The following is a 1092137-nucleotide window of genomic DNA, read 5'->3' as shown; positions in this document are numbered from 1 at the left end:
CTTCGACTCTGGGAAACTTGGTTCAAGCAAACATCCTCAGCAGTAGACCTAGGTTCTTGGAGATTGTGGTCTTATCGGCTTGCATGACAAAACCACTACTAAAACGTAGAGACAGAGATGGAAAACAACCTCCTCGAAGCAGGGGCGGCCTTAGGCATGTGCAAGCTGTGCACCCGCACAGGGCCACCAAACCCCAGGGGCCGCCAAGCCAATATATATCCTTAATATAATAATCCTCTGAGGATGGATACTTATTTGCGTGGCGGCCCCTGGCAGGGATTTGGCGGCCTGCGGCTCTGTTCCACTTCCAAACACCCTGACCCCTTTCTTCACTCCGCCCGGACCCCCTTTTCCGGTGCCCCCTACCTACGCTCCCTGCCCAGGGCCGCCATGAGCCTAGAGCCATCCCTGCTCGAAGTACAGAACAACAGAGCAGGCTAAGATATGTGGGCTGGAGGCCACTTCCAGAAACTCAGACAAGCACCTCTGGCGCAAAGGCAGCGTAGCCAGGGGCTAGAAGCAAGTCTTTGGTGAAACAGAGACTGATTCTGATTCAATTTAATGAACATAAAAAATACCATCACAATGTTGAAATTCTTTTAACATTGTGCTTAATATTTGCATTTATTGACATTTGTTTTGTTTGTTCTCATGGTTACATTTTTTTTTTTTTTAAATAATTTTTATTGTAGTCATACCTGTACAGGCCCATACATATTCAAGTAGCTTCATAAAATTGAGCAGGTATACAATACGACTTGTTGGTCAGTACACAGCCGTTATGCCCACAACCCGGGGGTTGGGCGGCGATGATGTCTCTGCTCTTCCATGCCCGACGTTCAAAATAAAGGAGTAATCAGTGTCCGGATCGTGTGCATGACTACTTTTACAGTCCTACTCAACTATGCGCTATCTCCCAACTCCCACCCCCTGCGCAAAACCTAAAACTCCCCCCCCCCCTATCCCACCCCATTCACCACCACCCGTCTAAGGCTCTCATGGCGGTCGTTCCTGGAGTACTGGTGTCTGCCCCCCTGTATATCTGATGCTCCCAGGGCCTCAGCTAGCCTCTGTCGCCCTTCCTGCCTCGGGGGCCTCTTCTTCCTCATCAGCCTTGCTATCCCTGAGTGCCTGTACCATTACTTCCCATGAGGTCGCTGTATCAGCCGCTGTCTGGCTAGGGGACCTGCGCGCAAGCTGATACCTGTATGTGCTGTCAGCCGCCGCCCACTTCAGGAGTTCCTGCCGCCATCTCCGTGGAGTTGGCCCCATCCTCGCCTTCCAGTTCCTAGTGATCTCCCTCTTAGCCACAATCAATCCCATATCAATAAACTTGCTCGTGAGTTTGTTTTTGGGGGTATGGGGAAACCAGTGCAGGATGCATTCCGCTGGTCCATAGTCTATGGTCCTTTCAGTCACCTCGTTCAACACCACCCCTATTTCCTGCCAATAACCCCGCAGGGCCGGGCACGCCCACAGCATGTGCACCAATTCGGCCCCCTCTTCCGGGCACCGGGGACAGGACGCTGTTACCGTGCCAAAATACTGCCTGATCCTTCCCGGGGTCATGTACGCTCTATGCAATACGTAGTAGTGGATTAGTTGGAATCTAGCGTTTCTCGTGCTGTTGCGAGCCCATCGGATCAGTTGTGCCCACGTTGTATCAGGTATGTCCTTACCCAGGTCCGCCTCCCACTTGGCTTTCAGTGATGCGAGAGGAGGGATATTCTCTCTACTCATCCGATTGTAAAGGCATGTTACCGCCTTGAGCGTTCCCGCCGCCATCATAGTGTACTGGCACGCTGCCGCCGTCTCAGGTTCCTCAAGTCCCGTACCCCAGTGGGCCTGCATTGCCCTGGTTACTGCCGCATGAAGCAAGAATCCCCCTCTTGGGATGTCAAAGCGCTCCATTAAGTCCTGGAACGGGAGCAGCGCGCCATTTTCGTAGAGGTCCCCAACAACTTGCACTCCCGCTTCTTCCCACCCTTGCAGATGCGACCAGTCGCCGCCATGCGGTAGGGCTGTTAGCATGCCCAGAGGGATCTCCGGTGCATATGGGCGCCGAATTCCGGCTCTCCTCTGTGCCCGGTTCCAGCATTGACGGTACGTGCGCTGTTCCAGCGACAGATCCCGACTGTCCAGCCGCTGTTGGAGAGTGACATACGCCAGGACGTGCCTGGGCGTTCCCCGCAAGTTGTCGTCCTCTGGGCCCCGAAACACCCTCGCTACCTCCTGCGTGAAGATCTGCAGTTGGGCCGCTAGATAATAAAGCTCAAAGTCTGGCACCGCCAATCCCCCTTCATCTTTCGGGCGAGAGAGCGTGGCCAGCGCCACTCTGCACCGTCCCGCTCCCCAAATGAACGTCGTGATCAGAGATTTAAGCAGTCTAAAGAAGGAGCTAGGTAGCCAGATCGGGAGCGTCCGGAAGTAATATAATAATCTTGGCAGTGCAACCATCTTCAGCAAAGAGATCCGGCCAGCCACCGATAGCGGTAATGTGGCCCAGAAGGTCATGCAGCCCCTCAGTCCTCGCACACACCGCCCCAGGTTGCCCTCAAGCAAGTCTTCCGCCTTATGGTAAATTTGGACCCCCAGGTACTTAATACAGGCAGGCTCCCAGGCCGCCTCCGATCGGTGTTGTGGCTGGACGGCGCCCTCCAGCAGCGGGAACAAACTTGTCTTGGGCCAGTTAACTTTCAGGCCCGACATCTCTCCGAAGCTCTCTAGTAGTGCTTCCGCTCCCTGCAAGTCCTCAACACCGTCATGGAGGAATAGCAGTAAATCATCGGCGTATAGCGAGATGAAATTTTGCCCGTCTCGGGCTCGCACTCCGCGGAAGTGCCGCCCCATCCGGGCCTGAGCCGCCAGCGGTTCTATAGCCAGTGCAAATAGCAGCGGCGAGAGAGAGCAACCCTGTCGAGTGCCTCGTTCAACCGGGTAGCCGAGGGACACCGATGATCCCACCCTCACTCTCGCTATCGCCTCCGCATAAAGGACCTTCGTCCAATGAATATAGCCAGCTCCCAGCCCAAACCGTTCCATTACTGCATAGAGGTAGTCCCACTCTAGACTGTCGAAGGCTTTTTCAATGTCGACCGAGAGGACCAGTTCCGTCCCAGCCCCGCCGTCCAGCCCGTCCATGAGACGGACAAGCCTTCTGATGTTTATTGTGGTGTTGCGCGTTGGTATAAAACCGTTCTGGTCCTCGTGCACGAGGCCCGTCATGTGTGGCAGGAGCCTTGCTGCTAGTATGGAGCTCAGGATCTTATAATCTACGGTGAGCATAGAGAGTGGTCGATAGGACGCCGGGTCACTACTCTCTCTACCGGGCTTCAGCAGTGGAACCACCAATGCCTCCCGCATTGACTGCGGTAACCGGCCTGCTGCCTTGGCCTCTTTATAAACGGTCAACAGTCTTGGCGCCAGGATATCTAGATACTTGCCATAAAATTCTACGGGGAGCCCGTCTATTCCCGGCGATTTGTTCCGTGCCATGCGCCGCACCGCCGACCTGATCTCCCCCAGCTCAATGTCCGAGCCCAGGTCTTTCGCCTGCTCTTCCTCCAGCCGTTGCAGTGGTAGACCTGTCAAGAAGGGTTCTGCTAGTCCCGTCCGGTTTCCCGGGGCACTCCTGTATAGGCCCTCGTAATACTTCTGGAAACCGGCAACTATGCCCAACTGAGTGTGTTGCACCACGCCCGACGTATCCCTCAGTTGGAGTATGGGAGCGCACCGTCTAGTGGGGTTCGAAAGCCACGCCAGGAGGGTGCCCGTCTTATCGCCGTCCACATGGGAGCGCAGCACATATCGCTTGTAGTCGAAGGCTCGGAGCCTCTCTACTTCAATGGCTACCGCCTCTCTAGCCGCGCAGAGTGTCTCCTGGAGTTCAGGGTGTATGGGCCGCTCCCTTTCCGCGTCCCTCAGCTTGGCATCCGCCTTAGCCAAATCGCCCAGCAACACCTTCCGCACGCCTACATAATCCTTGATACAAATACCCCTCACCACTACCTTAAAGGCGTCCCATTCCATCGCCCTGGTGGTCGCCGTCCCTTCATTCTCCGTGAAATATGAGGCCACCCCCTCCGCCAGGGCCGCCTCGAATAGGGGGTCTTCCAAGGTCTCAGGCCGTAGTTTCCAGATCGGGATCCTGGGTTTCTCCGCCACCCACGCTAGCCGGATCAGGAGTGGATTATGGTCAGAGATCGTTCTCGACAGGTACTCCGATCCAGTGACGTATGGCAGCACCCCCCGGGAGCAGAGTATCGTGTCCAATCGGACATGCAAGTCATGCAGCCCGGAGAAAAATGAGTAATCTCGGTCAGTCGGGTGTTGCCCTCTCTAGACATCCGTCAGTTCCCAGCTCTCCTGATACTCCCTTCTACCTCTAGATAGCCTGTGTACTGGGGAATCATGTAGGGGGGATGGGACCTATCCAACGAGGGGTCCGCAATGGAATTGAAGTCACCCCCCAGCAGGACCGGGCCCGCCAGGGAGTGAGCCAGCGTTCCTGATAATGTCGCGAGGAAAGCCAGCTGGTCCGAATTCGGGGCATAAATGCTAGCTAAGACAACATCTCTACCTTCCAGCTTCCCCTCCGCCACCACATACCTCCCTTCCTGGTGCACCCATTGGCGCGTGAGCTGGAAAGGTGTGCCTGCTCTAATCCAAATTAGCACCCCCCTAGCATAGGCTGAGTAGCTGGTGTGAAAAACCTGTCCCCGCCATCCCCTCTGTAGCGCCGCCCCCTCCTGCCGTGTAAGATGCGTCTCCTGTAGCATGGCGATGTGCACTCCCCGCCGCACTAAATAGGCATGTACTTTGTGTCTGCGCTGCATAGTATGTAGGCCCCGCACATTCCAGGTAATACAGTTCAGCTTATTCACATTAGCCATTGTCCCAGTGATCCGGTCGAAACACCCCCTCCAGTTCCCGCCCTTCGATGGTGGTGGTGCCCCCCCTTAACATAACAAAGCATCTCAACAGTCCTACCCGTGGTGTACCCAGGGTCAATAACTTCAAAAAGGGTAAACAATCCCCAACTGTGGAACCCCCCCTCCCCCAGAACAGGCCCCAATACCGAGATATCAGTCCCCATCCAAACTCCCACACCTGATTGACCCAGGTCTTAACTACACAGCCGTAGCCGTGGGTGCCTTAAGGGCCTACGGAGCGCGGCCTTGACCAGAGGGGGGCTGCGCCGCCTAGCTCCTCGCTCCCTCCCCAATCTCCCATGGCCTCCCTGCTCTGAGCACCCCGGTGTGCCCCGACCCCCGCTATGTACGCAGGCATGGGTCTCCCTCCCAGCTTTCCAAACATTACCCACAGTCTTCTGTCAGCAGTTCAGATATTCAGGATCTCATCCGCCGTTTGCGGCGTCACCAGCGGCCCTCCAGTCCGATGAATCCCAGAAAGGTCCGACTCTGAACCTGAGGCCGAGATATGAGTGTCCGAGTCCGTTGCCCCCCTAGAGCCGGGGCCCTCCGCTCGACCCAGCTTCCCCACTTCCAGTAACGCGGCCTGCCGTTCTGCTTCAGTCTGGGAGGCCGTCGGTCCCATCTTCCCCCGCCCTCGCTTCCTCAGCCTCTTCGATTTCCGCAGCTGTGGGGGCGAGCGTTCCCGCTCCTTCTCCCGCTCCTCCTGTGCCCTGGCACCATCTGTCCCAGCTTTGTATGTCTCCCACCAGTCCCAGGCCTCCGCAGATGTGCTAAAGAAGATCGCCTTGTCGTCCACCACCACTCGGAGCCTGGCTGGGAAAAGCAACGAGTAGGCAATTCCCTCATTCCGCAATTCCTTTTTGATTGTGAGGAAGGAGGCCCGCTGCTTCTGTGTCTCGAAGGTGAAATCTGGGAAAAGTGTGACCCTGCTGTTCGCAATCTGGAAGGGGCCATCCTCTCAAGCTTTCCGCAGGAGCAGATCCCTGTCCTTATGATGAAGCAACTTGGCTATGATCGGTCTGGGCGGAAGCCCGGGCTTGGGAGGCCCTGAGGGGATTCTATGAGCACGCTCCAGTGTGAAGAATGGCGAAAGCCCTTCCGGCGCCACCACTGTTTTCAGCCATTCCTCCATGTAGGCAATCATGTCCCTCGTCCCCTCCGTCTCCGGCACGCCTACGATCCGCACATTGCTGCGCCGGCTTCTCATGGTTACATCTATTCACATTAACTGCACTAGATTGGGAGTTGGTTTTCATAAAGATTTAAAATACATCTATAGTGAGGATTCCCTTTCGCATGCGCTCACTAAGAAACAAATAATCCTGTAGTCTCACAGGACTGGTCATTGCCCAGAGCGGATGATTCTCATGTAATGCACAAGTAGTTTATAGGTTACAGTCCAGCATGTTTCCTCTCTCCATTTGGTAAGCTGACTGAGCCTTCACTTTGCCAGAGGGACTAGGTAGCCTAATCCTAGGCCCTAGTTAACATAAATGGCAAAAAACACATGTTGGTGTTATGTTAAGCCCAGCAAGTAGTAGAAAGAATGTAATGATACAGATACAACGGGTTAATCATGACGTAGCAGAAATCCTAGTTAAAGAAAGGGCATCATACAGAAAGAATGTCACCGAGAGGAAGCAACCTCCAAAATACCATATGGCAGATTTACAAGCCCCTTACGCCACTTTTGCGTCACTTTTCCCATGTTAAATATAACACATAGGTAGCGCAAGGGCCTTGTAAATAAGCCCCCATGTTAGAAATTTGTGGGAGTTAGTACAAAGGATGTGTCTATTTCTGTCTCTCATGAGAAGTTTCAGCTTTGATTCCAAAGGTTTTTGGACAGCGGCATTATAGGTGGGCCCCAGAGCCACAGTTTAGTGCAAATTTAATTAATTATGCTGCTATCAATATATTTAATTACCTTTAATTAAACTCTGATTGTAGCCTTAGTCCTAAATCAAATTAGATTGAATTACATGTAATTACAAAACTTTACTTAACACCAGTACTAATCCTAACCCTTAATTTAAATAACATAAAATAATTAGCCTTCACTTCACCATGCTAACCCTAACCGTGTCCATAAACTATTTTTTCAATACACTTTAAAAATATGTAAGTAAAAGTAGATACATTAACTAAAAATTATCCTCAACATGAACATTGGCAACTGCAACCCTTAGTTAATTTAAATGTAATGCAATTAATCTGAATGAAAAACTTAACCTTTGCCTAATTCTCACACTAACCTAGTTCTAAATTATTTTTAAATTAAACTAAAAATAACCTTAACATAACTGTAAAATAGTCAAATAAATGAGTAATTCTAACCCTGATACTATTTGCAAATGAGTTTTATTTGAGTTAATTAAACTAGAACTCAACTTAATATAGCCCTAAACCCCAAACTTACATTTAAATTGAATTAAAATATTACTGTAACCCAGGCCTGATGCTAATCTTAACAAACAAATTATTTTTATTTAATAAAATATAATCATCAGTTAATTCAACTGCACTCTTAACCCTTAATTAATGTGCAATATTTTGAATTAAATGTAACTTGTATTAAATTAAATGGTCTAACCTTTTACTGAAATTAAATCAATTTGTAATTAAATTAGATTAGGTGAATGCTATTGACCTTATCCTTTTTGATTTGGTGGCTTTCCCAATACTAGTATTTCTAGTGTCTCCTGAAAGTGAGGTAGTCGTTCCAAGGTGTTTTATATTCTGAGAAGTTAGTGCAGGTGCAATGCTTTCGGCGACAAAGAGAATGATGGATCCGGATACTTAGACCTTCAAGTTCATTTACACGTTGGCGTCCAAACAAATGAATTGTAACATGACAATATGTATGTATCTTTGGCTCTCAATGTCGAAAGTCACTACTTTGGCATCTTTAACCATGGACATGCAAGCTCCAAACAGAGTGGGTAGACTGGCTGATGGCATATGAGAAACTTCTAAAGCGGCACCACAAACCTCAGCCTATCTTTCTCTGTGAATCAGTATCACATAAGAATTATTCATTGATTTAGTTGTCCCCCTTCCGAACTTTCGGCCATTGCAAGGCTACAAGCGGTTTCACCCTAACTTAGGTGAAGATATACATGTTCTAAATCAGTGGTTCTTAACCTTTTGACCTCTGTAGACCTTTACAAAATCATGACTGGAATCCTCTGACCCCCACCGAGTCCTTATTATTAGCTGGGACCCCTGGCGTAAGCAATTCTTTGATTTGAATCTCATAACAATACACAAACATACAAAAACAATTAAACACTAAATAAAATACTCAAATATTGAAATATTTAGTTTGATTCACAATCAAATATAGAAAAAGATTTCCCCTTTTCAATTTTCCTTCTTTATTTGTATGTAATTTGTTCATTTTAACATATTTATGTGAACATTATTTAATTTTGTAACATAGTCGCGGACCCCCTTAGGTGGCCTCAGGGACCTCCAGGGGTCCTCTGACCGGAGGTTAAAATCCACTGCCCTAAGTGATTCATGCTTATCTTATCAATATAACTCTCCATATAAATAAAAATGTTATGTACACATCCTTTTGTCAATGCTACAACCATGAATCAGCATAACTCTTTGTATCATATTACTGTGCTAAATTAAATGATTGTGAGTCCTACCAAAATGGTACATGTAAGGGAGTCTTTTGTTCAGAAAGATGGCTGCAATCTTGGAATGATGCTTTCTGGACTTACTATGGCTTCAAATGCAAAAATGGCCTAAAGCACCTTCCCAAAGACATTCACATTGTCTTTCCATTTGGCCACATATCATTGGTTTAGTTTAAGTCAAGACCCTCATCTTAGGCCCAAGAATTATTTTTTATTTTTAAAGAGTTGTCTCAGGAGTTCTTTGTGAGTTTAGGTGGTTTCTCATGTATGGATCAACCCGTGCCTGCATATTAATGGGGATGTATATTACTACACTGAACCCCATTAGAAAATGGGTCAGTACATCAGAGGCAGATTATCCACTCCAATGATATAGCCAACGTAGGTGTACATGTGATGTTTGTTTTATATCAACACTACCCTATACCCTAACTCCAAATTGTTTTTTAATTGTTTCATTTAATGCAATAAATGTACCCCCATTTTTTAGATTATTTTATAATACATTTTATTTCATAACGTTATGCTTCTTCATGTCCTATAGTGACCAACCCATACAACATAGGACCAGCTTTTATTTTAATTTTAAAATTAGGTATTTATATTTACCCTTTAACATGACCCTATCCTTTAACTAGTGTTTGTTAATGTAATATTAATCACATTTGTTTCCCTACACTTTATCACCAAATGTATTAAATTGTTTATGCATGCATGTATTTATTTTATTTAACTTAACCCTAAAATGTAGTTGTTGTGTTGTTATATTATTTTATTAAAGTAAGCCTAACCTTTTCATATGTGTATATTTTTTGCTATCATGTGATTTTAATAATCTAAACTAAAACTTTACTACATTTGTAGAATTTCATTATTGATATTTAAGTTTAAAGTACATAGGTGTGGCCTATAAGTGATTTCATATTCTTACTGAAAGATCTGTAACATTTTATTTTTCATTTGTAAGTATATATATATATTTGTAAGTATATATACATATATTGTAAGTATATATATATTTTTCATTTGTAAGTATATATATATTTGTAAGTATATATATATATATATATATATATCACTGAAAAAAACATAGGTTTCACACCAGTTATAGTTAGCATGAAGTTTTACTCGCATAAAACCATTGAAATTCCCACGTTATAGTTAGTTGGACTCACTATAACTTGCGCGTGCAATGCACTGCTGATGACGTCACATATTACTTCACTCATGACATCACTGATGACACCATCCAGTGAATGTGTGTCTTTTTGAAAAATAAATATGTTTTATATTTGTATTTGTAAAGGTCGATGGAAGAATAAATGTTTAAATAAGTGTGTAAATGGATGTTTTTTTAATAAAATATTGATTGGTTAACTGGCTTATAAAGTGTATCTTAGTGAATACATATATTAGCGAGTAATTTTTAAATATTTAAATATATGTATCAGTGTTTCACTTTGTGTATAAGTGGCTGCATGAATTGGTGACTGACTCACTGTTTGTATGTGTTTTGAAGACAGCATATGTGTAGGACTGTATGGGTGGATGAGTGTGTATATGTGTGTGTTAGTAAGTGAATGCCTGCCTCATTAGTGTCTTTATGAGTAACTACATATGTTTTAATCTAGTATATGTGAGTATTGATGTATATAAGTGAGTTTATGTGAGAGTGAGAGATTGAAAGAGTTCCTGTTTAAATAAGTATGTGTTTCTAGAAGTGATTGTTTAAGAGAGTAAGTATGTGTAAGTTTCCTTAGAAGTAATGTGCTAGTGTGTGTATAGCTGTATATGCAAATAAATCGATGTTCAATAGTTTATTTGCATGTGTGAGTAATTTTTGGATGACTATCGTGTGTAACAGGATGTATATGTGTATCACTACATATCATAAGTGAGTATATGTATGAGTGACTATATAGAACTGTTGCTGAATGAGAGGGTGTGTATATAGATGGTGGAATTACTGAATTGATGGTTGTAACTGGTATGAGTATCTCCATTTTTTTGAAAATGTTAGTTTCTATTTTTGAAAATGTGTTTCAAGGGTTACATTACACTGAAAGGAGGTCTGTCAGTCTGTCACAAGGATGGTGTCAACAGTGATGTCATGAGTGATGTCACTGACCATGTCATGAGTGATGTAATATGTGACGTCATCAGCAGTGCATTGCACGCGCAAGTTATAGTGAGTCCAACTAACTATAACGTGGGAATTTCAATGGTTTTATGTGAGTAAAACTTCATGCTAACTATAACTGGTGTGAAACCTATGTTTTTTTCAGTGAATTTAATAGGTTTTTTAAATGCTAATTCCTAACTATAACTGGTGTGAAACCTATGGTTTTTTCATTGAATTTCATAGGTTTTTTAAATGCTAATTCCTAACTATAACTGGTCAGAAACCTATGGTTTTTTCAGTGAATTTCAAAGGTTTTTAAAAAGCTAATTCCTAACTATAACTGGTGTGAAACCTATGGTTTTTTCAGTGAATTTAATAGGTTTTTTAAATGCTAATTCCTAACTATAACTGGTGTGAAACCTATGGTTTTTTCAGTGAATTTCATCGTTTTTTAAAATGCTAACTCCTAACTATATATAGGGCCTCAAACCTCTGAAATTTAATATTTTTTTATAATGAATTCTATATTGTATACTTATATAAGAATATTTTCTTTTAAAAAAATTTTTTGCCTTGGTGCGCTCCCGGTGCGCGCCCCGGTGTGCGCACCGGAAAGCGCAGTCTTTCGGCGCGCCCCGGGGCGCGCACCGGTTAGCGTCCCGTTAGCGCTATTGCCGCGAACGAAAACATCATTGTGACGTATCGCGTAGCCGCGTCCGCGTGATACGCACGGCGTAAGCTCACCCGGAAGCACTCGAGCGAATACGATCGCGCAACGTAAACATCCGTCGGGCTTATGCGACGCGACCCGGGGCACGCCCGGGGACGCGTCGCGTAAGCGCGTCGGGTCATGTGACCTGAAAATAACACTTTTTATTGGTGCAGAACAGTTTTGGTTTCCAAATTATGAAAGCCCGGGTCATGTGACATGAAAATAACACTTTTCATTGGTTCAGGACAGTTTTTTTTTCAAATGATGAAAGACCACACCTTTTTTCCTTATTCTGACTTTGTCCTTTGACTGAGGAAGACCTGTTTGAACATCTTTGAGAAATATTTTCTACTTTAAAATGGCTACAGTAGCAGCAGCAGCTGGAGCATCTGCACCACCACCACCACCACCAAGAGGACCACCACAACATTACATTGGTGGTCAAGAAGAAGAGGAGGAGGAGGAAGAGGAGGAGTAGGGGAGAAGGTGGCTGCAAGAAGACAATACCCCATACAAGCCAAGGCAGCACATTGTATGGGAGTTTTTTTCTATACCAGAGGGCAAGAAGAAAGTCAAAGCGCCCAAGGTGACTTGCCTAATCTGTGGCATGGAACTTTCAAGGGGGAACCCTAACAAAAAATATTCTTTTGTTAATAATACCATGATTAGACACATGCAGCGCATGCATCCGAACAACTATTCTGCTGCAGAGATGAGAGAACTGGCCAGTAACCCTTCCCAATCTTCAACCACCACCTCCAAAAGAAAGCAACCCACTCCATCAGGAGCAGAGACAAGGGAGACGATCCCTTTTGGGGAATTCAGAATTACATGTATTTTTTGTGATAAGACCATCTCCTATGGTGAACAGAGCATAAAGCTCATCCTCCTTGCTGGTGACAACCACAATTGCCCCAAAAAACCCTAATTTTTTCCTGATTTTTTTTGTTGCTCCAGTTGAGCCATTTTGAATTCCCTGTTTTTTGTTTCTCCCCATAAAAATAACAAAAAAAATATAAAATAGTTCATAAAAGCCAAAAAAAGTACAAAATGTTCAAAAAACATTAAAAAAATATAAAACAACAAAAAGAAGAAGAAAAACAGTTCTTTTTAGAACTACCTCCAATTTATAAAGAAAGGCTAAATTTTTTTAAAACTCTGTCATTCTTTTTCCCCATGGTACGCTCCACGGTCCGCTCCCCGGTGCGCGTACAGGGCGCTCCCCCCGCGCAAATCGGGAAACATTTTTATTTTTTTTGCCCCACGTGGCCCTTTTATGGCCCCCACATCAAACCCAGGGAATCAGGGGGGTCTACTCTGCCCCCTTATGGTCATTTCCCCCTTTGTTTTTGCCTCCTCTTTTGTCTCGATCTTACCGAGACACAAGATGGCGGCCGCTCCGGACTGTTTCGAATGTTTACAGACACCCAAGAGCCAATCAGCTTTCCGCGCGCAAGTCGCGTAGCGTGCCCGGAGCGCTCCCCGGTGCGCGTACCGGAGCGCGGCCATAGATATATATATATTTTTTAACCTAAATTACTCAAAATCCACTGGAGCACATATCTTGAGACATAGCAAAGGCACATTGGGCTACCAGTCCCTACAATTTTGCCAAGTTTGGTGGAAATCCATTCAGCCGTTCGGGCTAAAAGTGAGGTCGACCGCCCTATGGAAATTAACATGGGGAAAACACGTTTTGGGACCCCCCTTTTATCTTGTCCCTCGCTTGACGAATCCCCCCCAAACTTTCAGGGAAGGACCGAAGCGCCGCAAGGCAAATTTGAGGAAAGTTTCAGGCAGATTCCTCAACCGGCGCCAAAGTTAGTCCCAATAGAATGTTGAGATTTTGCATTGAAAAAAATCCTAACTATAACTACCTACTGGCGACCGCCAGTAGGTAATATATATATATATATATATATATATATATATATATATATATGTAAATGTAAATGTAGTTGAGCTTATATAGCGCACAGCTACCCGCAGTGGGTGTCCCGGCGCTTGCTTAGGGAACCCGTCCTGGTATTCCCCTGTGAGATAACCCCGGCAGGGTATCCACAAGGTGAAAGCCAGGCATCCCGCCGCGAGGGGCCATTGTGGAGATTAAGCAAGCTATTGCCCAGAGTCGCAGAGTGTGAACCCGTGAGTCGAGAAGGCACCGGAGCGAGAATTATCGAGTCCGTGGAATTTTTGAGCCCAAGACCCGCCGAGGCGGGGAATTGAACCCTGGTCCAGGGCCGATCTCAGATTCCGGGTCTGCCGCCTCTAACCCCTGAGCCACACTTCTCCACATATATATATATATATACATACATACATATATATTATAAAGTACTATGGTTAGGGTTGAGTTATGGATTGGTGACCTAACAATAGCATGTGAATTTCACCATAACTGCACGTTAACTGTGAATTTCTGTTCTTTTAAAAAAAATGTCTTTGAAGTGTTCAGTGAATTTTTGTTTTTTATCATATACAATAGTTACCTGTGTCTAACACCCTGTGGGCTATCAACCCCCGCAGCTTATGGCCTTCAGCCGTACTCTGTTGCTGGATGGCTGCCAGACCAGGCTCTGTACCCTGCACTCTAGCCACCTCTGGCCCTCCAACCCCCAATGTGCATGGCCTTTGGGACCACGGGGGTTGACCAAGTGTAATGGACAGCACCAAGAGCCACATGTATGAAAGTTTGAAATGGCGAGCTCCTAATTGCGATTTCCTGCAAATCGCAATTAGGAAATCACTATTTCAAATGTGTGAAACTCATTTGAGTTCATTTTGCAATTTCCAGTGGGTCACAAATAAACCTACCTCATGAATATTAATAGGATTGTTCCTGGTTTGCGACCCATTGGGAATAGTTAAAATTAAAGGGATTGTGGCCTGCTGCGTTCAGCAAACCACCATGTCTGTGATTGCTTTTAAGCAAAGCATTTTTTTTAAATGCAGTCGTTTTGTGGGATGCAAATCAAAACCAAAAATTAAAAGTTCCCTGTTACTTAAGGGCAGGCAGTGGCCGTGGAACAACAGCCTGCTCTTTAAAATATGTTTTCCCAGGCTTTCTGAAAAGGCAAGGGACTCTTCTCATGGACCCTTCCTATTTGCTGATGGGTTGCTACCACTTCTCAAATGGTGGTGGAATGTGAATGTTTTGCGAGCGCATTTCGATTGCAAAACATTCCCACATACCAATTCCATCCGGTATTAGAAAGAGATGCCCTAACCACACCCCTTCCTAATACCGAATAGCAAAACCCAAATTGTGAATCCGTAACAAGTTACAGAATGTCTATTTGGGCTTTGTACATGTCAAAAAGCATTTTTGCAGTCGTAATGGCCCGGTTCTGCGAATTGGGCACAAAAATGGTTCATAGCTGTGGTCCCAAATTCTTTCCTCAAGTGCAATTTCAGAACTTGCAAATCTTGTGTTGAAATCAGGCACCCTGACAATCCGGGAAGGTATGCAGGAGCCAAGTATGTTGGAGAATTCTCTAATCTGGCACAGAAAAAAAATCCTATTTATTATTAACTATAATCCTAGAGATATCGCTTTGGACCTCTCCCAAATGGGCCTGTGGGTGAGGGTAGGCTCATGCCAGTGGTTTTTTTTCCTGACACAGTGCTCAGCACTTACCCACAGTGATGGGTAAGGGTGGCAGCAACACAATGTTTCTGCGATGGTCAGCCACTCAGAGCATGCCAGAAGCATGACAGATTTGCGACTAGATCAGCGGTATGTCTTCATGTTTTTTTTATTGGATTTTTGAATCCTCCATGGATTTGCTAATCATAGCTTCAGAAATAGAACCTCTTCATGCCCAGACCGTAACAGTTTTTAAATGCAAATTTCTTGAAACCTACTGAAATGATTTACACCAAAGTAAGCAAAGGTACTTCCTTGAGTAAAGTTCTACTTTCTTTCTAAGCTTGATGTAATTCTGTTTGGACTCTTTTTTCGGTGTTGAGGAGCAAAAAATCCTATAGGAGTTGAAATGTCACTTTTAGGACCCTCCATGTTTTTGGTTGTCACTTGACAGCTTGTATGAAACTTGCTATGAAGAAACCAAAGTGAATGTACTTTTTTGTTGGAAAATTCTGATTTGTTGAACAGTCCCAAAGTTATCAAAACAGTAAGTGCCTTTTCAGTGAAAAGTCCGACCTAACCATAACTACACATCTGCTACAATCCACCTGTAATATGTGTTTGTGTGATTTACGTTGAAATATTTAATGACCAACTTAAGTTCAGTGTAAGTTTAGGTTTCTTCCACTCTGAAATCTCTTAAAAAGCTGCAGTTAAACTGAAGTTATAGTTATAAAGTAAGTCAGAAAACCCATAGAAATTGGCTAGTTATGGTTAGCTACACAAACTATCACGTGATCATCACATGCACGACTCAAGCGCTCATATAAGATCGCAACCGAGATCTTACACAACTCAGCGATTGTCGCACAGATTATTTACGCAAAGGTATGTCTTTGCTTTGATCTCACTTCGTGAAAGCACATTCTTTTCCACTCACATTAGGGCACTCATCGCTCATTGTGTCGTTTTTTGTTGTTACAGTGGCTTGCAGCAATCATTCAGACCTCTCCAGTAAGTTTTTGCTACCAGTGTAGCTGTTTTTTTACTCTTTGGTGATGGTTAAAAACACTGTGTGGAGTATGTCCTCGGCAGTCATTGTTCGTTTTACTAACATATTTCAGATAGGTATTTTGTGCAAAAAATTTAATTTGTTTCTTTTTCACTTTCTTGTTGTTACAGATTACCCCTGACGAAGGGACGAAGGTCCCGAAATGCATAGGGTTGGATTGTCTAAAATATTTTGAATTGTTTATTATATTTTCAATGTATTACCATTGGTTTCATTATAATAATCAGATGTATGATTAGAAACCTGACCTCAATGGAAAAGCTTATGGTTTAACTAGACGGGCACAGAGTTTCTCATTAATTTGCATGTACTCTTTTTAGGTCTCGCCTTTTCCATTCCGAAGGAATGGAAAATGGAGAGAATTCAAGTGCTCAAAATACTCGTCAAACCAAGGTTTTTTTGGTGCGGTTTTCTTCAAGTTCACGTGAATCACGTGACCAAACAAGCACGCGCATCAGCCTCCCTCCCTTCCTCCTAATTGCATTTTTTCACGGCCGCCACCACATCAAAGGGCTTCTCCCAGCGTGCGCTCTGCGACTTCTCCTCCCCTAATTATTCATGGCTGGCCGGCCGTACTTTCAGTTTCCCGGCCGCTCATCTTCTCGCTTGCTCCCTTTACTAACAAGCATACAAGAAATAAAAGTCTTGAAAGTCTGCTTTAACAGCGTGCGCATCAAATACGGCTTTATTTGTGTTTTCTTTTACCAAGTGTCAAGAGACAAAATAAAAAGTGGCGTCTTTCTGGTGCCATAGCTTGAGTAAGCAACGTATGCACGGAGCTATGCCATTTCAGAAATGTAAGTGTGCTTTAAGGGAGTGTGCTTCAAATACAGCTTTAGTTGTTTTTTTTTTTTTACTAGGTTTCAGAGCAGCATCCCCAATTTGTCAAACGCAGTCTACTCGCTCATAGGCAATGTCCACTAATTCTCTCAATTCTCTTTTCGTGGGTCACACACAATTCTTCCCTGCGCTTGCTTTTTGCCATGCGTACTTTTAACACTCCCCCCTCCAAACACATCTTTAAAAAAAAAGCACACTCTAATATTACCACCTTCAGTGGCTAATATCATCGCGGACAACACCATATTGCTCCTAATTCTCCACACCGCAATGAAACAAAGCGCCAAAGGTAAAAACACTAAGCCTTAACATGCAGAGTAAAAAACGTTATTAGCGTCCTGTAGCGTTAACGCCATATTGTCCCTGCGCTTGCTTCTTCCCATGCGTATTTTTAACAATCCCCCCCCCCCCCCCCCCAACCCTCCTAAAATCACATTCTAAACTGACCACCTTCAGTGGCCAATATCATCCCGGTCAACACCATATTGCTGCTGATTCTTCAGACCGCACTAAAACAAAACAGCTTTGTTTGTGTTTTCTTTTCCCGCCTGTCAAAAGACTAAATAAGTGGCGTCTTTCTGGCCCCATAGCTAGCAAGGCGTGCACTAAGCAATATTTGCAAATGCCCTTTCAATGCTGCTTTATTTGTGTAAATTACTAACAAGCACACTAGAAATGGAAGTGTGCGGTCAACGTGCGCTTCAAATTTGGCTTTATTAGTGTTTTCTTTTTCCAACTGTCAGGAGCGCCAAAAGCAAAAACAAAACGCTTTAACATGCAAACTACAATGCTTTATCAGCGAACTGTACAAACATCGCCTCGGACATTTGCGCTTCAAATCCGCCTTTATTTCTAAGAAATGGAAGTGTGCTTTAACAAAGTGCACTTAATAAAGTACATTCTTTGTATTTGTGACACAGCAGTAACAAATAGTGTAAGAGAGCATCTGTGGGGGATTTGCTGTTCAAAGAAAGTTAGTGCCTTATTTGCAGTGAATTAGCTGATAAAACCAGTGATTTTCTGCTTCTCAGCATCTACTGAGAGTGACTTTGTATGTCCATAAGGGAGAAATCTGCACGTTTACAGCTGGCGCCTGGCACGTGTTGGTGCCTTAATTGTGGTGGATTAGCTGGTAAAAGCAAGTTATTTACTGCTTTTCAGTTTACTGTGAGCCGTTACTTTACCTCCTGGGGGGGGGGGATAGGCATGTGTATAGCTGGTGCTGCGTTTATGAGCTTCCTGCTTTGTTGTTTCACCTTTAAGCCTCTGCTTTGTAGTGCGGAACCTTTCAGTTGTGGGAAAAGGTGTCCAGCTAACTGGCGCCTTATGTGGTTCAGTAACAAGCACATACAAAATTTGAGCGTGCTTTAACATTGTCCTATTATTATCTGGCATATTAAGTATTCACTTTACATACCCATATATGTGAGCAAGTGTGCTAAATTACTACTAAAAAACTATTATTGTCGACCAAACTTAAACACCTACAAGCAACCCTTCTAATAGTGCAATGGTATCACCAATGTTCTGCGCAAGCGAAGGCACTGTAAGTATTAACCTAAAACTAATGCCTTTCTAAGCAAATAACAAAGTGCCAAACTTGCTGTATACCACAAAAAACCTGGGGCCATTCGATAAAAGTGCCTACCGTCAAACAGTACATTTCTAAATTCGCCAACCATGACAAACGCCTGAGCCAAAAATGTATAAAAATACCAAAACCTCCGGTGCAACCACTCACCCTCCAATAACATACTGCATAAACAGCAAAACTAGCATTTTTTTTAAAAAGCCCTCAGTCACCATATTTGTGCAAATTGTTGCATACCAAATCGTAAAGTAAGGAAATACATGCTTCAGTAAGCAAGGCCTGCACGGAGTAATCAATGATCGCATTTTAACATGCCGTAGCGTTTGCCGTTTACTATATTGCAAATGCCTTTACTTGTATGTTAAACACATATAAACTAACAAATAGTGAATAATACTACACTGTTTTATGAGTCATGTTCGCCTTTTATACTGAATCCTATTCACAAACAACACCATTTCTGCACAGACAACAATCCTACAATTCTTGTCATCGAAATACTTCAATTGCCGTAAAGCAACCCTTCCAATAGCGTCATACCAATTGTTAAAATCTGGCACAATCAAAGTCACTTTCAAATAGCAGTACCACTATATTTCCCAACTGCTCTTAAACTCCTTCTTCTAGAGCCCTGCCAATATACATGCAAAGCGTCTGCGGAGCAATATTACAGCACTAGTCGTTACACCAGCGTTAAAAGCGGCACACAGCACTCACTCAGTGCACACAGCACTCACTCACTCGCACTGCACACAGTGATCACTCACACTGCACACAGGTGTTACTCACTGCAAACAGCCCTCACTAGGTGCACACAGCCCTCACTCACACTCCACACAGGCCTCACTCACAGTGCACACAGCCCTCACTCACACTGCACACAGGCCTCACTCACACTGCACACAGGCCTCACTCACACTGCACAAAGTCTTTGATCGCACTGCATACAGGCCTCACTCAGTGCATACAGCCGTCACTCAGTGCACACAGCCCTAACTCACACTGCACACAGGCTTCACTCACACTGCACACAGGCCTCACTCAAGGCACACAGCCCTCAATCACACTGCATACAGTCCGCACTTAGTGCACACAGCACTCACTCAGTGCACACAGCTCTCACTCGCACTGCACACAGGGATCACTCACACTGCACGCAGGCCCCACTCACACTGCACACAGGCCTCACTCAGTGCACACAGCCTTCAATCACACTGCATACAGTCCTCACTCAGTGCATACTGCACACGCTCAGTGCACACTGCCCTAACTCACAGTGCACACAGCACTCACTCAGTGCACACAGCACTCACTCAGTGCACACAGCTCTCACTCGCCCTGCACACAGGACTCACTCACACTGCACCCAGGCCTCACTCACACTGCACACAGGCCTCACTCACATTGCACACAGGCCTCACTCACACTGCACACAGGCCTCACTCACATTGCACACAGGCCTCACTCACACTGCACACAGGCCTCACTCAGTGCACACAGCCCTCTTCACTCCGCGCAACCACAGCATCCCTCAGCACCACCACAGCATCACTCAGCACCACCACAGCATCACTGGTTCAAATATGTTCTCTCAATGTTTCAAGCTTTATTACAAATGTCACAAAAAAATGTTAATATTTCACTTCTGTTCTTGGATTTTCGTCAATGAACATAATCTTCACAAAAGTTATTTACAAAAGTTTAAGCTTTTGCCATTAGAAATTACAATCACTTTTATTTAAGTATTAATTATTTAGAAAAATTAAAAGCCATTGTTAATTGTAATATCAATACATCTAAGTCACGTCAATAGAAAACATGTGACATTACAAATACTAAAAGTGTCACATATGCTAAAGTTAAAAGTATTGGCATTGTAAATCACAAAACATAAATATAAAATGTCATTTACAAAACCAATAGCTCCAACTTTCCTACTGCGAGACCTATTGGCAACGCCAGTGGTTGTTAAATTAAAGTTGTTGTTGCGTGTTAGAGTCCCAGCTGCCTGCTCAGGGGCTAGGCCACTTACATCCCTCTTATAAGATGTGACATATGCCATAAAATATTGCATCAATGATATCACGTGTGAGATTTTGTAGCACCTCCTTATTGACATTATCAATTATTTAATTTGTTTTTATATAGCGCTTTGATGGCCATAGAGCTTCAGAGTACTTTACAAAGGCAGGAATTAAAAATATGAGATTTAGATCACTCAGCAAGAAAGTACTGCATCTAGTAAAGTTAGTGAAAATACAAACAATGAGAGAGCAGTGGATGAAGCAAGAGCAGATACTGTCAAATAAAATGAAATTCTTTAAGGATCTAACAAGCACAGTGAAAACTAATAAATAGAGACAGGTGACGAGATGGAGAGAAAGAGAAAATGCTGATCAAGGAGAATGAAGTTAAGTTCTTCTTTGAAGGTCGATATGAAGGCAATGGTACGAATAGATGATGGAATAGCACTCAAAATTATTAGAGCACATCTAGAACAAGACTGGTTCAAGGTGATTTTTTATTGCATGCTGGGGTTTCCAGTAAGAGAGTTTGAGCTTTGAGACGTCAGCTGGTTTGTCAGGTAGTGAGGGATGTCTCCATTTAAGGGGTTGTGGACAAGGTCTGCAAATTTGAAAGCCGATCTGTGCCGTTGGCAGGGAGCGAGCATAGTGAATGTGTTTCAGGGGTGATGTGATCGGACCAACTAAACCCAGAGATTAAATGTGCTGCAGTATGCAGAGAGGCTTTTAGAGGAGCAAGGTGATGGGTTTTACAGACAGGATAGGGTTGCCATAGTTACTTCTCAACAGAACTAGTGTTTGGGTCAAGACTTTGAGATCTGAGCAGGTGTTTGATGTCTCGATTTAAACAAATCTTGGTATTGGCACTGCTGGCCAAGGTGCGCAGGTGATTCTGGAGATTTTATCAAGTGTTGGCATTGCCTGGGATGTTGGCAGAGATGACTGATTCCTGTAGAGGGGGGAAGCAGGGCTGTAATGAGAAGAGGATGAGTACTGTTTTGTTGGCACTGTGATTAAGGGGATGGTTGGTCAGCTGAGTTTGACCATTCTCAACAGTTGTTGATTCCTGGGTAATAGTCCCTGGAGTTGTCAAGTACGGCTACATATTTCTGCATACTGAAGGTATAATAGGACTGACCCTCTGATAATAAGTGAAGCACTTCGAGGTAGAGGTTGGGTTTGTGCCAAATTTGCCAGTCTGAAATACCTTCTTTGATCTGTCTTTAGCTAAATCAATTTGGGATACCATGACTGAGGATTTACATTCTAAGATGTGTTTTTTATAAATTCTTCTGGCTGCCAGTAAGATATCCACATTGTTGGCAGAGAGTTTGGTGTCATGACTGTTGAAACAATCGGAGTATCTTTTTTCATTGTTGACTTTTGTGTTGTATTCCAGGGTGCAGATCACCTGTTTTGATTCTTTTTTCTGGGTAGAAATTCGACATCAACACAGCTTTATCATTGATGATCCCAGATAAAGCATCATCAAATAAGTTGTGAGCAACATTATATGCACATAATCAGATAACAATGGAAGAAAGTTCACTGCCAATCTTGAGGTTAGTTCAAGTGAGATTAACATTCCTAAAATCTCAAATCGATCTCTCGAAATTTGTGGGTTGTCAAACTGTGTTAGATTCAGTGGAGGTCATATAGAAAGAGGGTTGGCAGTGATTGGACCACTGCAATGTGCTAGGGTCATCAAGTGAGATGAGCTCTTCTCTGGCCATAACAATATCTAGATTTGCCCTTTATTATGTAGGTGGGTTTTAGGCAGTGTTGATTCAACCTGTTTTGAATATAGCACCTTACATCGCATGCAGTTGTTACATCGCAGTACATTACATTGTAAGTCCTTACATCAACATGCTGTAGGGGGCGCGCAGGACTTAGGAATAGTATAATTTACTATTCCAACTCCAGTTTGCGCAACAGTAGGGAAGGTGTTGGAATAGTAAATTATATTATTCCTTAGGTTAGCGCGCCCCTACAGCAAGTCGATGTAAGAACTTGCGTTGTAATGCACTGTGATGTAACAATGCGGTTGTTGCAACAATCGCGTTGTAACGCATGCAATATAATGGCTGTATCCCCCTGTTTTCCTGCAGAGCGGAGGTGAAGAATGAGGATGTGCTCTTGCTACAGTAAGCATAGAGAGTGGTCTCCCCTCCCAGCAAAGCTATCCTGACAATGGTCCTAACCCAAGCTGATCTACTCTATACCACACTTTCCCATCTCAAGGCCGCTGTGGAAAAGGAGCTCCCTCTGACCGCTGCCTCCTCCAGCTCGAGTAAAGAGAAAGCCAGGAGAGTACATGGTCAACTAATGAAGTAGTACTCTGCAGAGTTGAGAGATGGAGAAATAAGTGAATGGCACACATATCCTCAAGGTTCACTGGCAGTAGAAGGGCAGCAGCGTGGGTGAGCTTGTATTGACCCTAGCAGAGAGGCCACATTTGAGGTGATCCAGCGCTCTTACTAAAATTCTGCATAAATGATGTCACCATCTACCACCAAACTTACCAATAAATACCTGGCCCATAAGAATAACAGAGCAGCTGAATCATGAGGCGAATGGATCTAATATGTATTTGTTTTTGAACTATAAACTATCTACAATAACAAGACCAGCTTGTCATTTTAAAAGTTTATTAAAACCTATTTAAGAAAACTTAGGTTTGGAACTTTATTAAGCAAGCATTAGAAAAAGTCATAAGAAAGTTTTATTCAGCATTTATAAAGAGAGCTTAATTCAAGAAAATATTATTCATTAGCAGAAATAAGTGAAAAGAGCATTTCCAAATCCTAACTAACTCTCTGTCTCTACCCTCATCGCCTGAAAACAAAGTCTTAAAAAGTTACTTTCCTTACGTGTAATCATCGGACAGCAGAACACCTCCCTCTGGAATCAAGAAGCGTAAGCCAAAAAATCTGCAGCTAAAGCCTATTCTTATACCCTAAATTAAGCTGAGCTAACTATTTTTCACATTCCATTAGCTGAATTCTGGCTCCCCATTGGCTGAATCACCTCACGCCACAGTAAACTGTGACATCTTCCTCCACGAGACCATGCTTTTACACAGAGCCATTGTTCATGCACAGAATCCTGGCGACAGTTCCTTAGTCTGCTAAATTTTGTAGCAAAGATGTTCAAGCAATACAAAATCTGTCACGTCTCTTCCTTTCAACCTTGAGCCTGTCCGTTCTGAGCTTTCCGTGGCACAACCAAACCACTCCACAGAGTCGTCTTTAGCAGTTCCTTTTCAAAGCTTTCATAATAAGAGTTCATAAGCTTGTCATCCTTTTTCAAAATATATGTTCTCCTGTGGCTTAACATCAGCAGGCTTTTTCTGCGTCACTTCTGCTTGCGTCACTGCGCCACTTTTAGCTCGCGTCACTTTCCAGAAAAACTATTATTTAAACAAACACAAAACAATAATTAATTCAGGTAATGAAAGTCATTCTGTTTCCAACCTACATAGCTAATGTTAACCCATTAGTATAAGTCACCTAGCAGAAGCACACAGAAAAGCAGCACATTTAAAATCTACCATTCTTCGTCGTGTCCAGCTTTAAGTTTCTGAAAGAGTAAAAAGATGATTAAATAATACACAGACAGACAAACACAACATAGGACAAACATGTAAGCACATATAAAAAGCACATGCCATGAATGATCAGCCGCATATTAATAGTGACAAAGACAATAGGACAGACATAACAGACAAAACAATATTAATCATGTGTTACAAAACAGACTTGCAAATGCAACAAGAGCACATTAGTTCTGTATAATGATGTGGAATCTTACTCTAAATTGGTTTAATTATAACAAATCATGCAAACACTCATTAATATATTATTTCAAGTTATGAGAGTATGACATCACGAGCTAGAATAAAATTATTTCTGAAGCTCGCTCCATCAACTCCCTCATCTGGTGATTTCAAAATCACCAAACAACACCCAAAAAATGTAACTTAAAATTTTTATCTATTGAACATGTTTCAGGCTTACTCTGGATTAGTATTTAAACTCTAATTTCATCTATATTTCTGTAACTCTCATAATGAGTATTGAGTCTTACATCCTACCAATTCTATATCCTTTGCCCTTTCTTTATTCAGCTAAGTTGGATCCTTTCCACCTTTGAATCCCCAACCCCCAATGAATTTAAATTGCATAACTAAATTTTGAATTGCACCAACAAAACAAATATCAATCTGAGTATTATAAAACAAAACAAAAAAAAAGTACATTTTTGAAAAATTAGTACATAGTATATACCCCCTCTTTTTTTTTTTTTTTTTTTAATTCTAAAACATGTTTTCTTCGACCTGCGTCTTACATAAAAGTGTTTTCAGCTAACACAATTTCTTCGACCTTGTGTCACCCTAACACAATTTCTTCAGCCTTATGCCAAAAATAAACCTCAATTTAAAGAACCTTAAACCTAGTCATTGTCAACCATTTTGACTGTTACTGCGCTCCTCAACTATTGGAAGGATAGTTATGTAGGCCCATTCTGGAGACTTGCATTTTACATTTGGTCTCAATGGTCTTTTGCTCTTCCTGGTAATCATTTCAATTTTCTCTTCAGCTTGCTCTTTTTTGTCTGAATCACTCTTCTGACTTGACACTTCGAATTTGAACTTTAAATCTTTAGGCCAGACATCACCTTTTCTCAAAAGTTTCTTCTTAGGCTTGCTTTCTTTATATTCAGCATTCCAAGCCCTTTTTCTGAATTTTCTTATCTCAGACTCTTCATCACTCCCGACTGAAACATTTTCTGAGACTTTAAATCTGTACCGAGGAACTTCTTTACTCGGCAGCTTCACTCCGTTAGGAACATTACCCTTACAGCTGGTACTTGGTCATTCTTCCTCTTCTTCAGGGATCACCTTTAGCTTCCCAGTTTCAGGATTCTTGTTCCCGCACACAGAGCTACTCCTTTGCCTTTCAATCTCCTGGATTAGATTTACGTCTTGCTCAGAATTTTCTGCTTCTGAATCTTCTTTTTTTTCTTAAGATTCTTTTTCCATCAGATTTTCATCCTTTTCTGAATCTAGAATCACAATCTCTAGATCTTCTTCAATAAATGTTTCATTCACATTGACATCATCATCCAGATGTCGACCATCTTGTCGATCTTCAAGATCTGGATTTTCTTGAGAACTTTTTTCTGAGTCTGAATCAGTTGCAGTGTCTTCACTGTCTTCATCAGTGTTATCAGGTGCAGGTACACAAAGGGTATGACTGATATGCATCCATCCAGTATCTGTTGTGACTAATATCACCTGACTTGCTTTCTGCCACCTGGGTACTAGACAGTTTCTCCTCCGATGAACCTTTGTTCTGACCAAGGCAATAGATCATGAGCCTGCTCCTTTTCTTTTGCAAACACATTTGTTCCCAATTGATGGAATACAGAAATTGTCATTTTTTCTTGTTGGAAAAGCTTCGTCCCATTTTGAAAATAAACAAATGATGACTAGGACATATCTCAGTTTGTTATGTTGGGGCATTTCAAAGAAATCTATTTGATTTTTTGCAAATGAACCACCCTCCCGGCCTATGGTTTCCAAATTCTCAATTGTCTTTTGATCTGGATTGTTTTTCTGGCATGTCAGACATGTTTCCCTGAACAGTTGAATCATTGTGTCTCTTCCTAAATGACCTGGACCATGACACATCCGTGCCATGTCAGCAATCATGCAATTGGGCATAATAGGTCCGCCATCTTTGTAAACTTCTTGAACCATGTGTTTTTCTCCTCATCATGTGCCTCATCTTGTAATTGTTTTAATTTTTGCCATGTCTGAATTGCAAAGATTAGTATTAGGATGCTTGAAACATGTTCATTGAATTTTTCCCCATTGATTGCAACCCTCTCCTGAGCACAGAACTTAACAATGGTACCTGCGTGCTCATTGCCTTTTGCGACATAATTATTTTTCTCTCCATTTTCAGCACATTTTATCCCTGCTGTTTTGTCAAGAAGCTCAATTTCTTTGTTGAAGTCTGGCATGCCCTGAACAGGAGTTTCACACAAACTCTTTTTAAATTGCTCAAAGGCCTCAAGTTTAATTTCTGTCAGGACAATGTGGTCTTTTATATCTGCTTTTGTCGGTCTCTGCAATGGTTTTGCAAATACTGAGAAAGCACTAATCCATTGGCAAAAGTAACCAACCATGCCTAGGAGCATTCTTACCTGTGGGAATTCCATTGCCTGAATCATTTTAATTCTCTCAATAGTTACCTGTCTGGGAATTCTCTCTTGGAACCTGAAAGCAAAAATTATTTGACTCTCTGGGTGCATTGGGACCCAATACCACTCAGTATCATGTGGTATCTGACAAAAGATCTCTGCTAGTTTGCGCACAATAGGACAACAAGGGTTTTCAATAACAGGAATAACTCCTTTATTTGTTTCTGACTTCATCTTGTACTGTGAAATATTAGGAAATGAGTTTCCCTGCTTGTTTGCAATTTTAACTGGATCAGGTCTGTTTTCCTTATCTCCACTGAATCCTGTATCTGTATTGTATTTCTGCTCATTAACATAATTTGGAAATGGCGGCGAAGGTATCTCATTCTGCTGAATCACCACCTGTCGCTGTATTTGTAGCTGTTCATTCAGTAACTGTTGCTGCTGATTTATCTCATTCTGCATCTGTGAATTTTTACACTCTCCTTCAAAAGCTAAAGTCGCTTTTTCCTTCTCTTTTTTCTTCGTCCATTTTGTCTTCGATTTTTTCAGACTACCCCTTTTTCTCAAAGCCCAAATTAAATCTTTTATATGGACAGAGGCAATCCTACCTGTATTGTTCAAGCCTTCAATGTCCTCATCATCCTGTAATCTTTTTAATCTGTCTGTACTGATTGTATTATCCAGTAATTTGTACTCACCAGACTGTGTCAGGTCAATCAGGTCAACGTCAAAGTTTTCACTAGGTAAAGCAAGAGTCATCACTTTCTCTTGCTGAGTTGGAATAATTATTTCTTATGACGCTGCGGCGTTTTTAACCAACCAGAGCACAGCTCTTTTCTGCAACAACAAACAAACCTCAACCAAGCCCTCCTAATCAAACATAAGATTCAGCAAGTGTAGCGCGATTCCACTATCGCTCCAGAGCCAGCGCCCAACACTCCTTCTAAGAGAAGTAGAAGTCCAACAACACGAAGCTCTGACCAATCAGGTCGCGGCTCCTCTTGTGACACCACGCGTCACCGTGACACTCAGGACCAAGCAATACTCAATGGGAGAGCCTCGCCCAATCAGAGCGCGGCTCACGGAGCCTCGCCCAATCAGAGACTGTGACATCTTCCACCACGAGACCATGCTTTTACACAGAGCCATTGTTCATGCACAGAATCCTGGCGACAGTTCCTTAGTCTGCTAAATTTTGTAGCAAAGATGTTCAAGCAATACAAAATCTGTCACGTCTCTTCCTTTCAACCTTGAGCCTGTCCGTTCTGAGCTTTCCGTGGCACAACCAAACCACTCCACAGAGTCGTCTTTAGCAGTTCCTTTTCAAAGCTTTCATAATAAGAGTTCATAAGCTTGTCATCCTTTTTCAAAATATATGTTCTCCTGTGGCTTAACATCAGCAGGCTTTTTCTGCGTCACTTCTGCTTGCGTCACTGCGCCACTTTTAGCTCGCGTCACTTTCCAGAAAAACTAATATTTAAACAAACACAAAACAATAATTAATTCAGGTAATGAAAGTCATTCTGTTTCCAACCTACATAGCTAATGTTAACCCATTAGTATAAGTCACCTAGCAGAAGCACACAGAAAAGCAGCACATTTAAAATCTACCATTCTTCGTCGTGTCCAGCTTTAAGTTTCTGAAAGAGTAAAAAGATGATTAAATAATACACAGACAGACAAACACAACATAGGACAAACATGTAAGCACATATAAAAAGCACATGCCATGAATGATCAGCCGCATATTAATAGTGACAAAGACAATAGGACAGACATAACAGACAAAACAATATTAATCATGTGTTACAAAACAGACTTGCAAATGCAACAAGAGCACATTAGTTCTGTATAATGATGTGGAATCTTACTCTAAATTGGTTTAATTATAACAAATCATGCAAACACTCATTAATATATTATTTCAAGTTATGAGAGTATGACATCACGAGCTAGAATAAAATTATTTCTGAAGCTCGCTCCATCAACTCCCTCATCTGGTGATTTCAAAATCACCAAACAACACCCAAAAAATGTAACTTACATTTTTTATCTATTGAACATGTTTCAGGCTTACTCTGGATTAGTATTTAAACTCTAATTTCATCTATATTTCTGTAACTCTCATAATGAGTATTGAGTCTTACATCCTACCAATTCTATATCCTTTGCCCTTTCTTTATTCAGCTAAGTTGGATCCTTTCCACCTTTGAGTCCCCAACCCCCAATGAATTTAAATTGCATAACTAAATTTTGAATTGCACCAACAAAACAAATATCAATCTGAGTATTATAAAACAAAACAAAAAAAAAGTACATTTTTGAAAAATTAGTACATAGTATATACCCCCTCTTTTTTTTTTTTTTTATTTCTAAAACATGTTTTCTTCGACCTGCGTCTTACATAAAAGTGTTTTCAGCTAACACAATTTCTTCGACCTTGTGTCACCCTAACACAATTTCTTCAGCCTTATGCCAAAAATAAACCTCAATTTAAAGAACCTTAAACCTAGTCATTGTCAACCATTTTGACTGTTACTGCGCTCCTCAACTATTGGAAGGATAGTTATGTAGGCCCATTCTGGAGACTTGCATTTTACATTTGGTCTCAATGGTCTTTTGCTCTTCCTGGTAATCATTTCAATTTTCTCTTCAGCTTGCTCTTTTTTGTCTGAATCACTCTTCTGACTTGACACTTCGAATTTGAACTTTAAATCTTTAGGCCAGACATCACCTTTTCTCAAAAGTTTCTTCTTAGGCTTGCTTTCTTTATATTCAGCATTCCAAGCCCTTTTTCTGAATTTTCTTATCTCAGACTCTTCATCACTCCCGACTGAAACATTTTCTGAGACTTTAAATCTGTACCTAGGAACTTCTTTACTCGGCAGCTTCACTCCGTTAGGAACATTACCCTTACAGCTGGTACTTGGTCATTCTTCCTCTTCTTCAGGGATCACCTTTAGCTTCCCAGTTTCAGGATTCTTGTTCCCGCACACAGAGCTACTCCTTTGCCTTTCAATCTCCTGGATTAGATTTACGTCTTGCTCAGAATTTTCTGCTTCTGAATCTTCTTTTTTTTCTTAAGATTCTTTTTCCATCAGATTTTCACCCTTTTCTGAATCTAGAATCACAATCTCTAGATCTTCTTCAATAAATGTTTCATTCACATTGACATCATCATCCAGATGTCGACCATCTTGTCGATCTTCAAGATCTGGATTTTCTTGAGAACTTTTTTCTGAGTCTGAATCAGTTGCAGTGTCTTCACTGTCTTCATCAGTGTTATCAGGTGCAGGTACACAAAGGGTATGACTGATATGCATCCATCCAGTATCTGTTGTGACTAATATCACCTGACTTGCTTTCTGCCACCTGGGTACTAGACAGTTTCTCCTCCGATGAACCTTTGTTCTGACCAAGGCAATAGATCATGAGCCTGCTCCTTTTCTTTTGCAAACACATTTGTTCCCAATTGATGGAATACAGAAATTGTCATTTTTTCTTGTTGGAAAAGCTTCGTCCCATTTTGAAAATAAACAAATGATGACTAGGACATATCTCAGTTTGTTATGTTGGGGCATTTCAAAGAAATCTATTTGATTTTTTGCAAATGAACCACCCTCCCGGCCTATGGTTTCCAAATTCTCAATTGTCTTTTGATCTGGATTGTTTTTCTGGCATGTCAGACGTGTTTCCCTGAACAGTTGAATCATTGTGTCTCTTCCTAAATGACCTGGACCATGACACATCCGTGCCATGTCAGCAATCATGCAATTGGGCATAATAGGTCCGCCATCTTTGTAAACTTCTTGAACCATGTGTTTTTCTCCTCATCATGTGCCTCATCTTGTAATTGTTTTAATTTTTGCCATGTCTGAATTGCAAAGATTAGTATTAGGATGCTTGAAACATGTTCATTGAATTTTTCCCCATTGATTGCAACCCTCTCCTGAGCACAGAACTTAACAATGGTACCTGCGTGCTCATTGCCTTTTGCGACATAATTATTTTTCTCTCCATTTTCAGCACATTTTATCCCTGCTGTTTTGTCAAGAAGCTCAATTTCTTTGTTGAAGTCTGGCATGCCCTGAACAGGAGTTTCACACAAACTCTTTTTAAATTGCTCAAAGGCCTCAAGTTTAATTTCTGTCAGGACAATGTGGTCTTTTATATCTGCTTTTGTCGGTCTCTGCAATGGTTTTGCAAATACTGAGAAAGCACTAATCCATTGGCAAAAGTAACCAACCATGCCTAGGAGCATTCTTACCTGTGGGAATTCCATTGCCTGAATCATTTTAATTCTCTCAATAGTTACCTGTCTGGGAATTCTCTCTTGGAACCTGAAAGCAAAAATTATTTGACTCTCTGGGTGCATTGGGACCCAATACCACTCAGTATCATGTGGTATCTGACAAAAGATCTCTGCTAGTTTGCGCACAATAGGACAACAAGGGTTTTCAATAACAGGAATAACTCCTTTATTTGTTTCTGACTTCATCTTGTACTGTGAAATATTAGGAAATGAGTTTCCCTGCTTGTTTGCAATTTTAACTGGATCAGGTCTGTTTTCCTTATCTCCACTGAATCCTGTATCTGTATTGTATTTCTGCTCATTAACATAATTTGGAAATGGCGGCGAAGGTATCTCATTCTGCTGAATCACCACCTGTCGCTGTATTTGTAGCTGTTCATTCAGTAACTGTTGCTGCTGATTTATCTCATTCTGCATCTGTGAATTTTTACACTCGCCTACAAAAGCTAAAGTCGCTTTTTCCTTCTCTTTTTTCTTCGTCCATTTTGTCTTCGATTTTTTCAGACTACCCCTTTTTCTCAAAGCCCAAATTAAATCTTTTATATGGACAGAGGCAATCCTACCTGTATTGTTCAAGCCTTCAATGTCCTCATCATCCTGTAATCTTTTTAATCTGTCTGTACTGATTGTATTATCCAGTAATTTGTACTCACCAGACTGTGTCAGGTCAATCAGGTCAACGTCAAAGTTTTCACTAGGTAAAGCAAGAGTCATCACTTTCTCTTGCTGAGTTGGAATAATTATTTCTTATGACGCTGCGGCGTTTTTAACCAACCAGAGCACAGCTCTTTTCTGCAACAACAAACAAACCTCAACCAAGCCCTCCTAATCAAACATAAGATTCAGCAAGTGTAGCGCGATTCCACTATCGCTCCAGAGCCAGCGCCCAACACTCCTTCTAAGAGAAGTAGAAGTCCAACAACACGAAGCTCTGACCAATCAGGTCGCGGCTCCTCTTGTGACACCACGCGTCACCGTGACACTCAGGACCAAGCAATACTCAATGGGAGAGCCTCGCCCAATCAGAGCGCGGCTCACGGAGCCTCGCCCAATCAGAGCGCGGCTCTGCCTATGATGCGTCGGCGTTTGCACCAACCAGAGCGCGGCTCTGCCTATGACGCGTCGGCGTTTGCACCAATGGGAGCGCGGCGGCTGACGTAGACAGTCGCTGCAGGCAGCTCTCCCCTTACGCCCCCCTCCTTTACAAAATGCTCGGTTAACAAAATGCTCAGCACACAGATTAGCTAGCTATACGCTTTAAAACATTAGTGAATTTAAAACGGGGATGTTCACAAGTGCAACTGAACGAGCCCCACAATGCTACGCTCGCCAGCATACATCAGCTGTGATGTGACATGAAATGAAGCCAGTATTTTTCTTAAAATAGCGCGATCTGCGAGAGAAAGAACAGGAACACTTATAAAATAAACAATTTCGAGCATTAATCGCGCCTCAGCCAATGAGAGCGCTGCTTTGCTCTGACACTCTAGGGCACATCAACCAATCAGAGCGCGGCGGGCTCTGACGTATACAGCAGCTGCAGCTCCAGGCTCTCCTCACACGCTCTCACTCCTAAATCAGCCCCTCCTTCACAATTTTCGATCGGGGCACTTTTTAATGAGTTTAAATAGCGTGTAATGCTTTAAAATGAATTTAAATAACGCGCAACGCCTTACAATATTTCAAAATAGCGCATTCTTTACCCTGAAGGCTCCAGAAACGCTTTCCTATTACTTTTTTTAAACACAATTAATAACTACATAAAGGAAACCACTTGTCTGCTTCTCTAAACAAAGAGATAGTTTTACACATTCATTCAAGTATTCTCAGTGTGGAATAGACAACGCTATTCTCACAGAATAGTTTCAATTGTCAATAGAGTAATTCTTACCCTACCCTTTAGGTTACCAATCATTCACACACTTTCAAACAAGAAAACCCTGATCATACACACACGAATTCTTGGCAGGACTTGAACCAACCACAGAAAACGTCAAGCGTTGATAAGAATAGACGACGCTATCTTACCCTTCTCTCAAGCTTGGATAAATCCTACTACTCTTTTCACAGAAAGTTTTAAAACAGGCTCACCAGGTCCCTCTGCTTAATGCTATAATTTCATAGGCAATCCTCACTATACATTCAACCATGCAATCTAAGGTCCCTAAACTTGTGTTGTACGTCCACAACACGTGATATATTCTATACCACAATTTTGAAACAGACAAATGCACTGTGTAACTCTTCTAGTCACACTACTCTTGCCATGGCAACCAGGAATTTTTCACACTGCTGGAAAAACCCTCAAAGATTACATACTACATATAACAATCTGACAAAATCAAAAAACTCAAAAACTCAACATATGTTTAACATTGATCCTATGACTATACCAACATATATGTAACATGCATGTCAAAAACAACATATAACCGTCTGAAGCTACCAAAATTGATCCAGCGCTCTTACTAAAAACTCCTTAGAGCCGGCGTCTTTCGGTCAGCAAAGTAAGTGGAAAGCTGGATAGTTGATGATTTAAAATAGCCCGGGCACATACAGGTCCCTAATACGTATTTGCCTGTTTTTCAGAATTGTGGGCGGCCGCCAGATGTAAGTTACAGCATATGCATGCTCATTTTCACAGCGACTTTTTAACTCACACAGCGCCCTTGACCTAGTCATTTATTGGTTTACAGAACGACCTGTGAGGCGTTTTTGGTTGTTGGCTTTGCAAATACTACATAGTACACAGGTATAGTTTGTCAGTGTTTGCACTCACAGTGGTTAACGCTCTGAACCTTTCTGGCTTGGTAGTAATAAGGTCTTTTAGGCACTGGTCAATTGGTCTTGTTTCTGGCATTTTTCCCCCTTTTTTGGCACTCTTGTATTAGTTTTGCGTACACTTGGTGGTTGTCCAAAGGTGCATGCCACACCTAGTTAAATGTATTGTCACTAGTGCATTGTCACTTTGTTCTTTATTTTGAGCTGAAAAATAATCTCTGTGTACCCTAGGGTTTCACTGATTATATTTTTTGATGTTGTTATGTTTGTATTAGATACCCCTGTGCAACCTTTTTGTCCTGAAGATGGTCCTCCGGATCTTTTTGGCCTACATGGACCGAAACGTCGACGCCTAACACCTTTTACACAATCATATTGTATAATTCACGTGAAATAATAATTTGTGAATTAGGCTGCATATATAATAACGTGCATGTGGTCCTTCATTGTGTCCACACTATGTGGTAAAGGTGTTTATATGCCACCATATGATTTGTGAGATATGGTTTTGGTGGTTTAATGTTGCCGGACTTCTGATTCTTGGATCAAGTTGTAATATATAAAAAGGTTCATAATTGAAAACCAAAAAAAGAATAAATATATTTTTGATACTATTCAATGTTGGCTGTTACTGAAACCCTTCGGTCACTTTCCTCAATTTAGTGATCATAGCTATGACACTGTTGAATGTTAAATTTACATTATAAATGATTCTTACCTGGACACTTAGCTTATACGACTTACTAAAATTCTGCATAAATGATGTCACCATCTACCACCAAACTTACCAATCAATACCAGGCCCATAAGAATAACAGAGCAGCTGAATCATGAGGCGAATGGATCTAATATGTATTTGTTTTTGAACTATAAACTATCTACAATAAACAAGACCAGCTTGTCATTTTAAAAGTTTATTAAAACCTATTTAAGAAAACTTAGGTTTGGAACTTAATTAAGCAAGCATTAGAAAAAGTCATAAGAAAGTTTTATTCAGCATTTATAAAGAGAGCTTAATTCAAGAAAATGTTATTCATTAGCCGAAATAAGTGAAAAGAGCATTTCCAAATCCTAACTAACTCTCTGTCTCTACCCTCATCGCCTGAAAACAAAGTCTTAAAAAGTTACTTTCCTTACGTGTAATCATCGGACAGCAGAACACGTCCCTCTGGAATCAAGAAGCGTAAGCCAAAAAATCTGCAGCTAAAGCCTATTCTTATACCCTAAATTAAGCTGAGCTAACTATTTTTCACATTCCATTAGCTGAATTCTGGCTCCCCATTGGCTGAATCACCTCACGCCACAGTAAACTGTGACATCTTCCACCACATACCAGGCTTTTACACAGAGCCATTGTTCATGCACAGAATCCTGGCGACAGTTCCTTAGTCTGCTACATTTTGTAGCAAAGATGTTCAAGCAATACAAAATCTGTCACGTCTCTTACTTTCAACCTTGAGCCTGTCCGTTCTGAGCTTTCCGTGGCACAACCAAACCACTCCACAGAGTCGTCTTTAGCAGTTCCTTTTCAAAGCTTTCATAATAAGAGTTCATAAGCTTGTCATCCTTTTTCAAAATATATGTTCTCCTGTGGCTTAACATCAGCAGGCTTTTTCTGCGCCACTTCTGCTTGCATCACTGCGCCACTTTTAGCTCGCGTCACTTTCCAGAAAAACTATTATTTAAACAAACACAAAACAATAATTAATTCAGGTAATGAAAGTCATTCTGTTTCCAACCTACATAGCTAATGTTAACCCATTAGTATAAGTCACCTAGCAGAAGCACACAGAAAAGCAGCACATTTAAAATCTACCATTCTTCGTCGTGTCCAGCTTTAAGTTTCTGAAAGAGTAAAAAGATGATTAAATAATACACAGACAGACAAACACAACATAGGACAAACATGTAAGCACATATAAAAAGCACATGCCATGAATGATCAGCCGCATATTAATAGTGACAAAGACAATAGGACAGACATAACAGACAAAACAATATTAATCATGTGTTACAAAACAGACTTGCAAATGCAACAAGAGCACATTAGTTCTGTATAATGATGTGGAATCTTACTCTAAATTGGTTTAATTATAACAAATCATGCAAACACTCATTAATATATTATTTCAAGTTATGAGAGTATGACATCACGAGCTAGAATAAAATTATTTCTGAAGCTCGCTCCATCAGAGGTCAGCAAATACCTTCACAGATCTACATGGAGAGTGGAGAGCAGACCATCCATGACCTCCCCTAACTCCACTAAATCTTCAGAAAGCCAGTGGGAACAAGAGGAAATCTCCATTACAGACAAGAACGCTGCAGTTGTCTAAGGAATTCACAAAGCCGGCTCCAGCAGCTTGTCTCTACTGTCACATATGCACTGTGCTATGAAAATGTATTAGGGGGAAGACAACAATGATGAGTACATCCTGTTAGTCCTAGGTCAGTGAGCTCACATAGGAGAATCCATTTTGATGGCAATCATGCTTAGTGGAGAGATTTGAGTGGTTTCCATCATATACTGGCAACTCGCATGCTGCATCTGGTCTTTGGATGGTCTTCCATCATACACTGGTACCTCTCCTTTTGGTAGTGGGGTTGAACATATCATACACCAGCACTTCTCCTGCTGGTCCTTTCAATGGCCTCTGTCATACCACCACACCTCTCCTGCAGGCAACAGTCCTTGGGTTGGCTGTAGTCAACCAGTGCATGCTTCTTTGACTGGTGTCATCTTTAATGCCATTACAATGGATACTATATCATTTGGGTATGTGCAGTTATTTAATGATGTATTGTTATATCCTAATATTTATTGGTATAACTAGCATGAGGTCATGAGCAGACCATAGGCCACAAGGCAAAAGAAACAAAGTGAGATCAGGTCATCTACTATTTGTGGTTCAGTTACTTCCAGTCTCCTTCCTTCAATCCCTTCTCATGTGCTTCAAGGGCTTGGAACCCACAGGTGTTCTAAAATAACCCTCGCTCGCCTGCCTAGTAGGTCATGAGCAGACCATAGACCACAAGGTCCTGCTCTTGGAACCCACATTGCATGGCCAAAGACTGAATGCAGCTGGTTCAGAGGCTCAGAAGCTGTCATAGGGCTTGGGTAAGGGCAGGCGTTAAGGCATATGCTATTTGCCAGGCATACTCTGCCAGTTTGTTTTGTGTATGGGCTGATACAGAGCTTGTCCCCTAAGACCATTAATAAAAGCTAAACATAGAGTGATCAATTTGTAAAACAATAAGTGCCAGGGCCCTGGTCAGGAGGCCACTGTAGCTTGCACTACACTTTGCCCCTGCCATGCTTCTAGTGACAAATGATGGGTGGTCTACCCACTCCTATTTAAAAGTTTTTTTCTTTAGTTCAACTCAATAATTTGATCAGTGTGCTGTGTCCGAAGGTGTGTACCTAATCACACTCAAGGTAAACTAAAAATGGTGGCTAGCTTGCTGCACTGCCTGCTAGACTCGGCACGCACTCCTATAAATAATTTACAATCTATTAATTATAATTTAAACATAATCTTTATTCACAATTAACATTCAGTATTCATTTATTATTTTGGTAATGGATTTTACATATTCAGTACTCAATTGAGGAAACATCCTTTCCTTGATGTATACAAAAAAAGATTTACAAGCATAATATTCAATCAAACATGATAACAAAAACAGTTTTCATATTTAAACAATGCAGATGTTAATAGCCCAATGCATTTCAGGACATGTCCTTGTCCCTTCGTCAGGGGCAACACTGTGGATGACAAAAATAATGGAAATCAATCAATAATGCAACACATTAGTAGATTACACGTACTATTTTACAAATCGACAACTCAATGCAGGGTCATCACATCAATATCTGACAATGTGTGCTTGCTATGCACTAGAAATAGTATCTGTTCATGACTGTGGAAAAAACGTGTAAAAGAACCATCACCTGTGCACACACCATGAAAGAAACCTACATAAATTCGACTTACTCAAAGTTATGGGTCAAAGACACTCGTCGGATATTGAAATTCAGGAGTGCATCAATAAATTAGTTCACCGCTGTTCTGTATAATAAAAGTAATCTCATATTAGCCAACCATAGCCAATACTTACAAAAAGACGTCAATTAAACAAAAGAATAATTGCACTTACTGCAAAGACTTTATTCCAATGTCGCACCACCTAAGGGTACCAAACCAAAATACTAGCTATAAAACCATAATTTAATTGACCCAGTCCTCTATTTTAGCTATTGGTAAACATGTCCTCACGTACCGTGAGTAATAGAGACGAGCTCTCACGTAGAAATCTCAGCCCGTTGTTTGGAAAACTTTAATTCGGTATCGTATCACCTGAAGGGCAAAGAAACCGAAGTTCAGACACAAACTCTTTGAGTTGGTACGTCATATTAGCTCGCGTAACTCTCAATCAGCGGTAGCCCTCACATACCGTAGATCGTGGATACTAATTTCCGCGTCTAGTCCTCAGTACGCCGCCATGAACGCCTACCTCTTCGTTGGTCTCACGATCATGTGACAACGTAACGTGTTTGTCACCATGACGAAACTGGGCTTATAAACAACATCATACCATTTGTTACTTCCCACTTCCTCAAATCACATCACCGTGCGGTGGTCATGGTAACCACTCATCACCGAAAGTTAAACGCGGGCAAGACTTTATAGAGACAAACCACGACGCAATTCCATTGTTTCCCTCCAACTTCCTCAAAGTCACGTCACTGCGTGGTGGTCATGATAACCACTCAACGCTGGAGTTTCACGAGAGTGAAACTATATGACAATAAACCGTGACAAAATACAACGAATTGCCTACCGATATCAGAATACAGTAAATAAAGCAACAATGACTCCACAATTGCCTTAACAATGAAAAACTTTCTAGCTAACGCGACAAAGAATTTTCAATTCTATTAAGGACACGGAGGTGAGAATTATGCTTCTCAATCTTTACTACACAAACAGCAGCAAAGGGTTCAACTTTAAACAGCATATCCCGGAAGGAGAACCCCCTCCAGGTCTGCACCAATCAGTATACACTATCATGAATAAATGCCCACAAAGTTTTTGTCACTTCCTCTTTCTTTGCAAATGTCTATAAACTGTAACAGGACTGAACCCAAACTTGACGCAGAACCGCGTCAGTGACCATCCTCTTCGAAACGTAGAAGGCCGGTCCAAAGCCTCGTCAGAACAGCTCACACTTCAGGTTTGTTTTCCTTGGTCGCCTGAAACAAGAAACACAGCCATAATACCCATGTCAGACTGAAATAACAGTCACAAGTTGACAAATTGGGTGGGAAAAATAAGAAGTCAAACATTAGCATTGAAATATGCAATCAAATATCAGTATAACAATCATGAAAGAACATGTAATACATAAAGTAATCCATCCTGGGTGGGATAATTCTCGCCTTTGTGTCCTTAATAGAATTGAAAATTCTTTGTCGCGTTAGCTAGCAAATTTTTCATTCTATGTCAGTCCACGGAGGCTCAAATTATGCTACTTTAAAGTTGCTCCACTACAACAGACCCAACATCCACAATAGGTTTGTGGTAAAAGGTCTTAAAAGTGGACTCAGAGGACCAGTCCGCCGCAGTCATAATATCTTGCAATCTGGACCCAGTCGCTAAGGCTTTTGAGGCCATGAACCCTCTCACAGAGTGAGCACCAAAAAGGGAGGAATCAATTCCCGCTTGAGCCAATAACCAGATAATCCACATTGGCTAGAGTAGCGGAAGATACTGGGCGGAAAGGTCTCTGAAGCGAAATCAACAGTTGACCTGCCACATCATTCCTGAACTCTCTGGTACAATCTTCATAGACCTTTAAACATTGCACAACACACAGTTTGCTATGATGAGGAAAGGCAGGATAAGAAATGCATTTAGAATGAGTCTTAGTACGACAGGAAATTGTGAAAGAAACTCCAGACGGAGTAAACACTCTACCTGCTAAATCCAGAGCACGTACGTCAGACACACGTCTGCATGAAATAAGGCATAACAAAAGCGTCAATTTGGCAAACAATTGTTTGAGCGACAGCCCTTCATTGGCTGGCCAAGTTTTCAAGTACCTCAGAACTATGGAAACATCCCATAACGACTGATATCTAGGTTGAGGAAGATTCACCAATCTGATACCCCGTACTACCTTAAAGACCAGAGGATGTTCCCCCACTGGTCTACCATCTACATGTGGATGTCCTGCCGAAAAGGCCGATCTAAAATTGTTTACCGTCCTATAAGCCATACCAGACTTAGCCAAGTCGGATAAAAAATTCACAATCACAGAGATACCGGATCCCAAGGGATCACTCTGTCGTTCACCACTCCAACGCACCCATCGTCGCCAAGCGGACTCGTATCGTTTGGCCGTGGAAGTGCCCAAGACTAGGAGAGAAAAAAAGAGTGTCCTGTGAAACTCCCGGCACTTGCCAGCGTCGCCGGAAAGTCTCCACGCCATGAGAGGCATATGACCTTGTAGGACTAAGGGATGATGAAGGCCCACTGGATCCGTCAATAACTCTGGGAATGACCTGATCGGAACCGGTGGAGCACATGATAAGCTCATTGCCACCGGAAACCAAGCTTGCCCCTTCCAACATCGGGATACTAAGAGTATTTCTGCCCCCTGCCTGCTTGTCTGTGCTAACAACCTCGGAATCATGACGAAGGGGGGGCAGGCATATAGAATGCCCGTCGTCCATGATTGAAGAAATGCTTCCGAGCTGATCGCCAATGGATCCAACTGTAAAACAAGGGAAGCTGTCTGTTGAGTCGGGGTGCAAACAGATCCAGCGCACACGGTCCCCATTTGGAATACAATGCCTGAAACACGCTGGGATGAAGTCTGCAATCGCTTGAGTCCCTCAGAAATCTGGAATTACAATCTGCCACCACATTGGACGAACCCGGAATGTATTCCGCCGTCACTGAAATGTGGTGAGCCAGGCAGTAGTGCCAAAAATCCTTGGCTATTTCCGCTAGAAGTCGGGATCTGGTACCGCCCAGACGGTTGATATAACGAACCGCGGACACATTGTCGAGACGCAGAAGAATACAACAACTCGCTCGCTAAGGAGACAGAGTTCGAATTGCAAAAGACCCTGCCAATAGTTCCAGGCAGTTGATATGGAGTCGCAGCTCCTCTTGGGACCACCGACCCCCGGTCTCCATGGTCCCACAACAAGCACCCCAGCCCCACCGGCTGGCATCGGATTCTATGATGACATCCGGACTCGCCGCAAAAATGGCCCTGCCATTCCAAGCGTCCATGTGCTCTAACCACCAATTTATCCCCAAGCGCGCCTCCCATGAGATCGTTATCTGCTCTGCATAGTGAAGACCTCTGAGAAAATGCAGAATCTTCAACCTCTGTAAGGCCCTGCAATGTAACGGGCCGGGAAAAATCGCCTGTATGGACGCCGCCAACAAACCCACGAGGCGGGCTAACGTCCGCAATGATATAGTCTGAGAGGCAAGCGTCTGTTGCGGGTCGGGTAGAAATTTGATCTTTGGGAACCTCCTCTGCCCCGTTGTTCTGCACCTCTAGAGGTCTGATTACCACCTCGGCCGGACCCTCGACCTCTGTAACGGCTGGCCCTATTAAAAATACCTGAGTGAAAAACGCATTTGATGTTGGACTGTGCCTTATCCAAGCCAGAAAAAGTGGCCACATATTTGCCCATCTTTTTGACGCCAAACAACATGCCATTTGCCATGGAACCCGGTTCCGTAGTTGCCATCTCCACCAGTTGGGGATCAATTCGCATAAGAAAAGACCTTCTTCTCTCCGTGGATAAAGCCACGTTGGCATTGCCTAGAAAACACATGGCGCGTTGTGCCCATTCCATGACGTCGGAAGCATCCAGGGGAACACCCTTATCCTTAGCTGTAACAGCAGCATCTAATATCTTAGTCAGCAGACCCGAGATATCTAACATTTTGTCTTGGCACCCTTTCCAAGCCCTATCCAAACCTTTTTTGGGATCTTTGGCGAATTTTCGCATGAATGTCGCCATGTTAGGGTCCAATTCTGGCGTATCCGCCACTTTCCCCAACAGCGAAGGTCGGGGACATTCCGAGCGCAAGGTGGCCCTGACCTGGTTCTCAAAACTCTGCCGCAAATTATTTTGCACATAGTGTGCCACCTCAACACAGGGAACCCATTCAGTGGATCTAGGATGAATCAAGTTTTGTGGATTAAAAAGCAAGTTCTTTGGTGTCACATCCTCCTGTGCATCATAAAACATATGTTTTGTCTTTTTGACCTTCTTGGGTTTCACTGAGTGGTCAGAATCTGTCGTATCCAGGGTAGCCGGAGAAGACTCCTCTTGCGTATCCCTGCTTGCCAAGGAGCCGTGGTCCTTAAGAACATTCTTTGCCATATTAATCAGTACTTCAGCCGAAGCCTGTGGGGCAGAAGTGTCCTTACTAGAAGACCTAGACTTTCTTTTACCGAAAGATTTAAGGGGTTTCGCTAGGGGCTTCAAGGCCTTGATAAGTGCCTTATTCACCAAACCCCGGACGTGGGTATCCTGGACTTCTACAGGGTTCTCCTCCAAGTCATCCTCATAAGGCTCCTGATATTCCTCATATTCATTGTACTCAACCCACTTGTCTTCCTCCTCAGCGTAGTACGCCATTATACAGTATAGTATAGGAGGTCTGAAGGAGATTCTGGGGGGTGGGGGGGTAACCCAAGGGAAAAGAAGACCTCCTGAAGGCTTTTCTGAGTAGAAAGAACCTGGGTCTCAAAAAGATAAAAATTAAATCAAAATAATAACTATGTAACAAAAAATATAAAGTTCTATATGAATTTTTTATATAAATATCCAAATATTTATATTAGTGGCAGGAGCTTGACGTAAAACTCCCCTAATGCAAAGCACTGATCCGGAAAATTGCTCCGGTAAGCGTTAAATGAGCAGGGAATTTGTGACAGGCAACACTGATGCTGATGCGCGAAGAGCCAATGACAGAAAATGAAACCGGCTCTTCGCGCATGCGCACAATGTCAGGAATGTGAGGCTGTAACGAGCCTGCTTCCATTGCGCACCGAAGTGCGCAGCTCCGCTCCCTCGCCACTGCCCACAAAGCGAAAACACTGCGGAGGGGCACCGAAGCCTCAAACTCCGTGAAAGAAGTTGCACGTGCACAATAGAGGAGACAGAGAGCAGCGCGACGTCAGACCAATAAAATATATAAAATAAAATAACTAGCGCGCATGACGGAAGGGCATTAAAGCCCCCAAACCTTCTGAAAAATGAACGCAAGTAGTAGGTATAAGAAATGCAATACAGCGCGCTATACACAATAAACTTAAACAGTCAATTTAACACCACAATAAAATACAAGAAATAAAGAGTCACTTATCTCACTGCTGCAGCAGCAAAGAAAGAGGAAGTGACAACAACTTCGTGGACATTTATTCATGATAGTGTGTACTGATTGGTGCAGACCTGGAGGGGGTCGTCCTTCCGGGGTATGCTGTTTAAAGTTTAACCCTTTGCTGCTGTTTGTGTATTAAAGATTGAGAAGCATAATTTGAGCCTCAGTGGACTGACATAGAATCCTAATACAAAACTTAATGAAAAGTGATGCAATCTTATCAAGCTAATAAAGTTTGTAGAAATGACGTATAGAATCGACGTCCATTCAGTGACACTAAAACAAAATATCAGCATCTGCTTGGGATATACAAAATAGTAACTAGGTCATATTATGTTTAGTTCTTAAAGCGCTGTACCAAAACAGTGTAGTGACAGCACCAACACAACCACTAACCATCACACTTGTACAAGTGGTACAGTTGAGACTATTTCAGGCCCCCAACACTATAAGAATGGCTTGGTCGGCAGGTAATAGTCATTTTTAATGTATATTGAATTAATAATTAACTGTTGTGTGGTCATCTCTAAATTAACCAGACAGTGCCACCTTGTGGCAAACTGTCACAAGTGCCCATGTTGACAATTAAGTGCCGGTGTTGAACACTGGAAACCTTCTGCTCAAATTAAGCACTGATATACACACTTCTGTTACGGAGCTGGAGTGAGGAGCGTGGGAGGCTGTGCATGCTGCCTGTGGTCAAATGCTGCTGTGCACGGCTGTTGGTGTTCAGCGAGACTGGGCATGCAGAAGACTGGATGCCAGCCATGGACAGAGCCCGATCCTTGCAGCCACACTAATGTGCGAGCTGATCTCTGTGGACATCGGGGGCAGGGGCATAAGACAGGCCCTCGCAGCCCCCTGCGGTGCGGGGGTCCCTGAAGCTCCAGGGAGCCCCTTCGGGAGAACAGACACCACACCAGGCTGTACCTTGTGTTGCTTATAAACTCCGCCACTGGCGCTACCCAGCACCATCATCAGTTTGTGTTGGTTTCATTATAGTCTAAAAATAAGTGGAGACAAATTCAACTTTCGCTTTCATATTCCGCAGCAGATTGAGGGCGCGTGCAAGGCTCAGATTCACGTGACATGAAATTGTCAATGCCCTCTGTGTGCACTCGAGCCTTTAGAGCAGGGGTCCCCAAACCGGTCCTGGAGGGCCGGATCCATGCAAGATTTTTTGGATATCCCCATTGAGATACATGTAGTTGTTTTAAAACTCTGGCATGGATCCGGCCCTCCAGGACCGGTTTGGAGACCCCTGCTTTAGAGGGTTGTTGGCGTGCGTGACTGGCGCCCCCTGATTTGCTATCCAGCCTGCTTCAATACTGCTTGGCCTGCCGGAAAAGAACATTCCAGTGGCCCCTAATCACTAAAAACTACCGCCAGCCAGAGCGAGATAGTGTTTAGAGCTGCCTCTGTGTGACTCGCCGTGTGCTCTGAGACAGACTGTGGAATGGCAGCACTCGGGTGAGTCATGGCCTCTGTGTGACTCGCCGTGTGCTCTGAGACAGACTGTGGAATGGCAGCACTCGGGTGAGTCATGCATTTCTGTTTAATGTTAACATCTTTCTGAGAGAAAATTACCAGCCATTAGTTGTATTTTCAAGTCTGCAAAGGCCTGGATCCTGAACATGACTTATACTAATTGGAAACAAAATCCTATGTATTCATTTGCAAATTCTGTGTTTGTTTACTTTAAGTATTAGTCCCTACAACACATTTAAACGTGCTTTCCATTTATATATTTTCCATGAAGTATTTCCATGTATATATTTTCTATGAAGTATACAGATAAATGGTAAAAATATGTACCAGCTGTGTGTGATTTAGATTTTCTTGTACTAGCTGGAACATCAGAATATCCACCCTGTGTTTATTTGATCTCTGCAGCAGGTACCTAACTGTATTATTAGGACGTAACGAAGTGCAATCAATCAATCAATCAGAGTACTTGTAGAGCGCGCAACTTACCGTGAGGGTCCCAAGGAGCTGAGGGGAGGGGGAGGGCTGCTGCTACTGCTCGAAGAGCCAGGTCTTGAGGAGTCTTCTGAAGGCGAGTAGGTCTTGGGTCTGTCGTATGTTGGTAGGGAGTGTGTTCCAGGTCTTGGCGGCGAGGTAGGAGAAGGATCTGCCGCCGGAGGTCGTTCGTTGGATGCGGGGGACAGCGGCGAGAGTGAGGCTGGTGGAGTGGAACTGGCGGGTAGGGGTGTGGAAGCTGTGTCTGCTGTTCAGGTAGGCTGGTCCGCTGTTGTGGAGTGCTTTGTGTGCGTGGGTGAGGAGCTTGAAGGTGATCCTCTTGTCGACAGGGAGCCAGTGTAGGTCTCTCAGGTGGCTGGTGATGTGGCTGGTGCGGGGGACGTTGACGATCAGTCGGGCGAAGGTGTTCTGGATGCGTTGTAGTCATCGTAGGTGTTTGGCTGGGATTCCTGCGTAGAGTGCGTTGCCGTAGTCTAGTCTGCTGCTGACGAGGGCCTGTGTTACCGTTCTTGTTTCGGTGGGGATCCACTTGTAGATCCTGCGAAGCATGCGGAGGGTGTTGTAGCAGGAGGAGGAGACGGCGTTGACCTGCTTGGACATGGAGAGGGAGGAGTTGAGGACGAACCCTAGGTTGCGTGCATGGTCGGTGGGTGTTGGTGCTGTTCCCAGTGTGGTTGGCCACCAGGAGTCGTCCCATGCTAAGGGGGTGGGTCCGAGGATGAGGACCTCCGTCTTGTCCGAGTTCAGCTTCAGACGGCCGCTCCTCATCCAGTCGGCGATGGCTTTCATTCCCTCGTGGAGGTTGGTTTTGGTGGTGTGTGGGTCCTTGGTGAGGGAGAGGATGAGCTGGGTATTGTCGGCGTAGGAGATGATGTTGAGGTTGTGGTGGCGGGCCATGTAGATGTTGAACAGCGTCGGGCTGAGGGATGAGCCCTGGGGGTACCCCGCAGATGATGTTGGTGGCTTCGGATCGGAAGGGTGGGAGGCAGACTCTCTGGGTTCTGCCTGAGAGGAAGGACATGGTCCAGTCAAGGGCCTTCTCTTGGATTCCGGCTTTTAGGAGGAGTGTCAGTAGAGTGCGATGGCAGAGCGTGTTGATGGCGGCTGACAGGTCCAGGAGGATGAGGGCTGATGTTTTGCCGTTGTCTAGTTGACAATGACATCGGGGGGGCGATGTCAGATGTTTTATGATGATTGCTTTACTTTTATATTTTTTTAGTATACCAAGCTTTGTATCAGTATTTTAACCTTCCATTTCAGGGGTTTTTGCTGCCGTTCAAAGATATTTTAGGGCTTCTCATTGATCAAAAAAGTGTAATTTCTAATATTTATCTTTTATCAACCACTTTATTGCTTGGTTTTGCTCGCAGGAAAATGTTACACAAAGTGACATACATTTGGCAGTTGAGTGGCAGCAATGTGTATGAAGCTTTCTCACACCCCTCTGCTTCCCTCAAAACCCCTGAAACTGGGGCCTTGCTGCAGCAAAAACAGTCTCCAGACAGCACCCCCATGTATGGAACCTTCTCCAACCTCCTTTCCTCAGACCCCTGAACCTGGGGACTGACTGCAGCGACCTACAATCACCAGGAAGCAAACCCATGTATCCTTCTCACACCTCTTCCTTCCCTCAAAACCCCTGAATCTGGAGCCTGGCTGCAGCGATGACCACCCTCTGTGCAGCACCCCCTATGTAAGGGCACTAGGTTAGTGCCCTTAAATTTATGGTGCTATGTAGCAGTTTTAAGCTCTTCATAGAGTTTCTCATTGCTTCATTGAGTGTAATTGCTGACATTTATATGTTTCTCTCGTCTTCCTTGTTGGATTTGCTTGCGACAAAGTGTCACTCATAGTCGCTGAATGTCACTCTTGATTACACTGAAGTTATGAAAACGTCATACATAAGCAATCTGAAACCTTGGCAGCTACGATTTAAACGTTAGTTATCAGAGTCGTAGTTATCGATAGTGCTGCAGGTGCACAATTAGTTATCGATAGTGCTGCAGGTGCACAATTCTACCTGCACGCATCTCTCACCCTCCTGAGGCGGAAGCCGGGAGGTCTCTAGCTCTTTTAAAATCGTAAATTGTTTTTATCGATCTGAAACTGTGGAAATTGTATTTTTTGTGCACCTGACTGTAATAGGTGCTTGCGACCCCCCTGTTGAGCCCCCTTGCGCTTCATAGCAACAGAACCCCTGATTTTCGAACCGGACCTGCTCTCGGCCGAGTATTGACGCCGAGAGCAGAGCACCGGTTTTGGCGGCCATCTTAGGTCAGGCAGCTAATTGTGACGCGATTTCTGGCGCCATAAAAGGGACGCGGAGGAAGGAGCTGGTAATTCTACCTGCACGCATCTCTCACCCTCCTGAGGCGGAAGCCGGGAGGTCTCTAGCTCTTTTAAAATCGTAAATTGTTTTTATCGATCTGAAACTGTGGAAATTGTATTTTTTGTGCACCTGACTGTAATAGGTGCTTGCGACCCCCCTGTTGAGCCCCCTTGCGCTTCATAGCAACAGAACCCCTGATTTTCGAACCGGACCTGCTCTCGGCCGAGTATTGACGCCGAGAGCAGAGCACCGGTTTTGGCGGCCATCTTAGGTCAGGCAGCTAATTGTGACGCGATTTCTGGCGCCATAAAAGGGACGCGGAGGAAGGAGCTGGTAATTCTACCTGCACGCATCTCTCACCCTCCTGAGGCGGAAGCCGGGAGGTCTCTAGCTCTTTTAAAATCGTAAATTGTTTTTATCGATCTGAAACTGTGGAAATTGTATTTTTTGTGCACCTGACTGTAATAGGTGCTTGCGACCCCCCTGTTGAGCCCCCTTGCGCTTCATAGCAACAGAACCCCTGATTTTCGAACCGGACCTGCTCTCGGCCGAGTATTGACGCCGAGAGCAGAGCACCGGTTTTGGCGGCCATCTTAGGTCAGGCAGCTAATTGTGACGCGATTTCTGGCGCCATAAAAACGGGCAGTGATGACTCCGCGCAGCGGACGCGATCAGCGGGAGCGCCGGATCTGCGCCGGAGTCGTGCCAGAGTCCTGCCCGTCTGCGCCCGTCCGCGCTGAGGACGCGCTGCTGGACGGGCTGGACTCTGGATCTCCCGGCGACTACACGCCCATATCCCGGGAGGATTTATTTGCCACCCTTCAATCCCTTAGACCCCCGGCGCTTGGCTGCCATCATCAGCTTAGACCCGAGGTACTGTGTTGCGCCCACAAGTGTCCCTCTTGCAGCGTCTCTATTGCCGGTCCCACTCAGGACCACAGCTTCTCTACTCTTCCTTTGCCGGCCAGTCATACTTCCCAATCTAAACATGGTTTTTTGATCAATGCGCGTTCACTGATCAAACATGGGATTGAATTCCACGATTTCGTTAGTTCAAGGAGTCCTGATTGGATCTTTGTTACTGAAACGTGGGCCACTGAGTCCTCGGGCCATGATTTGCTTCTGGCCATACCTGAAGGATATACCTGTCTAAGGTTAGACCGAGAACGCTGTAGAGGGGGTGGAATTGCCATTCTTTTTAAATCTACTCTCACATGTACCATTAAACCCCTATCGGTCTCTACGGATCCTTTTGAGGCGCTTTACTTCTGTATTGTCCACACTCCAGTAAGCTCCTTTTCGGGCATACTACTTTATAGGCCCCCGGGGTCCAGAGCTAACTTTTGCTCAGAACTCTTCAGAATTTTGGAACCCTATTTTGGTAGACCCCATCTTACTATTCTGGGCGACATTAACTTTCATCTAGAGGATCTTACTTCTAAAGAGACCTGCTCCCTGCTCAACTCTCTGGAGGCATGTGACTTTGTCCAACGAGTTCTCCTCCCGACTCATAAGGCGGGACACATCCTTGACGGGATCTTTTCCAACGACCCCAGATTAGGTGTTGGCACCCCGGTCCCGATTACCTGGTCTGATCACTCAGCAGTCCCGCTGTCCTTAGACATCCCTTGCCCCGTTGTCACTGCGGTCCCGGGTAAAAAACAATTCAAAAGGAACTTCAAAAACTGTACTCCGGAGGCTGTGGCCCCTTTTTTCCTCAATGCCCATATCTCATCTCAGCGGAATGTAGATGAGACGGCCCAAGAACTCGCTGATACCATCACCAGAGCCGTCGACGAACTAGCCCCCCCCTCCCTGAAACCTGCGGCTAGACAGAAGCCAACTGCCCCCTGGTTTTCCGTCGATCTGAGGCTTCTCAGACAATCTTGTAGACAGAAGGAACGTAAGTGGCGTAAATCCTGGGATCTCAAAGATAGGGAAGACTACAAGAGCCTACTGCGAGAGTATAAAAACAGAATCATTAAGGAGAAACAGGACTACTTTTCCGATCTAACCTGTTCCCTAACATCTTCCAAAGAGCTCTTTAAAATAGTGGACTCTCTCTGTTCTCTTCAGGTCCCCGATCCTGTAGTCGCTTCCCAGGAGCTATGCAATGACATATCTGACTTTTTTTACAAAAAGATAGATGATATCTACATAGCTCTAAAGTCGCAGGGGAACTCGCTTAGTGCGGATGACCTCTCCCAAATTACACGCCTGGAAGCCTTGACTACTGAATCCTCTCACTCCCTTGATCATTTCCCTGCCCTTTCGTTAGAGGATCTTAATAGCCTGTTGGACAGAACTAAATCGTCATCTCCTCTTGATCCAGTTCCTCTGAAAGTTCTGAAGAACTGCAGAGAGACTATTCTCCCTTCAATGCTGGAAGTTACGAATGGAGCATTGGAGCAGGGTATCTTCCCGTCACTTTGGAAGAAAGCCATTGTAAAACCGCTGCTGAAAAAGGCCACCTTGGACCCTGGAGTACTGAAGAATTTTAGACCCATCTCTCTTCTGCCGGCCCCGGCTAAGATGTTGGAGACCCATTTGAATCTCCATCTTTCAAACTTCCTCGAGACCTCTGGTTTCCTGGATGGGTCCCAACATGGCTTCAGAAAGCTGCATAGCACGGAGTCGGCGCTGACGAAAGTCATGGATAACATCCGCAGAAAAGTAGATTCGGGTCTAACCACTGTACTGGTGCTGCTAGATCTCTCAGCAGCATTCGACACCCTGTCTCCCCTTACTTTAACAACTAGGTTAAGGGAGGCTGGGGTTGAAGGACCGGCACTCAGTCTCCTGAGCTCCTTTCTTCAACAAAGAGAGCAACGTGTCATGCTAGGTGAATACCTCTCCCCTGCTAAATCTTTGCAATGTGGGGTGCCACAAGGGTCGGCATTGAGTCCGACCCTGTTTAACATCTACGTGGCCCCACTTGCAAGACTAGTAAGATCTCAGGGGATGGAGGTAGTGTCGTATGCCGACGACACGCAGATTATGGTATCCCTGACTCACTCTGTTGGTGAAACTGCTTCTAACTTTAGATCCTGCATGCAACTTGTTGCAGAGTGGATGATTGCCAACTCTCTAAAGTTGAACGGGGACAAAACAGAGGTCCTGGTCTTTGGCAAGGACCAGGGCATATGGTCAGATGACTGGTGGCCCCCTTCTTTAGGTAGCTGCCCAACACCGACACAATCTGCCAGGAACCTAGGCGTCATCTTTGACACCCAGCTCTCTATGGAGCTCCAGGTCAACAGAACGGTGGCCACCTGTTGGGGAGTCATCAAGACCCTGAAGAGAATCGTACACTACCTGTCCCCACAAGCACGGAAACAGGTGGTAATCGCCCTTGTTGGTTCAAGGCTTGATTACTGTAACTCAGTGTACGCAGGGGCCAACAAGGGTCTGCTCTTGCGCCTGCAGGTCATACAAAACGCGGCAGCACGGTTTGCTCTCGCTCTGCCCTGGCTAGCCTCTATGACCGCAGCGAGGAAGAACCTTCATTGGCTCCCCATCCCCTCAAGGATTACTTTTAAACTCCTTTGCCTTACTTACAAGGCCTTAACTGCAGGTTCAGCTGATGCCCTTGGATCATTACTCTCTAGATATGTTCCAAGTAGATGTCTTCGTTCCAGTGAGCTTAATCAACTGGTCATCCCGAGAGCCAAGAAGGCTAGATGGGGGAGCAAAGCTTTTTCCATACTGGCTCCTCGGATATGGAACTCACTCCCCCTGGAAATCAAATTACTGCCCTCCCTGGACCTCTTTAGGAAGTCATTGAAAACGTGGCTCTTTGTCAAAGCATACAATTAGGCCCTGTCTCTTTCTGCGTACAGTGTTTATTTGGACTAGGCGCCTTGACGCCCACTGGGCATAGCTGCGCAATATAAATAAAGTTTCATTCATTCATTCACTGGTGCCAGAGCACAAGAGTGTAACGGAGTAGTTGCACCCTAGTACTCAAGCACACATCCCTTGCTGGCATTGTGTCCTGTTGTGCCCTGGGCGCGCCACAGTTTGTAGCCATTGAGCTTGCGCAGGCGACGCAGTGACAACGTGTTTGCTTGAAGCAAAACTGGTGCGTGGCGCTTGCCCTGTGTGAATCCCCCACCTGCTTCCACACACAAACTGCCACAACAACAAAACAGGCAGGTACATTAGAAAGTTAGCACCATCTGCGACGCATTAGCAATGCATGTTGTCTTTTTTTACATTAATGCAGGGAAGTGCTTCTTTTTTTTTGTCAGTTTGAGTTTTATTGGCTTACTCCTGTTGCACTGTGCTTCCCCCCCTCTAACGTCCTAAGGGCACCACTAGGAGCCTGGCGACGGCCAAATGACTCTCCTGTGCAGAGAGCCGGCATTCCGTTGCTCGAGAGGCCCCTCTGCGACCCCCTCGCTCCTCCTATTTAGTTCTCTATGTGCCAAGGACCCAGGATGCACTCTTGGAATGGAGGTGAAGGAGGTGGAGGCAACCTCAAGTGAAGAGGGCGCTGAGCTGAGATTGGGGTGGAGGTGAACATCTGAAGAAGAGGTGTTGAGATGAAACTTTATTGTGGTTTACATTAAGGGTATACAGTATGTCTGGGGCATGATGCTTAGCCAGCCTCATAATAAACAAGAGGCCATGTGCCCGTGGGTTCACACGTGTTGCCTGGTGAACCAATATGCTTTTGTGCAAAATGTGTACTCTGAAATGTGCTGCTGACTTTAACCTCTTCTCTGCCCAGGGTAATGAATATTGAGCCAGGCCAGCTTTCAGTGAGCATAGTACTAAGGACTGAAAAACAAGCCAGCATGAGCTATGGTTCGAAAAAACAAATACTGTTTAAAGCAGCAGTGTTATGCTCCCACATTCAACAAAATGTTGGGTTTTGGCTTACTATGTATTTTCTGGCCAATGTAGCTTTCCAGGACTTCAAGATAATTAAAATCATACGATTGACATAGCTGGATGTTCATGTATTTATGCAGTTCTTTAAATATTAAGTTGTGATTAGGGGGTGGGGCTTGGGTGGGGGCTACGGGGAGTGCTAAGGGACCCGGCCAGGGGCACACATTTGATTTGATTGAGATTTAATTGGTGTCCAAAACTAGTAACACACTTGCTTATGTACATAAAATACAAATCTGGGATCAGCATGTTGTGTTTTGCAGGCAGCGCATGAACCCTTTGTGCGACCTTATGATGAGTCAAAACTGTTATCAGATAAAGCACAGATGTTTATGGCAAGTACTTTTGTTGGTGTTTGGAAAACGGAACATGTGCAGGTAACCTAATTATTGAAATTGGGGTCAAGCTTAAAATGTCCCAATGGCGCTAACACCACACCTGGCCTCCCAGCGAGGCCTCAGCGCCTTTTCACACTCCCACACCCACCATTGCCTGAATGTGATGGCATGGCAGAGAGGTCAGCTGAAACAAATTGCTTCTGCACTGGGCTAGCCCCTTAGGGCTAACTTGGGAACCGCCCAAAAGGTAGAGCCAAACCTGGCCTTTCAGGAAGGCCTCTGAATAGTACCTGCACTCCCCGCCTACCACGGGATGAATGTGAAGTGCCTGCCTGGGAGGGAACATGGGAAAAACACAACCGCCTCACACTCTCTTCTCCCCGCCTGCCATTGCCTCAGTGCAAGGAGTGCTTGGCAGAGGAGCACTGCAAAGACACTGCTTTTGTGTTTAGCTGTTCCGCCTACCGAGCACCTTGTCCCACATTGGCTGAGTTGTGAATGGCCTAATGACCAGAGGAACACCTGCCCCCCCCCGACCACATCTATTAAGGCACAGTGCGACGTACTGGCAGGAAGGAATGTGGAATAGCACTCCTTGTGGGGTCGGGGATAAGGTGAGGATGGCCCAAAACTACAGCCACAAAACTGGCCTCTCACTTGTCTCAGCTCCCCACCTCTAAGCACAGCCTTTTGTGCTGCGACCCGTCTACACAATCCATAGTGGCAGGGCCGTCTCTAGGGCGGTGCGATCGGTGCGACTGCACCGGACGTTGACTTGGGGTGGGGGCGTCATTTAAAAAAAATGTATACTATCATTTTAAAAGCACCTGTTGCCGTGTTCCTGGCCTCCAGCAATTTTCAGACATCACTTAAAACGTCAATATAACTCAGGTGATTTATCATCTTCCTGGAAAGAGACGGGAAGTTTGTCTAGTGGAAGTTTTGACTCATCCTAAGGTAGCGCAGAGGGTTAAGATGCCTGCTGCTAAAAACGTGTACCATGCAGATAACGAAGTGCATATAATGTAAATAGGTCAGTGGGTAACTGCTTCTCTTAGAAAGCTCATTTTGTTACTTGTCGTTTCTAAGGCAAAATCCTAATATAGAACATTGAGCTATTAACTGTCATCCCAGAGCTGCATGCAAATTGCAAGATATATGTTAGAGCTATAGGTTTTTTGCCCAGTCTTTCAACATCCTAATCTTACAAAAAGGGTTCATTTGGGGAAAAAACAATTCTTATCATGAAAGAGAACCCCTAAAAATGATGTTACGTTTTAAATTCTGAATTTTTGCTTTTCCAGAATAAGGACTCAAAGTATACAACCTACCAGTATCGATGACATGTCACTTCTACCCTACACCTTGTAGTCCTATCTGATGTAACATTTCCTATACACTTATTTACACACATATGATTGTCTCTGTGCAATGTGTGTGGTGTAAAGTGCTCTGACATCTTACACTGGTATGAGTGGTGCTATAAAACTAAATGACACTGTTAAAGGGTGCTAGTGAGGGAATCCAATGCAGAGGTGGTCATTGCGGGGGGCAACAGACATTGTCGCACAGAGCGCCACCAGCACTAAAGCCGGCCCTGCATAGTGGCCTAGTCAGGTAGCCATTGTGGGGGCTGGGTGGCCGATAGGATATTGTGGTTGGTTGTCCTCCATGAAAACAGCCCACAGGTGACACTAAGGCAGGGCCCATGCGCTGTGCTAATCCATCCCTGGCTGCTGCCCACATTACTAACCTTGATTCCCATCGGCTGTGCTACAATTTCACTATCAGCACCTTCCTCCTCAATTTTAAAGTTTAAGTTTATTTGATTTAGTTCTCTGCTAAGAACAACACCTTCCTCCTCAAACAAGTGCATCCGTACTCTGCTATGCCAGCAGGAATCCTTTCTTAGATTTCCCACAGTGACAATATGCCTATTAACAGGGCCTGCTCGCACACCTACAGTGCTATTGATGCCACAGAGTCTGAGTGTCAAATATCACAGTGTGACGCGGTCTCCTGCTAGCTCTAAATAAATGCATATGTGCCGTCCCGCAGTTAGCACACTGAGGGCAGATTAGCACTCGATTATCAGAGTGCTTCACGAAAATGGACTGACTAGTCAAGTCTGTCGCGCTTATTTTTTTTACATGCCAAATTGCACTGAGCTTAGCATGCTACCCCATGAGTACCAGTACTCTCTTTGTACACAGAGAAGTGCAGGTATACTCAAGAGCAGAAAATGTAGAAGTGCCGGTACTTAGTAACAGTGAGTACCGGCCCATTTAAAGCACTATGTATATGTATAAGTATATTAACAATATTATATCAGGACATGCTATATAGAGTATTGGTGTTTCAGATTCAGCACCTAAAATGCTTAGTTGTAGATTCCTCTTTTCCCCAAGTTATTCAAACCAAATAACCTTCTTTATACTCTAGAAACTTGGAATAATTAAGCTGAGTTTCTACACGAGGCTACCTCTTCCTCGAATGATTACTCAAATGATTAAGCGTAGTCCCTGGCCGAACTCTACGTGCAGATACAGATCTTCTATATTAAGGCACATCTGGGTTCCAAATGCAGCATTCTACTTGGAGTAAACAGAACCGCTATCACCCAAAGATGAGAAGAGGGAGGCAATCAATTGGAGTCAGTGCTTTCAATGGAAAATGAGAAGTGCTGGTACTCACTATTTGGACTAGGTGGGCCGTTAGGATGCGTGGCTATGAGCAAGGAATTTAACACATAAGTAAGCTTTAAGGCTAATGTTCTGATTGTCTTATAAAGCACTTGAATGCCCATGGGCCAAATTTGCACAATATCAAACTGCCTCCTTACATAGGAGACATGGCAAGCATCAGCTCCAATGTCATAGGGGCAGGGCCCAATTTTTGGCAGTTTGATATTGCGCAAATATGGGCCATGGAAATTTAAGCGCTTTACATGACAGTTAGAACATTTGCATTAAAGCTTACTTTTTTTTAAGCACCACTGGTTAAGGGAGTTGTCTAGAATCACAGGATGATGAGCCGTCATCGGGATTCGCACCTTGTTCTCCAGTTCCACTGTCGGCAGCTCTGGCCACATCCTCATTCTTGTTGCGATGCCAATTAGAACCTAACACTGCAGGAGCACCCCAGGGCAGGAATACACTGCCCGTTGCCTGCCAGAGCGGCACATAAACATGCTCCATCTGAAAGGGTCATTTTCAGTAGTTTTTTTTTTTTTTTTTTGGAAAACCTTTATTTATAGTCCAAGGCACACAGCTATTCAGCCTTATATCCCTGAGGCTAGGCAGCATTGTAGAGAACGGATGAATGGTGCGCACAAATCAGATCAAAGAAACATATCAGGTTTAATTTTATAATATGAGAACAATAAACCTTTAAAAAGACTAACGAGAAGGAAACATCAAGAGAAAGGAACTGGCAAGGAAAAAACACAAAAGCGACAACACAAAGTCTCGGGAGGTAGGTAGGGCCAAACGGCTTCTTAGAGTAACTATACTGTGGAAAGCAAACGAACATGGGGGGGGAAGAAAGCCAGGATGCCAGCTAATTGAGAAGATGGTTGGAAGGGAGGGCTAGGGAGAAAGACAAACCTCTATCGGATCAGCATCGGGAGGTAAACAAATGTCGCCCCTATATTCGTTCCAGGCCCCCCAAACCACTCTCCACCTCCTGGGTTTACCCCGGGCTACTTACACTGTCTTCTCACGGAGCATGCACCAATCCATATTGGTCTTCCATAGATCCACGGAGGGGGGAGAAGGGGCCCCCCACTTCTGGGCGATATCCCGCTTGGCCACCATGTTTCCCAGCGTGACGCATTGAGTTTGGGCATTATTGTAATCCGTAGGACCCCACACATTTAACAAGCAGCGCCGGGCCTCCGCTGGCAAGTCTACCCCCGTCACCTCACGCATCACTGCATGCACACGCCCCCAGTAAGAGGCTATAGCACGGCACTCCCAGATGGTGTGTAAGAATGTGGCCAGTTCTCCACAGCCACGCCTACAGAGACCGTCCACTGAGAGTCCCATATGAATCAACCTGGGGTCAGTCACATAGACCCTGTGGAGAATCTTCAGCTGAACCAGATGTAGTCTAGCCGAAATTGCCACCTCTTTAGGGGAAGACACCGCACACTGCCAGTCCTCCTCGTCCAGCTCAATTCCATCACGTACCCACCGGTCTCTCACACCCAGCAAAAGATCCGTGCGAACGTTGATCAATTTTTTAGGGAAATGGCACTGTCTGGCATATGGCCGTCCAGTACCCTATCCTCCAACGGGGACGATTCGGGGACCTTCTCTCCAGCCGGCAGTGCTGCCGCAAGGGCGTGTCGCAATTGAGCGTATCTAAAATACTCTGTGGCTCCCAATGGAAATTCAGATTGCAGCGCGTCAAAAGACTTTATCTCACCCCTGGCCATCATGTCATCGACTTTGGAGATTCCAATGAGGTCCCACCGGTCAAACCCCTTCGTATGCCACATCCTACCTAACAAGTCAGAGTCATAGAGTGGAGTGGCCATAGTAAGCCTACCCTGCCACCCCTGTGCTTTCGTAATGGCCCTCCAGATGTGCACAGCAGTCTTAGTGGGGCCAGTCATACTTCCATCCAGAGATCTTGAATATAGTGCTCGGTAGTACTTCCCATCGTCCAGGAGCCACCGATCCATGGCATACCCCGGACTAGCGGCCGGTCCATAAAAACCGTGGTTAAGAGCAGCCAGTTGAGAGGCCCAGTAGTACCTCCGGATATCAGGCAAAGCGATTCCGCCGTCGTACCAAGGGATCGTCAGCTTGGCAACAGCAATACGCGGCCTGCCCTCCCATAAGAGGGTCCGCTGCAAACCTTCAACCTTCTTAAAATATTTGGAAGGGACGGGGTCCTGAGTGTTTTGGAGCGCATACAAGAATCTCGGCAGGGACATCATCTTAAACAATGCCGCACGTCCGAGCAAGGACAGCGGCAACTTTCTCCAACCCTCCACGTCGCGCCAAAGGCGCGCAAGAGGGGGAAGCAGATTATTAGAGTATCGTGTCCGGGCATCAGTTGATATATAAATACCCAGGTACTTGAAGCCCTGCAGCGCGATCTGTATAGCACAGCCCCTAGGAAGAGGAGGGGTCTCTCCACTAAGCACATAAAGGTAGGATTTCGACCAGTTAATAACTAGACCCGAGTATCTTCCGAAAGTGCCCAGCACGTCGAAGGCAACAATCAAAGACTTACAAGGGGAGGTAAGGTAAAGCAGGATATCGTCCGCGTACAGCGACACGCGGTCCTCGAAGCCCGGCGACCAGTTAATCCCACAGATGTCTGGGTGGGTGCGTATCCAAGCAGCGAGCGGCTCAAGCGCTACAGCAAAAAGAAGTGGTGACAGAGGACAGCCCTGTCTAGTGCCTCTGCGCAAGGCAAAGGAAGCTGATACACGGCCGTTGACCGTCACATTGGCCAGTGGGGAGGCGTACAAAAGTTTAACCCAACTGATAAAGTCGGGGCCGAACTCAAACTTAGTCAACACTGCCCACAGGTAATTCCATTCGAGGGAATCAAACGCCATTGTTGCGTCCAATGATGCCAGGACAGTCGACTCACAAAGTTTGTCAACCCGCGCCATAACCGCGTGGAGCCCCCTAAGGTTGAGGGCGGTGTTGCGATGGGGTATGAATCCTGATTGGTCCGGGTTGACCAGATCAGCGATCACACCCACCAACCGGTTGGCCAATAGCTTAGCCAGAATTTTAGGCTCGGCGTTCAGCAGGGAAATCGGGCGGTATGACCTACAAAGGTCCCTGGGCTTCCCCTCCTTGTGAATAACCACAATAGTAGCCAATCTCTGATCCAACGGGAGCTCACCGGCCTCGCGCGCCTCCAGGAACATACATCGCAAGGGTACAGCAATAGTAACAGCCTTAATCTTATAGAGCTCTACCGGAAGACCGTTGGGGCCGGGAGCTTTGCCAGAACGTAAGGAGCGTATCGCAAGCGCTACTTCATCCGCCGTAATGCCTCTGTCCATGTCGTCACGCTCGGCGTCCGACAGGCAAGGAAGCTCAATCCCGTCAAGGAAAGAAGCCGATTCCGATTCAGTCATGGTAGAAACCGACGTATAGACGGACTCGAAGTAGTCGGCAAAGGCCGTGACTATAGCGTCGGGGTCAGTAACAACCACCCCGTCGTCACCTAACACCTCGGGCACCACACGGGAAGCCATCTCCTTCCTATCCAGCCAAGCAATAAGCTTGCCCGCCTTATCCCCTACGTCGTAAATCCTCCCTTGTTGTTCTCTGCCCATCACCTTGGCTGCGTCAGTAGCAGTGGCCCGGTACTCCGCCTGCTTAGAGAGAGAGCATGTAACAGGGCAGGTGTCGGATCAGTTTCCAGTTGAGAATCTAAATCCTCAATCTCTGATTCCAACCGCACCACATCCTCATCCCTGCATCTGCGCACCTCGGCTATTAAGGAGAACGCTTCTCCTCTCAGGACAGTTTTGAAGGCCTCCCATAGGGACAGGGCCGACGCCACCGAGCCCGTATTCTCGGAGAAATATAAATCAATGGCTTTAGCCAGGAGGTCACGAGTTTTAGGGTTACGAAAGTACCATGGATTAACCGGCGCTACCCTGGAGGCTGCCACGATACCAAAATCAAATGACACCCAGACCGGGGAATGGTCCGATATACCTCTGGCCATCAGGCGGGCCCCCGAGACGGCCCGAAGCCTGGGCAGCTGGAGCTAAAACGTAATCGATCCTGGAGAGGCTACCGTGTGCACCCGAATGAAAGGAATACTGCCGCTGGGCGGGATGAAGAAGCCTCCAACAATCAATAAGTCCCATGGTACTCAGGAAGTCAGGGAGCCAAGATTGTGCACCACGAAGATCTCTGGATGGAAAGCGGTCAAGGGTCCCCGACACAACTGCATTGAAATCTCCACCAACTATGAGCAGTCCCTCAGGCAGGCCCAAAATGGCGTTCCCGAGATCCTGAAAGGTCGTCGATTGTAAGCCAGGGGGACATAAACAGAAACCAAAACCAGGGTACGCCCCTCCCACCTACCAGTGACGGCAACGTAACGGCCTCTATCATCAATTACGCTAGTCTCCACCTCCAGCGGGAGAGACATGCGCACCGTAATCCCCACCCCTCGAGACCCCGAAGAGAACCCCGAGTGTGCCACCATTTTGAACCCTTTCCTATTGAGTGTGTGGCACGTATTACCAATAAGATGCATTTCCTGTAACAATATGACATCGGGTACACACCTTTTAAACATTTGCAAAACCACCCCACGCTTAATGCGATCCCCCAGCCCATTCACATTCCAACTCAGTACATTTAATGTCTTACCCCCCATCATCAAAGCACGGGCCCCCCCCCCCCCAGAGAACAGTCACCGCTACATAGTATTCAGAAGAATGGTTACCTTGCCATAAGAAAAAGAAAGAAGGAAAAACACAAAGAGAACAATGAAACCAACCACCCCCACCCTGCACCCCTGCATTAGACTAAAAAGCCCCCCCAACTAGCAGTGTGCCTGTCGCCCTAAAAAACTACTCTACGAAAAGCCCCCGGAGGAGAAAGGAGACAACCTATCCCCCCCCGTATCCCCCGATCCTGAAAAAAACAATAATAGAAGACAATAGTCCGCGACTGATTGCATGTGCAGGCCCATCCACCGAAGGCAGTCCGAGAAAATCCACTCACTCCTGAAGATCAGGTCCGCCCGACGCCCCCTCCGATTGATCCTCGGGGGCACTCCGTCGGTGAGGCAAAGTGTCCAGCCAGTCCCCGGCCGCCTCCGGCATGTCGAAGAACATTGCCCGGCCGTCGTGTTCTATTCGATGTTTTGCCGGGAAAAACATAGAGTACTTCATTCCCAGCTCCCTCAACCTACGCTTGACTCCCATGAAACTTTGCCGACGTTTCTGCACAGCTTGAGTGAAGTCTGGGAAAAAGTTTATGTCGGCATTTTGGAAGTTTAATGGTCCACCTTTCCTCGAGGCCTGCAGGATAGCGTCCCGGTCCCTAAAGTTGAAGACTCTGGCAATAATGGGGCGTGGAGAGGCTCCCAGTTTCGGCTGGCCTCCAGGTAGTCTATGCGCCCACTCCACCGAGAAGAACTTGCTCAGCCCACCGGGAGCTAGGTGATTCAGTACAAGGTTCTCAACAAAAAGGTCGGTGGCATCTTCCTCAGCGCCCTCCGGCACACCTATGATACGGACGTTCTGGCGCCTGGCCCTTCCTTCGAAATTGTCGAGCCTACGGGTAAACAACGTGTTCGTGGCCTTCAGGTCCCGAATCTCCGACTGCAGGTCGGTCACGTCAGAAGTTAGACTCGACGTCTTTGTCGAGTGACTTAACTCTGTCATTAGTTTTGCCGAGATCGGCTCTGATGAGGTTGACTTCAATCGCCAACGTGTCGACCTTTTGCGTTAACACTGCTTATCCATTTCGGCCTTGATGCCCGCAATGGCTCCCATGACATCCCGGAGGGTGGGTTCCGAGTCATCCGGTGACACATCTCGCTGCGTCTCCTTAGTGCGACCTGAAGCCCCAGGCGATCCCTTCAGGAGGGTGAAGCGCTCAGAAATAGTGGGCTGCGAAAGGGAGGGTTTTCTACTGACCCTAGGTTTCCCTTTGTCCGGATCACCCCCGCCCACCATGTTGGGTGACGGGGTTCGCACAGTCCGGAGAAGGACCCAGTCGTCCCTGCAGCCTCCAGTCGGTAGAAAGCAGTACTCGCCTCCACCGCCGCTCCAGCACTTCAGTCCGCTGGGTAATCTGGGCCAGCCTCTATCGCGGAACGGGGCAGTGTCCACCTCATCAGACAGCCACCGCGTAGAAGCACCGCCGTCGCCCACGTAATGCCAGGCTATTATGGCGTCGTCGTCCCCAATTTCAACACGGTTTAACTCCGCGTAGGAAACTCGGATCTTCGATCAGAGAACGGGTCCCGCATCAGCAACAGTTCAGCAGCAGATTCCCACCAATGTGGGACAGGATAGATAGCAGGATGAATTCGGAGGATCGGAGGGTCTTCGGAGCTCCAAGCTCACGCGGCCATCTTGGTTGCCCGCGAAGCTCCTCCTCTTCAGTAGTTTTTTAATTGCACCTACCCGTACTTCAGGGCATGAGCCCAGCTGCTTCTCGGCATACCAGTGCATTCCTTGCCCAAAAACAAGTTCCAGTACTCACGGGGAGAAAACTGAGAAGTGCCGGTACTCAGTACCGGTGAGTACCAGCCCATTTAAAGCACTGTACCCTAATGCTGATTTTTTCACATAGGTGAGCACGTATCATGTGGGTGCGCCATGACACAGATCTGTCTCACGGTATGCTGTCTTGTTGGACCAGGAGGGGCACCCAAAGTGCTATCCTTATAGTGGTGGAAGGCTACAGCCTTCATAGGTGTTAAAGCAGCATACTGTGTAGTGAACAAGTCCTTTTTACCCTGTCACTGGAGGGAAGCCTACAGGCTCACTTTTTAAAAAAGTTCAGCTGCTCTGTGCTTGACTCGCCATTGGCCTACTTCAGGTAAAGGGGCAGTGCTGCGCCGGAGTAGTGACTCTGCGCTAGATGTGTGTGTGCCTGGGAAGGGTACTGTACAGGATTTTTTTTATGCTGCTGCCTGCTGTACTTATTATTGTTTTAACAGTGACTTTGAAATATCTGCACCTTCATGCACAAACCAAAGGGGTATTGGTTGACTAAACTGGTTTGATTTGTTTATGCTGCTGCCTGCTGTACTTGTTATTGTTTAAAAAGTCATTGTGAAATATGTGTGCCTTCATTCACAAACCAAAGGGCCATAGTCTGATTAAACTGGTTAGATTTGATTTTTGTATTGCTGTTGTGCATGTTATTGTTTGACCAGTCACTTATTTTTATCACACACTTTGAAAGTGTGTTTACTTTGTTGCAAGAAGAAAAGGGGATTGCTTTACAAAACACGCTTGAGTTTTGTATATTGCTGGATTGCTGATTCTTTTATTATGCACTTGGAAAGTATTTGCACTTTTTCCTTTGCTTCACCAGCTACAGTTAGTATTGATTCTGTTATTAGGTACTTGCTAATATGGTTTGTTTTTATCCTACATGATGCGGTATTGATGGTGTTGTTTGCACTTGTCTATAATATGTGCACCTGAAATTGTGGAATTAGCTTTGTTTACAATACAGAAATGATAAATACAGACACACATCTGCATCGATGTTCTGAAGCATCCAAGCAGTTTTCATCCTCAGCCTTGTGTGCCTGCCTGTTTATGCCCTGCTTACTAATAAAGCCCTGATGGAAGATATTGAAATTGCATCCTCAGTTCATTTGAAATACTATTGAGTTGTTAATATTGTACAAAATCCCTGACAGACGCAAGTGTGTGTCATGCAGATAATTCACACCAGTTTATTTCTCTTGGTGCTGGCAGGATACTGGGTTATATATTGTGTACTGCTCATGTATATTGTCAGTCGAGTCTGTTAAATTGCAGATTTGGTTTTGTCTTTCAAAGTTTCTAGTTATTTTCCATCAATGTCCATTCTAATTCAGACCCTATGTAGTTCCTTGTTCTTCAGTAATAGGCAGTTTCTCAAACAATACAACCGCTCCTTGGCATTGCTCTGATTCCTGTCTCAGTTAAATATTCTGCTCTTGACAATAATATTACAAATGGTCTAGCTTATATCGTAAGAAAGTTTCTTACTTTCTTATTCGAATTTTGAGAACGCAAATATAGAGGCATTTCATTAAATGTTGGAGGTTTAATTTCAAAATATACCAGATTTGTGTGTGGTGGGCGGTGGGTCAGGGGGGCCCCCTCAATGTACTTTGCAGGGGGGCCCCCTCAGGTTTCGTTACGCCACTGATCGGGGGTTGCGAGTGTCGAAGCTATGCACAGACTCTGTGCACAACCCCTGCTACACACCACTGAAGGCTGTGCACAGCTGGAGTTGTGTGTGTGAGAGGTAGGGTATGGGTCTGGTTTACATGTACAGTAGAGATGAGGGCATGTGACTTTGGGTACAGGGTTCCTGTGGCCAACCCTTTAGCAATGTGCAGAGAACGAATACATTTAGGCAAGTGCAGTGAGGGGGTTGTTTGCAAAAAGGTGGACCGAAGTACATCATTAAAAAACTTTATTAGTGGTTGTTTAGGTTTTTTTGAGCTCATAAGTCATGAACATATGTTTAAAAAATTCAGAAATTCAGTGTTAAAGCAAATGTATGGTTTTTAAACTAAGCGGAGGAAACAATAAGTCGCCCACTGGTATTCAAACCGTAACTTGAATGGTAATGTGTAATGTGTTTCTGCTGAAAATGTTCTACTTCCTAACCTGCTATTAGTAGTAAAACTTCTTATATTCCCTTAATAACCGAAAGTAAGTCTGTAGGCAGCCTGGTTTTGTCATTGATTTGGTAGAGACTTGTTCTCGTAGTAGGAAAGAGTTCTCGTCTGTCTGGATTGATACTCGCTCGTAGAATTAACTGAGAGGTTTCCTGTGATGTGTCCCTGAGAGCTCATAGGACTCATCTGGCGTACCGCCAGACTTTGTTCCCTCAGCACATTATGAAAAATATGTTCTGTAAAGAAGTAAGCACAAGTAATATTGATGCTATTCTAGAAAGTTAAAAAAAGAATGCTCTAGAATTTTCCTAGACAGCTCCATTTTTGTATTAAGATTAATTTATTTTGCTGTTGGTCAGATTTTGTCGCAGCTACAGCTTTTGAAGGTTTTGAAAGCATATGATGTTTTTTACCTTAGCTATTATAGTTTGCTGAAAAATATGGCATTGCCTCTGTAGGGGAAAAGGACATAGACTTTCACGTTGCTGCTACATGATAAAAAATCAATACCAGAACCAGAGTCCCTACTTAGATTGTTCATTCTCTCATATCACTAACAGCCGTTTCAGGGTCCTTCACTCTGAAGACCACCATAATCATGACTTATCTCTAATATCCATTAATAAAAGCTGCACTCTAATGGTAAGGCCCAAATGGTCCACAACTGGTCTGGGGTGCGTGTGTTCCCATTCAACCGGGACAAGGTTGGTAAGTTAAGGATGGACTGTTTCTATGGGCTCAGGACCACATCCGATTTGGATAAGGTTGCTTCCCGTCTGAGGTGGCATAGTGGGCAAAAATATGATGGACTGGATTGCGGCTCACCGTAATTAACAGTGATTGAAATTAATTCATGCAATTCCTTTTTTAGGTCGAACCTAGCTGCGCGTGCGCCGCTCTGCGAGGCATGATGTATTAGAGTATGGACTTGAAGCCCGCCCACTCTCTGCCCATTAGTTTCATTGGCGCGTGTCACGGTCCTTCGTAAACGCTGGCTTTTGATTCGTTAATAGGCTTGTTAGTCCCTCCTTAGTACTGCCTTGTCTTCATTTGTAACCTCCCATGAGGACTGGCCCTTTTACTTCTGTTGTTGCACCGTATGTCTTATATAGTCTGTAAGCACTATTGTCTTTAATGTGTTTCTCCTACTGGAGGCATAACTTGCTTTTCCTGCAACCTTCAGCATGCCATGCGTGCTTACACTTTCCAAGCAGCCCGGGACAATGGCCGCCGCTTCTTTGAAATGAAATAGGTCCCACATTTACACAAGAGTGAGTTATTGATAATGTAAAAGACAATGCCTTTTATTTATGTGTTAATTATCAAAACAGATTAAAAAAGGCATTGTCATTTGCAATGTCAATAGCTTAAACTCTCGCAAATGTGAGACCTATTCCATTGCAAATGCTTGTTTTAATCTCTAACAGCAAAAAATAACTAGTGGATAAGAATATCGGGAAAGCGCTCCGGGGTGCGGCGTGCCTGCCTGCCTGCCTTGCTTTTGGCCTGTGGCGGTGCCGTAGGGAGCCGTTGCGGAGCCACTGCAGGGAGCCGCGGGTCACAGCTGTGTCGGGAGCCTCCTGGTGCGTGTACTCTGATTGAGGTGGCCCGGTCTCCGGGGTTGTGCCTGCGGAGACGTGGAGAGCGGGCCTCATTGTGACCCCCTGCATGTGCTGAGACCGTCGCGCCTGGAATCTAGTAAGCGGGTGGAGCTGTGATACCCGAGCTGACTTCCCACTGCATGAGAGACTGTTGGGCTACACCGATAGCGACGCTTGGTGGTGGATTCCCCCCTCCCCCTTCTGGGTGTGCTTGCTTTTACTGTGTCACCAAACGGAGCCCCTGGGACAGCTAATAAGGAGCTGGCGGGTGAAGCGGGGACTTCAAGGCGTAATCCACCAGGCCTTTGAAATACTGGGACGCTAGATCCAAGGATCCAAGGATGTTGTCATTTTTTTTTGTTTTGTTTTTTGAACTCACAACTTTATTGAGCGCATTTCTAACAGGACACTCCTGAATGAACCAGTGCTAGCTATCTTTTCTAAAGCACCAATTTGAACGCCCCAAAGGCAGATGCATGCTTCAGATTAATCTGTTTAGGTGCATCAAACGCTCTGCTAATTGATAGTGCAGTTTTATATTTCTTCATTTGTTTGAAAGAGACTTCTTGTTGACGCCCGTCTTGTTGGGGAACTCTGTGCCTGCCTGCTGATTCTCGGGGTTGAGGAGCCCGGGCCAGCGGCAGGCAGAGGCGGGGCGGGGCCAGCTTCTTTAGGCCATGGACGTTTACACATTTCTGCTCTCTCGGCAGTCTCTATACAGTCTCTATATAAGTAATAGCATTTAATCTTATAGAGTAACATGCCGTCAATCCCGAAATCACTGGGGGGTGGGGAGGCTGCTACGCCTAGAACTGTCTAATTCTACACTGGACTGTTTTTTATTGCGAACAAAAAAGGCAATTGACATGGAGATTGACGTTGCTGAGCGGCGTTTATCATTGGGAGGTTGCCCAGTTGGATTGGTCAACGACCCAGACCCAGACTCGATGGAAGTTCAGACCGCTGAAATTGTGGAACTTAGTCAAACAAACCCTGCTAATTTGAGCAGTCCTGTGGCCCAATCTCCACCCCCTGTTAAGCAGCCCCGTACAAAAGGTCTAAAATCACCAGTGCATGAAACTGTGGGCAAAAGGAAGAAAAAAGTAAAACGTACGAGCCCACAAGGTGCACACGGTCTAGGTCTCAGACTACACGCACAGAAGCCCTGATGTCACCCTTACAAAGATCAGCCACTGCGAACAGCACAAATTTGCTAAATCCAATCCAGCCGGCAGCAGTCTCCCAACAGCTGACTGTGGCATTAGTTTCCTTGTTAGAAGAGTCGATCTTTAGAAATCGTTCTCCGATCTTAACTAGATTAGACAAGTTAGAGTCTACTGTGACACTTATGTATACTATGGTTAGGGATATAAGAACAGGGGTAAAATCTAATTCATTGGCTGGAGGTCCTGCTCAAAGGGGGATCTTAAACCAACATGAAGGGTCAGTTGTTAGGCGCAACACTCAACCATCTTGTCTTGCGGATAATGCTGTCCCTAGAAACCCAACCAATGCAGTAGAGCAGAAGCAAAGAGGACCTGCAAATGTAAATCAAGCAGTAAATATATGTAAATCCCCAAATCAAAGTAAGCGAGGCTCTCCATCCACAGTTACAAACAGGAACAATGTATGCTCGGATCAATCAACACGTCCATTATTGCCCCACAAATATGGTCAAATCAATTGAGATGATAAAGTGACACTACATCTCCCTCCAATGTGTTTTCCCTACGTTGTTATTCTTACTAATGTTCCCACTTTGCAGGAAAATCAAACTGAATCACAATCTCAATTAAAAAATAAAACCTGCCACTGGCTACAACAGAACACAAGTGAGTGTACTCTATAACCTTAGAGGGCCCTCCCTTATGAATCCTCACTAAAGAGGAGGGGTGGTTGACTGTGGAATGTTGTGTCACTGAGCATCACCACATTTCTTGGCCAATGTTATAAGAGTGTTTTTGCAAACTGCTTCTTTATGTATTAATCTGCTAAAGCTGTAACTGAGCCGATTAGGACCACAAGCTCCAACATCCCAGCGGTGGGGAAAGCTGCAACAACATACCCATATTTCCAGCGTGCCAACTTGGCACTTTTGAGGAATGATCGAGAACGGCGGTGTGGGAAAGGCAGCACTAGAACCCAGTACTACAGGCTCCAACATCTCTAGCTGTGGGGGAGGCCGCAACGACACCCCCTGCATTTCCTGCTCACCAACACGTGCATTTCAGGATCTCTCGAGCCTGGCTGTACGCGAAAGGCAGTGCCAGAGCCCAGGAATACGGGCTCCAACACCTCTAGCAGCGGGGGAGGCTGCAACGGCATGCCTGCATTTCCAGCTCACCAACTCTGTGCATTTTTGGAGTGCTCGTGCCCCACAGTGCGAGAAAGGCATCACCAAAGCCCAGGACTAAAGGCTCCAAAATTCCTAGCAGTGGGGGAGGCCCCCACGACATGTCTGAATTTCCAACGTCCCAACTCAGTGCATTGTAGGAGTGCTCGAGCCCTGCAGTGCAGGAAACTCGCAGAACGTGACCAGGCAAAGACCGGGTTAAGAGCGGGCCCATCTGTGTCCATCAGAGCCCGGAAGAGGCTGGGTCTGGCCACCCCTCTATGTCCCTCAAAGAGACTTTTAGCCAATCCGCTGAGTGTTTTTCATATTGGGTATCACCTTCTGTTTATCTTTGGGCTCTGTGATAGCTGGGTCTCATTACTGTTGCTATCACCCAAGTAAAGGTAGTCGGGGGGAAGACAGGATACCAAGGACTGGTAAATATATACTGTCTTTTCTTTACAATGCAGTGGGGATGCTCTTGGAAGAAATCTCATGTGTTGAAGACCAGTTGGCTCCGAACTGCCATGCTGTCACTCCGCCTACGGGTTTTCCCATGGGCCCAAGTGTGGGTGTGGCACCATCCATTGCTGTACTTTCTGAGACTTTAACTAGTAGTTGCCATTTATCTCGAAGTTCTACAAATTTGGTGGCACACCTAAAGTCTCCAGAGCCTATTACTACTGCTGGTAGAGATAGAACCCACCCGGTAGGTGCCAGTGCACAAACAAGAAGTACAGCTCAATTGAATCCTCCCAAACCGGCCAGTAAACCATGAAAGGTGACAAAGAAGGGTCTTTCTGCACAATCTCTCGAGCCTGATAAGACCAATAAGGACATGTGTAACTGTTATATGTGATCTATGTCCATTTTCCCCTGGTTGGGATTTCCCTGATTTCCCTGTGGCTCACATGATGTCACTGTTAGAATTGTTGGTGACATCGTAGAATGTTGGGGGCTTGGCCTGTGGTTGACTGGCAGTTGGTGGAAGGCAGGCTGAGTGACAGGGAGGTCACTCCTGGTGGGGTTCTTTATATTACCATCTTATGATCTGGACCAGCAACTCAACTTGAATAAAAGAAACCTGATTATATTCCTGACTCAAGGACATCTTTTATGTATAACAGTAACCTTCAAGACTTCCTCCTTAGTTTGGATTTGAAAGTTTTGTCTGCTTTTAACGCTTTTGGCTCATATATTGCTACCTTTGAGAAGAAAGTTGAATGCGTATTTGGACCTTATTCAGACAAGTAATCTGTAGGCCCTGCGCTTTTGTTGGTAAAGATGATGTTTTCACCCAGAGTCTGTCTAGTTACTCTCAGCCCTCTGATTATCCCGCAATTATTAAGGCGACAGAGCCCTTGCCAGCTAAGCCAGGTAATTCGAATTCTGATTTTGCTTACATTTGCAGTAGTCAATCAGCTTCCCAGATGGGCCCTCGGCATGATAAGGCAAATAGCAATTCACATACTATTGCCCCAAGGGATTAAATGATGGTGACACAGCTGTTGTCTCCTGGCTTTCTCATGTGGCTACCCCTGAAGAGTATCCCTGTACTAATGTTATTCAGCTACCCCTGGCTGCCACCCTATATGTTCTCATTATGACGAATGCTGCCCCCTCAAGAGTGGGGACCATGAGAGCTTCTCAAAGCTCTAAAACAAAGATGCTCACTGGTTTACATCCAAAGCCAACCCATCCCAGCACTATATGATGAGATTATTATGGGTCATAAAGTTGGTTGGGTAGGACCCTCCAAGAAAATGTATGCGGGGGACTGCATGATAATTAATGTCCATACTGTCTCGTGGGTGAATCACATCCTCCCCACAGTCCGGTTGAATGGCTCCACTTGTGACAGAATTTCAGTATTCCTGCTGTTTTTTTTTAATCAGCCCCATTGTGTTAGATCTGCGCGACGGGGGACATACTCTGGGCTGCCTGGGCCAACTAGTGGCCTTGTTACCTCCTTACACCCAAGTGAGCCTATGAGCATACCGCTCTACAATCACTTTCACCCCTGATACAGCTTGATGACCCTGACTGACTGACCCCAGCACCCAATGAGGCAATTTTGGAGGAGCATGGGGGGTAAGTAAATCTGTTGATCTAAGGGTATTAAGCTGGAATATAGATGTGGTTCGGGGTAAGCTTTCTGTTGATGGTTGGTTTAAAATGTTGTCCTCTTTTTATGTTATTTGTCTCCAAGAGACCTGGGATGCTCAGGGATGTATATATTTGGATGGATTTGCTAGTACACTGGTACGTAAGTATTCTTTATGATTGTTCATTGTTTTTGTACAGAAATTTATATATTTTGCCTTGAAGTTCAATAATAACTTTCAGACAAGAAAAATCCTGGTTTCTCGTTTTATTGAGTATTCGTGCTTAATTTTGATGTTAGTGTGGTAACATCTTGTGTTCCTTGTTTCCTTTGAATTGAATTTAACAGCCATTGATCAAACTCAAGCTTAGGTACTGTGATTAATCTTAAACAAGTCCTAACGGTGCTGTAAAAATCTTAGAATAAACAAAACCCCTTGCTGGCCATTCTCTATTACAAACTTTGCCCGAGCCCGCAAGGGTATATTGGGTTGCTCACCTTTTTGTATATAGTACACTGGTACAGCAATTCTTTCATCTGGGGGCATGCCGGAGGGGGTCTTATAACGCTCAATAATTTGGGCCTCAATTGTAAAGCTGAACTGATAACGTCCAAATCGCCAAACATCCTTGGTATACTTTTCATTTATCCAAATAATTACAGAATGTCAGTTATTGCTTTTTGTAATGATGTCCAAGCTAGGCATGACTTAGATGCTGTGTCTAGTCTAAGAGCTTTTATAGATGATTAATTTAGCTCATTGTCTATGTTAACAATGATCTTGTCACTGTGGGACTTTAATCTGCACCCTTGTTTATTTAGCTTGCTATGGTAATGAGGATCCCGGGAATAAATCTCCTTTTCTTGACTATGTTGTGTGGCGTTTTAGGCTCCGATTACATTTTCCCGATACATGCCCTTATATAGGTACACTTCACATTCCCCTTATATAGGCATAGATATCAAGCCCTTATTTAGGCAAAGCCCATGAAACCCAAATACAGGCATGGCTACTTACATCAGTTCACCAAACGTCACAACGATTTCTTGGAAAACCAGCTTAAGCCGTTAGGGAACTTCCCCTTGCTTGAATATTGGATCCTCCAAGAACTCAGTTACTTTACAATGAACAACTATTCCACAGGGGTTTATTTATGATGTTCATATGCCCGAATTTACGTCAAACATGGCATTCCTAAACACCTTCCAGGTATAAATATGCCTTCACTTGCTATAGCAAGATACAGTGGTTCTGAGTAGTTCGAAGGCCTACTTGCCCGACGCAGCTCGCTACAGCAAGTGCCGAAGGAAGCCAACTCTCCAGCTGATGCACTGATCAGGAAGCTGCCTGTCTCCTAATGAGAATCCAGCTTCAGTGTTTCCGGCTCCCCTTGCGGGTTGTTGAGAAATCTAGTCCCGAGACAGAGATACCATACCTACTTCTTTCTAAGGTATGGAGCTGATTAGAACCTAGAGAAACCTTTGGTAGATTATTGGCAAAAACTAAACCTATGCTAAACAATACTTGCTTCTTCCCTCGTACCAGACTTAGGTTAGGTACCTTGGGGTAGGCGTATTTTAGAAGCACCAGTTGAGTATTTTAGTCTGTTATTTATGTATGTATTTTTATATGGCTTAGAAACCATACAGTGCTCTTACAGTATTATTTCATGTTACTGTTTACGCTGTACGCATTATACTTTGCAGTCTGCCTAACAATTGTAGCAGTTCACTTCTCTTGCATGAGAAAGAAGACTGTTCAATAAACCTTTTTATTGAAAACGCCGGTCTCACTATTTCTCTGCATCTCTGTAGAAACGAAGCATGCACGATTAACTGAGTGAACTAGTTATCTATTTCCGCGACTCTGAGAGATATATTCTTATTTTGGGAAACAAAGTTGTCATGTTCATGCGGTTGTCAGAAACTAATCCCTTCTTGTGTATTCGAGAAAGTTTCTAGTGACTTCTAAGTTAGCTGGCACACACACAATTAAGTTTAGTATATTCGATAGAGACCTATTGACATAAGTTCTACATCAAATCTATAGGATATATTATTCCAATGCGCAGAGCCTATTAGGAATATAGGAACTACACTACATGGCGCCCAACATTTGGTAAGGCACTAATTTAACGCTATATACTAAAGTAACTCGATCGTGCTTTTCTTAGAGACCCCTTTTTTCCGTAAAATACTCAAATAGACGCCTGGAGTGGGTAAAAGGATAATATCCGCTATAGCTGGGTAGGACGAAAAATCCTATGTATAAGTTTTTGGTTTATTCAACGTTGAAGGATACAGTTTTCCAAAATAATGGGCACCTTATCTTTGTTTCCTTAAAACTTCCTCTCCAAACTTTCAGTCAACAAGAATGTCCCTCGATAATAATACCGAGACCGGTGGAGCTACAGGCGGCAACGCCGTACAAACCTTAAACTTTACAGGTCTCCAAGAGACCGGCAAGGATGCTATAAGCATTCCAGAAAATTTAAGGAAAGCCATCACTATAAAACTCATACGAAATGGCCTATCAGCGGGGGGATGGCAGGGTGGTTTTTGTGATAGGGGCACATGAATATCACTAGACAGAGGTATTATTTTCATGGATAGTCTTCCCTGATGCAGATCCAAGAACAAAAGTGTTTCAATTCTACAGAGAAGATGAACCACCAGAGGAATATATTCCTTTCGAGGATATAGAAATTCTACTATCATACCAGGAGCATGCGCTCTGGTTTAAAGGTGCCCTAAAACATAAATCACATTACCAGGCTCGGTCCACTAGGTAGACCAGGAGCAACATGGCTAGCTTTAGCCAACTACAGACCTGACCCTGACATTAAAGGATTGTCCCATAATGAATTACCAACTAATATACAAAGATTAGTAGAATTACACAGTTAAAGGTCTTTAATAAAAACACTCCTGCTTCTCCCAAAAAGAAGTGGATGAACACTAAACAAACTTCTAAAGAGAAGCGTTGTCAATCCCGAGGTAGGTCTCCTCAAAAAGAGCTCTCTGAAAGGAGTTATAACCTCAGGAATAGGGATAATTCGAGAAAACCTGATAGATATCAAAGTTCCTCTCGTACCTTTCAGACTTCGTCACAGAAATCCGAAAGAAGAGGACGGTCAGAAGACAAGGAAGAACGCGTGAAGTCCAAAGACGATCAACACGTTCAGAAAAATAAGAAAGCTCAATTCACCAAAAAGAAAGTAGCAGGCTTAAAAATCAGACATGCCGAGGATCTTGAGGATACAACTCAAGAATGGGGAATGGGCTCAAAGGATGTTGGACAGCGCAGCAGAAGCCACCATAGCTCGCAAGAACTTGAAGGATCATCTGGAGACAGTGGACTTGAATGAGTTCATTCAAGTTGAGACTGCAGATACCAGGGTTAGTGTCCCTCATAAGTTGTATGAAGTAACACTCTGGATGGAGGGGGACATAACAAGAAAAATAAGAGCACTCTTTTGGAGCGACTTTCTAAGGGTTATGACATTCTTCTAGCTGAACAAGACTGGCCAGCACAATTTGTCAAGGAGTGCCCACATGGCGAAGAAATCATTATGCCAGCTTTCTCCAACCACATTCCAATTCATTTAAAATATACTTATGCCAGGGAATGGGCAGTATCCTAGGCCCCTGCATTATATAAAAATCATGTAGGATGGGATGAGGATTCTCCTCACCATAAAATCCAGTTAAAAAATCAACCAACTGCACAAAGGCAGTATCCAGTTAAGCAAGAAGCTAAAAAACACGTCAGGGAGATATTAGATCAACTTGAAACATGCACCTTGTCAATTAACAATCCTTTGTTTCCTGTCTCCAAACCAGACAATACATATCCTCTAGTATTGGATTACAGACATTTAAACTCTTGTTGTAAAACCTTTGCAGTACAAAATGCACATAGTGCAGCACTAATGAATAACATTGTGCGTAAAAAGTATAAAACCACATTAGATATTTCTAACGGTTTCTTCTGTCTAAACATTGCACCAGACAGTAGGTATTTTTGACCGCTTTCTCAATTATGGGGACACAGCGTCACTTCTGTCGTCTCCCAGAGGGATTCAAGAATAGTCCCGGATTATTTTCAGCCAGAGTAACAGAGTTACTACAAACCTATGTTGATGAGGCATTATCATATGTCGATGACATCTATCTAACAAACGATGACTTGGATAGGCACTTGAACAGGGTGAACACCATCATACTTGGCTTCGCCTCTGAAGGGTATAAATTCAAGTTTAAGAAATCGAGAATTGCCAATTTAAACGTCCTCTTTCTGGGATATGAATTATCAAGTGAAGGCAAAAGCCTGGCAGCAAACTTTCTAGAGAAATGTGCGCTGCTCCAACCCCCAAAAACGCTGAAGAACACAGTCGATTCTAGGTTTCCTAAATTTCGGAAGAACTTACATTCTAAACTAGGCAGAAAAGGTTAAACCTCTCTACGAACTAATCAAACCAGATTTCAAAACAGTTAATTGGACACAAAAACACACAGAAATTTTGCATTCAGTCCAAACAGAAATGTTAACAACAAAACATTTGCAAACACGCGTAAACGTACGCAATTTAGTGATCCGAATCATTCCAGGACAATGAGGATTCACGTACTTAACTTTTAACGAAGGTGAAAAAGTACCAATAGCTTACAAATCACACTTGTACACACAAGCAGAAATTAAATTTACTTCAACAGAAAAAATTCTGAGAGCGGTTCAAACTGCAGTAGCAAAAGAGAGAGCCCTCGCACAGGTCGTTAAACCTGTACCTGCCTTAGAGACAGTGACAAAAGCCAGCATTCCGATTGCTAAAGCTTTAAATCCAAGATAGATACAATGGGTTAATTCTCTTGCTGCAACAGACGTTGAATATGTTTTGATCCATATTTGAAAACACAATCTTTTCGACAATACGAACAATAATGTCCTCTACCTACTGAAATTCTGCCTCTAGAGCAGTATGACAGATCAGCCCAACCCGCTACGGGGGGGGTAAACAAGCCTATAGTGCTGCGCGCGCGATCGTTAAAGGTCGCTGGTGTGATGGTAAATGCCGACCAATGGTCACTAAAACACGATCTTGAGGAGATTTTACAGCAAAGCGAGCTGAACTACAAGCATTCAAGATGGCACTTGAAAATACAGATCGCAAATTCCCCACACTCATAGTGTGCGATTCGTATTATTGTGTTCAATCCTACAATGAATACTTGCAGAACTGGAATCAAAACGGTTACAAAGATGCAAAAGGTGGCACCATAAAGCATAAATTCCTTTGGGAACAAGTAGTTCAGTTACGACAAGGACTACAACACGCTCACGTGATATATACACTCAGTCATCAACTTGATGGCGTTCATGTTGCAGGGAATTCATTGACTGATGAACTTCACCTGCCACTTGTCTTCGCCCCAGCTCGGCCGGGCTTGGCTCCGCTGAGCTCTCCTGTGGCAGCACCTGTGGGCCGGGCCTTGCTCCGCTCGTTCCTTCGGCCGGGCTTGGCTCCGCCGGGCCCCTTGCATTCCCTGAGACTACTACTCCCAGCAGCCCCACCAGTGGCCAGGACATCACATGCAAGCGCCAGGAGGTGCATAAAGGCTGACTCAGTGCAGAGTCCGGGGGGAACTTCACCTGCTACTTGTCTTCACTCCTGAGGGCCGGGCATTGCTCCGTTCCAACAGCTCGGCTGGGCTTGGCTCCGCCGAGCTCTCCTGTGGCAGCACCTGTGGGCTGGGCCTTGCTCCGCTCGTTCCTTCGGCCGGGCTTGGCTCCGCCGGGCCCCTTGCGCGGGCCCCTTGCATTCCCTGAGACTACTACTCCCAGCAGCCCCACCAGTGGCCAGGATGTCGCATGCAAGCGCCAGGAGGCGCATAAAAGCTGACTCGGTGCAGAGTCCGGGGGGAACTTCACCTGCTACTTGTCTTCGCTCCTGAGGGCCGGGCATTGCTCCGTTCCAACAGCTCGGCCGGGCTTGGCTCCGCCGAGCTCTCCTGTGGCAGCAAATGTGGGCCGGGCCTTGCTCCGCTCGTTCCTTCGGCCGGGCTTGGCTCCGCCGGGCCCCTTGCATTCCCTGAGACTACTACTCCCAGCAGCCCCACCAGTGGCCCAGATGTCACATGCAAGCGCCAGGAGGCGCATAAAGGCTGACTCGAACCCTCGTCCCGCGGGACGCGCAAGGGTGCGCGTCGGGAGAAGCCCGGGACAAGGGCAGGACCATCTGTGGCCATCAGGGGCCAGAGGAGGCCGGGCTAGGCCACCCCCTTTGACTCTTCTAAAAGGTACTTTACATCGAGCAGTTCCTCTTGGCACAATAACATGACGCCTATACATTGTTGAATTGCTTGTTTAGGACGGCATAAACAGCGGACTACAGACCATTGTGTATTTGTGGAAAGAGGAGGAGATAATTTAATTTTATATTGTGACCCACAATAGGGAGAACTTATTTACTAGCTTCTTGAGGAAGTACAGCGTTAGGCGATAGTGTAAGCTCTAGCATCCTCCTCCCAGTTTGGCTATGTCTAACCAAGCGAAAACGCGCTCGGCCACAAGCAAAGCACACTTATCCTGCACACCAAACCCTTCAGGTCCAGAGCCAAATGGAGTGTTGTCCCACAAAGTAAAACCCACCGCGATTGACCTGATATTGAGGAAAGTTATAGGGGAGATTGAGCCTACGGAGAGGAGCTTGTCTATTTTACCCATACCTATCCCAGTCACACCCATACAACCTAGGGATTTAACTAGATCAGCTACTTCTCATATTGATATACTGGAAAATTCAACTGAAGGTATTCCCTGCTCGCAGCTGGTAGTAGAGGTAGCAGACACTACTAGGGAAAGTAACATAGTCACAAGCAAAAAAACTAAACAACGGGGCTGCAGGATCGGCCAACCTCGAAAAAACAAATCAAGCACAATGGTACACGAACTGAAAGACAGAGATGAGGTGGTCACAGAAGTAGTAGCGTCATGCCACCCAGGCCCACCAGGATGGATGGACGTGTTATAGGAGACCTACAAAAATGCCTGGAAGTCTTTATCACAAGCCAGCTAAAACCAATATTTAGCAGGCTAGACAAAATAGCAAATGAACTGACTAAACAGGGAAAGTCAAAGGGCCCCACAAGTAGTAACTTTACTTTAGACCCTATCCAAGCAACTATTACGCCAATCGGGCAAATAGCGGGTAATAACAACTGTGTTAGTAACGTGCAATGTACCATCGCACAGGTACATGATTCACCCAAACCTACAGCCCAGGTAGAGAGGGGAAACATCCAGAAGGGGGGAAATAAGAATACAGATAAGGTTCAACAGCGAACAAATACGCCAATGGGGCAAATATGGAATCCCATAACCGATGGTCCGACTCAAATAAACCAAACAGGCCATGCGCTGAATAATAGAGCAGACAACTCTCCACCACATATAAACTTGCCCCCCGAAGCATGCTCTTACGTCATTGTTTTTGCTGGGGCAACCGAACTTAGGGCAGCGGAGAAAGAATCACATACAGAGCTGAAAACCAAGATAATCAAGTGGCTGAATATACATAGGCCCCTGAAAGGTGGGGAATGTGGGGAGAACCTTCACGTAAGACGAGTAAATTGGTTAGGTGGCAGGAGGAAAGACATCACAGGGAACTGTATTGTGGTGAATTTTAGGGACACCAATCTAGTGGAATATATACTAGGTAACCCTAATAGAAACCAGACCAGTACTATATGTACTTTACCATTAGGATATTTTTACCCAAGGAGACGGGTTACTTACACTCCAACCAATTCCAACTGTAGTACAGGAAGGGCACCAGCTAGACATTGGGCCAGAATGCACGAACAAATAGGCCAGTTAATACCAAACCAGGACTACCCCCAGTGGGCAAACAGATTCAGTCCGCTACTGTCCCTTGATGAAATTGATTGACTACCCCAAATAGAGAATCGGCCAGAGAAGTTGGGAAAAAGGATGGGCAATGAACATAGTGAAAAGGGGGCCTGGAAAGTTATGAAGTAAAGAGGGAGGAAGAACCCCTAATAATGGGAGGAGAGGGAGATCAAGGGGTTAAGTTGCTTAGGAAGGATGAGCCCAGGTCAAATAACCAGGAACCAAAGGGTGGAAAAGTTACCAGGGAAGGACTGGTTCTATTGTCCTGGAATATAGCAGGCCTGGGGGGGGAATTTGAAAATGAGGATTGGAGGAAGTATATTCGTGGCTCCCACATAATTGCGTTTCAGGAGACGTGGGCGATTGAATCCTCTCCCTACCAGTTAGATGGTTATAAATGTTTTTAAGCCAGCCCAAGAAGGCAGATCGGCCAGGGCAAAGGGGGGGCTAGCACTGTACGTTGACCTTGATTTAAAAGGCACATGGACACAACCTTCTTGGACATCACATACTCTCCAGGCAGCTGTATTCCAAGGGCAAGGGCTGAGGTTACTGATATTTAATTTCTATAACTCAGGGCCTGTAGATGGGAATAACGCAGTAATTCAGGAACTAGATAGTAGACTTAATCAAGAGACCGAACAAAGGAAAGGGGGTGGGGAACCTATTGTCCTGGTTATGGGTGATTTTAATTGTCACCTATGCCCAAAGCTGTTACCTGTAAGTCCTGATTGGTCATCCTGCCCGATAGAAAGTGGGCCACATTTTGAGCATAACAAGGAGGGAACATCACTAATGAAGCTATTAGACACTTATGCTCTCACACATACAATAGATCTGGCGGTCCCGGGAAAAGAGGGTACTCTTATACCAACATTCAAAGGCAGAGGATGTTCCTCCATTATAGATTATATGATGATATCTATTTTTGCTAAAGATCAGGTCAAAGAGGTGAGAACGGACTGGAGTCCCTTTAGTGACCACAATCCCCTAATTATGGAATTTATATATAACTGTCTCTCAATAATGAGTGAACTGGCAGACATTGAGGTGCGGCCAACAGATCAGGGGCGACGACTAAGGTGGTCAAAAATTAATGCCCAGGAATTCTATAGAACCCTAATAGAAATAGGTAAAAAAACAGATACAAGATTGTTTAGAACCCATAGTAGAGGGTAGTGAGTTGATCTCAGCGTTCGAGTCCTTAACCAATTTGTTTGATGGACTATTGAAAACAAAAGGTCCTAAAAAGAATATAACACAACCACAATGGTTTGACACTAATTGCTCTCGGGCACTGAGAGATTTAAAATCCTGTCTCAAAACTTTCCCGAGGGACAAGCAGAAAGTAGCCCTCTGTAGACATATATACAAAACCAAGGTCAAACAGAGGAAGATTACGCTGCAAACGGAAGTCTGGGCCGACCTGAGGGAGGCAGGTGAAAATAGGGATTATAATGAATTTTGGAAAATTATCAACAGGCCATGTTTCCAAGACAGTAGTGCCCCAGTGATTAGTACTAATATACTCCCCGAACAGTGGGTGACTCATTTCAAGGGCCTTTACAATCACCCCTGCGATACAGTCCCGGTAGAGGGTTGGGTCGGGGCCCGGCCTATGGAACTAGAATTCTCACTACGAGAAATCACTAAAGCCATCCAAGGTCTGACTCGAAATAAGGCTCCAGGGCCCGACGGTACGCCACCAGACCTTTACCTAAGCAACATCGACCTCTGGGCTCCGATTATGACAAGGGTGCTAAATGCAGCTATAAAATCTGGGGTCTTGTGATCTTGGTCTACCGCATTAATTGTCCCTATCTTCAAGAAGGGGAGAAGGGACAATCCTCAATGCTATAGACCAATATCGCTGATAGACGTGTCAGCTAAATTACTGGGTAGAACGGTTTTAAATCGCCTCACAGCCTGGACAGAAGAGCACCACACCTTAGCAGACACCAACATGGATTTAGATCGGGCAAATCAACCAGCGATCAATGTCTTAACCTCTATCTATTAGTTGCTAAATACACAAAAGCTAGCAACGGAACAGTCTACATGGGTTTTATGGATCTGGCTGCGGCCTTTGATAATGTAAATAGGAATAAACTCTGGGCTTTGATGAGTAATCTGGGAGTTGATCCTTGACTTATAAATATCCTAAAAGAACTACATTGGAACACTATTGCTAAGGTCCGCTATAGCACGGGGGGGGGGGGGAGTACTGATCCGTTCTAGCGGAATGAGGCAGGGGTGTATCCTCGCACCCTTTTTATTCTCATTGTATATAAATGACCTAGAAAGAACATTGGTTGCTCTGAAAATGGATTGCCCCAAAGCAGGAACGCGTCACATTCCGGTACTGCTGTACGCGGATGACGTGGTCCTGCTTGCACGAACAGCACTGAGTCTGCAACACCTTGTTGATGGATTTGTGAAGTTCATGGACAATTTAGACCTGTCCGTGAACTTGAGCAAATCCTTTGTGATGGTGGCGGGCAAAAAACCCCTTAGGAAATTTGCATTTAAAATAGGGGCCCACACACTAGAAACCGTAAGCACCTTCTCCTACTTGGGTCTTCTATTCGATGGAGAGATTAAGTTTGATTCCTTAATCGAGGAAAGGTGCAGAAAACTGGTTTCTGCAAACGGTGCGATATTAAACTTCGCCCGTAGGCTGGGCCGCTGGTCACCAGAGCAAGTAATGAATTTATATGGAGCTGTAAGCACCGCAAAGGCTCTGTACGGTGCAGAGGTCTGGGGTTTTAGGGAAGTAAGACAATTACAACTAGGGGAAGACAAATTCCTACGCAGGATCTTAAAGATACCGCAGAGTACCCCAGCAGAAATTGCACACACTGAGCTTGGGATCCCATATATTACTGACCAGGCAAAGGTGAGACCCCTTATGACATGGCTCCGAATCTGGGTAAACCCGGAAGCGGAATTAAGCAGGATAATAGTTGGAGATTGTTTACAAAAAGATAAGTGCCTCCAAATCCCATGGTTGAACTATGTTAAGGATACACTAGGGATCATAGTTCAGCAGATACTTTTTAGGGACCCGACTTTGATTGCCACCTAAATTAGGTGGCAAAATACCGTATAAAAAAATTGCTATTAGAAAAATTTGAACTGGGCAGATCAAATCCTGACTTACCAAAAAGATCAGTTGTGGCACATTGCTTAGTAAGTAATGGGGAGGGTATGGAACCTTATTTATTCCTGATGCACAATCAGCAGGATAGATTTTTAATGTGCCGTTTTAGGCTCAATTTGTTACCCAATATTTTAGCTTATCCTTCAGGTTTTACCTTAACAATTGAGCAGAAGGGTGCCTGCGGCTGCGACAATAGGACTCCGCAGGACACCCTTCATTTTGTACTTTTGTGTTCTTTTTATCGAATTCCTCGTCGAAGATTTCTTGTGGATATTTTAAAAGAGGCAAAATTCCATCATGCTAAAACTGCATTACTTTTTCTGCAAAGAGCAAATGATATGCGTATCCTATGCTTTATTATGAGTTTTCTAAAAGTTGCAGTAAGATTAAGAAATACAAGAGGCTGAGCAATGATGTACATAATACCACATGTTTTAATTGTATAAAGTTTGTTTTTAATGTAACACGGTTCAGAAATTAAATTAATGAATTTTGTATAATGTATTTTTATGATGGTTTTTAATCATCGAAATAAAGATGTACTGAACTGAACTGACTGATGAAGCCGCAAAGGCAGCTGTGCAAACAGCTTCCGTAGCTGCAATCATTTGTTCAAAAACAAAAATAGACGGAAAAATAATGCTAGCTGTCAATGCAACAAGCAAAGGCAGCAGTGCAGCGTTACCTCAAAACTATCCACTCAAATCCATACTAATATAATAAAGAGAGAGCTCAAACCTTTGAGGCGGGTAATCTCAGGAACCACAGCACCAATCACAACACCCAATACAGCGTTGGAAAGGGCAGTTGCAGCAGAAGGACATAGGCTATGCAGACGCCCACCATATACATTTAAAAGGTAAAAGAACCGTGCCAGCAAAGTAGTCCCTTGTGGGCGTGTCTGCGTTGTGCTATGGGCGTGTGCTGGGGGCGTGACAAACGCTGGGGGCGTGTGGTACGTTCCGCCCTTCATGCCATGTCTCATATCGTGTGCTAATCCCACCCTGCTCCCTTTAAATACCCCAACACCCTTAAACACTAACCCATCTTAACCCAATAAATATGCCCTGTACCCCAAAACCCAAACCTATCCCTAAACCCTAATAATACCCTTGTACCCCCAAACCCAAACCTAGCCCTGAACCCTAAAAATACCCCTGTACCCCAAAACCCAAACCTACTCCTGAACCCTAAAAATACCCCTGTACCCCAAAACCCAAACCTAGCCCTGAACCCTAAAAATAACCCCGTACCCCAAAACCCAAACCTACCCCTGAACCCTAAAATACCCCTGTACCCCAAAACCCAAACCTAGCCCTGATCCCTAAAAATACCCCTGTACCCCAAAACCCAAACCTACCCCTGAACCCTTAAAATACCCCTGTACCCCAAAACCCAAACCTACCCCATAACCCTAAAAATACCCCTGTACCCCATAACCCAAAACTATATTTGAACCCTTAAAATACCCAAAACATGCACCTCAGTACCCCAAAACATATATCCCTATACCCATACTTACCTTATCCAAACATAAAAAAACATGCTATTACCAGTCATGCATTTACAACGAATTTCGTTGTAAATGTATGCATGGTAAAAGCATATAAAATGTAATGCCATGCGTTATAATGGCATTGCAGAGTCATGGTACTTTTGTAATGAAAGTATGCGGAGTGATAGTATGCGGAAAGAAAGTTGCAGAATAATGGGTGTTTACCCTCCTCCGGTAAGTACATTGGTGGCACGGCGGCCCACATCTCCAGCAACATACTCATATTTTTTCACCACCCATTTGAAAAATGCACAGGTCTCTCTCATTGATGGCCAGCACCGACATAAACTTTTAGACACACCTCCCGCCACAAGTTCTAGAATTGTGAACTTTAGAGCTGGGGAGCTACGTTCGAATCTCGGCATCAGCTCAACATCCTGTGATTCCAGGCAAATCGCTTTGTCTCCCCGTGCGTACCAAAAATGAATGTGTTCTTCTGTAATGTAAATTGTGCTCATGCCATGTTGTCGAATTCGCGCTATAAAATATTGCAAGGAAAAATAAAGTAGGGAAACTCGAGTTCACACACTACTGAACGCTCACTCTTAAGTGCATCAGCAGTGCACTGTGAATCGGAGCGTGTCACAGGCCTGTCACACATGAGAAATGCTATCAAAACGAAATCATACAAAACAGTATACTACTGGCCGGCAGCAATTCATACCCGGACAACGTCGGGACGGGCTGCTAGTACTCATATATAATTGATGCAAACTCTGTTCCTTTTGATCGAATCCCTGGAGTGGGGGATAGAGTAATTCCAAACAGAAAACGTAGAGTAGCTTTGAAACACGAAGCACATTTGGGAGAGGGTCTGATACATCAAGGGATCTCTAAATCTATACTAGAATTAAAGGAGACTTACTGGTGGCTAGGGATGAATGCCCACATTCACACATTTGCAATTAATTGCCATGACTGCAACAGTGATCGCAGCAGGGAACGCCGCCAGATACCTGACTACAGTGTAGCCAGCCCATTACATACACCATTGTTAGACAGCATTAGACTATCTACACGCAGACGTCCATATGGACAGATGCGGTCCCACAAATATTAGGACAGATTCATTTGGATGTGGCCTTAGCGCTCAGCTGACGCACAAACTGTTATAAAAGATTTGCAAGTCTTTATCTGCACATACGCAGTCGGCACGCTACATTGATTTGATTTGATTTGATTTGATTTTGGACTTGTAGAGCGCATGGCTGCCCTGGAGCGTCCCAGCGCTAATCCTAATCTGAACCTGGTGAACTCAAGCGATAAGCAAGGTTAGGGGATGGTAGGGAACAAAAAGGTTTTAAGAGCTCTTCTGAATTTCAGGTGATCCGGTTCCAAACGAAGTTCTCTAGGAAGAGCATTCCATTTGTTTGACACATTCAGTGAGAACCGTCGGCCTCCTGTTCGAGCTTTCCTCACTCGTGGGATAATGGCCAGATTTTCTCCATCCGAGCGAAGGGCCCTGGTCGACTTGTAGGGTCGGATCAATCCTCTCAAGGCTGGAGGGCCTTTACCCTGCAGGGTCTTATGTGCGATACAGAGAGACTTAAAAGAGACCCGCTCTTGGATGGGGAGCCAGTGCAGGGCTTTCAGCAATGGTTTGGCTGAGGCCCGTCTCGGCGCCCCCATCAGCAGCCTGGCTGCGGCATTCTGAGCTCGCTGAAGAGTCTTGATGGTAGCATGAGGGGCTGCGAGGAAGAGAGAGTTACCATAATCCAGTTTGGACAGAATCAAACCCTGGATTAGCAGCTTTCTAGATTGAAACGGAAGGAGAGGAAGGACCTTCCGGGCTGCCCGAAGCAAGCCGAAGCAGCCTCCAACCACTTTCTGCGCATGGGTCTTGAAGGTCAGTTGGGGTTCGAACCAAATCCCTAGGCTTTTTATTTGCTGCTTGGGGGGTGGAAGATCTCCCATACAGGCAGGCCACATCTCAGGGGGCAGAGAGGTGAATTGATTGCCTAAGAGCATGATCTCCGTCTTAGATCCATTTAGTTTAAGTTTCGAACTGGACATCCAGGAGGAAATGGCTGTAAGACAGTCTGGGAGATCAACCGGGCTGCCCTCATGTTGCGACAGCGAGACAACAAGCTGAGTGTCGTCAGCATAGCTTATGGCTTTCACCCCGAATGGGGCTATCACCTTCTCCAACGGGGCCATGTAGACATTAAACAGTGTGGGGCTGAGGGAGGAGCCCTGCGGCACCCCACACTGAAGAGGGAAGGCCTCTGACATGGACCCATTTTCCCAGATCCTGAAGGATCTCTCCTCCAGGTAGGACTGCAACCATTTGAGGGCTGATCCTGTAATGCCCAGCAGGGCCAGACGTTGGGCCAGGACAGCATGATCCACAGTATCGAATGCAGCACTCAGATCCAGGAGGATCAGAGCTACTGATCCCCCTGAATCCAAGATGCATCTTACCTCTTCAGTCACCGCCAAAAGGGCGGTGTCTGTGCCCTGACCCGGGCGAAAACCGGTCTGAGAGTCACCGAGGAGATGGTTAACCTCTAGGTACTCGGAGATCTGCTTATTCACAACTTTTTCGGCCACTTTGCTCAGTCCAGGCAGGAGCGAGATCGGGCGGAAATTGGCCAGATCGGAGATGTCAAGTCCTGGTTTCTTTAAAAGCGTTTTGACTCTGGCCTGTTTCCAGCTCGGGGGCACTATGCCCGAGGATAGCGACGAGTTGAGTAACTCCGTGGCTACCGGGGCTATGATGTTTAAAGTTTGCTTTAGAATGTGCATCGGGACTGGGTCTGAGGGAGAGCCGCTTTTAATAGTGGAAAAGATATTACAGAAGTCTTCTTTGGATATGAGACTGAAAGCCTCGAGTTGAGGACAGGTAGGGTCAGGAGAGGGGATCTCGACGAGTTCAGTGGTGGAGGTTTGAGGGAGGCTATCTAGAATTTTCCGAATTTTAGTATCGAAAAATTCTGCTAACTGATTGCATCTCAGTACTGGGTCATTCTGGACCAAAGAGGGAGCTGGGACTTTAAGAAGCATGTTCACAATTTTGAATGTTTCTCTGGAAGAATTAGAAGAGAGACGAATTTTTTCTTCAAAAAAGGCAGCTTTAGATTTTTGTCGTCCTAGTTTGTAAAGTTTAAGGGCTGCTTTATATGCAGTTTTGTGAATAGGTGCCCAGTCTTTGCGCCAAGCGCGCTCGGCTCTTTTGCACTCTTTCCTGAGTTCTCTTAGTTCAGGCGAGAACCAGGGGGATTTGAACGTATTGCTCTTTTTAGTGCAGAGCTTAAGAGGCAGAACCGAATCCAGGGAATTAGTGAGCCAGTCTCGAAAATTTGTATCTGCCTGTAAAACATCGGATTCTGTAGGGGGTGCAGATTTTTCGAGAACAGTTGACAGATTGTCTACTGACAGCTTTGGCCATGGCCTTTGAAGCGTCCGAGAACAGGGGGCCTTGGTTCCTCCTTGGTAAAACTCCCATGAAAAAGGAACTAGGAAGTGGTCTGACCATAGTAGGGGCAGGGGTGGTTTGGCTGTAATCTGGGGGATGTTGGAAAAGATCGGGTCTAACAAGTGACCTTTATTGTGGGTGGCTTCCTTATTTGTCAGTTCAAGATCGAAGGAGCTAAGGTTGGTAATCAGTTCAGCCCCAGAATTGTCCTTGGGGTCGTCGAAGTGTATATTCAAGTCGCCCCGGATCAAAAAATTCGGGGCCTGAGAGGCAGCTGATAAGGAGATTTCTAAAAGAGAGTCAGGGAAGTGTTTTAGACTCCCCGGGGGTCTGTAGATGAGGAGACCTGACAGGGAGTGGGTGGGTGAGAGCTGAATGTTAAAACTAGCACTTTCTGCGTCTAAAATTCCACCCTCCTTCAATCTACAGGTCAGAGATTCCCGATGAATTATGGCAATTCCCCCCCCCCATACCTTTATCTCTGTTCAAACATTGGATATTGAAACCACTGGGGAGCGCCGATACAATATCGAAGTCTGAGTGAGGGGATAACCATGTCTCCGTCAAGAAGAGCAGGTCGAACTTGCTATCTTCTAACAGCAGGTGGATCTCGACCGCATGCTTCGGTAGCGATCTGCAGTTCAAGAGAGCCATCTGCAGGGTTCTACCCACCTTCTTACCAATCGACTCCCCCCTGTAAGGGGCCGGACAGGCAGGGCATCGGCAGAGAGGAGGGCTAGAACCAACCCAATGCGGGCATCCAGGATTGCCTGTGAGTCGAAATGACAGTAGATCCTCCTTAGAGTACCTTGTGGGTCCAGGGGGAAACACGGGCATAGTGGATGGCCCTAGGCCCGGTCTGGCCCGGACGGGCCCAGACGGGCTTGCCTCTGGCGCGCCTCCGGCGCGCCATCGGCGCGCCCGCTGCGCCCGCCCGCTGCGCGGACGGAAGACAGGCTGCATAAGTAACGCCCGGGCTGTGATTCGCCCGACCGCTAGAGCGCTGACCGCGTTATTTCAGTTGCAATGGCGGCCAAAGTCGTCGCCCTTTGCAAGACAGTACTTCTACCGAAAAGGCCCTAAAATCGGCCCCCGGTTTGTACAAATAGGGTGGGAGGAAGCGCCCTGCTGTGACAAACAGCGGGAAAGCGTGACACAATTACACAAATAAATTTTGGAGCTAACACAATTTCCGATTAAAATGCAGTAGTATTTTCCATAAAAGAATAAAAGCAGAGTAGAGTGCCTAACTCCCGGCTTTCCGCCTCAGGAGCGCTAGTGTTCACAGGTGCAAATTAGCAAGAAGAGTTGCTGACAGCCTGCTACTCTTATACGCCCGGGCTGTGATTCGCCCGACCGCTAGAGCGCTGACCGCGTTATTTCAGTTGCAATGGCGGCCAAAGTCATCGCCCTTTGCAAGACAGTACTTCTACCGAAAAGGCCCTAAAATCGGCCCCCGGTTTGTACAAATAGGGTGGGAGGAAGCGCCCTGCTGTGACAAACAGCGGGAAAGCGTGACACAATTACACAAATAAATTTTGGAGCTAACACAATTTCCGATTAAAATGCAGTAGTATTTTCCATAAAAGAATAAAAGCAGAGTAGAGTGCCTAACTCCCGGCTTTCCGCCTCAGGAGCGCTAGTGTTCACAGGTGCAAATTAGCAAAAACATTCTGGCCAGGGTCCTGCGTTTAGGTCTTGAGCTTACAAAGAGGCCATGGCCAAATTGGGCGTTGCATTGCGGTACTTTAGTCCATTCCATCCTGAGGGAGATTCGTTAGTGGACAGAAAAAAACGGGACATAAAGCGATGTATAACAGCTAGGGTATTAGGCTCAGGTGACAGGTGGGTCAAACATCTAAAAAGTGTCAACGTAGTCTTAACAATCTGCCAAGAAGTTCTCTAGGGGGTATCACTCCATATGAAGTCCTTTTTGGAACCAGAATGATAATTTTGGATCTCGATTGTCACACTTTAGCGGTGGAACAAAAACCCTTTTCATATCAAAGCTGTTTGGCTGTTTTGCAGGACTTAAATGAAATAAGAACGAAACAAAGTAACGTGTTCCTGAAGTCAACAGCCACTGAAGAGAACCCGACCATCCCAGCACGGCCTGTCTCGATTCCTAAGCTTGGGGATCTAGTCAGAGAAAAGATCGCGGACAAGAAGGAATTTGGGCCTTCTTACAGACAACCAGTACCTGCCCTAGCAATCCACGGTTCAAGAACAGTATTACTGCCGCACCTTGCTGATAAAAAGAAGAACAGGTTCGTGTCCATCGACCTGGTTAAACCACATCATGTGGCCGATCATAAGCAGTAGGCCAAGTGGACTCCAAAGATGTAGCAGATGCCCGAATATGGCTACTATCCAATAGGTTCAAACTGAAAGACTCGTCACTTTTGAAGAATCTGCAGTGCGAAATGAAGGACTAAGCAACGAAGCTATGGAACTTGTACCTCTTGAAACCCAAATAACAGTTCGGCAGGAAACACCTGTCTACAATGAAATAGCATCTGACTATACAAATGTAACAAGTGATCAAGTGGTTCCAGCGATTTCAACGACTCCTGATGCAATCCCTACAATTGACAGAACTGCCTCTGGCTAATTCATAAATTTTCCGAGGATCCCAGCAAACCTGATACAATGCCAGTAAAAAGAACCTTTAAAGAACAAGCAACAGAACTTTTTCATCACCTGGAAAAGACTTATCTGGTTTCCCCATGGATTGAACTTTGGATTGTGTTGGGTGTACTTTTTCTTCTACTTTGGTTGACTCTGGTAATAACTTTGCGAATGCTGATAAATGGAAGATATGTAAAAAAGGACACAGCAAGTAAGAACATCAACTTACTCCTCAAGCCACATAAATCATCTCATCGTGAACAAAGAGACTTGTCAGCAGGGAACATCACAGCCGTACCTATACCTGGTGGTATAGCTTGGGACAGAACTGATTATGACATTTTTGGCCCTGCTGAGCTGTTGAAGATTCCACACTAGTTCAAGATTTCCTTGAATGACTTTGTTTCATCTAGTACCTTTTCTGATGATTGGGACTTCGAGACTGTTAATAATATGATGTCAGATTTAGAAATGTCTGCTGTATTTACAAATCATGAATACATGGAAGGTTCATCAGAATATGAACAAATGTATTGTTATAATCACTATGGTCATCATTTCTTGCACAAATCTGCAAATCCTAAAAATGTACTGATGTATAACCAATTGGAACATTGTCCTACGCCACCAAAGGGTAGCTCAAAAACATTTTATGGCAAATTTCCATACTTTTCAGGTTTTAATGTATCTAATCCAGAATCCTTTTACTTTTAGAAATGTTAATAGGACAGGAATGAAAAGTATGTTGACAAATACCAAAAAAATGTATTCTGCGGCCTTTTATGCTCAGCTGTCTTCGTTAGGTTTTGACTTTTGGAAAGACAACATTGAGACAAAAACTGCCTGAGGCACAAAAGACTGGCAAGTGCAGGAATTGGAAGCCTTATTTAGAGCCTGCACCATCCCAGAGCAAATAATGTTTTTGAATGACACTGTCCAACAGACATCTTGGGTTAACCAAGATCAAAGAGTTAAACCGTCCATACCTACACCTGATAGCAATAACACTTCAGAGGGGGAGGTCGACGTACATACTATTTTGCTTCACAATAGAACTGAACCAGATTGGAAAAAATGGTTAATCTGGCCCACAGACACAAACAACTGTCAAGATAGATTCCTGAATAAAACACAAGGGTTCACATTCACTAGGCCAGACCCAAGATATGTTCAGAGACAGCATTCAGGAATAGTAACAGCTTGCAGTGTAGGGAAACTGTGCCTTGAATGGTTACATAGATCTACACCCAAGGATGTTAAACAACACTTATCTTTATTTAAAGATGGCGCTGAACTAAGGGACTTCTTACAAGGCCCTACTAAACCGCGTCATAAATGTTTTATATACACCGGTATCTATGCATTGTATAATGAAGCATGGAAGATTATGCAAGCAGAGACTGCAGAACGAATACGAGAAATTGATCGTATTAACTTGGAGAAATCTCTCTCATTAGTTGACAATGGGTTAACGACTCTGTCATCCAGGATATATTCTTTGGACAGCATATTATCCTCTGCCATAGACATCATGGAACAGGACTTGGTCATGCTGCAACATGGTCAGTCGAATTACGCTCTATCATGCTATTAGGCTGGACGTTACAAAACCTACGTTCAGGCTATGTGCCTTGGCGTTTAATCAATACTACGTCACTGTTTTCAGAATTCAAGATCACTGAAAAACAGATCAAACTGGCACAGAGGGGAGCAGACTATACGGTTCTGTGCATTGAAAGACTGGAAAGATTGCCATTTACAGTCGCTGAAAAGCCAGCAATTGTATGGATAATAGACAGAACAATCACTCTGCCTGTTACAATTTTCCATTTTCAGTATTGCCTAAACATATACCAGCAGGCATGTATGAAAGGTTGGGTAAAGAATCCCTCAAGACATCCTGGGAATTACCATACACACACAGATGTTGGAGTGGGGGGAAAGAAGTGTTTCTTAGTGGTAAAAATTGTGAAAACGCACTAAGAGGTTCAGGGTATTAATTTATACCGGGCCTGCGATAATTTCTCTAACAACTTATCCTGCCACCTGCAAGGTTCACCAGCTGCGGTGATTGATCCAATTTCTGGACAACTTTCGAATGGAAGTTACCTCATGTTGAACGATCACAGCTGCTGTGGCATGTTGCTAGGTTTACCCTATTTCCTAACTGTGTCAGCCAGGGTCACTTGCTGTATGCATGTATTGTTTCCTAAAACCAAGACAGACCGGGAGTCGCTGAACATCTCTTCTATACGAATTGGTACTTTAAGTAGAATTAAACCATTCTTTTACAGAAAACTGTGCCACTGACCTCGGCTAAAGAGACCTATGATCTGCAAGTCGCAAGGACTTCTGCAGAGATACATGCCCTCTTAACTACAAACTGCCCTATACATTTCTCAGAAATGTTAAGTCGTATCTTAAACATGTCTGATACGAATGTTATTGTACACGTATTTAAGACAGTTTTTTCGGGACTGTTAGCACCCTTTGAAGCAGTCCTAGGAATATTTCCAAACTTCGTGCTCTCTGTTTGGCGGATTGCCTCTCATTTTGGGACTCGCTGCAGGGATACTATTTTTGCTCCTACTGCTTCGATATGGCAAGCCAATTCACAAGGGACACCCAGTTCACCGTGGAGGTCACTCTACTGGCGATGAAGTGTCGTGAGCACATCGTCCAAGTTTTGGGACTACCTTGTCTAAGAGAATTGATTACCACATGGTTTCTATCATTCAGACCAATTTGGCAAGATTGCATCTTACCTGTTCTACGATGCCTGCTATGCGGCAAAAAATGCGTGTTAGACACCTGTCTCACACTCCCATCAGTCATGCCAACGGATGTTGATACTTTGCTGGACCCTGTAAAGGCCCATGCGCAGTGTTGTCCCCAGCGGCTACCAATTCTGATGACGGCATTCATTGAGATCTCACAGACGCAAAATGCTGACAGTGAGGTACGAGAGGAAACAGGCACACAAGTACCTTCCAATTCGAACATTGCTAATGCGACCAACGCTGACGGCGATGCTTCACATCTATGTGCGGTTGATCTTCTTAACCCCTTGCATGCTCATGACAAGCTCAGCTCGTCATGAGCTACAGTGCTCCGGTGCTCATGATGAGCTGAGCTCGTCATGGCCTTTAGAACGCTCGCACGCTGGGCTAATTCCCCTGCTGTGCTGAGCGTTCTTAAGAAACGGGTGTGGTCATGACGAGCTGAGGTCGTCATGAGCACACGAGCACTGTAGCTCATGACGAACTGAGCTCGTCATGAGCACCTGGGCGCTGTGCGCGCTCCCCCCAGCACAGCAGGGGAATGTGCCCTGCAGGGAAGGGGTTAACAAGGTAATCCAACTTTCACCTACAATGGTAGACAAATTCTTTACAGACTTAGAAGATTTGATGTTTACTCCAAACAATAACACTGACTTATGAATTTGGCAGGCAGTGTTCTGAGAGACTCTGAATTCGACCTTCATTTCTTCAAAACAAAGTTCTAACTTTGGGACTCTTTTCTTCTATGATTAACTTTTTATTTTTCCAAATTTGTATTTTTCGGCCCAAAGTAATCTGCTTAAAGTAGAACTATTCATAGAGAACTAGAATTCTTTGAAAACTTCCAGAGACAATATTTGACCTTGTCCACATTCAAACAGTTTATATAATCTGCCATGAAATGGTCTCAACTTTTTTCTTCTATATTTAAGAGCCATTTCATAAATGTATTTTTTCATGATTCATTTGGTTAGCATTTTAAAATGTCAAACTTTATGCTTTGAATGAAACATTGCTTTAAATGCGTACAGCACAAATGCTCTTTTCATGTACAACCAGTACCAATGCATTTTTAATGTATTTTGGGTGGGTTTTTAATACATCATGTTTAGATATGTTTAACGTGTTTAAAACTTAGTAATGTCGTACATAAGAAAGTGGAGTGGGTGTTGTTTGGAGTTTTAGGCTCCTATTACATTTTCCAGATACATGCCCTTTTATAGGTACAATTCACATTGCCCTTATATAGGCATAGAAATACACCTTATTTAGATATAGCCCATGCTACCCAAATACAGGTATGGCTACTTCCATCCGTTCACCAAACGTCACAACGAATTTTTTGGAAAACCAGCTTAAGCCGTTGTTGAACTTCCCCTTGCTTGAATATTGATTTCTCCAAGAACTCAGTTACTTTACAACAAACAACTATTCCCCAGGGGTGAATTTATGATGTTCATATGCCCAACTTTAAGTCAAACATTGCATACCTAAACACCTTCAAGGTATAAATATACCTTCACTTGCTATAGCAAGATAGGGTGGATCGGAGCAGTTCGAAGACCTACTTGCTCGACGCAACTTGCTACAGCAAGTGCCGAAGGGAAGACAACTTTCCAGCTGACGCACTGATCAGGAACCTGCCTTTCTCCTGCCGAGAATCCAGCTCCAGTGTTAACGGCTCCCCTTGCGGGGTGTTGGGAAATCGAGTCCCAAGACTGAGATACCTACTTCATTCTAAGGTATGGAGCTTATTAGAACCTAGAGAAACCTTTGGTAGATTCTTGGCAAAAACTAAACCTGTGCTAAACAATACTTACTTCTTCCCTCGTACTAGATTTATGTTAGGTACAGTGGGGTAGGTGTATTTTAGAAGCACCAGTTGAGTATTTAATCTATGTTATTTATGTATGTATTTTTATATGGCTTAGAAACCATACAATTCTCTTACAGTATTGTTTCATATGACTGTTTACGCTGTACGCGTTTTACTTTGCAGTCTGCCTAACGATTGTAGCAGTTCACTTCTCTTGCATGAGAAAGAAGATTGTTCAATAAACCTTTTTATTGAAAATGCCCGTCTCACTATTTCTCTGCAACTTTGTAGAAACAAAGCATGCACAATTGACTGAGTGAACTAGTTATCTATTGTTTTCGCGACTCTGAGAATATATTCTTATTCTTGGGAAACAAAGTTCTCATGTTTATGCAGTTGTCAGAAACTAATCCCTTCTTGTGTATTCGGGAACGTTTCTAGTGACCTCTGAGTTAGCTGGCACACGGATGTACCATGTTACAACGCATACCGTTACAACTACCTACTGTTACAACGCGACCATTACAACGCATACCATTACAACGCATAGCGCTTTGAGGTGCTGGATAGTGGTAAGTATAATTTACTATTCTAACTCCAGTCCCCGTGGACCCTAGGGAAGGTGTTGGATAGTAAATTATACTTATTCCCTATCCTAGAGCGCCCCCCAGCGCAATGCGTTGTAATGGTATGCGTTGTAAAAGTCGCGTTGTAATGGTAGTGCGGAGTAAAAAATGCGTTGTAACAGATGTATACCCTGGCACACACACAATTAAGTTTAGTATATTCTATAGAGACCTATTGACATAAGTCCTACGTCAAATCTATAGGATATATTCTTCCAATGCGCAGAGCCTATTGGGAATATAGGAGCTACACTACCACCAGGTTCATCTTACCCAGCAAGGGGATATAAGAAACAGTCAGATTACTGCTTACAACCTAGTAAACCTTATGGAATTGAGACCGGGTTGGCTAGTTGAGAGGATACCTACGTTCAAGGAGAGGAACTCCAGCACCACCATTGATTATATTGTTGCCTCATGTTTATTTTCTGCCCTTGCAAAATTTAAAGTAGTGTGGGTCGTTATGAGCAACCACAATCCCCAGATGGCTATTTTTTCATAGGATAAGAAGACTGTTGATGCTATTTATTTATTCAAAGAACCAGTACTAACTACTGACTAGGGGCGTAGGGACAGGTGGGCATGGATCATACCTATGGATTTTATTTCCACCCTGGTTACCACCAATTCCACAGATTTTGCAACATTTTGAGAAATGATGCCTTAGATCGGTGAATTCTGACGTTCTTCTCTAACATCTGCAGTTCCATCAAGTCAGCCCTTTCTAAGATGGGTGTATCCTCTTTTCCTCCTCCAGATAAGTGGTTTGATCAAAATGTCTTGCAAGCGCATAAGGATATGTTAGCGGCTTTGCATAAGAAACCCCAGTGCCAGGATGAGGGCAGCCAGGCAAGTATACCGTTCAGCTTGTTAAGATTGCAAGAGTGGGGGCGTTGCCACGGAGGTGACCAAGATGGCCGCATATGCTTGAAGCTCCGCCGGTCGGGTGTTTAAGCTTCCTTTCAGCCCGATGTAGGGGATATCAACCTCACCCAGAATTCATCCTCCAGTGCCCGGGAACATGCAGGACGTGGACGGAGGTCCGGGAAGCCGATGCGACCTGTCCAGGAGAAGTACCGAGGCCATTGAGCTGGTGACGGAGCAGCAGCCTACATCCGGAGTTCGCGGCGCAGCCGAGAGTGCGGTGAGTCTGCTCCCTTAGCTGCCCTTTGGCAGCCTCGTCTCACGTCTCTGCCTGGCCTATTCCCTCCGGGGCCTAGATTGCTGGGGCTGGCGGGCGGTGGAGGGTGGGCCTGCGGGGGGACCCGGGTCTAGGGTGGGGGACGGGCACGGGGGCTGCATTGTGGCGGTTGGGCTGCCTTGACTTTTCCCCTGGATGCCTCAGGGGTGCCCCGCTGCCATTGGAGTGCTGGGGCCCACACTGGTGATTACCCCCCGGTGTGTGTGGCTCCGCCTCAGGCTGCTCAGTGGCCTTCCTGGGGGTGCTGGCTGCAGTGCTGCCTACATCAGCACCCTCACCCCTAGCTCTTGGCTGCTCACTCCGAACATGCGGCCCTGCACTGGCTAGATCTTGCAGCCACTATCCTGGACCGCTGCCTTTGCGCCCTACCATACGCCCCTGCTGCCGTGACCTGGCCTGGACGTCGCCTAGACTACTGATTTCCCTGCTGCCACCGAAGCCCATACTAGCCTTCACTGCCGGACTCCTGCTCTGTGCCCGGGCTTGGCGCGCTGCGCCCGGCCTTGACCTCCTGTGCCGCCGGCACTATATGGGAGCCTGCTAGCGGATGATATCCCGCGCCACCCACACTCCCTACATGGTCCTGTGGCGGATGCCTTCATCGCTCCTTGCTGTTCTCTTTTTTGAACTGCCACTAACACCGTCATCGCCAGGCTGTCCCTTGTTTTGCTCTACAACTTCCTGCCACCTTCCATCCTCTGGGGTCCTGCGTCTCTCCTTGACACACACCCTGTCCTTGCTGGGTGCTCCACCGCTGGCTGAGTTGGCTTACCATTTTTCCATCCGCTTGGCGGCTCCCTTCTCGCGGTCTAGCCTGTGCTGCAGTGCTGTGATTGATCCGTTCGCAGCTGGTCCCCACTCTACACTCTGCGACAATGATGAAGAAGGACCCTAAACAAAGCAAGCTCCAGTTCGATAAAGCGATGAGCACTGTGACGAAAGCCCCTGCTGACCAATCCATAGAACCCTCACTTCCTCAGGACGCTGAATGCTCGCCCCCCCCTCGCCACAGCCATGCTGGCTGAAATGAGAGCTGGCTTTAAGGCTCTGGACGGCCGGTTCGATGATCTGGACAAAAAATTGTCGACTGGGCATGGTGGAGTCCCGAGTGTCGGACATAGAGGACGGCGCTGCCTCATATTTTAAATGGCTGGAAAGGGTTGAGAAGGTACTTAAAGATATTGCCATCAAGAACGAGGATTTGGAGGCCGGGAGTCGCCAAAGCAACATTCGCATCCTTGGTGTCCCGGAGACGACAGCCACTGGCCGTATGGACAAGTTTGTGAAACAACTACTATCAGGCTTGTTTGGCAGGGAATCTTTTACACAAGGGTTCGTGGTCGAGCGGGCCCATAGGTCGTTGGGCCCTCGTCCTAGACCTGGTTTGCCTCCGAGACCCATCATCGCCATGCTCATGAACTTCCGAGACAGAGACACTGCACTGCACGCTGCTCGCGAATTGGGAGATGTCCAGTGGCAGGGGAGCAAGCTGTCTTTCTTTCCTGATTTCACCATTGTAGTGCAGGAAGCCAGGTGCAAATTTCAGGGGGTCAAGGCCACGTTGAAGAACTTGGGTCTCTGCTATGGCATGCTTTATCCATCTCGACTTAAAGTAGACATAAACAGCAGGTCACGGGTGTTCGACACCCCAACTGAGGCGCAGGAGTTCTGCTGTGACTACAGGAAGGAACATACGGCAGCGCCCGGAGGGTCCAGATCTGCTTCCCCACTGTTAGACGTCACAGTCAAGGGTGGATCTCTTTTCGCAACCCGGGACTGGTTGACCGCTTTTTCTGTCTCCTTTCTCCTTTAAGGTGCCCTATTGTATTCTCTCTCCTCAACCCTGTACACCTTCTTTCAATTTATTGATTGCTGTGTTGCCCGACCAGCGGGGCGTTGCCATGCACTATGGTAAATACCACTATGTTCTATCTCAGTGTTTGCTTGTTGCATTGTGCTTCGTCTGCTCCTTTTTGATAGCTTCAGACTTCCAACGCACAAATGCAGGGTTATCTGTTCTGGGGCCTGCCTCTCTAGGATTTACAGGAGGCTGGGTGGGGGAGGGGGTGTTTGTTGTATTTTCATTAATGGTTTTTGCAGAATCCCGATGGCTATGGTCCAGATGTGGTTTGGTGCAGCTACACATAACGCTTGGATTGTATTGTTACTGTTTCGATGGTGCAGTTAGGTAATGTACCCGGTCCTTCCGAACTGTCACTGATGACATGGAATGTGCGGGGACTGAATAACACCAGAAAACGTAGGCAAGTTCTCAATTATGTTACTCGTCACAAAATTGATATAGTCTTTATGCAAGAAACTCACTTGTCTTGGTCAGACCAGACCCCATAGGTTCTTCTCCAATTACAGCAGCTACGCGAGAGGGGTTTCCATCTTTATCCACAAGAGGGTCCAATTTTTACTCCACACCATGAGCCAGGATCCCAATGGCCGCACTTTGATAGTTACTGGCTGGAAGATGGGACATAGGGTTACCTTGATTGGGATCTATGGCCCTAACACCGACTCCCCGTCCTTTTTTCAGGCTTTACAGGTTTGCCTCCTTGCGATTGACACTGGGCTTTTGATAATGGGAGGGGACTTTAATCTTCTGATGGACCCTTCTAGAGACAGCACTGCTACTTCCCCGGACACCAAGCCCCGTTCCCGTCAGGCCCTCAGAGACATATGCGCTCAGCATTCTTTAGTCGACGTTGAACTTCAGAGGCATGCACAACACCCCGCATTCACTCATTACTCTGTATCCACAACACTTGGACCAGGATTGACTACTGGTTGGTTTCCCCTGGGTGGCGGGCAGGCTCGATGCTGTTTTCACCCTCCCTCGCACGCTTTCAGACCATTCTCCGGTGGTCCTCCAGTTGAATATTCCCAGGGCTGGGGGTTACGAGAGGCAATCGTGGTTTCCTGGCCGGGCCTTATTGGACACTGTTTTTAAGGAAGAGGTCAGACAGGCTATCGAGGACTACTTTGACTTAAACACCGGGTCAGTTGACAGGTGGGCGGTTTTATGGGAGGGCTTTAAGGCTTACATAAGGGGAGTATGCATTGCAAAACATGCCAGGGTCCTGCGAGACCTCCGCTCCACATCAAATCGTGTTGAACAAGATATTGCCGCTTTAGATCGTGATGCACTTGTTTCGCCTTCTGCGTCCACTGAGGCGAGGCGGTTGGAGCTGTTATTGGAATTTAGAGAGGCCGCGGAAAGAGAGCTTTCATTCCTTAGCAAGCATCATGTTGCACAGTGATACAGTGAGGGTGAGCGTCCTGGTAGGCTACTGGCCAACACTCTTCGCCCCCCAAGTGGCTCTGCCTACATCACTGTAATGGCCAGCAACGATGGCACCCCTTTGCACTCCACTTCGGATATTTGCGATCACTTTCTATACTATTATAAAAATCACTCTATACATCTCATCTCTCCGGGGACTTAAGTGGCCAAGGTGATTATTTATCTGAGATCGCTTTGGTATACCTGGAACGATGCATGCAGGATTTTCTCTTGTCCCCCATTACTTCTGATAGCATTGTTGAGGCCATTGATGCCCTGCGTGCCTCTTCGGCGCCAGGCCTCGACGGTTTTTCAGCCTATTTCTACAAGGAATATAAGGATATCCTGGTGCCGCGTTTAGTGGAGGTCTATGCTGAGGCGCTTGAAATCGGTATTCTTCCCCCTACATTTCGGGAGGCTGTGATCATTCTCTTGTCCAAGCCGGCGAAAGAGCCCAAGCTGTGCGGTTCCTATAGGCCTTTATCACCATTGAACCTGGACTATAAAATTGTGGCCAAAGTTGTAGCGATCAGATTGTCCTTACTGATGGAATTTATTATATTACCGGCGCAGTCGGGATTCGTTCTGCACAGATCTACTTCTCTGAACCTAAGAACCTTATTTACAGTGTTGCACAGAATTGAGCCCTCCACTCCCGCCGCTGCTATTCTCTTAGATGCTAAGAAGGCGTTCGATTCTCTCAAATGGCCCTTCTTCCTGTCGGTCATGCGCCGCATGGACATGCCTGAATGCTTTGTCGCCACGGTGGCGCTGTTATACACTAAACCAACTGCCAGGCTGTGCCTTAATGGTACTCTTTCCGATCCTTTCCCCCTGTCTCGCGGGATTAGACAGGGATGCCCTTTATCTCCGCTCCTTTTCACTCTTGCCATGGACCCTTCAGTTCGACAATTCCAAGAGAAACATTTGCACCGCGGCTTGCAGTTTCGTACGGGCCCTCTTCTGATCTCCTTGTATGCGGATTACACAGTTCTCTATGTCAGGATGCCTCATAAAAACCTTGAGCCGCTGATTTTAGAAATTGTGAGGTTCGGAAGGTTCTCTGGGCTCAGTATTAATTGGCATAAATTCATTATTTTCCCTCTTACAGCTGGCACCACAGCCTGGCCATGTGAGCTTCCGCTTGAAAGGTGCACCGAGGCGGTTAAATATCTCGGAGTTTACACTCACCTTGACACTGCCACGATTATTAGACTTAACTATGGCAGAACTGTTAGCTCGTTAGAATCACAGGTGACAAAATGGTTAAGTCTCCCGCTGGCCAAGGCTGGCAGGGTTGCCATGATTAAGATGGTCATTCTTCCCCGGTTTCTGTACCTTTTTAACAACATTCCCATCCCTCTCACCAAGACATTCTTTTTACAGTTGCGCTCACTGTTGCTGCGGTTAACATGGGGGGAGAAGACTCCCCAAGTCAGTTGGAAAATTCTTACTCTGCCATATGACAGAGGTGGGTTTGGAGTGCCGGACTTTCATCTCTACTACCTGGTGACAGAGTGTTGCTACGCCTATGCCTGGTTCCACCCAGACGCTTGCATTCCATATCTGAAACCAGAGGCTAATCTGGTTCTCCCGCACCAGCTCCTAACCATTTTGCCCTCGGGCTACCCTCGGGACCCGCGAGATGTCCAAACGGTCTCCACCACGTGAGGGCCTGGGACAGACTACGTTGATTGTTTGGGTTTGATTTATTGTACTCGTCCGACCTACCCCTGCCTAATTCTTCCTTGCTCCCGATCACTGGGGAGGCCCTAGTACAGCGCACCTTGGAGAAATTTCAAATTCGTACGTTCGGGGATTTATTTCCCGACGGGCATGCTTTTTCAATGTCGGAGGAGGCCCGTTTCAGCGAGCATACTTTTATGGATTCCTATGTCCTGTCCCGGGTGCGGTCCGCTCTTCGTGCTACTTTCCCGTCTTTTCCCTCTGCCCCTGAGCCTGTCCCTCCCCTGTCGCTGCTGATACAGAGCCCAGCTGGGGCCCATTTAATTTCCAAACTTTATAGGCAATGTGGCGCAATCCGGCCAGTTGACGATTCCAAGGTGCGGGCTGCCTGGGAGGTCGATTTGGGCAAACCTATCTCCGACGACCAATGGGAGCAGTGTTGCAGGGCCACCGGTGAGATTTCCCTGAACAGTAGACACAAATAACTCCATTGTAAGTTTCTCTGAAGGATGTACTTCACTCCCGCCCACTCCCATAGAATAGACAATTCCAGGCTACACCACTGTCAGAAATGTTTATCACCCTTTGCCGACTTTGCCCACCTTGCCTGGACATGTCCTACAATTCATCAATACTGGACGAGCGTTCACTCTACGTTAGGGGACATACTGACCATTCAACTTCTGCCCACTCCGGAGATTGCACTTCTGGGTTATGTTGTTAATTTCCCTCGAAGGTTCGAAAATTGGCTGCCCTGGGATTCCTTGTGGCTAAACGTGAGATTGCACTGTTATGGGGTAGCAGGCATACTCCCACTCTTAAATCCTGGCTGAGAAGCTTGGCATTTTGTAATGTCCAGTGTGAGGAGTTCTGTAACTTGCTCCCCAGTTCATCCCGGCCGGTGGACATTTGGGGCCCCTACAACGAATACATAATCAGGTGCAAGACATCACAAGACACGCAGGTAGTGGCTAGCTTTGCCCCGGAGGGGGTGGGGTGAAAGTCTTTCTATATATGTATGAAGGCCTCCGCACGGGGTTCTTATGTTAACCTGCTCTCTCCCGTTGTCTGGCATTACCCCTTGCACTGTAGTCTTGGTGCTTCATCTTCAATTTTTGTTTAGTAACTGTGCTATAGTGCGTTGATGTATTTTGTGTATTTTTATTGCTGCCTACATCACATTCCCCATTGATATTATTGTATGCGCATGTGTTTTGCCTGCTCTACCACGTTGACGCGCTATCATCGGTGTTTACACTATCTGCACTGTATCATGATTGTTGTATCTCTGTGTAAAAACCAGAAAAATAAAGTAAAACATTTTTTTTTTAAAGAGTGCAAGAGTCAATTGACAAAGGAGTCCTGGGAAAATCTACTTGCTGCCAACTCAAAGCGTGACAGTGGTACCTTTTAGTGTTTAGTTAATCACCCTCTGTTCTGCTGTGAGCAACTCTCCAATCAGGCCTTAACCATCATGGCGCAGTCTTGGATTGATCACTTTGTGGCCAATTACAATTAGGTGGCCCCAAATACCCAGCTGACCTGTTGTTGGGTGGATCAAAAAATTGCATTTTATTTGCAGGGAGGGAGTTTAGCCATCTGCTGCATCTCCTCCAGCAAGGCCTCCGGTCCAGACGGAGTTCCTGGTGATCTTTATAAGGCTTTGGCGATCTGTGGGCATCTGTACTGACCTTGAATTAAACGCCAGAGGCCCTTTACCACTGCCATGGCACCATTCGATCATTGTTCCAATATTTAGAAAAGGAAACCGAGCAGACCTTGCCTGTTACATGCTCATATCTCTTATTGATTCAGAGGTTAAAAGTATTGACCGGCTTTTCCTGGATCAACTTTCATCTTGGGCGGAAGAACACCGCATTCTGTCTGATCTACAATATGGATTTAGGCCTGGCTGGTGTACAATAGAGCAAAGCTTAAACCTTTACTTGCTCGTGTATAAATGCACTATAGCCAGGAGGGGGTGCAATCCATCTGGCCTTTATGGACCTCAGCTCAGCCTTTGATAGAGTCAACCACACCAAGCTGTGGTCCATGATGGCGCTGATGGGGATAGAGTCACTTTCCTGCGTGAGTTGCATGATGGCTTTCGGCTTCAGTTGGATGCTGGCCCAATGGGGAATGCACATCGCACTTTAATTTGAAGCGTGGGGTTCCATAGGGTTGCATTCTTGTGCCTTTTCTGTTCATTTATTATATTAATCATTTGAAATCAGTTTTGACAGAACTACCCCTGGATGTCCCATAGGATAGGAGGTTGTCAGATCTCTGCTCTGCTTTATGCAAATGACATTGTTTAAATTGTGTGCACTGCTAGGAGTCGAAAGCGCTTTTAAATTTTTTTTATTGGGTTCATGGACAGCATTGATCTTCCCCCAAATGTTTCAAAATCTCACATTGATGGTGTTTGACCCAAATAAAAACCCAGAAAAATGTAGCGAAGGGTCATCTTGTCAGCAAGATTGATAACTTTTGATACCTGGGCATCCCCTTGGATTCCCGTCTTAATTGGAATTTGCTGATTAATTACAACAAAATGTCCTTTCTCTCGCAAATCTGAAGACAGTCCTGGAAAGTTTTAAAGCCAAATGTATTCCCATTGTCAGTTATGGCTGAGGTATCTGGGCCTATGGACCGATTGTGCCCATTCAAATAGCAAAAAATATGTTTTTAGGGGGCTTTTAGAGATACCCCAAAGTAAACGCACTGAGGTAGCCAATGAAGAACTGGGCATGGGTTACATTTCTAATTTTATTTGTCTCCCACCCTTGCTTCTTTGGCTCTCATGTTGGATGACGGACGAGCTGGAGTTCAACAGATCAACTGTTCACGACTACATGGGACTGGACAATTTTTTACAGATCCCCTGTCTACATTATGTTTAATCTACCCTGGAAAGCCTTAGGGAGAGCTAAGCTTTTCGTAGAACCGGGTTGTATTGTCAAAACTGATTCTACTTGAATTAAATGGGCCTTTAGTTACAAAGCGATAGCAGATCATGAGGCATTTGATTTGATCAAGCACTCAGTAAGTCACTTTATACTGGTCACAAATGTGAGTGGCATGGAACCTTATCTAAACATAGACATGTCCTGTTACCATTGAAAGCTGTTGACCTTTTTTAGGATCAATCTATTTCCACAGCTTATGTAACCCAGTCGCAGGGGTTATGAAGATTCTGACTTATCTGTATCTATATGTGACAAATTCTCCATTACTGATACTTTGCATAAAGTCATGATTTGCCCTAGGTACAGCAAGGTGCGCCACAAATTCATAAGGCCCCTTTTGTAACCTATAATTTTGACCAAGTGAGACTGGCGCTTTTGTTTTTACAGTTTTTCTCACTTCTCACAGTGTGTTATTTTTTGTCTTGGTGAAGCATGACACCTGAAAGGGTGTGTGAGGGCATTACAATCTAACAAATGGATTCCCAACTATAAACCCAGCAGGATATAGTGGGACGCAGCCTCTTGCTGTACCTGTGACTCTTACACGAGAGGAACGGCATAAACAATTCTTTTGGACATTGTGAGGGGGGCGCCCGTTTATGCTGGACCTCCTAGTTGAGTAGAAGAAGCCCCATTATCCCTCTCTTTGTATACATTCACAAACCTCTCTTATGCTTGGACTCCACTCAAACCTTACAAAGATTCTTTTTTTAATGATTTCTATTCATGAATTACTTAATGCGTCTTGCAACAACAAAGTAGCTAATGGCAATGCCATTCAAGGCAGCAATCAACATCTCAACAAATACCTAAATCTAAACAAAACATTACAGCTAAAAAAAGGGTAAGGTATGAAGTAGAACAGGTGAAAAACCTTTTACTTTGGCACCCTCTTGCCTTATATAATTCTATTATATAGAGTTCTCGAATTCGTTCGGCATATCATGAAATTAATCCATCTATCTTATTACTAAATGTATTGTACATCCCTTCTATTGCCGCCAGCCTTCAGAGTTTCTGTAATTATGAATTGACACCCATTTTTTGGGGGTGGGGAGAAGGATTTCAAAACTTTCACTATCACGTCTTTGCAGGATACAAGATTTGTAAAACGCATCTTGTTGCATTTCAGCTCCACATATTGGAACAGTTGCCTCAGCCATTCGAACAATGTTTCACTTTTCTCCCTCATTACCAATGCCAGGTCTCACTCAGAGCTTTATCATCAGCACAAGGACTTGCCCTCGTAGTGCACTGGATGATTTTAAGCTCTGTTAGTGCTGTAATTTGATAGCCAACTTTAGTACGTCATGAGGAGTGTATAGCGTCCATGGATCTGCTTCCGTTGGCTGCATCCTCTTTCATTTTGGCTCCTCTTCCTGACCTTGACAGTTTTTCTAGGTGTGCACTTTAGCCTGTAGAGGCCAGAGACTGTGAATCCTGACATCAAAAGATATCGCCGCTCGCATCCTATAACCTCACATCCGGCTCCAGCTCTTTCCAGTCTGGGTCATGCTGCTCCTACCTAGCATATGGTCCTAGCTGCCCTGTCACCATTGTTCCATTAAAAGGCCCAATCGTGACACATAGCAGTTTTTCAGACTTTTTAACTGTTGCATAGAATTATATTAGAACTTGTTAACTGCTTACAAAATATATATGCCTCCAAATCTAATTTCAACCTTTTCTATTTTACTTTTGCAACTTTTCAATGGTAATTACTCAATAAGTACATAGTGCCCTTGTTTAAAACGTGAATTCTCTTAACTGTGCTACTTTTTGAATTGTGTCCTTGTAGCCGTTGTTATAATGATAATTCCACTCAATACTTAAGGGAAACTCTACAATGTAGAAAGCTATAAATGCCCCATGTTGGTGTCAAACATCTAAAATATTGTCTCAAATGCAGTATTAGCATTTAAACCTTATTTGGTTTTGCAAATAGTTTAAACCTATCTGTTTGACTTTACTTTGCTAAAGTTCTAAACTACTTACTTTAGTATACCAGCAGTGAGAGGTTGATCATACTCATTGTTACATTTTCCAATAGATCAAATAAACATGCAAAAAGCAACAAAAGCAGCCACTGTGTTTTGGTTATAGCTTTTTATTAACATTAGAAGAACTTTGCTATACACAATAAATAAGCGAAAGGAGAATAAATACATAGATATTTTCAAGCATGAAATGGCGATGAGACATCACTTTGACATATGTTAGCCTATAGATAAATTTGTGCCATATTCAGGAAAAGCAAAAAGCTTATATTTCAGTAGAAACATTTTGGATTAAGATCATTGTTATTGGTTAATTTCCAGTCATACCGCATAAGATGTAAATTAGATGAGGTGCTAAATAAATCTTTTCAATGTTAGGACTTAATAGTGATTAAAAACATTTTGATAGCAATCATTTGATATCAATCACATGCTTTCATAAAAGGAGGTGTAAAACTGTAATTGTAGGATTAAAAGATTTTCATGATGTTGTACTTGCGAGGAAGCATGGTTTAGATCACTTTTGGTGCTATTGTTTGACATAGGAATGCCTCTTTTATACGAAGACTTTGTACAGATAAATAACAAGGGTACTTTTAAGGAATTGATTTTCAAACACCAAATGATCAATGAGAAACAAGTTCTTGATCATATCAATCCTCTTTGGTATGCTGTGAACACTTACTATCCTTTATACCACTTAAGAGATACATTTGGTCCTCATTTAGGTTTAGTTAAATCTTAATGATTTACAATGCTTTCACGTTTTTACTTAGACTTTGCCATAGCATGGGTGTAGTGCATTTGTAAAAGATAGATGGGGAATAATGGGTCTTTGATGTTTTTTGTTGGTTGTGGTTTTATCAATCATTTTTTTAAATGTTGAGGTCCCATTTTCAGTTGTAATCTCAAGTTATGGTCACACAGTATGTATATGATATTTCTGTAAGGCAAGCCTAGCCAAATGGTATTTGTGCCACTGTGTGATAAAACTAGGAAGTTGGATGATATACCAGATCATTGTGTCTCACTAGGAAAATAGTTGTTCAGTGTACTTACATTAATTTGAAACAAAAATTGGACAATTCAGGTTTGGTATGTATAGTCCACATAAAAGTAAACAAAAACATATGAAATAGTTGCAGTTGATATGTTATAAAATGATGGAAGTTCTATTAAGTGGTGCACTTTTGCAGTTTTTATCTGAGTTTGTTGTTGTTTCCTTTTGATTCATAAAGATGCTGCCATGAATGTGGAGTGGTGGTGTCTATAGTTTACTACCCAACAGCTTTACCAACCCAAAAGGGCCTTTGCTAATAAGAATACAGATAGAGTTACAAAAACGTTGTTTAATTTAACTAAATGCCTATACAGCCATGATAACATAATTCAGGACTGCAATACATCATCAAACTAGAAAAATTAAAATAAATTTCGCAGGATTATTGAAATGTAGAGAATTTACAACTTTCTTGAAAATGTAAACAGGGCAAGAGTGTAAAATTGCGATGGCACAAAAATAGCTATAAACTACGATAAGGACTAAATTTAAGTGAGGCTCAAAGAGTCATAGTTTTCTTGCTGGAAACTGCACTTGGGGATTTTTGGATACTGTACCACGAGGCCTCCACACAGATCTACTAACCAAAGATTTACATGTGTCGGCCTCATTTTAAAACAGCAGATTCTTTTCTATTGTTTGGTTACCTTCAAGGACCTTTTTTGCTCCACATGGAACAAATGTTTCCAGGTGGTGCACCCACTTCCACTAGAACCCCTTAAAACTTTGGGTGTTTTTACCTTACAGACATACCATTTGTAAGAGTAGATTTATGTGTGCTTCCAGATGAAAATGGTCATGCTAAATGTTTGTGAGTACTGACCAGGTTTAGTCTTTGTGAGTGTTCCAAACATTTGGCGTGGTCAATTTGCCCCTCAACCTTCTCTTCTCCCAACACTAGCCATAAATGTAAAGCTGCACAGAAGTCCATATTAATCTTACATTAAATGTGCCCAGAGTAAACATTAAAAATCCTGATCCAGTGATCCATCATTTGACAATTACTGGAGCAAAATTAACTTTTGTTTTCAAAAGGAGTCATTCCTAATTCAAACCAATAAACATCAGAAGATGATCATAACCAATTAATTTTAAGATGCAGTTGGAATAAAATATAAAAAAATGTATATGTGCTGAAATCCTATTTTGTTGATCAGTATCAATGTGACTTACATCAGCTTGACTCATACTTAAGAGCTGGTGAGAATCCATCTATGTTGTCCATTATACAGTTTCTAATCCACAGTCACATGCTACCCTTCAAGCTTATTGTAGTATGGCTAGTACTAACCATAATCAGCAAAATTGCTAATGCATCTACCAGCAGGTAATCCTGTTCTGTAGACAACATTGCTTTGCACACCGGGATGTCATATTTTCATGTTTTAATATTAAGTCCCACCTTTCAAATGCTGCAGGCTAAAAGACCTAAGCTGATTGTGAGGTCTCGCTTCAAATAGGACTACTTAGCAACTAAGATCACATTTTTAATGCAAGTCCATTGTCTATACTCTTGGTTTGAAATTAACATTCATATGGCATATGGTAATCCTTAATTGCTTTACCTGTTTTGTACCTTTAATGTACTTAATGCTAACCTGGTGTACAAAAGTCCATCTATTGCAATGTACAATTTGAAAACATATTAAACAAGAAATGTGGGACCTCATATGCCAAATAAAGCTCAATGTCTGATGCTTTTGGAATTTGGGCAAACTACCTGCACTGCAAACAATTCCAGGTAACTGAGTTGCCCCCATTGCTACTTACATGGGTAAGGGATGTGAGTCAGAACGGCCACTAAAGGAGTTCGAAGAATAGGATTGGTGAGAAAAAGAAGGCGAGGTGGCAAAATGAAACATATCAAACAGACCTGATGCATAGGTGTGGCATTTGGTGGCTGCAAGCCTAGTTAATCAGTGATAAGAGCCTTTGTTATTAACTTGGTGATATTTTGCTACTCCTATAATGGCATAAAAGCACAATGTCATTAAGGGAAATGTATTTCTGTTACTGCTGCTCAAACTGCTGGCTACCCCACAAAGTTACTAGGTCTGACGTTGTTCAACCATAGCTTGGATAAGGATATTATGCAGAATGCAGGAAATCTAAGCACATTTATATCTTATATCTTCCATGATATAACATAATGCAGATGTGGGCTTATTCCATTTTCTGCTGTGACCCTGTGCTAGAAGGATATTCAAAAGGCACCACCTTCCTCTCCCATTTCAGATTGGAGTAGTATATCTCACTTGCTTCATAGAGGGCATATAGTAGACCGATGACTATAGGAACCACAGTCTTCAAACCCCAAAATACTGTATTTGCTTATTGAAGCCAAATTCTTGAAGGTGCTATACACACCAACATTTTTACCGGTGCAAAACGCCATTATTTTATTTTATTTTAAGAGTTTTATATAGCGATGGCTGGACCCAGGGGTATCAGAGCGCTTCGCAACATATACTTTTACGTGCAAATATACGGTACAGGAAATTGGGAGAACAAGAGGGATAACGTCTGGAAGGTAACAAATACCTGGGCGAAGGGGCAGAGGGGAGCAGGATTGCCTTGCTATCCTCTGAGCGTAGTCATTGTTCGGTTAGCTCGTACGGATAACGTTTTCTTAGTCTGAGTCAGTGTAGTTGGTCCCAGATAAAGGTCAGGAGGGGCGTTAGCAAGGAACTTCCTTGACTCTTATAGTTTCGTTCGAGAGCGGTCGAGGAAGAGGGCTTTGAGTAATGCCTTGAATTTAGGTAACAAGGGGGTTGTTCTGATGTGTGGGGGTATGGAGTGCCAGATTTTTGGTGCGTTTCCAGCAAATGATTTGATTGTGGTTTTCTGTTTGCGAGTTTTTAGCGGGATGAGAAAAAGAGAATTGGAGCTCCTGAGGTTTCTGGACTGTGTTAGGCTGACAGGGTTTAGGGTCAGGGGTGTGAAAGAAACAACTGTATGTGAATGAGGACATTACCAAGTGTGCCTCCTCTAAGAGTAGATTCTGCCACTCATTGAGATGATGATCAATGACCAGCATTTTGGAAGAAGTAGCTTGTGTAGACTCTTCATAGGTTGGGCCTCCAGGCCACTGGGATTCTTCTCTCCTAATGGTGTAATGACTCTCTTTGATATTCCTCCAAGCGGGAAGTATACAAAAGAGAAACAAGGGTGCCTCTAAATATCACCATAATTAATAACCTACTGTATGTATGAAAATGTAAAAGATGATTTATTTTATCCTAGAAATGAGTTGTTAATGTGTCTAAAGATGTAGTCAGTGGTAACTTCAATCCATTTTGCTTCTGGGTAATTTATTAAGAGAGCTTCTTGGCATGCCCACCACCCTGTTATTGCCTTTCTTAGAATTAATCTAAGTTTAAGTCTTACAACGTATGGATATGGGGTTAGATTTCAGTGTTAGATCACAGCCATCAATTCAGATCAGAGGAGTGCTATGCATATCGAACCACACATGCAACTTCATTGACAAAACAGGCAAAAATGACTAACAATGCCATGGATTAATTAAAATATTTGTCTTAAAAGTATGCAAAAAATAATTGTGCTCGCTGTTATTAAACACGTTAGGGAGTGCCTTAACTGTATTCCAAATCAGCACAAAATTGTATAGGTTCGTAAACAGATTTAGGTTTTGGTAGCCGCACATTGGTCCGTGAAATTGTTAAAAACGAAAATTGTTAAAGTGCTGCTCATTATACATATTTAGCTAATCATTTGGATAAATTTGACTCGGAAAACATTGTGATCGAATTGAGAGGAGAAAGGGCAATCAATACATTTACATAAATTCCGACCTAGTTATTCCATCAATGCAGGAGCAACTTTGAAAATTCAAGTTTAGAATATTGATATGTTTATGTGCTCAGTTGGGTGTGCCAGCACTTTCTACTTGTGGCATGTTCTCTTTTCTGTGGTTCAGGAAACGTTTGTGGAACATCTCTGACAGAAAGATTTATCTTTGCTTGAACAAATAAATATACAAATGACAGACTAAAAAAGAGATTACAATTAGCTTCTGCAGACTCAAAATTCTTCCTTGGTGTTTGCTGTGGCATCCTGGGCTTAAGCGGTCGTAGTTACAGGGCTAAATTCAGTTGTAAACATACATTTACGACCAGCATTACTTTTGTATACATTCCAGCAAATCACAAAGAGATTCTTGGCAGCCATAACTATATGTGCAAAGATCTCCACCACAAACGTATAGTGCTTCGTGCCCATACATCCTATTGAAGGAGTGGGTGAAATGGTCGTTACTGCTTTGTTAAACTTGAACATTAGTAAATGCCCACACATATCTACGTTTGTGTCTATTCACAACCCCTCACCTTGCCCTTTTCACCACGGAAACAGTAGGATTTGTATTACAGACAAGGGCTGGCATAAATCACTTTCTAGGCTGGGAAGTGAAATGAAAAAAAATATTTGTAGAAAAACACCCAAAAATGTGCATTCACCTAGAAGATCATCTTCTGATTGTGTGAAGTTATTCGCTTTGGAGAATGCCGTACATGGTGAATAGGACCCTGCATGAAGAGTCTCATGAAAGAGTGCATTAGAGGCCACTGCCAACAATTACAGCTTAACCCCTTCCCCGCGGGGCTAATTCCCCAGTGGTGCGGGGGGATGGGGGCCGCGCGCGGTGCCGCGGTGCTCGTAACAAGCTCAGTTCGTCATGCTGCACAGTGGAGCTGTGCTCATGACGAGCTGAGCTCGTCATGACTCCGCCCACTCAATGGAACGCCCCGCACAGGAGGGGAATTATCCCTGCGTGGGCGTTCCGCGGCGGTTATGACAAGCTCAGCTCGTCATGAGCACAGCTCCACTGTCCCTCATGACGAGCTGAGCTCGTCATGAGCGTCGAACGAGATAAAGGAGGTGCACATGGCCCTAAAAAATATTCAACAATGTGCTTTCAAATAGAAATGCTGGGGTAGTCATACTGATTAGCACACACTGAAATCATGATTCTGGTCACTGTGGTCGAAAACTAATATTGAAATGATTTGGATTATTCAGGATAAGTGATAATATATGTATCTAGGCGAAGAATTAGAAGCAAATCCAATTGATTGAACATTGCCTGTTTGCAACCCAAGGCTTTTTTGATTATGAGAGGCGAGTTCTGCTTTGAACTGGGATATCTTGTACACTGTACGGATAAAATGTATTAATGGGTCAGGTTGATGGATTATTAGTGACAAAGCCATAAAGTATATGCTCTTTTAAATGTGCTAGAAACTATCAATCAACATAGTTGTTTAGTTTGTACGGTTATTTGCAGTTGGATCCGATCAAGTGATAAATTATTTTTTTGTTGTTGTATCATTTGATCCCCCTGCCTGTCCTACTATTATTTGGTAGTGTGAGGAAGACAGTAAGGAACATGGTCAAATAGTGACAAGGGGAAATATTAACACTGTAGACAAGCTCCTCTGTACAAACAAAGACTTTCACATGGTCTTTGTATATGAAACTCTTGTACATGGCTATTTCTCAATTGAACCTAAAAAAATTGTTAGAATGGATATCAAGATTGTAAACCTGCAATGTTTTGGATAGAGCTATGGCCAAATTTGTGAAACAGAGATTCACGCTTGTTTTATACTTATTTACTCAAATTATTAACCATCTATGTAGAGCAGACTGGCTGATTCTTTCTTGTTGCCAACAGCACATACTACTGTTGTCCAACCATGTGCTGTCTTTACTCAAATCAGCGATGCTGAAGAAGATGAGTTGAGTGGCCCCACTGGGATTGAAACTTGTGCTCTTAAGGTAACACGATGATTCAGAAATAGGTGCATAACTCACCAAATGCCTCAGACATATATAAGCAAGTTTATAACGGTCGGCGCAAATTGGGCACCAACATTTTGCAACCTAGTTTTTGCAATCCAACCGTTTTAATAATAGGTCTCATCTCAAAATGAATAACACAAAGAGGTACATGTGGTGAACAAACCTTGCTGCACTTGCCCAGAGGGAGACCCCAGCGGACCACAGTGGCCATCATAGGTTTGTTCTAAATAAGGCTGAGTTGAAGTCCTACACCCAACGACTGTGGGAAACTATGACGATGGATCCTTTCGTTAACTATTGTGGGTCACTGTTTGTATCAGTCCTTCCACACTTATTACACTACTTATCTACAATATATTGCAGAGTGATATACATTTATGGTCCTGATGAATGCCTAGAACCTCTTTGGAAGATCAGAAGTCTGGCAGAAACAAGTTGACCCCTCACAGATGAGGTTAAAGTTTCACTCCCCTCTTATTTTTCAGTGTATCCCTTCGAGGCAACTGAATAAAATTCTGAATCTGCCTAGCAAGAGGCAGTTTTAATTTACATATCCACCACTCTGCCCCCCTCACCCAGACCAAATACGTCCTCAAGGGCCCATATCATTTTAAAACATATCAGGAGTTCCTCCCGATCACAGGAAGTTGTAGCCCAAACCAGGTGCCTTTGGTTCTGGTGTGAGGATGGACCCGAGGATGAAGCATGCCACCAAAAGGTGGGTGAGGGTTACCGTCCTTAACAAAACACTTGTTTTCAGTACAGAGACACGTGCCAACATTCACCACATGTACTTCTTTGTGCTTCATGGAGCGTTACATGTTTGATTGGTCAAGACCTCCCCACGGACACCCTTTTTTGTGTTGTGCTCATCTCAGAAATACCATTCATAGCGGGTCGCAAAATAACTTGATTAATGAATAGTGACTTTGATTGGCAATGAATGCAGGATTTGTGGTCTGCAAAGGAGAGCAGACCTCTATCCCCACTTTTGCATTCCCAAACTGTAAACATCTAAAAAAAAAAAAAAGTATCTTGTCTCTTGAACGAACTGGTGGTGCTTAATAACACTTCGGGAAGACATTGGGGAAACTCCTCTGGACCACTGTCTGTTCCCTCCAACGCCGCCCTGTACAATTCCCAATGGGACAGCTTCCCCTTTGCAAATTAGATATTGTCCTAACCTGTGTCTTGGAGACTGGTCAACGGTTTGTGATCATAACAGCTGTCACAATCTATTAATACAAGTCATTGCAATTCACAATTTTAGGGGGTGTCCCTTTCATTCCCCTTCCCAATCTGCGATTCATAAAAAGCTTAGGAACCCATTTTGAATGAGAGAAAGACTTTTCGCACAGCAAAAAGATTGTTTTGCTCATCACAAAATACTGTTTCAAGGTTGTGAACTCTGTGAATCTGAGAATCGCAGGGATTGCGTCTGCAAAAGTATTTTGTACATCAGACCCCTAGTTATTTAACTGGCTATTACATGTCTAATATTTTAAGTAGTCTGATGTTTCTTCCTAATTTCTTCTTAGGTTCTAATGGGAGAGTTCTTGGCAATAAAACCAACAATGCTCTGCAGTATATTCTTTGATGTTCTATGAATTGTTCGCTGGCCCTCTCCTAAAACACTGAGACAATCTGTAAAAGAATCCCACAAAATTACATACATACAGGCACATGCATCAACCATTTTTGCGAGCGCAAACGGTGCGATTCGCAAAAATCGGCCGTTTGCGCCCGCAAAAAGGGCATTTGCGATGCATCAAGGTTCAAGGCACTCGCAATTTGAGAATTCGCAATTAATTGCGATTTCTCAAATTGCACTTGCATTTAAGGAATCGCATTTGTGATTCCTTAAATGCAATGCAAGAACCACTTAGGAATAGCGCTTTCGCTACTAGGGGGCGCAAATTACCATCAAGTTGAACTTGATGGTAATTTGCAAAAACTTTTAAAAATGCACTTTAGGGCATTTTCCAAAGTTGTAGGTAACACACCGCAGCACTGCTTTAAATCTCCGCAGGGTGCATGGCGTGTTGGCGCGAGTTCCACTACTGCAAGAACCGGCTGCCATCCTCTCCTTGGACGCCAAGATGGCGTTTGATATGGTGGAATGGAGCTACCTCTTTGCAGTACTCACGCGTATGGGTTTTGGCCCCGTGTTCCTTTCCTGGATACGAATGCTGTACAAGGACCCGGTGGCGCAGGTGACGGCCAACGGCCATATTTCAAACACCTTCCCCCTAGGCAGAGGCACTCGACAAGGCTGCCCGCTTTCACCCCTGCTCTTCGCCTTAGTTTTAGAACCACTGGCGGTTACAATTCGTACCACCCAGCTCCTGAAAGGGATACAATGGACCCCGTTGTGGGAGGACAGAGTGTCCCTCTACGCAGACGACATGCTGATCTATCTCACAGATCTGGAAGAGAGTCTCCCTAACCTCCTGGCTCTTTGTACGGCTCATGGGCGACTCTCGGGTTACACCATCAACTGGGCTAAGTCCACCATTTTTGAACTGCGAGGCCCACTCCCGCCTCTCCCGGATTCCTGCCCACTGGAACTGGCCCACACGTCATTTAAATACCTGGGGATCCATATCACCCGTAACGAGGCAGATTTCTCACGCCTCAACCTACTACCCCCCTTAGCTCGTCTCCGAGGAGACGTGCGGCATTGGAAGGATCTCCCCCTAACACTCCTTGGCCGTGCAGCACTATTTAAAATGATGGCTCTGCCGCGCTTCCTATATGTGCTGGAGAACGCCCCATATCTGGTGCCGGATGGCTACCTCCAGAAAATAACGGCACAAATCTCGGGCCTGTTATGGGGCAACCAGCCAGCCCGCATCTCCCACACTAAACTGAACAGGGGGTGGTACGACGGGGGCATCGCCCTCCCGAATGTACAGTTGTACTACTGGGCGGCCCAACTCAAAATCCTTAACCAATGGATACATGCCCCGCAGGAAGACCCAGCGTACAAGGCCGACAGGGCACAACTGGGTGCCAACACCTTATTGGCCCCACTGTATCACCGTGGAGTGGCGGCAAAACTCACGGGGCCTACGAAACACACGGTCCGTATATGGTACAAGGCGCAGGTGAAGTTGAAGTGGGATGGCGTCATAACGAAACTTACCCCCCTGTGGGACACAAAGGCGTTGGGCCATTTGCGGCGCTCCAAGGGCTTCGCACAATGGGACAGCATCGGCATCTCCACGGTGGGGGACATGTGGACGAGGGAAGGAGTGATCTCATTTGCCACTTTGCAGGACCAATATGAGTTGGGGAACACAGAGCTCTACAGATACATCCAGGTCCGACACGCACTACAGGCAGCGATCTCACCAGACGCACCCCTACCCGAATCCTCCCCTCTGGAGGATCGGCTACTTACTGACTTCATGCAAGAAGGGGCGACATCGCTGACATATCGCAAGCTGATTAACAATATGCCTGATCCACTGGGGAAACTGAAGGACAAATGGATGGCGGAAGTGGGTGACTTGGATGACAATGACTGGAACGCAGCCATGGCATCCCCCCGTGAAGCAGGCATATCATCTAAATTTCGCCTAGTGCAGCTAAAATTTCTTCACAGAATCTACTACACCCGTACATTACTTCACAAACTGCACAGGGCGGATCATCCATATTGCCTTAGGGGCTGCGGGGCAGAGGGGACCTTCATACACACGGTGTGGGAATGTCCATTGTTAGTCGGCTACTGGCAACGGGTAATACGCACGATGGCCCAAGCTCTTCATACCACCCTCACCCTAGACTCACGGCTCTGTCTGCTAAACATCTGGGAGCCGACTGACCTCACCTTTCATGCAAGAACCTGGGTCACAGTGGGGATGGTGACAGCGAAACGGGACATAGCACAGAAGTGGGGGTCGGCCGATCTCCCCTCGCTACCCCAATGGCTCCGCAACATGGACATGCTCATGTTGACTGAAAGGGCGGTGTACAAATTGAGGGGTAACCCACGTAAATGGAACGGGGTGTGGCAATCCTGGAACGCATACAGGGGGGATATCTGCGAACCATTGGAGGAAGATGATGACGGAGGGTCAGAGAGTGACGAGGAGCGTTGATTGGGTTGTAACTAGATGAATAGGGCGAGCGCAACGGAGGTGGGTGGGTGCAGCCGTGGGAGGTGGCATGGGAGGGAGTGGGAACTAGGGGGCTATGCAACAATACACTGCTCTCTTTACAGATGGACCGTGCTGCGAGTGCTGAAAGCTACTACTTCAAGTACGTGCCGGACTAAAGTGTGCTGTTTTTTACTGTTTTATGTTTATTGCAAGGTGCGAACGGCAAGACTCAGACGGATAGTAGCCAACAAAACACAAAATTGCAAACTGTATTTTTTCGACACAAGTATTTTCCTATTCATCGCATCGTCGACGAAACTCGCAATGCTATATACTACTGTGGATGTTATAAGTTTTGCCTTTGTGGATACTGTCTCACCTCATTCACCTAGTAACTTATGTATGGAAATGCGATGGATGACAATGTACCTATTATCTTTGCTTTGCACCAAAAATAAAAATTAAAAAAAAAAAGTTGTAGGTAACACACACACATGCCCTTGGGGCATGTGTGTATGCAACATGTGCGCACAGAGCAATTTCAGGGGTGCAACAGGGTGTCCTTTTGACACCCTTGAAATTTCCGCATGCAATGAATGGGAAGGCATTCCTTAATTGCGACTCGCAATTTGCAAGTCGTAATTAAGGAATGTTTGGGAATTGCTAATTTTATAGCGATACCTACGTGCAAACTGCGATTCCTTAATAATCGCAATTAAGGAATCGCTAAATCTTACATTGATGCATGTACCTGATAGTTTTTGATGAAGGTCATATGCAAATGTTGAGAGTTAGACCCTCTATGTGAAAAGCCTGTTTTACCTTGTGGTAATTTCATCCCTGGTATGTTCTATTACCAAGCTTTGTGATTTTCCTGCCTGATTCTGAGTTTTCTTTCTCAGGTTCAGAGTCCACTTGCAGAATCTGAATGATCACACCTAAATTCTGCACATTTTTCCTCCGTCCTTCCGAGTAGTTTCCCCTGTGTATATTTCACCAGGTATTAATTACACAGTGAAATGTACATAGCGATAAACTGCCAGTGTGCAATATAGCCACACAATTTGGAATAACAGCATCAAGGCATTTTTATATAATGGGTTTTCCATATATAATTGACTAACTTTCATCAGTGGCCTGAAATTAAGCTTAAGGTAATTATTATAACCCACAATGAAAAATAAGTAACGAGGAGTAGTGTCACTGCACTTGGAGTCTTAGGAATTTAACAATCGCAGAGCTGATCACCTGTCCTTATAACAGCATCCCCAAGAACTAGAGGTCATCGTGTAAGACAGAGAGGGGTGGGTCATGTGTACTGCTTTCCCTGCTGCTTCAAAGAACAAGGATTGGATGCTGAAAACATTCCCATAGCAGGACTAGACTGAGCAAAAACTGCCAGCATCATTTAGACAGCCTTGATATTGATACACGCGAGCAAGACTGACAGGAAAGAAATACTAAGGCTTGAGTCATCCCAAGGTCTAGACAGGGAAATGGGCATGTCCCGGCTGTCCACTTATGTGTTTCTCCGTTACCAGCGTAAACACTACTGCTAGACAGGGCGGCTCCGTAGCCGAAGCAGCATTTGGTATCAGAAATAATACAGAGGGCCTATTTTTAAGTAAGCAGTGATGTACAGTGGGAGAGGGTGGCACACTGTAGTGATTGAAAAGTGTCAAAGAAGCATAACTTACAAGTAAAAGCAACACCAAACTCCTGATAGTCCAAATTAGTTGAAACTGACCTAATCCTTTGCTCAAAATTAGACAAAAATATACTTACGTTTCTGAAAAATTAAATGGGATGTTTCTTTCTAGATATATTCTTATGCGAAAATCGTGTCAGGACTGGTTTGTAGGCAGCTCACATCCGCTCGCTTTAGCCCTTCCTCTCTTTCCTACAATACATTAGTAAAAGCCGCACTATTTCTGCTGTCAATATATTGCAGCGTTTTGGACAATTTTCTGTTTTGGTTCAAAAGGGATAAGGGTGAGGGAATAAGGAAAAATGACAAAACATGTCTGGTTTTGAGACAGGCGGTGTATTTCTGTTTAAGGAGAAGCAACCACCACAGGAAAGAAACTGACAGCCAAATCAGGCCTTGTGGATTTAGTATTGTAGATTATTTTCCAGTAAAATGAATTCATATCCATACACTTACATTCTAGCACTGAAACCTCCTAAGAAGATATCGTGTTGGTGTGTTGTGTGGCATCAGACAAAGGTAAACTTCTGCGTGAATGGAGTATCTCAGATGAGCCAACATAGAGATATGCATGTCACACCGACTAACACAACAGATGGTTTGTAGTTGTTGAACTGTAAATTGTAGCGCAATCTCACTGTGTCTTGAGAAGCTGTATTAGCATAGTGACGGTCGAAAGAAGGGGAAAAAGGTGCTTTCATATTTTCAGGACCAGTCTAGTGATCTCACCTTGGGAGTGACCTGGAACTTAACACCATGCAAGAGTTACAAATTGACAGAGTTCAAGACTCTATTAGGGAAATGTATTTTAATCGGGCTGCAGAGGGCACTGCTGAACTATGCGGTTTGCACTGTCAAGTGGTCGCTGTTTATTGCACTCGGAAATTACCAAGTGCGATGAAGATTGCACCCTTACTTAAAATGCGCCAGGTCAAACGTGCCAGAACTTAACAAGAAGTACAGGCCCGGTGCTTGCTGGTAGACAGGTATTTTGGTTCGGTAAGCGCCAACACCCACGTTACTACCGGTTAATTTGAAATAGGCGATAATTATCGTGACTGATAAATTCCTAACACATGGGTATGTAATATGGTGTTGCTGGATGTGATAACTCGTATCCAGCAAAGGGAACTTATAATCAGGCCCTAAATAGATAATGACATCTCTCTGGGAGCCAGGGACCTTGTTGTGCCTATCGGTGGCATGCCATATTTTCGATGTACCAATATCTGGCTGGTACTTTCAAGCCTCTGCAGCTGGTGCTGGCTTAGCACTGATGCCGCCGGGAGCTGACAGCTGCTTCCGCCCCACTGCTGCCTGAGCACGGGGCTCGACTGAGGCTTTGGAAAAGGGCTTGTAATCCACAATCTGTGTGAGTGGACGGTCCTGTCCGTCGGCCTGCACAACTTTAGAGACACATTTCTTCAGAAGGTAATTAGTGTCGCAGGTCACTTTGGGGCCAATACTTAGTCACGACAACATGCATTTTCTTTGGCAGCCCTGCTGATCATTTTAATCTGTAGAATATGGACGTGCGCACAGATTCCTGTAGGCGTGGATGTGGACGCATTGCTTTTTTAGCGCCAGGATCTGTTCATATAATCCCTTAGTTAGTAAAAAGGGAAGAAGTCTGCAGTGGACTATCATCACTGCGAAGTATATTGTGATAGAAAGAAGCTCAATTTCGCTGATTTGATCACGCCTACCACGCCCACCGTGGAACTGTCTGTTTCGTGAGCAGTTGATGAAGTTTTTTTCGCCCACTCTTCATCCTGATAATACATGTTTTGGAAGTTTTGAAGTTGTTTACGTTTCTGTCTTCCCTTCCTGGAAATATCATACAAGGATCCTGGTTTGTTTGTTTTGGAAGAGCGTGGAACAGAAGTATATTCAATCAAATGTTCAGAATGCAAGTTTTTGTAGTCCTGATTTTAAAATGGATTTTATAATGTACTTTAGAATAGAACAAACAAACAGTAACTAGTCCCAGAATGCAAAGCAAAAACCTGGCGGGATGAGCTATTCACGCATTGACCTGGGAAGCATGAGAGCTCTGGCATCATTAATCTCAACTGTATGGCCAAAGAAGAATGATAATTGGTAATCCCCAGGCAGTAACACGTATCCACCACTCAAACCACCTTTAAGCAGCCCTGCGAAGCCCCCTCAGTAACCATCCCATTAGATGACCTCCTCATCATCTCCCTGCATGGCCAGAGCTGTAGTCCGGTGCATCATCGGTGGCCTTCGCAGCAGCTGGAAGGGTGGACGGTGTGCTGCTGGGGCCCCCAGCTGGTCTAGCATGGGGCCTAGGAGATTCCAACCTCCTAGAGAAGTCGATTTTCTGTGCGGGGACCGCAATACTGCAAGCTTATTTTGATTTATTCTGCCCTGGCCAGATACTTGAATTTCCTTTGTATGGAGCCTGGCGATCAACTGGTGAAAAGTTTGGGGAGAACAAACTCCTCCACTGAACTTCTTCAGGAAGCTTATGGTATTGCGATGGATAGGAAGCCATGCAGCACCCATGCGCCACTCCCTGGTACAAATCACTACACTGCGCAAAGGACAGGGTGGCGCCACTAGCCTCGTCTCCAGGGAATGGGGAGTTATGGCAGAGTGAGTGAGGGCAGAGAATGCTGGGTCTGCATGATACCGCACTGTACCAGAACATACCTCACCTGCAGTCGCCTGCAAGCAGCACAGCCAGACACACAGTCATCTTTAGTTTCTATTAGCTGAAGCCTCCAAGTGTCATCCGTTTGTGTGATAATCTCCAATCCTTCCATGGATGCAGAGACAATACTAATATACATTAGTCTAACACGAGATGTGTGGCGCTGGCAGGCTGCATTGTTTAAAGGACCACAGTCTCATAACCACCCACTAAGGGACAAACTCAAAGCTCAAACCCAGTTGCACGTGTCATTGATTATACATTCTTTCATAGTAAACGAACGATCTATGCTGTTCACCTATGTCATCTTTGTTGTTTCATGCCAGAACAACTTTTCCGTTTGAAATGTCTCTGCTATGACCTCTTTGTTAACCCTACTACTGCATCATCGTCCCTATTAAGAAGAATTTGAACCTTAATCTCAGATTTTTGCATTCAACAGCAAGATTTTCGCCTGTCTTGTGTCTACTCCACAGGTGTAAGAACGATAGTCAAATGTATACTAGTCTGATGTATCCACTTTACTTTAATGAGAGAGTGGAACTAGATAAATGACTGAGACCACAAAGATATGTAAAGCCCATCTTTGTGGTGCTGTAGATCATTGGTATATAGACCAATAGTAACCTGTCCTCTTGGTTACGGCTCCAATGCTTGTAGAATCATGGATAACCTTTCGGTACCTCCGTCAGCTTATTTATTTATCCCACATGGATTCCATGTACATATCAAGACACAGAAGGGTGGATTAAGAAAATTCACAAGTACTGCTAGTTTTTGTGAGACATCTGCAATCCGATAATACTTTTGCAAAAGAGGGGTTACTATTAGCACACATTAGCCCTCAATATGGGTCAGACGGAGCAGAATTACCTAATGGATTTTCCTACATCTTATTCCAAGTGGGGCAATTTTTCCAAACCCTGTTTTCTGGGAGAAACTAGACCCGATTTTCCCATAAGATAATTCTGCACAATAAAATCTCATGAGGCTTTGGCTACAGTAGCAACCAAGCCTCCTTCCTAACAGGCTCCTCTGCCAGATTCCACCTTCCTCTTCCCTACCAAACTCCCCTACCCCCTTCCCTTACATCCTAGCCAGAGGTGTTCAGAACTCGTGGTAAATGTGTGCAATAAACCCACAGATTTGAATTACATGTTATTATACAACTGGAAAAACCATTCCCACATTGCAATTCCCCATTCGATTGGCTTTAACTTGTAACTGCTTGGGACTGGAGTAGATTTTGCTCTACAATAATGGTTAAATTATCTGAAATCGTACAGTTGTCCCCAGAACCATGCAACTCAGAATGAAGGCCATTAGGTGTTGCTTTAAATTAACCTCTTATGTAACAGTAAACACCCGTTTAACTTTGGGTAACTTTAGAACAGCAAAAACGTTTATTTAACAATGATTAATGAGCACAAATCAAACTCAAGCCAATAAAAGGGGACGACCAGTGAACAAAACTTGAAAATAAAAGTGATGCTTCTAACTGGAACAGCAATCCCAGGTGAACCGCTTAGTCCACTGCCGATTAAAATTATGAAAGGTTTGAAATCTTTTAACCACAATTGCTTTTCTGTGTGTTTCGTCTGTCTTATTTTAGCCACCTAAAACCCTTGAGATGCATACCAACATTTGAAGGTTAAAAAATTTGATTTTTGTTTCTGGACTACAAGGCTGAGGTGGCCCATTCAATGAATAAAGTGTGCAGGGGTATGTATATATGGTATGCTGCACATTACAGTGTCTACTGTTGCATAAAGTTTGGAGAAAATAGTCAATGAGAAATGGCTGAGTTATGGCGAGTAGTCAACGCCTTGGTGTTCTTATACCAAAACAAAATGTCCGCCTTTATGACCACTGACTGATTACTTTCCCTCAAACATGCACAGTTCATATCGGTAATTGTAAGAAACTATCCCATTCAAATATTGAATTTAAGTATTACATTTAAATGAAAGGGGTTGCAACGCCTGTATTTGTTTACTTGTAGTTTTCAAGGAGATGTTGAAGAAATGGATTTCTTGTACTTTCTAGATGCTGCACCTGGGCTTTAGAAACTTGGGAAATGCAGCAATCCCAAAAATATCAGAACTTGAATGGAGGTCTCTAACCTTAGTAGTTATAGACCAAGGACCATGATGGGTTGTTATAAAAAATAATCTATGTTGAGATACAGTAAAGATTAATCTGGTTCCACTGAAATACCTCAAATCAAGTAGTTGGACCATTCCATAGTTATGAAGCTTGCTAAATGACCACTAATGCTACCTCTGTTTTACCGATGGATTTAGGCATGGGTTTACTTCCTAATACCCTTTCATGACTCACCTTTTAGAAGGTATCTTTCCAAATGTTTTGCGTTCCTCCACTATGAAGACCAACCTGGTTAGGGCAGTACTCTTTGGGTAAAGCAACTGGATGTACCTAATTTGCAAAACAGGCTTGCAGTGGCTCTTTTCCATACTAAAAGCTGCATGGGGTTTCAGCAATTGCTTGACCAAGAATTCCGCCTGTGCAGAGTGATTAGAAAGGAAGGCACCTGATTCCAGCAAGACAAACTATAAAGTGAATTTACAACATACACCTAGTTGTTAGGAGAGTGTGCTCTGTGAATGTGGTTTAACCAATTTGGTGCTTAGATAAGCCATTTTATTTTGAACACCAGAATTCTGGTTGAGTGGTCACTAGGTGCTGGTGAAGGATGGTTACCCCGGGTTTGCTGCACCATACACCCTTACCATTTCGACCACACTTTCTCTGGTGGTGGTGCCTTTGGAGGCCACTTATTATTCAATTGTTACAGAACCATCTCTAATCACTAAAGCAACTTTCACAACCATATTTCAGATCATTTTCAAATTATGGCTTTTCTTGGATTTCTGGGGATAAAATATCAAAACAGACTATACATTGTTAACAAAGAAATGACTGAATCTGTGATTTTGCACATGAACTCCGAGTTTTGCAATCATGTATAAAATGGTAGACGCTTAATCTGAAATTCTGTATGGCTTCTCTGTGAAATGGTCAGCTTCAGAGTTCCATCTACGACAGTGTTCTCAGAGTTTTCCCAAAGTGTTAGCTCTTAAAGTTCATGTTGCACATGGCTGACCACAACACATGCACGTGTCTCCCTTATCAAGCTTCCTCGTTGGCCTTGCTGGCATATACTGTGTAAATCATTCCAGTTTCCTTATTGTATTAGCTGGGAAATGTATCTGTCACCTGCCATTGGTAATTATTACGGATGTCCCGATATAGTGGGGCAATGCTGGCTCCCTGTGGGCATTGGGTGGGGAAAGTGATGCCGGGCTTTGGTTCTTGTAGATATAGGTGTTCACCTCCTCAGACCCATAGCCATAGTTTTCTGCCACGTGTCCAGTGGCCGTGCACGATGAGGTCTGGAAGGTACTATGCTTGGCTAGAATATTATGGTAATTGAGAGGTACAAATGGGATTTGCCCTGCAGGTCTAACATCCATAAAGTGCTCATTTCCAGAGTCAAAATGCACAAGCTTGGGGGTGCCCCTGCTCAAAGAGTCTGGTTCGTTCCCACCAAGGTGGTGATGGTTAGCATGCCCGTATCTTGTGTCCTTCATGCAAATTCTTCGTGTTTGTTCATACACCACTGGAACAGGAAGGAGGTGGCTTAAAGGGCCAATCGTTTTTGGCTGGAAACAATCTGATTTTGGCAGCACGGAGTGAGTGAGGGGGGTTGAAAAAGGTTTATCATGAGGACTCATCTTGCCATGCATGCTTCTGGTGAAATCCAGTTTGCTTTCCTCTTTAATTGGGTGCTGTGGTGCCTGCGGCCTGATTTCCATCTTACTGGGTTTCATGATGCTTGAACTGTATCCATCCTCCCTGTACCCGCTGTGGGGGCGCGATGCTGAGCAGCTGCTGAAGCTCTCAGATGTGCTGTCATCACTGAATCTTCTAGCTGGCATTGGCATAGTTGAGAGAAAGATAGATAGCATTACTCACTAAAGGGCCACGCTTTTCACACTTATTTTTTAACAAACTTTAGCAAGAAAAATTACCATCAGAAAAAACAAAACAAATTGCAAAAGCACAACATTTTCAGCAATACAATTCATGAACAGGAATGGTTTATTTGCATAACAATAATGTTTGTAAAACATTTGAATTAAACGGGTCACAATTAATCTGACTTCCAAAGAATATTCTAATCTTAAAAAAGATAAAAATGTCTCGAAGACAAGGGGGTGTGTTAAGGAAGAGTAAACTAAAAGAACAATATTAGATTTTTCTCTCTGAATGCAAAGAGAGGTAGTCTCGCAAGTATTTGGAATAGAAGTGATTTATCTATAGATTGTTGCTAAAATGACAGTAATAACTTTAATTTTCATGCCTCTTCTAAATAACAACTATTTTTAGCATTCAGTAGGTCTATATGTGAGGTCATTATCATGAAAGAAAAACAGTTTTGTACCCTATGAATTAGATCTATATTTTACATACTGTCGACTTTTGGCATCACCTCTTACAACATGTGATATACCAATCGCATTATTTGTCGTAATTAACATATACAACTCTTTTTCATTTGATTACAACTATGTTTATCAATAAATATTAAACTTCCCTCCATTCAAGCCAATAGATTCTAAATTAAAGGGAATATAACTTCTTCTAAATAGAATATGTAATTTAACATATTCAGCATGAGTGCATCTATTTTGGGATTCCGTCGCCATGAGCAGAGGAAAGTTCAACTGTAATAGGATAATTTAGAGATCCGATTTCTATTGATGGAGTAGGGGAGTTGGCCTGTAGAGTTATATAAACGTGTGTATACATGTAATTATCTATGAGTTTCTTATACAATCACTGAAAAGTGGCTTCCATTGAACCTTCTACCTCAAGGGGGTGGAGCGCTCGAATGGAGGAGCACGCCAGTCACTCACAAAGTAGTCCATCCGCAAAGAAATCTGACCAGCGCTCCCTCTGGGTAGCTTCCATTCCAAGTGTAGTTTATTCGGTATACTTGGAGTCTCAACTGCCCGAGGCAAAGTGGCTCATATTTGTTTGTGGTCCAAGATTGTGCCCATTAATACTATTAGTAATGGGTAGATGGAGAAACAGGAAGGAGTGTGAGTCACTTCTGGTTTAGATATTTTTAGTTTACGTTTCTGTAAGTTATGAAAAGACGGTAGAAAAATGGTCCCGCCTCTTTCCTCTTTACAGTGTGAATGCAACACCACAGGAAGCAAGCCCAGGTTCTCTCAATTCAAAAAAATGTTATGCTAAGAGATGACTATCATATTGACCTCTCCAACATTATAATGTACAGTTGAATATGATTCTGTTTCCGATTCATTAGATGTGAAAGATTCAGTATAAAGATATAAAAATTCCCAATCAACTTTGCGGTGGTTTGTAATCAATCACAAGGTCAGGTCACCAGAAGAGGTCTACAATAGTTTGCATGTGGAGGAGACAGAGAACAGGACAATGGAAACTACAAGCACTATGGACGAATGCTTCACAGGGATTAAGTATGCTGCACCAGACCAGACACTGAAGGGATGGCCATATCAAACAGCCTTTCCGGGACATTTAGGCAGAGTAGTATAAAGACCTCCCACATGGGTAAGAAGATGTCTGACAACAGCTGTTGTTATAACTCCTTTGTTTCTGCAACAGTTCATTACAAGTCTTTCATCCCTGCACCTGATCATCAGTTCCCGTCCCTTCCTTTATTTTATTGCTGCTTGCATTCCATACAAACGGGCTCGTTTAGAGATTGGCAGACGGGTTATACTCCATCAGGGCGAGGGAGCAGGATACGCTATTGCCTAGACGGAGTACCTGTCTGTCAAAATTAGAGATGTCCGTCGGCCCAGTAGCCTCAGTTCAAATGACTCATGCTAATATGAACGTCTGCTTTGGTTTGCTGTGTTCTTTCTCTCGTTTCAGGAGGCAATCTGTAGTAGTTTGAGCTAATTAAAATGTTAACATTGATTTGGTTTCTCTGAAAATTAGTTGTGTTTAAGTTTAAAAATTTGCATAGCACACTACTCACCCAGAGGGTCTCAAGGCGCTTGAGGGAGGGGGTACTTTACTTATCGAATATCCAAGTTTTTAGTTGTTTTCTGAAGGAGAGGTGGTCCTGTGTAAGGCGGAGGTGGGTGGGGAGAGAATTCCAGGTCTTGGCCGCTAAGTAGGAGAAGGATCTTCCCCCCCATGGTGGATCTTTGGATGCGTGGAATTGCGGCAAGGGCCTGATTGGACGATCGCAGTTGGCGGGTGGGGGTGTAAAAGGACAGGCGCGTGTTGAGGAATTCGGGTCCTAGGTCGTATAGGGCTTTGTGTGCGTGGGTGAGGAGGCGGAACGTTATTCTCTTGTTGACGGGGAGCCAGTGGAGAGCCAGGTGACCGGAAATGTGAGCTTGGCGGGGGATGTCTAGGATGAGTCTGGCCGAGGCGTTTTGGATGCGTTGGAGTTTTTTCTGTAGTTTGGCTGTGGTTCCGGCGTAAAGGGTGTTTCCGTAGTCCAGTCGGCTTGTGACCAGTGCATGGGTGACCGTCTTTCTTGTTTCGATGGGGATCCAACGGAAGATTTTTTTGAGCATACGTAGGATGTTGAAGCAATATGATGAGACGGCGTTGACTTGTCTGGTCATCGAGAGGGAGGAGTCCAGGATGAAGCCCAGGTTACGTGCGTGGTCCGTCGGTATGGGAGCGGTTCCCAGGGCCGGTAGCCACCATGAGTCGTCCCAGGCGGAGGGGGATGATCCTAGGATGTGGACTTCCGTTTTGTCCGAGTTCAGTTTTAAACGGCTATTCTTCATCCATTCGGCTACTTCTTTCATCCCTTCGTGTAGGTTGGTTTTGGCGGTGTTTGGGTCTTTGGTGAGGGAGAGGATCAACTGGGTGTCGTCTGCGTAGGAGATGATGTTGAGGTTGTGTTGGCGCGCGATGGATGCGAGGGGACTCATGTATACGTTGAAGAGGGTGGGACTCAGTGATGATCCTTGTGGTACGCCGCAGATGACTTCGGTGGCCTCTGATCTAAAAGGGGGGAGGCGGACTCTCTGCATTCTTCCGGTGAGGAATGAGATGATCCAGTCTAGTACTTTTCCTTGAATTCCGACGTTGCTGAGGCGTTGTATAAGGGTGCTATGACAGACTGTGTCGAAGGCTGCGGAGAGGTCAAGTAGGATGAGGGCAGCTGTTTCTCCGTTGTCCAGTAGAGTTCAAATGTCGTCAGTTGCTGCGATGAGGGCGGTCTCGGTGCTGTGTTTGGCTCTGAAGCCGGACTGTGAAGGGTCGAGGGCTTTGTTGGATTCGAGGAAGGTGGCGAGCTGATTGTTGACGGCGTTTTCGATGACTTTTGCAGGGAATGGGAGGAGCGAAATGGGGCGGTAGTTCTTAAGTTCAGTAGGGTCTGCTGTGGGTTTCTTCAGGAGGGCGCTGAGTTTGGCATGTTTCCAGCTTTCCGGGAAGGTAGCGGAGTTGAGGGAGCAGTTGATGACGTCTCGGAGATGGGGTGCGATAATGGAGTCTGCTTTGTTGAAAATGTGGTGGGGGCAAGGGTCGGTTGGCGATCCTGAGTGGATGGTGTTCATCAGGCGGATGGTGTCTTCAGTGGTGATTGGGTTCCAGGTGCAAAGGTTGTTGGAGGGGGGTTTTAGTTCGGAGGTGGGTGGGGTGGACTGGTCTCCAAAGCTGTTATGTATGTCCGCGATTTTGCTGTGGAAGAACGAGGCTAGAGAGTCGCAGAGGTCTTGGGAGGGAGTGATGTCGTTGGTGCCGGCGGTGGGGTTGGTAAACTCTTTGACGATGTTGAATAGTTCCTTGCTGTTGTGGGCGTTGTTGTTGAGTCGATCCTTGAATGCTGATTTCTTGGTGGATCGGATCAGTTGGTGGTGTTTTCGGGTGGCGTTCTTGAGGGTGGCTAGGTTGTCAGTGGTTGGGTTTTTTCGCCAGGCTTTTTCGAGGGTGCGACAGATCTTCTTGGATTTCTTAAGGTCATCATTGAACCAGGGGGCTTCTTTGCTACTTTGCTTGGTTTGATTGTTTTTCAAGGGTGCTAATTCGTAAGCGCTGTGGGTGATCCATTGTGTGAGGTTAGTGGCTGCTTGGTTTGGGTCCGATGAATTGGCAGGGGGGGTTTTGGTGGAGCGATGTGAAGAGCTGGTCAGTGGTGATTTTGTTCCAGTTTCTGTGGGGAATTGGTTGTGGGTGGTTGTAGGTCGTAGTCTTTTTGTAGTTGAAGTGAACGCAGCTGTGGTCCGTCCAATGGAGAGCTGTGGTGTGATTGAAGGAGATGTGTTTGCTGGAGGTGAAGATTGGGTCGAGCGTGTGCCCGGCATAGTGGGTGGGGGTGGCAACAAGTTGTTTGAGTACGAGATTGGCGAGGTTGTCCAGAAGGGTGGTGGTGTTGCTGTCATTGTTCTTTTCCAGGTGGAAGTTGAAGTCTCCCAGTAGAATGTAGTCCTCGGAGGGGAGGGTGTGTGGGCTGATGAAGTCAGTGATGTCTTCGCTGAAATGTGAGCGGGGCCCTGGTGGCCTGTAGATGAGGGTGCCTCTGAGTGTGGTCTTGGGGTCGGTGTGGATCTGGAAGTGAAGGTGTTCGGCGGCTGCGAGGTTATCGTCGGAACTGGTCGTGATGCGGATGGTGTTCTTGTGGACGATGGCTATGCCTCCTCCTGTTTGGTTGGTGCGGTCTTTTCGGATGATCTTGTAGCCGTCCGGGATTCCATTGAGGTGTGAATAGTGCATTCCATTGAGGTGTGAATAGTGAATTTTCACACCCCTGCCTGGGACAAACTGATTGCGATGTATCACCCTGCTACTAGATCTCTCTTGAAGGTCGTGCAGCTGAAACCTTCCATTGTGGGATGGATTAGAACAAGGCTGAAGCTATTTTATCGAGAAATGCTGGATCCTGATTGGTCCCCTCTCCCTGAGAACCATAGGAAGTATTACATCTAGTCAATAATTCTATGTTTCAATTTTGCATTGCTGAGCAAGTTGAATTCAGATGTCCCTTTCCACTCTCTTGAGACTAGGGGGCGTATTACCAAGGAGGGCGATAGGCAAATATTGCCGCGTTAGCGGCCGTTTTCGGCCGCTAAGCGGCGATAATTCTATCACCCTATTCACAAGCCGTCGCTAACAGCAGTTAGCGACAGCTTGTATGCGATAGCGAGCGGTTTGGGCCCCGCTTCGCATGTCAGCGATATTTATCGCTAATGACATGCAAAAGTGGGCATGCCCAAACCGTTAGCGACTGAAAGCAGTCGATAACGATGCTATCGCCTATTAGCAAGGCAGGCGTAGCGATGGAAATATTCACGCTAAGCGCGAATATCTCCAAATACTAACACCTGCCCAGACCAGTTCTTAGCCATGTTATCCAATGGGAGGTGGATAACATGGCTAAGAGCATTTTGTCGCTAATGCGTGAATATCGATGTATTCTCAGCGATATTCACGCATTCCGCTACTATCGCCTGGATTTTTATCGCTTTTGAGATAAACCTTGCTAATAGCAAGTTATCTCAGCGATAAAAAACGGTGATGCGCGGCGATAAAAATATTGCCACTTAGCCTACTTAGCGATAAATAGCGCTATTTGTTGCTAATATGCCCCTCGATGTCTTACTTTGCTCCTGCTCAAATAGTTAGATTCCTGAGAAAATCCGTTCTCACTTTACTGAATCTTCATTTGATACTGCTTTTTAGAGCCTTTACTTGCTGACACCTTCTGCGTGACATCGCCTACTTATTTCCTGATTTATATTTAGCTTAGAACATTAGATAAGTTCCCTTCGGGGGTAACTGAAATCTGCTTGATGTGCTTATGACACCTTCAGTTTGTCGTTGTATTTGCTACACTGTACTCCCTGCAGCAGTGCTCTCAGCGACTTGATACCCTCACAGGTGATTAGCCATGCTATACAACTCCAGAATGATTGACTTATTGAAGTGCTTTGAATTATACTGATCAACACATATATTTGATGATTCATTTATGACTAATTTTGAAAGATTTGAATTTGTAACTTTACTAATCTGTTAATATACCCTCATGGTTTGCAAATCTACTACTCTCTGTCATCCTCATGAGGCCTAATGTGCTTCACTGTCATTTATGTATTGCTGATTTGTTGTTAAACTTCTGCCGAGGGCTAAAGGTCCATCCGCTCGAATGCAATCTGGGGATTTCAACCTTTAAAGAATTTATTAAAGCAAAAATGCAACCCTCGCAATTCAGTATGCTGTTGGCTGAAAAGCGAGGAATGACTGATATGTCATAATCAGGGACACTGGAAATATGCGATTAGCAGGCTGCAGTGTTTCTCACATAATTATTGATTTGCTGCACTGCCCACATAATCCATTATCTCCTAGCTTGTGTGTAGCGCTAGACTGCCGCGACCTTCCAGCATTTGTTTAGAATTCCGCCGAGGCCATTAACATATTGAAGCCCCCAAAGTGCGCTTGTGTGACAGCAGCTCCTGCACCGTGCTGCCTGAATAGATAAGATTGCCTGCTATTGCACTGTGTATTAGCGCCGCCGCCTCTGACATCGCGCTCGCCTCCATTGTGCCCCAGTGTTGTTGTAAGTTTGCCTGTTTTGCTGCTGCCATTTTGTTTATTGTTGCCCTGCCTCCTTCCCCTGATCTCCACCCCGCCTCCCTGCTGACCCTCCCTCGCCCCTCCCCTCCACTATCCGCATATGATAGATGAACTCTAGCGCAGCGGTCTCGCGCAGCGGTCTCGCCGAAGGTGCGCCAAAGGTAAGCCCGTCTACGCCCGTCCGCGCCTGGACCGCGCCCAGTGCCAGACCCCCTGGCCCCCGTAATGCCCAGCCCACTTGCATCACTTACGATGCCACCACCCTCCTAGCCCTTAACCCCGGCCGCTCCCCCAACTGCATCCAAGCCGCTCCTGGACACACCCATGGACCTTTCTCATGCTACTCCTGCAAATTCATCGGCACCGTCACCAACTCCGCAACGATCACACCTCAGATTCCCGACCCCAACCACCTACAATGCATCTTGCTCAACACCCGATCGGTCCACAGGCACGCCATTGACCTATGGAACCTACTAGACACCATCTCTCCGGACGTCGCCTTCCTGACAGAAACATGGATGAACGCCTCCTCCGCCCCAGACATCACCATTGCCATCCCAGAAGATTATAAGATCATACGCAAGGACCGTTCCGGCCACACAGGAGGAGGAATCGCTATCGTCCATAAAAAATCCATCCACATCTCAACCAGCTCTGACGTCAATCTCGCCAACTCCGAACACCTTCACTTCCAGATCCACATCGACCCCAAGACCACACTCAGAGGCACCCTCCTCTACAGACCACCAGGACCACGCGCAAAATTCAGTGAAGACATCACGGACTTCATCACCCCTCACGCGCTCCCCTCCAAAGATTACATCCTTCTGGGAGACCTCAACTTCCACCTTGAAAAGATCAACGACCGCAACACCGCCACCCTCTTGGACAACCTCGCCAACCTCGGACTTAAACAACTGGTCACTTCCCCCACCCACATCGCAGGTCACACTCTCGACCCCATCTTCACCTCCAGCAACCATGTCTCCTTCAGCCACACTACGGATCTCCTCTGGACTGACCACAGCTGCGTTCACTTCACCTACAACAAGCCGAAACCCATCATCCACCTCCAACCAACTCTACAAAGAAACTGGAACAAAATCACCACAGATCAGATCTCCACATCGCTCCTTCTAACCTCCCCAGCCCTCTCTTCTAACGCCAACGAAGCCGCCTCCAACCTCACCCTTTGGTTATCCAACACCGCCGACACCTTAGCACCACTGAAAAAACGTCAACACAAACTTGGCATCAAGAAGGCCTCATGGTTCAACGACGACCTCAAGAAGTCCAAAAAACTGTGCCGCTCCCTTGAAAAAGCCTGGAAAAAAGACCCATCCACCAGCAACAAGGACGCCTTCAAAAGCGCCATCCGTACTCACCACCAACTGATCCGAAAAGCCAAGAAAACAGCATTCAAAGATCGACTTGACAACAACGCCCACAACAGCAAGGAACTTTTCAACATCGTCAAGGAATTTTCCAACCCCTCGGCCAACTCCAACGACATCACCCCCTCTCAAACCCTCTGCGATTCCTTAGCCTCTTTTTTCCACAACAAGATTGCTGACATCCACAACAGCTTTGACAACCAACCCGGAAGCCAACCCACCCTACCATCAGCTGACCATCTTCCCCCCGTTAACACCCTTAACGCCTGGAACCCAATCTCCACTGAGGACACCATCCGCCTGATGAATTCCATCCACTCTGGATCCCCCACAGACCCATGCCCTCACCACATCTTCAACAAAGCAGACTCCGTCATAGCTCCGCACCTCCGAGACGTCATCAACTGCTCCTTCAACTCCGCTACCTTCCCAGAAGACTGGAAACACGCTGAACTCACCGCCCTTCTGAAAAAACCAACAGCAGACCCCACCGAACTCAAAAACTACCGCCCCATCTCGCTTCTTCCATTCCCGGCCAAAGTCATCGAGAAAGCTGTCAACAACCAACTCGCCGCCTTCCTCGAAGCCAACAAATCACTCGACCCCTCACAATCTGGCTTCCGAGCCAAACACAGCACTGAGACCGCCCTCATCGCAGCAACAGACGACATTCGAACTCTACTGGACAATGGAGACACAGTCGCCCTCATCCTCCTCGACCTCTCTGCAGCCTTCGACACAGTCTGCCACAGCACCCTTTTACAACGCCTCAGAAACATCGGAATCCAAGGAAAGGCACTGGAATGGATCACCTCGTTCCTCTCCGGAAGAACCCAGAGAGTCCGCCTTCCTCCATTCAAGTCCGAGGCCTCTGAAATCATCTGCGGCGTACCACAAGGATCCTCACTCAGTCCCACCCTCTTCAACGTATACATGAGCCCCCTCGCGGCCATAGCCCGCCAACACAACCTCAACATCATCTCTTACGCGGATGACACTCAACTGATCCTATCTCTCACCAAGGACCCCAGCACCGCCAAAACTAACCTACACGAAGGAATGAAAGAAGTCGCCGAATGGATGAAACAAAGCCGTCTGAAACTGAACTCAGACAAAACAGAAGTTCTCATCTTAGGTAAATCCCCCTCTGCATGGGACGACTCCTGGTGGCCGGAAGCCCTCGGAAATGCACCCATCCCGACAGACCACGCACGGAACCTTGGCGTCATCCTGGATTCTTCACTCTCAATGAACAGACAAGTCAGCGCCGTATCCTCTTCCTGCTTTAACATTCTTCGCATGCTCAGAAAAACATTTCGCTGGATCCCCTCCGAAACAAGGAAAACAGTCACCCACGCTCTAGTCACGAGCCGACTGGACTACGGAAACACCCTCTACGCAGGTACCACCGCTAAACCCCAGAAGAAACTACAACGAATCCAAAACGCCTCAGCCAGGCTCATATTAGACATCCCACGCAACGAACACATCTCTGGTCACCTTAAAGACCTCCACTGGCTACCCATCAATAAGAGGATTACTTTCCGACTGCTTACCCACGCACACAAATCACTCTACGACATCGGACCAGATTGCCTCAACTCTCGTCTGTCCTTCTACACCCCCGCCCGCCAACTTCGCTCTTCCAGCCAAGCCTTCGCCACTGTACCTCGCATCAACAAGACCACCATGGGAGGCAGATCCTTCTCATACCTGGCTGCCAAAACATGGAACTCACTCCCCGCTTACCTTCGCCTCACCCAGAATCACCTAGCGTTCAGAAAGCAGCTTAAAACGTGGATATTTGACAAATAATCCTCTTCCCCTTCCTAAGCGCCTTGAAACCCTCTGGGTATGTAGTGCGCTATATAAATGTTATGACTTGACTTGACTTGACTGTATAATTTACAGAATAAAACAAAAGTGCTTACGGATCAAAGGTTATTGAAAATGCTTGCACACGTGGCAGAGTTTTTGTAATGCACAAGAAAGTCACCTTTCAGTTGTTGATTGCTGTATTTAGGTGTTAAAATTATATTAACCCCTTCTGCGCTGCGTGAATTTTCGCGTTGTGTGTGGGTTTTATTGAGTGGGCGGGATTCGGACGGCACCCGGCCATCATCAGCACGCGCCCACCGTGACGTCAGACGGCTGGAGCCGCCTGAAGCATACAAGGGGTTAATGAGGTGAAACCTTTGCCCATACAGTGTTTACCAGTGTTTTAAGCATTGGCAAAGCCCGAAGGAATAACCTATGCAATAACTATTGGCTTTGTCAATATTTTTTAGCTGTGTTGTACAGCAGCATGGCTATGCAGCATGGATAAAATAAAGTTACAAAAAAAGCGATCTGATGCAGCCAGCGCAGGTGCTGCATCATAGCGCCTTGTTTGATACTGGGCAAACGTGGGCGAGGAAATGGGGTTAGGGTACAAGCAAGCAATGCTGACCGGGAGGGGTGAATAGGGAAAAAGCGAACAGTGGACAGACACTAATCAAGTTGAAGCAATCAGTGCTTGTTATAAGATGTACTCTGTCCTGTCCCATCAGAGGTAGGGCTCTGAGTGATGACTAGAACTTGGCAGAAAACCTTCTGCTATTAAGCTTAGGCTGGGCAAAGATTTGCTGCAGGGCTCCAGCTCCTTCAAACCATGTCTGCGTAGTGCTCTTAGCACGCCTGGTCTTCCCTTCCCACATTCCACCAGTGATCCAACCATCTTTTCCTTCATATAAAGCTATTTAATTCGAAGGAAAGGTTTGTGCAGAGGCACTCCACTGGTATTATAAACAAAGAAATTACATAGCAAGGCAATGTCGAAGAATAGTAGCAAAGTAACGTAAACCTCAATTTGGAAAAAATAGATTGATGCAGGAGCGCTGAGGTACACAAAGACGGTGATCTAAAAGCTCCTCTCAGTTTTAATTTCTTAGACCTTTCTGGTTCTAGTGACAGAACTACCACAAATAACTAGAGAAAATGTGGTCTTGTGGTTAAGTAGGTTGGCTCTCGAAGCATAAACCTGAGTTTGCTTGAGTAAACTGTGTGATCCTGGGCAACTCTTGTTACCTGCCTATGCCTGAATTTTTCATTGTTTGAAATTTGAAGTGCTTAGAAACAAGCTAACTCCATAACTCGATGCTGAATAAACTGTACCCACATACAACTGGACATTTAAAACTGAAAAAGTGGATTGAGCATCTTGGTCAAAAGTGTAGGGCTTTAAGGCTGTGCGTAGCACGTTTGAATCTTACACGCACAAGGAGCCAGGATTTGGACGGTGTTGGGTCTCACAACCTCAAGTGCTCACAAGAATGGTGTTGTTCCTAAAGCTCCAGCTGGCTCATTTTGTGGTTGTGCTCTATTGAATGTCTAAGGCCTGGGAGAGGGACTAATAGGAAATGTTTCTGACTCTCTATTTACTTCTAGAGAGCCAGAAACGGGTTTAAGCATTTACACATGTGCTTTTAGGACATAATTAATCTCAACATTGCTCAAGGATATCTTTCCGTTTACTAAATGCTTAAATTACTTTTCGGTCCACTGCTGATGGCTTTCATTCATATCCAGCAGGGCAGGGTGGGCAAGCAAGGGAGGGGCAAGCAAGGACAGGGGAAGAGAGTGGAGGTATGGACATGCAACAATGACAGGGAGGATTGAGAGGAAAGAAGCATTATTACCTCAATCACTATGTGAGCAGAGGATGGATACTAAGAAAACAAGTTACTTACCTGTAACTTTGTTTCCCCAGTATTGGTAACTTTCATAGATTCCCATGCTTTGTATTATTCCCCGTCGTCGGAATGGGAGGCTCGGTAAATAAAAAATATCAGAACCATAGGTACAAAAGAGAAAATCAGGCCTTGGCCTCATCTCATTTGTAGCATATCACCCTCTTTGTGTAAAAGAGCCCAAATTTCCGCAAGAACCAATCAGAATAGCCTCACCCCATAGAACCTTCCTGAGAGAGCCTCAGAGTCTCAGATTTTCGTAGCCGTTGTGCAAACAGCCACTATCTCAGTAAAAAAGGTCGAGCTTTCCCAGGGGAGGAGGGTGAGCGCATGGGAATCTATGAAAGTTACCAATACTGGGGAACCAAAGTTACAGGTAAGTAACTTATTTTCTTACCCAAGTATTGGAACTTTCATAGATTCCCATGCTTTGTATCAGAATAGCTAGCAGTAAGGCACCAAAGCACATTTTGTCACATAAATATTATTGCAAGACACCATAGCAATGCTCAAAGTAACAATGAAAAACTGTTATCATAGAAAAAGAAGCTTCACCGATACAAAATGTGCTACACAGGAAGGCGGGATTGTAGGGAAAGCTCACCTCTTATTGAAAAAGATTCCTGAGGACTGCTTGTCCAACAGCAGCGTCGTCCTGTCCTGTAGACTCCAGGCAGTAATGCTTCGTGAAGGTATGTGCACTGCTCCACGTCGCTGCCCTGCAGATGTCTTTGATAGGGACTCCAGAAAAAAGAGCCACCGAAGATGCCATCGATCTTGTGGAATGTGCACGGGCTTTTCTTTCAAGGGGCTTGCCCGCTCCTTGATGGCAGAACTGAATAGCGCTGGAGATCCAGCGGGAAATGCTGGTTTTGGTAAGAGGAAATCGCTTCCGCGGTGCACTGTAAGACACAAACAGTTGTGACGATTTCCTAAAGGACTTCGTGCGCTCTAAATAAAATTTCAAACACCTCTGAACGTCCAAAGAATGCAATGATCTTTCTGCCGGAGTAGTAGGCCGTTGAAAGAATGATTTCAAAATCAAAGGTTCATTCAGATGGAATTCAGAGGGAACCTTAGGGATGAACTTAGGATTCGTCTGAATAAAAGGTTCCACTATTGCCAGCGCCTGAAGTTCACTAACTCTCCTAGCAGATGTCAGTCCTAAAAGGAGGGCTAGCTTCCAAGAAAGGAATTTAAGATCCGTTCTGCGAATGGGTTCAAACAGAGCTTTCATTAGCTGAGCCAACACCAGATTAAGTTGCCAAATTGGCGGTGGAGGACAGACTGGAGGATACATCCGAAACAGGCCCTTTAAGAACTGCTTGACAATTCTAGCAGACCTGAAGATGTCCGCGGGAATCTTGAGATGGCTGCTAGATGAACTTTTACCAAAGAATGAGCCAATCCAGATTGAGCCAGAGATAGGATATATGGTAAAATTTGATGTGGAGCTGACTTGTAAGGGTGGAGATGTTGTCTCTGACACCATAGGCAGAATCTCTTCCATTTCGCTTTATACGTCTTGTTAGTGCTTGGTGTTCGAGTCTGAGACAAAACCTCCCTACACTCCTTGGGGAGATTCAGATGGTGGAATTCCCTGTATTCATGAGCCATGCTGTCAAGTGAAGCGAAGTCGGATCCGGATGCAGCACCTGACCCTGAGACTTCGATAACAGGGACGAAACTAGTCGCAGGCGAATGGGATGATCCTGGGAGAGCAGGAGGAGTTCCGTGTACCAGAACTGCCGGGGCCACGCCGGTGCAATCAGAATCATTTTGCACGATTCCGCTTTGATCTTTCTGAGTAACCTCGGTATTAGGGGTATTGGTGGAAAAGCGTAAAAGAATTCGCCGTACCAGGCAATCGAAAGTGCGTTCCCCAAGGATCCCGGATGGTGATCCTTGCTTGCGTAGAACCGGCATTTGGTGTTCTCCGGAGACGCAAATAGATCTACGGTCGGGGTCCCCCAGACCGAGAACACCTCCTCTAGAATGGACTGATCTAACTCCCATTCGTGATTGGCTGCTTTTTGACGACTTAGTGCATCCGCTGTGACATTGAGCGAACCTGCCAGGTGTTCTGCTGTCAGAGTGACCTTGTGAAGAATTGTCCAATCCCAAATTCATTGAGCTTCTTTTGAAAGGGTTAGGGACCTCGTCCCACCCCTGCTTGTTGATATAGTGCATGGCCGTTGTATTGTCCGTCTGGACCAGCACTAAATGATTTTGAATCCTCGGGAGAAAAGCTTGCAAAGCTAATCGGATGGCAGTCCGCTCCAACAGATTGATGTGGTACTGGCGTTGCTGTGGATCCCAGTGTCCACTGACTTGCAGCTCCTGGAGCACTGCTCCCCAGCCTTCTAACGAGGCATCCGTGGTTAGGACCATAGGAGACGGAGGAAGCCTGAAAGTCAGACCCTCTGCGATGTTGCTTCTCACTATCCACCATTCGCATGCCTCCTTCATCTCTGGTGTTACCAAAATCTTGTCATTGAAAGAGCCTTCTGCTTGGCGCCACTGTTTGTCGAGTTGCTCTTGTAGAGGACGCATTTGCAGCTTGCAATGCGGAATCAATGGTACACAAGATGAAATCGATCCGAGCAGAGACTTGTAGAGCCGTACTGACAGGGATCTCCTCTTTAGCACTTGGCAAGCCGAGAGCATTAACTTGTTCTGACGTTCGTCTGAAGGATAAGCTTTGCACTGTTCTGAGTCCAGAATGGCCCCTAGGAACTTTGTTGACCTGGACGGTTGCAGAACTGACTTGCTCTTGTTGAGTTGAAGGCCCAGGTGATCGAACAATTGAATGCAAGTTGCAATGGCCTTGGAAGTAAGCATGAGCGGATTTTGCGGATTGGCAATCCGCGAATTTGCGGATTTGCGAACTCGCAATCCGCAAAATCCGCGAATTCCCGCGAATTTGCGGATTTTTTTTTTTTTGTGTTCGCCCGTGTTTCTGCCAGTTCGCGAGGGTTTTTACAATTTCGCAATTTGCGAACTTACCTGTCGGGTCGCAAGTTTTGCGAACTTGTTGTTTCTACGTGTCCAACCTGTTTGGGACACTCTTCTTCATCACTGCCACTCTCTGTCACCACTGCCACTCTCTGACTACTCATGCCACCCTCTGGCCCACCCATGCCACCCTCTGTTTCATCACCACACCCTCTGGTTGTCCAGTGTACATTATTTTCGGCAAAGCAAAGCACACCTTCCCTGCCTCAAGTGACCTGAATTAATTTGGGGCTGATTAATGTGTCACAGAATATTTTTTTAGCTGGCACCTGCTTCCTTAGTGCGCCCTGATTAGTGATCTTTTGCACTTGCTAAGTGCTTTCATTGTTGCAAAATTAGTTACAACACCTGCCCTGCCCCAACTGACAATAATGAATTAGGGGCTGATTAATGGATTTTAACTTCCAGCCTGGCTCCTGCTTGTCTCCCTTAGCTGTAATTCATGACCTTTGTGGCATATGTGTAACTATTCTGAGGTTCAGAGCAGGGTCACATAATAGTTTCAACTGGCAACTGAACTCTGGAGGGGCCCCTCAGGAAGCACTACAGGAAATGGCTACTAATGATGTGCCTGAACTTTTGAACCTGGTAAGTAGTTACTTTCAGTTTTGCTTAAATCGTATTTCTGCAATTTCGCACTTATTCGCTGGGCGCGAACTCACGCGAACAGTGCGAGCAGTGCGAGCAAAATCCGCTGCTCGCGGATTTGCGGATTTTGCAGGAAATTCGCAAATCTCGCGGATTGCGGATTTCCCGAAAATCCGCAAAATCCGCGAGCGGAACGGATTTTCCGCCCATGCCTACTTGGAAGTTCCCTGGAAAGAAGGAGCTTTGACTAGCCAGTCGTCCAGGTAAGGGAAAACTTCCAGAGATTGCTTTCTGAGGAAAGCTGCCACCGGGGCCAACACCTTTGTAAATATTCTTGGTGCAGATCGAAGACCAAACGGAAGTACTTTGAATTGGAAATGGCTCTTGCCTACTGTGAAGGGCAAATATTGCCTGTGGGCTGGGTGGATCGGTACGTGGAAGTACGCATCTTCTAAATCCAGAGTCGCCATGAAGTTCCCTGGATTCAGTAGACGAAGAATATCCTGGAGAGTGACCATCCTGAAGGACAGTTTGATGAGATAGGTGTTGAGTTCCCGTAGATCTAATATGGGGCGCCAAGTCTCTGTAGTCTTGCGAACCAGGAAGAACCTGGAATAAAAACCTTTTCCTCTCTGCGAGAGAGGTACCGGTTCTATTGCCCCCTTGATGAAAAGTTGGTGGGCTTCGAGACGTAGCAGTCCCAGATGTTGTGATCGACTGGCGCGTGGAGCTCTGGTTGGAGGAAGATCTTGAAATTCCAACGTATGGCCACTCTGAACAATATTCAGGACCCACTGGTCTGATGTTATAATTCTCCAGCTGTCTAGACAAAGAGATATACTGCCCCCACTGATGTCTTCGGGGAGGAAGGAGCAGTATTAAGAGCCAGGAGGCTGCGATTGCCTCTTGGAAGTGGCGCGTCCTTGACGATTCTGACGTCCTCTCTGAGATTGACGAGAGAAAGAAGCCGACTGGCCCTGGCGTTGGTTAGAATACTGCGGTTTGTATGATTGTGAGGATTGCGAAGAATATCTCTGTTGGTTGCCACCCCTATAAGAGGAGAAGCCTTTTCCTCTTGCACCTCTGAATGGGACCTTACGGTAATTTAAAGACCCCAAGGACTTTGCTGTGTATGTGTCCTTTTTAATACTTTGAAGGGCTTCATCAACGTGCTTCCCAAAAAGCATTTCTCCATCAAATGGAAGGTCCAGGACCTTGTTTTGGACTTCTTGGCGAAACCAGGTCGCCCGCAACCAGCCTTGTCTTCGTAAGACAGCTGAACCAGCCAGAGCACGAAAGGCCGTAGAAGCTATGTCCATAACACAATCTATGACCTCTGACGATGATCTTTCTCCCTCCACAAGAACCTTTCTGGCTTCCTCTTTTGATGATTCTGGCAGCTGTTCTATAAATGGGGCCAAATCACACCACATCTGGCGATCGTACCTGCCCAAGATTGCCAGAACATTAGCCGCTCGAACGAGGAGACTGGCCATAGAGGAGAATCTCTTGCCCACATTGTCCAAGTACCTCCCTTCCTTGTCCGGGGGTGTAGTAACTGGCGTGGATGGATTCTTGGATTTGCTCTGTGCCGCTTGTGATATTACAGAATCCGGCTTAGGTTGTCCAAATAGGCACGCTGGTCTGCCTTCAGGGGCCTTATATTTCTTCTCCAGCCGGGGAAGAACAGGAATGACAGTGGCCGGATTCTGCATGACCTTGATCCCTTCTGACCATACGTGTTGTATTATAGGAATCGATCTGACTGACTTTTTGTATGGCTCTTTAAAGTCATAAAGAAAACAGTCTGACTGCACTGTTGTGATTGGCAGACCAAACCTTTTAGATGCCCTCTCCATGAGGTTATGGAAACCCCCAATGTCAGCAGGAGAAGTAGCAGTGTCCTGTCCTGTGGCATCTGGACCTTGAAGGCCACTATCATCATAATCCAAGTCAGGGTCATTTATAGGATCTTCTTGAACGTCATCATCTGAAGACACATCATGCTCAACTTCTCTGGATTCCTCTCTGGGTTCAGGGTCCACATCCCGTGGGACCACCGTTGTCACGATGATTGTAGATGTCGGGGGTACAGTTGGAGAAGGAGGGTGTTCCGATTGTACTGCTGGTTGAGTCGGAAATCTATTTCTATAGTCTTGCAACATCAATTGCAAATCTGAAACCAGAGAGGCTGGCATGGCCACCATGTCCTGACCCAAGCCTCGAGGAGGTTGTTCCTGCTGAACATACTGGTGTTCGTAGTACTCCTCAGTATCACTATCTTGACACTTCACATTCAAATCTGAGGGACTGTAGGCATCCCCGTAATGGATATCGTCACCCTCTTCATCAGACTCGTCATCCAGCAGCATATTAGGAGGCAAAGGTGTAACTCGCCTTGGAGAAGTCATCTCCTGTGTTATCTGCCGTTTCCGTGTGGAAATCTGCATTTTTTCAATCGTCGACGTCGTCGTCGACGGAGCCGCAGTCATCATGCTTCTCTTCCACAAAAAGCCTCTTTTTCGCACAGGTAGCACAAGCCCTGAATAAAGCCTTCTTCTCCTTGTCAGACATTGTAGATTTTGAAGAAAAAAGTTGAAGAATAAAGTTGAATAGAAAGAAAAACTGAGCAGAGCTCAGTGGAGACTCCCTTGCACAACGTGTGGTAGAAAATCTGAGGCTCTGAGGCTCTCTCAGGAAGGTTCTATGGGGTGAGGCTATTCTGATTGGTTCTTGCGGAAATTTGGGCTCTTTTACACAAAGAGGGTGATATGCTACAAAATGAGATGAGGCCTGGGCCTGATTTTCTCTTTTGTACCTATGGTTCTGATATTTTTTATTTACCGAGGCCCCCATTCCGACGACGGGGAATGATACAAAGCATGGGAATCTATGAAAGTTCCTATACTGGGGTAATCAAGTTGAATTAGTCTGTGCTTGGTCCATACACCACAGAAAGAAAAGGAAGTGACACCCGGCTCACACTTGCTAATAAGGAGGAAGGAAAGAAGAGTGACGGTAATGCCAGTGAATGGTAAGCAATGGGTGCACTCAAAGCCCTTTATAGGAAACAATACCCTTCCCAGTAGACAGCGTATGAGCTGTCAGCAGCTAGACCTAACAATAAGAAAATGGTGAAGTAATGCTGCTTCAAAATATGCCGTACTAGATCACCTAATTTGCCTATTCTTGCAAGGTAATTAGGTAAACCTTGCCACATAATTTGATCTCCTAGGCCCCATAATTCCAGTTACCCTGGTCATAGTGCACTTTACAGACTAGTGAAATAGAAAATAACATTTTGTTGATGACTTTCTGCCTTACATCTTGAGGGTTAAACAGCCCATAGGGTGAGACAGCAGAGACAGCCTTTCTAATACGAAAAGGAACATCTCACTGGTAATGGGCTAACGGCATGCTTTCAGAGCTCCTGCCTGGGACCTTGTCATCAAGGTGCTGGCTCGAGAGGGCTGCCACCATATACTTTGTGCTGGTCATTTTATTCATCTCAGACAGAAATGAATTAAAGTCTTTTTTGGAAGAGGACAGAGCAGTCACCTGTCTTAGATCATATGGCCGTGAGTTTCAAAGGATGCTGGCCTACAGAGAGAAGGTTTTGCCTCCCAGCACTTGGAGTGTGATATGGGAATTGGCTACAATGCGCTGTTCCTCGCTTCTTGGCACTCATATTGGCCGGTATGGGAGAATTGTCCCCCAGGTAAATGAGTGGCCTCAGCATGATCCCAGTTGCCGGAATGGCCTGTGTGCACTGCCTAATGTATTTAACCACATATGTAAACAATTAGACACAACATTATATATTCTTTTTAGAGATGTGTTTAACAGAGATATGTTTAACATCAAAAACAGTTTTCAAACCAACTATTTATGGCAGAATCAAAAAAGTAAAATTAGTCAGTGCTCATAACATAAAATATAGCTTTTTGAAAAACACTGTTAATATCTTTATCTGTGTGATCCACAAGAGAAATTGATCAGTGCCCTATACATTTCGGGACCCACGGTCCCTTCTTCATGGGCCAGGAAGAAATGCGGACCAGAGTTCCTCAAGAGTAATCCAACCTGATCAGTCGTGCTGAACTTGTAGTAGAAAACAAATCCAAATTTCGATCGAACAACTCCACTGTGAAGGATCTTTTACAGTGGAGCCGTTCTATCAAAATTTGTATTTTGTAGCTGAGCGCGAGTACTAAGACATTACCAGACTGACGTTTTCTTCGAGAAGTCGAGAGTGTTTTCTACTACAAGATTGGCAAGACTGATCGGGTTGGATTACTCTTGTGGAACTCTGGTCCACATTTCTTCCTGGCCCCTGAAGAAGGAACTGTGGGTCCCGAAATGCACAGGGCACCGATCAATTTCTCTTGTGGATCACACAGATGAAGATATTAACAGTGTTTTTCAACAAGCTATATGTTATGTAATGAACACGGTCTACTTTTATTTTTTTGATTCTTTCATAATAGTTTATTATGATGTTGAGATACACACATGTACAAATTTATTAAACACATTTTTGGTTTGAAAACTGATTTTGATGTTGAACATAACTCTGTTGAACACATCTCTGGAAAAGAATATATAATGTTGTGTCTAATTGTTTACATATGAGGTTAAATACATTAAGTATTGCACACAGGCCATTTCGGCAACTGGTGTCTGGAATTTGCCGCTCACATATTAGAGTAGGGAAATAGGCAGTTCCCTCAACCTGCATTACACTAACTAAAGCATCAGAAAAGGAAAGATTGGTGCGCTCCACCCATCACTCAAGAGGGGATTCTGCTCTTGAGCAGCAGCCATTTTAACGCACACCAGGGACGCTCCTTTGACCTGCAGTCAACCTCATTGGTGTGTTCTGTGCTCTTTGCAAGCGCTAGTTCTTGAAAGTAGCGAGGGCAGCGTACATACTGCTGTTGTAACCTAGACGGAAATGTAATGCTCAGCCGTCATCCTTGTTTTATGTTTGTGTGCGTGAAAAGGGAGAGCAGGATTTGGCTTCCTCAGCTAGTGAAAGCAACTGCCAGTAGCGGCTCCAGTTTGTACTTTCAGGGACATGCTGGTATCCAAAGAAAGCCACGGTCCCCTCCTTTCCTCCATAAAGAAAGAGATTGTGGGCAGCACGTCCCTTAGTGGCAAAAACAATAAGCTCACTTTGTGGCTTTTTCGCAGTAGAAAGCTGTTTGCATTCTGAGTGCCACTATGCGGGAATGCGAATATTCTGAGTCCTGCCGAATGCAATTGCTTGGGTAAAGATTACTCCAAAGTGAATGAGCCGGAGTTAAGCCTGAGTAGCAGCACCATAGACTGCCACATGTGTTTATAGACGGAAACTAAATCAAGCATGGAGATATGGTATCAATATAAGCAAGATGTTATTAGAGTAAATGGAATGACAAGGTGTGTCCAAATAAAAATATTTTTTCAAAGAAAATATTCTACTCTAGGTGGGAAACGAAGTGTATTCAGTCCATCCAAAAGGTCTTGTCAACGGGTCAATTGAGCGCACTTTTGTGAAGAACTCCATTTGGTGTTTCAGTCCACAGAGCGAACATCCATCTATCCACTCATCCATCCATTCACTCATCCATTCATTCATTCATCCATTCATTCATTCATCCATCCTTGGGTTATCTTTATACACAATATCACTACACATTCCCCGAGACTTAATTAGGGACCTAACAGGCCTGCCAATTCACACAGTGCAACTGTGTGTCACACCATTTTGAGTCCCTACACACGGTCTCCCGGTGAGGAGTCGAAATCACACAGTGACAGGGAAAACGAGCTCGTTTTCGGAGGCAGTAAGCAACTGATGTCCATGAAGAAGTGTGAAAACACTCAAAGACATCAGAAACCGCCTCAACGACCCTTTGTTTTTTTTTTGGGGAGGGGGTGAAGGGCTTGGTGAGGGGTAGAGTGGCTCCTAGGTCGCTCTCGCCATGAAGCCCCTCCCCCTCCTCACTCTGTGAAATTAATTTGTAAGTTGGCAGGTATGACCTACCTTCATAGCTCTGCCCTGCATCGTGCCGTGCTGGATGCATCGCTTGCTCCTGAAGATGCTTGGATTGGTGTTGACTGTTGGGCACCATGGAGTTGGGGTAATGCCAGGGACACTCGCCACTTGTCTGCAGGGTGCTCAGAAAAAACCGAGCTACTTCACAAGGCGCTCCTTGAGCCTGTCCAAACCTTGAGGGCAGCATTTGCTTTTTGCCGCTGAGCGCATGGGAGTCCACGGGGAAATGTCCATAGTGGTAAGGGAACGGTAACCCGTACGAAGGAGTATACACCAGGTCGCTGTTCTCTGAGTGGAAGCTCTGTTCTTGGGTTGGGGTAGTGCTCGCTGTGGGGCTGGATCTCCAGTTTTCGGCCTGGCCACTTTCCAATTTGTCTCCGTGAAATGAGCTGTATTGCTGAATAAAAAATGGGAGAGTCAAATGCGGGAAGTATTTAGTAGAAAAGTTGCATTTATCCGCTTTTAAAGGCAGTCGAAAAGCTTTAGTTGAGTAACAGACAATTAACTAATCAATAGGGAACCGTGTTTGTACAATGACAGAAGTGATATCCTGAAGCGAAACGAATTGACACATTAAAATACTTATCCTTTCCTGTGACCAGTCGGAATCATGGAATATGCTGATGTCCTGCATTAGTTGTAAGTCAACAAATCGGAATTGCCCCGCAACCCTCCAGAAAAAAACAGGGCCATGCGTTGCCACATAAGCCAGTCATAGTTCTGTAAACTGGAAAAAATGTTCATGGTGTGAGAGATAAGATGTGGCCTCTGAAGGGGATGGGGGCCCTGGACATGGGGGTGTGGCGTTGAGGTGTAGCTTCCATGCAGGGATATTGGAGGGACTGGGCCTAGAGAGGATGGTAGCCGTTCCTAACCTGGCCAAAAACACAGAAGGGTTTGAAGCTGCCTCCCTCCCGTGTGTCACTTGGAGGCTGTGAAATCAGAAATGGATTGCAAATATGGAAAGCCTCCACGCACGACTTGAAAACACATTCAGAGTAGGGATTTCCAGCTCACCAGACGCTCGCCATCGACTCTTCACTGGGGGACTGTGTAAAGAGACCCAATATCATGTGACACAAGGTGGCACTTTGTGATTTTGTATGTGTGCAGTCAGGAGTTTTGGATGGGTATTGCATTTGTAATATAAATCCAGATAAGATGACATATGTCAAGCACCCTTAAGAAGTGTCTGGACAGGAGGAAGGCAGTCCTTGATGCTGGCTAAAGCGCCTGTTGTCTAAATGTGGCTTCTCTTAAACAAGAAACACTGTAACCACCATGAAACTACCAATATCACTGCCCTCTTAGACTTGATGATTGTGACTACATCAATAGCCCTTTGGCTTGATCCACACAAAATCTATTCACCACATTCCTTGCACCTGTTTGTGTAAAGTATCTGACCCTCTCTGCTGTCATCATTGTGATGATTAGCAGTAGTTGGTGGTTTGAGCGCCGATGGGAGAGGCGGTGTGAGCTGAGAGCTCCGTGCCCAATCCCGATAATTATCCTGAAAACCCTCCTGTAATCTGACCAAATTGGAGGAGCGTGCATCGGAACCACTGGGGAACCCTGCCTGACCGACACTGCCACGTCCGGAGGCTCCAGTGAGATCCTGACGCGAGTTGAGTGTTCGGAGGGCCGGAGGTGAAGCGGCAAAATGGCGGCGGCGATCGGCTGATGGGAGCGGGCTGAGCTGTGGCATGCACCCTCCGAAGGAACGAGTGTCCCCGACTGAGAGAGCCGGATGAGCACAGCGCAGTGTAGCCTGCTGCCTCTACACAGAGAACTGCGGTAATAAGGTGTGAAGAGGCTCGAGGCTCCACGTAGACGGAGGATAATAAACCAAATCGGAGCTTTTAAAATGGCGACCAGAGGGCAGGCTGATCGCGGTGTAACACGTCTGTCACGCCGCGCGTAGAAGAAAATTACGGCTGGCTGGTGGTGCGGGGACACCCGTGCGGCTCCTGAGCGAAAGCAGAACTTCGGACAATTGAGAACTGCGGGGGCGCTAAAACGCAGGGGTAAATGATGCGGACAGCGCGCACCTTCTGTAGAGGCTAGCAAGCGACCTTGAAACTCTGCGCGATGTTGTGCAGCTGAACGAGCACTGAGGGAACAACAAGAAGGACCAACAGGCGAGCGGGCACCGGAGGCGTCTTCCTGCGGTCCCTGGTGAGTGTGGTGGTACGGGCCTGAACCCGGTGCTACGGAGGTGGGGGCAGGGGCAGGTCCGCGGCGCTGCGCTGTGCTGAAGGGGAGCGGGGGTGCGCGGCCAGCGACACTGGAAAGCAGGATTAAATCTGGGAATGGAAGGTGACGGGTCACGGTAGAGTGAAAGACGGAGCCTGTTCTGCCCTGACAACGAATGGGAAGGACTTGGTTGGGACATGTGAGCGCTGAACAGGGCATAGCCACCCACTGATCTACGGCAGCACTCTGGCCTTGAGCGCACGTGACATATAGGGAGCGCGATCAGGGATCTGGACTTACACGAGGCAATACCATCAGACCCGCGGCAAGAGTAGCGCAACGGCTGGCGGAGAACGTGTGAGCCAGACAGTAACCAAGGCCCACGAAGGCAACACGGGGAACGGTGTCAAACCTGGCTGACTAGCGCTGACCTGCAACTGATTGCGGATTGTGGCGGGAGGAGAGCTTGTGCTCCCCGCTGTAGATGCAGACATTGAAGGGTCGAGGGCTTGCGGAAATAGGGGTCCTGCGATATAGTAATACACTCGGTGGCGCGCTCATCGGCCGATCGCCCATACAGTCATTAGTTGAAGGTAATTGCGCGGAGAAGTGTAAGTCGGCTGAGCAGTGGCACGCATAAGGATTCAAGATGAAGCCAAAGAATAGGAAAGAGTTGGCTGCGGGGCAGGACGACCACTGTGATGAGGGTGGTGCAATGGAGGCCACGACTTCGGAACAGAGGCTAAATAAACGCTTAGATAAAATCCTGGAGGCTATAGCGGCGACGAAGGACTCCCTACACCAGGACATAGCGCAAGTCGCAACGGGACTGGGACTCCTGAGAGCAGACCACTCAAAGTTGGCGGACAGGGTAAAAGAGAATGAATTGGTCATTCAAGATTTGAAACCTGCACTGGTGACGGTGGAACGCAAGTTGGGTGATGCGCTGGAACGCTTAGCAACTCTAGAAAAACGGGCCGAAGATTCTGAAAGTCGAAATCGGTGCAACAACGTACGGGTGGTAGGCCTGCCCGAAAAAACAGAGGGAGTTGACATGATTGCCTATTTAGAGAACTGGTTCAAATCAGTGGTGGCCCCGGAGGGACTATCTTCCTTCTTTACACTTGAGAGAGCACACAGGGTCCCAGCCAAGCCGCCTTTGCCTGGCCGCCCTCCCCGACCTATAGTGGCCAGAGTCCTTCATTACAAAGATAGAGATCTGCTAATCCAGAGGGCACGGTCAACAGGGCCTTTTAAAGTGGGGATTGGCACAGTCACGATATTCCCAGACTACACCCAAGAGATACAAAAGCGCAGGGCCTCATACTTGTCAGTTAAAAAAGAGCTCAGAGATGAAGGAATCCAATATTCGCTGATTTTCCCAGCAAAACTGAGAGTGATTATGGATGGCTCGACGCAGTTTTTCATGACGCCCGAGGAAGCTTGGACGAGGCTCGAATCATATAGAGCGAGCACGGATCATAAAGGTAAAGGGGTCTGCAGACCGCCTAAACCGATACAGGTGCACAAATCGCAACATCTCCTTAAACGAAATAAACCTTGGCAAGCACAACAGATCACTCAAATGGCTGCAGATAAACGAGGAGCTCTGGCGGCGACGGCGGAGATAACAGGCTCACAGAGAGAGGATTCGGCGATGGGGACGGACTCTGACGAGGACAAGAGAAAATCGGGCACTGAGTTCTCGGACACAGACAGCACTAAGGACCCAGAGGTCACGCCCGGAACAGCAGAGGGAATGCTAGATGAATAACCCCTCGTGCAGGACTCCTCTTACAAACTGTTCCTGGAGGCGCTGATGCACCTGATGACATCTGGGAACACTATAACTATGACATACTATCGTATGGGATCAAGGGGCTAGGGGTGAAGGCGAGGGCTGCCACCTGTTGAGGCTGAACCACCCTCCCATTGCCCTTAAGGCAACCTGTATGGCTACTGCAGGATAGAATTGTGTGATTTGTTGTGGAAGATGGGGGCTAATAGTCTGTTATTGGGTCCTGTTCTGGGGGGGAGGGCGATGGGTGTTTTGCGGGAAGTTGAGAATTGGGATTTAAGCAGCTTCGGTGTGGGCAGGCGAGACATGAAGGAGGTGAAGTTGGGGAACAATGACAATGGGGACGTTACCTGAATTGAAATGTATTACATGGAACGTACGTGGACTGCATACAATGTCCAGACGCCATAAGGTGCATGCGTTTTTGGTGCGACGTGGGATCCAGATAGCGCTGCTTCAGGAGACCCATCTCATCAAACTGGAGTGCATTGCCTTACAGCGGCAATGGCGGGGACAGGTCTTTGGCACGGCCTATTCTGCGTTTGCCAGGGGAGCCTTGGTATGGGTGAGGGCGGGGGTCCCTTTCCAGGCGATGAATCATGTTGTTGACCCAGAGGGCAGATATGTAGCAGTAGAGGGGAGATTGTATGGACGAGATGTGGTGCTCTGTAGTGTTTATGCTCCGAATGCAGATCAAGCCCGCTTCCTAGATAAAATATCAGGGACATTAGCACACTATCTGGCGGGCCAGGTGATATTGGGGGGGGGGATTTCAATTCAATTACAGATGCAACATTAGATAGGTCACATCCTCCACTGGTTGATTCCCCGGTTCGTAGGCTTGCTACGCTGAGGTCGAACTGGCAAGAAAGATGGGGACTCGCTGATGTGTGGCGAGGGCACCACCCTGGTGATAGGGATTATTCCTTCTTTTCGGCACTCCATGAACTACATGTTAGAATTGACACCATTTTATGCAGCCACTCGATAGCTTCCCTGGCAACACACTCCGAATATTTGGCTAGGACCATTTCCGGTCACAACCCCCAATTGGTGTCCCTTAAATGGCAACGCATGAGGGCGGCGGTCCCCACTTGGCGATTGTGCCCGGAGACCCTTGAAGATCAAGCATTTTGCGCAGAAATTCAGTAGGGCATTGAACATTACTTCGCCGAGAATAGAGGGACGGCTTCTACCAGGGCAGTAGAATGGGATGCATTTAAGGTAGTGGTGAGAGGGCTATGCATTAGCAAATACTCAGGTGAAAGAACGGTGGTACTTGCAGATGTACAAAAAGCAGAGGGAGTACTGTGGGACATAGAGAAGCAGAGACCAGAGCAGCGGGCGCTGCAAACGCAGCTACTGGAGGCTAAGGACCGAGTAGCTGCGGAAACAGAGAGATTGAGGAGCTATGACTATAGACAATATGTGGCAAAGGTTCATGCTGAAGGGGATAAGGTGGACACACTCCTAGCGAGGCTAGCTAGCCCGATTTCAAGAGGCTGCCCAATTATGAGCGTGAGTGCGGCGACGGGAGAAATGGTCTACTCCCAAACTGCAGTCCTCTCGCGCTTCTTGGATTACTAAACAGCCCTTTATCAAAGTAACCTGGAGGCTGAAGAATCAGACATGGAGGGCTATTTGGCGGTGATTCAGCTCCCGCGACTGGATGAGGAGAGCGCTAAGACACTGGGTCAAAACGTAACACTGACGGAGATTAGGGGTGCGATCAAGCAGATGGACCGGAATAAGACACCGGGAGTAGATGGCCTGGGAATAGAATTTTATGCAAAATATATAGATGTTTTGGCACCTCACTTATTGGAGATCTATGCGGAAGCGGCGGAGCTGGGTCACCTGCCTAGATCGATGAGAGAGGGGTTGATCGTTCCCCTTTTAAAGCCTGGGAAAGAGAAAAGTGATGTGACTTCCTACAGACCGCTGTCAATGTTGACGGTGGACTATAAAATCCTGAGACGTATATTGGCCACCAGACTGCTACCGTACATGACCACATTGGTCCATGAGGATCAAGCTGGATTTATCCCAACCAGGAATACCTCGACTAATATCCGTCGCCTGCTATGGGTACTGGGGAGCGACCTGGGGACAGAACAGACGTCAGCCGTGCTATCAATAGATATAGAAAAGGATTTTGATAGCCTGGAATGGGAGTACCTTCATAAGGTGCTGGAGAAGTTTGGTTTAGGCACTCAATTTGGGCGTTGGACGAAAGTGTTATACTCCTCAGCAACTGCGAGGGTGCGACTGGGTGCAGTGATATCTTCCGATTATCCTGTATGGAGAGGAACGAGGCAGGGATGTTCACTTTCCCCGTTGCTGTTTGCTTTGGCGATTGAGCCTTTGGCGGCCCAGGCTAGGACAGGGATGGAATTTAGGGGCCTGGACTGCTGTGGAACTCCGCAATACATATCATTATATGCGGACGACCTGTTGTTGTTCTTAGAGGACACGGAAGTGGCATTGCAGGGGGCGATAAGTACGTTGTCGAGGTTTGGAAAATTATCAGGCCTTAGGGTTAATTGGAGTAAAACGTGCCTTTTCCCGATACGAGCAGAGATGCCCCAACCGCGGCCAGCTGGGGACATTATCGGGAAACGATCATGTTTCACCTATCTGGGAGTCCGTATTTATCACGGAGTTGCCGACATGCTAGAAGGGAACATAGGACGCTGTATAAGAACCCTGAGAGGTTGTATGGCATTCTGGGCAACTCTTCCCCGTTCGTTAGTGGGGAGAGTGGCACTGCTCAAAATGGTGGCTTTGCCTCGGCTGCTCTACTACTTCCGTACGCTGCCGATATGGATCCCTCAGCGGATATTTCGGAAATGAAACACGCTAACCACGGAAATTTTATGGGGGCACGGAAGGCGACGGGTAGCATTAACCACGCTGATGAGGCCTAAAACGGAAGGGGGAATGGCAGTTCCTAATTTTGAACTTTATTATTTGGCAGCGCAACTGCAGATCCTTACCCAAAATGTCGCAGTAGAGTTCAGGGGCCCTGATCTGGCCCGAGGGGCCAGAATACAGGGACACGTTCTCTCGTATATAATAATGCAGCAGAAATTGGACGTACGGGATTTGACATTGGAGGAGAAGGCTCTGCGATTATGTTGGAACAGAAGCCAAAGGAGAGCAGGGGTAGCACATCCGTATGCCCCAGAAATTCCTCTGGGTATGTTGACAGCGTTGCCGCATGGAGGGGACTGGTCCTCGCTCATGGACTGGGAAGAGTTAGGAATTCAGATGATAGGCGACCTCTACACAGATGGCGAGTTATTGCCATTTCGGGTGTTGCAGGATCAATTTGGCCTTCCTGATGGGAGTTTCCTATTGCATGCGGCTATCACAACGGCGATACGGAAACACTGGAAGACCGGGCAGATGGAACCACTGACCACCATGGCTTGCCAGTACGTAGTAATGGCGGCGGGAACATTCAAAGCGGTTACTTGCCTGCATTCTAGAATGTAAAACGAGGGCATAGCACAACTGACAGCACTGAAATTAAAGTGGGAGGCGAGTGTGGGGCGACTCATACCGGACATAGCATGGGGCCATGTCCTGAAGAGGACATGGAAAGGGTGTAGAAATGCTAGGTTCCAGCAGGTACACTTCTTTATAGTGCACAGAGCAAACCTCACTCCAGGGAAGATTCGGAAGTATTTTCACACACAGGGCGCAGCGTGCCCTAGATGCTTGACGCCTGATCATATGCTGTGGGATTGTCGAGGCTGGGGCATTACTGGTCTCAGGTGGGGGCGCTTCTTAATGAAGTTACTGACAGGCAGGTGGAGTATGACATGGCGACGTGTCTGTTGCTCTGGTTTCCTCACACGATTAAAACGAAAATTACTAGCAAGTTCATTGATTTAGGCCTAATCGTAGCCCAGAGGGAAATAACCTGGCACTGGAAGTCAAGGGAGGGTCCATCTAGTAGGAGATGGGCAACTGAATTATATAAATGGGCCCGCAGTGAGAGTACTGTCAGATTAAGGCAGGCCACCCGAACAGCAAATGAAAAGAGTTTAGAGATGGCAAGGGCATGGGAGGCGTTTGTGCAGGCTCTAAGGAATTCTCAGGTGGAAGATGAAGACTAGGGGGGATGAGTGTTGTATTGAGTTCCATAGGTTGCAGCTGCAGATGAGTATTGATCCATTAGGTTTCTCCTGACTATTATAATATGTGCTTGAAATATGCCCACACCAACAGCAGCGGGGGGGGGTTGCTTGAGGGGTTAGTTGGGGGTGGTAATGAGGACATATGGGATGATTGAATGTATAACGTGTCATATGTTGACCCATGTGCTGTTTACCCAATAAAATGTGTTTAAAAAAAAAAAATGATTAGCAGCAGTTCCATAATAGTTGGTCAAACACACACTATCTTGAAGATTATCAAATTGAATGCCATGAGAATCAGCCCTTTCTCAAGGATGGAATACATTTGAACTGAGCTACACTTCGATTTAGCACTATTAAAGAATTTAATCAGAGGCTTGGAGAGCTCTAGTGGTCTAGTCTCAAGCCCTGTCGATTCATGCTAGCGTTAACTGGTAAACTTAGGGTTGTCTGTAGAGACTAAAACTCTAAAAGGTTGTATAGCCAAATGGTGCTATTCCTGGCCCCCAGTTGGTTTTGAAGGTTAATGTGATCCTTCACCAGGTGTTACTAATTCTTCCGCTCTGTTTTATCCTGTAAGATGGAAGCCCATGTATGGTCAGATTCTCTACAAAATTTGCGAATCTGCAACTACATTTACATCTATGCTATAACATGCACATTTTTGCAAACTCGCCAACAATTCGAGTAGGATTGAGCTGCAACTGCAAAATTGGCTGCTTTTCATATGCGTACATTTTCACACAAGCGTAAATGCACGTGGTGTATATTTATGGATGTGTAAATGCTTTGCATAACTGCATTTGCAAAGGCTAGCTTTTTTTCCTCTTCTGACTGGCATAATCCCTTCTTATATACTCCCACTAACTCTGTGAGTGTCCCCCCATTCCTTCCACAGAAAGGGATTTACTTCTCACAGTGACAAGATTAAAGCTCTGATAAAATCCAGGGTGAGATTGGGTTTTGCAAATGTTTGTATCAACAAATTCGTTAGTTTGGAGGTGTAACATAGGCATTTTCACCATGGACACCCATTCTCTAACTATGTGAGCGGATTTACACCAGTGTAATATTACACCAAACTAATGTATGTGTACATTGGTTTACGGTTGCAAAAGACCAATTTACATTTACAAGCAACCATGACAATAGTAGTGCTGTAATACATGCAGCCTGATTCATCATTCTCCCGTTTTGCGAGCCCCTAATAGCGATTCATAGCGAATCACTATTAAGGACTCGCAAAACTGGATTCATGTAGAAATTGCATAAAGAAATGAGATTCCTACATATTCCTTATTTGCGATTAGCAAATTGCTAATCGCAAATAAGGAATAACTCGCCATTCATTCCAATGGGCCAAAAGGCCCATAGGAATGAATAGGGAGTATTCCTTATTTGCGATTAGCAATTTGCTAATCGCAAATAAGATAGCGATTTGAAGGGTGCCAGGGGTGTCCAAAGGACACCCTGTAGCACCCCTCAAATGAAATTGTACACAGGTGTTGCACACACACATGTCCAAAGGACATGTGTGTGTGTAACATGCAACTCAGAAAAATGCATTTAAATGCATTTTTCTGAATTTTTGCAATTTACCACGAGGTCTGACCTCGCTGTAAATTGCGGCCAGAAATTGCGAATTCGCAAAATAACATTGGATGATGAATTGCATTTAAGGAATCTCAAATAGAGATTCCTTAAATGTAATTCCTCGCAAAATTGCGAGATCGCAATTAGCGATTTTTACATTTGGGATGCTGAATCCCAAAAGCAAAAATCGCACTCGCAAAGGGCCAGATTCTCAGAGTCTGGCCCTTTGCGAGCGCAATTTTGTTTGATGGATCGGGCGGTTAGAAACATTGCCCATTTCCTTCATAATACACATTGCCTATTGCGTGACTCAAGATCCCTATTGCACTTGAGAACGGTTAAAGCTGCTTATAATGTGCTAAAAAACTGAAGCTAACTCTGAGGAAAGATTCTGAGTTCGGTTGATATCTCTGTCCATTACCTGCTCCCACCTCCTGCTTCATGCTGAATAATCCACTGCAGTAAAACATGAGGCGGAAGGCTACCATTACCTGCGGGTATGGCGTTGTCCTTGGCTTCGTTTTCCCTTTGCTGCTTTTGGGTTTCATTGGCTTTCGTGTTTCTTGTGAGGTAGGAAGTGAGGATCTGCATAAAAACTGACTCTTGGAGCCAGTGACCTGGTCCAACGAGAGCTGAAGTTCCTTGTACTCAATATCTCTGTGAAGAGAAGGACAACATGATGCACCATTTTAGGTCCTACATAAGCCAAGATGTTTTAAAAAAAAAAAACACATGAGATACATATATATACTAGGATTGTGACTGCCCTATTTCAGCCATTGGCTTCTTAAACTTAGGACTCTTTAGCCATTGTTATGTTATGTTACTTTAGTTTGTATAGCGCCAACTCACCCACAGGTCTCAAGACGCTTTAGACCAAGGAAAACACAACAATTCTACCAACCAGAACATTGTTCATCACCTGGTCATCCAGGGGGAGTATTTTAGTCTCACCGTCTTTCTATTTGCTCCGTAGGTTGCCTTCACTGGGATGCATGATGAACTATTTTAAATCCAAAAAGTATGGTTGGTCAATGACCAAACATTCACTGCAAAGCAGTCCTCTCCCCTACCACGTCAGGATGATAAGACCAGCTGGGATTTAAACCTATGACTATGATGTCAAACACAGATCCCTGCAGTGGGTTCCTTAATCCACGGAGGTGTTGCATTTGGCAGGGGAAAACCTCCAAGCACAAAAAATGCTTCTTTTTGAAGAAAAAGATTTTATGAGCTTGGAGAATACAGTGACTAAAGACCGTGGCTCAAGTGGGATAACAATGAACGTAGATGGGTATAAAAGAGAGTAGATTGCATCATGGGAGGAAAGACAGCATCTTGTGCAGGTCTATTGTTGCAGGCCTCATAACTGCCATGGAACACGAGGTTATGCACAACAAACGCTTTGGAAATCAAAACTACAAGTCCCAGAATGCAAACTGTTGACACAATACACAGAGATTGGCTGAAGGTGTCGCATAATAAATCACTTTCTAAATCTTAAAGGGGCGGAGGCAGTATGGGAGGTGCTGCTTTTGTGACGTTCATATACCAGGCCTACGCCATGTTTAAAGTTAAATGATCTTTAACTTGAAAGATATTTGGGAGCTGGAGGAGAATTTCATAGTATGTGACACATAAAGCACATGAATATGGTTCCACATTAACATCTGTGGGAAAGCAACATGGCGCCTTCAGGTACGTCATACTTACGTTAGGACATAATTGACACTCACAATGCAGTGAGGCCTGGAGGAGCGGCTGTTGTGCACGATGGTGGCGTAGCTCTGCACCCACACCCAGCCGCCGTGCTTGGACAGCAGCCTGTAGTACTTGGTGGTGACTTGACCTTTCACCAACACTGGAAACAGAGTTCAAAATACACCGGAAACGGTTACCCTTCCAAGAGAAATACATTGTTTTCCAAAACACATTTATAATCTATATTATCTATTAATATATTTGCTGAAGACACATTGCGCCTATAGGTATGCAATGAGACCATATTTTATCACAATATTCAATTATATTTACCTTTAGGGTGATACCTTTCTAAAATTGTAATTTTTATTAAAATGGCTTCACCAGATACAAATGCACAATCATAACCTTTTCACTTCACTTCAAGCCAAATGCTCAACTAGATGATGTGTTACAATGACGGTTCCTATGAGCCACCTGTGTTTGAGGAGCAGACCACCTTATAGTTAGTTTTTTTTACCATTTAATAGAGTGAAGCACAACGAAAACATTAAACGAAATCACCCTATTCCTCAAGTCAATAAGGACTCGGGGTCCGATATAGAGTGTGGGGTTGTTAAGTGGTCTTCTGCCACAATATGGCTGATTTTCCATCTGCACCTTCGATGGTCCACCCACCGAGCTTGGAATTCCCTTTATGTTGGAGACTGCCATTGTTCCCCCATTGTGTCCTCCATGTATCGGAGGGACCTCCTCTTAAGAGGTGGCAGATCAGCAGGCTGCTAGCAAGACACTGCTCTGCCACCATGTAATCGAAGAGAATCTATGAAAAGACCACCATAGAAAGAACTGCAAAGCCAAAGTGTTTCACCTAGTGTAAGAAATTGGCTCTATATATACTGGACCAACGTAAGGTACAGTGTGTATAGAGTCCCCAATCCACAGAGGTATAACAGGTTAAAGTCAGATATGACCTTACTCTCTAAAGTGGTAGCTTGGTCGAGCAGTAAGGCAGTATCAGAGGACAGTGTAAAGCATTTGTTGTACCCACTCAGTCAGCAAAAGGCCAATTGTTTTTATATCAAAAGATATAGTTGTTTTATTTTAGAACCAACAGGTATCAAAATATACTTTTCTCAATATGAGTGACTTAAGGTAATTACTTTGCAGAAAGGCAATAGACTTTGTAAGTACAATAGCTACAGTGGTTGCAATAGGCAACACAATTCTACAGAGAATTTAACATTGAGCTCAATGGGGTTTTCTACATAAATGCAGTTGATTACTTTAAGGATTACTTTTCTAACCACAGAACTGGATCCTGGATTCAGTCCCTAGACATAAGCTGTAAACAGTTAAGTAAGAGCGTATTGGGTACAATTGTGATTTTTAAAGAATATAGATGTATTTTCAAAGTTGACACTTAGAAACTTTTTAGTGAAAAACTAGCAATGTTACCCTACGGAAGGAAATTCAAGTCACAGATAAAGTCGGTTCTCATTACTTTTGTAAACCAGTACTGGACCCCTAGGTTCAGCACTGGGACCTCTACCTAAGACAGGCAAGAAATTACGTTTTAGTATCTGGTATGAGGTTTAAGGAATATTTCTAGTTTGCAAAAATCGACACTTGGAAGAAAGTTTAGAGAAAAACAGTCAATGGTTTCCTATGGAAGAAAATTCAAGTTACTGATAAGTACAGTTAAGATTACTTTTGTGGTTCAGCACTGAGCTAAAGGGTACAGTACTGGCTTCTCTCCTGACCACAGGTGAGTATTTCGGAATTCGTTATTCGGCTGATTTTAGATGAATATTTTAATGTTTTAAAACTCCACAATGGGAAAAAATGTCATTGAAAACCAGTCAATGTTAGCCTATGGAAGGAAAGTGAGTTATCAGCTTTCAGGTGAGTACTCGACTGATGGAGTTAAGTTTCTGGGCATAGATTCGGGGGTGTTCAGAAAGGAACACCTTCAGCGGCACAGGGGCAGCAGGGTGTAGAGAGAGTAGGCCCAACGCAATCCAATGGAGGGTAGGGGGCCTTTGGTTGGTGGCTGCAAGCAGGCAGGCCACGAGGGTGTGGGAGCTGAGCTCCTGGTCACTTACTCAGGGCAAGTGGGGAAGTAGAGTCGGGTAGTAGTTGCACTTCCAGCGGCACTCGGGCGGCTGTGAGCAGGGTGCTTTTGAGCCATCGGGCGCTCAATGTTATCCAAGGGGAAAGTTAAAAAGTGAACAAAGGCTGCAGGCTCGGGACGGAGATTCTTCAGGTGCGACCACCACTTCGAGAGGTAAGTTGGGATCTTGGCGAAGAGGTCGGTACCCCAAATGAGGGCACAGGGAGCCGTTGGGCGCTGGGTGCAGGGGTGCCTTTTGGTGTTGCGAAATCTTACCCTCAGCTGGTCGCGGTTGGAGGAGTCCCTGGTTCTGAGGCTGCAGGCGTCGTCTGGGTCATTGAAAAGGGTCTTTGGGCACTGGACTTCGGGTCCCAGTCACCGGGTGGACGTCCTCGTGGTCTTGGAACACTTAGGCACAGGCCAGGTTTGGCGGGTGTAGAGTGGGCTGAATTTGCGGTTCCTGGCTGGCACCAGGGGTATTGCTGTTGGAGCAGAACCACTACTCATAGGAGTCCCAGTATTTTGGAAGGTTCAAGGCAGGCAGGTCCTCCGGGGTTGTCGAGGTTGCTGTCCGCCGGAGACGTTGGAGTTTCGCAGGAGCAGGTTCAAGGATCAATAGGTCTGTAGTGTTCTGGGGCCAAGTCAGTGAGCGTCGTCCTTTTGTTAGCAGCTGCACGGCAGGTCTTTGTGTTTCTTGGTCTTCTTGTTGTTGCAAATCGGGATCTGAGGAAGGAAAGTTCAGGGTGCCCCTAAATACTAAATTTAGGGGCGTTACAGGTAGGGCAAGGGCAGGGACCAATGGGTCACTCTCCTGGGGTGGGTACACCCCCTAGCCTGCTCCTCTCCTGTGGGATGGGGGCAGGAGCCTAGCTGTGATTGGGCAGGGCTCCCCATCTTCGAGATGGCCGGAGCCTGGGGTCGTGCTTCACCTCGCCTCCTCACCTGAGGTGGAGTTGCCACAGGCTGGCACACCCCCTTCCTGATGTTGGGTTTCCCGACAGTCTTCACGCCAGAGTGGGGGTCAGAACCGGTGGGGTCCAGTTGCTGAGTACAGCAAATGGTCTGGAGAAGCTCCCAAGTGCGGAATGCCTTTGAAGCTTACCCTGCCCATCCTGGGGGAGGAGGCTTGGCACCTCGTCTCAGGATGTGCATTGTTGCAGGCCCAGGAGAGCGGGGGCTCTCCACCCAGGGGTCCAGCAACATGTCTGCTGTGTGGCAGCCTAGGCAGCCCTTCAGACAAGACGTGGATTGTAGGTTAGGTTTCAGGGGGCATCGCTAAGATGCCCTCTGTAGTGCATTTTACATTAAATCCCACACTGGCATCAGTGTGGGTTTAATGTGCTGAGAAGTTTGATATCAAACTTGTCAGTCTTCAGTGTAGCCATTATGGTGCTGTGGAGTTTATAATGATAACCTCCCAGCACCATATACTCTTTATGGCATCACTGCACTCACAGTGCCTAGGAATGGCCCTGGGTACTGTAGGGGCACAGGGTTCATGCACCTGTGCCCATACCACTGGCATAGGGCACCCAGCCAGAGGGGTGGTTGATGTATGCCAGTGCAGTGGGTTTTGTGAGCATGGCACACAGGGATGTGTGCCAGGTTGACTCTTTGTTTAGTTCTGTACCTAGATACTCACCCTGCAAAGGCAGTGTGTGAGTGTCAGGGTACAGGGCCCATAAGGGTGGCACAATAAGTGCTGCAGCCCTTAGGGGTCTTCTCTGGTCACCATGCCCTGGGTACCTAGGGTACCATTTACTGAGTGGCTGACAGGTGGCCAGAAATGCCAATTGGGTTATACTTTCAACACAGTTTTAGGGAAGGAACACAGTCCCTGGGCACCTCGTTGGCAGAAGCCCAGGGCACACTCAGTCAAAGCACATCAGCAGTTCAGCAAAAATTGGAGGCATACCAACGCAAGAAAGATGGCACTTTTTCACACCTAGTTAGAGCTATTGGCTCTTCTGATGTCTTTTTCGCCATGTTGTACAGTGGCCTGGAGTGGAGTGAAGTGGAATGGCACAGCTTGGAGTAGCATATAGTGGAGTAGTGTAGAGTTGCTTGGAGTGGCATAGAGTGGCTTGGAATGGGTTAAAGTGGAGTGGTGTGAAAGAAGAGTGGAGTGAAATGGCTTAGAGTAGCGTAAAGTTGGTTTGCATAGAGTAGAGTAAAGTAGTGTCGTGTAGAATGGCTTAGACTAGAGTGGCATAGAGCAGAGTGCTGTGGAGTGTAGTGGAATTGCAGAGCGAAGAGTTGTGTGGAGTGGTGTGGAGTAGAGTGGCGTAGAGCAGAGTGGGATAGAGTGAAGTGTGGTAGAGTAGAGTGGCATAGAGTACAGTGGCATTGTGTGGAGTGGCTGACGTGGCGTGGCATAGGATAGAGTGGCTTAGGGTGGAGTGGCATGGAGTACGCACTGGTGTGACAGAGTGCACTGGCATATACTAGAGGTGTACAGTGCAGTGGCATGGAGTGCAGTGACAGAGTAGAGTGGTGCAAGGTGGAGTAGATTGGCATAGAGTGCAGTGGCTAGAGTGGTGCACACAGTGGTGGCAGAGTACAGTGGCATCGAGGGGAGACACGTTGCGTGCAGTAGCATAGAGTATAGTGGAGTAGAGTGCAGTGGTGTAGAGTAGAGTGCAGTGGTGCAGATAAGAGCACATTGGTGTAGAGTACAGTGGCATAAAGTGGTGTAGAGTAGAGTGGCATAGAGTGAAGTGGTGTGCAGAAAGCAGTGGGACAAAATAGAGTGGCTTAGAGTGGTACAGAGTAGAGTGCAGTGGTGCAGAGTAGAGCTCAGTGGCATAGAGTACAGTGGCATAGAGTGGTGCAGAGTAGACTATAGTGGCACAGAGTGGCGTGATGTGGAGTAGAGTGGCATAGAGTGGTGCAGTGACAGAGTGGTGCAGAGAAGAGTGCTGTGGCTCAGAGTAGAGTGGCATAGAGTGCAGTGGTGTGTGCAGTGTTGCAAAGTAAATCGCATTGCAGTGTACAGTGCAGTGGTGTGCAGTGGCGCAGAAATGGAGTGCAATCACGTAAGGTGCAGTGGCTTCGAGTGGAGAGCCATAGAGTAAAGTGCAGTGGCGCAAAGTAGATTGGTGAGTGTAGGGTGCAGAGTAGAGTACATTGGCATAGAGTACAGTGGAATAAAGTGGTGTAGAGTATAGTGGCAGTGACATAGAGTGGTGCAGAGTAGAGTGCAGTGGTGTTGAGTGGCATAGCGTCCAGTAACATACAGAAGGAGGGTTCAGAACACAGTAGTGTGGTGCATAGTAGAGTGCAGTGGAGTAGAGAGCAGTGGCATCGAATGTTGCAGAGTAGAGTGCAGTGGCACAGAATAGAGTGGTGCAGAGTAGGATAGAGTGGCATAGAGTGCAGTGGTGCAGAGTAGAGTACATTAGCATGAAGTGCTTGGCATACATTGCAGTGGAGCATAGTGGAGTGCAGTGAAGTGGAGTGCAGTGGTGTAGAGTGGTGCAGAGTACAGTGGGATAGAGTAGAGTGGTATAAAGTGCAGTGCAGAGTGGCCTAGAGCAGAGTGCAGTGGGGTAGAGTGTCATAGAGTGCAGTGGCATAAAGTGCAGTGGCATGGAGTGGTGCAGAGTAGTGTGGCGTAGTGTAGAGTGGCTTAGAGTGCAGTGACGTAGAATGCTGTGGCCTAGAGTAGAGTGGTTCAGAGTAGAGTTGCTGTGGCATATAGTGGTGCAGAGTATAGTGCAATGGCTTAGAGTAGAAGGTTCATACCTGCCAGTACTCATGGGTGTAAGAGAATATGAGAGAATAAACATTGTTGTGCATGGGTTTACCTACTGGCTTCGGAGTGCTAACTTTTCTACAGTTTAAACTATATCGAGAATGGAAATGTGAAAAACTGCTGAGAGGAGAAAGGTGCCACCCTTGTTCAATTTTCCGTCAAATATATCATGCGCTATGAAGAGTTCATCAAGGGGATGCTGAGGAGGAACCCCAAATGAATGAGCATTGGGCGGGCAGTCACAGTATATTCGCTGAGGAGGTCACCCAGGAGTGGGAAGGAGGGACCCATAGGAAAGGATGTTATCCAACCAGACATAGTATATGCTGTGAGGTCTCTAGCCATAGCAGCCTCTGCTGGCCTGGATAATGGCACAGTGCTGAGGCAGCTCCCTTCTCACTCAACTCAGCTGAGCGCGGACTTTGGTTGTGCGCAGTATGTTGTGAGCCTGGCCTGTCCAAGTGATAAGTAGAGCGCCTGGCCACTGTCCCACCCAACTCAACTGTGTACAGCCTTTAGCTAGCCTCAGCATCCTCCGGCTGCCAAACTTAGACTCCCTCCTTACCCCCAAGAAGCTCCATATGTTACTGGCTTATTCTGCACACATCCAACTCCTTTGATGGGATTTACTGTAGAGGATTTCTCTTCCAGGGGATACTCATCAATAGTCATAAGCAGTGAATTATCCTGGCCCATGTGCGGGACCCCGGAGCTTATAACAATATATATATATACTAGCAGCCCGTCCCGACCTTGTCCGGGAGCAACAGGCAGCTTCCCCGACCTCCGCCCGCCCCTTCAGTGTCCATTATGCCGGGCCCCCGCCCTGCCCGTCCCCCGCCCGGCCCGTCCCCCGCCTTCCCCGACCCGAACCACTTCTCAATGGACTTGGGGGTCCCCTTACCTTCGTCGGCGCTCCTCCATCTAAAACCCCTGTGGCTACACGTCACTTTTTCCTCCTTTTCCTCCTGTAATGCACCGTTTGTCTTTACGCCGCCCGCCCGTCCCGTCCCCCGCCCGGCCCGCCTGCCCCGACCCCCGCCTGCCCCGACCCCCGCCTGCCCCTACATGAGTGCCCTTACCTCCGCCGGCGCTGCTCCTGCCTGTCCGCTCGCACCACCGCTCCTCCCCTGCCCCATGTCCGCCGCTTCTCCTCCGCCACCGGTCCTCTGCTCCTGACGTCACCGCTCCTCCCCCGCGCCATGTCCGCCGCTCCTCCCCGTGCTCCTAATGTGACCACGCAGGTCGCGGCCGGCACTACTTTTGAGGGACTACTTTTTTTTAACCCCTTCTATGCTCATGACGGAGCCGCTCCGTCATGAGCCTCGGTTGAGCTGTGCTCATGACGGAGCGGTTCCGTCATGGCCCGCTCTGTGCGCCTGCCCGGCACGAATTCCGCGCCTGCGCTGGACGTTCCATTGAGCGGGGCGGGCCAACCGCTCCGTCATGAGGACAGCTCAACCACGGCTCGTGACGGAGCAGCTCCGTCACGAGCATGCGAGCGCCGCTCGGCCCCCCCACCCCCTTAGAGCTGCGGCGGAATTCCCGCCGCAGCGAAGGGGTTAATCTAAAATTTTAAATAATGTTTATTTTTTTAATTTATGTAGCCTATAACCATCTACACACCCTGCCGATTTCAACGGTGTATCGGGTGTGTAGATTGGCGCAGTGGTTCCCGAGTTTACCCGCCTCAAAGCCTGAAAGTTTCTGCTTTATTATAGTAGTGTATATATATCTATCTATATATATATATATATATATATATATATATATATATATAAAATATATATATATAAAATATATATACATATTATATATAACTATGCAGCCCTATAAAATCCAAACTGAAAAAGGGGCAAACAGCCAGAAAACAATTCAGCCATACTTGCATAGTAATACATTACTTAAGAAAACTTGTACTAAAGACCATACACCCAAAGGGCTTCATACAAGAATGTCTTTATTTTCCAGAACCCGGAAAAAAACACGTGTATTTGAAGGAAGTTTGGCCCATAGGCTGCATATGAATTACTGTCCTGAGACAGAAAAGAAAACTGGCACCTCGCCTTTAAGACTTACAAGAATCTAGGTACTTTGCCTTTAAGAACCTCAGAGAGCCCTATGCTCCCAGCATGCACCACAGGTGACAGTTAGGTCAGTTCTTTTTTTCGGCTCCTTCTGTGAGGATCCTGGAGCTTGAGCTCGACAGTTTTTTGACTTTTTAGTCAGAAATTGTTATTTTTCTTGCTGTTTAGCATTTCTCCTGTGCTGGAAGAAGTTTTACCTTCTTTTTCTGACAGAAACTTGTCATCTTTTTCTGTCAAAATGCCAGCTCTCTTCAGAAATTGTCCATCTTGGGGAAAAAAGATGGCTAGGTCAGATCCACACTCCGTGTGTATCGCCTGTCTTCCTTCTTCTCATAAGATAGACGCCTGTTATCACTGCCAAAGGTTTTCCTCAAGAACACTCCGTGATAGAGAGAGGATTCGGCTTCAGGCGGTGATGAAGAGAGGAAAAACACATCCAGAAAGTGCCCTTGTCGATGAAGAGCCCTCCTCTCATCAGAAGCATCGACACCTTCTACAGTCTGCCTCTACGTCAAGAAATAGGAAAATTCCTGATAGTTCGCCGTTGGTGTCGCAGCCACCGTCGAAGAAAAGGCCTGACAGTCTCCGACGTCAAGACGGCGTAAGTCTCCGTCGTCGAGAAAGACCTCGACGTCGAAGCGCCTTGCTTCTGAACCGAGGTATGGCCAAGATGCGGGTCTATCGATGTTGAAACATGTATCGTCGTCTAGACCCCCATCGACATCGAGACACTCTCCGTCGACTCACCGTAGGTCGACGTCGAGAAGCTTGCCGACGTCGAAGAGACCTGAAGACCAGTCGACGGCGAAAGTAAGGCACCGTTCGACGTCGAGATCACCACGGTGTCGACGTCATTCGAAGTCGCCTCGGCGGCGACATCATTCGAGGTCAAGATCTCCACGACATCATGCCAGGTCGACGCCAAGGTCTCCTGTGAAGACGTAGAAATCTGCACAGCCCTTGAGTCCTACAGGACATCACCATGGTTCAACGTCAAGGGAGGGACAGTTGTCGACGTCGAGGGCATCGACGTCGAAGGACAAGGAACATGCTGGGGCCTCGGAGGAGGTTGCCGGTGCATCTTATTCTCCCTCAAGATCTTCGTCACCTGAACTTAATATTGTACAGGTTTCACCAGAGGGCTCTCCAGAAGTTGGTGAAGAACCTAGGCGGAAGAAAGCTAGGTCTATCAGCAGTCCTGGTTCGGACTATTCCCGTACCTAATCTCCTTCCCGCCTGTCAAGATCTCCAATTCAAGCACCTCAGAGATCTCCACGAAGATCAAGGACACCCACTGTGGTATCTTCAAGAAGAAGAACTCCGACTAGATCACGCTCTCCGCGATCCCGTTACAGACATTCAAGGGACAGATCTAGGTCTTTTCATTCTTCATCAAGGAGAAGTCCTCGAAGACCTCGCACTTGGTCTACCTCATCTACCAAGTCCTCTAGGAGAGATTACTCTCCTACTTGTACTTCTACACCTCCATCACGATCTTACTACCTTCAATGAGGTATTATGTTGAGGAGCAAGCAAATTAAATATTACAGTGTTGGTTCCTACTGTGTCCACCACTGTAATCTTTGAAACCCTACATCACCGTTCCTCAGCCAGACCATTGCTTCCACTTGTTCCTGGCATTATTGACCTTGCCACTCCGACCTTTCTAACTCCTGCAACAGTGGGGTCTGTGCCTTCACGAATAGCTAAGAAATATAAGGCCCCTGATCAGGATCCATTATTTCTTCGCTCAGATCCGCCTCCAGATTCTATCATTGTGGCAGCGGCTAGGAAAACTCAGTCATCGATGTCTTTATCCTCTGCTCCTCCAGATAGAGACAGCGAAGTGATGGATTCCATGGGCAGAAAAATGTGCAACACATCGGCCTCTTTCATGAAGGTTTCCAGTGCCTCTGCTCTATTGGGAAGATATGACAGGTCCTTATGGGATTCCCTGGGTCGTTTTGTAGACAAGCTTCCTAAAGAAGATCAGCAAGATTTTAGAGAAATCTTACAGGAAGGAGGTCTTGTCGCTAACCACGTTATTAGCGCCTCAGTGGATGGGGCTGATTTAGCTGCTCATGGGATCTGTTCAAGGCGTGCTGCATGGCTGCAATTAACAGGCCTTAAACCGGTAGTACAGCGAAAGATCACTAACTTACCGCTTAATGGATCTTCTCTCTTCGGTCCTCATGCAGACGAAAAGATGACATAAATGAAAGCGGAACTGGACACAGTTAAGGCGGTAGGTCTGGAGAAGAAGAAAGACTTTCGTAAGCGTTTTCGTTCCAATGAGAAACGCCAGTTCCAACAAAAAGGTCAATCGAACCAGTGGTCGTCGCAAGGTCAACAGCAGCAGCAAAGGTCTCATTTCCAACAAAGGCGTCCAGGGAAGGGAAGAGGCAACAATAAACAACAGGCCTCTACCTCAAAACAGCCAGCAAAACAATGAGCAGTTACTTCCTCTAAACGTGTTGTCCACTCCCATAGGAGGAAGTATTGTTGGTTTTCTGGAGGAGTGGCGCAATATAACAAGCGACAAATGGGTGCTAAATATTGTCGAAAATGGATATCTACTACGTTTCAAGACTCCACCTCCTTCCATTCCTCTGAGGGAACTCGGTTCGTGTCATCCCATCCTTCAAAAGGAGGTACGCAGTCTTCTGGTAAAAGAAGCCATAGAACATGCCGCAATGCATCAGAATATAGAATATACTCTCCTTATTTCCTGGTCAAGAAAAAGGGTCCTTCTGTGGAGTACAGGCCTATTCTGGATCTTCGCATCTTAAACAGATACATACGAAAAGAAAAGTTCCGGTGCTGGCTCTACACCAGATCTTCCCCCATTTACATCAATGAGACTGGATGTGCTCCAAAGATTTGCGGGAAGCTTATTTCCACATTCCAGTGTCCAGAAAGCATCAAAAGTTTCTCCGTTTTCAAGTGGCTCAGCATCATTACCAGTTTCGAGTTCTGCCATTTGGACTCAAGTCAGCACCAAGAACATTGATGCATGGCAGTGGTGGCGGCCTTTCTGCGCAAACGAGGAATTTTCATTTACCCATACCTCGCCGACTGGCTTCTGAAGAGTTCCACTCCATCTCTACTTCAGTCGCATCTGTCTTACAGTCTTCACATTCTGAACAACCTGGGTCTACGAGTCAATTTCAAGAAATCGATTCTCAACGCCACTCAGAGCATTCACTACCTGGGATCGTCGCTGGACACCGTGGAAGGAAGCGTGTCCTTTGGAGGAGAGGTTCATATCTATCAAGAAGAAGTCTCAGGAGCTTCTTCAGACTCTCCTCCCTACGGTCAGACAAGTGTCTTCTCTCCTGGGGTCCATGGCTTGGTGCATCTTCATTGTCCTCAATGCTCGATTGCACATGCGTCATATATATTGTTATAAGCCCTGGGGTCCCGCACATGGGTGGAAATAATTCACTGATTCACTGCTTATGACTTTGATGAGTATACCCCTGGAAGAGAACCAGGATTACAGGTAAGTAACTTATCCTTCTCCGCACTTATGATGGAGCAATCCTGATTAGTAAACCCATTTACGCCTGCCAGAAATCCTATTATGAACTCCTGCAGGTGTAAATGTAGGCATGTTCGGCAACACACTTAGTTAGCAGTAAAAGAATGTCACTTTAAATTGGGCCCACAACCTTTTGATGTTTGGGTCCTTATAATATAAAATGGCGCACTACTGTTGTCTGAGACAGTCATGGATGCACAGGGACGCTGTGTTCATAAGAATCAAGCTGTACCTCAATGATGTCTAAGTAGGCCTAAACCAGTCCCGGGTTCCTTGTGTTCCCTTTTGGAATGAACCTGGAATGGCTGTTGGCGCCGAAGTGTTCCTATCTGAACAGGACTAACGTTGATTTACAATGGCTGGCATCTGTCTAGAGAGTCATATTAGCCAAAAAATGATGGACTGGGATGGGGCCCGGAATAATTAATAGTGGTTAAGGTTAATCCACATGTTGCAGCAATCCCATCACATTTTTGGTTTCCTCAGCCCATCTTTCAAAGCAGAAGGAGTGCCACCACTTAGAGATTGGACAGGGTCCCCACTGCAGGTGGGTGTGCCATGCAACTATGCCCACCTGTGCTTAGATTCTAGGGGCTTCCTGACCCCAGTGCGCTTCTCCCATGGGGCACCATTTGGAGCACACTCATTGTTATGTTATATTTATAAAGCGCACGTTCACCAAAAAAGTTTCATGGCGCTGAAATACATAACCACCCCAACTATCAGCGTGTGATGGTCCAACACGATGAATGTGAATCCTTCAAACGAAATAAATGAAGACTGTTATTTCAAAGTAGTGATGACTGTATGAATATTAATTACTTTAAGGAATTACAATAATACACTAATCAGGATTGCAAAGTGGGGACGTTGTTCTTGTTTAAGACAACGCTATTTTTGTGATATTTGTGGGGGTATTTCTAAAGCGCAGCGTTCGCTCCGGAAGGAGCATCTTGGCGCTGAAATTCCTGATAGGTCAGTCCTGGTGGTAATATGAGTTTAGATGGCTGCTTTGGTGTAGTCATCAGGAAGGTTAAAGATCCAAGTCTTTAGAAGTTTTCTGAAGGGTTTTTCGTGAATCTGTTTTCTCAGATTTTTGGGCAAGTTGTTCCAGGCTTTGGTGGCCAGGAAGCTTAAGGTTTTTCCACCCTTGGTCTTCAAGTTGTACCTAGCGGGGACTATGAGGTTGTCCTGGGACGAACGGAGGGATCGACTAGGGTTGTAGTGGGGGAAGCGTCTGGTGAGATATTTTGGGCCGGATTTGTTAAAGGCTCGAAAGGCAACAATCAATATTTTAAAAAGTATTCTCTTATGGAGGGGGAGCCAATGCAAGGATTTTAGAGCTGCGGAGATAGATGATTTTCGGGGAAGCTTTAGGACCAGTCGGGCAGCTGTGTGAAGAACACTTTGAAGCTTGATGAGCGTAGTCTTTTTTGTCCCCGCAAGGAGACCGTTACAGTAATCTAAGCGTGAGATTATAAGGGCTACGGTTACTGTTTTTCTGGCGTCCAGAGGAAGGAAGTCGAAGAACTTTTTCAGCGATTTTATTATTCCAAAGCATCGGCCAGCTACAGTCCTGGCATGCTGGTCGAATGATAGGTCAGAGTCGAAAAGGACACCGAGATTCCTGGCTGTTGTTACAGTCTGGGGAGGTGCGACTGAATCATCAGGCCACCAGAGGGCCGGGCAGAAGGAGGTGTTCTTTCCGATAGGGAGGATCTCCGTTTTGCTGGAGTTACATTTGAGATGGTTAGGGTCCATCCATTGGAAGACCGCTGTTAAACAGTTTTTGAGGTTGAGCTCAGCCTTGGTTGAGTTAGCCTCTAGAGGTACAATGAGTTGTGTATCATCGGCATACGATGTTACCGGTATGCCGAATGATTCAATCAGGGATAAGAGTGGGATGAGGTAGATATTAAAGAGAAGGGGACTCAAGATAGACCCCTGAGGTACCCCGGAGGAGACCTTCTTCTCTTGGGAGTGGAAAGGGCCAAGAGCGACAGTTTGGGACCTGTCAGTAAGAAATGATTTTATCCAGGATAGGGCGATATCTGAAATCCCCATGTCCGTCAGTCTGCTGATTAGGATGGAGTGGGAGATGGTATCGAACGCCGCAGTGAGGTCGAGAAGAATGAGAATTGCATTCTTCCTCTGGTCTTGTAGCGTCTTAATTGTGTCTGATAATTCAATCAGTGCTGTTTCGGTCGAGTGTTTGGGGCGAAAACCAGATTGTTGCGGATGGAGTATATTATGAGCTTCCAGGTAACGTTTAAGTTCTCTGTAGACCATCTGTTCGGTTATTTTTCCCAGAGCCGGGAGGAGTGAAATCGGGCGAAGATTGGTCAGGTCCGACGGGGATTTGTTGACCTTCTTCATGAGGGGCTTGACTATACTCTTTTTCCACAGGCGGGGGACCGATCCGGTGCGAAGAGTTAACTATATCGTTAATGATTGGGTTAACTACATCGATGAGTTGGTGGAGGATTTTGGGAGGGCAGGGGTCAGACGGAGATCCAGACTTGCACGTCAGGATGACTTCTCTGGTTTGAGCCAGGGAGATAGGGGAGAAATTCTTAAGGCTACCAGCGAGGGATTCAAGTTGAGAGGGAGTAAGGGCACCTGTAGTAGTTTGCGGAGGGGGGAAATTTTTTGGGATTGAGACGATTTTGTCCTCAAAGTAGTCTGCTATTTTGTCGCAAAGGTCTTGGGATGGGGGGATTTCAGGTTGAAGTGCTTTGGGCTGGGTGAACGATTTTACTATTGAGAACAATGTTTTTTGTTTTTGACTGGACTCCTTGATGGCATTGACGTAGAAGATTTTTTTTGCAGATTTAATGCTGGAGAGGTAATTTTTTCTTAGTTGGATGTAGGAAAGACGGTCGACATTGTCATATGTTCGGCGCCATTTTCGCTCTGCTTTTCGACACAGTAGATGAGAAGTAGCTAGATCAGAGGTGAACCAAGGGGAGTTGTCTTAGTTTTTTTACGAGTTGTGCAGAGACGTTTGGGAGGGTTCCGAGTTTTAATTTCTTGTGAAACCCAGTTATGAAAGAGGTTAGCGTCAAGTTCGACGTTACCAGATAAAGTGGGGGACTGAGATAGGAGGATAGGGTTGAGGGTAAGATTTTCTTGAACCTTTTTCCAGTTGACAGGGTTGTCACAATGAGGGTTCGTTTTACTGAAGGTTGGGGGGCGTACATTTTTGATATGGAACGGGATCAGGCTATGATCTGTCCATATTTGGGGAACAGGGGGTAGGGTAGTTAGGGGGGGGAAATTAGTGCAGACACCGTCGAGGGTGTGACCTCGCGAATGAGTAGGCAGTAGGATCCTTTGCTGGAGGTTTAATATTTCGAGGGTCTGAAGAAAGTTGTTGGTTTGAGAGTCAGATTTGGACTCAAGGTGAAGGTTGAAATCCACAAGAGGGGTGAAATGTGGGTATCTGAGTAAGAAGTGTCCCAGAGAGTCGCACAGTGAATCTAGGAACTCGGAAGCATTGCCAGGTGGGCGGTAAATCAGACCCCCTGAGAAGGAGGAGGATTCATTGAGTTTAATTGAGAAACCTAGGCCTTCGGTGTCTTTTAAGGGGTCTAAATTGAACGTGTGACAAGTGAAAGTGTTTCTCAGTATAATGGCAACTCCTCCGCCTCTCCCTTTCAATCTGTCTTGTCTAAAAAATGAAAAACCCTGGGGGAGGGCGATGGCTATGTCCGGATTGCTGTAATTTGTTAGCCAGGTTTCTGTTATCATGAGACAGTCAAGATCCGAGTCAAGGATGGGGTTGTGTAAGTCTTGGCTGTGCTTACAAATAGAACGGGCATTAATCAGACCGCCTTTAAAGGGCGGCAGGGAACCCTTGGGGGGATAGGAGAGTGAGTACATGGACTGGGTCTATGATGGAGGACCAGCGGCAATGTTTGCAGCTGAAACAGCCGGAGAGGTTTGGTAAGTCGAGTTTGCAGGAGCAATAGTTAGTACCCCATAATAGGTGAAGGTTGCTAGGAAGGTATCTGATGCACGAGGAGGTTTGGGCAGAGTTTCCTGCACCTGGCGCGATCTTGGCGCGGACGGGCGCAGATGGGCTTGCCTTAGGCGCGCCTTAGGCGCGCCTTTGGCGTGCAAACGGCGCTCCCGCTGCGCTCGTCCGCTGCGCTTCCTGTGCATGCACATATCTAGGTTGGGGGGCGTGGCCTATAGTGGGCGTGGTCGGCGAGCACGCCTGTGCTGATGGCGGCTGCTCAATCAAAGAGAATAGCGCGACAGCGTTTAGATCGGCTGTGTGCTAGATCAGGAATTGCTGTTTGGCACAGATTGGTTTTTAAAAACACAGTAATTATCAGCTGAGTGACACCACACAAATGTTAAAAAAAAACACAAGATAGCGAAGGATTTTCGTACTTCCAGCTCCCGGCTTCCGCCTCAGGACTGGGTCAAGGAATTTATGCAGGACGCTAGTGATCAGCGTTTAAGTAGGCGGGTGAGGGGGCGTGGCCTATAGTGGGCGTGGTCGGCGAGCACGCCTGTGCTGATGGCGGCCGCTCAATCAAAGAGAATAGCGCAACAGCGTTTAGATCGGCTGTGTGCTAGATCAGGAATTGTTGTTTGGCACAGATTGGTTTTTAAAAACACAGTAATTATCAGCTGAGTGACACCACACAAATGTTAAAAAAAAACACAAGATAGCGAAGGATTTTCGTACCTCCAGCTCCCGGCTTCCGCCTCAGGACTGGGTCAAGGAATTTATGCAGGACGCTAGTGATCAGCGTTTAAGTAGGCGGGTGGGGGGCGTGGCCTATAGTGGGCGTGGTCGGCGAGCACGCCTGTGCTGATGGCGGCCGCTCAATCAAAGAGAATAGCGCGACAGCGTTTAGATCGGCTGTGTGCTAGATCAGGAATTGCTGTTTGGCACAGATTTTTTTTTAAAAACACAGTAATTATCAGCTGAGTGACACCACACAAATGTTAAAAAAAACACAAGATAGCGAAGGATTTTCGTACCTCCAGCTCCCGGCTTCCGCCTCAGGACTGGGTCAAGGAATTTATGCAGGACGCTAGAGATCAGCGTTTAAGTAGGCGGGTGGGGGGGCGTGGCCTATAGTGGGCGTGGTCGGCGAGCACGCCTGTGCTGATGGCGGCCGCTCAATCAAAGAGAATAGCGCGACAGCGTTTAGATCGGCTGTGTGCTAGATCAGGAATTGCTGTTTGGCACAGATTGGTTTTTAAAAACACAGTAATTATCAGCTGAGTGACACCACACAAATGTTAAAAAAACACAAGATAGCGAAGGATTTTCGTACCTCCAGCTCCCAGCTTCCGCCTCAGGACTGGGTCAACGAATTTATGCAGGACGCTAGTGATCAGCGTTTAAGTAGGCGGGTGGGGGGCGTGGCCTATAGTGGGCGTGGTCGGCGAGCACGCCTGTGCTGATGGCGGCCGCTCAATCAAAGAGAATAGCGCGACAGCGTTTAGATCGGCTGTGTGCTAGATCAGGAATTGCTGTTTGGCACAGATTGGTTTTTAAAAACACAGTAATTATCAGCTGAGTGACACCACACAAATGTTAAAAAAAACACAAGATAGCGAAGGATTTTCGTACCTCCAGCTCCCGGCTTCCGCCTCAGGACTGGGTCAAGGAATTGGGGTGGTTTTGACAGTGTTGCTCTACATCAGAGGGCGGTACCCACCTGCACCCAAAAATACTTCTACAGAAGAAAAGTACTACGTTTCTCAGTACTTAAACAGGAGTGCCACAACTTACGTCTTACTCAATGATTTATTGTTGCTGAAATGCAGAGGCATGAGACACCAATCCTAACCATATGCCTGTCTAATGGGCAGGTTTTTAACTATGTCCTAAAGCTCATGTAAGAAGTTGTGGCTCTGATATAAGGAGTTCCAAACGCCAGGAGAAAGCACGGCAAACCTGGTTCCACCCAATCTCTTCCTGTTAAATTTGGGCACCACAAGTAGGTTTTGAAACGCTGATCTAAGACTGCGCCTAGGAATGTAGTTCTGGATTCTGGAGGTCACAATATTTGGGCTTTTACCATTTCGAGATTTGAAAATTATGCATCCAGTTTGAAACAGTGTTCTCTGAACAACTGAAAGCCAGTGTAATTTTGCCAGCAGAGGTTTGGTGTGACAGAATCAAGGCTGACACCAGACTAGTCTAGCAGCTTGGTTTTGGACCAGCTAAAGCCTCCGACTCAGGCCCTTTGGGAAAGGCCCAGATAGAGAGAGTTAGCATGATCAATTCGGGACAGGACTAGAGCAATTATGATCCGGATGATGGCCTCGATGGAGAAGTAAATCCAGATTTTTAACATTTTTCGAAGGAGGATTAAGTCACTGCGCCTATCTGGGGCTTTAGAGTTTGCTATGAAATATATGCTGCACTGCCAGCGACCTCCCTAAGTCCTGTTTGCCTCTGCGTGCATGCCTATATTATCATTCACAGGGCCAGTGCCTAATTTGTATTAAAAAAATAAAACTGCTAGGGCACAAGGTTTTGTTTATAAGTCCTAGGCTGGTGCTATTGAACTTCGTGGTGCTGCATAGCAAGGCAGCTTAGTCTTGATTCTACCTCCTGCCGCCTACAGCCACCACCAGACACTCCCTGGCTCTTTATCTCACTTTTGCAAGTTGTTTTCATCCCTGCTTTCTATTTTTGTCATTGTTTTTCATCCTTCTCTTCCTCCTCCTTTCCTCCTTTTTTGCTTTTCTCGCTCTTGCTCTGGATTACATTTTGTTGAGGAAAAATAAGTGGTGTTCCCCAAAAATGAGTGCCTGAGGCCCCACCAGCCACCACTGGCTCAGATTAATCACTGGCAGGGGCAAAGGTGTTTCCTTATTTGCATGCGGTGGAAAGATGGTGCACGTCACATCTGTTTTGTGAATTTCAAACACTTGATATTCCCACTCTTCAGGATTTGACTGCCCCAGCGTTTCTCAATGCGCCTTGGCTTCTTAAAAATAGTAGCCGTCCTAGTTCACAGAGACTTTTAAATCATTCACATGCTTTTCCCATTTGTGATGTGCCGTCATTATGGAGTCTCTCCTTCTCCATTTCTTATTTATTTCTCATTGCGGGTTTTCACTGGGTTTCAGAGCCCAGATGGAGCCATCAGAGAAATAAAATAAAATATATTCCACTGTAAAAGCCTGGTTCACTTATTCAGGAGTGGCTCAGAGGATTATTTCCAGGACAATAATAAAGCTATTTTGTGTTTTCTCTGCAAGGCTGTAGAAATAGATTTAACATTTGGCGCTGATACACGGATCATTTTAGGTCTGACTTGCATGCAAAAGTGCTTCGATTTGTAAGTGCCAGGTAGTCACAACAGGCGACCTTCCACCTATAAGGCTTTCTACTTATTTGCCTTTTTATTGCATAATGCTGCACTGAGGCATGTGTGTAAATTCCACTCAGTCACTAGGGAGTGAGCGTTCCAGCATGGAGTTTCCCCAGGGCAATTTGGCATCCCCAGTCAACTCCTCCTCGACCCCTTCCCACCCTGGAAAGGCAGCAGAATTACTCCGGCAAATGGCAGATGTAAATTCCATTCCTGCCTGAGTTGGATCCAAGGTCTGCCTGCAACAAATGTTGAGAGCTCCTCGTTAAGCACGCTTTCCACAAGCCTGGCATGAAATGGCGGGAGTGATGCGGGCTGCAGTGAGATCAAGAGATTTGCTGTATTGTTTTGTGAATGAATGAATGTGTATTTATAGAGCGCGGCAGTGACCTGAGTGAGGTATCCCAGCACTAACAAGAGAAGGCTACAGCCAACCGGATCCCAAGTTAAAGTGCTCTTCGGAAAGTCAATTGTCAAGGTTTGCCTAAATGAATAAGTATGGGACATTACTAATGCCAGCTTCCAGTTAGGCCGGAGTCAGGCTGAATCTTTAAATTGGCTGCACAAAGCAGCCAGAGAAGATATCACTGTTTCAGTGGCATTTCTGTGTTACCCACAGAACAGTGGCCCATGGTGAAACCTGAGATAATGGCCATCAGCTTAGAACGGTTGGTGGTTTCAGATATAGCATCAGTTAGTAAAGAATAAGAGAATCTACCTTCTGAATGGTCCATAGTGCACTGAGATGAGACCATAGGATGATTGTGCAAGGTAAATGATTGCCTGAAAAGATATATTTTATCGACGATTTCTGAGAGTTCTGAGAAGAGTACCTTTGAGGGGTGGAGCAGCATGCAGGATTGGAGAGGTTTTTAGCAATGTCGAAAACCCTGTCAGAAAGGTTGGACATGTTGCCAAAATGACCACAATTGGATGGAACATGAATAGTGTACTGTGCTGTTTAAACAATCATTTATACAAATCTTTGGAGACTTAAATAATGCGTTGGAGATGTTTGACATTATTGCAAACATTTTTGTCCACTGCTTTTTCTGAAAGGTACCGCAGTGCCGAGGTTTGAGTGTGGCTCCTAGGATGGGCAATTCTGTCCAAGGAGGGTAGAAACCTGTTATTGAAGTTTTCAGAACTAGATACTAGAGCCCGCGGCAGAGCGTATTGATTAAATGGTTTCTGAGTTCTTGAGAATGATTTCATAAATAGTGAGGGAGATTTCTAAATTGTTTTAAAAAAAATTACAGCTTGTGCAACAGCTATCAGTGATTGCCATGTAAGCTAATAACTTTGGAAATCTTAATCAAGCATACTTCAACATTTATCTTGGTCCCACTTTTTAAGAAAGAAATGAGATTAAGCGAATCACTTCAGTTGGTTGTCAATTTACCATGAAACTGTGATGTCTGCATAAGCTACTGCCAGAAAGGGCCTTCTCCTGTGAGACCATATTCTCAACTAGGTAAGGCCGGAATCATAATTTTAGTCAATTATAAACAGATATAATCGTAGTTTCCAAAAACGTATAAAGAAAATTTGACGGTCCAAATACTGTTTCTATGCTTTTCTCCTCTTGAGTTTTTCCTTCTAAAAGCCCTTCTCATAAAATCCATTAAAGGCTTGAATGATCTCTTCTATTTGATAAAGCAGAAACTCTATTTATTAGTAGTAGACATTGATTGTCATTTCTATGAATAGATGGCTAGTTCTTTGGCTAATGTTTCACTACCCCATAGCCGGCTCTCAGTTGCTTGTAGGTTTCTGCATCAAACTTTAAGTGAGATCTTAATATCTCCCCTTTTATTTGCCCTCAATAGGTGCCTGCTACTCTTCTATGTAACTCCCCAATATCCTTGGCATGTTGGTTCTTCAATTCAAATCATCATGTTTTGTCTCTCCTCTGTGTGATAGGAAGGATTCTGCATTCTTAGGTAGCTCAAAATGCCAAATATTTATTTGCATCACCAAAGATCTCAATTTAAGCTGTAGAAATTTGAGATTTATTTCATTACCTCATACCGACCAAATAATTGTCTTGCTTGTTTTAGACAGAGTGGTGGCCAGTAAACATAATAGGGACGTGTTCTGAAATGCACATATGAGTAGCTTCTAAAATAGAAAAAACATATTTGTCCCTGAATATAGACGATGAGGAACAGAATAATGTAAATCCCTGTGATCACCATGATTAAATAGCAGCCACCCAAAACACTCCAACCATCCTCAATCATTTTTGAGCAGCTGCAGGTAAAGCCCTTTTGTGGCATCATGATGTTCTATGGCATACCCAGCAAAATACATTTTTTTAAACCTTATTTATATATTTATGCAGAAAAACCAAGAAATATGCGACCTAGCAAAAAGAATAATTAACCGGCATGCTGATAGAGTTAACTCTGCCTTTACAAACGTTTCGCTTTGAGATGAATTGGCACCAATTTCATTGGACACATTCACCCCATGGAAAACCACTATATTTTGCCGTACTGGGAGACGTTTCACGTTTGCAGTGGTTAGCATGTACAAGGACCAAGAAATAGCGAGAGTTCTGCTGGTTCATGAGTATGCATTCTTTCTATACCTCTTATCATTTTTCCCTTCTCGCCACACCACCCTTTTTCACTAATTTGCATCCCTCTACACTACTTTCAGTACCTCACCTCTCTACTTATCTATCTCTGCAGCCCTCTCTCTACTTCTCTGCAACCCACTTCTCTTGAATTCAGCTCTTTCTTTAATCCGATTCCACTCTTTATCTCATCATTTCCTACTCCCTTTTTCTAGTTTTCTCTACTTCAGTCTAAAACCATATCTATCTCCCTTCCTCTCTTTCTCTGCCCATCTCTTCCTGTTTATTCCTACCTGTATCTTTCTTTCTAGCTACCTCTCCCCTTTTGTACTTCATCTTTATACCCCTTTTTTCTCTCTTCTTCACCTCTCCACATTGCTTTCGGTTCTGAGCCTAAACTACAATCAAATGGTCTTTGCGTTGGTAACAAAGTGAACAGTAGCCCTCTGTAGTGTTTAACAACACAAGCGCCTGAGCTATGTTGTTGTGTCAGCATTTCAGATGGAAGTGGTGTATTGTTCTCATAACAATAACCTGAACAATTTTGTGAAACTACATATATCTACCTTCCCAATTGATTGTGGATTCTGTTTAGTAAGCTAAGGAATACCTACAGTGATCTTAAACTGGGGTGCATGAATCCAGTTGAAAGGATTACTTTCTGATTGACCATCCAAAGTTATCCTTGACAAAGTAACAGTACTATGAGTGATGGAGCCTGATGTTAGCACTGAGCCATTCCAAGAACATTTGCTGTCAGATTGCACTTTCTTAATAACTGGAAGGTTTACATCTCTGGCAAATTGTATATCCACAATTCCCTGTAGCTCCAGGGTCTTAAAAAATGGCAGACTCCCCACCTCTGAGATGTGATGCACAAGTGGTAAAGAATGTGTCTATGCCTTTCTCTTTCCATTGAGGATATGGCACATCTTACCACACCAACTTGCATAGGTTCTGTAGTATCATCATCATTCGAAACCACAGTTGTTGATTCCCTGGATCTATCTATTCTTGCACACCATGTTTTGATTTCCTCTATCTCACGTACAGACCAATGATAATCTGTAATATAAGATCAAATATATCATATGTTTTGGGATGAGGACAAATATGTAATAACAAATATTTCAAGTCCTACTTCAACCTCTAAACAAATAGCAAATATTTTTTCCTGAGCGCTTTGGGATTCAAGCACTAATCTATTTAATTAACCAAAAAAAGCCACTAGGGGCCAGATGTACAAAGCATTTTTTCGGTCGCAAACGGCTAAATTCACAGAATCAGGCTGTTTATGACCAGAAAAATGCGTTTTCAAATGTACAAAATGCAAAATCGGATTTGGTAACTTGTTACCAAATCGCATTTTCCATTTGCGATTCGGTATTAGGAAGGGGTGTGTTTAGGGCTTCCCTTCCAAATATCCAATCAGTGCTACATGTATTACTGTTTTGCAACCGAATTCCTGTTACACAACAGTAATACTTTACCACTAGTTTAAAACTGGTGGTAACCCATTGACAAAGGGGAAGGGTCTCCTAGGGGACAGCCATGGTGATCTGCTGACCTCAGCAGGTCACTATTCCTGTGATGGCTCTGATTTCTAATGGGTGGCAAACTGCGTCTTACCTCCTTGTTATTCATAACCTACTCACAAGGAATCACTAAATGAAACTCAATGAGTTTCATACATTAGGAATACTGGTTTCCTAATTGGGATTCAGAGAGGATCGCTATTAGGAAATCGGCATACATAATGCTTGTACATCTAGCCCTAAATTCTTATTTTTTATTTTGTATTTATCAACTCACTGCCCACTGATAGCTAAATATGAGGATAATCAAAATTAAGTCTGAACTGAGTGAGAAACTCATTTCAATATGTAGTTTGGGGTTCTTATAGTTGACTAATGGTACTGCCCAAAATGCAGCATCTCCACCAAACTAAGAAGCCAATTAAGCTGTATGAGACCGGTCACCAGGAGACTTCACTGCGTAAGATAAATGGGTAGTTTACAAGATCCTCCAATGTATTGTTCAGATGGAGGTAAGTGAATGAAAGGGGTAGACACAGTAACTATTACTATTCCATCAGAGATAGACGTACCTGACCCAGTACCGACCGAACCGATGTCCGGAGTCTTGAAAGATGAAGCACCCTCAACCGCAAAGGTGTTTGTCTTTCCTGGGGGGCAGCAACTTTTAGACTAAGAGGATGTATCTGTCCTATTCCAGCCAACTCCTGTGACAATTTGCGTGTTTCTGACTTAAAGGCACCAATACCAATATCAATATGCAGCTGTTGCAATGAAGTATTCAAACTAGTCCATATCTGATTGAGTGTATCCATGCTGCAAGGAGAGGTCATCGAGAGCTGGTCACTCTATCCGACCTTCAATCCCAATCTGGTTAACAGGATTACCACGGATACCCATGGGGGCAGATTTATGTTGCCCTTGCGCCGCAATTGCGTCACTTAATGTGACGCAACGGCGGCGCAAACAATGCGCCCTATTTACAACGTGACGCATCTAGGAGATGCGTCACGTTGGAAAGCCCTGCGCCATAAAGAGGCGTTCCTGCGCAGGGGGGGCGTTCCTGCGCAGGAACGCCTCCTAAAAGTGGCTGAGTGAAATCTATGAGATTTCACTCAGTCACTTTCTACGTCAATTCCTTACGCCTGCTTGAAGCAGGCGTAAGGGTGACGCACCATGCACTTGCGACATGACTCCTGCAATGCGCCGCCCGTACGCCAAGAGATGCGTCACGCATCTTCACTGCCTTGCACCATGGTGCGCCGCATCATAAATGCGGCGCACCATGGGTGGCGGAGCAGTGGCGCACTGTGGCGCACGTTAACTGGCGCATCCCTGGGGATGCGCCAGTTAACATAAATCTGCCCCATGGTGTGGAATACAGATAGTGAAAGATTACACAATAATAATTTTGTGACACTATCTTCATCAAATGCAATTTTCAGGGCAATTTGCTAAGAAAGAGCATATACACCAGTAGAAAAGCACCAGGACAATCGATCTTATGAGAAAAATCTCACAGCAGAAGGGATTGAACGGCTTCTTACTTACGTAGGTGATGGGCATATCTGATGTGGAATACGTCACAGCCGTGCACATGATGGTAGAGGGTTTTTTCGATGAGGTCTTGTGGTTCGTAGCCAGTCAGTTCTGCAACCCTAGAATTGTATAACGGTACAATCAGTTACAACCAGTAACATCTCGAATAAACATTCTGTTTATTAACCCCTTGATATGGCATACCCTTTTGAACTGTGTCAATCCTTAAAGACTCTTTAAAGTGAAAGTCCATTTTTTTCAGCATGATTTTTAGGTCGCAGCTACCAGACAGTGCAGCTGTTCGGTTTGCTGAAGATATCTTGTGGATTTTCAGAAAGTTGACCTAGGAATGCATTCTGCCCGTTGGGTACCATTGGCTTTGTGGTTTGTAACTCACATTTACTGGCTTTCTAATCGCTGGCTTTATTTGATTTAGGCCCTCCAGGATCATGTCATCCCTCTAGGGAAGTGCCTCAGGAGGGCTTTACAATTTTTTTTTTCTAGCATACTTCAAAATTTAAATATCTGTAAATTAACTGTGCTGACGATCAAATCAATACAATAGGTGATAACATTTCCACACATTGTTTGTCTACTGTACATGTTTTATCAGTAAAACTGTATGTGAATGCAAATGTAATGGTCATTTCAATTGAAGATGTGTTGTCTGTGATGGCAGCACACTATCATACTGTCCATACTCCACATTACCCAACTCCACTCTGCACCACTCCATGTTACTGCACTCTACTCTTCACCACTCCACACTACACCACTCCACTATACACCACCGCACTCTACTCTGAAACAATCTACTCTACACCACTGCACTTGGCACCACTGCATTCAACACCACTCCACTCAAGTGTGCACCACTGCACTCTATGCCAATGCACTCTACATCACTTTACCCAAAATCAATGTAGTCTATGCCAAGATACTCTACTGCTCCCTATGCCACTCTACTCTGCACCACTACACTCTACGCCACTCTGATCTTTGCCACAGTACTCTACACAAATGCAGTCCACGCCACTCTACTATACACTACTGCACGCGATGATAGTATACTCTGCATCACTGCACTCTGCCACTCTACTTTATGCCACTCTATTTTGTGTCTCTCTACTCCACTGAATCTGCATCGCTCATCGCCACTGTACTCTACACCAATCAACTCTCAACCAGTCTAACCTACTCTACACCACTGTACTCTATGCCACTTCACTTTATTCTGGAACAATCTACTCTGAGCCTCTACAATACTCTATCCCACTCTGCACCATTCCACTCTATGCCACCTCACACCACTCCACTCTATGCTACTGCACTGTATGCCTCTGCGCACTTCACTCTACGCCAGTGCATCTACAGCACTTTACTCAAAACCAGGACACTCTAAGTCACTAGACTCTTTGCCAATCTACTCTCCACTACATCACTTTACTCTGAACCACTGTATGCCACTCACTCTACACCAATGTACTCTACGGCACTCTACTCTACACCACTGCACTCTGACACTCTACTCTGCACCACTGCGCTCTCTGCTACTGAACTCTGTGCCTCTCTACGCTGCACAACTCTACACTGTGCCACTCTACTCTGCACCACTCTACTCTATGCCAATGCACTCTACACCACGTTACCACTCTACGCCACTCTATGCCAATGCACACAATGCCATTCTAATCTACTGTGCACCAATGCACTCTATGCCACTTCACTCTACACCTATCTACTCTACTATGCACCACTCTACGTCAGTGCACTCTACCCCACTCTACTATGCACCACTGCACTCTACGCCACTCCACTCTGTAACACTGCACTCTACGCCTCTACTCTATACTACTTCACTCTACCCTGCACCTTTCCACTGCAATTTTCACTCTATGCTACTGCAATCTATTCTACTGCACTGTATGCCACTCTACTCCAATCTGCCCCACTTTACTTCACTCTGCACCACTCCACTCAATGCCATTGTAATCAATGCCACTGGACTTTACGTCACTACTCTATGCCACTGCACTCTACCCTGCACCAATATAATCTACCCTGCACCACTCCACTCTGAAACAATCTACTCTATGCCAATGCACTCTATGCCACTCTACTCCACTCTGCGCCACTTCAGTCTATGCCACTGCACTCTACGATGTGCCACTCGATGCCACCATACGAAATGCGTTACCTACCTGTGACTGCAGTTATCCAGTATTGGTGTCTTTCATAGATTCACATGCCTGAATCATTCCCCGTCGCCGGAATGGGAGTCCCCGGTGCATAAATAAAGTAATGTCCCATAGACATATGGATAAATAGGCCTAAAGGCCTTACATTAGTAACCTAACCATGTCCTTTTGTAGAAAGGACCAAACTCTAGAAAAGAGCCAATCAGCTGTCACCTCTCTCTAGAACCCTCCATGAAGGAGCCTCAGTCCCTCAGATTTCCGTACGCACAATGCTAAGTAGGCGTATTACTGAGAGAAGTATGTGAGCCCTTCCAGGGGAGGCGGGAGGGTTGCATGTGAATCTATGAAAGACACCAATACTGGATAACTGCAGTTACAGGTAATGCATTTCTTATCCAGTATTAGGGGTGTCTTTCATAGATTCACATGCCTGAATCAGAATAGCAAGCAATGAACAAAGCACATTTTGGATAGTATAGGATATACAAGTCATGCATATCAAACGACTAATCATGCATTTGCAAGCAGGAAATACCACCAAATTATACAATAGAGAAATGTGCACATATTAGAAGGATGGAGGGATGAAAAGAAGGCTCACATTTATTGAAACAGATGGCGAAGCACTGCTTGTCCCACTGCAGCATCTTTCATGAGTTCTGTATCCAGACAGTAACGCCTGGTGAGGGTATGTGGCGACTTCCATGTTGCCGCTCTGCAAATGTCTATGATAGGCACTCCTGCAAACAGCGCCATGGATGTAGACATCGCTCTCGTAGAGTAGGCTTGTACTTTAGAATACAGGGGTTGCCCTGCCTGATCGTGGCAGAATGCAATATCTGCAGAAATCCAGCGAGAAATATTTTGCTTAGTGAGTGGAAGACCCTTCCTGGGTCTGCTATAAGCCACGAAAAGCTGGTTGGATTTACAGAAGGATTTTGTCTTCTCAAATTAAAATCTCAGACCGCTTTTAAGGTCCAGAGAATGTAACGTTCTTTCTGCTGCAGTATGGCGATTCGGAAAGAAAGAGCGCAAGACAATCTGCTCGTTGAGATGGAAGGCCGACTGGACTTTTGGTACAAATTTTGGATTTGTTCGCAATATTACCCTGTCTTGCTTGAATTGTAGAAAAGGTTCCTGAATTGAGAAGGCCTGGAGCTCACTTACTCGTCTTGCCGAAGTAAGTGCGAGAAGGAGTGCTGTCTTCCAAGAGAGGTATTTCAGATCAGCCCTGTGTACTGGTTCAAAGTGATGTTTCATGAGTTGATTAGGGACTGTGTTAAGTTGCCAGGCAGGCGGTAAAGTCTCCACAGGTGGAACAATCCTGAAGAGACCTTTAAGAAACTGCTTGATCAATCTGTGAGACCATAGAGAAGGACCTGTAGTAGTTCTCCTGTAACTTTATATCGCCGCCAAGTGGACTCTGATGGAGGCATGAGCCAGGCCTGAGTTTGCCAGATGGAGAAGGTAAGGCAGTATCTGTTCTGGAGAAGAAGAAAAGAGATGTATCTTCTGAGCCTTACACCAAATGCAAAACCTCTTCCATTTTAAAGAGTATGTCTTATTGGTACTATCTGCCCTTGCTCGAGCCAGAATGGCTCTACAATCTGGTGGAATTTCCAAATTCTGAAATTCCTTGAACTCAGGAGCCAAGCGGATAATCTGAGTGATGCCAGATTCGGATGCTGGACTTGCCCGTTCATCGTGAGAAGGGATGAAAACTGCTTCAGCCGCATTGGCAGCTCCAGAGAAAGACAGTGGAGTTCTGTAAACCAATGTTGGCGTGGCCAATTTGGGGCTATTAGAATGAGCGTACAGGTCTCCACTTTCAATTTCCTGAGGACTCTGGGAATCATTGGAAATGGCGGAAAGGCGTACGCAAAGACGTTGCACCATAGGATCGAAAATGCATTCCCTAGAGATCTTTTTTTGGGGATGCCAGCTTGCATAGTGTTGGCATTTGGCGTTGTTCTTTGTGGCGAACAGGTCGGTTAGAGGAGTATCCCATTGAGAGAATACTTGATTGAGGGTCTCCCGATCCAGTTCCCACTCGTGAGACGTTGTTTGTTGTCTGCTTAGTGAATCGGCTAGAACGTTGTCCGGGCTTGGAACATATTCCACCCGAAGGGAGATATTGTGAAGGATCAACCAGTTCCAGATTTTCTGCAATTCTCGAGAGAGTGTCAGAGAGCGAGACCCTCCCTGTTTGTTGAGATAGTGCATCGTCGTGGTATTGTCCGTACGTACGAGCACTAGAGAATTCTCGATTCTTGGGAGAAAGGCTTGAAGGGCGAGGATGACTGCTCGCAGTTCAAGGAGATTTATATGAAGCCCTCTTTTGGAGAGGGACCACTTTCCGCTGATCTGCAGTTCTTGGAGGAAATCTCCCCAGCCTCTCAGTGAGGCGTCTGTTGTGATGACATGAGGTGATGCCGGAAGTATGAAGGGCAAGCCTTGAGAAAGATTTTGAATAAACGTCCACCATTGCGGAGCCTCAACAATTTGAGGAGTCATCTTTATGAGATCGTCGAATGACCCTTTGCATTGGACCCATTGTGCCGAGAGCGCCTCTTGGAGAGGGCGCATCTTCAGGCGGCAGTGAGGAACAAGTGGGATACATGATGACATCATCCCGAGTAGGGACTTGAAGAGGCAAACCGTGAAGGTTCTCTTTGAGGCTACGAGAACAGCCAGTGTCACAAGCTTTTCCTTTCTCTCTCGTGATGGAAAAACTTTTTTCAGTTTTGTGTCGAGAGTAGCGCCTAGGAAATTTATACGCTGAGAAGGCAGAAGGACTGACTTTCCCCAATTGAGCGTGAGTCTTAAACAATTAAAAAGTTGCAGACAAGCGTTTGAAGACCTGGACGCGTCTTCGCGGGATGGAGCCTTGATCAGCCAGTCGTCCTGATATGGAACAACTTGATGGTGATGCTGTCTGAGGTATGCAGCCAATGGAGAGAGGCATTTTGCTGGAAGTGTCTGCCCGCTACTACAAATCTTAGGAATTTTTTGTGATTTCTGTGAATTGGGATGTGAAAATAAGCATCCTGAAGGACCAGAGATACCATGTAATCCTCTACATCTAGGAGTTGTAAGACCTCCTGGATCGTTACCATACGAAACAACAGCTTTTTTAGGAATTTGTTGAGGTTTAAAATCGGCCTCCACTTCTTTTCCTTTTTCTGAATTAGGAAGAAGCGGGAGTAAAATCCTTTCCCTCGCTGGGGCAGAGGGACTTTTTCTATCGCCCCTTTCTGGAGCATAAGAGAGACCTCTCTAAGAAACAGACATAGATTTTTGTGAAGCATAGGTCGGGGAGCAGTTTGGGGAGGTATGTGAACGAACTCCAAAGAATGACCGAATTGAAGTAATTGTAGAGGCCACCGGTCCGTGGAAATTTGCTTCCAATTTTCTAGGAAATGTGAAATTCCTCCTCCAATTTTTGAGTGCAGAGATGAATTGGAGACTGGGGGAAGGGAAAGGTCATTTTCTCTGAGCGTTGCCTTTTCGATGGCCTTTACGCCGAAAGGACTGTGGCTGATGTTGCTGACCTGATGAGTAAGATGACCGATATCGATTATCCTCTTTATCAGCGGAATGTCCTCTCCCTCTTGATCCGCGAAAGGACAGACTTTTGTATTGGAGGGTACCCAATGATCTGGCCGTGTCCGTGTCCTTCTTTATACTCTGTACCGCCTCATCAATCTGAGGTCCGAAGAGAAATTGGCCATCATAAGGCATATCCAAGATGTTTGTTTGTATTTCGGGACGAAAAGAAATAGCCTTCAGACAACCCTGCCTCCTCAATACTGCCACTCCGGCAAGTTGGCGAAATCCAGTCATGCGATATCCATCGCACAGTCTATAATTTCCGACGATGAGCGCTCTCCTTCAAGTAATATTTTCTTCGCCTCCTCCTTCAATTCCTAGGGCATGGCCGTCGGATATGGGGCTATGTCTGCCCATAACTGTTGTTAGAAATGGGATCCCTGGCTGGCCAGGGCTAGCGCCAAAGTCAGTCAGAGACCACCACTCCTAGTCAGGGCAAGGGAGTTACACGCCAAGATAACCCCTGCTCACCCTCTAGGTAACGTGGCGCGAGCAGCAAGGCTAAACTTGGAGGCGATGCGAGTTAAGTATTTGCGCACGCACCCAAGCAACAACACCAAAGGCCCACCACAAAGGAAACTCCACACAAAGTTATATATCAAAATAGCCTTTGTATTATACCAAAACACATTAGATAAAACACACACTTTACAATGTGCCAACAGGCACGGGCAGAATTTACAGGAGATATGTACAAGACAGGGCCACATGGACCACTGTCAGGAATCAGCACTTTTAGAACTTAGCACTAGGTAGAATTAGCACTTAGAACATAGATTATAAATCACTGTAGCAAAAAATAGAACATAAAGCACACAACCAGTAACTACTGGTAAAGGTTAAGTCCCACCTACGCAATCATAACCACCTTAGGAACAGGTCACGCAGGAAACCAGGACCTCACTAGCACCCCCTGTACTAGCAAGAACAACCACCTAAGTATCACAATACCTGTAGGGGTATAAGCATAGGAACATAACACATGATGCATAAACATACATCCAGCGGTGTAAGGAAGGAAAACACATGATGTATCAACAACACATTCAGAGGTGTAACAAAAGAACAATTGCGCCACCTCGCATAAGTCACCACCTGTGACTGTCCCTAGGCCAACTGGCCTTGTGGGGGCTAGGACGCCCTGTGTCCCAAAGTCAGGGGCCTAAACGTAGCGCTGCCCACGAAGTGCTGGGCAGCTGTGAAGACAAGGATGGGCCAACGCTGGAGCCACGCAGGCTCTGCGCCACTGACTGGGCCCTCACGAGCCTCTCTGGACTCAGAACGCACAATGGAGGCTGTGAGCCTCTCAGGGCTCGTAACAACAACTGTGCCCTCAGGAGTGTTGGAGTCCCCCCTCTCTGGGGACTCGAAATGCAAAAATGCCCCCTGAGCCCTGTGGGCTTGAAACAAGCACTGCGGCCGCTGGTGGAGCCTCGGCCTCAAAAACAACTGGGCCCCGTCGTTGGAGCCTCTCTTTAGGCTCAAACACCAAGTAGTGCCCCCGGAGCCTTCTCAGGGCTCTAAGAAACAGATTGCCCCCGAGCCTCGCAGGCTGGTATTTACAAATGAGCGCCTCGAGCCTCTCATGGGCCTCGTGGGCTCAAAGGAAATGCCCTGAAGCATTGGAGCGGCCCTGGCAACTGGGGCCGCTCCGAGAACAAAGAGAAACTGCCCCCGCACTCAACGGGACCTCACTGGTGCTGCGGGGGACGGGAAACACTGCCGGCTTCTTCTCTCGGGCAGCGCGGGGCTGCTCTTCTTGCAACGGAGCCTCGTCGGGATCTTTGAGCAAGCAGCGCGGGGCTCTCCTTCAGGCACCGGAGCCCCGCCTGCACCTGCAGCCACTCTGCTTCTGGCTTCCGGGTGTCCCCAGGTCCCGCCCTCGGCCTGCCTGACTTCGGGTGCGGCCGGGCGGCGATGGGGACAACTTCTCAGGGCAATGCCGGGTGGGCACCGGCCTCAAAGATAAATAAAGCGCTCCCGAAGCGCTAGTGGCAGAGTACAGCGCAAGATCCTTGACAGGGTGGGCACCTGCCAGGGGACTGTAAAGTCGGCAAAAAGCGGCGTGGGCAGCCGCAAAAGGGAAAGTAAAGCGCTTCCAGCGCTCAAAGACGATTCACAGCGCTCTCAGCGCTAGGGGTGAAGGCACATCGCTCCCAAGCGCTATAATAGCAAATAAAGCGCTTCCAGGTGCTTAGAGGCCCACAAGTACAGCAAAAGTCCTCCAAGAATTACAGCAGGCAGGGAGGGGCAAGGCTGGGCCCAGAGCCAGCTCACTGGGCCCATAACTGTCTGTTGTAACGTCCCAAAAGCGCTAAGGCATTGGACGCCTTTACTGTCATAGCAGACATTGTTGAGAAACGCTTTCCAATATTGTCTAACTTTCGGCCTTCTGTATCTGGCAGAACAGTCAATGGTGCAGAAGGATTTTTGGACTTCTTCTGAGCCGCCTACGTAACCTAAACAACCTGGCGCAGTATCCGGCGCCCTATACTTTTTGTCCAAGCGAGGCAATACCGGAGATACTGAGGAAGGATTTTGCAACACCTTAACACCTTGTCCGTATTTTTGTGGGGCTCCTTAAATCGTATAAGAAGAAGTCCTGCTGAAGAGAGACCATGGGAATTTGGAAAAAAATTGAGCTGTCCTCTCAACGACATTATGGAACCCTCCGATGTCTCCAGGAGGAGAGTCTGCCTGTGCCGGCACTGGAGAAGCAGGACAGGGAATGACAGTCATCCCATTCATCATGGTTACATTGAAGCTCTCCTTCTTCATGTTGGTCTTCCTCCTCGTCCTCATCAGTAGGCTGAGGATGTGACAAGTTTACTGGATCCGGCTGTAAATTTAAAGGTGGATGTAGATATCGTCGTTGACACTGCCATCGTCCTCGAAACTGCCATCGTCCTCGACACTGTCATTGGACACTGCCATCGTCGTCGCCGCTGTCGCCAGACACTGCCATAGTTGTCGACGCTGTCATTGCCGACACTGCCATCGTCCTCGACGCTGTCGTCGTCGACACTGCCATCGTCATCGATGCTGTCGTCGTCGACACTGCCATCGTCGTCGACGCTGTCGTCGACGCTGTCGTCGACACTGCCATCGTCGTCGACACTGCCATCGTCGTCGACGCTATTGTCGTCGACGCTATCTTCGTCGACACTGCCATCGTCGTCGACGCTGTCGTCGTCAATGCTGCCATCGTCGTCGACGCTGCCGTCGTCAATGCTGCCATCGTCGACACTGCCATTGTCGTTGACGCTGTCGTCGTCAACGCTGCCATCGTCGTCGACGCTGTCATCCTCGTCGACGATGGAGACCTTTTTTGTCCTGTCGTTCCTCACAAGGAACAGAGGAGGTTTTAGCTAGACCCCCTCACAACAGTTTCTTCTGTTATAAGTCCCTTTCTCTCCTTTACACCTCTGTGAAGAGATTTTAAGTGGACTGCGCCTGTCAGACCCCCGGGAAGTCTTTTTAGAGGCTTTTTGAGGAATGTCCTTTGTAAGTCGCTTTCTCTCCTTTACACCTCAGTGAGGAGATTCAGTTGGACTGCGCCTGTCAGACCCAAGGGAGGTCTTTTGAAGGCGTTTTGAGTGCGCTGCTGGCAAGATGCAGGGTGAAATAGTATTCCTTCTCAGATCTTCAAGAAAAAACGCAGCAGATGAGGCCTCAACACTGTCATACTAGAGATTGGATCTGTTCTAGATTTTAGCCTCCAGAACCAGGTAAAAAGACGGCCCTCACAGACCCTTATGTTTTCTTACCTAGAACTTGTGGTCCGGATACAGGCAATAAATGCCATCTTATGAGGGTCATTCACATAATGCCTCCTTTTAGAGCAAGTAGCGCAAGCTCTAAAAAGGCCTTTTTTCTCCATGTCTGTGATGATGAAACAAGGGGAACAGCTTCCTGAAGAGAATACAGTTGAAATCCAAAAGTTGAAGAGAAATCTGAGCAGAGCTCAGAGGAGACTCCCTTAGCATGACCCACGGTAGAAAATCTGAGGGACTGAGGCTCCTGCCAGGAGGGTTCTAGAGAGAGGTGATAGCTGATTGGCTCTTCTCTAGAGTTCAGTCCTTTCTACAAAAGAACATGGATATGTTACTAAGGTGAGACCCATGGGCCTATTTCTCTATATGTCGTTTAGGACATTACTTTCTTTATGTACCGGGGACTCCCATCCCGACGACGGGGAATCATTCAGGCATATGAATCCATGAAAGACACCCCTAATACTGGATAAGCAGCCTTTTCTTTCCACAGGAACCACAGGATTAAAAAGACCCTTTTTTGGTGTGTCAGCCATGATGATATCAGCAATCACAGATGGAACAGAATAAAATACCAAAGAACACTGAAAACCAGTTGTGAAGAAAAAACTGAGCAGAGCTCAGAGGAGACTTCCTTAGCACAACATGTGGTAGAAAATCTGAGGGACTGAGGCTCCTTCCAGGAGGGTTCTAGAGGGAGGTGACAGCTGATTGGCTCTTTTTTAGAGTTTGGTCCTTTCTACAAAAGGACATGGTTAGGTTACTAATGTGAGGCCTTTAGGCCTATTTATCTATATGTCTATGGGACATTACTTTATTTATGTACCTGGGACTCCCATTCCGACGGGGAAAGATTCAGGCATGTGAATCTGTGAAAGACACCCTTAATACTGGATAATTTATACTTTACCACTCTACTCTAAACCACTGCAGTCTATGCCAATTCACTCTATACCAGTTTATTCAAAACCAATGCACCCTATATGCCACTGTACCTACGCTAACTACTTTGCACCACTGCACTTTATGACGATATACTCTACGGCATTCTGCTCTATACCACTGCAAACTACATCATTCTACAACATTGCATTGTATGTCACTCTATTCTACTCTGCTTCAGTGTACTCCACGTCACTGCCCGCTGCACCACTCTACGACCCAGCACTCTGACACTCTGCATGACTGCACTCTACTCTGCACCACTCAACTCTACGCCACTCTACTGCACTCTACACCTCTGCACTTTACCATGCACTACTCCACTCTACGACCCAGTACTCTGACACTCTGCATGACTGCACTCTACTCTGCACCACTCAACTCTCCACCACTCTACTGCACTCTCCGCCACTGCACTCTACACCTTTACACTCTACCATGCACTACTCCACTCTACCCTGCACCTATCCACTCTATGCCACTTCACTCTACGCCATACTAATCCACTCTATGCAATTGCACTTTACGCCACTGCAATCTACTCTGCACCGCTCTACTCTATGTCTCTGCACTCAATCTACTCTACACCGCTGTAGTTTAGACTTCACTCCAGGCCACTCTACAACCCTCCACTCCACATGATTCCTAGCTTTCCTAGGAGTGGGGATGCACCTGGTAAAACCTAATATTTTTCCATGTACATTTTCTTCCGACAGAAAGCTGAAGGAAAAATGCCCAGAGAAGGGCCTAGAATCTGAAATCTCATGCAGTAATGAACCCAATAACTTTGGGTCCAGCATGTTATTCCGCATTCTTGGCAAGATAATTCAGAATGGCTGGTAACTTGGTGAAAATGCCAGCAGGAATAAGTAGCCTGCGGTTAGTATTTGCCCCTACAGTTACTGGCCACATTAGAATGGACCCTTAAACATTTACATGTTATTATTACCCAGTTGGTGATACTCAATTTACCGAACTGCAAAAGGATTGAAGGCTAAGTCATCCGTGCCGAGATTTGAACTTGTGATCTGCTAATCACTGCCTTTTTCAGCAGGAGGTATTGGCATCACTAAGCTATCCTACTGCCTTACAGATTCCAAAACAGACCACTGAGGAGACTTCCTGATCTGGCTCTGTGCAGAATGAATGGATGTAATTACTATGTCTTCTGGGCTCCAGACTCATTTGTCACAAGTATTGACTTTCCAAGATATCCTGCCACTGGACCTCCACAGGGACATTGCATCCTAGTTGGTAATGAGTGCCATGACAGATAAAGATGACAAGAGTGATAAAATGCCAATCTCCAGTTCTCATCCATCTGGCCTTTAACCAGGAAATTTAAGGCAGCATTTAAGATGGCAACCTCTAATAAAGCACAAACCCTGTGTAAGTGGGGAGACTACCTTCTGCTTCTTCATGTAGGTCTCATCAGTGTCATCTAGAGTACCTCGGTGGAAACCAAAGGATGCGAAGCTGGGTTCTTGAGTGCCGTTATTTTCAGCCCGAGGTTGTTTCAGTTTGATCTGAGTCATCGTTGCAATACTCTGTAGCATCCCAACAGAGAGATCAGCCTCCTTTTTGAATGACATTACTGTGTTGGTTATCCTAGCCTCGCTACACTTCTGGGAGGACTGGCACCTTCACTTCCAACAGCACCTCGCCACCCCTAACCCTCAATTTTCTCTAAGGCTCACTCGTCCGGTGTAACCACCCGCTCTCTGCACTCTCTGATATTCCCTTAGGGACTAGCAAATACCCCCTCTGTTCTTCTCTCTGCTCCCCAAGGCATCCCTTTCCCCACACCTTCATGCACAGTAAACATCCTCTTGGACAGTGCCTGTTGCTTTGTAGCCAGACTTGTGCTTTAAAAACCTTACAAATACACATCTATATACATTTGTACCACATCTGGGACACTCTGTTTACAGACTGACCACTGCTTGCTAATTGTGGAAGTAAAGTTTGGGTTCACTGCATGAATTAACAAGGATTGGCATACATTTCCAGATCTAACTAGCGCGTTTGACAGCATTAACAGATCTAAGCTTTGGGACATTATGGCCAATATGGCAGCGGAGAAGTGGTTAGTGCAATTTTTGAGAGTGCTGTATTCTAATCTCTTTGCTTCAGCGAGATACAGGGATAATGGGGAATGCACAGGCTCCTTGATTCTTCAGTGAGGTGTCTGTCAGGGGTGTGTGCTGGCGCTGATCCTTTTTCTATTATATATTAATAAGATAGAGTCTGTTCTGCAGGGTGTAGGAGCGGATGTCCGGGTAAGGAAGAATAGATCAGTGCAGGGGCTCCTCTATGCCACTTATGCTGTTTTGTTAGGCAGAACCCCATAAATACTATAGGCCCCCGTGATGGTTTTGTGTCCTTTACGGAGAGGCTCAGCTTGGAAACCATTAGGATCAAAATATTTGTCATGGTCTGTGCTCCTAAGCAGGGGTGGCTCCTCCGCTATGGCGGAAGAGTGTAACCCCACTGCTGAAATGCCATCAGGCAGAAGACAAATGAAATTACAATAAAACTATTTAAGTTTTTATTTTATTTTTCACTTCCAGTTGCGCGAAGTGATGGTAGTCAATGAAAGTGGGCATATCAGTTTGGCTGACCATTCATGGCCGGCCGGCCAAACCAACATGCGCACTATGATATCTCAAGTCTGTTCCTCTGAGATATCAGCAGTGCTCAGGGGCACAGGCTCCCAGTGCCTGCTGGAGCATGAAACTGGCCCGCTCCGCCCAATCCTAGTGCTTCTCTCATGCTAGGAGTAATTGCATGAGAGAAGCTCTGAGATTGAATGGGGAGTTTGGGAGCCTGTGCTCCTGGGGATTGTAGTGTCAAGAGCAGCGAGGCGCGGCACGGCGACGGTGTAGCAGATATCCGCCCGGCAGCAAAAGGTAAGTGTGTAAACTATTTTTTAAATTATTTTTTCCATGCGCTGCCCCCGCTCCTCCCCAAGTCAGATTGGCAGCAGCCGCTGCTGGCCCTAAGAACGTAAAGACCCATACCTTGAGTATTAAGGGCAAGCGCATTGAGAGAGTACGAGCCTTCCCCTTCATAGGTGCTACTTTTGAGAAAAATCTTAGTTGGACCACATGTATGATGAATAGAAGTGTTAGTTTCTCATGTGTTATTGGTGCTATTTTTAATGTTTCCGCTAGTATAGGGAATAGGTTTATTTGTCCGCTCGTTTATATTTTTAGACGTAAGTGTGTCCCTATTTTAACACATGGTGCTGGGATTTGGTGTCATTGTAAAAAGGAAAGTCTGCAGATTGAAGAAAATAGGGTGCTTTGGAGATTTTGGGGGTAGCTCCCAGCAGCCACAACCTTATGGTGCACGAGGAGCTTGGCTTAGATTACGTGGAAGACTGTATAAAACTGGACCCTCTGTTACTCTGGTGTGCCATCTGGTGTAATGTCCAGGCCTCCTTTGATAGAGATTTAATTAAGGACTGTTTGGCGTGCTCCTTGGGATCTTCGATATCCTGGTTTAAATACATCCAGTCAAACTTCTCCAGCTGAGGGAGACCTAACCTCTTTACGTGGCCAGCCTCCAGTAAGAAGGAGGACAAGTTATAGGTAAAGGATAGTTTTTTTGAGGACATGCGCCTGGGATAGAGACTTGGCATTGTCCGCCTCAGATACCCTCAGACGTTATGTGATGATTGAAACCTGCCCTGGGATTGAGCCATATTTGAAATGGTGTTTATCACCGCTGGGAGACATCGCGTTATGTTATGCGATGATAACTTATATAGCACGCGATTACCCGGAGGTGTCCTGGCGCTTTTTACCTTTCGAATACACAGATCCCTACAAAAGGCGTAAGGAAAAAAGAGGGAGTGTGAGAGTTTACACCAGGCTATTTGTCAAACAGCCATGTTTTCAGGCTTTTCCTGAAAGATGTTAAATCTTAGTTGGATCACATGTATGATGAATAGAAGTGTTAGTTTCTCATGTGTTATTGGTGCTATTTTTAATGTTTCCGCTAGATTCCACCTGGGTTCAGTCAGATGGAAAGTATGCTTCCCTCTTGGTCAATATGATGTTACCACCATTAGCCGTTGCCTTTATGACAAAAAATCTGACCAAACCTTGATGTACTTTGTATGCTTTTGTAGATTTTATAAACACTTGTCTAAGGGCCTAGTGATCCCAGCGATGCAAAAGGCACGGTTAAAAAAATGTAGAGCCGCTTTATTTTATTTGCAACCTATTTGTACGCAGGAAATTTGTTTTAGAGAGGGAGTATTTTAAAAATCTGCCGTTAAACTTGGTAACTTTATGCTGTTTTAACACTATTTTCAATGCCATTTTCACCATTTTATATGCTTCCTTCCTTTGACTCATGCGAACGGTGGTTTTTAAATTATTGTTTTGTATAGGGTACTTTCTTCTTAATGTATTATGTTTTTGATTGTATCTGTGTGTGCTTTTATGGTAGTATTGACCGAAATAAAGAAACTTAAGAAGAAAGAGATCTAGCTAAAACATTGGAAAAAACACTGCATTGAAAAAACAAAACACGATTGCTTTCTGTAAACAGTGCATCTATGGGATAAAGCATTGTGATGATTGAGAGTACTTTTGAGATGTAAAATAGTCCGTAGACTCCATAGGAGGCAAAGTGATACAGCACACAGGTTATAGCGTGAGGTGAGGGGGGAATAGTCCTCTGGGTGGAACCAAAACCCCCTCTATGCATAATTTAAAGAACTGGTAATAATGGGTCATGCAGACATCTGCATTGCCAAGCCAAACCTAACAACGGCATCTCTCTCTTTAGCAAAGTGCTATGTGTTCGATTACATTTTCACTAAATTATTGGAATCAGACCTTCTGATAATGGGGACCTTAAATTTGACCAGGCATTGGTTTCTTTTCTACAGTCTGCGGTCTAGAAATTGACTGATTAGAGATAAGTTGATTTTTTTCCTCTGTTACCTTCTTTCCTATTAAGCTCTGAAAGACTTTAAGATAGAGTGCCTTTCTAACATAAAGGCAAGTCTGTATAGCCCACGGTACCCCCAGGGGGTGTCCCGGTACCATTGACGGATTAACATATGTTTATTGTTCTGCAACCTAATGCATCAACCTCAGAAGGATAAAAGGTTGAATGGAGCCACCATATGTTGAACTAGTGCCAATGAAAGAAGGTCAAGCACGGATCCCTGCAATGGATGCATTGGTTCACTGAGACACTAGACCCAGCATTTCTAGGCACCAATTCTCCACTCCATCTTAATATCTTCATATTATCTATTTTAATATGTAACTGTTATACATACAAATAAGATTACTCTAAAGTTTTGCGGAAAACATATTCTTTGAGTTTTTTTCGTAGGTAGACTGAGCATCTATTTCAGATCTAAGGACTTTTGACTCAATTTCTTTTCTCGTGAAAGACTGCAGGTCATCTGGACACTGTGAGCACCCACACTGCCCAGAGCTTTCATCTCCTTTTCTTTTTAATGACGTCTAGTTTGTTCATAATCTGAAGTATGTGAACAAAAAATGTTTCCAAGACTTTCCTTTAATTTATCAATCAACACAAACTTGGCATTGTCTCGCCCCTGGCTCTCTCCTCATGCATTTGTATATTGCACAGACTGGACAGCATGTGTATTGATAAAACTTCTGGATTTTTCCCATAGTTTTGACCAACATTCCAGTGATTGCATGCATATGTAAATTGCGTGTAATTGCTACCATCTTAGATACATAGTAATACAATATATACAGTGTCTGCTTGGCGAACCATGTTGTGGAGCTGTAATTGGATCTGACAGGCTGAGCTGTTCGCGCGGGTGGCTCTGAGGACTGAGCTGTTGAACAGCTTACCTGGAGTCCAGGAATATCAGCTTGAGGTCCAGGCTTGCACGGAACATGAACATGTTGCTATGCAGCTTGATCTCCGTGATAGCGCTTGGAGGCAGCGACTGACCCACCGCCACCAGTCCCACGATCTGGTAGCACGAATCGTACAAGGAGATGTCCAGCATGTACTGCCGGATCTTGAGGTATCCGCTGCAGTGAATCACCTGCAAGGAAAGAACATGGAGGTGAATGACCGTATAAGTGAGGAGAGAATTACCAACGTGTGAAAGTCACTGACCAAGCAGTGCAAATCTTGAGTAGGGGTCCCTGGGGAATAGCAGAAGAGCTATGCGAGTAGGAGAAGAGCCTGTGACTGGGCCACTGTGGATTTCACTGATGGGACGTGCCACCTGATTCTCAATGCCACAATGATAGAACATTGGGCCTCCAGAAGACGGTCAGCTGCTAGGTCCAATTGTGGTATAGTGCGCACTGTATGAGCATCGGTATCATTGTAGTATGGCTCTGGACAATGACAGAAAACTTTGTTTTATTTTTTAATGCATTGTTTTTATGACTCACTCCTATGGCCAGTGGTTGCTGCAGGTTGCCATTATGCTTCCCATTCAGGGATTGCAACAGTCTGCAGTGCATAACCACGTGGGAGTAGCACACTGGTTTTAATTCATGCAGGTTGTGGTTGTTTCTCTGTGGCTGGCTGTCAATCACTGCTCGACAGCATGTGGGGGTGTATACTGCGTAAAGCGAGTGCAAGACAACCAAGAGTCAAATGTAGCTGTGCAGCTTAGATTATGTCTTCTATGCCTATCCGTTCCGAAAATTGTTTTGGTCTGACGCCCTCAGAGTTCATGGGCGAGGGCCTCCCGTCCTCCGCGTTGCAGCCTCCAACAGAATTCAGTGGAGGCCAATCCTCCGCCTTGGAAACATTGACCATGAGCAATCTCCCTCTACAATGGCAACTGACAACTCTCAGGTTAGTTGGGGGTGGTTAGGGCTGGTAGGCAGGAGGAAGGGCTTCCCAGCAAAAGGAAAACAAGCAAGACAATCCGTTCCCTCAAATCTCCATAACATAAATTCTAAATGCTGTCCTAGAACATATCGTCTCACACTTTCATTTAACCAATATACTGTATGAATTGATTCAATGATTTTCTTAGTTGAATATGCACATACATTGTTGATGATGGTTATAACCTTTTGTATATTAAAAACAACCACAATGCGAGATTAAGGTAGAAACAACAATCCGTTTTTGCATCCTTGTTAAATGTGCCTCATGTCTTTGCCAGTTTGCACCGAAATTGAGAAATACACATTCCAGAACTCGGAACTTCGTCACACCAAATGTAGTTCAAACTAATCAAAGTTTAAACATTATAAAAGGGTCCTAAAAAATATATGTTTTTGATTTAGTCTGGCACCTGGTTTTGTTTTAGCTGTCTATCCATACTATTGCTTTCCAAACAATTCATACATAACTTACATAAGTCGAGTGGCTTTTGGTAAGCAGGCTTCATCCATTGGTCTGTTGAATTGTCATTCATATTTTATTTCCACACACCACAGCATACATCATGGGGCAAAGAGTCAGCTCAATTTACCCATTTGCTCCCTTAACTTTGAGTAACTTTGGAAGCTTGTGCATGTTGTTAACAGCCACTTCACAATAGTTTGTTTCACTTTAATAACAAATCTCTTTTTTAAAAAAAGTTTTAATTTTATTTTTGCATATTATTTTAGGAAATGGCTACTAACTTTGCCTGCAGTTTTTATGCCTACTCACACAGTGATTTACTTAATTTCTTCATTTTTTAAAGTTGCTGTTATCAGGTGTTTACTAGACATTGTAACATTGTTGTTGCTTGCATCCGAGTGCCTGATTGGGTTATGATTTCTTCTTGTCACCGTCATATCAAGTAATGGTAAAGTTCCTAGCACAACTAAAAGGCTTGATTTTTCTTTTGTATTAATCCATCCATACCAGTAAATGTGTTTTTAATAAATTGTCATAATTTGCTCCCTGCACTCTCATGCTGACCAACAGGGGTCTTTACTGTGGGACATTCCAGTGTTCTAACAAGCTTACGACACACCTACAATACCCACGTACTGAATCCCAGGCTCTTGGCGCGTTTTGGAAATTCCAGTTCATTTCTGATCCATGCCAGGTTTTGTGAAAGCCATTCTGCTTGCTCTAAAAACTCTGTTACACAGAATGCCCTGCTTACTGCTTCATCTCTACCTCTGAAGACCTAGGATGAGAGGAGGAATTCCGTACATTTGTGGGTGGCAGGTGCTAGCCTGCCTACATCTGATGCATGTGTTCACGATGAGCTCTTGTAAGCCCCAGTTTCCTTCAGTCCAGTGTTGGCCAGTGTAATAGTGTTCCTGTTTGGCTGACAACTTTTTAATGAGTTCCTGAACTTTTGCTACTCTTGTTACCTTGATATCTGATTCCTGTGCCGGCACTATTTTAGTTCTTCCTTGAAGCATGCACTGTTTCTGCCAGTAGTTCCCTTTATCCCAGTCCTTGCCTTTCTTCCCATTTACCTTAGTTCCATTTTCTAGTTTGCTACCTTCCTATCCCTGTTATTCTAGCTTCCAGTTTCCTTGTGTTGTTTGTTACTTGCATTATGCCAGCTGTGCCTTTTGTGTTACCTTCTTTCCTGTTAAGCACTACTCCTTGCTAGCTGCTTGTCTATTGTGGCTTATATTTAGTTCGACATCGTTACTGTTATCAGCTTGAATGTATCTGGCTGGTCTCCAGGATTCATGGGCACAGCTGACAACCGAGGTGGCGTTTCTTGGCAACTGTGAGTATTGTCTTTGAGTTACTTTTATAATATTATCATAGGCATTAGCTCCACAGACCCTCCCTTTGCATATATATCCAATATGCGCGTATTGGCAGTCAGTATCTGTAACAGCAATTGCGAGCGAGGAACTTAATGAGCATCAGTCTTACTGTGTGGAGCTTCTGAATACTTTTCCCTACATTCCTTTTATTGTTAATGTTGATATATATGTAGTCTTTGCTAAAATTATAAAATTATGGAGAAGCTGTGAATAACCAACTCACAAATTATATTAATTTAGTTTAGTTTAGCCATTTGTAGAGCGCATGGTTACACCACCGGTGCGTCCCCGTGCTAAAAAGGTCCCTCTTAAAGAATTTGGGAGGCAATTACATGTCATGCCCAGTAACTGTATTTAGTGTGTAGTTATAAATAGTCATTACTTTGAATGATTTGCTTCACCCCACTCAATCGGGTTTCAGGGCCTGTTACTTTACTGAGTCGGCCCTACTTCGCACGATCGAAACCTTGCGAAGGTGTGCGAATGAAGGACAAACATCCGCTTTGGTATTACTTGATCTAAGCGCAGCTTTCAACACTGTATCGCATAACCTACTTCTTCAGAGGTTAAGTCGCTGCGGGGTTAGGGTACAGCATTATGCTGGATGACCTCTTTCCTTCTAACGCAGAGCTTTCAAGTTGCCCAGCATACGCATATGTCAGATAGCATCCCTCTAACGCAAGTTGTCTCACAAGGCTCTAGATTGAGCTCTACTCTATTTAATCTGTATATTGTCCCCCTTGTGTAAATATGCAGTTCATAGTAACTATATCTCAGAATGCTGAGGCGGCTGCAACACAATTCTCTCTATGTTTAGAACAGCTAGCCTCCTGGATGACCAACAACTGCCTAAAACTTAATGGCAACAAAACGGAGGCAATGATAGTCGGGAAAACACCTTCTATCTGGTCATCTGCCTGGTGGCCTGAGGCCCTGGGTCAAACCCATGTCCCGAAAGCGGAAACCAAAAATCTGTGGGGTTGGTTTGATCCTAAACTCTCATTTGAGTGTCAAATTAGGAAGTGGGCACGTTTTTCTGGACCCTCAAAGTCCTAAGGAAGCTCCTGGACTTACTACCTATATTGGCTGGGAAAATAGTTGTTCATGTCCTGGTCATGTCCCAAATAGACTATGTTAACATCCTCTACTTGGAAGCCACTAAAGGAAGTCTAACTAAACTCCAATGCATTCAAAATGTTTCTGCACGATTAGTCCTTACTCTTTCGAGAGGAGCATCTACCTCCAAAGCTCTGAATAGTCTTCACTGGCTGCCAGTGGAGAAGAGGATTACCTATAAGGCCATGTGCTATTGCCACAGAATGTTGTGGAACAAAGGCCTGAGCTGCCTGCGATTTATGATAACACCCTTCACACCTTCACATAATATAAAATCTGTAGGGCCCACCTAATGAAGGTGCCAAGAGAGCAGAGAGCCAGAATGGGAGCCCGGTCCATCACTTATCTAGCAGCCAAAAGGTGGAATACCTTGCCCCTGAATCTGAGATAAGAACCGACAGAAAGGACTTTCCAAAAGGGATTAAAAACCTGGCTATTGCGTACTCAAATAGGGAGTGTTTAGTCTACCTCATCTTAGATTTAGGCATCGTTCCATCTTCCCTCTCTCATCCCTCCTTCCGTTGGGGGTTAGAATCCTCGAGTGGGGAAGAACCGGTGGGTGTAAACAGGCACTTTATAAATGGTAAATAAATAAATGTATATATTACCTAATAATTTTGGTGCCATTTGACGAATCCTCACAAAAAATTTTACATTAGTATGATGGTCACTTCAGTTGCTCTCTTTAAAGTTTCAGGGTGATCTGTCAAGAGGGGGCTGAGAAAAAGGGAGTCCCAAAACACGTTTTTCCCATGCAAATTGCCATAGGGATATATTAGCCATGACTACAGGTAAACTGCTGAACGGAATTACACCAAATTTGACAGAAAAGTCACTGTTTGTTCAGAAAGCAATCTTTTTGTGAATTGGTGTAAATCAGTTCAGTAGTTTTTAAGCTATTAAAATAAATCCAAATGTAGACATATAGGAATGCAGATCCAACTAGGATCCGACAATTCCAGTGCTCAAATCTGATTGGCTGCCAACACTTCAACCAGGAAGTGCTGGCAGCCATCTTGAAACTCAGCTTCAGCCAAATCCCTGACAAAAGTATTTAAAAAAAGAAAAGGGTCTAGGGTAGTTATACCCTTAGCCCCTAACAGTTGTCTTCGGGTCCCCCTTGGACCCCACAGTACAAAGAAAGAAAGACATTGTTTTATTTTTCATCAGAAGTCACGCTGGATCCACGGCGACCACCGAAAAACGCTCTCTACTTTAGCCCCTGGGTGGGCAAGCTTCCGGGGGCATGCGGAATTATAAAATGGAGAGGGTTTCATGAAGCTTCCCTCCTGAGGCACTTTTAAGCTCTCGAGACCATCACCTTCCCAGGCCGTTATAGTATAATGGAGAAGGGCCGCATGGACCCCCCCCTTCATGGGCTCTTTTGACACCTGGGGACCCCCACCTCCCCGGCCTTTAATTTCAATTTGGAGGGGGGGCCCTTACAGACCCCCCTCCTGGGACGTGTTCAAGCCTAGGGAAACACCCCTTCCCTGAGGAATGTACGCAGATCCCCTGGAGACCACCACCTCCCCAGGAGCTTTACTATAATTAAAACTGGGATGGAGATGATGCAGTCCCCCTCTCGGGCCATATACGGCTCCTGGGACCACCACCTCCTCAGGCTTGCCCATGCAGATCAAAGGAGGGGCCCGCGTGGCAAAATAGGGATCAGAAACTAGCAGAAAGAGGCAAAATAAAATTCAGAAATTAGTAGAAAGAGGCTAAATAAAGCTCGGAAATGAGCAGAAAGAGGCAATATAATGGTCAGAAATGAGTAGAAAGAAGCTAAATACAGATTAGAAACTAGCAGAAAGAGGAAAATGAAAGTCAGCAACAAGCAGAAAGAGGCAGAAAACAAGCAGAACCCACTCAGACACTATCACAGCCACTCACAGACCCATTCACTCATGCACCCCCTCATAGACCTAGTCAGACACTCATGCACCCACTTACAAAATCATTAATACTCCCTTACCCACACACTGATCTACTCAGAGACTCATGCACTGACTCACAGATCCTCTCAGACTTATAGACCCACTCAGACACTCATATACCCCCCACTCACTCTCTCACACCCAATTACAAACCTACTCAGATGCTCATACACCCACTGAGACACTCAGGTACTCACTCACACACAGTGTCAAAGGTTAGTAGCCACGGTTAGGAAATAACATTTTTTTAAAAACGTACAAATTCACTTTAAAAAAACAAAGGTACAGGCATGTTAAAGTTAGGGGATAGAATTTACAAAAATGTAGAAATTCACTGGAAAAACATTTACAGGGATGTTATAGTTAGGAAATAGAATTAAAAAAAACCTTAGATATTCACTGAAAAAAACAAAAGTTACCCAGACTTTATAGTTAGGCTCAGATTTTACTCGTACAAAACCAGTGTAATTCAGCAGTTATAGTTACCTGAGCTAATTATAACTTACGCCCCTGCCATGCACTGCTTATGACTTAGTGGTTGTGTGAGTGGCTGCATTGGTGGGTGACAACATCATCCACAGAACCACTCTCACAGGCATTAAAACCTCATACAACCTCTCATATGTCCACTCACACTTTCACACCACCACTCACATACTCATTCATAGACAGCACTTACCTTGCGCTCGCCGCATCGCCTATACAACCACTTATATACTGAGTTGCTCATCCATACAGCCACTCACACAACCACTCACTCATCCACCCACACAACAACTGATTCACCCACCCACTCACTCACCAATATAGCCACTCATGCAGCCACTAAGTCACCCATACAGCTACTCAGAAACCCACATATCCACCGATACACCCACTCCCACACCTGTACAGTCACCAAGACACCCACTCACAAATGGATAAACAGAGTGATTTGCATAAACTATGTTAAAAAAAGGAATCACTCATTAGTAGTACACAAGGTATACAAATTTAACGTTTGTGGTACCTTAGTATATACATTTAACACACAAAAACCTTTAGAAAACACTCATATTCAATGGATGATGTCATCAGTGATGTCACTGATCACATCACTAGTGATGTAATATGTGAGGTCATGAGCAGTGTATTGCAGGGGCATAGTTAGCTCAGGTAACCATAGCTGCTACATTTCATGGGTTTTGTATGAGCGAAATCTGAAGCAAACAATAACGTCATCCCGTATCCCGCACGTCTGCGAATAGCGCCGGATGGTGCTTACAAAATCTTCTCAAATCCCAAGGCTCCAATGGACCATGCAAAACAGCTGAAGCGCAGGCAGGGTGCGGTGCATGCGCCCCCAGATGGAGACGAGTGAACTCTGAAATTTTTAATTGATGTGCTCTTTATTGTATAAGTGACGTACTGCTACTCACTTAGGGATGCAAAATGTGGAGGTTAACGTATAATATTTGTTGATTGGTTAACTCTAATTCAGGTAGCTAATATGCCCTTGTATTAAGCCACAGTCGTGCTTTTTAGGGCAAGATTTTGACCTGCTCGGCCACCTCTCACTAGCTGGGAGGCCAGTTGCACTCTGCGACCCCCTATATGGGTGCCCCCCGAATGCACAGTTACTTCATATGTTTTTGTTGGGGAGGGGTTTTTCAGACCTGGGATAGCTTTGGCACTGTTGGGGACGCAGAAGTGGGTGGGTGGCTGGGTTTGGGGAGGCGGGATGAGTGGACAGGTGTGATATTCTTACATGCCCTCATTGGCATGATCATTGGTGGTATTTTTTATATGTTGGGCTAGATGCAAGTCGTTGGATACTTCTTCGCTGGTCAATGCATGGTATGAGTGGTGTGGTTACATTTGTTACTTGGAATGTGCGCGGACTGAACTAACTGAAAAAAATTCGCTCAGACTTTGCTCAATTGGACAGATTGGGATCTGGAACATTATCCGCCTAGATTTTTACCTCATCTTGCGATTGAATCTGATGCTGTCCGACCATTGCCTCTGCAGGCAGCGACCCTCTCTGTGGGATCAGGAGGTCCCAGAACTGAGATTAACCCAGTGTTATGCACTGCTTGGGCCTGGAAGATACTTGCCAAACGGGTGCGGCTTCCATATATATATATGCCAAGTGGTTACTACTATCCTCACACCCAGACATCTCTGCAGCAAGGGAGAAACCAGCTCTGAAGGAACTGGCGGCTGTAGGTATATCCCGAATAGAAGATCCTTATACATGGTCGCTTCAAATGTTTGCTCGATATCCAAGGATCTACAGGTCATGGGTTTATGCTAGGTTTTGCATACGTTAGGGTGCGGCAAGCTATTGAAACTATTTACCCAGATTACCCAGAGGAACCTGTTACTTTGCAAGCGCTGCAGGTTATGCTGGGGGGGGGGAGAGAGTGCGGAAAGGTCCTATCACTAAAATCTATAATGCCTCACTGCGCGAGCGGGAGATTGAGGAGCAACCTTCTTATCGTAGATGGCAAAATGAGCTAGGACCTGCACTTACACTGAATGGGTGGAGGGACTGTTGTGCGCTGACTGGTCGCCTCATGGCGAATTGCAATCTACGGCTGATCCACTTTAAATATTTGCACCAACTTTATTATACCTCATTACAACTCCATAAGTATGGTTTGCGTGAATCTGCTAATTGTGTGAGGTGTGGGCAAGCTGACGCTGATTTTTTACATATGTCTTGGAAATGTCCTGGAATTTTTGCTTTCTGGTCCAAGGTTACAAATATTCTCACGGATGTTGTGTTGGAACCTGTATATTGCACGCCAGAGCTTTGCCTGCTGGGTTATGTGAAAAAGTGAAAGCCATGCAATCGGCGGATCACGGCAATTTCCACTCTGTTTGCGAAGAGGTCTGTAGCACTTTTCTGGGGGGCCAAATCCACTCCCACAGTAAAAAACTGGATTTGAGACTTACTTTATTGCAAAGACAAATTAGAGATATATGCTGAGGAGTTACCTGAAACCTCACGTCCCAAAGATTTTTGGGTGTCCCTTATGGCATATTTACGCACTCAGACGGACTTGACGTGAGCAGTCTGTACTATACTCAGTGGTCGAAGTGGGGGAACAAAAATAAGGGAACTGTGGGCGGAGAATCAGAGGGCTGGAATAACCAGAGGATTGGATCAGTGGGCGGAGTTAGAGGTGTGGCCAGGATGCGCAAAACATTCAAATCTTTAGTATTTGTGTGGCATTTCACTGACCAGTTACAGCTTATTATGTTATATAATTCAACCAATGGATACACATGATTATTTAACGATTAATATGAGCTATTGACATTAGAAACATATTCCACTTTGTGAATTTATTTTAATCACAGAATGTCCCAAAAATGCTTAAAAGTGGAAGCACGAGCCATTTGTTTCCGAGCCATGGAGTTTCTGTCGTCAGCAATATACACAGAGATAATCAATTTTACGTGTGTAAATGACTGTATAGGAAATGTTACATAAGACAAAGGACCAGAAGGTGTAGGAGTCACATGATAACCATACTAGTGGACAGTATAGTTTAATAGTGATTGGCCTGGAGAAACACAAACTCAGAATTTAAAACTTAATACCATGATTGGGGGTTCTCTTTAAAAATCATTATTGATTTGTATCAAAAATAACACTTTTTGCAACATTAAGATAATCAAAGGCTTGGGGAAAAAACCATAACGCTTTAGTTTATGCCTTGCAGTTTGTATGCAGCTCTTAGATGAAAGTTAATAGCTCACTGTTCTTTGTTAAGATTTTAACTTATAAACTGCAAGTAGCAAAAGGATCTCACTGACAAAAGCAGTAACCCACTGACCTATTTACAATATGTGCACTTTGTGATTGGCCTGGTACATTTTCTTTGCAGCAGGCACATTAACCCTCTGTGCTATCTTTCCATGAGTCAAAACTTCCACTAGACAAATCTCAGATCTCGCTATAGGAAGAAGTTTATTCATCAGAGTTATCATGGCATTTTTATTATTGCCAAAAATAGCTGGTGGCCAGGAAGGAGGCAGCAAGTGCTTTTAAAACCATAATATACGACTCCCCCACTCAAATTCAGCGCCCGTTGCGGTCACACAAGTCGCACCGCCCTAGAGCCAGCTCTTCTCAGGGGTCCTGTGACCTCAGTGACAGTCACTGTTGCTCCAAGGTCTGCTACTTCGTAGGCCTGCCCGCAAGACTGGAGGTGAACTTCAGTATGGATTGTGGTGGGCACGCCTTCAAGGTGAAGCCACAGTTGCCACTGCTAGGGTCCATCTGCTGGTGCTAACACACCAGGGCTTTTCTGGTGCCTTCTAAGGTCTGGCATGGGAATGTGATCCCTCAGGAGAGTGGTCCGGGGGACTGTTCATGAAGGATGAACCTGGTTCCCCAGTTCTAAATTTAGCAGCTCTGCCCCCAGTGCTACAGCTGCTCCCTCACTGAACACCATACTGCCCCACTGAGAGAAACTCATACTGCCTTCAGCTACAATCCAATTTGACCTGCTATAAATAACTGGATGCGGCTCAATTCAAATTACACACTAGGCAAGAGCAATATGCTGCCTAAAAGAAAAGGTAACAACATCCTGGACAAAGCAAACACTCATAAGGAATGGAAGATTTAATACAAGCTGTACACATTTCGTTTTCCAATCCACCATCAACCAGGTATTGCAGTACTTCCAGGCAGGGCCGGTCCTAGGATTTTCGGGGCCCTGGGCAAAAGGGAATGTGGGAGGCCCCTGAAATCTACATAAGTGACACCTTCTGATCTCGGGGAAGCTGCTTTGTGCAGACTCCACTTGGGCCACAGCTCCTCTTCTCAGCCACCCCAAGCAACTCTTGTACAGCCCATTTCGAACTGAAGGTGTGAGAATTGCTTGGGGGCTGAGTTAAACCTGTGTGGGCTAAAGTGCTGACAATGGGCGCCCTGTGGAGTCTCTGAACTGGCTGCCTGAGAGGCGTACCGTCCCCTAGGCCTTACCACACCATTCCTTAGAGGCCCCAGGAGGGGGTACCCCACTCGCATGAGCCTGTTTCTGAAGCATTTCTTTCACTCTGATCGCCAGACATACACAAGGACTAGTGGGGTGTTAATTGCCATTGTGGGGGGCCCCATCCTGGCAGGGAGAGTGCCAGGCCCTGGGCGGCTGCTCACACTGCCCATGCCTAGCACCGGCCCTGCCTCCAGGTAGGAGGTACTGGAGGAAAACAATGCTGTTCAAAGAAAGACAAGAAAACAAAAGTAGCGCTTTGCTGGCAAACTCTGTAAAGTGGCGCTAATGTGTTGGGGTTTGAAAAAAATTATCTGGCCACTTTAAGAACACTCCATCTTGCTTTATTTAATTATTTTTCACAGTTTGAACATTTTATTTCCGAGGCTGCACTTTGGAATAGAAAAATGTCAAAACGGCATTTTCAGCAAAAGTGGTTTTCTCTTTTTGCATCCATTTCACAGGGGTACAAATGGACGACAGGAAGAGACGGTGAGAACCATTTCTTGATTCATGATTTTCGGAAAAGTGAGAAGAATTTAGGCAGAAAGAGCGGGAATAGGAGTAAGAAAGAGGGGGCAGCTGCCAGCGGCAGAGCAGAAGCGGACACCTTCCTTGTCTTGTCTGGGCAGGAAGTAAGAGACAGAGACCTTTTGCTTCTCTGCTCCCCGCCCGTCCACGAACAGAATATTTCTGACGTCCAGGGACGCATGTTCATAATAAAAAAGTAGGGGAACCGAAGCTACAGAATTAAAGAAGTAGGGGCACGCCGTGCCCTGCCGTTCCTGCCCACTTCGACCACTGACTGTACTCCTGCCAAGTGGTGGGGGGTTGTTCCTCATGATGTAGAGCCCCGCCATGAATGTTCACTGACCACCCACTCATGCCGGTATCCGATATCAAATGTAAGATGTACTGTAGTCCAAATTATTGGGGGGTGGGGGGAGGGGGGGAGGGGGGGTGTTGGGTGTTGGTGTTGGTTCAATTTTTTGCTCTCGATGGCATGATTACCCAAATTGCATATATAGGTATGTCTCTATGCCTTTTGATTCAATAAGCAAATATTTTTTTTTTTTTTTTGAAAACCTTTATTGATGTAAACGAAGTAGTACAAGCGTCGGCCCACAACCACAGGGGCTGGCCGCAAATTGGCAATTCAATTCAAAGTGCACACATTTGTAAGCAATCCCGGCGATTACGAAGATTTGCAGCAAGCGAGTAAATGCATCATCGATATAATAAACATATTAAAGGTTTAATTTTATCTTTTTGAAGAGTCAGTAGTGGCATTACTATGAAAGGCGTCACACCATACTTGAGAAGCAGTCAGAGACGAGGGGGGTGTTACGCACTACATTCAAAAAACAGGCCTCAAACCAATACAATGTTGATCACGCAACAGACTGGGAGTAAAAATATGTCCACTAGCAAGCGATAAAGTGCGAGCACCCTCCCGTACATCCACCCTCAAGAGACAATGAAATAAAAGCTGGTGTAGACTCCCCAAGAATCAAGCAAGGCAAAAGGAGAAACAGCCAACCCACTGGGAAGAAGAAAGAAAGGAAAAGGACCATAGAACAAAACAAACTAAAATAACAAAACCCCCCCTAACACCCGCCACCCTGCACCCCTGTAATGGCTATGGCCTAACCCACTAACAGCGTGCCTGTCGCCCCGGAACTACCCTAAAGAAAGGAAGAAAAGCGGAGGAGGGGAAGAACAAACACACTCCCGGTCTCCCTTGCCAGTGGTGACCCTCCCAGGACATCTCGTCCACTGCACGAAGCAAATATTACCCCGGAGCCTGTGGGGGGACAGCAACCAAACCACCCGCCCCCGTTACAATATGAGGTACAATCCCGGCTCAAAGCACAAGACGCAGCAAACCCCAGGAGACAAAATCAACCCTGACCAGTACATTCTTTACGGTAGTCCTCGCCGCCCGATCCAGAGTCTTCATACGGAAATCAAAGCGTTCAATGCAGTACTAGACAATGGGGTCAAATCGAAAATAGGACATCATCAAAATCAACCCTGACCAGTACGTATCTGTCCGAGAGTTCTCATTGCCCAGTCCAGAGTCTTCATGAGGAGTTCGGACCATTCAACACAGTACAAGAGAATGGAGTCAGATCGAAAACAGGATACAAGATGGCGGCATCCACAATTCCGTCCGGGAAGGATAAGAAAAAGCGACGAGCTTCTCAGACAGTCGATGAAGAGCCGGTCGTGGCGAGCAACACTTTTAGCACCGATGTTACGTCGAACGAGGATTGAGGAGGGAAAGCCAGCATTGATCTCAAGTGCGCCATCCACCAAGCCAGATTCATCCGAGTGGGCTGAGGCAGGCTTCCGCTCCGGGCTTTCAGAACAAGAAATAAAGGACTCCACTGGAACCACAGGTTGCTGATGGTATGTCGGGGCATCTTGCACCGGTCTGAAACAGGCCTTAGTCAGCGGTACAGACATTCGATCGTAAATGTCGACAATTTGAGAGTGGAGCGCCCCAATGGCGGCCATTACGGACCTCAGCGATATTGTGTCGTCCGCCTCCTCCATCTCCTCCCCCAAAGAGACGAAGCAGGACACGACCACCGAACACAAACTCCAAGGCACTGGGCACGCACAAAGCCGATGATGACAGCGGGCGCTCACCGAACTGACAGGATCGACACCTTTGCCGCCCGCGGGGCCAAGCCCGTCGACCCCGGCCCAGATAGGTCTTCGGGCGTCGGACCCCCGGTCGCGGCTGTCAGTCTTCAATTATCTCACTGTACCATGTACATCGCTCAAATCAGTCACTGAGATGCCAGTCGAAATTCCCCATAATGGTCCAAGTTTGGGAGACCGGGTGCAGCCCCGACCCCACAGCCGATGTTGTTAAGTTCCAACCCGGCTGGGCTAGAAATCGAGGTCCCGGCTTCAGCCACGGAGTAGGCCAAGAATAGTTCTCGATATAACTCCGCCACCCGGTAAGCTGGAAGGACCGGGATTGCACCGCAAGAGGCAGAAGCACTTCATACGCACGGGGGTCCGGTGAGAGAGAAGGATAGTCAGCAGGATATTCGAGCCGCCGGCGGAGGTTGGCGGAGCCGGGAGCTTATGCTGCCATCTTGGTTCGCGGCGTAGCTCCTCCCCCAAGCAAATATTTTTAAAAAATAATAATAATAACCACTGCACCAGCATTTCAAGGGCAGACCTATTGGCTTTGCTAATGTTTGTTTAGCATGGGGATCTTTGAAGTCAACATTATCCATGAAACACTAAAAACCTGCTGCTAGAAAGGGCACTCTGTGTCAATATCAGATAAAGGGGTCTTGTTATGTTTTGATGAAATAAAAATACCTCAAGGAAAGAAATATAGAATATAAAAGAACAGCCTTATATAACCCCATAGCTAATGGTTTGTTTGAGAGAGCAAATAGAGGGGTGAAGGATAATCTTCCATTTGCTAATGCCAACAATTTGCCATGGAAGGCAGTAGTATACCTGTTACGAGTTGCAAGGGTATATGTTTGGTCACTCTGGGAGGCGGAATCTTTGATGCTGGCCAGTATCTCCTCAGCTAAAACTGAAGATTAGACGCTATTTCCACTAGAATGGGAAATACCACACAAATCCAATAATAATAGGAAATAATTTGCTCAAATCCGTATTGATTATCTCTTACTTGGACCTGGTGGTAAATGGATACAGAGCCTTTAGGTTGATCTGTGTAGTAGTCGCTGTTAGTGCAGATGAGGGTGATCTGGGAGAAGCATTTGCAGCTCCTACCATTGTTAAGGAGCAGGAAGGGCTAGGCTGAGTTTAGCAGATGCTGCAGCTCTGCATCCAGATCCTTGTCCAGATTTTCTGGTCCTGAAAAAATTATGGCCCTGGAGTTTTGAATCCAGTAATCCAAGGCCTGGAAACACCATTATGTACTGATTAAAAGTCATTTAAAAGAGATTTGCATATTCCAGAAGAGAAGAGTGCTAAAATAAACAAATAAAATGGAATTTTAGAACAAGAAATCAATCGGTAAGTATGTTTTTCCCCCAACAAAATCTGTGTATTATAAAACAAATTTTACATATAACTGCTAACTGTAACTTTTTCCCTAATGTAACTATAACTTGCGTCCTCTCCATGCACTGCTTATTACATCATTCACAACATGTTCTATGATATAATTGATAAAATCACTGTAACATCTGAAATGGCATAATTGTTTGTGTGTGGCGGGTGCGAGATATAGTTACTTTAAGGCACGAATTACAGTTCCTTGAAATAACAAACTTGTGAATTTTAGTGGTTTTATTTGTTTAAAACAGCATGTTTTAACCGACGTGTTCACATAACTATAACATACATTTAACCTTTGTTTTCTTAATGTGAATATATATATACAAGTCATCGAGTTGTGGCATCTTCACTCTTTTGTGTGTTTTGGCTCGAAGCCGGTTACGGGATGCTCCATTCCCGTTTTGAATCCGCCCTGCAGGGATGGGGGCTCCCGACATGGAGAATGTGTTTTTGGATTACATTGGGGAGCATGTCCTGCTTCATCCTCGAGTGACACTGCATGGATTTCCAAAGGTATTTGTCCGCAAGGAAGAGGAAGGATATTTACTATTCCTGCCGACTCTGACTTAATTTGGCATTTTGGGAGGAAGCAAAGATTTGCAGCAAGGCAGCATGTACTGTGCAAAGCTGGCATTTTGTAATAAGAAAATGTGACTTTTAAATTTTGCACTTTGCACTTTATCCTAATGATACTGAGACTGTTGGAGATGAGCTATTAAGCAGATTGAACACTTTTTCACAAAGTTCAGGTTTACCTCGAACATTCAAGGTGCATGATGGGCACAGCGGTATTTTGCCTGAGTCACATGACCAGTGAGTCAAAAGCACTAGGAAATCAGCATTACAACGTTGCTCACCTGTGAACAAGGCTATCTTGAGCTGAAACGCGTAAGGATTGACATGCTGCCAAATTATTTTGAATAAATGTAAATAAGTCATTAAGTTGTGGCTTCTTCACACTTATGTGTGTTTTGGCGCAAAGCCGGTTACGGGATGCTCCATTCCCGTTTTGAAGCCGCCCTGCAGGTATGGGATGGGGGCTCCTGACATGGAGAATGTGTTTTTGTATTTTGTATATCTAGCCGAGCGCTGTTTCTCAGATCCCCTTATCCCTTATAGCAAATAATCCATATGGTCCACTTTAATTCAGGTTCTGGGAAAAATACACGTGGCAATGTTGAAATCCATATACAGTCTTTATTTTCAAAAGCTTCTTCGCTTAATATTCAAAATTCTCCGTTCAATTGCATTAATTCCACAACCAGCAACACATGTTTTGGGAGTTTCTTGCTTCTATAAATTGTGCATCAAGCAAATACTTTAAATGTTCGTTCCTTTCAATAATCTCGACCAATTCATGTGTAGTGTCAATTATTATTTTATATATATTTATGTTTATATAGTCATGTTATGAGTGACGTAATATGTAGAGTAATTAGATGTGCGTGGCGAGGGTAAGAGTTACAGTTAATTTAGTGCACAAGTTATAGTTACTTTGTATAACAACTATAACTGGTGAATTTCTGTGTTTTTTGTTTAGTTTAAAACATTACGCTGTCACTGAAATATTCGTCTAATTATAATGTCACTTCATCCTTTGATTTTTTTCTAGTGAATTTTTAGTTTGCTTTTTTAACATAAAGTAATATTTTATTGCCATATACAAAGCCTTACCCCTTCCGCTCACGATGTGGGGTTGGCTGCAGGGTCTAGCATAGGTCCAAGCGCTGCACCCAACCTTTCGGTGGCAAGCAACCACACCCTGATCACGGCCAAAGGCTTGTGGCCATGCCCTGTCTACAGGTCTGCAGGTCCTGTCTACACTTAGACTTACTTACTGAGTTTGTCAAAGGTTGTCAACACAAAAATTTAAAAATTGAGCCGATTGGCTTTTTCCACTGGTGAGCATAGCAATATATATAAAACAGATCTATCATCTTTCTCCAAATATCAAAAATATGTTTTAATATAATGTATATCTCTGTAATTCACACACTGCAATCTTTAATAAAGGTGATTATAAAAATGTTTAATAAACTTTTAATTAAAAAAAGTCTGAGTTTTTCTTTGAATATAGTTTTTAATATTGCATTTTGTGGGCTGACATTTTTTAAAAGAAAGGCTCATTGAAATATCTTGTTGAATGAAAAAAGTTAAGCCCAAAAAAATGCAATCATAAAAACAACCACAAAAGGGCCTTGCATTTTATCTGAAGAGCATAGAGCTCCAGCTAGGGGTGCTTTAAAAAGTATAGTAAGTTTGAATTAGGTCATGGATTTAATTAACCCGGAGACTTTCTGTATTATTAAATGTTGCAGGGGGTCTGCCTTGCAGGGAATTAGTGGGCGCCCCCTCACAGAACAGTGAATAATAAATGAGCTGCTTCTCATTTACTATTCATGTTTTTTTTAAAATACATTTTGTGTGGTAGTCTCGATGCCCACATCTTTTAATTTATTCAGGGGACGTGGGGGGAGCAGGACAGGAGTACAGTGTAGTTCCCTGCCCAGGACAGTGTGGTCAAGGTATGCCTGTACTCTCTGTGGCAGGAAACCACAGTGTTCCAGGGGTGGGATCCCAGGGACCCTGTAAAGCATTGCACCCCAATGGATAGGGGCCCCGGGGCCCAAATATGGTTGCGGCAGGGCTGCTGCGTGCCTCCTCCCCTTTTATAAAGAAATCGGCCCCTATTGAGCCCAACAGTTGCTTGGGGTGGGGGGGGGGGGAGCGGGGGCCCACTCATGGCACCCCTCCTCTAATATTTAATAGTAATGTTTTTTTTATGTCGCAATCACACAATTCTTTTGGGAGTGCGGCATTCCCATTTTTACATATTTTTATTTTGGCCCTAGAAGGGGTCCCTCTGAGATCCCTCTACAAGGGCTTGGACAGCAGTGTATCCCAACCTTGCCCTCTAATATCTTTTTTTTCTTTTTAACATATTAAGACTGAGCAAAAGTCCCTGTTGTCCTGTAATGGCTGCCTGCAACATGTTTCCCAATGTTGCAGGCAACCTATCAGAGCACTCGTTCCCGCGGGAGCTTTACTCCCATAAGAGAGAGTTGGCCCACGGGGAAAAAAGGCATCCCTGTAAAATCAGAATGCTCTTTTTTTCAGTGGGATCAAAAGACTCTGGTAAGAATCCCTGGAACCCAACTGTCCACATATACAACAACTTTTGATCCTTAATATCTGAAAAACTACTAATCAAATTTACATCAAATCATAAAAAGCACACTTTCTGTGTCAAGACCTAGCCTCCTACCAACTTTGATGTAATTCTATTCAGCAGTTTTTGTGGTAGTTCTGTCTAAAAACACCTATGGAAAATGCATGGAGATTTTGCGTTTTGGGACCCCCCACCGACCATTTGTCTCAGCCTCAGTTGACAGATCATCCTGAAACTTTCTACTGGAAAATTTTGTGAACATTTGTCAAAAATCACCAAAATTATTAGCAAACCAAAAAAGGCCCTTCCTATAGAAATGCAGGCATAATTATAAATACCCCGTGGCCACTGCCACTAGAAAAGATATATATAAAAATTACCAAATCAACAACAAATATGAACGTTGCCAGTTTCAGATCGATTACACCCTTCCATTTCTAATCCTATATTATCTGTATTCAAAAGAAATAGGCATCGCATTTCACATCTAAACATTATTGCATGCGCGGGATGAAGGAAAATCCCTAGATGAGTGAGCTGCTACTTAAAATACCTAAAGCTTTATGAAACGACTTGAGGTTTTCAGATCTTGCACACTCTTCCCTCAGCTCCTTTACTCCTCAAGGCAACGGAGCCTTTAAGAGGAGCGCCGCGCCTCACCGCCATAATGGCCGTAAAGACGTTGATCTCCTATTGAGTGAAATGGCCTTCTCAACCCTTCTGGTATTAGCAGAGTTGGCAACACCAACTGTGCTTGACACTCTGTGCTGCTAACACATCCACAGTAAAAGGGTTCAAGGAAGACTGGATAATTGGAGACACTTAAGTGTGAAATTGGGTTTTCACCCTAGCATCCATTATGGGCTTTTACATAAATCGGACTCCATGCTGGGCTTTCGAAGTGGTATTTCCTGCAGGTCTTACCCAGAGGACACTGCGTGGACCAAATAGCGCATAAAACGAAAGCACTGTGCTTTAGCATGTTATTCCATATTGCACAACACAGAAGAAGGACTTGAGGGGGGTAGAATTGTGATGCGATACTGTGCGCAGATGGTATTTCACTCAGGAGGTTTTGCATCACACTCTACCATGGCACCACTGAGAATAGGAAATTAATGGAACATGACAGTGGGAGCTACTCCCAAAGACCTCTAGTATGTAAAGTAGTGGTCCTGTAGTACTATTTACGTACTCAAACAGGGCATACAATGAAGATATTCAGGGTTGAACATCTAAAATAGGTATAAAATGGAGATATTGAGGAAATATTCATATGCAGCTAGTACTAATAGGAAGGGTCGTGCCCTCTTTTTACTTTTACTAATAGAGAGTTGGACAGTTCTGGCTGATAATGGCATGTAAGAGTGTGTACGACAGTATTAGTACATTACGTATACTTAAATGCATTTGTGAATGGGTCCCTGTCACCTCCAGACTGCACTTATCCAAAATTAACAGAGAGAGTATCTCACATTGGTCTTTTTTCTGTTTCCACAACATTACATAGACTATTGGGAAAAATACTCATCTGAAAAGAAGTTCCAGCGAATGAAGACAGACTCGAGGCGGTCATTACCACATGGTGCAGGCCCGTGCAGTCTTGATCCTGAGGGCTCAGTGCGCGCGCTAGGGCTTGCCTGACTTACTGCCATTGTACGAAATGATCTACCTTTCAATGCAGAGGAATAGATAAGGTGCCAGAGCATTTATGTGTGAGAATCAGACAGTAATTTCCCAGTAAGGAGGTAATTATTGTGCCCAACAAGACAGGCTGAATCCTCGATGACACATTTATGAGAGGCTTAGGAGCTCAAAGGGAGGCTGTGGACTAGATATAATGTAGCTCTTTCAAGGGCTTCCAGATGTGGGCACGCGGACTCAAACCTCTTTTTAAAGCCATGGAGCCACAGTTCTGTGATCACAAATAAAAGGTACAGAATGGAATTCAAATGGGCGGCAAAATGAGTGAGATATTTTTGGTCTTCTGAGATAGCACAATATAAGAATTCCAAACACAACAACCAAATAACTGAGTTTTCTACTCTTTACTAAACCCTGTCTGCAGAGCATCAGAGTGGACAAAGATTTCCTTTTAAGGCGGTGATCTTGTTAAACTTCCAATCCCTGCATACTCAGAATCTTGAGGCGATGCCAGGATCGGGCATAAGCAGGGCTTGCACTGCATTCCAACGGTTTCAAGATTTTTCCTTGTGCAGATCTCTACATGAAATTCTTAGCATCATTTGCATGGGGAGTACTGAGCACAAAGACGGAAAACATGGACTGATCGGGTGTACCAACGACCATAGCAGAAAAAGCAAATTCCAGTACAGCTGGCTATCACTCATTCCGAGCAGAAAAAGCAAACTTCAGTACAGATGGATATCCTTCATTCTCAGCAGAAAAAGCAAACTCCAGTACGGCTGGATATCTCTCATTCCGAGGAGAAAGAGCCAACTCCAGGACAGCTGAATATCCCTCATTCTGGGCAGAAAAGGCAAACTCTGATACATCTGGATTTCCCTCATACCAAGCAGAAAAACGTGGGGTCTGTGAAAGTAGTACCACACCTGGGAAATACCACACTGTGTGGTGTCAGTATTTGGCAAGGGGGATAACCACATCCAGATGCTGGGCCACTCAAATGAGAGCCTACAAGTGCATCTACTGCAAACAAGCACAAGGGAGCTCTCTTATGGTCACTGAAAAGGAGATGTTGTTCAGTCATCAGAACAGACAAAACAGAGTCCTACCTCAAAGAAAAACTAAAGGATAGGCCATGTTACTGCCAAAGCTGTAATACAGTCTCTGCTGCTTTAGTTCTCGAGCACTGGTCTGGCCCTTCAGGTATTCTACCTATGGAGACGGAGTACCTGCGTGCGGGTGAGACTGAGCTTCATGTCAGATACATTCAGGGAAACTGACCTTTCCAGAGGAGATGGAGAGTGTAGACAAGAGGGGTGATGATCACAAGAAATGAATAGACTGTAGGTTAGCTCCCCACTGTGTGGTCCTCGAGACTAAAGTCTTTCTCTGCAGGATGATGTAGCAGGATGCAGAGCAGAATCCTTTGAGACTGCGAGTCTGCTGGCATGGCCTTTGTCTCAGGCTGCCAAAGAAAGGCATGGGCCACTGGTGTGTGATCAGGGCGACCGGGTGTGTTCCTTGGTGATAGCAGATACACAGAGGAGAGACTGTCCCTGATGCCAATGGAGGACATTAACTTCATTCCATCATACTTTTTTTAAAAATAGATTTTTGAACATAATTACATACAATTCAGACAACAAAAAAAGTACAAAGCAAAAAACTAGTCACATCATGCGCAGTTGTACATCCAAGGATGTTACAGGGAGAACAATACAAAGAACAATCTGTAAATGACCAGTGAGATACATGTAATCTTTGTAGGATCACTAGTGTCGTAGAACTCCAGTCACATAAACCCAGGGGTATGGCAAAGGAACCAACTCCATTCCATCATACTTGCTACAAGTGCCCTCCCCTCCTCCCTGAACTGAAAGTGGTCTCTCCAGATGGAATATGCTGCCAATGCTGACACAGGCAGGGGTGGTTGTGGATGAGCATGTCTCCTTCACACAGCCCTACGTTTGTATGTCAATGACCTGCATCCACAGGTATTCCCCCGCCCAGCAGAGGAGCGTTCATCTGGTGAACATATTGACATGGACCTGGTGATCATCAACAAGGGTAGACAAAGGTGCCTTCTCGTTGTGTGCATTAACTAAATTACATGATCTAGGGTTACAATTTCGTGTGTGAATACGAATGGGGTCTTTTTTGTTGAAACGTGAGGGTTGAAATTGCTGACATCGGCAAGCCCCATCGCGAAGCCGCTGTGAATCAGGGGATCCAGACCATGAGAGAGCAGCGGGCGCGTGCCGGGTAGTCTGTTCAGTGTGACCGATCAGGCCACAAACGAGAGCGCAGCATTGGTGCTCGCTTGCTGCTTTTGCCACAGGCCGCAGACTGCGAATCAGGACACGAGGACAAAGATGGCGCTGCACAAATGCGAGCAATGGAGCAGCAACAATCTCAGAGTGGGGGTGCAGACCATCAACATCACTTCACTGTAAGGGTCCAACTGTTACTCAAAGAGTAGGTATAGCAAAGTGCCCAGACACATATAGCGCGGGGAGTGCGAAGGGTCAGATCTTTCAAGGGTATCTAGGACGCTGCAGCACCTTCGCACCTCTAGTTCCACTGCCAGCCACTGTATAATATGAGGTGCAGTCTCCCCTTCACATGTATACGGCCACAAATATACATACTTTTGTACCCCTTAATGGAACTGGCTTGACCTACATAATGCAGGTTAAACAGTAATATAGTGCAGTTCACATTATGGTTGCTATATGTTTTTCATGATATCGCTGAGTCGTGGCCTGTCTGTTCCAAGAATGGAAACCATTGATGTATATACGCTTGTAGATGCCAGCCTCTGGAGAGTGTTGGAAGCCAGCCTCTGGGAAGCGTTGGGTGCCCACCTCTGGGGAGCGTTGGATGCCAGCCTCTGGGGCGTATTAAGTGTCAGCCTGTGGGGAGCATTGGGTGCCAGCCTCTAGAGGGCGTTGGATGCCAGCCTCTGGAGAGCATTGGATGCCAGCCTTTCGAGAGCGTTGGATGCCAGTCTGGATGCCAGCCTCTAGAGAGCGTTGGATGCCCACCTCTGGGGAGCGTTGGATGCCAGCCTCTGGGGAGCGTTGGATGCCAGCCTCTGGGGCACATTAGGTGCCAGCCTGTGGGGAGCATTGGGTGCCAGCCTCGGGAGAGCATTTGATGCCAGCCTCGGGAGAGCATTGGATGCCAGCCTCTGGAGAGCATTGGATGCCAGCCTCTGGAGAGCGCTGGGTGCCAGCCTCTGGAGAGCGTTGGGTTCCAGCCTCTGGAGAGCGTTGGATGCCAGCCTCTAGGGAGCATTTGATGCCAGCCTCTGGAGAGCATTGGATAGCACCCTCTGAGGGCCTGGCACCCCTTTGACCATATTCCGAAGGGCCTGTAGTTTTTACCTGAAGTTACAGATACCAGGGACATCATTACCTTCCAAATGGGGTGTTACTGCGTATCAGGTGTGGAACCTATATAAATATTTTAGGGATTAATGAGGGAATCAATAACCCCCTGGTTATGCCCATCTCCCTGGTTAGTCTTCATCCTCACTTGGAATCTCACCCTAGGCTCCACCGCCTTAAAGCACCGGAAGTTCCTTATGAAAAACATCCACCCTGCAGACTTACCACAGAACTACTGGTCCGAATTCAACCGATAGCCGAATCCGGAGCACCTTGGCCATTGCTGGGAAGGCCCCTGGGAAGATTTGCAGTACCTGTCTTTGCTATTGTTCTCCTCACATGGGAAAGGGGCAGAAACATCTCATAGTTTGCAATGTAAGTGCATTCCTATGGATTAGATCTCAACAAATTATAAGCTAATTTTCCAATGGCCCTGTCTCCTATTAACCCTTTGCTGGCGTGTCCATCCTATCTGGAGAGCAGCCTTCTGCTTTTCAACAGCATTTACCCTACAATAAACCACACCCATCCGTGCCTTAGAATGCCAGTGTTTCTGCCCAGCCTTCCCAAAAAGAAGATGCGGCAGATTAAATGAATGCAACAATAAACTCTTCTGACCTTGTAGCCGCTGCAGGTCAGTCCTGCGTTCCTTTTAGCCAGCACGCATTTCATCCGCAAGAAGAAGGACCGCTCCATTTCGTACTCTGAAAGCACAAGGAAAATTACTGCAATTGAGAGTAGTTATTTTTAAGGTGTAGAACAAACACATTCAAGCAGTTGTTTTTACAAACATTTTTATACCAGGTGCTGTAGATCTTCTTTTCTACTTTCTGGATAATGGAAATAGCTTCAATGTTCTGGAGGGATGTATGACGTTACCACGCATACCATTACCACGCATACCATTACAACGCGGTATTTACAACGCATACCGTTACAACGCATAGCGCTTTGAGGTGCTGGATAGTGGTAAGTATAATTTTATATTCCAACTCCAGTCCCCGTGGACACTAGGGAAGGTGTTGGATATAAAATTAAACTTATTCCCTATCCTAGAGCGCCCCCCAGCGCAATGCGTTGTAATGGTATACGTGGTAATGCCTGCGTTGTAAGTGTAGTGCGTGGTAAAAAATGCGTGGTAAACGTTGTATACCGTTCTGGAGAGCAAAGAAGATGGTGGCGTTCTCTGAAAAATATTGACTATAGTAATATTGATAAAAATTATACCTACGTTGTCTATAGCTCTCTCTGCAATGACTGTGACTTCAGAAGACTGTAAGTTATAGGTGTAACTTGTCATCTAAACCCTTCTGCCAACCCTTCAGAACCCTTTATGAAGGGTTTCCACACAAGATGCAGCCACATGAGCTGTCAATGTGACATTTTTGCTAAGGAATCCCAAGTTTTCTATTCGAAATTACACATACATGTTCATGATATCACTGGAAAACGTTGTAAGAGTCATTTCAAATATTTATTTTTTCATTAAATACGATCACAAAGAGCACTAAACACGAGGAATGCATGTGTTTGTTGATCATCTTTGAGAGTTTTAAGATGGTTTGATACCGGTTAACGTTTTTTTAACACTTTTGCCAAATTCATGGTTTATGCAGTTATGCACATTAACAAATCTTTTGTCACTTGTCTTGAATTCTGCAATTTGTTTACCTACTTTTAAAATTAGTGAACATCTTTAAGAAGATGCCCGAGTCTTCCACTTTTCCAAGCATGATGGATTATTGTAGAATAAATGGTTGTGCAGGTCATAATTCTTCATTAAAGCAACAATAAAAGTAATTGGGTTATTGGTTGACGGAGGTACCGTGAACCCTACTCAATCAGAAGCCACAATCCGTGGTAGGGTGAAGTCACAAGCAAACCGTATATTTACCTGTGCTCCACCCTCTGGTAGCTAGGCGCAGAGCAGTCAGTCTTAATTTAGAGGCAATGTGTAAAGTATTTATGCAGCACTTCAAACAAGGATTATGTGAAACACAACACAAGAAAAGTCCTACACCAATTTAGAACAATAGAGTAAAATGTAATACATAATTTAAGACCAAAACAACAAAAATCCAATCAGCAGAACTGGAGATATGCAATTTTAAAGATTTAAAAGATTAAAGCATCAAAAAAGCACAAAGCACCAACCGTGGATCTCTGGTTGCACCGGACTGGGACAAAGTCACAAGTTCAGGCCAACTGTGATGGCGCGTGGCCGGCTACAGGGACCCAGTTAGGGGCGCTGAATAAAGTATCTTAAATCCTGTTTGTGGAGCGTTGTGAGGTCCTGCTTAGAGGATGCTTCATTCAGCTGAAGCAATGCGAAGTCCTGGTGTGGCAATGCTTCGCACAGCAGCAAATCGGGGAAGCTGCGTGACTTTGATGAGAGTTCCTATATCGTAGTCATGGGTGGATGAAGATGATGAGGGGCTTGTGATGCAAAGTCCTGTGTTGAGAATGCATTTCACACCAGGTGGTTCTGAAGAAGCTGCGGGGTTTGCGATACAGAGTCCTGCGGAGTCATCGTGGGTATTGTTGATGAGGGGCTTGCAATGAAAATTCCTGTGTCGGGGATGCGTCCCACAGCGGTTCTGATGCGAAGGTTCTGTAGGATGATACGTCGCACTGTTGGCCCGATGAGAAGTTTCGGGAGGAAATGCGTTTCATTCCGTCAGTTCTGCTGGGACCACAGCTGGGCTGGCAGAGCACCTTCAGGGTTAATTCCAAGGGTCCCAGACTTCAGGACTAGGGTGGCAGTACTTGAGAGGGTAGGACTCACAGCAGACGGAGTCCAGGTGCTGGGATTAAGGTGGTTGGAACCTAAGGCTCTGGTTAGAAGGCCAGCCAACTAGCCCCTGGAGTCACTCTGGTGGTCCTCGGTTCAAGAAGCAGATTCAGCCCTTCATTCAGGCAGCAGTCATCAGGGCAGCAGAGTGGCAGTCCTTACTGATGAGCAGCACAGCAGTCCTACTTCTGAGGGTCCCCACAGGTCCTGATGTGCATTGCAAAGTTTGGTCTAAGGGTACAACATTTATGCCTGTTGCCCACTTTGAAGTAGCAGAGGGTTGTACTCCCCCTGAGGTGCCTGGAATTTCCTTCCTCTTTGCCCTGGCCCCAGATTGTTGGGGTCACAAAAGACCAGTGCCAAAACCTTTGTGAGAGTGCTCAGGCAGAGCCTCTGTGATGTGAAATGTGGTAGGTGACAGCTCTCCACCTCATCAGCCCAGAAATCAGCTCAGTGGCCCATCCTGCCAACACATATTTTCCCTTTGTCTCACTGTCTGGGACCAATACACAAAGGCCAACTGCCAGCTACACCTAACCATGAAACCCAGGCCGGCTACAGGACAGACACAGGAACAGTACCTTGGATGGAGCAAAGCGTCGACCCCGAGGGCTCGATGCATCGATCTTTTCCACACAGTCGAGTCGCTGCTTCGCCGTTGAGCTTCGCTGAGTGAAGGCAATGCGAAATCGAGCAACGCAGAGCAATGACGTTGGGCTGCCCGGAATGTAGAACTGCTGTTGTCAAACAGCCTCTGCATTAGCATCGAGATGCATAGATTCTGATCATCACAGTGGTAAAGATGATGCATCGGTTTTGAACGAAACACCTGCAGAGCCCACTTCTGATGCCCAGAACTTGGAGAGGGCACCTCAGGCAAGGTTAGGACTCGCAGAAGGCAGAGTTCAGCAGCACCAGCAGGATTATAGCAAGTCCTTATATGGTTGTGAGTGTTGAATTAAGACCTGTACCTTTTGGCTCACACTTGATTGTTTTTTCCTTGTATGCGCTTACTTTCCCAGCGGGCTTGAGTTTTACCAAGGCACCGAAGGACAAGTGATCAGTTGACACGGGGTCCCATGTATGGTTGCCGGTACGTCCGGATGTGGCAATCATAAGGTAATTTCTTGGCCCTTATATCTATGGGTTATGTGTGAGTGACCGCCAATACAAAGCCGCAGGCGAGGGGTGTTTATGATTTCACCTCTGTGTTCTGTTTTATTCCTTGATACAGGTCCGAGACATATATATAAGTGTGATGATTAAGAACCCCAGACTGCCCTGATGAAATTGCTGAATGGAGAGTAATGAAACATGTCGGCACTTTGAACTAGTATGGTATATGAAAACCCATTTTTTATCTGGAAGGCTTGCAGCACCAAAATAAAGATAGAGAGCTAGCAACCCTTACCATCAACCTTTTTAGATTTTGGTTGCATTTAAAACATTACTTTATTTATTATAATTCTTTTTTTGGGGTCATATGTGCACTGGTACACTATTTACAAAGGTGCACTCTGGTATTGGTTATTTTCTTTACATACCACTATTAGTATTTATGTCATTTTTTCACACTGTACACAGAGAGAGTGACTGATGATGAGAAGTAGGTATACTGGGCATTGTTAACCAGGAACCCCCTCCGGAGTTACGACCGTGAGGCGCTCTCTCTGTGCTCACACATTTTCTGTGGCACTGGGACCTGTTTCTGTTTTGCTTTAAATTCACATCTTTGACCCATGAGTTTAGTGTTAATTAACACACTTGGGGGATCTAGATGACTCATCAGATTATCCCTGTTGGTCATTGAATTTTTGATGTAGTAGCAGTAGGTAAGGCGTATTTTGTTTACAGTTACTTAGGGCCAACCTTGGAGTGACATATGAAAGAAAAGGGATGATTAGGGCTTGGCAAGTAGTTTTAAATGTGAAGTTGAAGTGGTAGTAAACTGCACACACATGTACTGCAGTGGCAGGCCTGAGACAGGTTTGAAAGGCTACTTCTGTGGGTGGCACAATCAGTGATGCAGCACACCAGTAGCTTTTGAGGTATATCCTCTGGGTATTTGGTATACCAGTTTACAAGGGACTTACCAGTACATCAAATATGCCAATCAGGTAAACACCAATGTCATCCTGTTTAGGGGAGAAGTACATACACTTTAGCACTGATTAGCAGTGGTAAAGTGCCCACAATCCTAAGGCCAATAAAAAGAATCAGCAAAAATGAGAGGCATAAGGCAAAACGTCCATGGGAAGACTACCCTCAGGATACCAGGTCTAACATAACTGCTTTCTAAAAGTGGCTTTTTCAAGATTGCGACTGAAATCCAATTTTTATCATTTTAAAGAGGGCTTTTAATGACCATTCTTTAGACACCAAACTCAATACTCCTATCTACTCCCAATTGAAAGCGATCACTTATTACATGTAATAAGGTAACATAATGTTAGCCGATGGGAGAGGTCAACCTTGTAATAGTGAAAAGGGAATTTAGGAGTTTTTCACTACCAGGACATGGAAGGAAGTAACTTTAAAAATGTCACAAAATAGTTGCAGTCCAGTACCGGAACACCAGTAAGATATTATTATGGTGTTGAACTGCCACTGGACAGTCAACCTCTACCTACTTCTGTGAGAAATTAGGTTGTTAGTTGACTGGGGTGTGAGCCCTGGTCAAGCAACAGCCACAATACCAGCAGGGTGAACCACAAAAAGTCACTAAGTTAACCTTCTCTTAACCCTAGGTAGCTTGGAACAAAAAGCAGTCAGGCTTAACTTTGAGGCAATCTGTAAAGTATTTATGTAGCATACAAACTGTCATAAAGTGAAAACCCAAGTAAAATCCCATTCCAATTTAGAAAAATAGAAAAAAAGTTTAATAAATTATTGTACCCCAAAATGACAAAAATCCAATCATTACAACCGGAGTCATGAATTTTCAAAGTTTTTAGTAAAAACAACTGCCTAAAAGATCAAAGTGCCAACCGTGAATGTCTAGTTGCATGAGACTGGGTTAAATTTGAAAAATATGCCGACCGTGATGAAGCGCAGGTCGGAAACCAGAAGTGTATTGGGCCTGATCGGAGCTTGCCTTTGGCTTAGAAGAATACATAAAAAATAGTTCTGAGGTGGTAAAGTTCAGTGGGTAAAGGCTGCAGGGGGGTCCGAGGAAGAAGCAGCATAATCGAAGAGCCGCTGGGCAGAGTTACAGTGAAGATTTTCTTAGTCTTCTTTTTTAAGTAACACATCTCCAGCGGGACAAGGCTGCAGCCGAAAACAATTCCAGGAGGTCGGATGCCCTTTTGGTGAGGGACAGGTGAACAGGATATGCTGTAGCAGGAGCAGGTATGAGGTCAGGCCGACCAGCCATGTGCCTTGGCGGATCAACGAGTAGGTTGGTCCTGATCTTCCTTTGGTTCTCAGGACAGTTATTAGTATTAGACTTTGGCTATCTGGGCACCTTTAGCACCACAACCAAGGGTCCAGGTCTGGAGAGACACAACTTGAGGGATCAGGACTCACTCAGGTTGGTTCAGGTGCAGGTTCAAGAAGGTGGGAGCCTGTTTTGTCCCTTTAGCTCCGATCAGGAGGCCAGCAAACTAGCCCTTTGAGTCACTCTGGCAGTCCTGGGTTCAGGGGAACATGTAGAGCTCATTCATTCATGGCAGGCTCTAGGCATCAAAACAGTAATTCCAGGTGCAGCAAGCCAGTCTTGTGGAGTACACAGAAAGCCACAACAATAGTCAGTCATCTGAGAGTCCTTCCGTAGATCCAGAAAGTGAAGTTAAGAGTGGGTCTTCAGGCCCTAATTTTATAACTGGGGCCACATTAAACATGTGGCATTTTCCTTCATTGCACCGGGCGCATATTTATAAAGGTGCACCTGGTCCAATGAAGGAAAGTGTGCAGCATTTTTGACGAATGTGCTGCCCCCAGGGCAGCAGTGAACTCCTGCTGCCCTGGGGGCAGCGCATTCATGTGAAATACGGAACAATGCAGCGGTGACAAGACCTTTGTGTGAAGGCAGAGCACAGCCTATTCAGTTGCTAGTGGGGCTGTGCTCAGCTCCAGCACCCCATCCTGCCAGCAGATGGCCGATTCGGGCACACCTAATCCCTCTATTGTGTGACTGTCTGGGAGGAATTTACAAAGTCTAACTGCCAGTTACACCCAGACATGTGACCTTGGAAAGGATGCAGGCATCAAAAGGTATAGAGAAGGAAAATGCTAACATGCTAAAAAAAAGGCATTTTACAAATTGCTATTTAAAATCCAATTTTACTATTATATAGGATTTTTAATGACAATTTCACAGATACTAAATGTGAAATGCTTATTTGTCCCTAATCAAAAGTTTACTTATTAAATGTAATATGGCAACCCAATGTTATCCTATAGGACAGGTAGGCCTCACAGCAGCAAAACACAAATTTAGGAGTATTTCACTACCAGGACAGCTTAAAAAAGTACCTGCCCAACCTTTTCATTACAATGCATCCTGCCCTATAGGCTACCTAGGACCTTCCTTAGGGGTGAAGTATATGTAATAAAAGGGAAGTTTAAGGCTTTGAAATGGGATTATACTGTCAAGTCAAATTGACAGTTTAAAACTGCATTCAGGCTTCAATGGCAGCCCTGGGACATGTGGTGCACAATACATGCTCAAGACCCACTAGTAGCATTTAATTTATATGCTCTGGGTGTATGGTATACTGCTCTACAAGGGACTTATAAGTAAATTAAATATGCCAATTAGGTGTAAGTAAATTAAATATGCCAATCAGGTGCAAACCAATTTAACCAGGTTTAGGGGAGTGAGGACTAATATTTTAGCACTGGTTAGCAGTGGTAAAGTGCACACAGTCTTAAGGCCAGCAAAAACAAATTCAGAAAAAAATGGATGGTAAAGGCAAAACGTTTGAGGGTGACCCCGCAGAGAGGGCCATGTCAGACAACTTCCTGTATAGTTAACATGTCGAAAACTTGGGGCACTGTAGCAACTCTTCACACAATTACAGTAACCTAATTTCAAAGTGTTGCTTTTATGATTAACCAGAAAAGCAGCATAGAAAAAACAAATGCCTTAGTCAGCACAAACACACTCAACACAGATGGGGCCCCAAGTCCTATCTGTGCAAGTAGATGAAATAACATTAGGAAGGCTTATACACAAATCCTGAATCTGTTAATTGTAGTTTTGCAAAGGATTTTGTGATTCTGTTCCCATTAACTCATCAACATATTCAATGGATGTGTGGTTCTACCTGGACCTTTTGTGGCCCATATGTGAATAATCTCTAACTAGAACACTGCTGCCTCTTCATTACTAACCCTTTCATCAAAAGTACAAACACCTACAACAAAGCACTTTGAATTACTGTTGACACATACAGCACAGGAAACTGAGATATAAACTGGATGGGGCAGAAGAGAGAGAAGGCTGAACAACAGTCAGTACTGTTTGGGACTAACTACATGTGATAGAATCACTGCCTTATTAAAACCGTCAACGCACTAAGCTTGGAGATGTCCAAATTCATCAAGTCTACCTGCAGAAACTGATTTCATTAAATGCATCCTGTGTACAAAACTAGAGTTAGTGAAAATGTATATTTCTGTGAGGTAGCAGTTTATTTTCTGTTAGGTAGCAGTGGGTAATTAAGGGTCTGTTGGTTAGAATAGACAATGAATAAACAGACACCATGAACCTCACCCAAAATCTCTTGCAAGGTAAATACATTTCACACTCTTTCTCTAAAGAGTATTTATTTTCTTGCAAACCTTTAAACGTTTATCCCCATGCAAATTGTCCTGCAGAGATGGAAAAGGTCTTCATTCTTTAGTGAAAGATCTGCACCTTTATTGAAAATGGAGGAAATATAGGCATTTATTTCGAGTAAGGTTGGCTGGTGTGAATTCCGGTACGTCACTGGAGGCTCTTCAGCTGACCCTCAGTCACGACTGCGCCCTTGTAGGCACTTACCTCCAGATGCATCAACAACCCAATTTGCGATTCCTTAATTGCGAAAAATACTGATTCGCTATTATGGAATAGCAAAATGGAATGCATCAAGAAATCACTAAAAAAATAGCGATTTCGTAGAATTCCTTAATTGAGACTCGCAAATTGCGAGTCACAATTAAGGAATACCTCCCCATTCAGTCCTATGGTTCTAGAGGCCCATAGGAATGAATGGGAAGACAATCTCAATTTGCGAATCGCAATTAGCGAATCGCAAATTGAGATTGTGATTTCAAGGGTGCAGGGGTGTCCAAAGGACACCCTGTTGCACCCCTGAAATTGATCTGTGCACATATGTTGCGCACACACATGCCCTTAGGGCATGTGTGTGCGCAACATGAAACTTTGAAAAATGCACTTTAGTGCATTTTTCAAAGTTTTTGCAAATTACCATGAAGTTGTACTTTATGGTAATTTGCGTGGCCTATTAGCGAATTCGCTATTTTTAAAACTTTCATGCATTGTATTTAAGGAATCTCAATTTGAGATTCCTTAAATGCAAATAATCGCAATTTAGCGAATTCTCAATTTGCGATGTTTGCATTTGGGATGATGCAACCCAAATGCAAACATACCGGTCGCAAAGGGGCAGATTCTGAGAATCTGCCCCTTTGCGAGCGGATTTTTGTTTGATGCATCTAGCTGTAAATGTTTGCTAAGCAGCCGACATGTTTAATGGGTCCATACAGCAACATTTCAAAAGGAGGAGTTTCTTTATTGAAAAACAAAATATAAATGTCATTGACATGCAGGGATCATGATCGCTGAGCATGTGGCGGTTATTTCTTTGCTTCCCTGCTCAAAACCGCTTGCTTTCCTGGCAAACATAAACAGGAAAAAAGTATGTTGGAACCTCTGCCCAAAATAGGGCAAAAGATATAAAGTATTTAGACAGATGACCCAATATCCGAAGGTCTGTTGGTCAAAGATTTGTACTGGCAGATAAGAAAATAGAATGGTGAAACTGCAAATTTGGTGGATCGAGTATAGGGCAGGTTTTTGAGGGAGTATCTATGCCCCTTCAAACCCTAAATGAGATCCACAGTCATTTTAACAAGAAATTTGGAATACCACAGATCAAAGTGATAGTCCTAGTTAAAGGTTACTCTTTATAAAGACCAATGGCTAGAGTAAGTTTGACATGGAATTATTCAGTTGTTGTGATGTACAGTGTATCACAAAAGAGGTAGCGAAAGGTTTATTTCGCCAGGTAGAAATGGCACTTTAAAATGGCACACAAATGCTGCAATGGCAGGCCTGAGGTATGCATGTTTAAGGGGCTACCTAAGTGGGTGGCACAGTCAGTGCTGCATGCCCTCTAGTAGCATTTAATTTACAGTCCCTGCGTGCAGGTAGTATCATTTTACTATGGACTTACAAGTAAATTAAATATGCCAATTTAGAGGTAAGCCAATGTTACCATGTTTTAAGGAGTGAGCACATGCACTTTAACACTGGTCAGCTGTGGTGAACTGCACAGCATTCGAAGGCCAACAAAACCGAGATCAGCAAAAATGGAGGAGTAAGCGGAATAATGTGTGGGAAGATCAACCTAAGGCTGACAACTCCTCTTACTTGCAGTAGCTTTCTCCAGGATCTTTTAACATAAGCTTTTAGGAGTCGTCACTGTCAATTGTCCACTTCCTCAGAAATTTACAGTTGGACTCCCAACCACACACTCTAGTGAAGAAAGCTCTCTATAGGTGACAGGAACAATCCAGCAGGGAATGTTGCAATCACAAAAGAAGAACATCAGATTGATAGAAATGGCTGAATGAAGAGTACCATTAAGATATGAAAAAACAACTACCCCTGTTTTTGTTGGGTGCACGGGTGGAATTTCTATGCCTGGAAAAATCTCAGGTGTGTTTCCATTTTGACCTTAATATTAACTATAACTAAGCAGATTTTCCACGAGCCACAAATCACTAGCTTTGGGTTAGGCAAACTCTCTGAAACATATGATATTTATGTGCTTAAGCAAAATAACCTTTCAGAAATATGTTATCTGTTGGAGAATGCTTTTCTTAGGGCGAGAACCCTCACTCAGACATGAGTGACATGCTTTATCATAGGATTCCCTCTTCACACCTGCACCTCAAGGTGCTTGGTGTGGGCTACAACTCTCTAAAAGGGAGGCGCAGAGGTGTTTTGGGTTAGAAGAGTAAAGATGTTTAGGTGAGGTGCCGAGTGATTAAGAAAAAAACTCTCTCCTGGTAGGTGAAAACTAAATGTTATTCTGGTGCATCTAGTGCGCAGGATTAAAGAATGACAGGAAGTTTGGAAAAAATACTCCATATAGTACTTTTAGGATGTGAGATTATCAACCTCAGATTATCCCAGATGGGAAATGATTCTAAGGTTTTTGTAGACAATTCAGAGTTTAAAATAATATGGGTTTACAGAAAGAATACATTTTTCTGTGGTTAGAAAAACCATGGGGCATATTATCAAGCCTGTGCGCTAAAATTATCGCCGCTTTATCGGCCGAAAACGGCCGATAAAGCGGCGATAATGGGCTTGATAATATGCTCTATCGAATTCCAATCGAAGCACATGTTAGATGTGAAGACATCTAACATGGGCTTCGATTGGAATTCCACAGAGCATATTATCAAGCCCATTATCGCCGCTTTATCGGCCGTTTTCGGCCGATAAAGCGGCGATAATTTTAGCGCACAGGCTTGATAATATGCCCCCATATTATAGAAATAGGAGAAGCTGCAGTGGTCATCCAATCAAGGAAATTAGAGACAGAAGAAAAATCTTAATGGAGCGCTAGGCGATGTTTGAAAGAATTTAATCTTGAGATTCAAGAATTCAAAGAGTACACCTTTAGCTCAATAAATCAGAAGTTGGAAAATAGATGTTAGACAATTGTAACAAGAAAATGGTATTTGTACATCTTAAAGAAGATTATTATTCAAAAAATCATAATCAGTGAAAACCAAGGATATGTTGTCATCGTAAGTTGTAAAACTTTGACATACTGGCTCATGTTGCTCTGGCAATGATGCAAATGATCCAACCTACATCTCTTCTCAAAGCGAGATAAGATGAGGTAGTAGGGAAAAAAGCTTTTTCTGCAAACGAGGCCAATGAACCCATGGTGGTATCAGAATCAAAAGTCCCAATGGGAGAGTTTGCAGACACACAGGAGTTGATATACGCAAAGCTGTGCTGTTGAATTCATCATCATATTCACTGTTGACCCTCAAAACAACTTTCATAAACAAAAGCCCAAGTTTTGTACTAATGACTATTCCAGATTATAGAACTGCTCAAGCTACTTTTGCCATGACTATTCCAGAATATAGAACTGCTCAAACTATTTTTTGCCAAAAGCACACCTGTGCCCAAATTATTTAACTGGCTTATGTGGGCAAACCATATCTATTTTTGGCTCTAACGGTACTAACACACAGATGTCTACCTGTCATTTATTCTAAATTGATTTGCTTAAATATAGACATAACGCTCTAGATTTGCTAGTCATCTTATTAATTAACTCTGTGTAATAAGACTTAAGTCAATGAAGCTTCGGGATAAGGAGCGAGAAGTAGTTATCTACAATGCTGTGTATTATAAAGAGGCTGTTCTTGTCCAGGTTCACAACAAAGTGCATCACAGAACGATCAATTAGAACCTGAATCATGAAATCTGTTCTTTTTTTATTAAATAATTTCTTTATTAAAGTTTTACAATATACAGCCATAACCCTATGACATACATGTTGTACAATAGCCGACAGCAAAGTGTTAGAAACAATATGTATCATGATTATCAATCCACCCTTACTGAACACAAACCTTGTAAGCCCAAGTCATCTGACCATTCCCCCTCCGATACAACTTCATCACATCCCAAGTTCTGATGAAGTACAATAATACCAATCCTCAACTGCTCTAGGGAGTAATGTTCATGTCTGCCTCCGAGTCTTCTCCCTCTATGAAGCTATCCAGCAACTCCCCAATACAATTGAGTGATAGTGTGTTGGGTTGTTCCTGGTTGTAGGATGGCTTGTAGGGTATGTGTCGGGACAGGAGTGGATGGAAACTCCGCCCATATTTCCCTAGCCGTTTTTGCTAATTTGGCATAACGGAGGAACTGCCCCAGTCCCACCTCAAATACTTCCTGAGCTTCTTGAAAGGTAATAAATGTGTCCCCTGAATAAAGATCGCCCAAAGTATTGAAGCCTCCATCATACCATTGATTCATGACCATCATCATAATTATTTGGTGGCCTATATTCTAAGCTCTTTTGCAAATGGGGGTCTGCCTTTTATCACGCATGAATTCCTGATAGATGAGAATGCTATTCTCACAAAGTTCCAGGCAGGTTTCAGGAACAACATAAGTACAATTGACCAAGTTTTCAGATTTTGTTGCCTTATTTATGTAGCTTTTGTTGACCGTAGGGCAGCTTTTGATTTAGTTTTACGTGATCGTTTATGGGATTGTTTGCATATGTTGGGGTTACCGTCTTGTCTACTTCAACAGATCAAAAGACTGCATGATAACAACTATGCCAGAGTGCGTTGGGCTCTAAACGGGGAGTTAACTAAACCAGTCCCAATTAAGCGGGGAGTCCGCCAAGGGTGTGTGCTGGCTCCCACACTTTTCTCTTTATTTGTTAACGACATCCCAGCTCACGTAGAAGAGTGTAATAACGATTCACCTAAACTGAATGGAGAGAGGGTACCCACACTCCTATTTGCGGACGATACACTCCTGATCTCGCAAACGCCCATTGGTCTGCAAACCCTTTTAAATTGTTTTCAACATTATTGTAATAAGAAAGGTCTACAAATAAACTCAAAGAAGACCAAATGTATGGCCCTTAATCCCCACAAATCCTTTAAGGGTAATTTCTTTCTAAACAGCCAAAAACCGGAACTTGTGTCTAATTTTTCTTATTTGGGAGTTTCCTTAGGTTCCAAAAACTCATGGAAAACCCAAATTGAAAAAAGCAAAACCATTTTTACTCAGAAGACCTTACCTATTTTAAAGAGACATGGGGCGAGTCTTAGGAAATCAATATCACCAGCACTTGAAGTGTTCAAATTTAAGGCCCAGTCTGCTGCTCTACATGGCGCAGAAATCTGGGGCCCGAATGCTCGGAATCTTTTTGTGAAAAATGAAAATAATTTTTACAGAAGTAAATCCACACTGATCATCCTGTATTCTGGTTCTGATTATCCAAACAAATCTGAATGTTGGTGCTTTACACAAGATTTTCAAGTCCCAGTTGATCGTAGTAACATGACGGTATGCGGAGGGGTCCAAAGGATCCCCGGGGCATTCAAAGCAAATGCACAATACTCTCTCACATTGTGGGGGCATGATCACTCCCTTAATGTATCACACAGCTTCATCATACGGTAAGGGGAAAAGTTTGATAAAGCTCAATTGGGAACCCATCATTTCCAGGTATTTTAGCGCTTGGCAATTCTCTCGAGCCTTCTATAATTTCTTCCAAAATCAGGTCACCCTCTAGTTTTACCCTGTGGGAGTCAGTGAGTCTCGGTATCTGTATAGCATCTAAGTAAGTCGATAAGCAGGTGGTTGGCACCAGAGGACCCCTGTTTTAAAGGCGTTGTATATACTCAGAGAACGTATTGTTAATCGTGATCTGCGTTGTGTCGTATAAACCTGCGGGTGTTCGTAGAGTGAGAATCAGGACTTGTAGCTGCTCATTCCTAAGTAATCTAGCCAATAACCAGCTCAGTTTATCGCTCTCTCTGTGGAGGCGTTGCCTGTAGTCTTGCAATGTGTAGCTATTCATCTTATCCCAAGCTCCCCCCAGCGCTTGTTCCGCTTTAGGGAAGGCCACATCATAGTCTGGATTATGCAGAAATTGTCCCTAAGCCGTGGTCAGTGCAGCTTCCAGTAATACATTATTTGGTCAACTGCTCTCTAACCCCTCTACGGAGGCCTATGCATTTCCCCTAAGGACTGCTTTCATGACCTGCCATTCATTACCTCTGGAAGCGTTGGTAGCCCAGTTATGTTCAAAATATTCCATCAGGGTAGACCCTATTTTCTCTAGTGATGCAGGGTCAGTAAGCATGCCAAGCAGAAATCTCCATCCGCTGGGAGTCCTAGGGGTTACGGCTACAGTGTAATCCACAAATAGGGGAGCATGATCTGATAGATACCTACTAACGTTAGCAGCTGTCTGAATCACTCATGCGTTGTGAATTGCAACTAGTATTTGGTCTAGTCTACTGTGTGTGTTATGAGAAGGGAACCTATAGGAGTTTTCTCTATTTAAGTGCATTGCAAGTTTTCCATGGCCTCCCTGAGTGACTGTGTGATAGAAATGGGGGTTCCTTATTGGCATGCACTTTTGTCCAAGTAGGGACCCTTGCTTCTAGTCAGGATAAGGGGATTACATATTTTAGATAACACCTGCTCACCCCCTTGGTAGCTTGGCATGAGAAGACAGGCTTATCCTAAAGGCAATGTGTAAAGTATTTGTTCCCAAACACACAGTAACACAGTGAAAACACCACAAACGGACAGTTTAGAAAAATAAAGTATCTTTATCTAAACCAAACAAGACCAGAATGACAAAAATCCACCATACATGTATCAAAATATGACTTTTAGAACAGTTATTTAAAAATAGCACTTGTAGAAACAAATCGGTCCACCTGGGCCTATTACAACGTTGTGACAGGCATGAATCCAAAGTACAGCGCCAACCACGAGGTGCGTGGAGTCGGGCATAGAGTCACACGGACCCTCGAACAATAGTAACTTGGAAACGAAGTCAGTAAATGATGCCTGGCATTGTGGAGGTGAGGCATCCGTGCTGAGGCGAGGCCAGTTCCCGGTTGCCACGGGAGAGGCGCGGTGTCGAGTCCATGAGGAGGCGAGTCATCGAATCCAGTAGAGGGCAAGTTAGGCGGCGGCGGAGAGGCATTGGTTCCGGTGAGGCGATTCGACATCGAAGAGTTTGTGAAGTCACCCTTTTTGGTTATTGGCTCCGCGATTAAGGGGATGCAGATGCTGGCGGTGACGCAGTCGGTGTGAGCACTAGCAGCTGGAAGGCCGATAACTGCAGGCATCGGCGTACGTCGAATGGTATCGGAGCTGTGGTGCAGGTGGGCGGTGAGTCGTGCACTTCCCGAGCGGTGCCCCCAGCCTCTGTGCAGGTAGTGGCGTCACTGGTGGCATTCCTGATGGCGTTGGAGTTGTTTTTATTGCTTTGCAGTACCAACCACACAATTCACAGGGCCCAGGAACTGGAATTGGCACCCTTTTGAATGCAGGAGTCCACAGTGGAGTCGAGGTGCTAGTCAGTGTGTTGCAGGTGAAGTCTTTGTGGCCCTGAGACTTCAGAACAGGAGGCAAGCACACACAAGCTCTTGAAAATTCTTCTTCAAGCGGGTTCATAGCAAAGTTCCAGTCTTAGTCCTCTCCTTGGCAGAAGCAGCAACTGCAGGCCAACCCAGCCAAGCGCATACAGCAAAGGGGCAGTACTCCTCCTTACAGTGCTCCAGCTCTTCTCCTTGGCAGAGGTTCCTCTTGAGTCCGGAAGTTATCTGATCCTCTGGGGTTTAAGTTCCAATACTTAAACCCCATTTTCCTGTTGTTCTCTTTGTGGCAAGGGGCTCTGAGCCCAGTCCAAACCAGTTCTGTTCTCTCTGGTAAAACATGAGCACAGGAGGTGGAGACAGCATTGTGCAAAGGAGACAGAACCTATTCAGATGCAAGTGGAACTCCTCCCATTACTTTAAATGCAGCCAAGGTCTATTCAGACCAGCTATGAGTCACCCAGGAAAGGCAGGACACGCCTCAACCCCCCTTGTGGCTGTCTACAGTGAATGCACACCCCCAGCTCCTTTCACTCAAACCAGATCATCAATACACAAACAGCAGAGACACACAGAATGGTTAAACAAGAACATTGCTACCTTCTAAAAGTGGCATTTTCAAACATACATTTTAAAAAAACATCTTCCTAAAAAGATGTGCTGGTAAATTTTGAGTTCACAGAGCCTAAAATCCAAATCCTCTATCTTGTCCGAATGCAAAGTTATACGTGTAAGATGTTACAAAGTAACTCCCATGTTAGCCTATGGGACAGATAGCCATTCAATAGTGAAAAATGAAATTAGCAGTATTTCACTTCAGGACATGTAAAACACACAAGCACATGTCCTACTTTTTACATACATTGCACCCTGCCTGCCATGGGGTACCTTGGGCCTACCTGAGTGGTGCCTTAAAGGTAAGAAAAGGGAAGGTTGGTGCCTGGCAAGTAGGTGCACTTGCAAGGTTGACATGGCAGTTTAAAACTGCACGTACAGACTCTGCAGTGGCAGTTCTGAGATACATTTACAGGGCTACTCTTGTGGGTGGCACAGTCAGGGTTGCAGGCCCACTAGTAGCATTTGATTTAAAGGATTACGCACACGCTGTACTCTTTACTAGGGACTTAACAGTAAATCACATAGGTCAATCCTAGATAACCAATCATAATAACAATTTACACAGGGAGCACCTGCACTCTGAAACTGATCAGCAGTGGCAAATTGGCCAAAGCATCTAAGCAAGCAAAAACGAAATCCATCACATAGTTAAACAAAAATGCAGGAGATAGAGGCAAAAAGTCTGGGGAAACCAGGGTAGGGATGCCATGCCTTACATTGTGTCATTCTGGGTTTCATATCCACCCATAGGGGGGGATCGATCTAGAGTGCCCTCAAGGACACAATTAAAGTCTCCCACCCATAAGAAAGGGGTATCAATGTATTCTGCCAGGAGATTTTGCAACTTGGGGTGAAATGCCAGTTCATCAGTATTTTGGGCCATACGCAATAAGGATGGTAATGTCCCTACCACATAGAGTGCCTGATATCAAAATTATACCTCCCTTCTATGTCTGCTTCCGAATACTATATTTTAAAAGGGACACTTGGTGCAACCAATATAGCCACTCCTCTAGAATAGGAGGAGTAAGGTTATGTAAAGAAATGCACCCTCCATTTCCTCGCCAGCTTGATTGCTTCCATGCCAGTGAGATAGATATCTTGGAGACAAGCTATCCCCAATTCACATCTCTTAAAAACAAGAGCATCCTATCTTGTTTTTGAAATGTGCCCAGGCTTCTGACACTTGTCAGTATGTCTGCCTGAGCGCCCTAAAGTGCTTGAAACTCAAGGCAAGTGCTCCGTATTCCGGTCGTGTTCGCATTGAAAATGGCCCATAGTGGACAGTGCATGGAGGCCTAACTATCAATAACTCCAAACTGTAACCCTCCCACCCCTCGCAGGTAGGCACTATTAAACATCAACAGGACAACTAAATAGTGTGTGCCCAATAAGTGTGGGCTTCTAACCAACAGTCGCAAGGACCGAAAGATAAAAAAAGTCACCAAATATGTAATACCCACTAACATAAACTACAATATATATGAATAATAAGCAGGAGCGTCGATATGCCTCCTCTGACCACACAGAAACAAAACCGGGGTCAAGAGAGAAGAATACTCTCTCCAGCTGCCCCATCTAACCCTAGAACAATAAAACATGAGAAACACACTCTCGCCCAGAGAGAAACTCTGATAGGTACTGGAAATCAACCGGAGCTCCCAGCGGACTGCGACATCACCTCAAGCAGCCCTCCATTTGCCGGGCACCATGAGTGCTGAAGGCCCAGCTCTGCCGTCTTCCCTCATGGCTTCTGTGCTCACTCGCCTCTGCCCCTGACCGGCGGCCAAGGGCAGGCCTGTGGGAGACGGCATAGCTTTCTTTCCTCAAGGAGCCCAGGGCACACCGCAGAAGTATCCAGCAGCTCTCCAAGTGGGTACAGCGGTGGCGGCACACAGCCAGATTGGCCGCAGCCGGAGAGGCGATCCGGCTGATGCATGAGGCCCACAACTCCTCCTCCCACCGAGTTTGCTCAAGCATCCGGGCGGCCATGAATGCAGTCCATTCCCTCGTCAATGAACGCTCCTCAACATGCCAGGAATGTATGTGCTACGTCATCCGAACCAGTACCATCTCCCTGAACAGGATTATGCAGGATATTTGGACTTAGAGACGGCGCTGAAAGCAACTATGTCTATACATGCCATCTTGCCAGATCACCATTACATCTGTTCTTGATACATCACATAATTCATGAGGTATGTAAACGTGGTAGAATACATGAAAAAAGCGATGCACATTCTGCTTATAACCCAGAAGCCCAAGTTACTGTTTAATGTTTATATCACCTGAGATCCCCATGTACATCCCAAATCTCAAAAATAGGCCAATTTACTGTGGAAGAGACACATTATTTTGAAAACATAAAAAGTTTCAGTTTTCTCCTCAGACCTTTCCAGGTCTAAATTTTTTCATACAAATGCACAATTAGAGGAGCACATCAACTTCGAGTATTAGAATCTTTTTCAACTAGGCATTTGGAGCCCGGGTCATTTCATACGCTGACGACACCCAGCTCCTGTTTACCTGCAGGAAGGGAGAGGTCTTTAATGGCGACAGAATCAGAGACTGCCTGAGTGCTGTTTTTGCATGGTTTCAGCACCAGAACCTGAAATGTAACTCGGATAAGTCCGAGTTGCTCTTTTTTGGCTGCGCTGAGGACCCTGGCTGGAAATCGTGGTGGCCTTCCGACATGTTCCCCCCTGAGAAACCATCTGCCCAAGTAAAAAATCTTGGTGTGGTATTTGACGACAGTCTATCTTTTCGTCCCCACATCACGGGCCTGGCGGGGAAATGTTTCGGTATCTTGAAGATGGTGAGGAAATTTCTCCCACTGCTTTCCCTTCAATATCGTAAGAACATCGTGCAAGCACTCGTGGGTTCGCGTTTAGATTACGCGAACGCACTTTTCTCTGGTCTGCCTAAATATCTGGTATCCAGATTACAAGTTGTCCAAAACTCGGCGGCCAGAGCCATTTTTGGCCTTCCACGGAGAGCCAGTGCTTCTCTACTGCGCGGCAGGCTGCATTGGCTGTCTATCCCCAGCAGAATTAGTTTTAAGGTCCTCACGTTGGCGTTTAAAGCCCTCCACTGCATTGGCCCAGCTTATCTCAGGAAGCGGATTGTTTTCTACGTTCCCCGGAGGAGTTTGAGATCTGCTGACCTGGCTAAAGTGGAGGTACCAGTGATCAAACGCGTGCGGATGGGAGGCCGGTCCTTCCAGTTTATGGCGGCCAGGTTGTGGAATGAGCTTCCTCTATCACTCCGCAAGGCTAATAATCTTCTGGCCTTTAGAAAGGAGCTTAAGACGCTCCTTTTCTCCGCCTAACCAGTGGGCCTACAGTGTGTCTGTCGCTGGGTTTTTCTTGGTTGTGTTCAGGACTCTCTGCCAAAGCGCCGGGACACCCGATCTGGGTAGCCGTGCGCTCAAGAAATACTGTTCTAACATAACATAACATAACATAACTATAACAGAAATCCATAAACAAATGGTCCCCACTACCATAGTGTATGTTATATATATGCCTGATAAGTTTGCCCTGAAGAAGTCCTGTGAAACAGGGACGAAATGCGCAGGCTGTGTTCTAGTTGTGTCAAGTTTTTTGTACTACGCTTTTGTGACTCATCATTAAAAAGGAAAAAGAAGAAAAGAATATGGAGAGCTCTTTCTCCTTTCAGTTACAAAATAATGTTCATGTTGTCTCACATGGAATATTGATTTTGATTATAAGTATATAACATACACTATGGTAGTGGGGACCATTTGCTAATGGATTTCTGTTATAGTTGAAAAAAGATCTAATACTCGAAGTCGATGTGCTCCTCTAATTGTGCATTTGTATAATCAAGTTTAGGGTTTTCATAACAGTTGACCCTGAGGTTAAGCTCTGTCTATGTAGCAGGACAAACAGTATGCAAGCGAGTTTAGGCCACAACCATTCTTGGAATTTTTGCACTCAATTGCTTTCTTATTTTAAGAATCTCTCTTGTAACCATCGATATGGAGGTTGCAACAGGCCTAGCTCAGAGCTTTGGAAAAACTGTGATAGCTTATTACTGAATTTCAGATAATTTCAATACTATCATATTGAAGATATTATTATATGATCCTAGGTTAAGGAACAGTTTTATTAAGCCTCAATGCACAATTATGGGGGTGACTTTTGTAGGAAGGTAGATACCTGACTATGGTTACCCCCAACTTTTTTCCTGGTGTTTTGCTGGTTTTCTGACTTAGTTGACCTGGGGCCCTGCCAATCAGGACCCCAGGCCTACTGCTCTCTCTCTAAAATGGATTCCATGTACCTTAGGTACATTTCCAATTGGTACTGGGCCACCTTATCAGACCCTGTAACTCAGGGCATAGGTGTACCCAGGGCCTACCAGGGGCTGAAGCATGTATTATGCCACCCCTGGATGGCCATCTAAATCTGACACAACTGGCTGCACGACAGCTGGGGCAAGGTGGTGTAATCACCCTTTGCTGTAGATATAGTATACCTATATCTGACCCTAAAAATGGACACACAGATTCCTATCAGTCACTCCTATGGCAGGCCTTGACAATCCTGAAGGCAGAGTGCTTGGAATCGTGTGAAATGGTGCTCTGGCATGAGCTGAGCCCGTTTGCAGCTTGCGGAACCAAGTCCTAATAGCTGTTCCATGATAACGCATACCATATACTCTTAAGTGCATTATAATCCTCGCGGTTAAATGCTATCTTTGGTATTGCTTTATCAAAACATGTCGAGTAAGGTGTCATACGAATTGGAATACTAACCCCTCGCCAATTCTGGCGACGGGGTTAGCATTCCACCCTTCTAGAGGGACACGACATGTATGTAACTGTGAACCCCGGTTAAAGTTAACTGAAGCCTCAGCTCCACAAAATGGATGCTGCCACCACAGACACGAGTCTGACCCCTTGCAGCTGGGAGTCCTTCCAGCGAGGGGAGCCTGGACAAAGGGTTTCCTGTCAGGGGCGGTGCTAGCACCATCCCAGACAGGGTTTTGTGTATCCTGGGTAGGCAGGGCTTTACAGGAAGGTGACTGCTGAGTGGCACCCCGGTGCTCACTACGCATCTGCCGGCTAGAACCAGTTCCAGGGGCACACCAGCCCCTGGCCTGGGGAAAGTCCGGCATGGGAGAGGGGTGTAACCACCCCCCTTCCTGGTCCCACCCCTAGGGCAGGACCTAGTCGCGTACCCACCCCTTTCTTTAGGATAAAGGCAGGAGCGGGGACCCTTCCAAATTAGATCATCTTTGGAATCAAGACACAACTTTCTACGAAAGGACTTCAAGATTTCTTCTTCAAGATTCTCCCTTGTGACTAAGGAGTAGTCACCCTGCATCCGCAGGCACCATCTTAAGAACACTGAGGTCTGCTGCAAGTCCTTCCTCCGGAATCCGACTGCCCAGCTCGACGAGAACCAGCTTCCCTGGCACCTCTGACCTCTAACCACCTCTACAGCAAAGCTGAGAACCGTGGGTGCGACAAGACCTCGAGGGACGGGCCATCTTCAAGACTGCACGACTTCTTTCCAGCACGACCGCCGAGGGATCCTCTGGTGAGTGCTTTGGGGTCCGAGAAGCCCCGACCCTGAGCAGCTCCAGCACCGAAGTTCAGCCTCCCAGCATCTCCACGATCTGCGTGGGGCCCTTCTGCTGTTTGCTGCTCACCGCGTTGTTTGGCTACTAGCCCGCTGGCTTGTGGCCTTCTTAACGACGCCCGACGACATCACTGCTGCTGGTCTGGTTGCTCCAGACTGGCCCTTGCTCCCTTCCAAAAGAGGAGCACCCCGGACCCTCCTGGTCCACTCCAGACGCCATTTTGAGTCCACCGCGTGGGCTTGAATTAGCCAAGACTTGTTGCCCCAATCCTGGGTCCAGCGACGTCGACAGCTTCATCCATCGTGGGACAGCTCGCTCCTCCATCCTGGTCGCCGACAACGCCTCCTGGTCCGTGAGATCTGCAAAGCACAGCGTCGCCCACTCACCTAGTCGAGGTGACTACCATCCGGTGCCCTCCTGGTGCCACCTGACTACTGGCTAGTAGTCACGAACTTGGTCCCCTCTGCTTTCAGGTGTCATCCATCTTCGATCCAGGCTTGGATCAACTCGAACTCTCTTCACTGGTCGCCTGCCAGCAACTTCTTTTCTTCAGGCTCCTGGTCCGTCTACGAGGATTCCCGACGTCTTTTGAGACCTATGCAGCTGCAGCCCCTGGGCTAGGTAACTTCGGCATTTCGGTGCCCCAGCATAGCCTCACTATCCAAGGGTCAGAATCCACTTTCGTTTTCCTCCTACCAGGTCGGGTTCGCCCGAGAACACTAACTTTGTGAAACCTAGCTACCATAGACTTTGTCCCGCATCACGCGTGGGAGTGCACACTCTGCACCCGAGTCCCCTAGGCCTCCTATTAGTAATCTGAAGGTTCAGTAGTCACGACCTAGCGATTCCAAAGCCTATTAGTACAGTACTTACCTGCTAGTAATTTCGCATTCCACTTTTGTAGTATATGGTTTTCCGTGCCCCTCGGGCATTTGTGTAAATTGTGCGAACTCAAGTATTTTCGTAAGAGTTTTGTTTTGTGCTTAGTACCCTGTCCTCATAAAGAGTACAGGGTTGTTGTGATTCTAATAAATACACTGTTTATTTTCATAACACTTGTGTGGTGTCCTTTCACTTGGTGTTCAAGGGGTATATGTGATGGTATAACAGCTGGCTTAACACGCCCTCTCGAGTCTTTAGCCTTAGACTGCTCGTATCCACGCTACTAGGATAGCTGGTCTATAAGGTTGACTTACAACCAATCATCAATAAGGGTTGTCTGGACTGATACATAGTGTTCACTAGAATAGTGAGCACTGCATATCAGGCCAACTTCTCACAACTTTCACCCTCAATTTTGCCAATTAAACATGGTAAATTTTGAGGACCTTTACGTTTGTGACCATACTTATCAATATTAACATTATTTTGTAACATCAGTAATCGTTTTGGATTTGGTTGGGTTTTACATTAACCACTTTCCTGTTCTCCCTATTATCTTAGGTCTCAATGGGTTTTCAGCTTCCCACCTGGGCCTCTGGTAGGGGGCGAGGGATGCCTTATTTGGGTTCCTTACAGATCTAAGTATTTGACTATACCCTCCCTAAAAACTCCCATGCAGCATGATGAAGCGAGCTTCAGAAATTATTTTATTCTGACTCGTGGATTAATTTCCCTATAAAATGAACTAATTAATTAATGAGCTGTTGCATGTTTTGTTTGATTAATCCAACCTAGATTAAGTTTGCACCACACATGAACACGCGGGAACTAATAACATGTGCTCTTGTTGCATTTGCGAGTCTGTTTTGTAACACATGATTAATAGTGTTTTGTTTGTCATGTTTGTCCTTTTGTCTTTGTCACTATTAATATGCGGCTGATTATTCATGGCATGTGCTTCATTATATGTGCTTACATGTTTGTCTTATGTTGTGATTGTCTGTCTGTGTATCATTTAATCATCTTTTTACTTTTTCAGAAACATAAAGCTGGACTATATGAAGAATGGTAGATATTTTATGTGCTGCTTTATTTGTTTATTTGATGTCATTTATTAAATGGGTTAATTATTAGCAATGGTCGGGTGGGTAACAGAAGGGTTTGTTTTACCTGAATTAATCACTTTTTTTGTGTTGGTTTAAATACTAGCCCGAGTGTGGTTTGAGGCCTAGCTTTGGTTCTGATTCTGAAGAAAAGTTGGTCGGCCTGTACGTGAGCATCGTTGGAGCCATATGCAGTCATCTTGGAAACTTTCCATGGAATTATGTTTTTGTGCTTCTCCTTTGAAAAGACTGTGGCTCATACAATGGAACTTGTTCACAAACTGCTCTGGATGTTCTTTTTACAAGGCCGAGGAAGTGACAGGGATGATTTTGCCGAGCTTTGGTGGAAGTCAGAAAGGCAACTTTTTAAAATGTTGCAATACGCTCGGAAGTCGTTGTCACTCCATGTGAATGAACAATAATGCAATGACGATTTTGGTGGTCTGACAGTCACCAACCAATCAGGATGCTGAAGTTTGTTTAAATAATTACATTTAGATAGATTAGCGAGCAAATAGGGTATAAAAATTGGGCCTCTTGAAGGGAACGGGGCTGACTGTTTCCTGAGGGCGAAGTGCTGTCCGATTTCCCATGGACTTGTAAGCATTCAACTGTTCATTGATTTTATTTTCCTTTTCAGGTCAGAAAGCTAACTTAGGGTTTAGGGTTATGTTTTCTTTGAATTCATTATTTCATACAATGTTGAACTACCAGATTTTGAGCCAATGATTAATGCATTAAACTGAATAAATAAAAATAATTGTTTGATATTAATAAAGAGCTAATAAAGTTTATGCAATTTTGAGAATTCTAAAATAAACTTTTAAAATGACAAGCTGGTCTTGTTTATTGTAAATGTTTAAAAACAATATATCAGATTCATTCGCCTCGTGATTCAGCTGCTCTGTTGTTTCTGTGGGCCTGGTATTGATTGGTAAGTCTGGTGGTAGATGTGACATCATTTATACAGAATTTTAGTAGGAGCGCTGGATCAGTTTTTGGTAGCATTCGTACGGTTATATGTTGTTTTTGACATGCATGTTACATATATGTTGGTATAGTCATAGGAGCAATGTTTAACAAATGTTGAGTTTTTGATTTTTGTCAGATTGTTATATGTAGTCTTAAGAGTTTTTCCAGAAGTGTGAAAAATTCTTGGTAATTGCCGGCAAAGGTAGTGTGGCTAGAAGAGTTGCACAGTGCATTTGTCTGTTTCAAAATTGTGGTATAGAATATATCACGTGTTGTGGACGTACAACACAAGTTTAGGGACCTTAGATTGATTGGTTAAATGTTTAGTGAGGATTGTCTATGAAATCGTAGCATTAAGCATAGGGAATTGCTTGCCCGTTTTAAAACTTTTTGTGAAAAGAGTAGTAGGATTTATCCAAGCTTGAGAGAAGGGTAAGATAGCGTCGTCTATTCTTATTAACGTTTGACGTTTTCTGCGGTTGGTTCAAGTCCTACCAAGAATTCGTGTGTGTATGATCAGGGTTTTCTGTTTGAAAGTGCGTGAATGATTTGTAATATCAATTGGGTTAAATTTTGAATTGCTAAATGTATCTGCATTCAATTGGAGACACGATTGGTTATTATCTGTTAGAAGGGTAGGGTAAGAATTGCTCTATTGGCGATTGAGACTATTCTGTGAGAATAGCGTCGTCTATTCCACTCTGAGAATACTTGAATGAATGTATAAAACTATCTCTTTGTTAGAGAAGCAGGCAAATGGTTTGTTTAATGTAGTTATTAATTGCGTTTAAAAAGTAATTGGAAAGCGTTTTTGGAGCCTTCAGGGTAAAGAATGCGCTATTTTAAAGTATTGTAAAGTGTTACGCGTTATTTTAATACACTTAAAAGTATTGCGCGCTATTTAAATTGTATTCAAAAGTGTCCCGATCGAAATTGTGAAGGAGGGGCTATTTTTAGGAGTGAGAGCGTGTGGGGAGAGCCTGGAGCTGCAGCGGCTGTGTGCGTCATAGCCGTCGTGCTCTGGTTGGTAGAACTGTCCGGCGCGTCATAGCAGAGCCGCGCCCTGATTGGTTCAGGCGTCTGGAGTGTCTCAGCAAAGCCGCTCTCGAATTGGTTCAGGCATTTAAAGCATCACAGCAAAGCTGCACAGTGATAGGCTGAGGTGTCCGTAGTGTTATAGGCAAAGCTGCGCTGTGATTTGGTGACAGCGTTTCTGTGTTTAGAGTGGTTGCGCAAAAATATAAGTATCCCCGCTTTGGTTCTCTACCTCGCCGCGCTATTGTGGTAAAGGGAGAGTGTCACAGCTGATGTGAGCATTCGAGTGTTTCGTAAATTTAATAAAGGAGGGGCTGTTTGCCGAGTGAGGAGCGAGTGGGAGAAGATAGAGGCCGCAGCTGCTGTGTACGTCACAGCCGCCGCCGCGCTCCCATTGGTGGAGACGCTGTCGCGTCATACTCAGAGCCGCGCTCCGATTGGCTGGGGCGTCCGGAGCATCACAGAAAAGTCACGCTGTGGTTGGCTGAGCGTTGTGGCAGCCGCGCTGATTGGCCCAGGCATTTGTTGTGCTGTAATAGACTGATGCCCATTGTTTACTTCTTCCGAGTGTTTGTGCTTTTGATTTCCTCAGCGCTAGTAGCGCCCAGAGCTTCGTTTTGATATTGACCACGACATTGGGAAGGTGGGACTTGCGGTAAAGTAGTGAAATATCACATCAGCCACCCTGGTTAGGACAACAGCAGCAGAGGTGACTAGAGCAAGGACTCTGGCAATATTGGCTATTACAATATTGGGTAAAAGCAGATAACTAGCAGCTGCCATTAGAGTTGCAAATAAAGTTATAGCAGCAACAAAAGTCATAGCACCAATGAGCACTGTACACTAGAAAGGCCACCAAAGTAGGAACAATAGTGACATCCTCAACAGCATTGTGTCACAAACATGAGTTATTGGAATGATTATGAGAAAAAGCCTTCATGGTTTCAGAAGGTGAAAAATTATTTTAAACCTGACAAGAAAATTGAAACGCGTGGTGGTAAATTACTTCATAAGTACAAAACACCCGCAGCCTATATGGAAGGCGAATATGGCTATCATACTGTAATTTGGTTTGATAATTGGATGCATTATACTCAAAAAGATGGTGTATTAGCATGGCCGGAGGATGGGTCATTTAATATGAAAGTTTTGAGAAATTTGAAAGAAAAAATGATGGATCTTGTGCCAAAACCAAGACCTACACAATTTGAGGCATTGGTTGAATGGGAGGTTGAGATGATGGAACTTGAACGCGAAAGCAAGTGTTCAGCACCTAAATATTCAAAATATGTTGTAAACGAAGAAACGCATGAGGAAAAGGTAAAACGCTGGAGAAAGGCAAACATGTATGATGGTCTGTATCCAGTGAGAATAATGATTACTGAGGATTTAGAAGAAATGACAGCTGGTAGGAGAATTGAGGAGGAATTAGATGATGCAGTTTTAGAAGACATTTATGCAACTAAACACAAACCGCCACCTTATCAAGCAGGTTCTCAATCTACCCGAGAGTTTCTACGGAAACTTCTCCAAGTGCACCTCCTAGAGAAGCTGAAGAAGGTTCTACCAGATTTTTAAAATTGCCTGAGAGGGTAGGGTCAGTAAATAACTGTAGTACACCTTGAGAAAATAGATTTCGGCAACAGGAAAGGAGAATGCCTGCTGACATTCCAGAAATATCTAGCTATAATAAAGCGAAGGAAGATTTAATTCAACAATTGACAAAAGGTATGGAAGCAGTGACAGTACCAGTAACTATTGGTCCTGTTATACCAGTTTTTGATCAAGGAGACAATAGACAGACAGCTTTAACAGTTCCATTAAATGCAGAAATTCAAAAGGTTGCTGAAAGATTTTATTCAGAACTTTCAGAGATTCATAGAGAAAAATCTATGATGCCAAATTTAACATTAAATGGAAGTTTGTCAAGTTCGCAAACACCAACTGTGGCAGATTCAGATTCAGGTTTGTCAGAGAAAAGTTTAAATAGAACAGAATTACAGAATGGGATATCCCCTGAAGCTCCTAATTATAAAAAACTTGATGTTGCTAAATTAAAAGCTGATCTGGAAGAATTAATCATTGGCACAATTGGTTCTGACAATTTGAAATTGTATCAAGATGATGAATTACTATTTATCTGCAAAAGTATTCAGTGGAAAACGAAAAACAGGTATGAACAACTGGAAGAAATGGCTGCTGCATTAGAAATTGACTTGAGTAAACTGAAACATTTATAGAAACATTACAGGGTGGATTTCTCTGAGAGGGACATTCACAATCTAAATGCTGCTGGAAGAATGACACACATAAGAGAATTAATACGTTTTCACAGAAAATTAGGTGAATTAGGTAAATGGAGAAGGAAATGGTCAAAGAAAGAACAGGATAAAAGACTAAGAAACGATGTAGTTTCTGAATTTCCAATGAGGGAAATAGCTGGAGGAGGGTATGTGCATGTTCCTTGGTCCAGACAGGATATTCTCCTGTTTACTAATGATTTTCCACGTTTGAGAGAAAAACCAGTTGAATGGTATCGACAGGTAGACAGATTTATAAAAGTCTCAAAAGTTTTGTGGATTGATCTAGACGGATTCTTTGACATTGTTGTCCCGTCAGATCTTTGGACAGAATGTAAAATTTCTGTGGATTGGCCAAAAGAAGAACCTCCTCGAGAACCGGTTACAGGTGCTCCAGCAAAAGATGTCATGGACATTTATAATAAAGTGATTTACTGGTTGAAAGGAAAAATTCCCCCGAAAGAAGTGGACTGGGTTAAAATAGACAGAACAAACCAGGAACCAAAGGAATCAGTACATTCATTTTATGAAAGGTTACTGTTAGTCTTTAAACAGTACAGTGGCTATGAAAAATTAAGTGAAAAGGACATGAGCCACTTTATATACAGATTTGTAAATGGCCTGAGACCTGAAATTGGTGACATGATTAGAAATGGAATTGTCTGCTGGCAAGCACTTTCAGTTGATGACATCCTGAGGAAGGCAAAATATTGCAGTGATGAGATTGACGCGAAGCAGAAAAATCTCAAGGAAAAGGCGATGTGGGCACAAGTGAAGGTAGCAGAGCAGCAACAACAACAGTTAGCTTCTATGCAGCAGCAGAATCAAGGGAAATTCAAAAACAATTTTAATAATAAGCCAAAATTTAATGTAAATGTTGAAGAGCTGAAACAAAAGCTCCCATGTTTTAATTGCGGCGAAATTGGGCACTGGAAACGCGAGTGTAAAAACCCACCCAGAAATTTGAAAAATAATTCATTGAATCCACAGGTGCAGTGTGAGCTAAATCCGCAGCAACAGCAACAGCTACAGCAGCAGTTAAATGAATTAAGTCAGCAGCGACAGCTACAGCAGCAACAGGTAGCGAATTAGCAGAGCCAGATACAGCAAAGCCAGTTTCAGGAGAACCAGGTACAGCAGAGTCAAATTCAGCAGAGTCAGGTACCACAAGCACCATTCCCCAAAAGTGCTAACACACAGAGATTTTCTCCCGAAACAGGTTTCTGTGGAGGTAATTTGGTAAATAATGTGTCAAAAATTAACATGTCAAATGCTTCTCAATTTTGGCTAAAAGACAAAGAAGAGAGTGATTCTTCAGAAGATTACTCATGACGGTGCCTGAGAGAGGAAGAAGAGTGTGTGCTTGGACCCACTCTTGAGGTAGATCAGTCTGGTCCATTTGTTAATGGTAAAGTGAATGACAAAGATATCACTTTTCTTGTGGACACAGGTGCTACCCGTTCTACTGTTAGATCAGCAGAAATAGAAAACCTTCCTCTCTCTGGTGAGTCCATCCAAGTTGTAGGTGTAGCTAATCAGCAAATTAAAACAAGTTTGACAGAACCAGTAAAAGTGGAAATAGGAAACTACAAAGATAAACACAGATTTCTAGTTTGTGACAGCAATCCTGTGAATCTGTTGGGTTGTGATATATTATGCAAAATGAATTGCAGAATATATTGCTCACCAGATGGCATTGAAATGCAAACAGCAGAAGAAGATGGGCGTTATACATTGACTATGCTAATGGTTGAAGAGGAGAAAACATCACTATTTCCTGTATTTGATAAAAATGATTTGCCAGAAGAGCTCAAAAAGCCAGTTAATCCAGCAATTTGGGACCTAACAGGAAATGATATGGGTCTTATGAAAAATATTGATCCAGTAAAAATCACTGTTAAGCAGGGAATTGATTTTCCAAACGTTCCTCAATACAAAATGAAAGCAGAGACAATTGAAGGTGTCATTCCTGTGATTGAAAAATTCATAAGTCAAGGTGTGCTAAAAGAAATTGAGAGCAGCCCATGTAATTCACCGATAATGGGTATTAAAAAGCCAAATACCAGATTCCTCATGATGCAGAATGGTACACGGTCATAGACCTGTGTAATGCCTTCTTTACTGTTCCATTACATCCAGAAAGCCAGCAATTTTTCGCTTTTAGGTTCCAAAATAGGATCCTAGCATGGTGTCGTATCCCTCAAGGGTATACTGAGAGTCCATCTATTTTTAATCAGTTGTTAAAGAAATCCCTGGAAGATCTGATATTGCCTGGTAATTCTACACTGGTACAGTACATTGACGATTTGCTTGTGGCAGCCAAAACACGAGAGAATTGTGTTACTGATACCATTACCCTGTTAAATCGTTTGGCAGATGAGGGACATAAAGTATCACCAGCGAAATTGCAGTTTTGTAAACAAGAAGTGAAATATCTTGGTCACAGAATTGCAAAGGGAACGAGAAAAGTGACAGTTGAAAGGATCAAAATGATTAGAGCAATACAACCACCGACAACACAGAGACAGGTGAGAATGTTTCTAGGAATGGTTGGTTACTGTCGACAGTGGATTAGTGGATTTTCAGTAATTGCAAAACCACTTCAGAGATTAACAAAAGCTGACATAAAAGATCCAATTAGTTTGTCAAAAATTGAATTAGAAGCTTTTGAGCAATTAAAAAAGAGCTTATGTGAAGCTCCTGCCCTGGGTATGCCAGACTATGAAAAAGAATTTGAACTTTACTGCAGTGAAAGAGAAGGTTGTGCATTGTCTGTATTGATTCAGAGACATGGTAAGTTGAGAAAACCAATTGCTTATTTCTCAGCTGTTTTGGATCCTGTTGCAAAAGCTTTGCCAGGTTGCTTAAAAGCAGTGGCTGCAACAAGTGTAAGTCTTGAACAAAGTGAGGGTATCATTATGGGATTTCCTGTAAAGGTATATGTACCTCATTCAGTTGAAATTCTGCTTACAAGAAGCAGGACACAACATTTGACAAGTAGCCGATTGACAAAATATGAAAAAACAATTCTGGGATTAGACAATGTGTCAATTGTTAGGTGCGTGAATTTAAACCCTTCCACACTATTACCAGGTAAAGTTATTACTGAGGTAAGTAATGAAAATGACATTGATCATGAATGCCTGGATGTTGTAGATTACTGCACAAAACCAAGACAGGACATAAAAGATGTTCCTTTACCTGAATCAGACATAGTCTATTTTGTAGATGGGTCTTGTTTGAGAAATGATGAAGGGATTCTGAGAGCAGCATACTCGGTGTGCACAGTTTCAGATGTTGTTGAAGGTTCACCTTTGAATGGAATTCGTTCCGCTCAAATTGCAGAGCTAATTGGTTTTATCAGAGCATGTGAAAAAGCAGCTGGCAAAAGAGTAACCATAGTGACTGATAGTCAATATGGTTATGGTGTTGTTCATGATTATGGACAACTGTGGTCCAAAAGAGGTTATTTAACGTCTGCAGGAACACCAATCAGAAATGCAAAATTGATCAAGAGATTGATTGATGGCATTCAGTTACCAGAACAAATTGCTGTAGTCAAATGTGCAGCTCATAAGAAAGGTGATGATTACATCACCAAAGGAAATGCGTACGCAGATGAGATTGTGAAGTACTGCGCCAAAAACAATTATTCAATCAATCGGGAAAAAGACGAAAGTCACACAATGAATTCTCTCATGCTAATTTCTGTAGTTGAAACATGGCAGGAAGTGAAGGAGCTACAAGATGAGCCAAGTGAGGAAGAGAAAAACACATGGTTAAAAAATGAATGTAGACAAAGAGAGGAAGATGGAATTTGGGTTCACAAAGATGGAAGGCCTGTAATGCCGGACTGCATGATTGCTGATATGGCACGGATGTACCATGGTCCAGGACATTTAGGTAGAGATTCCATGATTAGACTATTTAGAGAAACATGGTTTAACACGAAATTTAGAATAATTGCGGAGTCACTTTGCCAAAGATGTTTGACCTGCCAACAGATGAATCCTAACAGAAAAACTGTTGTAAGTTTGGGAACCATAGGACGGGAGGGTGGTCCTTTTACCAGATTACAAATGGATTTCATTGAGATGCCGATGCACAACAGACTGAGATATGTATTGGTATTTGTTTGTCTGTTTTCGAGATGGGTGGAAGCTTTCCCAACACGTCACAATGACTCAGTTACTGTGGCAAAATTGCTTCTTAGGGAGATCATACCTAGGTACGGATTTCCAGTTACCATTGAAAGTGATTGCGGAACTCATTTTGAAAACAGATTGATGAAACTGATTTGTGAGGCTTTGAATATTCAACAGAAGCTGCATTGTGCTTACAGACCAGAAGCATCAGGTGTTGTTGAACAAGTAAATGGAACTATTAAAAATAGAATCTCAAAAATGTGTAATGCCACAGGAGTGAAGTGGACAGATGCACTTCCACTTGTTCTAATGTCAATGAGAAGCACTCCAGAGAAAAAGACAGGTCTTAGCCCTCATGACATAGTGATGGGCAGAGTGATGAGGCAAGCATTTATTCCAGTTGGCAAATTAATGAGTATTAATGATAGTGCAATCATCGAATATTGCCAAAACTTGTCTGATGTAGTCAATTCTGTGTTTCATCAGGTGGGAACAGATGTAATCTCAAAGGAAAAAGTACAAGCTCATGATTTGTTACCTGGAGACTGGGTAAGGACCAAAGTTCATCGAAGAAGAAATTGTTTAGTCCCGAGGTGGCAGAAAGCAAGACAAGTTATTTTAGTTACAACAAATGCAGTAAAATGCAAAGGGCTAAAAAGGTGGATACATGCAAGCCATACAATTCGTGTACCACCTCCTGAAAATCCTGATGAAGACAGTGATACAACAGCTGATTCAGATTCAGAAGGAGATCCTGAGTCTGATGATCAACAAGAAAATCAACATCAAGAGAATCTAGATGAGAGTCAGAACTTGAATGAAGAAGATCTGAATATCGAAACTGGAGATCGAGGTGTTGATGATGATGATCTGCTTGAAAAAGAGTCTCTGAAAGAAAAGGGAGATTCAGAAGAAGCAGAAGATTCTGAGCGAGATGAAAATCTGAGCCAGAGTATTGAAAGGCGAAAAAGTAGCTCTGTGATTAAAAGCGAAAAGCCTGAGACTGGAAAGCTGAAAGTGATTCCTGAAGAAGAGGAAGAATTACCAAGTACCAGTAAAGGTATTGTTTCAAATGGAGTGAAGCTGCCGAGTAAAGAAGTTCCTAGGTACAGATTTGAAGTCTCTGATACTGACACTGATGAAAGTGATGAAGATTCTGAAATAAGAAAACTCAGAAAAAGAGCTTGGAAAGCTGAAAGTAACGAAAGTGTGCCAAAGAAAAAGGTCTTGAGAAAAGGAGACATTTGGCCTGAAGACAATTTGATGAAAAAATCAAAAGAGCAGATAAATGAAGTATCGAGTCAGGGAGGTGACTCTGATAAGAAAGGAGAGAAAAACAAGAAAATAGAAGTAATTACTCGTAAAACAAGAAGAGTAGTAAAGCAAAATCAGAAATATAAGTCCCCGGAATGGACGTATATAATTATTCCACCAAATGCTGAAGTGGAATCTAGTGGTCAGGAAGATTTGGAAATTGCAGAAATAAGTGATAAAGATTGAGGTCATTAAAATTAAATAAGGGTTTTTGATTTCTGGCGTAAGGCTGAAGAAAATTTGTTAGGTGACTTTAGGTCAAAGAAAAGCTGTTTAGTTGAAGAGCACATATTTATGTGACACAAGGTCGAAGAAAAGCTGTTTAGGGTTTTATTTCTAAAAAAAAAATATTTAAAAGGGGGGATATAGTTTGTAGTTTACTCACTTTTTTTTAAAATTCTTGTTAATTTTTAGAATGCCTGGATCAGATACTTCTAGGTGTTCGATTCTTAAGAGATGCTGTAAAATGACTTCAATTTGTGTGATATTATTAATTCTACTTTGGTTAATTTTAGCTGTGGTCTATCCTTTTGATGGTAATAAGCAAAAAGCTAGGACTAATATAACTAGTAAGGTAGAGCCTAAACATGAAAAACATGCTGGTAAGACTAGCAGGGTTATTAATCATGATCCAGAGTCTCATCAAGATAGATCTATTGGAGATTTTTCAAGCAATTCATTTTCAAGGCTTCTGTCTGAATATGTCAAAGTGATGAATGTCAAGGATTGCTATGTTTGTGTGAAATTGCCTGCTTCTGTTTCAGAGGGAGTTACATATAACATGTTACCTCTCACTTATGGCATTACTTGCAGTGTAATTGCTAGCTTGTTTTATCAAACTGGTCGTCTAGAATATTATTATTCGGACTTTGATGAGGTTTTTGCAAATCTCAAAGTTGTAAATAGCCTAAATAAAGTTAGGACTGGGAAACAGATGAGGGAATTCTTTTTAGTTACTAATGAACTCAATTACGAGTACGCTTATAGAAATAATTTAACATGCAAAATGAGAGTTGAAGAAAAGACTTTCCTGAACATGGTTGAGGAGAGAAGGGCTGTTTACAAAAGAAATGAAATGCTTAAACATGCTAAATCGAAGTATTGGCAGATGGAGGATGCAAAACTAAATGGTGTTAATACTAATGCTGCCATTCATATTGATGAACCAGTTAGTGGCAAATTTTGTATCAGAAGAGATAATACTTTATATGATTTTTGTGGGTGCTAGTCAATGTGAGGATACATATCGTATCATAGGGGGATGGGGATTTAAAGGTGGCAAGGATCCAATTTTTCCTGGGATTTATTTTATCTGTGGCAATAAAGCATATTTTAGCCTTCCAGACCACTTGTACGGGACATGTTATCTCGGCCTGGTCTTTCCAAAAATTTTTCATGTTGACAGAAATGAAAAGGGTACATTTGAATTTGGCCAACATTTGAATCTGAATAGGTACAAAAGAGAAAGTTTTTCAGAAATCTTGGGAGACATCTTTGGTGCTGTTATTCCTATGTTGGGAATTACAATGAATTCAATTAAAATCAGAAAAGTTTCTACAATTGTAGATAGGTTGTCAACTGATAGTGCAAGTGGTTTTCAATTGGTTAGTACAGAACTTGTTGCTACCAGAAGTATGGTTATGCAGAATCGTCTTGCTTTAGACATTCTGCTTGCAAAAGAGGGGGGAGTTTGTGGGGTCTTACATGTCCAGCATTGCTGTACTTATATACCTATGTATATGTGGTTGGGGGTATTGCACTCGATTATTCAAAATTTCAACGTTAGTTCGATATGTGTGCAGCACTAGATTAGTGCCTGCTAAACCCTTATGTATCAATGAACATGGCCTGGGATCGCTAGATCACCAGGACTCTAGTGCGCACAACGAGTAATTTATTCATACAAATGAAACCATTTTTCAAATTTTTCTTTATCGTTAAATCATCACGAGTTTAGTTAATAAAATCCATTTACATCATTTCTGGACAATATATCAAAAATCAATAGTCATTGTAAATAAATCATATACATTTTTCAAAACAGTTTTAGTACAACACAATTACACTTGTTACCCAATGCATTTCGGGGTTTACACCCCTTCGCAATATCACACAAATCCTGATACAATCATAAATAGCCGAGTTCTCAAAGGAGAAACTAACACAGTGTTACATAACAACAGGTTGCAATAACGTACATTACAAATTATTTTCACTAAGCTATGAAATTGCTAATTTCATTGTTTATTTTGAATGTTTTATGTGTCAATACAAATATTCACGACAAAACTTAATTAGCTTTCATATATATTTGCATTGATGATTAAGTAAGTAAGACATGGTAAAAGGACTCGTTACACGAACGCGCTATCGGCACAAAAATTTCGAGCAAGAACGCTATCACGGAGCCGGCTAACGTTCCTCTCGGTAAGCTAATCTATATAGACCTTCATAAAGTGGTAATATGTGAAGGCAGCTAATTTAGATGACCGTTTATTAAATTCGATATCCGTTTATTTTCCCTCCAGCATGAGAGAAAACGCTGGCACAAGCGAGACCCTAACACTAAATTCGAGGCTCGCAGGTAAATCCCCCCTTTCTTTAATAAACTGGAATAAATTCGCACTAATAGTGTTTGCAATAGGCTTATTGCAATTTTCACTCTGTTTGAACCCCAATAGAATCCATACACTCGGCTGCGCACACAAGACCAAACAGGTGAGCTTTGTGCCTTAAGTTAAAACGCATACAACAGGCATTATGAGGAGAGTTTTTTTGACGCATATATCTTTGATTATTTGCAGATAAGTTCGCTCAACTTAGAAATTCAGGTAATTTCTGTGCCCACTATTTTCAACCACATAATTTTTTCTAGATGAATCACGTGATTGATTCCTTTTTTCCTGTTCGTTTTTTTGACCCTTCAGATTCAATATTCCTTTCACAGATATATACATCTAAGACAACCAGTTATCTGGGTAAGACATTTGAGCAAACATTTAAGATTGCACAGCACATCTCTTCTAGAGCATCCAAATTAATAGAGCTTCCTTTTCTTTTCTTTTTCCTTTTCCCTATACCCCTGACGAAGGGGTGTAAACCCCGAAATGCATTGGGTTACAAGTGTAATTGTGTTGTACTAAAACTGTTTTGAAAAATGTATATGATTTATTTACAATGACTATTGATTTTTGATATATTGTCCAGAAATGATGTAAATGGATTTTATTAACTAAACTCGTGATGATTTAACGATAAAGAAAAATTTGAAAAATGGTTTCATTTGTATGAATAAATTACTCGTTGTGCGCACTAGAGTCCTGGTGATCTAGCGATCCCAGGCCATGTTCATTGGTACTTATATACCTGATAAAAGTCAGGATATAGAGTTACTTGTTAAAAACATTACACAATTTCATGAAGAAATAGAACCCATGGAGGAAGAAAGTTTTACCGAGAAAATTGGAAAGAGAATGGAGACTATCAAAGAATGGTTTTCTGAACTTGGTAGCTCAATCATTGGCAAAGTGCTCTATCCAGTAATTGTTATCATCATAGTGATAATGCTGCTAAAAATCTGTTGTTTGATTCACAAGAGAAGAAAGCATCAGAAGGAAAAGAGAAGGATTTATAAACTCAGAAAGGAACAGGAGAAGGAATATGAGTTAGAGGAAATGCGTAGGGTTCAGTTTGGAAGAGATGATCAGACAGCAGAAACTGGGGTTTAGGGAGACTAATATCGAGAGAATCCAATGTGTGTAGTCTCCAAATGTGGGTGAAAATTTCCTGAAATTTTTGGGTGTTGTTTGGTGATTTTAAAATCACCAGATGATGGAGTTGATGAAGCGAGCTTCAGAAATTATTTTATTCTGACTCGTGGATTAATTTCTCTATAACATGAACTAATTAATTAATGAGCTGTTGCATGTTTTGTTTGATTAATCCAACCTAGATTAAGTTTGCACCACACATGAACACGCGGGAACTAATAACATGTGCTCTTGTTGCATTTGCGAGTCTGTTTTGTAACACATGATTAATATTGTTTTGTTTGTCATGTTTGTCCTTTTGTCTTTGTCACTATTAATATGCGGCTGATTATTCATGGCATGTGCTTCATTATATGTGCTTACATGTTTGTCCTATGTTGTGATTGTCTGTCTGTGTATCATTTAATCATCTTTTACTTTTTCAGAAACATAAAGCTGGACTATATGAAGAATGGTAGATATTTTATGTGCTGCTTTATTTGTTTGCTACTGCTAGATGTCATTTATTAAATGGGTTAATTATTAGCAATGGTCGGGTGGGTAACAGAAGGGTTTGTTTTACCTGAATTAATCACTTTTTTGTGTTTGTTTAAATACTAGCCCGAGTGTGGTTTGAGCCCTAGCTTTGGTTCTGATTCTGAAGAAACGTTGGTCGGCCTGTACGTGAGCAGAGTTGGAGCCATATGCAGTCATCTTGGAAACTTTCCATGGAATTATGTTTTTGTGCTTCTCCTTTGAAAAGACTGTGGCTCATACAATGGAACTTGTTCACGAACTGCTCTGGATGTTCTTTTTACAAGGCCGAGGAAGTGACAGGGATGATTTTGCCGAGCTTTGGTGTAAGTCAGAAAGGCAACTTTTAAAAATGTTGCAATACGCTCGGAAGTCGTTGTCACTCCATGTGAATGAACAATAATGCAATGACGTTTTCTCCCTGGAAGGAGTGATTTTGGTGGTCTGACAGTCACCAACCAATCAGGGTGCTGAAGTTTGTTTAAATAATTACATTTAGATAGATTAGCGAGCAAATAGGGTATAAAAATTGGGCCTCTTGAAGGGAACGGGGCTGACTGTTTCCTGAGGGCGAAGTGCTGTCCGACTTCCCATGGACTTGTAAGCATTCAACTGTTCATTGATTTTATTTTCCTTTTCAGGTCAGAAAGCTAACTTAGGGTTTAGGGTTATGTTTTCTTTAAATTCATTATTTCATACAATGTTGAACTGACAGATTTTGAGCCAATGATTAATGCATTAAACTGAATAAATAAAAATAATTGTTTGATATTAATAAAGAGCTAATAAAGTTTATGCAATTTTGAGAATTCTAAAATAAACTTTTAAAATGACAAGCTGGTCTTGTTTATTGTAAATGTTTAAAAACAATATATCAGATTCATTCGCCTCATGATTCAGCTGCTCTGTTGTTTCTATGGGCCTGGTATTGATTGGTAAGTCTGGTGGTAGATGTGACATCATTTATACAGCATTTTAGTAGGAGCGCTGGATCAGCACTCAACTCATGTATGTATGGCCATATGCACTGGGCAACGCTCCAACAAATGTACAGATTTACCTATCTGTTACTTGGTTTCAGAACAATTGTAGGTTACCCTCTTGTTGCTCTTAATTCTCAGCATGTATCTTTTCCCTGTGGGGTTCTAGTGGATATCCTAGTTTGCTTCCCACTTGGAGCCGTGGGCTTCCTATGTTTAGTCTGCAGCATGCCTTTCCCAGGCTCAAGGAGGGTCACACTTGTTACAGTCATTATTTCAAAATATGTGTTGGCCTCCTTAGAGTCCTTACCAGACTGTCCTTCCTGCTTCTCTGTGGGGACTGTAGTGATGGCATGTATCTTTAAGACAGAACCTTGTTATGTAATGTGGAATGTTATCATATGAATACTGTGTGCAGATGACATAGCGGTTACTGGATACAGAGAGGACATTCTTGGATTGACCTCAGATCCAGCTGCATGTACTTTTCTTTTCCTGTAATTAAATACTACATTCTTCAACTCTACAAGAAGTCTCGTTCTTACTCAATCCCTTGGAAGTTACAACAATTTTTGGCGACATGGATGGTGATTTTTAAAACAACCGCAGATTTATTTACAAAGAAACTTCAAGGTGTGAACACGGACCGAGCGTTGTTTAAATATATATTGTGAAACTTGCCTCGTCAGTACCTTTAAACAACCGAGAAATTTTCTTCGTGAGTACTCCTTGAAAACTTAATTCATACTATTTATTCAGCATTTTTGTTTGACATTCATGAACGTTGGACTGAAAGATTTTGGTTTTAAAAGAATTTGAGTGGAGTCTGTTTAAACTTTGCCGTGAACTTCCTGCACTGGATTGTTTAGCTGCAAACAAGGGATTTCAGCATATTCAAAAACAAAGGTACGTTTCGCTCACAAGTGTTTACCTTCAAATCTTGGCATCTTAACGTTTGTGGCTTTAGAACGTCCTTTGTGCAGTGCGTGCAGCTCCATGATACTTTCATCCTCAGCACGCTTAGGATTCAGTGTAGAGTTCAAGTGACGTACCTACGTCCCAACGTGGAGGTTAACGTGATTACGTCGTCACGTTTCCGGCAGCCATCTTTAAACTTTCAGCTCCGGTTTCCATGGTAACTACTCTGAGGATTTCATTGCGCAAAGTTTCCTGTTTCTCCACGATCGAAACTTAAAAAGGACTGGCGGTATTTACAATTCTTATTATATTTTCTCGAGGCATACATGCATCTGTTGTTCCTAAAAGACACTTCACGAAGTTGTTATTTTGAACTTCTAACAAATGTGGAGTTAGATCACGTGTGTTTTTCTTGAAGACATCTTTCACGAAGTGGTTGTTTCAGTTAACTAACAATTCCTTCTTTCAGCTTTTTGTTCCAATAACCATTCAATTATGCCTTTGGAAGGTAGTGGCTCACAAGCAAATCCAACAGGGGACAAAAGTTCATTGAATTTACAAATCAATTCACCGAAGGAATTTTTATCAGTCCCTGGAGATCCTGTTGTATCATGGTTGGATTGGAAAGCATATTTTTTAAATTACATTGCGAATTTAGAAGATGTCAATGGTACATTTTCTTCTGAAAGGAAGAAAATGATGTTGCTGTATTCACTTGGTCCAGAGGGTTTGCGCATTTTTGAAGAAATGCATACTCATGAAAGAACTGAAGGAGACTTAGATGTTTTTAAAAGTGCTTTATTAGACTTGGATGACCACTTTTCTCCCTCTGTGTGTATTGCTGTTACTAGGCATGATTTTTCCCACAGGAAACAAGGTAAAAATGAGTCTGTTGTGGAATTTGTTTCGGCTTTGAAAAAGTTAGCAAGGAAGTGTGAATTTGCTCAACTGCACGATGATTTAATCCGTGACCAAGTAGTTACGTATACAAAAAACAAAACCTTGCAGGATAAATTATGGGTTGAGGGAGATAAATGTCTTAAGGATATAATTGTTCTTGTTAATAAGGCGGAATTATCTGATCGTTGCGCGAAAGCTACGTTATCGCACGATAACAAGATTCCAGATTCTCAACAGATAGTTAGGAAGGTTGTTGAAAAGAAGGCAACGTATAAAAGTTATAAGACTAACAAGTTTGAGAAAGGGAAAATTGATTTTCGTGATAGAAGGAAATTTGAGGGTAATGAGCAAAAGAAATTTAGTAACGTAATTTGTTACAGATGTGGCAGCTACTCACATGCAGCTACATTTGAAAAATGCCATGCTAGATCTGCCAAGTGTTTGGAATGTGGTTTGGTAGGTCATTTTTCGAGAGTGTGTAACAGGAAGAACAAGAAAATACCACAAAAAAAGTCACGTATGTTCAACACGAGGATGATACCTCTGTGTCAGAGTCGGATGATGATGACGATGTTCAGGTGAAATTGATTCAAAAAAAGAAGGTAGTCTTAAATATCAGTTGTGACATATCATCAAAACCTTTGTGCCACATTTCATTAGGTGGTATCACTGTTCAATTGGCTGCTGATTCGGGTTCACCGTTCACTATAGTGCCTCAAAAAATGTGGGAGAGCCAATTTGTGGACAAGATAGGAGAATGGTTGGAACCCAATGATGTTGCTGCAGAGGGTTATACAGGCGGGGAAATTGAAATGTTAGGGTTTAGAACTCTAATTTTTAAGTTTAAAGAAAGGTAGGCTACTGGGAAATTGTATGTGGCAAGGGTAGGCCCACCGGTTCTAGGGTGGAAAGACCAAAAGTTACTGGACATCATCCTCAATCCAAACAGTAAGGAACAAGTGTTAGTCTCATGTGAAAGCGTGGACACCAAGAAGTGGGTAATACAAGAGTTTCCTGAGGTGTTTGAGAATCGCATGGGGAAATTGAAAGGTTTCACTCATAAAATCCGTTTGAGGGAGGGTGCTATTCCCAAGATTCACAAAGCTAGACACATTCCATTTATCATCAGGGAGGAGGTCAAACAAGAGTTGGATAAAATGTTGGCAAACAAAGTTATAGAGCCCATTGAGGCTGCCGAATGGGTTTCACCATTGGTCGTAGCCCGAAAATCCAATGGTCGAGCCCGTTTGTGTGTGGACCTCAGATATCTTAACAATAACATAGTTGTTGACCAATTTCCTCTCCCTAGAATCGATGAAATGCTTTCTCTTACACGGAATGCCAAGTGGTTTTCCACCTTAGATCTCTCGTCTGCCTATCACCAGGTGGTGCTGGATAAGCAGAGCAGACAATTAACTTCATTCTGTACTCCATTCGGATGTTATAGATTTATTCGTATGCCGTTTGGGTTGGCATCAGCCGCTGCAGTTTTTCAGAGGCTGATGTCGAACCTATTCAACCACATTCCTGAGGTAGTTGTCTTCCAAGACGACATTCTGATTATGGGCAAAGACAAAATTCATCATGATACTTTATTGAGGGAAGTTTTGTCCATGCTCAGAAATAATGGTTTGATTGCTGAGGGCAGCAAATGTAAATTCTCAGAAAAACATGTTATTTACCTAGGCCATGAAATTGATGGGTCAGGAATAAAACCAAAAAGCTCTTTAGTGGAAGCAACTTCTCAAGCAAGACATATGACATGCGCATCTTAATGAAAAACAAAGTTCCTTTTTACTGGAGTGATAATTGTCAAAAATCTTTTGAGACCATTACGGAGTCTATTGCACGAGCTCCTGCATTACAGGGTTTTGATCCTGTAGCTGATTCCATTGTTACTACTGATGCAAGTGGTACAGGTTTGGGAGGTGTTTTATCACAGATAAATAAGGAAGGTAAAGAAGTGGTGGTTGCTTTTGCGTCTCGTTCGTTGTCCCCGACAGAAGAAAAATACTCTGTCATAGAAAGGGAAACACTAGCGTGTGTGTGGGCAATGGAGTATTTTAGAAAATGTATTTGGGGAAAGAAATTTCTCTTAAGGTCAGACCATAAACCTTTAACCAAATTACTGACTACAGAAGGTCTTTCCAGAGCATCGGCTAGAATAGCCAGGATGTCAATGAGAATCCAAGATTTTGTGTATAATGTACAGTGTGTGCCGGGGGCAAAAAATGTCATTGCTGATTTTCTCAGTAGGCATTCTTTGCCTCTCAAAGAAGTTGCTTCGGATCACTGGAGTGATTGGTGTGTTGCTTCAGTATTTGAAGCCACGCCTAGTCTTTCAAAGAGTATGTGGGAGCAGGAATACAAAAAAGACGAGGTGTTGCGTGATGTTTCTAACAGAGTCATTCAGGGATGGTGTAAGAATGACAAACTTGATCCGAAGTTTAGACCATTTTGGGAGGTGCGAGATGAATTGGCTTTGGATGGAGATTTTTTGTGTAGATCCGGAAGAATCATACCTCCTTTAGGCATGAGAGGGAGGATAATTGATTTGGGCCATGAAGGTCATCCAGGAATCTCTAGAACCAAGAAAAGTGTTAAAATGTTATATTGGTGGCCTGGAGTTGATTTAGGCATTGAGAGACATGTTCGCAAGTGTATTCAGTGTGAAACTTCGGATAAAACACAGAAAACTCTTAATCCACCCTCATCGTCATTAGAGTGTCCTAGTTTGCCGTGGCAAAGTGTTGCTTTGGACATCATGGGACCAATAACTTGGCAAGATGATGTGGTTAAGTAAATTTTAGTTCTTGTTGATTTATTTTCGAGATGGCTTGAGGTAGAGGTTGTAACTAAGGTGGATACACAAAGTGTAATTAGATTCTTAGAAATGTGCTTTTTAAGAGAAGGTTTTCCGGCATCCATTCTGACTGATAATGGTGTCCAGTTTAGATCAGACTTGATGAAGAGCTTTGTTACCAGTACAGGAATTGAGCAAAAATTAACTGCACTGTATCATCCCAGGGGTAATTCCGTCGTGGAGAGAGTGAATAGAATGCTCAAAGGTGTATTACAACTAGCAAGAAAAATTAACAAGAACTGGGATGATGAGTTATACAAATTAGTGTGGTCCTATAGAATTGTGGAGCACGACACTGTTGGTGAAAGTCCTTTTTGTTTGATGCGGGGGAGATTTCCTCAGTGCAAGATTAATCCAGGATGGATTGGTAGAAGTACGAAGGTGGATTGGGACTCTGATAAAATCAGACAATCTATTTTGAAATCGCAGAGTAAGAATAAAAAGTATTATGATGAAAAGCATGGTACTAAAGAAGTGAATATCAAAGTTGGGCAGTTAGTGCGTGTTACGTCTGCCAGGAAAACAGGGGAATTGCACTCTAAGTTCTCTGAGCCCAGAACGTTACTAAAGTTATGAGAAATACTGTTGAATTGGATGATGGCACGATTCACCATATGAGTCGTATTGCTTTTGCAGGGAACATCTGTAGGGAAGGATTAAACAGTAGTAGTTTAGAAAGAGATTATTGGTGGTTAGATGTTTTATCTCAGTTTGAAAAGGGGGATGGTGAGGTGTCCGGTCTGTTGTTAGGCGATCCTGTTCAGACACAAACACGGGATGGATCAGAAACTCATATTTCTGTGGACTCACACAGTGAGTTGGTTTGTGAAGGTCCAGACGTTTTTATTGGTGAAGGTAATCCTGACACTCTTGGTTTGCATGACTCACAACATCTTGAGCTGTCTGACCAGCCACCTGAAGAATGTTCCAACCCACAGGAGAATGTCAATGTAGATAAAAATTGTGTATCTGGAAAATATACCAGACACGGAAGGGAAATTGTTGCTCCTAAAAGATTTGAGGATTTTATTCGTTTTTAAGTATCTTATGTATGCTTACAAATATTTGTATTTTTCTAGTTTTTATTTCTCGTTTTTTTTGTTTAAGAAGGGGGATGTGTAGCGATGGCATGTATCTTTAAGACAGAACCTCGTTATGTAATGTGGAATGTTATCATATAAATACTGTGTGCAGATGAGTTAGCGGTTACTAGATACAGAGAGGGCATTCTTGGATTGACCTCAGATACAGCTGCATGTACTTTTCTTTTCCTGTAATTAAATACTACATTCTTCAACTCCACAAGAAGTCTCATTCTTACTCAATCCCTTGGAAGTTACAACAGGGGGACAGGTTACTGTCAGAATTGGCCCTAGATGTAATCAGTCAGGTTATTGTTTAGAAGGAGATGCTTCTCAACTGCTAAGGTAAGATATAACTATTCAAATTCAGTAGTACATTCCCTATACTAAATTTTGATACTGGGGTATGCTACTGCTCACTCCACATTCACCTGTCATTTATTCTACCTGCTTCCAGTTACCACTCTGTCATATGGCACCCATTAAAAGCATAGTGCCTTGAAGGATCTTGACGGTACACCCAAAACCTAGAGCTTCTTGAGTCCACCTCTCACCTGCAGGGGTTTACATCATCAAGTGGGTAGGTCATTTGGGGCCCACTAGCCTCCAAGAGCCAGGGGCACGATACTAAGTGTGAGATGTGTCCCAGGCAGTGTTTTTAACAAGATCTACCATGGGTAATTCTCGTCTTGAAGGAAAGAAAGTTCTTTATACTTCTGGCAGAACAATTGGTCCTTTATCTTCCTTAAACCAGCTCTAAATGTAACTCCCAATTCCCCTGTCAGGCACAAGTTATGACTCGCAAGGACATTCCATTGTGATGTCACAGGTACACCGGCCTGTAAGGTTACGTGACGTGCTACACTGTCAGCCTGAGAGCAGTACTGCTAACGTGACTCAAAGAGGCCACCCACTCCTTATACACACACAGAAAGAATAAAACCCAGAGGTTCCAGAACAGCATCAGCTTACACTAAACCCACAGTATTTAAAGGGGTTAAAGAAACAATGTGTGAAACTGGCTTGAAAAAACACTGGGATTATACCAGTGCTGATGGAGATTCCTACAATAGCTAACACATTTAAAGTAATCTTTCATAACCTTGGATGTGTATTTAAAATTACGTGGCAACTTCTAGCAGCCTCCTCTGCCAATCCTTATTCTGGTTTACGGGCACTGAATTACAATGTTCAAACCCAGATCCTTTCAAATGATGCAGACAATCAAACTGTTACTAACTACACTCACTGCACCATAGATATGACAAAAGATTATTAGGACCAAAAGAATATTTTCATGTAGTTTTTAGGGTATTACTTTAAATCTACTGCCTTATTCGTTCAGCTGGTAGCTGTACTTCAATGAAGTCCCAGAACCAGAAATGTACTACATTAAGTTACTAAAAATATCAAAGACTCAGTCTCCATCCAAGAACAGTACTGCAAGCACCTCCACAGAATTTCAACAAATTGGATCAGCTTATGTAAATAGTATTTCTACATTATATATATTTTCTGTATTTCCCTGATTTAGAGCGTAGGCAGGGAAATGTTTTGTGCTCCATCTGGCGGGAGCAGCTTTGTGTTCCCGCTGGGTGGGAGCACATTACACACGTTTCCCTGGCTGCGCTCTTGGGCAGGGATGTAGATGGTGTCCCAGGTGTGGGGTCACTGGGACAACGTCCCGGAGTCAGCCTTAGGGAATGGGGGCTCAGTTGTGGCCCAGTGGGATGGGGTCCAGTTGATTTTCAGGCTCCGGGAAGCGAGCAATGTGGCCCCGTCTGATTAATTAAAATGATGTCTGTAGGGCATGGGGGCGCCCAGAGCCTCTTAGAGGCTTGGAGAGGGGGGCCAACTCCCCTTTATAAATATGTCTGCCCCAGAGGATGGGGTTCCTGGGGCTTTTTTAGGCTTGGGGAGGAGGGCACCGTGCCCCCTCCCATTTATTAAAATTGCCTTGGGCGAATGGGTCCCCTAGCCCGTTAGACACTCTGGAGGGTGGGCCATGTGCCCCCTCCCCTAAATAATATATGTGCTTCCTCCCTCCAAGCCCTGCCCCCCCCCACCCCTGGGTGTGTTTATTAATATTGCCTGGGTTTGATCTTTTTTCAAATGTTACTGCAGATTCGCGGATCGTCATTGAATTTACAGCAAAGTTAAAGAAAAAAAGAAAATGCTGGCCCCAGGCGGCGCCCTACCACCAGACTAAAAGAGGTGTGAAGGTATCCCTACCCTGTTCCCTTATGTTATTTTAAAAACATTTTTCTAGGACTCAGGACTGAGTCCTGATTTTTAAGATGGCTGCCAACCCTTTATTATTGATGTGGTGGTAGCCAATCAGATCGTACCATGAGATCTGTTGGCTCAGTAGATCCTCTGTGGTGTAATATAAAATGTTTTTAGACTTGATTGCTCAAAAGCTACTGAACAGATTTACACCAAATCACAAAATGCACTCTTTCTGGACCAAGGTCTAGCTTTTTGCCAAAGTTCGTGTAAATCCGTTCATCTATTTGGACTGTAGCTATGTCTATAGTTTCTATAAAAAATGAATGGGGAAACCCCATTTTGGGACCCCCTTTTTGTTAGTTCCTGCGTGACGGCCCCCCCCCCCCCCCGAAACTTTCCAGTTATGAGCTGAGGTGAAAAAATATTTCTTTGCAATGTTTGAGAAGATTCGGCAAACAGCGTCAAAGATATAAGCAAACCAAAACATGCATTTCCTAAGGAACCACAATCCCAACTATCACTATACATGATAAAATAATGGAGGTAATTGAAGAGATCTTGGAACTATTCTACTCCAAGACGTCGTTTTGTTTTGGAGTGTGCCAATTTGGCACTAACTAGGAATTTCTTTGCATTTGAAGCTACTCTAGCAACAAATTCATGGGACAACCATGGGGAGTACATTTGCCCCTAGCATAGCTTGTCTGTATATATATATATGTGCCCCTGTCAGTTACAGTATGTTGGGAGTACCATCAATCCTGTTAAGTTGAGCATTTTGGAACACATGCGGGCCATTGTGAATAAGGACATCACTTATCCAGTGGCCCTTCATTTCTCCTTAAAACACAACAGTGATAGAAACCTTCTCAGGTATTTTTGCCTGGACCGAGTCGAGGAAAATCCTAGAGGAGGTAATAGATTACTTGCACTCAGGAGACTTGAGTCCCGGTATATCATCGACCTTGAGACGAAAGCACCTGGAGGCTTAAATATGGGAGAGGAACTGGCCTCTCACTTGGGTTGAAAACATGTGCAGTTTTGTGCTATGACTTTCCGTCAAGTTAAGTACTGAATTTCCAACATAGACTTGACATTCTGTTGATTTGTGCTAAGATTTACTGGAATTGTTCTGAGTGTTTTTTGTTTTTGTTCTTTGTTTCTGTTGTGTGATGGATGCTTTCATCACCACTGTGATTATACTGGAGGATGTGCTAAAATAGTTAACCACATTGTATGTTTTGCAGTCCACTCAGGGGCTGCAATTGCCGATCCACGGCAAGATTTATCCGACCTGTTTACATTGCAAACACGGTGTTCATGTCGTAGGTTGGTCAGTTTCCAACATCTTGTTATTGTCTTAGCCTTGTGATATACTATATAGGAATAGTATTGGGGTTTTTCTTTATGACAATAGGATAGCCGATACACGGCATTATTTTGTTTGTGGTTTTCTGATAAGCAAACACATGTCGAATTAGCACATTCTAAGATGGCGCCCCTTGCTGCGAAAAAGTATCAGTCCTTTGTTTGTTTTCATATGAGTTTGTAAACATTCATAATGGCGCTGCGCCCGTCTTGTAAGATGAAACCATTGAGAAAGGGAGGGCTCTCCCGAAACGCGTCTGTCTTTAATAAACTTGCCCTGTGAAAACGAGCTGAGCCGTGCTTGCGAGTGCTTTTTCTTTCCTGTGACCCGGCTGGGCATTCTCAGGATTTTTGGAGCTTCGATATATATATATATATATATATATATTTATATATAATTTGTAAAGAAAAAATATACCATATGGGAGAAACTCATTCAAAGATGAGATAAAGATAGGGAAACAATGCATTAATGATGTATTGATATTTTGGGATAGAGATGTAGAAACAACTGCCTTATTTGGTTTGTTAAACTCCCGAGATAAACACCTTAAATTTATGCATACTGTAGACAGCAAAGAACTCACATTCCTTTACACTGGGATCTTTCTGGAACAAGGGGGACTTAGTACAGAAAAATATGAAAAACCCATTGCCAGAAACAACCTGTTAAGATGTATTAGTTTCCATCCCAGGCCCCCGTAGAGTAATAAGGAGGAAATGCACTAACCCCCAAGACTATAGGAAACAAGCAGCGATCCTAGCTAATAAATTGAGAAACAGAAAATACCCTATAAATATTATGTACTGTGCACTGAAAAGGGCAAGAAATAACAATAGAGAAGCACTCCGAGAGAATACCAGACATGAAATCAAGGATGAGAGGCTAATTTGTATGACCACATACAAATTGGCAAATAATCAATACAGGTAGCCTTAAGCTTGAAAACCCCATGGTCTTCCCCGAAATTTCGGTTAACACAAGATCTAGAAGAGATTAATCAAAAACAGCACTATGAATGAGTATGGGTGTCTCCCAAGTGTGGTAGGCCATTTTCCTGTGGCAATTGTGGTGTGTGCTCCCTCACTGAACTCGAAAAGACACTGGACTTGGTTCTAGAAAAACCTTGGTTTCTGCAGAAACATACAAATTGTTACCCAGTCGTCATATATATGCAAACCTGCCAATGTGGACTGACATAAATTGGAATGACGGAGGAAAATAAACACTTGTGTATATGTGAACACAGCAGTAACCTAAGATGCAAGCGTAACACCACACAAATGCCATACACTATATTTCAGTGCAACACAGTGTACATGGGCTACATTGGGCAATCTTAAACAAGAATGATAATGTGGAACGTATCCTGTATGAGAAAGAAAACCAGTGGGCATACAGGCTGGCTACAATATGAATGGATTTAATGATGACGTACCATGGAACCATTTTTACAAATAAAAAGGTTCTCATTGTTAACTACCACACATAAAAAAACTATTTTGAGGGGAACCAACTTTATCACATGATGAGTCCATTCCATACAAACGAGTAATAATTTTGGGAGTGACACACGGGTGCTTGCACATCTCAGTACGCCCTCCTTTGTTGCAAACCAATGGGGTTGTCTTTTGACACCTAATATATGATAACATTCGATGGGATCAAGAAATATTTAAACCTCCATAATTCTTAGAAAACTGCACGAAAGCCCACATATTGAGATGGAAGGCTATAAGAGCTTACGGTACAAAGTGACACATTACGCATTACGTCATGCTGACGACGTCACACGTCACACAGAACAGCTCGGCAACACAAAAGGAACCCTTCTACATTTCTCTGATCATATTCCAGAAGCTGGAAACGATACCTAGGAGGACTAGAGGGTGGGGACCTTTGACAAAGTGAGTAAGGAACTATGCAACTAGCTTTTTATGAAGATACTGATGTCCTATGACAATGCACTAATTTATCTAATTGTACGCATCTTTCCAAATATCCCTACAGTTTGTGTTTACAATGCACAACTCCTTCAAGTCAACTAAAGGGCAAGTGACATATATCGATCATGTAGGCACATCCACATTGTATATAGTATGGCAGACCCATATCGCACTCACACTTTCTCCGAATATATCTATCTATATATATATATATATATATATATATATATATATATATATATATATATATATATATATGCAACAACGACTCCGGTCGTGAAAGAGGCCGTCTAACAGGGCGGTCCGTGAACAGGGCACCGGCAGCCCTGTACAATATTGCCCACAGTACTTCCCCACTCAGGAAGAATTTTCACGGGCACCTCGCATGGGTTTGCAGGTAATTTATTCACACATCAGACTGCACAGCAACGCGTTTCGACTTTCGTCTTGGTCACGCTAAGAAGCATTACAGTTTGCACATTCAAATACTTCTTAGTTACTAAACATAAACAAAGGACTTAACCACCGTGATAGATTTCAATAGTGAAGTAAAACAAATGGTGTGTAGTGGTGCCGCCATTTTGACCTAGTCAATATCGTCAATGAATTCAGTATGTGAAGTGCCACAGGTATCTGTAATACATCTCAATTAATCACCATAAAGTAAATGCGGCTGTTATGAGAATATACAAGGTGTACTTATGTCAATTGCAGTGTAAATTCAAAAACACACATCTCGCCCAAGTGGGCTAGCTCATGATGAAACATTGAGTCCAAAGCATCCAGCCCAAGTGGGCTAGCGTTTCCATTATGCAAACGATACATGATCAATGTAAGTTGTCAATATGCATAAGATAACACCTCATAAAGTGGTCATGTTAGTCCCAGTTCGGACTATTGAACTGAGTCAAAAAGAAGAATAACAGACAGTATCCAGTTGCCAGACACTTCTACGAACAACATTTCCAAGATGAGAAACTACTAAGAATGGTGGTCATTGATGATGTCCCTATCAGTACGCGCGGAGGTAATCGTAAACTTGCCCTGCGCAAACTAGAGTCAAAATACATCATCGACCTAGAAACTATGATCCCGCAGGGACTAAATTCCAATGAAGAGTTAGCCATACACTTGCACTAAGCCATCCCCTCTAATATGTAAATAGAGACCTCAAGCTGTAGTTATGATACACAAATTGTGTTATGTACATAGATTCCTGGGATGTAGTTTACATGTACATGTGTATATTTATAAGCTGTATATATATCTGCTGCCGGTTAAATTTTAAATTTATTAGTGTATCTGTGATACAATTAGTTGATTTTATTATTTTGTTTTATTTTTAGGTTGTGGCACATTATATGGTGAGGTTGGTCTTCGCCTTTGGACCTTACCTGAAACAAGACTGTTTGTCAATTCATTTCGTGGAGTACCTTTGATACATCATGCCCACTGGGGCAGGACTTTCCCCTTCTTCTTTTTGACTCAGTTCAATAGTCCGAACTGGGACTATATATATATGCTTTTAGACTCCAGAAGCGCCCCTTCCAAATCCTCCCAGGACCGGCGAAGCAAGGTAGGAGACGGACCACTGAATTTCACAGATCCTTTATTGCGTAGTCAGCTGGCAAAACAGGAGGGCAATACGCGTTTCGAGCTCCACAAGCCCTTGTTCACATGCAAAGATCTAGTCAAACTTTTTTGTTTTTATAATGCTAAGTGACTTGTTTAAGCCCCACCTTCAATGTCGTCACATGACTATAGACATAGAAAACATATCATGTTTTGAGATATTTCTTGTGCAAATAAGCAAAATAAGTTAGATACATGTATATAACTTAACAAGACAATTATAAATTCATAAATGAAATTCTTTTTTTTTTTAAAACATGTCTTGAAGCGAAATTGGTAAACATATAACTGGATAAATCCATTAAATACTATATCATAAAGTATATAGTGAAGGTCTTTAGCATTTACGGAGGCAAACAAGATATAAAAGTGCAAATAACAGTGCTGCTAGATCAGAGTCTAGTTGTGCAAAAAGCAGTAACACACGTGCTCCAGGGAGAAAGAGTGTGTAGTATACACATAGCATGATAAAGTGACCTGTGTATAAAAATGAAATAATGCTTATTTCAACAATTAGGATAAAATCACAATTTTGTCATTGGGAAAGCAATATTAAAACATTCCATACAGGTATAAAAATATTATCATGTTAAAAGTGAGAAGAACACCCCATAAAAAGTGCTAAAAATGTGTAAAATGTGATAAGTATAAATATACTTAAGGAAGTGAAGAACTCATGGAGTTTATTGCCGTAACTAACAAGGAACTTGACTAGCCACGGAAACTTTCATATATAGAAACAGATATAATTAGGATCAATACATCGGACAATCTATTTGATTGAGATCTTTTCTAGGTAACAGTGAACCTGACTACCTAGAGGGATGTGGAGGGCTGCACTGTGTAGTAAAGCACCAGGGCTGTGCATAGAATCAGAGAAAATTGCGTAGATCCTCAGTATTGTTAAGCCCGTTCAGCCATTTACTGTCGTATCCGAGGATCATACTGGATTCTAACTGTCTGAGTTTCAACTCTCGATTGCCTCCCCGCCTAAGTGTGGGGACGGAGGCTACAACATAATAGGTTAAACAATTAACATCTTTGTTATGTGTACTCTGAAAATGACGAGCCACCGGGTACGTTTGATCACAGTGTAGAATAGCCCTGATGCTGCAAGATCCTGACGTGCACCTGTTGTTTAGTGCTGCCGATATAGTTCAGGTCGCAGGTGCACGTCAGGACATAAACAGCATATTCAGTTTTGCAGGTATGGTAACCCACGATGGGGGTCTCAACTGGCTTGAATGGGGTACTGTAATGAGTTTTATTATTGCCAAATTGGCATGCTCTACAGTTGGAGCATTTGCGGAACCTCGAGCCCGGTTGTAGCCAGCTAGCTTTCTGCTTTAGTTCTGGACTGCTCTGGTCCAGAGCAGTTCCCATACTCTGTGCTCTACAAAAAGTTACCAAAGGTTTTTTTGGCAACATGCATCCCAAAACAGTGTCCGTGAGAACAGTAGGCCAGTTGCGGTTGATAATTTGTCTAATCTTTTTGTCTTGGCTGCTGAATGCTGTGATGAATCTAGGGCAGTCATTTGCTACTCCCTCTACTGGAGTGAATGCTTCCTGATCATCACTAGTGTGTTCTGGGAATAAGCTGGGTCTTGGTCGTTTGTCGGCTTTTGCCAAAGCCCGATCAAACACTAGATCTGAATACCCTCAAGCCTTTAATCGAGTTCTCAATTCCCTGACGCATTTAAGATAATCTTCTGGAGAACTACATATTCTTTTGATTCGTAGGATTTCTCCTAGTGGTATGCTTTCAATGGTGTGCATAGGGTGGAGACTGGAAGCATGGACGTGGCTTTTCTGTGTAGGGTCCTCTGTAACCTGTTGTTATCATCTACATAAACATTGACATCTAAAAATTCAATTTGTTTGGCACTGATGTGAGACGTGAATTTTAGGTTAAGGACATTGTTATTAATTTCATCAATAAATTGACAAGCTTCCTTTTCATCTCCCTGCCATACTTTAAAGATGTCGTCTATGTAGCGTAGATATTTCACAATTTTTTCTCTGACCCATACACGGTGTGTGACATTAAGAACCCGCTCCTCCCACCAGCCCACGTGTAAACACGCGTAGCTGGGGGAGAAGCAGATATCTTCTTGCTCGAATTTACAAAGTCCCTTTTTGAAGAACAAAACGAGCGTGGACCCAAAGTATTGCGCAGTCAATATCTTTTATTCAGCAACCTCTGCCACTACGCGTTTCGGGCGCTCCTGCCCTTTATCACATGATTGATATATATATATATATATGTCATGTGATCAAGCCACTCCGGTGGTGAAACGTGTTATGGCCGTCAACAAATAAACGCACACATTTTCGCACACAGCTTGGGTTTGTGTCTGCTTGTTTCCTGCTTATTGGATTTCCACGTGGGAAACGGTCTTTCTGAGCAGTTATTTGGATATATATCTATACTACTATTATAAAGGAAGAACTTTGAACCTTTGAGGCGGGTAAACTCGGGAACCACAGCGCCAATCCACACACCCGATACATCGTTGTAATCGTCAGGGTGTGCAGATGGACATAGGCTATATAAACGTAACAAATATGCGTTATTAAAAAAATTTACCGAGAAAAAAAAGTAGTCCCTTGGAAGAAGCGCCGGCCGTGACGTGCATGCCCGACGTGAGGAGCGCGGGGAGGAGCGGCGTCCAGGAGCGCGAGGAGGACCGGCGGACATGGCACGGAGAGGAGCGGCGGACAGGCGGTGAGGAGCGGTGGACAGGCGGGGAGGAGCGATGAGCGGCGGATGAGGTAGGTTATTTATTTATTTATTTAGGAGCGGTGAGCAGCGGAAAAATGAAGCAAAAATGAAAATCATGAGCAAGAGGAAGCAAACGGAGCATTACAAAAGTGAGCCAAACGGTGCATTACGGGAGGAAAAAGTTACGTGTGCAGGTTACAAAAGCGTACATCGTGAGCAAGACGAAGTAAACGGAGCATTACAAAAGTGAGCCAAACGGTGCATTACAGGAGGAAAAAGTAACGTGTGCAGGTTACAAAAGCGTAGAAAGTAAACATAGAGGTATAGGAGGAAAAAGTGACTTGTGCAGGTAGCAAGAGGAAGCAAACGGAGAATTAAAAAAGTGAGCCAAACGGTGCATTACAGGAGGAAAAAGTTACGTGTGCAGGTTACAAAAGCGTAGAAAGTAAACATAGAGGTATAGGAGGAAAAAGTGACGTGTGCAGGTAGCAAGAGGAAGCGAACGGAGCATTAAAAAAGTGAGCCAAACAGTGCATTACAGGAGGAAAAAGTTACGTGTGCAGGTTACAAAAGCGTACAAAGTAAACATAGAGGTATAATACTGCAATATATGGAGGAAGGCTCCGGGGGACCAACGGACAACGTCAGGGCAGGCGGGGGCCCTGAAGCCTAATTGCTCCCGGACAACGTCGGGACGGGCTGCTAGTATATATATATATATATAATACACGGAGAAAGTGTGAGTGCGATATGGGTCTGCCACACTATAAAAATTTTATTATTTGCATTTAGAGTGTGCATAAGAATTCCTACCATCATTTACAAGTATCACGAGTTACCATTATAAAGGTGTAGACAATGAGTGAAGTGGGATAGATGTGTGACACACTTCTCTGACATGCATAATTGCCTGGTTCTGACACATGAAAGGAGTGAACATTGCAAAAAGAAAAAAGAAGAGAATCATAACAAAAGTACAATTCATTGAAATATTCTCTTCCTTTTCTACCCCTCAGAAATTGAGAAGTCCTCTAGGATAGTTTTTATGAATGTGTATTGCATGTGTATGATTGGACTAGTCTTCTCGCACTGCAGGTTGCTGAAACATATAGAGCGCACCAGAGATGCTAAAGGGAAAATAACGAGAGTGTCACTTTCAGCATATAATCTTGGCACAAAAACACATATTAATATCAGAGACTTGGGTTACTGTATAGGCAATTTTAACCTTTAGTTCCCCCCATCATAACAGTGCTCCCTCAAGGGGCGAGGTCAGAAGCATGTCCCGATACTATGTGTGTCGGGGAGAACTCTATTATGAAGCATGCCACCATGAACAATAGTGGGTCGGACTTCTTTTATAAAAGGAAAACTTTTTCCTGGGTGGATTTAGGAAGCCTTCATTGATAGAGTAAGTGGGAGGACTCTCTCTTGACTTTCTATATATAAAACCATTAAAAGTGGCTGTTTGGCGCTCGACACTAAAATAAATACATGTGAGTGTATATATATATATATATATATATATATATATATATATATATATATATATATATTCTAGCAGCCCGTCCCGACGTTATCCGGGTATGAAATCAAATGTGTGTAATGTGTGTATTTGGCAAGGTCAATTTATTTTAAAATCTCGCGGTATCAACATTTTTTGTTTCATTTGAATCGGGAGGGAGAATAAATTGGTTTTGAACATTGCCGGACCTAGAGAGTGCAACATATAACTGTCCATGAGTGAAGCAGTCTTCTCGTAAGTCAATACCTATGACTTTGTATGTTTGACCTTGAGATTTGTTAATGGTGGATGCAAATGCAATGTTAATAGGGAACTGCCAGCGTTTAAATTGAAATGGCAGATCAGTAGGTATCATGGGTATGCGTGGAATGTGAGCTAACTGTCCAGCAGCTGGGCCTGAGAGAATTGTTGCTTTAATGATATATGGCAAAAGAGTTTGGACCTGTAGGCGCGTACCATTGCATAGATTGGGTGGATGTAGGTTCCGTAATAACATGATAGGTATTCCTACTTTAAGTTGTAGTAAATGAGGTGGAAGTCCTGAAAGGTTAAGGGAGTTTAGGAATTCTTGAGGATAATGCATGACGTCGTCAGTATCTAATACTGTATCAATGGATTTGTAGCATTTGGCCTCACCTGGGATTTGTAGTAGTATGTGTTCATTGATATGGTTGACACTGGAGTTTATGGCCGCAACTATAGCTCTTTCGCAAATCCATGTGTAGTCTTATTGATAATATGCACAATGTCAGGGTATACATGGTTGATGAGGTCATGTAAGGTAGAGAGAGGCGTACCTAAGTTGTGTATTTGAATGTTCCCATTTGTGTTAGTTACTTCTCCATTACCCACTTGTAGTAGAAGATCAGCAAATGTAGTATCTCCACCTCCCAAATGTGTCCGCATGTTAGTGCGTAACATGAGTGATTGTACGGAGTTCCGGAGGTGTGATCCTTTTAAGCATGCCTTTAGTATATCAGCGCGCGCCCCTCTTGGAACTACAGGAAGAGTTTGTCGGAAGTCACCAGCAAACATAAAAGTAACTCCACCCATAATGTTTGTTGAACTCCTAATGTCTTTTAGAGTTCTGTCGACGGCTTCGATATGTGAGCGGTGTGTCATAGTACATTCGTCCCACATGATAAGAGACACATTTTGAATCTGTGTGCCTAACGGTCCGTTTTTGCGTATAGAGCAGGTAGAATCTTTTTCTAGGGACACCGTTAAAGGTAGTTTAAAAGTTGAATGTGCGTTTTTACCTCCAGTGAGCAAAGGTGCAGCTATCCCTGAAGATGCAACAACAACAGCTAATAGTCCTACAGAGCGTATTTTTGCGAGTATAAGATTTATTAAGTACGTTTTTCCAGTCACTCCAGGGGCATCTAAGAAGAATAATTTCCCTTGTTTGTTTTGTACACTATGAACTATGCGGTTGTAGGCGAGTGCCTGATCAGGAACTAAGTTTGGCAAGTGCTGTGCAACGTATTCACGTAAGTTGTGTATACTTTGTTCGATTTCGGTTTGTTTGTACGGGGTATGGATTGTCGTGACCGCTGGTGGCAGTTTGAAATCTGCTAAGTGTCTTCTATTAGTATAAGTCCCTGGTTAAAGATGTCATTGCTCATTGTGATGGAGTTATTAAGTGTTTTCTGACTTATAGTATGCAGTATATCTTCACATAGATGTTCTTTATATTCGTCCCATAAAGCCATTGGATCAGATGGATTACAAAACAACAGAATAGTAACAAATAAGTCACGTAATTTTGACAGAGATTCTGAAATTGTAGCATCAGCTAATGTTTGTTTCCAATGTTTGTTGTCTTCAATAGGACCAAGTTTTTTTACATGCGGCTTGATATGTAGGCATTGTTACCCTATCAATGTTCAAAAGAGTCTCAAACCCTGTAGGACCACGAGCATGTTGTAAAAGAATGCGTAAGTGGAAGCACTCTGATTGGTTTGGGTGAATAGTGTACATCCTACCAAGAGCAGAGTGTTTCATTACCCCTGGGTGGCCTAATACCTTTTGTCCACGTTTCCTATGTGTAAAGATGTAATTAGCCCACGTATAGTATTGTGGTACTTCTTGGTATAGCAATGTTTTAGCAAAATGGTCGGATTGACACAATGTGAAAAACGCAGTAAGAGTTGTGTGTTTTGGGTTCTGTGCCACGTGTTGTAAGTTTTTTTGATGGAAATATACTCCTTGTCCATTGGGCAGATGTATGGCTAGATGTGTGACAGTGGGATGTCTTTCATGAATGTGAAACTCTAGAAGGCGCCACACCGCTTCAGAGGTGCTAATATAATGGCCATTGACATATGTTTCTAATTCATTGTGTTTGTTTTCGATAGTAGCAGTTGCTTGATCAGACCCTTTGTTAATATATTTGCAAATATATTTGATAGCTTTAACAGATTGGCAGTATTCGATGTTAATGTGAGCATAAAATATGCGGCACAGTAGAGGTGAATATGGAACTACCCACTGATTATTGGCAGTGACCTTTTGTCCTTTTACAGTGATGGTGACAGTATGTCCACCATGCTCCGGGCTTCTCCTACGGTAAATAGGATAACCATTAACACCTTTGCGGTCTCATTAGTCATAGCGGTGGGTATTTTTTTGTACAAATGCTGTTTTTCATACATGGTGAATGAATGTTGTGTTCACCACATGAGACATGTAACAATTTTTTTGAACGATCATAAACAGTAGTTGATCTGAGTTTGGATCAGGTAGCTCTGCGGATATAATGAGATCAACCTCATCGTGCTGTATTTTCTGTTTAAGCCACAATATGATGTGTACGTGAGGCAGCCCTCTCTTTTGCCATTCAACCGTAAATATGTAAGCCTTTGCAGCACCAAATATACCCTTTAGTGTGAGCAGTTTCATGAGTGCTTTAACTTTTAAATTGAATATACAGGCAACAATGTCATGTCGATCGCATGGCCTTTGTTTAGGGAATAATTGTGCTTTAATTTCAGGCCACTCTGGATTGCATGTAAATGTAATGAATAAATCTGGTCTCCCATACTGCCTGACGTATGTCATGGCATCTTGTGTTTTTTCGTGCATGTACCTTGGAGAGCCAGTGAAGGTAGCGGGTAATATAACGTGTTGCCCAATATCTTGTGCATTGACGTTGTGATCTTTATTACGGGCATCTTTCAAATGGATGTAGTTTTCAGCGCGTAGCTGTGTTTGATTTCGTCTGATAAAGTCCAGTCTTTCAGTGATAATTTTTGCCATCATATCTACAATGTATTGATTAAATAGATTGCGGAACCAATGCAAGGTATTTAAAGTTCCGTATCGAACCATAAGAGTATAGGCATAGTACTGCATGCATGTTATGGTTTTGTTCTTAATGGAACGGCCTTGTGGTATATTTAGACAATAGCCATCTTCCCCTGTAGGGAATAGAATTGGGTATTGTAAAGGATCATATGATCTATGCAATTCAGAAACTTAAAGTAATAGTCCGTCCCGGGTATGTAAGACAATGTCGTGTGGCCCTTTGTTTTCGTTGACTAAAAGAACAGCAACCTCATCCGTGGTGGGTGCATTATATCTGCCTTGATGGGCATTTTGAGGACGTTGATCTGCGTGGATAATTATTTTTAAGTCCTCATTATTGATATTCATTTCATAGTTGTACTTTAGGGACTGAATATATCTGTTATGAGTGTGCAATGTTTCCTGTAGTTCTTGAATAATCTGCATCTTTAAATGTGGCACCATGTGTGTCCGTGCGTGTAGTTGTTGCTGTTCAGATAGGAAATATATTTGTAGAAACTGGCGGATTGCATTCTTCTGGAGAAGACTACCAATTAAGTGGTATACTTGCCCATGTATTTTAAATGTAGGCTTGAAATTTCTTTCCCTTACTTCATTTGCCCCAAAGGATGTCATTTGGAAGAGAGTATTGTAATGGCGCGTGTTTGCCAAAAAATGAGTTGAAAGTGTATGACTTCCATCAAGTAGTTGCCTAATGAGTACAGGTGGATCTTGAATGTTGTTGATAATGACTTCCCTGAGGAGCAGCAAAGGCCTTGTGGTTCAGTCTTCTATTTAAGTGTGTTGCACTTGGTACACACCTTGTCCATGTTGCCAATGTTTACATGTGGATGGTTCATGTAGTCATTAAGTGGGTTGTAGTGGAAGGCAGATCTGAGAGTGTGTACATTGTGCTGCTGTTGTAGTGCATGGTGTTGTGATACATGTCTTTCAGATTGCAGTGTTGTCGGTACTACAGTTGTTGTGTCAGGTATGTTGTGTGTGTTGTGTTGTGCATCATTGAAAGTGTAAGTGATCTGTGTTTGAATGTAGTTAGTGTCTGTAGTAGTGGAAGTGTGTGCTTGTGTATTTAGGTGAGCAATAGGTTACGAAAGGCGTGTAGTTTGGTGAGTGTAAGCAGCAGAGGTTGATGGAGCAGACGTGTTTGTTAACATTTGTGCATGAGTGTCTTGGCTTTGGCGCATGCGCTTATTCTTTTGCGCCCGTGTTTTATATGTTGTCCTTCCAAGTTGTGTCTTTCTCTTTGCCATAGTTGGTTATCCGTGTATTTTAAGCTGTCTGTAGTGTGTATTTACTTCACAGAAGTTGTTATTGGTGTGTGAAAGTAGAGTCCTTTGAATTGTGGCTCGAATTTCCTTTGATGTGGTAGTTGCGATGTGAAATCGTTGATTTACAGAGTTTGGGAGATTTGGGAGGAGGAATTAGAAACCGGAGGAACATGGCGGCAGGCTGACGTCTGCGGCGAGAGCTCCGGAAGGTTTTTTCCCCGCATTTACGCTGAACCTATGGCGCTGAAACTGTGAGAATGAGCATGAGATCTCGCCCCCCCTAGTACCCCCACTTTAATTCTTTTTTACGTACTGTTATTGTTCCCGCAAGGCGAAATTCACCTCGCCCGCTACGCTGCCGATTCTGCACCCGAACCCTCACCCGCCTAGCAGACGCAGACGTAGCAGACGCCCGGACTATGGTCTGGAGTAGCGTCCAGGCAAGACACACTTCCTGGTTTGGTGCCTCGTCTCTCTGTGCTTCGGTGAACCGAGAGGTAGGTGAGGCGGAGGAGGCGCATGCTGCGGGTACCGCTGGACCAGCACCCCGGAAACCGGGCGAGTATCTGGCGGAGGTCGAGGCAACTGTTGGCAAGAGTCAGCCTCAGCTCACCTCTGAGCTGCAACCATTTCAACCTCATACGGTCAGTGAAGGGGGCACGGGGGTCTAACTGGATGTCAGATTGCCAAGCTGCAGAAGCCGCTGCAGGGGTGAAGTTCTTTTTGGGGGTGTCTGGGGCGGCCACTGTGGACTGTGTGGATTTTGTAGATATTGCCCCATTCACTCTGAGTCCCGTGCAGCGCGAGGGGATGGACCCAGGTGTAACTTTTGACCCAGCGCATTTGTACCCTCCCCGCTCCAGTACAGAAGCTGATATAATCCCTTTGACTGCAGCCTCCAGGTGTAACCAGGGAGGGGAGAAAGGCAACAACAAAGATAAGCCTAAGGATAAGGCTCTCCCACACGTACCCCCAGCAGCCCAGGTCAGGAACATATATCAGCTCAGGTCCAACCCAGAGCTACAAAAGACCGGGATAGGGTGCCTGGGTACCTCTAGGGTAGAGGTAACACCACTTACCCCTAAAGAGAAGAGGAGAGAGAGGAGGGGAAAAACCGGGAGATCAGGTGAGGCTAAGAAGCAAAAGCTGCCTAAGGCATGCATATCCTTGCCGAAGCCCACACCCTCCTTAAAATCTTACTTTAGAATCATGGAGCAAGTTGTAGATCCTTAGGTGGGGAAACCTTCCATGCCGACCCCTGCTTTTAACTCGGACACTGCGGTCAGCACTATAAGTGCCCCGCCAGTTGATCGTTCTAATGTGGCCGATGTGTCCTGTATCCCCGGGGTGTCTCAACCAGTGCCTCTTGAAAATAGATATACTGTCTTGGCGGACAGTGCGGACACAGAGGACATAGAGGACCAGACAGAAACGGAAGCAGTCTCCTTAAGTCAAAATCCCCCTCGGGGAGATCAAGCAAATCTATTGAATCTTGCAATTAAAGCTGTAGATGGGACAAGGAGCGATAAGGCCAGCAAGACAGCACTAACAATCTCAGATGGAGGCATTTCGCAGGTAAAGTCACTCCTTCTCAACCTTAGAGAAGACCTTCTGTCAAAACTAGATAAAAAGTTTGACACCTCTGAAGCGAATCAAAGAAGTATACATGAGCAGTGCTCCAACCTGGAAGCAAAGTTAGATGATGTCTGCAAACGAACTTGGAGGACGATGTCAGCTTGCTCATAGGGGCCTCAAAAAGGCACGACAGAGACATTGAAACCCTCAGAGTTCAGAACAGAGCCCTACAGATGGATGTCGAAAGACTCGAAATTCACTCCAGGAGAAACAACCTGAAGTTCTTAAAAATTCCTGAGGGAGTAGAAAATGGCGATGTCAAGGGCCTCATTTGCAAGCTTCTGAGGGAGGGTGTTCTTAAAGACAGCCCGGAGATCAATTTGGAGGCGGAGATTCAGAGAGCACACAGAGACCCCTTCAGGCAGCATGCGGGGAGGGCAGGCCTGGGAAAGATTTTGGTAAACTTTCACACTTTCACCGTGAAAGAACTGATCCTGAGCAGGGCATTGCCCGATAAAACACTCCAAATCGGCTCTGCTCACTATCTTATCCGCTCGGATGTGGGGAAGGTAAGGGCGCAACGGCAATGGGAATTGGGGAATCGGATGCCAGACTTAAAAGGTATGGGCGCACAGGTGCAGAAGAAGTTCCCAGCGTTCTTGAAAGTTGTGTGGAGAAACAAAACGCACAATTTTACTTCACCTCAAGAAGTTGACACGTTTCTTACCCTAATGCGAGATAGCTCCCACTAGTCATATCCGATCCTAACTACCAGGAGGTCACTTTACTGCCCACATAGCGCTTTCTTCCCAAAACAGCCTAGGAAACAGTATAAGACCCTCGAGGCAGAGCCCTCATGTTTACTTAAATAGCCGGCGGTGTCCCTGAGGGGGAGGGGGATAAATGAATAGTGTGAAAAACAAAGATAAAAAATGGGAAAAAATACTCCTCATGTACATAAAGAGATGCACCGTATTCTTGCTGAGAGCCGGTTAGTGAATCATTCTGTGGGTAGATCGCCTATCTGGCCAACATGACATGTAAGATAACATTTATCAGCTGGGATGTCAATGGGTTGAGGGATAGAAAGAAAGCACGTAGGATAATCACTTTCTTATATAACTCAGGAGCACATATTTGTCTCCTTGAGGAGACACATTTAGAGAAAGAGGAATGCAAGTTAGCATTTAAAAAATGCAGATGGATTCAGGATGTAATCTGCTCAGAACAAAGTAGCAGTACGAGAGGGGTGGCTATATTAATTCGAGCGAACGCAGGGATCAGGCTCACGAAATATGAGACAGACCATTCTGGGAGATGGCTGGTGACATCTCTAATAGCCGGGCATACTCCCCTCACATGTGCAGTGTATTACGGTCCTTATCAGGATGTTCAATGGGGCACTGACGAAACTCAAAAATACCTTAGTAGAGACAGAGGGTCCTATAATCCTTGGGGGCGATTTTAATCTCATTTTCGATAAAGATCTGGACCGTACTTCCAGAGTCAGATTCACTCCCCCCCAAAAATCCAGATTGGAGCTCAAGAACATCATGCGGGACTTCAACCTAACAGATATTTGGAGACTAAAAAATACAGGGAAAATGGACTATTCCTTCTACAGCAGAAGGTATGGCCATCACTCTAGAATTGATTTCTTCCTACTAGATAAAACTCTCTCTTCTGCAGTGGACTCCATAGCTTATATTCCGGCAATCCTGTCTGACCATTCAGTTGTTGAGATGGTGATTCATCTGAAGCAAAAAGCACAACAAAGGAGATGGACCTTAGACAAGACACTACTACTCGAAGAGGGGGTCAGGCAGGACCTTATGACTCGGTCTGAGGAGTTTTTCAGGATTAACAATGGGTCAGAAAGTAAACAAACGGTTTGGGAAACATACAAAGCCTGTATTAGAGGCCTGCTGACTACCCTGATGATTAGGAGGAATAAACTGAGAAGGGAGAAGAGGGAAGCACGTCTCCTGAAACTCAAATCAAAGGAACTGGAGCTTCAGAGAGCCTCAATGGAGCAGTTACACATCAGGCTCGCCCTCCAGAGGGAACTGGACATTCTGCGAGCAGAGTACCAAGCGGTGCTCGATAAAGACCTAAAGGATAAATGGGATGAAAGCAAGCTTCAACACTTTGAGTATGGGGAAAAATGTGGTCGCCTCTTTGCATGGAAAGCCCAAGCCGACAAAACCAGGAACCAGATTGACAGCCTATCACGGACAAGTACAGGGAAAACCACACATGATGACGATCTCATCAGAGAAGAGGCCAAAACCTACATGCAATCCCTGTACGGAACCAATACACCTCAGAACGGGCAGCGGGTGGAAAACTGGCTGAACAATATACAGCTCCCCGAACTATCAGAGATAGAAAGATCTTTCCTCAGCTCTGAGATAAGGGAAGGAGAGTTGAGGATTCAAATCTCGAAGATGGTTAAAGGCAAAGCCGCAGGCCCCGACGGGCTCCCGGTTGAACTTTATAAAATAGCAATCGATCAAATAGCCGTAGACTTGACATTACTATTTAATGAAATCTTACTCCGAGGGGGGCAGGCTCCAAGGTCATGGGCTGAGGCCACAGTTACTCTAATATTGGAGCTGAATAAAGATCCTGGTAAGATAGAGTCATATAGACTGATCTCGTTATTAAACGTCGACTATAAGGTCTTTGCGGGGGTACTATCGAAGAGACTGGCCAAGGTAGTAAAATCTATAGTCCATTGTGATCAAAGGGGGTTTATCCCAGATAGGCAACTCAACGAATTGACTTTTCAAGTGAATGCCGCAATAGACGTCGCCATAGAGAAAAAGCTGCCCCTGAACATCGTGGCAGTCGATGCCGCCAAGGCTTTCGATCAGGTAGAATGGGAGCATCTCTGGTCGGCCATAGCCAAATTTGGCCTCCCAAACAACTTTGTAACAGCTACCAAGTCCCTATACTGTGCACCAACAGCTAAAATCTTGGTAAACGGCTCTCTCACGGATCAGATACCTATTGCCCGAGGAACTCGACAGGGCTGCCCTCTATCACCCCTTTTGTTTAATTTATATATCGAGCCTCTTGTCTGCCTGCTTAGATCAGATCCCGTAATTAAACCAGTCAAGATCGCGGATTTAGAGCTGAAATTTGCGTTATACGCAGATGATTTGTTGATGTATACCTCAAACCCGGAAGAAGAACTGCCTAGAATAATACACCCTGCAGAAGGTTTCGGTGAGATCTCAGGGTATACAATCAACGCGGATAAAACAGAAATCATGGAATGGAACCAGCAGGCAGAGACAGCAGGAAGTAAAACCAAAATGAGGTATCTAGGAGTCCATCTAGCTAAAAAGATCGATGACATTCCAAAATTAAATCTAGATAGAGTCATTAAGGACACGAGTGCCCTGATGGTCCTCTCTCCCTTTAAACATCTATGGGAGGGTGAACCTACTTAAAATGATTATCCTCCCAAAAATTACGTTTCTATTCAATTCTATCCCCGTACCTTTACCGTTGCCATTAATTAAAAAGCTGCAAGGGAAATTGGGATCTTTCATCTGGAACTCTAGGGCTCCACGAATTACCTGGAAAAAACTCAGAAGAAGCCTAAAAACAGGAGGGCTGGCTTTTCCAGACCTACTGCTTTACTGCCAGGCGTTTCATTTCAAACACTTTAGATTAATGGCCGGCCAAATAGATCAATCATCTTTGGGTATATTATTTTCTGCCTTACTACAGGACGTCCCCCAGGGACCAGACTTTTTCCTCTTTAAGTTCGGGGACCCACATTTTTTAAAAAGTAAGGCTTAAGATCCTGGGGACAGCCCTGAGAAATTGGGTATTTGTCAGGAATAAGCTTAACATCCCTTATTATGCTATACAGGCCCCAATATGGGATTCACCAGGGTTATCAGCATGCCTGAATGACCAATTGTCCCTACCATTAAAGCTGGCAGGGTTGAACTGTTGGGGGGACCTGCAGGAGGGCGGACAGCTTTTGAGTTGGGACACACTTGCTATCCTGACAAGGGGCACACTCACCAGGTTTAAATATTACCAGTTATCCGGGTGGTGGTCAACCAGACCTGCAGGTAGCAAAATCCCAAATCCCAAATTTGATGCAGTGACGAGAAGGGGCAGGTGGAAGAGCCAAATTGCATTTTGGTATTTAGCGCTGCTCGAGGACGAGGAAGTGACAGAACTTGACCTAAGTAAACTGTGGAATAACGCCTTAACATCGGACAGCGGAACTTTCAGTGATCTGTGGCTTGACTCTTTTACCATCCTACAATCCATAGTCAAGCCAGCGGCACTAAAAAGAAACCACCTATATACTATGTACAGGGTATACATAACTCCAAAGAAACTGCCCAAATTTTCCAATCTAGTTTACTATTGCCCGAGGTGCAGCCACTCCAACGCGGATGATGTCCACATGTTCGCTGACTGTCCCGAACTAAAAGACTATTGGGGCAAGATTAGCGATTTTCTGGAAAAGGTCCTCTCAGCGCCCATCGCGATAACCACAACCACTATACTTTCAGGGCTACGTATGGGTTATAATGTAAATGATCTCCCCACTAAATTTGCTTTTTATGTCATTCTCCTCGCAAGGCTGCAGAGCCTGGAAGGATCCAACACCCCCCACCTTCCCGAGCTGTTTACGGCAAATTGTGACCACTAGTAAGTCTGACATGGCTTGTGATCCCTCGAGTTTGGTTAAAGTTTGGGCGGCCCTGGAGGCATGGCAACTTAGATGATTGGTTCTCCAATGATTTATCTGGAGCCCTGCCGGTTCCCTTGACTCTTAAGTAGCATGGTAGCCCACAAGACGGCGAAACAGAGTATTGATGGGAAGGCAGTGGCTACTTGAGGGTTCAGGCTTACCACCTAGCTATAGGCCGATAACAACAAGGGCCGGACTAGGACGACCAAATTGCATCGAGGTGCCAGTTTCCCATCAAGAGTTCCAATTATGGTATATGAGGATTACCCCCAAAAAAAGAACATAAAAAAAACAGAAATCGTTGATTTACAGAGTTCAGTGACTTGGAGAGTGGAGTGTGTGACAGTGCGCGGTATAGAGGCAGCGCGTGTGTTAAATTCCAGTCCGTGTTAAGTTTAGTGTGTGCTCAGTGCCGCTAAGTGTACTGATCCGCCGGCTAGAGCCGTGGTTGATGTTACCATCCGCGTGTAAATCCGTTTAATGAAAGAGTTGAGTGACAGCGAGTAGGAGAGGCTGCTGTAATTGTTCCCGCAGACACGGTCATTCCCATGTTCCCCCGCTTGAGGCCCAGCTGCAGCCCTGGTTGATGTTAGCAGGCGCGTGTCCCCCCGCTTGAGTCCCAGCTGCAGCCCTGGTTCCTGTTAGCAGGCGTATGCAATTAGTGTAGTGATCCGCCGCCTGAGCCTGGCTACAGGCCTGGTTGATGTTAGCAGTCGCATGTATTTTTGTTTAATGAGAGCGTTAGCAGGTGCGGGTAAATCTGTTTAATGAGAGAGTTGAGTGACAGCGAGTAGGAGAGGCTGCAGTAATTCTCCCCACAGATACGCTCATTCGCGTGTTCCCCCGCTTGAGTCCAAGCTGCAGCCCTGGTTGATGTTAGCAGTCGCATGTAATGAGTGTAGAGATCCGCCGCCTGAGCCCGGCTACAGCCCTGGCTGATGTTAGCAGGCACGTGTAATTTGGTTTAATGTGATAGTTCAGTAACAGCGCGCATGAGAGGCTGCAGTAATTGACCCCGCAGACACGCTCAGTCGTGTGCCCCCGCTTGAGGGCCAGCGGCGACCATCTAACAATTAGAATTGTGTGAGTCTTGAATGATTGTTTCCCACTGTTATGACCCACACCGACGGTCTTCGGCCCGAGAGCATTTCATACGCACCCAGGCCAAGCCACACACTGCGTTGGGCCCTTTTAGATGCACCCAGGCCAAGGCACACACTGCATTCGGCCCCCCCAGTATGTGTGAGACAACTGGCAGTCCCCCATGTGAGCCTAGCGAATGGTTACTTACCACGCTTCCTGGTGAACGCCTTTGTCACGCCCCCAGTACACGGCCACAGCAGACGATCTGATTAATGTAGGACCCAGTTGGCATGAAGTGCGGAACGTAGCACACGCCCCCAGCGTTTGTCACGTCCCCCAGCGTGCCCCTTACAGCGGCGCAATTGCGCAATTGGCGCTTCACATGGCATGAAGGGCGGATACACGCCTACTGTGTTTGTCACAGCCCCAGCGTGTCACGCCCCCAGCGTGCCCCTTGCAATTGCATAATTGGCGCTTGTATGTACGACTCACATGGCATAAAGGGCGGAGCGTACCACACGCCCCCAGCGTTTGTCACGCCCACAGCACACGCCCGCAACAGTTTGTCACACCCCCAGCACACGCCCACAGCAGAACGCAGACACGCCCACAAGAGACTACTTTACTGTCACGGTTCTTTTACCTTTAAATTTATATGGTGTCCGTCTGCATAGTCTATGTCCTTCTGCTGCAACTGCCCTTTCCAACGCTGTATTGGGTGTTGTGATTGGTGCTGTGGTTACTGAGATTACCCTCCTCAAAGGCGGCACAGCCACTCTGAAGGGCCGGCTCCTGCTACCTCCTGAGTTGGCCACCCTTGGGAGGTAGCTGTTTGCTTTTGCTTGGTGGGAGCAGAAAGACATAAAATACTGGCCAGAAATGAGCAGCAAGAGGCAGAATGAAGGTCAGCAACGAGCAGAAAGAGGCAAAATACAGGTCAACAATGAGCAGAAAGAGGAAAGGTAAAAGTCAGAAATGAGGAGAAAGAGACAGAAAGAAGGTCAGAAATGAGCACAAGAGGAAAAATAAAATTCAGCAATGGGCAGAATGAGGGAAAATAAAGCTCAGCAATGAGCTGATAGAGGTAGTAAACTAGAGGCCAGCAACAAGCCGAAAGAGATAAAGTAAAGGGTTGAAACAAGCAGAAAGAGGCAAAATAAAGGCCAGCAATGAGCAGAAAGAGGCAAAATAGAGATCAGAAGCGAGCAGAAAAAGGCAAAAGAGAGGTCAGAAATTAGCACGAAAGAGGCAAAATAAAGGTCATATATATATATATATTGCTTTCACACAAGTTATCCACCTGCTAGGACGCACTCAAGGCACAGACGAATCCCACTGTTTGTAGCAGAATTCTTTATTCACAGCAAACCGGCAGCAGTGTCCTGACAATTCTATAGCCCTACGCGTTTCGGAGCTGCTTGCTCCTTGTTCACGGGCAATTTGCAAGTCAATTAGGCAGAGGTGAGCAATCAGCAAGTTCTCATTCTCATTTCTTTTATGTCTTCCGGTAGACTTTTTACACCACAGCACTCTGGGACTCGTAGTGCCATTGCTCCTTAGTTAAACCCTTAGGTGGGTACTGCTGCATGACATTAAAATATTTGCATTTTAAAAGCTCTCCAGTGAGCCTCAGGGCAAAAAGCTCTGGTTTAATTATCTTTACACTGTACCTTCTGCCAGCTCCATTCCAGATAGTCTTTAGGAAGCAGCCCAAATTCTTTTCATGGCGGTTCATCCTCCTGACCGGGACTGGCCGGATTTATTGCTTTCACACAAGTTATCCCACCTGCGAGGACGCACTCAAAGCACAGACAAATCCCATTGTTTGTAGCAGAATTCTTTATTCACAGCAAACCGGCAGCAGTGTCCTGACAATTCTGTAGCCCTACGCTTTTCGGAGCTGCTTGCTCCTTGTCCATGGGCAATTTGCAAGTCAATTAGGCAGAGGTGAGCTATCGGCAAGTTCTCATTCTCATGATATATATATATATATATATATATATATATATATATATATATATATATATATATCCATCAAATCCAGGAACCCACCTTGGAATGGCCACTCAGAAGCTTCGTGAAAAGACGTCTCTTTATTGCAGCATGCCAGTGAGCAAATTCAGGGAAAACACTTCTAAATAAAGTTCACCAAACGCGTTTCGAGAGCCACAAGCTCTCTTCGTCAGTGGCTGAGTGTAATGAAACGAAGTTCACATAGTCAATCCTTTAAAACACCTGCCCCTCAATGGGCGTGGCTGCACACGGCATCCTGGGTGTTGTAGTGTTCGTGATAATGTCCAAGTGGATGCGCCCTTCGTGTCTTGTGCACATAGATAATCCCTTGTGGGTTGAAGTGAGATTCACCTTCTTTCATTCACCCTGCTCTGCTGCTGCAATGCCGTGGGACACGCTCGCATGCCTGGATAGCGTCGCTCCCCTTCTGCCTTTGATTACGCTGCACCTGCCAGGTGCCAAAGGTCGTAGTGTACGAAGGGCCAATTCCGCGACCGGGACGGCCGCTACAAATCCATCAAATCCAGGAACCCACCTTGGAATGGCCACTCAGAAGCTTCGTGAAAAGACGTCTCTTTATTGCAGCATGCCAGTGAGCAAATTCAGGGAAAACACTTCTAAATAAAGTTCACCAAACGCGTTTCGAGAGCCACAAGCTCTCTTCGTCAGTGGCTGAGTGTAATGAAACGAAGTTCACATAGTCAATCCTTTAAAACACCTGCCCCTCAATGGGCGTGGCTGCACACAGCATCCTGGGTGTTGTAGTGTTCGTGATAATGTCCAAGTGGATGCGCCCTTCGTGTCTTGTGCACATAGATAATCCCTTGTGGATAGAAGTGAGATTCACCTTCTTTCATTCACCCTGCTCTGCTGCTGCAATGCCGTGGGACACGCTCGCATGCCTGGATAGCGTCGCTCCCCTTCTGCCTTTGATTACGCTGCACCTGCCAGGTGCCAAAGGTCGTAGTGTACGAAGGGCCAATTCCGCGACCGGGACGGCCGCTACAAATCCATCAAATCCAGGAACCCACCTTGGAATGGCCACTCAGAAGCTTCGTGAAAAGACGTCTCTTTATTGCAGCATGCCAGTGAGCAAATTCAGGGAAAACACTTCTAAATAAAGTTCACCAAACGCGTTTCGAGAGCCACAAGCTCTCTTCGTCAGTGGCTGAGTGTAAAGTTCACATAGTCAATCCTTTAAAACACCTGCCCCTCAATGGGCGTGGCTGCACACGGCATCCTGGGTGTTGTAGTGTTCGTGATAATGTCCAAGTGGATGCGCCCTTCGTGTCTTGTGCACATAGATAATCCCTTGTGGGTTGAAGTGAGATTCACCTTCTTTCATTCACCCTGCTCTGCTGCTGTAATGCCGTGGGACACGCTCGCATGCCTGGATAGCGTCGCTCCCCTTCTGCCTTTGATTACGCTGCACCTGCCAGGTGCCAAAGGTCGTAGTGTACGAAGGGCCAATTCCGCGACCGGGACGGCCGCTACAAATCCATCAAATCCAGGAACCCACCTTGGAATGGCCACTCAGAAGCTTCGTGAAAAGACGTCTCTTTATTGCAGCATGCCAGTGAGCAAATTCAGGGAAAACACTTCTAAATAAAGTTCACCAAATGCGTTTCGAGAGCTCACTGGCATGCTGCAATAAAGAGACGTCTTTTCACGAAGCTTCTGAGTGGCCATTCCAAGGTGGGTTCCTGGATTTGATGGATTTGTAGCGGCCGTCCCGGTCGCGGAATTGGCCCATCGTATACTACGACCTTTGGCACCTGGCAGGTGCAGCGTAATCAAAGGCAGAAGGGGAGCGACGCTATCCAGGCATGCGAGCGTGTCCCACGGCATTGCAGCAGCAGAGCAGGGTGAATGAAAGAAGGTGAATCTCACTTCAACCCACAAGGGATTATCTATGTGCACAAGACACGAAGGGCGCATCCACTTGGACATTATCACGAACACTACAACACCCAGGATGCCGTGTGCAGCCACGCCCATTGAGGGGCAGGTGTTTTAAAGGATTGACTATGTGAACTTCGTTTCATTACACTCAGCCACTGACGAAGAGAGCTTGTGGCTCTCGAAACGCGTTTGGTGAACTTTATTTAGAAGTGTTTTCCCTGAATTTGCTCACTGGCATGCTGCAATAAAGAGACGTCTTTTCACGAAGCTTCTGAGTGGCCATTCCAAGGTGGGTTCCTGGATTTGATGGATATATATATATATATATATATATATATATATATATATATATATATATATATATATATATATATATATATATATACACACTATTTATTTATTTATTTACGGGTTTATAACGCGCTGGAATCAACTCCAACCGGAGTATCTCTGCGCCCTTAACACCAGAAGCACGATCAAGCAGTCAGTGGATAGCAAATTAGTTCTGAAAAAGGAAAGTTTTGAGCTTCTTTCTAAAGGTCAGATGTTCAGAACATTGCCTAAGCTCAAAGGGGAGCTTATTCAATAAAATAGGACCAACTACAGATAAGGCTTTACCACCCTATCTGGCCTTTCTTACTGCAGGCACTCTCAGGAGAAGCTGGTTGCTGGACCTGAGGGACCGACCCGGATTATATGGGATGAATTTATCTCTCCAGTGCGATGGCCCTAGTCCGTTTAGGCTTTTATGTATTAAACAGCAGGTCTTACATTTTACCCTATTACGGACTGAGAGCCAATGCAATTTATCCAAGAGAGGTTTAGACGGTGTTCTGGGGGGGGGGGGGGCATTTAATACCAGCCTGGCAGCGGTGTTTTGAATCTATATTATAATTCAAACATCCAACAAAATGGATGCCCAAAGGTGTCACATCTTCACCTCTGATCACGCCAGATACACACACTCCCTTCTCTAAGGAACAGTCCAGCACCCTACATTGTTGACCTATAATCGTTGGCATATGCCATGATTTTGACACCCAGCCCCTCTGCCAGGGCAACCAAAGGGGTCATATAGATATTAAAAAGTAGCGGGCTCAAAGTAGAGCCCTGCGGGACTCCCGTTGATAGCTTCCTGGCAGAGGAAGAAAAAGAAGGCATCCAGACCTGTTGGGAGCGCTCCTCCAGAAAGGATCCCAGCCAAGCCCACACTGCCCCAGAGATGCCGATGGCATATATATGTATAATATATATATATATATATATATATATATCACACATACGAACAGGAAACCCTTTGAAGAGACGTGCCACACGAAGGTTAATCAGCTCTCTTTATTTATGGTTGCCTGCCAGCAGGAACTCACAAGGAACAGCTTTTCCAAATAAAATGCCAGACGCGTTTCAGGTTAGGACCTTTCTTCAGTGGCATGTGGTTATGAGAGACTGCAAGCGCAAATGGAACTGCACAGTTTATAATTTCCAGCACCTGTCCTTGTGGGCGTGGTCATTCGCATGGCCTTGTGGGTGATGTAGTGCAATTCCAGTATTACCCCAGTGGGTTCGCTGTTTTGAAGTCTCTGAGTGAACTGATAAATCTTGCCATGTCCAATATAGTGCCTGCCGAGCTTTAAGCCTGCCAAATTGTAGCTTGCGAGCTGGCTCCTTCCCTGCAAAGGCTCCAGCTCACCTTCGTTCACAAGCGCTGCAGCATCCACGTGGTGCCGCAGCTGATCCGCCACAGCGGTGGGCTTCTCTTCGCGACCGGGTTGCAGCCGCCTTTAAATCACACACACGAACAGGAAACCCTTTGAAGAGACGTGCCACACGAAGGTTAATCAGCTCTCTTTATTTATGGTTGCCTGCCAGCAGGAACTCACAAGGAACAGCTTTTCCAAATAAAATGCCAGGCGTGTTTCAGGTTAGGACCTTTCTTCAGTGGCATGTGGTTATGAGAGACTGCAAGCGCAAATGGAACTGCACAGTTTATAATTTCCAGCACCTGTCCTTGTGGGCGTGGTCATTCGCATGGCCTTGTGGGTGATGTAGTGCAATTCCAGTATTACCCCAGTGGATTCGCTGTTTTGAAGTCTCTGAGTGAACTGATAAATCTTGCCATGTCCAAGATAGTGCCTGCCGAGCTTTAAGACTGCCAAATTGTAGCTTGCGAGCTGGCTCCTTCCCTGCAAAGGCTCCAGCTCACCTTCGTTCACAAGCGCTGCAGCATCCACGTGGTGCCGCAGCTGATCCGCCACAGCGGTGGGCTTCTCTTCGCGACCGGGTTGCAGCCGCCTTTAAATCACACACACGAACAGGAAACCCTTTGAAGAGACGTGCCACACGAAGGTTAATCAGCTCTCTTTATTTATGGTTGCCTGCCAGCAGGAACTCACAAGGAACAGCTTTTCCAAATAAAATGCCAGACGCGTTTCAGGTTAGGACCTTTCTTCAGTGGCATGTGGTTATGAGAGACTGCAAACGCAAATGGAACTGCACAGTTTATAATTTCCAGCACCTGTCCTTGTGGGCGTGGTCATTCGCATGGCCTTGTGGGTGATGTAGTGCAATTCCAGTATTACCCCAGTGGGTTCGCTGTTTTGAAGTCTCTGAGTGAACTGATAAATCTTGCCATGTCCAAGATAGTGCCTGCCGAGCTTTAAGACTGCCAAATTGTAGCTTGCGAGCTGGCTCCTTCCCTGCAAAGGCTCCAGCTCACCTTCGTTCACAAGCGCTGCAGCATCCACGTGGTCCCGCAGCTGATCCGCCACATCGGTGGGCTTCTCTTCGCGACCGGGTTGCAGCCGCCTTTAAATCACACACACGAACAGGAAACCCTTTGAAGAGACGTGCCACACGAAGGTTAATCAGCTCTCTTTATTTATGGTTGCCTGCCAGCAGGAACTCACAAGGAACAGCTTTTCCAAATAAAATGCCAGACGCGTTTCAGGTTAGGACCTTTCTTCAGTGGCATGTGGTTATGAGAGACTGCAAGCGCAAATGGAAATGCACAGTTTATAATTTCCAGCACCTGTCCTTGTGGGCGTGGTCATTCGCATGGCCTTGTGGGTGATGTAGTGCAATTCCAGTATTACCCCAGTGGGTTCGCTGTTTTGAAGTCTCTGAGTGAACTGATAAATCTTGCCATGTCCAAGATAGTGCCTGCCGAGCTTTAAGACTGCCAAATTGTAGCTTGCGAGCTGGCTCCTTCCCTGCAAAGGCTCCAGTTCACCTTCGTTCACAAGCGCTGCAGCATCCACGTGGTGCCGCAGCTGATCCGCCACAGCGGTGGGCTTCTCTTCGCGACCGGGTTGCAGCCGCCTTTAAATCACACACACGAACAGGAAACCCTTTGAAGAGACGTGCCACACGAAGGTTAATCAGCTCTCTTTATTTATGGTTGCCTGCCAGCAGGAACTCACAAGGAACAGCTTTTCCAAATAAAATGCCAGACGCGTTTCAGGTTAGGACCTTTCTTCAGTGGCATATGGTTATGAGAGACTGCAAGCGCAAATGGAACTGCACAGTTTATAATTTCCAGCACCTGTCCTTGTGGGCGTGGTCATTCGCATTGCCTTGTGGGTGATGTAGTGCAATTCCAGTATTACCCCAGTGGGTTCGCTGTTTTGAAGTCTCTGAGTGAACTGATAAATCTTGCCATGTCCAAGATAGTGCCTGCCGAGCTTTAAGACTGCCAAATTGTAGCTTGCGAGCTGGCTCCTTCCCTGCAAAGGCTCCAGCTCACCTTTGTTCACAAGCGCTGCAGCATCCACGTGGTGCCGCAGCTGATCCGCCACAGCGGTGGGCTTCTCTTCGCGACCGGGTTGCAGCCGCCTTTAAATCACACACACGAACAGGAAACCCTTTGAAGAGACGTGCCACACGAAGGTTAATCAGCTCTCTTTATTTATGGTTGCCTGCCAGCAGGAACTCACAAGGAACAGCTTTTCCAAATAAAATGCCAGACGCGTTTCAGGTTAGGACCTTTCTTCAGTGGCATGTGGTTATGAGAGACTGCAAGCGCAAATGGAACTGCACAGTTTATAATTTCCAGCACCTGTCCTTGTGGGCGTGGTCATTCGCATGGCCTTGTGGGTGATGTAGTGCAATTCCAGTATTACCCCAGTGGGTTCGCTGTTTTGAAGTCTCTGAGTGAACTGATAAATCTTGCCATGTCCAAGATAGTGCCTGCCAAGCTTTAAGACTGCCAAATTGTAGCATGCGAGCTGGCTCCTTCCCTGCAAAGGCTCCAGCTCACCTTCGTTCACAAGCGCTGCAGCATCCACGTGATGCCGCAGCTGATCCGCCACAGCGGTGGGCTTCTCTTCGCGACCGGGTTGCAGCCGCCTTTAAATCACACACACGAACAGGAAACCCTTTGAAGAGACGTGCCACACGAAGGTTAATCAGCTCTCTTTATTTATGGTTGACTGCCAGCAGGAACTCACAAGGAACAGCTTTTCCAAATAAAATACCAGATGCGTTTCAGGTTAGGACCTTTCTTCAGTGGCATGTGGTTATGAGAGACTGCAAGCGCAAATGGAACTGCACAGTTTATAATTTCCAGCACCTGTCCTTGTGGGCGTGGTCATTCGCATGGCCTTGTGGGTGATGTAGTGCAATTCCAGTATTACCCCAGTGGGTTCGCTGTTTTGAAGTCTCTGAGTGAACTGATAAATCTTGCCATGTCCAAGATAGTGCCTGCCGAGCTTTAAGACTGTCAAATTGTAGCTTGCGAGCTGGCTCCTTCCCTGCAAAGGCTCCAGCTCACCTTCGTTCACAAGCGCTGCAGCATCCACGTGGTGCCGCAGCTGATCCGCCACAGCGGTGGGCTTCTCTTCGCGACCGGGTTGCAGCCGCCTTTAAATCACACACACGAACAGGAAACGCTTTGAAGAGACGTGCCACACGAAGGTTAATCAGCTCTCTTTATTTATGGTTGCATGCCAGCAGGAACTCACAAGGAACAGCTTTTCCAAATAAAATGCCAGACGCGTTTCAGGTTAGGACCTTTCTTCAGTGGCATGTGGTTATGAGAGACTGCAAGCGCAAATGGAACTGCACAGTTTATAATTTCCAGCACCTGTCCTTGTGGGCGTGGTCATTCGCAAGGCCTTGTGAGTGATTTAGTGCAATTCCAGTATTACCCCAGTGGGTTCACTGTTTTGAAGTCTCTGAGTGAACTGATAAATCTTGCCATGTCCAAGATAGTGCCTGCCGAGCTTTAAGACTGCCAAATTGTAGCTTGCGAGCTGGCTCCTTCCCTGCAAAGGCTCCAGCTCACCTTCGTTCACAAGCGCTGCAGCATCCACGTGGTGCCGCAGCTGATCTGCCACAGCGGTGGGCTTCTCTTCGCGACCGGGTTGCAGCCGCCTTTAAATCACACACACGAACAGGAAACCCTTTGAAGAGACGTGCCACACGAAGGTTAATCAGCTCTCTTTATTTATGGTTGCCTGCCAGCAGGAACTCACAAGGAACAGCTTTTCCAAATAAAATGCCAGACGCGTTTCAGGTTAGGACCTTTCTTCAGTGGCATGTGGTTATGAGAGACTGCAAGCGCAAATGGAACTGCACAGTTTATAATTTCCAGCACCTGTCCTTGTGGGCGTGGTCATTCGCATGGCCTTGTGGGTGATGTAGTGCAATTCCAGTATTACCCCAGTGGGTTCGCTGTTTTGAAGTCTCTGAGTGAACTGATAAATCTTGCCATGTCCAAGATAGTGCCTGCCGAGCTTTAAGACTGCCAAATTGTAGCTTGCGAGCTGGCTCCTTCCCTGCAAAGGCTCCAGCTCACCTTCGTTCACAAGCGCTGCAGCATCCACGTGGTGCCGCAGCTGATCCGCCACAGCGGTGGGCTTCTCTTCGCGACCGGGTTGCAGCCGCCTTTAAATCACACACACAAACAGGAAACCCTTTGAAGAGACGTGCCACACGAAGGTTAATCAGCTCTCTTTATTTATGGTTGCCTGCCAGCAGGAACTCACAAGGAACAGCTTTTCCAAATAAAATGCCAGACGCGTTTCAGGTTAGGACCTTTCTTCAGTGCATGTGGTTATGAGAGACTGCAAGCGCAAATGGAACTGCACAGTTTATAATTTCCAGCACCTGTCCTTGTGGGCGTGGTCATTCGCATGGCCTTGTGGGTGATGTAGTGCAATTCCAGTATTACCCCAGTGGGTTCGCTGTTTTGAAGTCTCTGAGTGAACTGATAAATCTTGCCATGTCCAAGATAGTGCCTGCTGTATATATATATACACACACTAAGAAAACCGACACACTAAAATGGTCTTCAAACAGCTGTTTATTTGCTTATTTGCTGCTTCAAGTGGCACAGGGTCAAGACTGATTTGCATATGGCCATGTCTGAACTGGGGTGGCTTGTGAGCAAAATAACAATGGATTAAACCCAGATCTGTGACTAGGAATGAATGGTTTGCCATTGTGCAGCATTCAGTCCATCATCTTGTGTGTTTTGCTGACAAGTGGAAAGGCAACTTGCCAAATGCCAGCCAGAGCATTTCGACTTAACAGTCTTGTTCATGGTCGGTAGTCCATCATTACTTTTTACCATTTATACAAGCCATCACCCATAATTTACAATGCATTCTGGTAGTCGTAGTTCATGAAAAGGATATTTCTGTGTCAATCTTTACAAACATTGTAACTAACTGCTTAATAATGTCACTATTATTACGCTCCATTATGATTAACAATATTCCTTCTCTGTGTGAGGTGTCACCACCGCAATTATTGATCAGCGATTCCTGCTTCTAAATTCCCAATCAGCTACCTGTTCGCTCAGGTGATTCATATACATTGGGCCGTCAAAAAGAAAAGCATAAAAATATGAATTCCAACGTGTGAAACTCAATTAGAATTAGTGTTACATTCCAAAATTAAGACTGTCTTGTAGCGGTATCTAATTGCTAATACAATGTTATAGAATGACATCAGCAATCACACAAGTAAACCTCAAAATGAGGCATTGCTTTAGTCTCCCTTATAGCAGTGGGCAAAGGTCAATAACCACATCCTTGCCTCAAATCGTTTTCGATAGTGGGGCTTATCTTGTGATTCCCTGTTGTCAACCTTGATGTAAGTAAAGAATCAATCTCCCTGTTACTGTCACCTAATCAAGATGTACATGCAGTTCTTCATTGTTATTGAGGCCGTAGGGGCTTTTAGTTTTTAGTCCAATGATATATCGGGATTCTTTTTGTTGCAACAGGCGAACTCTGTCACCTCCTCTCCGTATCTTGACCACATGTTCTATTCTATAATATGCAATTGATCTCTAGGTTTCTCCCTCATGTTCTGTGTGTAGAAATATTTATGAGGAGATCTGACATCATGCAAGCACCGGCTGTTTGAGCACGGCGCTCACAAATGAAAATGTGTATACCCTGCACATTTGTTTATTTTGACATTCTATGTGCTGCGTTAATTGTGGAGACCTTGCAACATTAACCTTTATTTGGCTGGGTTTCAATTACTTGTTCATCTCACACGTCTATAACATGGAGCCTGTGTCCGGAGCTAGTAACTTGAATTTTCTTCCATAGGATATCATTGCCTGGTATATAAAATATATATAAATTAAAAAAAGATAAAATAAAAAAATTAAATATACAATTTCAATATATATATATTTTAATTCAAATTATATTAAAAATATGTAATGTAATTTAAAAATAAAATATCTAAAAATAAATACTTTAAAACAATGTAGTAAATCAGTATAAAAAATATAACAATTATTACATTTAAAAATTATCATTTACAAAACCTTTGAAATTCACTGAAAAAACCATAGGTTTCAGCCACGTTATAGTTGGGAATTAGCATTTAAAAAACCTTAGAAATTCACTGAAAAAAACCATAGGTTTCACACATGTTATAGTTAGCTGGACATTTCACTCATACAAAACCATTGAAATTCCCCCGTTATAGTTAGTTCAGCTAACTATAACTCTCGCGCCCGCAATGCACTGCTGATGACGTCACATACTACATCACTCATGACATGGTCAGTGACATCACTCATGACATCACTGATGATATCTCAAATGACATCACTGATGACATCATCCAGTGAATGTATGTTTTTCTGAAAGTTAAATATGTTTTATATATGTATATCTCAAGATCGATGGAAGAATAAATTGGTATATAAGTGTCTAAATGGATGATTTTTTGGTAAAATTGATTGTATAACTGACTGATTAAGTGTACCTTAGTGAATACATGGGTTAGTGACTAATGTCTATATATGTAAATATCTGTATCAGTCTCACACATTTTTTGAATAAGTGGCTGCATGGGTTGGTGAGTGTGAGCACTCTTGCTGCGCTAACAGCCAGGTGCCAGTGCTGCATGGGCCACTGACCCTGCCCTCCTCGACAAACCCTGTACACGGCAGTAGTGTGTTTCCTAAACCCCCACATATGCTTTACCCCATGAGCACACTTATGAACTAGCAGAAGCGCACCTATGATTTTGCTATGTTTCTTTTTTTTTCTTCTTTATTACCGCTTCCTTTTCTTGTTTTTTTTTATTTTGTGTCTCAACTTGAATTTAGTTCTAGCAATTGTTATAATGGTGCGAATATCGGATTATGTACGAATTGCTCTATACCTATTTACACGTGCCAATAGTAATGAGTCGGATTTTCCGTTATATGTCTGTTTAAAGTTGCAGGCCAATGGAGATGCAGGAAGTGGATCGAATCCTTTGTATTGCATTACTAGAGCTTATAATGCATGGTTACTATGGCCTAGAGACTATGTACTCTCTGCTGTTCATTTAGGATAGCGAACTCCTTAGGTTCTCTTGCGCCTTGGGCTTTGCTGTAGTTCACTGACCACCACCACATCCTCCTTTCTTACATGGCTTTACCGCTAAATGGATGCAGGTTTATCCAACGACACGCCCTCGAGCACATCTTTGATTAGTATACTATGAAACATGCGGGGTACTGTGGCAACCTGTTGTTTATACTGAATATTATTGTTTGGCTATTAGATGTAATGTTATACTTTCGAGACTCTTTCCATGCTGTACATTGTGCCTAAGGGAAAAATGATAAAAGCAATAAAATATATTTTTAAAAAAAATTGGTTGGTGAGTGTGAGAAGTTGGCCTGGTATATGATGTCCACTATTCTAGTAGGCACCTTGCACCAGTCCAAACAACCCTTGTGGTGATGGTTGTAAAGGCAACCTTATAGACCAGCTATCCTAGTGGTAGCATGGACAAAGCAGTCTCAGGCTAAAACTTCAGAGAGCATGTGAAGCCAGGTGTTTTACCAATAATAGTCCCTTGAATATCAAATGAAATGACACCACACAAGGTATATATCAAATATACATGTATTTATTACTAACACAACCCCTCTGCACTCTTTATGAGGTCAGAGTTCGAGATAGAGCACAAGTTACTCAAATACACACAAATACAATTCTGCCCTAGGGGCCTCACGAACCATATACTATGTAAGTGGTATAAGAACCACTTCAGGAAAGGTGAATAGGCCTAGGGCCTAGAGAATTGCTGGGGCTACACTGGGCAACTAAAGGTTAGGAAGTAGGAGTCCCACATGATGCGTGTGCAATGTCTAAACACGCACAGGAGTTACCATAGAGTCTCAATGGGAACGTAAAAGTTACAAAGTAGTAGATTTTGGACACTTCCGGGTGGACTACGGGAAAACCCTGTTAAACTAGGAAACTTGGAAAGTTATTACCCACCGGAGTACTCGAGTTACCTCACCCAGGGAAGCCTGGTGCATAGGTGTCTTTTCGTGTCGGGTTTCGTTCCTGAATCCTTTGAAGAGCTGCAAGAAAGTGCTGCAGGCGACCAGGAGGAAAGTATCCGGATGGATCCAATGGTGGATCGGAGCAGTGAAGAACCTGAAAGCAGAGGGGACAGAGTCTGGGTCACTAGCCAGTGACCAGGAAGGAACCAGGCGATGTTGAGATGCAATCAGATGAAGAGGTGATGCTTGTCTCTGCAGCCACGAGGTCCAGGAGGTGTCGACGACAACCAGGAGCTGGAGTCGATCTGTCCCACGATAAATCTAGCAGTTGGCGGTGTCGGTATCCGGATTGGACCCAACAAACATGTTTCAAAAGGATGTCTTCAGAGGGGCCACTAGCAAATGGGATAGCAACCGCGAAGACACATTGAGCTGAAATGCAGGAGGGCTGTGCTTCGGGGCAAATGCTGCTCGGGTCTGGGGCTTCTCAAACCCCAATGCACAGCTTCGAGGGTGACTCAGAAGCTGCACAGGTAGCAAGATGCAGGTAGTCCAGGATGTCCGGTCCCACGTCTCTCGGGTCCGCCACGGGTCTCAGCTTTGCTGTGGATGTGGGTCGGATTCAGAGAAGTCTGGTACTCCAGATTCTGCGTCGCTAAGTCTTCGGGTTCTGGCAGGAGCGTCGACAAAGCAAACCGGCAAGTTACTGTTGGTGCCTGTTTGCACAGGATGGTCACTCCTTGATCACAAGGGAGATTTCTTCAGTCTTCCAGTCGAAATGGAACATTGAAGGTCCAAGAGTTCATTTCACAGTTTCTTTCCAGGATACTCTAATGTCTCTAGACAAAGCTCTTAACTTTATACCAAACTAAGGGGCTGGATTACCTGCTAGGTCCCTCCTGTGGGTGGAACCTGAGAAGGGGGTGGTTACACCCCTTTCTCTTTGTCCAGTTTCGCGCCAGAGCTGGGGCTGGAGTGCCCAAGCAAACTGGTTTGAACCGGGCTATGCATGGAGCACCTTGTGTGCCCCAGGCAGTGTCTGGAAAAAGCAGTTTCCATTGAACCCACCCTGCCCCAATCCACTACAGGCTGTCTGGGGAGGTGCCAGCACCTCCCTTGACAGGAAACCTATTGTCCAGGCCTCCCCTGCCGGAGGTTCGTCCAGCAGCAGGAGGTCAGACTCGTGTCTGTGGGAGCAACATCCATTTTATGATGCTGATGCTCTGTTTAACTTTAACCGAGTAAAGAGGTAACTACATGTCTTCTTCCTCTAGAAGGGTGGAATGCTACCCCCGCCGCAAGGACTGGCGGGGGGGGGGGGTAGTTGACACCTTACACAACATGTTTTGATAAAGCCAAACCAAAGTTAACATTAACCGCGAGGATTATAATGCACTCAAGAGTATATGGTATGGCTATATCATAGAACAGCTGTAAGGACATTGTTCCGAAAGGTGCAGATAGGCTCAGCTCATGCTAGAGCACCATCTCACATAAAACCAAGCACTCTGCCTTCAGGATTGTCAAGGCCTGCCATAGGAGTGACTTATAGGTATATATGTGTCTATATATAAGGGTAGATATAGGAATACTATATCTAAGCAAGGGGTGATTACACCACCTTGTCCAAGCTGAGTGTTCAGCCTGTGGTGTCAGTTTGTCTGGCCAGTCAGGGGTGGCATAATTCATGCTGCAGCCCCTGGTAGGCCTTGGATGCACCTATGCCCTGGGTACCTGTGGTACACTATACAGGGGCTCACAAAGGTGACCCAATACCCAATTAGGTATGTACCTAAAGTACATGGTATGAATTTAGAGAGAGAGCAGATAGCCTGGGGCCCTGAAAAGCAGGATCCCAGGCCAACTAAGTCAAAAACCAGCTAAACACTAGGCAAAAATGTGGGGTAACCATATAGTCAGATATCCACTTTCCTACAGTGAGTAGCTACATGAGTGTCTATATAGGTTATTAGTTGGTTTTTTGAGTATCAGTATGAGTGTCTGGGTGTCTATATGGTTCAGTGGGGGATATTACTTAGTGCATAGATGCATGAATGAGTGACTCACTGTTTGTATGTGTTTTGAAGACAGCATGTGTGCAGGACTGTATGGGTGGATGAGTGCGTGTATAGGTGTGTTAGTGAGTAAATGACTGTCTCAATACTGTCTTTATGAGTAAGTACATATGTTTTAAACTACTATATGTGAGTATTGGTTTATATAAGTGAGTATATATGACAGTGAGAGATTGGAAGAGTTCCTGTATAACTAAGTATGTGTTTCTAAAAGTGATTGTTTAAGAGAGTAATTATGTGTACATTTGTGTACAAATAAGTGTAGTGGTGTGTGTATAGCTATATATGCAAGCAAATGGATGTTTGAAAGTTTTTTGCATGTGTGAGTATGTGTGTGAGTAACTCTATGTATGAGTGTAGGTGTGTAACAGGATGTATAGGTGTATGAGTACATATGATGAGTGAGAACATGTATGAGTGACTATATAGAACTGTTGGTGAATGAGTGGATGTGTATGTAGATTTTGGAATTATTGAATAGGTTTTTCTAACTAGTATTGCTATCTCCATTGTTTTGAAAATTTTAGTTTCTATTTTTCAATGTGTGTATCAAAGGGTATATTAGGGTGAGAGGAGGCCTGCCACTCTTTCACAAGGATGATGTCATCAGTGATGTCATTAGTGATTTTATTTGAGATGTCATCAGTGATGTCACTGACCATGTCATGAGTGATGTAGTATGTGACGTCATCAGCAGTGCATTGCAGGCCTGTGAGTTATAGTTAGCTGAACTAACTATAACGGGGGAATTTCAATGGTTTTGTATGAGTGAAATGTCCAGCTAACTATAACATGTGTGAAACCTATGTTTTTTTCAGTGAATTTCTAAGGTTTTTTTAAATGCTAATTCCTAACTATACCGTGGCTGAAACCTATGGTTTTTTCAGTGAATTTCAAAGGTTTTGTAAATGATAATTTTTAAATGTAATAATTGTTATATTTTTTATACTGATTTACTACATTGTTTTAAAGTATTTATTTTTAGATATTTTATTTTTTAAATTACATTACATATTTTTAATATAATTTGAATTAAAAAATATATATATTGAAATTGTAATATTTAATTTTTTTATTTTATCTTTTTTAAATTTATATATATTTTATATACCAGGCAATGATATCCTATGGAAGAAAATTCAAGTTACTAGTAAGTATGGTTAAAATTACTTTTCGGGGACTGTAGTGAGCTGAAAGATGCAGCACTGAGGTCTCTCATGATAACAGGTGAGTAAATCGGAATTCGTAGTTCGACTGATTTTAAAGGAATTTTTTTTAATTCCCAAACTCCACTCTTAGAAGAATTTCCAAGTGAAACCAGTCAATGTTAGCCTATGGAAGGAACTTCAAGTTACTGTAGGTATGGTTAGAAATACTTTTCAAGATCAGTAGTGGGCTGAAAGATGCAGCACTGACGTCTCTCCTGATAACAGGTGAGTAAATCGGAATTCGTAGTTCGGCTGATTTTAGAGGAATTTTGTAAAGTTCCAAAACTCCACACTTAGAAGAATTTCTAAGTGAAACCAGTCAATGTTAGCCTATGGAAGGACATTCAAGTTACTGTAAGTATGGTTAGAATTACTTTTCAGGATCAGTAGTGGGCTCAAAGATGCAGCACTGACGTCTCTCCTGATAACAGGTGAGTAAATCGGAATTCGTAGTTCTGCTGATTTTAGAGGAATATTGTGCTCAATAGTGAAGGAAGGGGGCGGGGCCTGAGGTGACATGTGTGCACACACTCCCTGTGGCACGTTTTAGATTGGGAAAATAATTACTCTTCAATCCTGAGGTCCCCTGTGAGCCATCTAGCCCACCAGGTACCTCCAGTATGCGCCAGGGAGCTGCGGTCCAGAGAGGTGTTCAGAGGGCACGCCCCCTTTTTACAACACTCTGCAACATAGCTCTGTGGCACTTACTGGAGGTACCTGTTGGAATAGCTGGCCCCTAGGGGACCTCTAGATTGAAGAGGAATTAATTCCCCAACTTAAAACGCGCCACAGGGAATGTTTGCACACATATCACCTCAAGCCCCGTCCCCTACCTCCACCACTGTGCAAACGCGCCCCGTAGCACGTTCTAAGTTAGGGGATTAAGTCCCCTTGCATACTGGGGGTCCATGGGGGCCAACTAGCCCACCAGGAACCTCCAGTATGTGCCAGGGGTCTGCGTTGCAGAGAGGTGTAAAAAGGGGCGTGGCCTCATTACAATTCTCTGCAACGCAGCCCCCTGGCACGTTTGCAGAGGGGAACTAATTCCCCTTGCATACTGGGGGTCCCTGGGTGCCAACTAGCCCACCAGGAACCTCCAGTATGCACCAGGGGGCTGCGTTGCAGAGAGGTGTAATGAGGCCACGCCCCTTTTTACACCTCTCTGCAACGCAGCCCCCTGGCACTTTGCAGAGGGGGAACTAATTCCCCTTGCATACTGGGGTCCCTGGGGACCAACTAGCCCACCAGGAACCTCCAGTATGCGCCAGGGGGCTGCGTAGGTGTAAAAAGGAGCCTGGCCTCTTTACACGTCTCTGCAAGGCAGCCCCCTGGCGCGTTTGCAGAGGGGGAACTAATTCTCCTTGAATACTGAATGAAATCCTTTTCTTCAGGGCTGCTGTTATAAACAACACATCAAGGGATCACAGTATTTCGGGGACTATGAGAACATTGCATTTAGCAAACGCCCACTATGGGAAAAATAGAAATAAATAATGCCCGAAATACTGTGATCCCTTGATGTGTTGTTTGTAACAGCAGCCCTGAAGAAAAGGATTTCATCCTTGAAACGCGCCAGCAATCGTTACAAATAGCGGAGCATTGAGACAAGCTGCAATGTAATGCCGGATGGCCAAGAGCGACGTGGAGTGACTGCTCAAATGCTTTCTGGCACCTTGTTTCCATATATACATATACATATACATATGTGTGTGTGTTTGTGTATATATATATATATATATATATATATATATATATATATATATATATATATATATATATATATATATATATATACTATTCAACATATGTTTTTCTATCAATATTAAGGATTAATGTGGTACTTTGCATTGATGTTGTGCACAGTATTTTTCCATGCCCATTACATCAGCTGACAGCGGGTCACATGGTACTCTGGTACTATTCAAAAATGTCTCATTCACCTAATCAGCGCTCATGTGATCAAGGCCACAGTGTTGGCCGAAAAGCGTTATGACCGCTTGCACTATTTAATTTAATAAAGCACGATATCCTGAACAGCAGAACAGCGCATTCCTGAGTCCGTTTTTCTCTGCATGGTGCCTGCATGCATCTTGGAGTGTAAACTGATATACATACATATATATATATACATATATATATATATATATATATATATATATATATATATATATATATATATATATATATATGTATTCGCTGAAAAAAACATAGGTTTCAGGGGCGTAATAATAAGTTGGACATTTCACTCGTACAAAACCATAGAAATTCCCCCGTTATAGTTAGTTCAGCTAACTATAACTCGTGCACCCGCAATGCACTGCTGATGACGTAACATATTACATCACTCATGACATGGTCAGTGACATCACTGATGACACCATCCTTTTGATAGAGTGGAAGACCTCCTCTCACCCTAATATAAACTTTGATACACACACGCAAAAATAGAAACTAACATTTTCAAAACAATGGACATACCAATACTCGTTACAACACACCTATTCAGTAATTCGTGCGTCAAAGTTATTGCGATTTTCCTATGGATAATAGGTCCTAACTAGAACTACCTACTGGCGACCGCCACTAGGTAATATATATATATTATATATATATATATATATATATATATATATATATATATATATATATATCCAACAAAGAGCACCCCACGGAGCGAACATCTTTAATTGCAGCTTGCCAGCAGGGATTTTAAACAGGCACACAGCAAAATTGATCAAGCCAGACGCGTTTCAGAACATAAGTGTCCTTTCTTCAGTGGCAAGTATAGAAACAACTGCAATGGCAAAAATCGGCATTTAAATATTCACAGTCCTGCCTCAATAGGCGTGGCCAAACATATGGCCTTTTGGATCTGGTAGTAATAACATTATTCCTCAAGTGAGTCCGTTCCTCGTTGCTTCCCCATAGCACAAATCATATTCCAAGTAGTACTGTGAGCAAAGTTCAAACCACCTGCCTCTGCTTTTTAGATGCAATTGCGAACATTGCGCTGAAAACGCCGTGTATCCTTTATGCAAACACCACCTGGTGCCTGCATGGACCCGCTTGAACGCGGTGAGCCTCTCTTTACAGCAGCTGGGCGTAGCTGCTACTTCAAATCCAACAAAGAGCACCCCACTGAGAGAGGCCACTACACGATAGTAGTTCGAACATCTTTAATTGCAGCTTGCCAGCAGGGATTTTAAACAGGCACACAGCAAAATTGATCAAGTCAGTCGCGTTTCAGAACATAAGTGTCCTTTCTTCAGTTGCAAGTATAGAAACAACTGCAATGGCAAAAATCGGCATTTAAATATTCACAGTCCTGCCTCAATAGGCGTGGCGAAACATATGGCCTTCTGGATCTGGTAGTTATAACATTATTCCTCAATTGAGTCCGCTCCTTGTTGTTTCCCCATAGCACAAATCATATTCCAAGTGGTACTGTGAGCGAAGTTCAAGCCACCTGCCTCTGCTTTTTAGGTGCAATTGCGAACATTGCGCTGAAAACGTCATGTATCCTTTATGCAAACACCACCTGGTGCCTGCATGGACCTGCTTGAACGCGGTGAGCCTTTCTCTACAGCAGCTGGGCTTTTTTTTGCGCTATGCAAACTTTATTGGTGTTCTGCGCGCTATGTGGAACTAGCGTGGCTACTCTTTTGGCTATGGGCTTGTGTTATGCACCTTTGGCTACACGGCTCCTATGATATAAATACATTGAGCTACATGGTTTCTGTATGGAAATCTGAATTTCAAGGTATACCACACTTCTTTGTCCATAAGTTACATGTGTTACAAATAGCAAGTGAATTCAACCCTTTCATTTAGACCGTTAGGCTTAAGAGAATTTAAATAATAAACCCAATGGTTTTCTCTCTTTAACAGGTTTTTCTTATTGTCCATTCCTTCTTTTTTCGGGACTTCCTCCAAAATGCAAGCTCTTAATTGGCTTATGTGGTGTTTGGCGTCTTGAAAATGAACCGCTACAGTTGATTTTAAGGCCTTTGTTCGGATGTTACTCTTATGTTCATTTAGTTGTATTTTCAGCTTTCTTTCTGTGTGTCCAACATATGCCGAGCCACATGGGCACTTCAACATGTAAACTATGTTTGTTGTATCACATGTTGGGTTGACTTTTAAATGAATGTTATGACCTTTCATTGGATGTGTAATCTGGTTAACTCTAATAATATTGTTGCAATTATTGCAATTTAAACACGGTGTGGTACCCTGGTATGTGGACTTTGCGATGTCTTCCTTTGGTTGCTTTAAGAGTGCACCTACGTTTTTGGCTCTGGTATAAGCGAACAAAGGTTCAGTAGTGAATATGCCCTTAAACTCCTGTTCCAATTTTAGTATTGGCCAATGTCTTTTGATGATTGACTTAATTGGGTGCTCATGTTGGAATATTTGCTGACACATGTTATTCGTTTCTCCGTTTGACGAGTTCTGACATTCAGTGACTCTTCTCTCGTTTTGGTGTTGGTCCTGTATAGTGCCTGTTCTATGATACGGTCTGGGTATCCTCTCTCATGGAAACGCCTTGCCATACTTGTCATTTGATGATGTTGTTGGTCTGGTTCCGAGACTACTCTTTTCAGCCTAAGAAATTGGGAGTAGGGGAGGTATCTCTTCAATGATGGAGGATGATAACTTTCATATCTTAAGAGATTGTTCCTGTCGGTTTGTTTTCTGTAGAGGTTGGTTGTGAATTCCTCGTTGGTTTTGGTGATCTCTACGTCCAGAAATTGAATGCAGTCTTCTTTAATTTGCCATGTAAATTGGATCCTGTCGTCTTTTGTGTTTAACGTTTCCACTTGATCTAGTAAAGATTCTTTCGTGCCACACCAGATTACGAATATATCGTCGATGAAATGAACGTACATCTCTGTGTGTGTTTTCCATATGTCATTTTCATATATATGTTCCTCTTCAAATGCTGTCATATAGAGATTCGCATACGCAGGTGCGGCGCAATTCCCCATGGAAGTTCCGCTTTTTTGTATAAACCATCTGTTGTCATAGGTGAAATAACTGTGCATCAACGTGAACTCCATAAGTTCCATTAGTAACACTTGCAACTCTTCAGTATAGTCGCTTTGTAACAGTGCTTTTTCTACCACTTCTAAGCCTTGCCTGTGTGGGATTGACGTGTATAGTGCTTTTACATCTATGGTAGCCAATGTTGTGAGCTGATCGTTCTTTCTCTTTAGTAACTTTAATTTGTTGAGAAAATCCGTGGTGTCTTTTATGTGTGACTTAGTTTTAATGACCAGTGGCTGTAAATATCTGTCAAGGAATTTTCCGACTGGTTCATGTAGACTTTCTTTTGTGGATACGATCGGACGACATGGTGGTTTTTTAAAATCCTTATGTACCTTGGGTACCATGTACAACGTAGGGCTTGCTGGATGGTCCTGTGTTAGATACTTCCTTGTTCTGTCGTTGATGACCCCTCTGTTTTGGGCTTTTTGTAAGATAGTCTGTAATGTTTTTTTGATCTCCAAGGTCGGATTGAAGTTTATCTCCATGTATATGTTTTCATCTTTCAAGTGTTTGGTAACTTCTGAATGATAATATGATTGTTTAAAATTACCAAAGCTCCCCCTTTATCTGCTTTCTGGCAGATTATTCTTTCATTGTTTGCTATGGACTTGAGTACTCCAAATTCTTTACTGGTCATATTTGTTAGTTTACTTTTCTTTCTTGTATTTAGTTGGTTGATGCCTTTTTTACACAACTGCTGAAAGAGGTCGATTTTTTTGTGGCTAACCGGTGCCATTTAGGTACTGGGTGTTTTCAAGCCTTTTAATTGGTCAATTTCTTCTCTTTGGGTTTCTGAGATTACGTTGTCGAAAAAGTGTCTCAATCTCATTTTTCTGGTCAGTTTGAAGAGACTGACCTCGAGTTATAATGTATTGGTGTGTGCTGTCGACACATATGATGTTCCTTTCTGTAAAGTGTTGATCTGTTGTTGACTTAGCTTCCAATCTGATATGTTTAATACTAGGTTGCTTTGATCTTCTAGGTTTGGTGTTTCTTGGTTTTGTCCTTCTTTGCGGTCACATTTCTGGTCTGTGGTTGTCCCTTCTCTCTTTCTTTTACCGTGTCCCCTCCGGGGTCTTCGTTTTCTCTGGGGCGTCTCTCTAAAAAAGGCCCTGTGGTCCATGTGCTTGCTGTTTCCTGTGGAGTGACGGCTTTCCGTGGGCGGGTTCTGTCCTGGGGTGTCTTTTCACTATCCGTGGATGACGTGTCAGTCTGTGATGTGTATGTTTTGGTCTGTCTTCTTCTCCCGTATATTTCTGCCCAGGTGTACACTTCTTCCAATTTGTAATCCAACATGTCCCTCCTGTACTTTCTAACTTTTCTTTCGTTTACCTCTTGCGTGTGTTTAAGCAGCTGATTGTTGATGTCTTCCATTATTTTTGTAAGTTCCTCTGGTGTGACCATTTTATCCAGCTCCTGTGTGGTTTTTTCTATGTCCGTCTTCAATTCTTCTAGTATTTTAGATAATTCCTCTATTATTAAGAGAATTAAATCCAAGCTACACTTATTAAAAATGGCGAACCATTTTTCCGTGAATGGTTTAGAATTTTTGCATAGTGAGGGTCTTAAGGCTATTCGGAGGGCTCTCGGAATCCTTTGTGCCTTATGATATTTAATCATGGTGTTGGCGTGTAGCCGTTGGTTGATTTCCTTCCGTGTAAGATATAGTAGGTGTTTGATCTGTTGTTCCTTGGTTTTCGTCAAGGTGTGTTCCAAGGACTCTGCTTGTATTAAGAAATATATAGCACTGTCGAATACTGTGAAATGTAACACGCTCTGTCTACCAATGCATGACGGATAATATACGTGCTCAAAGATGTAACACTTTACTGCCTAGTTTACTGTGTTTCTTCTCTATGATAGGTTTCGGAAGTGTTTTATTGTAACACTTATTCCTGACTGTTACTGTCCGTATGCTACCAAATGCCAATAAATAAAATACAAAAATATAAAGAAAATGTTCAATATCAAAAAACACGGTGTACAAAAGGTAGTGCACTGAAAAACCTTGTCCCCCAGCCCACATTGTGCCACTGAATACAACACTACCTCTCAGTACGATGTGAGGTGATGTCAGCCTGAGATGCAGCGTCTTCTTATCATAGTAAGAACTACATTTCCCTTAATTCCAAGCTTAAAATTCTTTATTGTAGTCCTTTTGCTCTCCTAGCACACCTCACTACCCATAAATCCCCCTTGCTGGCAGAACTTTCTCCTGTTGTTCTTTACTATTCATCAAGAAGAAGAATTGTAACAGGGATCCGGGAGAGGTTTCGGTGGGAAATTGAACTGAGACGAGCACACCTTATATGTTAAAAAGGAAAGAAGAATCGGTTCTAGGGGCTCAAATGAGGGTCCTGAAGCCACTTTAGCTCAAGGGGCAAGTCCTGTGATGGTACAGTGGAATGAAAACTGGGACTTTGTAACTCAAAACTCCTTAAATGTCTCTTGGCTGATGATTCCACTGATGCTAGAAAACTCCCTGGCTTTTTACAGGCTACCCACTGGAATCTAAGGGGCCGATTCAGAAAGGACCACCGCACTCGTGGTGATGGCCCTCAGTCAAGGCGGGGGGCCGGCACTTGTGACAAGGCCCTGCAATGAGTAACTGCAGTACGGAGGTCCCGTCACGACTGAGGGACCTCCGCCTCAAGTGCGGAGGCCTTTTGTGAATCGGGCCCTAAATGTTGCAGTGGTTAGATCTTTAAGGAACCCTTCCCTAAGAAAGTATGCTATAAGAAAAGGTTACACAAGTAGAAGCCTGAAGACTTTGGGATTAACACCACCTAGCTGAGGTTTTTCAGTGTCACACAGGTAAAGATTCAAAGCTTAGCTGGGTACAGGTTGCCCCACGTCCTCCAGTCATCCCACTCTCTGGAAACCTAACCTCTCCATTTCCAGGACGTCAGAGGAAGGCATAGTACTAGAGGATGGGGAAGGTCCAGCCAAAGCAGAGGAGATGGGAATCCCAGAAACACCCTCAGACTGTAATGATGGAGGCATCGAAGACCTGGATAGAGTGACCTAGAAGACCTCATCAGAACTTTTTTGGCCAAGTGATTATAATGATATTTCATGGTATTTTTTCTGTTTTCTGCATTTTTCGTCAGTAATCATAAACAGCTTTTTTTCTTATAGTCTGTGTCTACTACCATCTGTTTTTATTAATTGAAAAAGTAAAGTTGCAGCGAGTATTTTACCACTTTTATTTTTCAAAAAATGTACACGCGTTTGCCTGAGGGTTTTTCAGGCAAACGCAAGTGTTCAGAAGGTTGTGTAGAATTACATAGGATACGATTAGCACATCAAGATTATGTTAACATCCTATAGTACCTAAACCGAAGGCACTCAAGCGCTACAAAGTTCAGTGCTGTGTGATATATGCCAGATTTGCATATCTGGAAAGAGAAGTTCTGAAGTTACAGTCATTGTCGATACAACGTGTATGTAACAGCTTTGGGAGTTAATCACAATGTCTATTTTTTGATCTTTCTGTTTTGTACGTAAATATTGAAGGGAAAACCGAGTGTTTTCTGTTAGCATCCATGGATAAAAATGGAAAACTGTGAGCCTTGATGGTAAGCAAATAAGACAAGGTCCGAGTCATACCGTTCTGGATCAATTAACCAACATTGTGAAAAAGTAAATTCTAAATGCTAATTAGCAGAAGTTTATGTTAATAAAGTTCACTTAAGAATGCAGGAAATCAGCCATCATGGTGGATTGGAGGATTTTTGCATTGTTAAGTACAAGCGCAGAGGTGGGTTTGTTGGTGATTTTGTGTAGGCACTGTTGCAAAGTAGTTGAATGTCAGCCTTTTCCAGATAGTTTTGCAAAAAGGAAACTGCAGCAGATGTATTGCTAAAAAGACCGCGCAACCCCCATATTTAATTGGCGTATAGGGAAGAGTTGTCCCTACATGCTAAACCTATTTTCTCTATGGAGCTAAAAAAGAAAATTATTGTGCGATTTCACTGTTGGCATCGTGTTCTCATGCTGAATTTCCACCTGGTGGAAATTTGCGTGTGTTTAGTTTTTTCAGTAGAATACTGGAAATTCATAACTCCTGTAGATTTCCAGGAGTAGTTGGGGGATTCTTTGTGAATCTAAAAAATGTCACAGATCTTCTTTAAACCTAGGAATAATAAATCTATTGAAACAGGTATCGTATTTTGTTTTACTTATACCTCTGCAAGAAGGAGAAAGACGATGGTGCAACATAGTGATCAAACTTCTCCTGCAACCCATAAAACCTGCTCTTCTAGATTTTGTTCATGTCAATTTTTATTCTACTTTATGTGCATTTTAGGAAAACAACACTTAGTGGGCTACTTAAAGTTTAGAGGAATGGGAAGAAAGCCATAAGTCTGAAGAACTCCCGCCCGACTTGCGGGATCTATTTAGAGTTGATGCAAGCACTGGGTTTCTGATGCTATAACCTCTACTGCCACTAGATTTCCCTGGCGGAGATCACCATGGGATACCAGGCGGTCCTCAGCAGTAAAATCAAATAATGACCCCCAACATGTATAGATAATTGATTGTTTTGGTTGTCCTTTGGGCAGTAGTGGCCAGCACGGATCTAGGGTGGTGAGGCGGGGGAAGAAGGAGAAAGGAAGGGTAAAAAAAAAAAATACACTTACCTCCTTGCCGCTCTGTCCCACGTCCTCTGTCGGCCGAACAGGAAGCAGCCAGGCTCCCCTGAGCCAATCAAAACGCTGCAATGCATCACTGTGATTGGTCTGAGCTCCGAAATGAGGCGATCAGAGGGGGACTGGGGGCCTAGGTATGTTCCCCGCCCAAGCTGTAGTGCAGCCTAGGTGGAGAACATGCTAAGTGCGCATGACACTTCAGTGTGCCCACCACTCCTCCCCTGCCCTGCTCTGTGAGCAGAGCAGCCCCAACCCGCCCACCCATGCTGCCGCAGCAGGAACAATTAAAATGATAATAGCACCATGTTATTATCATTTTATTAGTCCTTTTCTTCACTGCTGCAAGGCAGTGGGGCGACGCTCCTCCGCCTTATCCTAGGAGCCTCAACTGCCTTTGGAAGCTTATTCCTGGTAAGCAAAAAACATCTCATGAAACCTTCCACCCCCTCAGCAAAGCTTCAATGCCTTCAATGAAAGCGCTGCAGCAGGGGCGCCACTAAGGGCAGCGAGGTCCGTGCCTGCCTGGCAGCTGACTAGACCTATGCTGACCCACCCTCCTCCAGGGAAGAGAAGGCAATAGCCTCTGCCGATCTAATGGGCCAATGGACCACCCACCTACTCTTAATCAGGCCAGCAGCATGTTAAGTTGCAGCCTTTACAATGTTAGTACTGGCATGGGTTACAATGACAGGGTTTGACTCCAAAACCCACACGTTCTTCGTCGCCCTCTCCCATTTCCTTGCCTGTCTTTTTTCAGTACCGTACTAGACTCTTATGTCAGACAATTCTCCCCATGGGGTTCATTACAATAGGTTAAAAAATTACTGCAAAGTTTCACAACTCCCACCTTTCAACCTCACCCAGCACTTTGTTTTGACCCCCACTTCAACTGAAGTTCGATACCACATCCGTGTACAGTTAAAAGGACCCTCGATGCTACCCTATACAAAATGATCACACCAAATTCAGTGGTCTTTACTAAGTAGACACAATGGAGAATACGAAAATATCCTGCCTGCATTACTTTTAGTTAGCGAAATCTCTCGCCATCTTAACAACGCTCACTAGGAGTCCTAAGGAAGCCAAGGAACGACAATGACTATCAACACAGCTACGATACATGCACATAAGTTACACAAGAATCCAGAAATGAGAAAACAGCATAAATGTTATCATTTTTATTATCAATATTGAGTACAACATAATTTAAATAGTATATAGTCACATCTGTATATGCTCATATATAAATGACTAGAAAAACATAATAGAAAACAGACACCAAGGATAAGAATGTTGAGACCTCTAGTGAACACGTGCACACATACCACAATCCTACAACATCCAATATTCAGAGGGACCTCAAGTTGTAATAAGTGGTTCCATTGGAATAGTTATTATATATTATATCTCAATATCATGAGTTAGTACTTTCTCCAATAGCTTATTGCATTATTACAAAACAGTGACTTATAGAGCGGTCCTATCGTAATGGTCTCCAGAGCTTGCACCGATGCGCGTTTCGGTGACGACCCCAATATTCAGGCCGCACCTTTTCAGGGCACTAAAAATTAGAGGTGGTCAAAGGATATTGGTGCCAACAGTAGACAAATGCTGACAAGTAAAAGGGACTTATTGAGTCGTGAAGCTAATGCAACCAAATGCCCAGGAAATACATGGAAACCCCACGTTAGGAAAGTCTTCCTGCATTTACCTTGGCAATGCTTGCTGGGAAGCTTGCAGAGAAATGTAAGGTGGCCTCTAAGAGCGTCACGTTTCATCAATTGGGAGAGATAGAATGCATCGTTCTGCTGGACAGGACTCCGCATGCTGAGTACTGTCCAGCAGAACAATGAGGTTGAGGATGTGGATGGCCTTCCCCGTCGGCGATCATTGATGTATCCGTGAGTAACCTGATGTGGAGTAGACATCCGTGTATGTAAGCTTTCCTGTGCTCTCTGATAGACAGATCCATTCTATCTCTCCCAATCGACGAAACGTGATGCTCTTAGACACCACCATACATTTATACGCAGGCTTCCCTGCCAGCATTTCCAAGGTAAATGCAGGAAGACTTTCCTAACGTGGGGCTTCCATTTATTTCCTGGGCATTTCGTTGCATCAGCTTCTTGACTCATTAAGTCCCCTTTACAAGACAGCATTTGTCTGTTTTTTTTCCTGTTGTAATGAACTCCGGGTGGAGATTTGTCTGACTTAAGAGTCGAATATATTTTATTGTATCAATTAACAAAAATTGTTACAAAAAGTGTCCTATAAAATATCCACAAAACTTGCTTGCTACAGTAATCATTGTGAACTGCTACACATTTGGATGCACTAGATCCTGTAAAGCAAATCCTAAAAATACAGCTCATAGATTAAAAAAAACATTAAAACCCATGTATCAATTATGAATTCAAGGCAATCAAAGGCCTATTTTGGAGTAGAGATTCCAACAAAGTGCAAAATAAATACAGCTTGTTGCAGCGTGCAAATCAGAATCTGGGCATGCCCAAAGTGCAGTCTTGAAGTTCTAAAGTGCAAGGTGCGTTACTTAAACGTTCTTTAACTTTATGTGCAAATTTGGCGAACCTAGCCAATTCCATCGGTGTCTCCAGGCTAAACAAGAGTTTCATGGCATCCTTGCAATTACGTGTCCCATATTTTAAAAACAATGGCCTTAGTAGAGTGCTATTAGATCAAACAAAAGTAGGCATGCAAAGACTATTGGACGCACTAAATCTCTATAACAACAAGAATGACCTAAGAGCAAATGCAGGAAAAACAAAGGTAATTATATTCGGAAAGTATGCCAACAAACTCGGACAGCATTGGAGGTTGGGCAACTTGAAGATAACAACAGTGCCCAAATATAATTACTTAGGGGTTTGGCTAATGAGTAATGGGAAATCAACAGCTTACCTTGCTTCGGCCGAAACAAAGGCAAAGGCAGTGACGTTCGCTTTGTGCAAGCTGAATGCTAAACTAAATAGCCCAACAACAAAATCCATTAGAAGAGTTATAAGGGCCAAGCTGCTTCCCTCAATAACATATGGCCAGTTAGCATTTCCTGCGGCTTTTGTTAATAGCCTCGAACATATTAACTGCCGAGCCTACAAGCGAATTTTCCAGATCCCAGCGCATACACGAAACATCCTGGTGCGACTGGAATTTGGGTTGAACAAACAAAACTATGAGCACTGGGCAACGCTGGTGCGGTACTACCGAGGGGTTTGTGCGGCCCCTCCGAACACAATGAAGTCAACCCTGAAAATGATCTTTATGAAAGCCAATAATTCATGGAGTAACGGCCTGAAAACTGCCTGCACTGCATTACAGATTGATATGACCAAACTGCAGGATCTGACTTATCAGCCTGGTACACTACAATCTATATTAAAAAAACAAGTTAGAGCATTATCCAGAGAAGAAGATATGAAGGAGTTGAATTATTCCAAAAGTAACATTGGGATACTTGTAAGCTCCTATGAAGATCGGTTATGGCAACCATACCTCGATTCTGCATTAAACAAGACAATTTTAAAGCAAATCTTAACAGTGAGGCTTATGGCATTGCCGATAAAAGATATCAACAGGCGCTGGAAAACCCTAGAGGCGATTACCACCTGCAGACTTTGCCACCAGCATGAAGAATCCATGGTCCATTTGGTCTGCATATGAGTCTAGCATGGTGCCCTGTCCCCTTGGATTGTGGAGCCCCTCTCTATTTACCTTGACTTTTTCAGTACCGTACAGGCGAAAAAAAACTCCAAAGAAAAATTGCCTTTGTGCTTCTCCTGTGCTATTCTAACTCATTTTGCCAGCCTCATCTAACTATTCTCGCCATGACATCATGGCATCTGATTATTCATGGAAAGCCATGAATTGTAAGAGCTGCCAAGAATCTGCCCACATCTGCTTGCATGTGTATATGTGATAATATTGTGTGTTAATAGCTCGCTACCATTTACCGTGAGTCGAAGGATTTCACACTTATGAGAGATTAAGCAAGGACCATTTCGAAAATCTGTATCCATTTCCCCCAGTTTAGTTATGCTCTGCTATGCAGGCTCACAGCACACATACCTATCCATCCTCTGCAGAGAGGCAGCACGCCCACACAGCACGTCCCAAACATCCATCCGGGGGGAAAATGACATCAACCTCCATATGGCGCGCCTTCTTGTAAGAAGGTTCTGCACTCACCACGCGCACTGTGTAATACAATCTGACAGGATTTATTCAGGCATATTTCATTTCCATGCAATGTGTGCAATAACAATTGAATACATTTTAGGCCCTTACAGAAACCTCTGCATTCGGCAACGTCAACATTAAAAAACGAAAATATTTAAATGTATCATAAACGCGCAACCTCCAGTTGTTTACATTAGGGGTTGTGAAATTAAACTTCTGCTGCCAACGCTGTAAGAAGTGAACGACTTCAGCACTTCAGAAAATCTCTAAACTAGGCACAACGTAGGCTATGGGCGAAGGGCTGCAATAAAAAAGTGCGTGTGCATGATAACGTTCGAGAAAAAACATCTTATTTGTCTGAAACAATCTCTTGGCAAAATTTGGAGTTTACAATGGTTTTAATCTAGGAAAGCCCTCTTCAGTGGTGTTTTCAACTTTTTCTTAGACTTATCAAAGTATGTAATTCTCAGTGTGCTACATTTTCATATGTAGGCAATGTTAACCTTGCTATTTCAAAGACATTGGTCTTCGTCTCTCTTTAAACAATTAACATACATGGTCAAAACACATTTAAAATTTGTCTCTTAAGTACATGTGTTCCATATTACATAAGGGTGTGGCAGTAGGTGGAGGGAGGTGCATATACATAGTGAACTCCTCGAAAGTGCAGACCAGTAATATAAGCAGACAGGAGTCTTCCTTAGCATGAGGGCATCATCTTTAATTTGTAAGGTGACTATCTCAGTGCTGTCATGCGATTTGAAGCCGAATTGATAGACATGCAGGAGATGGTTGGCGCTGATGTGATCTTGCAGTTGTGCACAGACTGCTTTTTTGATTATTCTGTAGATGCAAGATAGATGGGAGATGGGTCTGTAATTGCCAAGGGTGTCAGGGTCTGGTCTGCATTTCTTCAGGAGTTGATGGATCTGGCCTTTCTTGAGATCTTCAGACCTTAAGCGAGGGGGGGCTTTGTGATGGTGAAAAGGGGTGAGTAAAGTTGTGTGTGATCTACCAGAATATTGTTGTACCCGGCCAACCCCTGACATTGGATACTGAGGACAGGTGGCCCACCAAAATGGGATGGCCAACAATGTTTAACAGGACCAGAAGATCTTGGGCTACAACCCTGCTGGCATTAGAAATATGGTCTCAATACATCTCAGTGCTCATCCAATATCGGAAATCTGCTTTGGACAGGATTAGGTAAACCATTAGTTTCTACAGACGTATTAAACTGGTTGAACACTACCCGACCTACCTATTTTTATATGTAAGGAAGCTGGGATATTATATAGAAATTGGTCAACTTGCTTGGATCTGGTGAGGATTTTTTAAGAAGTGAAACCAATATCGCTAGTGTAAATGTTTGAAGAATGTTGCCACTCACTTTAGAGGAATTCATCATCTTACATACTTCTCGGGTGACCATCAGTCTTAGGTCTTTTAAGATATATACTTGATTGTAGTCCTGAGACAACCGTGATGACTGGCTTTTTATGGCCAGCTTATTGATGTGCTGTAGACATACAGGATCAAAATTCAGGTCATCAGAATTTTGGGCCTCATTCAAAAGGATAAGTGTGCTTGTGTAGATCTACTCATGTGTAACTCTACTCCTCCACGTAAGTGTAAATATCCACTTTTTTACTGTTCTCCATTTCAGAGTAAAAATGTACACCTTGATGCAGACCCAACAGTCTCCATTCCCTTAAGTTAGGGAGTGGAGACTACCACTACTGAAGTTGTGAGTGCAAAGTTACAATTAGTAAATGTACACCTGTTTGTGGAGATCTCCTCCCCTGGACCAGAAATATCCCTAAAGGGAATTATAAGGAATTTTAATAAAGTTTATCATTTTATTTTTAAAAATAATAACTAAAATGAATGTCATGTAAAATAAAAATGCAACATAATTTTAAACAAATTATATTAACAAAGGACAACTTAAAGAAAAAGACAACACACAACCTCCTAAAATTAACTTTGCATTACATTGTAAACTAATCTAAATAAATGATTTTAAAAAATATTTTGTAATGTGTGAGCAGTACTTGAAGAATAAAATCATCCACCTTCACTAATGTTTTTAACAAACATGTGTATAAGCTGTTTTTCAGTAGATTCAATAATATTTAAACTTTTTAACCTGCAAAAATATTAATTAAATTATTTTTGTCAATGTATTATTAAATTATATAACAAATTTGTATTCATTATACTTTAAGTTTTTAACATACAAACACACACACACATTATTGCCTGAGGGTTGTTAGTGTTGTAGCTAGAGTGTGTTACATTAGCTGTAGTTGGCCATATGGGATGCTTGGCGTATTCCAAGGCTGGGCTGAAGTACATTTGCATCTGTTTTTTTACTATAAGGTCTAAAGAAGAGTTTAAAATGTATTTTGTCTTACTCTTTGGTGTGTTAGCATGTCCCTCCCTAAACTGCTCCTTACATTTCCCTTAACCCCATCCATTTTGTAATAATGATTCAGCATTTTCCATCCACTCCCCTTTGTCCCTGCCACATTTGCTACTGAATCCTATACTTACATGTGCTTCTGCGATAGGTTTGTGAATTGCATGTACTTTTTTTTTTTTTTTTTATTGCCACAGTTGGGTCATTTGAAAAATAATACATTCAGCATCAAAATATACACATCCACAATCTTCTATTACAAAATTGTTTGAAACGGACGGGGAGGACAAGATTACCAAATTCAAATACAGAATACATAGATCCATAAACTATTCCTCTAAGTACTCTTTAAGTACCCCCCAAATCATTATACCTACTACATGGCGGAGGCAAGATGGCGCCCGCACGGCCGGACGTGTCGGACGTGTGAGCTGATCTCTCTCCCTGACCCACAGGTCTATGGCTTGGAGTAACTATCGGCGATGCGAGATAGACCTTGAAAACACTGGCGTAACGATATAAACTTAGAACGGAAAGAAACGGAAAAGAAACGCGAGCAGCCCTTCTTACCTTTTCAGCAGGTTGTGGAGAATATTGCAAGCGCGACGAGGAAGAGAACGCTTACGCTGATGCTGAAAGTGGTTACAGCGCGGACGAGACTTCGCCGAGCCTGGTGGGCGGTAACTCACACAGGTGCTGCAGCTTGGCTTCGCTGTGAACGCTGTGAACGCCGCCTCACTCGAGTTCGTGAGGAGAGAGGAGCCGCAAGAGTTTCTGACGTTATGGCCCGAAAGGTACATGCAAAAAGCGAGATCAGGAGGCAAATACTACAGTGACTGCATGTGGAGGTGAGAAAGACTTGAGTGGGGCTGCTGCAAAAAAAACTGGGGCAGGGGTAGTTTCTGAAACTCCTGGAGCAGTTAAACAAACGATCTCCACCCTTTTTTTGGCGGCAGAAGAAAAAAAACGAAAGGAAGCGGCGCATAGTCCACAGTCAGCATCACAATCAAAAAACTGTACGGGAGAATCCACTACGTCGGTACTAAAAGAGATGATGCTGAACGATAAATCGCTAGAGCAAGTATCAATCGCTGTGCCACAAAATGTTATTACACCACTTGGTATTTCATCTGTAAATGAAAGCATCGGACTCACTATGATAGATGGTGAGCCTAGCTCCGGATTATTGGAGAGAAATGCTATAGATCACCTTGATGGCTCAATTACGGTAGAGAAAGGCTTGGCTGCAAAGGTGGATACAATTGCAACTAATGAGGCAGAATCAGAGGATTTTTACTTAGTCTCAGAAAACAGCCTCTTCATGTGAAGATTTGGTCACACCGTACTCTAAGCAAATGCGTATGGAGGAAGTTGAGAGTGAGGCTGATGATGATGAAGCCGATGAATACACAGAAGAAAGCCCTATCACTGTGAGGGGTGAAGGAGATGCGTCTATGACGGAGTAGGCTGTCGGAGGGTATCAAGAAGGTCTGATGGATAATATTACTTTAGCCACGATATATCAGACAATTTTGAGCCGTATGGACAAAACTGAGCAAGAAAGCCATAAAATTCAAAACTCTTGTCGGAAGCTTCAAAGTTCTATCCGGAGACTAGCAAAGTCACAGTCTGACTTCGGGGAAAGGTTTACTGAGGTTGAAACCAGAGTATCTAATATTGAGGATGAATTGGTAAAACAGAAAGCGGCCACTGAAACTTTAAGTGCTAATGAAGAGGACTTACTATGGAAAATGGCCGATTTTGAAAACCGCGCTCGGCGCAATAATTTAAGACTTATGCAAATCCCTGAAGGTAAAGAAGGGCAGGATTCACGCAAGTTTATAGTGGAATTGTTCCAGAAGGCATTCCCGGATCTGAAAAAATGGGACTGGGAGCGAGAGGTCGAGCGCTCCCATAGATATCCCTTCAATAACCAACTTCGATCTGGGCAAAATGCCATTAAACCTAGACCTTTTCTTGTGGCCTTCAACAGCTTCCGTGCCAGAGAAGATATATATATGCACACTCGACCAAATAGTAAAAGCATAGGTGAAGGGTTTACTTTTTTTGCAACACCAGACTATAGTAAATATACAATGGATACTCGCTGGCAGCTACGACAGTTGGTGAATCAATTCCAAACAAAGGGTGCACAAGCCTATATTATGAACCCGGCTAAACTTAAAGTTATTTATAAGGAGAATGCTCGGTTCTTCACTAATGTTGCAGCCGCAAAGGAATATTTGCATGTTATAAAGGACTCTTAGACTCTCAGATTTATTACATTGGATTAAATGGATAATCTATTTATACGAAAATTACCTAAATGAATGATATCCATGAATGACTTTTAGGTACCAGTTATTGACTTAGCTAACGGGCATGCATTTTGTATGACGTACAATATAGAATGGTTGCTGCAATTTTTTCTCTGTTTTTTAAAGGAATAGTCATGCATTTAGGAGATGTATTGTTTATCTTTTGGTCTTTGATAGTAAGAATTGGAAGGTATGGATATGTCGATGTAAAATCAGCAGTTTGTATACAAGTTAAAAGATGAACAGAAAGAAGCCTGTGGGGTGACGACAGGGGTGGGGGGGGGGGGGGCGATAAGCTCATTACCATCACCAGGACCAGGAGTCCGAAATCCTCGGTAATGGAGGGGGGGGGACAGTGACCGGGGGGCTAGGGGGTTGTTGGTGGAGGGGGGCACTGGGGTTAAAGGGGGAAAAATACACGTTGGGGTCAAATGACTGTATAGAATTGACAAAAAGTCACAGATCTATTATTAGAGTACTAGCCGGGGGTAGGATGGGATTTACCAAAGTCACAATAAATCATGTAAGTGGAGAAGTCAAAGATGGTGGGAAACTACTGTGATGGCTAGGAATATCAAAAAATTTTCTTTTAACGTTTCGGGTCTCAACAATATAAATAAAAGGAAGAGGATTGCCTCTGAAATTCGTTTTTTGAAACCGGATATTTTGTGTTTGCAGGAGACCCATCTCCCCTGGGAGAAAAGGGGCTTAGCTGCTGATTTAGGGTACATAGTGTTGGCAGCATCTCAGCAAACAAGCTTGATTAGAGGGGTAATGATTTTGATTAGACCGCGTTTAGGTATGCTTGTACGCAGTCTAACGGATAAGTGGGGTAGATGGGTGATAGTGACATTAAATATAGGAGGTACACACATAACGATATGTTCAATTTATGGATCTAATTTGGATGAGGGGGAAGTATTTGAGCATTTAAACTCTGAGTTGGCTAATTGGAGCTCTCCCTTGGTTGTGTGTGGTGACCTAAACATTATTTTGGCGGCTGGGGAGTTAGATGCTGGAGCAGAGAATTATAAGGGGCGAAAGCCTCGTGTTTTTAAAGCATTATACAACCTAGTTAAGGATTATGCGCTGGTTGACATCTGGAGTAAAAATTATCCAACATCACCAGGGTATACTTATTATTCCTCAACACATAGGAAATTTGTCCGCCTGGATTATTTTTTTACTTCAACTAGCATTCAATCCAATATAAAGATTCAGCTATACCCCAGGGTAACATCGGACCACTCCCCACTGATAATTGAGATTGCCTATGTTGGAGAAATGAAACAAAGCAGGAGCTTTTCGTTCGACAGGAAACTTTGCCTGGATGAACAATACAGAGAATATATGGGTAAATGGATTGCAGAATTTATACAGAACAACATAAGCTCCACTAATATTGAGATAATATGGGATACTTGGAAAGCCTGTTTTAGAGGGGAAGCGGTGAGTTATGGACTCTATCATCAAAATCAGCAACGGGGAAAAATGCGGGACTTGTATGATCAGCTGTGTAAGGGCTGAAGAATATCTGATTAAAGAAATAGAGAAGGGGGATAATACGACTAAAATCCAGGAGTATGATGGGTTAATTGCTAAATGTCGTGCTAATATCACAGGAGTTTGGTGTGAGGAGATAGCTCGGAAATATCTAACATATAGAAGGTATATCCATGAGTTATGGGGAGGCTATAGGAAGGGCTTTGGCCCTAAAATTAAAAATGAAGGAGTCTGCTCGCCAAATTGCGAAAATGCAAGATAAAAATGGGGTCATGTTTGAAGATCCAGAGAAAATATTGGAAATATTATACCAGTTTTACACTGAGTTATATACCCATAAATCTAACCTATCTCCCGACGTCTTTTTGCATGAGGTCATTTTTAGCAAATTAACAGATCTTGAGAAAGAGGCGTTAGATCAGCCTTTTTCAATGGAAGAACTGGAAAGAGCAGTTAAAAATATTCCGAATGGGAAGGCAGCTGGCCCTGATTTTATTCCAGGGGAGGTGTACAAATGCTTTTTTGAACCTTTAAAAACTTTTATGTTGGAGACTTTTAGAATGGCACAATTGGGGAGAGCTCCACAGTCATGGGATGATGCTTCAATTGTTGTGTTCGCTAAAAAAGGGAAACCCCCAGAGCAGCCCGCCTCATATCGACCCATATCTTTACTAAATTGCGATAGCAAGATTTATTCGAAGATGCTTGCAAACCGCATGTCTAAGGTTATAACACCTTTAGTATCACTGATTCAGCATGGGTTTATCCCAAATAGAGGAACTGTGGCACATGTTAATAAGGTGATCACCTTGATAGACATAGCAGAAACCGAGAGAAGAGACTTGTCGCTGATATTACTCGACGCTGCGGTAGCGTTCGATCGCGTAGAGTGGGCATATCTGTGGGTAGTAATGAACAGAATGGGATTTGGTAAAAACTTCCAGAGAGCTATTAAGGTATTGTATCGCTCACCTAACGCGAGAGTTGTAGTTATGGGCCGAAAGTCGGAAAAGATAGTTACTACAAGAGGTACACGCCAGGGGTGTCCCTGCTCTCCACTTCTCTTTGCGTTATTTATTAATCCATTCTTAACTAAATTGCTAGAGTCACCACATATTAAACCATTTATTGTTTCAAGCATACCTCACTCAGTATTTGCGTATGCGGATGACATAGCCATCATTACCACTGATCCTGGGCAGGCAATGACAGAGATTGAACGCTTGGCCACTGATTTTGGAAATAGCTCCGGCTACAAGTTAAATGCCGCAAAAACACAAGTGCTCTGTACAGATAGCGTTCAATTTAACAATTATAGGGTTACCTCCGAAGTGACATATTTAGGAATCACAATCAAATCTCATACACAAGAAATAGTGGACGTTAATTGGGGTAAGATAATGCAACAACTCAAGCAATCCTTAGATAGATGGGGGAGACTCCAATTGTCTATAATTGGGAGAGGTAACATCATCAAGATGAATGTATTAGCCAAGATATTATATTTATATCGCAGTATTCCCTTAGAGATACCCTTAAATCATATTTATAAGTTGCAAACTTTATGTATAAAATATTTTTGGGCACCCGGAAAAACTAGGCGAGCAATGAAATGGTTGACTTTGCCAATAGAGAGAGGTGAGCGTGGGATTCCGGATTTTGTGTTTTATTTTTATGTTTGTTTTTTACAAAGAATGAGAATCTTGCTGACTGCAGAACAAATTGAGGACCCGGCAGAGTCCCCGTCGATATTATATCTATTATTGGGGGAGCATGCAAAGGGATGTTTGTTAAAAGAGTTGGAGGGGAATTACTACAAGCACACCCGTTTTAAGGTGGTTGAGTCTGCATATAAAGTTTGGAGAAAGGTCGCCAGGATCATGAAGCTAGAGAGAATTTCGTACCACACTCCTCTTTCAGCGGAGAAAATACTTCCATCGATATTCTGGGACAATGTAGCGAAGGAATGGAGCAAGAAAGGGGTGGTCAGAATTGGAGATCTATATGAGACGGGCGGAATATTCAGATCTTTTTCAAATATGGGTAGTAAATATCAGTTACCTCATTTTTCTTTTTTTAAATATCTTCAAGTCAGAGATTTTTGTTTAAAGAAATTAACCAGACCCACTCCTAATAAATTAATAGAGGCAAATCAATCAAAAAAAAGGATTGGTATGATATATCGGTCGCTGATGGAATATAAACCTGACGACTTGAACAAATATAATGCATACTGGCAGAATCAGTTGGAGGAAACCGACCTAAATATTGTAGATACTATTTTGATGGCTAAGGATATTTGTTTGTCAGCCAATCTGAAAGCTCAGGTATATAAGACTATATTTAGATTATGTTATACTCCCAAACGAATGGCAACATGGGGGCCTATGTATGATGGAAAGTGTTTTCGGTGTGGAGGGGAAGATGTCGATATTGTTCATGTCTTTTACAACTGTCCTAAACTATCGTCTTTCATCTCCAGTATAGAAAGGTTTATATCTTTAGTCATTCATTATCCGATTAAAATATCCCCCGTACTTATGTTAATAGGGGGGGGGGGCAATGTGTCAATGAAAATGTGAACTTATGTAAATTCAAGAACTTTTTATTTGTGGCAATGACCATAGCCCGGTTATGTAAAGCCACGGAATGGCTACAACCTGAAGCACCGATGTTTGAATTTTGGAGAAGAAAATTGTTTAATGCATATGAATTAGAATGGAATCTGTATGCTTTAAAGGGTGTTAGGAAAAAGCGATTAGGTATAATGTGAATTGCATTTACAATTGCATTATGCAGGATGTAAAGTTGTTCTACTGGCGTACTACCTTATGTACTCCTAAATGGCTTTTGTGGGTCAGGCCTTATGTATGCTGCTGGGAATGTAGGGCTCTAGGAACATGGGAGAAATACCTAGTGCTTGATGTATATTTGTATGTAAGTGGTATTTGTATAACACAAAGCTAGCAAAAGTGCAACTAATGCTGTTCAGTGTCAAAGACACAGTCAACAAATGATTGTAGGGAATCGCTGGATTCGGAGATAGGAAGCAGACTGCTACTGCATTGTGATGTAGTGTTATTTTCCAAACTAGAGCTGGGTTTGGGAGATTCTATTTTATATGGTTATGTCATTCCTGATCGTTGGTATATTCGATGGAGAAGGCCCGTTGCAGGGCTCTCGATTTTATTTTGGACTTCTTCGTCTTCATTACGCTGGCGTCCTGACTGCATGTATGCTGAGAGCTCTGGAGATGGTGAACTTGACAGACAGGTAATGGGGTGCGGTGGTCTTAAAGGCTTTGCAGTCAATGCTGCCGGTTGTGAAGTTGGTGCAGGTAGGTGCACTGGCGTAACAAAACTCGAGGGCGCCTTCCTGCAAGGCACGTGGAGGGGCCCCTCTGGGCTCAATTAGGAGCTCTGCAGCCATAGTGCTGTGCTGAGGGAGCCCCCTGGAGCTTGGGGTCCCCCGCACCGCGGGGGCTGCGGGGGCCTGTGTTACGTCCCTGGGTAGGTTGATGTCATGGAGATCCATTAGGTTGGGGTGGATGTACGTTGTTACAACGCATGCTTTTACCACGCATGCCTTTACAACGCAGGTTTTTCAAAGCAAGTCGTTACAACGACTTGCGTTGGGAGGTGCTGGATAGTGAATAGTTTAATTTACTATTCCAACTCCAGCCCCCTTGGATAGTAGGGAAGGTGTTGGATAGTAAATTAAACTATTACCTATCCTACAGCGCCCCCCAGCGCAATTCGTTGTAATGACTTGCGCTGAAAAACCTGCATTGTAAAGGCACTGCGTGGTAAAAGTTGCATCGTAAAGGATGTTTCCCGGTTGGGGTTGACAAGGTCATATTACTTCAGGCCCTCGATAAGGCCTTCTGAGGCATTTAGCATGCACTTGAGGGGCGGGCAGAGTGGCATCTAAGAATGTATATTGAAATTGGGTAACTATTCTTAGGTCTTGGGTAAGAAATGGTGAAGGTTTCTTGGCATGCAGTCTCTCTCGTCTCCTTAGGGTGGGTGTGGGGTTTCCATCCAGGCATTGTCAGCAGTGGGGCCATTCAACAAAGCTCCAGCAGGACAAAGGCCTCAGTCCTTTCGTGGGAAAGTGGGCAGCATTCAGGAAGACTCGTTGCAGAGTACACAGAGGATGGTGTTGACGTGGCTCTTTGCAGTGTGACTTTACCTTATATTCACATCTCTTGGGGCTTGCATAGCAGGAGAGACCAATTAAGGATCATTTCTGCCTCCGGACAAGCCAAAGATGTCCTACAATAGCAGATTTTTGTTAGATGAGAGGGCCCTCAAAAGAGCCAAAATTCAAAAAGTAAAACTCCAGGGACTTTCATAGAAAAGTTAAAAAAAGATAGTGTGATGGGACAGCTGATGCAGTCAGATGGAACGTTCATTCCCACAAAATCCATTTACTTAACTCTCCCTGGTGGATAAAGCTCTTTACAGGTAGGTAGATAGCAGTTTCTAATATGTTTACAACACGTGTTGCCAACTGGATTTTCTCATTATATAGCAATAAACATATTTTGACAACAATACCACAAAATATTCCACTAAGGTCCACACAATACAGGTGGTTGGATCTATACAAAAGTAATGTTAAACGGGTGGTGAGTATTTTACTATACATTTAACAATGTTTTTCGAATTTAAAGTGATATAGTATCACATTAAAGCACTTTCAAACTCTAAAGCTATTTCCATATGTTATTCCCCCATCAAAGCTAAATTTAAGCTTACACAATGATTTCTGGGTGAGGTGACCCACCATTTGGTAAAATTCCAACAAATGTTATACCAACTCTATTCTCATTGACGTCGGTGCTTTGGATGTCTCATGAATTACTTGCGTTACTACGTATATTTATGCTTCCTGTTACCATAGCTTAGAGAAGATTCCTTGGAAATAATTTCTCCTTGTGTCAGTTAGGTCAGTTTCGCAATCAGCCACTGTTTGTCACATTATGAATTCACAAATGTACAACCTTGCTAGAATCTCAAATTAAATATCCCAAAGTTCTCATTAGGTAACAGGCAGTAGCATACAGATATAAGCCAATCCCAGTTACCACATGTTGGTGTCCTGCCCCCTAAGGGTGGATAGGTGGTAACCAGCAGAGTGTACTTTTGTTACCCGTATTAATAGTCCACCTGTGGATCATGGGGGTATGAGCCACCTAAAGAAGCTGCACGCCTTTTGCCGCTTTGGTGTGATACCTATTGTTATTTCGCTGCCGGTGGTGGAAGGGTCAACAACCTCAGACGAAGAGCAGCCTTTTGTATGTTTTATTCTGGGTGGTACTACTTGGATGCAGTGGGGCTCGCCTCCAGATTTCTTACGATGTGGTAGCAATCCCGCTGTGTCCTGGTGCCACCATACTGCCATTCTTCACTTGGCAGTTATTTTGGCACGCTGGTCCTCTGGGCTGCTGGTCCATTTTGCCCGTATGAAGGGAAGAACAGTTTACTCTGCCCTTTTAATTGCCCAAAAAGCAGTTCTTCTCCATCTCTCCGAATGGTTATTCTCATATAATGAGGCCCCACATGATGTATGATGATATAGTAGCATCTTCTCTGAGTGGGTTCATAGATAGAATCCAAAGTTAATCAAGAAGAAGGTTTATGTTAAGTTCCAAAAGTCTTTTATTGCAAGAATCTTTAGTTCTTATCTTCACGATATTGATAGCATATCGAAAGTTCAAAATAAAGTCATGATAATTATCATTTAGTAAAACTCTGATGCATTTCGGGCGGTATGCCCTGTCTCAAGGAGTACTGAAAGAAGAAGAAATAAGCAACAATCAGGAAGTTATATTAACTAGTGGGGAAGGTCAAGCGGGTAAATAAGCGGGGTGGTCGTGATGTTTAACAGAATAACTAAGCAGAGTGGTGTGAGGGGAAACAGTAAAGGTAAACGGGGTTAGTGAGATGGTAATGTGGGCGGTAACAGAGGTGGGGAAAATGTTAATGAAAAGGATACAACGTGGGTATGGTGAAGGCTATGAAACAAAACTAACAAAAGCGTCGCAGGATGCTGCTAAAAATGCCTGCAGTGGTCGAGGGAAAATGGAAGGAACTTACTTCATGGCGAAGACGCCGGTGTCTCAGGGTCAAGTCGAAAATGAGCTTGAGTAGCAGGTGTGGTGGGGCGTGAACTTGAGGGTTAAGTACTAACCAAGCGGAGTAATCGAAAGTGGACTAACACGGTGTGACGGGGAGTGGTGGACATAAAGGACGTTAAAATGAAAGTGGAGTAGGTGGCCATCTTAGGTGGGGGGAACAAAAGAAGCTGAAAAGATAAAGTGTGAATGAAAGCATAAAGAGCAAGGCATGAAAGTTCAGCAAAACCACTGAAGCAAGAGCCAACGTTCTTGCCTATAGTGAAGAAGAACGCCAACGCATCTATTCTCTGATCGAAGAAGACATCAGCCATACTACAACTACACGCACTAAAGAGCAATGCATCAAACAACTCTTATACCTTTCTAAACGTCACGTCAACCAGAAGCTCCATGCGAGCACATTACTGAAGTACCACAGAGCCCTCAGAATCCCACGTGGACTACGGATAGCTCTCAAGCCCTCCCTTTGTAAAAATTCGAAAACATTTATAGAGAAGTGGAACGGGATCCTCAATAAATGTAGCCTTGATTTGATCCTATTGATAGTCGAAGAACTATCTGGCATCCTTAAAGACTTGGACAAGTAAATCAAAGACATTGAATGTGAACTAAGCGATTTACTCAAACCTGAAGAACTCACAAAAACCTTAGAAGATATCAACGAATCGCTTGATAAACACAGTAAAGAAATCAATGAACGCAAAGTAAGAAAATTTAGGAGAGTAACCCTAGATTATAAACTGGACGAAGTTTATAATTGGGCTGAAGTCTACGCCCAAAGGCGTCGCAACAAACCATTTAGCACTCAAACCGGCACCTCATCATCTGGGAGTGACTCTACTTACCGTCCCCCGAGAAAAACAACAATACAGACCACTACAACATCTAAAAGTGATGCTCAAACTAGCAACCAGGCTACCACTTCCACAGAAGGACAACAATCCACTCCGGTTAATTTTTTAGAATCGGGCCAAGAAACAATAGAAGACCCAGGAGGAGCAAAAAGAAAGGAAAAAGGAAAAAAGTCCTCCAACCACGCGAAGCACAGTGACCAAGAAAGATACCAAACCCAAAAAGATCACCTAGTCATCAATATCTCGGACACAATTTTATCACCTCACCAAATGAACTTATTAGAAAAAGGCACGCCATTCATTCCGACCGCCCAAACCAATCTATTGGAACTTGAAGTCAGCACATTCAAACTTACACGCAAACTCAGACTACGCAATTTTTTCGACAATGTGTTACCTCCCAACACAAATGAAAAACAAGATCAACTCAAGGGATTAAGACCACCTAGTACTTATCAGGCACCATGCAGCCACAAGTGCATCGACCTATTTGAAAACCTGGTTCGAAACGACTTATCTAAAATCAACTTTAAGAAGATTTCCAAACATAAAAACATCACACAAAAGGACCGAGACATACTTAAGATTTTGGCTAATAACCCTGAATGTAAATGTACTAAAGCTGACAAAGGAGGCGCACTTGTAATCCTCAATACCAACATGTACAATAAGAGATTATATGAACACATCCAGGATGTGAATACATACATGAAACTGGACAACAATCCAACACGAGAATTTCAGACCATTTTGAATACCATAGTACTGAAAGCATATGAAACTGGTATTATTGAGGACCGTACCAATAATTACTTGTTAAGCGAACATCCTAAGAGCCCGACAATTCACATGTCTCCCAAAATCCACAAAGACTTGCACGACCCACCTTTCAGGCCCATCGTTTCAACTCGAGGATCTTTGCATGAACCAGTGGGCAAATTCATTGATAAGTATCTCCAACCTTTGATTACAAAGATGAAAAGCTATATCAAAGACACCACCGAATTTCTATTAAAACTCTCTGAAATTCACACAGATTCAACAGACCCAATCATATTATGTACTGCTGATGTCAGTTCCCTCTACACCTCTATCCCCCATCAAGGAGGTATTGAAGCCATCGAACAAGCTATCCTTCACAGTGACATTGATACCCCAATGCAAACATTCCTTAAGGAACTTATGATCTACACACTATACCACAGCTATTTCCAACAAGACAACTGCTGGTATCTTCAACTATCCGGAATGTCGATGGGAAACTGTGCGGCTCCCACGTACGCAAACATCTATATGCAAAATTTTGAAAACACTCACATCTATGGCAATAAGGACTTCTATGACAAAATCAAGATGTACGTTAGGTACATAGATGATCTTTTTTTCCTGTGGACAGACACCAAATACTCTCTTACCAATGCATTAACTGAGTTAAACACCAAAAACGAGAGTATAAAACTTACCTGGCATATGAGCGAAACAGACATCTCCTTCTTGGACGTCAACATCAAAATCACTGAACAAGGGATTATCACGGATCTTTACCGTAAACCTACAGATCGCAACAACACCCTGCATTACACGAGTTTCCATCAGGAATCACTTAAGAAACACTTACCATTTTCACAAATGCTACGCGTGAAACACATTGTATCTGAGGAAACCACCCTCCAACTAAGAATCAAAGAAATGCAAGATCGTTTCACACAAAGAGGTTACCCTGAAACCATTCTTGAGGATGCCACTACACGAGTCGCAGCCATCAACCAACAGGAAACTTTCATCAAAAAGATCAAACAGACAGATCAACACATGGTGCTGGTATCAAAATACTCTACGGCAAGCGCAACTTTAAAAAAAATCATCCTCAAACACTGGCCCATTTTACAAATGGAACCTGATTTCAGAGACCTGTTTAAGACACAACCTTTCTTTGCCTACACTCGTAGCAACAACATCAAAGAAACACTAACAAAAAAATCTGTTATTATCAAAGAAATCAAAGGAACTCGGCCATGCATGAACTGTAATAATTGTAATTGCATCATTAAAGGGAACAACATCAAACATCCCATGAAAAGTCATACAATCAAACTCAACGTGAACGCCACTTGTGACTCCATGAATCTAATCTATGCCATCAAATGCCCATGCGGTAAACTATACGTTGGTAAAACTGAGAGAGAGATTAAAGTACGCATTAACGAACACAAATCCAACATCCGCACAAAGAACGACAAATCCAACGTTGCAACTCATTTTCTCGAATTCAACCATACGATTGCTCAACTGCAATTCATCGTTTTGGAAACCGTGATGACAAAAGAAGGAATTGACAATCGCAAATTTCTTCTAAAATGAGAACTAGAATGGATCTATCGTCTACAAACACTCAAGCCACATGGACTTAATGATCGCACTGAATTTAGTTGTTATTTATAGTCAAATATGTTTCACTTGTACTTTCATGCCTTGCTCTTTATGCTTTCATTCACACTTTATCTTTTCAGCTTCTTTTGTTCCCCCCACCTAAGATGGCCACCTACTCCACTTTCATTTTACCGTCCTTTATGTCCACCACTCCCCGTCACACCGTGTTAGTCCACTTTCGATTACTCCGCTTGGTTAGTACTTAACCCTCAAGTTCACGCCCCACCACACCTGCTACTCAAGCTCATTTTCGACTTGACCCTGAGACACCGGCGTCTTCGCCATGAAGTAAGTTCCTTCCATTTTCCCTCGACCACTGCAGGCATTTTTAGCAGCATCCCGCGACGCTTTTGTTAGTTTTGTTTCATAGCCTTCACCATACCCACGTTGTATCCTTTTCATTAACATTTTCCCCACCTCTGTTACCGCCCACATTACCATCTCACTAACCCCGTTTACCTTTACTGTTTCCCCTCACACCACTCTGCTTAGTTATTCTGTTAAACATAACGACCACCCCGCTTATTTACCCGCTTGACCTTCCCCACTCGTTAATATAACTTCCTGATTGTTGCTTATTTCTTCTTCTTTCAGTACTCCTTGAGAAAGGGCATACCGCCCGAAACGCATCGGAGTTTTACTAAATGATAATTATCATGACTTTATTTTGAACTTTCGATATGCTATCAATATCGTGAAGATAAGAACTAAAGATTCTTGCAATAAAAGACTTTTGGAACTTAACATAAACCTTCTTCTTGATTAACTTTGGATTCTATCTATGAACCCACTCAGAGTGCCTCTTGATATAGGGATGCACACGCAGCTCCATGCGTACACTACTCATTAATATATTCCAGGCGCCCCCAGGACGGAGACGCCACCTGTGAGAGCACCCTACCCGCCAAAACATCAAGCCAAACTTTCATTTCACCTTTTCATATTAAACAGCAGTGCACCCTCCACCACCGATCTTAGTCATAATAGCATCTTCGCCATTTGGTAACAAAAAACACAGACTTATTAGGAAGGTGACCTTGTGAACGGAAAGTTAACAAAGAACACACAATTGACACCTATGGTAGAAGAGCTGTGATTCTGATGGAGCACTGTCAAACCAATGGGATAAGATCGAATGCATCTCATGTGCCTACTGTACCTTGCAGGAGGTGAGGGTGAAGCGGCTGGTGAGCGCTGAGCACTGCAGTCATTTCATCGTGGTCTGAAGGATGGATATATTCATAGATGCTGTTACCAGTAAGCTCGACCTGGCAAAATGAAAGTGTCAGAGATATGAGTTGTTAGCATAATATGTACACATTTGATTAATTATCCAATTGATTTAATTTATTTATTTATGTAGGATAAGGTACCAAATTCTTGGTCTCATAGTGAGTGAGGTTGAAGATTAAGGGCCCTATTACAATGTCGTGCAGAGTTTCCTCCGCTTGACATCGTTTCCATCAAGGGACCGACCGACACCCGGTCGGCAGTCCCGATCAACTAATTAGGATGTGACCGAACATTGTTTGGTCGCATTCCCATACTTTAAAATGGGAGCACGTATTCCGGGGCGGAATGCAGGCTCCCATTGTAAAATAGGAGGTGGAGTTCATCCCTGCATCCCGGGGCACCTCAAGGTGTCTGCCACGGGGTGCGGGGATCAATAGGGAGCAATAGAGGGGCACTGTACCGGAGGCTGTGCACCCAAGGGGGCCCTGCTGGGGCCCCCAAAAGCAAGTTCCAACAGCCTTTCTGTGTCGGAAAGGCCGGCACAGAAAGGCTTCCGAAACCCGAAATCGTCAGCCCTCGGGTGGAAAGAGCTGCCCTAGGGTTTACTGGCTGCATTCTGACTGGCAGCCAGGCTCTCTGAGCCCGTTGGAATGACGGATCATACTCCTTTCCGACCGCCTCCATCGGAATGAGGCAGTCAGAAAGGAATTCGACCGACATATTATGATGTGGTCGGAAAGGCTCCGACCTACAGTTGGAACCTTTGTCAACTGCATCGTAATTGGCCCTTTAGTAAATTAAACAGGAGAGAAAGGTCAATTTGCTATAGCAATATTCAGAGCACATGTGGCCTTAATAGGAGTAATACCCTAAATCCGTACAAAAACTCCCTGGTGTAATTATACATTCTATGTCATAAAACGGCAAGGAAGGGAAAAACACAGGATTTCCTCTATCAGTTCTCTACTCACCAAAAATACTGGGAGGTGCCTATGTTGTTAAATATGTACTCAAGTGAGTTACGGATTACTGCATGTGTTTGCCCAAACACAGAAAGACTCAAACGGTTTGGGTTAGGTATCTATTAGTATTCAATGAACGAGCGGAAGAAAAGGATGGCGGGGTAGATGGGAGACGTTGAAGGTGATCTGCTTAAATTCATCCACCCACTGACTCATTGCATTCACCCATTTGCCCATTAATAATAAAACATGGGAACACACACACAGTCAAAAGATCTGGGCCAAAATCCATCGCTTTTTTGCACTCCACACCACCCTGGGTTAGACAATGGCGATATGCAATCACCTCTGACCCTGTTGCCCCATGGGAACAGTCCAGTCCGAACTACAAAAGCCATGTCCTTCCCAGAACGGAATCAAGCATCCGAGGACCAGACCGGTTTCGAGGTAACACCTCTCATCAGCCCGGCTAGCTTGACTCCAAGTGGTGTGGAGTGCCCGGGACCCACGTCTGGGCATCCCCAGCGCACTTAGGGCGGCAATTGCAAAAACAACAAGTGATGGACCGAATGTGGATCAATGTCACACATTCCCCCAGTCAAAAGATCTGGGCCAAAATCCATCGCTTTTTTGCACTCCACACCACCCTGGGTTAGACAATGGCGATATGCAAATCAGCTCTGACCCTGTTGCCCCATGGGAACAGTCCAGTCCGAACTACAAAAGCCATGTCCTTCCCAGATCTTTTGACTGGGTTGAATGTGTGACATTGATCCACATTCGGTCCATCACCTGTTTTGTTTGCAATACCGCCATAAGTGCCCTGGGTATGCTCAGACGTGGGTCCCAGGAACTCCACACCACTGGAGTCAAGCTAGCCGGGCTGATGAGAGGTGTTACCTCGAAACCGGTCCGGTCCTCGGATGCTTGATTCCGTTCTGGGATGGAAATGGCTTTTGTAGTTCGGACTGGACTGTTCCCATGGGGCACAGGGTCAGAGCAGATTTGCATATCGCCATTGTCTAACCCAGGGTGGTGTGGAGTGCAAAAAAACGATGGATTTGGGCCCAGATCTTTTGACTGGGTTGAATGTGTGACATTGATCCACATTCGGTCCATCACCTGTTTTGTTTGCAATACCGCCATAAGTGCCCTGGGGATGCTCAGACGTGGGTCCCAGGAACTCCACACCACTGGAGTCAAGCTAGCCGGGCTGATGAGAGGTGTTACCTCGAAACCGGTCCGGTCCTCGGATGCTTGATTCCGTTCTGGGAAGGACATGGCTTTTGTAGTTCGGACTGGACTGTTCCCATGGGGCACAGGGTCAGAGCTGATTTGCATATCGCCATTGTCTAACCCAGGGTGGTGTGGAGTGCAAAAAAACGATGGATTTGGGCCCAGATCTTTTGACTGGGTTGAATGTGTGACATTGATCTACATTCGGTCCATCACCTGTTTTGTTTGCAATACCGCCATAAGTGCCCTGGGGATGCTCAGACGTGGGTCCCAGGCACTCCACACCACTGGAGTCAAGCTAGCCGGGCTGATGAGAGGTGTTACCTCGAAACCGGTCCGGTCCTCGGATGCTTGATTCCGTTCTGGGAAGGACATGGCTTTTGTAGTTCGGACTGGACTGTTCCCATGGGGCACAGGGTCAGAGCTGATTTGCATATCGCCATTGTCTAACCCAGGGTGGTGTGGAGTGCAAAAAAACGATGGATTTGGACCCAGATCTTTTGACTGGGTTGAATGTGTGACATTGATCCACATTCGGTCCATCACCTGTTTTGTTTGCAATACCGCCATAAGTGCCCTGGGGATGCTCAGACGTGGGTCCCAGGCACTCCACACCACTGGAGTCAAGCTAGCCGGGCTGATGAGAGGTGTTACCTCGAAACCGGTCCGGTCCTCGGATGCTTGATTCCGTTCTGGGAAGGACATGGCTTTTGTAGTTCGGACTGGACTGTTCCCATGGGGCACAGGGTCAGAGCTGATTTGCATATCGCCATTATCTAACCCAGGGTGGTGTGGAGTGCAAAAAAACGATGGATTTGGGCCCAGATCTTTTGACTGGGTTGAATGTGTGACATTGATCCACATTCGGTCCATCACCTGTTTTGTTTGCAATACCGCCATAAGTGCCCTGGGGATGCTCAGACGTGGGTCCCAGGCACTCTACACCACTGGAGTCAAGCTAGCCGGGCTGATGAGAGGTGCTACCTCGAAACCGGTCCGGTCCTCGGATGCTTGATTCCGTTCTGGGAAGGACATGGCTTTTGTAGTTTGGACTGGACTGTTCCCATGGGGCACAGGGTCAGAGCTGATTTGCACATCGCCATTGTCTAACCCAGGGTGGTGTGGAGTGCAAAAAAACGATGGATTTGGGCCCAGATCTTTTGACTGGGTTGAATGTGTGACATTGATCCACATTCGGTCCATCACCTGTTTTGTTTGCAATACCGCCATAAGTGCCCTGGGGATGCTCAGACGTGGGTCCCAGGCACTCCACACCACTGGAGTCAAGCTAGCCAGGCTGATGAGAGGTGTTACCTCGAAACCGGTCCGGTCCTCGGATGCTTGATTCCATTCTGGGAAGGACATGGCTTTTGTAGTTCGGACTGGACTGTTCCCAATGGGGCACAGGGTCAGAGCTGATTTGCATATCGCCATTGTCTAACCCAGGGTGGTGTGGAGTGCAAAAAAACGATGGATTTGGGCCCAGATCTTTTGACTGGGTTGAATGTGTGACATTGATCCACATTCGGTCCATCACCTGTTTTGTTTGCAATACCGCCATAAGTGCCCTGGGGATGCTCAGACGTGGGTCCCAGGCACTCCACACCACTGGAGTCAAGCTAGCCGGGCTGATGAGAGGTGTTACCTCGAAACCGCTCTGGTCCTTGGATGCTTGATTCCGTTCTGGGAAGGACATTGCTTTTGTAGTTTGGACTGGACTGTTCCCATGGGGCACAGGGTCAGAGCTGATTTGCATATCGCCATTGTCTAACCCAGGGTGGTGTGGAGTGCAAAAAAACGATGGATTTGGGCCCAGATCTTTTGACTGGGTTGAATGTGTGACATTGATCCACATTCGGTCCATCACCTGTTTTGTTTGCAATACCGCCATAAGTGCCCTGGGGATGCTCAGACGTGGGTCCCAGGCACTCCACACCACTGGAGTCAAGCTAGCCAGGCTGATGAGAGGTGTTACCTCGAAACCGGTCCGGTCCTCGGATGCTTGATTCCGTTCTGGGAAGGACATGGCTTTTGTAGTTCGGACTGGACTGTTCCCATGGGGCACAGGGTCAGAGCTGATTTGCATATCGCCATTGTCTAACCCAGGGTGGTGTGGAGTGCAAAAAAACGATGGATTTGGGCCCAGATCTTTTGACTGGGTTGAATGTGTGACATTGATCCACATTCGGTCCATCATTATTACGAGAGCCTGGCACACAACTAAACCTGCAGTGGCCTTTAAGAGGGTTAACCATGGATTATTGCAGTGTAAACTGAATGCCACATGGGGCTGCATTAATAAAAGTGCCCTGGAGTGTAAAGGGCATGTGCACCCGCTTTGTGTACCCCGGGGCACTTTGGTATTACCGAAGGGGCTATAGATGCTTGTGCCGTCCCTTCTGTAATACTTATAGAGCTGGCGCTACATGTGTGCCTTAGTCCCATGCAAATTAGAGAATCACTATGCCTCTGCACCCGCAGATTACGGACGTGGGTACAGAAGCAAACATACCTATAGGAGGCACACTGTAAGTCCTCCACAAAAAGGTGGCGCACTGAAAGCGCGCCTCCTATGGGCAGCCCTCTGGACGCCCCCGACATTCCTTTGCAGATAGGTACAGTCACTCACTGCAACCGCCTATAAGGGGATCTTGCTCCCCTCTTGAAAGTGAAGGCGGGTTGCCTCCTGCACTGTGAAACACAGACCAGCTTTGGAGCAGCTGCTCTGTATTTCTCTTGAATGCACAGGCCATAGGGCAGCATGAGTTCGCAGCTGCCCTGGGTGCAGCGCATTATTTGTAATATGCTGCACTGTCACTGTTTACACTTCAATCAATCAATCAAAGCATTTATATAGCGCACTACTCACCCGGAGGGTCTCAAGGCGCTGGGGGGGGTCCGCTACTGCTCGAACAGCCAGGTCTTGAGCTGCTTCCTGAAGGCGAGGTGGTCCTGGGTCAGGCGGAGGTGGGTCGGGAGGGAGCTCCAAGTCTTGGCGGCGAGGTAGGAGAAGGACCTTCCCCCTGTGGTGGCTCTTCGAATGCGGGGGACGGCAGCGAGGGCGAGGGCGAGGCCGGTCGATCGAAGCTGGCGTTTGGGAGCGTAGAAGTTGAGGCGGCTGTTGAGGTATCCTGGGCCTTGGTTGTGTAGGGCTTTGTGTGCGTGAGTGAGGAGACGGAAGGTGATTCTCTTGTTGACCGGGAGCCAGTGCAGGTCTCTCAGGTGTCCGGAGATGTGGTTGCGGCGGGGCATGTCCAGGATGAGTCGTGCTGAGGCGTTCTGGATCCGCTGGAGTCTCTTCTGGATTTTGGCGGTGGTTCCGGCGTAGAGGGAGTTGCCGTAGTCCAGATAGCTGGTGACGAGGGCCTGGGTGACCGTCTTCCTGGTCTTGGTGGGGATCCACCGGAAGATCTTCCGTAGCATGCGCAGGATGTTGAAGCACGACGAGGAGACGGCGTTGACTTGTCTGGTCATGGAGAGGGAGGAGTCCAGGATGAAGCCCAGGTTGGTGCGTGATCTGTCGGTTTGGGTGCGGTGCCCAGGGCGGGGGGCCACCAGGAGTCGTCCCAGGCGAAGGGCGAGGAGCCCAGGATGAGGACTTCCGTCTTGTCTGAGTTCAGTTTCAGGCGGCTGTTCTTCATCCATTCGGCTACTTCTTTCATCCCATCGTGTAGGTTGGCTCTGGCGGTGGCGGGGTCGTTGGAGAGGGAGAGGATCAGCTGGGTGTCGTCGGCGTAGGAGATGATGTTGAGGTTGTGCTGGCGTGCGATGGCTGCGAGGGGGCTCATGTAGACGTTGAAGAGGGTTGGGCTGAGCGAGGAGCCTTGAGGAACGCCGCAGATGACTTTTGTGGCTTCTGATCTGAACGGGGGGAGGCGGACTCTCTGTGTTCTTCTGGCGAGGAAGGAGATGATCTACTCCAGTGCCTTCTCCTGGATTCCGACGTTGCTGAGGTGCTGCACTAGCGTACGGTGGCAGACAGTGTCGAAGGCCGCGGAGAGGTCCAGGAGGATGAGGGCCGCTGTTTCTCCGTTGTCGAGCAGGGCTCGGATGTCATCGGTTGCTGCGATCAGGGCGGTCTCGGTACTGTGGTTGGCCCGGAAGCCAGACTGCGAGAGGTCGAGGGATCCGTTCGTCTCGAGGAAGGCGGCCAGCTGTTTGTTGACGGTCTTCTCGATGACTTTTGCAGGAAACGGGAGCAGCGAGATGGGGCGGTAGTTCTTGAGGTCGGTGGGGTCGGCTGATGGCTTCTGTAGTAGAGCGCTGAGTTCGGCGTGCTTCCAGCTCTCCGGGAAGGTGGCAGTGTCGAAGGAGGTGTTGATGATGTCCCGTAGGTGGGGTGCGATGACAGCGTCGGCCTTGTTGAAGACGCGGTGAGGGCAGGGGTCGGTCGGAGATCCGGAGTGGATGGAGTTCATCGTGCGGACGGTGTCTTCGGGGCTGATCGGGGTCCAGGCGTGGAGGGTGGTGGTGGGGGGCGGTGGTTCGGTCGTGGCATGCGTCGGTTGAGTGCTGAAGCTGTTGTGTATATCCGCGATCTTGTTGTGGAAGTAGGCGGCGAGGGAGTTGCAGAGGTCTTGCGAAGGGGTGATGTTGTTGTTTCCGGCGTTGGGGTTGGAGAGCTCTTTGACGATGTTGAAGAGTTCCTTGCTGTTGTGTGCGTTGTTGTCCAGTCGATCCTTGAATGCAGTTTTCTTGGTGGCGTGGATCAGTTGGTGGTGGTTCCGGGTGGCGAGCTTGAGGGCAGTCATGTTGTCCGGTGTTGGGTCTCTGCGCCAGGCTTTCTCGAGGGCTCTGCAGTTCTTCTTGGAGCTCTTGAGTTTGTCGGTAAACCATGGGGCTTTCTTGCTGCCGGGTCTGCTGGGCGGGGTCTTCAGAGGGGCGGGGTCGTCTGCGCAGTCGCTGATCCACTTTGTGAGGTTGGTGGCCGCTTGGCTGGGGTTCTTTGCGCTGGTGGGTGGGTTCTTGCTCAGGGAAGTCACGAGCTGGTCGGCTGTGATCTTGTTCCAGCTTCTGCGTGCAACCTGTTGCTGGTGGTGGTGGATCGTGGTCCTTCTGCATCTTTTGAAAAGGTGAGCCATGGCGCAAACAAGGACAAAGCGTCATATCCATAATATGGCTCATGGTTTGTTAAAGGAGGTAATCAGCATCAAAGCCTTTGTTTACTAAGGGAATCTGTAAGATTCCATATAGCAAAATTCCTGCCTACACGTTTTAGCACAGTTTCATAACAATCCTCTTTGTCAGGCCTACTGGCTTTAACATATGTGTTTCGCAAAAAAAAAAGTCAGGCTTACTGCTTTGTTTTGTCAGTAAACAGATCAGACCTATTACTCTGATGTAACTGCTCCCAATGAACCAGTCATGCCTAAAGCCTTTATCACTGACATGTCACCATAACAAAGAAAAGCCTAACGTAATGAGCATAAAATGGCAGCCATCAGGGTTAGTCATAAAGTTATAAATATGCACATAATTACATTTGGCAAAACAGTATACAACCCCGCTCAAAAGATTATCAAATTGCAAATGTTCAAATCCAAACGTTTGTCATAGGGAGTAACTGACATTGAAACTATTGCTATGTACAGTAACTTCTGAGATTCAATGGAACAACTTACATATCTACAGATTTTAACAGTATTAATAACAATCCACCAATAAATGCCTATTGGTTTTAGAATATCCTTTTCAGGCCTACTGCCTTTTTTGTAACTTTAAATAATAAAGCGATCAGGCTCATAGACTTGATCATTAGCTTGTCACCATAACCATCTCAATGCTGCTGTGCTGAGCACAATCGTTTACAAAAGGCAAGAAGTGCAATACAAGCGCTCTTTATCACGAAAGTACACAATTTCTGTCCAATCAAATGCTGTACTCAAGAGAGTTAACGTTAGCCAGAGCCTAAGTAGCACTTCTTCAAAGATCTTTTACTGTTGACAACATAAGGTATGGCAACAACTGTGCTTTGTTGCCAGACCTAAACCTATGTGAATCCTTGAAATCACTTAGGGTGGGCATGGGAAACAGTCTACTCAGCATCTTTGTCGTCATTATTGGGCATTCCTTGCACAAATCTGTATGGTATAAAACATATTTTATTCTCTCTCCGACCACATCTGTCTACAAGTGACGTGTGTTGGTGTACCATCTATACTCTGTGCCTCTAAACACGGGATAGATATTACAATGCAAGAGCTCACAGCAGAGCTAGAAACAAATGTCAGAGAGGTTAATGTGCACGATGGGAGTAAGGGTATTGAGTAGGGTACCACAAACATTATATCTAAGTATGTTGTTGTGTATTAACGAACCAATCATATCACGGGTACACCAAATATTCTTATGAGTGTATGTAATCCTATTATGTGGTTTAACATGTTTTGGAGATAACAGTATTTAAGATTCGGCCGTTTTGAACGTCACTCCCTCTCATTGGCTATGTCATTGAACATTATTAGGTACTAAACCCAAAAATTCTGAGCATTTCTGTGATAATTTGTCACTTGGTCGAGTGATCTTTACCAACGTATGCACTCTGCAGGATTTTTTGGGTTCATAGCTATTAAATTCTCATCAAGTTTTTGCGGCGATTTAGTTGTTTTTAAAAAAAACGTGACATCATCACACTTTGTGCCATGTTTAGCTAATGTGTGGTGGTGAAATCCAAATAAGTTAGCTCTAATTGTGCAGCATTTATAATGAGCTGTTTGTTGCAAAAATGGGAACAAAATCACTTTTCCCTGATGTGGCACTTTTGCTGCTCAGTCCAGTACGAGCTTGAAAATGTACATCTGGAGACTTAATAGAGTAACACAATCCCTATGCTAAGGTACACAGATACCAAACAGCTAAACACCAAATTCAAGGAGGCCCAATTCTGCCTTTTTTAGTTCAATTAAATCCTGCAGCCTAATGGGACAGACTTACTGTTGTATATTGTTATTTATTACGACGGTATACAGACATAATATCGAGTACAAAAATATCGAGGTAGTGAAATATCGAGTTGTAAATATCGAGTAGACAGAATATCGATAAGACAAAATATAGACTACAAAAATATCGAATAGAAGGACAATAATATCGAATCAAAAATATAGAATGGATAGAATATCGAATGGACAGAATATAGACATAAGAAAAATCGAGGGACAGAATATAGACAGCAAAAATATCGAGGGACAGAATATAGACAAAAAAATATTGAGGGACAGAATATAGACAACAAAAATATCGAATTTTAGGTAAGTAACTAAGTCAATTTATGGTATTTAATTTTTGCGTAATATAATTCTGGAGCGGGTTGTGGGTTTATAGGGGAATAAGGTGGGAAGTAATTTAATTATATTTAATTTAATATTTTAATGTATTGGTATTTATGTACAATTAATTGTTAATTAATTATTAATTGGCAATTAATTGAAATATAATTGGTAATTAATTTTTATTAATTGATTAATTGATAATTATGTGAATTTTATTTATTTATTTATTTTCTGGAGCTGGTTGTGGGTTTATAGGGGAATTGGGTGGGAAGTAATTTAATTATAATTAGGGCTCCCGGTTTTATGGTATTTATTTTTTTGCCATTTCCGTCTGTATTTATCCATATTTATTTTTTGGGCATTTTTTCTGTATTTATCCACATTTATTTTTTTCACAAGCAAAAGACGATGCTACAGCTAGTATTTTTCCACATTTAGTTAAATTGATAATTTAATATATCGCACCAGCCCTTGTTTTCAAAATTGCATTTATTGTTAAAAGAGCAGCAGGTTTTAACAGCAAGTCACCCGGTCATTACAGCAGGTCGCAGCCAGTTGTGGTCCCAGTGCCGGCTCTCACCAGATGTGCAACTGGACTGCTGCAATGTTACCACTCTGAACAAAGCTGTCAGCGGTCAGCGCTGCTCACCGCTTGGGGCTGGCTCAGCGGCGCGCTACTTGCAAACTCTGGATACATTCACCCATAGCGTTCTAAATCACGTGCACAGGTCAGGAGAGTCAATGCAGTGATTTGCCCAATGGCTGGGCAACCGAGACTGGGTACTTAAAGGTGGGCCAGGTTGGCGGTAATAACTATGTGCCGTTTGAGATAGCCGCAGCTTAGCACTGCCGCTCTAGTGCTCAAACCGTTTGTGTTGAATGTGCTGCAGTGCCAGTAAAATAAATAGGTCAATATCGATGCCCGAGCGAGAGTGCCTGCAGCTATACCTCTTGTGAATGCTGTCTGAATTCTTATCAGAGTAACCAGATGAACTGTGACCGCCGTGGGAGCATTCGTCATGGCTCAGTTCTGGCCTGTACAGTGGTGGCGCTGGCTTTGTCAAGTAAAATTAGTGCGAAGGTATTTACCTCATTTGACACACTAATGATTTGAATCTCAATGTCCTGCCCCCCCCGGACCCCAAAAGTCAATTGCCCCTGTGCCAAGTTAAATAATTACAGGAGGAGGCCGGTGCTCGGCCTGTCACCTCCTGACCAGACACTTGCTGCCTGCCTGCCTGCCTGCTCAACCCCTGTTGTGCGGGGTCCCCCGTGATTCTTTCAGGTCAGGTGAGTCTTAGAGCAGGAGCTGAATATCTTTAAAAGGCACTAGCACAGCTCCGAAGACAATGTGCCACTTTGCAGCTTAACTCACTGCTGTTGACATGTAAAATGTATCCTGATTCTCAGCAGCTGTGTGCAGCCAAGGGGCGTGACTGGACAGACTCAAAGAGACTAGGAGGAACCATGGCCAGCAGTCTGTATATCCCCAGCTGCAGCACTGTGACTCAGACTTGCTAAGTAAAAAAAAATGAAAGCAGCTGACATTATTTTCCTGCTAAGGTCCAAGTTGTAGTTTTAATCTCACGATTGAAGTTTTAATATCAGGGTTAGATATTTGCTTTATGATAGGATCAGGTTACAAGGGCACTAAGTTAGTGCCCTTCCGTTTCATGTGCGTGTGCTTTAAAGCAGTTTCAAAATGTTCTTAGAGTTTCTCGTTGTTCAAATGAGTAAAATTTCTGATATATATGTTTCCCTTATCTTCATTGTTTGATTTCGGGGGGCCGTGAGAAAGTGTCACTCATAGTTTTTTAAATGCCACTCATTATTACACAAACATTTTGGAGATGTCACACGTAGCAATCTGAAACCTTGACAGCTATGTGCAAGGCAACTGCCTTACTATTTCTCCCTCTGTAAAATCCTGTGCAAACCGGGCACTCCAACACTGAATCTGCTCAATTAAAACCCAGTCTGCGAGGAAAAGACGGGCGCTGGGAGCAATTGGCATAGTGAAGAGGCCGGGGATGAGGGGCGAAAGAACTACAAAAGCCTCATTAACAATTAAACGATCTTTCAAAGACCTGTGAAGTACTCGGGTGCGCCGGAAGCTTTCTCAGACCGGGCTGACACCTCTTAACCCTCTAAGGAGGGGCAGACACCAGATGGCTAGGGGTGTGATGTTAATGAGAAAATGTACTAGTATTTTCCCGTTTTTATATATAAATACAGATAAAGGAAAACTTGTTTTCCGTCTGTATTTATATGTAAAAATCCGTTTAAACGGAAAACCGGGAGCATTAATTATAATTATTTAAATATTTTAATTTATTGGTATTTATGTACAATTAATTGTTAATTAATTATTAATTGGCAATTAATTAAAATATAATTGTAATTATTTTTTATTAATTGATTAATTGATAATTATGTGAATTTTTTACATTTATTTTCTGGAGCGGGTTGTGGGTTTATAGGGGAATAGGGTGTGAAGTAATTTAATTATAATTAATTAAATATTGTAAATTATTGGTATTTATGTTCAATTAATTGTTAATTAATTATTGATTGGAAATTAATAAAAATATAATTGGTAATTAATTTTTATTATTTGATAATTATGTTAATTTTATTCATTTATTTTCTGGAGTGGGTTGTGGGTTTATAGGGTAATAGGGTAGGTAGTAATTTAATTATAAATAATTTAATATATTTTTTTGTATTGGTATTTATTTAGATTTAATTCTAATTTAATTTGTAATTGGTAATTATTTAGTTTTAATTGGTAATTCATTTATATTAAATGATCAATTGATAATTATGTTAATTTTATGTATTTAATTTTGTAGCGGGTTGTGGGTTTATAGGGGAATTGGGTGGGAAGTCATTTAATTGTAATTAATTAAATGTATTAATATATAAATTGGTTATTAATTTGAATTAATAGTTAATTATTTTTAAATGTTTTAATAATTTATTGTTATTTGTAAATATTTTGTATTAATAGGTAATTAATTTTTAGTAATTAAATTAATTTTATTGTTTTAAATTGAATACTTATTATAATATCTTAAATTGGGAATTCATTTTAATTAATTTGTATTTGGTATTAATATTTAATTTATTTTCAAATATATATGAAGTATTTACTTTCCCTACTGTTGCACTCACTGGAGTGGGAATAGTAATTTTTTCTCCTACACTATCCAACGCTTTCCCTACTGTTGCACTCTCTGGAGTGGGAATAGTAATTTTTACCCTCCCACTATCCAACGATTTCCCTACTGTTGCACTCTCTGGAGTGTGAATAGTAATTTTTACCCTCCCACTATCCAACGCTTTCCCTACTGTTGCACTCTTTGGAGTTGGAATAGTAATTTTGACCCCTACGCTATCCAACGTTTTCCCTACTGTTGCACTCACTTGAGTGGGAATAGTCATTTTTACCTGTACGCTATCAAATGTTTTCCCTACTGTTGCACTCTCTGGAGTGGGAATAGTAATTTTTACCCCTACGCTATCCAACGCTTTCCCTACTGTTGCACTTTGTGGAGTGTGAACAGTCGTTTTTACCCTCCCACTATCCAACGCTTTCCCTACTGTTGCACTCTCTGGAGTTGGAATAGTAATTTTTACCCCAACGCTATCCAACGTTTTCCCTACTGTTGCACTCACTGGAGTGGGAATAGTAATTTTTACCCGTACGCTATCCAATGTTTTCCCTACTGTTGCACTCTCTGGAGTGGGAATAATATTTTTTACCCCTACGCTATCCAACGTTTTCCCTACTGTTGCACTCACTGGAGTGGGAATAGTCATTTTTACCCCTACGCTATCCAAACCTTTCCCTACTGTTGCAGTCACTGGAGTGGGAATAGTAATTTTTACCCCTACGCTATCCAATGCTTTCCCTACTGTTGCACTCACTGGAGTGGGAATAGTAATTTTTACCCCTACGCTATCCAACGCTTTCTCTACTGTTGCACTCACTGGAGTGGGAATAGTAATTTTTACTCTCCCACTATCTAACGCTTACCCTACTGTTGTGTTCTCTGGAGTGGGAATAGTAATTTTTACTCTCCCACTATCCAACGCTTTCCCTACTGTCGCACTCTCTGAAGTTGGAATAGTAATTTTAAACCCCACGCTATCCAACGTTTTCCCTACTGTTGCACTCACTGGAGTGGTAATAGTAATTTTTACCCCTACGCTATCCAACGTTTTCCCTACTGTTGCACTCACTGGAGTGGGAATAGTAATTTTTACCTCTACGCTATCCAATCCTTTCCCTACTGTTGCACTCACTGGAGTGGGAATACTAATTTTTACCCCTACACTATCCAACGCTTTCTGTACTGTTGCACTCACTGGAGTAGGAATAGTAATTTTTTACCCTCCCACTATCCAATGCTTTCCCTACTGTTGCACTCTCTGGAGTGGGAATAGTAATTTTTACCCCTACGCTATCCAACGCTTTCCCTACTGTTGCGCTCTCTGGAGTGGGAATAGTATTTTTTATCTCTACGCTATCCATTGTTTTTTCTACTGTTGCGCTCACTGAAGTGGTTATATTAAATTTAAATCTCTCGCTGTCCTACGGTAAAAATATTGTATATGTTTTGTTAATAATATGTGTTAGTCCTGGCGCGCTTTGGAGTGACCCGTCTCAGCGAAGGGAAAGAGCCAACCGGACAGCTTCAGCAAATCTTCTCTTTTCACAGTAGTGAAATGCTCTTTTCCACCACACCCGCCTTCGTATCTGGCCGACTGCGGATAGCGGACTGTGACTACACGGAGGATTCTCACTCACTGCATTGAGTTTTCCAGGCCACCAGTAGGAGCGGATAAGTGTTGGTTTGAGGCGTTTTGGGGACTGGAGTGGGAATCTTTTGTTCCAATTACCCTACTTGCTGCAGCCCCGATCAGCGCTCGTGAAAATACCTGATCACAACGGACTATACAGAGGTTAAAGGATCACATACTTCGCATGCAGTGGCAGTGCATGCTGGGATCTGTGGTTTACTACCTAAACTACAGGTCTGTGTGTGATCTCGACTGACCAATCAGGATGACCATTGAAGGCGGAGCGAAAGAGGGTACTTCTGTGGACTGCGGCTAGTGTTGGGGTGAGAGCTGGCATTTGAAAAAGGCAGTATGCCGAAACGCGTCATGCCCATGCTCAAGAAATATAAGCTCCCTCTTAAAAATACCCCATGGTGTCTCTCCGTTCTTTTTGAACCAAAAGGACCTTCCCTGCATTACTTGCGTGCAAGTCCTGGCGCGCTTTGGAGGGACCCGTCTCAGCGAAGGGAAAGAACCAACCGGACAGCTTCTGCAAATCTTCTCTTTTCACGGTAGTGAAATGCTCTTTTCCACCACACCCGCCCTCATATCTGGCCGACTGCGGATAGCGGACTGTGACTACACGGATGATTCTCACTCACTGCATTGAGTTTTCCAGGCCACCAGTAGGAGCGGATAAGTGTTGGTTTGAGGCGTTTTGGGGACTGGAGAGGGAATCTTTTGTTCCAATTACCCAACTGCTGCAGCCCCGATCAGCGCTCGTGAAAATACCTGATCACAACGGACTACACCGTGGTTAAAAGGACCACATACTTCGCATGCAGTGGCAGTGCATGCTGGGATATGTGGTTTACTACCTAAACTACAGGTCTGTGTGTGATCTCGACTGACCAATTAGGATGACCATTGAAGGCGGAGCGAAAGAGGGTACTTCTGTGGACTGCGGCTACTTTTGGGGTGAGTGCTGGCATTTGAAAAAGGCAGTATGCCGAAACGCGTCATGCCAATGCTCAAGAAATAAAAGCTCCCTCTTCAAAATACCCCATGGTGTCTCTCCGTTCTTTTTGAACAAAAAGGACCTTTCCCTGCATTACTTGCGTGCAAGTCCTGGCGCGCTTTGGAAGGACCCGTCTCAGCGTAGGGAAAGAGCCAACCGAACAGCTTCGGCAAATCTTCTCTTTTCACGGTAGTGAAATGCTCTTTTCCACCACACCCGCCCTCGTATCTGGCCGACTGCGGATAGCGGACCGTGACTACAAGGAGGATTCTCACTCACTGCATTGAGTTTTTCAGGCCACCAGTAGGAGCGGATAATTGTTGGTTTGAGGCGTTTTGGGGACTGGAGAGGGAATCTTTTGTTCCAAATACCCTACCTGCTGCAGCCCCGATCAGCGCTCGTGAAAATACCTGATCACAACGGACTACACCGTGGTTAAAAGGATCACATACTTCGCATGCAGTGGCAGTGCATGCTGGGATCTGTGGTTTACTACCTAAACTACAGGTCTGTGTGTGATCTCGACTGACCAATCAGGATGACCATTGAAGGCGGAGCGAAAGAGGGTACTTCTGTGGACTGCGGCTAGTGTTGGGGTGAGAGCTGGCATTTGAAAAAGGCAGTATGCCGAAACACGTCATGTCCATGCTCAAGAAATAAAAGCTCCCTCTTCAAAAAACCCCATGGTGTCTCTCCGTTCTTTTTGAACCAAAAGGACCTTTCCCTGCATATATATATATATATATATATATATATATATATATATATATATATTAAAAAAAATTGGGGGGGGGGTATTTTAAAGTTACATTATTATTTATTATTTTAGATTTATTTAATTATTTTAAGTATGTTTAAATTAATTATATTTATTATTATATTACTTTTTAATTAAGTTTAAGACATTTAAAAAATTCGATATTTTGACAGTCTATATTTTTTACAATCGATATTTTGGAGTAGATATTTTTGTACTTACCTGTTTGTAGATAGGCAGTCGATATTCTGGCATTCTATATTTTTGATTCGATATTTTTGTAGGTCGAAATTTTGTCTGTCGATATTATGTCAGTGATCCATTACAACATGGCTACCTGTTGATGTCATGCCTTTCTTTGTGTTCCCACCTCCCCACCCTTCCAGGATATCTGCGTGTATTCTAGATTGCACTGAATGTTCTCCCTGGGTCAGTTGGTGATTTGGTCAGCTGATGAGGTGTTAGTTGGGTTGTGCTCTTCAATAAAACTACTTCATTCACTTATGAAAGTGTACGGCTACTTCATGACAACTTTACTACAATTTGGCGACGATTTGGCAAAACAGTGCTGACCAGACCATAGTCGTCTAATCTACAACTCGTCCTCTGCACAGCCTCAAGAGACACTTTGCCCCCAGACACACCTTTTGGTGATCTTAGTGTCCTGCCCTGTGACACGGTAGGTACAGTGGTGGGAGTCTATAGGCAACAAGAACAATCTGAACAATAAAGGAGCTCCAATTGTGCCTGCCAAGCGTTTCAGGCGTTTCCTTTACTCACTGTTTCTCCCGCTGCCCTTTCCGTGCATCTGCCGGACCGGTTACCGCCAGAGTCCTTCAAATCCTGCTCTCATACCGAGCAGACCCTCGTTCTCTGTCTGCCGGCGTCCTCGGTGGTTTGCTGGGCGGACACGTAGCCTTCCTCCCGCCGTCCTTCACCAGCAGCGCCGGAGCGGAGCTGCAAATCCCGCAAAACCGGACTTCACCTTCACGCAGCTCGTCGACTGAGCGCTCTTTGTGACCCGCTCACATTCCGCCGTCCAGTTCTTTTATTTTTTCGGCGCTGGAGAGGTTTGTATGCTCCAGTTCTTAAACGTTTCCTCCGGCACGAGGCTTGGCAGGCACAACAAAAGTGCACAGAAAGCGGCCACCGCTCGCACCACACAAAATGGCGGCGTAACGAATTTCCAAAGATCTGCAGGCATACAGATTGATTCTGGCCACATGAGATGAGCGTTTTCACTGGGTAAAGGAGATAAAAACGATTGTGCATGGAAAACGCCTGATCATTGTTCTCATTGGAACATTAAAATCGGTGTCTTGATGACAAGCAGAAATGTGCTTTTCTGGGATGATTTTGGCCCCTGAGGATTGATTCTGATCTCGTATGTGTAGTCTGACCATGTTTCCAAATTAACCCGAATACTTTGACACTGCTGAGACATCAGGGCTGCCACAATTTCATATGCTATGATGGCTGGGTGCTGGCTCAACATGAAGGAATGATTAGTTGTTGTTCTACAATGGGCAGAAGCTGGTAAAGGCGGGTAAAGACTGGTAAAGACTGCAGGAAAGTGTAGCTTCTAAATGTATGATCTGAGATTGCGCCTACCACACGATGTGTCACTGCAATGCGATTGAGTGAGATTGCCACTCCACTCCACACATATTGCCTATTTTAAGCAAAGTGGCGACGCAAACTCTCACCGTGAGTTAAGAATGGCGCCTTCAGCACAGTGATCAACCTACTCAAACTAATGGACTGCATCATTGATTGCCGATTCCTGGCTATCACGGCTTTCTCAGTGGTCATCTGAGGAACAAATAGGAACAAATAGGGCACTCTCCGGAGCCTGGAAAAGAAAGTGCGCCACGGCGGACAGACACAAATCAGGTGAATCAAATCACAAATCAGGTGAATCACTGCCCACGGCCAGTCAGTCTACGTCAGTCAGTCTACATCACGAGCAAACATGTCAGACAAAGAGCTAGCAAAAAGCCTAAAGAGACTTAAGTCTGATCTGCCCTCACCAGGCAAAGGAAGGAAGGATAACCCGGATCCAATAGATTTAATACTTAGCAGACTTGATGAAGTCAGGGATCTGGCGAAAGCGACAAAAGAAGAGGTGGCAGCAATCAGGCAAGACAATCGCGACACCAATGCAAAACTTTTAGAAGCAGAAACGAGGATTAGCAAACTTGAGGATATGGAAGTGAAGACCTGCAACGCAGTTAAACGCTTGTGCATAGCAGCGGATCAAACAACTCGGAAACTCGCTGAATTGGAAGACCGTAATCGAAGGGGGAACCTACGCATTTTTGGAATTCCGGAAGTTTCAGAGGATCAACTGGGGAGCTGTGTGGCTTTTCTTGAGTCCTGGTTTACCCAAGCTACAAACATGACGTTTACACACCCACTAGAATTTGATAGAGCCCATAGAGTCCCGGCAAGGATCTCAAAGGATCAAAAGGGTCCCAGAGCTATTGTTTGCAAACCGCTCAGGTACCAGCATGTAGAACAGATTCTTACCTTCATGCGTAAAAACAATCACATCTTATGGAAATCTGCTAAGGTCTATATATCTCAAGACTACAGTAAAGAGACAGTGGACGTCAGGAAGGCATTCTTGGCGCTTCGACCGCAACTGAAGAAAAGGGGCTTCCAATATGGATTCATTGGTCCGGCAAGGTATCGAGTGATTATTCAGGGCTCTCCACACATTTTTTCAGACCCACTGAAATTGAAACGTATGCTGGATGGCCCTGAGGAATTGGACATGGAGACGAATAATCCTGAAAGCTCCGCTGACCAGGCTTCAGCCTCAGGTTATAAATGAAGGGCATTCTGCAACACGCATTTTCCATTGGTATTCAATTCCTGGTTGTTTAGCAGAACAAATGAATATGTTCAGCTATTGTGTAAAACAAATATGGTGCTTTGAAGCAAAGATTATGGCCAGAGTTTAGGGCTTTTTGATTCGGAGTTCATATCTCCATATATGTATCCGTATTATACACACTTCACACATTTATACACATTTTTCAGGATACTTTGAGGGCCCATGGTTAAGGCCCAGGTTTAAGGTTCTGACTTGGTATCCATGTCTATACATTTGTATTCTTCTACCTTGAGCTACTTCGTTTAATAAGTTTAATACTTTTTCGCATGCCTCACTACTTAGGTTTTATAACTTTACCAGTTGGTATTGATTCAAACAAAAAGGTAATACCTTGTTTCGTTTATCTCTAATATTGCAGTCCTTGAATTCCTTCATACGTGCAAGGTGACTTGGTACATGATTTATTATGGTCGTGATAGTTAGAAACAACTCACAAGTTTTTAGTAAAATGTTATAAATCTTATATGCTCCAAAAGAATATGAATATGTCTAGGCACGGGGAGGCTGCACCGTACTCTCTCTCCAATCACCATGCCTACGGAATACAGGTGGGGTGGGGAGGGTGGAGGGACGAGGGGATTGGGGGTTCGGGTATGTGTTGCATATCTTTTATGTTTGATTCTTTTTCTTCTCTTTCTGTTTCTTCTTTTTCTTTTTCTTCTTCTTGCTTGCACTTTCACTATTGCACTGACACCTGATGGTGGTGTGGGTTATAGCCTCTATGTTCACTCATATGTCCTCTCGAAGTCTCGGGGAGATGGAAGTCCAGCATTTTGTAATTAGTCAAGTGTGATGCGTGTCTTTCTCCAGATGAAGCATTCTTTAACTGTTCACACATAACGCGGTGAATACTCCGATGGGAGTATGTAATATGGACAAGATGAAGATATTGTCACTCAATGTTAAAGGTTTGAACCAACCGATCAAAAGACAAAAAATCTTAGATTATGTGCGTAGGTTGAAAGGCGATATTGTATTGCTACAAGAGACGAAGCTGGAAGCTAAGCAGTTTTATCACTTGAGGAACAAGTTTTACAACGAAGTTGTGGGTGCAGAATCTGTTCACAAAAAGAATGGGGTGTTGATTCTTGTCGCGAAGAAATCAAAGGTGGAGGTTTTATCTCATGAGGCTAGCTCGGACGGGAGGTGGGTTACGGCCAGACTAAGCAAAGAAAATACGGAATTTTATGTTACGAACATATATGCCCCTAACACCAGTGACCTTAAGTTTTGGGAGGGCTTAAATAAACATATGGAAAATATCCCAGATAGCGCTGTTCACATAGTGGGTGGTGATTTTAATCTTCCAAAAGACGCAACGCTAGATAGGGACTCCCACTGCCCTTTCAAACCAAACAAATCTCATAGAGCCTTCAATAATCTGTGTGAACGCTTTCATTTAGTGGATGCGTGGAGGCTCCAGAATCCTACAGGGAGGGATTATACCTTTTATTCTACACCGCATGACTCATACTCCAGGATTGACTACATCCTCATAACACAGAACGGGGTACCCAGAATAGAGTCTACCAACATAGAGCCTCGTGTGATGTCGGATCATTCTTGTATTTCCCTGTCCATTGCAAATGCCAAATCATCTCCCCGTCAGACGTCTTGGCGCCTGAATGATGAGATATTAAGCGACGCTCAACACAGATCTACAATACAAGCTGCCATTGTCTCTTACCTGCAAATTAATAAAGAAGGGGACACATCTGATCTTATTAGATGGGATGCTATGAAAAGTACATTACGGGGAGTATGTATCAAGATTAGGTCTGCCATGAATAAAAATTATAACGCGAAATTAGAAACCCTTGAAAGTGAAATTAGAGATCTTGAAAGTAAGCATTTAAGGTTAAGAGACGATATGACTCTTTATGATCTGGCAAATAAGAAATATGAACACAATAAGTTAATAAGTGAAAGGGCGGGAGTTTGGCTAGACAAAGGAAAGAGGTTTAAGATTTGTGAATCCAATAAAGCAGGAAAGAGTCTCGCTTCATATTTGAAATTTAAAGTGCAAAAAAACTGTATTAACATCCTTAAGGACGCCTCAGGGAACTCACATTCTGATCCAGACAAGATAGCTGAGGTATTTAGAGTGTTCTATGAGGACCTGTATGCAAAAAATACAAAGGTGGAGGAAGATAAAATTAAGAGTTATTTGGATGAGTGTGACCTCCCAAGGCTGACCGCTGAAGACCAGATTAGTCTAAATGGCCCAATCAGTACTGAAGAAGTGGAAAGCGCGATTAAAAAATTGAAAACAGGGAAGGCACCAGGCCCAGATGGCTTTACAGCAAAATTCTATAAAACATTCCCAACTATGTTAACTGGGCCCTTGATAAACCTATTCCAAGAAATAAATAGCTCTGGTGAAGTAAAAGGCACCCTGGCGGAGGCAACAATTGCAGTACTCCCGAAGGAAGGGAAAGACCCATCGCTCCCAAAAAACTACAGGCCAATTTCGCTAATTAATATTGACTGTAAGATTCTAGCAATGATACTTTCCGCACGTCTTCAAAAGGTGCTCCCACAATTAGTCCATCCATCTCAAGCGGGCTTCCTAAAGCATAGGTTGTCCAGTGATAACACACGGATTTTGGCGCATGTGTTGGAGAAATCTAAACTTCTAGAAACCCCTACAGTAGCAATAACGTTAGACGCCGAAAAGGCCTTCGATAAGGTTGATTGGGTCTTTCTCAAAGCAGTCCTCAATAAATTTAATTTGGGGGAAACATTTACACGGCTAGTGATGTCACTTTATTGCTGCCCCTCGGCGCGAGTTAGAGCTGGTGGATCGTTCTCATCTTCCTTTTGCTTAAAGCAAGGTACGAGGCAGGGGTGCCCTTTATCACCCTCGTTATTTTTGTTGGCAATTGAACCATTCTTACATCATATAAGGGAAGATCCTAAAATTGCAGGTATACCCTTTGGAGACTGCACGGTTAAATTGACAGCATATGCAGATGATGTGCTTGTCCTGTCTGAAAGGGCGGATGAGGCAGTGTCTGCACTTATGTCGGACATTGAAGACTTTGAGGGTTTCGGGCTATAAGCTCAATAAAGACAAGACGGAGGTCAAGCTGCTAAATTACATAGGGGATAAGGGGATCTTGGGGGATTCTGGTCTTACATGGCAGCCCAAATGCTTTAAGTACCTGGGGTTGGACTTCGATAAGGATTTAGTCTCCACTCTAAAAATAAATGAAGAATCGACTTTGAAAAAAGTATCTACTCTTCTAGAAAGTTGGTCCCCAAAGTTTCTCTCATGGTGGGGCAGGGCAGAAACTCTCAAAATGATGTCAACACCATTAGTTAACTACATGGCCAGTATGCTCCCTATGACGTTCTCTAATAATTTTGTCTTAAAAATAGACCAGCTGTTTGGTAACTTCCTGTGGCGGGGCAAGAAAGCCAGGATATCTCTAAAGAAATTACAACTGGCAAAAGATAAAGGTGGCCTGGGGCTACCATCGTTCAGAAACTATCAGACAGCCTTTCTGTGTAAGCAAGGTGCTCAATGGTTAATGAAATCACCAACTTACACTCCTGTGTGGATTGACATTGAGAGATCAATAGTGGGCAAGGCTCCTCTTGAGTCTTTAATCACCATGGATCTGTCACACCTCCCTCACTCCAGATACATATTGTTAAATACCAGAAGGGCCCTACTTAGACTTGACCAAACGCATAAAACCAAATTGACATTCTCTAAATCATCATGCATGTCATTATGGAGAAACCCCTACCTTAAACACACGGTGTGGAACTCTTCTGGGAGTCATGGTCCGAAAAAGGTATTAACCTGGCCGGAGACTTGTATGACAACAGCGAACCAATCCCGTTCTCAAGCCTACAAACGAAGTTTGACCTGGCCCCGATAGACTTCTATAATTTTCTAAAAGTTAAGGCGACATTAACCAACCGTAATTTCACACCCTACACTCCGTGGCTGATAACACATCTCCCACGCATCATGCACTCAGGTCACTTCGTTTCCAAGGTGTATAAACTGTTGCTACCACTGCCCAGCAAATCTCACAAAAAAGTGGAAGCGAAATGGGAAGCGGAACCTAACTCCACAGGAATAGAGTGGGATTGGGAATTGATTAATAAGTCAGCACTTGCCCACAAAGTATCACCCATCCTATTCCAGACGAAGTATATGCTCATAAATAGGTCGTTCTGGACTCCGGAAAAGCTATTTAAATGCAAATTACGTGATTCTCCGGAGTGCTGGAATTGCCAATCAGGGACTGGTGATCTTCCTCACATGCTATTCAACTGTCCCCTGCTGAAAGAATATTGGGAGAAAATATTTGTATGCATTCATCATGTGTTTAAGATAAAGCCAATGAAGGAATTTGTATATGTCATTCTAGGGGGGTTGGAACCGCGATTAACAAATGAGCATGATCGCCAGCTTTTGGATTTAATGTTGACACTGGCATGTAAGGTTATTTTGTGCAAGTGGAAATGTGCTAAGGAAGTAAATTTCAAAATTTGGCAGGAATGGCTGTCTTTCCTGAGAGGTGCCACGAATCAGGCGTTACAGTCCTCTACGTGGTGTCCATCCAATAAGAAATTATGGAAGTCACTAGACAGTTCATCCCTCCACTTTGAACCGCCTTGAAGCTATATGACCATGTAGTAGTACCTTAGATATATGGGTGTGATCCTAGTTGCTATGTCAGAACTATCCCCATTCATCCACACGTCAAGTGTTTAACAACTTGATCAATAACCATGTGACAAGCAAGAGTGATTCTTCTCTTTATTCTCTTTATTTTTATCATTTGTAGTTTCTGTATTGGTCTGACAACATCTGTATTAATTCACTTTTGATGGAAGATTTAATGTAATGTCTTTTGCTTTGTTTTATTACTTCAATAAAAACGATTTGAAATAAAAAAAATAAAAAAAAAATAAAGGAGCTCCAATACCTTTTGGCTCCTCCGAGTGCTGTCTTTCTCAACCAACCTTTGGCATGCTTCACCTACAGATGCATGTGGTGTATGGAGTTGCTGGTAAGCAAGCAATCTCAGGTGGTCTCTCAGCACTTTTATTTACAGAGCACGTGTATTAGCTTTTTTCTGTACACCAACATTTGTTTAGGTAAGTAGTTGTTTCGATTGAAGCAATGCAAAAGTTTTCCCCCTGGACTTGTTGAAATAGAAATTTTTGCTATAAGGATGATTAATTATCAACCTATGAACAACAGATATACCATCAATGTAAAAAAATAACCAATAATGCTCAAACTACAATATTTACAATCTCATAAATATTTAATAAAATACACATCAAATACTAGCGATGTTTGTTAAAATAGTTTATCATCCATTGGACCAGATACATCATCAAAAATATTTGGTTAAAAAATAACATAGAAAATAACTGAATGCAAACAAAGTACTAAAAAAAGTTATTGTGTCGATGCAGCGTTTCGTTGGCTTCCTGACCTTTATTACACCTTCTTCAGGACCAATAATTGAATTAAAGCTATTGATATTCTTCAGGATTTTATACCATGTATATTGGAGGTGCCTTGCTTTTGTTGTTCTCCACCCAAAATAGAACAAACAGACTGTATATTTCCCAATGGAATACAGGCCAGTCCACTCCACCCACCTCCGAACCAAAACTGCACTCTAACAACCTTTGCGCCTGGAACCCAATCACCACCGAAGACACCATCCGCCTGATGAACTCCATCCACTCAGGATCGCCAACCGACCCATGTCCCCACCACATTTTCAACAAAGCAGACTCCATCATCGCACCCCATCTCCGCGATGTCATCAACTGTTCCTTCAACTCCGCTACCTTCCCGGAAAGTTGGAAACATGCCGAACTCAGCGCCCTTCTGAAGAAACCCACAGCAGATCCCACTGAACTTAAGAACTACCGCCCCATCTCGCTCCTCCCATTCCCTGCCAAAGTCATTGAGAAAGCCGTCAATAATCAGCTCGCCGCCTTCCTTGAATCCAACAAATCCCTCAACCCCTCACAGTCCAGCTTCCGAGCCAAACACAGCACCGAAACCGCCCTTTGCAGCAACAGACGACATTCGAACACTACTGGACAACGGAGAAACAGTTGCCCTCATCCTACTCGACCTCTCCGCAGCCTTCGACACAGTCTGTCATAGCACCCTCATACAACGCCTCAGCAACATCGGAATACAAGGGAAAGCATTGGACTGGATCATCTCGTTCCTCGCTGGAAGAACCCAAAGAGTCCGCCTCCCCCCTTTAAGATCAGAGGCCACTGAAGTCATCTGCGGCGTACCACATGGATCATCACTCAGTCCCACCCTCTTCAGCGTATACATGAGTCCCCTCGCATCCATTGCACGCCAACACAACCTCAACATTATCTCCTACGCAGACGACACTCAGCTGATCCTATCCCTCACCAAAGACCCAAACCCCGCCAAAACCAACCTACACGAAGGGATGAAAGACGTAGCCGAGTGGATGAAGAACAGCCGTCTAAAACTAAACTCGGACAAAACGGAAGTCCTCATCTTAGGATCATCCCTCTCTGCATGGGACTTTTGGTGGCCACCGGCCCTGGGAACCGCACCCAGACCTACGGATCACGCACGTAACCATGGCTTCATCCTGGACTCCTCCCTCTCGATGACCAGACAAGCCAACGCCGTCTCATCATCTTGCTTCAACATCCTCCGCATGCTCAAAAAAATCTTCCGTTGGATCCCCACCGAAACAAGAAAGACGGTCACCCACGCACTGGTCACCAGCCGACTGGATTACGGAAACACCCTCTACGCCGTAACCACAGCCAAATTACAGAAAAAACTTCAACGAATCCAAAACGCCTCCGCCAGACTCATATTGGACATCCCTCGGCAAGCTCACATTTCTGACCACCTAAAAGACCTCCATTGGCTCCCCGTCAACAAGAGAATAACGTTCCGCCTCCTCACCCACGCACACAAAGCCCTCTACGACCAAGGACCTGAATGCCTCAACACCCGACTGTCCTTCTACACCACCTCCCGCCAACTACGATCGTCCGCTATTCCGCGCATCCATAAATCCACCATGGGAGGAAGATCCTTCTCTTACTTAGCGGCCAAAACCTGGAATTCTTTCCCCATCCACCTCCGCCTTACACAGAACCACCTCGCCTTCAGAAAGCAACTAAAAACTTGGATATTCGATAAGTAAAGCACCCCCTCTCCCTCAAGCGCCTTGAGACCCTCTGGGTGAGTAGTGCGCTATACAAATCTCTGAACTTGAACTTGAACTTAATCCTAGTTCTCTTCCAGGGGTATACTCATCAATAGTCATAAACACTGAATTATCTCCGCCCACGTGCGGGAACTCGGAGCATATACAAAAAAATACATATATATGTGTATGTAGTAGAAAAGGAGTACATAGTACGTAATAAATACACACATATATACATGTATAACATAAAAAATATGCAGCCCTAAACATATCCAATAGGCTAAGAAACCAGAGTTACATGTATTTCTCTAGTATGAAAATAACATATATACATATATTATAAGAGAAGGACATGTACAGAAATAGCATTCCGCAATAACCTTTTATTTTCATAAAAGAAAACAGGTAATGGCAGGCAATTATCCTAAAGAAGGCTGCATAAATAAATGACATCCTTGTACAGAAAAGGAAACTGGCACCTCGCCTTTATGGCTCAGAGACCCTGAGCACTTTGCCTTTTAGGCCTCCAGGAGCCCTCTGCTCCCATCATGCACCACCGGTGACAGGTCAGTTCTTTTGAACGGTATAGGAAACCTGTAGGAACCTGCATCCAAAATGCAACAATACCGTATAAACTGTAAATTCTCGTCCGGGGAGGCGGGAGAGTTGCTTATGACTTTGATGAGTATACCCCTGGAAGAGAACTAGGATTACAGTTAAGTAACTTATCCTTCTCTTCCAGGGGATACTCATCAATAGTCATAAGCACTGAAAAGAGTAGCAAGTGCATACCAACTTCCTCGTGGACGAGCAAAAGACAGCAACAAAATTGAAGTACACATGTTAAACAGTATTAGCAAACAGGTTTCTCAGCAACCCCTGCCCAACCTGAGCATCTACCTGCATGTCAGCATCTAAACAGTAGTGGCGAGTAAACGTATGAACTGATCGCCAAGTAGCTACTTTACAAATTTCTGCCATGGGGACATTCCTCAGGAGAGTCGTGGTAGAAGCTTTCCTCTAGTGGAATGGGCCCTAGGTTTCCCCAGAAGGTATTTGTTGGCCAATTGATATGACAGTAGAATACAAGAAACTATCCATCTCGAAATGGATCTTTTGGAAGCTGAACAACCTGTGTTAACAGGGCCATAGTTATTAAACAAATGTTCTGATTTCCTCAGTGTCTTTGTTCCGTCCAAATAAAACTTAAGAACCCTCTTGAGATCTAAGGAGTGGTGATATTTTTCCGGAGGATTCAAAGGATTCGGAAAAAAGGTAGGTAAAGAGATAGTCTGGTTAACATAAAAGTCCGAGACTACTTTAGGTAAAAAAACTAGGATGTGTTCTGAGAACCACTCTGTTGGTGTGAAACACAGTGTAAGGTCCCTTACAGCAAGAGCCTGGATCTCACTCACCCTGCGAGCAGAAGTAATGGCCACCAGGAATGCGGCTTTTCATGTCTAAAGCTGAAGGAAGCTTTATGAATAGCCTCGAAAGGGGCCCCCAACAACTTTGTTAACACAATGTTAAGCTCTCATGGAGGAGAGGGAGATCCTGACTGGTGGGTAAACCTTTCTCAAGCCCTCAAGAAAATCTTTTACCACAGGAATCCTAAACAAAGAAGTCTGGTTGGGGGACTTCCTCTAGGCTGTGATAGCTGCACGGTGGACTTTGATAGAAGCAAACTGAAGACCAGATTTAGCCAAATGCAGCAAGTAGGGTAAAACCACCTGTTCCTGACCACCGGATGGGCTCATGTCCATTGTCCACACACCATAGGAAGAAAGATTCCACTTGAAGGCATACGATCTCCTCGTGGAAGGTCTTTTCGCTTCTTTAAGAATAGCCATACAGTCTGGATTCAATTGGAGATGTCCATATTGTATGACTTCAGGAGCAATGCTGTCAACCGGAGGGAGGAATGGTTGGGGTGGAATACTCTACCTGCCTGTTTGGATAGGAGATCTGGGCGGCATGGTAACCTCCTGTGTGGCACTTCCGATAGTTGAAGGAGGTCCTGAAACCACCACTGGCGTGGGCATTCCGGGGATATTAGGATCATCCTGGCATTGGTCCTGTACAGCTTGTTGATTACAGTTGGGATCAACGGAATCGGTGGAAAAGCATACAGTAAGCTCTGAGACCATTCGATCAAAAGGGCATTCCCTTGAGATCCTTGCTGGGGAAACCTGGATGCGAAGACTGGGAATTTTGTGTTTACCGCATCTGCAAACAGGTCGATGTCTGGTGTTCCCCATTCGTGAAAGATGCTGTGAGCGACCTCTTTGTTGAGAATCCAATTGTGGGCTTCGACGAAGTCTCTGCTGAGGAAGTCCACCTGGGAGTTGAGAGAGCCCGGTAGATGAATGGCTACTATGGATAGGTCTCTCGCTAGAAGTCAGTTCCATATAGTTTGAGATTCTATGGAGAGTGTTCTTGATCGGGTACCGCCCTGTTTGTTCAAATAATACATTGTTGTTGTATTGTCCATTTGGATTAGAATGGAGCGAGACTTGAACGACGGAAACAGGGACTTGAGAGCTAGATGCATGGCTCTCAGCTCTAGCAGGTTGATGTGGTAGCTCTTTTCTGAGTCGGACCATAGACCTTGTACTTGCAGAGGGTTGGAGGGTCCTGGTGGAAAGGGACTCCCTTCATCAGGTGCGATCGCTTCATCCACCACCGGATGAAGTCTTTGGCTGATTGATGGAGAATTACATGATCCTCCCAGCGGCCTGATACTTGCATCCACTGGTCCTCCAAACATTGTTGTAGTCGATGCATGTGCCATCTCTTGAAATTGACATGAAGGCCCAAGTTGTTGAGAATCTGAAGGCAGCACAAGAGATGATCCTGCAGCTGAGTTGTAGATGAGCTCTTCAGGAGCCAGTCGTCCAGGTAAGGATATATGAATATTTTCTGCTTGCGGAGAAAAGCGGCCACCACAGCCATAGATTTGGAGAATTTTCGGGGGGCTGATTTGAGCCCGAACAGGAAAACTGAGTACTGGTACTGTTGAAAAGACACTCGAAATCGCAGACATTTTTGATGTTTCTTTGATATTGCTACGTGGAAATATGTGTCCTGTAAGTCTATGGAGCACATCCAATCCCCTTGATGAAGCTGTGGGAACATTTTATGGCGTGCTAACATTCGAAATTTCTCTCTGCGAATGTATTTGTTCAACAGCCTCAAGTCCAGTATCGGTCTGTATTCTGTGGTGGGACCTCTTTTCCGCACAAGGAAGTAACAAGAGTATACTCCTTGATTTCTTTGAGGAGTGGGGACTTTTTCTGTAGCTCCTTTCTTCAATAAGGTGTTTACTTCCGTTTGTAACAATCGGTGATCGCAGTGAAAAATGCCTCTCGGAGGTATAGATAGAGGAGGAGTTTTGAACTTGAGAAGATAGCCATTTTGTACAATGTTGCTGACTCATTTGTCTTTTGTTATACATTACCACTCCTCCAGATGTAACTAAATTCTTCCTCCCACCGGAGTGGACAACAGCTTTGGAGGAAGACACACCTCATTGTTTTTGTGGCTGCTTTGGTGCTGTTGACTGCTGTTTGTTACCACCTCTGCCACGTTCAGGTCTACGCTGTTGGAACTGGGACCTTTGTTGCATCTGACTTGGTTCTGTGAGGACCAGTTAGAGGATTGACCCCGCTGTGGAAAAGAGCGTTTGTCTTAGGAACGAAATCGACAACGGAATTCTTTCTTCTTTTCGAGGCCTACAGCCTTGAGAGTGTCCAACTCAGTTTTCATTTTTGCCATTTCGTCGTCCGCATGTGAGCCAAACAACGACGATCCATTAAAGGGAAGATTGACAATCTTTCTTTGAGCATCGGGCTTGAGGCCCATGAGTTGAAGCCATGCTGATCTTCGAGAGCAAATACCATGTGTGTATCCATAGGCTGCCAAGTCTGCAGAATCAGCCGCTGTACTAATAATCTGGTTTGCCACCAGACCACCTTCCTGTACAATCTCTAGAAAATCCTTTTGATCGCCTTTGGGTAACTTTTCTATAAACCTTGTTAAAGAGTTCCATAAAGACCGGTCATATCGCCCCAGTAGAGCGGCTGCGCTGGCCACTCTCATGACAGACCCTGAAGTACTGCACATTATCTGTCCCAAAGAATCCATGTTTTTGCTGTCCTTCTCCGGAGGAGCAGACGAGATGGAGGTATTGGAAGAAGTTTTTTTGGCAGCGGCAACTATAAGGGAATCTGGTGGAGGATCAGACTGCAGAAACAAAGGATCTGGTCTGGAGCCTTGTACTTTTTTGAAATTCTTGCAGGACCCGAGCCCACTGTGGCAGGTGTCAAAAAGGTTTTCATCGCAGGCTCTAATAATCCTGGCACCAACGGAAGAAGGGGCTTTGCCGAAGTTCGATGGTGTAGTTTCAGTCATGGTTATGTTCAAATTGCTGGCACCTCTACAGATCACCTTGTTGAATGTCCCAATGTCATCAACAGGGGAAACCCTGGATGGTGGAGTTGACAAGATAGTTGGGGAATAATCTCTATACAAGGACCTTGTTGATGAGGTCGTTGTAGGAGACTTCTGTCTTCTCCTAGGTGTATGTAAGCGGCGGGACCTTGAGCGCTCTCTTGAGCGTGAGCGCCGTCTTAAATGGGATCTGGATCGCCTTGGGGGGACCTACCAGCGGAAGGTCATGAGGATTCCATTAGAGGAGGTCTCTCAGAAGGTCTGGGTTGGATCTTCCAGTGTCTAATGTCCTCCAACCATCTCTGTGACATGTTGACAGGAGATTTGTCACCACTATCCGGAGAGCCATCCGGTGTAACCTGTATGATATTTATACCAGGCGAGAAAGAAGCTTCCCTCGACGTCAAGCGCCATGATCTCGACATCTGGTTTTCTATGCCTTCCGCAGGAACAAATTCTCTGTCCTTCGACGATGAACGCCTCAACGTCAAACCGGAGTGAGCCTCCATTGAAAGCGACAGTGGCGGTGACATTCTCGACGGTGGAGATCTATGAGACGAAGCTCTCGACGTCGACCGCTAGTGTTCATGCGGCATCTTCGACGTCGACCCTGCCCTCAATGTAGACCGCTGATGGGTGCGAGAGGATGATCCGGAGTGTCTCGACACCGACCTTATAGAAAGGGGGCAGAGATCTCGACGTCGACCTCTGAATAGATGTTGACGGACGCTTCGACGTGGACTGAGGTCTATCATGCTTCGAGCCTGAAGCATGTCTCGACGTCAACTTACTTCTCGGCGGCGATCTTGTCCTCAAAGTCAATCTCACTTGCGTCGTTGGTCTCGACGTCGACTTACTTCTCAACGGCGATCTTGTCTTTGACGTCGACCTTACTTGCTTAGTTGGTCTCGACGTCGACGACGCGCTGTGATGTTTTTTCTTACTTTTAGCTTCTGGCGATGCAGATCTTCGCCATTTCTTTGGAGAGGAGGGCGCTCTAGAGGAAAGCTGACTCTCTGGGCCGCTTTTATGATGTTTTTCTCTCTCCATCAAGCCTAGAATTCTGATCTTCTCTCTGTCTTTCAATGTTCTTCTTGAAAGTTGAAGATAGTGGTAGCAGCTATCTGTGGCGTGAGAAGAAGGTAGGCACACGACGCAGACCGAATGAGGATCAGATTTGGCTATCTTCTTCCCACAGGAAGGACATTTATAAAATAAAGGTGGCATATCTGACTAATAAGAATGACCAATTAGTCAGAAAAAGACTGGTAAATACAACCAGTAACAAGAAATGTCGAAAAAATAGATAGAATCCAATTTCTGACTGAAAAAAGTTAAAATCAGTTAAGCTCAAGCTCCAGGTTCCTCACAGAAGGAGCCAGAAAAAATAACTGACCTAACTGTCACCTGTGGTCCATGATGGGAGCAAAGGGCTACTGGAGGCCTTCCTTAAAGGCAAAGTGAGCAGGGTCTCTGAGGCCTTAAAAGTGAGGTGCCAGTTTCCTTTTCTGTACAAGGATGTTATTTATTTATGCAGCCTTCTTTAGGCTAATTGCCTGCCATTACCTGTTTTCTTTTATGAAAAAAAAGGTGATTGTGGAATGCTATTGCTGTACATGTCCTTCTCTTACAATATATGTATATGTGTTATTTTCATACTAGAGAAATACATGTAACTCTGGCTTCTTAGCCTATTGGATATGTTTAGGGCTGCATATTTTTTATGTTATGTATGTATATGTCTGTATTTATTGCGTACTATGTACTCCTTTTCTACTACATACACATATATATGTATTTTTTTGTATAAGCTCCGGGTTCCCGCACGTGGGCGTAGATAATTCAGTGCTTATGACTATTGATGAGTATCCCCTGGAAGAGAACTAATATTTAAGACTTTGAAACGGATTTAGATTTTGGCGAATGGGTTACTCCATCACAATGGTGGAGGATATCCTGTCCACCGAAATATAAATCCCCTAGGAAATACTAGGAATTATATCTCAGCGGATATGATATCCATCACCATTGTAATCAAGTAACCTGTCTACCAAGATCTTAATTGAGCTCCTTCTGGACTTCAACTTAGCTAACCATACTGTTATATTCCATATAGGTACCCTATATAGGTGCAGGTAACACTGCAACCTTTTACCTATATCCTTCCCTAAATTACATACATAAGGGTTCATAGGGACTGACCTTTTACCTAGATACGACACTGCGTTCAGAACGCGGGTTTTTCCCTAGTTCGAAATTCATACATTATGCATGAGGCTTCTTGGAATCACAGCAGGACAGACAGAAGGATGACCATCTCCTGTATAATATCTCTGTATAAAGTTCAGGCCCGACGTCATCCTTTAGGCCGACAAAGTAACACAGCAAGGTAGGACCCCTGGGGAAACCTGTGGGTACATATACATCATCTCTTGCTTCCTGGCTGACACACTGACCAGAGATGCTGAGGTTCCTGCATGCAGACACTCCAGCTCGCAGTGGTGTAACATCAATCGCGGGATGTCCAACTCGAGACCAGGATGGGGTCCCATATTCTCTCATTCTCAGGTATTCGGGTTGACTAGATCCTAGAGGAATTTTTGGCATAACACCTACACTTATGCTAGGTACATTTAGGTACAATTAGTTAGGGAGGTATCAAAGGAGTACGCACTTTTATCATGTGTTTTATATACTTGTATGTATTCATGATTATTGTAAAATGGTAGAACTGTACCATCCCTTTACTTTCGTAGTACTGCTAATTATATAGCTCTGCTACTATCCAATGGTTGTTACCGCTCATCTATTCTACACTAGAATAACAACTGTTCAAAAAATTCTTATTGAAACGCCCAGGCTGTTTATTCTGTGTATCTCTGAGACCAACTAAGTAAGCACGAGTGGCTGAGCGAAAGGTAGTATATTGTTTCCACGATTCTGAGGAATCAGGGTTGTCATGTTCCGAGGTTACCAGAAACTATTCTCTCCCCGATAAGAGGAGATTCTAGTGGCACTGTGAGCTAGCTGATACAGACAGGCTAACATATCCGGTGGGGGTGCACGGAACCAGTCTGCCACGAGTCCCACGGTTTATGTTATACAAAACGCACAGATCCTGTATAACGTATATAGGAACTTCACGACAATACTGCCATTGAATTGAGCTATTTTGCAGTGACCCATCAAGGCCATCAAAAGACAGTAAGAATCAGAGCAGATCCTTCAAACATTTCCCCTAGAAAGCCTCCACCATAGGGCCCACAGACTCTTCAGGCCCTAGCACTGACATCAAAACCATCAGATGGGACCTCAAAGGGACTTCTAATAAAATCAATGCACATTCCCTGCTGAGCCTTTGATCGATGAAGACCAATTCATCTGCACCATGGTACAGTCAGGCTCTCATGAACATTACATGCCAGTAAGGAAGTGGAGATGCATTCAACAACCCATGACTTCACAGCGCTACAATAGCTCACTCTGCATAGCCCAAAGTCAACTTGTCTGAAAAGCCAAGGCTACTTAACAGAAAAAAACACAACCAGAAAGGGCTCCAACAAAAACATGCAGTTTTCCAAAGCCACTACAAACTGCACAAACTCCTTAGCAGTCCCCATCATTTCTCATTCTAAAGAGAAGTGTTTAATCATGAATAATTTCTTAAAGGGCAAGAGTGCGAAAATCCTACACCACATTGACAACACTCCACCAATAGACATCCCAGCAAGAATGCTTCTATTCAGGGCTCTCAAAGAGATCATGTACATCACTTCAGAAAGGACCATACAAGCCTACACCATTAGCCAAAGGCCACAAACTATGAAGAAGATATCATCCTCCATCAATCATAAAGAAACTAACTGGAGTGGAACGCAAGCTGATGCTAAATAAATCAGCAACAGATCCTGCCACTCCTTGACAAACCCAATGTGGATCCTGATTGATATTGCCAAGTAATATAATTATTCAGAACCTACCTATTTTTTAAGAATGCTGTTGTCAACCAGTTCCATGGCAACGCCCTCCTGCAGACACACCTGTTAGACTTCAGTCGATGATAAAGCATGAAAAGTAATCATCCAGGTATGGATGATTACTTTTCACTCAGGATCTCCGTCAGACCTGTGCCCACACCACGTATTCAACAAAGCAGACGCTGCGATTGCACCCCAACTACGGAAGGTCATCAACATCTCCTTCGAAACAGCGACATTCCCGGAAAGCTGGAAACACGCCAAAATCAACGCCCTCCTCAAGAAGCCCAAGGCGGACCCCAAGGACCTTAAGAACTTCCGGCCAATCTTCATGCTCCCGTTCACTGCGAAGGTCATCGAGAAAATCGTCAACATGCAACTGGCCCGCCACCTGGACGACAACAACATCTTGGACCCGTCCCAGTCCGGGTTCAGACAAAACCACAGCACCGAGACAGCCCTCATTGTCGCCACAGACGACATCAGGCGCCAACTAGACAACGGCGAAACATCAGCCCTCATCCTCCTGGACCTGTCAGCCGCCTTCGACACAGTCTGCCATCACACTCTAAAGACACTCCTCCTAGAAGCCGGAATCCAAGAGAAGGCCCTTGACTGGACTGCGTCCTTCCTCTCCGGCAGACCCACAGCGACCGCCTCCCGCCCCCCCAACGATCCGAGGCCACCAACATCATCTGCGTCCCCCAGGGCTCATCCCTCAGGTCGACACTGTTCAACATCTACATAGCCCCCCTCGCACAAGTGGCCCGCCAACAAGACCTCAACATCATCTCCTACGCCGACGACTCCCAGCTCATCCTCTCCCTCACCAAGGACCCGCACACTGCCAAAACCAACCTCCACGAAGGAATGAAGGCCGTCACCGACTGGTGAAGAACAGCCGTCCGAAGCGGAACTCGGACAAGACGGAGGCACTCATCCTCGGACCCCCCCCTCAGCCTGGGACGACTCCTGGTGGCCGACCACACTGGGAACAGCACCGACACCCACCGACCATGCACGCAACCTAGGATTCATCCTCGACTCCTCCCTCTCTCTAAACAGGTCAACGCCGTCTCCTCCTCCTGCTACAATACCCTCCGCATGCTACGCAGGATCTACAAGTGGATCCCGACCGAAACAAGAAGAACGGTAACCCAGGCCCTCGTCAGCAGCAGACTGGACTACGGCAATGCACTCTACGCAGGAATCCCAGCCAAACACCTACGACGACTACAACGCATCCAAAACGCCTCCGCCCTACTGATCGTCAACGTCCCCCGCTGCAGCCACATCACCCCCCACCTGAGAGACCTACACTGGCTCCCCGTCGACAAGAGGATCACCTTCAAGCACCTCACCCACGCACACAAAGCACTCCACAACCAGCCTACCTGAACAACAGACTCAGTTTCTACACCCCCGCCCGCCAGCTCCGCTCCGCCAGCCTCGCCCTCGCCGCTGTCCCCCGCATCCAACGAACAACCTCCGGCGGAATATCCTTCTCCTACCTCGACGCTAAGACCTGGAACACACTCCCTACCCACCTACGGCAGACCCAAGACCTACTCGCCATCAGAAGACTCCTCAAGACCTGGCTCTTCGAGCAGTAGTGGCACCCCCTCCCCCCAGCGTCTTGAGACCATCATGGGTAAGTAGCGAGCCTTACAAGTACTCTGATTGATTGATTGATTGACTTTCTGAAAATCACCAAAAAAAGAAAAAGGGGGTGACCCACCTATCAAGGGGCTGGGTACTTATTATGATAAACAAAAAGAAGGGCCCCTTGAGTAAGAAGGCTTACGTAATGATAAAATGCAAACACCCTTCATTCACTCCAGTGTCAGAGATCAAAATGCTCCTAAACAAAACATAACCTAAATTTTGTAAGTATAACAGAAATTAACTGATGTTGAGTTTGTTGTAAATTTATTATACAGTTATACCATAATACATTAAAAATTACATAAAATTCACAATTTCGTAATGTTAAAAACAGAATATCACCAAAAATATACACAATTAAAAATATAAGTAAGAGACAGAAAGCAAAGTGAATTCATTGAAAATCATCATAGAATATTAATCCGATTAGAATCAAGTTTTTTGGTGCAACTTTTGTTAACTGATAGCACCCTCAGTATTTCCTCGGATTTAATGGTGTAATTTATGCGTCGACGCATTTCGGTCTTGTAGCTTAATATTGCACCACCTTTATCAAGACGTAATTATATCTGGTCTCTTATTGAATAGTTACCACTCATAAAATGTTATCAGCTATAGATCCCTCAAGTGGACTTAGCCTCCTATGTATATTTAGGTTCTTGAATGCCTTGTTGTACACAAACTATCTGTGATTGATCAAAGTATGTCAAGGATAGTTGTTACTTTGATGAGTAGCGCCGTTATTGCACCCCGAGTAGTCCCTAGTGTGGGAAGCCTGATCTGGTATTGAACTCTTCAGGTGGGCACAAACTTCTGAAATATGTACGAGTTTTATGTATAAAACGCTATGCCAGTCATCAATTTCCAATGGTCCCCAGTTACGGTGAACCTGGTAGCATCCTAAATTCGTCTTTCGGCAGTCAAGTGTGAAACCGGTCCCAGGATGCCTGTTTCCGGTCCAGGGAAGACATGGCTTGGCAGTTTGGGCTGGACTGTTCCCATGAGGCACAGGGTCAGACTGATTTGCATATGGCCATGTCTGAACTGGGCTGGCTGAGTGAGCTAAAGAACGGTGATGGATTAAACCCAGATCAGTTGACTGGGGATGAGTGTTTGATTTGCTCAAACGCTCCGTCCATCATCCCCTTTTGTATCGCTTTGTTCGCTTTAAGTTGGCAGGGTATGCTCAGACGTGAGTCCCTTGCTCACTTGGCCACTGGATTCAAGATAGCCTGGCTGATGAGGATTATGAATCCGAAACCGGTCCCAGGATGATTGTTTCCGGTCCAGGGAAGTCATGGCTTGGCAGTTCGGGCTGGACTGTTCCTATGAGGCACAGGGTCAGACTGATTTGCATATGGCCATGTCTGAACTGGGGTGGCTGAGTGAGCTAAAGAACGGTGATGGATTAAACCCAGATCAGTTGACTGGGGGTAAGTGTTTGATTTCCTCAAACGCTCCGTCCATCAACCCCTTTTGTATCATATTACAAATAAGAGTGTTATCATACTAGTAATAAAGGCAAAGTTAGGGCCAAATTTATGACGGGCTTGCGTTGCCATTGCGTCATGCAAGGTGACGCAAGTACAATGCAAGCCCTTTAGTAAGGCTTACTATGCCATGAAGGGACACCTTGCATGGCTGCGCATGGCATAATGAATCTGGAGTAACGTAAGGCAGCGCAAGGCGCTGTCTTGAGATACTCTGCCCTGGGAAGGGGTTCTATGGGTGGAGCGTGAGTGTTCCCAGATTTACTAGGACTAGTAAACCTAGGAATGCATCTAAAACTACATGTTTCCAGGTGAGGCATAACAAGGAGAAATATATTTATGTTTCCTTATATTTTTCTCTTTTTATGTGTTCTACATTCTGCAGCACAAATGGAAAGAGGAAAATGCAGCAGAGGATTTTTTGTGTGCAGGAAGGTGGCCCTTCCTGCACAAAAACAACAATTGCACCATCCTGCCAGCACACAGAGAGAGCAGGAAAGTGCCATTTGGTAGTAATTATGGTGCATTACTGTTCTCTCCATTTAACGTAGCACAGCAAGTTGTCTTGCTGCTTTGCGTTGTGTTGTGTTGCGTTGCGCCAAATGTTGATAAATCTGACCCTTCATTTCTGGCTGAATACACAAAGGCCCTGTACTGATTAACTTGAGCATGGAAACAATATTGGCTATTTCTCCTGAGTTATACTTATTAGTATACTTCTTATTTCAAGTGCCAATCTCTTGTTACTTATAAACAAATAAAATTCACAAGATAACACATCTTCCAAGGCTCTAAGGGGCAGATTTACAAGCCCCTTGCAACCTTTTGCGCCACTGTTGTGTCACTTTTGTCACGCAGCAGCAGCATGAAAAATGCTGCTCATTAACAACATGACGCATCTAGGGAGATGCGTCACATTGTAAAACCCTGCATCACATTATACCTGCGTCTGGTATAATGTATGCAGGGTGGGTGTTCCCACGCAGGAAAGACTTGTAAAAGTGGTGCAGTTAAATCTACAAGATTTCACTGAGTCACTTCTAGGTCGCCACTGCTTCAAAACCTTACGCCTGCTTGATGCAGGCGTAAGGAGTGACGCAGTGCAGTGGGAAAAGGCCTCAAAATTAATTGCTGGAGTTGCGTTGTGCTTGGGACACGACTCCAGCAATGCGTGAGTTTTGCCCCAACAGATGCGCAGGATTTCTGACGCATCTGTCAATAGTTGTGCCATGGTGTGCCATATTGTAAATACGGCACATCCATGGTGGCACAAGGGTTTCTTAGGTTGGCGCAGGGAAATTGACAGATGCGTCACTTTCTTGTAAATCTGCCCCTACGTTTTTTCATACCTCCTTTGCAATAATTTCACTGATCTGAATGAGGTCTAAACATAGGCTTATCCCCCTGCTATGGTCCCAGCTACTGTGTCCTCATCTGATATGCTGCAAGCAAACATCATCTGAGTCACTGATGAAACAATAACAGAGTGTGCTAACTCTCGATTACACGGGCTAACAGCAGAGGATGTTCTGTCCTTCATGAATTCTAGGGCCCAGACTTACCAACGGATTGCTTTGCAGGGTGACACAAGGGTATGCAATCCTTACGACAGATTTATGAAGCTATCAAGGCCACCTTGCGTGGCAATGCTTTGTTTGGTAAAATTGGAGTAATGCAAGGCAGAACAAGAAACTGCCTTGGATTACTCTGCACGGGTAAGATGTTACATGGATGGAGAGTGGGTGTTGCCACACATTCACCCATGATTTTTGAAGCATTCCCAGATTTACCAAGACTAGTAAACCCGGGAATGCGTCAAAATGGTACACCTTCCCGATAGATGCGCAACAAGGAAAAATATCTTTAGTTCTCCTTGTTATTATCTCTTTCCACTTTAACTGTATTATGTAGTACACATAGAATGAGGAAAATGTCTTTTACTTGCACAAAAACAATCCTGCCTGTAAAGCAGGCACTCTTGCACCATGGCACAAGGGTTCCTGTGTTGGCGCTAGGCAGCTCACAGTGCACCAATGCAGTGAGAGAGCAGGATTGCGCCACATCTTGGTAAATATGGTCCAATCCTTCCTTCTTTATGTGACACAGCACAGCAAGTTGTCTTGATGCAATGTGCTGCGTCAAATAATTAAAAATCTGGGCATAGGTGCTTTGTGTTGTTTTTTAACTAAAAAAGAGAAAGTGTGAGAAAGAGACAAGGGGCTGCAATAGTGAGAAGTGTGTGTATTTGGAGCCTTGTATGCTAGTAGACTTTTATAAATCTAGCTATCAATCTATGTGTATATGTATAAACCACACAAGTGGTCAGATACTGTTCTGATGCCTGATTCCAAGTGATGCACAAGTGTTTACACACACTAGGCACCTGGATATCCGACCTCATTCTTCAGGTTACTACATTGCTAACAAAACTTTGCCCATACTATGATGCAAGGGCATATTTTTCATACGAAGAGTTATTTGTAGTTGCTGTTAAATTCCAAGGTTTAAAGTGTGCAGTTCATATGCAAAGTATCATTTGAAGTGGTCAAATAGTAATTTTTATGCCAAAATGCAACTGTTTTTATTGATTTAGCAAAAAAAAGGCAGCAGTTCCAAACTGATGAATTTGCAGAAAACTTTCCCAAAAATGTATTTCACATTAAAATAATCCTGAAAACGTTCGGGCAGGTTTGCCAGGGAGAAAGGTTTTAGGAGGGTCCAAAAATGTAAGGGCCAAGATAAGTGCCCAGAAGTAAAGAGCAGAGGCTATGGCCAAAGGCCACATTGTAGGATACCAAGTGTGTTACTATAATTAACTCAATGAAAGCATACTAAGACACCCAGAATGCATTATTTGCATCATTAAAGCCCATAACTGGAAACAGTGTCCATTTTGAAAGTAAGTAAAGTGACCACCTTAGTGAAGAGTACCATAGAAACGTTTTTAGTTGATTGAGGCTTGATAGAGTAAGAGGAAGTCATCTGCATAATCAGGACAGGACTGGGAACAAAAACCAACCCTGGCAATTCTGCCGGACTGGTCCCAGGGGAGGGGTGGTTGCTAGCGAAAAGCAGCACTCCTTCCACTTTAGCACTGCTTTTGCTTTTGTTACATGTCCCCCAGTAACAAAACTGGCCTGCAGCACTTGAAAACTGGCCCCCATCCTTCCGTCTCACCGGGAAAACATCCCGTGCCCACTACTTCCAGTCCGGCCCTGTGCATAATTAATGTATTTTATGAAGATGCTTTGAGTAGATATTCTGAAATTTGTTGGGAATCATCCATGTAAAATGTTGTCAAAGTTTCTAATTAGGCCACCAAAGGACATTTGCTCTATATGTTGAATTACTAGGATATTGAGATATCGATTGTTCTGTGTTTATCAACTGTGAGGATTTGGGTGTATTATATGGTATGAATTGTAGCCTTACCGTGGAATACACTCACAAAAACTGTCTTCGTTCCAGTCAGGCTCGCTGGAACAACCTTAAGCTCAAACCTGGGCAGCTATGGCTTTTGAGTAGCAAAGCTTGAACAAAAGAACTTAGGGCCACATGTATGAAGCATTTTTGCTGTCGGAAATAGCTGAACGAGCCATTTCCGACCGCAGGAATGCTTTTACATATGTACAAAACACAAATTGTGATTCGATAACACGTTACCGAATCACAATTTCTGTTTGGGATCTGGTATTAGGAAGCATCGTGTTTAGGGTGTCCCTTCCAAATACTGAATCTGAATGGGATGTATGAATGTTTTGCGACCGAATTACAGTTGAAAAACATTAATTATCTACCTACTCATTGAAGGAGGAAATAACCCATTCGCAAGTTAAAAAGGGCCGCTGGGGGATCCCTCCCCCTTTTAGAATGGAAAAGAAATATTTTTTAAGAGCAGGCAGTGGTCTTATGGACCACTGCTCACTCCTGACAAATGAAATTGCAAAGTTTTCCTTTTAAACGCATCCGGGTTTCTTATTATTGCTTTATCAAAAAGCAATCACAGACCTGGTGGTCTGCCGACCTCAGCAGGCCACCATACCTGTTGTGGCTGCGATTCCTAATGGGTCGCAAATTGAAACCTACCTCTTTAATACGCATGATGCAGGTCTATTTGCGACCCACTAGGAATCACTAATGAAACTCAAGAGTTTCATACATTAGGAATACTGATTTCCTAATTGCGATGCAGAGAGAATTGCAATTAGGAAATCGGTATTCCTAATGTTAGTACATCTGGTCCTAAGTGTACAACACCAATTTACCATCGAGGATTGGTCTCTTGGGACACCCAGTGGCAGTCAGTGGTGATTTCTCCAAAGTGGTTACCAACTCGTCAGTTTGGGCTTCGTCAGCTTTAATGTCCCTAGTGCTGTTCCAGGGGCCAAGCCACCTGACCCTTGAAGTGACTGATTCAGTCTGGGCTGGGGAACCACTTTTCCCAGAACCAGGAGCCACAGGCGCAGTCCTAACTATGTTAGTCTAAAAGTGCAGCAGGTCCAGCAGATGGTGCAGTTTCTCTTTTTGCAGTCCAGGGGCAGCAGGGCAGTCCTTTTTTGGTCCTTGTTCTAAATATGATGTGATCTGAGGTTCAGGGTGCCTTGGGTGCCATATTTAACCAGGGAAAGAGCCCTGAGGGGCTACGCAGTCACTAGCCAATGGGCTATGAGATCACCACTCTATTAGTTACAATTTTCCGGCAATGTGTGGCATCTGGCAATCTCAGAGTGCTCTATTCTGGCCACTATCAAGAAGTCTGAACCTCTCCTCGACTGTGATGAGCTTGGTAGCCCAACCTACAGGTGTGGCTACCTGGGCCATATTATGGAAAGTGCCCGTGGGCACAACGGGCATGCGCGTGACTTTGCACGCTCCCAGGTCACTTTGGTATTACAGAAAGGGCTGCAAATGCTTTTGCCGCTTGTTCTGTAATACAACTAGCACAGGTGTACATACAGTGCTAATGCTATCCCAGAGGGTGTTCACTCATTTGCATGGGGGTGTGGCCCCATGCAAATGAGAGAATCCTTTTGGCTCTGTATCAGTGCTGTATTATAGACACAGGCGCAGAGGCAAAGCAGCTATCTGGAGGGGCACTGACAGTCCGCCACCTGAAGGCAGCCCTCTGTAGAAGGGAAAGGGGTTCTATGGACCCCCCAGACATCTCCTTGCAGGCAGATGCAGTCCCTCACTGCACCTGCCTGCAAGAGGATATCTCCCCCCTATTAAAAGTAGAGGCAGGTTGCTGACTGCACAGTGAAACACGGAGCAGCTGGTTCAAAACTGTTCCGTATTTCACTTGAATGCACTGCCTCCAGGCAGTACGACTTCGCGGCTGCCCTGGGGGCAGATCATTCAATATAATATGGCGCACTCTCTTTGTTGGCGCTTAGCGCACGTTTTGAAAGGTGAGCCTGGTGCTAACAAAGAAAATGCGCCACAAAGTGTAATACGGCCCCTGGGGGCTACAAGCCCACAGAAAAACTGATTTGGGCACTGGTCTTCCCTCTCTGGCCCTATTTCCAGCCTGTCTACCTTAACAAAGGGCAGTCCGTCGAGAGCGTTACCGCCATTTTCCCAACAAAGGTGGCTTTGCCTTTGAAGCTTGCCTTTTGGGCTAACACCCTGAGTGGCTTCCTGCAAAGAGTAGGTGACACTTCTTCCTGCAGTGGGCTTACATTGTTTTTGAGCCTATGAATCATTCACATGACTTGCCAGGCAGGCAGAATGCTATCTATGGGCCAGTGCCTATGTGCGATCACTCAACCAGCTCGGTGACAGATAGGCAACTTTCTAAAAGTTTTAAAAGTTTCTTTACTTTAATAGAGATATTGAATTCGACTTGGGTATCGGGTTGGGTTCAATGCCACGATTCATTTGATACATTACTGTACCCAGTTAGGTAGTCCCATTCAGAAAGTTAGCCAGACTGGGGTGCCAGACAGTAATCTTGTGTTAGCCAATGGGGCTACTAAACTTTCCACAGAAAAACAACAATTTTAGAGGTTTTGCTGTAAGGACATATATAAGCACACATGTCCCTCTAAATAAAATACAGCTCCCTGCCTTAGGGATTTCGAGGCCTTCCTTAGGGAAGACTTACATATATTGTTAAGGGAATTGGTAGATTTGCCATTATTTTGAATGGCAAAGTCAAACTGACAGTTTAAACACTACCATTCCAGTCTGCAGTGGCAGGCTGGGAGCCATTTTTCTACTTTGTCACACACAGGGTGGCACAACCAGTGCTGCAGCATTGGGTGGACACACTGCCTTACATGTTCTTGGTACCCTGGGTACCATATACTAGGGACCAATAAGTAACATAGTACTTGCTAGTTGAGGATAGCCAATTTGACATACACTTTGTAAGGGGTTAGAAAACTGGCACTGAGAGCTGGTTAGCAGGCCTGAGCGCACCCTAAGAGTCGAGAAACCAGTAGCTAGTAGTCGAAATGGGGGCAAAAAGTGGGGGGTTAATCTGCAAATAGCCTGTTTGCTTACACCATGCCCCTGTACATGGTCTTGTATAAAATAAGTAAACCAACTCAGAACACCCCACCTTTGTATAAACACATGTTCATGATACTAAGGAGTGATTGGTGAACACCAATGTGGGGATGAGGAGAGTATGTTGTTATACCCCACTATTATTATGGGTACCCAGATGGCACAAGGGAAGGAAATGCAAAGTGAATCAGGTTGGCCACCAAAAACAATCCAGATTAAAACCCACATTTATCCAAAATACGGGCTTTTAAAATGAATTTATCTTAAATTCATATCCCGTAAAACACAACAGCGCGTTCAGTCTAGTGTATTATTCACCTACAGTTCTCCGAAAGTGAAAATGGCAAAAAAAAATGGATGAGATCGTTTTTTTGACCCATATTTATTTATTTTTCGCTAATAATTGCTTACATAATAGTTTCTGGCAGTGTGATATAGTGCGAACTTGACCCGAAGGCATTGGAGCACTTTACAAGAGGACCAGACTTGTTATATATATTTTAGGCACAGGGAGATAAAGCTGCTTTCTCAGAACCAAGGCCGGCTGTTCTAGGCTCTAGGCCATATCTCATGTCACGCACTGCTAGTGGCATCATTCCATGCGACAAGAACGAGTACAAATACAAGCACCAATAATAGATTTAATTAGTTGACAGTTACAGTGAAAGCAGAGAAAACTGTGCACTCTTTGTGCTCCACCTTAATTCGGGCACAAACTGGAGTTTGCTCAGGATTTGCAATCAAGTTGTAATGAGGGTCTGTATGTTTATGCAAGTCACATGTCGAAGTATAGTTTAAAGGTTTAAAGAGTGAAAGCTCTTGCATAATTCTTTGGAGAGGATATATATATATATATATATATTTACAATACATATATATTTCTCATATATTGGCTGCTTTGCAGGGCTTAGGCTCTCGCTAGCGACTATGGACTGATGGTGTACTTCACCGAATATAGCCTAATACTATCATTGAGCTACAACGAATTTGTGGTGTAACCTGATATGCCTATCTAGAATGCTTTGTATATTTATACTGAATACTGCAGGTCACATGAGTATTATTTAAAATACTTGAGTGTATTTAATATATTGAGGCGTGGCAGCTATAGCAATGTTTTGCACACTACTTACACATATTTGCATCTTTGCACAATACATTGGCTTTTTTGCATAGAAAAGTAACCGTTTTAATATATTATTTGCCGCAAGGTAAATTGGTTATAGCCATTAAGGTTTTAGCATTGTCATTTAATTGTTAAAACTTATGTAATCTGTCTTTTATTTCTATGCCATGTGACCAGTGTTACCCTATGCACAGGCACTTTAAAAGTGGGTGGTAAAATTACTCATGTTGTCATGTGATCAAGGCTCCTCGGAGCCGAAACGTTATGGCGGCAGAGAAAGCACAAAAAAAAAAATCAGCATCAGAAACTTGTGGTCCATGTCCGTACCTGTGTACTAAATGCAAACATCGAGCTGCTTAGCATAAGCGACGGAGTTATATATATATAGATAGATAGATAGATAGATAGATAGATAGATAGATAGATATTACCTACCGGGGGTTGCCAGTAGGTAGCTATAGTTAGGCCCTCGTTTCTAAAGGAAAAGCGTTTTTCTTTTGCCAATATCTTTGGAGTTGTTTGACGAATCTTTGTGAATTTTTCAAAACTACTATGCCACTCACTTCAGCTGCTGTGTTGAAAGTATCGGGGTGATCCGTCAAGCGGAGGCTGAGAAAAAGGTGGGGTCCCAAAACGCCTTTTCTCCATGTTAATTTGCATAGGAAACTTTGGACGCGGCTACAGCCCGAACTGCTGAACGGAATTACACCAATTTTGTCAAAACTTTAGCTCTTGATGAAGAAAGCACTATTTTTGTTAAATGGTGTAAATCCGTTCAGTAGTTCCAGAGAAATGTAAAGATTTTGCAGATATACAACTGTGGGCGCGGTGGATCCTCGAAACCCTCTCGATCATGTGCCTGAGATCTGATTGGCTGCCAACATTTCAAACCAGTGTACGGTGGCTAGGGCCTTGCCTGCACACATTGCTATGTTAACATAAGCTTATTAGAAGTTAAACGCCATTTTGACGATTCGCAGCTTTCGCACACGACACTACATGTAAGTAAGACTGCTGGATTTTTCCGCGCATGAGAACGGCTTGTTTCTAACATCCCTAGACTTACATTGCGACCTCAGTCTGTACACTGTGTGCAGAAGTCTTCAAGGTCACCCTAACAATGTATTCTTTTATTCAGGTTGATCGGCCCCCGATCTAGACATAACACGAACACAGCTGCAGCTAACTTAAATTCTAGCGCCTTTAATATTTCACTGCATGCATGATTAGGGCACTTGGAGAAAATCCTTTTCCAGAGAGAGAAAGCTTTGCTGATCCTGAAGTGATTCACTTCTGCTGATCTTGGAGGTATGGGGTTACCCATTGAAGCCTAAGAGACCTTCTATTATTATTATAAAACCTAGTTTCTAGCAGGGGAGAGTGTTACACAAGGCGCTATAGGACCTGTTTCCAATATCATTATAACATGATTTCTCCCTTTGTGTTTTATGGAATTGTAACAATGCTGATCATATTATTTTTAATCATATGCCTGATTATGTTAGCTAAAATACTGCATCTTAGGAGCACATCGCTAAAATAAACATTTTAAACTTTTCCGTGTCTCTAATTACTCACGTTGTGGACTGGTATGAGAATAAAAACAAAAGAGTGTTCTTGATTCTCACCATTCCTGAGAGTGTCCTAAGTCGCATGTTCTGGGTTGTCTAATCATTGGTAACTTTGCTATAGGACAGAGAGCTAATGATACACTGTTGCTAGTCAGTTAGGTGTTGATAGCCATCTTGTGACTCAGTTAAACCAAGTCACAAGAAAAAAGGTGAAAAACAAGAAAAGGGGGCAGGGTAGAAACACCCTGACCCCTATGCCTGTTCAGGGGGTCCTACAGGGGCCCCCCCAGGGCCAAAAAAGCATTTCCGTTTTTACATTTTCGGCGGGAGTTGCATTGGATACGCAAATCAGGCTGAAAATGTTTAAAAAACGAAGCAGGGTCTCCCAAGCTTCATTTAATTAGGCCGCTGGCTGGGCCAGGTCCAGGGGGCAATTGAATAAAAAATGCGGGGTCCACTCAGGCCCCCGCATCCCTGGGGACTGCCACCTCCCCAGGGCTAAATACCTAGCACTACTCCTGCCAAGCCATAGCAAACTCTGCTTTTCTTCATGGAAGCGAGAGAATGGCAATGGCTATTGCTTCCATGAAGTGGAGCAGAATTGCTTTTGGGTAGAGGGAGCCACATGTTTGCAGCTCCCTCTGCCCAAAAGCAATGCTGGTTCCCGCAGGAGGCAAGGAGCTGGTTGGGACTGTGGGGGCCTTGAGGCTCCCCCCACGGTCCCCAATGACGTAGCCATGCCCTGGGGAATGGGGTCCCTGGGGCAATATTGCCCCAAGTAGCCTATACCGATTTTTTTTTAAGGTAAGGCCTGGCACCAGGGGATGGGGTCCCTGGGGCCAAAATTGGCCTTAGCGGGGGGGGGGCGGTAGGGGGATGGTGCAGTCCCCCTCCTTTCAATGTAAATTTAAAAAAAATCAAATGGGGGGGTGGGGTCCCTGGGCCAAAAATGACCCAGGAGGGGGACCGCTCCAACCCCCATCCCTTGAAAAAAAACTATTTAACCATTAAGAAAAATGGGGTAACCGATAAGGTATGGACCTGGGTATGTTATGATATGAAAAAACAATGGTCCTAATCCTATTGATTATAAGAGTTGACTCAATCAATTATCGTTTCTGGATTTTTAACAGTATAGAGCACCAACATCAAGTCTACTCCAATATACTCAATGATCTTAGTACAGAATAATAAACAGCCACCACGATCAAAGGCAAAAGGTACAATGTATTTAATTCATTGTTTCATTTTTTTAAATTCATTTTATATATATACACAATGTAATATTTCAGATAGGTAAAAGCAGGTGGTTGCCCGGATCGAGCGTGCAAAGAAAAGAGTGATTAGGGTGTAAAATAAGTGAAAGCAGAAAGGAATTCACATAGTAACCAGGACAGATTCACATTATTTTTCCAACAATACCAAGCATTACATTTTTTGCCGTATTGAGTACCTAGCCAAATATAAAATTCTTTTTAAACCATTGTAATCACAAAAATGTTATATCCGGACATGTATGCCCAAGCTTTTTGCACTTCACGAGATCAAGGATAAATTGGTCCAAGGTAAGGGGAGGTAGCGTCGACGTTTCGACTTGTCTTAAGCCCAATCGGTGATTTGAACCTGGGGCATGCGAGTCTTCATCAGGACAGGGTAAAAGGGGGGCAACCAAGGGATAACGATAGCCCCTTCAATAGAAGACAGCGGAGGATAGGTCCTTAATTTTAACTTCCTATCAAGTCTCCTTAATCTAGGATTCTCACATCAAATGCGAAGGCACACTACTTCATATCTGTGCCAATATCGGGGTGGTACCCTGATCCAACTTCTTGTTTTGAATTATTTCTGAAGTCACTCCTGCCAATAGGTTCAGGTCGCTATTAGCCGGGTTTCCGCGCACATAAACAGCCAAGCCTTAGTCTCGCTAGGACGCCGCTGACTCATTGAGTATATTGGAGTAGACTTGATGTTGGTGCTCTATACTGTTAAAAATCCAGAAACGATAATTGATTATTTCATCTCCCAAGAAGCAGTGCGCCAGGAGGCACGTTTGCAGAGTTTGGATAAACTGGGCGTGGCCTCTGACCACCTCTCAGTAATCCAGCTGTGTGGGGCTTACTGGAGGCAATAGGAAGGCTACTTGACCCCCTTTGCCCCTCAAGTGGCAAGGAGACTTCATCCCCCACATAGTAGTGCGCCAGGAGGCGCGTTTGAAGAGTGGTGTAGAAAGGGGCATGGCCTGCGACCTCCTTTCAACAATCCCAATGTGTGGGGCTTACTGGAGGTAAGAGGAGGGCTAGTTGACCCCTAAGGGCCCTCACCAGCGAAGGGGACTTCATCCCCCAAACAAGAGCACGCCAGGAGGCGCATTTGTACAGTGGTGGAGAAAGGAATTGTGGCCAGCTATCAGAAGTCAGCAATCCTGCTGTGTTGGACTTACTGGAGGTAATAGGAGTGGTTGTTGGCCCCCAAAAACGTCCTTGGGGACCAAATACCCCTCCTGTTACCTCCAGTAAATCCTACACAGTGGGATTGCTAAGAGGTCTTCGGAGGCCACGCCCTCCCCCCCTTTCTCTACCACTCTGCAAACACGTTTCCTTGTGAACTACTGGTTGGGGGATGAAGTCCACTTTACTCCTGAGGGACGTTGGGGTCCAAGAAGCCCTCCTGTTATGTCCTACGCAGCAGAACTCCTGAGAGCTGGTTGGAGGCCCAGCCCCATTTCTCCACCACTCTGCAAACGTGATTGCTAGTTAAAAAACCTCATAAATTGGGGGGCGTGGCTAGCAGCTAAACATGGCTACTGCGTAACAAAAGAGCTCCCGGAGCATTGAGGCTCATTGCATAAATCCGACTAAATTATCCGTGTCAGACCCACCTGAAGAGGCAGAACCCGAGACCTGGGTACAATCGGCGCCAGCTGATCCAACCCCGGTCGAAATCCGACATCGGGAACTGGTCCGTAGCGGAGAGGCAAAATGGGCCTACGAACATTGAAGCAGCACCGGCCTGGAGTGCTTAAGAGCCCGGGCGGAAGTGAGGGCTGGACGGCAGAGTGAGTCTGCAGATAACCGGCCCGCCGGCAGATGAAAGATACGCGACAATTGAGGAGCAGCAGGAGCGTACGGTACAGGTGACGCCCCGCGACACCCCTCCGGTGTATTGAAGACTACAACGAAGGCACAGATAGCCCCGCAACCAGTGAGGTGGTACGGCCTGCCAGGGTCCGGAATCATCCCAATGAGGAGCAGCGGCCAATAAGACCAGCGGGGGTGAAAGACAGTGGAGACCCAGCAACGGAGGTGGAACGAGGGCCGCGACCTGGAGATACCGCCTAGGGAGGAGCAACAGCACCCATACGCACCACGAACGACCAGACCGCCATTACTGCACCATAGACTGAGCAAAGCCAGGCGATTGAACTGAGGCGGTGAGGCGGTAGGGACGGCATCCACAGGCTGGCGGGGGAAGCATAGACTGGGGCAAGAGCACGCCTGCCCCATAATTAGACCGTGGGGAACGCAACAAGCAGCGGTGCAAAACAACACAGCGGCACGAGGCACAACAGATGCACTGTGCCGAGGTGCATTATCGCCGGACAGTCATTGCCCGACACAGTGGCATTCGGACATACAAGGAGGTTGGCGGTGGGATGTGAAGCATCGAACGGAGGCCCAAAGAAGCGGCCGGGGCTAAAACCCACGACAGACCCTAGCACATACTTACCGGAGGTGCGCCCAACCTACAAAGAGAGACCACCCGGGGATAGAACGCACGGAGAGAAACCGCAGTAGTACAGATACAATACGACCAGAGGTCACTACCTATAATGCACAAGTGATCAAGGAGCATGAAATAGCAGCGCGCCACGTGCGTGAACAGAAGCGTGCAGCAACCAAGAACCCCGGGCAGTGGAAGGGGGACTAAAAGAATGACGCTATAAGGAGAACATAGGCGGCCCGAGTCATTGTCAAGAGAGAGAGGAGTACAATGACACCCTGAGAGCCGCGGTGGCGAGAACACCCCCCCGGTGTGCGGGTGCTCACTGAGGCGTCCAGTCGCTGACGGAAGGATACACCATAAGTGCGTGGGGTGCCTGCGACTGAGACATACAACGGAGTGCAAGAATCCCCCACGCTGAGGTGCCCCCAGAGGGACAGCACACCCAAAAACTCGGTGCGATTCAACACAGCAACCGCAGCGACAGCAGTGCCCCAAATTCATAGCCACGTTCCAGTGACATCGAACATCATGGCAGGTAAAGGGCCCAAAACCATGTAGACGCAGGCAAAACTTGATAAATACGCCTACGAGAAGCACAACCCACGGCCAAATGAAAGCCGCACGTCCACAGGCAAGGGCCAGGACACAGATGGAAACAAAAAAGTTACGCTGGAGGACATCATGAAGGCTCTCTCAAATGTTCAAACGACGGTGGGAACCATCGCCACTGACGTCAATCTGCTGCGTGCTGATTTCCATAAAATGTCAGAGCGGGTGGCGCAAGTAGAAGTAGTCGCCAAATCATTGGTGGAGGACACCTCGGAATTGCAGATCGCAATTGACCAAACAACTACAAGCAAAGCTGGATGAACAGGAGGGGCGCTCCCGAAGGAACAACGTGCGAATCCTAGGTATTCCGGAAACAGAGGGTAAAAGAGCAATGGACCTGTACATCGAAGAACTCATAAAGACTAAACTGCAGCCCAAAGGCCTTTCTCACTTCTTCTCGACAGAAAGAGCGCACAGAGTGCCCGGCGGGGTTCCAAAGCCAGGGGCCCCTCCTAGACCATTCCTAGCCCGGCTATTCAACTTCAGGGACAGGGACGCGATATTACAGGCTGCGAGGGTCTCACCTCCCATTAAACTCCAGAACTCCACGCTGGCCTTCTTCCCAGACTAGCATGAGAGGTAACAACCAAGGCACTTAAACCAAAAACCTTTTTTTTGGGTTTCGATAAAATAAGTATATAAGAAGAAGTAATATAAGGAGGTCTAAATTCGATTTTTATTACTGACCATATTAAAAAAATCAATCACAAAAAGTACATAATTCAGATCATAAAATAAAAAAAAGGAAGTATTTTTCATTCAAATAATGAATAATAAATCCACAAGAGACAATCAATACACAATAAAAATATAATCACAGTTTAAAAAGTGGCATAAAAGATTAATTTTCTACGCGCGTTTCGGTGACCAGCGCCTTCTTCAGGAATAGCCACGTGTATCCTAAACATTAGGAAAGAAGAAAAGAAAAACAAAACTAAGCAAAATATTTTTTTAAACATATTTTAAATCCACAAATATGTCCATATAAAATCTCATAAGAGAAAAGTCACATTAATATATTCGACCTACAACATCATAGCAACTTCTTTCTAAACAGGTTTACATTTCTCAACTGTGCCCTAGGTTAGGGCTTTCATTTCTTTGTGCATTTCAAGTGGACAAGGACTCAGCTACAGGGTAAGAGGAGGGTGGAGAGACAGGGAAGGGTAAAATGTGATGACCCAATTATTCTCTATACGATAATAAAGTGAATAAAGGAAGGGCATGATGTAAAATTGGGTTGGAACCAAGAGCCATGTTATTACTTAATTTAGTTCATATCCGATCCAAAAAGGTCGAAAAAGATGTCAGGATTTACCTTAAAAAGATCAGCAAAAAGGTAACACTTAGATTCTTTTCTCCTTCTTATCGGTGGCTATTTAAATCTACATTATTTTCAAATACCATACTTACATACTCTGACAAGGCACCCTGTAGTGGAAAAATTACCAGTTGAAGAGTAATGTCTTGTTTTGCTGAGACGAAGGACAGGATAGAGAGCTGAAACAAGACGCCACAATTTAATTATTGCAGACCAAGTGTTACGTGTTAAAGGTCTTATTGGTGGTGAAGTTAGCAATCGTTATTATTTACCTAATATTGCAGATAGACCGTAAATCGAACTGATCCAGGCTCACGGCCGTAGTGCTTTTAATTCTATATAAAAAAAGATGTTATAATTGAGTACCTGTTCTGTCCTATATTTTAATAATGGACGCTTGAGAGAAGTGAAAGAGATACCTTCTCAAAGAACATACAGCACGTTTCCTGCATAATGGTTTGAAAATCGACAAATAAACTTCGTATGCAGGATATATTTTGATGCAGAGCGGGTCTATAAATAAAGAACGATACAATATCTAATTAGCTTGGTTGTCCTTCAATTCGATAAGTTTGTATCTTATAATCCAAGATAAGTAACTAAACTGGTACCTGGTTTGTGCAGATTACCCTCGTGCCTTCTGTTACTGGCGCTGATCTATGTGTACTTCAAAACAAATCGATGTCCTAAAGACAAGATACGGAGTATAAGTATACGTATTCGAACATGGTCAAATGGAGACGATAACTCACCGATTTAAAGAAACAATAAGGGTAGATACCTGATCCAATCTGTTATATTTAGGCACTCGCTCCCCAGATCGTTTATTTAATCATATTTAGAGACCTGCAGACAATAAATGGAAACATGCTGGTCATGGACATGTACCCTTATATTATAAAGTTAAAATATCTTTCGAAATGCTACAAGGGCATAAAGCATACCTCGTAAGCTTTAAATATTTCACGAATGGCAATAAAATCGGAATCCTTCTTGATGCGAAGATCTTCCTAGTCTTGTCACATTACTGCAACAAAAAGTGAATAGGTAATCAGTCATTATTTTAAAAGCGACTCTACAGTCACAAACTACAAATTGACTGAAAGAGTCGAAGTGCAGTGTCAGTACTTACCAGGATAACCTTTGTTGTAAATCTGGCAAATCTGGGAGCGAGGCACGAGATTCTGTGGCTTCTGTAAATGTTTGCACCGAATGGCGTATTTAGGCTCGTTATTTATACTTTATGATCCGGAACCCTGTGACCCGAGTAATGCTGAATGATTTCAGCTGAGTTAGTAGTTGAGTTCAAATGTCAATGACACAGAAGGTGAGAGCGCCGAAGGACTACGATTTTAGGTGATGTATCAAAATAAACAACGGACTCTAGTCAATATTCAAGTGCTAACGATATGTTACTAAATCTGTGACGTAAACAATCAAAGGCGAGAACGGACTCCACTGCCAGTTATTAGAACAAGATAGAGGACAAAACGTAATCCTTCCCTAATTAAAATAAAATACAATTCGACAAAGGAAACGCACCCACAATAGGGTCATTACCATAACTGATGAACTGAAAAACCAAAGATACCTGTATTTACTAGGCAAAAAACGTTGAATATAATATGAAGCTGAGTAAACATATATTTTTTTTAAATATGTTTTTATTGCAGAATTAGAAACCACAGCTTATAATTGCTCAACCAGTCCACACATGGTGTCCCCCCGCATCAATCGTAAGAATGTATACCATACACAGCCATTCAGCCCGCATCCTGGAGGCCGGGCGGCGCAGTGTCCCAAAGAACAGGAAGACATCATGGTGAGCGTCCCTATGGGACAATGGTCGAAAGAATCGTTTTACGTATCTGCTTTTACCCCCCCAACCCCAACCAATAACAACATCAGCCATCCTACAAGAGCAGGTCAATGCTACCAAGCTGCTACCGATCCCCCCGCGCTCCGTGAGGCCCACCACGTCCACTCCATGCCCTACTGCCACCTCCCGCTAACAACCTATGCCCCACAAGCCCACTCCCAGTCCCGGAAACCTCATCGCGGCAAGCTACCTACTGGCTCCTAACCCACCCCGAACATCCCCGAACAACCCCCTAATGCTACTCCCCGGCAACCGCTAATGGTGTGTGTCACGTTCCCGATTGTAGTATGGATCCCACTACAGCATCAATTGTAACCCCGAACTGCTATGCCTCGCAGCGTCCTTAGGACCTATCCACTCAGTCCTCGTCCTCCACTAACGAATCGCGCAAGGCCTGCACCACCAATTCCCACGCACGCGCTGCATCCAAGGCTTTCTCATTATCAAGCTTGACAGCCTGCTTCATTCAACTCATTCCTCCACCTCCTTACTGACGGCCCTCCCTTAGACTTCCAATGCCACGAAATCTCTCTTTGTGCCAGTATAAACCCCAGGTCAATGAATTTGCTCGTCACCTTAGTGTGTTTAGTGTGCGGGAACCAGAGCAGCAGAAGCTGAGTAAACATATAGTAGCTCAGCGTTCGATTGCGAAAGTTTTAAAATGAAAATGTATTTCTTTATAAATACGCCTACGAGAAGCACAACCCACCGCCAAATGAAAGTCGCACGTCCACAGACAAGGGCCAGGACACAGATGGAAACGAAAAAGTGACGCTGGAGGACATCATGAAGACTCTCTCTAATGTTCAAACGACGGTGGGAACCATCGCCACTGATGTCAATCTGCTGCGTGCTGATTTCCATAAAATGTCAGAGCGGGTGGCGCAAGTAGAAGTAGTCGCCAAATCATTGGTGGAAGACACCTCGGAATTGCAGATCGCAATGGAACGCATGGAAGCGGTGACAAAACAACTACAAGCAAAGCTGGATGAACAGGAGGGGCGCTCCTGAAGGAACTACGTGCGAATCCTAGGTATTCCGGAAACAGAATATAAAAGAGAAATGGACCTGTACATCGAAGAACTTATAAAGAAACTGCAGCCCAAAGGCCTTTCTCTCTTCTTCTCGACAGAAAGAGTGCACAGAGTGCCCGGCGGGGTTCCAAAGCCAGGGGCCCCTCCTAGACCAGTCCTAGCCCGGCTATTCAACTTCAGGGACAGGGACACGATATTACAGGCTGCAAGGGTCTCACCTCCCATTAAACTCCAGAACTCCACGCTGGCCTTCTTCCCAGACTACACAGCGGAGGTGGCCCGGCGCAGGAAAACCTTTTTCGAGGTTAAAAAAGCATTGCGAGCAAAGGAGATACCCTAGTCAATGCTATTCCCAGCAAAATTGTGAGTCATTGCAGACGGGAAGATGTGGTTCTTCGACACACCTGAGATAGCGCAAGACTGGCTCGAGGGCTGGAGACAGGTGGAGGAGCCCCGCCGATCCAAAAGAGGGCAGCGAAACCAACAAGCCGGATCGCAAGTTGAGACGCGTTTGGAGGAACCAACACCTCAAGAAAGGTCACCAGAGACGAGATCGGAAGATGATGAGCAACCAACTGAATAATGACTAACCACGACTCTGCAAAACTGGACATGACTCATCACAACAGCCGGGTGAGACGCCTCATTAACTCAGGGTTGGGTGAAGCCGAGTAAGGTGGACTGAGCCAAAGGGGCTCCAGGACTCTTTACCCCCACGAGCAAGTAAGGTGGTTTGGGATGGGTTTAAGCACTCTGCAAAGTTGGGGAGGCGGGCGATGTTATGTCCGTGGCGCAGGGAGGGGGGAGGGGAGGAGAAGTTACTTAGTTTTAGTTCAAGAACCACACGTTCGAACACACTATATCACACATTACACACACAGATCCATGTGTAGTGGTAGTTACAAGGTGCCGCTGTTGACAGGCAAACAAGAAAAGTTACTGATGCCTCATGTTGACTCAGCAATCCCAATCCTCGGCACCTGAGGACGCGACTCGCTAAGTGTCAGTCCCCCCCCTCTGTGTGCTCACTTGGAACGTTAGAGGATTGGGCGACAAAATAAAGAGGGGGCTAGTTCTGCAAGCGATTAAACGTCAGAACCCGTCACTAGTGTTACTACAAGAGACGCACCTTATGGAGACAGCATGTTGAGCACTTGACAGACGAGGCTACAAGATGGTGGCGCACTCAGAATTTACCTCGGGGTCACGGGGAACTGGTATCCTAGTAAAAAAAACTCCTCCTTTATTATTCTCCAACATAAAGTAGACGACCAGGGCGTTTTGCAGCATTCCATGGGCAGTGGGAGGGGAGACTTCTGATTATGGTGTCCGTTTATATTCCTCCAGCGCTACACTCTGTTGCGATGCCGGCATTGGGGGAATTCTTATTAAATCTCCCGGCGGGGGACACAATCATAGGAGGGGACTTCAATGCCATAGTAGACCCGACGCTGGACACGCTTCCAGTGCGGAGACACACACAAGGATCCTCCACATTCCCGGGCTTCCTGGAAGCAATGGGACTGGCGGATGTCTGGAGGCATAAGCACCCCACAACCCAACAATACACCTATTACTCATCAGTACACAATAGTCTATCCCAAATAGATTATTTTCTGCTGCTTGGCGGAGGCATGAATGACGTAGACTCCATAGACCTTCTGCCCAGAGGGGTGTCAGATCACTCACCAGTGGTCATGACCCTCACCACTAGAGAGAGGACGCGCACAAGGATATTCCCCATATACCCCAATTTTCTATTGATCCCCAAGATCAAAAAAGACCTTAAGACAGCGACCACACACTACTTTGCCGAAAATGAGGCTTCGGTGGACTCTCCCTCGATCCTGTGGGAGGCATACAAGACGGTACTGAGGGGGCGCGCAATCGCATCCATCGCGGGACACAAACGAGAATGCCGGCTGGAACTCTCAGAGTTGGAACTGGCGCTTCATGAGGCACACATGGCCGATCCCACAGCGGACGCTACGCACACACTGAAACTGCGCCAGCAGCAATATCACGATCACCTCAAGTCACAAGTTAGTGACAACATTTCTAGTACAGCTCACAGAATATATGACATTGGGGACAAAGCAGGGAAAATGCTAGCGTGGCTTGACAAACGAGGGGGGACCAATAGAGGGATACAACAACTCTATACATGCAAGGGACAGCTGCAATCGCACCCTGAGGACATAGTACATACCCTAGCGGTCTACTCCCCTGACACAGAAGTCACGTTGCAAGCAGCAGAGGCCGCACTAAATGACTCTGACACCGGAGGCAGTCCAAGAGCTAGAGGCAGATTTGACGATAGAGGAGATACAGCGGGTGATTCACATGGTCCATTCAGGGAAAGCTCTGGGCCCCAAGGGGAACCCCATAGAGTGGTATAAACTCATGTCGGATACACTTGGCAAACACCTGATGGCGATGTATGTGGAGAGCCTGGCGTCAGCAAAGCTCCCAATAGATCAGCGCACCGCAACGATTGTGGCCATCCCAAAACCCGATAAACTGCCAGCGGAATGCACATCCTATCGGCCGATATCCCTTCTTAATGCGGAGGCGAAAATTCTAGCGAAGCTATTTGCCAATAGACTACTGACACACCTCCAGCACCTGATACACCCGGATCAATCGGGCTTTATGCCCCACAGAAGCACAGCCCTTAATCTCAGGCAGGTACACGGGGTGCTGGCGCGAGCCCCCTCCTTATCAGAGGTGGCAGCGATTCTATCCCTAGACGCCAAGATGGCCTTCGACATGGTGGAGTGGGAGTATTTATTTGCGGTACTACACCATATGGGCTTTGGCCCAAAATATATTTCTTGGATCAGACTCCTGTACACAGAACCGGTGGCACAGGTTACTGCCAACGGCCACATCTCACACACCTTTCCACTGGCACGGGGTACTCGACAGGGCCGCCCCTCCTTTTTGCCTTGGTCTTGGAACCATTGGCAATACAGATCAGAACGACACCGTTGCTGAAAGGGATCAGTTGGAGGGAGGGATGGGAAGACAGGGTCTCGCTCTACGCGGATGACATGCTGATCTATTTAATGGAACCCGAGAGGGGCATTCCGGCGCTCCTAACTCTATGCGATACACATGGAAGAACATCAGGATACACGCTCAACTGGTCAAAATCAGTGATCTACATCTTGAAGGGACCACAGCCACTGCTCGCAGTTGACTGTCCACTTCAGCTGACGTCGGGATCCTTTCGGTATCTTGGCATACATATCACCGATAATGCCTCGGACTTCTTCGACAAAAACCTGAAACCTCCTCTAGACCGTCTCCTTTTAGCGACGTTAAACACTGGGCAAACCTGCCATTGACCCTACTCGGACGCGCGGCCCTATATAAAATGATGGCTCTCCCGAGATTCCTGTATGCCCTGGAAAACACACCATACCCGATTGCACCACGCTACTTCCAGCAGGCGGCTGCGATATTTTCCAACCTGATGTGGAGCAACCATCCACCTCGCATTGCATATATTAAACTAAATAGAGGTTGGTATGAGGGGGGAATTGCCTTACCAAACCTGCAGCTATACTACTGGGCGGCGCAACTTAAAATTGTGAACCAGTGGATACATGCACCAAGGGATGACCCGGCTTACAGAGCTGATTGGGTGCAGCTAGGTACAGATTGCATGTTGTCGACACTTTACAACAAACACCAAGTAGTACAACTGAAGGGGCCAACACGACACACGGTCACAATATGGCATGCGGCGCAGGCAAAGTTAGGATGGAAGGGAAAGATCACTAAACTTACCCCACTATGGGACACAAAAGCGCTAGGGAGCCTGAGACACAGTAAAGGGTTTGCGCAGTGGGATAGCATTGGCATCTCTACAGTGGGAGACCTGTGGGAGAGAGGCACCGTGATACCGTTTACGCAGCTCCAGCAACAATATGGTCTAGGTCAGACAGAAACTTATAGGTACATTCAAATACGACACGCGCTGCTGCAGGCGATACCGGCGGGCACTGATGTCCCGGAGTCCTCGCCATTAGAGGATAGGCTGCTCACTGACTATATGCAGCAGGACGCGACCTCCCTCACATATAAAAAACTGCTTAATAATTTAAAGGACGCGACACAGGCACCGAGAGAGAAATGGGTGGGGGACATCGGAGACATTGACGATTCGGAGATGAACGAGGCATTGGCATCCCCAAAAGAGATGGGCATCTCAGCGAAATTTAGACTGGTACAACTCAAAATCCTGCACCGCGTATACTACACCAGACATATGCTCCATAAGATACACAGAGCACCGCACCCATTTTGTTTACGTGGCTGTGGAGAAGAAGGCACACTTTTCCATACTCTGTGGGAATGCCCACTTATAGTGGAATACTGGCGACAGGTGATGCACACTATTTCACAGGCACTCCAAATTTCCTTGGTACCTGAACCCCGTAAATGTTTAATGAATATCTGGGAGCCGACCGACCTGTCTAGGCATGGCCACATATGGGCCGCACTAGCCATCATGATGGCCAAAAGGGACATCGCTCAAAAATGGGGCGCATCTGACCTACCCACGGTCTCACGATGGAGTAAAAATATGGACCTGCTAATGTTCACAGAAAGGGCAGTGTATATACTTAGGGCTTGCCCCCTTAAGTGGAATAAGGTGTGGTCAGCATGGAACGCTTACAGAGAGGAGTTGTGTGACCCTTTACCGGAAGAGGATGATTTAGACTTAGACGAAGAGGAGGTCGGGGAACAGAGAAGAGGGGATAGGATACAGGATCTGGGTAGAACACACAGCGATACACAACGGCGCAGACGTGGCTCCGGCTATACATGGGCACACGTAGATTCAATCAAATGCATAAACACAGAAATGATACCCAGCGGAAAATGTGATGGTTTATCTTGAACTCAGTTATAAGTTCTGTTTACAAAGCATAAAAGATAAAATGTAAGACCTGTACTTTGCTACCTATGACACAGAATGTAATAATGGCAATGCGACAAAGATACGCCGCCGGACCCCAGGGTTGTCGGCCTAATGGCTGTATAAAAATGACCAAGGTGGACTAAAATACGAACCTGTAACAGCCGGCCCACAGGGTTGTAGGCATTTGACTGTGTTTACGTAATCATGCATACTTAATGAAGGTCTTTTAAAAAAAAAAACCTCATAAATTCACAAAAAAAAAAAAGGTTACAGGGACGTTATAGTTAGGAAATTGAACTTAGAAACCTTAGAAATTCACTAAAGGAACCAAAGGTTACAGGGACATTATAGTTAGCAAATAGAATTGAAAAAATCTTAGAAATTCACACACAAAAAAAAGTTACCGGGATGTTATAGTTTGACTGACATTTCACTCATACAAAACCAGAGAAATTCAGCCATTACAGTTAGCTGAGTTAACTATAACTTGCGCCCCAGCAATGCGCTGCTTATGACCTCACATATTACATCACTCATGACATGATCAGTGAAATTACCGATGATATCACTGATGACATCTCAGTGACATCACTGATGACATCTCAGAGACATCACTGATGACATCTCAGAGACATCGCTGATGACATCTCAGAGACATCACTGATGACATCACAGAGACATCACTCATGATGTCATCCAGTGACTGAGTTTAACATTTATGAGTGTTAAATATGTTCTCTAGGTGTATTGTTGAATCAGTCGGTGTATGAGTGACTGTTTGGACGACTGAGTGGGTGCGTGACTGTATAAGTGACTGATTAGGTGCCTCAGTGAATGTATGGATGAGTGCCTGGTTGTGTGAATGTATCAGTCTGTCAGTTGATTTCTAAGTGGGTGTATGAGTGTGTTAGTGGGTACGTGAATGGTTCTAGGGGTGATTGATTGGTTGACTAGCTCTATGGTTGTCTGGGTGTGTGTGGGTGAGGAGATGTGTGACTGCCTGTATGGATGAGTGAGTGGGTGAGATTGTGCCTGTATGGGAAAGTGAGTGAGTGTTTGAGAAGCTGTATGGGTGAGCGGTGATTGAGTACTTGTGCCAGGTTGGATCAGTAACTTTGTATGTGAAAGGCAGTATAGGTGAATGACGGTATATGAGTGACTGTATGCGTAAGTGAGTGAATGTGAGAGTGGCTATATGGATGAGTACATGCTTCTGTCAGTCCCAGTATAGGTGAATGAGTATGTGTTACTATTTGTATGAGCAATTAAGTGCATATGTATGTAACTGTTTAGGTAAGTACTTACCTATATGATTGACTGTATGGGTGAGTGTGTAGGTGTGTGAGTAGTTCTATGGGTTACTCACTCAGTGTGTGAGTGCCTGTATGGGTATATGAGTGGATATATCAATTGCTGTATTGGGAACAGTGCGGGTGTATGGGTGAGTAAATAGATATGTGTATAGATCTTTGAAATAGTGAGTGGCTGTGTAAATCCTGGAATGTGGATGGGTTTGTGAACGGTTGTGTGGGAGTGCCTGTGAGTGTTTAAAAGATGCTATAGGGGTGAGTGTATGCATCAGAGATAATGTGGATGATGTCATCACTGATGTCATCAGTGGTGTCACTAACCATGTCATGAGTGATGTAATATGTGAGATCAGAAGCAGTGCCTTGCGGGGGCGCAAGTTATAGTTAACTCAGCTAACTATAACGGCTGACTTTCTCTGGTTTTGTATAAGTGAAATGTCAGCCAAACTATAACATCCATATAACCTTTGTTTTTTTTGGTGAATATATATATATATATATATATATATATATATATATATATATATATATATTGTGCTCAAATTCTTCGCGTTGTAAAGAATTACCCACACTCACGGGGTTGTCAATTTTCAAGGTTGCTTTATTTTCAACAGACAAGACAATATATATATTACACATTCAGCAAGATAATTGGGGTAGTATTTCCTTGCTCACCTTAGATTTCGATAATGAAAAAGACATAGGGATCCTACAGTTATCTAGTACTGACTGTTGGTCTAAAGCAACCACTATAAGCTCCAAGCTTTTGCCTTAGCTGTAGAGTTTGTTCTGTGATTTTTATTGAAAAGCAGAAATCTGCCATATTTAGGGTTGCTGGCAAAGGGTTCAGAGTTTTTTTTCAAAGTGCCTAAATCCACCATGGGCAGGTAGCCTCTTTGTTGTCATAGGAAATCCACCAATGATTGTCTGTGTTAGCAGAATGTTCACCAGCATATGTGAGCGATGACATTGTCTTCCAAAATGTGGGTACACAATCTATGTTCTTGTAGTTGGCTCTCTAACACGATAAAATACCTTGATTCCCATGTTTGTCTTTCATATAAATGCCTTTGCGAGGCACAGTGTCGTACAAGTGGCCCTAGATTGAGCAGCTGTTCTGCCAGTCTGTTGTATATTCTTTTTTTTAATCAATCAATCATAACTTTATTCGACAGTTAAGTCATAAAAGCATTTCATAAAACATTGAGTATGTACAGATAAAACAGATAAGTACCAAAGTACATTGATATAAATATATTAAAAATGTAATTAAACTTCGATAAGACTTGCCAAGTATGATCACTACATAAACACATCCTATAATAAAAAATGTTTTTTAAATCAAGCAATCTCTTCATTGTTATTCCATAGTTGATTCAGTTTAAGCTAGTTACGGTAAATAGACAGAAAGCATCATTTCCTACACAAAACTACTGCTTCTATCAAATAGCCCAAGCCCATTTCAGGAACTTGGCTACAGCTATAGCTATAGGGGGTCTTGGATTTGTAGCTAGGATTCTTAATGCCTCCCTATATCTACGTGTTCCAATTAATCGGCGTATAGGTTTCACCCACTTTTTCCGAGGTGCTGCATAGCGGGGACAAAAACACAAGACATGGCATTCTGATTCTTGCTGGTCCCTGCACCACAAGCATTTATCATCACCAGATCTTCCGGCCCATTGTTCTGTGAACACCTTTATCGGAAGAGTGCCTATCCTAAATTGAAAATAAAGCTTCCGATCAATCGGATTCTCTATAGCATCCCAATATGGTTCCATCATTGGTCGAGCTTTGAATTCAAGGAATCTAACTGTAAGGTGAGAGGACATACCTTTTGCAAATGTAGTTGTAATAGTCACCTCCCAATATCTAGCTTTCAAAAGCTTCTTAGAGGGGAATACTGCATTTGCAGGGTCATACCACAGTTCTATCATTCCCAAATTTACTAGCAGGGATTTAATTTCCTTCAGCCAAGTTATTTTTTGGAAGGTATCTTTTTCAATAATATCTTTTAGACCCTGGGCGTAATGGTAAAGTTCTTCTGTGGGCCATATTATGCGCCAATACAGTAGTGGACGCAGGGTAGCTAGGTCTTTAACTACTTTCCTCCCAAGATCCCACATCAATGGTACTAATGGGGTACTTTGTGGGACACCTATGGCTTTTCTTAAGAACTCATTTTCTGCCAATGACAGGCATGTTAACTTCTCGAATCCCCATAATTCTGAACCATAGAGGACCGAGCTTAATACTTTTGTACCATATATCTCCAGAGGTGGACCTATAGGTTTCGTTATTGAATTCTTAAACTTTTTCAGGAGGAGACCTGACTACTGCTGGTACTTTAATACAGCCAAATCAAGTTGGCTATTCCAGCGCATATCCCTCTGCAGGGTCACTCCCAAGTAAGTAAATGCATCAACCTGCTCTAGAGGGCAATTGTCGTTAACCATACTTCCCCTGTATGGTTTAAAGGTCTTGGAGGGTTTACGATCATTAAGGGCCATAAACTTTGTTTTTGCTGTGTTTATTTCTAGTCCCGGCGAATGACAACATTCTCCAAACCGACAGAGTGCCCGCCTAAGGCCACTCGGTGTCTTCAAAACTATCAAAGTGTCGCCCGCAAATATCGGGATTGGGACGCGATTCCAGCCATCACAGGGGCATCAGTTGGTTCCATGGAGAGGTAGTCTCCCACCCCGTTAACGAAGAGTGTGAACAGGGTAGGTGCCATGACACATCCCTGCCGCACTCCCCGCTCAACCGGGAAGGTTAGAGTCACCTCTCCTCTTAGTCCCCCGGACTCGGGCGAAGTTCTCTTCATGCAGACGCACAACCAGAGTCGACAACTCCGGAGCCATCCCCAATCTTTCCAGGACTTGCCACAATTTTCGGCGTGGCACCAAATCAAAGGCCACCCTTAAGTCCACGAACACTGCATACAGTGTCCCTTTTCCCAAGACCACCGTCCTCCAATACAGGATAACAAACCAAAATACCTGGTCAATAGTGCTCGTCTTGGGGCGCAAACCGGCCTGGAGTATGCTTAGGATGTTATTGTCCTCCATCCAGACCTGAATTTTTCCCAAGACAAGACAGCCCATAATCTTCTGTATAGAGTCTATAAGACTGATAGGCCTATAATTGCCTGCTTGGGCCTTGTCCCCTTTCTTATACACAGGCATAATTTCTGCTCCCTTCCAGGAGTGGGGGACATCCATCCCCCGGGCTATAGCATTTACTAAATAGAAAATGTATTTCCGCCAACGGTCCCTATCATTTAAAAACACGTCGGCTGGAACACAGTCCATCCCCCGGGGCTCGTCCCTCAGTTACTGAGTCTAATGCCCTGTCTACATCTCCTAGACTAAAAACATCATCTTTATAGAAAATGAATGGGGGAATACTTTCGCTATCATCACTGCTACTACATGCATATTGGGGCCCAAAATAGTTAACCCACGAATCTTTGGCAACATTATTCTGCGGACAATGCGGGCTCCTACCCCTATCCCATTTAAAAATATCCCAGAAGGATTTCGAGTCTTTAGCTGCACACGCGTCCTTAACAGGGATGTGGAATTTCTATAGCCCGACGCCCAGGACATATTGTTTGGGGTCAAGGGCAACAAGTTTTAATGTGTATTTTGTCCTTGGGACAAGTAGGCCCAACCCTCTGCAGCACAAACCCTTTGGCTGCCAGATTGCAGTACCACATTAAGGATCAGGGAAGGGTACTGCCTGTAGTTTAGTTAATATTTGTGTGCATGTGTTAATGCTGTTCAAACCTGTATTTATGGGGGGGCTTGGTTTGGACGGCGAGGAAGATGTACTTTCTAGTACTTTCTCCTCCCGTAACGCAGCCTACTAATCGAGATCGGAGCCATTCTAATTAGCCTCATCCTGGTGGTAGTAACGGCACCGTGAATCGGAATGTGAGGGGAGTGCGGCAAGCCGAGTCTCGGAGGTGAAGGAGCTCGGGGAGTCTTAAAAATTGGAGAAATCTAGGAGCGCCCATGCTGCTGCGACGCTGGCGGGAGAGCGTGTGTGCGGTGTCTCCAAGTACACCCTTCGAGAGAGATACACCCACCGATGCGCTGCAGAGCTAGAGACACCGCGACCGCTCTGACTTTCTCCAGGGATCCGTGAGTACACTCGCTCTTCAACCGGCATGTAACGGCTGCTGTATTCGACACGCTGAGCCTTTGCCTGGACGGAGCCTTTACCAAGATGGCCGCCGCCGTTCTCATAATGGCTTGATGCGGTTCAATTCCCCCATCACGCTTGAATGCAACAACGGCCAATACCCGCACCAACAACGATCCCCGCATCATGTGTAAAGAGGGTCTGGTCATCTGAGGGGTGCTTTGCTGGCAAATAGTAAGCGCGAGCTTCCAATGCACGGCGCTCATACCGATGAAACCACGTGTTCTGGCAGACCCGGGCACCTATTCATGGCGGAGTAATCTCTACCAAGCTGCAAATAAACGCTGGCTGGACTCTGATACCGATTTTGATGTGCTCTCTGAGCCCTGCTTTTCTGGGTGAGTCAACAACATTAGGTGCACGAACAAGAAGGTGACTTCACCAGTCCTTCACCACGGACAAGCATCATACAGTGTCCTAGGACACTCATTGTTATACACCTGGGTCCAAGGGGTGGCGGTGAAGATCTAACTCATCTGCCCAGTACAAGACGGGGAAGAGTACCGAGGAGCCCACTCAAATCACGTGTTCTGCTGTAAGATCTACGCTATACATTCATAAATACCGTAAGTTGTTCTTAAAATAAGCCTCACCCCAGTTGTACTCTTTTGAGACTCTGCGTTGAGAGAAAATAATTATTGGTCTCACGTTTACGTCCTCACGTCTTCTACGAGGTGCCACCCAAGCACTGGAACTGGGGCAATGGATTCCAAGGAGCAAAACTCCCTAAAAAGGGTTAAATCTAATCACTCAAATCCAGGATCTCCTAACAAGACCAAGAAAGTCACACTTGATGCAATAGACATGATCCTAAGCAGGCTGGATGAGGTGAAAGACCTGGCCAGGTCGACCAAAGAGGAGGTTGTGGCAATTCGACAAGACATAAGGAACACCAACGCTAGCCTTACAGAGACGGAGTCAAGAATTCGCCGACTCGAGGACATCGAAGTTAAAACGTGTGCGGCTCTAAAACAATTGAACATATCCTCGGATCAAACTACAAGAAAGCTGGCTGAATTGGAGGACAGGAATCGAAGGGGGAACCTGCTAATTTTCGGCGTTCCGGAGGGATCCGAAGATTCACAAGGCTCATGTATCCAATTCCTGGAATCATGGTTCGCACAGGCTACAAATCTGACCTTCGTTCATCCCCTAGAATTCGACAGGGCCCACAGAGTGCCGGGAAGGATCACCAAAACGCAAAAAGGTCTCAGGCCTATAGTGTGTAAACCGTTACGCTACCAGCACGTGGAACAAATCCTTGCCTTTGTCCGGAAACACAACCATATTTTATGGAAGGATGCGAAGATCTACATCTCACAGGACTACAGTAAGGAAACGGTGGAAGTGAGGAAAGCGTTCCTGGCACTTCGACTGCAATTGAAATCAAGGGGCTACCAGTTCGGCTTTATGGGTCCAGTAAAATACAGAGTGATCGTGCGGGGGTCCCCCCACATCTTTTCAGACCCCATGAAACTCAGGCGTATGTTGGACGATCTGGAAGAACGTGACATGGACACCAACAATATGGACAATGGGGCGGCTTCGGCCTATTGGTAGGGAACTACTGGCAGTTAGCTGCTCATTCTTTTTCGCTCAGGACTTCCGCAACACTTATTATCTATGTATAAATTTTGTACTAGCTCACCGCCATTCCTGGGCACAACTCATGGTACCCATTTTGATCGTAACTGTACTACATCAGTTGCCTTATGGTGTGTTAGACTCAATATGAGCTCTTTGCCTTAAACCTAGTATGTGCCAGGTATTGCATGCCATAATGTCCATCCTTAACTGCTCCAGTCTATGTAAATGGGGGTTTAGGCACTAAGAGATAGGCTATGACCCATACTTGCAATACCTGTTGCAGAGCATTAGGTCTCTTCATGATGCATATGATAGGCCCAAACTGGTCATTCTCTTCCAAAGTTGTCTTCTTAGATTTTATGATGCACAGTCTCAGAATTATTGATGATTACAGATAGCTTATGAGTGGAGCCTTTAGCTCCTTCACAGTACAAAAGCTGTTTTCTTATTGTTCTGCATAAATGCTCCAATGTTGGACTGGCGGTGCCTCGAATCTAAACCTGAGACATTTCTCTCATAGGTCTAGCTGAGTTATCACTACGTTAAATGTTTAAAAAATTGTTCCGATGTTTCTACTATATTAACATATACGGGAGGGAACACTGCGATTTTCCTCAAGTCACCATGCTTTCTGTTTGCGGTTGGGGAGGGGGTGTGGGTAGTGTGGGAGGATTGGGGAGGATATGTGTTGTATGTATTGGTTTTCATTTTCTTGCTTTTTCTTTGTGCTGACAAGATCTGGCATTTGCATGCCATCCTTACAAGCTTACACGATTACTTGATACTCCTATGGTTCGGGTGCTACACTAAACAGGTCATTGAGTCTACTACAATCCATGCTCTCACTGAACTGCATAGAACTAACTTCTCTGATAATCATACGAATACATACTGTCTGTAATTCTTTAGAATGACGCGTTCTACTATTGATAAGCCACTTGGGGTGGCCACGGCAGACAAACTAAAAATTCTGTCCCTAAATGTGAAAGGATTAAATCAACCCGTTAAAAGGCAAAAGATACTGGATTATTTACGCAGGCAAAAAGGGGATATTGTGTTGTTACAAGAAACCAAATTAGATAGTAAACAATTCTATACGTTAAGAAACAAATATTATTCTGAAGTAGAAGGCTCTGATGCGGTGGGGAAAAAGAATGGAGCATTGATATTGTTAGCTAAAAGATCCAAAGTTGAGTTACTCTCCTCGTCAGCAGACGAGAAGGGTAGATGGGTTTCGGCCAAACTAAGCAGAGATAACACAGAGTTTTATGTCACCAACATTTATGCTCCCAACACCAGTGACTTAAGTTTCTGGGAGGGTCTAGCGAAACAGTTTGAGACTATTCCAGACTCTGCTATACACCTACTGGGTGGTGATTTCAACTTTCCAATGGACCCATTCCTAGATAGAGATTCACAGTGCACTTTCAAATCAAACAAGTCTCGCAAAGCACTCCTTAACCTATTCCAACGTTTCCACCTGGTTGACACATGGAGATTACAAAACCCCACAGATAGGGACTATACGTTCTACTCCTCACCACATGATTCCTATTCACGTATTGATTACATCCTAATCACACAGAATGGGGTTCCGAGAATAGAGGACTCTTCTATTGAACCAAGAGTTATGTCCGACCACTCGTGTATCTCCCTCTCCATAACCAACGCTAAGCCTTCTTCACGGCAAACATTGTGGCGCTTAAATGACGAAATACTGAAAAAAGATCAGCATCGACTCGCTATCCAATCTGCCATTCGCTCGTACCTAGAGTTGAATGGAAGGGGGAACACCTCTGACCTAGTACGCTGGGAGGCATTAAAAAGCACGATCAGGGGGGGTATGTATCAAAATCCGTTCAGCAATGAACAAAGATCACAATGCTAAATTGGAAGCACTCGAGCGAGAGATATCAGAACTAGAAAACAAACATCAAATAGATAGGGACAGAGTAACACTCAACACAATGACTGCTAAGAAATATGAATACAATAAACTTGTGAGCGAAAGAGCAGGCGTATGGTTAGACAGGAGACGTAGACTCAAAATCTGCGAATCGAATAAAGCGGGTAAGAGCTTGGCCGCTTACCTAAAGTTCAAAGTCCAAAAGAACTCAATCAATGTCATTAAGGATCCATGGGGGTGGGCCACTCTGAACCAGATGAAATAGCAGAAGTTTTTAAAGACTTCTACGAAACCCTCTGTGCCAAAAACTCATCTGTAGAAGAGGGAAAGATTCAGGATTACCTGAACGAATGTGACCTACCGAAACTCTCCCCGGATGATCAGCAGGGGCTTAACGAACGGATCACGGCAATTGAAATAGAGAAAACAATTAGGGTCTTAAAGTGTGGTAAAGCTCCCGGCCCTGACGGCTTCACTGCTAAATTTTACAAAAGTTTTGCCTCCTTTCTGGTGGACCCCCTCCTTCATTTGTTCCGAGAAATAAGCGACACGGGTGAAGTAAGGGGAACTCTGGCTGAGGCTACTATCGCTGTACTCCCGAAAGATGGTAAGGACCCCTCCCTCCCAAAAAATTATAGACCCATTTCCCTAATTAATCTGGACTGCAAGATCCTAGCCATGATTCTCTCGGCACGTCTACAACGTGTTCTTCCTAACCTAATCCACCCTTCTCAAGCAGGATTTCTTAAAAATAGATTATCCAGTGATAATACCAGAGTTCTGGCGCATGTCCTGGAAAAAGCTAAGCTCTTAGATACACCAACGGCGGCAATAACATTGGATGCCGAGAAGGCTTTTGACAAAGTAGACTGGGCTTTTCTCGAGGCCGTGTTAAATAAATTTAACCTAGGAGCAACATTTACGAAACTTGTCATGTCACTTTACGCCTGTCCCACTGCAAAGGTTAGGGCGGGTGGCTCTTTCTCCGAAGCAGGGTACGAGACAGGGATGCCCCCTCTCCCCATCCTTGTTTTTGTTAGCAATTGAACCGTTCCTATATCATATAAGGCATAATGATGCAATTGCCGGTATCCCATTTCAGGATTGTACCATAAAACTGACCGCATACGCTGATGATGTGCTAATTATGTCAGAGAGAGCGGATGAGCCTATTCCGGCGCTCATGCATACCATTGATGAATTCTCTAAGGTATCGGGCTACAAGCTAAATAAGGACAAAACGGAGGTCAAACTCCTGAACAATATTGGTAATAGTGACATCCTTGTAAACTCCGGCCTCACCTGGCAACCGCACTGCTTTAAGTACTTAAGCCTTGATTTTGAGAAAGATTTAATTTCAACACTGAAAATCAATGAGGAACTAACCCCTGAAAAAGGTCTCAACACTATTAGATGGTTGGTCACCCAAGTTTCTCTCCTGGTGGGGCAGAGCAGAGACTCTCAAAATGATGTCCACCCCTCTGGTGAACTACCTAGCTAGCATGCTTCCTATGACTTTTACGGACGACTTTGTTAAGAAAGAGGACAAGCTGTTTGGTGAGTTTTTGTGGCGGGGGAAGAAAGCCAGGATTTCTATGAAAAAGCTGCAGAGGGCAAAAGAAAAAGGCGGCCTGGGTCTTCCCTCGTTCAGGAACTACCAAACGGCTTTCCTCTGCAAGAAGGGAGCCTGATGGCTGGTAGACTCTCCATCATATGTCCCAGTGTGGCTAAACATTGAAAAGTCTATCATAGCACATGCACCTTTACCGACCCTTCTTAGTAGGAACTTGCCACATTTACCTCATTCCAAGTATATCCTACTGAATACCAGACGAGCTTTACTAAGGCTCGATCAAACCCATAAAAATAACCTTACTATTAAAAAAAAAACACTTTTATGTCACTTTGGAGAAACCCTATGTTCAAAATAGACGGCGAAACCCTTTTCTGGAAATCATGGTCTGAAAGGGGCATTAATATGGTTAAGGATCTTTACGAGGGAACGCAACCCATTCCTTTCTCGAAATTACAGACGTCATATGACCTGTCCCCCATAGACTTCTACCATTTCCTGAAACTGAAGTCTATCATCTCAAAACGTAATCTCACCACCGACACACCTTGGCTTGTGACACATCTTCCACACTTTACTTGTGTTGGCCACTTTGTATCTAGAGTCTATAAACTACTCCTACCTTTACCTAGGAAATCCCACAGAAAGGCTGAAGGTAAATGGGAATCCGAACCCAACACGACAAATAGTGTTAGATTGGGACATAATTCATAAAACCGCCTTAACTAACAAAGTGTCCCCAATTCTCTGTCAGACAAAATATATGTTGCTGAACAGGACGTGCTGGACCCCACAGAGACTCTTTAAATGTCATCTGAGAGATACACCTATTTGCTGGAACTGCCAAACAGGGGTAGGGGATTTCGCACACATGCTTTTTCACTGCCCTATATTGCAGACATTCTGGGGGAGGATTTTTGATTATATTCACCAAACCTTTCACATCAATCCCACAAGGGACTTTATTTATGTTGTTCTAGGAGCACTAGACCCACAGCTTCATGACATTCATGACCGCCAACTTCTTGATCTGAGGCTAACACTGGCTTGCAAGGTTATCTTGTGTAAGTGGAAAAGCTCGTCGGAGGTTACTTTTGCAATATGGCGGGAGTGGCTCTCCTTCTTGAGAGGGGCAGACAACCCGGCGCTGCAGTCGGCCACTTGGCGTCCCTCAAATAAGAAACAATGGAAATCTCTCGATGCTAAGTATTTTCCATATGACCCCCCGTGAAGCAACGGGTAAGTCTGTGTTTACTCTTGTATGGTTCTCTGCATGTGTAGCTCCGCATCTGATCACACTGAACGACTTTATTGTTGCTAGCTTGGATGTCATGTATTTGGTCCTCTTATCTTCTGTTTCTTTTCCTTACGTGTAAGTGTCATTTAGCAATATGTATGAATCCATCTATGTAATTGAAGCTTTTTTGTAATGTTTTTCCTTTGTTTTATCCTAAATTCTCAATAAAAATTATTTGAAATAAAAAAAAAACTTGTATTTATGGTTCATTAATTGAAAGCCTTTATTATTAGGGAGAGCGCTCTAAGTAAATGTACGTTCTGACTGCACTACTGACAATGGTTCCAGTATGAAAATGTGTACACACGGTTTCAAAGTTTAGCAACATGAGGCTATGCATGATGCTCACAGTATGCTCTCTGATTAGATGCAAAAAGTTGCAGAAGCTTGAAACCAAGATTAATGTTTCTTTGCTTTCAATATAAAATGTTCCTAAAAAATGAAAGTAGGGAAATAACATTTTGCTAAACTACTGTAAAATTTCAGGTACCATTTTTTTGCATCATCATTTAGTAAAATGTGTTGATGCATGCTAGTATTTCCCAAAAATATTCATATTGGAAAATGTGTGTAACCAGTTTCAATTACATTATGGGAAACAAAAATAAACAAGCCTTGGCAAAGCCAGTAGGTCTGACATTGGTGGTCAGCTTTTTAGTTTTGGCAATGCGTGACTTGTTTTGGCATGGCTTTTGTAAAACCTTATTGATTTGAGAGCTGCCGGGCCCTCGCCATTATAACAAACATTGGCAAACGCAATAATGCTTTTGGTCTCATAAAAGCACACACTGCCACATTAGTTACTGGCACTGAACAAAACTACTTTGTGCACCGATATGCTCCCTCTGAAAGAGCAGAATGCTGTCACTCACAGTGTAGCCAGCCGATTCAGAGAGAGAGAATTTTAATAAACACAAAAGGTCATGGTTAACGCCAGACCAAATTAGGAGCCCAATTATTAAAGAAAGTCTCGAAAGTGCACCTTTGGTATATGGCTTTCGTGAATTCATGGGGCATTGCCTGGGGTGAATTCACAAGAATTTACATTAGTAGGGCAAGACATTGTACTTCAACAAAATATTTGTGAACTGCATTTTAGCCTGAGCAAATATGCATGTGTAGATTTGCTCAGGTGAAAACCTGGATGTTTGAAAGTGAATTTTCCCTCTAACTACTTTTTTCTCAACTCTGAAAGAAGGTTTACGTATGCCACTCTCAGGAGTAAATTTCCAACATTTCTCAGTATGGGAAAGATTAGAGAAGATTTTAATGAAAACCCTAAAACATGCAAGTTAGTAGGTTTGCACAGACGCAATAGGGCATTCCAAGCCTGAAACTACTGCTTACCACCATCTTCAGTCCCAGTATGTGGAGCTGCGGAAACTTGGCAACATAAAATGATTACCAGTATTCAAACACTACTATGGAATATGCCCTGGCATAATCCGAGAGGCTATATAAGAGCTCTTATATAATAAGATTGCTGCCATCATTTGTGGCAGCATTACATGGCACCAAAGGGACAAGTGGATTTTGTTACAGGACAAGTAGATTTATGAAGCAACCTGCCCCATGGACAAGTAGATATTTTAATAAATTCCACACCCCTGTCTTAACTTCCCTCCATTTACCCTCTTCCCATGCCTTATTTGCAGAGGCCTGAGTTTTCCTGTAGTTACCACGTGCCGCTCTTACTTTAGTAGGATCACTTGCTTTTAATGCAAGACTCAACTCACCACGTGACTGCCTACAGGCTGCATTATACCAGCTCTCTGGTTTCCTTATTTCCTTATGCCTAGCTGGGACTGATTTACAGAAAGTTTCCGGAGCTTACCGAATAGTTTATTGTAGGTATCCAGAAGGGAGGGACTCATAACCCCATTTAGTGTACCTGCCTCCATGATTTCCAGTGCCCCGCCGACCTCGCTCCTAATAGTGGTCAAGGCATCTGCATTCTTGGTGACATTACACCACTTACGGTGGCGTTCATCATTCGTCAGGGTGATTTCTACGCCCTGTGCCCCCTGGGTTACTACTCCCCCTCCCACTAGGCCCAACCTAAATTCTGAGGTCAAGGGATTATGGTCACTCTCAATGCGGTTTTTTACCTCCATATCCCAAGACAGTGCCACATTTGTAGATGGACAAGTAGGTAATCTATTCGACTAGACTGTCGAAAAATAGAAATATTGATGTACATAAGCAACGTTCATTTCCCTTTTCCCACTCCTCTCCCTGCGCGTACCCTGAATACCGTAAAGCATTTAACTACATCCTACTGCCAGCAAAGGCCTGTACCCATGTATACATGACAGCCATTTTAGGCACCCTGGCCTTTTTTTTTTGCCCGCCTAAGATTAGAATCACCGGCTCCCCTTCTGCATGTACACGACCCTGCCCTGAAAGGCAGCCCCTTTTTGCTCGACCCACGCAAACCCCCCGTTCCCTCTTGAAGAAGCATCCTTCGCCCTAGCAGGCATAGCCCTCCCCCCCAGCTGCACCTGACTGCCCCCGCTCTCATGTACGGGTCATAAGATCTCTCTCGCTCTCTGTGTGACTCTGTCCTTGTGTCCACCCTGGCTACCCCTCCCTTCTCCTCACGTAGGCAAGTCATAAACCTTCTTCTTCTGCAAGACCCTGTCCTTGAGAATCACGGCCGCGCCTGACCAACCCCTCCTTCCCTTCCATGAATGCCCCTCTGTTGACAAGCCTTCCCTCCGCACTCGATTGTCCACGCGGCATTAATACCACTCCTTTGATGACCCTTTCCCCCGAGTCCGGCTGACCACACATGTCCGAGGCCATCGCCTGAGCCAGGAGATACCATTTACTGCCCTTGTTGTATGAAGTCACTCCTCTTCAAAGGATCCTCTATTGGTCTTAGCCACCCCACCCCTTGGGCTATGATCAGGCGTACACATCCTACAAAACACTCAGTTGCGTGATTGCCCTCCCCTCTTATCAGCAGGTCAAGGGTCCCCATTGTGAATGTATATGGGTAGGATCACCACGAGGATTATAGGATCACCACGAGGATTATAGGGATGTCTTTCCTTTTGCGTCACACCGTCCTGATTGTGTTATCATGTGTTCTGTAGAGTATAAAAAGCCAGAGTCTCAGCTCACTTGTTAGAGCACCTCCCGAAAGACACTGTGTTTCGTGTCCGAAATGACATGCTCTCCTCATGAGAAATAAACTCTGTTCTTGATTCCTGCTTCCAGCGCCCGTCTCTTTATTTTGGTAATTACTCAACATGGGAACTAAGAGGCGGTTTGCGCCAGCGGCCTGGGCACCGATAGGATTATGGGCTCGTTTTCCACAATTGGCGTCCCAACGCGGGGTCCATCAGTGACATGGGGTTCGGTAAGAGAGATCCAGACGAAGAAGTGAACATCTAAATGATCGGGGCATGCCTGCCTTGAGGGGGCCCTCGCCCGGCGGCCGATCGACAGAGCTTCACCAATTCTGAACGGACCTCTCTTGCAGTGACCTATTGTCCTGACTGGAATCCCACAGGAATGCTACATGGAGTAAGAGAACGAATGGGCGCTGGAGGAGGAAGTCGAAGAACTATCCGTATGGTCCGGTCCGGGTAAGATTAAGTAGGGCGTTCCTACGCCTGATTGGTAGGGTGGTTCTATCCACCCAGTTGTTGATTGATTGTATTGAAAATCGGTATTTGTATACCGAAATTGCTGATTATTGATTGTTTGTATTGAAAATCGGTATTTGTATACCGAAATTATTGGTATTGGTTCATTTAGCTTTGAGGGCTACTTGACATATTGGTTCTCTTCTGAGAACGAGACATTCTCTGTTTTCAAACAGCGGCGAATAGGAACGTCGTCCCTCTTTGCAGATAGAGAAGGGTAGGTAATACAGACTTTTGTCCCCGGTATTAATTCGTTATGCCTACTTTTCTCCCCACTGAATTGTTTGAAGTCGATTGATAACCGATTGTTGTTCTTTAAGAATTGTTGAAGTCGATTAATAATCGATGTTGTTCTTTGAGAATTGTTTGAAGTCGGTTGATAGTCGATGGTTGTTCTTTGAGATCTTCCCTGTCTACAAACTGAGACGAGTAGAAATATTCTGTCTTCCTTTTTGGATAGCGAAGGGCAGGCAATGCAGACATTTGTCCCCGTTGTAATTCGTCATGCCTGTTTTTCTCCCCACTGATTGATTGAAAACCTGGACATTATTGTTCCAGGAATTGTTTCGTTTGAGGAATTTTCTGCCTGCAAACAACGTGGAATAGAAATATTCTATCTAGTCTTTGCAAGTAGTAAAGGGTAGGTTATGCCCCTTTGTGAATTCGTCAGTCCTACCCACTCCCCACTGTTTGGGGGGTAGCTCGCATGGTCCGCCCAGGAGACTACCCTTATGGAGGACATATACTCCCCACTTATGGGCCATTTAGTGGAGGTAGACCATCTGGTCCGTCCAGGGGGCTACCCTAGTAGATGGAAGTACATCACTCGGTCTGTCCAGGATGATACTCCAATGAAGGAATATATGTTCCCCTTTTGATCGATAATCTCGTTCCACCCCGGACCATTTATTGGAGGGAACTCGTCTGGTCTGCCCAGAAGTACCCCCTAGTGAAAAGGACACATAAAAATATGAAGTGATCACCGTTCCCTACTAACAGAAAGCCTTAGCTCGAAACACGCTAAGGAAGAGAAAGAAAACTAAAAAGAAATCAGGCTAAGTCAGTAACCCCCTGATGAGCTTTTGACTTCACTAAAAATAAGAAACATTAGAAATAGTTCGTAACAAGAAATATAAAATGGCGAAAAGTTTGACAGCAAAAATAGCCACGAGGTAGCTAGGCTTCACTGCCTGTTCCTGCTCCCAACATGCCTGCCTCATTGCCCGCCACGCCCAAATAACGGTCACATGAAATAGAAACAATCAAATAGGTACCTACCCTCATTCCGGAAGCTCCCAAGGTGCAACAGGTCCGCGGTTATGCCCATCCGGAAGGCGAGGCCTCGAGGCACGAGGGGCCCGCCTGACCACGATCGGGAGGAGATGATGTTGGGCAGGCGGTCCAAAGAATGGCAGAGTCCTCTCCTTCTCTCCTCTTCCGCTGCCCTGCAGGCCACGGGGGGGGGGGCTGTCTTGCCTCAGCCACCGACCACCCCCCCCCCCTTCTGTCTCTCGCCTGGTCCGACCCACGAAGAAGGCAGAAGCCGAAGGCGAGAATGGCGGCGAATCAAGTAGTCCCGCCACATGTCAAATTCCCTGGATAGTTACAGGTAGTGCTGCCACATGTCGACGTCTGGACAGTTGCAGATAGTCCCGCCACATGTCAAGGGAAAGGGGGGGCTGTCTTGCCTCAGCCGCCGACCACCCCCCCCCATCTTCAATAGCCAGCACGGCCAATATCGAGACGACGGAGCCGAGTAACGGCGCGGGGTCGCTGGAAGGGGGAGGTGACGCGAACGAGCCTCCCCCACCTCCCTCCAGGTGGAGGCTTCCAGCGACACCCCAATGCTCTTACTTAAAGAGGGTCAACATCATAAAGCGGTCCTCTGCCCAGGACGGGCACACGTTCCATGCCTTCTCCCCTCAACCTTGAAGATTCTATAAGAGCCAGGGGGCCCCGACCCCTCCGCATGGGTGCCCCCGCCCCCTTCACTGGGAACCACGACACCGGTGCAACTCCTGCCGGCACCAGCCTCGGATTGGAAATGACTAAAAAGAAGCCACGGCACGGACTTGTTCAGTTCCGGAGGAACACCAGGATGACCCGGTAGGAAAATTGTTGCCGCCCTTCCCACTCTTTGACTCATGGTCCATATTTGCTTAACTGTTAACAACATAGCACAAAACTTTTTGAACTACCAACGGAAAGTTCTGGGCCAACCACGCGAGACTAGAGACTTTCTGACTGTGCTGGAACTTGCCTGACCCCACCTAAAATGGCGCCGCCGAAAAATGAAACGTATTTGAATAAACTTTGTTGCACCCAGGTTGCGCAGCTTGCCGTCCCGAGATCTATGTGCAGTTTTTGGACAATGAAAGTAGATATGAAGGGCGTTGAGTATGTGCTTGGATAATGAATTGACTTGGGGTGGGTACTGATTATGATTTGGAAAATGAATTGGTGTAACTTAGATAACGAATGAGTATTGGATAAATGAATTTTTGAATTAATTGAAAATGAATTCTTGACGTGCATCATGTTTGCTCTGTAAGGAAATTTTAATACGATTTTATTTGCACTGCTGCACCTTATGCAATGAACTGCCACCAATTTCGTTTATTAAAAGTATTTTTAAGAAGAAAGCATGGTCGTTGCAGTTGCATTAATGAGTTTTGGATGCCTTACTACTGTGAGCGAAGAGTAAGTATGATGAAGGATGTAGATCAAAAGGGATCAGATATTTAGCAGCTACCTTATGTGCCACAAACAGCCGGAAAAGTGTTTCAGATAACCCTTTAAACGACACCACAGAAAATGCAACCTGACCGGCACCCTTGCACCCGATAAAGACAGTTACGACCAAGTAGCTCATGTAGATACTCAGATCGTCAATGATTATCTATATGACACCACTGGTCCCTCTGGGCTGAAATGCCGAGATGGCAAGGGAATGCAGTACGAGGAGATCGGGCGAGTATATGGTAGGTAAAAAGATTTTCGAACTACTGCATGAATGATGTGCTTTGAATACTGCCCCCCACCCCTTCTTCCTCCCTTCTGCAGGTCACGTCAGAACGTCGACTGAAGTATGGAAGAGCGACGGTCGGACCACCAACGAAAAAGGGGAAAGGGGAAATATGTGTTTAGTCGTTATAACAGATAAGCTTTTTAAAGACGTAGGCTTAACATGACTGTTCCTCCTTAGGACATAGCGACTGAGAGGATGGACTGACATAGAAACTGGACAGGTACTGAATGACGAAAAAAAAAAAAAAAAAAAATTTTTTTTACTAGAAATGACGTATTAAATAATGTAACTAGACGTTTGACTAGGTAGGGAAAGGACAAAGAAAAATTATACAGGTAAGGGTTTCCACGGCACCACCCGTCTAGGAAGTTAGAAATATTGCTGATGTTCAAAATGCACTACCCCCTTTCTCACACTCTTATAGATATAGCCAAGCTGTCCGACTGTTCTCCCGATCAATACTTGCCGTTGCCTCAGCCTGGAGAACTTCCCACCACAGGAGGGAACAGAAAATGGCTTAAGATCCAACCATGGGTAACTCGCACGACCAGGTTAATTACTGATCGACCAGCCGAGGTGTGAGTATTGGTAATTGGGAACGCTCGCAGGCGTGACAAGCGAGAAGGGAAAGGGGGGAAGGGTAGAAAGAGCAAGCACATAGATAAAACAGGATAGTAAAGATACGTAGGATATACATATAAAAACAGATGTTGTAGGCTAACAATTGTTTTCTGTCTTGTCGTGAATGTCTTGTATATGTGTAATACATGTGCCGTCTTCCCTGTCTGAGTTTGTGTGTGTATAAATGTACGAATTTATGTCTTCCCCCTGTCTGTATCTGTGCGTTACCTGACCTTTGCTGTTCCGTGTTGTGAGCGCACTAAATGACCTATTTTTGTACACGTCTTTCTCTCTGTCTCTATCTCTCTATCTCTCTCTCTCTCTCTCTCCCTACATGTCATACGTGTACCGAATGGCTCGTTTAGATTGCGGACGACTCTCACTCTCTATGAGAGTCTGCCTATTCTCTCTCCTTCATTGGTAAAATTGTGCCCCACCGGCACCAGTCTGATTTGATACATATTGAACGCAAAGGTGTTCAGCGAAATTGACCGAAACTAAAATGATTGTATCTCGCCATGTTACTGCCTCTCCTTTCTGCAAAAATGAATGAACTTGAATTGGCTGAGAAGGAAAGGACAGGTAAGACGACTAAAGTCCCCCAAATCTGGCCATTTATAGGGGAACTGTATGTCAATGGCACCTTATGTCTGTTCTTCAGAGACGAACGCCAACGTCCAGATTGAACTCCCAACGCCCGGATTGCCCCACCCCCCCCCTTTTCGCACCCAAGCGCAAGCGCCCGAAGCATCCCCGCCCCATTTTTTGATAAACCCCAATTGCTGTCCCGAATATGAACTTGATGCACATGAGTAGCTGTTGACCCTCGAGAATACCCTGTTTTGCCTGACTCTCGATAATGACACCCCCGCCCTGTTCGAAAAGGTTAGCCAGTCCTGATGGGAAATGTTCTGTAAAATGCTGAATATGATGTAATGCACAGTTGATGGGAACCTCACTTGATTTATAAATAAGACGATGAATAGACCTGCCATGAACCCAGTAGGAATACTGACACGTGCACTGCTTGGTAATGGACCTCTGACTGTGACCAATGAGCGTATCTCCCAAATGCGTAGAATTGAGGGAGGAATTCAGCATGCATAGATATCTTCTTTTGCCATTTCACTGAAACATTGTCTTGTACCTATTCAAAGATTCACGATCACCGAAGGAGATGGGTCAGAAGTGACGTACAGCCTGGCCGCGGATCTTGGGACTCGTGTGACCTCGACCAAAGGTGGAGCCGCAGAGCAACAGGATACGGGACGAGACCGCAACTTCAACGTGGAAAATGAAAAACGGCGAGCCACCTCGAAGCCACTCGCCTGCTAAACCCACGTGTGCCTGGAGTCTCCGTCCCCTTTCCTTGAGCCCGATGGATGGGCCTGCCTGCTTGTTATCCTTTGCTCCCTTGGTCCCTTTTGCGTGTCCCAGGAACTCTGACCCAACTCCACCCTCTCCCCTATCGACTATTTGAACCACACTCACCCTCTTTTCCACGTGACTTTTTGCCAAAGGAAAAAACAGCATTCCACTGGGAATAGGGTGCTGCCATAGAACTATGGGTGCCGAGCATAAGGCGCCACCAACTGGATTGTTTAGGAAACAGGACTGTGGTCTAACAGCAGAGGACTGACCGCACCCTGCAACGCGAAAGGATAGAACAGAGCTGGACCTATAGCTCCACCGCCGGTGCTCAACAGCGCCAACGAAAGTTCTCGGACTAGAGCCTACCAGTGATGGCTCACTGACAAAAAGACACTGGGACGAAGAAATATTGTATATTGAACTGAATTCCGCTCTCAACTACCTGGTCAAACCTGTTCATTGGTTACATTTTTAGTCAGAAACATTTATGCTATGTAGTGCTTTGAAATGATAGGAACTCGACAAATGCAATCTCCTATGTGCCGTATTCTGCCAAACACATCAACTGTCCATGATTATATACCATATGCTAATATTGACAATGCTAATTCTGCGACCGTGCCTGTTTATATGTACCATCATCGATCACGGAAATGAACTTTTGCTATGTAAAAAGGGGCGACTGTCGAAAAATAGAAATATTGATGTACATAAGCAACGTTCATTTCCCTTTTCCCACTCCTCTCCCTGCGCGTACCCTGAATACCGTAAAGCATTTAACTACATCCTACTGCCAGCAAAGGCCTGTACCCATGTATACATGACAGCCATTTTAGGCACCCTGGCCTTTTTTTTTTGCCCGCCTAAGATTAGAATCACCGGCTCCCCTTCTGCATGTACACGACCCTGCCCTGAAAGGCAGCCCCTTTTTGCTCGACCCACGCAAACCCCCCGTTCCCTCTTGAAGAAGCATCCTTCGCCCTAGCAGGCATAGCCCTCCCCCCCAGCTGCACCTGACTGCCCCCGCTCTCATGTACGGGTCATAAGATCTCTCTCGCTCTCTGTGTGACTCTGTCCTTGTGTCCACCCTGGCTACCCCTCCCTTCTCCTCACGTAGGCAAGTCATAAACCTTCTTCTTCTGCAAGACCCTGTCCTTGAGAATCACGGCCGCGCCTGACCAACCCCTCCTTCCCTTCCATGAATGCCCCTCTGTTGACAAGCCTTCCCTCCGCACTCGATTGTCCACGCGGCATTAATACCACTCCTTTGATGACCCTTTCCCCCGAGTCCGGCTGACCACACATGTCCGAGGCCATCGCCTGAGCCAGGAGATACCATTTACTGCCCTTGTTGTATGAAGTCACTCCTCTTCAAAGGATCCTCTATTGGTCTTAGCCACCCCACCCCTTGGGCTATGATCAGGCGTACACATCCTACAAAACACTCAGTTGCGTGATTGCCCTCCCCTCTTATCAGCAGGTCAAGGGTCCCCATTGTGAATGTATATGGGTAGGATCACCACGAGGATTATAGGATCACCACGAGGATTATAGGATCACCACGAGGATTATAGGGATGTCTTTCCTTTTGCGTCACACCGTCCTGATTGTGTTATCATGTGTTCTGTAGAGTATAAAAAGCCAGAGTCTCAGCTCACTTGTTAGAGCACCTCCCGAAAGACACTGTGTTTCGTGTCCGAAATGACATGCTCTCCTCATGAGAAATAAACTCTGTTCTTGATTCCTGCTTCCAGCGCCCGTCTCTTTATTTTGGTAATTACTCAACATGGGAACTAAGAGGCGGTTTGCGCCAGCGGCCTGGGCACCGATAGGATTATGGGCTCGTTTTCCACAAGACCTTAGGCCATTCTAGCTACATTTCTAACGAAGGTTGTTCGGCCGTTAGCTGCCCTTAGCTGGTTACCAAGATATAGCCCTTTTGGTTGCATTGCGACCTCTGTCCATCTATTTGAGGGTTCTAACTCAAGTTTCGGGACCCCCCACCTAGAGTCTTCCTCTTCTGTTAAGTTTGAATCTTTATGCCCTAGTGGCTCAAAAGTCGTATTAAAGTCACCCGCTATCAGGGGCAATACATCACTTGGTAAAGCCTCAATTTCTGCTTCTAAGGCTGCTACTACTTCCTTCCACCAGGTAAGCCCCTTGCATAGACATTAAATATTGCAATTTTTTGGGTATCAGAGATGGTAAGGCGCACCACAAGAATATCACAGTTTTGGGCAGGGGAAGGCTGGATCTTACAGTTTAAATTTTGTTTGACCCAAATCACCAACCCTCCTACAGGACGGCCTTTTTGCTTCTTCACCGGCCGGGGCGTAGAAATTAAGGAAACCCACCCTGTGTACAGGCTCAGCAGTCCAAGTCTCTTGGAAGAGACAGATGTCAAAGATATCAATGAAGTCAGCCCAGCCTGGAGAGGTCACCTTCCTCCCCATACCTGCCAAATTCCACGATACCATTGATGTCAAGCATGTTTCACCGGGAGGGCTATCAATATACTCAGCCCCATCAGTGTAGGGAACTAGACACGGCAGTGCGTCAAATCCCACTTCAGAATTTAGTTGAGGGTTTTCCCTTCTCAGTACCTGGGGCAATAGGTAATCTTCGAACTTTTCTATGCGAGCTACATTCCTTTCATATAGGCCGGTTCCAGTTGACCAAAAACGCACTCTATCATACACCAGACTGTTATTCACACCCGGTCGACCTATGCTCCCACAGTCGTAGATTTGATGTCAATCGCAGTCCTCCAGCCCCGATAGGACATCAAATCTATTAGATAACATTATGTTCCCTGGGGCTCTCCATTCCATTCGCTCCCTGTTTGGGAGTTTTCTCATGTTCCTGCAATACACTGGTGCATAAAAGTAAGACAGTGGTAGCGATAAAATTGGCGATGCTGTGTTCCCTGATGGCCAATTACAAATGTATTTAACAGCATTTCTATCCCTAAAGTTAAGGATTATGCAATCCCCTATGGTGGACCTGGGCTGTTTTCCACCCACCCAACTCTTTTAGCAAAGAGGATTTCTGCACTCATATGGGACGGTAATGTACGATTATTGTTAAGCCAGAAAATACACTTATTCTTTAGCTCCATATACGTTTCACTTTTCCCCTCATGCAGAGGGGGGACCCCTACCAAAACTACCACATGAGGAGCTGATTCTGGAGGGAGCTCTATAGTTTGGGGGCCACCTATAATGTGGGCAGGAGCTTGTTTCTGGGCCACAGGACCACTATGCACTAGTTGATTCTCGGAAGCTGAACCACTAGGCACTGATAACTGTATCCTATCCCTTTCTACTGGTTGTTCTGCCACTATCGGATTAAGTGGGATAGATACAGAACTGAGTTTCAAAGATTTAGATAACCCAACATTATCACTTATTTTACAGGGTGCTTTAGGATCAGTAGCTATTGCACTTAAACCTGGGGCACTGGACTGATTACTGTTCATCCTGATAACACGATTCACCCCCCTCGACTGTACTGATGCAATTGAAAGTTCAAGACACACAAGTCTGGATTCGATGGAGTCCTATCTATCACACAATGGGATGCAGGCCCTCTTAACGATACCCTCTAATTTTGACCAAAACGAAGGGCCCATCTGAGTTTGTATTTCATCCCTTTCGCATGATACTAGCGTGTTCCCATCCGTAGCTAGTTGTGTCGTAGCGATAGGTGGAGGCTTATGGGAAGCTGCTGGTATCGAGCCCTCTTTAAGTAAAGCCTAATTTGGCAAAGCTTCCTTTCGTATTTTTGCTCTGCTCTACTCTACTTGGGCCCCAGTACGCTTCCTTTTGGCTGTCAGTCCCAATGACTGATGTGGGCCGCCCGCTTTGACATTACTGCTAGCTGACCGGGTCTTGATATTGGGCGAATACACTGCCCCTGCAGTAATACAAGAGTTAGTCTCAGGTCTCATGACCATTGAAATAGAGGGACAGGCTGTCTGGTATAATACAAGCTCTTCAGGATTCGGTGGTATGTGACCTTTCTCTCCCTCCCCCGAAGATACTGTTAAGTCATAGGTGTTAGATTGTCGGGGTTCTGGGGACCGCACTTTAGCCAAACTACCCATTGAAGATCTCTTATCAAAGGCAGTGTCCAGGGACAGTCTCTTTTCTGTCAACTCAATGTCCCAGGCTAAAGCCGTAGATACTCTTACTAAAAAATTATCCAAGGTACCCATTAGTGATCCGCCTGTAGGTTTCCCAATATTTCAACCCGTAGTAGGTGAGGTAGACATAGTACGGCAGAGGAAGACTCAATTAGTTTATCTGGCCGCAACATTACCAAGCAATGCAGATAAAGAAAACAACGCAGCCTCCCACTGACCTTAGTTGGTGATGTTAGGGGGGTGGCCTGTCCCATCCTTGACCGGCCTAGAACGGGCTAAAACCGGCCTGCACTTGGCCCGGGCTTCGCCCGGCACGTCCCGCGAAGCGGGGCGCTGTGCTCGTTAAATGCGCCTCCTGGTGCTGGTGCGGCGTGGGTAGAGCGCGCCGCCGCTGAGGCAGCCGGGAGTTGTAGTCCTGGGGCGGCGGCGCTGCTTCTGGCGTCCAATGACTCCTGGCGGTGGCGGCGTTTCCGGTAGGGCTTCTCCTGCCCTTCTGCTGCTGCGTCAAGGTTCCCCCCTGGGCACCCGAGTCTTCCGATTCTGCCAATGGCTCGATCACCAGTTTGCAAACTTTGTTTAGAAAGGAAGTTCACAGATGAAGACAGATCCAATCAGTGATGGAGTCCACTATAGGCCGAAAGCAATACTTTAGAGAGGACACCGCCACTTGAGACAGGGTCCACTAAACAGCAGAATTCAAGGCCCTTCAACAGGGGTAAATAATTATCTGGTAAAGATAACCGAGGATGAAAAACGATCCAATCTATGCACACGGGTCCCGGCTGTGGAGCAAGTAGGACGCTGTTGTATATTCAATGAGCTTAAAGAAGCTGATGGCAGAGCCAATGGTGTCGCTACCATAGGCATTCTTACCACCTAGAAAAGACTTAATAGATCATCTACTATAGTAAAGTATACTGCCATTTGACTAGGTTTGTTCTATATAAACACCACATCCATACATACAGTATCATTTATAGAACAACAGTCCTCAGAAATGTGATGTGGCTATGAAGTCCACAAATTTGTGTTAAGGATTCTCTCTTTCGACCTTACTCCAACTTAGGCCTTATGTGCTGAGACAACATATAAATAAACATTTGCATGATTGTCTTTACAATCTAATTTCGTTGCTCTTGTGTCACTTGCTTATATGGCTATTAGCCACCAATTCATTCTTCTTGAAGAAATATGTATAAGTGAGCATAACTTAATGATTTTGTGTGGCAAAAAAACTGTAGAATAGTTTCTAATGAGCACCTCACTTCATCAGTGGTACCTGAATACAGGTAAAGAGACCATTTTAAATTTCTCGAAATAAGTAGTTAATAACCCCCTTAAGAATTATTTTTAAAAGGGTCTCTTTTCCAGAAGAGAAACGCATCCACATAAAAATAAATTACAAAACAGCTTAACAACTGTAATGCTCGTAGGTGCAATGTTTTTGTGCTGATCCTCTCTATGCGTACATTACACCCAACAAATCTGTTCATAAACCTTACATTTGCTCTAGAGCAGCATTTCAGAAATTTTGGTTGTATGAAAAAATAAAGAAACATATATCAAAAAACACAACATTAATTTAGGACCTTAGAGGTTGGCAGACACAAATGTGTACCTTGTCTACAAAGAGTGTTGTTCCTGCGCTGTATTTAGGATCGAGGGAACTGCCATGTTTCCACTAGTGGGGTCTCAATTGGCTTTGCTGATGGAAATGTTTGATGACCTGACGGACATTGGGTTTTCAATCAATGGACCCCAATCGTCCGCCCCTCTATCGAAAGAGGTTAGAATATTACTTTTCCTGTTTGGGACCACCAGGAAAATCCTGGTAATCCTTCACAGGAAATAGGTGAAATGGCCCTCAAAGGCTTGGAGTGTCAGGAACTTTTATTTTTTGCTTTTCATACAATATACAGAATTCTTTGGATTGAATTTCACCAACTCATCAGATACAGAAAACTGGCGCATGTGTTGACCTTTGAGACCAAAATCCTGAGCAAGGAACAATAAAAACTACAAAAAATGCTTACTAAAATTATCCGCCTCTCCCCCCCCCCCCCCCCCCCCACCCTCCCCACACACACTCACACACAGGGAAAGGCAGTTACAAGCTCTTTAAACAACCAAGGTCTGCAGCGATTGGTGACAACAAGGATTTTGTATTGCGACAATGTATAAATACAAAGAGTTTCATGGTTTCAAAATACAAAGAGGGCAAGAGGTATGCATTGGGATTCATTTTTCTGGGATCCTATTAACTGTATGACTTCTAATTTAATTTTTGCAACTGCCAGTATTATTCCTGAATTTGGTGAGTTTATAACGATTGTGTTCCACTTATTTGCTCATTTTGTGTCAATTAACTAAGCTAATGACATGCTTTGGCTGTATTGATTTTATCAAATAACTTTTTATGATGGTTGTCTGTTAGAAACAGGTTTTATCGCTCTTTTGGTGTGTGCTTGTTTGGATTTTAATGTTTTAACATTTTATACCATGTTTTATTATACTTTTTTTGGCTTGTAGCCGAAATAAACATTTGAAATGCAATGAAATGTTCCTCGTATTCAACACTTTCTGCAACAAAACAGTATTGCAGAGGTTGTGCACATTTTCTTTCTTTTCCTACACTCTCTTTATGTTCCAGGTGGGGGCGTGGGTAAAAAACTTGAAGACCACCAATTTCACACACAATTTTCTCACAATGTCGACTACTTTTGATTTGAACAGTTGAAACTCAATTTAAGGCAAATATTTCTAATCCTAAAGTTGGTGGTGATCCACTTCTCAAGCATATTTTTCACACCACCAATATACATACTATCCTCTATTTTTATTGTAAAAGTTTTCACCACAACATTATCATTATTCGACATAAATATACAGTGGAGTATCACACAAGATCTATTAGAAATAGTGTATCTGTCCCCCTTTCAAATGATCTGTCAGCAAATGTATAGTTTGGCTGACATTTCACTCGTAAAAAAACAGAGAAATTCAGCCATAATAGTCAGCTGAGTTAACTATAACTTGCGCCTCAGCAATGCGCTGCTTATGACCTCACATATTACATCACTCATGACATGATCAGTGAAATTACCGATGATATCACTGATGACATCTCAGTGACATAACTGATGACATCTCAGAGACATCACTGATGACATCTCAGAGACATCGCTGATGACATCTCAGGGACATCACTGATGACATCACAGAGACATCACTTATGACGTCATCCAGTGACTGAGTTTTAAAAAAAAACGTTTATGAGTGTTAAATATATTATTTAGGTGTATTGTTGAATCAGTGGGTGTATGAGTGACTATTTGGATGACTGAGTGGGTGCATGACTGTATAAGTGACTGATTAGGTGCCTCAGTTAATGTATGGATGAGTGACTGGTTGTGTGAATGTATCGGTCTGTCAGTTGATGTCTATGTGGGTGTATGAGTGTGTTAGTGGGTACGTGAATGGTTCTAGGGGTGATTGGTTGACTAGCTCTATGGTTGTCGGGGTGTGTGTGGGTGAGGAGATGTGTGACTGCCTCTATGGATGAGTGAGTGGGTGAGATTGTGCCTGTATGGGAAAGTGAGTGAGTGTTTGAGAAGCTGTATGGGTGAGCGGTGATTGAGTACTTGTGCCAGGTTGGGTCAGTAACTTTGTATGTGAAAGGCAGTATAGGTGAATGACAGTATATGAGTGACTGTATGCGTAAGTGAGTGAATGTGAGAGTGGCTATATGGATGAGTACATGCTTCTGTCAGTCCCAGTATAGGTGAATGAGTATGTGCTACTATTTGTATGAGCAATTAAGTGTATATGTATGTAACTGTTTGGGTAAGTACTTACCTATATGATTGACTGTATGGGTGAGTGTGTAGGTGTGTGAGTAGTTCTATGGGTTACTCACTCAGTGTGTGAGTGCCTGTATGGGTATATGAGTGGATATGTCAATTGCTGTATTGGGGACGGTGTGGGTGTATGAGTGAGCAAGTGGATATGTGTATAGATCTATGAATTAGTGAGTAGCTGTGTAAGTACTGGTATGGCTCTGTTGATGGGTTTGTGAACGGTTGTGTGGGAGTGCCTATGGGTGTTTAAAGGATGCTATAGGGGTGAGTGTATGCATCAGAGATGATGTGGATGATGTCATCACTGATGTCATCAGTGATGTCACTAACCATGTCATGAGTGATGTAATATGTGAGATCAGAAGCAGTGCCTTGCGGGGGTGCAAGTTATAGTTAACTCAGCTAACTATAACGGCTGAATTTTCACCACAACATTATCATTATTCGACATAAATATACAGTGGAGTGTCACACAAGATCTATTAGAAATAGTGTATCTGTCCCCCTTTCAAATGATCTGTCAGCAAATGACACCTTTAATTTACTTGTAGGAGTTATCTTTAGATCCTCAAGCCAGCCACATCTCAGTTTCCCTTGTTTTACATACACATAGGGCCCCATTATCAATCAATCAATCAATCAATCAATACTGTATTGTTTAAGTTAGTTAAAAGCATAACAATGTCATGAGACAAAATTAGATATCAATAATTTGTGAACATATATAAGATTAAAAATATATAAAAGAGAAAAAGAAAAACATAACTTTTTTTGTCCTAAAAGCTGAAAGTATTATCCCAAATCCTGAAACCAGTTAAAAAAATAAAATAAGATGTAATTCTGTTTCATAAAATTGTTATCCGGATTGCGGCTTCGTCAGATATTAACATTAATAAGATTTTTGACATTTTACAATTGCAATAGAGTTACTGAACATTACTGGGTTGGCAGTCTCTGCTTCCATCAGCCATGTGTTTTTTTTCATAATGTAGTACGAATTTCATCATTTTACAGGTCAACTGAGGGTCTGTTGTACCAAGTCCTCTAAAAATGGCCGCTCTACAAGTTCGGATCCCTCTTTCATTAAAAGCCTTTTTTAGGAGCAATACGATTTTAAGTTGGGGCAAACACAAATAAGATGGATAAAGTCTTGCCATGCTGCACCACATAAGCTACATGTTTTGACGCCTTTGTACTTCCATTCAGGTTGATCAGTCACACTTGGTAATACCCCGAATCTGATTGCCATTAACTTTCGTTTCAAGTGGGGCGAATATGTTGTACCAAGGTATTCCGCTGGTCGCAGTGATGTATAGGATTGGAGAACCATCCAGGCATGGGATCTTTTGGCTAAGGTGCGTTTGTCTTCTATCAATGATTGTAGCTTGGCCGCTTTGATTGTGCTGCTACGGAAGATTTGAAAAGAAGGATTCTGCGCCCAAAGGTCAGTTGTCTTAGTTTCCTTCAGTGTCATTATCAGGAATTTACCGTAACTTGAGCTTTGATCATCTTCCTGGGCTTGCTACAAGGCGTCATTTAAGGTGCTGGATCGATTCTGCCAAAGTTTGTACCAAGTTTTGATTGCAGCATATTTTCTCCCTATCTCCTGTTTAATAAGGCCGAATTCCAGTCGGGCCAGGGACGCGTTCTGAGGTAAACTAAAGACTTTTTTATAGGCCTTTGTTTGCAGGGAGTCTAGAAGTATTCCGTTTTTGCCATTTAACGCTATGCTTTCATAGGTTAGTGCTGGTAGGTAGGTTGGCGGCCATCACTCCTGTTAGTGGCGTAAAGGAAGGACCATGTAGTTTTTTTGCAAGGGCACAGAAGGCGTAAATAAGGCAGTTTCCTTTTTTTTCCAGAAATTGCTTTTGAAATTGGAAGTTTAATCTTTTGTCTATATATACCCCCAGATACTTATAAGTATTAACTGTTCCAAGGCTTGTCTCTCCCAGCTTGAATTGATACTGAGGTTGCGTATAGTTCGTAATTGACATAGTTTTTGTTTTGGTGATGTTAATTTCCAGGGCATTACTATTAGCAAACATTAATAGCTAGTTAAGAGCTCTCTGTAGGCCTATTCTAGTTAGACTAAGCAAAACTATGTCGTCTGCGTACAAGAGGTGCGTTATGGGCAATGTTGCCAGGCGCGGGGATGTGTATTTGCCTGATCCAATCTGGAAGAGGGAGCTGCCATAAAAAGGTTGAAATAGTGGGGGGCTTATACACAGCCTTGTGTCAGTCCGATCTCTGTTTGTATCTTCCTGGACAATTTTGTACCGTTTGCTATTTTAACACGGACCCATGTGGACAGTATTATTGGTCGTAAAATCGTTTCAGGGAGACCCAGGTTCTGTAGTTTGATCCATAACAGATCACGATTCACACGGTCGAAAGCAGCTTTAAAGTCTATAAAACACAGATGTAGTGCTCTTTGCTGGCGTTTGCACTTAACCGATATTGTGGCAAGCGTTAAAGTATTTGTTGTGCCACATCCTTTGCGAAACCCTGTTTGGTGGAATGGAATCAGCACTTTTGTATTTGACCATTCTACCAAATCCCCCAGGATTAATGAGGCAAAATATTTTGCTTCGACATCAATAAATGCGATTAGCCTGTTGTTTGCCGGGTCTGCCCTGTCACCTCCCTTGAAGATCGGGTCAATGATTGACCCTTTCCAGCTCTGGGATGGATATTTGTTAAACCGATTTCGTTATAGAGACCTATTAACGATTTAGTCGGGATCACCCCTGAAAATGGCCTGTTGGATACAATTTGGGCCTGGGGCTCCATCCTTGCGTCCAAGTGTAATTATTCTTGAGATATCTTCTACTGTGTAGTGTTGGCATTCCAGGGCTGGAAGTGAGGCTGTAATGGTACTGAGGTCTTGTGATCCAGGGGAGTTTTTTTTCCGGTGAGTTTAGGCTCCAAAGATTTACAATTACTGTCTGTTATACTTTTAGGGTCTGTTATAAGGTCTTCAAATATTTTACTTAAATGAAGTACCCAGATGCCCTCCGTTACAGATGCATTATTTATTACTTCTTTTGATGTTGTTATGCCATTTACTAATTCCCAGAAGTCCCTGTTATTTGTTTGTTTAGCACAAGAAAGTAACTTTGTCCAGAATGTCTCCTGTTGCGCTTTCTGGTCCTTCCAAATTTGGTTTTTATACTGTTTCTTGATATTTTTTATTTTCTCCCACTGCCTTTCTCAGTTCTTTTCTTAGCAAGTAGGCCTTGCTGGAAATGTTTGCATTTGGCTTAAACCTTGTTTTCTGTGCGTAGTTAATTTTGGGTGCTTGAGTTAAAAATGTATTTGTGAAAGCGAACTAATTTTCTGCTGCATTATTGCCTAAGTACTAGGAGGAAGGGGTCCCAGTGTGGACAAGGAACAATTTACACAATTCGAAGAATTAATCAAGAACCAACCATTAGATCCACAGAGTTTTATTCACTGAGGGATCAAATGTAATGAATACACATAGCAAACAATCAACTGTATTGAAGGTCATACAGTGCCCCGGGAAGGGAGGAAGGAAGTGATAAAAGTGAGGGTAAGGGAGTGATAGGATTATGTGACAGTAAAATCAAACATTTAGAAACAGATTTGGCTGTAATTTATATAGCAAAAACGGCCATAATAATAGTGGCAACCATCACTTAGAAAGGCATACTCCACAAAGTACAATTAATCTACACAATGTTGGCGTGAAGTTGCCACAGGAAGAACAACAGTCGACGTTTCGACCCTCTTATCAGTGCAGGGAATGATAGTGTCCTTGCTGCGGGGTCTTCATCAGGACCAAGGGGTTGGGGCAGGTAACCTATTGAAAGTGAGTGTAATGAACTAGAATTAGAGGGGTACAATTCCAGCCTCCTAAGTTATCACATCGGTAGTTAGGCAACAATGAACATACTAGTTAAGGGTGATAGTAAGAATATTAAATTAGTATATGTCTCTGGACATGGGAATATAGAGCAATGCAATTTACAAAATAAACGTACCGTGGTATGGACCACGTCTATCCATAAGGGACAGTAGTGCAGAATATCACAAGTATTGGGAGAGGGACCCGAGCGTACGGATCAGAGAACTGGCACGTTTAGTGGCGGCAATACTGGGTCAAGGCAAAAAACACGTAAGACGTGTTGTGATTGAATTACCTGAGATTGATTAAATGTTGGACATAAGCTGAAGTTCGGTCGCGTATGTCCTAGGAGAAATGTCTGAAACATAGTGAATAACGCATTATAAGCTATTCCAAGGTGCAGTCACATCACAGTAATTAAAAAAGGGAAAGGAAACATACCACCGGGTAAAGATCCTCAATGTGGTCAATGATTATGGCGTCATCAATAGTCAGGCAGCACCTGAGCACCGGGGGATTGAAAGCCTCGCTTCATTCCTTGCTCCACGGGATCCTCAGCTCCTCGTGCTGTTTTGCTGTCCCTGGGCTGCTTTGCGTGTGTTTTGCTGCACCTACCCCGGATTTCACTAAAGGCCGGATTTTAACCAACTCCTCGCCACAAAGACTCAGAGGTTTTGAAAGGACTTACCAGGGTGCAGAACAGGGCTGAGCAGGGCTGCGAGCGCGCAGGGACTCGATGTTCCAGGAGTCCCTGCCGGCCGATAGAACACACCTGGCCCGCTCTCCCTGCTAGCCCCGCCCCCCTGAGCACCGGGGGATTGACAGCTTCACTCCTATTGGACCCAATCATCATTTAAGAAGATTACGACTCCGCAGCGCGGGAGCGTCCTGGTAGAAGCCCGGGCAAAGGGCGGGCCCTCTAAGGCCCTCGTAGGCCAGAGTAGGCTGGGCTGGGCCTACCCCTTAACATCTGCAGTACTGTGGTCCGTGCCCCGACAAACGTTGGTTATGCTGACAGAAGAGGAAACCCCTTGGGAAGAAAGGAAGACTACGCAATGGGTCTTTGGACAACTACTTCCCCAAGGTACTGAATGAGGGTGATAAGGACTCAATTTTAGCTGAGCGCAGGGCTGAGCGGCGTCGCTCAGTTGAGAGCATGAAAAATAGACACCTCACTGACAGTACTCCTCTTGTTTTGACCCGGGAGGGAGGCTCGCTAAACATGAGTGGGGATAATGCTAGCCAAGTAGGTGTTCCCCTTTTGCTTCGTGATTTTACACCCCCACCTAGCTTGCCCTCGGATCATATTATAATTGTTTCCCCTACGCCTAGCCCCGGTCATATCACTGTCACAGCCAAGCCTAGGAAACAGAAACCCAAGCAATTAGTTGTTGCCCAGATTCATCGCCCTCCTCCAAGTAAAAAAAGGAGGAAATCAAGGGCGGCCCAAGGTAAAGCTAAAATCCTGCACTCTGAGTTTGGTAAAGGGTTAAAAACTCCTATCCAAATTGAGAGTGTCCTACTTGAGGGGCCGGATTTTCCACCAGCTGTAGCACCGCCGTTGGAAAGCAGATCATCTGAAGTAGCTATACAGGCTGTGGATTCTGATAGCAATGCTGGGGTTGTAGCACCAGATATTCCATCTCCCCCCTCATTAATAGGGAACTTGGAATTTCTGTTAAGATCTCTCCTTTTACCTATCAATGAGACCATTAAAAAGGTTGAAATTAGACTGACTATTTTGGAGACTGCTATAAACAGCAGGGCCGTTTCTAGGTGTTTGGCCACCCTAGGCGAGAATTGAAAAATGCCGCCCCCTCCCTTTTACTACGAACTCTATCGCCCCCGTCATCCACGCTACAGGAATTATTCCATGTACCTGGAAAACACTGGGGGCCTTATTTATGAAGGCCTTGCGCCACCGGTGCGTCACTTTTAACATGGGAAAAAGTGACGCACCGGTGGCGCAAGGCCTTCATAAATAAGGCCCTGTATAGGCAACAGATGCTACTACATACATTTCCTCTCTCAGCATCATTGTAGACGAACCAGCCAGAGCGAACCCTTCTCAGCTCTGGTAGAAGGTCGAATCATGTGAGATTTCCAGGGACACAGTTCTGCCCACCCTTTGCACCAATCACTACTTTCTAAGCCCTATTGGTTCAATGTCTCCATGTCTACCTTATTTTATTTATTAGGCCTGGCTAAACGCAGCAGCTTCGGAAAGACCTATTGTAGCCAAGTCTACAAAATATCCACAGAGTAGCCCGGAGGAGAATTTCCCTCTCCCACCTCTTGCTACTGGATGTTTAATGTACCACTCCTGCTTTCATTGCAATGCAGGACGGATTATTGTACATCTCAAAAGCACAGGGAATTCTTGCACATTATGTTCTTCATTTTATGTGTGCATTGCATACAGAAAGAAAATCGTTATTTTTTTCTGTGCATCAGGCTTCTTTGCTCTTTTTGTCAGGAAATGTGCGTGAGTCATACACACACATATTTTCAAAAACTTCTATCCAAACAGCTCGGAATCTAAAATATAATAGCATTGGCTAAACAAATAGGTCTGGCATTGCATGAAGCACAGGCACTCACACATACAGTTTAAATATTTTGCACACATACTGTTTAAATAATTTGCACATTAACATCAGTTCTATTGGCTTTGTCAAAGCTTGTGGCTCAGAGGCTCGCTATCTTCTTTTTATTTTTTTCGGATGCCTCCACGCACGTCTTTAGTGCTAGCTAGGAGCAGCTTCGCCTTATTGCCTCCATGTTTCCATTCCTGGCTTTGGTTTTAAAAAGTATAAGCAGGGTTAGGGCCTGCTGCTGCAACAAACAAATGAAACCCACGCCAACACCCATATCCCTCACAGTTGTGCGCCCATCTCTGGGGCCGTGAGGACCGAGATGAGTTCATAGACTCACTCACAGGCCTCTATTAAAATTACAAGTAAGGACTCATTACAAATGTTCGCAGTAACACGCAGCAGGCCTGAATGATGATTTTCTAACTACTTACTCACCTGTGGTCACATCCACACGCAAGTCCGCTCTAGCAGAACAGACCCTGGAATCGGATGTACAGTTTGCAGGCTCCGAGGCTCGTGATGCACTGCTGGCTCGTGGTGCTGCTGCTGCCTGCATGTTTTTTGCCGCCCCCCACCTTTTGCCGCCCTAGGCGGCTGCCTAGTCCTGCCTAATGGCAGAAACGGCCCTGATAAACAGCATGGTTACTCTAACCAAAGCCCAGGGGAGTGGGGTGGCGCATCCCATACCTCCGGCCAGGCTTCCCGCTACCAGTGTTGCTAACACTCCAACTGCCCCACCTCAGCCGACCAAACATAAGTCACAGCCCCAGGGTAGGGCCGATCTCGGCTCCCAAAATCCACCCCCTCCTAAACATCTAAATACACCAGTAATTGAAACGGGTGGCGACCCTAAAAGGCCAGTGTCAAAGACCCCGATAAGTAATAAACAGAACGACCAAGGGGAAGGCAGACATACTAGAGACCCACGGAAAAAGGTGCCGCAAGTGGAAATTCCCCCAGAAGCAGTACCCTTTGTGGTGGTCTTGACCGGGGTCCCACCATTAGCAGAAAGTAAGAAGGAGGGATATGATGAACTTAAAAATAAAATCATTCACTGGTTGAGGACATATAGGCCCATAGCACACAATATAGATGGGGATATAGTCCATGTCAGAAGGATTAACTGGCTGGGTAGCAGGCGAAAAGATATAGAGGGGGACCTAGTGGTGGTTAACTTTAGAGACCCTCGGGCAGTAGATTACATCTTAAACTGGCCACCTGGAAATGGGGACACTCGAATCATCCCTCGGGGCCTAACGTATTTCTATCCCAGGACAGAGGCCCTTCCTCCTAAATACCAAAATAAGTTCCACTCCTATAGGCCACCCCCTACCTTGCCTTACAGTAACATTTATCCCCAGTATGGGCAGTACTTTGCCTTGGCGGCTGATCACTCTGCCTGGACCACAGTGCCCCGTAGACATACAATGAACCTCGACACCAGGATGCAACATCTAAGACCTTTTACCCCCTTGGACACTTATAATCGGTTTTCGCAGCTCTCTGGGCTGGAAGATTGTGATTGATGTTCGTTGTCCTGGGGGGAGAGAATTGGTCTGCCTGGTATGGAGGCTCTACGATCACGTGGCAGTATAGATATAGGGCAAGATAGATCCCATTTAACTCAAATTGCCATTACCAACATCACTATCGAGGCTTCTTCGGTAGCCGGAAGTATGGTCAGCACGGCTAGCTGCCCTGCAAACCCTAATCCCTTGGTTCAGGAGGTGAGTAGCTGCATGACCGCGGTGGGTAATGATGGGGGGAACAAGGGGGTCTACACCAAGGTGCCCAAGGGTCGACGGGTAATAAACCTGTTATCTTGGAATGTAGCGGGGTTGAAACGGAAGCTGGATATACCTGAATGGCACACATTCATCGAGAAGTTCGATGTTTGCTTGTTCCAGGAAACCTGGAGCCTACTACCCTTAAATAAATCGGGATACACCACCCACTTTTCGCCAGCAGTAAGTAGAGGGAAGGGTAGACCGGCGGGAGGCCTCACGGTCTGGATAAAAATAGATCTGGACTGGCAGGTCACACGCCATGAAATGGAGTGTAGTGACATACTTCACCTCTCTTTTAGGGGACACGTAGAGGGAGGCAGGCTTGATCTATTTAACGTATATGCTAGAGGGGCACCTGGGGATATCGCCTCTTCAACTTTATCAGCTCTGGATTCAGCTTTAGCTAACTGCCCTCCAACAGCGAAAATCATTGTGGGGGGGGATTTCAATTGCACGTTTGAACCCCTCCTCGGAGACGATCCCTTGGGTATTGAAGACGAAGATTTAAAATGGTCCATTCCAACTCTGTCCCTGCCCCCTATTAGAAAATGGTCAGCTAGGGCAATCCAAATCAATGCACTAACTAGGGATCATAAGTTAAGAGCCCTCAACGGCAGGACCATGTCCGACCGGGCAGGTGCACTGACTTTCAATAGGCTAATTGGGCCGTCCCAAATTGACTACATCCTAATGGATGTTAGTTTGTGGGCAGACCTAATTGATATGGAGGTGCTCCCAAGTCAGGACAGCGACCATAACCCCCTGTGTAGCAAGTTTAACTGGGGCATCACTAAAGACAGGAGGGTGAATGCCCCCACAAAAATAACTAAAGAGATTATCTCATACAATAACAACCGCAGATTGAAATGGGACAAGGCAAACCTGAAGGAGGACGATCTAGGGACCATTAAATCCCTGGTGGAGGGCCTGTGCTTGGATCTGGAGGTCTGGGATTGTGAAAATCAGATTAGTATGAATCCGCACACTTCCCTTGACTGAGCTTATAAAGCCACAATAGAGCAAGTTAGTCACTTCTTTACCCCCAAAGGGAAAAGCCATAGGAAAAACACCACACCTCCCATCACAAATAAACCTTGGTATTCGGACTAGTGTAAGGGCAAAAGGAAGAATCTGACAAAAGCCCTACTTTCCAGGGATCCTTTACTAGTTAGAGCGGCTAGGAAGGACTACTTGAAAGTACTATCTCTGGCTAAACGCGAATGGGAGGAACAGCATTGGCAAGACCTAACTAATGCTGTGAGCAGGAGGAACCCGAACCATTTTTGGGATCTGATTAACAGAGCCAGGCAGGGGAGATCGCAACCATTAGCATCTCACATAACTAGCCAGCAATGGTTTAACCACTTTTTAGCCCTATATGGCGGTAATGAAGAGATAAACAGTCCCGGGGTAGCAAGTTTTGGAGATGGGGATACCACAGGGGTGGACGATCTCCCATTCACGGCCTCTGAAGTAGCAATGGCTATCAGACATCTAACCCCCAAGAAGGCGGCCGGTCCGGATGGGATCCCTGGGGACCTGTTGATTGCGGATCCTCTGGCTTGGTCCAATCTAATCGCCACAATAATGAACTTGATTGCTAGTGGACACCCGGTGCCAGATTCTTGGAAGGGGGCCGAGGTGGTAACAGTGTTTAAGAAAGGGGCAAGGGATGACCCTGCCAACTACAGACCTATTAGTCTGATAGATATAATCCAGAAAGTGGTCGGCAGGGTCATCATCTCAAGGGTTGGCGATTGGATGGAGGAGGCTAGTATCCTCTCCCACCTTCAAGCGGGTTTCCGAAGAAAGGTAGGCACAATGGACCAGGTCTTTCGCTTTTTTGTTATCTATTGGAAGGCAGTTACCATCAAAAAAGGCAGTTTATATATGGCCTTCATAGATCTTAAAACAGCTTTTGACCTGGTCCCCCGGGCTAAATTGTGGGAGATCCTAGGAGGGATGGGATTCCCCAGTAGACTCCTGAGTTTAATCGTAAAACTCCATGAGGGGAATTATGCGAGGATCAGATGGGGTACCCAGGGCCAGTTAACGGATAGGGTCCCTGTGAGGAGGGGAGTACGCCAGGGTTGTGTTATGGCCCGACTCTTTTTTCCCTATTTGTGAATGGAGTGGTGGACCATCTGAAAGGGGAAGAGTTGGATGCCCCATCCCTGGCGGGGGAAAGAATCCCCACTTTACTCTTCACCGACGACACCTTATTGATCTCCAAATCCCCAGTGGGTCTGCAAAAACTCTTGAATCGATTTAGTTCCTTCTGCACTAACAGAGGCTTAATCATCAATACCTCAAAAACTAAATTGATGGCATTCTCACCCTCCAAAAGATTTAAAAATAACTTTTCGTTTAATGGGGCTCCCCTGGAGATGGTCGATTCATTTGACTATCTTGGAGTTCGGATAAATAGTCGTATGACCTGGAAGGACCATCTGGCCAAAATGTTACTCAGCCACCAAACAGTATCTGGGGTGGCTCTGAGGGAGCTTCGTGAGTCAAGTAGTAAACCTGTCTCCCCGGCCATGGCGATTTATGAGGGCCAGATACTCCCGGCGGCATTTTATGGCTCCGAGCTCTGGGGGTTCGAAAATGTATCAGATCTCTCCATAGCGGAAAATAACTTTTTGAGGAAGGTGGTGGCTCTTCCCGCTTCCACTCCGTTGATCCCCCTGAGATTAGATTTGGGCAGAAGAGCCCTTAAGGACTTGGTGAGACTACGCCCATTGCTTTTCTGGACCCGCTTAAGAAGGACTAGGGAGCTTGCTAAATATGCTGAAGGGTTGGATGACCTTCTACTGCTCGACACTGGAAAAAAAATTGGATGGCTGAACAATGTGAGAGACCTGGTCCTTAAATTAGGACTAAGAGACGCATGGGAGTCTCAGATGCCGCCACCCAAGGAAGTGATTAAAGAGCTTTACTGGGACTGGGTACAGGGCGAGGCACTGAGTGGTTCGGATGGGGGTTCACTTACGGATCGGTTTTTGGAATTTAAATGGGTGAAAAAACTGGAACCCTTCCTAGACCTGATAACCAAACCCCTAGATAGAGCGCTGTATCTAAAACTAAGGTACGGAACGCTCCCGGTGCATGATTTCACCATGAGGTGGTCCAAGTCTGGTGCCCCCTTGCGTTCGTGCCCAGGCTGTGCAGCACCAAAGGAAACTGTGGCCCACTTATTCTTTGCCTGTCCCGCCTACAAAGTGGCCCGGAAAATCTGGTTGAAACCTGTATGTAGGGAGCTGGGGTTGAGGTGTCATAGTCTGGCATTACGTGTACTTTCCACCGATTCATCATCCACTGTCATGATATGCGGGGTGGCAACATTTTTGGGTAGCGTTTGGCTGACGCGCTCCCGGTTACTGAAATTGCATTCTAGGTTACCAACGGACTGATGCATGTAACCGAAGATACCTTCACTTAAATTAGTGACTGTGGAGCATTCCTTACCTCAGGTTATGTTTTTATGCTGTATTATATTTTATTGTTTTAGCGGGGGAATTGAATATTTATTGTGCATATGTACTCTTTTATGGTGAACAATTTTGCCGAATAAAGATTATTACTACTATATCTTCAGATACCAAGTGCCAATGCTGATTGATTATTACCTAAGGCATTTTTTGTTTCAATTATATCTTTAGCTAGCAATATTAGTTCTGGCAGTGTTTCTACTGACCATCGAATAAGTTTCACATTGGTTGTGGTCAATTGACCCATTTCAATGGGAGCAGGGCGGTGTTTTAAGTTGCCTGTTTCCAATTCAAGTACCTGGGGGGATGAATGATCACTTCGGGTTGAGTACTTAATAGTATATTTCACTACATGGTCAAGTAGTCAAAGCATTAGAATTGTATAGTCTAGAATTGACTGAGCGTGGGCACCCTGATAAGTCCATCGTGGAGGAGTGTCATCTTTTTTTCAACCATTTAAAACTCGCAAGCCAAGGTGTTCCAGTGCTAGAACCAGATTTTGCCCGTTCAAATCGTGTCTTTTTATTGTAGAGGATGTTTGTGAGGAAAAAGACCACAGCTCGTTATCTGCTGTTAGTTGCTCATCATCATCTGGTGTATAGATTAGGTATGAATTGAAATCGCCACTTATTATCTCCCACACTGAGTTTTCAAATTTGATTGAAGCGATTATTGACATCAGTTTTTCAGACTGTGCAACTTTTTTCCTAGCGTTGGGAGGAAAATAGAGGTTAATTAATATTACTGTTGTTGTCAGATTTTTAGGCCCTTGGATCATTTTTATTACTTGTAGGTCTGATGTCGTACTAGGTAGCTGTTCAGTTTTAATGTTTAGAGCTGTTGATATATATATACTGCTAGGCCGCCCTTTGGCCTTCCATATTTATGTGTTCTGGTTGCCATTACATGGTGGAGTGTGTAATTGGACACTTCCTTGCACTCTATCAGCCATGTTTCTTGGAGTGCGAAAATATCATAGTACTCCCAGTTTGTCGGGGTAGTGTTGTCCTGTAGTTCTCTTTTTGCTCCTGCGATGTTCCAGGATAGAAGTTTTACGCTGTTATTATTGCTGCTTTTTCCCTTTGTGGTAAGTCATTCTTTTTTCTGACCGTTTAGGGCTGAGGCCATCCAGTTCCATTTGTTTGTGTCTTGATGTGTGGTTTGACTGCCTGTAATATCTTCCTGAGGGCTCGTTTGTCCCCTTGCATTTTGTAGTACTTAGTACACTGGGATAATGCGTTCCTCTGTTTTAAGTTTCTTTGGCACATTTAGTAGAAGTGAAGGATATCGTGGCTTAGTTGGTCTTGCCATTGTAATGCCCCAACCTTCAAACTCTTGTCTGGCATTCATTATTAAAGCCGCTATTTAATAATTTTTCCAGGTCGAGAGTGTTTTTTCCGTATTGCTGCTTTTTTCTTGAGAAATAAATTGAATCGATAATAAGTCTGTGGTGGTCAAATGCTGTAAGGTCGGGGTTTCAGCAATGAGTCTCAGTATGTTTCCTCTATTAAGGAGATCTTGTTGCCCCTGAGAGATGTAATTGGGGGTTAATGTAATCTGGTTCTTCCAAGTGTTTTCTTGTTTATTTTCTGCTGTAATTACTGAGGGTACAGAATGTTGTAATTGATTCCAGGTCTAACACCTTTTTGCATATTGATTTTGATTGTGAACCTTTCCTTCGGAGCATCTTCTTTTGGGGGGCTTCTTTGCTGCATCTCTGGGCTGCCCATTATTTGCACTGGGTAATTCCTTATATCAGATGATCGCTTCACAAGAGTCTGCTCTGATACCTCTCTTTGATTGATTCCAGGTCTGGCCCCTGTTTGCCTATTAATTTTAATTGTGAGTTTTCCCTTCGGTGCATCTTCTTTTAGGGGGCTTCTTTGGTCCCTCTCTGGGCTGCCTTTTGTTTGCACTGGGACATTCCTGATATCAGATGGCCAATTCACCACAGTCACTTCTGACGCACATTTTATTTGCTTCTGTCTTCGAGCAACCCATGGCCTGCCAGGTAGGTCGCTCCCCCCCGCTGCAGCTCCAACCAGCGCTTTGTGCTCCTGGCTTGCCCCCCCCTCCCACTGATCGTTTTTCAGCCGCTGCTACCCCTGCGGCCTGCCCACTCGCTGACCCCTGCCTCCCGCCTCCCAGCTGCTCCTCCCTCCCAGCTCCCCTCAAATTGGCGGCAGCTGAGCAGTGAGGAGAGCGACCCTTAACCTTCCAGGTAGGTCGCTCTCCCCCTGCTGCAGCTCCAACCAGCACTTTGTGCCCTGTGCCCTTGGCTTGCCCCCCTGCCCACTGATCGCTTTCCCGCCGCTGCTGCCCCTACAGCCCCGCCCCCCGCGCCCACTCGCTGACCCCTGCCTCCCACCTCCCAGCTGCTCCTCCCTCCCAATTCCCCTTAAAATGGCGGCAACTGCGCGTCTGCGCCCGTCCGTGCCTGAACCACGCCCAGCACCAGAACCCCTGGACCCCGCAAACGCCACAACGCCAGACTCCACTACGACGCCAGCAGGCTCCATGCACTTAACGCTGGCCGAAACCACACCTGCTTCCAGGCCACCCCGAAACTGACCCACGGACCCTTCTCCTGCCGCACTTGCAGCTTCATCTGCGACAGAACACCAAACCTCCAAGGACAGGACCCAACCACCTCCGCTGCATACTCCTCAACACCCGCTCCGCACGCAAACACGCCGTCAAGCTATGGAATCTGCTCGACACCTTCGCCCCAGATGTGGCCTGACCAAGACCTGGTGGAACGACTCCTCGGCGCCCGACATCGCCATAGCCATTCTGGAAGGCTACAAGATCACCCACAGGGTTCGCACCAACGGAACCGGAGGAGGAATAGCCATTGTCCACAAATCCACCCTCAATGCCGCCACCCACGCAAACGACACCCTCAACACTGCCGAACACCTGCACTTCCGGATCCACACCGACCCCAACACCACCCTCAGTGGAACACTCGTCTACAGACCCCCCCGGACGCCGGGCTCCATCGCCGACTTCGCCTGCATACACGTACTCGGCTCCATGGACTACATCCTCCTCAGGGACCTGAACTTCCATCTTGAGAACAACAACGATGCCAACTCCGCCACCCTGATCGACAACCTCGATAACCTCGGCCTCAGACAACTCATCACCGCACCCACCCACCCACGCCGCCGGCCACACGCTGGACCCAATCTTCTCCACAGGCACCCAAGTCGCCTTCGACCACACCACCGAACTCCAATGGACCCACCACCGCTGCATCCATTCCATCTACAAGAAACCAACCATGCACCACCGCACCCAACAGCTGCCTTGCCGCTACTGGAGCAAAGTCACCGAAGACCGGTTGACCACCACCCTCGCCCAGAACCCACCCACTGACCCCACCAACCCAAATGCTGCAGCCCGCAACCTCAGACAGTGGATTGACGACTGCTTCAACACCCTCGTCCCGCTCAAGAAACCCTTTAACAACTACGCCAGAAAGAGAGCCACCTGGTTCACCGACGAGCTCCAGACCTCGAAACGCGCATGCCGCAAATTGGAGAAAATATGGCTCCACGAACGCACACCGAACAACCACGCAGCCCACAAGGATGCTACCCGCAGACACCACCACCTCATCAGATTAGCCAAGAGATCATCCTTCAAAGATCCCTTGGATAACACCGCACACAACAGCAAGGAGTTCTTCAGCATTGTAAAGGAACTCTCCAACCCCAGCGCCAACGACATCCCACCCTCACAAGAACTGTGCGACTCACTAGCCATCTTCTTCCACTGCAAGATCGCTGACATCCACGACAGCTTCAACACCACGACCGCCCCGACTACGCCAGACTCCACCTCCCCTGTGAACACCACCAGCGCCATCCGCCTGACCTCCTGGTCCAACGTCAATGACGACGAGACACGCAAGGTCATGAACTCCATCCACTCAGGATCTCCGTCAGACCCATGCCCACACCACGTATTCAACAAAGCAGACGCAGCCATCTCACCCCAACTACGGAAGGTCATCAACATCTCCTTCGAAACAGTGACATTCCCAGAAAGCTGGAAGCATGCCAAAATCAACGCCCTCCTCAAGAAGCCCAAGGCGGACGCCAAGGACCTCAAGAACTTCCGGCCCATCTCTCTGCTCCCGTTCCCGGCAAAGGTCATCGAGAAAATCGGCAACAGACAATTTGCCTGCCACCTGGAAGACAACAACATCTTGGACCCGTCCCAGTCCGGATTCAGATGTAAGCACAGCACCGAGACAGCCCTCATCGCAGCCACAGATGACATCAGGCGCCAACTAGACAATGGTGAAACATCAGCCCTCATCCTCCTGAACCTGTCGGCCGCCTTCGACATGGTCTGCCATCGCACTCTAAAGACACGCCTCGTGGAAGCTGGAATCGAAGAGAAGGCCCTTGACTGGAACACGTCCTTCCTCTCCGGCAGAACCCAAAGCGTCCGCCTCCCACCCTTCCGATCCGAAGCCACCAACATCATCTGCGGCATCCCCCAGGGCTCATCCCTCAGGCCGACGCTGTTCAACATCTACATGGCCGCCCTCGCACAAGTGGCCAGCCATCACAACCTCAACATCATCTCCTATGCCGACGACACCCAGCTCATCCTCTCCCTCACCAAGGACCCACTCACTGCCAAAACCAACCTCCACAAGGTAATGAAGGTCGTCGCCAACTGGATGAGGAGCAGCCGTCTGAAGCTGAACTCGGACAAGACTGAGTTACTCATCCTCGAACCTACCCCCTCAGCCTGGGACGACTCCTGGTGGCCGACCACACTGAGAACAGCACCAACACCCACCGACCATGCACGCAACCTAGGATTCATCCTCGACTCCTCCCTCTCCATGTCTAAGCAAGTCAACGCCGTCTCCTCCTCCTGGTACAACACCCTCCGCAGGATCATTACATTACATTACATCTACAAGTGGATCCCGACCGAAACAAGAAGAGCGGTGACACAGGCCCCCGTCAGCAGCAGACTGGACTATGGCAACGCACTCTAGGCAAGAATCCTAGCCAAACACCTACGACGACTACAACGCATCCAAAACGCCTCCGCCTGACTGATCATCAACGTCCCCCGCCGCAGTCACATCACCCCCCACCTGAGAGAACTACACTGGCTCCCCGTCGACAAGAGGATCACCTTCAAGCTCCTCACCAACGCACACAAGGCACTCCACAATGCCGGACCAGCCTACCTAAACAGCAGACTCAGCTTCTACACCCCCACACGCCAGTTCCGCTCCGCCAGCCTCGCCCTTGCCGCTGTCCCCCGCATCCAACGAACGACCTCCGGTGGCAGATCCTTCTCCTACCTCACCGCCAAGACCTGGAACACCCTCCCTACCCACATACGGCAGACCCAAGACCTACTTGCCTTCAGGAGACTCCTCATGACCTGGCTCTTCGGGCAGTAGCAGAACCCCCCCTCCCCTCAGCGCCTTGAGACCCTCACGGGTAAGTAGCACGTTCTACAAGTACTCTGATTGATTGATTGATTGTCTTCCTTTTTTGGGGGGGATGATGTCATCTCTGGATAAATTGACTACTTCACGTGTTGCTTGATTTACTGTTATTCTGTCTTTGTGTACTTCTCGACTTATACTTCTATTCTATACTTTATATATATTCTATTCTATACTTCCTCTGGTTTGTTTGAGAGTCATGTTTGTATTGGGTATGAGGGTTTGTTATATTTACTTCCAGTGGTTTGGTGTTAATGAATGCTATTTGGGTTTGTTTTTAATTTGTCTGGATCATATTGATTGATTCATCTGTTTGTTGTGCCTTAGTGAAGTTGACGACGTATGATGTCCTTGTTTTTGCTCTTCCTCTACTATGGTCCTCTGTGTACTTGACATTTCATGACATGTTTGTAATTTTTTGGGTTCGAAGATATGAAACCATCTCTTGCTGTTATTTGTATCTTGTGCTCTGATTGTTCTTTCTAGATTTCCTTGCCCGTTTCCTCTGTCTCTTGGTTTGCCGGCTTATTTCTGGCTTGCTTTGGATCTCTAATAAGGCCGGAGGAGGATTTACTTGGCCCATATCTTTGTCTAGCATTCTTATCCCTTCACTGATTATCTTTGGTCGTTCGCCTATGAGTACTGCCTTTGATCTTTCCTTCCTGAGATTACTGATGTTATTTTTGAGGCCTGTAACACTGTCCGAGGTCATTGATGAATCTACTATAATCAATACATCTTGATGACCAGCAAAGGAAGTTTGTTGGTTTATCTTTGAGGATTTACTGATGAGATTTGTATTTGTTGTCTGACAATTGCCAGGCTTTTGCCCTTCCTTTAAGATGCTTGATAGAATTGCTGGTACATAGTCAAGTCAAGTCAAAGGCTTTATTTCGATAAAAACTTATCATAAAAGCTTCACATTAAAAACACACAATTTCATTTTTAGAAGAAAAGAAAAAAAAAGAAAAGAAGAAAATATAAGAATTTGATTACATTTAACCTTAAAATCTTGATTTTCAGATAAAAGAAGCACATCATGAATAGTTATTTAAAAGAAAATTATATATTTCCTTTAAGCCTTTTGCTTCTAATGCACCAGGCCCATGATAAAAATTTGGAGAGGGCCCAGACATACAGTGGGCGAGAGTCCGACATTAAAATACGTAGTGCCTCAATGTGATGCCTGGTTCCTAACAAACGGCACAATTGCTTAAGCCATCTTCTTCTTGGTTGAGCATACTCCTGGCATTCAAACAAAAAGTGTGCCACTGACTCTTGTCTGGATATGCAAATAGGGCACAATTCAGTGGTCTGTGCTGGGGGTTTCCACCGAGATGTAAAAGCGTGCAGTGGAAGAGTCCCGGTCCTAAATTTAAAATAAAGGGTCTTGTCAAATGGTCTCTCAATAATGTCTAAGTAAAGTTCCCGGATCGGCAAATCCTTAAATTTCAAAAAGTCCTCCGTGAGTCTACCCAATGTACAGTTAGTACTCCGTTGGGTCGCAATCCAGTTCCAATACAAATTCTTGAGTGTTGCCTTTGGGGGGGAAGACCTATTTGCCCAGGCTTCACTTAGACCCAAGTTACACAGGAGGGCTTTCATATCTCTCAGCCATTTTATCCTATGCCACCCCGGTAATGACATTACTTCAGAGAGCCCTTTAGCATATTTGGCAAGCTCCGGGACACGCCACAGCCGGGCCCATAAAAGTAAGGGCCGGAACTTTGCCAAATTACCAATAGGGCGGCAGCCTAAATCAAGCATTAGTAGGATCATAGGAGTGCCCTGGGGAAGTGACATGATGGCCCTACAGAACTTCCTCTCAGATCTTGACAATTCGCTAGTGTTACATGAGCCCCATAGCTCTGCTCCATAAAGAGCAGAACTAACTCCCCTTGCTGCATAGATTTCAATAACAGGGGCTATAGGTCTAATTGCACAGGAGCGATGCTCCTTCAGAAGAGCCCCTGTTACCCTCTTGTGGGCTAGCAGCATTTTACCTAAATGAGGAGCCCACTGCATATTGTGCGACAAACGGATGCCTAGATAGTCACATACATCCACCCTCCCCAAAGGACGGCGTTCAACTTTGGGGGACGCACAGATTTTTTGGGGGGATTCATCACAAGGTATTTTGTTTTATCAGTATTGATTACCAGGCCCCATTCTGCACAAAAAGACTGGAAGTTATTGAGTAGTTTTTGAAGACCCATTGGGGATTTGGATAGTAAGAGCGTGTCATCCGCAAAGAGAAGGATGACCAGCAAAGGAAGTTTGTTGGTTTATCTTTGAGGATTTACTGATGAGATTTGTATTTGTTGTCTGACAATTGCCAGGCTTTTGCCTTTCCTTTAAGATGCTTGATAGAATTGCTGGTACATTACTTAGCTTGTCGATTATTGGACCACATACGCAATCTGTGCCTGCTGCTGCATTTTTTTCTCATTCCTTAATTATCAGGTCTGCTAGCGTTTCCAGTTTTGTATTGATTCCTATGATATGCGAGGCGATTATATTCATCAAGTCAATCTGTGTGTCTAACTTGTCCGATTGCCTATTAAGTACTTTTATTGTGGTTTCTAGCACTTTTAACAGTGATGAATATGCTGACTGGTGGATCCCCTCTTTTATTTCAGTTGTGGGCCCAACTCCGCTTCTATCTCTGTTTCTATCTCGTTCCTTCGCTTTATATACTGTTATTATGTTATTCTGTGAAAGACATGTTGCAGTGGAGCTCGTCCGCAACTGTGGTGTCGAATTTTGATCGTTTCTCTTTGCATTATGACTCATTTGGCTCTGCGTTTCAATGGGCAGTTCCAATATACTCGATATTTCAATTATTGGTAGCGAGTGTTCTATATCCTTTTAATTTATTTCTATACTTTTTCCGTTAACCGATTGGTTAGGAGTTTCAGCTTCCAACGCCTGCAGGAGGTCAGTGTTACTGGATAATGATAATGAGTGCACCCATAAGTTGTTTTGCTCAGAATTTGCAGGTTCGGGATTATCTAATGCTTCTGACATTTGTTTGAATGGTACTATATTTAGTACTGATTTTGGTGTTGAGTGTGGCTAGTCAGAGGCATGGACTTGTGCCTATATGACTAAGTGACGGCTGTTTTGTTGGTCTTTTACAATTATATTCTCATTAGCTTTGCCGACCTTCTGTGTGCTATTGGTCTCCGTGTTGTTAGACTCAGATCTTAAGAGATTTTTTGTGGTGTCAATGGGTTCGGTAGGCCCTCCAGTTGACCTGTTTCTGAGAAGATAGCTGTTGTTGGGTCTTTTAAAAACGTGAAATTCGTATTTGGGATCGGTTTCCCAAATATAGAATACTGTAACGGAATTAGTGGGCTTGTCTTTTCTTGAACTGGGTTTCCGGTTGATTAGTTTATCTCCTTCGATTTCTTCGAAACTTGTTTTCCTGCTTTTTGTACCTGTTGTTTTCTGGGTCTCCCTGACCTCATTTTTTTGCTTTTGTTGCCGTTGGTTTTACTTTGTGCACAATGTTTGGCTAATTGACTGGTTGGGGTGGTTACGATGGATACGATGATTGTTTTTCCTCGCTGAAGGTACAGTCTGTTTGCCTGAAGTTCTCACCCAATTTGAAACTACCGGCCCCCTTTTTTTCCACCACATCAGCCACCAAATCCAGCCAAGCCTGGTTGTATCGTTGGGTTCTTTTTGCTTTACTCTTTGCTCACTGCACTGCTCTTGCGCTGTTTCCCAACAAGGGAGGGAACACACCCCCCATAACCCCTGCACAGTGGCTTATGAGAGCCTGGACTCCTGTAACCCCCTTGCCACACCGCTGCCTCTGGTCTAACGTGCTGTCAGCTAAATGCTGTATGTTATATGCTGTGTGCTGCAGGGTGTAAAGCGTGGGCGACTGGATGTTATGCAGACATGCAATCAGCACTGAAAAAGATTGCAGGATTCTAATGTTCAGGGAGACACAGCTCCAACTCCAGACCTGAAGGGTCAGAAGAGTCGTGGTCCTCACTCAGCCCCCCTGCCGCCGGCTCATGGAGGCTGTGTTCGTGCAGAAAGCTTTGAGTCTTAGGGCTAGGGCTTAATGCTTCCTTCCTTGTGCAGAAACACGGGCAATATTTAATTTCCAATTGCCCCTACTTCATTAGGGGAGGAGAAACTTCTGTGCCACTCACCATAGGGCCTCATTAGGATGACGGGCGGAAAGCCACCCCGACCGCCATGGAAGAAGAAAACAATCGCCCGCCGGGACCGTGGATAAACCGGCAGTCCAATTAGGATAAACCGCCAAAAAAGACCGACCGCGGCAGTAGCGGGTGAATGAAAACCACCCGATGCGGGCGGTGACTATCAAAAACCAACCGCCGCGGTCGGAAACGCAAGTGCAAAGCAACAACCCGCCGCAAGCATAGAGGAGAGACCGCACGGGAAATTAGGAAATCCCCGATGGTCCTGCGGTGCGATCCGCTGTTTCCGACCGCCGCAGTCACACACTGGAGTGGAGTGCAGCATAGGCACCGCAGTGGACGATCCTCACAAAACATGGCGATCGATGCAAAAACACCACAATAAAGGCAAACATTGCCCACAAAAAAGTACCCATGCCCCCCAATACACCAAACACATCCAAATGAAACAAATGACAAACAGAAACATACAATTACCAGGACAACTCCCACAACACACCTGACAGCAAAACTCCATTGGGACACACCTACATATCTGAGTATAAAACAAGCCCCTTCACTGACCACAATCCTTTGGAACACTCCAGAAGAGAAGGGCATACACCAGACCTGGCATGGGAGGCAAGAGAACACAGCACACCACCACCACCACCACCATCACACCAGCACCAACAATCCCCCAGCACATAACACACCTCACACACAAACACCAGACCCACCACCCACACCCTTGCACCCACAAACACTTTGCACACCCCACACCATGGTATTACAAAAAATGCCTAAATTCACAGATAGCGAGTTGACAGTCATGGTAAATGAGATAGTCAGAGTGGAACCACAACTGTTTGGTAGCCTGGTCCAACAGACACCATTAGCCACAAGGACCCAAATGTGGCAAAGGATAGTCCTAAGGGTCAATGCCTTAGGGAACACCCCACGATCCAAGAAGGAGATCATGAAGCAGTGGCATGCTTTCAAGAGGGTTGTCAAAGAAAGGAGAAGCAAGAACCGGGAGCTGGCTGACAGGACTGGCAGTGGCCCTCACATTCCACCAAAGCTATTCACACCATGGGAGGAGAATGTGCTTGCCATACTGCATCCTGAGAGTCTCACAGGAGTATCCGGGGGAGTGGAGGCTGGTAAGTACAAACAAATGTTAACCAATAGCCTGATAAGTTTTTCCTTGCACAACCCAAACACCATTACATTGTCTACCCTCACCTAACAGGTAGCTAGCCATCTTCACAGGGAGGCCTGTTTGGGGGACGGAGTCCTGTACCACTACTCCCACCATGCCCTCTGTCCCGCACCCCGGCAGGTTGGAGCCCTCCCTCCCACCCAGAAGCATGTGTCAGCCATTGAATTGTTCACCCTCACCTACCAGGTATCTAGCCATCTTCACAGGGAGGCCTGTTTGGGGGAGGGAGGCCTGTACCACAACTCCCACCATGCCCCCTGTCCCACAGCCTACCAAGATGGAGCCCTCCTCCACCCCACCCAGGAGCACCTGGAAGACATTGCATTGTTCACCCTCACCTAACAGGTAGGTAGCCATCTTCACAGGGAGGCCTGTTTGGGGGAGGGAGGCCTTTACCACAACTCCCACCATGCCCCCTGTCCACACCCCAGCAGGATGGAACCCTCCCCCCTTGGAAGCCATTGCATTGTTCACCTTCACCTAACAAGTAGGTAGCCATCTTCACAGGGAGGCCTGTTTGGGGGAGTGAGGCCTGTACCACAACTCCCACCATGCCCCCTGTCCCACAGCCTACCAAGATGGAGCCCTCCTCCACCCCACCCAGAAGCACTTGGAAGCCATTGCATTGCTCACCTTCACCCAACAGGTAGGTAGCATGTACGTGCAGCCACACATCTGTCACCAATTCAATGCTGCCATATGCCAACACCAGCCCTCTCCATGCACAAATATGCACACCGACCCCGCTGGACACGCACAGTGTGAACACAGGTAAGCAAAGTGAACGGTCACAGATAACAATGAGTCACACACCAATGGACATGCACAACGAAGACTGTGCACAACCATGCACAACACACACTGATGAGTGCATTGCCATATGGCCCAATCAGCAAGGAGCATGTAAAATTAGAGAAAGCATGTGTGGGCTCACAAATACTAAGGGTGGGCGGCCAGCTACGCTCCGTGCACGGAGTGTGCGTAGAGCCGTCTCCTACGCATTTTGCGTAGCGGGCGTAGCCAGGCGGCACTACGCGCGCTCCGCAGACGGTGCGTAGCCCGCCGCCACCCGCCTCCCTCCCGCCCCCTAAATACTTCAATAATGGCTAGAAAGCTTTTAAAAACACTTACCTTGTCCGCCGCGTCCCCGGGGCTCCCTCTCGCCGTCCCTGGATTTGCGCCGCCATTTCGAATACTAATGCGCATGCGCGGGCGGCCGCGCATGCGCATTTCTCACAAGAAATGCGCATGCACGGGCGCCCGTGCATGCACATTAGTATTCGAAATGACGCCGCGAATCCAGGGACGGCGAGAGGGAGCCCCGGGGATGCGGCGGACAAGGTAAGTGTTTTTAAAAGCTTTCTAGCCATTTATTGCAGTATTTAGGGAGGGCGGGAGGGAGGCGGGCGGCGCGTAGTGGGGCTACGCGGAGTGCGCGGGTGGGCGTAGTTTTGTGCCCACTTCGCGTAGCTCCGCGTAGCCCCACTCCGCACACTACGCCCAGGGTTAACAAATACAAATATGTACATTACAGGGCAAAGTCATGCAGTACAATACAGTGGCCACTCCATGGCCAGATGCGACAGCAGCCAGGGCATACAAATCAAATACATTGAGAGAACCATTAAACTCATTTGTGCTGGTCCCTATATGGCAACTGGTCCTTGTGAACATGATCACAGCACGATTTGCATGCAATGCATCGACAACTGACAACATGTACGAGTAATGTAAGTACCTCTGCATCATGTCATGAGGCACAGTATTGTACATAGAAAAAGATGTGAAGATCAGTCAATTGTGTACTGTACAGACACTGGATGACACACAGCTAACATAATTCTTGCTGAGTGCACAACACTGACCATTCCCCATCTAATCCACAGGTGACCAAGAACTCACTGCTGAGGACATCATCAATGACCAGCAGAGCCAGTCTCCACCACTGGTACATGGACTCTCGGATGTAGATTCCCAGGATTTTCTGGACGATGAGCTTGAGGCCGGCCCATCTGGTGTGCCAGGGAGAACCAGGTTCCAGGACCCCATCCTCCCCACCACCACGTCTGCTGCAACAATAACAGCACAGGAGGGCCCTGCTGTTACGGCCTGTGCCTCCACCACCACCACCACCAGTGTCACCTGCAGCACCCTCCCTGTGCCAGGGAATGACCAGCCATACCAACAACTCTTGACGGCAGGGAGAGTGAGCGGGGACCCACAGTGGTGAGGCAACGGGTCCGTGGCAGCAGGGCAGGTGGGAGGGCCAGGGTCACCCCCAGACATCAGGAGGTTGGGACCCCATCCCTGGACCACTTCATCAGAGTCATTGGGGCCTAAGAACAGGTCCAGGGACAAAGTGGCCAGTCTGATGAACTATTAAGAGAGCTCATCCTGCTGATGAGGTCCATCGACACACGCCTTGGACAAATGGTGGTCCTCATGGGCCAGCAAGTGGCGTTACTGAGGGACAGACCTGCGTCCCAAACAACACCTCCGCCCCCTCTGTTGTGCTGCAGGATGACAGTGCACCATCCTCCCCTGTGGCCACAGAGAGGGGTGAGTCCTCAGATGCTGCTGGCCATGCAGCAGGGTCCCCCCGGCCAAGCGACCAAGGGGGCGTCCAAAGAAGAGCCTGGGAGTCTCTGGAGGAAAAGCACCAGCCAATCGCCAGTCACGGAACCAGCCCTGATGGCAACCCTCTTCCCCACTGCATTGACTGTTTGGCCTGTCCTTTCCCACCTTGCCTTGTGAACGTCACATGTCTGTTGGACTGGGTAAAAACATTGATGTTGTGTTTTATCTTTCATCTCATTTACCATGACTGTCAACTTACTGCTCCATCACCACCTTCATGTAAATCTGCCTGCACCCCTCACATGTCAACTCTGCAAATAAAATACCTTAAACACTTCAATTGTGTCAGCATTGTCTTTAGTGCATCAATTAAATATTCCAAATGTCTATAATGTATCCGAAAGATGTACAGTATGTTGACATGGATACTTTTGAGGCACCTAGGCAAACACAACAGAACAACATTCACTGGTGTGAGTGTGGCATCACAAACATTACACTACACCAACCATGTACATAAGCCAACATGCAGACAACACAATGGGCAACAAGTGTCAACAAACACGTCCCATATACATTCACAGATGACATGTCCCTGTCACATTTCCACACACTGGTGACTTGACATCTGGCAGTCTGTACCATTCGCACATAGACCTTCACGACAACAGCAATCACGCCAGGCAATGCACATGTTGTACTTTGTCACCCACTGTCAAGTGAAGTAGCGAGTGATGAGCTGTTTACATATGTCACAACCTTCCTCCTCCCCACTGTCCTCATCACTGGACTCAGGTTCTGCAGGTGGGGGCCTTGGGTCCTCATCATCATCCAGGAGCAGGGGAATATCCTTGCAAATGGACAGGTTGTGGAGCATGCTCTACGATCTTACACACCTTCCCAGGCGAGTATGACAGTGCAACTCCGGTTCTGTCAAGGCAGCGGAAACGTGACTTGAGCAGGCCAAAAGTCCGCTCCACCACAGGATGTGTCCTGCCATGGGCCTCATTGTATCGGATTTCCGCCGGGGTCCTGGGATTCCGCAGTGGGCTCAGCAGCCATGGACGGCTGGGATATGCAGAGTCACTTAGGAACGACAAACACACATTGCAATGTTGCACAGGCTGAGGGCAGCAACCCCAGCACGCCATACGACTAGGCATATTCACCCACAATCCAGGCACGCTCGGGAAGTAGATTAGCCATCAGCCTGGCCACAATGCTGTTCCTCAGGATGTAGGAGTCATGGACTGAGCCGGAAAATCTGGCACACACATGCGAGATGGTCATATCGGCCAGGCACACCACCTCCACATTGATCGAGTGATAATGTTTTCTATTACAGAAAATGTGCTCACTCGCCTGTGGTGGCGCAAGACCGACATGTGTGCAATCATTCGCCCCAACAACATGGGGATGTGCCCAAGAGGATAGAAGTCTCCCTTCACACCTGCCAATTCTGCTGCCCGGGGGAAATGTATGTATCTGTCCTTGTATATCATCATGGCTGCAAGAACATCCCGCAGCACCATGCTGAACATGGGTTGAGACATCCCAGCAGCGCTGGCCACGGTCTCCTGGAAGGATCCAGAGGCAAACAAATGGAGGGTTGCCATCACCTTGTAAGTTTGTGTGAAAGCTGTTGGGTAGTGGCGACGAGGCTGCAGGTGTGGCTCCAACAGAGCACAAAGGGTCTTCAGGGTGGCTATGTTGAGATGGAACTTGCAAATGATCCCTATATCCTCCATGTCCTCCAGCAGTGTCAAGTGATGTATCAGATTCGGCCTCCTCCTAGTAAAGATGAAATTGGACACATGTCTATGACATCCATCATGAGATGGCCACAGCATAACACGGTCAGGATAAAACAGAATGAACAAACACTGACTTGAGGGATGTGTGACACAACATGTTACATGGGTGTAAGTTTGAGCCACACAGAGGGCACACCTCTCCATTTACAATACACCAGTGCATAAAACACCACATAGGTCAATGTGAATGCACATATTTTCAAGGCCACATTCCACATGTGCACGCCTGGGACCGTGTCATTCAGCCATTGTGCAACAAATCAATACAACTGTCTCATACTCATCTGCTGTACCTGTCACACCTCAATGCATCATTCAAACTTGGCACACATCCGCAGTCACAATGATCACAGTTGGTGGAGAATTGACAATTGCGTGTACAAGAACACAGATAACGACAAGTAGGTAACAACATCATACAGTGAGACAAGCCTTGCCGAGGTCATCACTGCCCCACAACACATTCATATGTGTACATATTGTACAGTCCTCTCCAACACTGTCCTACCTCACCAACAATCTAATGAATTTGTGATATGTTAGGGACTACAGACCAATGTACGTCACACAACCATGGCCCATGTAGGCACCTGTGGAGTCAATGGAACATTGACATTGTGTGCACTTCATCATGTGGCCACTGTGCACTGTTCAAGTGTTCCTGATGGACATTGACATTGTATGTGCCACAAATAGCAGTAGCTACCGCCTGTGCCCGTCGGTGTGTCACCAGCACCACCCCTTACACAAGTGCGGTAGTCATTGGCATGGAGACATGGGAAGATGGCAGTGGACATGCTCCGCCACCCTACTCGCGGTAGCTACCGCCAGTGCCTGGCGGTGTGTCACCAGCACCACCTCTTACACACTTATACAAGTACAGTAGTCATTGGCATGGAGACATGGGAAGATGGCGTGGGCATGCTCTGCCACCCAACTCACGGTAGCTACCGCCTGGCCCCGGCAATGTGTCACCACCATGGGGCATTGCCTACAGCCAATGGGAGCGATGATTGCGGTGGCATGATGCAGTTTTGAAAATCACGGAAGGTATGCCCCGCCACTGCGGAGGCGGTCATTGGATGCTTTTGAAATATGCACCATCGCGGTAGCGCACCACGGGCATCTGCGGTGCATCACCGCCATGGGGCATTGCTTACAGCCAACGGGAGGGATGATTGCGGTGGCATGATGCAGTTTTGAAAATCGTGGAAGGCATGCCCCGCCACTGCAAAGGCGGTCACTGGATGATTTTGAAAGATGCACCATCGCGGTAGGGCACCCCGGGCATCTGCGGTGTATCACCGCCATGGAGCATTGCCTAAAGCCAATGGGAGCGATGATTGTGGTGGCATGAGGCAGTTTTGAAACTCTCGGAAGGCGTGCTCCGCCACCGCGGAGGCGGACATTGGATGCTTTTGAAAGATGCACCATTGCGGTAGCGCACTCCGGGCCCCTGCCGTGCATCACCGCCATGGAGCATTGCCTACAGCCAATGGGAGCGATGATTGCGGTGGCATGATGCAGTTTTGAAAATCGAGGAAGGCGTGCTCCGTAACCGCGGAGGCGGTCATTGGATGCTTTTGAAAGAGACAGACCTGGACAACCAATTGTTGCAGCTTGGCACCTTAGAAACGACCCCATGGGGCTATAAATCTGTGGGAGTGAGCCTCACATTTCCACTGCTCACAGAGCCTGCTGCCTGAGACCCTCTCCTGCTGCTGCCTCCAGAGCCTGCTGCCTAGGACCCTCTCCTGCTGCTCCCTCCAGAGCCTGCTGCCTGGAACCCTCGTCTGCTGCTGCCTCCAGAGCCTGCTACCTGGGGCCCTCTCCTGCTGCTGCCTCCAGAGCCTGCTGCCTGAGACCCTCTCCTGCTGCTGCCTCCAGAGCCTGCTGCCTGGGACCCTCTTCTGCTGCTGCCTCCAGAGCCTGCTGCCTGGGACCCTCATCTGCTGCTCCCTCCAGAGCCTGCTGCCTGGGACCCTCTCTTGCTGCTGCCTCCTGAGCCTGCTGCCAGAGACCCCTGACCGCCCACTTCCACCACAGGTATTCCATGTCCACAGGGATGGCAAGGACAGAGAAGATCTGTGCCAGTCTATTCACAAGCGAGGAGCTGGAGGTCCTGGTGGACGAGGTGCTCGCACAGTACCCAAGGCTGTATGGTGCCCCCAATGTTGTGGTAAGTCATCGTAAAGGGAGGTGTAGGGCAGGGGGGCAGACATGTAGTTGTACTGCTGCAGTATATGCCTGAGGGTGTGGGGTAGTGTCCAGCGACGGCTCGTGGAGGGAGTTACGGTGGGGCAGGAGGGTGGGGAGGGGGAGGGGCAGGGCGGAGGTTGCTAAAAACCGGCATATGGATAATTGCAGGTAAGTAAACAATTTAATTAATAAAACGAATTTCGTAGTGCGCCTTGCATCGCAAAATGCAATGCAGTGCGAGCTACGAAATTCGTTTTATTAATTAAATTGTTTACTTACCTGCAATTATCCATATGCCGGTTTTTAGCAACCTCCGCCCTGCCCCTCCCCCTCCCCACCCTCCTGCCCCACCGTAACTCCCTCCACGAGCCGTCGCTGGTAGTGTCATACACTGACAAACATGCTGTCTCCAGGGTGAAGGAGTGTGTGTGTCCCAATGTCATTTCCCTGCCTGCAGTTGTATGTCTGAGTGGAGTGTGTTACATTGTCAGCCATACAGAGCCACAGGATGTTGGACATGCAGGTGCCAGGACAGTAATTGATTGGCTGTTTGTCTCTGTGTGCCCCGGTTATCCGACTCAGTGTGAACCCAGAGGCTATGCCCAGTGCCCGCCCACCAAGACGAGATCACATTACTGCACTTACTGTGTCCTTATTCTTGTTCATTCACACTGAAATAGAAATATGCACCATCTCAGCCCTGTATAATTGCACACAACCACACTTGTGTAGATGGATATTTTGTTGGTGAGTCCATGTAGCCCGATGCCACACACATGACATACAGATATGTTCACAGGACATGCTCATTGAATGCTGCCCAGTCATGCACACAGTGAATCTACGCACAGACACAGGTTGATATGTGATGTATGTAGTGCTCAGACATGCATAGGACTGGAGATGTGTGAAACCACAGAGGGGTTCAGTGCAGTCATCCTGCATGTGTGTGAGATAATCAGGGACCCAGTACCCCCTCATAAATGCATGCAATCACATCTGCTTGGCCCATGCAGAGTGCCCTAGTGAGGTGTACCCCAGGTTGGGATGGAGAGAGGTTACATTTGGTAATGAGTCTCTGTCTTGCTACTGTACTGATAGATGTTGGTACATGACACTGTGTCACTGATCATTTCCCCCTCTTTTCTCCCATACCTGCAGCTCAAGGTACACCAGCGTAAGGCCGTGTGGAGGGCCATTGCAGCAAAGGTGCGAGCCCTGGGGGTATCTAACCGACAACGCACCCACTGCCATAAGAGGTGGGACGACATCAGCCAGCTGGCAAAGAACGTGGTAGAGATGACCTTGGGGCTGCTACCACGCACTGGGTGTTTGGCACGGCGCAGCATGACACCATTGATGGGCCGCATCTTGGCTGTGACTCATCCTGAGCTGGATGCATGTCTGAAGGAGCATCAGCAGCAATGCAGGGGTGAGTATTTGGTGAGGCGGACTTTTTCTGGGAGCGGATGTATGTTTACAGGGCCTGTGGCAGCGGTGGCCTATGTGATGTTCGTGGGGTGGTGCTGTGTCATGTGAGTGGTTGCTGGGATGGGTGTCAGTGTCATGCATTGGGCCAAACTAGCCTTACAAAGGTGATCCTCCCTGCTGTGCATTCCCATAGCCAGATGTGTTAGGATCTACATGGCCATTCAGCATTGGGATAGTGTGGGGTACACTTCATCCACGGGCAGGGTGTTGTGCTGTGTGGCCTTAACATGGCTCAGTCATGGCAGATATTCAGGGTTACAGGCACTGTTGTGGTCTATGTAGTGAGTTGCTGTAATGTGATTGCAGAGTGTGGAGGTCACCATGTAGATTGGGGCATCTCCTGTACTGCATTGATTGAATTGCTTTGTCCTGTTGATGACACTAACCCAACCCTGCATCTCTCATGCAGAATCGCCAGTGGACACGGAGGAACAGGAGCCGGAAACCAGTGGTGGCGAGAGTAGCACTACAGCTGCACAGGAGCCCAGTGACACAGAGGTCTCCAGCACATCAGAGGGGGACCGTAGTATGCAGGAGGAATCCCTGCCTGAGACACAAAGTACATCATCTGATGCCAGCGGTGATGCATCCATATTGGCAGGCACAAGGAATGGGGACTCTGCATCATCTTCTACCACACAGTGGCCAGTGGCCACCCTCCCATCCACTTCCTCTTGTGCTGCCCGTGTCTGTGTCAGTAAGAGGGACAAGCTAGATTCATACCTGGCACAGCTGAGCCTGCACCTGCCCCCCTGCTGCCCTCAGTGCTGAGTCTGTTGAGCTCCTGCGCCAGCTTTGTGTGGGCCAGACAGCCCTGCTCAATGCCTTCAGTGACCATGACAAAAAATGAGGCCAGATGGTTGCATACATGGAGGGCATACACTCTGACGTGGGTGGGCTACACCGTACAGTCCAGGCCCTTCAACAGGCACATACTCCCATTCCTGCTCTAGTGCCTTTGTCCACCCCCCAGTCAGTGGCCACATCGAATGAAAGTGACCACGGTTCCCATGCGTCACAGTCACGATACAGCACAAGAAGGACCCAGCAGAAACAAACCAAGCGGGCCCGCCCGGAGACACCATCCCCACAGAAGAGCAGAGCCACCCCAGAATGCAAAGACAAGAACCCGTCAGGGAAGAGCAAGGCCGAAAAAGCTATGAAGCAGACATCAGGCTCACATGCCTCAGAGGCATCACCAGCAAAGGACGCTCCTGTCCCTTAAACTTCACGCAGAGCTAGGCGTGCAGTGTCTCTGCCCACTGAGGAGGTATTGTATGGCAACGGTACACCTAGGAAGGGCTCAGGGCCACATTCCCCCACCTCATCAACTCCAATTCCAAGCCCAGTGAAGCAGGTGAAGGAGGGCACTGTAGGGGCTACCCCTGGCAAACAGGGGAAGGAGGGCACTGTAGAGGGTAACACCTGGCAAACAGGGGAAGGTGGTCCAGAGGCGTAGCCAGACAAAGCGTTCCGCAGGATCCAGCAAATCACTAGAGGGAGTGCCAGTGTCTGCACCTGATGCGGGTCTGTTGGTGTTTGTGCCTGTTGTGTCATCACCAGTTCCCATTGACCCCAGTACAGGGAAGGCATTTAGAATTCCCAAGAAGTGGAAAGGCACCCCTCAAACCTCTCCCACCCACACTGTGTCACAGGTCTGCATGACTCCCCCTCCACGTGCCACTACACCACCTGGTCTAAACAGTCCTCCAGCTTGCCAAGCCACTGATAGCTCTACATCACCTGGGCCTCTATCTCCCCAGTCTAGTGGTCCTGCTGTCCCAGACTTACAGCCAGCTCCAAGTCCGCCTGACAGCCAAGAGTGAGTGGTAGTCCCCCTCACACACCTGTCTCTCATACAGGTGTGCTAGTCCTGCCCATTGTTTACCACCTGGGTGTGTTGCTGGCCATGGAAGGGTACAGTCAAACACACTCACTTTGCAGCTTCTCATGTCCTGACTCTGCACTTTGCCATGCCCACTGGCCTTACTGTTCTGCCCTTGCCTGTGCAGCTTCTCATGTACTGACTCTGAACTTTGCCATGCCCACTGGCCTGACTGTTCTGCCCTTGCCTGTGCAGCTTCTCATGTCCTGACTCTGAACTTTGCCATGCCCACTGGCCTTACTGTTCTGCCCTTGCCTGTGCAGCTTCTCATGTCCTGACTCTGCACTTTGCCATGCTCTCTGGCCTTGTCATTCACTGCTGTTCTGCCCTTGCCTGTGCATCTTCTCATGTCTTGACTCTGCACTTTGCCATGCCCACTGGCCCTGTCATTCACTGCTGTTCTGTCCTTGCCTGTGCAGCTTCTCATGTCCTGACTCTGCACTTTGCCATGCCCACTGGCCTTGTATTCACTGCTGTTCTGCCCTTGCCTGTGCAGCTTCTCATGTCCTCACTCTGCACTCTGCACTTTGCCCTGGACACTGGCCCTATTGCTCTGCTGTGTTGGACTCTACCCTGTGCAGCCTCTCACGTAGTTGCTGTGCACCCTGCCATGGACAATGGACCTGTTGCTCTGCTGTGTTGGCCTAGTCACTGTGCAGCCTCTCATGTACTTGCTGTGCACCCTGCCATGGACACTGGCCCTGTTGCTCTGCAGTGTTGGACTCTACCCTGTGCAGCCTCTACTGTACTTGCTGCGCACCCTGCCATGGACACTGACCTTGTTGCTCTGCTGTGTTGGTCTCTACCCTGTGCAGCCTCTCATGTACTTGTTGTGTATCCTGCCATGGACACTGGCGCTGTTGCTCGGCTGTGTTGGCCTATTCACTGTGCAGCCTCTCATGTCCTCACTCTGCACTTTGCCCTGGACACTGACCCTGTTGCTCTGCTGTGTTGGACTCTACCCTGTGCAGCCTCTCATGTACTTTCTGTGCACCCTGCCATGGGCACTGGCCCTGTTGCTCTGCTGTGTTGGCCTATTCCCTGTGCAGCCTCTCATGTCCTCAATCTGCACTTTGCCCTGGACACTGGCCCTGTTGCTCTGTTGTGTTGGCCTATTCCCTGTGCAGCCTCTCATGTACTTGCTGTGCACCCTGCCATGGACACTGGCCCTGTTGCTCTGGTGTGTTGGACTCTACCCTGTGCAGCCTTTCATGTACTTGCTGTGCACCCTGCCATGGAGACTGACCCTGTTGCTCTGCTGTGTTGGCCTATTCCCAGTGCAGCCTCTCATGTCCTCACTATGCACTTTGCCCTGGACACTGGCCCTGTTGCTTTGCTGTTTTGGCCTATTCCCTGTGCAGCCGCTCATGTACTTGCTGTGCGCCCTGCCATGGACACTGGCCTCCCTGTTTGGAGTTTGCCTGTGCAGATTATCTTGCATATGATCAGCATTTTATGCCTTGCTCTTTGGCTGCTGTTGTTCTACTGTCACATCTGTGCAATATGTGAATAAAGACAGTTACTCCTGTTGTCTGTTTTGTCAGTGTCCTTGCTGATTAAAAAGTTCTTTTGGTGTGTGCATTTGGTTGCCTGTGCCACATGCTATATGTGTCACTTCAACATTGCCAAGCTCTTTGCCGCATCACATTTTTAAACAGGGGTGACAGGGTCTTCAGTCATTCAGACACTGATAGTAGTGTTATCTGTGATGGCTATTTTACCTATCATGCAGTTCTCTTTTTTGTGGTTTGCTATTGTTGGATACATTGTTCACATATCAGGTTGGGGGACACTGCCAGCACAGGGTGTGATGCTGTGCACAGGTTTGCATGCAGGCTGGGCAATGTCATCATGTATGTGTGTTATTCCTTTATGTGTGCCCAGCTGTGTATCTGTATGGTCATCTTGTGTTGGCCCTTAGTCCTGGTCCCATGGCCTACTTGAGATGTGTGCTCTTGGGTAGTCAAGAGGGGTGCAGTGTGAAGGGTGTGACTTTGTATGGGGTGTGGATGTGTGTGTGTCCCTGGATTGTGAAAGACACATGTGTCACCCAGGAGTTGTGTGCCTGTTTGGATTGTTTTGCCCTGTGGATATAGTTGTATGCACACGTGTGAGTTGTCTGTTGTGCACTGTGCAGTGTGTTGGTGTGTCCGTGCTGTTATGTCTGACTCCTACTTGTTGTTTTAGTCACTTATGAGTATGCAAAGTGTATGTGCATCAGTGTTGTGTTTGTTTGATCATCCATGTGTCTTGAGTGTGTTTGTGTATACTGTGTAGCCCTGCTGCTCCACACTTCCATTCGGGTTGTGTTTCTCATCCATTGCAGGCACATGGTGCCTTTTATCCTCCTGTATGACATGGTGTGTGTGGTGTAATGCCATCCCCTATGTGTGCCACCTATGCCTACCCATTGTGCGTCTGCACTCCCTCTATTTCTGTATGGTACACCCCTTACATGTCTACTACTGACATGCAAGTCAGTTCACTTTGATGTCAGCTGTCCCCTTGGTTTACATGTGGGTGTGCCTCCCAATCACTTTATTTGTGACACTGTGCTTTGTGGTGCAGTTATGTTATGTTATGTTAGAACAGTATTTCTTGAGCGCACGGCTACCCAGATCGGGTGTCCCGGCGCTTTGGCAGAGAGTCCTGAACACAACCAAGAAAAACCCAGCGACAGACACACTGTAGGCCCACTGGTTAGGCGGAGAAAAGGAGCGTCTTAAGCTCCTTTCTAAAGGCCAGAAGATTATTAGCCTTGCGGAGTGATAGAGGAAGCTCATTCCACAACCTGGCCGCCATAAACTGGAAGGACCGGCCTCCCATCCGCACACGTTTGATCACTGGTACCTCCACTTTAGCCAGGTCAGCAGATCTCAAACTCCTCCGGGGAACGTAGAAAACAATCCGCTTCCTGAGATAAGCTGGGCCAATGCAGTGGAGGGCTTTAAACGCCAACGTGAGGACCTTAAAACTAATTCTGCTGGGGATAGACAGCCAATGCAGCCTGCCGCGCAGTAGAGAAGCCCTGGCTCTCCGTGGAAGGCCAAAAATGGCTCTGGCCGCCGAGTTTTGGACAACTTGTAATCTGGATACCAGATATTTAGGCAGACCAGAGAAAAGTGCGTTCGCGTAATCTAAACGCGAACCCACGAGTGCTTGCACGATGTTCTTACGATATTGAAGGGAAAGCAGTGGGAGAAATTTCCTCACCATCTTCAAGATACCGAAACATTTCCCCGCCAGGCCCGTGATGTGGGGACGAAAAGATAGACTGTCGTCAAATACCACACCCAGATTTTTTACTTGGGCAGATGGTTTCTCAGGGGGGAACATGTCGGAAGGCCACCACGATTTCCAGCCAGGGTCCTCAGCGCAGCCAAAAAAGAGCAACTCGGACTTATCCGAGTTACATTTCAGGTTCTGGTGCTGAAACCATGCAAAAACAGCACTCAGGCAGTCTCTGATTCTGTCGCCATTAAAAACCTCTCCCTTCCTGCAGGTAAACAGGAGCTGGGTGTCGTCAGCGTATGAAATGACCCGGGCTCCAAATGCCTCCGCGACCTTCGCCAAAGGGGCCACATAAATGTTAAATATGGTGGGGCTCAGGATGGATCCTTGAGGCACCCCCACCTCTAGCGAAGGCATTTCCGCGGAGAACGGAGGAGCCCAGATCACCTGCCGACGGTCGGTTAAGAAGGATTGAAACCAGTCCAACACCGTCCCCCGCAGACCTACCTCCCGGAGTCTTCGGAGGAGGCCGGCGTGGGGGACGGTGTCGAATGCCGCCGACAGGTCCAGCAAGACCAACATAGCCTTTCCCCCCAGATCAAGCGTTTCCCTGATGGCGTCGGTCACCTCCACAAGAGCTGTCTCCGTACTGTAATTAGCACGGAAACCAGATTGGGAGTCATGCAGCAGTTTGTTATTCTCTATAAAGGTGGTAAGAGTGAGCTGAACATGTTTCTCCGCCACCTTCGCCAGAGCAGGGAGGAGGGAGATTGGTCTATAGTTGGCCCACTGTAAAGGGTCGAGCAGAGGTTTCTTAATGAGCGGGAGAATAAGAGCATGCTTCCATTCTTTAGGGACCACTCCAGAACTCAGAGACATGTTGAGCAAGGGGTTCAGCAAGTTGTTAATAGCTGGTGCCACCGAGCTCAGGCATTTGGCCGGACACGCATCCAAGGGGGATCCAGATTTCAACCGGGAAAGCAGCTCCAGAGAGGACTCGCAGGATAACGGGGGGAACGTCGAAAGAGTGGGTGCCTGCTCGGCTGCAGCGGATGGAAGGACCTTCAGATCACTTTCCACAGCTGCGGCCACTTCCAGGGATTCCACCCGATCGAAAGAGTCCTGAATCCTACGGATCTTGTCCACAAAGAAGTCAGCAAGCTGCTTGATCCACTCCTCAGTATGGGAGTGAACCCTAGCGGCCGCCACCGGCTCTGTGAATTCCTTCACAATTCGGAATAGTTCCCGACTCGTGTTATCAGCCTGGTCTATTCTATGCTCGAAGTAGATCTTTTTAGCTTCGGCAATCTGTCTGTGGTAAGATTTTATCGCACCCCTGTACTTCAGTTTCTCCTCAGGCGCATAACTGCGCCGCCAGAGCCTTTCAGATCTTTTGCAGTTCTGGCGCGCTTTCCGCAAAGTAGCGGTAAACCAAGGAGCGGAATCCTGGCAGGGGGCTGTCCTGACCGGTTTCCGAGGGGCAAGCTCCTCGAATCTTGTCCGAAGCCAGTCCTGGACTAGCGGCAGGTCGACTTCTAAGTTACCAGACGTAATGCAAGGATGTGCATGGAGTGCCTCAGCGAGCATATCAGCTGACACCAGGTGAAAGGCTCTCGCTTGACGAGACCCGTCCTTATAAGCTCTTTGACACGTCTGGTGCTCAGCTAACAACACGAAGTTAATTAAATAATGGTCGGACCATAGAACCGGCAGAGGGGAGGACACCTTAATTGGCACAGTGGAAAAAATTAAATCCAACGTATGCCCTAGGTTCTAGGGCCAAGAGTGATGTTCCACTCTGGACATTGCCCCAATGGTTTATGTGTGATGTTCTTGTGTTGGTAATCAGTCAGGATTGCTCATGTGCACTTCAGCTGTGTGTGCTGCCCAGTGCTGTGGTCAAGATGGTTCTGCTTTTATATCCCAGAGTGGTGCATCTGTTGTTGTGTTGGATATATGTGTGGTGGCTGTGGTATTCCTTCACTTCCTGGGTGTGCTGTTGTATTTGTGCTGTGCTGATTTGTGTTGTGTGTGTTGAGTTTGTGTCAGTCATGGCTGTGTGTGACTGGTCTGCTTGGTGTGCACACACTGCTTGTTGTGCATACAGTGCTGTGTGTATGTGGCCTTGGCATTGCCTGATGTGCATCCCCTGATGTCCTGTAGTGTTTGTTCATTTTTAATTTCATGTGCATCTGTGGTTGGTTTCATGTGGCAGTGTAGTTCTGTGATAGTGCACTTCTTGTGTGATTTGTGGTATGTTGTGTGTGTTTTGTTCCTGACTGATGAGGTTGTGCACTCCTGTTGTGTCTGTGCTCCCATTACCTTTCCACAGTTTGCCTGACAGGGTATGTCTATTTCTGATGGGGTTCTGTGTGTGTTTCTGTAGTGTTTCTGTGTTGTTTTTGGGCAGGCATCTGTTCAGGCATCCCTGTGTGTGTGTTATGTCTGTGGCTACACCCAGGGTGTGTGTTCGTTTGTGTGAGTATGTACTGGCAAGTATTGGCAGCCTTAAGTGTGTGTGGTACTGATGTTGTGTGTTCCTGTGCAGCCACTCCTGCAGTTGCTATCTCCCTGGTTGTTTGTTGTGTGGTACAGGGTGTGGATTGAACTTGCTTGTTGCTGTGCTTGTTGCTGTGCATGGGGGTGCACAGGATGGGCACCTGGCCTCTGACTTCATGGGGTGTGTTGATGTGTGTTGGGGGAGGTGTTTCCCTGTGGTCTTTGTGCCCTGCCCATGCCTTGGACTGGCCCAGCCTTCTGCATTGTACGCCTGTGTTGACCGCTGCGGTGACGTGACCGGGACGTTGCTGCAAGTTCGCGGTCGATGTGTGTCCAGGATGCAGTGGGGTGACTTGGTAGCAGGTGGGTCATTGGTGGGTGCCCTTGTGGATGTGTTGTTGCCCCCAGCAGGGTGTCTGTTCTGGATTTGGATACTGTGTCAGCCTGTGTATTGTATTTGTCTAGTTGCAGAACTGTGGCGTCGTCCGCTTCGGCCCATTAGATGATAGTTCTGTAGCAGGTACAGCACTGGAAACACATGTAGAGCTGGGTATATGGCGGTCGTGACTGGGTGGTGTTCACCGGGTCTCTGCTATCGCGCTCCGCTGTCGAGTTTCCGCCGTCTCTGATTGGGCGGTGTCTCCGATGCAGCTGCTTGTTTGGGAAATCCTAATTTGTGGAGCGAAGCGGATGTCATTCGGCACGGCGGAGAGTCTCCATTGGCTCCCACGGCCGCAGTGGCGGGCGCACTTTGATGGCGGAGCGTGTCGCTCCACGACGGACGGGAATTGACCTATGTTTTGCAATACTAATATGACGGACGTGTTTCCCGCTGCTCATGGGCGGAAAAAGGCATATTTCTGTCCCGCCAGCACTGCGGTGGTGCAACCGCCCGACATCCTAATGGATCCCATGTTTTTCTAGGAACCATAGTTGGCACAAGGGGTTGAATGTCAGAATACAATGTACTAAATACCATGCTACAAGAATATTGTAAAAAAATATTGGCAGCCAACATATCGTAGAGATGAGTATTTATTGGTAAATTTAGCTTTACTATTCTGAACTCCACATTTTAAATAACTTGAAGATATTTGAGTAAATCCGATCTGTGTAACACAAAGGATAGCTAAGAGCTTTTTTGCATGATAGGATATTCTCTTTAGAATCATAGAGAATTCTCCATTTTGTAAGCTATAGGATGTAACTCCAATCGCTGTTGTCATGCTTTCTTCTGTCTTTTCTGTGTGTTGGTACCAATCAAGGGTCGGATTGCAAAAACAAAGTGTTAAACATGAGAAGTTTACATACAATTGTAATTCTCACCAATTTGGCTGATTCACTGTCTGAGTAATGCGAGTGTAATTTATGCATGTCATAAATAGTTAATGAAAGTGCCAGGAATGATCAAAAATAGCTACCACACATCTGTATGCATGCTTCAAATATTACCCACTAAGTGCCTTAGTAGGTTTAGTTAAAATAAAGAATTTCAATCGATTTCTCTTCATGATTTTTTTACATATGTTTAGGATCGCTATTCTGGTTAATTCAGACATTGCGTTCACTGGAACACTTTACTCTTTTGCACCTGCCTGATTAATAAAAGCAATAGGCCGATAAAGTACAGTTTGGTCTGTGCACCTTTACCATGATTTTCATGAGATTTCTAGAGTAGACCAGAATTTACAAGATAGAAGGGCCAGATGTAAAGTACCTCTATTAGCAAGTTACAACATAATTGTTCTACGAATGGGACTTTGTTTTCTGATTATTTACTAAAACATTTAACACCTTGAACTATCTATTGTTTGCTAGGTTTTGCCATTTGGCCGGTTTCATACCTGCATGAGCGGCATTTTAATGTCCTGCCGGTACAAAATTGAGAAAACTTGCCTACGGTCTGGCGCCTTCCCTGAGGTTTATTTGATGCTGTTACATAAAATCTCCTAAGTAGCAATGGATACAATATCTTCCCATTTTATAGCTATATCTCAAAGCAGGCCACACCAAATCTTGAGGGATACACTGGAAACCCTCTTAACATAAGCTGCATCATGATGTCTACAAATATCCCAAGTGAAAGATCTCTGCTGTGAATGACATTCCCACACAGGGTGGAAGAATGATACACTAGATCAGAGGCAGTAGCTTCAGAAGGCGTTGGTGTTGTGCAAACACGTATTACAATTATAAGCCTTTTGTAAACCAAATATTTAACAATAAATGTTACACAACCTAAACAATTCCTTGGCAGAAGTGAGTAGTTGATCTCATGCAAACCCTAGCCAAGGGAAAATTCACTATTAAGTATGACCCCATGTGACCTAAATACAGAGGAGCATGCAGGCAATGACCATGGGGGCTCTCAAGATCCATCTTTTGGCTATTAACCTTGACCTTGACAAAAGAATGTGTGGCACCGCTCAAATTACATATATGCTAATAGCGCCTAGCAGGTGAACATCTAATGTTCTGCAACCTATGAAGAATATCAACAGTTTTCCATTGGATTTGTAAATTCTTTTTTTAGAAAAGGTCTTGCTCTTTCTACAACAGAACAGTTCAAAGTAAGACTTCACAACACTAAACCCTCTGCTGGTGGCAAACAAAGCCTTCAACGATTGGTGCATGTAGGTCGTCTTACCTGGGATAGTCCTAGATGCACTGAGGCTGTTTCTGAGATGTACATTATTTTGCCATCTGATGCCACAACGAAAACAAAGCCATCGAGAGTCTGGAAAAGAAAAAAAACTGCATCAACTCCAGGGATTCACTCTATTGCGCTCGCTGTCTTGGCACATTTTGGACACAAATCTTCAAGAAGTCTTCAAGAGATGACTCTGGTACCTTTATCATTAAATATTATCAAGCACAAAAACAAAATAGGACCATCACTTAACACAATATACAGAGGCAAACATTTCACTAATATTTATGTATTATTTTACAGGATGAGTAAGAAAAATCTGAACAGACTCATTTTTCATATACAATATTGAATTAATGTTGATTATAATGGATACAAACATAATTTGTATATACTTCAATGGTTAAATTACAATCAGCACTATAGTAGTTGGGCTAATTAAAATAACGGAAAATGTGGCCAGCCTAATCAAGAAAAAAGCGACAGAGAGGATATGCTTGTGAATCTGATGCCCCAAAGTTATAACTACGCGTTGACTAGTAAAATTCGAATTGAGTCAGGCACTCTTTGACCATTTAAGCAGTGTTTTTTTAGGATGTACTGAACACTAACCATCCTTAACTCCTTCAAAAATATTACCAACATTTCGAATATGAAATTCATTGAGATGGGTAATAATTATGTTCATCTAACATTTGCTCCGAAACCTGTGAAGGGATATAAACTTCATCTCTGTTTTATTAAACCACTGTTCTTTTCTTCTAAAGAACTGATTATATAGAAGTTTAAGGGAGCCAAAACAAAAACAAACATTGACAAAGCTAGTAGGTTTGAGTATTATGTAGTATATTCTTTATTTTGGTGCCAATAAACTTGAAAAGGTGCTTTTTTGACCTTGGAAATATTTATTGGAAACCGTGCGTGAAGACTATATTGTTTGGTTACTTGTTGAAGAGAAAAATGCTTAATAGTACTTTACTCCCACTACACAGAGAGCTGCCAAATGTATAGATGTCCACAGGCGCAGGGGACATCTCTTAACATTAGCAGGAACTGCTGTCGCCATCAATGTATTAAAAGTTTGACAGGCGGTACCATTAAAAATTACCGTACCGTCCATCAAATGTTTTTGTCTTACCAAAAGAAAATCCCGCTTTGGGATTTTGTTTTTGAAAATATAAAAACTAACAACCTCCCACACCATGTTAGTTGTATCCCATGTTGTGGGCAAGTGGTTGAAATACATATCCACAAAAAGAGAGAGGCAAAACCCTAAGCACGACCTCCCTTATAAGAAAATAACGCACAAAAGGTACTTAGGTCAGTAAGGTGACCGGGTCAACAACTTTCATCAGTACTTTATCTATTGTAGGTATCCCTGCTCCTCCTCCTCTCGTACCATGCATTATGCTAAGGAATGCAAAAATTAAACCTGTGCAGTTGTTTTTTGGAACCTGCAAACACATCAAGCTGAAAAATATATTTCCTCACATTATGCTTCATTTAGAAGCTAAAATTCCTCCTAAATAAGTGGACACTGCAAGCCATAATCAAAATGAAATGATTTTGGTTCGCTGTGAGACTCGTATGAGTACAACACATCAAACCTTGTGTACATGTATTTTTCTGCCCTTAGCCCTTTTGTGCCTTTAGCATGCCTTGTGCCACTGACATTTAGACTTTGTCCCAGATAGTCATGCAATTGAGGGATTAGGTGTGCTTGAATGGGCCGCCTACTGGCATGATGGGGAGCATAGCTGAGCACTGCCCCACTTACAACTGAATAGCCTTTGCTCTGCCTTCACACAAAAAGCCTAACAACCCCACACTGTCACTGCACCCAACTTGGAGCCAGGCAGGGGGCAACAGAAAATTCAATGCACGTCAAAGCCACTGTCTAGAAACTTCTACCACCTTCCAGAACCAGTGCAACAGGGTATAAAAAGGGGACCTCACACACCATATCTTCAGTACACTTTTGGAGCTGTGGATGCTCGGCCAGGAAGGAGGACTGCTGTGCTGCTGAAAGGACTGTCACACTGCTGAGCTGTTGACCTTCTGCTATATTGCTGTGTTGCTGCCTTTCTTCCCTGCTGCCTTCTTACATGGGGAAGGAGAAATAGACCTGCTACTTCATCTTGAACCCTGGGCTACCAGAGAAACCGCAAGGGTTAGTCTGCTAGCAGCCTGATCTGAGCTTCAGGGACAATAAAGACTCCCCAACTTTCTGAACCAGCATCTGGATCCAGCTGAAGTGAGTTCCTTAATCCCAGGTAGTACCCCTCAGGTCCTGTACCATTGGTGTGGCTCTGTACAACCACGAATGAGTCTGTTTGCACTGAGACCTTGCCACTCGCACTGAGATTCAGTGCAACGCTCAGTCAGCCAGTCTCTGCTGTGGAAGAGGTGTGGCGCAACGGCCAGGTTGCCTGACTCCGGACCACAGGATTCAAGGTTCGATCCCCAGTGGCAGGTTAGCCCAGCACCATGGGCAATAGCTTGCTTAATCTTATCGATGGCCCCCAGCGCTGGGACACCTCTCCGGAGGTATCTGTGCGCTTTAAAAATGCTGGTCTTACAAATGCTAGTATTTCTTCATAATGCAGCAACAAATGCTCACAGGGACCGCCAAGGCGAAGCTCCAGCAACACCCGCCTAGTACGCCTGGCCAGATCTTTGCCCTACGCCAGCAGCCTCCCGCAATGCTTTCCCTGCTCCTTGTGGCCCCCTCCAATGCGAATGGGACTCTTGGCATGGACTTTGAGAAAGTAAACCTCAGTGGGCCTAAGCTGGTGACTTCATCTGACATGCGCTCCATCTTGGTTAGCCTGAAAATGTGACTTTAACCTGGTCCAGCATGACCAGATATCCCAACTTGGCACTTTGTGGTTTTTTGGCACTATTTTTACTAAAATATATTTTAAATATAACATTACTATATTTCTGTCGCTTTAGTGTCAAATAATTTATTAAAATTGTCTCTATTTTTCTAACTTGGTTTGGGATTTTTCTTGTGTTGTGTTTTCACTTTATTACTTTTTGTGTGCTGCATAAATACTTTACACATTGCCTCTAAGTTAAGCCTGACTGCTTTTTGTGCCAAGCTACCCAGGGCTAAGCACATGCTAATTTTGTGTCATTAGGTAGTTCCCCCAGCTAGGGAGTGTGGCTGTTGCTTGACCAGGTCTAGCACCGTTGTCAGCCAACAACCCAATTTTTCACAGGGAGTATTGGAGTATCTGGAGTACATGTGCCCAACAGTCCAATTAGGAATTAAGCCCTCTTCTTCACACAAAGCACATTTGTCTACTTACTGAAGTAAGAACAGCAAATTACTTATGTGTTACAGTTATTATAACAATTAAAAACTTAGAAATGATTCCATTCAAATGATAAAGCAGCAGACAACCCAAAGATTAAAAGGTGGGCAGAAAAAACAACTTCATATTGAGTTGCTTGAAGGATTTCTTTCTATTCCAGAATTCTTTTAAAAATTAAACGCCCCTGCATTAGAAATTGCAATGAAAAAAGCTAAGAGTAAAGGTTATATAGATTCCTCTATACGAGAAGTTGCTTCTTGTTTGGACAATTAAAATCTTTCAAAGATCAAGCCCCCTCTGTCCTCTGTTAACAATCTTTTTTATCCTGAAGCCCAACTGAATGAAATCAAAACTTCTGAAGAGAAAGCATTAATTATGCATCCTGTAGATTATACCTTGACTGATGTATACATTAGTTCTCAAAAATCTGTAAATAGGATTAGAGCACCAAAAGAAACACTCAAACATTTGAATAGCATTCCGAAGATGGCCTTGCACTTGCAGAGGATTTGTCATGCTCTCCTGATTACTCCTTCACATCTTTCCATCCTCTTGGTGATTATGTGCACCTATGTGAGACATTTCAAGCACTTCAGAGATAGCTGGAATCAATTTTGATTCTCTTGGAAAAGAGAACATACAACTTCGATCACAATCTCGAAATATTAAGAGCAATACTAAAAATCACCTTCAATGCAAAGTGGCATATTTAAGTCACCTGATGGTCAATGATTAGAAATCAAATTACTTGTCTGATTGTGGCTGAAAAGTCAAAGAATGAAAGTGAAAATCAAAAATGGTCAACAGTCACCCTAGCTGGGAAAGTGAGTTTGAGCCAAATTAAAAAGCAGAAAACTGCCGGTATAGAGAATGTCTTTTCTCTTCACAAACTGTTCTCTGAGGACCTATCAGACCATCAGCCACTTCCAAGCTCATCTTCTCTTCACTGCTTCCCAAAATGTAAACAAAATGGAAAGGAGATGAAGACAGTCAATTAGCGGCACATGAAGTATCGCAGGTAAACCCAACTAATGGTTAGATTAGAAACACACAAAAATATCATAATAGGAAAAAAGCAAAATGCAAAATCACTAACACACTCCTAAAATGTATTAGATTGAACTTAGAAACACTGGGGTAAGACCTCTACATAAATAATGCGACCATTCCCAGCAGCTTAGAGCCAATTGCCACACATCAGAAATATTTAGCACATGACTTGCAATAATTTCCTGTTTCATCCTTCCTTTTTAGAAGCTGCTTGAGATGCACTAAATCCTCATTAACAGGAATTGAAATCTATATTCCCAAAGCCTTTCTGAACAAAGTGTAGTCAGTCAGAATCACTGACCCCAGTAGCTGAAGATAGTAATCAACCTACCTTTCCATCACCAATTAAAATTACATACTTCTTCCTAAATACAGTAGTCCTTTAAATAGACAAATGTTCTTAGGATCATTATCTATCCTCAACGACAATCTCCTTCCTCGGCAGAAATAAAAAGAGTCTATTTTCCCAAAAAAAGGAATTATCAATTGTGAGGGTTGAGCTTTGGTTCAATCTAGCACCAACAACAATTATGCAATATTGCAGTGTTCTCCAGTAAAATGGTTTTGATGTGCATTCGATTTTCCATTTAAATCCCCCAAAGAGTAAATCTTGCCCAGTATCTGTTATGGAGTCTTTTCTCATGGCCTCAAGGGAGCAAGGAGTATGAATTTCAAAATAAAATTCTCATTCATGTCAATTCAGATTCAAACAGATTAGAGCATCTACCGTCACATCTGCTAATAAAGAGGTATCTTGGTCATTGCTTTCTGGGAAGATAAATGAAAATATGTCAAACACATTTTCTTATTTACCCTTTTAGCATTCATTTTTCCCCAGTCTCCTGGAATTTAACAGGTCTGCAAGATGAAATATGAGATATGGGGCCCGATTCGGTATTTAAGAACTGGCAATCGGGATGTGGGTATTCTTACCGAATTCAATACCGAATCGGTAAGTTTCGGTATTTACCGATTCGGTAATTACCGAATCAGTATTTGCCATTGATTCCTATGGGCCTTGAAGCCCATAGCAATCTATGGCAAATACTGATTCGGTATTTTACCGAATCTGTAAAATACCGAATTGCCAAGGGGGACAGGGTGTCACTTTGACACCCTGTTGCACCCCGGTTTCTGGCTTGTGTGCCATGTGGCACACATACATGCCCTTCTAGTGTGGCCCTAAGGGCATGTATGTGTGCCACATGGCACAGGTGTACATGCACAGATGTGCATGTACACAGAAATTCTTAATTTACCACCCAATAGTATTGGGTGGTAAATTAAGAATTCCTAAGGGCCTGTGGCACTGCAAACTGTGCCACCTACATATGGATTTACAGAATCGGTATATTTACCGATTCGGAAAAATACCGAAGCGATAAATTTACCGAATCGGTAAATATACCGATTCTGTAAATTCCGAGCCACCTACATGTCAAAAGCCAAATACCGGTCGGTAACGGCCGAAATCGGCCGTTACCGACCGGTATTGGGCGACCTACATCGGGCCCTTGGTCCACTAAAACATTTGTCACAGACTCCTTTTATGAAACAGATTTGCTGGCGCAGTCTTGTTAGTAAAAGCCACACTAGAAGAGGTTTAGCCATCTTACTTTCCATAGATTATTATTGTGATTTTGATATTTCTCCTCTTTCCTGTAAAAGCAAACAATGCATTCGCATTATTCTGTCAAATTCGGAAAATCAACAGGGAAATATTCTCCTCTTTTTCAATATCTACATTTTTCCAGCACAGCAAAGCAACTCACTATTAACCCGTTGCCTGCTGATGACGGAACCGCTCCGTCATCAGCTGCGGTGGCGCTGTGCTGATGACGGAGCGGTTCCGTCATGGCCCGCTCGGAGCGCCTGCGCTGCGCGAATTCCGCGCCTGCGCTGAGCGTTCCATTGAGCGGGGCGGGCCATGACGGAACCGCTCCGTCATAAGCACAGCGCCACCGATGCTGGTGACGGAGCGGTTCCGTCACCAGCATGCGGCCGCCGCGCGGCCGCCCACCCCCTTAGCACTGCGGCGGAATAGCCGCCGCAGTGAAGGGATTAATCCAAATCTTTGATCATGTTGAAACTAGAACATGAACAAAACTCCGAAATGATGGTGGATGATTATAATGCTAAGATTTCAAATGCCCTGTTGAGCTCGCATGGGAACAAAGAGTTTGATGAAGCATGGGACATTAAGTAATCTACCTTTCCAACCAAATATAAAGCAGATAAACGTGGTAGACTGTTACTAGAATCTCTCTCTATTATCAATGAAGTGATAATAAATGGAATAATTGACCCTGGTATCCCGGTAACACATACAAGTAGTGGAATCACAGGATCTTCAATTATACATTACATAATTTGCAGTTATGACATTTTTAGTAAAGTTTTAGAAGTGTACAGAAGTGCAAGAGCAGTACTCTCATGGAAGTGATAATATGACTATTCAAACGACTCTAGAGCCGCTACAAATCTTGAATTGGTTGTTCGTGGTTGATAATGGGCAAACAGTGATTTACTCAAATCAAGGCAGAATCGACTTGGATGCTTTAAACACTACCCAGTTTAATAAATCAATTACTACCTCCAGGGTCTTGTGTACAAATTTGGGTGAAAATGTCATCTCTGTTAATGAGAACTGATTGTCGGAAGTACTCCATCATTTAGAGACTGTCAGTAATCCATCTAAAAAAAAAGACCAAAATGTCCCAAAAACTTCTCAGCCAGAAAAATCTCCTTAGAGATAACAAACCTACAGAGCAACAGTTCATTCAATAAGTCTCACTCAAAAATAAAAAAATTCAAGCTGTGCGGAAAAAAAGGAAAAACAGGGAAAAAAGTGGCAGACCAGAACTAGTTTGACCTTCCTGAGGCAATACTTAATAAAGATTCTAAATTATTCTGTAATCTTATCACACCGAATAGTGTATTTAAAAAATACACTTTCTATTGTTTCAGTCCCAGCCTTGGCCTGTATAAATTACCTTATCAAGCTTTATTCGGACAATACAGATACAGTTTTCAAAGCTGTCATCTTGGCTCTATCGCAAAACTAATACATGATCCAGAGGAGATAGTGCCCCAGACATGTAAACAATTTAGAAGTTCCTAAAAAGAGCAAGACCATCTGGCGCTATGGGCCTGTACCAAATTCCAGTAAAGGTCTTGTAAGAAGATTCAGAAGCATGGGGTAAACATTTGTCTCCACTTTTACATACTGCTAAAAACATCAGCTTTCTTATTCCTGGAATGGGAGCATTGTGATTCTGTTGCATAAGAAAAAGGTTCTTTCAATCCAAAGTAGCTATCATGAAATTGCCCTTCTCAATACTACAGCAAAGATTTTTAGGACAATAATCCTGGAACATCTGTAGGATTGGGTGTATACAAATTGAACAATCTGGTTGCAGACCCAAATATTCAGTAACAGATAATATTGCAATTGTTTGAACTTTGATAACTAAGGGGCTCATTACGATGAGCGACCGCTCCGCCATCGTAACGTGAAAACCCCCCGCCACAGTATGATGGCAGTAGGTACCGTGGCGGAGGGAAAGTCCGTCTGCTGCTTTTCCGCAGGTAGCAATGGTTAAGATTGCCTGCCGGGCGGAGCAGGACCACTAAAATTGTGGCGGTTGCTAGAAGGGACCGTCCGCCATATTAGGATGCCAGCCGTTCGTGGCTGTTGAACCGCCATTGAAAGGCTGGCGAGGATTGGTTCCGGGGCCTGTTGCGGGCCTCCTTTGTGTTGGGGGGGATGTGGGTGCACTGTGTACCCATGGTACCCCCCTAGTACTCCTCTACATTTCACAACACCAAGTAGCAGGCACAGTGTAGTGCCTGCCACGAAGTGCAATGAAATGCACAACATGATCTTTTTCGCATAGCGGCGGTGTTGCTGCCAGCACCGTCCGCCGCAATATTAACAGTGCGGAATCCAACTGCAGCGGTGGCGGGCCCATCATGATTGGATGAGCAGGACCGCTGCACGCATGGCAGTCGGACCCAATCTCCACTACGGTGGCGGCCGGAGTAAATCCGACCGCCATCAAATTGGTCCCCTAAATGCATAGTTTCAAAATCTCAAATTCTCTAAACCTCATTCATTGACTTCTCAACAGCATTTGATAGAGGTGATGGATGGGTTTAGTAAAGGAAACTGATTGAGCTTAGTATCCCTTAGATTGATAATCGCATTACACTCTTCTACATGGTAGAGAGTTCTGAGGGGAGAGAAAAAAGGTTTAACACTGAACATTCTAACAAAGAACAGTCTGAAATAGGGATGTATATTAGCACCACTCCCTTTTTCTCTATTTCTTTATGACTTACCTACCCAGTTTATAAATAAGAACAATAGTTACTTACCTGTAATCTGTGGTTCTCCAGTATTGGTGTCTTTCATAGATTCACATGCCTGAATCATTCCCCGTCATCGGAGTGGGAGTCTCACGGTATTTAAAAAAGCAATTATATGCCTGTAATAACCAAAAAACATTGGTAATAACCAACCAGGAAGTAAAGTAGCCCTCAGCTACAGGACCAAAAGCTCCCACACTCATGACTATCCTAGTAATTTTGTATAGACCAAACTGCAGCCAATCAGGCGACAGCACCCACCAGAATGTTCTCCCCAGAGGCTCAGGTTCTCAGATTTTCTTGCACAGGAGTGCAACTAACATAATTGCTTGAGGGAGCCTCTGAGGGGAGGTGGGCGGGTAGCATGTGAATCTATGAAAGACACCAATACTGAAGAACCACGGATTACAGGTAAGTAACTATTGTTCTTCTCCAGTATTTGGGGTGTCTTTCATAGATTCACATGCCTGAATCAGAATAGATAGCAGTACTCATAACATAATGCTCATAGACGCTAATTGTAAGATAGTATACATGCATAATGATAAAATGGAAAAGACATGGTAAAGCGTCTAAAAAGAGCATAGAGGCGGCGGGAGAACAGAGGCTCACCTTATTGGAAAAGATTGCGAAGAACTGCTCTTCCCACCGAAGCATCTGCATCACTTGCTGAGTCCAGACAGTAGTGCCTCGGAAAAGTGTGCCTGCTGGACCACGTTGCAGCTCTGCAGATTTGTAGAAGAGGCACACCAGCTAACAGAGCAGTGGAAGAGAGAACTGCCCTTGTAGAATGCGCTCTTGGTAAGGCCTGTAAGGGTCTTCCTGCCTGTTGATGACAGAGTCCAATTGTTGACGAGACCCATCTGGCGATAGTCTGTTTGGATACTGCACAGCCTTGGCGCAGTATCATAGGCCATAGGCCACAAACAACTGATCTGTCTTGCGCACAGTTGCTGTTCTTGAAAGATAAAACCTGAGGCATCTCCTGATGTCCAAAGAGTGTAAAGCTCGCTCAGCCGGTGATTGTGGATTTGGAAAAAATGTCTTGAGGATTACCGGCTCATTTAAATGAAAGTCCGAGGGGACCTTGGGCATGTTCCTTGGATTGGTACGCAGCACCACCGAATCAGAGGTAAATTGTAAAAAAGGCGGTTTAGACGTGAATGCTTGAATGTCACTGACCCTTCTGGTAGAGGTTAAAGCCAATAACAAGGAGACTTTCCAAGTAATAAACTTAAGGTCAACTTTATGGATTGGCTCAGAGGGGTGACGCATGAGCTGGGCTAGCACCACATTTAAATGCCAAGCAGGAGGTGGTCGTCGAATCGGAGGAAACATACGAAATAGACCTTTGAAAAATTTCTGGATTATTTTTGAAGAAAACAGAGAGTTCAATCCGTCCGGACGGAATCGGGAAATGGCTGCCAGAAATAACTTCAGGGTTGAATGCGCCAAACCCGATCTAGCCAGCTGCAGGAAGAAAGGCAATATTTGTTCTGGTCTAGCATGAATGGGATGTAGATCAACAGTCTGGCACCAGGCACAGAAACGCTTCCACTTGAGTTTGTAGGTCTTAATCGTTGACGGTGTTCTGGCGTTAGCTAGAACCTCTTGACAATCGTGAGGAATGTCCAAGTGGGCGAATTCATTGTGCTGAGGAGCCAAGCTGATAATTTCAGAGAAACTGGGTCCGAATGGTACACTTTGCCCCTCTGGATTGTCAGGAGATTCGGTATTCAAGGCAGTTGTATTGGCCTGCACTCCGAGAGGAGGAGAAGCTCGGTGAGCCAATATTGCCGGGGCCACCTTGGAGCAATTAGGATTAGACGACATGGTTGACTCCTCATCTTCCTGATGATCTTGGGAATTAACGGAATTGGCGGAAAACGTATGCAAATATTCTACACCAATTCATCGAAAGGGCATCCCCGCACGAGTTTTTGTGGGGAATCCAGCTTGCAAAGCGTTGGCATTTCTGGTTCTGATCTGTTGCAAACAAATCCAGGTTGGGATGACCCCACTCTCGGAATATCTGATCCAGGGATGGTTGATGTAGCTCCCATTCGTGATTGCTTCCGGCGAACCTGCTGAGTGAGTCCGCTAGGACATTGGCAACCCCTGGGACATGGACCGCCGACAGATTGATGTTGTGCTCCAGGGCCCAATTCCAAATCTCCTGCGCCTGATGGGACAACCGGGCCGATCTTGTGCCTCCCTGCTTGTTCAGGTAATGCATGCTGGTTGTGTTGTCCGTTCGTATTAACACCGTAGAGCCCTCCAAGATCGCCTGAAAGGATTTCATGGCGAGAAAAATGGCTCTTAATTCCAGCAGATTTATGTGCCATTTTTTCTGTTGCATGTTCCATTTGCCACTGACTGTCATCCCTTGGAGCTGGGCGCCCCAGCCCTCCAGAGAAGCATCCGTGGTCACAATGAATCTGGGTCCTTCTGTCTGGAATGTACATCCCACCTGCAGGTTGCCATCTTGCCCCCACCACTGGATGGAGTTTCTCATCCGAGGAGTTATGTTGATGACGTCCTCGAATGAGCCTATTATTTGCACCCATTGACGACTGAGTTCCTCCTGTAAGGGTCTCATTCGCAGGCGACAGTTGGGGGTGAGAGGAATACAGGACGAGATTATCCTGAGGAAAGACTTGAACTTGCGAACAGAAACGCACTTTCTTGTTAGTAGCGCTGATGCCATCCTGTGAATCTTCACCTGCCTTTCTTTTGATATGAACACTTGGGCGAGTCTTGTGTCCAGCGTGGCTCCCAAGAAAGACTTCCTCTGCGATGGAGTCAGGTGAGACTTTTTGAAATTCACCGAAAAACCCAGGCTCTGGAATAGTGATAGACATCTCTGAACGTGAGTTTTTGCCAAGTCGATGGAACTGGCCTTGATAAGGCAGTCGTTCAAATATGGATAAATTTGACCTCCCTCTAATCTCAGGTGTGCGGCCACCGGGGCTAACATTTTTGTGAAACCTCTGGGGGCTGAACGTAGTCCACAGGAGAGTACTTTGAACTGGAAGTCCCTGCCAGCCACTCTGAACCGTAAGAACTTCCGGTGTCTGGGAAAAATGGGCACATTGAAGTATGCGTCCTGAAGGTCGAGTGTTGCCATGTGATCCCCTACTGAGAGAAACTGGAGGATTTCTTGAAGCGTCAACATTCTGAAAGATAATTTCTTAAGGTACTTGTTGAGGGCACGCAGGTCGAGGATGGGGCGCCATTCCCCTGACTTTTTGCAGATCAGGAAAAATCTTGAATAAAATCCTGTTCCCCTCTGATGTTGAGGTACCTTTTCTATTGCTCCTTTCCGAATCATTGAGTGTATTTGGGAAAACAGCTCTTTGAGATGAGCTGGAGGTGGTCCTTTTGGGGGAGAATTTGGTGGGGCTTTGACGAATTCGAGAATGTGACCTCTGGAAACCACGCCCAGGACCCATCTGTCCGTGGTAATCTTGGACCAATTTGAGCAGTATTGGGATATTCTTCCTCCAATTTGCTTCAGGCTGGGACAAAGTGGTGGCAGGATGTGTCCCTCACTTGCTCTTGTTGTTGTCTCTTCCTCGATAAGAGGTTTTCCTCTTGATTGAGAGTAATTATTTCTTCTTTGGCCATATGTTTGTTGACGGTATGGCTGGTATCTTTGATTTCCTTGGGTGTTATTGTAGGAGCGTTGCTGTGAATAACCTCCTCTGTTAGAGAAATTGCCTCTTCCTCTTGCGCCACGAAAGGAAGACTTTCGAAATTGGAGAGAGCCCAGCGACCGTGCCGTCTCTGTGTCTTTCTTTATGGCTTGTAATGCCTCGTCAACATGTTGTCCAAAAAGGAACTCCCCATCATAGGTGATGTCCATGATCTTTGTCTTGACCTCTAGATGAAAGGATGTAGCTTTTAACCAGCCTTGCCTCCGGAGAACAGCTGCTCCCACCAGCTATCTGAAACCTGTGGCTGCCACGTCCACTGCAGCATCAATTGTTTCAGATGAAACGCTCTCTCCCTCTAGTAGGATCTTTTTTGCTTCAGATCTATCTGGTTCTGCAAGCTTTTCGATGAAAGGCGATATGTCAGACCACATCTGCCAGTCATACCTCCCAAGTATTGCAAGTGAATTTGCGGCTCGGACCGTGGTTGCTGCAATAGTTGACACCTTCTTCCCTATTGAGTCAAGACGTCTACAGTCTTTATCAGGGGGAGCAGAGACCTGTGCAGATGGATTCTTGGCCCTTCTTTGAGCTGCCTGCGTAACTACGGAATCCGTTTTAGCCTGACCAATAAGGCATGCCGGTGACGAACTAGGTGCTCTATACTTCTTGTCTACCCGAGGTAGTACTGCGGGTAGAGAATTTGGTGTAGTCATTATTTTCAGACCTTCCTTTCATATAAAGTCAATGATTGGAATAGACCAACTCTGTTTTTGCGGCAAATCCTTAAAATCATATAGGAAGCATTCGTCTTGTTTAGCTTCCATTGTGATGAGGAACCTTTTCGTAGCTCTATCCATAATCTTGTGAAAGCTGGCAATGTCCACCGGCGGAGAATCTGCCGTAGGCGGACCCGCTGGAGAAGGGGTTTGTGCCTGATAGTCGTCCCACTCCGACAATACTGACTTGTCGTCCAATTCACCGTCTTCTCGTTCGTCTTCCAAAGAATTTTCACCCCCTGCCTGATGAGATGGTACTGGTGAAGAAGGTACTGCGGGCTGTGCTTCCTCAGTTGTCATTTGAGAAACTGATTCTTGAGGTCTTAAAGTTGCCGTAGATGTTCTTGGCCTAGGCGTAGAGACATGAGAATCACCCGATCCTGAAGGTGGAAATCTGGGATAATAATTGCTCAACATATATTGGAGATTCTGGAATAAATCCATAGGCATTTGCATGTTAGGTGCAGACACAGTCTCCTGACTAGAGTGTTCTAGGAACTGTTCCTCCTCCTCCTGATCCAAATCTTGAACCTTTATGAGCAAGTTAGAAGGGCTCCTGGCCGCACGGAAAGTGTCGTCCTCATAGGATTCAACTTCCTCAGAATGCAGTAATTTATCTGGCAGCTTTAAAGGAGACAAAGTTGTGGAGGATGAACCACGCTTCTGTAGGAGCGAAGCAGTGGTAGCTGGTGATGGCAAAGGAATTGTGGATGTTTTAGCTGACCACACTTGCATTGCCGTACAGGTTGACAGTGGAGGCGTCGAGGGAGCCACCGGCGCTGATGACAAGCCTGATTCCCTTTGTGTCGTCAGATCCATCGTCGACGGAGCGCCCGTCGACGGTAGCGGCTTCGTCGATGATGAACTCGTCGACGGGGTTGTTTTCTTCTTCGTCGACGGTGTCGACGTCGATGGAAGTGTCTGCTTCGTCGACGAGGAGGTCGTCGACGGGATCATTTTCTTCGTCGATGGTAACTTCGTCGACGAGGGTGTCGTCGACGGTAACTTCGTCGACGAGGGTGTCGACGACGGTAACTTCTTCGACGAGGACGTCGTTGACGGAAACTTCGTCAACGAGGATGTCGTCGACGGTAAGGCCTTCTTCGTCGACGGCAAGATATTCGTCGACCCCTGAATCGACAACGAAGAACTCGTCGACGGTACCTTCAGGATTCCCGTCGACGGTGGAGCGTCGACGATCGATGGAACTATCTCAGTCGACGGGATGGGCCTAATTTGTACCTGAACCAACGCCGACGGTGAGGCGGCTGAAGACATCACCATAGCTGATCTTGGTGGGGAAAAAGTCACTGTAGAAGTGGAATAAGTGGCCACATGAAGAGATGGCGACGATGAGGCTGTATTTGACTCTGCCATGGCCAGAGGTGTAAACTGAGGTGAAATTTTTTGAGTAGCTGTTTTGGAAACTGTAGATTTTCCATTTTTCCCTGAGGGCGCAGATTTCACAGGTGGACACACCTTCTTGGAAGTAGTAGGCAAGCCAGAATCCTGAGAGGATTGGGCCTTCTTTAACACTTTCGCCCTAGGAGAAGCCACCTCAACCTCAGTTTTCCTCTTCTTTGAGGATACAGAAGACCCCGAGGCAATGTTCCCTACCTCAGAAGCAGGGTTATCCTTGTCCTTTATCCTCTGAAGCCACAGGAGAAGACGACCCTCTCTGTCCCTGAGGGTCTTTTGAGGGAAGGTTCTGCAGATCTTACATTCCTTCGCCTCATGATCCGGATACAGACAGTATATGCATTTTTTGTGAGGAACCTCCTTGAACAGCCTTAGCTTTCCACAGGAATCACAAGCCCTAAACAGGGATTTAGAAGTAGACATCCTTTGAAGGTTAAAAAACCAACCAAAGTAAGAAGAAACTGAGCAGAGCTCAGGGAGACTCCCTTCACACGACGTGCGGTAGAAAATCTTAGAGCCTGAACCTCTGGGGAGAACATTCTGGTGGGTGCTGTCGCCTGATTGGCTGCAGTTTGGTCTATACAAAATGACTAGGATAGTCATGAGTGTGGGAGCTTTTGCTTTTATTTATTTAGCACATTATTGCTTTTTTATATACCGTGGGACTCCCACTCCGATGACGGGGAATGATTCAGGCATGTGAATCTATGAAAGACACCCCAAATACTGGAGAATATGAATTTCCCACCATGCTTCACTTTTTACAATTTTCATATGTTGATGTACGCAAACGATGTAATTATTTTTTACCTTACTCTAATTAGTTTACAACATACCTTGAATGTTTTAAAAGTGTATGCTGTAAATAAGTATTTGAAAATTAATATTTCCAAAACTGAAGTGATGGCTTTTAAGGGTAGAAAGCATTTCCATCCTATACTTGTAATCTGAGTGGAGTCAGCTTAGAAATGGCTAAGGTATACACTTATTTGGGCAGAGTGCTCTCTCAATCAATCAATCAAACAGTGAACTTGTAAAGCGCACTACTTACCCGTGAGGGTCTCAAGGCGCTGAGGGGAGGCGTGCCGCTACTGCTCGAAGAGCCAGGTCATGAGGAGCTTCCTGAAGGTGAGCAGGTCTTGGGTCTGCCGCAGATGGGTGGGGAGGGTGTTCCAGGTCTTGGTGGCGAGGAAGGAGAAGCATCTGCCACCGTAGGTTGTTCGTTGGATGCGAGGGACGGCGGCGAGGCTGGCCAAGCAGAGCTGGCGGGCGGGGGTGTAGAAGTTAAGTCTGTTGTTTAGGTAGGTTGGTCCGGTGTTGTGGAGTGCTCTGTGTGCGTGGGTGAGGAGCTTGAAGGTGATCCTTTTGTTGACGGGGAGCCAGTGCAGGTCTCTCAGGTGGGAGGTGATGTGTCTGCATCGAGGGACATTGAGGATCAGCCGGGCTGAGGCGTTCTGGATGCGTTGCAGGTGTTTGGCCGGGTTACCTGCGTAGAGTGTGTTGCTGTCGTCCAGCCTGCTGCTGACAAGGGCCTGGGTCACTGTTCTTCTTGCTTCGGTCGGGATCCACTTGTAGATCCTGCGAAGCATGCAGAGGTTGAAGCAGGAGGAGGAGATGGCGTTGACCTGCTTCGACATGGAGAGGGAGGAGTCTAGGATGAATCCCAGGTTGCGTGCGTGGTCCGTAGGAGTCGGCGCTGCTGCCAGTGCGGTAGGCCACCAGGAGTCGTCCCAAGCGGAGGGGGCGGGACCTAGGATGAGGACCTCCGTCTTGTACGAGCTCAGCTTCAGACAGCTGCTTCTCATCCACTCGGCGACGGCCTTCATTCCCTCGTGGAGGTTGGGTTTGGCGGTGTGCGGGTCCTTGGTGTGGGAGAGGATGAGCTGGGTGTCGTCGGCGTAGGAGATGATGTTCAGGTTGTGCTGACGGGCCACTTGTGCGAGGGGGGCCATGTAGACATTGAACAAGGTCGGGCTGAGGGATGAGCCTTGGGGTACGCCGCAAATGATGTCGGTGGCTTTGGATCGGAAGGGCGGGAGACGGACTCTCTGAGTTCTGCCGGAGAGGAAGGACGAGGTCCAGTTCAGGGCTTTACCCTGGATTCCGGCTTCCTGGAGGCGTGTCCTTAGGGTGCGGTGGCAGATCGTGTCGAATGCGGCTGACAGGTCCAGAAGGATGAGGGCTGAATTTTTGCCGTTGTCTAGCCAGCGCCGAATGTCGTCTGTGGCGGCGATAAGGGCAGTCTTGGTGCTGTGGTTGCGTCTGAATCCGGACTGGAATGGGTCTAGGATGCTGTTGTCCTCGAGGTGGCGGGTGAGCTGTATGTTGGTGATTTTCTTGATGACCTTTGCTAGAAAGGGGAGGAGGGAGATGGGCCGGAAGTTCTTGAGGTCTTTGGGGTCTGCCTTGGGTTTCTTGAGGAGGGTGTTGATTTCGGCGTGTTTCCAGCTTTCCGGGAAAGTTGCAGTGTCGAAGGAGATGTTGATTATATTCGCAGCTGGGGTGCGATGGTTGCATCGGCTTTGTTGAAAACATGATGGGGCAGGGGTCTGCTGGAGATCCTGAGTGGATGGAGTTCATGACCTTGCGTGTCTCTTTGTCGTTGACGTGGGTCAGTTTGTTTGTACGGGTGGTGTTCGAGGCGTGGTCTGTTGCAGATGGGGTGGATGAGGAGTTGAAGCTGTCGTGGATGTCAGCGATCTTGTGATGGAAAAAGGAGGCCAGTGAGTCGGACAGGTCCTGTGAGGGCGGAATGTCGTTGGTGTTGGCACTGGGGTTGGAGAGTTCCTTCACGATGTTGAAAAGTTCTTTGCCGTCGTGTGCATTGTTCTCCAGTCGGATTTTGAAGGATGATCTTTTGGCTGTTCTGATGTCTGCGGTGTCCTTGTGGGCTGCGTGGATGTCTGTTGTGCGGTAGTGGAGCCATTTCTTCTCCAGCTTCCGGCATGTCCGTTTGGAGATCTGGAGTTCTTCGTTGAACCAGGTGGCTTTCTTGCTGGGGTGGTTGGTGGAGGATATTTTGATTGGGGCTAGAATGTTGGCGCAGTCGTCGATCCACTGTCTGAAGTTTCGGGCGGAGGCGTCTGTGTCGGTGGGTGGGTTCTGGGTAAGGGTGGAGGTCAGTTGGTCCTCAGTGACTTTTCTCCAGCAGCGTCGCGGTAGTTGTTGGGTGTGGTGGTGCGTGGTTGGTTTCTTGAAGGTGAAGTGTATGCATCAGTGGTCAGTCCAGTGGAGTTCGGTGGTGTGGGTGAAGGCGACGTGGGTGCTTGTGGAGAAGATGGAATCGAGCATGTGGCCGGCGGCGTGGGTGGGTTCGGTGACGTGTTGTCGTAGGCCGAGGTTGGCGAGGTTGTCGATCAGGGCGGTGGAGTTGGCGTCATTGTTGTTCTCGAGGTGGAAGTTCAGGTCCCCGAGGAGGATGTAGTCTGTGGAGGTGAGTGCGTGGGTGCTGGTGAGGTCAGCGACGGAGTCGCTGAAGAGGGCCGTGGGTCCCGGAGGTCTGTAGATGAGTTTTCCTCTGAGGGTGGTGTTGGGGTCGGTGTGGATCCGGAAGTGAAGGTGTTCGGCGGTGTTGAGGGAGTCGTCTATGAGGGTGTGGACCTGAAGGGTGGACTTGTGGACGATGGCTATTCCTCCTCCTATTCCGTTGGTGCGGTCTCTGCAGGAAATCTTGTAGCCGTCCGGGATGGCTATGGCGATGTCAGGTGCCGAGGAGTCCTTCCACCAGGTCTCGGTCAGGAGGCAACGTCTGGGGCGATGGTGTCAAGCAGGTCCCAGAGCTCGACGGCATGATTGCGTGCGGAGCGGGTGTTGAGGAGTAAGCAGAGGAGGTAGTTGGGTCCGGTCCTTGGGGGTTTGGTGGTTCTGTCGCAGGTGCTGGTGTGGCAGGAGAAGGGTCCGTGGGTGCGTTTTGGGGCAGCCTGGAAGCAGTGTCGGTCTCGGCCGGTGTTGAGAGCATGGAGGAAGTTAGCGTTGTATCGGAGTCTGTCGTTGTGGCGGGTGCGAGGGCCAGGGGTTCTGGCGCTGGGCGCGGTCCAGGCGCAGACTGGCTTGCATTTGGCACACCCACTGCGCGCGTCCGCTGCGCGTCCAGGTGGCGGGCGTCATTTGAGGGAGAGAGGAAGGGAGGAGCAGCTGGGAGGTGAGAGCGGGGCGGCGAGGGGGCGTGGGAGTCAGCGGCCGGGAGAAAAAAAACCAGGGGAAACAGAAGGCAAAAGGGGGGAAGGGGGAAGGTGGACTGGCGAGACTGGAGGAGCTGAGTGGCGGTAGGGGAGGCGACATGGCTCTAACACGGGTCAGAAGTCACCGCTCTCAGAATGTTGATAACAAACCATATATGTTGCATATAGGGAACAGGGTTTTAGTGCACGCAGACATACTCAATACATTTTATAGCTCTTCAGGGAGGAGACATTTTATGTATTAATTGGAAATTTCCAAAGTGAAAATCCCCCAACACTTACCTATGCACTTGAATATATCCCTCCTAATAAATGGCCTTTTTTAAATCTATATGAAGGGAAGATTCTTCAAAAAGTATCTACAGTAGGCCCAGAAGTACCCGTACAGGCATTGCACCTGGAATTTGCTTTGGCTAGGTGTTGCATTGTGCCCCAGGAAGGAGCACAGAGGTCCTTAACCATCAACACAGACACCAGTTCTCAACTGCTCCTTCAAACCTTGAATTCCATACCTGATGTCACATCAATCTAGGTTCCACCCCACATAGACCTGGCCCTGTATTGACTAATACCTTAGTCATAACACATCTCCCTCCTCATTGCCAAATGGTGTTGCGCTGTGCCTCCAGAAAGAGCACAGATGTCCTTAATGCTTTGAATGCATTTATTAGAGCAAGTCTAGAGCAGCACATCGACGTAGACACCAGCTCTCAACTGCGCCTTCAAGTCCTGAATTCCATACCTGATATCACATTATTCTTAATACCACCCCACATATGCCTGGCCCAGCATTAACTAATACCTTAGCCATAACACTAGCTCTTTTTCTTTAGCCATGGCGAAAATAGTTCATTGTGCCTACTGCTTAATCCATGCTCCTAAAGGCACCTTGAGAGAAATACTAAAGTATGAAACATTTATAGATTCTAAGAAGTATTATACTGTCATGTTAAACCTTACATTTGTATTAGAAAGAATGGAATGTAAAATGGAGTACTTGCAGTCATGGATCGCTCGCAGACCACATTATTTAAAAAAAGACTTTTTCAAAATTAAGCTATTCTTCAGATATCGCACACTGCGTGAATTGAAAAATGTATATATCCTTTTCAAACATCTTAGGCAATAGATAGGTTCAAAAGTATCTATTTTTCTCCTTGGAACACCGCGTAAGGAGGGTAATACTTTTGCTTAGGTTGGGTATGTTATCATTAAATATTTATAATGGGCAGTGGTCTGATTCTAAAAATGAGGCTGGCCTATGAGATCCATGATGGGGAGGGAAGCAAAATTTATGAATGCACTTTATATTTGTCCTGCAATTGCAGATGCACACAAAATCACCAAAGTCTTTCTATTTTAAATTTAATTTAACAAGTATTTATGACTTAATGAATGCGCTTGTATGTTGTAACCTTCTTAAGGTTTAAAATCTTTCTTGAAGATCTTTTAATTGTTTAAATGCTTTGTTACCAGGGACTGGAATTAATATTTTATGTAGTTTGTCTCATTGTTTTACAATGTTGATCTCTATCGAGGTTGAAATCAATACATTTATAAAATTTTTAATTTGAGAAGGGACAGACTGGGCTGCCTTTAGAAATTCCATTAGGTGTTTTGTTTAACGAATATGCAGATTAGTCTTTCTAAGCACTGACTTTTGATAGATGGTAAGGGTGAGATGTGGGACTGCAAAGCCTGACACGTGTTTTGCTATCATTATAGCTCTTCAGAGAGGTTTAGCTTTGTCCAGACACAAGGGTGCACCCAGTGTAAGTCAAAAGGATACCCTTTCAGTCACAGAGTGCCGCATAAATTATGCAAAAAAGCAATGGAGAACTCCAGTTAAGGTGGAGAGCGGCTCTTGTATAGAGCACCGCCGACACTCTGAATTTACTCACCTCAAATGTCTGCTTTTCTGTCATAGTATTTAAGCATAGGATTAGCGCATTGCCATACACAACGAGATAGAAAGGGACAAAGTTGTTTGCCATTTCTACAGCAAGGTCTTTAAGCATAGGATTAGAGCAATGCCATCCATGCCATGCTGTAAAATGACAAAAGCCTTTTAACACTCCAGGCACAGTATTACAGCTTTGGTTTGGTAAAATACTATCCAAGCCAATCTGGAATGAATTAAAACAACCCCTGACACGTGTTTCGCTTTCATTATAGCTCTTCAGAGAGATTTAGCTTCGTCCAGACACAACGGCGCAGCCAGTGTAAGTCAAAAGAATACTCATTCAGGCACAGAGTGCCCATAAATTATGAAAAAACAGGTGAGACTGCAGTTTTAGTTTTTCAAGGTGTGGAAGTTTCTAAGTCAGGCCTGTCCATTATCTGTCTCCGATTCCTGTGTCAGTGTTTTTTTTATTTAGATATTTGCAGTTTATAAATTAAGGAAGTATGTGTTACTATATATATATATATATATATATATATATATATATATATATATATATATATATATATATATATATATATATATATATATATATATATATATATATATATATATATATATATATTACCTACTGGCAGTCGCCAGTAGGTAGTTATAGTTAGGATCTACTTTCCATAGGAAATCCGCAACATTCTATTGGGAATAACTTTGGCGCCGGTGGACAAATCTTCGCGAATTTCTCCAAGAAAATGGCCCGCTCCGCTCCGCTCCTTCCCTGAAAGTTTGGGGGGGATTCGTCGAGCAGGGGCCGAGATAAAAGGGGGGTCCCAAAACGTGTTTTCCCCATGTTAATTTCCATAGGGCGGTCAACTTCACTTTTAGCCCGAACGGCTGAATGGATTTCCACCAAACTTGGCAAAATTGTAGGGACTGGTAGCCCGATGTGCCTTTGCTGTGTCTCAAGATATGTGCTCCAGTGGATTTTGAGTAATTTAGGTTAAAAAAATATATATATATCGATGGCAGCGCCCCGGTACGCGCACTGGGGAGCGCAGCGGGCGCGACACGCGAGGTGCGCACGGAAAGCTGATTGGCTCTCGGGTGTCTGTAAACATTCGAAACAGTCCGAAGCAGCCGCCATCTTGTGTCTCGGTAGGATCGAGACACAAGAGGTGGCCAAAACAAAGGGGGAAATGACCATAAGGGGGCAGGGTAGACCCCCCCTGACCCCCTAGGTTTGATGCAGGGGGAGGGCCCAGTACGCGCACCGGGGAGCGGACCGGGGAGCGTACCATAAGAAAAAAAGAATGACAGAGTTTTTTAAAAATGAAGCCTTTTTTTATAAATTGGAGGTGATGTCACTGACCATGTCATGAGTGATATGTGACGTCATCATCAGTGCATTACACGCGCAAGTTATATTGAGTCCAACTAACTATAACATGGAATTTCAATGGTTTTATGTCAGTAAAATTTGCAGCTAACTATAACTGGTGTAAAACCTATGGTTTTTTCAGTGAATTTAATGGTTTTTTTATATGCTAATTCCTAACTATAACTGGTGTGAAACCTATGGTTTTTTCAGTGAATATATATATATATATATATATATATATATATATATATATATATATATATAATAAAGGCTCCTCCTCGGATCTCGCAGCGTTACAAGCAGCAGCACACGCCGGCAAACGCGGGAGACGGACCACGGGAATCAGCAAAGATGATTTATTGCAGCAACAACACAGAGAACAGCTACGCGTTTCAGGCTAACTCGCCCTTGTTCACACTGTAACATTGCCACACATGAAATGCTTTTTTTATATTTGCTCAACCATGTTGACACCCACTTCTAGTGACATCACCAGTCATGTGATACAAAATAAAAAGTGAAGCAATACTACTACTTGTAGTTTAAGTAGCAAGGATGTTTGCACATTTTGAACAATAGAATATAGCAGGATAAATCCCAATATGTCAATATATGCAACAAAAATCAATAAAGAATAATGACATATGTTTTAAGATAAATGTTAAAACTGTGTCTAACTATTATTTCATATGCATGACAGAATTGATAGATGATAACTGTATAACTACATTTTTATAACTATGCCTAAAGACTCTAAAGCTGGAAAGGTCTTATATACATATGTTAAATGTCAAAAGCTTGTCAATAGTTACAATCTCCATGTGCAAAATACAGCCAAGCAGCAATAAATGGACAAAAAGTGCAATAAAGTTGTGCAGACATATGTGCAAAGTAAGCAGCAAAAAGTGCAATGCTGACGAGATCAAGAGACAACATCATATTTATATTAAGAGCTTCTCAGATCCCTGCATAATTTCTATGATTTTCCTATACCTCTTAAAAACAGTCAGTATCAAAAAGTATCAAAAAGTTAAAACCCACAACCTAAGAATATAAATATATAATGAACATATATACACAAAAACACTTAATACACGCAGAGTATCCCTGCAATATTATAAATAGTAGTATAAATCGGTAATCAAAAAATACATACTATGTAGAAATATAATATTGCGAATATATACACCAAGGAATAACACAGTATGTGTATATATATATATATATATATATATATACCCTGGTTCCCGTCTCGACGGATTGTTTGCCTCCAAGTAATTGGAATTGCCATGGCCCACCAGCAGGCTCGGGAGAAATGAAGGCGTTGCAGAAATCATCCGATTTCACATTGGGCAAGGAGGATTTTCCACCGAGTCCCCGCCGAAAATTAACCCAGAGGTTTGAGGTTTGCTGCGGTCAGGGGACGCGAGGAGACAGCTTGAACTCGGCAGGATGCATACCTTCACTTGGTGACTCATAATCTTGCTGACACTTGACCCACTCCCGCCATATCCAACCAGCCAGAAATACTGAATTCTGGGACATGCAGGCATTGTTCCACAGGCAGCCTGCATGAACGAAAGTGATTGACACTTACCTTGGGGTTGGAGCCTGTTATCCAGCCATAGGATCAGGCAGGACATTTAAACCGCAATAGGTGCCTGAGCCCTGAACATACCCCTGGCGTTGAGGAAGGCGATACAGACGCCGAAATGCATTCGCCACTAACGAGGGTTCTTCTCTGCTGAAATAAAGGTGTCTCCATCAGTTTCCCCGCTTGCGGCCTCACTTCTTCATTTGGAGAATTATTTTTGCATATATATATATATATATATATATATATATATATATATATATATATATATATATATATATATATATATATATATATATATATATATATTACCTACTGGCGCTCGCCAGTAGGTGGTTATAGTTAGGATTTTTTTCAATGCAAAATCTCAACATTCTATTGGGAATAACTTTGGCTCCGGTTGAGGAATCTGTCTGAAAATTTCCTCAAATTTGCCTTGCGGCGCTTCGGTCCTTCCCTGAAAGTTTGGGGGGGGATTCATCAAGCGGGGCCAAGATAAAAGGGGGGTCCCAAAACGTGTTTTCCCCATGTTAATTTCCATAGGGCGGTCGACCTAACTTTTAGCCCGAACGGCTGAATGGATTTCCAGCAAACTTGGCAAAATTGTAGGGACTGGTACCCCGATGTGCCTTTGCTATGTCTCAAGATATATGCTCCAGTGGTTTTTACGAAAATTAACTTTGAAAAAATATATATTGGGCTACATTGGGCTATATATATATGTTAGAGCCCAAATGTAGCCCAATGTAGCCCAATGTAGCCCAAAGATGGCCACCAGAGACAAAAAAAACAAATGTAGCCCAAAAATCAGCCAGATGTAGCCCAACTATAGCCCAATGACAGAATGTCCCAGAGTGTTCTAAAGAACAACTAGAGCCCTAACAGTCTTACTTATGACAAAAGTATGGCACACCTGAAGTCATCTTGATTGGAATAAAGTGTTAACACTTAAACATTTAATTTGCAAAGGAACAAAATGAGGGGGGTTCATTTTGCCATAGAAATTATGATTAGTGCTGAAGAAAGAAAAATTAGGGCACATTTTGAGTGACTTCTCAAATCCTCTTATATTTCATTAAAAAATATCAGATATGCAGTCTCCCAAGATGGCCACCAGAGACAAAAGAGCCCAAATGTAGCCCAAATATCAGCCAGATGTAGCCCAACTATAGCCCAATGACAGAATGTCCCAGAGTGTTCTAAAGAACAACTAGAACGCTAACAGTCTTACTTATGACAAAAGTATGGCACACCTGAAGTCATCTTGATTGGAATAAAGTGGTAACACTTAATACATTTAATTTGAAAAGGAACAAAATGAGGGGTTTCATTTTGCCATAGAAAATATATATATATATATATATATATATATATATATATATATATATATATATATATATATATATATATATATACACATATACATATACATATACATTCACTGAAAAAACCATAGGTTTCACACCAGTTATAGTTCGGAATTAGCATTTAAAAAGCCTGTATGGGTGGATGATTGTGTGTATGGGTGGGTTAGTGAGTATGTGTTTTTATAATTGATTGTTTAAGAGAGTAAATATGTTTCCGTTTCTGTAGAAGTATGTGTAGTGGTGTGCATATAGCAGTATAATTAAGTAAATGGTTTTTTGATAGTTTATTTGCAGGTGTGAATTTGTGTGTGAGTAACTATATGGATGAGTATTAGTGTGTAACAGGATGTATAGGTGTATGAGTACATATGATGAGTAAGTACATGCATGAGTGACTATATAGAACTGTTGGTGAATGAGTGGATGTGTATGTAGATGTTGGAATTACCTAATAAGTTGTAATTGGTATTGGTTTCTCCTTTTTTAAGAAAATGTTAGTTTCTATTTTTTAATGTGTGTGTCAAAGGTTATTTTATGCTGATAGGAGGTCTGCCACTTTGTCACAAGGATGTTGTCATCAGTGATGTCATTTGAGATGTCATCACTGATGTCATGAGTGATGTCACTGACCATGTCATGAGTGATGTAATATGTGACGTCATCAGCAGTGCATTGCACGCGCAAGTTATAGTGAGTCCAACTAACTATAATGTGGGAATTTCAATGGTTTTATGCGAGTAAAATTTCCACCTAACTATAACTGGTGTGAAACATATGGTTTTTTTCAGTGAATATATATATATATATATATATATATATATATACATTCATACTTCCTTAAATTATCAGTGATGTCACTGACCATGAAACACAAGAGGTTCCAGGCTGTTCCTAATTGGGGCGAGGGTTTTGTGTTGGTGACACCGGTGCGTCGTGGATAAACGCGTGGGTATCCAATATGTTGGATATAATGGCCTCACACACCCTTGCAGGTGTCATGCTTCATCATTGGCAATGCTCCTCGTTGGGTCGGCGGTGCAATACCCAACGGGCAATATTGGATACCCACGCGTTTATCCACGACACACCGGTGTCACCAACACAAAACCCTCGCCCCAATTAGGAACAGCCTGGTACCTCTTGTGTTTCATGCTACTTTGGGCGAACACCTGGCTGGACCTACCACTCTCTCCTTGAGTGGGAAACTCGCCTCTTTTACTGTTTCCCTTCTTTGAGAAACAATGTCACTGACCATGCCATGAATGATGTAATATGTGACATCATCATCAGTGGATTGCGGGAACGAGAGTTACAGTTAGTACAACTAACTATAACTGAGGAATTTCAATGGTTTTGTATGAGTGAAATGTCCAGCTAACTATAACACCCCTGAAACCTATGGTTTTTTTCAATGAATTTCTATAGTTTTTTAAATGACAATTCCTAATTATAATGTTCATTAAGCATATCTGTTTTTTTCTATCTTTTTTAATTATCATCCCATTCTCAACGTCGTAAAAACTGCAAATATTGCCATTCTTCAAATTATTCCTTCCTCCAAGAAAATTGCCTCAAACCAGAACCACAAATAACATTAATGACATACAAACTAGGTGTTCCCTTTGTAAAAAAACAAACAAACACTACTTACCCATATTTTAAACAACAAGCCAAATCTGCAATGCTACCTAAAAAACACAGGCAATAGTTTCACTTACCACTAACAAATTAATATCAACATTTAACTAGTGTAAGAACGTGGACTATGTACTGTGTGAATTACATCTAACCCACACCCAAGTCTAAAGACAAATATGTAATACAGGTACTAATTTTGCACTTCCAATAGCCAACAAAATCACAACACCTAGCGCCACTACCACTACAACCACCCCTCCTGACCCCTCCGCCTCTACTACCTCACAGGCAGCGCAAAACAGACAACAGTCCTTTCCAAAATAATATGTCCCCTCAACAGCACACTAGCTCAATGTTCAGAGATGTGGCAATCAACTATGTATAAGGGAGGGAACTCGCACATCAACAATAATGTACACAATGCTAACACTACCAGTGATATGCTATACACAACTCACTATACAAACCAAAAACTTTTCTGTGTGTAGATTTACTATTGATACGTGTAGTGTACTGCACAGTGGACGCAACCATATTATCTCAGACACTGGGGAATATTTCGGTCATGTAGCTGTGTTGTCTCCCCCCCCCCCTTGAAGCAGAAGCGGAGTGGGCTGGTCCAACGTACACAACTCCAGCGTAAGACTATAAATAATTAGCCTACACCTTGGGCGTGGTTCACTTCTGCAAAGAGAAAAGACTCTGCCACAGCGAAGGTCCTCACCCTGCCACGTGGCTGCCGCCATGACCACGTGCCTCCTCGATACAGGCCCATTGCGAACTCAGCCTCACAGCACCGCAGACTTATGTCTGTATTGACTACTGCCTTCGATCTATACTGCGGACAGCAGGGTTCACAGCTTGAATTCAACTTTGGATCTACACTACGCACAGCATTGAAGTTAACCTTGATTTATGTACGGCAGAGACAATTGTACTCGAAGGGCCCGATTCACAGAATGAACTTAAGACTCAAACCTAAACTTACTACTGTTTTGGTATTCACAGATTGCACTTACTACTTTTGGTATTCACAGAATGAACTTACTACTTTTGGCATTCACAGAATGCACTTACTACTTTTGGTATTCACAGAATGAACTTACTCATTTTGGTATTCACAGAAGTTAGGACTCCTAACTTTAGGACTCCTAAATGCCTTCTGTGAATACCGAAAGTCTTAAAATTAGGATTTTTCTCAATTTAGTAGTAGTAAAGTTAGGACTCCTAACTTTAGGACTCCTGAATGCCTTCTGTGAATACCGAAAGTCCTAAAATTACGATTTTTCTCAATTTAGTAGTAGTAAAGTTAGGACTACTAACTTTAGGACGCCTAAATGCCTTCTGTGAATACCGAAAGTCTTAAATTTAGGATTTTTCTCAAATTAGTAGTAGTAAAGTTAGTAGTCTTAACTTTACTACTACTAAATTGAGAAAATCATAATTTTAGGACTTTCGGTATTCACAGAAGGCTTTTAGAAGTCCTAAAGTTAGTAGTCCTAACTTCTGTGAATACCGAAATGAGTAAGTTCATTCTGTGAATACCAAAAGTAGTAAGTGCATTCTGTGAATGCCAAAAGTAGTAAGTTCATTCTGTGAATACCAAAAGTAGTAAGTGCAATCTGTGAATACCAAAACAGTAGTAAGTTTAGGATTGAGTCGTAAGTTCATTCTGTGAATCGGGCCCGAAGTCCTCAGACTTTGTTAGAATAAGTGACAAAAATTATTTGTCGATATCTGTGCTGACTACTGCCTTCGATCTACAGTGCGGTCAGTAGAGTTTACAACTTGATACCAGTTTGGCATAAGCATTACAGACAACATTGAATTCAGTCTCGATTTATTTAAGGCAGAGACAATTGTACTCAGTCTTCAGATTTTCTTAAAGTATGTGACAAAAAGCATTCCTCGATGTTTGTGTCGACTACTGCCTTACATCTACATTGCGGACAGCAGGGTTCACAACTTGAATTCAGCTTTGCATCTACACTACGGACAGCATTGAAGTTAGCAGTGATTTATGTAACGCAGAGACAATGTTGTTAAAGGATGCCACAAAAAACATTCCTCAATATCTGTACTGATTTCTGCCTTCAAATGTACACTGCGATCAACAGAGCTTACTGCTTGATACCAGTTGTGCATCAGCACTACAGACAACATTGAATTCAGTCTTGATTTATTTAAAACAGAGACAATTGTACTGTGTCCTCAGATTTTGTTAAAGTATGTGACAAAAAAGCATTCCTATCAACTTCTGCCTTCGATCTACACTACGGACAGCAGGGTTCACAACTTGAATTCAGCTTTGCATCTACAGTACGGACAGTAGGAAATTCAGCCTTGATTTATTTAAGGCAGAGACAATTGTACTGTAGGTATTTCGATTTTGTTATAATAAGTGACAACAATCATTCGTCAATATCTGTGCTGACTACTGCTTTCCTTCTACAGTGCGGACAGCAGGGTTCACAACTAGAATTCAGCTTTGCGTGTATACTACTGACAGTGGGGGATTCACCCTTGATTTATTTAATGCAGAGACAATTGTACTGTATGTGTTCTGATTTTGTTAAAATAAGTGACAAACATAATTCGGCAATATCTCTGCTGACTACTGCCTTCGATCTACAGTGCGGACAGCAGTGTTCACAACTTCAATTCAGCTTTGAACCTATACTACGGGCAGCATGAAACTTAGCTTTGATTTTTTTAGGGTAGAGATAAGTGTACTTTATGTTCTCAGATTTGGTTAAAGGGTACGAAAAAATAATATATTGATGTCTGTGATGACTACTGCCTTTGATCTACATTGTGAGGGCTCACGATTCAGGTGGAATGGCGATTGCACATGATGCATTCCAGTAGGCAAGAGACATTGTACCAGTGCGTCCCGCCCGAACCACGAATCATCGCAGGGTGCGCACACGCTGAGTTCTTCAGCTACCACTAACTCACTGCACCACAAGTCATCTCCCCATGGCCTTATTAAGGCAGAATTCACTAGGCAAAAAACATTGCTCCCAGTGCGGCCCCCCTGGACCACGCATAATCGCAGGCTACGTACAAGCTCAGCGCCAAAGATACCACTAACTCAGTGCACCATAAATCATCGCAAAGAAGGGAGAACAGATTTATGTCAGCAATAAGGCATACTATCACTTTTAAATATAATTCATGCCGAATTCAATCAACAAAAGACAGTACTCCAATTACTGTGCCTCCCTCTCCCCTGACCACGCATCATCGGAGGGTGCGTACACGCTAAACGCCAAAGGTACTACTAACTCAATTCAGCAAAAATCATCACCATGTGGCCTTACTAAGGCAGAATTCACAAGACAAAAAACATTACTATCGGTACAGCCTGCCCGAACCATGCATAATCGCAGGCTCCACAGAACCTTGTTGTTTCAGGTGCACCACTTATCATCGCTGGCTGCACACACGCTAAATTACCAATACTGTGCAGCTCTAGTCAACCCCACGTGGCCGTGGGGTCTTGCTTACCACGGCCTCCTGCCTACACTGCGGTCATCAGAGCTCACAATTAAATAGACTGTTGATTCATTATTTGCAAAGTACAATACCAAACTAAGTATAACACCTATCAAACCTTTACAATATCCCTTTAGTATGCTTCCTTCAAAAATATCTTTTATATCACTTATAGAATTAGTTGAATAATAAAATTCACGCTGCAAGTGCAATGGAACACTTAATGACAGTCTACACTGCAGACAGCATAGGTCTCAATTTGAACCTCACTTTTTCTTCATTGGAAACCTGAATTTCTTTTTTGGAGACAAAAATGGCTACACCACTGAAAGAATCATCTGATTCTGATCATTTTGTTGCCGAAGAATTGCTAACCATCGATGGTACTTTTTTCCCCCCTCAAAATACATGCAGTCCAGTATGCAACAGTCAATGCTTTGCGTGTAGCCCTTTCAGACCCCGCATCATCGCAGGGTGAGCACACGTTAAACGCCAGACATACCACTAACTCCGTACACCATAAATAATAGCCACAAGGTTTTATTAAGGCAAAATTCAGTATTCAAAAAACATTACCCCCAGTGCGGCCTGCCCAGACTACGTCCATCACAGGTTATGTAGACACTCGGTCCCAAAAGTACTACTAACTCTGTGCCCCATAATTCATCGCCATATGGCCGTATTCAGACAGAATTCAACTGACTCTTCATTCATTATTTATAGAGTGCAGTACCAAACAAAGTATAACGTCCCTCAAACCTACACAATATCCCTTAAGTAGCCTTCCTTCAAAAACTTCTTTTATATCATTTCTAGGTTTAGTTGAAAAACAAAATTCACGCTGCAATGTTAATGTTAATGTTAAGCTACATTTATAAAGCGCACTGACACCGGAGGTTTCCTGGCGCTGAGATTGAGGGTGATGGCAGAGGGCTAGTGGGAGTTCGAGAAGAGCCAGGTCTTTAAGCACTTTCTGAAGCTCAGCAGGGTGTCAGAGGTTTTGATTTGTAAGGGGAGGGAGTTCCACAGTTTGGGTGCCAAATAGCTGAATCTGCGGCCACCCAGCTTCTTTAGTTTAACCACCGGAGTGGTGAGAAGGTGGAGATGGGCAGAACGGAGGTTACGGGCCGGGCAGTGTGAATTGATGAGAGATTTCAAAAAGGCCGGGCACTTGGTCTGCCGGGCCTTGAAAGTTAGGCAGCCGATTTTAAAAGCAGCCATTTGTTCGATGGGCAGCCAGTGCAGCTTGGACAGAAGGGGTCTAGCAGATTGCCATTTAGGGGCTTTACAAATGAGCCTTGCTGCCTGGTTCTGCACCATCTGGACACGATGGAGCAGGGACTTGGGTAGGCCCCAGTAAAGAGAGTTGGAGAAGTCGAGGCGAGAGAGAACAAGGGAAATGACAATTTGCACCAATGCTCCATGGTAGAGCAGGGGGGAGATTTTACGAATTTTCCGTAACTGGAACATGCTGGATGAGATGGTGGCTGCGACATAGGTTTTAAGAGAGAGGTCGGTATCGATGGTGACGCCCAGGCTCTTTACCGAGCTCGACGGGTTAGGAGGTGTACCTAGCTCATTTGGCCAGAAATGTGGGCCCCAATGTGCCGGGCTTGTGCCAGGCAAGATGAGTTCCGTTTTCTCCGGATTTCATTTGAGCTGGTTGGAAATCATCCATTGTTGGATGTGGAGCATTACTGCCTGAAAATCAGACACGGCATCAGGGGTGTCTAAGGGGAAGATAATCTGCATGTCATCTGCATAGTTGAGGACAGTGCATTTCCAGTTTCGCAGTGAATGAATTAACGGCTGAAGGTATAAATTAAACAGTAATGGTGAGAGAGAGGATCCCCGAGGGACTCCACAGGCAGTGGGTACCTGGGTTGCTGTGAAGGGGCCTAGATGGACTGTTTGCACTCTGCCCGAGAGAAAGGACTTAATCCATTCCCGGGCAGGGCCCTGGATGCCCGCCTGTCCGACACGGTGGAGAAGGATGTCATGGTCCACCGTGTCGAACGCGGCCGATAGATTCAGGAGAACCAGTGCCTGTGGGGACCCTCTGTCGGCATTCTCTCAGAGAGTGTCGAGGACTTTAGGATAACTGCTTCAGTAGAGTGTGCTGGTCTGAAGCCAGCTTGATTAGGTTCCAAGAAACCAGAACTCTCTATAAATGCCGACAGGGAAGTGGTCACATAGGCCTCCAGGAGTTTAGAGGTGTAAGGCAAAAGGGAGATGGGCCTGTAGTTGGCGGGTCAGCTCCAGCTTTTTTTAGGAGGGGAACTAGTATGGCCTCCTTGAACGCGCTGTGGACCGTGCCAGTGCTCAGGGAGGTGTTTAGGAGGGGGAGAATACTGTCAGGTGCAAGTGCAAAAGCACACTCAATGGTAATCTACACTGCAGACAGGAAAGCTCACAACTTGAACTATAATGTCCCTGAAACATACATATTTCGCCAATGTATTCCATACATGTTCATCTTTTATTTCAATTGTGATTACAGATTATGCAGTCCAGTAGGTAACAAACTGAGCACCATACGTACCACTAACTCAGTGCATCATAAATAATCGTCATGTGGTCTTATTAAGGCAAAATTCTGTAGCCACAAGACATTCTTACCAGTGCGGTCTGCCTGAACCACGCATCATCGCAGGTTCCACAAAAACCGACCCTACCTTATTGTACCATAACTCATGAGCCCTTTACGATAGAATCTTCTGTGTATCATTTCACATATAGTGCTCTTCCTTTGTACAGCAGAAGTAATAAACCATTTATGATTGAATATCTGTTATGTTATGTTATTTGAATTTATTACGCGCTCGGCTACTCATGAGTGTCCCGGCGCGGAACCATAGGGAATGGCAGAGGGCTTCACATGAACAGATGGGTCTTCAGTTTTTTCTTGAATAACTTAGGTCCTGGATGGTACGCAGGACCAAAGGATGAGCATTCCAGGCAGCTGCGGCTTTGACTGAAAACGAGCTATCCCCCATCCTCTGACGCTTAAAACAGGGGACCTGGGCTAAGAATAGGGACAAGTAGCGCAAAGAATGCGTAGGGACATTAAAAGAAACGCACTTCTGCAGATTGAGAGGGCAATGCCCGTGGAGCGCTAGGTGGGCCATGACCAATGTCTTAAATTTCACCCTAGCAACCAAGGGCAGCCAATGGTACAGTTGAAGCTGGGGGTGAACACTGTCCCTGGATGACAGACCCGATAATAGTCTGGCTGCGGTATTCTGTATCACCTGAAGCCTCTTCAGCCGGTAGCCAGGAATACCAGAGGCATTCGCGGACTAGATCAGCGCGCAAGTAATTCTTTGCCTTGCCGCCGGAGACATAAGGGGAAAAAAACATCTAAACGATTTCAATAAAGCGAAACAGCTACCGGCCAGCTTCTCGATGTGGTCCGCAAAAGAGAGGTCTATCTGTGTACGATACCATGATTACTACCAACTACTTGTTACCAACAGCAACGTAATAAAATGGAGTCAAGCACACGTACCCGTATCCACTTCAACTATCTATCTGTGTCTGAGTATTTATTATGTTTGTAAAATGCTGCTCCTGCGCCCTACCACATTATATTGTACTGTAAACAGCATATGCAACCATCTTACCTCTGCCAGTAACAAAAACTTTGATTATACAACTTACTCTTGCTCTTTCTACAAATATGAACTTACAAACTGGATCATTACAATACTGCAAAGAAAGTGTATAGTAAATTTATAAGTGTCTGCTATTTCTCATTTTTTTAAACATATTTATATAGAGTAAACTCAACCCAAAACTATATCAGCAATTTACATGAGCACCGAATTTACAGCACATTTTTAGGCACGCGTAGATTACGTCATTTCTCTACAATAACAGGATGTGGACGTGCCTCAAACACTTTGATTTCCACCACAAAGTTCGACAGTGTACCTGAAAGACCACATAAGTATATATATTAACTGCCCTTCATGTGTCAAAAATTGCAACCTAAAGCTTACATAGCCCTGTATTACTACAGCTACAACACTCCACTGAATGTACAACAAACATTCATATTTGCATAAATGCGTCATGTCCACCATCTTTTATGTGTACAACTATGGATGAATATAGCTTCAGTGATACCCTGTACCCTCCATGTTGCCATATTGTGGGACTTTACAGACTTAATGACACATTTGCGTTTAAGACGCGGGTGACGCCAGCACTACAATTCGGACACCCGAATCAGTTGATTTCTCATATAACTCACGACAGAACCACGCCCATAGCTCCAGAGTCATCGTTCACAGCCTCACACAGCACAGGCATATGTCAGTCCAGCCCACTCCGCTTACGCTACCAGGAAAACAGAATAACGCTACATGGCCCAGATTTCCATTGTACGGATTTCTTACTTCAAGGTCTAGTTGTCAGAATGGCACACACACACTCCTTCATGCCTGGTATACACCCACACCACACCCATCCAGCACATGCGTCACTACACACATGACCCTTACAATAAATAAGACGGGCGCACGTGCTCTACGCCATTTTAGAGTTGCTCCCATCGCAAGCGCTGTGATGGTCCGTCCTAGTGGTTCGGATGCCTCATGTAGGCCCGAACTCCCGAACAAGGGGCCCACCACCATGGCCTCTTTGGTCACTGAGTTAGTGGTACCGTAAGGGCTGAGCGGGTGAGGAACCTGCAAATAAGATAGGTGCACGAGTATGTCTTTTGCCATAGGGAACAAACTCAAAACTCAGCACCAAATCTGAGACTTCATGGTGGCAGAGCAGGTCTGCATGATGTAGAACGTACCCTGTCTGCGAAATGGTGAGCAGTGAGGCCTGGGTGTACAGCGGACGGAGTACATGGGGTCCAGCAGACTGGATACAAAAAGGCGACGCATCAATTTAGGCGTACGCAGTCTTATATACCGTATCTTCTTGAATTTGTATTTTTTTTCCTATAGCAGGAAACTTTTTATAGTCGGTCAAAAGTCTGTCGCTTGTGATGATTGAAACCACTTGTATCACTGCGCACCACTTTTTTTCAGAACCGGATGGAAAACATTACTACTCTAATAATTCTTCATAAATCGAAGCCCATTAAACAAGTTTGAACTGTACAAATAGTTGTATTTTTAATGCGGAAGGGAAGGTGTGTGAAAGGGCGATGCTATTCTACTCCACATTAACATAGTGACAATTACCAATCATAACATCTTTGTTTTACTATCTTTTAGATATAGAGCTTCAGGGTGCACAATGTCTCGGCCCATGGTGGAAGACACACCGGTGACAGAAAGGTGAACTGCGAATGTTCTTTTCAGTCACTCTCTTACTTCCTCTCTCCTTTGATAAACAAATGACGCACAATCTTATCTTCCTTTTTATCTAACAGGTTGTGTTTCACAAATTGGCATTCCCCCCAATGCCTCCAAAGCTCAACGTTTGAGGATTCTGCGATGATGCGTGGCCATCGTAACAACGCCTGAGAAGGTTGCTTCGACACGTGGTGGACCCTCTTTAAATCACGCCAATGGCACAAGGTGAGCAAAGAAGCTGGTTTCCGAAGCAACGAGAAGTCACCTGTGGGCGGAGAGAGTGGATAGTGTGCAGCAGCTTGACCGCGTAGTAATGTACAATTACCTCTACACTGCATGGTTTCCCTACCCTTTTCTTCATTTGGATGGAAGACACCATATCACTTTTGTGAGATAAGAAACATCACTTTTTTCTCACTGGTATCTGACCAATTTGGGCATGTTACACACAAAATTGCTTTAGAATATGAGGTTTCTTGGGCTTCACTTTTTTTAGAAAATATTCTTAACAATGGACTTTTTTGTGGCCATTCATTGGCAGGGTGCCCAAGGGAGACTCTTCCTGATAGAAATTTTTGATGATTTATAGAATATTTGGAGCTTCCTGTAGTATGCACTATTTGGCCTGTAGACTGTGTTGTGTTGGCACTAGACCGAATATATAGATACTTCTGAGTTCTGAGCGTTTATATCTGTTGCACTAGACCGAGAAAAATTGAATGCAAACACTCATATCAGAACAATGGTTTCTGCAGTCAGTCAGGTCATACTCGCAACTGTCTCTCATTTTGCGGTTTATTTATAAAATGCATGTTGACGTATTTACTATGGGAACATTATTATTTCAGTAGGCATTTACTGCACGCTTAGAGTAGGATTTATTCACAGTCAATGCTTTATACCTTCGTTTCATTATAAATGTACTAGTCCAAGATGGCGGAATATTTTTCTGTCAAATGTCACATGACCTTTCCCTTGACCTCATTGATGTTTATTGTTTTTGTATTTAACATGTCTACTTTGGCAGTATGGTGAACGTGTGATCAAGGAACAGTTTGTGTCGAAACGCGTAGCGTGAACTTGGAATAAAAGAAAGTTTGCTGCAAATTCCTGAGTGCGCGTCCTGCTTACGAGCAACTTGTGGATTCATTGAAATTTTCGGCTGTAAGGTCTGCGGAATTTACGCGCCACCTGACTTAGAGAGTAAGGATGTAGGAAGGACCCTTCCTGTTCGTATATACTGAAAAAACCATAGGTTATAGACCATATATAGTTAGGAATTAGCATTTACAAAACCTTGAAAATTCACTGAAGAAACCATAGGTTATAGACCATATATAGTTAGGAATTAGCGTTTACACAACCTTATTTTACTCACACAAAACCATTGAAATTCGCATATATAGTTAGTTGCACTAACTATATATCGCGCACCCGCAATCCACTGCTGATCATGTCACATATTACATCATTCATGACATGGTCAGTGACATCACTGATGACATCACTGATGACATCTCAAATGACATCACTGATGACATCACTGATGACATCTCAAATGACATCACTGATGACATCACTGATGACATCTCATTTGACATTACTGATCACATCACTGATGACATCATTCATGTGATAATACGATGAACCTCTTCAGACTCTAATATAAACTTAGATACACTCAGTATAAACAGACACTCACAGACTGTCACTCATCCATGGAGTTACTCACACACCTAGTCAGTCATGCAAAGAATCAATCACACCTCCATTTCCTCAACTATACAGTTATACACACCTTATTTATTCAAACATATACTAACACATATTTACTCTCTTATACAATCCCTGATACAAGTTCACAATGATCCATACAGCCACTCACACATTCACTGGCTCTTATGCACAGTTATTTATATATGTCAACTCTCACATGTACTGTGTTTTACATATGTACTTACTTTGACATGTAGCACTGAGATATCCATTCACTCACCAATACACTCATGCACACAGTCAACCGCCCATACAGCTGTTTCCACATGCACTTTTGAACCCATACATCTAGTGAATCAACTGCTCGCACATCTATGCACAGAGTCATACACCTCCCAGCCACCCACACACACACTCAGTCTCCCATACAAATACTTGGGCAACCAATCAATAACCCATATAGTTATTCATATAGCTACTGATCAACACATGCAGCAGTTTACAGAACAACAGAGACAATGATGCACAAATTAAGACAGTTTAGTCACTAACCCATGCACTCAGTGAGACACATTTAATCACTCACTCATAGTCAGTCATGCACCTACTAAATCCTTCATCCAGACACTTATACATCCACTCATTCTTCAATATGTAAGACATATTTTAACTTTACAGAAACATACAGTCACTGGATGTTGTCATCAGTGATATCATCAGTGATGTCATTTGAGATGTCATCAGTGATGTCATCAGTGATGTCACTGACCATGTCATGAATGATGTAATATGTTACATGATCAGCAGTGGATTGCGGGTGCGCGATATATAGTTAGTGCAACTAACTATATATGCGAATTTCAATGGTTTTGTGTGAGTAAAATAAGGTTTTGTAAATGCTAATCCCTAACTATATATGGTCTATAACCTATGATTTTTTCAGTGAATTTTCAAGGTTTTGTAAATGCTAATTCCTAACTATATATGGTCTATAACCTATGGTTTTTTCAGTGAATTTCAATGGTTTTGTAATAGCAAATATCAAAAGCTGTAAAATGTATTCTTCTTTTAAAGGAAAAATATATTTTATATGTATTTAATATAATTTTTTTATGTATATAAATTTTTTTGAGGGAACAAATTTATCAACTATCATGCTGAAGAAGAGTGTGGGGGAAAAAAACCAAAGAGGAGGACTAAGAGGAAAGAACAATTGGTTCAAAAATACAATTGCTTTAAAGCATGAAGTGCTTTTCCAGACATTTACATTTAAATAACCCATATTAGAACATACAAAATATCTACAGAGAAGACGGTGTACATTGAATTTTAGACTCTTCATTGGTACCTACATGTTGGTTCTTACATCACCCACACAACACAACAGCTCTATTCAGAGCTACCCTACCTCAAAGCACTCTAAAATATTATTTTACTATTTCCCTTGGTTTTCCCCTTGTTACGCTTTCCGGACCGCTAGCCGGTGCGCGGACCGGGCGCTAACCGTGCGAAAATTTGAAAAAAAAAAGGTTCATTTTTTTACATATATGGGCCTCCTCAGCCACCCTCAGAAAACCTAGGGGGTCAGGATATGTCTCCCGTGCCCCCTTATACCCATTCCCAACATTGTTTATCCTCCATCTTGTGACTAAATTCATCCGAAACACAAGATGGCCGACTCCCGTTACGCTACCGGTGAGCTACCCGGTTCGCGTACCGGGTAGGGCTTCCACCGCGAAAAATCGGAAAAAAATGTATTTTATCTTTTTTGCCCCGCGGGCCCTTTAATAGCCCCCACATCAATCCTAGGGGGTCAGGAGGGGTCTACCTTGCCCCTTTCATTCATTTCCCCCTTCGTTTATTTCCACCTCTTGTCTCTCGATCCTACCGAGAGACAAGATGGCGGCAGCTCCGGACTGTTTAGAATGTTGAGAGTCACCGGAGAGCCAATCCGCTTCTCCTCGCGAAGTTCCATTACGCGTCTGGTACGCGAACCGGGGCGCTAACTGGGACGCTGTCACAGATATATATTTATTTTTTTAAGTTAATTTCTCAAAATCCACTGGAGCACATATCTTGAGACCTAGCAAAGGCACATCGGGCAAACAGTCTCTACAATTTTGCCAAGTTTCATAGAAATCCATTCAGCCGTTCGAGCTAAAAGTGAGTCCAACCGCCCTATGGAAAACTCAATGTTAAAAACACGTTTTGGGAACCCCCTTTGTTCTTGGCCCCCGCTTGACGAAACCCCCCCAAACTTTCAGGGGACGCTCAGAAGCAAAATGTGCCATTTTTCTGAAAATTTCAGCCAATTCCGCCCATCAACGCCAAAGTTATTCAACATAGAATTTTCAGAAATCCCTATTCAAAAAAATCCTAACTATATATACCTACTGGCGACCGCGAGTAGGTAATATACCAGGGGTGTGGAATTTTTTTAAATATCTACTTGTCCATGGGGCAGGTTGCTTCATAAATCTACTTGTCCTGTAACAAAATCCACTTGTCCCTTTGGTGCCATGTAGTGCGGCAACACATTATGGCAGCAATCTCATTATATAAGAGCTCCTATATAGTCTCTCTGACTATGCCAGGGCTCATACCATAGTAGTGTTTGAATACTAGCAATCCCTTTATGTTGCCATGTTTCTACAGATCTACAAACTGGGACTGAAGGTAGTGGTAAGCAATAGTTCCAGGGTTGGAATGCCCTTTTGAGTCTGTGCAAACCTACTACCTTGCATGTTTTAAGGGTTTTCAACAACTCTTCTTTAATCTTTTCTAATTCTGAGAAATGTTGGACATTTACTCCTGATAATGGCAGAACAAATCTTGCAAAAAAGAACTCAGGGGCCAGCTGACAAAAGCTAGAAGAGTTAACTTGTTTGCCCCATATTTTCAAATGAAGGCTTGAGAGTACTCTAGCAAAATTGTGGGGGCATTTTGAAAGGGTCTTGGGTGCATACACAGAGGATTTTGACCAGAAACAAACTTATGAATAGTTTTTACTTTGTGCTATCCAGATGTGCTCAACCATCCTTTTGACCCAGAAAGCCATCTCACAAGTCTGCAGATAGACCGAAAGGAAGGAGAGGTTTTGGAATAAGATAAAAAAAAATCAATGGCAACTTAAAGAAAGAGTGACATAGGTGGGTGTTAAAAACACAACATGCAAAGTCAGAGAGAGCTGGGAAAAGTGGAGATTTGAGGACATTTGCAAAAGAAGAAAGAGGAATGAAAAAATGATGAAAATAATGAACTTACAGAAGACGTGACAGTCACCTTGGTCAAGAGGTTAATGTGGAGGTGGCTGCACCAATATTCAGCCTCGGAAAATGGATAATGTCCCCAGAATTTGATTATTACTTCACAAATCTGTAGGTGTCTCCCTCAGGACGGCAGCCAGAGAACAAGTCAATAGAGACTATAGAGGCAAGTGTTGCACCTGTGCACTGTCCACAAAGAGCGTAAAAGGAAGCACCTATCAATATCCTCCGGGTGTAACAAGTTCTAGGCATGCCCTGACACCAGAACATGGGAAACCCCCGCCATCACATGTATGACAGAGGTGACGACACTTAAACATTCACATCAACATTACTTGGGCTCTTGAGATGGAAAATGTGTTACAATGGGAGTCAGTGATGACCAAGATTTTACATGGAGAGCCAGTGATGTATCGGGGTGTGCAGGGTGAGCTACAGAGGGAAGCTGTGATGTCCTGAGGTAGGAGTGATGTAACAGGATGAGCAGGAGGCAGTGATGTAACTGGATGAGCAGGAGGAGTTGCATAGGAAGGCAATGACCCCCTTAGTCGGGGGTTACAGTGGAACCACTGATGGCCCATTAGTTCACAGCTAAAAATGGGAGAGGTGTTAAAGAAGGAACCACTTATGGCTTCAGGGGATGGAATACCACAAAGCTAGGGTTATGCTGATTTTTAAAGAAGAGATGGTTTGGGGTTTGACAGAAAAGGGAGATGAGAAACACAGCTAACTATATGGATGGTAGAGAGCAGAAAGAGATAGGAGAGCAGTAGAGCAGGGAAATGGAGGGATAGTGGTTTTACATTGGTAGTTTGAGAGCAAAGGAAGGGAGCAAAAGTTAGCTAGAGATGTATAAGGATTTAGATAAAAAACAAGAAAAGAAAGGGGACATTGATGGGGTAAGAAATACAGCATGGGGCAAGTCTGGGTTTCAATGGGAAACTGGAACAGGGGCAGAGACTTTAGACACAGTAAGGAAAATGAGATGGGTTGTACAGGGAATTAGAAAAATGACAGAGCTGCAAACAGGAGAAGGAAAGGGTGGTAGACATAGCTTGTGGTGGTTGGGGTGTTACGTAGCGAGTAGAGGAGGTTCGATAGTTGGTACATTTGTCATTTATGCTGGCTGACAAACAGCATAAGTACACATTCAATTGCTTCTACTGCCTCTTCTGAGAGTTTTGCAAAGTTAGCTGCTTCTGCTTTAAGCAGCTTCTAACTGGTACTTTTCCATGTAGTGTATTTACTTGTTTTGCATGCGATTACTTTCCAGCAGAATAAAACGTCCTTCCTGACTGCCTAGGATTAAGAGCCTTGGATTTGTGGTGGCATTTCGTGTCCAGCTCCATTGCAAGATGTAGCTGAGAAAGAGAATCTGGGGCGCTAGAGGCAGATTTCTTTGGACACAGTTACATTACCTTCTCAACAGAGTTTACTTTCAATCTATTTTTAAGAAGCGCTTTTCTGTGCTCTGCATAAACACATTGTCCTGCCATACATGCTGCTTTAACTATTTACCCATCCCAGTACATTTGAAGTACATTTCTGGCTAATGTAGGCACACAATGCACCAGCTCTTATTGAAATGTGGCTTAATTATCGGCTGTCATACGAGGGTGCGGAGCCTCTAACCTTTAATCCCAACCACTTAACCACATTGTGTGATCCTGGGCAAGTGTTGCGTTTTCATGGTCCTCATGTCCTAATCTTCCAGGATTGGTTGTGCTCAGATAAAGGTTAACCCCTTGTACTAAGCGCTCCCTAAAACAACTATATTTTTCTAAACAGCATAGGAGCAAGGGGTTTGACCAAAACTTTAATGGCTTTTGCAGGGGCAGCGATGTTAAGAAGAGCTTTCAGAGACTTGCTTGCAATAAATTAGATAACATATGTTTTATTGTGATGCCTGTGGACATGCCTGTCTTAAGTGAGACTAGAGCTTTAGTCCCTGTGAGGGCCTGAGGTTTCCTATCCCGCAGCAGACATTGTAATTGGATGCCTTTCGTCCTGGCAATAGCAGAGATCACCCTTAGTCTAGCGCCCCAGTGCTTCCCTAAAGTCATGCTTACTGCTGCACAAAAAAGCATGTGAAGTCCAATACCATTTTAAGTGCAAGATTTTGGTAACATTATTTAATTGAAATTAAGGCTCAGGGCTTTTAGTTTGTGGTAAATATTTTACTTGCAAACCTGCCTGCAAAGGCAAACTATGTTTTGCACCTTCTAATTTCTTCTTTGGGCCTCGCATTCCTGGATGTTGAAGGGACAAGTTAAAAACACCTATTTTTCTAGGTAGAAAGCACTGGCAAAAGGCTGGAGCAGATAAGCCACGAGGAGAAAAAAAAAGCATAGTGCAGGCACCGGGTAAGACGTGAGAGGCTCATGGAAAGGAAATTAACGATGAGAGCCGTAGGGAAAGTAAGGAGCTTTAATGTAGACCCTATCTGAAACATGAGATGCCCAGGGTGGGGAGCAGGGGCTGTAGGTGAGGCCAGTGGAGAGCAAAAGCACTAGATAAGTGTAGAGGGAAAACAATGTGAGAAGGGAATGGCCCGTGAATTACTTCACTGCAGGCCTCAATTGCGAGTGAGTGGGGAGCGACCTGGGGGCTGTATCTCAGAGGCCCAGGGGCAGCACATCCGAAGGGTGAACAAAGAGCCCAGGAGAGAGCAGGGTCCGCCAGGCTTTTACCCATAGATGATGTGGCTGTTCTCGGACTTCAGAAGCGGCGTCATGTTTCCCTCTTGCTCTGAGGAATGAAAGGGCCCCGTAGCCTCAATAAATCTTTGTGGGGAAAGACAACAAGCTCTTAACTGATAGCGCTGTGCAATTTCTGTAAGAATCTCGGTGTCTGTTCAACAGCCTGTGAGTCCGGACAAATCTTTTAATCTCCACTTGCCTACAGCAATAAAATATGAATGCGTCCTAGTGTAATGTGGCTCGCTCTTCTATAAAGCACTTTGTTCCTTCAGGTGTCTCATTTTACTATAGTGCTTGGCCCACTTGTCCTTGGGACAAAACAGACAATAAAACTTCTTGCCCTTGCATGAAATCTAGATGTCTCGGGCGTCGGGCGATATGAATTCCCCTCCCCTGATATATATATAACATTTCTATGGCAAAATGAAACCCCTCATTTTGTTCCTTTGCAAATTAAATGTTTTAAGTGTTAACACTTTATTCCAATCAAGATGACTTCAGGTGTGCCATACTTTTGTCATAAGTAAGACTGTTAGCGCTCTAGTTGTTCTTTAGAACACTCTGGGACATTCTGTCACTGGGCTATAGTTGGGCTACATCTCGCTGATATTTGGGCTACATTTGTTTTTTTTTGTCTCTGGTGGCCATCTTTGGGCTACATTGGGCTACATTGGGCTACATTTGGGCTCTAACATATATATAGCCCAATGAAGCCCAATATATATTTTTCAAAGTTAATTTTCGTAAAAACCACTGGAGCATATACCGTGAGACATAGCAAAGGCACATCGGGCTACCAGTCCCTACAATGTTGCCAAGTTTTGTGGAAATCCATTCAGCCGTTCGAGCTAAAAGTGAGTCGAACCGCCCTATGGAAAACTCAATGTTAAAAACACGTTTTGGGACCACCCTTTTTTCTTTGCCCCCGCTTGACGAACCCCCCCCCCCCAAACTTTCAGGGGACGCTCAGAAACAAAATGTGCCATTTTCCTGAAAATTTCAGCCAATTCCGTCCATCAACGCCAAAGTTATTCAACATAGAATTTTCAGAAATCCCTATTCAAAAAAATCCTAACTATATATACCTACTGGCGACCGCCAGTAGGTAATATATATATATATATATATACATATATATATATATGTATATATATATTTATACATACATATATATATATATATCCAAGTAAAGTCCCTCCAAAAGAAAAGACCAGGGGACAACAACGGGGATTCCAGGTAACCTTTAATTTGTCGCATTAGGGCATAATGCATTTCGGCGTTTTCGTTGCCTTCATTAGATGCCTGTCCATGCCTTAGGTCTGTCTTTTTCCCTCTCATGGCTATCGCGGTAACTCCGAATATTTAGAGTCATGCAAACTCCGCCTTGATGTTCTGCAGCTGTGGTTGTTACCTCCAGGACTCCATATCCCAGAATGCACTCATCAGTTCTAAGTTAGTGCGGAGGAAGCTAATGCTTCAGTGCGCCTTGATGTACCTGTTGCCAAGGGGGGAAGGGGACAAATTTGAGTCCAGACAGTCCCGTAAATCCATGACGTGAAAGGCCACCTCGGGTCCCCAACGCTGCAACCCCAAGACCAGTTTCAGATGGGGCTGTGACGCCGTGATACAGTGATCCAGCGTCTCTGTACAATGCCAGACTGCATTCAGCAGCAACCCCTTGTCCGTAGTGTTTCTCGCGGTGGACCCATGCAAATTACCAATACCTTGGTGAATTCTGCCACGATGCCTTCACTGTTTGCGGGCCACTTGTGCCGCGGGTCCTTTGTTAACACGCGCCAAGGCACAGCTTGTGAAATGTATCCAAGTAAAGTCCCTCCAAAAGAAAAGACCAGAGGACATAAAAGAATAAAAGCGAGAAAAACCTAGCGAAGATTTTTCTCGCTTCCCTGCAGTATATGTAAGTTGAACAACTGCATTATTTTACCTTTCCACACACCTTAGCGCGTGTGTTGGACATTATTTACACGTGGCACCACTTTTTGCCACTCACTACTTGGTCCTGACGAAAGTCCTGTACACTTTTCTCCTGGGACTGAAATATGTAGACCGCCAACACTTAGCCAACTAAGTAGTCATAATTTTTCTACTGGTAGTTGCATCACATACTTTTATCCTACACCCTGGGCCGCCACGAATAAAATATTGGGCAAGGATCCCCAGAGGTGCATTTTATTATTCACCTTCATCCTCATCACACTACTGCACCACACCTGCTCCGCTGTAGTCAGGCGTTGAAGCACAACCAGGCGGCATTCGGCTGCCTGGTTGGACCCCGATGATGAAGCATGACACCAACCAGGTTGGTGTGTGAGGAGTTTATTAACAAAATCTAATGTGCCCAGCTGACAAAGCTCAATTTACAAGTGACTTGGAATATCAACTAATATTCCACTGCTTCCACACAGTGGGCCAGTCCAATTTGTTTTCAAGAATATATCATTATGCCAGCCTTCTCAAATCACATTCCAATTCATAAAAAATACACATATGCCAGAATATGGGCTGTAGCCAAGGCTCCAGCATTATACAAAAATCACGTAGGATGGGATGAGGACTCTCCTCATCATAAAATCCAATTGAAAATTCAACCAACAATGCAAAGGCAATATCTTGTTAAGCAGGAAGCTAAAAAACAGGTCAGGGAGATCTTAAATCAACTTGAATACCAAGGGGTGATTGAAACATGCACCTCGTCTATGAACAATCCTTTGTTTCCTGTTTCCAAACCAGACAATACATATCTTCTAGTTTTGTACTACAGACATTTAAACTCTTGTTGCAAAACTTTTGCAGTACAAAATGCACACAGTGCAGCATTTATGAATAACATTGTGCGCAAAATATATAAAACCACATTAGATATTTCTAACGGTTTCTTTTGTCAAAACATTGCACCAGAAAGCAGGAACTTGACCGCTTTCTCAATCATGGGGACACAGTGTCATTTTTTGCCATCTCCCCAGGGATTCAAGAATAGTCCAGGGTTATTTTCAGCCAGAGTAACAGAGTTACTACAAACGTATGATGATGAGGCATTATCTTATGTCGATGACATTACAGACAATGATTTAGACAGGCACGTGAACAGAGTGAACACAATAATACTTGGGTTCGCTTCTGAAGGGTACAAATTAAATTTTAAGAAATCACGAATTGCCCACCTCAACGTCCTATTCTTAGGATACGAACTCTCAAGTGAAGGCAAACGCCTGGCAGCAAACTTTTTAGAAAAGTGTGCGCTGCTCCAACCTCCAAAAACGCTGAAGAACTTATGGTCAATTCTAGGTTTCCTGAATTTTGGAAGAACTTACGTTCTAAATTACGCAGAAAGGGTTAAATCTCTCTACGAACTAATCAAACCTGCTTTCAAACAGACTAATTGGACTCAAAAACACACCGAAATTTTGCGTTCGGTGCAAACAGACATGTTAGCAAAAACACAGTTACAAACACGCGACAACGTATGCAATCTTGTAATCCGAATCATCCCAGGGAGATGCGGATTCACATACCTAACCTTTAATGAAGGTGAAAGTAAGCGTGGGCGAAAAATCTGTTACGCTGGCGAATTTGCTGATTTTTGAAGATTTCGCGATCCGCCAAATCGCGAGAATTTACCCAATAATCCGCAAATTCGCAAGCTACGAATTATTTTGCTTGGTCGCGCTTGAAAAATACAATATCGCGCGCGCGGCGTTGTCTTACCATGATTCTGAGTCCGCCGAGTCTTTTTTCTTCAGGTTTTGCGTGTGCGGCGTCATTTTCGATCTTGCAGCGTGATCGCACGAGAGTTTTTCGAACGCAATTACGTTATTGCGGCTTGCCATCTTGCACGACGAGAATTTGACAACGCGAGTACGTCATAAAAGCCCGCGACGGCGCGCAGCTGACTTCCGGCGGGAGATTCGAACAGCTCGCGTTCCCGAAATTGCAAAAATTGCAATTCTGCACAAGAAATCCACCGCAGGAAGCATGAACCTTGTGAAAATGATGATTTTGATCAGAATAATTCCTCAGATTGACATTTGACCTCACTTTTTGGTGCAGGAGTCCATTTTTTGGGGTGGGGTGGGGTGGGGTGGGGTGGGGTGGGGTGGGAGGAAGGAAGTGCCTCAGAGTCTCCAACTTCCTGTTCCTGTCCAGCAGGCTCTTCCCAGTGCTTTGTCCATGTACTGGTCACTTTTCATTTGGCTGTTGAGCTGGAAGGATTACTTTCTGTGACTGCTGCTGGATTTGTATTTGAGGACTTTTTGGACTTTGGAGTTTAGATCACTTTTGGATTTGAGATTTTACAAGTAAGTTGGTGTTGTTTGTTTGGGGCATTGCAGTTGAGGCAACTACAGTTCTAAAACTTTTTTCACAACTTTAACAACATATATAGTGTGGTGGGTAGCCACAATATCCAGTAGGCCCAGGGTTAGTCATGGGTGCGTGATACAACTGTTTCTGTGATTTGTTTTTTAACTTAATTCTCATTTATGTCATGGAATTTTAGCTCACTGTTATATGTTGATTTTTTTAAAATTGCATGTAAAGCCTCACTAGCCAGTAAGCCCAGGTGTAGTGAGTGGTGCATGGGCCTAGTCTTTCTGTGGGGTGTCTTGAATTTAAATATCATTGAGGGCATGGATCGCATGGGATTGTAGTGATTTTTGAGTGTTTTTAGACTTTTTGGGGTGTTGTTGGGGCCTGGCCATGTGGGTGGGGGCCATTTTGAGGCCTGGTACAGGCAGGACCTGGCCATGTGGTGGGGGTCAAGGGGCCATTTTTAAGCCAGGCAGTGTGCTCAGGCCTGCACCCACTTTGCCTTGCTTTCAACCATTATGCCCAGGGGTACTCAGTGGTGCATGGGCCTAGTCTTTCTCTGGGGTGTCTTGAATTTAAACATCATTGACGGCATGGATGGCATGGGATTGTGATGATTTTTGAGTGTTTTATTACTTTTTGGGTGTTGTTGGGGCCTGGCCATGTGGGTGGGGGCCATTTTGAGGCCTGGTACAGGCAGGGCCTAGCCAGGTGGTGGGGGTCAAGGGGCCATTTTTAAGCCAGGCAGTGTGCTCAGGCCTGCACCCACTTTGCCTTGCTTTCAACCATTATGCCCAGGGGTACTCAGTGGTGCATGGGCCTAGTCTTTCTTTGGGGTGTCTTGAATTTAAACATCATTGAGGGCATGGATGGCATGGGATTGTGGTGATTTTTGAGTGTTTTTTGACTTTTTGGGGTGTTGTTGGGGCCTGGCCATGTGGGTGGGGGCCATTTTGAGGCCTGGTACAGGCAGGGCCTGGCCATGTGGTGGGGGTCAAGGGGCCGTTTTTAAGCCGGGCAATGTGCTCAGGCATGCACCCACTTTGCCTTGCTTTCAACCAAAATGCCCAGGGGTACTCAGTGGTGCATGGGCCTAGTCTTTCTCTGGGGTGTCTTGAATTTAAACATCATTGAGGGCATGGATGGCATGGGATTGTGGTGACTTGTGAGTGTTTTTCGACTTTTTGGGGTGTATAACTGATGTTCCTCTGGCTTCCATTGTTTTTAGGTGCACAAGAGAACCACCAGTGCCAGGAGGAAGTCCTGCAGCGGTGTGTGCAGCACAACGTCACGTGACGTCACGTGTGGCCACAGACAAGACAACTCTGTAACTCGTGCAACTGCGGCCTGCTGTTCTGACATCTCAAGAAGATGGCCCCAAAGAAAGTTGGCCGTAGCGCCTCAGCGAAAAAAGTTGCCAGTGCCACTGCCAGTAAGAAGGAGCAGAAGAAGCAAGTGGCACCACCTACCAAGGAGACTAGTGTGCCCACCAACACCTTTTTTGGGGAAAAAAAACTACGCCTGCAGCAGCAGCGGTGTCCCCCGGGGACCAAGCTGGAAGCAGTACCTCCACTTCATTGGGCTCAGTGCCACCACGCCAAGTTAGGTCCAAGACCACCATGAGTGCTGCTGCGGCAGTCACTTTGGTTGTTGAATCACCAATGACCAGTGATCTTGGCTCATCACAAGAAAGTACCATCCAATCAACGCCGGGTGTAACTCAGCTGACAAGTGTTCAACAACCACAGCCACAAACACAGGTGCAAGTAGTAAAAGCGCAAGTACATGGGCAAGGAGAGGCGCAAGTACAACCGCAAGGAGAGCCGAAAGGAGAGGCGCATGGACAGGTGCAGAGAGGTGCGACTAGCGGTTCATGGAACGGCACAACCGCCTACAACGCTCGTTCCTCCAGAAGTAGGGGCACATCAGGAAATTGCTATTCAAGAGGAGGTATCACCCGAGGAAGCCACTCCTCCTGATGATGATTCATTGTCTTCCAGATCCCCAGCAAGAAAAAGGTCAAGGAGGGCTACTACTACTACAAGTTCTTCTTCAAGCCCCCTTCCTTCTGATGACCTTGATCCTGATTGGAAGCCACAAATGCAGTCTGAGAGTGAGGCACGCCATGATGAGTCAACAAAGGTAGCTAAGCCTAAAAGGAAGGCTCCCGCAAAGCTTCGACTTATGGCTGATGACGACGAACAAGAAGTGGTGTCTTCTGCTGATGAACAGTCTGACGATGACCCAGTCATCTCAGTCGTCACTCCAGCCCCAGCAGGCATGCAGCAGACAGACATTTTAACCCTAGCCCGAATGGCTGCTGAGCGAGATATATGCGCGGTGTGGCACTGGTACCACCAGCGTTAACTACAACACCAACATGACCTACAGCTTCCATCTTTTTTAGTCAGAAGGGCCGGCATGGACCTCCATCCAGCTCGACCTCAAGTAGTGGTGCTGTAAGTGAACAACAGAAACAAATTCTTTCACGCCCATCCTCCACTTCATCTGGCATTGAAAGTCAATGTAGCACCTCCACCTTCAGCAGACATCACCAGTCCCCAGTTTGGGACTTCTTTACTGCAGCAGCCGACAGATCTAATAGAACAAGGGCTTGGTCCAGGTTCTTATCGGCGCCTTGTCTCAGCGCATCTAATACGGCCACGATGACAGCTTCCGTTGAGTGGGCCGGTCTGAACCCGGCCTGCTGGTCGTCAAGGAAGGAGGATTTTTCAATGAAAGTGCTGAGGCATCGGGTGACATGGGTCTCCAAAACTTTCCCCAAATAGGGGAGGAGGGAGATCGGCCGATAGTTGCTCAGAACAGATGGATCAGCACCAGGCTTTTTGAGTACAGGTACAACCACTGCTTGTTTGAAAGCATCGGGGACAGAGCCTGTAGCGAGTGAGTTATTAAGGAGAGCTAGTAGGGGACCAGGACAGGCCATGAAAGCAGCTTTCAAAATTTGAGGGGGACAACAGTCATTGGGGGAGCCTGAGCTGACTGTGTGTAATAGGGAGGTGAATTCAGACTGGGATATGGGGGGGAATTCGTACAAACAGCATGGGTTCATGGGAGGTAAGGAATAAGCAGTGAATGAGGAAGGGGAAGGAATGTTATTTTTGATGGTGGTAATCTTATCAATAAAGAATGAATTGAGGAAATCACAGAGAGCCTGTGAGGGTTGGGGTTGCACAGTAACACGGTCAGGCATGGAGAGTTCTTCTATGATTGAAAAGATATCCTTAGTTTTGGATGCTGAGCTAAGAATTTTCTGGGAGAAATAGAGGGATTTGGCCGATAGGATGGATTTTTTGTACAGTTTTAATAGGTCAGTAAAGGCAGTTTTTAGTAGGGGATCATAATTGCGCCTCCACCGGCGCTCAGCTTGTCTGAGGGCTAGTTTGTCCAGTTTGAGTTGGTCTGTAAACCAACGTTGAGCATCATGCGGGCGTTTGGTTTTAATGGTTCTCATCGGGGCGACCACATCGCTCGCCTGTGTCAACCATTGATCAAGGATGGCTGTTTGAGTGTTTATCAAGGTCATGTCCCTGGGGGTTGTAGTAAGCAAAATAGAATGAAAATGAGAGATATCGGCTTGCTTCCAGTTGTGTGCCGTAAAGTTAGTAGTGGAAGGGGGACGAGTGGGCAGAATAAGTTTCAGTGAAAAGGAGATAAAAAAGTGATCCGACCAGGTACACGGGTAAACTAGGGAAGGGGAGATGTCAAGATTGGCCATCCAGACTTGGTCAAGAATGTGACCTTTAGTGTGGGTAGCTACTGAAATGTGCTGTTTACAGTTTAGGCCATGTAGCAGATCTGTGAATTCAGCAGACAAACTGCTTTCCCGGGGGTCCAATGGCCAAACTAACTGGGAAATGAGGTCGCCAAATTGTAAGGAAAAGAGAAGCATGTTATCAGGAGGACGATAAACAAGGACACAGATAAAAGAGAATTTTGGGGAGGTAAATTTCAGCGTGAGGTAAATTTCAGCGTGAGGATATCGGTGTTTGGAATGGGGGTAGTTACCAAGTTTGTGAAGTGGAGTTGGGAGCGGATGATAGCAGCAAGCCCCCTACCCATTCTGCTCGTCACCCTATTGGACTGTAAGATGTAGTAGCCCGAGGGGATGGCAGCGAGGATGTCGGGGGTGGAGTCGTCTGTTAACCAGGTCTCGGAAAGGAGGAGAATATCGATATTACTATTATCTAGAAGTTGAAAGACTTCAAGTTGATGATTGGGTAGCGAGCGAGTATTGAGGTAGACAACAGAGATGAGATGGGATGCTGGTGAACCATCCACAAGTGGCAAGGAGACAGAGTTGTTACAAGAGATGGGAGCAGGTACATCTGGGGAATTAGGGTGGGAGCAGTGAGAAACAAAAATGCCACAGGCTTGAGCAATGCCGACGGCGCGGGGTCATGGGGCCCAGGGCGTTGGAGGGAACACAAATCCTAGGAAGAATACGTGATGCGACGGACATAGTGCGTGGCCGCTGGACGCGGCCGGCCGTGGACGGGCGCAGACGGGCTTAACTTAGGTGCAACTTCGGCACGAAGTCGGCACGAAGTCGGCGCTCCCGCTGCGCTTCCGCCAGGCCGCCATTTGTACAGATAGAAAAGTGAACCACTAGACCGCTAACCTGCAAGGTGGAAAGGCAGGGCGGAAGTGGTGTAAGGGGCAGGAAGTGGCGCTCTGTTCAATGACCCTCCGCACAAACGGCACAATGCGTAAAATGATCCAGCCCACCATTAGCGGAATGTTCTGGTCGGAGGCGCCATTTGAACGCAACCACCCAACGGTACGTCTGTATAACGCAAAGCTGGCTAAAATGTTAGCGCTGGACCTTCTCCCTTTTTCTTTCGTGGAAGGGGTGGGGTTTCTAGAATTAGTGGCAACAGTCTTCCCGAAATGGAAGGTTCCTAGCCGGTCCTATTTTTCCAGAGTTGCGGTTCCAGCACTACATCAAGTAGTGCTGGAGGTGATTGGGGCAGCTTTGCAGAAGAGTGCTGTTCACACTATCCATTTGACAACAGACATGTGGACCAGTTGCCAAGCCCTTGATTACATGTGCATCACTGCACACTGGGTCTCTTTTGCAGGGTCTTTTGCAGGGGTTAGAGACAAGTCAAGTGCAGTTGTTGACCTGGACACAGTTTTTCAAGCTTCTCGGAAACATGCAACATTAGCCATGTTTGCCATGGAGAAAAGTCATACTGCAAAAAACATTTTGGATGAGTTTAAAAGTAAGGTCTCTGAATGGCTGCAACCAAGAAATCGCATAGTTGGTTATGTTTCCACAGATAATGGCAGTAATATAGTTAGGGCCATGCAGGACGGTGACTATTTCAGAGTGCCGATTTTGGCGCACTGTATAAACCTGGTTGTTCAAGATTTCTTGAAAACTGAACCCCAAGTCAAGAAGTTACTGTCTATGTGCCGAAGAATCTGCACACATTTCAGCCATTCTTTTAAGGCCCGGAAGCAGCTGAGGAGCATTCAACATGTACGTAAAGTGCCAGTCAAAGGACTCATCCAGGAGGTGGCAACACGTTGGAACTCAACCTTTTACATGCTTGAGCGTCTGTATGAGCAGTGCATGGTAATCAATGACTATATCTTTACAGTAGGTTCTATTGACCCGAGGCTAGAGTTGGAGGAATGGCATCTAGTTAAAAGCCTGACAGACATGCTTCGTCCTTTTGAGGTCTTCACGCGAGAAGTCAGCAGGGAGGACTGTTCTTTGAGCAAAGCTATCCCATTGTTGCGCATGCTAGAGCACCAACTGAAGGCGGTGTCTTCAACGTTGAGAGATGATGGTGGAAAGCAAGGTGCATATCTGTTGGCGGAGAACTTATTAAGCCGCCTAGTTGCCAATGAAAGGCTTCAAAAGATACATACAGAACAACATTACATTTGTGCCACTATTCTGGATCCACGGTACAAAAAGGCAGTGGCCAGCAAAGCATTCATTCTTTTTGATGAGGCAGATGTTTCAAAGTACAAGCATTGGATAGCTGTGTCAGCCAGACGGTTCAAAAAAGATCGGCAGAGAACTCAAGGAGCCGTCGGAAGTCCAACTGAATCAGCAGGCGATCCAGCGTCAAGTTCCACTTCTGAATCTGTGGCCGAAGGGAGTCACTTTCCCTCACAGCCGTTAACGACACCAGCAGCACCCTATCATCATCCTCACCTGCACCAGGCCCAGCCATAATATTGTCGGAAGCGGATTGACTAACTTATCAAGGGTTTGTTCGTTCCATTGCTGAGAAGGCCACAGATGGTACGCAAAGTGGAGCAACCATGGAGAACCTTGAGTTGATGGTGCAGGCCTATCTGGATGAGCCAACACAAGTCTTTGTTCATACGAACCCATTGCTGTATTGGTACAGGAAAATGGCTCTATGGCCACTGATCGCCAACCTGGCTCTAAATTATTTGTCTTGCCCACTCGCAAGCGTGTCTTCTGAACGTGTTTTCAGTGCTGCTGGTGCCATTGTAACTTCAAAAAGGTCCCGGCTCTCGGCCAAAAATATGAAGAGGTTAACAATGATCAAGATGAATCAGCACTTGATACCACCAGATTACAAAGTACATGAATGCACGCAGGAAGAAGAGGACACCGACTTAGGTGACGGATGTTCTTCTCTGTTACCTGACCTACTCCCGTCTCAAATCATGGAGTTGGAGGACGAGCTCTGATTCCCTGACACCGAGCCCTGAAAATGACTTCGTTTTTTCGTCCTTATTCACTTTTATCCCTGTGTGTCTTTCTTTGTTTTGCAACTTTTACCACAACAAAACTCTAATTACCTAATCAGAACAAGTCCATCAGCAGCACTGTCTTCATCTTATATTCCTTATTGATTTGAAGGTGCCTCAGTCTGCATTCCTGAGGTTCACAAGTTCACAACTCAATCATGTTCCTTTATACTCCTCCTCCAGACTCCCCCTATCTATTTCCCTCAGCGTTTAGGCCCTGTTCTGTCCCTGTCCTCAGCTGCCCAGCAATTAGTGGGCAGCTGCTACGTTTAGGTTTTGGTGCCGAGGCGCAACCTGGACTTTGATGTAAGTTCTGTGCTAAGGTAATTTCTGCGAATTCTCCTGTGCTGCACCTCTGAATGTGTTTTGATGCATCATGTGCCTTGTTCTTACACCTCTGAATGTGTTGTTTATGCATCATGTGTTCTCCTGTGCTGCACCTCTGAATGTGTTTTATGCATCATGTGCCTTGTTCTTACACCGCTGAATGTATGTTTATGCATCATGTGTTTTGTTCCCAGGCCGATACCCCTAAATGCACGGTGATATTTAGTTGGTTGTTTTCTCCTAGTACAGGTGTTCCCTGTGAGGTCCTGGTTCCCTGCGTAATATTCTCCTAAGGTGGTTAGGGTTGCGTAAGTGGTACTTACCGGTTACCAGTAGTTACTGGTTGTGTGCTAAAGTGATTTATACTCTATGTTCTAAGTGCTAATTCTAACAGTATTTCTAGTTATAAAAGTGCTGATTCCTGACAGTGGTACAGGTGGCCCTGTCTTGTACATATCCCCTGTAAATTCTGCCCATGCCTGTTGGCACATTGTGAAGTGTGTGTTTTTATCTAATGTGTTTTGGTGTAATACAAAGGCTATTTTTATACATAACCTTGTGTGGAGTTTCCTTTGTGGTGGGCCTTGTGTGTTGTTGCTGGGGGTGCATGCGAAAACACTTAACTCACATTGCCTCTAAGTTTAGCCTTACTGCTCGTGCTACGTTACCAAGGGGGTGAGCAGGGGTTATCTTGGCGCGTAACTCCCTTGCCCTGACGTGGAAGTGGTGGTCTCTGACTGACTTTGGCGCAAGCCCTGGCCGGCCAGGGATCCCATTTCTAACATTGACTCGTTCATAATGATGTTGGCAATGTTTTAGGGGGATTTGGTGTTCTTTGGTCCAGAATTGGCAGAATTTTGGCCTTTTTGGGTATTTTGCGGGCGCATGTGTTTTTGTGTGAAAACTATGTGAAAACTAGTCGTAGACCTTCCTTCTTCTTCTTCTTCTTCAAAGAGCGCAGTGGTTCGATTTTGTTCTGCCTTGCTGAGATTCTTGTGAATCGCTGGAACAAGTGACTGTCCATGTGAGTTTCAAGAGGACCGAAGTAGTGGAAGTGCTGAAAACAGCAATGTTTTGTGAACAGCGCAATTTGCCATGTTTTGAAAATACCAGTATTGCATGTTTTTGGGGGGCTGTTTGGGGGGCTTCTAGGTTTCTGTGGGTGGGTTTTGGGGTCTGGGAGCACTGCTGGCACAGTCTAATGTTGATTGCATTTGTTTTTCAGGAAATCCATGGTGGAAAAGGGGAGTTAGGGCCAAGCTGCAGAGCGTATTTGGACTTAATTGAAGGTAGGCCCATTTTTGCTTTTTGCCTGTTTGGGGGTGTTCTGCTTTTGGGCAGGTGGCTGCAGGGGTCTGGGGGCATAGCTCGGAAGGTCTAATATCGGAATCAAGTGTTTTGGACTAAATCGGAGGTGAAAAAGTTTTTGCGATTTTGCTCACTTGCCTGTCTTTGGGGTGCTGTTTGGGGGGCTTCTAGGTTTTTGTGGGTGGTTTTTGGGGTCTGGGAGCACTGCTGGCACAGTCTAATGTTGATTGCATTTGTTTTTCAGGAAATCCATGGTGGACAAGGGGAGTTAGAGCCTAGCTGCAGAGCGTATTTGGACTGAATTGAAGGTAGGCCCATTTTTGCTTTTTTCCTGTTTGGGGGTGTTCTGCTTTTGGGTGGGTGGCTGCAGGGGTCTGGGGGCATAGCTCGGAAGATCTAATATCGGATAAAAGTATTTCGGATAAAATCCATGGTGAAAAAGTTTTTCCATTTTCTGTAATTTCGCTCACTTTAGCGTTTTCGGGGGCTTGCTTGGGGGGGTTCCTGATGTTTGTGGGTGGGTTTTGGGGTCTTGAAGCAACGCTGGGTATGGATACTTTTGATTGCAAGTGGTTTGGAGAAAATCCATGGTGGCAAAGGGGAGTTAGGGCCTAGCGGCAGAGTGCGCACGGAGTGATGTGGGAAATATGCAGAAATTTGTCTGTGACCATTTTTCTGTTTTTGCTTTTTGGCTGTTTGAGGGGGTTAAACTTTTTTCCGCCTGGGTTGACGGGTCTGGGTGCACTGCTGTCAAGGTCTAATACCGGATAAAAGTGGTTTGGATAAAATCGGAGGTGAAAACGTTTTTCCATTTTCAGGAATTTCGCTCACTTTAGCGTTTTCGGGGGGCTGTTTGGGGGGGGTTACTGGTGTTTGTGGGTGGGTTTTGGGGTCTTGGAGCAACGCTGGGTATGGATACTTTTGATTGCAAGTGGTTTGGAGAAAATCCATGGTGGCGAAGGGGAGTTAGGGCCTAGCTGCAGAGCGCGCACTGAGTGATGTGGGAAATATGCAGAAATTTGTCTAAGTGACCATTTTTCTGTTTTTGCTTTTTGGTTGTTTGGGAGGGGTTAAACTTGTTTCCGCCTGGGTTGACGGGTCTGGGGGCATTGCTGTCAAGGTCTAATACCGGATAAAAGTGGTTTGGATAAAATCGGAGGTGAAAAAGTTTTTCCATTTTCATGAATTTTGCTCACTTTAGTGTTTTCGGGAGGCTGTTGGGGGGGTTCCTGGTGTTTGTGGGTGGGTTTTGGGGTCTTGGAGCATCGCTGGGTATGAATACTTTTGATTGCAAGAGGTTTGACGGAAATCCATGGTGGCAAAGGGGAGTTAGGGCCTAGCTGCAGAGCGCACACGGAGTGATTTTGGAAGTAGGGCAAAATATTTCTAAGTCCCCGTTTTTGTACTTTTGCTTTTTGCCTTTTTGTGGGTGTTAAACTTGTTTCCGCCTGGGTTGAATGGTCTGGGGGCATTGCTGTCAAGGTCTAATACCGGATAAAGTGGTTTGGATAAAATCGTAGGTGAAAAAGTTTTTCCATTTTCAGGAATTTCGCTCACTTTAGCGTTTTCGGGGGCTGTTTGGGGGGTTCCTGGTGTTTGTGGGTGGGTTTTGGGGTCTTGGAGCAACGCTGGGTATGGATACTTTTGATTGCAAGTGGTTTGGAGAAAATCCATGGTGGCGAAGGGGAGTTAGGGCCTAGCTGCAGAGCGCGCACTGAGTGATGTGGGAAATATGCAGAAATTTGTCTAAGTGACCATTTTTCTGTTTTTGCTTTTTGGTTGTTTGGGAGGGGTTAAACTTGTTTCCGCCTGGGTTGACGGGTCTGGGGGCATTGCTGTCAAGGTCTAATACCGGATAAAAGTGGTTTGGATAAAATCGGAGGTGAAAAAGTTTTTCCATTTTCATGAATTTTGCTCACTTTAGTGTTTTCGGGAGGCTGTTTGGGGGGGTTCCTGGTGTTTGTGGGTGGGTTTTGGGGTCTTGGAGCATCGCTGGGTATGAATACTTTTGATTGCAAGAGGTTTGACGGAAATCCATGGTGGCAAAGGGGAGTTAGGGCCTAGCTGCAGAGCGCACACGGAGTGATTTTGGAAGTAGGGCAAAATATTTCTAAGTCCCCGTTTTTGTACTTTTGCTTTTTGCCTTTTTGTGGGTGTTAAACTTGTTTCCGCCTGGGTTGAATGGTCTGGGGGCATTGCTGTCAAGGTCTAATACCGGATAAAGTGGTTTGGATAAAATCGTAGGTGAAAAAGTTTTTCCATTTTCAGGAATTTCGCTCACTTTAGCGTTTTCGGGGGCTGTTTGGGGGGTTCCTGGTGTTTGTGGGTGGGTTTTGGGGTCTTGGAGCAACGCTGGGTATGGATACTTTTGATTACAAGAGGTTTGACGGAAATCCATGGTGGCAAAGGGGAGTTAGGGCCTTGCTGCAGAGCGCGCACGGAGTGATTTTGGAAGTAGGGCAAAATATTTCTAAGTCCCCGTTTTTGTACTTTTGCTTTTTGCCTGTTAGCCTTTGACACTATTTTTAACTTAGGGCTCGTTAGGGTTAGCAGTATTGCATGTGTTTGGGGGAGTTCGAGATTTTGGCAACTGGGTTCTGGGGTCTACTCTTTGAGCACTTGTCGAGAAATGTCTAATTTTGGTTGCAAGTGGTTTGAAGAAAATCCATGGTGGGAAAGGGGGATTTGGGACTACTTTACTTTCAAAGTACGTGTTGTCACCATTTTCCACTAGGCCTCAGACAGTATTGCACGTTTTTTGTGGTCTGATTGGGGGTAATCTAGATTTTAGCGTCGGTGTTTAAGGGTCTGGGAGCACTGCTGGGAAGGTCTAATTTTGTTCTAAAATCGTAGTTTACACTACACCTAGCTTGAGGGGAAAGATCTGCAAAATTCACCCATACTTATTTATCCTTCAAAAAGAGACTCAGAGTACGCCCTTTCAAAACTATTGTACTGTCGATTCTGAAACTGAAAGTGTGACTTTTTGCACTACACAGCATACGTACCTTATATTTTTTTCTCAGTGGTGTTTTAATATCAACATTTACAGGGCGGCTTTCACCCTGTGCAATGGAAAAAAGGATGAAGTCAGGCTTCACATTAGCGACACACAATTCAGCATCTGCCAGGCAGGCAGGGGACAGGGTGTCTTCTGGTGGTCACCAACATTGATCGACGGAGCGTCAGAAGGAACGGAGGAGTACCGCAAATAAGAGGAATTGCTTGATGCATGCAACTTCCCAAATTCAACAGGACAAATACAACAACATACAGTAACAGTATCCATTAATTTCTACTTATCTTTTAAGTAATGTTATTGCTGTGAACTTATATGAGTGTGAATCTGTATTTCTTTTCTCTCTGCTATTTTTTGCTATGTTTAACAGTAATTTAATGTTCTAAGTGTTTAATCTCTCTGAGGGCAGAGAGGCAAGTGAAATTGCGTAATGACTGCAGCCCTGTACTCTCAACTTGTTTCTTCGTAGTTCAAATCCAAAAATGTGTTTCTCTTCATTTGTTGTTTGACTGTCCATGCTGTGTTTTTTTTCCTCTCTACCAAACTTTCCCAAAAAAACCCATTCCCATCCAATTTTCAAACCCTAACCCTCTTTACCCGGGCTGTGTGGTATTTCATTGTGGTGTGACTGACAACAACAATAAATTCCACACACTTCCTGGGGAGGATAAGGTCAAAGCAGCCAAAATCATTAGAATGAGAAGTTCATGTGCGCCATCGTTGATTGATAAGAACATCCTCCTCCTACACGACGTGAACAATCAAATGCTTAATGCTTACGTTACATTGATGAAGTGTCCTTTGCCTTAATTTCTTATAGCAGTCCAACTCCACGCAACTACTTCTTATATTTACATTAATTTAACACTGCTTAGGCTACAATTTAGGGCACTGTTCTCTACCGTACTATCTAATGTACTGTTTCTAATGCTACGCTCAGCCCACTCAATGTTTCATTTCCTTTTTTTTCATATGGTGATACTGCCAGTGTGTACCACTACTGCTACCAGCACAACAATGATATTGCATCCGTCGAAGATTCAAGTCAACAACCAACCTTATTCACGAGCCGTGATTCACAAATCACAGGTAAGATAAGCATTTTGGAGAGGTAGTAGAATAATTGGCTAGGACTAAGTTGGGAGGAGAGCAGAGACTGACAGTACTACTAGTAAAGTACAGTAGTAGGGCTACTGAATTGACTAAGTCGGTTTCTTGCATTTTGGTACATTTCAGGACAAGATGTTTCATTCATGCTGGTAAGTTTGAAAAACCAAACGTCCAGTAGCCACCGCCAACCCCCACACAAAATAATATGAGCGCGTACACTGTCTTTTGGTATGAAAAATATAATTATTAAGAAATATAAATTGTGGATGTTGTTGTCACAAAAATAAAATAAATTACCCCAACTCACCCCCCCTCACTAACCAAACCAATGTCCAAAAATCAAAAAGTCCCCTTTCCTAAAAACCCAATTCCCACCCCCCAACAGTCTTTAAAAAAGGGGCAAGGGAAAGTCACTTCCTCCAGTGGTGTGGTGTGGACAGCTGGTGCTGCACGTCCCGCAGCTCTTTGCGGAGGTCCCGGAGCTGGTGCTGATGTTTTTCGCCCAACCGCTCCAGGTAGTCCACTCGCTTTCGGAGGCGGCGCACACTTGCCATCAAGGCTCTGGGGGGGCAGCTGTTGTTTTTGCTGCTGTGCGGCAGTGGCGGGAGGCTATCGGGCCACGGCTCCGTTTGGCTGGAGGCTTGGGGCTGGTGGACCCGGGGGCAGTGGAGGAGGATGTACTGGTTGTTGTAGTGTGCTTATGCTCCCGAGCCCACAACCGGCGATACTCGGCACAAATAGCCTCCAGCTTACGGGCCCTGGCCCGGACTGCCATCTCCTTACGGGTAGCTTTTTTTGGAGTAGCATCTATGAAGAAAGAAAGAAAAATACTGTAGCCAATAGTCTTTAACATAAAGTCTGAATAATTAAACAGAAAGTTGACACTGAGTAACACCAGCAAGTAGCAAACACAGTATAACATTTTGAAGATAACGGACCAGGTTTTTTTTGATTGTCGATCCACAACTGGCGCCTCCCGTGTGTGACGTTATTTATAATTTCTAACCACTATTTTGAGGGTGCCCCAGATAGGAGGAAGAACCTAAACCTCCAATTAGGACCAAGATCCAAACATAATTGATACAACAGGTATCTGTGCACACGTCGCCTTTTACAGAGTAAATGCTGTAGGTAATCAAACAACACAACCAATAGACAAACAATGTGGAAGTAGTCTTGATGGAAGTTTTTCTTCAATTCAGATTTTATTCACCACGCCCAGCCAACACGTGTTTCGTCAGGGCTAGTAGCCCACGACTTCATCAGGGCTCCCGCGGGCAGGGGTTCCAAAGCTATTGCCACAATGGATAGGTGCTCTCAGCCGGTTCTAATTCCGACCCGGCTACCGGGTACTGTGGAGGTTCTCGCTGATTCGTCTCAGCCGTCTTAGCTTTCCAGCGTCTCCGCGTGTAAATGACTTCTGCATTTACACGCGAGACGCTGGAAAGCAGTACGGCTTAACCTGCCGCACACACGGATACTCCTATGGTGTGTCGCATCTTTGGTATTAACCATCACACGGACGGCTGAGACGAATCAGCGAGATCCTTCACAGTACCGGTAGTAACATTTTGTTGTTGGAAATTGTCAAAGCACTTACCTTACGAAGACTGGAATAGACAGCAAGGGCAACCCAGAGGACTGCACTCAGTGCCTAGAGCTATTGCTGGATCAGAGTTTTGTTTCACACCGTTTGCCGACTGGGCAAGCTTAGCTACCTACACAGACCGACTCATAATCGTAAATAGTAGTAGCACAGAGAGTGATGGTAGAGGCAGAATAAGAATGTAGAAAGTAGTCTACATTAGAAGAAGATTAAAGACTATTTTGTAAAACATAGAATTATTGGGAAACAGTTTGTAATGATTAGGAGCTGTAAAAGTTAGGGAAGTATAAGTATTAATATAACAATAGAACAACTTACTGAGGCCAGCAGAAGAGCCTGCAAGGGACTGATCCTGTCCACCTTCTTCCACCGGAGTCTCAGTCGCCGTCGCTGCCTTGCCCCTGGGAGCTTCTGGTGAACATGAAATAAAGAAGCACAACATGGATGATTGTTTTTTAGGAAATATTTGATTTCTTTGAACACAATCTAAAATTATGTCGAGGAAACAAATTAACAACAATTGCATCTGATCTGGTCAACTAGGAGGATAGTAGTACAGTATTGCAGGATTCGCAGACCGTCTAATAGGAAAGTTATGTAATTCACTAACTACACCAACAACAAAAAGGTTCTAGTACGACTGTCATCACTCAGCAGCACGGGACGTCGCGTGACAGACACAGTCCGTCATCATGATTGCAGACCACTAACAATTGTCCTATAACAAGTAATATATAATACACTCAACGTATCAATCCACCACTATCTCTTCAAAGTGGCAGCAGCAGGAGTACAAAGAGGGACTAGACTTGAGTCTACTGTCTCTACCATTACGCAGTAATGCTCTCAAATGAGTACAAATTTGCAAACAAGTAAGCATAGTAGCAACGCCAATAACCAGGCGAGCACCTACAATGACAGAAGCTATTTAAAGATTAATTTACCTGCAATGTAATCAAAACAGCAGCATTTGTACTCTTCAGGAAAGAAATAGATCAACAATATAACAGAGCAAAAGAAAAAAAAGTAGTTATTAAATAGCTACTTACCAAGGCCAGGGATCTCCAATCCTAGCAGGTCGAGCATGTCATGCTCCCGGTCCAGGATGTCACTCCACGGTGCGTCGCTTGCTGGTAGGTGCGCCGGACCCCAGACTCCTTCCGCATGCACCGGCACACCTTCTCCCACAGCTGGCAATGCTCCCGGAGGCCGTAGCCGGAAGCAATCCGCCCACCTGCTGCCACGGTCTTAGGGAGGTGGACTTGTACAAAAACCAGCAAAGCGGCCACCTCCACCGCAGAGAAGATCTCCGTGGCCTGGACTAGCTCCCCCCTCAAACGCCCGCAAGGGAGCCGGGTACGGGATAATGGGCCCTTCCCCTTGCCCTTGTCGGCTCCCTTTGCCATGGTCCTGGGCACAAGAAAAAGGAAAGAAGAATAGGTGTGAAAAAAAATAAGAGAGAGAGGGAAAGAAATAAAGAAGGTAATAAAGTAACAAAAAGTAAAAAAAAACACAAAATATAGATGTAGGAAATTGTAGAGATAGATAAGCAAAAAAAACAAAAAAAGTTCAGAAAAACAGAGGATTACCAAGATGTAAGATGGATAGAAAGGTAGCATGCCCAAAAACCATAGCAATGATTGAAAAACAAGGAGGCCGCGCCCATAGAGGACCGCGTGGGTAAGTTTGTGCGATATTTTCCCCGCGAGCACGCAAAAATAAAGGCAAACTCGTAATAGCGCGCCGCAGACAACGCGAGATTGCCAATAGCGCCCGGAACCGGAAATAGGCAAAGCGCACAAGATGGCCGCGCCCATGTACGACTGCATGGGTAACTTCGCGGTCGGTGCGCTGCAAGCGGCTTGCGAAGACACAAAAAACCCCGCGAACATGCAAAAAATAAAAAATCCGCTATTTTGCACGAATTCGCAGATTGCGAGTTCGATTTAGCGCAAATTCACGCCCCGCGAATCTCGCGAAATTGCAGAAAAACGAATTTTGCAAAACTGAAAGCACTTAGCAGGTGCAAAAGTTCAAGCTAATTTGTAACCATTCCCTGTAGTGCTTCCTGAGGGGCCCCTCCAAAGTACAGTTGCCTACTTGCAACTATTCTCTGACCGTGCTCTGACCCTCAAAGCAGGGTCAGAGAATAGTTACAGTATGGCACAATGCTCCTGTAAAAAAAACATTAAACTGCAACAGGAAGCACTTACAGCTAAGGAAACAGGTGCCAGACTTGAAGCTCAAATTCAGTGACACATTAACCAGCCCCAAATGAATTCATCTCAGTTGAGGCTGGGAAGGTGTGCTTTGCTTTCCCCCCATAATCTACAGTGGTGAACCAGAGGGTGGTCGTAGTGAACCAGAGGGTGTTGTGATAAACCAGAGGGGGACAGTGAGGATCCAGAGGGTGGCAGTGGCAAACCAGAGGGTGGCAGTGATGAACCAGAGGGTGGCAGGGATGAACCAGAGGATGGCAGTGATCAACCAGAGGGTGGCAGTGATGAACCAGAAGGTGGCAGGGATGAACCAGAGGATGGCAGTGATCAACCAGAGGGTGGCAGCCTTGAACCAGAGGGTGGCAGTGATCAACCAGAGGGTGGCAGTGATCAACCAGAGCGTGGCACTGGTGAAGCAGAGGGTGGCAGTGATGATCCAGAGGGTGGCAGTGGCAAACCAGCTTGTGGCAGTGATGAACCAGAGGGTGGCAGGGATGAACCAGAGGATGGCAGTGATCAATCAGAGGGTGGCAGTGATGAACCAGAGGGTGCTGTGATAAACCAGAGGGTGACAGTGATGAACCAGAAGGTGGCAGGGATGAACCAGAGCGTGGCACTGGTGAAGCAGAGGGTGGCAGTGATGATCCAGAGGGTGGCAGTGGCAAACCAGCTTGTGGCAGTGATGAACCAGAGGGTGGCAGGGATGAACCAGAGGATGGCAGTGATCAATCAGAGGGTGGCAGAGATGAACCAGAGGATGGCAGTGATCAACCAGAGGGTGGCAGTGATGAACCAGAAGGTGGCAGGGATGAACCAGAGGATGGCAGTGATCAACCAGAGGGTGGCAGCCTTGAACCAGAGGGTGGCAGTGATCAACCAGAGGGTGGCAGTGATCAACCAGAGCGTGGCACTGGTGAAGCAGAGGGTGGCAGTGATGATCCAGAGGGTGGCAGTGGCAAACCAGCTTGTGGCAGTGATGAACCAGAGGGTGGCAGGGATGAACCAGAGGATGGCAGTGATCAATCAGAGGGTGGCAGTGATGAACCAGAGGGTGCTGTGATAAACCAGAGGGGGGGCAGTGATGATCCAGAGGGTGGCAGTGGCAAACCAGAGGCTGGCAGTGATGAACCAGAGGGTGGCAGTGATGATCCAGAGGGTGGCAGTGGCAAACCAGAGGGTGCTGTGTGTGGGAAGTTGGCCTGGTATATGATGATCACTATTCTAGTGAGCACCTTGCACCAGTCCAAACGACCCTTATGGTGATTGGTTGTAAGTCAACCTTATAGACCAGCTATCCTAGTGGTAGCATGGACAAAAGCAGTCTTAGGCTAAACTCAAGAGGGCGTGTGAAGCCAGCTGTTTTACCATATGCAATCCTTTAAATACCAAAGGAAAGGACACCACACAAGTTATATATTATAAAATATATGTATTTATTTTTCTAATAATCCCCTTGACGCTTTATGAGAACAGGAGCACACGCGTTAAACAAAGAACACAGTATAACATACAATAAGATGCACAATTATGGATAGGCCGGGTGGCCACTCAAACCATATATTAAGAAAGTGGTATAAGTACCACGTCACGAACAATGAACAGGCCTTGGGCCTAGGGAATCGCTGGGCCTACACTGGATTAACGAAGGTTAGGACATAGGAGGCCTACAGGATGAAGGTGCAGTGTCTATAGGCAACCGCGTTTACCATACAAGTCAATGGTGCGTAAAAATCAGAAAGTTATAGGCTTAGGAGTCTTCCGACTGGACTAGAACTTAGCCACTAAAAACTAGGACACTAGAGGTGTAAACCACTATAGGAGCACCGGTGTAATCTCGTTACCTCACCCACAGGAAGCGGGTGCACAGGTGCCAAAGTGCGTCGGGTTTCTTCGTGGAGTTCCATGGAGCCTGGAGGTAAAGATGCTGCAGGAGGCCAGGAGAGAAGAGTCCGGTGGGATCCAAGGGTGGATCAAAGATGTAGAGTACCTGAAAGCAGAGGGGACAGAGTCTAGGTCACTAGCCAGTGACCAGGATGGAACCAGGATGGAACCAAGCAGTGTCGGGTTGCGATCAGGTGCTGTCAAGTAGTTTGTCTCCGCTGCCACGTGGACCAGGAAGGATCGAAGATGACCGGCTGGTGGACATGAGCTGTCCCACAAAGGCTCTTGCTGTCGGCAGTGTTGGTTCTCGAATTGGAGTCACCAAACCTTGGCAAATGCAACCCAAGCAGGACTCGAAGATGTCTTCTGGATCGGACCGGGAAGGTCAGATCGATGGCTCCTTTTCAGGGGAGCTAGGACCAGTCTGGAGCAACCAGACCAGCAGTGTAGTTTTGATGGATCGTCGTCACAGAGGCCACTAGCCAACGGGCAAGCGACCGGAAAACGCGTCAAGCAAGAAAAGTGCAAAAGGGCCCCACGCAGCACTCGGTGAGTATGGAGGGGTGATCTTTGGAGCAGAGGCTGCTCAGGGCTGGGGCTTCTCAAACCCCAAAGCACAGTATCGAGGGTGCTTCGGAAGCTGCACAGGAAGCACTTTGTTGACTTTTCAAGATGGCTGGTCCCACGTCTCTGGTTGCCTCCACGGGTCTCAGCTTTGCCAAGACTGTGGATCGGGCTATTGGATGTCTGGGAGTCTGGGTCTTGTTGATCTCTGTCGTTCGAACTCCGGCGGGAGCAACGGCAAAGAAAGTTTCGATGCGCTGATGGTGCATGCTTGCACAGGGTGACCACTCCTTGACCACAAAGGAGATTCTTCAGTCCTCCACGTCGAGTGGGATGTCGAAGGGTCCAGAGTTTTGTTTCAAAGTTTCCGTCAGGATGCTCTGGTTTGCATTGGCACAGCTCCTACCTTTATTCCAAATCTAGGGGCTGGATCTCCTGCTAGGTCCCTCCTATGGGTGGGACCCAGGAAGGGGGTGGTTACACCCCTTTCCCTTTGTTCAGTTTCGTGCCAGAGCTGGGGCTGGAGAGCCCCAGCACCGGTTTGAACTGGACTTTGCATGGGACACCTTGTGTGCCCCAGGAAGTGTCTAGTTTCATTCAGCCCTCCCGGCTACAATCCACTATCTCCTGTCTGGGGAGGTGTAACACCTCCCCAGACAGGAAACCTATTGTCCAGGCCTCCCGTGCCGGAGTTTCGGTCAGCAGCAGGAGGCCAGACTTGTGTCTGTGGCAGCAGCATCCATTTTGTGATGCTGAGGCTCTGGTTAGATTTAACCGCGTTTAAGCAAACTAACATGTCTTCTCCCTCTAGAAGGGTGGAATGCTACCTCCGTCGCCAGAACTGGTGAGGGGGTAGTATTCCAAAGTGTATGACACCTTACACGACATGTTTCGATAAAGCCAAACCAAAGTTAGCAAGTAACCGCGAGGGTTATAATGCACTTAAGAGTATATGGTATGGCAATATCCCAGAACAGCTAAAGGACATGGTTCCGAAAGCTGCAGACAGGCTCAGCTCATGCTAGAGCACCATCTCACATAAAAACTCTGCCTCCAGGATTGTTAAGGCCTGCCACAGAAGTGATTTATAGGTGCATATGTGTCCAGATATCGCTTTAGATATAGGTATACTATATCTAAGCAAGGGGTGATTATTACACCATCTTGCCCCAGCTGAGTGATCAGCCAGTTGTGTCAGTTTGGCTAGCCAGCCAGGGGTGGAAAAAGATATGCTGCATTTCCTGGTAGGCTTTGGATGCACCTATGCCCTGGGTACCTATAGTACTCTGTACAGGGGCTGATAAGGTGATCCAATCCCAATTGGTAATGTACCTAAAGTACATGGATATTAATTTTACAGAGAGAGCAGATGGCCTGGGGCCCTGATTAGCAGGATCCCAGGCCAACCAGTTAAACACTAGGCAAAAAAATCTGGGGTAACCATAGTCAGGTATCCACCTTCCTACACTGTGATGAACCAGAGGGTGGCAGTAATGAACCAGAGGGTGGCAGTGAAGACCCAGAGGGTGGCAGTGGTGAACCACAGGGTGATGAACCAGAGGATAGCAGTGATGAACCAGAGGGTGGCAGTGGTGAACCAGAGGGTGGCAGTGATGATCCAGAGGGTGTCAGTGATGAACCAGGGGGTGGCACTGGTGAACCAGAGGGTGGCAATGATGATCCAGAGGGTGGCAGTGGCAAACCAGAGGGTGGCAGTGATGAACCAGAGGGTGGCAGTGATGATCCAGAGGGTGGCAGTGGCGAACCAGAGAGTGGAGTAATGAACCAGAGGGTGGCAGTGATGAACCAGAGGGTGGCGGTGATGAACCAGAGGGTGGCAGTGATGAACCAGAGGGTGGCACTGGTGAACCAGAGGGTGCTGTGATGAACCAGAGGGGGACAGTGATGATCCAGAGGGTGGCAGTGGCGAACCAGCGGGTGGCAGAAATGAACCAGAGGGTGGCAGTGATGAACCAGAGGGTGGCAGTGGTGAAGTTGAACCACAAGGTGATGAACCAGAGGATAGCAGTGATGAACCAGAGGGTGGCAGTGGTGAACCAGAGGGTGGCAGTGATGATCCAGAGGGTGGCAGTGGCAAACCAGAGGGTGGCATTGGTGAACCAGAGGGTGGCAGTGATGAACCGGAGGGTGGCCGCGATGAACCACAGGGTCACAAACAGGCTGGACACATAGAAACAACATGGTCACGACCGTTGCGACCACACAAGTAAGTTTGCGTTCCCGAACTTGTACAAAACCCTCGCGAACTGGCAAAACCTGCAAATTCGCAAATTCGCACGAATTCGCAAATTTTGCGAATTGCGAGTTCGCTTTCGCACAAATTCGCGGATCGAGAATTCCCAAATTTCGCCCATACTTAGTGAAAAGGTACCAATAGCTTATAAATCACACTTGTACACACAAGCTGAAATGAAGTTCACTTCAACAGAGAAAATTCTGACAGCGGTTCAAACTGCAGTAGCAAAAGAGAGAGCCCTCGTACAGGGAAAACGCATAATGATCGTTACACCTATACCTCCCTTAGAGGCAGTGACAAAGGCAAGCATTCCAAATGTAAAGGCTTTACATCTGAGATGGATACACTGGGTTAAATCTCTTGCTGCAACAGACGTTGAATGAGTTTTTGACCCCTACTTGAAGACTCAAGAATTTCTACAATACGAACACGAATGCCCTCTGCCCACTGAACATTACGGATGTATAATTTATACAGGGGTAACAAAGCTTATAGTGCTGCGTGTGCGATTGTTGAGGGTCACTGGCGCGATGGAAATTCAGACCCATGGTCACAAAAACTCAATCTCTAGGAGATTGTACAGCTCAGCGAGCTGAACTCCAAGCATTCAAAATGGGCTTGAAAATACTGATCGCCAATTCCCCACACTAGTGTGTGATTCGTATTACTGCGTCCAGTCTTATAATGAATATTTGCAGAACTGGGTTCAGAACGGTTGCAAAGATGCAAAAGGTGGCACAATCAAGGATGAGTCGCTTTGGGAACAAGTAGTTCTATTACAGAAAGAACTACAAAAGACTCACGTGATCCATAGACCGAGTCATCAATGTGATGGCGTTCACGTTGCAGGGAATTCATTGGCTGATGAAGCCGCGAAGACAGCTGTGCAAACGGCTTCCCTAGCTGCAATCACTCGTTCAAAAACAAAAATAGACAGCGAAATAATGCAAGCTTTCACTGCTACAGTAAAAGATAGTGGTAAAACACTCCCAAAAGGCTTTCCACTCAAGTACTCATATATAACTGATGCAAATAATGTTCCTTTTCCTCGAATCCCTAGAGTGGGAGGATAGAGTAATTCCAAACATGGAACATAGATTAGGACTAATTTTAGCAGCACATGAAGGGCTCGCCTCTGCACACGCAGGTGTTTCCGCCACAGTGTCATTATTAAAACAGAGATACTGGTGGCCACGCATGAGTAAACAGACCAGAGACTATGTTCTAGAATGTGAAATCTGCCAGAAAATGAACGTTTCTACTGTGAAACGTCCTGCGCAGACGTCCCTTCTAATTTCAGATAAACCATTAGCGTGCATTTACCTGGACCACTGTGGCCCCTTACAAAGGAATGGCAACTATAAATATATCATGCTCGCAGTGGATTCCTGCTCAAGATTCATTTGAATGTGGCCTCAGCGCTCGGCTGACACCCGAACTGTTATAAAAGATTTGTGAGTCTTTATCGGCACATACGCAATCGGCACGCTACATTCTGACCAGGGTCCTGCGTTTAGCTCCAAACCTTGCAAGGAGGCCATGGCCAGCGTGGGCGTTGCATTGCGGTACTCGAGTCTATTCCATCCCGAGGGAAATGCGGTAGTGGAAAGAAAAAAAAGAGACATAAAGCAATCTATAACAGCTAGGGTATGAGGTTCGGGTGACGGGTGGGTCAAACATCTAAGTGTCCAACGTAGTCTTAACAATCTGCCAAGAAATTCTCTGGGTGGAATCACTCCATATGAGATCCTTTTTGGTACTAGAATGCTTATCCAGGACCTTGATCGTCACACTTCAGTGGTTGAACAAAAACCCTTTGATATCAAAGACCGTTTGGCTGTTTTGCAGGATTTAAATGAAACACAAAGAAGTCTAAGCAGTACAATACAGAAGCCAATGACCACTGAAGAAAAACCACCTATACCAGCAAGACCTGTCTAGATTCCCAAGATTGGGGATCTATTCAGAGACTATGTAGCGGTCAAGAAGGAATTTGGGCCTTCTTACAGAAAACCAGTACCTGTCTTAGCAATCAACGGAACAAGATCAGTGTTACTACTTGCTGGAAGAAAGGAAAACAGAGTTGTGTCCATCAACCTGGTCAAACCACTTCATGTGGCCGATAATAAGTAGTAGGCCCAGTGGACTCCAAAGATGTAGCAGACAACCAAATCTTGCTACAATCCAAGAGGTTCAAACTGAAAGACTCATCACCTTTGATAAGTCTGCAGTAAAAAAAGAAGGACTATGCAATAAAGCAATGGAACTTGTGCCTCTTGAAACCCATATATCAGTTCGTCAAGAAAGACCTGTCTACAATAATGTAACATCTGAGTACACAAATATGACAAAGGAACAAACAGCTCCAGTGATTTCAAATAATCCGGATGCAATCCCAACAATTGACAGAACTGCCTCTGGCTATTTCATTAACTTTGATACGTTTTCTGATGATCCCAGTGAGCCAGAAACAACGCCATTCAATAAAACTTTCAAAGAAAAAATAACAGAACTCTTTCATCAACCTGACAAAACGTATCTGGTTTCACCATAGGTTGAATTTTGAATTGTGTTAGGTGTACTTTTTCTCCTACTATGGCTCATTCTTGTTTTAAGTTTGAGAAAGCTGATACATGGAAAATACAGTAAAATGGACACAGCAAGTAAGAACATCAACTTGCTCCTGAAACCTCACAAATCTTCTCATTGTGAACAAAGAGACCTGTCATAAGTCAACATCACAGCCGTTCCATTACCTGGTGGTATAGCATGGGACAGAACTGACATTTATGGCCCGGTGGAGCTGTTGAAGATTCCACACCAATTTAAGGTTTATTTGAGTGACTTTGTTTCACCCAGCACATTTTCTGATGATTGGGACTTTGAGACTGTTAATAACATGATGGCAGACTTAGAAATGTCAGCAAAATTTACAAAACATAAATACTTAGAAGGTTCATCAGATTATGAACAAATGTATTGTTTTAATCATTATGGTCATCATTATTTGCACAAATCTGCAAACCCTAGAAACGGTTTTACTTATAATCAATAGGAACATTGTCCAACGCCACCAAAGGGTAGCTCAAAAACATTCTATGAAAAGTTTCCGTAGTTCTCAGGTTTTAATGTCACAAATCCAGAAACGTTTTATTTTAAAAATGTTAATAAGGCAGGAATGAAAAGTATGTTGACTAATACCAAGCAAATTTATTCTGCGGCCTTTTATGCTCAGCTGTCTACATTAGGTTTTGACTTTTGGAGAGACAACATTGAGACAAAAACTGTCTGGGGCACAAAAGACTGGCAGGTGCAAGGATTAGAAGCCTTATTCAGAGCCTGCATCATCCCAGAACAAATACTGTTTTTAAATGACACTGTTCAGCAGACATCTTGACTTGGCTTAGCTAAGATAAAAGATTTAAACAAACCGTCGATACCTATACCCACACCTGATAGTAATAGCACTACAGATGAAGATGTAGGCGTAAAACAGATTTTACAAAACAACAGAACTAATCCTGATCGGAAAAAATGGTTAATCTGGCCCACAGACACGAATAACTGTCAAGATAGATTCCTGAACAAAACTCAAGGGTTTACAGTGAATAGGCCAGATCCAAGATATGCCCAGAGACAACATCCAGGGATAGTTACAACCCAGAGTGTAGGAAAACTATGCCTTGAGTGGGTACAGAAATTCACACTGCCAAAAATAAAACAACACTTAACTTTACTTAAAGATGGCGTTGATTTGAGAGAGTTCTAACTAGGGCCTCGTAAACCACGTCATAAACGTTTCATATACGCCGGTATATACGCTGCTTATAATGAAGCATGGAAAGTCACGCAAATGGAAACTGCAGAACGAATACGAGAAATTGATCGTATTCATTTGGAGAAAACTCTCTCTGTAGTGGACAATGGGTTAACAACTCTGTCCTCCAGAATTTATTCTTTGGACAGCATTGTATCCTCTGCCATAGATATAACTGAACAGGACTTGCTCATGTTCGAACATGGACAGTCTCAGTTATGTTCTATAATGCTGCTAGGCTGGAGGTTACAAAATCTCCGTTCAGGCTACGTGCCTTGGCGTCTAATCAACACCACGTCATTGTTTACTGGATTTAACCTTACAGATAAACAAATCTCTTTGGCACAAAGGGGAGCAGACTATACGGAGCTGAGCATTCAAAAACTGGAAAGATAACCATTAACTGTTTCTGAGAAACCAGCCGTAGAATGGATAATACATGACACCATCACAATAGCAGTGACGATTTTTCAGTTTCAGTATTGCTTAAAACACATACCAGCAGGCCTGTATGAAAGGTTGGGTAAAGAATACATTAAGTAGACCTGGGATTTACCATACACACACAAATGTTGGAGTGGGGGAAAGGAGGCATTTCTTAGTGGTAAAAATTGTAAAAACTCACTAAGCGGTACACCTTTGTGTCAAGGTATTAATTTACACAGAGCCTGTGAGGGTTCTTCAAATAACCTTTCTTGCCACCTGCAAGGTTCTCCGGCAGCGGTGATAGATCCAGATTTTAGGCATTTATCCATTGGTAGCTACATAATGTTGAATGATCACAACTGTTGTGGAATGATGCCAGGAATAGCCTATCTCGTTAGTATGTCAGCCAGGGTCACTTGTTGTATGCAAGTATTGTTTCCTAAAAGCAAGACAGACGGGGAGTCGCCGCTATGGCCTTCACTGAACATCTCTTCTAAACGAATTGATACTTTAAGCAGAATGAAAGCCATTCTTTTACAAAAAACAGTTGCAAGGTCCTTTGCAGAGATACATGCCCTATTATCAACGAACTGTCTCATACATTTCGTAGAAATGTTAGGCCGTATCATAAACATGTCTGATACGACTGGTATTGTACATGTATTTAAGACAGTTTCTTCGGGACTGTTAGCACCCTTTGAAGCAGTCCTAGACATTTTTCCAAACTTCGTGTACTCTGTGTTCGGTGGCCTGCCTCTCATCTTGGGACTCGTAGCAGGGATACTATTTTTATTTCTTCAGCTCCGATATGGCAAGTCTAGTCACCAGTGATAACCAGACTACCATGGAGAACACGCTCCTGTCAATGCAGTATTGTGACAGAATTACACAGACTCTTGGCTTGGCTCGTTTAAGAGATCTGAATACCACTTGGTTCCTTTCGTTCAGACTAATCTGGCAAGATTGCATCTTACCTGTTCTACGATGCCTGCTTTGCGGAGAGGAATGCGTGTTAGATATCTGTCTGACACTTCCATCAGCGATGCCAACGGATTTTGACGTTTTGCTTGGTTCGGTAATGGCTCATGCATCGTGTTGCCCCCAACGGCTACCAATCCTGATGACGGCATTCATTGAGGTCTCACCGGTAATTCCAGCTGAGGGTGAGATACGTGGACCAACAGGCACACAGGTACCATCTACTGTGAACATTGCTAATGCGACTGACGCTGTTGACGATGCTTCTCATCTATGTACGATTGATCTACTTAATGAAGTAGTCCAACTTTCACCTACTGTGGTAGACGATTTCCTTGCCAGCTTAGAGGATGTAATGTTTTCTCCTGACAGCGAGAATAACTTTTGAAATTAGCACACAGTGTTCTATCAACTGTGAATTCGACCTTCGCTTTTCAAAACAACACTTCTAACTTGGGAACTCTATTTTTCTACTATTTTTATTTGACCTTTTTCCAAAATGGAACTTTTTTTTTTTTTAGCACAAAGTAATCTGCTTAAAGTAGAACTATTCTTAGAGAACAAGAATTCTTTGAATACTTACTTGAGACAATATTTGGCCTTGTCCTCAAACAAAAACAGTTGATATATTCTGCTATGGGATGGTCTTGACCTTTTATTCTGTAATTAAGAGCCATTTCATAAATGTAATTTTCATGATTTATTCAGCATTGTCAATATCATACTACATGCTTACATGAAATCACTGCTTTCAAATGCGTACAGTTCAAATGCTCATTGTCGTGTGCAACCATTTTAAATGCATTTTGTGTATTTTGGGTGGGATTGTAAACACATGCTTTAGATATGTTTTAAATGCTTAGAATTTAGTAATGTTAAACATAATTAAGTGGAGTGGGTATTGTATAGCATTTTAGGACCCTAGCGTAATTTTCCAGATTCATGCACATATATAGGTATAAATCACCTTGTCCTTATATCGGCATAGAAATCATAACCATATTTAGACATAGCTCATGCAGTCCAAATACTGCATGGCTACTTCCACTAGTTCCGAAAATCCACAACGATTTCTTGGAAAAACTCGTCTTCAGCAGTCAGGGACTTCCCCTTGCTTGAATATTGATTTGTCCAAGAACTCATGGAGTTTTCAAAGAACTGGGAGTCTTTGAATACGTTAATATGTCCAACCTTACGTTAAACTCGGCACCTTCAAGGTATAAATATGCCCACACTTGCCCTAGCAAACACACAGTGGTTTGGAGCAGTTCGACAATCTACTTGCTCGACGCATCTCGCTGCAGCAAGAGCCGAAGGAAGCTGATCCTCCATCAGACGCACTGAGAGAGACGCTGTCTTTTCTCTTGCCGAGAAATCCAGCTCCAGTGTTTCCAAGCTCCCCTTGCGGGTTGTTGGGAAATCGAGTCCTGAGACAGAGATATACCAGACCTCCTTCATTCTAAACCAAGGTACGGAGCTGATTAGACCCGAAGAGAAATCTTGGGTAGATTCTTGGCAAAAGAATACTAAACCTAAGCTACACCTCACTTACTTCTTGCCTCATACTAGACCTAGGTTAGGTACATCGGGGTAAGCGTATTTTAGAAGCACCAGTTGAGTACTTTTTAGTCATTGTTATTTATGTATGTATTCTTTGGCTTAGAAACCATACCATGCTTTTACAATACTATTTTATAATACTATTCTTGCTGTACGCATTATACTTTACAGCCAGTATTACGATTGTAGCAGTTCATTTCTTCTGCATGAGAAAGAAGACTGTTCAATAAATACTTTTTATTGAAAACGCCTGTCTCTCTATTTCTCTGCACCTCTGGTGAAACGAAGCATGCACGTATGACTGAATGAAATATCTATCTATTGTTTCCATGACTCTAGAGATACGTTTTATCTTGGGGAAACAAAGTTGTCATGTTTATGCGGTTGTCAGAAATGAATCCCTTCTTGTTTATTCGAGAAAGTTTCTAGAAACCTCTGAGCTAGCTGGCACTCACAATTAAGTCTAATATATTCAATTGAGACCCAGTCGACCTAAGTCCTACCTCAACTCTATAGTATATATTATTCCAATGCGCAGAGCTTATTGGGAATATAGGAACTATGCTACAGTCTTCTGCAGGCAATTATTTAGATACATGTTTCTCGGCATGTCTGATTCTTATAATACAAAATATTACAGTTCTTAACACAATGGGATACTCTGCCCACACTGTCACTAAACTCATAAGTCACAGAATATAAATTCACATGTTCATGATGCAACCTTGGTCTGTGCCGGTCGCTCCACACGCCGCGCGGCTCCCCCTGAGTGCGCCCGGTCTCCCTGACTGCCTCCGCTTGTTCGCCGCTGCCCCTGTGGCAAAGGTTTCTTTTTGTACTTTTGCTCCCTGTGCTTGGTTTTTGTTCTGTTTGTTGGTGCCCCTGATTCTGTGTCCAATCACCCTTTTCCCCCTCGGGACCGCTTTCCCGCCTCGGTCCCCCTCCCCGCTCCGTGCCGCTGCTCCCCTGCGGCCCGCCCCCTTTCTTTTTCAGTATCCTTATCCCCATCCCTGCGCCATCCCGCTCCCGCCTCCTAGATGCTCCTCCCTCCCACTGCTCCACTTATGGCGGAGTCCACGCGCACGCGCATCGGTCACGCGCAGCAGGCGCGCCGGTTGCGCGCTGAAGGTGCGCCAAAGGCAAGCCCGTCTACGCCCGTCCACGCCTGGACCGCGCCCAGTGCCAGAACCCCTGGACCTCCCCGGAGCCAGCCAACCCGACAGAGATACGACGCCGTCACCATCCACGCACTCAACACCGGCCAACAGCCAGCCTGCTACCAAGCCACCCCGAAACGCACGCATGGATCCTTCACCTGCCACGCCTGCATCTTCACCTGCACCCGACCCTGCACCACACCCACTAAGCCAAGCTCCAGCAATGATCACCTCAAGTGCATCCTGCTCAACACCCGCTCCATCCACAGGCACGCTGTCGAACTCTGGAACCTTCTTGACACGACTTTACCAGACTTCGCCTTCCTCACAGAAACATGGATGAACGCCTCCTCAGCTCCCGACATCGCCACAGCCCTCCCGGATGGCTACAAGATCGCCCGGAAGGACCGCGCCAACCAAGCCGGAGGAGCGGTACAAAAGGGGGTGGTGATGGACGGAGCATCTGAATCAATCAAACACTCACACCCAGTCAAAAGATCTGGGTTTAATCCATCACCGTTCTTTAGCCCACTCTGCCACCCCAGTTCAGACATGGCTATATGCAAATCAGTCTGACCCTGTGCCTCATGGGAACAGTCCAGCCCGAACTGCCAAGCCATGTCTTCCCTGGACCGGAAACAAGCTTCCGAGGCCCGGTTTCTGGCATTCCAGCCGTCTTCAGCCCGGCTTGCTTGAATCCAGTGGTGTGGAGAGCATGGGACTCTTGTCTGAGCATACCGATCCCACTCGGGGTGACAAATGCAAAAACCACAGTTGATGGACAGAATGCAGAACAATGTCATACATTCACCCCAGTACAGAGATCTGGGCCTAAATCCATCGTTTTTTTGCACTTCACAACATAGTAGTAAAAAACGGACCAACCAATAATATGTTTGTTATCGTCAAAATCAGCGCCATTTTAGTTTGTATAACTCATAATTTTGACAAGCATAATAGTCGATACATTTCAATAGAGTACTTTTTTCCGTCACCTCGATCCACATTAATGCAATTAGACATGCGCTGCCAGCGGAGTTCTCTTCACACCGTCAACACTATTTAGCTTTGACCTCAATATCGTATAACTACATCACGCCAAGTATTGGCTTTGAAATACGATAAATTCCTAGTAACATACGTCACTAAACTCATAAGTCACAGAATATAAATTCACATGTTCATGATGCAACCTTGGTCTGTGCCGGTCGCTCCACACGCCGCGCGGCTCCCCCTGAGTGCGCCCGGTCTCCCTGACTGCCTCCGCTTGTTCGCCGCTGCCCCTGTGGCAAAGGTTTCTTTTTGTACTTTTGCTCCCTGTGCTTGGTTTTTGTTCTGTTTGTTGGTGCCCCTGATTCTGTGTCCAATCACCCTTTTCCCCCTCGGGACCGCTTTCCCGCCTCGGTCCCCCTACCCGCTCCGTGCCGCTGCTCCCCTGTGGCCCGCCCCCTTTCTTTTTCAGTATCCTTATCCCCATCCCTGCGCCATCCCGCTCCCGCCTCCTAGATGCTCCTCCCTCCCACTGCTCCACTTATGGCGGAGTCCACGCGCGCGCGCATCGGTCACGCGCAGCAGGCACGCCGATTGCGCGCTGAAGGTGCGCCAAAGGCAAGCCCGTCTACGCCCGTCCACGCCTGGACCGCGCCCAGTGCCAGAACCCCTGGACCTCCCCGGAGCCAGCCAACCCGACAGAGATACGACGCCGTCACCATCCACGCACTCAACACCGGCCAACAGCCAGCCTGCTACCAAGCCACCCCGAAACGCACGCACGGATCCTTCATCTGCCACGCCTGCATCTTCACCTGCACCCGACCCTGCACCACACCTGCTAAGCCAGGCTCCAGCAATGATCACCTCAAGTGCATCCTGCTCAACACCCGCTCCGTCCACAGGCACGCCGTCGAACTCTGGAACCTTCTCGACACGACTTTACAAGACTTCGCCTTCCTCACAGAAACATGGATGAACGCCTCCTCAGCTCCCGACATCGCCACAGCCCTCCTGGATGGCTACAAGATCGCCCGGAAGGACCGCGCCAACCAAGCCGGAGGAGCGGTACAAAAGGGGGTGGTGATGGACGGAGCATCTGAATCAATCAAACACTCACACCCAGTCAAAAGATCTGGGTTTAATCCATCACCGTTCTTTAGCCCACTCTGCCACCCCAGTTCAGACATGGCTATATGCAAATCAGTCTGACCCTGTGCCTCATGGGAACAGTCCAGCCCGAACTGCCAAGCCATGTCTTCCCTGGACCGGAAACAAGCTTCCGAGGATCGGTTTCTGGCATTCCAGCCGTCTTCAGCCCGGCTTGCTTGAATACAGTGGTGTGGAGAGCATGGGACTCACGTCTGAGCATACCGATCCCACTCGGGGTGACAAATGCAAAAACCACAGTTGATGGACAGAATGCAGAACAATGTCATACATTCACCCCAGTACAGAGATCTGGGCCTAAATCCATCGTTTTTTTGCACTTCACAACATAGTAGTAAAAAACGGACCAACCAATAATATGTTTGTTATCGTCAAAATCAGCGCCATTTTAGTTTGTATAACTCATAATTTTGACAAGCATAATAGTCGATACATTTCAATAGAGTACTTTTTTCCGTCACCTCGATCCACATTAATGCAATTAGACATGCGCTGCCAGCGGAGTTCTCTTCACACCGTCAACACTATTTAGCTTTGACCTCAATATCGTATAACTACATCACGCCAAGTATTGGCTTTGAAATACGATAAATTCCTAATAACATACTCGTTCATATAACCGTGTATCAGCAAATTATGTCATTTTGAGAAGAAAGTTGTCGGATAAAAACATTTCATCACAGGAACATGATTAAAAACAAAATCCAATAAACACTTTTTTCAGTTAGCATTTCATCAAATAATGTCCCTCATATTCATCTACGATCACCCAAGTGTGCTGTCAATTCTTCACCACTGTTCATCCCATTTGGGATTTTTGTCTGGAGATCTATGATGTACCTACTCTCTAATCTTCTTAGGCGCACCACTCTATCGCCCCCCTTACAATTAACGGTGCAAAATCAATACCAAAATTCCGCAATGGATCCCTATTGCTGTGATGTTTCTCTAATAAGTTCCTTGCCACGGGATATGTTGCATCTTTCTTTGTTATTGCACGCATGTGCTCCAGAATGCGCACCTTAACCTGATGGATTGTACTGCCAATGTACCTAAGCCCGCAAGAGCATACCAAACAATATAGTATATATGTAGTGTTACAGGTAACAAATTTTGTTATATTCTTGCTCTTCTTTAGGCCTGGTACATTGTAAGTTAGCGTTCTTTTACTAAAGGCACAAGCCTTACATTTACCACAGGGATAAAATCCCTTCATTTCTTTCAGTGTCCCTGTGGGTTTGGACTCTGTCCCTAAGTGGCTGTACACAAAACAATCTCGTAGCAATCTAGCTTTCTTGAACGTTACCTGGGGCGATGTGGGTATATCAGAACCTATCACATTGTCTGTTCTAAGGATATGCCAATTCTTTTTAAGCATAGTCCCCAGTTCATTGGCATTTTCTGAATACGTTGTTATCATTGTAAACTGTGATATGTTTGCATTTTTATCACATTTTTCTTTCTATATCGATGTCAAAAATATCTACATCCTACACTTATAATGGTAAGTACAAACATATCAGGAAAAAAATATCGGACATAAGTACAGTTGTAAAAATATTGTTTTTATCTATATAAAAATAAAATAAATAGTAAATATATGTTTGATGAAATATACATTTTACAAATAAACTTAATTCAAAAAGTTAAACACATATATAATAATTAATATATATATATTTACTTTAAAACAATTATTAAAGTAATAATGTTATTGTATTTTTAATTTTAAAATTATATAAAAAAAGTATAACTATATATATATATATATATATATACATACATATATATATATATATATATATATATATATATATATATATATATATATATATATATATATATATATATATATATATATATATATATTCACTGAAAAAACCATAGGTTATAGACCATATATAGTTAGGAATTAGCATTTACAAAACCTTGAAAATTCACTGAAAAAACCATAGGTTATAGACCATATATAGTTAGGAATTAGCATTTACAAAACCTTATTTTACTCACACAAAACCATTGAAATTCGCATATATAGTTAGTTGCACTAACTATATATCGCGCACCCGCAATCCACTGCTGATCATGTCACATATTACATCATTCATGACATGGTCAGTGACATCACTGATGACATCTCAAATGACATCACTGATGACATCTCAAATGACATCTCAAATGACATCACTGATGACATCACTGATGACATCTCATTTGACATTACTGATCACATCACTGATGACATCATTCATGTGATAATACGATGAACCTCTTCAGACTCTAATATAACCTTAGATACACTCAGTGTAAACAGACACTCACAGACTGTCACTCATCCATGGAGTTACTCACACACCTGGTCAGTCATGCAAAGAATCAATCACACCTCCATTTCCTCAACTATACAGTTATACACACCTTACTTATTCAAACAATTATTCAAACACATATTTACTCTCTTATACAATCCCTGATACAAGTTCACAATGATCCATACAGCCACTCACACATTCACTGGCTATTATGCACAGTTATTTATATATGTCAACTCTCACATGTACTGTGTTTTACATATGTACTTACTTTGACATGTAGCACTGAGATATCCATTCACTCACCCATACACTCATGCACACAGTCAACCGCCCATACAGCTGTTTCCACATGCACTTTTTAACCCATACATCTAGTGAATCAACTACTCACACATCTATGCACAGAGTCATACACCTCCCAGCCAACCACACACACACTCAGTCTCCCATATAAATACTTGGGCAACCAATCAATAACCCATATAGTTACTCATATAGCTACTGATCAACACATGCAGCAGTTTACAGAACAACAGACATAATGATGCACAAATTAAGACAGTTTAGTCACTAACCCATGCACTCAGTGAGACACATTTAATCACTCACTCATACAGTCAGTCATGCACCTACTAAATCCTTCATCCAGACACTTATACATCCACTCATTCTTCAATATGTAAGACATATTTTAACTTTACAGAAACATACAGTCACTGGATGTTGTCATCAGTGATGTCATCAGTGATGTCATTTGAGATGTCATCAGTAATGTCATCAGTGATGTCACTGACCATGTCATGAATGATGTGATATGTGACATGATCAGCAGTGGATTGCGGGTGCGCAATATATAGTTAGTGCAACTAACTATATATGCGAATTTCAATGGTTTTGTGTGAGTAAAATAAGGTTTTGTAAATGCTAATTCCTAACTATATATGGTCTATAACCTATGGTTTTTTCAGTGAATTTTCAAGGTTTTGCAAATGCTAATTCCTAACTATATATGGTCTATAACCTATGGTTTTTTCAGTGAATTTCAATGTTTTTTTTAATAGCAAATATCAAAAGCTGTAAAATGTATTCTTCTTTTAAAGGAAAAATATATTTTATATGTATTTAATATAATTTTTTTATGTATATAAATTTTTTGAGGGAACGAATTTATCAACTATCATGCTGAAGAAGAGTGTGGGGAAAAAAAACCAAAGAGGAGGACTAAGAGGAAAGAACAATCAGTTCAAAAATACAATTGCTTTAAAGCATGAAGTGCTTTTCCACACATTTACATTTAAATAACCCATATTAGAACATACAAAATATCTACAGAGGAGACGGTGTACATTGAATTTTAGACTCTTCATTGGTACCTACATGTTGGTACTTACATCACCCACACAACACAACAGCTCTATTCAGAGCTACCCTACCTCAAAGCACTCTAAAATATAATTTTACTATTCCCCTTGGTTTTCCCCTTTTTACGCTTTCCGGAACGCTACCCGGTGCGCGGACCGGGCGCTAACCGTGCGAATTCTTTTTACATATATGGGCCTCCTCAGCCACCCTCAAAAAAACTAGGGGGTCAGGATATGTCTCCCGTGCCCCCTTATACCCATTCCCAACATTGTTTATCCTCCAGCTTGTGACTAAATTCGTCCGAAACACAAGATGGCGGACTCCCGTTACGCTACCGGTGAGCTACCCGGTTCGCGTACCGGGTAGCGCTTCCACCGCGAAAAATCGAAAAAAAATTGTATTTTATTTTTTTGCCCCGCGGGGCCCTTTAATAGCTCCCACATCAATCCTAGGGGGTCAGGAGGGGTCTACCTTGCCCCTTTCATTCATTTCCCCCTTCGTTTATTTCCACCTCTTGTCTCTCGATCCTACCGATAGACAAGATGGCGGCCGCTCCGGACTGTTTAGAATGTTGAGAGTCACCGGAGAGCCAATCCGCTTCTCCTCGCGAAGTTCCGTTACGCGAACCGGGGCGCTAACCGGGACGCTGTCACAGATATATATATTTTTTTGAAAGTGAATTTCTCAAAATACACTGGAGCACATATCTTGAGACCTAGCAAAGGCACATCCGGCAAACAGTCTCTACAATTTTGCCAAGTTTCATAGAAATCAATTCAGCCGTTCGAGCTAAAAGTGAGTCCAACCGCCCTGTGGAAAACTCAATGTTAAAAACACGTTTTGGGACCCCCCTTTTTTCTCGGCCCCCGCTTGATGAAACCCCCCCAAACTTTCAAGGGACGCTCAGAAACAAAATGTGCAATTTTCCTGAAAATTTCAGCCGATTCCGTCCATCAACGCCAAAGTTATTCAACATAGAATTTTCAGAAATCCCTATTCAAAAAAATCCTAACTATATATACCTACTGGCGACCGCCAGTAGTTAATATATATATATATATATATATATATATATATATATATATATATATATATATATATATATATATATATATATATATATATATATATATATATATATATATATATATATATATATATTTATGTACATATACCAATAACATAAAATCTATTTTATAAAAACATTGTATTATAAATTAAAACATTAAATTATTCAAAAATCTTTCAACCTACATTTCCTACTCCAGTGAGTGCAACAGTAGGGAAAGTGTTGGATATCAAAGGGGTAAAAATTACTATTCCCACTCTAATGAGTGCAACAATGGGGAAGGTGTTAGAGAGCAGGGGGGGGGGCAAAGGCAAAAATTACTATTCCCACTCCAGTGAGTGCAACAGTAGAGGAAGTGTTGAATAGCGGAGGGGTAAAATTTACTATTCCCACTTCAATGAGTGCAACAGTAGGGAAAGTGTTGGATAGCGGAGGGATAAAACTTACTATTCCCACTCCAATGAGTGCAACAGTAGGGAAAGTGTTGGGTGGCGGAGGGGTAAAAATGACTATTACAACTCCAGTGAGTGCAACAGTAGGGAAAGTGTTGGATAGCAGAGGGGTAACATTTACTATTCCCACTCCAGTGAGTGCAACAGTAGGGACATTGTTGGATAGCGGAGGGGTAATAATTACTATTCCCACTCCAGTGAGTGCACCAGTAGGGAAAGTATTGGATAGCAAAGGGATAACATTTACTATTCCCACTCCAGTGAGTGCAATAGTAGGGAAGGTGTTGGATAGCGAAGGGATAAAATTTACTTTTCCCACTCGAGTCAGTGCATCAATTGGGAAAGTATTGGAAAGCGGAGGGACAAAATTTACTATTGCCACTCCAGTTACCGCATCAATAGGGATTGCAGAGGGGGAAAACTTACTATTGTCACTGCAGTCAGTTCAAAATTAAAAACACAAAATATCATCAACAAAATAAAAATAATATTTTAAAAAGTATAAATATGTTAAAAATACAAATATATTGAATATTAAAAATAAAAAATAAAACATATTATAATGTTAAATACATATCACAAACATCTAGAAATATTATATTACCTTAAGAAAATACAAAAATTCAAACAAATATTTTTATTTAGAAATATTTTTTAACAATAACATTCATTATTACATATATATAGTCTATTTACTTCCTACCCTATAACACCACACAACTCATACCGCACATTGAAAAATAAATACAAAATATTTGAATAATTAACAATTGTCAATTAAACAAATATTAATTAAAAAAACAAATTAAAACACAAACAATTTAATTAATTTCCCACCCTTTACATATAATCCCACAACCCACACCTAAAATTAAACTGTGAAAAAAATGTTTCAAACAATTAAAAAACGTTTTCAATTAAATAACTAATAGTATTTAACAATTAATTAAAAAGAAAGTAAAATTAATTTACTCCCCACTCTTCATCCCTAGAACACCAAAACCCCTCTGAAGAATAACATTTGAATTACACTAATTAATTAATTATCATCAACTAATCATTAATCAAAAATATATTACTTCCCACCCGTCTACCCCTTACAAATCCCACAAAATGCACCTAACATGAATTACCCATTTACCACAATTAATTGTCCATCAATTAATATTAATGAACAACTAATTATTCATAATTAAAAATAAATAACTTCCCACTCTTTACCCCATAAATTCCACAACCTGCACCTAAAATTTATAATTAATTGTCAATTAATTAATCAATATTAACTATTTGTTAATTAAGTAAAAATAAATTACTTACCAACCTTTACCCCTATAAACCTCACAAGCCACACCTAAAATCATAATGAGCCCCCTAGTTTCCATAGTAAAAACATTTTTGACTTGCCTATATCTCTGGCGCGTTTGACAAATCTTCACTAAATGTTCCAAAAAAAGTGTCAAGTTGGGTCTCTTTGTGCATGGAAAGTTTTGGGGTGATCAGTAAAGTGGGGGCCAAGAAAAAGTGGGGGCCAAAAAAGTATGCTTCCCATGTTAATTCCCATAGAGATTTTAGACACAACTGCAGCCCGAAACGCTAAACGGAATTGTACCAAAGTTGGCAGGAAGGTAGCTCTTTATCAAGAAAGCATGGTTTATGTTATTTGGTGTAAATACGTTCCTTAGATTTCAGGATACTAAAGGAAATCCAAATTTGTATATCTGGGCAGAGCCTAAGCACAGATCTCATTGTGAGATCTGACTGGCTGTCAGCACTTCAACCAGAAGGGCTGACAGCCAGTAAGCACTTCTGACAGCAGCCCTCTTGGGACCAATATACATGATAGCGCCCTATTGTAATGCACTGTAGTGAATGGTAGGTATTGAGGGTTGCAAAAAGGAGAATGTATAAAGGGTGATAAAAGAATTTAGTTACAATATAAATAATTTATTGCTAAGGTGATTTTACCCTGTGAAAAAATCTTTTGTTTGGATTTCAAGAATCATGTTTGAGAGAAAACACTTTTCTCATGATTTTCCCATAGAGGTTGCAGAAGGTGCTCCAGAAGCTAAAATGAGAGCATATTTTCGGTAGATTCACACTGTTTCTCAGCCCTATGACATTCACATTAAAACATGTACTTCCAACAGAAGAAGCCTGTCAGCTGATTCCCTTGTGTTCTACTGCAGCCTCCCAGGGTATTTCAAAGTACAACTAGAGAGCTAACAGTCTTACTTATGACAAACATGTGGCACACCTGAAGCCATCTTGATTGAATCAAATTGGTAAACTTAAAAGTTTTAATTTTGAAAGGAACAAAATAAGGGGTTTCATTTTGTAATAGAAATTATGGCTAGTGCTGTAGGACACGTTTTAAATGACTTCTCAAATTTCCTCTGCTTCTCTGACATGTAGACTTAAATACGTACTTTCAACTCCAGCAGCAGACTGCCAGTTAACTCCCTGGTGATCAGTAGTTTACTACATCACAATAGAAAATAATTTAAAAGTGCTTTGTCGCTATTTGAGAACGCAGAAAAGATGTCCTTATTTTTGTTTAAATCTTTTTTATTTAAAATGTATGCACCATTTTTTAAACATACAGTCAGAGCAGTGCCCATGCAGCAAGAAGGAAATAAAGAAAAGTGATTGCCAACAGCATAATGTGCAGCACTCAATAGCAAAAGGAGAGACAGGTGAGTAGATCGCGGCAATCACATGAAGTCATGGTCCGAAACCCCTAGGCAGGGTCGATCAGTGCTGATGAGTCTGCCCAGCGGGTGACATGTAAACGGTCCAGATATAATGCAGTTCGAAGCCAACATGGGACATAGGGTACAACAAAATGAGGACAACATAAGTCAAGGAAGGGAAAGGGAGTCGCTTAAGACCTGCTGCCGCATCTAGTGTAGCTGGGGGAGCCAGAGCGGCCAGGGTCTAGTGGCAATGAAGTTCTGGGGCAGGAGACCTAAGTCAGCCTGGAGGTTAGTGCTACTCAATACCCTCATCGGTGGGGAATGGACACTGAGTACCGGTCCCAGATAAAGTATTTGAGTCCCCTGTGTTTATTAGAGCTGACTATTTCTTAGAGCTTGGAAACCATTGTGTCCCACTGAGGCACTAGGGGGAATTTACGGATGCCGAGCAAGTCCTCCCTACGTTGTGCCACACCCTCCGCCTTAGCCCAATTAAGCAGGGATCGACGCCAGGCAAGTGGGTGAGGTGACAGAGGAGATTTCCAACGCTTGGTGATCAATCATTTGATCGTTATTAGACCCAGGTCTAGAAATCATATGGCAGCACTATATTTTTTGTTTCTACTAAAGAGTTGTAATACATGGGCTTCCCAGCTAGGGGGAATGGCTCAGGAGGTGCAGGTTGTCAAGGTGATTGTCACATTGTTCCAGTATTCAATTAACCTCTTAACCGCGGCGCCAATTCTGCCGCGGTGCGGTGGTTCAGTGCAGTGGGCGGGGCCGCGTCAGCCAATGGACGTGCGCAGCACTACGAAGGTAGTGCGTGCGATGGCCGTTGGCTGACGCCAGCAGCGAAGGGGTTAAGACGGAACAATGCCAGAGCATATGGACGAGGTCGGCATCTAACTGCTGGCAGCCTGGGCAAACCACATCTGCGCGGAGGAAGTACCTGTTGATTTGAGCTGAATTAAGGTAAGCCAGATGCAGCAAAAAGAATTGAATCTGTTTGAACCGATGATTACACTGAATGTATGTCAGGCTACCTCAGACTGTAGTCTACTCTCTATCTGTAAATGCCCTCCCCAGGGCCCCCTCCCAATGATGCCGAAGACAAGTGAGGTCCACCTCCGTGTGCAGCCGGAGGGAAGATGCGAACCAGCGCGTGAGGTGTCCCCATCACGTGAAGGTATTGTAAAGTGTGGTGCATAGGGGTTCCTGGGTGAGTGTACCCCATTTAGATGATATGAAGCTAGAAGTGTTCTATGTAGTAAAAACTGCCCAGGGCGTTAGTTCCCCTCTGCTATGAGTTCCTGGTATGGGATGAGAGTGCCGTCCTGAAAAAGGTCTCCCACATCCTGTATTCCCTCCGAGGCCCACTGTTGTAACTCAGTCACCGTTGTGTATGTGTGCCCTCATGGAGTTCCCAGTAGTGGGATAGCGGGTGCATAGGGAATGGTAGTTCTAGTGAGAAAAAGGCACCTACAGAAGCACCTTACGCTACATTAAGTTGAAGTGTATCGGGGAGACTGGACTTGGAGCAAGGATGGAAAATTTGTTAGAGGCTACCCTGCGCCTGCGGGGGCTGTAGAGAAGCTGTGTCTAGTAAGTGAGGGAGGATAGCCATCTGGCAACCCTTTGAAGCTGGGAAGCCAAGAAGTAATGTTCGAAGTTGGGTACCTCTAGGTCACCCCGTTGGATAGGCAAATAAAGATTTCCCATGGACACTCTGTGACGTGATCCCATATAAAGTCCCGCACAACTTTTTCCCATTGCCTGAAGAAAGGGGCTGAGATGATAAGACGTAGAGTGGTGAAGTAGTAGAGAAGGCGGGAAGAACTACTATTTTGATATGGGCAATCCTCTCAGAGATCGTCAATGGAAGAGTCTTCCAGAAACCCATCTCGGACTGAATCGCTGTGGTGCCCCAGATTATGTTCCAATCGAAGAGATCAGTTCTGGTACAATAAACTCGGACCCCCAAATAGCGAAAGGGTCTACACACCTGTTTGTGGGTGTCCCCCCAGCACGTATCAGGGGTCTCCCTCAGAAACAGCGAAAGTATAGTTACACCGCATTGACTTGCAGTCCCGAGGCACGTGCAAAGTGGCTGAGGACTCGAACAAGTGTGGAGGGGATGTTATGAAGGTCTCGAGCATATAACAGCAGGTCATCTGCGTATAGCGAAATTGTGTAAATGCCATCTCCCAGTGCAATCCCCATGTCGACGTGGGCGCAAATATGGACCGCCAGGGGTTCCACTGCCAACACAAACAAAAGCGTGGACAACAGACATCCCTGCCGGGTTCCACGCCGCACCTGGATTGGATCTGAAACATAGGGTCCCATCTGAATCTGGACCGACGGGTTGCAATATAGCAGCCGCACCAGACTAAGGAAGTAGGGGCCGAATCTAAAACAGGCCAGACAGCGAAGAGGAAGTTCCATGCCACCGAATCAAAGGCCTTCTCAAGGTCTACACCATGCAGCCTGAGCGTGGCCAATCGATCAAGGTATATTCTGCCACCCAAAAGTAGCGTTGTATGTTCAAAGCAGTGTTATGCTGTGGAACGAAGTCATTCTTATTAGAGTGTACTAAATCAGGGACAAGCAGGGCCAGTCGATTGACCAAGACGTTTGCCGGAATTTTATAATCTGTGTTCAATTTGCGATCAGCCGATAAGAGCTGGGGGATGTGGGGTCCCTACCAGGTTTCAGCAAAGAAACCACATTAGAGGTACGCATGGTCGGGGGTAGAGCCCCATCTGAGATTGCCTCTGCGAACAGCAAATGGAGATGTGGTACTAAATGTTCTGCGTTAGTTTTGAAAAACTCAGCCGGGAGGCCATCCGTACCCGGTGTCGTACCGAGGACAAGGATCACAGTGCGTCTCGTATTTCGTCCTCCGTTAGGGGGGAGTCCAGTTCCAGGAACTGGTCAACTGTAAGAGTTGGCAACTCCAATGTGTCCAGAAAGGATCCTACGTCCTGGGCGTTGTCCACCAGTCGGGTCCCATACAGTCGAGTGTAGTATTCAGTCATCAGTGTGCAAATGTCTCTGAGTGCTTTGCTCCTGGCCCAGATCATCAAATAGCAACTGTATGGGACACTGGGGGTGTTCCTGCCTGATTAGGTAAGCCAGCAATCTCCCGGCCTTGTCCGCGGCAGAGTGAGAGCGGGCCGAGTGCGGCAAATAATGATGGCATCTCAGCCAGTCCAGAAGTGCCTCCCACTCGACATGAGCAGCGTCCAGGCACTGCTGTTGATCTGCGCAGAGGACAACCCGTGTCTCAAGTGGAAGCAGCTGCTGCTCAATGAGGGATAGTGAAGTGTCGAGTTGTCTGCAAATACTCCAAGTCAGTCCCAGCCAATGGCCCCCTAATCACGACTTAAAGGCCTCCCATCTGGTGAGAACCGAGTCCGTGGAAGCCGTATTGAGTTCAAAATAGCTAACTATCACAGTCTCCAGTGAGCCGTGGAGGAGGCAGCTGTTTGCAAGCACCAGGCCGGAATCGGAGGAGGTCACGGCTGGTGCATCGCCAAGGGATTATGGTTGATGTATCCGACCAAAGGAGTAAACAGACTGTATCAGAGCAAGTAGGGCCGAGTATGCGGTCGATGCACACATACAGATTATGAACCGAGGAATAAAAAGAGTATACTCTGGAGTGCGGATGGAGTTCCCTCCAGATGTATGAGAGTGCCCAATAGTCCATCCAGAATTTTAAGAGTTTTGCGTTGGAGGATGCCGTAGTACGTGTGAGAGGGGGAAAGGAACAGTCAAGTGAGACATCAAGTACTGCGTTAAAGTCACCGCCTAGGAACCACAGGATCTCCCTTCACGGGAGCAGGACCTCCGACAGGTCACTAAGAAAGGTACCCTGCGTTACATAGGGAACATATATGGAACCCAGCAAGACTGGTTGGCCGTTCAGCTTGCCGCTCACTAAGACGTAGCGCCCCATTGGGTCTGACAGGACCTCTTCCTCCTCCCATGGAACCCCGGCCCTAACCCATATCACCACCCCTCTAGCCATGGATGAATAGTTGGTACTGTATACCTGGCCCTGCCAGCGATAACGTAAACGGGTAGCCTTCACAGTCGACAGGTTTGTCTCCTGTAATAGCGCCACACCGCCCCCGGGAGGGATGGTGGAAAGGTAGCAGGTCTGTGTGTATAGCGACTCGTGCAGGGGAAGAAAATAAAAATGTAGAACATTAGGGTACCTTGAAACAGGAAAGGAGCGGGTCCTCAACATGAGGAACTACCCAACAAACTTGCCATGTCATGGCAACTGGACTAGCATTGTTGTACGACTTCCGGGGGACAGACCAGTGATAGACAAAAGCCGATATTCGGACTTTCCCCTTCAGATATCCCAAGAGAGCAGTAGATAGAGCATCTGAGAGTTACTACGGATGACATGGCCTGGAGTGACATTGTATTGTAATAAAGGCTAGACTCAAATAATGCCATCTGCAGTCTTCGGGGTGACGTCCGGGAACGGGGGTAAATCTGCATCCATGGACCATTCAGGTGTAGATCCAGAGTCTCCGAATTTTGGCAGGGAGGAAGCGGAGCCGACCGGGCACAGAGATCTGGTAGATTGGAGGGCTGCCATCGCCTGCAGGGCCTCCTGGTGCTCCAACCTAATTTTGTCGGGGTTTGGGGCAGCCACCTTTGGTCCCCAGCGCCAGCCTCTGCGAGGGCGTTCGCGGGGTCAGGACTCATGTGATGATTTGGGTGCCGCCGCCAGACCCTACTCCTTTGAGCCAGTCCCAAGCCTCTGTGGGGGAGTCAAAATATCTTGTGTTCCCGTCTCTGATAACTCGCAGGCGGGCCAGGAATAACAAAGAATATCGGAGGTCCAGGTCGCGGAGCTGTTTCTTTACTACGCTGAAGGTGACTCGCCTCCTTTGCACCTAAGCCGTATAATCTGGGAAGAGGGAGGTGGCCTGTGGGCAGGGATTCTGTGAGTCCGCAGAAAATATGTCCTCATTTTTGTTTTTTAGAGCACTGACCATAATTGCTATGGAAATAAGATCCTCTCTTTTTTATAATTTCTAAAGGAAATGCTTTAGGTATGACTCTTTTGATTACACTTTTGTAATACATATAGAATATTATCAATCTAGTCGTTCATTAGAATACTGTGGGGAGGCAGATGCTAGGGGCACTGACTCGGATAATTGAGGGCAAGGAGGAGGGTGCAGAGGCAACAAGTGGACCACGATGGACAGGCGGTAGGGCCGTGGCAGCACAAGGCACAATGGGAGGCAGGGGAAAGGGGGGCAGGGGCCTCAAACAAACCATGCAGGACAGGCAAGAGAGGCATGCCAACAGAGCCAATTCAGGCAGGATACTCCTGATGTTTTAAGCCCAAAAGGGATTTATTTTACCTGTCTCCTGCCTAAAATCTCCTCTTTGCAATGTAAGTCAGTGGCTAAAATCAATACCCACGGTTTTGTTTTTCAAATTCTCCATCTCACACAGTTCAAAATGTTGGCAAGTATGGTACATTGGATCACTGAGGGCAGGAGGAACAGAGTAGGATCATGGACTTGGATAACAGAGGGCAGAAGGGAGATGGGTAGGTCTAGAGGAGGGAGTGGCAAACCAACAGCAAACAAAGGGGAAACCTCTATAATGACCTGTATTTCTTTATACTTTGAGCAATAAAGTTACTTCAACATTACATACATGATGCTGCAAGAAACAAAAATACATTCACTTAAATTTGACTTTGATATTTTATTTCTTTCAGTTATTTTCTATCATTTTCAAGAAAATTAAATTTTTTTCTCATTTTTTTGTGGTTATTTTTATTTTATCAAAAATTACAATACAGTGACATGGTAACATATGTACTGATCAATTAAAATACAAGAATAAATCATGCCAAAACAAAAACCCCTACAATTTGTATATACAGTTATTTTCACTCATACCAACATTCATACATACTTAAACTTTCATCCTAGTGGTGCTAACATACCTAACACAATACACAACAGTGAAAGAAAAATGAAAAACAAGTAAAAATGTCCTATAGTGGACTCCTCGAAATGTCGTTGAGACCAATTATTTTTAGATCAATCTTTTTTTTGTATATGCGTTGTTGGTCTTTTATGATCCTTTCATTTGTTTCTCCAAAGTTTGAATTGGTTTATGCGCGAGGGTCTCTGGTGCGTACGGCCTACGTACGTTTCGGTGATAAAGTTATTTTACTTCACCTTCTTCAGGGCCAACAAAAGACTGGACACAAAACACAGGTGCATTCATACTGTTAAAACCAAGGGGTTTTCTTTCTCTGTAATGGGAACATATGTACCATTATTAGCTTCTGAGCATCACTGAAACAACGCATAGTTCGACAATTTCGTACTTATTTTAACGTGCTTGTTGCTCTCCTGTGCCGCAGTCTAGAAAATATAGTCGGGCAGGAAAAGTGCAGTAGGAAGCTAGATACCTTATTACCCAGAGTCATACAGTGGCTTGTGAGAGAAAACATAGAGTATTGTGAATGTATTTTTGTTTCTTGCAGCATCATGTATGTAATGTTGAAGTAACTTTATTGCTCAAAGTATAAAGAAATATAGGTCATTATAGAGGTTTCCCCTTTGTTTGCTGATGGGCAGGTTTTTAGCCACAAAAATACAGTTTAAGATGGCGGCCATGATAACGTGTCGAATCACATTACACGGGTAACCGCTAGGCAAAGTCTATGCTTGTTGCAATACGATAACTTAGCTCAGACATGGCGACCGGGTAGGGCGCGCGCAACGGTAATTCCTTAGGTAAGCTACTTGACAAATTCAGTGAAATACTGGTCAAAGTGCTTTTCTGTGAAATACTGGTCATAGTGTGTGAGAAGTTGGCCTGGTATATGGTGTTCACTATTCTAGTGAGCACCTTGCACCAGTCCAAACGACCCTTATGGTGATTGGTTGTAAGTCAACCTTATAGACCAGCTACCCTAGGGGTAGCATGGACAAGAGCAGTCTTAGGCTAAACTCAAGAGGGCATGTGAAGCCAGCTGTTTTAACATATGCAATCCCTTTAAATACCAAATGAAAGGACACCACACAAGTTATATATTACAAAATATATGTATTTATTTCTAGAATAATCCCCTATACTCTTTATGAGCACAGAAGCACAAGCGTTAAACAAAGAACACAGTATAACATACAATAAGCTGCACAATTATGGATAGGCCGGGTGGCCACTCAAACCATATATTAAGAAATATAAGTGGTATAAGTACCACGTCGTGAACAGTGAACAGGCCTAGGGCCTTGGGAATCGCTGGGCCTACACTGGACTAATGAAGGTTAGGACATAGGAGGCCCACAGGATGCGGGTGCAGAGTCTATAGGCAACTGCGTTTACCATACAAGTCAATGGTGCGTAAAAATCAGAAAGTGTTAGGTTTCGGAGACTTCCGACTGGACTAGAACTTAGCCACTTAAAACTAGGACACTAGAGGTGTAAACCACTATGGGAGCACCAGAGTTATATTGTTACCTCACCCCCAGGAAGCGGGTGCATAGGTGCCAAAGTGTGTTGGGTTTCGTCGTGAAGTTCTATGGAGCCTGGAGGAAAAGATGCTGCAGGCGGCCAGGAGAGAAGAGTCCGGTTGGATCCAAGGGTGGATCGAAGATGAAGAGTTCCTGAAAGCAGAGGGGACAGAGTTCAGTGGCCAGCGAGGAACCAGAAAGGAACCAGGCGATGTCGGGTTGCAATCAGGTGATGTCGAGGTGTTTGTCTCCGCTGCCACATGGACCAGGAAAGATCGAGGATGACCAGCTGGTGAACACGAGCTGTCCCACAAAGGCTATTGCTGTCGGCGGTGTCGGTACTCGATTCAGAGTCACCAAGCCTTGGCAAAGACAACCCACGCAGGACTCGAAGATGTCTTCTTGATCGGACCGGGAATGTCAGATCGATGGCTCCTTTTCAGGGGAGCTGGGGCCAGTCTGGAGAAACCATACCAGCAGTGTAGTTTTGAGGTCTCGTCGTCACAGAGGCCACTAGCCAAAGGGCAAGCGACCGGACAACGCGTCAAGCAGGAAAAGTGCAAAAGGGCCCCACGCAGCACTCGGAGAGTGTGGAGAGGTGATCTTTGGAGCACAGGCTGCTCGGGCTGGGACTTCTCAAACCCCAAAGCACAACGTCGAGGGTGCCTCGGGAGCTGCGCTGGAAGCACTTCGTCGACTTTTCAAGATGGCCGGTCCCACGTCTCTCGTCGCCTCCATGGGTCTAAGCTTTGCTAGGACTGTGGATAGGCTGTTGGAAGTCTGGGAGTCCAGGTCTTGTCGGTCTCTGTCGTTCGAGCTCCGGCGGGAGCAACGGCAAAGAAAGTCTCGATGCGCTGATGGTGCCTGCTTGCACAGGTGCTTGCACAGGATGGCCACTCCTTGACCACAAGGGAGATTCTTCAGTCTTCAACGTTGAGTAGGATGTCAAAGGGTCCAGAGTTTCGTTTCAAAGTTTCAGTCAAGATGATCTAAATTGCATTGGCACAGCTCCTACCTTTATTCCAAATCTAGGGGCTGGATCACCTGCTAGGTCCCCCTTATGGGTGGGACCCAAGAAGGGGGTGGTTACACCCCTTTCCCTTTGTCCAGTTTCGCGCCAGAGCTGGGGCTGGAGTGCCCCAGCACCGGTTTGAACTGGACTATGCATGGGACGCCTTGTGCGCCCCAAGCAGTGTCTAGTTTGATTCAGCCCTCCCTGCCCCAATCCACTATCTCCTGTCTGGGCTGGTGTAACACCTCCCTGTGACAGGATACCATTTGTCCAGGCCTCCTCTGCCGGAGTTTCGGTCAGCAGCAGGAGGCCAGACTTGTGTCTGTGGCAGCAGCATCCATTTTGTGATGCTGAGGCTCTGGTTAGATTTAACCGCGTTTAAGCAAAGTAACATGTCTTCTCCCTCTAGAAGGGTGGAATGCTACCCCCGTCGCCAGAACTGGCGAGGGGGTAGTATTCCAAAGCGTATGACACCTTACACAACATGTTTTGATAAAGCCAAACCAAAGTTAGCAAGTAACCGCGAGGATTATAATGCACTTAAGAGTATATGGTATGGCAATATCCCAGAACAGCTAAGGGAGTTGGTCCCGAAAGCTGCAGACAGGCTCAGCTCATGCTAGAGCACCATCTCACATAAAACCAAGCACTCTGCCTCCAGGATTGTTAAGGCCTGCCATAGGAGTGACATATACGTATATATGTGTCCAGATATAGGTTTAGATATAGGTATACTATATCTAGGCAAGGGGTGATTACACCACCTTGCCCCAGCTGAGTGATCAGCCAGTTGTGTCAGATTGGATAGCCAGCCAGGGGTGGCAAAAGATGTGCTGCAGCCCCTGGTAGGCCTTGGATGCACCTATGCCCTGGGTAACTATAGTACACTGTACAGGGGCTGATAAGGTGACCCAATGTCCAATTGGTTATGTACCTAAAGTACATGGTTGTGAATTTAGAGAGAGAACAGCAGGCTGTGGGTCTGATTGGCAGGCCCACAGCCACATTAAGTCGAAAACCAGTGAAGCAAAAAGCAAAAATTGGGGTGACCATAGGAAAGCAGACCCTACTCTCCTACATAGTGCTTTCCTGGCAATGTTACTATACGCCGTGGCGGGACAATTACTAGTCTCACCTGCTCTTACTTTTTAGGGAGGACTCTCCCGCATGCATCGAATACATGGCAGAATTACAATTATTAATAGACTACAGATCTACGCTACTCACCAGATCACGGAAAAGATATATCCTTTTGGTAAGCCTTCATGCCATTTTAAATATTGCTAATGTGCTTTGAGATGTGTATCCGTTATATATTCTGGTTAGTAGCATGGTGTGTCTTTTCATTTTATAGGGAGGACTCTCTTATAAGTGCAATACAATAGAACAGGGTTGCTGAAGACTCAATTGAGACCAGCATTATCAATTATTTGGGCACTGCAATGCTATTCTCATATTATTCGGGCCGGAAAATACAACCAGGATTGAGGTAGACATAATCTGGTTCATTTTTTCTCACAAATAATATTGTAAAATACTGAATTGTTTGCTGAAACTTCATTTACTTTTACATCATATGACTATTTAGACATGACTTCGGAAATCGAATAGGTACCATTCTTATTTTTATGGGTGATATACTCAAGATTAAACCTTTGGCATCATGACTTATATTTATATATATTTTGCACTACCGCGGACAAACTGCGGGTCCACAGCTACCTCATTTGGGCAGCTTATTGTGGTATGGGAGGTGCCTTTTACTTGCGGGGTGCTTGCGGGGACATTGGCAATCCTTTTAATACTTTTTGCGTGTGAATGGCGGCGGCGACCCACTTGGGTTCTACTAAACCACCAGTTACTGGTGCTTGCAGCTTGCCGTCATGTCACATGGTCTGCCACTGAAGAGGGCGTTGGCCCGAAACGGGTCTGGCAGGAAAAGGACTTTGTTAGCGGCTTGCGCCCTTGCGTTGGCATTAATTCCTACCTGTAAGTGCATTCCCACCCAGGGGCAACTCTTTCTTCCATTTGTTAGCGGCCAGCCAGGTCGCGGGTTTGCACTACCGCGGACAAACTGCGGGTCCACAGCTACCTCATTTGGGCAGCTTACTGTGGTACGGGAGGTGCCTTTCACTTGCGGGGTGCTTGCGGGGACATTGGCAATCCTTTTAATACTTTTTGCGTGTGTATGGCGGCGGCGACCCACTTGGGTTCTACTAAACCACCAGTCCCAGAAAGCTTTGCTTCAGGTGTTATACCTGTGTATAATTACTGTGGGTATTTACTGGTGCTTTCAGCTTGCCGTCATGTCACATGGTCTGTCACTGAAGAGGGCGTTGGCCCGAAACGCTTCTGGCAGGAAAAGGACTTTGCTCGCGGCTCTAATATATATATATATATATATATATATATATATATATATATATATATATATATATATATATATATATATATATATATATATATATATCTCTTTATAAAACATATTGTTGTTTAATTTGTTGGCCTCCTTTCCTTGTCCTCTCAGGATGACAATTATACCAAGCACTTCATAAGCATAGACTTAATGTTTAAAAAAAAATTTAAGATAAAAACCGAGAGTCATTTTTCCTCGGTTTGTCTATACGTTAGAAGAACTATGCACAATGCACTTTGTTCAGAATGTTTATGTTAGCATGGATCATTTTAGGAGCCGTTATTTGCACCTTGATACTTCGTTTCTTTCGGTAAATATGCAGATGTATGATTAAGGGAACTACGAGTTTTGTCTGTATTTGACAGGAAACATGCACAGTGCACTTTAACATATCATAAACATGTTCCTAATATTTATCATACGTATCTGACAGTGAGTCTGAACTAATCTGCTGTCTTGTGCATGTCAATACGCTATAAATATGTGCCTAATATTTATCCGGTATACCTAGTTAAGTGTATGAACCAACTTGTTTTCTAACAATATCTCTGGCTACAGATGTTTTTATTTATTTATTAGTATTTTGTAAAGCGCCTGGTTACACTAGCAAGTGTGTCCCCGCGCTGTAAATGCCAATAAAAGGTGTTCGTTGCTGACGCTACTTTCGATATTAGTTGTTGGGGAAGAGTATTGTTTTCAGATGTTTCCTAAATTTAGTTTCTGAAGGTTCGGTCCATTCATCCATTCCCAAGCTTTCCCTCTCACTCCTCCATTTTTCAGACACTGTAGCAGTGTGTGGTGGGCTACAGTGTCGAAGGCGGCACTAAGATCAAGGAGAATCAGTGCCGCCGTCTGGCCCTTGTCAGCATATCCTCGTAGGGCTTCTGTTGAGGACAGTAGGGCTGACTCGGTAGAATGATGGGCTCGAAAACCCGACTGAGAGGGGTGGAGGAGTCCATTGGCTTCAACAAATGCTGATAGCTGCATATTCACAGCTTTCTCAGCAATTTTGGCGAAGTAGGGAAGAAGGGAAATGGGTCTGAGGTTGTCCAATATGTCCATGCTGATGTTGGTTTTTTTTCTCAGAGGCAGGACAGTTGCTTTTTTCCATGCGATGGGGACTTGTCCTGTACTAAAGGAGAGAGCCAGAAGGTGGCTGATACGGGGCTCCAGGATGGAGATGCTGTCATAGAGTCTTCTAGGGGTTGCAGGATCACTGGGAGATCCAGATTTGATGCTGTTAGCTATACTGCATAGTGTTTCTTTGGGCGGAACTATAAATGCTGAGAGGCATTTATCCTCCTGTATGTGAGGGTGGTTGTCTACCTGTTCCCCGCCTGCTCTGGCCCTGTCTGGGAAGATAGCGTAAATTTTGTCCACTTTATTAGCGAAGAATTCGGCTATTTGGTTGCACGTTTTAGTTGATCCAGTCATGGGGGTAACTAGTGAAGTGAGATCGGAGAGTTCCCTGTAAACTAGGAACATTTCCTTCATAGAATTGTCAGCGTCTTTGATTCTGGTACAGAGGTAGGATTTCTTAGTTTTACGAATGAGTGCGTGGTATATTTTGAGCCTGTTCTTATACTCAATTCTGTCTGCCTCATGGTAGTGTATCCTCCATTTTCTCTCGTGGTTTTTGCATTTTACTTTTTGATCTCGGAGTTCACTATTGAACCAAGGGGCAGATTTGGTCCGTCTGACCGGAGCCTTATGGGTCCAAGGTGCTGTATGGTCCAGCGCCTTAATGATCAGTTTGTTAAGATGTAAGCAGGCGGAATCTATATCTTTATCTCCAGAGGGAGCTTCTAGAGTTATGATTTTATTGAAGACCTCTGTGGAGAATTTATCCCATTTTCTGCGTTTGTTAGCGTAGGTGGGTTCCTTGTGTAGTCCATCATCTGGTACCGCCACCCTAAAGGTTATAAGGAGGTGGTCGGACCATATAACTGGAATGGGTGGATCTATGGTTAAGGCATCCCAGTTGGCAAAGATGGGGTCTAGGAGATGTCCCTGGCAGTGAGTAGGAAGTTCTGATTTGAGTAGCATCTGGATGCCGGCTAGCTCTTGTTTGATTTCCTGGGCCTCGTTGTTCTTGAGGTCATCAAAATGATAATTTAAATCCCCTAACAGGAGTAGTCTATCATGTTCTAGGGCAGAGAGTGTGAGGGTTTCCAGCAGTTGGGTGGGGAAGGTGGCTGCAGGGCCTGGGGGACGGTATATAAGGTATCCCCTGATGCAGTATCCCTGATAAACTGAGATGGAGAAGAGGCCAGTTTCGCTTTTGTCAAGGTCCCTTCCCTCTAGCGTACAGGTCAGGTCCTGTTTATGAATTATAGCGATTCCTCCCCCTCTCCCCTTCGGTCTGTCTATTCTTTTGATATCATATCCAGGTGGGAGGGCCATCAGAATGTCCGGAGCTGAAGTGGCATTTAGCCACGTTTCCGTGAGAAAGAGGACATCTGTTCTACCATCTATTAGGTAGTCGTGCACCTCCATCGTGTGTTTTCCTAGGGAGCGGCAATTTAGTAGGGCCATGTTTAGTATCTTCCCTTTGTGTCTAGATCCCAGGTTTCTTTTGACGGAGAAAGCACAGTGTGCACATTTTTTCTCTTGCGTATTTACATTTATACTATGTCGGCAGGGATAGTCCAGAGGGGGACATAGCTTTCGCAGGTCTAAGGCGCTATATCTTTTCTGGAGGTTGAAACCAGCAGGGGGACCTGCCCCTGCTCCCGGGCGGTCACGGACGGGCACAGACGGGCTTGCCTTTGAGGCGCCTTCGGCGCGCTGCCGACGCGCCCGCTGCGCCCGTCCGCTGCGCCTCCTGTGAGATGTCTATTCTGTTTTGAGGTAGAGATGGATACTCTATCTCCAAAATGATTTACTTTAAATGTTAGGGTTACACCTCTATCTTTGTCATATGTGCGATGCTATATATATTTTATATTGTTGACTGACACCATAATTTTGCATAACTTTCTATTTAACCGTAGCACACTCCTCTTGGCAGGTGAAAATATAGAAAAGTCTCTATTCTAAATATGTTGATTTTGAGGTCCCGGATTTTGTGTACTTTACAAGGTTGAAATGTTTATTATCTATTTGTTTGCAATGCTGCTGACATATTCTCTATGAAATTTACTCCCTTTGGGATTAATATGAACCAACTGAGATATTTTGTGGTTGAGTCCCCCTTAAAGCTGATGTTGTTTTTAATTGGTGGTGGTGAAAGGGCAGTGTTTTCCCTTTAAATTGACACTCTTGACTTCACTTTATCACCCAGTAGTAGGTGCAAGCCGAAATGCGTAGGTCATCTTTGTTTGTAAGCACCCCTGCACTTTGCTGGTTATGGCCCTGTGACGAATGGAGGCTGATTAAATTCTAAAAAAATAAATAAACTACCTCGTTGTGAAGGATTTGTCTGTGTCGTTCTTCTGCTCGCCCTCGAGAAGTGTGGTGAATTGGAGGGTGTTTTTGCATGAAGGCTGAGAGGAAATATATATCAAAGCTCCTCTCCACCTTTGCCTGCACATTCGCGGGTGGGTGCTGTGTGTCGCAGGGGTGTACCCAAGATGAAAATCAGTGCTCTAATCCTGGCAAGGAGAAGCACTTGCGGGGGTTAGTTCATCCATTTTTATTGTAAAAACTTGTGCAGACACAGACATGTTTCGGCTAACGCCTTCATCAATGTTCATATATATACCGGATTAGCTACACACTTCAAATGGGGTACAACAACTACTAATATCAACCTAATCGATGGATAATCACATTGCGCATATGTAGTATCCTGGTATCCTGTTCATGTAAATGTAAATACCATTTTCACCTCTTGTTCAGCCAGTGGAATGTTGCAGTGATGATGCGATTAGGAATGTTGAGAGTCTGTGAGGAAAGTCACAGTTGAGAGGGGCTGAGCAGCATGCGGGCTGCTCCTGGTGAGGCTAGTTCTGAGCTGATCTACAGAACATGTAACGAACTACAATAAAACCTCCTGTACTACAATAACCAGCCTGGTTACTGCAGCATATCTACTTTTGATATAATATAAATGAGGTAAAATTGACAGTACATGTGTATTTTAAAAATACGATATCTAGATTGGAATCAGTTCATTCCATTCTTTCAACTCACTGTACCCAATGAACTGCACTATGAGATACCAAAATGTTTTTTACTCATGGGTTTCTACAAACCAGATTCCATTTAAATGTATACTTGATGATTGATGTTTATACTAAGAGAAGATATTATACGCTGCTGTCACTGATGCAGGGGTTTATGATTATTTATCTGTAAGATGTGTTTACAATATTGCACAGTAGCTGTCTCTATTTTTTTTAGCCTTAATGAAGTTGTGGGGATACCTCCCCCATATACAACAAAACACGTGTTGGCTAAAGCTCATAAGAATTCATAAAAAAGAGGTTGAAGTATCGAGAAATAAGTCTAAGACAACAAGAAAAGCTTTCCTCCTTTGTTTTACAAACCATAATTTGTACTCAGTTATGATATAATCATATGTGCTTCATACTGTTAAGTATTAAATTATTGGGACCTTTGACGGGCCCTGACAGGGCAGTGACTTTGATACTTGTGGTGAACCCCAATCCACCCCAGCTAATAAACCACTTTCTCACATTAAGAGTTAAACAGTTGGAGGAAGGCTTGGTAATGGGGAGGCATGGATAGAAGTTAGCATGTCGGGACTAAGCTGCCTGAAATGGATGGCCCAGATAGAATCTAGAGGCTGGGAGTGTGGTAAGAGGGAGAAGGTGAGCAGGGAGTTAATGGTCCTAGCAAAAGAAGGGAAGATATATGGCAACTGTCCTAGCAAATAAGGAGAGGTATACTGCCCCGCGCAAAGTGACTCTTCGGACACATGAGACATGGTCATTTCCCAATATGGGCTGATATGAAATTAACAGAAAACACAGATTCACCTGTGGTTGAGCAAAGTACCATTTCATTAGCAAATCTGAGAAAATGAAAAATAAATGTAAAAACACGGTCACTAGCCAACTACATGAAATGTATTCCGCACCATCCATGCTAATGTCACCTGGAGATGCTAGGACAAACTAGTTACATGAACAATAACATGTTATATGACACTGTGAACCAATAGAAGGTCCCTGAAATTACAATTGCCGTTTGGAAATGAGTCGGGGAAGGTTCATCAAGATTGGCATAAACAATGAGAGTGGAAATAAAGCAGTACATTTTAACTGGACTGTGTGCTGCATAATTTGGGACAAGAGACATGGGTGGGGTGAAGGGGTGTGCAAGCATGAATGACGGGTGACTTCCATTTGTTTCAAAAGTAACAGTCCTATTTCAGTGCATACAGGAGTAATCATATGTAAAAATGTATTCTGCACATTGTTAATGGTGCACAAAAATATAGAACTAGTATAAAAAATGGCAGGGTCAGGTACAATGACAGCCTTGCTAATAAAGGTGAGTATCCTTGATGACCGACAGAAAGTATAGACTAGGACTGGGGCTGGAATATTATTACATAGGAGACAACAGACAGTGAAAGTGTTCCAGTAGATTTATAAGATCACCAACACCTAAGCACCTCATCAGGTTCAGAACAAACTGTTGCAAGAACAAGGATTGTCAGACTGGTAAGAAAATTGAAGGTAAAACCGAACTGCTTCCTAGAAGAAAATGCAAAATGAGCTCTTTGTCCAAGTAAGTGACGGAATATGCTGGCGGAGATGAGCTAGCAGTAGAGTTTTACTAAGCATACCACGATACACTGACTTCATGGTTGCAGCAGTTAAACAAATTCTCAGGGGCAAGGAGTTTCCCTGAAAGATGCCTTGTTGTGTGAGGCAATGGTAGTGATTATACTGAAGCCAGATAAATACCTAACTCAGATTCCTCTCTTCAGATTACAGATATGAAGATCATCCTCAGGAAATAGCAATGAGACAACGACTATTGTTGGGCAGCCTAGTTCATTTGGATAAGTTTGAATTTGTCCCAGGTACGCAGCCCACTGCAAATTTATGAAGGTTTTTTACATAATGGAGGAGGTTGCCCTTGAATGTGAAGACAAAACTTTCTACTCAGTGAGTTGGGCTTTCTGTTCTAAGGGTGGAGTACCCAGAACTGGATGCAACTTAATTACAGTTATCCAAGAGTCTGAGTCCAAATGGAAGAGGAGTCAAATGCCCAGGGGGCACAGAGGGGTAGGCATAAAAGTTGCCAGCTATCACCTAAGCTGCTTGCGTTTGTGTTGGATCATCTAGCGCACTTGCTAAGGAACAGATTTTAGTAGCTGTGAATACAAAGTGTTGGAGATGCAGTGAGTCATGTTGCTGCTCTGTAACTGGAAGGCCTAATTTTGTAAGTTATCAACCCAGAGCTCATACCCTTCAAACACCAGAATCTGTTGAAAAATTTGGCAGACAAATTTACTACCTCAGTTGGACAGCACCGCATCAGAAACCAGGACATCACCAAACTGGAAACAAAACCTGCACAAACGAAAAAACCTGCCGACAATCTCTACGTATGCTTCTGGCACATCAACATTTTTGTGTTTTCAAATGCTGTGTAACTGATTTTCCAATTAGAGACTTGTATCATGTCTAATGGTGATGGTTGATTCTAAGAGTCACAAATTAAATGTTTAGGTTTATAAAATTGGTTTTGACAATGAATTGTTTACTAAAAGGATACATTTTACACATGTGCATATCCAAAATATATAATTGAGTTGAATTTTCTACATATTAATATCTATGTGCAAGAGCCATTACTCATGCTTCCAAAAACAGATTATGAGGCAGATATTTCAAGCCCAGATGAGAATATGCTATTAGTCATATTGCATTAAAATCAAAGCAAGGCACTACGTATTCAGTATAAAAAGAACATGCGCGTCCAGGAAGGAGAAAGTCAAAATAATACACATTGAGTGATAAACATCAGATACCAGACAAAGCACTGCAATTATTTTAGAGATAAATTTAGATAAATAGACTCTAAAATATGCTATAGTTTGCCAAGTTTCTTTTAAGTAAATGTTTGTAAATGGGTTCACTCAGCCACATGTTCACTTTGTTACATTTTATGTTATGGCTGTAGAAGGAATGGTGAAGCGTCTTCTGCAATGTGATCTGGAATTCCCAAGATATTTGTTAGAAAAAGGTCTGGCCTGTAGCAGAGATATTACGTTCTGTATTCAATTTGCAGACATTCACATGCCAGATGAGTCAAGCTATAGACATTGAGTATGAAAAATCTATTTTATTATTACATATATTAATATATTATTATTAGTAAACCCCATTTTAAAATGAGATATTTCAATGTGTACGATTAATCTAGGCGCTGTGCCACCCTTCATAATTAAAAAGGTAACAACACTAACTAACTTGACGAAACACTCACATTGGGGATTTTAGGTGGAAGAAGGGATTCAAGTCAATGTGCACCCTTTCTATATTTTGCCAACTACTACCAGCTATTGAAATGGTCAAACCATATACTATATGTAAAATACTTTAAACTATACATCGGATACAGGAGTTCTGTTGCGTTAGACAGAATTTTGCATAGGTTTGACATACACTTTGAGAAAATGTGAAACGCTGCATGCAAATCCCACCATGATTCACAGAGTACAGATTGATGTATTTCTGCATGTACATATGCCACGAGTGGGAAATTTTTGCCAACGTTTCAGTACTTTCACTCCTCACTAGGAACACATTGTTGGCTTTCCCAGTGGAGTATCAAAGGTGTGGTCTTTGTAATTAAGGTGAACATCCACTGGATTGAAACTCTGTGGGTATTCACAAATATTTACATTGTCTTTCCTCAACTTATCATCACTTTAAAAACAACACATGAAGGAAGTTTGTGTATATGCTGCAAAAAAATGTGCAACAATGCAGATCCTACTGCTGTGGAACTTAAGGCGAAAGAGATATAATGTATGTGAATACTATACATTTAGGAACATACAGTCTAATAATTGTAGATATGGCATGCAAGAGTCTGGTGCATTCATTCCGTTTGTAACTAGTGGTTAATGTCTGTAAATGTGAAAGTGTATGTCTTGTAATCAGGAAATGTTCCATTGTTTTGTAATTTGGGCTCCAAATGTTCATGGAACTCCAAGGTGATTTGGCTTAAATAGAGGTTAAAGTACCTAAGCAAGCTTAGCTCTACTTCACCAATAACGTGTTTACCTTTTTTCTTTATTGGGTAAATATGGAGCACAATTAAGTTCCTATTATCACTCATTAGGCGTCATTTCACATAAAACATCATTGAAATCCACAGTGCCATCAATTTTAACTATCATAATTGTACAAACCATCTAACATATATCACATTTCATAACTTCATAATGGCGTCCATCTCAGCCACATAGGCCATACAATAATTTTTTATGTCTAATGTTTACCCATTTTCAATAATAAGACTGTTCTTCCATACTTGCAGCTACAGTAACAGTAATATCAAAGTCAGGACTTCAGGTACCTCGAAGAAACCAAGGCAATGGGTGGTCAGTCTACAGTGGTAAATTAGCCTCTTTGACTATCCAGGTAGCCTGGAGGCGGAGTCAAGGGCGAGCCCAAAGGAAATAGGGGCTTATTTGCAAGGCCCTTGCGCCGCCGGTGTGTCACTTTTAATATGAGAAAAAGTGACATACCGGCGGTGCAAGGGGTTTGTAAATAAGCGTAGTAATGTGTAGGTGGGTTTGAGGTACAGTATATGCAGTATAAATAGTAACCAAATGATGACAAGCACCCAAATCAAAGCAACAAAGTAACACAAGCAATTACAGTTATAACACTGGGCAACAAAGACAAACAATATTTAAAGTTTATGGTCGCTATCTTATTTTAAATGCAGCACTCTTCATAAACAAAGGTCGTACTCTGATTGCCAAATTACAACAGTGCTCTTCATTGCGGTCTGCGTCTCTAGCAAATCTAAAACGTAGCTATATAGTATTATTCAGGTCCTAATTCACTTCCTTTTAAAAAAAAATGTTTTCATTAAACAAGCTCATCATACAGTACAAGTTCTGAAATCTCATCACGAGGACACAATTACAGTACAGCATCTGTAATACATTGTGAAGTAGTCGAAGCACAACTCCTGAATGGCTCAGGGACAACATAACAATACACAGTTTGGTGTTGTGTGTGGGCTTCCGATTTTGTTCTCCATCCCAGTACATGGCCCCAGCCACTGCACCCAGGTAACTCATGTCCCCAGTGATGCATCTCTGTACTCCCGCCAAGAGCCCCATATCTTCTCACACTTTCCAGGGCACCCTCTGCATGATAAACCACTTCTTCTGCCCTCTGGTACCAGTCCAGATCTGTCCTAATTCACTTTCTTGATCTGTCTAATACTGAGGCTTTCTGAAACCTGTACCTCTTCACAGCAAGGCAGCAGTAAAGAAAAATAATAAAGGTTGGCCAGGAAGGGAGTGTGCTAATCTGGCCCTTCAGCTCACCTATACCTTTGAATATTGCTTTCTACAGCAGCTCTCCTCCAGGTTGTGGTGCTCTTTGTCCACTTCCCTTGGGCTGGCTAGGGTATCCATGCACACATATACATCTATCAATATATCCTCTACATCCACTCTCATTTATCCCAAACCCCATACCACTACTATGATCCCCAAAATAACCCTTTCTTGACTCTCTCCTACTTTACCCTCCTTGTTCATCTGACACCTCTTTCTACTATACCTATCCTCCAAAACAAACCTTTCTAAACTCTTCTCTCTGACTCCCCCCTCCAAAACTCCTTTTTACTCAACCAAAAGCCTCCTCCTACTGCTAAGACCTAAAAACAAACAAAAAAATGTTCACTTGTCAAATTCCATATTCAACTATACTAATTCACCACTAATCCTTTATGGGTTCCGGAGTGGCGTGCTGCAACACCCCATCAGGGGTAAAAAGTGCTATATGAGTGCAAAGCTTTCTTCCACTTTTATCCCTCCGCTATCCATCTCACTCCAAATAACTGACTAATATCCAACACGGAGATTACTTTCATATTTCACCCAACTAATTCACCACTAATCCTTTATGGACTTCCGGAGTAGGGTGCTTCAACACCCCATCAGGGGTAACAAGCGCTATATAAATACAAAACTTTTTTCCTCCTCTATCCTTCTGCTATCATTCCAAATCCAAATAACCGACTAACCTATCACCACTTAAAATGTATTTGCATGTTTCACTATACTAATTCAACACTAATCCTCTATGGGTCCCAGAGTAGCTTGCTACTCGCCGAAAAAGTGCTTTGATGCCTCGTCAGGGGTAGTAAGCGATATATAAATGCATTTACAATACTATACAATACAAGGCTGGAAGCAGTCAGGCCAAGGGGAACTTCAGAAGGGCTACAGGCTTAGTCCTGGCCTTGGGAAAAAAATCAGCATTCAACGCCACCTTCAGGAGTGCCACAGAGAGGAGTTGGGCCCTGATAAACAAAATTTCCACTTTCAAAATGTAGCTGCAAATTGTGCATCAACGTTTTAGAAATGGAAAAGAATTTTGCAAAGTTACCTATGTACTAATAAATCAGCTCACATACTTCCCAATCGTTGTGGGACGCAATCTGACATACCAAATCAATTTTCATGAGGTAGGTCGCAAATTGTGACTCACTACAGTTGGTGGCCTGGGGTCAGCGACCATCATGTCTCTTAAGTAAAGCAAACATTTGTTTTTTAAATGGATTCCGTTTTTCTTCAAGGGAACGTAGCTGCATTTAAAAATGTTTTTTTTTAAAATAAAGTTTATTTGGGAGTTGGTAGTGGTCTACTGTTAGTAAATTACAATTCTACAACTGGGATAAACCTAACGGCCGATTATGATGGCGGAAGGACCGTCACCGCCAGCCATGCGGTGGGGGTCCTTTCGCCATCGGATTGCGATTTCGCCCCGACAACATGAAGATGGCGGGGGGATCCAGAATGCGACCGTGGCGGATGCACTGACCGTCTGCCTCAGAACCGCCACAGGCAATCGTACCGACTGCCTGGCGGAGCAGTCTGTATCCATAAAATGGTGGCGGTGCTAGCAGGCACCGTCTGCCAAATTAGGATGCTGTCTTCAGCCAGCCTTTCCGTGGTGGTGAAACCGCCATTGAAAGGCTGGTGGAGATTGGCTTTGGGGGCACGTTGCGGCCCCTGATGTGTTGGGAGGAGGTGGTGGGTGCACTGAGGGGTACCCATGATAGCCCCTACTATTCACTGTACCAAGTGGGGGGCACCTTGTGGTGCCTGTCACTTAGTGCAGTGAGATGCACAACATGGCAGCACCACGCAATGTTAAAGTGCAAAATGCAACTGCCATGGTGGCGGTCTCATCTTAATAGGGTGTGTGGGATCGCTGCATGTATTGCGAACGGTCCCGGTCACCACCACGATGGCAGACAGACTCAGGTCCGTCCGCCATCGTAATCGGCCCCATAGTCTTTAGTGCCCAATAAATGTAGGACTGCGGCCCCAAAATTAATATTTATGTTTAGAAATCATTACCTATTTCAAGAAAATTATAAAGGGACTAATTTAGAAAGTTGTGGTAATGTTCCATCCTCTGAAAAACAGTGGTATTATCACTATCTCAATAAGTGTACATTTCAGCTCCAGAATCTCCTCTGACAGAGCTACCACTGTCAGTCTGTGGCATGGCAAAGCAATTCATCCGGTGGGTAATCCTCTTGTGGAAATTACACCCGTGGAGGAAATGAGATTACAGTTACTTTCCAGATCATGTATGTTACTAGTGTAAATAGCAATAAAAAGTGAATGGACTGGGGAAAAAGGAAGCCTAGCCTGCATTGCATGGCTGTTCCTGTGCAGACACATTCATTCAAGTGGGCTCTGATCAATGTACTCTCTGCTCTGGCCAGGACTGTAGGTCCTCTCAGTGAAGAAGCTTGAATAGATATTTCAAATATCTGCCTGTTGAGCCTTTTCTAGACACCAGAACATTAAACTCCCTACGTTTGTCTCACAAAGCATAATGAACGGCAGAAGTCTAATTCCAAACATAGGAAATCAGGCTAGGGTGAGCGATGCCACAGTCGTGATGTGACCTGTGACTGAGCTCCCATATTGTACAATGTGATTTCTAAAAAGTAAACTGTTAGCTGTAAGGAACAACTGCCTCACCTGTGGTACCTTACATAAGGCTGCAAGGTTTTCCTCTGAGAAAATAAACGTATATGTGGAAAAATACCAAAACAACAGTTGAATTCAGAAATAAAGAATTTTGAAACCAAGCTATACAAAAAGAGAAAATAAAATCTGTGAATTGCCACAACAATTAAGAAAATTAGATGAAGGCATCTAGTGTTGTATCAAAAACTTCAAGCTGAAAAGATCAGAGCAGGAAAAGTTGCTAATAAGAAACCACTTAAGTTTTGCCTATATTTTGGGGTAGTATTTGCACTGTATCCGTTTCCTCCTGTGATAACATATCTTCCAAGTCCCGACCCTCGAAACGGTTCTGTAACATGAGGTTTTGGCTCTAAAGGTCTCCAGACTTACTGTGCTGGTTACCCAGACACCTTTCAACAGTTGCAGGTTGCAGAACAACAAATCACATCAGTTCAGGCCTACAGTCTAATTCCGATTCGTTGTTGGAATGTCCCTGCAGCAGCACCAGCTTTCTTCGAGCAAAGGGCCTTCTGAACTTGTCAGGAAAAGGGTCAAAGGAGCAAGTAGAAGAAATGACCAGTTGCAATTGGTCCACTGGTTTTCTTCTAGGTAGACCACAACTTTCTATGCCATCACTACCCATGGGAATGCACATGTTTTGCTTGCAGGACCTTTGATCTCTATGTATTTTGGAGTTTATCAAGAGGGTAATATCTGTCACTGTTTGCAGCATCTTTCCAGTTCCAGAGATTCAAGTTAAAACTAGAAAACTTTCTCCAACAATGATATGTCAGCCAGCCAGAAATTTCTCAATGTAGCAATCAGGGACATTTTCTTTTTTCTGTTGTTATAATCCTCTTTTTTTCCTAGAGCTTTTCAAGCAGGGTAATGTAAATGGCACAACCAGCTTGTGATTGTGCAACGAACCTTGAATGAATCAAAGCAAAATATCCAGGCTATTCCTTGCCAGGGTTTGCTTCAAGGAGATCTCAGTCTTGGTGCAGGGGTTGCTTTCAAGTAATATCTATTTCATCACAGGAATACACTGTGCTAGAATGTTTGTTCCCTTCCACTAATATCTCTTCTGTCCCAAATCCTCACAGTGCTGTCAATTAATCCCACAAAAGGACCAATAGAAATATCCACTTCCAAGTCCTCATTTGCAGTAGGCCTTAATAGCCTTTTAGGTCCGAGTGTATGGAACCCTCCCCTGTAAAGTCTGGGATCTTCATAAGGTTACATGTTAAATAAAGGAGGTCCGCCTAGAGTACAGTGTGCAGAAGAACACTTAGTGGTAAGTATAGGAACTAAGGACATTGTTATATCTGCATTGCTGAACAGGGACGGACTAGGATCCAAAGTCAGTCCTGGAAAATGGTTTCAAACCAGACAAACATTGTACATTAGAAAAATTGCTTTCAATCTGCTCGGGACCACTAAATCCTATTTCTCTGAAATTCAAATTCATTTATGGGCCTAAAAAGAAATTATGCACCACGCACAAACAAGTGGATGCACAGAATGCAAATATTAGCGACACAACCGATGCAAAATCATTATGGTGAAAGGAATAACATTAGTTCTATATTTATGTTAGGATATTAGGCCCATCGTTGTTCTAGTGATTGCTATGAGTTCATCAATTATTGTTATTGCTAACAATATTATACTGACCTTTCAAGCCTTAAGCTCAAATATACTACGGTGATCCTAAACATGCCTCAAGTATGCCAGAGTGCATCCTAAACATTGGAAAAGAGTTATTACCACTGGATGAAACCTTCTACATGCCTATGCATGTGGTTGTGCTTTATAGGGAGCCTGCTCTTCCGGACCAGGAAGAACAAGCTACCTGTAGGCAACAAGGCTGATTGGCTGATTTTAGCTAGGATAGTAGGATATGCAGCTAGGATAGTAAGTTAAGGAATACCTACAAGGGATTTTATTCTCAATCTTAGTTAAATAGTTGTTTATAACAAAATCATTTGTGATCAGCCTTATCAGTGATGAACTTGTGATTAAACATACCGAAGGGGAATTTATTTTCTTATAAATAAACCAATTTTGATGTAGGTTTCAATTGTATGACAGCGGGGCAATCTTTTCTTCAAAAGAATAAATATTTAATATATACAAACATGAAAGGAAGGGAATTACATTTAGAATCAACCATACATAATGTTCAAGGTATTATCATTTAACCTATAGAACAAATATGAAAACATCTATTCCAAAAAATCAACATGGTAAACGATCTGACAAAACAGAAAACAGTTCCTTGAAATCAACAAATGTAAAGGAAATAGCTGTGCTGTCGACGTTTCGGTCTGAGTTGGCAGTTAGACCATCAGACCATCTTCAGGACATGTAGTTGATTATGATGCCAAAACACACCCTTCTAAGATTTCTTTTTTCAGAGGTAGTGGGCTCAATAGAGTCACGGCGAATGTAGACGCGCTCTGTTAACAGGCAAGTCTTAAATTACGGCTGGCGGACATAAGCTGCAGAGTGCAAAATCTTGTGCAGCGTCTTTAGGAACTCAAATCTGAATCCATATGCTCACTCCAAAACGCTGTCTACCACGCCAAGGTTCGCAAAATAGGGCAGAGGCACTTTCATAATGGGTCATGACAGCCAATCCAGCATTGAATCCCAGCCCACCGGGGCAATGCCTGAGTCCCAGAATGGCCTGTCTGGCCTCCCACACGCATACACTACAAGCTCTGACACTGTGTTTCCAAGCTTTCAGAAGATAGAATTTTCCTGTGCACTATTTGTAAACGTGGCCACATTTCCTACAAATTATGAATGAATTTTTATGAACTAACCTTACAGTTGCACCGCTTTTTTGACAACTACCTTTAAATATATACATTTATTAAGAGTAATTTAGGGCTGCCGCCAGAGAAATATTTAGATTAAGAAAATGGTTTATATTTTCCAAATTTAAATCATTTTGTTGTTTGTTAATACTTTGTTAAGCAGCATCAATATTTAAATGTACAGACTGTACTCATAAAATAAGAGCTCCAAGAGAAGAGAAATGAAAGAATAAATAGATTAGAAACATTTCAACATGTATGTAATAAATTATGTTTATATGCCTTGTCACACATTATAAACGAGCACATGTATAATCAATAGGTGTGGTTTTTGCTAGGGTAATGGCTTCGTAATAGATAGGTGATTTTGTGTGTGCTGGCCAAAGCTCTCATAGAAATAAAATCCCTTAAAGAAAGCAACATCTTGAGCTAGAACAATATATATGGACAGTGGGGGCAGCTGTCCTATTCTGAACATACTGCATTAGCAAAGTAAAGCTATGTTATCAAAGAATTATGTTATTAAAAGGAATCATTGAAAATGGTGAACGTGAAAGGCACACACAGCAAAATACTGCACAGCCAATACTCTGACAAAGGTCCAGTGACATTGCTACATTTTTAAGAAAGCCTATTTGTACGACGCCTTTACTGCGTAAACAAAAAAAATCTGTAGATCCATTTAAATGGCATCAAGACAGCTGAGTAAAACAAATTAAATCTCAATGGTGATTAGTGAATAGCAGGCTAAGGCATCCAAATAGCAAGTACTTTTTAAATAACAATATTCTAAACCAGGGATTTAAATGTTTTTGTATCAGTAAAGTAAATGCATTAAATAGCAAACCGTAGCTGTGGTCTAATAAAATATCCACATGAACCCCATGGGAACCCAAGTGGGACAATGTAACCATACATGATGAACAGCCAAACCAAGCAATGGCAAACCATGAAACATGACAACCAATGACTGAAGCGGGGTGATCTAAAGATCTTTCTCTCTCTCTCTCCCTCCACCCCGCCCCCTCTCTCTCTTCTCCTCTCCTCTCTGTCTCTCTCTCTCTCGCTCGCTCTCTCTCTCTTTCTCTGTATTTCTTTTGAGAAATTGATGACACCAGGTCTCCCAAACAACTAAAGCTGCATCTAGCCAGATTTTAAAACCGTTATTTAGCATGTTCGGTATTATTCTTTGTAGGTACACTTAACCATGAGTTTGAGAGTCAGACATATATTAGAATGTGCTGTTTGCGGCACCCCTAAGGGATCATGGACATAGAGGGCCTAGCGTCGCAATGCACAGTTCATCTAATGTTGGAGTGCAGCCTTCTCATGTCCATTCTTCTGTCAAGGGTGTAGGCATGCTCAGTGCTCGTATCATATTTCACTTTTCTTGTGGTGTCCTTTTACACAACAGAGGTATTTGTACCTGGAGTAAATGGGATCCCAGCTCTTTGGCCACGTTGTCCAATGGACCGATACGACTTGGCTGTCCCCAGGCATCTCCCAGACCTGAAAAAAGAAAGGAAAATTAGAAAGCATGTCTACCTTCAAAGAATAAAGAGAACTAGAGGAAGTGTATGAATGAAGCCTAGACCTTAAGGTGTCTGCTTCAAGTAGCTTTACTCCATAGACATCCATGGGACACATGAAAACAAAGACTGCAAAAACATAATTAGGAAAAACAAACTAAAAAATAAAGACTACCAAAACAACACCCTTACATAAATACACATCCACTCATATTTTGACCCACACTTAGCAAATTTGTCAATTGCTTGCATCCAAATGTGTTTATGCTGAAGTTAAAATAGTAAGTTTAACCCAGTGCTAACGTTTGTGGGAAATGAGTCCATCTAGATTGAGGGTTTAAACACTGGTTGAATTGTTTGCATGGACATACATCTGTAAGAGTTTATGTTTTGACATGAAATCCCATCAAGGAACTATGATGTTAAGTCAATTCCCAGAGTACTTCCTGGCCGAGGTGACAGCAGTGGAACACACCTAGTGGAAGACAGTCAGACTAATGACACAATCTATAACCAGCACTGAGAGAGCGAGACACACACACACACGCACACACCACACACACACATATACACACAAAACACCCACCAGAGACTTTGATTGCCATCAATTTATAAGCTAAGCAACTACAGGCATCATTTACAAGCTAGTCAGAACAAGATGATACCAAAGGGGGTGATGGACGGAGCGTTTGAGCAAATCAAACACTCACCCCCAGTCAACTGATCTGGCTTTAATCCATCACCATTCTTAGCTCACTCCACCACCCCAGTTCTGACATGGCCATATGCAAATCAGTCTGACCCTGTGCCTCATGGGAACAGTCCAGCCCGAACTGCCAAGACATGTCTTCCCTGGACTGGAAACAAGCATCCTGGGACCGGGTTCGGATTCATAATCCTCATCAGCCAGGCTATCTTGAATCCAGTGGTAGAGTGAGCAAGGGACCCACGTCTGGGAATAGCCTGCCAACTTAGGGGGAACAAAGTGATACCAAAGGGGATGATGGACGGAGAATTTGAGCAAATCAAACACTCACCCCCAGTCAACTGATCTGGGTTATATCCATGACCATTCTTTAGCTCACTCCACCACCCCAGTTCAGACATGGCCATATGCAAATCAGTCTGACCCTGTGCCTCACGGGAACAGTCCAGCCCGAACTGCCAAGACATGTCTTCCCTGGACCGGAAACAAGCATCCTGGGACCGGGTTCGGATTCATAATCCTCATCAGCCAGGCTATCTTGAATCCAGTGGTAGAGTGAGCAAGGGACCCACGTCTGGGCATACCCTGCCAACTTAGGGCGAACAAAGTGATACCAAAGGGCATGATGGACGGAGCGTTTGAGCAAATCAAACACTCACCCCCAGTGAACTAATCTGGGTGTAATCCATCACCATTTATTAGCTCACTCCACCACCCCAGTTCAGACATGGTCATATGCAAATCAGTCTGACCCTGTGCCTCATGGGAACAGTCCAGCCCGAACTGCCAAGACATGTCTTCCCTGGACCGGAAACAAGCTTCCTGGGACCGGTTTCGGATTCATAATCCTCATCAGCCAGGCTATCTTGAATCCAGTGGTAGCCTCTTGAGAACTTTGAGTGCAGGAGAGATGCTTATTCCCATTACCATTCTGGCAGCCGCGTTGAGAGTTGTTTTCAGAGGAGCAAGATGTGTTTTCACTATTCCAGAGAGGACTGCATTTCCATAGTCCAGTCTTGACAGCACCAATGCCTGGGTGGTTTATTTAAGATCTTTGGGCGGGATAAGATAAAAGGTTTAATGTAGTTCAGTAGCGTCAGGTTGAGGAAGGCGCTCTTCGCTGAGATCTTACTGTGTTTAGTCATGTCGAGTTTTGAGTCTAGGGTAACGCCTAAAGATTGGACAGAATCAGCCAGGGTGAGGTTCCCATTGAGCGTATTGATAGCTTTTAACCACTCTACCATTTGTGGGTTCTCTTCTTTGTTCGAAATGAGGAGTAGTTCAGTTTTGTCCGGGTTCAGTTTTAGGTGGTTATTTGTCAGCCACAGTTGCACTTCTCTTAGTGTTTCATTGAGTCTTTGAATGTCTTTGGCCGAGGAGATTTCCAAGTAAATTTGAGTTTCGTCAGCATAAAGGTGGAAAGGGATGTTGGCTTTTCTGAGTAGGGAGGTGAGGGGTTCCATGTAAATATTGAAGAGTTGAGGAGAGATCACTGATCATTGGGGTACTCCCCTATTGACGGGGTTGAGGTCGGACTCAAAGGTTTTGATTTTAATTCTCTGGAAGCGTATGTGGAGGAAAGAGGAGAACCATTTGAGGACCACCTCGTCTAGACGGACCATGTCTTCGAGAACCTTGAGGAGAAGTTTGTGGTCTACTGTGTCGAATGCTGCCGATGGGTCTAGGAGAATGAGGAGGCAACATTAATCAGAGTCCAATGATTTGTGGATGTCATCAATTATGTTGAGGATCACGGTTTCAGTGCTGCAACCATTCCTGAATCCCGACTGATGGGAGTCGAGAAGGTTGGTGGTGCCCAGGTGTTGGGTTCGTTGTTGGAGTACACATTTCTCTAGGATTTTGGAGAGAAGAGGAAGGTTGAAGACGGGTCTGAAGTTGTTTAAGTCATTGATGTCTTGGCCTGGGGTTACTTGTCCCACTTTCAGACAATCCGGAACAACTCCGGTTTTTAGGGAGCTATTAATAATCCTGCATCAGAGTGGGGCTAGGTAGAGTTTCAGCTTTTAAGTGAGTAGTTGAGCAGGTAGAGGGTCTAGGGCATGGGATGAAGGTTTGGAGGTGGAGATAAGTTTGTCTATCTCTTCTTCATGGATGGGCTGGAAGAGTGACTAGGGATTAGTAGTGAGAGAAGGAGCGCTACCAAACACCCCACACAGGCTGCTACCGGAAAGGGGGGCACAATTGGTGTCGAGAGAACGCTCGATCTTGGAGATCTTATCATTGAAGAAGTTGGCGAAGTTGTTGCACCGTTCTTTGGAAACTGGCCCTAGGGACGTATCAGGTTTGGAGGTTTGGCATCTGATGATATTAAAGAGCTCCTTGGGTCTATTCTTAGCGCTATCCAGTGCGGAGCTAAAGTACAAGGATTTTTTTGTTTTTGATATGACTGTTGTATTTCTTCCTGAAAGTTCTAAGTTGGTCGTGATGAATGGAAGTGGGCATGGTCCTCCATTGTCTTTCTGTGGCTCTTAGTTGTCCCCTTTCATCATTGATGTCTGAGACGAACCATGATCTGGACGGAATAGGACGATTTGTTTTTATTTTCAGGGGTGCAAGTTGGTCAAGCAAGGTTACCATATTCAAGTTATAGAGCGAGGTGAGATCAGTTGTGGAGAGCTCGTTGTCGCTGGGGAGGAGTGAATTTAGCCTCTCTTCCATGACATCAAGGGGAATCTGGGTGATATTTCTGGACCATTTGGGGGGGTCATGAACAGGAAGAAGGATTAAGACGTTTTGGTTGATGTGGAATAAGATCATGTGGTGTTCAGACCAGTCAACTGGAAGAATGTTGTTGACCGTGATTGCGTCCCGGTGGGCAATTATGGCATCTAAGGTTGCTCCTATGTTGTGAGTTTCTTCCGAACAGTGTTGGGAAAGTTTATTGTCACAGAGGAGGTTATTGAGAGATTGAATTAGAGAGTTGTTGGCTTCATTCCAGCGTAGGTTGAGATCACCCAGGTTTAGGAAGTTAGTGTCTTTTAGTGCACAATGGCTAATCAGGTCTGATAAGTGTTCCCCAAATGTGGGGGTGTTGCCTGGAGGGTGATAGAGAAGGTGACAGGCTAAAGGGCTGTTGTCCTTAGTCTTAATGATGACAGAAAGACATTCAAAGGAGCTGTACTTGCAGTCAGTTACAGTGATGTCTATGTTGTCCTTGTGGATGATGGCTACACCTCCACCTCATTGATCTTTTCTATCTTTGTTGACGATGGTAAAACCTGGGGGTACAAGCATATCAAGACGGGGAGGGGAGATCTCATTTAGCCATGTATCTGTGATGAACGCAATGTCTAAATCATGCGAGAGGATGGCTTCCGCTAATTCCGTTGTATGTTTGGGAGCTGATCTAAAGTTAATGAGCAGGCAGTTAGTGCATAGTTTCTTTTTGCTAGGATACTTTCCTGATGGGGCCCTGGGTATGGAGGAGAGGGAGGGCGGGGGTCTTGTGGCTTTTGAGGGGGGGTATTCTCTTCTGAAGCCTGTGATCACTTGGATATTTCCATTGGAACGACCACAACAACGCAGTGGTCAATAGTCTCAAACACTTCCTTGATGATGTAGCCCTCACCCAAATTTGCAACAGCCCTACACATAAAAAAGGCTAAATCCTGGATTTAATAATCTCCAAAAGTGACGTCATTCAGTTGGAGTCAATCCAACCCTGTGACTGGCCAGACCATTATATTATCACCTTCTTTATCAACGAAACATTGAAACTTAACTCAGTTAAATCCACAAAACCAAAGATTTGGAAAAGAGACCTGAAAAAACTCAACCCCAACACATTAACCTTTTCCTGCTACAACCGTCTTCTGCCCCCTGCAGGTTCTTCTGATGTACATGATCTCACCAACCATTACCTCAATTCTATGACCTCGATAATTAACGAGGTAGACTCCCTACAACTAAAGAGAGTGTCCACTAAAGACTCTAAGCCCTGGTACAACGGTCTACTTAATGGGGATAGACGGTCTCTCAGATCTCTTTTTTTTGTCAAATCTGTTTATTGGCATTGATATATTTCAACATTACATTGGGTGCACCATTATAATTAAGACAGCTCTTCAACCTTGCCTGGTTGACAATGCACTGGCAGTGCGGCATATCAATGAGGCGCTACAGCAGTTACACAAGAATAGCATGCAGATGTATCTTGGGCGCCCAGACATGCCCGCTGTATAAAAGAGTCAATGAGTCCCATTTCTGTGTGGAGAGACAAGTCTTACATGTGCAGCTCAACTACAAATAAAACATTTGCAATAAAACAGGAATATCAAACTGCTGCACTGTCACCAGGATACAGTACAATTTGTCTCCATTCCCATCCTTTAGGCCCGCCCCCCTCTTTTCTGTCCCACCCTCACCCCCTAAGCGCGCGTGCCTCCATTTCTATTACTTCCTCGCCGCAATTACATGTTGTGCACCAGTCAGTGTGTCAGGTGTGCCGTTCGCTGCGCACCCCCCTTCTACCCACTGTACCTGCTTAGTCTCCCGCCACCCCCTCGTCCGCGGTGTTCTCTGCCGCCTGCAAAGTGTTAAGCATGCGCTCCCAATGCTCCGCCATAGGTTCCCTGCGGAGCCCCACTGTTTCCTCTCTCTGGATGGCAGTCCATTCTGCTCAGGCCCACGACAAGAGGGACAGAATCCATGCCCGTACACTGGGTGAGTCACTCGCCTTCCCTGTCCTAGTGAGGAGTCGTGCCTCTGTTACCATTCCCAAATCCAGGAAGCGGGACAATGCCTTATCCTTGGGCGACCGCTTGAAATGGTGTAAGAGATATTCAGGCCAGTTACAAGGGACGATGCGGCCGTTGCAGTCCGTGAGCAGTACACTAATGTCCCTCCAGTAAGTGCCAAGTCCTGGGCAGTGCCACAGAAGATGAAGGAGGTCCGCGTTCAGCTCACCACACCTAGGGCAAGGGCGTCCGTCCTGTGAAAGAATTTATTTATTACGTCGGGGGTAAGATAGGCCCTGTGAACTATATATACTTGGATTTGGCGAAAGCGCATATTTCTGGGGATGCACACCAGGCTTTTAAGAATATTCTCCCAATCTTTGACCGCCAGCATTCGCCCCATATCTCGCACCCACTTTACGCGGAGTAGGGTCAGGTCTAGTTCCGTGTGTATCCGTAGGAATGCAGCAAACCACTTAATTAGATGCCTGCCCCTGCCCATGACATGCAGATATTGCACGTCAAGTGCTGCGCTGGCTCCTCTACAACTTTGCTCCATCTGGCCGCCCTGTGTGCCGTGAGGGAGCGGTGCATTAGGAACCCCCCGGGAGGGAGCCCAACGTCTGCGACTAGTGTCTCAAAGTGAATCAATGCTCCATCTTGGTATAAGTCGCCTAACGTCTGGACATCCGCCTCCTGCCATTGCTCCAGCATGTGGTGCGTGAGGACCCCCTCGCCCCCTGGCAAGCCTTCCAGCGGCACTGCAGGTGCATATGGGAGCACCTTCCTCGTAAGGTGCAGTGCCCTGCGGAAGCATTTGTATGCCACCGCAAGTAGTAGTGGGGTTGGGCGTGCCAGTGCCGCTAACGGGTGGAATAGCGCGGTGATCCGCTCCAGAGCGTAGGGCGGCTCATTTGTGGCAGTGTCTTCTCTTCCCCTGTCGGCTAACCAGCGGGCAATCCATTGGAGCTGCGCTGCCAGGTAATAGTGTTCAAAACAGGGAGCGGCCAATCCACTTTTGTCTGTGGGTAGGAACAGTTTCCTGAGAGCCAGACGGTGTCGGGACGCGCCCCAAATAAAGTTGCGCAGGATCTTGTTAAGTTTGGAGTAGAAGGACGCGGGTACGAACAAGGGCAGATTCACAAAATAGTATAGATGGCGGGGGAGCATCACCATTTTGGCCAGGGCCACTCTGCCTGCGGGTGTTAGGGGGAGCGTGGACCAGAAGCCGATCTGGGTTTTGAGCCCTGTCACCGCTCTTCCCAGGTTCCCGTCCAGCAGGTCTGCCGGCTGGCGGTAGATCTGGATCCCCAGGTATTTAAATGTGTCCGCCCACCACTGGACTTGTGTGCCATGGAGGCTATACTCCGGATCGGCAACCTCACTGTTAAAGGCGTAGAGGCATGACTTGCCTGCATTTACGCGGAGCCCTGATAGACTGGCGAAGCGGCTTAACAATTGGGCCAGCAGCTCCGGTATGCGGCCCACGTCTCGGACAAAGACCAATACGTCATCGGCGTATAAAGACACCTGATGAACGCCGTCGCTCAGTGGGATACCATCTGCCAGGAGTTGTCTCATGGTCGCAGCTAAGGGCTCCATGGCTAATGCAAAGAGCAACGGCAACAGAGGACACCCCTGACGGGTGCCCCTGCCCACCGCCACTGCTTCCGAGATATACGGCCCCAGCCGGACGCGGATCACAGGGTTCCTATACAAGAGTCCCACCATCTGCAGGAAGTTTGCTTCCAGTTCGTACACCTCCAACACCGACAACAAATAGCCCCACTCAAGGCAATCAAAGGCCTTTTCTAAGTCCGGCACCAGGCACCCCGCTCTGGGCCAGGCCGTCATCGCCTCTGCCTCTACCCTGAAATACCTCCTAAGGTTCAGAGATGTGGACCTCGCTGGTACGAAATCGTTTTGGTCTGGATGGTCTAAGTGCGGAACTGTTGGCGCCAGACGCTCTGCAAGGATTTTGGCGAGTACCTTGTAGTCGGTGTTAAGCATTGCCAATGGGCGGTAGGAGCTCAGGGACATGGGCTTAGGCAGGGACACCAAAAACGCTTCCCACAGAGATGGCGGGAGGTGGCCCGCATCGATCGATGCTCTGTACACCCGGAGGAGCTGAGGCGCTAGGATGTCCCTATATGCTTTATAATATTCGGCCGGTAGGCCGCAGGGCCCCGGTGTTTTCCCGGTCGCCAATGCTTGGATCGCATCTCCCACTTCCTCCAGCGTGAGCGGGGCACCCAGCTCTGTCTTCTGGCCCTCTGTGATGGTAGGCAGCGTAACCGACCCCAGGAATTCAGCCACCGTATGTGCATGGCCAGCGCCTCGAGCTCTATAGAGGTCCTGATAGTGATCGGTCAGCGCCCGGTGGATCTCGCGTTGCGTGTACACCACTGTCCCGTCCCCTGTGCGAATGGCGCCAATCGGGGTATTGCGCCTGCACCAGCCAGGCCAACAAATGGCCAGCTCTATCTGCCTTGGCATGCGTCTTGGCGGTATGCGCTGCATAGTTGTGACATCTCAGTCGCTCGAGTAGGACCGCATGCTCTCCGCGGAGTTCCCCAAGTTTTAGTGCATGCCTGCCAGTCCCTTCCTCCTCCCTTTCATACCGTAGAAGCTCGGACTCTATGCGGGCCAGAGACACTGACACCTGTGCGCGGATGTTCCATGTGGCACCTATGCAGTGCCCCTGGATAGTCACCTTGTGGGCATCCCATTCCACCATGGGGTCGCTCGCTGAATCCTCGTTCTCTTCAAAATAGGATAAAATAGCCGTGTCCAGCGAAGATCTAAACTCGGCGTCTTCTAACGCAGCCGGCTGCAGCCACCATGTGGGCACCGGGGGTCGGTCCCCCTCCCAGCTAATCTGGAACCATAGGGGATTGTGATCTGAGTGCGTCCTACCTAGGTATTCCGACTTAGTCAGGAGCGGGAGCAGGAACTGGGAGCCTACTATTCGATCCAGGCGGACATGTAGATCGTGTACCGCCAAGTAGTATGAGAATGTTTTGTCTGTAGGTTGCTGCGCGCGCCAAAGGTCATGAATGCCCCAGAGTAATAACCAGTCCCTTAGAGCCTGTGCTGTCGATGTCGCTGCCACTGCGCGAAGGGGAGGGAAGGAGCGGTCTAAGTGTGTGTCTAGTACCATGTTGAAGTCTCCGCCTAGCAGCCAGGGGAGGCCCGCGTACCGCTGAAGGATGAGGTTTAAGGACGCCAAGAAGGCAGGTTGATCCATATTAGAGGCATGAATAGAACCCAACAGTATCTCCTGTCCATTGAGTCTCCCCCTCGCAAAGGAGTACCTCCCCTCTGGGTCTACCTGTGTGTCAGTGCATGCAAAGGGGACGCCTGCCCTCATCCATATCAAGGTGCCGCGCGTGTGCGCTGAGTAAGTCGTGCCATGAATCTGTCCCCTCCATCGTCTGCGGAGTTGCTCCAGTTCCACTCGGGACATGTGAGTCTCCTGGAGAAGCGCGATCCCTACCTGGTGTCGCTGCATATATGCGAAGACAGAATACCGACGCGACTGGGTGTGCATGCCGTAGATGTTCCAGGTCATAATGTTGGTGCACGCCATGTTTTTTGCTGTAGTGCAGCCACCCGGGGCGCCAGGGGGTTTGCCATGCTGGGCCAAGGTACGGGCTCTCGGACGGAAATCTCTAAGTGCCGCTTCTGAAACATATAAACCAGAACTAACATTGTAACATTATGGGCGAATTCCCAACGGGGCATGCGTCCAAACTGCGCAATGTGACTACCTTTTAATGTGACGTGACCACAACTCAAGCATATAAGGGGAAGCGCACAGCCAGTTATGTCATCAGGGTGCTCCCTCATCTAGAGCCCTTAGAGCTGCTGAGGTGTGTTTGGTAAAACAAAGCAGTGAAGCGTACTGGGCTAGCCTGGGCCACCAATGGGGACCACCCCGTGTGTCAGACGTTGAACCTCTTCCAAATTAAGGCGCAACTGTGTACCTGTGTTGCGCTAGCGACTCCTAATTCTAGGCCTGCGCGGGGCTCCAGAGCCAGCAGTTAAACATAACAGCATGTTGCAGCGGGGCCAGCGGGCATATAAAGGATACAATGAACCGTTTGCTGAACACAGGCAGTACAGCAGTCTATCTCAAGTCCGCCATCAGTTACATTATGAAGTCAGCTGTCTGGGGCGTCACCACAGGCAGTGTAGTGTCATCCGACATTACCGTGGACAGTGAGGATGATCCACTGGGGCCGATTTCGCTGTTGTCCGTGATCCGGGCCTCCATTTACATTCACCGCTCCCAATGTCGCGACCGCCTCAAGTGCCTCCTGCCGCTCCTGCCGCATCTTCTCCGGGCTGGGCGCGGCCTGTCCGAGGTTCAGATGGGATGGGCTCAGTGGACTCAGTGCTCCTCCCCCCGCTGATGGCCGGCTGCTGTTGGGGATGCTGCTGCCGGTGTTTTGGATGGCGTGCATGCTGGCGTGCAGGCTGGCTGGTGTTCGAGGTCCGATTTGAGGCACTTTGGTGGTTTTTAGAGGTGGTTTTGCCGCGATATGCGGCGTGAATACAGCAGCGGCAGCCACAGCAGGGAGGCAGTTTCCTGGTGAAGAGTCTCTGCTCTGTGAGGCGGCAGTTCTACATACCCGCGCTCGTCCCCGAGTTTTTCCCTGCATCCCTGGTTCTCCTAGCAGCTGGAAGAGTCGTGGCAGGTGAGAGTGGAGGGAGACAAGGGAGCGAAGAGGGTGCAGCTGCTGATTTAATCGCTGGATTGAAGTTGGTTTGTGACTCTGAACTGCAGTAAACTTTTTTGGAGCCTTTAAAAAAAAAAAAACCCGGACAGATACATTTCTGCACAGTTTACTTTATCTTTTGATATATTTTTTGGGAATGCGCAGACCCTCACTGAAGGATGTCAGGTATTCGTCCAGAAGGGGAAGGGAGTAAGAAAGCTCATTGTCTGACACTCTTTGATTAGATCATGAAATTGTGCAACTGCCAAGAAATACTGTGCTATATTGCTATTTGAAATCCATATTGGGCGGAGGAGGGGACCAGGCGGACACACTTTCCCTCACCTGCTGCTGGGGTTCTGACGCTGCTTGTTCCCCCTGCCGCAGTTGTTCCAGCTACCTGGCCGCAGTTGGGGGGAACTACAGCTCCCAGCAAGCCCTGGGACAACATCCTGTACCGCCCACACATCCCGAGGACTAGCGCGCCCGGAGGCGCTTAAATTGAGGAAGCTCCCTCCGCATCGCGGACGCCGGGCGAAGCCCGGGCAAAGGGCGGGCCCTCTACGGCCCGAGGAGGATGGGACGGGGCTACCCTCCTTGGCTCTTGGCTCTCTGTAAAGAGGAGGTAAAGAAAAGACACTTGCTTCCGTTTGGTTTTCCACCTATTGACTTTGCCTTTCTATTTCTCCAAGGACAATTTCTGTACCAGAATTTATGATTTGTTGATAACTATATTGTTACACCCAAACCACACTATGACTCACAATGGGGATAATACAAATAGTGCAACACAGTCCATTGCTAGAGAAGTCGATAAAGGCGTATCTCCCCAGTCCACACATAGTAGATGGACCAAGCAGTTGCCCTCACAAACAGTAGTCACAGAACAAGCCCTCCCATGGTTAGATGAGCTAAACGCCCTGTGTAAAACTACACATGTCTTAGTGGAATCACCGCTTCCTGCCGAAAGCTCCTGTGTAATACTTGATACTGATAGTCCCCTGCAACCGCTCCCTTCATCTAGTAAAACCAACATTGAAAACACCATAAGGATTGCATCTCCCCAGTTCTCATCAGCTAAAAGGAAACATAGTGGGGTTAATAACATTGGGAACCATTCAAAACTCCAAAAATTGTCCTTAAGCCCCAGAGCTCCAGTCAATAACTCTTTCACGACTCCCGAGGCTGCCGAGAAAATAGTCGTTCTAGCATCTCCTACACAGCCAGATCTATTATACCTTATTGAACAACTGGTCAGTTCTATTATATCTCCATTAATAGAAAAAATAAACGCACTAGGGGACAGGCTGACTGGAATTGAGGAAACTATCAAGTCTAACTTGTTAGCCAACAAATGTTTTGTAACTCCTAATTGTTCCCATCCACCTTCGCCTCCCAAAGACCCCAAGCCAAATACACAAGACAAAAATGGTTCCAACCCAATCAACAGTTCCTAACGCTCCAGCCCCAATAGCTCGTAAAACTCCCTTTAAACCCGTTTTGCCGCGGCTTACTGCTCCTAGAGTACAGCATAATAAAGTTTCTCCTATCCAACTCCCACCGGAGGCAGCTCCCTTTGTATGTGTCCTCGCGGGAGTACCAGCACTTACACCTGGGAAAACCGGGAAACAACATGAACTGTTGAACAAGGTTACATTTTGGCTGACAAAAAACAGACCCCTGCCATCCAACCTCGAGGGTACAATAATGAGTGTTAGAAGGGTGGGCTGGCTGGGTTCCCTCCCAAAAGATATTGCTAGTGACCTAGTACTCGTTAGATTTAGGCAGAGACATATCGTCCCGTACCTACGTACCTGTGCACCCCAAGTGGGAAACGGCCCAATCGCCGTCTGGGATTTACATGATTTTTATCCTAGAATGCCGTGCATCCCCCCATCTACTCTAAAGGTAGGGTGCAACATGTTAATGGGCAGAGGACTCCATGTATCGAGCGGCCGTAGCTTTCCCACTTATACCCGACAGGAATCAATGTTTTATAGTCCTAAGTATTGGAACCTTTATTAATTGCGGTCTGATTTAATCATAATCTGTGAAAAGTACGTTATAATTAAGATATTTATCCCCACAGGTTGGGCAAAAGTTTTTAACTTGCAGATACCATGTGTTATTGTATGTATGTTTTTATATTTTAACTGTAAGCTTTTAAGATTTTTAAACCAAAATCGAATAAAGCTATACTGACTGACTGACTGTCCCATGCCCACTCCTCGCCGGGCCCCTCTCTTCCTCCTCCGCCTCCTGGAGTGCTGTTCTTACCATCCACCTTCTTCTGGGCCCGCCGGTCGCGTTCCTGACCATTGCCCAGTCTCCTCCAGCCAATCCCAAACTTCCGACGGAGCCTCGAAGAAGCGAGTGCCCTCCTTGGTGACCACTCGCAAACGGGAGGGGAACAACAATGAATAGGGCAGTTCCAGGTCCCGCAGCTGTTTCTTCACTGCCATGTATAAACCATGCCTCCTCTGTACTGTTGCTGTGTAGTCCGGGAAGAACATCACGCGGCTGTTGCCCACCTGGATGTCACTCATCTTCCGAGTTTCTTGGAGCAACGTATCCCGGTCCCGGTAGTTGAGGAGCTTGAAGAGGAACAGGCGAGGCCGAGCTCCGGGCCTCTGGGCTTGCGCCGGAATCCCTGTGCGCCCTTTCCACCACGAAGTGCGGGGACAATGTTCCAGCCGGCAAGTGTCCGCAACCAGGCCTCCGTGTATCGTTCAGGGTCCTTGCCTTCTTCTCCCTCTGGCAGGCCAACCACTCGGACATTGTTGCGCCAAGAGCGCCTTTCCGCATCCTCCGCGCGGTCCTCTAGTGTGTGGACTCTATCAATCAGATCGTGTAGGGCAGAGGCATGGCTGTGCACCACAGGTTGCAGTTCCTGGAGCATTTGGCGTTGCGCAGCAACTGACTCCGACAGTTTACGGTGGTCCGCATGCAGCAGCGTGAAGTCAGATGTGACTTTATCTATCCGCACTTCCAGAGAGGTCTTAGATTGCTCTAGGGTAGTCCCAATGCGTTCCACCGCCGCTAAAACTGTGTCCATTTTGGCCGCTAGAGTGGCTGTGGGCTCCATGACCATTCGTCTCTGTTCCTGCTGGGGATCAGGCCGCTCGCTTCCTGCTGCTTCGCCTGCGTTTTGTCCCTAAGCCTGCCCATTGCAAGCAGCTGCACCGTGGGCATCAACGTGTCTGGCTGTGGGTCCAGGAGTGATGGCGGGAGGAAGGGGGGGTTGTTCCTACCGGCCAAATAGTCAATGCTGTGCGTCGGCTAGGAGGAAATCAGCTGGGTTGGGCCTCCAGAAGCCGCCGCCCAGCATCCCAAGGACAGTTCGCCTCCTTGTCCGGCTCTAAGTCTCCTGCGTGAGCCCTCACCCACCGGGGCCAGTAAGTACAAGCAGCGACCTTCCCCCAAGTGCTCCTTGGCTCCAACAGTGCAAAAGGGGGGACCCCCCCTCCTCCCGACTCCCTGTCACAGACGCGGCCCCAATGCCTGGTGGTATCAGCGGGAGGGGGAAGCATCAGATGCAGCTCAGGGGCTGAGGCCTCACAGCGCAGGGATGGACAAAATGGCGCCTGGTGCATAATAGCACCCAAGTACCGGGTGCCGTAGTCTAACTCACCCTCCTTGCCCCACAATCCACACTCTTTGCTGTCTTTCTGCGCCTCGCAGGCCCAGCTCCACTGACCGGAGCCTCCGCAGTCGGACGCGTTTTATAAGGCAGGTATTGTCCCCTGTCTCAGTGGCACATCACTAGCAGCGTTGGGTGACAGCTCTCGCTCCGGCCGACAGGAGCTCACTAGTGGCAATATTTGCCCTTGGCTGTGTGGCACGTTGCGAGCCCGTTTCAGTACTCCGCGGGCCCCTAGGCTTCACTGCGGCTGGATGCGTGTGTTACAGGCTGCGCCGCAGAGTCTCTCCGCACTGCCGATTTGACTGGGGCCGGCGGGCGGCCGGATCTCCACCTATGCCGCCTAATCTATCGGCTGGGTATTCTTGAAGGTGCGCCAGGTAGGGGCCCCCCCACGCCTTACCGCAGCACTGGTCCGTCGCGGTGTACCTCCGCCAACTCCAAGTACCCTGGGGCCTGCCGCTGCATCTTCAGTCGCTACGGACCCTGTACTCCGGGCCCCCTCTCGGCCTCCCCGGGCGTCACCTGTCAGTTCCTCTTTCGCTCAGGGTCCGCCGCCGCTTGCCGCAACACGCCGCAGGAGACCGAGGCTCTGGTCCGGGCACAAATTCCCTCCGTTCCAGCGCCGGGTGACGTCTCGTGTGTAAGGCCCGGGGCGGGTTTCACGCCTTCCGGCTTCCCCATCTCCGTTGCAGTCCGATGGCTGCTCCTCCGCCACCGCCGCCTCTATGCTTGCAGAGTTTCACATCGGCGAAGTCCCCAGCCGGTCCGGTGTCTGTTCCGCCCGGTGCAGGGAAGCTTTAAACACTCTCTGAGGATAATATCAGGAGAATTCAGGGCCCCACGGACGGAGCTCTAGAAAGTCGCGTCCGCCATGATGCCTGGCTGGCCACGACCCCCACGGTCTCTCAGATCTCATGAATGCACTTGGAGATCAATCCCATCTTCTCATCACCTCAAGTTACAAAGGAAAAAGAGAAATGCCTATTATAAAAAGATCAAGCGCACGAAAGCTGACTTTTTCAGCCACCAACTAGACCAAGCAAGAAATCGTCCCCAAAAACTTTTTGAGCTAATCAAAACCCAATCTAAGGACACTCCTCAACGACCACAAGATACAGCCCGCCCGGAACCCAACTGTGAAGAATTTTCTGTCTTCTTTAATCAGAAGACTGACAACATCAAGAAGGATCTCCTAAATTACCTATTACTACACTCCGGTCCGCTTATGAACACCTCCCATCCATCCCCAACCGCGCCACACCAAATCCCCTCAAAGTTTGACTTAAAAAACGTTGCAGCCTGGTCATCCTTTGCTACTTACACTGAAGAAGCTTTAGACAAGATTCTTAATACCCTGAAGCCTGCCAATCACTTCACTGATCCTCTCCCGGCAAATGCTGTTAAAGACTTAACCCCATGGCTTCTGCCTCTCTGGACCAAAATCATCAACAGTTCTCTCCAACAAGGCTGCATCCCGGACACCCTCAAAATCACCCATCCTAAAGAAATCCACAGCCAACCCTACTGACCTAAACAACTATTGTCCTATCTCCAATATTGCTACCTTGGCCAAACTACTGGAAAAATGTGTACACCACTAACTGACTAAATATATTGATCACTTTGACCTTCTTAACAAACACCAATCAGGATTCAGAGCAGGTCACAGCACCAAATCAGCCATGCCACACATTATTGACGATGCGCTACAAATTCTTGATCAGAGCGGATCATGCCTACTCATCCACCTGACCTATCCTCAGCCTTTGATACGGTTAAACACGAGAATCTGATAGATCTTTTGAAACATAGACTGGGTCTATCTGGATCAGTGCTAAACTGGTTCGCCCCTTTTCTCCATAACCGAATGCAAAAATTCAAGGTAAATAACACTCTTTCCAATCCTGTACCAGTCACGTTGGGGGTTCCGCAAGGTTCCTCACTATCTCCGACATTGTTTAACCTGTTCCTGGAACCTCTCACTGAATTGCTACATGCGTCTAACGTACAATATCATATGTACGCCGACAACACACAACTTTATCTTAAGATTCACTCCCTAGAAGACATTAAAGGGCTTAACACAACACTCAGGAACACCCAGATTTGGTTGGCAGAGAACCATCTCAAATTGAACGCTCTAAAAACAAATTCCTCCTTATAGCTCCACTCGCCAAAGTCCCCATTATGCAAGACTTGATCAAACATATTACTGCATTTAACGTTCAACCTAACATTATAGACTCCGCTAAATCCTTGGGAATAACTCTTTACAGCAACCTCACTATGCAGAAACACATTAGCAACGCAACAAAGGGAGCAAACTTCCAGAAAAACACACTGAGGAAGCTGAAACCCTTCCTGCCAGTCAAGGACTTCAAGCTGGCAGTACAAGCGCTAGTGTATCTCTGTGTGGCTTTCCAAAAGCTACAACAGCACCCATAAGAGCCTCAATAAATGCTGCAGCGAGACTCGTCACTGGTTCAAAAAGAAGTTCCCATATCTCCCCAGACTTAAAAGCCTTGAATTGGCTACCGCTTGAAGCCAGAATTCACCTAAAAATAGCGTGCATGACGCATAAGGCTATACACCACAAGGCACCCAGCTACCTCGCACAGAAGTTGACGATCTCTAGTGGGCCAAGATCCTCAAGAAGTCCTGAAAACCTGCTACTGAAACCTCAAAGATTCAACAGGAAGAAAACATATAAACAAACCTTCTCTGGGATGGCGCCCAGGATATGGAATTCACTTCCCCCAGAAACCACACTGAATGCTTCTACCGCATCGTTCAAAAAGGAAGTAAAAGCGATTCTCATGGCAAAATTCACCTAATCATAGAGTAAAGAATCTCGGAGACCAATCGTTCCCTTACTATTAATACTTACTACGATAAGGGGCCATCTAGACACTCTAGTCACTCTATCTGACCGCGACCTAACTCAACGGATATGTTTTGTTCTTGTACCCTACTGCTTCCCTTTGCACTATTTGTTATGTATGTTTGACGTACCTGCATTTATTCGTTTGTATATTCAGCCTAACTTAATGTAAAGCGCTCTGATATCAGGCAAAGATCTTGTTCGCGCTCTATAAGACCTTCAAAATAAATAAAATGAAATAGACAAGCCAGTCTATGTTCTGCAATACTACGTACATTCAGACATTTTGATCTTACATGAAACACTGTACTCCTGTGAAATTTGGATATTAAAAATCAGCTTGGATTTCAGAATATAGGAACCAGAGCTATATGGCTTTATGATTTATGAGGCACAGAACTACCCCATGATTTTTAATATCTGTTTAATTCTGTTCCTAATGGTGCATTATTATATGCAAGATACCCACTTGCCCTGAGAATGGTTTGAGAGGAATATCAAACTTTACCGTGGATGTGTTTACAACACATGCCTTTACCTCAAAGGCTTTACAACACGTTGATCTTTAAAATGCGTTGTAACTCCACACAGAGCTTTACCACTCATGCTTAACGATCTTATGTACTGGTATTGTCTGATATATATATATATAGATGAAGTTAATAGTCCTTCCTTAGTTCTAGCAAATGACGCAAGAACCCTCATCACGCTATACAAACTTAACAGCGCAACAGCACCACCTAACACCGACACGGATGTTTCTGACACTCAAAGTGAGTTACGTGAGATTGATATTCCACAGAAAGGTGCTGGTGAAAGTCCTTTTAAACCTAAAAGCAAATTCGTCCCCGTTATGCCAAAGGATGCGGTGGACATCTATCACGAATGCATCATCGAGGATTTAAAAAAACTTAACAAACAAATCCACTCCAATAAAGACATGTCCAGTTTCCAGACCAAGAAGTACAACAATTTAATGGCCAAATTGTCAAAAAACCAAGAAATCATCGTGAGTCCTTCTGACAAAGGGGGCAATATTGTCTTGTGGCAAAAAGAACATTACATCTCAGAAGCCAAACGACAATTGGACAACGCCAACTGTTACATAAGGAGTAATGGCACTCAATACAAACACGCAAAGGAGAACATTAAAAAGCTGTTGTTGTCCTATAAAAGAGAAAATTTAATTACAGCCACTGAATGTGCGTTTCTATTGATTGAACATCCAGTCATACCACATATGTACCTAATCCCAAAGGTGCACAAAATGCAAGATCCAACACCTGGGAGACCCATTATCTCCGCGATCAGGAGTATGGGCGAAAACATCTCACGATGCATTGCCTTTTACCTACAAGAGCATGTCCAATCTTTGCCTAGCTATATCAAGGATACAGGTGATTTTTTATCTAAACTAGAGGCCATATCATGGCAAAGGAACTGGTGCATCATCACTTTCAAATAAAAACTTTGCAGAAAGGTACATCATTTGTTCCCACTTACCATTCTAACTTGCTAGAAACACAAATCTGTGTGTACAAATTTTTAAGAAATTTACGCCTTAGACATTTTTTCTCAAATGTCGTAGAGAGACCTATCACAGACACCGAAACTGATAAACTAATGGGACTAAGGAACCCGAGTCGCTTTTTACCACCAGTGAGTCACAAGGTATTGGATGCCTTTGAAAAAGTCGTAAATCAAGATGTCTTAAAGATCTTCAAAGCACCCAGACCCAAAAGAACCAACTTCACCCAAAAAGAGAGACAAGCTATCCAAAACTTGGCAGAAAATAAAAACATCACCATACGACAGGCAGACAAGGGCGGCGCCCTGATAATCATGGATACTGAGTTCTATGATAAAAATATGAAGGACCATGTGAACGATATCAACACCTACATAAAATTGAGAGGAGACCCAACCAGTGAATACAAAAAAAATTCTGATTAGCGTCATCCAAAAAGCAATTGAAACAGGAATCATTGGAAATAAAGAAAAAGAATATCTGATCAAACAAAATCCATCTGTACCCTATATTTACATGATTCCAAAAATACACAAACACCCCACAGTTCCTCCATTCCGGCCGATCGTTTCTACAGTCAATTCAATCCATGAACCAATAGGAAAATTCATTGACAAACATCTACAACCACTAGTACAGCAGATTCCAACATACATAAAGGATACCACCCATTTCTTGAACATTCTAGAAGAACATAAGACCTCATTCTCCACCGAGATGATTTTGACCAGCATTGATGTGAAGTCATTATACACTTCGATTCCTCATGACTTAGGATTAACAGCATTGGAGAATATTCTGCTAAACAGCGAATCAGAAGAAACAAATTTGAAATTGTTAATCATGGAATTGATGCATTTTACACTATTCCACAGCTATTTTCAGTACAACAACGAATTTTTTGGACAATGTAACAGAACTTCCATGGGAAATTGTGCTGCTCCGGCATATGCCAACATCTTTATGCATCACTTTGAAACAGAGCACATTCTTAACAACCAATCATGGAAAAACAATCTCATACTGTACAAGAGATATATAGATGATATTTTCCTACTATGGAAAGGATCAACCACTCAATTAATATCAGCCATCCAAGAACTCAATAATGTCAACGACCGGATTCAATTCACCTATAACATCAATCACAAACAACTATCTTTCCTAGATGTATTAATCATCAAAGACCATGACAAACTACTTACCACAGTATTTCAGAAACCTACGGACAAGAACAACTTGTTACACTACCAAAGTTTTCATCAACCTCCATTAAAAAATCATCTTCCTTACTCTCAATTGCTACGCGTTAAACGCATTGCCTCCTCTCAACAACTATATGAAGAGCAAAAAGAAAACATGATAAAGAAATTCAAGGATCGGGGATACCCAGAAGCTATACTGGAACCAGCTGTGGAGAGAATAAAACAAATGAATAGACAACAACTTTTGACACCATCCACTGCAAGGGAGGAACAAAGATCAGTGTTCATTTCAAAATACTCCACAAGGAGTTACAACATTAAAAAAACCATACTAAAACATTGGCCGTTACTGGCCCTGGAAGAAGATTTCAAGGGAATTTTTTCCTTGAACCCTAGATTCGCATATGAAAGGACGAGAAACCTCAAAGAACTACTAAAACCTAAAGCCACAGAACTTCCGTCATCATACAAAGGCACGATGGCCTGTCACAACTGCGGAAATTGTAATTCCATTATCAAAGGGAATGAAATTAACCACCCATCCAGTGGAAGCAAAATCAAACTAAAAGTCAATGGCACTTGTGATAGCACCAACCTTGTGTATATGCTGAAGTGTCCATGTGGACTCCCATACGTGGGCAAAACATCCAGAAAAATAAAAACCAGGTTGACAGAACATCGCAGTAACATTCGCCTCAAATCTAACAAATCTACCGTGGCAGTACACTTTAACGATCACCATCACAATCCAAGCCAACTGAAGTTCTGCATTTTAGAAATAGTTCCATTACTCCCAGGAAGAGATAATGATCAATATCTGTTAAGACGTGAACTTTACTGGATCAATAGACTGTCATCGACAGCTCCAAGAGGACTCAATGAACGTTTAGAATTTAGTTGCTATCTGTAGTCATATGCTTTGATATGATTCAAATATTTGTGAAAGACTATTTATTCTGTTATTGAATACATGCTATCGTTGTGAATGCTCCATGGACATGAATTAGAATAAGAACACACATTATCACTTCTTTTTAATATTCCATTTTTCAGTTTTCTGTACCAAGCCCCTCTACCCCACTGAGACACGAATACATCGTAAAAACTTTTAATGATACATTCTTTCCCCAGCCAGAACACAGCCCGTAGCACCGCGATAGAATTGTAAACATTACGTTTCCGATTGTTGTGACACGTGACCACGTGTCAACCTATAACATCGTTCGTTACTAACCAACACATCTTGACGTATCAGCATCGCTCTTACATTAAAAGAGCCTCGCGACCCGGTTTAACATTCAGAACGCGGAAGAACATCTGATCGTTTACACTTTAACCGGACTCCTATGCGGACTCGGCTAGATTACTTTACTCGGTAAGCATTTTTTACGGCAAAGAACGAAATGAACTTTTGACAGATGATTTCTGTCAAACATAGACCCGCCACTTAACGTTCATTATTTTTCCGTTTGTTACAGACACTTTCTCATACCAGCGCGGCTACCCTATTCGCCTGAACAGGTTTGAACACCACGATTTCACGAGCACTTTTTTTAACGTGGCCACCATTGCCACTCCCTAGACACCCCCAATTTTCCTGCACTTTTCGAGTAACTGGCCTCGAGCACATTCATTCTCGCATCATTAGCATAAAGGTCAGACCTCCTACACTGATTTTCTACCCCCGTTGCATGTGTAAATATGTTGAATACTGTTCGACTTTGCATGAACAAATGTTTAAATAATTTGCTTTTTGAAACTGTACTTTATCATCATCATTACAGGATTGCACAGGGCCCCCGAAGAAGGGCTTAGCCCGAAATGCATTGGGCCAATGAGTTGAATGAGTGTATACCATGAGAAGAATCATGAAATGATGCACAAGTAAAGAAAAACATTGAAACTGACTTACACGTTTTTTGAACCTTTATTTGAACTTTTTTGATTTCGAGTGCTCTGGGGAGACACTTTTCTTGACAGAACAGTGCATCACAGCTTAGCATCATCACTTTGGACATTGAGTCCTTATACATTTGTATCGAACACACAAAAGGAATAGAAGGTATAAGACATTTTTTGGGGCATAAATCTTGCATGTACTACAGTCATAACAAAATGATTTGCAATTTGGTACAATGGTGTTTAGATAACAATTACTTTTTGTTTGGAAAAGAAATCTGGAGACAAATACGCGGTGTAGCCATGGGATCCTGCTTCTCCCCCAGCTATGCGTGCTTGCACGTGGGGCTGTGGGAGGAGCAGGATTTACCAGGCATTCCTGGTTTTGAACGCGTCAAGTATTGGATGCGTTTTATTGACGATATTTTCTGTGTGTGGGAGGGGGATGTTATGAGTGCTCAAACCTTTGTGAACACACTCAACACAAACCAGTTCAATTTATTTTTACCTTTAACATCAGCACTACATCGGCTGAGTTTCTTGATGTTTCTATCAACATCACAGGTACTAAGATTGTTACTTCCCTACACAGAAAATCCACCGCTGGCAACAGCATATTACATGCCAGCAGTGGCCATCCCAAGCACGTCATTATGAGTATTCCGCTTGGCGAATTGTTGCGCCTAAAGAGAATTTGCAACACTCAGGAAAAGTTTGAGGAGGGGGCAATTGCAATGCTTGACAGATTACAGGCAAGAGGTTACAGCAAAACCTGTCTAGCCACTGCATTGCAAAAGAGTAAAGAAAGATCCAGAGACTCTTTATTGGCACCCAAACCCCTCGACAATGATGCCATATCGGATACCACCAGGCTAATAACTACGTACAGTAGACAGCACCGCAAGATAAAGTCCATAATTAACAAACACTGGGCAGTCTTAAAAACTGATGGTGTCTTACGGGATATGACCCCCGACAGACCCGTGAGCATGCGCAGTAAGCTAGTAAAATCCAGCCCTGAATTGCCCATGGTCACCCAATGGTTTGGAGGCAAAGGCTTCCACAAATGCTCCTCGTGTCGAGCATGCAAATTTGGACAGAACACCACCCATTACCGCACTCCGTTCTCTGAAACTGAATATCTGATTCACGGCAATTACAACTGCCGCACGTAGTTTGCGGTCTACGTCCTAGCTTGCACCTGCGGTCTACGCTATGTGGGCAGTACCGGCGCACAGGTGCATGTTAGAATACTGCAGCACCTTCGTGCTATAGTTAATCACGACGGGGCATACCCGGTGGCACGCCATTTCAACAGCAGGCACAACAGGGATCTCTCGTGTCTTACTTACTATGTCATCGATGCTGTTGCTCCCTTAAGGCGTGGCGGCGACCGTGAAAAACTATTACGTCGATTAGAAACGCAGTACATCATTAAGCTCAACAGCAAACAACCCAATGGGTTAAATGCGACAGAGGACATGCATAACTTTCTGTAGGAGCATTGATCCATTTTACACACTCTGTATACAGTATTCACATACTACAATCATGGTTCTGTTGCGAGATTATCTAAGACAAAATGATGAATCACTTATGTCTTGTATATATATGAATTTCGAATCTAAGCACCTGTTTCATGGATTCTGTAGTCCCATTTCTTAATCTAAGTCAGCTGTTCAGGTTTCTGAGCAGTGCAGTCTTTTAATAATTATTGGGAAATATTTTCTTTAGGTGGTTTTGTTGCACTGTGAATTCACTTAGCACTTTTTTTGATAAATACAACCTTTTTTGTAAATAGTCCTTAATATTTATGCCATATAAAATTTAAAATGTATAAATTTTAAACAAATATACAGGACTGAAACTTGAAACTGTGGTTTGTACACTGAGGTGCTTTTTTTGGGTGATATATATTTTTTGTCTTTTTATAAGGTTCTACCAAGTTGTGTAGCAATTTACAACTGTACAGCTATCATTTGCATCTTCATAATATTTTTTGTTATGCTATATTTAGTGAATGGTCCAGTGCTGTTTTTTTGATTGACTGTGAGGTGCATTATGCATATCACTTTTTCCTAAATGTTGGTGCACAATAACATCATTGCATTTATGCAGTTATACAACATTCATATTTTCCTCTTGAGTATTTATACAGTAATCAATTTGGATTGTCAGTAACTGTGACAAAATCAGTATCAAGCATTTCGCAGCAAATTGTTTGTTTTTCTTGATGCAACAATGTTTCAAAGACATAGCTATTATATGTACTGTAACTTTAAATTGCTTTGAACCTAGCAGCAGGTAGAACCATGTGACTCACGTTTGGTAGGTGTGGCCCTATAGGGTGGGTCAGAACTGCGCAGATAAAAGAAGTTTCCGTTTTAAAATGTGGTGTGTGAACAAGAGTACGCCAATACTCGAAACGTTGCATTTTGGAAGGCATTTGGAATAAATAACATCTTGCCCGGATAGCGTGGGGTCTGTCTCTTCTTTCGCCGCTGCATGTGGAGGTTTGAAGATCTTGTAAATATATATATATATATATATATATATATATATATATATATATATATATATATATATATATATATATTCACTGAAAAAACCATAGGTTTCACACCAGTTATAGTGAGCTGGAAGTTTTACTCGCATAAAACCATTGAAATTCCCACGTTATAGTTAGATGGACTTACTATAACTTGCGCGTGCAATGCACTGCTGATGACGTCACATATTACATCACTCATGACATGGTCAGTGACATCACTCATGACATCACTGATGACACCATCCAGTGAATGTTTGCCTTTCTAAAAAATTAATATGTTTTATATATGTATATGTAAAAGTTGATGGAAGAATAAATGGTTAAATAAGTGTCTAAATGTATGTTTTTTTTTAAAAAAATTGATTGGTTAACTGGCTTATTAAGTGTATCTTAGTGAATACATATATTAGTGAGAAATGTTTAAATATTTAAATATATGTATTAGTGTTTCACTTTGTTTATAAGTGGCTGCATGGGTTGGTGAGTAGCTACATGTGTAGGTATATAGGTTATTAGATGTTTTTTTAGTATCAGTATGAGTGTTTGTATGGTTTGGAGGGGGTATTACTTATCACATATATGCATGAATGACTGACTCTCTCTTTGTATGTGTTTTGAAGACAGCATATGTGCAGGACTGTATGGGTGTATGAGTGTGTATATGTGTGTGTTACTGAGTGAATGACTGTCTCACTAGTGTCTTTATCAGTAACTACATATGTTTTATTCTAGTATATGTGAATATTGATGTATATAAGTGAGTATATGTGAGAGTAAGAGATTGTAAGAGTTCCTGTTTAAATAAGTAAGTGTTTCTATAAGTGATTGTCTAAGAGAGTAAGTATGTGTAAGTTTCCTTAGAAGTAAGGTGGTAGTGTGTGTTTAGCTGTATATGCAAATAAATGGATATTCAATAGTTTACTTGCATGTGTAAGTATGTGTGAGAGTAACTTTTGGATGACTGTTGGTGTGTAACAGGATGTATAGGTGTATCACTACATATGATGAGTGAGTATATGTATGAGTGACTATATAGAACTGTTGTTGAATGAGTGGATGTGTATGTAGATGGCGGAATTATTGAATTGGTTGTTGTAACTGGTATGTGTATCTCCATTTTTTTGAAAATGTTAATTTCTATTTTTGAATATGCGTTTCATGGGTTACATTACACTGAAAGGAGGTCTGTCACTCTGTCACAAGGATGAAGTCATCAGTGATGTCATGAGTGATGTCACTGAACATGTCATGAGTGATGTAATATGTGACGTCATCAGCAGTGCATTGCACGCGCAAGTTATAGTGAGTCCATCTAACTATAACGTGGGAATTTCAATGGTTTTATGCGAGTAAAACTTCCAGCTAACTATAACTGGTGTGAAACCTATGTTTTTTTCAGTGAATTTAATAGGTTTTTTAAATGCTAATTCCTAACTATAACTGGTGTGAAACCTATGGTTTTTTCAGTGAATTTAATAGGTTTTTTAAATGCTAATTCCTAACTATAACTGGTGTGAAACCTTTGGTTTTTTCAGTGAATTTCATAGGTTTTTTTAATGCTAATTCCTAACTATAAGTCTCACTTTATAAGTAAGACTGTTAGCGCTCTAGTTGTTCTTTAGAACACTCTGGTACATTCTGTCATTGGGCTACAGTTGGGCTACATCTAGCTGATATTTGGGCTACATTTGCTTTTTTTGTCTCTGGTGGCCATCTTTGGGCTACATTGGGCTACATTGGGCTACATTTGGGCTCTAACATATAAATAGCCCAATGTAGCACAATATATATTTTTTTCAAAGTTAATTTTCGTAAAAACCACTTGAGAATAGCAAAGGCACATTGGGCTACCAATCCCTAATATTTTTCCCAATTTCTTTTTTTTTGTTGCTATGGAGCGCTCCCGGTGCGCGCCCCGGGGAGCGCCCCGAAAAGCGTACTTTTATAAAGCGCCCCGGGGCGCGCTCCGGGGAGCGTCCCGTAAGCGCCAAAATCGCGAACGAAAACATGATTTTGACGTATCGCGTAGCCACGTCCGCGTGAAACCCACGGCGTAAGCGCACCCGGAAGCACTCGAGCGAATACGATCGCGCAATGTAGACGTCCGACGCGCTTACGCGACGCGCCCCGGGGCGCGCAGCATAAGCGCATCGGGTCATGTGACCAGAAAATAACACTTTTCATTGGTTCATAACAGTTTTGGTTTCATAATGATGAAGCCCCTGCTCATGTGACCTGAAAATAACACTTTTCATTGGTTCAATAATTTTTTTTTTCTAAATTTTGAGAAACCCACCCATTTCTATCACTATTGATTTGCACTTGGAGAGAGCAAGAGGTGTTTTGTGAATTATCTACTCGTTAATTTCCTGATCTACAGCAATGGCTGCAAGGGAGTCATCCAGCAGTGATTCAGATGGATTTGTGCAAGAGGACCCTCCTCACCAGAAAACAAAGATCCACTTTATCTGGAAATTTTATGACATCCCCGAAGGACAAAAAAAAGTTAATGCAAGTAAAGTAACTTGTAAAATATGTGGCAGTATTTTATCCAGAGGCAATCCTCTAAAGCAATATAGCTTTGGAAATGCCAATTTAATTAGGCATGTCAAAAGAACACACCCCAAAAATTATTCCAGGGAGAGTGTCAGGGAGCTGGCAGAGAATGCACGAAGAGATGGCGGCAGCACCTCCACTGGTGGAGCAACACCTTCAGGAAGAACACGTGCAAGAATGGTCCCTAACGTTCAGCCGGTCTTTGCAGGCATAAAATTTTTATGCGTGGACTGTGACGAACTTGTTATGGAGAGCAGAGTGTTGAACTCATTGCAATGAAGAGACAGGAACACCGATGCTCTCCCCGTCCCTAAATTTTCTCATTTTTTTGCTCCTGTTGAGCAGTTTTTGAATCCCTGTTTTTGTTTTTCCCCTGTAAAAAAATCCCAAAAAAATATTACATCTTTTTAAAAAGTATAAAAAAAATATAAAACATCAAAAACAAAAAAAGTTCTTTTCAGAACTACCTCCAATTTATAAAAAAATTCTATTTTTTTTTAAAAAGCGTCATTCTTTTTTCTCCATGGTCCGCTCCCCGGTGCGCGTACCGGGCACTCCCCCTGCGCAAATCAAAAAAAATGTATTTTTTTGCCCCGTGGGGCCCTTTTATGACCCCCACAACAAACCTAGGGGGTCAGGGGGGTGTACCCTGCCCCCTTTTGCTCATTTCCCCCTTTGATTTTTTCCACCTCAATCCTACCGAGGTACAAGATGGCGGCCGCTGCGGACTGTTTCTAATGTTTACAGACACCCGAGAGCCAATCAGCTTTCCGCGCGCAAGTCGCGTGGCACGCTTTGAGCGCTCCCCGGTGCGCGTACCGGGGCGCGGCTCTAGATATATACATTTTTTTTAACCTAAATTACTAAAAATTCACTGGAGCACATATCTTAAGACATAGCAAAGGCACATCGGGCTACCAGTCCCTACAATTTTGCCAACTTTGGTGGAAATCCATTTAGCCATTCGGGCTAAAAGTGAAATCGACCGCCCTATGGAAATTAACATGGGGAAAACGCATTTTGGGACCCCCCTTTTATCTCGGCCCCCGCTTGACGCATCCCCCTCAAACTTTCAGGGAAGGACCGGAGCGCCGCGAGGCTATTTTGAGGAAATTTTCAGGCAGATTCGTCAACCGGCGCCAAAGTTATTCCAAATAGAATTTTGAGATTTAACATTGAAAAAAATCCTAACTATAACTACCTACTGGCGACCGCCAGTAGGTAATATATATATATATATATAATATATATATATATATATATATATATATATATATATATATATATGTATATATATATATATATATATATATATATATCAAGCTCCACGGGGATGTCCAACAGTAGGCAGCACACGCACACAGAGTAGCTTTTCCCCAGAAGCTTTTAATCAGGTACAAACAATCGCGCTGGTCCGTGAAGTTAAGCAGCAACTGCACCCTGACGCGTTTCGAGACTTGCTCTTTATCAAAGGGAGACTTGCAGTTACAGGCACAGTCACGGCCACACCTTCATTTATCCCTCCTATCGTGGGTCCATATAGGTCCGCTCTGAATGAGCCTTTACACGTAGCACTCTGGGAGGTGTAGTCCGCTTCCATGCCCTTGATGATGGCACCTCGCACACATTGTTATTTAGGGGCTCAGCCCCAGCACCGGGCAGCGCGTTGTTTTAAATCCTTCTCCGTGCCCCACATTCAGAGCCCCACCAACTCGGGAGCTCCGTGGCCCTCTCCTGTTGTTTGTCGAGGTGGTGCCAGCCCTGCGGCAGGACGGCCGCAAATACATCAAGCTCCACGGGGATGTCCAACAGTAGGCAGCACACGCACACAGAGTAGCTTTTCCCCAGAAGCTTTTAATCAGGTACAAACAATCGCGCTGGTCCGTGAAGTTAAGCAGCAACCGCACCCTGATGCGTTTCGAGACTTGCTCTTTATCAAAGGGAGACTTGCAGTTACAGGCGCTGCCTACTGTTGGACATCCCCGTGGAGCTTGATATATATATATATATATATATATATATATTTATATATATACACATCTTATCTGATATTTGTATATCTATGTATGTATATATATATATATATATATATATATATATATATATACATATATATATATATATATATATATATATATATATATATATATACATAAATCTCTTATCTCTTATCTCCTTTTACCTGTACCCACCCTTGAACCATAAACACCCCTATACCTCACTTTTCATCTACCCACCTCTATACCCTAAAAACCCTTACCTCTCTCAACCTGGCCTTGAACCTGAAACCTCTCTTACCTCCCTTTACCTCTGCCCACCCTGAACCTTAAAATCATGTACCTTCCTTTACCTCTACCATCTCATTAACTCTAAAAAAACCCTACTTCCTTTTACCTCTACTCACCCTGAATGCAAAAATACTCTTATCTCCCTTTACCTCTATCCATCCTTGAACCCTAAAACCTCTTACCTCGCTTTACCATAACCCATTCCTGATCCCTAAAAACTACTTACCTCCCATTACCTCTACCCTCCCTTACCCCCACTACCCTGACCCCTTACTGATTCCCTAACCTTTAAGTTCCCCTTTTTAATGACATAATAATTATGACATTTAAAAAAACATACCTAAGTGATAAAGTAAGGTGTGGTAAAAAGTCCAAAAAAGGGGCAGGGTGGTACTTACCTGGTGTGGTAATGTCCTGTGCGGTAAATACTGTATCCCCTGGAGAGTGCTAAACAAACAGGTGAGATTGTCGAGCACTGAAACCTAAAAGACTTCTATCCTGTAGGAATTTTAATGTGTGCACCTAGCCACAGGCATATGGCATAGCATGGGTGCCTTGGTGCAAGCCCGTTGGGTAGTAAAATCCCGCAATTATCATGGCTTAGTGGCCTGCCCATGGTCGCTCGTGCTACTGCCCAGGGCCTGGCTGGTAGCTATGCTCCTGACAGAGAATCACTCCAACTGAGCTACAGCTCACGTGTGCCTCTTTGGTGTATGGGAAAGGTAAGGTAGTCTTTCTTTATATTACACCAATATTCTCTAAAAAAAAAATAGTTGCTTCGTTTACATCACACAGACACACCTTATGTAATGAAACAGACACGTTAAAATCAATGGGGTTCTGCTAATGTTTAGCTTATACTTGTCTATGGCAACATTAGGTACATGAGACTAGACATTAAAGGTAAACGTTCCTGATGCACTGAGGGTGAATTTAAAGGCATTCATATGCTCCACCCGGGGGGCGCACTAAAGAAAAAACTATGCTTTACAGTTTTAGACAACTGTACTTTTTCAAATGGAATAAAGGCATTTAGTAAAATGCTTATATGGCCTTTCGTTATTTTATACATAGAAGAGAAAAGGGAAAAATGTCAAAGCCACAGTTAAGACAATACTATATCCAGCAAATAAATCTTCAGTGATAACGTGTAGACTCATCCTACTCTCAAGAGGATTGTTATAAATAGATTTTATACCATTGGGGGTGCTGCCATCTCCCATGGGGCATCAGTGCGAGTTCCTTCAATATTCCGACCCATGCTTTAGCCCCCATTTGTACATGGGTCAGAATTACGAGTTTGAAGGTATTTAAGGCATCCGATATTTATTGGATGGGGTACATAAGTTAAATTTGAGCAGGTCATACCAGCCACAAATTAACAGGGGACAACATGTGGTATTTACCAAATGATCCGAATTGTAATGCGTTAAACAACCAAAATCTGCCTGTTATTTCCCAGAAACTTGTAATATGTGTAATTTATAGCACCCGATAAATAAAACACCAGTGGTATCATTATTTATCGAAGGCGATAAATAACGCCTGAACTCAGAATCAGGCTTATGCCTCGTGCAGTTTTAACTAAAATATACACAGTTTAAAAACAGATAATCCCTTCTTTCTATAACACCATCCCACCTTTATCTCATCTCTAGATTTGATAAACAGTCATAATATCTCTGTCATCACTGAAGGATTTATCACTGTATTTAAGATTGCGTTAAGTAGGTGCCACTGCATGTGCCCCAGTGCGCCATGCAGCCACCCACAAATGAATCAGCAGCATTAGGGAAACAGGGTTAAATGAGCATTCTTTGTGTATTCCATGAACTTTCACTTACATGGACATTATACGTAAATGACCTTCAGTAAAGTTTGTCAATTGGATAGAACTGATGAATTATGACCAAATCTATCTCTTTGGCCAGCAGCATGGGTTGGATAATTATCATTGTCTGTAGCAGCCATCAAGAGTAGTTTTACTAAAGCTGGGCCTACATCAGTACAGAGCAGGCATCTTTGGGGGATGCTGGTGTGAGGTCCTGAGTGTGGGTCTGAGACCTGACCTTCTGGAGGCCAGCACGGTGATGTAATTAGAAAAAGAAACGGTGCATGTACACCCTGCATAAAAGCACTAACAATATCAGATTTACATCATTCGAAACAAACTGGGGTGATATGCCAACTCAGAGTGAAGCTAGAGTCAGAAGTGATAGGAATCTAAGCACAATAAGCACTGCACACTCTTCTGTACTAAACAAAAGGTACTTTACTGAATCATGCTTGAATTACTAGCAATATTCATAATAACTTAGACCAGTGTTATAATCGTATCAGTATCATAATTTCTAACAATGATAATATTAACTGTTATAATTGTTCTTTTTATTATTTTTGGTAGCTTTGTTATTTGTGGTATTTATGTCATTAGCATTGCAGTATTTTCGCTGTTACAAATAATCATTAATAAATATTACTCGGACTAGTTACTATTATTGCTACTATTTAATTATAATTGTTTTGATTATAAACCTTTTAACCAAGACATTGGTGTTGTCATTATTTATAGTAATACAGTGGTGCTTATGATTAATACTACTTCTTATCACTACCACTAACGCACAAGTTACTTACCTTCGGTAACAATATATCTGTAAGAAACAGTAGTTAGTATTAGATTTCTTACCTTAGAATATCCCCAGGCGTCAGTCCGGATCGGGAAAGTTTTGCGTAGCAGTACCCCTGCGCGTCGGTAGGCGTCATCTGCAGCTCCGTATCCATCGCCGGGGTTGTTGATGCCGGGATGACGTCGCCGGAGTACTTAGATGCCGCCCTCGCGCTCGGACGTCAGTTCTTATACACAGCTTTTTCGCACCAGAAACGCAGAGCCATAATAAAAACCAACATTGGTGCCATGAAACTAGGGCCCTCAAAGGGATAAACCTTAACCCTAGATATCGGTTCGCAGAACGGGGAGGATGGGTGGGACGGTAAGGAATCTAATACAAACTACTGTTTCTTACAGATATATCGTTACCGAATGTAAGTAACTTGTGCATCCGAAAGAAACAGGTTAGTATTAGATTCCTTACCTTAGAATAGATACCCCAGCAATAGCAATCCCAGTGGTGGGTCTGCGAACCAATGATCACACCAGACAGTTCTGGAGAACGGAACGGCTGAAAAAGCCATCTCTCCGGACTTGGCTGTCCAGGCAGTAGTGTCTAGCGAATGTGTGCAGCGAGGCCCACGTAGCTGCCCGACAGATGGCCTTCAAGGGGACTCCCCGACCCAGGGCAGTAGTAGCCTCCGTGGCCCGAGTGGAATGGGCACGTAGCCCCACAGGAGGCTCCTTTGTAGCCAGTGAATAACAAGCCTTGATGCACAAAACGACCCATCGGGAAATGATCCGTTTGTGCACCGCCCGTCCCTTCTTAGCGCCCACGTAACCAACAAAGACGTGGTTATCCACCCGGAACTGGCTTGTGCGGTCCAGATAGTATGAGAGCGCACGTTTTGGGTCCAGATGGTGGAGCCTCTCTTCCTCTTTCGAGGGATGCGGAGGCGGAAAGAAGGTGGGTAAGGTGATGGACTGCCCAATGTGGAAGGCTGTGCCTACCTTGGGCAGAAAGGAGGGACGCGTCCTCAAAACAACTTAGTCCGGATCGACAGAGAGGAAAGGCGGTTGTGAAGAAAGAGCCTGGATCTCACTCACCTTCCTGGCAGAGGTGATGGCAACTAGGAATGAAGTCTTAAGAGTGAGAAGACGAAGAGGACAGTTATGAAGTGGCACGAAGGGAGCGCACATCAGATAAGTTAGAATAAGATTCAAGTCCCACTGAGGCATCACGAAATGAACAGGGGGGAATATATGAGTGATGCCCTTCAAGAACCTATTTACCACCGGGGACTTGAACAGAGAGGGCGGAACAGGTAGCCTTAAGAAGGCGGAAATGGCAGAGAGGTAGCCCTTAATAGTGCCCAAAGCAGAGCCCTGATGGGCAAGAGAAAGAAGAAAGAGGAGAACCTCAGAAAGGAGGGCCGAGAGTGGATCCACAGCCTTTGCTGTACACCATGCCACAAATTTGTTCCACCTGCAGGTGTATACCCATTTTGTGGAGGGACGCCTGGCTGTCAGAATTACATCGCAGACTTCAGGAGGCAAGTCAAATGGCCTCAACTGTCGCCGCTTAATCTCCACGCATGGAGGTGGAGACTGGACAGGTTTGGGTGGAGGACCGTCCACAGCTGCTGCGACAGAAGGTCCTCCTGAAGAGGCAGACAAATCGGGGGATCGACTGACATGCTGAGTAGCTCAGGATACCAGTATTGTCGTGCCCAGTCCGGAGCCACAAGGATGACTTTGCCCAGTCGCGCCTGATCTTCTTCAGCTCTCTGGGCAAAAGTGGTATAGGCGGAAAGGCATACAACAGACCGCAACTCCACTCGTGACGAAAAGCGTCTTAGAGCGAGTGCCGCCTTGGAAATTCCAACGCGCAGAACTGATGACATTTCTCGTTCTCTTCTGTGGCGAATAGATCTAACCAAGGCTCTCCCCACTGCTGAAAGAGACCTTGCGCCACGTCCGAGTTCAGACGTCATTCGTGATCCATCATGCACCGACGGCTGAGTTTGTCCGCCCTGGCGTTCAGGGAACCTGCCAGGTGTTAAACCACCAGGGTCACGCCCTGATGTTCCAGCCATTGCCAGAGGCGCAGAGCCTCCTGGCACAGGATCCACGACACCACCCCGCCCTGTTTGTTGGGAGTACCACATGACGGTGTTGTTGTCCGTGAACACCTGCACTACACTCCCCGGACAGAAATGAAGAATGCTTTCAGTGCAAGCCGGATCGCCCGCAGCTCCAAAAGGTTGATGTGGAGCTGGGACTCCGCCAGAGACCAGAGGCCTCTGAACTCCGCCTCTCCCATGTGGCCCCCCCAGCCCAGGAGGGACACATCGGTCACAACTATTTGCTCCGGTTGGGGTAGGGAGAGGGATCTGCCGCTGACCCAATCGCGGTCCGTGAGCCACCACTGCAACTGTCTTGCAGTGCCCTCCGAGATCAAGACGTGGTCGGACAAGTTGCCCTGATGCTTGGTCCACTGAAACTTCAGGTCCCACTGCAGAGCCCGCATCCGCCACCTGGCGTGATGTACCAGAAGGATACAGGAGGCCATCAGCCCCAGAAGCCGCAGCGTCAACCTGACCGAGACTCGGGATAAAGGCTGAAAGATCGGAATCAGAGCTTGAATGTCCCGAACCCGCTGTTGGGGAGGATAAACCCGAAACAGCGCAGAGTCTAGAACCGCTCCGATGAAGAGGAGCTTCTGAGAGGGACACAGGTGTGACTTCGGCACATTGATGGAGAACCCCAGCAGGTGCAGGAGGTCGGCCGTAGTCTGGAGGTGGCTGACGACTGTCTGGGGCGAGCCCGTCTTTAACTACCAGTCATCTAGATAGGGGAAGACTGACACCCCTAATCTGCGCAGATGAGCTGCGACCACTGCCATCACTTTTGTGAACACCCGAGGGGCGCTGGTAAGGCCAAAGGGGAGCACGGTAAACTGAAAGTGCTAATGGCCTACCGTGAACCGCAGGTAACGCCGGTGGGACGGCAGGACGTGGATGTGGAAATAAGCGTCCTGCAAGTCCAACGCTACCAGCCAGTCTCCAGGGTCTAGGGCAGCTAAGACCTGAGCCAAAGTCAGCATCTTGAACTTCTGTTCCGGAGGAAGCTGTTGACGTTCCGCAGGTCCAAGATAGGGCGTCGGCCCCCTTTGCCCTTCTTGGGAACAAGAAAGTAGTGGGAATAACAACCACACCCTACTTCTGGCCCAGGAATGCACTCAATGGCCCCATTAACCAAGAGGGCTGTAACTTCCGCTTGCAGAAGTTTCAAGTGATCCCCGACACGCGGTGGCACTGCGGTGGCATGGCTGGAGGGGTTGCCTCGAAGGGGAGGGAGTAGCCCCTTCGGACGATTTGCAACAAACACCTGTCCAATGTGATGTTGCGCCAGTGGAGGAGGTGATGGCGAACCCTGCCCCCCACTGGCGTTAAATGGGCCTGAAAGCTCGGACTAGGAAGGCTTTGAGGCGGAGGCTGGGGGGGTGGATGTGGACTGGTCTCGCTGTTGTCCCCTGGCACCGCTACAGCGTTGACCACGTCTGCCGCCACGCTGGATGTTAGTCTGCGGCCCGTGGCTGGCAGGACGTGTGGGGGTGCCCCTTCCTTGATCACGAAAGGAGCGAAAGGCAGCAGTTGTCTGGCGCGGGCCGACAGGCCCAAAGACTTGGCCATAGCCCTGGAGTCCTTTAGGCGCTCAAGCACACTGTCTGCCTTGTCGCCAAAGAGGCGACGGCCACCAAACGGCATGTCCATATGGGTGTTCTGGACATCGGCCAAAAAATTGGCGGACCTCAGCCAGGCGTGGCGGCGAACCACCACCGTTGTTGCAATCGCCCTGCCTAGCGAGTCCGTGGTATCCAGCCCACATCAAATGGAATACCGTGCTGCATCTCGCCCCTTCGCAAGGGCTTGGGCAAGTTTAACCTAGGCCTCCTCCGGGTATTGTGGCAGCACGTCCATGACCATGTCCCACAGAGAGTGGGTATAACGGCCAAAAAGGTAAGCGGTGTTGACCGACCGCAACCCCAAACTAAGTGAGGAGAACATCTTTTTCCCGTACTGTTCATACCTTTTGGATTACCGATCAGTCGGGAATGCGGTCTGGGAGTTAGATGCCTGGATAACCAGGCTCTCGGGGTGGGGTGGGTGGACATGAAGCTAGGGTCACCCGGGGCCAGGCGGTGGCATCTGGCCACGTTCCTATCTACAGGGGGACCTGTAGCGGGCTTGGACCCAGTGCCCAACAGAACGTCAGTTAAGGCAGTAGAGGCTCCGAAGAGCTTACCTGCGGTTTGAGGACCTCAGTGAGGAGGTTAGTCCTCAAGGCCGCGACTGGGAGCTCAAGAGCCAAGGCCTTGGCTGCCCTTGTCAACACCACACTGTAGGCAGCCCCCTCCTCCGTAGCCACGGTAGGAGGGGAGACAAATCCAGTGTCGGGTGAAGTGTCCAAACCACTGGCCTCCCCTAGCTCACCTGCCCAGTCCTGAAAAGACTGCCACTCCCATACCAGAGGGTCCTCAGACCCCTCCCAATCCGCCTCGCCCTCCATCTCCTGGTACTCAGGTTCAACTGATGGGGCTGGATCATAGAGGTATTAGATTTCTTTCAACGTCGAATGCGGCGTTGATCGACGCCGTTCCGTTCTGAACCGGACCGAGGGGGGGATTGGGGATGACGTCTGGGGACGGCGTCGGGGGCGACACCCTAGGGGTCGACACCAGCACCCGACGGCGCCGGGCCGAAGCCGCCGGCCCGCTAGTGCCCCCAGACGAACCCCCAGGGCCCGAAGGCACCTCCGTAGGGCCTGTCGAAGGAGAGGGATTCCTCATGGCCACAAGGAATGCGTCGATCTCCCCGGGGTCTCGTTCAGCCCAGGGACCGACAGGTATGGAGGTGGCCGCGGCTCCCACAGCTCCGGCGGAGCCGTGTGGGCGGTGTCGCCCGAAACCCCCAGCCGCGTAGTGCGAGTGTCGCGGGGAGTCAGAAGAGCGGTGTCGCCTCTTCGACTTCTTGTGCCTCTTACCTGAGGACTTGGAGCCCGACGAGTGGTGTTGACTCGCCGAGCTGTGATGACTTCGGCCCCGCGACCGGTCCCTCGACCTCCTCCTGGACCGCGACCTCAAGCGGCACGGGCCGACTGCCGGAGCTCGAGGCGCTTACAGGACCGCTCCCGCCTAGCTTTTGACGTCAAGGCCTGGCAGTCGGGGCACGACTTGTCATCGTGGTCAGCTCCTAAGCAATACAGGCACCGGCGATGGGGGTCGGTGACCGACATCAGTCGGCTGCAGTCGGCACAGGGTTTGAACCCGGGCATCCCTACCGGCACCGATGGAGTCGTTCGACTAAAAAAATGATCAAAAGGATTCTAAAGGTTTAGTCAAAAAATGACTAAAGGGTACCACTTTTTCCGAATCGGCGCTTGCTGGCGCGGAAAAAAGAAGAACTGATGTCAGCGCGCGAGGGTGGTGTCTAAGTACTCCGGCGACGTCATACCGGCGCCAACGACGCCGAAGACGGTCGCAGAGCCACAGACGATGCCTACCGACGTGCAGGGGTACTGCTACGCAAAACTTTCCGGATCCAGACTGACGCCTGGAGATATTCTAAGGTAAAGAATCTAATACTAACCTGTTTCTTTCAGATACTGCTGTTGCTGCAACTACCACTACTGATAATCACCATCTTCATATTAAGAGCAACCAAAGTCCTCAGCATGGTGTGAAGAATGACATTAGACAGATTGTAAGACTTACAATTGGCAGAGGTGCAGTGCTTGTGACCAACTCAAGGACAGAGGTCGAAAGCTGAGTTCCTTTATAAATTTAGTGGAACGCCAAGGCGACCTACAATATAATTTTTATGCAGGGTAGCGTGCATCTGTTTTTCTTAATCGAGGTTGTCCAAAGTTGGTCCATGCCAGATTTTTAAGATAGCTATATTTATCTAAAATGGGGCTTTGCCAAAAATCTGGTATTGATTCGGCCCTCCAGGACCCACTTTTGAGAACCCCGCTTATAATGAAAGTGCACTACAGCACACCTCTCTACACCAACCCAATTTTCATCTTTAGTGTCTTTTTTCTTTTAATCGAAGAGGTGTACAGATCTATAATGTCTGCCTTAGCCAAATTCAGATAAAACAGGATTCTTTTGGCTTTTGCCAAATAGCTTTCTGCTAAGATACTCAATGGCCCAGAGATTGACGATGCTGCATCTCCAGGGGTTATGACTCTACACTTCCTCGGGGCTCGTGAGATGGAGCTTTGTCTCTATGCGTCCCTTGTATTTGTTGCGCAGCAACCAAATCGATAGGGTCTATTTGGCCTTTCGATTAAAAACATGCGCTTATTGGACACGCGTGTATTCGAATCCAACGTTGTGTATATATAAACACGCGCTAATGTTGCAAAGTGAACCAATTCCTCCCCCCTCCCTCCACCCACTACCCGGTCTGCCATCCTGACACCAACTGTCCATCCTAATATATGTAGACCATTGTCTCTATGCGTCCTTTCTTAATGTTGCAAAGTGAACCAACTCCTCCCCCCTCCCTCCACCCACCTCCCGGTCTGCCATCCTGACACCAACTGTCCATCCTAATATATGTAGTCTATTGTCTCTATGCGTCCATTTTAGTTGTTACGCAGCAACCAAATCGATAGGGTCTGTTCGGCCTTTCAAATAAAAACACGCACGTATTGGACTCGCGCGTATTCGAATCCCACGTTGTGTATATATAAACATGCTTAATCGAATCCAATGTTGTGTCAAAATTTCAAAGCAATCGGTGAAGAACTTTTGGAGATTTAAGATTTTGAACAAACGAACATTGACATTTTTATGCGTCTGTTCGGGTTTTCGATTAAAAACACGCGCATATTCGACACGCGCATATTCTAATCCAACGTTGTGTATAGAAAAACACGTGCATATTCTAATCCAACGTTGTGTCCAAATTTCAATGCAATTGGTGGAGAACTTTTGTAGATTTACGATTTTGAACAAACGAACATTTACATTTTTATTTATATAGATAGGAGTAGGTTGTATGTTTAATAGGGGATTAGGGTGGGACATGTTTTTACATTTTTTTTGGTTAAAATTGTGCTTATTGAATTTCATTATTTGAGTCTACATATTTTTATCAATTATTTTGAAATACATTGTATTTGTTTTTTTATTGTAATTAATTTTTTTGTCTTTTTTTATTTTGTTTTTGTTAAATACATTTATTTATTGCAATGTTATTTATTATATTTTAAAAAGGGTAAGATTGTTTTTTTAATTTTTAAATATTTAAATGTAGCTATACTGCTTTGCTTTTATAAACTGTTTATTAATTAATTTGTATTGAATTTATTTGGTACTTTAGGTCTGTTCATGGAATTTTTTATACATCGGGCCTTATTACGAGTTTAGCGGTCCATAGGGTTGCCAAACCTGTGGTGGTGGTCCGACCACCACCACACTGAGGGTCCGCCCACAGTGTTCAGAGTGTGGCGGTCGGACTGCCACAGAACTGCTGCGACTACCGCGTATAAAGGATCCCGCAACAGTCTCACAGCTGTCTGAGGTTGAAATATGCACCGCTGAGCATATTTCGAGTTGCCTCACCGACACAGTTTTCATGGCGGTGAGGTCACCATGAAAAGGCTGGCAGTGAGGCAACAAAGAGGGCCTTAACAGGGTGCCCTTGTGCCTCTGGGCTAGGGGGCACATGCAGGGCTTCCCATGTTGTGACCCCTGTAAATTTGCACCCCAGTTCCTGCACGGTACAGCATTCACCACATGATGCATGCTGCACTGTGCAGGAACGTGCTGTGGTGGTGTCACGAAGGTGCCTGGCGAAGGCTCTTCTATGAGCCTTAGGCACCGCCGTGACACTGCCACAACACCACTCTCCCACCAAGGATTCAACTCTGAATCCAGAGGGTGGTGTGACCATGGCTTTGGCAGTCCTCCTGCAGAGCGCTGCTGTGGCGCTCTGCAGGAAGACCACCAACGTCATAATAAGGCCCAAAATGTTTCTTAATATGTTTGTCAAATGTTCTTAATGATAGGTTATTGGGTTACTTTTGAGTTTTAATAGTAATTTTGATTTTAAAATCTATCTTTTTCCCAATGTGATTAATTTTGAAGTGGGAATACAAATTCCAGCCCGCCAAAGTCCAACACTTTCCCTAATGTGGTTACGTTTGGAGTGGGATTAGAAAATGTAGCCCCCTCACCCACCAAAGTCTAATACATTCCACAATCAGCTAAGGTCTGGAGTGGGAATAGTAAATCCTGTCCCCACATACTCCAACACTTTCTTCAACGTGGTTAAGTTTAGAGTGGGAGTAGCAAATCAAATCCCCCTAAGTCCAAAACTTTCCCCAGTGTGGTTAAGTTTGAAGTCGGACTAGTTAATTTAATTTACACCATTTGTTTTTAATTTGTTTACGTTAGTTACTTTGCAGTTCAAAATATTAATACTTAGTTGAGTAAAAATACAAATTTAATTTACAAGTTTTAAAAATGTTTTTCAAGTATAAAGATTGTTTTAAACTAAAGTTTATAGGGGCGTGGCCAAGATGGCGACCTGACCAGATGCGAAATACAGAGGCTCCCCGCCGCGGCCCTTCGCCCCTAGTTGTCCAGCGCATATAGTCCCCTACACTGTGCTGCCAGTAGCAGAGTTGCACGTGGGGGCACAGCGGCTACAAGACGAGGGGTCTGCTGAGCCACCAGACCCGCGAAGCACCCATAAACTGATCTGTTGGGTGATCCAGCGCTCCCACAACAAAATGGTGCCCAGGCAGTAACATACTGTGGACAGAGGCGAGTGCCCTCTCCAGTCTGACGTTTCGACAGAGCGACACCAACACAGCAGCGATCCACAAGTCAGAGCATAGCGCAGGCGGTGAGCGGCTCCAGTGCAGAGAGAGGTGAGCGCAGTCCCCCCGATCGACACGCGCCCTGGTGGGTGTGTGAAAGGCCCGGAGATGCGAAAATTGAGGACATGGCTTCTTGGCCTGGCTGCGATGGCGCGGACAGCTCGTTGGACAGAGGGCGAAGCAGCGCTTATCGGTGCCAGGACAGCTGGGCTCACCAATCCTGCAGCGCAGCCACCGCGGAGCTCCTACGGGGATTCAAAGAGCTCCAGACGGCCCTCGCTTCTCCAGACCCAGGGGGCTGCTGCGCATCCGCTCCTCAGATGGAAGGCGCCCAAACAAAATTCTTAACTGGGGGCCTGGCTCGAACAGCACGATCCGGTCCCAACCCCACCTGACTGCAGCGTTCCCACCGCAAGGCGCCACCACGAGACAATGGCGTGATGACGATAAGGCACTGAGGATTGCGGTGTGCCTCCTCCAGACTGGGGAGGTTTCCCAGAGACTTTGACCCAGCAGCAGCCTCTCACCGCAACCACGTGGCGGGCGGTGAGTGACTCCAGCGCTGAGGGAGGGGGCGCCAATCCTCAGACAGGGGAACACCTGGCTGACACGTGGCTTGTGTGTTCTGGGCTCCATGACCACCCTGTTATTTTCTTGCCGTATGTCCACAGCCTGGGCTGAGGATATTGGACAATGTTGGGTAAATGGGAATGTTTTGTTGGGGTTAGGGTGGGGGAGGGAAGGTAGGGGAGTTGAGGGGACGAGGGGGAGGGGGGAACCGGTGTGCAGCCGCGGGGAGAACACGGACAGGTTACATCCAGGACAGGGAGCTAATACAGCGCAGTTTTTAAGTCAGCTTATTCTAATCACAAACCATTGTCGCTCAGCTGGCACACACTCAGTGAACTACCATGTCGACTCATACAACCCAAGTCCTAACTCTTAATTTGAAGGGGTTGAATAATCCCATTAAGAGACGTGAGATTCTGAGCTACCTAGAGAACTCCGGGGCCTCGATATGCCTGTTACAAGAAATGCATCTGTTATCCAAAGATTGGCACAGAATGAGATCCCGAGCATTTCCTCACCAATTCTATTCCACTACGTCAGATAAGAAAGGGGGGGCGGCTATACTTTTGGCACAACACTTCCATTGCAGAATTGGAGACAAAATAGCAGAGATAAAGGGACGGCTGCTGGCTTACAGGTTATGGGTGGGTGATACCCCCGTCACCATTGGATCCTTCTACGCTCCCAATGCTGGGCAAGAGCCCTTTCTTACAGACTCCCTGTCAGAAGTACTTAGTTATCATGACAGACAGTGTTAATAGGCAAAGACCCTAACCTAGTCATGGATTCAGGAAAAGACAGATCAGGCCACCGCCATGGTTGTACAGGGGCAATATCAAGTGCAGGGAGGGACTGGCTACAACACTGGGGGCTGATAGATCTCTGGCAAGCAGCTCATCGTCACAGCCCACAATACTTATTCTATTCCCATGTGCACCAAACGTATGCTTGACTCGATCAGAACTCAACGCCCTGGTCCAAACCATTGATATTATCTCAGTAGCTTTGTCGGATCATGATGCAGTGACAGTGACTCTTGACATACGCCCCCTACACAGGCGCCAGGCAACATACTGAATTACCGACTAACCCAGTATTATCCTGGCACCGTCGGATTACGATATTGTAACGCGATACAAAACGCGCCTGATCCTGGGCTGCTGAACCTAATACAGGTTACACTTCTTTTCCGGTCACACACGAGTGTCCGGGCAATTAGAGGCTAATAACGTTAAGGCATTATTCAAATGTCCTGATGATGGTCCCTATGATTCATAGGGGGACCGAAACGCCGTCGACCTGTCTAGCACCTTATACAAAACGTGATTGCTACGTAATGTAATGGTGCTGTGTTGATTTTTCTCTACAACTGTATTCTATACAGAAAACGTTTGTTTGCCTTAAATGCCATTCTATGTTCGTAACCTACCTTGTGTACTTGATCCGTTAGTGTTGGGCACAGGCTTGTGTACCACACTGGTGATTAGTTAAAGGTATTTCAATTGTACGGATTATTTGTTTATTGAGTAAACTTAAAAGACCTCTGTCCGGCTGGACACGTCGCTCAAAATATAGAACTGATTCTGTCTATATTTATTGTCTCATATTCGTGAATGCATGGGACCGCTGTTGTTTGAAAAAATCGATATTATCTCAGCAGCTTTGTCGGATCATGATGCAGTGACAGTGACTCTTGACATACGCCCTCTACACAGACCAAAGGGGAGGTGGTGACTCCGGGAATCCCTACTTCAATGGCCGGACATCTCACAACAGGTGCATAAATGCATCACTGACTATTTGACGACTAATGATTCTACTGACAGACCTTTGACTGCACTGTGGGGAGCCCTTAAAGCAGTGGTGAGAGGGGAGATAACAGTATCTCCGCATCTGACAATAGGATCCGCAAAGAGAAGAGAGAGGAGTTAGCGGCTAAAGTGGCAGAGCTAGAGAGAGTACACAGTCGGACCAGGCCCCACAAATGTGGCGGCAGCTGAAAGCAGCCAGGGCGCAACTGGCTAGCCTTGACCCTGATAGGGCGGAGCACGCCGCCTTACAGCTTAATCACTCATACTATATCGGGGGAGATAGAATGGGGAGGCTCCTTGCGAGCAAACACCGAGCCCGGACTCAAAGCTCAACAATTGCAGCCCTTCACACCTCAACTGGTGAACAGGTCGAAGGCGATGAGCAGATCGCAGAAGCCCTTCGCGACTTCTACGCAACTCTTTATAGTAGGGACCCAACAATTGACGGCGCAGGTGAGGCTTATCTTAGCCAGGCTGCGATAACAGCTATCAATGCGTCCGGCGCTACGGCGTTAGATGCGCCAATTAGAGTGGAGGAAGTAATCTGCGTGATCTCCCGCCTCAAACCTCTGAAATCACCGGGGCCAGACGGCTTCTCAGTCGGTTTTTACAAAACCTTTTGTCAGCTCCTAGCCCCGATTTTAACTCGCCTGTTCAACTCCTTTCAGGGACCGGGTTCTATCCCAGCGGATATGCTAGAAGCCGACATAGTCGTCATTCCCAAGCCCGGGAAAGATCCCACTCAGTGCGCAGCATACTGTCCATTCTCCCTACTCCATCCCGATCTGAAGCTATTTACGGGTGTCTTAGCTGCCAGACTGGGCCCTCGTTTGCCTGGCATTATTGAACCCGACCAATCGGGTTTAATATCCAACAGGCAAAGCAGTGACAACACCAAACGGTTAATGCACTTAATAGACAAAGCCCATTATATGGGATTGGACACCCTATTACTTTCAGTCGATGCTGAGAAAGCGTTAGACGGAGTGGATTGGGGCTTTCTGGACAAAACACTAGTCACTTTGGCAAAGGGAACCGTTTTCTGGCCTGGGTCGCGAGCTGCTATGACCAACCCAGAGCGATGATACATGTCAATGGGATCAGTTCACAGCTGTTTGACATCCGGCGAGGCACAAGACAGGGGTGTCCTCTTTCATCCCTGCTCTTTACGCTTTACATCGAGCCCCTAGCGCAACGGATTAGGGACAACCCCAACATCTCTGGTATCCCTTTGGGGGGGGCGGAGGGGACGACACACCATTAGTTTATATGCGGACGACATCTTAGCAACTCTTGACACACCAAGACGTTCAGTCCCAGCTTTCTTACAGGAACTGACTGACTTTGGCAAGGTCTCAGGTTTTAAAGTCAACGTAGGGAAATCAATGCTTTTGTCTCTGGGCCTCAATGAGAACACTCCTGAGAGCACATTTCTAGGGCTTGGGGACTTGCGATCCCACACCGAGATCCCATACTTGGGGATAACTCTGACTCCTTCCACTGACCAAATAATTGCACACAATTATTCTAACCTCAATTCCCAAATAACACAAGGTCTTCGTCGGTGGCAGACACACCCCCTGTCGCTGTTAGGCCGCTTCGCAGCGGTCAAAATGTCCATATTGCCTAAAATACTATACATATTCCAGACGATACCGGTAGAACCCCCCATGCGTTATATACACTCATTGCAAAAAGAGATACAACATTTTATCTGGGCTCGGAAACAGCCGAGGTTACGTAGAGATTTGGCCTACCGACCCCCGGACGAGGGAGGCTTAGGGATTGCCAACCTACTGAGCTACTATAGAGCGACACAACTGCGCTACCTCATAGAATGGAGTAGACCTGAGTCCGAAAAAAGATGGCTCTTCCATCCTTGTGGAAGATACCATTCCTGAAATCTTTGGACAGACCAACATATCTCACCAAATCTCCTATCACCCGCTCAGTAATGCGTGTGTGGGACAGTGGCGACTAAGCGGAACCTTACTTCCTTCCCCTCGTCCCTCACGCCCCTATTCGACAACCCAGACTTCCCACCAGGACTTGAGGCGCAGGCGTTCCCACAATGGCGAGCCTCGCCTGCAAATCCACAGGACACCTATTTGATCTTAACAGGTTCATTCCTTACACTGATTTGCCTGATTGGTAAGACGTCAAAGACCCCAAATGATTCCAAAACTTCGCCATTGGTTACTACATCCCAACACACGCCCCATGGTTAGCAGACAACTCACGACCTACGAGAAGTGGCTTTTATCTAATCACTCAGATCGCAAATTAATCTCTGAATTATATCTTCTGTTGCGCCCACCGGCACCCACAGAGCGTTCGGCTGGGCAGCAATGGTGGTAGGCAGAATTAGGCAGGAGCCTTTCCCTAAAAGAATGGCAACAGATCTATTATAGGGCAAACCATACTACCAGGAACACAGCAAGCAGGGAAGCAGCAGTTAAAGTAGCCCTTTACTGGTTCCTGACCCCAGCTCGACTACACAAAATCAACCCAGATCGTAGCCCCACCTGCTGGAGAGTCTGCGACGAGGAGGGCACGCTGAGGCACATACTCTGGGAATGTAGGGAGGTGACAGGTTACTGGCCGGCAGTACTTTTCGACATAGATACTCACTTTGAAACTGAAATACCCCACTTTCCTCCCTATGCTCTTGTAGGGCTGCCAAACGCACTCACCTTCCCATTGAAATCCATACGAGGAAAGCAAATGGGACTAGCAATGGGTGCAGCAGTACACCACATCTTATCTCTATGGGGCACGCAGACCCGCCCAACGCCCACACTACACACTGTGGTACATTATTGGTATGGAAGAAATACACGCTAACCTTACCCACTCATCAGCCTCTTTCCACACTAACTGGCGCCCCATCCTTTCGTTGCTGGCACTCGAATTCAACAAAGTCACATGCCCCAAATACCCCCGCTTGCTCAGACTCACTGACACTCCACAGTCTAAAGATACCATTTAGGAGATACCTCATCTTCATTCTCACACGGAGCAGTGGCACACCGGTTCCGGGGAGGGTGGGAGGGGGAGTTGGGGTAAGGGGTGTGGGAGAGGGAGGGTAGCAGGCGGGTATGGTTATGGAACAGATCTACGCACTGCCTATCAACGAAAGCTATACACTCATGGCCCAATGTTGGACACTTTTTTCACATGGACATTAGTAATTAGCTTTGGCTATGCAAACTTGTGATATGCTACCTAGGACAAGCAATGGGGTCTGTTGGGATGAAAATGGGCTATTCTGGGTCTGCTTAAATGTAAGTTTGCCTGCTTAATAACCAATAAAATAAAGGTATTATAATATAAAGTTTATTTTATCATTTTGTTGGGAGCATAACGCATTTTATTTTTTAACAAACGTTTTAAAGTTTACAATCCAAAATGTTACGTCAGGGTCTGTACTGATATTAGTTCTTGGTAGCTTTGTTATTTGTTGAGTATTTCTAGAAATCAGTAGAGGGTAGGGTGGGTTCATTAGTGGTGAGAGTTTGTTTTCATTTCCTTGGTAGTATGGGGATTCTATTAATATATTGTAGTGTCTGCTTAGTTCTGTGATAGGGGCATAGGCTAATTCCAATATAAATATTTTACTGCATATGCAAATTCTGCATTTGTGGCATATTCTTTACTGAGTGTAGATTTTTGTAGGTGCCTCCATATACTTTGGTTGAAGTGGTAGAAGCACCCTTTTAGTGCTGTCTGTGGGTCAACTTTTAAGATAGTTTAAATCATAGCATGTTTCAAATCCATAATGATTCGCGTTGTAATCTCGCTTTTCTCCTATTGGTACATTCTACAACCCCCTACCCTTTCACCTCACCTTGGTATGTTCCGCCGAAGCCTGACTTAGAATGTTGACAGTTGTCAGATGTTCTGGAGAGTTGGATGGCTAATAAAGTAGGCTTGGACATTCAATTTGCTGGGGTTTGCAATTACTTGTTTTATTAGAGTTATGAGTTCTTTCTAGATTCCACTTAGGGTTTTCCGTGAATAGTGTACATTTCTGTAAATGAAGGTTATCACACTTTAAATGTGTCACCCATTATTCATGTTTTGCATTGTCTTAGTATTATTAAATTATTCTTTTTCATCCAAATTGCAAGGTCGGAACTGTCGACCTATGGTCGGGCGATTCCAGACCTATACAGTGTCTGACATCATAATCAGCCCCTATGTGATTAACCGGTTTAACCTAAGTAGCTAGAACACACACACGTGTGCATGCATGCTTACATGCACGAACACAAAAACAATCTCAATGTTGCACAAAGCAAAAATGTTTTGTGGGTTAGGCAAAGAACAAAATAAATGTTTTTAAGTTGCGGTTACTAATGGTAACAACATTAAAAAAAACTATTTGTGAAAGTTTGAAAGTTGACTTTTGATTAAAAGTATGACAAATAGGCCATTATTGTTTTTGCAACACTTTGCTCGACCTTTTACAAGGCTAGTAGACTAATTAGAGCTACTAAGACAGGACAGCAATCTATCCTGCATGGATAAAAAGCCATCTCAAACTCCATGTTCAGTGCAAGAGATAAAACAATGCAGTGGTACTTTTTAGAGTGACAGCACAATATGCAATAGAGCTGATATTTTCTTTTTATGATCCTTAATTTAATTACTATCATTACAATAGCTTTGATATCATAAACTATCACGATTTGTTGTTTTTCAGGTACCAGGAGGGATCCTCTGACTGAGCCAGAAGCACTTTATTCCCCTACAGCATGCATTCTGCATGATCCTCGATTGAAGCAGATTATCCAAATTTGAACACATATGAAAAATGTTATAACTACTTAAGTAAGGATTCAATTTGGTTATAGCACAATACATATATTTGGAAACTTAAATACAAGTTGTCAATATTTACCCAACATCACTGAACCCGTGGTAAGTCTTGCATTTGCTTATTTCCTTTAAAATTCTACAATGCCTTATTTTTCAGATATATTAGGCTTCTATGAATAGCAGCTTTGCTAGACAGACAATGAATCAGTCACTGGGGTACACACTATTTTATGAATACATGTTGATCCAAAAAATAAAGGGCCTGATTACGACTTTGGTGATCCTACAGCGGTGGCGCCAACTGCAGGACCGCCAAATCTGTGGTGCTCCCTCCCACCAGATTAGGAGTTCAATCTTTGTCTTGCAGGCGGTGCTGTGTCGGTCTGACTACGCAGTCTGTTAGGCTCATAGAAGAGCCTAACATGCAGACCGCCGCTGTCAGAGCACCGACTGCATCTTCCTGCATGGTGTGGCAGGAACTTGGGGTGCAAATCCAGGGGGGCACTACATGTGCCCACTCATGCACCCCCAGGCCCAGGAGCGCAGAGGGTCTTATTGGGGCCCCCTTTGTTTCTCTCCGCCATCCTTTTCATGGCAGGCTCACTGTCATGAAAAGGGCGGTGGAGACGCAACTCGAAACATGCTCGGCAGAGCTTCTGCCTCTGACTGCCGCGCAACCTCTCCTGGATCCTGGATCCCCGGCAGTCGCAGTGGTTCTGTGGCGGTCCACTGACACACTTGCAATACTGCTGGTAGGCCCGCAGTGTGGCAGTGGTTGGACTGACATCACAAGTACGGCTGTCCTATGGACCGCCGTACTCTTAATAGGGCCCTTAGTAACAAGCAATGGCAAAGCCAATAGTTATCTCCTTGCCGACCTATTTGCTCTGCCAATGTTTTTTTGTGGATATTGTCCAGCTTCAGCAAAAAAAGAAAGAAAGAAAAGGTGTGATGATGTGACCACCAGTATAAATGTGCATGTGTGATGAAGTATGCATGCGCAGGTGCACAGTCAAAATATCGATTCCCTATTATCGACCTACAGTAATATCGAGTCAAAAATATAGAAGGTGAAGAATATCGAGGTCAAGGATATCGTTGGACAGAATATCGCCCCTAAGGTAAGTAATATCGATTTTTTTATATCGATGTAAGTAATATCGAAGTTAGTAATATCGATTTCAAATATATCGATGTCACTAATTTCGATGTTACTAATATCGATATTTGTTTGTTGTTATGTATTTTATTATGTATTTTATATGTCTTGTTATATGTTTTTTGTTAAGTATTTTATTTGTTTTAAATTATATGTGTACTATTTTTTATATAATAACATTTTTATTTTTAATTTAATTTTATGTTTTAGTACTGGAGCGGGTTGTGTGTTTATAGGGGAATAGGGTGGGAAGTAATTTAATTATAGTAAATTAATTATGAATTTTTAGTAATTGTAAATTAATTGTAATTCATTTTTGCGTTTAAGGGCCATATGTATCATCAACCTGATTTGCGATTCTCAAATAGCAATTTTTAAGAAATCACTATTTGAGAATCGCAAATAGGTATGTATGTACAAAATTGCATTTTTTTGCGATTTCTTAAAATTCCTTAATTGCGATTAGCAAATTGCAAATCGCAATTAAGGAATACTTACCAATTCATTTCTTTGGGCCAGGAGGCCTGTAGGAATGAATGGGAAGTTATTCTTAATTTGCGATTCGCAATTTGCTAATCGCAAATTGAGAATAATTTCAAGGGTGCAGGGGTGTCCAAAGGACACCCCGTTGCACCCTTGAAATATGCATGGGTGCACATGTGGCGCACATACATGCCCTAAGAGCATGTATGTGCGTCACATGGCACTTTGAAAAATGCAAAAATGTGCATTTTTCAAGGAATTCCTTGTTTTGCACCAAATTTTGCATAATACATACCATTTAGCAAATTTGCATTCGCAAAGGCCGAAATTCGGCCTTTGCGTATGCGAATTTGCTTGATTCATATGGCCCTAAGTTCTGTAGCTGGTTGTGGGTTTATAGGGGAATTGGGTGGGAAGTTATTTAATTGTAATTAAGTAATTATTTATTTTTTATTGGTATTGATAATTATTTTATTTCTAATTAATTATTAATTGGTAATTAAATACCTGTGTCCAGGCTAGGTCGCCCCCCACGCTTCACTGCTGCCACTACCTTCCAGGTAGCCTCCTCGCTCCCTGGTTGCCGCTTCCTTGATTCTTCTGCCTCGGACGACCCAGCCGCCGCTGAGCCGCCCGCCCGCCCCAGACTCTTCCCGCCGCTGCCTTCCCCGCTGCCCCGCCCCTGCCAGCCCATTCGCCGCCCCGCTCCCGCCACCCAGCTGATCCTCCCTCCCGGCTCCTTACTTATGACGCCCACGCTTGCGCGCAGCGGGCGCTCTGATTGTGCGCCAAAGGCGCGCCAAAGGCAAGCCCGTCTGCGCCCGTCCGCGCCTGGCCCGCACCCATCGCCAGGACCCCTGGCCCCCGCCGATGCAAGACCACCCGACGGACCTACGACACTGCCACCCTCAACGCCCTTGATGCCGGCCGGAACCCCGCCTGCTACCGAGCCACCCCGAAACGCACCCACGGAACCTTCACCTGCAATGCCTGCCAATTCACCTGCCTCCGAACCAGCACCGCACCCGCCAAGCCAGACACCAGCAACAACCACCTCAAGTGCATCTTGCTCAACACCCGCTCCGTACACAGACACGCCGTGGAACTCTGGAACCTCCTCAACACAACTTCACCAGACGTCGCCTTCCTCACGGAAACCTGGATGAATGCCTCCTCAGCCCCCGACATCGCCATCGCCATCCCGGACGGGTACAAGATCACCAGGAGGGACCGTGTCAACCAGACCGGAGGGGGCATCGCCATCGTACACAAGAACACCATCCGCATCACGACCAACTCCAACGACACCCTCACCGCCGCTGAACACCTCCACTTCCAGATACACACCGACCCCAAGACTACCCTCAGAGGCACCCTCATCTACAGACCCCCGGGACCATGCACACAATTCAGCGAAGACATCGCAGACTTCATCAGTCCGCACGCCCTCCCCTCCGCTGACTAAATCCTCCTAGGGGACTTCAACTTCCACCTGGAGAACAACAACAACACCAACACCACCACCCTGCTGGACAACCTCGCCAACCTTGGACTCAAGCAACTGGTGAACACCCGAACCCACTACGCCGGCCACACGCTTGACCCCGTCTTCTCCTCCAGCAAGTACATCTCCTTCAGCCTCTCCACCGGACTTCATTGGACGAACCACAGCTGCGTCCACTTCAGCTTCAGAAGAACCACGACTCACCACCACCTGCAACAGGTCCCTCGCAGGAGCTGGAACAAGATCACCGCCGACCAGATCACCACCTCCCTCAGCCAGAACCCTCCCACCAGCACAACGGACCCCAACGAAGCAGCCAGCAACCTCACACAGTGGATCACCAACTGCGCAGACAACCTCGCACCACTGAAGACCCCTCCCAGCAGACCCGGCAGCAAGAAAGCCTCCTGGTTCACCGACGAACTCAAGAACTCCAAGAAGAACTGCCGTACCCTTGAGAAAGCCTGGAGCACCAACCAGACCAGACAACATGACTGCCCTCAAGCACGCCACCCGCAAACACCACCAGCTGATCCGCACCACCAAGAAGACAGCTTTCAAGGAACGACTGGACAACAACGCTCACAACAGCAAGGAACTCTTCAGCATCGTCAAAGAGCTCTCCAACCCCAGCGCCGGAAACAACGACATCACCCCCTCGCAAGACCTCTGCGACTTACTTGCCTCGTTCTTCCACAAGAAGATCGCCGACATACACAACAGCTTCGGCGCACAGACCACGCACCCAACCACCAAGCCAACGCCCCCCACCACCACCCTCCACGCCTGGACTCCGGTCAGCACCGAAGACACCACCCGCGTGATGAACACCATCCACTCCGGATCACCAACCGACCCCTGCCCCACCACGTCTTCAACAAAGCCGACTCAATCATCGCACCCTAACTCCGGGACATCATCAACACCTCCTTCAACACTGCCACCTTCCCGGAGAGCTGGAAACACGCCGAGCTCAGCGCCCTCCTGAAGAAACCAACCACGGACCCCACCGACCTCAAGAACTACCGTCCCATCTCGCTCCTCTCTTTTCCTGCCAAGGTCATCGAGAAGACAGTCAACAGACAGCTTGCCGCCTTCCTCGAGACGAACGGATCCCTCGACCACTCGCAGTCCGGCTTCCGAGTCAACCACAGCACCGAGACCGCCCTCATCGCAGCCACAGACGACATCAGATCCCTGATCGACAACGGGGAAACAGCGACCCTCATCCTCCTGGACCTTTCCGCAGCGTTCGACACGGTCTTCCACCGCACCCTAGTGCAGCGCCTCAGCAACATCGGAACCCAAGAGAAGGCTCTGGAATGGATCATCTCGTTCCTCACCGGAAGAACCCATAGGGTCCGCCTCCCCCCGTTCAGATCCAAGGCCACCGAAGTCATCTGCGGCGTACCACAAGGATCATCACTCAGCCCCACCCTCTTCAATGTCTACATGAGCCCCCTCGCAGCCATCGCACGCCAACACAACCTCAACATCATCTCCTACGCCGACGACACCCAGCTGATCCTCTCCCTCACAAACGACCCCGCCACCGCCAGAACCAGCCTACACGAAGGGATGAAAGACGTCGCCGAGTGGATGAAGAACAGCCGCCGGAAACTGAACTCAGACAAGACGGAAGTCCTCATCCTGGGTTCATCGCCCTCCGCCTGGGACAACCCCTGGTGGCCCCCTGCCCTGGGCACCGCCCCCAAGCCAAAGGACCACGCAAGTAACCTGGGCTTCATCCTGGAATCCTCCCTCTCGATGACCAGACCAGTCAACGCTGTCTCGTCGTCGTGCTTCAACACCCTGCGTATGCTCCGAAAGATCTTCCGGTGGATCCCCACCGAGACCAGGAAGACCCAAGCACTCGTCACCAACCGACTGGACTACGGAAACACCCTCTACGCCGGAACCACAGCCAAACTTCAGAAAAGACTCCAACACATCCAGAACGCCTCCGCACGACTCATCCTGGACATCCCCCGACACAGCCACATTTCCGTACACCTGAGAGACCTGCACTGGCTCCCCGTCAGCAAGAGGATCAAATTCAGACTCCTCACCCACGCACACAAGGCTCTCCACGACCAGGGCCCCAGGTACCTCAACAACCCCTGACCTTCTACACTCCCACCCGCCAGCTACGATCCACCAGCCTCGCCCTCGCCGCTGTTCCACGCATCCGCAGAGCCACCACCGGAGGAAGATCCTTCTCCTACCTGGCAGCCAAGACCAGGAACACCCTCCCCATCCACCTCCTGCTGACCCAGGACCACCTTTCCTTCAGGAAGCAACTCAAGACCTGGCTCTTCGAGCAGTAGCAGACTCCCCCCCCCCCCAGCACCTTGAGACCCCTGCGGGTGAGTAGCGCGCTATACAAATGCGATGATTGATTGATTGATTAATTGGTAATCAATTTTTTTAATTGCCAATTACATTTTCTATTTGGTAATTAATTTTTTTAATTGGTAATTATTTTTTTTAAATTGGTCATTGATCATTTTAATTGTTAATTATTTGGTCATTTATATTTATTAATTAATATTTATTGGTATTTATTGTTATTTTATTGTTAATTAATTATTCAATTGTAATTATGTTTTAGCAATTATTAATGGGTATTTGCTAATGATGTAGAGTTATTTAAAAATTAATTTTTTTATTCTTTTATTGACAACAAATATTTATAAGTATATTATATTTAACTTCTACACTATCCAATCTACTGTTGCACTCTCTGGAGTTGGAATAGTAATTTTTACCCCTACGCTATCCAACGCTTTCCCTACTGTTGCACTTTTTGGAGTTGGAATAGTAATTTTACCCCTATGCTATCCAACGGTTTCTCTACTGTTGCGCTCTGTGGAGTGGGAATGGTAATTTTAAATTCTATGATATCCAACATTATTATTACTGTATTTTTTTTACTTATGGATTTTGAATAGTATTTTTATTTATTTAGCTATTTAATTCTTTTTTGTATAAATGTAGATAATGTAGTATATAATACATTTTAAAAATATTAAAAGTATATTTAATTTTTTCATTTATTAAACATAATTCTTTTTTTTAATTTATGTTTTTGTTTTATATTTGTAAATGTATTTGTAATTTATAATATTTGTTATTAATTTATAAATTATTAAAATAATTATTACAACTTATTGTTAAGTATGTATATTATATATTTTCTGTATATGTTTAATTAATGTATTATATATGTATTATTTATTAATTTTAAACATTATTAGATATTTTTAACTATGTTTATTTTATGTATTAGTGTTATTTACTTTATTTTACATTTATATTTTTACAGAACAAAAACAATATTTTTAACATCGATATTTTTAACATCTATATTTTTTTCTCGATATTTTTGTACTTACCATGTTGTAGATAGGATGTCGATATTCTTGCCTCTGATATTTCTGCATCGATATTCCTGTAGGTCGATATTTTCTTGGTCGATATTTTGTCAGTGATCCGCATGAGCATGCTTCGCCATACATGAGCGCGCCTACAGAATGATTCTGGCAACATTTCTTTTCAATTTACGATCCAAGGTGGCAGTGTGGAGCAGCCCCGCAGCAAATGACATATGCTAGGCACTTGCCAGGGGGTGGAGCAGCTGGGGGTGGGTGGGTAAACAACAGTGAGTGGGCAAGGGGCTCTTTGGAGTAAGGATTGACCTGGCAGCACATTGCGGACTCTCTAAAAACATTTATAGCAAAGCATTTTTAATGGACCAACAAGGGTTGGAGGAGTAACAAACAAGTGAGTGGGGTGCAGGCATAGATGAATCAACAGTGGTGGGTAATTGATGGGAGGGGATGCAGCAAAATAGAGAGCAAGACAACCCATATGAAAAAGAAAAAGAGTAGCGTCCTATATATGGGCAGTGTCAGGATACAAGTCAGCTTATCAAAAAAAGGGCATAGTTGCTTTGCTTCGAGGGGCAAACACAAGAAGAGGAAAGCAAGAGATTAAATTAGAAGCAGGCACATGAGAGTGACGATAAAGCCAACCAATGGTCAGCAATGGATGGGCTTGAAACCCACTTTGAGTTTTCTAACAGGCTTTTTGCTACAGACAGTTAAAAGCTGCCTGGTATGCAAGACATAAAAGTTCCCACAAATATATATATAGGGCCTTATTTTGAGTTTGGCCTTCCAATGGACCGCCAAATGCAGGGTGGCGGTGTGGTTACCCCCGCAACAGTGGTCCGACCACCCTATAACAAGTTAGGTGGTCAGACCACCATGGGACCACTGCTGCCACCAGGGATCTGGGATCTGCGATCCCTGGTGGTCTTGCAGCGGTCTGAGGCCCCTAATATGCTGACAGTGCCGCAGTGACCCACCAATCATATTAGGAGTTTCCTCACTGCACAGTTTTCATGGTGGTGAGCCTGTCATGAAAAGTGTGGTGCTGAAGAAACAAAGGGGGCCCTACAGGGGGCCCATAGTGCCTCTAGGCCAGGGGATGCATGCAGGGGCCCCTGTCTGCATGCACCCCCGGTTCCTGCATGGCATGGACTGCAAAAACATGCAATGGCGTTCCCATTGTGGTGCCTTGCTAATGCTCACATACGAGCCTTAGCACTGCACCGCCGTGGGCCAGCTGCTGCAGGACCGCCCGACCTGGATTCCTGTTGGAATCTGGCGAGCGGTTGCATTATGGCTTTTGCGGTGTGGCAGCGGGCTCTGGCATGGCGACCCGCCACCACACTACCAAAGTCATAATAAGGCCCTCAGTCCCTCTGTTAACAAGAAAACTTTCAGGTCTCTAGAACATTTTCTTTATGTCCTTAAATGTTAGCACACTCCTGAATAGTCCCACAATACGGTTACCCTGGAAAATAGCCACCACTGAATTTACTGGGTGCAGCATCTGCTGTATGACCACAGCTTACTCTTCCTCCTCCCCTTCCACTAGTGTAATGTATATCTTTTAACTAACTTGTGCACAGGGTTTTGGGAATCAGACTTTATTTTGCTTGCTTTTCCCTATTCTATTCAGATATGTTTTTACTTATACCTAATTCTTATTCTCAGTCTGTCCAGGGGAATAATGATTTCCATTGTTTTCAAAGCATGTGCATCTTTGCCTTAACTATATGTAGGCATCTAGAGGCATATGACTGATGATCCTGTGAGATTTCATATTTTTCACAAGGAAAATCTTCTTCGATCTGAATCCTAAGAGGGTGAGAATTGCAGTGAGTCTACTGACATACACTTCCAGAAGTATCTCTTTGGATGCAGGTGTTATTGGCAGCCAGTGCAGTTGGGCCAAGTCTACAGCTATGTGGTTTATATGTTTGTCTACTGATAGCTCAGACAGCCTCCCTTTGAATTGATGCAGTCATACTTTACCTTAATCCAGGCAAACAATATACATACAGTTGTGATGAGCAAACTTTGAAAGTACTAAGGCCTAAATAATATCCAGAGACAGTAGTTTTCATAATTCAACTAAAAATTGAGTAAAGAGCTATATGACTGGCAGAATATTCTAGTTATGGAAGGTGTTACAGCCGGTCCCCTTTCAAAAGGCATATAGCATATTTTACCCTTAATTTAGTCAACCCATTTTCTTCCAAGTTGATTCTCAGTCATATGTCATGACAGAAAATCTACTTGGAAGGGGTGGGGTGGAAAATAAAATGCTGACAAATCTCACATTCCCTTGCTGGAATCAGCAAAGCTGCCCTTACAGCCTCTTAATCTGTGGTATTGCTCAATTGCAGAGCATACAGGATCAGATGGCAGATAGGTTAGACCCGTCTTACATAGAAAAGCAGCAGCCGGCAGTAGTGATAATACCATATACAATCTATCATTATAGATGGGGAAATGCCACCACACAAGTCATGCCATTACTGTTATAGTAGTGAAAGGTTTGTGATATCAAGGAAAGTAAACCACCAAAAGACTCCCAGGTTCAGCATGGCCTGCCACTCAAATATTAGCTTGAAATATATTTCTGGAATGCAATGACATGGTTCAAATTGTGGAAATAGACCATGGTGATGCACCCAGTAGTACAACATCTGACTATCGTGCTAGTCATGACCAGTCTCTGTGTGCCATATATGTGGTATATACCCCATGCCACATTATGTGGTATTATAACCATTTTTAAACACTTTACTTAAGATCACCGATCACAGGCCCTACTTATTATTTTATGTCATCATTAACTGCCCCAAGCTTGATTCCTAGTTGTAAAAGTAAAAAAATAAATTAAAGAAGAGTATTAACATGAAAGAAATTACCTTAATGCATGTCTACAAAGCTATATTGTATAAATAACATCTAGCGTCACACACAACACACTGACACCAGACACCACAAAAGTCCTGACTTAGAATTGGGTGGTAACAGAAAATATTCTTATTAGTCGAGGCGCGTTTTCCCAGGGCAGACTTGTCCCCGCCATACTAACATAACTTAACATGCGTATTTGTAAAGCGCATGTTCACCCGGAGGCATCTTGCCGCTGAATAACAGATGTTTATTGTTACCCAACTCAATGGTATTCATTTTATCGACCTCAGATGGATGAAAGGCTGAGTGGACATGCTGGGATTTGAACCTGTGACTATGAGGTCAAACACAGGCCCCTACAGTGGACGCAGTAGTCCACTGATCCACCGGACCCATACTCTTCCTATGGCTGAGGTTAATTCAGTTCTGACTACAAAAAATTATTCAACACAAAATGGAGGATTTCCGATGAATTCTCTCCAAATCAATGGCGTAGCAAGGGTGCTATGAACTTTATGCTCTAATCTATAGACGCCAACAGGAGCTTTACGAGAGTGCCGCACCACTGCTATTAATTAACAGTGTCCACTGATGAACTGCGGAGTCCCTCCACATTAAAAGCTGGATTGTGGACCAACAAACATTTTGCAGTCGATATTCCCTTTCGGGTTCAATCTGGCCAAACAACATTCTTAGAAATTGAGAAGGGGCTTCTTCTACAATACAAATTGTCCTGTTGATGGTCTTATAGACTAAAGCAAGAAAGACCGAAACGTCAACTTTGTCATCAACTCCGAAGCAATTGATTTTCTCAGGAGTAACTTCTGTTCATTGTTGACCGTAGTTATTCTTTCTATTTCTTTGAGGAGTTGATGTCTTGTTTTGAACTGATTTGTTTATTCAATTATACATCTGTTCATTGCAATATTTGCCTAGATTGATTTGTTCATTGTATCCCCTTGAACCTATTCTAATGAAATAATGCAAAATATATTTTCATATAAACAAGATCTTCCGTGTGCTTTCTTAGATTAATCTGTTTTTTCATGTATGATTTTTAACATTTACATTGCTTGGAGTTATCCTTTTGGATACAGGTGAGGTAGAGTGTTGCCAACTAACCTCTAAGATTTATCTGATAAATTATCTGAAATATTCAACAATCAAAATCCCTTGTAGCAACCCCCCTCTTTTTACATTATGGACTTTATGCACGCACCAGCCCCTGGTGACACTGCGCCTGCTGCACTACTAACAGCTAAGAAACCAGGGCTATAATGTTTTGCCACCGTCTGACTGTTCCCTGCAGCCCACTTACTTAAGCCAAGTTTTCCTACAGATCAGTGTGCAAGTTAAGGGGAGGCTGGCGGAACAGTGAGGCTTTACTTGTCCTGTTAATCTGACTGTAGCCGGATGGTAAACACGCAGCTGATACGCCGTGTGGCACATTTATGGACTGGCGCTGCGTGAAATGCGCAAATTCTGATTGGTGGCTCTGAGGTCTGTTTACATCTGCTATCACGTTAAACAACCTTATCTTCTTACACAGCCTTAATCCGGCTGGCGAAATTGGAGTTAAATATAACCTGTCTGGAGTATTTGCGGGTGACAGAGAGATAAAAGGCCGCCGTTTTGCTTTTTACTATGCTGCTGAAAGATTTAGAGGCCAGGAAGTGGGGCTATCCCATTACACTTTCAGGGGGTGGCTTCCTGCCCTGTTATTTCTTGTTTGTGAATGCTACTGAATGTCCACTTTTTATGTATCTTAATGCCAGGGATTAGCCTGTTTCTAGCGCTCCTAAAACATGCCAGCTAGGAGACCCGAAGCACAGGGAGATGAAGGGAGTTGCCAGGATCACACAGTGATAAACAGAGTTTCAGGGAATAGACCTCAGGAATCCTGTTCCTACAGGTGACAATCCAGTCACCATACCACCAACTCTTCCTTTGATTTTTGATAAATTGATTTGGCAAATCTCTTGCAATGTTGAACCCTTAAATGCTGTGCAGAATTCCCACCTAACTTTAATGGACATGAGGCAGGCGATTTTTTATTGTAACTAAAGCATCATGTGGTAGCGCACTGTCATTTACAGCCAGCCCAATTTCCATTGAAATGGGCACTAAATTTGCACAGACATGCAGTTTTACTGATAAACTATATTGCACACAAATGACAACGTGTGGAAATCAAGTTTCAATGATTTTTGATCATTTGTGCATCACCATGTGATGTGTCTTCATTTCTGCTGAAATCGTTGATTTCAATCCCACTTAGGAATTGCAAAAAAAGTGCTTCAGTTTTGCTTTTCTAATTGCTGAATGTGTACAGTTCATTTACAGTTATTTAAATTTTGTTGTGCTTTACAAAAAAATTGTATCCTGCAGACTTTTCCTTCACACTTCTTGTACCACAGCAAGACTGTCACATAATTCACTTTTTTTTCTCTGACTGCGAAGTGAGAGGAGTTTGTAAACAGTAGTGCTTAATTTGTAAATACATAAGTGCTGCAGCTCTCGTCAGGAGGCCACTGCAGGTTGCACCACACATTGCACCTGCTATGCTGCCAATGACAGTAACAATACAATTACTAACCATTACACTCCTACAAGTGTGACAATTCAGACTATCTCAGGCCCCAAAAGCTATAACAATAGCTTGGAATGCCGGTAATAGTAATTTTCATGTATATACAAATAATTAACTGTTGTTGTGGTCATCCCTAAATTAGGAAGACAGCGCCACCTTGTGGAAGACTGTCGCAAGCACCGACTGTGACAATTAAGTGCTGGTGCCACGCCCCGGAAACCACCGGCTCAAATTAAGCACTGGTAAACACCAATCTCCATGTTAAAAAATAAGCAGCAATATGTCAGAAGACATAATCCAACATTTGACCTCTGTCTTTGCAGCAAAAATATAGAATTTAAAGACATCTTGACTTATTGCTTGGACTTTCACGACCCAAATACTGGTATGATTACTCTGGTATGAATCCATAGTCAGGGACTTCAGCATAGGGTAGTGTGTGCCACACATACTACATGTGCACAAAAAATCATCATACTCTGAATACTTTAGCTCTAGAATTCAAGGCCACTGGTATTTTAGCCCTTTGCCCTCTGAGGTGCTGAGCACTAAATAGCAGGAGCTTCAGTGTTTTTTGCTAAACAAAGAGGGCGTTATTACGATATTGGGCGACCGTTGCGGGAAAGGAACCACCCGACCTTAGGTCGACGGTAACGACATCTCAATTTGTATGTGAGCGCCCATAGGGTGGTCGGAAACATCAATTTTTCAATGGAAGCTTGTGCAATGGGCGGAAAAGGGCCGCAACAAAAGCTTCCATTGGAAAATGGATGTTTTCACGTGCATGCCACATGGTGCAGGGATGTTTAGGGGGCACCATGGGTGCTCCCCAAGCCCAAATGTGGAGGGCCAGAAGGGAAGGGGGCCAGCTAGGGGCCCCCAATGTCGCTTTCCGACAGCCTTTCCATGTAAAAAAGGCTGACATGTAATGGCTGTCGGGAACCAACATCATAATCCCGATGGTGGAGCCGTCGTCATTAAGGGATTATGAACTGTTTCCAATGCACCGACGGGCTCCTTGAGCCCGTTAGAAAGTGTCCGGCGGTCTGTTCGACTGCTCATTCCAACCACATGCATTGTAATGCGTCAGTTGGACTCAAAGCAGCAGATAGCGGTTGGACCACAACCAACTCCATTGTAATCAGGCCCAGAATATGAAAGTACTGAAAAAACATACGTTTATTCCTGAGCATTCTCCATGAGTAGTGCAGGGCTCAAAAAATCATAAAAAATGCACTAGACCTACTGGTCTATTAACCTCCAAAATTTCCTCGACCTAAGTGAAATGCACTTGACCTCTGACTCTGAAAGCAGAGCAAATGTGACAAGTTAACAAGATTTAAAAGTATTTTTATTGCTCATTTACTTTGTGAGCAATAAAGATGCCTTTAAATCTTGCTATCTTGTCACATTTCCTCTGCTTTCAGAGGCAGAGGTCAAATATCAGTTTGTCTTCCTACTCGCCTGAATTAATCTAACTTGCAAATGTGAGCAGTCAAGTGAATTTTTCGAGCCCTGTAGTGGACATGTGCATGGTGTGTGAGCCATGTATTTGATTTCACCCTCTTCCACTGTGGGTCCATGGCATCTATTTTGTGTCAAGAATCTGCTATTGGTAGAAAAAATGCTGCTCAGAAGTGGACCTTCATTTTGCTGTTCTAATTCTGTAAATGAGCGTTGGGGGACTTCATAAAACCAGCTGGGTTGCAAGAGTTATCTATGGGATACTTCCTTTGTAAAGGTCTCCTTCCCATGGAACTAGGGGAGTGGTGGTTTTACTACCTGGCACTGAAGAAATTATCAGATTCACTATAGAATGCCCAGTGCAGCCCTCATTTCCTTCCCATAAATGGGAAGATGGATTATATTATATAATCGCTCCTCAAAAGTGTACTTCGAAATGAAAAAATTACATGCCGTCTTCACAGGAAGAGGGTAAATGGTAATTCATTATATATTGATAGCTCATATATGCAGCTAAGTAATTAAATAAATAGAAAAATAATACTTTAAACTAGTGTTCTTGAGAAGACACTTGTTCAAAGCTGCAACTGGTATCTTCGGTTTATTTGTCCACAATCTGACATATGGACAAATGTATACAGTAGAAACAATTTTCGGGTGGTCAGCCGGCATTAATATCAGGGTGATCCCACTCTTAAGTGAAGCAACATTGTTAGTGCCAAGATATGTAGCCTCTGAATCATGCTGAGCGGAAGAGGATGTTTTCTGGAGTGCTAGAAGTACCATGCTTACTTTTCTCTACTTTATCTGTAGTAGCCTTTAATGGAGGTATTTATACCAGACATGGTGGTGACTCAGCTAATCTAGATCTGGGAGTGGATCAGGGAGTTCATGCACCACCATTTCTGGCAGAGTCACCTGAGGAGACTCTGCAGGTGTTATGTCTGTTGTCCGGTTAGCTGCCATCTGCCTAATTCTAGGGAGAGATATGCAGTTGGAGGTCCTATCCCAGGAAAGAGTACGAAAAGAGAAAGATGGGAAAATTGAATCCAAAGTTAAACAGTCCCATACCATCCACCAATAACGGCTTTCTGCAGTGATTATAGATAATGAAATATTCTCAACTAAAATCATGTTTGAAGCCCACATTTTGTCAGTGTGACAGTGTCAATTTGTAATAGCCATAACTTTTCTAAAAGCATAGCACTCCTCACTTATCTATCATCTATGCATGGAACTCCTTCTCTGACATTTAACCTAGCTGCATGTCCATCTAGTAACCCTCATTCATGAAACTCCTTTACACACATTCAACATGCTCACTTAGGGCCAGATGTAGGTAATCCCAGATTACCGATTCTTAAATACCGAATCGGTATGAACTGGCAATCGGGATGTAGGTATTTTTACCGATTCAATTACCGAATCCGAGGCCCACAGGAATCCATGTCAATTACTGAATCGGTAAATACCGATTCGGTAAAATTACCGAATTTACAAGGGGGACAGGGTGTCACTTTGACACCCTGTTGCACCCCTGATTCTGGCTTGTGTGCAATGTGACACACATACATATCCTTAGGGCATGTATGTGTGCCACATGGCACCGGTGTACATGCACAGATGTGCATGTACACAGAAATTCATTATTTACCACTTTGGAGGCCTCGGTGGAGCCAAGCTTGTGTCTGGGGGCGACGGTGTGGGCTCTTGGCTGGGGTCCGGTCCGGTAGCCACGCTTCCTGCATAGCCTTCAGTGCTGAGGCACGGGTCCCTCAAGGGGCATGATGGCGGCGGCCAGAAATCGAAAAGACAAGCCTCGGAAGGATGTGCCCCAGAAGGTGACAGGGCAGTCGGCCTCATCAGCTGCTGATAAGTCCCGGCGACCTGATGATAGCGAAGCACCGGCAACCAAGGCCTTCATGCTAGAATTGTTCTCTGCCATTGAGGAGGATATTTCAGAATTGCGCTCCCAGCTTACGTCTGACCTGAGGGAGATGAGGAGCAATGTGGACGCTGTGGGGGAGCGGGTGGCGACACTGGAGGAGCATGATCTGGGAACGGCAGAGGACATACATCAACTCCAGCAAGATGTGATTCGCCTAACGGAGCAGAACTTGGACCTTCAGGCGCATGCCGAGGACTTAGAGAACAGATCTCGACGAAATAATATCCGGATTCGGGCTGTTCCGTGGAAGGGCGAGGGGTCTGATCTCCGCGAGTATGTAGGAGCCCTTTTTTGTCAGATTCTAGATGAGGAGGACCTACAAGATATTCAATTGGACTGTGTCCACCTTGTGGGTCTGCCGCGGGGCCCCCTGACATATAGGTGTGGGTGCATGACTTTCAGCTCAAAGAAAGGATCTCCCGGAAAGCACGTGATCTCAATCCCCTCCAATTTCGCGACCACCACCCTGCGCTTTTCCAGGACCTGGCGGCCTCCACGCTTGTTAAGCGCAGGGAATTCAAGCCCATCACTAATCACCTGAGGAAGCATGGCAATCCCTACTCGTGGGGGCACCCGTTCCAGCTTATTTTTAGGTTCAAGCGCAAGCTGGTTCAGGTCCACTCTCTGGAGTCGGCCTTCGGCATTTTGGGACTGGAGCGGGCTGTTTACACGTCTGGAGAAGATAGGTCGCCCAGCAGGCAGCGCAGGCGCTTCGTGGAGTGGCAACGAGTTGGAAAGCCTGCTTCCGCCACAAAGCCTGACTTGTCAACGAGCCTGTTGGAGAGAGGGGCTGCGGTTGCTTCTGTGGCCCTGGTCACTGAGGCGCCTGGGGTCTCTTGAGGCCCGATGGCTTGGCTTGGCACTAACTGGGCTAGTAGCTGGCGCCAGAGGAGACCGTTTACTTGATGCAGGTGGGTGGCACCCTTATGTCCCTGGATGGCGATGAGTCCTGTATCAGGAACTGGGAGAGTGGGAGGTTGGTGCCATGTTCCTCTGCTATTGGGGTCTGTTTAACAGACTGTTGTTTGCTCTTTTCTACTGTTCATGTTGAATCTTGTGTTTTTTGGGTTTTCATGTACGGGGGTGGGGTGGGGTATGGGGTGTTTGGGGTCGTTTTGGGAGCTCCGCATCAGCTTTCGGGGGATTTAGGCGAGGATTCAGGGTGAAGTTGGGGCAATGTGGTACAATAGGAGCTCTAGAATAGGAATAAGCATAGGTGATCTGCCCCTCTTATTGACCTGATGAGTAGAGATTTGAAGGTAGTGAGCCTCTATGTCAGTGGCCTCAATAGTCCAGTGAAACGCTCTGCTATCTTATCTCTCCTGGAAAATGCGGAGGGTAGTGTGTGCCTGCTACAGAAGACCCATCTCCTCTCTAAAGATGTCCGGCGCATGGCAGACAAGCGCTTTCTGCTCCAGCTGTGGTCTTCGGGACCGAATAAAAAGAACGGGGTGGCCATTCAAAATTATCTCCCAAGTGGTGGACATTAAAGGCAGATTTCTGGCTGTTCGTGTGCAATGGGGTGAGACGCAGTTTACTATAGGGTCCATTTATGTTCCAAATGTTAACCATGAGTCCTTCAGGCAGCTCTCTCGCAGGTACTGGCGTCACCTGACGTACTGATTCTAGTGGGTGGTGTTCTGAACATTGTAATGGAGGCGGGGGTAGGCAGGTCGGAGCAGCGGGCCCACCAGTCAGGGGCGATGTCACAGGGGGGATGCAGTAGTTCTTGGAGGGAGGGTTACATGATGTATGGCACGTTCAGCACCCCCAGGAGAGCGACTACACCTACTACTCAGCGGCCCACAAGACATATGCACGCTTGAACCACTTCCTGGCCACGTGCTCTCTCCTGCCTCATTTGTCAGCAGCAGATATTATGCTGCGTTCCTTATCAGATCATGCGGTTATTTCAGTTGTCCTTACTTCCAGCGACGCTAGGCCGCCGCCGGCTGGCTGGCGCCTTCGTGACTCCTTGCTCCACTCAGACTCTGTGGTTGCGAAGATCTGTGAGACCATCGTTCATTACCTTGCCGGAAATGAGGTGGGGGATATGGCTCTTGCATCGGTCTGGGAGGCCCTGAAATTGGGAGTAAGGGGCGAATTTATAGCGATTGCAGCGACATATTCCCGCCTGCGCAAAGAGAAGCGAGCTGAGTTAGAGGGAGAGGTTAGTGGCCTGGAGGCGATTCATAAGAAGACTGGGGCACCAAGGGTTTGGAGGGAGTTAGAGGCGAAGCAGCGCATGTTGAAGCACCTTGACCTAGATTAGGGGCCCTCAAGCGACAGAGCACACCACTGATGCTGCCATTGTGGACACTTTTCGCCAATTCTATCAGACCCTATATGAGAAGGAGGGGGTGCCCTCTAAGGGAGTAACGGACTATCTCGCGACATGCGGAGTTACACCCCTCCATCGGGAGTCGGCAGAGGCTCTAGACTCGGCGATCCGCATTGAGGTCATCTTGGCTATTGCAAAGTTGAAGGTAGCAAAACATGAACAATGGGACCCCCTCAAACAAGTAATTTATGGCCCAGGAACCGAGGGGAGGAGAAAGCATAAAACTAGAAAGATGTTCCTGCAGTGGCCGATCATTCAATAATATGTGTACATCTCAAATTTAGTCAACACAGAAAGTGACAGAGAAAGTGCAAGTGAAATTCATTCAAAAAATATATATATTTTTATTTATTTCTTATATTTTGTTCTTGTATGAATATAAATACATCTAAGTTAAATTCTTAATCAGCGAATCGTCTTTTATCAAATTCATAGACAATACATGGAATGTAAGAAAAAATTCAAAAAAGACACAAGGACAAGGAGGTTGTTATGGATTTTAGATTTGTCCTTGTGTCTTTTTTGAATTTTTTCTTACATTCCATGTATTGTCTATGAATTTGATAAAAGACGATTCGCTGATTAAGAATTTAACTTAGATGTATTTATATTCATACAAGAACAAAATATAAGAAATAAATAAAAATATATATATTTTTTGAATGAATTTCACTTGCACTTTCTCTGTCACTTTCTGTGTTGACTAAATTTGAGATGTACACATATTATTGAAAGTTGAAGGTAGCTAAATCCCCTGGGCCAGATGGCTTTTCCGCTATATTTTATAAAACCTTCTGTGTGGAGTTGGCTCCTCTTTTAACCCGCCTTTTTAATTCCTTTCTCGATACGGGAGCGGTGGCTCCGTCCATGGCGGAGGCGGCCATTACGGTCCTTCTTAAACCCGGGAAAGACCCTATAGAGTGTGGCTCGCATAGGCCGATCTCGCTGCTCAACATCAATGCCAAGTTGTTTGCGGGTGTGCTGGCGGCGAGGCTTAGCCCCTTGATGGACGGAATCATTGAGCCAGATCAGGCAGGATTTATTCCATCACGGCAAGGGGGGGACAACACTAAACGGTTGCTCCACCTCATGGACTTGGTCCATCGCTCTCGGACGCAGGCTTTCTCACTTTCTATAGATGCAGAAAAGGCTTTCGACCGCGTAGACTGGGACTACTTGTTTGCTGTGTTGAAGGCGTTCGGGGTGGGGGATAAGTTCCTGCAGTGGGTTCAGTGCCTCTATGCCTCTATGCAGCCCCTAAGGCGGCCGTGCGTGTAAATGGCTGTAGATCTGCCCTTTTCCGCATATTTAGGGAAACACTACAGGGGTGCCCCCCTCCCTGTTGCTTTTTGTGTTCTATATGGAGCCCTTTGCTCAGCGCGTTCAGTCTAACGTAGATATCACTGGGAACAAATTTGGGGCTGATACTCATAAGATCAGTCTTTACGCAGACATTGTAATTCTTGCATTAACCCACCCCCACTCCTCCTTGCGGTGCCTCTCGATGGAACTCTAGGAGTTCCAGAAGCTAGCGGGCTTTAAAGTCAACTTTTCCAAATCGCAAATTCTTTACCTTTCTATCCCTGAGGCAGACGTACTGGATCTGAGGCAGGACTTTGCTTTCCAATGGGCGCACTCCGACATTACGTACTTGGGTGTCCGATTGGCCCCTTCTATTGCTAAAACAGTGACCCTGAACTATAAAATGCTGGTTGCTCAGGTTACCAAAGCCATCTCGGACCGGTCCCGTCTTAATTTGGCCTGGTATGGGAGGTTGGCGGCACTGAAAATGACAGTACTCCCCCGCATATTGTACCTCTTTCAAATGCTACCTTTGAGTCCTCCACAGGGCACCCTTCGGAAACTGCAGGGGCTCCTCAATAGGTTCTTATGGAACATTAAACGGCCGCGGCAGGCATTGTCCGTAGCGATCACCCGGAAGGTGGCAGGGGGGCTGGGCTTTCCCCTGCTGATAGTGTACTTTCAAGCATCTTGCCTTAGGTACATAGTTGAATGGAACAGGCCCCTGTCTAGTAAACATTGGAACTTTATGGACCAGATTGTGGCAGGTTGTAATATTTGGCACGAGTTGTGGTTGCCGGGCAAGCATAGAGCCTGGGGCCTTTATTCCTCCCTGGTGACTTCCTCGAACCTAAAGGCATGGGATCAGCTGGCGCAATGCAAGGGGTGGACTACGTTCCCCTCCCCAACGTCCCCTATCGTTGATAACCCAGATTTTCCACCGGGCCGCTGGCGAGAGGAAGGCTGTAAGAGGGTGGGTTCCATCTTTGACTTAGATGGCCTGATTCCGTTCACCCGGCTACGCACGGAGTTCTTCCAACTGCCGATGGCTCACGCTTTTCACTACTCACAGGTGGCACACTGGGTGACCCAACCAGCCAATGTTGCCTCCATGTCCCGGCCCTTGACGGTGTTTGAAAAATGGTTGGTCTGCAAGAAAGACGACCGGGGACTCATCTCGGAGCTATATGCGATGATTTTGAGTCAGCCTCGGAGGCAGCGTACGCCCGCGCAAGTCTGCTGGGAAACGGAGTTGGGGCGTCCGTTGACGAGAAAAGAGTAGGAGCATGTTTTCTATCGCGCCCAGCACATGGCCTCCAATACAGCTGGCACCGAATCAGCCTACAAGTAGCGGCCTATTGGTATTACACTCCAGCGCGCGTTAGAGCATAGAACGTCACCAGGTCGGGCCTCTGCTTGCGGGGGTGTGGTCTTTCCGGGACACTGGCGCACTTGTTATGGCACTGCCCGAAGTTGGGGAGGTATTGGGCCACGATCTTAGATGAGTTGGATGCCGCGTTTCAGATTACATTCCCTCGGACTCCAGAGCATACACTGTTGGGGCTTCCCCACCCTAAGTTTTTTCCCCTGCGCTCGCTGAAGGGTAGGCAGATTGCGCTGGCTTTGTTAGCTGTGAGGCAGGTTCTTCTGGGGCACTGGGATTTCTCTACTGTTCCTGACCCTCGAGACTGGTTTCAAAGACTCTGACACATTCTAGCAATGGAACGACTCTCGCTGGGAATGGATGGGAAGGGTTCTGAATATGCTTAGCTCTGGGGCCCGTTTTTACAGCTCCTATCCAAAGACCTCCAAGAAGTAACTTGCCCAAAGTATCTACAGATCCTGCAACTCATTCCTTTAGAGTCAGAGGGGGTTAAGCCCCTGCATTTAGTTTTGCCTGGTAAGAGCAGGTGGATCCTGGAGAGGGAGCAGCAAAGATAGAAGCTGATGCGGACCGGGGTGGGAATGGGAGGGGGGTGGTTCATGGGCTAGGAGAGCTGGGGGGTTTTCTGTTTTTTCTTCTTCTTTCTTGTTTGTTACTTGATGAAAGGCGGAGGTCATGGCACAGGTGGTGCTGCTCCTCAAGTTCTTTTTGCCTACGCGGGGTCGTCCTCCGGGATGTAGGCCCAGACGCTGTGTCATTGCAATGAGTCTACGCCCTGCCGGCAAGTTGATGTAGGCAGCTGGGCTGTGTACCATAATGCATTCAAGCATAATAAAAATTATTGACTCTAAATTATGTGTACATTTCATACTTACTACAAAAAACTCATGTATATATATACATATATATAAATATCTATGTTTATGTTTATTTAAACATATACAATTAAAACATTTATTACAATAATATTTATAATGTATGTTTCAAGTTTCTATTTTTTTGTAAACTTAAAATATATATATACATATATATATATAATATATATATATACACACACAATAAATTACAAACTGTAGCAAATAAACTGGAAAATGTTCTAAAAACATATCCATGTAATCACACATAAAAAAGTTAACAAAATAAAAATGTACATTTCCCTAAAAAATTAAACTTTACAAACATTAATAAATACAAATAATATAATGTTAAATACACAAACATCATAACATAAATCTAAACAATGTAAACAAAGCTATAAAATTGTAGGAATAATACATATACTAGCCCTACTCCAATCTCTGTAAGAGTAGGGAAATTGTTGGACTCAGGAGAGGTAAAATTTAGTATTTCCACTCCAGTCTGTGCAACAGTAGGGAAAGCGTTGGACTTAAGAGGGGTACAAATTACTATTCCCTCTCCAGTCACTGCAACAGTAGGGAAATGTTGGACTGCGGAGGGGTAATATTTAGGGGCCAATTCCGATTCGGGAAAAAAAGCGTCCATCCGAATCGTATCTGGAGCCCTCTCCATACGAATCGTACACGTCCGTCTGAATCACGTAGTACGATTCGTACGGACAGTTTCCGTCCGAATCGTCGCGACCCATACGAATTGCACCGGAGATTCCGTACGACTCGTACCCTCACAGTGGACCGTACGATTCGTACATATGCTGTACGGCGCGACGAGTACGATCTGGACCGTGGAATGGAGACGCGATTCATACAGTACACGTCAGGTAAGTGCGATTCGTATGGAGGGTCACAAATGTACATACACACTGTACGGTGCGTACACCCCATGAGCTCAGGGGTACGGTGCGCACCCCTGCGATCATGGGGTGTATGCACCGTACCCCAAGATCGCAGGGTGTACACACCGTACACCCTGCGATCATGGGGTACGCACCGTACACCCTGCGATCATGGGGTACGGTGCGTACACCCCAAGGGGTGTATGCACCGTACCCGGGGGGATCCGATCCGTACCTGTTTCGAGTCATACTCTGCTTTTCCGACAGTTTTCAGCTCCCGTAGGAAAAGAGTCGTACGGAGGGTCGGCGGGACGAATCGTACTTGCTGGGTCGGGAAAACCTGCTTCGAACGGTACAAACGTCGCTTGCTGCATGTTCCGGCGGCGATTTGTACAGGAATTCGAGTCGTACGGTTCTTGGTACGATTCGTACGGGGAGCTGCATTGGGTGAGAATCGTACTACGTCGTACGTACAGGGACGTTGCAGGGTACGATTCGTACGGGAAAAAGACTCCTTACGGCTATTCGAAGTGCTTTTTCCCGAATCGGAATCGGACCCTTAATGTTCCCACTCCAGTTGGTGCAACAGTAGAGAGGGAGTGGTTCACTTCAAACAAATAAAATATTTTACCAACTACATTAAATAACAACAAATATAAATATTTAAATCTAAAATATATATAATGTTTATGAAATAAATGACATATTTATTATTTTTTTAATAAACATTTTAAATTAAATCAAATATTAATATAATTAAAATACCACACTATATTTTCACAATTTTATCAATCAACATATATAATGTTATTTACAATTAAAAAGCATAACACAATTAACACATAAGATAATACATTTTTTAAACAATAAATTACTATTTGTACATTTTTTATTACTTAAATCACTTCCTACCCTACACCTCTATAAAGTAAACACCCACCAAAAATATATCTTAAAATTATAATAATTACAAATTGCACATAATTATTAATTAAACAATAGTAATTAACTAATAATAAAATATTTATATTTAATTAACTTCCCACCCTTTATCCCTACAAACCTAACAACGTGCACCTAATATATATTTAAAAAAATCTTGATTAAATAATTTACATAATTAATTACCAATTAAACAATTAATAAACTAAATAAATGAATTATATTTAATTAACTTCCTACCCTTTACCCCATCAAACACAACAACCTGCACCTCATAAAGTAAACAAAATAATTACACAATGTATATAATTATCAATTAAATAATTATTAATAATTAACAATAATTATTATTAACATTTATTTCCATCACACCGTTTACCCCTACAAAAACCACGACATTCACCAAACATATTAATAAAAAAATTCAATTACACAATTTACATAATTAATCATCAATTAAATAATTAATCATAACTCTAAATGTATTATTAAATAATTATAATTAAACTACTTTCCACCCGATACCCAGACAAATTCCACAACCTGCACCTAAAACTTAACGTAATTTAAAAAAGTAATAACATAACTAACGTAATTATCAATTAAATAATTAATATTAATTAATATTTAATTATTCATTATAATTATTTGCTTCCCATTCTGTACTTGTATAAACCCCACAACCCGCTACAATGCTAAGAATACAAATAGACTATTCAATTTAAATTAAAAGCAAACTAAATCAATAAGCATTAACAATAATTATATAAACAATTTGTAACATACATAATTAAAATGTAAACTTAAATACATAAAAATAATTTTAAAAATGATTAACAATGATATTTTTGTATATGATATTAAAGGGAATCAGGAAGGACGGGGCTTCAGTGCCTAATGGGCTACCAGGAAGAGTCTTCAATGAAGATCGAGACTTCTGAGCTCCCAACATGCGTTGCCTATTCAATCACTGCTACAACACCTCAGGAGTACCAGACTTGTGGGAAGGCTCTATCCTGCAACCCATCTACAAGGAGATGCTTCACAGCGGGTAAACTATAGACTAATCGCATTACCAGACGTTGACGGGAAGGCATACGCAAAAGTGCTCTTGAAAGAGCTAGAGGCATGGACCACAGATAACCAAATTATACCGCAATACCAGACAGGATTTCGGCCGAACTCATTGACAATGGATGATGCCATTGCACTACCCTCTCTGGTAACTAAGGTCACAGAGGGCGCCACCACTCCCCTATAAGCATGCTTTGTCGACTACAGCATAGCTTTAGATGGTATCAATCGCAACATACTGTGGGCAAAACTTGCAAAGTGGGGCATACAGAGGAAACTCCTTGCAGCCATCAGCATGTCTCCCCACACCAGCACTTGGGTCCGCACTAAGCTCACAAGAACATTTGCAACGGCCAAAATCTACATGAACAAAGTGCTAAAACAGGGCTGTGTGATCGCACTGACATTGTTCAACTTATATACTGCGGACCTGGGAGATGCAATTTTAAAAACCAACGTTTTACCACCCAAATTGGGCCATTTTAGACTACCAATCATGCAATACGCAGATGACCTTGTCCTATTGGACCAAACTAGAATAGGCATGAAAAGGGCACTGGAAACACTACACCTTTATAATATGGAAAACAAACTCCAAGCCAACACAACTAAAGCTAAATTACTGGTCTTTGGCCACAAACCCAAAAAATAATTATTGGACTAATATCTCGGCCCATTAAGAATTGCCACCGCATACAAGTATACCTACCAGGGAGTAAAATTCTCAGCCACTGGCAGAACAACATTACAGGCCAAACATTGGTGGCAAAAGCGGCCAAGGTCACACACGCCCAATGCAGTTTACACCAGAAGCTTGTAAGCCATTCAACGGAGGGCATACAACGAGTAATACAAGCCAAGCTAATCCCAACACTGAGCTATGGCCATCTTGATTTCCCAGGCTTGTTGACTAACAAATCGGAGCATCTGCACATCATGGCCTTCAGAAAGGTTTTTAGGTTGCCACACTCGACTAGGCGCACATTGATTCAACTAGCGTTTAATTTAATAGCAATGGCCATAGAATGTAAAAAAGATATTGTGAAATTCCATCATCATGTGATTAAGGCAAGCGCTGGCACCTTAAGGGATCATAACAAAAAACAAATGCCCACACTCTCTTTGTTTGTAATACAGTTATTATATAGACCAAATAGAAAGATTCATTAAATCTGGTACAGTACTTTTATTTATACCTTTCACTTATGTTTTTTGTAGCAAAACTTTTTTTGAAGTTTACTTTTTGGCAAAAAAAGGGGGAATACATATACATGAACCACATAAATCACTTATTTACACATATAAAACTATTACATATGGGACAAGGCAAACATTACGAAAATTATAAATAAAGCAAAAGACATCCAAGTAACAATAGAAATTGAAATTTCAGTTTTTCAATATTTCAAAATCCTAGGGAGCCTGAGACTGGTTGGTGCCAGTACACACATTAAGAGTGCGCGATAAAAGTCCTTTGGAGACACGGTCCTGAGAGAAGCTCGAAAGGGGGAGAGGAGCCCCCTGTTCATTCGTAGAACAGGTCCCAGTTCAACCCATTGTTATCCGCCAAGGTTCGGGAACAGTTACTCCTCATCTAAAACAGGCCACACAAGAGGCTTATTAAATTGCGGCCACGCCTTCATCCTCCCCCTACAGCGGCGCCGGTTGGTGCACACGGAGAAACAAAGGTGCATTGCCAGAGGCCCACTAAAATAGTGCGCCCCCAGTAAGACATATGAAAATATCCCCGCCTGATCAGAAACATACAGACAAATAACAAAGCCCTGATGAGGGTTTGGGGACTGGTTACCCGAACCTGAAACGCGTCGGCACAGCTACAAGAGCTAAAACATTGCATCAAGTGTTATAGAAACATAGACATACGTTTTATTGCTCTTGTCACTTGACGTTGCTTTGTATGATTTATGAATAAGAATTGCTTTTGAAATATTGAAAAACTGAAATTTCAATGTCTATCGTTACTTGGATGTCTTTTCCTTTATTTGTAATTTTCGTAATGTTTGCCTTGTCCAAAATGTAATAGTTTTATATGTTTAAATAAGTGATTTATGTGGTTCATGTATATGTATCCCCCCTATTTTTGCAACAAAAAAAAACTTCAAAAAATGTTTTGCTACAAAAAACATAAGTGAAAGGTATAAATAAAAGCACCGGACCAGATTTAATGAACCTTCTATTTGGTCTATATAATAACTGTATTACAAACAAAGAGAGTGTGGGCATTTGTTTTTTGTTATGATAATTATAACGGTCCAGCCCGCTCTCAGTCCCGACTAAGGACCAAACTCCTTCGTGTAAAAAGGCACCTTAAGGGAAGCACTTCAAATAGTCTTCACCGACAACACTAGTCGCTGGGCAAGGTACCTCGAGTCAGCCAATAATACACTGCCTGCCAGCTGATTTTCTACCGGACAGCTTAAAAAACCTGCTAAACAAGTGCAGGAACCTTGTAGTGCGGTCCCATTGCGGTGGCTTCTTTAATGGCATGGCTGCCTTTAAAAGAGGCTCCGCCATGGGACCGCCCGCCTTCGAGTCTACTCAAAAGTCGTAATTGGGTGGGCGGTGCGAACTTTGGCAGAGCGTTAGCGTGGCGGTTTGCATTGCAGTGCCACCGCTCTGCCAAAAACTCATGATTAGGCCCCAAGTGTTGAACTGTCTTATACTGCACAAAAAGTAACCTATTGGTTGCACAAGAGTTAACATACTTGCAAATGTGCTGTGTGGTTTAAACTAAGGGGTCGATTACGATGACGGACGGATTGCCCCCGCCGGCCTGGCGGTAGCCACCGCCGGCCTGGCGGTAGCCACCGCCGGCCCGGTGGGGGCAATCTGTCCGCCATCCACACAGAAATGACCCCCCGCCACATTAGAATGGCGGGGGAGTCCGCGGCAGACGGCAAGACCGTCCACCGCTTTTCCGCCGGTCACGAAGGCGACCGGCGGAAAAAGTGCTTACATATGGTGGCGGTGTCTGCGAGACACCGTCAACCATATTACGATGCCGCTGTGGAAAGGCATACAGTCTTTGCTTTGGGGACCCGTTGCAGGCCCCCAGGGTGAAGGGGATTTGGGGGATCGCGCATGGGGGGTACCTATGGTACCCCCCCTGCATTTCAAAGTACAACATGACAGGCACCGCGCGGTGCCTGCCATGTTGTGCTTTGAAACAAACAACATGATTTTTTAGCATTGCGGCGGGCAGTGCTTTCAGCACCGCCCGCCGCTATGTTAAAAATGCGGGATGCACCCGCCACTGTGGCGGGTGCATCCTAATTCTACGCACGGGACCCCCGCCCCTGTGGCGGACGGTCCCTTCTTACGACAATATGGCGGACAGACAAAGTCCGTCTGCCATCTTAATGGTGGCCTAAGTTAGGAGTGTGTTTCATACCAAACTAGAACAGTAATCTAAAATTAATCAAAAAGTAATTACAAGCATTTTTTAACAGTTTACAGATTGTTTTCTGCATTGAAAAAATAATATGAATCTTCCCTACAAAACCAGTGCTCAGTGTTTTTTGAAAAATCGAAATTGTATGAAGAGTGTAACTTACTTGATACTAAGTAAACATAGGTTCTAGAAATAAAATAACAAAATAACTTTTTATACAAACAATTGCTCTGGATTCAGTCTTTAAGTGAGTGAAATCAATTTTTGCCTGGGTGTGTACAACAAATGCTTAACACTACCCTCCAGATAAGCCTAACTGCTCAACCACACTACCTCAAAAGAGAGTGAGGCATTATCTATTTTAGCCTCTGCTATACCTCTGGGGATCCACTGGACACTGTGCACACTCTACCTTGCTTTGGTATAGTATATACAAAGCCAGCTTCCTACACAGTTTCTATGATTTGAACCTCAAAACAAATACAAAAACACGTATGCACCAAAGAAAAGCCCCAACATTGCAATATTTAGTTTAATTCACAAACAAATTTGTAAGTTTTCAAATTTTTATTTTGCTTCATTATTTGTATATACTTTATTCATTTAAATGTATTCATTGTGATATTATTTAATTTTGTAAAACATCTGCAAACCCCCTAAAAAGGCATGATAGACCCCCAGGGCTGCCCGGACCACAGATTAAGAAGCACTGGGGTAGGGTTTCAGTGTTCAGCGGCATCACAGGCAATAAAGCTATCACCACAGTTTACCATTTGATTGACTCATGAAACAATGACAGCTGCAAAATGGACAAATGAGCCGGCAAAGTATTTTGTTATTAATTTTGTAAACTCTAAATAGCCTGAGGCTGACTTTTAGAACATCTGTTTCTTGTGAAATACATGCATGTGCTTTAGTACTGAAACATTTATTCTGAATGGATGCTGTTTGCTAGAGTCTAACCAACCTTTGACCATTTCCTGTGAAGACTACAATGTTGTGAAGCTGTGGGTAGAGGTTGAAAGGTTGGGCTACAACTGATGACTAAGGGCCTCATTACGAGTTTGGCAGTGCAGGATTGTGATCGCCCGCTCCCGCCCCCCAAACCCATGGTTGAACCGCCCACCGGATTAGAAGTTTTCACCTGTCTGGCAGGCAATTCTTTGGCGTTCCCACGGCTGCCCATGAAATAGGCACCGCAATGGGAACATCAAAATCAGTACCTGCACAGTCATGCAGGTACTGGGGTGAATGAACACAGGGGAGCACAATAAGTGTCCACCTGCATGCACCCCATGGCCCTGAGGCAAAAGGGGACCCTGTAGGACCCCCTTTGTTTCCTGTTCACCACGTATTTCATGGCAGGCTCACTGCCATGAAAACCGTAGCAGAGAGGAAACTTGTAATATGATTGGAGGGACCGCAGCTGTCCTGCCAAGCATATTGTGGCCTCAAGACCACCACACCTCCACCAGGGATTTCTGATCTCTGGCTGTCATGGCGGTCCCAGGGTAGCCCGACTGCCCTGATCGTTATAGGGCGGTCAGAAGAGCGCCACCATCCCGCGAGTCTGGGGGTCTGCGGACCGCCAGACTCGTAATGAGGCCCTCAATATTTCTATTTCTCTTTCCAATGTGATCATCTGATATGTTTCTTATTGATAGCAATATATATCCTTATTTTTTTCTAACATCGATCATGAAATGCATTTGACATTATCTAAAGTTTGACTAATATATGTGTCCCTTTTTGAATGAGAGGGTGCTATGTCTTCAATGCTATTATTTTGGGGGGGGCTAATGTGTTGGTCACTATTGGCTTATTCTTCGTTATTATTATTTTGTGCTAATATATCATCTGTGAAGGGACTTCACACTTGAAGTTCTGGCTACAGTATAAGTTGTTCTGTGGCAGCAATGGCTCCATTTTCATGACTTTTGTCATTCCTTGAATGAGGAGGTTAAAGGTTCATGACTTTTTGGGTAAATGCATCTATCATTTGCTGGCTGAAAGTAGCTCCATGTTCATGATTCCAGGTTTTGACTAACTTGTATATCACTCTTTTGGTGAAGGAACTCCATATTTGTGAATTTTTGGTTTATTCCAGTGCATCTCTCATTTTAGGGTTTGTGCTCCCAATTCTTGCCTCCAGTTTTGGGCTAACACTTCTATAACCCTTAGTTTGGGCTACCCTTCAGGTATGTATGCAGGGGATAATGAGTGTCCATAAGCATAATTGCATAGTTTTGGGCTAGTTTTTAGAGAGGGAGGTTACCACTTTCGTGATTCAAAAGTTGGCCAAACGTATATGTCATTTTTTGGTGCTGAGGCCTCTGACACTCTTTGGGTGAAAAGGTTCAAAGCTCATGGATCTGATTGCAGGTTAATGCATCTGTGGATAATGTAACCCCATATTCATTACGTGCTAGGATCACATGTCTGTCCCACTTTGGGTGAAGGTGGGCAATGTAATGCCATGCTCATTCTTTGGTTTTGGTGTCTCTAACTGTGGATGGCATGCCTCTAACCTTCAGTGACTTATTTCTGGCTAACAACCCAGTCCTTTTTGGGTATAAGAGCTCCATATTTGTGACTTCTGTTTTGGAACAATGTATCTTTCACTCTTTAGAGTGAAATACAGTGACTGGATGTGGGAATGTGTATTTAGTAACTATTCTGCACAGGGGTGGTTTCCTGCTTATTACTTATTATTTTTGAGTGACATATTTGTCATTTATGGGGTGAAACAATAAACAGGTGATAGCTTGAAATGTCAGAATCAAACTTCAGCACTAGGAGTTATTCTGAGTATCATTCCATTCCATCCAGTTGAGCTGTTGTGTGTAATTAAAGAGGATGGTTTGAGGCTAATCCCTTTGTATGCGCTGAAAATGAGCTTCTACTCTTTGGGCGAGGGGGCTGAAGGTTTGCAATTTGTTAATTTTGTGTGTACATATCTGTAACTTTCAGTATGAAATGTTTCTTTTTTGAGAAACTTGGATGGGTTCCAGAGCTATAGATTTGTTGGGCAAGAGCCATTATTGTAAACCGCACATATGAGGTAATAGTCCTAGAGCAAGTCCTTTGCACGAAGCGAAGCTGACTCACATGTGCAAGCAGATGAATTCAAAGACGTGGCTTGGGGTTCTTAAGATTTCTTCAAACAGACTTAGAACAATTGATGGAAGTTAATTTTACACAGCTGGGTGCATTAGAAGTCTGTATCCAGCGAGGAAGCTTGAAGTGGGTACCATTGATTTCATTCCCCTTGAGCACACCATCAAAAAGAGAACTCCAGAGCATAGCTAGGTTGTGCGGCTAAGAAAAGAGGTTACAACTTTGTTAGACGTATGTTCCTTGCTCCCCAGTTCTTCCAAATACCCCAAACCGAGTTCTTTGTCAGGTAAAAAGGGAAAATCCCCAGTCAACACCAAAATGGGAAGTGCAAGACAAAATCAATATTACAATATGGTTTTTGTCTCAGGTTTTATCAGGACTGGATCAGTCCACTCGAAAAATGTTTTGGAGGTTCATACTACTGGAAACAACTTAACCTTGATTTCTTCAATTCTTCACTGAGCGTACATGCAGGCTTTCCTCAACATATTATAGTAGTCAACAGAAAACCAAGCCATCCCACACACCCAGCGTTGGCCTGCCAGCTCCTTTTACACTGCACCAATCCAGTTGTTATCTCCCCTGGTGAGCAGATCTAATGTAGCTGGTACCTTGTTTGTTATATCCACATGTAACCAGAAAGTTCTACATTGGGAATGGTCTGGGAGGTAATGAATCTATGATAAACAAAAGAAATAGCTTAATCTCAGTCACAGGAAGTACATAATTTCAAGCTCATGGAACAACAGGGTCCTAGTGGTGCACAGACAGAATATTGAGTTTTTAATATCGATATACAAAAATATTGAATTGCAAATATCGTGATACAGAAATATCAACAGCAAGAATATCATGGTCCAGAATATCGACTTTAAGGCAAGAAATATTGTTTTTTAAAATATCGAAGTCAGTAATATCATTTGCAAAAATATCGTTGTTTAAAATATCGATTTTTTTTATTAGTGGGATGTATTTTAAAAGTATGTGATCTAATTTTTTAAATAAGGATTGCATTTGTTTTTAAATATATATGTTAAATTTTTAGTATTGATTACTGTTATGTTAATTAAAGTTTGCTTTTTTTAGTTCTGTAGCAGGTTGTGGGTTTAGAGGGGAATCGGGTGGGAAGTAATTTAATTTTAAATTAATTTTTGTTTTATGTATCACTGTTTATTTAATTTAGATTTTATAGTGTTAATTGTGGTAATTCATTTATTATTAATTAGTTGTTAATTGGTTGTAAATTTTTATTAATTAATTGATATTTATGTTAATTGTGGGGGTTTTTTAGGAGTGGGTTGTGGTTTTATAGGGGAATGGGGTGGAAAGTAATTTAATTATAATAAACTAATAAATATTCTTTATTCATTAGTATTTATTTAATTTAGATTGTTTTTTTTTTGTCCTCATATCCACCATGGTTTAAGAAAGCCATTTAGAATAAGCATTGGTACAGTTGACACAGTATTATAACTGGGAGGGATCAATTCATTTCGAGGGGGAAGGCCATAAATCCCGCAACTGTCTCAGCTTGATATCCACTTTGGCTACCAATGGGGAGGCCTACTGCTGGGCCTGGGCCGGGCTATGACCGGGCAACATTTGGATTTTGGCACCATGGTAGTATAATCATTGGACCCGGGAAAAAAAAAACCCGGATCTTTATTGTGCCCATACAAGCAAATGCCAAAAGGCCCTTTTGTTTTGGTTTCCTGGTCTGGCTAGATCCATGCGTGCGGTCTGTAAAGTAGATGTCAACCAATCCCTATGGGAAGGAGGGAGAGAATCCTTCCACCTCCTGTGCAGATCTCTCTCCTTGCCAAAAGGACCGTATTGAAGACCAGACTTTTGGCTATGTTTTGAGTTGTCCTCAGGACTCCAAAAATCGCTAATGGTAAATCTATGATAATTGGGATACCTAACGATGCCGTAAGAGTCTTACCTATGGCCTCCCAATATGATGCAATCCGGGGACATTCAAAAAACATATGAATATCTGAAGCTGCAATCAGCCCGCACCTTGCACATGCCACTGAATTTCCTGAGGCGAATTTGGATAATCTTTGGGGAGAGTAATACGCCCTTTTAAGGGTAAAAAGATGGTTTCTGCGAAGCCAAGAGGATTTCACCATACTTTTTAGAAGCTCAAATGAGGTAGACCAGAGTTCTTGTATGTCTTGACTCATTATTAAGTCACCCCAAAGTTGAGTTGGTAACTTAAATTCCCCATCAGATTCATCTAGTAGGAGTTTATACCATTGTGAGATCTCACGTTTGGTTAAAGGGATACTTACCAAATTAGTTATTCGTTGACTATGCCCCCCAAGAGGAAACCTATTTCGTTTTATTAGTGGATCATTATATGCCAGTGTCCAGTTTCTCATTTGTATGTATTTAAACCTCGAAAGAGTTGGACCTATTTTATTCTGTAAATACTCCCATGAAAGCAGGTCCCCCTCGTAAAAGAGATCCCCCCATTCCTTAAGGCCTGCCTCTCTCAAGGGAGTGGCTAGAGTATCTTCCAACCAGGCTGGACTATCAGGTAACCCCCAAAGCGGTGCTTTATCGCAGTAATACCCCTGTTTAATTGATTTTATTACCTCAGACCAGGTTTTAGCCAAACCGAGCAGGACCTTCAATTTGATCTTTTTGAAGAATTTCGGGTTGCCAAATTTAAATAAGTATCCCGACTGGCTGAGGCCTTCCCCTTTCAACATGGCTGAAAACATTAATCCTATCCCATAGTCAGTAGGTTTTTTTAGAAGCATTCGAATGTGTGATAGCTGAAAAGCCCACAAATATAATTTTACGTCTGGTGCGGCTAATCCTCCCTTCTCCCATCGCCGTCTAAGCTTCTTCCAAGCTATTCTTGGTAGTTTTTTGTTCCAGATAAAAGAGGTGATATCTGACTGTATTTTGGTTATGTGAGTCTGATCAAAATAAAGGGGAATGGTGTTAAAAAGAAAAGAAAGTTTAGGCAGAATGGACATTTTTACGAGGTTAACCCTCCCTATCAAGGATAATTGGAGGTGGGACCATGCTTGCATTAATTTCCTACATTCTTTGATGATTGCTATAGTATTTACTGTGGCAAGCTTATTAATATCTTTTATGATATTTAGGCCCAGATATCGTAATGATTCACCCTCCTGTATTTCCAAGGAACCCGGATTGTCATTCCAGACCAACATCTCTGTTTTTAATGTATTGATGTGGTAGCCCGATATTTTCCCAAACCCCTTAGCAGTTTCAAATATAACCGGGAGTGCAGTTGTTACGTCTGATGTAAGCACGAGCAGGTCATCAGCGTATAATGCCACCTTCTTTTCCCACCCTCTGTGACAAAAAGGAATGATGGCATTCTCTCTCCTCAGTTGTTGTGCGAGAGGTTCAATATAAAAGTCAAACAGAAGGGGGTAAAGCGGGCAACCCTGCCGAGTCCCTCTAGTTATATTAAAGGGGTCTGACAACTCCCCGTTAATTAATAGGCTTTCCGATGGACTGGCATACAATAGACTAACTACACGACAAAATCTCTTCCCCACTCCAAATTTAGCCAGGGCCCCCCGACAGGTACACCCAATTAACCCTGTCGAAGGCCTTGGTCGCGTCCAGAGTAAGAGCAGTCAAGGGCAAATTCTGTGATACCGCGATATCTATTGCCCCTATTAAGTTGTATGTCAGTTCATATAGTTGTCGGCCCTTTACAAATCCTTTTTGATCTACGTGGAGGACTGCCGGAGCTACCAAGGCCAACCTAGAGGCTAAAATTGTGGTGAAGATCTTATAGTCCACGTTTAAGATTGATATAGGCCTGTATGATTCACAGGCGTCCTTAGGCTTCCCAGGTTTCAGTATGAGTGTAATTGATGCGGTGTCCCATGATGACGGGGGAGTCTGACCTTCAAGAAGGATCTGATTGAACATCTTAGTAAGGAAGGGGGCTATCTCATCTTCTAAAATTCTATAAACTTCTGCAGGTAGCCCATCCGGCCCCACTGCCTTTGCCTTCTTGCTTTTTTTTATAGCTGCCCTAACTTCTCCTTCGGTGATGATATCCTCCAATGCTTGAGACTGAGCATATGTAAGACTGGGGAGATTCATATGACTTCGCCAATCGTCGACCTCCTCAGATCGGGTTACAATGTCCTCCTTATAGATGGACTCAAAAAAAAGCTTAAAGGCCCTTCTAATTTCAATATCCGATGTAAAGGAATCGTTGCCCACCTTGATATTTGCAATATTGTTCCGGACCTGATCTGATTTAGTCTTCCACGCGTGCATTTTACCTGCACCTTCGCTGTACTCAAAATGGGCTAATTTGCTTGCTTCCCATCTCTGCTGCAATCTAAGATTCAATACTGAACCCAGATTGGCTTTCAAGGTCGCCACTTATTTTCGATAATTATTTATAATGGACTCATCTGCCCCAGTATTACTGTCAATAACACATTGGAGATTTATTATCTTTTCCTCTATAGACAGAATTTGTTCTTTATATTGCTTCCTTTTGTATGACACTTTCGCTGTTATGAGTCCCCTTAAAAATGCTTTGAACGAGTCCCAGACGATCCTTGTAGTTGCTGAGTCATTATTGATAAGAAAAAAGTTGTGTGCTTCTCTATTGAGATATAATATATCGTCAGATGAAGAGAGAAGTGAACGATCAAAGGACCATATAGGAGGCAATCTCTCCGTTACATAGGCTAGGTCCATTAGTACTGCAGAGTGATCTGAGAGATGCAGAGGTAAATATTCGATGGATGTTACGTGTTCCGCCAGCCTTCGGCTGGTGTTTATATTTATAATTCCGGAAAGACACTCCTTGCTGGTCCCCAGACCTCTCCCTCCATATGTCAAGATACTCATATGTTTTCATTGCAGATTATAACACTAACCTAGATTTTGATAAAGCTAAAGATCGACTATTAGGGGATTTATCCAAAACTGGGTTTAGGACAATATTAAAATCACCAGCTATGATAGTTGGCTCAGGAAAGGAGAGCAAATGTGAAAACATAGTCTCCAATGTGGTAGGATCATCCTGATTTGGCCCATAGTAGCCCAAAACTGTGGTTTGAGAGCCCGCTATTACCACAGAGGCTACGGCCCATCTTCTACCTGGGTCGACCTGTTGAGATAGCAGCCTAGCTTTAGCTCCTTTCTTGAAAATTATAGATACCCCTCTAGTATTACTGACCTGAGTAGTTGAGACTGCAAAGTCTATCCACCTATTTCTTTTAATTAAATCCATCATCTCTGAATGTGTTAAATGAGTCTCCTGGAGAATAATGACCTGCGCTTCCAGATCTTGTAAATAGTGCATGATTTTGTTTGCCCTTGGTTTGGTGCGCAGGCCATTAATGTTCCAGGAGAAATATTTTATGTTAATCATCTTTGACATACATATCCGACCAAAAAGAGAGATAAGCAGATAGGACTAGACTGACCCATCGTTGTCTAAAACTCTTTTGATAAGATTGCGATACCACTTTCTTTCTATCAAGACTATCATATCTTGGCTTTCTGAGGACATTTTTACTTTTTTCCACCCCCCACCACCTACCCTAGCTACGTGCCACCCACCCTCCCCCTCCCGTTCCCTGGAAAACACTTGCGATATCTAACCGGCGCAATGTCCGGTTGATAGCGCCCCTCCGTGAACTCCTGGAGAGAAACCCCACCTATTTAAATGTAGAAAATATAGAAACTAATCTAATAGTGACACTCAGTTAATTATATTAGTTATTATCTCTTGGGGAGAATTTAATTTTACACTATATGCATAAGAACTCAGAAAAGTCAAGAGGTGGCCATGGACACTAGCTATTCTTACTGAATCTTATAGTTAAGACTTCTTATTGCTTCCCATCTGAACCAGGAGTTCATCCGCTGCTTGCACTGTTCTAATATTGGTCATCTTATTGTTATACATTATTTTCATACCAGCAGGAAATGTTAATTGAGCTGAGGCACCCGCTGTTCTAAACGCTTCCAGGCGCCTCCCAAACTCCCATTGCTTCTCCAAGGTAATTCTTGAGAGATCTGACCTTAATAAAAATGTAAACCCCTTTGCAGCCAACGATTTTTGTTTTAGCGCAAGATTAACTATTTGTTCTTTCAGAACATATGTGTGAAAGTTTACTAGGATTTTACAGGGTTTAGATCTCTGGGGGTTACGTCTAAAGGGATCCCTGTGAACTCTTTGGATATCCAATGCTAGTTCTTCTAGGGAGAGGTCTAAATTTAGGGACTCTTTTAGCAAGCCCGTTATAAATTGTTTTAAGTCTGAACCCTCTGAACCTTCAGGCACATTCAAAATTCGGAGATTCCCCCTCCTCGCATTGTTTCCCAAAGTCTCCATCCTTTCACTGAGTGCTTGCTCCTCTCTAGAAAGCTTCTGAATATCTACTTTCGCCTGGTCCAAATAGATAGAGAGTGCTCCTGTAGTCTCCTCCATGACTCCCGTTCTAATAGCGAGTCCCTCGATTTTATTTTCAAGGGATTCACAGTAGCTTCTTATTTCAGCTTGATGTGCAGCTTGATTTGCAGAAGACTCCGCAAAGCCCTTCCTTATTTCCAACGTAAGAGCTGAAAACATACCTAGTATAGCCGCTGGTGTTATTTCATCATTGGCCGCAGACTTGGATTGATCTGTGAGGGAGTCTATAGAATATTCAATTTGATCAAAAAGATCTCCCCCAACTGCTCCGGCTTCTTCATTGGATCTGCTAGGGGCAGCCACAGTGACAAACAAGACTTCTGAATCTTGTGATACGGGAACTGGTATTGGTACTGGTACTGACTCCACTCGAACGAGAGAAGATTGTGATCCTGACCCTTTCTCGTTATCCCCATCTCCTTCTCCTAGACTTAAATCACTGGCTTCAGGTTCTATAACCCCTTCGTCCGTTCCTTGATCTATTGCCTCTATTGCCTCTATTGCCTCAGAATCCTGAACGGAAGAAATCTTATCCATTAAAGGAGAACTTTCCACTTCAGGACCGGCTGACATGGTGTGATCCCCTGACAGATGCAGTATTTGGGGTATAACTTTAAAGTAGGAGCGTAAGGAGGAGGTAATCTTGGGGTTTTTCTCAGATGCAGTGTTCTGAGCTTTAGTTTTTGTCTTAGTTTTGGACTTCGAGACGTATTTGGTGCCTCTCCCTTTGACCTCTGTGCTTAAATAAGAGGAGGATTTTTTATCTTCACCTACTATGGTGTGGTCAACCACCCCACTAGGTGAGCCTAATAGCTCAACTTTATCTTCTAGCAGTGCACCTTTCTTCTTCCTCCCTCTTTTGCCGGTAGCTTTAGTTTTACTAACGGAGGGCTGTGTTTTTGCAGTAGACTCGGAGGAAGCTATTGCCTTTATTGACCCCTCTTGGCCTGTCAAGGTTGTAGTAAGAGGATCCGAAGTAACTAGAATCCCCTTGCTTCCCCCCTCCACTATATCCGCCACCGCTGATGATGTAGGTGCTGGTATATGTGTTAACTGTATATCCGGCAGTTTAGTAACAAGTTCTGGGGCACTTCGCAAGATTTTGTCAGAGGAGACTGCGTGATATGGCTGCCCCAGACTTCTCAGTAACCTCCCTCTCCTCAGCTCCAGCGCAGCTGACTGTAGACGGAGTAATGATGGTTGTGGTTGTGGCAATTGAGAATGTTTTATCTCACCTGTAGACTCCTGTGGATGTGACTGTGGCTGTGAAACCCTCTCAGGAAAGTCTAAGTGGAGATTAGGGGGCCTCTGTTTATCAAAGTCAAGGTTTACCGTGCCTTTAAGGGCTTCCTCAGCAAAAATGAAGCACAGATTACTTAGCTGCCAAAGCCCCAGCCGCAGGAGACTCGTTGTATTCTTCGGCGATGCAGCTCCGCCTTCTCCCAAACGGCCGCAAGATGAGGCAGAGCAGAATCCAGGGCTGCAAAGCACTTGCAGCCGACAGCAACCAGCGTTCTCCCCACCCCCAGCTGCCGTTCCGCACTCAAGCAGAAAGTGGACTGCCGGTGACTCAATCTCGACGTAGCCGGTCTGCATTCTCCGTCACGAAACTCTCCAGTGCAGTAAAAGAATCGGTTCGAGCAGCCAGGATTCGGCTCCCCAACCACCGTGAGTGTCAGAAATCAAAACTTCCGGGACAAGATACATGTTGTGGCGATCCTCACCGGGAGCTCATACCGGAGCACTACGACCGCTTAACCAGCGGCCGCCATGTTTTCCGGCTCTACTGTTTCTTAATTTAGATTTTATAGTGTTTTGGTAATACATTTTTTATTAATTAATTGATAATTATTTTAATTGTGTTATTTTTTTAGGAGCGGGTTGTGGGTTTATATGGGAAATGGGTGGGAAGTAATTTAATTATAATAAATAAATGTATATTTTTTATTTATTAGTATTTATGTAATTTAGATTTTATAGTGTTAATTGTGGGAAATCATTTATTATTAATTATAAATTGGTTGATATTTATAATTAACTAATTTGTAATTATGTTAATTGTGTCAATTTTGTAGGAGTGGGTTGGGGGTTTATAGGGGAATAGGGTGTAAAGTAATTTGTTTAAAAATAATTAATAATTAATTGTTAAATCATGGTAATTAAATAATTAAACATTAATTATGGAATTTGTGTAATTAATTTGAGATGTGAGTTGTGGGGTTTATAGTGGTAAAGGCTGGGAAGTAAATTATTTTCAATGAATTAATAAGTTGTTAATTGATAATTTAATAATGTAAAATTAGTTATGAGAATTGTGTAATGATTTTTAGGTGTATGCTGTGGTATTTATTAGGGTAGAGGGTATAAAGTATTTTATGTTTTATAAATTAATAATTAGTTGCTCATTATTATTCATTTATTAATTGATAAATATTTATGGTAATTGTTTACTTTTATTTTGTGAGTGGATTTTGGTTTTATAGGGGTAATGTTTGGTGAATACTTTAATTTTTATCCGTTTTATTTTGTTTCTTAATTAATAATATTTGTTTATTTGATCATTAATTATGTAATTATGGAGGTACTTTTTTTATTTAGATGTGTGTTGTGAATTGTGTACATATAGGGTAGGAAATACACAATATAAATTTTATGTAACAATGTTTTTGATTATAATTAATTTCTAATAAATATAGTTATTTGTTTGAAAGTATTTTTTAAATGTGTATAAAATAATGTTTGTAGGTAATTTTTTAGATTGTTTTACCATTAGAATATATTTCTACTTTTTTGTATTGTAATTGATATTTTGTTTGTTTTTAATTTTGTATTGACTTCAGTGGGAATATTCATTTTTACCTCTCTGTTATCCAACACTTTCCATACTGTTGTGCTCACTGAAGTGGGAATATTAAATGTGACTCCTCTGCTATCCAACAGTTTCCCTACTGTTGCAATCACTGGAATGGGAATAGTAATTTTTACCCTCCGCTCTCCAACACTTTCCCTACCGTTGCACTCACTGGAGTGGGAATAGTAATTTTTACCCCTCCGCTATCCAACTCTTTCCATACTGTTGCACTCACTGGAGTGGTAATAGTAATTTTTACATCTTCACTATCCAACACTTTCCCTACTGTTGTATTCAATGGAGTGGAAATAGTAAAGGTTACCCCTCCGCTATCCAACACTTTCCCTGCTGTTGCAATAATTGGAGTGGGAATAGTAATTTGTACCCCTCCGCTATCCAGCACTTTCCCTACTGTTGCACTCACTGGAGTGGGAATAGTAATTTTACCCCTCCGCTATCCAACACTTTCCCTACTGTTGCACTCACTGGAGTGGGAATAGTAATTTTTACATCTTCGCTACCCAACACTATCCCTACTGTTGCACTCACTGGAGTGGCAATAGCAATGTGTACCCCTCTGCTATCCAACACTTTCCCTACTGTTGCACTCACTGAAGTGGGGATAGTTAATTCTTTCCCTCCGCTATCCAACACTTTCCCTACTGTTGCTCTCACTGAAGTGGGACTAGTAGTTTTAACCTCTCTGCTATCCAATATTGTCCCTACTGTTGCATTCAGTGGAGTGGGAATAGTACATTTTGCCCCTCCACTAAGCAACACTTCCCTACTGTTGCACTCATTGGAGTGGGAATAGTAATTTTTACCCCACCGCTATCCAGCACTTTCACTACTGTTGCCCTCACTGGAGTGGGAAAAGTAAATTGTTCCGCTCAGCTATCCAACATTTTCCCTTCTGTTGTATTCATTGGAGAGGGCATAGTAATTTTTACCTCTCCGCTATCCAACACTTTCCCTACTGTTGCACTCACTGGAGTAGGAATAGTAATTTGTACCCCTTCACTATCCAACACGTTCCCTAATGTTGCAGTAATTGGAATGGGAATAGTAAGTTTTACCCCTACACTATCCAACACTTTCCCTACTGTTGCACTCACTGCAGAGGGAATAGTACATTTTTCCCCTCTGCTATTCAACATTTTCCCTACTGTTACCCTCACTGGAGTGTGAATAGTAATTTATTCCCATCTACTATCCAACACTTTCCCTACTGTTGCACACACTGGAGTGGGAATAGTAATTTTTTTCCGTCCGCTATCCAACACTGTTGCACTCAATGGAGTGCAAAATGTAAGTTTAAAAATTATTAAATATATTAATGTTTTTGATTTATAATATAATTTTGTATTAGTTTTTTTTATAGGTGTATGTATATATATCGGAGCTTTCCTCTCCCTCACCTTCGAAGAAGACTGGAGTGGGAAAAGTAAATTGTTCCGCTCCGCTTTCCAACATTTTCCCTTCTGTTGTATTCATTGGAGAGGGCATAGTAATTTTTACCTCTCCGCTATCCAACACTTTCCCTACTGTTGCACTCACTGGAGTAGGAATAGTAATTTGTACCCCTTCGCTATCCAACACGTTCCCTAATGTTGCAGTAATTGGAATGGGAATAGTAAGTTTTACCCCTACACTATCCAACACTTTCCCTACTGTTGCACTCACCGCAGTGGAAATAGTACATTTTTCCCCTCTGCTATTCAACATTTTCCCTACTGTTACCCTCACTGGAGTGTGAATAGTAATTTATTCCCATCTACTATCCAACACTTTCCCTACTGTTGCACACACTCGAGTGGGAATAGTAATTTTTTCCCGTCCGCTATCCAACACTGTTGCACTCAATGGAGTGCAAAATGTAAGTTTAAAAATTATTAAATATATTAATGTTTTGATTTATTATATAATTTTGTATTAGTTTTTTTATAGGTGTATGTATATATATATATACGCAGGTGATGGAAGAAACTATACACGGCATCACCCACCGGAGGGAAGGAAACACAGACCAGCGTCACACTCTACAAGAACCAGCATGCTTTGAAAATTCCGACTGCGGCGCCCACCAGGGGGCATAAAATAACCAAAATGGAGCAATTGCTTGTAAGTGAGACGCAAAGCTGTAGATGCTGTGACGATCCTCTGAAGAAGGTCACAGCGTGACCGAATTGCATTAGGAAGAATCATCGTTTTTAAACAAATAAAAGACCAAGTGATCACCTGCAGGTGTGCGACTCAAATCCTTTCCGAGGGGAGAGGGCTGGAAGAATATATATATATATATATATATATATATATATATATATATATATATATATATATATATATATATATATATATCGTTTTAAAAGAAATTAAAATTATTCTTTTATTAATTATTTTAAAGTAAATATATTATGTATTACTTTTTATATATGTAAGTTAAATTTTTTTAAATTACATTTATTTAATATATTTGTTAAAATGCACTTTACATCAAAATAATTTTTTTTGTTTATTTTATTATTACATTAATTTAACCTTATTTTTAATATATAAAAAAACAATATTTTGTACATCAATATTCTTTACATCTATATTCTTTTTTCGATATTTTAGTCATTTACATTATAAAGATATGATGTCAATATTTTGGCAAACAATATTTTTGTGTTGAAATTTGTGTATGGGGATATTTTGGTCATCGATATTATGTCAGTGATCCGGTCCCAGTAAAGCAGAGGCAAAAATGTAGGGCACATATGCGATATCAGAAGCAGGCCTGGCAAATTAGTCCCAGGATTCAGAAGGGAAAGTGTAAAAAATTTAATTTAGTGGAGGTGGGTAAGGGCTTCAGCTGAATAGGAATTGCACTTTTGCTGGAGTCATTAAATTCCAAAATGTGCAGGATTAATCTCATGGTGAAGGAGGAAACTGAACAATTGAGAGGGGATTATACATGGTCATGCAGTATTCAATTCAATTCAAAGAATCTTTATTCGGTGATTAAAAAACACCATAAAAGCACACACATATATACATGGTAAAAAATCATTAAACATTTCCAAGATCCTTTGTACAGAGTATTAACAAAGCATAAAATACAAACAGTAAAACAGTGTATGACACTTAAAAGGGATAAATTTACAAACATTTCATTATTCTCCCCTAGTAAGCCTTAAACGGATCGCTACCTTAATAAAATTCATGATACTACACAATGTTAAGGGGTCCGAAGCTTTCTGTAGAAATACTAGTGCCTCCCTAGCGTGAACCAATTTGGCTTTTTTTAAGAGGTTTACAAGAAATTTGCGCCTGGGCATAGAGTAAAAGGGGCAGAGTAAAACAAAATGAAGGGAGTCCTGCGGAGACCTGTTGTCGCAGCCGCAGGAACCCTTCTGTTCAATTGATGAAGCAAATCCTGCTGGTGATGCCAACATAAATGGAAGTAGGTTCAGTCTGAAACGGCACATCAAGAACCTATCCTGTGCGTTATACATGAGGTACAATTATGGTTCCATACCCTCCACGCTCTTCACTAGGTTATGGGCCTTCACTGTCTTTTTACACCCTTCAGCCATGCAGTAGATGTACATTTTACCGCTAGAAAGCTTATTGATTGGACTTTTGTGGACAATCACAGGGCAGGTCCAGCTGCCACTCCGCAGATGCCAACAGGGCATTTGGACAGACTAAGAGCTATATTTCAATTTGCAGTCAGGGAGATACCTCCGCATAGGGACCACACAGATAGAGGTAGATCTTAGGGGGAGAAGATAAAGTGAAATTGCCTTGATTGTAGCATTTAATCCTCCACCACCCAATCTCACCAGACTGAGGAGCATATTTAAAAAGAAGTGAAGGAGCGCGACATTAGCCTTCTTGGCTTAGCGCAGCGCTTTGCACTTCTAAAACTCAGAGCTCAACAATATGGTGCAGTCCTGCGTTTCCCTCAGCGCTGTCGCTAATTACAGCTGCCTAGCGCCAACGCAGCCACCCTTGGACCATAGTGCAAGGCTGCCTGCGTTGGGGGATATGATTGTTTATGTGCAGGAAGGGACCCCTTCCTGCACATAAACAATCTTAAATGGCGATTTGTAACTTCCATGTGTGCTGCTTTGTGCAGCACACTTAGGGGTCGATTCCGATCTCGGTTGGAAAGCACTCCGACCAAGCCAGATCCGGGGTGTTTTCCGACAGAGCCGGACTCCTGCAGTCAGACCGAGTGAGTATGATGCGGCCATATGCTGTCGGACTCGGTTCGGTCGGACTCCCATGGAAGTCAATTGGAACCAATTGTACGATGCATACATGGGCTCCCATTGACTGAATGGGTACGTTGCGGACAAGTGCGCCCCCTACAGTGGGTACACGTTGGTGCCATCCGCACCGTACATGCCTGTGTTGGGGAGACCCATGGGTCTCCCACGTGTCCGAGTCGAAAGGCTGAGGGTAACAGGGGGTCCATATCGGACTCCCAAAGACCAACTCCGGAAGCTATTGCAAGCCGGAATCTCCGACTCGATCCGGCTGTCCGAATCGAGCATCATATTTCGGAATTCACCTCACGTACGGAGCGGTTTGGAGCCGGAAATGATTCAGACGGAGATTTCTCGCTTGTTCGCATTGTGCTTCGGCGTCCGGACCCGTGTACGAACCGGATGGAAATTCAGCCTCCGAATCGATCCGCTAATGCCGATCTCCCGATTCGGTGCCCTTCCGACCGAGATCGGCGCCAAAGAAGTTGCAACTCATCATTTTTAAAATGATTGTTTATGCGCAGGAAGGCACACCTTCCTGCACATAAACAATCATTCATGGCGTTTTGCTGTTTCTATGCACAATGCAGCATACATAGAAACACCAAAAACGAGGCAAAATAAAGCATTTCTCCTTGTGTCACCATGTTAAGACCAGGTTTTTATTGGTCTTAATTTTGGCGCTGCCTCCAATTTATGCCACTTTTGTAAAAATGGGGCAGCATCAAAATCAATGGATTTTACGGCGGAACAACCACCACAACACCCATTGCTAAGTATAGCTTGAAAAGGTGCGTTAGGTACAAGGCAGCGTTAAGCCACGTTAAGTGACTTAACACTGCTTTGTAAATAAGGGGAAGCCCGTATTGCCACAGGAACATCAAAAAAGACACGGTCCTGTGGCGATAGGAGCTTACAAATATGCCCCTGAGTCTCATCAGGAAATCTGGGCTGCAAGGAATCTATGATGGGCTGACAAAAACCCACAGCATTATTGGTCCCTGATAGAACATATATTGGTGTCTTTTTTACTTCCTCATAGTGCGACCCTTGCCAGAAAGCATTCTTTTTCGGTTTTACTTGCTGTATATTGTGCACAGTGAAAATAGACTGGAAGAGACTAGGAAAAGCTTCAAATGAGTACTTATTGGCATTAAGTCAATTCTAGTATTGTTCTAACCACACAACTGTTGCCAGCCCGTGAGGTTCAATATCAGAAGCGGGAGGAAGTATGGAGAAGCATATTTCAACCTCACTCCTGCAACCACCTCTATTTTGGGGCTTTCAGGTAAATTTACATAAACACTCTCTGGGCCAGATTGGTGTTTTCCTGATGGGCTGCAGGCTAGAGGACTAATTTCAGAGCAGGGTGAGCTGCCATGACCCTTCTATGAAAGCACACACAGCCACATTCTAGTTGAGGTCGCATGTAGTGTGCGGCTGTTATGAACACTTTTGCCAGGAATTATTTTGAAGGTGACTCTAGTAGTTGCCAAAAGTCCAATATTATTAAGCTATTGCCAAATGTACACGTCTTTAGGAGAGATGATGCTACAGCAAGGATGTCAGCTTTTAACATAGCACACAGGCTATGTGTAGTAACCACACAAAGACAGCTAGTTGTCAGGACAGTGGTTTACTGGCATCCAACTCCGCAGCTTCCAAAGATCAACTGTCCCCCTTCAACTGTCAACCAACTAACCCATATCCCATTAGAGAATGCTCTATGTCATAATGACTGACCTAAAGGTGAAGCCAACCATAGAGTAGAGCAGCATACTACACCATGTGAGGCACATGTGATTATCCTAATCCTTGCTTACCCTTTTGTAAATGTAGACAGGTGGTCTGTAAAGCTAGCTTGCAATGTTACATAATATTTGGCACACCTCACTGTCACCTTGGTTGCCTAGCACTGTGAAAGGCCAATGCCACTTTAAGAGGAGCTTCACTCTGAGTAAATGGAAGACCATTTGACATTTTGCTTGTAGCGGCTGAGGTCTGGTTTACAGGCCTCGGATCGCAAGGGACCAAAATGTAAGGATCCGGGAAGAAAACACTGTGAACAGGTGGAATTTCTTACATCTTAAAACCTTACAACGCTCCAAGGTAAAACAAACAGAATAAAAACTGCATAGCTGAATCCTGATCCTGGGGAGCAGTCCACTGAGAAACATCTACGTCATTTAGGGGTCACAGCTGCAACCCCTGGCTTGCCCCTTGCAAACCATGGCCCTGACTCACAAGAGGCAAAATCAGTCCCAGGAACACAGTGGCAGCTCATCCTTATGAAAGTCAGTTGGGGCTGCACTCTCTTTGTATTCTGTCAATTATGTGATTACACTAACAGTGGATAATATATGTATATAGTTCGAGGTTTTGGCTGAAATAAACTTGCCTCTCAACGTTGGGTCCGTCTTTCTGTTCGCCAACCTGCCAGTTTGGAAGTGCAGAGACTTTGGTGCTTTATATATATATTTTTCAGCCTCTATTTTTTTTCATTATTAGTGTAATAAGTTCAGTTGGCTGAAATATGACCCTCCCGCGCAGCTGGGGCATGTAAAAAATGCTGTTAAAAGTATGTGTGCGTGCTTGCGAGTGAGAGTGTGTTTATGTTAGAGTGTGTGTGTGTGTAAGTGTGAATGTGTGTGCGCGTGAATGAAAGTGAGGTCAAAGTGTGTGTTATGTCACTTCCGCTACCCATGGCATTTTGGTGAATTGACGTGCATGTTGAGAAAGTGACACATGTTTAATTTTTCCGGAGTTCCATACATGATTGTATCCAGTCCCCAGGTTTGGGGAGGGATTACGCCATTATTTAAATTACACTGTTCGCATTTGCAAACATCTCTTATTTTGTGTAAGACGAAATTCAAGAAGTTTCCAAATATTTTGCATATTTTTTGCTCGCAAATAAACTAGTTTGAACGGGAAATGCCTAACAGAGACATTTTCTGCTCAAACACGCAGTCTTTTGCCTGTGTGTGGCGAGGCTTTTTGCACTTGAACTATACACTTGTGTGCAAAAAAGAAATGAGAGATACTGGCGAACCACATTTTGTGGAAAAAGCATAATTTTGTAAAATTTCCAAAGAAATTCCACAAAACAAATGACACAGTTTCAAACACCCCTAGCATCCAATGGAACCTGATGCATTTCTTTCATTTGAAAGTCTCAGAAAAACATAGCACATGTCTACAGGTTTTCAAATAGGACCTATCAATATGTTTATCTAAAAGAGTGGCACACGTAATGCAACATATTGACAAATTTGTGTTAAAGGGGTGTACATAATAATATACGCATTCGAGCTCTCCTAACGAGGTAGCTTATTAGAATTAGCGAGTGATAGGGACAGGATGAGTGTTTATATTAGTTTTTCTAATTAATAAAACCTCAATTTCGCAAGTTATGATTAACATACTGGAATTTTTTTTGTTAAAGATTTTTTTTTTGTTAACGATAACTACTGGAATTTTTTTAATGTTTTATATTACAATTGAAAAATTCAGCAGCATTTTAAAGTCTCACTTCATGATAAGTTGCTTTAAAAGGTGTATTATTTTGCTGTGAATATAAATGTTCACCAAGGAAGGCCCCAACTTCTTGACAGATTCGTTTCAGTTTCTCGTTCCACAGTACAAGTCCAGTTATGATGGCTTCTCACTTGTAGAGATGGCTGAACAATGATGGGGGAGCCAATAATTTAGAGCGCATATCAATGCTGAAGTTGGAAGAGTGAGTGGCCAATGAATAATAACGGAGAAAGAGCGAAAGTCTCTGGAAAGATATGAGCGGAACTAAGGAGTTCATCATTTCAGAAGGTGGAAAATAAATACTCCCTCGGTTCCAAAGGCAATGGAGTTGGAAATGATAGTGGGGTTCAGCATTGTTTCGGAGTGTTAGTTACAGGGCTAGAAGATTGTTACCAAGAGGTGTGGTGAGAAAAGTGAGTGATGTTGATTTTTGTATATAGTTGAGGAGATAGACTGTGGAGGTATTCAGGCAAAATATTGAGAAAATAATTATCGAGGAGCAGAAATATCGAATTTGAAATATCGTGATGCACAAATATCGTGTACAAAAATATCGTTGACAGGAATATTGATTTTAAGGTCAGTAATATTGATGTTAAAAATATCTATGTTGCTAATATCGATGTTAAAAATATCTATGTTGCTAATATCGATGTTAAAAATATCTATGTTGTTAATATTACTCTTAGAATTCTTTATTGTATGATTACCTTAAATCATTTACAAATACAGTACATATTACTTTCATAATTAAAAAAAATTTGGTTGGTTAAAAAATCTAAAAGGATTATATATGCTTGAAGCCTATAAAGCTTGCAGCCCAGACGGAGCCTCCACGAACCCAAATACCCAAAATGAGACCCGAGTGGCCATGATAGGTAATGGAACAGCACATGGTGATAATATACAGAATGATGTGAGCACGAACTATTCACGGAGTAACTGCACTGTAGGTAAAGGTTAATTGAATTTATGTCTAAAATAGCCAGAACTAGTTAAGGGAGGGGGTGGGCGTTAGGAGGGAGGGAGGCGGAGTTTAGAGGGTTCAGATAGCATAAGTATTCTCCTTAGAACCATACGATAATGTTGAAGAATTGTCGAGTCACACATTAGTTAATGGCTGCGGTACTCAGTTGAAATGTACTAGTTTATTGTTACCATCTACATGCAACAGGACCTGCAGGTCCCTGTATATTGAAAATATACGGAATTAACACCTGATGTACAAAATGTATTCAATAATGTAGGTAAAGCAAACAAAACCCAATAAAGTTTGTTTTAAAAATATTTTAAAAACTACACATTGTTTTCCTGGTACTGCCCTCACTTTGTACAACACTCGACCAGAAGATCTTGGACAACAATAAACATCCAACGATTCCACAAAGAATTAAACCCCTATTTGATTTCACTTTATTTTGCTCTGTAACTTCTTTTTTGCCTCTGTTAGTTTGGTTTATATTATCCTCAAGCTCACCCTTTTAAAATTCTTGCCTCTCTACCTATCCCCTTATCTGCCCTTGCGTCCCTCCCCATGGCCTCACCTATTCTGTACTCTTGATTAACCCTCTCCTTCTTTCTTTCATGTCTTTCTTGACTACATTCCCTCCGGTTTTCTTTCCTTCATCACACCCAGACCACATTGGCTCTCCCTATTTGTCCCCCTTCTTTTCATTTTATTCTTCCTGACCTGCTTCCTCGTCTCACCCTGTTACCTCTTTAACCTACTGCCCCCACTTGAGCTCCTGGTTGGTCACTTCATGCTCATCGCCAGAGAATCCTGCTGCATATTTACTAGGGCATTGCGCCACCAGGGTGTCACTTTTTACCACACTCCGGTGGTGCTGTGCCCTGCTCCATATTTACAATGTGATGCTAAGCCCCTTTGCGTGACTTAACGCCGCCTTGTAATATGATCCTCCTCAACTCAGTTTTCTGTGGCTTAGGGGCATGCAATGGGTGTTGCTGTGGGTGTTCCCACACAACACCCATTGCTTTTAGACACTGCTCCAGAATTACAAGGGTCTGAAAATCTGAGGCTGCAGTAAAAACGTGTGCTTCCCCAGGTGAGGCATAAAAGTGGCACAAGAAGAAATAATACTTGTATTTCTCCTCATTTTTTTGCTCTGTCTACATGTGCTGCAATCTGTACAACACATAGAAATAACAAATCACCATTGATGATTGTTTTTGTGCAGGAAAGTATCCCTCCCTGCACAACAACAATCATACCCACAATGCAGGCAGTCTTGCACCATGGTGCAAGGTTGCATGCTTTGGCGCTAGGCTGCTTTTTTTGCACCAGTGCACGGGTGAGTACAGGAATGCTCTGTATTATAAATACGGCCCATTCCTGTACTTAGAAAATAGAGCACCTCGGTGCAGCAAAATTGCTTGCGGCACCGCACTGTACCATTTTCATGTAAATATGCCCCCGATCTGATAGGAGTTTCTACCCCCTCCAGTCTGTTTGTCCTTGCTCTCTGTTTATGCATATGATTGCTAGAGACAAAACCTCGGTATTGTGCATTAAATACTTTCCTGTATTGATTGACTCGTTTTCTTCTTCATTGTTTTGTGTAAAGATATCTATGATTTTGATGGCTATCGTATTTGTAAATCACAATAACATCTGTTGCTAGAGCTATACAATATAAAAATGGGAAATAAATGCACTAATACAAGTGCTGGGAGCTGGTACAGATATATCAGACCAAGGTATTCTAAGCAGCTGTGTCATTGTCTTTCTCGGACCCGCCTAGCACTCTATCCAGTACTAGTAAATCAAAAGAAGAAGTTAAAAAGGAATAAAAGGAGGTAGAAGAAATAGAAAAGAGAAAGAAATGAAGCAGAGCTGAGGAAAAGTTGAAGTTAAAGAAAGAAGGAAGAAATAGAAAAAGAGAGAAATAAATAAAGGAAAAGAGAATAAAAGAAAGAGAGAAAATACAAAAAAATAAACCCTAAAATTAAGGAAGGGGCAAAGAAGAAAACAAAATGTAAAGAAAGAAAGGAAGAAACATAAAAGGATTCGAGAATTGAAAATAAATACTTTGAGGAAACAACAATAGGAAGTAGAGCAGAAACAGGAAAGAAGGATAAAAGAAGGAAAGAAGAAAGAAATGATGAAAGAAAGCAAAAAAGGCAGAGGAAATAACAACAGAAACTAAAGAACTAAAAGACAGGAGAAAAACAAAATGACTGAAAAAAAAGAAAGAAGGAAACAGAAAAGTAAAAAGAAACAAAATAAACAAAACCCAGAAGGCTAAGGGATTAAATAACAAAAAGTAAAGGAGCAAATGAAACAAGAGAACACATCAGAGATATAAATAATGAACAAAGAAAAGAGAAGCAGTGGTAATAAATATTATTCTGTTGAGCAGATTCTTGGAAGAGCCTCGCTTCGGGGAACCCGTTTAGTAAACACGCCTATCACCAGTCCAGGCCAGCCTGGGATCCTGCCTGTGGCACGCAGAGGCCGCACGGTGCGTGTGCACAGACACACGGATTCGCGGTAGTTTCCAAGTAGTCCGCGTGCACAGGCTGTCTGTGGCGAGACAGGAAATGTATCAAGGAGAAAAGATACATTTTGAGCTGAGTGCGATGCTTCTACGTAAGGGTACCTGGAGATAGCTCCTCCCGTGAGCTGACCACAAATGCCTATGTTTAAACTCGTGTAGTAGAACAATTTGGAGAGTGTTACCACCTCTTTTATTGAACGAACTCTAGAAATAGATGTTCAGATGGATACAGATCCTGGTTCGCGACATAGGAAGACCGTGACAGTTACTCGCCCGCCGCATTTTTCATCTTATTTCTTCCTTTCTTTCAAAGCGGTATTTTCTCATAACCATATTGTAATGTCTTAAGTCTACATTAATGTACTGTTGCCCTTTAACTCTGCATGGAATCTAGAACTCTGAACACTGTGCTGTGCTCTGCTGAGTCTCAGTTGACAGTTGTCAGGTCCGTGCTTTGGATGGGGTCTTTATTCCTTGTTACTTAATAAAGAAGATGTTATAACTTTCTATGTTTCCTGTGAAGTATATGAAGAGGATCTTACATTTGGCGACGTTGCACGCAGCTTATGTTATTTAATGATACTCTAACGTACACAACTTTTATTACATACAATAAGGTTAAAGGTAGTGAATATTAGTTTATATTATTGCCTACAACTTATGTCTGTGTATGTATACTGCTTTACTTATTATAACTTTACTTTACCTTCTCTTTCTCTAAGTTTAGTTGTCTGTCACTAAGAGTCAAATATGCAAAATGTTCCTGCTCCTTCCTTTTTTCTTAACTCCCCAGGTGACCCTGTTCTTCCTTGGATTAAATGGAAGAAAGTATTTACTCACTACGCCAGGGTATGTGGCACATCGTTGTCCACAGAGAGGAAGACATCATTACTGATGCATTGTTTAGGGTATGAAGGCCAGGAAATTTTTGAACATCTTCCTGACCTTTCAGATAGTGACTCTACTGGCTTAAATGAATTTGATATAGTGATAAAAAAAAACTGGAATTGCACTTTTTGCCTAAAATTAGTACTGTTCTTGAGAGATTCCACTTTAGAAGAAGGATGCAAAGGGAGGACGAGTCGGTGGAACAGTATGTCACTGTTCTACGTAAACTTGCGGCAACCTGTAATTTTGCCTCCTCTCTGGAAGAAAGGCTTTGTGACCAATTTATGTTGGGTTGTACAATAGACAAAGCTCGTGAAAGCCTTTGGCAAAAGGACAAAACTTCTTTACACAAAGTTATTACCATAGCAAAAACTCTTGAACATTCAAAAGCCTGCATTGACACCATACGCAATAATGACTCTACTAAAAAGAAATAAGATAGTAGTGTTCCTGTAGTAGAGAAAGAAAAATCTTCCAAATCTAATTCATTCTCCAAGACAGACTTCAAACATGGGTCCTCAGAGTCTAACCCTGGGTTCTAAAAACCTTTCTTGGGTAAGTGCTTCAGATGTGGCAATCAGGGGCATTTGGCCAACTCAAAAAAATGCCCTGCTCTGAAATCCACTTGCACAATATGTGGCAAAAAAGGTCATTTCACAAAGTGTTGCAAATCTGAGAAAAGTCTAAAGAAAGTAAGGGAAATAGATCTGTACGAGAGTGATTCTGATTCGCTTGTGTCTAATATCTGTCAAGTGAAATCTGTTAGTAGAGATGGTCCCTTCGAAACTGTTCTGATAAATGATGCTCCTGTTAAAATGCTTTTCGATTCTGGGGCCAAAGCAACTCTAATTCCTAAGTCATTCTTTGATCAGTATCTAAAAGGGAAAGTGAAACTGTGTAAACCTGATATTAAACCTAGAGGGTATAGTGGAGAAATTATTGATCTGGTGGGTGGATTCGTAGGCACCATTGACTTCAAGGGTAGAGTCATTCCTGGTAAAGTGTACGTGTCAACAAAGGGGGATTCACTCATCAGTTGGTTTCATCAAAGAGATCTGCACATAATCTTAGATCCTAACAGAATTCCTTCTGTCTGCTTAAAGGAATTGCCTCTGGTAAGCCAAGTAGAACATAGTTGTTCCTCATGGGTAAGGGAGTTTCCGGAAGTGTTTGAGTCGAAACTTGGTTGTCTTAAAAATTATTTCCATCACATTAAGTTAAAGAGGAATGCAATTCCTAAAGTAGCCAAAGTTTGCAATGTACCTCTTCAGGCACAGGAGAGTATGAGGGTTGAACCAGACAAATTGATCAATAATGGGGTCATACAAGAGGTAGAAGCCACAGAATGACTCTCTCCCATTGTGATGACCCGTAAGGCTAACGGAGAGGCTAGACTTTGTGTGGATTTAAGGGAATTAAATAAGGCAGTTGTTGTTGATCACTATCCTCTCCCAAATATTAGCGAGATGATGTGTTCTTTAGATGGTGCTAAACACTTTTCGTCACTCGACCTTACTTTGGCCTACCATCAGGTTAAATTACACCCCTTATCTCAAAAACTCACTGCATTTTTAACGCCGTTTGGCACTTTTAAGTTCAAGAGAATGCCCTTTGGCCTCATCTCTGCAGCCTCTGTTTTTCAGAGGGTGATGGAACAAATATTAAAAGGAATAGATGGGGTACGTGTTTATCAAGATGACGTACTGGTAGTTGGCAAGAACTTGGGTGAACATGACGGTAGGTTGAGGTCTGTTTTGAAAGCGTTGTGTGAGTCAGGTCTAACCTTGAGAGCTGACAAGTGTCGCTTCAATGTGGCACAAATAGAATAACTAGGTCATTTAGTCTCTTCTAAAGGGATTAAGCCAAAACCAGCCTTGGTCAACACCATTTCAAATTTAAGGTCTCCTCGAGATAAAGATGAACTGGTGTAGTTTTTGGGAATGGTAGACTTTTATCATAAATACATTCCTAACTTTGCTAGTGTCACAGAACATTTAAGGTGTCTGTTAAAAAAGGGGTGGGAGTTCAGCTGGAGTGAGGAGTGTGAAGAGGAGTTTAAATACCTGAAAGTTCAATTGAACAAGGCTCCTGTTTTAGGGAGCTTCGACCGAATGAAACATTCTTTTGTGATGACCGAAGCAAGCTCAAAAGGAATAGGAGCAGTCTTAATGCAGAAATGCGAAGCTGAGGATAAGACTATATTATTTCTGTCTAGACCATTGAGAGAGGCTGAATTTAATTACTCAGTTATAGAGAGGGAGGCTCTTGCAATTTATTGGGTCATACGAATGGGGTTGTTCTTTTTCTGTTTTGACAGATCACAAACCATTGAAGGAGGTTTTATCAAAAAAGGGGATTGATCTGGTCTCTCATCGCATAAGTGGGTTGTGGCGTTGCAGGAGTTTGACTTTGAGGTGAATTATCTTCCTGGAGTGAGCAATAAACTAGCGGATTGTTTGTCCAGATTGGGAGACTCAAATGAGGATGTGGTGACCTCTTGTGATATTGAAAGTGATTGGTTTGCAGGGGAAGAGTTCAGTGAAGAGGTTAATGTGTGTAATCAGTGAAGGTATAATCTCTGAAAAAGTTTGGAAAGATTCTCTTCTAAAAGATAAAGTGTTACAGGAGGTAATTTCTTTGGTTTGTGGACGGTGGTTTGACAAAAAAGACTAACGATGAAGTTAGAGGATTTTGGCAAGTCTAAGATGAGTTTTCTGTTGTGGGTGGCATGCTCTCAAGAGGTAGCAAGTTAGTTCCACCCCAGGATTTAAGGGGTCCATTACTAGTACGTGCACATTCGAGTCACATGGGTATTGTGAAAACTAAAGAGAGGATTAGAGAGGCGTACTGGTGGCCCCGGGTGGACTCACATGTTGAAAGAGTGGTTAGAGATTGTCCCGAGGGGAAACAACCTTTACAACACAACTTTTACACCGCACTACCATTACAATGAAACTTTTACAACGCAACATCCATTGTAACGCATGCTTTAACAACGCAACCATTACAACACATGAAACTACAATGCACACCACTACAACGCATACCATTACAACGCATAGCATTACAACACATAGTACCCTTACACTATCCAATGCTTACCCTACTGTTGACCCCCTGGAGTTAGAATAGTAATTTTTACCCCTACACTATCCAACACTTACCCTACTGTTGCACCCCCTGGAATTAGAATAGAAATGTTAACCCCTACACTATCCAACACTTACCTTAAATGTAAATGTAAATGTGTTTCGATTTATATAGCGCACTTTAACCCAGGGGTCTCAAGGCGCTTGCTTAGGGAACCCGTCCTGGTATTCCCCTGTGAGATATCCCGGACAGGTATCCACAAGGTGAAAGCCAGGCATCCCGCAGCGAGGGGCTGTAGTGGAGATTAAGCAAGCTATTGCCCAGAGTCGCAGAGTGTGACCCCGTGAGTCGAGTAGGCACCGGAGCGAGAATTGTCGACTCCGTGGAATTTTTGAGCCCGAGACCCGCCGAGGCGGGGAATCGAACCCTGGTCCACGACCGATCTCAGCTTCAGGGTCTGCCGCCTCTAACCACTGAGCCACGCTTCTCCGCAATGTAATGTTATGCGTTGTAATGGTATACGTTGTAAAGTTAGTATGCGTTGTAGTGGAATGCGTTGTAAAGGTAGTTTCAAAGAATTCGTTGTAATGGCATGCGTTGTAATGGATGTCGCGGTGTAAAAATTGCGTTGTAAAGGTAGGCGTTGTAAATGTATGCGTTGTAACGTCATACATCCAACCCGAGTGCTCTAGCAGTGATAAGATTTTGAAGTGCAGGACGCAAACTATGGTCAAAGAGAACCTTCTGTTGGTCCCTGGAGAGACATTTCAATTGATATTTTAGGTCCTGTGAGGAGGAATTCCTCTGATAGGTATGTGATAGCATGCATGGACATGTTTTCACGTTGGCCAGAGATCAAATTTGTGAACTCTATAGAAAGTAAAGTTGTGATTGATTTTTTGGATGAGTTATTCGAAAGGGAAGGCTTCCCGTCATCTGTGTTATCGGATAATGGTGTTCAATTTACCTCAAAAGATTTCGAGAACTTTCTTTCCTTAAGGGGGATAAGGCATAAGATAGCTGCTCTCTATCACCCTGAATGCAATGGACTGGTGGAAAGGTTTGTTAAGGTATTAAAAGAGTGCTTGCAGTTGGCCTCTGTGTCAGGTAATAATTGGGAGCTGGCAATGAGGAAGAAGGTAAGGGAATATAGATTTACTCCACATTCCTCTACAGGTGTTTCGCCTTTCAGACTTTTTAGAGACAGAATGCCTAATGTTGCAGTTTGTCCTTCTTGGGTCTTGACAAAAAGGATGTTGGTAGATGAAAACATTGAGGGATGGGAGGAGAAGCAGTCAAAAGTGGTCAATAAGCGTAAAGAGTGGTTTGACCATCATAAGGCTACAAAAAGAACATTAGTTTCTGTGGGAGATTGGGTCAAAATCAGATCTCCACGCCTTGACTCTGGTGGTGACTCTGGTGTATCAAAATTTAGTAAACCTTTCTAAGTCATAAAGGTTTTTAAGAATGCAATTAAGACAAATGATCATAGAGTCTGGAATTTGAATAGAGTGTCCAAGTGTATTCCACAAGAAGCACCATACTCAGAAGCTAATCAATCTACTACTTCATCTTCCCGTACAGTGGGTTTGCCGTTGGGTGAGATCAAAAAGAATAATTAGACGTCCATCTAAACTAAATGATTTTGTTTGAAGGCATCTATTTGTTCTTGTTTTTGTATTGTTCTTTTATTCCTCTACTATCTGGTGTATTGTTATTAGGGGGAAGGTAATGTAATGTCTTAAGTCTACATTAATGTACTGTTGCCCTTTAACTCTGCATGGAATCTAGAACTCTGAACACTGTGCTGTGCTCTGCTGAGTCTCAGTTGACAGTTGTCAGGTCTGTGCATTGGATGGGGTCTTTATTCCTTGTTACTTAATAAATAAGATGTTATAACTTCCTATGTTTCCTGTGAAGTATATGAAGAGGATCTTACACATATTCAGGAAGAAAAAAACCCTTTAATGAAAACTAATATCCAAAACCATTCATTGCGATAAAAAAACGTTGTTAAGAGAAAAACCATTATGAAAATGATAAAAGTGGTAAAAGAGGCCGTGATTTTAGATTAAACAACTAAAGGTCATTTCGTGTGCAAAGGCCAAGTTTGTAAAGTAGTTAAAAAGGAGTGCAATACTTGAAAAAAATGGATACAAATTGAGAAGAATGCAGACAAAACTGACAAGGGCGACGCTATATGAGAACAAAAGGGGATCAGTCAGTGCTCTTTTCAGAAGATGGTCCTCAAAACATAGTCTCATTACGTTTTGGTCAAGAAAAAGAGGTGAAATAAGGGCGCTTAATTATTTAAATGAAATGACCACAAAGGATATTTTTATTTAAGCCAAAAATTTAGGTTTTGAGGCGGACCACACACTGTTGCTCCTTTTCAAAAAGGTGTGCCTCTTGCTTCACCTGTTCTAGGATGACCCAATTGAAGTTGTTTTATGGTGTGATTCTGTTCAATGTAATGAGATTACTTTTTGTGGTGGCTCGTTTTCATCGCAAGTTGCTATGATGTTCACCGATTCTTACTTTGTCTTTCCTGCTGGTCATCCCGATGTAGTGTAAATTACATGGGCAGGTTATCATGTAAATCACACAATCCGATTTACAATCAGTGAAATGTCTCAGGTCCCAAGTGGTGGTGTTGTCAAAAGTGATGGCGTGCGTTGTTTTTGTGAGGCAGCAAATGCTGCAATTGCCACTTGGGTGATGACCTTGGACTGGAAACAGGTGCATTTGAGTCCCCCTTATATCATTGTTTTTGGTTGTGTGTGTACTAAGCCCTGGTGGTGAACTCTGCTCTGCCAGCGGAGTTTGCAGAGTTTTGCCAACTCTGCGTTACATTGAGAACGCGGCGGAGCGGAGCTAGCCCCTGCCCACGGCCCCACGCTAAAAAAATTGTTTAAAAAATATCACTTACCTGCTCTGGCGTCTCTGGGCTGTCCTCCTCCTCGCTTGTCGTAAACCCCTATGTTGCACAAGACGTACAACGTAGGGACTTGCGACCAGCGTGGACGAGAAGGAGGAGCGACCACAGCCAATCAGAGGGCAGCCCAGAGACACCAGAGCAGGTAAGTGGTTTTAAAAAAAACTATTTTTAAGTGTGGGAGGGAAGTTGAAGCAGAGCAGAGTTCCACTGAGTTTGTGAGTGATGGTGTATTTTCACTGAGTTTGTGAGTGCTGGTGTGTGTCGACCTCATGCACCACACTAGCCCTATAGGAGCATTATATCCAGTTGGGGCAGATTACTTTTAATTAGGCCAGTGCCCCCTGAGAATAAATACATTTAGCTAGGACTGCCCTAGACCTATTTTAACCCACCCACTGCACTACTAAGCCCACACACCAGCACTCACCCTACGGCTTCATCCAAAAGTACTCCGCCAAACAGCCCCTTTGCGGGTGCCCGTCGGGCATTGCAGCGCCGGCCCGACAAGGAGCAAGGCCCTATGATGAAGCATGACATACCTCGGAGTGTGTGAGGGCACTTTATAGAAAAGACCTGTCTTCCCTACCCATAGGAACTGCACACCCTTATATTCCTTATTAACACCCTTGTATTTCTTATTACTGCCTGGAGCACGTGTGCAGGACCTGTTTAAATATAGCTTCTGGTTCCTCTTGTTCAAAACTAGAATACCACGAAGACATCGTCAGGTTGTGGGACGTGCGATTGGTTGTATTTAAGGATTCAAAGCAGGTTGAAATTTTAGTAAGGAGATATTTAAGGTGGATAGAGATATTGGTGGTTTATATGTTTAAGAGAACGCTTTTGCAGTCTGCTTTTGCAGTCTCTGGCATTGAAAGAGTATGTGGGTCTTTTTGGACCATTTTAGATTTCAGTTCCAAATGTCTGTTCTCTGTGAACCCTTCATCTCCGTACTGTTCTAGTAGTTCATCAAGGTATGGTCTCCTATGCATTCTCTGTGTTATTTAAAGTCCAGCTCCGGTGAGACTCCTCAGCCTGTTATCTATTGTGCAGGCCCATCTTCTTGTTGTCCCATGCCCAACGTTGTTGAGGTCCCGCAATGTGTTGTCTAACGCCTTGGTTAATAAGGAGCTGCAGTTTGCTGTCTAACATGCAGTGCTGCTAAAGCACTGCAGTGTGTTGTCTAACATGCAGTGCTGGTAAAGACTGCTGTGTGTTGTCTAATGCCCAGCTCTGCTTAGACCCTGCTGTGTGTTGTCTATTATCAAATGCTGCTTAAACCCTGCAGTGTGTTATCTCATATCCAGTGCTGCTGAGACGCTGCAGTTTGTTGTCTAATCTCCAGCGCTGCTTAGGCACCCCAGTGTATTGTCTCATATCAGGTGCTGCTGAGGCCCTGCTGTGTGTTCTCTAATATCAATGCTGCTGAAGCTCTGAAGAGTGTGGTCTAATGTCAACTGCTGCTGCGGCTCTAAAGTGTGCTGCCTAATGTCAAGTACTGCTGAGACTATGCAGTGTATTGACTAATGTCCAGAGGTGCTGAAACTCTGAAGTGTAATCTGTAATGTTCAGTGCTGCTGGTGTCCCTCAGTGTGTTGTCTAATGTACAGTGCTGCTGAGGCTCTAAATTGTGCTGACTAATGTCAAGTGCTGCTGAGACCATGCAGTGTATTGACTAATGTTCAGTGGCGCTGTAACCCTACAGTGTACTGTCTAAAGTCAAGTGCTGCTGAGGCCCTGCAGTGTATTATCTAATGCACAGTGGTGCTGAGGCCCTGCAGTGTATGTATTATCTAATGCACAGCGGTGCTGAGGCCCTGCAGTGTATTATCTAATGTACAGTGGTGCTGAGGCCCTGTAGTGTATTATCTAATGTACAGTGTTGCTGAGACCCTGCGAAGTATTATCTATTCTACAGTGGTGCTGAGGCTCTATAACGTGTTGCTTAAGGTCCACCGCTGCCGAGGCTCTGAAGTGTGCTGACTAGGGTCCAGGAGCGCTGCTGAAACCCCAGAGTGTGTTGTCTAGTGTCCAGTGCTGCTGCGTCCCCAGAGTGTGTTGTCTAGGGTCCGGCGCTGCTGAGGCACAGGGTGTGTTGGCTAGTGTCCGGCGCTGCTGAGGCCCCAAGGTGTGTTGTCTAGTGTCGGGTGCTGCTGAGGCCCCAGGGTGTGTTGTCTAGTGTCCAGTGCCGCTGAGGCCCCAGAGTGTGTTGTCTAGTGTCTAGTGCTGCTGAGGCCCCAGAGTGTGTTGTCTAGTGTCTAGTGCTGCTGAGGCCCCAGAGTGTGTTGTCTAGGGTCCGGCGCTGCTGAGGCACAGGGTGTGTTGTCTAGTGTCCGGCGCTGCAGAGGCCCCAGGGTGTGTTGTCTAGTGTCTGGTACTGCTGATGCCCCAGGGTGTGTTGTCTAGTGTCTGGCTCTGCTGATGCCCCAGGGTTTGTTGTCTAGTGGCCAGCATTGCTGAGGCCCCAGAGGGTGTTGTCTAGTGGCCTCAGAGTGTGTTGTCTAGTGTCCGGCGCTGCTGAGGCCCGGGAAACGGCTTTTACAACGAAGCCGTTTCCACGAAATCTTTAACCACGCATGCAGTACAACGCATGCGTGGTTACAACTAATGCCTTTACCACGCATGCCTTTACTACGATGTTTGTAGTAAAGGCATATGTGGTAAAAGTAAAAAAAAAAAAAAAAGGGGGCTTGGGGGGGTCTCCCCCCCAAATAAAACAACTCACCATAAGTCACGTCGGCATCAGAGTCGATTAAGAGAAATCGGTAAAAAAAATGCCGTTTTTTTTAACGACGTATGACGTCACCACGCAAATAGTCGGTGAAAGGTTTATGCGTGCTAAACGAATTCCGTTGTAACGCATGCGTGGTAAAGGCATGCGTTGCAACGGAAATCGTTGTATCATCATATATTCCTGAGGCCCCAGGGTGTGTTGTCTAGTGTCCAGTGCTGCTGAGGCCCCAGAGTGTGCTGTCTAGTAGTGTCCAGCGCTGCTGAGGCCCCAGGGTGTGTTGTCTAGTGTCGAGCGCTGCTGAGGCCTCAGAGTGTTTTGTCTAGTGTCCAGCGCTGCTGAGGTCTCAGAGTGTGTTGTCTAGTGTCCGGCGCTGCTGAGGCCCCAGGGTGTGTTGTCTAGTGTCCGGCGCTGCTGAGGCCCCAGGGTGTGTTGTCTAGTGTCCAGGGCTGCTGCGGCCATAGGGTGTGTTGTCTAGTGTCCGGCGCTGCTGAGGCCCCAGGGTGTGTTGTCTAGTGTCCAGGGCTGCTGCGGCCCCAGGGTGTGTTGTCTAGTGTCCGGCGCTGCTGAGGCACTGCAGTGTGGCGTCTACTGTCCAGAACTGCTGAGGCCCGAGAGTATGATGCTACCGACCAGCGCTGCTCATGCCTGGAGCCTCCTGGGAAGGTAATAATGCATACATCCTTGAGGTGAACCTGCGCCTTTGTCCAGTTTAGTCTGTTAACGCCATCGAATGAGGACAGGTGACCTTAATGCAATGACTGAATGAAGAGGGGTGACTTTGGTGCAACATATCAGTGTGAAAAATCGGGGTTCGGTCTGTGGCTTCCGCTCCTGGTCATGAGAGAGGAGGCTGTGTTTAAAGTTTGCTCGGTGGGAAATGCTGCTACATCCTTGCAGTGCTACTAACTGAGGGTTTAGCTTTGTTAATTTTTAACACCTTCCTACAAGCTAAACGCAATATCTCCCGGCGAATCAACACGATTTAATTACATTGTGAATATTTTAAATAAGTCATCAAGCGAACCACAGTCCAGACAGTTTAATAATTAAGTTGGGTGTATTTAAGTTGGTTTCAGGTGGCGTGGAGGGCAAAATGTGTTAAAGTAAAACTTTTCACGGGAGTATTCTATTGTCGAACATCCACTTAAAATACTTCCAGAGGAGGCATGCCTTGAATGCGTTTCCACACAAACTATGCGACACATGTACTTCTTTCATTTTGGGATCTGCTTTCTTTCCTTTTCACTGTTTTCTCTCTTCCTTCCTTCATTCATTTTTCTTCATTACTTCTCTCCTTTTTTCTTCCATTCGTAATTCCTTTTCTCATTCTTTCTTTTTTCCGTTTTCTTTGATTATTTCTTTCATATTCCATATTTTTCCATGTCCTTTGTTTTCGTTCATTCGTTCTCTCTCCTTCTTATAACCCCTCATTCTTATCTTTCTTGCTTCCGTTTATTTCATTTTTTTCATGTTCTCTCTTTCTTTGTCTCACTCATTCTTCGTTTATGTCTTGATTTTGTTGTGTCCGCCACTTTCCCTTTGTTCTGTTTTTATTTCATTTTCGTTCCCTCTCTCTACCGTTTCTTTCTTATTCTTTCATTTCTCTATTTAGTTAAGTATTTATCTACACGCTTTTGGGTTATTTGTGTGTGTCAGCTTCGCTCGCCAACCTGTTATCTCACCATCTCTCCTTTTTTTTCCTTCTCCCCCATGAACTATTTTTCTTTTCGGTCTCACGTGGTCCCACTCCCTCTTTTTCACTACTTTATTTTTCTTTCTCATGCCCTTGAATCAAGCAACGTCTTCATACACACGCCATATAATGTCAGCTATCACGTCTACCATCCACCCCTGCATGGTCGCATTCTTCAACTTGACTTTCATTGATCTCTGGTAATTCGGAAGTAAATGCTAACACGTTGCCTCTGTGTGCCAGGTGTAGCGCCACGGTGCCTCGTTTCATCTCTATTTTCCTATTTCCTGAACCCTACTCTCCGCACGCATGCATTCATTTGCATCATTTCACACATCATTCGGCAGAGAGGTAACGAGGGATGGGCTGTCAGTTGGAGGACTCTGGCCTGAGCCCCGTGGACTCTAAGATAGTGGGTCACTTCCGGTACTCTAGGCCACTGGGCGCTCGCACTGTGTACTCTATGATAGTCTATAACTTGGGAAAGTCGTAAGCACCTGTTCTCGCCCTCTGATTGTCTGTCTTTGAGGCACGCTATAGCCCCCAAGCTCTAACACTGTGACCTTGTGCCACGGAGTACTCCGGGACCCCTCACACTATGAACTTTATTGCAAACGGCCACTTAAGAAACTCTCTGGCCCTCGTGCCTCCTATTGTTGCGGTGGACTCTATGATAGTCTGTGACTTTTGGCACTCTGGGAACCTACCTAGTCTCTCGCATAGTGAACTCTACGGAACACTGTCACTTGATTTAAGGCACTCTGTGGCCTTTGTTACACTATGACAGACTGCCACTTGGATCCAGTCATAGGTTGGCACATGGGACAGTCTAGGGCCCTCTGTGTTTGCCCTGGGGACTCTGTGGCAGTCTCTGTCACGTGGGACAATCTCTGGAGCCCGCCCCTGTGGCCATGAGCTGTCGACTCCTCTAAGGTCTGTCAGCTAGGGCAGTTCTGAGCCCTGGGTCCTGGAATCGTGGACTATATGACAGTGTGTCAAGTTGGGGTTTTCGGGCCTCTAGACCCTCGCATAGTATGTCACTAGTGAGCGCTCTGGGTTCCTCGCGCACCGGACCCTATCACGGTGGTCAATGGATGGTCCTTTGGGACAGCCGCATCCTCGAATGGTTGATTCGATGACTTCGCACTTTGTACTGTCAGTGTGGACGTCTTATAAGACCTGCGAAGACATTTTTAGACGCATAGGTCTGGATCGTTCGAGGATTTATGTCCGCATAGCTTCAGAGTTAAAATCAGTATTTCCAAAAAATAACCGACAAATATCTGTTTTGTATTTATCCTGTGTTGCTTTGTTTCTTACGTGTTTTCTATATTTATTTCGTCCCCTTATCCGTTTTTTATTTTCAATTTGATGGGCCCTCCTTTTATTTATACTTTTTATATCTTTTAACTTTGCAATTTCTCGAAAATATCTTCCCTTCCTTTTCCTTTATCTTGTCTTTCTTAATTTCTTTAGCTATTTTACTTTTAGTGCTTATTTCCTCTATACCTCTACTTTTTCGTTTTCGTTCTTTCCATCGTTCATTATTTGTTTCGTATAATTTATTTTGTAATTCTTTCGTCTTTTCATTCAATGTTAACCTCAAATATTTTTCTCATCCATTTACATTTCTCATGCCTCTCTTTTATCTATCTTTGCCACTTTCATTTCTCTTTTTTGCTTTCTCTCTTTGCAGTTCCTAATAGGTGCACAACTTACAATTTTAACACAGCTATTCAGCCCAAAATATTTTATAAACGTGTTGCATTTAATACAAACTGTTTAAATACTGCCTGTTATTTTTGGGGTGGGGTTAAACAACAGCCTCCTTCCAAGCTCGGTGCACCCACTGTGTCGGCGTTGGGAAACGGGATGGTTGGGCCCGAATGTCCCAGGAAGAAATGGGGGGGCTCTGTTGAGATGGGTCCCCGCTTTTATTACGGGTTAATTTCCGACCTAGCCCGCTTGTAGGTGAAGGCGAAGAAGAATATGTGCGAGTCCTTTGGTCAGTCTGGTGCTGTTTCTGGGCATAGCCCCTTCAGGGCGCTTTGGACATGAAGCCCTATATTTACAAGACACATACAAACCAAACCATCTATTAGAAGTGGTGGCGCGGGACTGGGGGACATGCCAGGTGTGCGCGAAGGTTGTGAATTTAGCAGATGCCCATAGTTTTAATACTACCTGTTGCTTACTTAGCGAGTCCCAAGTGAAACAGAAAACACCGGGGTACAGCCAAGGGTAACTAGTTGTGCCCAGGATCGCTCATTTTGACTAAGTGGGGAATCGGGGATTGCAAAAGAAAAGCCACGCCTCTGCCTGTCTAATGCCAGGTGGACATGGCATACCTCAGGATTAAAAGAACATTTATTTGAAGTTGGCGTACTTTGCCGTGTTACTTCAGTTAAGTGCGTCATGTAATTGAAAAAAGCAGTAAAAATTACCGACTACCGAGTCAAAGCTGCTTGGTAAGTTCTCCTCAACGGTAAGTATGCTTCATATGCCCAGAGTCAATGCCTCCTCCCTGGGGCACCTCGTAGAAAAGTTCCGCCCTCTCTGCTCTGCCCTTCATGCGACCTCTGCCTCCTGGAAATACACGAGCCGGTGTATGCGTCATGGCACTATATTTCGGAGCAGATACCTATTTCCAGTGGTCTGTTTTTTGAAAACAAGAAATAATCCTTTCGCGCATCACGCGCTCACGGAGCCTTTTAGGGAGAGAACGCGCGACTGTCCCTGCGGAGGCGCCGTCAACGGCAGCTCGCGGCTCACGCTGTCATTTGTGGGGATTCTGAGCACCCCGGGGGCACTATACAGAGGCCCGTCAGACAGTGCAAGCGGATTGGGCGCCAGGCGCTAAGAGCCAGAGATAGAGGCTAGAGCCATAGTGACACGAGACTTTCATCGAGGGCAGACAAAGGGCAGATCAGTATAAAAGATAGATTACAAAAAGTACAAGTGCAATAGGGACCAGTGATGAAACACTGCAAAGACAGCCCCAGGGCGAAAAAAACACAATGATCTGTTTGTGTTCTGTTATCTGTCTGTCTGTCTGTCTGCCTGTCTGTCTGCCTACCCTGCCCCTTTCTCTTCTTCCTCCTCTCTGTATAGCCTTATCATTCTCTTTGTTTTTGTCTGTGTCTCTTTCTCTCTCACACGCACACAGTCATTCATTCATTCTTTTCTCTCTCTTCAAAACTGCTTTTTTTAAAAGTAAGTTTACACTTTTCAGTGAGTTTACTACGCATTACACATGCCCAAACATAGGCACTCCAACACCCTTGTATAGAAAATAACAGAGTTAGGGACTTACAAAAAACTTTGGAAATAATGTTATATTAATTTACATTATTTAAAATATAAATACATATACATTATTGTTAACACATACAAAAATAGTACATATTTATTATTTATTTTTATTTTTTTATTTTGAAAGTTTTATATAGCGCGAACATTATCTTCGCAGATATCAGAGCGCTTTACAGAGGAGGGGAGCATGTATACGCAGATACATCAATCATGTTAAAAGTACATTGAAGTGATATCATAAAACAATCAAGTAAGTCAATTTCAGAGTCAAAATAAAAATGCAAAGGGTTCGAACAAGTAGTACAGATGAGTATCGAGTCTTTGTAGTTTTCCCCCAGTAGTGGTTCAAGTGTATTTAGCCATGAGGATCGCTTTTACTTCTTTCTTGAAAAGTATGGTAGAGGTGATGAGCCTGGTTTCAGGGGGGAGCGAGTTCCAAATCCTGGGAGCCATTCTAATACTTATTAAATAATAAATATGTACAATTGTATATATTTTAAATATATGTGTATGTATAACTACAAGTCTATGACTGGATGCTGCACGAGGGTGGAGTTGGAGTTTTGAGGGTGGAGTTGGAGTTGGAGAGTGGAGTTGGAGTTGGAGGGTGGAGTTGAAGTTGGAGGGTGGAGTTGGAGGGTGGAGTTGGAGTTGGAGGGTGGAGTTGGAGGGTGGAGTTGGAGGGTGGAGTTGGAGTTGGAGAGTGGAGGAGTTGGAGGGTGGAGTTGGAGTTGGAGGGTGGAGTTGGAGGGTGGAGTTGGAGTTGGAGGGTGGAGTTGGAGTTGGAGGGTGGAGTTGGTTTTGGAGTTGGAGGATGGAGTTGGAGGGTGGAGTTGAAGTTGGAGGGTGGAGTTGGAGGGTGGAGTTGGAGTTGGAGGGTGGAGTTGGAGTTGGAGGGTGGAGTTGGAGGGGGGAGTTGGAGGGTGGAGGGTGGAGTTGGAGGGTGGAGGTGGAATTGGAGGGTTGAGTTGGAGTTGGAGGGTGGAGTTGGAGTTGGATGGTGGAGGGTAGAGTTGGAGTTGGAGGGTGGAGTTGGAGGGTGGAGTTGGAGTTAGAGGGTGGAGTTGGAGTTTGAGGGTGGAGTTGGAGTTGGAGGGTGGAGTTGGAGTTGGAGGGTGGAGTTGAAGTTGGAGGGTGGAGTTGGAGGGTGGAGTTGGAGGGTGGAGTTGGAGGGTGGAGTTGGATTTGGAGTTGGAGGATGGAGTTGGAGGGTGGAGTTGGAGTTGGAGGGTGGAGTTGGATTTGGAGTTGGAGGGTGGAGTTGGAGTTGGAGGGTGGAGTTGGAGTTGGAGTTGGAGGGTGGAGTTGGAGGGTGGAGTTGGAGTTGGAGGGTGGAGTTGGAGTTTGAGGGTGGAGTTGGAGGGTGCAGTTGGAGTTGGAGGGTGGAGTTGGAGTTGGAGGGTGGAGTTTATTTCTTCGGTGAGAAGTGTGTATGTACCTTTAAAAGCGTCACAAAAGACCTACTGATATCCAGTGCACTTTAAACTAGCTGGGAGAAACAAGAGGGTTAGAAATGAGGAGAGTCAGCTGGTAACGGTAAGGCAACCTTTCCAAAGTAGTGGCGAACAGATATATATTACAACAGTGAGCGGCAAGTGATTTACGTTTCTTTTATTTATGCAATGAAGTTCGACATTTGAATCTATGTATGAACGGTACAGAAACACCCTATTGGTCAGGCATGGCCAACACAGAACACAGTGTTGATTTGTAATGCCTGTATAAACTATGATCAAAAACATTGTTTGTTGGTAATGTTTTTAAGTCACTCGTGGTCAATGTCAAAATTCCCCTCTAATCTATAAAGCAAATTTTGTGGCGGCCATTTTAATCCCAGTCTATTCTATTACATGGGTTGTTAATTTTGCACAGCAAAACTCTCACATGCGTGCTAATCTGGAGCTCGTTTGGGATGAGAATGCAAGCTCCAGATAAAAGTAAATAAAGGCTCACAAGAGCGAGGCCAGCAAGTTCGGGAACGCATTCGTTTGAAGTCTGAAGGGGGGGGAGCAGGTGAGCGGCTTCCTTTGAATTGCCGAAGTCTTAGAAAGGCACATCGCTAACAGCGTGATGCTGCAATGGGGACGGTTCCACATAAAAACAAGCACCCAGGAATTTGTACGAGGCGAATAATGGGGCACGAGCCCATTTGGTGGGGGAGGAGGCTACAAGCACGTCGGTGTGTAATGAAAAGTGCAAGCATCTGTAGAGCACTTCCAAGCTGAAGCAATAATGGGGTTGAATGGAAACAGGCGGGACAGAGGCTCGTGATGGGGAGAGAGGGTGCTAACTGGGACGGGGTAGGAAAGAGGGGAACGGACGGGGGAAAAGGCAGGTAAAAAGATAGATGATGCGGAGGGCAGGCGGGAAGGGGCGGATGAAACAAGCTCTCTGCATTGTTGTGGCGGGGGGTGGGCGCGGGAGCGGCAGCCTTTTGAAAAGTGCAAACATCTGTAGAGCACTTCCGAGCTGAAGCAATAAGGGGGTTGAATGGAAACAGGCAGGACAGAGGCTCGTGATGGGGAGAGAGGGTGCTAACTGGGACGGGGTAGGAAAGAGGGGAATGGACGGGGGAAAAGGCAGGTAAAAAAGATAGATGATGCGGAGGGCAGGCGAGAAGGGGCGGGTGAAACAAACTCTTGGCATTGCTGTGGCAGGGGGGTGGGCGGGGGAGCAGCAGCCTTCGAAGTCCGATGCCGAGGCTCAGACAAATGGTGGTGTGCGAGCGGCTTCCTTTCAAGTTTGATGGGGCGGAGGGGGCAAATGGCGAGCGCGCGCCCGTCGCACAAGCACTGGCCGTAACCCGCATTCCAAAGCCCTCTTGGTAGGGTTTTCTGGTGCCCCTCTATATCTCCCGCCGGCAATGCGCAAGCGTATTGGCAGGCGAGACCTAAAAAGCAATCAGTACTTTGTTCATGCTTTGTTGAAAGGAGAAACAAGCAAAGAGAAAGTGAAACCAGCATGCGCTGATCAATTAGGAGCCAGCAAATAAGAGGAACAATGAAATCAACGAATGGTAAGCAACGGGCAGCCTCCAAGAACTCCTTAAGCTAACGCAAAATGTCTTAAAAGCAACAGCGCATGCTCTGTCTCAGGCATGACCTCAAAATTGAGGGTAGACTTTTCAGCCCCAGAGCCAATCTCCCCACTTCTATCATGTCCAAAAACACATGGCTAAATTTGCCCACATCCAGTGAAAGGCAATTCTAGGACAACACCCAAAATGGGGAATTGTCCTATACATGACGCACCCATAACCACCATATAGAGGGGTCCAAACACCAGTAATGAGGAAAATGCCTGCTGCCACCACCACTAAACAGCAATTTTCACCATTGTCAACATCTCCCGCCGCAGCCACATCACTGGACACCTGAAAGACCCCCCCTGGCTCCCAGTCCACAAAAGAATCACCTTCAAGCTCCTCACACATGCCTACAAAGCTCTCCATGACACAGGACATGCATACCTTAACCACTGTCTTGCAATCCACACACCCACTAGAGACCTCCACTCCGCCCAACTGGCCCTGGCCACTGTACCACATATCCGCAAGACCACGGCTGAAGAAGATCCTTCTCCTACCTCACAGCAAAGATGTGGAACACCCTGCCTCTCCACCTTAGGCAATCAACGTCACTGCCTCAATTCAGGCATGATCTCAAGCCCTGGCTCTTCGAATGCAGCACAGCATCTTCAACAGATCAGCAGTCCCCCGTCTCCCAGTGCCTTGAGACCCTTACGGGTGAGTAGTCGCACTTTAGAAGAAATTGATTGATTGACTGAGTCCCCTTCCTTTCTTACCACACTACTGCCAAAGGGTTACAATGCGCAGAGTGACTGCAAAACCGGTTAAACTCTCAATCTTTAGTGAGTAGTATAACACCGCAAGGGTGAGAAAGTTCATTCTCACTGTCATGGACCAACAACCATCTACTCCAAAACCACAACCTCTAGGGTAGGGAGGGTGTTTATTTTGCAGTTCAACGTGTTGGGCCCCGGTAGCACCACTAGAGGAAAAGACTGCAGCAAATCAACCCAAGCTTTTTAAGCTTGCCTCCTCCCATAATTGCGACCCGTGCCTAAGGCCACCAATTCTGGACCTCAGTGCTGGTGATGTCGCTGATGAGAACGCTGTTGTCAGAAATGATATCCGGATCCCTGAAAGTGACTCCACCTATAGAATTCTGCGACGCCAGAGCCATCACGTTGCTCACAATGAAGTGGGGAGGCCTGGTTATTGCCTTTCACTGCAGCCACCCTTTTAATGCTTTTGTCAAGACTCAATTGCGATCCTGACCTGTAGATGGCCTCCTGATTACTTTATACATCAAGGAGCCCTGATGCAAAATGCCATCTCAACATCCTGTGAGAACACTGCTCTTTCTCTACCCCACCCTGCTTGTTGCTGAGGTTCAAAGTGGTTAGTCCTGGCTTCTGCTCCAGCATGCCCCCCTCACTGCTTCATTATGGCTCAGTAAACCTGGCTCCTGTTCTACCATCCCTGCTTGTTAAGATGGCTCTTGGCAGTCCCAGTTTCTGCTCTGGCCCACCCTCCTTGCAGGTGCTTCTCTACGGCTCACCGTTTTCTCTGCTTTAGCTCTGTTCCATCTGTGGCCACCAGCCCCTGTGGCATGATTGCTGAGGTACTCATTTCTTTTCAATGAGGAGCACCTAGCGGCTTTTCTGATATGCTTACTGGACTTCACGTTTGTTTTAAATGATAAATATCTTGCACCACCTCTGATGCACTCATTTGGTATGCAGCTACCCTGCATGGTAATGTTTATCAAAAGTTATTCAGTGCTAATTCATAACCCTTTGATATCTTGACAATTTAGCATCTCATTACTACTATCCCCACCACCACTGCTATTACTTCCACCAATACCACCATTGTCACAACCATTACCACCACTGCCATTACTTCCACCAATACCACCATTGTCACAACCATTACCACCACTGCCATTACCACCACCACCACTACCACCACAATCTCCATTACCACCACTGGCACCAGCATTATCATTGAGATCACCACCAATACTATCACCTCAACCTTCTTGTGTGTGTAAAAGCATTGTGTGTTTCACATCAGGTGTGTGTGTGTGTGTGCGCTTGCGTGTGTGCGTGTAATAGGAAAGATGGGGATGTCATGTGGGTGAGAGGCACTGTTTCTGTGCTATCAATAATAAAACAATGCATTTTCAAAGCCAGTATGTCTGGCCTAACTGTGCTAAACTTATGAATGCAGCATCTCTGCATGCCTTTGCTTACATGTGTTATCATATTAAAGCCGGACCTATCGATCTAAACTCTTTTTTTTACTTTTTTAAAAGATGTTGTGTTTCATGCTAGTCCATAGGTTACCATACAAGTGAATGAACAATGTTACATTAAAACATAACCAGCAATCTCTCCCCAGGAGCTCTAAGCTGCAAATCTTTTGCGTCAGGAATATCTCTGGAGACAGTGTCCTTTCTTTTGTTAACCCCTGCAGTTTACATACTTTGTGCCCTGGCCTCATTTGGTCCTGTACCCACCTCTGTCCATTTCTTTACTCCCTATCTCTCCTCTTCTGACGTGGCCCTGAGAGGCACGTTCGTCCATCATCCTCACAGTGGCTTCCCATATTTTGGACCAGAGACCCTCTGGATCATCACTGTTAAGACAGCCAATCCTCTACGAGTTTATCATGTCTCCTACTCAGTTAACCCCTTGCGTGCTGCCGGTGGCCAACGGCCGACGGCAGCACTACCTCCCTAGTGTTGGCCGACAGAGCCCCGCCCACTCTTTAGAACGCCCGCACAGCTGCGGAAAAACCGCTGCGGTTAAGGCGTTAATTTGTCCATCCTCCACAACTGCCCACTTCAGCTCATCCCTTACCCAGCTATTTAGTTGTATTGTTATCGGTTGAATGCCTCTTTGCTGACTATTACAAGTTCCAAAGGAGGTTTCACTTTTCCACTGGGAGCTTTTCTCTGTATCAGAAAATATCTCCAGTCCTTTTATATTTCTTCAGATGATAACTAGGAACTTTCTCTCTCACCTTCTTTTCACACAAGGCGGTCACTCACCACTGTAAGTGAAATATGCACTGCAGCAGCAAAGTCACCCAAACATCTGTCTCGAATTCCCTCCAAGCCCGAGGAAAATGAAAACTCTACTCTTCACCCCACGGCTCCCAAAACCAATTATGATCAATGGTCTCTCTAGCACAGCGAAGAGCGAGAAACTGTGTTACAAATACTGAAACTCCGCACTTTGGCTGCTGATGGTGGAACCACCCCCATCTTATTATTTTTAAGCGAGATATTGATACCTACGCTTCTGCTTCTTTTTGGGTACCTGTTTCCTTTGGTTCAGGGTCTATTGTAAGACTAGTGTGATTGATTTCTTCTTTTTAGACCCACTAAAGTTAAAATTGACCGCACTCCCAATTTTTTTTTACTGCAACTCAAGCCTCAAACGTATGAGTTTCTGGTATGAATCATGGTGAAGAGAAACTCAATATCACATCCTTCTGCAAAACCTTCCTTGCAGTTGATCATGCAAGAAACCTCCTGTCTCACCTCCTAAGGACCGGTCAATGCAGCCTAAAAAGGCATTAGCACTAGAAGTCCTTAAAGCCAAGGCACACGTGGAGCAGACCTTGTACCTTCTCCTTACTCTTAGCTTTAGCTATACACAATAACAGAAACTATTTGGACATCAATCCTCAAATGTAATGATTCTCCAAGAGTAGCTTTGGCTTTTCTTTTCAGTCTCTGTCATCAAGAACATGTGGAAATCAGAGGAAAGAGCACAATCATACCAAGGTTCACGCCGACCGTTTTCTGTTTAATAATTCTATCCATGGCTGTTTTCATGTAGAGTGTGCTAATAACGTTTCATACAGCTGCACTATATAAATAAAAATGTAACCAATTCCAAGATTTCTGGTCCGAAGATTACATTACTATTCTAATGGACACTTCTAACTGCAGATTCCACACCTTTACAATATCCCCAGCTGTCAGCCGTGATCTGGAGGACTCCCCAGCACAGTCCCCACACTGCTGGTAGGGAGCGCTGCACCGTTTTAGGTCTACCCTGCCCCAGAAGTGATGGTGTGAGCCGCACACAAGCGCCACCCATGGACGTTGATGCCACTCCCTTCTTTCTGTGCCTTAGTGCACAAATCTGGAACTAGCGCCCAATTTTTCTTTGATCAATTAATACGTTTTTACTCAAAATTAATTTCCAATGTTGAAGCGAGCAAGGCTCCAGGTTTTAAACCTTGTTGGGAATGTTGATAGCAGATGTTTGTGGCAGATCACCATGAAGTGTGTCTCTGCTGTTTGAGTTCGGGCCACAACTTCAAGTTCTGCGAGGAGGGTACCCTTATGAATCCAAAGGTGAGCTGGGATTGCAAAGTCTAGCTATATGTTTCCGAAAACCGTAGGAAGTTGTGCAAGTCCTACTTCCACTCAAAGACGAAAGCGCAAATTTGTTCTTGCTCTCAAGAACGGTCCCTGGTCAGCAGCTTCCCTCAACAGTTACTGCTGCTCCGACTTCCAGAACCCACACATGTTTTGGAAGTTGAAACAAACAGTGCACGCATGCATGAACAATCTAAATATACTCATAGCTATAACACATTTGCCCTCTTTAACAAAACAAAACAGCATAAGACTGGAATATATTTACCAAACAAATGCAGTAATAAAAGGAATGAAAAACAAACAATAAAAGTGTCAAATAAACAGTAACAATCCTTTTCAAAGGCAAATCTTAACCAGCGGTATATCAAATTGCAAACCTAAGATTCTAAATATTTGGGCCTGGATTACATTGCATAATGGGATCTCTAAGCATCTCCAAAGGTCTGCCAACTTCACCCCCACATTTCCTCACCTACTCTCTACCTTCTGTTTCATTGCATTTGGCCACTCTTCGAGTGTTCCACCATTTCCCATCATCCAACTTGACAACATTCCCTTTTACATTAGCAATCATCTTGGGAGTAGATAACTTAGAACAACCTTTGTTATAAAGATAGTCAGAATGTACTTTGACTAACATGCCTTTGTTAAATACTTTGCATTCTTTTCTCACATTATCATTGTGACTTAGTCTGTACCTTGTTTGATATTTGTTCACATTCTCACGTAGGTCTTTGTAATTCACATTAAAGGTGCCAACTCTTGCCATCCATGTCAGAGCGGCTATTGAACACGGCACCCTGCTTTCCAGCAAACTAAATGCTGTAACTCCTGTTGCAGAATGGGGTGTGACACAATAGTTCCACAACATTTCTTTCACTTGTTCCTTCCAACACAAGTTACTATGCCTAGCCAACTGAATACTTTCACCCAAAACACGGCTAAACCATTCAGTCATACCATTCCCCCATTGATGATAAACAAGGGTTTTGCAATGTCTGATGCCCCTTTTGTTCAGAAAAGTACTGAACGCTTCAGATACAAATTGGGGACCATTGTTGGTTAAACTTTCTGCAGGACACCCTTCACGTCAAAATATGTCTTCACAAAATTCAATTATATTCTTTGATTTCATATCCTTTACAAATCCTACTTCTGGGCATTTGGGAAAGAAATCCGTTAAGACGATGGCATAGCTTTCGTCAGCACCTACACCCTCAAAAGGGCCACAAATGTACATTGCTAACCTTTTCCAGGGTTGTCTGGGAAATGGAACTGGGCATATCGACATCTCCTGAACCTTGTGAGACAGCAAACACAGGGAATCCAATCATGTGCACATTTTTCTATCTGCTTGTCAAATCCTGGCCACCAAACATCCATGCAAGCACTGTTCTTCATGCCAGTCATGCTGCCATGCCCCTCATGAAGCAAACTCACGACTCTCTCTCTCAAACCCATCGGTACTACCAATCTCTCATTCCGTTTGACTATACCTTTATCGACAGACAACTTATCCCATACAAACTTTCCGATAGATTTTTTTACAATGTCAATGCTCAATGCTTGTTGATACTCGTCAGACCAACTAAATTTGACCCCTTTTTTTATAACTTCTCTTAAAAGACTTTGTATATCAGTGAAATGGTGTACATATTTGGCATAGAACTCTGCCATGCCGAGAAAGGATCTTAACTGGTCCTGGTCTTTAGGAGCAGGAACTTTATCAATAGCTTCTACTGATTTGGGTTTTGACTTTACACCATCAGCTGTCAGAGTATGCCCCAAATACTCAACTTCCTCTGTGCAGAATTTGCATTTGTTCAATCCAATGGTTAAACCCGCTCTTTCTAATTTCTGTAACACCATCCTGAGCATATCATTGTGTTGATTAACATTCCTCAAATCAACACATCATCCTGAAACACCAAAACATTCAGCATTTCCTTCAGTATTCCTTGCATGACTCTCTGGAAAACTGCAGATAAAGAAGCCAGCCCGAAAGGCATGTAAATGAATTGGTAAGCACCCTCCGGTGGTATGAATGAAGTTAAATGCCTCAAATCCTTCTCAAACAAAATTTGATGGTATGCATTAGATAAGTCCAGTGTAGTGAAATACTTTCCCCCTCTCACACTGGCTAACATTTTGTTAATTTTTGGTAAGGGGTAACGATCAATCCAGATGCAGTTATTTAGGGCCCTGAGGTCAACACACATCCTAATTTTGCCTTTCTGTTTCTTGGCAACTGCAATAGGACTTAACCATTCCGAGGCTTCCATAGGTTCAATTACTTTTTCATTACATAACCTTTGCAATTCTTCCTTCAACAAACCCCTCAATGAAAGTGGAACATTCCTGACATTATGTATTTTAGTTAATGCTCCTTGTTTTAATATTATATGGTGTTCAAATTTGGTGAGGCATTCCAACTCCTTCCTGAATAATTTAGGAAACAAATTGACCCATTTCTTTTCAAACTGGGACACAGTTGCCAAAACTTATTTGGGATGATTGGGATCGAGTATCATTCCTAAAGCCTTTTGTTCCCTCCAACCTAACAGAGACCTTCCTTTTTCAACAACAAACACTTTATATACAGCTTTCCTATCAAGATACACCAGTTCTGTTTTTTAAAAAAACGAATGCCGGTAATTTCTCACCACCTTCAGGTTCGACGTCTGAGATGGATAACATCACAGAATCTACTTTCCCCCATGTTTTCCTGTCAATTAATGTAAAGGGAGTACATGAGTCTGCCCACTTTAATATCTCTAGCCCTTTAATGATGAAAATACACTGAGGAGGACGATAGGGACATGTATGTGATTCATTTTTGTCGCTGTTTATCACCATCACCTCCACGCTATCATCATCGCTACCATTCTCACCATGGGACATAAAAGTATCTTTGTTTACCATGTTCACAGATTTCCTGAACCTGTAATTTTGACAATGTTTGCATGCTCTAGAGAAATGACCTACTTTCTTGCATTTGAAACATGTGCTGTTCACTGTAGGACAATTACTAAACTGTGCAGTATGTCTTCTACTCCCACATCTGTAACATTGCCTGGTTTTAATATTTGCAACAGGTTTCGATCTTACATTAGTTTCGGTATTAGAAAAGTGTTTACTTTTTTTATGGCACATACTTCGCAAGATTTTTCTGCAATGGCATCTCTATTGGTGGTTTCACCACTTAATTTCTTAACATACAGAGATGTGTTTTCAATGCGTTTGGCTAATTCCAAGGTTTTTTCAAGAGTGGGATCTTTAAGACTTAAAAGTGTTTCCTGTGTTTTGTTATTACATATCCTGTTGATCATCTGGTCATGAATGATCTCATCTCTGAGCTCACCAAATTTACAGGAGATGACTAATCTCCTTAGTGCAGCCACAAACTGATCAATCGACTGCCCCTGGGATTGAGCTTGGGAGAAAAAAATGTGGAGCTCTACGACCACACTAACTTTTGTTCCAAAATTCACCACTAATGCTTCCAAAGCGTTTTCAAATACATCTTCTTCCTTATTCTGCATCAACATTTCTACCCTCTTTTGGTAGAGTTTTCAGTATTTTTCTGCCTTCTACCCCAAAATTATGTTTCAAAATAGCTAACTTCCTTTAAGAAATGTAATCATCACCACCAATATTTTCAAATAGGTGATGAAAGCCTCTTTCCAGTCCTCGCATCCCATACAAGGTTGGCCTAGTTGATCCAAACGTAAGAGGCGCATCAATATTGTGGAAAGCCATAATGTAATGCAAACAACAAGGAATAGTCACCCCAAAAATAAGTAGAACGATAAAAGAAAAGGTGTGCCTATCAGTGTGTTTGATAAGCTGAATGCTGCAGCAGTCACATAGTATTTTGCATGCCTCAACAGGTGTAACAAACGTTGTGCAATGTAGAAGTTAGCACCACTTAAATGTGTGTGTGTCACAGAGAAAGTGAGCAATAAACAAATGAGGTGTGTTTGCCACCGTGACACTCCGCTTCACTGTTTGTTGGAAGAAGAAACCGTTGTCAGAAAAAGGTGTGTGCTTCACCGTGATGCGCAATATTGCCCAGCTGTGCCTGTTAACGTGTGACACTTGCAGGCTCTACACAGACAGCTGCATGATGATATGGTTCTTTAATAAAAAATGCTGATCCGTTGGGTGGTTCCTAGGCGACCAGTGTGCTCATCCGTGCTTCAAGCGTGATCTCACACCCAGAGACCTACGTCACACTTCCTTCGGCCGCAGCTTGACAATGGCGAAGTGTAACTCAGGGTAGCTGAGAACGGGCTTCTCGCTAATTTTTCCGCGCCATGAATGAGGTAAAAGGTCGCACACTGAGTAACGCTGGATTACGGCCCTTTTACAAGTGTTTCGCATTATACCTTTCCCTTTTCTTTTTAAAATAAATTGGCACAAACGTATACATGCAGCTTAACTTGCCTGAATGTCTTGTTAGGGAATCATCAGCACACGCAATTCATCCTCAATTGACCCAGGGGCCAAATAACTCAATCGGAAATTGACTTGCCAAACCTTCCAGTAGACACCTTTCAGTGGAATCGAATCCCGGATCGTTGCCAGTCTTATAATGAAGAGTGGGCGAGAAGGTCTTTTTAAGTAGTTTATTCTGGTTTGGATAGTGTCCCCAGATATGATCCCATCTATTGCTATCAATTGCTGTACTGCTTTTACATTTTCAGTGGCAGTTATATGAACATTACCCTCCGTTATATTTATAGTCCTACCCGTATTGCTACCCTGTACTAGTGGAGAACTCTGCACCACAGAGCATCAGTCCACCATTTCCAATGGGATAAACCAGTTTCTTTGGGGAAATAACGAGAATAGGGGAGCGTGCGGGTAAAATCCTTCCAAAGATGGAGTCTCCAATTTGTTTTTAAGCCTACAGTGCTGGAGTCTTCCGCTCTGACCAGTTATATTTTGAGTTATAGGGTAAAAGTATGATAGGTCTAAGGGGAAAATTTGGGTGTTCGACCAAATAGGCAACCCATTACAGATGTGCTTTACCGCACGGGGTTGCCTAAAATTAATGACCACACAATCACCTGCCAAGCTTTTAGGGCCAGAACCAATCCAGTCCACTCTTCTGACACACATAATTTCGCCTGAGGCGTTAGGAGGGGAGGGCCTTTGGGAGTTGAGCCATTGAATGCATTTATTCTTAAGATTGCTATGGCTCTCAGTTTTTCCCTGTGCTAAAGTAGGGACACCAGCAAGAACCACTACATATGGCAGAGATTCTTAGGGCAAATCAATAAAAGGTAGCTTCTTTGGTTGGTCACTGCTTAACTTTTTTTACTAACAGGACGCTGTTGATCCAGAACACTTGTCCCCCCGACGCCCTCTCCAATCACTGCGCTATTCCTACCATCAGGTTTTTTCCCACCAGTGTGCAGGGGTGCAGCCATGCCTATGCTTGAGTCCACTGCTGGGTGTAGAATTTCAGTGGGGCTATTGTTTCTAACTTGCCTATCCCTGGTCTGCACTAATACATTTTCATTATCGGGAGCTTGCCTGGGGCAGGATTTACACCAGCCCCATTGGCTTGCTGTACGGTTTCAAGGCAGGGTGCACTCTCAGAGTCATTAGGGCCCGCTCTATTATCACTTTTTCCCGGTGCAAGCGCAGGTCTAGCCTTCCCTAGTCCAATGTTATTTAGTGTGAAAACTAATCTGTCCAACTTAGATGAAATTGGTCTGATGTGAGTGCCAATGATCTGTTCAATTTGCGCCCGGAAGTCGAGTAATAAGTGTGTAACACAAAGAGGAGTTCCTATGGGGGAGGGCAGGGAGCTGGTTAGAACCGGTGCCGCATCAAGCGGACGTATACTCTTTCTAGCTGATTTTTTTTGGTATTTGATTCTTCTCCTTCTGGAACGTGGGTTCTGGTTTTTTCCTATCATATTTTGCGCAGGGCTTGTGGGAGCTATTGGGCTAGAATCATCATTAGTGGCCTCCTGGGCACATGGTAACTCCGCAAAAGATGATGTCAAAAAGAAGCTAGAGTCAGGGGGGTTGACAGTAACTATGGAAAAGTCCCCTGTCTGTTGCTGCAGGGGAATGACTGGAGTGATTGACAACCGCCTCTCCATGTTCTCTATTGCTGTAGCAACAACCCCGATAGTTTTTTGCAGCATCTTATCGATGGCTGTTAAGCTAGGGAGGGGTTGTGCTGTAGCCGTCTGGTGCCTTGTCATTGGACGAGACACACAGGGTTGCTTTTTGTTCCCCTTTTCAGGCATTACAGTAGAATTTACTTAGCCTTGCTGTACCACAAGGGATAGGAATCAACAACATACAAGGAAACAGAAGAAATTGCGAAGTGTGAAAAGGGGCCCCTTGTCCCCAATACCTTATATGACATTCAATGTTCAAGGTCCAATGTCAATTGGATGGATGTTAGGGGATTGGCCCGTCCCGTCCTCCTCCGTCCCCGGACGGCCACATACGGCCCGCCCTTTGCCCGGGCTTAGCCCGGCGCCACCCGTGTGCGTCCCGAGACGCGGGGGATGAGTCCGTTTTTAAAGCGCATCCTGGCGCGTTTCTCGTGGTGGCGGCGGCTTCTGGCCTCGTTGCAGGCTGGTACCTGTAGTCCTTGCTGCCCGAGTCCTCCCCCACACAATGGCCGCAGAGAGATGGCGCTTAGTTGCGGCGGCCGGAGGAGAGCAGGGAACAGCGACCCAGGACAGCATGCCCCAGAACAGAGAAAAAGCACAAGCTTCGGGCAAAGAAGACCCCCGCAGGCAGGTAGGGATTTTCGAAGTTTGCAGATGGTGCTAACAGAGCCCCCTCTCCACCGGGGATGAGTCCGTTTTTAAAGCGCCTCCCGGCGCGTTTCTCATGGTGGCGGTGGCTTCCGGCCGCGTTGCAGGCTGGTACCTGTAGTCCTTGCTGCCCGAGTCCGCCCCCACACAGCGGCCGCAGAGAGATGGTGCTTGGTTGCGGCGGCGGGAGGAGAGCAGGGAACAGCGATCCAGGACTGCGTGCCCCAGAACAGAGCAAAAGCACAAGCTTCGGGCAAAGAAGACCCCCGCAGGCAGGTAGGGATTTCCGAAGTTTGCAGATGGTGCTAACAGAGCCCCCTCTCCACCGGGGATGACTCCGTTTTTAAAGCGCCTCCTGGCGCGTTTCTTGTGGTGGCGGCGGCTTCCGGCCGCGTTGCAGGCTGGTACCTGTAGTCCTTGCTGCGCGAGTCCTCCCACACACAGCGGCCGCAGAGAGATGGTGCTTGGTTGCGGCGGCGGGAGGAGAGCAGGGATCAGTGACCCAGGACATCATGCCCCAGAACAGAGAAAAAGCACGAGCTTCTGGCAAAGAAGAGCCCCGCAGGCAGGTAGGGATTTCCGTAGTTTGCAGATGGTGCTAACAGAGCCCCCACTTCAACGTGCAATGCACCTCCATTCCACAGCTTTTGCCTGCATTTCACTATTCAGTCAACAGGAACAGCTCTCGGTCAGCAGCTTCCCTCAACAGTTATTGCTGCTCCGGCCTCCAGAACTCACACACGTTCTGGAAGTGGAAGCAAACAGCGCAAGCATGCATGAATAATCTAAATATACACATAGCTATAACACCCACAACAGGTCGTTGTTGTGATCCAAGTCTTTGTGTAAGTCGAAGTCTAAGAAGAAGCACATGAAGTCCGAGCAGGACTCATCCCAGTCCCACCACTCTCTTTCTGTGAAGTTATAAGAACATAAAGGTGCCCACCAGTCTCCCTCCCAGCCCCCCAATGAAGAGCTGATTCCAGATCTGATCCCAATGCACAACAAATTTCAGGGGCCATTGGCGATGTCCCAACAGATTGAGGCTTCCAAAGAAGCCATGTTGAAAGTTTTTGACACCTTGCTGGCTCCCTCTGGTGCACCTTCAGGCCCCAAAGATCCACTGAGGCCTCAATCAGTTGACTGCAGGCAGATCATTCCTGAGAACCGTCTGTGCCTCCTGCACCTATTTTGGGTTCAGCTGTGACACTGAAGCTGACTCGACGTCCAGTGCCATGATCCACGATGGTTCCTGCCATCTCGACGCTGGCACAACACCGCAGAGGAGGAGTCAGTTTCTATTGCACTTTACGACACCAAAACCAAATTCATTTTGACCTTGATTAAGGTTGCATCCTGGAGCAGGTCTGATGTCATGGCCTTAATTCAATCTGATTCTAACAGAACAGCGCATTTACCTAGGAGTAGCCCCTTGTTGGATCGGACTCTGCCCAAATTCAACCAGCTTTTGGTGACAATGGAGATGATGGGGATGAATCCCTCCCACAATTTGATGTCACTTTCTATTTGGACCTACAAGAAGCAAGTGAATTGCACACTTCCCCTGACACAGGGTTAGGTTCTTCCCTGACCCTTCAATGGAAGAGATAGCCTCTTTTGCTGCGGCCTTAGGTCATGTCCTGAAGGTGCAGTTTTGTGACTTTTATTAAGAGTGAGGCCCATGTCGACTTTACAGTGCCATTGTCAGTTTTACATTGATCCTCCCTTATTTGCTTTTTAGCGTGCAGCACACATTTTTGACTAGGCAATGTTTCAGAGAAATGGTATTTAAGACTGTGCTAAAAAATACACTATACTTTTGTAAACCTGTTTCTGGCCACCGGATTTGTCAAGCTGCACATTTCTTTTAGGTAGACAGCAAACAAATTACACATTAGTTTAGCAAAACTGTTTGCAACCTTCGTCCTTTTTTCCTCAACTCACTTAATTTTTTTGTTGTATACATTGTTGTCTTGTAAAATAAAGCAACCATCTTGCCTCCATTCTGCTGCATGTATGTGCATATAATAAAGCAGGGGCGGCCTTAGGCATGTGCAAGCTGTGCACCTGCACAGGGCCACCAAACCCCAGGGGCCACCATTCCAATATATATCCTTATTATAATAATCCTCTGAGGATGGATACATATTTGGGTGGCGTCCTCTGGCAGGGATTTGGCAGCCTTCGGCTCTGTTCCACTTCCAAACACCCTGACTCCCCCCTACTCACTGGCCTCCGCGCTCCGCCCTGCCCGGCCCCCTCTTCCGGGGGGCACCCTACCTACGCTCCCTGCCCAGGGCCGCCATGAGCCTAGAGCCGCCCCTGAATAAAGGAGCATTCTGGGAGTTTTATAAATGGCCACACATTGTCAAATGTCACAATTGTGTACAGATGGTTTTAAATACATCGACTGTCACTGATGTGGGCTGGGTTACAGCTCAGCTTTTTATATCCACGCTGTCTCCTTCCGAGGAGATCGGTTCCAGGGAAAAAACATCTTCAAAATGTGGCAGATTGCAATGTCTAGCACATTTGAGATTTCATTTGCTGGAAGGTCAGTAAATGTGCACAACTTGTGCAATCACTAGGGCGAAGGACTGAGGTTGTAGGCGCTCGGGGCGCTGTGTGCAAGAGGCACGCTCAGAGCTGGCTGGTGCTGGACAGTGAGCAGAGGTCACGCAGAGGGCGCTACATGAGAGTGACTTGACTCACCAGGAGCACAGGTCTGGCCTACAAGCAGGGCTTTAAGTAGGGGGAAAAAATGGGCTGGGCTATCAAAGGGGTGTGGCCGATGTAATTTAGGGCGTGGATTAAAAACACTTGAGCTAAAATCTCTGTTTAGCTTAGTGCGTCACCCGACTGGTATTTTGCTGCTTCTCCCATTGCATCCAGATATATAATACAACAAGTAACATTACACCTACAACAAGCAATAATTGTGTCAATCAACAGCCGTCCACTGATACTGCGTCCTGTTTCAAAGACTGCATGGGCCACAAAGGAAGATGGATGCAGGATAACTGTTTAAAGTTCAACTCATCAAAAACGGAAGTCATGCTCTTTGGCAACCAGTCCCTCATATGGTCAGACATCTGGTGGTCGAATCATTTGGGTCCCCTTCAAACACCTGCACACAAAGTAAAAAATCTTGGGGTTTTCATCGACATTAAGTCGTTTTTTGAAACCCAGATCAATCACACTGCAGCGGCTTGCTTTTTCATTCTCAAAATATTGAAAAAAGTACTTCAGTTTATCCCATTTGAGCTGAGGAAAACAGTGGCCACAGCGCTAATTGCATCTAGGCTGGACTACTGTAACACCCTTTTTACCAGTGCGCGTAAGCGTAGCATACACATACTTCAGATGACTCAAAACGCTGCAGCAAGAGTCCTGTTTGGACTCTCTCGCCATGATCAGGTCTCTAGGGCTCTCATGGAGCTACACTGGTTGCCCATCAGCAAATGTATTCAATTCAAAGCATTATGCATAGCTTTTAAAACTAGACACAGCCTTGGTCTGTGGCAGCTGTCACAATTTTTCAAAACCCACACTGCTGCCAGATCACTTAGATCAGATAGTGGCAATCTGATTATCCTCAAGGCACACAAAGGACATGGGGGAGGAAAAAAGCTTTGCCTACACCACTACCAAACTCTGGAATTCCCTTCCTATTTTCCTAAAAAAAGAATCCAATCTGCTTACATTCAGGAAAATTTAAAAACTTGGCTATATTAGCGCACCTCCACTGTATTACCTATGCTGGTATCCTCATCTAAGCGCTTAGACACCTCCAGGTATATGCAGTGCAATACAAATTCTTCATTTCATTTCATTTCAAGGTCTAATAGATGTGTCAATGGTTGTTAGCTGAATAAGACAAATAAGCAGCAAGTATGGTTTTGTTGTATATAATATTAAAATGCCTCCGTTTTTTTGTGGGGGAGATGTGGGTAAGGGCCAGAGCGGCCTACTTCAGAGCCCTAGAAGTAGGTTTGAGCTTTGGTGTTGACTCCACGTCCTATGATTCAAAAAAATAATGTGTCAATGTAATGTAACTGGTGGTCATGTAAAGTGCTCCAATACCTTCGGGTCGAGGTCACGCTATATAAAACTGCAAAAAAACAGAGGGGCATATTATCAAGAAACGGCGTTAAAATTATCGAAGTTTTAGCGGCAGAAAACTGCAGCTAAAGCCGCGATAATGGGCTTGATAATATGGCCTTGAGAATTCCAATAGAAGCCCATTTTCTGGTGTCAACATGAACTTCTATTGGAATTCTCTACGACATATTATCAAGCCCATTATCACCGCTTTAGCTGCAGTTTTCTGCCACTAAAACGGCGCTAATTTTAACGGAGTGCTTGATAATATGCCCCTGAGTCCTGAAATGATGAGACTATGAAAGAGCCTCTTTCAAGTTACATCAAAAGCAGTGAAGGGTGGTATTGCTGCAGAGTTAAGATTTTGCACCCATTTCAGGGAAGCTCAGGCATATTATCAACAACTAGCGATATTTATCGCTAAAGAAGCTTAGTGAAATTTTTTTTATCGCCAAGCATCGCCGGATTTTATCGCAGAGATAACGTGCTATTAGCAACATTTATCTCCAATGCGATAAAATAACCGGCGATAGTGGCGAAATGCGTGAATATTGCGAATAGGGTCTTAGCCAGAATATCCACTTCCCATTGGATATAATGGCTAAGAACTGGTCTGAGCAGGCGTTAGTTTTTAGCGATATTCGCGCTTAGCGCAATTTTTTTTATCGCTACACCTGCCTTGCTAATAGGCGATAGCAGCGTTAGCGACTGCTTTCAGTCGCTAACCGGTTGGGTACGCCCACTTTACATGCCATTAGAGATAAATATCGCTGACATGCAAAGCGGACCCCAAACCGCTCGCTATCACCTAAAAGCTGTTGCTAACTAATGTTAGCGACAGCTTCCTAATAGGGCAATGAAATTATCGCCGCTTTGAGGCCAAAAACGGCCGCAAAAGCGGCGATAATTTCTTTTCGCCTGCCTTGATAATATGCCCCCTCGTTATCTACATTTTATTTCTATAATATGAAAAATAACCTTTAAAATGCCTTTCCCTGTCTGCGTTTTTAATGCTACATCGTAGACCGTCTATAGCAGGCCCGGACTGACCATTGCGGGCACCGGGCAATGCCCCGGTGCGCCGCAAGGGTGGGGGCCGGTTTTGGGCCCCTGGGGGCCGGTTTTGTTACACGGCTGTTCATGCAGCATAGCTGCAAAATCGGCCCTGTAACAAAAATCGGCCGAAAACCGGCCCCAGCAAAGAGCTCTGTGGCACCCCCAACCTCCCCCAGGGGGGCCGTCCGAGCACTTTGCCGGCCGGTTTTGGTCCCCAGTCCGGCCCTGGTCTATAGGTTGGTGAGTTGTAAGCAGTCTTCAGTGCTGAGTATTAATAGTAAATTAGCGCCCCGCCCAGGTAGTGTATAGACCCGGGTACTCGAACAAGATGGTGGTGAAGGGGGGGGGGGGGGGGGGGGTGGTGAAGGGGGGGGGGGGCGGTGGGAGGGGGTAAGAGAATGAAGTCGACGGAGGAGGAGAACAATAACCATGGCTCACCTCTATGTCTGTTCTCGAGCTTTGAGGATGCGTGTACCGATGGACCACCCCCCCAACGCCCCCAAAATGTAAGGACGGCGTGCGCTCTCTTTTTCCGAGTACGTGGGTTATCGTGGAAATACGCACTTTCAGGACGTTTATGGCAGGTTCGATCTAAAGGACCCTCGTCTGACCACATCTACGCGCCCGCCGATTGTGTCCGCATGTCAGCTGTGAGATCAAAGCCACTGATTACAGACCTGGGGTGGGATGTCCTTGACAAATAATACATGTGACATAGAGCAAAATAAGAAATAACCACATAACCACGTCAGTACTAGAGAGAGGAGTCGTCCTCGACCCCCCCCCCCCACCCCCCCCCCCCCCCCCCCCCCCCCACACACACACACACCTGCCTCCCTAGAGGACGGGGACTCCTTTTCAAGGATTACCCTGAGCCCTGCTTTATCATTTCTGTAGCGACCGTCATTTTGCAACTGACCGTATGCAAGTCTGCAGTGCCGCTATGCAAAAGTAAGACTTGTCAACACGCGCATAATTGCACACACATAAACAGATGCACAAAATATATGTGCAAACACATGAGTACACGTGCACAGTCACGCGTTCACGAGGACACATGTACACACAAAAGTAGACACGCACACACATAAATATATGCACACAGACAGATGCACAAAAACACAACTGTCCAGAGACATGAAGCGACAGAGCGCATGGGAACTGTGACGCATGCGCAAATGCACATATTTACACACAAATAATAGACACATGCAAATATAGACACGTGTTTCCACATGAAAACACACACATGCAGAAAGGCACACAGATGTCCACACACAAATGCAGAAATATGCACACAAGTGCGCCCACACAAAACAAAGGCCTTAATTACGAGTAATGCGGAATCGAAAATATCGCATGTGTCGGTAAAAGACACTGTCGGCACATGTAAGTTGTTAATTGCATGCGTTAAATAACATGTCCGTAAAATATAGTTTAACATTTATCGCATCTGATCATTTCTTAAATGACATTTACCACACGTGATATTTTTCGCATATCCTATTTTTTTAATGTATTAATTAAAAAGACATTCTGAGTGAAGTAGTACTCTGAAATCATCGGAATTTAGCACCACCATATTCCACAACACGAATGGTAAATTGGAATTTGGTTTTTGTAAAATAAGGAAATTAATAAATATTTGAGCAGTATATACCATCTTTAAATTAAAATGTATAATCCACAGGGATGCTGCCATGATGGTGCAGCAATTTAGAAAATGCACTTTCCATTGTTACAGCAACCATATTTAGGTTACATATATCGCCTAAGGAAATATTAAATATATTTGTTTAGTTGAAATGTTTAAAAAAGTTGATTCTATGTTAATATCTTCAATTTGCCACAAAAATATTTTATTTCTTAGAAAAATCAGTTTTTGACAAATGTTTCCGATCTTCAACATGTGATGATAGGTATTACTTTTCATATCAGTATATTGAAAATAAAAATAAACCTTATCAGAATAATTACATCAAACATTTATTCAAATTGTAACCTGAATATTTATGAATTCAAACATAGCCAGAATTAATTTTTCTGGAAGCCGTCTCCCCTGAAGGGATAAGAAATACTGCTGTGTTCATGCTGACCCTTCCTGTCCTCTCTGGAGATGATTGAAAGGGTGGAGAGGTGGGCTGATACATGAGACAGATGGACGAGTGCTTTCCCTAGAAGCAAATGATGTCATTTATGACAATGTCATTTCTTGTTTCTCCAGCAGCTGAACCAGGGTATTTAAAGCCGACCCAGAACAAGTATGTCCTTCCACCATCTGATCACTGAAAGTTAAGTTTGATGCTGTCATGCATTTCACGACACGGTTGTTAGCTTTCAGAAGGCGTCTATTATCCGACTGCTTCATGTGATGCAGCTGTTTCCTTAGGGTGTCTTTGATCTCAGGAAAGGCTGAGTATGACCCCACCTGCTTATCAAATGTGCTTGTCCTTGTTCAAGTTTTGTCATGTGCAGACTTAGCTCTTCTTTCCTTTCGTGGTCTTTCTTGATGTTCGTGTTCCATCATGACTGCTGCCTCCTCTCCACTGTACGTCGACCCCTATTACAAGTGTAGGCGATATTCATCACATCTGGTAAATAATGACATCACAGAGTACATTTATTGGGTGATATGTTATGTTGATATGTATAGCGCACTAATGACCCGGGAGGGAATCCAGGCGCTTGGGCAAGGTGTGTAGATGCGTAATCCCAAGGAGCTCATATGGAGACCCAGGTCTTCCGTGTCTTGCGGAGCTCAATAAGTGAGGAGGAGACTCTGGTGTGTTGAGGGAGTTCGTTCCATGTCTTGGGTGTGATGTAGGAGAATTAGAAACCTCCAGGTTTGCTTTTGCGAATGCGGAGTATATGTGCGAGTGATAGTGAGGCAGAGCATAGGTGTCTGGTGGGTTGATGAAAGTGTGTGCAGCTTTTAAGGTATTATGGTCCTCTGTTGTATAGGGCTTTGTATGTTGCATTAGAAGTTTGAATAAGCTGTGCTTTTGAATGGGGAGCAAGTGAAGCTTCTTGAGATGTGGTGTGATGTGGGTGTGCTTGGGAGGTCAAGTATATGTTTTACGTCTGTGTTCTGGATGGTCTGGAGTCTATGTAGGAGTTGTTTGGAGAATCTTGCATAGAGAGTGTTTCCATAATCCAGCCTGCTGGTGACGAGTTGCTTGTGTGACCGTTTTGAGTTCTGAGGCAACCATTTGAAGATCTTTCGCAGCATGCGTAGGATGTAGAAGCAGGAGGTGCAGACTGTGCTGACTTGAGTCGTTATGTTGAGCTTGTCATCTAGGATTATCCCTAGATTTCTTGTGTGGTCTGTGGGTATCGGTGTTAGTCGTAGCTCCGACGGCCACCAGGTTGGATCCCATCGGAAGGTCTTCTTGCCAAAGACCAGTACTTTCGTCTTGTCGAAGTTGAGGTTCAGGCAGTGGCTCACATCAGTTTTCTGCCATGGTCAAGCGGTATATACAATGTATTATGAGATTCTGGGGAATAACATGCATATTTTGGTGTTTATAGCACCAAAACCCGCATTACTGTAAAAATGGTACACATTTCCTCTTTTAAAATTTGGCAGGTTTGAAGTTAAGGTGTTTCAACCATCCGATAATAATCGGATGTGTTAAATATAACCAAACTCGTGATTCTGACCCCTGCTTCAAAAGGGTTTACACAGGGGCCGGAAAGCAATGACCCACTGTAATCAGTCCCTTTGTGGTGGTGAACTTTATTCCACATTCGTATCTGTTACTGGCCCAGTTTCCTCTGCCTCTACATCTATGGTCTCAAATAATAATGGGATGAAGTGTTCAAGTGGAATGAGTACCTCAATTTCTTTACTGATTTTGATCACTCAATTACTCACAATTGAACTGGAATTTGTTCAACAATAGTTAGTTGTCTTTGTACATACTTATTTTTATGTTGACATTGACCCGAAGTGGTGGAGGCTGTTGTTGCTTTTTTTGGAGGAATGGCCTAAGCAGTGAAGTCTGTCTTCTCTTTTACAGTTGTCACTTCAGAGTTCTTTGAAATCACTTGGATGTTTCTGTGACACAGATTTAATTGCACTTTTTTTCCAAAGCAGAAGATTTTTCCTTTGTTTATAGGGTTATCAAAGTATTACCAGAAATAGCTGTTGGCTTCTTTAGTTGTGTGATTTTACCACTATTTGTAGATGCTCATTCATCAAGTGCATTGGTTACTTCAGGTAACTATTCCTCTGTAGCACAAAAGTAGCATTTTATAATGAAGAATGTATCACCATGCACATCACGTTGACTAAGTGCTTGTTGCATGGAAATAATTTACACATTTATTGACGTTATAAAATAATTATCAACTCTTTAATGATGAATATATTAAACTTATCTGGTGTATCGTTCTGATTTTTTCAAGTGAATAATTCAAGACTTTTCGTTTTATATCATAGATGGGTTGTTGTTATACACTAACATTATACTATAAGCTACAATACATAATAATGCCCTTGAAAAATTCTACCGTATAATTTAAAAATGAACATTTTACAAAATAAAAAAATAAAAACAGTGTAAAATCATCCAACATTCAATGTAGCACAATGAGAAATTAAATTGGTAAGACCCTGTCTGTATCTCACAATGTGAATAACCCATTTGTGTGCCTAATGACCGCTATTAATTTTTCTAAATATCAAAAGTTTATTAAAAATGGCATATGACTGCATTACCCATACCTGCAGGATTGTCAAAGCCTCCAACCTCTAATCCCCCACTGATTCCTTCTATCCCTGGTAACACCATTGTGGAAAGTACTTCATCTTCCCAAATTTTTAAAGGGTATTACATTGGAGGATTCCCACCATTTGCCCTGGCATCATTCTTCTTCCATGCCACAATTGCATGCATCAGTCTCTTAAGGTCTTTGTAACGTGTCTTTACTTCCTCCACCTCATGCAGAAATGATGATAGTGCGTTCATCTGGTCAGTGATCTTTTTCACAGGTGTGGGTCTTGGGAGGAGGTTTTAGCATCAGGTGTCCTAAAATATAATCATGGTACTGTACCACACCATCTGCAAGTGCCTCAACATCAGGGTCTGAAATTTGCATTAATGTTGCCTGCTGGGGTCCATTCTGGTGATATATAGCCTTTATGGCAACACAGGATAAATCTTATGGGAGGATGTCTGTAGACTGTAACTTCAAGGTCTGCTTATTACAAGTTCACAGTTTGCTTATTTAACATGCAAGCAAAATGGCTGCCTCCTTTCTGTATTCGCTGTATTGTCCTGTCAAGCATTTTTTGCAGCCTCCTAAACGAAAATTAAGCTCAGATTCATTGATTTGTCTTTTTTGGAAATATTATTAGTATTGGCTAGGCTCCTGGCAGTTTGTGGCTCTTAAAATGGCTATTTACTGTTAATTTGTGCATGCACATTGTTAGAAAATTGGTTGATGGTTGACTGGGGTGTGAGCTCTGGCCTAGCAGCAACGACAACCCTAGTCAGAGTAAGGCTCAAGCAAACTCAAAACTTATCCTGTTTTCATTGCCATGGTAGCTTGGGATAAGGGCAGTCAAGCTTAACTTAGAGGTAATGTGTAAAGTATTTGTGCAACACTTCAAACAGTAAAACAATTAAAACACCACACAAAAAGTATCCCACACCATGTTAGAAAAATTGATCAGAATTTCATAAATCAACCAAAACCAAAATGACAAAAAAATAATCAGGAGACCCGAAGTTATACATTTTTAAAGAATAAACTGTAATAAAGTGCATAAAGGTATAAAGCGCCAACCACGGCTATCAGGTCGGGCTGGTCCGGGTCAAAGTCATAAGTTCAGGCCAATCGCAGTGGAGTGCAGTTTGGGTACAGTCCTAGATAAGTCCTGCTAAATGTTTACCATCTCAAGTTTTGTGCCAAAAGTCCCAGTCACGTTTGAGAGGGTTGTAGGGAGCAAGGAGAGCGTTGCTAACAGCAGTCGGCATTGCATGAAGAACGTGCTGTGCGAGCGGCACAGTTCCGGTCCAAACGGGTCGATTCTCGAAGAACTTAAAAGCTTGAATTTAAGAGCTCAAGTGCCACACCAAGGTTCCAGGACTTGGGAGGCACCTCTTGGGGGTTAGGAACTCATAAACAGGTCCATGATCTTTTGGGAAGCCTGTTATGTCCCTTAGGCTCCTATCAGGAGGCCAGCAGACTAGCACTTTGAGTCGCTCTGGGGACCTCGGTTCAAGATGGGTTGCTTGTCGAGTTCTTCCTCCCCAGGCAAGAAGGCAGGAGGTCAGTACAGCAAGGCAGCAGCTCCTTCAACGTAGAAGTTCAGCAGAGTGGCAGTCCATTCAGCAGGACAACAGTCGTTCTTCCTGGCAGAGTATCCACAGGTCCAGAAGAGTGCTGAAGTGGTGGTATCTGAGGTCCTTCTTTTATACACAGTTGTGCCTTTGAATTGGGGTGAAACTTCTGGAGGCATGCCTTTGAAGAGCACAGATGCCCTACCTTCCCCGCCCTGGCTCCAGACGAACTACAGGGGTTATGCAGCCATTTGTGTGGAGACAGGACACAGACTATTCAGGTGTAAGGAAGGCTAGGCCCAGCTCCTCTCTCCCATCCTGCCAGTGTGTGGCTGTCTAGGAGCAAGACACAAAGGCCAACTGCCAACTACATCCAGTCATCTGATCAGAGACAGGCTGTAGGCACCAAATGGCTAAGGCAAGAAAATACCAACTGTCCAAAAGTGTCTTTTTCCGACTTATCATTTTAAATCCAACTTCACCATAAATTTGGATTTTAAATTATGATTCAGGAGGTGCCAAACATGAACCAGTTATCTCTTCCAATTTCGAAATTACAATTATCACATGTAATAAGGAAACTCTGATGTTATCCTAAGGGAGAGCTAGGCCTTGTACAAATGTATGAGTTTTTTACTACCAGGACATTTATAACTTAAAAGTACTTGTCCTGCCATTTAAATGCACTGCACCCTGCCCTATTGGCTGGCCAGGGCCTACCCTAGGGGTGATGTTTATGTATACAAAAGGAAAGTTTGTGCCTGGCAAAAGGTTTATTAAAAGATTTGATAATATAAGGATGAACTATCCTTTACCTCTGCTCCCCCCCCTTTCCAGGAAACTCCTGGTCCAAGGACTGGTCCTTGCACGACTGGATTACAGCAATGCTGTCTATTTAGGAGCTCCTGAAGCTACTCTGGGCAAGCTGCAACAAACCCAAAATGCAGCTGCTCGGATGCTGATGGGCCTTCCCTCCAGATCCTCCACCAGACCAGCACTTAAGGCCCTCCACTGGCTCCCAGTGCGAGAGAGGATCGAGTTCAAGGCTATGTGCATCGCGCACAAACTCCTCAATGGACAAGGCCCCTCGATCCTGGGAGACATGGTTACCCCGTACAAAGCCTCGAGATCTCTGCGCTCGGACAATGAGCGACTGGCGAATGTCCCCAAGTTCAGGAGGGCACGTACCGGAGGTCGTCGCTTCTCAGTAAAGGCAGCCACCCGGTGGAACTTGCTCCCCCGTAATCTGCGTTTGGAACCCTGCTACCTGCGCTTTCGCAAGCAGCTTAAAACTCTGCTTTTCCCCAAATAAAAAGGTTTCCTTCCCCCTTTCCCCTCTCAGCCAACCTTACAGGTTATAGCGCGGGGATGCCTCCGGGTCACCAGGTGCTCTACAAATCTTTAAATAAATAAAATAATAAATACATAAAATAAAACTATATTAGATTACCACAAAAGAGCAGACAAGAATCAATCTAATCAGGGGTCAGTTCCAATATCGAATATTGAGCTCCAATATCGAAGGAGACAATGTGGGGGGACCATCTCCTCCACTAGTTACTAAACAGATATCTTTTTTAGAGGAATTTCTCATGATGATGAGACTCAACAAGAAGGTCGCTTAATGTCCCCCCCCCAAAATAATGAAAAATAGGAGATGCAATTGGTGTAAGAGAAGAACCAGTAAAACAGGAGCACAGAAAAAAACCTAATCATGAGGAACAGAACAAAAATCAAGGTTGGAGAGTGATCAAAATATGGTAATTTACAGATAAAGGTATTAGTCTTTCTTTTTGCTTGGAGTCCACCTTTGATTTTGCTTTGACCAATGTGGGTGTATTTAAATTTATAAGGAAACTAAAACTGAAAACCACGTTATGCTAAATAAGAGAAGGAATAAGGACATGCTGATACCTTCTAGGGAATTACAGATGCCTTTACAAATTTTGGATTTAGATCTTTTGCAAATGTTGACAACATTAAGAGCTGGATGTGAGTCACACAGTGAGTGTAAATGACCTTGAAGACATTGAAACTGAGGCCAGTAGCTTTTCTGGCTTTAATCCACATCTGTTCCACAAATGTCTCATGACTATTTTGAAGCATATCATCAAGCGGTAGTTCAAGATTTAAAGAAACTGGGCTTGCAAATCACTAAAGGGAAGAATTTAACATTTTCCTTATGGCGCTCCTGGAAAAATACCATTGCGAATTCAAGTGAAGATGGCAACAAATAATCAAACAATCTGACAAAGGAGGAATGTAGTACTATGGCCAAAGGGCATGTACTTGGAGGAGGCTAATAAACAACTGAGTGATGTTAAATGTTATGAGAGTACAACTATGTCGCATTTGTAGAATGTTAAAATTATATTTTTTGATGCATTGATAGACTGGTGGGCTCAAGGGATTTTGGAAGCAGAGGCAACAGATTAAAGAAAATTGATAACCCTATGACCCCCAATGATGTACCGTTTACCCAAAATACCCAAAAGTAGAAGTAAACCCCCAGGTAGGCCAATCAGCTCAGCCAAAAAGAGCATATGTGAGCACACATCCACTTTCATTGACTATTTTTTATTTCCTTCGTACAAACCCATCTGCCTTACATCAGAGATACTAAAGACTTCTTGGGTTGTTGGCATTGATATACTGGGAACCTGAGTAGCTCTTCATTACACTGGATGTCACTTCATTATGTACATTTATACAACATGTTTGAGGCATCAAAGCCAGTAAATATGTGTTTGAGGGCACGTAACATATGGTCTCTCAGGTACACTGATATGTTGCTGAGATTGATCAAGTGGTGCTTCACTGAAACACTTTGGGGCCGCCCGCCAGGCTGGCGGTAACCACCGCCGGCCTGGCGGGTCGATCCACCCGCCACCCTTGCTCTGAAGCCCCCCCGCCATATTAGGATGGCGGGGGGGACCGCGGCGGATGGTAAGACCGTCCGCCGCTTTTCCGCCCCGGTCGCAAGGCGACCGAGGCGGAAAAGGTATAATAAGGCGGCGGTGTCTATCAGACACCGCCAGCCATATTATGATGGGCAAATGTGAATGCCTTTCCGTGGCATGCAGAGAATCCCTGCGGGGGCCCATTGCGGGCCCCCAGGGACTCCGGGGGGGTGCACATGGGGGGTACCTATGGTACCCCCCCACATTTCAAAGTGCAACATGGCAGGCACCGCGCGTTGCCTGTCATGTTGTGCTTTGAAATCCACGACATGCATTTTTACCATTGCAGCGGGCGGCGCTGTACAGTATGCGCCCGCCAGTGTGGTGGGCGCATCCTAATTGCCAAAGCCGGACCGCCGCTCCTATGGCGGGTGGTCCCGTTTTGCACGGGGATGGCGGGTGGGCAAAGTCCGCCCGCCATCCTAATGGGGGCCTTTGTTTCTTTGGGGATCGCTTGTTCATTCAATTTTCAAGGAACTGTGATGAGCTCCTGATTTGTCCACAGATATGCAAATTTATTCATGGGCTGATGGAAGGAGAAGGCGGTCTGGAGTTATGTCATGTGATCCTTTAACAAGAACACTGTTCTATGGTTAAGGTTTATTGATGACCATTTTGTAATTTGAAGTGGTTCTAAAGAAGAGGCAATGCAATTTATTGACAAACTGAACCAGGACAAACGAAACCAGAATGAGATGAATATCAGTTTAACTGGCAAAATGAGTAGGAAACAAATAGGGCCTATTTATGATGTCGTTCAGTAAGCCTCTGACCGCTCGTCAGAGGCTTACCAACCGATATGGTAGGTTTACAATCCGACCACCGAATTACAATGTCAGCGGTCAGAGTGTGAACCGGCCAGTCAATCCGAATCTGTTCCGAAGGGCTCAAGAAGCCCGTCGGCCAGTCAGAAACCACTCATAATCCCTTAAGAATGGTGTTCTGGCGTCAGGATTATGATGTCGGTTTATGACAGCCTTTCCATGTCGGAAAGTGACTTTAGGGGCCCGTAACAGAGTCCCCTTCCCCCAGGCACTCCGATTGTGGCCCTGGGGGGCACTTCACACCCCTGCACTGTTTGGCATGCACTGTGAGGTGCCTCGGACACGGTTCAGGGATGTGCAAAAACTTAAATTTAATGGGAACGTATGCTGCGGGCAGTTTCGGCCAACCACACAGGCACCCATTGAAAAATGGAGGTTTGCGACCGTACTATGTGCGGTCGCATCCTAATTCAGTGTGCAGAACAGCTGACTTAAGGTCGGGTGGTTACCTCACAGAAACGATGTCGGGCGGACGCACGTCCGTCCGACATCGTAATCATGGCAATAGTATTCTTGGATGTGAAAGTCATAGGGTGTAATACAAGCTGCATCTAATAGAAAGGAATCTGCTGGTAGTAGCATGCTACATTACAGCAATTTACACCCTACTGCTCTTAAAAAATAGCATTCTCTATGGGAAATTCATATGGGTAAGAAGAACCTGCAGTACGCCTGAAAGTTATCTAAGAAGAAAAGAGCCCATAATCTCTAGATGTGAAGCAAAGGGCTACACTAAAATAATTTTGAGGGATGCAGAGAGAAAAGCGGATGCACAAAATTAGAGAGAAGCTGGTCTTTGGCAAACAGAATCAGAAGCAGGCAGATACCTTGAATAGGGTAATACCTACATATAGCCAACAACATTGAACGATCAGGAGAATTTTAAGTCAAACACTGGCATTTATTACAATTAGATCCAGTATTAGACCGGAGTGTGGGTAACAGACTAATGATTACTTTAATAAAACCAAGGCCTTGAGAGACAATTTAACTTCCAGCCATCCTCACAATGTAAATGTACAGAATTGGCTAAAACCATCCAAGGAATTCCAGAAGTGTAATAAATGCAAAGCCTGTAATTTGGAAGTGAATAAAAAGGAATGTGAAATTCCACTTTCATTGTCACTGAAAAAATAAAAAAGGCGCTGACATGCAGAACTGATTTTGCAGTATATGTACTACAATGCCCATGCTGTAAAAGGTATGTGGGAAGTACCACCCTTCCGGCAAACAAAAGAATATTGGACTACATGCAAGCAATCAGTAACGATGATGTAAATTATCCAGTTGCGCGACATTTTCAGATGCATCATAACAGCAATTTGAAAAATGTAAGCTATTTTGTGATAGATCAGCTTGCCAAAAATATCAGAGGAGGCAACAGAGTTCTGGCCCTAAGGAGATTAGAAGCTAGATACATCACTTCTATGCAAACATCAGAGTCTGAAAGTTTAACACTAAAGCTGCTTCAAACGTTCCGGCCAGTGCGGAACGTTTGAAGAAACAGGCTGGCCGCGTCGGCCGTTGGCCACTCGTAGTACCAGCCAGCTTGTGCTCGGGACGGCCAATGGCCGACGGGAGCACTTAAGGGTTTAAGTGTGAGTGAAGAACTGGCATAGTTCCTGGGTGACTAGTAAATTCTAGATTTGTGTATTTCAGCAGTTGTGAAACCATGTTATCTGCTTATACTTAACCGTCAGTTTTCAACTTTCTGATTTTTAACTTTTGATTTTTACTCTGTAGGTGGCGCTATAAATTTGATTAATTAGCTTGAAATTAATTTACGAGCATTTTTGACTGAGGAACTGGCATAATGTTCATACAATCGGCTAACGGGCTTTACTGTTTGCGTCATGGACAATGATCTAAAGGCTTTAAGAAATGTTTTATTTGGTGCAATTTTATGACATCCAGAAAAGGGGCACAAATGCCTGCTTGGGCTTGATACCAAGCATCATGATTTGAATCATTGAGTGAAAAGTCATAATATTAGTGACTGCATGAGTATGAGCAATTTAATTACAGAATATGTGTGGAATAATGTCTCACCAAAAATATCAGACCGGGATACCTACTTCAAAACGAATTTCATGTTCTAAAAAAAACTTTGTAACAAATGCTCAAATGTATTGGTAACATTAATTTCATGTTTGATGGATATGACAAATATATTGTACACTTCACAGGTATGCACTTGGTGTAGGCTATGTGTCCTTGGCATGGGGGAGATAATATTATTATTGAATCCATTTTGTTAATGATATTTATGAAAGACAATATTTGGATAAAGCTCTCATTGGAAAAAGGGTTGTTGTTGTTCTTAAAATCGCTCTTTAAAAATGGCATCAGCAAAGGGTGTTTGATAGACATGAATTTTAAATGATGCTTTGAAATCTTCTCTTTGGCCATGCTTCAGGCATTGATGTCACTTCCAGGCCTGGGCATAGTTCGTGAAGTTTCGCTATGTATGTGGAACTCAGCGAAGTGACAAAAAAACTCCACGGAGTTCCGCAGGAGTGCTGATCTTCCTGCCGCTCGGGTAGATATTATATCCGAGCGGCAGCTCATGCTCACCAACTTACCGTTTGCAAGTGCAAGGAGGGAAAACACTCCGCTGCACTACGCAAAGCAGAGTTTTACTCACTCTGCAAGCTCCAGAAGAGTGCAGAGTGCAAAAAACTCTGCGAACGGAGAGGAGTTCACCGCCCAGGCCTAGTCACTTCACGTTCTTTACAAAATGGGGACTGCAAAGTATGCATACTTAGTTGTGATCAAGGTATGGTGCACAGACAAAATATCGACTCCAAAATATCGACTGGACATAATATCGAGTTTTAAATATAGACTGGACAAAATATCGACTGGACATAATATCGACTACAAAAATATCGTTTTTCAGGTAAGTGAAGTAATATCGACTGTATAAAATATAGATAGCAAAAATATCGAATTTTTAATAATATATAATATGTTATAGTGTATTTTTATGTAATAATATGTATGAAAAGTGTGTATTAATGTTATAAAATATTTTATTAAATGAATTTTGTTTTTTTAATAATTGCGTAATGTAATTCTGTAGCGGGTTGTGGGTTTATAGGGGAATAGGGTGGGAAGTAATTTAATAATAATTAATTAATTAATATATGTTTGTAAATATTTATAATTAATAATTAATTGATAATTAATTAATAATAATTGGTTAATTAATTAATATAATTTTGTACATATTTTGTATTAGTAATTTATTGGTAATTAATTAATTGTAATTAGTTAATTACATTAATTAGAGTACATTTTAATATATATAATTTTGGGTTATTGTTAAGTAATTAATTGGGAAAAAATAATATTAATTATTAAAATAATTACAGCTAATGTGCTAATATATTTACTTTATTGTTATTGTTAATTAATAATTATTTGGTAATTAAATAATATTGATAAATTTTGGGTAAAGGGGCATTTTTAGGGTTCAGGGTCAGTTTTTAGTTTTTGGGTAAAAGGGCATTTTTAGGGTTCAGGGTCAGTTTTCAGTTTTTGGGTAAAGGGGCATTTATAGGGTTCAGGGTCAGTTTTTAGTTTTTGGGAAAAGGGGCATTTTTAGGGTTCAGGGTCAGTTTTCAGTTTTTGGGTAAAGGGGCATTTTTAGGGTTCAAGGTCAGTTTTCAGTTTTTGGGTAAAGGGGCATTTTTAGGGTTCAGGGTCAGTTTTCAGTTTTTGGGTAAAGGGGCATTTTTAGGGTTCAGGGTCAGTTTTTAGTTTTTGGGTAAAGGGGTATTTTTAGGGTTCAGGGTCAGTTTTGGGTTTTTGGGTAAAGGGGTATATTTTAGGGTTGTAAAAAATTATTTTTATTATTTTCATTTATTATTTAATTATTATAATTTAATTTAAGTATTTTTAAGTATATTTTAGTAATTAAAATTTAATATTAATTTATTTTAACACTGTTTTTAATAAAGTCGATATTTTTTACATCTATATTATTGTTAACGATATTTTGTACTCGATATTTTTGTACTTACCTGTTTGTAGATACAAACTCGATATTTTGACTGTCGATATTTTGTCCACGATATTTTGGCAAGTCGATATTTTGTCCCTCGATAATATTTCAGTGATCCCAAGGTATCCCTATCAAACGCGTGACCTTGTTTCTTTTAAGCGTTGGACCATTTATCATGAATAAATCCTGATTAAAAATTTTGCAATTGCAATACTTGGTTGGTGTGCTTCCTTTTCTGTATGCAAATCATCGACGGATTCCCATTATCTGCATTTATGGGGGGTTAGTGAATCTGTACGGCTGGCACCAGCCTCACAAGGTGTCCATGGCCTTAATTTCACACCTTTTGAAGTGTTTGATACACATATATAAATATATATTGACTGAAAAAAACAAAGGTTAAAGTAACATTATAGTTAGGTGAAATGTTCAATAACAATGTAACGTTTTAAACTCTAAAATCACAGAAATTCATCAGTTATAGTTATCCTCACTTAACTTTAACTCATGCCCTAAGGTAACTATAGTTTGCGCTCCCGTGATGCAATTCTTGAATTGATAATATCACTGATGTCATAGAAGATGTGGAGTGGTGTGGTGTGTCGTATCGTGGCGTGGAGTATCATAGAGTGGATCAGGATGTTGTACAGTGTAGTGGCATGTCAAACAGTAGAGCTGGGTGTTGTACAGTGGAGTGGCGTTGACTGGAGTGTCATGAAATGAAGTGTGGTGGAGTGAAGTGTCATTGAGTAGAGAGTCATAGAGTGGCATAGAGTGGCGCAGAATGCTGTAGAGAGTAGTGGCATGGAGTGGAGTTCAGTGGAGTAGAGGGCCATATACATCAGTGTTGTCGAATGTAGTGTCATGCAGTAGAGTGGCGGAGAGTCTCGTACAGCGGAATATCATTATTTGTGCTTAGTAGAGGGGTGAGGTATAGTTATTGTTGTCTGGTTAGCAAGCTGAAAAGAGTGTGTAACGAGGTCCACTACTTACAATAATTTGAAGGTGGTGGATAAATTGTAAATGAACGTTATAACTATAACTTTAGAATTTTTAAAATTTGTGTACTTTAAACTTGGTTTGCTTTCCGAAAATACGTTTTCCTAACTATAACTAAGCTTTAACCTTTGTTCTTTTTCATGGAATTTCAATGTTTTTTTTTTAATTGTTAATAAAAATGTGTTTCAAATCATAGAGTCCAGTGCTGCAAGTGGAGTCGTACAGTTTAGTGGAGGAGAGTGTTGTAAAGTAATTGTCACAGACTGGAATATTGTAGTTGGAATTGAGTGTAGTAGAGCGGAGTAGAGTAATACAGTGTTATATAGTGTAGTTACATGGTGTCTGATACAGTGGAGTCAAGTATTGCAGACTGCAGCAGCAACACTGTGCAGTAGAATGGTATGTCAAACAAAATAGCGGAGTAGAGTGTTTTAGAGTGGAGTATGGTGAAGTAGAGTGTCATAGAGCTTAGCATTGTCAAATGAAGTGTTGTAGAGTAGATTGCCATGTCATAAACTGGAGTGGCATATCTTAGAAGTTGAGTGGTGTGTCATTGAGTGTCATACAGTGTAGTGCAGTGGTTTAGCAAGGATGGGCATAGAGTAGAGTAGAGTGGCACAGTACAATGGTGTTCAGACAAAATATCAAAAATAAAATAATGTCAGACAGAAATGTCATGTCTGAAATATCTTCATACAGAAATATCGTTGTTGAGAATATGAATTTTAAGGAATATCGATTTTAATAATATCAAATTATTTAATATAGTTTAAAAAATATCAAAATCATTAATTTAGTTACTAAAATATAGTTAAACATATAATATTTAAATTATTTTTATGTATTTTAATTGTAAATGTTATAGATTGTTTGTCTAATTGGTGTTAATGTTTTTAAATATAATTTTTAATAGTTTTGAAAATTAATGTTATATATATTTTTTCATATTTGTAGTACCATAGCAGGTTGTGGGTTTATAGTGGTATAGGATGAAAAGTAAATTAAGTATGATTAATTAATAATTCTTTTTTTATTTATATTTTTTATTTAAATGATCATTATTTATGAGAATTGTATGTATTTTTTTAATTTACTTTGAGGTGTGGGTTGTGTGTTTTGTAGGGGTATAGGTTGGGAAGTAAATTAAATATAATTAACTAATAACTAATTGTTAATTAAATATTCATTATTTAATTGATAATTTATTATGTAAATTGTGAAATACAATCTATTTTTATTTATGTGTGTTGTTATTTTCTCGGTCAAGGGTGTGTAGGAAATTAATTACAATAATTAAATAATAAAATGTTTTATAATTATTGAAATTATAAATAATTATGCAACACATGTAATTAAATATAATTATTGTAATAATAGATAATTATTATTAATATTTTAACAACCATTTAGTTATGTAACGTGTATATAATATACTTTAAATAATTAATTTTCGATATATGTTGTGTATTTTGAAGAAATATAGGGTAGAAATTTGTTTAAGTAATAATACATTTAAAAATAGTTATTTAATGTTTTATAATTATGTTATTTATTATTGTATGTGTGAATTGTGTTGTGCTTTTTAAATGTAAATAACATTGTATTTATTGGTTAATATTATTTTGTGAATATTGTTTTGTATTTTAATTATATTTTTTGTGGTAATTTAGTATATGTATTAAACATTGTAATACATATTTAATTTATTTTATTTAATTTTAATAAACTATTTATATTTACATTTTTATATTTTTTATTTAGTATGTTTTTTAAATTATTTTGTTTTGTTCAAGTTAATTAGTCTGTTCCCAATGTTGTACTGACTGAAGTGGGAATAGTAAATGTTACCCCTCCACAACCCATCACTTTCCCTACTGTTGCACTGGAGTGGGAATAGTGCATTCTACCTCCATGCAATCCAACTCTTTCCCTAATTTTGCACTGGCTGGAGTTGGAACAGTAACTTTACCCCTCCGCAATCCAGCACTGTCTTTACTGTTGCACCAACTGGAGTGGAAATAGTACATTTTTGCCTTTGTAATCCAACAGTTTCCCTACTGTTGCACTGTGTGGAGTGGGACTAGTACATTTTACCCATCCAACATTTTGCCTACTCTAAATTGTAATGGGTATAATAGATGTATTAATTGTAACATTTTATTGTTTACTTTATATTGTATACATTTATATTTTTACTTTTTTATTATAATATTTATAGTTATTAAGGTTCTTAATATCTAATAGATTTTAAGTAAATTGTAATTTTTTATTTTGATTCATTTTTTTATTTGTAATCAAAATGGTTTTTAAAAACAAATATATGTTAATGGATATATGTATACATATATTTATGTTTTATACTATTACATAAAAATATATCCATACTAATATAATAAAGAGAGAGCCCAAACCTTTGAGGCGGGTAATCTCAGGAACCACAGCACCAATCACAACACCCAATACAGCGTTGGAAAGGGCAATTGCAGCAGAAGGACATAGGCTATGCAGACGCCCACCATATACATTTAAAAGGTAAAAGAACCGTGCCAGCAAAGTAGTCCCGTGTGGGCGTGTCTGCATTGTGCTGTGGGCGTGTGCTGGGGGTGTGACAAACGCTGGGGGCGTGTGGTTCGTCCCACCCTTCATGCCATGTCTCATATTGTGTGCTAATACCACCCTGCTCCCTTTAAATACCCCTGCACCCCATAATCATAACCCACCCTTACTCCTTAAAATACCCCAACACCCTTAAACATTAACCCATCTCAACCCTATAAATATACCCTGTACCCCAAAACCCAAACCTATCCCTAAACCCTAAAAATACCCCTGTACCCCAAAACCCAAACCTAGCCCTGAACCCTATAAATACACCTGTACCTCAAAACTCAAACCTACCCCTGAACCCTAAAAATACCCCTGTACCCCAAAACCCAAACCTAGCCCTGAACCCTAAAAATACCACTGTACCCCAAAACCCAAACCTACCCCTGAACCCTAAAATACCCCTGTACCCCAAAACCCAAACCTAGCCCTGAACCCTAAAAAATACCCCTGTACCCCAAACCCAAACCTACCCCTGAACCCTAAAAATATCCCTGTACCCCAAAACCCAAACCTAGCCCTGAACCCTAAAAATAACCCTATACCCCAAAACCCAAACCTACCCCTGAACCCTAAAATACCCCTGTATCCCAAAACCCAAACCTAGCCCTGAACCCTAAAAATACCCCTGTACCCCAAAACCCAAATCTAGCCCTGAACCCTTAAAATACCACTGTACCCCAAAACCCAAAACTACCCCTGAACCCTAAAAATCCCCCTATACCCCAAAACCCAAACCTAGCCCTAAACCCTAAAACTACCCCTGTACCCCATAACCCAAAACTATATTTGAACCCTTAAAATACCCAAACACTCCAAACATATACCTCAGTACCCCAAAACATATACCCCTATACCCATACTTACCTTATCCAAACATTAAAAAAAACAGTCTTTTACCATTCATGCATTTACAACGAATTTCGTTGTAAATGTATGCATGGTAAAAGCATATAAAATGTAATGCCATGCGTTATAATGGCATTGCGGAGTCATGGTACTTTCGTAATGAAAGTATGCGGAGTGATGGTTTGCGGAAAGAAAGTTGCGGAATAATGGGTGTTTACCCTCCCACGGTAAGTACATTGGTGGCACGGCGGCCCACATCTGCAGCAACATGCTCATATTTTTTCACCACCCAACCATGCACAGGTCTCTCTCATTGATGGCCAGCACCGACATACACTTTTAGACACACCTCCCACCACAAGTTCTAGAATTGCAAACTTTAGAGCTGGGGAGCTATGTTCGAATCTCGGCATCAGCTCAACATCCTGTGATTCCAGGCAAATCGCTTTGTTTCCCCGTGCCTACCACAAATGAATGTGTTCCTCTGTTGTCGAGTTCGCGCTATAAAATATTGCAAGGCAAAATAAAGTAGGGAAACTTGAGTTCACACACTACTGAACACGCACTCTTAAGTGCATCAGCAGTGCACTGTGAATCGGAGCGTTTCACAGGCATGTCACAGATAAGAAAAGCTATCTAAACGAAATCCTACAAAACAATATACTACTGGCCGGCAGCAATTCATACCCGGACAACGTCGGGACGGGCTGCTAGTTACATTATAAAGTACATTAAAAGTATTAGTTTAATAATATTTTAATTAGATATATGTAAATGTGTATGTATATGTATATTAAATATGTATATATTTTTATTATATTAGTGTTACTATTTAGTATATTTAATGTTTACTATTTAAATTTATATATATATTAAAAACTGATATTTTAGACAACGACATTAGTGACAGCAATATATTTGGGGGATATTTTTGTAATTTACATGATAAGTATAGCATAATGATATTTTTGACATCGATATGTCACAATATTTTTGTGTGGCGATATTTTGTGGGTCATTATTTTGACAGTGAACCTAGTACAGTCTTGCAGAGTGTGATACAGTGGATTTGCATATAGCTTTATAGAGTACAAATGGGATTGAGTGTAGTGGCATTAAATGGAGTACGGTGGAGTACAGTGGGGTGCAGTAGCATACAAAGTGTTGTTTACAATGTTGTATAGTGGACTAGAGTATCGTAGAGTAGAGTGGCATACAGTATAGTACAGTGGAGTAAAGGGGTATAGACTGAAGAGTGGCATACAGTGTAGTAGAGTTTTGTAGAGTGGAGTACATTAGTGTGGGAAACAGTGAAGCTGTGTACAGTGGATTGTTGTATGGTAGAGTAGAGTGAGGTAAAGTCTCGTACAGTGGACTAGAGTCGAGTGGTGTAACTTAGTGTGGAGTAAAGTACAATAGAGTTTATTGATGTGTCGTAGAGTGGCATGGAGTAGAGTGTACTGGAGCAACATAGGTAGTAAACTGTTATAAATAGAAATGGGGTCTCATAGAGTAGAAAGGAGTGTTCTGTTGTATAGACAAGTGTTGTTTAGTGAAATAGAGTGTTGTACATTGGAGTGTACAGGCATAGCTGGAGTATAGAGCTAGCCAGTGGAGTGTCACGGACCATTGTTTTCATTCCAGATATAAAGTGGAGCAGAATGTTGTACTGTTCCATGAAGTGTTGCAGACATTTATAGAGTGGAGTTATATAGAGTGGAGGAGAGTGTCATACAATGGAGTGGCGTAGAGTAGAGTGGTTGAGACTGGAGTAGTGTACAGTGGAGTGGGGTAGAGTGAAATTGCATATTGTGGAGTGGCATAGAGTGGAGTGGTGTCCATTGGACTAGCATAGAATGGAATGGTTTAGAGAGGAGTGGTATGCACTGGAGTGGTGTAGAGTGGAGTAGAGTGTGTTGTAGAGTGGAGTAACTTATAGTGGAGTAGCGTACGGTGCAGTTGCATATAGGGAAGTTGTATAAACTTGAATGGAGTATAGTGTAATAGCATACAATGGAGTGGCATCCTGTGGAGTGGCATCCAATGGAATAGCATGTAATGGAGTATGGTAGATTTAAGTGGCATACAATTGAGTGGCGTAGAGTGATGTAGCATACAGTAGAGAGGAATTTAGAAGGGTGGAGTGGTGTACAGTGGTGTGGAGTGTAGTAGGGTACAGTAGATTAGCATAGAGTAGGGTGGCATATATTGAAGTGGCGTAGCATAGAGTCGAGGAAACTGTTATAAATTTGAGTGGTATCTCACACATTAGAGGGGAGTTCTGTGTCATACAGTGTTGGAAACTGTTGTACAGTGGAGTAGAAGTACAAGAGTGTACAGGCATAGAGTTGAGTGTAAATTTGGATAGTGGGGTGTATGAGGATAGAGTGGAGTAGAGTCTAGTAGAATGGCATAGAGTAGAGTAGCGTTTTGTAGAGTGGAGGTATATAGAGTACACTGTAGTGGCGTGGAGTGGAGTGTAGAGTGTAGTAGCATAGTCTGGAGTGATATGCAGTGGAGTGGCATAGAGTGTAACAGCATATAGTGTAGTAGTGTACAGTGGAATGGTATAAAGTGTAACAGCGTGCAGTGTAGTAGCGTACAGTGGAGTAGCTTACAGTAAAGTGGTTTGGACTGGAGTAGTGTATTGTGAAGTAGGGTAGACTGTAATAGCAAATAGTGGAGTGGGGTAGAGTGGAATATCATACAGTAAAATCCGTAAAGATTGAAGTTGCACACAGTGTAATAGCATAGAATGGAGTGCCGTACAATGGAATATTGTACAGTGGAGTACAGTTGAGTGGCATAGACTAGAATAACACAGAGTGGATTACCATAGAGTAGAATAGTGTAGAGTGAAATTACGTAGAGTGGAATGGTGGAGACTGGAGTAGTGTATACTGGAGTGGAGTGGGGTAGAGTTAAATAGCATAATATGGAATGGCATAGAGTGGAGTGGTGTTCAATGGACTAGCATAGAATGGTGTAGAGAGGAGTGGTGTACACGGGAGTGGTGTAGATTGCAGTAGCTTATAGTTGAGTAGCGTATGGTGCAGTTGCATACAGTGAAGTGGTATAAACCTGAATGGGGTATAGTATAATACCTTACATTGGAGTGGCGCCCAATGGAATAGCGTATAATGGAGTGGGGTAGAGTGGCGTGGCATACAATGGAGTGGCATAGAGTGAAGTAGCAGTAAGTGGAATGGCATAGAGTGAAATAACATATACTGGAGTAGTGCATAGCGGAGTGGCATACAGTGGAGTGGCGTACATTGAAGAGGTGTAGAGTGGAGATACATGCAGTGTAATAGCGTAGAGTGGACTGGCTTAGAGTGGAGTTGTGTCCAGTGGAGTGGCATAGAGTGTAATAGTGTATAGTGGATTAGCATACACTGGTGTGGCATATAATGGAGTGGGGTAGACTGGAGTGGGGTAAGTGGAGTGGGGTAGAGTGTGATAGCATACAGTGGAGTGGCGTACATTGGAATGTGGACCAACCAAGCAGCATAGGACAAAGTGGCGTAGAGTGAAGTGCCATATACTAGAGTGGCGTAGAAGGGAATAGCATACAGTGGAGTGTCATACATTCGAATAGCGTACCATGGAATGTTGTAGAGGGGACTGGCATACAGTGGAATAAAGTAGAGTGAAGTGGCGTACAGTAGAATGGCATAGAGTGAAATTGCAAATAGTGGAATAGTGTCCAGTGAAGTGGCGTACAGTGAAGCGACGTAGACTGGAGTGAAGTACATTGGCGTTGTGCACAGTATAATAGGGTAGAGTGGAGTGGCGTTGAGTGGAGTCTCATACAGTGGAGAAGTGTAGAGTTGAGTGGGGTAGAGTGGGATAGCATATAGAGGAGTGGCTACAGTGGCATGGCATATGGATGTATGTGAAGTTTAGCAGCAATGTAGGTTATGGTGTGCAGAGCAAATTGCACTGCCTTGTGTTTCCCAGATTTACCAATCAACGCAGGGCTGTGTATTGTGGCCTTGTTTTTCTTTGTAACTTTGATTTAAGTATTGCATTGCTGATGGGAAACCATGAGTGACGCAAGGGTACCGCAATCCAATAATACAGCTAGGCCTTCGTTACAATTTGGCCCATGGTATACTGTGATAACTTTGCAGTATACCATGGTACATGGCGATGACAATCCAGTATATAACTGGGTAATGAGTGTTTTAGAGGATGAAAAGACATCCATATTGTTTTCCCTGCACTTTGGCTGTGTTCAGAGTTAGAGCCTTTGATATAGGTAAGTAGTAGATGCCTACCTTTTACCTCTTTATTAAAGTAATAAATATATTTATATTTCTAATATATGTTTTAATAAGTTTACAGCCATGTACTGCAGTAGTTTTACAAGATTTTGTGAAATTCTGCGAAAGTGTCTTATAACTTATAACTGATTGATCCAAGCTTTATTTTTTTAAAAACTGTAAATATTTTAACCAGGCCGATTTTAGAGGTCCTGTTGGCCTTACCTTGGTGCAAGCATTATATTGCCCAGGGCGGCCTCACACCCCCTCCTCAGCTGGGAAGCCTCGCTAGTTCGGGCGCTCGGCGCTGAAAGCATTTTGGGCGCCATCTTGGGTAGGGGTAGGATCGCGGTCTAGTTGATCGGCGTTCCCGCCCTCCCAGGATACAAAAGGAGTCCCTCTTCTTTCACTCGGGGTATTGTTATACTCCTTTTCTCCCCTGAGGCGGAAGCCGGGGGCCCTTGAGCACTCTTGCTCCTTTCAAATCGGAAAACGAACAGGACTGATTGATCCAAGCTTTATTTTTTAAAAAACTGTAAATATTTTAACCAGGCCGATTTTAGAGGTCCTGTTGGCCTTACCTTGGTGCAAGCATTATATTGCCCAGGGCGGCCTCACACCCCCTCCTCAGCTGGGAAGCCTCGCTAGTTCGGGCGCTCGGCGCTGAAAGCATTTTGGGCGCCATCTTGGGTAGGGGTAGGATCGCGGTCTAGTTGATCGGCGATCCCACCCTCCTCACGCCCCTCACACTGGATATAAACGTCAAAATCCCCCGTCCGCGCAGTGGGCGGGCGCAGCGGGCGCGCCGGCGGCGCGCCGAAGGCGCGCCAAAGGCAAGCCCGTCTGCGCCCGTCCGCGACCGGACGGGACCAGGGGCCATACCCCCTGTGCGAGGTGATACAGAGCGGGGCAGATCGATGAGGTATGACGCTATCACGTTAAAAAACTTAATGCCTCCGACCAATCACATCTGTCAGCACTCTATCCTCCCGGACTCCTCACCCGGGATATGTCTACACTGTAAATTTTCACTGACCAGCTACTTAGATAACTCCCCTTCTAGCAAAATCTATAAAATGTTTCTTCTAAACTGCCGGTCACTGACTAAACATGCCACACAAATGTCTCTCCTGCTGGAGGAAAATGAACCAGATGCAATATTTCTGACGGAGACCTGGTTAAGAGACGCTACTGATATGGATATCACCTCTATTCTGTCAATGGGATATACCTTGCAGAGATTGGACAGATCAGAAGGTAGAGGAGGAGGCCTAGGCATCCTTCACAAAAATCAATACCTCTGTAGAACCTCATCGGCCGATATCTCCAACTGCGAGAGCATGCTATTCACCCTTGAACTTTCACCCACAGATTCATTCTCTGGTGTACTTATCTATCGCCCCCCCAATCAAATAGGGGATTTCATTGAATCACTCCAGTTAAAAATAGCTCACTCCGTGGTTAGTAGATCTAATTTCTCGGTACTAGGAGATATAAATATTCATTTAGATGATCCTAGCAACCCCATGGCTAAAGCATTTCTGGACAGTATGGCAGCCCTCCAGATTACACAGAAAGGCTTTGTGCCTACGCACGAAAAGGGCCACCTTCTTGACGGTGTTTTTAGCAATGATAACAGACTAGAAGTAGGGACCCCACTACCTCTTACCTGGACAGACCACTGTCTAATACCTATTCAGTGGACTACAGCTACGCCAACTCAGTCCTCTCCTCGTACAACCCTTCTTGGAAGAGACTGGTCCAAAGTCTCCCCAGTCCAATGGGCCAATTTACTCTCGGCCGCTCCCCCCCAAAGGGCAACAGACCCTGCAGTACAATACGAGAACTACATCAAATGGCTGTGCACAGCTTTGGACTCTATCGCACCTATCAAAGTTCTTAAGGAAAAAACTAAGTCCAAGGATTCACCTTGGTACACTTCTGAACTTAAGGAACTAAAAAGGGTATGCAGAAGATCCGAAAGAAATTGGAGGATTTCCCGTAGTAAGGAAGACAAAACCACACACCTTGAAGCCATTAAAAAATATAAATTAGAAATCAGACGAACCAAAACCTTATACTTCGAGGAAAAAATTCTAACTGCATCCAACTCTTCTAGAGAAATCTTCCAAATAGCAAAATTCCTGGTTGATATCCCCTTGGTTCTTGCTGATCCGAGCACAGCTCAGGCCCGCTGTGAAAGCCAAGCCGAATACTTCCACAGCAAAATACAAAAAATTGCCTCTGCATTTAGCTCACCTAATTTATCCCAAGATACTGGAACCAGCTTATCTAACATCACGACTCCAAAACTAGATGAGTTTCCACTGCTGGACGAGAACTCACTTGCAACCATTATGATGAAAATAAAATCCGGATCTCCTACAGACCCTGCCCCTCCCTATCAGTTAGTAAAAATCGAGAACATTATCAAACCTGTCATTCTCAATATATTAAACTCATCTATTTCCACAGGTTCAGTACCTACTGCATGGAAATGTGCTCAGGTTAGGGCTTTGCTGAAGAAACCCACTTTAGATCCAGGGAATATGGCCAACTATCGGCCTATTTCCCTCCTTCCGTGGATCAGCAAACTCCTAGAAAAACATGTCAATTCATCCATTACTCAATTTCTAGAGAACCATCATCTCCTCCACGACTCCCAAGCGGGCTTTCGCCCAAAATTGGGAACTGAGGCGGCCCTCCTGGCGGTAACTGAGCTGGCCAGGAAGCAAATGGATCAAGGCGGCACTGCAGCAATTATGTTGCTTGACCTCAGTGCCGCCTTCGATACTGTTAACACCAATATTCTTCTTTACCGCCTCAATCAGATCGGAATTTCTGGGAAGGCCATGCAGTGGCTCCAGTCATTCCTGGAGAATCGATCTTTCAGGGTAGTTGAGGGTACTACTCATTCCAAAGTTTGGCCCCTGGATCAAGGCGTACCTCAGGGCTCTTCATTGAGCCCTACCCTTTTTAATATTTACATGCAGCCACTAGCCGACATAGTGCTCTCTTTCGGCATAGATATAATAACCTACGCCGATGATACACAGTTAGTTGTATCCATGAATCAAGCAGACCCTTCCCCGTCCAACCTAAGTAACTGTTTGGTAGCGGTAGCTCAATGGATGGCCACCTCACATTTGAAATTAAATGGCGAGAAAACTGAGCTCATGGTGCTGGGTAACCCAACCATTCCCAGCCCTCTGTCAGATTGGCCACCTTGCATGGGGCCCACACCCCAACCGAAATGCCACATAAAGAGCTTAGGCATTTGGCTGGACTCCAACCTTAGCTTTATGCAGCAGGCTACCATTCTTTCTGCCACATGCTTTGGGCTAATGCGCATGCTGAGAAAAGTGCTGCCTCTTCTTCCTTTTGAAGCCCGCAGAATAATGGTCCAAGCCATTATCCTGTCCCGTCTGGATTACGGGAACTCGCTATATCTGGGTGCCCCCGCATTCACAATCAAAAAGTTACAGGTGATCCAGAATGCTGCAGCTCGCCTCCTGCTGGGCCTCAACAAACGAGAGTCAGCCACCACCGCCCTGAGGAAACTGCACTGGCTCCCTGTCAAGGCTAGAGTGCTATTTAAATCTCTTTGCTTTATGCACAAAGCTATGTGGAAGAATGCCCCTACTATGATCTGTTCCTTGGCAAAACCTTATCTTCCTCACAGATCCCTAAGATCCAGCACTGCTTTTCTGGCTACGGTCAGTAAAGTCAGACGGACAAGATGGGGCGGACGCTCCTTCTCCTGGAATGCCGCGAAGGAATGGAACTCCCTGCCCACCTCCCTTCGCAGTGAACCTAGCCTTCTAAAATTCCGGAAGGCTCTGAAAACGCATCTGTTCATTTAATCTCTTTCCTTTTCAGTATGACGGTACTTAGCGCTACGAGGCCTCCGGGTTGTTTGCGCTTTACAAAACCCGATTAATAATAATAATAATAATAACTTAAAAATGACTTACCCAACTTAACTGCAGTGCCCAAAAAGCATAATCCCTGAACCATAATGTATATTCCTGCCAACTTTTATGTAAATCCATTTCGCCATTTTCACACTACATCAAATGCAATTGTCTATTAAAAATGCATTGGTGAAAAAATGTGTTTTGGGACCTTTTTTTTATCTTTGAACCCCCTTAAGGATTTAGCACAAAAATTATAATTATCTCAAAATGTAGAAATGCTGTAAATCTGGAAAGTTTTGTGGTGATCCGTCGAATGGGTGGATAGTTATTAGGAAGCTAATATCTGAGGATTTCCTATCTTTGGGAACACTAACTATAGCTGCAGAGTGGTAATCGGATTTAACGTGATTTCATATTTTTATCTATTGTATTTGTTTAATATGTTGATTATTGATTTACATAATCATGTGACCATAAATGTGTATTTTAATTGTTCATGTAGTAATTCTGAAACTTTGCATATGCAGTCTAGTTCATTTTTTGGGCGTCCTTGCTACTCTTAGTAGGATTGTGCTACATATGGCCAAAGTGAATGAAAGGCAATCATTGTTATTGTTATAAAAAATGTAGATGATAATTTTTTTACAAGTGGACAATTCGTTTTTATCTCTAATAGTAGCTTGGGTGGCTCACTGCTGGGTCAATTTATCATGTTGTTGCACAGGGGTGTATAAGAAAGATTTTTTTTTACTTGTTGAGCCACCTTTATTTTGTGCAAAGAAAATGTATGTAGATTAAGATGCATGCTATTCATTATGTATTTGTTTTCCATTAGCATGCGACCATAAATGGGTCTTTCAGTTTTTCATATAGCAAATCTGAAACTTTACATATGCAGTCTTGTTATGTTTTTGGGCTTGTTATGTTATGTTATGTTATGTTAAGGAGAGATTTATATAGCGCTCAGCTACTCCGTGGAGTGTCCCGGCGCTTAAAACCCTCGATGGTACAAGAGACGGGGAGCAAAAGATGCTTCTTTTAGTAGCATTGTGTTACAAGATATCACTAAGTTGACATACCTTATAACTTAAAACATGCTTACTCTACTTACCTGTAGTAACCAAAAGAATCATTTGTGCACCCTAATATCAAATACTGCCAAATTCCAGCATAACCCGACTGCCAGTTTCCGCTCTACACAAAATTCAAAATCTATATAAAATAAATTGGATTTCAAGCCCTTTTTGGGACCCGCCCTGTTTTCTTTACACGCCTTGACCAAACAAAGAGAAACATTCAGTCCTCCGGCAATGAAACGGGTGCAACAGGTCTGCAAAGTTTTGCAGACATTCGTCAAACGGTTGCAATGTTATTAAGGGACAAAACTAAAAAAAAACGCTATTTATGGTGACCCTAACTATAAAGTGGCTACTGCCACTCTGTAATATATGCATATCTATATGTATATCTATCTATCTACATATATATGTAGACAGATAGATAAATAGATATATGCAAAAGAAAATAGGAACTGTGGGTAGTTCCAATGGTTTTGGTATATATCTACATCTATATCTATATCTATATATATATATATATATATATATATATATATATATATATATATATATATATATATATATATTTCTGGGTACTCAAATAAAGCGATCACTCGGAGATCGGCAAACACAAGAAGTTGATTTTAATCCAGGTTACGTGTTTCGCTTGCACAGCAAACTTGGTTTGATTGAGCTGTTCCTGAGAGCGCGCCTACTGAACTTTTGAGTAAGCTATTGACAGCCGGTACACTCTGCCGGCATGCGCGTCACTTCCCTTGGGTCCGTTCGTTCCGGAACAAGCTATGAATGAAGGAAATATATATATAATTATTTATATATCTATATATATATATATATATATATATATATATATATATATGTATTTATCTATTTATTTATTTATTTATCATGTTTCACCTAATTTGTATTTTTGGTATTTTTGTGCTTCATAATTTAGAATTTAGATACCCTTGCCACATAATTCGGTTTGGTCCTTTATGCCATATAATTCATGTTATTTAGAGCAACTGTAATATAAACTCACATTCATATATTTATTACTACAGAGTAAATTTCAAATTTCAGTTTATTGCCACAGAAGTGTGAAATTCACACGAGAAAATCATTTTTAATGCCTCGCAGGTTCCACACTACAATTACTTTACAACGGAAACAAATTGTCTTATAGGAACAAGGAATCTTTAATGTGGTTTTACCTCTCTGCATAAATGTAACCCCTTGATCTTGGGTTTGTTTAAATACCTTTTGTTACAACCAAAACACATGTAAATATGCCAGGAAATAACCCATACAAGCAGATGAGCAAAGTGTATGAACCTTTTTATCACCATTGTTGAGGGAGGTGAGGGGCATCATGATCCAGATGAGGCTTCACCTTTAGTGAGTCATTGCCTCTTCCCACACTCAACATGACAATAAATACCATATCACACTGCGTATCTGCATATACATACACACACACAAACACACGCACATATAAATATAGTGAAAATAAATATGGCCCAATAACATGTTATTTTAGAGGAACAGTGCTTATAGATGCACATTCGTAACCTGCTCACCTCAAATATTTTTGGTTGCAGAATATTTAAGCATAGAATAAGCCCAATGCCATCCACACTGAGGTAGAAAAGTCACAAAGCTTTTAAACATTTTTTGGAACTGTCTTTAAGTGTAGTATTAATAAATGTTATCCACACCCAGCCAAAAAAATGAAAAAGGCGCACACAATTACCACTTTGGATTGATTAAATGCAATCAAAGCCCATGAGAATAGGAAAAAGCAGATCCTAACACATGTTTCGCTATTGTTAGGCTTGTCAGAGAGCCATAGCTTTGTAGAGACACAAGGGAGCAGCCAGTACAAATTCAAAAAATGCCATTTCAGGATTAAAGAGGTGCAAACAAATTTAAAAAAAGAAATTGGGACCTCTGCGTAAAAGGAAAAGGCTTCTAGAAGAACAGACTTTGAAGTGAGTACATTTAAGGTATCTGTGGTGCCTTAGAGGGCTTCATATAAAGGAGCTGCTCTCCACCTACACCTTGGACACTATCCAGGGTTAACTATTTCTTTTTTGCATATATCTATAGGCATGCAGGGGGGTCGGTCATCCGAAGGGTAGAAGGATAATATATTAATTTATCTTGAAAAAGTCAATAAATCCACTGGAAAAAACTTTAAAACTAACGGGTAAAGTGACATTATAGCTAGGTGAAAATGTATGCTCAAATGCCATATTTTATACACAAAACACTGAAATCCACCAGTTACAGTTAAATGAGGTGACTATAGCTTGCACACCCTCCATGTACTGCTTATAACCTTACATATTCCATCACTCGTGACATGTACTATGATATCTTGATAAGATCCCTTATGACATCTAAAATTACATCATTAATGACATGACTGTGCTTGGTGAGTGTTCACGTTATAGTTACTTCATTTAACTAGAACTGGTGAATTGCAGTGATTTTCAAGTTTAAATGGTACGTTTTAACGTACATGTTCACCCAATTATAACATCACTTTAATCATAGTCTTTTTTAGTGAAATAGATAGATAGATAGATAGATAGATAGATAGATAGATAGATAGATAGATAGATAGATAGATAGATAGATAGATAGATAGATAGATAGATAGATAGATAGATAGATAGATAGATAGATAGATAGATAGATATATAGTTATAGAAATCTATGTATGGACACATGTACTGTTTATTTATCTTTAAATATTGCATGTTTGGACATTAATATTTCACAAACTGCAGCAATTTTCTAAAACGTATTTCATCCCCATGAATGATTTTTGTGTAACATGGCCAGGGTTTACTAATGGCATTGGCCATAGCACATCGGCAGCATGTGCAATAACCAGTTACCCATCATGTATCGTATTTATGTAATTCCTTAAAAAATCTCAGTTAGAGACACATTCTGGTTGTTATCAAATACCTGAAAAAACAGACATTCCACAATTATAGCTTGCTAAATAATTATACCATGATCTACCATAGAACTCACACATAAAATCATTGATGATGTCACAAATACCATTATTGGTTACATACTGTACATCACATATGATTTAACATATAATGAAAACTACAGTCACTAAATAGATGTCATCAACATGAAACAAAGAGGGAAGTCTGGAATTCCACAGAACAGATGTCCATATAGAAATGTAAAAGAAAGTAAAGTCACTTTGAGCACTTAAATGTCCCCACTGAGTCTATATTGTATTGCTTAGTATTGTAGCATTTGTATAGCGCTTCTACGTGTAAGAAAAAAGGCTGCTACACTTTTAATCACAACTGATAGAAATCTTCACTCATATCACTAATGTGGCATCACATAGTACATTACATAGAGATAAATGACTATAGTATATTAACAACCAACACATCTTTCTAGACATCCAAGAGGAAGGCAATAGCTACACCTCAACAGAATAGACATCCTCATACAGACACATGCCGATTAAAGAATTCAGCTCAAATGTCCACAGCTAAAGGTGCTCATGAAAGTATATATCAGAAAGAAGGTGGTACTCACACCAAACAGATGTCCTCCTGGAGATTGCATAGTGATACAGTACCACTGCTGCCAACTAGATGTCCTCATTCAGAATACATACAACTTCACAAACCCATATGGTTATTTTTCCAGTGACAAACGGCATTTTCAAAATGTCTGGCATGAGCCGTATTTCCCGCAGGTTTTGGGTGTGCCATTCCCCCACAGTGGCCAAGTAAATTAAATTTTCCAACATACAAATTGCTTACGGGTCAAAAATGTCCCAGCCAATCAAATTTGAGTTTAGATTAAAATTGTGTTTGGTGAGTGGGTTCACAAGCCCAACTGTTACCACATTGTAAGAAAATATTTTGTCAATATTTCAAAAACTTCAGCATGAATGTTCATCAAACCAAGAAAGGCTTGTGAGTTAAGACCGAGAACTACCGTCTAGTCCACAGTTGGTGTAAATTTGTAGAATTATTTTTTTTCTATATACTTGAGAAACAATTAATGTGAGTAATGTTATGGGTAATCCAAATTTAGGTCCCACCTTAAAAGTTTCCTCCTCTGGCCAATCTCCACAAAACTTCATAGTAGTATTTTTTGGTTGTTGTAATATTCCATATAGATTTCTTATGCATTACCAGTTGTAATTAAGCAACAAAAAGTTTTTTTGTGTTTAAATGCAACTCAATCATAATTCTGCGCCTTGACTTTGTTATGCGCATCTCCAGAGTCTATATCTCTATAAATACGTCATTTATATAGATATATCTGTGTATATGTACCTGCACTTTACATCTGTAAATCTTAACATGATGTGTTAAGGGAATTAAGGGTGGTTTCACATTAGTACGGTGCCAAAAATTCATATTCAGAATGGCCTTTATGCATTCCTGGGATTACCATCTTTATATTGTTTTTGTTGTTTGTTAGTGCTTTTATGTGTAAGTTCAGTAGAATGTCTATTGTAGGTTTAGCTTAAAAGTAGTTTCTAAGTGTTAATAAGAAAGAAAGTTACTTTGATCTATGTAAAGATCCTGTGTGGTATTTTTATGCCTTTTTTATCTGAGTAGCTCTAAGATGTATGTTGTGTGATGCAGGACAGTGTAGTTGATATGGACATTCCTCTTCCATCTATAAGACTCGCGTACTATTTTATGCGCATGGAGGTGCGAGGCTTCTGTTTAGCATATGTTGGTTGAGAAAGGCCTAGGGTAGTAATGTCTGGAACGATGATTTAACCATGTTTCAATACCCAATACATTTTTGCCATTTATAGTACAATACCACTTGAAATCATTTGTATTGTAGAACAGCTTAAATAGTTCTACTGCATCAGTTATTAAAGGTTATGTTTAAACTCCCCTACTTGTTAGTCTGCACAGTTATTGACCTAGCATGTGTGATTGACCGTAGTGAGAATCATCCAGAAGAAAAGCTTTTTTCTGTATTCTTTCGTCCTTAAAAAAAATACAGAGGGAAAAATAGATGGTTTTCTGTCTTTTTTATCAGTGCAAATCAGTCGAAATGAACAACTATGAGCCGGACATATAAATTATTGATCTAATGGTTGTGGAACGTGTCTTGGTTTTGGGGGGTGAGTGCATCCTAGCAATAGCTTACTATTCTCCATGCCAGAGAGACTTTGTATGCATATATAATGTTATATAAGGAAGGCCTCTTGAAAGGTAAGTAGTTCTGCAGGAGTGGAGCGTGGCATCAGGACATGCAAGCAATATGTGACTGTGCAGGTTAACTGTACTCGTTGGCTGCATATCTACAAAGCAGGAAAGCAGCCAATCATAAAGGTGCGGGATCTGGAAACAGTATCACATACAGGGGCGTAGCTTGGTCAGTAAGATTGGGGGGGGGGGGTATAAGCTTCAGATTTTCCAACAGTCATGCTGGGATATCTTGTTAAAATATATCATGCGAGGCAGGACACCAGGGGAAGGAGGAGTGTGGTTTGTTAGGTCTACTTAAAACACAATCGTTTTCAAACTAACCAAGTTTTAAGGCAGAGATGGGAAAGGGAGTGTCTGTGTGTGTGTGTTTTTGTTTGTACATGCATGTTGAAATCCGACAGACACCTCACCTTACCCAACTGAAAGCACCTGTACCCAACTATTTGCTACAGAATAATTTTTTTAGGGGGGGCGTGTAACACCCCAAACACGCACCCTGAAGCCATGCCCCGAATTGCATAGTCTAAAGTAGGAGAATCTTGTAAACTGGAGCGTACATGCCCTACCATGAGCGGATGCTTTGATTTTGATGTAGTTTCCCTTGTAATGCAAGGCTGGGAGCTCCCACTGTGTCTGTGATGAGTTACTTGCTCGCTGTAGGTAACGTAGGTTCCCTGTGGTGGCTGACTGCTTCACGGGGTGTCTGCTTGCAGTTTCCTAGATGGCAGGGGTATGCTGAAGTGAGTGTTGAGTGTCTCAGCCCTGAGTAAGCTGGTAAAGTATGACTCTAGCATACCAGGAAAGGGGGGGGGGGTCGGATTTCCATTCCTCCCTGACTGTACTGGCCTTTGTGACAGCACACCGTAATTAGACAGACCCTCGAGGTTCTGAATACTGGGCGCCTGACAAGTGCCACCTGTCCCACCCATGTATCTGTCAGTGTTTCTATTAAAGGGTTTTAGGAGGTGAGTTATGCACCCACTTATGAACTGTGTCTGACCTCTTGATATCATTGAAATCCCAGAGTCTTACCTACATATAGCATTAAGGGTCATGCATCAATTAGACTCATACACGTCTCGTTAGTAGTGTCACCTATAACTGTGTATGCGAATCTGTGTTGTTTAGGTCTGTATTACACATTGGCAATGGTATAGACACACTTTCCATTGAAAGGCCTTTTTAGTTGTCTATAACTTTTGAGACCACATGGATGGATTTGCACCAAAAGTATCAAACCCAGTAAGTCGGCTATGGTCTGGCATGCCACTTTTTTGTGAAGATCCATGCATGGAAAAAAAAAAGTGAAAGAGGTGGCAAAAAAGTACAGTTTTTTTCATTTTGGCTACCATAGAAAATGTTGCTGCCAACTAAAGAAGAACATGCGGAACAGATTTGTACCAGACCGGATATAAAAATAGACTTTTACTCTGAGAGCGTGCTTTCATTCGTTTTTTATGTAAATTTATTCAGGAGTTTTAAATATGTGTTTTAAAAAAAATTGCAAGCAGGCTTTAAAGATTAATACTTTTGTATATCTGTGCGCCTTTTAAAATCGCAATTCAGAAAATTATGAATCCTGTGAACCACATTTGATTTTTTTGTATCAAATATGACTGGCTAATAAAGGAGATTTATTTGTTTTCCCATCATTAAAAAAAAAACTCAGTCTTGTGTGGGCACCATGAAAGGTGCCCAACCCCAAAGGAGTGCAGCTGGGTACTTAAAAGGTGCATACAAATATCCCACTCCAAAAAAATGGTTTTGCAGTGATTAATTTGCAATTTTAATGAAAATCACAATCTTGTGACTGCAGGTTTGTGAGCAGCAAAAAAAGCAACATTTTGTGCTGAATAAAGTGATTTTCATTAAAATCTTGCATTTTTATGAAAAATACGGGAAAGGAATTGTCTTATTTAAAAAAATAAGGAAAAATAACTTGCTGTGTAGCAGAGGTTGGCTGCTTGCATTGAGAAACAGGTGCGGGTTGGTAAACCACAACAGACGTGTACAAAGCAGCTGAGCAGTGGGGCTGCTAATGGCCTGCCAATGAGACTAACTCTTGCTGTGCATGTCAATGCTTGTTAGGACCTGACCTGGCAGTTCGAGCTGGACTGTTCCCATGAGGAGCAGGGTCAAGACTGATTTGCGTATGGCTGGGTCCAAACTGGGGTGGCATGGGGAGCAAAACAACAATGGATTAAACCCAGATCTCTTGACTGGGGGTGAATGTTTGATTTGCTCTGCATTCTGTCCATCATTTGTGTGTCTTTTGTCCATGCACATCAGGGGTTGGTAGCCTGCGGCTGGTTGCCCACTGAACCCATGGTATTGTCAGGCCCAGCAGGTAACCCCCGGCACATGGCTGAAGACTGTATGAAGCAGGGACTGCCCACCCATGACGTGTTTAATGCTGTGCATGGAATTTGTCCATTAACAGCAGGTGTTGGCAGCCCACTCCGGGTTGGTACAGCCAAGCCCTAAGGTCAGCGCCAACCGTGCAGAGAGGAAGACCGCATGCAGCACTGGCTTGGCACTCACAGTAGGTTTGGCTAAACCCTGTGTGCCCAGTCAGAGGTTCTGTCCAACAGGGGTTGGCAGCCTGCATCGGTTTGGTTGCAGAGGGGGTCCTTGCAGCGACCCCCCGCTGTGCGCAGCCAAAGGCCGTAGCCAATGGAGGTTGACAATAAATTGAATTAGAAAAAAAGGATTGGAAATTTACTGAACAAAAAAGTTAAAAAGTGAATTATGGTTCTGGCTCAAACCTGCAAAACGACTGAAATGTGCTTCTTATGGTTAGCCATACACACAACGCATCCATACCTCAAGCAGCCAGCCATGCTGAGCACCCACTTTGGCAGCGGCATAGGAACAACAGACAGACTGGCTTAAAACATGCTGGATGGCGAGTTATTGACACCTTTGTGCATTCAATGATTTTGCACATTTGAGCTAGACCCAGACCTGTGTTTTTCAGTGATATCTATATTTATGTTACTGCACTGTCCGGCTCTGTAGATTCGGGGCTTGATTTGTGAAAGAAAGTGTGCTGGTGTGCGACTCTGCTCAGAAGCCTGCGGTCGATGCATTAAACATCGGCGCGCCGAATACCACTAGTCTTTAATACACTACCGGACCCCTTTTCTCGCACTTGCAGGTTACTGCTTACTCCCTTCCCGGCGGTTCTGGCTTCTTTCTCTAACTCCCTCTTTACGGTCTCTCTGTTTTCCCTCTCTTGCACTCAGTGGGAAAATAAGCGCTTGTGGCCCCCACCAGCTCAGATTAAGCACTGTGTGTTTGTGTATGTACTATCCGACATGTGTATCTGGATACCTTAACATTTATCTCTGCACATGCATCTTCAATGTCTTGATCTCTGTGAATCTGCGTTGTGTATATTTTACCCCTGTATGCGCATCTCAACTGTTTGCACTTTATTTATTTATGTATTCATATGTAACCACCTTGGGCCAGATTCACAGTTTTAAGTTTGGGCCAAACGTCGAAGTCAAGTTTACCTTTGCGGATAGGGCCCCTTGCCTTTATTCGTAGCTGTGTATGTTGAACCGTCTACGTCTGTGCGCGATTGTGTGTCTAAGGTCTGTCTGTAGGAGTATCTGCACTCTCTCCCTCTGTATGTGTATGTATGTATAGCTGGCTTTGGTGCCTTTATCGCTGTATGCATAGCTGCACTGTGTATATATGAATGTGTGCACTGTGTATACCTGTATGTATAGCTGCACTCTGTGTACCTGTATGTATATCTGCATGTGTGCCTGCAATGTGTGTATCTGTACGTATAGCTGCACTGTGTAGTTATGCACTGTGTATACCTGTATGTAATCTGCACTGTGTATATCTGCACTGTGTATACCAGTATGTATAGCTGAATTGTGTATAACTGTACGCCTGTGTCTGCACTGTATATATCAGTGTGTGTGTCTGCACTTTGTATATGTGCATGTGCACCTGCACCGCACTGTGTATATCGGTATCTATATCTGCACTGTGTATACCTAAGTATGGGGCGGTCTATTTCTGTGCATTCTTCCATCTATGTACGTCGTTACTTCGTGTTTGCACATGCGTCTCTGCCCTTTATTGCAGTCTGTATGTGCATGATATGTGCCTACTGTCACCCCAAGGGATCCCAACGAGTGGCAGCGCCCCTATACGTAAATCAGCAACTATACACAGTGATAGAACGATTTAACACGAGTATATACATAGCGCTCTCCCTCCTTCAGAGGCGCTTGTGGATGCTCGGGAGTGTTGCTTTCATTTCCTGATTCAGTGCACTGTGTTTTATGTGTGTTACTGGTATAAAACGTGCGCCCATTCGGTGTAACGGGCTCCTCAGTGCACAGATGCGCACGCGCTGCGTCCGCGAGACCTCAGGGCTCTGAAGGAGGGAGTCACCTCGGCTGTGGCGCAGGGACACAGAGAGGCAAAGTATCAGCCCGAGAGGTCCAACCTGATCTTATAGTCCCTGTCTATGCTGGTCTAAGCTAGGTCAGTACATGCTGTCTTAAGAAATATTTAAATATGTATGTGTGTGTATATTAATGCACACACATTTATTAGGATAGAGTTTTAAACACACATAGCCGATAGATAGATAGATAGATAGATAGATAGATAGATAGATAGATAGATAGATAGATAGATAGATAGATAGATAGATAGATAGATAGATAGATAGATAGATAGATAGATAGATAGATAGATAGAGTTCGATACAAACAGATACACGAATACGAATACACATATGTCTCAGATATGGAGATTTTAAAATATGTATCTTAGATGTATAGCTATTTATATACACTTGTCATTTCATCTCTTTGTATGCCTCTATGTATAGATATACATATATAAATACACAGCTTTATAAATACATATGTCACACAGCTAACATGCCCACCCAGACAACACGCTCACAAACTGAAACAAATACAAAAACAGAAATACTCAAAAGGTAACATACAGACACACATACTCCCATACTGACACACACAGGCGGACACCCTCACACACTGCCCCACATACATACAGACGCACATACTCACATACTGACACACACAGGCGGACACCCTCACACACTGCCCCACATACATACAGACGCACATACTCACATACTGACACACACAGGCGGACACCCTCACACACTGCCCCACATACATACAGACGCACATACTCCCATACTGACACACACAGGCTGACACCCTCACACACTGCCCCACATACATACAGACGCACATACTCACATACTGACACACACAGGCGGACACCCTCACACATTGCCCCACATACGCACGGCTGTAATAGGCCCATTTTATAGCATAACCACACAACACTGTGGCCAAGTATAGTAGATTGTTTGGCTTCATCCTATGGAAAGCAATAGATGGGATTACTGGTGTTGTATGCGTTATAACGCACTGGGCCACCGCACAAGTTGTCTGATATTCCGCGCTCTGCGTGACACCTGGCGTGGGGTCCGCTGTGGGCCCGGCCTGAGGCCTCCACAGACCGTGGGCGGACACGAGCCCGTCCTGTGGTGGGGTCCCTCAGCCTGCACCCAAGGCTGTCAGGGCAGAACCGGGGGTGCCAGGCTACCGGACGGGCCAGGTTTACTGCCCCGAGCCGCCAGCAGGCACACAGCCCCCTGCCTCTCCGGCGGCCCACCCTCACGTCTGGAGGCCCCACGGGCCCTGCCCCTGCCCCGCCGCCTGAGAGGCCCCGGTACGAGTCACCGGCTACGGGTCACTGTAACTCCGCAGCCCAGGCCCGGACACGCAGGCCAGGGCCTGTTGGACAGACAGACAGCCTTCGGTGTAATAATGTAATACCGTTCACACGCCGTGTGTGTGCCACGTTTAACCCGAGCTAAGGCAGGCGTGCATTAAAACATTAGTAAACACTTTGGGGCTTATTTACAAGGTTCTTGCGTCACCTTTGCGTCATTTTTTAACATGGTGAAGTGACGCAAAAGTGGCGCAAGGCAAGGGGCTTGTAGATCTGCCCCAGTGCGTGTTGGTGTTTGCACGTCTGCCTTGAGCTTTGTTTTTGTGTTACACCTGTATGCTGGGGTGCGCATCTGTGTGTGCGCAGTTTTTAAACTAATAAAGTAGTGTGCTCGGGGCACTGTTAGACGAGTGTTCGTTGTATCTGTGCATGTATGTGTGTGTGTCTGTGTAGGCCTATATGTCTGTTCACTAGTGTGTATCAGTGTGTGTGTGTGAGTGCACAGGCTTGGAATTGGGGCCGCTAGGTGCACGGTAAGACTAGCTTATGTGTAGTGCGTGTATGTGTGCGTGATGTGTGTGAGCGCAGGCCCCTATAGAGCCCAGTGTGGCCGTTCACATGTGTGTCTCGGTGCGAATGTGTCTGTGGCTGAAACTAAGAAGGCTGTGTGCTAGGAGCGGCGTTAGACTGTGTGCGGCTGTGTTTACGAGGGTGTGTGGGTGTGTATGTGTGCGCGCTTTTATAAAACCAATGGACACACATGGGTGTCTCGGGGTGCGTGCGTGTGCGCGCAGCTTTGCAATTAAGAGCGCCACGTACTAGGACCACGGTACGACTGGCGTGTACGTGTTTGTGTGTACAGCGTCGGAACTAAACTGGCTGTGTGCTGGGAGCACGGCAATACTGCTTTGTGTGTGTGTGTCCATGTGTCTGTTTATGATCCTCAGTCTCATGAGTCTGTTTATGTCGGTGTGTGTGTGTGTCTATGTGTCTGTTTATGATCCTCAGTCTCATGAGTCTGTTTATGTCGGTGTGTGTGTGTGTCTATGTGTCTGTTTATGAGCCTCAGTCTCATGAGTCTGTTTACGTCGGTGTGTGTGTGTGTTTCTGTAGCCTTATGCTGAGGAGTCAGTGCGCTGTGGGCACCATTAGGCAACGACTTTTAGCGCGTGTTGGTGTTTCTGCTTATCTCCTACTTGGGTGACTCTCTGACTCTTTTTATTTTGTGCGGGTTTGTGCCACCGTGTGACTGTGGCTGTGTCTGGCTGTAACTGCTATATATTCATTGACTTACTAACCCAAGAAACCTCTGCCCCAGCACAGACCTATGGCACTAAATAAATTCATCATAAATAAAATGCACAACTCGTGCGTGCGTACCTGCACGGGCCGGTTTGTGTGCGCTTTTTGAGCGCATGCGCCTGTGCATCTGTTTATGTATTTACTTGTCTCTGATTATTTCTTGCTCCCTTCTGTATGCAGTTTAGTTCATTCGCTTAATAATGCGCTAGCCTCTAGCATATTATAGCCTATAAACGCTAACAAATGTTTAATCCCACATGCAAATAACCCCACACAGTGCACAAAACAAACACTGTGTAGACAACAAAAATGCTGGAGTATAAAAGCTCTTATTGAGCCTGCCTGAGTGTGCGCTCATGGGTTTGTGAGTCTGGGTGTGTGACTGTGTGATTACACTTATTTCTGGCTAATGTGTCGCGTTGATATCTGTTTATACGTTTGTGCATATTTAAAGTTCTCAATATATCACGATTAATATTAAAACTCAGCTTCTGTTCCCCTCTTAGGGCTGGAAGAGGCCGGGCGGCCCTCTGCTCACGGCCTATGATAGTGCACCGACTAACACAATATGTGCATATTACTCACAAACGTGAAAACACAGTGCATCTGTTAGGCGCAGGCCCATGGATACATCCGCCAACGTGGAACAAATGGTAAGGCAGAGTATGTGTGTGTTTTCGCGCGTATGTGCTGAAAAACATGCTTGATTAATTAATTAAAATACAAAATAAAAAGCAGTAATTCAAGATTTTGTCGCCCTGTTTATCGGACTAAAACACAGGGCCGTGATGAATGTGGGTCTCAACGGCAATATTAATTTAAATGTGCTCATATTCTATGAAATAAGAAACTAGGTTTATATTTGTAGATGCTGTCTGAGCAATAACGTGGTGTTTATATGTGAACATTGTCTGAAATATAAATGTATGTGTATGCGTACACCTGCGTCTGAAATATGAATTCGTGTTTATATCTGCACATGCTGTTTGAAATTCTGGAATACATGCATATATTGCCTGAACTGCGACTACTGTTTTGAATGTGCACATACAGTGAAATGTAAAATAATTTGTATTTATAATGTTCGTATCGAACATATAAATTCATGTTTATATATGCACATACCATTGTACTTAGGAAGTGGTGTTTTCTGAAATAGAATGTGTTCATAATTGCACATACTATCAGAAGCACGAGTTCGTGTCATATGTGTACACTATCTGAGACATAAATGTTTGTCACATGGGCCCATAATTGAATGTGAACTCATGTTTATCGCGCTGCGTGCTTTCTGAATTTCGAGCACATACTGGCTGAGGTATCTATCCAGCTTCTCTGTGCACTCTGAAGTATGAATTCGGCTTTATTTGGGCACATGTTGTCTGAACTGTGTATTCGTGTTTACATGCGCGCACATTGTCTGAAAATGTACTTCTGTTTACACGTGTGAATGCACATATTTAAACTCGTGCATACACGCAGTATGCGCGCACACGCACGCATGGTATACGTGGTCCTGGTAGCGCCTACAGGTATAGAAGAGTGTCTAGGCGCCTAAAAAAGAAATCCCGACCCGCGGCGAAAAAAACATTTATCCAAGTCTCTCAGAGACCATAGATATTCAGCGCCTTGAGATGCTACGGCCATGGACAAGCACTATTTACTGGTAGTGTTCCAGAGTGAAATAATGTTTTATAAAATTAAACCAAAAAAACAGAACCCTGCACTCTGGGGGGAAATTTGTGGCAAGAACGTTCTATGTCATTTAAGGATGCGGCCCCAGCCCGCTGCTCTGGACATTACAATACCACCGTGTGAGGGGCGGCGGGAGGGTTTTATTTATTTAACTCCCGCCCGAGTCCATGCTGTGGTCTTCGCAGGTCAAACGTTCGTTAAAATTAAAAACATTATTATAATTACTAATATTCCTTCTATTGCTGTTATTTTATTATTATAGGCGTGTCTGTTTCTTTATGAGTGAGCTCCCAGAAGTAACCTACGGCGAGGTGTGGCCCGACCCAAGGATGCCGGATAAACCCTGTTACTTCCGGCCCGGGGGCCTAGTGATCCCGGGGGCAGGACGGGCTCTGTAGTCGGGGCACGGTCGGGCTGAGCAGGGGACTGCACGGCCTGCCTGCACGACCTGGCGTATGAATAACAACAATCATGAACTACTTCTAAGAATACAACCAAGGACCCTGCCGCCTCGGGCTGGCACTGCTGCTCACGCACAGAGCTCAGGATTTGCACACAGGCCCCTGGGGGTGGCACGCGGGCTCTCGTGAGCCCCACACCGTCGCTGGCAGGTCACTGCGGAGCCGCAGAGGCTGCAGACGGGCCCCAGGAATTTGCACACTCCCCGGTGGGTTGAATCTACACCAGGTGCACTTGCACACACCTCGGCACGCTGCTCTGAGAGCGCACATGTGTATGGACACCCTCTAGTACACGACACACAGTCACCGGCGGGCACAGGTCAGTGGGTGGCATACTAGCCTTATACAGGGGATCCATACCGACTAGAGCAGGTTGCACACTCCCCGGGCCCGTGACCCACACAGCCCAGAGGGTTCCACACACACCCGGCGGGGGTCACACGGACCCGAGCAGGTGGCACACTTCCTGACAGGTAGGTTGCACACAGACCCTAGCAAGTTACACACACTCCAGTAGGCTGCACACACGGCCCAAGAAGCTCACACACCTTACATGTAGCACCAAGACCCACGCAGGTCCCACACTGACGGCACAGGTGACTGCACGGGGACTCCGGAGTTATATATAATGTCCTGCAGACTTCACGCGAACCCTGGCAGGTGGCGCACAGTCCCCCGCAGGCTGCACAGAAAAACCAGCAATTTATATTCACACAGCTTCGCAGCTTGCACACCCATCAGCAGCCCGCACACGGCAGTTTACACACGCACATGTATTTTGTACACACCTCGGCAACTCTCACAGGGCGGCTTGAAGACACCTTGCCAGCTTGCACGCACGCCAGCAGCTTGCACACACCTCATCTCAGCAGGTTACACGCACACATGCTGTTTGCACGCAGCTCTGCAGCTTTCACACACATGGCAAATCACACACATGCTTACAGCGTGCACGCGCAGCTAGCACACACATACATACAGACGCATGCACACACACAGCTAGCGCACACATACATACAGACGCATGCACACACACACACACACACACACAGCTAGCACACACATACATACAGACGCATGCACACACACAGCTAGCGCACACATACATACAGACGCATGCACACACACACACACACAGCTAGCACACACATACATACATAAAGACGCATGCACACCCACGCACCACACATGCACACCCAGCTCGCACGCACCACACATGCACAGGCAGCTCGCACGCACCTCGGCCGCTGGCACGCGCACACCCGCCCACAGCAGGCCCCCCTTACCTTCGGGGAAGACGGCCCGCATCTTGAGGTAGCTGGTGGTGAGGCGGATGATGGAGGCCTTGTCCAGCTGCGCGGTGATGGCGGCCGGCAGGGGCAGCAGCTTGGCCAGCTCATAGAACTCGCCGTTCTCCTTCTCCCGCCGGCTCTTGGCCGCGTTCTTGGACTTCTCCTTCATGGCGGGGGCGGCCCGGGCTGGGGATCCGACGGCGACTGCACGGGCCCGGGGCGGGCGGCACTGGCATAATAGACCCGGGCCTGGCCGAGGGCAGGGGCAATGGGGGCCGAGCCAGCGGCCGAGGAGCAGAGGCGGGTCAGTGCAGGAGCCGGGAGCGGGTGAGGAGGAGGCCAAGGCTCGGGACCGGGGCCGACTCTTTGCCTGCGCCGGGAACTGATGTAAAGGAGGCCGAAGGATCCTGACAGAGAGACAGAGTTAGCAGCCGAGGACCACTGCCAAGCCAGAGGCTGAGCCGGGCGCCGGAAAGAAGCGGGTTATGGGAATGGAGACCAGATCTGGGGGTCAAGGGCAAAGGTGGTAGCGTGACGGGCACAGAGGAGAGGGTCTGGGAATGATGGAGCAGTGGATGGGCTTCAGGGCGCTTTAGAAGGGAGAGCAGTTGTTGGTGCTCAGCCTCGGGACGCTGGAGGGAAGTCTTCCAGAAGGGTGCGGGGTGAGCGGGCAGCGGGTTTCGGCGACTGTGCCCTCCCCAGGACACAGCTCAGTTGATCCAAAGATGTCCCACGGTCAACCCTTCTAAACAGGGGGAGGTGATGCACTTCTGTGAGAGAGATATCACACACGAGGGGATGCGCCACACCAAGAGAGCTGCCTGCTTTGCAAGAGGAGGGGGAGATATCCCAGTGTGGGAGGGGGCGTCACGCAGTCCGTGCAGCAGAAATGTAGATTTTCTCAAACCTTCTTCCCAGTCAGGAGCAGAGATGCGTCTGTGAGGAAAATATCTTTTTCGAAAGGAGCGATGCGCACGGGATAAAAGGTGTCCTAGAGGAAGAGATATGTCTCACAGAAGGGGCGTCCTGCAAACAGCCCCCCTTCCGTGCGAGCTTAGATGTTCCAGGAAGAATAGCGTCTCTTCAAGGCAAGAAGACATGTTTCCTGGCTGCTGACATCCCCAACATGTCTCGTAGGAGCACAGATTTCTCATATGATGAGCGACTCCCCTTTTGGGGGAAACGTTTCTTGTGAAAACTGTCCCATAGGCGTCCCTCTGCCAGAAGACGTGTCTGGCTGGAGTAGAGATGGATCCGTTGTGCCGGGAGCAGAGATATCGCACCGGAGGAGAGCTATGCCACTGGAGGAGAGCTGTCCCACTGGAGGAGAGCCGAGGTGAGATGTTCCTGGAGCAGTGATGTCCCGCTGACGCTGCGTGCGCTGTGAGGTGGACCGGCTCCTAGCCACCTCGTCCGGTGTCCACAGGAGGAGCCCCTTCTCCCCTGCGCTCGGCTTCAACTTCGATTGAGGGACCCTCTCACACTCCCTCACAGACACACGGCGAGGGGAGGCTCCGAGCCCAGCCCGCGCCCCCTCACCTTGCAGGCAGATCCAACATTCAATTCTAAAAATAGCCGGGCTGTCGCCCCCCCCCCCCCCCCCCGGCGGCGGCTGCTGAGCGGGGGCGCCCCCCGACTCCACGGGCGCTGGCAGCGCCGGTCGTGCCAACCACGTGTGCCTGCGCTGAGGTTTGTGGCACGGCCACCACTGGCCAAGGGTGCTGCCCTTGGCTTCTGCCGGACCCCCTCGACTGGGGCTGGAGCTCTGGCAAGGTGTGGGGGGGGGGGGGGGAGCGGGGGCTTGTGGGGTGACCCTGCTCCAATGAGGCACCAAAGATGACGTTTCAGGCCAGTCACACCCAGCTGCCCCCAGTGCTGCTATGAGTGCCCGAGGAGCTTCTGGCTAAAGAACGAGGGCACACGTGCGGACAGAGAGCCTGGACTCGGGGGAGAGATGTCCACCCAGCTGCGGGGCTCGTTTCCATCCACAGGGGTGCTACTTCCCCCTCACCCGCGGGCACCCTGCCCTCCAGCCGTCCAGCTCCATGTCCAGGGGAGGCGTGCGCTCGCGTCACATCTTAATTTCGATTCCAGCTCATCTCTCAGCTCATTCTCACACTCGAGAAAGCAATCAGAGTCCCAGCAGGGAGGGAGGGAGGGAGGAGGGGAGGCCCTCACTCACTCCTCGAGTGACGTGTGCGCGGTGCTCTGACTCCCCAAACTGAGGGACACAAGGCCCTCAGCGGGCATCCGCTGACTGCGCGTCCTCAAGGGGCTGTTTCTGAAGAGGTTTGAACACAAGCACCTGACAGAACTGAAAGTGAAAGCAAAGTGAAGCACGCCGTGATAGAGGGATGCTGGCACGGTTGGAAGACGCGAGGCCTGGGCTGAAAGAGCCCAGGAGAAGGAAGAGAGAGACAAGATATTGAGGAGAACAGGACAGCCAACCTGTGGGAAACGATGAATTGGGTCACAGGTCAAGGGTTATGATTGATATGTATGAATGAATGGTATAAGAGTTTGGTAGAATTTTCAAAAATGTATATAGATATTACATGGTGTGAAGACCATCGATAAAATATATTATTTTTTGATAATTTACTATATAATGGTGTGAATTGAGTTTCATTACATCGTATCTACAATTATAAAAGATGGTTGCTTGAGAATTGACACTATTCATTGGGTCCCAGGTCAGTCAGGGGTCACTGGGCGTCAGTTGTACCAATTGGAACCCTTTCAACGGTGGTGTCCTGGGTGCTCGTTATAATGGCGTCCAAATCTGAGCCCCCGATGCTGCAGGCCCTATCCGGAGATAGCAAGGGAAAGCACCCGATGCTGGCTTAGGAAGGTGATGTCTGCTGGGACCTCAAAAATCAGCTGAGACAACAGTAACAATCAACAGCACTACCATTCCAGCCAGTGCTATTACTTTAAAAATAAAAATAACTTTTCTACACACAGCTAATTACTACATGTGAACAAACCAATCAGACCGCAAGCGTACTATGCAGACTTTACTCAATAAACAGACCGCTTTTATCTGTAAACTACTGAATAAAAGGAAGCAGCCTTTATAACAAAGCATTTACCATGCATCCTTTACCATACAAGTCTTTCCCATGCACGCCTTTAAAACAAAATACTAAGAATATATCAGGTAAGTGTATATGTATATATTACATCTAGCAGTTAGTTATAGTTAGGACTAACTTTCTCATAGATGAAGCAGTTTTTGTTTTGCTAATAACTTTGGCACCGTTTGACGAATCTTTACAACATTTTTAAAACTAGTAAGCAAGTTAGTTGAGCTGCTGTAGGGAACGTTTAGGAGTGATTTGTGAAGTGGGGGGCAGAGAAAAAGGGGGGGTCCCAAAACATTTTTCCCCAATCAATCTCTATTGGAATTTTGCAGTGTTTAGATACAACTACTAACCATGTGTTTTCACTACAATAAAGCACTGCCTATTGGCTTTGACAAGAAGGACCCCATTAAGTTGGAGTGGGACCTGCCCAAGTGTTGCTCACTAGAGCATAAATAACTATCCTGATGTATTAGAGGGTGCATAAAACTTTTCGAGGTGACCTGATCTTAGGACAGAAACCTCTTTAAAAAAAACCTATTTCCATGGATTTTGGGGGATGTATCCGCTGGCAACCAAACACTTGCAATCTCCACCGAAGACCCAGACCTCATCAGCTTTCTTGAAATGTGGGCAGAGAAACGTATCAAAACTTGTAGGAGTACTTCAAGTAGGCCTTCTGGTCAGCGCATGGACTTTTTCGTGCAAGGACCTTCCAAGCATCACTTCTTTGAGGTCCCATGGATGATCTTTTCTGCCCCAACACACTTGTGTGCGCGCTCCCACACACAGATGCAAGTACACTCACATACATCATCTGAAGAAACTGACATTACCTCCCTGATTATGAGCTGGGGGGCGGAGGGGGATTATTTGATCCCATTCTGAATTGTACAATAATTATCACTCCTGGCTGTTTCACCATGAGAGATTTCAGAGGGTGCAACTTACCAAAATGTACTGAAAAAGCTGCCAAAAAAGACAAGCTATTCAGAATTTGCTGTGTGCTAAGTACTGATGTAACTTGTTCTGCTTCCTTACAAAGTGAAAACATTGGTCTAAACGGCATTTACTGGGCTTTTTAAATAGAGATATTTAAAAACATAATTCCAGGGATTTTGGGAGAAAAGACCCCAGTCCAAGATAATGTTTTTTTTCTGTGTGCAGTTAATACCTCATCCTTTTGTGACCTACTCAGAATTGGGGCCTAAAGGGGAAATTGGTTGACAAGGGTTTAACTGCGGCTACAGCACAAAACCAAAAAGGTAAAGTACATCTACAAGTTAAAGGAGTCCCTTAACTTTTGCTCCCACCCTCCATGCTCTCTCTGTAACTTCACCCCCAACTATGAATTTTGGAAGGTGGAAATGATATGTAAATGAAAGGCAGATTGAGTTGATGAGTATGTAAGAGTTTGTATAATTGTGTAGCTGAAGTGACACTGAACTGAAATAGTGATTACAGAATTATTTATTTTTATTTATTTGTCTGTGACGCCATTGCTATTTTGCGAAAACATTGGTCACTGGGGCATGGTTGGCTACTTTGTTGTTTTGGTCATGTTGTGATAGCGTATGTTACAGCATGCATCCCATATAACCATGTATGATGGTCTTTGAGAGCCAATTTTAATTTGTACCGTTTAAGGCCTTTGTTCTCCAGACACCATTAGCCTTCTTCACCCTTAACTCAACAGTTACCTTAATTATTTTCGGGAAATTTCATTGTTTTTTTTAATAGGCGTTCAACTCTTGCAATGGTTGAGGCTATCCCTAGTTTGGATTTTGTTTAATCTGGTCTGTGAACATCTAACTTTTTAAAAATAGGATGGTGTTCATGAACGCCATTAAGAGTGATTTGCATGTTAGAGGCAGACAAAAAGTGATGCATTATTATGTATCTTAGGGCTCCCAGGTGTATAGTATAATTTTTTCACATTTTCTTTCTGCATTTATCAATATTTATTTTTTCACCATCTTATTGGTATTTATCCAAATTCATTTTGTGTTTTGAGAATAAATACATTTGTAAAATGTTATATTTCCACATTTATTTAACTGATAAACATGCTCTCATACTTTGATCCATGTCACACTGTAGCAAATTAAGTAGCCACATATTACAAAACACTACACACACAAGTAAATATTAGCATAATACACAAATATATTTAAACATATGCCTGTATCTAAAGAAATCTCGTCCTATTTTTTACCTGCCCAAGATGCCTATCTGCTCATCTGCTGTCCTATAATTCATAAAGGACAGATTAGAGAGTCACTCACATGGAGCACCATTTTCTGTATTTCTCCACCTTTTAAAAATAAATGCAGCCAGGAAACACATTGTTTTCTGACTGTATTTATCTATAAAAATCTGTAAAAACAGAAAACTGGGAAAATTAGCTATGTTGTATTCAAAGGTCAGAAAACCTTGTTTCAGTTTTGTCAAACATTCTTAACTCAGTGCAGGCAGCTCTCAGCCCTAAACAAGAGTGTGCCAAGCCATGACCGCAGCCTACATGTCCATAGATCTTATTTCACATTGCCTTTGGCTATGAGAAAATGCCCTTTTAAAAAATGAATTTTTTAAATCCGTGGATTTGGAAGTCTCTGGGCAGAGCAGTGAACTCCCAGACAAAAAGATTGAGTACTTTTTAAAATTTTGAGTTATTTACCTATCTGGATCCACCCTCCTCACCCACTCTCGTTTTTGATCTGCATAGGTAGGACAGGATCTTTCTATGTAAAATAGTGCTGCAAATGTGCAGTTGTGGCTAGGTTCTTGTGCTCCATGAATCCAAGTAACACTAGCAGAAATCATCCATACAATATGCTAAGTCCCGACATTAGCAGTTGGGTTATTATTTTGGAGTATGTGGGCATGTGCCTACCTCAAGCAACTACTACAGTCCTTGTTGGGGTGAATCCCCAAAGTCACTAAATAAACCCGAGCTCAAACCCCTGTTATCTACGGCACAAAGCGGACAGGGCTTACTTAGAGGTAATGTGTAAAGTATTTATACAGAATCAAAACAGTAATAAAGTCGAAATGCAAAACAATACATATTCCAAAACAAATAAGAAAAATTGTGCAAAATGTCATAATCAAAAGGACACAATGATGAGAAAAATGCTATGAGGTGAATAGGAGATATGAATGTTAAAAGTTTTAAGTAGGAATAGCGCCAACAAGCACAAAGTGCTAATGATAGTCAATAGATGCAATTTGACGCTGCTTGGGATAGAGCATGAGATGGATACATCAACCAGGTTCACACTGGCCAAAAGATTTTATTTTCTGCCATAGTCCATTAAGCCCCAATCCATCACAGGAGTACACTTGTAAAGCTCCCCAGGATGTCAGGGAAGGCGCTAGAGACTCACTAGGTGTCAGGCAGATGCCAACAGCAGGTCCAGGCCAGGTTCACTTTGACATTTGAATGTCAAAAAGAATGCTCATAGCAGTACCCTGCATATTTTGTTGGTCCATTTAGGTCAGACTGTACACACCCATTCACACCTTTTCAAATATTAATTACTGGATGGCAGAAGTGGGGGAGCAAAATGCAGATTAGTCTACAGGACCTTCAGGTAGGGAAAGGTAGCTTTCTTAAATGCACCTTTCCTTAATATTGAGGAAAAACCCAACGTCACTATTGAATTGGGTTTGAATAACTATTTAAAATAGTCCTTTGATTATTTTTCTAGCTAGTCCCAATCCCAAGATATAGTATTATTATTACACATCCCTCTGTTTTCCTATTGGACAGCCAGTCTTGCTACAGTGACACTAGCTTTTATGGCCTTTTCACTGTAAGGACCTGTGTAACAATAAACCTTCACGTGTCCCACTTTTAATTACCGGGCACCCTGCCTTTTGGGAAGTAAGGCCTGCGTATTGTGACATAATATTTAAAAGGAAGGTTTAGGCCTGTAAAAAGTGGTTATTTTGACAGGTCAGATTTGCAGCGTCAGCAAGGCTACATATGGTAGGCCTGCAGTCATGTTTGCACTTTCACTGCAGCTGGTGGCTGCAACCCACGGGTGACATGTAACTTACAGTTCTTTAGTACATTATGGGCACCATATACTAGGGACTTACAGGTAAGGTAAATATGACAATTAGAGCATTCCAATTTTATCATGTTGAAAGGAGGAGCATAAACTCCCCCCCCTCCCTTTGCATCAGTCACCTGAGGGGTGTGAAGTCTGTCTGCACCCAGAAATGAACCCTAAGCATGTGTGGTCTCGGTCTCTTCTTCCGTGCCCAGACCACTACAAACACCTCATTCTCAATTGCACACTACCTTTGTTTCTAGGGAATTAGCCACCTGTTGATGAAGGCTACAGGTTTGTCTAGGCCCTCATCATTCAGTTGTGACAGGAAAGCCCAATTCACATGTCTGAAGCATCTGTCTACACGAGGAACTCTTCTGAGATCTCAGGTTCCTTGAGCACTACTGGTGACCACATGGCTTCCTTCAGGGTTTCAATAGCTTTCTGGCATGCCTCTGTCCCGATCCCCTTCTTTGGTTGCTTCTTCACAGTCACATCAGTGAAGTGGGCAAACTGGTGCCACACACACTGATAAAGCCCCTGTAGCATTCCGTGAGGCTATGAAGACTCACACTTCAGTCTGGGTCTTGGGGGGATCCCAAGCCATGATAGTCTGTATCCTAGTCTAGCGAGATTGCACATGGCCTCAACCAACCTTTTGGTCCAAGTACACCACTGAGACCTGCACTATATTGCACTTACTATCCTTTATAGTCAGGCATGCTTTCAGCAGAGCCTAAAGCATGTCTTTGAGGTGGTGCAGGTAGTCATTCCACCATGAGCTGAAAACAGCAATAACATCCAGGTAGGCCACACTTAAATTCTCCAGTCCAGCCAAGAACCGGTGGCAGTTGAAAAAACTCCTGGCCACTCCCTAACCAATGAAGTAACAGCTCCCAGGAGCGACCCTGCCCACCTTTGCAGCACTTCCTGTGTATTTTAATGTAAAGAATCCTACAGTGCCCCTCTATTCCCCAAATAAATATGACAGAACCTTTTTTCTACTGTGCAAAGCTCTTTTGCCCATGCCACAGGCGTGGCCAGGCAAATGAGCAGCCCCCTCCCCTGTTGTTACTCTATACCAGTTGTAGGGGCTGTCCTCTCCCACTAGGCCTGGTGCCTGACTGGCTATGAGGACAAAGAAAGGAGGCGGGCCCAGGTGTCAGCTACATCTGCCTGTGAAGTGTAGGCCTCCTTGAAGTTAATTACGTTTCTGGCCAAATCCTACATAGTCAGCCTGCGAGAGGTACAGAACACCTCCCCACACCAAAGGTATTTGTCTCAGCTCTGGGAGCAAGTTAACACCTTATCAAATGAGCTATTCAGCTCCTGGGTGACAGTTGGAAGCTCATGCAAATGGACTTTTAGAGGCTTTAGGCAGGTAACAGTACCTATTCTGAAACATCTATTACGAATCAGACTTTACCAATGAATTGGACCTGTAATAAATATTTTAAAACGTCCATGAATTAACTTTGTAGCTGTTTCCTAAGCAGATGTAACATCAATTAAATTTAACATGCACCCATGCTTTCCTATGGAACAGACAACCCTGGTACAGTGGACATAGCTATAAGGGCTTTTCCCTGTAAGGACATGTTTAACATTAACCATCTACATGTCCTACTTTTAAATACTATGCACCCTGCCTTTTGGGCAGAAAACCTACTTATAGGTGACTTATTAATATTTAAAAGGAAGATGCAGACCTGTCAAAAGGGTTTCTTATGACAGGTCGAATTTGCATAACAAGGCAATACATGGCAATGGGTGGCATAATGGGTGCAGCAGCTCACTGGTGACATTTAACTTACATTCCCTGGGTACACTCTGGGCACCATATACTAGGTACTTATAGGTAAGTTAAGTATGCAAATTAGGGGTATACCAGCATCATCATGTAGAAAGGGTGAGCAAATGCACTTTTCCACTGGTTTGCATGGGTGAACTGCACAGATTCTCACAGCCAACTAAAGCAGCCAAGGAAAACATCTTGGGGTGGCACCACATAAAAGATGGGAATTTCCGACTCCCCTTATCTTAAATAAGGCCATGAAGGTTTGTGATATTCCTTTACCCTCCCTACCCCAGATTATCAAGCAAAAGGGTGGTGTGCTGACTGAGGTTGCCAACAGAGCCTTGTTGATATTTTGCACATCTCTTTCCAGCTTCTCGTCTCAAGGAAGCCTCCCAACAACAGTCCTGGACACTTCTACTGCATAGCTCCACATCTGGGTCTGTATCATGAATTCTATGCCTCTCCCTAGGTACTGTAACACAACAAGAGCACTCTTTGCCAAGCCAGCACATGGGTGATATTGGGCTGTGCCGCCGTATCTTTATTGTCTGTGGGCCCGATTCACAGAATGAACTTAAGACTCAATCCTAAACTTACTACTATTTTGGTATTCACAGAATGCACTTACTACTTTAGGCATTCACAGAATGAACTTACTACTTTTGGTATTCACAGACGTTAGGATTTTGTCTTAAGTTTGTCTTAAGACAAACTTAAGACAAACTTAAGACAGACTTGAGACAAAATCCTAACTTCTGTGAATACCAAAAGTAGTAAGTTCATTCTGTGAATGCCAAAAGTAGTAAGTGCATTCTGTGAATACCAAAATAGTAGTAAGTTTAGGATTGAGTCTTAAGTTCATTCTGTCAATCCGGCCCCTTGTTGAGGCTTCTCTTATCTCATGATCCTATCACCTCTGCCAACGATGTTACAGAAATTATCTAGCAGACCAACACATTTACTGTCAACATATTTTTTGTACAAGGCTTGATACAGAATGCACACTAGAATGCTAAAGGATTTTTGAGAACCCAGAGGAGCCTTGCTCTGATTCATCTAAATGGCATTTTCCCCAGTTCATGCCACAATCATATGCACCTTAACAAATCACCAAGAAGAGAAAACCAAAAAAATATGTTTTCGAACCATTGGGCAGTGCTAACAATAGTCAAAGAAATGAAAAATCAAGTTTATTTATTTATTTATTTTGTGTATTTATAGAGTGCAGACCTGTCACCCAGAGGGCATCCTGGCGCTTTGAACTTCGGGACGATTCGCTTCTCGCTGCTCAGGCAATTTTCGGAAAGAGATGCGTTTTCAACGCTTTCCTAAACGGCAGGTAGTCCTTGTGGTTGGATTGTCACACATCTATTATAAAACATACATTTTAGGAAGCACCATCCATGGTTTCACTAGAAGAGACCAGAAAATCATTAACTGGCTAGGAGTGCCCAATAAAGGCTTTAGGAAATGTTGTAAGCGCAAAGCATGCCCTTATATAACACAAAGAAACTCAGTGAGTTTGGTCCACAAAGAGTAGTTAGGATACTGATGAGGTGCAAAATGATGTATACAGTGTATACATTACAATGTTGGTATGACAAATTGTGCATTCGCAGCCCACAAAGAAGCAAAACATTAGAATTTTACAGAACATACAATCTGTTGTCATGTCAGTCGCTTTGAAATATAATACCAGCTTGGAAAATGTTACATTTGGTGTATTACCTCTCAAAATAGAAAATAATACAGAAGCACGGCTCAGAAAAAGAGAATCATACCTAACTCTGGCACTTGATCAGGAAAAGGACACAAGCTGGCTGAAAAAAATGCATATACATCTTTAGAATGATCATATGAGGAAAATATGCAACATGCACTTGATTAATGAAAATGTATAATTAAGAAATCAAGAAATGAGCCAACAAATGGTTATTTATAAGTGTGAACATAATATCAACATAAGGCTAAGAAAGAAATGATGACGCAAATTTACTATTGTCTTGGGCTGGTACTCGTGCAATGCATTACAACACGAACCTGCCCATATGTCTGTGTCAATCATCTTTCCGATGCAAAACTGCAACATTTTACATATCAGCAGTACCTTTTGATAAAATTGGTGGTTACCACTGTATAGGTATACAATAGGTAACAATTTCGAATCACTGAAACAATATCTACAGACCGAATATCGAGTACAAAAATTATCGACGTAATTATATTGAATACAAAAATATCGATTCCCAATACTTAAACCTAAAAATACACAAATATCGACTAAACAATAGCGCAAATAAAAAACATCGAAAACAACATTATCGACCCTAAAAATTATCGCAAACAAAATATATCGACTTCAACACACATAAAGACAAATCAAAAATATCGAAAACAAAAATATAGACCACTAAAATATCGCTAAATCAAATTATCGACTTCACTATATATAATAAATAAACAAATATATCTGATAAAAAACACAGTAAATCGTAACATAAATCAGCATACTTATATAAAATATAACATACTACAAACAAACAATAAATAAACAACAACATTTATAACATATAAAACATTTTTACAATACAATAGGTTCACATAACATAATCATAAATAACATTATACAGCTCACATTACAAAAGAATATTAAATAAAAAGAATGAAAAATAAATACATCACAATATAAAACCATTACCGAGCATCTACAAAACGAATCACATAACTATCAAAAAAATTAAAAATATCTCTAACAACCAATAAAAAACACCAAACAATTACATTGACCAATCAAATCAACCAACACATAATTCAAACACTATATAAAGAAAGAAAACAAACAATTAGATACCACTTGGTGCTACAAAACGTGAAGAAGGGGAAACTCTGCCAAATTTTCACCAGAACAGAATGCTGCTACCATCAAACAAAGGATAAAGATAACAAAAGTAAGTACCTAACATTAACTACTAGGCTTAGCACTACAAGCTACAAATAGTAAATTAAACAATAAACAAATCATTTTCTTTCAATTTTACCATTTTTTGCAGATATACCACATTTAAAGAAAAAAAGGCCAACATTTGCAAACCTATCAACTCTAAAGACAAAGTAAGTATACAAACTAAAATAACAGAGACAACTTATAAAACGAAACTTAGAAAGACAACTTCCAAATGAAAAGGAATCCAATAATTGTAAACAAATGATTTTACTTTTACCAACAGAGCCATCAACAAAAGGAATAGAGAAGAAAACCATCAAAAAACAAAGCACAGCCCTCCAAACAACTGAAAAACTGGTAAATATACTGTGAAACTGTGATAAATGTAATGATAAACGTAAAACAAATCTAAATTTCTCTATGTAACATTTATTTACTGTAGAAAGAAACCAGAACAATGACAGAAGAGGCTAAATGTGTAACTTCACAGAAAGGCAAAATGCTTCTTTGTTATTTGGGCTATACATATACCCAAGAAAAACAACATCAATTGAAAGTGTTTTGGAAATGCAGCAAATATTACAGTAATTATTGTTATGGTCGTGCTATAACTCATGAAACAACTGTAACTAACACAACTGAACATAACCACCCCCCCAACGTGACAGAAATAGAAATTAGACAAATGCTTGACTCCCTAAAAGAAGCAAGCACTAACACAGACCGCCCATCTACAACTATTCTTAAAGACCATCTAAGAACTCCCCCCCATCATGCAGCTAGCCAACTCCCTTCTATAGATTCTCTAAAAAGGACAATAGCTAGGAAAAAAAGAACAACTACAGCTACACCACCTGCCCCAAAAACATTTGAGCAAGTTCAAATTCCCCCTGAACTAACAATAACCCGTAATAATGAACCTTTCATCATATATGACAATACATCTAGAGAAAAAAGAATTATAATGTTTGCTACAGCAAACAATATGGTGAAATTACACCAATGTGAAACATGGATGATGGACGGCACATTCTCAGTCTGCCCAGAACCATTCTACCAATTATACACCATCCAAGGACACTATCAAAACTGCAATATCCCCTTCATATATGCCCTACTACCCAACAAACAGCAAACCACCTATACTGAGGTACTAAATAAAATAAAAGACCTAACAAATAATTACTTCCCCCAAAACATTATCATTGACTTTGAGAAAGCAATGATAAATACAATTCTAAAGACCTACCCTCACACAGCAATCCAAGGTTGCTACTACCACTTTAACAAATGTATATGGAAACAAATACAAAAATCTGCCCTAAGCACCCAATACTGCACTGACAGTACTTTTGCCTACCAGGTAAAACAATTAATAGCACTGGCCTACGTTCCAGTTACAGATGTAGCAGAACATTACAACCTACTAATAGACAGCCCCTATTATAAAAAAAATGAAACAAAACTAAGCCCTCTCTTAGATTATTTCGAAGATAAATGGGTAGGGAGACTATACAGATCAGGACATAGAAGGCAACCTAAATTCCAAACCCCCTGGTGGAACGTCTACCTAAGTACACTAAATAAACAAGCTAAAAGCAACAACGCTGTTGAAGGATGGCACAATGCTTTCTAAGCAGGTACAGGCAGAGGTTCCCTAACCCTACATAAACTCCTTCAAGCATTACAAAAGGAGCAAAGCTACCAAGAACTCCGAATGGAGCAATCTATAACACAAATAGACCCTAAACTAACTAAAGAAACGAAAAAAATGTACAACACCTTACAAAGCCAAGTAACCCTTTACCCAACAACCAGAGACCTACCATACCTATCTACCATAGCTACAACAATTCTTTAAACATAACTCACATACACACACTATTCAAATAGTAAACATAAAATATACATATTAAACACACGTTAGAAACTATAAAATAATTATTCGAATATATTTAATATATTTATTTAAATATATCTATATAATTTTCTAACAATTTCTAACATATACCATAAAATTACATACAAAATAAAATGACAATCCCACCCAAAAAATAATTGAAAAATACTTACTGACTTTGTTGCTGAAGAGAAACCTTTGTAACAAAATAAATCATTCCTTAGAAGCAATCCACCCAAACAATCCAAACGAGATCATCCAAAAATAACACGAAATCCAAAAAACTTCTTCTCCAGCACAATCCACTCGAAAACCCTTGAAAACCCGAAAATAGTTCACAAAAACTGAAAAAAACTCCATGTAAATGTAATGTAAATAAATTTAAAAAAACACATCCATAACGATTCTTCTCCATAATAGATCCAACAATAACCCATTAAAAACCCAAAAATAGTGTAAAATATAAAAAACTCCCCAGGAAAAACCGAAAATGTTAGATAGTGTGTCTCTAATATATTAAAAAATAATAGAGACCCTTCTTAGAAAAAAACCGCAATCTTCTCCCAAAAACGACATCCACATGAAGTACCCGTAAAATAGAAAAAAAACATACCTACCCGCACACAATGCACCCCAACATACAATATAAAACATTTTTAAACATAATATAAAACATTAAGTTACATTTCTAAACCTATTCCTACCTCATCAACAAACTAACCCAAAACTAGTAAACCGGAACCAAAACGATAACCGTAACTACCGCCTAAAACACACACATCCTACAACTACCAAACAATAAAAAACCTACACACACTCCACAGACACTCAAACTAAACATATAACTTAAATAAAGTGCTTAAAATTAAAATTACCCTTCCACACGCGAAGCAGCCTCCAACCGCGAGCTCTTCCAAGTCGAAATGACCCAAAATAACATGGCGTGGTTACAAAATAGTTCCAAACAAACAAATAGTTCCACTTATATTAACATTAAATAACATTCTAAAATTATTTTACACGTTATAATATACATTATGTAACTATTGTATTTTTTTAATGAAACAAAAACTGTTACATTGTTAGAAAAATTATTCCAATGTACTATATGTTATCTTCAATGACTGTACATTAAATAAACAAACATTTACCTTATTAAAAATTACTTACCTAACTGTATGAATATACAATACTGTTATTAAAAGTACTATTATTTACTGTTTGTATAAACCTATATTTTACCTAAAAACATTAGCATTGTATCTGTAAAAAGTATTATTATTAATATTTTATATATTAATAATAATAATTTATTTCAAAAATCAAAAATGTAAATATTAGATTAATGTTAAAACACAACTACCTTTTTGTGTTAATGTCTATAAATATGTGTACTAAATTTTTTTTTAAAAATACTACCACAGTGAACAAAAATTATAAAAATAATTGTTGTATATGACTTGTCTAATTAATCTTTATTTTTACATTAAAAACTGTGAAATAAACAAAAAATGTTATTTTACTTAAAAATAATTGCACTAAATTATGTTTGCAATAATAATTTTTGGAAACAAATGTACAACTGTGATGAAAATGTCAATATTTTTAATATATTTCATGAAAATAAAAAATTACAGATAACATTTAAAAATGTCAATAAAATGATTTTCTGATTTCTTATGTTATTACCTATTTTTTGAAAATAATGAAATATTTAAAACATGCTGTGACTCTGATTAAATAATTTTTAACTACTAACAATTACAATAATTAATTAATATTAATAGATTCATTATACCATACAACATGAGTTAAACATACTCAATATCATTACATATACTCTCACAAAATACTAAACATTCATATATTAAAATTTACTATTCCCACTCCATCAACTATGTATTCTACCAAAATGCTGAACAGTCAACTCAAATAATTTATCATTCCCACTCCACAAAGTATAAAGTCAGAGAAGGTGCTAAACCCTTAACCCAAATAAATTACTATTCCCACTCCACCAAGTATAAACTCAAGGAAGGTGCTGGACACAAAACCCATATAATTTACTATTCCAACTCCACTAACTATAAACTCAGGGAAGGTGTTGGACACGCAAACAATATAATTTACTATTCCCACTCTACCAAGTACTAACTCAGGGAAGGTGCTGGTCACAAAACCCATATAATTTACTATTCCCACTCCACCAAGTACAAATTCAGGGAAGGTGCTGGACACAAAACCCATATAATTTACTATTCCAACTCCACCAAGTCCAAACTCAGGGAAGGTGCTGGACACAAAACCCAGATAATTTACTATTCCCACTCCACAAAGTACAAATTCAGGGACGGCGGTGAACACAAAACCCATATAATTTACTATTCCAGCTCCACCAACTATAAACTCAGGGAAGGTGTTGGACACTCAAGCAAAAAATTGTACTATTCCCACTCCACCAAGTACAAATTCAGGGAAGGTGCTGGACACTCAAACAATATAATTTACTATTCCCACTCTACCAAGTACTAACTCAGGGAAGGTGCTGGACACAAAACCCACATAATTTACTATTCCCACTCCACCAAGTACATATTCAGGGAAGGTGCTTGACACAAAACCCATATAATTTACTATTCCTACTCCACTAAATGCAAACTCAAGTGAAGGAGCTGGACACTAAACCCATATAATTTACTATTCTAACTCCACCAAGTACACACTCAGGGAAAATGTTGGACACTCAAACAATATAATTAACCATTCCCAATCCACCAAGTACTAACTCAGGGAAGGTGCTGGACACAAAACCGATATAATTTACTATTCCCACTCCACCAAGTACAAATTCAGGGAAGGAGCTGGACACAAAACCCATATAATTTACTATTCCTACTCCACCAAGTACAAACTCAAGTGAAGGAGCTGGACACTAAACCCATATAATTTACTATTCCTACTCCACTAAGTGCAAACTCAAGTGAAGGAGCTGGACACTAAACCCATATAATTTACTATTCTAACTCGACCAAGTACACACTCAGGGAAAATGTTGGACACTCAAACAATATAATTAACTATTCCCAATCCACCAAGTACTAACTCAGGGAAGGTGCTGGACACAAAACCCATATATTTTACTATTCCCACTCCACCAAGTACAAATTCAGGGAAGGTGCTAGACACAAAACCCATATAATTTACTATTCCTACTCCACCAAGTACAAACTCAAGTGAAGGAGCTGGACACTAAACCCATATAATTTACTATTCTAACTCCACCAAGTACACACTCAGGGAAAATGTTGGACACTCAAACAATATAATTTACTATTCCCAATCCACCAAGTAATAACTCAGGGAAGGTGCTGGACACAAAACCCATATAATTTATTATTCCTACTCCACCAAGTACAAACTCAGGGAAGGTGCTGGACACTAATCCCATATAATTTACTATTCCCACTCCACCAAGTAGAAAGTCAGGGAAGGTGCTGGACACAAAACCCATATAATTTACTATTCCCAATCCACCAAGTACTAACTCAGGGAGTGTGCTGGACACAAAACCCATATAATGTACTATTCCTACTCCACCAAGTACAAATTCAGGGAAGGTGCTGGACAAAAAACCCATATAATTTACTATTCCTACTCCACCAACTATAAACTCATAGAAGGTGCTGGACACTCAAACAATATAATTTACTATTCCCACTCCACCAAGTACTAACTCAGGGAAGGTGCTGGACACAAAGCCCATATAATTTACTATTCCAACTACACCAAGTCCAAACTCAGAGAAGGTGCTGGACACTAAACCCATATAATTTACTATTCCAACTCCACCAAGTACAAACTCATGGAAGGTGCTGGACACTAAACCCATATAATTTACTATTCCCACTCCACCAAGTACTAATTCAGGGTAGGTGCTTTACAGACAACCCATATAATTCACTACTCAGGGAAGGTGTTGGACACTCAAACAATATAATTTAGTATTCCCACTCTACCAAGTACTAACTCAGGGAAGGTGCTGGACAAAAGACCCATATAAGTTACTATTCCCACTCCACCAAGTACAAATTCAGGGAAGGTGCTGGACAAAAAACCCATATAATTCAATATTCCAACTCCACCAAGTCCAAACTCAGGGAAGGTGCTGGACACAAAACCCAGATAATTTACTTTTCCCACTCCGCAAATTACAAATTCAGGGACGGTGGTGAACACAAAACCTATATAATTTACTATTCCAGCTCCACCAACTATAAACTCAGGGAAGGTGTTGGACACTCAAGCAATAAATTGTACTATTCCCACTCCACCAAGTACAAATTCAGGGAAGGTGCTGGACACTCAAACAATATAATTTACTATTCTCACTCTACCAAGTACTAACTCAGGGAAGGTGCTGGACACAAAACCCATATAATTTACTATTCCCACTCCACCAAGTACAAATTCAGGGAAGGTGCTCGACACAAAACCCATATAATTTACTATTCCTACTCCACTAAGTACAAACTCAAGTGAAGGAGCTGGACACTAAACCCATATAATTTACTATTCTAACTCCACCAAGTACACACTCAGGGAAAATGTTGGACACTAAAACAATATAATTTACTATTCCCAATACACCAAGTACTAACTCAGGGAAGGTGCTGGACACAAAACCCATATAATTTACTATTCCTACTCCACCAAGTACAAACTCAGGGAAGGTGCTGGACACTAATCCCATATAATTTACTATTCCCACTCCACCAAGTAGAAAGTCAGGGAAGGTGCTGGACACAAGACCCATATAAGTTACTATTCCCACTCCACCAAGTACAAATTCAGGGAAGGTGCTGGACACAAAACCCATATAATTTACTATTCCAACTCCACCAAGTCCAAACTCAGGGAAGATGCTGGACACAAAACCCAGATAATTTACTATTCCCACTCCGCAAATTACAAATTCAGGGACGGTGGTGAACACAAAACCTATATAATTTACTATTCCAGCTCCACCAACTATAAACTCAGGGAAGGTGTTGGACACTCAAGCAATAAATTTTACTATACCCACTCCACCAAGTACAAATTCAGGGAAGGTGCTGGACACTCAAACAATATAATTTACTATTCTCACTCTACCAAGTACTAACTCAGGGAAGGCGCTGGACACAAAACCCATATAATTTACTATTCCCACTCCACCAAGTACAAATTCAGGGAAGGTGCTCGACACAAAACCCATATAATTTACTATTCCTACTCCACTAAGTACAAACTCAAGTGAAGGAGCTGGACACTAAACCCATATAATTTACTATTCTAACTCCACCAAGTACACACTCAGGGAAAATGTTGGACACTTAAACAATATAATTTACTATTCCCAATACACCAAGTACTAACTCAGGGAAGGTGCTGGACAAAAAACCCATATAATTTACTATTCCCACTCCACCAAGTACAAATTCAGGGAAGATGCTGGACACAAAACCCATATAATTTACTATTCCTACTCCACCAAGTACAAACTCAAATGAAGGAGCTGAACACTAAACCCATATAATTTACTATTCTAACTCCACCAAGTATACACTCAGGGAAAATGTTGGACACTCAAACAATATATTTTACTTTTCCCAATCCACCAAGTACTAACTCAGGGAAGGTGCTGGACACAAAACCCATATAATTTACTATTCCTACTCCACCAAGTACAAACTCAGGGAAGGTGCTGGACACTAATCCCATATAATTTACTATTCCCACTCCACCAAGTAGAAAGTCAGGGAAGGTGCTGGACAAAAAACCCATATAATTTACTATTCCTACTCCACCAACTATAAACTCATAGAAGGCGCTGGACACTAAAACAATATAATTTACTATTCCCACTCCACCAAGTACTAACTCAGGAAAGGTGCTGGACACAAAGCCCATATAATTTACTATTCCAAATACACCAAGTCCAAACTCAGGGAAGGTGCTGGACACAAAACCCATATAATTTACTATTCCTACTCCACTAAGTACAAACTCAAGTGAAGGAGCTGGACACTAAACCCATATAAATTACTATTCTAACTCCACCAAGTACACACTCAGGGAAAATGTTGGACACTCAAACAATATAATTTACTATTCCCAATCCACCAAGTACTAACTCAGGGAAGGTGCTGGACACAAAACCCATATAATTTACTATTCCAACTCCACCAAGTCCAAACTCAGGGAAGGTGCTGGACACAAAACCCAGATAATTTACTATTCCCACTCCGCAAAGTACAAATTCAGGGACGGTGGTGAACACAAAACCCATATAATTTACTATTCCAGCTCCACCAACTATAAACTCAGGGAAGGTGTTGGACACTCAGGCAATAAATTGTACTATTCCCACTCCACCAAGTACAAATTCAGGGAAGGTGTTGGACACAAAACCCATATAATTTACTATTCCCACTCCACCAAGTAGAAAGTCAGGGACGGTGCTGGACACAAAACCCATATAATTTACTATTCCCAATCCACCAAGTACTAACTCAGGGAATGTGCTGGACACAAAGCCCATATAATTTACTATTCCCACTCCACCAAGTACAAATTCAGGGAAGGTGCTGGACACAAAACCCATATAATTTACTATTCCTACTCCACCAACTATAAACTCATAGAAGGTGCTGGACACTCAAACAATATAATTTACTATTTCCACTCCACCAAGTACTAACTCAGGGAAGGTGCTGGACACAAAACCCATATAATTTACTATTCCAACTCCACCAAGTCCAAACTCAGAGAAGGTGCTGGACACTAAACCCATATAATTTACTATTCCAACTCCACCAAGTACAAACTCATGGAAGTTGCTGGACACTAAACCCATATAATTTACTATTCCCACTCCACCAAGTACTAACTCAGGGTTGGTGCTGGACACAAAACCCATATAATTTACTATTCCAAATCCAACAAGTACAAACTCAGGGAAATGTTGGACACTCAAACAGTATAATTTACTATTCCCAATCCACCAAGTACTAACTCAGGGAAGGTGCTGGACACAAAACCCATATAGTTTACTATTCCTACTCCACCAAGTACAAACTCAGGGAAGGTGCTGGACACTAAACCCATATAATTTACTATTCCCACTCCACCAAGTAGAAAGTCAGGGAAGGTGCTGGACACAAAACCCATACAATTTAGTATTCCCACTCCACCAAGTACAAATTCAGGGAAGGTGCTGGACACAAAACTCATATAATTTACTATTCCCACTCCACCAAGTACAAATTCAAGGAAGGCGCTGGACACAAAACCCATATAATTTAATATTCCCACTCCACCACGTACAAATTCAGGGAAGGTACTGGACACAAAACCCATATAATTTACTATTCCCACTCCACCAAGTACTAACACAGGGAAGGTGCTGGACAATTAAACAATATAATTAACTAATCCCACTCCACCAACTACAAAGTCAGGGAATGTACTATACCCAAAACCAATATAATTTTCTATTTATTTATTATATATAAATATATATTTTTTTAAATTCAAATAAAAAATTTTAAAACAATCCCAACCCGATTCCCCTAAAAACCCACATCCCATTCCTAAATTTTCAAAATTTAAACATTTTTATTTTATTATAACAATTTAAAATAAATATTACACATTTCAAATTTTATAACAATCCCCACCATAATCCCCTTAAAAACCCACAACCCACTCCAAAATGTTATTACAAATTGTAAAAAAAATAAAAAATAAGATATTTGTAAAACACTTCCCAAACATTTCCCTATAAACACACATACCGCTCCTAAATTTCTTAAAAAAATTATTTTATTTAAATTTTTTTATTTTATTTTTTTAAAAATAAAAAAATTCAATTTTAACTTTTTAAAAACAATCCCCACCCTATTCCCCTAAAAACCTACATCCCGCTCATAATTTTTCTTATACTTATATTGAAACATTTTCAAAATTTTATTTTAAAAAAACAAAAAATAAAAACAATTTAAAGTTTTTTAAAACACTTCCCACCCTTTTCCCCTAAAACCCACATCCCGCTCCTAATTTTTATTATACTTTTATTTAAATATTTAAAAAAAATTTTTTTATACAAAATAAAAATATATTCCAAATTACCTTTTTTTAAAACAATCCCCACCCTATTCCCCATAAAACCCATATCCCGCTCCTAAATTGTATTATACTTTTATTTAAATATTTTTTTTAATTTTATTTTTTTACAAAAAAAAATTCAAATTTCCCTTTTTTAAAACTCCCCTCACCCTATTCCCCTAAAAACCCACATCCCACTCCTAAATTTTATTATACATTTTTTTAAATAATGTTTTTAAATTATTTATTAAAAATTATATAAACATAAAATTTTTTTATAACTTAAATAACATATTTTACAATCTAAAATACTATTATAAATATTCTTACACTCTATAATAATAATTCTGATATTCTAACTTTCTATATTTTTACATTCGATATTCTAACACTCTATATTTTTACATTTGATATTCTGACACTCTATATTTTTACTTTTGAAAATAATTACTTACAAACATAATCGATATTTTACACACTCGATTATAACAACTCGATATTACTACCTTCGATATTTTTTTTACTATAAAAATCGATAATACATACCTCGATATTACTTACCTCGATATTATTGCAGACTCGATATTCCTGACTCGATATTATGTCCACTCGATAAAAAAAACTAGATATTTAGACTGCATACCAACAATTTACATAGGAGTGTTTATTGTTTTGCTAATAACTATGGTGCTGTTTGACAAATCTTCACAAAACTTTCCCAGCCAAAAATCATCAACCTCAGCATGTTCCTAGAAAGATTTAGGGTCATTTGTCAAAAGTGGGCTGAGAAAAAAGCAGGGGTCAAAAAACATATTTTTCTCATGTTACTACCCATAGAAATTTTAGGAAGCAATACAGATCAAACGGCCGAACAGAATTACACCAAATTTGGCAGAAAGCTAGATCTTTACCAAGAAGATGCTTTATGTGTTTTGGTGTAAAACTGTTCAGTTGTTTTTGAGGAAATTTGCATTTAAATTATAGCAATATCTGGACGGTCTGACTTGCAGGGGTACCTGTGTACTCCTGTGGTGCTGCAAATGAAAAAAACATAGAGCATTCTAATTAGTCAAGAGGGCTTTTGGATCGATACTAGGCCCACATGACCAAGGGATCTGATGGGCTGGTCGCAACATGAAATGAAATATGATAGCAGCCGTTTTAGGACTTGGGGATTCTGTCCCTGCATTAAGAAAAAAACTATAAGGATGCAGTGTAGGCCAAAAAGAAGGTAGGGTGGGAGGTCCATGGGCAGTTGGCCTACTATGAGTGGGTTGGGTGCCTACAGGGGTGGGGTGACAGGAGTGCTTGGGCCAACCCCATGCTGACACAGCTAAAACCTATGCTCAGTGTGGGGGTTGGGTGAATGTGATGAAAAAACTGAAATTCACAGAGAAAACGAAAAGCTAAAGCAATGCTTTAGTTAGGTATGATAACAAGATTTTTCTTTAAATTTAAAAACCTCAGAAATTCACTAAAACAACAAAGATTAAAGTTAAGTTATAGGTAGGTATTATAGTAAAATTCCAAGAACAAATTTAGAATTATTCAATAAATAAATAATCTGTGATATCATCAATGATTTTTTTTTTTTTTTTAAATATATTTTTATTGCAGGAATCAGCAAAATGTTACATATACGACCAGCATCATAAAGCCAATAAAATCAATGAACTGCATCCCACCTACCCCCCGCAGCATGTTGTCATATACAATCATTCAGCCCACAGCCCAAAGGTCAGGCGACAAAATCCAGTGGGGGCTCAGCAGGAAAGCTAAGCTGGTCCGGATGATCCACCGTCCGCCATCTGCTTTTCTAAACAAGCCCACAAAACCCAAAAGAAAATCCCTCCCACAAAACACTAAATTCCAAAGTAATCCCTCCCCAACCCAACCCCGCCATCAGTGTATGGTAGCAGCCGCAGTAGGATTCATGAGAGGACCCAAGAGGAGAGTATCAGAAACAGAAATCGCAATCGCCTATCGGGACTCGGGGCGCGCCGCACTCTCGCTATCAGAGTCGCTGGGGGCGCAATAGTCCCTGAGGGCCTGCACTAGTGTCTCCCATTCTAGCGCTGCCTCCTGTGCCTTTTCGTTATGCTGTCTCCCAGCTAGTTGGTATCTCAGTGTGCTTTCTCCCGCCGCCCACTTCAGGAGTTCGCTGTGCCACCTGCTCCCAGTCGGACCAGCTCGTGCCTTCCAGTTCCTGGTCACCTCTCGTTTAGCCAAGAGAAGCCCCAAATCAATAAATTTACTGGAAATTTTGTTTTTGGGGGTATGTGGAAACCAATGCAAGAGTCCCACCGCCGCATCGACCGATAGGGGTCTCCCCGTCACCTCCGTCAGGGTCTTCCCCACTTCCACCCAGTAGGAGGAAAAACCCGGGCAGGCCCACAACATATGGAGGAGGTCTGCCTCCGGCGCCGGGCATCTGGGGCAGGTTGCCGAGCCCGTGGCGAAGTACTGTTGGATTTTCGCCGGGGTCAGGTATGCCCGATGGAGTACATAATAGTGGACCAACTGAAAACGGGCGTGGCGCGTCCCCTTCCAAGCCCGCCGCACGAGTTGAGACCAGGTCGTTTCCGGGATCTCCTTGCCTATGTCTGCCTCCCAACGGGCTCTCAAGGTCGTAAGGGGGGTCAGCCCTTCATTGATCAGTCTACCGTAGAGGCAAGTGACCGCCTTCACCGTGCCCGCAGACATCATGACGTATTGGCACACCGGAGACGTAGGAGGTTCCTCCTGTCCGTCTTTCCAGTGCGCCTGGATCGCTCGGACCAGGGCCGAGTGCAATAGGAAGTCTCCGCGGGGAATCTCGAAGCGGTCAATGAGCTCCTGAAAGGGTAAGAGCACCCCAGCCTCATAAAGATCCCCCACCAACTGCAGCCCCGCGTCCTCCCAGTCCGCCAACCGTGACCAATCACCGCCATGGGGCAAGGCCGTCAACATCCCTAAAGGTATTTCAGGCGCATACGGTATTCGCAATTGGCCCCGGGCGTGGGCTCGGTTCCAACACAGGCGAATGGTCTTCTCCTCCAGCGTCAGGTCTTGCAAGGCCAAACGTTGGCGTAGAGCTATGAAGGATAGAACATGCCTGGCCATCCCCATACCTCTCCTGTCCTCCGGGCCCCGGAATTCCCTGGCAATCTCCTGGGTGAGGGTCTGGAGCTGCGCCGCCAGATAGTATTTCTCAAAGTCCGGCACCGCGAGCCCACCCTCGGCTTTCGGCCTCATCAGGGTTTTACGGGCCACTCTTCGGCGGCCCGAGCCCCAGAGGAATCCGACTATCATTGACCGTAGGAGCCTAAATGTGGCCGGCGGGATCCAAACCGGTAGCGCCCGGAAATAATACAGCAACCGGGGAAGAGCCACCATTTTGAGGAGAGCGACCCGCCCCGCCATCGAAAGCGGTAGCGTAGCCCAGAAGTCCATATTACCCCGTAGCGCTCGACTGCATCTGGTAATGTTTCCGTCCAGGAGGTCAGGTGGTTCATGATAGATATACACTCCCAGGTACCTGAAGCAGTCAGGTTCCCATCTAATCTCTCTATTGAGGACTGGGCTAGGGGTGCCTCTACGAACCGGGAAAAGGCATGTCTTAGCCCAATTCACCCGGAGGCCCGAGACCTCCCCAAACGCCGTGAGCGCCGTCGCAGCTCCATGTAGGGCTACAACTGGGTCCTCAAGGAAGAGCAACAGGTCGTCGGCATATAACGAAATGTGGTGCGGGCCCGAAGGTGTCCAGAAGCCATTGTAATGAGCCCCCGATCGGAGTAGCAGTGCGAGAGGCTCCACCGCCAGCGCGAAGAGAAGTGGGGATAACGAGCAGCCCTGTCTCGTGCCTCTTTCCACCGGGTACTGTGAGGAAATTAACGGACCCGCCCGAACCCTGGCCGATACGGAGGTATACAAGACCGCGGTCCATCTGATGAAACCCTCGCAGAGGCCGAACCGCCGCAACACAGTGTGCAGGTAGTCCCATTCCAGGCTATCAAATGCCTTCTCTAAATCTACCGATAGGACCACCGGGCACGGAGCATCCACAAGCGGTTCACCCAGCAAGCGGAACAACCTACGGATGTTCATTGTCGTGTTGCGCTTGGGGATGAACCCAGCCTGGTCTTCATGTACCAGGGAGCTCATGTGGCCCAGCAGTCTCGAGGCCAAGATGCTGCTCAGAATCTTATAATCGACCGTCAGCATCGATAAGGGACGGTAGGACGCCGGATCGGCCGAGTCCCGTCCCGGCTTGAGGAGGGGAACCACCAGGGCCTCGCGCATCGAGCCGGGGAGTCGGCCAAGCCTCTTCGCCTCTCTATATACGATCACCAGTCTCGGAGCTAGGAGGTCGGCATAGGCCGCGTAAAATTCCACAGGAAGACCGTCTAGACCCGGGGTCTTATTCCGCGCCATCTTTTTAATGGCGCTGCGGATCTCCCCCAGTTCAATATCGGCCCCCAGGGCTTTCGCCACGTCAGGCTCCACCGCTGGGAGCTCCAGGGGCCTCAGATAGTCCTCGAGAAGGTCAGGGTCTTTGGCAGCACGACTGCGATATAGCTGATCGTAGTAGTGCCGGTAGCAGCCTAGAATCTCCGGTTGAGTGTGCACCAAGGTCCCGTCCGCCATGCGCATGGACGTCGTCAGTGAGGTCTGGCGCGTAGGGTTAGCCAGCCATGCCAGCAATGCGCTCGATCTATCCCCTTCTGCGAGGGACCGAACCGTATAGGCCTTGTAGTCGAAGCAGCGCAGCCGCTCGACCTCTGCCGCCACCGCCTCCTTCGCCTCTGCCGTGCGTCCCTGAAGTTCAGGGTGCCCGGGGCGGCGGAGTTCCAGCTCACGAAGCCTCCGATCAGCCACGTCTAAGTCATCGAGGATAACCCGCCTCATACCTACCTTCTTGGTGATGCAATAACCCCTCACCACCACCTTAAAAGCGTCCCATTCCAGCGCTCTCGAGCTCGCAGTGCCCCTGTTGGACGCGAAATACTCCTCGATCTTATCTCCTAAGTCCGCTTTGAATACAGTGTCCTCGAGGATCTCAGGACGTAACTTCCAGGTGGGCACCGCCGACGCCCCCGGAAACCAACGAAGGGCCAGCAGGAGGGGGTTATGGTCCGAGATGGTCCTAGTAAAGTATTCGGAACGGATCGCCGCTGAAACCAGTTCAGTCGAGCCAAGAAACCCGTCCAACCTAACGTGCAACTCGTGTAGGCCCGAAAAGTAGGAGTAGTCTCTAGCGTCGGGGTGTTGCGCTCTCCAAATATCCGTCAGACCCCAACGTATCTGCCAGTCCCTACGACCTTTAGCCACACGGCGGACCGGAGAGTCAGGGAGGGGCGGATGCGAGCGATCGGTCTCCACATCCACTACCGAATTGAAATCCCCACCGAGCAGGAGGGGCCCCGTGAAAAAGTGGGCCAACGAGCCCGATAACCTAGAAAGGAAGGCAATCTGGTCCACGTTCGGTGCGTATACACAGCAAACATTCAGGTCCCTCCCCCCCAGAGTGCCCGAGATGGCCACGTAGCGCCCCTCTGGATCTACCACTGAGTTTGTGACCTGGAAGGGAACCCCAGCTCTAATCCAAATTAGCGCCCCCCTGGCATACGCGGAGTACGACGTGTAGAAGACCTGCCCCCTCCACCTACGCTGTAGCGCCGCCCCTTCCGCCTTGTTCAGATGGGTCTCCTGCAGCAGCGCCATTTGTATTCCCCTACGCACTAAATAAGCATGGACTTTGTGCCGCCTAGACATGGTATGAAGCCCCCGCACGTTCCAAGTAATACACTTCACATTAGCAACGTCAGCCATTGTCCCATACTGTTTGTGCAAAGTCTCCCCATCCGGGTCCCAACAAAGAGCGAACAACAAACAACCCAGCACTGATGGCGGCCATTTCCCCCAACCAAAACTCAACAACTCTTATGCTAACCAAACCCCTGCCCACCTTCCCCAGAACAGGACCCAAATAGCTCCATCTAGTTCCCAACCAAACCATGCCCTCAGAAAACCCTTCGTCCCCAACTAATCCTACGGTCGCCACCGTAGGAAGGCCTTAAGGTCCAGGTGCGGGCTGGGTGGTGGCAGTGGGCCCTCGATGCCCTGGCTACCAGGACTAAATCAAGCCCAAAACAGTATCGGAAACCCTCGGGGCAAAAGCAAGGCACCCCACCCCCCGCTTCTCCGGAGATCATGCTGAACCATCGGCTCCCGCCACCCCCGCTACGGGCCCCCACCCAAAAGGATGCAGCTCACCCCGTCAACCCTGTCCATCCAGAAGGTCCTCAACCGATTTCGGCGTGATCACCGGTGTGCTGATGCTATCTGTCACCGAGTCCTCCGAGTCCGTCGATGCCCCCTCGTCACCAGGGTTCTCTTCTTCTGCAATGGTATCATCTCGTGAACCAGACAGTGCAGACAACACATCTAGTACTCCTTTCCGCTCCGTCGATGTCTCCGCAGTTGAAGGGCCGCCCGACCGGCCCCGGCGACTCCGTATCCTCTTAGATCGCCGTCGCTGTCCCGGCTCCGCCGTTGGCTGAGATGCGGAGGCGAAACCATCTTTCCCAGCTCTATAGAGTTCAAGCCAGTTACAGACATCCTCCGGGGTATCAAAAAATTGAGTCTTGTCATCGACAATGATGCGGAGCTTTGCAGGAAATAGGAGCGAGTATTGGATGCCCTCGCTCCGGAGCTCGCGCTTGACCGCCAAGAATGAAAACCGCCTGCGTTGGGTTTCATAGGTGTAGTCCGGGAAGATGTTCACCTGGCTGTTCTCCACCTTGAAGGGGCCATTATGTCTAGCGGCATTGAGGATGAGGTCCCTGTCGCGAAAATGCAGGAGGCGCGCCACCACCGGACGCGGTGCACGGCCCTGTTGCGGTGGCCTTGCTGGGACTCTATGAGCTCGTTCAAGGGTGTAGAAAGAGGATAAGCCCTCCGGGGCCACCGTGTCTCGGAGCCAGGCTTCCAAGTAGGCCACCATGTCGCCATCTTCGATCTTCTCCGGCAGGCCTACCACTCGGATGTTGTTGCGCCTGTTACGGCCTTCCGCATCCTCCGCTCGCTGCTCCAGGGCAGAAATCCGGGATAGGGCATCTTTCATTGTCGCGGCCAAGGATCGCTGCGCCGGCTCCAAGGTTTTCACCGAGCCTTCCACTTCTTTGACCCTGTCCGACAGCTTGCCGTGATCCGCCCTAAGGAGGCCCAGGCTCGTCGCCACCTGGGCAATGTCCTGCTGAAGGGCCGAGCGTGTGGTCGCAATCGCCTCCAGGACGCGGTCAAACTGTTGCTGCAACGGCGCGCCACCAGCACTTCCCGGGTCTCCATGGCACTCCTTGTCCGGGGTCTCCGAGTCAGAGGCGGCCGGGGTAGTCCCCTTGGCCCCTCTCGGCTTCCCCATGTCGCGGGAAGCGCGCAGTGTGGACTCAGGTAAAGGCGCCACCGAGTGCGGGCGTCGGCTATAACTCTCTCGATTGCTGGCCCTCAGGGTGAGGGCTGGTGATCCTCTTCTCCAGGGCCAGGTGGACCTCCACAGTTTCGGCTCGCGCCACCACCGTGTCGTCGGAGAGCACTGAGGAGGAGGCGGAGACACTCGGCGCCAGGCCGGGCAGGCCCGTCTGGTTGACGAGGACCCGGAGCGAGGGCCACCCACACCACCAGAGACTTTGTGGCGCCAAGGGGTTGTGCTTCCCATGGGATCGGGTCGATCGGGGGATGCAGCCAAGTGCTGCGCCGGGGGTCGGCACCACCGTCAGGACCTCCAGGCGTCCGTGTGCCGGGGTTCACTATGGTAGGGGCATCCGACCATCCAGGCGCAATCACCAATGCCAGAGTCTCATCAGGTCAAAGTCCAGTTCCTCACTTTCCAGGAAGACAAAAGAGCGGAGGGCACGCTGTAACCAGCGACGTTCCTCCAGTCTAATGGTCCCGTCCGAGGGGACAAAGGGGTCCGGGCGCCATGTTGGGTCGCTCTCCTCGGGACCACAAACTTCGAGTTTCGGGCGGATCACCACCCGTCCAGGCTGCGCCAGGTGCCTCAGTAGGGTCCAGTCGGGCCGAACAACGATTTGCGGGGGCTAGGGTGCCCCGCGGCCTCCGATTAACAGGATAATCCCGGGCACAGTCCCGGAGCCGAGCTCTCAGGCGACCATCGCCATCGGCGCCCAAGCCACGCCCCCGTGATATCATCAATGATGTGAAATATTTATTTTATATGTAAAAAGAAGAGAGAGACCCCTTGTGCTAGCCAAGGGAGTAGGGTACTCTTGACAAGTAAAACAAATATTCCCTTGGGTTATGAAAGGAACAGGATACAAGGTTCAACTCACAACTAGGTCGTTCCCCACAGGGCGCATTATAATACAATTCGTCAAGGAAAATCCCACCTAATATTTGAATCAATTGCTAAATAGCGCTGATGTTTTAAAAAAATATTTTATTTAAACAGTGGTTACAATGTTTAAATTTCAATACACTTCCTATCTATCACAGTTTTATGCAAAACAATTCATAAAAACAATTCATAAAAACAATAAATGTAAAATCCCCAATTACAATCAGTTTACACAATATACTGTGACATAAAAAGAGAACACTGGTTAGACAGTATACTTTGTCTTTCAAAGGAACATATCCTATGGGACAGTTTAGAAAACTGGCCTGGATACACTCCTTTTTGTATCTGCAGGTCCAAATTTTCCCTTGGATTATGTACAATGATAAAAGATTTTTGTAAAACTTCAATGCCATTTAGCAATTGATTTAAATATTAGATGGGATTTTCCTTGACAAATTGTATTATTGTGCGACTTGTGAGGAACGATCTAGTTGTGAGTTGAACCTTGTATCCTGTTCCTTTCATAACCCAAGGGAATATTTGTTTTACTTAAATATTTATATTATACAAGACCTAACTGTAGTGTTACTAATATACCCAAAATTAAAGGTTGTAAATTCAAATTCAATCAATTGTGATGAATGTTTCTTTCATAAACAGACGACAGATATACACTGACAACAGATATACACTAAAACCATTGTCAATGACAGTAATAAGTAATCGAAAACCAAAAGCTGATGAAGCTTTCAATGCCTCTCACAAAAGCACAAGAGTATCAATTTAACACTCTTTTGGCATCCTAAAATCAAGATTCCACTGTCTAAACTTGACTGAAGGTAATCTCCTGTATCAACCAACATTCCAACTTTGGCATATGTAACAAGACAGCCACATGTGGCATTCTCTGCAATGTGGCAGTGTGTGATGCAATGCCACTCCACAGCAATTTAGAGATCATTGAACAACTTCTTAGGACACTGTCGACAATGGTCCTGGACATGATCATGACTTATGATATAGCTGCAGAAGGAGAGAGGGCTTTGTAAAAAGAATTCTTGGGAAATGTTTATGAAAGTGAACATTTACATGAAATGACATGCAATTCTATATTTCTTTTCAAAGCAATCCTTGTAAATAAAGCAATTTTTATTTCTTTCAGCAATAACTTGTTTCCTAAAATGTCTCAAATGGTTTTCTAGACAAAACACAGTATACATTGCAGGAATGTCGAAATATATATCTTGTCTAGTAGATGATAAACATATAACCTCACTTATTTTTGCCACATACAGAATACCCACCCCTCAAGCATATTTTATACGTTTTCATTTAATGTTATATCTAACAAATGCAACATACACTAATACTTTTGAGAAATGTACAAATATATTTGGTTTTAAAAAAAGAATCACATCTTACAATACCGTTCCTAATCAAACATATGCAATGTTTTGATTATAAGAGACTGGTGGATTCATTTGACTATCTGAACAAGGTACTTCCTATCCTTTATGTTACTTACCTCCATAAAATATTTTTTATCATTGCCATGTAAAATGTATTTACTTTAATTAGTTCTCATACAATGTCAATAAATATTCTTAATGAGCCAGTAAGGAATTGATTGTGGCGTGGGCATGTCTCTGTGATTTTTGCAAATTACCACAAATGTGTCATGTGTCGTATGTGATTAAAGGCACATTGTCATGCAGGATCCTCATCCATGTACTGAATGTAGCCATTCAAGTTGCTGGGATGAAGGATCATTTACTTAAATAAACATTTTAGACACAAATAACACATTAGCCATGCCATTTATTTGAACACTGAAAATACAAACTCATAAGCAATGCACAAGTGTACCATGAATGCACAAGGTAATTTTAAATGATATTCTGCATTTTAACAAAAGATGCACATCAATAAATAAACAAATATTATTTTAAATATATAACTACTAGAATCAAAAATACATGCACATAAAAAAATGACCAACGTGTAAAGTATTCAATCTTTTCCTCTATGAGCACTACTGAAACACAACTGATGATTGCCATCATCATCATTTCACTTTCAAAAGTGTCAAAAATGCTTAAAACAATATAATTAATCACATAAATCAATGGTAATGTTGCTTCAAACCACAACGGAACAAAGCACCAAATTGGTACTTCCTTTGTGCACAAAGATCAAGATTTACATATATGTCACTTCACATATGCAGCTCATGTGTACCCCTGCTCCATCTGCTACTGTATATGAAATCACTGACCCATACAGCCACTTTAGTTCAACATGTAGGGTAATTAGTTCAAAGCAAGTAAAGAACAGGTATGTGCATTGATGCAAAATCAACATGATTGTAATCTGGCAGGACAGACAATAGATAGCTTCCCAATAATTCTTCTTTTCCATACTCTACAATGTGATAGAATATAAACGAATTTAAATATCATAAGAGATTACAGATGTTAAATACAAAGAGGTATGGGTGAATTAATGACAATTTGAAAAAGTAATTTCGTTTTTTGAAGAATGTATTATGTGAGAATGAAAAAACCAAGAACGGTTGGTCTTGAATAAGTGAGGCAGAACCAGAGTTAATATACAATCACAAGTGACATGAGGGGTCCAGGAACATACCACAAAAATAAATCAAATATCTGTCCATGAAATGAAAGGGCCACCGTGCACATTTGTATTGTATTGTATTGTATTGCATTCTTGTATAGCGCAACACTGTCACCAAAAGGGTATCCTAGTGCTTTGACTGAACATAGCTGATAAACACTCACAGGAATCACACTACTCTTGGAAATAAGTAGGTCTTCAGACTTCTCTTAAAGGATGGAAGTTCGCCCTGGCTCCTCAGCGATAGCGGGAGAGAATTCCAAAGTTGAGCAGCGGAGAAACTAAAGGAGCGACCTCCCATCCTTAGCCTCTGAAACCTGGGAACCGTTACCAGGCATGCAGAGGAAGAACGCAGGGTTCGAGAGGTAGAATACCAAGAGAAAAGGTTCTGCAACAAGACAGATCCCTGTCCATGCAAGGCTTTAAAAACCAGACACAAGGCTTTAAAAAGAATCCGTTGCTGGACAGGCAGCCAATGAAGATCAAGCAGCGCTGAAGTGGAGGAGGCAGTGCGCAGACGAGAGAGTGCTAGCTTGGCTGCCATATTTTGTATGCGTTGCAACTTACCAACCAGAGTTTTTGGCCCTCCCAGAAGCAGTGCGTTGCAGTAATCCAACCTGCTTAAGATAATCCCACGCACAACCTCGGGTCTAGCCTGTGCTGGGAGCATAGGAAGGACTTTGCGTAGCATATGGAGCAGCATCATACATGTGGCTATGGTCTTATTGGCAAAGGCATCCAGTTGTAAATTAGGGCCAAACATGACCCCCAAGCTGCGAGCAGACTCCGCTGCCGTCACTGCCCCCGAGAAGGAGGTGGGCCAGAAGCCCTCTGGCAGGGGGCGCGGGACACGGTCGTTAGAACAGTACAACACCTCCGTTTTAGACCCATTAAACTGGAGTGAATTAGAGCACAGCCAGTCCGCTGTTGCTGTCATACAGCGGTGAAAGGTCTCTAAAGAAAAGGCCTCTTTACCTTCCAAAGAGAACACTAATTGAGTGTCGTCGGGGTAAATAAATACCGAGATACCAAAAGAGCTTATCAATTGGATCAGAGGGCGGAGGTACAGATTGAATAATATTGGGCTGATGGCCGAGCCCTGAGGCACACCCTGCCCTACTTTCCGAACACCTGATCTAAAAGGCGGCAGTGCCATTTCACACACTTGTCTTGGTCAATAACAAATGGCCATTGGTGACATTTTTCTAACATGTTCAGACACTGTGTAACATAGTTGCATTCAGAATTTCATATAAAAATAAAATTAACTAGCCTGGCTTCATCTGTGCAGTTTACACAGTAACATTGGCACATTTTGTTACCTATGAGTGTAACATAATTAGGGTCTATTAAGTCCCAGAAAATTATTTTTTACTGAATTTACAAAATAATATATAAAAAAAATATCCACAAATAGTGACAATAATGGTAACTAGTTTATACATTAGTCAAGTGCCTTAATTGAATAGGTGAAAAAAGTTTCCCTATATTTTTCAATATTGATTAATTTCATCAACCTTCTGATTGCACCACAATTTGCCTGGGGACACTTTCTTAATTTTTTCTAACCATTCTTGAAATGAAAACACTATGAGGGATTTCTATAATGCAACAATGTAGTAACAAGCAATCAGCATGGGTATGAAAATCAAGCATTTTTTCTTTGAATTCAATCTGCGTCTCCTTTTCAACTAATTCAAATACTATCATCTTAACAGTTAGTATTAACTCTTAACCCAAGAACATTGCAAAAAACTAAAAACGCTGGACCAGAATTTTGTATCTGAGCACAATCTAAAAACTTGTTGCCGAGTCCACAGCTGTTTATTTGAGCAGTTTGGTGGAATCTGAACGAAGTCTATTGATCCTTTTGGGTATATCATATAACCACCTATTAAAAAACATCATACAGTGAAAATCATCTCAACATTGTATACATGAGGGAGTGCTTATTGTTTGCCCAGAAATCCCTTTTCCACACTAGATCTATATGATTGGTTGTTAGAAATGGGATTTCTGGTTGGCTAAGGTTTGCACCAAAGTCAGGCAAAAACCACCACTCTAGACAGGAAAAGGGAGTTACACTCCTAAAATAACCCCTGCTCATCCCCTTGGTAGCTTGGCACGAGCAGTCAGGCTTATCTCAGAGGCAGTGTGTAAAGCATTTGCACATACCAACAGTAATACAGTGTAAGCACTACAAATGGACACCACACCAGTTTAGCAAAATAGCCAATATTTTTATATACCTAAAACAAGACCAAAACTATTAAAATCCACCATACAGTACTTAAATATCTTCAGTTATCAAAATAACAATGAAACACATTTCTTGGATGTCGATAGCTATGTCCGGGGCTATTACAGAGTCGTGACCAAACAAATCCAAACAGTTATGGCTGACCGCAGCATCGTGGGCCAGCTACGGTGTCGGGAGGACCCGCAAACAGTACCTTTCAGAAATGCAGGGCATTGTTGACCTCTCGTTGAGCTTCCAAAAACACTGCGTCCGCAGGCGTCGGTTCCGGAGGTCGGTGCAGGAGTTTTCGGCGCCCTCGAAGTCAGACGCATTGGAGATCAAATTCCTCTCTGGTAAAGTCAAGGGCGCTGGCGTCGGGTGCTGCGATGTGAAGTGCAGTGGTGTGGCGTGCGGTTCACTCAGGTCGTGGTCCGAGCAGCGGCATAGGTGTTGCTGAAGCGCTGTTGTCGGCTGACGAACTGGAGTCGATGGCACCGGTGTCGATAGGCCAAGGCTGCAGCACGGGATGAGGGTGGTGCATCATGTAACTTTACGAGCTGTGCCCTCGAACCACAGTGCATGCAGCGGCGTCGAGTCCGGTGTGGAGCGGCGTCGTTGGGGATACCACATCATCATCGTGAAGCGAGGCGGTGCGGAGTGCGGTGCCCACAGGTCGCGGTGCAAGCAGTGGCTCAGTGGCGGCATCAGCAGGTGTCGTCAGTGAGACCAAGGTCGCGGTGAGGCATTGCAGTGGTGCCCTCTGCGGTGCCTTCAGGACACGGCATAGCCAGCGGCGTCGTAGATGTCATCAAGCTTGAAGTCTTTGCTGTTCCTGAGACTTCTTGAACATGGAGCAAGCTCTACCCCAAGCCCTTGGAGATACTCAGCACAAGTAGAGAAAGTTCAGTCCAGTCCTTTCACTGCCCAAGGCAGAAGCAGCAGCTGCAGGCTAACCCAACAAAGCAACAACACAGTAAAGGGGCAGTACTCCTCCTGGCAGCTCTTCCAACTCTTCTTCTTGACAGATTCCTTGATTCCAGCGAGATCTGTGAAGTCTTTTCTATCCCTGAGACTTCCAACTCGGAAGCAGGATGATGAAAGCACTGTCCAGTCCTTTCCCTACCCAAGACAGAAGCAACCACTGCAGGCCAACCACTCAACACGCATCATAGGGGCAGTATTCCTCCTCCAGCTTTTCTGGTTCTTCTTTGCGCAAGTTCCGTAGTTCAGAAGTCATCTAAAGTTCTGCGGTCTCAATATTTATACCAGTAAATCCTTTGTCCTCTGAAGGCAGAGGGTCCTGTACCTAGTCCAAACTAGTTCTGGTCAGTTTTGAAGCACTTTGTTTACAAGACTCCTGCTTCTCCTTTGACAGTGTAGGCCAGGGACATCACAGCCCTATTCAGACCCAGAAGCTACTCCGCCCACCCATCTATGTGCAGGTGGGTCTATTCAGCCCTGTGCTGACTCACCCTGTCTCCTGGAATCCCCCAGCCCCTGTCACTCACAAACCATACAGACAATACACAACCTCGCAGAATCAGGCTGGATGGTTAGGCAAGAAAATACCTACTTTCTAAAAGTGGTATTTTCAAACAGAATGTTAAAACCAACTTTACTACAAGATGTATTTTATCATTCTGAGTTCAGGCATACTAAATTCGAATTTCCACCATGTTCCCTGAGTCAGTTAGGATTATAGGATGTTATAATCAAACTGCCCATTCTGGCCTATGGGGAACAGGTAGCCTTGCAATAGTGAAAAACGAAATAAGCTGTACTTCGCTATCAGGACATGCCACACACAAAAGGGCATGTCATACCTTTCACCTACAATGCATCATGTCCATGGGGGTACCTTTGGTCTACCTTAGGGGCGACTCACATGTAGAAAAGGGAAGGTTTAGGGACTTGCAAGTGTGTGCACTTGCCAAGTTGACATGGCAGCCCCAGGCTGCACACAGGGTCTGCAATGGCAGGCCACAGTTACCCTTTGCAGGCTGTTTGCGTGGGTGGCACAATCCAGTGGTGCACCCACCAACAGCATCTAAAATATATATAGGCCCTGGCGGTTGCAGTGCACTTTACTAGGGACTGACACATAGATCAAATCGGCCAATTATGGAAACACCAAACCATAACACAGTTTACACAGGGGGCATATGCACCTTAGCACTGATTAGCAGTGGTAAAGTGCCTAGTGTCCTAAAACCAACACACACAGCTCGGGAAAAAAAATAGGAGGAAAAAGCAGAAAGTTTAGGGATAACCCTGCGGAAAGGGCCATTTCCAGCATTGGTATATTTAATCTTGATCACAATTTCTTTGCTTCTTGAGGCAGCTACTGCTATCTCATACAATTAACTAATTGTATAGCTGAGTCTGTGTGGCAATAAATTAAAAAGGTGCATGCTGGTAAGGGGGAATGGCTTCATGAGTTGGTATAATTGAATATATGAAAATAGAAACCATCTACGGTCCATTCTGGTTGATAAATTGAATGCTTCCAGATGATTAATAGAACACCAACAATGATCTTTCCTCTTTTGATGATGCCTAATTATTTCCAGTGAGCAACACAATTGGTTATTGTGGCTGCTGATATCTACTGTAACTCTTGAGGGGACTTCCCGCATAAAATGACGAAATCCTTCAAACGTTATGTAGTCTACTTTGATTTATAAAAACTATTATTAACACATTATATCTGACTTATGGGGCATTATGTTCAATTGTATCAAATGAATTGGATCTGGAATCTAGCTTATTGATCATCAAGTTATCAAATGAATTACTATTAGTGGTTATGTGGTGAATTTATGTTGCAGAAGCTGCTAACTAATAGACTTGCAAATCTAGCAAAGATAAGCTACTCTTTATTTGATAGATTTAACATTCTCAGATTAATTTGCAGGTTTGTATGGTATCAAATAAACTATAAATATAATAAATTTTACTAAAGAAAGTGGTTGTTAAGAAGCAAGATATTGAGATGAACAATAATAAGAATAACAGCAAGATTGACATCTTCCAAATGATAAGAATAAGTGTTCCTTTAATAACCCCCCTTCCTGTAGGGAAGCTTTTTTCCCACAACCGCGAGGCCCATCTGCTAGTCTGCATTGGTGCATACAGATTTACTGTGTCTAATGAACATGGTAATAGTAGGTTAAACATAGTCAAGTTTAAACTTTATTTATGTTTGCTAATATTCCAATTAAGGCAAAACAAACATTAAATAATAAAAGAAAATCCTATCAATACACAACTTATGAAGCAATAACTTTGTTATCTTTGACAAATAAAACAGCATTAAATGGTCTACAATCACTAAATGTACGCATTTTTAAAAGGTGGAAACATATTAAAGCATAAGTAATTTTTTCTTTTTTTTTCTTTTTTCTTTTCCAAAGTATTATTACAGAGATAAGACAATGTCAAAGAAACCTCCAGGTTCCCCCCACGTCCCCTTGTGTAGCAATACGAATCAAGGACATAGAAGTAAGTAACAAAGCAAATTATAAAATGAATATACATGAGAAGGGTAAAAAAAGACAATAAAGTCACATATAACCAAAGGAAACAGGCAAAAATATGGCAAAATCCTAAGCTATCAAGATTTTAGTATGCGACTATTAGGGAAAAGGCCCTTAGGTTGACAAATAGACCAGTTAGCCCTATGGGCCAGTCTGATCCAGCCAGATAGTTAGGGGTTCCCGGATGTCTACTCCCTTCCTTTGCCCTTTATGGCCTTTCTTGGTGTAGATAGCCTTCTCAAGGTGATAGGTCGCGACTAATCTAGCCAGCCATTGGGAGAAAGGAGGAGGATCTGCATCCACCCATGCTGAGGCTATGTAGATCCTCCACACCGTCATTGCCACAAATATGAGTGCCCTAACCTTCTTTCTACTGACCTCCTCTTGGGTCCTTAATAAGATAGTCGTAGGGGTCAGTTCTATGACCTGGGAGATAACCCTCCCAAGGAAGTCCTATATTTTAACAAGAAGTGGAGTAAGGTTTGGGCAGGTGGCAAACATGTGTACTGCGTACACAAAATTCAGAGCACCTAGGACACAGCATACCCTGGCCTGCTCCCCATTTGGCGACTCTGCTAGGAGTAATATATAAAAAGAAAATGGTTTTAAAATATTGCGCCTGCAATTTGTCCGAAAACAGATGGCTCTGTGCAATTTTAAGCGTGTCATAAAATGTGCTGTGCAGGACCACCAACTTAGTTTTCCATTTGTCTCCTATTCTGGGTAGGTCATCAGGATTTTAGTGCAGAGTAGATAGAGCCAATCTGAGGAATAACTGAGGCCCTTAAGTTCTCGATAAGCTCTATTTTCACAAATCCGGCGGGTCCTCCAGCCTTTTGGGACAGAAAATCGCGTATAGCAATATGCTTGAAAGCGTCTTGTTTTTTCAATCCATATTTACTTTGAAGGATTAAATTCCTTCATTAGAGATTAGGTATCCCTGTTTTAGAATACCAGCTTTATACCAATCTTGTAAATAAGATCTCCCAAAAATAGCTGGCAAATTAGAATTCTTGTTGAAGTAGTTCAATCTCCCTAGCCCTAGCCTACGAACATTACGAAAGACCTTAAAGGTGCTGATCAGTGTCTTGAATCTGACTTGTAGTATCCAAATGACACTTATGAGACAGCCACGGGCCTCCTCTCCTAGTAGTAATTGAAAAGGCGAAGGTAGGCCATTAGAAGGAGAGAAGGAATGTTCCTTCACTAGTTCCACACTATATTGCAAACCTGAAACCCAATAATAGAGCACTATATTGGGGAAAGCCCACCCACCCCACTCTCTGGGAAGAGCCAGTTGCTTAAGTGCCTGTCTGGGTTGTTTGTAAGCCCAAATAAATTGTGTAAAGATTTGCTGGAATTTTTGTAAGATGGTTTTGTTAAATTCTAGTGGGATAGATCGAAAAAAATAAAGTAATTTTGGAAAGTAAGTCATTTTAATTATATTGCATCTACCCACTAAGGTCAAATATAGATTGTTAATTCGATTAAGCGCTCTCTTTTTTTCGGTGGCCAAAGGGATTAGATTCTCTGCCACAATTTCATCCACGTTTACCATCACAGTCACCCCCAAGTATTTGGCCTTTGTGACATCCCATCTGTCTAGCCAGTTAATTTCTTTATTAACAATTATTTGGGTTTTATTTTTATTCAATGCATACCCCGATATTTTCCCAAAATCTTGGGCCTCCAATTCCAATGCTAAAATAACACTTTTGGGCTCTGGTGTAGCTATGGCCAGATCGTCGGCGTAAGCCATAATTTTAGTGACCCATCCAAATCTGCTTACTGCTTGGATAGCTGGATTGTTCTCTATTTTCTTGATCACGGAGTCTATATAAAGAGCAAAAAGCAAGGGGGAGCATGGATACCCTTGCCTGGTGCCCGAGAGATTTTGAATTGCTTAGTTAGCCTCCCATTTATTGATACACTGGCTGTCGGTTTCAGATAGAGAGCTTGAACAGCTTGTGTTAACTTTGGTCCAAAGCCCATACTTCTCATAACGCCCCAGAGAAACTGCCAGGAGACCCGGTCACATGCTTTTTCAGCATCTAATAGAATTAATGACATCGGGTCTCCTGTAACTTGTGCTGCGTCAAACAAAGTAATGTCCTGCCTAATGTGTTCGGTGGTACCTTTCTTGGGGGTGAATCCATGCTGCCATTCTGAGACCAGGGGTTCAATTACTGAAGATATTTTCATTGCTAGGATTTTAGAGAAGACTTTTGAGTCACAGTTTATAAGCGTGATTGGTCTGTATGATCCCATTTCTAGCGGTGATTTATCTTTTTTAGGAAATATAGAGATTTTAGCATTGGACCAGGAAGCGGGCGGAGAGGCCGCGTTAAAGATAGAGAATACTAAAGCAGAAAAAATTGACTTTATTTGGGGAGCAAAAATTTTGAAAACACTCAACAGGGATACAATCAACCCCTGCAGCTTTCCCATCTGGTAAACTGGCTAGAGCTTTGGCGATGTCTTCCCAAGTCGGAGTAACATCGAGCTGATTGCGCTTTTCCTGACATAGGGGGTCATTATGATTGCAGTTTTTCTGCATCCTCCGGGCCGGCGGAAGTGTCCGCCAGCCCGGAGGATGCGGAAAAACCGCTGCGGAGGCTTTAAAGACCCCCCGCCAGATTAGCATGGCTGGGGGGTCAGGAAGACCGTCCGCCGCTTTTCCGCCGCGGTCGATTTACGACCGCGGCGGAAAAGCTCTAATAAGGAGGCTGTGTCTAACAGACACCGCCAGCAATATTAGGATGGGGGTAAACAGATGCCTTTCCGCGGCGGCTTCTCCGCCGTGGAAAGGCATACAGTGATTTCTTTGGGGGCCCGTTGCGGGCCACCAGGGTGACGGGGAGGGTGGGGGGTGCACATGGGGGTACCTATGATACCCCCCTGCATTTGCGTGCATGAAGCGACAGGCACCACGCGGTGCCTGCCGCTTTGTGCATGCAAATGCGAAGCATGCATATTTAACCTTGCGGCGGGTGCTGCTTCAAGCAGCATCCGCCGCAATGTTAAATATTGAGGATGTGACCGCCAGGGTGGCGGTCACATCCTAATTGCACTGGAGGGACCGCTGCAGTCCCTGCTGACGGTCCCTCCTCCTCTGGGGTGGCGGACGGACGCAGGTCTGTCCGCCATCCTAATGAGCACCTAAGTTGGGTTAGAGTAACTTCTTTTATATATTTAGCGATTTCATTTTCTCTTACATCTACTGAACTACTGTTCTTCTCTGCATATAAATTAGAATAGAACTCTTGGAATCCCTCTTGTAATTTACTGGTCATTAGTCTATTCTCTCGTTGCAAGTTGGATTGACAGTATTTCACTGCCTGTAACCTGCTGCCTTATTTTTATAGGCAAGTGATGGCCAATAAAGTCACTACATTCATAGTTTTTTACCGCGTCGTGGCCCATTTAGCTGCAACCTTCTCTGCAAATACTGACCCAATTTCAGCTTTAATGAGTGTCCCTGCTTGGACAATTCGGATTAGTTTCTCCCCTGCCTTTTTCAGCTTTTCCTGAAGTTCACAGATCAATAATTTTTCTTTCTTGTTTTTCCTAATTGAAAACCTAAGTGTCTCCCTCCGAATACCTGCCTTTAGTGTATCCCACACAGTCATAATTGGGGCAGATCCCATGTTTATCTCAAGAAATTCTTGAACCCATGCTTGCATATGTGTCCGATAACCTGCGTCTTGTATTAGTGCTTTCTCGAAGCTCCATTTAGGGGTTTCCTCCAGGTCCCAAGTCCCCCAATGTTTAGTATAAGCGGATTGTGGTCTAACATAAAACGCGGAGCAATATCTATGGAGTATTCCTGGAGTAGAGAGGACAAGATCAAAAAATAATCTAGTCTAGCAAATGACCAGTGTGGGGCAGAGAAGTAAGTATAACCTGGCAGAGTAGAGTTTAGGTTAGCCCAGACATCACTAAGTCCATGAGTTTGAACTAGGTTAAATATTGCTTGATATACTCGGGGCTTCCTTCCCACATAAGTCCATTTATCCTCCGCTTTCCAGTTACAGGGCAGGTTGATATTAAGGTCACCACAGATAATAATTGGGGAAGGCCAATGAGCAAGCTCCCATGTAATCCAGTGAATGATCCCTGGGTCGTCTGTGTTGCTCCCATAGACTGGCCAGGGTCAGACTAATTTGCATATAGCCAAGTTCTGAGCTGGGATGGTGCAGTGAGCTAAAAAACGGTGATGGATCAAGCCCTGATCTTTGGGTAAGAGTGGTCTGCTTAATTCAGACACTCTGTTCATCACCACCCCTTTTTCTGAATCGCTCCCATAGACTGAGCATAAGGTAAAAGGGGGATTAGGTGGCAGGTGGCACTCTGTGATTACCCATCTACCCAATCAGTCAGATTTCACGCAGGGGTATTTTAAAGGTAGTCTACTTTCAGCCATGACCCCTACACCTTTTATTTTCACGCCCTGTGTAGTACCCCCTATAGTTTTAAGCCACAGTGAATTCAGTAAGTGCTTTTATGAACCCTGTATATGTGTTTCCTGGAGGCTGACAATATCATCCCCCAGTGATCGTAAGCCTTGTGCTACTTTTTGTCTCTTTGTAGCTTCATTCAACCCACATATGTTCACTGAGACAAAGCTGAGAGTATTTATCTTAGTCATTTGAGCAAAAAGATTAAACCAATAAATTCTTGTTCCCTTAATTACGCTTGACTTTGTGAAAATATTTACTTTAGCAAGTGTTTTAACAGGTGATTGTGTGTAGAAAAAAAGTGTCCTCAATTCAGCCATTTAATTGCGATCCCCCCCCCCTCCCCAACCCTCCTCCCCTCTCGTTGAGCAATCAGGAATAACCTGAGTGATGGTAGTCAGGAGTAAGTCTCCGCCACTAGACCACACCTTAGAAAGTTTACCAGCCTTAATCTCGGACAAAAAGATTTTAGAAGCCCCATTAAAGATAACTTTAAGTCTGGCAGGGTTTATTAAATACACTTGAGCTCCGATCTGTTGAAACGGGGAGATTAGCTGATGCAAAGGCCATCTTCGTTCTACCATCTGATGGCAAAAGTTGGGTTTCGCAAAAAAGTTACTCCATTGGACCCCTTCTGGGAGTTAGGGTGGGCCTGGTCGTATACAAGTTGCCTAAGAAGAAAGTTTCCAAAGTACACCAGGAACCCCTTGGTTGTCCACCAGATGAGCTGCTGCATTCACATTGTCGTCTCAGATTGAAAGGGAAACAATGTGCCCCTTGTACCTCATGGTCCCAGTCCCAGCTTGATTGATCAGGAAAGTATTCTTGTAAAATTTTCACTAGGTAAAGTCTAGGATCTTCTCCCTCCTTCCCTTCTGGGATTCAAAGCAGGTGAAGGTTGTTTCTGAGTTGTCGATTTTCCTGCTCCTCCATCTTTGTCATTAGATCAAGCAGACAGGCGGTATTGGAGTCGCTCTTTCTTTTACGGAGCAGACCTCTGTTTCCAAGCACTCAGTGCACCCTTCAACCATGGTGACACAGTCACTTATGTCAGTGTAGATTTTATTCAGTCTTCTCATGCCCCCTCGTAGTTTTTTAGCAGCCCCTTTTGCTGCACGTTTATCCGTCCAAGCCTCTTCTTGGAATTCTTTTATAGAGGCTAGAATCGAAGCTAGTGAGGATTCGGTAGTGTCTTCCGGTGTGCTCTTTGTGTTTTCCCACAGCATCGTGTGAGAGTCATTTTCCTCAAGAGGGTAGGACATCTGTGAGTCTGAGTAGTCCCACTTGAGCTGGCTGCATCTTTTAGCCTTGCTTCTTGCTTTCCTAGGGTGTTGTACTGTTCCTGTGTCCTAAAGTGACTCCTCACTATTGTCTTCACTTATGTTAAGCCCGCCCTTGTCCGAGGAGGTCCCAGTGCCATACGATACAGAGTAGAAGTTTTTCAGTACCTGTCTCCGGTGTCCATGGGACTTGAGGGCCAGAGGCTGCTTCTAGACCCTGTATATAATTATCAATATCAGCTTCAGGAATTTTAGAAGTATTCTCCAGGTTACTTGTCGTGGGGTCCGGATCACCTTTTTTAAGCTACATGAGTTAATGATAGCAAGTTCCCCTGAGCAGTCAGTCTCCATATCATACCCTTCCTGGGATTGTGCACACTAAATTTGATCCTCTCATTTTTCCAGCTGCTCCCATGATACTCGTTACCTTACTTGAACAAATAAATAGCACTTTGCAAACTACAGATAGTCATCATAGAATTTGCAAGAATTACAGAAAGTTGCAAAAGAAAAACTATGCAATTTTGCACACCCCTACTTACTTTACACAAAGCCCACAGGAGGCCAATGTCTATAAATCTTCCGAAGGGTCTCTTGCCTGGTGTGCTGCTACTCAACCTTGATACAAGCACTAGTAGACAAAACCTTACTCGCAAGATCATCTACAATTGTGTGTGTTCCTATGCCACTCAAATGAGATTTGTATTAAAACATTGTACACTAACACTCCACCCTGTCCCACAACTTCTAACCTCTAACTTTAAACACACAGACCTTAGACTAAATCTAGGAAGGTACCAATGCATAGTCTTATCCATACATCAGTAATCCTACACACCATAAAGTTCCTTCCACAATTGGGCGATGCGCCTCACAATGCGCACATTGAATAACACAGTAAGAAAGGCTACTGTGTTTAATTTTCATGCATGTCAGAACTTCAGCCAGACTTTTTAAAGAACATATAATCTACAATAAATTATACAATGTTGGCATTAGGATGCACATTAAAAGTACTGCACATAATCAAAGCATCCAGTCTTGACACAACATTTGCATGCCTGTGTAACACCACTGCTTCTAAAATAAAAAGTTAACCTGAAGTTAGGAATTGATGAACAAAACAGCAGGAATCAAAGTGATACATTTTAGTCAGCAAATATCAACATCATCACACCAGACTATTTCCTTCCATTTCTGTGTGGACAGTACACAAAGGCCCTGATTACAAGTTGGAAATTACTAGGGTAACAGTACATTTGAATCTGTGAGGTAAAACCACATGGGATTCCCAATTCAATGGGGTTTAATGCTTACATTTACCACTTGCTGCTCTGAGCAGCTCTGAACAACCAACCGTCCCTGCTCAGGGCCTTTAACCATAAGCCCTGTGACAAACCCCTTGCTGCCATGTCCTGTGCTCATCCCTTTGCCATCAACCAACCCCACTGCACGCAGCTTTTGGTCATGGATAGCAGGAATTGGGCATCTACGATAAGGCACCTGCAACTACGCCATGCACCTAACCCGCTGCCAGCATCCATGTGTTTGCTCTGGGGGCTTACACTCATTGTAGAGTCTCCCTTTGCCTGGGGAATATTTTTTTCCACCACTCAAAAGTCAGAAATAATAATCGTTTCATAAACAAAATGCAGTCAAATCTAACAGCTAAAATGCCGACTTGTGGGTTAGCAAATCTGTTTTGACTCACAAACACACACCAGTTTTTATGTTTTTTCCTGGTGTTGAATTCTCATTTTCCATGCATCTGGGCATCCTTCAGTGCTTCCCTGGTGAAGGAAGCTGGCTTTTTATGTAGTGTACCAAAATGAGGTACACTATGTAGAACTTCTAGATGACCGTTATTAGCTTACAAGGCTTAAATTGATAATCTCAAATGCTCTCTTTAAGGTAGTGTAGGCGAGCAGTTATGGCTTGTCAGAGGGTAGTGTTAAGCATTTGTTGTACACACAGAGTCAATAAATGAGACACACACCCAAGAAAAAACTCAAGACCAATTTAGAAAAAAATGATTTTAATATAATTTTAGACACAAAGATAATCGGAATCAGGTAGGTACTTAAACCATTATGGATTTTTACAGGAAAAACAGTAGAAAATCACAGCTTTAAGATTTGAAGCATGAGCCTCGAGCACGGCAATGTTTAAAAAAAAAAATTGTTTTTATTGAAATACACAAGGATACAGTCATCATCACCGGTTGACATTATATATTACAGTTGTCCGTTATAATACTACTTTTAGTTATTAACAGTGAAACTTTCTACTCATATCTCGTCATGCACAACATACCACAACAAGTACATTGTTCTGTACTACTAAATTTTGGGTTACATACATCGTTGTGTGCTGTTTATTGTAATTACTGAGGCCTTGTGGGCAGGCGGGTACCCCCCACATCCTGCAAGCATTCCCTGCGCAATATTACTGTCTGAATTTACTCCGCATAATCTGCTACACCATTCTCTACTCCAGTTTCCCTACTCATCAGGTACGTTTGGTATGGGCCCCAGTAGTTCCTAGGTCTACTTTTCGGAGGCAATAACTCATTGTATACTCCTGACTGTGTGTTGCAGTACAGAAGGTCCGGGTGCCAGTCATCTATATTAGGGATCGGGCCTTTCCCCCATCTCAAGGCTACTTGTTTCTTTGGTAACAGCAAGCCAATAGCAACCAGAGGTCTAATGGGCTTTGCAATCCCAAAACATATCCCAAGAGTGCTACTTTCGGGTCTGGACTTATAGTTGCTCCTGTGATAGTGCTTAATTCCTGAAATATTGTATGCCAAAACCCGTTTATCTGTGGGTATAACCAGGCCAGATGTAGGAATCCCGCTTCTTCCTCCTGGCATCGTTCACAATGGGGTTCTTCACGCATCTCAAATCTGTGCTGTTTTTCTGGGGTGTAATACACAGGGTGCAGATATTTAAAATGTATAAGCCTATGTCGCCCATTTATAAGATCGATTTAGTTTGGCGCAACAGTACTGCCAATCTGTATCACTTATAGGCTCCCCTAGATCACTCTGTCAGTCTATCCGCACCTTCAACATCAATGGTTTGCACGCTTTTGTAAAATTTTGTGATTAATTTACATGGCGTTTCTGACTGTATCATTGCGGAGAGTACCCCCAATACTTGTGGTTCTTGCATGTCTTCCCCCAGTAGTTCCAGCCATGTGTGTCTAGCTCTATGATATTGGTATTTAGCTTGCAGTGTCACAATGGGGTGTCTTTCCGGTATTGTCTCCATGACCACGGTAATGTTATCCTTTGGGAGAAATGTTCTCTGCACAGGTACACTTACAGATGACTTACAGGTCTCTTCTTCTGGACTTAAGGTAAGGATGGGCCAAGGTCCACGAAAGCACTAGCAGGTCCAGTTTACCTACCCTGGAGTATCCAGGTGCTGAGGTAGTCTACGCAGTGGTAGCCTCCAATGCTACACATCAAAGTCAATGGGAAGAGTACCTGCAAGAAGGAGGCAGCAAGAAGGGGCTGGAGGAACCAGCCCGGCAAAACACAAGGTGGGGCTCAGCTCTTGAGGGTCTCAGATCCACAGAGACACCATTGGTTTACTTGAGCGTGGGTTGGGGAGTTTGGGTGGAGAGGATTTTTGTCTGGCGGATCAGTGAGTTAGAGACTCTCACGGTTCTTGCTGAACCTACAGAAGAGGGGGAAAAACACAGGAGATGGTGAAGCTGGCCTCTTTTGAAGTCCCTCAATGTGCAGGTAAGTTTTGGCGGCAGTGGTGTTCTGACTGAACACAGAAAAGCCTCGGTACTTGCAACTGGCTCCGGTACCTTAAGTATTGATACAAGAGTGCACCTGGAGGGTCTAGCATCTTAGTACTCACTGGGGAGCTCTGGCTGACCTATGGGAGCCATGAAGTCCTTCTTCTGGGGTGCCACTCCCTCAGTGGGCCCGGGGGTCGACAGAACGCTGTACCTGGCAGATGTGATGTGTGCCTGTTAGTGCGGGAAAGTGACTCCTCCACTCAAAGGGAGATGTTACTATGTCAATATAGTGCTGGGCAGACCACCAAGGGTTTGGGGGAGCTGTTCTGCTTCTGGACGAGTGCAAGTTTGTGACTGCATGGACAGCAGCAGCCAGGCAGGATTTTATGCCAAGTTTGGTGCTGGTCCTAAGTTCTCACATCCTCGGCCCTTCTTTGTCCTTCTTCTTCTTTTAGGCACAAGTCATTTGAGTTCCTAGTGTCGGGGGTCACCTAAATACTCAATTTAGGGGTGTAAAGGTGAGTAAATGGTGGTAGCCAATGGACTACTTTCCCCTGCGGTCGCTAGACCCCATATATGACCACTCCCGGTGGGGAGTGGGCATAACCCTGTTCCAGAGTTCCTAATTCTGCCAAAAATTTGATTTTGGAATACTTCTTTTATGGAGGACATTGGGTAGCCCACCTTAGGGATGTGATTATCCTGGAGGTGCAACATGCCTCCTGCATAGCTAATTTCCTGCCTGTCCTGGTGACAATTGGGCCTCAGGGCAAGGGGGTGGCATTCTTCAGGTCTAAAGGGAGCCAAGGTTGCATATCAAAGGCAAAAAGGTTTTGAAGCCTCTGGCCTTGGTTTGTAGATTCACTAGCCATCCTGTTGGATGATGTGATAATACCTTCCCCAGAGCAGGCATTGCTTTCTGACCTCAGAGAGCACTGGCTCTCACCTACAGGGGGCCAGAAACTCATCTGTGGTGGCCGGCTGGATGATATCAGTCTGCCAGAACCCTAGAAGACTAGTATGGTTAAGGGGGCATTTCCAAGCGATCCCCTGAGTGCCTGTCATATTAATTCAAATACTGGAATACGTATGGATTCATTAAGACAAGGTGTTTGATACCAAACACCCTAGGCTTCAGTCCTCTCTTGTATACCATGTATCCACATATTGTAACCTGAAATGTAGTGATCAATCTCTATTTAATGCTCTCTTCTGAAAATAGTTTGTGTTTTCTGAATGTTGTCCTGTTCTTCTCAACCAATTGAACTGACGTCACGAGTTTCACAAATAAAACTGTGTTGACCCATACATTGTAAGGTTATGAAAATGAATATGCTGCATATAAGTGGGCATTGCAAACATGGACTCTGCACTGTTTACATGATGTCTAATACCAAACATCCATCCAAGTTGTGTAACGGTCAGATAGGCCTTGGAATTGTCAATTACACATTTCCCCTCTCAACTGTGTTGGGCTGAATGATTGGGGGATGTTAGGTATACTTCCTTATCACTTCATAAAGATTTCAGGACATCTTATTACCTGCTTATTAGAAGTTGTATAGTTTCAAATTGCAAAAATGTTAGGGTAATATGTTCAATGCCCCTGAAAGCTATCACCAGAATAATCTCTATCTCTTTTTTTCTTCTACGTATCTACATTGTTTGTCTCAAAAGATTAAGATGTATAATACACACTTGTACTAATAAAATGTTCTCAATTTCTCAATAGGATGAAACTGCCGGAGCACATGACCAGGAATCTGCTACAGAAAAGACCTCCACTCCAACCCACAATCAAGCAGTCAGTGAAGACAACACTCCTGGTAATGTGGATGACAATGAGGATCCTGGTTCATCTGGTCAGCATGGGAAAACGGCTCCAGTGAGTTTCACTGGGCCCAAACCAACACCTCCCACCCCAGCTGTAACACATCAGCTAACCGAAGACTCCACTTCCTGTGTTCCTACTACTGTAACACTGATAGTGTGCCACCCAGTCCTGGGTAATGTTGAAGCTGCAACACCATCAGCTCCAGCTCACCCAGGATCTAGTCAGATAGGGCACACTGGGCCAAGGGCGCAGGGTAGTAGGATTAGGGTTATGGGAGGGATTCTGTGGGCCAGTATAGTGATGCCATTGGGGTCACTTTCACCCAAACCACCAACAACCAAGTCTTGGGAGCCTATCGTCAGTCCCAAGACATGATGGTTCAGGTACTCACAAGCTTCGGGAGCTGATGAAGTTGTAGTGGGAGCTCAAATATCAGATGAGTGTGTTCCTGTAGGACATTTGCACTCATTTGTACAGGGCTTTCCCAGCACCATCCACCCCTTCCTGTGGTCCTACAACATCTGTCTCATCTACATCTGCCATAGCAACAGGAAGGGAGTCCCTGTCACTGCAAGAACCACCTGCAACCACATCAAGCCCTGCAACTGTGGATCCTCCCCTGCCCCGCATGAGATATGCTATGTTTTGTATGATATGCAGGAGGGAACATCCACTCACATGAGGGTAGCAAGACCTCTACCACCACCAGCAAGGAACACCAACCCTAGTTTTCTCCAGCGTGTAACTAGCACTCACTCTGTGGACTATTTCTGGATACATTTCCCTTTTTTAATGGCAGTCATATTTTGGGTATTGAACTTCAAACAATTTTGGCTCTTCAACTATGGTTTCATTCACCATGACTGACTTCTTCACTTTTTGGTTTACTCTTTCTATTTCATCCTGTTTAATTTCTTCACGTTTAGTTCAATAAATTCACAAGTCATTGCTTTGTGTTTTAAATCTCAAGTCTATCAATGCATTTGTTTCCTTCCATCATAACTTTACAATGACAAAAGTCAAATGGTTGTGTAATCATAGATAATTTGCAAGTAGGTAATGTTTTTCTCAACTTCCCAACATGACAAAATATACCATTCAATCATCTACTACTATGTTTATTCCATTTGACAATGGTTGTCTGTCAATATGTTCAGTAACATACCATTCCATCCATGACACTAATTCTTAGTGCCAGTTTTCACATTTCCAGTTCCAGAGCTTGCCTACATGGAAGTGTGGTAAATATCAAAAACAATCAGATTGAATAGGAAAAATAGTAATGACTCATGCAATCGCTGGAGCCAGATCTTCTGGCTCACATGGGGAATCCCACATTAATAACTCCAATTGACAAAAACATGACAGTACTACATTTTGTAGATACAGGATGATTCCAATCCACTGTTCCATTATCAGGTGGAATGTAACAACCAGGTTTCAGTGGTGTGCCACAAGATGTATGTCCTACAATGATGAGACACATCAAGAGCTACATATACTTTAAACACAATGAGGATTTTGCCAATATTAAAGGAAGTGTAGCATGATTTGGCTCAACTATCACATGTGGTTTGAGCTAATGGTGGCACACATATTGACTCAGAGCCAACAGAGGACAAAGAACAAGTCCAATTTAATCTTCAAATCGTCCATTCAATCACATTGCAAGGTGACTTGGTACATGATTTGTACACCCAAACTCTGTGTCTGTCTTTCTTAGGATCAACCCATGGTTCCTTTGTATTTCGAAACAGCACAATATACCTGCAAATGTCGCAACTCTGAAATGTCCAAATGAAGATGACATGGTGAAGGAACCCAATATACATCAAAACAAAAAGATTACCAATCAAACATTACATAATAGACACATTACAAAGTCAACATTTGGAGGACGCAGTTCCACAAAACAATCAGAGTTAAACAATGTAATTGAACACAGTGTCAACGTGTCAAAACTTTGATCAACAAAAACCATTGACCCGAATTTCCCTGAACCTGCCCATCCTAAGAAATCACCACCTCATGCTTCTCTGATCATCACATCAATAGTTGGTGTAATGGTAAAAGGGAAAACATTAAAGATATACTTACACTCAGAAGAAGTTATCAATGACATCTTGACATAAGTCAACTCCTTCCTCTTCACACATTATATTCGTTTGGTATTTCACAATCCTCACCTGGTGGCTCTTAATGGTCTCCATCCTCTAAAATGTAAGCAATGTTCCGTCACAGGGCGATGTTGTGGAGCATGCAGAAGGCCACAGTGGTTTGGCACACCTTATTGAGTAAGTAGAGAAGGGCTCCACCGTTTTTGTCCGGACAATGAAATCTGGCCTTTAAGAGCTCCAAAGCCCGCTCCACTAGCCGCTGTGTTCTTCCATGGGCCTCACTGAAGTGGACTTCCCCTGGCGTTGCTGGGTTTCTCAGCGGTGACAACAGCCATGGTTGGTTGGGATAAGCTGAGTCTCCAAGATGGAAGACAAAAAAAGTCCCAAAAAATGTAACACAATTTCAGATTATCCAACTGGAAATTCTCCAAACAATATTATGAAAGATTGTGTTGACCAACAAAACAGGCCAGCTCATGTCAAAGTTGTGACATTTGCAAAGGGTATGGAGCTATTCTGTAGTACAAAGGAATCCTGGGCAGAGTCGGGATAACGCAATCGGGATGTACAAATCCGGTAACTTGCACATTGATTGAATAGAAGTGCTTGCAATTCCAGTAGATATTATCTCTGGCATGTGGTGGCACTAAGGCAATATGTGTGCCAGCAATTACTCCAACCACATGTGGTAGGCAACAGAAACCGTAAAAGTCCCCCATCACATTCGCTAAATCCTGCTGCATGGAAACTGAATGAAGCTGTTGATGTAGCTCATCACTGAAGAAAGAACTTTTAGTAGCACACCACTGAAAGTTGAAAGAAAAAATGTTCCACAGCGGATCTGACACCAGCACCTCTATATTCCAATGTCCCTCAAATGTCCAATTTTATATTATTTATTGTTGTGCTGATAACCTCCAGGACCCGCTGCGGTTTGGTCCCACTGGAAATCCAGACGAAAACTTTAGAAACAGAATGGAGGCAGCACCAAGTATGAAATGAACCAGGACCACGTTGTATCAAAAATATATTTTCTTTTATTTTTCCATTTTTAAGACAGCCAACGCGTTTCGCTCCCCAACCATGGGAGCTTCGTCAGGGCTGAAAACAACACAAACACAATACACCAATATTAATAACACATACTGTTATTACATATACAACAAAGAGACAAACAGGGTTTAAAAATACATTTAAGTCGAACTTTTTCGAAACGAGATGGCAACACTTTGAAGGGCCGCAATATCAATCCTATGTTTTGAGAGACATCTTGCCTTTAAATCTAAATATTCAAACACAAAAGTGGTGCAGCTGGGTAACAGTAGATGACCTTGATAGACAGAGCCGAATACAACCAAATATAAGTTGCTCAGGGTCAAACAAGTGAATAAAGATGAGAAAAGGGGCCGTTAAATAAAACCAAAGTACAAGGAGAGGGAAAAGAGGAAAGCAAGGAGGGATAGCCCCTAAAGAACCTATACCGAAAGGTTACCCAATGTGAAAGGTATGTACAAACACCCACGTAAATGTGAATGGGCCAAAATTGCCACTATACAAAATAATGGTCTCACCATAGATAGTATTAGATCTTGAAGCGACGAAATGACGTAGGTGAAAAAGTTTGACCAACACAGTAGTATGGATGCTGGAAATGACAAAAAAAGTTTTATAGTGTATAAGAAATTTATTCAGAGATCAAACCCTAATAAGTGTGTCAGGGTGTTCAAACTGCTTACCCGATATAAAAATTCCGATATCCGGATAAAGTTATACACACGTCAAGGGCCTTTCGGTAAAGGGCACGATCAGCCAAGGGGATAATATTTCCACTGTATCGAAAGGAAAAGATTGGGTTTGAATAAATATATAAATAATCAGAGTTTGTTAGGGTTATCATTCAAGTACGGGTTATCAATAAGTCGTGTATACAAACAATCACACCAAGAAAGCTAATCACAGAGACAAAATACTTTTATATACATAGAGAGGGGGGATTCCAATTCGTCACAAATCAATATTGCAAAATTACTCACAGTGCGCAGACCTTAATAAGCTGCTACCACAAGTACTGTAATGGAAAATAGAAAAGGGGTTGTATATAAACAGGCATGTAAATTGCGCCCCCACACAATAATTTTCCATTAATCCACAGTATTAATTCACAAGAGATTAGTCACTGCTAGTCAACAGGATATTTGCTAAAGTATTGGTTACCACCAGTACTGTAATGGAAAATAGAAATGGGGTTGTATATAGACAGGCATGTAAATTGCGCCCCCACACAGTAATTTTCCATTAATCCACAGTATTGATTCACAAGAGATTAGTCACTGCTAGTCAACAGGATATTTGCTAAAATATTGGTCATGTAACAAGTACATGGCGACCAGGTATCGTTAAGAGTAAAGATGAGTCCAAGGGAAATTACAATTGGATGTTTAAAAAACGTACCGTATGTGAAAACGAATTACAACATATGCAATCCTATGGAAAAAATTGCTGTCACAATAGTTTAAGACAACGTGTGTAAAAACGCATTACCACATATGTAATCCCATGAACAAAATATACTGTCACAATGGTTTGCGAAGAACTTGGGCAGGCTTTAAAATATTAATCTCAGAGAAGAAAGTAACACATAGTAGCCCGTATTGCATATCTGTATAATATGCATTCCCAATGTGTCCCCAATGCGGGAGCGTACCAATGTAACCAAGCAATACCCTCTCTAAAATACGAAACTCGTATAAATAAAACATACGGACCAACAATAAAATAACTGCAGTCAGAATGCATTCCGTTTTTGAAAAGCTAAGGAAAACGGAGCGCTTTGAACCCGCCACCCATGACAAAGAGATAAGCAAAAAGCAACTTGGCAGAAAACGGAGCGCTTAAAAGCCGCCACCTATTACATAAAAATTGACAAAAAGCAACTGGGCAGAGCCTGGTAACGTTAGAGCATAGGTTCATATCGCGCACGCTTACCTCCATGCTTCCTGTTACAGCGATGTCCCCATGACGGATTCGGTCGAACAGATTCGGCCAGGTCGGGTGCGTTTTTAAACGTCCCGCGCACCAATCACATGGTGTTTAATTGCGCGCACCTGGGCTTGTGTAAGCGGAAAGAAAGCCCCGTGACTACAGAATCGACCGGAGAGCTAGACAAGGGACTAGACGGAGTTCGAGTGGAGCGGCCATGTTGGACTGCACACAGAATACCGGCAATCCATAAAGAACAGACCTTTAACTCCAAAAGTCGCACTTAACCCAGAGCGAAAAGATAGCCAAATGTAAAAAATGTATATATATGTATCAATTATGGATATAATGCCAGAGCCCTTGAAAAGTAAGAAAAAATGATTAAAAGATTAAGTCGAGTAATAGATAAGAATTGCGCCATGCAAGACTCGTTCCAATTAAAGGTATGAGTAGTCACAAGCTATAAAAATTGGATGGAAAAAGAAAAAGAAAAGAAAAAGACCCAATCACCTTTGAAATACCAGGTGCAAACACAAAGAATCACAAAATGTTAATACAGCAAAGCATAACCATTTCTGAATAAACATTACAAAAAATACACAATCGATAACAACACAGCAAACACAAAATTAAAAACAACATATCATAAGGACCGATGTTATTGGTCACAAGGGGTGCAGTCATCCCCGTTATACCTAAGCCAGGGTCATGGAAAAGCAGGGCATAAAAATAAGTACAGATTTCAGGACTTGATCAACCTAGGGGCAATAGGTCAAGGATATGTCAAAGAAATATCACTCAGGGGATAGCTCAATATTACACTATAAAAAATAGTGCATTTCATTATCAGAATTATGTCCCTGGTTGATGGCTCGAAGGCGACATATCCATTTGGCTTCCTCTCTCCTCAGGGTAAGCTCCCTATTACCACCTCTTTTGTTAGGCGGAATGTGTTGAATTGCGTGGAACCAGAATGTATTATCATGAGCATGTTCCAAGTTGTAATGCTCCCTTATCGGATGCCTACTGTCCCTATTGATGATAGCCCTGCGGTGTTCTTGGATTCTCAGTTTAAGTGGTCGTATACTGCTACCTACATATATACGACCGCAGGGACATCCTAGGACGTAGACTGTGTGAGTGGTGTTGCAATTACAAAAATGGGTGATCCTGAATTGACGATCGTTGTTGTATGAGAAGGTGGTGGTCTTATTTTTACCCATCTCACAGACATTGCAGGTTCCACATATAAAGAAACCTGAGGGTTTAGGGGCTAACCAATTTCTATTGTTAGGGGGAGTAGTCACATAACTTGGACATAGTTCTCTGCGTAAGGAAGTGCCTCTCCTATAAGTGATGGAAGGTTTTTCACCTACATGGTTTTTCAAGCCCTCTATTTCAGTCAGTAAATGCCAATTTCTCCTGAATATGTTGAAGATTTTATCACTGTGGGATGTATATTGGGTGACAAATCTAACTCTACTGGTTCCCTTGTCCAATTTAGCCCTTTCATTCTTACTGGACAAGGTGGATTCCCTATCCACCGTCTCAATTCTGCATACCGCTCTATCCACAATTTGTTGGTCATAACCTCGCTTAAGGAATCTTTGTTTGGTCACATTAACATTGTCTTTAAATGTGTCTTCTTCACTGCACGTTCTACGAACTCTGACGAGTTCACCAAACGGAATATTTCTGATTACCGAACTGGCATGTGCACTGGAGGCGTGTAGTACAGAGTTACAAGAAGTTTCCTTTCGATATAACTTACTTTGGACCCGACCATTCTGTACGTAGAATGTGATGTCCAAGAAGTTAATACTACTCCTGCTATGTGACATGGTGAACTTCACGTTGTAAGGGTTGTCATTGAGGTATTCAAAGTAGTTGGCAAGTTCCTCATCAGTTCCAGACCACAAACATATCACATCATCGATGTACCTCCCCCAGAACACAATGTTGTTGGTCCAGGGGGAGGCACATCGGGCCCAGGCGTGCTCCCTCTCGTACCACCCCATAAAGAGGCAGGCATACGAAGGAGCAAACCTGGAACCCATCGCGGTACCACTGGTCTGCTGGTACCAGCGGTCATCGAAGAGGAAGTAGTTGTTGAGCAGAATAAGATCTATCATCTGCATAATCATTTCATTCTGGGAATAGAGCTGGGCATCTTCTCTGTCTAAAAATGATTGAACTGCTATTTTTCCATACACTCTATCAATACACGTGTAGAGACTGGTGACATCTAATGTCACGAAACTAAGGTCATCCGACCACTCAAAGTCATTAAGTTTGATCAGGACGTCCTTACTGTCCTGAACATAGGAGGGAAGACTCAGCACATATTTCTGCAACTTGAGATCCACATAATGGGAGAGGCCTTCGGTGGGTGAGCCCACCCCCGAAATGATAGGTCTACCAGGTGGAAACCCCTCCCCCCCCTTATGAATTTTGGGAAGGATATATATACAAGGGTAGGAGGGGTTAGATACATGTAAAAATCTAAATTCATCCTCTGTCAGTAAACAAGAATCCTTCCATTCACATAGTCTCTCATTGATGGTATTTATAACAAGTGGTACTGGATTGCTCTTTATCTCCCTATAGTTCTTACTGTCTGATAGTTGCCGTCCAATTTCACCAAAATAGTCTACCCGATTCATGATTACCACACTTCCACCCTTATCAGCCTCTCTTATCACAATGTTGGGGTCATCTTTGAGGTTTTTAAGGGCTTTTCTTTCAGAGTCAGTTATATTAGACCTAGTTCTAGTATATTGTTGATTAGAATTTTCAAGTTTATACAGGTCTTCAGTAACCTTTTTGTAAAATGTGTCTATATTAGAATGGTAACCAAATGTGGGAACAAATTTGGATCTGGGGTGAAGACCACTATCATCGGTGATTTCTTGGTCAATGCCCAATTCTGTCATTAGGGCTGGTATGTTGATCTGTTCCTCCTCATCTAAAGTCATAAGACAGTGGACAGCACGGATGGAGGCAACAGTGTGTTCGCTCTCATACATCCGGTTATTTGGAACAGCACTACACACAGATCTATTGGAAAAGAAATCCTTCAATTTAAGAAGTCTGGTGAACTTAAACAGGTCAACATGTACATCAGCAAGGTCACCCATTTGCGTCGGACAGAAATTCAAACCTTTACTCAGAACTTGCATATCAGTAGCATCAAGCGTTTTATTCGATAAATTTACAACTTTTAAATCTTGTATACCGTCAGTGCTATTTGACAAATCAGCAGTATTGGCTATTTCTTTGTTTTTACAGATTTGTCGGTTTTTCCTACTTCCTTTCCACCTCCTGCCGCCCCTCCTGGTTTTGGCTGTTCCCTCTTTTGTTGGAGACGGCTTGACATTCTTAACTTTGCTAGTTCCTTCTGGAACGACGAGGCACCCTCGCCTAAAGGGACCTCAGGTGTAATAGTGGAAGAAGCAACACTGCTGGCTGATGAGATGGAGATGTTGCTGACTGACTGATTATCGTCACCATCATCCCTGTCTTCCCTAGATCTTTTTTTGTCCTCAGAACCTGGGAGATTGTCAAATTTTTTAGCAAAAGTGTAGATACGACCGTCCCTGTAATCACGGTCATCCCTCTTAATTTTACGTAGCTTTTTATCTTTAAGATAGATTTGGTGATTATCCATTACCTTTTTCAAAATGGCAAAATTCTTTTCAATTAGATCCTTCTCCCCCATCTCCCCAATCTCCTTCTCTATTTGCTCAATCTCGGCCTGTAATTTTTCACCCTTTTCTAACGAGTGTTTGATCAAAATTTTCATCATAATAGATGATGCTCCCTCTAAGTTGCTCTCCCATTCCTTGAGTAGATTTTCGCTTAAGTCCTCAAAGGTGGGGAAAATGAGTATCCTAAGTCCTCTAGGGACCTTCCCATTCTCAAGGTATTGTGTCAAGGTTACACCATCCCACCATCTACTTAACTCTAGTTTACGTAGTCTCTCTAGTTTTAAGAAAAGACTCTTTAAACTTTTTTTGCCAGGTTGTTCTGGAGCAGGTGTAATTGTAGGATTGCTGGGTCCAAACAAATTAAGTGCCATCTCCTCACGTCCATCATTGTATCTGGCCATGATGTAATATCCACAAGTATCACGGGCGGAAAGAGTGCTAAGCGATCCAATTTAAATCCAAAGAAAAAATGTTCCACAGCGGATCTGACACCAGCACCTCTATATTCCAATGTCCCTCAAATGTCCAATTTTATATTATTTATTGTTGTGCTGATAACCTCCAGGACCCGCTGCGGTTTGGTCCCACTGGAAATCCAGACGAAAACTTTAGAAACAGAATGGAGGCAGCACCAAGTATGAAATGAACCAGGACCACGTTGTATCAAAAATATATTTTCTTTTATTTTTCCATTTTTAAGACAGCCAACGCGTTTCGCTCCCCAACCATGGGAGCTTCGTCAGGGCTGAAAACAACACAAACACAATACACCAATATTAATAACACATACTGTTATTACATATACAGCAAAGAGACAAACAGGGTTTAAAAATACATTTAAGTCGAACTTTTTCGAAACGAGATGGCAACACTTTGAAGGGCCGCAATATCAATCCTATGTTTTGAGAGACATCTTGCCTTTAAATCTAAATATACAAACACAAAAGTGGTGCAGCTGGGTAACAGTAGATGACCTTGATAGACAGAGCCGAATACAACCAAATATAAGTTGCTCAGGGTCAAACAAGTGAATAAAGATGAGAAAAGGGGCCGTTAAATAAAACCAAAGTACAAGGAGAGGGAAAAGAGGAAAGCAAGGAGGGATAGCCCCTAAAGAACCTATACCGAAAGGTTACCCAATGTGAAAGGTATGTACAAACACCCACGTAAATGTGAATGGGCCAAAATTGCCACTATACAAAATAATGGTCTCACCATAGATAGTATTAGAATTTGAAGCGACGAAATGACGTAGGTGAAAAAGTTTGACCAACACAGTAGTATGGATGCTGGAAATGACAAAAAAGTTTTATAGTGTATAAGAAATTTATTCAGAGATCAAACCCTAATAAGTGTGTCAGGGTGTTCAAACTGCTTACCCGATATAAAAATTCCGATATCCGGATAAAGTTATACACACGTCAAGGGCCTTTCGGTAAAGGGCACGATCAGCCAAGGGGATAATATTTCCACTGTATCGAAAGGAAAAGATTGGGTTTGAATAAATATATAAATAATCAGAGTTCGTTAGGGTTATCATTCAAGTACGGGTTATCAATAAGTCGTGTATACAAACAATCACACCAAGAAAGCTAATCACAGAGACAAAATACTTTTATATACATAGAGAGGGGGGATTCCAATTCGTCACAAATCAATATTGCAAAATTACTCACAGTGCGCAGACCTTAATAAGCTGCTACCACAAGTACTGTAATGGAAAATAGAAAAGGGGTTGTATATAAACAGGCATGTAAATTGCGCCCCCACACAATAATTTTCCATTAATCCACAGTATTAATTCACAAGAGATTAGTCACTGCTAGTCAACAGGATATTTGCTAAAGTATTGGTTACCACCAGTACTGTAATGGAAAATAGAAATGGGGTTGTATATAGACAGGCATGTAAATTGCGCCCCCACACAGTAATTTTCCATTAATCCACAGTATTGATTCACAAGAGATTAGTCACTGCTAGTCATTCTAATATAGACACATTTTACAAAAAGGTTACTGAAGACCTGTATAAACTTGAAAATTCTAATCAACAATATACTAGAACTAGGTCTAATATAACTGACTCTGAAAGAAAAGCCCTTAAAAACCTCAAAGATGACCCCAACATTGTGATAAGAGAGGCTGATAAGGGTGGAAGTGTGGTAATCATGAATCGGGTAGACTATTTTGGTGAAATTGGACGGCAACTATCAGACAGTAAGAACTATAGGGAGATAAAGAGCAATCCAGTACCACTTGTTATAAATACCATCAATGAGAGACTATGTGAATGGAAGGATTCTTGTTTACTGACAGAGGATGAATTTAGATTTTTACATGTATCTAACCCCTCCTACCCTTGTATATATATCCTTCCCAAAATTCATAAGGGGGGGGAGGGGTTTCCACCTGGTAGACCTATCATTTCGGGGGTGGGCTCACCCACCGAAGGCCTCTCCCATTATGTGGATCTCAAGTTGCAGAAATATGTGCTGAGTCTTCCCTCCTATGTTCAGGACAGTAAGGACGTCCTGATCAAACTTAATGACTTTGAGTGGTCGGATGACCTTAGTTTCGTGACATTAGATGTCACCAGTCTCTACACGTGTATTGATAGAGTGTATGGAAAAATAGCAGTTCAATCATTTTTAGACAGAGAAGATGCCCAGCTCTATTCCCAGAATGAAATGATTATGCAGATGATAGATCTTATTCTGCTCAACAACTACTTCCTCTTCGATGACCGCTGGTACCAGCAGACCAGTGGTACCGCGATGGGTTCCAGGTTTGCTCCTTCGTATGCCTGCCTCTTTATGGGGTGGTACGAGAGGGAGCACGCCTGGGCCCGATGTGCCTCCCCCTGGACCAACAACATCGTGTTCTGGGGGAGGTACATTGATGATGTGATATGTTTGTGGTCTGGAACTGATGAGGAACTTGCCAACTACTTTGAATACCTCAATGACAACCCTTACAACGTGAAGTTCACCATGTCACATAGCAGGAGTAGTATTAACTTCTTGGACATCACATTCTACGTACAGAATGGTCGGGTCCAAAGTAAGTTATATCGAAAGGAAACTTCTTGTAACTCTGTACTACACGCCTCCAGTGCACATGCCAGTTCGGTAATCAGAAATATTCCGTTTGGTGAACTCGTCAGAGTTCGTAGAACGTGCAGTGAAGAAGACACATTTAAAGACAATGTTAATGTGACCAAACAAAGATTCCTTAAGCGAGGTTATGACCAACAAATTGTGGATAGAGCGGTATGCAGAATTGAGACGGTGGATAGGGAATCCACCTTGTCCAGTAAGAATGAAAGGGCTAAATTGGACAAGGGAACCAGTAGAGTTAGATTTGTCACCCAATATACATCCCACAGTGATAAAATCTTCCACATATTCAGGAGAAATTGGCATTTACTGACTGAAATAGAGGGCTTGAAAAACCATGTAGGTGAAAAACCTTCCATCACTTATAGGAGAGGCACTTCCTTACGCAGAGAACTATGTCCAAGTTATGTGACTACTCCCCCTAACAATAGAAATTGGTTAGCCCCTAAACCCTCAGGTTTCTTTATATGTGGAACCTGCAATGTCTGTGAGATGGGTAAAAATAAGACCACCACCTTCTCATACAACAACGATCGTCAATTCAGGATCACCCATTTTTGTAATTGCAACACCACTCACACAGTCTACGTCCTAGGATGTCCCTGCGGTCGTATATATGTAGGTAGCAGTATACGACCACTTAAACTGAGAATCCAAGAACACCGCAGGGCTATCATCAATAGGGACAGTAGGCATCCGATAATGGAGCATTACAACTTGGAACATGCTCATGATAATACATTCTGGTTCCACGCAATTCAACACATTCCGCCTAACAAAAGAGGTGGTAATAGGGAGCTTACCCTGAGGAGAGAGGAAGCCAAATGGATATGTCGCCTACGAGCCATCAACCAGGGACATAATTCTGATAATGAAATGCACTATTTTTTATAGTGTAATATTGAGCTATCCCCTGAGTGATATTTCTTTGACATATCCTTGACCTATTGCCCTTAGGTTGATCAAGTCCTGAAATCTGTACTTATTTTTATGCCCTGCTTTTCCATGACCCTGGCTTAGGTATAAGGGGGATGACTGCACCCCTTGTGACCAATAACATCGGTCCTTATGATATGTTGTTTTTAATTTTGTGTTTGCTGTGTTGTTATCGATTGTGTATTTTTTGTAATGTTTATTCAGAAATGGTTATGCTTTGCTGTATTAACATTTTGTGATTCTTTGTGTTTGCACCTGGTATTTCAAAGGTGATTGGGTCTTTTTCTTTTCTTTTTCTTTTTCCATCCAATTTTTATAGCTTGTGCGTGCGCGATATGAACCTATGCTCTAACGTTACCAGGCTCTGCCCAGTTGCTTTTTGTCAATTTTTATGTAATAGGTGGCGGCTTTTAAGCGCTCCGTTTTCTGCCAAGTTGCTTTTTGCTTATCTCTTTGTCATGGGTGGCGGGTTCAAAGCGCTCCGTTTTCCTTAGCTTTTCAAAAACGGAATGCATTCTGACTGCAGTTATTTTATTGTTGGTCCGTATGTTTTATTTATACGAGTTTCGTATTTTGGAGAGGGTATTGCTTGGTTACATAGGTACGCTCCCGCATTGGGGACACATTGGGAATGCATATTATACAGATATGCAATACGGGCTACTATGTGTTACTTTCTTCTCTGAGATTAATATTTTAAAGCCTGCCCAAGTTCTTCGCAAACCATTGTGACAGTATATTTTGTTCATGGGATTACATATGTGGTAATGCGTTTTTACACACGTTGTCTTAAACTATTGTGACAGCAATTTTTTCCATAGGATTGCATATGTTGTAATTCGTTTTCACATACGGTACGTTTTTTAAACATCCAATTGTAATTTCCCTTGGACTCATCTTTACTCTTAACGATACCTGGTCGCCATGTACTTGTTACATGACCAATATTTTAGCAAATATCCTGTTGACTAGCAGTGACTAATCTCTTGTGAATCAATACTGTGGATTAATGGAAAATTACTGTGTGGGGGCGCAATTTACATGCCTGTCTATATACAACCCCATTTCTATTTTCCATTACAGTACTGGTGGTAACCAATACTTTAGCAAATATCCTGTTGACTAGCAGTGACTAATCTCTTGTGAATTAATACTGTGGATTAATGGAAAATTATTGTGTGGGGGCGCAATTTACATGCCTGTTTATATACAACCCCTTTTCTATTTTCCATTACAGTACTTGTGGTAGCAGCTTATTAAGGTCTGCGCACTGTGAGTAATTTTGCAATATTGATTTGTGACGAATTGGAATCCCCCCTCTCTATGTATATAAAAGTATTTTGTCTCTGTGATTAGCTTTCTTGGTGTGATTGTTTGTATACACGACTTATTGATAACCCGTACCTGAATGATAACCCTAACGAACTCTGATTATTTATATATTTATTCAAACCCAATCTTTTCCTTTCGATACAGTGGAAATATTATCCCCTTGGCTGATCGTGCCCTTTACCGAAAGGCCCTTGACGTGTGTATAACTTTATCCGGATATCGGAATTTTTATATCGGGTAAGCAGTTTGAACACCCTGACACACTTATTAGGGTTTGATCTCTGAATAAATTTCTTATACACTATAAAACTTTTTTGTCATTTCCAGGATCCATACTACTGTGTTGGTCAAACTTTTTCACCTACGTCATTTCGTCGCTTCAAGATCTAATACTATCTATGGTGAGACCATTATTTTGTATAGTGGCAATTTTGGCCCATTCACATTTACGTGGGTGTTTGTACATACCTTTCACATTGGGTAACCTTTCGGTATAGGTTCTTTAGGGGCTATCCCTCCTTGCTTTCCTCTTTTCCCTCTCCTTGTACTTTGGTTTTATTTAACGGCCCCTTTTCTCATCTTTATTCACTTGTTTGACCCTGAGCAACTTATATTTGGTTGTATTCGGCTCTGTCTATCAAGGTCATCTACTGTTACCCAGCTGCACCACTTTTGTGTTTGTATATTTAGATTTAAAGGCAAGATGTCTCTCAAAACATAGGATTGATATTGCGGCCCTTCAAAGTGTTGCCATCTCGTTTCGAAAAAGTTCGACTTAAATGTATTTTTAAACCCTGTTTGTCTCTTTGTTGTATATGTAATAACAGTATGTGTTATTAATATTGGTGTATTGTGTTTGTGTTGTTTTCAGCCCTGACGAAGCTCCCATGGTTGGGGAGCGAAACGCGTTGGCTGTCTTAAAAATGGAAAAATAAAAGAAAATATATTTTTGATACAACGTGGTCCTGGTTCATTTCATACTTGGTGCTGCCTCCATTCTGTTTCACCACTGAAAGTTGGTTGTAACATTCCACCAGATACTGCTATAGTGTGTTGGAAGGATACTGTGGCCACAAAATGAAGTGCTGCCATACATTTGGTGTGATATATGTGGGATTTCTGTTGCGAGGCTGAAGATCTGGCTCCAGCTGATGACATAAATCCAGTATAGTTTGCCAATTGAATCCGAACTTCTTGATTATATCTCAGTCAATCAGATAGTCAAATATCTTTATTTAGCTGACTTGCAGCTATAAAAGAATGCATCATAAAAATATTTAAAACATGAATTAAAACTAACCCTGGGCGTAGTATGCGTAGTGGGGCTACCTGAAGCTACGCAAAGTGGGCGAGCAACTACGCCCACCTACGCACTTCGCGTAGCCCCACTACGCGCCGCCTGCCCCCTACCCTCCATACCTAATTTTTGAAAATATTGAAAGAAAAGTAAAGAAAAAGGCACTTACCTTTTGCGCTGCGTCCCGGGGCTACCTCTGCTCGTTCACACCGCCGTCGCCGCCATCTTGAATACCAATGCGAATGCGCGGCCGACCGCACATGTGCATTTCTCATGAGAAATGCGAATGCGCGGGCTGTCGTGCATGCACGACGGCGGAGCGAACGAGCAGAGGGAGCCCCGGGACGCAGCGCACAAGGTAAGTGCCTTTTTATTTACTTTTCTTTCAATATTTTCAAAAATTAGGTATGGAGGGGAGGGCGGGAGGGAGGCGGGTGGCAGGCAATTTTGCTACGCCCACGGGGTGGGCGTAGTGTTGCCTGCTACGCCTACTTTGTAAAGGGCGAAGTAGGCAACACTACGCCCACTCCGTGGGCATAGCAAAGTCCTTCGCCCAGGGTTAATTAAAACTATGATACAGGCAATGGATTATGTGCTTCAAAACAGTAGTAATTCATAGTCAGGTTGTAGTAGGAGTAATTCAATAAATTGATATTTCTATAAAATAGCAGCATAAACTAGAAACAGTGTATAATAAACTTCATGAAAACCCCCCATCCCATGGACCATAAAATCCAAAAAGAATTCATTAAAATAGGACAAAGAAGATCATTTCCCAACAATATTACGCTAATGGACAGCTGCAGAGATGCATCTGTAGATCATTAAACAAGTAAATTCATGATTTATAAGCTGGAGATGATATAAAGCTGGCCGACACTTCCTAATAGTCAAAAACTTTAAAAGAGGAATAATTAAATCGCACCTTGGCTTGATATAAATGTGATACATAGAAAACTTAGATCATGGAAATTAGACAACACATTGTATACTATTTACAAATGTACATCAAAATGTTTTCTGTGCAAACCAAATGAAAATGAGGTAGTTATGTATATCGTCCCACAAATCACTTTGCTTAGATCAGGGCTCTCCAAACAGTTGTATGGGAGCTACCAGTAGCAACCAGACACCTTCAGAGTAGCACATAGCCTTGGAGATCATTTATTAGATGGGCACAAGGTCAGTTGTTCATGTAAACATTAAGGGAAGGATGTGTTGATACCAGCATTCCAGCACATCCACTGACTCTGCAGCCACCCCCACACCCACATGCACCCCCTACCACCTCCCAAACTAGCATAACCACAGCCATTGCTGCCACCACCGTACCCACATGCACCACAACCACACCCAACACTTCCACAGACACTACATTCACCACACACACACATGCACCAGCCCCACCACCAGCACACCCAGAGACACCGCAGCCACCACCACACCCACATATACAACCAAACCCAGCACCTCCACAGCACACACACTAGAATTCACACCCATAAAAGCTCAAGTGCCCACACTCATCTACATAAGAGACACAAAAGACACACAAATGCGCATGATATATACAAAACCCACAGGCACCTGCACCCTTAAAAGACACATACACATCAGACACTGCCACTCCCTCTACCTCTCAAACCCAACTCCCTCCCAAAACCCTACCCATTTTTGTCCCCTGCCCTAACCTCTTGCACCCCAAACCCACTCCTAGCAAATGTCAATCTACCCCTTCCACACCCCAACCCACAACTTCCACACCGCAAACCTTCCGACCCAAATCCACACTTGAAAATACCGATCTACCCCTTCTGCAAGGGGCGTAACACTGCCCCCCACAGCCCCTGCAGTGTGGGGGGGGGGGCACCATACTCCAGGGGCCCCCTCAGCAGCCACACAGCCAGCAACCACTTAGCACTCCACATATCCAATCCATCTCGGATGCTGGGAGTTACGTAACTTACGTTACGCTCACCATAGTTGCGCGCTGCGGCTGGTCAGTCTCATGCGCATGCCACTTTGCGCAATTAAAAGTGCACATGAGGTGAGGCAGCTGAGAGGGACCGTCCGTCCCAGGAAGGACTGGTGCGGCCTTAATTTAATTATTGCCAATGCTAACCTTGCCCGGGCTTCTGCCACCCGCTCAAGCCTGCCACTAATGCTGCAGGCCATCATGCAACTTAAACAATTGGACTAACGCGCCTGAAAACCTTCAATAGTAAAAGAAAAGCCCGGAACTTGAATACGCTGCCCTGCCGATGTGAAGTCAAGTAAGTAACCTTACTGATGATAGTTCTTTAAAGTGAAAAAATACAATAATTTGGTACCTTCAGTGCTACTGAGAAGTGCCGGTTCTCTCCCACTGGTGCTGAGAAGTGCAGATACTTTCCCTTTAAAGTTCAGGTATCCAGTACTTGCAAATTCCTGCCCAATTAAAACACCAACATGACTGAACGCTAATAGGGACTAATTTACACAACTGCCTGGGATTTCACAAGGGGCAACTCTAGGCTCATGGCGGCCCTGGGCAGGGAGCGTAGGTAGTAAGCCCCGGAAGAGGGGGTCCGGGCGGGACGGAGTGCGGAGGCCAGTGAAGTGGGGTGGGTCAGGGTGTTTGGAAGTGGAACAGAGCCGGAGGCCCCCAAATCCCTGTCAGCGGCTACCACTCAAATATGTATCCATCCTCAGAGGATTATTATATTAAGGATATATATTGGCGTGGTGGCCTCTGGGGTTTGGTGGCCCTGTGCAGGTGCACAGCTTGCACATGCCTAAGGCCGCCCCTGATTTCACTCAAAGCTTGATATCTGGAGGTTATAGACTTTTTCGAGTTCAATCGGCCTTAAAAGGTGTATTCCAGACAAACTCCTATCGCGTAACCCCATCAATACCGCCCAGACCATTTTACATGCCACCTCTAATTTGGGCCCTGACCTACAGAATTTAAAAATCCAAACTCCTACACTTTGCATTCAGCTCCCTCCATCTTCAATTCGAACACAATTAACCTTCCCCGTCACACCGCCTCTGCACCAACCCCACTGCATCTCCCCTCCGCCCCATGTCTTTGTTTCCCTTTCAAATCTCCTTCATACCTCACTTAACCCCCATCTTTACATGAACTTACATTTCACGAAAATGCTTTCCTCGCCGCCTCACCACTACCCCCCACGCAACACTAAAAGACGTCCGCAAAACAATAATTTCATTGTATTTTGCTTTTACTAAGTGATTTCCTTCTTGCCCCCGCTCTCTACTGCTTCCAGAGTCTGCAGCCAATTGTTCAAGTTGAAATAAATGCAGAGACAGTAAAAAGTTCTATAAATTCTGTCCTAATTTTCGCGAGAACGGTGAAGCTGTTCCCTCCTTGGGTGAGATGGCTGTTGTTTCTATTTTCCAGGTAATCTACTCGAAAAAGATACACCCCATAATGAAACTGGAGGGGATAAATTACTATTCATGTGTAGGGAGTGTTTTTTAAACAATAAATATTGATTATAGCTGAGATGAGCAGCACCCAAAGCGCGAGTTTTGCCGGCATCTTTGCAAGTGTGAAGTTTACTCTCCCCAAACAAGTGTCTGGTTCTTTGTATTTCCCTGTTTAGCGCACAAGGGTGTTGTAGTGCAGTTGTGCTCAACCTAGCAGTAGCGTAAAACAGGCTCCCTATTCCCTGCGGTGTGGGGGGGGCCCGAGCTGCAGTGGGCCCCCTCAGCACAGTACTGGGACCTGAGAGCTCCAGATTAAATCCAGAGTTGGGGCCCCTTTGTGTACCTTGCAAGAGGGCCCCCTCAACTTTTTTTACGCCACTGCCCTTCTGCACCCAACCCACCCCTTCCACATCCCAAACCACTGCTTCCAAATACAAAAGTTTTCCACCCACAACCATATCATAGTATCTGCTCCTTTATCTCCCTTTCCACGTGTCCCAAGAGTCGGGCACAGAAAGGAAGCAAGAGGCACTGTTCCACCAGTTTCAGATCCATATTGATTAAAGTTCAAAACAAGGCAGGATGAAAGAGACCACAGGTGCAGCTTTGCCGATCTGCCATGACGCTCAGCCCAGCCCCATGAATAAAATAGCAGTGGGCTGTGAATTTGGCTGTATATTGAAAATAATACAATCACTCACAGACCCATTCAAACAGTCACAGACCCACTTGCAGACCCACTCACAGACCCACTCACAAACTCACTCACACACCCACTCACAGACCCATTCACACACTCACATCTACTTACAGACCCACACAGATACTCACACACCCATTCACAGACCTACTCACACACTCACTTATCGACCCATTTACACTCACACACCAACTCACATGCTCATACACACTCACATACCCATACATATACTCACATATACAAATACAGACCCAATTAGACACCCACTCACAGACCCACTCACACACCCACTCACAGACCTATTCAGACACTCACACACTCACTACAGACCCATTCTCTCACTCACACACCTATTTACAGGCCCACACAGATGCTCACATACCCACTCAAAGACAAACTCACACATTCACAGACTCATACAACCACTCACAGACGGGCGTGGACATTCACATACAGACTCACAGACCCACTCAGACACTCACATGCCCAGTCACAGATCTACTTACCTACTCACATTCCCACTTATAGGCCCACACAGACACCCACACATGAACTCACAGACCCACTCACACATTCACAGACCTAGTTACATGCTCACATTCCCACTAACAGACTCACACATCTACTCAAAGACCTACTCAAATGCTTATACACCCATTCATATACTCACATTTCTATTCACAGACCCATTTACACACTCACACACCCACTTGCAGGCTCACACAGATACTCATGAACCCACTCAGAGAACCACTCACACACCCACTCATAGGTCCAATCACAAACACACACACACATACTCACAGACCCAGTCACATACTGACTTACAGACCCTCCCAGACACTCACACACAGACATTCATACACCCACTCACAGACCCATTTACACACTCACACACCCACAGACACTCACACACCCACTAACATACCTACTCACAGATCCATTCACACACTCACATACCCACTTACAGACCAATACAGACAGTCACACACCCACTCACAGACCCACTCCCACATATCCGCTCACGCACTCATATAGCTACTTACACCCACTCCACAACACATACAGCCACTCACACACCCATCCTCTAAGTTTAAAGTTACAAAAATAAAATTTTTGAAAACGTTAGAAATTCAGTAAAATAGCCGAAGGTTACAAGGGAGTTATAGTTAGGAAATGACATTAAAAAACCTTAGAAATTCACTGAAAAAAGAAAGGTTGCAGGAATGGTATAGATAGGAAACAGAATTATATAAACCTTATTAATTCACTGAAGAAGTCAAAGGTTACACGGAACAGTGTCTCTGTTGGTTGGACATAAAAAGAAAGGGTAACAGTTTTGTTTGTCTGAAGCAACCCACTGTGGTCTTTTGAAAGAGCATTATTATGGGATTTGACAGCACACATTTGGAATATTATCTCATGTTGAACTTCAACCACCATAATGCAATTGTTGCGCACGCCCATAGGGCGGGACATATAAACTGTTGCAGGTGCGATGTTAAACTTTTGCTGTCGCCTATGTCCAATGCCAGTGAATAAGGGCTAACCAAAGCCCGAAGCATGTTTGGAAGTATTTACTTAACAGTGCTGATTTCATGCTTGGAGGGCAGAGCTGGAATCTATTAAAACCTGCCAATAAAAGGAGAAAAAGTACGCTGTGTTTGGCGCCTCAAATTGTCGTGAGCATCTTTCTGATGGATATATATATGGATATGCAGAGGCTACAGAATGACCCAGACATAATATGCAAACCCTCCGACAAAGGGGGAAATGTAGTCTTGATGTCACGGCAATTTTATACCCAAGAGGCACTGCGCCAACTATCGGACATGAAATGTTATTCGAAAATCTCTAAAGATGAATATGTTACAAGTATTCAACTATATCATGATTTAATCCAGAAATGGGCAGACAAAAACATGATAAATGATAATTAACATAAATTCCTTACGTGTCCACACCCTGTAACGGCAACTTTTTATCATTTGCCCAAAATACATAAAGATGCTAAGAGGCCACCAGGGTAACCTATTGTTTCCTCTTTTGGTTGCCTGATTAAAACCATGTCCCAATTTGTCGATTACTCTTTGTCAGATTTTGTAAAGACTTTGCCGTCATATACTCGAGACACCACCCATTTCATTAAAAACATAATGGACTTCTCATGGGAACAGGATATGGTAATGATTGTTTTGGATATTACCAGGGTATATACAGTCATAGAGCATGAGAAAGGCCTGCAAGCTATATGTTATTTTCTCAAAGGGCGGTCATTGCAATTGTCAGAACACAATGAAATGCTTATTGAATTTGCTGACTTTTGCTTGACAAATAATATTTTTCTCTTTGATAAACAATATTACCGACAGATAAAGGGTACAGCTATGGGCACCTGCTTCGCCCCCAGCTATGCAAATTTATTTGTTGGCTGGTGGGAGAAGCAGGTGGCCTGGCCGGAAAAATACAGCAATTGGGTCAATTGTATTGTATTCTGGCACAGATACATCGATGACTTTTACATTTTATGGAAAGGGCCACAACATGAAGCTGGAGAATATATATATATATATAAAACTCTCTGAATCTCCATTCAGTGGGCACTTGAATAAACAAGAAGTCTCCTTCTTAGATCTTAGAGTGTTTATTAGTGAGGATACGATCTGTACCTCACTCTTCAGACAGGAGACCAAAGGCAACTTGATTTTAGAAGTGTCTAGTAGCCACCAAAAGAGCCTTAAAGACAGCATACCGGTCAGTGAGCTGTTACGCATTAAAATAAATAGCACTAACAATGAGGATTTTCAGTTTGCGGCATTAGATACCATTGACAGATTTAATGTTTGAGGTTACAGTTGCGATTTGCTGACGAAAACATTGAACAAGGTAGATAGAATTCCAAGAAGCTGTCTGCTGAGAGATAAAGAGAAACAGAACAACCAAGGGGAAGATTCATGCAGGTTTATTACCACCTTTTCGAGTGAGGCAGGAGCACTAAGAAAAGATTTATGTCGTAATTGGCATATTTTGAAAACAGACCAAGTGATAGGGAGGACTCTACCTAAGTATCCACAAATTACATTCAAACATAGTAGGTCCTTGAAAGATTCACTGGTTAAAAGCCATTATGAACCTATTCCCTTTGTGCCCAGAATCGGTACTATCACTGGGTTTTTTCCTTGTTCAAAATGCAAGGCTTGCAGAAATAGTTCTAAAGTCTTGACCTATAAAATACCTGGCAAGGATGAGGTAAAGAAAATAAATACGTTTCTGACATGTAACACCCCATATTGCATGTACTGCCTAGTATGCCCATGTTTGAAATGTTACATAGGCAGTACAAATCATCCAACGAAGCGCGGAATTTTGGAACACGCTAGGGCAATTGAGAACAAGGATACATCTTACCCAGTAGTGAGACACTTCACCCAGTATCATAACAGTGTTAGGAGTCTCTTGAAATTTTATTGTATTGATCATATTCCAGCCCGCGAGCGAGGTGGTAACCGTGAGTTGAGATTGCGTAGGGTTGAGTCACGATATATCAACGATTTACGAACTGTAATTCCTTTTGGACTCAAAACAGAGGAGGAACTTTCCATTCATTTAGGCTAGATGAGCAGTATTACTCTATTTATGAGGTGGATGGTATCCGGATTATGTAAATAGAGGTATCTGGTTGGCATGTGATGTGATTCATTTTAGTTGGTGTGCATTTGAATTTATTTACAAAATCATGGGTAAAGATACTTGAATTTATTTTGTGGAAAATAGGCGCCATTTTGACATTAAGGATGTACTGTGTTCATGTAATGACATACAGTGACTATGCCCATTCAGGGCTCAATTGTGTAGAAAATGTTACAAATGTAACTATTGATTTGGAATAAATTTGACAGTTGTTACTTGAAGTACTAATATGAATTTATAATATAATTGCATGTTCCATCATGACGCCCATGTGAAATGAATGTTACGGCGAAGTCTGCCTTTTATGTTAATTAGTAGGCCAGAAACACTGAGGAAAGTTTATGATAAAATGGCGTTCATTCAGTATGTACTTCGATACAGCAGGAAGGAGGCACACAACGAAACGCGTCCTGAAATGCAGGGAAACAGGCATCTGAATGACATTTGGGCATGAACGCTATGTATATATTGTGGATTTTTTATATGGACTAGCATGACCAGAATGCATTGTATTGCTCTCAGTAGAGAGGCTCACTGGAGTGTTATTATTGCATAAATATGAACTTCCTGCTTGTCATTACAGATTGTCGATTGTACCTGTGATTGAGGCTCGACTGCCAAAACGAGTTGGGAAGACACGCGCCAGTCCATGTCCAGGATTAATAAAAGAAATTGGCCATTCCCAAGTGCCTCTTATGTCTCCTTGGGCAAATGGAGCATCTCTGGATATATAACGGCTTTGCCTGAAGCCATAAAAAGACTGCACCACCCTTCAAAAGAAGGACCATAAACCGCCCGTGAGAAATTGTAGGCTGTGGCTGTTCTCGCAGATTCACTGCCTTTAAAGGCCACCTTTTTTCACCGTAAGATCGTCGACATACACGACAGCTTCGGCGCTCAGAACACGTACCACACCACCGAACCTACACCCCCCACCACCACCATGTGCGCCTGGACTCAGGTCAGCATAGAAGATACCACCAACACGATGAACACTATCCACTCGGGATCACCAGCCGATCCCTGCCCACACCACATCTTCAACAAAGCCGACTCCATCATCGCACCCATACTTCGGGACATCATCAACAACTACTTCATATCCGCCACCTTCCCGGAGAGCTGGAAGTGCACAGAGATCAGCGCCCTCCTGAAGAAACCCACCGCAGACCCCTCAGAGCTCAAGAACTTCCGACCCATCTCGCTCCTCCCCTTTCCTGCAAAAGTCATCGAGAAAACCGTCAACAAACAGCTGACAGCCTTCCTGGAGATGAACGGCTCCCTTGACCCATCGCAGTCCGGATTCCGAGCAAACCACAGCACCGAGACCACCCTCATTGCGGCCACCGATGACATCCAGACCCTGCTGAACAAAAGAGAAACCGCCGCCCTCATCCTGCTCGACCTTTCGGCTGCGTTCGACACAGTCTGCCACCGCACCCTGACAACCTGCCTCCGCCACACCGGGATCCAAGGAAAGGCCCTGGAATGGATCACCTCCTTCCTCTCTGACAGAACCCAAAGAGTCCGTCTCCCGCCCTTCCTCGCAGAAGCCACCAAGATCATCTGCGGCATACCTCAAGGCTCCTCGCTCAGCCCCACCCTCTTCAACGTCTACATGAGCCCCCTCGCAGCCATCGCACACAAGCACAACCTCAACATCATCTACTACGCCGACGATACCCAACTGATTCTCTCCCTCACCAATGACCCCACCTCCGCCAGAGCCAGCTTCCAGGATGGAATGAAAGACATCACAGACTGGATGAAGCTCAGCCGCCTGATACTGAACTCGGACAAGACGGAAGTCCTCATCCTCGGCCCATCTATCTCCGCCTGGGATGACTCCTGGTGGCCCCCAACTCTGGGCCCCTCACCCAAGCCCACGGACCACGCAGGCAACCTGGGCTTCATCCTTGACTCCTCCCTCATGATGGCCAGGCAAGTTAACGCCGTTACCTCCTCCTGCTTCAACATACTCTACATGCTCCGTAAGGTCTTCCGCTGGATCCCCACTGGAACCAGGAAAACGGTCACCCAGGCCCTCGTCACCAGCCGTCTGGACTACGGGAACGCCTTCTATGCTGGGACCATCGCCAAACTACAGAAAAGACTCCAGCGCATCCAGAATGCCTCAACACGACTCATCTTGGACATCACCCAACACAGCCACATCTCCGCCCACCTGAGGGACCTGCACTGGCTCCCCATCAGCAAAAGGATCATGTTCAGACTCCTCACCCACGCACACAAGGCTCTCCACGGCTTGGGCCCCGAATACCTCAACAACCGCCTCACGTTCTACACGCCAACCCGCCAGCTCCGCTCCACCAGCCTCCCCCTCGCCACCATCCCACGGATCCGCAGAACCACCACCGGAGGAAGATCCTTCACCTACCTGGTGGCCAAAACCTGGAACACCCTACCCACCCACCTACGACTCACCCAGGACCATCTCTCCTTCAGGAAGCAACTCAAGACCTGGCTTTTCGAGCAGTAGCAGCCCCCCCCCCCCCCCAGCGCCTTGAGACCCTAGCGGGTGAGAAGTGCACTTTACAAATACTCTTGATTGATTGATTGATTGGTTTGTAGGGGCCTGCTCAGCCTCTAGTTTTTTGGGCTGAAATGCACGGAAACAGGCATCTGAATGACACTTGGCCATGAACGCTGTGAATATATTGTGGATTTTTTATATGGACTAGCGGGACTAGAATGCATTGTATCACACTCATTAGAGAGGCTCACTGGAGTGTTATAATGGTATAAAGATGGACTTCCTACTTGTCATTACAGATTGTCGATTGTACCCGTGATCTAGGCTCGACTGCCAAAACGCGTTGGGGAGACACGTAGCAGTCCATGTACAGGATTAATAAAAGAAAATGGCCGTTCTGGAGTGCGTCTTATGTATCCTTGGGCAAATGGAGCATCTTTGGATTTATAACGGCTTTGCCTGAAGCCGTAAAGAGACTGCACCACCCTACACAAGAAGGAGCAGAAACTGCCTGTGAGAATTTTTAGTCGTGGCTGCTCTAGCAGATTCACTGCATTTATGGGGGCCTGCTCAGCCTCCAGATTTTGGGCTGAAATACAGGGGAACAGGCATCTGAATGACATTTGGGCATGAATGCTGTGCATATATTGTCGATTTTATATATGGACGAGCAGGACCAGAATACATTGTATTGCTCTCATTAGAGAGGCTCACTGGAGTGTTATTATGGTATAAAGATGGACGTCCTGCTTGTTATTACAGATTGTCGATTGTACCAGTGATCAAGGCTCGACTGCCGTAGCACATTGGGGAGACACGCAGCAGTCCCTGTCGAGGATTAATAAAAGAAATTGGCCATTCACAAGTGTGTGTCATGTCTCCTTGGGCAAATGGAGCTTCTTTGGATATATATAAGTACTAGCAGCCCGCCCCGGCGTTGCCCGGGGTAGAAGGGGGCTGGGGGCAGCATCGCAGCAGGAGATGCACAGCAGAGCGGCCAGGAGCAGCAGAGCGTACTTACAGTGTTTCCTTGCTCCGGTTTTGTTGGTCCTGGCCGCTTCTGCCCATGCTCGTGTCCGCTGTTTCCCCCGACGTCCTGACTTTGAGGAAAAGGCTTCCGAGCACTCATGGCCCCCGCCCGTCCCTCCACCCGTCCCTCGGTGCGTACCCTCGGCTCTTGTCCGCTGTTTCCCCCAACATCCCGACTTTGAGTAAAAGGCTTGCGAGCACTCATGGCCCCCGCCCGTCCCTCGGTGCTCACCCACGGCTGCTTCACTTACCTCAGCCGCCACTCCTCCCCACGCTGCTGAGTTTACCGCTCCACTGCTCCTCCGCTTCTCGCCGCTCCTCACTGCTTGTCCGCCGCTCGCCGCTCCTCCCTGCCTGTCCGCAGCTCCTCCCCGCGCTAATGTCTGCCGCTCTTCCTCTTGCTCCTGAACGATGCTCCTCCCTGCGCTCCCGATGTCATCACGCACTACTTGCAAGGGACTACTTTTTTTTTATTCCTAAATTTTTTAAAGAACGTATTTTTTTATTTTTATATAGCCTATGTCCTTCTGCTTGCCCTGAGGTTTTCAAAGATGTCTTGGATGTTTGCATTGGTGGTGTACTTTTCGAGTTTACCTGGCTCAAAGGACACAGTTCTCTCTTTATAATAGTAGTATGGATATAGATATATACATACATATGCATAACTATGCAGTGCACAGTCAAAAAAAGTCAGTAGCATCACTCTCTAAAAATAAGGGAGACCACACAAAAATACACACATTCTCGCAACTAGATATCATCAGAAATAAAAAAGTGTAAAGAGCACTTACTCTTAATTTAGTATTGTAAATCATGTGTATATTTTTCACATATTAAGGTGTTGTGGAGTGGTGTGGCTCACTGGTTAGAGGCGGCAGACCTGGGAGCAGAGGACTGCCTGGGACCAGGGTTCAATTCCCGATGCGGCAGGGTCTTAGACCAGGGTCAGCGGACTCGATAATTCTCACCTTGGTGCCTACTCTAACCAGAGATCACACTCGGCAACTCTGGGCATTAGCTTGCCTCATTTCCACAACGGCCCCCCACATATGCTGGGGATGCATGGTTTCACCTTGGAGATACCCAGTAGGGACAATCTCACAGGGAAGGCCAAAATGGGTTCCCCTGCGGTCTATTGTGCAGAGATACTCCTTCGGGAGTCGATTCTAGCGCGTTAGAAACCCTTAAATTAAATTGTGTGAACTGAGTTTCTGGCTCAGCTCTGCCAGGTTTGCTTTCACACACACCCGCAGAACCTCAGCCAATACACACTGAAAGTGGTGTCAATGCTTTTGGGGGTGCTAACAATCCCCTACCTGGGAGTCCTACTGGGCCCCACCATCCCTGCGGTAGAAACGAACTACACTAGGCTCTGTACACAGCTACGAGAGGAACTGCGGAGATGGAGATGCCATTCGCTCTCTTGGCTTGGGAGAATAGCGGCCACCAAAATGACACTACTACCATAGATCCTCTACCTGTTCCAGACCCTTCCCCTGCAACCACCTCAAGGCTGGATCCAGCAAACGCAGTCTGAGCTGGCACACTACATTGGGCAGGGTCGTCGCCCGCGATTCAAAGACGACATCGCAATCCTCCCTCCTACTTATGGCGGGGTTGGAGTCCCGGACCTCCAACCCTATTTCTACGCGGCACAAATGCGGAGCCTAGTGGAATGGTACCAGCTGGAATCGGCAAGATCTGGCTGTTCCAGGACCAGGCAGGGGCCGGTATACCCCTGCAGGGAATCCCCTTTCTTCCACGGCGACCCAGGCCACCTAATCTTTACGCATCCCAGATCACTAGTACAGTCATGGAGGTGTGGGACCGGGTGGCTACCAAGCATGAACTGACGTCCTTTCCCTCCCCCTTGAAATCCCTATTCACCAATCCTGACTTCACCCCGGGTCTCTACCTGAAAGCTTTTGTTAATTGACGACGCACTCCTTGCAAGGCACTAAGGCATTTTTTCGACCTGGAAGGCATCCTTTCTTTTCAGCAAATGAAGGAAGCCTACGCGATCACGGAGGGAGCTAGGTTAGCATACTTGCAGGTGCGACACTGGGCCCTTCACCCTGACGTTAAACCAGGAGCCCAACGTCGCCTCAACCTCTATGAGAAATGGCTGGTTATCCGCACCTCTGAGAAGAAATTAATCTCTGACCTCTATCAACAGCTGCTTCTTAGGAACACCCACACATACAATGCAGGAAGATGTCGGTGGGAGCGGGAACTAGGTAGGGCCCTCACAAAAAGTCAGTAGCATCACTCTATTAAAATAAGGGAGACCACACAAAAATACACACATTCTCGCAACTAGATATCATCAGAAATAAAAAAGTTTAAAGAGCACGTAATCTTAATTTAGTATTGTAAATCATGTGTATATTTTTCACATACTAAGGTGTTGTGGAGTGGTGTGGCTCACTGGTTAGAGGCGGCAGACCTGGGAGCAGAGGACTGCCTGGGACCAGGGTTCAATTCCCGATGCGGCAGGGTCTTGGACCAAAGTCAGCGGACTCGATAATTCTCACCTTGGTGCCTACTCTAACCAGAGATCACACTCGGCAACTCTGGGCATTAGCTTGCCTCATCTCCACCACGGCCCCCCACATACGCCGGGGATGCCTGGTTTCACCTTGGAGATACCCAGTAGGGACCATCTCACAGGGAAGGCCAAAACGGGTTCCCTGCAGTCTATTGTGCAGAGATACTCCTTCGGGAGTCGATTCTAGCGCGTTAGAAACCCTTAAATTAAATTGTGTGAACTGAGTTTCTGGCTCAGCTCTGCCAGGTTTGCTTTCACACACACCCGCAGAACCTCAGCCAATACACACTGAAAGTGGTGTCAATGCTTTTGGGGGTGCTAACAATCCCTTACCTGGGAGTCCTACTGGGCCCCACCATCCCTGCGGTAGAAGGGAACTACACTAGACTCCGTACACAGCTACGAGAGGAGCTGCGGAGATAGAGATGCCATTCGCTCTCTTGGCTTGGGAGAATAGCGGCCACCAAAATGACACTACTACCATAGATCCTCTACCTGTTCCAGACCCTTCCCCTGCAACCACCTCAAGGCTGGATCCAGCAAACGCAGTCTGAGCTGGCACACTACATTTGGCAGGGTCGTCGCTCGCGATTCAAAGACGACATCGCAATCCTCCCACCTACTTATGGCGGGGTTTGAGTCCCGGACCTCCAACCCTATTTCTACGCGGCACAAATGCGGAGCCTAGTGGAATGGTACCAGCTGGAATCGGCAAGATCTGGCTGTTCCAGGACCAGGTAGTGGCCGGTATACCCCTGCAGGGAATCCCCTTTCTTCCACGGCGACCCAGGCCACCTAATCTTTACGCATCCCAGATCACTAGTACAGTCATGGAGGTGTGGGACCGGGTGGCTACCAAGCATGAACTGACGTCCTTTCCCTCCCCCTTGAAATCCCTATTCACCAATCCTGACTTCACCCCGGGTCTCGACCCGAAAGCTTTTGTTAATTGACGACGCACTCCTTGCAAGGCACTAGGGCATCTTTTCGACCTGGAAGGCATCCTTTCTTTTCAGCAAATGAAGGAAGCCTACACGATCACGGAGGGAGCTAGGTTAGCATACTTGCAGGTGCGACACTGGGCCCATCACCCTGACGTTAAACCAGGAGCCCAACGTCGCCTCACCCCCTATGAGAAATGGCTGGTTACCCGCACCTCTGAGAATAAATTAATCTCTGACCTCTATCAACAGCTGCTTCTTAGAAACACCCACACATACAATGCAGGAAGATGTCGGTGGGAGCGGGAACTAGGTAGGGCCCTCACACACAGTGAGTGGTGCGGGATCTATCACAGAACACGGCATTCCGCATACCACTCTGGTCTCACTGAAACCCTAACCAAGGTAGCCACATATTGGTACCACACACCTGAGCGCCTGCACCAGGCGACCGCTGTTGGAGAGGGTGTGGGGAATTAGGCACGTTGGAACACCTACTCTGGAGCTCTAAACAAATACGGGAATACTGGGACACGATCATAGACAAGGTGGACTCCTACTTGGATACTCAGCTGCCTCGCTTTCCCGCCTACATCCTGCTAGGACTGCCCAACGCCCTGATGTTCCCACTAAAGTCCCGCCGGGGCCGTCTCATCGCCATCGCCCTAGGGGCAGCTACCCAAAACATTGTGGCACACTGGAGAACACCCCGTTCCGACCTATCGTGTCCACGAGGGGGTCTCTCCACGAACCTACAGGAAAATTCCTAGATCGACATCTACAACCCATCGTAACGAACCTCAAGAGCTATATCAAAGACACAACTGAATTCCTCAAAAAACTTTCTGAGATAAGCATAGCCACAGATGAACACGCCATCTTATGCACCGCTGATGTTAAAAGCCTCTACACTTCCATTCCCCATGGCGGTGGTATTGAGGCCATAGAAAAAGCCTTACTAAACAGCAACCTTACGGATTCTCTACAGACTTTTCTCATGGAACTGTTGATCTTTACGCTATGTCATAGCTACTTCAAACACGAACAACAATGGTATCTTCAAATGTCCGGAATGTCAATGGGCAATTGCGCAGCACCGACCTATGCGAACATTTATATGGCAGAATTCAAATCAACCCACATCTATGCCAACCCCAACTGGTCTGACAACCTTAAGTTATATGTTCGTTACATCGACGACTTATTTTTTATCTGGAAAAACACCTGAGAAAACCTAGAGTCAGCCTTAACTGACCTGAACTCCAAAGACAACCGCATTATTCTCACGTGGAATATCAATGAACATGAAATCACGTTCCTTGACGTTTTGGTTAGAATCACAGAAACAGGATTGGAAACAGACCTTTTCTGAAAAACAACAGACCGAAACAACACAGTCCAGTACACCAGCTTCCATCAACAGTCGCTCAAAAGAAATTTACCATTCAGTCAAATGTTAAGGATAAAATGGAGTGTATCAAACCCAGAAACTTGCACACATAAAATGGAAGAAATGGCCACAAGGTTCATCAACAGAGGGTATCCACAAGAACCCCTAACTGAAGCAATCAAAAAAGCATCCGCTATTACACGTCAGGAAGCCCGCAAAGGCTCAACGAAAAAAGATGAGAAGAGAACCGTACTAGTTTCAAAATATTCTACCTCCAGCAAAAAATACAAAAGCATAATTCTCAAACACTGGCGCATACTCTCTTCTGAACCTGACTTTGGCAATCTATTTGAAAATCCTCCGATCTTTGCATATACTAGATCTGAAAATTTGAAAGAAATTCTGTCAAAAGAACCCATACAACACATCATCTACACTGGCACACGCCCTTGTCACAACTGCAACAGTTGTAACAATATGATCATGGGAAACAGCATAAACCACCCGATGAGAGGGTTCAAAATCAAATTGCACGTAAATGCGACATGTGACTCAACCAACTTGATATACCTACTAAAATGCCCGTGTGGCATGATATATGTGGGCAAAACTACCAGGAAAATAAAGATTCGTCTAAACGAACACAAATCAAATATTCGCACCAAAAATCAAAAATCAAGCATTGCAATACATTTTACCGAATTCAATCACAACGTGACTCAACTTAAATTTTTGGTGCTTGAAATTGTTCATAAACAAGAAGGAAAAGACAATAACAAAACACTTCCCCAGCGCGAGACCGCTTGGATATCAGACTACAGGCAATGAGGCCATATGGCCTCAATGACCGAATCGAACTTAGTTGCTTTCTATAGTACCACTCGTGGTACATATGTTTCACCCCGCATCTTTTGTTCCTTATGCTTGAGTATAAACCTTGCACGTTGTTTACATTTGTATGTTGTTTACATTCATTCCACATTCCCCTCTGAGCAATCACCCTTCTTCAAGATGGCCGCCATACTCATTGCCATACGTTTAGTCCCTTTACAGTTTCCATAGTCTATCACATGATCACCACTCCACGTAGCCATCTACACCAGCCCCTTCACTTCGCCAAAACTCCGCGAGCCATTAGCGAACCGACCGCGAACCTCCAAGCCGACCCATCCTCCATCCAAAAGTAAGTTGGAGCTCCGACTGAGACCCGCGCTATCATTTCTTAACACTGGGTCCATACCCTTTCTAACAGGCCATTTACTCTCTCCCCTCTCATAGAGATTCATGGCCTTCCATGATTCCTACACGTAAGTGTACCCTCAGATATTTCCTCTACCCCCAAACCAGACCCACCCTTTCCTCACCTCATTCACGCTATCACTTTGGTATATAAGGTACTCTACCCTCACACCTCCCATGTTGTCCACACCAATACAATGTACTCTACTTGAATGCAAGTTTATATGTGTTATGCTTTGAATGGTAAAAGCGTTTTTATTGTGTTTACAGAGCTCCTTGACAAAGGGCATTCCTTGCCTGAAATGCATCGGTGCGTTCCTTTGGAAATGTCAATTAATATCTTGCTGTGGTTAAACCAATAATATTGGAATATATGAATTTTGGAACTTTTTTCAACCAATGAACATGAATGATAAATCTTTGAATAAATAATCGATTGTCATAACCAACACTGGAGTCTGTCCATATACGACGAACCCAAGAGTGTGCCCAATTTCAAGGATGCCTCTACTCCCCATGTAACGCACTCAACTAGATATTTACTACGACGTACACGGACGGTTACGTCACTTGTTGGAGCACCTGCAACTTTATTGCAATCCCCCAAGAAAAATCATAGGAAAATTCAATACAAACTTTAGCTGTGCACCACGCCATCCATTTTCAGTACACTGGAGAACACCACACAGCCCCCCACACACGAGTTGGCTACACAGGTTGTGGATGGTGCTTGGAATGGAAAAGTTGTCTCTAGTACAGGCTGGGAGGGGGGAGGAATTTCCAGAGCTGTGGTGCCCCTTCCTGACACTACTCAAAGGGGAATTCCGCGAGTTGAGCTGTCCCAGATACCTACGTCTCTTACGACTGGCGGACACACCACTACCAGACCCACAGACATCTAAGAATACACGGACAAGCAGGCCCAAATGAGTGTCTCTTTGCCTCCTCATGCAGATTTTTATGAAGCTGACGTTTTCTTTGGTGGACAGAGGGAGGTGGGAAGGGGGAGGGAATTGTTGTTAAGTTTCAAGGTATTTCAAAGGCTTTACGTCATTACACAGGCCCGGTGGGCGTTACGTTTGCTTTTCGATTGCGCATGGACACTGAGCATGCCACGAATGTCTGACATCGCAAAGCCTTCCTGTTATGTTCTTTGTGAAAACTCAATAAAAGATTTAAACCATAAAATAATAGCGTTCTGATACATCATAACTGGTAAAATACCTGTTGATTCACGTTTCAAGACCGTTTTTTACCTGTACATAATATGCGGATAAATCCTGTACACCCAATTCCCTGATGCATAGACCCATAGCAATGTACATATCATGATTGTTATCGTACTGTAAAATCTAACATGTGCTAGAGTGAAAAGTGCATTGTGCTAAAATCGATTCATTCTTCATTGATGCTCACTCGAGGTTATTAATATGCATAAATACCATCTTTTTGCATAAAATAAAATTTTGGGGGCATATTCGTGATTGTATTGGCTGGGCTTCGTGCAAATTGCTATTAGACTACATATACATATAAATATTCAGATCAATAAATAAATAAAACCCCAAATATAAATATATAAATATGTCTATACCTATGTACATAAATAGATAAATACTACCAATAAATATGAGTAAAGTATTGAATACTTCATTGGTTATAAATACATATATATACTCTGCTCTGAGTCCTTCGTTGGACGTCCGTGCTTCTTCCTGGTTGTGGTTTGCGTTTCTCCAGCAGGGCCGAGTCAGTGATTAATAAATTCAAGTTTTCGCATGAATAAAAAATTGAAAGCGCACTCACTTGAGATTAGCTTGTGTTTTTCTTTTTTTGTGCAAAAGTGCAATTGCTATGCCTGATGCGTTTCGGTCCGTTCTTCGGACCTTGATCACAGGATAATCAATTTACACAATAAGGCATCATTTATTTCTACTACAACAGTTATTTCCTGTTTCCTATTATCATTGCATGCTGGTACATGTAGTTGGCACAATTTTGAAGTGACAACGTGCTTAATAAAATTCGTAAAGTGCTCAATGTTTGAAATTGGGACAAGTCACCCCGCTGCTGAAAAAAACAGGCCTGGACATAAATGACCTAAACAACTTCAGACCCGTCTCCACCTTCCTCTTCTCTCCAAAATCCTAGAAAGATGTGTACTCCAACAACTAACTCAACACCTGGACAGTACCAACCTCCTCGACTCCCATCAGTCGGGATTCAGGAAAGGGTGCAGCACAGAAACCGCAATCCTCAACATATTTGATGATATACACACATCTCTGTACTCAGACCAATGCTGCCTCCTCATTCTCCTACACCTATCGGCAGCATTTGACACCGTTGACCACAAACTTCTCCTCAAAGCCCCTTTCAGGGGTGCTTGTTGATCCAGCAGGGTTACCATATTCGGGTTATAAAGCGAGGTGAGATCATTTGTAGAGAGATCATTGCCGCTGGGTAGGAGCAACTTTAGCCTTTCTTCCATGACGTCCAGGGGGATCTGGGTGAGATTTCTGGACCATTTGGGGGTATGTTGTACAGGAGGCAGGGATAGAACTCTTTTGTTGATGTGGAATAAGATAATGTGGTGATCCGACCATTCCACTGGAAGAATGTTGTCAATCGTGATTGCATCTCAATGGGCAATGATGGCATCCAAGGTCGCTCCTTTGTTGTGAGTTTCTTCCGAGCAATGTTGGAAAATGTCATTGTCCCAGAGGAGATTATTGAGAGATTGAATTAGTGTATTGTTGGCTTTGTTCCAGCGTAGGTTGAGATCTCCCAAGATTAGGTAGTTAGTGTCTTTGAGAGTGCAGTGGGCAATCAAGTTGGATAAATGTTCCCCAAATGTGGGGGTGTTACCCGGTGGGTGATAGAGGTAACCAACTAATGGGCTGTTATCCTTAGTTTTGATGTTGACAGTGAGACATTCAAAGGAGATATACTTGCAGGAGTCCATTACAGTGATGTCTATGTCATCTTTATGGATGATGACTACACCTCCACCTAGTTGGTGTTTTCTATCTTTATTGATGATGGAGAAACTTTGGGGCACCAGCATATCAAAACAGGGAGGGGAGATCTCGTTCAGCTATGTCTCCGTGATGAACGTAATATATAAATCCTGAGAGAGGATGGCTTCTGCTAATTCCTTTGCGTGCTTGGGCGCTGATCTACAATTAATGAGCATGCATTTGGTGGATAATTTCTTATTGCTCAGATATTCTCATGATGGGGCTCTCGGTATTGAGGAGAGGGAGGGCGGGGGTCTTGAGATTTTCACAGGGGGGAGGTCTCTTCTGAAGCCTGTGATCACTTGAATATTGGAATCCGGGGAAGCTGAGAGAGGAGAGTCATAGGTGGAGGCTAGGTCCAAAGCTTCTTCAACGGACATTGCTGCTTTAGTTCTGGAAGGTCTTTGTGACTGGATCTCAGCATCCTTACTAGGAGGATTCTGTACCCCAGATGCGGGGACTTTGATTCTTATGAGAGACTGAAACAGGATCTCAGCGCCGATCCTGGTGGGTCTCTGCATCCGGTTTTTGAGGGCGGATGGGGGCCCGAGATGCTGTTTTCGGAGGATAGAGTCAGTCTGAGAAGAGGGCCTGGGTTGCTGGGGCTTTTAAGCCTTGCCTAGGTTGGTTAGGATTTCATCAAGGCCCCTGAATATTATTTCTAGCTGACTTTCTAATAGGGTCAGCTAGAGCACCATATTCTCCGGGGCTTGGGGCATGCAGTTTTGAGTAGAGGCATCTCTCGGGGTGGGGAGCAGGGTCGAGTTGTGTGGCCTAATGGTAAGACGGTTGTCCCAGCTGTCTCTGTTGGTGACATTCGGAGGGGGTCTGAACGTGGGATCTGCCTCAATGATTCTGCAGGAGCAGTAGAGGGGTCAGTAGACCGAGCCCGTGGGATGGTGGTGTGATGATGAAGAAGATGAGTTTGAGGGGGAGGTGGGGCCTAATCTGCCTCGGAAGATTGATATGTTCGTATATGCTGAATAACTAGAGGTGTTGTTTTCTTTATAGATGTACATAAAGTTCTTCATCCTGGTTAAGGCCTTTCAGATTTAATGTTCTTATTAATACAATGTATTTGGATTCCTGGTGCAATAGCTTTTCCAGGTTGCCTCCTCTCTCAGAGACAGGTACTTGTTCATTAGCATAAAATCTTAGGTCTTCCCATTTGCGGTTATGGAACTTTTCCATATGTTTTGCAATGGCATTACTGCAATCATTATTTTTTATTGCTCTTTTATGTTCTAACATCATCTTTTTTATTTCACAAGTTGTGCTTCCAATATATTTGAGTTTACAGAGACACTCCACTATGTAAATCACAAATTTGCTCTTGCATGTTCTGTGTTGTTTTATTTTCTATTTTGTGCCATTGTTCAATTCTATCTCCTTTTTATGTACAGCTATTTTGCAAGCTTTACATTGTTTGCATGGCCAGAAACATTCCGCCTTTGTCCATGTACTGGGTTGTTTATCATTAAAATGGCTGTGAATTAACTTGTCTCTTAGGTTTCAAGTTCGCCTATAGGTGATGTTGGGATGGTCTCCAATTATTGCAGGTAAAGTGGGATCTAGCTGTAATATTCACCAGTCATTTTTATTATCTGAGTCGGCTTGCTTGTCTCTGCAGTATATGTAGTTATTAATCTTATTTTTTGTTGTTTTTCATTTTTCACAGCTCTTTTTATGGACAAGGCACAACAACAAACATTATGGCACTGACCTTGCTCATGGATGCAGCTAAGCAGGGAAAACACCCCCTGCTTCTCTGCTTCATAGACTTCACAGCTGCGTTTGACCATGTTGATCACACAAAACTCTGGCAAAAATTGGACGGCTGGGGATACCTCCCCCTCTCCTAGATCAACTCAGGAACCTGCACACTAACACATGGGTCAGGATAAAGCTAGGCGCTGGTTCTCATATATAAAAAAAAAATACCTACCTCAAAAGGGCTAAAACAAGGGTGCGTCCTAGCCCCATTGCTTTTTAACCTTGTTTTAGCAGATCTCCCGGGGGAGCGGAATAGATGTACAGTCTACCAACCAAAACTAGGAAGCTTGACACTGTTAAACTTGTTATATGCTGATAACCTAGTTTTAATAAGTCGGACCCTTATTGGACTTCAGCATCCCTTGAACGCGACTCCCAATTTTTCAATACAAAAAGCAATAAAAATAAACTTCAATAAAACAAAAACTATGGTCATAAACTACCACAAGAAAAAACACCTCAATTTGTTCCTGGGCGGTCAACACTTAGACCTAGTAACAAGCTATAAATCCCAGGGGATAAGACTAGAACTACCGGACCTGAAGCTTGACCCTTTGTTAAGGGTCTTGAGAGATAAGCTTCAGCCCACAATAACCTACGGGAGCGAATCGATGAAAGGAAAAGACGTAACTATTCTCGACAACATAATATCCAACTCTTACCGAGCGATCTTCCAACTTCCTAGAAATGTTTCCCCAGCCCAAATATGGTTGGAATTTGGGCTTCAAGAACAGTCAATGTAAAGAAGGGGAGCATATGTGAAATGCTGGCCTAAAATTAAAAGCGATGAAGAAGGCTCTCTGAACAACCAACTCTGGAAAGAACTGTCTCGCCTCGAAAAATCTCCAGCAAGAGAATATCTGCAGGAATCCATCAAACTTTTAGGCCTAACAGACTTGTAGAACATCTCAACGAATGACTTTGCTTTTAAACAAGCTGTAACAAAGGTTACTCGATTATTATCAGTCATAGAGGTAAAAAACTCACTAATCAAACAAGCTCACGGCTGGGTAGTATTGAACACATACAAAGCACTTAAACCCCAATCCTACTTGACAACGGGAATAAAAATCGCCACCAAGGAAAAATTCCTAAATCCCCGGTTGGGGGTTGGGCCCTTCAATCAATTCTTACCTTCTTGGAAGAAAAGTAGAGTAGACCTGCCCTGCCGTTTATGTGGCTGTGGAATTGAGGTCGTTGTCCACATTATTTGTATCTGTAACAACCTAAGAGATAAAAGGATAACCTTGCTAAAACCAACGTTCAAACAGTATGGAGTTAGGTCCTGCCGACAAGCAGTAATGATGTGTTTTAATCCAGAGATAAAACAGCTAAACTATTGGCTAACTAAATTTCTTGATATAACCGCAAAAAGATTAAAAAACTTGCCCATATTGGCTAAGAACTAACCTTCATCAGAATAGCCAATGTTTGGATTATCATCAACAGATTTAAAAGAGGATGGAGCAGAAGCTATTAACAACTTGAGCCCTTCTTTTAGGATTTTTTACTCTTATTTATTTATTTTTGAAAAAATGTTGGGTCTTTTTAATAGCATTTTTATCGCATAAGAGCTAGATATTTTATTTAAAATGTATTCTTGTATGCAATGGTTTTAATTTTTATTAATTTTAATTTTTTGGGATATATTCTCTTTTTAAATCATGTTTGTGCTTCTTGGCTATGTTTCTCAAACTCAGCAGCTGGTGAGTAATTTCTTGGTATTCCTAAACATTCTCCGTAAGGGATACTCCATTTTAAATTACTTTGATGAAAACGTTCTGCATGCAAGATTGCATTTGTGGCAGTTTCTTTGCAGTGTAGTGTTGTTTCTAATGTGTTGTTATCTGCATAAATGTCAGTGTCTAAGCAAGTTATTGCTTTTGAACAGATTTCATATGTAAATTTCAAATTAGCTGTGCTGTTAATATTTGAAAGTACTCCACAAATTCTTCATTTGTGCCATCCCAAATAATAAAGAGTTCATCTATAAAGCTTAACTATAGTATTGTTTTATCCACAAATTTATCATTTCCTGTTGTCCATGCATTTTTTTGTTTGTACCACCGCATTACAAGATTTGCATAGTTCCGTGAAAAGGAAAAACCCATGGCAGTGCCCTTTGTTTGTTTGAAGATCTCTTTATTGAATAAGAATAAATTGTTGGTCAGACAAATCATTATCATTTCTATTAGCATCTCATTATGTTAATGAAATTGGATATTTATTTTGCCCAAGAAATATCTACAGGCCTGTATGGAAACCTGGTGTTCTCTACTCCTATATAATGAGACAACATCCATTGTTACCAGTTTATAGGTTGCTTGCCATGGAATTCCATCTAACTTTTGCAATAGGTCTGTGGTGTCTCATAAATACGAGTTGAGATCTTGTACCAGTAGATGGTCCTTTGTCTACCTTCCCTTTTTCTTTGATAAACCTGCCTCAGTGGGACAGGAGTCCCGGGGCCATCATTCAGTTGCTGCTCCTTACTTAGGCGTTTTTCCTTCTTAGCGCTACTGGGTTGTTGCTGCCCTCAGGGGGACCACAAGCCCCAGAAGCCTCTGCGCCAGATCTCCAGCTGCTGCTGCTTCAGAGGGGGAGGCGTCACCACCGCGCTACTTAGCGCTGCCTCTCCCCCCGCAGCGCGGGACGCTCCTTTGCCTGCCTTCCCTTTTTCTTTGCCAAGCCTGCCTCGGTGGGACAGGAGTCCCAGGGTCATCATTCAGTTGCTGATCCTTACTTAGGTGCTTTTCCTTCTTAGCGCTACTGGGTTGTTGCTGCCCTCAGGGGGACCACAAGCCCCAGAAGCCCATGCGTTAGATCTCCAGCTGCTGCTGCTTCAGAGGTGGAGGCCTCCTCCACCTCGCTATTTAGCGCTGCCTCTCACCCCGCAGCACAGGACGCGCGCGGGCGGCGCCCGGGCAAAGCCGGGACCAAGGGCGGGCCCATCCTTGCCCGTCACCGCCTGAAAGAGGCTGGGCCGGGCCACCCCTCTGTCATCTCCATACAAAGTACAGTGCCATATTCCCAGTAACTGATAACACGGTAAAGTCTAACTCGTGAAACTTTGTCTTGGGACATTCTGCACAATGGACTATTGGCTTGTGCAGACTCCGCCGCCAAAATGCACATCACTGACACTGTATTTGGTTCTCTTTTAATTTTTTATTTCTTTGTTGGAATCTTGTAAATACAAAACTGATGTGTAAAAGGAAGGTTATGGAAGGGTCTGGGGGAGGCACTAATAGCGGTGTGGGGAACGCTAGGGGGAAGAAGGCGAGGAAAATAGTCAAACATGCAGCCAGCAACTGTGTTATGGATAGAATAGGTTCCATTATAGATAGCTGTAAGGATATTCTCACTGCAGAACCGCCTTATTCTTACCCCCAGGTCCCCCTTGTCATCAAGCCTAATGCCCTGCCCAAACACAGTGGTATTAATAAACTTGTTACCGCACCAATTTTTATGAGCTCGATCAGGAAAGGAGCCAAGTGTATTCCCTCGGAAAGCTCCATAGGGTATGAAACTACTTCTAATTTAGTTACAAAGCCCCCTGAGACTGTCACTCTCATTGACAATACACCTTCAGACACAGCGGTCAACTGCACAAACATGTTGCTGCCTTGGCCGATTTATCTGATACAATATTCGTTGACGAAAATGTATCTACTCCATCTAGTAATTCTCGGGGGGCTTGTAGTTGTCACCAACAAATCGAAGAACTAAAATATGTAGTCGACAGTTTAAAGTCTGAAATGGGGCAAATGAGGCATTTAGTCATAGAACTTTCTTCTGCTGTCCAGGTGAGGGGTACAAATGAATTGGTAAAAGGTCTTAGAGGTAGCACACCTCACATAGCACAGCACACTGTCTGTCCCTCTAGTAAACACTTGGTGGGTTTTTTGAATATGACAGAGGATAGAGAAATAGGGGAGTCTCTAACCGCCAGTCACACCATGTCCTATGCTGGCACAGTATCTAAGTTAGCCCAAAAAAGTCTCATAATAAGACCCAATCCTTCCATAAACCCCATATCAGTTGATGGCTTGTTTGAAGTGCCACTGGTAGCATCCTCTAGCCTTCACCCCCAAGTAACAAGGGGAGGGATAAATATACAGACAAGGCCCTTACCCGAAAGGCTAATACAGTCTATATGGTCAACGTTCCTAAACTCAAACCCACCTCCACACAAGAATCCTATGAGTCCTTAGTAAACAAAAGTATACATTGGATCCGGAAAGTACGAGGGTGTCGCTCACTTATCCGTGAGGACATAGTTGGGGCTACGAAATCCTCATTAAAGGGAAGGTTGACTGACTACATAGAGCTCACATTGACCAGTACCACCCTAGCAGAAAACGTATTGGCCCTAGAATTTCATACTTGTTCGCCTGATTTCTCCCGAATCCAGATGAGGTCATCTCCAGTAACCAAGGTTGTAGTAACACATCTACGGGAGGTCAGGAGGACACGGGGCGGGAGTCTGAACTTGATAACATAGATTGACTATCTAACGATAACTCTCATCAGATGACACCCTTAGTAATGGCTCCCAAAGGTGGCTTGTTTGGGAGTAAATTTTTAATTTCACCCTTTGAGCGAAAATTAGATTATCCCTGTGAGGGGCTTGGAGGATGCCCCCGGGATTCTACGATTAAGTTACCACCTACCCCGGATTTAGAATTCCAGACATCAGAGATATTACCCTGCCAGGCAGCTATCCAGCCAGGTGATCACGTACGCCCTCACCCCTTCGCTCTCCGTATCCTTTCATGGAATGTTGCAGGCCTCAAGAATAAACTGGACTTGCCCCACTGGAACACCTTTGTGGAAGACTATGACATCTGTCTTTTCCAGGAGACTCGGAGCCTGCAACCTTTATACAAATCCGGATACACAACTTTTTGTGTACCGGCTGAAGGTGCGGGTAAAGGGTGATCGTCTGGTGGGTTGATAGCTTTGATCAGTATAGGTTTAGGCTGGAATATAAAGCAAACCATTCCATCTCTGAACATGATGAGGCTTACTATTGGCAAGGGACCGACTGATAGTGAAGATTTGAACATTTTTAACGTATACAACAGAGGGACCCCAGGAGGTAATCTATCACCAACACTTACGCTGTTGGAATACGAGCTAGGTACTTGTCCCCCCCCATGCCAAACTGATTGTGGCAGGCGATTTTAACTGTTGTTTTGAACCGTTGAGTACTGATGACATTCTGGACATTGAATCCGAGAACAACAATTGGGCGGTCCCCTCATTATATTTACCACCGATAAAAAAGTGGTCCCAAGTCGCGATACAAATAAATGCACTGACTCTGGAACATGGCCTAAGGGCTCTTAATGGTAGAACTGCATCAGATGGGAAGGGGGCATATACTTTTAACAGACCAGGCTCTCAGTCACGTACCGACTATATGCTACTTGATATTCGTCTCTGGGTTCATTCTCCTGACCTGAAGATATATTCTACCACTGATAGCGACCATAATCCACTTGGTGTGACATTGAAAGATCTATGGTCTAACAAGAGCACGCAAATATGGAAACGAGCTCCTCTTATGAGCTCCAAAGACTTAACTCCTTCGAATTGTGGCAGATATCTGAAATGGTCTAAAATATCGGGTGATGAGGAAAAGATCTCTGGCATAGCCGACATTCTAAACCAGAAGATCTTGGAAATACAGTGTCGTGAGGAAAAAATCAATAAAATTGGACATTCGTTCCAATATTGATCCTTTTGCTGATACAATCAGCCTTCCCAGAGGATTATTTTCATTTTTGTGTATCTTGGGGGAGAACATATATGGTGGCTCATGTTGGTTGATCCATTGATAAATATTTCAACTCCTCATCATCAATGAACCCTTGATTCAACCAGATCTTCAGATGATTATTCAGTGTATTCTCTATTTGTTTTATTGGATTGCTGTTGAGACATTCATAGCATGTTTTGTCCTTCAGTTGTCCCTCACCGGGGAACACTTTTTTGCAAATGCGGGGGTCCGTAGCGGAGCCCTGGCGCCAGGGACCACCACCTTCCCTGGGCTTTAATCATGATAGGAGGGGGCGGTGCGGCCTCCCTCCTGGAGCCCTCCTTGGCTCTAAGGACCGCCACCCCCCAGGGCCCGCTCCAGCAATGTCCCGGGGTGCCCACCCCCGGAACATTGCAGTTTGCTATTGCATGGCGGGAGCACTGCTCCTGCCATGCTATAGCAAACATCTGCTATGCTTCATCGAAGCAAAAGCAGGAAAACTGCTCTTGCTTCTATGAAACGAAGCAGATTTACTTTAGGACAAAGGGAGCTGCATGTTTGCAGCACCCCTTGTCAAAAAGCAATGCCAGGTCCCGCAGGAGGTGGGCCCCCGGCAGAAACCGTAGAGGCATTGGGGCTCCCCCCGCGGTCCCCAACGTTCAGGCCACAACCCGGGGCCAAAAGTGGCCAAGGTGAGGGGGGCCCACGTGGCCCCCCTACCGCAATAATATATATTTTTTAATTTGAAGAGGCAATGCCCCCGGGGATGGGGTCCCCGGGGCCAATAATCGTCTCAGGAGGGGGATCGCTCAGCCTCCTTCCTTTAAAAGGATTTTTTAAAAATATATATGTGGCCATGCCTCCTGGGAATGGGGTCCCAGGGCCTAAATTAGCCTCGGAAGGAGGGCCGCATTACCCCCTTCCCATTTTTTTTTTTTACAGAAAATGTCTAAGGCCTTTGGGGATGGGGTCCCCAGGGCCCACAAAATATTATGAGAAGGGGGGTCACACAGCCCCACTTTTAACAAAAATAAGAAAACAAAAGCTGGCATCTCACCAGAGGCCACGCCCTATCCCTGCATCACTCTGCAAACGCACCTCCTGGCACGTTCTGGGTTGGGGGATTAAGACCCCTAGAATCTTAAGGGCCCTTAGTGGCCAACTAGCTCATCAAGTACCTCCAGTAAGACCCACACAGTCGGATTGCTGAAAAGTGGTCCACGGCCACGCCCCTTTTTACACCACTCTGCAAACATGCCTCTTGGAACACTGCAGGTCGGGTGATGAGGACTTCATCTCCCGAGCAGCAGTGCACCAGGAGGTGCGTTTGCAGAGTGGTGTAAAAAAGGGGCGTGGCCTCATACCACTCTCAGCAATCCAGCTCTGTGGAGATTATTAGAGATAACAGGAGGGTTAGTTGGCCCCCAGGGACCCTCAGAAGGCAAGGGGACTTCATCCCCAACAAAAAGCGCATGAGGAGTTGCATTTGCAGGGTGGTGCAGAAAGGGTGTGTGGCCTATGTTCACCTCTCAGTAATCCCACTCTCTGGGGCTTACTGGAGTTGTCAGGTAGGCTAGTTAGCCCCTAAGCACCCCCCAGCATCGAAGGGGACTTTCATCCCTATCCAAGAGTGTGCCAGGGAGCATGTTTGCAGAATGGTGGGCAAAGGGGATGTGGCCTGCCATGAGAACTTACCAATGTTGCTCTGTGGGACTTACTGGAGGTAATAGGAAGGGTAGTTGGCCCCCAAGGACGTCCGTGGGACCAACTACCCTTCCTGTTACCTTTAGTAAGTCCCACACAGTGACATTGCTAAGATATCTTCAAAGACCACGCCCCCCTTTCTCCACCACTCTGCAGACACGCCTCCTGGCACACTACGAGTTGGGTGATGAAGTCCACTTTACTCCTGAGGAACTTTGAGGGCCAAGAAACCCTCCTGGTCGCTCCTGTCCTATGGAGCAAAATTCCTGTGCGCTGATCGGAGGCCCAGCCCCCTTTCTGCACCACTCTGCAAACACGACTACTAAATTATAGTTATAAATTAGCATTTAAAAAACCTTTGAAAGTCACTGTAAAGGTCTCAGGGACTTTATAGTTTGTAATTAGCATTTAAAAAACCTTTGAAATTCATTGGAAAAAACATAGGTTTCCGGGAACGTTATAGTTAGAAAATAGCATTTAAAAAACCTTAGAAATTCACTGAAAAAAACACAGGTTTCAGGGACGTTATAGTTAGGCTGACATGTCACTTGTACAAAACCAGAGAAATTTGGCCATTATAGTTAGCTGAGCTAACTATAACTCGCACACCCGTAATGCACTGCTGATAACGTCACATATTACATCACTCATGACATGGTCAGTGACATCACTGATGACATCACTGATGACATCTCAAATTACATCACTGATGACATCACTGATGACATCATCCACTTAATATCTGATGCACCTCCTCTTACCCTAATATAACCTTTCATATACCCACTCTAAAATACAGACTACCATTCTCAAAACCATTGACACACCAATACCAGTTAGTACAAACCCACTCACTGATTCATAGGTCTACACACACACACACATCGACTCACTAACTGATGCAGTCACTCATACATGCAGTCACTCATCAATACAGCCACTGATATATGCAGTCATACACCCATACAGAAACTCACACACCACCACTCACCCAAAGAGTTGCTCACACACCTAGTCAGTCACCCAAAGACTTAATCACAGTGCCATTTACTCATCAATACAGTTATACACACACCACCTCTATTATTCATACAGATGTTAGTACATACTTACTCTCTTATACAATCACTGATACAAGCACACACTCTTCCATACAGACACTCTCACAATCACTCACTCTCACATATAGTCAGTTATATACTCCAACACTCACATATACTGCCTTTCACATATGTAGTTACTCACACGCAGCCACGGCCCGTGGAGGGAATTTCGGTGGGGCGGAGAGGCGGGGCGGGGGAGGGGCTGGGTGGGGGGTGCTAAAAACTGGAGTATGGATAATTGAAGGTAAGTATACAATTTAATTAATAAGATGAATTTCGTAGCGTGCCCTGCATCGCAAAAACTCCCTCCACAGGCCGTGGCTGCTCACACATATACCACTTGGACATCCATTCACTCACCAACTGAGGTTCCGTGATTCTGAACCTGTTCAATAAAGGTCGTCGGATAAAGACGATTTTGGTATCAGCGGACCGCAAATGACGAGTGCGGCATGTACGAGTGTTTTCGTCATAATTGATCAATGGAAACACTGTGTATTCATGGATTTAGTTCAAACCTTCGGGTTCCATTTTGTGTATGGCAGCCATTTTATGGTTGCCCTCACATAAGCCGACGACTACGGCCGAACGAGTCCTTGGGACACGTACAACTTTAGCTGACTTTTGTGTGACCTGGACGAACTGACTCCCTTGCCCGAGGCTAACCTTGTTGAGCCAGTTCCTTGTTAGGCAGCTGGTTAGATAGAGATCAAAGAGCAGGACATTGCTGAGTTTATGGTACATGAACACACCCTTCTATCTTGCTTCTCATCTGTTTCTGTTCCTTCCTTTTTATGGCTTAATTTATGATTTGGGTCGAGGTCTTTTATTATGGGTTCGTCCGGCCTGTCCGAGCAGGAATGTTGGATTTTGCCTTGTCATTTCTGGTGGGCTGGACAATGGAAAGTGGGCTTGTCGTCATGCGATATGTTTGAAATGTCACTGTGTGATTGGTCAGTTTGTATGTAATTGATGCTAGCCAGGAATGTGATTTTTAGCATAAAAGACAATGTCTCGCTCTATGAATTTGTGCAGTCTCTAGCGAACCACCCGTGTTGTGCTTCGTAGACCTCTGTTCCTGGTTGCAGCCAATAAACTTGGTCTTTGACGTCACCGAGAAGTATCCAGTGTCTCTGTATTCTAAGACAGGTGAACCCGAAGAGATCGGGCATTTCCCCTGGCGTCGCTGGGTTCTAAAACCCGGTTCTTCAGTTGGCGCCCAATGTGGGGCGACTTCAGCGGTACCGGTCCAAGCCTGAAGATCGTGAGGAGCTTCGTGTGAAAATTCTGGAGGAAGGCCTGCCACTTCATCGAACCCTGTATGTCGTCGTGGTCCGAAAGTCTTTGCTGCGAGGTTCCCCGCTTTCCAACTGCTACGAAGGACTGCTGCCCTGACTGTCGCCCTGTCTTGGAGCCACTAGACGATTTGTAAAGCGAGACAATAGACGGGTCTTCTGGCGACGCCATCGACATTTCAGTTAAGTATGAGTGGAGCGTCTCCCAGTCCTTAGTTTTGTTTTGGGTATCCCCTTGGGATCTTTGATTTGGGACTTGCAAGCTCCAAAGCCGAGGGACTCGTGTATTCGCGAGGCTATCGTATTCGATATTCCCTTGAAGTTTGAAGCTAGACTAGTGAGCGAAGATGCCTGGTCTTAGCAGACTTGGAAAGATATTTTGTTATGGTTGTAATAGGGATTGCCGATTGGAGGACTTGTGTCCGGTTCCTCCGATTGGAACTCCGACCTATGAGCTCTATTTCAAACATGGCGTGGGCCCCATCACGTATAATGAAGTATGGATTAGGTATACTAGGAAGGACGGCATCCTAAAATGGCCCCAATATGGTAGCTTCGAAATAGAGATTTTAGACAATCTAGAAGTTAAACTGTTCAAAAAGAAAGCCCGGCCAGCGATGTTTGACTCTTTCCGCCTATGGCGAAAGGAAGCCAAACAGAAAGAAATTAAGTTAGCGAAGCAAAATAAGAGAGAAAGAGGTATGTCAATGGTACAAGCTGCTATACAGTTTAGGGATAACGAAGAAGAACAAGAAAGTGAACAGTTGCTTAGACAAGTGCTATCCAGCTTTGCCACCTCAACAGCAAGATGAAAAGAAAGATCTTGAGAAAGATCCTTTAATGTCGCATCTATTGAGTTCGCCACCCCCTTATGCGCAGAGTGCTACGGCACCTCCGCAACCTTTAGTTGCGCAACCTCCGGTTGCTTTGTCACCTGTTATTATACAACAGCCAGCTCCTCTTCCGTTGGCTCCTACTCCTTTGGCGCAGCCTTCTCAAGGGCTGCTGACTTTGCTACCTCCTTCGTCTGCTACTCCTACGCCTGTATTGTTTACTCCTCCTGTTACTGTTCCGACTTTGGTTTCCTCTCATTCTGCTTTGTCTCCTGTTCTTTTGTCGACTTCTCCTTCTGTTCGACAAAGAATGACCTATACTGTTGCTGGTCTCTTTTGTCCTCTTTTTGGGTCATTGGGTATGTCTCCTGTTGCAAAGCGTAAACAATTGCGTAGCCAATCGCCTGGTCCAGATAAACGTTCAGTATTGGAACATTTGGCGCGAAAATGGGTTACTTATCCTTTAAAGTATAGTTTTGAGTGTGTTATGGATGTTTTCCGTCAATGGGAAGAACCGACGCAGAGATATGTTTTTGAGACAATGTGTACTTTCCTTCGTGAAGAATGGGAAGATGGTGAATTGGGACGTGCTCCGCCTGAGTTGTCCGGTATACAGTCTGAGTTTGTGAAGGGAACTATAGTGGGTATTGATGTTGAGAAAGCGGTTGCGACATTGTTGTCGTTTAGGGGTGAGTCCCCTTCTAGGCCATTGTTTGAGCCTGATCCTTCTGTTAGGAGGAAAGTGCGACAATATCCAATGAGAGAGGTTCCTCCGGTGTGGAAGGATGCAGTTCAGGGTGATGCTGTTGCTGGTATTCAAGCCGTACCGGCTCATTTTCAGCGTGTTTGGGTACATGTTCCATGGAAGCGAGGTGAAGTTTTGGCCCTTAAGCTGTCTTTGCCTGATCCACGTAAAAATCCTGCAGGGTACTATAAGGAATTATCACAGACTGCAGATTCATGTATTATTAATTTAGCCGACATAGACATGTTGTTTGGTAATGTTGTTCCACAGCCTATATGGGGAATGATTCGTCATACGGATCATGCACAAGAGTTAGGTGATACATGGGTTAATATTGGTGCCGCAGATGCTAGACAAGTTGGTGGTGCTAAACCAGAGGATTTAATTGCAGGACTCCCTGGTAGGATTGTTAATTACATGAAGACTTTAATGCCCGCCGTGAGTGTTAATTGGGACAAGTTGTCTGCATGTAAGCAGAAGACGAAAGTGTGTCTGACTTCTTCACTAGGTTTGAAGAGACGTTTGTTGACCATAGTCAGGACATGAGTACAGAAGGTGGTCAACGGTTGTACGTTGACAAGTTTGTGCATAATTTGCTTCCCGAGTTGTGCACTAAGTTGAAGGATTCTGAGAGTGCTTGGCCTGTTTCTACGTCAGCACAGATTTTGGCTACTGCCCAGTACTACGAAAATAGAGATAAGGACCAGAAGGATAGAGCCGACAAGAAGACTAAAGAATTAAAAACTAAGGTTCTTTTACAGCCTCGTAATAATCAACGTGATTATCAGCAACCTCAGCAATATCAGAGAAACTCGCAAAGGTTTGAGTCTTCTCAGCCGCGTTTTCCTGTAGGCCCTAATCAGTGTGCGTATTGTAAGGAAGAGGGTCATTTCAAGAGTAGTTGTCCGGTTCTGTTACAATGCACGAATGGTGCTTCTGGTGTGAGAGGTAGAGGTGTTCAGCAAGCTCCTAGAGGTAGAGGTTGTGGTCAGAACGCGCGTCCCTTGCCTCCGCAGACTTCTATGAATAGCTTTGATCAGCAGAATGGTGCGTCTGGTAGGACGGCTCAGTACTATGCGGACGATTACTACGATTGCTAGGGCAGCCATAGACAAAGAGAGGGAGTTGTTTCAGTTCCAGTAGATCAGAGTGGACCTTATGTTAAAGTGATTGCATCAGGTGTGTCAGAGCCTTTTCTATTGGATACTGGTGCTGCAAAGAGTTCTATCATGCACTCTAAACTCCCTGGCGCACCTTTGTCTGGCTTAACAAATGTTTCAGTAGGTTTCTCTGGCGCCCCGGTTAGTAATCCAATTTCTAGTCCTTTGTCTCTTTCTGTTGGACCTTGTGAATTCGAAGCACCCCTCCTACTGACGACAGGTTGTGGTGAGAACTTGCTGGGATTGGACTTGTTGAAAAGATTGTATGCGACGCTACATTGTTCTCCTTTAGGAGTACAGCTTACATTGGGTAAGAGAGTGATCTCTCAGATGTATTTATCTAAAGATCGACTTTCAGCTGAATTGTCTTCTCTCCCTGTTTCTCTTTGGGCTACTGGTCCTAATGATGTTGGTCTTTTGGAGATTCTGCCATATGTTGTGACGTTGAAAGCAAATGCTAGATTGCCACGTATTCCCCAATATCGGATTTCATCTATGATCTGATTGAGAAAGATGTGATTGAGGAAACGAGAGGTAATGTGTGCAATAGTCCTGTTTTGCCTGTTCTGAAAAGAACTGATTCTTCACAGCCTCCTGTATATAGGTTCGTGATTGATCTCCGCGAGGTGAATAAGATTGTTGTTCTGCAATTTCCTGTTGTACCTGATATCACCGCTTTACTGACTTTGATTCCGGCTTCAGCTACGTGGTTTTCTGTGATTGACTTGAAGAATGCTTTCTTCAGCATCCCGATTGCCGTGGAGAGTAGGGATATTTTTTTATTGTGAGAGTCCATTGATCTATAGTCAGGCTTTGAAAACACAGCTTGATTCGATTGTTTTACCTGATGGTGCTGCTCTTATTCAGTATGTCGACGATTTGTTAGTTGCTGCTGACAATGAAGAGATTTGTAAAGAGGCTACTTTGTCGTTGTTACGTCATTTGTCTGATTTCCATCATAAGGTTTCTCTTTCGAAGTTGCAATATTGTCGACAAGAGGTTACCTACTTAGGTCACCTCTTATCGAAGGAGGGAAGAAGTTTGACCCCAGAAAGAATCCAAGCTATTGCGAAGATGAGTGTGCCTACGACACAGAGAGAAGTGCGTGCTTTTCTGGGTATTACATCGTACTGTAGACAATGGATCCCTAATTTTTCTTTGCTCGCGAAGCCTTTGCTATCTCTTACTGTTAAGGATACTCCAAATCCTATTCCTTGGACTGACGAATGTCAGAAGAGCTTTTCAGAATTACGCGATGCATTGTGTTCGGCACCTGTGTTGGGTACTCCAGACTACAGTAAGCCTTTTACACTTTATGTCCATGAGAGAGAGGGATGTGCATTGTCAGTTTTGACTCAACAATTTGGCGATAAGCAACGTCCATGTGCGTATTTTTCGTCGACTTTGGATCCGGTAGCTAGAGCGTTGCCGAGTTGTTTGAGAGCTACAGCAGCAGCGGCTGTTTCGATTCGACAGTCTGCTGGCTTAGTGATGGATAATACATTGATTGTGATGGTTCCACATGCAGTGAATCGCACCAAGACACAGCACTTAACTAGTGCTCGGTTGTCAGGTTATGAATTAACACTCTTAGCGAGTCATGTGCATATAAAGAGATGCAACACGTTGAATCCAGCTACGTTGTTGCCGATTTCAGTTGAGACAGATGTTATTGAACAGCATGATTGCTTCCTTAGGACAGAGGAAGAAACGAAAGGGAGAATAGACCTTAGGGACACTCCTCTTCCAGAGTGTGATGGTACCTTATGGGTTGATGGTTCGTGCTTTAAGCTTCCGAATGGTGATACGACTGCAGCATATGCTGTTACGACTTTGCATACGATTGTTGAAACTGCACGTATCCCACATAATTCAGCGCAGCCAGCAGAGTTGATTGCATTAACAAGAGCGTGTGTGTTGTCGAAAGGAAAACGAGTGACTGTGTATACCGATAGCCAGAACGCGTTTGGTGTGGCTCATAGTTTTGGACGTTTGTGGAAAGAGCGTGGGTTCCTGACTTCGCATGGAACTAAGATTCAGCATGGTCAGTTGGTGAATGAACTTCTTGAGTCACTTCCTTTGCCGTTGCAAGTTGCGATCGTGAAATGCAGTGCACATAAGAAAGTTACTGATGATGTTGGTCATGGTAATGCGTTTGCAGATGCAGTTGCGATAGAAACTGCGAGAGATGTGATGAGTCGAATGTATGTTGCGGGTCCGGCGAGATGGGTTCCGGATAGAAGTATGTGTGAAGATACGATTGAAAGTGTGAAGTCCATCCAAGCTGAAGCTACAGAGAAAGAGTTGAATGAATGGAGAGAAAGCAAGGGTAAATTGGATTCGAATGGTTGTTGGATTGAGTTGTCAGAGCATCAGCGATGGTTGTTACCCGATGCGTATGTACTTCCAGTGGTTACGATGGCTCATGGAATGGCTCATATTAGTGTGAAAGGGATTTGTAAGTTGTTAGCTCCAGTATGGCAAAATGCAGGGATTCCTAAGTGTGCAGAGAACTTGGTTAAGAACTGTATGGTGTGTTTGATGTACAATCCTGGTAAGGGAACTCCAGCTGGTCATTTTGCTCCTCCAACGTATCCGTTCGAGGCTTTGCAGCTTCACTTCATTCACATGGAGAGGTGCAACAACCTGAAGTATGCATTAGTGGTTGTTTGCTCTTTTTCGAGATGGGTGGAAGCATACCCTTTGAAAGATAACACTGCCTTTATAGTGTAGTTCCTATATTCCCAATAGGCTCTGCGCATTGGAATAATATATTCAGCAGTGTAGATGTAGGACTGAGGTCGACTAGGTCTCTACTGACTATATTAGACTTAAGGTTTGCCAGCTAGCTCAGAGGTCACTTGAAACTTTCTCGAATAAACGAGGAGGAGTTTAACCTCCCTGGATAGACAAGAAGGGATTAGCTTCTGACAACCATATAACATGACAACTTTGCTCCCTCAGAATAAGAGTGTATCTCTAAAGTCGTGTGAAAACAATAGACAGCTATTTCACTCAGTCAATCGTGCGTACTTAGTTTCACCAGAGTGCAGAGAAAAGAGAGACAGGCGTTTTCAATAAAAGGTGTAATTTATTGAGCAGTCTTCTTTCTCATGCAATAGAAATTAATTGCCATAATTGCACTACTTAATATAAAGTAAAGTGCGTACAGTAAAAAGGAGTATTATGAAATAATACTGTAAAAGCATTGATATGGTTTCTTAGCCATAAGATACTTTAAAATGGATAAAATATATACATACATATATACATTGACTAACGTACTCAACTGGTACTTCTAAATACGCCTACCCCGGTGTACCTGACCTAAGCCTAATACGTGGGAAGGAGTAAGTAAGTAAGTAGCAGTTTAAGTTAAGTTGGTTTTGCCAAGAATCTGACCCAAGAATTCTCTTTAAGGGTTTAGTCAGCTCCGTACCAGGGTAATAGAATGCAGGAGGTCTGGTATCTCTCTTTCAGGACTCGATATCCCAGCAGCCCGCGAAGGCGGCTGAGAACACCGGAGCTGGATTTCTCGGCAGGAGAAAAGACAGCGTCTCTCTCAGTGCGTCAAAAGGGAGGGGCAGCGTCCGTGGGCTCTCGCATCAGCTGGGCTCTCCGGCAAGTAGATAGCTGCTCGGCTCCAAAACCACCACCGTGTGTTTGCTTAAGGCAACGTTGGTATATTTATACCTAAAAGGTGCCGGGTTTGACGTAAGGTTAGACATAAGACGTCAATAAAGATGTCACTAAGAACTGGCCGTTCTTACAGTGCCTCACAGGAGTTCTAGGACGAAATCAAAACAAAAGCAAATAGGGATTTCCCAGGTTGCTGGAGGTTTGGTTTGTTTAGAGAACTCGTTGTGCTTTCTAGGTGTCCGGGGAAGTAGCCTTGCTTAATGTGACTGCATGGGCTACAACTAAATATGGATATGATTCCTATGCCATTATAGGGATATAATTGATTATAACAAGGGCATAAATTAGAAATATCGATTTAGTTTCCTAGATAAAAACACAATACCCACTCCATGATCTAATGTCCATCATTACTAAAACTAAGCAATAGTAAACATTTAAAGGTGCATGTGTATTCCAACCCACCCCAAAATACATTTTTTGCATTCGAAATGGTGTATGCGAAATACACGAAATGATTATTGGTACTGTACGCTTTTCAAGCAGTGTAATCATTCAGTTAAACATGCTTATATAAGCTGAACGATTTGCGAAAATTACACATGAAATGGCTCTTAATACAGAAAAGAAGGTCGAGACCATTCCATCACATATGAATACAGTTGCTGTAAATGTGCTAGAGGCTGAGGTAATATATTGTCTCTAGAGTTCCTAAAAATAGAAGCTCTGTTCTTTAGAAATAGTTCTACTTTAAGCAGAGTACATGTGCCAGAAAAGGTAAATATTTTGGAAGTTTGAAAAAAATAATTTTTCTTTCAGGGGAGAAAATAGTTCCAAATGTTTTCAGTAGCTTTTGTTTATCAAAGCTGAAGGCCGAATTCAGAGTTCAGGGGAACGCTGTGTGCTCGTTGCTTAAAAAGTTATTCTTTCTGTTCAGGGGAGAACATCATTTCAGACAGACTAGCAAAAAATTGGTCTACGACATCAGGTGAAAGTTCGACCAAGTTTGAAAATGCCGCAACAGTGCAGTCGTGAGAATGATTGCTATCATCGATGTCAGGATCAGCAATGCTCTCAGAAGATCGTACCTGGGTGATGCTGCTCTCATCTCGTACTTCACTGCCACCTAATCGTAGTGGTGAAGTCTCAACGAATGCCGTCATCGGAATGGGTAGCCGCTTGGGACAACACGATGCATGAGCCGTTACAGGACTTAGCAAAGTATCTGTATCCAATGGTACTGCTGATGGTAGTGTAAGACAGACGTCCAACACGCATTCTTCTATGCATAGCATACATCGAAGCACAGGTAGGATGCAATTTTGCCAGATTGGTCTGAATGAAAGAAACCAGGTCATATTCAGATCTCTTAGCCGGGCTAATCCAAGGACTTTAGTTATGAGGTCCCGATAGTGTATAGCTAGGATCGTTTCTTCCATCGTTGCTGGAGTCTTGTCTGCGACTTGGCTTGCCATATCGGAGCAGAAGGATCAAAAATAAAATTCCTGCTACGAGTCCCAAAAGGAGTGGTAGGCCACCAAAGACAGAATGGACAAAATTGGGAAAAATGCCCAGAACTGTTTTGAAGGGTGTTAAAAGTCCCGAAAAAATTATCTTAAATATATGTGGGATACCACTGGTATCAGACATATTTAGGATTTGGCTTAGCATTTCTACGAAATGCACGGGGCAATTTGTTGATAAAAGGGTATGTATCTCTGCTGTTGTCCTTGCAACCAGAAGATCATACGTTTCTTTTGATGACATTAAAGGCACGGTTGTCTGTAAAAGAACAGACTTCATTCTTCTTAAAGTATCAATTCGAATAGAAGAGATATTCAAAGAAGGCCAAATCGTCGCCTCCGTATCTGGAGTGCTGTTTGGATACAATACTTGTATAGAGCAAGTGACCTTGGAACTAACGCTTACGAGATAGGCTTTCCCTGGCACCATGCCACAACAGCTGTGGTCCACTATTAGAATATAGGTCCCGTTAGAAAGCCGTCTAAAGAATGGCTCTATTTGTGTTGCAGGTGTGCCCTGCTGGTGACATGAAAGGTTATTTGAAGTCCCCATGCAAATTAATACCTTGGCAAAGAAGTATACCGCTTAGTGATTGTTTACAATTGTCACAACTAAAAAATACATTCTGTTTCTTTTCACTATAACATGTGTGTGTGTAAGGCAATTTCCATGATGACTTAATGTACCCTTTACCCAACCTTTCATACTGGCCCGCTGGTACATACTCTTGGCAGTATTTAAATTGGAAAGTTGTTATCGGAATTGTAATTATTCCCTGTATTATCCATTCTTTCTGACATTGTCAATGGTAATCTCTCAAGTTTTTCAATGCTCAGAATCGTATAGTCTGCTCCTTTTTGTGCCAAACTGATTTGTTTATCAGTAAGGTTAAAGATAGAGAATAATGACGTTGTGTTTATCAAACGCCATGGCACGTAGCCTGAACACAGATTTTGCAACGTCCAGCCGAGCTGTACAATAGAACGTAATTGGGACTGACCGTGTTGTAACATTAGTAAGTCCTGATCTATTATATCGATAGCAGATGATACAATACTGTCCAGTGAATATATTCTGGAGGACAGAGTCATTAACCCATTGCCCACAACAGAAAGTGATTTTTCCAAATTAATACGATCAATTTCTCGTATTTTTTCTGCTGCCTCAATTTGAGTTACTTTCCAAGCTTCGTTGTATGCAGCGTATATACCGGCCGCTATGAAACGTTTTTGACGCTGTTTGCGTGGTGCCATTATGAAATCACGCAAGTCAGCACCGTCTTTAAGTAAAGTCAAGTGTTGCTTAATTTCAGCCAGTGTGGATTTCTGTAGCCACTCAAGGCATCGTTTCCCTACACTGTATGTTGTTACTATCCCTGGATGTTGTCTCTGGGAGTATCTAGGGTCTGGTCTGGTCATTTTGAACCCCTGTATTTTGTTCAGGAATCTATCTTGACAGTTATTTGTGTCTGTTGGCCAGATCAACCACTTTTTCCAATCAGGATGTGTTCTGTTTTGGTGTACAATATCGGATACGTCTATCTCAACATCTGTAGTAGCATTACTATCAGGTATTGGCTTTGGAATGGACGGTTTGTTTAAGTCTTTAATCTTAGCTAGGCCAAGACAAGTAGTCTGTTGAATGGTGTCATTCAAGAATATTATTTGTTCTGGGATCATGCAGGCTCTAAATAATGCTTCTAAACCTTGGACCTGCCAATTTTTTGTACCCCAGATGGTTTTCGTTTCAATGTTTTGTTTCCAGAATTCAAAACCAAATGTAATAATTTTTTCATAAAATGTGTCAGAATAAATCAATTTAGTATTTGTCAACATTGTTTTTATCCCTGTCTTATTTAACAGTTTCAAATAAAACGTTTCTGCATCACTTGTCTTAAACCCTGAGAAGTATGGGAATTTCTTATAAAATGTTTTCGAACTGCTTTTAGGTGGAGTTGCACAATGTTCCCATTGATTATACTTAAAAACATTTCTAGGTTGAGCAGATTTATGTAAATAGTGATGTGCAAAGTGATTGTAACAGTACATTTGTTCATAATTCGACGAACCCTGTAAGTAATCATCCCCTAGAAGCATTATTGTAACATTTTGCGATTTCTTAATTGCGAAAATTAAGGAATCGCAATTAAGAAATCGCAAAATGCTATGCATCAAAAAATCACAATTTTTTTTGCTATTCAGTAATTTTCCTTAATTGCGATTCACAATTTGCGAATCGCAATTAAGGAAAACCCTTCCCATTGATTCCTATGGGCCAAAAGGCCCATAGGAGTCAATGGGAAGGCATTAACATTTTGCGAATTTCAATTTGCGATTCGCAAAATGTGAATGCAATTTCAAAGGTGCAGAGGGGGTTCAAAGAACCCCTTCCTGCACCCCTGAAATTAAACTGTAAGTGCAATTTACACACACACATGACCCAAGGACATGTGTGTGTGTAAATTAAAACTTTCAAATATTCAACTAGTGCATGTTTGAAAGTTTTCTGTAAATTAGCATGAAGTTCAACTTCATGCTAATTTACCCCTTCCAAATTGCGAATTCGCAATTGTAAAGTAATCATGCATTGCATTTAAGAAATCGCAAAATTGCGATTTCTTAAATGCAATCGCAATTTAAGAAATCGCAATAAAATTGCGATTTCTTAAATTGCGAAAATGGCAAAATGCTTCATGCATCCCAAAAACGGGATTTGCATTCGCAAACGGCCGAATTTTGCGATTCGCACCGTTTGCGAATGCAAAAACCCTTGATGCATCTAGGCACATGTTCTGTAAATTTTGCTGACATTACTAAATCTGACATCATATTATTTATGCTTTCAAAGTCCCAATCATCAGAGAATGTCTTAGGTTTTACAAAGTCACTTAATGAAACGTTGAACTGATGTGGATATTTCAAGAGTTCGACAGGGCCATAGATTTCGTAATCCGTTTTGTCCGAAGCTACCCCACCGGGTATTGGAATGGCTGTGACATTCCCTGATGATAGTTCTCTTTTCTCGATGTGAGATGACTTGTGTGGCTTTAGGACCAAGTTGATGTTTTGACTTGCTGTGTCCATTGTACTGTATTTTCCCTCAATGAATTTTCCCAAACAAAGTACCATGATGAGCCAAACCAGGAGGAAAAGTACACCTAACACAATCCAAAATTCAATCCATGGAGAAAACAGATAGGTTTCTTTGAGTTGATGAAAGAGTTTAGTTAATTTATCTTTGAAAGTATTTGTTGTTGGCGTTTCTTCAGGTTCGCTTGGATCTTCAGAAAAGTTATCGAAATTGATGAAGTAGCCAGATGCAGTTCTGTCAATTGTTGGAATTGCTTCCGAATTTTCCTTTGCTTTTCCATTTTTTCTTTCATTAGCATAGTCTGAGGCTACATCGTTGTAGACAGGTGTTTCTTGACGAACTGTTGCATTTTGGGTTTCAAGAGGTACAAGTTCCATGGCATTGTTGCATAGTCCTTTTTTATTCACTGCAGGTTTATCAAATGTGATTAGTCTCTCAGTTTGAACCTCTTGGATTGTAGCAAATGTTTGTATTCTGCTATTTCTTGGGAGTCCACTGGGCCTACTATTTATCATTGGCCACATGATTGTGGTTTCACCAGGTTGATGGATACAACTTGGTTCTCCTTTTTACCAGCAAGGGGCGGTAGTACAACTGATCTTGTTCCGCTGACAGCTAAGACAGGTACTGCTTTTCTGTAAGAAGGCCCAAATTCCTTCTTCTCCGCGATCTTCTCTCTGACCAGATCCCCAATCTTTGGAATCCAGACAGGCCTTGCTGGGACAGGTGGTTTATCTTCAGTGGTGGTTGGCTGCTGTTTTAACTTTATGTTGCTCAGGGCTTTTCTTGTTTCATTTAAGTCCTGTAAAACAGCCAAACGATCTTTGATATCAAAACATTTTTTTTCTACCACTGAAGTCTGACTATCTAAGTCCTGAATATGCATTCTAGTACCGAACAATAGTTCGTATGGACTGAAACCTTTTAGAGAATTTCTTGGCAGATTATTAAGACGACGTTGGACACTTATTAAATGTTGGACCCACCCATCACCCAAACCTAATACCCTCGCCGTTATAGATTGCTTTATGTCCCAGTTTTTTCTTTCCACAATCCCATTTCCCTCAGGATGGAAGGGACAAGAGTACCGCAATGCAATGCCCATGCTGGTCATGGCCTCCTTATAAGCTCGAGAGCTATAAGTAGGACCCTGGTCAGAATGTACAATGCCAATTGCGTATGTGCCGATAAAGACTCGCAAATCTTTTATAACAGTTCTGGCGGCAGCCGAGCGCTGGTGTCTGTATTTTTAAGTGAATCTAGTCTTGAAAAGAAATTAATAGGACGCTGGATTTTACGTATAGATAGCCTTATGCTAACTACAAAAATGGCCATGGCAATACTCCGGTCGGTTCGCTACTGCGATCTCTGTTGCAGTTTGGACAGCTCTTTGGAAATTTGTAATGTTGCAGGCTCATCCCCGGCCACCAGTATTCTGATTGTAATTCTTTTAGAGATTCCTTGATCTCTTGGTGCCTTAGACCCAATCCCATGTGTGCGTCCGCTATTAAGAAGATTCTCCTGTTCCTGTTTGGAATTACTCTATCCCCCACTCCAGGGATTCGAGCAAAAGGAATGGAGTTTGCATCAATTATGTATGTATAATTGAGTGGATAGTTCACGGGTAGTGCTGCACAGTCGCCTTTTGAAGACGTTTTTACCGAAAGCATGGTTTCCCCGTCTATGTATTTTTCTGAATGCTTTTTTGTGGCTACGGAAGCCGGTTGAGCTGCTTCCGCTGTGGCTGTATTAGCCAATGAATTCCCTGCAACGTGAACGCCATCACGTTGATAACTCAGTGTATGTATCACGTGAGTCTTTCGTAGTTCTTTCTGCAAAAGAACTACCTGTTCCCAAAGCTTCTTATGCTTTATTGTGGCACCTGTGTCATCTTTGTAATCATTTTGAACCCACTTCTGCAAGTCATTATTGTAAGATTTGACGCAGAAATGTGAATCGCACACTATTAGTGTCGGGAATTCACGATCTGCATTTTCAAGCGCCATCTTTAAAGATCTGATTTCAGCTCGCTGAGCCGAACAGTTTCTCAGTGATTCAGTTTTTGTTATTTTTGGTCTGAATTTACCACAGCACCAGCGACCTTTAACAATCGCGCACGCTGCATTGTAGGATTTATTATCCACATCGTAATGTTGTGCAAATCTGTCCATATAGATTACACAAGAGTACTGTTGGAGAGGCAGAATTTCGATTGGCAGGGGATATTCTTCTTCATATTTTAGATCTTTCAGTTTTTTCATGTTCGGGTCAAAATAGTATTTCACGTCTTCTGCAGCAAGAGAATTTTCCCACTGTATCCATTTTGGATCTAATGCCACTGTTTTTAGATTAACTGGGCTTAATAACGCCTCAAGGGCTGATTCTGCTGTATAAACAGTTATTCTTTTGCCTTGGGCTTGGGCTCTTTCTTTTGCTACAGCAGTTTGAACCGCATTTACAATATTTTCTGTAAGACTGAATGTTTTTTCAGCTTGTGTGTACAAATGTGATTTGTAAGCTATTGGTACCGTTTCTCCCTCATTAGAGGTCAGGTACTTGAATCCGCATCTTCCTGGGATGACTCGGATTACAAGGTTGCGTGTGCTGTCGCGAGTTTGTAATTTTGTTTTAGCTAATATGTCTGTTTACAATGATCTCAAAATGTATTTGTGTTTCTGAGTCCAATTGATTGGTTTAAAATCAGGTTTTATTAATTCATAGAGAGGTTTAACCCTCTCTGCATAATTTAGAATGTAATTTCTTCCGAAATTCAGGAAACCTAGTATTGATTGTAAGTTCTTCAGTGTTTTTGGTGCTTGGAGTACAGCGCACTTCTCTAAGAAGTTGTCTGCTAGGCTTTTGCCTTCACTTGATAATTCATATCCTAAAAACAGGACAGTTAGGTGGGCAATTCGTGACTTTTTAAAGTTGAATTTGTAACCCTCTGCTGCGAACCCAAGTATTATGGTGTTCACTCTTTTCAAGTGAGTATCCAGGTCATCGTCTGTGAGATAGATGTCATCGACATAAGATAATGCATCATCATCATATATTTGTAGGAACTCTGTTACCCTTGCTGAGAATAATCCTGGGCTATTCTTGAATCCCTGTGGGAGTCAACAGGAATTTTCTGTGACCCCATTATTGAGAAAGCGGTTAAATACCTGCTTTCAGGTGCAATGTTTTGACAAAAGAATCCATTAGAGATGTCCAATGTTGTTTTGTATTTTTTGGGAACGATGTTATTCATTAGTGCTGCACTGTGTGAGTTTTGAACTGCAAATGTCTTGCAACATGAGTTAAGGTGTCTGTAGTCCAAGACTAGGCAATATGAATCGTCTGGCTTGGAGACAGGAAACAAAGGATTGTTCATTTGAGAGGTGCATGTTTCGATCACCCCTTGGTATTCAAGTTGATCTAAGATCTCCCTGACTTGTTTTTTAGCTTCTTGCTTAATTGGGTACTGCCTTTGTGCAGTGGGTTGACATTTTAACTGGATTTTGTGAGGAGGGGAGTCCTCATCCCATCCTACATGATTTTTATGTAATGCAGGAGCTTGAGCTACTGCCCATTTTCTTGCATATGTGTATTTTCTATGAATTGGAATATGATTTGAGGAGGCAGGCATAATCATTTATTTGCCATGAGGGCACTCCCAGACAAACTCTGGTGGCCAGTGTTTATCAGCTAATAGGATGTCATAGCCTTTTGAAAGGTTATCCTAAAACAGACCCCTTACTTTCCTAGTCTTATCTCCCTCTATACGCAATGGTATTTCGTATATTTTATGAGGTTTGCTAACTCTGGTATCTGCAGTTTCCACCTGAATGTATTCATTCGTGTCCACTGTCTCCAGATGATTCATCAGGATCTTGCGAGCTATTGTCACTTCTGCTGTGCTGTCTAGCATTGTCTGGGCCCACTCTCCGTTTTTCAGCTGTGTCCTCAGTATCCTCGGCATGTTTGATTATTTTACTACTGGCTACCTTTTTTTCTTGGGAATTGTAATTTTTTACTTTGAGCAGGTTCCTTGTCTTTGGACTTGACGTGCTCTTCCCTGTGTTCTGACCGTCCTCTTCTTTCCGATTTCTGCGAGGAAGTCTGAAAAGATCGAGAGGGACGTGTATCAATATCTTGATATCTATCAGGCTTTTTCAAATTATCCCTATTTCTAAGGTTGTATCTTTTCTCAGAGGGCTCCCTCTGGGGAAACTTATGTCCTTGGTCTGGAGATCTTTCTCTCCGCCGAGGAGACCTTCCTCTGGACTGGAAATGTTTTTCTTTGGGAGTGGATTGTTTCTTTCCATCCCAGCTCTTTTTTGGAGTGTTTAGATTATTTTTAATAAATATCTTTTCAGGATTTTCAGTTAGTTGGGGTTTTACCGGTTTCCCACCCAAACTATCTCTTCCTAGCTCTTCATGGGATTTTTCTATGATTCTGGCAAGTTCAAATGGTTGGTCTGCTATATCTGTTTCCTTCAATTTCTGGAGGTACTTTATATCATCCCTTGCCAATTGAACTCATTCTCTATATGCCTTTGTTAATTCTTTTAGTTTAACTAGGAGTTCTTCGCTTGACATTATTTCGTAGTCTGGGTGTGTTGCATAGTTGCATAGGACCGGCCCCGTTGCTTCTGGTCTACCTAGTGGACCGAGCCGGGTGATGTGATTATTTTGTTTTACGGCGCCTTTAAACCAGAGCAGGTGCTCTTGGTATTTTAATGGGATTTCAACCTCCTCGAAAGGAGTGTATTCATCCGGAGGTTCCTCTGTTTTGTAATAGTGGAATTCGTGTGTTACAGCGTTTGCTGCCGGAAAGTTTATCCATGAATCGAAAACCTCTGTCTGCCGATATTCATATGCCTCTACCATGAATATGACCGTACCACCTCGTGATGTCAGTCCGTTTTCTATAAGTTTAAGAGTTATAGTTTTTCTTATGTTGACCGGAATGAGTATAGCATTCGGGTCATTCTGTAGGAGACTCGTGTCCTCCTCTAGGAGTCGAGCTGCTATTCTAGCTGCCTCCCTCTAGTCTTCACTTTCCCCCATTTTACTGGCAGAAAAGTTTTTGTTGCAGATCAAGTTTCAAGGAAACAAAGATTAGGTGCACAATATTTTGGAACACTGTATCCTTCAACGTTGACTAAACCAAAAACTATACATAGGAATCTCTTCCAACTAAGTTCCGGCGGATTTTGACCTCTTACCCACTCCAGACGTCTTTTGGAGTATTTACGGGAAAAAGGGTCTGTGTGAAAAAGCACGACTGAGTTACTCTAACGTCTTGCGTTAGATTTATCGCCTTACCAAACGTTGGGCGCCATGTAGTGTAGTTCCTATATTCCCAATAGGCTCTGCGCATTGGAATAATATATTCAGCGGTGTAGACGTAGGACTGAGGTCGACTAGGTCTCTACTGACTATATTAGACTTAAGGTTTGCCAGCTAGCTCAGAGGTCACTAGAAACTTTCTCGAATAAACGAGGAGGAGTTTAACCTCCCTGGATATATAAGAAGGGATTAGCTTCCGACAACCATATACCATGACAACTTTGCTCCCTCAGAATAAGAGTGTATCTCTAGAGTCGTGTGAAAACAATAGACAGCTATTTCACTCAGTCAATCATGCGTACTTAGTTTCACCAGAGTGCAGAGAAAAGAGAGACGGGCGTTTTCAATAAAAGGTGTAATTTATTGAGCAGTTTTCTTTCTCATGCAAGAGAAATGAATTGCCATAATTGCAATACTTAATGTAAAGTAAAGTGCGTACAGTAAAAAGGAGTCTTATGAAATAATACTGTAAAAGCATTGATATAGTTTCTTAGCCATAAGATACTTTAAAATGGATAAAATTTATACATACATATATACATTGACTAACGTACTCAACTGGTGCTTCTAAATACGCCTACCCCGGTGTACCTGACCTAAGCATAATACGTGGGAAGGAGTAAGTAAGTAGCAGTTTAAGTTAAGTTGGTTTTGCCAAGAATCTGACTCAAGAATTCTCTTTAAGGGTTTAGTCAGCTCCGTACCTGGGTAATAGAATGCAGGAGGTCTGGTATCTCTCTTTCAGGACTTGATATCCCAGCAGCCCCCGAAGGCGGCTGAGAACACCGGAGCTGGATTTCTCGGCAGGAGAAAAGACAGCGTCTCTCTCAGTGCGTCAAAAGGGAGGGGCAGCGTCCGTGGGCTCTCGCATCAGCTGGGCTCTCGGGAAAGTAGATAGCTGCTCGGCTCCAAAACCACCACTGTGTGTTTGCTTAAGGCAACGTTGGTATATTTATACCTAAAAGGTGCCGGGTTTGACGTAAGGTTGGACATAAGACATCAATAAAGATGTCACTAAGAACTGGCCGTTCTTACAGTGCCTCACAGGAGTTCTAGGACGAAATCAAAACAAAAGCAAATAGGGATTTCCCAGGTTGCTTGAGGTTTGGTTTGTTTAGAGAACTTGTTGTGCTTTCTAGGAGTCCAGGGAAGTAGCCTTGTTTAATGTGACTGCATGGGCTACAACTAAATATGGATATGATTCCTATGCCATTATAGGGATATTATTGATTATAACCGTACAAGGGCATAAAATAGAAATATCGATTTAGGTTCCTAGATAAAAACACAATACCTTGTCCACAGCTAAAGCCCTTATTAAGGAATGTTTCCCTAGGTTTGGTTTGCCGAGAATGATCTGGAGTGACAATAGGAGTGAATTTGTGGTTCAAGTGATGAAGAGAGTGTGTGATGGGTTAGGAATCCGTCAAAAGTTCCATGCTGCAAATCACCCCCAATCAGCTGGTTTGGTTGAATGCTATAATGGTACCCTTAAGCTAAAACTAGCCAAGATTCAGGCTAGCTCTGGTTTACAATGGCCAGATGCCTTGCCATTAGCCCTTCTGTCCACAAGACTGTGCATTCACGAATGGGACTTAGTCCATATGAAATAGTGTTGGTCGCCCGGCAAATATTTGGGGAGTGCCGCGGCCGACAAAATTTTGCGAGATAGAACACCCTGTATTGCTTGATTACCTGTACGAATTGACGGCTAAATTGCGTGTTTTGCACCAACAGGTTCATGATACACTACCACAAGCTTCTGAAGATCCAGGACACACCATCGAACCTGGCTCCTGGGTCCTGATTAAGAATTTCCAGCAGACCAAGAACGAGCAGCACCGCTGGATTGGTCCCTACTTGGTTCTTCTGTCCACACGTTCAGCAGTGCGAGTGCGTGGTAAAAAGAACTGGATCCACAGGCGTACATTGTAAGTGGGCCCCTTTGCCTCTGTCGTGCGACCGGTGGGTCCAGAAAGGACTTCCAGATTCTGAAACTGAAACCGTGCCTCGTTTTCTGCCTTTTAGCGATGCCCGTTTGATTGGAACAAACACTGAACGAGAAAGCGACGATCTTCTGCAAGAAGCTGTGCCTCCGTCGAATCGTTTGGACACTTCTGAACCTGAGCTTTTGTTCCGAGAACAGACATTTCCTGGCAAAGAGCGTTATGATTTGCGAACAAGAGTCGTGGGACTAATAAATAAATAAATTCTTTCTTTGTTATTTTTAAGGTTAAGCTCTCCTCCGAGGAACTATTTAGATTTTTGTTTTTCGAACCCCCATCCGGGTTTAGCTGTAGGGTCACGGTGTCAAGTCTTTGGAGTGCAAAGCCGAAGACGTTAGGTTGACGTTTCTGGTTGGTCTAAGGTCGTTCCCTGGACTGACAGACGCATTCCCTAGCGCGGAACACCCTACCGCCGCGAGCAGCACGATTAGAGGATGGAGTTCTTCGAGATGGAGAGACCTGTTGAAAGAATGCGCTTCAAGAGCAAAATTTGTACAGTGATGAGCAGAAAACATTTTTTAATATTATGTTTGTTTATGTTTTTTAGCTTAATGATGTTTTTTAATTGGATATGTGACATTCTCTTTTCAAGTGACGTTTGTGCCCACTACACAACCTATGCCTCCTCCTACTGTTTCTTCACATTCTTTTCACCCTCTGCCCGAACATGAAACTGTTAGAAGACTGGAATTTGCTAATAATTCCTTTGTTCAGCTTCTGCACCAACACCAGCTAGTAGTGAACACAACTGATTGTTGGGTGTGTGGCCTTATGCCCCATACTACTGATAAAGGTATTTCTTAACTGGTTTTGCCTTTTAGCTACAATGGTTCTGTCTGGGTATACAGAACGATGTTCATTTATGCTCATGGAGTCTATTCCCTACGTTCTGTGAAAGATAGTCCGAAGACTAGTGCTCTGGTCAAGGGTATAGTCGACATGACTAGAGGAATTAGTTCCTATGAGACTATCCCGAGAGATGAGACACAAGCATACATTGGATGGAATGTGACTGGATATGGAGCTAGTCTGAGTGTTAACCAGCGAGCGAAGAGATCCCCTCCGATTTGGATAGTGCCCCATCAGGGTCATTATTGTCTGCAAGGTAATGGCAAGAATCCGAGAGCTCAGTTAGGGAAGAGCGTCTGCACTGAGACGTATGTTTTTGCGTCCCAGACTTCCCCAGCGTTCCTATCAGCTAAGGGTACCTATTTCATTTGTTACGATAGAGCATACACATGGTTGCCCCCTGATTTTTCGGGCACATGTTTTGTCTCGTTCCTGTTGCCTCCCACATATACAGCTGCGGCAGATTACCACAAGACGAGAGTTGCTAGAGGTGTCTTCAGTAAGGAAGATACTGCAGGACAAGAATTGGGAGATTTTCTGAAGGGTTTTCTGCCGTTTTGGGGACCTATGGCTAATAGCAGGAACATTCGAAAGTTGACGAGAGTGGTTGATTCCACCATAGTCGAAACTGCCTGTGCCCTTAGTAGTTTGACTACTGAGCTCCAGTCGGATTGCCTTATGACTCTTCAGAACAGAGTTGCGTTAGATGTCATACTTGCAGATAGAGGAGGGGTATGTAAATTGATTCACTCGAGCTGCTGCGTTTTCATTCCAGACAACGCTCCGACAGTTTTCCAAGCCATTTCCAAGCTACATAAGATCTCCAAGTCCGTACATATGGACGAAGGAGATTGGTCGTTGATGGGATGGTTTTGGGGATTGTTATCCACGTGGGGATGGAAGATGCTGATGGTTATTGGGATGATCTTAGCTATCCTTTTCCTGTTCTGTCTTTGTGTGCAGTGTGCTCCTGCTATTTGTGGCCTTTGCGCTACTTTGTGTGCAAGGAGACCTGTCCAGAGAGAGTTGCTAAGTACTAGGATGATGCTCAGCAACATCTTGTTGTTATGTTATGTTATGTTATGTTATGTTATGTTATGTTAAAAGTGCTTATACCGCGCACGGTCACCAATCGGTTTCATGGCGCTCAAAACAATTGCGGGGGAACAGGACAACACAATAACTCAATAGGCTAACTGAAAGAGGTGGGTCTTGAGTAATTTGCGGAAGCAAACGTAACGAGGACAGATCTTGAGGGAAATAGGGAGAGAATTCCACATAGTGGGGGCCAGAAAAGAGAAAGATGAACCTCCATGCTTTTTGCGTTGGAACCTAGGGATCGACAGCAAGTTGTGGGAAGCCGACCGAAGTCTCTAGAGGGGGCGTAGCGATGAAGGCTGGAAGTAGTAAAGGCCGGGGCTAGATCTGAGAGGGCCTTAAAAACCGTACAGCCAAGTTTAAACAGGCAGCGATAGGCCACGGGGAGCCAGTGTAATCTTCTCATCAGGGGCGAGACATGTTGGAATTTGGGCTGATGAAAGATCAGTCTAGCCGCCTGGTTTTGCACCAGCTGCAACCGATGGAGATGGTAGGCAGGAATTCCAACATAGAGGATGTTGGTGTAGTCAATACGCGAAGTGACCAGAGCCATGATGACAAGAGTGAGTGCCTCGGTGTTAAGGAATCTACGAATTTTGCAGATCCTGCATAGATGTAAGAAGCAGGAGGATGTTACTGCATTAATTTGAGGCCTCATGGACAGGTCGCTAGATATGATGACCCCTAGACTCTTCACAGAGTTGGCGGGCAGGGCGGAGGCTCAAGGGATGGTGGCCAAAAGCTGGAAGTCCAAGGATTAGCTGGCCCACCCATCAACACCAAGTCAGTCTTGCTAGGATTGAGCTTGAGCTGGCTGTAAATTGACATTGCTGAGTTTATGGTACATGCACACACCCTTCTATCTTGCTTCTCATCTGTTTCTGTTCCTTCCTTTTTATGGCTTAAATTATGATTTGGGTCGAGGTCTTTTATTATGGGTTCATCCGGCCTGTCCGAGCAGGAATGTTGGATTTTGCCTTGTCATTTCTGGTGGGCTGGACAACGGAAAGTGGGCTTGTCGTCATGCGATATGTTTTAAATGTCACTGTGTGATTGGTCAGTTTGTATATAATTGATGCTAGCCAGGAATGTGATTTTTAGCATAAAAGACGATGTCTCACTCTATGAATTTGTGCAGTCTCTAGCGAACCACCAGTGTTGTGCTTCGTAGACCTCTGTTCCTGGTTGCAGCGAATAAACTTGGTCTTTAAGATCACCGAGAAGTATCCCGTGTCTCTGTGTTCTAAGACAGGTGAACCCGAAGACATCGGGCGTTTCCCCTGGCGCCGCTGGGTTCAAAAACCTGGTTCTTCACAACACAGCCATATGTACTCTCATTCACCCATACAGCCCCTCGCAAATGCACTCATGAACCCATACACCCAGTGAATCACCCACTCACACATCCATGCAGGAAGTTACACCCCCCACCCACACAGACAAAGAGGCACCCGTACAGGTACTCATACAAACAATCAATAACCCATATATACACTCATGTAGCTACTCACCAACCCATGCAGCCACTTACACACCAATGGACAGACTGATACAGACATTCATACACATTAGTCACTTACCCATGCATTCAGTGTAAGACATGTTTAATCACTCACTTATACAGTCAGACACTCACCTGCTAAATCATCCATTCAGACACTCAGACACCCACTCATTCTTCAATACACATTGGCGTGTATATATATAAAACATACTTAAACTTTTCAGAAACACACAGTCACTGGATGATGTCATCAGTGAAGTCATCAGTGATGTCATTTGAGATGTCATCTGTGATGTCACTGACCATGTCATGAGTGATGTAATATGTGACATCATCAGCAGTGTATTGCGGGGGCGCGAGTTATAGTTAGCTCAGCTAACTATGACAGCTGAATTTCTCTAGTTTTATACCAGTAAAGTGTTAGCCTAACTATAACATCCCTGAATGCCTGTGGCTTTTTTCAGTGAATATATATATATATATATATATATATATACACACACGAACACTTATACACTTAACAGTGGTGTAATGCCTCCTCAAAATGAATGTGCATGTTGCGCTGCACTCTCGTCAACTGCAACTTGTGCTCTGACAGGCTGTAGCCCTTCCTAGGCCTGCCACCTGCTGCCAGCATGAGTGGGAGGTGGCACCGCACCCAAAAAATTGAGAACTGTCAACTCGACCTCATTGAAAAAATGGCATGGAATTACCCACTCACACTGCCATCAACCTCAGGAGATGTGGGATTCTGAGATGCCTGTACTGCCTGCCTTGGTCATAGCTGAGAAGTTGGAATGGGAATACCTAAACAAAAAAATGTAAGTAAACACACAGGGTTGGTCAGAAAGTAACAAAAAGTGAAAATAAAGTTGAAAAAGGGAGAGGTGGACCGGAATAGGCAGATGATGTGACCTAGGGAGTTGGAGACATGAGTGATAGCGATGCTGGAGTGAAACAAAATGGTTGCGCTTTTGCGCAATGTGGACTGGCGTTCATGCTATTTTTGGGATGTTAAATGTGTTTTCCACAAGTCATATTTTAATGTAAGGTGCAAGAGATGCATTTCATGTAATTGCTTTTAAATTTCGCATACATTTGCGGGAGGAAACTACGCAAATTTCGTGCATAGTGTTCCTTAAAACCATGCCTGTCCGAAAGAAAACAACTGGCACCATATCAAAATAACGGTAGCCCGCCCAAGAAACAAGGTCAAAGATCATGGCCGGAATTTTTGGCACCTACCATCAATTATTGGTGGCACTTGCGTCCCAGGAGCCCTTATAACTAGACACCTGTCGCACTCTATTTCTTTACAGCTAGGTGAGTGCTATATAAATACAGCTTTGCAGTCTCAGAAAAGATGTGGTGCTCTGTGACTACATTAAGCAACGGTAGACAGTGTTTTTTTTAACAAGCACGCGTTGTTTTATTAATTACAACATATATATTTCGGGGGACACATCAGATCTCGTTTTTATGAATTAGGGAGCAGTTGAAGTCTTTTGGATTCCTACGTACGTGTTGAATTACTATTCAAACTTCAAGCTGCGAACTAGACCCGAAGGTATCAGAGTGCTTTACATGAGCACCGGTTATGTTACAAACAGACACATTCATTTAAAAAAGTAGGCACGGGGAGATTACGTGATTTGCCCAGAATCACAGGATGTTGAGCGTCCCTGCAGAGACTCGAACCCATTCAGAGGCCGACCGCTCTAGCCATTAGGCCACATCCTCTTGAGATAAGCAGTTTATGTGATGGGCGCCGTTCATGCAGGGTACAAAGTACCCTACAGTGCCTATCATTTTAAAGCAGTGACGCCAGAGATTGCACGTGCGCATTACTCTTAGTCCTACTCGTCCTCGACCCAATCATACTCCGTTTGTTACAGGTGGGTCGAGGGCGAGGAACGTAAAGATCATGGCTTGCTGCGAGCATCTGCGCGTGACCAGCCAGTCACAAGTTCGATTCCCGTCAGGGTCCACTCAGAGCTCCATCCTCCCTCGGTCGATTCATTGCATATCAATCATTAAATTGGGAAATTCGATCAGCTGCTTAGAGCGCTTCCGAGCTATCACTCTGCAGTAGAGTGCCTTATATATGCTATTTTTATTTTGTTCTCAAATATCGAAAACAAATACAGTGTAAAATTCGTCCTTTGTGAAGGATCCACCGCTGTTAACTGAAAATTCGTTTAGAAATATATTTGTATCTGGTGGTTTGAAAACATGCTGTTTGTCTGAGTGTAAAGCCATTTTGTGAATTATTCTTTTAATTATTGGCACGTTTGGATATATATTACATTGTATTGAAAATCTGCCAAGAAATCACAACTATTGACGTCGCTTGTGCTCAAAAAATAAATATTAATTTCACAAATTCCACTTCAATACTTTTTCTAACTTTGTAGTTGCTTAAATTAATATTTTTGTATTCCTTCCTAATGTTCTGGGATATTCAGAAAAGCAAACGAATTTCATTACAAAATGTTTTGAATTAAAAAAAAATGCCAAGTCCACAAAGGGTTTGCTGCTGAACGAACGTTTTTAAGACACATTTGCAAAAAATGAAAATGCAGTTTAAACATGTGTCTGTCTTTGATCGATGTGCTAGCCATGTAGATTTCCTTTTTAGTCTCTCTCCATTTTTCTTCCGTACATATCTTCAGGTACCAGTTATCCAGGTCTGTGGAAAAAGGCATCCGTTCGAAACTTTACACTAATTTGATAAAGTTTGAAAAATGAAACTGCCACAAAATTACTTTTTGCATTCCATGTTTACCGTGTGGGCAAAATCTTGTACAAAAACACTCTTGACCCCAGGCAAAGTGGTGTGAAAGTTACAAACTTCGCAGCTTCACGATTTTATGAAAAATGCCAGTTATGCTAAACGTGGGCACTGGCAGTTACCATGATTTTAAAAATCTCGCAATTCTACCCGACCGTACACTGTCTCGTTGGATGGAGTCCAGAGTGTTAGAGGAAGCTGATAAGGCGTTACAGTAAGCAAGGGGAAACTTGAGGTATCAGGAGGGTGGAAGGGCGAGAAGTTGGAGAATCCGGAAGGGGGACGGTGAGGAATCTGGATCAGTGGGAGATAGAAATCACGGCGTGCTATAAATATGTGTGAATGTGCAAAGTCGAGAAACTCACAACTTTTCATTTGTTTTCCAAAGTCCGGGAGGTTGGGTAGTCCGAGCTTGCAAATGTGTGTTTTTAAGGCGTTCTCAGTGACCAGCAGGTGCTGTGAGAAAACATTGATTCTTCTGCAGCAAAGCTTCAGGCAGGACAGCGGGTTAATCCCTCTTCCACTGTTCCGAAAGGCCCCCTCCCCCCCCCATTGCACAGCTCTCAGCCCCCCCCCCCCCCCTTGCTGCCTGTGCACATACTGCTTTTCATGCCCCATTCTCCCTGCTTCTACCTCCTGGCATCAGGTCGCTGCAGGCAGGGTTTAAATTGAGCCGGGTCCTGCCGATGCATAGGTGCCGTGACGGGTCCCTATCGGGCTCTCCATTGTTGACCTCACTTTCAGGGAGAAAAAAAAGTCTTATCCCTGCAGCAGTCCCATCCTTCGCTGCCTGTGATGAAACTTCAGAGACTCTGCTCGCTATGGTTCTTTCACAGTCTCATCATTTCAGAACCGAAGCATTTTCAATATTATACACAATGAAGCCATCTTTGTTGCATATTTATCTTATTAAACTAGCAACCCTTGGCAAAGCCAGTAGTCCTGGCTTGTATGCGTAATCTTACTCGTTGTATCATATATCTGGGTGCAATAAAAGAAGCCCCAAACTACCAGATGGGCGGCACACTATGCGAAGCACCGATTTTTAGCTCAGGTGTTTTTCAGCCACGCCTTGATTACATCGTCCACGCCCCTTTGAGAAACCCCTCAGTTTTTTCATCCCACTGAAAGCCCTGGTTGCAGGGAGGGTTCCGTGGTGACCGATCATTTCTTGGAGCAAGGTGTTCTGCCCTTGGCACATCTTCAATATACACAGACGTGTAGCGGTGATGGACAGTTCTAACTGAGCTTCACCTCAAGTCGTGCACAATGTGTCCGCTTTGCCTAACTGTCTTGCTTTAAAAGGATTGATTTCTATTTTTTGTATGTGCAATGGAGCGCAGGAACCAATATTAGCCTAGGTTTTGTCTGGGAAAGGTCTTCTTACAGTACACAATTCTATGCCCAGACTAACTTCAAAACATTTCACACATTGGGCGTGTGCTGTACATGCAGCCCCCGGGTAATGTGTGAAAAGTAAGGCGAATTATATGCATTGCTTCTACTTAACACAAGCCTCAAAGAGGCCTTGCATGAAACCCCATGGGTGGGAGCGCTGGAACCCCCACCCCCAGTGCCACACATGAGACTCCTCCTTGATGCAAAGTAGCACAAAACAGTACTAAGCGCTATATGAGCTACTTCAATGGCAACCTTCCGGTATCAAAAAAGTTTTCTGATGGAAAGGAAATGCTTTATCAAGACGCGGGCGGCTTTGCGCCAGTTTGCGTGACTTTGCCGTGGCACAAAGTCCTGATGCTCCGAGAGTCCTTGCTTCAGAGGTGTTGGGAAAACCTTCGCCCGCTTCTCCGAGAGGTACCCGGGACCCCATGGAAAGCCACCCTGGTTACGAGAGGCCCGGCCGGGAGATGGCCGTTGTTTCCACCCCCAGAGGCGGGTGCCCCGGGGACAGGGAAAGTCTGGCAAGTCATGAATGGGCTTCCGAGGTCTAGGATTGAACGAGGACTTACAGGGGGCTCAGTAAATACAGGTGTGATTGTCCTGGCCATTCCTTTTATCCGGATTCACCTATGTGAAAGTAAACACAACAGCAGGGTTCCTGTAGATCTCAGAATTTCAACAGGGTCCGGACCTGCAGTTTTCTTACATTGTACCTTCAGGGAGGGTGGACCTGTCCGGGTTCAAGATGGAAGTAGAGTGCTGCACGTGCAAACCAAATACTTGTATTCTTATCTTTATTGACAATTGTAAAACGAAAAGTTGAAAAGAAAATAATATAAATAATACAATATTAAATAGAGTCGGAAAGTTATGTTGTTATAGCCTTACCCAATAAAAACTAGGCGCGAGATTCCTTACACAATCTTTAAAAAGTGCAACGTCTGAATAATAAATGCAGAACAAATGTAAAAATAAATCCTTTGGAAAGAACCCTGGGCAGGGGTCAGATTGCACATTGCTTGTCCCTCTTTCACATCCCCGCAGTCTGCCCCCTGGCATCAAACAAAGGACGCTCTGTCCCCCGCAGCTTTACGAGCCGCACATTTCTCACTCTCAGTGTAGTTTGAAGAAACCTGTTTCACGCACACGCCTGTGCCGGGTGACACCCCACCCAAGCCGCCCACGCGCCCAGAGTCTGGGGGGAACTGGAGGTCGGTGTGACGTGTGATCTCAGAGGGCAGAGACCCGGGCGGCGGTCTGTGCATCTGGAGGGATTTGCTCACAGCTGGTTCCAGTGTGGGGGTCAGGGGGGCCCGGCGGCGGGCTGAGACCTGATACCGCTGTATGGGATGAGGCGTGATGACGTCAGCGGGGAGCAGGAGCAGAGGCCACGAGTCTGAAACCTGGAGAGATGGCCGTCTCTATGCCGCGTCATACTTCAAAGCGTATTTCCCTATTGCCCCCAGACCTCCGTACTGATGATGCACCATCATGGCGTACTTCTTGCTGTTTGTGAAGCACACCTCTCCTACTGGTGCGGCCTCAGAGCACTCTTATCTTCTTCGGTTTGGTACGGACGACGGCATGACTTCCTTGTCTGTTCATTTGGTAGCCAGAACCTGCGTGCCTTGCCTGATTAGTTGGTAGACAGAGCCTGCATGCCTTGTGTCATCAGTTGTGAGACAGAGCCTACATGCCTTGTCTCATCAGTTGTGACTTGGAGCCTGCATGCCTTGTCTGATCAATTGTGGGCAGCAGGAGTTTGAATATATTGTCTCATCAGTTGGTAGGAAGAGCCTGCATGCCTTGTCTGATCAGTTGTAAGTCGGAGCCTGCATGCATTGTTCATTCTGTTGGTAGCTGGAGCCTGCATGCCTTGTGTCATCAGTTGGTAGCTGGAATCTGCATGCCTTGTCTGTTCAGTTGGTAGCTGGAGCCTGCATGCCTTGTCTGATCAGTTGTGAGCTGGAGTCTGCATGACATGTCTGTTCAGTTGTGAGCTGGAGCCTGCATGCCTTGTGTCATCAGTTGGTAGCTGGAGCCTACATGCCTTGTCTGTTCATTTGTGAGTTGGAACCTGCATGCCTTGTCGCATCAGTCGTGAGCCGGAACCTTCATGTCTTGTCTATTCAGTTCGTCGCCAGAGCCTGCATGCCTTGTCTGATCAATTGTGGGCAGCAGGAGTTTGCATATATTGTCTCATCAGTTGGTAGGCAGAGCCTGCATGCCTTGTCTGATCAGTTGTAAGTCGGAGCCTGCATGCATTGTTCATTCTGTTGGTAGCTGGAGCCTGCATGCCTTGTGTCATCAGTTGGTAGCTGGAATCTGCATGCCTTGTCTGTTCAGTTGGTAGCTGGAGCCTGCATGCCTTGTCTGATCAGTTGTGAGCTGGAGTCTGCATGCCTTGTCTGTTCAGTTGTGAGCTGGAGCCTGCATGCCTTGTGTCATCAGTTGGTAGCTGGAGCCTACATGCCTTGTCTGTTCATTTGTGAGTTGGAACCTGCATGCCTTGTCGCATCAGTTGTGAGCCGGAACCTTCATGTCTTGTCTATTCAGTTCGTCGCCGGAGCCTGCATGCATTGTCTGATCAGTTGTGAGCCGAAACCTGCATGCCTTGTTCATTCAGTTGGTAGCCGGAGCCTGCATGCCTTGTCTCATCAGTTGTGAGCTGGAGCTCGCATGCCTTGTCTGTTCAGATCATCACCAGAGACTGCATGCCTTGTCTGATCAGTTGTGAGCCGGAGTCTGAATGCCTTGTTTGCTCATTTGTTAGCTGTAGCCTGCACACCTTGTCTCATCAGTTGGTAGCTGGAGCCTGCATGCCTTGTCTCATCAGTTGTGAGCTGGAGCCTGCATGCCTTGTCTCATCAGTTGTGAGCTGGAGGATGCATGCCTTGTCTCATCAGTTGTGAGCTGGAGCCTGCATGGCTTGTTTGTTCAGTTCGTCACCAGAGCCTGTATGCCATGTCTTATCAGTTGTGAGCTAGAGCCTGCATGCCTTGTCTGATCAGATGTGAGCTGGAGTCTGCATGCCTTGTCCATCAGTTGTAAGCCGGAGTCTACATGCCTTGTCTCATCAGTTGGTAACTGGAGCGTGAATGCCTTGTCTGAGCAGTTGTTAGCCGGAGCCTGCATGCCTTGTCTCATCAGTTGGTAGCTGGAGTCTGCATGCCTTGTCTAACCAGTTGCGAGCTGGAGCCTGCATGCCGTGTCTCATCAGTTGGTAACTGGAGCGTGCCTACCTTGTCTGATCAGTTGTGAGCTGGAGTCCACATGCCCTGTCTGTTCAGTTCATCGCCAGAGCCTGCATGCCTGGTCTGATCAGTTGTGAGCCGGAGCCTGAATGCCTTGTTCGTTCAGTCGGTAGCTAGAGACGGCATGTCGATGTCTGAGCAGTTGGTCGCCAGAGCCAGCATGTCTTGTGCCATCAGTTGGTAGCCAGAGCCTGCATGCCTTGCCTGATTAGTTGGTAGCCAGAGCCTGCATGCATTGTCTTATCAGTTGTGAGCCGGAGGCTGCTTGCGTTGTCTCATCAGTTGTGACTTGAAGCCTGCATGCCTTGTCTGATCAATTGTGGACAGCAGGAGTTTGCATTCATTGTCTCATCAGTTGGTAGGCAGAGCCTGCATGCCTTGTCTGATCAGTTGTAAGCCGGAGCCTGCATGCATTGTTCATTCTGTGGGTAGCTAGAGCCTGCATGCCTTGTGTCATCAGTTGGTAGCTGGAATCTGCATGCCTTGTCTGTTCAGTTGTGAGCTGGAGCCGGCATGCCTTGTGTCATCAAGTGGTAGCTGGAGCCTGCATGCCTTGTCTGATCAGTTGTGAGCTGGAGTCTGCATGCCTTGTCTGTTCATTTGTGAGTTGGAACCTGCATGCCTTGTCGCATCAGTTGTGAGCCAGAACCTTCATGCCTTGTCTATTCAGTTCGTCGCCGGAGCCTGCATGCATTGTCTGATCAGTTGTGAGCCGAAACCTGCATGCCTTGTTCGTTCAGTTGGTAGCCGGAGCCAGCATGCCTTGTCTCATCAGTTGTGAGCTGGAGCTCGCATGCCTTGTCTGTTCAGTTCATCACCAGAGACTGCATGCCTTATCTGATCAGTTGTGAGCCGGAGCCTTAATGCCTTGTTTGCTCATTTGTTAGCTGTAGCCTGCATGCCTTGTCTCATCAGTTGTGAGCTGGAGGATGCATGCCTTGTCTCACCAGTTGTGAGCTGGAGCCTGCATGCCTTGTCTGTTCAGTTCATCGCCAGAGCCTGTATGCCTTGTGTGATCAGTTGTGAGCTGGAGCCTGCAGCCTTTTCTGATTATTTGGTAGCTGGAGCCTGCATGCCTTGTCTAATCAGTTGTGAGCTGGAACCTGCATGCCTTGTCTGATCAGAAGGGAACTAGAGTCTGCATGCCTTGTCCATCAGTTGTGAGCCGGAGCCTGTATGCCTTGTCTCATCAGTTGGTAACTGGAGTCTGCATGCCTTGTCTGACCAGTTGCGAGCTGGAGCCTGCCTGCCGTGTCTCATCAGTTGGTAACTGGAGTGTGCATACCTTGTCTGATCAGTTGTGAGCTGGAGTCTACATGCCCTGTCTGTTTAGCTCGTCGCCAGAGCCTGCATTCCTGGTCTGATCAGTTGTGATCAGGATCCTGAATGCCTTGTTCGTTCAGTCGGTAGCCAGAGCCGACATGTCTTGTGCCATCAGTTGGTAGCCGGAGCCTGCATGCCTTGTCTTATCAGTTGGGACCTGGAGCCTGCATGCCTTGTGTCATCAGTTGTGAGCCAGAGCCTGCATGCCTTGTCTTATCAGTGGTGACCTGGAGCCTGCATGCCTTGTCTCATCAGTTATGAGCCGGAGCATGCATGCCTTGTCTCATCAGTTGTGAGCCGGAGCCTGCATGCCTTGTCTCATCAGTTGGCAGGTAGAGCCTGCATGCCTTGTCTCATCAGTTGGCAGGTAGAGTCTGCATGCCTTGTCTCATCAGTAGGCAGGTAAAGCCTGCATGCCTTGTCTCATCAGTTGTGAGCTGGAGCCTTCATGCCTTGTCTCATCAGTTGTGACTTGGAGCCTGCATGCCTTGTCTGATCAAATGTGGGCAGCAGGAGTTTGCATACATTGTCTCATCAGTTGGTAGGCAGAGCCTGCATGCCTTGTCTCATCAGTTGTAAGCTGGAGCCTGCATGCATTGTTCATTCTGTTGGTAGCTGGAGTCGGCATGCCTTGTGTCATCAATTGGTAGCTGAAGCCTGTATGCCTTGTCTGATCAGTTGTGAGCTGGAGTCTGCATGCCTTGTCTGTTCAATTGTGAGCTGGAGCCTGCATGCATTGTGTCATCAGTTGGTAGCTGGAGCCTACATGCCTTGTCTGATCAGTTGGGAGCTGGAGTCTGCATGCCTTGTCTGTTCATTTGTGAGTTGGAACCTGCATGCCTTGTCGCATCAGTTGTGAGCCGGAACCTTCACGCCTTTTCTATACAGTTCGTCGCCGGAGCCTGCATGCATTGTCTGATCAGTTGTGAGCCGAAACCTGCATGCCTTGTTCGTTCAGTTAGTAGCGGGAGCCTGCATGCCTTGTCTCATCAGTTGTGAGCTGGAGCTCGCATGTCTTGTCTGTTCAGTTCATCACCAGAGACAGAATGCCTTGTCTGATCAGTTGTGAGCAGGAGTCTGAATGCCTTGTTTGCTCATTTGTTATCTGTAGCCTGCACGCCTTGTCTCATCAGTTGGTAGCTGGAGCCTGCATGCCTTGTCTCATCAGTTGTGAGCTGGAGCCTGCATGCCTTGTCTCATCAGTTGTGAGCTGGAGGCTGCATGCCTTGTCTCATCAGTTGTGAGCTGGAGCCTGCATGGCTTGTCTGTTCAGTTCGTCACCAGAGCCTGTATGCCTTGTCTGATCAGTTGTGAGCTGGAGCCTACATGCCTTTTCTGATCATTTGGTAGCTGGAGCCTGCATGCCTTGTCTGATCAGTTGTAAGCCGGAGCCTACATGCCTTGTTTCATTAGTTGGTAACTGGAGTGTGAATGCCTTGTCTGAGCAGTTTTAAACTGGAGCCTGCATGCGTTGTCTCATCAGTTGGTAGCTGGAGTCTGCATGCCTTGTCTGACCAGTTGCGAGCTGGAGCCTGCATGCCGTGTCTCATCAGTTGGTAACTGGAGCGTGCATACCTTGTCTGATCAGTTGTGAGCTGGAGTCCACATGCCCTGTCTGTTCAGTTCATCGCCAGAGCCTGCATGCCTGGTCTGATCAGTTGTGAGCCGGAGCCTGAATGCCTTGTTCGTTCAGTCGGTAACCAGAGACGGCATGCTTTGTCTGAGCAGTTGGTCGCCAGAGCCAGCATGTCTTGTGCCATCAGTTGGTAGTCAGAGCCTGCATGCCTTGCCTGATTAGTTGGTAGCCAGAGCCTGCATGCCTTGTCTTATCAGTTTTCAGCCGGAGCCTGCATGCCTCATCAGTTGTGACTTGAAGCCTGCATGCCTTGTCTGATCAATTGTGGGCAGCAGGAGTTTGCATACATTGTCTCATCAGTTGGTAGGCAGAGCCTGCATGCCTTGTCTGATCAGTTGTAAGCCGGTGCCTGCATGCATTGTTCATTCTGTTGGTAGCTGGAGCCTGCATGCCTTGTGTCATCAGTTGGTAGCTGGAATCTGCATGCCTTGTCTGTTCAGTTGTGAGCTGGAGCCGGCATGCCTTGTGTCATCAGTTGGTAGCTGGAGCCTGCATGCCTTGTCTCATCACTTGTGAGCTGGAGGCTGCATGCTTTGTCTCACCAGTTGTGAGCTGGAGCCTGCATGCCTTGTCTGTTCAGTTCATCGCCAAAGCCTGTATGCCTTGTGTGATCATTTGTGAGCTGGAGCCTGCAGCCTTTTCTGATTATTTGGTAGCTGGAGTCTGCAAGCATTGTCTGATCAGTTGTGAGCTCGAGCCTGCATGCTTTGTCTGATCAGATGTGAACTAGAGTCTGCATGCCTTGTCCATCAGTTGTGAGCCGGAGCCTGTATGCCTTGTCTCATCAGTTGGTAACTGGAGTCTGCATGCCTTGTCTGGCCAGTTACGAGCTGGAGCCTGCCTGCCGTGTCTCATCAGTTGGTAACTGGAGTGTGCATACCTTGTCTGATCAGTTGTGAGCTGGAGTCTACATGCCCTGTCTGTTCAATTGTGGGCAGCAGGAGTTTGCATATATTGTCTCATCAGTTGGTAGGCAGAGCCTGCATGCCTTGTCTCATTAGTTGTGACTTGAAGCCTGCATGCCTTGTCTCTTCAGTTGTGACTTGGAGCCTGCATGCCTTGTCTCATCAGTTGTGACTTGGAGCCTGCATGCCTTCTTTCATCAGTTGTGAGCTGGTGCCTGCATGCCTTGTCTCATCAGTTGTGACTTGGAGCCTGCATGCCTTGTCTCATCAGTTGTGACTTGGAGCCTGCATACCTTGTCTCTTCAGTTGTGACTTGGAGCCTGCATGCCTTGTATCATCAGTTGTGAGCTCGAGCCTGAATTGGTTTACTCATCAGTTGGGGGACAGAGCTTGTGTTAGGCTTCTCCAACGAGTGGTTTGTGAGCTACTGGCAGCTCTTCCACCACCTATCAGTAGCTCTGCTGGGTGCAGCCCAGCCTACTACAATGGAAGCTTTTACTTGGTTGAATTAATATATGTATCCTAGAAATGAAAACTGTGTATTTAAGATGAAAATATGTGCCTTTTCAGGCACTCATAAGCTGATGCTTGGAGAAAAATAGTTGGATTTCCAAAATATATTAAAGTTTATATTTAGGTCAAAATTAACCAAAAGGCATTGGTGAGATTTATTACTAATACTATTTCCTTGGTGACAGGGAGCATTGCACAACTGTTATGTTTTAAACATGTAGAGGCATTCCAAATTGCTAATGCCTTTTTTTGTTTATTACTTCTGGCATCCTTACATGATGCAAGGCGGTTATCATTGCTGGCTTGCTTGCATGTGTTTGCACTAATGTACTCTTGTTTGACGTGGTCACTATTACCTGCCCTCCTATTACAACCCCTCCCTCACCTCCAACTCCGCCACAACAAAAATCCTCAAAACTTCAACTAAAAAATGAGGCAACCTGGTCCTCCTTCGACTCATACACTGAAGAAGATGTAGGCAAGATTCTTAACACCCTCAAGCCGGCCAATCATACCTCCGATCCTCTCCCAGCTAACGCAGTTAAAGATCTAACCCCTCTGATCCTGCCGCTCTGGACCAAGATCATCAACAGCTCTCTACATCAAGGCTGAATCCCTGACGTCCTAAAAATTGGTCAAGTCACACCCATCCTAAAAAAAAACACAGCTGAGCCGATGGACCTTAACAACCATCCCCCTATCTCGAACAGCACTACCCTAGCCAAAATCTCGGAAAAATGCATTCTCCAATAACTGACAAAACACATTGACCTCTTTGACCTCCTTGACAATCACCAATCTGGCTTCAGAGCAGGACATAGCACCGAAACAGCCATGACTCACATTATCGATGATGCGTTACAAATACTCGACCAGAATGGATCATGCCTACTCATCTTGCTAGATCTATCCTCTGCCTTTGATACAGTCAAACATGAGAACCTGATTGAACTACTGAACCTAAAAATGGGTATTTCAGGCCCAGTGCTCAATTGGTTTACCTACTTTCTTCAAAACCGGACCCAAAAATTCAAGGTCAATAACTCCTTCTCCAAACCTGTACCAGTAACTCTTGGAGTTCCACAAGGATCCGCACTATCCCCTACACTATTCAATCTTTTCATGGAACCTCTTACTATCCTGCTGCAAGCACCCAACGTCCAATTTCACTTGTACACAGATGATACACAACTCTATCTGAAGATTCATACCCCTGAAGATGTCAAACTACTCAATCAAACGCTATTGAACGCCTAAACATGGCTAGCTGAGAACCATTTCAAGCTTAATGCACTCAAAACTGAATTCCTACTCATAGCTCCACCCTCCAAAATACCCCTCCTTCAGGATTGGTTCAAACACCTCACAGCATTCCACGTGCAACCAACAATCATTGACTCAGCTAAATCTCTGGGTATTACCCTTGATGGCAACCTCAACATGCAGAAACACATTGCCAACGCAACAAAAGGAGCAAATTTCCAGATTAATATTTTAAGGAAACTTAAACCCTTCCTACCAAAAAAACTACTTCAAGACGGCAATTCAAGCCCTAGTTATCCCCAGGATCGAATAAGGAAGTGTCTCTCTGTGCGGTCTCCCCAAAGCTACAACAGCACCACTAAGAGCCACCATCAACGCGGGCTCAAAAAAAAGATCCCACATCTCCCCAGACCTAAAAGCATTGAACTGGCTACCATGGGAAGCCAGAATTCACCTAAAAATAGCATGCTTGACCCACAAAGCCATTCACCATAAAGCACCCAGCTATCTCTCTCGTAAACTGTATATCTCTGGAGGCAAGAGATCCACAAGAAGTGCAGAAAACCTATTACTGAAACCACCCAGATTTAATAATGCGAAAACGTACAAACGCTCCTTCTCAGGGATGGCTCCTAGGATTTGGAACGCACTACCCCCTGAAACCAGACTTTCCAAATCTACTGCAATGTTCAAAAAGGAAAAATTCACATGAGCTCCATTGAAGGTCTTGTCTTATGCAACCAGACAACCTACATGACACTCGGCTCTCTCGGCCCGCACCTTTATCTGTATCCTATTTGGCTCAACGTAGGATTCAGTTTTGATCTACCTCTCTCGTTTGTTGTATTTATGCACAATATGTGCACACATATTTGTATTTCGTATTACGTTGTATAACCTTCATTGTTTGATATTTATGGATATTTTTTATTGTGTTGTATAATTTTTTTTCACTGCTTGTAAAGCGCTCTGATACCCGCAAGGGTCTGGTTCACGCTCTATAAAAGTTTCAAATAAATAAATAAATAAATACCACCCTAATAATACTAGTTGCTCGGTATGAGTTTAATTAAACAGATGTAGCTCTTATTTTAGAAAACGTTGGAGACCCCTGCTATGTCCTTTAACTGATAAGCTGTGATCTGGAGCCTGCATGTCTTGTCTGTTCAGATGCATACTGAAGCATGACCATGACCATGGACAACTTAACCGCCCTCCAGGTAATAATAGACAAATACATTGGAGCGAGAAAGGGGAGAGTCTATGCGGCATTCATAGATTTCTCCACGGCCTTTGATAAGGTCGACCGACAGGTACTGTGGAGAAAGCTACATGCCCTGGGAATGCCTCATAGACTCTTATGCTTGGTACAGGATTTGCACGATAATACGTGGTGCAAAGTGCTGTTGGGGGGAGAAAGGGGCCTATCCCGGCTCATTCCATCGGCGAACGGCCTTAAACAGGGCTGTCTTTTAGCTCCCCTCTTATTCTCCCTTTATGTTAGCGACCTTCCCCTCAATATATCTGCAAGTGAAGGAATCGCGCCACGTTTGGGAGATAGATATATCTCTTGTCTAATGTATGCGGACGACATTTTAATTTTAGACCTTACTCCAAAAGGTCTCAACAACCATCTGCATTCATTGCACACCTTTTCCGAAGAGCACTTCCTGAAAATAAACATCTCCAAAAGCAAGATAATGTGTATGGAGGGACGAAACAAATTGAAGTTGGACCACATTAGCTGGGAACTAGGAGGCCAAAAATTAGAAAGAGTAAAAACATATGTTTTCCTGGGTAAGGTTGTCAATAGCAACTTGAGCAACAAAGCCCACATAGAAAACAGCTCCCGTAAGGCAAAGTCCCAGGGAAATGGCCTAAGAGCATTGTATAAATCAACAGGCAAGAGACACTTTGTTCACCTGCTGGAGGCGTTCCGGGCAAAAGTCCCCCCGACTCTGCTTTACGCTGTAGAACTAATCGACTTAGTCGAATGGGGTTTCTTGGACACCATCGAGGGCATCCTCTTGAGAAACTTAACTTCGGTTAATAATAGTTGTAGTGCAGCATCCTTGCGTTTAGAACTTGGTCTAAGAAGCAGCTGGGCACAGGGTCTAGCAGGAGTTATCCGCTGGGTTATCTGTCTGATCAAAGGAAAGCCAGCTACTCTAAGATCCCTTATTACAAAAGAGTTGATGGGCCCTCTAAAAGAATATTCGATTCTTATAAAGAATTATAGGAAGGCCATCACTCTCCTAGACTTGGAGGAAGCCTCTCTTTTAGACCTTTCTATGCACCAATTAAAATTAACACTAAAACAAGCTACATGGAAGCTAAGTTATGAAAGGGATCGCAACTTGATTATACAAAAGAAGGGGGTTACACAAGCTGTTAATACTTGTTTGTTCAGACAAGTACAACCTTACGTGTCCTGGAACATACCTCACGGTTTACGCCGTTTTTGGCTGCTTCTTAGGCAGGATTTACTTCCCCTGAATAAGTTGTTGGCCAAATGGCACGGCGTATCCAATGTATGTAATTTTTGCAATCTCTCAGTCCAAGACTCTATACACGTCTTGCTAGTTTGTCCAGCATTAATGGCTTATCGTCGTCTCTGGGTAAAACCAGTATGTGTTCAGTTTGGTATCTTATCCGCAAAAGCTCTGTTAGATGCCATCTTTAGTCCCCCAAATGGAATTTTTTGTAACAGAATTTTTAACTTTTAAATGTTTTTTAGAATTGTATTAGACGAATGGTATGTTATTTTGTACATTTTCCGCCTGCATGAGTTGTGTACATATGGTTTCACTTTATTACATTTTGTTTGTTACTGTATAATATGTGGATCTCCACGGAGTTCCAAAATCATATTTAAATAAATTGAATTGAATACTGAAGTTTGTGTGCATTCACTGATGCACTTACAGGAAAAATATAAAAATTACTTCGCACTAAACTAAAGAAAAAGTCCAATGAATGGAAAATGGTGCAATTTCTAGTGATGAATGCCGGGGTCTCCTCTGATGTTACAGCACTCCTTAAAAGTTTCAAACAGACATCTTACAATACCATGTGTTTTCAAAGTAACAGAATTATTGATACAACAGACTATTATTTGTTTATAAAACACAATATAAGTGCATCTAGGGCATGGCAATGATAGTGCTCTAATAAATGGATCCCTGTTATAGCTATATGTAATATTTTTCTATTTGTAGTGACATCCGTATTCATCTGTAATAAGATAATGACATTGTTACTCTATTGTAATACGTTTTAACAGTTGAGCCGTGACACCACAATGCCACCTGTCAGAGATGTCAGGAAGTGAGAATGGAACCTCAGTGGGCATTATTACAATTGCAGTTTAAGTAATGAAGGTGATAACCATAATTTCCGTTTTCTTATGGACAATTTTTCTGTGAACATTTTCAGTGATGAGCTTATTAGGTACATTTTATTAAACCATGCTTATTGCACTGCTGGAGGTCATTACAAGGGGCGAGGATCTCTCAGCATTGTCCCACACATTTAAAAAAGGTGTCCTAAATTAAACCGGTTAAAATATAATTTCGAATAAATTGTATGCTGCATGATAACAAGTTAATTTTCACAGTGCAGATTTCATGTGTTCCGTGTATCTGTACCGAAGTATCTCTTCCATATCTCTTCCATAAGAAGTAGAAAGAGAGGAACGATTTTTAAGCATGCTGGTTTTAGTGAATGGTATGACCATATACTATAAAAAAAAAACACACTCGACAGGCTGGATAAGGCCATTGCAAATTACTGCACAGCCGGTTAACCTTATGAAGCCACTCGGTTTTCGACCTTTGTGGACCGCACAGTGATAAAACAACCTGGTGACATGTGGTATTTTTATAATGTATGGAAGATGGTAATTAATTTATGCTTCATAACACAATTTTAGAATAAGTACTATTATGATGATGTAACAGAGATGCTATAAGTTATGATATCCCTATACTATACCTTCCTCCTGAAATCTGATCAGTGCATAGTGTAAAGGAAGTTGGGATGAAAATATTTTACATTTAGTGAAGAAGTACAGGTATGACATGCATATCACACGTTTTATGTAACAAAACAAGTGTATGATGAGTGACAGACACTAGCATATAGAGCGCAAGGACTTAATACTGAATTAAAAAATATCAAGAAAAAGTACAAAAACAGAACCCGATAAATGTTTTACATTCTGGCACCTCTGCAACCTCTTGTCACAAAGCAAAAAAATCAGCACCTTGGAAACTACATGACCTAGGGGCCGATCAGGATGGCGGATGGACTTTGTCCGTCCGCCATCCCGTTGTAGGAAGGGACCATCTGCCATAGGGGCGGAGGACCCGTGCGACAAATTAGGATGCACCTGCCACAGTGGCGGGTGCATCCCGCATTTTTAACATTGCGGCCGGCGGTGCTGAAAGCACCGTCCGCCGCAATGCTAAAAATGCATGTTGTGCCTTTCAAAGCACAACATGACAGGCACCGTGCAGTGCCTGCCATGTTGTACTTTGAAACGCAGGGGGGTACCATAGGTACCCCCCATGTGCACCCCCCACCCCCCTTCACCTTGGGTGCTCGCAATTGGCCCCCAAAGCAAAGACTGTATGCCCATCTTAATATGTCTCGCAGACACCGCCACCATATGTAAGCACTTTCAGCGGAAAAGCGCCGGACGGTCTTACCGTCCGCCGCAGACTCTCTGGCAGGGGTCATTTCTGTCAGGATGGCGGACGGATTGCCCCGCCGGGCCGGCGGTGGCTACCGCCAGCCCGGCGGGGGCAATCCGCCTGCCATCCTAATCGGCCCCCTAATGTCAGCAAACAGCAGAATTCTGACAAAATATCATCAATAGAATATTGTGAGATACTAATATAGTGTCTTAAACATCCTCACCTCAAAATATTGAGGTTCAGAATATCGCAAATAAAATAATCTTTTTTTGATCTTTCTTAATGTTGTCAAAGATATTGTTATGTTTTTCGTTGTTGTAACGTATATCATTTGTTAGCATATTTTGTGTATTTCTTAAGATATTGTATTTGTTTTTAAAATATTTACTTTTTTTATATGCTAATTTTAGCAGCAGGATGTTGGCATCATAAAGGTATAGCCTGGGGAGTAATGTAAAATTTGTGATTGTTTAAGTTTCTTTTGTTCAAAATTGTTGTTGTCAATTTTTCTTTTTTATTAAAACAAACATTTTAATACTTTGTTTATCATGAAATTATATCTTTTCATTTGTATTTTTCATTTTTTAATTATGTAAAATTTAAATTTGTAATTATTTTGATTTTTTAAATGTAATTTTTATATTGGTATATTTTTTAATAAATGCTACTATTTGCTTGCTATTTAATTTGTGTTTGGTCATTTAAATGAATTTGTTGCACTTTAATGAATTAAAATAATTTGACATTAAATAATTTTATTACAGATATTAGCTTCAGAATCCGATGTTTTTTTGATTTCTGTATTTTTTAACATTGGATGTTTTCATTGTATGTTATTTAATTTTACAAATAAAATAATATATATTAAACATATATTTTTGATTGAAAACGAATCAAGTAATTTATTTGAAAGGTATAGTAATAATGTGTCACTTTATGTCATACAGAACACTGCAGCCAGACTCATCCTAGACCTCCCCAAATGGACCCAAATCACCCCACACCTCAGAAACCTACACTGGCTCCCAATCCAGAAAAGATCAAGATCCTCACACAAGCCTACAAACCCCTACATGATCAAGGACCGTCTTACATCAACCGTCAAATGAACTTCCGCTTGCCCGCAAGGCACCTGCGCTCCTCTTCACTTGCCCTCACACACACAGGCGCGCACACATGCATGCACACACACACACACACGCCCAGACACACACCACATCCATCGCAGAGGGGCTTGTTCCTTCCCCTACATCGCCGCCAAGACCTGGAATGAGCTGCCCCATCACCTCCGAGCAGCACCCTCCCTGGCAGACTTTAGAAAGAAACTAAAGACCTGGCTTTTCGATGGAGACACAGCACCCTCAGCGCCCAGAAACTCCTAGGGGTGACAGTGCTGCACTATATAAATGCTGACTGATTGATTCTTTGACTTTTTACATTTTTCGGTAGTATTTTCTATTGACTATTTATGCTATGTGGATTATTATTTGAGATAATTAAAATGGATTTCTATAATGTATTTTTTTAGTGTAATAGATATTTTAAATTTGTGGTAGTAGATAATTTTAAATCTAAAAGCACAGTGCTTTCCCTAATGTCTTCACATTTGGAGAGGGAATAGTAAATGGGACCCCCCCCTCCAAAGTCCAACCCGTTTCTCAATGCGGTGAATTTTGTATATGGAATAGTAAACCTAAAACCTTCCTAAGTCAAACAGTTTCCCAGTGTGGTTATGTTTGGTGTGGGAATAATAGATTTGACCCTCCCCAAAGTCCAACACTTCCCCCCAATGTGGTGAATTTTGGAATTATCATAATAATTCTAATCACCAAATTCCAATACTTTCCTCAAAGTGGTTACGTTTTGAGTTGAATGTTAAATTTCATTCACCTGAAGTTCAACACTTTCCCCAATGTGGTTAATTTTGGAGTGAGAATAATTAATCTGAAACTCTCAAAGTCCAACTCTTTCCCCAATGTAGTTAAGTTTTGAATGGGATTAGTAAATTCCCCCCTCCCCTCAAGTCCAAGATTTTCCGCAATGTGGTGAAGTTTGAAGTTGGCATAGTAAATAGTCCACAACTTTTCCCAATGTGTTTACATTTGTAGTTGCACTTTAAATCTAACCCCTCAAAGCCAAACTGATGTAAAGTCCCTAAGGCCAAACTCCATCTTGAGCGGGCAAGACTCAGTTTTCGTTTTTGGCACTTCGAAGCAGTGCTCCATTGTTGCTTCTGCTTGGCAGTAAGCTCAATTTTGAGGCTTCTTTGATTTGTAAGACCACATGCAGTTGATATTGATTGTAAACACTCATGGTATCGTTTCCTCACTTCACAGTTTTCTCGTTTTCTTAATTGTGTTGGAATTCTGAACTTGAGTCCCATCGTTGTTACAGCCCTTAAGTAAGTTATATACTGAGGCGCATGTAGGTCTGTTTCAGGTTCACATGGACTGTGATCAGCTCACAAGTCACGAGCTCACGTGCACGTGTCAATGCACACCAAAGCATTGCAGTTTTGCAACACAGATGGCATGTTCACGGTTTAATTTTCACAATTCAGGAATGGCTAGCACACTCACTACTCTACTTTATTATCTTGGTATTGCCTTGGGTAACATGCATATAGGGACTTTCCTGTCACCTCTGGCCATGTCAGACAATGTATCTATAAATACTCAAACAACATCAGTATTCTATTAATGGTATTTCATTGATGTTTCTTTATTTTAACAGTGGCCCTTGAAGAAGGGATTAGTGTAATCCTGAAATGCATTGGGCATGGCTGTGTAACTTCGGATCATTTATGAAGTGTTTAAATGTTGTTCATGTTTATGATTTTGTTCATTATTTCAGTTATATGCAATTGATGTTAAGATGCACATGTAGACAGTTTTTGTTCAGTCGAACAACAAAAAATACATCGGATGCTTAAATATGAATTTTCAGATAAATGTCATGTTTAAATCAATACGATAATAATTTGTGATTCTTTTGTTGAACAATAATGTGAAGTTTAAATACATTAATTCACGCTGTGCATCCAGTATACTGGTGGTTCTCCACCAGAATTCTTGTCTAGTTACTAGGTTGGCTACCTTGTCACTGGGTTGCATGCATTCTTCTGTTCATCTGAATATTTTGATTACTTAGACAATCAATTGGTGTGCGCAGACTTTGTACTATTTCAAGACTCAGTTTTCTCCATTTTCTCTTGATCATCAGCATGTCTGTCTTTGACGCAGGTGCCGTTTGTCCTTATCTTTGGAAGAACCTATGAAAGCGCCAAGTCATTCAGACAATGACATTGATAAGACACCTGATGCAACATCAGTCTGAGACAAGTGCCTTCCTATCTCTATTTTAAGGCCAGATAATAATAATAATATCAAGAATTTAGTCTAAATTGATGTGTTTTTACCTTGTTTATAATAATGCGTCCAAGACTAGCATATTGATGTCAGACATTCCTATGGTTATATCAGAAATTCCTCATCTTAGAGAAGACAAAGTATAAAAGGCCTGTCCAGTGGCCACTTGGCGAAGGTGTCCTTTGTCCAAGATTATCACACAAGATACCACCAGAAGATCCTGCCAGAATCTGCCCGACTGCCAGACTGCCGTACTGTTGCAGCATTCCATACTGTGCTGAAAGCTGATGCTAGGCCAAGCCCAGGAATAGGAGAGCTGATGCATGTTTTCCTTTCAAGGGAAAACTCTCTCCCAGATACTGATAATTACAGCCCCCTGCTGTAGACAGATTTGCATTGCGTTGATTCTCCAGGGAAACTCCACATGCAAATTATGCCACTCTGTGCTCTCATTGCATAGCATATAGAAGTAGGTTTTAAAGTGTTAGGTTGTTACATGTACAAATGTTCATATTATTTTTGCAAATAGGATTAGTACTGTTTAATAATATTCTGTGTGGTTCAAGATGAGCCTGTTGAGATAAACACTTTTAATCATAACCTGTCTTTTCTTGGTGCAGGATTTGTGTGTGATATTGCAAAGAATGAAATTGTGCATTTAAATTACCACTGCGTCCCTGAATCCCTGTTAAGGGCCGGATAGTAACCTAAAAAGTACAGACACCACATCAACTATGCATTGAGTGGAGTTGTGTGGGGCAGTAACAACCTGTTTTTTTCAGATTCAATCGTTGGTGCATTGAACTCAGGGGCATATTACCAAGCAATAGCGATAATTATCGCTATTGCTTGGTTAGCGGGAAAAAAATATCGCCGAGCACCGAGGATTTTTACCACTGAGAAACCTTGATATTATCATGGTTTATCTCAAAAGCGGTAAAAATCCTGCGAAATGCATGAATATCGCTGAAAAATCAGCGATATTCATGCATTATCGTGACAATGCTCTTAGCCATGTTATCCACCTTGCATGGGATAACATGGCGAAAAACTGCTTTTAGCAGGCGTTAGCTTTTGGAGATATTCGCGCTTAGCGCGAATATTTCCAAAAGTTGTTAATAGGAGTTAGAGATGTTAGCGACTGTTTTCAGTCGCTAACATCTTGGCACGCCCACTTTGCATGTCATTAGCAATAATTATCGCTGACATGCAAAGTGGGCCCCTAAATGCCCGCTATCGCCTACAAGCTTTCGCTAACTGGTGTTAGCGACAGCTTGGTAATAGGGCGATAAAATTATCGCCGCATTAGCGGGAAAAATTCCCGCTAATGCGGCGATAATGCCCTTGGTAATATGCCCCTGAGTTCTCTTGTGACACCCGTGTGTGTGAAAGCAATCCTTGTTGAGCTAAGTCTTAGTTTACACAACATAACATTTTTACCAATGTGGTTAAATTTGGAGTGGGAATAATTCATCTAAACCCCCCAGGGTCCAACACTTTCCCCAATGTGATTAAGTTTGAATTGGGATAGCCCCTCCTTAGATTAAGATTTTTCCTACTGTAGAGAAGGTTGGAGTTGGAACAGTAAATTTAAGCCCCTAAAATCCCAAGATTTTACCCAATGTCGTTAAGTTCAAAGTGGAAATAATAAATCCGAAACGCTTACAGTCCAAGACCTTCCCCATTATGGTTAAGTTTGGAGTGGGAATAATCAATTTGAAGTCCTTAAAGTCTAACACTTTCTCCAATGGGAGAAGGTTTGGCATGAGAATAGTACATTTTACATACCCCCAAATACTTTCCTGAATGTGGTTATGGTTGGAGCAGGAATACAAAATCTGACCACCTCCAAACCAAGGTCCAACACTTTCCCCAAAGTGGTCAAGTTGGGAGTTCGATTCTCCCCCCCACCAAACTTCAATATTTTCCCAATGTGGTTTATTTTGTGGTTTAATTTGGATTTGGAATTGGAAATCTGAAGGGCCGAAAGGCCAGCAGTTTCCCCAATGTGGTTTGGTTTGCAGTAGGAATACTAAACCTGAAGCCAGCTGCCCAAAATCCAACACTTTCCTTAATGTGGTTAAGTTGGAGTGTGAATAGTAAATCTGAACTCTCCCCCACCAATGTCCAACAGTTTCCCTAGTGTGCATAAGTATGGAGTGGGAATATAAAAATTAGACTTTCCTGAAATTATAAGTCTGTCTCCAATGAGACTACGGTTTTATTGGGAACAGTAACAGTAAATGTTTTTTTTTGCTGTTGTTGTTGCATTTATTAGCCGTTGTATACAAAAAAGCAAAATATTGCACAATAAAATAGAATATATTCCACCCACTGTGGGTTGCACCACCCAAGTTCAAGTAATGTACATATCAATAAAGAATGTCCAAAAAGTATTATATCTTGTTTCGTTTCTTCTTTATTCAATTTTCTTTTAGGCAGCCAACGCGTTTCGTTCAACAGAACTTCATCAGGGCTGTAAAAACATTTAAAAAATCACATATAATAATAGCCATATAGCATCATTGCATTTTTCAGTCATCATATTTACAATCCTATACAAAATGTACATCATTCTTCCAATTGAATCTCTAATCCTATGCACTTATTTAAACATTTGTAAGTTTATAAAACATCAAATTGCATTAATATGTCACCATATAAGCTTGTTTTCCTAAACATATTTACATTGTGTATATACATTTTTACATTTTTAGTACTGATTGCACTGTCATTTCTGTTTAGCCCCCCTTTTCTTTAAGTGGATAGAGACACAGGGATAGAACAACCATGTACAAATAACAAATCTATGACTTGGAAACGTTGTTTAAATAAATTCTGTATAGATCTCCTCCAATATGGATGATTTTAAAAATGTATAAAAATGTAAAAATGTATAGCATGGCAGGATCTTCTGGTAGTATCTTGTGTGATGTTTTATAAACTTGCAAATGTTTAAATAAGTGCATAGGATTAGAGATTCAATTGGAAGAAGGATGTACTTTTTGTATAGGATTGTAAATATGATTGACAAATGCAATGATGCTATATGGCTATTATTATATGTGATTTTTTAAAATGTTTTTACAGCCCTGATGACGTTCTGTTGAACAAAACGCGTTGGCTGCCTAAAAGAAAATTGAATAAAGAAGAAACTAAACAAGATATAATACTTTTTGGACATTCTTTATTGATATGTACATTACTTGAACTTGGGTGGTGCAACCCACAGTGGGTGGAATTTTTCATTGTTTTGGATAAACAATTGCCTCTTGGGAGCAACAGAGGCAGTGGTAGTGCACACCATAAGAGCTAACAGCTCTGCTTCAGATAAACAACGGTGACGGGCTGGCCTAAGGCAAATAGTGAGGTGCAGCACACTCAAAATCTCTTTTTGTGTGTCGAGTTGAGTTGCTCAGGAATAGGGTCATATAAAATAGAATATATGATTGCCATATTCATAACACGAAAAAAAGTTTCAGGGACAAGATGCCATAACAATATTTTTTAAAAACTACATGGGTACAAGAATAGACACAGACTTAAATAGGATAGGCATTATCTATACTAGACCCAATGAAGGCATAATCAGATCCTTTCAAATGTAACTCTTGACCTAGGACCCCTGGCTTTAGCTAAGGCCAGTTCTAATTCATAAATCCCCCTTAGTAGTGCCCAAAATTCAGTAATTTTCAGGCTGCTGGTTTGAATCATCCATGCCCTGGCAATGCACAAATGGGAACACGCTTTAATGTTTGAAGCCAGTGACTTTGATATATTGCCCGAATCATCTTTTAGCCCCAATAAGATTTCTTTTGCAGTTAGTTGAATGTCTATACCTGCTAAATTACTCAAAACGCGGGTAACCTCAACCCAAAACATATTTAGCTTATGACACGTGACAAACATGTGTCGAAGATCAGCGGCTTATTCCTGACACTTCGGGTAGCGTGTCTTTGAAGAAACATTTATCTGTGTTCACTTAGAGATAACTTCTGGGGTATAGTACAACATAAACATAATCCGATGTTGCTGTAATTTCAAATTAACTGAAGTAATGGCAGTATCAATTATAGTCAATGATTCATGTAAATCCTCCTTTAAAATATCAATTACAAATATTCGGTTTAATTTAGCTACTACCTGTAAACCATCATCCTTAGTGGCCAATAAAAATCTCTGGTAAACTTTCCCTATACACCTCTGGCCAGAAGTTTGAGTAGGAAAAGGAAGATGGCAGATTGACTGCGCTGCTGGTAGACGCTCACCACTACCTCTCGCCAGAGACCTGGGCCGCCGCTACCTGCCCGCACAGTGCTTGCCGATTTCCGATGGTGCTATGAGGAGAGACGAGACGAGGCGGGAATGTGGCATCGGAGCCTGAAGAGAGTTGTTCCTGTAACCTGGAGAAAGGTGAGAGGAGAAGGGGGAAAAAAATTCAGCGGCTTTACCTGACCGCCTTTCCGCTGCTGGATGTGCCGGATTGCTCAGCTTAGCAGCGTGGTGTTTGACGGCCGCGCAATGAGGTAGTTTACAGCTACACCGCTCCTGCCGTCAATACCACTAATTGCTTCATATTCAAAATCGAGAGGAGTAGAAGCGAAGTGCTGACGAACTTGAGCTCCAGGAAAGTATTTACACGGCTTAGCTCTAATCCAGTGAAGGGGATGGCCCCACCACGGAGTACACGCCGCGGACGTGCAGAGTTGCCGCGGGTATTACTGAAGCCGCAGATGGCCTGGAGGCTCTGGAGAGTGGCAGAGACATTCAGAGTGAGGGAGTTCCACTAAGCAACACTGCACTGCTGGTTGTTAACAATGTGAACATATGCTCTGTAACGGCCCCCCAAGTTGGGAAACCAATGCTGAAACTCCTGCATTCTGGGAGGGCAAAGGCTCTTCTTCGATCCTGCGGCTCTGAAACAGCCATTCCGGGTTTGCAAATGGCCAAAGTCTTGAGAGCGGCTATACAACAGGGATGGGGGCGTGCTGAGGATCCTGTAATATCAAAGTCACCCGATGTCTCTCTTGACTCAAATCCCAGCTCTGATAACTTGTCTATAGCTACTACTCAAGATGTGCTTGTCAGCAAAACAGTGTTGGAACTTGCCCCCTCCACCTCCCTAATTTGGTACTGTTGGTAGCGCTTTAGTCATTGTGCATCAGACTTTACAGCCTGAGAGGACCCTTTGGATTCTTTCGTTAATGGGAGACTGCATGGTGGTAACTCGGCTATCAGTTGTGATGAAACATGTGCAGATGGGGATAATGGCATATGTAAGGCACTTAATGACAGTGGGAGCGATGTTGTGTTAACCCCCCGGGCTGCAGGACTCTCAATATAGTCCTAACTGTGCTACAGGGATTACCGTCAGCCTCAGATCTAACACTCCGGAAGCAGTTAAAGGCAAAGCCCTAAAACCAACTTGGGCTGGCAAAGGTGGTAGGAGCGGGGGGAGGGGTGGGGTGGAGTTGGAGCCAAGGTACAGGTGACAGAGGCGTTGGGAAGTCTCAAGGGATCTGCAAAGGCTATAAAGCCTGGTGCATGCGCTTGTGTGAGCCCACTGCGTAAGTGGGTCGCTTCAAAAGGCGAGGTTAAATCTATTATCTCTAGATTATCCATTTCAGGAGATTCCGGCACTATGTCAGGTGTTACTGTACAGTGTGCCCACTTAGAGTTAGCAGCAATTAACGTTACTAATGCCTCTATTGCTGCTACTGTTGGTGCTGAAGGCCCTGTCACTATGAGGAGCTCACAGATTGAGCCTGACGTTGGGGGTTAAGCCTTTTACAAGGGTCAAAAATAAAGGAGACAGCCCAAGCAATAGGGTTCATGCCTATATCTACATGTATTGCTCCCTCCACCCTTTCTGCCCCTTCTGCAATGCCTTCTGTCATTGCTCCGGTTACCTCCTTGGCATTATCTCCTTCATTATCGCCTCTCAAAGAGACAGGAATTGAGAGTGGTGTAAGTTATCTCCAGTACGAGGATGAAGAACCCTCACTCTCTGGGATTATGCAGGCACTAGCAATTCAGAGGGCGGAAGCACCGAGCTATTGCCAGCAGGCTAAGGCTGATAGTAGCGAGATAAAGCAGGCTTTGACAGAAGTGACTGTTAAAGTTTCATATTCAACGTCTGAGGTCTCTGACCTCCAACAACGGGTGGCAGCCGTCGAGGAGGTCAATACTCATACAGTAAACGTGGTTAAATCTCAAGACTCTCAAATGACAGGTATGTAATTTAAGATCGAAGACTTGGAAAATTGAAGGTGTCGTCAGAAGCTAAGGATTTTTGGAATCCCAGAAGACAGGGAAGGATCTTTTGTTGTCAACCTGCTACAAAAGGCTTTTCCTGACCTAGCAGACTGGGACATGGACACGCAGGTCCAACGTGGGCATAGACTGCCTATATTTCTTGCACAAAGTAGTCAAGCTAAGCCTAATTTTGCTAGACCTATTCTTGTGTTTCTTGGTAACTTTCTGCTGCGTCAAGCAATCTTTTTCAAGGCACGGCCTACAGCTCCTGTTAAAGTTGATTCTATGTCCATATTTGTGCGTTCAGATTTGTGTAAATCCACTATGGACAAACGATGGCAACTTCGACAACTCATGGATCCCTTCAAAGCAGTGTGAACGCAGGTTTTTTTACAGGAACCAGCCCGGTTAAAAATGATAAAGGATGGCGTACTTACTTTTTTTTTTAAATGAGCAGGAAGCTAAAAAGGCACTCTTCAGGTGGCAGCCCACTCACAAAGATTGACTTAATGACTAAAGTTTTCTGTAACTTATAAAGGGCAAAAAAAAAAGGAGGGGGATGGGAGACAACTGACAACTGACAAACGGCTTCGAATTATGCTTGCTTTATATAGTTTTGTTGAGCTTTGTGGAACAGGTAGAATGTGTCTCTTTTCTCTTCGTCTCCCTCATATTTATTTTGTTTTTTGCTTTGGCACTGACGTTGATCGGCTGTGTGGGCTGGGGGTGGTGGTTCATGGAAGGGGGTGATTCCTTTTCTTACATACGGGGTGGGGGGTGTGTGGTATAGGTGCTTATGGTCTAGTTGGGGGGCTTGCCAGGGAGGGAGGGGATTAAATAGCCAAGATATAAGTAGGAATCCACAAAATGAGTACATGATTAAGGAATCTTTAGCTCTGGGGATGGGACTTTGTCAGAAGCTGCAAATACTACACAATCCCATGCATTAAATTTATGAGCTGGAATGTCGCTGGGCTTAATCAGCCCAGTAAAAGACGCTTGGTAGCTGAAGAACTCAAGGTCTTCAAGCCTCAAATAGTTGGGCTTGCTGACACACACTTGGCTATTAAGGATAGAGCTCTTCTTAAACAACTCGGCTATGATGTTATTGTGTGTACTTCGCAGACAGTGTCTATCCGAGGAGTGACCCTTTTAAAGTCTAAATTTTGTACAGTCTCAGTGTTACGCAGTTTGGCCGACACTAAGGGAAGATGGGCAATTGCCCAACTTTTGATTTCAGGTTTGAAGTTTTATGGTATATGGTCCTAATATTGACTGCCATGAGGGCATCTCTTTCTTGAGTACTGAACTACTGGATTGGGATGGCGATCTTATAGTAATAGGAGATTTCAACTGCATTTTGGATAAAAAGATTGATACTGCGAACAAGGCTGCACGGGCCCGAATGGTTCAGACAAGGGCATCTATAGTTTTTTTTTTTTTTTTAAACTTTATTTTTGTTGGCGAAGAAAATAAAGAATAAATGGTTGGTGGTATTGCACTCCGTTAATCAAAATAGATCACTTGTATGGTATGCGTGCTGCACTAGATTGGTGCCTGCCAACACCCTCAATCAATGCATATAGCCAGGGATCGCGAGATCACAAGGACTCGAGTGCGCACTAGCTAAAAGATGAATCTTTCAAATTTTTACATTTGCCTTACATTTAATTCAAAAAATGTTTTGTATCCTATTTCATATTAGGTTCAAATGAATCAAGCATAATTCATTACTATACATACATAAACAATACACAATTAATGCATTATATCATACATTTTTTTCACTGATCAATTGATACACAACACAGTTAAGTTCACAACCCAATGCATTTCGGGGTTTACACCCCTTCGTCAGGGGCCTATAGAAGAAGAAAGAAAAAGGAAACCCAATTAGTTTCGATGCTTATGGGAAAATTAATTTGAATTGAGCCGATTAATTTTAGATTCTTACCTAACTAACTGGTTGGAGTGTGAATTGCGTGTGTTAACTAGTTCCTATGGAATCTGAAAAAATTATTAGAATCACGTGAGTATATGTACTGAAAGCTTACAAAAAAGCACAGTATATGATAGTATATTGGCACTGCGTTACCTTAACTTCCAGTGGTAGAAGATTATCTGTGAATAATTACAAAAAAATGTATGTCTAATCAGAAAACCATCACTGTGGTGTTTATATTAGACACACCCTGAGGGTTTGTTTAGCGTTTATATTGACGAACGCTCACCTGTGAATAAGTGGCGTTATACTGTAATGTTGAAGGGATCTAGTGAAATAAGAAAAATGAAGACCATGAAGGATCAATCTTTTGTGGTGTAGGCTTAAGAAATTATCGTCCGTTCAAAATACACGAGAAAGCTTGGTTTTACCTGCGAGCCTTTTGTCAGTTTCCCAGGGTCTCGCTAAATTACAGCATTCTCACGCTCTAAACAAAATAGAAAAGACGCAATTCCTGTTTAGTACTCGGTTGTCAAAACCGACTCCCCTCACGATCAAAGTATCTCCCACGCAGTTATGCTTACCGGAGACTTAGAAGAGGTGGCGTTGTAACAGCGTCTACCTTTGTTGTATGCACGGGAACCTCTAGTCCATTATTTATGTTAGCGCAACGAACCCGATTTCGACATAGAGGACAGACTAGAACTTAAACATGCGGGCGCCATATTTAAAGGGAGTGCTTTTATGAACTTTTTTGCTCTGAATACAAGAAATTAAACGTACGAGCACCAGGTTAAAAAGAGGTGCTTTTATAACTTATTTGCTCTGAATACAAGAGATCCAATTTTTTGGGGGTATATTACGAGCCACTCCTAGTCAACTTATTTTATGGTGATGAATGAATGTGTTATTTGAACTTGCTAGTGACAGAAAAAGGAAACAAAAGAAGAAGTAAGAAGAGGACATAATCAATATCAAAACGATTATAAACATTGCACAATTTTTGTATCCACAAAAAAATCCCAATTTAGAATCAATAGTTAGTATCTTCTATCTAGTGAATATACCACATGTAATCTCTCTAGTTCTAAGTGCCACTATGCTAATGAAAAACCCTCGAAAAATCAGATATTAATTCTAGCCTATAATTAAAGAAAGCATATCATGTCCAATTTATCATTAAGCCCATCAGGGATTACTGTCTGTAATTTGCGAATCCAATATATTTCTCTCCTGAGTAGAATTTTGGCATTGTCTCCGGTATATATGTGCGATGGAGAAAGTTAAAATGTATCAATTTGAAACGCGCATTACAAGAGACTTTACGAGTCAACATTCCTATCCGCTTCCTCTGGGCTGGATCCAATTCAATCCCCAGGTCCGCCTCCCAAGCCCTCCAAGCAGGCATCAATGGGGGGGTCGAGTCCCTGCGCATCGCCGACAGGACAAGATGATGTCCAGGGTATTAGTGAGCTCGGGCGCCTCTGGGAATTGGGGCCACGTCGTCCTGGCTACATCCCGGAGACATCCATAATGCAGGTACTGGCCCTCCCGCAGTCCAAATGAGTCCGCTGCTCTCTCAAATGACACAAACGAGTCGTCCGGATAGAGATCCGCAAGTGTCTCGCAACCGCCCATGCGCCACTCTCGGAAGGACATACTCGCCTCCATCTTGAGTATTGGGGCCAGGATCCCTATGGAACGGCGCACGTCGCAAAACGCGTTCAACGAAGCGCTGCCAAACGCAGGCCGTATGCCTGACGACATAGGGCAGCGCGCAACTCTGCTGCGACCACCCGCCCAGAGGAGAGATGTAAGGAGCAAATTCAGTGTGCGGAACACCCGGGTAGGCAACGGGCATAGGGTATTCTGCAGCACATACAGAACTCTAGGGAGCATCACCATTTTGGCAACTGCTAGACGGCCCATAAGGGAGAGAGGGAGCATATTCCAGAATACAACGGACTTGCGGAGGGCCACAAGAATCCTGTCCATGTTATGGGTTAAGAGAGCCTCATCAGAAGTGGCCACCTGAATACCCAGGTACCGGAACGCCAGACGTTCACACCGGAGGCCTGCACAGTGAGAACCCTGCGTCGGGACGAGATCATCAGGAGTCAGTGGGAACACCAGGGACTTATTAACATTTATGCGCAGTCCCGAGGCCGCACCAAAGCGGTCCAAGAGGCGCAACAGAGCGGGAGGGGCCTCCAGTGGAGAGGTCAGGTAGAAAAGCGCATCATCGGCGTAAAGGGAGATGACATTAGTAGTGTCTCCCACCACAATACCCCATTCATGTAACTCCTTACGGGCTGATATGGCCAGGGGCTCAATTGCGAGGGCAAATAGAAGGGGGGACAATGGGCAGCCCTGCCGGGTACCCCTCCCCAACGTCCACTCATCAGAGCGGGCCGAACCCAGTCGCACCCTGGTCCGGGGCGTTCTATATAAGATCCGTATCCACTCCCGAAAGCCGGGACCAAATCCCATTTTGAGAAGTACATGCATCAGGTAACCCCAATGCACTGTATCGAAGGCTTTAGCCAGGTCAACGGAGACCAGCACATGGGGAGTGTCTCGCCCCCGGACCTCGTGCAATACGTGGTTCAGGCGACGTAGGTTCATTGCCGTATTGCGACCAGGGACAAATCCACATTGGTCTGGATGGACAAGTTGAGCTACGTGTGGGGCGAGGCGATTGGCCAACAGTTTGGTCAGGATTTTCGCGTCTGAGTTAATCAAAGTAATAGGACGATACGAGGCGGGGTCTGTGCTGTCACCGCCCGGTTTCAGGATCATACAAACTTCACCCTGATTCAAGGTGGGTGGGAGGTCACCCGTGCGCAAGGCTTCATTGTAAACCTGTAAAAGGAGGGGGGCCAGAGTGTGCCCGAACGTATGATAAAACTCCTCAGGGAATCCATCCCCGCCAGGGGTTTTGGCTCGTGGGAGGGCAGCAATCGCCGTAGAGATTTCACCGAGCGTCAGTTTGACATCAAGGTCTTTTGCCGCTGCCTCTGGGAGGGTCGGCAAGCCAATGTTTTCGAGGTATGGGTGGTAGACCTCCTCAGATATGGACCGGTCAGGCTCATACACAGCCCGCAGGTGGTCCCGGAGAACCGTGAGTACAGCAGCTTCCGAGTGGACCATATCGCCATTGGGCGCTCGCAGGGCAACTATACGCTCAGCCGTGAACTCCCGGCGAAGTATCCAGGCCAACAAGCGGCCAGATTTATCCCCCTCTCGATGCAGTCTCTGTCTATATTGGCCGAGCGTAAAGCGATCGAGCCTCGTGAGAATATCATGGATCGACCCAAGGGCCAGGCCCTCCACGCGTTGATCCGAGTTGTCCGGGTCAGGGCGGGCCTGGACTCGCAAGAGCTCAGCCTCCGCAGTCTGTAAGTCTGATAGTAGTTGTTTCCTGACCCCGTACGTCAGCCCCATGCACGCACCGCGGACGACCGCTTTTAGCGCCTCCCACTTAGTGGAACAAGACAAGTCACTCCCCGCCCAGTTAAGGTCCAGATAATCGGAGAGGGACGTTGCCACATGATCCCGGGCCTCCTGATCTTGGAGCAGATCAGTTGGCAGTCTCCACGAGCGGGGACGTTCCATCCGGTCAGGCCATTGCGCCACGCACGTGACCGGCGCATGATCCGATAGGTATCGGGCCTGGTGAGTGACCGTCAACGTGAGAGAAGAGGGGAGATTGGCCGCCAACACTCTATCTAGCCTACTGTGAGTGCCATGGGTCGGGGAATAACAAGTGTAAAGCCTCTGTGTGGGGTGACACGCGCGCCAGACATCGATCGCCCCTATATTATGCATCACGTCCCGCAAACACGCCGTCATACGGGGCTTAGTTCCCGCCCGAGGCGGATTACGGTCTAGTTCATGATGTAGCACACAGTTAAAGTCCCCGCACCAAAGGAGGGGCGAGTCTAGGTTAGGAGCCACTAGATCCTGCATCCGGGAGAAAAATACCGGGTCATCAATGTTCGGCGCGTACGTATTAAAGACCAGAAGGACCTTATCGTCCAATCTGAGTTTCGCCACTATGTACCTGCCTTCCACATCCGCATCAATGTATTGGACAGCGCATGGAACCCCAGGGGCCACCCAGATTAGGACTCCCCTAGCGTACGTAGAGTAGGAGGAATGAAATAGCTGGCCTCTCCATTTCTTGGCCAGTCGCTGCGCACCATCATCATCCAAGTGGGTTTCCTGTAAACAAGCAACTGAAATCCCATGGCGTTTTAGGAAGGTGAGGACCCTGTGTCTCTTGGTGCACGTACCCAGGCCACGCACATTCCACGTCAAGAATTTAAACCCCATGACCACCATTCATGGCCAGCCGGGCAGCAGTTTACACACAGCCTAGGCTGTCGCCAGTAGGCCCTTGCTACAAAGAAGTTCAAAAATGCATCGCACAAAGCAAGCGCCCCGCTAAGCAGAAGCAACATGCGCCAAATGCCAGTGTCATCATTGTCACACCCCAAACCCCGCCCCCCAACAACCCCAACATACAAAATTTTGACTGGAACCCCCGAAACCCCACCACCCACGAGCAATAGGATAGCAACAAACAGAAACGCCACCCCGCCCTTCCCCCGCCAGTGCCAGGACGTGCACAGCCACCCCATTCAACACTCTCCACTCACACACACACACAACAGAACAACCCAACCCACCCCCCCTCCCAGCTCCCCGAAAGACCCAACGAATCCGGTATGCGAACCCGGACATCTCTCCCTCCCTAAGTCAGCAATGCGGGAGGAGCAGCCCACACTCACAACTCCCATCACTCGGTGCACACGCAACCCAGTCGCCAAGTGCAAGGTATCGATCAGTGAACAACCACTCGCAACATCCACTCCGAACGAGCAGAGATCTAAAGAGCTGCCGGGCTATAAGGAACCACACTATAACAGCAATCGCACAGCAGAGTCAGTGTAGGCAGTGCAAGGATCATTCCAAGTCTAGAGTCTGCAAGGCAGTTTCCGGGACCACCAGGGCCGCAGTGTCCATGTTCACCGGCGTCTCCTGCAGGGTATCCGGGACCAAAATGTCACCAGGTTCAGCCGCACCGTGCAAACGTGACTCAGTCCCTTCAGGCGAGGCGTCCATCAGGATGGCCCCATCCGGACCCACCGTGGGCAGAGTCACAGGAGGGCCACGGGATCCAGAACGGCGATTCCTCCTACCACGCCGTCGTCTCTGCGGCCTGGTCCCCCACACATCTCGCGATCCCCCTCTCTCACCCGGGGGCAGATCATCTCCTCTGATCTCGAGCCACTCCCATACCTCTGCTGGCGTCTCAAAGAAGTGTGCCCGGCCCTGGTAGAGCACCTTGAGCTTAGCGGGGTATAAAAGCATATACTGTAGCTGCATGTCGCGTAACTTCTGTTTGACCCCCAAGTAGGATTTCCTCTGCTCCTGCACCTGCTGGGTATAGTCGGGGTAAATTGAGATTCGTCTGTTCTCGATCGTGTGGGGCCCCGACTCTCTCGCCGCCTTGAGGATGCAGTCACGGTCTTTATAGTTTAGGATTTTTGCGATGAGGGCTCTAGGGGCCTCGCCAGGACGCGGAGGGGGCACCAGGGCCCTGTGGGCCCGCTCCACAATAAAGACACTGGACAAACCATTCGGACAGAGATGCTCATGGATCCAGGTCTCCAGGAATCGTTCAGGGTTCCCTGCCTCCAGCCGCTCCGGGACCCCCAGGACCCGTATGTTACTTCGGCGTGCCCTACCTTCTGCATCATCGGCGCGTCTCTCCATTGCTCGGGTGGTAGAGGCAAGCTGAGAGAGTGACTTCTGTAGGTACGCTACCTCCCCCTGCAGCTGAGTGATGTTGCCCTCCGCGTCCGAGACTTTATCCGCCACCTTGCGAAGGTCAGTCCTCAAAAGGTTCACATCCACGGACACCGTCTCAATCTGGCGTTCCAGGGCTGTGTGCGAACCCTGTATAGCCTTAAGAAGTTCCGCCCTGGACGGTTCCGGCGACTCCCCATCCCCATCTCCAGCGCCCGTTTGGCGCGTAATCCTCTGCGGTGGCAGACGAGGGGTAGTGTACTGTGTGATCGTGTTGGGTTGGGTAGCCTTAGGGCCACGGCCAGTCCGGCCCGTCATATCTGCTGCACCAGGGATCAATGTTCTCAGTGGGGCCCTCCCTGAAGCCACCAAAGCAGGGTAGAGTACGCGCCACCACAGCGCCGAAGGGAAAATGGGCAAGCAGTGCACGGGTCCACAAGACCAAGATCACAGTAGGCAATGCAGGTCACAGTTCAGGTGCCACCAGCGTGCAGTGTCACGGGTTCACCCGCCCCAGGGAGCAGAGCAGAGCGGGGCACAGATAGACTCCCCTACCGGCCGCCACCGATCCCAAGGAGGCCGCCCAAGACCCACTCCAAAATGGCGGACAGCCGGGGGAGGGGCGTCGTTCGTCCACGGGTCCAGCAACACCTCTCCGTGAGCTCCCCCGGTGTCCCAGAAATGTCAGGGATCCCGAACTGCCCCAGGGCACAGGATACGGGCCAGCGGGAGGGGGCACAGGAGTGGCAGATCCAGTGTGGTCGGACCCCGGCAGAAGCACAGCAGACCAGGGCCCCCACACGCACCTCCGCGCAACAAGGGGGGAGCCAGGGCAGATTGGTTCCACAGCCCCCACTCCCAGATGAAAGCGCTCCGTCGTCCGATCATGCAGCGCTAGGAATCAAAAAGGGGGGGGGGCCCTCCGCACTGCAGCCCAGCGAGGCCGCGCAAGATGGCCGGCACCTCCGTCCCGCTCCCCTCCTCACCGCATTCCAGTAGGGCCTCGGTCCTCCGGCACCGCAGTCTCCCGGTCCCGGGTCAGGGATCCCACAGCAGGCAGCCAGCGGGCATCAGCTTGCGCACTCAGGCTGGGGTCGCTGCTCACTTCCTCCGCCGTCCGGCCCAGCGAGTAGGCCAAATCCGCGGCGCCGCGTGGAAGAGCACGCCAGCGCCGCCCTCAGGAGCAGACAGGTCGCAGGTCGCGGCGGTTGCCAGGGCAGATTGGTTCCACAGCCCCCACTCCCAGAGGAAAGCGCTCCGTCGTCCGATCGTGCAGCGCTAGGAATCAAAGAGGGGGGGGCCCTCCGCACTGCAGCCCAGCGAGGCCGCGCAAGATGGCCAGCACCTCCGTCCCGCTCCCCTCCTCACCGCATTCCAGTAGAGCCTCGGTCCTCCGGCACCGCAGTCGCCCGGTCCCGGGTCAGGGATCCCACAGCAGGCAGCCGGCGGGCATCAGCTTGCACACTCAGGCTGGGGTCGCTGCTCACTTCCTCCGCCGTCCGGCCCAGCGAGCAGGTCAAAGCCGCGGCGCCGCGTGGAAGAGCACGCCGGCGCCGCCCTCAGGAGCAGACAGGCCGCAGGTCGCGGCGGATTGCCGAGCACAGGTTCGTACCCCCAGGCACAGGGGTTCGGCGGGACTCACACCGCCTCTCCGACACTCTTTCCCGGGAACGAGAGGGTCCGGGCAGGAGAAATAACAGGATTTAGTCGGTCTTCGGGACGGAGCTGGTGGAGCTCACGTCCTGTCGGCCATGCTGCTTGGCCACGCCCAAGGGGGGCATCTATAGTTGACTTATTCTGTATACATCAAATAGAGGATGAAATGAAATGAAAAATTATATTTGTATATTGCGTAACTACCCGGAGGCCTCGCAGCGCCTGGAGAAAGCTTTTTCCTTCAACACCAGGCTACACTTTTTTTCACATCCACATAAACAATACTCCAGAATTGATAGGATTTTTACCAATCAAAATATGCTAGACAACTCACACATGGCGATTTGTCCGATTGTCACATCGGACCACAATCCCATCATGCTTACTGTACACTTTCGGATGGAGGAAAAGGAGTCAATAAAGAAATTTTCTTTCCCCAGGCACCTTCTTAGCAATCCGGACTATGTTACATTCATGCAAGGAACGCTAAGGGAATATATTGAAAATAATCAACATTCAGCTACATTGGTAATAGTCTGGGATTGTTTGAAGGCTTATGTAAGAGGGGCAGCGCTTCAATATATTATCAAGCTATCAGTTAGCCGAACAATGGGCTAAGTCATATATTAAACAAATTAAAGGGGCTGATGGGTTAGCGCATACGAAATCTCAAGACATACTAGAGTAATTTAGGTTATTTTACGTGGATCTTTATAGCGACCTGGCCAGCTTCAATCAACATGCAGCTACAGACTACATTCAAGACAGCGCAATGCCGGTCTTGGACTCAGTTCAGTCTGATCAACTGGACAGAGGTGCGAATGCTTTGGAAATTAACTTAGCAATCAGTGCTTTACCCTCTGGTAAAGCGGTAGGTGAAGATACCATCCCTCTAGAGTTTTATAACATTTTCAAAGACATATTGGTCCCGGTCCTCCTAGACTTGGTTAACGATATACTGCAGGGCGGGGATGTGCCAGCCTTTTGGTACATAGCTAACATAATTGTTTTTCCAAAAAAAGGGAAACCCATGGAGGATAGGAGCTCATATCGTCCAATATCTCTAATTAATGCGGATGCAAAAAAAAATTCAAAACTCCTTGCTTCTCGCTTAGCCCCTATGATCCATTTACTAGTATCCAAACAACAGCATGGTTTTATTCCGGGGCGGGATATAGCGGCACACATTAATACAGCTATTGCTGCATTCAATATAGCAGGCCAGTTAAATCAGCAGAATTAGATGTTGATGCCTGATGCTTAGAAGGCCTTCGACCGAGTTGCTTGGGGGCCCTTATGACTGACAATGTCTTCTCTATGGGGTCCATTAGGATGTCGGGCGGATTGCCTCCGCCAGGGTAGCGGTGGCCACCGCCACCCTGGCAGAGGCAATCCGCCGACATCCTTCCCTGCATTCCCCCCCGCCATATTACGATGGCGGAGGGGACCGCAGTGGTGGGAAACACCGCCCGCCTGTTCTACGCCCCGGTCGCCTTGCGGCCGGGGCGGAAAAGGGATAACATGGTGGCGGTGTCTATCAGACACCGCCAGCCATATTATAATGGGCATTTTTCAATGCCTTTCCGTGGCGGCAATGCCGCCACGGAAAGGCATGCGGTCTTCACTCTGGGGGCCCCCTGCGGGCCCCCAGAGTGAAGTACAGTTGGGGGGGTGCACATGGGGGGTACCTGTGGTACCCCCCTTCATTGTCATTTGCAAAGCGGCAGGCACCGCGCGGTGCCTGCCGCTTTGCAAATGAAAATGTGAAAGTGCATTTTCAGCATTGTGGCGGGCGGTGCAGAGAGCACCGCCCGCCACAATGCTGAAAATTCAGGATGTGCCCGCCATTGTGGTGGGCAAATCCTAATGGCACCCCCGGGACCCCCGCCCTTATGGCGGGCGGTCCCGATTTACGATAGGATGACGGGCGGGCAAAGTCCGCCCGTCATCCTAATGGACCCCTAGGTCTTGGTCGTAGGCGTGGGCGGAAAATCCGTTTCGCTCGCGGATTTTGCGGATTTTCGGTAAATTCGCAATCCGCGAGATTCGCAAATCTCCCGCAAAATCCGCAAATCCGCGAGCAGCGGATTTTGCTCGCACTGCTCGCACTGTTCGCGTGAGTTCGCGGCTTCCCAGTACAACTTCGCGCCCCGCGAATAAGTTCAAAATTGCAGAAATACGATCTTAGCAAAACTGAAACTACTTACCAGGTTCAAAAGTTCAGGCTCATCATTAGTAGCCATTTCCTGTAGTGCTTGCTGAGGGGCCCCTCCAGAGTTCAGTTGCCAGTTGCAACTATTATGTGACCCTGCTCTGAACCTCAGAATAGTTACACATATGCCACAAAGGTCCTGAATTACAGCTAAGGGAGACAAGCAGGAGCCAGGCTGGCAGTTCAAATCCATTAATCAGCCCCTAATTCATTATTGTCAGTTGGGGCAGAGCAGGTGTTGTAACTAATTTTGCAACAATGAAAGCACTTAGCAAGTGCAAAAGATCACTAATCAGGAAGCACTAAGGAAGCAGGTGCCAGCTAAAAAAATATTCTGTGACACATTAATCAGCCCCAAATTAATTCAGGTCACTTGAGGCAGGGAAGGTGTGCTTGCGTTGCCACAATAATGTACACTGACTGGACAACCAGAGGGTGCTGTGATGAAACAGAGGGTGGCATGGGTGGGCCAGAGGGTGGCATGAGTAGTCAGAGAGTGGCAGTGGTGACAGAGAGTGGCAGTGATGAAGAAGAGTGTCCCAAACAGGCTGGACACGTAGAAACAACAAGTTCGCGAAACTTGCGACCCGACAGGTAAGTTCGCAATTTGCGACATTGTACAAAACCCTCGCGAACTGCAGAAACCCGCGCAAACACAAAAAAAAAAAATCCGCAAATTTGCGAGAATTCGCGGATTTTGCGGATTGCGAGTTCGCAAATCCGCAAAATTCGCGAACGCGAGATTCGCAAAATTCGCCCATGCTTACTTGGTCGGAGGTTTATCTCAGCAGTGCAGAAACTATATAGCAACCCAACTGCCGCTATTAGGCTGAATGGTCTATCTTTCACTCTTTTTAATATTCAAAGGGGCATGCGGCAGGGACGTCGACTCTCCCCATTATTATTTGCTCTCTATATCGAGCCTTTTATTAGGCATTTACTTAAAAATACTCTTATCTCTCCAGTGTCCTTTAACGATATGGTATTAAAAGTTACTGTATATGCAGACGACATTGCCGTATACACTACAAAGCCTGTGGACACTATGGTTGTGATAACAGTAGAGGCTCAGCATTTTGGATCGTTTTCCGGCTATAAATGAACTTAAATAAAACACAGTCAATCTTATATTTTTAGCTGGAGGAAGCCCCACTTTTGTTAGGGATTACCAGAACTGCTACCTATCTCGGAGTTTGTCTTAGATGCCATGTGGATGATATTATTGCTTTAAATTACGAGCTTTGCTTAAAAAGGTTATTGCTGATATGCGTAGGTGGCACAAGTTATCACTTACTATTTTGGGAGGTGCAATACAATCAAAATTAATATTCTACCGAAATTCCTTTATCTGTTTCACACAAATCCATTAAGGGTCCCCATGTCATTCTTTACACGGCTAAATAGTGCGGTAGGCAGCTTTATTTGGGGGTATCGGAGGGCTAGGAAAGCTCTTATATATATCAAGTTAACATACGAACAGGGCGGTTTTAAACTTCCAGACTTTAAAGGCTATTTTTGGGCGGCTTTTGTTAACTGGATTCAGAGTTTACTTAGGGGGCCAGATGTGGGTAAGATTTTGTTCACGTATCAGCTGGCTGGTAGCCCTAATACTGGGTTCTTACTGTATAAAATGGCGGATCCAAACTATTTTAAAAGGGTACGATTTAAGATAGTTAGACATACAATGCAGGTCTGGCAAGACATTTCTAAAGCATATTCAATACCCGACCTGCACAAATTTATTATACTGTGGGGTGACCTGAGATTGTCTGACATATTCGCTGACTCAGTAGGGAGAGGGTGGCAATGATGCGGCATAACACGTCTCGGGCAGCTATATGACGAGCAAGGCTTTAGATCATTTCTATCCCTTAAAGATGAGTTTGGGATAGCACATCATACGTTTTTTAAGTATCTCCAAGTTAGGGATTATTTTATTCAAGGAGAGGGCTTATTAGCCCTGCCTAGTATAACTGAGGTAGTAAATGCAATTTAACAGTAAATGTTATTTCAATACATTGTTAGCATTCGTTTGTATTTTCTATTTTGTACATTATAAAGTTAAACTCATTTGTTAGTTAAAATTGTTTGTTTGCTTTTTAATGTAATATTTTTGTATTTTTTATTATATACCATTTTTACGGTGCATTCATTTTCCATAATTACAACACATTTTGTAGAATATTATTTAGTTCCAAGAAAAAACTGTTTTTTTTAAACTTCAGAATAATTGTAATTACTCCTATGATATAGTTGTAGTGTACATTCAAATTTCTTTGAAGTTATACAATTATTTTAAGAATGTTGTATAATAGTTTTTAACAAATGTAATTCTCTAATTTACTTTTTTAAAGATTGTAATATATTGGAAAATACTGAAAACTGGTAATATGTTTCTATCAGAATTTGGAATATATAGAGATACATAAACAGTTTTGTAATTAAAAAAAAACTTTTTAACATTTTGTAACATGGTTTTATTATTTTATAAACAATAACAAATGAAATTATTTTCAACATTGATTTCTATGGGATGGAAGCCTTTATTTTAATTTAATTTCTGCCATTTTGTTCCTGTTTCTCTGATTTTTCAAGACTTTCTTCATCATTTTGGGCTGTTTGTGGAGTTTGCTGTCATGGTTCCCTATTGCTGGTCTCTGGGTTCAGGTAAGACCATTTTAGAGTTATCTTTCAATGGTTTAGTGGTGGAAGGCCGAGGTTTTTTCCTTTGGAATGTTTTTTATCTAATTTTTCAGGTTTTGAAGGTATTCCTTGGGTTATTGGACTTTGCATTATTTGGGGCTCGTTTATATCAATTTGTTGGGATTGTATTTTTTGGATCTAAGTACTTTTTCACCATGATTGAAGTATTTACACTTTTCACATCTCTTGAATTGAATCTAACAAAAGCTGAATATTTTTTTCTCCACACAAGTGAGGCTCTCTATACATACAAAGCTGGCTCTCACCAATACTCCCTTCTTAGTCAAATCATCAGTCCTTTTATTTGAGAGACAACATGCTATTTGTAACCATAAGGCAAAACTAACAAAAGACACCACCTTCCAGCTACATATGTCATCCAAAATCATTCAGTGCTGCTAACTTACTTCACATAGCTGTTCAATCACTAACATCGCAAGTAAAAGGAAAAGGGAGGTCTCCTTATGAATTCAATTGGGGACAAGGAGAATAGAGGTAAAGAACTCAGGAAGTCCCAACGTTCAACTCTTGAAGATACCCTTTAGTGTATAGCCCTAACAGCTCGAAATGCCACATTCGTAGAAAAATATACAATCTTTAACAATATTGAACAAAGAGTAAAATAAAAATTAAAAAACTTTGTGTGATGTTTAAAAATTGAGCAATTTATTACAAATCATTAAAATCGATGTTCAATACCATCAGTACAGTGCCAAGCATAAAATTAACATCATGATAAATTAAAAAATGTCAATACATATATTTAGCAATAAAAATCACAAAGATCAGAGTTGTCACAGTTGTCGACGCAGCGTTTCGGTGTATTTCGATATCACCTTCATCAGGACAAAACAATTCTATACAGAGAAAACATACAATTAGATAACATCCTAAATCTTGATAATTAAACATTTCTTTTTAATTTTCAAAGGCACAGTCATGTTCTCACATTTTATTATATTATATTTTCTACGCGAGTATACCTTCATATTGGTGACATAATGTGGCATTCGAGTTACAACGGGCTGTATATATGGATTCTTGAGCATGTGACCTAGGGTCACTCATAGGTAGCTATAGGTAAATAGGCCATTGTGCATACCTGCGTAGATTAATTAATTATCCCTCTTGTTTCAATTGGAGGTTGTATGTTGATGGTAGCTCATGGGATAGAGGCTCACCGTTAGTACATCGGATACGACGTTCCTTTCTGTGAAGGGCATAAGGTGACACAGAACGACTATTCATCACACTGCCCATTTCAGATTATAATTTTTTGAAAAAGTTTGACAAAAATCCAGAGCACACTATGCGTAATTAAATATTGATCATATGTACAAATATTCACTCCTTTGGGATAGATCAGCCAAATGTGTTTTTTTCAAAAGGTTTTTATTATCATCAGTGTTCACCTCTTGGGAATCACTGTCCTTGTTACTAAAGCCTACACGTGTTTCATCACAGCATGTGGCTGTGAATCTTCAGGGCTAAAAGAAATATAATAGAAAGCACAATAATGTCATTAGCAGACAAGAAGTACGTGTAAAGAAAAAAGGAGAGGGGGAACACCAGTGTAGTGGAAACCAAAAGGAGGGGCGGGAATAGAATAAAAGGTGACTTCAAGTCTCTATCATGTTCGATTTAGGGGTCAGACAACTAAATTGATCCCCTTTCTGACATTTCATCTCGAAGATCTATACCATATGCAGCAGATGTACAACTAACTCTACATACAGAGATGACTTTCACACGAAAATACCGAACATGATAGTGACTTTCGAAGAAACATATGTTTATTCGCAGTATACATGTAATTGCCAACCTAGGTTAAAATCGTAGACTGGTGTTAAGGAAATTACTACACAGACTATGTAGAATTGTCGTTATCGAAATGATTGAATACTATAGATTTGAGGTCCCTATGTTCTTTTCCTCCCAATGTTTAAGGGAGTATGTTTTCAATTTCTGCCAACCTATTATATTACTCTTGAACAAATTCTAGAACAAGTCACTTGGACCCACATAATAATCTTCCCTTTAATGAGTTTAAATCACCCAACTACTAATTTTGTTAAACAGCTGCGAACGACACAAAAGTGTTCACACAACAATTTTCTGTTTTGAATGTCGCACTCACACTGACTCACCAACGTGAGTATGGTTAACTGTGCTAATCCTAAAAATAAATATAAATATTCCGCAAAAAATAAATTTACCATATTCACACTGATTCTAACCACTCCAAAATATATTTCAAAATAAACCATAGATATTAGCTATCATATATTCTTTACTCCCTACCGATGAGACTCGCTTAAACACGAGTCCTTGGGCTATGATAAGGAAGATTATCCATTACATGACCTTTTCATTCACATCTATTTCAAACGTGTCCATTTCTTTAAACTTAATTATTTCAATAATAGTAGTCCATTGAATTTGCTTATAGTCGTGAGGGTTACTTAACGCGAAATCTGTAGGTTAAGGTTAAGACAATATTCCATTGCGAGTCCGAGGGGAAGTAACTCTTCCTTTTTTGGCCAGTGACTGTTTCTGCTAGCTTGGAGCAGTCTAGCTTTTCCCGCGACCGGCGCTTTCAAAAGGGGCGGGAACAACTACTTTGTTGTTCCCGCACTTGGTGACCGATACCGAAGCTGAACGAAGCTTCACAGGCTGAACACGGGTAAGAATTGCGCCGACCCACGTACAAAGCGACCTCTCCTTGTGAACACAGTCACAGTGGAGGAACCCCGCTCGTAATACCCACGTTTTTTGTATTTTTATTTCCAGCCTTAATACCGCTAATTGATAACTTCTAGCTGTTAAACCTAACAGCCAAGCAACTCGCTGACGGCAACCGGACAAACCGACTGGTGCCTTATTCCTCCAAACAAATACACCACCCGATAAGGACCGGGTTGGAACTATCACCGGTTCTCCGGTGAGTTTGTTTTACCAGAGAGTCTTCATTTTTAGACGCGAGATAACGTAGCCAATAAATGCACCAACAAACCCGCCCCTTCCTTTTTCCCTTTTCCTACAGACCACGCGCCTTGATCTTTCAGATCAGGTAATAACTTCTAAACCCCCATTTTCTTTCGCAGCTGTAATTTTAGAATCACTTTCTCGAAATTATATCGTGACCTGAATTTACACGTTCTTGTTAGACTTTAATGACCACCATTACCGCAGTAGAGTGACATGCCTCATTTTCTACTATTACTGTATGCCTAAAATAATACAATGTTACTCATTAATCAAGGACTTTATTAAGTAAAAGGGTATTATACTTTTAAATGTCACCACATGCCTAAAATGACACAGGATTAACGTGATAACGATGGGAATAATTGAGAATAGTGTAAAGGCTTTGAAGGTACAAGTATTTGTGGCTGCCTACATGAGTCACATTATATTTTTTTAAGAACCGCTTGCATAATCACCTAAACATGATGAGTATGTAAATATAGGAATCTTTTGACATAATGATTACAAGAATCTTGCTTTGCAATCAAGTATAACTCTTGTCTATTATCAATTAGTGATGTTATATACTCGGGTAATTTAGTTTCCGTAGTACAAGCCTAAATGCAATTTATATTCATAGGTTTCCTTCTGACGAATACCTTGGTGATCACTTAGATTTAACAATGAACTATTGATGTCGAAATGTATATTTAAGGCATGTATATGTTGTGTTGGTATCTCATTAATTCGCTTTACCATTTGGAACATTAAGACATGGGCATACAGGTTACAAGGATTATGGTATAGACGCAGTCAAGATACTTGGAACAACTTCCAATAGACTATTGTTTTAGTTAGGATAATTCTGATTATAAAGTGATACCGTCAATACAAATAAAGTCCCCTCACCACGCACCTTTCCATGAATACAGATAGGAATTGACGAGACTACTTAGTTTTCCTCAAACGCGCCGTATGTCACTACACATCACTCTAATGCACTAATTTTGATGTTATCAAACAGAAATAAAGCTCAAACGCGCCGTATGTCACGACACATCACTCTATGACACCTTGTCTGATATTATCAAACAGAAATCAAGCTCAATTTGAACTTTGAGACTTGAAGTCACCTTTTATTCTATTCCCGCCCCTCCTTTTGGTTTCCACTACACTGGTGTTCCCCCTCTCCTTTTCTCTTTACACGTACTTCTTGTCTGCTAATGACATTATTGTGCTTTCTATTATATTTCTTTTAGCCCTGAAGATTCACAGCCACATGCTGTGATGAAACACGTGTAGGCTTTAGTAACAAGGACAGTGATTCCCAAGAGGTGAACACTGATGATAATAAAAACCTTTTGAAAAAAACACATTTGGCTGATCTATCCCAAAGGAGTGAATATTTGTACATATGATCAATATTTAATTACGCATAGTGTGCTCTGGATTTTTGTCAAATCATAATAAAAGAGAGGTTGTGTACCTCTTTTCTTTACAGAGGTTAAGGTTTTCCTCTGTCCAAGAAGCACCTTCAATATCAAGCTAACCTAAACTTTACCGTGATAAGTTGAGCGCCAAAAACTTCTGAACACTCAAAAAACCTATTCTTAGATTACTCAATTTTTTGAAAAAGGCCAGCAGTTTGTAAATGGTATTATTATCTGTTTTTACCTGCAATTTTCAGGAACTCAGTAATGAGGAAAGTGCCGGAGGGGGGCCACCGTATTTTAAAGAGTATCTCACTATAAGGAAGCATATGATGATATGAGAGTATGGTAGAGGGTTATTTATACTGCACAAAACGTGGTTGTACACTAATATTCACATAGCTGCTGATAGGTCTGATATAATTAAAAATATGTTGCCTGCACATGGAGAACAGGGAGAAATGCATATCAGAAAACTAATGTAGTCTACACAGTAGAGCTAAATACTCACCCTTAAATCAGGGTTATGGGGCCCACAACACAGCGTGACTGGATTCTTTTAATTTCTACCAGCGCTGAATTTCCTTTAGCACAGTCTCTTTTAATTCGACCCATGAGAGATAGCATGTATTTGTAGCTTAGGTATTTTAAATCTCAAATAATGGCTATTATCTCCATGTTTAATATACATTATTTTCGGGCTACTCTCTGAGGATACTGTTATTACTGCATCCCTATCATCCGGTGGGAGTGTGGTCACATCATAATGACATTCATTTAAATTTTTCAAAAAAGGGGGCAATCTTGTCTTCCCTTCCTCTTATTCGGTACTTGTCTTGCAATCTGGCTTTTATTTCGGTTGATATCACTACTGCTGGCGAGTGCCCCGCCACCCGTACTTGCCGGGAAAGTATAAGTGGTGAAATCCTCGCCCACATTACGACATCAATGCAAAATGTTCTTTCAATCAGGCATCGTCTCTTCTCTACTCAATTATGCATCGTGGTTCAAACAGACTCCTCGTACCTTCACTATCTTACAAAGTCCAAACTATTCCAATACGACATCCTATTTTAAATATACTATACCAATTAGATGTTCCCTTTTATTTTATTTAATTACTCCGAGACTTGACTAGCAGGGTATATAGCGATTATGTCACGGATATATGGCTGCCCGGGGGTAGTCGATCTTACCTTGTTTTTATGAATCGGCCTCCCTGCACCCCTCTCGGCTCCTCGCGGTCTCGGTCTAATGGCTGTTTTAAAATCACTTTTTTTACTCTGTTATTTAAATGAATTATCGCTGTCTTTTTGGTTGAGTAATACCGCGAGACCCAGTGAAACCACGTTTACGTCACTCCTGTGGGTCGCTAGTCTTTTAGGACTACAATTGTAGTTTTTTAATCTTTTTATCTTATGGCGTGCCCCACATTTCGTCATTAAATTGCGACTTCGGAACTAGAATCGTAGTTTGTTGTTATTTGGCCCATCCACGCTACTTGCCGGGAATATAGCGAGTAAACAAATATCTAATATGGAGTGTAGGATGGATTAGTTTGAGAGGCTTTTATTTAACATTAGATTCACCATATTTTATAATATATTGCGCTCTCCCCGGTCTTCACTTATACACGAGGTGCATTTAGCAAAATGCAATTGTAGTCTTAAAAATAATGTAGTACCTTTGCAATGATAGCCGGGCATGCGATGATAACCGGGCATGAATTAAGGTATAATATGCTGCCTTCAGGTATTACTCTTATGGTGGATTAAAGCCCTCATCTATACGGATTACTTTACATCTTTCTGTCTGAATATACTATATCTCTGTCTGTTAGTAAGATCTATAATTCTTGTCTAAAAATCATTTATAAACGCAGTGGTCACTGGCGCTGTCGTTACATTTTAGTGACCTCGCGGGATGTCCTCTAAGGTGAAGAATTTATAAACCAGTTTTGTCCAATTCAGTACGTTTATAGAATCCTTTCCCAGTCCTCTCTAGTGTTTAATCCCTCTTTTACTGAGTTAAATCTAGACATGAAAAATTGTTCACGTTTTTTACGTTTAATATCAGTGTTGCCTCCTCTGCTGTTTTGGGTAGTTAATTCAAGACCACACCATCGTAAATCATCAGTGGTATGTCCAGCTGCTTTCCAAAGGTCTGTCAGGGGTGCACCTATTTTCTTGCAACGGATGGCAGATTTATGCTCATTTATTCTTAATCGGATTTCGCGGGATGTTTCACCTATGTATATCGAGTCACATGGGCATTTAATCAAATACACCATGTTTTTAGATCTACAATTCATAAATGATTTTATTCTATGTTGTACTTTTATGTTCCACGCAGTCACCTTTAATTATGTTCATACAGTTTGAGCAGTTGTTGCATGGAAACGTCCCTGTAGGAAGTGGGTTATTGTCGATGCTCAATTGGGTTTTCTTATCAGCTTCCCTATAGGTATGGACTAAGCTGGTCCTAATGGTCCTGTTTCGCCTAAATGCAAACATTGGTTTCGGAAGTGTCTCTTTATTCCTTTTGGTCACTAGGTTCCAATTGCGATTTATTATATTTTTTATTTTGTTGCTAACTCCACTGTAGTTACTCACAAATACTAGCCTTTTGTCCATTTGTTTATCTTTCCTTTTTCTTGAAAAAAGGTTCTCTCTATTAAAGTACCTCACTCTTTTAAAAGCTTGTTTTACCATCCGTTTTGGATACCCTCTGTTTATCAATTTTAATGATAGTACCTCTGCATGTTTCAAAAAATCTTTGTTCTGGGAACAATTTCGTTTTAATCCTAAAAACTGTCCGAAAGGGATATTGTTTTTTTGACACAGCGGGTGGTAGCTTTGGTAATGGAGCATGGTGTTTCTGTCTGTTTTTTTGGTGAACAATTCTCCTTGTTAGTGACCAGCTTCGTGTTTAATTATCATATCTAAAAATTCACATTTTTGTTGGTCATAATGACTTGTGAATTTAAGATTTTTGTCACCTAAATTTAACCAAGAAATAAAATCTTCCAAAATGTGTACTGGTCCCGTCCAAATGAAAAAAATATCATCTATATAGCGAGACCAGACCGTAATGTTTTCGAAAAAAGGGGCAACAAAATAAAAAATATGCATATCTTCAAATTGCGCCACGTACAGACATGCCAGACTGGGAGCACATGTGGCTCCCATGCTGGTACCTTTGGTTTGTTTAAAAAATTCTTTATTAAAAAAGGAAATATTATTTTTCAGAACAGTAATGATACAGTTGATGATAAAAGATTCATGAGGAGTTGGGTCCTTATCTGTTTGACAAAGGAGAGTTCTGATCATATCTATGGTGCTGTCCTGGGGTATATTTGTGTATAACGCCTCTATGTCTAAAGTGACTAAATATTGTGTTTCAGGGTTAAAAGGTAAATTTTCTACTTTTTTGATTATTGCAGCTGTATCTTTAATATATGCCTTCTGTTTAATTACATACGGTTGTAAAAAGATATCGGCATATTTACTTAGGGGCTCTGTAAGGGATCCTATGCTAGACACAATAGGTCTCATTGGAGGGTCAGTGGAATTCTTATGGACTTTTGGAAGTCCATATAATGCAGGCACTGTGGGGTTATTGTTAAGCAAAAATCTATACTCCTCATCACAAGTTATATTGTCTTCTTTTGCAAAATCTAGCATTCTTTTGATTTTGCTCTCAAGAGCAGACCAATCCTTTTTACTTGACTTTTGATAGTGTTCTTTATTGTTTAGAAGTAGTCTCATTTTATCATTGTATTGTGCGGTTGACATCACTACAATACTTCCGCCTTTATCGGCCGATTTAATTGTCAGTAGTTGGTTATTTTCTAATTTGGTAAGGGTCTCTTTTTCCTCTTTGCTCAGATTGAAGTCTGTCCAGTTTTTTTGATCTAGAACATCTGAGACACTTTTGGTGACAGCTATTTCGAAAGCTTCAATCTGTTTATTGACTTGGCTAATCTGCGGGGTCCACGTTGATTTTGGTTTTCGGCCTGATTTGTTAAGTGATGGGGGCCTGTCTTTATCTTCAAAGAATGACATAAGTCTAACTTTCCTAAAGAAGTTTTGAAGATCCCTTTCCAAGCTAAATCTCTCAACTGGGGATGCAATTGCATATCCTAGCCCTTTCTTCAGTAATTTAATTTCTACAGTTGTTAATTCTATGTCTGAAAGGTTGATTACAGAGGCTTTGTTTAAATGTCCCAGGTCTTCTGACTCCTGGTATAGGGTCTCTGTTGGTACTGAGGTTGAGGCAAAAACTTGCCTCTCCCTCTGCCTCTCCCTTTCTGTTGGACAAAATTCTGTTGTGTTCTAAAAAAGAGAGGGAATTCCCATTTGAGCCTTTTGAGGTGTCATTTTCTTTGGCATTACTTCTATTGTCACTCTGCATTTCCGGTTCTAGTGTATGAAGTATCGAAGAATCTAACCTTTTTCCTCTGATAATTATTACCCTGGTGATGTTGCCAAGGTTTGCGATATTGTGGTGTTTCTCTGGGGCAGTCATAATATTCTTTTTGTAAATACGGATAGATGAATTCAGGGTTATATTTGGTAACATCTTTTCTAAGTTTGTTAATCTTTTTGTTAAATAGATAGTCCCTATACCCGTCAACATCTTTTTGAATGTCTTCTAATAGCATCGTCCAGGGCTGTACTATCCGTTAATTTCTTTTCAAGATCTTTTAATTCTTGTCTTTCCACTATTAAGATATCTGATGCCGTTTCTATTATTAAAAGCATCCAATCACGGCTGCATCTGTTGGCAACTAGGGTCTATTTCTCTATGAATTTGTGGTTCCCAATAAAGATCCCCGGCTCGTTTGTTACCTGAAGTCCCTTGGGGATTATCCCATTTTTACAGTAATCAATTAGAAAGTCAGAGTGTAACTCTGTTCGTATTATCTTTTTCTTGGTGTTCCATAAATTCTGCCACTCTTTGTCACCAGTGTTATTAATTTGGGCGGATGAGATGTTTTTGGTCGTGGCATTAATTATTTATTAAATTGATCCTCGCTATAGCTGAGGATTTTTATGCCTTCCATGTTGGCAGCTTATATTGCAAGGTGTTAGAATCACCTCCCCGGTTAACAAACCGTGAGTCGCAAGTAAAAGGAAAAGGGAGGTCTCGCTATGAATTCAAATGGGGACAAGTAGAATAGAGGTAAAGAATTTAGGAAGTCCCAACGTTTAACTCTTGAAGAAACCCTTTAGTGTATAGCCCTAACAGCTCGAAATGCCACATTCGTAGAAAAATATACAATCTTTAACAATATTGAACATAGAGTGAAAACACAGGAATAACAAAAATTAAAAATAAAAATTAAAAAACTTTGTGTGATGTTTAAAAATTGAGCAATTTATTACAAATCATTAAAATCGATGTTCAATACCATCAGTACAGTGCCAAGCATAAAATTAACATCATGATAAATTAAAAAATGTCAATACATATATTTAAATTAAAAAACTTTGTGTGATGTTTAAAAATTGAGCAATTTATTACAAATCATCCCGTGAAATCCGATTAAGAATAAATGAGCATTAATCTGCCATCCGTTGCAAGAAAATAGGCGCACCCCTGGCACCTGCAACACAGACGTGTCTTTTTAAAACCTGCATGAATATAAATATTCTAGCCTTTTGCAGGCATCTACAACTATTCATTGTCAGCGCTCTGCTAATATCTAAAATTGGAATCAAAGTAACACTTTTCTTTGTCTTAATTTGTGATTTGGCCTTTGGGTGTCATCAGCAAGTCTTACATTGACCTTGAGGCTTCTGTTATCCTTGGTCTGTGCTCTGGAACGCATGTTCGATGCAACTCTGAGATGACCAGATTCCTTATCAATGTCAGGATTTTAAAAAGCTGTGTTCCACATGTGTCTGGGCCAGCATCGTGTGACTACCATTACTGCTACTATTACTAACATAATACTTCTACTACCATTACCATCAACAGCAAAAATAACCTCTCCCACTACCAACATTTATCACTAATATTAAATAATTTCGTAACTACTGTTACCACCAGCCTACTATTTTATTTTAGGTGTCCTCATTTGAGACAAGAGGCAAGGAGTCTGTTTCAGGAAACAGACAGACCCAACTCTGACTAAGGGCGCCTTCTCCTGGTCCAAGCTTCATTCAAAATTCCTTAGGAGTTTCCGTAACCAATCCTGTACTCCTCCCTTGTTGGTTTATGTCTTAATCCTTGGACACCAGACTTAGCAGATATCTTCACTGTTTGTCTATCTCCCTCCCCCCACAACTGAGTGTACCACATCTGAAAAGGTACCCGCACCGCTATCTTTTCTCTGATCAACTACCACTATCCAACCTGCCAATGCTCTTAGCTGATATACCCCAATCAATGCATGTAGGTGGATTAGTGGACATCCATTTCATGCATGTTCTCTTCTTGTAATTAACACTTATATAAATACAAGTTGTGATTGTATTTTGTGTAATACGCTCTTCACCTTCTAAGATGCCAAAAACAATCAGTGCAAGGCTTGCCTTAATCTCTCTTCTCATTATATTTGTTATAGCCTCACCCTCTTCCTGCTAAAAGAGCTGGAAGATGGGACACTATCAGAATAAGTGGACGTCATCTGCCTTCTCCAGATCGCATTTAGGACAACATCTCGCCTCTTGACCACCCAGCTTTGACAGCTTCTACGGAGCCCAATACACCCTATGTTTGTAAATAAATGGTTTCTCCAAAGAGGTGCAGATTTTACCTAGGCCCGAGGTGTAGTCATTGGTTCTTGCCATAAGTGCATTAACTCCAGCATTGGCATGTCCATCCTCCAAATCTCCTCTGGCAGTGTAAAGGCTCTGTCATCACCTTTCATCAGCATCAAATACCATTTTGACATCTCTTTTTTCTGGGGTTGGGGGGGGGGTAGAACTTTGCAGTTTTGCTTCCCATTCTGCACTTCCTCCCTCCTTATTATCCAGTTCACCTGCCCAACTTGCAAGCTAGTTGAATTTAAATTTAGAAAGCCTGTTGTCTGTGAGCCGAGATTGTGGTTCCCATGATGCCAGGCTACCCCCTCCATCAACTAGACCCACCTTTCTACCCAAGCTTCTATTAATGGCATTGGTAGTAGGTCTTGAAAATAGTCCTGCATTCCAGGTGAGTTTCATATTAGGGCTAAGTCACTGTAATATGTAATTCCTAAAATACGCCTAACCTGAATCCAAATTTTACACGCAGCACTCAAGGTCTAATCTTTTTGAAATATTTGGGTGGCCAAATTTAAAAAGACAGTAGTCACCTTCCTCATGCATGTCTTTAGTCAGAGCTTGAAAGGGAGGAAAACTTTTCTGGAAGACTCTAGTAAGCAGTAATCTTATGTTCTTCAATTGGAAAACAAAGCAGCATAGTTGGAAATCTGGAAATGCTATGCCTCCCTCTAATTTACCTTTGAGCAATTTCTTCCAAGCAATTCGTGCTCCCTTAGAGGCCCAAATAAAACTATTTAGTTCTCTCTGCAGTTTCCCAAACCATTCTTCCCTAAAATTAGAGGTATCACATTAAAAATAAGAGTACGTTTTGGAAGTAGCATAATTTTTATTAAGTTGGTTCTTCCTAATATTGTAAAGGGGAGACAACCCCATGATTTTAAAAGTTTCTTGGTTTCTATCATAATCTTGTTAAAATTCATTTGGGCCATCTTATCCAAGTTCTTCACCACCTGGATTCCTAGATATCTAATTTCCTTTTTTCCTAAGGGACTCTCAGAAGGGGAATTAGAAGTCAGCAATTTTGTTTTTTGCTGATTTACCACCAGGCAGCCTAAAATCCTCCCTAAGTATTTTAGTGTTTGCAAAATAATAGGAAAAGATCTTCTTAAATCCTGGGTATATATCATCAAATTATCTGCATATAATGCAACTTTCTTCACCTGGTCATGATGTTGGCAGGGGATAATCCACTGATTTTTGAAAATCCTGCTGCCTGCTCAATATACAGATTGAAGAGCAAAGGGGACAAGGGGCACCGTTGCCATGTTACACTCTTTATCTGGATCTGCTTTGTTAGTTTCCCATTGATTATAATCCTTACTGTCGGTTCTCTACAGATTAAGGTACTTGTCCAGAGAAACGGATCTCTTCGATCATACTGTTGATTACTTCATATAATAAAGGTCAGCTCACCCTGTCAAAATCTTTAGCTGCATCAAAAGTCATAATGGTTAAGGGAGAATTTGTTTCAGCTGCCACATCAATTACATTCACTAAATCATGGGTTAACATATATAATTGTCAGTTTTTGATGAAACCTTTTTGGTCTTCATGCACCAGTCCCCCAATAACCTTTTCCAATTCTTTTGCTTGCAATTGTGTATAGATCCTGTGGTCACTATTTAGCAACGAGATGGCCTATGTGATTCACAAAGTTTGGGGTCCATTTTCTGTTTTAAAATTACGCTAATTGTCGCCTTGTCCCAAAATCGTGGCTGGGCATGCCCTTTCAAAAAGATATCTCCTAATAGCTTAGCCAGCAACGGAGTAAGTTAATCTTTTAATACCCTGTACAACTCATTCGGTAAACAATTAGGGCCTTTTTTTTCCTCTGTTTTTTAGTACTCTAATTGCTCCTTCCACTTCCTCCGTGCTTATATCCTGATTTAAGTGCTGCTTTAATTCTGTTTTTAGTACAGGGAGAGTATCTTCTTTAAGCCAGCTGCCTATCTGTTCTTCCGTGACTTTTAAATCATATTTGTATAAATCCTGAAAAAAGTTCACACAGGCCTTTGCTATAGCTGGATCTTCTAAACATCATTCCCTAGTTTCCTTGACTTCAATTTCCTTAATTAGGTTTTTGGTATTTTCCACCCTCGTCCTCGAAGCTTATAGTTTCCTACTGCCTTCCCCATATTCAGATTAGTCCAATTTGCTAGCTTCTCATTTTTCCTTTAAAACTCCTTCCAAGTAATATGCCAATTTCCCTCTTGCTTCTTTAATCTTATTATTTAACGTTATTTGTTCTTGAGCATTTTTACAGGTATCTAAGTCTCTTTGGATCCCTTCAATTTTCAGTTCCAACTTTGTCACTCTGTACTTAGTTTCTTTTCATTTGTATGCTGCATAACGTATTGTCCTCTCCCTGATAAAGGCTTTATAGGTGTCCCTAATTATATGTAGACAAGCTGAGTCTTTATTTACTTCAAAAACTCTATTGTGTCTTTTTTCAATTGACCAATTATTACTTGATCCCTTAGTAATGTCCTGTCTAAATCCATCTAGATGGGGTTGGTATTTAATACAGCAGAAGTTCTAGCTTTACTGCTGAATGATCTGGCAAATGCTCCGGGTGGTGAACTATTTCTTTTACTTTTTGTTCCAGCCTAGTATCTACCAAGAAAAAGTCATATTTTTTTATAGTATGTAAAACCCTTATCCCGGCCGACCCTTTGTCTCCAGACATCCATTAACCCTAGATCTTTCATGATTTCATTGTACTCACTCTCTCATCTTGAGGGAATTAGCCACAGTTCTAGTCGTGGATTTATCTAGGGTGGGGTCTGATGATACATTGAAATCTCCCCTCATCACCATATACGATTTACCCACCACTGACTGACTAAATTCTGCCAAGCCCAAGAAGTGGAACAGCTGACAAAATGGGCTTTATGAGGGGCACGCATTCTGAGGCCCATCCAAGGGCTTTGAACAATAGCAGCTTTGTAATTAACGTGCATCCATCTGTGGGCTAATGATGACACACTCGACAAAACCCAGTAAGCATTGCGCCAATAAGGGCGCTAAATAAGGTATAAATGTGTGGGTGTGTCAGCACAAACTCATTTGTCAAGCCTCTGAAGAAAACAAGAAGTTCAGAAACGCGTCAGGCCAATATCAACGACATGAGAGCTGGAAACATATCAGACTGTGGCGTTCACTCTTACCCGTGATCTTGCTGTTTAGTGCATCCTTGCATATATATATATACACAAATCACCAAAGGACCTCCGTCTGCTTGCAGCGTTGTACAGGCTTACTTCCCCACAAAGTAACCACGAACCACCAAACTGCAGGCAAATCAATTATTTATTGTTGATGTTTTCCTCCTGATTACGCATTTCGGGCACCACTTGCCCTTGTTCACACAAACAGAGAGTACAAACGCCATTTTTTATATAATGCTTAGACCACGTGATAGAACACCACCAATAAACATAGAAAATATACATATACATGTCCGTAGGAACACACAGTCTTTCTTCTTTTTCTTTTTTCTCTTTTTTGTTCATTTCTCTCTCTCTATCGCTGTTGTGTCATTAAACATTTATGTTTCTTACCCTCATGATTTCGTTATCCTTGGATGGGTAGTAGGTCCAAATGGATTCTTTGACCGTTTCAATACATTATTTCAATCAATATTTCCATTTCCATCTAAAATGCCAAAGTGTATAATTATGATATAAATAGATGAATAAAATATATAAATATATAAACATATTAAAATATATTAGTCAATTCATTGAATTCTAATAGGTGCAAAATATCGTCACTACATCACATAATATACCCAGATCTATGTATAAATACATTACATGTGAAATGAATATTGATATAAAACTTTCTACTTAGTTAAAAGTAACTTGTATTGATCTACTAAAACAGCTTAAAATTCCTGCTTAAATGCACTGTCAATCCCAACCATTTATGGAACCTACGCCATTTCTCATATCAATACTTTAAGAACACAACAGTACTATCCATCATACTGTGCCTAAAGTGCAACCAATGTATGAAGTGCATATTGAATGTGCAAATCGGCAATAAGTGTTCTAACCTTAATAAATCCTAAATTTTCATAAAACGTTCTAATAAATATGGGCCACTGGGAATAGAGTGTAAACAAAACTGAATCCAATCCAATCTTGACTGCACCCAAATATCCCAGGCCGCTGCTCAGATAAGTGCCTATTCACAACTGAAAATAAAATATTACCAGATTACATAGTAGGTAAAGGGGGGCCACCTCATAAATAATGATCTCGATTGTTACTAACCAAAGATCTATAAACAATTATGCAGATCTTCCGTGTTGTTCAAGCCATATGGAAACTTAGGCCCCCATTAGGATGGCGGGCGGACTTTGCCCGCCCGCCATCCCCGTGCAAAATGGGACCGCCCGCCATAGGAGCGGCAGTCCCGCCTTGGCAATTAGGATGCACCCGCCACACTGGCGGGTGCATCCCCTATTTTTACCATTGCGGCGGGCGGTGCTGAAAGCGCCGCCTGCCGCAATGGTAAAAATGCACATTGTGCATTTCAAAGCACAACATGACAGGCACCATGCAGTGCCTGCCATGTTGCACTTTGAAATGCGGGGGGTACCATAGGTACCCCCATGTGCCCCCCCAAACCCTCAGGGATTCTCCAAGGAAAGGCATTCACATTTGCCCATCATAATATGGCTGGCGGTGTCTGATAGACACCGCCACCATATTAAAAGCGGCGGACGGTCTTCTCTTCCGCTGCGGTTCCCCCGCCATCCTAATATGGCGGGGGGTGTTTAGTGCAAGGATGGCGGGCAGATCGCCCCTGCCAGGGCGGCGGTGGCTATATATATAATGTAGGGTTTGGCATGGGTGGGGCATAGGGTGGTAAGAAAATATTTAAGGGTTTAGGGATGAGTAGGGGCATAGGGTGGTAAGTGTATTTTTAGGGTATGCGGGTGTCGGGGGCATAGAATGGTAAGGATATTTTTAGGGTTTAGAGGTCGGCAGCGGTATAGGGCGGTAAGGGAATTTGTAGGGATTTGTTGTGGGTAAAGGATTTGGGTGGTAATGGTAATTAAAAATGGGGGATGTGGGGTTTCCCCTCTCAATAAAGATAAAAAAGTATCTTTTTTTTAACGGGAGGTTGGGGCATCTCCCTCATAAAATACAAAAAAGAAGATGAATTTCAAATTAGATTGATAGATAGATAGATAGATAGATAGATAGATAGATAGATAGATAGATAGATAGATAGATAGATAGATAGATAGATAGATAGATATGTAAGGGTTTAACTTACCTTAACAATACTTAACTTGTGCTGCAAAGGTATGCATGGTAAAGGCATGCGATGCAAATTCATCCATTCTACTATGGACACCAGGAGGAGGGAAGGTCGGGCAAGCAACAGGAGCGAGGTGCAAGCTCTCTTGCATAGTGATTTGCATCTTCAAAGCATGTTGTCTTGGCTGTAGTGCATAGAGAACCTTCATTGCTGCTCACAGGATAGAAAAATAGAGGGAACATTGCTCACTGGAAATTGAGACGATACCCGGCTGCAAAGGAAATAGATACACAGAAATACCCCCAAAAAACAAGTAGCAAAGTAACAATGATGAAGAAGGAAGTTTGGTATCAGATTAATTCTATTTTGTGTCTGATGTTACTTTCAACAATACAAATATATATTTTTTATTTTTTTCAGAAGACTGGAGTGATTGTCACTCAAAGGTTGACAAAAATGTAACATATGTTAGCTCTTACTTTTCAGCAGATCATTTAAAATTGGAAAAAATATTAACATCACTTGTTTACACGTGGGTTGACGTTTCCTACAACCGTAGTCTTGACACATCATATGTGATTCCTTTCTCACTTATTATTGAAAGAGAATATTTATGGTCTCTTGTAACAATTTTCATTATTAACTCAGCCATGTCACATAGATCATACCAACCTTACACTGAAGAATTATCCAAGCCCCCTTGATTTAAAGTTTAATATTAGTTTACATTAAAGATTGGTGGAGGTATCCTGTATTTGCTTGTGCCGTCCGGCCGGGCCTTGCTGCGGCCCGGCGAGCCTGGTAGCGGGGTGCTGCTGCCAGGGACCTCGGCTCTGCTGAATCTCTTGCTGATTTGGGGAGAACAGAGGGCTTTCCCGGCATAGCTGAGGGGCGAGCGAGCCAAGAATCCGCTCTGCTGAGCGGCTGGGAGTGCGGAGATCCAGGGGCTGCTTTCTGGCCGCCATTTTGTGTGCCTGAGAAGAGGAGTGGCCCATGTCTGCCGCGGCCGGGAGCGAGTGCGGTCTGGCGGCGTGTGGAGCAGGCACCCCCCTTCCGACAGGAGTGCTGCGGGTGGACTTCCCTGACGTGCAGTGGTTTGCCTTCCCCCTGTGGCTGTGTGGGTCTGCCGTGACCGGGGCCCGTGAGAGGTGAGAAGTGGAGCGGAGGGGCGGAGAAGGCCTGAGTGCTGACAAGTAAGGTGAAAGGGGGCAGCGAACCTTGGGCTGCGGGTCTCGGTCCGTATATCGATGGACAGCGCGCTCCTGCCCCGCTGGGGGTAACAGAGGACCCGTGTGGAGAGTGTTTGGGTGACACCTGTAAGCTTGCTGTGCCTCCCGCGCCCTGAAACACTGAACGGCGGGGCCTAGCAGTGTTCCCTGTACGCCTCCCGGTGGCGGCTGCTTGCAAGAGGATTGGCAGTACCTGCGGTTGCAGCCGGGGGTGACTGCCGGTGGCAGTGAGGCTGTGTGGCAGCGGCGGGTGTGGGCGCCTTCTCCCCTCCCCACTGTGAGGCCACTAACTGAACTTTGCTGCACTTTGCTGGTGGCACTGTAGTCTGAGTGACTACACTACGGTGCTCGCAGGGCCTGTTATCGGCCCGCGAGTCAGCGGGAAGAGGCATTCTGATTCAGCTTTGCGGTCTGCTTTGCCTTGGCAGATCCGGGTGGCGGTCGCTCTTGTACACTGACCTAGGTGGGGCCTGGCGTTTTGGCGGCTTGCTTCCCAGCTACAGATGGATCGAGTTCACCGGGTCGGCTTACGAAGAGGCGCTAAGGCTCCCCCACCAGACATTCTGGTGTGTGTACATGACTTCCAGCTCAAGGAGCGAATCCTTCGCAAGGCCCGCGACCTCAACCCTGTGCAGACGCTCCACTGAATGGCAGCGGGTCGGGAGGTCTTCCCAGCCATCGAAACCGGATTTGTCCACTAGCCTGATGGAGAGAGAAGCGGCTGTTACAACGGTGGCACAGGAGACTGATAACAAAGGCGTCCCTTGAGCTACGTTCGAATGGCATCAGGTGGGCTCTTTTTCTGCGCCGGAAGTGGGAACTGTTCTGTTGAGAAGTGGTACCTTCCCTCAACCCTTGTATGGTGGGTTTGCCCTGTATCAGGTGCGTTACGTTACTTGGAAGAGTGTCTGGTTCCCTTTATCATTTGATTCACATGACAGACTGTTGTCCTTGGACAAGACCTTTGATCTTCGTTCTTCACTATGTTCTTTTGTACTATGATTTTGAGAAGAGGGTTTTGTTGGAGTTTTGAGATTATTTTGGGGGCTCCGCATCAGTTCTCAGACGGGTATGGCAGATATATGGTCCGTGGTTACAACTTTCTTGCCCATCTCACGCCTCTGACTCTGGGCGACTAGTTAGCGACTACTCATTCCCTGGACATTATGGGTAGAGAATTAAAGGTTGTGAGTTTGAATGTCAGGGGATTAAATAGCCCGGTCAAATGCTCGGCCATCCTTTCCCTCTTGGAGAATGCAGGGGGCGATGTGTGTTTACTTCAGGAGCCCCACCTTCTCCCTAAGGATACTAAGCGGATGAGAGACAAGCGCTTCCCCTTACAATTGAAGTCCTCAGGTCCGGCTAAGAAACATGGGGTGGCAATCCTTTTTAGCGCATGCGCGCATTGCAAGGTGCTTTCCCAAGTAGCTGATATTAAGGGTAGGTTCCTGGTGGTCCGGTTCAGTGGGGGGGGCACGCAGCTTACACTAGGGTCGATATATGCCCCGAACGAACGACAAGAGCCCTTCATGCGAGTGGCCCTCTCCAAGGTTCTGACATCTCCGAATGCATCGATTCTGGTGGTCGGGGATCTGAATGTGGTGATGTTTCCTGGGATGGACAGGTCTGAGCAACGATCGTATCAGGCAGGTGCACTGTCGCAGGGGGTAGGCAATGGCTGATTGATGATGGATTGCATGATGTGTGGCGTGTTCAACCCCCTGCTGAGCGCGACTACACTTACTACTCCACAGCGCACAAAACCTATGCCCGCCTTGACCACTTTTTAGCCACAACCTCTCTCCTACCCTACTTATCTGCAGCAAATATTACCCCGTGCTCCCTCTCGGACCATGCCCTCATCTCGGTTCAGCTTTCCTTCTGTGGCAGACGCCCACCGCCCCCTGGCTGGTGTCTCCGCGACTCCTTACTCCACTCGGAATCGGTTGTTGCCCGAATACAGGATACTATCACCAATTACCTTGCAGAAAATGACCAGGAGGCTACATCATTAGCGTCGGTGTGGGAACCCTTGAAATTAGTGGTAAGGGGGGGAGTTCATTGTGCTGACAGCATCACTTGCACGGCTACGCAAAGCTAAATGTGCGGAATTAGAAGGGGAGGTGGGAGCCTTAGAGGCAGTGCACAAGCTGACGGGGGCTCCGCGAGTTTTGAGGGAGTTGGAGACGAAACGACGCATGCTAAAACACTTGGACTTAGATAGAGCGGAGCATCCCTCTTACGCTTGCGGCATAAATTTTTACCTTAGTGGGGATAAGGGGGTAAGGATGTTGGCCCATAGGCTGCAAGCACGGGCGCAGCTGTCGGCTATTCAGTCTATTAGAGATACACAGGCGGTTGAGCACACTACGGATGCCCTTATTGTGGATACTTTCCGGCAGGTGGCGTCAAGCTCGGGAGGGACGATGGGGTACCTCGAGTCCTGTACATTCAGCCACTGGTTAAATCATCGGCCGACACTTTGGATGCTGCAATCCGCATTGATGAGGTCATATCAGCGATAGCGCGTCAGAAGCTCGCCAAATCTCCAGTGTCGGATGGCTTATCAGCTCTGTTTTTTAAAACGTACTGTGTAGAGGTGGCTCCTCTTTTAACAGGTCTTTTCAACTCTTTCCTCGATACCGGGGAGGTAACTCCCTCCATGTCGGAGGCAGTGATTACGGTCATTCTTAAGCCTGGGAAAGATCCGAAAGACTGTGGCTCCTATCGGCCGATTTCCCTCCTAAACATCGATGTAAAACTCTTCACAAGCATCCTAGCGGCGCACCTTAGCCCCCTGATGGATGGTATCATTGATCCAGATCAATCCGGATTTATTCCAATGCGGCAGGGAGGGGGAAATACCAACCGGATTCTTCATCTTATAGACCGTGTCCACCGTTCTCAAGCCCAGGCCTTTCCCCTTTCCATCAACGAGGAGAAGGCCTTTGACCGGGTGGACTGGGTCTATCTATTCACGCTCTTGCGGGGCTATGGTATCGGGGATAACTTTATTTGCTGGGTTAAATGTCTCTGCGCCTCCTAAGGTGGCAGTGAGAGTGAACGGATGTAGATCTGCCCTTTCCCCATCTCCAGAGGAACGCGGCAGTGGTGCCCCTTGTCCCCGTTACTCTTTGCACTCTATATGGAGCCTTTTGCCCAGCGCATTAGTTCAAAAACGGATATAGCTGAAATTAAATTTGGCGCTGACATGCACAAAATTAGTCTGTATGCCGATGACGTTATTCTATTGCTGACTCAACCCCACTCCACCTTACGGTATCTGTCGACGGAACTTCTTGAATTCTGGAAGGTGGCAGGGTTTAAAGTTAACTTCTCGAAATCGCAAATTCTTAATGTTTCAATCCCTGAAAATGAGGTCCGGGATCTCCAACAGGATTTTGCCTTTCAGTGGGTGCACTCCGATATCACATATCTGGGTATTCGGCTGACTCCCTCTATTGCCAAAATGGTCTCCCTGAATTATAGGCTATTGGTAGACCAAACTTCCAAAGCTCTCTCCGACTGGTCCTGTCTCAACTTGGCCTGGTACGGGAGGTTAGCGGCGGTGAAGATGACTGTGCTGCCGCGTATTCTTTACCTGTTTCAAATGCTCCCGTTGACTCCCCTGCCGGGCATCCTCTAGAAATTAGAAGTGCTTCTTAATAAATATTTGTGGAGCAACAAGAGATCGAGGCTCGCACTGACACTTATCACCGCGCCGAAGGTGCTTCTCCCTATTGAGTGCTTATCATCAAGCGACCTGTCTCCGTTATATCACAGAGTGTGATAGACCTTTGTCCAGCAAGCACTGGAACTTTATGGATCAGACAGTAGCTGGCTGCAATATTTGGCAGGAATGTTGGCTTCCGCGCAAACACAGAGCATGGGGCCTCTATTCGTCACCTGTAACCTCGCTGACTCTTAAGGCTTGGGATCAGTTAGCACTGCACAAGGGTTGCACCACGTTCCCCTCCCCTATGACTCCTATTGTAGATAATCCTGAGTTCCCGCCAGGGTGCGCATCCACTGTATTTCATCGCTGGAGAGAGGAAGGTTGTAAGAGAGTGGGCTCCCTATTTGACCTAGATGGCTTGATCCCCTTCTCCCAATTACGCAAGGAATACTTTAACTTACTGGAGTCAGGCGCTTTTCAATACTCGCAGCTAGCACACTGGGGGACCCAGCCCGGCAATTTGGCCCTGATGCCCCGCCCCTTAACAAGTTTCGAAAAAGGGCTAGGTTGCAAAAAGGATGACCATCAGCTCATATCTGAACTGTACGCAATGATCCTTACCTGCCCTTCGATGCAGCGCACAAAGGCAAAGGTGCAGTGGGAGACTGAGCTGGGGCGTCCTCTGACGCCCAAAGAATGGGAACATGTTTACTATCGGGCTCATCACACGGCCTCTGATACCGCAGGTGTGGAATCTGCCTATAAGGTAGTCGCTTATTGGTACTATGAGCCGGCGCGCATCAAGTCTTGGGAAGGCACTAAGTCAGACCTCTGCTGGCGGGATGTGGCCTTCCTGGCACCCTGGTACACCTGTTATAGCACTGCCCGAAACTGGTCCGATATTGGACTGAGGTTGTTAACGACATTGATGAAGCGTTCCAAATTACACTGCCCCGGACCCCTGAACACACACTGCTGGGACTCCTCCACCCCAAATTCTTCCCATTGCGCTCGCTGGGGGGTAGACAGATTGCGTTAGCATTGCTTGCGGCGCGGCAGGTCCCTTTAACGTAATGGGGCTCCTTGGCTGCCCCTGCTGCGCGTGACTGGATCCAGAGACTTTGGCATATTCTAGCAATGGAGCGCCTTTCACTTCGCATGGATGGGAGGGAGAAGAATACTTGAAGCTATGGGGTCCATTCCTGCAGCTCCTCTCCAAGGAAATGAGGGAGGTCACTTGCCCAAAGAACCTCCAAATTCTACAGCTTATTCCGCTGGAACCAGTTGGGGCCAAACCGTAGTTTGAACTACTTGGCGGGGTAGCTGATGGCCATAGGATGGTAGGATGGGAATGTAGAGACTGATGCAGAGGGGGTGGGAAGGGAGGGGGGCTTTGGGAGGTGGAGGGTGTTGATGTGTGTCTGTTTTCTTGTTCTTTTTTTCTATAAAAATGGTATCTTAGCAATTGTCTGCCATAAACACTATGGACTGAAGCTCCTCTACGCGGGGTCACCCTCTGGGCTGTAGACCTGTACGCTGTGTACTGACCATACTGCTACGCTCTGCCGGCCGGCGGATGTAAGAAGAGGAGCTGTGTCTTTGATCCGATACCATGTAATAAAAATGATTGATTCTAAAAAAATCATGGGAATTGTACAGCAAGTCGCACTTGGTTCCTTCACCTCACCCTTTGTATTCGTGGTCACGAGATTCCACAAGGCGCAGCCTTGTCATTCATTTTCTTTAATGCTTATAATAGACTCTTATTAGAACGTATGAGGAATTAAAAGGATGTTATAAATTCCTATACTAATCAGTGCTTGTGTCAATGGTTTGAGGATAAATGTAATGATGTCACATCAAGTCTATTCCTGATTGCTGATTTTCTAGGAAAGGAGGTGCTGAAACGAAATGCTTACAAAATGGAGGTTGTCAACTACCCAGAGCACATCACTTTTTACCTGAAAGCATGCCTATGGAAGTGGTTGGAGTTGTGATAAATTCTATGTTTTATTGTGTAAATGCCCTTCATGCAGGTCTCACTGAGTCTCAAAAATACCTGCTACAATGTACTCAAAATGCAGCACTTCTGCTGATGTTTTGGCATAAAAAAGCTGGGTCACATTTTAGATATCATAAAACCTCCACGCAGGCTTCACATTAAAGGTATAGCAAGCATTTAAAGAATAATTTTGGTATTCAAACTTCCAGGGCCCTTGTCAGGAGGCTACTTTTGCTAGCACCACCCACTGCCCCTGTCAGCATTACCAAGGACAGTACGAAACCAAATTCTAACCATCACACTCGTACAGACTATTCCAGGCACCCAAACCTATAAGAATAGCTTGGGGGGCAGGTATTATTAATTGTTAATGTATATTGAATTAATAAACAACTGTTGTTGTACTTGTCTCTAAATTACACAAACAGCACCACCATGTGGCAGACTGTCATCAGTGCCGGTGTCAATAATTAAGCGCCATTGCTAAGCACCGGAAACCACTGGCTCAAATTAAGCACTGCTTATACCGTTTAGGACCTGCCTACCTTACCAACAAGCTTAGGGCCTGATTCACACAGGACCTCCACACTCGTGGTTGAGGTCCTGCAGACATGGGGGAGTCTCCGCACACAGGCGGAACCTCTGCAATGCAGTGCGGAGACTCCCCATGACTGCGTGATCTCATTGCGGAGATTCCGCCCCGAGTACAGAGACTCCCCCACGACTGTGGGGCTCCCACCATGAGTGCGAAGGCTCTTTGTGAATCAGGCCCTCACTTCGTACAACCCAGAAATTCTTCTTTTAGCTTGTCCACAACCACTTGAAGTAGTAGTCCTAGGGCAGTGAAAGCAAGCCTTGCCCTCTCATGTACCCAAAGACAATCAGCTACTCAAACAACACTGGAAAACTGCAGGGTATACAGATTGGTGCAATAAGAAAGGCAACTGCTACTCGGTGCGGCCTGCCTAGGATGCGGCTGCTGTTAGAAAAATCCTCCTTTGCTTGTCATCAATCCTTCTCCATGCACAAGATCCTACAAACTACTTAGTGCAGGTGAACATTAAAAGAAAATGTAAACATTCATCAGCCATTTCGGAAATAGGCATTGGTAGAATTCAAGAGTCATCCAGAGTATGTGTGGGCACTGAACGAACAAACTCATATTCAGTCATTAACCAAAAATCATAAGGTGTCCAATACTCCATAAAACCATTAAACCTTACATTTAGACTAGCGAATGTATATTTACAAAAATAAGTGTACATTCATGAGCATCCACACAACATCACAATTAAAGGAATCAACTAATCACCTTCCCTGAGTTTATACTTGGTGGAGTGGGAATAGTAATTTATATGGGTTGAATGTCCAGCACCTTCCCTGACTTTATACTTAGTGGAGTGGGAATAGTAATTTATAAGGGTTTACTGTCCAGCACCTTCCCTGAGTTTATACTTGGTGGAGTGGGAATAGTAATTTATAAGGGTTTACTGTCCAGCACCTTCTCTGGGTTTATACTTGGTGGAGTGGGAATAGTAATTTATATGGGTTGAATGTTCAGCACCTTCCCTGATGTTATACTTGGTGGAGTGGGAATAGTAATTTATAGGGGTTTACTGTCCAGCACCTTCCCTGAGTTTATACGTGGTGGAGTGGGAATAGTAATTTATAAGAGTTTACTGTCCAGCGCCTTCCCTGAGTTTATACTTAGTGGAGTGGGAATAGTAATATATATGGGTTTACTGTCCAGCACCTCCCCTCAGTTTATACTTGGTGGAGTGGGAATAGTAATTTATATGGGTTGAATGTTCAGCACCTTCCCTGATGTTATACTTGGTGGAGTGGGAATAGTAATTTATAGGGGTTTACTGTCCAGCACCTTCCCTGAGTTTATACGTGGTGGAGTGGGAATAGTAATTTATAAGAGTTTACTGTCCAGCGCCTTCCCTGAGTTTGTTGCGTGTTTATCTAGGTTCCTGATCGATACTGTGACCTTATGCCCCTATTCGGCTATAAATCCATTTATTCCCTATACCCTATATTGGCATAACCGTTCAAGTGCGATATTCAGAAAGTCATCTCTGGCCTACTAACTAAACTAACTAAACTAAAAACGACTGTAAACATACTTCCTATGTACCATTTGGGTTTAAAAGTTCCCTTCTCTCCAGCCAAAGAGAGGGATCCCCAACATTGTAGCTTGTAGGGTCTTACAACAACCTTTTTGTTCCTTTTGTGGTCAATATGTGTCTCAAAATGAGTGTTTGTTATAATGTGACACAATGTTATAATGTGACATATTGTTAAGAGTGACATAATGTGACATAATGTTAGAATGTGACATATTGTTAAGAGTGTAAGAAGAAAAACTGTGTCCCTGATTGGTTACTTAGCCCTGGCCATCTAATTGCCTTTACAGATCTCACCTATTTGGGAGTCTGTCAGTGGGAGTGCTTTTAGGTAGTTGGTTACTGCACACGGTCAGAATGACAACCATTTGAAGATAATATATATAAATGACCAGAATCATGTTTGAAAGTAACTGCATTGGTTGAACAACCTGGATTAGAGAGATTTGTATCATGATAGATGAATTCTTTGTTTTAGAAAAATACTAAGGCATTGTGTTTTATTTTTAGATCGTTATCATCTTCCCAGTCAACAGTCCCCAGCCCTGACGAAGGTGTGGCCCTTTGGGCCCATACACCGAAACGCGCGTCGGCTCATGTCTCAAGAAATACGGCATACCATGTTATTCTAAATAAGGGGCCGTACAATGAGTTTTTGTATGGAATAAGACTCTGTTCTATGCCACATATTTACCATCTATGTGTGACATACAACAGAATGATGGGAATGTAATGAAGAATGTGAGTGGAATGATAGAACTTTAGGTAGAATTATTTGGTGAGAATCTGAGAGAATGAAAGTATGAATGAAGTGTGGATTGTTGCTGGGTAGGCTCTTGTAGTGAAAATGTATTTTTGTCATTTTTATCCCTCAGCAATTCCTTATGTCTGATTGTGCAATATTATATGTTATTTATGTTGGTCCAAAAAGTATATAGATGAATAAATAAAGAGAACATATATTTTTGGAAATAAAACTCTCTTCCTTGCATTTATCTGGATTGTAGATATTTTGCCCGGTGCAGTGCCAACTCCTAGCCTCATCACCCCTCATATACTAGGATCCCATCTTTGGGACCATTAGATCAACTGGCGGGGTACGTGCTCTGTTCTTTACTTAGTTACTCACACGAACAGAGCCACATTCCAGAATAGTTCTCTGCCACTTCCTTTGCAACCAATTAGTGCAATGACAGAGCAGAAGTCACTATCTGATATTCCTAGATTAACACTCCGAGTTCTTCAACAAGATAAAAACTCAGCAAACCTGGAAATCCCCGCTTGCTGTGTTTTGATTAGTAATGGAACTCTAATGAGCAACTGATAGCTATCACTTCCTAGTGACATCTTTAATTGACGTCTTATGTCCAGCAAACTTGCGTCAAACCAGGCACCTGTCAGGTATAAATACTACCAACGTTGCCTTAAGCAATAGCCTGTTGCTGCAGCCTGCTACCCTGTTGCTAGCTGTTGTATGCTGTATGCACTCTGCTGCTGCAGCCTGCTGCCCCGCTGCTGTTGGTGAAGCTACTGATACCATTATCGCTACTAAAGCGCGAACGATGGTGTGGTGAGCTTAGGAGCTGAACAGCCGTCCCTCTGCGAAGAGCCCAGCAGATGCCAAGCTGCCCGCGGACGCTGTCCCCCCTCCTCCTCCTCGACGCGCTGAACAGAGAAATCCAGCTCCAGCGCTTCTAGTCTGCACTCGCGGGTGACTAGGATACCGAGTTACTCCTGAAGGAGATACCAGACCTCCATCATTCTATTCAGAGGTATGGTGTTGACTAAACCCTTAGATGAGAATTCTTGAAGCAAAGCTTGGTAAAACCACCTTAACTTAAAGCTACTTACTTACTCCCCTTCCACGTGTTAGGCTTAGGTCAGGCACACTGGGGTAGGCGTAGTTAGAAGCACCTGTTGAGTATTTTAGCCTAATGTATATATGAATGTATATATGTTTTATTACTTTTAAACCATTGTATGGCTAAGAAACCATGTCAATGCTTTTACAGTATTATTTCGCAATACTTATCTTACTGTACGTACTTTTTATAATAACAAGTCTTGCAATTGTGGCAATACATTTCTCTTGTACGAGAAGAAAGACTGTTCAATAAATGTTAACCCTTTATTGACAAACGCCCGTCTCTCTATTCTCTACATATCGTGAAAGTAAACTGCACTAACCTGACTGAGTGAAATACATGTCTATTGTTTCACACGACCCTAGAGATTGACTCTTGATCTGAGGAGCAAAGTTGTCATGTTGCACGGTTGTTGGAAAGCTGAATCCCTTCTTGTCTGTGCCAGGGAAGCTGATCACTTCCTATGCAGAGAAGAAAGTTTCCAGTGACCTCTGAGCTAGTTGGTAACACACCCAATTAAGTTTAGCATAGTCAGTGGAGGCCTGGAATATCCGCAGTTCCACGTCGATACTACTGTTTATGTTATTCCAATGCGCAGGGCCTAGTGGGAAACTAGGAACTACACTACATGGCGCCCAACGTTTGGTAAGGCGATAAACTAACGCAAGACGTTAGAGTAACTCAGTTGTGCATATTTCACACAGACCCCTTTCTCCCGTAAATACTCCAATAGACGTCTGGAGTGGGTGAAAGGTTAAAATCCGCCCGACCTTAGTAGGAAGAGATTCCTATGTAAAGCTCTGGTTTATTCAACGTTGAAGGATACAGTGTTCCAAAATATTGTTCACCTAATCTTTGTCTCCTTGGAGACCAACTCTGCAAACCTTGCATTTTAACAATGCCAGGAGAAAACGGAACCACTGGGGGTGCAGTAAATGCGACTCAGCAGGATCCCGACGATACAGTACCGGGTGCAATTATCATCCCGGTCCACTTAAGAAAATCTATAACTTTAAAACTTATAGAAAACGGACTGACACCACAAGGTGGTACAGTAATTTTCGTGATAGAGGCTCACGAATATCGGCAGACAGAGGTATTCTATTCATGGATAAACTTTCCAGCGGCAAACGCTACAACAAAAGAGTTTCACTATTACAAAATAGAGGAACCTCCGGAAGAGTACGCTCCTTTCGAGGAGATTGAAATTCCACTTAAATTCCAAGAGCACCTGCTCTGGTTTAATGGCGCCCTAAAACATAATGATCACATTACCAGGCTCGGTCCACTAGGTAGACCAGGAGCAACGTGGCCGGTTCTAACCAGCTACACACCACATCCTGACATTGTAAAAATGTCAAAGGAAGAGCTGTTAGTACAGCTAAAAACACTAATAAAAATACATAGGCAATTAGTCCAATATGTAATGCGGACTGCAACAGTCCAGCCAGCTGTTAATGTACCACAGCTGACCCCTCATCAGGGGAACACTAATAAAATCACACCACAGAACATACAGTCATGTCTTGGTAAAACACCCGTAAAACGGGAACAAATTCCTTTCTGGTTAGCACAGAAAATCACTCAAATAGAGGCAGTATTTCCTGATACTACCCCTATTGAGAAACACAGAATCTTGACAATCTGCCTTCCTATGGGAATCGCACCACACATAGAGGACTGCGACACTTGGGGTACAGTCTTTGCTTCCATTTACACAAAAACACACGGTGTTCCGTCTATGGCGGTAATACCAGAAGTGCTAAAACAGATTCAAAATGAATACGGTCCAGAGCCCGCTTTAAATCTAGGTATGAAATTACTGAAAGACTTCAAGCAGGTCTCGGCTATATTATTAGCCAACATAAAAGGAGAAGCAGCATCTGTGGCGATCCGCCAGAAGTTGAAAAACAGATATAAAAGATCCTGTTGAGCTTGCAAAAATCATAGAAAAATGCTATGAAGAATTAGGTAGAGACAGCTTGGGTGGAAAACCAGTTAAGCCCCAACTGCTCGAAAATCCTGAAAAATTATTTATTAAAAATAATTCAAACACTCCTAAAAAGAGCTGGGATGGAAATAAACAATCCACTCCCAAGGAAAAAGTTTTCCAGTCCAGAGGAAGATCTCCTCGACGGAGGGAAAGAACTCCGACTCGAGAACGCCAGTCTCCCCAGAGGGAGCCCTCTGAGAAAAGATATAACCTTAGAAATAGGGATAATCTGAAAAAACCTGATAGATATCAAAGTATTGATACTTGTCCCTCTCGATCTTTTCTACAGAATTCGGAAAGAAGAGGACGGTCAGACCCAGGAGAGCACACCAAGTCCAAAGACAAGGAACCTGCTCAGAGTAAAAAATCTCAATTTCAGAAAAAGAAGGTAGCCAGTATTAGAGTAATCAACCATGCCGAGAATACTGAGGACACAGTTGAAAAACGGGGAGTGGGCATTGACAATGTTGGACAGTGCAGCAGAAATCAGTATAGCGCGCAAGATCTTGATGAGTCATCTGGAGATAGTGGACACGAATGAATACATTCAGGTTGAAACTGCCGATACCAGACTTAGCGAGCCCCATAAAATATACGAAATACCATTGCGTATAGAGGGTGATAAGACTAGGAAAATAAGGGGTCTATTTTGGGATAAGCTCTCAAAAGGCTATGATATTCTGTTAGCTGAAAAAGATTGGCCCCCGGAGTTTGTCAGGGAGTGCCCTCGTGGCGAAGAAGTGATTATGCCTGCCTTCTCGAATCACATTCCGATTCACAAAAAATATACATATGCAAGGAAATGGGCAGTGGCCCAGGCACCTGCATTATATAAAAATCATGTAGGATGGGATGAGGACTCAACTCCTCACAAAATCCAATTAAAAACTGAACCAACTGCCCAACAGCAGTATCCCATTAAACAAGAAGCTAAAAAACAAGTCAGGGAGATTTTAGATCAACTTGAATACCAGGGGGTGATTGAAACATGCACCTCTCAAATGAACAATCCTTTGTTTCCTGTCTCCAAGCCAGACAATTCATATCGTCTAGTTTTGGACTACAGACACCTTAATACATGTTGCAAAACTTTTGCAGTACAAAACTCGCATAGTGCAGCCCTAATGAATAACATAGTTAGGAAAAAATATAAAACAACATTAGACATATCTAATGGTTTCTTTTGTCAAAACATTGCACCGGAAAGCAGATATTTGACCGCTTTCTCTGCATTTGGGTCGCAGAAAAATTCTGTCGACTCCCACAGGGGTTCAAGAACAGCCCAGGACTATTCTCAGCTAGGGTAACAGAGTTACTACAAATATATGATGATGAGGCATTGTCTTACGTAGATGATATCTATCTCACAGACGACGACTTGGATACTCACTTGAAAAGAGTGAACACCATTATACTTGGGTTCGCAGCAGAGGGTTACAAATTCAACTTTAAAAAGTCCCGAATTGCCCATCTGACAGTACTATTTTTAGGGTACGAATTATCAAGTGAAGGGAAAAGCCTAGCGGACAACTTCTTAGAGAAGTGCGCTGTACTCCAAGCTCCAAAAACGCTGAAGAATTTACAATCCATTCTAGGTTTTCTGAATTTCGGAAGAACATACATTCTAAATTACGCAGAGAGGGTTAAACCTCTTTACGAACTAATTAAACCTGATTTTAAACAAATCAATTGGACTCAAAAACACACAGAAATTTTGAGATCACTGCAAACAGACATGTTAGCAAAAACAAAATTAGATACACGTGACAACACACGTGATCTTGTAATCCGAGTCATCCCAGGAAGATGCGGATTCACGTACCTAACCTCTAATGAGGGAGAAAAGGTACCAATTTCAATTAAATCTCACTTGTACACACAAGCAGAAAAAGCATTCAGTCTCACAGAAAGAACTGTGAAAGCAGTACAAATTGCATTAGCAAATGAACGAGAACTAGCACATGGTAAAAGGATTAATATCCTCACATTGGAATCCGCCTTCGAGGCGCTATTCAGCCCAGTAAACTTGCTTACAGTGTCACTGGATCCGAAATGGATACATTGTGTAGATTCTCTAGGAGCGGAAGATGTGAAATACTATTTCGCCCCGCAATTCGAAGAACTGAATGATTTAGAATATGAAGAAGAATATTCTCTGCCAATCGAACTTCTGCCTCTCCCACAATACGCCTGTATAATCTATACAGATAGATTTGTACAGCATTTCAACGTAGAGAGCAAATCCTACGATGCAGCCTGTGCGATAATTAAAGGTCGTTGGCTGTGCGGTAAATTCAGACCGAAAGTAACAAAAACTGAATCTGTAAGAAACTGTTCGGTTCAGAGAACTGAAATCAGATGTTTAAAGATGGCGCTCGAAAATGCAGAACGTGAATTCCCGACACTTATCGTGTGCGATTCTCATTTTTGCGTCAACTCTTACAACAATAAACTGCAGAGTTGGATTGAAAACGATTACAAAGATGACACAGGTGCCACAATAAAGCATAAATTGCTCTGGAAACAGGTAGCTCTTTTACACAAAGAACTACAAAAGACTCACGTGATTCACGCACAGAGTCTTCGACGTGATGGCGTTCACGTTGCAGGGAATTCATTGGTTAATACAGTCATAGCGGAAGTCACTAAACCGGCTTCCGTAGCCACAAAAAAGCGTACAGATAAATACATAGACGGGGAAACCATGCTGGCAGTAAAAACGACCGTAAAAGGCGACTATGCAGCACTACCCGTAAACTATCCACTCAATTATGCATACGTAATAGATGCAAACTCCGTTTCTTTTGCTCGAATCCCTGGAGTGGGGGACAGAGTAATTCCAAACAGGAGCAGGAGGGGCTTCCTCTTACTGGAAGCACACATGGGGTTGGGTCTGAGACACCAAACAATTAAAGATTCTCTGAAAGAATTACAATCAGAGTACTGGTGGCCAGGAATGAGTATAGATATTCAATGTTTTGCTCAAAATTGTGAAAACTGCAACAGAGATCGCAGTAATGAACAGGCCAGTGTAGTTTCAGGATCCCTGCGAGACAGCATAAGGCGGTCTATCTGCGCAATCAAAGAAGAGAAGCGCGTCCCAGTGTACACCATTAAGACAAAAAGCACTTAAAAAATGTGGCCTCCAGCGCTCGGCTGACGCTAGAACGGTTATAAGAGAGATCTGCGAGTCCATATCGGCATTTACGCAATTACCACGTTCCATTCTGACCAGGGTCCTGCTTTCAGCTCTCGAGCCTATAAGGAGGCCATGGCCAGCATGGGAATTGGGTTGCGGTATTCTTGTCCGTCGCACCCCGAAGGGAATAGTGTGGTTGAAAGAAAAAACCGGGACATAAAGCGATCTATAACAGCGAAGGTATTAGGTTCAGGCGCTGGGTGGGTCAAACATTTAATAAGTGTCCAGACTAGTCTTAACAACTTGCCAAGAAATTCTCTAAAAGGTTTCAGCCCATACGAACTATTGTTCGGAATTAGAATGAACATTCAGGACCTCGATAGTCAGATGTCAGTGGTACAAGAAAAAACAACAGACTTTGACATCAAAGATCGTTTGGCTGTTTTACAGGAACTGAATGAAATAAGAAAATCCTTAAGCAACATAAAGTTAAAGCAACAGCCATCTACCACTGACGAGGCACCACAAGCAACAGCCCCAGCAAGGCCTGTCTGGATTCCAAAGATTGGGGATCTAGTCAGAGAAAAGATCGCGGTGAAGAAGGAATTTGGGCCTTCTTACAGAAAAGCAGTACCTGTCTTGGCAGTCACCGGAACAAGATCAGTTGTACTACCGCCCCTTGCTGGTAAAAAGGAGAACAGAGTTGTGTCCATCGAGCTGGTAAAACCACAAGCATGTGGCCTATAATCAACAGTAGGCCCAGTGGACTCCCAAGAAACAACAGAATACCCAAACTTGCAACAATCCAAGAGGTTCAAACTGAAAGACTAATCACATTCGATCAGCCTGCAGTGCACAGTGAAGGACTATGCAATAATGCCATGGAACTCGTGCCTCTTGAGACACAGATTGAAACGGTTCGTCAAGAAATAACACCAGTCTACACTAATGTGGCATCAGAAAATGCTACCGAAAGACAGATTGAAAGAACAATCCCATCAATTGACAGAACTGCCTCTGGTTATTTCATCAACTTCGACAACTTCTCTGAAGATCAAAACGACCCCGAAGTGATGCCAGAAACAAAAAAGTATTCTAAAGAAAATACTACAGGACTCCTTCAACAAATCAAAGAATTATATCTGGATTCACCGTTGATTGAGCATTGGATTATTTCAGGGGTATTCATACTCCTACTATGCCTAATTTTAGTTTTAATTTTAGGAAAGTTTATTACAATTGAATGGACACAGCAAGTCAGAACATCGACCTAGTCCTCAAACCACACAGTTCATCCCACGTGAAGAAAAGAGAACTGTCAACAGTAAATGTCACAGCAATTCCAATACCTGGTGGGGTAGTATGGGAGAAAACAGACTATGAGATATATGGTCCGGTCGAAATCCTGAAGTATCCTCATCAACTGAAGGTTTCCCTAAGTGACTTTGTAAAACCGAGTACATTCTCTGATAATTGGGACTTTAACAGTATTAATGACATGATGTCTGATTTAGTAATGTCAGCTAGATTCACAGATCATGATTATTTACAAGGTTCATCTAGTTATGAGCAGCTATTCTGCTACACACACTATGGTGATCATTACTTGCATAAATCTGCACAGCCTAGAAATGTTTTTATGTATAATCAATGGGAACATTGTGCTACACCACCTAAAAGCAGTTCTAAAGCATTTTTTGAGAAATTCAAATACTTCTCAGGGTTTAACACCAGTGATGCAGAAACGTTTTATTACAAACTGTTAGATAAAACAGGAATGAAAACAATGCTGACAAATTCTAAATTGATATATTCAGAAGCATGTTATGATAAAATGATGACATTTGGTTTTGATTATTGGAAAAATAACATTGAAACGAAAACAATTTGGGGTACAAAAGATTGGCAGGTACAAGGCATTGAAGCACTATTTAGAACCTGCATGATACCAGAACAAATGTTGTTTTTAAATGACACAATACACCAAACATCTTGTCTTGGCCTAGCTAAGATCAAAGACCTTAAAACACCGTCTATTCCAAAGCCAATACCTGAAAATATAACCGCAGATATTGAGTTAGACGTGTCAAAAATTTTACATTTTAACAGAACACACCCTGATTGGAAAAAGTGGTTAATCTGGCCTACTGACACAAACAGCTGTCAAGATAGATTCCTGAATAAAACACAGGGGTTAAAAATGACCAGACAAGACCCGAGATACTCCCAGAGACAAAATCCAGGGATAATAACAACATACAGTGTAGGGAAACTCTGCCTTGAATGGCTAACATCATCCACACTGGCTGAAATTAAGCAACACTTGTCTTTACTAAAAGATGGTGCTGATTTGCGCGATTTCATTCTTGAACCACGCAAACAGCGTCAAAAGCGTTTCATAGCGACCAGTATCTATGCTGCGTACAACGAGGCTTGGAAAGTCAAACAAATTGAAACAGCTGAAAAAATACGAGAAATTGATCGTATTAATTTGGAAAAATCACTTTCTGTAGTAGACAATGGGTTAATGACTCTGTCTTCCAGAAAATATTTGTTGGACAATATTGTATCCTCTGCCTTTGATGTGATAGATAGAGACTTGCTAATGTTACAACATGGCCAATCTCAATTACGTTCTATTATAGAATTAGGCTGGACGCTGCAAAATCTTCGTTCAGGCTATGTGCCTTGGCGTTTAATCAACACAACGTCAATATTTTCCATTTTTAACCTTACTGATAAACAGATCAGTTTGGCACAGAAAGGAGCAGACTATACAATCCGGAGCATCGAAAAACTTGAGAGATTACCATTGACAATGTCAGAGAGTCCTGTCATTGAATGGATAATACACGGAATTATCACTATTCCGATAACAACTTTCCGATTTAAAAAGTGCCTTGAATACATACCTACTGGCCAGTATGAACAATTGGGTAAAGGATATGTAAAATCTGAATGGAAATTACCATACACACATTCTTGCTATAGTGACAGCGACAAAAATGTATTTCTTAGTGGTGAAAACTGTAAACACTCACTAGGTGGTATACTTTTGTGTCAGGGTATTAATTTACACGGAGCATGTGATGGAAATTCTAACAACCTTTCATGCCACCAGCTAGTCACACCTGCAACTCAGATAGAGCCCTTCTTTATGATGCAACTCGCAAACGGGAGTTACATTCTTAGAACGGATCACAGATGTTGTGGCCTTGTGCCAGTGAAAAGTTATCTAGTAAGAGTAACATCCATGGTCAAATGCTGTATGCAGGCATTGTTCCCGAGTGGGCCTGCAGACACAGTGACTCCCATCTGGCCTCGTCTGAATCTCTATTCTATACGAATTGATACTTTAAGCAAAATGAAGTCTGTGCTTTTGCAGACAACAGTGCCTATAACGTCATCAAAAGAGACGTATGATCTTCTAGTTGCAAGGACAGCTACTGAAGTTCATGAACTTTTATCAACAAATTGCCCCGTGCATTTCGTAGAAATGCTCAGCCAACTCCTTAACATGTCTAGTGCCACAAGCATCCCAGGCATATTTAAGACAGTCTTTACGGGACTGCTAACACCTTTTCAGGCAATTTTGGGAATCGTTCCTAATTTTGCACACTCTGTTTTTGGCGGCATACCATTATTTTTGGGACTTGTAGCAGGGATTTTATTTTTGACCGTCCTGCTTCGTTATGGCAAGCCGAAACTCAGACATAGCTCCCATGGGAATGGAAGAGACAATCCTAGCAATGCGCTACCGGGACAGGATAACTAACGTCCTCGGATTGGCCAGGCTGAGAGATCTAAATATGACCTGGTTCCTTTCATTCAGACCTATATGGCAGAACTGTATCTTACCGGTACTTCGATGTATGCTATGCGGAGATGAGTGCGTGTTAGACATCTGTCTTTCACTTCCATCAGCAGTACCAATGGACGTCGATACTTTGCTCAGTCAAATAACGGCTCACGCATTGTGTTGTCCCCAGCGGCTACCAATCCTGATGACGGCATTCGTTGAGACTCCTGTGCTACGACTAGGTGGTAACAGTGGAGCGAGTGACAAAAGCAACATCACCCAGGTACGACCTTCTGTGAGCATTGCTGCTCCTGACTATGATGACAGCAATCATTCTCGCACCTGCCAATTTACAGCACTATCGAATTTAGTTGAACTGTCACCTGATTTTGTAGACCAATTCTTTGAGAGCCTGTCTGATACGATGTTCTTACCCGTACAGAAACAATAACTTTGGAGAAGCTTTCCGACACACAGCGTTCCCATGAACTCTGAATTCGGCCTTCAGTTTTGATCAACAAAAACTGCTAAAAGCGTTGGAACTCTATTTCCCCGTTCAAACATTAATTCTTTTGAATTGAACACTTTTTAATATTGACCTTTTTTTGGCACGAACAATTCTTTGCTTAAGGTAAAAACTATTCTTAGAGAACAGAAGCTTCACACTTTTATTTCTAAACACATCTAGAGACATAACAAACTTACATCAGCCTCTAGCACATTTATTGCAATGCATTTATGTGATGATTTATCTCGCCCTTCTTCTGTTTCAGAGATATTTCATGTGTAATTCTTTTTGCATAATCGTTCATTGATTTCATATGCAATAAGAATGATTTCTATGCTTCAAAAAACGTAGAGTACCTAAATTTCACGTATTACATTATACGCCTATTTCGAATGCATTTATGTATTTTGGGGTGGGCAATGTTACACATGCATTCTATTGCTCTAGTTTTAGTAATTTGATGGACATGAAAACGTGGGGTGGGTGTTGCGTGTTTATCTAGGTTCCTGATCGATACTGTGACCTTATGCCCCTATTCGGCTATAAATCCATTTATTCCCTATATTGGCATAACCGTTCAAGTGCGATATTCAGAAAGTCATCTCTGGCCTCACACGAACAGAGCCACATTCCAGAATAGTTCTCTGCCACTTCCTTTGCAACCAATTAGTGCAATGACAGAGCAGAAGTCACTATCTGATATTCCTAGATTAACACTCCGAGTTCTTCAACAAGATAAAAACTCAGCAAACCTGGAAATCCCCGCTTGCTGTGTTTTGATTAGTAATGGAACTCTAATGAGCAACTGATAGCTATCACTTCCTAGTGACATCTTTAATTGACGTCTTATGTCCAGCAAACTTGCGTCAAACCAGGCACCTGTCAGGTATAAATACTACCAACGTTGCCTTAAGCAATAGCCTGTTGCTGCAGCCTGCTACCCTGTTGCTAGCTGTTGTATGCTGTATGCACTCTGCTGCTGCAGCCTGCTGCCCCGCTGCTGTTGGTGAAGCTACTGATACCATTATCGCTGCTAAAGCGCGAACGATGGTGTGGTGAGCTTAGGAGCTGAACAGCCGTCCCTCTGCGAAGAGAACAGCAGATGCCAAGCTGCCCGCGGACGCTGTCCCCCCTCCTCCTCCTCGACGCGCTGAACAGAGAAATCCAGCACCAGCGCTTCTAGTCTGCCCTCGCGGGTGACTAGGATACCGAGTTCCTCCTGAAGGAGATACCAGACCTCCATCATTCTATTCAGAGGTATGGTGTTGACTAAACCCTTAGATGAGAATTCTTGAAGCAAACCTTGGTAAAACCAACTTAACTTAAAGCTACTTACTTACTCCCCTTCCACGTGTTAGGCTTAGGTCAGGCACACTGGGGTAGGCGTAGTTAGAAGCACCTGTTGAGTATTTTAGCCTAATGTATATATGAATGTATATATGTTTTATTACTTTTAAACCATTGTATGGCTAAGAAACCATATCAATGCTTTTACAGTATTATTTCGCAATACTTATCTTACTGTACGTACTTTTTATAATAACAAGTCTTGCAATTGTGGCAATACATTTCTCTTGTACGAGAAGAAAGACTGTTCAATAAATGTTAACCCTTTATTGACAAACGCCCGTCTCTCTATTCTCTACATATCGTGAAAGTAAACTGCACTAACCTGACTGAGTGAAATACATGTCTATTGTTTCACACGACCCTAGAGATTGACTCTTGATCTGAGGAGCAAAGTTGTCATGTTGTACGGTTGTTGGAAAGCTGAATCCCTTCTTGTCTGTGCCAGGGAAGCTGATCACTTCCTATGCAGAGAAGAAAGTTTCCAGTGACCTCTGAGCTAGTTGGTAACACACCCAATTAAGTTTAGCATAGTCAGTGGAGGCCTGGAATATCCGCAGTTCCACGTCGATACTACTGTTTATGTTATTCCAATGCGCAGGGCCTAGTGGGAAACTAGGAACTACACTAAAAGTTTATACTTGGTGGAGTGGGAATAGTAATTTATATGGGTTTACTGTCCAGCACCTTCCCTGACTTTAGACTTGGTGGAGTGGGAATAGTAATTTATATGGGTTGAATGTCCAGCACCTTCCCTGACTTTATACTTGGTGGAGTGGGAATAGTAATTTATAAGGGTTTACTGTCCAGCACCTTCTCTGAGTTTATACTTGGTGGAGTGGGAATAGTAATTTGTATGGGTTGAATGTCCAGCACCTTCCCTGACTTTATACTTGGTGGAGTGGGAATAGTACTTTATAAGGGTTTACTGTCCAGCACCTTCTCTGAGTTTATACATGGTGGAGTGGGAATAGTAATTTATATGGGTTTACAGTCCAGCACCTTCCCTGACTTTATACTTGGTGGAGTGGGAATAGTAATTTATATGGGTTGAATGTCCAGCACCTTCACTGACTTTATACTTGGTGGAGTGGGAATAGTAATTTATAAGGGTTTACTGTCCAGCACCTTCTCTGAGTTTATACTTGGTGGAGTGGGAATTGTAATTTATATGGGTTGAATGTCCAGCACCTTCCCTGACTTTATACTTGGTGGAGTGGGAATAGTAATTTATAAGGGTTTACTGTCCAGCACCTTCCTCGAGTTTATACTTGGTGGAGTGGGAATAGTAATTTATAAGGGTTTACTGTCCAGCACCTCTCTGAGTTTATACTTGGTGGAGAGGGAATAGTAATTTATATGGGTTGAATGTCCAGCACCTTCCTTGAGTTTATACTTGGTGGAGTGGGAATAGTAATTTATAAGGGTTTACTGTCCAGCACCTTGTCTGAGTTTATACTTGGTGGAGAGGGAATTGTAATTTATAAGGGTTGAATGTCCAGCACCTTCACTGAGTTTATAGTTGGTGGAGTGGGAATAGCAAAAACTTTGTAGAGATATACATTTTGGTTGGTAGAATATTACAATTATTATTTGTTTGAAAATATAATACCTATAGTAGTAATTGCATTTATTGTTATATTAGTAATACATTGATAAATAAATCATAATTTTTATGATTTAAAAAAAGAATTAATAAATAATTAAAACAATATTTACATGATATTATATTTAGGAAATTTAAAAAGGAGACACACACATGGTTAAGTGAAAACATTAACAAACAGTTTATTACGAAATGGGAAGAAGAGTTTTTATTTGCAGTATAATTTTGTAAGCGAATAGTTTTTTGAAATAAAATGTAATAGCAAGTAAATATTTGTATATTAAAAATATTCATAAATTGAAGTGAGATAATTTTTATGTTAATTCACATATATTGGAAATGTACATTTTCATAACAAATATAATTACATAGTGTACAATTTATTTCATTACAATTACTTTAAATCACATACAAAATAGAAATATTTTCATAGCAAACATGTTGAAAATATTTGTTATATTTGTTGTACATACATTTTTTGTATTTTATAGTAGAAATTATTGATGGATACATTTTTTACAGATTTCAAAATAGTAACATTTTTGTTGGTTACAAAATGATAATATTTATTTTATAAATTATTAAAATTAATATTGAAAATGTTACAAATATAAATTTTTACAAAAGTAAATAATGAGAAATAATTTTTAAACTGTACATACATTTTATAATCACATTAACATATTTATAAGCATAATGTTTAACAGAAAGTGAATGATAAAAGTAATTTCAACATTTTAATTAATTACAAAGTGTACATATAAATAATATTTTCTTTTTCATACTTCATTAAATAATATTGTAAATAATTTTTAAAAATATATATTTATAATTATCAAAAACAATTATTAGGAGAAATAATATATAATGTAAGCCTATATTTTTAATTTTTATGTATAAGAAAATAGAAAATAAATAGGCTTTTCAGTTATACAGGGACTCTGTTTTAACGGCATAATGTTATTTAGTTTGATTTGGTATTGGAAGAGCTCGCGGTTGGATGCTGCATCACGTTGGAGAGGGTAGGTTTGTTTTTGTTGTGTTTTATAAGTAACTAAATTTAATTTAAGTGTATGTGTGGTGTATTTAGGTTGAGTAGGATTGTAATATCGATCGTACATTGTGTTTTAGGTGTTAGCTCGAGTGTACGATATTTAGTGTTTATCGCGTTTTAGTGCTAGGTGTGTGAGGTATGTTTATATGTTTAAACGTTACTAAATGCTTATGTTGATAGTATAAATATGTATTTTTATATGTGTATGGGTGTATTTGTGTGGGTGGGTATGTCTTTTTTCTATTTTAGGTTGTTGTGCCCTTTTAGTTTTTGGAGGAGGTCCGTTTTTTTTTAAAGTAGTGTGACGAGTATTATATACTCATATTTTTACACACATACTTTGTTTTTCGGGTTTTCCAGGAGCGTTTTTTTTTTAAATGACTATTTTCGGGTTTTGAATGGTATACTCTGTGGATTACATTGGAGAGGAGTCGCTATGGATTTGCTTGTATTTTTTCATTTTTTTTTTGGGCTTCCTTGGAATGTATGGACATTTTGGATTTTTGGTATGGATTTTTAAAGATTGGATTACTTTTGAAGAAGCGACAGAAACTGTAAGTATATAAATAAATGTTTTTGGGTGGGAAATCTGTTTTAATTTGTTGTATTGCTATGTTATATGTAACAGTTTGAAAGTAAATTATCATAATACATTAAATAAATGTGTTTGAAATGTATTTAATAATTTAAATACAATTTGTTACATATAGTAATGGTAGGAAAATTTATATTTATAAATGGATAATGTTGTATGTATACTTGTGATATATTTTATAGAATCGTTTTAGCTATCATTGAGAGATATTCTAGTCCTCTGGTACTTGGATAGAGGGTAACTTGGCTTTGGAGTGTGTTATACATTTGTTTGATTTGTTTAGTTAATTTTGGTCCTATCGGGGTTACTGATTGCTCCATTTGGAGCTCTTGGTAACTCTGCTCTTTTTGTAGGGATTGAATTAATTTGTAAAGAGTAGGTGTTCCTCTGCCTGTGGTTGCTTGGAAGGCATTGTGCCATCCTTCAACTGGGTTGTTTGTTTTTGCTTCCTTATTTAGGGTGCTAAGGTAGACATTCCACCAGGCTATTTGATATTTAGGTTGTCTTCTATGACCTGATCGGTGTCGCCTTCCTACCCATGTACCTTCGAAGTAGTCAAGCATAGGGCTTAATCTTTCTTCGTTTCTTTTATAGTAGGGTCCGTCTATTAATAGGTTATAGTGCTCTGCAAAGTCTGTTACAGGAACATAGGCTAGAGAAATAAGTTTTTTAATTTGATAAGTAAAGGTGCTGTCTGTGGCGTATTGGACACTTAGGGCCCCATTAGGATGGCGGGCGGTATCAGAAATCGGGACCGCCTGCCCTAAGGGCGGGGGTCCCGCACGCACCATTAGGATGTGCCCGCCACAGTGGCGGGCACATCCTGTATTTATAGTATTGTGGTGGGCGGAGCTCTCTGCTACGCCTGCCACAATACTAAAAATGCTTAGCAGCATTTACATAATCAAAGCGGCAGGCACCGCGCGGTGCCTGCCGCTTTGATTATGCAAATGCAGGGGGGTACTACAGGTACCCCCCGTGTGCCATCCCCCTTTGGCCTTCACTCCGGGGGCCCCAGAGTGAACACCGCCTGCCTTTCTGTGGCAGCGTCGCCGCCCCGGAAAGGCATTGTAAACTTGCCATTGTAATGTGGCTGGCGGTGTCTCATAGACACCGCCACCATATTAATCATTTCCCGCCTCGGCCGCAATGCGACCGGGCGTAAAAGTGGCAGGCGGTGTTTCCCTCCGTTGCGGTCACCCCCGCCATTGTAATGTGGCGGGGGGAAAAGGATGGCGGGCGGTCATTTCTGTCGGGCAGATCGCCATCCGCCCGACATCCTAATGGAGCCCTAAATGTAGATTTCTGTACATGTCGCCATATACATTGATTAAAATGATAATAGCAACCTTGTATTGCTGTGTGTGGGTATATTTTAAGGATACTGTTTATCGTTGCTTTTTAGAAATCAATGATAATTTTTTGTGGGAAATAGTCATTAGTTTGTTCTTTGACTTTGGTTAGGATTTCTTGGTAGGTAGATTGTTGTTTGTTTGGTAGGAGGGCATATAGGAATGGAATATTAGCATTTTGGAAATGACCATCGATAGTGTACAATTGGTAAAAAGGTTTAGGACATACTGCAAAAGTACCATCCATTATCCAAGTTTGGCATTGGTTTAGTTTAGTCATGTTGTCTGCAGTGGCAAACAGTATTATTCTTTTATCTTTTGAGTTGTTGTCATATAGTATAAATGGTTCATTATTATGAGTTAGACAAAGTTCAGGGGGAAATTGCACTTCTTCAAAAGTTTTAGGTGTGGGAGGAGTGGTTGCTGTAGCTCTTTTTTTGTCTAGCTATGGTTGTTTTGGGGGAATCTATACTTGGTAGTTGGCTAGAGGCATGTTGGGGTAGAACACTTAAATGCTGTTTTAGAATAGCAGTTGTTGCTATATCAGTAGCAGTGCTAGCTTCTTTAAGGGAATCAAGCATTTCTCTAATCTCTACTTCGGCAACATTGGGTGGGTGGTTATGTTCCTTAGTATACGTTATAGAAGTTTCCTGAGTTATAGCTCTCCTATAACATTTGTTAGAATAGTATTTAGTGCATTTCCAAACAACTTTCATATCTATCTGTTTCTCTTGAGTGTATACATATCCCATGTAACAAAGAAGCATTTTCCCTTTTCTGAGAATACATAAATTTTGCTCCTTCAGTCATGTTTGCTTTTTGGTGCTAGGAGAAATTAAATATTACATTATTAGAAAAGTATTTAATAATGTATTTAGTATTATAATAACATTGATTTGCATGTTAATTATTTACCAGTTTATTTCTTTGTTGAATTCAGGTGTTGCTTTTCTTTGAATTTTTCTTTTTGCTGTATTTCTTCTGTACCTGTTAAGATGGAGAAGATGTGTCACAAGAATGTATATTTGTTTATGTTTCTTTTGTTGTGCTCTGCTAGCTAGTTTGTCCTTAGTTTTCTATTTATTAAGGTTTTTTGTCATTTTTTAGATTAGATACCTACTTTTTATCTTTTTTCTTTGAAGTGTAGATGTGCAGTTTTTCAATAATTTATTTTTATCTGTAGAAAATAGAGTAGGAAAAAAGAGATGTTTCAGTTATTTGTTTTCTAAATACATGTTTGAAGTCTTAGATTTACGTTTTTTAAATATATAAAGGTGGTAGTACTTACTTTAGATAGGCGTAGCTGGTTTTTGGTAGAAGTCAATCCGTTTTCTTTCAGCAAACTGGCAGAGTTTCTCCTTCCTTTCTTTTGGTGTTTTAGATTGCGATTTTAACAGGTGTAATCCTTCTTTTTATAGGATGTGTTTAATTGTTTCTTAAAGTTTATTGGTTATCCACTTTGATAGCTTATTCTTATTGGTTTATTTGAATTTTTTTACTTGTTTTGGTACTTGTTTTCCTTAAATGGGTGACGCCAATTAATGTTTTTTTATGGGTAAAGCAATTTTTTTCAATGGTTAATGGCGTTTATTAAGATTTAAAGTGAAAGAATATTTATTATGTGCATTAAGCAATGTTTTATTGTTTGCAATGTTGTATATGTATTATAAATTGTTTATTTGATGTAAATGTTTTTGTTAATTGTTAGAAATGTTTATTGTATGTTGTATTATTTAAAAAAAATATATTATGTATATTTGTGATGTGTATAATATGTTTTTTTATTAGAAAGAGCATTTTATATGTATTTTGTAAAGTCGATATTATTTAATTTTTGATATTATAGTATTCTATGTATTGATGGTCGATATTTTGACTGTGTTTTATGTTAAGGATTGATGGTCGATGTTTTTTACCTGCAATAATGTTGATGGTCGATAATGTTGTAGTCGATTTTCTTTTTTATAGATATTGTGGTTTCGATATATTTGTAATTTCTTGTTTAAGTATTGGGGTCGATATTTTTTGTAGTCGATAATTTGTCATCGATATTTTGTCTAGTCGATATTCGGTCTGTCGAGGTTATGTCAGTGATTCCTATTTAACAAACATTGAAAGGATACACATTCAGACGTTCCTCTACATAACTGTTCTTAGTCACTGTCATTCACATAATACAAATATTTCAGAAATAGTTAAGAACCCATTTGGTGTAGATGACAAAATGTAGAATAAGAAGTATTAAAATACATCAGTTATAGTGTTTTTTGTACTAACACATAACACTATTAGCTAATTCTGACAAACCTTCAGTACTGCTGAACAACACGACCCAGCTATGCATTGGTCTGCAAGTTAGTGGGGCAGCATACTTTGGACTAAAAGCACTTTAATTAATGCATTTTAGTACTCTTGGGGCTTTTTTCGCTATCAATAGCCATTGTAATCGTAACTTTAATTGAAACATTTGTACTTTTCAGTTAACAAATGTATAAGTCTATCCTCTACATACCATTTGCCTTAGCAGAGTTTGCATTTTTATAGCACTGTAAATGAAAAGTGTCTATCAACTCAATGATATCCATCTTCTCTAAGAAACATAGTAACGCTGTAATACCCCTGTGAAGATTTAAAACCGCTGCAGATTACAAATGGTGTAGCATGCATTCCAATGGCCCTATTTCAAGAACGGGAAACAGCCTTGGCCCTTGCTTTAGTAGTAAAAGATAGCAATAATGGGAGTTCAGTGGGTCTCTTACATCCCTGGGTCCTGTTCTCACTGCACCTGCTGCACCATTCATAGCTATGCCTCTGCAGGTTGGGCATTTATGCAGTGGTGGCTTGGATTTATTAACAATAGTGGGGAGGGCACAGGCAGGCACACATATGCACACCCATACTCTCACAAGTGCACCCACCATTCATAAGCACATAGACACACACCCATCCATCCACATGCATGCAAAAACACATACATTCATACATGCAGGCACACATCCGAACATTTAAAAAATCTACTTACTGGGCCATAGCGGTGGCGGCAGATCTAGCGGGTGGCGGTAGAGGAAGCTGAAGTCACTGGAAAGAGCAGGATGCTTGGGAAGAGAAGGAACAACTAAAAGATCCTGCCGCCTCTTCTCATTGGCTGACCTTATCATGAGTCAGTCCATGAGAGTAGGACCCTCAACCACTTTTCACAGAGTGGGATGGGGTCCAAGAGAGTTGCTGACCACTCCACACTCTGTGAAGAGGCGTCACTGATAGACAGTCAGTCCTGGGCACTTCAGGGCTCAAACCTGATACATCGAGGCCTGCGTCTATCAGTGACACTCATACTCATCGTGAGGGGGAGACTCTTACAAGCCCTTGCTGGGCTGATGAGGTCATGTCCTCATGCTTGCAAAATCTTCAGTCTGGCAAAGTTTGGCTTATGCTGCCAGGTGCCTGCGCATGTAAAGCACCTTGGAGCCCGACCATGACATCCTAAGTGTCAGACAGACTGACCTTTGCTCAGCCTCACAGGCTCTCTTCATGCTATGCAAAATCGAGATGGTTGCACCCCCTCCCTCCATAATGACAGGGCGCCTCTGCATTGATGTCTTCAGAGGGCACCATACTGTCAGATACACCTGCCAACCTGGTGGTTACCAAGTTGGTGGCAGTCTCCTGGTACCGCTGGGACGCAGCGCACCTTGGGATACACAGTGTGCGGCATTGTAACTATTTTTAACCTTGCTGAAACATTTTATTTACCTCTGTTTCTTTTAGCTAACAATTTAAAAATATAATTGGCGAGACTTGTATTTTTGCGGCGTCCTGCAGATCTAAGGCAGGCGCTTAGCTTTTTAAAAAAGTCACCGCTGATACCAGCTTGCATTTAGCTGCTCCTACCTGCTGCGCAGAGCTCCCCTCCGCCCCGGTCCATCGCGGCTTTCCTGCCGTTTGCGTGGAGGGCGGCTCTCTCACCCCGGCTACTCGTGCCGGTCCGGTGGAGTGCGGGCGTCATATTGGGAGGAGCCTGAAGGGCACTGGGACCAGAGTCAGCGGTCCAGTTGCCCGAGGCTCCCTCCCATAAAGCGATTGGGGAGTGCTGTCTTCTCGTGTGGTTACCAGGTTGGTGGTAGTCCCCTGGTACCGCTGGGACGCAGCGCGCCTTGGGAGACACACTGTGCGGCATTGTAACTATTTTTAACCTTGCTGAAACATTTTATTTACCTCTGTTTCTTTTAGCTAACAATTTAAAAATATAATTGGCGAGACTTGTATTTTTGCGGCGTCCTGCAGATCTAAGGCAGGCGCTTAGCTTTTTTAAAAAGTCACCGCTGATACCAGCTTGCATTTAGCTGCTCCTACCTGCTGCGAAGAGCTCCCCTCCGCCCCGGTCCATCGCGGCTTTCCTGCCGAATGCGTGGAGGGCGGCTCTCTCACCCCGGCTACTCGTGCCGGTCCGGTGGAGTGCGGGCGCCATATTGGGAGGAGCCTGGAGGGCACTGGGACCAGAGTCAGCGGTCCAGTTGCCCGAGGCTCCCTCCCATAAAACGCAATGTGCCTTAGAGAGCGCAGCGGACGAGTGCAGCGGGCGCGACGATGGCGCGCCAAAGGCGCGCCTAAGGCCGTCTGCGCCCGTCCGCGCGCGTCCGGGACCCGGGGCCACTGACCCTGGACTAAATATTTTCCACTCTGCCTCTGACTTAGTCGCATTGAGACCCACCGGCAATCTGGGGCTGCCACTATCTCCGCATACTCTGATTCGTATTTCTCAGTTCGGCATTTCCAAAGACATGTCAACAGCTATGACTTTATCACGTACGGACTATGCTACTTCTAACAAACGTTTGTCCAAATTTCGCTGTATCTATCAACACACGATCAATGATTAAACATCAGGTAGATATTTTTCTTCTATTGTCACATGAAAAACCAGATATTCTTTTCTTAACAGAAACATGGCTTACTGCCGTTTCACTACCAGATATACTTGCATCTCTTCCCTCAGAATATTATATTCTTGCAGCCAATCGCCCATCCGGGAAAACAGGGGGGGAGTAGCTGCTATTATTCTTAAAACTCACCAGTTTCGAGAACTGTCACCCTTGTTGCTCCCAAACACAGAAAATATTGTCGTCAAATTAGACACTGATAGCGGAGCGCTGATAATAATCTTACTATACCGCCCCCCTCAGAGCATAGCCACATTTCCCTCCTTGTTAGCAGAACAACTGGCCTCTTATGTTATTAACTACTCTAAATTGATACTAATTGGGGACTTGAATTACTGGTTTGACAATGTGGCATTGGATCCCCCAGCAGCAGAATTGAATGACCTACTACAGGACATTAATCTGAAACAACACATACATTCCCCCACCCACCAGAAGGGCCATAGTCTTGATCAAATTTGGTCATATAATTTATCTTTATCTCTGCCCTCCATATGCCCCTGTAGTTGGTCAGACCACTTTTTTATACGATTTTCATTTATAATCAATGGAACTGCTAAATCTAGACCACAGGCTGGCAGAGACATTCGGAAATGGAAATCTTTGGACTTACCGGCATTTCTAAATACTTTAGTCACCACCCTTCCCTCTCAAAGCGAGGATATAGAGTCCAGTGAAAAGACGTTTTCACAATGGCTACACCAAGCTGCAGATTCCCATGCCCCTTTAGTAAACTTTCCTAGATCCCGTGGGAGGGAAGCCCACAAATGGTTTACTCCAGAATTGAAGAAATTAAAACTTGAGATCAGACAAAAAGAAAGGAAATGGAGAGCTAACTATCTACCACAGGATAAAGAAACTTACTGTTTAGCTAGGAAAATATACCAAAAAACTATCCTACAACATAAAACTGACTACTTTTCATCTAAAATCATGAATTCTGCGAATAAATCTAAAGAGATATTTGACACAGTGAATAATCTCTGCAATGATGATAGAACTGCTCCTCCTATAATCCCTACTCAAAAACTGTGTGATTCATTCAACGATTTCTTCAGAGAAAAAATTATCAGTATAAAACAGAACATAATTAGCTCTCCCACCCCAATCCCAATGGATGATATATTTTACAATACCTCTACACTACATACCTTTTCCCCCATTGAGTTCAAAACCTTAACTGATCTTCTCACCCGAGTCAAATCTGGTTCACCTAATGATATATGCCCGCCCTATATTTTTAAGGAAATAGGACTTGCCATTCCTCAAAGCATTCTTACCTTACTGAATGACTCGCTCACACAGGGCAGGGTACCTAAGGGGTTCAAGCACGCTTTGCTGATCCCTCTAACTAAAAAACCTGGCATTGATCCTTATGATCTCACAAATTATAGGCCGATTTCTCTCCTACCCTATCTGTCAAAAATTCTGGAAGCCCATGTCTCCAATTGCCTGTCAAACTTTATCGAATCTACAGAATACCTGGAACCGAATCAGGCCGGATTTCGTCCGTGTCATTCGACTGAGACAGTGATACTGGCGGTTCAGAATACCCTGAGATCTAATGCAGACAGAGACGTTCATCAAGCACTGGTGCTTCTGGATTTGTCGGCCGTGTTCGACGCGGTTGACTTCTCCATTCTTGTCAACCGTGTCGAACAGGCCGGCCTTAGGGGTCCCGCCTTGAGCTGGCTGAACTCTTTCATCTCTGAACGATCTCAATCTGTTAGACTGGGGACGTTCACAGCCCCAAAAACTGTTTCCATCTGCGGAGTCCCGCAGGGATCATCTCTGTCCCCTTTACTTTTTAATTTATACCTGCGCCCTCTACTGTACTCTCTGAGAAGCCACAAGGTTACAATTTTTAATTATGCATATGACCTGCAACTTGTCTTCCCACTGGACTCCTCGGATGCAGTGGCTGAATTTAAAAAAACGATGTCCCATATCCAGAGATGGATGAATTTGAACCATCTTAAGCTCAACCCGGGCAAGACAGAACTTATCTTGCCCGGGAAAAGTGAAATCAGTTGGGGACCCCACTTTTGGCCATCTGACATGGGAACTCCTCCCACTAAATCCCATACAGTAAAGAGCTTGGGGGTAACTGTTAGTGAGGATCTGTCACTTAAAAGCCATATTGGCACAGTAGTCTCATCCAGTTTCTTCCAACTGAGAAAAATAAAGAAAATTGCCCATTTCCTAACCTACTCAGCTCTAATTCAAGCGATTATTGCTTTGGTTTTATATCAACTTGACTTTTCTAACAGTTTGTATTTAGGCCTTCCAGTAGGTCAGTTTAAGAGATTACAGTATGTCCAGAATCAGGCAGCCAGGCTTATAAGCAAACAACCTAAAAGGCAATCCATTAGGCAAGTATTGGAAAATCTACATTGGCTGCCGGTAGCCCAGAGAGTTGCATTTAAAGCCGGTTGCATTATTTTTAAGGCTTTGCAAGGCAAGGGCCCAAAATTCATAAAGAATCTGGTATGCAAATACACCCCCCCACGTAATCTTCGTTCAGTCCATCAAGAACTATTAAAGGTTCCATCATTTAAGAAAAAACGTCAGAGTGGCAGCGGTTTTCATTATCTGGCCGCTTCTTTATGGAACGCCCTTCCTCTATCTCTAAGACAGAGTGACACTCTTCTCACTTTTAGAAAAACCTTTAAAACATGGCTGTTTAGACAAGCCTACTCTTAAATAGGTGGAAAACGTGCCCTTGCACTAATGCACTCTTAGGTGTTATGTTGCGCTCCCACAATTTTCGATAGCGCCATGAAGCCTACGGGCGTACGTGCGCTGAATAAATAAAATCTAACATAACATAACATAACATACAGCCACCTACATACAGTTGCATAATCACTATAAAATGATGTTCTTTTTTTAACCCAATGTGAGAAAAAAGATTGCTTTTGTTCAGAGCTACACATTGTGAAATGCCTCACATCAATGAGGCCATTAAACAGACCACTCCTTCCAGGTATGTTCTCATTTCATTTAAAAGACCTTTCTAATAGTATGTATGGTTTGGTAGCAAAATGTGTCTAGCATAGATAGCACTGTCTATCTCTCAATTACTTTGTGATGGCAGATCTTTTGTAGCCAGTGTGTTGCTCCTCTAGACGCTTTAGGTATTCCAAGTCACTGTTCCTTCTTTTTTCTATAGAAAGTATTAGGCAGACAATGGGTTAACAGGGTTAGAGAAAGGATTATACAAGCATTGGCAAACTCAATAGATTTGGTGTTTGCTGCCAGCATTTTCGTTTTGTTAATGCTTGCTCTGTTTTGATATTTTTTTATTGTATTGTTGTGGTGGCTGATGGGCCTGCATCAATGCAACTGTGGTCTCAAAAAGCACTCATTCTAATTATAGTCACTTTGTGTGAGGCTTGAGAAAGCACAGTGAAGTTAACTGATGCCTGAATAGGGCCGACCTACGACCCATGCTGTATGCTATAGAAAAATGGGAATGACACAACAGATCAATGGATGAAGAGAGCTGGCTGAAAGCCCCTATAAGTAAATGTATTATATATATGATTTTAGTAAAATTAAAAGGTCTTAGCAAATGCTAGATATAAAAAGAAGCATTAGCATTAGCAAAACCAATAGGCCTGGCATTGGCTACCGGCCGGTTGGCTTTGCCAATGTTTGCTTTTTTATAAATGTTTTACCTGACTTTATTGTGGAAGCTGCCTTGGCCTCGTTTATAAAAAATGGCTAAGAGCAAAAATACATTGGTTTTAAAAAACACAAATTGCCATAGTAGCCCCTGCCACTGAAGGCAACTACTTAGGGGCCCATTAGGATAGCGTGCGGAAAACCACCCCGACCGCCATGGAGGCGGAAAATCAACCGCCCGCCATGACCGCGGAAAAACCGGCATGCGAATTAGGATCACCCGCCACGAAAAACCGACCGCGGCGGTAGCTGCCAAAATAAAACCGCCCGACGCGTGCGGTGATGGCAAAACTCTGACCGCGGCGGCCGGAAAAGCAGCGGATAACACAAAACCGTCCACAGGTCCATCGGAGACACCGCATGGGAAATTTGGATAGCTCCGAGGGTGTTGCAGGCGGAACCGCCCACACCGACCGCCGCGGACGCACCCAGGAGTGAATCGGAGAAATGGCGGACAAGCAGCAGCAAAGCCACCGCTGCGAACGAACATGATAAACATGGCGGACGATGTGAAAAGACCGCAGTGATGCCTAACACTGCATAAACAAAGTAGCCCTGCACCCAAAACATACAACACACATACACAGAAACATAAATAACAAAAATAATACACAGAACCACTCCCACAACACACCTGACCACCTAAATCCTATTGGACACACCCACACAGCTGAGTATAAAGCCTCCCCCTGCACTGACCACAATCCTTTGCATCACTCCAGAAGACAAGGCCATACACCACATCTGCCAGGAGAGGCAAAAGAGCACAGCACACCCATCCACCAACCACCACCACAACCACCATCACACCATAACAAACAAACCCCCACCACACAACACCCCACACACATCATCACCACACCCCTGCACCCACACACCCCTGCACCCACAAACACCTCAACCCCCCCACACCATGACAGCACAAAAAATGCCCAAATTCACCGAGAGTGAGTTGACAGTCATGGTCAACGAGATTGTAAGAGTAGAGCCACAACTATTTGGTAGCCTGGTCCAACAGACACCATTAGCCACCAGGACACAAATGTGGGAAAGGATAGTCCAAAGGGTGAATGCAGTAGGGGCCACCCCAAGATCCAAGAAGGAGATCCAGAAGCGGTGGAATGATCTCAAGAGGGTTGTCAAGGAGAAGAGGAGCAAGAACTGGACGCTGGCAAACGTGACAGCCAGTGGCCCTCCCGTCCCACAAAAGACATTCACACCATGGGAGGATAAGGTGCTTGCCATCCATCTACCTGAGAGTCTCACAGGAGTAGCCGGGGGAGCGGAGGCTGGTAAGTACAGACAAATGACAATTACCTCCTTGCAATACCCGAGCACCATTTTAATGTCCATCCCCACCCAACATGTAGCCAGCCACCCTGCTTAGGAGGCCTGTATGGGCGAGGGAGGTCTGTACAACAACTCACACCATACCCCCTGTATCAAAGCTGAGCAGTATGGAGGCCTCCCCCACCCAGGAGCATGTGTCAGCCATTGCACTGTTTGACAAACAGACTTACATGTTGGTAGCCATCTTGTATTGGAGCACTGTTTACGGGTGGGAGGGTTGTATCACAACTCCCAGAATCCCCCCTGTACCACACCCCAGCATCATGGAGGCCTCCCCCACCCAGCAGCATGTGTCAGCCATTGCACTGTTAGACAAACAGACTTACAGGTTGGTAGCCATCTTGTATTGGAGCACTGTTTACGGGTGGGAGGCCTGCACTACTACTCCCACCATCCCCCCTGTTCCACACCCCAGCATCATGGAGGCCTCCCCCACCCAGCAGCATGTGTCAGCCATTGCACTGTTTAACTAACAGACTTACAGGTTGGTAGCCAGCTTGTATTGGAGCACTGTCGGGTGGGAGGCCTGCACTACTACTCCCACCATCCCCCCTGTTCCACACCCCAGCATCATGGAGGCCTCCCCCACCCAGCAGCATGTGTCAGCCATTGCACTGTTAGACAAACAGACTTACAGGTTGGTAGCCAGCTTGTATTAGAGCACTGTTTTCGGGTGGAAGGGTTGTATCACAACTCCCAGCAACCCCCCTGTACCACACCCCAGCATCATGGAGGCCTCCCCCACCCAGCAGCATGTGTCAGCCATTACACTGTTTAAGTAACAGACTTACAGGTTGGTAGCCATCTTCACTGGGAGTGTGTGGAAGGGAGGGAGGCCTGCACTATTACTCCCACCATCCCCCCTGTTCCACACCCCAGCATCATGGAGGCCTCCCCCACCCAGCAGCATGTGTCAGCCATTGCACTGTTTGACAAACAGACTTACATGTTGGTAGACATCTTGTATTGGAGCACTGTTTTCGGGTGGGAGGGTTGTATCACAACTCCCAGCATCCCCCCTGTACCACACCCCAGCATCATGGAGGCCTCCCCCACCCAGCAGCATGTGTCAGCCATTGCACTGTTTAAGTAACAGACTTACAGGTTGGTAGCCATCTTCACTAGGAGTGTGTGGAAGGGAGGGAGGCCTGCACTACTACTCCCACCATCCCCCCTGTTCCACACCCCAGCATCATGGAGGCCTCCCCCACCCAGCAGCATGTGTCAGCCATTGCCTCCTGCACAGTGACTTAACAGGTACGTATCTACAGTAAATCCGCATGAAGTGTGTGAGTGTGACCTGCATCCAGTAAACCTACAACAATCTAACCCAAAGCATTGACAATCAATATGTATGACTCCATGATGTCCCCCAGCACTATTAAATGTTAGACGGTGTTGCCATTATTACTACAACTGATGACTGCACATGTAAGTAGTGTACAGACAGATGATGATACGCAGATGACACTAACACTGACCACTCCCCATCTACTCCACAGGTGACGAAGAACTCACTGCTGAGGACAACACCAATGGCCAGCAGAGCCAGTCTCCACCCCCGGCCCATGGACTCTCAGAAGTGGACTCCCAGGACAGTTTGGATGATGAGCTCATGGCCGGCCCATCACGTGTGCCACAGACCCAGAGGTCCCATGACCCCATCCTCCCCACCACCACCTCTGCTGCCACTACAACGCAGCATACCCCTGCAGCCACGGCCTCTACCACCGCAACCACCACAGCCACCACCGCCACTGCCACCAACACCACCAGGACCACCAGTACCACCTGCAGCAACCTCCCTGTCCCCAGGGACGACCAACCCACACCAACAGCTGTGGAGGGCAGGGAGAGAGTGCGTGGTCCCCCTGTGGCGAGGGAAGAGGTCCGTGGCGGCAGAGCAAGTGGGAGGGCCAGGGTCACCACCAGACCTCGGGAGGAGTGGACACCATCCCTGGACCACTTCACCAGAGTTGTGGAGGCCTACCAAGAGGTCCAGGGACAAAGTGGCCGGTCGGATGAATTCATGAGGGAGCTCATCCTGCTGATGAGGTCCATCGATAACCATCTGGGACAGATGGTGGACCTCATGGGCCAGCAAGTGGCGTTGCAGGGGGACAGGCCTGTGTCCCAACCACCACCTCCGTCCCCTCCTGTTGTGCCGCAGGATGACAGTGCTCCATCCTCCCCTGCGTCAACAGAGAGGGACGAGTCCCCTGACGTCGCTGGCCAATCAGCAGGCCCCCCCCCCAAAAAAGATCTAGGGGGCGTCCTAAGAAGAGCCTGGGAGTCTCTGGAGGCAATGCACCTACCACAAGCCAGTCACGGAGCCAGCCGTGAAGACAACCCTCTTCCCAACTGCATTCACAGTTTGGACTATCCTTCCCCACATTGCCCTGGCAATGGCACCTCACTGTTGGACTGGGTCACCACATCCATGTGGCCTCTACTCTTACAACTCATTGAACTGGACTGTCAACTCAGTGCTCATTCCACACCTTCCTGTAAATATCACCGCACCAATCACATGTACACTCCAAAAATAAAATACCTGATGCACAAGATTTTGTGTTGTGATTTTTACAGTGCAGTATTTACATAGTTGCAGATCTCCATGATGTGTACCAATGATGTACAGTATGCAGGCCAGGAACCCTCTGTAGCACCTAGGGAGACACAACAGAACAACAGTCACTGGTGTCATTGTGGCAACACACAGATCACAGCACACAAAATAATCTAAACTTCACAGCCATATTACACAATGTCTAGCAGATGTGCACAAATACAGTCCTATACACATCTCGGCACTGAACTTCCATTTCACAAACTACACACATGGGTGACAGTACATGTGGCCATTGGTTACTGCCACGCATAGCCATTCATAACAAGAACAACAACATCAGACAATGTTCACATTGTACCTAGTCACCCACCTTCAAGTGAAGTAGCGGTCGATGAGCTGTTGGCGCTGATCAACTCCTTCTTCCTCTCCACTGTCCTCATCACTGGATTCTGGTCCCTGAGCAGGTTGTGGCCTTGGGTCATCACCATCATCCAGGAGCAGGGGGACCCTCCTGTGGATGGCAAGGTTGTGCAGCATACAGCATGCCACGAAGATCTGGCACCCCTTCCCAGGCAAATATGCCAGTGCGCCTCCGGTCCTGTCAAAGCACCTGAACCTTGACTTAAGCAGTCCGAAAGTCCGCTCGATCACCCGTCGGGTCCTGCCATGGGCATCATTGTAGCGGATGTCTGCTGGTGTCCGGGGATTCCGTAGTGGGCTCAACAGCCATGGGCGACTGGGATATGCTGAGTCACCTGTGAACGGAAAACACACATTGCAATGTTGTACAGCCAGAGTGCAGCAAGTCACACACAGCACGCCATTGCAGAAGTGAAACTCACCCACAATCCAGGCACGTTCGGGATGCAGATTCTCCATCATCCGTTGCACCATGCTGTTCCTCATGATGTACGAATCATGGGCCGAACCGGGAAACTTAGCACACACATGTGAAATTGTCATGTCTGCAAGGCACACCATCTGCACATTCATGGAGTGGTAGTGTTTGCGATTACGATAAATGTGCTCCCTCGCATGCGGTGGCAACAGACCTACATGTGTGCAATCGATGGCACCGACCACATGTGGGATGCCCCCAAGGGCATAGAAGTCACCCTTCACAGCAGCCAATTCACGTCCTCTGGGGAAATGTATGTATCGATTGCGATATTGCATCATAGCCGCAAGAACATCTCTCAGCACCATGCTGAACATGGGCTGCGACATCCCCCCAGCGTTGGCCACGGTCTCCTGGAAGGAACCAGTTGCAAAAAAGTGGAGTGCCGCCATCACCTTGTAGGTGGGTGTGAATGCCGTAGGATAGTGACGGCGAGGCTGCAGGTGGGGGTCCAATAGATCACACAGGATCTTCAGTGTTGGTCTGTCCAGCCTGAATTTTCTGATGATTGCCTCATCCTCCATGTCCTGCAGCACTGTCAGGTGACGGAGTAGATTCGGCCTCCTCCTAGTCAAGGAGTGAAATGAAAATGTCAGTGACAAGCAACATGTGATGAGCATGGCACAGAGCATAAATGATGTAATGTGAAACAAAGGAGTACCAGAGAGATGCATGGCACTTCAGGTGACTTGGCTGGCCAATAGCTACACACAGAGGGCACGCCTCTCCAGTGACAATACACAAGTGCCACAAACACATCTGGGACAGTGGAAGTGGAAATAATGGAAGAACAATTCACATGTGCATACAAGGTGCAGCAAGACCCGCCAATTTATTGTGATTCGCCATGTCTATCATACCCATCTGGTGTACCTGCCACACCTCAAAGCATCATGTGACGTCGGAACACATTCATCAACACAATGATCACAGTAGCAGGGACACATCCGGTTGTGTGCATGAGCAGTTGTGAAAGCAGAAGTCTTGTCCGATACAATGCAGTGACAACATCCAGGTGAAGGTCTGAAATGAGCCACAACACATTACACGTCACTACACCATTTACACCAGCTGGAGTCTGTAAATCATCATCAGCCATCAAATTCCACCCTAATATGGATGAACAACAGGCCAAAGTGTCTCACACTGAACGTGCGTCCACCTGTGGATGACATGGCTGTGTGGCATCGTGTGTACAATGATGTGCCCTTCACCATGCTGCTGCAGGGTGCTGATACATTGGCCCTGATTGTAATACACAGCAATGTGTACGAACATGGCAGTAACTACCGCCGGTCCCCGGCGGTGTGACCCCAGCACCACCCCCTTCAGGAGTGTGTTAGCCATTGGCATATGGACATGTGAATATGGCGCTGAAATGCTCCGCAGCATGATTCGCGGTACCTACCGCCGGTCCCCGGTGGTGTGACCCCAGCACCACCCCCTTCAGGAGTGTGTTAGCCAGTGGCATATGGACATGTGAATATGGCGCTGGCATGCTCCGCAGCATGATTTGCGGTACCTACCGCCGGGCCCCAGCGGTGTGACCCCACCACCACCCCCTTCAGGAGTTTGTTAGCCATTGGCATATGGACATGTGAATTTGGCGCTGGCATGCTCCGCAGCATGATTCGCGGTACCTACTGCCGGGCCCCGGCGGTGTGACCCCAGCACCACCCCCTTCAGGAGTGTGTTAGCCATTGGCATATGGACATGTGAATATGGCGCTGGCATGCTCCGCAGCATGATTCGCGGTACCTACCGCCGGGCCCCGGAGGTGTGACCCCAGCACCACCCCCTTCAGGAGTGTGTTAGCCATTGGCACATGGACATGTGAATATGGCGCTGGCATGCTCCGCAGCATGATTTGCGGTACCTACCGCCGGGCCCCGGCGGTGTGACCCCAGCACCACCCCCTTCAGGAGTGTGTTAGCCATTGGCATATGGACATGTGAATATGGCGCTGGCATGCTCCGCAGCATGATTCGCGGTACCTACCGCTGGGCCCCGGCGGTGTGACCCCAGCACCACCCCCTTCAGGAGTGTGTTAGCCATTGGCATATGGACATGTGAATATGGCGCTGGCAAGCTCCGCAGCATGATTCGCGGTACCTACCACCAGGCCCCAGCGGTGTGACCCCAGCACTACCCCCTTCAGGAGTGTGTTAGCCATTGGCATATGGACATGTGAATATGGCGCTGGCATGCTCCGCAGCATGATTCGCGGTACCTACCGCCGGGCCCCGGCGGTGCATCACCGCCGTGGAGCATTGCATCCAGCCAATGGCATCGATGATGGCGTTGGCATGATGCAGATTTGAAAGTCGCAGGAGGTGTGCTCCGCTACCGCGGAAGCGGTCATTGGATACTTCTAAATGATGCACCATCGCGGAAGCGCACTCCGGGCGCCCGCGGAGCGTGACCGGCGTGGAGCATTGCATCCAGCCAATGGCATCGATGATGGCGTTGGCATGATGCAGATTTGAAAGTCGCGGGAGGTGTGCTTCGCTACCGCGGAGGCGGTCATTGAATGCTTTTGAATGAGGCAGACCCGGACAACCAATTGACGCAGCTTTCAAGCTTCCTAACGACCACAGGGGGCTATAAATCTGTGGGAGTGAGCCTCACATTCCCACTGCTCTAAGAGCCTGCTGCCTGCGACTATCTCCTGCTGCCTGAGACCCTGTCCTGCTGCCTGAGACCCTGTCCTGCTGCTCCAAGAGCCTGCTGCCTGGGACCCTGTCCTGCTGCCTGGGACCCTGTCCTGCTGCCTGGGACCCTGTCCTGCTACCTGGGATACTGTCCTGCTGCCTGGGATCCTGTCCTGCTGCCTGAGACCTTGTCCTGCTGCTCCAAGAGCCTGCTGCCTGGGACCCCTCACAACTCACTTCCGCCACAGGTCTGCCATATCCACAGTGATGTCAAGAACAGAGAAGATCCGTGCCAGTCCATTCACGAGTGAGGAGCTGGATGTCCTTGTGGACGGGGTGCTGGCACAGTACCCACGGCTGTTTGGTGGTCCCAATGTTGTGGTAAGTCGCCATGAAGGGAGCTGCAGGGCAGGGTGGTATCAGACGTGTAGTCGTGATGCTGCAGTACCTGCTTGGGGATGTGGGGTGATGACTTACACTGACAGACAGGCTGTTTCCTGCTCAAGGTAGTGTGTGTGTTGCAATGTGAGTCTTTCCTAGGCCTGTACTCGTATGTGTGAGTGGGGGGTGTTACATTGCCGCCCATACAGAACCAATGGTTGTTAGCCTTTTAGATGCCAGGACAGTGAACGCTTGTGAGGAAATTTAAGGGTGCCCCTGTAGTCAGAGTCAGTGTGAGCCACAGAGTGGGTTCTGTGGCAGCATAGCCAAACCTTGAACATCAGCCAACTTACATGCTACAGTTGCTTCACACTCATTAGTGGATATACCCAATCGGTGCCCTGTGCAATTTCCGATTTACACACTGCTGTTGACGCATTTGTGTTGAGGCATTATGCCTTTGTGTGCATATCATGGAGACTAGGGACCACAATGTGTGCATGCATACACTAATATTTATGCCATGCAGAGGGTACGCCCAGTTCTGGAGGAAGGGAGGTTACTGTGAGTCCAGAGTCTGTGTCTGGCTGCTGTAATGATAGATGCTGACATCTTACATTGTGTAAATGTTGTTTTGCCCTTCTTTACTCTCATGCCTGCAGCTCAAGGTACACCAACGTAAGGCCGTGTGGAGGGCCATTGCAGCAAAGGTGCGAGCCCTGGGGGTATCAAACAGACGACACACACACTGTCACAAGAGGTGGTACGACATCAGCCGACTGACTAAGCAAGTGGCAGAGATGACCTTGGGTATGGTACCACACACAGGACGTTTGGAACGTCGCACCATGACTCCGCTGATGGAACGCATACTGGCAGTGACCAATCCAGACCTGGATGCACGTCTGAAGGGGCATCAGCAGCAAGACAGAGAAGGTGAGTATCTGGGGAGGGAGAGTTTGTCTGGGAGTGGATGCATGTGTACAGGGCCGGTGCCAGCGGTGACACATGTGATGTGCGTGTGTTGCCATGCTGTGTCATGTGACGTGAGTGGCGACTGTGATGTGTGCTTGTATGAGGCATTGCGCCACCATGGCCTTACTGTTCTGCCCATGCATGCAGTTCTCAGTCCTTGACAGATTTTATGTGTCCACATGGTCTCTCTGCTCTGTGATGGTGTGGGGAGTCCATATTGTGCCGAACTGCAGTGTCCATTTGATGAGTGTCACACCATGCCTGTGTACTTTGCATTCATCCATGATGTTTGAGGCCCACTCATCCGACGATAATGTGTAGCCTGATTGCCACATGGTGTTTGCTATGGCCTAGTTGGTATTGTGGCATGTGTAGTCAATACAGGTGTGTGTGGTCCCCTCTGATTCCCTGTAGGGGTATAATTGGTGATGTGTGTTGTGGCTACATCATGTCCATGGGGATGGTCAATGTGGGCTGGGGGAAGACCATCCATGGGCAGGGTGTGGTGCTGTGTGGCATCGACATGCCTCACTCCAGGAAGTTTGTCTGCATGACAGGCACTGTTGTGGTCTATATCGTGTGAAGATGCACAGTGTTTGCAGGGTGTGTTGGTTCTCATGTAGATGTAGGCCTCTACTGTGCAGAATTGATCTGCTATGGTGTGTACAGATGATGACACTTACACAAACCTGTTTGTCTCACTAATGCAGATTCGCAAGACAACACAGCAGTACATGATCCTGAGACAAGTGTTGGCGAGACCAGCACGACAGCGGCAGCGGAGGCAAGTGAGACTGAGCCAAGTGACACTGAGAACACCAGCGCTCCTGAGGGTGACAGGAGTATGTATGAGGAATCTGTAGCTGAGACACAAAGTACCACTTCATCTGATGCCGGCGGGGATGCATCCCTGTTAGCAGGCACAGGGGATGTGGAGTGTGCCACGGCATCTGACACCCAGCGGCCAGTGCCCAGCCTCCCATCCACTTCCTCTGGTGCTGCCCGTATCCGTGTTACTAAGAGGGGACGTGTGATATTCACACATGGCACCGCTGCCCCTGCACCTGTCCCCCCTGCTGACCTCAGTGCAGAGTGCGGAGAGCTCCTGCGCCAAATTTGCGTGGGCCAGTCCACCCTGCTCAATGCCTTCAGTGCCCACGATAACAAATTATGCCAGGTTCTAGCTTTCATGGAGGGCATACACTCTGACGTGGGTGGGCTATACCGCACAGTCCAGTCATTGTCAGCCACAGTCACAACAGGCCTCCAACAGGCACATGGTCCCATTGCAGCTCAGGTGCCAGTGACGTACACACATTCAGGGGACACATCAGATGACATTGTCCACTTGGGACCTACGTCTACTAAACGGTACAACACTAGGATCACAGGTGAAACACAAAGCAAACAATCCCGTCCACAGTCTCCATCCCCGAAGAAGAGCAGGGCCCCCCCAATATGCACTGACAAGGTGAAGTCACAGAAAAGTAAGGCCACAAGATCATTGTCCAAAACATCAGGCTCACATGCTGCAGAGGCATCACCAGATTATGACTCAGCGATGACCAGAGAGGATGTGTGGCATGTCATGGCTACACCTGGGGAGAGCACAGAGACACAACCACCCACCACATTGACACCAAAAAAAAGTACATCGAGGCAGCTGGAGGAGGGCCCTGTTGGGACCAGCCCAATAATTGGGGCAGAGGAGAGCCCTGTTGTGACCAGCCCAATGGTTAAGGCAGGGAAGCCCAGTGTTGTGACCAGCCCTGGCAAGGAGGGACAGGAGGGCACTGTGGACACCACCCCTGGGGGTAGTGTTAAGATGGTCACTGTGAGGGGTACACCTTCCGGAGAGGGTAGGGTGGTCCGGAGGCGTAGCCAGCCAAAGCGTGATGCAGGATCAAGCACATCACCTGAGGGAGTGCCAGTGTCTGCCCCTGATGTGGGACAGTTGGTGTGTGTGCCTATTCTGCCATCTCCACTTCCCATCAATCCCAAGACAGGCGAGCCATTTCATGTACCAAAAAAGTGGAAGGGCACCCCTCCAACCTCTCCCACCCACACTGTGTCAAGGGTGTGCATGACTCCACCTCCATGTGCCTCGGTGCCACCTGGTCCACATAGCCCTCCACCTTGCAGGCCCTCTGTTATTGCCACATCACATGGCCCTCTGTCACACCAGTAAAGTAGTCCTGCTGTCCATGACACGCAGCCAGGTCAAAATCCGCATGACAGCCTGGAGTGAGTTGACAACACCCTCATACGCTTGTGCCACACACAGGTGTGCTAGTCAGGACCATTGTTTGCAACCTGGGTGTGTTGCTAACCCTGTTGCTCTGATGTGATGTGCTCTCCCCTGCCAAGGACCCTGGGCCTGTTGCACTGATGTGCTGTACTCTTCCCTGTGCAGCCTTTCATGTACTTGCTGTCTCCCCTGCCACAGACTCTGGGCCTGTTGCTCTGATGTGCTGTGCTCTCCCCTGCCACAGACTCTGGGCCTGTTGCTCTGATGTGCTGTGCTCTCCCCTGCCAAGGGCTCTGGGCCTGTTGCTCTGATTTGCTGTGCTCTCCCCTGCCAAGGACTCTGGGCCTGTTGCTCTGATGTGCTGTACTCTCCCCTGTGCAGCCTCTCATGTACTTGCTGTCTCCCCTGCCACAGACTCTTGGCCTGTTGCTCTGATGTGCTGTACTCTCCCCTGTGCAGCCTCTCATGTACTTGCTGTCTCCCCTGCCACGGACTCTTGGCCTGTTGCTCTGATGTGCTGTACTCTCCCCTGTGCAGCCTCTCATGTACTTGCTGTCTCCCCTGCCACGGACTCTGGGCCTGTTGCTCTGATGTGCTGTACTCTCCCCTGTGCAGCCTCTCATGTACTTGCTGTCTCCCCTGCCACGGACTCTTGGCCTGTTGCTCTGATGTGCTGTACTCTCCCCTGTGCAGCCTCTCATGTACTTGCTGTCTCCCCTGCCACGGACTCTGGGCCTGTTGCTCTGATGTGCTGTGCTCTCCCCTGCCAAGGACTCTGGGCCTGTTGCTCTGATGTGCTGCACTCTCCCCTGTGCAGCCTCTCATGTACTTGCTGTCTCCCCTGCCACGGACTCTGGGCCTGTTGCTCTGATGTGCTGTACTCTCCCCTGTGCAGCCTCTCATGTACTTGCTGTCTCCCCTGCCATGGACTCTGCCGTTCCTGTTAATGTATGACCTCTGCATAGTCTCTGCCATTTGTAAATGGTTGTGTGGCTTGCTGTTGTCTACTAATGTTGTATTGCTACATCTGTGCAATATATGAATAAATTCTGAAACTTCTGGTGTGTGTTTTCTCAGTCTCGTTGCTGATTGAAATCCTTTTCTTGTTTGCATTTGCTTGACTGTTTACCATGCTCTATTTTTCAGTTCAACATTTCTAGGCTCTTTGTGGCCATCTTATTTTTATACAGGGGTGACGGGATCTTCAGTCCATTCTGGCCCAGCTGATGTTGTACTCTGTAATGGCTATTTCACAGACAATGCTATTTTCCTGTTGGGGATTTGCTATTGCTGCATACACTGTTCACAGGTCACCTTGGGAGGACACTGGCAGCACAGGGTGTGCAGCTGTTCATTGGTTTTGTAGCTGTGTGTGATGTCATGGGGTATGTGTGTGTTTTCCTTTCTGTGTGCCCAGGCGTGTATGTGTATGGTCATCTTGTGTTGGCCCTTAGTCCAGGTGGCATGGCTTACATGGCATGTGTGGTGTTGGGTGTGGCAGAGGTGTGCAGTGTGAAGGGTCTTGGTTTGTGGTGTATGTATGTGTGCCCCTGTATGGTGTGAGACACACATGTGTGAGCCAGGAGTTGTATGCCTGTTTTTGGTTTTGTCTTGCCCTGTGTGGATGATTGTTTGCAATTGTGTGGGCTATGGGGAGTGCACTGGTGTTGTGTGTTAATTCTCAGCCACTCCTGCAGTGCCTGTGTCCCTGGTTGTGTGTTGTGTGTTGCAGTGTGTGTTTATTGTGCATCTTGTTGCTGTGCTTGTTGGTGTGCATGGGGGTGCACAGGATTAGTACCTGGCCTGTGGCTAGCTCGGGTGGTGTGCAGTGTGGTTTGGGGTGGTGTGTTTCTGTGATGTAGGTGCCCTGCCCATGCCTTGGTGGGGCCCTGCCTTCTGCATTGTGCGCATGTGTCGACCGCGGCGGTGACGTGACCGTGACCGGGGCGTTCCTGCTGGTTGGCGGACGTTCTGTGTTCCGGATGGTGTGGATTGCCTTGTAGTGAGGTAGATGATGTGTGGGTGCCCATGTGGATGTGTTGTGTCCCCTAGCAGGATGCCAGTGTGGTGCTGGGGCCCTGTGTCGGCATGTGTGTTGTGCGGTGCATATGTGTAGTGGCGTACCTGCGGCGGCGTCCGCGGCGGCCCATCTGGCGATAGTGTTGCAGCAGGTACATGACCGGATGCATGTGGAGGGCTGGGTCCATGGGGTTCATGTTGGGTCTCGGCGTTCGTGCTCCGCTGTCGACTTTCCGCCTGCTTCAGCTCTGCGGTGTCCCCGCTGCGGTGCGTCTGCTTGTTTGGCCCATCCTAATTTGTCGGCGGGCCGGACGTCATCGGGCGCGGCGGAGGCTTTCGATTGGCTCCCGCCGCCGCGCTGGTGGGCGCTGTTTGATGGCGGTGCGCGGCGCGCCGCGGCGGACGGGAAATGACCTGTGTTTATCTATCCTAATGTTGCGGACGCGAGTTCAGCAGCTCGCGGGCGGAAAAAGCTGTTTTGCCGCCCCGCCACCGCCCGCCATCCTAATGGACCCCTTAGTGTGGATGTGCTCCTTGCGAAAGGTAGGAATTCTATAACTGACAGTGACGTTAGCCAATGGCTAAAGTGGGCCAACCATCTGCCACATTGCTCTATGGCAGGGGTCTTCGATCTGTGGGGCGCGACCCCCAGGGGGGCCGTGGAGTCGTGGAAAGGGGGTCGCGCCTTCCTGCCGCACTTCTGCTTGGAAGTTGGAACTGCCTGTCTCTGGAATCCAAAATGTTTACCCGTCGTTTTGGATTCCAAGCATTGCATCACAAGGAGCTCTCTGATTGGCGGACAGACGACTGTCCTCCAATCAGAGAAACTGCACAATGCACACCAGAAAATGCCGGGAACTGGGGACATAAATATGCTGCACCTGTGGAGTGTAAAAGGCTCTGCAGTGCTTCAGTGTTCTAGCTGCCGGTGTCCTCTTCTCGCTTCTTCATTGGGCTGCCTTTGAAATCCGATCTCCCGGCAGTTTCCTGTTTTCCAAGGCAACCAAAGCTTCACAAAACTTGCAAGTAAAGCTACCTCTTTCCATGCCTTCCAAGCTGGCTTTTAACCCCTCAGATACACACACACGAAGGATGGGAATTTCATTTTTGATTCCAAAAGTGCAAATGTACAACTACATCATGATACTGTGGTGGAGGCTTTTTTGAAGGCACGCATAGCTGAAGCTATGGGATTTCTAGGAAGCTGCTGCACACACATAATTTGTGGGAATAGCAACCTTAAGTGCAATCTTCGCAGGCTTGTGGCAATTTAGTGAATAGTTTTATGGCACTTGAATTACCTGGTGATAATTTAAGAAAAGGTGTCCTTATGTTTGACATAGTGAGGAAAGCATAGTTTTGCGCATCACACAGAGACTGCACTTTCTTGAGATAGTGAACTGGGTATTCACACAGTGTCATGCTGTAAAGTATGGTGGCACCACCAACTTTTTACAGTTTGCAATTATTTGGAATGAATGAAGGGGTTGTTTGGATGTGTATGTAATAGTTAATGTAGGTACGTTTACAAAAAAAGAGAAAGGAAGCAATTAAAAAAATTGCCTTCTTAACTGATATAGAAAAAATGAGGAACTTCATCACCTTTAGTTAGCTGTATATCAAAATTATTTAAATTATTGCAAAAGAAAAATGCGTTGTAGAGCGGCACAAGATTATAAACAGAAGATAAATTGTGGGGGAACCAGTTGATAGCCATATGGCAACATTGAGATCGGTTAAAGATGTCATTCCTTACCGACAAGATATTAAGAAACGTGTTAGTTCAGTAAACAAATAACAAAAAGGTGCAGGAAAAATAATTACTCATATTTCACAATAAAGTTAACATTAGACATAGTGGTGGAGATAGATTGCACTCCGATGGTAGAAACCTCACAGAGAATTAAGGGATTGGCAATGGTTGAAGAGGGTCAAATTCATTCCCAAGAGAGTCAAGTTAAGTGTAAAAAAAAACGCTATGACTCAACTATGTAAATGGCAGAATTAAAGACTAAGGGGCAGATTTACAAGCCCAAAGCGCCACTTTTGCGTCACTTTTCCCATGTTAAAAGTGACGCAAAAGTGGTGCAAGAGGCTTGTAAATATGCCCCTAAGTGCCCAATGTAGGTAATATTGAAATACCGAAATTCTAACTACTGAATGTTACCGATCGATATTTAGAAATCGGTATTTCAGATGTAGGTAAGAATTCGGTAAAAAATACTGAATCCTTAATATTGGTTATTACTGAATCAGTAATAACGAATACCTACCCAATTCATTCCTATGGGCTTGGAGGCCCATAGGAATGAATGTGAAGACATTCGGTATTACCGATTCGGTATTACCGAATTGGTAATACCGGGAGGTATATCAAGGGTGCCAGGGTGTCCAAAGGACACCCTGTTGCACCCCTGAAATGTGCATGTGTGTACATGCAGCACACATGGCACTTCAAAAAAAAGCAAAAAAGTGCATTTTTAAAGGAATTTGGTAATTACCACCAACTTGTAGTTGGTGGTAATTATCGATTCCTTAAGGCCCAAAAGCACTCTTTTTCTTCTGTACCCTCCCCGCTCCCGCCTCCCAGCTGCTCCGCCCACCCGCGCACTTCGCCTTAAATGGCGACCGTGCGAACGCGCAGCGGTCACGCGCAGCGGGCGCGCCGTTTGTGCGCCGAAGGCGCGCCAAAGGTAAGCCCGTCTGCGCCCGTCCGCGACCGGATCGCGACCAGCGCCAGGACCCCTGGCCCCCGAAGAGCCCGACCTACCCGCCTGACGTACTCCGCCGCCACCCTCAACGCACTCAACACCGGCCGACTCCCAGAATGCCACCTAGCCGCTCCACGAGGTACCCACGGACCTTTCAGCTGCCACGCCTGCAAGTTCTCCTGCATCCGGACCTGCCTCGCACCAGCACCCGCCAAGTCGAACACCAGCAGCACCCACCTCAAGTGCATCCTGCTGAACACCCGCTCCGTCCACAGACACGCCATCGAACTCTGGAACCTCCTAGACGCCACAGCCCCTGACGTTGCCTTCCTCACGGAGACCTGGATGAACGCCTCTTCAGCCCCCGACATCGCCATCGCTATCCCTGAGGGCTACAAGATCGTTCGGAGGGACCGAAACGCCAACCAGATGGGAGGAGGCATCGCCATCGTCCACAGGAGCACCATCCGTCTCACGACCAGCACCGACAACACCCTGACCAGCGCCGAACACCTGCATTTCCAGATCCACACCAACCCGAACACCACCCTCAGAGGCACCCTGATCTACCGACCCCCTGGACCACGCACGCAATTCAGCGAGGACATCGCCGACTTCGTCAGCCCGCACGCCCTCCCCTCTGCTGACTACATCCTCCTAGGAGACCTCAACTTTCACCTGGAGAACAACAACGACCGCAACACCAGCACCCTGCTCGACAACCTCGCCAACCTGGGACTCAAGCAACTGGTGTCCACCCCCACCCACCTCGCCGGACACACACTCGACGCAGTCTTCTCTTCCAGCACAGACATCGACTTCAGCCACGCCACAGAGCTTCAATGGACGGACCACAGCTGCGTCCACTTCACCTTCAAGAGAACGACGACCCACCACCACCAGAAACAGGCCGCCCGCAGAAGCTGGAACAAGATCACAGCAGACCAGCTCGCCACCTCCCTGAGCCAGCACCCTCCTGCCAGCTCAGCGAACCCCAGCCAGGCCGCAGACAACCTCACGAAGTGGATCAACAACTGCGCGGACGAACTCGCCCCACTGAGGACCCCGCCTAGCAGACCCGGCAGCAAGAAGGCCCCATGGTTCACCGACGAACTCAAGAGCTCCAAGAAGAACTGCCGAGCCCTCGAGAAAGTCTGGAAAAGGGAACCGACACCGGACAACAGGACCTCCTTCAAACTTGCCACCCGGAAACACCACCAGCTGATCCGCGCCGCCAAGAAAACAGCTTTCAAGGACCGGTTGGACAACAACGCACACAACTGCAAGGAACTCTTCAACATCGTGAAAGAGCTTTCCAACCCCAGCGCAGGAAACAACGACATCACCCCATCGCAAGACCTCTGCAACTCCCTCGCTTCATACTTCCACAACAAGATCGCGGACATACACAACAGCTTCAACAACCAACCAACGCACACCATGACCGAACAACCACCCCCCACCACCACCCTCCACGCCTGGACCCCGATCAGCACCGAAGACACCATCCGCACGATGAACTCCATCCACTCCGGATCACCGACCGACCCCTGCCCTCACCACGTCTTCAACAAGGCCGACGCTGTCATCGCACCCCACCTGCGAGACATCATCAACACATCCTTCGACACCGCCACCTTCCCCGAGAGCTGGAAGCACGCCGAACTCAGCGCTCTTCTCAAAAAACCCACAGCGGACCCCACCGAACTCAAGAATTACCGCCCCATCTCGCTCCTCCCGTTTCCAGCCAAAGTCATCGAGAAGACCGTCAACAAGCAGATGGCCGCCTTCCTCGAGACGAACGGATCCCTCGACCCCTCACAGTCCGGCTTCCGAGCCAACCACAGCACAGAGACCGCCCTCATCGCCGCCACCGATGACATCCGAGCCCTGATGGACAATGGAGAAACAGCGGCCCTCATCCTCCTAGACCTCTCCGCGGCATTCGACACGGTCTGCCACCGCACCCTAGTACGGCGCCTCAGCAACATCGGCATCCAGGACAAGGCGCTGGAATGGATCGTCTCCTTCCTCGACGGAAGAACACAGAGAGTCCGCCTACCACCGTACAAGTCAGAGGCCTCCGAAGTCATCTGCGGCGTCCCCCAAGGATCATCTCTGAGCCCCACCCTCTTCAACATCTACATGAGCCCCCTCGCGGCCATCGTACGCAAACACAACCTCAGCATAATCTCCTACGCCGACGACACCCAGCTGATCCTCTCCCTGACCAACGACCCCGCCGCCGCCAGAGCCAACCTGCACGAAGGGATGAAAGAGGTAGCCGAGTGGATGACGACCAGCCGCCTGAAACTGAACTCGGACAAGACGGAGGTCCTCATCCTGGGCTCCTCACCCTCCGCCTGGGACGACTCCTGGTGGCCTCCCGCCCTGGGCACCGCACCCAAACCGACAGACCATGCACGAAACCTGGGCGTCATCCTGGACTCCTCCCTCTCCATGACCAGGCAGGTCAACAACGTCTCCTCGGCGTGCTTCAACATCCTACGCATGCTAAGGAAGATCTTCTGGTGGATCCCCACCGAGACCAGAAAGACCGTCACCCACGCCCTCGTCACCAGCCGACTGGACTACGGCAACGCCCTCTACGCCGGTACCACCGCCAAGCTCCAGAAGAGACTCCAGCGGATCCAGAACGCCTCAGCCAGACTCATCCTCGACATCCCACGAACCAGTCACATCTCCGAACATCTGAGAGACCTTCACTGGCTCCCCGTCAACAAAAGAATCACCTTCCGCCTCCTCACCCACGCACACAAAGCCCTACACGACCAAGGCCCGAGCTACTCCAACAGCCGAGTCAACTTCTACGCTCCCAAACGCCACCTCCGATCAGCCAACCACGCCCTCGCCGCCGTCCCCCGCATCCGAAGAGCGACTACAGGAGGAAGGTCCTTCTCCTACCTGGCCGCCAAGACCTGGAACTCCCTCCCTCCCGACCTGCGCCTGACCCAAGACCACCTCTCCTTCAGGAAGAAGCTGAAGACCTGGCTGTTCGAGCAGTAGCGGCACCCCCCCCCCCCCCCCCCCAGCGCCTTGAGACCCTACGGGTATGTAGCGCGCTTTATAAGTGTCAATGATTGATTGATTGATTGCTTTCTACATTGCATTTAAGGAATCTGTATTACCGATTCCTTAAATGCAGGGCCAATAAGGAATCGGGATTAACGAATTGGTATTTACAGATTACTTATTACCTATTCCTTCCCTACATCAGGAATGGCTACATACCGGTCAGTAATGGTGAAATTTACCGAATTTCACAGTTACCGACCGGTATTTGGGCAACCCACATCGGGCCCTCAGTACCATTCTAGACTTGAGGTGGAGCACAACCTAAGGATGGCAGTAACAAAAATACATCCACAAATTGACCATCTCTGTGGAGAAAAACAGGCACACCCGTCACATTAGTTCTGAAATGCATTATCAAGTTTTGAGGAATTATGTTTTGTTTAGGAAAAAGAAAGTACTATTGTGCATTTTTGGGCAATTCTTTTGGGAGACTTTTTGTTTGAACTGTGTAGTAAGCCTGTGACTTCAAACTATAGTCACCCACAAACCTTTAATTTGCTAAACACTGTTTAATAATATTTCCCCACCGTAAAAATGATTTGCCGTGGGACCTGGGGGCGTTTGTGGTAGTCGGTGATGAGGAATACCAGGTTCTAGAAATGTTTGTCAGGAGGGGTCCTTACGCCTGGAAATTTTGTCAGGGGGGTCTCGACATCCAAACGTTTGAAGACCTCTGCTCTATGGTTTAGTGGACAGATGAGAAATGTAACCGAAATGTAACTGTAACAAAAACAGACGAATGGTTGAAGAGATCTGTCTGAAAGACCCTATAAGTTTATTATACACAGAGCGTCTCATTACGATGTTGGTCGGAAAGCAATCCGACCGACTCCTTGTCGGAATCGTTTCCGACCGACTGAGGTTTGGCGAGTCCGACCAACCGATTGCGATGGTTCCCAACACCGTTCAGAATGTCTCCCATTGACTTCAATGGGAGCCTGTGTTCCGACCGACAACACAGGATCCTATTGAAACAAGCATTTGCAATGCAATAGGTCTCGCATTAACTTAGTTTGACCTATTCACATTGCAAATAACAATGCCTTTTATTTTTGTTTTCTTTTTTAAAACATAAATTAAAGGCTTTGTCATTTACAATGTCAATGGCTTAAACTTTCGTAAATGCGAGACCTATTGCATTGCAAATGCTTATTTCAAAGAGCGGTAGATGCAGGTTGTCATTTGAACGAGTCCTATATGGAAGTTATCGAAGTTGGCCTGTCTTCAGAAGCAGGTACAGGAAGATTGTGGAATGATGTAGAGCACTGTTGTGTGCTGAGAGACACTCTTGCTTTTAGAGTTCTCTATGATTCCTTTAAAGTGTGTTGCCGTGCAAAAGAGGTCTTAAGAGAGTTATGCGTTAAGCTAGGCTCTGTGTCTTTAATTTAACCTAGATTCCCCTAGCATATATGTGAAGGACCATCATTCCCGGCATCTGTATTGCTCAGACCTGGAAAGACAGCGTGGTTGGACTTCGGACTCCCCGCATCTCTATGGTTCAGGCCTTGGATTGCCTGCATCTCTATGGCGCATGCCTGGGAAGGAGAGTCAAAATGGGCCTCTATCTGTTCGCTGGCATCCTTCTGCCACAACCTGTCCCCAAGCCCCCTGTGACCTCATCATGCTTCATCAGAGCTGGATGCCCTCCCATGCCCTGTTGCACATCCAAGTCTGTCACTGTCTATTACTCCGCACTGTCAAACTGGCAGTGTCAGCATCTCGCCCCTTCCCTCCCCCAATACATGCCATATGTACCCCTCTGTATTATTCACAGCCTCTGACAACACACTGGCTGCTCCAAGACAAAGGGAACAAGGGACACAGACTTCATCTTCTCACCGCGAGTCACACAACCCCAAACAACCGCCTCAAGTGGTCCCCCCTGCGGACCCCCCTTTGCAGGCTGCCTGCACCTCTGTTTCTCTCACTCTCGCCTTCTGTTTACCCCCTCCCTCCCCATGCTTCAATCCCATCCTCCTCCCCCATCCACCCCTTACCTAAGCACTCAAACGGTGTCATTGAAAAGAGTGGGGGCTAATCTAAGGGGCACTTGGGCACAATCACAGCAATGTTCGTGACAATAATTGTAATGTATAAACAGCAAACTCTGACAACTGGATTGTATGCGTGCGCAAATAACAGGTGTATTTAGTGCCAAAATGATGACGCAGCTGAATAAATATACATCAAAATCATGACTAAATTTTGAACTTGTAAAATGTAAAAGAAATAGTTACAAAGGCAAGCTAATCTAGATATAAATATATAAAATCGCAGAAGCTGGCTAAATAAATAAACGGAGCACAGTGTAACTAAAGCTGGCGCCGTGCTCCGAATTAAATTAAAAATAAATAAATAAATGCAGCACGGTGCCCCTAAAGCGGGACCCACACTCAGCATGAACATACGACTAAAAACAAGCTGTAGCCATTACGCGAATGAGAGAAAAAGTGCTTACCCCCTAATTAAAGGAGACCATGTAACGCCGCAAGTAAAAGATAGAGTCTGGATGGGCCAGCCAAAAGGGGACAGGGCGGTAACAAAGAAGCCTCATTTTCAATCACAAGCCAGCATTTAGCATAAATGATGACGCCAGCCAATAAGAATGATGGACGGGGTTTGAACTCCACTTCAGAAATCTCCTTGACCACAATAAGCCTCGCAGAGCGAGCAACGCATGCGCGCTGCAACGCTAGGTCTGTGTGACCTAAAAAGGGGTGGTTCCGGACAACCTTGAACCCTGTGGCAGTCACACCATGGTGCCTGCCACACTGTGCATGGTTGTAAAGAGTGGCCCCATGGGTATCCCCACGGGCCCCAACCAGAGGCTTCTGGGTGAAGGGGGGCCTGCAACGGGCCCCCAAAGTCAGTTTCTGTCAACTGTTCCATGTCAGACAGACCGATTCGGAAAGGCTGTCCGAATCCAACATCATAAAATGTCTCGGAGTCTCCAAATGCTGTTCAGAGCCGAGTCGGAAAGACCGAACAGTTACCTTCTATCGTAATCGGTCAGTCAGAAATGTTTCCGAGTCGGTCGGAAACATGGGTTCCGACACAAGTTAGGAAAATCTGAATGCCGTTAAGAGCCTTTCCGTCCGACATCATAATGAGGCCCATAATTGTAGTAAAATCAAAAGGTTGTGGCTAGCCAATGGCTGAAGTGGGCTAACCCACTGCTGTATGTGTACTGGTCGGAAGAAAAATGGGAATGACACAACAACAGACCGATGGATGAACAGAGCTGGCTGAAAGCCCCTACAAGTAAACAGATTATACATATAACTTTGGTATCATCAAAAGGTCCAGACTAACACTCGACAGAATAAACTAACAAGGGGATCATCAGGACTGTAGATTTCCTTAAGAGTATGAGATGAATATTTGATGACCCTCAGTGTGACAGCCCCAGCCCAGGCAGGCAGGCCGGCCCACAGAATCTGACGGGAGGGAGGAGACGGGTTCTGAAGCTATGTCAGCTCAGTGGGCGTTGCAAGGAGCTCTGGGGTACCATGCATGGTCCTGTAACAAAACGATCTTGTTTGGCACTGTGAACCAAAGTGTACTCACTCGGCCATGTGTGCAGCCTCTTTAGCACTGTGCACTAAAGTGTACTCACTCGGCCATGTGTGCAGCCTCTTTAGCACTGTGCACTAAAGTGTACTCATTCGGCCATGTACACAAACACATAGAGGTGGGTGAGCCAAAAAAATTAACAGCGAGAGTCGAGCCAGAGCCGAGCTAAGAGTCTAGTTCTGATCTTCGAGCCCATGCTCAAGCCGAGTCCTGAAATGTTTGCAATGTAAATCCTACAAAAAATCACAGAAACGCCTCTTCAAAACTCAAAAAGTTAATTTATTTAACATGTAAAGGCTTTAACATTAATACGCTGTAACTTAACAAAAATGAAATGTCTTAAACATGAACCATTAGTGTACTAAGAGGCAAGACAGTAGTCATAAAAAACCCTGAACGTGGCCCGGATTATTATAGAGCAACAATATAGCCAGGGCCACTGGAATTATGTGGAATGAGGGTGTCAAATTATATGACAGGGTTCGGTAAATTATGCGGCAAGAAAAGCCAAATTATGTGGCATAATGTGGCAAATTTCGTAATAGTGTTACTTCATTTTTTCATCATTTTTAGGTCTCGTGACCTATCAATGCGCATGCGCATTGAGAGAAGCGAGACTATAGGGCTTTAAACAGATTTTAACTAACTGGCGATTTGGTGCTGTGTCCGTGCGCTTTTAGGTCAATGCGCAAGCGCATTGACCTAAAATGCGCGTGCACAGCATCAAATCGCCAGCCATCTGTTGCCCAGCTTGGAGCCGCTCCACCCCCTGCTGGATCAAAGGCTTTCACGGCCGGCCGGCCGTGCTTTCAGTTTCACGGCCGCTCGGCCGGCCGTGTCTCCTTATTTGACTTGTTTTTATTGGCCCCTCTCTTAAATGTCTGCTTTTCTTTGGTTATTATTCTTAGTAGTCCCCCCTTGTCTACTTTTGTTACCTCCCATGAGGACTGCCCTGTAAAATGCGCTCTTAATCTTCTTGTTATGTTAGGATACTTGGAGAGAAGTCTTCTTTTTGTTGGCCTGCCTCTGCTATGTTTATTTCGTGCATGAAACTTCGATCACCTTGCTGTCACAACCTCACTCGGCTATCCCACCAGCCACCCGCCCCTTCCACAACATTGCTTGTCTGTGCCCACCACCACTCCACGGCCACTGCTAATTTTTTCTGTAATTTAATTTTAATTTGCAGCTTCATTTGCAGTGCCATCACTTAATCTCCCTGTGCCTTCTCCACCCACTCATAACACTGCTTGCCCGCCCCCACCACCCCTCCAAGATCGCTGCTGTTTTCGTTTTTTTCTTTAATTTAAATTAGTGAATTACATTTGAAGATTTATATAGTGCTCTCCTTGGGAACAGAGGAAATTAAGTGCTTTGCCCAGAGTTACAGGATGCCGAGCCGCGCCAAGACTCGAACACAGATTTCCCAGCTCCCAAGTAGGAAACTCTGACCGCAGCGCAACATTCTCTCCCTCTGAGAGCAAGAACGGTTGAGATAGAAAAGGGAGAGGCGAAATCCAAGCATGCTGCTCCTGGTCTCTCACCACCCTCCACTTTCCAGAAAGCCATAGATTTGTTTGTTAGCAGCTCTCTGGATCTCTTCACTTCCCTCTCCTCCTGCCCACCTCTCCATCACCTCTGTGTGCTGGCAGGTACAACCTGCACATGGCCTGCCTGCCACAAGCGAAACACAGCTATCACCCCACACTCCCCATCACACAATGCACCACCCCCGTCAGTGTGCTGGCAGGTACAACCCCCACATGGCATACCGGCCCAAAGGGGGAAACAGATCTCAGCCCACAACCCCTTCCATCACACAGCGTACCACAAACTCAGTGTGTTGGGAGGTACACAACCCACACATGGCCTGCCTGCCAAAGGGAAACATGGAGATGGCCACATCTTTAAATGACACAGTGCTGGGAGGTACAGCCCACACACGGCCTGCCACAAGCAATGTAACCAAACATAGTACCCCTCCCCCCTTAGAATGAGACTGTGAACCGGGGGGGAGAGGGGTTGCAGCCCTCGTGGCCAACCACACGCAATGTAAACACAACCACTGCTCTCCCTGCTATTAAACACTGTGGCACCACCGCACTGGTTTCGATGTGCACCCCACGTGCACTGCCACAAGCAATGAGACACAAACATGCTTTCCCACCAACCACAAAGTCACAAACACACCCAGTGGGGCCCCTCAAGCTGCCCACCGTGTGCTGGGAGGCACCACCGTCACCCCCCGCTGGTGCCCAGCCCCAGAGGCAGCACGCGCAGTCAGTGAGTTACGCCCTCCGGTCTGTCCCCCCGCTGGCAAAGGGTTAACAGACAAGACATGGGCTGCGCTTATCAGCGCCTTCCTCCAACCGACTTAAGTGCGTGTGGGCGTCCTTCGTCCTCACTGGGCTGAGGGCACAAGCCACACACAATGCAAACACAGGCGCCCCTCCCCCCGCCACGCCGCGCCCCTCGCTCTACCCCTCACTCCCCGCATCCTGCCCCCTCCCCGCGCTATTGTCAGGCTGTCCTGTCCATTCCTCCTCTCCCAGCAGCCCCCCAGTGGGGCCGCATTCCTGCACGTGCTCTGCCCTCTGGGTCTCCCCACTTGGCTGCTCGCCCTCACCCCCCCTTTCTTCTTTCCACTCACTCAATGTTCCCTCACTCTTGGGCGACCCCTCTCGCCCCCGTCTCCGTCTTTACCCCCTCCCTCACTCTTTCACTTTCTCCCAGTTTAACTCAAGCGCCATAAATCTGGAAAATGTCCTTTTGAGAAACTTGCAAGAAAAGGGTATGTTTCCTCATTTGCATAGTCTACTCATCCTTGTGTGCGTTTCAGACGGTAAAGTAACGCTTAAATAGCGCTTACCAACCCTTTCTGGGGCTCTGAAGCGCCTAGCTACATTAGTAGGAGCAAGCACCGGGTGGATGGAGGTTGTCTTGCTTTTGATCCTATGTGGGACATCCACCACCACATCCACCACCACATCCATCCACACCCACATCCATCCACATCCACCACCACATCCACCACCACATTCACCACCACATCCACCACCACATCCATCCACACCCACATCCATCTACACCCACCAACACCACATCCACCACCGCATCCACCACCACCACCGCATCCACCACCACCTCCACATCCACCACCACCACCACCACATCCACCACCACCACCTCCACCACCACCACATCCACCACCACATCCACCACCACCTCCACATCCACCACCTCCACATCCACCACCACCTCCACATCCACCACCTCCACATCCACCACATCCACCACCTCCACATCCACCACCACATCCACAATCACCACCACCACTACATCCACCACCACCACCACATCCACCACCATCACCACCACATCCACAATCACCACCACATCCAACACCACCACATCCCCCAGATCCACCATCACCACATCTATATGTGTGTGTGGCTCTGTGTGTGTGTAGGTGCAAATGCAATGTTCTTGGATTTTCGTCACAATAAAATACACTGAACATAATCTTCACAAAAGTTATTTACAAACGATTTAGCTATTGCCATTATAAATTACAATAACTTTTATTTAAGTATTAATTATTTACAAAATTAAAAGCCATTGTTATTTGTAATATCAATACATCTAAGTCACGTAAACACAACACACATTGCATTACAAATGCTACAGGTGTCACATTTGCGAAAGTTAAAACTATTGACATTGTAACTGACAAAGCTATTAATATTGCTATTTTTAAAACCAACACAAATAAAAAGAGTGTCATTTACAATACCAATCGCTCAAACTTTCCTAATGCGAGACCTATTGCATTTCCAATGCTTGTTAAACTTGGGCACATATATGGGCATTGGTTGCACCTCATTAGCAACAGTTTAGCACCCAAATAAAGCAACAGGCAACAGAAAAGTGACAGCCCAGATTTGTAAAGGGTGTTCCACTGTGTGGTAACAACGTGTCGCCCCATTTTTAGGTCTCGTAGCGAACACAGCGCGTCAGCGCTGTGTCTCCGCTAGAGATCTTTTGTTAGCGAGTGTGCTTCCCAGGAGACAGTTTCGGCCGCGTGCATCCTTGGAGTGGATTTGAAACGGGAACGCGCGCTGTGGCCAGGCGCTGTCTCCTGGGAAGCGCAAGCACCACACACGCATGCGCATACACACACACAAGCGCCCATGCACGCACATACATACATACATACATACATACAGAGACACCCCCCCTGACACATACACACACGCGCGCGCGCACACACACACACACACAAGTGCACCGAGGCCCCCCTCCCCTCCCCCTCCCCCGCCGTCACCGTCGCATACACACACGAGCATACACGCACACACACACACACAAGTGCACCAAGCCCCCCCAGCCTTTTGAAACTTACCAGGGCAATGTCGGGGACTCTTCTCTCAGCACGCGGCGCCCAACCTCCTGCTAGCGCGGCCCCGGGTCTCTACACCGCTCACAGGAGCCCCGGGCCGCGAGACGCATCGACTCCGCCTCCTCCTCTTCCGGTCTGGACGTGGCCCCGCCCCCGTCACAGGCGACCGTGCCTGACTTCCGGGGCGGCCGCGGCGGACTTCCGGGGGCATTAACCTTTGGTGGCCGATTTCTCCCCAGCAAGGGATATGCAAATTCTCACCAGGGTAAGATCTCTCTGAGCTTCTGAGGTTGAAATCAAAAGTTCCGATTATCAACAGATTTATTCATTTGTGCATTTAATTTATGTCTGAGACGTTATTCAGCGCAGGCCAGGCTCTTGTCTACGCAGGAGGTGATGACGTCAGCCAACCGTAAAAGGGCACGAAACCTGGGCTAACAGCACCATCAGTTTAATTCTCGGTGCTGTAGGCTAACTGCCCGTGTTACATTTCTATGACGCCCTTTGTGTTGAGTTGTCCATTTCACCACCGCCGGACTCCTGCACACACTCCTCCTTTCCCTCCCACCCTTCCACCCCGCGTATATCCACTTTTCGGTTGGGTTTCCTTTACGAGTTTCTGAAACAACAACATTTGATTGCGTTGTTGCTTCGTACCAATCAGAAGGCTGTTTAGCTGGATGAGCAGTGGGTTACTGGAAATGGCGGGAAAGACAAATACAAGGCGCACTTGTTCGCTTTTGCTACAGTAAGCTGGGGTGAGGGTAAACACCCTAGACATCCGCGGTGCGTTCATTTTTGCTGGGAATTTTTCAGAGTCCCCCACAGGGTCAGGACCACTTACGAAGGGGTCCATAAATCACTCGCACTTGTGACAGAGCAGCGTCACATCTCACGCTCAGCGCTACATGTCTAACACCCTCCCCACAGCGCCGCGCATATGGCCGCTGCTGCCTCCCTTATGAACGAGCAAACAGGTCCTTTCATCTCGGGCAGTGAAATTCCAAGGGTTAGATAGACAGGCCCGTGAATGGTCCCTCCTTGTGAATGGTCCCTCCGTGACCCACACACAGTCAGTGAGTGAACCCGTCTGAAACGCCCACTCGCTGCTCCACAAACGTGGAAAATTTAGATTCCGTAGTAGTTCGCTTCCCAATTTTCCGGGTGCCTGTAGGCAAAACGAACAGACACGCGTGTCATAACATAATCTGACAAAGACAGGCAAACTCACGAGCCCCGGTATTTAATTTTGCTTTGCAGGGCTAGAGGGATATCTCCAAGTGGCAGTTGATGGGGCCAGGGTGGGGAGAGAGTTTTCAGGGGGCACAGCTCAATGTTTCTAGTTACAGAAAGTACACACATCTCGCACCCAGACACACATCACACACAAACATAGCCACGCACTGATACACACCCCCCCAATTCAATTCAAATGTTCCTGTAGTCTAATCTATGGCCACAGGCCAAGCACACTTATATACGTAGCACCACTGCCATACACACACGGACACCATCACTGCCATGCACACACGGACACCATCACTGCCATGCACACAGGGACACCACCACTGCCATACACACAGGGAAACCACCACTGCCATACACATACACAGACACCACCACTGCCATACACACACAGACACCACCACTGCCATGCACACACGGACACCACCACTGCCATACACACAGGGAAACCACCACTGCCATGCATGCACGGACACCACCATTGCCATACACACACACGGACACCACCTTTGCCATGTACACACAGACACCACCCCTCCCATACACACACGGACACCACCCCTCCCATACACATACGGACACCACCACTGCCATGCACACACAGACACCACCACTGCCATGCACACACAGACACCACCACTGCCATGCACACACGGACACCAAAAAACAAAAATTATGCAAAGCATTGTCATTTACAATGCCAGTAACTCAAACTTAAATGCTGCGAGACCTATTGCATTGCAAATGCTTGTTAGCAACTGTTGCCCAATTTGAGGTAGAAACAAACAAAAAATTGGTAAAATCTGCAGATGATGCAGCAGATGGTGGATTTATCCTCGTTTTCTGGTTTCACTTTGTACCAAACAGCCAGTAAATGCGTATCCATTTGTCTTCCCTTATACTAAGACTGTTTTTTTAAAATTTATTTTTTTACCTCTGGGCATTTCTCTGCAGTTTCTAGTTTGTGAAAACCTAGACCGGCAGGAGACGGAGTGCTTTGCCATTTACAGCACTTACATTACAAAAGTCCGCCATTCATTGTTTATATGAATGTGGAAGTTAAGTGATTTGCCCAGAATCACATGATGTTTAGTCAACGCCGAGACTCGAACGTGGCTCGCTAGGTCAGAAGTCAGCAGCTCTGGCAGGAACAAAGATGGTGGTGGCACAAAGCACATGAAAGCTCGGCCCGTCATTGGTCCAGGTTCTAGTCGGACCTCGAGCAGCAGAGCCAGGATTCAGGCTCGAGCCTGGCTCGAGCTTTCAGTGGCTCGCCCCACTCCACAAACACAGATCCCTCTAGTCTTCGAGGCGCTCCACTCTGCCTGAATGCTTGAGCCTGATGCTGAGCGCTTCGAACAGGCTGCCGTATTTGGGGTGCGCAGCCGTGTTCGGGGTCCCCGTTTAACGCGGGTGTTTAATTCAGTGCAAAACTCTTCGGGGGCGATTGGCATAAAAAAGCGCGACTACATATCAGACGCAAAGATTTCACCACAATTGTTGTCGAGTGCAGTAATGTGGAAATGTATCACACCCAGTCCTTTTTCCTGCGTAATTCCACAATGCCGTTGATTATATTCCGTAATTCGTTTAACCTTGTTTTAAAAAAAAGCCATTTGGCGAGATATTATTGTATTCCCAGAACGTCCCACTCTATCAAGGTTTTAGGAAACCGTGTACTCACCGTCTCTCCGCAGCATTTTTAGATGAAGATGCTGGTATCAAAATGTATTGTTCTTGTTATGGTTGTTATTCGTAGGAGTGGTGTGTGCTTCATTTTGTATTTTATTTCTGTTTAATATTTTTAATTTACTATTTTTCTATCCTCATAACATTTATAAACATTTCATCCGAATAATACAATTGGAAGCACCAAAAATAACTGGAAATCCATTACTGCCACTGATAACAGGGATCATAATAGCAATAATAAAAAATAATTCGAGTTAATAATTGTAATAATATGATTATTGCTCAAGATACAAACAATTTTAACACCTAAATAATAACAAAAACTACAGGCACGCGCTTGTATATCAAAGAAACGAATTATGGCGAAAATGAAAACAATATAAAAGCAGAATAAAAATTATTCAGTTCATTATTGTTAGTAAAGGCAGCAGTACAATTAATCATTATAAGACCGTAGAGTGTGTCATTGTTGCTAATATTATGTTACTGCATGGCGCCCCTTCTTTCTCTGATGTGGGGGTCGGGGGCACGAGTGTTGATTTCAGAGCCCCGCGCTCAGTCCCAAGAAGCGCCTCCCGCGCTCAGTCAGACGTAGCGCCTTCTCGACGGTTCCTGCTGTGAACCCTCCGCCACCCCGTGCCCCCTCTCGGTCAGACTTCGCCCTCCATCCCTCGCCCCGCTATTCGTGATACTTCCCCGCAGCGCTGATTCACCCCCTCCCTGCCGCATGTCCCTCCCTAGCGCCGGAAAGCAGTGATCGAGGCGCTGTGCGGGATACTGAAAGGACAAGCGCTCCCTCTTTACAAAACTAGAACGAGAAACGCCACAGCGCACGAGCTTCAATGTCGAGGATCCAAGGCGCAGAAATATTTACATCGCCTGAAACTGTGGCCGTGTCTTCGTCTTTTCCGCCTTAGTTGTATTTTTTTTCCCCGTCTGACCTGAAAAGCGCATTTGCTGTCACTGGTGTCAGAACCTAAACAATGAATTCTTCCTTCAGTGACCTGCATATTAAATCTGCACAAACACACACACGCCAGGGTGCCGTTGTAACGTAAACACCTTGTAAATGTAAATGCACTTTATAGAGAACGGGTTTTACAGGCTATGAGTTGAAATGAGTGTCAGGAAAGGGTGGAAAGAGGAAAACCGCGGACTCTTAAAATGAAATGTACCCCGCCGACAGTAAACCCCCCGCAGCGAACAATAAACGTGTGCGCGAGTCGTCTTACAATTGGCCTTTTCAGGGCAGCGTTACACAGCTGGGTTAATGCGAGCGCCTCAGCCGACGTAGCGTCTGGTACTTATTTTAAACACGGAACTGCAGGTTTCTGAAATGACTGAAGATGTATAGATTATATACTGCATGTGTAATATTGGATGGCGATTTGAAGTTTGCTACCTCGTAAACGACCACACACTATACCTTATTACATCATCCATGTAATGTGTGCATTATTTTCTTTATATGACCAACTAATGCTGAACATGCAAAGTCTTTTCCATTTAGAATAAGGTTTGGATAAAAAATGACTGTGTGGATTTGCTGTGTTGAATGCGATTACGTGCTTTGTATAGCGCCTTCAATTGTACTTTCGAGTGTACCTAATATAATGGCACTATAGTTTCTGTCGGCCAGACGGGAGGCCGGTGGGTCTTTCGAGACTTCTAAATAACAGATGCTTTGGGTCAGCTGTTAACTCGCTGAGCGTTCGTACAAACTCAACTGGCTATGAAGAGAAAAAAAGAAAAGACAGCAGTTCTGCCTATTCCTGTCGAAATCATCGACAAAAACGTTTAATAGGATTCCTAGATGCCCCAGTGTTTGTTGGCATCTGGCTGCTGCTGAGACGCTCTGTGGCACAATTCACTGGTTTACCCTTTGAATGAGGACTGTTTCCCGGCCGTCTTCGCTTTCTTTCTTCCTACACACCTCCCACTCCTGTTTGCGTCTTCCTTCTGTATTCCAGCAGAGTCCCGGGTCTCCTGAGTGTTTGAAGCCAAGGGACGCGTGTCAGCCTGTCATCTCTTCACACCCCGATCCCCGGCCCGGTCAGAAGCCATCGACTGTGAACGTCCCCCGCCCCCACCTCCCATTTATTCTATCAGACTGCGGATGACCTTGTTCACTTTGTGACCAGGAGATCCGACTAGTACTCCCGGCTTCTCCACCCGTTCACATACGTGTGTGATCTTGAGCAAGCCTTGACTGGGTTCCACTATTTGCCAACTCAGCCTGAGTCATGCGCAGCGCGAGGGCTGTTTGCACCAGCAGGCCTCTTCCACAACAGTGTCTGCATTCATATTATACACATTTAAACCCAGCTGGTTTACAAACACGTCAGCCTTAAATCCGGTTCAACAACTAAGTATTAAAAAATGTGCCACAAGCGCGTGGATATGTGAGTGATTTCCAACCACGTGACCTTGCTTCAGTGGGCTTTATCCTTAGACGGGGGACAACCTTTGACTGTAAGTGCCCGGTGTGATGTGCACAGACGTAGATTATTGTAACAGAAACGCTACGGGATGAAACACATAAAAACAAACAAATGTAAACACGGAGAAGCAAACTCCTGCTCCGGGTATCTGTCGTTGTGTAATATTCTGGTTTATTTCCTTTGTTTGATACGCAGTGACCCGTGTTTAAAAAGTCTGGAGTGTTCGGCGCTGCGAGGTCTGGAGACGGGTGCGATGCCGCGGCCGCACACCCCACAGGAGCACCGGTGTAACGCAGGCCTCTGCAGCCCCTGCCTGCAGGAGACCCCAGTATTTCACGAGGTCGCCACTTAGCACAGGGACAATGACATTATGTGACTTATTGGAGACCCGTGGCCCCTCTCCGCGTTCCGCAATGGTGGCCCCAGCATTGTGCATTAAGCCACTGTGCACCCCCCCCCCCCCCCAAGGAAACACTGCGAGTTGGGTGAGATTGGGGTGAGGGGTGTCTTTCAGTTCTCAGGGGCACTACCGCACACTATATTGGTTCCCGAGACTCGACATGCGCAGGGACACACAACACTAGCTTTGCATATAGCGTCATGCGGTACCTTGTCGTTTCTAGGCGTTGTAAATGGCAGTTGTCAGTCTTCTAATCCTTCAGTGCTCCACTTCACGTACAGCATGTACGTTTCACATAGATAATCGCACACAGAAGAAACCGCATTACGCAGAGAACGAACAATCATCAAATATATTTTTTAACGCAAGGAGGTTAAACTCTGGGGAGAGGGTGTGGCCTAACGGCCAGAGCGGCGGACCTTGAAGCTGGGGACCCAGGTTCGTGTCTGGCTGGAGGAGGCTCACGCATCCTGTGGTTCTGGGCAAATCGTGTATTCTTCCCATGTATAGAAATGCGTGTGTCCGTGTGTGATGTAACTGGTGCTCAAGTACAGTGCTGTGATACCTTCGGGTCGAGTTCGCGCTATATAAAACTGCAAAAAAAAAAAAAAAATAAGAAAGAACCCTGCGGGGGCCGCTGTGAATTGAACACCGCGCTTGGGCCAGCGCGACGCTGGAGTGGAAAGCGCACCACCGCTGATTTCTAGACAATGAGCGCTATAGGGTTGTCTGGTGCTTCGGGCAGCTAACCCGGTAAATGCCCAGTTTTAGGCACTGAACAAAAAATATTCACACAAGACACACCCCGAGGTCCCTCCCGAGTGCAAAACAGCTTCGAATGTGCAGTGCGTTCTCTGGTTTCCTGGGACTGCAGGGCACAGGCACCTCTCTGCAGCAGGCACACCGACCACAGGGCAGCCCGCCGTTTACAAGCAGGTGAGCGGGCAAAGCTCAACCTCTGAATTAACACCCATGAAAGTAAACAAAACACGACTCCATCTGAAAGTGCTTTTCAGGGAACACGTACGGCCGGGTGTTGTGCTGTTCTAAGTGGAGATGGAGAAATTGAGAGGTTTCAGAGACATTTCAGTTAAGAAGCGTCACAGTCACGATGGTCTGCAGAGGCTCCGTGTTTTGCACCAGAGTCATCCCTTCTAGGTTTCATTCGTATTTATTCAAGGAGTTTCGTATAGCGCTAAACATGGGGCCTTGCAGCCATTCGGGGCGCTATGAGGTGGATTCCTTGTACGACTCGGTTAATTCCAAGCTCTGGTGACAGGGGCAGCGACGACATTTTTCCGACCTGTGGAATATTGGAGATGTATGGGGGGGGAGGGGGTGCGCTATGCACCAGGAAGGAGGGTCTTCTTGATCCGCATTGGTGGGCAAGAGGCATTGGTGGTTTTTTGGGTGCTTTATATTGCGCAAGCTCGACCGAAGGTATCCGGGCGCTTTACATGAGCACCAGTTACGTTGCACACTGACGCATTCATTTATGTTGGGCACGGGGAGATTACTTGTGATTTGTCCAAACTCACAGGATGTTGAGCGTCCCTGCCGAGACTGGAACCAGGTTTCTCAGCTTGGAGGTTGCCCGCTCTAGCCGTTGGGCTACATCCTCTCATCTAAACAGAGGTATTTCCTGAACTTCAGGTGGTTCAGCTGATCTTGCGAGGATAGCTCCGGTTGGTTCCTGAAGTGGGGGTCTACGACTTTGAGACCGCCCCCTCTCTGTTTATTCTGTCTGGCTTTGCTGTGGCAGAGACTGATGTGTTCCTGGACAAGGTGACCGAGCTTGTCGCACTTCCACCAGAATTTCCAGCTGGAGAGATACCTAGACACTCTATCAGTCAGCCTGTCAGTCCGATATATTGAGATGCAACAATTCTGGTTGTCAGCCAACTCCCCAGATAACCATCCATATAATCAGCTAGCCAGCCTGCCAGTCAGTCTACAAGTAAGACAGTCAGTCAGCCATCCCAGTATCCTGCCACTGCCAGGCATTCAGTCTGTCAGTCAGCAAGTCAATTAGCTAGGCAGTCATCCAACCAGGCAGGCGGCCATTCAGTCTGTCAGCCAACCAGCTAGTCAGTCTGATATCCAATTAGTCAATCAACCTATCCTCCAATCAGCCAGTCTGTCAGAGAGCCAGCAGCCTGTTAACGCGTTTGACAGACAGTCCATTAGCCTAGGTGCCAGCCAATCACTGCTCAGTTGGGGTATTTCTTGTAGGGGAGTTCCACAAGTGTACATGTGCTACTCGTAGTGTATATTTTAATACTTCTGCCGGCTCCCTTGATTACACTCGGGGTGATGCATGTGGCTACAATGCACAGCTCTTTGTTCATCTGAAGAGCAGGACAAGCTCTGGAAACCGGTTGTGGTGATTTATTATAAACTTCCTGTGTCTGCTCTGCCTTGTTACCCTGCCTACAAAACAGGTTGTTTCAAAAAGCCTTGGCCATGCGCTTTTTATTATATTTGTTCACAAAATAAGCGAACGCACTTTTTGAAAATTAATATTATCTTTATTCGGCAAATAAAATGCCATAAAAGTACAATAAAACACAATAAAATAATATACATCATTCCTGAGAAAAATTCCAATTCTCTTTTTTTCAGTTTAACGGATACTTTACGCACTTTTGACTTTCCCGAATGAACACGGACGGTCACAGCCACAGATTGCTTTGAAGAAACAATTAAAAAGAAAACCCAGGCGCGGAGGTACACACCCACAATCTACTCCTGTTACAGAGGCACGCAGCGGGAGATAGACTGCAGGCTGTAACGAGACCTCACGGGGTGAGCAATAGCAAACTGTGGCTAGACTGTGGCATGCCACTCTAAAATACGGCGATGCTGTCACTATAGCTGTGTTTGGCACTCGAGGACTTATTATTGGCTGTTAATGTTTTATTTGTACTTCGATAATATTTTAAAACGGATCCCTCCTAACTGGAGTCCCACAAGCAGGCAGTGTTATTCTTCTAGTATTGTGAATGTAGAATTATCTAACAAGTAGTAATATTGATTAATGACCTACCACAGCTTATATTTTCCTATCTTGAACTAAAATGTTGTCATAGTCTCAATATATCGGTGAATACTATTTGCTATTCATATATTTGTATTTTAATAATGCATTACAATTTACCTGTTCATAACCAATATGAAATGCCAATAAAGAAATGTTTAAATAAATAAATAAAAGAGAAGTCATCGGTTCAGTATACCCGTGTAAAGGTGTCCATACTCATTTAGTTGCAACAACTGCCACTTTCATTTCACACTCGACACAGTCTTCAGTGGACTGAGCGCCCACTGCATTCGCCACCCACCATTTTCAAGCGCCATCCTCCTTGGCCCCTCCCATTCCAGCATCCACCCAATCCAGTCCCTTCCAACATTAGCACATATCACAGTCAGCATCCACCATATCCAGCCCCACAATAGTCAGATCCCAACACACGGAAAACCTGCTAAATTCAGCACTCACAGCAACCAACAGCCACAACTGACAACACTCCAGCTTCAGCACTGTCACTTTCAACATCCACCACAGATAAACCCCACCATATTCAAAATTCACCACAAATAAAACCCACCATATTCAAAATCCACCTCAAATAAAACCCACCATATTCAAAATCCACCACAAACAAACCCCACCTTATTCAACATCCACCACAAATAAACACCACCATATTCAACATCCACCACAAATAAACCCCACAATTTTCAACATCCATTCTATTTAGAACACTGAATTTCACCTTCAGCGCTCCCAGTCCCCACAAAAAGCAACCACCACATGCAGCATCTGCCAACTACATCACCAGCTGCATGACCTATCACATTCAGCCTCCCTCATTTTCAGCCTCCAGATTATTTAACATCCAGCACATTCAACAACCCGAGCGGCACCCATCAATTGCAGCACCATGGCACTTCAGTACCAACCACATTCTATACCCGCCACATTCCATACAGGTCACATTCCGCATCCACTACATTCAGCCCTCGCAATATTCAACGCCCAATTTCAGCACTCACCATCTTTGGCATCTATCAGTCAGCATCCACTATGTTCAGGATTTCACACACACAGCACAGCCACATGTAACATCCACCATTTTTTTTATATAGACTGCATTCAACAACCATTAGGTTCACCACCCATCCCCATCTATCAGTCATCAGTGTGGCAGTACCCACAGTCACCACTCAACACATTCAGGACCCACCACATTCACCATCTACCACAGAGGGCACCCTTCACCTGTGGCACCCACCTCAGTCAGTATCCACCACCTTCAACACCCGTCCTTTTCATCACCAAGAAGATATACACTGGCGTGTACACCTAAAGCGTAAGGTATACAACGATATATATACACACACAATTATAACAATATGTAGCACATTTAAATTAACATATGAACACACGCTGTCATGTTAGCAGTCTGAGAACGGAATGTGCTAGAATGCACACAGTAAACACATCTATGACAAATGTAAATATTCTTACATCAACATGTTAGCACTCCTAGATCAAACTTTAACACACCTGCATTTATAGAAAAGTCATGTCTGGTGGCTCAGTGGACTCATCCGCCCACTGTAGTGGCCTGTGTTCAACTTCATGGTCACAGGTTTCATCCTTCTGAGGTTGATAACATAAGTACTGTTGAGTTGGCTAACAATAAACATCTGTTATTCAGCACCAATATATCCTTTGGTTGACATGTTTTTTTTTTACAAATGCCCGTTATGTTCAGTGGCGCTCGCATAGGGCGTGCTGCAGGGGAGGGGTGGGGTGGGGTGGGGATGGGGGGTAGTAAACTCGGACATACGACGGAACGGAGGAAAGGCACGCTGCCACTGGTTATGCTATGTCATTTGCTGCTATGTAAATAACTACACTTAGATGTAAACAAATGCAAATTATACCCAACATGTTAAGATATCTACACTGATGAGTAAACACACTTAGAAAGATCTCCATTGATAGTCAAAGGCATCAAAGAGGTATACATCACCATGAAGATGTTAATATGGAGAAAGGTGATGCCAAAATGAAGAATGATACATTCATCTATAAAGTTGGATCACACATAACATTCAGCGCAAGCACATTCAACGCACATCACACTTTTCACCTGTGGTACGCACGCTGTATGACGTCCACAACTGAGCAGGCAGTTGTAATTTAGAATGTTCCACTCAGACATAAACTTGAAAGTATGTGTATGTTCAAAGTTGCCGCGCCTGTCCAGACACTGCAATCAGTCCAAGATTAATATCTTTCCGTATTGATGTCTTCACCCCCTCCCAGATTTGCACCTTTTGATTTGCAGTCCTGATGCCGGTGCTGACACCACGCAGTCACGCTGAAACGGATCAAAACCCAGACGAAAATTTCCCGCCAAAATAATAATATGTGGGAATTGATCTGCCCGCATGTGTGTTTGGAATGGGCTGGCAGAAGGAAAGGGCGCAGCTGTTCGCAATAATAAAGACAGGGCCCTTCTGTGTTTGTGCTAAATGCGCGCTCCTTCCCCGAGGACCTAAAACATGTTTATTAAAATGCAGAAATTTCGATGTGTATAAAATAAGCTGCTCGAAGCTGACTGCGCCATCACGCTGCCCCAGGTGACGCCGGCACCGGGAGCAGGCATGTGAGATAGACAGGGAGGGCCGTGGAATCATTAGTGCACAAGAGAGCACGTGCGGGGCCCAGGAGTGCGTGGGACGCAGGAGTGCGTGGTGCCCTGGAGTGCGTGGGGCCCTGGAGTGCGTGGGGCCCTGGCACCTATATTATTGATACCTTTTACGACCACGAGTGGGACGGGAGTCTTGTCACGCGCTGGGACGACGAATGTACTATTCTACCTCCAGTCAAGTGCTTGACATGGAAATATAAAAGTGCAGGTAATCACTGCCAGAGAACCTGTTTGATACTGAGAAGATCTCTCTCATTCAATGTATGGTAACCATGTTGGGAAGTGCTGGTACTCTCCATTTCAAATGTAACAAGTGCAGAAGTGGCGGCTGTTATTAACGGCACTTGGGAAAAGTCACGCGGGGGCGGCAGGGGGGAGGGAATGAAAAAAAATGAAAACAATCACTCTCCTGTGTGTCGCCGCCACCGCTTCTCGGTCCTCTTCGCCCACTTCCAGTTCAAGAAGCAGGAACAGGAAGCAGCCAGGCTTCCAGGCTCCTCTAAGCCAATCACAACAATGTTGCAATGCAACATTGTGATTGGCCTGAGCGCCGCGGTTCGGCACTAGACAGGGACAGGGTGCCTGGGCATGTTCTCTACCTAGGCTGCATTCAGCATGGGTGGAGAACATGCACATTGTGCATGACAGTTTGGCTGCGTCATGTGCACTTAAGAGAGTGCGAACAACTCCTCCTCCAACTCCTTTGTGAGAGCCCAGCCCCACCCCAGCCGTCCCCAGCTGAGCAACAACAGAAAAAGAAAATTATAATACCAATGAGTTAGTATCATTTTATTTTTTCCTTTTTGACCTGCTCAGTTGGGCGATGCTCCTCCGCCTTGGCGGAGGAGCCGCCCCTGAGTGCAGGTACTCAGTACCTAATATTACCTGCCATTAAATGGACACAATTGCATTGCTCCCCTCATAGCAAATTCCACAAAAATAGTCTAGTAGCCTTATTTACTATTCTAACTCCAGTTCAGGAATATTTTGAGGGAAGATAAACATTCCCCAAGAATATTAAAAAGGGCTGCACATTTGTAATTTCCCATTAATGAGAAGTGTTGCCCTGAGGGTGCCACTCAAAGCAAAAACTCAGGAATATTGTGAAGCAGTGTAGACGTTGTGCCATCTATGCACACCATTTGCATCCCAGTCCTAACACAAACATTGCCAAAGCCAATAGGTCTTGCATATGCAAGCTATTGGCTTTGCCAATGTTTTTAGCCATGTTACGCAACTGTACAGCTATTGTGCAGCAAGGCTGAAAGTTTAAAGAAAGCGTGCTATGACGCAACCAGCACTGGCTGCATCATGGCACTTTTCTTTAGACTTTCACCATTCTGCATCACTGCCACACTGCTGTGCCATATTTCGATAAACATTGAGAAAGCCAATAGCTGGTAAAGGCAAATCCTATTGGCATTCTCAATGATTGTTTTTCCTAGCAGGATGGGAGGGTTGGAGAGGGCAAGCAACAGCACGGTTGGGTGGGAGGGGGTAAGCAGCCATGCAGGATAGGTGGCAAGCAACAATGCAGAATAAGGGGGCATGCAACAATGTCATGTTGTCCAAGAAGCCATTGTCGTTTTCCCTAAGTTAGCATGAGCCCGAGCCAGACTGTCCTCTGCTTTGCACACACTACCATACAAACATATTTTGCTTTTGTGCCACACTGTAACTTTCACACAGAAACCTGCTGTTATTTTTGCGTTCCGTTCTTTCCTGGGAATATTCTGAACACTGCAGACAAGGTCGAACAACAATGCCCCTTGTTATTCTTTTCTGGTCAGGCCCTAGCACATTAAGTCCACACGGTATGTCGGTGAATGAGGGGCCCAAATGGGATTCCACGAGCCTGCCTGACCCCAAGATGGCGGCGAAACATAAGGCCCCTTCGGCCTAATGCTTATCAGCTGCTGAATCCAAGTGAAAGTGAATGACTGGCCAGGAGGGGTTAGGGATCTCTACAATCCTCTGGTAAAGTGCTCTGATACCTCTGGGTCCAGAAAGCGTCCGCTCTGTTCATCATGCCGATCCTCTGCTTAGTTTGCACCCTCTTTCATCCGGATTATAGAAAATTGTGGGTATCCTCTGAATTCGTACATCAAGCACTTATCCTCCACTGCCTGACCTCAAGATGGTCACCTCAGTCATTGACTCTGTGAACTCTCCATCCACAGTTGAGACCCAAACATTTTGACTGATGCCCAGTGGAGCTACCTCGCAAGCTAAAGGGGAGATGGGCTATAGATTCCCTCCTTGGCCATCACCTACCCAGCTGGTCCTTGGGCAAAAACTCTCCTGCGTCTCTCCTGACCTCTTCTCCCTCCTCCCTCCTCTCCCTTCACCCTACCGCTCTACTCTTCTTTTCATTCCAGCTATTGACCCATGCCCTCACCCGTCCTTGCTCATAGCTCCCACCCTTATGTGAACATTCCCTTATGAGTTGAGACCTAGCTATTTGACTGATGCCCGATGGAGCTACCTTGTTTAGCTAATGGGGAGACGTGCTGTGGATTCCCTCCTTGGACGTCACCTACCCAGTCGGTCTTTGGGCAGACTTCCGTTCGTCTCTCCTGCCATCTTTTCCCTCATCCTCCCCTTCACACTTCCCCCTTCCTCCCCTCCTCCCTTCTTCTTTCACCTTTCTTTCCTCTTTCAAAGTGTTGATTACTTTTGACATAATGTGTAATTGTTATCATTTTCTGTAACATTGTGTAAATGAATGTAAAGCGCTCTGATACCTACGGGTCTAGCCAGCGCTATATAAAACTCATAAAATAAATAAATAAAACTGTTGTTTGGGAACATGTACTTTGGTCAAATAGGTATACACAGGTGGGTAACACACAGTTGGAGAGAGATCTTTCTAGTGAAGGGAGCGTAACAGCACCTGTGATGTAGATCCTCCATCTAAAGACTGAGGTACGGGATCAGCTGCTAAAACATCCAGAGATCTTCTAATATATAACCAGGGGAGGGGGGCTTAGGCCCCACTGTCGTATAAAAAGACAGCATCTTTGATGATTTACAGAATATTTGCAGTCCTAACCGTATTTGTGTTAGGCATTTTTCTACTTGTTGTGGCATGTATACTGCATACTAGAGCACGTTAGTTAAAATAAACATTTTAAACTTTTCGCGTGTCTCTGTCTAATCTTATTGTAGACTGGTACGAGAGTGAGAGTGAAAGGGTGTGTTCTGCAACCGTGATTCCTGAGAGGGTCAGGAGTGTTGTGTTCTGGGGTCTCTAATCACTTGTTCCTCTGTGAGTGAGTAGGAGGCCAAGTGCGACACAATAGCTAGTCGGTCCCCGGGCTCATGGGTACTAAGGGCCGATTATGATTGCGGTTAATCCGCATCCTCCGGGCCGGCGGAAGCCACTGCCGGCCCAGAGGATGCGGATCAACCGCTGCGGACTGAAAAAAGACCCCCCGCCAGATTAGGATGGCTGAGGGATCTTTTTTCCGTCCGCCGCTTTTCGCCGCGGTCGCCTTCCGACTGCGGCGGAAAAGCTCTAACATGGCTGGCGGTGTCTATCAGACACCACCAGCCATATTAGGATGTCAGCGGTCCTATGCCTTTCCACGGCGGCATTTCTGCCGTGGAAAGGCATACAGACTTTTCTTTGGGGGCCCGTTGCGGGCCCCCAGGGGTGAAGGGGGGTGGGGGTGCACATGGGGGGTACCTATGGTACCCCTCCTGCCTTTGCGTGCACGAAGCGGCAGGCACCACGCAGTGCCTGCAGCTTCGTGCACACAAAGGTAAACATGGTGTTTTTTAACATTGCGGCATGTGCTGCTTCAAGCAGCACCCGCCGCAATGTTAAAAATACAGGATGTGACCGCCAGGGTGGCGGTCACAACCTAATTAGCACGGAGGGACCGCCGCAGCCCCGGTGGACGGTCCCTCCTCCTCTAGGATGGCGGATGGACGCAGGTCCGTTTGCCATCCTAATAGGCCCCTAAGGTGGTAGGATGACTCAGTCCCTGTCTACTAAGTTTCCCTGATCCCAAGCATAGATCTGTGACTCTGCATATCCCTGTAACAAGAATGCAGGGCGGGGTAGGGGTGCAAGCAAAAGTCCAGTGCAGAATGGGAGGGGACAAGCAAGGGGGCAGAGTGGAATGGGAGGGGGCAAGCAGTGGGGCGGAGAGGGACAGACGGGGGCAAGCAACTGAGCGGAGCACAGTGGCAGGGGTGAAGCAACAACATGGAGCATGTTGGATGAGTGGGAGTGAGCAAATGACAACACAGAGAGATTCGGAGGGGGACAAGCAACAACACAAAGAGGGACGAGAGAATGGGGGAAAGAAACAACACAGAGCAGAACAGAATGGTCGGAGGAGGCAAGCAGCAACACAGAGCGGGACGGGAGGATCGAAGGGGGCAAGCAAGAACTCCAAGACCTAATGGAGTGGGCAAGCAACAACACAGAGTGGGAGGGGAGGGTGGTGAGAGGCATGCAACTATTTGGATAGGGAAAGCAACATCACGGAAAAGGACAGGAGGATGGGAAGGGACAAGGAACAATATAGAGAGGGACAACAGGGTGAAAGGGGTTAAACAACAATATGGAGCACAATGGGGGTAGAAGCACATGAGGCTGAAGCCTCAAGTAGGTCATCATACCCCCTCCCTTCCCTCAACAATGGTAATAAATAGGATCTGCATGCATTATTTAGACATATGGGTTTTCATGTATAGTAGTTAAAATGGAAGACCACGAGCACAAAGGATTAAATCATTGTGATAAGGTAGATCCACAATGCCTAAGTCCTGCGAGGATGGATTTTAGTGTTATCTTCTGTAATAAAAAGCAAATTACACTCTGTACATCTGCATACGCTTTATGCCATGACATGTTTTCATGTGCATTTATTTAAAAAAAGGAATTTAACCAAAAACAGGATGCAAGAGGTTACATTTGCCCAGCATTGTAAAATCAGCTAGAACAGACTCCAAGATTCCTAGGAGAGCGGTTTCCATGTATAACATAACTTAACCTGCGAGACAGTAAATCGCGTTTTTCTTAAGTCAATTTTGCTCTACTGTGGCAACGAAGTGGAATTTGGCACTTGCACTGTAGTAATACATGTGCAAATGCGCATTTATTAGTAGAGAGAGAGAGAGAATCTGCAAAGAATAGTAAATTCACTCATTTGTTACTACAGTGCTAAAGTGAAAATCTATGTTGCTCCAGTATTGCTGTAGTCCGATATAACTTAAGAGATCCCTGCTTACTCTCTTAGATTTCTCATCGGACAAACACTTTTAAGGAGGAAACTTACTGGGTCCATACATTAAAGGGCTATTGAATGAGATCTAATTTTCCTTTTTCCATTTAATCTTTAAGCTCTAGTTCCTGCTTATAAGCAGCATGGCATACACTAAATACGCAGTGTGCCAAGTGTGATATGTTTTTTACATTTCCTCTGTTGAGAGGGGGAGGAGACTCTTGATCGGCTCAATGTATATACATATGCATTGGTATGGACATGTTTTGTGGTGGAGATACACCTCTGACTGCACAGTAGCTCGTGCAGGATTGCTGGTGGTGGGGCAGTTATATCCTGTGCCTACAGCCTGCCCCCTGCAAATGACACATTGTGGGGTTTTTCTGGTGTCTCTATCAGGGGCAGGTCAGGGGTCAAGTGAGAGGCTGCTTGTTCCAGACCCCACTCCACAAATTGCAACTGCTTGTGGTAATCTACAGTCAAACACTGCAGGGTAAACACAGAATGCCCTGTGTTTGGGGTTTATGGGAGAGCTCTGTGGTTCCCAGACTGCCCTTGCATTGAGTTTAAAGGCTCTGAAGACATTATACACAACAGACAATGGAACAATCCACCTAGATTCTTTTCTGCACAGTTCAAAGGTCAGACCCAAATGCAGGGGTTTAACAAAATGTGTAGCATATTGCTGTCATATGGCATCTGCACACATACATTTGACCATTCTGCTGCTGGAAGCAAATTGGACGCAATAAGTGCATGGCACAATACTCATTAGTACACACTTTGGGGGTGTCAGATTTTCAAATACATTGTTAATACACATTTAAATTGAGGTTGGGTGCTCCCAGGACGGGCATATAGCTCTTTCTCTAAAAAAAATATATATATATATATATTAAAAAAAAGCTGAAACCACCCAAACCTTCCTCGGCAACACAACATTTGCTGTAAAGCAATACATCGAACATTAATTATCATACAGCGATATGTGTCGACTTTACCAACGCCAAGTTATATGTGCTATACATTATATAAAAATCTATATGTGTAAAAATAACTTAAAAAAATATTGACAAAATATTGCTGAAAAGTGTTAACTTACTCAAATAATTTAAGAGAAACGATAATTTTGCTCATTGATGCCAACAATATTTTTTTATATATCCAAAATGAGGAAGAACTAAGAATTCGTCAGGCCAAGGTCTTTTAACTACAATATTAAATAGTTCTACTGTAGTGAAAGCACACCTCTTTTACTTTTCCATTGTGCTTGCCATTCAGTTTGAAGCTAATTCTATCGTGTGCTCCTGCTGAGCTTGGAACTTCCATTCCTTACCAACTGGCTCTGGTGACTCACAGAACTAAGGTGTTCAATCCTCGAATTTGTCCTTTATCCAATGGTTGCCGGTTCGATTTCCAGTGGGTGTACTCAATATTTCATCCTTCCAAAGTCAATGAAATGAGTACCTTTGAGTTAGCTATCCACACATGTCTTTTTTGCAGAACAAAACGCCTCAAGGGCTGGAACCGGGTAGTATTTCCTTTGCCTCTGAGCAGCACATTTTCTCATTTAAGTCAAAGCACTGGCCTCACAACATACGATGCCATTTTGAAAATATAGTTATTGATTTTTCTAATTGTACACGGTACCAGAATCAATGAAGCATAACATTTACAGCCGTCACAACAAAATCAGACAGCTGAAGATACAAGTGCCAAAACATTCGTGTTTAATAGTAAAACACAGTTACACACCATGGAACATAAAATAAGGTCACTATAACAAAGCCTTTGGTCTCTCTCTCTCTCTCTCTCTCTCTCTCTCTCTCGCTCTCTCTCTCTCTCTCTCCCTCTCTCTCTCTCTCTCTCTTTCCCACCCCCCACTCTGCCCCATTCATATGTCTATCATGAGAAACCATGTTAATCTTTTCTTGAAGACATACAGGCCTCATTTCCAATGAGGTTGCGTCACCGGACCGTCTCTTTTTGCGACACTCCAGTAGCGCAGGTGCCTGCTCCCTATTTGCCAAGCAGCACCAAATCACTTTCTGTGGCTTAATATCACCTTGTAAATATCGTTCCATTTAACTCAGTTTCTGTGTTAAAGGTCCGTGCAAAGGGTGTTGCTGGGGGCATTCCCAGCAACACCACGTCTTTTTGACGGGGCCCCAGATTTACGAGGAATCGTAACTCCGAGGCAGCGCTAAAAACGTACGCCTACCCAGGGGAGGCGTAAGGGAGGCGCAACAAAGTGAAATGCCTTTGTTTCTCCTTGCTTTTTCTATGTGTGCTGCATTCTGCATTACACCTAGAGAATGCAGCACGCATAGAAAGAGGACTAAAACCTCTTGTGATTGTTTTTGTGCAGGGAGGTTTCCCTTCCTGCACAAAACAATCATCCCTGCAAAGCAGACACCCTTTCACCATGGCTCAAAAGTGCCCGTGTTGGCGCATGGCAGCCCAATGTGCACCAGTGCAGGGGAAAAGGACAGGAATTGCCCCTATCTGGTAAACATAGCACATTCCTGCCCTTTTCTTTTGCCATAGGACAGTGCAGCAGGAAGGTTTGCGCTGCTGCCCTACAGCAAAATCTTGTAAATAAGGCCCACGGTATGCATTGGTTCGGAAGCTGTCTTTCACTTTCTCAAAATACATATATCGAAGCTTTCCATCAACACAGCAGTGCATTGCATATTACAACCATATAACAATATAGCATTAGCCGAAATGCAAAAATATAATATGATATTATTAACTAAGATATGCAATTTCATAGAGGTCTAACAACTTCTTGTTGAGCAGGAGTTAAAGAAAAAGAGCATTTAGAACTGCAATCAATAAACAATGTAACAGGTGACCATAAACGTAAGCGCTTCATGGCTAGATGAACAGGATGAACAAATGCGGTATCCAATCTGTGATGATAACAAACTGCATACGACCAAGCTTGGAAAGATAAATTCTTAAAATCCTTCCAATTTTTAGTGATCTGCTGAAAGGCAACTGCTAACAATAAGTCTACGATCTTTGTACTGGAAATATGATCTTCCCAGATAGGAGATAAACTATCCAGAAATAAATGTGTGATAGAGAAAGGGAAATTGGAGTTGAAGATAGAGTTGATTTGAGCCCAGACAGAAGTCCAGAAGTTATGTACTTGTGGGCAAGTAAAAAGTAGGTGGTTTAAGTCAATGAGTGGGAAAGAGCAGGACCAGCAGGTATCCGGTACTGAGACTGGGTGTAGTAGAAGTCTGTTGTAAATGAAAAATGACGTTTGTGTGACATTCGCCACTCTAGAAGTTTTCCTAATTTTTAGACCATATTTTGTTTCACAGAGAAGGTGGATATCAACCCCAAGACCTTTCTCCCAAAAAAGTTCAGCTTTGGTCTTTGCTCTAATGGATTGTGAGGAACATAAAAGGATATGAATATTGGAAGCTTTATGACCGGAAAGTAAAAAAAGTACAGAAACTATTAACCGGTGGAGGTTTCGTATAAGAGAGAATTTGAGTGTATGTATTTGAAAGAACTTGTGAGATTAAGTTGTATTTGGAGTGAAAGGAAGGGGGTAAGTAAATCAAATCAAAATTAGCTTTATTCGATTTGTTTGGTAAAATCATAAAAGCATACAAGTACATTTTATACAACAAATTTAAAAAGTTTTCCCCAACGAAACATTTATAAAAATCTGTAAAACAGTTTTCCAAATGAAAGTAAAGTCGATGATGAAGTTACGGCAATCGGCCTCATGTAAAAACGTGTGATAAAAATTTAAACATGGCTTACATCATAGAATTTCTGTATTTCATCACTGACATTAAAAAGCGAGAAACGACAAAGATGACATACACCTCATCTAACAGAAGTAACTTCAAATAAGCGTTTTTACATGTTCTTATGCCCCAGTGTTTAAGAAGAGGTAAGAGGTACAATTTCCTTGGGGCAGAATACAGATTGCAAAAGAACATAATATGAATGTTACTTTGTGATGAGTGATCATCGCATGGGCAGATTAGGTTCGGAGAAATCCAATCATTTTGTTTTGGAAGAGTGACCATACGGAAGAAGGTGCCTAGGCGCAGCCTGGTAAGAAGCATACGAGGATAAGGTGCAGTTTCGGTCCTGAGATACAATTGCAAACCTTCGATGGGAGTGATTATTTGGTAACTCAGGGTGGTATTTTTGAGTTTCTCAGTGTCCCATCTAACAGCTTCCAGTTGTGTAATTAAAAGTTTTTTGAGGGCCGACCTAGACAGATGTTCTAAGGACTCTGGATCGTCATAGTATTCAGGATGACCAATCTTGGAGAACATCAACCGGACATGTCGCATCCATTTGATTTTGGATGCGGCGTCCAAGTTCATGCAATCCATGATGAGTTCTCTATTAAATTGGCATTCCCTGGTAGTCCAGATTTTGTGCCAGAGCAAACACGGTGACAGCTTTATGGAGTCGCTAAGGTATTTGAGGCCAGTCTCAATGTGCGTAATAAAGGTTGAAGTAGATTTACTCACACCCAATAAGTAGCAAATAAAAAGATTCTCACAAATTTGGAGTGAGGACACATCTTCAAAGCCCCATAGGCCTGCTCCATAGGTGACTGTCGCTACACACTTGGCTTGGTAGATCTGTATCATCTCAGCAGTCGGTTTGCCCCCAATTTTCGCTGCAAAAGTTCTCAGGGCCCCAATAGCACGGGTAAAGGCAAGCCTCCTAGCCGATACTGCATGTTTCCAGGCTCCTTTTCTCTCAAAAACAACACCCAGATAACAAAAAGTGTCTGTGCTCTCAATTCTTTGCTCGTCAAGGTATATCGAACATTGTGGCCTTTTGCTCTTTTGGGTGCACGGCATGGAGAAAGTTTTTGAGATGTTCACTTTCAGATTTCTTTTCCCCATATAGGATGAAAATTCTCTTACCGCTCTCTGCAACCCTACCATAGTCCTAGACATAATTGCCGCGTCATCGGCGTATAATAGGATGGGTACAGGCCTACCATTGACAACTGGATAGTCATTTTGCAGATTTGTTAGATGGTCTACAACAGAGTTGATATAAAAGCTGAATAGAAGGGGCGCAAGTATACAGCCTTGCCTGACCCCTCTATTTATGGCAAATTTCTGTGTGCATTGCCCCTGGGTCCCGAACCTCACTCTGGCACCGGCATCTCTGTACAGTTCTTTTATAAATACAACGATGGTAGGATCCACCCCAATAAGCTCCAATGTTGACCAGAGCTGCAGATGATCCACACAATCAAAAGCTGAGCTGAGGTCAACAAATGTAACAAACAGATCCCCTTTTTTGGCCTCAGTATATTTGGACATCAATAAGGACAGGTTTAAACATTGTTCCTGGGTACCCAGTCCCTTTCGGAAGCCATATTGGAGTTCCGAGATGACCTTGTTTTCTGTCTCCCAGTGCTGAATCCTCTTAAGGACGATCCTTCCTGCAATTTTCATGAGGCCGTCTAGTAACGATATAGGACGGTAGCAAGCCGGATCGTCCCTATTTCCCTTTTTAAAGATGGGAACCACAATAGCGTCTGACCAGGTGTTAATTAAGCCGCATTTGTTTCCCATATTTAAAACGTTAGTTAAGAGCGGAGCCCAAAATTCCAGATTTGTTTTATAGACATCCACTGGTGTGTGGTCCGGACCAGGGGCTTTCCCTGAAGGGCTTTCCCTGATTGCATTTTCAACTTCTAGGGTGGTAAAGACCAAGTCGATTGGATATGGGGAAACTGGGGGATCACTTGACTGAAAGTCCTGCGTGAATTTCTTCAAGGATAAAAGTGCCTTTTGTTGATTCATGTTGTCCCCCTGTCTGTTGGTGTAGAGTTTGCCATAGTGTTCTACCCAGAGCTCTGCTGTGATTGCTACATCTATACAATTGTCAGTATCTTTTGTGTTGTATACTGATCTTATCACTTTCCAGAATAGGTTAGTGTCCTTATTCCTGGCAGCTTCCCCCAACGCTTCCCAGGCCTCCTTTTTCATGGTTGCTTTCCGGAGGTTAATTTATCTCTTATACTCTCGTCTGGCCTCAGAGATTTGAACCCTGTTTTTCGGAATGGCGTTTAAAGCTTTCTTCAGGTTCTTTAAAGCAGCTGTGCACCTAGAGTCAAACCACCCGGATGCACGTTTCCCATTCTTTTTGTGGCTCTTAGTTAAAACACCTTTTATGTACTCCTGAATATTGGCGAAAGCTGCCATAATCGCCTGAGGATCAATATCTTCTTCTAAACAGACAGATATGTCTGCAAGGCAAGATGATATTAGGTTGTGGAAGAAGATTGTGGGGTTCAATTTCTCCCACTTAAGCACATAGCCATTTATCTTTGTTAAGGTGACCTCTAGTGGATAAAGTGGGCCGCTAGATTCCTTTGCTTTCTCCACTGGTAGCCTAATCCCAAAGGTAATAGGGTAATGGTCGCTCATTGGGTCATCCCCTATCTCCCAAAAGGTTATAAAATTAGGTGTAGTAGGGGATATCAGTGCAAAGTCAATTGTGGTTTCACAGCCTCTTCCATTATATGTTGGGGCAAAGGGAACTGGGGGAGAGCATGCCTGATTAATAAAGGTGAGATCAAAAGTAAATATAATACTGTTAAGGAGAGACCCCAGCTTGGTGTGTGAGAAGTGAAAAGGGCCGTCCTCCTCACAATCTGCAAGGCCGCACAAACCTAACTCAGAAAGTGGGCAGACGGCACAATTAAAGTCTCCCACCCAAAGAACTGTATGGTCTCCCGTGTTTTGATCTCTCACTTTGTGGATGTGGTTTGACATTTTATTCAAAATGAGTTCCATTTCATTTACTGGCATATTGTTATAAAAGTTCACCAGTATGACCTTTTGTGTGGAGCCCCATTTGAAGGAAAGGATTTGGAAATATTGGTCAGAGTGGAAATTATACACCTTTATATCCCCTACATTCGAGATGTATATACACAGACCCCCTTTATTGCGGCCCTGAGGGGAGGGAGCAGCAGGTGAATGGAATGTTCGATACCCCATGATATGCCTTTCCTCTGCAAGCCAAGTTTCCTGCAGGCAAAGTATGCCATGCTTCTGCACGGTCTCCAGCCAGGGTGTGTGCATGATCTTATTGCCCAGACCTGCTACATTCCAGGATAATAATGAGTGTTTTAGTTCGCTAACTACCTGATGTGTATTACCCACACTCTCTGTTACGTCTACCTGGACTTGGAAATGTACCCTGTCTAGGTGTTGTATGGCTCGCACTGGGAGCGGGTGCTGGACGGGGGAGGGTGGTACCACCACCAAGTGGGTCGAGTTGTTAACAATGAGTGGTGATGTGTTGCTATTATTGGCAAACATTGCGCGATTTTGGTCACTTGGTCGGGGTGGGGGATCGACGGTTCCCAGTCAATCCACCTGATCTAGGCATCCAAACCTATTCATAGTGGGTGCACCTTCCCACCAATTGTTAGTGGGTTGCCATCCCTGCCCCTGCCCCTTCCATCTATGATTGTGGACTATGGTCCAAGCCCCAGGATGCTCTGCTACCTGTTTTGGAGGGTAAAAAAAGGTAAGGGGTATAGTGACAATGGTTTGTTCAGTCGCGTATGGGTCCCATGTGGTGATGAGGTGGGCTGTGTGAGGGTCTGCAAATGACACCACGATACAGTCTCCTGGTATCGATTTGTAAGTGCGGCCCACCCAAGGGACTCTCCTGACCATTAGAACCCTGCTCCTGTTGGTATGAGGGAGCTGCCTGTTGACATTTAACCAGTGGATCACTTTGTTTTTTAAGGACCACTGGGTTTCCACAATGTCGGGGGCAAGCGGAGGTACCCCGGCCAAGATAACCACGTAGGGCCCAGCCTCAGGGGGGAGATCAATATAGCCTCCGCGAAAGTTCTGATGGTTTTGGTGTGAATTTGGTATGCGCTCTAAGAGAGGAGTGATAGGGTTACTCGCCTTCTGGTCGGATCTAGAAGAAGGTTTGGGCTGGACATGTTTTTTGGGAGGTTTTCCCTCTATTTTTGGTGGGTTGGCAGCGACATTTGCAATTGTCCTAGGTTTGGGAATTGGAGTAGGTTTGGGTAATGGAGGGGGTAAGGGTGCGGGCAAAATCAAAGGGACGGGGGGGAACCTCCTTGGACACTGTAGCTGCTTTAATGCCAGTGTTAGAGACTGGAGCAGGTTGAATACCAACATTTCTAACCAGGGGGGGACCCTCATTAATATGGGGATGTGTTGCTTCCAGCTGTTTTAGGCTAAGCGTGGCCAGGGATACTAACGTTTTATCCATTTCAAGAAGGTGATTCTCAATACGTGACAGTCTGAGTTCGAATGGTGTCAATAGTTGTTTTAAAGTGACCCAGACTGTTTGGAGAAAGTCTTCATCATCACCCGCTTTATCCATGTCCCTCCCTATCTCATTTGGCCCTCCCAGTGTTAGGTTATCGACAAGGATAGTAGGATTCTCTACCACAGGGGCAGTAGTGGAGGTACAGTAAGTGAGGTTGCTATCACCCCCTGTTGGCTGGGTAGCTGGAGGTGGTGTTTGTTTAGAATCCCCTGTGTTGGGTAGAGTTCTTCTATGATTGAAAAACTGCTGCCTTGCAACTTTGGCTTTCTTACGAGCATAGGCAGATTTTGCATTGTTTTTCTTTTTCAAAACTTGGCGACCTGGGTTTGTACTTTTTGCTACAGAAAAGGAAGGGGCAGTTATGTCCGGCAAGGTGGTAGAGTTTCCCTGTCCGGTAGGTGGTTTGCCCTCACTAGGTTGGACGGTCATGGGTGAGAAGATGAAGGAAGAGTCTAGTGGTGGTGGAGAGGAAGAAGGGGGGGAGTGATGAACATCGGCGAGAATCAACAGAGGAGGGGGGCGTGCAGCCTGTTGGGGAGAAGCAGCGGACGCAATGTTTCCCAGGGAAGATTTTTTAGAGTTAGCAAATGTTTGGGAGAGTCTGCGTGCAGCGTCTAACTCAATAGAAACCCTCTTCTGCATTTTTGTGATTTCGGCATCTATTGCCAAATTTGTTTTTACAAGGAAATCGTCCAAGGTACCCTTTGGCTTGGTTAAACCCAGCGCAGTCTTACTGCGACTCCCCCGAGTACACATAATGTGTGACAGTTACGGTTTCTGTATGGTACTCACTAGGCTCAAAGTCCAGGAACGATAACCGTGGAAGGAACCAAGGGGGGTGGGCCAGGCCAGTCCTCTTAGTCCTCGAACGGCCTCAAACGGTCCCGCCCTTGTCCCGGGCTTCTCCCGGCGCCCTCCCGCGCGCTCCCGCGCTGCGGGAAGGACTGCTCCTTTTAAAGAGGTACAAGGGTGACCTAGGGGGCGGGGCCGGCAGGGAGAGGAGCCCAGCTGACAACGGGCACGCGGGGACTCCTGGAACTTGGAGTCCACCCGCTCAACCCTCGCAGCCCTGCCGGTGTCCAAACGAGGCCCCTTACAGAAGTACCACAGCCGCTTGAGTCCGCGAAGCGGGACCCGCGCAGCGGGTCCGGCGAGCAGCAGCGGCTCAGCAGGCTGGTCCGGAAGATGCAGGGGTCCGTGAAGCAACGAAGATTCCTGGTGAGATTCCACAGCTGCGTGGGCTGGAAGCAACTTTAAGGTGGAGTGTGTTGGGGGCGGGGCCGGCAGGGAGAGGAGCCCAGCTGACAACGGGCGCGCGGGGACTCCTGGAACTTGGAGTCCACCCGCTCAACCCTCGCAGCCCTGCCGGTGTCCAAACGAGGCCCCTTACAGAAGTACCACAGCCGCTTGAGTCCGCGAAGCGGGACCCGCGCAGCGGGTCCGGCGAGCAGCAGCGGCTCAGCAGGCTGGTCCGGAAGATGCAGGGGTCCGTGAAGCAACGAAGATTCCTGGTGAGATTCCACAGCTGCGTGGGCTGGAAGCAACTTTAAGGTGGAGTGTGTTGGGGGCGGGGCCGGCAGGGAGAGGAGCCCAGCTGACAACGGGCGCGCGGGGACTCCTGGAACTTGGAGTCCACCCGCTCAACCCTCGCAGCCCTGCTGGTGTCCAAACGAGGCCCCTTACAGAAGTACCACAGCCGCTTGAGTCCGCGAAGCGGGACCAGCGCAGCGGGTTCTGCGAGCAGCAGCGGCTCAGCAGGCTGGTCCGGAAGATGCAGGGGTCCGTGAAGCAACGAAGATTCCTGGTGAGATTCCACAGCTGCGTGGGCTGGAAGCAACTTTAAGGTGGAGTGTGTTGGGGGCGGGGCCGGCAGGGAGAGGAGCCCAGCTGACAACGGGCGCGCGGGGACTCCTGGAACTTGGAGTCCACCCGCTCAACCCTCGCAGCCCTGCCGGTGTCCAAACGAGGCCCCTTACAGAAGTACCACAGCCGCTTGAGTCCGCGAAGCGGGACCCGCGCAGCGGGTCCGGCGAGCAGCAGCGGCTCAGCAGGCTGGTCCGGAAGATGCAGGGGTCCGTGAAGCAACGAAGATTCCTGGTGAGAATCCACAGCTGCGTGGGCTGGAAGCAACTTTAAGGTGGAGTGTGTTGGGGGCGGGGCCGGCAGGGAGAGGAGCCCAGCTGACAACGGGCGCGCGGGGACTCCTGGAACTTGGAGTCCACCCGCTCAACCCTCGCAGCCCTGCTGGTGTCCAAACGAGGCCCCTTACAGAAGTACCACAGCCGCTTGAGTCCGCGAAGCGGGACCAGCGCAGCGGGTTCTGCGAGCAGCAGCGGCTCAGCAGGCTGGTCCGGAAGATGCAGGGGTCCGTGAAGCAACGAAGATTCCTGGTGAGATTCTAGTAGTAAGTAAGTAAGTAGAAAGTTGACTAGCTTCAGAGAAAGACAAGACCATATTCTGAGAAAAGAATTGATGTGTCCAAATTAAGCCTTTGTTTCGCCAAGATTTCCAATAAAAAGGTTTTCCACCAATTAAAATGGAAGTGTTGTGCCATAAAGAGGAATTAAGGAAGGAGTCTGAATCGGTACGGGATGCGGTTGGAAAAAACCCCAGAAGTTTGTAGGTGTATTTAAGAACAGGAGTAGAAAGATAAGAAGGTCTACAGGTAAAGGAAATACATTCTTTAAAAGAGAAGGGGGAAAGAAAGGAACATTCGAGAATTACCCACAGAGGGTAATCCAGTGAGGAGTCAGAAAGCCATCTCGAGGTTTGGCGAAGAAGGAAAGACTTATGATAAGTAGGGAAGTTAGGATAATTAACACCGCCTTCTGCTTTTGACTTTATTAATCGTAACTGGGACATGCGGGGTGTTTTTTTGCTCCATAGGAAAAATGATAATAAAGAATAATTTTTTGTGAAAAAATGTAAGTCATTTTAAAACCTGGGAAGTCGTCATCTGCTTGTGCCTCATATCGACCTATTTTGATATTAAATGGGGATTATAAGATATTCTCTTCAATCTTGGCTAAGAGATTGGCACTGGTCGCTCCTTCCATCTTACATAGTGATCAGAAAGGGTTTGTCAAGGGAAGGCAGCTCTATGAGTTAACCTTTGATCTAGTTGGAGCAATAGATCTTGCAGTATTACATTTTCTCCCACTGGCGGTGCTCACGTTGGATGCCGCTAAGGCCTTCGACAGGGTCAATTGGCTACACCTGTCGGAGGCCTTGGCCAAGTTCAACATAGGCGAGAAGTTTCGACAGGCCATTCGCCTTCTCTACCAGAATCCTAGTGCCTCTGTCTTGGTCAATGGTGCATTATCGGATTCTTTTACCATCACCAGGGGAACGCGGCAGGGTTGCCCGCTCTCTCCACTCCTGTTTGACTTGTATGCCGAACCTTTCACCCAGACTTTGAGGGATAACTTTGACATCAAGATGTTCGCACACAGGGGGTGGGAGAGAAAGGTGACACTCTATGCCGATGATATTCTCATTTACACCTCTGACCCATCATCGGCCCTTCCTGAAATATTTAAGTTGGCTTCAGAATTCGGGGAGGTGTCTGGGTATGAAATTAATACACTAAAGACCGAAATGCTGATTTGGAACATCGACCAGAGCTCTTTATGCTGTAGCATTCGGCCGGGTAAAGGACTGAGGTATTTGGGACTGGATATTGTAACCGATTTAGATCAGATCGGTTCTATAAACTTCTCAAAAGTGGCAAAGGAATGCAGCAAGCTGCTTCAATCATGGGCTCATTTGCCACTTCCTTTACTGGGTAGAGTTAACCTTGTCAAAATGTCCATTTTGCCAAAAATTTCATTTTTGTTTAATACTATCCCACTATATTTTGATACTTCCCTTATTAAAAAAACTTCATTCTGATATTAGTATCTTTATTTGGAACAAACGTCTCCCAAGAATTTCCTGGAAGAAACTCAGGAGACGTAGGGAAAAGGGAGGTCTTGCTGCCCCCGATCTTCAGGCTTACGCCTGGGCTTTTCAGCTATCTCACGCCAGGGTGTTATTAAAAAAACCAGCAGGTTATGGAGTAGGGTCCCTTTATCTAATGTTGCTGAAGGCCGAAGGTGTGGCTCAGTCCGGATTTCTTTTTAAATTTGGGGATCCCAAGTTCTTTAAAAAAGTAAAACTAAAAATCTTGCGAGGTATGGCTAGAACTTGGGCCCAGATAGCTAAGGCAATCAAATTAGGGTATTATGGCAGTAGAACACCTCTTTGGGACCTCCCAGTTGGCCCTTCCTGGCAAGATGATGCCCTTGCAATACCAATAAGAGAGGCAGGCTTGGAGGTCTGGGGCGAATTATTCCATGAAGGCAATCTGCTCCCCTGGGACAGTTTAAGCAATAGAATTAGCTCGAATTTCTCCAGGCTTAAATACTTGCAAATTTCCAGCTGGTCTCGTGCATATTCTGCTCAGAATCAGCGGAGAAATAAACCCCATTCGGGAGCATATAGTTATTTTGTAACACTATTAGTTGATAAACCTCCAATCAAAAGGGAGATCTCAGTCTGGTATAATTTAATTCTGGAAGAAATAGACGGTGAATTCATACTGCCGGATACACTTTGGTCCCCGTTTCTGCTCAACGTTAACTTGCAAGATCTTTGGAGCATGTCATGTAGAATGATGTGGGACATTGTGAAACCTGCATGGCTTCGCAGGAACCATCTTTTTACCATTCATCGAGCTTACTATTCACCACTTAGGTTGTCAAAATTTTCATCTGGAAGTACAGTGGCTTGTGCGAGATGTGGGCTATTGTCCGCCTCGGACACTCATATGTTTTTCGACTGCCCTCATCTGTCTCTTTTTTGGAATGATATAAGCAGCTGTCTTTCTGCATCGGTTGGCTCCAATATTGCCCTGAGTCTTGTATCAGTAATTTTTGGTCTTGTGGAAGGAGTTCCCCCTTCTGAGAGGAAGTTCATTTTTTACTCTATTTTGCTTGCTAGGAGGGAGATATGCAAGAAATGGAAAGACCCTTCTCCCCCTACTATCACTGACTGGTATAATGCCACCTTGCAGGTCTCTAAGTTGGACTTGGCCAGAGCATGTAACCCCGAGAAAACATCCTTCTGGCGTTTGTTGAAATGGGATCATTGAGTATCTGGGTTTTTTTTTTTCCCCAGGTCCAATGATTAAGCCACTAAGCCCAGAAATATGGCAAAGCTGTATATAAATGATGTTATAGGGAACAAAGGTTCCTAGCTTATTCAAAGTCAACACAATGTAGTATAGAACACAGTGGAAAACTATACTCTATGATTTCCTTACCCAGCCGGGCAGGGAATTTATTTAAATCAAGCAATGTCAAATGCACGTTACAATATTAACACAAATATAGTATGACACAAGCCTGTGCCGTACCGAAAAAGGAAAAAGAATGAGAAAGGAGTGAAAGGGGTGTTTTTTCAGGCAAAAAGAAAGGAGCAGAACAGGGTACTGTAGGGCATATTAGACAGTGCTAACAGTATCGCCTGGAGTAGAACATATACATTCTTATTACTAATCACATAAATGCATATCTACTCATAGGTGTCGACGTTTCGATCCCTATTGCTCAATAAAAAGAGATCATCGTCAGGACTTAAAATTAATTATGCCTGAAAACAAAAAGCCTCTGTTGTTGAGGTATTGTCTTGTGCAGGAATTCTTGGTAGCACCTCTTAAAGGTGAGTTTTCCGTGGGTTGCACTTGGGGATATTTAGCGCTTGGTCAGACCAAGGCTGCTAGGACAATGCGTGATTCCACCTGATTCAAGGGTTTAAATTAGATGTAACCGCGGAAACCATGTTCCGCTCAGTTCCGCACTTGGCTCCTTATTCGGTAAGGAGTGAGCAGGTTGTGCTTCAATGGCTGTTGGCGTGGTTCAGTAGCCACGCTCGCTTGACTCCATCAATGTGGAGTTCGGGCGCGGGTCGATGATGCGACTCGCGTCTCGGCTGGATCCTCGATCGGAAGACCAGTGATATAAATGATTACACCAACATTCTGGCTGTACTACGGTTACCTCTGTATGGCTCTTATCCCGGTGATCGTTGTGGTTGAGGCTTAGTTGCTGAGGGACTAGGTTCAGGTTCCACTATTGTCCCCTCCAGTTGATATAACTGTGGCAGCACAAAGCTTTTTAAACTCAACAGATTGCTTGTTTAGAATTTTGGTGGCAAATGAGGACCAAAAAAAAAAAAAAAGAAAAAATTTAAGGGAATGGGGACAAGGATGTTAGAAATGGTATATAAAACTAATGGCGCCAGCATAATTTTGATGGTGTCAAGACGCCCCCACCCAGAGAGATATAAAGGGTGCCATTTAGTGGTCAGAGAGGAGATTTTATGTAAACATTTCTCTAAGCAAAGAGATAACGTCAAAATTAAAGGGGTAAAATGAAGACCCAAGTATTTCATATGATGTGACTTCCAAGCAAAATTAGAAGAACTGAAATCATTTTAAACATATATTTAGTTAGAGGCAATATTTCACATTTATCCCTATTAAGCTTGTAACTAGAGACAGAAGCAAAAAGTTCCACTTCTTGTATGAATGCATGGACAGAAGATTGTGGTTCAGAGAGAAATAATAAGATATCATGAGCACATGCTGTTAATTTAATGTGCAGGTCTTTTGGTTCAAATCCCTTTATATCAAGATTTTGGTGAATTCTGGACAAAAAAGGTTCCAGGGCTAGATTGAAGAGGAACCAAGATAATGGGCATCCTTGATGGACCCCCTTTTTTAAGTCAAAATAGAAAGATGAAGTACCGTTAACAAAAACGGCTGCTCGTGGATTAGAATATAGAATAGAAATCAGAGACGTAATTTTTTAACCAAAACCAAACCATTTGAATGCATGAAAAAGGTACGACCAATTAACTCGATCAAAAGCCTTCTCTGCATCCAGTGCTATTGCAGCTAATGAATGAGGTAAATGGGAAGCCTTTGATAAAATATCGAAAAATTAAAGGAAATGAAATGAAAAGGGCATTTGTAAATCGCATGGCTACCCGGAGTCCTCCCAGCGCTAGGCATGACCAGTGATTGGGCGGAGGAACATTAGGGGAACAGAAGGGCTTTTAGTTGTTTTCGGAAGGCAAGATGGCTGGGCTCTTTCCGAAGGTGAAGTGGCAGTGTGTTCCACAGCTTTCCGGCATTAAGAGAGAAACGTCTGCCATGCTTCTGGACCTTTTAATTCTGGGGGTGTCAATTAAGTGAAGTGCGTCTGAGTGAAGCTTCCTCCTTGCTTTATAGGGGCGAATCATGGCTGTGATTCGGGGAGGGCCCATCCCCTGCAGAGATCTGTGGACGATGCAGAGGGTTTTGAAGATAATTCGTTCTTTCACTGGCAGCCAGTGCAGGGAGCGAAGAGCCGGTTTTGCGGAGAAGAACTTAGATGTTCCAGAGAGCAGTCTTGCTGCGCAGTTTTGGACAGTTTGCAATTTTTAACTTAATGAAATCGGGGCCCCTAAGTAGAGCGCGTTTCTGTAGTCCAGCCTCGAGAGTACGAGGGATTGGACCATAATTCTCTTAGTTCGGGGGGAGCAATGGGAGCACCTTTCTGACCATTCTGATCAGGCCGAAGCAAGTTGCTACCGTCTTCCTAGCTTGCGCCTTCAAGTCAAATTCTGGTCTAGCCAGACTCCCAGACTCTTTATTTCCGTCTTTGGCACTGGAACTGGGCCCATGCATGCTGGCCAGATGGTTCTAAGAGTCGTATTAGCGAAGTTACCCAGGATCATAATCTCTGTTTTGCCCCCCATTGAGTTTCAAGTGGGATGCCCCCATCCAATTTACGACTTCAGTTAGGAATGCCTTCAGAGTCACAAGGTATTGTGTGGTTTGGTTCAGTGCCACGACCAGTTGGGTGTCATCAGCGTAGGTGACCATACAGATCCCGAAAGAGGCCTCAATTTAAACCAGAGGGGCCACATAAGCGTTGAAAAGCGTGGGGCTCAGTGATGAACCCTGCAGCACACAACACTGAAGAGGCCGGGGTTTGGAGCTCACGCCTTCTTCAAAAACCTCGAAGAAGCATCCTTCCAAGAAGGAGCGCAGACAGCTCAGTGCGGTCGCGGCTACTCCCATGTTGCTGAGACAATGGAGCAGGACATGGTGGTTCACTGTATTGAATGCCTCACTCAGTTCTAGAAGTATATTGGCTGCAGAGTCTCCTGTATCCAAAATCTGCCTGCTTTCTTCCACTACCACGAACAGGGCAGTTTCCGTGTTCTGCAGCGGCCAGAAACCTGTCTGAGAGGGGTGGAGCAGGTTAAAGGATTTTAGAATATTTGAGAGGATGTGCTTAACAAATTTTTCAGTGACTTTAGTGATCCCCGGGAGAAGGAAGATGGGACGATATTTGCCAAGATCCTCAGGATCAAGGTGTGGCTTCTTCAGGAGTGATTTGATTATTGCTCCTTTCCAGAGAGGAGGGACTACTCCTGCGTTAAGGGAGGCATTAATAACGTCTGCAATAGTGGGAGCATTAATGGATGCTACCTTTATTAAGATGTTCATGGGTACATGATCCCTGGGCGAACCACTTTTTACTGAAGAGATCAATGTCAGGAACGTTTCCTGGTGGAGAGGAGGAAGGAACTCCAACTGGCGACCAGTGGGAGAGGGATCTTGATCAGCGTGCACGATGCTGGGTCGATTAGGGCCAGCAGTTTAAGAATGTTTTGAATAAAAAAAACTCAGCCTGGTATTCGCAGCGTGTGCCTGAAGTATCAGGGGCAGCTAGTGGGAGTGGGCTTTTGAGGAGTCTTTTTATGATGAGAAAAGTATCTAGGAGAATTGGCCGCTAGCAGGATTTTTTCCTCGTAGAGGGCCGCCTGGGCTTCTTTTTATTTCCGTTCTGTACCTGCGGACAGCTCTTCTGTATTCGAAAATGCTGCAAGGTGAGAAGTATTTCCTCCAGCTTCTTTCTAGTACTTCTCAGCCCTGTTTAAGGGTGTGTAGTTCCAAGGAGTACCAGGGGGAACCATAGGAACCGTTCTTTTTTTTATCAGGGTTTTTTTGGAGAATCTGGTTCAGCGAGTCTTCTATCCAATTGCAGAAGTACTTGTACCCTATGACAGGGCTGGGATGAGGCTGGGGTCTGTTTTTTTCCAGCTCTTGAATCCATTTGTCCTTGGGGAGTTTGGACCATGACTGGTTAAGGGTCAGTGAAGGTTGGGCGGTGGGAATGGATACCTGGGGGCACCATGAGAGCTGGACGAGAAAGTGGTCGGACAAAGGAATGGGGAAAGGATCATTTCCCAGGAGATTCTCTATATTGGAAAACACAGAGTCGAGGCAATGTCCTTGAACATGAGTGGGTTGTAAGATTTTTGGGCCAGCTGGAGAGTTGCAAGGTCGTTTGCTAATTTGAGTGCTGAGGTAGCTCCAGGATTGTAAAAGTGTATAGTAAAATCACAGAGGAGCATGAAATTCGCAGTGTACTGGCTAAGTCAATAGCTGTTTCTACTAGAGATTTACAGAAGGCGCTGACCACCACTGGGGGGCGGTAGAACAGGATGCCTGAAAGGAAGAGGAGATGGGAGCATTCTATAGAAAAGCGCACATTCTCGCAGTCAGGGAGTGGGTTCCCAAGTAGGCAACAGGTGAGGTTGTCCTTGTAGAGAATCACGATCCCCCCACCTTTGCCTGTGGTTCTATCCACCCTTTGCATTAAGTACCCCATGGGAAGAGTTTACACAATGTCAGGCTCAGAACTCGAGTTGAGCCAGGTTTCTGTTAAAAATAAGACCTCGGGCGCGATCTTGTAGCAGCATTGAGATTTTTGTGGTATGCTTGGGCAAGGATTTGCAATTTAAGAAGAGGATTAGAATATAGAATGTGGGGGGAGAATGTGAACGGGCAGTGTGGACATTTTTTTTTTTTCAAAACCAATTTTATTATGGGTTCAAGCAAGGTTCAACACAGCCCTCCACAGACAGGAGGAGACTGTCAACGACAGATAGAAAGAGACACATCATTAGCACAGCATCGAACCCAGCGTTATACAGTGAAGAACATCGTACTACCCCACCCACCCAACCCCAGAAAAACCCCCAACCAGCCCCGCCCCCAGCTACCCACCCCTTATCCCACCCTAATCCAGTGCACGTGATCATAGTCCAGCAACATGAGATAGCCTACAAAGGTGGAGCCGGCCAGCGGCCTAGAGTGTGGGATCCACATCCAGCTGTAATGCATCAACAATGTCCACGGGGGGATCAAGGAGCAGGCCCCGGTAATCCGCCCACCGTTTCCAGATTTTGTAATGTTTGCGGGGACATCCCCGGGCTTCAAAAACAGGCTGCTCCAGCCCCATGAGGAAATCCAGGCCCGCCCTCCAAGCCCCGAGTGGGGGGGCGCGCTCGCTCTTCCAGGCCTGCGCCAGGTCCCTCTTCGCCACCACCAGCCCCAGCAACAGCAAATGGCGTTTGTATATATTGCCCCCAACATTCTCTAGAACATGAAGAAGGCCCAGCCTGGGGGTACGGGGCAGGTCCCAACCCAACACCTCTGACAGGCAGTCCCAAACCCCAGCCCAGAATCGAGTCAGTCTCTCACAGGACCATACTGTATGAAACAGGGTGCCCTCTTCAGAACCACACCTCAGGCATTCCGGAGACGCGATAAGGCCTGCCCGCCATAGGCGGTGTCTAGTATAATACGCCCGGTGGAGGTATTTGAACTGGATGAAGCGAAGGCGGACGGCTATAGCAGCACCTCGGGGAGATTCCAAGGCCTCACGCCAGTCGTCATCGTCCAATGGACCAACATCACCCTCCCAAGAGGCCCTCAGCGCTGCGAGTGAAGGGGAACAGTGAGTGACCAGAGAGCGATATATCTGCGAGACCTTCTTGTCACCTAGGTCCCCCATAAACAGTTTAGCCTCGATAGGGCTAAAATCAGGGAGCTGATCCAGGCCCACCAGACTAGGAGTAAGTGCGTGGCGAAGTTGAAGGTAACGGAAAAACTGTGTCTTGGGCATGCTAAATTCGGAGCTAAGTTCCTGAAAGGACTTTAGGGTAGTGCCAGAGAGGACATGGCCTAGGGACGAGATCCCAATCGCATCCCAGCCGTCAAATCCGGACAGAGACGCCAGCGCCGGTAACAGGCCATTCCGCCACAACGGGGTTTCAGCTGTAAGCCGACCCCACCAGCCCACCCGGTGCAGGGCCCGCCGCCAAACAGCGAAGACCACTTCGGTAACTTGCGGAAGCAGTCGCCTCCGTCTAGCCGAGTACAGCAGGGTGTGGAGGGAGGCGCCACTCATCAGTGAATGCTCAAGGGCATAAGCCGGATCACTACGGTCTCCATACCACCACTCGTTGAGCACAAGGAGATGGGAGGCTTGATAGTAAGATAAAATATCCGCGGCCGCCAGGCCGCCGCAGTAGGTAGAGAGGAAGCACGTGCGCAGTGCCACCCTGGCGGCACCGCCAGCCCACAGAAACCGGCCCAGCACAGAATCAACAGTACGGAACCACTGCGGGTCAATCTGGAAGGGGTGATTCTGCAGTTGGTACAGCAGACGGGGCAACGCCACCATCTTGAAGATGGCCGACCGGCCGTAGATATTAAGTGGCATGCGCGTCCACGTCTTGACGTCCAGTTGGACCCGATCCCATACCGGCAGGATGTTCCGGTCCCATGCCACCGCTGGCGAGGCAGAGAGGAAGACACCCAGGTACTTCACACCCTCCACAGCCATCTGAAGGGATGCAGCCCAAGGGCAGTCCACTGCGGCACCCCCCAGCACCCACATGGTCGATTTGCGCGGGTTGAGGAAGAGCCCCGATGCCCGACCAAACTCCTGCATCAACTCCAGGACACGAGGACCCGTACGCTGCAGGTCAGTCATGAAAAATAGCACATCATCCGCATATAGAGCTATGCGGTCCGAGTGATCCGCACCCCAGACGAAGCCACGGTAGAGCTCATCGCGGCGCACCCTGGCGGCCAGCGGCTCCATGGCCAGCGCGAAAAGGTAAGGGGAGAGCGGACACCCCTGACGCGTGCCCCTGGACACCGGAAAACGAGCAGACGCCGTTCCCGAGATGCGCACTGAGGCCGTGATCTCAGTGTAGAGCAGCCTGATATAGGAGAGGAACATCGGGCCGAGATTCAGCAGCGGCAACAGAGCAAAAAGAAAGGTCCAGCTGACCGAATCGAAGGCACTATCAATATCAGCCAGCAGGAGCGCCGCCGGGTCCTCCGAAGACTCAATCGCTTGTATCGCGGCCTGCGCCCGTCGTATGTTGTGTCTTGTTGCCCTGCGCGGCATAAAACCGGCCTGATCCGGGTGGACAAGGGCCGAAATGTGTGGAAGTAAGCGGTTCGCTAGCGCCTTCGCCAGGAGCTTGGCCTCGAAGTTGATGAGGGATATGGGGCGATAAGAGTCATGGCGATCGGGGGGCCTACCTGGCTTCAAAAACACCACTATTTCGGCGTGACGCCAGTCCGGTGGAAGGCGGCCATGCTCTCGCGCCTGTTCCAGGGCCCGCAAGTAATGCGGCCCGAGCTGCAGATGGAACTTCTTATAAAATTCGCTGGGAAAACCGCTTGGCCCCGGCGCCTTGCCTACATTTAACTGACCCAGTGCATCACCAAGTTCCTCCGCCGACAGGGGACGGTCCAGGGCCTCACGCACCTCATCAGATACAGCAGATGGGGGAACAGATGCAATATAATCTGCGATAACGGCTGGGGAGAGAGTCTCCCGAGAGGCATACTGGTGCCCATAGTAGTGCGCAAAGCTCGTGGCAAGAGTTGCCGGATCCGTAATCGCCACTCCTGCACCATCAACGAGGCCCGGCAGTGTAAGAGGCTGTAGGTTCTGTTGGCACAGCCTATGGAGCATGCTGCAAGACTTGTCGCCCCACTGGTAGACCCGGCTACGGGTAGCTAACCATGCCTGACGAGCCTCGTCCAGTAGGACTGAGGAATAAGACTGTTGCGCCTGCAGGAGTAGCCGCAGTGACATATCATCGGGTGCCACACTGTGCCGAGCCTCGAGCTCCTCCACCCGCACTGCGGCCGCATCAATGCCTCCCAGCCGAGTCCGGCGAGCCGACGCACACCGAGCAATATCTATGCCTCGCAGGGTGGGTTTCATAGCCTCCCAGACTGTCACCGCATCCATCCCTCCGGTAAGGTTGTCCCGCCAATAATGGGCGATCGCGCTACGCAGATGCTGAGAATAATCAGGGCGCTGCAGATGCCACGCGGACATTCGCCATCGAAAGGGGGAGCGCGCTTTGCACAAGTCAATTTGTACCGCCACAGGGGAGTGATCCGAGAGCCCGCGAGGCCGAATCGCTGCCCCCTTCACCCTGTCAAGGAAGGCCCTCGGGACAAACACACAGTCCAAACGCGAAAGGGAGCCATGAACAGCCGAGACAAAGGTGTACTCTCGCCGTTCCGCATGCAGATGTCTCCATACATCCACCCATCCCAGACCATCAACCATAGCCCCCAACCGTGTAGGGGAGGATACGAGCGCCACTCCAGGCCTCCTCTGTCGGTCCAAAGCCACATCCATCACATCATTCCAGTCTCCGCCAATCACAGCCATGGTGCGGGGGAACTCAGCCCATAAGGAAAACAAACGTTCAGCTAGGGCCCACTGCAAGGGGGGGGGGGCATACACACAGCCAAGCGCAACCGGCTCCACCCCGACCTTCCCCTGTACAAAGACAAAACGTCCCTGGGGGTCAAGCCACTGACGCTCATGTACATATGCCAGCCGTCTATGAATAAGAATGGCCACCCCCCTGGAGCCCCTGGTAAAACCGGCATGGAACACCTGATGGAAGCCAAAGCGCTGCAAACTCAGGGCTTTTGTACCCAGCATGTGTGTTTCTTGGAGGAGGAGCACATCCGCCAAGTCCCTCTTAGCCCAGCGAAGCACCGCCCCCCGTTTAATCTTGTCCAATAGTCCTCGTACATTCCAGCTAAGAATACGCATGGAAGCGCCATTGGGCGCTAAGTGAGGAACATCAACCATGATCACAATGCTCCCAACCCCACACTCCCCGACCCCCGGCCCATGCCCCAGACCCCACAGTTGCAAAATATACAGAGACCACGTGCACCCCCAGACCCAGAACCCCAGACCCCACAAACCCCGAATCCCCAAACCCTAACACCCCTCCTACCCCGATCCAACTCACCAGCAACCAAACACCCCGGTTCCCCCCTCCCCCACCCCCATACCTCAAGGAACAATGAAGTATCTGTCGCGGTATACGGTACTTCAGGCCCAAAACACAGCGCCCAAAGCCAGCCATACCAATGGATCCCAACTAGTCCCCCCCCGAACTAATCAGACACACTCCCAGAACCACCCCCCAGTCCCAACAGGAGGAGGCGGCCCAAAGTACGTGCCCCGAACCCCAACAAACGTACAATAGAGTCATGAGCAAAGCACCACAAGAAAGTCACAGCCCACGAAGGCCCCGGCATTCGCCAAGAAGAAGTAGTCAATACTGCACCAGCCATTGTATGTCCCACGGATCACAGCTCAGCCTCTGCCAGATATAGTCACCTATAGAAGGCAACCAGCAGACAGTCCCCACGAAGGCGATCAGGAGCCTCCATCAGATTGGTCCGCATCAGGCGGTGTGTCCCCCAAGAGGGGGTCCCGGGACAGGGACCTCCGCCGGGAGCGAGACTTGCGATGACGTTTCCCTTTGCCAGATGGGTTGCTCCTGTCCTGAGACGAGCCACGCGATGAACCAGAGTGCAGCCCCGGTTGGACGTGAGGTCGGATTCTGACTGTTTCATCGGTCCAGTTGAAGACGGCCTCCGGTGTATCAAAGAAGAGGGTCTTGGAATTGAAGATCACCCGGAGGCGGGCCGGGTAGAGCAGCGAGTATTGGATTTTCAGGCCACGCAGCTTGGCCTTGGCATCTAGGAAGGAGTGCCTCTGTTGGTGGACCAGTTTGGTATAGTCCGGGAAGATCATTATTTTATGATTGTCATACAGCAGGGTGTCCTTCAAGCGCGCTTCCCGGAGAATGACGTCCCTGTCGTGGAAGTTGAGGAGCCTGGCGATGATCGGGCGGGGACGCTCCCCGGCTGGCGGCTTCTGTGTCAGGGCGCGGTGGGCACGCTCCACTATGAAGCATCGCGACAGGGAGTCCGGTGGTAGCCAGCTCTCCAGCCACCGGGACAGAAAAGCGTCCATAGGCCCCTTCTCGCAGTCCTCCGGAAAGCCAACGAAGCGCAGGTTGTTCCGCCTCGCCCGCCCCTCGGCATCCTCCACACGAAGTGCCAGGCCCCGTTGGATCTGTTCCATGTCGGCAATCTTCTTCTTAAGGGTACCAACATCTCCCTCCACCGCCGTGACCTTGGTCTCAGTTTCGGCAATGCGGGCGACTGCATTGCGAAGATCTTGACGCAGCAGCATCACATCGGCCCCCACCGCGCCAATTTTCGCATCCAGCATGTCGCGGGACTGGGTGATGGCCGCCATCAACGCCGCGTTGTCTGGTCCAGCCGGATGACTCCCACCAGCCGCCCCGGTTCCTCCACCATGGCCAGTGAATTTGTCGATGGGTCCTGTCTTAGTGGCGGCCGAGCCCCTCGTCATGGCGGCCGTCCAGATGGTAGAGCAGTGACACGCACCTGTGTCGGGGCCGCTTACTCGCAGTAGTCCACCAGCCAGGCCCCGGCCGAGGCGTCTCGGACGCACCAGGCCACTCGAGAGTCCCTCACCACCGGCCCACAGATCGGGGACACCCCTGGCAATGTCGCCCCGCCAAGGTGTATGATGTCGTCTTCGCGCCCACCGGCACTGCGCAGATATGGGCCACTCTAGTGCAAACCACAAGTTCTCCAATCGCCGCCCCAGGTACCACAGGAGCCGGATAGGGCAGTTATCTGGGCCATGCGCCGGTTTGACACCTCAGTTCCCGGGGGGCCCCCGCCGTGTCCACTCACCAGGGCTATGGATCCGGGCCGGTGACTCCGGGCGGGGATCACCAAACTAGAGGTCCCGGCTGCACCAAGGCCAGACAGGCCGCAGATCTTCCGACACCCCCTCCAGCCGCCGGCCCCTCCGCAAACACTGTGGGGAAAGGCAGGGGATCTCACTGCAGGTCGTCAGGAGCGGGCAGCCCCGGATCGTGGCCAGCCCAGGGTGCGAAGATCAAGGCCCCGACAGGCCGCCCCGCCGCTCCGGTCCCGTCGCCACGTCCACACCACTTGTAGGTCCAGCCAAGCCCTGGGAGGATAGTATCAGTGCGTATGTCCTCGGGCGGGGGTCGCCAAACTCGAGGCCCCGGCTCCGGCAAGGCCAGGCAGGCCGCAGCTCTTCCGAGGCCCCCCACCGGTCCAGGCCCCCACTGCCGGCAATGGAAGGGTCAGTAGGGCACTCCGCTGTGAGCCGCCAGCGGCAGGCAGCCCCGGATCGCGGTCAGGGAGCGGCAGCGCCGGCTCCGGGTCAGGTCCCCCGTTGGGGACGTCAAAATCGAGGCCCCGGCTTGTCCGGCGGGCACCAGGCCGCCCGCTGCATCTACTCGTTCCACGGCCGCAGACGGTCCAGGCGCGTCGACTCCAGCACCGGACGGTTCCCGGTGATCTCCGCCAACACCACCTCAGATGCGGTGCACTTTTCGGGGGTTTCAGGGCAGGATAATCCCAGGATAATCGGCGGGCCGGCGGGAGCTCTTAGGCAGCCACGTCCGCCATGCTCGCCCGCTAAGCCACGCCCCCGTGGACATTTTTAATATGGTAGTTTCACCCCGCATATGGTGGAGACAGTTAGCCCTGGGTGTTCTATTTAGCTGGTGTAGTTGAGCACTTGAGTAGCTGTAGAGTTCCGGGAGAAAAGGTTCAGGGGTCCTGGCCCGCCGACCCCATTCGGGTGCAGAAGGGTTTAGAGGGGCTTGCCTTAGGCGTGCCTTTGGCGTGCAAGCGACGCACACCGCTGCGCGCGGTTGCGTCATGGGGTGAATTTAAGCTACTTCCTCCGACGTCGGAAGTAGCAACTAGACCCCTGCCCCATGCGTCTAAAGTGCTCAGAATGAGGAAGTGGTGCGCGGTACCTTCCTACCCCCAGACGGTTGAACACAGCTCTTACAGGGTGGAAGGTTCCCACGTGAAAGTGCCAAGAAACAGATTGTAATAGTTCAAAAATGAGCACGTGTGCAAATAGCAATAATAAAATCAGGAATTGGGGGGCGTGGCCGAGCGCGAGGCGAGATGGCCGCTTAGGCTGTGAGCTCCGCTCGCCGCTGCATTAATCCTGAAATTATCCTGCCTTCCCCCGCTTGCACCAGCTCGGCGCTGATCTCCTGCGGCGTCGGAAGGTCCGGGGAGTAACTGGCGGAAACCTTGGGGTTCGACGAGACCGGCATCCCCCTTCTTTGCTCCCTGCCGCTTGAGCCGCGACGGAGTCGGGCAGCTGGCCGAGGGGCCGGATGTTGACGCCGGCTGTGGTTGGTACCGGAGACCGCGGCTGTGCAGGCCGGGACGCCCGGGGATCGGAAATGCAGAGGATGGCATTGGAGTTGCACGGATGTACGCGGAGACCGAGCGCAGCCCCAGAAACGGACGCACACATTGGGAAGTCCACTATACCGGCTTGCGAGATCGTCCCTTTGTTCTTGGAGCTGCTTGTTCAGATTGACTGCCCGGAGGTGGGACGCCATTTTGGAGCGGGCTTCACGTTGTGGATCCTGTGTGCTTGAGCAAGTCCTGTGCTCTGTGTGTCCTGGATCTCAGTGATACGGGGATCGGTAATCCTGTATTGTCTATCCTGAGCATCACGACCCCGTGCCATGCAGCGCGACTATCCCCGGCGTTTCCCATGGACCGTTCGAGGTTTGAGAGCCTTGTCTACGGCCGTGGCGGACATGGTGAATTGCATCTCACGACTGTGTGCTTTGCCGGCCCCTGTTTGATGGATCCCCTAGGAGCTCTTTGGCTAGGGGACACCGCGTCAACTTCTGGCGCTGTCTGGTGAAAGTGTTACTTTGCGGGGGTGTGCGCTTGGTCTGGCCTCGCAGGATGGAGCCCACGATTCGGCACATCCTGAGTGCATTGGACTCCCTCCGTGTTACTTGGGTAAGGGGAGCCGACGATCTTGGTAGACGGCTGGATGCCATTATAGCTCCGCCGATGGATGAGAGCCCTGATGATCGGACGGGGAGTGGTGCCACAGACAGCTTTATGCAGGAGATGGGAGAAACGACTATGCCTTCATGGGTGGTCCTGTGGGGGACCCTGGCCAGCGATGGAGGCGGCTTCGGGCTGCCGGACTGCGTGAGTGTGACTTTGGGACCTGAAACTGTACTGCAGGCAGATTGCTTTCACGGAACAGCCCCTTTGACCATCGAATCTGATTTGCCTTTATTGTGCCGCGACTTGGGAAGATGGCCCGGTACTTTGTTGATGTTCCTACACGTTTGGAAAGATTGGTTTCTCAGCCTCTGGATGGCGGGATCACCCGTGCGGCTGATTCTGCCTTGCTTGCCTTGCCACCCTGATCTTTTGAAGTACGGCATTACTAACTCTCAGTGGCCACGCTTAGATGGAAGGGTCAAAATGGGTCAGGGGTGACCCCTCCTTCTGTGTAACAAGGACGGATGCCTGGACCACTAGTGTGTTGACCTTGTTTAATGTTTTATATAGCGACGCCGCCATTGCCTGTTGACGAGTTGGCTTAACTACGATCGAGCCTGAGCTATTTTGAGCGAGTGGGGGGGAGCGGGGGTTTGCTTTTCATGACTCTACCCCCATTTTTTCCCTTTCTTTGGGACCTTTCTGGGGCGACGGGCACGCTAGTCGGGGGTGGGCCATAGCCTCGTTAGACGTGCAGGGTGGGGGGTTGGGGGGGGTAGGGCTCTATGGGTTAATATACTCTTCATTCTATGGCCCATTTCTTGGTTGAGTCTTTCTTCTAAATTCCCTCTTGTGGGTTTTCTGGGGTACCAAGCATGCCTATGGGGGGGGGTGGGCCGTGGCCTTCCGCTGCATGCAGGGTGGGGGGTGGGGGCGGAACGTGTTTTTTGTGTTACTTTGTCTCTATGGCCCTACTTTTCTTCTTTCTTGTCCATCTTACTGTGCTTTCCTTTCTTATATACTTCTTATAGTTGGAGGCCGGGGTTTGGGTTTCCTGGGAAGATCATCGCCTGTGTCCCTATTAGCTATGGATCTTGATTGATATTGCTCGCTTTGGTGCATGGGACTATGTGAGTTAGACTGCTCGTATTTAGTTTCATATCTTCCCATTGTTCTCCCACTGATGTGTTCGACTACATGCTAATATCTTGTCTTGTGTATTGACTGCTACGCGATGTCGTATTACTGTCTTCTGCTTGATCCTTCAACTCTATTACAAAATGGAATCCTCCCATATCCTGTATTATTGTGAACGATTTTACACGTCGATCCTGATTCAATGTGACTGGCCGGGCTGGGGTACACCTTAATGCTTTTTCATTTATCGCTGCATGACATTGATGTCTGACATTATGTCGCTTGGTGGCCCCCCTGGCCTGTGATCGCTTGGCTGTAATGTCTGAGGTTTTCCAAATTAAAATTAAAAAAAAAAAAATAATAAAATCAGGAATTTTAAAAATAAATCAGGAGAACAACTATGACCCCTCTGCCTCTGATGAGAACACCGAGTCATGAGTCAGCCTTTGCGGGGTCGCGTCATGGGGTGAATTTAAGCTACTTCCTCCGACACCTGGAGCAGCAACTAGACCGCTGCCCTGTGCGTCTGAAGTGCTCAGAATGAGGAAGTGGTGCGCAGGACCTTCCTACCCCCAGAGCATTGAACACAGCTCCAGGGCTTTAGAAAAACTTTTATAGTCAATATTTACAAGCGAAATGGGTCTGTAATTCTGGCACTATTTAACATCTTTCCCTTCCTTGGGTATTAGGCATATTAGAGCTTTCAAAAAGGACCCTGAAGATTCTCCTGATTGTGTAAATTTTTTTAAAAGATTGAGTAGCTTAGGGAAGAAGGAGGGGAGCGAATTGGGTGAAAAATTAAACTGTAAACCCATCAGGTCCCAGGGCTTTGTCTTTCTTAAGTGATTGTAAAGCATTAAGAAGTTCTTGTTGTGATAAATCAGTTTCCAAGGGGGAAAAATCAATTATAGTGTTAAACGATTTATGGATACCTGAAAGAAATTGTGCAATATCAAAATCTGAAGGTGAGGTCTCGGGAGAGTAAAGTGATTTATAGAAGAGAAGAAATTCATGAAGTATCTCTGGATCCTTAGTTCGTAGTGTGTTGTATTAATCGAAAATGGCATAAATATCAAACTTATTATGTTTAATTTTTTAGTAGTTTGCCAAAAACTTGCCAACGTTGTTCTGACAACCAAAGAACTTTGCAGTAGATTTCAACAAATATAATGAAGCGCTATCTGTTGATTCTTTGTTAAAATGAAATTTTGCCTTCATAAATTGTGAGAGACAGGTTGTGGATTTGGAGGAATAATAGGAGTGTTCTAGTCTCTTTATCTCAGCAAAAAGATCACTGGTTAATTTGCAAGCATTTTAATGTTTTCTGGATACAAAATCAATGATGAAGTCTCTAGCACCGGCTTTGAATGCGTCCCAAATTAGTGAAAAGGGAAGATTATCAGTTTGATTTAAAGAAAGATATTAATTAAAAAAAGAAATAAAAGAAGAGTTAAAATTTGGATCTAGAAGTGAATTATTAAATTGCCATCTTTAGGTAAATTAGATTTTGAAACAATATCCAATTGAATGGAAATGGGAGCATGATCTGAGATCAAAATAGAGCCATTATGAGTGCTCTTTAAAGTTTGGGATATGTTGTGTAAAACAAAGAAATAATCCAATCTAGATTGAGTTTGATGGGCTGGGGAGAAAAACGTAAATTCTCTAGTAGTAGAGTTGCAGATTCTCCAGGCATCTATAAGTTTATATTGCTGAATGGTCTGAGTAAATAATTTATGGGCTTTATGTGGTTAAAAGAGACCAGTGAATTTCGATCAATGAAGGGATCCATCACTTGATTGCAATCACCACTGAGGATAAAATTGTCATCGATACACAAGGAAATCTGCTGAGCTAAAGAGGTCCAAAGCAAAGGATCCCCCATTAGTGGGAGCATAAACATTGAACAAATATACCATCACACCACAAATTTGCAATTTAGTGGATAACCATATATCCTCCTCATCAGATTGTGGTGACGTTACAAACGCGAGCAGCGCTCTTAGCAGAATGCACTTTACTGCTGGAGGGAAACCTCGTTTTTAAAAATACCTGTGTGATATTGTGTGCTTTATTGCTGGAGGGAAACCTCGTTTTAAAAATACCTGTGTGATATTTGATTTTGTTTAAATAGAATTTTCCCCTGCTTTTAAAACTGTGCCTCATACTTGCACACTAATTGTTAAGACACCGCACTTCAGCGGGTCCCTGCATCCCTTAGCTTTCACTCCTTTGTTATTACCGGCGGCAGCCACATTGGGGGGAAAAGCGGGACGCTTGTTGGCGCCATATTTGTTTGCGCACTAGCTGCTCAGAGGCAGCTATTTAGGGCGGGCAAATTAGAAACAATCTTGATTCAGGTGACGTTACAAACGCGAGCAGCGCTCTTAGCAGAATGCACTATACTGCTGGAGGGAAACCTCGTTTTTAAAAATACCTGTGTGATATTTTATGCTTTATTGCTGGAGGGAAATCTCGTTTTAAAAATACCTGTGTGATATTTGATTTTGTTTAAAAAGAATTTTCCCCTGCTTTTAAAACTGTGCCTCATACTTGCACACTAATTGTTAAGACACCGCACTTCAGCGGGTCCCTGCATCCCTTAGCTTTCACTCCTTTGTTATTACCGGCGGCAGCCACATTGGGGGGAAAAGCGGGACGCTTGTTGACGCCATATTTGTTTGCGCACTAGCTGCTCAGAGGCAGCTATTTAAGCGTCCGCGCGCAGCGTGAGCACGCCGGAGTCACGCCAGAGTCGAGCCCATCTGTGCCCATCCGTGACCTAACGGGATCCGGGGCCACGACCCCTGGTCCTCGTCTCACTTACAATAGAGGTGAGTTATGGGAATTTAATCATGGCAAAATTGCTATTAGGCATGAGTGTGCTGCCACACTCGATCAGTTAGGACTGTTAAAAGTACCTAGGATAGAGTTGAGCCAACAACATGTGTACAAGCCCCGTGGTCTGCATTATGGACTCCTTAACACTCGCTCCCTTCAGAAACACAACTTGGAGGTTTTTAGTTTACTGGAAGATGGGGAACTGGATGTTCTGGGAGTAACGGAGACGTGGTTAGAGGATTCCTCTATGTCAGATCTCATAGCATCTCTGCCAGCGCAATTTTCGGCGCTTCATCTAAATAGAGCGGATACGAAGAGAGGGGGTGGGGTGGCCCTTCTATATAGCTCACGCCTACAGGGTGAAAGACTCCTAGCCGAAAATATGGGTGGCGCTGAGGTGTTGAGTGTTAGACTCAAGTTGGGGGCAGACTGCATAGTCATTATTTTAGTTTATCGCCCTCCGTGGGCATCGCCGGATTTCCCTGATTCATTCCTGAAATTGGCTCAAGATACGCGCTCAAGATACGATAAGGTGATTATCATGGGCGATTTTAACTATCACTGGGAGAAAGAACCAAAGGAAGGACAGGCCCTTCAGATTGATGAGGCATTGACATCTTTGGAGTTTGTCCAACTAGTGAAGGGTCCAACACACGTCAAGGGTCATACCCTGGACTTGATTTGGACAACACCTCCTGTACAGGATACGGTGGTGGCCCAGCCATGTGTTTGGTCTGATCACTTTTTGGTGAGAGGTGAGTTCCTGCTGGACAGACAAATAATGAAGCCTAGGGAAGGATGGAAGGCGGTCAGGAAATGGAAAAACATTAATGAAGATAAAATGTTAGACCATCTCCGAACCCATTCATCTCCCAACACTAAGACAGAAAACTCTGAGGTCCTCTGTAAAGAATTATTGGACAAACTTAGAAAGACTATGGACCACGTGGCACCTATACGCAGGTTGAATATAACGAGTAGAGGACATGGGGCCCCCTGGTACAGCGAACTCCTTAGGGAGAGGAAACGAGGACTTCGGAAATTAGAAAGAGCCTGGCGGAAGCATTATGATTCCAACTCACAGAGCCAGTACTTACAGGCACTCGCTCAATATAAACAGGCGATTATAGCCAGGAAAGCAGAGTTCTTTGAGGAGAGAATAACAACGGCCAATAACCCTCAGAAAGAAGTCTTTAAAGTCCTCACGGAACTCAGGAAAAACAAAGAACAAACTTTTGAGTTCATGCAAGAGGACTGCCAAAAATTTCAAGATTTCTTTGTCAACAAAATCTCCGACCTAGTAGCTGAAATTGGCACAACCCCCGTGTTTGACTGTCCCTCGCGGGATACACCTGGCAGAACATCGGTGACTAGTCCGTTAACGGCCTTTTCCTTGATTACGAAGGAAAGGCTGCCAGCTCTTTTGAGTCGGGTTAAATCGGGCTCCTCGGCAGACCCGTGCCCACCAGAGGTGTTTAAACTAGCACTGCCAGGTATAGAGGACGAGATGCTGAATCTACTAAATACTTCTTTGCTAACAGGCCAAGTCCCGTCTTTCTTTAAGGAAGCCCGGCTGATTCCCCTGCTGAAAAAAGCTGGGGCGGATGTGAAATGCCTAAAAAATTTCAGGCTCATATCTCAGCTGCCGTTTCTGACGAAGGTGGTTGAGCAACACGTACTCACTATCCTGTCGGAACATCTGGAAAATAAAAACTTATTTGAGCCAAACCAAGCTGGGTTCCGTGCGAATCACAGCACGGAACTCGTTATGCTGTCTATTCTGGATGATTTGAGGAACAGGGCTGATAAGAAAACTCCAAGTGCCCTGGTGCTGTTAGACCTCTCCGCGGCATTTGATACCGTCTGTCATAAACAACTATTGTCGCGGATGATGGATTTCGGCATCGTGGGCACAGCACACGCCTGGCTCTCCTCCTTTCTCGAAGGGAGGTCTCAGAGAGTACAGCTCGGTGACCTTCTCTCCACCACTACATCGATCACCTGCGGAGTGCCACAAGGGTCTGCCCTGTCGCCCCTACTCTTTAACATATATTTACAACCCCTGATCAGATTACTCAACCAGATGGACTGCCATGTATATAACTATGCGGATGACACCCACATAGTGATCAAACTTGACCAGGGTCCGGGTGGCCTCGTAAGACTGCAGAACATCTTGAAGCACACAGCCAACTGGATGTCCAGAAATTCATTAAAAATCAATCCGGATAAGACCGAGGTACTGCCAATCACCATCGCAGGGAACCCATGGATTGAGGATTTCTGGCCAAGAGAATTAGGGTCACCTCCGGAACCAGCTGCTGTGGTCAAGAGTTTAGGCATCCAGGTGGACGGCAGGCTGTCTATGCAAAAACAAGTGAGGACGGTGGTAGGGACCTGCGTTGGCCTCCTTCGACAACTTAGAAAAGTTTCACCTTTGTTGTCCTTTTCCACTCTGAGGCGAGCGGTCTCCGCCACAATCCTGGCTAGGCTAGATTATGGCAATTCGCTATATATAGGACTGCCACAAAAACTCTTGTATGAGCTGCAGGTTGTCATGAACGACGCTGCTAGGCTTATTTTTAAAAAACCAAGGAATACTCATGCATCTACCCTTATGCAAGAACTGCACTGGCTGCCGGTTAAGCAAAGGGTGATGTTCAAAGGAGTGTGCATTGTTCACAAAGCCCTGTACGGTAAGGCTCCAATGTACATGAAATCTCGCCTTATCCCTTATAGCCCAGCACGGACACTTCGATCTGCTGACGCCTCTCTTCTTATTCAACCACGTTGTAGATTGGCCACAGTAGCTGGATGTGCCTTTTCATATTTGCTCCCAACAGCCTGGAATAAGCTGCCAATTGAATTACGGAAGGAGACTAATTTGCTGGCCTTCCGAAAAAAACTAAAAACAGTGCTTTTCCAGCAAGCATGGGGTGATCTGTAACTTTTTTATGAACAGTTGTCCTCCACAGTACTCGATGTTTGGACCCTGATAAAGCGCTTAGAGACCCCTGGGTTATAACGCGCTATATAAATCGAAATAAAAAAATAAAATTGTTTTAAGGGCAAATTAATATTTAACGATTTATGACAGAGAGTAATAACTCCATTACGTTTACCGTCACCTGGAGTGAAGAAAATATTCTTCAACTTCAAAGATTCTAAAGCATTCAAATGAGTTTCCTGCAAGAAAATAACATCTGCTCCCAATTTGGATAAATGCGTTAAAACACGTTGCCGTTTGATGGGAGAAGTCAGACCTCTGACATTCCATGATATGAATTTCAAGGACATAGGAACAACAGTTAAGTGACGAGAAAATGAAGGCCTACATTGGCCTTAGAAGAGCAAAGGACAAGATATGTAACATTCCAACCATAGAATCAAAAAATATAATAATAGAGAGAAATTAAGAACAATAGACGTAAAAGTGAGCATGAGATAAGAAAGCAAGAATAGTAAAAAATGAGAGACTGAAATAGAAGAGTGGAATAAAGCATGAAGAAAAAAGGAAAAAAAAGAAAAGAGAGAATGGGATAAAAAAATCGTGGGAGTAGGAAAGACAATAAAAAAGGAGAACTGAGCAAAGAAAATATGCATATGAGAACATATCATTGAACCAAAAGATGGAGGAAAAGAAAAAAAGAAATAGAGGAAGAAGAAGTAATACAAGGATAGTTAACAAGAGGAAAAGAAGAAGGGAAAAAAGAGAACGACAATGAAAAAGATACAACAAGGGAGTGGGGGAGGTGAAGCCATGAATGACGAATGGCGCGTCCAGACTCAACGAAACGGGGCCGAGAACAAACCACAGGAATTCAAATAGGGTGAGGGTACGAAGTAAATGCGGACATCAAGGAACCTGTAAAGAAGGGGAGGAGAGAAAAAAGACAAAAATATTTATCATAACAAGGAAACAGAACAAGCCAAATATAACAACAGAACCATGGAATAAGCCAACTAAACGAATGGCTAAAAATAAAAATAAATAAAAACAAATAGTGCCAATTGAAGTTTTATACATTAAAACCTAAAAACAATAAAACCAGGAAGAGAAATCGTTGCATTAAACAAAAGAACCAGTTTAAACGATGCAGGAAGATGAAGCTCCAGATAAGTCCATAGAGTCAGTTTTACCAAAATGTATGAAACTTTGAAATTTGACGGGATCCTCATAGGTCGTTGTTTTGTTGTTATAAGTAACCTTGAAAAGGCAGGGGTGGAAAAAGCCATATCTAGCACCCATTTGTCTCATGTTCAATAATTCCTTGCGTTTATCTGCTGTGTATTTAACATAATCTTGAGCAAAGAATAATGTAGAACCGGACCAAGAAATACGTTGGATAGATTTAGCTGCTGACAGCACCTTGAGACGATCCGTGTACTTAAGGAAATACATGATGACCCCTCTTGGTCTCCGATAAGAGGAGGTATACGTACGTTGATGATCAAGTCTATGGGCTCTCTGGATATTGAGTGTAGTTCCTTCAGGTTGATGTAACAATTTAGGAATAAAAGATTTGAAGAAAGATAAGCGGTCTGACCCTTCTGAGCCTTCCATTAGACCATAAATGCGAAGATTATTTCTTCTGTTTCTATTTTCCAAATCCTCGACCTGCTATTGCACCGATGTAATTTGAGGCTGAAGAATATTGACCTTAAATGTGTGTAAGTGAAGGAAGAGAAACCACCGTACTAAGTTGCTCGTTCATCTGAGACCAATTTTCTGTTAAGAATTGCAACTTGATAGAGGTATCTCCATAAAGGGGTGAAGTGGCATTATCTCTTCCAGTAATACTTCTAAGGATACAGGTGAGGGAGCTTTTGAAGGAGAAGCCGGGTCTTTTTTCAGTCTTTTGGTGGTGGCTTTGCCAGCTGTACAAGTACCTGCCTTCAAAGAAGAGGAAGCCTTGGAAACAGATGCTGAGTCTTCCATCTTAGAGAATGCAGCGAAGATTCTAGAATATTTGATAAATGTATGTGCGATATGGGGTGCAGAAGAGCCCAGCTTTTTCAATCTTCCCATAGGAGAGACACTGAGATGAAGAGTTGAGGTCTAGTATTGCAGTGCTCTAGTGAAACCAAAATCACACTTTATTAAGAGGTATTTTTTGAGTGAGCAGTAGTAGAAATCAGTTCCAATAAAATAAACGGTACAAAAAAGGTCAATAAATGAGGAGGGACCTGTAGATAGGCAATCACATCTGCTCCAACATGCAAAAGACTGAGGCAGGAGCTCCTCTTTTGATGAGCGCCGGTATTCAAAGCATATTTGTATATAGTAAGTTACTTCTTGTTGGTAGAATGACTAATACGGTTTGGCATCTGCATTGAAAACTCTAACAGTTATATCTTTATTTATCAAAGTAGAGAAAGCCTGCAAGGGGTCTTAAAACTCAGCAGCCAAGCGTACTGCACCACAGACAGTCACCAGAACCACTGCTTCTCTTAGGCACAGCAACAAGAGTGTGAAGCAAAAAACACTGTCTATCCAAAATGAACCACAAAAAACTTTAACTCCAAGCCCAAAGTGTTTAGGTAATCCGGTTTCTGCTACAGGTTTAGAGCTGGAACATATTTGACAGGAAGAAAGTGGGAAAGAACAATATGTGGCAATATGCATAATGTCATATGCAAATATTAAGCTCCAGAAGGTACCACAAGTACTAAGGCGGCATTGCAATAGGTGCTCAAGGTGGCAAAAGGAGAGAGACGCCATGAGTAAAAGCGCGCCACAAATCTCCCACCAGAGCGTTTCCTCATCAGAAAAGCATTGGAGCTAAAATGGCTGTCCCAGTCAGCATTCCTGGAGCACGACACACTGAATTGACGGCAAAATAGACCGCAGGGAGTCCCAGAAAGCAGACAATGCAGGTCAGTTCATCTTCCGACGGTGAATACTGCTCGCTAGATTCAGTTTGACAGCCATAGAGTGTGGAAGCCTCGGCCCATTCCACGAAGACTTAAGTGAACGCTGCCATTCACGTCGGGCACCAAGCTACGCCCCTCAGGGAGCCATCTTCTTCTGATGACTAGATATGTCAGTCATAGTAGAAACATCAAGAGCCGTGGCCTTGCTAGGAAACATTTCCATGATACATTGGCTTTTGATGAGCAACTGACACCCAGCTGTCCTACCATGTAAAATTCATTTTTTTAATGCACTGGGGAATTTGCATTTTTTAGGGTAAACCCATTCAACAGCAGTAATATGTCTGTACTCTTGATTGTTTCTTCTCATTTTGCATTGTTATGTTACAAATATCACAGGGTTTTTGCATAGCCAAAATGCTACTTCTAGTTTTTAAACTTTTACAACATGCTTCACCGCACGTGGGCCCAAAATCATCAATTTTTCTTGCAGTGTGGCATCCAAATGAACTGCACTGCATTGAGCAGAGTGACCTACACAGTGCAGAGCTGTGTATCCTAAGAAAGGACGGCGTACACGCAGCCTGCCCTACACTACACACAACCTTGAGCCACTGTGTGAAGGTGAGTGTTTGCTGTCCTGGAGAGGACTTGTATTAAAAAACACCCTTCTGGTACAAATCTATATGTTTGGACAACAGTAAAAGAATCGAACACTTTGGCTGTGTGAAGTGCACTTAGCACACTGCAGTGCACTGTTTATCTTGCGAACCAAATATATTTCCCCTTGTTTGCAGTTGCATCAAGGACCGTTAGTTTTTGACATAGAGCCCAGTCTGCCTATCTCAGTAGAACAGACTTTGCATTAAAATCCATGGCTTTGTGCTCTGATCTGTCCCCAAGAAACACCCCCTTGTTGCAATGTGACCCACAGTGGTTTTGGTGCTCTGAGAAGGTTCCCTTTCTAGCAATATTCACTTGTTTTTCAGTGGATGTTAGACAGCATTCATTGCTTTACATTGTGCTAGTACCAGTGTAAATACTTAGCAAATATGGCCCTGAGGATATTTTATTCCAGCATATACAGTTTAAGCCCCCCTTTTAAAAAATGTCTCTGCGGCTTAAGTCATTGGAACCTGTTCTGTGTACCTTAATCTAAAGATTCCTGACAATATATGTCGATTTATTTCAAATTAAGAGCATGCAAATAATTCTTCCCACAGAATCATGTCGCCTCATTGGACAAAATCAATGGCTCTATAAAAACAAGCACTGACAAACGCATTAGGCTTGTATTCTTTTGTATAGACTTATAGTGTGGTGATTATTACTCTGCGGTTGGAGAATATTTGTGAGGTTTTGTATTCTGCCCACTCCCCAGTACTACAGACCCTGCTTTTTCTCTATTCTTTCCTTATCTCTTAAAGTATGGCTATATTGTAAAGAGAAGGGCTTATTCTTAGAAGCCTTTATGAGTACAGGCAGTAGTACTTCAGGAGTTCTCTTTTATATAGTTTAACATGCTTTTGTCACCCTAAAACATCCAACTCCCTATTAGTAAAGTGCAAAGAGGACAGACCTACTGTCCTGTCCATTTGAACTAATTGAATATGGATATTCTCTGAGTATTGCCATTTTATTCCCATTGTAGCTGATTTGGGGCCACTTCAAAAAGGCAGGTAGGAGTACCAAAAAGTGCACTAAAGGAGTACTACATTACATGCTCCAAAATGTGTTTGCAAATAGGCCTCTATATAGAATGGCACAGATAAATAGCAATGCCATCCAGTTATTACCCTCATAATAAATACACTACTCATTTTCCACATGAAAGTTTACAACTAAACACCAAACAATGCCATCCTCAACAAATTCATGTTTTACATTAGAAAAACTGGACCTTCAGCTTAGAGGCAGCTTGTTTGACAAAGGGGTGCATGATTCCAACACTGTGCAATTCCCTCTGAGGGACAAATTCCGATCAGACTCTGAAGGACATCGAACGCAATCTGGCCGGAAAAAGTACGAGCCATTCGCGTGTTTTCCGCCAGACTCGTACAGCTGTACAAGCAAGCAAGTACGATGCGAGCAACGTGAAATTCACAGACAGAATCGTTTCCGGGTCTGAACCGCACTGTACGCCTTGTCCGTAAGCAAACCGTGCCGTGCAATGGATGCAATTTATGACTGAGCAAGTACGATGCACGCGTCGGACAACTGGTTCGAGCCGAAGTGTCCGGCTCGCAAAACATCCGGGACGTTGCCTTTAGGGGTCCGCATCGGACCCCCTATCACCCGCAGCCTTACGACTCGGACACAGGGGGAGCCCCAAGAGTCTCCCCAACACGTACGGTGTGGATGGCACCGACGTGTATCCACTGTAGGGGACGCCTTTGTGCGAGACGTACCCATTCAGTCAATGGGAGCCCATGTACGCGACGTACGACCGGCTCACATTGACTTCTATGGGAGTCCGACCGAACCGAGTCTGGCAGCATGCGGCCGCATCATACTCACTCAGTCGGACTGCAGGAGTCCGGCTCGGTCGGAAAACACTCCGGATCCAGCTCGGTCAGAGAGCTTTCCTACCCAGATCGGAATCGGACCCTTAGTGTAGGATTTATAAGAAAGAAATTCCTGCATTACAGATAGCAATCAGCAAAAGTCTTGAACTGACCCTAAATAGCAACTTGATGTGCCTGTTTTCATATCATTATTGTAACTGTTTGTAATCTATGTTGTAAAAAAATTGCTAAACAAAATAAATTACATCTGATTTAAGTTGAAGGTTATGAACATATATGTTTGCCTTTCTGAACGTATTGTTTTCTAATCTCTAGTTATCACCGGCTGTTATAAACGCAAAGATAAAGTTATTCTTCCGGGGTAAATTGACAGAATTCAATTGTGATAACTGTTATTTGACAGCTAGGAACCTGGGAGTTAATTTGCTACATATGGAATTTAAAAGGAGGGTGAGTTTTCGACTAGAATTAAAGTGTATACCTTGCAAGCAAGTTGAAAGATGTCATAAATGGACGCCAATAGGATACCTTTTCAGGACATACTGTTAATTGTATTCTTTTTGGATAGAGTGGTCAGGGCCACAAGAACTACGAACTGAGTTACAACAACACTTTTTGCATAGTGATGGACATTTTGCATTTCCCACATACTCTAACACCTACTTCATAATTTTCAGATATTAGCAAAAATATTTAGCTTAAATTAATCAAAAGGTAACTAATTACTTTTCACCCACTGATAGCTACAGTTCGGCATTAAAGAGGTGGCTGTTTGCCCAAATGGTGATAATATCCCCCCTTAATGAAGTGGGATAAAGAGTGTTTGTATGCCAAAGAAAACTGCAACTCTGATTAATTGGAATTAGGGGTGGTAGGAACTCCTGGAGTTTCACTCTGCGGAATTCCTTTGTGTACATAAAAACTCTGTGAGATTCTGTGGAGTTCCGCAAGCGAGCCGAATTTGGCACGTTGTTTTGCTCACTCTGATTTTTAGCTCTGGGAACATGTTCTGCACTGTAAAATCAGCGCAAACAGCACCACCCAGTGAGCCAGAGGGCGCTTATTCGTTTTACCGCTCGAGTAGATTTTCAACTTGAGCGTCAGTTTTCTCAACACCAATAATCATGACCTGCCGCGATGTGTTGTGACCGCCTGTATTAGGAAACCTCTCCAGGAGGTGTTCTAGCACCCAAAACTCTTGCTAGGGGACACAAATTCTTGCTCCCGCTTGCCAACTTAATATTGGTGAGCGTGTACAAGAATAAATTCCACTATGCAGTGGTTAGCAGAGTTTTGCCGGAACACTGTATTCCAAGCGGAACACGAAGTTGGTGAAACTCTGCGAATTCTGCCGGTGGAGCAGAATTTTTCACCACCCCTAATTGGAATGTAAAATGGTCTGAACAAATGATTTCTTCTTTGACATAAATATTCTTTGTTTCACTAGCCATACAAATTAATCTTCACATCATGGAGTACTTAAGCAAGGGGTTACTTTAGTATGGTACTCACAATTAGGAATATTTCTAAATATTTTATAACTCTGCTCAAGATGTAATGGTTTGTATCTTATAGTCGCTGCCAGTGTAACACTTTTATCTCAAGAAAGCCATTGATCAGGACTGAGGTAGGCTGTATCGTGGTGACTACTGAGGGGCCTGTTAGTTTGAGTGGTCTGTGTCAGTGTAGGAGCAGGAGTAACTTTGTTCCAGGTTTTGGCCGCACTAACTTTGAATTAAGTGGGCATTATGCTATCTGGTTTCATTATCCAAATGACATGTGTTTGTGATACCAAAAGAGGTACAAGGTGGTAGTGTTGTGTGCAGTAGATGTGAGAGGTATTATATTAGTGTCCTCGGCCATGGAAATCTGAGTTGGAGATTTGGATCACAACATTCCCATTTCACACTGAGCGATGTATAGCTCACATTTTTGGTTTTTGGTTAAGATGATATATAATTCCCATATGGGATTTGGGTTTACTTTGAGGCTGAGAAGAACAAGTATAGTATGTCAGTCTAGGAGGGTATATTTGCAAGCATGTGTGTGATGTTAAAGTGCACTCAGAGTTGTTAACCTTCTGTCTCTATGCAAAACCCTTTTGCCGACAACCGCCACCAAGTTTGGGGGGGAGGGGGTGATAAGGCACAATGCGCTCCTTACTAGGAGTGCAGTTCTGACAGAATCCAGGAAAGTGAGAGTAAATATATTCAGTGGGTCCTGGCGTTAGTCATTTTTACGTGACTGATGCTCTCAAAATGACTGGTCCTGATGAGATTCTTCAAATAAACTTAGGGTCAAAACGTCAACATTATGTCCCGAAACATAATTTGATGAGATTGGTATGTAGATTAACTGTGATTACAACCAGTATTATGTAAAGATGACCAGGGATCATTTACTTACTGCTGCTTTTTAACTATATATACTCATGCATGCACCGAACTTTCTCTGCATCCTCTGCACTTTAAGAGACTACACTATTTAGATATGTCTTTTCCTACGTGATGTCAAAAAACAGATGATAAAGACCTGCACCTTTAGTGTGAAGGCTTATTATTTGTTTTATTTACTACAATGAATAATGTTCTTTCAATGAAGGTGCCTTTAGATAATTGTGTATAGATACCACCAGGAAAAGAGTTCCACAGGACAGCTATGATTATCAGTATTCTTAGGTGCACAGCACTGGATAATATTCATGTTAAGCCTCTTTTTATTTGTGCAGAAGGCTGTTGTGATGATTCTGGTACCTCAGGTTTCCCATCCAATCAGAGTTCTGTAGGCGGCTGGTGTTAGCATCAGTGCTGCTCCCTAAGTATTGTGTCCAGAACAAAGCAGCATTGCTCCTGGAGCCAGTCTTTTCTGTCCAGACTGTGTCCATCTGTTCTTGCTGATGTATTTGTTCATCTCTGCTGCCAGTTGGGCTGTTTTGCCTGTCTCGTACATGTTCCTCACATTCCATTTCCTGATGGTGATGGTCTTGGTGGAAAGCAAGTGAAATGGCATTGTGGCTTCCAGGGATCTCTGGCTTTCACCACCTGGCGTCATAGCTCTCTATGACAGAGAGTCCTCTCTTACCGAGGCCAGGGTGTATTTTGGTTGATATTTCTGTAGCTAGGATGTTTTTAAATGGTGGGGTAGCTATCCCCACGCATAACCCTACTCCTTTCGCAACTGGTCTTGGGACCAACCATGGCAGAATGACATATTTAACTGCCTAATCACTATTCAGGTAGATTTTTACAGGTGTTAAAATGTTCAATGCAAGTTGCTGTTGATATCAATCTTAGCATGAATTATATTTCACTTTCATATACTCACAATTAGATTTTTAAATAGGGCTTCATACTGCACTTCCAAGTGCAGTAACATCACTTATTTTCAATTAGCCATGTTATGGGTACTTTCTTTCTTTTTGTAGGAAAGATGGAAGGCTGAGTCTTACTTGCAGGCATTTAAACAATTTTTTTGAAATATTTATTTGTTAGTTTTACAAGATATTACAAACGAAAATAGAAAAGAGAACATTACCATTCCTAATTCCGTATATGCTCACATAATATACAAATGCAAGTCAGAGGCACACATTAGCAAATTTTTTCGTGTACATTGTAATCCCAAACTACAGTGTGTTTGAATTAGTCATATATGATATATATTGAGGTACTCAGTTGCATCAGATTGGAAAAAACATAAAATGTATTAAACTTAATCATGCATAAAATGGAAAGATGTTCCCAGTAGAGTCAGTGGGTCCTCTGAAAGAGTAAAATATATTATCGTTGCAGCAGGGGCCCAGGGGGCAAGTGTAAGTTAGGAACAGAAATCAGGAGACTACTATTACCCACTAATCAAGGGCTTACTCCGGGGGGCGGGAGAGGGGGAGGAGGCGCGAGTAATCAAAGCCACCCCAGTAGTGTAGCAGGATGCCATGTTCTGAATCAGTAAAGCTAACTAACGGCCTCCGTCCACTGGTCTGCCAGGGGTTGTGTACTAAGGCCATTTTATTCTTCTGGGTGTAGGAAGGCACCCTTCACCAGCACCCAGCTTTTAACCTCTGCCTTTCAGCCATTGTCCGCTAAGACCTTTTGGGGATTTATAGTGTTGTACAATGACCCTAAGAGCCACTCCCAGGTCAAGAAATCTGTTGCCTGCTTTTAATCCAAGCCCTGTAGAGCCAAGTATCAAATGGCGGCTTTGGCCAAACATCAATAAAGTCTGTAACAAGTTGTGTGTGGAGATTGTGGTTCTAAAGCTCACAGGAGCTGACGTACCAAATGCACCAATGCCCCATAGACCAAGAATTGTGCAACAGGAAGGTCATGTTCCACTATCAGGATCTCCAGGCTCTGAAAGGTGACCTCAGAATTGCAGTCCCCAAACTTGACTATTTCATCATTTGACCACACCCTCTGCCGATGGACCGTGAAGAAAAATCCCTTGGTGTCGGTAGGCTCATTAGGTGTGTCGCAGGGGCATAAAGTGTAGTGCCCTCCACTTGCCATGTTGTCCCCTTCCAGCATGGGTGAGCGATGGTGAGAAGTTTCGTTCCCAGGACCAATGCTTCTTCTCTATACAACTCTCTGTACTACCCCAGTTCAGCAAGACCGCCCCCCACTAGCCAGCGTGCCAGGCATTGTAGCTGTGCTGCTTATAGTCAGGAACTCCTAGGCAGCCCCTGCTGTTGGACCTTTAAAGTGTATGCAGTGATACCTGATCGCCCTTTGCATCCCAAATCAACGTCCAAAACAATGCATCTAATGAACAACACCATCTATTGGGATCCAGATCTGGAGGTTTGCAAAGAAATAGAGGACTTTGGGCAATATAATTATTTTGGCAAGTGCTATTCTAGCCATGATGGGAAATCTAAGCATCTAAAAAAAGGTGACACTTCCCCTCACTCTCCCCAATGCGCACCCTAAGTTGCCCTCGCTAATATCCACGTTGGGGTTTTACACCTTGACTTCCAAGTATTTAAAAACTCTGGGCTCCTACTGGATAACTGGCCCTGCATCGCTTCCGGGGGGTCCAGCAGTTCTGGGGACAGAGGGAACGCACATGTCTTTTCCCAATTAGTACACAGCCTAGATACTCCCCTAAATTACTTAATGTGGGCCGCACACCACAGGATCCCTGTTCAGGCCTCTTTAAAATATAGGAGCTGGTCCTGTGGAAAGAGCGATATTACATGTTCCTTGCTGTGCAGCAGAATACCACCATTCCTGCCCTCATCTCACTTTTTGTTGGCGATCAGCGCCAGCACAAAAAGCATTGCAAGAGGGTAGCCATGGTGGATCCTGTGAAGAATTGTAAAGGGGTTCAATATGCACTGGCCTAGGCAGACCCACACCTGCATGTTCGCCTATAACAGTGCTACCCATTTATGCCGCCCCTCTTCCAGCGACACCCTCTGCATGACCGCTCCTAGGTAATCCCACCTCATGGTGCTGAATGCCTTTTGGATGTCAATTGAGAATACATCTTCCTTGGAAGAGTGTCAACGTAGTCTTATCCTTAATGTGATAAAGATGGCATATATTAAAGGAGGTAGTCCTATTTGGGATGAACCCAATTTGATCCTTGTGCACCTGGGTATGTAAATAGGGCTGCAGCCTATTGGATAATTTCTTACTAAGGATTTCACAGTCTAAATCTAGCATCAAGAGTGGCCGGTTGGCCTTCACATCCAAGTCATATTCCGCTGCCTTGGGGATAGAGACTATGAGGGCATACCTGGTAGTAGGTGGCAAAAATGCATAAGCTTTCAACTCGGTGTACATTTCTGCTAACTTTGGTTCCAGGAGCACTGCATAGATCTGGGAAAATTCCACAGGTAAGCCATCAATTTCAGGTGTTTTGCCCCATGTTACTTCCTTTATGGCCTCTCCCATGATTTGGGGGTTCCAGACATAGTGGTGCCCATTAAGTATCTCTCTTCTTCTGTCAGCGGTGGTAGCCTCGCTGTGTTGAGGAAGGCATCCTTTGCCGCCTCCGGTATGGGTTCTTGTTATCTGTAAACCTCCTTATACTGCTATGTATAGACCTCATGTAAGGCCTGTTAGACGCACACTAAAGTCTTTTTCGGGTATACTGTTAGGGTGGTTGGGCATCCCCTGTCTTTCGGTCGGACAAGCCAGGAGTGTAGTCTACCTGCCCGGCCTCTTTCAGTGTAGATGGAAGTCAGATACTCACACTTGTTCAGGACACGCAGCCATTCCATGGATGTAGCATGCTTTTCCCGCTCCTCTCGTAGGGCTGGGAGATCCTCAGTGTGCACCGTTTGCAGGTTTTCACAACACTTAAATAAAAGTAATTGTCATTTACAATGCCAATAGCTCAAACTCTCACAAATGCGAGACCGATTGTATTGCAATGCTTGTTTCAAGTAGTAACTTACCCTCAGTTTGAGAGTGCCAAAAAGTAGTAAACTTGCTCAAAAGTGTAAGTTACCATAATGAATCAGGACCATTATAATTATAATAGATGGATAGATAGGTAGGTAGGTAGGTAGGGTTGGTAGGTAGATAGACAGACAGATAGATCAATAGATAGATAGATAGATAGATAGATAGATAGATAGATAGATAGATAGATAGATAGATAGATAGACAGGCATACAGATAGGTAGATAGATAGATAGATAGATAGATAGATAGATAGATAGATAGATAGATAGATAGATAGATAGATAGATAGATAGATAGATAGATAGATAGATAGATAGATAGATAGATAGATAGATAGATAGATAGATAGATAGATAGATAGATAGATAGATAGATAGATAGATAGGTGGGTGGATGGATGGATGGATGGATGGATGGATGGATGGATGGATGGATGGATGGATGGATGGATGGATGGATGGATGGATAGATAGATAGATAGATAGATAGATAGATAGATAGATAGATAGATAGATAGATAGATAGATAGATAGATAGATAGATAGACATATAGATAGATAGATAGATAGATAGATAGATAGATAGATAGATAGATAGATAGATAGATAGATAGATAGATAGATAGATAGATAGATAGATAGATAGATAGATAGATAGATAGATAGATAGATAGATAGATAGATAGATAGATAGATAGATAGATAGATAGATAGATAGATAGATAGATAGATAGACAGGCATATAGATAGATAGATAGATAGATAGATAGATAGATAGATAGATAGATAGATAGATAGATAGATAGATAGATAGATAGATAGATAGATAGATAGATAGATAGATAGATAGATAGATAGATAGATAGATAGATAGATAGATAAAGACAGACTGATAAAGGGCAGAGAGATGGATAGAGTTATAGAAGAATTGCTGGATAGATAGCAATATACTCATTTTCTCTACATTGGCCATTCCCTTTAAAGCATCTATAAAGATGTGGTATGAAGCAGCTCTAATACTTCTAGAACACTCTTATTTTCTTTGCAGCGCTTCTGTTTTCATGGAAACCAGACACTTGTCAGATTGCCTGGTCGGTATCAGAGCGCTGCTGTGACTCCCAGCCAGTTCCCATCGGCCCCATTACATGTATGTGCAGAGCAGGCGCACACGTCACAGCACATGATTTATAAGTAGAAGCCAACAGATTCCAGCTGCCCGGGCTTCACTCGGAGACCGCTCTGACAGTAAATGTTTTCACCATGTTGGTTTGGCATTAATAAACTGCTCGGACCTCATCCTTCAAAAAGGCCCTCACCGCAGCAAAGCGCCTCGAAAGGTGTTTTCAGGGGCACCCGCTGTTTTTGGTAAAATGTCTTCCTGTTACGCAGGCCGCCATCCATCTCCCCCGGAGAGGCCTAGGCGCTAAATCCACACAGATAGCTCTATTGCTTGTTCTCGGTAGGAGGCCTCCCTGGTGTATAGCCCGGATTAGCCCCTTCCACTGCTGCTATTTGACCCTGAAACCTGGCTAGCAGCTACACAGCCTCCCTTTCAATTGTGAGAGCAGGTTCAGTTTACACAAGCCACGGCTCAAACAAGAAGGGGACAGATTGGTGGTATTATGCACCGTCTTCGGGCCCAGCTTGAAAACCGTAATTAGATGCAGAGTGGACTGCTCAAAATGGCGGCCACAATGCACAGCACAATCTCACAAGGACACAGCCCTGGCTGCACACAGCCCTGGCTGCAGCGTATATCAATGGGATTGTGCATGTTTACCGGCATAGGCCCTGGCTGTGCCTGAGTCAGAATAGTGGTGTTAATTACCATATCCTGAGCTGAGGTAATGTGATGTAAATACTTTCTATTACAAGTGTTTCTGGGGTAAAGTTAGGCATTTGCAGCCGGTGGGGTAACGTGAAAAGATGACTTCCCACGACCCCCCCCACCCCCCCCCCCCCCACCTCACTCACCAAGCAGAATGTGAAGAAAGGCCCCCAAGTCTCCCATATCTCACATGTATTCATTGGCCTTGGGTGGGATGGGGTGAAGGGTTTGGGGCCCCTGAAGAGTTGAGGCCCCCCTGCTCCGCAAGTATTTGAATCCCTCTGCACACTCCTGTTTGCACAAGGATCCACGTTTTGCCCCTGCACAGGCACTGCCCAGTTTCTTCCCACAAGAACATTTAGAAAAGATATCAGGCCACATTGGGCGCTTGCAGCACCCTTTTTCAAATTCATAGGACCTGATTACAAGTAAAGGCTCTATTTATTGCACCTGGTAAATAACGATACCCTGGGGTTTGTTATTTATCAGGTGCAATAGATTGAACTTTTTATGAGTTATCAGGATATAGCATGCAGATGTTGGTGTTTAACACATCAAAATCCACATGGTAAAGTAAATACCATATACATTGCCCCTGTTAAAATTGGGCAGGTTTGTCCTGCCAAAAATTAACTAATGTTGGATTATTTAATTTATCCGATTACTATCGGATGCCGCTAAATAAAACCAAACTTATAATTCGATCCCACAGATTTAACCTCCCAACTAGTAATCAGGGCCATGGACTAAATCGTAAGCGATTTTACAGTGAACTAAGAGGGGGAACTTGTTAAATACTGCGGTTACAATGTCGATTCCTGGAAAGGCTATCTCTGTCCTTTATTCTTCTGATGACTAGTAACTGAGAACCAATATTAGGATTAAATAAAACTTTGTCATTTGCACCACTTAGAAACTGCTGAATCTAAAAAACCTAATCCATGTAAAAAGGGAGGTAATTCTTTGTTATAATTTGCCAATAAAGAGAATCTGACACGGAGGAAGTGATAACTCTCCTTTATTCCAACCATCCAGTCTCCACAGCAATGACAGTTCCCGGATGTGAACATTCTAAGGTGAGCTTCAGGGGGAATGTACCAAGAGGGAAGGATGGGAAGGGGAGGGCGGAAGGTACCAAGGGTCAGTAATAACAGGAATAGATTACAACATTCTTCTTCTTCTTCTTATTGTTAATAATGTTAATATTATTATTACTACCACTTCTCCAGCCTCTATTTGTTAGCATTATTGCTTCATAGCAGCAAATCATGTCTATCTGTGTACATCATCATATTGTGCACACAACAGAAACACGAGCTGCATAATAGATGTGTTTCCATGCAGTTACACCACACCAGTGGCCATGATTTGGGCTGAGCCGACCCAAGAAGCCCTAGTCATTCAAGAGACCATTATAAAGCGCCTGCCCAGCCTGTGTATACTGGTCACATTTGCTAAGTATTAAAGGGCCTCATGTACTAATATTCCAACTAAGAAATCGTAAATTGCGCCCAATAACAATTCGTCATTTGAAATATCCTATTTGGAATTTACTAACAGGGATTCAGTAGAAGAGGTCACAATTTGCGCACTGACTTCTACTGAATGCATTGGTATTTTGAAAACAGACCCATGTATTAATAGATAGACTCACAAAATATTGAATAAGAGTGGGCTGCAATTCAGCCTACATTATTAATGTGCATGAGATAAGTTACAAATTGCGACCTACTGTGGTAAATTAATTCAATATTACCTCATCTCAGAATTTCTATACTTAATAATCATAATTTCAGTCAAAGCAAGGAGAGGAGTCCGTGGTGCTCGAGTACAAAAACAAGGGTCCAGTAACTCGAGTTAAGGGGAGAGCTCCAGCACCAAGCGGGTACAGGAGTGGTCTGCAGCTTTATTCACACATCAAAATATTTATACAGTTTTCACTCAATAGGCAAAAGAAGAAAAGAGAAGTGACAAGAAAAAGGGAAGTGACAAGCAGTAATTTCCAACAGATGTGTCAAGGTAGGGGCGTGTCTTGTGTCTCGTGAGAAGGCATGTGATGTGTGGAAATGTGTTCTCTTTCAGTTGAAGGCCCTTACTCATTCGGGGGTTTATCTCTGGCTTAGAGTCAAGAACAGGAACCATCTTGTGTAAAACAGGAACTATCTTGCTGGTTCTGGGAATTGGCTGAACCACAAGAGTCAAAAAGAGGAACTATCTTGTGTAAAACAGAGACCATCTGCTCTCTGGCTTGCAGTCAAGGACAGGAACTATTTCTTAAGACAGGAACTGTCTGCTGGTTCTGGGAATTGGCTGAAGCACAGGAAGGGGTGGTCAATGAACTAAGATGCCAGGTGCAGGGTGTCTTACAGTTAAGAAAACAGGAACTATCTGCTGCTGGTTCCCAGAATTGGCAGAACCACAGAAATGTGTGGTCAATGAACGGGGTGCCAGAGGCAGGGTGTCTTGCTTGTGGGTCTGAAGACGAAATGGATGTCACACAAAATGGGTGCTTGTCTGAATAGAAAAATGGCTGTCAGGCAGAAACAGGGAAATGATGGGGCACAATTGTCAATTTTATTTCCACATTCCCTCCTTGCCTGAGTGTACCTACATTATATCTCAATTTGCATGAGATCATCTATACATTCTTGTAGCATAATTCTTTCCCTTTCTCTCTGCTGGACAAGTGGTTTAGGAATGCAGTTTGCAGCGCATAGACCGCACAGGGCAGGACCACATTGGATGCAAAGGCAGCATCCAGTTATTATCAGGAATATTATACCTGCTGCTGACAGCAGTTGCCTTCCCCAGGACGATTTTATCTTCCAGAACCAATCAGACCACGTCCAAGTGCCAGGTTCTTGATGTAAACTTATGGCCATCTTGTGTAATTTTGTTATGGCCGTGTATACAGATGGGGAATTATCAGGAATAAATATACAGCAGCTAGAGACTATAATTTTACAGGCTCCGCCTCTGTCAGCCAGGATGATGTCAAGGACAAGGCGATTTTGAAGAGTAACCAATCGTATGGCGGACTGCTCCTGGGTTAAGCTCCCCAGGGCAGACGCCGTCTGGTTTACAACAGCCTCTAAGGTCCTTGTCAAACTGCGTATAAGCTTGCTGTTCTGTACAGGGCCAACAAAGAAGAAGAACCCTTTGTTAAAATCTGTATACTGTTTAAGCATGGGCGAATTTTGCGAATCTGGCATTCGCGAATTTGCGTATTTGCGAACTCGCAATCCGCAAAATTCGCAAATTCTCACGAATTTGCGGATTTTTTTTTTGTGTTCGCAAGGGTTTCTGCCAGTTCGCAAGGGTTTTGTACCAGTTCGCAATTGCGAACTTACTTGTCGGCTCCCAACGGTCGCGACTATGTTGTTTCTACGTCTGGTTCATCGTCACAGGTTCACAGCACCCTCTGTTTCACCACTGCCACCCTGTTTCACCCATGCCACCCTCTGGTACATCAATGCCACCCTCTGTTTCATCACTGTAGATTATGGGGGGGAAAAGCAAGCACACCTGCCCTACTTCAACTGACATGAATTAATTTGGGGTTGATTTATTAATGTGTCACTGTTTTAAAATTCCAGTCTGGCACCTGCTTCCTTATCTGTAATTTGCTTTCTGTTGCAGCGCAATTTTTTTTCCAGGACCTTTGTGGCCTACTTGTAGCTATTCTATGAGCCTGCTGTGAGGGTCAGAGCAGGGTCATAGAATTGTTGCAACTAGCAACTGAACTCTGGAGGGGCCCCAGTCAGGAAGCACTACAGGGAATGGTTACTAATAATGGGCCTGATTCACAGAATGAATTTAAGACTCAATCCTAAACTTACTACTTTTGGCATTCACAGAATGAACTTACTACTTTTGGTATTCACAGAAGTTAGGATTTTGTCTCAAGTTTGTCTTAAGACAAACTTAAGACAGATTTAAGACAAAATCCTAACTTAAGTCTGTCTTAAGTTTGTCTTAAGACACACTTAAGACAAAATCCTAACTTCTGTGAATACCAAAAGTAGTAAGTTCATTCTGTGAATGCCAAAAGTAGTAAGTGCATTCTTTGAATACCAAAATAGTAGTAAGTTTAGGATTGAGTCTTAAGTTCATTCTGTGAATCGGGCCCGATGAGTTTGAACTTTTGCACCTGCTGAGTGCTTTCAGTTTTGCAAAACTCGTTTTTCTGCAGAACAGCAATTGTAATGCCCCAAACAAACATAGGCAACTGAACTCTGGAGGGGCCCCTCAGGAAGTACTACAGGGAATGATTACTAATGATGAGTGAACTTTTGCACCTGCTGAGTGCTTTCAGTTTTGCAAAACTCGTTTTTCTGCAGAACAGCAACTGTAATGCCCCAAACAAACTTACTTGTGAAAGTTGATTTCTAATCCAAAAGTGATCCAAAGAAAGTCAAAAGGCCTCAAATCCAAAAAAGTGCAGGCAAATTTCAACCTGAGGAGTTATTCTGATAAAAATCATCATTTTCAGAAGGTCTATGCTGCTTGCTAGTGCATTTCTTGTGCAGAATTGCAAATTTTGTAATTTCGCGAGTGCGAGATTGTTGCTGCCCGCCGCACCTACATGTTCGCAATTGCGAACTCTCGCAATGCGTCGCCAAACTCCCGTGGGATCCCGCAGCAAGATCCAAAATGGTGCAGCACTCGCAAAATATCGAGAAAAACAACTCGGCAAATGCTGAATGACGGTAAGTGAACGCCGCACGCCGCAATATTGTATCACCAAGAAAAAAAATCCGCTGCGTGCGAATTTGCGAATTTTCGGTAAATTCGCAAGAGTTCGCGGATTGCGAATTACCGAAAATCCGCAAAATCCACGAGCGGAACGGATTTTCCGCCCATGCTTAATACTGTTCCCATGAGGTTTCTGTTTGGTCAACCAAGGAGGTATTGATCGTTCTTTTATGTCTGACATGGGGCACCAGGAGGTCTCGGTGGTAAGTGGATGGGGCCACAAAAACAGGGGGTAACAGGAATGCTATATAGCAAGTCCCCCCCCAGTTCAAGGGCAGTTCAAGGGCCACAAAGACAGGGGGTAACAGGAATGCTATATAGCAAGTCCCCCCCCAGTTCAAGGGCAGCTGCACATAGGCCGTTTGGCCACAGACGAAATAAGTATGGCGAGATGCTAGAAATGAGGACTTTCCTCTGTCTTCAAAACTTAAACTGTGCCCTAATGGAACAGAGCCATTTTTCTGGATGCACAGGTGTCCTTTTACTGGTGAGACCGAGATGGAAGGGGGACCAGCATTCTTTTTAGGTTTGGTATTTAACATCTTGTAGGACATGGTCTTGTATTCTTCACTTTCTAGGACTGTACCTGTCGCCTGAGGATTTCCATCCTTATTTGGGTAACAGGCAGCATTAAGTACCTTGTTTAAGTCCCCCCAAGGCCACCCATTCTTGCATGAATTATTTCCGTCAGGGCAGGAGGTGGGGGTAGTATCGTCAGCTGTTATTGGGGCGAACCAGGCTTCACAAGTCCCATTATAGGAAAATGGAAAGGGGAAAAGAGGCATCCCTCCCTTTTTCTGATAAGGTGGGAGGCGGGCACATATCCAGCAATTTGTGCTATTGCTGGCCTGATGAGTGTAGTGTAACATCTGTATAAAGGTATTGTTTTGCAAGGCTAGTCAATGGGCTTGTTCATGAGGGGGTAGGTCATGATATGTGTGTTCCTGAGTGCTGTTGGGTGTATGAGAGGTGTGTGGTGTTGGAGGAAAAACAGTGTGGAGGATCCAACCAAGACACGTCATAATGGTTATGAAGAAAAACAATATCATTAAACATATGATAGAACCACTACGCAAGCTCTTAAAGTTCTTGTTTCTGTGTTTCATTCTATCTTTTTCCCACATAGTCAAGGTGTTTAAATCCATCCCCATGCTCCAACCGCTTCACCACTGGACCTGCGCCCAGTGGACTTAATTAGCCGGAGTCCGGATGGCAGACCTCAACTTTGATTTATATTCTTGTTGTGGGGTCAGTTCCAAGGGCACAAAAGATTGTTCTGTTACAATGTCACTAGGGTTGACAGCGTCGCCGGCAACAGTGTCTCTTTGTCCAAAATATTTCCGGCAGTGGCTTGCGTGTAGCCAGCCCTTACTGCCTTCGACCTTCACTGCCGTCCGCGTGGTTAGGAGTGCGAGCTTCGGAGTCTTCCACCTGGGCTGAAGAGGACTGGTCCTGTCGAAGTTTCTTATTATCACCCAGTCACCGGGTCGGATGGTGTGTTCTCCAGGGGCGGTTTTGTCAGGGAAGGCTGCAGCGACCTGTGAGCGACAAGATTGGAGTGCAGACATCAAGGAAGCCAGGTAATCAGTCAAGAATCTGCTGTCTACATCAGCAATTCTTTTAGGAATTGGCGTACCGCACATATTTGGTGGTCTGCCAAAGACCACCTCATACGGAGATAGACCAGTTCTGGAATGTGCTACCATACGCATGTAGAAAAGGGCAACCGGTAAGGCTACCATCCAGTCCACGCCTTTGTCTGTACATATCTTGGCCAATTTTGTCTTCAAAGTCTGGTTGTGTCTCTCTACTAGACCTGCTGCTTGAGGATGTCTTAAACAGTGAAATTTCGAAGTGTACCCTAACAGAAGAGACACTTGCTTCATGAGTTCAGAGGAGAAGGGCCGTCCGTTGTCTGAGTAGATGACGCGGGGCAACCCATATCTCGGGAAATATTCTCTTACTAGTTGCTTAGCAGTTGTCGTTGCACTGTAATCTGGGACGGGATAGGCTTCTGTCCATCTGCTCAGAGCACATACTACAACTAGCACATACTTGTGACCTCTACATCTCTCCATCTGGATATAGTCCATTTGGAGAACTTCAAATGGATGGTCAGGGGGTTGGAATCCACCCTGCTCCACCTTTGTGCCTTTACCTGGGTTGAACTGATTACAAATCATGCATGTTTTGACTTTTTGTTTGGCTGCAGCTCTCAAATGTTTGTTGTGCCATATGTTCTGTATGCTGTCTAACATTGCTTTTTCTCCCAGATGCGCTGGTCCATGTATGGTGTTTATTATAACCTGTACCGTAGCATTCGGCAGAAACCATACTGCTCTTTCAGGTGTCATCCAACCCTGATCTGTAAGGACCCCTCTTTTTCCTTCCATTCTAGCAGTTCCTGTGGTGTGGTGTGACTTTGGACATCCTGGATGTCAGAAAAGGGGTCTTGTATTGCGTATTGGCGGTGTAGTATATTCAATTCTGTGTTTGCTGCTAATTTGGCTGCACTGTCTGCGGAATCATTTCCTTTTGATATTTCATCGGTTCCTTTTGTGTGTGCTTTACACTTTAATACTGCAACTTTCGCTGGTAACTAACTGGCCTCTAAGAGGGCAGTGATGAGTGTAGCATGCTGTATTTTAGACCCATGTGATGTGAGGAATCCTCTCTCTTTCCACAATGTGCCGAAGTTGTGTACAACCCCGAAAGCGTACTGTGAATCAGTGTAAATGTTAACTGATTTTCATTTTGCTAAGTGACATGCTCGTGTTAGTGCTATGAGTTCGGCTGCTTCTGCCGACAGTATCTCTATCTTGTGTGCTTCCAAGGTGTTTGTACCATTTGTGACGGCATAAGCTGCTGCTAGTTCTCCAGTGGGGAGTCTCATGCAAGAACCATCAAAAAAAAGTGTCATTTCTGCCTTAGAAAGGGGAGTATCTTGTAAATCTGCCATGAGCGAATTTTGCGGATCTCGCGTTCGCGAATTTTGCGGATTTGCGGATTCGCAATCCGCAAAATCCGCGAATTCCCGCTAATTTGCGGATTTTTTTTTTTTTGTGTTCGCCCGTGTTTCTGCCAGTTCGCGAGGGTTTTTACAATTTCGCAATTTGCGAACTTACCTGTCGGGTCGCAAGTTTTGCGAACTTGTTGTTTCTACGTGTCCAGCCTGTTTGGGACACTCTTCTTCATCACTGCCACTCTCTGTCACCACTGCCACTCTCTGACTACTCATGCCACCCTCTGGCCCACCCATGCCACCCTCTGTTTCATCACCACACCCTCTGGTTGTCCAGTGTACATTATTTTCGGCAAAGCAAAGCACACCTTCCCTGCCTCAAGTGACCTGAATTAATTTGGGGCTGATTAATGTGTCACAGAATATTTTTTTAGCTGGCACCTGCTTCCTTAGTGCGCCCTGATTAGTGATCTTTTGCACTTGCTAAGTGCTTTCATTGTTGCAAAATTAGTTACAACACCTGCCCTGCCCCAACTGACAATAATGAATTAGGGGCTGATTAATGGATTTTAACTTCCAGCCTGGCTCCTGCTTGTCTCCCTTAGCTGTAATTCAGGACCTTTGTGGCATATGTGTAACTATTCTGAGGTTCAGAGCAGGGTCACATAATAGTTTCAACTGGCAACTGAACTCTGGAGGGGCCCCTCAGGAAGCACTACAGGAAATGGCTACTAATGATGAGCCTGAACTTTTGAACCTGGTAAGTAGTTACTTTCAGTTTTGCTAAGATCGTATTTCTGCAATTTTGCACTTATTCGCGGGGCGCGAACTCACGCGAACTCACGCGAACAGTGCGAGCAGTGCGAGCAAAATCCGCTGCTCGCGGATTTGCGGATTTTGCGGGAGATTCGCAAATTTCGCGGATTGCGGATTTCCCGAAAATCCGCAAAATCCGCGAGCGGAACGGATTTTCCGCCCATGCCTAACTAGTTCAGTAGGAGAGCTCAGTGGCAACAGTGTTGCTGGGTTTAAAATGTTGCATCGTCTAATCCCAATATGGGGCTGAAAAAGTGTCATCTCATATCCAGTGAGTCTGGCTATTGTCAGATGCTGTGTTTGCGTTCTGTTTAGCAGAAGTTCTACAGCGTGTGGGACCTGGACTATCAGATGATGTCCCAATACAATAGCATCGCTTTGTCTAATAGCTTGTGCAGTAGCTGCTACTTATTTTAGACATGCAGGTAATGCTTGTGCTACTGGATCTAATGTACTTGAAAAATAACCACATGGTCTATGCCTGTCTGCTTGAAGTTGGGTCAGGACTGATAGTGCTCTACCTGAGTTTTCTGTTACAAACAAGGTAAAATCTTTGGTGTAATCAGGTGTTGCTAACACTGGGGCTTGACACATAGCCTTTTTAAGAGACTGAAAAGCTTGCGTGTGTTCATCTGTCCAGGGTAATTGTGGAGTAGTGCCAGCTTCGAGTGTTGTCAGCTGCACCAATGGTTTAGAAATGAGTGCAAATTGAGGGATCCACTGACTACAATATGAGGTGAGACCAACAAAAGCTCGAACTTGTTTCTGTGTTGTTGGTTGTGGTATTTGTTGTATGAGCTGGATGCGTTCCTGTGTAAGCTGCCTACCCTCCTTTGACCTCAAGTGCCCTAAGTATGCCATTTGCTTTAAACAAAATTGGAGCTTACCAGGGGAAACTTTATGGCCATTTGCAGCTAGGAATTCTAGTACTAGTAGTGATGCTTCAGCACATGCTGCGTCGGATCTGGCCGTAATGAGGATATCATCAACATATTGTAGTATGGCTGTATCCGTGGGCCTTTGAATAGTATCCAATTGTCTTTTCAGCGCTTGGCTATATACACTTGGACATTCGGTGAAACCTTGAGGAGCTCCTGTGAATTGGAAACTTCGTCCTTGTAAGAAGAAGCCGAAAAGGTATTGACTGTCTGGGTGAATGGGTATACTGAATAATGCGTTTTTTAAGTCAATGACAGAAAAATGCGTTGCTTCTGCATCTATGGCTGTGAGTAAAGTGGAGATGTCTGGGACCACAGGGTGTTGTGGAATGACACATTTATTGAGCTCTCTCAAATCCACCACTAGTCTGTAGACAGGTGGTGTTCCTGGTTCTCCGTCAACAAAGGGAGAGACAGGGTTCAAGGGCACTCTTAGTCCCCAATCAGTAGATACATGAACAAAGGAAGAGTGTCCGTCAGTATGGCGTTAATATAGTGGAGATAGCACGCAAAAATATGAGGCCAGCTGTTGTTGATCAAAGACTGGACCAACTTTCAAGAAAAAATGCATGATTTTTTCAGGAAACCCTCACTCACCCTAGTGGTGACATGCTTCATCATCGGGTCCACTAGGGAGATCGAGTACCTCCCCAGTGTGCTACGACGCCAGGAGACTGCGGAGCAGGTTTTGTGAGAGTGAAGAGTGAAAAAAGTGTGGTTAAAAATGTCAGAGGTTGTCCCAAAAAATCATTTATTCGCTGGTCAACTTGACATATTAAAATTAAGGACTATGTGCAGGGAAACTATCCAAAAGAAATACTGGTGTTTCCCTGTTAGGGGAAGGTCAACATGTTTCTGCCCTTTAAGTGTATGAATTTACAGGGCTTTCGTCAGGACCAGTAAGCGAGTGTTACCTCAACAGGTATAGGCGCGCTAAGGCCTACCCTGCCGTAGGCAGTGAAAGTTAAAAAGTAGCACTATGTGTAAAAATTGGTGCGTTTAAAAATACAAACCAAAAGGCTAGGGGATTTAACTCTATTGCGAGGAGCCCAGAAGTCTGTAGGTAGGTGATAGACAGACAAACAAACAACACACAAAACATAAAAACAAGAACAGACAATCATTATTGATCAAGTTTTGTTGCCATTCAACTTATAGTGTGGCGTGATACGTGCTAACAAACCTATCAATGGCCGTGGCCGAGATGGATTGCATTGTAGAATAGAGGTTGTGCCCAAAAACCAGGGTGATGGGCCTCAACTAGAACCAGAGTCGAGTGATCCGGCACAAGGCGTTCCACAATTGGGGAGGTAATGTAAATGGAGGCTTGCAGTGCTAAGTCCATCCGTGTGGGAAGCCAGGCGGCTACCCGTAATTGTAACATTACCTATTGTAAGGAGGCGGAGAAATGATCCCCGAGGTGTAGCGTAGGAAGCAGAGCTACGTAATAGTTATGCGCAGTTCTGCTGGCCGTGAATTAGAGAGCTTTAAATAGGCACGCAAAATAATGAAAATATAAGTGAAACAATCCTCACTTGTACTCAATGTGAGCCACGCCCCATAGATTCAGGGGGGGGGTGGGAGCGACAATGGCACACCCTATCAAGGTAAAAACACAAACAAACAACGGAGAGTTCAAGGAATCTGGCAGAATATCACACGCAAACACTTAGCTTATTAAGATGTCCAAATGGTTGGTCTTATGCCCGCAACGCTCAGCACCCACTCGGCACCTAGCTGTCCCCCGCTGGATCTCGTGGATCACGAGCGAGGGGCAAGCCCGGCGCTAAGAGGGGGAGGCGTCGAGGCGTCTGCCAATGGGAGACGTTTGTTTGAAAACGAGGCTTGGAAAGCAAGCCCCGCGCTACCGCGAGCAATGCGCTCGGGTCTTTCTGGTCAAAAACGAGGCTTGGAATACAAGCGTAGTGCGCATGCGCGCACATGGATAGAGTCATAGATTGTTTTACAGCGAGGCTTGGCACGCAAGCCTCCAAGGATCGGCTGGTTGATCTGTGAGCCTTGGGTCCGTTTTTGTAATGCGGACTTTAATTATAAAATACAAGTTCATGGCTCATTATGGCTGATTATGAGCTCATAGAAGGTCACAAAATAGGGCAATAAAAGGGTGAATGCCCCCCATAGGTGATGTATCAAGGGAGTAAATACTATAAGTATGATACATCGTTTTGCATGGTTAGAGCTGCAACAAGAAAGTTATTATTTGACATGTTTTGGACAGTAATCATAGGTGATGCCCTCATGTGGAAAAAGGTTCATTATTGATCATTGTTACTGTTTCAGAACGCTGGCCCAAGGTATTTGATCATTTAGGCCTTGGATATGTGTATTGAGTCTGTAGACCCAGCGCTGTTCTTTTTCAAACAGGATGTTCTCTCTGTTCCTGGGGTTATTGACCTGTTCTATTACTGTCCAGGCCATATCATTGGGGGTATGATTTGCCTGCAGAAAATGTTCGCTGAGTTTGGTGGTTACTTTCTTGCAGCGAACATTACTGCGATGTTCGCCAATGCGTGTCTTGACTTTCCTGGTTGTCATGCCCACATATCTCTTGGCACACGGGCAGGTAATCAAATATATAACATTAGTGGAGTTACAGTTGGTATGGGATTTTTGGGTCCATACCTTGTCCGGTTCCAGATTTAGCTGTTTAGTGTGGGTGGTTAAATGACAGACACTGCAGTCAGTGCATGGAAAATGACCAGTAATAGGGGGTAAGTGCCATGGTTCAGTGACGGATCTGGTAAGTGATGATGGACATGTTAAAGGCCTAGTATGAACCAGGGCATCCTTGAGACTTCTGCCCTTTTTGAAAGAAAAAAGTGTTTTTTCCCAATCACCTATGCTACTGGTGATAATTCTCCAGTTCTTATTTATTGATTTTTTGACATTGTCTGAAAGTGTGCTATATGTAGTAACACAAGTTAGTGGGACATCAGTGTCAATTTTCACATTCTCTTCAAGGAGGGCTTCCCGAGGTTGATTCCGGGCCCTGGTCTGTCCTTTACTGAGGATGCCTTGAGGGTAGCCTCTTTGTCTCAGTTTGACAGTTAGGTCCTTTGCCTGTGTCTTATAGTCTGTAGTGCTGCTGCAATTTCTTCTTAAGCGGAGGTATTGCCCATAGGGCAAGTTTTCACGCAGCGGCCTTGGATGGAAGCTGCTGAATTGCAGAAGGTTATTCCTTGCCGTAGGTTTGTGATGGGTCACAGTAGTGAGAGATGTTCCCTCGATCCTTATCACTACGTCCAAGAAAACTATTGATTCTTTGCTGTAATTGTGAGTGAATTTTAGATAAGGGTCAAGGGTATTGACCCAGCTCAGGAATTCAATGAGACTGTTTTCAGTGCCCGTCCATAGTATGAGAATGTCATCAATGTACCTCCTCCATAATCCTATGGAGGAGGCAAAGGGGTTGGATGTAGGCAGGATATGCTTGGTCTCAAAATCGTATACGTACAGCCCCGCTACGCTAGGAGCGAAGGTGCTGCCCATTGAGGTCCCCGTGCATTGAAGGTACAGTTGCCCTTTATACTCAAAGTAATTTTCTTTAAGTGCCATCCTTGCACATTGTAAGATGAACGCCTTTGGCGTGACGTATTCCCAAGTCACTGTGTCCAGTGCTTGTGCCAGTACCCGTAGTGTTTCTTCCTGAGGGATACTGGTGTACAGACTCTCTATGTCCATAGTGACCAAGATGACAGAGTCTGGTTCAAAGGAGATATCATTCAATAGCCTGAGAAGGCTTTTTGTGTCCTTCCGGTAGGTGCTGGAGTTTTGCACTATTGGCTTTAGATAATGGTCGCAGAAAGTGGATAGAGGTTCCAGTACTGAGCCAATGCCAGACACTATGGGGCGTCCTGGTGGCGGTAATACATTTTTGTGTGTTTTTGGCAATGTATAGAAATATGGGATCGTTGGACCCCCTGCCATAAGGTATGCCGCCTCATGAGGTGAGATATGTTCGTTCAGCTCAGCCTCTCGTACAAATGTGGATATTCGTGCTTTCATTTCAGCAGTTGGGTCTGTGGTAAGAAGGGTATAGTTAATTCTGTCATTTAGAAGAGTTAAGCAGACTTTATCGTAATCCTCAGTATCCTGGATGACAATCCCACCGCCCTTGTCAGCGGGTTTAATGACAATGTCTTTGTCATTTTTCAAGTTCTCAAGGGCTTTGTGTTCTGCCGCCGAGAAATTGTTGAACCGTTTGGGATTTTCAAGGGCTTCCAGATCTTTTGTGACCGCCTGTTCAAAAGTCATGATTGCTGCTGGTATGGTATGTGGTGGTGGCATGAAAGTTGATTTCGGTCTGAATGTTGTGTCAAACTCCTGTTCATTGGTTTCAGACTGCTCTTTGGACTCAAAAAACGCCTTGAGTTTAAGTTTTCTAAAGAATTGTGCGAGCTCACAATGGAGTCGAAATTTGTCCGGACGTGAAGTAGGGACAAAACACAAACCCCTCTCTAGGACTTTCGTTTCGTCTGGTGTGAGGATTTTCTTTGAGAGGTTTGTTACAAGACTTAGACTGCACTCGTGCCGGCTGTTGCTGTTCGACTGCGAGTGTGTTTCCCCACTGCGTCTTCGTCCTCCCAGGTCACTTGTGTGTTCCCTCTGCTCCGTCCCCGTCCCCGCCCGCCTCTCCCTAAAAAAGGCATGGGTGGGTGATTTTGGGGAAAAAGGGGTTGCATGTAGGGGTTCCAGTTCATCATCGGGAACTGGGGTTGTTGGTAAAACAAAGGTGGGGGACCATTGTTTGGTTGACCATAATTCTGCCATCTTGGTTGTTGTGTAGGGTAATTAAATCTGCCTCTACCCCCTCTACGTCCTCTTTGTTTTGGGCTCTGGTTGCTCGTAGTGCTCCCACTGGACGAGTGGCTGTCTGAATCATCAGATTTGTTAGTGTCCTTTTTTGGTGCACTATAGTTAGGATCAGAGTAGGGGTATATATTTTCAAATGTAAATTTTTTTTAGATCTTTTTGGAATTTTGTTAATTTTGCTTGCATCAGATTGTCTTTGTATTCTACAAGATCTCTATTGATTTCGTCCAACTTTTTTTATATCCAGTTATCGTGGCTTTGAACTGGGCTTCTGTCTGTTGGATCTCGACCTGTAGGGTTTCTGATAGGCGAAGTGCTGTTTTAATAATCAGCACTAGCCAGTCTCTTGTGCAATGCCATGCAATCATGGTCCAATCCCTTCTGAAAGTGGCATCATTTAAAAATATCCTTGGAGCATTGGTGACCAATAACCCTTTAGGGGCTGAGTTAGAGGTGAGGTATTGTTTAAGAATTGTGCCATGTAAAATGGTTCTAATTCTGTCACGCTTTAGTTCCGTCAATTGTTCCCATTCTGCCGTGTGTGACACTGCTTGCGCTATTGCTGGGTCTGCAAATATGTTTGGGTCTGCCAGTAGTTCGTCTATTTCCTCCGTAGTGAATGTTAATCCCAGATTTGGTGTTGCCATTTTGGTTTCTATAGATACCAGGTGTTGTATCTATAAAAAACGTATTTTGAGTTATCAAAGAAAGTGATACTCTCACTGCTGTGTGCAGCTGTATATCCGTCAACAAAGGGAGAGACAGGGTTCAAGGGCACTCTTAGTCCCCAATCAGTAGATACATGAACAAAGGAAGAGTGTCCGTCAGTATGGCGTTAATATAGTGGAGATAGCACGCAAAAATATGAGGCCAGCTGTGGTTGATCAAAGACTGGACCAACTTTCAAGAAAAAATGCATGATTTTTTCAGGAAACCCTCACTCACCGTAGTGGTGACATGCTTCATCATCGGGTCCACTAGGGAGATCGAGTACCTCCCCAGTGTGCTACGACGCCAGGAGACTGCGGAGCAGGTTTTGTGAGAGTGAAGAGTGAAAAAAGTGTGGTTAGAAATGTCAGAGGTTGTCCCAAAAAATCATTTATTCGCTGGTCAACTTGACATATTAAAATTAAGGACTATGTGCAGGGAAACTATCCAAAAGAAATACTGGTGTTTCCCTGTTAGGGGAAGGTCAACATGTTTCTGCCCTTTAAGTGTATTGATCAACCACAGCTGGCCTCATATTTTTGCGTGCTATCTCCACTATATTAACGCCATACTGACGGACGGTGTTCCTGGTTCCACTTTTTTATGAACTGGTAAAACAGGGGAATTGCAAATGTTCGAAGTTGTTTCTTTAATCACACCTGACTGTATTAGGTCCAGAATAATTAACATTAATGCTTGTTCAGCTTGAGGTGGAATTTTGTATTGTCTTATACGTGGTAGTTGGGCTCCCTCTTTCAGTGTAACCTTGTGAGGTGTTAATTCCATAAATCCTACTGTGGTGGAATCAGTGGCCCAAAGGGTGTGTGGCAAATCTTTCAACCGCTCGTCTAATTCTCTACTTGTGTAGTGGCCCTTAAAATCTCGAAGAAATAATCTGACATCTTTAGGTGAGCAAACAATAACGGCTCCTAATTCTTTCAATGTTTTTATACCAAGCGAATTTTCTGGACATGATTTTGTCAATATAAGATCTGTAGTTGTTGTGAGGGGACCAACCTGCAAGGGCAGTGGTTTTGACGTGGCGTTTGTCACAGGTTGTCCGGAGAAACCCAGAGAAATACTTTTTGAACCCAAGAGAGGAGCCTCTGGGACCTCTTGATGGCTTATTGTTGTTTTACTGGCCCCAGTGTCTAGTAGAAACTTTCTATCCTCCCCAAGAAGTCGGACCTCTATAAATGGGCCTTTCTGATCTACTGGATGGGGATTAGGGGCAGTTTGTCATCTTCTCTCCCTGGGCAACATCATGAAAAATCTGGGTAGTATTCAGTGTAGTCGCTGTCTATAATGATCATTTGGGCCATTTGTGTTGTTGGTGGAACTGAAGGTGTTGAACTGCCTTGGGAAACATTCTGTTTTGGCTGATATGGACGAGGCTGTGTCTTACCAGTAGCTAAATTGTGCTTTAAGACAGGGCAGTCTTTAACGAAGTGTCCCGTCTTTTTGCAATAAGTACAAGTGCTCTTCACGTTTGTCTGGCTACCTGGTGTCTGCTGGCGCTGGGGTACAGTTTGGGCTACTAATGCTTTCGTCTTGGTGTCTTTCATGCGTTTCTTATCATTTTCTTCTTCATCCCTAATGCGATTTTGGTGATATTGTAGCATTTGTAACACCTGTGGTGGTGTATGTGCTTGCCAGGTACTTTCTACTTTTAGTACTCTTTCCTTAATAGCTGGGAAGGCGTTGTCTACTAATTTGGAAACAAACAGATGTGGGTAGGCTTCGCTTGTCGGCGTAAGGCCGCTATTTACCGCAAAACATTTTTCAAGTCTGGTGTAATAATCTCCTATGTCTTCACCATGTTTCTGTTTGCAGGAGGAAATGGTATCCCAGTCCTCCTTATTTACTGTCAGTAACTGTGGTAGCACCTTTAAAATAGTGCCAGGAAGTGCTTTTAGTCTGTCTTCTATACCTTGACCTGCTACTCTAGTATTTTCGTCATTCTGCAGTTCGGTCCATCTAATGTGTTCACCTGCTACTTCCCAATCTTTTTCTCTTAGTTTGTCATATATACCCGATGGCAACAATAATTTCAGAATTGCTGTGATATCAGAAAGAGTATATGTTCCCATCAATACATCTCCTAATTCATTAAAGAATCCAGTAGGATCCTTTGAGTGGGAGGGAACCATCTCTTTTATCCTTAGTAACTCAAGTTTTGTCAAGGGTACATAAATAAAAAGGCGTTGTAGCGCGCCATTCGTGTCAGCTCTGGGGTGGACCTCTCTCATGGGGAACTGGCGTGTTTGAGGAAGTCTATTAATTGGTCCACAAGTATTATTGAAAGATTTATATACAGTAGTTTTCTGGTATTTCTGTCTAAAATCTATAAATGTGTTGAGAAAAACTGAACTATTGTGGAGGAACATGTTATCAGCGCAGTCAGACAGAAAATCTTCGAGTCTTGGATCATGTTTAAAATGAGTGTCATTGAGTGTGATGAGATGTTGTACCATGTAGAGACTTGCTAATCTTTGATGTGAGCGTGGTAATGCTAGAAAAAGTTGGGCTATGAGATCATTGTCATATATCTTATATTGAGAGACCCATAGGGTCGCAGTTCTGGCTATTTCCTCCTCCTCCGGTGTAAGCGGAGGTTCCTGGTCTAACCAGTAGTCTAATGCATTGGATGTATTTTCAAATAACTCATCTGGAGATGACCGTTCAGAGTGACCTTGGAGGAATGTAGGCGGGGGTGTTCGTGAATTAGGGGCGGAAGACCGAACGGGTAGGACTTTTTCAGTAGGTTCAGTAATTTCCTCCTCAAGTTTCTTATTCTCTTCATTTGTTTGCAAGTTTTGCAGAATACGGGTCACCTTACGGGTGAACCTGTCTAGTGCATCATTTATACGTTCTAGACTAGTGTGGTCGGATGCGGAATCTAATAAGTCAAAAACTGAAACTGGTACATTTCTTTCCTCTGCTTGTATGTGTTTTATGAAACAGCAAAGGAGGAACCTATACATGTGCATCTTTACAGGGTGTGATCTTCTTGTAGTCATAGCGTTAATGGCTCGTGAGTTCTCTCCAGTACGAAGAAACTCAGAGGCCGCTTGAAGAAATGTGTCAATTGCTGGTAGATGTCTTATTTCTTCCCAGGAGTCATGAAGTATTTTACTTATTCGGCCCGCCTCCCCTGTGTTGCTCGGAGTCGGGTCATAGGGGCAGTCGGGAATTGTTTTACCTGGGTCTGGACCTACGGCACCCCCTTCTGGAGTGAGAGGTGGTGTGGTATGTTGTAAAAGGGATGGCGGAGGCAGAGGGTGTTGAATTACTGGAACCTCATATGGAGGTGGAGTATCTAAGAGGAAATTGGTGGAAGTATCCTCTGGTGATGGGGCAGTAGGTTGTGTCTTAGGTGGTGCAATGTTAAGGTTTTCAGGTGCAGATGGTAATACAGGATAAAAACCAGTATTAATGGCTGATTGTTCCCTTTTATTCCTTTCACTAACTACTTCTTTCCCTATTTCTTGTAACTGTTCTTTCTTGGCCTGCTCTGACATTCTCTTACCCTTTTCAACTTTATGCAATTCCTTCTGTTGCCTCCTATGGGCTTCTTTTCTCCATAATTCCACCGAGTCATTTTGTGACTGGCGGACTCCCTTTTTCTTCCACAACTGTTCCTCTAATTTTATAATACATTCCATGTCAAAAGTACCATTTTCAGGCCATCTATATCTGTGTTCTAGGTCTTTAGTATAATCCACCCATAAATCGCAATAAATAATTGCACCAACACCATGTTTTGCATACATGAAGTGTCCTGGAGTATCCCGAGGAGGAAGGGGAATTTCCTTCTCAAGAATACTCCTTTTGGTTGCTATCTTACGTATTTTCGAGAAAATAGGCATGATGGCAAGACTTTTCAAAGATTTAGAATTGAGAGAAAAAAAAAAACAAACAGAACATATATCTTTACCGTACCCATGAAAGCGGTGAGTCCGTCTTTTATACTAGTTTAGCAGTCCTCACAAAATAAGTGAGAGACCAACAAAAACATGTATCTTTACCGCACCCACAAAGTGGTGAGTCCGTCTTTTATACTAGTTTAGCAGTCCTCACCAAAGATAGGTGAGAAACCAACAAAAAAATTTATCTTTACCGCACCCACAAAAGCTATGGGTTCGTCTTTATATTTTTCAGCAGTACTCACCGAAAAAATAACTGGAAGGCCTCTTGAAGATCTTGAAATGTGCGCAACTTCTAAGGTGGGACTCGCAGAACCTCGGACTCGTCTCTTCACAGGTTGGGCTCTGGTTCAGGACGTTCCGCAATTTTCCTCACCGCCTCGTGTGGGTGCCGGGCCGCAGTTGGTCCCCCTCTTTGCCTCGAGGGAGTTAGCGGGAATTCCCCGCGTTGTGCACTTTGAAGTCCGTCAAAGGTCAGGAGGGGACAGTACCGGGTCCAATATCGCCGGCGCGTGGGGAAAAGGGAACGTACCTGTTCGGGCGCCAATTAATGTGGTAAATTAATTCAATATTACCTCATCTCAGAATTTCTATACTTAATAATCATAATTTCAGTCAAAGCAAGGAGAGGAGTCCGTGGTGCCCGAGTACAAAAAAAGGGTCCAGTAACTCGAGTTAAGGGGAGAGCTCCAGCACCAAGTGGGTACAGGAGTGGTCTGCAGCTTTATTCACACATCAGAATATTTATACAGTTTTCACTCAATAGGCAAAAGAAGAAAAGAGAAGTGACAAGAAAAAGGGAAGTGACAAGCAGTAATTTCCAACAGGTGTGTCAAGGTAGGGGCGTGTCTTGTGTCTCGTGAGAGGGCATGTGATGTGTGGAAATGTGTTCTCTTTCAGTTGAAGGCCCTTACTCATTCGGGGGTTTATCTCTGGCTTAGAGTCAAGAACAGGAACCATCTTGTGTAAAACAGGAACTATCTTGCTGGTTCTGGGAATTGGCTGAACCACAAGAATCAAAAAGAGGAACTATCTTGTGTAAAACAGAGACCATCGGCTCTCTGGCTTGCAGTCAAGGACAGGAACTATTTCTTAAGACAGGAACTGTCTGTTGGTTCTGGGAATTGGCTGAAGCACAGGAAGGGGTGGTCAATGAACTAAGATGCCAGGTGCAGGGTGTCTTACAGTTAAGAAAACAGGAACTATCTGCTGCTGGTTCCCAGAATTGGCAGAACCACAGAAATGTGTGGTCAATGAACGGGGTGCCAGAGGCAGGGTGTCTTGCGATTGTGGGTCTGAAGACAAAATGGATGTCACACAAAATGATTGCTTGTCTGAATAGAAAAATAGCTGTCAGGCAGAAACAGGGAAATTATGTGGCACAATTGTCAATTTTATTTCCACACTACTATGATTGGCCTTCTGGGGTCAGCAGACCACCATGTCTGTGATCAGTTTAAAATAACGCTATCTTTTTTTCAAATGAGCCTGTTTTCCTAAAAGGAAAAAGAGATGCGTTTAAAAAAATGAAAAGTTTAAAAACATTTTTTATGAGTATTTATATTAAATGTCCCAGGGACCACTGCCTGCTCCAAAAAATGTATTGTCCACATTCACAAACAGGAAGGGGTTGCATGAGGACCCTTTACTGTTTGTGAATGGCTTACCATCTTCTTTGAGGAGGTGGTAAAATATTAATGTTTCGCGGCCAGATGGCTGTTGCAGAACATTAATACATACCTTAAGAAATTGGTATCTGAAGCGATATCCTTAATAGACCCTTCCAAATGCTGATTCACCATGTATTGACAAACCCAATTCGCAATTTGATAACGTGTAAGCGAATCATAATCTGGGTTTTGTGAATATAAACCTTCATTTTGTGGTTTCAAAGGCTCTGATTTTATGAATCAGAGTCTTTGCAACAGTATAATTGCTCGGCACATGAGGGTCAATGGGCCAAAGCCCTGCCCGTTTGAGCCTTTTAGTGCCGGGAGATAATATAACTGACCAAAACGACTGAACTGTGCACAGAAAACCAGAACTTCTTATTCATAGGAGTAACATGTCACCTATTCATTCATGACTTCCTCGCAGGTAACATCCTTGACTTCTTTCTCATCACAGAGATTTGATTCTCAGATACTGCCACCTCACACATTGTCTAACCAGCTCACACCCATACCTAGGGAAATGGTAAAATAGGTATCCCCCCAACTTTCAAACACATTGTGCTACAAATCTATACCTGTACTTAGACAAACAGGAAGTGTAGAAGGTGATGGAGCTCCACAAATCACACCATATACAGAAGTAGCAACGAATTGGGTGGTTGCTTATTTTCTCTGTCACATAGGTTTCCAGCCTACTATTTTAAGACTCATCGCTATACATGTCCTCTTCCCATCACTCCTCAGCCTGTACTGACCCTTCCTGCCTGGATTCCTTCACTTGCCATTGAAATACTTTCCAAAATGAAAGCACACATACAAGGTCAGCAGGTGGAAATTGGGTTACAACAAAGGCCTACAGCACAAACAGACTACTGGCAGCGGAACAATGGACACCACAAGAATCATCTCAAATCTAACTCCTTCAATACTAAAATACCTGTGGCCTTAAAAACATTAAAACTCTATATCATCCTGGCCCTTATAAAGTTTGTTCTCCTCATACATCAGCTGTCTCATATTTAGAGTTTGAGGCAAGGTCTACAATGTGATCATTATTCAACCATTTTTTGGATATGACCACTTTGGGAAGGGGTTGTTGGATTTAGCTAGAGTCTAACCAGACATTTCCTCTTTTCCTTCAGTTTCTTTGTGGTGTGTTATGTTTTTCTGGGCACTGCTTTTGATACTTCTGGAAACTGATCTGATAGTAGAAATTATGTTAGATCTTGGCTTTTTGCTTTATTGACACTTATAAAAATCATCATAGAAACCTTGTCTTTAGACCCTGCGGGCTGTAATCACAAAGGTAGGTTACACCCCTGAGGAAGTTACCCATGACACATTATTCTCACACTTTTATGTAACTTTTCTACCTTTTGCTAGTCACCATTTCTGAGTGTAAAATTGCACAAAATTGTAGATTTACGATTCTCCACTCCCTGCTTTTAAGGTGGTGGAGTCAGAATAATTGTAAATTAAGACTATATAGTTACTATAAGAAACTTGCAGTTACTATAAGAAACTAAAATTGCACAAAATTGTAGATTTACGATTCTCCACTCCCTGCTTTTAAGGTGGTGGAGTCAGAATAATTGTAAATTAAGACTATATAGTTACTATAAGAAACTTCTAACTGTATTTTACATTTGGCGAGACCTCTGCACTTGTGGCAGAACATCCGCAGTTGGGGCAGATATATTTGCATGGTAGTGAATTGAAGACCTCCGCATTTAGGGAGGAATCTTCACACTCGGGGTAGAGATATCCTTGTGGTAGTGAATAGGAGACCTCTGCATGGAAGTGAATAGGAACATTATATACACCTGAAAGAAATCAGACACACCTGACACACATTCCCTTGCAACCACATATATACTGCCCACACCCTGGGTTTTGTTTTTTGCCTCTTTAGTGTTGTGTGGATCATACAGCTAACTACCTTCAGGCACAACTATGCAGTTCGCAAGTCACTAATGTTGCAGCGGAAAAGCTTACTAAATGTTTCTTACTACTCACAATAAACCTGATATCAGTTGGCACATTTTATAACACATCCTAATCATAATATAACTTTCATTTTTACCCACCATTACCATGACTTAGGTCCTCCAGTGAATCTTTTTGTTGAGCTGACCGGGACTATAATTCTTGGAAGATATGAACAATTATCCTATTAGGACTTGGAATAGATAATTTTGAACATGACCATAATCTTCTCAACCCTAAAACAAAACCACCTTCAGCCACACATATAGACTCCTTGAGATAATAGGTATGACCAGAAGAGTGAGACAGACTCGATAAAGATAGTTCAGAAAATACATCTATCTAATGCCTCAAATTGCATAGACAGATCAGGAATGTCTTTCAACATCAGATTTAATGACAATTGGTTATTGCAAGTCATCACACAGTTTAGCAAAGATTATCTTCAACAGTATGATTCAGCCTATTAAGAGCATGGGAGAAATAATACAGGTTCAGTTTTTAATCATACAAACCAAAGCAAGGCAGTTCGCTTCAAGTTCTGTCCTCAGGTAAATCAGTTTGAGTCTAAACTGCAGCACTGCATGCCACAGCAGTGGCCAGATTAACCTCTCAGCTGAAAGGTTATTTCCCGCGCACCTTTGCCAGCTGGCACATCACAGGATTTGGGTCACAGTTTGAATAAGGTTTAGTTCATTAAAGCCTACTCCACTCAGACCAAGTGGAAAGGAATATAGAAAAGATAATAGGAATCAAGAGTTTGTCAGACAGCATGCCAGGCAGGAAAGATGAATGACAGCCAGCCCCGTCTCCTTCTTAGATGGGGCAATTATACTCCAAATGTTCCAGGTTTACACCCCATAACGTATCAATTCCATCAGTACAAGGGTTTTCATTGGTCATTCACAGCGGGCTGTCAAGGGGTGATCAGTAAATCATACAAAGCCGGATGAATTAACTAATCCTTTGTGCAAGTTTCATTAAAATTCATTATGCTCCATTTAGTTAGCATTTAGTCACTTCCACGTAAGTAGGAGGTACTGTTACTTGTTCATAGTAAGTCCGTTCCCAGGCACTTTTCCCTGGTATTGCAACAATATTTGCTACAGTTCTATCGCAGATGCTTCTGGTGAGTAGTGAGTCAATTGTTAGCCAGAACAGAAGTGAAACTTTACAGAAAATTCTCATAGGGCTTAGGTGACTGTCTCACATGATTTTACATTAGCATAAGCAAAAATATCCTTGAGGCTTACATGGAAAAATACCTGATTCACTGTTGTGTTAATATTATTGAAGACCACATATTTTCAACCCATTTAATTTTCTTCATTAATTCAGTTATGATAGTCTTCCTGAAATACTTGTCAGTATTAGGCACTACCATTTTTATTTCTTTTTAGTCATTATTAGCACAATACCATGAAAGCAAAATCTTTCACATGACACTTTTCAGAGCATGTATTATTTTCATATGTTTTACAAAAGCTCATAATCATTCTATGTCAGTTTTCTCTTCGTAAAAAGCCTTTTCTATATTCTTCTAGTACCACTATGCATATATGCATTCATTTAAATGCACATTTGAATATTGTTATCACGAGAACTCAATATTATTTTTATTTTTCATTTTTCTTATAACACGTAAAGGCATCTGCCTGAAATTTGTGTTTTTTCTCACATAATCGTATCATTGTTTTCTAAAACTCTGCAGACTGTAACGATGCAGAATGTGATCTCATGTTTTCGACTTACTTGGTTAACATGTCTCATCCAGTAAAAAGTGACGTAAATGATTCCTTCAGGTGGGAATTGGTAAAGATAGATGCAAGATAACATCTATTCCATCACTACATGTGGAAGAGAAAATTTGTACTGAAGTGGAGGATGTCCTTGTTGTAAATGTTATGATTACCACAAACAACTACATGGGCTGCCTCTATTCAACCTCAGTGGAATCCTGAAGGCAGGCTTATGGAAGAAGGTCACATACTTTGTGAATACATTCGGGTTGGAGGCTCACACCGTGGGGATATAAAAAAGAAGTGGCAGATAAGAGGAGGCAGGTGAAATAGACATTCTTCGTGATTCAGCTAGCGGAAATTCTGCTTAGAGAGTCAACTAGATCCTGTCTTCTGTGAAATACATCCCACCTGTTATAGGGGATGCCTACTCCAGACAACACAAATGTGATGCCAGGTAGGATTATATCCTCCCCAACACTCTCACTCTCTCCAAAACCAAGCGCTCATTAATACCTGTTCACCAATACCTGCATTGTTAGTCGCATATCACATATATACCCCTCCTAAACACCCTACAACACACACCCTATTAGGTAATACAATTTTACCTAGCAACTATTTAAAGTAGATTGGATACTTTAGCTGGCTCAGATGTCATTGCCACTGCAGCAGGGCAACACACAAGGCAGTTCTTGTAACACAACCCACCAATACACACAGATATGTCCTTATGCTAACAATATCATTAACACACTAAGGCGTGTTTTAGCACTTGTTCTATCCTAACACTACATTTGACAGTGTGTTTTGCAATGCCTTTTAATTGCAGTCAAATGTAACGTGCCATTTATACTGTTACACTATTATATACTCATGTTTAAAACCTTTTTAAGACTGGTGTTTTTGTCCTATTCACCACCTGCTACAACATCTAATTCTGCTCCAAGCAGTGCATCAACTCCCAGGCTGGCACACCATAGCAGATGGCTGGTACGCACTGGTAAGCTAAATGTCTTCTCCTTTGCATTAGGATGTAATATCTTTATTTACTACAGACATGGTAGCTGTATGTCTTTTGTCACTCATTCCCCCGGCACAATGCTTATTGTGAAATCCTATTTTTTCATCTATCAAATATAGCCTTAAAGAATTGGCCTTCAATTTGGAAATGTAAGGGTATTACTACAGGAAATCTGTGAGGCCTATTTTTAATTTGCAGGATAACAATCTTTATGGCTATGAGTATTGAAAACAGATACCTAGCATCTTATTTTATGATTTTTAATGACTTGCTTCAATGTGTATAGCTCTCTCTCCTGGCAGCTTCTCTCATACAATAGCCCCTGGTGTCTACCTTAAGGACATTCACCATGGTAAAATCAAAGGACAACCTAGCAGCTGCTGGGAGGACTTCTACTAGTGCCTTTAAAAGAATATGGGAAGCTATGATCTTAACTTTTGTATCTCGTCATTAGTCCTTTCTCTAGCTCATTTCCCTCTAGTTTGAAGGTTTCTGAAATGTTATAATATATATTTCCTGGCGCTGTATATTCTCCTGTATGCATTGCTAATATTTCTACATTTGTGGTCATGATGATTTCTATAGATTTAAAATATTTAATAAACTTAAATCTTATCTTTATAGAAGCCGGATCTGGAGTTACATTGAAAACACCAAGTACAAGGACTCAGGTTCAGCAGCAGGATCTCCCCCCAAAAATCTCTGTTGCTGGAGCTGGCGAAGCTGGTGAAAACAAGTTGTGATAATATAATAATTTAATCCATCTATCATCTCTCAATTGCATTTGTTGATGTATGCACACATGGTACTATATCATTTATTTGCAGAACAATTTTTATTAAAGTTCTGTGTTGAACTTTAGACACAAAACATGATTTTATGTATTTCATCTGTGGAAATCTTCTTCTGCCAGGTACTGGGGACGTTGTGCCAGACGATTCTGAACCACCTACATGTGTAGGATGGCAGGCAATGCGAGAAGAGAATCCAGTCCTCCTCCAAGCTTCAATTTCAGAAGCCTATTTAAAACAGGGGGTAACCCAATTAACCCTTCGGCATCTGGGTAATAACATACAATCAGGGAAATAACAATGCCTCGGGATGGATAAGTGTACTAAACAGTAAGATGAAGAGAAAATAAATGTAACTCTTCCTGTCAATATGAATCTTCTCAATAAATCTCATACATTTCCAATATCCGTAGTCAATGAACAAATATGCGTACACCTATTTATGATTCAAATGGCTTTGTACTGTTATTTTATTTCATACATTCTATGCAAAACGTCATATTTTCAAACTAAATATACACACACAATTATATTAATACAACATATATTTTTATTTAAATTTTTTCATTTGACAGTTGTTACACACATAGACAGGTTACATAATATCCACAAGTATAACTCATCTTCAACATATGGGTTTGATTCCGCCAAATGCGACTATATATTCTCGCATTTGGAAGTGCAGGTAAGTGACCTAAGTGTACGATGTTGTGACTCACTGTGTCTTGTCCCTTGGGCTACATACTGGCGGAGGCAGGTATGAGGGACGTCCCCGTGTTTGCCTGTACGACCCCTTGTTAAGTAGTCTGTTATTAACATTCAATATGTATGTCGGCATCCAAACCGCCAACTGAAACTGAACTAGAAACTGCGGGGAGAAACTTCCTTCAAGAACCTGAGGAAGGGGAAAGCACGGAGGGCGGGTGAGGGCGAGTGGCTGTGGTGGGCGGAGGGTGTATCAGCTATCAGTCTAGGGGGTGAGGGACGCGAGGGGACCAGGGGGAGAGGGAGCAATCTGTTGGAGGTGGTGGGTGCTATCTCCAGTGGGGCTGAACGCCCGTCTTGTCACATCCACCTGTCGAGGATCTTACTCTTCTAGCGTCTGGCTAGGTGGAATGGGGTGTTGGGATGAACCGCGGGATTGAGGCGGGGATGTCCGTGGTGCATCGTCTATTGCCGTCTCTTGTTTAAATTGTATGAGCAGCTGTGTTCATTCTAGGGAGATGGGCTGTTTGCGTGTACCCTTCACTTCTTCCTCCCGAAGAGTTTCTTCCTCTGCCGCTCCCCACTTGTTTACTGCCCCTACCCAGGCTGCTTTTGGGGTGCCCGAAGGGATTAATACAACATATATACACACTTATTTACATTTATACATATAACACAAACACAAGTGTAATAAGAATTTTCTTGCTCTCTTGGCCCTTATTGTAAATCGGGATCCACCTTGCACGTTATAAACATTGTGCATTCCCTTCCTTATTAGATCACCATCCTAGTCACATCAAGGTTTTATTAATTCAAACCCCTTTATATTTTAGGCGCTCCCTACTTATTTTGTATTATATTTTGATTTTATATGGTGTCTCAAATTGTCTGTCGACGCGTTTCAGCCACTCTATTTGATGGCCTCATCAGGACTAGGGCAGTCGAGTGCATACTTTTCAATTCCACCTATGGAATCAAAAAATACCTAATTTAACTCTATGTTTCGAATGAAGCTTAATTTGAAACACATATATACATATATACACACATATAGGAACAGGCACATTCAATATAGAGAAGTTTTCTATATCTTACATCACTGAGTTCCTGGAGTGGCGAGGTAAAATAAGATAAGATAAATAAATTAAAATAAAATAAGAATACACCCAGTGTAACGTGTAGGTGCAACCTTATACCCCGTGATATGATGTATCTAAGCACTCTAAGAATAAAGCCACTGCCGCAAAAAAAAACTTATATCCCTATGGTATGTTCGATATCCAAGTCAGCATTCTCATGTAAAGTACCCCCAAGTCGGTGTAACACAAAAAAAACTTTTTTAAAAGAAATAGCTCACCGGTCTTGAAACCTTTCGAATTGGCACCCAGGAGGCTAAGGAGAGAAACCTCTCGTAAGTCTCCAACCATAACGAATAACAACATGACTTATAAACAACTCTACCACCTAAGAAAATACGCAGCGTAGTTGTAATCACTTATGTGGGCCTTGTAATAAAGATCTCTACTCAAGTCGCTATGTGTGTGCCAATTCTCTGCGCTTAATTATTTCCAAACAGGTCGTCTCCTTTACGTGAGCGTTCCCTGAAAAACCAAATAAGGCTGATTTTCAAGATTGCAATCCGTATACACAGGAACCTACTATATCCATTTAAACACCCAGTATAAACTTCACCGGGGCATACCTCAATATGCGAATCTCTCCTCTTTACGATATCGGTCTATCCACAGTATAGCATCACGGACGCCATAGAATCATGTGACACGGAAGGTCAATTATTATGCGGCATTCAACACAAATGTGATGCCAGGTAAGATTATATCCTCCCCAACACTCTCACTCTCTTCAAAACCAAGCACTCATTAATACCTGTCCACCGATACCTGCATTGTTAGTCACATATCACATATATACCCCTCCTAAACACCCTACAACACACACCCTATTAGGTAATACAATTTTACCTAGCAACTATTTAAAGTAGATTTGTTACCTTAGCTGGCTCAGATGTCATTGCAACTGCAGCAGGGCAACCCACAAGGCAGTTCTTGTAACACAACCCACCAATACACACAGATATGTCGTTATGCTAACAATATCATTAACACACTAAGGCGTGTTTTAGCACTTGTTCTATCCTAACACTGCATTTGACAGTGTGTTTTGCAATGCCTTTTAATTGCAGTCAAATGTAACCGTGCCATTTATACTGTTACACTATTATATACTCATGTTTAAAGCCTTTTTAATACCTAGTGTTTTTGTCCTATTCACCACCTGCTACAACATCGACTTCTGCTCCAAGCAGTGCACCAACTCCCAGGCTGGCACACCATAGCAGATGGCTGGTACGCACTGGTAAGCTAAATGTCTTCTCCTTTGCATTAGGATATAATATCTTTATTTACTACATACATGGTAGCTGTATGTCTTTTGTCACTCATCCCCCCCGGCACAATGCTTAATGTGTAATCCTATTTTTTCATCTATCAAATATAGCCTTAAAAAATTAGCCTTCAATTTGGAAATGTAAGGGTATTACTACAGGAAATCTGTGATTCCTATTTTTAATTTTCAGGATAACAATCTTTATGGCTATGAGTATTGAAAACAGATACCTAGCATCTTATTTTATGATTTTTAATGACTTGCTTCAATGTGTATAGCTCTCTCTCCTGGCAGCTTCTCTCATACAATAGCCCCTGGTGTCTACCTTAAGGACATTCACCATGGTAAAATCAAAGGACAACCTAGCAGCTGCTGGGAGGACTTCTACTAGTGCCTTTAAAAGAATATGGGAAGCTATGATCTTAACTTTTGTATCTCGTCATTAGTCCTTTCTCTAGCTCATTTCCCTCTAGTTTGAAGGTTTCTGAAATGTTATAATATATATTTCCTGGCGCTGTATATTCTCCTGTATGCATTGCTAATATTTCTACATTTGTGGTCATGATGATTTCTATAGATTTAAAATATTTAATAAACTTAAATCTTATCTTTATAGAAGCCGGATCTGGAGTTACATTGAAAACACCAAGTACAAGGACTCAGGTTCAGCAGCAGGATCTCCCCCCAAAAATCTCTGTTGCTGGAGCTGGCGAAGCTGGTGAAAACAAGTTGTGATAATATAATAATTTAATCCATCTATCATCTCTCAATTGCATTTGTTGATGTATGCACACATGGTACTATATCATTTATTTGCAGAACAATTTTTATTAAAATTCTGTGTTGAACTTTAGACACAAAACATGATTTTATGTATTTCATCTGTGGAAATCTTCTTCTGCCAGGTACTGGGGACGTTGTGCCAGACGATTCTGAACCACCTGCATGTGTAGCATGGCAGGCAATGCGAGAAGAGAATCCAGTCCTCCTCCAAGCTTCAATTTCAGAAGCCTATTTAAAACAGGGGGTAACCCAATTAACCCTTCGGCATCTGGGTAATAACATACAATCAGGGAAATAACAATGCCTCGGGATGGATAAGTGTACTAAACAGTAAGATGAAGAGAAAATAAATGTAACTCTTCCTGTCAATATGAATCTTCTCAATAAATCTCATACATTTCCAATATCCGTAGTCAATGAACAAATATGCGTACACCTATTTATGATTCAAATGGCTTTGTACTGTTATTTTATTTCATACATTCTATGCAAAACGTCATATTTTCAAACTAAATATACACACACAATTATATTAATACAACATATATTTTTATTTAAATGTTTTCATTTGACAGTTGTTACACACATAGACAGGTTACATAATATCCACAAGTATAACTCATCTTCAACATATGGGTTTGATTCCGCCAAATGCGACTATATATTCTCGCATTTGGAAGTGCAGGTAAGTGACCTAAGTGTACGATGTTGTGACTCACTGTGTCTTGTCCCTTGGGCTACATACTGGCGGAGGCAGGTATGAGGGACGTCCCCGTGTTTGCCTGTACGACCCCTTGTTAAGTAGTCTGTTATTAACATTCAATATGTATGTCGGCATCCAAACCGCCAACTGAAACTGAACTAGAAACTGCGGGGAGAAACTTCCTTCAAGAACCTGAGGAAGGGGAAAGCACGGAGGGCGGGTGAGGGCGAGTGGCTGTGGTGGGCGGAGGGTGTATCAGCTATCAGTCTAGGGGGTGAGGGACGCGAGGGGACCAGGGGGAGA

The 1092137-nt window shown here is 44.6% G+C and overlaps 1 protein-coding gene and 1 long non-coding RNA gene across 5 annotated transcripts; both read right to left on the bottom strand.

Moving 5' to 3' along the window:
* Positions 1–122165: 122165 nt before the first annotated feature.
* SIM2 (SIM bHLH transcription factor 2) lies at positions 122166–758115 on the bottom strand. Of its 4 annotated transcripts, none has more exons than XM_086933518.1 (12): positions 757941–758115; positions 581570–581652; positions 467696–467785; positions 337684–337792; positions 222100–222185; positions 198309–198508; positions 181944–182050; positions 157442–157589; positions 156220–156385; positions 145981–146393; positions 140752–140775; positions 122166–124535 (listed from the first exon to the last, which is right to left on the bottom strand). In XM_086933518.1, the coding sequence occupies exons 1-12, from the start codon at positions 758113–758115 to the stop codon at positions 123839–123841; spliced, it is 2298 nt and encodes a 765-aa protein (XP_086789644.1). In that variant the 3' UTR covers positions 122166–123838. The 4 variants fall into 4 exon arrangements, with proteins under 4 accessions (XP_086789644.1, XP_086789645.1, XP_086789646.1 ...); XM_086933519.1 differs by lacking the exon at positions 140752–140775 and adding an exon at positions 145766–145768 and having other exon boundaries at positions 122166–124557; positions 145985–146393; XM_086933520.1 differs by lacking the exon at positions 140752–140775 and adding an exon at positions 139638–139640 and having other exon boundaries at positions 122166–124557; positions 145985–146393.
* On the bottom strand, positions 390379–390998 carry LOC147698804 (uncharacterized). The gene is made up of 4 exons (XR_015299226.1): positions 390946–390998; positions 390754–390847; positions 390607–390669; positions 390379–390513 (listed from the first exon to the last, which is right to left on the bottom strand). It is a non-coding gene; the product is annotated as an uncharacterized LOC147698804 (long non-coding RNA).
* Positions 758116–1092137: the final 334022 nt, after the last annotated feature.

This window comes from Lissotriton vulgaris, chromosome 8 (genome assembly GCF_964263255.1).
Source record: "Lissotriton vulgaris chromosome 8, aLisVul1.2, whole genome shotgun sequence".
NCBI lineage: Eukaryota > Metazoa > Chordata > Amphibia > Caudata > Salamandridae > Lissotriton > Lissotriton vulgaris.
This window is presented reverse-complemented; position numbering and strand designations above follow the sequence as displayed.

Excerpts from the sequence above, each read along its gene's own strand:
- SIM2 (XM_086933518.1), bottom strand. The coding sequence starts at position 758,115 with ATGAAGGAGAAGTCCAAGAACGCGGCCAAGAGCCGGCGGGAGAAGGAG. Across the intron at positions 467,786-581,569 it reads TGGGATCCCATTTACTCCAG|ACTCTCGATGGCTTTGTTTT; the intron begins GTACAAATACCT and ends TTTCTTTTCCAG. Across the intron at positions 140,776-145,980 it reads GGGCAGAGCTATGAAGGTAG|CTGGAGAATTATAACATCAG; the intron begins GTCATACCTGCC and ends TTGTCTAGACAG.